General features: G+C 33.4%; 2 protein-coding genes, 2 non-coding genes and 1 pseudogene across 5 annotated transcripts; 3 read left to right on the top strand and 2 right to left on the bottom strand.

Moving 5' to 3' along the window:
• The first annotated feature begins 78,820 nt into the window (after nt 1-78,820).
• Trnaa-ugc (transfer RNA alanine (anticodon UGC)) lies at nt 78,821-78,896 on the top strand. Its single transcript has one exon. It is a non-coding gene; the product is annotated as a tRNA-Ala (tRNA).
• Nucleotides 78,897-177,829: 98,933 nt separating this feature from the next.
• Nucleotides 177,830-345,861, bottom strand: Chm (CHM Rab escort protein). Of its 2 annotated transcripts, XM_026381447.2 has the most exons (15): nt 345,806-345,861; nt 317,396-317,462; nt 282,766-282,838; nt 279,558-279,682; nt 267,012-267,384; nt 262,277-262,393; nt 261,656-261,776; nt 260,443-260,668; nt 227,399-227,476; nt 218,123-218,227; nt 217,664-217,727; nt 214,353-214,449; nt 191,550-191,648; nt 185,671-185,831; nt 177,830-181,074 (listed from the first exon to the last, which is right to left on the bottom strand). In XM_026381447.2, exons 1-15 carry the CDS (start codon nt 345,852-345,854, stop codon nt 180,883-180,885), a joined length of 1,947 nt encoding a protein of 648 aa, XP_026237232.1. In that variant the 5' UTR covers nt 345,855-345,861; the 3' UTR covers nt 177,830-180,882. The 2 variants fall into 2 exon arrangements, with proteins under 2 accessions (XP_026237232.1, XP_026237233.1); XM_026381448.1 differs by lacking the exons at nt 282,766-282,838; nt 317,396-317,462; nt 345,806-345,861 and adding an exon at nt 279,773-279,984.
• LOC113176894 (U6atac minor spliceosomal RNA) lies at nt 307,151-307,258 on the top strand (annotated as a pseudogene).
• Nucleotides 345,862-436,058: 90,197 nt separating the features above from the next.
• On the top strand, nt 436,059-964,033 carry Dach2 (dachshund family transcription factor 2). The gene is made up of 13 exons (XM_077793629.1): nt 436,059-436,567; nt 577,129-577,167; nt 676,283-676,395; nt 779,603-779,734; nt 836,062-836,220; nt 851,465-851,637; nt 862,979-863,114; nt 865,847-865,930; nt 926,581-926,729; nt 926,855-927,002; nt 931,956-932,102; nt 933,232-933,297; nt 963,822-964,033. The coding sequence occupies exons 1-13, from the start codon at nt 436,059-436,061 to the stop codon at nt 964,031-964,033; spliced, it is 2,067 nt and encodes a 688-aa protein (XP_077649755.1).
• On the bottom strand, nt 757,714-757,815 carry LOC113199562 (U6 spliceosomal RNA). Its single transcript, XR_003302969.1, has one exon. It is a non-coding gene; the product is annotated as a U6 spliceosomal RNA (small nuclear RNA).
• Nucleotides 964,034-1,153,433: the final 189,400 nt, after the last annotated feature.

Genomic DNA, 1,153,433 nt, shown 5'->3' with positions numbered 1-1,153,433 from the left:
TCAACAAAAAATGCCAGGAACACACAATAGAGAAAATATACCATCTTCAATAAGTGATATTAGGACAACTGGAAAACTACATGCAGAATAATCAAATTAGCCCTATCTCGCAGCATATATAAAAATCAAATTAAAAATGCATTAAAGAATTAAATGTAAGACCCAAAGCTCTGGGGCTACTAGAAGAAAACCTGTGGGAAACTTGACAGTCTATGTAATGATTTTTTGATACAATCCCCAAAACACAGACAAATAGATGATTTCTGTTACATCAAACTAAGAATCTTCTGCACAGTGTGTGTGTGTGTGTGTGTGTGTGTGTGTGTGTGTGTGTGTGTGAGAGAGAGAGAGAGAGAGAGAGAGAGAGAGAGAAGGGAAAAGAAAGTTAACAGAGTGAAGTGGTAAAGAGACAGAATGGTAGAAAATATTTGCACAAACCATACATATTTGGTAAGAAGTGGTTAAATCCAAAATAGATAAGAAATTCAAGTAACTGAATATCAAGAAAAAAACTGATTTAAAAATGAGTAAAGGACCTAAATAGGCATTTCTCAAAAGAAGGCATATGAATGGCCAACAGGTATATGAAAAAAAAATGCTCAAAATCAAGGATCATCAGGGAAATGCAAATTAAAGCTGCAATGAAGCTTCACCTCTGTTAGAATGGCTGTTTTCAAAATGACAAATGAGTACAACAGTTGTTGATGTGGAGAAAGGTGGAACCCTTGAACATTTTGGTATAGATGTAAATTTTACAGTCATTATGGAAATATTATGGAAATTCCTTAAAAATTAAAAATAGACATAACAAACAATTCAACAAATCCATTATGAGGTATATATCCAACAGAAATAAAATCAGTATGTCAAAAAGATATTTGCAGTGCTGTTTGTTGCAGCACTAATCACAATAGATACAAAATGAAAGCAATTTGAGAGTCCATTAACACACAAATGGATAAAGAAAAACTGATATATATATATATATATATATATATATATATATATATATATATATATGTGTGTGTGTGTGTGTGTGTGTGTGTGTGTGTATATACACACACAAAATGGAATATGATTCAGTCATAAAAAAAGAAGCTGGGCTCAGTGGCACACACCTGTAATCCCAGTACAAGGAAGCCTGAGGCAGGAGTATTACAAACTTGAGGCCAACCTGGGCAGCTGAGTAAAACCCTGCCTCCCAATAAATAAAAAGCTAATTCGGTGGTAGAGCACCTCTGGTTTCAACCCCCAGCACTGCAAAAAGAAGAGAAAAAAAAACAAAGAAGGAGAAGGAAAAAGAGGAGGAGGAGGAGGAAGAGGAGATTCTTTCACTATGATACTGTAATGAACATGGAATTATGTTAATTGAATAAGCCAAATTCTGCATGACCTCACTCATATGTGAGTCCTCAAACTTTTGATCTCATAGAACTAGAGAATAGAATAGTGGTTACCAGGAACTGGGGATTTTTTGGGGGGTGGTGATGCAAAGTACACAAAATTTTAGTTCAACAAGAGAAATAAATTCGAGATTTAATATACAACATAGTGACTATACTTAATAACAATATATTTATTCTTGAAAAGCTAAGAGTAGATGATGTATGTTCTTATACAAAAGTTATAACTATGTGAGTTAATGGGTATGTTAATTAGCTTATTCCACATGTACATGTTTATTCCAAAGCACCATGTTTAATACAATAAACATAAGCAATTTTATCTGCCAATAAAATTAATTTTTAAAAATAAAATATAGACAATTTATTATTATGTTTTATTTTTAACAAAACACTGATGTACCAAGGATTGCTGTTCCTTGGGTAGTGGCGTTGTACCTCAGTGATAAGGTGTTTGCCTAGCATGGGTGAAGCTCTGGGTTTGATTCTCAGCAACACATATAAATAAATAAATTAAAGGTCCATCAACAACTAAAAAATATTTTAATAATAAAAGGTATTGGTGTTCCTTAAATACATAGATTGAATAAGAACACTAAATACTGAAGTGATCTTTGACTTACATTTCCTATATATTAATAAATGAATAATTATAGATATGAAACATGAGAAAACAACTTATATGTCTGGGTCACCAATGTGAGAACAAGTGACTTTACTCTTTGGCAGATGCACAAATTGCCCAATAGTTGACCATGTATGTGGCATAAACATCTATATATAAGAAAACTTTAATCATGTTCCATTTAATACCTAACATAATTCTAAAGCAGAGATAAGTGTAAATGATATTTTAAGATATCTGTAAGGACAGTTTTGTGATATAAAAACATTTGTGACTTCTCTTGTTGGCAACCATAGATACTGCTAATATTATTGTGGTTTGTTGTTGCTTATTATCATAATAGAAGAAAATTGCAGACTTCAGATAGATTAATAAAAATCAAAATTATTTTTTCTGATGCAAGTTACAAGACCTCTTGTGGGTATATGCCTTGAGTTCTTATGGCTAGATGCCTGGTTAGGAACACTTGCTAATGGTGTAGTTTCAGTTGAATAGGGAGGTCAAAAATATATTTTTAAATAACATGAAGAAAATGGAAGCAAAATGAAATGGGATGGTAACCAAATTATAAAATGGCAAGTATAGATTATTAAGAAATATAATTATGGGCCAGAGGAAGAACTCAAAGGAGGCAGGGAATCAAGAAAAGAGCACTTTTGTTTGCTTGCTTTGAGAATAAAAATGGCAGAGCATGCAAAGTAGGCCAAAGGACTGAAGGAGTAGAAAGATGAAATTGAAGCTAGAATACACAGAGAAGGAGACATTGAGAGAGTAAGGCCACTGAAACGTCCAGTAAAAAAACGGGAACAAGAGGGAGGGGCAAGCAGAAAAAATCAAAGTGATAGAGTGCCAGGGATCCCAACAGCCTCCAGCAGGACCCGGGAGATCCAGGCCAACTGATTCGCGCGGCCTGCCCTGCGACTACAGAAGGCGTGGCGCCTCAGTGAAGCCATTAATTAGCAAGCAGGGAGGTTAGGGACTGCCATTAGGTGGAATCCCGCCAGCCAAGCCCACCGCCCACGCCCGGAACAGGCCCAGCGACCTGCCAGAATGGTAGTCACGACACCCCAATTGGAATAGGGACAGAGCAGAGCCGCCTTCCACTCCCGGAACAGGCCCAGAGAGACGCCAGCGTGGTAGACACGTCACCCCAATTGGAGTAGGGGCACAGCTGCCGCCCGCACCTGCAAGGGAGACTTTTCAACTATACAAGAGCAACATAAATAAATAGGGGGTAAATTTCAAAAACACAACAGTTGCACCAAGCAGAAAGAAACGCGAGCAGTATGAAAAGACAAGGAAAGAAAGGACCACAAGCAATGCAGGTCAACTCAACTTTAGAAGAGGTAATAGCTGCAACAGATGGAATATCAGATAAAGAGTTCAGGATATATATGCTTCAGATGATCTGGAGTCTCAAGGAAGACATGAGACAGCAAAATCAGACAATGAAAGATCACATTGACAAACAAATCCAGGAAGTAAAAGATCAATTTCACAGGGAGATAGAGGTAATAAAACACAAACAAATAGAAATTCTAGAAATGCAGGAAACAATAAACCAACTTAAAAACTCAATTGAGAATACTACCAGCAGAGTAGATCACTTAGAAGACAGGACATCAGACAATGAAGACAAAATATTTCAACTGGAAAAGAACATAGACAGCTCAGCAAGTCTGCTAAGAAACCATGAGCAGAACATCCAAGAATTATGGGACAATATCAAAAGACCAAATTTAAGAGTCATTGGGATACAGGAAGGCACAGAGCTCCATTCCAAAGGAATAAACAGTCTATTCAGTGAAATAATACGAGAAAACTTCCCAGAATTGAAGAATGAGACAGAATCCCAAATCCTAGAAGCCTACAGGACGCCGAATGTGCAAAATCATAAGAGATCCACACCTAGACACATTATAATGAAGATGTACAACATACAGAATAAGGAGAGAATTTTAAAAGCTGCAAGAGAAAGAAAGCAGATTACATGTAGGGGTAAACCAATCAGGATAACAGCTGATCTCTCAACAAAGACTCTGAAAGCTAGAAGATCCTGGAATAACATATTTCAAACACTGAAAGACAATGGGCTCCAACCAAGAATCGTGTATCCGGCGAAATTAAGCTTCAGGTTAGAAGATGAAATTAAAACCTTCCAAAAGTTAAAAGAATTCGCAGCTAGAAAACCATCTCTTCAAAAAAATCCTTGGCAAAACATTACAGGAAGAGGAAATGGAAAATAACATTGAAAACCAACAATGGGAGGTAAGACAGTAAAGGGGGGAAAGTAGTCAAAGAGGATAACAAATCAGGTTTAGTAACATCAATAAACAAATATGGCTAGAAGAACAAACCATATCTCAATAATAACCCTAAATGTTAATGGCTTAAACTCACCAATTAAGAGACACAGGCTAGTAGAATGGATCAAAAAACAAGACCCAACAATATGCTGTCTACAGGAGACGCATTTGATAGGAAAAGATATACATACACTGAAGGTGAAAGGTTGGGAAAAATCATATCACTCATATGGACCGCGGAAACAAGCAGGAGTGTCCATACTCATATCTAATAAAATAGATTTCAAGCCAAAGCTAATCAAAAGGGATATAGAAGGACACTTCATACTGCTCAAGGGAACCATACACCAACAAGACATAACAATCATAAATATATATGCCCCAAATAATGGTGCAGCTGTGTTCATCAAGCAAACTCTTCTCAAGTTCAAGAGTCTAATAGACCACCATACAATAATCATGGGAGACTTCAACACACCTCTCTCACCACTGGACAGATCTTCCAAACAAAAGTTAAATAAGGAAACTATAGAACTCAATAACACAATTAACAACCTAGACTTAATTGACATATATAGACTATACCACCCAACATCAAGTAGCTACACTTTTTTCTCAGCAGCACATGGAACCTTCTCAGAAATAGACCATATACTATGTCACAGGGCAACTCTTAGACAATACAAAGGGGTAGAGATAATACCATGCATCTTATCTGATCATAATGGAATGAAACTGAAAATCAATGATAAAAGAAGAAAGGAAAAAGCAAGCATCACCTGGAGAATGAACAATAGGTTGCTGAGTGATCAATGGGTTTTAGAAGACATCAAGGAGGAAATTAAAAAATTCCTAGAGTTAAATGAAAACACAGACACAACATATCGGAATCTATGGGACACATTGAAAGCAGTTCTAAGAGGAAAATTCATTGCTTGGAGTTCATTCCTCAAAAAAAGAAAAAACCAACAAATAAATGATCTCATACTTCATCTCAAAATCCTAGAAAAAGAAGAGCAAAACAACAGCAAAAGAAGTAGAAGGCAAGAAATAATTAAAATCAGAGCTGAAATTAATGAAATTGAAACAAAAGAAACAATTGAAAAAATTGACAAAACTAAAAGCTGGTTCTTTGAAAAAATAAATAAAATTGACAGACCCTTAGCCATGCTAACGAAGAGAAGAAGAGAGAGAACCCAAATTACTAGCATACGGGATGAAAAAGGCAATATCACAACAGACACTTCAGAAATACAGAAGATAATCAGAAATTACTTTGAATCCTTATACTCCAATAAAATAGAAGATAGTGAAGGCATAGATAAATTCCTTGAGTCCTATGATCTGCCCAGATTGAGCCAGGAGGATATAGACAACCTAAACAGACCAATAACAATAGAGGAAATAGAAGAAACCATCCTAAGAAAAGCCCAGGACCGTATGGGTATACAGCAGAGTTTTACAAAACCTTTAAAAAGGAACTAACACCAATGCTTTTCAAGCTATTTCAGGAAATAGAAAAAGAGTGAGAACTTCCAAATTTATTCTACGAGGCCAACATCACTCTGATTCCGAAACCAGACAAAGACACTTCAAAGAAGGAAAACTACAGACCAATATCTCTAATGAACCTTGACGCAAAAATCCTCAATAAAATTCTGGCGAATCGGATTCAAATACATATCAAAAAAAATTATACATCATGATCAAGTAGGATTCATCCCTGGGATGCAAGGCTGGTTTAATATATGGAAATCCATAAATGTTATTCACCACATCAATAGACTTAAAAATAAGAACCATATGATCATCTCAATAGATGCAGAAAAAGCATTCGACAAAGTACAGCATCCCTTTATGTTCAAAACGCTAGAAAAATTAGGGATAAAAGGATCATACCTCAACATTGTAAAAGCAATCTATGATAAGCCACAGGCCAGCATCATTCTGAATGGAGAAAAATTGAAGGCATTCCCTCTAAGATCTGGTACAAGACAGGGATGCCCTCTCTCACCACTTCTGTTCAACATAGTCCTCGAAACACTGGCCAGAGCAATTAGACAGACAAAAGAAATTAAAGGCATAAAAATAGGAAAAGAAGAACTTAAATTATCACTATTTGCAGATGATATGATTCTATACCTAGCAGACCCAAAAGGGTCTACAAAGAAGCTATTAGAACTAATAAATGAATTCAGCAAAGTGGCAGGATATAAGATCAACACGCATAAATCAAAGGCATTCCTGTATATCAGTGACAAATCCTCTGAAACAGAAATGAGGACAACTACTCCATTCACAATATCCCCCCAAAAAATAAAATACTTGGGAATCAACCTAACAAAAGAGGTGAAAGATTTATACAATGAAAATTACAGAACCCTAAAGAAAGATATAGAAGAAGACCTTAGAAGATGGAAAAATATACCCTGCTCATGGATAGGCAGAACCAACATCATCAAGATGGTGATATTACCAAAAGTTCTCTATAAGTTTAATGCAATGCCAATCAAAATCCCAGCAGCATTTCTTGTAGAAATAGATAAAAGAATCATGAAATTCGTATGGAATAATAAAAGACCCAGAATAGCAAAAACAATGCTAAGCAGGAAGTGTGAATCAGGCGGTATAGCGATACCAGACTTCAAACTATACTACAGAGCAATAGTAACTAAAACAGCATGGTACTGGTACCAAAACAGGTGGGTGGACCAATGGTACAGAATAGAGGACACAGTAACCAACCCACAAAACTACAACTATCTTATATTTGATAAAGGGTCTAAAAGCATGCAATGGAGGAAGGATAGCATCTTCAACAAATGGTGCTGGGAAAACTGGAAATCCATTTGCATCAAAATGAATCTGAATCCCTATCTCTCGCCATGCACAAAAGTTAACTCAAAATGGATCAAGGAGCTTGATATTAAATCAGAGACACGGCATCTGATAGAAGAAAAAGTTGGCTATGATCTACACGCTGTGGGATCGGGCTCCAAATTCCTCAATAGGACACCCATAGCGCTAGAGTTAACAAATAGAATCAACAAATGGGACTTACTCAAACTAAAAAGTTTTTTCTCAGCAAAAGAAACAATAAGAGAGATAAATAGGGAGCCTACATCCTGGAAACAAATCTTTACTCCACACACTTCAGATAGAGCCCTAATAACCAGAATATACAAAGAACTCAAAAAATTAGACAATAAGATAACAAATAACCCAATCAATAAATGGGCCAAGGACCTGAACAGACACTTCTCAGAGGAGGACATACAATCAATCAATAAGTACATGAAAAAATGCTCACCATCGCTAGCAGTCAGAGAAATGCAAATCAAAACTACCCTAAGATACCATCTCACCCCAGTAAGATTGGCAGCCATTAGAAAGTCAAACAACAATAAGTGCTGGAGAGGATGCGGGGAAAAGGGCACTCTTGTTCATTTTTGGTGGGACTGCAAATTGGTGCAGCCAATTTGGAAAGCAGTATGGAGATTTCTTGGAAAGCTGGGAATGGAACCACCATTTGACCCAGCTATTCCCCTTCTCGGTCTATTCCCCAAAGACCTAATAAGAGCATGCTACAGGGACACTGCTACATCGATGTTCATAGCAGCACAATTCACGATAGCAAGATTGTGGAATCAGCCTAGATGCCCTTCAATAGATGAATGGATAAAAAAATGTGGCATTTATACACAATGGAGTATTACTCTGCATTAAGAAATGACAAAATCATAGAATTTGGAGGGAAATGGATGGCATTAGAGCAGAATATGCTAAGTGAAGCTAGTCAATCTTTAAAAAATAAATACCAAATGACCCCTTTGATATAAGGGGAGTAAACAAGGACAGGGTAGGGACGAAAGTTTGAGAAGAAGATTTACATTAAACAGGGATGAGAGGTGGGAGGGAAAGGGAGTGAGAAGGGAAACCGCATGGAAATGGAAGGCGATCCTCAGGGTTATACAAAATGACATAGAAGAGGAAAGGAGGGGTAAGACAAGATAATACAAATCGAAGAAATGATTTACAGTAGAAGGGGTAGAGAGAGAAAAGGGGAGGGGAGGGGAGGGGAGGGGGGATAGTAGAGAATAGGACAGACAGCAGAATACATCAGACACTAGAAAGGCAATTTGTCAATCAATGGAAGGGTAACTGATGTGATACAGCAATCTGTATACGGGGTAAAATTGGGAGTTCATAACCCACTTGAATCAAACTGTGAAATATGATGTATTAAGAACTATGTAATGTTTTGAACGACCAACAATAAAAAAAAATCTAATTCATACAGATCAGAGAGCTTGCCTACTGTGAACTTCACTAAAATTTTAAGAATGCAAAATTTCTAAAGGTATAGGCAACATAAGAGCAAGTCATATTACTAGGTCTTTATTCCTTTGGCCTCCATCCCTGAATAACATATATTTTTTAAAGTTTATATATGTTTTTAAATAACATATATGTTTAAAAATTAGTTTTTATTTCTAAATGTGGGACATCTTCCAAATATCTATATGTATGTATATAATAATCTAAAGTCTGCTAGAAGAAGTAGATAAGCAGAGACAACAGATAAAAGAAAATAAATAATCCATGTTTTTTAAAAAAATCATCAAGGAATGCATGCACTATCAAATATAACATATATATATATATATGTTATATTTGATAGTATATATGTATGTGTTTGTGTGTGTGTGTATATATATATTCTTCTCCAATAAATATCATTAGTCTCGATACTGAGAAGTCCAATTACCAGCATGCATTCAAGTTTAGATTGAATTATTTACCTTCTTGTTCTCTTTAAAGTGATCATAAATCCCAGTGGTTAGGAAAGATATAGATTATAGGCCAGATATTTTAATTTTGTCCTCTTCTAAAGGGAATAATTTGTAATCTCAGTAAACATAGGTGATTTCTTTTTTCCTACTCTCTTCATTGACTTTTTTCCTCAGATACTTTTACAAGTTAATTTATTTTGACTGATAATCATTAACTTTCTAATGCTAACCAATACTTCAAATGTAAGATTCAAAAATGTTTGTGTTTTTGAGTGGGTATTTGTAGAGAGGCTACTAGTTTAGGAGGCTCAAATCTATATGGTGTTCAATTTAATTCATTAATAAAGTTATTCAAATCTCAAAAAAAAAACGGGAACAAACATACAAATAGAAAAAAAAACTGGAAAGGAGAAATATCTTTTCTTCAGACATAAAAGACAAAGGGTAGAAGATTATTATATACAGAAGAATTAAATATGTATTTCTTTCATTTTCAGATAAATCTTCTCTATGAAGTGTCCTTTAAAATCAGCTTTTAAAAAATTGTGAAAAAAATTACAAATTGACAGATAAAATGTATGTATTTACTATGTAAAACATTTTGAAGTGTATATACATTTTGAAATGACTGAATAGCTAATTAACATATGTATTACCCCATATAGTTATCATTTTATGATAACATTTAACATCCACTCTTTTGCGAGAAAGACCTGTTACTCTATAGTTGTTTTTTCCTCATATCTCTGCTTTACACTTATGTAAAGGTTTACTTTTGTGAGTATTCCTCAATCTCTTAATACTATTTTTATATTTTTTCCAATTAAGGAATCCTCTTTGATTATTGTATTAGATTAGTTCTCATACCATTTACTAGAATAACCTCATCATCTATTATGATATATTGTAATTGCTGGGGCATGCATTTTTACAATAGGAATGAACCATGCTCAGAAAGTATTGACATCTTGGAAATCTTGGTTCCAATTTGGTTTTCTTCGTGAGCCTTCTCTGAAAACTTACTACAGTTCTGCTCAGTGGCCAAGGATGAACTGTAATCTATATTATCAAATGAGATATTTGAGGAAATAAAGCCCTCTCTTTTCTCAGTTGTTCCATTTACCTGTGTTTGACCTCCCTATTCAGCATTAAGACTAGTTTCTAGAATATTATTGTTGGTATATTGGCTGATTATTAAAAGTAAATGTGGATGCTAATATACACTAAAAGGCTGGAAAGAAGAATAGATGTTTATTGGATTAGACAAAGGGGAATGAATGGAAGGAAGTGGGATGGGAATAGGAAAGACAAAATAATGAATTGAACACTACCTTCCTATGTTCACATATGAATACATGACGAATGTAACTCCACATCACATACAACCACAAGAATGGGAAGTTATACTCCATGTATGTATAATATGTCAAAATAACTCTACTGTCATGTATCTCTAAAAAGAACATGTTAAAATAAAAAATATTGAACTGAAAATAAAAAGTAAATGCAAGATGTATATTTCCTTTAGTAAGTCTTTCAGATAATTCCCCTTGTTCTGATAATCCACTTTGAATTTGTTAAAGCTAAAGCCCTGCCTAATCAGAGATAATCTCTTTAGAGGTCTGGAATAAAGATTTGGTTGGATTTTTGTAATGTGTGTTATTATTTGAGGAGGCTGAACACCAGTGGGCAGCACCCTTGGATGATAGCACTTATATATTTAAATAGTAGGTCATTTGACTCAGTAATAGGATTATTGCCAATTCTATCAAAGTTTGTGATTAACAATACTCTCTCATTGTTTTTCTGATCAACTTAACTCTTCAGAGCCAGTATTACCATCTTCAACATATGTTTGTTGCACATGTACTTGGTGGAGATTACTGTGTTAGACAAAATGGGAGTACAGATCACAAATTAGAACTGACCCTGCCCTTAAGGAATTTGCAACCCACATAATCCTGAAATGACGACTGCTTCAGCCAGTTGGCTTTTACTTCCCATTCCTCTCCCACGTCCTAGAACATCTTAATGCTGCCCTTCCTACTATAGGTCAAAGCCAAGAATTTATACAAATAAGACAGTGATAGAAATGTTGATTTTGTAATACTATTTTCTGTCAAAGGCACCTGTAATTACTCCTTTGTTGGGTGTAGGACTGACACATACTGGGCCAGCACTGGATTTTCTAGAAAAACTTCTATTGTAGTCATCAACTAGGTATCACAGTCATTATATTGTCTGTTACTTTAACTTCAAAATGTGATATCCTGCCCAAAATCAGCTTTAGTACAATAAACAAAGTCCTTAGGACTTGTTGAATGATGATTAAGAAAATATGAGACATAATTTTATAACTAAAGTAGTATCTTAATTGTGAGTGATTCTACTATATAAGAATGCATTGTTATCTCTACCTGTTTTTAACCAATTGCTCAAGTGTGCATGAGGAAACTAAGGACAATATTTTTATTTATTCTAATTAGTTATACATGACAGTAGAATGCATTTTGATACATGATGCATAAATGGAGGATAACTTCTCATTCTTCTGGTTGTACATGATGTATGTTCACACCAGTCATGTAATCATATATACACATAGGGTAATAATGTCCAATTCATTCTAATATTCTTTCTACCCCCATGACCCTTCCTATCCCTTCACACCCCTCTGACTAATTCAAAGTACCTCTATTCATCCCTAGCTGCTCCCCTCCTTGCTGTGAATTAGAATCCACATATCAGAGAAAACACTCAGCCTTTGGTTTTGGGGGACTGGCTTTCTTTGGTTAGCATGATATTCTCCAGCTCCATCCATTTACAGGCAAATGCCATAATTTTATTCTTCTTTAAGGATGAATAATATTCCATTGTGTATATATAAACAACATTTTCTTTATTTATTCATTTGTTGAAGGGCACATAAGTTGGCTCCATACTTTAGCTATTGTGACTTGAGCTGTTATAAAAATTGATGAGGCTGTGTCACTGTGGTATGCTGCTTTTAAATCCTTTGGGTATAAACCGAGGAGTGGGGTAGCTGAGTGAAATGGTGGTTCCATTCCAAGTTTTCTGAGGAATCTCCATACTGCTTTCCATATTGGCTGCACCAATTTGCAGTCCTACCAGCAATGTATGAGTGTGCCTTTTTCCCCCACATCCTCGCCAACATTTATTGTTACTTGTATTCTTGATAATTGCCATTCTGATAGGAATGAGATGAAATCTTAAGAGTAGTTTTGATTTGCATTTCTCTAATTGTTAAAGAAGTCCAAAAACAATTTTTCAGATTTATGTTTTCATGTTTTACTTAAGTTCATTGACCTACCTTAAACTGATGATCTACATTAAAAATAGCCCTTTTGTAAAATTTGTCATTACAACAAAAATAGTGTATATTTATACTGCTTTCCCCCTTCACTTAAACACAGTGCAACAGTAGTTGAACTAAAAGAATTGTGGTATAGTTTTAAATAATACCACTTGCTCTGGTTAATTTCTATGTGTACTCCAGAGACAGAACTGTGTGCTGCTATATTGTCATAAAACTGTATCACTGGTACTAGCAAAGATTTCTCTCCTTGGAGGATGGTTACTTATGTGTAATTAATTAATCTCCAGGAAAGCATTCTGTGTAAACTAACATGTCAACCTAAGAATTTAAAGTCCTGGGGAGGTAAAACATTTACCTGTTAGACACAAAACATAAAATTCAGCTGGATATGATGGTGCAAGCCTGCAATCCCAGAAACTCGGGAGCTGAGGCAACTTAGCAAGACCCTGTCTTAAAAATAAAAAATGAAGAGGACTGGAACTGTGATTCAGTGGTTAAGCACCCCAGGCTTAATCACTGCTACAAACAAACTAACAAACAAAAGTAATTCATCATGTGGAAGATTTTCTGATCTTATACTACAGCTATTTTTAACTCTAGATTAGCTATTGGGTTACTGTAGGTTTAAATGTAGATTCTATTTATCCTAAATCCTATTGGCATTTTAGGTTCTTTTTTTTTTAATCTTTTAGGTGTAGATGGACACAACACAAGGCCTTTATTTTTATGTGGTGCTGAAGATCGAACCGGGGTCCCGCCCATAATAGGTCAGTGCTCTACCGCTGAGCCTCAATCCCAGCCCAGAATTTTGGGTTCTTATGTAAAAGACAAACATAAAATTTAATGATTTCATATTCTTTCAGGGGATTGTTTTCTACTAACAACATCCTCAAATATCTGGAAATGACATAACAGATACAAAGAACCTAGCAAAGAGACTAGCACACAGTAGGTACCCCCCCCCACAAAATCCACTTTCTCCCTTTTTAATGAGAGATCCCATTATGATCTATATCCACAAATGAAATAAAATAAAATAAATTTAAATTACCAATTAAGTGGAATGACTTATGAACATGAGTCTCGATTAAATTTGCTTTTTTTTTTCTGCAACATTCTTTCTTTACATCTTTTGACCATTTTCATGTTAATAATATGATAATCATATTAAATAGGTATATGTATCCTGGATGAAATTCATGATAAAACAATGACATGATGTTTGGTTATTTTTTCATTCTTAAAAACACATTTGACTATAAATATAAATTCTTATTATTATTATATTTTGATTTTTTAAATAAATCATTATATACTGAGGCCTAGAAATTTTCATAGATTTACCATCCAACAGAAACCATATAATGTCTGCACTTAGCTCCCACATGCCAGAAATTTGAATAAATATTATTCATTTTTGGCTATGTTTCCATGTGGATTTTCAGAAAATAAACAGATTGAGATAGAAAATAAAACAAAATAAAACTGTATTCTAGTGAAATTATTATTGTGGTTTCTGAAATGTTGAGCTGAAATAAATGATATGAAACACCTCTAATAATATGCATGATGCTTTCCATGGATTACCTGAAAAAGAGAGTTTACATTTTTAAAGTAATATAAAATGCTTAGAAAGAAAAAATTATATTCTCCCTAGTTTTGTGAATTTGAATACTTTGCTTTGTCATTATAAAAACAGTCAGGGTTCCACGTGTACTGACAAATTATGTCTTTACTGCTTCTCTTTATTTTATTTTATTTTATTATTTTTTATTAGTTGCACATGACAATACAATGATCTTGACATATCATACATTTGAATCAAATGGGGTATAATTTCTCATTTTTCTGAGAGTACAGGTTACAAAATCACACTCTTATTAAGTAGGAAAAGTGTTTATATAAAATAAGATTAGCTATAGTATCAGGATTTCTTTGACTGTTTTAACAAATTTGCTTAAAAAGTTGAATCAGTGAAATAACTGAATTTTGGCAGATGACTAGTTAATTTTAATAAATATGTATAAACACGTTATTTCCTTTGTTTTTCTCAAATGAGTATATAATTGTGTATGGGCAAGAATAAATTTATAGTAGCTTCCATAAATGTACTTTATTGAGACATGAACAGAATTTTGATAGAATATGATAATTTTTAAGGTATACCTATATAGCTTTGTTTTTTAAGGCTTCAATAAATTATTTTGATATGATTCACATTATACTACTTCCACAAAATTAATCATTTTAGTTATCTTTATGGGAGCAAAAACAGTTTAATGTTTAAATTCTGGCAAACAGTGGAAGAAAATAATATGCCATCTCATGTCTCTCCACACCTTATCCCAGCTTCGTTCAATAGAACTTCCAGGGCCATATGTCTACAATTTTAAAAATGTTTTACAAAATTCAGCTAACAGGATTGAGAATAAAAATGAAATGGGAAAGTGAGACTAGTTATAAATTATGGCCCTATGTGATAACATATCTTGGCCAAAAATATTTTCAGAAACATAATCACAGGATAGTAACTTCACTTCTAGTTTCATATAACCACACAAACTAACTGCATTCTAAATTCCAACAAGTTTCTTTTTCACTTACTACATTTAATAGAAATCTTACAATTTTTAAACAGATTATTCCTAAGGCTAACAATATATGAAAGATTCCCATTTGTTTGTCATTTTGTGTGAAAATAAGTACCATATTCATTTTTCAGGGGCCACGCTAAACTGTAAATATTATGACTCCTTTGTATTACTTTCTCCATTCAGAGCAAGGCTAATGGTTTCAATCTACCCTTTTCAATGTGCCAGAAGCTACTTTAGTGATATTCTTATTGTTCTCTTCTCTATTAAGAGTCGGGAATTTACATTTAGATCTATATTTTAATCTCAGAAGTGTTTTCATGGTATTTCCAAGTGTAAAATGGCACTGAAGTCAGGGAAAGGAGATTTAATGTGGTAGTTTTTGTTGCACTCCAAATAATAAATATATGTTTTAAACAATTAATTTAGTATTTTAACCTTAACTCCTTTATAAAATCCTAACACTTTGGACGTTAGTTCAAGTTGTGACTCACTAGTTTTCCCATTTTGTAGTGAATTTAAGCATGAAGACTATTTTGTTAGAAAGCCACCAGCACCATCTACTGTTGATATTGGGAACTACTTCAAAATACAATAGTCATTCTTCTGAAAATATGTATTTTTTTAAAAAAAATTCAGTTATACAATGATTGCAAAAGATTTGGAATATTAACCACAAAAAACATAAATTTTACAATAGTAAATGTATCCAAAGATTGAGAATCTGAGTTGGTAATAATAATAATTTTAAGACATATTTTGTCTTAAGTTGTTAGGTACAAAGAAATCACTAATAAAAATATTATACTATCTCTAGTGGCCCAAAGGAAAGGAATAATATAACGTTATGATAAATCACACTAGGCTAGGGGTATAGCTCAGTGGAAGAGCGCTTGCTTAGCTTGTGCATAGCAAATACATAAATAAATAAATAAAAGCTGGGGTTGTGGCTCAGTGGTAGAGAGCTTTCCTAGCATGTGTGAAGCACTGGGTTCAATTCTCAACACCACATGTAAATAAATAAAATAAAGGTCCATCAACAACTAAAAAATAAATATTTATAATAAATGGGGGCTGGGGCTGGAGCTCAGTGCTAATGCACTTGCCTAGCATGAGTGAGGCACTGGGTTCGATTCTCAGCACCACATATAAATAAATAAATTAAAGGTCTATCAACAACTTAAATAAATAAAATGGAAAAGGGGTGGAGATATAGCTCAGTTGGTAAAGTGCTTGACTCGAATGCACAAAACCCTGGGTTCAATTCCCGGCACCACCAAAAATAAGTAAATAAATAAAAATAAATAATAAATGGAGCGGCAAAAAAAGTCAAGAAAAACCATGTAGGTGTACCATTCTCAAGTGATTTTTAAAAATATTTTTAGTTATAGATGGACACAATACCATTATTTTATTTATTTTTGGTGGTGCTGAGGATAGAACCCAGTGCCTCACATGTGCCAGGCATACGCTCTACCACTGAGCCCCAACCCCAGCCCTCTGAAGTGATTTTGAGATTCTTCAATTGTATTAACTGGTAAAATTTCCCTCAAAGTTTTAGGGACCAACATAAGGTTGCCAACTTTTTATTTTGCTAATTAATATAGTTTACATTATAATTTACTCTTTTTTATTTCTACACACAAAAACTAAAACATACTTTATATACAAAGATATGAAAAATTGTGCTCTATATGTGTAATAAGAATTGTAATGCATTCTGCTGTCATCTGTTTAAAAAATAAAATCAATTAAATAAAAAATAAATAAAACTATTTTTCAACAAAACATGGCCCACTTAAAAATGTAATACATTTAGTGTCATGAAAGACTCAATATATTATCCTTATTTTTTCATTTTGCTGTAGTGGCACTGGTCAAGTAATAAACTTATTTGGGCAGCACTGTTATACAGTATCCTAAAACCTAATGATAAATTTGCAAGAATAAAAGGATTAGATTATGATATTTTGGAGGCAATTGTATGAGAGTGTAACAGGTAGACTATCTTGACCCCTGAAAGACTTTAGGGTTGTGATTTATTTTCTTCCACAATGTTTTCCCCCTTTTAGCAAGCTTGGCATCAAATGAGATCTAGAAATACATTAAGAAATTTCACATGTGAAATAGGTTTCTTTCTAGTTACTCAGGACACCAAGTGACTCTTAAGACAAAAGGCATTCATTTGAACCTTGGGTGGTCTCTTTCAACATCCTCATCCTCCCCATCCCACACTTCAATATCTTCTACCTTGCCAAGAAAATAAGAATATTACAACAGATACCATAGAAACTGAAGGGACCACTATGGATTATTTTGAGAATACTGCATGCCAACAAACTGGAAATTAAAACCCTTAGCCAAACTAACCAAAATAAAGAGGGGAAAAAACCCTCCAATCATCAAAATCCAAGATGGAAAAGAAAATATCACCCACCACAGACACTACTGAAATCCAGAGGATCATCAGAAACTATTTTCAAAATTTATACTGCAATAAGTTAGAAAATCTTGAAGATATGGATAAATTCCTAGAGACATATGACCTACCCAAATTGAGCCAGGAGGATATAGAAAACATAAACAGATCAATTTTAAGTAATAAAATTGAAGCAACCATCAAAGCCTTCCAACAAAGAAAAGCCCAAGACCAGATGGATTCACAGCCAAGTTCTGCAAGACCTTTAAGAAAGAACTAATACAAATCTTCCTCAAATTATTCCATAAAATAGAAAAGGAGGAAACTCTGCCAAACTCATTTTATGAAGCCCGTATCATCCTAGTGCCAAAACCAAAGACATGTCAAGGAAAGAAAACTTCAGACAAATGCCCTTGATTAACACAGATGCAAAAAATTATTAATAAAATATTGGCAAATTGTATAAAATATCACATTAAAAAGATAGTGCACTGGGGCTGGGGTTGTGGTTTAGTGACAGAGCAATCGCCTAGCACAAGTGAGACACTGGGTAAGGCACTGGGTTCAATCCTCAACACCACATAAAAAAGAAATAAAATAAAGATATTGTGTCCACCTAAAAATAAAAAATAATTTAAAAAAAAAGATAGTACACCAAGATCTAGTGGGTCTTCATAGGGAACCAGGATTGATTCAACATATGAAAATCAGTAAATATAATTCACCACATAAATAGACGTAAGGACAAAAATCACATGATTTGAGATAATGAGATAATCACATTATCTCAGCAGATGCAAAAATAAATTGACAAAGTCCAGAACCCATTTATGTTTAAAACACTAGAAAAACTAGAGACTAGAAGAATTTACCTCAAATTGTAAAGGCTATATATGACAAACCAAAGGCCAACATTATGATGAACGGAGAAAAACTGAAAGCATTTCCTCTAAAAACAGGAACAACACAAGGATTGTATTTCACCATTCCTGTACAATATATTACTTGCAACCCTAGCTAAAGCAATTAAGTGAGAGAAGGAAATTGAAGGGATATGAATAGGAAAAGAAGAGTTCAAACTATCTCTGTTTGCTTATGACATGACCCTATATTTAGAAGACCCCAAAAAACTCCACCAGAAAACTTCTAGATCTCATAAATGAATTCAGTAAAGTAGCAGGACACAAAATCAACACCCATAAATCAATGGTGTTCCTATACTGCAATGATGATTCTGCTGAAAAAAGAAATTAGGAAAATAATCCCATTCAAAATAGCCTCAAAAAGTACTTAGGAATCAGACTAACAAAAGAGGTGAAGGACCTCTACAATGAAAACTATAGAACACAAAAGAAACTGAAAAAAAAAATATTAGAAGATGGAATAACCACCCACGTTCTTGGATTAGCAGAGTTAATATTGTTAAAATGGCCATACTACCAAAAGCAGTATACAGATTTAATGCGATTACCGTCAAAATTGTGCTCCACAGAAATAGCAAAAGCAGTCATGACATCCATGTGAAAAAAAATAAGAAACCCAGAATAGCCAAAACAATCTTTAGCAAGAAAAAGCAAAGTAGGAGGTACCACAATACCAGACCTCAAATTATTCTACAAAGCTATAGTAACAAAACAGCATGGTACTGGCACCAAAACAGGCATGAAGTCAAAGGAAATAGAATGGAAGACACATAGAGAGACAAATTCACATAAATACAGTTATCTGATACTAGACACAGTGTCAAAAACATACATTGGATAAAAGATAGTCTTTTTAACAAATGGTGATGTGAAAACTGGAAATCCATATGTAGTAGAATTAAATTTAACACTATCTCTCACCCTGCACAATACTCAACTCAATGTGGATCAAAGATTTAGGAATTATACCAAAACTCTGTACCTGCAAGAAGAAAATTTAGGCCAAACACTCCAACATGTCTGCTTAGGAACTGACTTCCTTAACAAGATTCCTAAGGCTCAGGAAATAAAATGAAAAATCAATAAATGGGGTGGCACGCAATTAGAATGCTTCCACACAGTGAAGTAAGCAATAAAGAACATGAAGAGATAGCCTACAGAATGGGAGAAAATCTTTGCCTTCTGCTCCTCAGATAGGGCATTAATCTCCAGAATATAGAAAGAACTCAGTAAACAACAACAACAACAAAAAAGAAAAACCCATTCAGTAAATGGGCAAAGGAACTAAACAGACACTTCTCTAAAGAAGAAATACAAATGGTCAACAAATATATGAAAAAAATGTTAAATTAGAGAAATGCAAATTAAAACTACACTGATATTTCATCTCACTTCAGTTACAATAGCAATTACCAAGAACACAAGTAACAATAAACATTGGTGAGGATGTGGACAAAAGGGTCCACTCATATATTGTTGGTGAGACTGCAAGTTGGAGCAACCTCTCTGGAAAACAGTGTAGAGATTCCTAAAAAAACTATGAATGGAACCACCATGTGACTCAGCCATCCCACTCCTCAGTATATATCCAAAGGATTTAAAATCAACATACTACAGTGATGCAGCCACATGAATGTTTATAGTGGCCCAATTCATAATTGCTAAGCTATGGAGCCAACTTACATGTCCTTATACGGATAAGTGGATAAAATAAATGTGGTATATACACACAATAGAGTATTTGTCAGCCATAAAGAAAAATAGAATTATGGCATTTGATAGTAAATGGATGAAACTGGAGACTATCATGCTAAGCGAAATAGGCCAGTCAGCAAAAGTCAAATGTCAAATGTTTTATCTGATACGTGGAAACTAATCCAAAATAAAATGGGGGGATATAAAAAAAGAGTAGAAGAAAGATTAGTGGAGTAGACAAAGGCAGTAAACAATTCAGATACTGGAGAATCACACCTCAATATCATAATTGGTATGTGACAAACCCATAGATAACATAATACTGAATGGACAAAAACCAAAAGCACTTATTCTAAGATCAGGAATAAGACAAAGATGTCCACTCTCACCAACTTTATTTGATCTAGTACTAGAAGTTTTTGCCAGAGCAATTATTCAAGAGAAAGAAATAAAACACATACAAATATAAAGAGGAGTAAGTAAAATATCTGTTTGCAGATGATATGATTCTATACATAAAAAACTAAAGACTCCACCAAAAGACTATTACAACTGATAAATGCATTCTTTAGCATATCAGGGTACAAAATTGTTTTTGTCATCTTTTTTTTGCCACTGTGACCAAATAAATGACAAGAACAATTTTAGATGAGGAAAGGTTTATTTGGTGCTTACAATTTCAGAGGTCTTAGTCTATAGATGGCCCACTCCACAGTTCTGGGCCTGAAGTAAGACAGAATATCATGGTGGACGTTTGGAGCAGAGGAAAGCAATTAGAGACATGACACCAGGAAGCAGAAAGAGCTCCCCTTATAAGGGAGAAAATACATATCACAAAGGCATGCCCCCAGTGACCTACCTCATTCAGCCACACCCTATCTACCTATAGTCACCACTTAGTTAATCAGTCCAAGTGTTTTAATGCACTGATTATGGTAAGGGTGTCATACCTCAATCATTTCCCCTCTAAACTTTCTTGCATTGTCTCACACATGGGCTTTTGATGGACACTGCATATCCAAACCATAACAAAAATCAACCTATAAAAATCAGTAGCTTTTCTATACACCACTAATAAATTTGTTACTATAGATTTGTAGTAAGTTTTGAAATGAGAACCTATGAGCCCTCCAATTTTGATCTACTACTTTGTTTTGGCTATTCAAGGTCCTTTGAAATTTCATATGGATTTTAGGATGAGTTTTTTTATTTCTCCAAAACACGTTTTTAGAATTTTGTTATGGAACACACTAAATCTTTAATCACTTTTTGTGATATTGACATCTTAACAATGTTGCCTTCTAATCTATAATTTCAGATGTCTTTCCATTTATTGGGGTCTTAATTTCTTCCAGCAACATTTAGCAATTTTCAGTAAAAATGTCATTTACCGGGGGTCGGAATGATGGTGGAATGAGGTGAACATCATTACCCTAAGTACATGTATGAAGACAAAAATGGTGTGACTCTACTTTGTGTACAACCAGAGATATTAAAAAGTGTGCTCAATATGTGTAATGTAAATCGTAATGCATTCTGCTGTCATATATAACAAATAAAAATTTTAAAGAGTCATTTACCTCTTAAAATATATTCATAACATTTTGTCTTTGAAATTATTGTAAATCGAACTATTTGATTTATTTTCAATCATTTATTGTTGGTGCATAAAAACATTTCAATTTTTTTTTTGCATCTTAAGTTTGTATCCTGCTATTTTGCTGAATTCATTTGTCCTATTGGTTTGGAGTGGAATTTTTAGGATTTTCTACATATAAGATCACATCATCTGCAACTAAGGAAACTATTACTGCTTCCTTTTCTATTTGTTTTCCTTTTGTTTTCATCGCCTACTTGCTCTGGCCATTACTTTCAATACCACACTGAATAGTAGTGGTAAAATCAGGCATCCTTTCCTTGTTGCTGAACTTAGAAGAGAAGCTTTCAGTCTTCCACAATAAGTATTACATTAGTTCTTGTCTTTCATATATGTCCTATATTATATTGAGGTAGTTTCCTTCGATTCCTAGTTGGTTATTTTTTTCTATCATGAAAGCTTATTAAATTTTATCAAAAATTTTCTATGCTTCAATTGATATAATCATACATTTTAAAGAAATATTCTGTTAATATACTGGTAATGTAATGTAATGTATTTATTGATTTTTATACATCCTTACATTTCAGGAATAAATCTTACTTGGTAGTGAGGCATTTACTATGTTGTTGAATATGGTGTACTAGTGTCTTGTTGAGTATTTTTGCATCAATATTAATAAGGGATGCTATTCTGTGTAGTTTTGCTGTAGTGTCTTTGGCTCTGTTATCAAGGTAATTTTGGCCTCAAAATGAGATCAGAAATGTTCTCTTCTCTTTTATTTTTAGAAGAGTTTGAGAGGATAACTCTTTAATTCTTCTTTCCCAGTGAAATCCTCTTGTCCTGGGCTTTCATTTCTTGGAAGATTTTTTTATAATTCTTTCTGTTTCCTATTCACAGGTAAATTAAGATTATATTTCTTCATGATTAAATTTGTGTGTGTAGGGGGGATACTGGGGATTGAACCCAGAGTGTTTTATCACTTAGCAACATTGCAAGCATATCCCAAGAATTTATTTTATTTTATATTTTTTAAAGAGAGAAAATGTTTTAATATTTATTTTTCCGTTTTGGTGGACACAGCATCTTTATTTTACTTTATGTGGTGCTAAGGATCAAACCCAGCACCCCCCACATGCCAGGCAAGCACGTTACCGCTTGAGCCACATCCCCAACCCCAAGCAAGCATTTATTTTTTTGAGACAGTGTTTCACTAAGTTGGTTAAGGCCTTAATAAGTTTCTGAGGCTGGCCTAGAACTTTAGATACTCCTGCTTCATTCTCCTGTGTCACTGGGATGACAGGAGTGTGCAACCATACCCAGCTATGATTGGATATTTATTGGTTGTGGGTTATTAGGAATCTTTCAATTTTGTTTAAGTGATCCAACTTGTTATAATATATTTTTTATTGTACCCACTTACATATTTTTGATTCCTAAAATTTTAGTAGTTATGTGTCCTTTTTTCTTTTTGATTTCAATTATTTGGATATCCTATCTTTTTTTCCTCTGTCTAGCTGTTTGTAACTTTGTTGATTTTTCAAAGAACAATCTCTTGATTTTATTGATTTTTCTCTAATGTTTTCTATACTGTAATTTTTATCTCCAATCTTTATTATTTCCTTTTGTCTTCTACTTTCATGTTTAGTTTCCTCATACTTTTGTTTAGTTTCATAGGGTATAAACTTAGCTTGTTGATTTGAAAACTTTATTTTTTAATGATACCACTTACAATTATAAATTTGCTTCTTAGCATTACTTTTAATACACCCCATAAGTTTTTCTTTATTGTATTCATATTTTCACTAATTTCTAAGTACTTTCTCATTTTTCTGTGATTTCTTCTTTTTCCATTTTTTTGTTTGAATGTGTTGCTTGATTTCCACAGGTTTGTAATTTCCTTTTTTCCTTCTACTCCTATTTCTAGTTTTAGCCCACTATGGTCAGAAAATATTCCAGTATTATTCTAATCTTTTAAAACTATATTAGGACTTATTCTGTGGCCTAATATATGGTCTATCTTGGAGAATTTTCCAAGATCACTCGAACAATGTGCATTTTGCACTTATTGGGTGGATTATTATTTAAAAGTCTATTAGGTCCAATTGATCTACACTGTTGCTCCAGTTCTCTATTTCCTTATTGATTTTCTATTTAGTTTATATTTACAATATTAGAAATGAAGTTTTAGGGCTAGGGTTGTAACTCAGTGGCAGAGCACTTGCCTAGCATATGTGAGACACTCAGTTCAATTCTCAGCAACATAAAAAAAAAAAAAAATAGTAGCCGAGCACAGTGGTACACACCTATTATCCCAGTAGCTTGGAAGGCTGAGGCAGGAGGATCATGAGTTCAAAGCCAGCCTCAGCAAAAGTGAGGCACTAAGCAACTAAGTGAGACCCTATCTCTAAATAAAATACAAATAGGGTTGTGGATGTGGCTTAATGGTCAAGGGTCCCTGAGTTCAATCCCTGGTACTAAAAAAAAGTTACTTAGCCCTTAGCCCATTTATTAATTGGGTTATTTGTTTTGTTGGTGTTGAGTTTTTTGGAGTTCTTTGTATATTCTGGAGATTAATTTTCTGTCTGAGGTTCATGTGGTAAATATTTTCTCCCCTTCTGTAGGCTCTCTCTTCATGTTATTGATTGTCTCCTTTGCTGAGTTTAGGGGTTCTGTGTTTGTGATTGGGGTATCTGATAAACTTCATGATTGTGGCATGCTTGATGGCTAGGAAGTTTCTGTGCAAAGGTACAGAATGCTTGGCTGCTGGGAAACAGGGGATGCCTGGCCAATGTAGCAATGTTCTTCAGGAGGGTTTCAACCTTGATTTTAGGCACATAACTCCTGGGAATAAAGGAACTTGCTTGCTTGATAACTACAATGTTTCACCAAGCTCCCATGCACCTGGATCTGCCTGTCTAACAGTAACTTCAGACAATGGATTTTCTTGATAGCTGCACCTAACATTACATATTGTAATTGTAAAATGTCACTGCAGAATAAACAAACCTACTGATACTCTAAACAATAATGTAGTTATGGTACTAATGACCTAATGTAACCTATTGGTATAAATAAACATGGCCGCTTGGACAATGAGTCACTATGCCACCTTCCCTGTCTCTGCACCTTGTCTCTGTGTCTCTCTTTATTATTTCCTTACAGCTGAGAAGCTTTTAATTTGAATCCATCACACTTATTGATTCTTGATTTTACTTCTTGCACTTGTTAATGAAGTCTGCTCTTAAGCTGACATGGTTAAGATTTGGGCACTTTTCCTTCTATTAGGCATAGGGTTTCTGTTATAGTGCCTAAGTAATTTATCCACTTTGAGTTGAGTTTTGTGCAGGGTGAGAGATAGGGATTTAATTTCATTTTGTTACATATGGATTTCCACTTCTCCCAGCACCATTTGTTAAAGAGGCTATCTTTTCCCCAATTAATGTTTTTGGCACCTTTTTCTAGTACAAGGTAATTGTATTTATGTGGGTTTTTCTCTGTGTCTTCTATTCTGTACCATTGATCTATGAGTCTGTTTTGGTGCCGATATTGAGCTATTTTGTTACTATGGCTCTGTAGTATAGTTAAAGTTCTAGTATTCTGATGCCTCCTGCTTTACTTTTCTTGCTAAGGACTGGTTCACAGAAGAAATATAATTGATCAACAAATATATGAAAAAGCGTTCAATATCTCTAGCAATTAGAGAAGTGCAAATCAAAACTACTCTTAAGATTTTATCTCACTCCAGTCAGAATGTCAATTATCAAGAATACAAGTAACAATAAATGTTGGCAAGGGTGTGGGCGGGGAAAGGTACACTCATACATTGCTGATGGGACTATAAATTGGTGCAACAATTATGAAAAGCAGTATGGAGATTCCTCAGAAAACTTGGAGTGTAACAACCATTTGATCCAGCTATCCCACTCCTCAGTTTATACCCAAAGGACTTAAAAGCAGCATACTACAATGACAGAGCCTCATCAATTTTTATATCAGCTCAACTCACAATAGCTAAGGTATGGAACCAACTTGGGTGCCCTTTAACAAATGAATAGATAGAGAAAACATGGTATATATACACAACGGAATATTACTCAGCCTTAAAGAAGAATGAAACAGTGGCATTTGCCAGTAAATGGATGGAACTGGAGAATATCATGCTAAGCAAAATAAGCCTATCTCAAAAAATCAAAGGCTGAATGTCTTCTCTGATGTGTAGATGCTAATTCACAATAATGGTAGGGAGGCTAGGGATGAATAGTGGTACTTTGAATTATGCAGAGGGGAATGAAGGGAGGAGATGGGGCATGGGAGTGGGAAAGATGGTAGAATGTATCAGACATTATTACCCTATGTATATATGTGATTACACAACTGGTGTGAACCTACATGATGTACAAATAGAAGAATGAGAAGTTATACTCTATTTAGGTGTCAAAATGCATTCTACTGTCATGTATAATTAATTAGAAAAAATTAAAAATTAAAAAATGTATTGTGTCTATCTACAACTAAAAAATAAAAACGTTTTAAAAAGCAAAGCATTAAAGTGTCCTGTTATTATTGTTGAGTTATTTCATCCTTCAGTGACGTCATTTTTTTTTTTTTCCTTCAATCATCCAGAATTCTGGTCAGGGGCCGTGAATAAATTATGGCCATCTCAAGGCAGGGGCATTTCTCTTTTAAGAATGCTGGTGAAATCCCACTGGTTCTAAATCTCAATTTATGCTGACACCTTGCCCATTGGCTCAGACAACCCTAGATTCAAATAGAGCAGCCCGGAAGTAGAGGAGGAGTGCGTAGCCTTCTAAGCCCCAAAGAAGTTGTCTTTGCCGTCTTCTTGTTTTCCTCAGGAAGCCCTGCACTCTGAATCTCATTGGTGTTCCTACACATTTAAATAAAATGCATGGGCTCCATTTTGTGCTTAAATAAAGTCTTCATCAGAGCTGGATCATCCCAACGTGCCCCCACTTTTTACTTATTTCTGTGTATTGTCTTTATTTCTTAAATTTCTCATACCTTTAATATTTCTAATCTGACTCATTGCCCTAATTCAGGGAAATTGAATAAACGTCTTGCAGGTCATGATAGGATCTAATGATTGGTGCATATGTGTTCATAATTTTTATGTCTTCTTCTTGGTGGGCTTATTATTATATAATATCCTTTGTCTCTTTAACAAGTTTTGCTTCAATATCTACTTTATCTCATATTTGTATAGCCATTCTTGTTCTTTTTTAGTTACTGTATATATGTGATATTTTTTTGTGTACACTCATCTTTTACTTGTGTATAATTTTTGGATCTAACTTTAATCTCCTACAGACAACATGCAGTTGGACTTTGCATTTTTAAAATCCTTTTTTCTAATCTGTTTTTTTTAATTGGGAAGTTTAATCTATTTATACTTAAAAAAATGAAAAAAAGAATGAAAAAAAAAGTAAATGGAGCCTAAGGAACACCATTAGGTTTTGCCTCAATATCTACTTTAAGTATTTATAGTGAAGCACTTACTATTTCCATTTTGATAATTTTTCTGTATGTCATAAATTTTTGCTCTGATTTCCTCCCTTAGTACCTTCTTTAACATTTCTCAGATTATTTTTTGTAATGACATGTTTTAATTACCTACTTATATCCTTTTGTATATGTTGTATAGATATTTTCTTCATGGTCAACTTGAACACACATATGATAACCTGAAGTTATAATAATCTATGGTATCATCGTAACTTCAGCCACATACAAAAACTCTAAATCTTTTCAGCTCTGTAACCGCTTTTTATGTCACTGATGTTATATATTACATCTTTATATATTCTGTACCCATTAACATATATTCATACTTATTTGTATTTTTAGCTTTTACATGATTTAGAAGAATAAAAAGTAGTGCTACAAATTAAAATTATGATAATTTGAGTTTCTGCATTTGTCCATATGTTTACTTTTACCAGAGAACTTTATACTTCCAAATGGCTTCATGTTAGTATAGCATCCTTTCATTCAACTTTTAAGATAACTGTTAGCATTCTTTTTATAGGTCGGGCTAGTAGCAATGAACTCCTTCAGTGTTTGTTTATCTGGGTGTGTCTTAATTTTTCACTGATTCTTGAAGGAAATAATTACTAGATTAAGAATTCTCAATTGATAGTTATTTTTCTTTCACCACTTCTAATATCTCATTGTGTTGCCTTCTGGTCTGCAAGGTTTCTATTGATAAATCACTGATAATCTGGTTGAGGATCTGTTGGATATAATGAGCTTCTTTTCTCTTACTTCCCTCAAAATTCTCTTTTTCCTCATCTTTTAACAGTTTAATTATAACATGTCTCAGTGTGTATATCTTGGTTTCATTCTATTTAGAGTTTGTAAAGTTTTTGACATATGCATTTCCATCTCCTTCAAATTTGGGGAGTTTTCTGCCATATGTCTTCAAATTGGCTCTCTGCCTCATTTTCTTTTTCTTCTTGGACTCCTATAATGTGTGTTTTGTCTGCCTAATGGTGTTCCTTATGCTCCATTTACTTTTTTTTTTTTCATTCTTTTTTGTTTGTTTGTTTGTTTCTCAGACTAATAATTTAAAGTTGTTTTTTTCCTGCTCACTAATCCTTTTTTCTGTCTAGTTAAATCTGTTGTTGAAATCTTCCAGTGATTTTTAAAAAATATTATTTTGGTTTTAGATGGACACGGTACCCTTATTTTGTTTATTTATTTTGATATGGTGCTGAGAGTTAAACCCAGTGCCTCACATGTGCTATGCAAGTGCTCTACCACTGAGACACAGCCCCAGTCCCTCCTCTAGTAATTTAACACTTCTGTTATTAGACTTTTTTCATTTCCCAGAATATATGGGAAAAATAATTTCTATCTCCTTGTTGATTTTTTTCATTTTGTCCATATATTATTTTTCTGTTATCCTTATTTCTCTGCTCATATTATGTTCAGTTTTTTAAGCATATTTAAGAGAATTATTTTAAAACCTTTGTCTAGTAAGTTCAAAGCCTATACTTCAGGTAGAGTTTCTGGATATTTATTTTCTTTATTTCAATGGAAGGTGCTTTCCTATTCTTTATATGCTTTGTGATATTTTTCAGAAAATTGGGTATTTGAAAAAGACTCACCTTTCTTAGTCTTTACAGACCATTTCTATTCAGGGGCACTCCTTTACAAATCAAGACTGTTTGAAGCCTTAAAGTTCTTATGTGCTACTTCTGGTCATGCATTCCCTGGGCCTATGAATGTACTTTTCCCCAACTCCTTGATATGCACATTTGCTTTAAAATGTCTTCAACTCCTTGAGCTTCTCACCCTTGCTTTATCTTGGGCCTTAACTAATCTGTTGCGTTTCTATGTTGATAATCTCTGGTCCCTGGGTGATTCACAGTTCTCTAGTCTCTCATGGTTTCAAAGAGTTTTATCTCATGCTTTTCTATGTGGATTTTCCTATTCTAATATTTGAGTTAGGTGACATTGAGATCAATCACTCAGGAAACCCCCAGACAGATAGGAAGAAAATTGTAAGTTTAGTCTTCTCTGCACTCTCCAGTTAATGGAAGCATAATGGGGATCAGGTCAGTATTTTCTCCAAACTATACCATGCCACACAAGGAATAAGACAAGTGCATGAAAAATGACACAAAATGTCTTACTATTTTGAATGTGTTTATTGCTATTGGTTGTTTGTTTGTTTTTTGTAGATATTTTTATTTTAAGAGCTTCTTTAAAGTTATTTTAGACTGTATCTAGTTGTTTTTTAATATAGTTGGACATCTGTATCCATGGGTTTTACATCCATGGATTCAACCCAATTATAAATCCAAAATATTCAGAAAAATGTTGCATCTGCCTGGAACATGTACAAACATATTTCCTTGTCATTGTTCCCCAAACAATACAGTCTAGGAACTATTTATGTAGCATTTACAGTGCTCAGGATTGTAAATAATTTACAGATGACTTAAATCATGACATTTGCAGGTAAATGGATGGCATTGGAGAAGATAATGCTAAGTGAAGTTAGCCAATCCCATAAAATCAAATGCCAAATGTTTTCTCTGATATAAGGAGGCTGACTCTTGTGGGGTAGGGAGATGGAGCATGGGAGGATTAGAGGAACTCTAGATAGGGAAGAGGGGTGGGAGAGGAAGGGAATGGCATGAGGTAATTAATGATGGTTGAATGTGATGATCATTACTATCCAAATACATGTATGAGGACATGAATTGGTGTGAGTATACTGTGTATACAACCAGAGACATGAAAAATTGAGCTCTATATATGTAATAAGAATTGTAATGCATTCCGCTGTTATATATAAATAAAAAATTAATGAATACAATACATTTATATAAAAAAGTACATGGGATAATATATGTAGGTTATATGCAAATATTATACCATTTTACATAAAGTCCTTGAGCAGTCATAGATTTTACTGTACACAGGGGATCATAGAATCAGCCTCCCTTGGATACTGTGGGGTAGCTGTATTTTTGTAAAGGGATGAGGGCTTTTGGCTTCCTTCCTTCATCTAGTTGTCGTTACTCCAAACTCTAGTCCAGGTAGTTTTTTTTTCCTAAACGCATATTATGAACAGTGACTCTAGGGTGTGACTGGAAATATGCATTGCACAACCTCTTGGAAGTTTATGCTGCATAGACACATTAAAAACTTCTGTCTTGGAGAGCAGACATTTATTAGAACATTATTTATTAGTAGTACACTTATTACAACATTAGTACAAGATTATATGCAACTCTAGGTTTAACTGGAATTATTGTCCATAGGCCTCAACGTAGGAACATTATGAAGAGAACATTTAAGCAGGCCTTTCAGAAATCTCTCCCTCAACTTCTATGAGGCTTAGAGGTCCATGTACTCAATATAAGAAACTGAATTTATACATTATTCAGAGGTCTATTTTGTGATGAGTATGCACCAACTGAGGAGCAACAGTCAGTTCCAAAAGGCAAAGCCTCTGTCTGGCCTGGTCTTTTAAACTAAAACAAAGACCAAATTCTAGCTAGAGGGACTCTGGCTCAATAGGACCTAGAACCAGAATTTAAAAAGAGCAGTTGTGGTAGTGTTAAGGCTCTTAAACCTCATTGATCAGAAAAAAACAAGTTCAACCACTCCTTGGTATATACCCAAAGGACTTAAAACCAGCATACTACATTCATGCAGCCACATCAATATTTATAGCAGTCAATTCAAAATATCTAAACCAAGGAACCAAACTAGGTACCCTTCAACCAATGAATGGATAAAGAAAATGTGGTATATGTACACAATGGAATACTACTCAGACATAAAGAAGAATGAAATTATGGCATTTGCCAGTAAATGGATGCATCTGGAGACTATCATAGCAAGTGAAATAAGACAGTCTCCAAAAAACAAAGGCCAAATATTCTCTCTGATATGTGAATGCTAACATATACAGTTAGGAGGGAAGGGAAGAATAGAAGTTTATTGGATTAGACAAAGTGGAATGCAGGGAAGGGAGAGAGGATAGGACTAAAAAACACAACGGAATGAATTGGACATAACTTTCCAATGTTCATATATGAATACATTTCCTGTGAAATTTCACATCATGTACAACCAAAAGAATGGGATTCTAATTAGAATAAGTTATACTCCATGTATGCATAATATGTCAAAATATACTCTGATGTTATGTATGTCTAAAAAGAACAAATAAAAAATAAAAAATACACAAAACAAAAAATTAAAAAGTCAATGGATATAATGGCAGCTTCCCCAGAACCCTAGAGTGGTAAGCAAATGGCAATTCCAATGTCATACAATGAACCAAATACAATTTTATTCTATGTGAAATTGTAACAGTGGCCTTGGCTAAGGTAGCTCTTGAGGAAACCCTTTTCTTCACAGGTGTTAAGATAGATTTAAATACTTGCAGATGCATTAGCAGGAGTGTCTTTGAAACACCTTTTTACATGAAACTGTGTTATTGGGGACAGTGCCTTTCCAGCAAGAAGTGGGTTTTGTTATAACAACAAAAAGGAACTCAGCCCCATTATAAAAGAACAAGAAAATTTCCCTGAGACAAAGGCTACAGTGTTAAACACTATAAATGCAAACAACTCCCACATAATCTTCATAATTAGTTTCTGTATTATTAACTGATTACTTTGGTGCATGCATGTGTGTGTGTGCATTGTTCCATGCTTTAGACTCTATTTTATGCTTAATACATATATAATCTCTTCTCTGGTTAGCAGCTGCACATACCATGTGCAAGGCCTCTTGTTGGTGGCATTGTTTGCCCTGCTCACTGCACAAGTGATGGAAATGGAAATTATTTACTATGGTAACCTGTCTCTAAGAGGGTTAAGTAATTTGCATAAGAAATAAAAAACTGGAACATATCACCAAGTGTTTGCAGCACCTCTGTTTAGGGATATTTTAAATAAAGAAGAAATAATTGGTTTAGCTTTGTGAGATAATTTTGCTGTAATTCCAGCAAGAGATAGATAGGTGGACGAGATGCCCTCTCAAAACCCATCCTAACCTTTGAAGCCTTTCATTTAATAAGCTTTGTACAACCACTCAAACAGTTATTTGCATGGATCTGCATAAATTATAACTCTATCTTTATACTCTTCTGCCAGAACTGACTATCCTGCTCACACCAGACTACATTCAGACCCAGATAGGGGTCTAGATTAAATCCATAGAAATTACCATGTCACATATAGTTGTATTTTTAGTCCCATTTATTATGTACTTGAATCTGTGAGCAGGGTTTAGTTAATATTTCTAACATTTTTACAGATGTTTATTAAAATATGTTCACCTGAGGTAGGCTTCTCTTTCATTGGAAAGTCAAACATCATTTTTTAAATATAAGAACTGAAATTTTTCTGGCACCATCTTCCACATCCTCCTCCCCCACCAAAGTGCAGTGTACTTTTGATTGTTTATAAGGTATTTGTATTGTATTACCTAGTGGTTATAAGCAAGGGATAGTGTAGGGGGAGGAAAGAGGATAAATGCAGGCTTTGAACAAATGGTCCTTTAATAAAACAGAAACTGGGCTGGGGTTGTGTCTCAGTGGGAGAGCACTTGCCTAGCATGTATAAAACACTGGGTTCAATTCTCAACACCACATATAAATAAATGAATAAAGTAAAGGTCTATCAACATGTAAAAAAAAATAAAAAATAAAATAAAACTGAAACTCATAAGATAAACCCATCTTAAATCACCGTAGAGCAGCTAAGGGACCCAAAGAAGTATTAGGTGTTGGGCGTGGCAATGGGGAGGTGGTATAGGACAGAATCATGGTATCTCTGATATGTATAATTCAGGGTAGTTTCTTATTCAAACCAGATGAACAAATGAATAAATGAGAAGTTCTAATATTCCTTGACACATAAACTTACAAAAGATATCCTTTAATCAATACATAGTGCTATTGAATACAGTAGTTTATGGCTTCACTTGTCAGCCTCATACACGGTAATGGAAGCAACCAAGAAATGTTACCTTAAAGATGTCTTGGATGACATACTATGATTATGGATATAATTCAAGGGGGCTCAACTGAGTCAGCCATTTCTCTTTCGTAAAGTGTATAGCAAAAATCCTAAGTATAATTCTTAATTTTGTAATGAGATCACAGTGTTACTTAACTCTTGGAATTAGCTATTATCCCTATTAGCTTTATTTAAAATATTTTTCTTTACAAGTTTTTACACTATATACTTGCTTACTTCTCAGGATGCAGAGTGGGGAGAAAGAAAGGGACCCAAGAGCCCTTTGAACTTTCAGGAGAAGTGCTTGATAAGAATAAATCATTATTATATTTGTATTACCTTATATGTATCTATTAGAACAAGCTACTGAACTTATACCATTAAGAACTTATTCTTCTATTTAACTGTATTTTAATATCTACCCCTGTCCCATTCCTAACCTCTAGTGTACTCTCTATTTCTATTAAATCAGTGTTTTTAGTTCTTTTATTAGTGAGTACATGTGGTATTTGTTTATCTGTACCTGACTTATTTCACTTAATTTAATTCTTCTAGTTCCATTCATGTTGCTGCAAATGCCAAAAAAATGTATTGTTTTTGTGGATTAATAATATTTCCTTCTCCCCTGTGCCACATCACTATGGAATGTTAAGGGAAGGAAAGACTGAAGCTGTTATAATAAGAAAAGAGTTATATTTTTAAGCCAAACTTTTTAATAAAATATAGGATAAAGATATGTCAGCAGCCAAAATATGCAACTTTATTAGATCATTAAAAAGTGTGTTTTATGTTTATATATTCTTAACTAACCTTCTGTTCTATACTGAGGAAATAATAATGAAGAACGGTATTGAGAAATTTTATCACCCATTATAATTTTTATTGTATTGTATATCTAATAGCAATAGAATTCATTGTTATTCAGTAATGCTAATATCCAAGTTTTCTATAAGTTTTGGAGTCATTAAAATATTTTCAATAATTTTATATTAAAAATTGTTTCTAAAAGATATAAAAATAATATTCCCTTGTGTATGATTCCACATGTTCTTTTATCCGTTCATCTGTCTGTGAATACCTTGATTGATTCTATATCTTTGCAATTTTGAATAGTGCTACAATAATCAAGAGTGTGCAGATTTGTCTTTAAAAACATCTTGATTTCATTTCCTTTCTATATATACCCAGTGGCTAGTGTTGCTGGATAATACTGTAGTTCTACTTTTAGATTTTTTTGTTTGTTTGTTTTTGAGGAACCTCCATACTATTTTCCTTATTGGCTGTACTAATATGTATGTTCCTACTAACAGTGTAATTAGAGGTCCCTTTCTCTACATCCTCACCAGAATTTGTTACTTTTGTCTGTTTGATGGTAGCCATTCTAACTGGGGTAAGAATGTAACTAACTATGGTTTTGCTTTGCATTCCTTAATAATTAGACATGTAAAGAATTTTTACATATACTTGTAGGCTGTTGATTTTGAGTAATGTCTATTCAGATTATTTTGACCATTTTTAAGTTGTATAGTTTGGGGTTTTGTTAAGTTTTTTGGGTTCTTTGCACATTCTAGATATTCTTTGCTGAGTAAATAGTGTGCAAACATTTTTCCTATTCTGTAAATTGTCTCTTCATTCCATTGGTTGTTTTCTCTGTTGTGCATGAGTTTCTTAGTTTGATATGATCTGATTTGTCTCTTTTTTGTTTTTGTTGCTTGTGTTTGTGGAGACTTATCCAAAATTGTCATTTAGGCTCTCCAAGCCATAGTCTCTAACCTGGGACTAATCTCAAAAGCATCATTCTGAAGATTAAATATAGAGATTAATTCTTTATCAGAATCCTTTTATTTTCCAGTTCATATTTTGATTTGTTCAGAAACCTTGCTATACACTTCATGAACTGGAATGTTTCTATAATACAATTTCTCAGATATATTCAAATCAATGATTTCCTTTTTTGTGTCTGTAATTATATAATGATGTCCTTTGCATAAGTTTTATCATATAGAAAATGGAAATTATTTAATTAAATTTCCATACAAAGCTACACACACACACACACACACACACACACACACACAAATTTGTCTCTGGAGTTGTTGGATGTGAAGTCCTGCATTTCTTGTTCCTCCCTGTGATGCTTACTTAGCATGATATGAGAGGCTTAGACTATATGCTCAATGCTTATTAGGTATTAGCATTATTAAAAAATAATATCTATCATGTAACATACTGCTTACTATTGTCAGTGTATTTCTCAGCACTTTACATATATTAACTTAGTAGTTAGTTTCTGTCATTATCTTCATTTCATAGAAGAGGGCTGAGGCCTCAAAATATTTACCAACTTGCTCAGGATCACATAGCAAGTAAGTACAGAACAAAGATTTTAATCCATCCAATCTAAGTCCTATCTGTTCTCTTAAATCAGTGTATTATATTATTCAAAAACCTAATATTTCTTACTTTGGAATAAAAAAGATGAAAACTTGATTTCTGTCTCTATCACTTAACTATTGATGTAACCTTAGGTTATGTGATATACTTTTTTGGGGGGCATAGCAGGGATTGAAGTCAGGGGGCACTCGACAACTGAGCCACATCCTCAGCCCTATTTTGTATCTTATTTAGAGACAGGGTCTCACTGAGTTGCCTAGCACCTCGCTTTTGCTGAGGCTGGTTTATGAACTCCTGACCCTCAGCCCTCAGCCTCCCAAGCCACTGGGATTACAGGAGTGCACCACCACGCCCAGCAGTGTATGAGCTTGATAGAAATAACTTACTCATAAGATTATTTATTTATTTAATGTTTGGACAAAAAAAATTATTAGTGCCTATTAATTATACATAATAGTGGGTGTAATTGTGTCATATTTATATATTTATATAGCATATTTTGATCATTTCTATTGCCCAAACTTATCTTTCCCTCCACTTCCCCAATCCTCTTCCTCTTCACTGATACTTTACCTTCTATACTTGTATTGACCTTTTTCATAGATCATACATTTTATAGGATTATTGCATGGATAAAATGAGATGGTGTATTTGAAATGAATATAAAGTATTGTTCATTTTTTTCTATCATTCATTGTCAGTGTAAATAACAGAGCTCTAGTTATATTTGGTCAAAGATGGAAATGTAACATTAATGAACAATCTTTGGAGTACGATAGACCTGAGTTGGAGTCACAGAGGTTATTTGGTTTTCTAATTGTGTGACCTTGAACAAGATTTTAAATCTCTCTTAACCACAGTTCCTAAGCTGGAAAGTAGGAAAAATTATACTTATTCAAAGCTTTAGTTTGAGAATTACATGAAATAAAGCATATAAAGTCCTGGTCCATTGAAGATGCTCCATCAGTATTACTTATCATTTTCAAAGAGACTGTTCCATCCTAAAAAGTCCTGTTCTCCCTGAGAACAATGATTCTTCATTACTTCAAAATTCAGGTCAGAAAACTCATTTTGGAGACTGGGAAAGTAGCTCCCAAAGTAATTGGCACATACTCCTATTCTACTGACAAAAGGAAGTTTAAAAAATACTGTTTACCATAATTAGAGTAGGAAGAACTACTTCAATTCTTGGAACAATGTAGTCCTCAGTGATTATTTTTGAACTGGTCACCCAAATTTATTTTTTAAAGTAATGAAAGAAGCCAAGAGTTTGGAGAATATGTTCTTCTATAAAAATCAATATATGAATCCTATAGAAAACTGTCACAAATGTTACAGTAAAACCCTGATCATGAAGTGAAAAATAGTTTTGAAAACTGAATTTCTTTCTTTAAAGATAATATTACTATTCTATTACTACAGGTATAATATACATTTATTATTGAAAATAGACAAAAAGGAAAAAGAAACATACAAATAAGCAAAAAAGACTCTTTAACCACAATCTTACCCCTGTCAACAATTTGGTATATGTACTTCTAGAATTTATATGTGTGTATGTATGTGTGTATGCAGATACTTACATTTTTCATAGTTCTTTTATTTCCCATTATATTTTGACTATATTTCCATGATAAAATTCAAAGCATCTTTAAACCCTACTTTTATAATGTTAGTTTCTGATATAACTTTTTTCCAACAATGTTTCAGTTTGGAGCAATCTCTTCATAATGCCTACTGGAAATTTGTGTCAGCTGCAATATCCACCATCAGCCAATTATGCTATTTAACTAGAGGGCCACTAGAGAGCTGATTTTGTTCAAATGAAAAATCTAAGTATTGAAGAGGTATGAACTCTCCAAGAGCAATTGGTCTTATTTCTGCTGCCCTCAGCAGTCCTGAAATAATTTTCAAAAGTAAGCATAAAGAAATAGAATTTGTGTCACCCCTTCAGGGGGGAATGACTAGGTTAAGAAACATCTCTCTCATCAGTAGTTTCATTGGAGATGCTCATCATAATTTCCTACTCTGTAATAAAACTTCATTTTGGAGTAGCTGGAAGGATTTCTACTTCTGTAGGAATGGGGGCTGGGAGAAGACAGAACCTTCGAAATGGTGGAAGTGCTGAATGACATTCATGCCAGTGCTCTAAGAGAACCTAGATTCGGTAGAGGAGGAATTAATAAACTGTACTGACAATTCTTCATGTTCTGGGAATGGTAGCTGTGATTCCCCAAGGCTTTGCTGGAGAAATATTTCTTCAAATCCTGGGCTATAATTCTTCATGTGAGATACTAGAACTCTAGAGTACACTTGATGCTTCTGAAATCTGTTATAAACTTTCAATCAGTAAATATGTGGTACTTTCATGGCTACTAAACTTCAAAGAATTTAATGCAGATGATTAATTTGTATCATATTTGAAGATGTTACAAAGTTTTGCCAAATTAGGAAAAGACAAATTTCTATTCCTTTCCCTTTGATATGGATCTGTGCTATTGAAAACAAAGAATGTTCCAGTGGTCAGCCTTCATTCCATGGTTTTGGGGTGATTTCTAAATTTGGAATTCCCAATTAGCATTCCAGAAAGTAGTGTATTAGCTTTCTTCTGTTAGTTTTCTGAAAATCTATGAAAAATTGTACATTCAGCGTACATATTGCATTTTGGAGGCCTCTGTGCCTCACTGTTTTTACATATATCATTCCTTTTTCTTTCTATGCAGTAGAGTATATGAGATTATACGATAATCTGAGTATGGATTAATAAACTGAATATTAATTCATCCAGGCCTTACTAAAAATTTATTTTATTTCAACTGTAGACATATCCACCTAGTCTTGCAAATAGTAAGAGGAGAAAAGTGTGGGAGTGTCAGCATTTTCTGTGTGGGTATTAAAAATCAGGTACTGTACTGGGTGATTTGTATGTCATCCAGGTGTCAGTTGATATTACCTATGTTTTGAGATTTACATAATTCTGGCACAAATTCTCTAGCACACATTGTTGAGGATTTCAATGCACTCCCTGTGATTTGTGAATCTTCAGGAAAATGTAGTCTCATAGTAACATCAGGTTTTAAATTCTTCATTGCACTAATCTCTCTACCTCTCAGCTTTTTTCTTTCACTAACTTAGTCAAAGAACTCTGCTCCTTTACATTGATTATGTCCCAAATGGCTTGTTTAACCCATGTGAACATTTTACTTTCAATTCAGAACTACAGAGAGATTTTTAAACAGACAAAAATGGAAAATTTACAACTGAATTTGCGAAATGCCCTTTTCAAAACTCTTTGACCTAAGGGTTATGAGAAATTTCTTACTGGTCATCTTTTCCACAGACCCAGCATGCTTCCTGAGTGCTCTGGCCTATTCTCTTGAAGCTCTCCTTTTATCTCCTTGCTCCTCTGTTTAACAGGTTCCTCCAGAATCATTCTTTATATATATATCACATTTCTATTATATTCTTCATATATATGAGACACATTTCTATTATATTCTTCATATATATGAGACACATTTCTATTATATTCTGATATTTCTATTATATTCTTATATTCATTTTATTACCCAAAACAATTCAGTTGTCTGTCTCTTTACTCACTGTATTTGTCTGCTCAGGCTTCCATAACAACTTAAAGCAGACTGGGTAACTTAAGCAACATAATTTATTTCTCACAGTACTGAAGACTGGAAGTACAAGATCAAGATGCTGGCAAGGTTGGTTTTTTGAAGAACTCTCCTCAGCTTGCTGACAGCCTTCATCACACTGTATCTTTACATAGCCCTCTATCTGGTCACACTTTTCTAGTGTCTTTTCCTCTTATAAGGATAACTGTCCTATTCAACATACAATGCTGTATGACTTCATTTAACCTTCATTAGCTCCACAAGGGCCCTATCTACAAAACTGGTGGTTAGTTTTTATTTTTTTGTTTTGTTTGTTTTGTGGTGCTGGGGCTTGAACCCAGGGCCTTGTGCATGTGAGACAAGCACTCTACCAATTGAACTACATCCCCAGCCCATAATTTTTAAAATACATGAATTTGGGGAAAGCACAGATAATTCTGTTACACTCGTATTACGGCCTACCATTTGCATGAAAAAGATGCATTAATGTATTCTGCAAAACAGATCCATCTATGCTGAGGGCTCACCTACAAATTAGTAGATAAGATACTTCAATACCCTCTTTCTCTTTCTCTCTATTCTTCCTTCCCATTCTCTCCCCTTCAATAGTCTTGAAAGGGACGCTGTAATAGATTAAATGGTTACCACCCAAAGATACCAATTCCTAGTTCCTAAAATTTGTAAATGCTATTTTACCTAGAATAAAGTATTTTGATGTCATATGTATGTACACATATGTCTCAGTGAAACACATCATTCTATATTAAAAATGCACTAATAAGTGTGTCCTTATATAAGAGTCAGGCATGGGAGGTTTGACATACATAGAGTAAAAGGTGATATGAAGACAGAGATAGATATTTGAAAACTGTTTGTGATATGGCCATAGCAAAAGAATATGAGAAGCCACCAGAAATTCAAAGAAGCAAGGAGTAGATTACCTTCTAGAACCTCTGGAGGGAAAAAGGCCATGACAAACCCTTGGTGATTTTGGACTTCAGATCTCAGTAGTATCAAAGAATGGCATTTTAATTTCCAAGTTTGTGGTTTTTTTTATCACAGCAGCCACAGGAACCAATATACAGAAAAAGAGAATATACAAATTTTCTTATTGGTAGAAATTTACATCTTGACCCCATCCCCCACATAAACCTTAGGAAGCAGGCTTGGGTGTGTAGCTCAATTGTAGAGTGTTTATCTAACATATGCAAGACCCTGGGTTCAATCGCCAGTGCTGATGGAAGGAAGGAAGGAAGGAAGGAAGGATAGAAAGAAGGAAGGAAGCAAGGAGGGAAAGAGGGAGGGAAATAAGGAATAAAGAGTGAACTTTTGGATACAAGAAGTGAATCTAAAATGGGGGTTAAATCATTTGTTTATATAATTTGTTCGCCCTGCTTTACATACATTATATCACTATATTTTTATAATAATCTTTTTTTCTTTTTTATAAACTTTGTTAGTTCTTTTTAGTTGGACATAACATTAGAATTCATTTTGATTGAATTATAAAAATATGGAATATGATTTGTTCTAATTCAGTCCCCAGTTTTTACCCTTTCCCTCCCCACTTCCTTCATCCCCTTCCCTTCCCCCTACTCTACTGATATTTCTATTTACTTAAAGTATAGAAGTCTTCTGAAGTAAGAATTATGATACAATTTTTACTAAAGAAACTTAAACAGGGAATGCTTGAATAACTTGTCAGAGGATAGTATTAGTAAGTGGTAGGACCAGGACTTTTTAGTAGAGAAGGAAAGTTCAAGGTGTCTTATTAATCTCTAATCATATACGAAGGTAGTATTATTAAGCAGAAACTGAAATGGAAAATTTCCGGAAACTTTAAAAATATTGGCCCTTTATACTGGAGCTTTTTAAGATAATTATAAAAATTGTAGCCAAATCAATAAGAATAACAGTAGTCAATCTTCCAAACTGAAAAATTGCATCAGATTGTTTTTAAATGTAAGCTTTAACAAGCACTTAGAATTTAGGTTCTCAGTGAAACATGCTCAGGAATGAAAGAAATAAATTCCATAATAGTGATTATGGAACTCAAGCAGGGTAAATTCTATAACAATGCAATTTATAAGTTATATATTACAACACATGATAGATTTCTATTATTCCTCTTTATCTCTCAGAATATATCTCTAGATATAAATTCTTTGGGTATGAGTAGGAATGAGGTTAGGGTTATGAGTATGTTCTCTTCTAATATATTTACTGTAGAACATATCATTTTTAAATGAATGTTCTTTCCCAATGTCCCATCTGGTTTGGATGACAAATTTGAATATGAAATATTAATCCTGACTCATTATAGTAAGAGTTCTTTGTCTTACTCACTGCTCTGTAATTGACTGTGAAGGATGCCAGGATCAAATTGCTTTCCCTACATCTTTCACTTTATTTCCTAGATTATAGAAAGATGGCAAGGAAAAACCTATTTTACCTTATCATCATATGTGAAACGAGAGGTGGAATTATCAGAGAGGTTCTAGAATGAAATTCAATTTGAACAGGGTCTTGAATACTAACCTTAATAAGTAGAGAGGGAAAGGTAATTTAAGACAGTAGTGAAAGTATTTTTAAAAGCATGTATGTGTGGGCTGGGGATGTGGCTCAAGCGGTAGCGCCCTCGCCTGGCATGCGTGCGGCCCGGGTTCGATCCTCAGCACCACATACCAACAAAGATGTTGTGTCCGCCGAGAACTAAAGAATAAATATTAAAAATTCTCTCACTCTCTCTCTCTCTCTCTCCCCTCTCTCACTCTCTCTTTAAAAAAAAAAAGCATGTATGTGAACCATTGTTGGAAAAATCTGATATTGCCTATGTTTAGAAATAGAAGAGAGAGAGATTACACTGAAGAATGAATGTGGAAGAACAATGTAGACTTCAGCAAGTGTGACACATTTAGAAGTCAATTTAACTTCATCTTCTTTATGAAAGGGTCACTAGACACATGATAAGAATGTTATAGATTTTAAAAATACCTGGATTTCAACTAGTTATTTGATAAGAATTTGGGATAATCTGATTTTAATAACAATATTGCCCAGGAAGTTAATAAGTGAAAATCTCTTATAAGAAAGTGGTAAATAACTTGCTTTCATTTATGTCTTTATAATTTGCATCCCCCCCAAAATAGGTCAGACTTGGTTCTCTTATCAAATGGAAACTGAAAAAAATGTTGTAATTAATAGGTTAATTAAATCTAGAGGGAAGACTACTAGAAGTCCTGCAGATCAGACACATATATGATATGCTAAAGAAAGCTAAAATGCAGAATGAAAGAATTAGGATGCAAAACCCTCCACATAAAATGGAAGAAATTAAGTTTAATGGGATTTAATAATGCATGCTACATTTTCCTTGAGGGTTTCATGCTTTCCAAAACTTATTGAGTACCTACCATATGTTAGGCATTGTGCAAGATGGTGAAGATACAAAGATAAGGAAGTCACAGTCCTGAAGGAGCTCACAATCTCACAGAGTAAATCATATAAATGAATTTTATTACTACAATGTAATAAATATAGTACTAGAGGTAAGCATAAAGTTCTATGGAAAGATAGAGATAGGGCAATAAAATGAGATAGGTATTCATGAAAATGTGATGTTTGAGTTTAATTTTATAGGTGAGAAACATGATCTGAACAAAAACAAGGATGATATTTTAGGTAAATAAAAGCTAAGGTGTTTGAAGCAATAACCCTAAGTAGTAAGTCTGACTATAAGGAATGGTAGGTATTGAAAAGTGATACAAAAATGAAAGTGGACTATGAGATCCCTGAAAATGAGATCAAGAGGTACTCATTTTCATGCCCTCAACAAACACAGAGCTTGGAACAAACTAGATCCTCAGAAATATTTTTGATGAATAAATTAATGAATAGCATGGGTCAAAATATAAAGTGCCTTAAAAGCTAAACTTAAGATGTTGAAATATATCCAAGTGGTTATGGGAGGCCAATGAAGTCCTTTAACCTTAGAGTGATACGATTACATTAATATTTCAGAAAGCCCACTCTGGCAGCAGTGAGATATAGAGGAGAAAGGCTGAATCAGATAGGCTAGTGCTATAATCCAGATGACAAAGTAGAATGAACTAAACCATTAAGGAGGTGATATTGGGCTGTAGTGGTTAAGTCAATAATATTTTGATTTACTGAGGATTTTGATTTATATGAGGATTAGGAGAGAATGGAGAATCCAAATTGGAGAAATTTTTGAGGGAAAAATTAAAATTTTATAATAAGAAAAAAAGCTGTTTTGGATGTATAGAAAGGATGCCTTAAAGCATTTAGGGACCAGCTGAAATTGAAAGCCATGGATATCTGGTGGTGTCAGTCAGTATGACTCTGTAGCTTTCTTCAATGGGTTCTATCAGCTAAGATATAGAAATAAGAGAATTTGAATATTTGGATTATTTCAAAGTTTACGTTTCTGGGTAGGTATCGAAATATAAAGGTATTAGTCCCATTTCTATTTCCCTTTATAACAAAAATCCTTCAATGAATTTTCTACACTCATTCTCTTCATTTCCATTCTCCTAATACTCTTTTAAATCCTTCTCCAATAAAACTTTTGTCCCTACTCATCCATAGAAACTGCTCATGCCGTCCATCCAGGAAAGCTGAAGGATACACCGCCACTCTCCTTCAGAGTGCGACATCAAAACAGGTCGGTGTCATTCAGCTCACCCCCCAGACAGCGGGAATTCGCATAAAATCTCTCCTAGGCTTGCCGGGAGAGGGAGTATCAAGCTGAGCCTCCATACAGGCTAGGGGGAAACCAGAGACACCTGACCTCCAACCCCTCCTCCCAGTAGCAGCCAAAAGGAAACCTGGCTAGCCAGCGCTGGGGGAGGGGCAAGCAGAAAAAATCAAAGTGATAGAGTGCCAGGGATCCCAGCAGCCTGCAGCAGGGCCCGAAGATCCAGGCCAACTGATTCGCGTGGCCTGCCCTGCGGCTACAGAAGGCGTGGCGCCTCAGTGAAGCCATTAATTGGCAAGCAGGGAGGTTAGGGAAGGCCATTAGGTGGAATCCCACCAGCCAAGCCCACACGGACCCTTGGGCCGAGCACGGGATCTCAGAAGGGGAAGGAAGCGGTACAGTCCCATCCCCCACAGTGGACACTCCACCGAGGCAGTCAGCGGCCACCATCCGGGAAAGCTGAAGGATACACCGCCACTCTCCTTCAGAGTGCAACATCAAAACAGCGGACACTCCATCCAGGCAGTCAGTGGCCACCATCCGGGAAAGCTGAAGAATACACCACCACTCTCCAACAGCTTGCAACATCAAAACAGCCAGCAGCAGGACCCCGGAGATCCAGGCCAACTGATTCGCGCGGCCTGCCCCGCAGCTACAGAAGGCGTGGCGCCTCAGAGAAGCCATTAATTAGCAAGCAGGGAGGTTAGGGACTGCCATTAGGTGGAATCCCGCCAGCCAAGCCCACCGCCCACACCCGGAACAGGCCCAGCGTCCTGCCAGCATTGTAGTCACGACACCCCAATTGGAATAGGGACAGAGCAGAGCCGCCTTCCACTCCCGGAACAGGCCCAGAGAGCCGCCAGCGTGGTAGACACGTCACCCCAATTGGAGTAGGGGCACAGCCGCCGCCCGCACCTGCAAGGGAGACTTTTCAAGTATACAAGAGCAACATAAATAAATAGGGGGTAAATTTCAAAACACAACAGTTGCACCAAGCAGAAAGAAACGCGAGCAGTATGAAAAGACAAGGAAAGAAAGGACCACAAGCAATGCAGGTCAACTCAACTTTAGAAGAGGTAATAGCTGCAACAGATGGAATATCAGATAAAGAGTTCAGGATATATATGCTTCAGATGATCTGGAGTCTCAAGGAAGACATGAGACAGCAAAATCAGACAATGAAAGATCACATTGACAAACAAATCCAGGAAGTAAAAGATCAATTTCACAGGGAGATAGAGGTAATAAAAAACAAACAAATTGAAATTCTAGAAATGCAGGAAACAATAAACCAACTTAAAAACTCAATTGAGAATACTACCAGCAGAGTAGATCACTTAGAAGAGAGAACATCAGACAATGAAGACAAAGTATTTCAACTGGAAAAGAACATAGACAGCTCAGCAAGTCTGCTAAGAAACCATGAGCAGAACATCCAAGAATTATGGGACAATATCAAAAGACCAAATTTAAGAGTCATTGGGATACAGGAAGGCACAGAGCTCCATTCCAAAGGAATAAACAGTCTATTCAGTGAAATAATACGAGAAAACTTCCCAGAATTGAAGATTGAGACAGAATCCCAAATCCTAGAAGCCTACAGGACGCCGAATGTGCAAAATCATAAGAGATCCACACCTAGACACATTATAATGAAGATGTACAACATACAGAATAAGGAGAGAATTTTAAAAGCTGCAAGAGAAAGAAAGCAGATTACATTTAGGGGTAAACCAATCAGGATAACAGCTGATCTCTCAACACAGACTCTGAAAGCTAGAAGATCCTGGAATAACATATTTCAAACACTGAAAGACAATGGGCTCCAACCAAGAATCGTGTATCCGGCGAAATTAAGCTTCAGGTTAGAAGATGAAATTAAAACCTTCCACAATAAACAAAAGTTAAAAGAATTCGCAGCTAGAAAACCATCTCTTCAAAAAATCCTTGGCAAAATATTACAGGAAGAGGAAATGGAAAACAACATTGAAAACCAACAATGGGAGGTAGGACAGTAAAGGGGGGAAAGTAGTCAAAGAGGATAACAAATCAGGTTTAGTAACATCAATAAACAAATATGGCTAGAAGAACAAACCATATCTCAATAATAACCCTAAATGTTAATGGCTTAAACTCACCAATTAAGAGACACAGGCTAGTAGAATGGATCAAAAAACAAGACCCAACAATATGCTGTCTACAGGAGACGCATTTGATAGGAAAAGATATACATAGACTGAAGGTGAAAGGTTGGGAAAAATCATATCACTCATATGGACCGCGGAAACAAGCAGGAGTGTCCATACTCATATCTAATAAAATAGATTTCAAGCCAAAGCTAATCAAAAGGGATATAGAAGGACACTTCATACTGCTCAAGGGAACCATACACCAACAAGACATAACAATCATAAATATATATGCCCCAAATAATGGTGCAGCTGTATTCATCAAGCAAACTCTTCTCAAGTTCAAGAGTCTAATAGACCAACATACAATAATCATGGGAGACTTCAACACACCTCTCTCACCACTGGACAGATCTTCCAAACAAAAGTTAAATAAGGAAACTATAGAACTCAATAACACAATTAACAACCTAGACTTAATTGACATATATAGACTATACCACCCAACATCAAGTAGCTACACTTTTTTCTCAGCAGCACATGGAACCTTCTCAAAAATAGACCATATACTATGTCACAGGGCAACTCTTAGACAATACAAAGGGGTAGAGATAATACCATGCATCTTATCTGATCATAATGGAATGAAACTGAAAATCAATGATAAAAGAAGAAAGGAAAAAGCAAGCATCACCTGGAGAATGAACAATAGGTTGCTGAGTGATCAATGGGTTTTAGAAGACATCAAGGAGGAAATTAAAAAATTCCTAGAGTTAAATGAAAACACAGACACAACATATCGGAATCTATGGGACACATTGAAAGCAGTTCTAAGAGGAAAATTCATTGCTTGGAGTTCATTCCTCAAAAAAAGAAAAAACCAACAAATAAATGATCTCATACTTCATCTCAAAATCCTAGAAAAAGAAGAGCAAAACAACAGCAAAAGAAGTAGAAGGCAAGAAATAATTAAAATCAGAGCTGAAATTAATGAAATTGAAACAAAAGAAACAATTGAAAAAATTGACAAAACTAAAAGCTGGTTCTTTGAAAAAATAAATAAAATTGACAGACCCTTAGCCATGCTAACGAAGAGAAGAAGAGAGAGAACCCAAATTACTAGCATACGGGATGAAAAAGACAATATCACAACAGACACTTCAGAAATACAGAAGATAATCAGAAATTACTTTGAATCCTTATACTCCAATAAAATAGAAGATAGTGAAGGCATAGATAAATTCCTTGAGTCCTATGATCTGCCCAGATTGAGCCAGGAGGATATAGACAACCTAAACAGACCAATAACAATAGAGGAAATAGAAGAAACCATCAAAAGACTACCAACTAAGAAAAGCCCAGGACCGGATGGGTATACAGCAGAGTTTTACAAAACCTTTAAAGAGGAACTAACACCAATACTTTTCAAGCTATTTCAGGAAATAGAAAAAGAGGGAGAACTTCCAAATTCATTCTACGAGGCCAACATCACCCTGATTCCGAAACCAGACAAAGACACATCAAAGAAGGAAAACTACAGACCAATATCTCTAATGAACCTTGACGCAAAAATCCTCAATAAAATTCTGGCGAATCGGATTCAAATACATATCAAAAAAATTATACATCATGATCAAGTAGGATTCATCCCTGGGATGCAAGGCTGGTTTAATATACGGAAATCCATAAATGTTATTCACCACATCAATAGACTTAAAAATAAGAACCATATGATCATCTCAATAGATGCAGAAAAAGCATTCGACAAAGTACAGCATCCCTTTATGTTCAAAACGCTAGAAAAATTAGGGATAACAGGATCATACCTCAACATTGTAAAAGCAATCTATGATAAGCCACAGGCCAGCATCATTCTGAATGGAGAAAAATTGAAGGCATTCCCTCTAAGATCTGGTACAAGACAGGGATGCCCTCTCTCACCACTTCTGTTCAACATAGTCCTCGAAACACTGGCCAGAGCAATTAGACAGACAAAAGAAATTAAAGGCATAAAAATAGGAAAAGAAGAACTTAAATTATCACTATTTGCAGATGATATGATTCTATACCTAGCAGACCCAAAAGGGTCTACAAAGAAGCTATTAGAACTAATAAATGAATTCAGCAAAGTGGCAGGATATAAGATCAACACGCATAAATCAAAGGCATTCCTGTATATCAGCGACAAATCCTCTGAAACGGAAATGAGGACAACTACTCCATTCACAATATCCCCCCAAAAAATAAAATACTTGGGAATCAACCTAACAAAAGAGGTGAAAGATTTATACAATGAAAATTACAGAACCCTAAAGAAAGACATAGAAGAAGACCTTAGAAGATGGAAAAACATACCCTGCTCATGGATAGGCAGAACTAACATCATCAAAATGGCAATATTACCAAAAGTTCTCTATAAGTTCAATGCAATGCCAATCAAAATCCCAACAGCATATCTTGTAGAAATAGATAAAAGAATCATGAAATTCATATGGAATAATAAAAGACCCAGAATAGCAAAAACAATACTAAGCAGGAAGTGTGAATCAGGCGGTATAGCGATACCAGACTTCAAACTATACTACAGAGCAATAGTAACAAAAACAGCATGGTACTGGTACCAAAACAGGCGGGTGGACCAATGGTACAGAATAGAGGACACAGTAACCAATCCACAAAACTACAACTATCTTATTTTTGATAAAGGGGCTAAAAGCATGCAATGGAGGAAGGATAGCATCTTCAACAAATGGTGCTGGGAAAACTGGAAATCCATTTGCACCAAAATGAATCTGAATCCCTATCTCTCGCCGTGCACAAAAGTTAACTCAAAATGGATCAAGGAGCTTGATATTAAATCAGAGACACGGCATCTGATAGAAGAAAAAGTTGGCTATGATCTACACGCTGTGGGATCGGGCTCCAAATTCCTCAATAGGACACCCATAGCGCTAGAGTTAACAAATAGAATCAACAAATGGGACTTACTCAAACTAAAAAGTTTTTTCTCAGCAAAAGAAACAATAAGAGAGATAAATAGGGAGCCTACATCCTGGGAACAAATCTTTACTCCACACACTTCAGATAGAGCCCTAATAACCAGAATATACAAAGAACTCAAAAAATTAGACAATAAGATAACAAATAACCCAATCAATAAATGGGCCAAGGACCTGAACAGACACTTCTCAGAGGAGGACATACAATCAATCAACAAGTACATGAAAAAATGCTCACCATCGCTAGCAGTCAGAGAAATGCAAATCAAAACTACCCTAAGATACCATCTCACTCCAGTAAGACTGGCAGCCATTAGGAAGTCAAACAACAATAAGTGCTGGAGAGGATGCGGGGAAAAGGACACTCTTGTTCATTGCTGGTGGGACTGCAAATTGGTGCAGCCAATTTGGAAAGCAGTATGGAGATTTCTCGGAAAGCTGGGAATGGAACCACCATTTGACCCAGCTATTCCCCTTCTCGGTCTATTCCCTAAAGCCCTAACAAGAGCATGCTACAGGGACACTGCTACATCGATGTTCATAGCAGCTCAATTCACGATAGCAAGACTGTGGAACCAGCCTAGATGCCCTTCAATAGATGAATGGATAAAAAAAATGTGGCATTTATACACTATGGAGTATTACTCTGCATTAAAAAATGACAAAATTATAGAATTTGGAGGGAAATGGATGGCATTAGAGCAGATTATGCTAAGTGAAGCTAGTCAATCTTTAAAAAACAAATACCAAATGACTCCTTTGATATAAGGGGTGTAAACAAGGACAGGGTAGGGACGAAGAGCTTGAGAAGAATATTTACAGTAAACAGGGATGAGAGGTGGGAGGGAAAGGGAGTGAGAAGGGAAATTGCATGGAAATGGAAGGCGATCCTCAGGGTTATACAAAATGTCATATAAGAGGTAAGGAGGGGTAAGTCAAGAGAATACAATGGAAGACATGATTTACAGTAGAAGGGGTAGAGAGAGAAAAGGGGAGGGGAGGGGAGGGGAGGGGAGGGGGGATAGTAGACAATAGGACAGACAGCAGAATACATCAGACACTAGAAAGGCAATATGTCAATCAATGGAAGGGTAACTGATGTGATACAGCAATTTGTATACGGGGTAAAAGCGGGAGTTCATAATCCACTTGAATCAAACCGTGTAATATGATGTATTAAGAACTATGTAATGTTATGAACGACCAATAAAAAAAAAAGAATATAAAAAAAAAATTAAGAAGATGGGAATAAAAAAAAAAATTTAGAGAAATATAAAGTAAGTATAAATGTTAGAGAAAACAACAATCATAATGACACGACCATGAATAAATACCTTTATATTTATTGTAAAAAAAAAAAAAAAAAAGAAACTGCTCATGCCAAGGCCACCATATTTTTAGACCCAGTGATGAATTTTCAACCCTTAATTTATCTGACAACTTAGCAGCATCTGATACATTTACTTACATTTTTCTCCTGGAAAATGCCTTCACATGACTTCCAGGGTGATATATTCTCCTGATGTTCTTTCAAATTCTCTAGCTACTCTTATACATAACATTTCTAAATTTCTGATTTCTAAATTTTACAAAGTACTAGGGATTAGTCCTTGGACATAGTCATGGTTTGGATCTGGAATGTCCCCAAAAGTCTCACGTGTTCAGTGGGGCTTTTGGGAAGTGATTGGATCCTGAGGACCCTGACCTAATCAGTGAATAAATCCCTTTGATAATTGAATTTACTACTCGGAGGTGGAACCTAGTTGGAGGAAGTCAGTCTCACTGGGGACATGCCCCAGAAGGGTTTACATTCAGTGTGGCTTTTTCTTGTTTCTTTCTGCTTCCCAGCTTCCATGAGCTGAGCAGATTTTCTCCCCCACTATTTCCATCATAATGCTCTGTCTCACCTCATGCCCAAAGAAATGGAGCCAGCTGACCATACACTGAAACCTCTGAAACTGTGAGTCAAAATAAACCTTTCCTCTTCCACATTGTTTGTGCCCAGTACCTAGGTCACAGTGACAAAAAGCTGACTAAAACAGTTCTTGTATCTTTCTATCTTCATCTGTTCTTAGAGAACTCAGTTGCATGAATTTAAAGTTCATTTATGCTCTCCCAATTCTCATTTTTTTTTCTTTTTGGAACCAGGGATTGAACTCAGGGACACTCAACCACTCAGCCCCAGCCCCAGCCTATTTTGTATTTTATTTAAAGACAGAGTCTCACTGAGTTGCTTAGTGCTTTGTTTTTGCTAAGACTGACTTTGAACTCATAATCCTCCTGCCTCAGCCTCCCAAGCTGCTGGAATTACAGGCATGCACCACCATGCCTGGCCCAATTCTCAAATGTATACCTCTAGCCTAGAACTCTTCTCTGATTTTAAGACTTAAATATTCAGCTCACTATTAAATATATTCACTTAGATATATTATATGTAAGTATATATACATGCATATATATGTATGTATATATATATACACATATGTATGTATATATAATCTTAAAAATACCATGTCCTTAAACTGTCCAGAACTCACCAACCCTTTTATGTTCCCTGAAATACCTGCTTCTTCAATGATCTTTCCCATCTTGGTTAATAACAAATCCAGTCTTTCTTTTACAGACCCCAAACATCAGTATCATTCCTGACTTTTTCTTACTGCTTGTATCTTACCTCTCTCCGGCTCTCTTTCTCTCTCCTTCCCTCACTCCTACTCCCCCAACAGTTCTCTATATCATCAAGCCATCAAGCCCCTCACCCCTAGCAGCTTGTTACCTGACACATATATCATATCTCATATACTGTCTCCTACAACTCTCCCACTTATACTACTTTCCAGGTAAAGTATCTTCCTTTATATTCTTTAAACATGCTAGCCTTGCTTCCATTTCAGGATCTTTGAACTTTCTGTTCCTACTGTTAGGAGCACTCTTCCACAAGACATCTGTTATGGTTTAGATATTAGTTGTCCCCCAAAGTTCATGTTGAGACAATACAAGAAAGCTTAGAGGTGAAGTAATTGGGTTATGGGAGATTTAACCTAATCACTGTATTAATCAGCCAATAAGAATTACTTAAATGGTGACTGTAGGTCAGTAAGGTGTGGTTCAAGGAGGTGGATCACTGGACACATGCCTTTGAGGTATGCATTTTGTCCATGATGAGGGAAGTCTTTCTCTCTGCTTCCTAGATGCCATGTTCCCAGCTGCTTTCCTCTGTCACACTCTTCCATCATAATGTTCTTTCTCACCACCAGTCCAGAGCAATGGAGTTGGCCATCTATGAACTGAGACCTGTGAAACCATGAGCCCCCAAATAAACTTCTCCTCTTTTAATTGTTATTGTCAGGTCTTTTGGTCACAGCTGCAAAAACAAAAACAAAAAAATCTGGCTAAACCAACATTCTTGTGAATTGCTCCTTCATAGCATTTCCATGAAAATTTTCCTTCTCTGCATGTCTCAGAAAATGTTATGTTTTGAAAAATTATTAATCCTCAGAAACTAGAAAGAATGAGAAAAAATAAATATATCTTATAAACAATAATAAAGGTTGATAATCAACAGAGAAGCACCAAAGCTGGTTGTATAATTATATTAAAATGGATTCTACTGTCATGTATATCTAAAAAGAACCAACCTTCCAATCAGTGGAAGGAATCCACTGATATCATGTCAAAATCAAATACAGAAAATGTTCATATGAGGAGCTGAAATTTAGTGGTGACATTTTTCCAGAATAGGACACAGGCACGTAGCAAAAGACAGTCATAATTCTGTCAGTCTGGCTTGAGCAGTTGTCTGTCATGTTATCATTGTATATTTTTGGACCTTTCTGCTGTTAATGGGTAGTTAATCTTGCAGGTAAAATAATTAATAAGTTTATATATATGCAAACTACCAGTGTTAATTACTAGTCTTTAAAGAAAAATAAGTTCATAATTGGTAAATTTCCACCTGTAGTTCTCTGTAGTACTGTTTGTCTTGCTAGGAAGATCTGGAAACTATGTCACTGAGTCCAACATTATTCACTGGCATTTTCTAGTAATGGAGTATTTTTTTTTTTTAGAGAATATGGTTCTTTGTAAATACTTTAAGAGAATGAATAAAAAGTGCATAACCTCACCTAAAATCATAATTAGCAAAAGTAACATTGATTTCAATGTCAAAACAAGAATCAAGGTAAGCAGACAAAATTCACTGGTCATTGAAAAAGAAATGAGTTTATCAACATGCACACAATTGCCTAACATAAAGATGGTTTTACATGAACTCTCAAGAAGTTGAGTGATATCATTCCATGGCATTTTCCTGTTTCTGGAATACTCGTCACAAAACAAAAATAGAGATAGAGCAATTGATGCAATATATATTTTAAAAGTTATTTCCGAAATCCATCACTGAAATAGTAAATATTTATGGCATTATCTTTCAAGTTTTAAACTTATTTTTATTAGGTATTTTTGTGTTAAGGGTGCTGCCTTTAGGTATTTTTCTCTTGCCAGTTTTCTATATTAAGTGGAGATCATTTTTCCATGTAATTGAAATATACAACCTTTCATAATATATTGGTCTAAAAAATAAACCATGCATGTGTTATTATGTTGGGTTTTGTTTTATCAAAAGCCTCTGAAACCTTTAGTATCAGAGAAAAGTGATTCATTATTTACTATTATGGTAACTCATTATTAATTAGAAACATGCAATTTAACTACTATGAAAAATATGGAGTATCTTAAAATTTCAGGAATTTCTGAGAAATCCCAGGAATTCCAATTCATTGATTGAGACTCCAAAGACTAATTAATATCTTTGGAATTTGGAATTTTGAAACACTATTCCCTTATTCCTTTAAGTAATCCTCAAATGTCACCTTATCATGAGGTTCTTCCTGATCACATTCCTCCAGTACCAGAAATATATATATATCCACTTTTCTGCTTGATTTTCTCCATAGCACTTACCATTTCCAGATGTCTTGTAATTTGTTTGGTTTTTTAATTGCTTGTTTCTTCTAGTTAGAATGCAAGCTCATTGAATGTGTAGATTTTTACTTCCACTGCTGCATAATGCTTTTAGAACAGTGCTTACCATATATATGCATATTTTTAACAGGTTATGGGATTTAAACAGAAGAAAGAAAGAACTGAATTTGAAAGAGAGGACTCAGGTCCAGGGACAGGAGGGCTCTGGTAGAAATTTAGATAAGAGAGTGCTTTAAGAATTAAGGTAAATTCATGGAAATGGATGAATTATGAGGAGTGGTGATGAAGCTCTTCAATGCTGATATAATTAAGGTTAGTGGAAAGCTAGAAGAGTGATTTGAAAAGCCTATATAAATATTGAGGTTGCCCTGGACAATGCCAGAAACAGATATGGAGAGAAAGAAATGATCCTAGGTACTGAAGTCCTCAGTGGATGTTATTGTTGGCCTGGAATTCTAAGGATGCCAATAAAAAGAGAGCTTAGATGTGATATAATAAGATAATATGATTGTTAGAAGGAATCTTTATAAGAAGTTACAGAAACAATAATAGCTTAAATATTAGAATTTGTTGAATTTCTAAAATTTCTGAAAGGTAAGATTCTAGGTGTTTCATCTCTGTTATCTCATGGAATCCTTACAATGATGCTCTAATTGTATCCAAGGGTGTCTTCTAAGTTGCCAAACAGTCCATTGCATTCCTAAGTACTGACTAGCTGCTGAGGTGAAAATGCTGTCAGGGAAAAGGAGAACGTAGTGGGAGTAAAGGTCATATGCATTGCAGTCAGAGGTGCTTTGTATGGAGAAATTCAGGCAATTCTTAACTGTGCATTTTTCTTTGGTTAGATGAAGACAACAGCAGTGCTTTCACTAGGAGATGGCACATAGGGAGTATGTATCAAGTATGAACATGTTACCCTCTTTGAATATAGGTCTGTAGGTGATCAGTGGACTTTATGTGGTCTTACACTCTGTAAATTGGAATGGTGCATCCCACAATTACACCTCAAATTGGAGGTGATGGTCAAATATTAGTTGGTGGCAATGATATTGACAAATATGATAGTGGTGGCTAATGTAGATCAAAAGTCAGTATCAGAGATGAAGTCTTTTGTGCACGGATATATATGACCCTCAGTTGAGGGTTTTGTATGCCAGTACTCATATGTGTATGTATTTGTGGAGTTAACAATGGCCACTTTAGAAATTAAATGTGAAATTTAGACCTGGACTATATCCCAAGATCTCTGAAGAATGTAGAAGCCAATATTGTGCTGCAAATTACCTCCTAATGAATGGTATCTTATTTATTGTCCAGCCATCTGAATTGAATAATGCCCTCCCCCCAAAGAAAGATATTTTGAAATCCTAATCCCTAGTATATACAAGAGTGGACTTATTTGAAACTAAGGTCATTGCATATGTAGTAAGGTAACATTGGTCATATGTAATATGGTGAATTCTTAATACAATATGACTGGTGTTTTTATAAGAAAAGACACAAAGAAAGACAGGTAGGGATACAAAGTTGCAAGCCAAGGAATGCAGAAGATCAACACAACCAGGAAGAAGCAAGAAAAAATTTACCCCAAATCTCAGAGGGAGCACTGTTTTATTGACACCTACCTATTTTGGATTTCTTGCCCCAGACTGTGAGAGAATTTAGACTGTTTTAAGCTTCCAAGTCTGGGATACTTTGTTATGACAGCAGTAAGAAACTAATACAGAGAGCCTTAAAACATACCCATGAGTTGCGTTTAATTCTTTGGACAAAGTTTAGTGTCCAATTGCTGTGATTGTGCTTCTTAGAACATAGACTCAGCTGTAGATACGGCTATCTTGCATATAGAGTAGCCCTTTAACATCCAGTATATGTCTTCTCAGTGCTGCCCTCTGGTGGCTTTGAATCTCAGATAATTGACAACATGAATTTACTGTTCTCACATTACATTGTGGGGCTGTATGACTGTAAAGGTCTTATGGCCAATGACTTTCAAAAATAAGATCTCTTCTATTGTTTCTGATACTCTGGATTCTCCTTCTTTCACATCATACTCAATTTCATGAAATAATAATTATCCTGACACCTCTAACCTCTGCATTAGCTGATTATGGTCATCTTTCCCCTCCATGTTCAGAATACCTTGGACCTCTCTCATCCTCCTACTGGCCCTTGAAACTCATAGTCCAATGTCCCAATTCCTTTCAAACCTGTTCCATTATTGAAATGATAAATAATCTGTGTTCAAGGCTTTAGTTACTGATAAAACTTTGTGTTCATAATTAGCAAGCATGTTTTAGCAGGATCTAACAATACCTCAATACACATGCTTTTTAGATTTGGAGTTCCCAAAAATTACCTTGTAGTTAGATGCTAATGTATAAATCTGACCTGTGTCCCACATAATATTGTAGTCTTGATATCTAGATGCAATAAAAAGATTTGTAATAACCAAAGAGAAGTAGAAAATTTGTATCTGACATAAGATATAGCCACAGTCAAATTTCAGATACACACAAAAAGTCAGCTTTTTTTGCTGTGATAAACATCTGAGAAGAACAACTTAGAAGAGGTTTTAATCTATGGTCAGTTGGCTAAGGCAGCCTGAGGTGAGGCAGAACATTATGGTGGAAAGAATGGATGATGGAATAATACTGCACACCTGTGGCAGCCAAGAAGCAGAGACAGATGGAGGGCCAGGGACAAGATATGGTCCCCAAGGGCACACCCCAGTAAGTCCCAACTGCCTATAGTTTCTACCACCTCCCAATAGTCCATTTAGCTATTAATGGTTTAATACACTGATGAGGTCCTAGCCTTCCTGACCAATCACTGCTCAAACTCCAAACTTCAGAACATTGCTGCTCTGGGGGCCATGCCTTCAACACATGAAGCTTTAGGAGACATTTAAAATCCAAACCATAATAGCAATCATGGGCAAACCTATATGTTTCACTTCTTCAACTTCAAGAAGATTCAGCAATGCCACTTCAATAAATCAGTCTTCTTGCACTGGATAAGATTAATCACAATGTCATCTTGACCTTTCATAAAACCACAGACTGTGAGAGTCTGTAGTGAATATATATATATATATATATATATATATATATATATATATATATAGCCTATTTCTACTCTGTTATTTCACATATGTGGAAATGGTGGCCTAGAGAGAGAAAGGACTTCCATAGGGATACACATTTCTCAAGATAAGACCTAAAATCTTGACTTCCAGTCTTGATATTTTATTTCGCTACACTGCTAGGGTCCATCCTCTGAAACCAGATCCAATGTGATTAATGTTTAGACTTCCAGTTTCATTAAGAGTTTTTCCCCTATGATCCTCCAAGGAATTATCCAGAATGTTTTAACTTCATTACATGTAAAATTATGTTTATTTCACTCAGACTTATAGCCAGCTGAAATTGCTATAGGAAAAAAGAAAACTAACTATTGGCCATTTTCTTTGGTAATATTTCTGTTTTTCCCAGGTGCCCAGGGATGGATTAATGAGGCAATCTAAAATATGCAAGCATATTGTCAATGATAATTCAGAGTGAATCTAAAAGAAGGGACACTGGGGAGAGCAAAACTCACACTCATTTCTCAGTAGGAAGCCACAGAACTAGCAAAGTATCACTAATGCAGTGAGTAAAATCACTGCATTCAATGGGTTACAAATATAACACCAGACATTTCCAGGAGATGGCAGTATAAGGCAGGTCTGGATTCAAAGGGAATTAAAAATTGGAAAAAGGTAAAAAAATGTAACTTTTCTTTGCATAGGCGTAATTTTAAGGCAAGAGCATGCAGTTAACTAAAACATGATAAAAAACAAAAGGCACCTTATATGACAAGATGACATGGGTCACTAGTGTGAGGTTTGCCAGGTAATGGCCACACAGCATTTTAAAGAAATATTGAGATTAAATACACCAGAAGAGTTTATTCTAAATACTTCTAAGAAGTCAACACTGCATGTGTTGACTTTAACCATGAGATTATTTACATTTTCAAAGGAAAGTTCTAAGGGTATTATGTATGGAAACAGACTTGCACAGAGTTTATAGTGATAAACACTGTTTATTATTTAATATGTATTAGGCACTATGTTCTGGATACTTTAATGCATAAATAATTTGATCTACTCTACAGCCTCTGAAATAACTATCATTATCCAAATTTGTACATAAACTAAGGTTTATAGAGTGTTTATGCATACAATCCAAAATCCCATGTAATATTTCTTTAGTTTCTTCATAATTTTAGCCCATTGCCCTTGATGCTTCTGTCTTTGATTCTTGATTACCTGAAATTGTGTTTACTTAAAATGTAATGGAGATGGCAAAGGGTTTTGTAACGCAGCTAAGAGAAAGCTATCCTTTTCATTCTCTGATGAAAGGAAAAACAACTTTCACTTACTCACCCCACCAACAATGGAATTGTTTCTGAGTTTCAATTCCTTGTGGTTTACCTTTCTCTGACCTTGGCTCCTGGCTTTCCAATCTGATTGAAGGGCTGATTGACACATGTAAAAAACAAATGCAAACTGCAAATACTGGGTTTGTTCTTTGTCAAAACACATGTTTGGCTCTAAATGCAGTATTTCCAGTATCAGCCTGTATGAAACAATTAGTTCTCTTTATTGAAACAAAGCCTCAGTTCCTCCTCATGTTGTAAAGATCCTGGTGAGTAAAATCACTGCATTCAATGGGTTACAAATATAGAAAGATGCATCCATATCTATTTCATTGATGTTGCCTTTTAAAAAATTGTCCTACTTCTTTAGTTCTAGGTTAAAAAACATATGTAGGGTCTTGTCAGAACAAGACTTTTCACTGCCTAGCAACCTCTTCAGGTAGCATTTTTAAAAATATTTAGTTTTTAGTTGTAGTTGGACACAATACCATTATTTTACTTATTTTTATGTAGTGATGAGTATCAAACCCAGGGCCTTGAACGTGCTAGGTGAGCGTTCTACCACTGAGCCACATCCCCAGCCCCTCAGGTAGCATTTATATACTGATAGCTATCAAAATCTAGGATCTGGAAATTAGTCTTTCAAAGCTAAATGTCCAATTTTTTTCTGTATTATAAAGCTGGTTAGTCTCCAAATAGCTGACTTAACTCTCATCAACTTCACCAAATACTGGTATCTACACTTGAACATTGGCTTATTATTATATCATGATAGCTAAAATTTTCAAAGAGACTGTAATCAACGATGCTCTGACCAATTCATTCTCTCCCAGCATGAAACCAAACATCATCAGACATTTGCTTGGTGAGCACATACATAGAACAAAGGAAGTAAATCGCATGATCTGATTGGTTAATAATACCAATCTCCTGGATCATCTGCTTACTAGCTATGGAACTTTGGGTGAGCTACTGAACCTCTTTTGCATTTCAGTTCTCTGCTCTGAAAAATTGGAGATAACAATAATTTTTAACACTTCATGATATTGTTGCTAGGGTTAATCAAATTAATAAATGCAATGTACTCAGAACATATATGGCACTGTGAAATGCTACAAAATGTTAATATTACTATTTTTATTATCTAATATACCCAGATGTGCAACTGAAATACCATGAATTTCTTCCCTTATATCTCTAACCAGTCATTTATAGAGTCTATTTTGTACACAGCTCTATCTTATCAATTTCCCAGATTTTAATGACCATCTGTGAATTGATAATGCCCAAATATATATCTCTATGCCTGATATTTCTTCTGAATTTCACAGCATCTAACTGAGCACCAAAACTTAGGCTGGTGATCTTAACATTTTTATGGTATAACACACACAGAAAATAGAAATAAATGTACAATACACTAGGGTTTGTGGATGAGGCTGTGTGTGGCTTGAGGTGTGCAACATGACCAGCTACAAGTTTTAGATGCACCCAGAAAAGGTTTAGCCATCATAAGAACTGAGAGGGTTAATGTCTCCCTATCTTGTAACCCATTTGGGTTAAATAGAGCTGATTTAAATACTGCACCAGGCATCTCACACTCCGCATATCTGATGTGAAGTGATTATTTCTTTCTTAAGGTCAAATCTTCTACCTGTATATCATATCTACCAAGGTATTCAAGGCAGAAACTGGAGCATATTATAGATTTTCCACTAAATGTAGCCAATTTTACCAAATAAAATCCTTCTGATCTCTGCACCCCCCTTTCTATCCACCATACCCCTAGGGCGGGTTGGTTTGTTTGGTTTGATATGGTTTTGGTTTGGTACTGGGGATTGAATCTGGGATCTAGTGCATGCTGGGTAAGTATTTCACACCTGAGCTATATGCTTAGTCCCCCATACCCCTAAATTAACATCTGATCACCTCTGTTGTAAAAGTTTTCTAACCTATTGCTCTGACCCACTGTTTTCCCCCAAAATCCATTCTTCATACAGCTGCCATGGCAATCTAAAATACAAATCTAATCTTGTCATTCCTCTGCTTAAAATCCTTGCATGGCTGCCTATAGTTTAGAGCTATGGTTCTATTTTTTTTCTGAAGTTCTTTGTAAGAAAGGAGCATCAACTCCAAAAAAACATCCTGAAAGAGATCAGGTATAGGGGGTGCTAATAATTAGTACAATTGTGAAAATTCTTTGTTTCTTGTGTTTAATCTTGAACTTGTTCACTGAAAATTTTAAATTGTGTCAATATGTTTGCTTTAATATATAAATAGTGTTACAAAAATGATAATTGTTTTATTATGGACATAGTGTTTCAAATTGTATTTCATCAAGTTAAAATTGATGCCCTAGAAAAATGCAAACTTCATTGGCAAACTTCACACATCTTGGAAAACTCTAATGTGAGTATTCTAAACTCCATAGTCTGGTTTCCAGGGCCTTTCTTATCTGACTTTTGCATATTTATTCATCCTCCCATGTTTTGCTCCAGTAGCACTGACCCAAGTGTAGTCCCATGCTCACAATATGTTATATCTGAAGTTCCAGCCAAGACACCCCCATCTGTTCCTTCTCCTACCCTTTACATTCAATGACCTGGATGATTCTAAGTATGCATTCTGCCAATGCACATCTCTTTATCTCTCATTTATAACATTCTTCGTCCTCCCTTGCCATATCCCAGACAAGTTAGATATTCTTCCTCTGTTCTCCTAAATACTATGGGATTAGATTAAACTTAATAGTTAATCCACTGCATTAACATTCTCATTTTTACTTTTTGGCATCCCTTACTAAAATATAAGCTCCTTGATAAGAGATTATGTGTATAAAATACCTATTAGTCTATCAGTAACTTTTCTAATATTTTTAAGCTTCCATTTCAGACTAATCCCCACCTTGACAAATTCTTTTCTTAGATATAGAGATATCATTAATAGCTTTTTAATCAGACTAAGCATAGTTCTATCTCTTTGGTGCATTGTGTGTATACTTCATACTGTACCTCTTTGAGCAAAACTCCTGGATTATTCAGAGACCCTACCTGTAGCCCACAAACATTATCTTCTTATTGTTACATACTAATTATTTTTTCAAAGATATTTATTGAATAACTTAAATATAAATAGAAAAACAGAAATATTGCAGATAACTAAGAGAAATACTAAGTAAAGACATATCAGATGATGACAGAAGAGAAAAATAAAGATAGAACTTGAATAATATTTGATCAAAACAGTTAATAAGTAAATGGGATGATTTTTTAGACACTAGACATCTCGTAACCTATCTGGTTTGAATATCACTTCTCAAAGAGGTAATTCTGTATACATGTCAAACTGAGAGAGATTTTTATACAAACAATGGATTATTGCAATGTATATGGCCACCTGTCATACTGTTAAGACTGGATTCATCTAAACTTCATATATAAATAAAGAATGATGATAACAATGATGATGATGTTTACATACCAGGAAGTCTAGAACTGTTTCTTTGCAACTTTAAGTTTCTCCCTGGTCCTTCTGTTTTATCTCATCATTTAGCTGTTTGGCATGTCTGTGCTGCAGAATGGATTAAAACCATAGGTCTGGTCTTTTATATAGTTGAACACTAATCTCCCAAAAATGTAATTTATATTAAAGATATTTTGGCAATAAATTTGTATCGTGACCTATAATAGAATACTAATTTAGACTACTTCTATAATAGAATACTTAATTTAGACTACTTCAAACTAGAACTTCATCCACAGAAGCAGGATCTTTTTTCATTAATAGTGGTATGTGGTATGTTGCAGAATGCTATTAAATTCTTTCTCCTGGCCCTGTAGGCAACAGTTGGGAGAAATAGTCCAAGCTCAGCAGGGATCCTCAGTTTCCAAGGTATATTGCAAGCTCCATTTTAAAAACTGGCTCAGTAATAAGATTGCTGGCACATTTGTTGGATTATAAATGCAAATCTGTGCACCATGTAATTAACATATTCCAGAAACAATAAATTGGTTTTGAGAGTTGAAAATGGAAACATTAGGTAAAGCATAGGTATTTTTGTGTTAAAACATTTGGAGGGTATTATTGAGGGTCAAATTTAAGAAGAAATACCATATAAATTGCAAATACTTTTATGGTTTGCAAACATACTACAAACTTAACTCATATCATTATATAGAACCGGTGATGTTTTCTTTTTTCTTATTATTTCTTAAAGTTTTTATTGGTGCATTATACATAATATCAGGATGCAATGTAACATACTCGTACCAGCGCAAAACATAATTTGGTCAATTTCTTTTCTCAGTTCCTCTCATTTCTTTCCTCTTCCCTGCCTCCATGTTGGTCTCCTTCCTGTACTCTATTGTTCTCCTTCTAATTTTGTGAGATACCTTTTTTTTTTTATTTCTTTTGTATCAATAGCAACTCCTTACAGTTAAAATGGCAATCATCAAGAATACAATGTTGGTGAGGGGGATAGAATCGTTTATATGTTATTGATGGGTCTGCAATTAGTACAACCACTGTGAAAGTCAGCATAAATATTCCTCAAAAGACTACAAATGGGACCACCAAATTATTCAACTATTCTACTTCTTGGTATTTATGTGAAATAACTAAAATCTGTATACTATAGCAATGCATACATACCAATGTTTATAGCAGCAATTCATGATAGGCAAATTGTGGAAACAGCCTAGGTGTCCTAAAAGACAAATAGTTAAAGCAAATGTAGTATATATAGACAAATAAGTTTCACTAATCCATAAAGAATGAAATTATTTCATTTTCTGATACATGGATGCACCTGGAAAATAATGTGCTACGTGAAATAAGCCAGATACAGAAAGTCAAGGGCTGAATGCTTTCTCTCATATGCAGAAACTAGAAATAAAAACAAAAGGAATAAAAAAGAAAACTGGTAGTGAATTCAAATGACACAGACTAATACAAAAATGCCTTTCCAGATTTCCTTAGGCAATCTATAATAAGTACTCATGGCCATTCTGTAGAAATTACAAACCATCATTCCTGCCACATATACTCTTGAGTATTCCATGGAGGATGAGAGGGGCAGAGTGGGGGTCTGTAACATATATTCCACAAATTAAAATCTATGGCCATTCAGTGGTAGCTGCCATTTACCTCTGTATTAATAATATGATCATATGTTAAGTTATAGGAAGAAAATTAATCAAGGTTTACATAAATAATGGTTTATTTTTTGCACATAGTTTTATATAGACTTGTTTTAAGTCTAGATGTAGGTAGTTGTTTATTTAGATTTAATTGCTCAACAATACCATGTGGAACCAACATAGTTCTATTTTTTTCTGACTATTCTTACTATGTTGACTTTCATTTTCATGCTTGTTGCATTTTTAAGATAGGTGATGAAGCTCCAGACATCATGTTTACATTGAAGGCAGAGAGAAGGCAGGAGTAGAAAAGTGTTAGTGTCATTAATCAGACTTCTGATTAATGTCTCACTGCCAGAAATGAATCACATTGTCACTCTTAACTGAGAGTATAAGGAATTGAGCTTTTTGGCTTTCCAGATTCTATAATGAGAAAGTGGCAAGGGAAAAGGAAGTTTGAAATTAATTGAGATAGCTAATTAACACAGCTTCACCTTCTTTGGCCTGCTGAAATAATGTCTCTGTCATCAAAAATGACACTGATATCAGTGTCATTAAATAGATTAGTGGTACAATGATTTCTGCACTGAGAGTAGTTCCTTCAACCTGGAATTCAGTAATAAGCGCAGGGTTACTGGGCTTCTTAGGTTCTCTGGACATTTGGAGTGGTAGTCATCATGGTATGACAGGCTATCACTTCCTTCTGCTCTTTCTTCACTGCATGGATCAACTTAACTGTTTTTACTATTGGGCCAATTCTCATGTAAATACCATATTTCATCTGTTCTAAGATACCCAGTTTATTACATCTTTTTTTAAAGAGAGAGAGAAAGAGAGAGAGAGAGAGAGAGAGAGAGAGAGAGAGAGAATTTTTTAATATTTATTTTTTAGTTTTCGGTGGACACAACACCTTGTTTGTACGTGATGCTGAGGATCGAACCCGGGCCGCACTCATGCCAGGCGAGCACGCCACCTCTTGAGCCACATCCCCAGCCCAGTTTATTACATCTTTCTATCTCTGAAATTAAGGTTTAAGCCTTCAACTAATGTGCCTAACAGCCAATGTTGTCATTGCATGCATATGTGGGAAGGTAGTCATGGGCCTCAAAGGTAAAGGTATAGATTGATCCCTAAATCATAGCCAGCTAGACTAATCATTTCTCTGATATCAAATGAATCTCTGATTGTCCCTGTCAGGAGTCTTGAAGTTAACAGATCCAAAATAATCTCTCAATGGCCCTACTTGAATACAGGTCCCAATGCAATGGCCCTGAAGACCTGAAGGCATTTTTCTTTATCTATTCTCTTTCCTTGTTCATCTCCTAAGATTCATCCTCCCACTGACGAATCTCTTAAAATATAAGCAAAACACATAATTTTGGATTTAGTCACATTTACAATCTAGATTTTTTTCAGTCATATTTTGACTCAGAGTTATTGACATCTTTTTTTCACACATATTACTCTATATTATTACGAATATTAGCACTGCATCATTTAAAACTTGTCCAATGCTGTTCCACCCTGCTTCTTTTTTGCTTAGAAATCCTCTTTTATTAAGATCAGATTACCCTATCTTCTCTTCCACTTCTAAAAACCCCATCTCTGTCTACTGATCTTGATGAAAAATTGGTATTCCCAGAGAACATCACTTTCACATCAACTCTTTTGCTTATTCCCTCATACATATTATGTGGCTATTGCACCCTCCCCCACTTATTTTTTTCCTTCCAATTCCCTGATTTCTCTCTCAGATTTACTGCATTCTTTGTTACTTTGTGATGAGTCTTTCTCTTGATACCCATTATTGTCATAATCATGGACACCTAAAAGGAAACTTCTTCAATGTTTTAACTTAGCAATTGGAACTTCATAATTTCAATAGTCTGCATTTTTACTTAATTCTAATAGCCATTATCATGGTCACACCCAGAAATTTATTGCTTAGAACTCTGTTGACTTTCAATGTTAAATTCATATATCCCACTCTTTGGCAATATAGATCTTTTTTAATATTTATTTTTTTAAGTGTAGATGGACACAACACAATGCCTTTATTTTTATGTGTGGTGAGGATCAAACCCAGGTCCTGCCCATGCTAGGCGAGTGCTCTACTGCTGAGCCACAATCCCAGCCCCAGTATAGATCTTTTTTAGTTCCTTTTTCGAGACATGGAAAGCTATAGGACCACTAGACCACTTCTTGATGTCAAAATATCCGTGGTATAACTTTATGATGGATTTCATTAATTCATCCAATAAATATTTATTAATCATCTGCTATGTTCTGGGCATTGTCCTTAATATTTTACATAAATGAAATGCACATTATATTTTGTTATATTATATACATATATATAAATTTATTATATATAAAATATATTTTGTGAAATATGTATAGAATTACAATCTACTGGGAAGTAAAGATTATTTAATCAAATAATCATAAAAATATAAAATCATAACTGAAATAAATGTCTTGAAGTCAAAGATACAAGTAATATGATGCCAAATAATAAGAGAGATCTGATCTCTTCCAGGAGGAAGGGTCAGTGAAGATTCTTTTTTTTTTTAAAGAGAGAGAGAGAGAGAGAGAGAGAGAGAGAGAGAATTTTAATACTTATTTTTTAGTTTTCGGAAGACACAACATCTTGGCACGCATGCCAGGCGAGCGCGCTACTGCTTGAGCCATATCCCCAGCCACTCAGTGAAGATTCTTGAGGGAAATAACCTTAGAACTGAGATCTAAAGGATAATAAGAAGCAACTAGAGAAGGTAAAGAAAGCACCTAAAGCAGAGAGACCAGCATGGACAAAGGCTGGAAAAACTTAAAGAAGGTCAAAATCTCCTGACTGTAGCAATTAAGTTGGAGAGAGGGGCAAAAGAGTCTGAAGAGGTGGCAAGGGGAAGACAATGCAGGGTCTTTCCCTCTGGTGTGCAAAAATTGCTCAGAGGTTTATGCAGATGGTGGGACATGGTATCTGTTTTAGAAAATGCTTTGACAAGAGCTTCATAAACATGTTCATAAATAAATAAATGTTTATTTTCATGCTGAAAAGAAAGAAAATGCTTTGGCAAGTAGTTTGAAGGAAGAAAGAGCAGATGTTCGGCAGTGATTGCTAGTTGCCTGCCCCATGATTCCTTCTCCCCTTCTTCCTTAGTAATAAAACTTTAATATTTAGATAGGTATTGTGCCTTTCTGAATAGAAGATAACTTTACAACACTTATGTGACTAAATTCTGGCCAATGATACTTAAGGGCAAAAGTGTGGGTTTTCCAGAAATCCTTCTTAAAATGGAGGAGGTTCACATCCTAGGTGAATCTCAACAGATGGATGGATGGATAAAGAAAATGTGGGCTATTAGCCATAGGAATGAAATAATGTCATTTGCAGGAAAATGGATGGAACTTGAGACCATTAATTTAAATGAAATAAACTCAGATTAAGAGTTCTATGTTTTCTTTCATATGTGAAAACTAGAGAGGAAAAGAAAAAGAAAGAAAAGTGGAATGAGCTCATGAAAATAAAAGGGAGATCAACATAGAAAAGAGACATAGGAGTGGGAGGTGTGGAGGGAGGAGGAAGTGCTGGGGAGTGATATTGACCAAATTATAGTTATGTCATGTGCATGTATGAATATGTAACAAATCCCACCACTATATGTAACTATAGTACACCATTAAAAATGTGGAAACAGAAAAAGCAGTTAGACAGTTAACACCTCTCTTCCCTTTTTGCCTTTCTGTTGTCTAGAATGCAAACATAGAATATGTGCCACCTGGAAATGTGCAACAAATGGCCCCTGTTAGAAAGAATGGAACTGGATGGAACCATTGATGTTACATGTTACACCATATAGAAATGTACTTCGGCAATTCACAATAGCAAGACTGTGGAAGCAACCTAGATGCCCTTCAATAGATGAATGGATAAAAAATGTGGCATTTATACACAATGGAGTATTACTCTGCATTAAAAAATGACAAAATCATAGAATTTGGAGGGAAATGGATGGCATTAGAGCAGATTATGCTAAGTGAAGCTAGCCAATCCCTAAAAAACAAATGCCAAATGTCTTCTTTGATATAAGGAGAGTAACTAAGGACAGAGTAGGGAAGAAGAGCATGAGAAGAAGACTAACATTAAACAGGGATGAGAGGTGGGAGGGAAAGGGAGAGAGAAGGGAAATTGCATGGAAATGGAAGGAGACCCTCAGGGTTATACAAAATTACATACAAGAGGAAGCGAGGGGAAAGGGAAAAATAATACAAGGGGGAGAAATGAATTACAGTAGAGGGGGTAGAGAGAGAAGAGGGGAGGGGAGGGGAGGGGAGGGGGATAGTAGAGGATAGGAAAGGCAGCAGAATACAACAGACATGAGTATGGCAATCTGTAAATCAATGGAGGTGTAACTGATGTGATTCTGCAATCTGTATACGGGGTAAAAATGGGAGTTCATAACCCACTTGAATCAAAGTGTGAAATATGAAAAAAATAAAATAAAATAAAGAAATGAACAATTAAAATAAAAAATAAAAAAAAAAGAAATGTGCTTCGGAAGGCAGAGTAATAAGGTAGAAAAACCCTGGGTCTTTATTTTGGGGGGGAGGAGTTGTTTGTTTGCTTGATTGCTTGTTTTTGACCATGTGGTAAACATACCAGCCCTAGAGTGCCTCCCTCTGGACTTCTTACATGAAATAAAGAAATAAGCTTCTTGAGGAACTAGTCTATAATTCCCTCACTCTTTCCAAGGATGATGACCCAAAATTAGCAATCATCAACTCAATTAGAAAATATAATACAATTTGAATATTTAATAAAGTGACCAAAATGATAAAATACCTATGCAGTAATTAAACAAGTAATATGAAGGAACCATATGAGAAAATCTTAAAACTTTTTAACATATGAGAGAACATTTAAACAGATGAAAAGTGGCATGGTGGTTTTAGGTAGGAAGACATGATATTATTAAGTCATCAACTTATCTTAAAGTAATCACCTACTTGAATTAATCTATAACATTAAATATAATCCCAACTACAATAACAACAGGACCTCTTTAGGACATCAACCATATTTTTAAGGACATGAACTTTTATTTGGAAAAAATAAACATAAAAAATAATTAGGAAAAATATGAGAAATAGTACTATTAAGGGAGAACAAATCTTATCAAATATTAATCAGTAATAATAATTTAAAAATCACACTCCTGGAGAAGTAATAGATCAATAGAACAAAATAGACAAGCATAGAAAAACACCAAATATATATGGATGTTTAGTTTATAATAGAGTTGCATTTTCTATTGTGAGGACAGGAGTAAAAAGTGGTTTATAAATTAAATATATATTATATTTCTGGGAAATAATTATATGAATCTGTTAACAATGGTTACTGTTGGTAAAAAAGTTGTGGGTGGTAGACAAAAATAGTCTTAACTTTTCTTTTTATATCCCCTGTATTGTTTAAAATTTCTAATTCTATTCACATGCTCCATTAGAAATTGTTAGTGGAGGGCTGGAGATGGGACTCAAGCAATAACTCCTTCTCCTGGCATGTGTGGGGCACTGGGTTTGATCCTCAGCACCACATAAAAATAAAATAAAAAAGATGTTGTGTCCACTGAAAACTAAAAAATAAATATTTTTTTAAAAACTTCTCTCTCTCTCTCTCTCTCTCTCTCTCTCTCTCTCTCTCTCTCTCTAAAAGAAAAGAAAGGAAATTGTTAGTGGAGTTAGCATGGCACAGATATTATGTCCCATTTTATTTTATTTTGCTTTGATGTTTCAACTCTCTCTATTAAAAAAAAAAAAAGTCCTAATAAGCCGTGTGAATATACTGAATGACCCCGAATACGTCAAGTATTTCCATCAAGTGGATACAGGGACACAGTAGATTCTATTCATCCAGGTAAGATGCTAGTAAGAGTGATGATTTCATTTCTGGCCCTACAAATCAGTTTGATACACCCACTGATCTTGCCCTCACCGGTCTCCAAGAGAAAAAAAGGAAAACAAACATTAACTGACACTAGATAATCATCCAGGAAACTCCCCGTTTGACTTGGATCTGCCTGTACTTGCTCTCATCTATCTGTTGCCAGACTCTTGGCTCTGTTTACCTTGGCGTCAAAACCTGTCCTTGGCCACTCCTTGATATGGTGAATATCTTTATTCTCTTCTGGCCAATTCCCTGCATTGGTTTGGCTTAGCTTGCCCATCTGACCACATCATCTCCCATTGTTTAGTTTGTGCTCTTCCATTCCAGGCCACTTTCCACAACCACCACAGCATCTGTCATAACCAATGTCCAAAGGGCTGGCACTAACCTAACTGCAAGGAACAGAGGAGACATAAAACATATTTTAAAATTAACATTGTCACGTGTTAACATGCACATATAAGAAAGAACATTTGACCTTTGTTTATTTGGGACTGGTTTATTTCACTTAGCATGATGTTCTCCAGTTCCATCCATTTACCAGCAAATGCCATAATTTCATTCTTCTTTATAGCTGAGTAATATTTAATTCTGTATTTATACCGCATTTTATTCATCCATTCATCTGTTGAAGGGCACTTCAGCTGGTTCCATAGCTTGGCTCTTGTGAATTCAGCTGCTATATACATTAATGTGGCTGTGTCACTGTAGTATGCTGATTTTAAGTCCTTTGGGTATAAGTTGAGGTAACTCTTTAAAAATGTACTAAAATTGATGTTTAAGCCTTTGTAAAGAAATAAATAGTTTTCATTCACAAATTTTAAAAAATAAATTATACAAAGATGGATAATGCTTATTTTTACTGATTTTAATTTAGAATTAAGAGAATCTTTAGCAATGGAAATGATTAAAAGTGTGGAGAAAATATCCTTCAGTAAAGGCTAAAATAATGCTATGGCATTATTTAAAAAAATAAATAATAAAATTAACCTGCAATTCAGAGTTTTCAGATCATATTTGCTGAAATGTGGTGGCCTGTCTGAAGTACATTTGCATATGAACTAAAAAGTCTTTTGGGTAACCCTGCCTAGTGGAAGAGAGAACCGGGCATGATTCCTTGACCCAGTATGAATCCTTAATCTTGGAATGGGAGAATAATTCTTAGTATAATATGCTTCTGATTTCTCTCTTACCTTGGCTCCTAAAATACTCATATCTGGGCCAATGGAAGGGCAGAAGGAATATAAATAAAACTATAAAAGGCTATTTCACTAAAAACCCTGAAAGTATTGGGGCAAAAGCAATGCCACCTCTTTCTTTTGAAGAATATACCATAGGAAAAGAGAGGAACATTCCTCTCCACTTCGTTGCAGACTTCTATAAGGCTTCAGCATTAGCTGAACTGCATTTTTTTCCAGTGACTGTGCCTAGGAAAAGTTGGGGTGCCAGGTAGAGTTAGCAATAGCACCCACCAGAGACTACAGCACCAAATAAATACTGCAATGCTCAATATCAACCTAGGAAAATGATTAATTAGTGGTAGTTCTAAAAGGGAGTATATGTGTTCATGGGTACAACATGAGACACTATCTAAAGATTTCTACAGATACTTGGGAGAGAATGTGGTGGTGGCACATTAGAGAAGATTATAGCCAGGATAAGTATATGGGAATAAATGCCAGTAGAGTTCAAACATTATTGTTTTTATAAATAATTTGTACCCATAGGCTGGCAAGGCTTGTGTAAACTCAGGTGCCATCCAAAATTTCACTCTCTGACCTTATTTGCTTGTCTTCCTATTCTTTTATTCACTCATTCCTTCTGAGTTTGTTCTTTGTCCCTATCTATCATGTCCTCTATTCTGATGACCTCTACTTAGTCTCAAAATAATCATTCCTCTAATTTTCTCCCTATCCAATGTGGAACCCATTACCATCATTGAATAACAAAATTAAAAATCACAAAAGATAACAAGCATTGGGAAGGCAGTATTATTAACAGTAGTCACCATGCTGTACATTAGATCTCCAGAATTTATTGATCTAATTAGTGAAAGTTTATACCCTTCCCCCATATCTCTTCATTTCCCTCACACCCAAACTCCTAGTATATACCATATACTCCGTTTCTATGAGTTTTCCATTTTAGACACCATATATAAGTGAGATCCCACAATTTTTGTCTTTCTGCATCTGACTAATTTCATTTGGTACATTGCCTTCCAGGTTCATCATGTTGTTGAAAATGAAAATTTTGTTTTGTTTTGTTCATTCTTCAAGGCTGAACAATATATAGTGATATATTATTACATCACTATATATCTAATTATATCACTATATATATTATATCACTATATTATAATTATAGTGCATATATATGACAATTTTTTATCTGTTCATTGTAATGCATTCTACTGTCATATATCAATCATATATCATTTACATTATTTCCCTATCTTGGTTATTTTTAATAATGTTGCAATAAACTTGGAAGTGCAGATATCACTTTGAAGTAGTGAATTTTCTTTCAATATATTTCCAGAAGCAGGATTGCTATATTGTACTACCATACTTATAGACCCATCTCAAATCTTAAACAAGCCTATCTCTGAAAGTAAATACAAATTCCTACTCTTATAAAATATGACCCAGCTAATATGGAAATCAGTATGGAGATTTCTTGGAAAATTGGGAATGGAATCACCATTTGACCTAGCTATTCCTCTTCTCAGACTATACCCAAAGGACTTAAAAACAGCATACTACAGGAACACAGCCACATCAATGTTTATAGCAGCATAATTCACAATAGCTAAACTGTGGAGCCAACCTAGCTGCCCTTCAGTAGATGAATGGATTAAAATGTGGCATATATACACCATGTAATTTTACTCAGCAATAAAAGAGAATAAAATCATGGCATTTGCAGGTAAATGGATAGCGTTGGAGAAGATAATGCTAAGTGAAGTTAGCCAATCCCCCCCCAAAAAAAAAACCAAATGCCAAATGTTTTCTTTGATATAAGGAGGCTGATTCATAGTGGGATAGGGAGTGGGAGCATGAGAGGAATAGATAAACTCTAGATAGGGCAGAAGGGTTGAACTCTAGAAGGGAGGGAGCATGGGGTAATTAATGATGGTGGAATGTGATGATCATTAGTACCCAAAGTACAGGTATGAAGACACAAATTAGTGTGAATGTACTGTGTATACAACCAGAGATATGAAAAATTGTGCTATATATGTGTAATAAGAATTGTAATGCATTCTACTGTCATGTATCAAAAAATATAAATAAAACAAATAAGTAAAATATGACCCCTGTAGTTAAACTTGTTACCATCAACATGAATCCACTTTGTGGTTGGGGCTTTACATTTATACTTATTTAATCTTCACAACAACCAACCCTGTGAGGTAGTCATTAATCTCTCAGTAAAATGGCATTTCATGCTATAATCTGCAGGTAAATGGATGGCATTGGAGAAGATAATGCTAAGTGAAGTTAGCCAATCCCTAAAAACCCAATGCCGAACATTTTCTCTGATATAAGGAGGCTGACTCATAGTGGGGTAGGGATGGGGAGCATGGCAGGAATAGATGAACTCTAAATAGGGCAAAGGGGTGGGAAGGAAATGGAGGGGGCGGGGGTTAGAAATGATGGTGGAATGTGATGGACATCATTATCCAAAGTACATGTATGAAGACACGAATTGGGTGTCAACCTACTTTCTATACAAATAGAGATATGAAAAATTGTGGTATACATGTGTAATAAGATTTGTAATGCAAAAAAGTACATGTATAAAGACATGAATTGGCATGAACATACTTTATACAAAGAAATGAAAAATTGTGCTCTATATGTGTAATAAGAATTGTAATTCATTTCACTGTCATATAGTTAAAAAAATAAAATAAATAAAAAAAGTTAAAGAAACTGCAAAACACATAAAATCACAATCTGTTACATATATATTAGTAGTATATATTTTTATGTTTGTTTTAGTTTTAAAGATATATTATATATTTTTTTTCTTTTTTAATTATTTGGAATGCATGATCATGCCAACATGTGCAGAAAAGCAAAAACAGAAACTTTCACTTAACTCCTCCTCATGGCTACTTCACTGAAGTAATCAATGTCCCACTCTGGTATATGCTTTTCCACATCTTTCTCTTACAAATCAAATATAAGATCATACTATATATATTACTGTTTATGTTGCATTTTTTAACTTAGTAAAATATTTTAAATCCCTCCAGATAAAGAAATAGAGATAATGCACTCTTTATATTATATCACAAAAAACTGTAGTTGGACTATATTTTATAGTATTTAATCACTCCTCTATTGAGGATCAATAAGATAACTTCCTGTTTCTACTACTGAAGTCAGGCTTCACAAAATATCTTTATATATAGATCCTTATGTAGTAGTACTCTTTATCTCATCCATAATAAATCAGTAATTTTAAATTTTAATTGAGTTCTGATCATAATTCAAAAGTGACTTTCTTTGGGACTGGACTAAATAAGATTTAAAGTTCACATAGAAAAGTAAATATCTGGGGAAAACCCAAGTTCCTTTATCTCTAAAGTGAAAACAATAAGGTAAATGATATTATGACTTCGTAGAGCTATCAGAAAAAATAATTAATTAATGTAGTTGCATTTACTTATCACTTGTGTTCTGACTATAACAAAGCATTCAAAATACTTGTTACCTCTAAGACTGTACAATGAATTTCTTTTATTTCTTATTTCAGCTTATTTATTTGTCTGCCTTATGTTTGTATGTTGTCCACATTGGTCTAATGTTTAAACATTTTAGAACAGTGATACTAGTAATAATGCAACTTCGTAGGAGATTTTCATCTGAAAAGATAGTAGAGCCCTGAAATCAGAAAAAATAAAATTAATTTACTTGAAATTGAGAGAAAGTGATGTAAAAAATTATTTTGGACACACTCAATAAGTTGATGTTTAGTTATACTAATTTGGAACAAAAAATAGTTAAATTTAGTTCTCTACATAATACATACTATTTATATAAATGTTTTATTTTAACAGTGTTGATCTATAATAACTATATAATCAATATTTTGGCCTAATAATTTCCCAAAAATGTTCTCCAATTTATTCAAGGTCATAAGAATCTCACTCTCAATAATCAAAAAGTGAAGCATATTTAAATGATTTTGACTCCAAAGTAATCAAATACATAAGCATTCTAATGCATATCATGATTCTATTAAAAATTCTCCCTTGAAATAAAGAAGAATTAATCTACTAGAAATACCTATACCTTTATATAATTACATGGAGATTATTTTGGCCAAAGTCTTACTCAACAGTTATTCTGTCAAGCATGAGAGAATCATCGATTTCCTTATCTATTCAAACTGATACACATCTGAATGTCAATTATGTTCTTAGGAGACAACCTTTCCAAAGCTAAATGTCAAATAAAAAATGAACCATTTTCTGCATTTTGGTATGAACTTAATAGATATATATAGGATGTAGTTTCATGCATGTGTGAGCTGTGGAATGAACACATGTCCCTGACATTTTCTAACTACTTAAAATAGTATGTTGTCTTTTGTAAAGTCATAGCACTGTGTTTAGATGAAATCGAATGAAAATGAAATCTTAAACCTGCCATTGTTGAGCTGATTTCTTGCTACACCAGGGAGGCTCAAAGACATGGATTCTTAATGCTGAAAATAGAGATGATATATTTTGTGAATTTAAACTCTCACTGGTATATTATTTGTGTGCTACCAAGTGATTCATCAAGGAGGGCAAAAAGCTTCACTTTTCAAGATTACTTCTATTTCCAAGGCCATCGATGAAGGGGCCTAATTTTTCTTAGCAAGTACAGAATCTTGTTTGCTTCTGCTACAATAACATAGCAAAGAAAAAGAGATATTACTTCTGATCTCCCTGGGGTGTGTCATCATTGGGCCCATAAGTCTTTACCATCAAACAGCAGGAAGCTAATGGTAACCCTCTAAACCTGCTGGTACTCATGCCAGTGTCCCTTTTGTTTATACTGCTAGAATCCAGAGTGGTTCATGGGTCTCCAAAGCTACACAAGACCACTAGAAACTTGAACCATTTGGAACCTGGGAGGCAAAGGGAAGATGTTGGTAAAAACATACAAAATTTCAATTAGGAGGAATTAATTCGAGAGATCTATTGTATAACATGCTGGTGACAGTAAAAAGTAATATATATTTTTTTTAAAATGCTGAGAATAGATAATTGCTTTCATCATAAAATAATAACTATGTGAGGTAAGGCATATAATTAATTAGCTATATTGATTCAATGTACAATGTATATATACCCAAAACATCATATTGCACACAATAAATACATATATTTTTATCTGTCAATTAAAAAAATAAGAACCAATCGAAAAAGCCCAAAAATACTATAAATGTGTGCTCATTTTTATTCCCAAATCTCAGCAGCCCAGTACTTTCATCTTTCAATTAACCATATGACCTTAGTGATCCCTTTCAGCTCTAATGACATTATAACACATTGACACTACTCTCATAACAAATATACAGCCATATAATAACAAATAATCATATAACCCAATCATCATTTTCAAAAGTGGAAACATCAAAACACACGACTTCCTCTGAAGCAATTGCTAAAGAGACTTTCTTTCTTTTCTTATTTTATTAGTTCTTTTTAGTTACATATTACAGTAAAATCCATTTTGATATAATTATACAAGCATGGAATATATCTTATTCCAATTCAAATCTCCTCCTCCTCCTCCTCCTCCTCCTCCTCCTCCTCCTCCTCCTTCTTCTTCTTCTTCTTCTTCTTCTTCTTCTTCTTCTCTCCCCACTCTCTACTCCCTTTCCTCTGTTGATCTTTGTGCTATTTACCCATAATTATTTTTTAAATCTATTTCTTGTGGATCTACACAATTGTAAGATTCACTGTGATGTATTCATATATGTACATAGGAAAGTTATGTTGGATTCATTACACTGTCTTTCCTATTCCTATCTCCCCATCCATTCCATTCATTCCCCTTTGTCTACTCCATTGAACATATCTTCTCTCCCACCCTTTATTGTGTGTTAGCTTCCAAATGTCAGAGAAAACATTCAACTTTTGGATTTGGGGGATTGGCTTATTTCACTTAGCATGATAGTCTCCAGACTTTTTCCTTGACATCACGTGGACAACTGTTAGAATTCTTCACCAGGCACAATTACAAGCAACCCAAATATATATTTTGTCCTAATAATCAGTATATGTATAGAAACGTTAAAAATTAACTGAAATTTAGAGGCTGGAAATAAATCAAAGCTCTAAGCAATCCCATCACCATCATTTTTTCTAAATTTATAATAAGAACAGATATACCTTAAAAGTTTTAATCCCTCCCCTCTGCTTTAACACATACAGAATTTGTAGACAGTCCCTTTATCTAGCCTTTGAATTACAAATGATTTGAAAGGGAAAGTTTTTATGAAGAAGAGAGATAAGATTTTTTATGTAAGAATAATATGACTCCTTTAATGTTTTCTGACACTGAGGTTCAGAATACTTTTTCATTATCTTCTTTAATAATTAAATGATGAGATTGCACTAAACCTTGATGAAAAAGCATTGATTGTGACAAATTTGTTTGGTAACCACGTAGAAATAATAACTTCTTTCATAGAAAATCCATTAAAATAACATAAACCATTAGAAAATTATTACAAGAGTTAATAGGGTCTTAAATATATTAGAATCCATTGTGGGCCAATCTCATATATGAATCTGAAATAATTTTATGTCATAATCAATCACTTCTATGGAGGAGAATATCATTATCATTATGAAATAGATAGGTATATGTCTCTATTAATAGTTTTGGTCAACATTGTTCTTATTAGTGTCATTTGTTCAATATACTATTTGGGAGCTAACCTTAAACTACAAGACAATACAAGACAAATTTCATGTATATAAGAGAGTATGCATATAAATATTCAAAATTTATTCTAAGGTTTTTGTTACTGTGTGTCTTTGTCTGTTTCCAGTACAATAAACAATTTCTGAGACCCAATAATTCATAAGGGAAGAAAATTTATTTAGTTCATGGTTTTGGGGGCTGGAAGTCCAAAAATCAGGCATCAACATCTGGCAGGGGACTCATGCTACATCATAACATGTCAGAAAAGCAGAACAACACACAGGTTGATGCAAAAGAATTACAATATAAGAGATAAACCCATTTTATAATAATGTTCTCTCATGATAACTTGCTGCAAAAGCAACAACTCACTCACTCCCTTAAGAGTTAATCTAGACCTGAGAAAGTGACACAAATTCCTTCATGAGGGTGAAGCCCTCTAACTATATCACCTTTCAACATGTCACATTGGTAATCAGTTTCAACATGAATTTTGGATGAAACATATCATATGAAAACCATAGTACCTTATCACTGTAATGGTTTTATATTGATGATGCACAAATTCTTACAAACTTTGTGGCTTAAAAACAACAAAAAAGATGTTATAGTTCTGTAGGTCAGAGGCTGGACCTAAGTCTCAGTGAGATAAAATCCAGGTATTCAGAGAGTTGTATTCATCTGTCTCCAGTTTCTAGGAGAGACTCAGTTTCCTTGCCTTTTTCAGTTTCTTGACTTGTGTCCCCCTTTTCAAAGCCAGAAATAATGGGTTGAGTCATTGTAACATCACATTACTCTGACCTCTCTACTACCTCCTCTTGCACTTTTAAAAGGGCCCTGTGATTACATTGGAACCATCCAGACAGTCCAAAATAACTCGCAACTTTGTCATCTGATTAGCAACCCTAATTGCATCTATAATCTTAATTCTTCTTTACCACAAACCATAATAGATTCATGGGTTCAGGAGATTATTAGGAATGCAGATATCTTCTTTTAATTATTCTACCTACAATAGTTACCTTCTTTCTTTTAGAGTTAATTTGTATTATCAACCTAGACATAATAAAAAAGGACCATGTCCCCTCTCCAAAAGCCCAATTTCTGATCCTTAAAAGCAGAAAAAGAATTAATCTATTTTAGCTGTTTTTTCCTGTTTCTAACTTCATATTTCTAAATAATACATTATTTCTTAAAGTCTTCATTTCAACAAGTCTTTCAACTTTCTATTATATTAGATGAAATTTAGATTTGCACATACACACATCTCCTCTGCTCTCATTCTCCCAATATAGTTAACTAACATTTCAAAATAACTAATGGCCAGCTGGGGATATAGCTCAGTTGGTAGTGTGTTTGCCTTGCATGCAAAAGGCCCTGGGTTCAATCCCCAGCACTACCCTCCAAAAAGAAGTGTTTACATTATTATGACCATATAAACATTATCTGTAGAGCTAAATAATATAATATAAATATAAATAATGTACCATTATTATGTTTCCTATGTTTTATAGTTTTCTCCTAGAGATAATAATTTCCCAATATTTTCTCTTGTTTGGTGATCTATGTATCCTCTTTATTTATTTTTGGTGCTATAGATTAAACCCTGGGTCTCACAAATGCTAAGTATACACTCTACCTCTGAGGTATGCCCACAACTCCCTATGTCTATTATTAATTACTTTCTCAGTTATATTGTCAGTTACAAATTAATACAATTTCCAAGTCATAAAAAGTATTAGGCAATATACCAATTTCAATTTTACTGAAAAACTTATCTCCTAGAAACCATAGTTTTCCTATTCAATCAGGACTGGTTACTCTCTGGGGCTCTTGCTCAGCATTGTACTGCCTGGGACATGTCTTCAGTTGAAAATCTCCTTACTTTTCTTGGTTATGTTAAAGCCCCTGTTTCCTGGGTCTTATGCCTTTCTCTTTCTTGATTTCTCTTTCTCTTTTTTAAAAAAAGTGAGATATAATTTATTTACAGTAAATGACATAGATCTTAACTGTACATTTTAATGGGTTTTGATAATTTGATACATTTACTCACCATCCAAATTAAGATATAGCACATTTCAGTCAGTCCCCAAAAGTTTACATTTATAACTTCCCAAAAAAATACTCTACACACCCAACTGAGACAATCACCATTTTGATTTCTACCACCATAGATTTATTTTGCCTTTTATAGAATGTTATATAAATGGAATCATTGGATGGGTATCCTTTTATGTCTTGTTTCTTATACTCAGCATGGTTTTTTTTTTAAGATTTATCAGTCATTATTCATCCTTTTTATTGTTAGGTTTTATTCCACTGCATGAATATACTACAGTTTGTTTATCAGTCCTGCTCTTCATATATAGTTATAGTTGGGTTGTATGTCATTTGAAGCATTATTAGTAAAGCTATTGAGAATAGTTTTGTAACCAGTGTTTTGTCGACATGCTTTCATTTGTCTTGGGTAAGTAACTAAGAATTGTATTGGAGAACATAGAATAAGTATATTTTTATACATATTAGGAATTTCCAAACTATTTTCCAAAGAGATCTATTACTTTACACTCACCAGCAATATCTGAGTGTTCTAGTTTTTCATTTGGTATTGTCAGTCTTTTATAAATCAATTTTATGTTGTTTTGGTATTTTATTAATTTCTTTTTGAATTGACAGATAAAATTATATGTATTTAGTTTATCCAACAGGATACTTTAAAGTACAACTTGCTGAACTTCTGCACATGCATATACCTATATAACTGCTACCTCAAAAAAGCTAGATTCATAGAAAATTTCATGTATTTCCTAGTCAATATGTCCCCTCAGAGGTAACCACTGTTCTAATCTCTAGTGCCTATTACCTATCTTTACCTTCATATAATGAAATGGATGTTATGTAATACTTACATTAGTGTTTTTATTTATTTTATTTTTTGCATTTGGCTTCCCTGATACATTATTTTTAAAACTCATATATATTATTGTGTGTAGCAATGGTTCATTCTTTTTATTACTCTACGTTATTACATTTTGTTTTTATGCTATAATTTGTTTATTCATTCTAGTGTTGTTAGATTTTGTATTTTTAAGTTTAGAAACTTTATTAGCAAACCTACTATAAAATAATTGTTCAAGTCTCTTGTTGGACATGTAATCTAATTTCTCTTGGATATATACTTATGAATGGATTCTTGTCACAAGGTATGCATGTATTCATTGTTAATATATACTATCAGTTTTCCAAAGTTATCACATAAATTTCCCCTCTCAACATCAATGTATGAAAGTTCCAGATTGTTTCTCATTATCAATAGTACTTTTTATTATTGGTCATTAATTTTAGCCATTTAGTGTGTGTGTAATTCTTTTTTTGAGAGAGGGGGAGAGAGAGAGAGAGAGAGAGAGAGAGAGAGAGAGAGAGAGAATTTTTTAATATTTATTTTTTAGTTTTCAGCGGACACAACATCTTTGTTGGTATGTGGTGCAGAGGATTGAACCCGGGCCGCACGCATGCCAGGCGAGCTCGCTACCGCTTGAGCCACATCCCCAGCCCAATGTGTGTAGTTCTTTTAGACTGTAATTTTTTTAAAAAAAAAATTATTTTGACATGATTATAGACTCACAGGAAAATTTTTCAAAATAATACAGACAGCTCTGTGTACCTTTTGACCAGATTTTCCTCACTGCTAATAACTTTCGTAACTGTAAAAATAATAGCAAAACCAGAAAATCAACATTGGCACAGTATAGTTAACTAAATAACTTGCTCACATTTTACCAGTTTTACATTCATTTATTTGTGTGTGTGTAGTTCTATGCAATTTTATCCTATGTATAAATTCATGTAATCACGATCATAATCGGTAAACAGAACTGTTTTAGTTTTAATTTGTATTTTCCTGGTAATTTACAATATTGGAAACATTTTAATATTCTTTTTTTTTAAAGAGAGAGTGAGAGAGAGAGAGAGTGAGTGAGAGAGAAATGAGTGAGAGAGAGTGAGAATTTTTTAATATTTATTCTTTAGCTTTCAGCGGACACAACATCTTTGTTGGTATGTGGTGCTGAGGATCGAACCCCGGACCGCACGCATGCCAGGTGAGCGCACTACCACTTGAGCAATATCCCCAGCCCCCATTTTAATATTCTTATTGGTCAGTTAGAAATATATGAATTTCTATGGTTTTTTCTCATTTTCAATTAAATAGTCTTTTTCTTATTGATTTGTAGAAATTGTTAGAACAATCAGAAAAAATATTAGTTTATCATATTTTTTAATCAAATGTATTTTATCTACTTTTTGGTTGCCTGCTCACTTTCATAAGTGTCTTTAACAAATATTCTTAATTTTAATGAACTCCAATATATTAATGTTTTCTTTTATGATTATTTATTTTCCATCATGTTTAACAAAACGCTGCTTGCTTAAACTTCATGAAAATATTTCCTTTAAATTTTTCTATAAACTGTAAATATCTGAAAAATAATTTAATCATTTAAGTTTTCACAATTGGATCTAAGATACATTTTGAATTTCTGTTATGTGTAAGGAATAGGATCAACAGCTACTCTTTCCCCCTGGATATTCAATTGATCCATCAACATTAATTGAAAAGGTCATTCTTCACTCCATTAAATTGTAGTAGATATTTGTCCCGAAACTTATGTTTATGTGTTGATCAATTTTTGGCTTCACTTTTCTGAAAAAATGGTTTGTTTATATTTGCACAAATATCACATTGTCTTAATTACTATAAGTTCACAACAAGTTTGTTCTTTGAAAATTCTTTACTATTCTAAGTCCTTTGTGGTTCCATATAAATTTTAGAGTTAGTTTTTAAATTTCCTATTAAAGATCTTACTAGTATTTTGATTGATATTACAGCGAACCAATACCATTTAATGTGTGTGTGGGGGGGTGGGAATTGGTTATCATTACATTAACAAGTTTACTAATTGGGTAATTGTTATATATGTCTCAATTTATTTAGTTCTTTTAAAATTCTTTTACCTGTTTTACTGTTTTGGTGTGGCATTCTTGCAAATTTTGTCAGATATTGAATAGGTGATGAATGTGGCTTTATTCTATGGTAAAGGTTGTTTTATTTCATTTTTCAACTATCTGTTGCTAATATAGAAAATATAATTTTTATATTGATCTTGTATCCAGAGGTCTTGATGAATTCTAATAGCTTCTCCATCATTTATTTTTGTCCTTTGCACATAATCTTATTACCAATGAATACAGACAATTTTATCTCTGCCTTTCTAATCTTCATACATGCTATTTATTTTCCTTGCTTATCATATAAGATCACATTTTAAAATTTATGTTGCCATATTATCGTGACCAGGATCTCAGAGCACATTCCCTAGCCCTCAATCCTGTACCTCTGCTCCACTGATCTCCCTTCTCTTTTCATGGAATTCCCCCTTTCCCCACATCCCTCCCCTCACTTTGTTTCACTTACTTTGCTCTAGCTTCAACATATGAGTGAAAACTTTTGACCCCTGATTTTCTGAGTCTGGTTTATTCCACTTAATATGATGTTCCAATATTACCACTTTTATATGTTATAAACTCCAAAATAACATAATGATTATTACTGTAAATAATTATTGTTTGTTTTAGTCAGCTTTTTCACTGCTGTGACTGGGAAACCCTGACAAGAACAATCTTAGAGGAGAAAAAATTTATTTGGGGGCTCATAGTTTCAGAGTTCTCAGTCAATAGATGGCCAACTCCATTCCTCAGGGCCTGGAATGAGGTAGAAGAACATCATGGAAGAGTGTGGCAAAAGGAAAGCAGCTATACACATTCTTTCCAAAAGAAGAGAGTTCTACTCAACAAGGACAAAATATACAAATCTAAGGCAGGAGCTCAGCCACACCCTACCTGCCTACAGTTATCATCCAGGAAACCCTATCAGGAACTTAATGCAATAACTAATTTAAGGCTCTCATAACCCAATTATTTCACCTCTAAACCTTCATGTACTATCTCACACAAGAGCTTTTGGGGGACATCTAATATATAAACCATAGCATCCCTCCCCTGGCCCCTAAAGCTCAAGCTCATACTGCAATATAAAACACATTTAGCCATTTTCAAGAGTTCACATAATCTCAATATTTCCAAGACTGCCCAAAAGTCCAAGTCCAAAATCTCCTCTGAAACTCAAGGCAAACTTTCAGCATGAGCCCCTATAAAATTCAAAAGCAAATTATATATATCCAATCTATAAAGACACAGAGGCCACACCAGAGAAATAAGGGCATAGGAAGAATCTACAAGGGAGGAATAGGGGTATAGAAAGAAGGGATGAAACCAAAGCAAGACCAAATCCACCTGGGCAAAAACGCCCTATAGTTTCATGTCTAGCATCTGGAGTATATGTCATTGTGATGTTCTCTCCCATGGGCTTGTGTAGTTCTGCCCCTACGGCTTTGCAGGTTGCAGTCCACATGGCTGCTGTGTTGACTTGTCTCTGTTTATTTCCTGCAGTTTTCCTTGACAGACATTCCACTGTACTTAATCTTGGGGGTCTCCACTGAAGCTTTGGCTCCCTCCTCACATCTTCACTCATCTGCTCTTCAAGAGATGCCTGCAGGGATGCCAACTCTGTAGCACTTTGCCTGGCCTCCCCGGCTTTCCTTTGAAATCTTGGTAGAATTCTCCATGACCCCTTAACTCCGATATCCTGCAGTCTTGCAGCACCAGCACCACATTGTTGATGCCAAGGTCTGCTTCCATTTCAGGCAGTAGTTAAGCCTCCAGGAACCACAGCAACCTCTTTTTGCCTAGGTAGCTGAACATGGTGAAACCACTTCCTAGACCCTGATATGCAAGCCAAATGTCCCCAAGGTCTATTCTCAAATAATTATTTTTTCTTTTCCACCCTTAAGCCTGAGATGGGTATGGTCTTCTCAATTCCTGACAAGCCCTTAAACCATCTCTCCTATTATCTCAGAGTAAAAGTCTTTAGCATTTATTTAGTGGCTGTAATATCTTTAACAACCACACATTCCTTAGCCCCAGTTTTACCTGCAATTTTCTGTCCAAAGTGGAAGCTTTTCATGTCTTTCTGTTTTGCTTTCTGCTCCTAATTATCACAATAAACTTGGCTAAAATCTGCCAGCAGCATCCATGTCACTGCTGCCTGAATACTATGCTGCCTAGAAATTTCTTCCACCAGATTAAGAAGTCTATCGCCTTTCAATTCAGCCTCACAGAAAGTCTCAGGACTCTACCAAAATTCAGACAGCTTCTTAGCCAGAATGTAACATGAATGGCTTCTACTTCAATTTGCAATAGTCCTCCTTCTTTTCTGAAGCCTCATGAGTTCAACCATTACTGTGCACTCTACATTCTGGTTTTCTGAGTTTCCAACAGAATTGCCCATTAAGTTCTGCTTAAAATAATCTAAATCTTTCCAGTTAGCATCACCAAACTTTCCAAAATTCCTCCCACAAATTCCAAAATGCTCCAAATACTTCTGACCACCTTGGTCAGGTTAGTCACAATCACTACCCCAATTCTTGGTTCTAATTTCTGTTTTGGTCAGGTTTTTCTGCCACTGTGACCAAAAGACTTGAAAAGAACAACTATAGGAGAAAAAGTGTATTTGGGGTCTCACAGTTGTAGAGGTCTAAGTCCATGGATGGCCAGGTCCATTCCTCAGGGTCTGGATGAGGCAGAACATCATGGTAGAAGTCTGTGGTGGATGAAAACTTCCTCCAGCCACACCCTACCTGCATACAGTTACCACTCAGTTAATTCCTATCCAGGGATTAATTTACTGATGAGTCAAGGCTCTCATATCCCAATCACTTCACTTCTAAAACTTGCATTGCCTCACACATGAGCATTTTGGACACACCTCACTTATAAACCATACATTTTGGCCATCTAGGCTGATGCTAAGGTGGATTACACCTGAATATCATTGCTACAAGAACCTGCACATTCTCAGGGTGCATCAAATCTCAATGCTTTAGTTGGCAGTGATGCAGGCTAGAATATAAGTATTTCCCACTACAGTGCAGGTCTCCATCTGGTGCAAAGGAATTTCTTGTGCTCCATCTAGAAATACTGGCCTGATGATAGATGTGCTGCCCAAGAATGTGGGACAGGTGTTGAAGACAGTCTCTTGGTCAGCAAATCCAATGCTAAGCTAGCTTACTTGTGAGACACAGCTGGAGGGTCCTGCCTGGACTTGCAAGGTGGACAGGTATGGCTCAGGTCAATTCAAAGGCTAAAAACTGATGCAGTCTCAATATTTAGTCTTTCTCATGGCCACACAGGTCTCTGATACTGGAGCTAGTCTGAAGGCTCCATGTATGGTGTCTGGCCTGCATATGAAATCTTAAGTTCCTCCCAGATGTGGTGCTGACACTGAAGTACAAGACAAAAACTTGTATCAGATTCTGTGCCCTACTTTTCAGTGGGTGGAGTCCTACCATATCTGTCTTGTTTCCCAGTTGGATTATTATGCACATTAAAATCTCAGAACCACTGGCTTAATGTAAAATTTCTCCATCTAATATGTATGTGACTCTGAAAACTACATTCCCCCTTGAAAATATGTTCTTACCTGAAATTTTGAAATAAAATTCCTTTTTCTGTGTTTACAGAAATAATGAAATAAAATAAATGTATGAATTTTCTGGCATACAGTAGGTTTTCACCAGCATTAAAATTTCCCCCCTTATTCCCCTTAGCAGTTTATTAAATTGAAAATCTCTTCCTAAATCCAATCTTTTTCCATTCAGAATCAATATATGTTGTGAAGACTTTAAGGCAACTAAAAATATTTGTGATCAAGAAGATCATACCTTATTATCATCTGCCCCAAACCAAGCACACTGCAATATCAGGGGAAAAAAAGTTAGGAATAATCTTTTCCACAAATATTTCTATATAGTTTCTGGGTCTTCATATATCTAAATGAATAAAACATTATTTATATCTAAATGAATAAAATAGGATAATTTTAAATGTGGTAAGCTGTACATACAGATTTCTAACTTTCTGTACTAAAAGTGTGACTTAATTTATAAGGAATATAAGTGTGTGTGTATGTTCCTAGTCCTTTTCCTCTATTCTATTTATCTCCCTTTGCTTTTCATGAGATTCCCCACACAAATTTCTTTTCCTTTTTCCACTGTAACTTTCACATATGAGAGAAAATATATGACCTTTGACCTTTGAGTTTGGCTCACTTTAACAGAATGGCCTTAAGTTCCATCCATTTTCCTGAAAATAACATCATTTTATTTTTATTTATGGCTGAAAATGGAAACTTTTTATTTTTTCCACTTTTTCTTTAATCATTTATTGATGGACACCTAGGCTGGTCCCATGGTTTGGCTATTGTGAATTATGCTGCTATAGACATGGATATGCATATATCACTATAGTATAATGACTTTAATTCTTAGGATAAATACTGAGGAGTGTTACAGGCAGCCATATGGTGGTTTCATGCCAACTCATTTGAGGAATCTCCATACTGATTTCCATGGTGGTTGTACTAACTTACAATCCTACCAACAGTGTAAAGTGTCCCTTTTTCTCCACAATCTCACCAGCATTTCTTATTGTTTGTATTCCTGATGACTGCCATTCTGAATGGTGTGAAATGAAATCTATTGTAGTTTTGATTTGCATTTCCTTAATTGCTAATGATGTTGGACTTTTTTTTTATATATTTGCTGGCCATTTGTGTTTCTTCTTTTTAGAACTAACTAATTATTTTACCCATTTATTACATGGGTCCTTTTTGGTGTTTTTTTAGTTCTTTATATATTCTAGATATAAATCCTCTGTCAAAAGAATAACTAGCAAAGATTTTGTCCAGTTCTGTAGGTTCTGTCTTCACAGTCTTAATTATTTCATTTGCTGTGGAGAAGTTTTTTATTTTGATGCCATCCACTATACCAGTGTAGTTTAATTTGAAATCAGATACTGGGATGCCTCCAGCATTGCTTTTTAAAAATTATTTCTGTGAAAGATGTCATTGGTATTTTGGTGGAGAGTGCATTTAATCTGTATATTGTTTTTGGTAGTATGCCCAGTTTAACAATATTAATTCTGCCTATTCATGAGCATCTTGCGTCTTCTACAATTTTTTTTTTCACTCTTTTAGTTTGCATTGTAGAGGTTTCTCATCTTCTTGGTTAGATTTATTTCTTGGTATTTTATTGTCTTTGATGCTATTATTAATGGGACTGTTTTGCCTATTTCTTTCTCAGCAGATTAGTTGTTGGTATAAAGGAAAGCGATTGATATTTTGGGGGGATACTGGGGATTGAACTCAGGGGCACTCTATCACTGAATCACATACCCAGCATTATAGACATGTACCACCACATCCAGAAAGCTATTGATATTTGCATGCTGAGTTTATAACCTGATATTGTGCTACATTTTTGTATTATTTTTATAAGCCCTTTGGTGGAGTTTCAGATTTAAAAAAATATTTGTTCTTTTTAGTTATAAATGACAGTAGAATCCATTTTGATATATTTATACAATCGTGGACTTTATCTTATTCTAACTAGGATCCTAGTGTAGTAAATGTACATGATAATGAGATTCACTGTGGTGTGTATATATATATGAAAAGTTATATATATATATATATATATATGAAAAGTTATGTCAGATTCACTCCACTGTCTTTCCTATTCCCATTCCCCATCCTTTCACCTCATTCTCCTTTGTCTAATCCACTGAATTTCTATTTTTTATTCTCCTCCCCCCTTTGTTGTGGGTTAGCATCAACATATCAGAAAATATTCAACCTTTGATTTTGCAGATTGGATTATTTCACTTGACATGATAGTCAACAGATCCATCCATTACTGGCAAGTATCATAGTTATTCTTCTTTATGGCTGAGTAATATTTCATCATATATATGTGGTAATTTTTTTCTCCATTTATCTGTTGATGAGCATCTAGGTTGATTCCATATCTAAGTTATTGTGAATTATGCTGCTAAAAACATTGATCTGGCTGTGTTACTGAAGTATGCTGATGTTAACTCCTTAGGATATATACGAAAGAGTGGAATAAATAATCAAATGGATTTTTTAAGTATATGATCATATCATCTGCAAACTATGATAATTTGACTTCTTTATTTCCTATTTTTATCCATTTTGTTTCCTTCTCCTGCCTAGTTGCTCTGGCTAGAATTTCTAGCACTGTATTAAATAAGAGTGGTGAGAGTGGACATCCTTGTCTTGTTCCATATTTCAAAAGAAGCACTTTCAGTTTTTCCCTATTTACCATGAGGTTGGCTTTGGGATTTTCATATATAGCCTTTATGATGTTAAAGGAGGTTCTTTTTTCTCTAGTTTCTTCAGTGTTTTTTTTTTTTTTTTTTTAGTCAGGAATGGCTACTGAATTTTATCAGAGGTCTTCATCTATTGAGATGACTAAATGAATTTTCTCCTTAATCCTATTTTTGTCCTGAATTTTGTTTATTGCTTTGTATATGTTAAATCACCCTTGCATCTCTGGGATAAAACCAACTTGTTCATGATGTATAATCTTCTTAATATGTCATTGAATATGATTTGATAATATTTTATTATGGATTTTGTCATGTAAGTTCACCAGGGATATCAATCTTTAGTTTTCCTTCCTTGATGTCTTTATCTTGTTTTCATATGAGTATGATGCTGGCTACTGGCTTCACAGAATGAATTTGGAAGTGTTCCATTCAATTATATTTCATGGAATATTTGAAGAGCATTGACATTAATTCTTCTTTAAAGTTAATAGAATTCAGCTGAGAATTCATCTGGTCCTGGACTTTTCTTTGTTGGAAGGCTTTTTATTACTGCATATATCTCATGACTAGTTATTAGTCTTTATGTTTCTACGTTGAGTGCAAATTTGAATGAATTGAAAGGAAATTCAGAAAATAAATATGTTCCTTTTTTCTAGACTCAATGTATTCATGATCTGATCACAAGGCGGGCCATATTCCAGCTGTCACAAGTAATGAGGGAAGAAGTTTACTAGTTTCAGATATGAAGAGTACCCATATACTGTCTCTTGAATATGAGAATGAGAATATAACCTGAAACCTGATAGACAGGTATCATTTACAGATTAACATTAGTACCAAGGTAAAATCAAATCCTAACAATATCCACCTCTTGCATTGATTATATAATTATATATTGTTTATTTTCATTTTTTTACTAGCTATCAATATTGGGTAACTAAATTGTAGCAGCAGTAATAGTACTATGTTTTCATTGTTTATGATATAGAAATTCATAAGCAACATAGACCAATTTTTAAGATTAGTTACTCTTGAGTATAGCTACCTGTTCTGGCTAAGCCTAAATAATAAGGTCTGGAATGTCTGATGCACTGACCATATTTTATATGTGGATGGGGTCTGGGGAAAGGAAGTTTATTTGAAGGACTTACTAGATGGTTAGAAGAAATTAGGAAAATGTTTGGTTTTTGTTCTCCAGACTGGATTCGTTTATTAGGTTTAATCCATAAAGAAAGTGGAGCTGAGGTCTCAAAGAGAAACACACTTTTCAGATGCCTCAGTACATAGACAGTTGGCTTCATTCCTCAGGGCTAGAGTTGAGGCTGAACATCATGGCAGAAGAGTGTGGTGGAAAGTAAGCAGCTCACATTAAGATCAGAAAGAAGAGAGAGAGGCTCCATTCTCCAGATACAAAATATATACCCCATAGCCACATCTCCAATTAACCAATTCCTCAATTGACACCCCACCTGTCTGCAGTTTCCAATCTGTTAATCCCATCAGGAATTAATTTATTGATTGGGTTAAGATGCTCACAACCCCATCATTTCTCCTCTGAACCTTGTCACATTGTCTCACATATGAGCTTTTGGGGGACACATCAAATCCAAACCATACCATTCCACCTATGGCCCCCAAAAGCTCACACTCATCTGGCAATGCAAAACACATTTGGTCCATTCCTAAGAGTCCCCATAGTCTCAAAAGTTCTGAAGTTGCTCAAAGTTCAAATCCACAGTTTTCTCTGAGGCTCAAGGCAACGTGAGCATCTGTAAAATTACAAGCAATTTACAAGTATCCACTATAAAATGGTATAGAGTAAACATTTCTAGTCAAAAAAATAGGGGCATAGAAAGAAGGGATGGGACCAAAGCAAGACTAAAATCCAGCTGGGCAAACAAGTCCTATAGTTCTGTCTTCTGGAGCACATGGCAAGATGTCCTCTCCAAATGGCATGTGTAGCTCCACACCTGTGGCCTTGTTGGATACAACCCAAGTAGTCTTTCTGTTGGCTTGTCTATGCTCAAATCCTGTAGCTTTCCTAGGATGATGTACCATGTCAATGGCATTTCTTACTCTTGGGGGGGCTCCACTATAGCTTCGGCTTCCTCCTCACATCTCCATATTTTGCCCCCTTAGGGGCTGCCTTCAAGGACTCCAGCCCTGATGCACCTTGCCTGGCCTCCCATACCTTCCTTCAAAATCTTGGTGGAAGACTCCAGGACCCCCTAAGCCAGCACCCTGATTTCCTGCAGAAAAAGCACCACGTGGTTGATGTCCACCCTCTTGAGCAGTAGCCAAGCCTCCAAGGATCCTTGCTTCAGCAGCTTCTTGAGTGTCTGGGAGGCTGAGCACATTGAAAAAACATCCTATGTTCCCTTGTGCAAGAAGTGTGTCCCACTAGTCTCTTCCCTAGAGAAATTTTACATTTACTTCCTTGAGTTTGAAATAGGTATAGTCTTACCAGCTCCTGAGATGCCCTCAAGCCATCTTTCTTATTGTCTCTTGAACAAGTCTTTAGCATTTCTTTAGTGGTAGTAGTGTTTTTAACAACTGCATCTTACTTAGCCCCAGTTTTACTCCTGACTTTCCAGTTCAAGTTTCACAAATCTTTCTGCTGTTTTTTTGCTTGTGACTATCACAATAAAGTTGGCTGAAAGCTGCCAACAATACCTATGCCACTTCCTGAATGCTATGCTGCCTAGACTTTTCTTCCACCAGATTAAGAAGTTCATCACTTTTAAAATTAACCTCACAGAAAGTCACAGGACATTGGCAAAATGTAGACAATGTGTTAGCCAGAACATAATAGGAATGGCTGCCAGTCCAAGTTCCAATAGAGTCCTCCTCTGAACACTCTTGACTCTTTCTATGGTACTATTGGCATCTGATTTTCTGAGCTCCCACCAGAATTGGCAATTAAGTCCTGCTTACAACAATTTAAAGCATTTCTAGATGGCCCTGCTAAGTATCTCAAAATTTCTCCCACCAAATCCAAAAAAAGCTCAAAAAACTTATGAAGCACATGATCAGGTTACTCACAGCAATGACCCCACTTCTTGGTACCAATTTCTGTTTTAGTCAGTTCTTTGGCCATTGCTGTGACTCAAAAGACCCAACCAGAACAATTTGGGGGGAGGAAAAGCTTACTAGAGGACTTGTGGTTTCAGAGGCCTTAGTTCATACAGGGTTGGCTCTATTCCTCAGGACTCAAGGTGAGGCAGGACATCATGGTGAAAGAGTATGGTGGAGGGAAGCAGCTCACATGATGATCAGAAGTAGAAAGAAGAGTTCCACTCTCATATACAAAATATATAGCCCACAGCCATGACCCCATTTAAACTCTTCCTCAAGCTACCCTTCACCTGTCTCCAGTCCCCAGTTAATCTCATCAGGGATTAATTCAATGATTTGGTTAGGACTCTCACAACCCCATCATATCTCCTCTGAACCTTCTTGCATTGTCTCACATGTGAGCTTTTAGGAAACAACTCACAGCCAAACCATAACATCAAGATAGATTCCCAATCCAACTACTTACCAGCAAATTCCATAAAGCCATTCTTTTTTATGTCTGAGTAATATTCCATTGTGTATATATACCACATTTTCCTTATCCATTCATCTGTTGATTCTATAGCTTAGCTATTGTGAATTGTGCTGTTATAGACTTAGATGTGGATGCCAATCCCCCAAAAACAAAGGTCAAATGTTCTCTCTGATATGTGGATGCTAACACACAATAATGGGGGGGGGGGATGGAAGTTTAGTGGATTAGACAAAAAGAATGAAGGAAAGGGAGGAGGAATGAGAATAGAAAAGACAGTGGGATGAATCTGATATAATTTTCCTATGTATATACATGAATAGACCAGTGAATTTCTACACGTTGCACAACTACAAAAGTTGGATCCTAATTAGAAAGATATACTCCATATTTGTATAAATATATCAAAATATAGTATACTATCATGTATAACTAAAAAGAACAAATTTTAATTTTTTAAGAAATATTTTGAAAATAAGTACTATTATTTATGAAAATAAGCCTACCATTTTTTCTGAGACTATTTTTAGTGTGTTTGTTTTTAAAATGCTTCAATTAGATTATATCCTCACTTTAGTTAGATAGATGTAGAAATATCACATTGCAATGATGCAATTTAGTGAAATAGCAGTGTTCATTCTGCTTGCTCCATAGTGGAATCTCTTCATGCATTAAACACAGTACTACCTTAATATATTTTTCCTTTTAAATTTACTTTTTAATGTTTTTTTATTTGTTTTAATTAGTTATACCTGAGAGTAGAATGCATTTATGCACTTTGAGATATCATACATAAACAGAGTATAATTTCTAATTTTTCTGATTGTACATGTTGTAGAATCACATCAGTCATGCAGTCATATATGTACATAAGGTAATAATGTTGGTTTCATTCTACTATCCTTGCTATCCCCACATCTTCTCCCCTCCCTTTACTCTCCTCTACCTAATCTAAAGTAACTCTATTCTTCCCTAGCAACCCCCCATCCCCGCCTTATTGTGAATTAACATCTGCATATCAGAGAAAACATTAGATTTTTAGTTTTTTGGGATTGGCTTATAATTTACCAGAAAATGCAATAATTTCTTTAAAGCTGAGTAACTTTTAGCTTATAAATAAAACACCTGAAATGTATATATTAAAAGGATACCATATAATGTTTTAATACATGTCTGCTTCACATAATATTTTAAACATGTTAAACATCTATTTCCTCACAATTTCCTTATAGTGAAATCTTTCATCATCTTTTCTTCCAGATTTTTGAAATATACATTATTGTTATATATAGCTGTCCTATTGAACAATAATACCACACTAGAAAAGTGAGTTGAAAAGAAAGTTCCACTTAGGTATACACCTAAGATAATGTTTTACTGTAATAATCTAGCTTTTGAATAGTTTTCTGGATTATTATACAATCTTGCAGTTGGAGTTTGTTTTAGTCAACTTTTTCAATGCCATGACTAGAATGTCTGAGCAGAAGAATTTTAGGGAAGAAAAGTTTATTTGAGGGCTAATGGTTTCACAGGTCTTAGTCCATAAAAGGCCAGCTCCCTTCCTTAGTGTTTGAGGTAAGGTGGAACATCATGGCAGAAGACTGTGGCAGAGGGAAACACTTCACATTATGATAAGAAAGCAGAGAGAGAGCCCACTCACCAGATACAAATATATACCCAGAGCTATGCCTCAATTCTCACCTCCTCCAGCCACACCTTACTACTTGTTACCACTCAGTTAATGCCTATCAGGGTATTAAATCACTGGCTGGGTTAATACTCTTACAACCAAATTATTTCTCCTGTGAACTTTTTTGCACTGTCTCATATGTGAGCTTTTGGGAGATACCACACATACAAACTATAACAGAGTTGGTCTGTCAGAAGTAAAATAAGTGGAAAAAATTTGCATGTGCAGGTCTGTCTGTTTTAATGGTTCCTATCTATCAGCCTTGGTTTCAGTGATCCTATCTGGTCTGTTTTTTTTTGTTTTGTTTTCTATCTGTTACTAGCCTTTTAAGACATGGGCCATACTCTGTTGATCTTACTGGGAGTCTATTAGCTAAGAGACCTTGGCTGAATGGGCCACCTATAGGTATAGGCCTGTCTAAGAGAAAGACAGTTTACTGTAACACAGTCTGGCCTTTGAATGTTTTTTTTTCTAAATTATTATGCAACTTTGATATTGATGTGTCATGGGTAAAGTAAATGAAAGAGATTCTGTATTTACAAGTGTTTATGCAGTTGCATATTTGGGGCTCTGAACAGTCATGAATTACTTTGAAGGTGCCAGAAGGCACTGACTCTGGTGTGTAAGCTGAGTAATGTTTAGCTTATAAATAAAACACCTAAAATGTACATATTAATGGGATACCATGTAATATTTTAACACATGTTAAAACATGGTGTGTAAGGACAGCAGGACACCAGAAGAAAGAAAGTTTTTGTATATTCCAGATTGTCTGATCTCCCTCCTGGGGTGAAATTCTTTGTGTAAATTACATACACAGATAACATTCATAAGGATTGTTTCAGAATATGACTTTAAAAAGGGTACAAACTAGATAAAACAAAGTTATCACTATGGAAATATATTTTATTACAGAAAATTAGAAGGTAAAAGAAATGTTTTTAGATGAGAAAGTATTTTTTTCTGGTAAAGTAATATTCTTGGGCTAAAGTCCAAGATGAAATAGGACTAAACTAAGCATGTAAACAAGTTATGAATGTCTAAGTTTGTGTTTGTGATTAAATTGGCTATAATTAGCGCAGTCAAATTATTTGAACTTCAATGTGCTGATATGAACCAAAGTCTGAAACATTGATCAGCTGATATCTATCAAGATAATTGTTTATAAATATTTTTATAATTATTTTATTTATTTATTTATATGTGGTGCTGAAGATTGAACTCAGGGCCTCACACATGGTAGGCAAGTGCTCTACTGCTGAGCCACAACCCCAGCCGACTTAAGATAATTTTGTTGTATTTGTTAGGTTTTATTACTTGGGGAAAATAAGTCTTAAGGGAATTGGGAGTTTTAGCTGTTTTTGAGTCATAAACAATTAGTTTGTAACTGGTTAAACAAACAACTGTTCTTTAGGTTGTAATAATATAGTTGACACCCTAAATATATTTATGCATCTTAGAACTATATCTATCTGAACCTTGTCAAAATGTTATGTAAATTTATAAAATGAAAGTTTATGCAAGTTTACTAGCAAAATAATAGATGAGTGCTCTCTTATACATTGTATCTGATATTGAAGGGCCATAATGTCATTTGAAGATGTGTCTTACATCTGTTTGCTTTGACTAAGTACATTTCTGATCATTACCACTGTTTTCTAAATGTATAAGATATTTAAGGCTATCCTTTGATTTTTGTTAGCCCATGTATACCTGTAATTATTGTTACATTACACTCTGAGTTCTAAGTTGTACTTTATTTTTTTTAATTTTTTTATTGGTTCTTCAAAACCTTACAAGGCTCTTGACATATCATATTTCAGACATTAGTTTCAAATGAGTTATGAACTCCCATTTTTACCCCAAATACAGATTGCAGAATCACATCAGTTACACATTCACCTTTTTACATAATGCCCTATTAGTAACTGTTGTATTCTGCTACCTTTCCTATCCTCTACTATCCCCCCTCCCCTCCCCTCCCATCTTCTCTCTCTATCCCATCTACTGTAATTCATTTCTCTCCTTGTTTTTTCTTCCAATTCCCCTCACAACCTCTTTTATGTAGTTTTTATAACAATGAGGGTCTCTTTCCATTTCCATGCAATTCCCCTTTTCTCTCTCTTTCCCTCCCATCTCGTGTCTCTGTTTAATATCAATCTTTTCTTCCTGCTCTTCCTCCCTGCTCTATTCTTAGTTGCTCTCATTATATCAAAGAAGACATTTGGTATTTGTTTTTTAGGGATTGGCTGGCTTCACTAAGCATAATCTGCTCTAGTGCCATCCATTTCCCTGCAAATTCCATGAATTTGTCATTTTTTAGAGGTGCGTAATACTCCATGGTGTATAACTGCCACATTTTTTTAATCCATTCATCCATTGAAGGGCATCTGGGTTGGTTCCACAGTCTAGCTATTGTGAATTGTGCTGCTATGAACATAGATGTGGCAGTATCCTGTAGTACGCTCTCTTAAGGTCTTCAGGGAATAGACCAAGAAGGGCAATAACTGGGTCAAATGGTGGTTCCATTCCCAGTTTTCCCAGGAATCTCCATACTGCTTTCCAAATTGGCTGAACCAATTTGCAGTCCCACCAGCAATGTACAAGAGTACCCTTTTCCCCACATCCTCTCCAGCACTTGTTATTGTTTGACTTCCTAATGGCTGCCAATCTTACTGGAATGAGATGGTATATTAGGGTAGTTTTGATTTGCATTTCTCTGACTGCTAGAGATGGTGAGCATTTTTTCATGTATTTGTTGATTGATTGTATGTCCTCCTCTGAGAAGTGTCTGTTCAGGTCCTTGGCCCATTTGTTGATTGGGGTATTTGTTGTCTTATTGTCTAATTTTTTGAGTTCTTTGTATACTCTGGATATTAAGGCTCTGTCTGAAGTGTGAGGAGTAAAAATTTGTTCCCATGATGTAGGCTCCCGATTTACTTCTCTTATTGTTTCTCTTGCTGTGAAAAAACTTTTTAGTTTAAGTAAGTCCCATTTGTTGATTCTTGCTGTTAACTCTTGTGCTATAGGCGTCCTGTTAAGGAATTTGGAGCCTGATCCCACAATATGTAGATCGTAGCCAACTTTTTCTTCTATCATAAGCAGAGTCTCTGATTTGATATCCAGGTCCTTGATCCATTTTGAGCTCACTTTTGTGCATGGTGAGAGGAGGGGATTCAGTTTCATTTTGTTGCATATGGATTTCCAGTTTTCCCAACACCATTTGTTGAAGATGCTATCCTTCCTCCATTGCATGCTTTTAGCCCCTTTATCAAATATAAGATAGTTGTAACTTTGTGGATTAGTCTCTGTATCCTCTATTCTGTACCATTGGTCCACCCGCCTGTTTTGGTACCAGTACCATGCTGTTTTTGCTACTATTGCTCTGTAGTATAGTTTGAAATCTGGTATTGCTATACCACCTGATTCACACTTCCTGCTCAGAATTGCTTTTGCTATTCTGGGTCTTTTATTTCTCCATATGAATTTCATGATTGCTTTATCTATTTCTACAAGCAATGCCATTGGGATTTTGATTGGCATTGCATTAAACCTATAGAGGACTTTTGGTAATATCGCCATTTTGATGATGTTAGTTCTGCCTATCCATGAACAGGGTATATCTTTCCATCTTCTAAGATCTTCTTCTACTTCTCTTTTTAGGGATCTGTAGTTTTCATTGTATAGATCTTTCACCTCTTTTGTTAGGCTGATTCCCAAGTATTTTATTTTTTTTTTGAGGATATTGTGAATGGAGTGTTTTTCCTCACTTCCGTTTCAGAAGTTTTGTCACTGATATACAGAAATGCCTTTGATTTGTGCGTGTTGATTTTATATCCTGCCACTTTGCCGAATTCATTTATTAGTTCTAGTAGTTTTTTTGTAGACCCTTTTGGGTCTTCTATGTATAGAATCATGTCATCTGCAAATAGTGATAATTTAAGTTCATCTTTTCCAATTTTTATGCCTTTAATTTCTTTCGTTTGTCTAATTGCTCTGGCCAGTGTTTCGAGAACTATATTGAATAGAAGTGGTGATAAAGGGCATCCCTGTCTTGTTCCAGATTTTAGAGGGAATGCCTCCAATTTTTCTCCGTTCAGAATGATGTTAGCCTGGGGCTTAGCGTAGATAGCTTTTACAATATCAAGGTAAGTTCCTGTTATCCCTAGTTTTTCTAATGTTTTGAACATAAAGGGATGCTGTACTTTGTCGAATGCTTTTTCTGCGTCTATCGAGATGATCATATGGTTCTTATCTTTAAGTCTATTGATATGGTGAATAACATTTATTGATTTCCGTATATTGAACCATCCCTGCATCCCAGGGATGAATCCTACTTGATCATAGTGCACAATTTTTTTGATGTGTCTTTGTATCCGATTCGCCAGAATTTTATTGAGGATTTTTGCATCTAGGTTCATCAGAGATATTGGTCTGTAGTTTTCTTTCTTTGAAGTGTCTTTGTCTGGTTTCAGAATCAATGTGATGTTGGCCTCATAGAATGAATTTGGAAGAACTCCCTCTTTTTCTATTTCCTGAAATAACTTGAAAAGTATTGGTATTAATTCTTCTTTAAAGGTTTTGTAAAACTCCGATGTATACTTGGGCTTTTCTTGGTTGGTAGTCTTTTGATTACTTCTTCAATTTCATCCATTGATATTGGTCTGTTCAAATCGTGTGTGTCCTCCTGACTCAGTCTGGGCAAGTCATATGTCTTAAGAAATTTATCGATGTCTTCACTATCTTCTATTTTATTGGAATATAGGTTTTCAAAATAATTTCTAATTATCTTCTGTATTTCTGTAGTGTCTGTTGTGATATTGCCTTTTTCATCCCTTATGTTAGTAATTTGAGTTCTCTCTCTTCTTCTCTTCGTTAGCATGGCTAAGGGTCTGTCAATCTTGTTTATTTTTTCAAAGAACCAACTTTTAGTTTTGTTAATTTTTTCAATAGTTTCTTTTTTTTAAAGAGAGAGTGAGAGAGGAGAGAGAGAGAGAGAGAGAGAGAGAGAGAGAATTTTTTTTAATATTTATTTCTTAGTTCTCGGCTGACACAACATCTTTGTTGGTATGTGGCGCTGAGGATCGAACCCGGGCCGCACACATGCCAGGCGAGCGCGCTACCGCTTGAGCCACATCCCCAGCCCCAATAGTTTCTTTTGTTTCAATTTCATTGATTTCTGCTCTGATTTTAATTATTTCTTGCTTTCTGCTGCATTTACTATTGTTTTGCTCTTCCTTTTCTAGGGCTTTGAGATGAAGTGTGAGCTCATTTATTTGTTGGTTTTTCCTTTTTTTGAGGAATGACCTCCAGGCGATGAATTTCCCTCTTAAAACTGCTTTCATTGTGTCCCATAGATTCCGATATGTTGTGTCTGAATTTTCATTTATCTCTAAGAATTTTTTGATTTCCTCCTTTATGTCTTCTGTAACCCCTTGATCATTCAGTAACATATTGTTCATTTTCCATGTGATATTGGATTTTCCCTTCCTTCTTTTATCATTAATTTCCAGTTTCAATCCATTATGATCAGATAAAATGCATGGTATAATCCCCACCCCTTTATATTTATTGAGGGTTGCCCTATGGCATAATATATGGTCTATTTTTGAGAAGGATCCATGTGCTGCTGAGAAAAAAGTATATCCATTCGATGATGGTTGGTATATTCTATATATGTCAGTTAAGTCTAGGTTATTGATTGTGGTATTGAGTTCTATAGTTTCTTTTTTTTTTTTTAAAGAGAGAGTGAGAGAGGAGAGAGAGAGAGAGAGAGAGAGAATTTTTAATATTTATTTTTTTTTAGTTCTCGGCGGACACAACATCTTTGTTGGTATGTGGTGCTGAGGATCGAACCCGGGCCGCACGCATGCCAGGCGAGGGCGCTACCGCTTGAGCCACATCCCCAGCCCAAGTTCTATAGTTTCTTTATTCAACTTTTGCTTGGAGGTTCTGTCCAATGGTGAGAGAGGTGTGTTGAAGTCACCCATAATTATTGTGTTGTGATCTATTTGATTCTTGAACTTGAGGAGAATTTGTTTTATGTATTTCGCAGCACCGTTATTTGGTGCATAAATATTGATAATTGTTATATCTTGTTGTTTAATGGTTCCTTTTAACAGTATATAATGTCCTTCCTTATCCCTTTGGATTAACTTAGTCTTGAAGTCGATTTTATTGGATATGAGGATGGCCACACCTGCTTGCTTGCGCGGACCGTGTGCGTGGTATATTTTTTCCCAACCTTTCACCTTCAGCCTGTGTATGTCTTTTCCAGTCAGGTGTGTCTCCTGGAGGCAGCATATTGTTGGATTTGTTTTTTTAATCCATGTTACCAGCCTATGTCGCTTTATTGGAGTATTTAATCCATTAATGTTTAGAGTTACTATTGATATATGGTTTGTACTTCCAGCCATGTTTGATTATTTATCTCTCTTTTTTTTTAATATTTCGTTTGTTTCTCCATGATTAGCTTTCCCCACTCCGTCTGTCTTTACTGGGGTACTTCCCACTGTTGGCTTTGGTTATTGTTTTCCATTTCTTCCTCGTGAAGTGTTTTGCTCAAGATGCTTTGCAACGCTGGTTTTCTGGCTGCAAATTCTTTTAGTTTTTGTTTATCGTGAAAGATTTTTATTTTGTTGTCGTATCTGAAGCTTCATTTTGCTGGGTACAGAATTCTTGGTTGGCATCCGTTGTCTTTCAGTGTTTGAAATACGTTGTTCCAGGATCTTCTCGCTTTCAGCGTCTGAGTTGAAAAGTCCGTTGTTAACCTTATTGGTTTACCCCTGAATGTAATCTTTCTCTTTTCTCTTGTAGCTTTTAATATTTTCTCTTTGTTCTGTATATTGGATATCTTCATAACAATGTGTCTTGGTGTTGGTCTACTGTGATTTTGTATGCCCGGTGTCCTGTATGCATCTACAATTTGTATATCTGTTTCCTTTTTTATTTCTGGAAAGTTTTCTGCAATTATTTCATCTAGTAGATTACTCATTCCCCTGGTTTGAATCTCTATCCCTTCCTCTATCCCAATGACTCTTAAATTTGGTTTTTTTATATTATCACATATCTCTTGTAGGTTTCTCTCATGATTTTTAACCAGTCTATCTGAGTTGGCTAGACTCTTTTCCAGATGATATATTTTGTCTTCGTTATCTGACGTTCTGGCTTCTACTTGCTCCACTCTATTAATGATACTCTCATTTGAGTTTTTAATTTGGTTTATAATTTCCCTCATTTCTAAGATCATTGTTTGATTCTTTTTTATAGTCTCTATCTCCTGATAAAGATGCTTAACTTCTTCTTTTATCTGTTTATGTAATTCCTTCTCAATGTGTTCTTTCGCTGCTTGAATTTGCTGTCTTGTATCCTCTTTAAGGTTCCGTTCCATCTGTCTCAGGTGATCCATGAGTTCTTTATATGACCATTTTTCTGGTGACTCTATATCCTCCTGAATATTTAGGCTGCCCTGCATTGTTTGCACTCCTTTTCTTCCTTGCTTTTTCATGCTGTTCATATTGTTTCTTGTTCTGTTTGACTGCTGAGTTACTGTTTACTCCTATAAATTTATTTGATGCTTGGGAGGAAAGGTATTAGAAGGGATGGGAAGAAGTCACTAAAGAGAATGAGAGTAAGCAGGTAGAATTCAAGGAAGGGGGAATAAGAAAATTGAAAAGAAATCTAAAGGCAGAAGAAAAGAAGGAAAGAACAAAATAGAAAATTTAAAAGAATTTTAAAAAATAATAATAGTAGAAATGAAAAATGAAATTAAAAAAATAGAATAAAATAAAATAAGATGGATTAAAAAAACATTTAAAAGGACAGCAAAAAAAAAATTATAAATGTAGTCCTAGAGTTCGATTAACTGCTCTTCCAGTAGATGGAGCTATGCCTACCGGGCCAAGTCTCTCCTCTCAGTAGGCAGGAGTCAATCACTGTGCAGCAGTTCTTCCTCCCAGACTGGGTGAGTCTCCACTCCTGCTGTGGGCGGGGCCTTTCCCAAAGCTGGTCAGGGGTCGTTTGCAGCACTGGGCTGGCAGGTGGGGGGTGGTCGTCTGTAGCTCCAAACCACCAGAGGAGGTTCACAGAGTCGGGCCGGCCGGGGCAGAGCAGGCAGCGCCCGCTCCCCCACTCACTGCAAGGTTGCAGGCGGCGGTTCACAAAGCCGCGGCGGGCGTGGGCCCTGGCAGGCAGCGCCCGTTCCTAAGTTTGCTGTAGCGTGTGGGCGGCGGCAGTTCACAGAACCGGGTGGCGGGGGCCCAGGCGGTCAATGTCTGCTCCTATGTTCGCTGCAGCCACCCGGCAGCGGCCGGTGGTGGATCACGGAGCCTGGCCGGAGTGGGCCCAGGCAGGCCACTCCCGCTCCTAAGCTCGGTGCACCCTGTGGGCCGCTCGTCTGGCAGCGGCCAGCAGAGGTTCACAGAGCCAGGCCGGTGTGGGCCCAGGCAGGCCCGCCCGTTCCTTAGATTGCTGCTACGTGTGAGCAGCGGCTGGCTGCGGTTCACAGAACCGGGTGGCGGGGGCCCAGGCGGTCAATGTCTGCTCCTACGTTCGCTGCAACGTGTGGGCTGCAGCCACCCGGCAGCGGCCGGTGGTGGATCACGGAGCCGGGCCGGTGTGGGCCCAGGCAGGCCCGCCCGCTCCTAAGATTGCTGCTACGAGTGAGCAGCAGCCATTTGGCGGCGGCTGGCGGGGCTGTGCCCCTGCTCTGCGTTGCCGAGATTCAGTAGTCTGTGACAAGCAGACACCTCCAATTAAACTTACTAGTTCCCGGTAGTTCTCCTTTCAGTGGAATTTTGCTTGAAGTTTCTCAGCCTGACGCATGTGGGTGTATTAATGAGTCTCTCTGATCCCCTTACCACGGACGCATTGAATGTGCTGCCTCTTCGCCGGCGGCCATGTTGGGCTCCGATTATATATATTTTTAGATACTTTTTAGATTATAGAATCATGTCATTAGCAAATAGTGATAATTTGGGTTCTTCTTTTCCTAGTAATACCTCTTTAATTTCTTTTGTCTGTCTAATTGCTGTGGCTAGAGTTTCAAGAACTATGTTGAATAGGAATGGCAAGAGAGGACATCCCTGTCTTGTTCCAGTTTTTAGAGGGAATGCTTCCAATTTACTTCATTTCAAATAATGTTGGCCTTGGCATTAGCATTATCTCAAACTAGACAAAAGTGCCCAGAACATACATTGGTGAAAAGATAGTCTCTTCAACAAATGTTGCTGAGGAAACTGGAAATCCATAGCAGCAAAATGAAATTAAATCCCTATCTTTCACCATACACAAAACTCAAATGAAAGTGGATCATGGACCTAGAAATTAGGACAGAGACCCTGCACCTAATAGAAGAAAAAGTAAACCCAAAGCTTCATCATGTCAGATTACGTCCTGACTGTCATAACCATACTCCTAAAGTGCAAGAAATAAAATTTAAAAATTACTAAATGGGATGGATTCAAATTAAAAAAGCTTCTTCTCAGCAAAGGAAACAATAACATGTAGAGAGAGCCCACAGAGTAGGAGAACATTTTTACTACACTCATATCAGATAGAGCACTAATTTCCAGAATTTATAAAGAACTCAAAAATTTTAACATCAAAAAAATAAATAAATAACCCAATCAAAATATGGGCTAAGAAACTAAACAGACACTTCTCAGAAGAAGATATACAGTCAACAAATATGTGAAAAAATATCCAACTTCTCTAGTAATTAGTGAAATCCAAATCAAAACTCAGATTTCATCTCATTACAGTTATAATGGCAATTATCAAGAACACAAAAAACAATAAGTATTGGTGAAGGCAAAAATGTGGGGGAAAATGCACACTCATACATCATGGATGGGACTGCAAATTGGTGCAATCTGGAAAGAAGTATGGAGATACCTTGGAAAACTGGGAATGGAACTACCATTTGACCCAGCTATCCCACTCCTCGGTTTATACCCAAAGGACTTAAAAACAGCATACTACAGGGACACAGCCACATCAATGTTTATAGCAGCACAATTCACAATAGCTAAATTGTGGAACCAATCTAGGTGCCCTTCAGTAGATGAATGAATAAAGAAAATGTGGTATATATACACAATGTAATATTATTCAACAATAAAAGAGAATAAAATCATGGTATTTGCAGGTAAATGGATGGCGTTGGAGAATATAATGCTAGGCAAAGTAAGCAAATCCCCAAACTCCAAAGTCTGAATGTTCTGAGACATGGATGCTGATCCATAATGGGGGGGGGATGGGGGAGAATGAAGAAACTTTGATTGGGCAAAGGGGGAGGAAGGAGAGGGGAGGGGCATGGGGGCAGGAAGGATGTGTAACATCATTAACATCATTACCCTAAGTACATGTATGACTGCACATATAGTGCAACTCTACATCATGTATAACCAGAGAAATGAAAAGTCGCGCTCCATTTGTGTACAATGAATTGGAATGCATTCTGATGTCATATATACCTAATTAGATCAAATAAAATGCTGATAAAAAGAATATTATGAAATATATCATCTCATAATATCCTAATAAGCAAGAAAAATGGTTCATACTACAACACATGTCAAATTTCCCCAATTCAACAACATAAGACCTTATCTTCTCAAAAATTAAAAATGCTCCACTCTTTTTTTGAGGGGGTTCCAGGGATTGAACTCAGGGGCACTCGACCACTGAGCAACATCCCCAGCCCTGTTTCGTCTCACTCTGTTGTTTAGTACCTCACTTTTGCTGAGGCTGGCTTTGAACTTGTGATTCTCCTTCCTTAGCCTCCCAAGTTGCTAGGATTACAGGCATGTGGCACCATGCCCTGCCAAAATGCTCAACTCTCAAACAAAGAAATCAATAAAATATACACATTTCTAATCTTGTTCTATCCCAATAGCAATGGAGACCACATCAAGAGCAAAGGTGCATACCATTGAAAATAATCCTCCATTACAAAGGGGGTTGGTTTTTATTTTGATACTCCAATAATATAGATCTGCTTTCTTAAAGATTTACCTTCATTAAAAAAATGCACAGTTAAAAACATTAGCCAAAAATTTTAAGAGGAAAGTTAAGAATTAAAATTGGTACATCATAATGTGCCCTCCAATAGAAGAAGATCCAATCCTCCTGAGTATGCAGATATTAAATAGGGTCTCCAAAGAGTACTTGTTCCATGTGTGGTCTCCCAAACTCTCAAGTTCTTCAAACACATGCCATTGCAGCAAAAATACCACTATGCTTTTCTACTTGTTTGTTGATTGACTTTGCTTACTTTGAGTTATGGATTGAACCTGAAACACTGTCATTTATTGAGAGGAGTCTCAAATAATTCTTCAATTTCACTGGGCAATCTTTTAGTCCTATTGCTATCCAGCAGTATTTGATTTATTCAATATTTTGAAGGAGGGCTATAGGTACATAGAATTTTAAATAATTACTAAATTATAATGATTTAAATTCTGTTCAAATTCTTCAATTAACAACTTAAATTTTAAAGAGAAATGCACCTTTCAACAAAACCCCCAAACTTTACAGACTTTCCCTATATGTGGCTTCTTTTTTCCATTATCCATTAATATTATTGGCAGTTGCTTTAAAAAACTAAAAATGATGAATAAAAATATAACATGGGGTTGCCTACAAAAGGCAGCATAGTTTTTCGTATATCTATAATATAATTGCCACTGTCAAAAAGATTGTACATTGTATACCCCATTATCCTGTAGCATAAATATATCTTTGTGACACTCTGACCAATATGTTTCTATCTCTAAAGGTGATATATTTGGTTCAAAATTATTATATTCTAAATTCCAACAAGATTACTCTCACATCCCCAATGACCTCCACCCAGCTTCCAGATTCATCCCTGATGATGACTGCAATTCAACTGTCAGATCCACCTCAATCATTGAATTTATTTCCAAGGGTGATTCCCATGTCACCTTCACCTCTATTTGCTCTCCTACAGATATCAACCTTAGATCCTTATCTGCCTGCCTATAAAAATATTATCCCTGCCAAATATTTCCCCAAAATGATTTTAAAATTCTCCAATTTTTTAATCTCCCCTTTTCTCTTTAACTGAAAACTTTAAGCTCACAACCATTGATCAATTTGTTGGAAAGAACATGATATTCCATTGGCCCTTCCTTGTCCAATTACTGAATGCCTGGCCAATGCAGAAACTTTTGTCAAAGATATCTCCATTGGCACACAAGTATTAAAAAATGTTCAATTATCATTAACTTCTAGAGTATGTCACCCTTTTAAACTATTAGACCTCTACCTGCCAATGTCTGGGCTTGGCATAAGATCACGAGCCACCACACACCTTGTAGATTCAAACAGCAATCCTTTATTCCCGAACTCACCCCAGCCTCTACAAACACGTTCTGGTGAAATCTCCAATATGCCGCTGCCCCAAATCACCTACTCCACGAGGCTTTTTTCCAAATCCCATTTGAATCTCACGAGAACTCAACGGGAACAAGCAGCAGGAACACCCTAATCCCAGCAGCAATAATCTTCAACCTCCAACTTCCCTAAAACCCGTATTGTCTCAGACCGGAACGCCCTAAACTTGTCTTAAACTGGGAACGCCTTAAACTCAAGGAGCGGGAAACTTCCTCAAACCTGATCATCTCTAAACCCGGATCTGCCCTGGTCTTTGAGCAGGGTCACCTTTCTCAAACACACATGCAAGGTCACAGCAAATTTCCAAGGCAAGTCCATTTAACATGGGGTACGCTGGCAAGGAAATATCGATGCCTCATTCCTACTTGGCAATGGCCCTCAGCATCTACCTTGATAAAGGATGACTTCAATTTATGCCCAAATAAACAAGTATTTTGGAAAACCACTAATTCTAATATATCCATGAGTAATAAAGCTAAAGTTAAAGATCCACCAGAATTATAGTTTACCACCCTTCTATATCAAAGTATACTCTCCCCCATTATCACTAGTGTAATCTGCCAGTTATGTCTGGGCTCCTGAGTAATGAAAATCTTTCTTTTACCTCCAGAATAAATTCACACAATACAGTATAGTCCCTTTTTAATTTTTTTTTTTACCTTTTTGTAAGAAAGGGTCTATGTTGCTGGCATCTGGAATTCCTGGGCTCAACATGATCCTCCTATCTCAAACTCCTGAGTAGCTGGGACTAAAGTTGTGCACAACTGCACTCAGCTCTATTAATTGTATTATGGTAAAAACACACAAGATAAAATATAACAACGTAAACATTTTAATAATATAATTAATTAGTGTAATGAATATTTACATTGCTGTATAATCTCCAGATCATTTTCATCTTAAAACTATATCTTTTAACAACAATGCTCCATTTCTTTCTTTTCATTCCTCCTGGCAACAACCATAGTAGTCTCTCTTTCAATGAATTTGACTATTTTAGGTACTCATATAAGTGGAATCATATAGTATTTGTATTTTTGTGTCTGGTTAATTTTATTCAGCATAATGTCCTCATGGTTCATCCATGTCATAGCATGTGACAGAATTTCCTTCTTTGTTAAATTTTAATAATATTCCATTGCATGGATATACCACATTTTCTTTATCTGTTGACCATCAGTGGACACTTGGTTTGCTCCATATCTTGGCTAATGTGAATTGTGATACACTAAACATGAGTTTGCAAATATATCTTTGAGACTCTCAATTCTTCTGAGTACATACTAAGAAGTGGGATGCTGGATCTTAATATTGTTCTATTTTCAATTTTTGAGAAACCTCCATACTGTTTCCAATAGCAGCTGAACCATTTTACCTTCCTATCAACAGTGCACAAGGGTTCCAATTTCTCCTCACCCTCTTCAACAGTTGCTATTTTCTATTTTAAAAAATATATACAAATAGTTCCAAGAAAATGGTTTAACTTACAATTTTTTCAACTTTTGATGGTGTAAAAATGATACACGTTCTATAGAAACTGTACTTTGGATTTAATATTTTGACCTTTTTTCTCATTCGGTGATATGCAGCACAAAACTTTCTCATGATGGTAAGTAGTAGCACTGTGGCTGTTCCCAGTCAACCACATGATCATGAGGACAAACTGACAAAATTCTATAGTATATTGTGTTGACAAGCTATAATGTTTGGCATATTATGTGTATTAAACAAATTCCTTACTTACAATATTTTCAACTTACAGTGGGTTCTGACACACCAAGAAGAGCATGGTATAAGACAGTCTGCTGGACTTTTCTTTCCGGTGGCAACATTCCAACATTGCTGCATAATATAGGAAGCAATGTCAATGTTTTGGTGGGGGAGACTTCAATAATATTTTATATTTCTTTGAGTTTGGTAGGGGATGGAAAGAGTAGATACAAATTCAAGAGCTTTCCCCCTAGGGCACATGAAAGAATGGGTTTAAAATCTATGTTTGGAAGTGGTGTTATTCATTGATGATGTGATAAGCTCCTGATCCAAAATGATAGCAATGGAGACTGAAAATATGACTTGAGTGTTAGAGACAATATCAAGAAAGACTCCCTAGAATATGTATTCTGATTGAGTTTGGGTTTAACGAAAAGTCAAAGATAAAATAGAAATGTTGAATCTTGCATTCCCAAAAGTAAGTCAGAAAGAGAATCAGGCTTCAGAAGGAATATGAGTTCACTTTTGCATTTTTAAGTTTAGATATCTGAGAAACATCCAAATAGAGATACCCAGCATTCCGAAATCCCATAGAACCTGAATGCACATTCTGTAGTTAAGAAACATCAACTCAGGGTGATAGTTGTCTCATATCCTGCCATGAAGAACTTGCTTCCTATTACACTGAATACTAAAGCTAATTCTGCCTAGGACACAGTGGATTAATGAATTCTCTAAGGAAGAAGAGAGTGAGAGTGGATATTTGCTGTTCTGGCAACAACAATAATAAAAATTATTCAGGGAATGAACATAGACTATATTTCTCATGCAGAACTGCAAAGAATCAGCTACTATGTTTCCATGATTATTCAGGGCTTCTGAAATAAGTGTAATGTCATAATCTGATATCCTAGATAATACCAAAGTTATTTCTTAGTTTTGGTTCATACAACCTAACTTCCTAGTTTGAACTGTTTTGAAAGATATTGTTTTCTTGCATAAGTCAAAGGCAGAGACTGGTACCAGGAGAAAGAACACCATCAACTGGTGCAGTTTTGTTTTGTTTTGTTTTTTTCCTATGAATTTCATTTTGCATTGTTTTCCACAAGAAGTTCTGAATAAAAAAAAAGGCAGGGGAGAATTAATAATGAAGATATTTTCAGCCAGATGGCAATAGTCTGTTTTGATTGAAGCACATTCTCTACTACATAGCTAAATTCATCCTTTGAAATTTTAATTTCCTGTGAATGACATTGCACTCCTCCTCAAGATTAGAGGGCTGGCTGCAGCCAGTACACACGTCAGTGTGTATGCAGTTTTCAAACCTCCCCTTTTTCATTGCTTTCTGAATAGCCAGGCTATTCTCTTCCAGGACAGAGAAAAATGATTCCCTAGAAATGGAACTTCCTCATCTCTATGCGGCAATGAGTTCATATTCATTTTCTCAGCTTCTCATAGCTTCAGAAAAGATAGTTATTGTTAGCATGGACTATTCTTGGAGCCAGAAATGCTATGGTTAGGACACTTTATCAACCAAATCACAGTTGTTCTGCCTTCCCATAAGTGATGTGCTGCCGTCCTCAACTCCTATTAGATTGCTCCAGCAAAAAGGGTTCACTATAACTGAATAGGTTCATACAGAATCTTGTCTAGGACTTTGGCTTGTAACAAGTCTTTCTTCCAATATAGTGATGCACAATGTACCTCAAGACCCAGGCAGTACCACAAAGAATCTATGTCATTCATTTATTTCTTTATGTAAGAGTTCCACTGAAAATATTTTTAAACATTGAAAATTACATTCTTTCATTTGCTTTTGTCCTGTTTTTCTTTCCAAGGATTTGAAACTCATTTTGTATGACTGGGAAGAAAGAGTAAATACATTTTTGTCTGCTGTATTTTGCATTTTATACATTGCAATACACACATATATATGCACATTAGTGTGCATATATACTTCTATTCAATATGAACACACACAATATTATACAAGTGCTCAAGTTGAAATTAAAATATTCTTTCTCTATTTTGAAACACACAATCTTACACATACAAATTAGATACAGTGCTAATTGAGATTTATATTATGTAGTGAGAAGAAAGTTTATGATAAGGAAATCCAAAGTTAGTCTCTTTCCACTCAGAGGGAGGGACTCATTCTTTTCTGAATGTCATAAAAATATCAAACAATGGAAGAAAAGAGAATGAAAATACAATGACTAAATCCTAAGACCTTAATTCTGCTCATAGCATGTAATGCAACAAATACATCAACAATGATAATAACAAAAACTGTTTCTCATGGATATTTTGAGAAATGGTTAATTCCTAGGATAGGTTAGGACAGAAACAAGAGGTGTCTCTACTTATGCCAAAACCTCCATTTATGCCAAAACTATGATATTTTTATTTTATTGTGGCCATTTCACAAGGGAGCAGGTAGCCGATTGAAAAGGCTTCCATTGACCAAATCTGAGACAATTAGTGCCTAAACATTTAGATAAATTATTGAAAAAAATAAGAATTCATGAGACATACTGATAATAATAGATGAACATATAAGTAAACATGAGGGAAAGGCTGTTGCTTAAAATAAAATGTTCATAAACTGAAAAATCAGTTTATAGTCATGATAGTAAAGATAGAACCACTAAGAATCTTCAGTGGAGGCTACATCTAGAGGGAAATTATTATGAGGACTATAAAATTTGCATGGTCTCAAAGTGACTCCCCAGGGACAGCTTATTAGTTACAAAGGAGGAAAAAAACAGTGACTATAACTCACATAATTTTAACATTACCTTAACTAGGTGACCAAAATGCACAGAAATTAGGTAGAACTGACTCAGATTTAAGGAGCTTAGTGAGATATGACAACTACATGTGATACCAGGTCCTAGACTAGGTCTTCAATTGGAAGAGGCTAATTCTATAAAGGACACTACTGGGTCAACTAACAGAATATGAAATATTAGGTAAATATATTGTACAATAGTTCTAGGATTATGATACATATAACTTACCTTTGAATTCTCTAGAAAAATATTATGAAATTTTGTGTGTAGAGAAGAAGACAGAAAGGAAAAGAACAAATATAAAATAGAAGGGTAAAATATTAACAATGGATACATAAAAGTAAAAGGTATACATGTGTTCTTTGTCCTATTTTTATTTTCACTTATCTTTTAATTTGAATCTATTTTGAAATATGAATTTTAAATCCCAGCAGTTCAGGAGGTTGAGGCAGGAGGATCATGAGTTCAAAGCCAGCCTCAGCAACTTAGTGAGGCCCTATCCAAATTAGCAAGACCCTGTTCCTAAATAAAATATTAAAAAGGGCTGGGAATGTGGCTCAATGGATAAGTGCCCCTGGGTTCAATCACTGGGAACAAAAAAGAAAAGAAAGAAATATGAATTTCTTAAAAGTTGGTTCTTAACAGGAAAATCCAGTAATCAAGTATATTTTATCCTTCCACTTTTGTGGTTGGTTTGCCAATTAGGTGTAAATAGATGGAGGCAAGTCAATTTTGTAATGGCTTGGAACTATGGCCCCAAGTAAAGCCAGTGGTGACTTCACACCCCAAACTGCAAAGGTCTAGCTAACTTTAGAAAAAGACTGGACAAAGGAATGTTAATGGATTTTATGATACTGTTGAAAATTCAACTCTTAATAGTTATAAGGCTTTACTTAGAAATCATTATAGTATGTAACTGTTGTTTATTAATCTATATAAATTGCATGTGTCTGTATATGTGTATATAGATATATATATAGAGAGAAACACACACATGCATATACAAGTATATGTGTGTGTGTATATATATATATATATATATAAAATATATAAAATATATATGTGTGTGTGTGTGTGTGTGTGTGTGTGTGTGTGAATAATGAGGACTTGACTAATCTGTAGGAGGCACTGGGTTCAATCCCAAGCATCACCAAAAAGAAAACTTTTATGAAGAGTGATTCATAAATGTATACATAACATTGTATTCATATGATAGTGCCAAACAACCAAAAAATCAAAGTACTATACATATTTCTATAAAAACAAAATTGCTGGGTTGGGGATCTGGCTCAAGTGGTAGCACGCTTGCCTGGCATGTGTGAGGCACTGGGTTCGATCCTCAGCACCACATAAAAAATAAAATAAAGATATATAAAAAAAATAAAATTTCTGATCATATCTCAGATGAGAAGCAAAACTGAAAGAAAAATGTTACAATTTCATTTTCACATTGTATTATTTTATTGACAAAGTCATTTGCCACTGTATATTCATGTAGCATCTATTCAGTTACAAGTAAAGACCAGCTTTTCTTACCTCTAGGTACAATTCCAGAAAAACAATTCTCTCCTCTCTTAATTCTGTTTCCCCTCCCAGTCAGCTTTGACTCATCTTAAGTGAAAAAGCTAGCTATAATCTCATCATTCATATATATATATATATATATATATATATATATATCTCATATTTCAGTAGAACAATCTGAGAAGGCTGATTAAAATACAGATTGCTAGACCACATGCCAGAGTTTCTGGTTCAGTAAGTCTTGGATATTTCTAACAAGATCCCAGGTGATGCTGCTGCTCGTGGTCCAGGGACCACATTCTGTGAAGCACTGCTTTACATACTATAGTATATTATTATAAACTTTAACAGTATTGGGCTGCAAATATCTTTAGGCTCTTGATTCAAAATCAATTTTTTGAATCATATAAACAAACATAAATCTTTCTTCTTATAAAAGTTTTACTTTTGCAATTAAAAAGTGCCTTAACTTCTTTTTAAATCCTCTCTTCTAAGAATTTATTAAATGCATTTAGAAATTCAAATGATTTCTTTCTCATGCAGCACTTTTTGTGTCCTTGTTCCTTTGGGTGAAAAATATCTCCAGATGCCTTGAATGCCAGTGATTCAGTAGGTGAAGTGTCTCTCAGAAGCTGAAAAATACAGGAAAGAAAAACCTTAGCTATCTCAGATTTTGATTCTGCCATTAAAATAACTCCCATTTCTTTATTGTTTATGCCAGGCACTGTATTGTGGTAGCTATTTCTATTTTCTCATTTAATTCTCATCAAAAACATCTTCAATGTGTGGAACATTTTTGTTCTTGTTGTAGTTGTTCCTAGTTACACATGAGTAAAATGAGGCTTAGGAAAGATAAGAGATTTACTAAAGATATAATGCTGATAACTGGCAGAGCTGAAATTCTAACCCAGCCTTGCCTGACTACATTCTGAGTTTTTAACCATTGCTAGACAACTTTCTACTGGTAGATTTTTTTTAAAGCAAATACTTATATCTATTCAATTTGAAAATACCTATATTTATTCAATTTGCTATGTTTTTTCCTTTTGTAAGACACATGTAGACTGGATATTAGGAAGAATGTTACAGTCAGTAGATCTATGACACTGTGAAATTACCTTTTATTAGAAAAAAAGACTATGTGTCAATAAGTGGTCAATACACAGCATTGGACTATGAGCAGGAGAATTGACCTCACCAATTTTTCAGTTTCTAATTTTTAATATTGTACCTTGATATTTGATCCCTTTTGAATCAAGTTGTTCATTTTAGTCACTGCCCAGTATTTCTTCAAAGGGAAACAAATATTTGCTTTAGTCTGACACAGTATTCATGGGAGATTCACACTAGAAAATGTGGTTATGGGAGCCCCACCCAGATGCCAATACTTTGTGGCTGTGTATCTTTCTCATTCTTCTTGATGAACACTATGCATACAACACAGCCATCTGGCAGTGGGGAAAGAGTGTAAAAATGAGATATGAGTGTGTAAATAAAATATTGATGAATGAAGCTCTGAGAGCTGAGATGAAAGTGAAGCAGAGCAGACAGGTAAATCATTCTGATACTTGTGTTAGTGCTGAAATTATGTTCCTCTACTTTCTATTTTTTTTTTCTGCTGACAGCAGTGCAGGTGACAAAAATACTTTCAATTTTGCTGCTGACACAAATACTGAAGCACAAGAAACAGTTTGTGTTTTGCTACTGAGAAACCAAGCAGCCCTCCAGAAAAAAGGAAAGGATATAAATTTTTACCTATTTTGATACAATCTGTAACTTATGCTCAAACTAAGGTAAGATAGTATAAAAACTGATTGGAAGTGCAATGTAAGTTAATGTGAAGTTTATTCCTTTTGTTTTTTGAGTTTTCTGTCCTTTACATTCATTTTGATCTCTAAGTAGAGTGTAAGGGTTGGAAAACAAAATGCTTGAATATCCTGCTTACTAATCTTTATTATTATGTACATTGACTAACATCTATTGAGTGTTTAGCACATACCAAATATTGTGCTAAGCATTTTTCTGATTTATTTTCATAATCACCCTATGACATATATGCAATTATTGTCTCCACTTTTACAGATGACAGGGAATTAGAGAAGTTTAATGACTTGTCTAGTGTCACACATCCAGTATTCAATCAGGCAATCTGACTTCAGAATCTGTGATTTGACCATGATATACAACTGTTCTTCCCCAGTGTTTTCAAAAACAAAAACACCAGTGGCGTATCCACTATTACATAGTAATGACTGGCAAAGTTAATTTAAAAATTATTACTGGTATGAATCTAGCCATTTGTAGTTTATTAAGGTGTTTTATAATATCTTCTCATTTACTATTATAACAATCATGAGAGTTGGCAAAGAAACTTCATTTCCATTTATCAATTAAATAAACTGAATTTCAGATTGATCAAGTAAATTTCTTAAGACCACATGGCTAATAAATGATACAATCAAGATTTGAACTCCAGGAAATTCAAGATGGCAGATTAGAGGAAGGCTGAATTTCCAGTTGCTCTGTGGCTTGGGATTCAAACAGCATAAATATTGTTTCTTAGGGAATTGTGTAAAAGAGTGAATTAACTGCAATCCAGTATCAGAAATTCTTATAGATGCAGAAATTTGGGTGCATTAAAAAAAGGACAAGAAAAAGAAAGAGTACATTGGAGTCAAACAGGTGGTGGCAGTGGCAGCAGTACTGTTCCCCTGTATAGGGGAGATATAATACAAGAGAGAAAAACAGTAGATTGATTTGTCATGGAAAAGCCTGTAAAATAGAAAAGCAGTCTGAGCTTAGTTGAATCAGAGGCTGCACAGTGAGCTTATGTTTGAAAAGGGTTCTGTTTCTTAACTGACAAGTGGAGAACGGATGTGGGAACCATCTTCAGGAAGCCCCAGTGCAGCTTGCTGCTATGGGAGCCCTGGAGATCACTGCAAATATTATCATACTGTCCTGGAATGCATTTAGTGGATAGCCTAGGATGTATCTAACAGAAAATGATTGAAACAGTCACAGAGAAGATTGTATCCAGGAGAAATAAAACTAGACATACACAGGAGAGCACAACTCACTTCCCCTTTTTGTCTGGCAGCTCACAGGACCAGCTGAAGAAGGTTAGAAAACGAAACAAACAGTCATGATTACACTTAATGATTGAGACTGGAAAGGCTGAACTCATGGGTGATGGAGTGTGCAAGACTTGTGGAGATTTGGCTCCCTGCTCTATGAGCAGAATTCTTCGGAGACCTTTGAGATTCCAATGACCACTGCAAATGGACATCTTCCCAGCCGTAGGGGTGTGCTGATATAATCTCTCCAGAGTAAATATCACTTGTCAAACTCCCAAAGACCTGATTAGAACTAAGCCCCAGCCACTGGAAAATCTCATTTAAAATGCTGCTGCAGTAGCCCCCGAACTGGAATGCATGTATCTGGTCTATCTGGACAAAACTCCAATTAACTATTTCACATTTCATCCTACCTTATTCTGGTGAGAAGGGAAGCTGAGAGCTATTTCAACCAGGTTCAACTTCAGACCAGTCCAGCTGGCAGCTAATTGACCAATATAAAAAGAGAAAGGGCTTAATAACCCCCAGCCCTTATTACCTCAAAAAGATACATAGCCCAAGAAGAAATGAAAAGAGAACAGTAGCATAGATAGCATCCATCATTGTCCACAGTTTTGACCACTTCAGCAAATAAAGTGCTTTCATTTTTCATTAAGAACTTTTTCTTTTTAATTAACTAACTTATTCATTTATTATATTTGTTGTGTTGATGAGTGTGTGGATACATATAGATATACACATTTATTTCCTTTTTGATTTTTATCATTTTTGTTTTTTACTTTTCTTGGTATTGCATTTTGAGGGTTAGGGATTGTGTTTATTTGGGGGTTTCTTTTTTGTCTCTCTTATTTTTCTTTCTCTCCTTTTTTTCTCCCTCTAACAGCCAATTTCTCTTTTTATTTCTTGCTCTCTTTATTTTTTTCGACTCCTTCTTTATTGCCATCACACACTACATCCCTTTTGCTCTCACATTGTGAACATTCTAAACTTTCTTTTATCTTCCTATCACATTGTATTTTATCTTAATGAGCTGCATTTTCTTTTAGAACTACTTGGTTTATTTAATTCCTGCCACCACTATTCATATTCTTGCAGTTATTAGTACTCTGGATGATATATTTCTAACCTGTTGTTTAATGCTAGACTTAGTTCACAGCTATTTATTGTTGTTGCTGTTGGCATTTGCTAAATCCCACCATTCTTGTTTTTGTGGTAATTAGTGTTATAGATGTCACAATAAGCAGAGGGTATTTATTTTAAAGCTGTATATTATTCACTGATGTTGTTGCTGTTGTTTCCCCCTTTTCTGTGAGGTGCTGAATATCTACTGAAACATCACATGCATATAGGGTAAATTCTCTGCTGCAGAGCTTTACCCTAAACACAGCCAAGAGATAGCTCACCTTGTCCTACACACAAATTAACATGTCCAAATATCAATGATACTTTAATACAAAGAATAGGGGAAAACATTAAGACTAAATCAATGAACAAGCCTCAAGGAGGAATGACTAGGTGGGACTCTGAAGCCAAAAACATTGATATCCACTCCTATACCAAAAACAAAGAGAGAGAATTAGCACAAAGACTATGGAAACCACACCTATGAGGAGTCACAATGTCAATCACCCCCAAAACCATTTAAATATACAGAGCTGTTAAGTGAATAAAAGCAATCACAGAGGGTGTACCCTACATACCTTACTATATACAGCACAGTTGCAAGAATGACACCACTCTTGAGACCTACAGAGAGAGTTGGACCCCAAGCTCTACTGCAAAACATATTGTATCAAAATACACTAATCATCCCCAAATAATTAGTATAAAACTACACTATAAAACCATTTGGAAATATATTGAAAAATTCACGAAAACTTGATATTCCTGAACACTTTGCCAAGAGAAGGCTCTGCTCTAAAAAGGCCCAGACATAAGAGTGGAAGAGAAATCCATCCCAACAGATGCACAAAACCCAACACAGAAATACAAGAAATATGAAAAGATCAAGGTATCATGACTCCTCCTCAAGTTCATAATCCATTAACAACTTACTACAAAGATATTGAAGTGAATTAAATACCAGAAGGATTTCAAAAGAATCAGTGAATTACAAAAGAACACAGAAAAGTGAGTGAATTAAGGAAATTTGGGCTTCCAGTACTGTGTTGAACAAAAGTCGTGAGTGGACACCTTGTTTTGTTCCTGAATTAGAGGAATTTTTTTCAACTTTTCAACATTAAGAATATTACTTTGGGCTTGTCATATCTGGCTTTTATTGAGATGAGGTACATTTTCCCATACTAAATTTCTTGAGAATTTTCATCATGACTTTCGCTAAATGCTTTATCTGCAGCTTTTGAAATAATCACGACTGTTGTTATTCTGTTAGTGTAGGGTATCACATTTATTGACATTAAACTATCCCTTCATCTAAGGGATAAATTCAAAGTAGTCATAGTGTATGATAATTTTAATATGCTGTGGAATTCAATTTGCTGTTATTTAGGGTGAAATTTTTAGATCTATGTTAATCAGGGATATTTGCCTGTAATTTTACAGGGGCCTTGTCTGTCTTTGGTATCAAAGTAATGCTAGTCTTGTAAAATGAGTTTGAAAGTGTTACTTCCTCTTTAATTTTTAGGGAATGTTTGAGGAAATAATGGTGTTAATTCTCTTCAAATGTTTGGTAGAATTCACCAATTAATTTGGGATTTTTCTTAGTTATGAACTTTTAAAAATTACTGATTCAGTATTCTTACTTGTTATTGGCCTGTTTGGATTTTCTATCTCTTCTGATTCACTCTGGGTAGGTTATGTGTGTCTAAGAATCTACCTGTTCAACTAAATTACCTGATTTGTTAATATATAATTGATTTTAGTAGTTTCTTACTAGCGTTTCTGTTTCTGTAGCATCAATCTTAATGCCTTCTCTACATTGTCAGTGACCAAAGTAGAGATAAAGAAGATTGTAAGGGTCTCTCTCTGGCAATTAAATGTTCCATCCCATGAATGACATATCTCACATTTGTTTAAAATTCATTGACAATAACTGTTCCTGGATCTACCAAAGTACAAGGGTACCAGAAAGTGTAATCTTATCATGGACACATAGAGTAAAGCTAGAAATATTTTAGTACTAGCAGTAGAGCCAGCTATATTTGGCCAACAGCATTAATATCTACCACATGGAAGGAATTTCATTGATAGTCTTGGTTTTCATATCACTTTACATAATATAAAAGGAAGTTTAAATGCCCATATGAAGTAAAAAGAAGTTCATAAATATTTTGAAACTGATGAAATTTCCACCTTTACCCTAGCATTGCCATTGGTAACCATGGACAAATATTTCATGAATAGTATACTAAGTATTTTGACTGTTCATCCAAAGAACAAGGTAGTATATTATAAAATTCTCCATCAACTGGCAATCACTTCTGCCATTTATATGACAAGTACTCATAGGTTTAAAAATTCACACCTTCCAACCACCAGCCAATATTTTCTACTTCCTCCTCCACTAATATTTGCAACTCTGAATTTTTCCACTAAAATTCCTCCAATATTTAAGTCCTACCTGGGGATGTTTTAAAGTTTACACAATTCAAATTTGCTGTTGGTACAATCTAAAGAATAGAAACATAATGTTTTCCAGAGTGGTTGTACCAATTTGCAGTCCCACCTGCAATGTATGAGTGTACATTTTCCCCCACATCCTCGCTAACATTTATTGTTGCTTGTATTCTTGATAATTGCCATTCTGACTGGAGCAAGATGGAATCTCAGTGTAGTTTTGATTTGCATTTCTCTAATTGATAGAGATGTTGAACTTTTTTTTCTCATATATTTGTTGATTGATTGTATTTCTTCTGTGAAGTGTCTGTTCAGTTCCTTAGCCCATTTACTGACTGGGTTATTTTGTTTGTTTGTTTGTTTTGGTTTTGGTTTTTTGGAGCTCTTTGTATATCCTGGAGATTAATGCTCTATCTAAGGTGCATGTCATAAAGATTTTCTCCCATTCTATAGTTTCTCTCTTCACATTATTGATTGTTTCTGTTACTTTGAAGAAAATTTTTAGTTTGATAAAATCCCATTTATTGTTCTTGATTTTTACTTTTGTGTTTTAAAATTCTCGTTAAGGAAGCCAGTCCTAAGCTGACATAGTGGAGATTTGGACATACTTTTTCTTCTATTAAGTGCAGAGTCTCTATTCTTGATCCACTCCTTGGTTTATACCCAAAGAATTTTATTTTTTTTTATTGTTGGTCGTTCAAAACATTACATAGTTCTTAATACATCATATTTCACAGTTTGATTCAAGTGGGTTATGAACTCCCAATTTTACCCCGTATACAGATTGCTGTATCACATCAGTTACCCTTCCATTGATTGACAAATTGCCTTTCTAGTGTCTGATGTATTCTGCTGTCTGTCCTATTCTCTACTATCCCCCCTCCCCTCCCCTCCCCTCCCCTTTTCTCTCTCTACCCCTTCTACTGTAAATCATTTCTTCGATTTGTATTATCTTGTCTTACCCCTCCTTTCCTCTTCTATGTCATTTTGTATAACCCTGAGGATCGCCTTCCATTTCCATGCGGTTTCCCTTCTCACTCCCTTTCCCTCCCACCTCTCATCCCTGTTTAATGTAAATCTTCTTCTCAAACTTTCGTCCCTACCCTGTCCTTGTTTACTCCCCTTATATCAAAGGGGTCATTTGGTATTTATTTTTTAAAGATTGACTAGCTTCACTTAGCATAATCTGCTCTAATGCCATCCATTTCCCTCCAAATTCTATGATTTTGTCATTTCTTAATGCAGAGTAATACTCCATTGTGTATAAATGCCACATTTTTTTTATCCATTCATCTATTGAAGGGCATCTAGGCTGATTCCACAATCTTGCTATCGTGAATTGTGCTGCTATGAACATCGATGTAGCAGTGTCCCTGTAGCATGCTCTTATTAGGTCTTTGGGGAATAGACCTAGAAGGGGAATAGCTGGGTCAAATGGTGGTTCCATTCCCAGCTTTCCAAGAAATCTCCATACTGCTTTCCAAATTGGCTGCACCAATTTGCAGTCCCACCAGCAATGAACAAGAGTGCCCTTTTCCCCGCATCCTCTCCAGCACTTATTGTTGTTTGACTTTCTAATGGCTGCCAATCTTACTGGGGTGAGATGGTATCTTAGGGTAGTTTTGATTTGCATTTCTCTGACTGCTAGCGATGGTGAGCATTTTTTCATGTACTTATTGATTGATTGTATGTCCTCCTCTGAGAAGTGTCTGTTCAGGTCCTTGGCCCATTTATTGATTGGGTTATTTGTTATCTTATTGTCTAATTTTTTGAGTTCTTTGTATATTCTGGTTATTAGGGCTCTATCTGAAGTGTGTGGAGTAAAGATTTGTTCCCAGGATGTAGGCTCCCTGTTTATCTCTCTTATTGTTTCTTTTGCTGAGAAAAAACTTTTTAGTTTGAGTAAGTCCCATTTGTTGATTCTAGCTGTTAACTTTTGCGCTATGGGTGTCCTATTGAGGAATTTGGAGCCCGATCCCACAGTATGTAGATCATACCCTACTTTTTCTTCTATCAGATGCCGTGTCTCTGATTTAATATCAAGCTCCTTGATCCATTTTGAGTTAACTTTTGTGCATGGCGAGAGATAGGGATTCAGATTCATTTTGATGCAAATGGATTTCCAGTTTTCCCAGCACCATTTGTTGAAGATGCTATCCCTCCTCCATTGCATGCTTTTAGACCCTTTATCAAATATAAGATAGTTGTAGTTTTGTGGATTGGTTACTGTGTCCTCTATTCTGTACCATTGGTCCACCCGCCTGTTTTGGTACCAGTACCATGCTGTTTTAGTTACTATTGCTCTGTAGTATAGTTTGAAGTCTGGTATCGCTATACCGCCTGATTCACACTTCCTGCTTAACATTGTTTTTGCTATTCTGGGTCTTTTATTATTCCATATGAATTTCATGATTCTTTTATCTATTTCTACAAGAAATGCTCCTGGGATTTTGATTGGCATTGCATTAAACTTATAGAGAACTTTTGGTAATATCGCCATCTTGATGATGTTGGTTCTGCCTATCCATGAGCAGGGTATATTTTTCCATCTTCTAAGGTCTTCTTCTATATCTTTCTTTAGGGTTCTGTAATTTTCATTGTATAAATCTTTCACCACTTTTGTTAGGTTGATTCCCAAGTATTTTATTTTTTGGGGGGATATTGTGAATGGAGTACTTGTCCTCATTTCTGTTTCAGAGGATTTGTCGCTGATATACAGGAATGCCTTTGATTTATGCGTGTTGATCTTATATCCTGCCACTTTGCTGAATTCATTTATTAGTTCTAATAGCTTCTTTGTAGACCCTTTTGGGTCTGCTAGGTATAGAATCATATCATCTGCAAGTAGTGATAATTTAAGTTCTTCTTTTCCTATTTTTATGCCTTTAATTTCTTTTGTCTGTCTAATTGCTCTGGCCAGTGTTTCGAGGACTATGTTGAACAGAAGTGGTGAGAGAGGGCATCCCTGTCTTGTACCAGATCTTAGAGGGAATGCCTTCAATTTTTCTCCATTCAGAATGATGCTGGCCTGTGGCTTATCATAGATTGCTTTTACAATGTTGAGGTATGATCCTGTTATCCCTAATTTTTCTAGCGTTTTGAACATAAAGGGATGCTGTACTTTGTCGAATGCTTTTTCTGCATCTATTGAGATGATCATATGGTTCTTATTTTTAAGTCTATTGATGTGGTGAATAACATTTATGGATTTCCATATATTAAACCAGCCTTGCATCCCAGGGATGAATCCTACTTGATCATGATGTATAATTTTTTTGATATGTATTTGAATCCAATTCGCCAGAATTTTATTGAGGATTTTTGCGTCAAGGTTCATTAGAGATATTGGTCTGTAGTTTTCCTTCTTTGAAGTGTCTTTGTCTGGTTTCGGAATCAGAGTGATGTTGGCCTCGTAGAATGAATTTGGAAGTTCTCCCTCTTTTTCTATTTCCTGAAATAGCTTGAAAAGTATTGGTGTTAGTTTCTTTTTAAAGGTTTTGTAAAACTCTGCTGTATACCCATCCGGTACTGGGCTTTTCTTAGTTGGTAGTCTTTTGATGGTTTCTTCTATTTCCTCTATTGTTATTGGTCTGTTTAGGTTGTCTATATCCTCCTGGCTCAATCTGGGCAGATCATAGGACTCAAGGAATTTATCTATGCCTTCACTAACTTCTATTTTATTGGAGTATAAGGATTCAAAGTAATTTCTGATTATCTTCTGTATTTCTGAAGTGTCTGTTGTGATATTGCCTTTTTCATCCCGTATGCTAGTAATTTGGGTTCTCTCTCTTCTTCTCTTCGTTAGCATGGCTAAGGGTCTGTCAATTTTATTTATTTTTTCAAAGAACCAGCTTTTAGTTTTGTCAATTTTTTCAATTGTTTCTTTTGTTTCAATTTCATTAATTTCAGCTCTGATTTTAATTATTTCTTGCCTTCTACTTCTTTTGCTGTTGTTTTGCTCTTCTTTTTCTAGGATTTTGAGATGAAGTATGAGATCATTTATTTGTTGGTTTTTTCTTTTTTTGAGGAATGAACTCCAAGCAATGAATTTTCCTCTTAGAACTGCTTTCAATGTGTCCCATAGATTCCGATATGTTGTGTCTGTGTTTTCATTTAACTCTAGGAATTTTTTAATTTCCTCCTTAATGTCTTCTAAAACCCATTGATCACTCAGCAACCTATTGTTCATTCTCCAGGTGATGCTTGCTTTTTCCTTTCTTCTTTTATCATTGATTTTCAGTTTCATTCCATTATGATCAGATAAGATGCATGGTATTATCTCTACCCCTTTGTATTGTCTAAGAGTTGCCCTGTGACATAGTATATGGTCTATTTTTGAGAAGGTTCCATGTGCTGCTGAGAAAAAAGTGTAGCTACTTGATGTTGGGTGGTATAGTCTATATATGTCAATTAAGTCTAGGTTGTTAATTGTGTTATTGAGTTCTATAGTTTCCTTATTTAACTTTTGTTTGGAAGATCTGTCCAGTGGTGAGAGAGGTGTGTTGAAGTCTCCCATGATTATTGTATGGTGGTCTATTAGACTCTTGAACTTGAGAAGAGTTTGCTTGATGAACACAGCTGCACCATTATTTGGGGCATATATATTTATGATTGTTATGTCCTGTTGGTGTATAGTTCCCTTGAGCAGTATGAAGTGTCCTTCTATATCCCTTTTGATTAGCTTTGGCTTGAAATCTATTTTATTAGATATGAGTATGGACACTCCTGCTTGTTTCCGCGGTCCATATGAGTGATATGATTTTTCCCAACCTTTCACCTTCAGTGTATGTATATCTTTTCCTATCAAATGCGTCTCCTGTAGACAGCATATTGTTGGGTCTTGTGTTTTGATCCATTCTACTAGCCTGTGTCTCTTAATTGGTGAGTTTAAGCCATTAACATTTAGGGTTATTATTGAGATATGGTTTGTTCTTCTATCCATATTTGTTTATTGATGTTACTAAACCTGATTTGTTATCCTCTTTGACTACTTTCCCCCCTTTACTGTCTTACCTCCCATTGTTGGTTTTCAATGTTATTTTCCATTTCCTCTTCCTGTAATGTTTTGCCAAGAATTTTTTGAAGAGATGGTTTTCTAGCTGCGAATTCTTTTAACTTTTGTTTATCGTGGACGGTTTTAATTTCATCTTCTAACCTGAAGCTTAATTTCGCCAGATACACGATTCTTGGTTGGAGCCCATTGTCTTTCAGTGTTTGAAATATGTTATTCCAGGATCTTCTAGCTTTCAGAGTCTTTGTTGAGAGATCAGCTGTTATCCTGATTGGTTTACCCCTACATGTAATCTGCTTTCTTTCTCTTGCAGCTTTTAAAATTCTCTCCTTATTCTGTATGTTGGACATCTTCATTATAATGTGTCTAGGTGTGGATCTCTTATGATTTTGCACATTCGGCGTCCTGTAGGCTTCTAGGATTTGGGATTCTGTCTCATTCTTCAATTCTGGGAAGTTTTCTCGTATTATTTCACTGAATAGACTGCTTATTCCTTTGGAATGGAGCTCTGTGCCTTCCTGTATCCCAATGACTCTTAAATTTGGTCTTTTGATATTGTCCCATAATTCTTGGATGTTCTGCTCATGGTTTCTTAGCAGACTTGCTGAGCTGTCTATGTTCTTTTCCAGTTGAAATACTTTGTCTTCATTGTCTGATGTTCTCTCTTCTAAGTGATCTACTCTGCTGGTAGTATTCTCAATTGAGTTTTTAAGTTGGTTTATTGTTTCCTGCATTTCTAGAATTTCAATTTGTTTGTTTTTTATTACCTCTATCTCCCTGTGAAATTGATCTTTTACTTCCTGGATTTGTTTGTCAATGTGATCTTTCATTGTCTGATTTTGCTGTCTCATGTCTTCCTTGAGACTCCAGATCATCTGAAGCATATATATCCTGAACTCTTTATCTGATATTCCATCTGTTGCAGCTATTACCTCTTCTAAAGTTGAGTTGACCTGCATTGCTTGTGGTCCTTTCTTTCCTTGTCTTTTCATACTGCTCGCGTTTCTTTCTGCTTGGTGCAACTGTTGTGTTTTTGAAATTTACCCCCTATTTATTTATGTTGCTCTTGTATAGTTGAAAAGTCTCCCTTGCAGGTGCGGGCGGCGGCTGTGCCCCTACTCCAATTGGGGTGACGTGTCTACCACGCTAGCATCTCTCTGGGCCTGTTCCGGGAGTGGAAGGCGGCTCTGCTCTGTCCCTATTCCAATTGGGGTGTCGTGACTACCATGCTGGCAGGTTGCTGGGCCTGTTCCGGGCATGGGCGATGGGCTTGGCTGGCGGGATTCCACCTAATGGCAGTCCCTAACCTCCCTGCTTGCTAATTAATGGCTTCTCTGAGGCGCCACGCCTTCTGTAGCTGCAGGGCAGGCCGCGCGAATCAGTTGGCCTGGATCTCCGGGGTCCTGCTGCTGGCTGTTTTGATGTTGCAAGCTGTTGGAGAGTGGTGGTTTATCCTTCAGCTTTACCGGATGGTGGCCGCTGACTGCCTCGGTGGAGTGTCCGCTGTGGGGGATGGGACTGTACCGCTTCCTTCCCCTTCTGAGATCCCGTGCTCGGCCAAAGGGTCCATGTGGGCTTGGCTGGCGGGATTCCACCTAATGGCAGTCCCTAACCTCCCTGCTTGCTAATTAATGGCTTCACTGAGGCGCCACGCCTTCTGTAGCCGCAGGGCCGGCCGCGCGAATCAGTTGGCCTGGATCTCCCGGGTCCTGCTGCAGGCTGTTGGGATCCCTGGCACTCTATCACTTTGATTTTTTCTGCTTGCCCCTCCCCCAGCGCTGGCTAGCCAGGTTTCGTTTTGGCTGCTACTGGGAGGAGGGGTTGGAGGTCAGGTGTCTCTAGTTTCCCCCTAGTCTTTATGGAGGCTCAGCTTGATACTCCCTCTCCCGGCAAGCCTAGGAGAGATTTTATGCGAATTCCCGCTGTCTGGGGGGTGAGCTGATGACACTAACCTGTTTTGATGTTGCACTCTGAAGGAGAGTGGCGGTGTATCCTTCAGCTTTACCGGATGGTGGCCGCTGACTGCCTCGGTGGAGTGTCCGCTGTGGGGGATCCCCAAAGAATTTTAAATCAACATACTACAGTGACACAGCAATACCAATGTTTATAGCAGCTCAATTCACAATAGCTAAACGATGGAACCAACCTAGGTGCCCTTCAACAGATGAATGGATAAAGAAATTGTTATATATATAAAACAATTTGTATATATATATATATATATATATATATATATATATATACACACACACACACACAATGGAATATTACTCAACCTTAAAGAAGAGTGAAATTATGGCATTTGCTGGTAAATGGATGGATCTGGAAAATATCATGCTAAGCAAAATAAGCCAATCCCAAAGAATCAAAGGCAGAGTGTTTTCTCTGATACGTGGGTGCTAATTCACAATAAGGTTGGGGAGATAAGGAAGAATCGAGGTATTTGGACTAAACCGAGGAGAGGGGATAATGGAGGTAGGAATGAGAGTAGAATGAATCAGACTTCATTACCCTATGTGTATATATGATTACATGACCAGTGTGATTCTACACCATGTACAACCAGAAGAATTAGAAGTTATGTTCCATTAATGTATGATATGTCAAAATGCATTCTACTGTCATGTATAACTAATTAGAACAAATTTAAAGATCAAATATATATTACCATATGAAAAAAATAATAGAACCATTTTTTGAATAATCATCATTCCATCAGAATGGAATACTGAGTATATGGGACAAATATGATAGCATTGTTTTGTATTCCATATACACAGTGCTAACATGTATTCACTCATGATAGACACTTGAGTGCTTAAATCTAGTTTTTGGATAGTATATTAACTAGGTTTGATAAACTCTAATAAGCAAATCCCAAAATAAGCAAAATGCAGATATAGAAGCAGAAAAGGAAATGCCCAGTTTATTCTCCCTAAAATTTGATATCATTCACCTCTAAACCTTCCAAATGGGAGTCAGAATGAAACATAAATACTTAGTAGAATTCATTAAGTGCCAATATTGATTCTAAACAGCTAGCACTACCTCTCTCTTAGTGTCTGTGAATACTTTAGGCAATTAGTTCGCTAATCAAAATCCTAGCTTCGATCTAATAACATTGAGCCAAATCAGTCAGAGGCTCAGAATTCTGATCCCCATCTTTTAAAACCTTCCTATTATATTTTTGAACACATGAAATATCGAATTCCCTGAAGATGGCACTACTAGATCAATTGATTTCACAGACCCAGAGTTCTGGGTCTGGGCCAACCATTTATTGAGATAAGATTTATCCTTTTTAAAGACTTGAAGGAAAACTGACATTTATCAAGGGATATTTTCAAATATGCCTCCTTACAATGATATTCACTCCTTAAAGATTCAATTATAATCATAGTTCGAATATCTTTCAAATTCATTTGAAAGGGAACCTCTAAATAATTTTAATTCTCAATTATTGTATCAGTCCCTCAGGTGACTGAGGCCTTGATGAGATCATGAGGTATACTCTTAACTGGGAAAGTCCTAATTCTGCTCCTTATTTTTTTAAATATTTTTTTTTTTAGTTGTTGATGGACCTTTATTTATTTATTCATGTGTAGTGCTAAGAATCAAACCCAGTGCCTCACACATGTTAGGCAAGCACTCTGCCACTGAGCCACAACTTCAGCCCCTGCTCCTTATTTTTCTCAAGTATATATACCTAATAATAAAAGTCTGAATTACAATGGTAAAAACCGCTAGTTCCAACCTAAATAGCCTAGCTATATTGGAAGCTGAAGCATTGTATATTTCTTCAACTTACCTTTGCTTCAGATCCAGATACATCCTAAATTTTGAAGAGTCCTTCATCACAACAACATTTAGGGATGCATATCGGATACTGAAATTCATATCTGTTGTCCTTGTATATGGAGTTTCAAATGTAGTCCCTAAACTCAATATCTAACATAGCAACCATTATAGTCTTTCCTAAAGAATGCATCTAAAATGTTGGTGGATCGTGAAACTCTAGTTCCCTTTGCACAGCTTCCATCCCACTCATGGAGGGAAAATTCTTTATTTCATACTTCGATTTTACCCAAATTTAATGCATTCATAGTGATCATACAACTTGAGGTGGATTAATGACTTGAATTCTATCTAATTTGGATGAACACAACTGCTTTCTGTGTTCCCAAGGAAACTTAAACCTCCTTGAAGAACTTGGAATTATTCCTCATTCTGGGAGGAGATCTCTATGGTGAATCCTTTTAGTTAGACATACGTAAGATAATCGTTTTTCTATTTTTCTCAAGAGAGTCCTGGGCTATAAAAGAAAAACAAATGCAGATACTTGAGACAGTCATTCTGTCTAATAATGTAAATTGGTTTTATTTTTAGTGGGACCATTTACTTGTAGTGTTTTTTAGTTTACTTTCCAAAAATACATTTAGCCAGACTGCATATGTTAATTATTTTTTTCCTTAGAAGGCTGGAGATACACACATACACACACACAAACACACACACATACACACACAAGTGTATGTATGTATGTATGTGTATATATACTTAATTGATAAAAAATAAGAAAACCAAACCTCCTGACCCAAGGGTGACGGTTGTAGAGGATTTATATTTTCTTTATCTAATATTGGAGAAAATGCTAGAAAGGAATTGGATTATTTAGTGTTACATATACAGATCTAGCCTGTCTGTATCTTGCATATAATAATATTTAAGATGACTATTTTTTTATTGCTTTGCTTTTTTTTTTTTGTCAATTGATTTTCTTTTTTTTTTTTATTTTATTTTATTTTTTTTTATTGGTCGTTCATAACATTACATAGTTCATAATACATCATATTACACAGTTTGATTCACGTGGATTATGAACTCCCCCTTTTACCCCATATACAAATTGCTGTATCATATCAGTTTCCCTTCCATTGCTTGACATATTGCCTTTCTAGTGTCTGATGTATTCTGCTGTCTGTCCTATTCATTGCTTTGCTTTTATTAAGGGGGCAGGGCAATTGAAGACAGTGTATATTACCACTGTCAATCATCCTGGGGAAGGAACTGAGATTGAACTTAGTCTGGGCATACATATCCTCCCTTTGAAGTCAGAAATTTTTAAGCTTGGAGATGTAAGAGAGAAGATTGGTCAAAAGGAACTCTTGTTTGTAAGAGGGTAAATGTCACCTAACAAGGAGGAAAAGGGAAGATGTTCAATGCAAGAATCCTATGAAAAAATTATTGATCTTGGACATCCAGTTTTATATTTTTATATTTTTCTATGATGGTATTTCCCCTGTTACCTCTAATTTTCTATAATAGTTGAAGCTGCAGGCCTGTGTTATTTAGGAATTAAAAGAGTTTCCACATTTGAGTAAGAAACATCTCAGTGAAGAAGTAATTATCAATAAAGAAAACTGAAGCATCCATCTGAAACAATAAGTGATAAGGAACTATTAAGACAGATTCAGGATAGAGCACAGAATAGTGTTTACTAGAAGTTGGAGAGTGTTGGTGAGATAGGGGAATGAGGAGAGATTTTTAATAGAAAAAAAATTTGCAACCATAGAGAAGGAATATGTTCTGGTGCTCTATTATACAGATTGTAATTATAGTTAACAATAATGTATTATATAATTCAAAATTACAATAGAAAATTTTCAATGTCTTCATCACAATAAATGTCAAATGATAGAGATGATATGTAATCTATTCTAAGATAATCAATACAGGATTGTAAATATACCAAAATATCACACTGTATCCCCCTAAAACATACAATTATTATCTGTCCATAAAAATTTAAACTATAAAAATGATATTGGGGCTGGGGTTGTGGCTCAGCGGTAGAGTGCTCACCTAGCATGTGTGAGGCCCTGGGTTTGATCCTCAGCACCACATAAAAATAAATAAATAAATAAAGGTACTGTGTACAACTGAAAGAAATAACTTTTTAAAAAATGATATCAATCCTAGAGACACAAAGACACATTTCTGGAATCTGTAGGAAGAAACTGATAAAGATCAGGAATTCCATTACTTTAGTAAACACCTAAAGTTTGAGTAGTTTTAGAGAATGCAGGTAACATGTTATTAAATAAATTTCTACTGTTGTTCAAAACTTAAAGTGAGAATTTAATTCAGAGAAAAGTGTCTACTTCCTTTAACTCAGATTACATTCACCTTCATGTATCCAAAAATAATGCAATATACCACTAACACCTTTTGAAATGACCTATATTAGCCAGTGTCTTTAATTATTTTCTTTTTTATTTTATTTATTTCATTTGTTCTTTTTAGATGACAATAGAGTGTATTTTGACATATGTATGCAGTACAATTTATTCTAATTAGGATTACATTCTTTCAATTGTAAATGATATGCAATTTCACTTGTCATGTTTTCATATGTGAACATAGGAAAGTTATATCAGATTCATTCTACTGTCTTTTCTATTTCGATCCCCTTCCATTCCCCTTTGTCTAATCTAATGAATTTCTATTCTTCCCACCCCTTATTGTGTGTTAGTATATATATATTTCTTATATATTATTGAAAATGTATTCACCCACTTCATAGCTAGCATTTTCATTGTATAGATTATTACTTATCTAAGATGCTTGGGACCAGAAAATTTTTGGAATTGAATTTTAGGGGTAAATTGGAATATTTACTTATATATAATGAAATATCTTGGCTATGGGATTCAAATCTAAGCACAAAATTTATGTATGTTTCATATACACTTTACACACATACATGAAGATAATTTTATACAGCATTTTTAGTGTATCTGAATTGTGACCATGATCTATAACATAAAGTTATGTGAGGACTTTTCCACTAATGTAATCATGTCAGTGCTCAAACATTTAGAATTTTGGAGCATTTCAGATTGAGGATTTATAAGATGAGAGATGTTCAAATGGTATTAATAGGTTCTTTGAACAAAAGCACTTCTTAAGTTTAATTTCATTTATCATTTTATCCCTCTATATTTTCTGGTTTTGAAGTCTATTTCAGAAGTCTGCTTCAACCAAAGTCATGAAAATATTATGCTATGTTTCATTTTAAATGCATTATCTTTTCTCATTAAACCTATAATTTATCTGAAATTAATTGTTAAGGAACAAGATTCATGCATTTTTAGACCTGGGGTTGTGGCTCAGTGGGAGAGTGCTTACCTAGTATGTGTGAGGCACTGGGTTCAATTCTCAGCACCACATATAAGTAAATTAAAAAATAAAGGTCTATCAACAAATAAAAATGTTTCAAAAAAGAAAACATGGTGTATATATGATAATGCAGTTTTACTCAGCCATAAAGAAAAATGAAATTATAGCATATACTAGTTAATGGATGGAACTGAAGACTATCATGCTAAGTCAGAAAATATGGAATCAGAAAGATAAAGATTGAATGTTTTCTCTGATGTGCCGAAGTTAATAAAAAAAAATAAGGGGAAAAAAGGAAAGGGAGGTAATTCCATTAATATAGAAGAAGGAATAGTGGAGTAGAGGAAGGGAATGAGGAGGTGGGTGGAGGTACAGTAGAAGGGAGGAACAGTGGAATGAATCTGACCTAACATTCCAATGTACATATATGAATGTACCACAGCAAATCTCACTATTATATATATATATATATATATATATATATATATATATATATCCACAAAACACTAATATTTTTAAAAGCTGTAAATAAATACCAGAAAGATCAGGAGAGATTAGGAAAGGAAACAGTGTTAGGCAGGAAGGGAAGGAAAGGGGAATTACTGGGAACTGAATCAGAGCAAAGAATTTTCCATGTGTTTATATTTATGTCAAAATGAATTATAATGTTAGAGCCAACAAATTACAATAAGTTGATGAGATAATGGACTTGTAAGTTAGCTCAAATGAATTATTTTTCAATGTATATATAAATAAAAATATCATACTATATCCAATAAATATGCATCATTTTTAATTAAAAAATTTAAAGGAATGTTGGCATGAGAAGCTGAGGGCAAAATTCATTCTGAAGAGTCATATCTTAGGCAAGCCAAAATTAACAAAGAGAATCATTCATAATCTCTGTATATTGAGGAAAAGGATTGTAAAATATTGAGGAGCATTTATTCAACAAAACCTGTAGAAAATTGGCAAGGAGAATGGTAAACCATGGCATTTGAACTAAGGAATTCACTCATTCCTTCCCAGCTAAACCTTAGGATAAACTATTTAAGGGGGCTTGATGGCAAGTTGGAAATTCCTTTCTCAACTTCATGTTATTTACAATTTATTATGGGGAGTTTTCACTGCTGAAGGATATCAGAAGATCTCATTTCCCAAGATTTTGGTATAAAAATCAATATTCAAAAGATGGGCAGCCAGACATTACCCATTCTCTCATTCCTGACTCTCATTATGTAGGAGGGAACTCAGTGTGGCATCTGGACAAATGAAGATTCTGCTCTATATTATAGGAGAGCTTTTACAGTGGGCTTTTAAGCTGTGTAGGAGCAATGATGTACCCCATACTGCAGAATTGGTGAGTTAATCACTAAGCAAATCGACATATAACCAAGACAACAACAACTCCTGAAGAAGGATGAGGATCAATATCTTGAGGAGACACAATCTATTATCTAAATGAACATATTTATTTCTTTGCATGAGATTTAAAAAAAAATAGAAATGTATGACTCAATTGCACACACAAAAGCAACTGTTACTGTTTGTGAGAGGGTCCAGATGCTAAATTAAGCAGAAAAAGTCTTCAAATAGTTGTTATAAGTAACTTCAAATAACTAAAGGAAACGGATTCAAATATTAAAGAAAAGCATTTTAATAATGCTTCTTCAAATATAGAAGATTAATAAATAAAAATTAAAAATAATAAATTGGGGGGGGGGGCTGGGGTTGTGGCTCAGCATTAGAGCACTTGCCCAGCACACGTGAGGCATTGGGTTTGATCCTCAGCACCACATAAAAATAAAGTAAAGGTTATTGTGTCTACCTAAAACTAAAACAAATATTTTTTAAAAAGAATAAATTGGAAATTTTGGAACTGAAAAGTAAAATAACCATAATGATTAAGCCACTAAAAGACCTCAACAGTAGATGTGAACAGAAAAATGAATCAGTTTATTTATAGATGACTAGAAAGAAAAAATGAAGGGAGTCAGAGGAAATATAACACACATGAAATGGACATAAACATAATATTAGACAAGTCTAAAGAGAAAAAGAAGCAAAAAAAATTAAGGAAATAATGACTGAAAATTTCCTAAATTCTATAAACAAATGAAAAACAAAAAAAAAACACATTAATCTACACATGTTAAAAATTGTATGAACTCAACTAAGATAAATCCAAAGAGATATTTGCCCAGACATGTTATAATGAAAACTGAAAGACAAAATTAAAATCTTGAAATAAACAAGGGACTAATGACATACAACATAGAAGAGAACTCTAATAAGATCAACAGCTGACTTCTCAACAAAAACAATAAAAATTTTGAAACATACAAAAACCAAACACAAAATGGAAGAAATGAATAAAACCATAGCAATAATAATGTTCAATGTGATTGAATTAAACATTTTAATGAAAAGATATTTATTGTAGCATTGAATTAAAAAGCCAGGCATGGTGTCATACACCTATGATCCAAGCTGAGGCAGATGAATCACAAGTTCAAGGCTGGCCTGGGTAACTTAGTGAGAACCTGTCTAAAAATAAAATGAAAAGGGCTTACTATGTACCTCAGAGGTAGGATATTTGCCTAGCATGCATGAGGACCTGAGTTCAATACACAGCATAACACACACACACACACACACACACACACACACACACAAATCCAACTATATATAGGGTCAGCAGGAGACTTCATATTTGAAGACAAAAATAGTTTATTAGTCCAAAGATGAAAAAGTATAAACCATAAAGAAACCATAAGAAAGTTGATAGGGCTATAGTATAATAACTTTAGATAAAATAAACTTTAATGAAAATATTACTAGAGACAAACAGAAGACTTTAATAATGACTTAATAAATATGATCACATATACATGTGTAACAGAACTCCAATGCAAAAAGAAAAATCTGACAAATTGAGGGAAAAATAGACAATTAAAAATAATAGTTGAAGGGCTGGGGATGTGGCTCAAGCGGTAGCGCGCTCGCCTGGCATGCGTGCGGCCTGGGTTCGATCCTCAGCACCACATACCAACAAAGATGTTGCGTCCGCCGATAACTAAAAAATAAATATTAAAAAATTTAAAAAATAAATAAATAAAAATAATAGTTGAAGATTCCATTATCTAATAAATTTGTTTCCTATGGCTGCTGTAACAAAATACCACAAACTGAATGGCTTAAAATAATAGTTTATTCTCTCACAGTTCTAAAAGCTAGAAGTCTGAAATCCAGGTGCTGTCAGAGTCCATTCCTTAGGGAGTCTCGTTTTTATTATTTATTGGTTCTTTTTAGTTATACATAGCAGTAGAATCCATTTTGATATAATTATAAAAGCAGGGAATATATCTTGCTCTAATTTAGTCCCCAGCACTTCTTCTTGGCCTCCCCTAACCTGTTCCCTTCCCTCTACTGAATTTTCTGCCATTTACCCATGGTTATTTTCTAAACTATGTTAATACTGTTGATAGTTCTCATCTCTGAGAAAATCATCCTATGACTGAATGCAGCTTGGGGAGGAACAAAAGCAGAAAAAGATGGGTTTGCTGAATTGATCTTGCTTTGCAGGGCCAGAAACTTGGTCTTGGCTTTGCCTGCAAAATAGCCCGGAATTGGGGAAATATATCTTGCTCACTTTATTCACAAAAACACAGATACAAAGCAAAATATCAGTTTACTTATTCACTCTTATGTGCACATGGGCTAGAATACATAGATTCATTTAGTCAGTCCATTCTATTCTCTTTAAGAAAGTTTACCTGGGAAACGATATTATAGCCAGAAAGTGATCAAATAAATATGAGAATAGAATAAGGGAGTGTACTGGATTTGTCATTCATCTAGGATAGTATTGCACCTATCACCTCTACTATAAAGATAGACATATTAAGCAAACATTCTTGCCAGTTCACTGGCACTTTTATCTTCAATCATACTTCTATAAGAACCTCCTTATATTTAGTTTCAAAATTGACCAATCCCTTTCTGTTATCAGAATCCTTAGACTTGTAAATACCATTGATTTAGATGAAGTCTAGTATTCTCTTCCACATTTTGGCCTGGAAGACACTCTTTTTAAAATTATATTTGCGTATGTCTAAGCTCATTCATTCATCGAATGTTGCCTTTGTGAACATAACTCATAATAAGAAAGGGACCTCACTGAAACTTCTAAAACCACTTGCATTGTAGTATGTATGGTGGGTTATACCTAAGAATACACACAGTTTAAATATATTAATACGATTTAACAAGTACTTCCTTTAACCTGGCTCTGTGCTGAGCAGTTTGTATTTCACATATGAACCTGTGAAGCAGGAAGTTATGTATTTCAATTATTATAGGTGAGAAAATTAAAGCACAGCAAGTCAAGAAAAATTCAGGTGCTGGAATTCCAAATTGTGCCTTCTTTTACTTCAAGAAGCACAATGACACTCCTCTTTTCATTCCCACATATGTATGCACACCCTAACACATTGCATAATGATGATTTAGTAATCTTTTTCTAATCATTTATCTAAACTGTTAAAGATATATAAAAAGATTTACTTGCTGCAGTCTGGCTGGGCACAAAATCACGAGCCACTCACAGCCTTGTAGATTCAAACAGCAATTCTTTATTCCTGAACTCACACCGGCACTCTACACACGTTCTGGGGAAATCCACATTCTGGGCCAAATCCACATCTTGAATCTTTTTATATCTCTTTTTTTCTTTTTTCCACCATGAAGGTATCTCAACCACCTTCAATTTAACCTTTTAAAGCCTTTCAGTTATCATCTATACTGTACTATTAAATGTACTTTTTCACCACCTACAGCTTCACTCTTTTAAACGAGGCTTAGATTCTGTTTAAATCGCTTAATGTTAGTTTACATGGCTGCCCTTCAACTAAAGGCCTTTTTTGTTTTTACTCCATTAAGCTTTGTCTCAATCTGCCATGTACAAATACCTTTTTCTTCTTTCTTCCTTTCTCAAGCTTTTAACGTAAGTCTAGTTTCCTCAAAATCTTTTTAAATGGCATTTTACAACTTTTTACTTTACCACACAGAGATTATCTCATCTAGAAACATTTCTTTTTTTAACCTTTATATTAAAATATATTTCCACATCTTAAATCTTTTTTTATCTCTTTTTTAACCATTAACCCTTTTTATAAATTCACATTCTGAAACATCCCTTATAAAATTTACTTATAAAGATGGTTACCACAATGTCATTTTAATCACAAAACTTGAAAATAAACTAAAAGTATAAAAATGAGATTTTAAAAAATCATACTATTTTAATTCAACTGAGTACAATAGCCCTTACAAGTAATAGTGTAGTCCTATAGTTATTAATATGGGAATAACTTCTAAATATTGTGTTGAGAGAAAATTCAAATTTAAATCAGCATATGAAGTTGGACTTTATTTTTATTAAAAGGCTTGAAAGAAGCCAGAAGATGCATCACAAGATATGCAGCTGTTAAGTCTGTGTTTTAGGAGAAAGTCTTCTTTCTTTTTTTTTTTTTTTTTTTTTTTTTTTTTTAGTTCTAGGGATAAACCCAAGGTTTCATGCATGATAGACAATGCTCTACCATTAAGCTACAATCCCAATCCATGTGTCATTTTTATTTTTGACTTTCTATTTTCAGAGAAAATTCAGTTCTTATGAAATCAGAGAAAAATATTTTATAATGAATACTCAAATGCATTGCAACTAATTTTAATAATTAAAATATATTTTAGTGTTGGGGCTGGAGTTGTGGCTTAGTGGTAGAGAGCTTGCCTAGCACATGCAAGGCTCTGGGTTTGATCCTCAGCAACACATAAAATAAATAAAATAAAGTTATTGTGTCTAACTACAACTAAAAAAATACATTTTAGTTTTATTAGTGTAATAGAACATTCACTTGCACAGAGCCACCAGCCTTTATCTTTCATATTTCTTGCCTTAATATTTTCTAAATCTTCTCCAGGACATTCTTGCTGTATCAATTACATGAATAGAGACAACCCAAATCAACAAGGAGAAGTGAGTTTAGTTTAGCTTCAGGCTTTTCATGGTATTAAAGTTATACTATGAAAGAAAAGGATAATGATGATGATGAATGGCAGAATATCTATACCAACAATCAAAGCAAAGTTAACAATTTTATCAAGTAATGATAATGTATTAAGTACTTAACTAGGTAATTGCTTCAGACCCACATATTTCCTTCAGGTAGGTCTTATCATTGAGATTTTAAAGTTGAGAAACTAAGTTTCATAGACTTACCCAAGGTGCAACACAGGTGGTAAATAGCATAAACATGTGACTCAAACCTAGTTTTGTTAGGAGATAAAATTCCATAAGGGAAATGATTTTGTACATTGTCTTTATTACATATTTGCTATCTATTAGAAAAATAAAAGCAGATATCTCAAGCTTTGTAGTACTTCCTCCACAAAATCACACCTCCTAAATCAACTAAAAAGTTTGAGCTGTCTACATGTTCATTTACCTCAGGTACCTAAGGAAATGTAGGTTCCCAGGCCATCTTGCAACCAATTAACCACTGGCCTTCATAATACTCCTAATCTGTGCCAGTCTCATATACCTTCCCTATCTCAAATTCATTCATTACATCCTTGGGTAACTTGCAACCTATAATTAGTATATACTTTTAATTGCTTTCTTTCTGTCATGAAGGTTCTTTGGTACTAATTATATAGAATGGTAATGTTCATTGTAGTGTATTGGTACATGCATATAACATAATTTGATCAATTTGACTTCCCAATACCTCCCTACCCCTTCCCTATTTTCTCCCCATGATCCCTTTCTTCTAACTTATTTATCTTCTTTCTACTTTTATGAAGTCTTTTTTCACCCAACGAGTTTCTACATATGAGAGAAAACATATGACCCTTGACTTTCTGAGTCTGGATTATTCTAATGAGCATGATACTTGCCACTTCCATCTATATTACTACAAATGACATAATTTCATTTTTTATACCTAAATAAAACTCCATTGTGGGCTTTTCACTATCAAGACAGCCTGCATTATCCCTTGAATGTGTATCTAACTTCCTAAATAAACCTACATCTATGTCTTTGTCTGGCTCATGCTGAAATTCCTGTCTCTCATGTATGCCAAGTACCCCGTGTGTCTTGAGTTGAGTTCTCCCTCTCTTCTGGGACTCCTTGGACCTTCTCTGGATGTTGCTGAAAGCTTGGTCCTTGTTCCCAATTGCAATCCAATAACAAGGACACAGTTTTAAGAAATAGGGCAAAGAATGTTTATTGCTTTGTAGCAAAAGAGAAATACAGGGGACTTCTGTCCCAGAGGCTGTGATTCTGCCCATCAGCAGGAACAGGTGGCTTTTAAAGAGATGATTCAAAGGCTACATTCCATGTATTCTCTGTTGGAATTGTAATAAGCTTGTTAAGTTGAGAGATAGTAATTTCTGATATCTTCTGGTACCATCCCCAAAGTCTGTATTACTTCATTGCTATGGTGGGTGTGTACTTAAGGACAGATAAATCTGCCTAAAATGGAGATAGAAAGATAATCCCGTTTCCCCTGAGGTTAGGGAGCAAGAGAGATTAGTGAGGAGAGGGGGAGAAAGGAAATGAAACATGTCCATTTTCAAAATAAATTGCAATGGCAGAGCAGCAAGGGCTAATATTCAAAGCATAAAGTGGACCACTGTTATAATCTGATTATCTGGGTCTCCCATTTCCCACAAACCATCTTTAAAAAGGGGGAGATCATATTATTCAAAGGTTGTTATCTTAAACAACTATTCAAAGGCTAACTCTCAAACTAACTTGGGATTAAAGAAAAGAGAAAGAGATCTTTCCCTTTAAAAGGTTCTAAGATAACAGAGAATAAACAGTGGTGATAGCTGACATGGATCTACCTCATAGAGGGACAAGTGACCACCTGAACCATTGATTCAGAGTCCAGATATGATTGATATACCTTGTCCCAGACACTTCCAATGTTATGCCAGATTCATAGGACTCAAATAGACCTCCAGGAGCAGAATCCGATGCAATCACACAAGAGGCTTTGAGGTAGAAGCTGCTGTTATTTATTTATTTTTAAAAATGGAGCCACATTAGTTTCTCACCAACTGTCCAGAACTCTTTCTTCACCCAGGTGTTAGGGATGTTGGTCCTGACATGCTTCAGTTTCCTTTCTGTGGCAAACAGTTGGTGTGTGGGAGAGAGGAAGGCTTAAGACAATTATAGGAAGTTGACCAGGCCACTGCTCAGTGCTGCATGAAGGTCTCATGTCCTGAGTCTGACACTGACATCCCTCAGGGGTGCCAATTATTAACCACTGTCTGTCTTTTTTTTTCTAATAGTCTTGGCCCAATGGTGGAGAGTGCCCATACCCAGTGTATCTTGGATCCTGAGATGAAGTCTTAATCTGATTTGAGGTTTTTAGGAAAGAGGTGACTCATTCATCCCTAGAGGGTGAGCTGAGCAGTCTCTTCCTCTTCAGAAATGCTTCTATCCCAAAGCTGTCCCTGGTGTCTACCTCTTAAACAGGGACTGATTATAAGAGATTCTCAAGATAGAGCTCCCCTGGCTTTAAATTAGGCTGCCTTTTAGACTCTCACAAGACATCTTTTCTACTGTACTCCCCTCATCTGGAAGAAACAAGACCAAAAGTTCTGTCTCACTTACATTGAACTACTCTTATCTCTCCTATTTCAGGAAGCCAATTTGCTTTCTCTATTGGGGATTATCACCCAGAGCACTAAAATGCTTGTCTTCCACTTCAAATTGAGGAACATAATATAAAATCATAGTCCTGTGAGTATGAGGACCCAAAAGGACAAAAAGAACATGTAAGGCAAATTTTGAAGGTACAGCTAGCTGCCAAATGTCCTCCCTTAAATTAAAATAGTTATCAAGAATTTAGAATATTCTATTCTGAGTTAGAATATTCTATTCTATACCCAATTCTCCCCTGAACATCACCACCAAAGTTTGTGGTAGGCTTAGCACAGACAGACCAGGATTCATTACAAGAAAGTCATTTACGGGTTTCATGGTCTCCCAAGGTAGCAAGTCACACAGTTAGGGTGGACAGACCAGAGGCTTGCACATTTTTCATGGCCACCCATGAAAGAGAAGAAGTTCTGATCATACTGGTAAGGCAGCATTTCAGTTCAGAGGTGATCGAAGGAGGGGCAGGAATTGCTGACAGAAGATTCAGGATGAGGGAGATGTCCCCTAGCCAAGGAGACAGTTTCCTTGATGCTGGCATCCATGTTCTGTTTTCTTTTATTTATTTTTTTGTTCAGAGGGGAGCATTTTTCTCTTAAAGTAATAACAGGGGAAAACTTAACCACAGTTGAGAAAAAGGGGATGCCTGATAATTTCTATGTCCAAACCTGGCTTGATTACCAGATGGGGAAAATTATTTTTTTAAAAAAATGGTCTCTCAAAGGACTGGTCTTACAAAAGGGGAAAAAAATAACCAAAAGGCACTCTCTTTTTTTGGTCTGATAGAGAGGTTCTATGTGCTCCTTTACTAGAGTAATTATGGCCATGTCATTTTCACCACAGAACTTTTGTATTTTTTTTGGAGTTCATGGTTTTTATGGTAAATTCACGTTTGATCCTGGCACCTACATTTCTTCTGATCTGTCTTGTTTTATCTAACTAGAATTTTTTAGCCCTCTGTTTATCTTGCTTTCTTTATTCAGAGGTCAATTACTTAAGGGAAAGCTCAAAATTTTTTTCTGTCAGTTTTTATATATATTTTAGTGTGCATCTCTGTATTGTATGCTGTGTCTACATGTTTTTGTCTTTTTAAAAATATTTTTAGTTGTAGATGGACACAATAACTTTATTTTGTTTATTTTATTTAGTTTTTTTATGTGATGCTGGGGATCAAACCCAGTGCCTCACACGTGTTAGCCAAGTGCTCTACTACAGAGTCACAACTCCAGCCCTGTTTTTGTCTTTATATTGTTTATATGGTACAAAATTGGCATATAAATAAATAAAAACTCATAAATAAAAAAAGAAATGGATACAAATACCTTTCAATTCACATGACTTAAATCTTTAAAAAGAGGTTTAATGTAAATTGGTTAAACAGATAAGACTAAAAATGTCTTTAAAATTATTAACCCACACATTTTTCGAGGTAGTCCAGCAATCAATAGAGTGTTGATTTCTATAAAGTGTTTAAAGTATAATTTCCATGCTTCAAAATTTTTTTCAGCAGGGAAAGGATGGCTTATAATGTTAATTACACTTGCCTGATATCTTTGTTTTCATTGGTAACCTAAAGTTAAGAGTTAAAAACAAATGAGTAAATTAGATTTAACATAAATGAAATTAATCTTCATAAAATGTATTTAGATGAGACATTTGATTAATTTCCAAAGTTAAAATGCTAAATTTAAGTACTGTTGACTTCTTGAATTCCACAAGGTAATATATTTTTGAGTCTATAAAATGTGTTTTTCTAAGTTGATAGATGGAAGGAGAGTTTAAACTTACTTTATGTCTAGTTCTATACTGGAAGCAAGGTTACTAAGAGTTAATTCTAACTGAAGAAAGAATAATATATACAAAGAATAGAAAAAGTTTCAGCTGTGTTCTAACTAAAGTACTATAAATAGCACAAAATATTTCATCTTATTAAGAGGAGTAATTGGGGGAAACTCAGAAATTTCAAAAAGATTGTTTCAGAAAGTAAATTTTAGAAAGGATCAGCAACGGGCTGGGGATGTGGCTCAAGCGGTAGCGCGCTTGCCTGGCATGCATGCAGTCCGGGTTTGATCCTCAGCACCACATACAGACAAAGATGTTGTGTCTGCCGAAAATTAAAAAAATAAATATTAAAATTCTCTCTCTCTCTCTCTCTCTCTCTCTCTCTCTCTCTCTCTCTGTCTAAAAAAAGGATCAGCAACTAGAAAAAGATGAGAGTTCTAGGTATGGAACTAAATTTTTTTCATACTCTAAGTGCTATGTAAAAGCTTGTATTATAAAAATGAGAGGCATTTCTACATCAGATAAGCCCTTCTGATCATCAACACTTTGTTAAACATACAAGAGATTTAAATTTGTAATCTGATTTTTGTCAGTGTTGCTAACCTATACAGATCTGTGATTATAGTTTCTCTACACTATGAATTTTAAATTTTTCTTTAAAAGTTAAACTTGCTTAAGGGGCTGGAGTTGTGGCTCACTAGAGCACTCACCTAGCATGTGTGAGGCACTGGGTTCAATCCTCAGCACCACATAAATAAAATAAAGGTATTGAGTTCACCTACAACTAGAAAATAAATGTTTTTTAAAAATTAAACTTACTTAATATAAGGACATCAGTGTAATTGTGATGCTGTTACTGGCTTTTTTGTATGGTAGATGTATTTTTGCCCTCCATATATACAAGTCTTTAAAATTTAAAGTTTAGGAGAGCACTTTACCAAGTTGATGATCTCCAAATTAAAGTTGTAGCATATCTCTTTCAGAATTACATAGAAATAACAAATTTAGAATTCATCTATTCCTCCCATGCTCCCCCTCCTAAGCCCATTATGATTCAGCCTTCTTATATCAGAGAAAACATTTGGCATTTGTTTTTTGGGGATTGGCTAACTTCACTTAGCATTATCTTCTCCAACACCATCCATTCACCTGCAATGCTATGATTTTATTCTCTCTTATTGCTGAGTAAAATTCCATTTTGTATATATATATATATATATATATATATATATATATGCCACATTTTTTATCCATTCATCCACTGAAGGGCATCTAGGTTGGCTCCACAGTTCAGCTATTGTGAATTGTGCTGCTATATACATTGATGTGGCTGTATCCCTGTAGTATGCTGTGTGTAAGTCCTTTGGGTTTAGACCAAGGAGAGGGATAGCTAGGTCAAATGGTGTTCCATTCCAAGTTTTCTAAGGAATCTCCATACTGCTTTCCATATTGGCTGCACCAATTTGCAGTCCTACCAGTAATGTATGAGTGTACCTTTTCCCCCACATCCTCGCCAAACTGAGCAATAGAAGCAACTACAACTAAAAACTACAACTACAAAATAAATATTTTTAAAAATGCAAAATTTACAAAGGTCTATGAGAAACATATTCAGTTTGTTATCAGAACCAAATGAGGTTATCTGACCTCTGATAACTATACTTCTGCTTCTATTGCTCAGTCTGGGTCTTTAATAAAGCTTGTATCTTCCAGATTACAGCAATTCTATTTTAAGATAATGGCAACACAAGAATATCAACCCATCTTTGCAATTTAGGCCAGTGTCTATCTCCTTTAGAATAGTAATGATGAGACTTTTGATCTCTACCTAGGTAGAGTCATGGCCCCTTGCCAGGCTGAAGAAGCCATAAAAGATGGGTCTTCACCCATCACCAACCCTTAAGATTAAGGGATCAAAGTCTGCAGGAGAATGAGATAGGAATTTAGGATAAGAAGAAAGAAATATATCCAATCTTAAGGAAAACTCCCTCAAGTCATTGAAATGCAGAATCAAGCCATTGAGACGCAGAAAACACAAACTTTGCAAACTTTGGCCCACACCCTTGGCCCTTGTAAAATGAAATATACAAGCCAGGAAAACTGGCATGAAATTATTCAGCTCCACCCTGGACCCACCTTCAGTCCACCCTCTGATACAGCCCTTCTATAAATATTGGAACCCCACCCCCAGACCCAGTCAATACTGCTTCTCAATCTCTAGACAGCCTGCATTCTCCTTTGAATGTGTATCTGCCTTCCTAAGTAAATTTCTGTCTATGCCTAAAAAAAAAATCTCCCATTGTATATATTTGCCACATTTTCTTTATACATTCATCTAGTAACAGACACCCAGAGAATTTATAGCTGAATTTTACCAGATATTTAAAAAAATATAATGCCAATACTTCCCAAATTATTCCATGAAGAAGAAAACAAGGGAATGCTTCCTTCTATGATGCTATATCACTGTGATAGCAAAACTGCAAAAGGACACTGCAAGGAAAGAAAACTACAGACCAATACCCTTTGTGAATATAGATGCAAGTATCCATAGCTGCAAGCTAACATATAAAAGAACTGCCAGCCATAGACTTCCATCATCAAAAACAGTGCACTGCTTTTGAGAAATTTACTGAGAAATGGATCAGCCTGCTTTGGAGCTTCTGTCCCAGCTTAATCAAGTCTTTCTCTTCTACCATTCTGAAGCAAACTTGTCACTTTTGCCTGATTTTCTTCCTTCATTCCTTCATTTCCTTTCCTTCCCTTCCCTTCCTCTCTCCTCTCCTCTCCTTTCTTTTCTTTCACTATCACCCCTCTTCAGAGTCCTGCCCAGACACTATGGTTGCAGGTCCAGGGCTGATGCATTCTTTTTCACTTTCTGTTTCAGAAAGCAGAATTTCTGAGTCTCTTTAAGTCTCAGGAAGTCTACTATTGTGCCTCAGAGCATTTCCTCTGTCATCCACCTTGCTATGTAGCTGTTCTCTGATTGTTTTCATTCCAAGATGTGGAGAAACTGTGTTCTGACCTGGAGACTGCTTCTACCCTGCCATCTCGATCCTCTTCCTAATTTTTTTTTAAATTTTGCCTTCAATTTTTAATTTTTTTTTTTTTTTGGTAAAATACACATAACCTAAAATACACCATTTTAACCTTTCTCTTCTTTTCTTTTTTTCCCCAAGCCCAGGTGTGCTTTCAACTGAGCTACATCCTCAGCCCTTTTTTGTCTTTGTTGTTGTAGTTTTGAGAGAGAGGATCTAGATCAGTAGCCTAGGATGGACTGAAATTTTTATCCTCCTGCCTCTGCCTCCCAAGTTGCTAGAATTGTACTCAGGCACCACCATGCCTGCCCCTTTTCAACCATTTATTAGATAGTTTAGTGGCTTTGTATATGTTTCTAATGTTTGGTAATCATCACTGCTCTCCATTCCCAGGACTTTTCACCATCCTTAACTGGATTTCTGTTATCCATCACACAATAATTCCCTTTACTCCCCTATGCTCATTCCCTTTTCGTTTGATTTGTATTTCCCTACTGATTAGTGATGCTCAATATTTTATATATGCTATTAGCCCTTTATAGTGTCTTTTTTTAAAGTCTATTCAAATTATTTATCTATTTATAATTGAATTATTTTATATTGTTGTTGAGTTTTAGGTGATATTTATATATTCTGTATATTAATTTCTTATTATATAAATGATTTTTTTAAGTCTCTGGAAATCTACTATTGTGCCTCGTTTTGGGGTTGTCTTTTTACTCTCTTGATATTTTTCTTAGCTGCTCAAAGATTTTTAACTTTGATAAAGTCTAATTTAATTATTTTTAAATTTTGTTGTCTGTGCCTTTGGTGTCATATACAATAAATCATTACCAAATGTAATTCCCCCTTTTGTTTTCTTCTAGGAGTTTTATAATTTAACTATTGTATAATTCTTTTGAGGGGTTCTCAAAGGAAAAACCAATAGGCAAAAGGATATGTGCCTGTGTGTGTGTGTGTGTGTGTGTGTGTGTGTGTGTGTGTAGGAGGAGAGAAAAAGAGAGCACAAGACAGAGGAAGAAATTATAGAATTATAAAGAACTGAATTGGGAGTTATGGAGACTAATGCGTTCAAAAATGTACACTAGAGACCCAGGAGTTTTCAAGGTGCAGTTCCAATTTGAAGGTCAATAAATGGGGACTCAAGAGACCTTATGGTGCACAAGAATTCTGAAAGCAGTCTGCTAGAGAATTCCATCCTGTTGGAAAGGCTGGTATTTTTATTTATTACCTTTAACTGACTAAGCCCACCAATATTATGGAAGGCAATTGCTGACTCAAAATTTAACAATTTAAATGTTAACCTCCCAAAAAACAAACTTTAGGTTGTTACATAAAATTAGCCATCACACTCCTCCTTGGTAAAGTTTATTCCAAAATTTTTTACTCCTTTTTATACTAATGTAAATAGAATTATTTTCTAATTTCAGATTTTTCATGGTTAGCATATTGTCATATAACTAATTCTTTTTCTTTTTTGATGAAATAATTTTATTTTCTTAAGCCAGGAATGGTGACATATGCCTGTAATCCAGCAACTTGGGAAGTTGAAGCAGGAGAATTGCAAGTTTAAGCCAGCATCAGAAATTTAGTGAAGGCATAGCAACTTGGCAAGACTCTTGTGTGAAAAAATAAAAAATAAAAAAGTGCTGGGGATGTAGCTCAGTGGTTAAGCACCTATGAGCTTAACCCCCAGTACCAAATACCAAATATTTAGTATATTTACATATATATATATATAACATACATAATATATAATGTATATACTGAGACTGCAATACATATATAATATATACACATGTAATAAATATTATATATACATGTATAGAGAGAGAGACTACAATACATTGTTATTATCTATAATCATCATGGAAAATATCTCTTGAACTTACTTCTCATATATAATTGAAATTTGGTATCCTTTGATCAACATCTCTGATTTGGGTGTGTTGATTTTGTATTTGTATTTTCTGATTTTGTATTTGCACATTACTAATTATATGTGTGTGTGTGTGTGTGTGTGTGTGTGTGTGTGTGTGTGATATCTTTAGAGCTTGCTCTATTTAAGATCATGGCTTCTAGAGATCAATATACCTTCCCAATGTGGATGCTTTTTATTTCTTTATCTTGCCTAAAGCTCTGGCTAAAACTTCTAATAGTAAGTCAAATGTAAGTGGAGAAAACATGCAGCAACCTTGTCTTGTTCATGATCTTAGAGAAGTTCTCAGTTTTTGATCATGGTGGTTGTACATGATGTTAGCTGTTTTTCATATATGCTCTTGTTGGTTTTTTAATACTTTTATTTTATTTATTTTATTTTTTTAATGTGGTGCTGAGGCTCAAACCCAGGGCCTCACATGTGCTAGGCAAGCACTCTACCACGGAGCCAAAACCCCAGCTCCGAGTCTTTCTTTTTTCTTACTCTATCCAAAGCTTTGTCAAATTTTAATTTTTTTATTTTGTGATAATTTGTATTTATATTTTGACATATTATGCATACATAGAGTATGACTTATTCTAATTAGGATCCCATTCTTGTGGTTGTACATGATGTGGAGTTTCACTGGTGGTATATTTATATAAGGGTATAGGGAAGTTTAATGATGTTTTTGAATAAAAAAATTTTTGATTTTCCTGATTTTAGGTATTGATTTTTCTTCTCAATTTTACTTATTTATTCTTTAATCTTTGTTATTTCCTTCCTTCTGTTAGCTTTAGGTTTAGTTTAATTTTCTATTATATTTACTTTGTAAAATTAGATTTTTAATTTGAGATCCTTCTTTTTTAATGTGTTTACAGATATAAAATTTCCCTCCTAGTACTGTTTTCCTTTCTGATTTTTTTTTTTTTTTTTTTGCCTACGGGTTGTCTAATAGTGTTATCTAATTTCCATATATTTGTGATTTTCCCATATTTCTTTCTAATATAACTATCTCATTTCATTTCATACTGATCAGAAAATTCCCTTTGTATGAGTTCAATGCTTTCAGATTTATTACTACTTTTCTTTTTGGCCTAACACAAGTTCTATCATGTAGAGAGTACTGTGTGCACTTAAGAAAAAATATGTATTCTGCTGGTTTTAAATGAAATCCCCCTTAATTGGTTCAAGTCCTCCAATTATTGATCATTTTTTTGGTTCTTCTATCCATTATTGAAAGTGGGGTACTATTACTATAGAATTGTCTGTTTCTTCTTTCAATTATGTCAATTTTTGCCCCATATATTCAGAAGTTCTCATGATCAGTACATATGTTTGTAATTTTTATATCTTCTTTATGAATTGGCCTTTTCATCAACATATAATGGCATTCTTTCCCATATATAACAGGTTTTGGCTCAAAGTCTAATTTGCCTGATCTTGGTGTAGCCACCCTAGCTTTCTTTTTGTTATTGTTTGGTTGGAATGTCTTTCACTCTCATTTATCATTCAATCTATTTGTTTCTTTGAATCTACAGCGTGTCTCCTGTAGACGGTTTTTATGAAACATGTTTCCTTAATCAATTCAGACAATCTATTATTTGATTGGATTGTTAATATACTAATACTTAAAGTAATTAATAAGAAGAACTTTCTCTGCCATTCTATTTTCTTTCTATATGCCTCTTTTTTATCCTTTTTTCCTCCATTATTACTTTTATTTATATTTAGTTCATTTTCTATAGTAATATGCTTTTATTTCTTTCTAATTCATTATTATGTATGTTCTATAGTTATTTTAATTACCATGGAAGTTATACATAATATTCAAAAGCATAACATTTTATTTTGAAGTAATATCAACTCCATCTCATTCATATGAAAATCGACGTACCAGTAAAGGTCTGCTCCCACACATTTTGTTATTGATGTCACAAATTATAACCTAATATATTGTGTACCCTTTATAAAAAGTTTATATCTATTTTTATGCATTTATCTTTTAGATGCTATAGAAAATACATGTTCCTCTTCAGTGAAGGAATGAAATTTAGAATTGGACTGCCTTTTCCTCTAAACCAAAATTATGCCATGCCAGGGATAAGGTGGTCAAATGTGTGTGAATATGGCACAAAATATCTTACCATGTGGGTTTTTCTTTATTGTCCACTCACTTGTTTGCTGTAGCTCTTTATTTTCCAAAGCTCCTAAAAGTTTATTTTAGCCAGTTTCTTTTTTTATGTTTCTGGTGGGAAACAATGGCCTATAGTTTCCTGATCTGCCATTTTTCTGACATTACTCTTCCAATTGTTTTAAAATTTTTACTATTTATTTCAACTTCTTACTTTAGCTGAAAACTAGATATCCAATGAGGCTAGTATTTTGTCTGCGGTCCTCTCAATTGGGTGATTATTTCCACTTTCAGATCCATGTAAACAAGACGCTGAGAACAAAACAGATATCTTTATTGCTCTACATTGTAGCTTCAAAAGATTACTTTGACAATCTTATGTAGTTCATGCTAAAGCCATGCCATGTGCCACACTTCCCTGTTCTTGATAGTTACAAAATACTTTTTGATTCTCCTCATTCATTTTAGTCTTTAGCACATGGTTCATTGTCTTCTATCATGAATACTATAAACATAAATCCAACATCCATTTAGATAATATATACAAGACCCTTGCTCTTCAGTATTAGTGCGTTCTTCCCTTGAAGATTTCCTTCTCTCTTCCACTTCTGCCACTCACTCTCATGGTTATATTTACACATCAACGTTTATTATATTGCCTCACAAATCTTGGATTCAAGCATCCTATTCTACATCCTAATTCCTCTATTTCTGTGTAATTACATAAGTATTCCTATACCATTAATTCTTCAAAATAATTAAGGTTTCTAGCTATGTGCCTTACCATTTATTCACTCTCCATCACTCCCCATGTCTACTCATTCTTACTAACCTGACTTAGATTCATTGACATCTCTCTCCCTTGCAAGTATTCTCAACTTATATGTGGCCCTGGGATAAAATAGGAAAAGTTTTATGTAACCTAGTATTGCATAAAGCATATTCTGAGTTTTATTATACTGTTAGTATCAAAGCAACTGGTTTTATATAAGACTAACATTGTCAGTCTTATAAACTAAGACCATTTATGTTTTCTTTTGTTGTCTTAAGTTTTGGTTTATAAAGATCACATATGGGGCTAGGGCTGTAGCTCAGTGGCAGAGTGCTTGCCTAGCACATGTGAGGCAATAGGTTCAATCTTTATCACTGCATAAAATACACACACACACACAAAAGCATTTTGTTAAAAAAAAGAAATAAGCAAATGATGAAAAAAGGAAAAAAAGAATTTAAAAAATCACATATGAACTCATCTAAGATATAAAATAGAAATAATAAATGAAAAAATAAGAGGGGAAATCTTAAATTCTCTTTCTTGGGGAAGAGGGAAATGGAGTAAAGAGTCAATGCAACAGCAAAAAAATTAAAAGAATTTGTCCCCAAACAAAATCTACTGGTGTAACGTGAGAGCACAGAAACTTTATTAAAAACCTTGCTCAGTTTTGTCAACACATTTCAGTAGTCTGCAAAAAGTGAGGAAAATTGGCCTTTGTTTCCTTTCCCTTGATTTCTTCAGTTATTTTTGCCTCATTATACAGTCATTTGTACAATGTTTTGGCAGACATTTACTGTTGCATAAATTAAAGTCATGGCATCTCGTTTTTGCCTACAGGTCTTTATGAAAATACCAGCAACATTTTTATTTGAATGTCAAAGTTTGTCAACCATTAAACTGATTGATTTTTCATTATACAATTCAATAGAAGAGGCAATATTCAGTTTGTATGCAACATTACTCTGAGAAAAAGACTCATCATTGAAAAATCCTTCCTGCTTATACTTTACAACTGAACTTTCTTTCACAAGAAAGTCTCATGTTTTAAAGCTATCTTTATACATGAATTGTTCCATTCATATGCCTGGTACAGGTAAAGCATGGTAATTTCACCTTGCTACAAAGAAAGATTTTTCCATTTTTTAGTACCAATACCAGTCTTGTTTTATTTTATTTTATATTTTGCATTCTCTTAGGAAAAAATAAACCTATTGTTCATTCAATGAACATTATGACTCAAGAATGATCAAATTGTCTGTTTTGGAAAGAGAAGAGCCTTATACAGGACTAACGGGTCTCAGCAGCTGTGTGTGCTTCCTACACAAATCCTTTAAAATGATCCTGAACTTCTTTTGTAGGCACACCTGTCATGAAAATAGTCTAGGCTAAATTGTAGTTCGTTTACCCTTTGGCTATGCCTCTAAAAATGTCAGCAAGGATGCCAATCGGTGCCAACTACTGCTGGAGCAGCTGTTGGATGGTTAGGAATGAGAGAGCAACCTTTATATTGGCTTATTTATTTGGAACAAACAAAGAAAGATGTAAATTTCCATATTCACATCCTTGGTTCATTAATGCAGATGTGTATCTGTTGTTTGTATGTCATATAATCCCAAAGCAGTACTAGGAATGAAAATTGTCCTTTGTTTAAAAACCTCATCTCAAATGTCAAAAGGCAAAGAGAGTTGTCCAGCAGTAGGAAACTTCATGAGACAGAAAAATTCCTTTTTCCTAAATATTCAAGATATATAACTTCTAAGAAGATAAAGAAGTGGTCAATGAAGAAAAAATGCCATTATTGAAAAGGGAATTCTAAAAGAAAAGTTAAAAGAGTTCAGCTTGTAGAATCAATATTACAAAGTGAAAAATCACAAAGAGAAGAGAGTTAGAAATTGATGCTCATTCCCCTGCTAGGTGAGTAGCCTTGAACGTCTAAAACTGGTTGTGAAGAGAGCTCAAAGAAACGTTGAAATACTTGTGCATCTTGAAAAATCTATCAACCTAATAGACATGGTGTACTTTCAGATATTAAAGGTTGAAGTTCAATGACAAATTCTGGAGTTAAGATCATGACACATGCACTGAAATGAACTGTCTGAAATGCCCATCCTTAAAAGTGGAGTCTGGGCTGAAAATACTCGTGTGTGCTTTCAAAAGATACTTGACTTGCTTACAAATGACAAAGACACAAACTTTGGCTCATTAATACAGGACCAATGGTCACATAACTAAGAACATGTAAACAGGGATTGTAATAAAAATATTATCATTTCAATGATCTCTCATGCAGCATAAACCATATATCATGTGAAAAAAAATCTTTGAGTGATGACCACCTCCCTGCTTCTCCAACATTGGTGAATGACAGACTGATGCTAAGATCTGTGATTAGAAACTAATAAACATAATTATTTAGTTTACTTTTCCTTTTGAGTTGGGATGCCCCCGTTGCCTTGGCTGTCCTTGATTTTACAATCCTTCTGGCACAGCCTTTCATGTGCCACCATGCCTGACTTAATATTACTATTTAGAAAAAAGAAAATACCAATTTAAAATGCATTTTAAGATAAGAACGAATATGTTTACAATGTAGTAATTTTCAACTCTACCAAAAATCCAAGTAATTTTTCTGTGATAAAACTGGAGGACAAACAAGTCTGTACTCTATTTTAGAAAACAATATGGGGAAATCAACATAATAATTATAAAAAAGAAGGTATGACACTTAGATAGTGATGTATCAAACATGGACATGGACATTGTTAAAATCTGTTGATAATTAAATTTATAAATTTCTTGGCATGAATAATATTCTGAATTATGACATTTGGGGTAATTTTCTGGTTAGAAAAGAGAAAACTTCTATTTTTCAGAAAAACCAAATTATTCAATGCTTATCTAGACAATATAAAATGTTTAAAGCAGTATTTCTAAAAATTATATGTAAAATATATACTAAAATTATGATTTACATTGTCTTCAAAATTCAAATTTATTTGAAAAATTAATAGAAAATAGACATTCATATTTTAATGCAAAAGCTATTTAAGACAAAAAGATAAGTGAATAGTTTCTTTCACAACCATACCTCTCACCCTTCCCTTCCACACTCATAAATAAGCAGACTGATACACTGGAATTTAAAATACATTTCAGAATTAAATATTATTACATTATAAGATCATTATTGTATTTGCCAGAGGATGAACCAGAAATTAACATAGAATGTCTTCTTTAAAATATTTCTGATAAAAATTCAACAAAATTGCTTCTAAAAATATAGCTGCATAAAAATATATAATAGAAAAGAAGCAAGTTCAATCTAAGATGGAAAACAAAAGTTATCATATTTTTAGCTGAAGTGGGATACTGATTTTTTTTTACTGTTTAGTCAGTTGATTTAAGATTCGTGCTTTTGTAAATTTTGTAAATTGAAGCTAATTGTATTCTGTGATATATGAGTTTTTCTTTTATTGAGGTGGCAAAGTGGAACCCCATAAACTGCATTCTGAACATAGGTGTGTTTTGTTTGGTCCAGATGGTGTTTTGTGTATTTTAAAATGTAGATATCTAGTAGTTTTTGCAAAGCCAGAGGATCTAGTAACTGTGAACCTGAATTTTTGTATGGTAAAAACTATATTGCCTCAAGTAGCAATAGTGTAATAGCTGCTTAGTTTAGACAAGGCCTGTATTCTCCAGTCTAAGTTTATACCAGACTCTTTTTTCATTATGCCATCTGCCTAGCCTCTGTAGGTTTTATGACATCTGTTTAAGAGAGCCAGTTCTTGTTTGTCAGTAACTATATCTCACTGCCATAAAGGATACAATTGGCTTTGAGTTAAATATATTTTGGTGTTTGAGTAGTTTTCTTTTGTCAATATAATAAGTGGAAGAACATTATCACTCTGTTGAGATTACAGCGGCATAGTGGATAGAAATTACACATCCTAATTATTTCGGTGTGTTATTATACAGTGATAATTAATTGATTGTTTTTATGTGTTAGGAATTGGGTTAAACTAATTCTTTTAAGCACCATGACAACATTATGATATAGATTCTCTAAGCCTCCTTTTCCAGTTGAGGAAACTGAGGTACAGGTCAGTTATATAACTTGCTAGCCAGTGTTTGATCCAGGATTTTAAAATAGATCTGACTCTCTGGTTCCCAGTACTTAATATATACACTAATGTACTATGGATGATATGATACTTATAAATAGTGAAATCAATTTCATGTACATCCCATTCTTTAACAACATGGCTTTTAAAACGGAAAGGCATTATTACTTGGAATTTAGAAATGTGAATCTTGTTTTTAGCAAAATTCAAATACATTAAGAAAGTTTTTGAAATCTAGTTAAAAAAAAAATTAGCCGGGCATGATGGCAAGCTCTTGTAATCCCAGTGACTTGGGAGGGTGAGGCAGGAGGATCAAGAGTTCAAAGCCAGCCAGCCTCAGCAAACGTGAGTGTTCCTGAGGTCAATCCTGGTATCAAAAACCAAACAAACTAACAAAACAACATTAAAAAACATTAGCAGAACTAAGCTAGGCTAAAAACAAACAGAAAGCTATCAGCAAGTAAACTTTTCTAGGAAAGTGTTCAATACATTTCTTTATATTTTTCCCACAACAAAAGTATTTAAACTATGATCTCAACATTCCCAACAGGTAATAAATATTTATAAGATTTTGTCAAAACAGAAAAAGGATAATTCCCATTTTCTTTTTCTCATACATTCAAGACTAAAGACTCCATAACTTTTTTGAAATCTTTAACTAAACAAAGGCTTTCAAGATTTTTATCTCTCGAAAAATTAATAATAACTGGTTGTCATGGTGCACACCTGTAATTCTAGCTGCTCAGGACTTTGGGGCAGGAGAATCATGAGATCAAGGCTAGCCTGGGAAATGTAACAAGACCCCCATCTCATCAAATTAATTTAAATTAACAATAGTAATATAATTGTATTGGAGATTTAGATGTTGAAATGGTACAGGGGAGCTGTGACTTCATTTAGAGTAAAAGAAATTCAATAAACAAAACATGAACTAGAGGTATAAACATAGTATAAAGGTAGCTGCTAAAGAACTAATACCAAAAATGGATGAAAACATTGGAACCTAGGAAACAAGAGTTAAGGTTGGAAGGAGCTTACATAGAAGCTTTTGATTTTCATTACAACATTTCCTATACTGTTTTTTTTTATTAACTATGTGATTGTATTATTTATTTATTTATTTAAAAATTAAATGTTTTCAAAGATAGGATACTTCATACATGGCTAATTTGAGATGAAGAATCTTCAAACAATAGCTTAAAATTTCAGCTTTGAGGTACTATTTACTAATAATGTACTAATTATGTACTTTTATATAATTCTACTTTTTTTCTGATAAACTTGTGTAAATGTAATAGCAAAAGTGTGAGGTATGTATGTCTGACATATTGGAATCATTCCCAGGAATTATAAGAGGTGGAAATGGTATGTGCCAGGAAAGGCAATATTCCACTAAAATAATTATCTGGGGACAGGTTTGGTGGAGTATGCCTATAATTTCAGTGGCTTGAGAAGCTGAGGCAGGAGGATCACATGTTCAAGGCCAGTTTCAGCAAATTAGTGAGGCCCTCAGCAACTTAATGAGGCCCTAAGCAACTTAGTGAGAGGGCTGGGGTTGTAGATCAGTGGTAAACTGCCCCACGTTAAATCTTCAGTATGGCCCCCCAAAATCTCTGGTATCTAATGGAATTGAGTACATACAGCACAAATATAACATTGTTTGATAATTGCTAAAGAAAAAAATGTAGTAATAAAGTCACTCTTGGAAATAGGCAATATATTTCTAGAATAATGAAAATATTTAGTAAATAAATAAGCATATAATAAGTAAACCAATATATAAATAAAGGGTAATGCAATTGAACAATTCCTAAAAATTATTTTTTAAAATATAGGTTATTTACATCTTTACATACTTTCCTTTATTTTAATATAAAATGGAAATGACTTAAATATAAGGCCTAAAACCAAAGTTCTTAAAATAAAACATAGGGAAAAATCTCTTTGATGTTGGATTTGACAATGATTTCTTGGACATGAAACCAAAGGCATGGGGACCAAAGGAATACATAGATAATTGTACTTTATCAAAAATATTTTAAATTGTTCATTATCATGCTAAGTGAAATAAGAGACCCAGAAAGTCAAGGGTGGAATATTTTCTTTCATATATGGAAGATATATCAAAATAAGGGCAAAAATTAAAATGGCAGGAGATGGGAAATTTTATGAAAATGGAAGAGAGATTAGTAGAATAGAGGAAGGGAATTGAGGAGGATGAAGGAAGGACGGGAAAAGGGAAGAACAGTGGAATGAATCTGAACAAATTTTTCTATGTTATATATGAATATAACACTGAATCTCAACACCCTGTATATCCACAAGACACCAATTTAAATATATATATATATATATATATATATATATATATATATATATAGAAGAAAAATCAAGAGAAAATGGAACAGAATTATGGAGGAGGGGAAGAAAAAGGGAAGTACTGGGGACTAATTTGGCAAAATTTACATTCCATTATTTTATAATTATGTCAAAATGAACCTGAATATTATTTATAACTGTAATGAACTAATAAAAATTGTTCATCAACATATACTACGAAGAGTGTGAAAAGATAACCACAGAATGGAAAAAAAAATGTTTGCAAATTATACATCTGATAAAGAGTTAATATCCAGCATATATAAGAAACAGTTACAACACAACAATAACAACAAAATCAATTCAATTCTGAAATAGACAAAGGATTTAAATTGACATATTTCCATAAAAGATATGCATATGGCCAATAAGCGCATGGAAATGTGTTCAACATGAGTAAACTTAGGGAAATATAAATTAAAAACATAAGGAATAATACTTAAAATCTATTAGGATAGTTAGTTGCTGTGGTTCTGGTCAACTAGTTGCTCGGCTACCTTGTGGGGGGTGGTAGAGATGCGGAGTCAACACATAGACTCTGGGAACTGGTGAGAGAACTGGCTGGAGACCCACCTCAGGACATCTTCCAGTAGCTCAGTTTATTTTTGTAATGCACACAACTGTTATAGGGTTCGAGTGGGGCGTGCCCATCAATCATACATGAACAAGATACTACCCATAAACCAATCATCTTATGCCTAATGTAACCACACTATGAGGATGTTCTAAATATTGCTATCATCAGGAAGGGTCTTTGTCCCTAGGGGAGGGGATTTCTAAGTTAGAAGTTCCATTCCTGAAGCTCCTGACTATCAGTTTCCTGGCCTAGCAGCTTGGCAATGCTAACCACAAGTGCTAAGGATATGGTGTCACTAACAGCTTGCTAGAGCAGAGCATCCCATCCTGTTCCTATCAGGAACAAGTGTAGATTCTTCAAGCACTCCAAGCTGCTCGTAGCTGCTAGCTGTTATGTAAACTGAAAGTTATTCCAGCAGTTAGTATGAAAAGAACATAACAAATTTTCATGAGAATGTGGGGAAATGGGACCCCTTGTGCATTGCTGTTGAGAATGTAAAATTGAATGGTCACTGTAAAAAACAGTTTGGTGATTCCTGAAAATTACATATGGCCCACCAATTACTCACCTAGGTGTATACCCCAAAAATTGACAGTAAGGATTTATACAGATACTTGTACATGCATGTTTATCATTCATAATACATAAAAGGCAGTAACAACCAAATGTCAATCAACAAAGGAATGAATAACTAAATGTTTTATATCCATTTATTTGAATACTTTTTGACCTCTAAATGGAATGCAATTCTGGTACATTCCTCAACATGGATAAACCTTGAAGACAGTGTGCTAAGAGAAATAAGCCAAATATAGAAGGGCAAGTATTGTATGATCCTACTTATAGGAGGTACTTAGCATAGGCAAATGCATAGAGATAGAAAGTAAAATAGAGGTTACCAGGAGACAGAGGGGCTGGAAAAATGGAGGCATAGGGTTTCAGTTAGGGATTATGAAAATACTGGGAATGGAGAAAGTGATTATTGCACAGTATCATGAGTATACTTAATGCCACTAAATTGTATAGATACCTAAAATAGTTTAAAAGGTAAATAATTTACCACAGCTTTAAAAAAAATGCAAGAACCAAGTTTATGGAAAAGGAAAATGAATTAATTAATAGAATTACTTATCTTCTTTTTCTATTAAAATCACTGATCTTTGATCTTAAATCTATGTCATATAAAATTTAAGACTTTAAAAATAATTATTTATAAGTGAATATAATTCATTGTACCTTGGAATTTGTGGATTTAGTCCCATTGATAAGTAGAAAATGAAAAACAGAAATAGTAAAATGTAAAACAACAATTCTGAAACTGCAGTACATGCATAATGTAATTGAGCATGTAACTAAATGGATGATGAATAGTGAGAGTCAAACAAGGATGTGTGGAAGACTAGAATGATCCATGGGGTACTGTATTAAAGTATAAGATCTCACTATGAACTGAGATTTAGCTTAATATCTGTGTATTTGTAGATACTTATGTATATTAGTATATACACATAGATTTCCATACTGTGAAAGTTGAGAGGACCTAGAAGTAATGACACTTCAGCAGCAAGGAGCACATTTAATGCACAGAAGTGTGTTTTTAATACCTTTCTTCATAACAAGAATAAGATCTGCCTGAAGAAATAGCTGATACTTTGGTTGGGGTGGAGTAGGAAATATGTTAGCTAAGCCCAGAGCATTATTCATTTTGTTATGCAGAAAGTAAGAAAGTGCTTCTCTCTCTCTCTCTCTTCTCTCTCTCCTCTCTTTTCTTCTTCTCTCCTCTCATCTGCTCCTCCAGCTGCCTCTCTTTCTAACACACACACACACACACACACACACACAATGATGGGGGGGCATGTCAAAGGGATGCAGAAGCCATCTGAAAGAACTACCAATGGCTAAAGCACGAAAAATATGACCAATAATATATAGCAATATTGGATTATAACTCAAAGTATAAAACAAATATCTATGACTCCATAGTGATATGAATAAATTGTTGAGTAAATAATAAATGGTTAATAGACAAATCTTCCTTGCATAAGAATTCCAGATTTACATAGACACTTTGCCTTCAAGGAAATGAAGCACAATTCTTCACTCCTAAGTGCTTCCTAATAGTGTAGGATGGAAAGGGGAAAGAGTAAAAGTAACTTTACAGTGGAGAAATGAGAATACTACCTTGGGCAGGTGATGGGGGTTGACATCATCATGATAAGTCCATTGATAACATGTGCTTTTTATGTGATATGATGTGATGTGAGGTGATGAAAATATGTACCTATGTGGTCATCTTCTCCCAAATCATAAGATCAATCTAACCATGAGAAAAACAGACACCATGTTGAAATGATTCCCACAGCACAAAAAAAGGGACCACATGTGAGTATTTAAGCTGAAAGTCGCAGTTGAAGTGCCGAAAGCATTATCCACCCGACAGGAGAGTAAATCTGAGATTATTCCAGCCTCCAAGCTTCTAGTATTTTAGCTGATGGTCTAGACATTATGAAGTAGAAGCAAACTATCACCTCTTTGTACTATATATCAAAACATACAGAATGAGAATAACAAGCTGCACAACCTATGTTTTGTGGTAATTTGTTATGCAATTATTGTAACTGAAACAGTCATAAAATGGAATATCTTTTAACAACCTTACTGAAATGCAATTTTTATAACATAAAATTTGTCCCAGTATTTTCTTCAAATGTTTTATAATTTTAGCTATTACATTTAGGTCTATAACATATTTTATGTTAACTTTACATATGATATATGAATTTAGGTTATTCTCAAGTACCCTCCAGCTTTTGATTTCCACCAGGCCTTTTGAGGCTTCCCTGTGCATGTATGAAGCTTCCTGATCACTCAAAAATACCTCTTCTGTGATTGTCTGATATCCAGGAAAATACTGTTAAATTTCAGCTTATTTGTTGGTTTGCTATTGATTTAAACCAAAGCTAGCACTCAGGTTAGCATTGCTGCTGGTTTCCCCTGCTGTTTTCCTATCTGGTTTGCTGCTTTTTACTGACAATGCCACTGGAATAGGGCTTCAATTCTCTACTTCAATCAAGTTAACTCCTGCCAGTGAAGCTGCTGATTTTCACCGCCAGCTTCAATGTGGTAAAACTGCCTCAACTACTAATACAGGAATAATGTCAAAAGAGTCCCAGTCAAGAATATTACAAGTTTTGTTGTCACATCCTGTAACTCAATTTTTCATAATATTTTCCTATTTTTTATTTACCTCTGTTCATTGCCAGAGCCCTAAAATGGTGATGATGGGGCTTTTTTTAAAAAAAATATTGTGCCATTTTATGGTTATTTGGGGCAGAGGATTTTTGCTATCCTCTTCACCATACCATAGCTAGAAGTCCACACATTTCTTTTTTTATTATTATTTTTTGGCAGTACTGGGGATTGAACTCAAGTCATCCTGCATGCTAGGCAACTGCTGTTCTACTAAGCTACCCTCCTGCCCCAATTTTTAAATTTTTTTTCTCACTAAGATGCCTTGGCTAGCCTCGAACTTGTGATCCTATTGCCTCAGCCTCCTGAGTATCTGGGATTACAGGAATGAACTACTGTGCCTGGCCCCACATTTGATTTTTAAAATAACTTGTAACTTTGAATTTTCAAATTTTCCTGGGACTCTTGCCTCGTTATTCTTAAAAGCATTTTTAAAAGCTTCAAGGTAACTTGTAAAGCATTATTATTCAATACATCAAATATTTTTGAACACCGACTATAGGCTTCACTGGGCCTACAACCCTAATTACAAACACAAATACAATCACTTCTCCCAGCATCAAATTCAATGTGTTTAAGTAACAAATGACCAAGGTTCTGGAACTTTAATGTGACTGAGAATCACCCAAGGCACCTAATAAAATATGGATTCCTAGCCAATACTTCAGATTCTAAATTCAAAAGTTTAAGTGCAGAACCCTGGAAACTACATTTTTAAACAAACATCCTTAAATAATTTAGATGCAATTGGTTCAAAAACTGTACTGTAGATACTAATGAAGGCTATTATCTGAAAAAAGCCCAATTATATTTTTATATTAAACATCCAGATCATTGGGATTGAAGTTGTTTACTTTTTTTTACACTCATAAGTACCTTTCTGACATCATCCATTTGGAAATATTTGCTAATATTCTATTGTGCTAGTCATAGTTTTGTCTGTTCAACAGGCTTCCCTCCTCTGCTAATTGAAACTTTATTGTGAACTTGACTCCTTTGTTTGCCACAATTTATTCCTGTATTCTAGTACACCCTAATCTATAGTCACACAATATATTATTCCATATTACCCTGCTCAGAATGCCCTGACTATGGAAGAGAAGGAACCAAATTATAATTTTTCCTCTGTATTACTTCCAATTTTAAAACATAAGATTCCACCTGAGTGTCCCTATTCTAAGTAATCTAGAAAGTATTTTTTTTCCATCCATAGAACCCCCTCTTGGTTGTAACTTGCTTCTTTGCAGTTCAACTTTTACATAATAAATCTTTCCCTTCATTTTCCTAATTCTTCTACTCCCCTTATAGATACAATGGTCTATAGAAGGATATTTATGTCTGTGAACTTAGATCTTTTGCAAGTTTCCATTTAACAGAAAAATATATGAGATTCAATAGTATTTATTCCTATAATAGTTTTGCTTAATTTTAAAGGTGCATAAAAGAATATTTTGGAAAGACATAAAATGTATACTTTGTACAACAATTTTAATATGAAAATAATATTTATCATCAGCTGTTCATAAACAGGAAATCTTACAACCCTGTCAAGCAAGAATGCAATGACATTAGCTTTTGAACCAAATTAAGCAATGAAGCAGTTTTTACTCTGCTAGCAAATCTTGTGCAGAAGTAAAACATTTAAATAAAATGTCATTTTGTGCTATACTTTAATTACCTTCATTTTTTATTAAACCCCAAACAAAGCAATCTTTCTGTGGGTCAATGAAAGTGACTTAAAAATAAGGAAAACATTAGTGATGGAAGTGGTACTTGGTCTGGGAAACATCTGTTGTTCTATCACATACCATTACAGCTATATTTGATTTTCCACACCGAAAATTGTTCACACCTGTCCTTAGCATTTTTTTCCAGCACATATTTACAGCATATCATTAACACTCACTGTTTCCTCAGCTAAACAACATTTCACACTATTGAATCAGTGCTGTTATACGTGTCAGAAGAAGGTGATTTAGCCATTTATCACTGTTCTGACAGCATTTAGATACCTGGACTCAGGTATTCTCCTCAGAAGACATTAGAATGAACCGTTTGCATTGAGTGTTATATACCAGTCTGAATGATTAAATTATGCAGAATAAATAATTTGAGTTATGTGCTGAGATTATACACTTTCAAGCATACATCATTTGCATTGTATTGCCACATTATATCCAATTAAATTTAGAGCCATTTGGAAAATATACTCTTCATAAACTTGTTTTGATACCATCAATTAAGCTTTAATAGGGCCACTTAGCTGAATTTTATTATTTTGCTCACTTCTTTGTATCTCTCAAGAATTTATGTGTCATATCTCTTGCATTAGGTGAAGAAGAAAGTCATCTGGCTCTCACTTCCTGGATATAATCCAATCTCCTTAGGAAACAACTCGGGCCTGATTGATTAGTTCCCTGGTTAAGGCCCAGTTTTGATGGGCAAGATGGCCCACTTAAGATGGGACTCATTTAATTTTCTTGAAATATTACACTAGGCATTTTTTTTATCTGATAGTGTAGTATACTCCTCAGTTCTCTGTGCTCATGAAAACTATGCCTATAAACCTTTATTTTCAGCAGCCTGCATTATTAGACTGGAAGCTTCTAAATATGAAATATATTACTTTCTCTTAATGGAAGTCAAATAAGAAAACTCTGCCACAGTATCATTATAGACAGTTTATACTGGCATTTCTACTCTTTACTTATTGGGTAAAAAATTATACAGAAATTGAGCTTTAAAATTCTCTAGTATGTTGCACATTAAATAACAGAGAAATTCACATCAAAATCAAGCATTTGACTGCTGTTCTCTTTTTAATTTAAGCTCCTACACTACTAAGGAGGCAACTCAAGGCTGGTTGAAAAAAAAGGGCACAGAGCTGTTGTTTACTATGCATTTAGAATTTTAAATTGCTTTTGCAAATTCTAAATAACTAAAACCCATTTTTAGGCTTTGCCACTTAATTTCTGATATTGGAAAAGCTGTTTAACCTCTCTGTGCCTCAGATTCTTCATCTCTAAGTTTGGAGACAATAATAGTGCCTGCATCTTTGGTTTAATTAAGTACATAAAGCACCTAAAACAATGCCTGTTAAAGTATATATGCTGTGTTATCTATTAAGTAATTATTATTAAATTATGAAGTCTAATTAATGTGTTTTTAAACAAAACACACACACACACACACACACACACACACACACACACACACTTTCCATTCTAAAGATGTTACTTTGCCTGCTGTGCTTTTCCTATTGACTTTACTTATTTAATTGTTAGACATTTACTCTGACCCCTACCTGCTCTCAGATTGAGATTGTGCAGAAATCAAAACTCTCATTTCAGCAGGCATAACTTATCTACTGTTAAACATGCTAAAGCAGAATGAGAGTAGCATTTGTAACATACTCCCCATGACCCATTAACCCAATTTAACTTAGGTTTATGCTGAAAGCTTCAGTTGGAATTTGGAAGCACTTTTGCTGATGATCAATTTTAAGAGGTTATCTTTTCCTAAAAGCCTATCAGTCTAAACTGTATGTCAGATACAGGAAGCAGAAAAAGGAGTTATTTCCTAGCTGGAAAATATATAGAATCCTGTATTTTTATAAATCATAATTTTGTATAACAATAATAATTGTACCAATGTTGAAATGGTTCCTGAGCTGAAAAGGTGATTTTTTAATTAGCCATGTAATTCTGTGATGATCTGTTCAAATAATACTATACTATGCTAGAAGCTGTTTCAAACCCAGTCCTAGATGGCCTAAATAAACATTCTATTTACATTGTTATCATTTTATTTAACAGAACATCTTTATCTTATATAATTACTCAATTTTGAACTGAATTCAGAATGTGAAATATATTTAACTTACTATCAAATGTGTTTTGTAATTGAGAGAAAATAATGAAGACTTTTGACAGGCTTTGGGCAAAGAAAAAAGACAAACTTGGACTCTCTCAATAACTTTTTTAGCAATAATAATTTATTGTCCTTAAGTAGCATCACAGGGCCATTTATAGAGATGTTAATTGGGGTTTGTTTTCAAAGATTCTCAAGAATTAAAAGGCTTTGGTAACAGGAAATGGTAAGGAATAGTGAAGGAGACAAAGAAAGATAGAATGATTTCTAGGTTCCTGGTTTTGGTCAACAATTGTCATTCCTCAAGAGTAACAGGAAGAAAAGAAAATCTAGCACTAGAAATATGTGAGATAATGTTTTCAATTTTGGAGGAGTTGAGTGTGAGAGGTACTGGTGCTGGTATTTAAATGGAGATGTTAAATAGATAGTGGTATGGACACACATACACACACACATATACATATGAGTGATATGAGGATGTGAGTTTGCAGCAAAGAAAAGACAATTGAAGTCACAGGAGGTGATGAAATTACCTGGGAAAGTATGCAGATTGAAAGGAGTGCCTGGGAAAGAATGTGTCATTGTCATCTCCCCAGGACCTCTTTTTTTGTAGAGGGCTTATGTATTTATTTTATAGTTTCAAAGTCTCTCTTAATATTCTTTTTTAAAGTGTGACTTTTCAAACATTTGTTTTGGGGTAGGACTTTAACTTACACAATGACTGCTCATGTGGGGATTTCAGAAGACATTCACAACATAGTTTCCTACTTTATATTAATAGACAATGGTTTTTGAAGTCATAAAGATGTAATTATCCACATTTAAGTCCAAATAAAATATAAATTTAACACACGTATTGACCCAATATAATGAAAAAATAATACATATATATATAGTTATGATGATAAATAAGGCTCATATATGTTAAATATCTAAAATGTTAACAAAATACGTCCATCAACTGGCAAATGCCTTAATAACAAAGGAAACCACATCATTTGCAACCACATGTATGTACCTGGAGAACATTATGCTAAATAAAATAAGGCAGGTACAGAAAGACAAATACTATATGATTTCACTAATGCGTGGTTCTAAAAATGTTGAAGCCATAGGAGAATAGAATAGAATGGTGGTGACCAGGGGCTAGGAAGTAGCAGGGGAAATGGGCAGATGTTGGTGACAGAGTACAAAGTTACAGTTAGACAGAAGGAATACGTTTTTGAGATCTATTGCACAGCATGGCAATTATAGTTATTAATAATGTAAATAATATTTCAAATTGCTAAGACAGTAGATTTTAAATGTTTCCACCACAAAATAATAAGTATGTGAGGTGATAATATAGTTGTTAGCTTGATTTAATCATTGCATAATGTACACATGTTCTAAAAGATTAATTTGTATCATATATATATATATATATATACATACATACATACATATATAATTATTGTTCATCAATAAAATCTCTAAAGTATTAACAAAATAATTTTGGGGCTATAGCTCAGTTGTAGTGTGCTTACCATGTAAAAAACCCTAAATTTAGTCTCCAGTACCCAAAAGTATTAATAAAAAAAATCACTCCAAATCACCACCAAGGGATCACTAATTAAACACATGTCCTATAAGCCTCATTTTCTTCAAGTCTTTTTTTCTTTGCCTATGTGTTTCAGTATGAAATTGGAGGTATATTTTGATTATGATTTTTTCCATTTAACATTAAAATATATCCATTGATACATTTCAATTGGCTTCTTTTGGCCTGTTTCCAATTATGAAATATTATGGAAAATAACACTTATGGACCGTAAACCATTTCCAGGGAAAAACAAGACAAGTTTTTTTGCTAATATATTAAACTACATCTAAAACACTAGTCAGCAAAGGAAGCTGTAGTTGGTTGCAAAGAGTACTAGTGCTGACTACTTACATGTCACATGGCCACTCTTATCTGTATGTGAGATAGCTTCCGTAGTAGGTGAAGGGAAGGAAGCAGGCAGGGTGTTGCGAATGTCTCCTGAGTAGCAAAATTTTAGTATTTGTCAAATTAGGCTTTCACTGAAAAAAAAAAGTGTTTGAGAAAGGTTTTAAAATCCTAGACAATCACATTATCATCTTTACTTATACACTAGAAACCTAACATGTTTTTTCTGTGCAATAGTCTCGTGAGCTCTTTGAAAACAGAGATTGTTTATTAATTATGTCAGTGTTTCTAAATTATGCTTTTTAAAGTCTTGGGGTTTTTTTCACTTGGAAGAATTTTCAGTTAAAATTTCTCTTATTTACAGAATCAGTTACCTTTCAGTGACCATTTGAATTTCGTTTATTTTGAAAATTATTTAGAGATAGACATCCATGAAATTTGCCTGTGGTGAGTATGATATGTGGAATTACAAGATTTAATACAGTCTATTTCAGTCAATTAAAGTCAACATAGATTCAGTCCCTACCAGTTGACAGAAACTGTGCTAGGAATTTTACTAATTCTATTGATTGAGGAGTGTCAAAATTTTCCAAGTGATATAGACATAATGGATCTCCTAACCTAGAGAAAATAGTCTGGGTACTAATATATTTTAGGAACAGACCATTAAATTTTATTAAATTTCTTTAAACTTCAATGATAGATTTGAAAGGAGACAGGAAACTGAGAGGGACACACATTGGACTTGGTTGACTTAATTAAAATCTTGCTCTCCTCCTTTTTTCTTTTTCTATCCCTCCTCCTCAGCCTCCTTTTTATCTTTTATATTTATGAAGACCTTGTTTCTAGTGCCTTCTTCTCACAAAAAAAAGCTTGGGAGACTCAAACTGATGATTTTAGAACTTTATAATTACAAAAAAAATGAAATTATCGAGTTTTCTCCCACAAAATAATGCTATTACTTAAAAATAAGCAAGAGGGAGTGTGTGTGTGTGTGTGTGTGTGTGTGTGTGTGTGTGTGTGTGTGTGTGAGAGAGAGAGAGAGAGAGAGAGAGAGAGAGAGAGAGAGAGAGAGAGAAACACCTGAACAGGTCTCTTTGGGGGAAAAATGCAGAGTAATCAAATCCTAAACAATATATATCAAAATTTTGTTATATAAATGTTTTAAAATAGAACCAAGGCACATATGTGAAATTAACAATAGCTCTGAAGGTGTGAATACATAGATTAATAATATAAATTACTGCTTTGGGTGGCAATAATATATTTCTATTTGGGAACAATCTATCAACAACTGATAGTAGTCACCGGCAAAGAAACCTAATTTCTTCACAGCTGAATAAAGCTGGGAGCATTTTATCCATAGACTTTATATTTTTAGAATTCTTGATACATTAAATTTTTCTTAGAATGACAAGCATGTTCATTTATTCATACTCATTCTTTGAACTATCACTTATTTAGTGTTTACAATGTGCCAGATATTGTATACTCTTTTTTCAATACTTATGAAATCATAGCAACATTATAAAGAAAGTTTTTTTTTTTTTTGCTTTTTATACCACTACCACAAATCATCCAGTTGAGATTTCCTAAATTGGGGGATATTATAGGGGTCAGCCCACCCAAAATGCAAAGGAAAACCACCTTTGGGATCATAGGTTCTAAAAATGTTGAAGCCATAGGAGAATAGAATAGAATGGTACTTCCCTTACCAGTTTAATAGTAAAGCAAGTATTATTATCTCTGTTTTACAGATAAGGAAACTGAAATTCGGGGAGGTGAATTTAGGAATTCAGAGGCAGAATTCAAGCCTACTAAGACTGTCTCACTTTAAAATCTCTACTATTCCCATATATTGTGCTCTCTGTGAACAATATACTAATACTATATATAGTCCCATTTAAAATAATATTAGGAGGTAAGAAACTCACATTTGATACTGATGTATATCTCTATCAAAAAAGAACTAAGAAAAATTATGTAGTGATTATAAAAAATTATGATTTGGGAGATTGGTTGAGCATATTTGCATTATTCTTAAATTTATTTCAGATGCATACTTTATATGATTCTTCTCTAAGAAATTTTACAAATATGGGAATAAATATATCATTCACTGCAAAAAATAAGGAGTATAAGTCAAGCATTGCTTATTATTATACATTAAATCAGCCAATTCTTATTGTAAACATATTGTGCTAGTATGTATACTAGGCGGTGGCAACACATTTGGCTTTCAATGAACACAGAGGTGGGAGCATCTATATCAGCAGGAGAGATGTAAGGATATTTTAACATTTAAAAATGTTAACATGGTTCACCATATCAATAGATGGATGGAATGAGAAATGATCAGTGCCTAGTCTATAATAGGTGATCAATAAATAAATGCAGAAAAGGCATTAGTCAAGATTCATACATATTCATGATGAGCCCTTTTAGACAACTAGAACTAGAAATCAACATTTCTACCCTAATAAAGGATGTCTATAAAAGCAATAAAAATCAAACACATTGGTGAAATGTTTTCCTCTTTTATTTTTTTACCACGAGGAAAAATACTTGTGTTCAGCCCTATTGGAAGTTGGTAGTTAGTAATACACAAGAAGAAATAAAAGGTATAGAATCGAAAAGGAAGAAATGCAGATTTCATCACTCATGAATCATATAATTATCTACATAGAAAAGAATTCATGGATACATTTTTTTAAAGTTTATTAAGGTTGTTAACTGCACTATCAATATATAAATATATAAAACTGATTTTGTTTCTATACAACAGCAGCAAGTTAATATGAAATAAATATTTAAGATACCCTGAAATAAATAAAGTATGGACAAGGCCTTTAAATTACTCATTATTATTCTAGGTTTTGCTATGGTAACACATTAACCCTGACATCTCCATGTCATAACATAACATAGAATTATTTTTTGCTCCAGTTAATGTTTATAAGGTGGCTGTCTGGCACAGCTTTCCTTCAAGATATAACTCAGAATTCCTGGAAATTTCTGGCGTTTGGCATGGCCTTCTGGAATATGTGTTCTATTTATTAGTTAGTTATGGAAGGGAGTGAGAAGAATAAAGGAGGCAAACTGGTTCGTAACTTTGCATCCACCTTACCTTATCTTCAAGGGACATAGTCAACATAAAACTGAACATAGATATTGGGTGGACAATATCAGTCTCTGAGAAAAAAATACATTGTTGAAAAACCCAATAAAATATAAATAAAAGGAATTCATGGATAGGAAAGTGGGGAATTTGTGCATATGTGAGTATGGAATTGGGTAAATTGATTCTAAATGTAATATGAAAGATCATAGGGCCAAGAATAGCTAAGACAAAGGGCAAAAATGAGATGAAGAAGCTGACTCTAGCAGGTATCAAAACATGCTGTAAAAGTTCTAAAACTTGAAATAATATGATATTTATATTGGAATAGGTAAAAGTATCAATGACATTGAAGAAAGAACCCAGAAATAGAGTTTTGCATTTAAATACTTAACAATAGTATTAAATTAAATACTTAATAATAGTATTACTTCAGATTAGTGTGGAAAGGATGAACCAGTCAATAAATAACATCAAGAAAATTGGGCTGGGTGCAGTGGCACATGCCTGTAATCACAGAGACTCAAGAGGATGAGGCAGGAGGATCGAGACTTCAAAGGCAGCCTCAGCAAAAGTGAGGTGCTAAGCAACTCAGTGAGACCCAGTCTCTAAATAAAATATTAAAAAGGGCTAAAAAAAAAGAGAGAGAGAGAGAAAATTTAATGTTCATATGCATAAAGTTATAATAGATTTCCCTCTCACATAATTCCCACAAATAAATTTCAGGTAAATTAAAGAGGTAAGGTTAAAAATATATATATATATATGTGTGTGTGTGTGTGTGTGTATATATGTGTGTATATATATATATATATATATATATATATATATATATACACCAAATGCATATACTGGAACAATACATAGGACATTATTTTCATACTATTGAATTGGGGAAGAGTTTTCTAAACAAGATGCAAATTCCAGAAGCTATAGAGAAAATATTGAGTGGATTACTATATTAAAATTTAATTTCTGAATAACAAATCACGCTAAAAGTGAGGTTAATAGCCAGTGAGGGAACAAATATTTATAACATATTTAACAAATTATGAATATTCAGAATATAAAAAAGAACACTTACAAATCATAATAGTTACAAGGGATATGAAATAAGAAACTACTGAAGAGGTAATTCAAAATTTTAATAAACATATGTTCCTCTGCACAGATATCAAGAAAATGCAAAGTATGACATGAAAACATTTTTTTGCCCAATCATATAGGTGAACAATAAAAAAATAATAATACCTAGTATTAATAAGAGTTAAAAAAAGACTTTTTAAAGTGCTATTTGGCAGTCAATCCAAATTTAAAGTATACATACTGTTTAACCTAGAAATTAATCCTCTAAGAATCTATTTTATATATATATATATATATATATATATATATATATATATGTATATATATACAGAGATATACATATGAAAAGTTTATTGAATCATTGTCTGCAATAACAAACTGGAAATAACCTAAATATTCCTTAATAATGATCAGTTAAATGGATATCCTACCATCGAATATTATACAGCAACTAAAATGAGGGAAACAAATTTTATGAATGATATTTTATGATATCTAATTTACACAAAATAAGTCATCTATAGAACTGTGATATGAGCCAATTTATGGTTTTTTATTTCATTTTTATTTGTTTTTTATACATTACATGACAGTGGAGTGCATTTTGATGTATTTACATACATGGAATATAACTTATTCTAATTAGGATCCCATTCTTGCAGTTGTACCTGATGTGGTGTTTCACTGGTCATGTGTTCATATGTGAACATAAGAAAGTCATGTCCAATTCATTCTACTGTCTTTCCTAGTCCCATCCTTCTCCCTTCCCTGATCTAATCCAATGAACTTCTGTAATTACCCCCTCCATTTTGTGTTAGCATCCACACATCATAGGAAACATTCAGTCTTTTGTTTTATGGGATTGGCTTTTTCACTTAGCATTATAGTCTCCAGATCCATCCTTTCATGGCACATGCCATAATTTCATTTTCTTCTTACCAAGTAATATTTCATTTTGTATATATACCACATTTTCTTTATCCATTCATCTGTTGAAAGGTACCTAGGTTCCACAGCTTAGCTATTGTGAATTGAGTTGCTTTAAACATTGATCCAAATTATGTTTAAAATACAAATTTTAAAAGTTTCTTTATGCTTATACTGAGCATGTGAGTGGATGTGTATATATACACACATGTATGTGTGCATGTAGAAAAATATCTGAAAGGACACACCAAGCAACAGTTTCACATTCTGGGAGGAGTGATGTTATAAGTGATTGATGGTAAAAGAAAAGAATATCAAAATAGTATAAAAGGAAATATTATTTATAAAATCCCACAATTTCTGACTAGTTATATTTACACTTCTGTATCCACATTCATGTACATATGCAGAGATGTCTATATCTCCCTTTTTTATATAAAATGGGATCAGCCTTTTTATCTCTGAGACCAAAATACCCCAAAAGAACAACTTAAAGGAGGGAAAGTAGACTTCAGCTCATAGTTTAAGATTTCTCTGTCCATAGATTGCTGATTCCATTAAGTCTGCGCCCAAGATGAGGCAGCACATCATGGTGGAAGGGTGTGGCTCTATGTCACCTTGGCCCATGCTGACCAGTTATAATTGGATTCTCAAACATAAATTCTTACAGATTTTATGGTTATGAAGATTTATCCTGTCTCCCTGAATTCTGGAATCTGGTCTATGAGAAGGAACACAAAAGTCTCCCAATTCAGGGTAACTTTGGTTCCTTTCATCAACATTAATTCGTGCCTACATTTCTCCTACAGCTAACAGATAGTTTGTTAGGGAATATAACATATCCTGTCCTTGTAAGCCAGGAAAGGCTGCAGGTAAATTGCTTCTTGGAAAAGAAAGCATGTGGGGATCCGCACAGTGGACCAATTTTATAGAATTATTCCTTTAACATTGTGTTCCCACCATTTGCATCTGTCTGTGCCCCATCAGCACTTTCCATTCAAGTTCAGAAAGACCGCCCATGCAGGCAGCCACTACCATCTGCTTGAATCTTCTTTGTCAAGTCTTAAGTTCCAGTTATCACGGAAATTTATAGTATTTTCATGAACTTTCCATTTATGTCTGAATAGCACCAATCACTATTAGAATAAGCACACAAGTCTTCAAATAAACACAGTGATGGGATGCATAACAGCCACTTTTTATAATAAGAACTTGAATTTGATATGTCTCCTGAATTTCCTGTGTTTCATGACCAAATTTTACATATATTGAAACAGTCTCTTTGATAAAGTGTAACTTGGTGATTATGCAGTTCTACTTCTTTGGGATTGAACCTGAATATTTGAGTTTAATTGCTTCTTTTAATGGAACTTTATAGATGCCATTTTTCAACCTGTAGGTTAAAATAACCAAATCACTAGGTAATGAGAATGGCTGAGGTCTGATTAAACTGAAAATTACAGGTTCTAATTTATTAAAGATTTTCTAGCACATCTGCTGTAGCAGCCTTTGTTGAGAAAACAGTGGTCTGAAAATTAAGAAATTTGGGTCCTAATTCTGGCTCTGTCATTCATGGAACATGAATAATAACTTGTCTGGGGGTGCTGGGGATTGAACTCAGGTGCACTTGGTCACTGAGCCACATGCCATCTTCATTTTGTATTTTATTTAGAGACAGGGTCTCACTGAGTTGCTTAGCAACTCACCATTGCTGAGGCTGGCTTTGAACTTGAGATCCTCCTGTCTCAACCTCCTGAGCCGCTAGGAATACGAGTGTGCACCACTGCACCGGGCTTAATGCTAACTTTTATAGAGTGCTTTCCTGTGTCCAGAACTTTGCTGAGTGCTCCATTGGGGATTTTCTCATATTCACTTGCACAAAAATCCAATGGAGCAGATGCCCTCTTTATTCCCATCAAATAAACAAAGAATCTGAGAAGTTGTGTGGCTGAAGCAACTTGCCAAAATTATAGCTAAGAAGTGAAGAGATGTGTATCTGATTCTAGTTCTCTGTAACTCCACGTTTTTAAAGGCCACATTGCAGTATATTTGAGAAAAATTTCACCACTTTTAGCTTCAGTTTCAGTTTCCCCATATGCAAAATCAAGATATTGGACTCAAAGTAAATGGACTTTTAAAATTTCCTCCAGCTCTTTAATTTTCTCTGTTTTTCTTCTTTTCAAATATTAGGTTTCATCCCATGTCTTCATCTTTGTATGGTAGGGATACTCAGAGATCTGTTTTTTGAATATGTTTGCAACTGTTCCATGTGACATGTTTTTTCTATATAAATATATAATAGAAAGAGTGTAAATTCCCTTAGTGTGACAAACGCATGGAGCTAAAATAGGATTATGCGTAGGCTGTACCGTTGTCCACCTTGACTCTACTATAGCCTGCCAAGGTGCTCCTGATGCTATATTTCCATACTACTGACTATCCAGAAAGTGAAAGAGGTGAAGGTAGGGGTGCTGTAGGGGCCATAAAAATCACTCCAATATCCCATCGGGAGAGGTTATCCAGGATCCTATACCAAGAACCATAGCTTTTCAATCCCATGCCTGGCTCTACTTAGCCTCCTCAAGTACGTATTGAATACTCAGGATTATTTCACATTTCCAGAAGATATTATTCCCTTTTTCATTTCTGACTTTGTCCTTAGTTGGGCAACTTTCCCAGGTATTATTAAAGATCTACATTTTTTTTAATTTATAAGGTTTATATCACATCTTAAATCCCTAGTTTTAAAACTTACTTTTATACACCCAAGAAAAAAGGAGAAACAAAAACAACTGTTTGCTATATAATCTTGTCGTCAAGAAGATTTAACCATATAGTATTAATGGAACATATGAATCAAGTGTTACAGAGATATATTTGAATGGAAATTTCACATAGCATTGTTGGAGAAATCTGATAAATACACGAGATCTACTACAAAGAAGGATCTGCAGTCCCCAGATATTCTTCACTTTAAGTAAAACACATTTTATTTCAAAAATGTATTGCTGCAAAGTTGTGTTCAAATCAGACTTGGCAATCCACAGATTCCACTTTACTTCATTAATTATATCGAAATGGCTTTCATTTCTATTTGATCTTCATTTGACAGTGTTTGGATTGTACCACACCTACCTCCCTCTGTCTAGAAGTTAATAATGTGAAGTGCTAACATGTACCACCTGGGAACTCCTAGGAATTCCTCTTTGAAAAACTCTGAAATCCTTGGTAAAGAAGAGAACCACTTTTTAATGGGCACAGTCATCTTCCCCACTACTGTACTTTATAAATCTAGATCCACTTAGAGAGTGTGTTCTCTTAAGATTAGGTCATACCAGAAATGTGTTAGCATCTGAAGTATAATAGGCAAAGTTATATTCAAAAGATCTTGAAAGATATATGTTATTCAAAGGTCAGCTGACTGTCCCTACAATTTTCAAGTTCAGATTTAGAAAATGAATGACACTTCCTGTAGGCAATTTCTCTAGTTGTAATGAAGATTAATAGAGAGCTGTTTTAATTTCTGCAGAAATATGGTTTTTCTGTTGCATAAGCTTAACCAAAGGAAACCACTTTCTGGTACATTGCCCATTGCTGAATTAAGAATTCTAAGTTCCTTAAAGTATAGAACTTAGATATATTTTCTGCTTAATACACTTACCTATCTGTAAAACTAGTTTAAATATTATCATGTTATGCTAATGGTTTCCACACATTAGGTATATTTCTTCAAAACCTTAAATCACATTTGAATCTAAGTACAAACATTTTGAGAGTCTTATTCCAGTACACCCATTATGGAAAATAGTATGGATTTTCCTCAAAATATTATAAATAGAACAACCATATGATCCAGCAATCCCATTATTGGGTATAATCTGGTAATTAAATCCGTGCATTGAAGACACATTTTCATTTCCACATTTATTCAACAAGATACATATAAGCCAAGAAATGGAAAAAACTTAAATGTTCATTTTCTAATGAATGGATAAAAAAGTGAGATATATATATGTAATATATATGTCTATTCAGCCCTGAAAGTAGTTAGATCCTGTCATTTGCCACAGCATGGATGCAACTGAAGATCATTGTTACTTGAAATATGCCAGGCACAGAAAGACAACTATTACATAATTTCACTCATATTTGGTATCTAAAAAGTTAACCTCATAGAAGTTGAGAGTAGAACAGTGGGAAAGGTATGGGGAATGAGTACTTATATGCTCTGCTGTGCTATTTTACATTAAGGTAATTATAGATAGCAATTGTGTACAGTGTAACCCAAAAAGTTAGATGAAGGAATTTTGAATTTTTTTTTCAGCATAAAGAAATGATAAGTGTTTGAGAAGATAACTATGTTTAACCTGATTACACAATGTACACATTTATCAAAACTTCATGTTACCCCAATAGTGAGAAATTTTGTGTTTTCATATTAGTTAAAATAAATTTCATTTTAAAATGCTGGTAACAAACTATATACATTTATTGGACAAAACTGGGAAATATTAATTTTATTAAACAGGTATATTTGACAATTACAAAATGTATATATCCATGGTTACTGATATAATTTTTTAATTTGTTCTAATTAATTATACATGCCAGTAGAATGCATTTTGACACATCATATATAAATGGAGTATAACTTCTCATTCTTCTGATGTGATGTTTTCATGTAGGTCTACATTGTGAAATGATCTAATATACAGCCTGGTGACTATAGTTGACAATACTATATTATATACATGAAACTTGCTAAAAGAAAATTGTTCTTACTAAACACACATACACACAAAACATTAATTATATGAACGCATGGATATATTCATCAATATTCAGTTCCTTCTGAGTATCTCAAAAGGGTATGTTCTTTGCTTTTATAAAAAATTTTCTTTGTTGAATAACAAGGGTCCAATGAAGTCAGCATATTGCAATTGTTTGACCTCTTAGAGAGGTCCCCTTTCATATGGAAATGCACTCCCTTCATTTTTTTTCCTGTGCCAGTTCATTGTTGATAAAACGGGGCATTTGTTCTGTATAATTTTATACATTTTACCTTCATTCTCTCTTAGCACCATAAAGCCTATAAGTGCAGAGTTAGATTGTAGGCTTGAACATTTAAATGTTCAGTAACTTCTAATATATATTAGAAATGGGGATAGATCCTTAAGATCTAGTTTTTTTATTATTTCAAACTCTACAAATTCTCAGAATTGGTACACTCTATTTTTTTACCCACCTGAAAGTCCCAAATAGGACAATTCACTGATGCTTCTATATCAGCTACAACATCCATCTCTAATTAATATTTCTTTTAGGGGTCAACTATCTCATTGATAGCAGGAGGTTTTACACATGCAAGTCCTATTAACATTAATAGGAGTTACCAGCATAAATCCTCCTGCAGTGATAGGCAAAAAGGCCCTACAGTGTACTAGGATCCAAGTTCTAATGATTACCTGTCAAATGGTCCTAAGAGTCATCATCACCAGAAAGGGCAGACGTAGTGACTTATATGGCAAGGACATCACAATTGCAGCCCCTTAGCTAAAATTGTACATTAATGGACAGAAAAGTGGCCTTCAAAATGTGATTTGGGATGCTAAGAGTTAAACTACTTAATTGTGTTTTAAAAAAAGCTATCATTAAAGGAGAATTCAAACATATCAAAGTACTTGTTTAAAAAAAGTGTGAATACTGTATGAGCTCCAAGGTGCTTGAAGGATAATACAGCTACTTGTTTAAAAATTCAATTAACCTTATCTTTCACAAACTTGATTTATTAATATCTCAGATAAATTGCCAGTTTTGAAAGAGTCCTGTTATCTTTAGAAACCATTCTAGCTAAAGAGCATTATACACTTTGTGGAATTGACAGAGAATGTCTGCTTAATTATTTGATTCAAAAACAAATCATCAATGAATGATTTCTGCTTTAAAAGATCATCAGCAATCTCTTGAATATTGCAAGTAAGCTGTTGGAGCCTCAACCACTTCAGAGAAAAATATTTCAGGTTCTTATCATCAAATAAATATGAAAAAAACATTTCAGATTCTCTTCCTCAGAGATATGAAAAGTTTGTAAACAATCTACGTACTCTAAAGTCATAGGAAACATCTCAAAACCTTTACAGCACTGATTTCAAACAGATTCAAGTTTCATCCACCTTTGCCTTATAAAGAATTAATGTTAACAGCTAGAACAATTGATTAAGTGAATCAAATCCATGTATCATCTGATAGCCTTTATCACAAACTTGTTATGGCTTAGATATGAGGTATCCCCCAAAGCTTGTGTGTGAGACAATGCAAGAAAGTTTAGAGGTGAAAAATTGGATTATGAGACTCCTAACCTAATCAGTGTACTACTCCCCAAATAGGGATTAACTGGGTGGTGACTATAGACAGGTAGGATGTGACTGGAAGAGATGGGTCATTTGGGGAATGCCTGTGGGGTATATATTTTGTCCTTGGCAAGTGGAGACTCTCTGTTTCCTAGTGCCATATCCTGAGCTACTTTCCTCTGCCAGGCACTTCTGCCATGATATTCTGCCTCACTTCAGGCCATGAGAAATGGAGCTCACTATCTATTTTCTAAGACCTCTGAAACTGTCAGCCCCCAAAGAAACTTTTCCTTCTCTAATGGTTCTGGTCAGGTCTTTTGGTTATGACAGCAAAAAAGCTGATTAAAACAATAATGTTGGCAGATGCCTGGAAACAAAACCAAAAATACATCTGACAGTTAATTTAATATTTAAATAATTGGCTAATTATAAAAAGACAACCTTTATTGGTATATATAAAAAATCATATGAAAAAAATTGGACATCACACCTGAAAGGCATTGAAGTCTTTATTTCCTCTGAAAATTGTTACAGTATACAAATTATAAATGACCATATATATAGATTCATGCTTTTTGGAATTTGACAAAATTTACTGAGAATAAGACAAATTATTCAATACTGGTAGCAGTAAACAACTGATTTGCAGAATTACAATTTAAGTTTTAATGATCACTTCTATTTATCAATTCTAAACAATTGTTTTGGAATTTTTCAGGAGTTTAGACCAGGGGCAGCCAATCCAGGAAAGTTTGGCCTTGACAGAATAAATCATTATAATCAATAATAAAATTAAATAATCAAGGCTATTATTTTGGACAAATGATTGCCAATCTGAGAAACTACCACTATTCTAGAAGTTACCCATTAACTGGCCATTTCACTATAGAAAAATATATAAATTGACCTTCATTATAATTATGTTTTCTTGGGCAGGCACACCAACTAGAAATAAAATACAGAAGCATTAGTTATTAATGCTCTTATGAATCATTAAACTGAATATATATCATTTTTGGTTAATAAGCATGCACAAGTAAATATTTAAATATTCAAGTCTAATAAAATTTTTCAAATTTTTTAATTAGCTACTGAATTTTTTCTAATTATGTACATAAATTTTATTCTTATGCCTTCATGTTTAAAGTTTTGCAACAAAATCAAAATTTTTTACTTCGATTTAATATCTACAGAAACAAGTACTTTAAGTATTAAGATAACTGAAGAGAAAGCTCTTAAATAATATCTATTACATTCTGAGGCAACCAGAAATAGCTAGAATTCTGTAATAAGGTTCTTAGCAGTTGTGTAGTATTGTATTCATCACAAATCATACTCAGGAGCTTTTAAACATTTCTATGTTATTTAGTAAATGGCATGGAAGAGAGACTCTGATATTGTTGAACAGATGAAATATGGTACAATGTGGGCTGGGCCATGAGAGTACAAATTAGCTTCTTGTTCTATATATAGACAGCTGCATTAAGGCTATCTAATATTTTTTTTTAGTTATATTAGGCCTACCCTGATTGTCTGTTTACATAAATGTGCATCTGCATTCAGGAGAGCCTTAACTCTAAGATTACAAAAAAAGTGTAATATCTTGAGTGGTACAACTTACTGCAATTATATTCATATTTAATACTCTCATATAGTAGAAGCTTTTATATTGCTGGTATTGAAGGGCAGGACCAATTCCTGGTATACTTATGGGTATGTACTAAGCATTCAGTGCATTGTCCTAATTAGGCTTCAAAAACATGATTTGAGTTCAAAAAAGATCTGAATCCTTATATATTATGTTATAATGTGATTCTACTGTCCCTGATTTGTGTGTGACATTATAAAAGGGGAAAAGAGAGAAAGAGAGGGCAAATAAGACAGGGGAGGTGCTGTACAATGAGAGGAGGGGACAGGAACAGCCTGAGAGGCTAGAAAGTTTTCCTTTCCTCTGGATTCAGCTCTATATGTGGGGGTTGGAAAGGTGAAGCAAGAGCTACATTCCTTGGTTCTTTCCATTTCCCACGAATCTATTACTGTCACAACTAGCTTCAAGACCTTTTCCAGAACAAGAGGAGGTCAGGGACCATTTGCAGCTGAAGTGTGTAAGAACTATGTGCTTTCCACTGGAGCCATAGCTCCCTGAGAGGCAATAAAAGCCAAACTATGTGACAAGAGGCTTCAAGTCTGTCTATTTATTTACAAGCAGTTCTAAGTTAAAACTATTGCTCAAAAGAAGTAAACCATCAGAGCTTGGCATTAGGAAAATTTAAATGCAGGCACTGTTGCTGTATGTAGATTTGCTGCCTATGTATACACTCTCATATTTATTTGGAGTGTGTATTAGGGTTTACCAAATGTTACACTCTATTCAGAGACCTTTATGGTTTCAGGCCTACCTATCAGAAAAGGAATATGAAGAATTTACAGAGTGTTTGCCTTACTTATATTTCAAAATTAGAAATCCATGTGTTACTATGTTTACTGGTCTATAAAGAGTACTAAATACTAAGTTCAGACACAAATATTCATTTAAAAAGCTTAATACAAAAACATGATCTATTTTTATGACAAGCAATTATTTTCTGCACAGGGTTTTTGATATTCAGTCCCAAGTCAATGAGAAAATTCTGAAACAAAATTTTCCAGAATAAAACAGTCTAAGGATGGCATTGCTTTCATCTTCATAAGCACTGTCACATAATAGGCAGATTATTGTTTCTTCTTTACATATTGAGATTTAGTTTCAGAAGATAAAACAATTTGCCTACTATCAGTAGCACAGCTCTGACTAAATTAGGTCTGTAGACAATTAGGATAGTGTTCCAGTTACTTGATGCCATAGAATTTCCAAATATCAGGGATCCTATCTAAACCTTTTCTTTTATTCTTTCAATACTTCATGATTGAGCTTTTTCCAGTGTGTAGAAGATTCACATATAAATATTATTACTAATATTTTAAAACATTACTGAGTAATGGATTTAAGGTTTGTCTGTAAAAGTGCCTAAATATCTTAATATTGGCATTTTATATTGTTGTCAACACAGAAAACAAACTTTTATTCCAAACACATACTTTGGCCTGGATCTTGATGCTTCAGTTTTTCTCCACTGAATTTACATATGCTTTTATGTTTTGTCATATGCTCACATCTGTAATTTTAATAAATAATCAAAGGAGATATGTGAGCTGATTCTGAAGGTGTAGCTTTTAAAAAAGATCCAAAGTGGCAAAAAGAAGTTGTCCTAACACCACAAAATTATTAACAATGCATAGGATTACTTTTAAATCCATAGTTATATTCCCAGGAATCAGTTCATTTATAATTTTTATCTGGTTAATTTCATAGGTTTTTGTATTTAAAATAGGCATGTAAGTCAATGTGCTTTATAAGTGCTTTGTGTTACTGGAATGTCCTCTTTTAAGGAAAATTCCCTTATGGATTTCTTTGACCTGTTGCTTCTTATAATTCTGCATGTCAACTGGCTGCTGACTTCTAAAAGTTTTTTTACGTCAAGAAAATTGTGGAGCCCATGGGAATTTCCAAAGTGGAGTATTGAGTTTGGTATATAGCCTTTACTCAGAGGTCTCCTCTGGGTTTCCCAGGATTGTAGTTTCTGCGGGAATCTCTGAGTTGGCTTCTAGAATGGCACTGGATTCTGAAGATTCTGGTTGTGAACTGTCTCCATCAAGGACAATATCTTCAGGATTTGGTGGGGGTGGACAGAAGTCTTCATTGGGGCATATACTCTGGAAAATTGTTTCAGCCTGGCCAAGAATGAAGGAACAAAATAATTTAGATTAGACATCAGTTTAAAATATATGGGCATTTCAGGAACTATCTAAAAAAATTAAGTGGTACTCTTAAAATTTTCTTTCATATAGTTATAATACTTGACCAGTATGTATATGCATGATCTTCTAAAAAGTGGCTTTTTCACAATTCTATGGCTTTTCTCTTTCTTTTTCTTTTTGCATTGCTGGGGATTGACCCCAGAGCTTCATGCATGGTAGGCATACACTCTATCACCAAGGTACACCCCCAGCCCTTCTCCCTCTATTTCTATATATCAATTCAGGTCTACCCTCCAAAGATGGAATCATTTGACCAAGTTCATTATTAGGCATTCAGACTGTTGAGAATATAAAAACATTCATTAGTATATACCAATGGAAATACAATCTGCTGCCTCACTATCAGATCAGGATCCCTGTCATGCTCAGGAGCTTGCACTCTATTGTATTGGTAAAAGAGAGTCATTAAAGGTCTTAAGACATATGCTGATTTAAAAAAAAAAAACTTTTAAGGTTTTTCTGGATTTCATTTTTCTTCTTGATGTACACACAAGGTGAATGGTTAGACCAAGAGCTGACAAACTATTGCCCACAAATCAAATCCAGACTGCTGCTTGGTTTCATATGTAAAGTTTTATTGGAACTCAGTCACATTTACCTATTGTCTATGGCTGCTTTTGCACTAATAATGGCAGAGTTGAGAAAATACAATAGAGACTTATGGGCTGCAAAACCTAACTTAATTAACATCTGGATTCCTGCATCGGATGATTTTTTAAGGGATGCGTAGAAGGATAATAAACAAAAGCTTTTGAGTTTTGAAGTGGACCTGAACGAAGGAACAAAGATAGGAAAATTATCTTTCCCTCTTGGATATACTTCAAGGCTATGTTTCTGGAGAGGCTATTTACTAAATATTTTAAATATTTACTTGACATAATTGTATGTATTCAAGGTATTCAATGTAATGATATACACTGCATGAATTTCATAATCAAATTAATGAATGTAGCTACCATAGTATATGGATCACTAAACATCTGCTCTCTTATCAAATTTCAAATAAACTATCCTGTCACTTGAGACAACATGGATAAATCTAATGCTAAGTGATATAAGTTAGGCCCCTGAAATACTGCATGGTCTCACAAATGAAATTGAAGAAAATCACATTCATAGAAACAGCGTAAAAGGGCTATTTTCACGGACTGAGGGTAGGGGAAATGGGGAAATTTTGGTCACAGGATACAAATTTTCAGTTAAAAAAATGAGTGAGATCGAGTATCTAATGTCTAGTATGGTAATTTTTAATTAGTAATACTGTATTGTTTACACCCTATGCCTCTGCTGGAGACATTTAGCCCCTTCTGCAGAAGGAAGACCTAGATCAGATTCCTCCTTCACATTTCAGTTCTCCTAAAATGGTCTTTTTATCTCAAAACCCCCTCTTGTCTGTCTGTAGATATTTTCTATTCCCTTTACTCCCTACATGCAAACAACTGCCAAATCTGGGCAATTTCATTTTCTATTTCTTGATTCTATTTGCTCTATCCCCAATGACATAGTTTAGGCATGCACCATCTTGCACAGCAAGTACAATTCCAACAGTTTCTGAACCAAGCTGGTCTCCTTGCCTCTAGAGTTTTCCCATGTATTCCACCTCTATGACACTTCAGAAGGGTCTATGGGAGATAAAATTCTGTTTTTCTATGTTTTCTCTTCAATGACTCCCCATTACTAATGGTAAGTTATAAGATCCCTAATATGGCATATAAACTCTTCAGGCCTACTTTCTGGTCTTAATCTCCCATTTCTTCCAACCTCTACCTCTCAGATGTTTGGCTTTACTTATACCTTTACCAGTACTTCCTCAAACATACCACGATGTTTATATCCTGGGCTGGTGCAGATGCTACTCTTTTCACCCCGACTATTTCAATTCTGTTGTCTTTGATAGTGATGGAGAATTGCTACACATCTATTAAATCCCTCTCTGTAAGGTTATCATTACTCCTATACCCGCCCCCTTTTGGTAGTACTACCGATTGAACCCAGGGCCTCACAAGTTTGTACTCTACCACTGAATTGCATGCACAGCCATCCTATACACACTTTTAACTTGTGGATTATAAATACAGTTCATTTTATAATATCAGTGTATTTTTAAGTCATAAGCTGGTAAATAGGAAGACAAGGGAGTTAGGTCTACATATTGAAACTTTACAAACTTTTTCAACTGCTAAAATGAAGCATTTTGTTAGAAAGAAAAAGGGAAAAAATGAAAAAATCTGTAGGGGTTTATTTTTTTAATTTTTAAAAATATTTTTTTTTAGTTGTAGGTGGACACAATACCTTTTATTTTATTTATGTGGTGCTGAGGATCAAACCCAGGGCCTCACACGAGAGCCGAGCACTCTACTGCTGAGCCCCAGCCACAGCACAGGGAATTATGTTTTTAAATGGGCAAAACTTAGGTGATGTTCTGAGAACTTTTAGAAATAACATTCTTCATTTAGAAAATAGAAATCACAATTAGTGACTGAGATAGGCTCATGGGAGATGTACTGGAATCAGAATGTAGTTTATCTGAATAAACTGTTTATAAATATTATCGATGCTCTTTAAAGTAGGCATTATTATATTTTTCCCAAAATGGATATTTGAGTGCAAATGCTATGTAACAAATGTAAAACTACTTACATTTAATAGCATATAATGATTAGTACCCAAACTGGCATTATAGTGTTCTCTAATTTGATAATATTTACCCCCTGAATATTATCTTCTTGGAAAGCAAATTATCTCACAATAAAACTATCCCTTAACTATAATCTTATAGCATGTAGTAATTTAGATCACATTAGCACTTGTATTATAAACTCTTACTTAAAATTTCTGATATTTTGGCTTAAAAAATTAAAGCTTATAGCTGGGTACAATAACATATGCCTGGGATCCCAGCAACTTGGGAGGCTGAGGCAGGAGGATCACTGGTTTGAGTCTAGCCGGGGCAAATTAGGGAGACCCTGTATTAAAAGATGAAAAAGACTACAGAGATATTATTGGTGGTAGAATATCCTAAGTTCTATCATTAGTATCACTACCCTCCAAAATTAAAGTTTATTCAAGGGTAAAAACAACCTAAGTAACCTGGTTAAAAACTTATTGGCAATATCTGCTTGCAATAAATTGGACCACCAAAGTAAAAACTACTTGATCAGTTATACTACAAATGTAGATATTGAGCCATCTTAAATTCCTATTATAGTATTAAAATACAAAGAAGAGAGTTGTGACTTCCTGATTTTTGTTTGACATTACTGGCTAAATATGATTTTCCAACATTACCATTAGACTCTAAAGGTGAGGCACAAATATTTTTTTGCAAAAAACTATAAATGTCTGAATTGTGGTCATTTTTCACAGCCTTGCTGCTATGACTAAAAATTAGACTACATGCTCAATGAGGCCACTGGCTACTAAATACTCCTGCTACTGGTGGGAATGAAATTAGATCCCTGCCATATCTGGTCTCAAAACAATGTTAAATTATCCATTTATTAATAGAAAGATGTGCCAAATCTTTCTGAGAAAAGTTTAGACTTGTGCCTGAAAAAATATTTGTTTATTTTTTCTTTCCTGTCAAAGGCAGACAAGTGTATTGGTTTAGGCAAATGAATTTTCTATAGTTCACTTTTGGCAGCTTGTCTCAGCCTGTACCTCTTCATAGCCTTGCCCAGGAGCACTATGATTAACTTCCACTGGTACTTACCATACTCCTCAGCAGCTATAATAGTAGGTCTCGAGACAATGGCTTGTGTCAATGTAGTAATACAGTAAGAAGGCATGTTATCATTCTTTTCCAAGATTAAAAAAACTGCATTAAGACCACTGTAAAATTACATGTTGTTTGCTTTTACTAGCTATATCTTTCTTGAAAAGACAGGAAAAAATGCTTACGTATTTCAAAATAACAGACTGATGGACAAACTATTTAAATTAGAAACAATTTTTTTAAAATACTGAGATTATAAATTCATTTTTAAAATATTTTTTAGTTGTAAATATGGGATGTTGAGGATCAAACCCAGTGCCTCACACATGTGAGGCAAGCACTCTACCACTGAGCTACAGCCCCAGCCCCTATTACATTCATTTTTATGAACATGTATTTTAAACATCTTCTATCCATATTGCCATAGTGGAACTCATAAATCACCTCTCATAATTCATCAGTATACTCAATGTAGTGAAAATACTTGATAAATTATATTTAAAGTTGCTTTGCAGTTCATAGAAAAAAGTTTAGCTGGCCATGGGATGTACCCCTATAATTTCAGCAACATGGTAGGCTGAGGAAGGAGGATCACAAGTTTGAGGCTAGCCTGTGTAATTTAGCAAGACTCTCAAGACTCTTAGCAAGAAAATATCTCAAAAAAATATCCAGGCTCAAATGCAGAGATGGTATTAAATGATGGTACCAAATTTGATGGTATTAAATTTCAAGTCTCTTTTCTTGGGGGCGGGGAACTCACTTAATACAAAACTGAGAAATACCAACATTCTTACCTGTTTGACTGCATTATCATTTCCTAAACCACCATCTGGTCCAGAGCAGACATAAACATTGGATGGTAAATCATTATAACAGTTCCTGTTGATGTCGGAAGAATCTCTCATATTGAAATAGAGAGCCCACAGAATTCTTGGCTTTTCAACTTCTTCATTTTCTAAATGTAAAAATGAATTTTATTTATATTATAAAACACATTGCACCTGTTGATTACTACACTATGCAGCCAATCACCAAGAAGGCCATGACTAGACATGGTATTAAATCAGACTTTTGTATATAAACAATTAGTAAATGTATAAACTCTTATATAAATGCATATTTCAAGCAATGATGGCTTTTCAACCTAAGACAAGTTACATTTTTAAAAATTATTTTGATTAGTAAGTTAATTTGATATAGTGCCATGCTCCTTTGGACTTATATCTTCTCATTAGCATTAGTGTTTATGCTCATATTCATCCTTAAAGTGTCCCTATGAAGTGAAAAGATAATAAAAATGGACTTGCGTTTTCAATAGACAATCTAACTTATATAAAGTATATAATCTAACTATAAATTAAATTATATAGTAACTTAATAGTATCTCCAGAATAAATAAATCCACAGAAATAGGAAGCAGAGGCTATTTAGGGCTGAAGGAAGCGGAGGTAAATGGAGAGCAAATGCTGATAGGTATGGAGTTTCTTGGGGGAGGTGGGTAACGGACATTCTAAAATTGAATGTTGATGTTTGGACAATTCTGTAAATTTTTAAAAAATATTTATTTTTTAATTGTAGTTGGACACAATACCTTTATTTCTTTTTATGTGGTGCTGAGGATCAAACCCAGGGCCCTGCAAGAGCTAGGCAAGTGCTCTACTGCTATCAAGCTTGAGGCAAGTGCTCTACTACAGCTCCTATAAATATATTTTTAAAACTTGAATTTTACTCTTTAAATAGGTAAATAATATGGCACATATCACAATAAATCTATTATTAACAATGGTATGCACAGGATTAAAATTTTGATAGAACTCACATTCTAATACTTTGCCATATTGGAACATAAAATTAACAACAACAAAAAAGTAACAAAAATGAGGTCATGAAATGGAATAGTATTTTAAGCACACAGCCTCTCATTGTTAATACAAGTGTCTATTTTGCATATTAGGCATTGACATAGGAGCTGGGTATACACAGATGAGCTAGAATTAGTCCTTACCCTCCTCCTTTTTAATTTTCCCTAACACAGAGCCTAGCACACAACAGACAATAAATGAGTTGGATTGATTTTGACCCCGTTTTCAAGTATAATTAAAGTACAATGTGCTTATTAAAAGCCCAACCTGGTTAACCTCAATTTTTAAAGCTCATTTGTTACTATCTTGATGATCATTTCTCTGCCTTTATTCTTTAAAAATGTTATAATTAAATTTTCCAGGGTTGGAGAAAATGTATTTTGTTAATATATCTATTGACTATAGAGTTTTCTCTAGCCTGAGTCTGAATAAAAATTCAAATTCTGTACAATGATAATAATGGATGTTTATAAAGATTACTCAAGTCTATGAGGCACTTTAAGAATCATAAAGAAAGTGCTAAAAGTATAATTACTGTCAATGTTAAATTGTTAATCAATGTAGAGAAATTTTGAGCTAACTGCAGTATTCAATTAACAAGAATGCCCTACTCCCGAATTCAAGATAAGTAGGATTTGATTATATTTAATTTAATATATCTGCACTGTAAGAACATTAAATATGTTATTTTTATTTTTCTAGTTCATCCTAAATAATCCACAATTATGAGTGTGACAAGATAAATAAACCGAGTAGAAGAAGTGATCTTTTTAGGTATCACTGAAATGCAAACATCTATTAGTCTAACTTTATGTAGGCACACATTAGATGTCAAAACCTATTTTTTGACAAAACCAAAAAACATATAGGACTGGTATTTCAGAGCTAAAAACAGAGCTTTTTATAAATTGGTGAGTTTAGTTTCATTAAATCGTATGAGAAGAAACTTACAAATACTGCTTAGGATTCATGAAACCAGACTTGGGGAGCATTGCGGAGAAATGGGCTAAGGAATGGAAACTCTTATATTGCCGAGCCCATTTCTAAGCATATGCTAGGAGAGAATATCTTGTATTTCATGAAAATTCCAGCTCAGGTCAGGGTATTTATTGAATATTATTTGGGGGAAATGAATAATCCAATAGATTATGGAAAAGAAATCTCGCAGGTTAAGGCTTTGAAAATAAACCATGTAGAGAGGGAAAAGTTGACACAGGCTGAAGAAAAATGCTCTAGAAATAAGGGAGCTATCAAGCTTTGACCTTAAAACCTTCGAAGATACATATAATTTCTTCATCTTTCTTTGAAGTCAGCTGAAAGGCAGAGAGATAGCTGGAAAAAATAACATGCAGTTGTGAACTATACAATTGTCAGAAAATATTAAAGCAGCTGAGCTTTGGTTGGGAAATGCTTCATAGGTTGCCAGTAGCAGAAATGTTTTTCTCCAATAGCACACTTCATTCATTTAGATAGTGTAAAGACTAAAGAAGTAATCAGAAAGTTAGAATAGATCTTAAACAAATTAAAATCAAGTGAATCTTGAATAAAAGCAAGAACAAAAATAACTTTGGTAAATTGAATAAAAACAAGAAACGATGTACAGCGGCACACCATGTGTAAGGAGTAAGTCAACCATTTTAGGTAAGTTGTTTTCTTCCACTGGCAGAATAGCCCTTGATTGAGTCTGAATGGAACACATATAAAAATGCAATTAAGACATTTGTTTTCACAACCCAACAAGTACTTAAATCCCCTTATCAGTCACCAACTTCAAATTACACCTATAAGGGGAATTCACAGAACGTGCTGCTCTTTGAGATAAAAATCAATGAAATGGAATGTGGTAACTCCACAAGCCATGTACAGTGGAGGGAAAAGAGAAAGAAGATGGTGCAGTGATGACACTACATTTTAGACATTTAAAAATACACTACTGAATGAAAGTCTTGCTTTAATGTGTATTGAAAATATCAATTTTCCTGGAAAAAGAAGAAAACTCTCAGAATAGTTTTACCAGTGAGACTGGTAAGTATATACTGTTCACTTTCTAATTCTCTTTCAGTGCTTTGAATGATATTCTATAGTCTGGAAGAATTAATGTACAATTAATGGTGAACAATCATCCCATTTTCTCACCTGCAGAATCAGGTTAATTAAGCAAAAAGCATTTGGTATACTTTTTGGGACTAAGAATTAGAGAAGGGTGAGTGCATGCAGAACTATGCAACAGCATACCCCATTATTTCGTACAAATATAATTAACCAATAAAAATATGGATAAAGAAAATAAAAAGCAGGGAAGGGTTTCAAGATTCCTGATGTTGTTACAGAAGGTTAGCAAATAGGGCTCTTGAAAGTATTGAGCCAGAGTTTATCTCAAGGGCCTTGGCTGACAGGTATAAAGTGAAAAGGCAAGAAAGAGAGGGAATACCTACAGAACTCTACTGGAATTTTTCAGAAACATTGCCAAAGAAATACTGTATTTGAAAAGAGAATATTATCTTTTCCAAGAAATGATCTTCCCTGCAAGGTGTCCAAACTGACTTTCACAAAGGATTACAATGCACAGCACCATACAGAATGTAGAACTCAGAGAAAAATAAAACGAAATAAGGCCAAATAATGTTATTCCTTTTGTCTATATTTTAACATAAAATATTTACAATACTCTAAAGCATAAGGTTTCACATGATTGTCAAATAATCAAAACATAATAAAAGCTATCAATCTGTGAAAATATGGGATTTTGCTACAGGGAAGAATGTGCTTTAATGCATTAAAAGTTCATATTGCTCATAAAGTTCATTCTTCCTCATTTAGGCAGGAAAATGAATTGAGTTCTCTTCTGCAGGTGACTTTGCCTCTTTGACCTGCCATGGCCCAGTGCTCACTTTATCTGGTGATTCATTTTCAATAACTCCAACAGTATTTGTTCTGACATTTTAATTAAAATATGACCACTACCTCATCCTGATGATAAAAAGGCCTATGTGTCAGTGAAAACTAGCTTTTCAGTGCCTCGGTGCACCTGAGGACCTCTCTGAGCACATAGTTCTTACTAAAGAATTTCACTCAGCTTCTAAACAATACATCATTTCAAAACGGGATCACTTTAACCATTAAGATTAATGTTCAAAAATCTAAAATGGCCAGAGGATGCTATGTAAAGAACAAATAATGTTCCCCAACTTGATTTTTTAAACAAAAAATTAAATGTATTTAAGAAGAGAAATGATACAAGGTTCAAATTTACTGTTCTATTTGACAGTATCATTGAATGAAAGTACAACAGAAACATGAAAAATTTTAGAAATGACAAAGAAAGGGTTTTTGTAAGTAAGGGGCAGATGTAGTTAGAATCAAAAGATAAATTTTAACTCCATATTATGTTTAGGAATATTACCATGTATCATAACTCTAAAATCAAACTTTTAACAATGAACCAAATATTTATATGATATTTTCAGATGAAGAAAATAAGAAATAAATTAAATTCTAAAGTTTTTAGATTGGAGGACATTATTCAAGAAGCACACAAAGAATTTAATTATATTAATACAAGTTCCTGAAAATGGAACAGTTTGTTTTCTTATGTAAATATAAACATTCCTTGCTGAATAAATAGGGAGCTGAATAAAAGTTAAGATTCCATGTCTGCATTAAGAAAAGCAACATACACAGGAGATAAGCTAAAACAAAAAAGAACATATAGGAGTAAAAAATGAGTGTGTGTACAAATGTAACATTCAAAGAAAATGATATATGAATTAATTGAAGAAAGTGAGCAAGACTCAGGTTGGAATACAAACACTATAATGAAAATAGCCTTTCTTTCATATAAATGAAGAACATTCATCAGGCTACTTTTTGATCACTTACACACAAAATATGCAACATTTCCTCCATTCACACTACAACAGTTAGACTCTATTATGGGGAGAAAAAAGTTTTAAAATCATGGTGAAAAAACATTTTTTCACAATAAATAAGAAGTATGTGGGCTGGGGTTGTGGCTCAGCAGTAAAGCGCTCGCCTAGCACATGAGAGTCCCTGGGTTCGATCCCCAGCACCACATAAAAATAAAGATATTGTGTCCAACTATAACTCAAAAAAAATTAAAAAATTTAGAAAAAAGAAGTATGTACACATTTGAGGACTAAATATTCATCACATCAGTAGCATGCTGTGCAGTAAAAGAAAATTATTAATTAGGATGGAGGTCTATGTTTGCCAATTAATATATGAATCTTCTGTCAGTTGAATCAACATCAAAGAAGATAACTTTTCCTGACAAAGGAATATGTGCTCTTTAAAAAAAAACTAATAAAAAGAAAATTATAAAAAAATTGCCCATAATTCTACCAAAATTACTTGAGAAATTTCCTGATAGTCTTTTTCATGCATGTGAGAATGTATGCATGTAAAGTATACATTGGCATTTAATTATATATATTTTTGTGTATGTTTGTAATGTACATTTTTCCATTAACATTTTTCCATTAACTATTTCCCCATGTTTAAGAAGACAATGTATTCAAATCTCTTAGTAAAACATGTGAGAGTTGTTGCTGAATACATCATATTTCAGTTCAGGTTGTAAAAGCCTTCATGAGATGAGCTGGGGTTGTGGCTCAGTAGTAGAGTACGAGGCCCTGGGTTCAACCCTCAGCATCACATAAAATAAATAAATAAAATAAAGGTATTGTGTCAACTACAACTAAAAAATATTTATAAAAAAAGGCTTCGTGAGATATCTAAGAGGAGTATTATAGTTACTTTATCTATCATAAATAATGGTTTATTTTTCTTACCTATCCCTGTTTCTGTATATGGAGTAAACAATTTCTCCACAACTGCTTCTAAATCTTCTCTTGCTGTTTTAGAAGATGTACAAGTCAAATGAACCAAATCTGTAAAGAAAAATAATATTTTGACTTACTGTTTATCATACTCCATTGCATTCATATTCAAGGCCACATGCTGGTATCATGGATAACAGGGAGCTGAATAAAAGTTAAGGTTCCTACCTGCAATAAGCTGATAATCTAGTGATAAGGAGACATAAAATGCATGATATTATGCTACATATATTAATAAAATATGTATTAAGTAATAGATTGAAAAATCACACTAAGATTTAAGGAGAAGTAGAAGTTGAGGTTAATTTTGTAAACAGTAAAAAAGTTTAGGAAATAACATTCACAGAAAAGTGCCTAAATTATCCTTATAAAATTCATAAAAACGATGGATAAAGAAACAAAATAATTGGAACAAAAAGACCAAAAATAAAACATTAATTTATCTAAGAAAACACACTTTCTATCCTTAAGACAAAAGAATCCATTTATACAGAGTTTACTGATAATTAAAAACAAATCAAATGTTTATTATAGTGTTTTCAAAAAATTTTAGGGAGAACATTATTGGCTTACTTTGCATCATACACACACATACACACATATACTTGTCATACACACATATACTTTCATACACATATGAAAAGGCATAGATGAAAACAGCACATATATTTTTAGGAATCACAAATCACTTTTCTTTTGCATTTATAAATTCATGGAACCTGGACCTTGAAGAATGATCAGGTTAGAGAATATCATACAAAAAAAGACTCTTCATAGAAACAAAAAACTGTAGCTAAATTCAGTTAGAACATCTAAAGGTATATGCACAAAGTTGGATAAGATTTCTATATACTGGAAGAAAGGACTGATTAAAGAGATCTCTAAATGAGATCTCTTTTGGAAAGGGCTTGCTTGGGGTAGGATAAAATAATGGCAGAAAGAATATATTCTAGAAGACAGAATGCTAAGAAATTCCTATTCCACCAATAGAAAGGTATAGCCACCTTTTCTCCAAGAGTAAAAGAAATTTTTATTCCTGGTAAAGATGGTTCAAATTTTATCATGGAAGCCAATATCAGAATAGGAGTCTTATTATCAAATTCATTTCATATTTAACTTATCTATAATATCTAATAATAAACAGGGATTTTTAGTAACTATATGAGCTAAAATTGAATTTTGTAGTCCCCCTTCCACCCAGCTCATCAAGCAATGTGATATTCAGATAGTTGCTGAATTATTTATGGTTTAATAAAACATTTACCTTAATTAAGGATTATTTTTACATGAATTTAACAATGATTCACATAGATTCTGGGATGTTTTAAAATAATTTTTAGTTGTCAATGGACCTTTATTTTATTTATTGATACATGGTGCTGAAAATCAAACCCATTGCCTCACACATGCTAGGCAAGTGCTCTGCCACTGAACCACAACCCCCACCCAAGTTCTGGACTATTTTAAGATGTATATTATTTCAAAAGTAAAATAAACTTCACAACAATATTCTTATTAATTAAATTTTTTGAATCCTGTTTCATGTTGGTGGGTAGGGGGTTTAAATTTCATAGATAATCATGAAATTAACAGGGTATACAATTACAAAGGTCAGAAATTCCTGATAATATATGTGAGAATGACTATTCTGTCCCTCTCATCAGTCTCACAATGCTCATGTCAAAGTTCTCAATTTTCCAGTTTTTCTGTATTTAATCAATATTAACTAGGGAAAAAGCAGATGCAGATGAATGCAAACAAGATAGTATATTTTGAAAAGTAACTTAGTGGCTAAATTATTGGCTCCATTAAACAAGATATGAATTTTAAAGAAGTAAAATAATGTTGAGTATATTCTTGTTTCCCAACAATGTAACAGTTCGGTTCAAGTAATGCTTACAAAAGTTTCTAGTATTCAAGTCAGATTAACAACTTGTACTTAATTAATTTCATAGCAATTCTTAAAAAGACAAAGACATTCATAACCTGAATTTTAATGTCTGTACTTTGACTCCACTTAGATGCTACATTATCAGTTGATCTATAACATTTAAGGCATAAACAACTATATTTTCCTCAATACACTTTCTCATTTTCCCATTACCTGTCACATCCTTTTACAGGTTGCTCTGAACCCATTTTCGTTATTTTCAAATCATAGATTATGGACTGTGTTATCTTTAAGATTATTTTGAAAATTGGACTATTAATCTTTGTAAATCCTTTTCAGCAGCAAGCTGTAAGGACCAATTTTCTTGTTCTGCCAAATAGAACTTTTATTTATAGTGGGTGTTCAGTAAGTGTTTGGTGCTAATGATAATTTGGATCCTTGTTATGGAAAAGCATTACATACTCACATGCTTGAACAGACATGCATGCAACATAAATCATCTATACATACACATGCGTGAGGAAGATCCGACTACTTTCTTACAAGAAATGTAGAATATTATCTACCAGGATAGACACAAGGAAATTACCAAAAGATCAATCTCAAATCAAATATGCCTGAGAAATATTCATAGATAAATAAGATATACCTGTAAAATGCTCAAAAGAATTTGAAGAATTGACCATATTGCTAACAGACATGTGTAACTATTCTACACTATTTAAGCATGTTATAAGTGGGATTTCATTTCACTTGTGCAACAGCATTTATCATAGTTCTATAGGTGAGAAAACAGATGCACAACGGAGTGCAGGAGATTTCCCAAAGTCATGAAATTAATAAAAGAACGAGCTGGGACTAAGAGCTGGAATTCAAGCCCAGGTGGTCAGTCTGCAGAGTGCCTGTCCTTGGACACTAAAAGACATTTGTGATTGTCATAATGGCCTACAGAAGGCAGAGCCAGTCATTTAAGTCAGCAGTCTTCAAACTGGCATGTGCACAGGAATACACAAGGACTTTTGGCAAGGTATAATAACTACAAGGGAATCATTTTCCAGATGTTGAACTTCACCTCTTTCCACTTCATTAAGAAATAATACATCAACAAATTTTACTTTTGGTGTTGAATATTTATAAAAATGTAATACATTATGACATTGATTATTTTTGCAAATAATAATTATATGATCCAAAATTTTTAATATTTAAAAACTTACTACACCAAATAGTTTCTAAAACTCCTTTTATTTTTTTTAAATTGATTGTTGTGGGTATCAAATAACCTTGCTACTCAGATTCCATGAATCCATTTAAAAGAACATTATAGTTTTACTACTACAAATAAATATTTATAATGTTAGAATTTATGTATAAATTTATACTCTGCAATTATACTCTGCAGTTATTTGAGCCTTCTGAAGAAAAATTGTATATGTGAACTTAAAAGTATTCAAGGGGTACATGAGCAAAAAGTCTGAACACCTTGGGCCCATGGTAAATTCAAAACTAAACCTGGAGAATATATTGTCATGTTTTGAATAACATTAACTCTCTATGTGAAATACTTCTTTGCATCCTGTGTCATCTCCACAGACTTGATTTGCTCAAAGGCAAACAACAAGCACAAATTAGATCAGATGGGCAAACACATTCCTAAAAGTGTTACATTTCATTAACACCAACTGACAATTATTACTAAGACTGTGGCATATGCAGCAGAAGAGGAAACATTTCCCACAGGTGTCATGCGATCTTATAACTGACACAAAAATTAAATCTTAACTCTACCTTTTATAAACCATGCTCCTTTTACTTCGTTTAGAAAGCACTTAAAGGCTTACTGGGCTAAAGAAATATAACACAATATATTCTCTATCAAAATTCCTATACTGATAATACACTTAGATTTTGTACAGGCATTTAAGAAACATTAGTTCAAAATAAGCTTATTTCCTAAATGTAAGAGTAATCCTTGAAAAACTTTGATGAATGGAATGTCAGTTACAATCAGCATCATAAGAAAAAAAAAGAGGATCTGAAAGGGAGAAGTCAGAAATCACTTAACACAAAGCTAGAAATAATAACATATTTTCAGATCTCCAAAACCTGGTTTGGAATACTGATCTATACCACAGGTTGTTTTTTTTTTTTTTTTTAAGAGAGAGTGAGAGAGGAGAGAGAGAGAGATAGAGAGAGAAGTTTTTTGTTTTTTTTTTTTAATGTTTATTTTTTAGTTCTCGGCGGACACAACATCTTTGTTGGTATGTGGTGCTGAGGATCGAACCCGGGCTGCACGCATGCCAGGCGAGCGCGCTACCGCTTGAGCCACATCCCCAGCCCCCAGGTTATTGTTTTGAAACATATGATAAATGAGATGTCTACTCAGAATTAGAAAAATGTGCATATTTTAAAAAATTTGTTCTTTTTAGGTATACATGACAGTAGAGTATATTTTGACATATTATACATACATAGAGCATAACTTATTCTAAATAGGATCCTGTTCTTGCAGTTGGACATGATGTGGAGTTTCACTGGTCATGTATTCAAATATGAACATAGGAAAGTTATATCCTCTTCATTCTACTATCTTTTCTATTCACATCCCCTCCCTTTCCTACATTCCCTTTTGTTTAATCCAATTATATGAGCATATTTAAAAGAAACAAGTCTAATGTACAGTAGCAAAGCTACATAGTATAGGATGAATATGTGGGTCTGGTTTTACTTCTGCTCTCCAGAAACACTTGGTTAAGTGAGTTTCTCTCTCTGACCTCAGTGTCTTCATGACTAAACAGAAGGTACAAAATTAGTTATCAAAAGGCCTCTAATAGTCTAAAATTTTATGAAGCCAACTTCTTATTATAACCATGATTTTTTCAGTGATGACAGATTTTAAACCAAAAACTAATGGTGTTAACAAATGGCTATAAAACCTAAGTAAATGATCAATAAGAAAGAAAAGAATTCCATTCTTCAAGCTTCTGAGGTAATCACAAACAGCAGTCATTCACTCTATACAATAGGCAAAATTGTTCCAAATGCTTTGAAAGAATCTTGATGTAAAGGTAGTTAACAATTGTGTTTTGTTGTACAATCTAACTAGAAAACATAATTTATGTATATTTGTATGGCTCATAAGTTATCTTTTATATATGCATAAAGGTGAAATATAAGTCATGTCATAAAGTACAAGTAAGAATATAATAGAGTCAATAAGATAAAAAAAGTTAGAAAGCCCATTTTCCTTAAGGTACCAACTGAGGAACTAAATGGTATATGACACACAATTTGTTTTTCTAACCCAACCATGGAAAAAATTACGGAGTTAACAGCAGTATTTAAGGAAAAAAATCTCTAGAATACCAACTTAAGATCATGAGGAAAAATAAGACAACTTATAGAAAAAAAGGCACAGTAAATTGCTTTAAATCATTATCTAAACTCAATTTTATAGTAGTAAAAGCAGAAAAGAGTATGTATATCAGTTCCAAAAAGGATTCTATAATATTCATTATTTTATATACATAATATTAATATTATATATTAAAATATATAATTATATATATAATTATATATTATATAATTATATATAATTATATATTAAAATATATAATCATATCATAAATAACTTCCTCTCATCAGATTGAAATTGATTAAAACAGCTGTTACTTACTGATTAGTATGTACTTAAATATTCCAAAGTGTCTAGAATATGAAGTATAAAGTACATGAACTTGAATGTCAAGTACAAGGGCTACAGAGATGTTTTGTTTATGCGCAAATGATTTTAAAGGAAAACAACCCTTAGGCAAACTATCCAAAAGAAAGAAGGGAAAAGAACTCAAATTAACAAACTTTGAGATGAAAAAGGATATATCACCAGAGACACTACTGCAATCCAGAGAATCATCAGAAACTATTTTGAAAATTTATAATACAATAAGCTATAAAATCTTCAAGATATGGAAGTATTTACCAGGCATGGTGGCACACGCCTGTAATCCCAACAGCTTGGGAGGCTGAGGCAGGAGAATTGCAAGTTCAGAGCCAGCCTCAGCAACTTAGTGAGGCCCTAAGTAACTCAATGAGACCATGTCTCTAAGAAAAATATATATAAAAAGGTCCAGGGATATGACTCAGTGGTAAAGTGCCCCTGGGTTAAATCCCTGACATCCCCCCCCCAAAGGAGAAATTCCTAGAGACATATGACCTCCCCAAATCGAACTAAGATACAGAAAACTTAAATCACTATCACATAATGACATAATGATATTGAAGCAGTTATCAACAGTCTTCCAACAAAGAAAAGCTCAGGACTGCATGTATTCTCATTTGAGTTCTACCAGACCTTTAAAGAAGAATGCCAATCCTCCTCAAATTAATCCATGAAACAGAAAAGGAAGGAACTCTGCCAAACTCATTCTATAAAGCCAGTAGTGCACTGGCAGCAAAATAAGACAAAAATGCATCAAGAAAAGTTCAGACCAATACCCCTGATGAACACAGATGCAAAAATTCTTAATAAAATATCTGCAAATTACATACCTAAATACATTAAAAAGATAGTATGCCATGGTAGAGTGGGTTTCATCCAAAGGATGAAAGGTTGGTTCAACATATGGAAATCAATAAATGTGCTTGGTACAGTGGTACAAGCCTGTAATCTCAGTGGCTCCAGAGGCTAAGGCAGTAGGATCACATTTAAAGCCAGCCTCAGCAACTTAGTGAGGCCCTAATCAACTCAGCAAGACCCTGTCTTTAAATAAAATATTAAAAAATGACTGGGGATGTAGTTCAGTGATTAAGGACCACTGGTTCCACTGGTTCAATCCCTGGTTCAGAAAAAAATAATAGACTTAAGTATAAGAATAACATGCTTATCTCAATAGATGCAGAAAAAGCATTTGACAAAGTTCAGCATCCATTCATGATTAAAACAATTAAAAAAATAGAGATAGAAGGAATTTACCTCAACATTGTAAAGGCTATATATGACAAACCCAAGGTCAATATTATCCTGAATGGGGGGAAAAAACTAAAAGCATTTTCTCTAAAAACAGGAACAAGACAAAGATGCCCATTTTCACCACTCCTATTCACCACAGTACTTGGAACTCTAGACAGAGCATCAGGCAAGAGAAGGAAATTAAAGGGGTACAAATAAGAAGAGCTAAAATTATCTGTTTGCTGATGACACGATCCTCCATTTAGAAGACCCAAAAATTTCCACCAGAAGACTTTTAGAGCTCATAAATAAATTCAGCAAAGTAGCAGGATACAAAATCAACACCCATAAATCAATTGTGTTCCTATACTACAAAGGTGAATCTGCTGAAAACGAAATTAGGAAAACTAGCTCATTTTTCACAATAGCCTCAAAAATACTTGGGAACCAATCTAACAAAAGAGGTAAACCACCCATAGAACACTAAACAATAAAACTGAGGAAGACCTTAGAAGACAGAACCCCCCCCCCACGTTCTTGGATAGGCATAATTAATATTGTCAAAATGGATATTCTACCAAAAAGCACTGTGTAGATTCAATGCAATTCCCATCAAAATGCCAATAACATTCTTCTCAGAACTAGATAAAGCATATATAAAGTTCATTTAGAAAAAAAAAATAGGAGACCCCAAATAGCCAAAGCAATCCTTAGCCAGAAAAGTGAAACAGGAGCCATAATAATATTGGACTTCAACTTATACTACAGAGCTATAGTAAAAAAACAACATAGTATTATCACAGTAACAGGCATGAAGACCAATGGAATAGAAGACAAAGAGACAAAAATCAGATAAATACAGTTAACTTATTCTAGTCAAAATGCCAAAAACATTTTGGAGAAATGATAGATAGATAGCCTTTTTAGCAAATGGTGCCGGGAAGACTGGAAAGCCATATATAGCAGAATGGAATTTAACCACTCTATCTTACCCTGCATAGAAGTCAACTCAAAGTGGATCAAAGGCCTACAAATTAGACTAGAAACCCTGCAACTGTTAGAAGAAAATGTAGGCCCAACACTCCATCATGTCAGCACAGGAAACAATTTCCTTAACAAGACTTCTAAAACACAAAAAATAAAAGAAAATAAAATGAATAAGTGGGAGTGTGCTAAATATCTGATGTGCTATTAAACAGTGTTTATACCAAATAAGACATGTTAAAAAATTATTTATTTTCATGTGGTGCTGAGGAGCCCAGGGCCTCACACATGATAGGTGAGCACTCTACCACTGAGCCACAACCCCAGCCCCCAAATAAGAAATTCTAAATATCTTCTAACCATTCCTTACTTCATTTCCAGTGTAATGAAAATTGATTTAACAAGTTAACCAAAGCATTTTTATTTTCAATAAAAGGTAACACTAGTTTCCTTTGGAGGTATCTCTGCTGGAGAATTATTTTTTAAAAATAATTCAAATTGTAAATATTTATGGGTTAAATGTGATGATTTGATACATGCATACAATGCATGGGATATTTAGCATTTACATATTATTAAATATTTGATTAACATATTATGGAGTGTAGTGTGATATTTTAATACATGTAACATATGTAATGTCCAGATTAGGGTTTCAATTTCTTTATGCTTACTTAATGTTAGAGTTCTTTTTTTCCTTTCTTTCCTTTTTGTAGTATTTGGAATTAAACCCAGGTGCATTCTATCACTTAGGTAAATCCCTGAACCTTTCTACTTTATTTTGACACCAGGTCTCATTAAATTGCCTAGGCTGTCCTCAAACTTGTGATCCTTCTATCTCAGCCTCCCAAGTGCCTGAGCTTATAGGTGTACACCATTATGCCGGGCTTGTGTTTGGAGTTTTTGAGCTCCTGTCTTCTAGTCATTTATAAAATATATAATAGGCTTTTGTGGACTACAGTCATCCCACAGTGTAATAGAACACTAGAACAAAATACTTTTAATACCTGTATTTTGATACACAGTATCCAAACTCCCCCTATTTCTCCTCTCCTTCAACCCTTCCCAACCTCTAGCAATCACTATTATAGATTCAGATCAACTTTTTTTTTAGCTTTCACTTATGACACTTATGCAGTGTCTTTCTGTGTCTGACTTATCACACTTAACATAATGTCTTCAAGTTCCATCCATTTTCTGCAAATTACAGGATATTATTATTTTATGGCTGAAAATATTTCCTTATGTATGTGTAGTATATTGTCTTTACCCATTCATCCACTAATGGATGTCTAGATTGATTTCATGTTTTAGAGACTGTGAACAGTACAGCAATAAATGAAGTTGTATAAGTTATATCTTTGATTTACTAATTTCATTTCCTTATATATCTAGAAATAGGATAGTTGAATCATATAGATCTACCGTTTGTTTTTTGAAGAACCTCTATATTGTTCTCCATAATGACTGTACAATATACAGTTCCAATGCTGAATAAGAGTTCCCTTTTTTTCACATGCATAAGAGCATTTGGTACTTCTTGTCTTTTTGATAAAAGCCATTCAAACTGGGATGAGATGGTATGTTACTGTGGCTTTGATTTGCATTTCCTTGATGGCTAATTATGTTGAAAATTTTTCATAAATTTTTTGGGAACTAAGAGGGTAGCTCAGTGGTAAAGTGTTAGCATAGCATTCCTGAGGCTCTGGGTTTAATCTCTAGCATTACAAACAAAAACAAAAGCAACCCAATATCTGAATTTCTTCTTTTGAGAAGTACCTACTCATATCAATTGCCCATTTTGAAATTGAATTGTTTTTTGTTAGTGGGTTTTTAATTCCTTATATATTCTGGATATTAATTTCTGCTGCAGACATCTGTTACATGAGCTGGATGTCTGCTTTTAGAATGATTTAAAAAAAAATGAAGGGCAATCTTTGGCTCAGCCCACTAATATGTCTCTAGGGGCTTCCATTCATTTGCTACAACATACTCCTATGACTCTTCCAGTTCCTACTCTGCATTTAGTTTTAAAGTAAAAACTAACATTTAATAAGTACTTGAAAGTGCCATGACCTGTTCATATTAATTTGATCCTGATAACAATCCTGAGGTAAATACTATCATAATCCTTATTATATACATAGGGATGCTGAGGAGGATGCTGAAGGATTAAGTAACCTGCATAAGATCAGTCAAGTAGTAAGTAAAAGCTGGAATTTTAAACAGGCCTGTTTACCACTATAAAATAGCATATTAATACATATCTCCTCTGTTAACTGAACTATTTATTTGCCTTGCAAGTTCTTTTCATATACACAATTCCCTATGATATGAGGGTAGGATTTCCTAAGAGTTTTACAAATTTCAAATCAAGCTAAATTTAAAGCAATGCAACATCAGTGAAAAGTTGTTAGAGACTAAACAGTCAAAGTGACTATAAACAAGCAAGGTACTTTAATGTCTTAAGTATATTATTGGTCACACACTTAAGACTATGTGGCAGCATTTGCACAGCATGGGATAAAGAATAAAAAGTCTACAAAGTCCCAGTGACTCAAAGGCTGAGGCAGGAGGATTGAAAATTCAAAGCTAGCTTCAGCAACTTATTGAGGGCCTAAGCAAATTATCGAGACCCTATCTCAAAATAAAACACAAAAAGTGCTGGGGATGTGACTCAGTGGTTAAGCACCCCTGGGTTCAATCCTTGGTACCCTGCTAAAAGTATATAAAGTGTGATTTTAAAAAGAAAAAATTACAATTGTTGAAAGGTAGGAAACTCCAAGAGAATTACACATTGCATCTTATTGCATGATGCCTAACATATAAGATCCTCTTTCACAAAGACTATGAAATAAATTTTGTGTATTATACTCTATTAAATGTGACACAGTGAATAACAAGTACCACAGTACAGGTGAACCCTGAATTATACAGTAAACTGTCTTAAATTTCTACCCTGTTTTCAATGAGAAGACAAAAAAGATGCTGATTTAAGAATGTGCTAATTTGAGAAACAGAGACAAAGACAAACCGAGTGTCAGAATTAGTCAATATCTGAGTTCTTAGTATGTGCTCAGAAAGAATAACATGTAAAACTCTCACTAGCTAAGAGCAGAAGAACTATAACAAAGTTAAATGCTCTCATTTTCTCATATTTATTTAAGTGAGAAAATAACTTTAAAATCAGTAACATTTTAAAAGGAAAATACATCTTTACCTATAGATTGGTATGGTTAAAAAAATGAACTATGCTAAATCAGACATGAATGAAATCCAGTATGATCCAGCAATCCAACTTCTGGGCATGAATCCAAAAGAATTGAAATAACTCCATTGGAAGGGACATCTATAACCCTGTTAATGTGGCACTATTCACAATAGCCAAAACATGAAAGCAATGTGTCTATCAATGGATGAATGGATAAAGAAAATATGGTTGAGTTTGGGGCATAGCTCATTGAGAGAGTACAATTACTTAGGATGCTTGAGGTCCTGGGATCATTTCCCAACACTACAAAAACAACAACAAAGATAGGTGGTTTAGGTGAAAATATGGTATACAGACAGACAGACAGACACACACACACACAAATATAAAAATAGCCTTAAAAAGAAGGACATCTTGTCATTCAAAACAGAATGGATGGAATTTGAACATAATAGGCTAAATGAAATGGTCCAGGTACAAAAAAACAAATACTGAATAATCTGGTTATATGTGGAATATAAAACATTTAAATTGGGCTACGGTTGTAGCTCAGTGGTAGAGCACTGGCCTAGCATGTGTGAGGCACTGAGTTTGATCCTCAGCACCACATATAAATAAGTAAATAAAATAAAGGTATACAACATTTTAAAAATTAAAAAATAATAATCTTATAGGAACAGTAGAAAATCCATTACTAGAGGCAGAAGGTAAGGCTAGGAAGGTAGAAGGTAAAGCTGGGAAGGTAGACAGATCAAGAAAAAGGATTTATCAAAAAGTAAAACATCTAAGACAGAGGAGATACTTTTTTAAATAATATTTTGTGGTTGTAGATGGACAGTATGCCTTTATTTTATTTGTTTATTTTTAGGCAGTGCTAAGGATCGAACTCAGCACCCTACACCTGCTGGGCAAGTGCTCTGCCACTGAGCTACAGCCCCAGACCAAGGAATATATTTTAATAGCCCTACAGGGTGGCCACAGTTAATGATAACATATATTCCTAAAAGAATAGATTTTTAATGTTCTTACTACAAAAAAAATGATAAGGTGATGGAAATGCTAATTAAATTCACTTGATTGAATCTTTCTACAATGTATACTTAGGTCAGAACATCACATTGTACCCCATAAGTAAAAATGGGAATTATTTGCCAATTTAAAAAATTATAACATTAAGATTACCAAAAAATGTACAAAAAGACAAATTTTTACACAAGGATTCCAATCTGTTCTTTAAATACCTTTGTAAAAAGTACATCTTACACAAACAAGCTAATATGGCCATGAATAATCTTTAAAATACATTTCTTTTTTAAATAACTGAACTTTAAATGACTAAAGCTCACATTATTTACTTTCTGTAAATTTCATTTTATTACTTGTATGGAATGGGACAAGTCACACAGTCTCACTGGTATATATACTGATTATGTTTGATTTATTCAGGTATACTTGCATTATTTACAGTGGTTGCCAACATTTGTCAAGTGATTCTTCCAACAGGAAGAATGATGAGCTTAGCTCATGATTTCATCATTACAGCCTCAATTTTTAGGACAAGTGAACATGCTTGGTTCCACTTAGCTAAACAAACTTATTATATCCCTATCACTTGTACAATGGGACCAAAGTCTAAATATATTTGTCTACTAATCCTAAGTAATTATTCACAGAAAATAAACCACAAGAAAACACATTTAGTTAATAATCTAAAAACATAAAACTTGTACAACATTTAGAATATATTCTTCCCCAAATACTATTTTATTTTTTGATTTTTAATAACCATGAGGAAATAGATGATCATTCACAGTTCAACATCATAATTAATATAAATATGAGAAATTCATAAGGTGTGATCCAAAAGGTGGGCTCTTATGCCACAAATATTCATATTCAGAATTTTCAACTTTTGGTGATCTTGAAGGTAATGAAAATGTGTTTCTAAATTACTGTAAAGTAACAATTATGTAAATTTTAAAACATGCTCTATTAAGTTCAGAATGTGCTTTATTCATAAAGGCTTGGGAGAAAAGACAAAACTCTTAAAAGTAATTTACATGTATTATGAAAAAAGAATATAACATTCTAAAGTAACTAATTTGTCTGTAATCAGGAAGTTTCAAAAGAGGAAAATAAAAGATCTAGGAAAAGGTTTAGATATATAAAATAATCACATAGTAGGTATACTCACTTCTTTTTCTTATTCCTGACTCAAAACAAAAAAAAATCAAGAGAAAGGTAAAGGATAGTTTAAAGCCTTCTGTGATATTATCAGCCTGGTTTTGTTTTAAAAGACAGACCAAGAACAGAACAACTTGCAACTAGTTGTGACATCAATGATGCTCAATTAGGGCATGTGCAGGAAAATAAACCATTAAAGACCTTTGATGTCCAAGTTACAAATTGCTTCTGAATGTCTGTGAACAGGCCCAGAGTATAAGAAAAGGAGAATGAAAACAAGCCAAACATTAATTAAGTAATAAAAGCAAATGAATGATAAAAATGTCAGTTTCTATCTCAGTATCTTTCTTAAATCTTGCTATATATCACATCAAACACTCTTATATAACTACTAACTAGTTTAAAATAACACATTATTATAGAATGAATGTATAAAAGATTTAAAAATGATCATGAACTTCTCTTTTCTCTGGAACAAGGAAAATACAACTAATAAATTCAAATTTATCTCCTTCAGTCAATCTTCTTGGTATAAGCTCAGTGAGATTAAGAAAAAATATGAAAAAAGAAAAAAAAAACAAAGCCAGTCTATTTGTCTATACTCTGGTTGTGTATTAATATATTGGTTAAGCTACAGTAAAAATCACATAAACAATTTAATCATAGAAGAGGCACTGAGAAAGTTGTAGCCGAAGAGAGCTTTAGAAAAAAAGTATCTTGGCTATTTTGCTTACAATACTGTCATACATTACCAAACATGTATGCAAGACTGGTGGCTTTCTCCACACATGCAAAATATGGACCACTGGGGGTTTTCAGTTATTATGGGATCTTTCAAAACAAATTTGAATAATTTCTAATGAAGAATTAATAATTTCTAATAAAGAAATCAAGACACAATAAATGAAAAACTTTTCAAAAGTTAAATACTAAGTGAGGCAATTTTGTAGACTCTTTTGCCAATATTCTATCTAGAATAGCCATAGTCTCATTTGTTAAAATAGTCTATATATTTATTGATTTACAATGCTAAGGATCAAACCCAGTATCTCACATATGCTAGACAAGTGCTCTGCCACTGAGCTATATAGCCCCAGCACCCTGTAGTCTCATTTAATTTACTATAAAATCAAGCTAGAAATTGATTCCCACAAAATTCGGTATATGAATTTTAAAAAATTATCTTTTCAATTTCATGACATATAAAGATAGTGTGTTTTAAATTTCTTTGTTTTGCATTTGCTAGTGGATAGGTTTCCCAGAAACTTTAGTCTCTATCATTAAAGTTAGAAAATGTCACTTTAAAAACAAGATGTAAGTTTATAGTGAAAATGATTAAATCAAGCTAATTAACAAATCCAGAGACACTTATCACTGTTTCTTTGGTAAAACTTTTGAAATCTACTCTTGTAACATTTTTGAGTAAACATAAGTGAAAATATTATCCCGTAAATAAAACTATTATTTGCCAATTAAAAATAAGCATAGCTGGGCACAGTGGTGCACTACTATAATCCTAGTGGCTCAGGAGGCTGAGGCAGGAAGATTGAGGGTTCAAAACCAGTCTCAGCAAGAGCAAGGCTCTTACATCCTGGGAACAAATTTTTACCCCCCACACATCAGATAGAGCCCTAATATCCAGAATGTACAAAGAACTCAAAAAATCAAACAATAAGATAACAAATAATCCAATCAACAAATGGGCCAAGGACCTGAACAGACATTTCTCAGAGGAGGACATACAATCAATCAACAAGTACATGAAAAAATGCTCACCATCATTAGCAATCAGAGAAATGCAAATCAAAACCACCCTAAGATACCATCTCACTCCAGTAAGATTGGCAGCCATTATGAAGTCAAACAACAATAAGTGTTGGTGAGGATGTGGGGAAAAGGGTACACTTGTACACTGCTGGTGGGACTGCTAATTGGTGAGGCCAATTTGGAAAGAAGTATGGAGATTCCTGGGAAAGCTGGGAATGGATCCACCATTTGACCCAGCTATCGCCCTTCTCGGAGTATTCCCTGAGGACCTTAAAAGAGCACACTATAGGGATACGGCCACATCAATGATTATAGCGGCACAATTCACAATAGCTAGACTGTGGAACCAACCTAGATGCCCTTCAATAGATGAATGGATAAAAAAAAATGTGGCATCTATATACAATGGAGTATTATGCAGCACTAAGAAATGACAAAATCATAGAATTTGGAGGGAAATGGATGGCATTAGAGCAGATTATGCTAAGTGAAGCTAGCCAAGCCCTAAAAAACAAATGCCAAATGTCTTCTTTGATATAAAGAGAGCAACTAAGAACAGAACAGGAAGGAAGAGCATGAGGAAAAGACTAACAGTAAACAAAGACGAATGGGGGGAGAGAAAGGGAGAGAGAAGGGAAAGGATATGCAAATGGTAGGAGACCTTCAATGATACACAAAAGTATAAGAGGTTATGATGGGCAAGGGGGAGGGGGAAAAAAGGGAGAGAATTGAACAACAGCAGAGGAGGTAAAGAGGGAAGGTGGGAGGGGAGGGGAGGGGGGATAGTAGGGGATAGGAAAGGTAGCAGATTACAACAGTCACTAATATGCCATTATGTAAAAATGTGAGTATGTAACAGATATGATTCTGCTATCTGTATTTGGGGTAGAAATGGGAGTTCAAAACCCAATGGAGTCAAATGTATGAAAGATGATTTATCAAGAGCTCTGTAATGTTTGGAACAATCAATAAAAAAAAAAGAGCAAGGCTCTAAGTAACTCAGTGAGACCCTGTCTCTAAATAAAATACAAAATAGGGCTGGGGATGTAGCTCAGTGGTCGAGTGCCCCTGAGTTCAATCCCCAGTACAAAAAAAAAAAAAAATTAAGTAGTGCTAGAGCTATAGGTCAGTGGCAGAGATTGCCTTGCACGTGTAAGGCACTGGGTTTGATCCTTAGCACCACATTAAAAAATAAAATAAAGGCATTCTGTCCATCTACAACCACAAATTTAAAAAAAAAAAAAAAGTAAAACTTCATCCTCATGAACAAACAAACAAAAAAGCAGCAGTGGTAATATTTGAATCAGGATCTTTAATATTTGAATCAAGACTTTGCATGTGGTTTATTTTCTTTTATTCAATGGTGCTAAGCAAAAAGTACTTGTTCTAGGAATAGAAATTATAAGCCATGTTCCAAATACTAATTTCTGGACTAGAAATGCAAAGATAATGATGCTGTGATTGCTCTGAGAAGCAGTAGAGTAGCAAAAAGTGTGGGCTTTAGAACCTGACTGCCTGCATTCAAATTCTGCTTCTCTCATCCATTGGAGAAATTATTTACCTTCTCTGTGCCTCAGTTTCCTAATTTGAATAATAGAAAAGAAAATGGGCCTATCTCATACCTGTGAAGAATAAATTGAATTGACCATGTGCATGCACAGTGTAAGTACTTAATGCTTGATACATATCATTATTATTAAGATGGAATAAATGTTAACCTAGAAGAAAGTACAGGCAGGGCTCCATTTGAAAAAGGAACAAGAATCTAACTACATGAATGAGTCAGGGAATGCTTGGAAAGGTGGTAATATTTGAATCAGGATCTGAAAAGATAAAGAAGAATTTAACTGGTTTGCAAGGTCACACTTAGGTAAAGGAACAATATGTGCAAAGGCCCAAAGGCAAGGGAAAGCATGTTAATATTAAAATGAATAATATTTTGCTATAAGTAATATCTGTAATCCAGTATATTAGTAATGCATTCATATTATCCTTCATGTTATAAACAGAAGCAGTCATTTATTATATCCTTACTCTTTGCCACACATTGTAAATTGCTTTATAAACACTGAATTTTTGCAATAGTCCTAATTCATTTATAACCACTGGCACAACATTTAGTGGGAGCTCAAAAAATGTTTACTGCATGACTATCATCACAGAATGTTAGAATATTTTCTTTATTGTTAGACAAAAAGAATCCTATAATTCTAGGGTTGGCACAAAGTTTATGAATTTTTCTTAAATATTTATTTTTTAGTTGTAGTTGGACACAATACCTTTATTTCACTTATTTATTTTTATGTGGTGCTGAGGATAGAACTCAGGGTCTCGCCCATGCGAGGTAAGTGCTCTACAGCTCAGCCACAACCCCAGTTCCACAAAGTTTATGATTTATAACTAAAAAAAAAAAAAGAAAGAAAAAGAAAATTTAAAGGTGGGGAATATCACTATTTTTAAAAATTTCAGCACCACCATAGTGGTGATCTGTGTGGGCCCTGAATCAAGTGATTATTTGAATCTCAGATAACTACTTACTAAGGTGTGTGAACTTAGACAATCTAATTAAACTCTCTAAGCTTTAGCTTGATAATCTGTAATATGGAACTAATAATACCTATTTCATAGAATTAAGAACAATATAAAATAATGAATGGCCACCAGAAAATTCTATATAATAGCTATTATTATATAATATTTCAATGATACATATCACCCTATGACCTTCAGTAAAGAATCTTGCTATCTCTCTGGTTCAGTTTTATTTGTAGCAGGCCTAAAGATGAACTATATAGTAGTTACCCAGATGAATGACTTTTTTGTCTCATCACAAATTGCTTTAACAGATGCAGCCAACGAATACATTTCAAACTGGTGATCTCCTATATTTGGATAGGGCAGAGATATTCTTCCACCATTTCTTGCCACAAATTGCACTCTGAAGAATTTAATTATTATGGAAGTTCTTTGATCTCTTTATACTGATTCCATGAATAAATATAACTCACATTAAAAAGCCACTAAGATAACTACATAAATGTCAAATTAGAGACCATATTGAAAATTAAACAATTTCCAAGGGATGTTTAAAATATTATAATAATGCCTAGAAAATGTGAAGGTAACAGTAACACTTCATGCTCCATATGACTTTAGAATACAAGAGGTATATTTTGTCCTTCTTAACCAGTAGCAAGATTTTTCTAAATATTTTCTAATTTCACTGACTGGAAGAAAATGTTTGGGGATGGGAGAATATATAGATACACATAAGTAAATAAATTAAGCAGGAACAGAATACGAGTGACAAATGAGTAAGGGGTCAAGGAAGGGCTGACTAATGTTAAAAGTTTTTTAAATTTTAGGAATATTTAATAAGGTAGGAAAATTTAATAGAAATGAAGAAAAAACAGAAGATGTTTAAATTTAATGACCACTTGAGATACTTATATATTGTAGCAGCCAGGAAATAAGCAAACAAAATGGTGGATTCCATCATACATAATCAACATGAAAATACTAAGGAATTTAGGGTACATCAAATTTTGATCACACAATGACAAATGTTGCTGATGATTCCTTATACTCCTAGCATAAATGTCTGTTTCAAATTTCTACTATACGAGTTTTATTCAGCCATAAAGAAAAACAAAATTATGTTTTTGCAAGAAAATGGATGGAACTTGAGACCGTTATGTTAAGTGAAATAAGCAAAACTTAGAAGGTCAAGGGTCATATATTTTCTCTTATATGTGGAAACTAGAGAGGAAAAAGGAAAATAAAGGTAGGGGTGATCACATGAAAAGCAAAGGGAGATGAAGAGAATAGAGGAAAGGAACCAAGGGGTGGGAAGATGGAAAGAAGCAGGAAAGTCATAGGGAAGGATATTGGTCAAATTATATTGTTTTTGTGCATGAACCAATATGTAACATCAAATCCCATATTATGTGCAATTATAATGCTCAGTTAAATAAGGTGTGGAAAATTCTTATTGTAGAGAAATCAGAAAATCAAGGGAAACAAAAAGAAAAACCTACAATTTGGTTGCTTGCAACTATTTGGATATGACTACTGCTACTATTACTCTGGTATAATTTCTTTGGAATTCATTTCCTATAAAATGATGTCCAGTAAAAGCACATATTTGTGTGTGTGTGTGTGTGTGTGCGCGTGCGCGCGCACACACACACACACGTTTACACACATATATAAAAGCAAACATATTAATCCCTCATGATACTAAATTAGTTAAAAATTTTTGCCCATGAAGGCATTCTTCCAAATGCATTAATTTAGGGCAGCATTACCATGATAACAAAACCAGCTAAGGTCGACAAAAAAAAAAAAAAGAAAGAAAACTGCAGGCCAATATGTTTGATGATCATAGAAGAAAAATTCTAGCAAACTGAATCCAGCAGTACATTAAAATGATTATCATACACCATGATCAAGCGGGATTGATTCCAGGGACACAAAGATGTTTTACATACACATTAACAATGAAGGGCAAAAACCACCTCAATAAATGTATAAAAGACATCTGATAAATTTTAACATCCCTTCCTGATAAACACACAGCACGAATGAAGTATAAAAGGAACACACCTCAACATAACAAAGGATATTCGTACCAAGCCAATAGATGTCATTATATTAAAAGGGGAAAAGCTGAAAGCTTCCTCCCTAAGATATGAAACAAGTCAAGGATATAAACTTTTGCTACTTTCCTTCAACACATTTCTGGAAGGTCTAGCCAGAGAAATCAGGCAGAGAAAGAAGTAAAAGATAAATACCCGAATTAGAAAAGAAGTCATTGAGTTATCACTTTTTACAGATGACACAATCATATATGTGTGTGTGTGTGTGTGTGTGTGTATCCCCCCCAAACTCCATCAACAAATTATTATAAGTAATAACTGAATTCATCAGAGTTGCAGAATACAAAATCAACATGTAAAAATCAGTAGTGATGCTACATGTCAGATAGCCGATTATCTGGCACAGAAATCAAGAAAGCAATGAAATTTGCAACAGCAATAAAATATCTAGGGATGAATTTAACAAAGAGTTGAAATATCTGTATAATAAAAATTATAAAACCCTGATGAAAGAAAGAATATTGTTAAAATGCCCATACTACACAAAGCAACCTACAGATTCAAGGCAGTCACTATCAAATTACCAATGCCATTCTTCAAAGACCTAAAAATTTTTTTTAAAATATTATTTAGTTGTCAATAGACCTTTATTTCATTTATTTATTTGTGGTGCTGAGAATCAAACCCAGTGCCTCACACATGCTACATAAGCACTCTACCACTGAGTCAAACCCCAGCCCCAAGACCTAAAAATTAATATGGAACAATGAAAAATCCCAAATAGACAAAGCCATCTTGAGCCAAAAAACAAACAAATCAGGAGCACAATTTTATCTTACCTGACTTCAAAAGAGACTACAAAGTTGTAATCAACACAGTGTGGTATTGGCATAAAAACAAGCACACAGACTAATGGAACATAATAAATATCCCAGAAATAAACTGAAATATCTATGGTCAACTGATTTTAGACAACAGTGGTAAGAACACAATGGAGAAGGCAGTCTTTTCAATAACTGGTGCTGGGAAAATTGAACATAAAGATGCAGAACAGGGAGTTACAGTGGCATATGCTTGTAATCCCAAGAGCTTGGGAGGCTGAGACAGGAAGACCACAAAATCAAGGCCAGCCTAAACAATTTAGGAGACCCTGTCTCAAAATAAAAAAAAAAAAAACAAAAAGTGGAGTGCAGGGCTAGGGATGTGTAATTAAACACCCTCGAGTTCAATCTGAAGTACAAAAAAAAAAAAAAAATCTAGAGAAATGTAACTGAAACTCTTAGTAGTAAAACATGTAAAAATCAATAGTGATGCTACATGTCAATAGCCGATATGTAGCCGACAACTCAAAATGGATTAAAAATTTTAATGTAAATACCCAAAACTACATTATTACTGGAATAAAACATATGAGATACACCTCCAAACACTGGAATTCACCATGATTTTTTGGATAAGACACAAATGCACAGGCAACAAAAATAAAATGAGATAAATGAGATTATGCCAAACTAAAAAGTTTTACACAGCAAAAGAAACAATCAACAAAATGAAGACACAATCTGGAGAAAATGAGAAAAATCTTTGCAAATTATACTTCTAACAAGGGGTTGAGATCCAGAATATGTCAAGAATTCCAAAATTTCAATTTCAAAACAAACAAAAAACACAGATTAAATAATGGGCAAATAACCTGAATAAAATTTTTTCAAGAGAATACAAAGGGATAACAAGTACATGAAAGAAAACCACTAGCCATAATGGAAATGCCAGTCAAAACACAATGAGATATCAACTCACTCCACTCAAAACGACTATTATGGAAGAAGAATTAAAAAAAAAAAAAAACCCTAGGAAACACTGGCAATAATGTAAAGAATGGGTAACTCTTAGAAACTGCTGGTGCAAAGGTCAATTAGTACAACCACTGTGGAAAACAGTATGAAGATTACTGAAAAAAATTATAAAGAAAATTGCCATACGATCCAGCAATCTCACTACTAGGTACATATCAGAAGGAAATGAAATTAGGTGAAACGATGCTGGCACTCCCATATTGATTGCAGCATTATTCACAATAGCTAAGAAATGGAAACAACCTAAGTGTACATCAATTGACAAATAGATTAAAAAAAAAAGTTCAATTATACACTGGAATACTTTTCAGCCATAAAAAGAATGAAATCCTGCTATCTGTAACAACATAGAAAGAACCAGAGATCACTATGTTAAGTGAAATAAGCCATGCACAGAAAGTCATATACTATATCATCTCATGTAGATGAGTGAGATGATCAACTCTAAAAAAGTTGATCTCATAGAAGTTGAGAATAGAATGGTGGTTACTATATACTGGAAGAATAGCAGGGAGGAAGGCCTAGAGAAAGGTTGATTAATGACTACCATGTTATAATTAGACAGAAGCAAGAACTCTTGTGTGCAAATACACAGTAGGATGACAGATAACAATACCATATTATACGTTTTAAAATCCTAGAAGAAATTATTTTGAAAGTTTTCACCACAAAGAAATGGTGTTTCACGAAGTAGATATTAACTTGACTTAAACATCACACAGTGTATATTTCATGGGTATATAAAATATTTGTTTTTATGTATCATTTAAAATACATTTGACAAATTAATTAACTTCTTAAAAGGCATTCAAAGGATCCTATTGGCCCCTTCTAACATTTGAGGACACAAAGAAGGTGCCATCTATGAGAAACAGGCCCTTACCAAACACACTGTTGCTGGCACCAAGATCTTAAACTTCCCAGTCTCCAGAACTGTGAAAAATAAAATTTTTGTTGCTTATAAATTATCCTATGTAGGGTACTTTGTTACAGAAGCCTGAACAGCTAAAGCAGGAAATAAAGAAGAAACCAAGCAGCCTAGGAAGAAAAATTATAGAAAGAATGGGAAAGTCACAGAAACCACTTCACGGGAGAACTAGATAATTATGGCTGTGAAGATTTAGCCATTCAAATGTTTTCAGGCAAGGGTAAGGTATGAAATGAGTTACTGTATGACTTTACATTATATGCATAAATACTATGAATAATAAAGGGGAAAAAATCTCCAGATATACAATCTGGCAACTACAACAGTGCCCCCCTCCCTTACTCCTTGAGCAAACAAAAAACACAAATAACCCAACTAATATGCTTACAGGTGCCTTTCATGCATGTCATCGTTGAAGAACATAACTCAATGACTCGAACAGAAAAACTTCCTGGCTCCTCTGCTGGTACTATTAAAATGGAAATCTAAAAAGCAGAAACAAAATATCAGACACAGCTCTTAGATCTCATTTGTATTCTTCTATCATTAGAGTGCTAACTTCCAAACTTCTAAATATCCCTTGATATTTTTTAAAAATTGCTTATAGGATTTAATTTTAAAACAGGATTTGAAACATGTATTATTTGTCTTGATATTTAATTTCTGCATTATTTGTACTTTATCATATGTTGTGTTCATATAATTTAATAATTGTTCAAGTGTTTAATATTTATTAAATTTATCAACTACTATTTTCAAGGATGCAATTGTAACTTTTACTTTTGAAACATATGCACTTTGTTGTTTGAAATCAGACCATGTCAATTGACTTTTGATTACTCATAATGGCTTCAAATAGGAGTTACAGAGCATTAAGAATTAAATACATTACCAATTCCAAGGACAATGAAATATGGAAAGTAAATTTATAAGAAATGCTTCAAAATGAATGGTTTCACATTAATTATAGGACTTCATTAATAAAACCAGAAATTCAGAATTAGAAGTAAAACATGAAATTATTATTAAGAATTGGTTTCTGATACACAGTATGCTGCCTAGGCACTAGGGATATGTTATATAGATTTACATTTAAAAGATTCCAAATGACTATTGGATCACTGTTTCTCTGTAAAGCTGAAATGTCAATGTTAATCCTTAGTCTCAGGAAATTATATCCTCCCATGTAGAAAATGCTTACCAAAGGGGAAAGCCCCATTTGTACTTTTCCCTATAAGTTTTATGCTCATGGTATAACTAGGAATGTCATATTGATAACCCACTGAGAAAACAACTACAACAAATTCTAAATCTATAAATTATTTCAATAATCATAACCATGTTACTTGATGTACATTTTGGAGCTCAAGATATATCTATGTTCCTCTTCACTCTCTTTGCTACTATCCATGATAGAAAGAACAGACTGGAGTCAACATAAATTTTCTGGATGTGATATTAGAAGGTTGAAGGAGTTCTCTTTAAATGGCTTTTGTAATCTGTATGACATTTGAGAGAGTTAAGTTCTCAGAGTTCAGGTAAGGTTATTGATTGTATCTCAGAAAAAAATATGATAATTACAGGAACCAAAAGTCGTTATTACATCTTGGTGGGGTCCTTAAGACATTTTTCCAATTATGGTCATGTTTTTAGTCATAATCATTTAGTTATTCCACAGTGTTTGATGTCTCATTGCTTAATGGGAGATACAGTCAAGCCAACCAGCAGTGAAAGGCCACTGTGATAAGTGATATAATAGCTACTGATACCATTCTTTATATATACTCTTGCTCACACTTGTCACACCAAACTGTACTTGCTACTTACTTGTCTGTATCTGTATCCGCCAAACTGTATGCTATTTGAGGGGAGAGATGCTATCAGGTGACCACTATCTCCTCAGAACCCAGCACACTGGCTGACAGGTAAAAGGCACTTGTTGTTTGCTGAATAATTAAATAAAAGTAGTATTTATGCTTATATGTATAACAGATATACTTGATGTTTGTTCATATAATGTTCATTTTATTAGCAATAACAATTGGGACCATTAATTAACTTCTCCACTCAAATACTGTTTTATATAATAGGAACCTTCTAACTTAAGGAATTTTAGGAGGCTATTTTTAGCAGTAGCATTAGATCTGAGAGTCACACCTACAGAGTAAACTGATTTTATGTCATTGTAAAATATGGTTAGAAGAAAAAGGGAATATACCCCTTGAATTTAAGTATGCAGACTGACAAAAAATGATAGGCAGAGAGACATTTCTACAGAGTCAAGGATAAGGAAAAGTAAAAAGGTACTGAAATGAACAATGGAGGTAAGGAAATATCATAAATGAGACTGCATGCTGAAATTAAATCATATGAGGCCTAATGATGGGCTTTCCATTATTACCATTGGGTTGTCTACCATAAGATTTTTTTCTCTAAGGTTTTTAAATGTATTCTCCAATGATTTTCTTTTTTTTTCCTGTTAACAATATATTTTCAATTTCACAGAAAGTTGTAAAAATGAAGAACATGTTGAATTTTCCCAGAATATCTCTGTTATACAGATGCAATTATTTATTCCAATAGAATAAATTAAGATATCAAGGCTATTACATAATTTCCTTTAACTATTTTTAAAATGTATTAAAATATTAGTACATATGGGTTGATATACTTTTACCAATATTGATTTGTACATACTTTCATGTAGATTTAGTTAACAATGCTATAAAAAGTACTAGACTGTGAGATAATACCTCAAATGTGTTAGAAAGGTTATATGGAAGAGACAAGAGATAATCAAGTGTTGGTGAGGGAATGCTTTTACACTATTAGTCAAAATGTAAATTAATATAGCCATTATGGACAACAGTATAGAGGTTCTGCAAAAAATTATAGAACAGAACTATTGTATGAACCAGCAATTCTGCTTCAGGGTATATATGTAAAGAAATGAAATCAGCATCTTAAGGAGATATCTGCACTCCCATGTTCATTTCAGCATTATTCCTTGCAGCCAATATATGGAAACAACCTAAGTATATATCAATGAATAAATAAAATACAGTGTGTGTATGTGAATATATATATATATACATATATATATATATGTACATAATACACATATAATATTCAATATTCCATATAGAGTATGTGTAAGTATAGATATTATGTATATAATATTCATATCTCATATACATGTATGTGGGATATATGAATATTATTCTCTCTTAAAAAAGGAAATCCTATCGTGTACTACAACATGGATGAATCTTCAGAACATTAAGATAAGTTAAATAAACCAGGCACAGATGCTATATCATCTCATATGTGCAATGTAAAAAAGTCAAATTCATAAAAGCCCAAGTAGAATGGTAGGTGATAAAGGTTGGGGGTGAAGAAAATGGGAGAATTGGTTGAAGGAGAGAAGACTTTCTATCAAGCAGGAAGAAGTTTGAGAGATCTAATGCACAGGATAGAGGCTACAGTTAATACTACTACACTGTATACATAAAATTTGCTAAGAGTAGATCTTAAGTGTTCTCACTACAAAGAAAAAAAGGAAACTGTGAAGAGATACATGTTCATTAGCTTGACTACAGCAAAAATTCACCATGTATATCAAAACAGTATGTTTTCCATTTTAACATACACAACTTTTATTTTTAGAACTGAATTTTATTTTTCTAGAACTGAATTTACCTGTTGATCTGAATCTGATTTTAGTACAGATCTGTCTGTAATCAGAACTGCCCTGGAGATCTGCCTGTAATACACAAAAGAGTAAAGCAATGATTCAGATTTCATGAAAAAGTAACATTTATAGTTATATAACCACCAGAAGGTTTGTTTCAAAGATTCAAGTCAGGATAAAAGTGTTGCCTCCCCAAACCAAGTCAAATTCTGCTTTAATCTTTTCTTGGCTCATGAAACAAGAGTATATGACCTACAGACAAACCCCAGCTGAAACAAAGAGTTGAAATTAGGCTAAGATCCCCCCAAAAAGACTCTCTACGAGAAGAAAGGTAAGATACTGAATATAACTTAACTTTGCTATACTTTACATGTTACTTGAAGGACAGAATCCTAGAGATGTGTCAATACAATCACAGAGCATTAAGTTTCACCTTCCCTTGTCTTGTGGGTAGAGGGGCGCCTTACCTGTATTGCACACGTGAGCATGTGTTCTCAGAAAAGTAACTGTCCTCCACAAGGAAATGCTTAGAGATTATTCTCTGACCAAACTGATCTATAATTGCTTTACATCTATAAAGAAGATAAGCATAGCATATTAAGAAAATGAAAATAATCAGCTACTGGGTTTGAAAATAAAACCTTGTGAATATTACAAAATTTTCTACAATTCTATATTTTCTAATACAAAACTGACAATTAATTACAGAATATGTATTCTTGTTGCTATTTTGACATCTTTTAATCTATAAAATGAACATGGAATACAACTTAAATACTTATTTAATTACAATTAGTAAGCAAGTTATAAAAAGTATTAGCATGTAATTGTAAGCTTTCCATGTGTTAGGAAGTTTTTTCTTTGTTTAGAAAATGGGCCTTTTTCCCCCCTTAATAGTTCTAAGAAAAAAAGGAAAGAAAAGTTGATTAAATATCTTGTTATATTATTCACCATCTGTACAAGCCACTGAAGGCTTTTTATTTTTCTGTTAAGTATTGCTTTCTCTTTTGTTCAAGAATAGCTATCTGCTCATGCGTTTGATAATGTTTTAAAACAGAAAAAAAGGGGGGATAGAGCTTCTTTTAATATCTGTTTCCACTTTACTTCAAAGGATGATCATAGAAAGATTTCTTTCAAGTGCTGTTTCCAAATAAGGAAAACACTTATGCATGGACATTATCAGGTCTCTGTCATCTGATATGTGTTGGGACAATGAATCATATAGAACCCTCCATTGACCTTCTTTCAATGTGTCTAGATAAAAGGATGAAAATTAGAATCCATCTCCTTGCAGTGCCACAAGTTATAAATGTACTTTATAGGGCTCATTATCCAAACTAATGGACTAAGGGCGACATCCTTGAAATGGACTTACCAGTACTGACAAAGCCAGTATGCAATATTTCAGGAACTATATGCAAACGACTATGTGTTTGCTATATCTTTTTGTTATGGAAATATCAATTTACTTTTGGGACCAGAATTATTTTATTTGAAATACATGATGATCCTTGTAAAATCCAAGAAAAAAATCTCAAAATCATACCACATTTAAAATATACTGGTGAATATGAAAATATGTTCACCTGCTCTAAAATTGGCAAAATAAGTGCTGTCTACCTGGTATCAAGGCTTTAAATGATGAACATTTAAGACTAATAGTGAGAGAAATTTTGTTTGTGTTTCCTAAAGGCAGATTATGTTTCACTGATATTTTTAAATAAATGGCAAAACACTTTTGTCAGGATAGGCTATGATGTCTAGAGATGCTTTATGTGCTTAATATATATGTTTTAAACAAGCACATATTAATATAACATTTGTTCTAAAGTATTCCATTAATTAGTATTATAAAATATTTAACTAAATCGATGAAAGATATTACACTTAGATATTTTCCAAAATAAATTGTTTAAAAACTGAAAAGTTAAGTTTCTCATTTGGTCTGTTTTGAAACATTCATAAGCAATTTGAAAAACAAAGTACTTCAGGCAATGGGGAAGAAAAATGTGATGATAAGTCATTACACATAGTGATCTCTATTTGTCCTATAAGCACTGACAAAACTATTCTTACCTTTCACTCAGAGACCATAGAAATCAAAAGGACAAAATGTGAGAAGAAAAAAGGGGGGTCTAAAATGTACATTTTTAATAGGGATTTGGGTTATACAGTTTAACATTTGTTTAAACTCAGGTAATGAACACTTAATATTTGGACACTTCACTGTAAATTTTATAATCAAAAGAAAAATACTGAAAAATACTAGTGTATGATAAATATAATGAAGTGTTAAGGGAAATTTTTAGTGATACCTACAACTTACTGTGAAATGCATAAAAAATGAATTAATAGATGGGTAAAGGGAAGAGTACATGAGGAGTTATATGAATGAGCAAGTATTTCAAAATGTTAATTACAGAACCTGAGTGTTAGCTATCCCAGCCTTCATTTTAAATTCATCATCAAAAATTGAAATAAAACTGAGAGGAGAGTGATGTTAATATAAATCTAGGTTTGAGTGTAAGACTATTGCAAAGGGTTTCTATGTAAATAAACTAAACTTCAGCCTCAAACTTGTGTAAACCTCCTTATTTTGTAGGTTTCCAAACACTAATAGGGCTGCTCTGGTAATAGTACTTCTGGTGACAGGCAGACATTGGTTTCAGAAGCTATGATATTCAAAAGAATTAAGGGGACCACTCAAAGGGGAAATATGGGACTTAGTAAGCCTAACTTTGCAAGAAGACAGTAATAAATATGCCAATTAATGCTGAAACTTCTAATGAAACAGTGACTCTCAAAGGAGGAGGAGGAGGAGAAGGAAGCAAATCAGAATCACACCTGGGGGACTTTTTCGAATTATAAGTACCCCTGGAGATTCTGATAAGCTCCCAAATCCCAGGAAAGAATCACAGCCAAGCATGCCACTGTTACTGTTGCATCTTTATAATGTACTAGGTGGAAAAAAAAGTAAACAGCTACTGGTACAGAGAAAATGTCTATTTCTGTAGAAATTGAAGTGATGGTCATATAAGCCAGTCTCAGTCTGGTAGATGATAATAACATGACTCACCTGTTAGTCTCATTCTTACTCTGAAGAACTAAGGCTCTAGGCCTAAGCAAAGCTGTTCAAACCAAGACATGTTTAAGTGGTAAGATTTGTTTTCCCCTCAGATACTTCACTTACTGTCATATATTCTGCCTAATCAGGAGAACAATGAAGAAAGGAATATTGATTTGGGGCCTATTTTTAATCTTTACGTTATAAAGATTAATACAAAATTAGATGACATTCAAGTAATGGGAAACAGCAAACTTAACAGTGCTGCCAGACACATTAAAATACCCTCCTGCCCAATCCTCCCATACAAACCCAAGGAAGCCATTAAAGATTAACAACATTTAGGATTTAGATGAAGGCTTGTTGAGCCTCATAAATAGTAGATTGAGGAGGAACATGATAGGAGTTCCCAGTTACAGGGACACAATGACCAAGATGATCATAAGAATCACTGAGCCAGACAGAACATTTCTAGGGATAATCTTTCTAAATCAACAAATCACAGTACTTATTCAGTTCTTGGTTCATCAAAGATACCAGGACATAAATAGCAAAATGATGATAAGGAAGAAAACACTAAGATAAAAATTCAATATCTGGAATCTGGTCCAGAAGAAAAAAAATATTAAAATAGGTATCCAAACCCTATGATCTTCAGATTTAATATCCCAACTAATTATATAAAGAAAGCAGAAATCGCCTGTGAAATAATTAAAATACTAGTGAAATTCAGAGCTTCCCAAGCACTGAAGGGAAAATATAATTCTCCCTACTCAACAGTCCCTTAAGAGCTTTCTGAAATGCTATAGTTAAAAGGCCATCTCATTCATGAAACCATCTTCTAGGCTTCATGCTCGTTTTTCTGGAGGGAATATTTACTGCAATAGTTTCAAACCATTAACAGGTAGATAACTCCCAAACTTTGGTTTTCTGTTTTGACTTCCCACAAGCTCTGTATTTATATCTTTTCTTCCTTCCTTTCTTTCCTTTCTTCTTTCCCTTCTTTTCCTTCATTACTTCCTTCCTAGACTTTAATCCTCCTTTAAAAACATCTAATTGTCAAACAAAAGTTTTATATTTTTTCCAGGAATACAATGTGATGGCATGTTATAGGTATAGACTGTGTAATAATTAACACAGTGAAATTAACTAATACATCCAATCACCACCCACAGTTAACTTCCGTGTGTGAGGTTTCACATAAAAAAATGTGGTATTATTAACAATATCTGTTTTTGTGTACAGTGCTGGGATTGAACCCAGGGCTTTGTGCAAGCAGGGCAAGCACTGGACCAACTGAGATATTCCCAGCCCTAACCATGTCTTTTTTAAAACTAGCACACCCTAAACTGAGTTTATCATGGTACCTCACCTACTTCCCTCCCTTGGAGTCCCTCTATTAGATAATGGCAAAACCAGAAATTACAAGTTTCCTTACCTTAAATCTTTCTTACATCTAATCTGCTACTAAATTTTGATTATACTTTATAAATGTTTTTTGCAATTAGTCTCTTTTCTCCATCCCTACTGATACTGCCTCAGATTCTTATTATGTATAATAAGGCAATGGACTACTAGCAAGTTGGTACCTCATTAGTTCAACATAAATGTATAATATAACACCCATGTACCAAGCACCATTCCAAAAAGTAAGAAAAAAAAAAAAAAGCCTTGCCCTGAAGGAGCTCCTGATATAATGAAGATTAGACACAGGGTATTTTAACATAACAGCAAGATCCAGTGATAAGATGAGGACAGGGCATCAGAGAGTGCTAAGGGGAGTTATCTAACTCAGCTTAGAATGCAGGGATAGAGTATTAGAGAATACTCTGTATAGTTAAGCAAACAAATAAGGAGAAGAATACCTCAGCAGGAGTATAGAGTCAAGTAATACAAGAACAAGTACAAAGACATACCACTGGTTCATTATTATTTGACAATAAAATGGGAAGCAAGAAAGAGAGATGAGCCTAGAGAAGCAGGCAGGGGCCAGATCTGTCTTATATGTTGTGTACAAAGGTGTTAGACTTTACTTTGAAGTAATATAAAACTGCCAAGCCTCTTTAAATGGGGAAGGAAAATCAGATCTTCAGACTGAACAGATCCTAGTGTGCAAATACCTTCTTAATTTATTCTTTTTGCAATGTCCCCCAGTAAGCTCTATGAGGACAAAAGGCCCTAATTGCCTTATTGTTTACTAACTCCACAGTGCCTGAAACATAGAAAACAACCAATACTTGTTTCATAGATGGTGAATGGATGGATGATGGAAGTATTTTATGCATGTGAACAGTATAGACAGAAAGGGCTGATACAGAATCTCTGATATAGGAGGTAAAGAATCTCTTTCCATCACAGTGCTTCTTCTAAATCACTGCCATCATTACTAACTTAACAGCTGAAAACTGAGTCTTGCTTAAAAATACAAAATATTATACTCCAAATTCCTTAGCAAAGGATCCTCACAATAGATCTTCCTGTGTAAGATGCCAAGGTGTCCATTAATATTAACAATTGCTACTAATATACACTGAACTCTTTCTATGTATAACAAATGGTTTTTACAAGCTTTATTCATTTAATATTCATAATAATCCTATGGGGCAAGGTATTGCCAATTACTCCTCTTTCCAAGTAATGAAACTGGGGTAAAAAGAAGTTAAACAACTTGTTGAAGTTCACACATATAGAAAGTAGCAAAGTCAGGATCAAATTCTAGACTACCTGACTTTAAAGCCTACACTCTTAACTACAGTCTCTGTATAAAAGGGCAGGGTCTATCTTTTGCTTACTTGTTTATCCCTGTAGCAACTACCATGGGGTTCATTAAAGGTTAACTATCTAGAATACAATCATTACCCCTTTGCCAATGGAATACACTGAAATCACAGCTTCAGAGATGATAAATGGTATTGAGTCATCCATGTTATGCTGACATACTATTATTACTAACTCCCAAGCATCCAGGTTAGGTAAAGTTGTTCCTGACATCAGAAAAACGTTATCTTAAAAAAAAAAGTCATGGCAGAAAATCCAGTTAAATGAGAAAGTTAAAGTACACATGGAACACTAGTTGGAAGTCCTAAGGTGAGGACCACTGATAATAGATATATCTGGTCCAAGGTCTTACCTAGCCTACCCAAATATCAAATATTGTACTCCTAAATGGCAAAGTTTAATTAACATGAATTTTACCCAGTAAGGTTAGCTGCAAAGGAAAAAAAATAAATAAAGCTATTCCAACAAGAACATTCATTGATTCCAAAAACAGCCAGCAGAGGGTACAGTATTAAAATTTAGAAAAGAACTAATACATACCTATAGTCTTTCAAATTAAGAAAGTAGCATTAATGGATAATATAGTGAGGATAACACAGGCAATGTGCATCTCAGAAAAATCAAATTAAACAAAAATCAAAACTCAGATCTATTTAAAAATAAATATGCATTTGTTTATATATTCCATATACTATTATTTCCTGTGTGTCCTTAATGTTCTATTTTATCTCTCAAAGTTTGTACAGTACTTTGATATATAATTACCTCATTAAACTCAATACTATGATCATTTATGTTTCTATCAGGTTTCATAGATGGAAGGTGAAAAGTACCAAAAAGGCTATAATCAGTCTTTAATCTTCATTCACTCATTTAATTCAAAAGTTACTGAGAATAATAGGTACTAAGAACCTGCCTAAATTTGGGGGATACAATAGTAAGATCCTGCCTTTTCCTACAGATAACTTATCAATTAATCATATAAAGGTACCTGACTGGTAGGTAACATAAGGTTCTGACCTAGTCTGTGAGATCAGGAAATGAACTTAGAAATTTGACCTGACGCATCTTACACATTAAATATGTAATGTGAAGCTCTTACACATTAAAGTGTAAAGGAAATATCAAGCATTCCACATAGAAAAATAGGGAAAGATCCAGGTGTGGTGGTGCATACCTATAATCCCAGCATCTAGGGGTGGGGGATGAGATAAGAGAATCACAAGTTCAACACCAGTATCAGCAGTATAGCAGGGCCCTCAGCAACTTGTCTCAAAATAAAAAAAGAGGGGCTGGGAATGTAGCTCAATGGTAAAGTACTCCTGTTCTATCCCCCCACCCACCCCTACCAAATTTTTTTAAAAAAGCAAAGAGCAGCAAACTAAATTTATAAGGAGACAAATGTAAATCTTAGTAAATCCCTTACTTAATATTCTGATTATAGATTATACCAAGATTTCTTAAAAACAAACATGTGCTGGATACACCTAACTACAAGATTAGGGTTTTTCCTTAACTACTGATCAAACCTTCACATTATATTTAAGTTCTCACAAAATATCTCCTATTATGGGTATTTCTCTCAAATATTTGATTTTGTATGATGAAGTAGTGTTTGAGAAAGATATATTAGCCTGAACCAACCTGAATCAATGCTAACTTTAGGTATTTATAGAGACTATTTTTAACTTGATATATTTTTTTAAAGAATCAAAAATTAATATAAATTGGTAATTGTTACTAAAGGTACAAATCTATAATTTTCAAGTATTGTTTCATTTTTAAATTTTTTTTTAGTTGTTGACAGATATCTGGCAGGTTCCTCTTGAAAATGTCTTAGAACAAATTAAGACCTAGAGCCCCCAGTCCATCATAGATCACAGTATGCTTGGCTAAATCTTCAACTTTACCTTATACAAATAATTGTTTCTCAGTGTCATCTAAGGATTAGCACATTGTATTCAACTGGGATGTTCCATAAAACTGGAAATTCCTGGTTCTACCATAAGCATATCACCAAATTTCATTCCCTGAGGATAAAACACAAGAAATCCTTCCTTTTTTTTTTTAGAAGCATGCCTGGCAATTCTTAAAGACACATTATACTTTGAAAACTACCAATCTGGCAGTTTTTTTGGTCTCTAGACCTTTAGATCTAAGCTACCTGCTTCAACTGTCATCTCTGCAGAACATAAAAAGAGTTCTTTTGTTCACTGTACATCATAGAAACTAAGTCAAAGGTAAGGTAAATGTATCCCTTAGTTCAACAAGTGTTATTACTGTACCATTGCCCTGGCAAAATGAGCCATGCAGATACTTCATGTCACTGAGAATAACATGTGGGACTGGTATGGAGCTAAGCAAATAAGCACCAAACAAGCAATTCATTATCTGATTTTCTGTCATGGGAATACGCTCTTGCTTCAAAATGAACTCAGAAGGAGAAATGTCTATGGAAGTCATACAGAAAACCATTCATTCATGAACTTCTACAGAGCTCTTCAGGAGCCAAAATATGAATACCCTCAGCTTTGGTGGATTTTTTTTTTAACTTTAGATTATCATTTTCAATTTATGTAATACCTTTCTTTTAAGATGCTAAAGGTGATTTAGAAGCCTTTTAAATCATGTGTCAATTTTATCGTACATTACAAATTGCAAATTCACTAAGCATTGGACTTGGAGTTTTGTTTTTTCTTTGCTATACCTTAAAGTAATAGTTATTGTACTATATCTAGTCTATGAAACATTCGTAGCCATTTAATGCCCCTAGACTACACAAAATTATTGAAAAATGAAAGAAATAGCTTAAAACTTGTAAGATTCCAGATCACAATATGACATTTATGACTCTAACAATATTATTTCTATAAATAAATACAATAAATGCCACCAAAACTATAGAGTACTAAAAACAGTCATCCAAAAAGTATAGGTTACTAGATGCTTAAGAACATATCACAAATAAGAAAAGTATACATCGGGGCTGGGGATGTGGCTCAAGTGGTAGCTCGCTCGCCTGGCATGCGTGTGGACCAGGTTCGATCCTCAGCACCACACACAAACAAAGATGTGTCCACTAAAAAATAAATATTAAAAAATTCTCTCTCTTTAAAAAAAAAAAAACACAGCCTTTTAAAAAAAAAAAGTACACATCAATCTCAACAGCTTCAAAAACTTGACCCAGTTGACCTATTTTAGGTTCAATGTGAAACACAGAAAATATAGTTATATTTTATTTAATATAATTTAGACAACTGCATATCTTACTAACTAATAATAAATCCTAGGAAACAATTCAAATATACATAGGTGAATAGGTAGTGCTCAGCTTAAAAAAAAAAAAAAGCAGATAAATTCTTGTTTCAATCCTAAGCCAGCCTGTAGGGCTGCTATTGTTGTAAAAGAATTTATCCTCAGATAACAGGGCAGCATAGTTTATGACAACAATCTACCTAAAACCTCATTAAAGTCTTTTCTCTTGGAGTGACATGCATTATCAGCAGAGATTAATCTGATGAGTCTTTAGGTGAGCTCCATTTTTAAAAATGCAATAACAGAGGGCTTTGTTGTCATCTGATGAAAATCAATTAGAGGAGGTAAGGCCACAAGGAAAACTAACATCACTCATCACCCACCCCCGGCAGCTGAAATGATTTGTCTTCCAAGCTTGGATGATCAGGGGCTATAGTCATATTGCAGGGAAATTAATTTAGTTTCTATATTCTGAACTCACTTTCCTTGTTCTGGAGGACCTAAACACAAATTACTTTTAATCAAGGTTGATATGTTATTAATATCAAGGAAAATCTTTCAAGAATCTTTTTTTTTAAATTGACTTCAGCATTTTTCACCTGTGTTTGGGGTACAAATATATGAAGGTTACTTATATCATCCTTACTTTCTGGATTCTTTGTCCACTACAAGGCACTGTACAGAATGGCGAAGACAATAGATTCCACCAAACACAGCACACATCCTAGAAAGAAAATAGAAAAATAAGAACTAGGATAATTGAGTTGAAAATTAAGGTAAGAGTATTTTAAGTATCTTACATTTAATAACTGATATTACAGAAAAATATATGATCATTTATAATTTTCTCCATCATGGTATTAAGAGTCTATCAGAAGTAAGATTAGCAATATCTTGATGCAGCAGAGCTGTTACTGCTAATAATACAATGTTAACACATGCAATTGTGACCAAGCCAGAAGGGTTCCCAAGCAGGTGACGATTATCCCCTAAAATCAGCTCCTGCATACTTAAGATGCATAAACCACAAACATCTTCACAAGGTGATATGTAAGACACCCAATCAAAATCACCATAGAAAAAGTGTTAAGGAGGGACCAGGAAGGGAAAACTTTGGGAGACCCCTGGAAACTTTACTTACCACAAAAGTAAGCGAAATGACCAAGAGCCAAAATTTAACTGGTAATTGAAAACTAGAACAGCAAGTGTATGAGTTAATGCAGCAGAAGGTCTAAGACGCTTTCCTAACTCAGCAATCTAAGTTTTGGGGTTTTAATGTCCACATAGGAGATGCCTTAAGATCTAAACAAGCCAGGGAGCAGAAAAATAACTAATCTCTCATAACATCTGGATGTTTATGGGGCTGCATCTCAATTAAATGGTGATCTCAGAAAGAAATCCACTTACTAACAGAGGGAGAAAATGAATCATTGTTTTGTCTTAAGTCTGGGAGAGGAAGATTATAACTCTGTGTTTACAGCAAGTGGCCTACTCTCACATAAGCTAGGGAGGCAATCATTGTAACCAAATGAAATACCATGAGAAGTTAGTGATAACTTGGAAACCTGGAGGAAGCAATTGCTAAAGCTTTCTACCAAGATATGACTTCAACCAAGGCCATGTGCAACTGTCAAAAATAAGATACCCCTAATGATGAATTTTTAGTCCAAAATCACATATTAAGAAATGTGTCAACCCCTAAGGGAGAATCAGCACACAAAGCAAAGAGCAGAACTAAACTTCTCAAAATTTTATTCAGATATAACTATCAGATTATTAGTGTGACTCAAACATATGAATCAAAAATATGAGAAAAGATTAATGAAATGTCCACAAGGAAGGCTGCAGTAGGCTGAAAATGCCACCCACCCCCACATCTTCCCCAAGATATCCACATCTCAGTCCCTTGGAATGTGAATAAGTAATCTTACATGGAAAGAAGGGCTTTCTAGGTGTGATTATATTAAAGATCTTAGGATGGGAATATTATCATGGTGGGTACAATATACTTACAAGGTTCCTCAGAAGAAAGTATAAGAAAGTCAAAGAAGATGTGAAGATGGGAGCAGAGATCAGAGTGTCTCCACTGCTAGAAGGGGGACTCAAGCCAAGAAATGCAGAGGAGGCCTCTTTAAACTGATAAAAAGTCAAGGAACAGAGTCTTCCCTAGTGCCCCAAGAAGGAATGCAGTCCTGCTAACCAGTTTTTAGACTTCTGACCTGCAGGATGTAAGATAATAAATTTGTGTTGTTTTAAGTTATTAAGTTTTTTATGGTGGCAATAGGAAATTAATAGATAAAAACTATGCATATTCAGAAATGATTATATGACAGAAGTAGCACTGTAAACAACTAAAGAATGGACTATTAAAAATGGCTTGGAGACAATAGTTTGTCTATATAAGGAAAATAATTACATCTTTGCTTTATGCCATATTCAAAACCAATTCCAGGTAGTTGAAAGACATACATGTAAAAAGTAATAATTTTATAAGAAAATATAGAAGGACATGTTTTTTAACTGAGGAAAAGATTAGTTCAATATGATGCAAAAAATCATAAAGGAAAAAGACTGGAAATGGAACACTTTATTTTTTTTTTAGAGAGAGAGAGAGAGAGAATTTTTTTAATATTTATTTTATTTTTTTTAGTTTTCGGCGGACCAACATCTTTGTATGTGGTGCTGAAGATCAAACCCAGGCCACACGCACGCCAGGCAAGCACGCTACCGCTTGAGCCACCTCCCCAGCCCCTGGAAATGGAACACTTTAAACATTTAAATATCTGAACAAAAAAAGTAAAGACAAATGACAGACTGGCAAAGATATATATTTTATATTACTAATTGTTTAAACTAATTGCTTAAAAAGTTTGTATAACATTTTGGCAAATCGAGTTCAAGATTCATGTATCCACAGAGCATCAATTCTATTGTTAGATATAGGGCTTTTACCAAGCCTCATACATATACAGATAAATGTGCACAGCATAAGGTTAAGAGGAAGAATTTTGACTACCTAAGTTCATTTACCAACTATTCCATCTACTAGCTCTGTGACCTTGAATGAGATATTTAGCCTACCTGTATCCTATTTTTCTCAGGTATAGAATAATATCACTGACTTATATAATAAGTGTCCTTTTGGGCAAGAAAGGAATTAATATTTGTAAAGAAGTTAGTACATGCCATACAGAAATATATGTGTTCATTAAGAGGTAGTATTTTATATATATCACAGACAACCCAAATATCCATCAAGAGAAGAATAAATAGAAGAAAATATATATTCATATGTTGTAGTAAAGAATTTCACCTCAATACTTGTAAGTAGTCAAAGGACAACTGGAAACTCCACATTGGGAATCCTTCTGGGCTCTGTCCTACACACCTCTTTACTTGACTAACTTCAATCTATATGTATTCCCTCGAATAAACTAAAATAATAACAGCTTTTAAGGAACTCTGTCAAGTCCATGTAGTAAATAATCAAACCTGAGGGTAATTCTGTAGAACCCACAATCTAGCAGCTGGTATTATAATTGTGAGTGGTCTTTTGGAGACTACATCCTCTAACTGTACAGTCTAATACCTTAAAATTAAAATGAATTAACTCCAGCCCCATCTACAAATATGGACACATTTCAAAACATTAATACTGATCGATAGCAAGTTAGGGAAGAATACTTTCAGGGATATCATTTACAAAAATTTTAACAACTCTATATGCAAAATAATGTTATATCTCAATTAAGAGTATACAGATAGATAGGAAGGTGGGTGGATAGGAGGGTGGGTGGGTGGGTGGATAGATAGAGATATGAAGTATGTAAAAATTCAACAGAATTATAAATACCAAATTCAGCATAGTACTTCTTTGAAGGGAGGGAATAAAAGTTATACTGAAGATTTCAATTGCTCAAATTCTTCAAATATGGTCAAATTTTAAGATCTGAAAAAACCAGGAGTACATGGTTTTTATTCTGTGTACTATCTGAGGCATTCTGAAAATATTTTATAATCTACAAAGATTTTAAGTATAAATGGTAGAAATAAGTGACATTCTCTAAGTATGGGGGAATGTTTCTACTGTCTTTCTAAATTCAATCACTTTAGTGTACATGACAAAGCTGGCTATGGTAGGTTCAAGGTTAGGTAATAATTTATTCTGATATAAATCCTCAATGATATAAATAAATTATTTTCCAAAAAAGAAGTTTAGAAAGTACAACAAAGGCATATTAGAGTCAGCAGGTAAAAATCCCTATGCTTGAGAAGACTTGTGAACACTATATATTTTACCTAGGACACCAGCTGTAAGACGCTCTCCTTTTTTATTAAGTCCTGTTCAGCAATCACATATAAAATTATATAACAATATTTATCAATCATACTGGTACATCTGGTATTGAGACATTAGACACTATCAGAGTCTGAAGAGGGTTAGAAAAAATAAATCTTTTGGTGAACTATTTTACAAGGTGATATATTGCCTTCTGTTGTTGATGGGGGGGATACTGGTGCAGAGAAAGTTGATGTGATCAAGACAATTGGCCCTGTTTTCAATGACAATTTCCTGTTTATACTGAAAGAGCCCATATGAAAATGAACTATTACTGGCCAATTCCACATAAATAGGCTGAATTAGGTTAAGGCCCTAAAATGAACAAGTTATAACTATGGACCAGACCAATGTTTCCATTTGCCCAGGGATATCTTTATATCATATGAGGGAGCACCATGTTTGCAAGCACTGCTACAGATGAGCTGTTACAAATGCATCCACTGAGTTTTTCATTTTAGTCAATTTGGTTCAGGTTTATATATACATGCACATATACACAGAACATTAGAGAAGACTTAACCTTGTTGGGTCAATCCCCCATTGAAGAAAAGCTATTTTTAAATGTCATCCTAGATTCCAAGAGGAAACAAAGGAATCAAGTTCAGAACCAACTGGAATTTGGTTCTGAATATAAGGTTAAAATTATAAAATATCATGACACAGACTATAATTATATTATCAAAAGACTGAGTGATACATTTAACTGAAATTAATGTAATGTCTATAAAGACTGCCTTTCATTATGTATTACATTGTTTACAGAACATATTGTTAGTATAGTTATTTCATGAAGTATCCTGAAACTTTGTTTTATGAGCTAAATGAGGCCTCTAAAAATATATTTAAATATAAAATATAAGCAATATCTGTAACTTTTGTTTTTAGAATCTATCAAAAATTACCTGCTTTTCAACAATATGATCTATTAACAGTTGGCATGCACTGCATGGAAGAAACACAAGAAAGTAATAAGGCTCCACTAGATAAATGCTTGCTTTTCAGTGCCTTAAATGGCAGCCCAGCAACCCAAGGATTAACAGGCTTTACCAATGGAAAATGAAGTTATCCAAAAGAGCAAACACCTTAGAGATGGTCAGGCGTCCATTTTGGTTCAGTTTATAGCAGCCATTCTGGGACCTGACAGAATGCCTAGCAAGGTTGGTCTGTACACCTACCTTCTCTAGGATAATATGAGACCTAGAGGCAATTAAGTAAGTATTATGGGACTTATCGTACAAAAAGAAATCTACAAGTGTTCTAAAAGAGTAAGTAGTACTTTTCCTCCGAAGATCACTACAAAAATACATTTGAACACTTTGTCAAATGCTATTAAAAACAAACCAAACAAAAAAGGGTCTATTGCAGAAGGGGGAAAAAAACTGACCACTGGTCATCATCACTGTGCTTTAGTGACATCCCAGTGTATACTGTAAACCAATACATCAGCATTCCATTCAACTGTAAGATATGTCTCTATTGAGATACAATAAAGCTTCAGTTGTTCCAACTATCTATACAAAGTTCAACTGAGTTGCTACATTCATGCATATATATTTATCATAGCACTATATTAAAACAACACATTGAGTTTTCTATCATGTTTACTCAGTGCCTGCTGCTCTGAAAAACATGTGTAGGGAGACCTACATATTTGTGAATGTTTATTTATATACTTAAATGCACACAGATGTGGGGAGGGCAAATGTATTAATGCTGTTAACACATACATACATCATGAATGCAGTCTTACCATATGTCACATGGCATGCTTATGGGTTATATACATATACAATATGTTTATATAAATATATTATGTACTGCTTACATGTTTATATTACTTAGCAGAAGGTTCAATTATACTTCCATCCTTAATTCTACTTCTTGGTATTTGGTATCTTTCTTTGAGAAGTAAGTAGAGGGAAGAAGAGTATTTATTTATATGTTAGGTGTCAGAAGTGAATGCTAAATTTTTGCTGTAATGGATCTGCCTCCTGGGAAGGCAAAATTGGGCAGCACCTAAGTCACAACAGCATCTCTCCCCAAGATCCATACTAAAACATAAGCTATTATTAAACTCAGCTTAGATTTCCTATTGGCTCAATACTAAACACATTCGCAAGAGGTAAGTAATAGGCCATAACTCTCGCAGCTGCAGTAAATTGCGTTGTGATCACAACAATCCCATGTTAGCCCTCACACCCTGCTATAAGCTCCTGGAATTCATCATCCAGTAAAGTAGAGATGAAGCTTGACTCTGTTCAGCAGGATGATAGATTAGGTAGGTAGGTAGGTAGGTAGATAGATAGATAGATAGATAGATAGATATATTCCTCCACTGAGTGCTCCACTACCACAATCACTCATTCACAGTGAATAAGAACAGTCAAAACAGCTGACCACATCTTACACCAGTCTTGGTGACACAAACTGAGGGGCGCTTGTCTGGTAAGCAGTGATCAACCAAATCAAAATTCCCAGGCCATCAGAAGCCAAACACACACTCTCAGTTATGATATGTGAATTGCAGAAATCAGTTCTCGAAGATGGTCGTGAATCAACATGGACTTCCCAAATCTAGAATCAGATTCCTTTCTTGATTATCCCACTTACTAGCTGTATGACTTTTGTTTCAGTTCTCAAGACCATAAAATGGAAATAATAATAACTACATAGGGTTGCCCATGGATTGAGTTAATGAATATGAAGTCCTTACTGTGTATCCAGCACATCATTAATAATCAAGGCATTGCAGCTTATGTTAACTATCACCTCCAACAGCAAACAAGACAAGGTTTACAGAATATACAACAATCCATGTAGGGTCTATAGTCTACATTGCTCTGTGCAAGAATCTGCCTCCAGATGTTCAAGATCTCTGCAGCTTCTTCCAATAGACTTTAAGCAACTTAAGCACAGGGTCAATTCAAAGACCTTCCACAGAGAGATCTGTGACAGTTCTAAGAGCACTGTTCGTACTGATAGCAACAAACAATGAGGTTTACTCCTTCCTTCCTAAACATATATGAAATCAAGGCTATTATGAACCAGACATAGTTCTGGACACTGGAGACACAAAAGTAAACAACACAAATGTGTCTTTATTGTCGTATAACTTATCTAGTGTGAGAGAAACAATAAAGAAATAAGATAACTGTAGATAGTGGTAAGTTTTCTGAAAACCAAACAAAAGAAAACAAGATAATATGATGGTAACATAGAGGGTGGAATGTTATGCAAGTTAATTAGAGATACCCATTTTCAGAAACTAAGGTTTGAGCTGACACCAGAGAAACCAAAGAAAGTAACCACATGAAGATTTGAAGGAGCAACATTTCAAACAGATTAACCAGTAAATTTCCAAACTTGAAGTACAAACTTGCTTAGTATGTTTGAGGAAGAGAGTTGAACACAGGATCAGGAAGAAATACTGTATAAAATGACATCACAAAAATAAGTCAGGGGCCTGACCAGATATGGCTTTGAAGGCCATGATGAGGAACTGGAATTTTATTCAAAATATAATAAGAAACCACCAGAAGGTTTTGAGAACAGCAGTGATATGATAAGATTCATATTTTTTAAAAGATGGGTCTGGCTGTTCTGTGTAGAATTGTTAAGTGGGTAAGAGTAGAAGATTCTGCCATAGACCAAATCAAAGATGATGGCAACCTGAAGCAAGGTAGTGACAATACAGACAACAAAGTAAAGAGATTGGGTACACATTTAAGACATAAAGCTGATAAATATCACTGATGGACAGAATGTAGGAGGGAGATATCCTCCTGAAAAAAAAAGTTAAGGTAATTTCCATAATCAGAGGCAGATTCTCCCCCTTGTAATGTGTAACAATCAAATGCAACTTCTCAAGACTGATAATCTTCCTGTACAGGTACTGCTTTGAAGGGGTACCCTAGAAGCATTCATGTTCCTCTTGGGAGGTAATTATAGACAACTAATTGATACCAACCTCAATATCCACTGTCTCTTGAACTTTAATCAAGATTAGTACTTAATATTCTGGGTACTAATTTGTACACAGGAGGACACAGTGAGAAGATTAGTTTCTGTGCCTTCAAGGAGCTACCATGAATGTGGAAGAACAGCACTGTTGATAATTCAACAGATTATTTGGTGCAAGTAGGATGCAGATTTCACACTCAAGGAAAAGGTTGTGGGCAGATGGATTGTCCTTTAGGCACTGCTGTCACTCTTAGAAGGCATAATCATCATGCTTAACTTAGAAAAAGCTGTCAAAAAGCAATACATAGCCTTCAGAAAACTTACTCCCAGAAACTGCCTCTATTTTACAGATCTTAGTCATATATCTAGCTTCCTCTGTTCTTGGTGACATTCTGTAGATGATATATTCATTTTTTCCCCAGCTTTTCCAGCTGTCCTTAAATTTAACCTTCTATAGGAAAGTCACACTAAAACTTATGTATTGGATGACAGAAACAGATCTATATTAATAACTACACCAGGGGCCCAGAATAAATTAACATAAATTATCGAATACAAGTCATCATTCAGTCTTTTAAAAATAAGGCCTTTCAAAATACTGGGGGGTCAATTTATATGCCTGGGTCACAACCTAGGCTCCATATCTATATTCACATGTACAATGGATGCCTGGTTTGTACATGGGTGACAAACACCACACAAACTCAATAAATATCTCAATATAGCTTATCACAATGACATTGAGAGGACTTTTGATGGAAAACATTAACTGGTATTTCTTGTTATTCTTTAAACATTTTAATTCCAGCTAAGCTCTTAATGCTGAACCTTTGAGTCTGAACACTCAAGCTAACAGACCCATCTTTAGTATTTATGACTTATCTACCTAAGTAAATTCATTTAAAAGTAGCTCATTCAAATTCAAAAGGAAGCCCTTTGTTCAAACTTTTGGAATATAGAAAACAAGTCTATAGTAAACCTATTTAATCTCTTGAGATTTCCTTAAATCAATCTCCTTACTCAGCCTCTTTCTCAGGTCTGAGTCTTTCCATGATATAATTACTCCTGGTTTGAATAATCCTTATTTAAATCCCTGTTCTATGCTGATATGTACTCTTGAAAACCCAAATTGCATAAATAATATTCAAGAGGTACCAAGTTTGAATCTAGATAATATGCTCCTCTTTTTCATTTCTAATGCCCTTCATGGCTATGTCTCTAGTATTATGCGGGTATTTTTCAATTTAGAAACAAAATAACCAAAAATAATATTATTTAAAAGCCCGATGTAATGACTCCTATAACTCTTTACTGGTTGAAAAATATATACAAAGACCATGATCTTAGAGACACAGCCACTCATGTCATTTTCCTACTTTTTTCACATAGCCCTTGTGAAACAGTCCATCTGCTAATACTCTTCAGCTTAAAATTTTTCGATCTATATAAGCTCTCAGTGTCAACCATAAACTGGAAAAAAGGTTACTGATAGGATGGGAAGTTACTATGCTGACTCAGTAATCACTTATAAATATGTAAACAAACAAATACACCCACTAAAACCTACACATTGATCCTTGGGAGTCTACTGTAAAAATCTCCTCATGCAAGTAAGAGCTCATTTAAACCACCCCCTTCCTTCCTTCCTGTGTTTAAACTAGATCTCTATGCATGACTAAACATTATCCCCAACCCCATGGTGAGAGACCATTTATTTTTTTTTAAAGCAGTCTTCAGTACAAAAATTTATCAAAGGCTTTTTGAAAATCCAAATGTTCACTGGCTCCCCCCTTTTCACACTTATTTATCCCTCTCAAAGAACTCTGTTAGATGGCTAAGGTATAATTACCTCACAAAAACCATGCTGTTTCTTCCTGTGGGTTCTACATTCAAGAATTTCACCCGTTAGCTGTTTATTACAAAATTGAGTGTCATATTAAAGTAATAGTTAGCCATATTGCTCTGTGGTCTCCGGGTTGTATGGTGAAACTGTATAGCATGGATACCTTTTCAACTCCCCAGATCAACTCATTTCCTTTAACTGACCCTTACGTAACTGAACCCTTTTTTAAGACTGTTATATTTTAAACTGAGATGGTTTATATGCAAAAGTGGTCCAGGTTTCTATAATCACAGAGAGGATATGGTACTTTAAAATTTTTTCCCTTTGTTGGCTTACATAAATCAAATAAAAACAGGATATTCAGTTGTGTTAGCAAATTCCAGGAAAGGCCTGCAAGTCTTCTTAGTTCAAAGGTTAATGGTACTAGTTCAGGACTGAAGGTACAGCTGTCTGCTTTTATTCAGCTAGGGTTGTATGTAAGACTAAAATCAAATCAACCAAATATTCATTTATTAAGAGTCCTCCACTGCATTAGTTTTACAGTAGGTAGAAACATGTAAGTTATGGATTTAGCCTTCTGTTAAACATGAGACAAATGATATAAGTGTAACAAAGAGAAAAATTAAAGACTAAACTAAGGAGTATAAGTACAATAGTAGAATTCAGAGACTAAAGATTCAGTGTGCATTGGAGAATTTCAGAACTGAAGGAAACCTTTAAAATAATCTTACAATATATCAGAAATGTTAAACTATTGGCCTAAAAATACACCACTTCTAGTGGAAAGAGGAAGTAGATCTCATAACTGTACTAAATCAAGACTTGAAGAGGAGTAGCAGATTGTTATAGAGTGGGGATAGGTTTTATAAAGCAAAGAAGTATGAGAAAGAGCAGAAAGTTGTGAATTTGCATGGATATCTAAATGAATGAATGGATATACAAAGTGGTGAAGAACAGGAAGTAGTTAAATGATGAAATAATTATAGAAGGATAGGTTAAAAAGTAGAGAGAAGAATTTGTTCCCTTGTTAGGGAAGAGGAAGGAAGCAGGACAGCAGCTGAGGTTTCAAGAAGGAATTCAGGAAGTAATAAGTCCTAAACAATGAAGAGTGGAAACTGAAGAGAAAGTCTAACATGAAGACACTAAGAAGAGATGATACAATAATTAGGAAAGAGATAAGGTTAAACCTGTAGATTGCATGCTATCAACCAGGAAGAAGAAAAATACTACTGGAATGCCTGTGGCTTCCTTAAGGAATACTCATTTTACACAGCAAGTCAAAATCCAAAAGGAGACTGCTTATGGTATAAATTTACTACCTAGTTGCTAACTATGAGTTTGACGTAATAAATGTGTATTTTAGAAGAGTCACAATAAATTTCTTTTTAAAACTCAGTTTGGCCAGGTGTGGTGGTACATGCCAGTAATCCCAGTGACTAGGAAGGCTGAGGCAGGAGGACTGGAAGTCTGAGACCAGACTCTGCAACTTAACAAGGCCCTAAGCAACTTATTGGGAGCCTGTCTCAAAATAAAAAATAAACAGGACTAGGGTTGTGGCTCAGTGGTAAAGCACCTCTGTGTCCAATACCCAGGACCAAAAAAAAAAAAAAAAAAAAAAAAAACCTCAGTCTGGCGAAAGATACCATCCTCCCAACTATGCAAATAAAAAATGTTATTTACCTATAACAAGGAATTGCCAACTGACATTTGGGAGGACAAATCTAGCCCATACCTAAGTATTATTTCACCCCACAGATTATTAAAAAAAATATACATTTGCATAAAAAAACCTGAATCTATGGCTTTTTTTTTTTTTTTAAGAATAGGAAAATCTAGATCTGAGAACCCTAGAAGTGGAACTATAGTTAAGACCTGTGATTGCAGAGTGGCTGATCCCTTTGATAGGCCAAGTGCTCTAAATTCACTGTGGTATTCTCCACTACCTATGATCCTCTTCCAGCTTAAGCCGACTTCCTTTATATGACCCACCTTGCTTCTGTACCTATTTGTGATTATGAACTGTATGCCTCCTATGTTCATTAAGTTTTGTTATTTTTATTTACCTTGTCATGAAAGTTCCATATAGGATAATATTTAGAATGTTGTGGTTTAAAATTTAAAATATGACTCTTCTAAAACAAGATATTAGTCAAAGACAGCAAAATGAAAACATTAGCAGAGTTGATAGAATTCTGAGAATGTCCATTCACATATACTGGTTTTAGAAGATAGAGAAAGAGAAAAATGTGTTTGATGCTCTGAGATGGTCAAAGATTATTTTTTCTGAAAACCAGTAGGGTGTTTCCATTTCTAATCTACTATAATAAGTAATAAAGGTATGTTGGGAAAGTCTGTGAATTTAAACATCTCAGCTTCTTTTTCTTTTTCTTTTTTTTTTAAAGAATTTTAATATTTATTTTTTAGTTTTCAGTGGACACAACATCTTTGGTTGTATGTGGTGCTGAGGATCGAACCCGGGCCGCACGCATGCCAGGCGAGCGCGCTACCGCTTGAGCCACATCCCCAGCTCTTCTTTTTCGATTAAAAAATCTGCTTAAGAGATAAAACTCAAAGATAAATGAAAATTTAAACCACATTCTGAATTTGTGTGTGTGTGTGTGTGTGTGTGTGTGTGTGTGTGTGTGTGTGTTTGGTCAGCTTTACTGAGATTTGCTATTAACTTCCAAGTCTTTGCAGTTTAGTTATACATGACAGTGGATGACTATACAGATTTTAAAGAGAATACTCTTTATTTATACTGTTCATTTATCCATCCAACATTTAATTGACCATCTACTAAGTGAAGAATACTATGCTTTACCATTACAATTTTAGTCATTGACTTGAGAGTTTATTATTCTATTACCAATAACTTTCTAGAGCTTCTATTATCAACTTAAAACACTACTTTCCCCTCCCTTGACAACCTTGACAATCATTTCTTATCAGTTAGGTTATAGAGGGAGAGAAAAAAAACACATTTCATATATAGAGAGGGGGAGGGTGGGCAGGGAGGGGAGACTAGACTTTCTGCTAATATAGAAGTAATTCCATTGTCAGAGAATATTTCTGCTTCATCTTAATTAGAAATGGCCACACATTTTACAGTTCAATTATATAACATTTAATACAAAGATAATACTTATATTTTTGAAGTTTTGGAGAATTCTGGAATTAAGATGAAGGAAATACAAATTTGATTAAGAAAAACAATGGTTATTTGACATTAATATCTAGATCTGACTGAGAATTTAGATAATTTTCTTCATTCGCAAGCATGTCTTTCTTTTGTCAAAATTAGAATTGAAAAATCAAAATATAACTTTCAAGCATACACAATAAAATAATTATACTTCACATTAATTTTGAAAATGAAAACTTCTTCTCTAACATTACAAAATCTTGGACTTTTTTCAAGACTAAATTCACTTTAATACACTCTGACAGAATGTAATGCTTGATTGCACAAAGCTGTGGCTAGAACTCTTTTTTAAGTACCGTCAACTGTATAATAGGAATGGCCAATACTTAACAGTTGTTAAGAAAAAAATACAAGGCTCAGCAACAAGGAATTTCCCATTTGTCCCATTTTAATTAAAGTTAAAAAAAAACATGGGAATCCATGTAAATAGTTTCTGAGAAATATTTAGTACTGGGTCTAATGAGGCATATTTTTCTGTTTGTTTCACTTATTAAACTGCCGCTTCAAATATTTGTTTATAATAAGCTCAAGGAAAATTCACAAAAGCAATATAACATCTGCACAATATATTAGTCAAATAGTTGAGTATATATGCAGTATAACCTAACTTTTTGATGTTATTAACTCCAAACAACAGACATTTAAACCTATATTACGTTAATTAATTGAGTACTGCTTCCAACAATGAGATAGATTTTACTGAAAGAGTGCATACCAACACTGTACTGAATTTCAACTTTGCCCTAGTGACATCAAATTCTAATACAGATAAATTAAGAATTGTGAAAAATTTTGGCTGGTATCCCTCATCCTACACAGACTTTAAAATAACCAATTTCAGTTCCTATCAAGGTAGGAATCAGTAGTTGTATTTTTAATATAGCTACAAAACAATAGGACCCATTAAGAGCTGAACTTTTGACAGCAGTATTCAAGATGATTTATGAGTTTGTATATAATTTGATTATTCTATTAATTCTGCTGATTACTGTTTCAGCTAATAAAGTGAAGGTCACTTCCAAAATAAATCTTCATTACATTTCACAGAAAGTAACTGCCTCCAAGTAGTTGTTTTCTTTAATTAAAAACTAATGTAACAAGAAAGAAGATAGGCTTCTCTGTTGATACAAGAGAAGTATACTGTGTGGATTCAACTCAACAAAAAGTGTCTCTTCATCAAATACTTTCAATTTCAAATAACTATTTTATACATATTCATTTGTACCAATTTTAACTTTACAAGAATAAGAGTTGGATGATATTAATGGTTTAGAAATTAAAATTAAAAACAAAGGAAAGCATAACTGAAAATATTCTCCAAATGCATGAACATAAAATGTAAAAGCAATTTTTTCATTTAAAAAAATTATATATGTGGAATTGTTTATATGAAAAAGAAACCCTAGGTCTTTGCCTTAGCCAGAGTTTTTCCCTAAAGGTGGCAAGAGACCATCTCTGCCCCATAAGATAAATACTGGGCACAAGGCCCTAACAGATTGGAGGGAGATCAGAGGAAAAATGACAAGTGGTCACAATAATATATTATTCTCATTTAATTTATTTCTACACACAGAACATTTTGTGTCCTGGACTAATGCTTTGTTTTATTATTATTTTAAAGTTCCCAAGCCCTTCAGCTTGAGGTCCTATCATCAAAGCTGATGAATCATACAACTACATAAAACCAATAAAGTAGATTAAATATGATGCATATTTTCACATAGAAATAAAAAGAAATCCTCAAACTCAGGAAATCATATTTCAAAAGATAAAAATGTTTGAATATAAGAAATTGCAGATGCATGAAAATGCTACAAATCAGCAGGTGGTAATAATTTCTACACTACCAATAACCTTAGTTGGAGCATTGTCACAAATTACACTCCTGATTACCTCCTTCAGGCTGCTCTGAGTCACCTTAACCATTCTATACACAAAAAGATCCTACCTTAAGAGTTTGACACTCTAGTTCCTGCTGCCTAGAAAGTCCTTCCCTTAAATCTTTGAAAGTTCCTGCCTGGCCATCATATTCTGGCCCTGTACACTCAAATGCCACCCTCCTGAGTGCTTATTTGGCCATTACTCCCTTTAAAAAAGAATCCCCCTATCCCTGCCAAAATAACTCCCTGCACTATCATCCGATTTTCTTCATAGAACATTAACTCTCTTAAATTGTTTTTGTCATATTTCTCTCTGTCCAAGAGCCTTTAACATCTTCCCTAACAAGAGACTTTCCCTCTGTTCAACAGTGTATCCCTAACATCTACAAAAAAAAGCTAGGAAGGATTAAATATGTACTTATTATTGAATTCTAATTTTCTTCTGAATTTGTATATGACAAAATGAAAAGCCTGAGTTTATAGTCAGATGCTCTCCTTTTTGTGTAATAAAACACCAATTGTAGGGGCTGGGATTGTAGCTCAATGGTAGAGCACTCGCCTAGCAAGTGTGAGGCACTGGGTAGGAACCTCAGCACCACATAAAAATAAACAAACAAACAAACAAATAAAGGAATTGTATCCAACTACAACTAAAAAAAATCTTTAAAAAATACCAATTGTAGGTCTTTGGTGGGGGGGGGGCAGAGCAAGGCTCTATAACTGTTATCCCTACCTAGCATGCCTCAAGAGAGAGTGTGCTTGCATAAACAAAACTCATATAAATACTAAAGATGTCAGCAAGTTGCAAATAATATTATTGGTTATAACCCGAAATGAACTATCCTCACTCTTACTAGGTCCTCTTCCTGACAATACTACATATTTGCAATAGTACAAGTTTAGGGGCTTAATCTATGACCATGGAAGAGACATAATTCAAAAGGGATATAATCAATGTGTAGAAGAAAGTAAGATCTGAACTGTAAGTCCCTTTTTGTATTTCTTTTACAGATTTTTTAAAAATCTAATGTAGAAAAGATCGATTTTGTTGAAATGTCTAGTTTCTCATTGAATAGTCACAATCACTAATATTCTTTACCTTGTGAAAAGCAGCATTTAAACATATACATTAGTTTTCTATTACTACATTATAGGGAAATGCTTCAATTTTGATGGTGTGATCTTTGAAATCTACTTTGCTATTCCCCAATCCTCAATGGAACCTAGGTGGGAGAAGGTAAGAAAGGGACAGTGTATAACCATACTTTTCCATAATTAAAATTCCCCCATAAATGGCCTCTAGTTAATTACCTCTTGAAGTCTTCCTCTTACACAAAATTCAACATTTTATGAAGTTTTCTGTAGAAGGATCAGTTTCTATACGTTTGTAAATACTGAAAAGGCAAAATGTACTTACAACACTAGAAGCCACTGTAGAGGGGAAAAAAAGCTTTAGAATTTTCAATCTTATATACCAACAAAGTTGATTACAAAATAGTACTACCATATTATCATTCTTATAGAATTGATGTCATTTTCAAGTATTAGATTGGCATTGACACTATGTATAAATAAGGCTGGAATAGTAATGATGATATAAAGATGAGAGGTCAAAGTAAAGATGATGAACCTTATGCAAGCCACTTTAAAAACAAAATGAATCAAGGCAATTCTGAAAAAAAATAATTATAAATCTTATGGTTTTTCATATCTGTTGTACTATAAAACATTCTTATCAAAAGCCTATATTATTTTTATAAATAAAATGATAGGAAAGTAAAAGTTAACTTGCTTCAAGCCACAAATGAGAAAAATTGCAGCAGCAAAGTTAGGAAAGAAAATAGCAAAAGAGGCTGGGGTTATTGCTCAGCAGTAGAGCACTTACCTCACACATGTGAGGCACTGGGTTTGATCCTCAGCACCACATAAAAATAAATAAAGATATTGTGTCCATCTTAAAAAAAAAGAAATAGCAAAAAAGAGTAACCCGAATATTATTCTCACCTAAAGTACTCATTGCCAAAAACCATATCTTTTTTATTTCCTTTTGGGAATTAAAAATAAGTAAAAATCCAAAACCATAGGGCTATAGTTTATATATTGTAGTATATTTTTCTTCCACAAAATATCTGAAATTATGTTTTCTCTTTCCTTAGAATACAAGAAAACATATATACTGGCTATTAATAAACCAACTTCTATCTAGTAAGATCAATAAAAGCCATCATCCCAGATGACTTACAGATCAATTATAAAATTCATGCTTAACTTAATAATATAGTAGTTCTCAACCTTGATGGTCTGAGAGACAGTGTACCTCAAGCTTACTGAAGAGAAAAACAGTGGCATTTCAGTAGAACATATGTAGAGCCCACAGCCTCTCTATCTATGCAAAAGCCTGTAAAAACCCTTGGTATTTCTGTAGGAATGAGTCAATTATGCAAATACATCCAACACATGTATTGGAATAAAAAAGATAGAACTACTTGTTCAAATATTCAATTTATATCAAAAATGACATTCTGCCACACAGAGAACCTCATTAGGCTATACAGCTTTTCTGTCTATATGTCCTCCTTTTTGCTAGCTTGATTTCTGAAATGTAAAATGCTTTTTAAAAACAATATTTATTTTTTAGTTATAGGTGGACAAAATGTCTTTTTTTTTTTTTTACTTTACGTGGTGCTGAGGATAGAACCCAGTGCCTCACACATGCTAGATGAGAGCTCTACTTCTGAGCCACAACCCCAGCCCTGTAAGATGCTTTTCAAAATTTTTTTTAGTTGTCAATGGACCTTTGTTTTATTTATTTATATGTGGTGCTGAGAATGAAACCCAGTGACTCACACATGCTAGGCAAGCACTCTGCCACTGACCCACAACCTCAGCCCCATAAGATGATTTTTACATGCCAAATGAACACAAACTATCTGTTCCAAACTGACATTACATAATTAAACTCTTGTAAATTTGCAACTTAGTTTTGTACCACTAGAGAATATATCCCTATTTAGAGTACCCATGGTTCCTTTGATAACTTCCAGGGGGAACAAACTGCATAAAAGCTCAAATTTAATATATAAATTGACAGATTAATATCTGTTAATCTCACTGGTTATGGGTATTTTGAAATATACTCTGAATGCAATGGTCAGGCCAATTTTATTAGCACATTTTATTAGTACAAATATTTAAGACCATCTCCATAAAGAAAGGCTAAGTTGAATATCAGAAACACTGGGTTTGTTCAATTGGCTGTAAATATCAATAAGCATTAGTGGGTTTACTGAAGCCTCAAAAATACAGTTCCAAAGTATACATGTCTGAGAAAAATTATTTTCTATCCCAGTAATTATTCAGACATAAATATTTCTGTTCTATGTTTTGATATCTTAAGATCTTTATTTTAAAGAAGATATGCATTAGAGATAAGTAATGCATTCATTCCTTTTTGGCCAAAATATTTATAATAAGGAAGTCATGATCAAATGTTTCTGATTTTTACACTTCATTTATCTGTAACTAAAGGACTGCCTTAGTTTGCTGGGTTTATTTCAAGAATTAAAGCATTAATGTTCAAATAGACATTAAGTAGTGGTTTTATTGCTACTTCCAGAGTACAAAGAAAACTAATGCTTGTTTTCATTTGTATCTGTTTGGGAACAAAGTATATCCTCACACTACTACAATGAAGGAAAAATAGTGAAGACTAACCTCACAAAAAAGAATAGGCAAGAAAGTTAATTCCAGCCATGTAGTAGGTGTTACTGTAGATTTGAGAGCAGCGGGTTCTGATATTTGTATATCCACCTCTGTCATAGGACCACTATAGCCTGACAGGTTAAATGTTGATTTTGAAAACAACACAGAAGGTAGCAACACTCTTAATAAGAAGGTTGGCCCTCAATTCATTTAGTTCATTCTATCATACCTAAGAATCTGAATTCACACATTTCCAATTTCACACAGTTACCAAATTATTTTAATTAACAATGATTCATACAGTGTGTACTCAGTGCCAGGTAATGCTCTAAGAACTTTGCAAATATCAATTCCCTTAATCTTTATAACAACCCTATGAACTAAGTAGTTAAAACATAAAGTTAGGATCAACATTAATAATTCACTAAATAAATGTAATAACTCTACTATTCAAAAGAGGTTATTTGAGAGTTAATTTCCTCTTAAACGCACCAAAAAATTGTGGGTTTATGTGTAAGGGACCACAATTTAAAATTAAGAATTTAGAGAAGAATATTTTCAGATTTTAGTAGTGCCAAGAGATAAAAAAATAAAGAAAGAAAAAACAGCTGCACTAAGAGTTAAATTTTGTTTTCAAAAAATCCAGCTAGGAATGCAACAAGTTTGAAAGATAGAGCTATTTACAAAGGTATGTGCACATGTGTGGTAAAATCTAATTTATATGAAATAACCAAAAGGTATCAGTCTAAGTACATACCATAAAATACATGTTTATAATTTTCAAGTATTGCCAAACATACATTCATTAACTAAAGATTACAGGGGTCACTTTAAAAAAATAGTTGAAATTAGTTTGGTTTCTTGAGTTGGTATAAAAAGATAATGTGCTTTCCTGATCATGTTGTTCATTTGTTTGGTAAGCTGATTAGATACAGAGTACAAAGCCAAAGCATTGAAACAGTGAGGAATTCCAAATTAGTGAGATTAAAATTGAATTTTTATCATAGAAGGATGCTATTTGGTAAAAATTTTATCCTATTTCATTATATTAGACAAATGTAAGTCTACTGCCTAATTTATAGAGAAGGGAGATGACATGGCATGAAAGAGTACAACTAGGGAAAAGGAATGGCTAAAAGCTACATGAATTAGTTTAGTCCTGACAGAATTCCCTTTAATAATTTATTCCGTATTATATAAAATAATACTACAATTTCTCTCTTATGGTATTTACTCTTATCCCATGACTATTTCTAATTCAATTTAAATAATTTCATTAAGCATATAGTATTTGATGGTCAATGTTCCAAGTTATTAGCTGTATATGAGTAAACTATATGGAATTTAATAGTAAGAAAAACGTATGAGGGGCTGGGGATGTGGCTCAAGCGGTAGCGCGCTCACCTGGCATGCGTGCGGCCCGGGTTCGATCCTCAGCACCACATACCAACAAAGATGTTGTGTCCGCCGAGAACAAAAAAATAAAAAAATATTAAAAAAAAAAAAGAAAAGAAAAACGTATGAGGTGCCCATTTTGTAGATAGTTATGTACTAGGAGTTAACAGGAGAGACAAGGTGACTACATTTTATATAGCAAGCATATGCATCGATGGACAAATTACCATGCAATTTAATTACATAATTAGATTTTAATGCAAGATCAAGTTAATACAAACTGAATGAATAGCCTATAATATATATGTTAATCTTTCATAAATCACCAAAACACTCATTCTAAATACCATGACTGTGAAATCATGTAACTTTTTTATATAATAATACTAGACCCTGGTGTTGGCACTTTCCTTACTTCACTACATTTGAGTCCTAAAGTATCCCAGGTTGGGAGTAAGATTAAATGATTACCCTTTCCATAATAAAGATAAGACCACTGAGACTGTAATAATTTAAATAACATATTCACGTCCATGCAAATAATAACATAAAAGCCAGAATTAGAGTGCAATTCTGACACTGCTACTTTTTGAACACAAAAACACCTAATTTTATGAAGACTTAGTTGTCTTTCCTTTCTAAAACAGAAAGCAAACTAAGGAGGAATTACAAATAAATAGCTTTGTTAAAATTATATGAATTGAGAATAAAAACAAATTTAAATGGGGGAACAGTAAAGAACACATGGAAATCCAGCTCTCTAACACACACTTAAACTGCTGGCAAGTAAAGCATGGAATCTTTGTATCTGCCTGTCTTTATTTATTTATTTAACTAAAAATTTGTTTTTTCTTTGTGATTTTTAATGACAATATTCAATTTAGCTTAAAAATAAACACATTCCAAATATTATTTCTATCACAACTGCACAATAATATATTGGTTCCAAAGATACTTGGCAAAAATTGTTTTGAATGATCTATAAAACGTTAATCTGTGCAATAATATAACCTTTCAGGTCAATCAAACTTAAATTTCAGCCCCCAAACACTGGCATTATTTCAACTATCAGCCTTGCTCCATACATAAGGAGCCAGCTACCTTCCATTCTAACAAAAATTCTTATAACTATTTTAAGATCTGGAGTAGTACATATATAACATGGTAGGAAAACTGGAATAGGGGAGTTTACCTACCTATTAAAATATCCTAATATCTGAATTAACAATGAAGAGGGCTGCTGCTAAATTTGAAACTGCATCTCTATAATTTGTGCAGCCAGTGTAATTCTCATATACTTCTAAGAGTCACAATAAATCCTCAACACCATACACTTAAATGTAAGTTTTAATAAGAGGTTATTCCCAAATTAAAAGTCTTTTCCTGTCAAAACCTGAATAATAATGCAGGCAAGGACACAAAAGCATTCCACTGCTTTATTAACGACAATGCTCACTGATCTGTGAATAACCTGGAAAAAAATTGAAGATTATTGAGTTACTTTACCAATCTATCCATCCATCACCACAGAACAGGTTTCAAAATGATGGATTGTCTCACCACCCTGCTGTTTATCCCACGCAACACTCTCTCCTCAAGGGAAAACAAACAAATGATCATATAAACATAATCATGCTTACCCTCTATATTTTATGTATCATCTCTATGCCAATATAAACTATTAACTAGAGAGAAGACTGCCTTTAAAATCATATACAAATGATTCAAAAAATGAGGTATGCTGCTGTCCTTACTTTACATTCCAGAATTCTACAGTTCATACAAATTGTATTCAAATAACAATCCTCAGCTTTAGGGACACAAGTTTTTCATTAATCAAATTCACATTGCTCTTCTAATTTAATAAGTACAGTTTTCAATTGAGATAGTATATCTTAATGCTTCCCTTTTTTTTTCTTTTCTGGGAGTGTGGGTAGTGGGGGCCATAGAGCTCTAGAGCTACTGAAGTTATGAACCCCATAAAAATGTAACACAAATTTTGGCATGCAATTTCAAGGCATTTACCTCCAAATTCCTGAAATCCTAGTGACTGATTACAGACACTGGATATCAGGTTAAGAACTGTGAATTTGAAGAACTCCTCTTACTATACTGAGCTTTCTACTGCTGTTTTATTTTAAGCTAAGATGTATTTGTTAAATGACGGCTATAAGGTGGACCTGGTGTCAGACTTCTATAATCCCAGCAATTTGGGAGGCTGAGTCAGGAAGATCCTAAGTTCAAGAAAATCCTGGACAATATAATGAGACCCTGTCTCAAAATAAGGAAACAAAAGGGCTAGGGATTGAGCTCATGACAGCATGTCCCTGGGTTCAATACCCAGTACCTCAAAAATTTGTTTATAACTGGAAATCCATATGCAACAAAATGAAGCTGAACCCCTTTCTCTCGCCATGCACAAAAGTTAACTCAAAATGGATCAAATAGCTTGATATCAAATCAGAGACTGCAGCTGATAGAAGAAAAAGTTGGCTCCGATCTACATATTGTGGGGTCAGGCTCCAAATTCCTTAATAGGACGCCCATAGCCCAAGAGTTAATAACAAGAATAAACAAATGGGACTTACTTAAACTAAAAAGTTTTTTCTCAGCAAGAGAAACAATAAGAGAGGTAAATAGGGAACCTACATCTTGGGAACAAATTTTTACTCATCACACTTCAGGTAGAGCCCTAATATAAAGAATATACAAAGAACTCAAAAAATTAAACAATTTTAAAACAAATAACCCAATCAACAAATGGGCCAAGGACCTCAACAGACACTTCTCAGAGGAGGACATACAATCAATCAACAAGTACATGAAAAAATGCTCACCATCTCTAGCAGTCAGAGAAATACAAATCAAAACTACCCTAAGATACCATCTCACTCCAGTAAGATTGGCAGCCATTATGAAGTCAAACAACAACAAGTGCTGGCAAGGATGTGGGGAAAAAGGTACACTTGTACATTGCTGGTGGGACTGCAAATTGGTGCGGCCAATTTGGAAAGCAGTATGGAGATTCCTGGGAAAGCTGGGAATGGAACCACCATTTGACCCAGCTATCGCCCTTCTTGAACTATTCCCCAAAGACCTTAAAAGAGTGTATTATAGGGATACTGCCACATCAATGATCATAGCAGCACAATTCACAATAGCTAGACTGTGGAACCAACCTAGATGCCCTTCAATAGATGAATGGATAAAAAAATGTGGCATTTATACACAATGGAGTATCACGCAGCACTAAAAGATGACAAAATCATGGCATTTGCAGGGAAATGGATGGCATTAGAGCAGATTATGCTAAGTGAAGCTAGCCAATCCTTAAAAAAACAAATGCCAAATGTCTTCTTTGATATAAGGAGAGTAACTAAGAACAGAGCAGGGAGGAAGAGCATGAAGAAAAGATTAACATTAAACAGAGATGAGTGGTGGGAGGGAAAGGGAGAGAGAAGGGAAATTGTATGGAAATGGAAGGAGACCCTCAATGTTACACAAAATTACATATAAGAGGTTGTGAGGGAAAAGGGGGGGGGAACAAAGGAGAGAATTGAACAACAGCAGATGAGGTAGAGAGGGAAGATGGGAGGGGAAGGGAGGGGGGATGGGAGGGGGGATAGTAGGGGATAGGAAAGGTAGAATACAACAGACACTAATATGGCATTATGTAAAAATGTGAATGTGTAACCGATGTGATCCTGCAATTTGTATTTGGTGTAAAAATGGGAGTTCATAACCCAACTTGAATCAAATGTATGAAAGATGATATGTCATGAGCTTTGTAATGTTTTGAACAACCAATAAAAAAAGAAAAAAATGTGTTTATAGATCTCCTTATGTTATATTTGATGGTGGTCAAATATTTTTAAAAAAGAGGATTATAATTATGTGCATATACATGTGTACACATAAGATTTGTGTTGAAAAAAGTAAAAGAAAATATACTAAAATGTTCAACCTGGTATTGTTAATAAGTAATGGAATTTAAGTTAATTCTTATAACAAATTATTTTCTAAAAGTGCTGCATGTGAAATTATGTCTTTCATAATAAAGGCAATTTTAATTTTAAATGTTGAACCAATAGAAGAAAACAGTTAAATTATGGTATGTACAAGTATATATGTCTATATGCTAGATTGTTTGGCCATTTATAGTTTTAAAGTATGTTTAAGTATATATATGAAAAGGTGGGAAGATACGACAAAGCAACTTACCAACAGTTAACACTAGAAGTAAAATTCAAGTTTGGGGAATAAGGCTTGTATTTCAATATAAAACTGGGTGGGGAGTATTTTTTTTCTTGGTATTTTATTTTTATCCTGAAGTCCTAACATAATGTTACTCAGTAATTTGCTTTTTAGTGGCTACTTAGCATCTGCTACATACCAGGGACTTTGCTAAATGACCTTCATAAATTATTCCACTGGCTCAAATGCTAAGGTATTTTAGACTGCTCAGACCCTTAAATAATTTTTAGATTGCTCCAGATTACAGAATCAAAAATTGAGTAAAATATCATAAAAAAGGACTGCAAGAAACTTTTATTCTCTCTGACTTTCAACATTTAACTTGTTCAGGAGCTTTTGTTAAGGAGAAAAATGACCCATGTTTGTTATACTATTATGGAAACTACAAGGATCCAATATACCAAGTTGGACTAAACCAATATTTCTTAAGCAGGAATGGTTTTGCCTCAACAGGACATCTAGCAGTGTCTGGAGATATCTTTGTCACAAGTAGGTGGGTGAAGGTAGTGGCATGTGGTGAGTAGAGGCCAATAATACTAAATATTCTTAAAGCACAAGACAGCCCTTCTCCAAACACAAAAAAGAATCCTGCCAAAATTGTCAATAACAAGATTGAGAATCTAGCATAAACCAAGGTGGTGGTGCAGGCCTGTAATCCTTGTGACTAGGAAGGCTAAGGCAGAAAGACCGCAAGTTCAAGGAAAGCCTGGAAAACTTAGTGAGAACCTGTCTCAAAACAATTATGATGATGAAGATGATGATGATGATAATGATAATGATGATAATAATGGGACTGGGGATGTAGTTCAGTGTGCTTAACCCTTGATCCAATCCCCAGTATCACCAAAAACAAAAACCAGACACACACACACACACACACACACACACACACACACACACACACAAACACAAAAGAAAACAACCTCTAAAACAACTGTGTGTACCTCACATAAATACACTATGCTAAATGACAGGTAGGGACAAATCACTGGTGGCTATTGGCACAGAGTAGAGCCTGAACTGTTGGTTCTTTTCTGAAAAATGGATGGGTTAACAGCAAAATGGGATTCCTATAGCTTCACCAAGGTGTAGCTATCCACTTAGATTGAATTAACTTCATGTTATCTCCTTGGGCCCTTACAAATCATTGCTGAGTACTGGTGTCATTCATACCATTGTTACATGGTTTTGAACCCGATAAAGTATTCTTATTCTCTCCATGTTTCTTTCCTCAACTAAATTTAACACTTCAAGACAATGACGTCAAACTGACATATTTGTTACACACACACACACACACACAACTTAGAAACAATTTAGGCATAAAATAGATGCCTTTAAAATTATCTGTTGAATTAAATGCAAAGAAATGAAAAAAATCACATTGACAAGAAATGACACAGATACTTCTGTGTAAGTTTTTGGTTATTTTAATTTAATCAAATCTGGTTTGTTTGTTTTTTCTTGTTAATTAGGATTGGACTTAAAACAATTCCCCTGATTGCTTTCTCTATAGCAGTATTCCTTAGATCAGAAACACCTGGGCACTTGTTAGACATGCAAATTTTTATGCCCCACTCCAGATTTACAAGTGCAGAATTCTGGGGAGAGAGCTCAGTAATACATGTGTTAATTTCTGACACCCATGAATGTTTGAGACATACTGCTCTACCATTTCTTTACCATGCAACTTTTAGTTACACATAATCAACATGCTACTCATGGATTTACCCATCAAATACTTAGTATATAATTAATTTATACTACATATTGCACTGAGACATTCCTGTATAATATCCTATTATTGTTTTTTGGTTATATTTTCATGCAAAAAAGAAAAAAAAAACATTCAACTGATGGAACCAGGGCCATAAAACTTGCCATTTAGGCTTTTAAACAGTATTTTGGAATAAAGTCACATATTATCTTTGGATACAAAGAGTTCCAAGGGTGAATACACAGCCTATAAAGCCTAAACTACTTACTATGTGACACTTTATGAAAAAAAAATCTTAACCCCTAAATTAGATAATCTAGCTGTCTTTAACTCAGTCTCATATTGCTCTGGTGACATTCTATAAAAGTAGTAACAGTGACAATTGAAATAAATACAGTAACACAAATAATACTAATAACAGCTAACACAAAGACAAGCACTATTGCAGACTCTTTCGAAATATAAATTCATTTTAATCCTCATAACCAATGAGACAGGTATTATACTTATCCTCGTGAAAAATGGGAAGCACAGAGAGGTTAAATAACTTGCCCAAGGATACATAGCCAATAAACAAGAGATCCATAATTTGACCCTATTGGTCTGGCTCTAAAGTATATTCTTATTCATTAGAGTATATTTATTACTTTTCCTCCCCATGACTAGGGCATATAGATATCTACTTGCATACTATTTGAAGAGGTGCCTACAAATTATAGTTTCAATAGCAACAGTTCCCAAGTTTGGCCTATATTCTCCACCCATCCTAGGACTTCGATCCCAAAACCACTGTGAAAATATGGACTCCTTTTATAAAGTCATATATAACATTTTACATAGAAATTCCAGGGACCAGTGGACCCTATATTAAAAGCCTTTGGCATATTTCAATGCAACTCTCAGCTGCAGTGATGCAAAACAACAGTGCTGAGATTCAATAATCAAGCTTTAACAACACTCATGTTTGGACTATCTGAATCTACCAATGAGATAAAGTTCAGTTTCTATATCTACTTTCAGTTATATCATGTGGTTCTATGACACTGTGGGAGGAAACCACTGGAATCAAAGTCAAGAAACAGATCAATATACATTAATCTTCATAGTCTATAAAATCTAACTGCTCATGGGCTTATTTATGCTTATTAAATTCAAAAATTCAAGGTACAGTGATAGGAAGACTGATATGTTCATGGTCTGTTTTTCCTTTCACTCTTATTAACTATATAAAATGTGGAAAGTTAAAAGAATTTCATTATTCATCAAACTGGTATTTCCTATCAGGCACAGAATTTGAACATGTTGTTCAAACATGGTAGGAATAGGCCTTATCCTTTCCAATTTTTCTAGAGAGTAAATATGTATCACTGTTAAGAAATCATAGCAAATTAAATTCTTAAAACCTGGCATATCATAAATAAAACAAAATAGAGATTAATAATATTTTGTCAATTATCTCCATTATTTTTTTCAGAAAAAGTTTTTAAAACATTGTTTAATAGGTGAGTTATACAATATGTGTATCAGGAAATTTGATTTCTATCCCCAGTCTTTTGTTTTTTGACTTCTTCATTTGTAAAGTTAGACAACCAGTGAAAAAAAACACAAAAGGGTTTTTCCAACTTATTTTATTTGTATTACTACCAGAATAGTAGGTTGATTTTTGCAAGAAAGGAGATTAAGGAGAATGCTTCTGGGGGGAAAAAAGAAATCTAACTCCATCTTGTTGATGTAGATGGACAAAGACATTGGGATAGATACCAAAACTCCATCAATTTTTTTTCCAACTCCACATACAATTAAACACATAAACTTTAACTTTTTTCAACAAGGTAACAAACCTCCCTTGATTTTCTAATAGGTTGATTCAGGTTAATGAAAGTCTCTTAGGTTTCTGAAAATTCCCTGAGGGACAAAAAATACTGGTTATCATAAAATAATCAGATTACTTTGGTCCAAAGATTTTTTCTACGCTGTTTTCTCCAAAAGAGACTGCCAAACATTCAGTAAAATATATTGGTTTTCTGATACTGCACTTTGGACTGAAGAAGGTGGTTTTAAAAAGCAGAGGAAAAGGACACGATATAAAATGTCTTAATCTATATTAAAAAAAACACAAACCCCATCATTATAACTAAATCATAGTAGCATCTATGTATCCCCGTTTGGGCATAGCTCCTTCTGTCATCACTGATGAAATACATCAAATGGAAGATTCCTTGCTTTATTCCTTCCATGCTGTTCTTATAATCTTGAGTAAGCTATATTAAAGACACATAAATCCATTTATGTATTTTGGACTTTTGATCTTTCTTTTTTCTCTTTTGAGAAGCTTGAATTAGAGATTAGCTTGTGTTCCACAACTTCCTGAGGTGTTGGGAAATTTTCTTTAGGTACTATTTGGAAACTATTTACTTTTCCATATATATTAAACAGTGAAACGTAGTTTAAGCCCAACCACTTGGTAAAAGGTATTTGGTGGTGATTACTTGTGTGTGCATGTGTATATAAAATTTATGCTACATGCTAAAATTCTCACCTTTCATTTTTTAATAATCTTACCACATTAAGAAAAATAACAGATCAAATCTAGGCCATGAAAGATTGAATTTCACAGTTAATAGTGGAGTGACCTTTTTTTTTTTTTTAAACAAAAGTAACAACCTCTGAGCAGTCTAGGTCTACTTATTAAAAATAAAATAAACAAAAAAACAAGTAAAGTTTATTTGCTTCCACTACTACTGCTCCATTTTTCACATTATAAAAACACAACACAATATATAAAATGTATTCTGAACTAAGTCAGCTCTAAAGGGCACTATGTTGTCAACCACAGAGATAACAGAAATAAATTAATCAGGTCAGGGTTCAAAAAGGACTTCTATTTGGAAGAGAATTTAAAATCCTATATATTACATACATATCCTGTCCAGTCCAGTAGGCCAGAAAAAAATATTAACTAGCTAATGTATATACTAAGGGAAGTTCTAAGGATTGCTAGACTAGAAAAATATACAAATTTTCATGACTTTTCTTCCAGTATGGTCCTGTTTATATATGCTGACATATTAATGGGTACTAGGTAATGCAATAAATAAGCTTCATTTTCTTTGCTTAAAAACAGTACCTATTTAAAATGATAAAAGCCTCAAAAGGTGTTTATTCATGAAAGTTATCTCTAGTAGTTAAAATGTTATACTGCTTAAGCAGAATTCATTTAGAATGCAGGATATGACTTACAAATGTCTTTGAATCCTTCACATAAATATGCATGCATCCCATTTATAACAGTAGCCTTGATGAGAACACACTGTAACTGGCTGTGAGAAATGCTTAAGAAGCTTATATTAAAACAGAATACAGAATGATGGTTAGAAATCATAAAACAGGTGACACCTTATACTGATAACCTGGTGATAAAAAGTGTAGCCTATGATGTATAGATAATGGTAGTGTTACCACTTCAGGATATAAACAGCAATATTTATATGGAATTATAAAGCATTATGTAGAAAACCCAATATAAAATTAAAAGTTAATATCCTTAGGCCAAATAAATGCATATAATTCACATATAGTCCTATATGTATAATATGTAGAAAGAAATCAGTGTTTCCTTAATTAACAAAGAAATACTTAAAAGTTTAAAATAATACTTTAAACTTAACAGAAAAAGTCTTTTTTTCCCATTATATACACATTTAATTACATTGCTCCTTAAAAGTATACTTAAAATGGATAAGATGAGGTCTAATTTTTATAACAACCTTTAATTCTGAACCACATGTACAATACTGACCCAGGTGCTACAAAGCATTAAAAGATGAGAGTTCTGATAAAATAGCAGTCTTTGGAATGCTAAAACCATCTTTGGGGAAAAATGGTCTTTGTCTAGCATCTCATTCTGAAATTTTATACCAGTATACGATAAATGAAACATTTAAATGTCTTTTCTCTTAGATAAACAAACCCCAAATACATATTTATAAACTGTTTGAATAGGAAAGAAATACAGGGATTTAATGAAAAAAGAGGAATGAGATTAAATACAGTTTAAATATACCTTTTCTGAAATGCTTGGGAATAGAAGGTTTTCAGATTTTAGATTTTTTCCTATTATTAAATAATTGCAAAATATAATATCTTAGGGATGAGACCCAAATTTAAACACAAAAATCCATGAGCCTATAGACACAGCCCGAATATAATTTTATACAATATTTTTAGTGCATTTGTATTTTGCAATTTGTTAAATGAAATCAGGTGTGGAACTTTCCACTTGTGGCATCATGAAGATGCTCAAAAAGAACTCACTTGAAACTAATGTTTGAAATATGATATGTCAAGAGCTTTGTAAGGTTTTGAACAACCAATAAAAAAAAAAGTTTCAGATTCTGGCACATTTATGATTTCAAACTTTTAGATTAAGGATGCTTAACCTGTATCTATTTTCATAAAGTACTACTAAGAAAGCTACTGAGCTTCAGGTCAATTCCCAGTGATCTTTTAATTCTGTCCCTGTTCCTTACCATTAAGTTCTGTAAGAGTAGCACATGGCAACATGAGAGAAAACAGTATAGTATAGAATCAGGCAATGACACAGGAAGAGGGACAGAGTGATTAAGAAAACCACAGAACTTTCTTCTTAGTTTCAATTGATAGAAGGACCTCTGGTCCTGGGGGACATGACACACTCTCCTCATCCCTACTTTGACCTGAAATAGGAGGAGGACAAGTTTGTTTGGAAATACGCAGAACATATTCTGAAATTAGTTACTGTGCAATTTACACAACACTCTCACTTCCATTTATAAGATGACATATTTAGGAAACATAAATTTGAAAACACCTACTTCCAGTAGTATGATAGAATGGGTACTGTGATGGGACCTCCTGTTAATACCAAAAAACTAGGTAATGCATGAACATAATTTTCATTGCACCGATGAGAAAGAAGGAAAAGAGACACCATGATAAACACCCCATCATCAAATATACCCATACATGTGTTATACAAACAATGAACTGAAATCAAAGTTTTGAGCAATAAAAGACTACAATAAAAATTAGATTAAAAAAAACCCCTTGGGCCAGGATAACTAGATGCCATCTGTATTATTAAAGGAGAATTCCCTGAAAAGAACAAAATGCTCCCATGTTTATAGGGCTTTGGGAATGAGCAGACACAAACAATTCCAGAAGAAAAGCATTCTTAATTTGAGATTCAAACTAAAGTGAGTCAGATATAAATTCTCAAGCATTGCAGAAGGAAACAAAACACTAAGGTGAATCAGCAGTAATAAAAAATGGCAGTATCAGACCATTATGAATATTTGTTAGAATGAACAGAAAGAATGTAAAATATTTATAATATGAATGATTTAAAGAAGCAGAAAGATTCAAAAAATGAACATATAAAAGGAACTATCAAAAATTATACATAAGAACTGGGAGTATAGCTCAGTAGTAGAGCATTTGGCTAGCATGCACAGGGCCCTGGGTTAAATCCCAAGCACTGCAAAAAAAAGGGGAGGGAAAGTGAAAGTATTGGGGATTGAAATGGAACAAATTACATTATAAAACATGTATGACTACATCAAAATGAACCCCACTATTATTTTTAATTAATGTACTACTAAAAACATTTTGAAGTTATTTTCATATATATAAAACTAAAAAATTTACTACAAACAGATGTAAACTAAAGGAGCTTTTAAAATTCTACATTTCAGAAAGAAGAAACAGACTCTTTTTAGCAGCATTCATCCTGCTCAGTAAAAGAGAGACTGTCAGATAGGCAGCATAGGAATAAAAATCAAGACTATGCCAACAAGAGACCTAAATATAGATTCTAAAAATTTGGAAATTAAAAGGATGGAGAAAGTTATAAGCGTCAAATATGAAAAGTTGGAATAATCATATGAATATCCAGCAAAGTGGATTTAAAGGGGAAAAAAGCATTATAGGAATTGGGGGGGAGAAAGACATTGATTAAGTAAATATTAAATTCATCTGAATATTAAAAAATATAAATTTCTACTAATATTAATAAATAACCCCAAAATATAAACTACATATTGACAGAATTATAGGGAGAAATAGACAAATCTAGCAACATAATGAGAAATGTGAAATATTTAAAACATATTTCTCTACAAATGATAAAGCAAAGAAAATATTCAATTAAAATAAAGTTTGAAAATTACAACTTAAAGCTTGATTTATTGGACCCTGATACCAATAATTAGAGAATCATGTACCTACCAACAACTAAATAAAAATACTCTTAAGAACATATGAAAAAATTGTAAAAATTAATGATATTGTAAGCCATAAAATAAATGCCAACAAAGCTCCAGGATTAAGTAGCATAAATGCCATAATGTAATTAAATTCAATGCTAAGGGCAGAAGAATTAACCAAATTATTCTTAATAACTCATGGATCAATGAAGAAATTATAACAGAAATAAAAACTCTTGGAATAGCCAGGCACAGGAACTCTGGAGGCTGAGGCAGGAGGGTCACAAGTTGGAGACCAGCCTCAGCAACTAAGCAAGACCCTGTCTCAAAATAAAAAATAAAAAGGGATGGGGATGTGGCTCAGTGGTAAAATGCCCCTAGGTTCAATCCTGAGAACAACAACAACAAAAAAAATCACTTAGAATAAAATTTAATGAAAATACTACAAACATGTAGAGTTATAGAAGTTCTTATATACTACTAGTAGAATGTAACAGACATAACTCTCTAGAAAAACAACTGGGGTCAATGTTGTAAAATGCTAAACATTCACATATTCCATAACTCAGGAATTCTTCTCGTACATATGTATTCTAGAGAAACTCTTGAACACACATATCCTGAATCAACATATAAGGATGCTAATAACAAAAAATGAAAACATCCTGTGTCCACTGACAGAAAAATGCAAACAGATGAAGGTACATTCACAATGAAATACAAGAGCACAATTTAAAAAAAAAACATGATTATAGAAAAGTATGAAGCTTTGAAATCTAACACTAGGTACAAAAATATTCAGAATTTTTAAAGCTCAAAAAAAAAAAAAGAAAATAGTCCAAGGCTGGGGTTGTAGCTCAGTGGTTGAGCACTTGCCTGGCATGCATGAGGCACTAGGTTCGATCCTCAGCACCACATAAAAAAAATATAATAAAGATATTGTGTCCATCTACAACTAAAAAATTTTAAAAAATAGTCCAAATGGCCTGTCATTATTGAGATGGATAGGTAAGCAAGTAAATAGATTACAAAAAAGCAGAACAATGTATGTGTCTGCATCTTATAAATCTTGAATAAATCTCATTTTGTTGTAATTTTTATGTCATTCATGCATCACCTTTAGAAGAGACCAGAAAATCAATGGCAAACTTACCTGCAGAAACACTGAGGAAGTTCTCCTTGGCCATATAAAGGAAACAAAAATGGAGTGTTGCCATACCGCCCAAGGCAGTGAAGAAAGTTTTTGGTAGCTTTGAGACCATCAATGGTACTGCTGGTTGTCTCTGATGTCATTGCAATTGAATGCAGGACAAAATACTGGAGGTTTGGGGTTAATTTTTGAGTTTTTAAATACTCAGAAAATGTAATGTCTTCATAGGCTATGAAAAGAAAGATAAAAATTTATCAATTGAAATCAGAACTAAATTTCTATTTAAAATCATCCCACACAAATGTGATCAAGTGTGTTCAAAATGTTGTATTGTTTCTGAAGTCTTTAAAACACACTTGAATTCGGAAACAAAACAACATTTTGGACTGTGACTGTTGATCTGAAGAAAAAAAGGAACACTCTTACTGTCCTAATTGGACTGAAAGTAAAATCTCTGTTTAGTGTTTTATGGATTTAAAAAAAATCAGAAAATCAGTAAGTAACACAATGGGTTGCCATTATTGGCAATATTCTTGCCTTATTAACACTTCAACTGCACAACAATGCCAATAATTACAGTTGAAAATATTGAATGTGACAAAATGGAAATCTATTGATCAAAATAACAGAGTAATATGAAACTTTTGTTAAATAATGAACTATGACAAAAAAGCAACAGAACTAATTTCTGTGTGGCTAATTATAATCAGTTATACTTTCATACAATCATGTATACAAACATAAGGAATGCCTAAAAAAATACTTCTTTAAATCAAGAGCAGAAAACATTGTAATTGGACAATTAATGGTAGCAAATGAAATCCCATGACCAAAGACAAACTCTTTATAGAAATAATTTAAATAAATAAAAAATATAAAAATTTACTGAAAGGATGTAATTTTACATAACCACCGAGGAAAAAAATCTGGCTGTACTGAGTGGACTTAGAATTTCCGAAATGTTCAAAATATCTGTACATATGTTTACTAGCAATTTGAAATGGCTAGTGATACTATGGAACTGAATTTTAAATTTTATCTAATTTTAAATAGATAATGTAAATAATGGCCCACTTATTCAATACTGCATAAATGAAATGCATTTTAAAACAATAAATACAGTAATAAGTAGCAGTAATAAGTAACAATAATAAGATGTTCACCAAGTATATTAAAAAGCTTAAAGTGGAAAACATGACTGAATGAAAAATAATACCTTTATATTCATCAGGATGTTCCTCATATTCCATACAAAAGGTAAGAAATTTCATCAGCATTCGCTTTTCTACCATAGTAAGTTGTTTGCTATTAAAGACATCAGCTCTGGAACAAGGGACCTGAAAAAATTATGATTTTTAAGTTAATGATAAAAATATTCCAAATTACAGTTCTTCCTCTTTAAGTATAACATGATGATTATTTCCATTTAACTATAGCTGTTTCATGTTACCTTACATCAATTCTAACAGCATCTCTGTTAACTTCAGAGCTATTTAACTTGTGACCTTTCTTACTTAATTTTGCAAACCCACTCTTTATGCCACTGAAAGTCCAATGGCAAATCACCCTTAATGGGGAACAAATGACAGTTCAAATCTAGCAGTACTGCCTAAAACGAATACTGCAGAATAACTCATGAAAAACTAACACTAGAAAAAAAAAACTAACCCAAGAAAATTTAATTAAACAAATTTTGCCATTTACATTTGTAAACCCTGATGCAAGAGGAATTTACTCCCTTACCAGGAAAGACGGCAATCTTATTTGCTTATCCTTCCAAAATGAACCATAAAAACTTAAGCACATATTCAGATACAATACTTGATTAGCATAGTACCTGTTCCATTCTTCCTTCTCGAAAAGCAAGAATCCTGGTGATATTTTTAAATTCTGCATATCGACTAACATTAGATTTGATTAGAAGATCAATTAGCATTCCCCGAGAATACAGGAGCTGTACAAAGAAAATATTTTATAGTATAAAAGGCAAAATAATGAAAACAGAATAAACACTAAATATATATAATTGTATTAGTTTTTAGATTTACAACAAGTCTATAAATATAAATTATAACATATAACACAATGTACTACTGTTTCAAAATTAATTATCTGAAATCCACCCCCCCCCGGGAAAAATACCCTGTACAATCCAAAAGTATTTTCATAATTCATCTGGCAGTAAAACCTGACCCAAATTGATATAAGGCTCTTCTGTCACAATATATTTGAATATGTATACATATCAGTAATGTTAATGTGTTTAGTTAGAGTATTCTATATCTAAGAATGTTACATAATACACAGCATATCAGCATAAGCATTGTATTGCTTTCTAAAATATATGTTGTTTTAATATTTTTTTTGTTGTTAATGGACCTTTATTTTATATGCAGTGCTGAGAATCAAATCCAGTGCCTCGTACATGCCAGGCAAGAGCTCTACTACTGAGCCACAGCCCCAGCCCTAATATATATGCTTATATATATTTTACATATAATATATAATTATATATTCCCTAGTGAATATGTGTGTCTGTATAAATCTGAATTACAGAAAATACCAGAAAACAAGGGTTTTGGATAAAGGACTAGACTAGACTACCTATATAATGCCATGTGGTTACACGAAGATATGAGCTAGGTGTTACTCCCCTCTGCACACACACAAAAAGAAAGAAAGAAAGAAGAAAGAAAGAAAGAAAGAAAGAAAGAAAGAAAGAAAGAAAGAAAGAAAGAAAGAAAGAAAGAAAGAAAGAAAGAAAGAAAGAAAGAAAGAAAGAAAGAAAGAAAGAAAGAAAAGAAAGAAAGAAAGAAAGAAAGAAAGAAAGAAAGAAAGAAAGAAAGAAAGAGAGATTTGTGATGCATTCCGAAAGTGTCAAATTATAAAGTCCCTTTGTAATTCCAGCAGTCTAGATGAAATACATATTCCTCAAGAAGTGAGGATTGTTATTGCCAGCATGTATGTGATGGGCTGACTTAATATTTCAATCTTTCAACATGTTTCATAACTAATATCAAAGAGACAAAAACATTATTATCCAGCATGTTTTAGATTTAACCATATGGTTAAATGCAAGAAATCTGCCTACTTATTCTAATCATGCTACCTTTAAATAATGTCTACAACTCAATAAATATGACAAATGTAAATGTTGCATCTATAAGTAGTAAGAAAAATAAAATAAAATTTGCTTTACCGAAGAAGGGGATCTCAAAAATCAACCTAAAGTCTGAGCATCTAATTTTATAAACTATTATAATACTTCAGCATTACATAGTACAAAATTGTCATTGCATTAAAACACTAACCTTATTATGCTAAGTATGACATGTTATTTCATTACCTTCTTCCTAACATACCTCACAACTAAGATAAAGCCTGTGTTTATAAAACTATTTTTAAAAATTTTTACCGGTTCATTATAATTATACATACTAGTAGACACATTCTTTAGATACTTCTACTTTTGTAGAATGAGCACAATAAGTTATTATTGGTTATTTTTAGATGTAATAATTGTATAATAATAAAAGATACTTGAAAAACCTTACTTGTTTTAAAAAAATGGAGATTCAAAGATTCCTTAACAGCTATAATATATTCATTCACAAATGTTAATATATAAAATACAGACATGTGCTTATAAGATCTAATAAAGATTTTTTTTTTTCTTGTTGTACTAGGGATTGAACCCGGGACACTTAATCACCAAGTCACATCTCCAGCCCTTTATATATATATTTTTTTTAATTTTGAGACAAGGTCTAACTTCCTTAGGGCTTCTCTACCTTGCTGAGGCTAGCTGTGAACTTGTGACCCTCCTGCCTTAACCTCCTGAGTTGCTGGGATTACAAGTATGTACCACCGAACGTGGCTAAAGCTTAATATTTAACACCACCTTTAAAAGTAAGTCATTTAAGATACCACTGAAGAGTGTGAATCAATTGTAACTAAAATTATAATATTGATTCTGAAACTCAGCATCAATAAATGTGTACATTATTTTAACTTAATCTCTTTTTCACCACTTAGTAGTCTACAACATCAACTTCAGAAAACTGAATTTGATGAAAATAATGGGAAATAGCTTTAATAATATTCTTTGCTGTACTTGGCATGTTGGCTCTATAATTAAAATTATGGACTTATTCAGAAATAAATTTTAAGAATTTTATCTTTGATTTCTTTAATAGTTTGAACACTATACAACTGTATGTATTTAAATTAATTAACCTTCCCTGAGATGACTTTTAAATGATTATATGATAGGCATGTTTTATAAACTATAAAGCCCACTGTTATTTCTTGATATGATGACTTTAAGATGGAATATGCATAGAAACATCAAGTAGTTTGCACACATTAAATGACTTTAGGAAAGAGAGAGGGCTAAAGGTAGATTTAAAGCAGGTATCCTAAACTTAGAGGTAACAACTGTAATTATTAGAACAGATAAAATTTCCATGGAGTGACTCTTTGTCCCCAAAACATGGACTATATGATTTTCAATTCAGTTAGCACTAAATAAATGCTTGTAGAATGATTATCATTTTAAAAATATCTATAAACTTCCTTTATGTTATGATTACATGTTCTGTAGATACTTTTGTAGAATAAGTACAAGAAATGATTACTGATTATGTTTAGATGTAAAAACCCATGAAAACTATGCAAGACAAAGTACAACTGCTTAGTCTAATGCCTCTGGACATATTTGTCTTTTATTTATCCAGAGAACTAGTATTACTAACCACTCAAGCCAGTGAAAGCACCCAAAAATCTCCTTCAGGATCTCCTCAATTTTCTCAGCTTCTAGGTAAACTTCATTCCTATAATTAACATTCATTTTTCGTTCAGTTTTTTTCTAAAACAATTCCTACATTTACAACAACACAATCTTCTCCCATTTTCTTTAGTAAGATACATACTGTATTTTAGCTAACTTAGAAGAATATAGAGTCATTTTTCTTTTTGAGACAGGATCTTGCTATGTGGCCCAGGCTGATTTTCAATTACCGGGCTCGAGAGATCCTCCTGTCTCAGTTTCCTAAGTAGCTGGAACTGCAGGCATATATCACAGCACCTGACTTTAGTCTTGATTCTTAACCACATTCATATCATTGTTTCTTTAGTAAGAGAATCAAAATTTCAAGTAAGTAATTCAAAGTGTAATTTTCAGAATAAGGCCAATTTTTTCTTAGACTGCCTTGTTTTTTGTTTACTTTTTAAAACTGATTTCAAGAATACTCTTCATAAGAACAGGAAGGTTATTAGTGAACTAGAATTAAGCTTCCATCCAGAGATGAACAGCCAAAGTAAAAGGAAAAAAAAATGCTAGTTTTCTGTGCATGGCAGGGTCAAAGTTGATGGAGAAAGTGGAATAGACGATACAGAAATATGAAGTAGGAAGTAGCCAACACAGACCATGACTCAGACACAGTGCTTTATGATAGAATGAAAAATAATAAAATTATGTACACATTTCCAAGCACCAATTTTAAAGGTAACAAGAGTTTGAAAATATGTGATTATATCAGCAAAATATGAGGGGCATGTGTTGGACCCTCACCCCCCCCATCACTCGGAACCCAAATAAAGTACATTAAATTGAAAAAAAGTCTAGTTTTGAGGTAATTTGATGTAATTTACTACCCTCTCTACTTCTTTCCAATGTTTCACTCTGTACCCTCAACTTACAGGATTTGATTGCCATTTTGTCTCTACTTTCACCAAACATTTAAGGACATGATCCTTTATCCTACTAGTTTTCTATTATTTTACACTAAAATAGCCTTGTTTCCTATGAACCCAATAGAACACTGAACCCTACCTTTTCTGAAATCACACTGAACTAAGAGTTAAAACTGTAAAGAGGAAGAAGTCGAGATTGAAATGGAAAAAAAAACTATTGTTATATGCATTTATGAATATGTCAAAATGTACCCCACTATTATGTATAAATATAATGCACTAAAAAAGCCAATAAATTATATTGAATGAAAAATAAACTGAAAATAAAAAGTTAAGGATGGAAACATAACCAAAGACAAAAGCATTCTTCCCAGCCTCCCTGTTCCCATTACTATGAAATTATCCTCTAAATTCCTTGATCATGAACATATGACTTTCAAAAATGCATTGATTTGCTAAGAATATTCACTATTACACAGATATTAGAATAGCTAGACTATATATAAAAGCTAAAAAAAAGTTGATGCAAACTGTAAGAACATAGGTTTGTAAACAGTTTCATCAGAATTCTTCATAGATTCATAGAAGAATATCAGGATGAACTATGTGTTCTAGCATAAAACCATTCTTCAAGTATGAAAGTACTATTTAAGAGCAAATTAAAAACACATAAAGTAACTTTATATAAGCATTTAGTATATTTGTAACCTGTAGTTAAAGAATACCTTAACTGAGTTATAAAATTTTGACTAGTCTTTTTATAAAACAAATGTTGTACACGTCAAAGACTAAAATTGAGCAAACTGGATTTATGGGTACAGATGCTATTTTTAATCAATGTGTTGTTCTATAAGAAAGTGGGTAAAATTAGTACTTACCTTTGACACTAAATCAATATTAAATCTCCTGCCTTCTTTAACAATCTGTGAGTAAGTAATCCGATTTTTCTTTGGTTGCTCTGCAGTGTCCTCTGCTGTAGGCACATTTTCATTTGTTTTTTCTTCTGAAGTTTTATCATCACTATGGTTTTCTTTTTCCCCTGTCGCTTCAGCATCATTTACTTCTAGGGTACTCTCTGGATCACTGCTTGGAGTTTGTTCTGCAGGCACTTCACAGCTCTCAGTGCTTAATGACTCATCTTCTGTAGGCAGACAGGCAGAATCTGCAGCTTTTGAGGAGTTCACAAGTGTCACACAAGCATGATTTTTCTTCAGTGCACCAGCTTCTTCAACATATTCATGCAAATCCTGACTAATAAGAAATTATTAAAATAATTAGTATCATATTTTTGATAATTCTAACCAGCCTCATTATTATGACACTTGAACTTTTCATGGTATCTTTTATTCTTTTATCATTTTCCTATAAAGTTCAGTGTGTATTTTGCCAAGTGACCCAGACATTATACATTCATTAGTTAAATTTTCAATACAATATGAAGCATAATTAAGAATTTAAAAATACAGATAAAAATTTCAGGTTGAAGGAGGAAATGACACATGTAAAATTTTTGAAAATTTAAGGCAGATAAAGGAATTGTATTTTAAAAGTTAATCAACACAGCACAGCCTTCAGAATTAACTTGATGTTGAACCCTGGTGCAACAAAAAGTTATGGCTGTATACTTAGAAAAAATATTTATTATCTTTAAACTATTCATTGATACCACAAGGATGATATCAAATATCTTCAAGGTTGTTCTGAAGATAAATAATTTTACATGCAAAGAACCTATAACAGTGCCTGGGATATAGTAAATAATCAACAGTGATAATTATCAAATATGATCATTACTGAGAAATTCTTGATCTGGTGAAATGATGGAGGGTAAATTGGGAAAAAATCTGTCACAAAAATTTTAGGCTGGCCTATCTCAATGCAAAATCTAAAAGGCACTTTCTATATTATTTTCTGACATATACTCTTTCAGTAGTAATGTCTATTAAACTATTCAAATTCCCACTTCCAAAATTAACAAAGTTAACATTCTCAGTCCTTCAGTGTCTTGATGGCTACAACAGGCTCCCAATCAAGTCCAGTTGCACCATAAACTCCTCCACAGACACCACTATTTTCATTGAGCTGCCTTATTACTCAATTATCTAACTCATGCCTTATATTTGATGGGTCCTGGCAAGTAAACACCTGCTAATTCACTGTTCAAGAACTAACTGTAGCCATTCCTTCTACCAAATCTAAACCCCACCTCCCAAACAACTTCTTTCTGTCTCCCAACCAAATTCCCTTCTTTACTATTCTTCGGTTTTCATCTCTACCTATTTTCTAACTTGGCATCTCTAATACCCAATTTGTTAACTCCAATCTTCTGGTCTATTATTCCTACTCCCCATAATATCACAATTCCCCCATTGCCAAACATACTTTTAACAATTTATCTTTTCTAAGAGTTTAAATCTCACATTTAAGAAGCCTTCCTTAATATAACCACATTCAATCAATCTATTACTCTATGTACCTATAATACATACATACAGTTTTTGCATTTATTTCTCAATTCCTGTTCACTAGTCCTTTGGTGTCCAGCATAGGTTGAACACCTCTAATTTGAAAATCCAAAATCTGAAATGTTCCAAAATACAAAACTTTCTGAGTTATCATGTCAATGCTCAAAAGGCTCTGAATTTTGGAGCATATTGGATTTCAGATGTGCAGATTAAGAATATTCTATAAAGTCTACACAAATACTTAAAAATTTAAAAGAAAATTCTGAAACACTTCGGGACCAAGAATCTCAGATAAAGGATACCAAATTAGTACATGCTTTCTCTTCTGAACTAGATTTAATTCCCTTCAGTGAGAACACTAATGACAACTTTTCCTGGGTGCTCCTCAAAACACCTACTGCACTACAGACATCATATCTAATAAAGGCTTGATGAAAAACTAGGTTGTGCATGCAGACTACATATCTATAAATGTGAAGCAAAGTTATTTGTAGAAAGCACAAAAATTAGACCAATATAAAACGATTATAAATTCAAAAGTCTGGGTACATTTAAAATTGAAGTGTCCTATTAAAACTAGCACAATAAACAGTATCCAAAAAGGGAACAATGAAACAATAAAATAACACTGAAATGTCAAGAAATAAAATGTACTTATTGTTACAATCTAATAAGTTTAATAAAATCTAATGAAAAATTAATTAACAGCACTAGTATTACAGCAATACTTTCCAAATCTACACAAATCTTTACTGGGAAAGAACCCAAGTTCTAGTCCTAGATGCATTACTTAGAAGATAATAGACAAGTCAACTCTCAGAGTCACCCACCTATAAAATGGGTCCATTTTCCTTAGCTTTCATGAGAGCTGGATGATAAATTAGCCAACTCACATGTGAAGTATTTTATATACTCTGAAAGGTTAGTCCAGTATAAGATATTAATAAAATTTAGGATATTGTTAAACTGCCCTCAGGTGAATGGGTAACACAAAACACATGTACTTTGCTTTTCTGTGGTCACATGATGGAATCATTTTGGCCAAATAAACTTCCATTAACAACTTTAAAAATTAAGAGTGATTATATGAAATGTGATTTGTATATTTTCTACAAAATTGTTCATGCTTTGTATTCACTTTCATTATTTTGAAAACCAATAAAACTTAAGTGGTTCCATGAGGAATCTAAGGTGACAACTTTCAGCAAAAGTTCCAAGTTTAAAGATTATAATAAGGAATGACAGGATAATTAATTACACTTTAAAGATAAGGCAGACTGTGGCAAGTTCCCTTATTATAGACCATGATAATGAAACCATGGAAACTGATCTAGTCAGTGGCTCTGTTACATTACATGAAAGGGTATTTTACAGAGTAAATAAAATTCATTAACCAGTGCTAGACAATCTGAAAGATGGAAGTCAAAATACTTAATTAAGGGTGTAAGTGTAAAGAAAAAAAATTATTTTAGAATTTGTTTTATATTCACCAACTTTTACTCATCTCAACATTATAATTTGGTAAAATTCCTAGCACTATGAAAAATAAAATCATTAGAAACACAATATTGTACTCAGCTTCCATTAAAAACAAAGTATTTTTGGAGTTCTGACAAGATTGAGGTTAATGTCTAACAAGAAATTATACAGACACCAAAAACTCTTTAAAAAATCACACGTTGGGGCTGGGGATGTGGCTCAAGCGGTAGCGCACTCGCCTGCCATGCGTGCGGCCCGGGTTCGATCCTCAGCACCACATACCAACAAAGATGTTGTGTCCGCCGAGAACTAAAAAAAAATAAATATTAAAAAAAAATTCTCTCTCTCTCTCCCCTCTCTCACTCTCTCTTTAAAAAAAAAAATCACACGTAATTCTTCAGTAAGCAAAATTCTGTTCATCAAAAGGAATGTCTTCTAAATTTAAAGCCTAAATATTATAGTATAAAACATTTTCTCAAAAAGGAAATTTTACATTCAAAGATATCTTCAAAGTAAAACAGCTAAATTTTATTAATTTAAATATATTTTAAAACCATAAAAACACATTTGCCAATTATGAAATGACATTAGTAAACTGAAAGCCTTCAAAAGAACCCTTTAGTTCTAGAATATTATAATATCTCAAAAGATAAATAAAACAATCTGTTATGATTAGGTCTTATAAAATTTTTCACTAGCAAAATAGATTTCACAAATCTAATGTCATTTTAATGCTAATGTGAATTCCAACGGCCATTCACAATGCAGTACAATAATAATTTTTCCTAACTACAATTGCTGAATATCACTTGTGTCAATGCATTGCTTTTAACAAATACCCAAATCTATACATAACCCTGTGAATTTGGAGATATAAATAAATCACATATTATCTAGTACTGCTTATTTAGGGTGCTAACAAAGGAACATCTCCAAGTGAATGTCTTATTAATGCTTTGAAACAGTCACCCTTTTAGATGAGTCAAATGAAGAACTGACAACAAGCTGGTTAATTTATTCAGCACAGGTGTTTACTATTTATTTTCCAGCGATTTGCAACATTTCCCCTCAATGTAGCTTGTTACAAAAATTATACTCTTCTCTTTGATGTATGTACTTTGTTCTAAGGCCATTCATTTTTTATTAGCACAGTATATGTTGTACTGTGACCTAGCTGTTGATTGCTAAAATTAAAGGGTTAATGGTTACTCATAAGAATTACAAAATCAGGCCCATGTCTGTAATCCCAGTGGCTCAGAAGGCTGAGGAGGATCACAAGTTCAAAGAAAGAAAGCCTCAGCAAAAGCAAGGTGCTAAGCAACTCAGTGAGACCCTGTCTCTAAATAAAATACAAAATAGGGCTGGGGATGTAGCTCAGAGGTCGAGTGACCTTGAGTTCAACCCCTGGTACCCAAAACAACAAAAAAGAAGTACAAAATCAGACTATCCAAAAAATGTTGTTCTAGAAAACCATAATACAAAGAAACATTAATCCATCTTAAATTACTGCAATATTCATATATTGATATACATAATTCCCTATGTGTTCCCAAATTTAAAATATTAAGAATATAATTGAGGGGCTGAAGTTGTAGCTCAATAGTAAAGTGCTTGCCCAGCATATATGAGACACTGGGTTTGATCTTCAGCACCACATAAAAATAAATAAGTAAAATACATGTATTATGTCCATCTACAATTAAAAATACTTTTAAAAAAGAATATAGTTGAAATATCAATCTCTTGATACATTTCTCCAAGAACAAAATGTCATTGGGTGGTATACAGCAGGTACAACTGTTGCCTACTCAATAACTTTTACCCCCTTGCTATGAGAGCCCCAATATTGTTCCAATAGAAGTCAGAAGGTACACAGTACTAGGAGATGAAACATGTGGAATGAAAACCAGTTATTAGAACTTTATAAGTCTTCACTAGGGATATGATTTAGGAGTAAACCTAATCCAGTTTTAGCCCATGAGTTGCGAGTCTGCTGGGAGCTCTTGGTAAAGATTTTTTAGAATAAAAAAATGAAGCATACATGTGTTTGTATAAATAAATAAATAAATAAAAAATTCTTCTATGGTTAGATTTTTGTTGTATGAGAAACTGGAATTGTGGCAAGCATTTTGTAATCCTGGATGGAAAGCTAACAAATGCAGAGCATCTGTCCCAGTTTTCTGATGTGTTTAAGGTACACAATTAACAAATCTTCTCTTTTCAAACAACCTTACTTACTCACCCACCCAACTACTTATCTAGCCATTTGTTACAACTTATAGTTGGGCTTTGTACCACAGGCTAAAACAAACTTATTGTACACAATAATGAATACTTTCCCCTAAAATGCAAGAACTACAGGTCAGTTTACACTTATTTTTTTCTTTATTCTTACTGATATCATTGCATTGGTTTTATATCTCAAGAAGCTTACTGCTTATAAATTTTCTATGTTTTTGGAGTTAACATGAGTTAACACAATTTTAGATTCTTGCTGTAATAAAGCCTTTATTATCTGTATCTATATCAATCCACTAGAGAATTAGTTAATTTAAATCTAAGAAATAAGCTTTCATTTTGCTTTAACATTATACCAGAAAAAGAGAAAGAATGTTCAAAAATAAGCAAAAATAGGACAGGAAAAGTACAAGTCAATGTTAATATTTTAGAAAGAAATAACTCTCTTCCCACTTAAGAAACAATATGACATTATGTAATTAACAAGTACAAATCTTTTACTTAGAGCAATTGTGTGATTGAGTGTGAACTGTTTGTGCTTTTTCAGTCTGTCAAAGATTTACAAGTAGAAATAATAGTTTATTTTGTTCCCCCATATAAATTACAAAAATATTTCTTGCAATATAAACCACCATCACAACAACTGAAGGAAACTGGATTCATCCTATCTTCCTAACACCAGGACTTAGGCTTTTTTTCCCCATTACATATATGATGGCTTTATAATACCACACAGCATTCTAGCAAATTAAAGAAGTAAATGCACTTTCTTAGGAGATTGTCTTCAAAAAGGAAACAACTTTATTCACTTTGTGGGATGGCTCCTTCAATATGCATTAATGTGTTCATCTGCTGACTAAAATACAACATGTTATTTTCAGCAGGCGTGGTGGTCAATGGCAATAATCCCAGTTGCTCAGAAGGCTGAGGTGGGAGGGAGGCTGAGGTAGGAAGACCACTTGAGCTGACAAGTTTTAGACCAGCCTAGGTCTATATTTGGATATGTTGGTGCCAGCCTTTAATCCCAGCTATTCTTGAGGCTGAGACAGGAGGATGGCCAAATTCAAGGCCAGGCCAGCCTGGGCAATGTAATAAGACCCTGTCTCAAAATAACAAGAGCTGGGGATATAACTCAGTGGTAGAGAAACCTGAGTTCAATGCCCAAAAAATAAATCAATAACATCATGGCCCAGTGGAAACAGTACAGTCTTGAATTAGATAAAATGGGTTCACATCCTAGTTCTGCTACTGCTGGCTATCCCAGAGCTTCAGTTTATTTACCAGTATGATATACCTATAATTCATGTACATGACTATTGCACAGAATGAAATTAAATGTAATAAAATATGTAAAGCACTAGGTTATATCAGTTGTCATACAAATAATATTTTTCTCACTTTCTCACTTTCCTTTCATATGTCAACCATGTAATCACAAAAGATCATTTCAGTTAGGCACAGTAGAGCCCACCTGTATTCCCAACCACTAAGGGGTCCATCACAGGAGGATTGCAAGTTCTAGCCTAGCCTGAGCACCTAATCGGGACTCAAAAAATGAAAAGGGCTTTGGTGGTATCTCAGTGGTAAAGTACCACTGGGTTCGATCCTGAGTACTGCCCCAAAAGGCGGGGTCGTTTCAATGAAAAACAATCTTTATATGGGAAAATATTTACAGGTCCAAACTAGAAATTAAGTCTACTTATTTGAAGCAGCACTCAGGATAACACAACTCTGAAAATACAATCTGGATCATCAGGATTTATGATAACTCAACTTAACCTATGATAATAACCAATCACAATTTACAATTTAGTGTTTAGACAAATTTTGCAATAACCCAAATCATTGAATTTATTGTTCAAATTATCACTAAAACTACCAACTTAAAGACTTCAAAATATTTTTGAAAATAAGCCAAAATCAATTAAAAATTATATCTAATATATGTACAGGAGTATACAATTTTATTGAGTTGTACTTTGAGATATTTTCCAAAAAGAGTAAGAATGGGTTTGCACTGGTCCATTTGCATTCTTGCCTTGTCCCCAATGCAATCAAATATAAAAATAAAGGGGCTACGAGTATGATTATGATATAATTTATGGCCAAGATATATATACTTTATTCTTTCTAGGTATTAAATAATTAAATGCCCTATGTGTGAATGAAACCATAGTTATTCTTCTAATAAACACCAATTCTATAAGTAAGCTAAATCATCTGGTCTAAACTGGGAAGAAAAGTTATAGTATTTCAACCTTCTTATCATTACAAATTGTCTTTACATTTTGGAAGTTTTCAAAATCATTTAAAATAATATCCCATATTTATAGTGCAACAAGAATTTAAGTTTGACTTCTCTTTAAAAGTTGAATATCACTTATCTGAAATGCTTGAGAAAATAAGTCTTTCTGATTTGGGGTTTTTCCTATGAAAGAACATAGGAAAAATACAGTTAGTAAGTGAGAGACCTTAAAGATTGGCCAACATTAGTGAATAATTACAAAGTCCTCAGGAAGTGAAAATAATATCCTTCTGGGGGAAAAAGAAGCTCATAAGTGAGCTTAAGTATTAAGTAGAAAACATAATTAACCTGTGGTATGTGGCTCTAGGTAGAAAATACATGACTTTCAACAGAAAATAGATTCTGGGGAAAAAAAATATCTAATAAGTACATTCAGCAAAATTTTAGGGCACATTCCAGATCAACATATTAATATCTACTGCATTTCTAAGTACTAACAACAATGATCCACAAAAAAATAAAATGTTAATACTATTTACAATTGTTCCAAAGAAAATCAAATACTTAAGGATACAGTTATCAAAACATGTCCCAGATTAGTATGCTAAAAATTAAAATGATTTTTTGGAGGAAAAAAATGACCACCAGGGACTGGGGTTGTTGCTCAGTAATAGAGTATGTGCCTAGCACATGTGAGGCACTGGGATTGATCAACACCATATAAAAATAAATAAAGATATTGTGTCTACCAACAACTAAATAAAAAAAAATTTAAAATGAATACCAGAAATGTAGATACATATACTGTTCAAAGAATAGAAGACTCAGAGTAATAAAGATATCAATTCTCCCTGATCTGATCTGCATAGTTAATGCAATTTCTATCAAATTTCTAGCAATGCTTTTTAATACATGGGCAAACTTATTAAAGCATTAATATGGAAATGCATAAACTCTAGTTAAAACAATCTTGTCAAAGAAAAATAAATTGGGAGGAATCATTCTACCTGGTATTAAGACCTATTATATAGCTTCAGTAATTATGACAGTGTAGTATTGGTGGGGGAAGACATACAGATCAATGCAAGAGTACATGCATCCAAGTACAATCTATCTAATTTTTGACAGGTAAAATAAGTAATTCAATGGTGAAAGAACAGCCATTCAACAAATGTTGATGAAGCAATTGAGTGTCCTTAGTTTGGGAGGGGAAAAAACACATCAACCTAAAATTTACACCTTATACAAAATTAACATGAAGTGAATCATAGAATTAAGTGTACAATATAAATCTATAACATTTTTAAATAGGAAAAATCTTCTAGGTTTACAGTTCAAAATTCTCAGACTATACACAAAAACCATAATCCACAAAAGAAAAAAATGTTAAGTTGGACCTCTTCAAAATTAAAAATATTCTCTGCAACCTATACTATCTGAAGAGCATAAAAAGATAAGATACAGACCTGGGGGTAAATTATCAAACCAATATCTGACAAAGGATACATATCTAGAATAGAGAACTTTGAAAACAAAAGCAAAAAACAAGAGTTTAATTTTTAAAAAGCAAGATACCTGAGTAGACATTTCACAAAAAAGATAAACGATGGCAAACAGGCATATGAAAAGCTATTTAAAATTAATCATATTAGAGAAATGTATATTAAAACCACAAACTGGTATCACTAAACACCTATCAAAATGGCTAAAATAAGAAAGTAAAAACAATAAATTCAGGTAAAAATGTGGAGAAATTGGATTATTCATATTTTCGTGGGAATGTAAAATGGTATAATTCTTCTGGAAAACAGTTTGGTAGCATTTTTTAAAACTAAATATGCAATTATCATATGACCCAGCAATTGTACACTTGGATGTTTATAAGAGAGAAAGGAAAACTTTTAACTCAAGGAAAACATTTATCTCAGATGTTCACAAAATTCTTTTATGTGAAATTGCATTGCAGCTCTTTTTTTAATCAGTCAAAACCTGGAAACACTCCAGATTTTTTAATGGGTAAATCATTAAACAACTTACATTCATAACTCCAAACCATGGAATACTACTCCACAAGAAAAACTGAGCAAATGATCAATGTACACAATAATATGGATGAATTACTAGAGAATTATGCTGAATAAAAAAAAAAAGCCAAGGACAAAAGGCTATATATCATGCTATGTATCATTTATATAGCATTCTCAAAATGGCAAGGCTAGGAAACAGATTAGTGGATGCCATGGGTTAGGGATTTGGTGGAGGGAAAATAAGGTATGATGACAAAAAAGCAATAGGAAGAATCCTTGTGGTAATGGAACCATTCTGTTCTGTAGTGGCTGTGGTGGTGGATACATGAATGCATGTGATAAAATAGTATAGAACTAAATACACACAAACTCTACATGCACAGAATGTAACATCAATAACAGATATGGAAAAGACCAACAAAAACAGTCAGGAACTTGTGTAATACTTTTCACAGTTTACAAAAGAGTATTCATGAAGATTTTTATGATGTGTCCCTCAAAAATGCCAAAAATCTACTATTTAGTGATACCCTTACTTACTCACGGGAAAATAAGAAAATTTTCTAGATAAATAAAGCTTGTCCCTTAAAATGATAATTTTTTCTAACCATTTTAATATTCTTTCTAAAACATACTTCAAATTTCCATACTTTTTCAAGTGTAGGAATGACAATATTATTTTAACTTGCCTGAAGACACTGGGATAGAATTATGATCATCAATTGTTATACTGTGTTATAATATGGTGATGGGCTTAAAGGGATCTTCTGGTATGAAAATCCATTTATTCCTATACAAAATGGCCCACAGTTTGCTCTCAGATTGATGATGCTGTCTTCACTTATGTTAGTCTATTACTTAGCACCTGAAACAGTAGCACTTAGATTTGAAAAATATTTTTGAGATTACTTAGTCCAAACCTTTCATATTTTAGACCCAAAGTGAAAGCATCTCTTGCTGAGTATCACATAGTAAGTTGAATGGGAAAGGCAGGACTATACCCCTGGTCTCGGTATGTCTGTCTCTAGCAAATAGCCTTTTTCCTATTTGTAGATTTAAACTACTACAGTAGGGGAAAAAAGGAAACAAGGTTGTTAGAAATATATATTAAATAAAGATTTAGATTTAAGTCAATGGTTTCTGAGTTATAACTTCTCATATAAAGTAAATCTGACAGTTGATTTGGCCCCTAGCCCCTTTTCACCTGGCAATATGGGACTGAGTGAGGCACTTTAATTCCTATTTGCTCATGTCATTAAGCACTAACTATATATAACTGGATTTTCTGTATAGTCCTCCACTTCTGGCTGTTCTCAAGGCTCTTCCTGCTCCAGTGAATGAAGACATGGAACATTATTTGTGTTTACCTCTTGTTCCATATTTTAATTGGCAATCAGAAGAGCACAAAACAGAGTCCTATTTGGCTATTTTAAGGCAAACTTTATAATCTAATTTTCTATTTCTCACTTTGAGAAGTTCTAAAAATGAAATTGAACATATGAGCAACAGAAAATGAGATGATTTCCTTTGAACTCAAAACGTTATCTAGTCAGTAATCAGAAACTATTAACCTTAAATGTCAGGTAGAGAAATCAAAAGCCTTGAAGTATCAAAAAGTACCTTTAAGAGGGCTACAGTATGATTCTATGAAATAGTCAAGTAATACTCATGGGCACAAAATATCACACAATAAAATTACCAAATATTTACTCCTACTTATTATAAGAATATAACTTTTCAGTTGAAATCACCTTCCTCATAAATCTTCCTATACTGGATTTGGACAATGTCAGTAAGCTGTACCTTTTAATACTAAATTACATTTAGGATTATGTAATTATAATCTTTATCTCATGTTTCAAAGGCAGATCTTTTACAGAAAATCATAGAACATTAACTGTGTATTTATGAGGAAATTTCCAATTACCTGAAAGACATGAAAATAGGTTAAAAAAATCAAGCACCAGTTACCAAACATTTCACAGGCTCACTCTGGCATAACAAGAATGAGTAACATGACAAAGCATATCCTGAAAAATCTCTGATGAAATGCACTGTAAGACCTAATTACTATTAAAGTGCCTAACAGCTGATGCACTAAACCTTTCAGCTTGTTGACCACATATCACTTGAAAAAAAAAAAAAGTCAGGTGGTGCATACCTGTAAGCCCAGGGATTCAGGAGACTGAGGCAGGAGGATCACAAGTTTGAGACCAGCCTCAGCAACTCAGCAAGGCCCTAAGCAACTTACTGAGATCCTGTCTCAAAATAAAAAAATAAAAAGGACTGGGAATATAAATCAGTGGTAAACCCTCCCTGGGTTCAAGCCCCAATACCAAAAAAGAAAAAGAATCTATTCCAATTGTTGTAAAACAATGAATCTTTCACTTGGAGGGAATACTCTGAACATTTATAATTCCCACTATTTTACTGTAATTTATAAAAATATGTATCCAAATGCTACAACCACTGAACTTAACTAAATCAAAATTATAATCTTGCAATTTTGCTACATAGAATGTTATACTAGAAGAATGATCTAGTTGGACAAACACTGGAGCAGGAGTAAAGAACCCTGAAGTTTAATTTCAGGCTCTATCACTCTTCTAGTTTAGGTTTGTGGCCTTGCCATTTGCCACACCATATGACTTTTGGTAAATTACTTAATCTCTGAGTTCCTTTGCAGATTTTCTTAAAAAATGAAACTATTCTATTGCAAGACTTCTGTAAAGATCATAGGAGATAATATATTTAAAAGAGTTTGGTAAATTGTAGTCCAATAAAGAAAGATGGCATTACTAGTTCCTAAATAGAAAAAAAAAAACTAACAGACTTAAGAACAAGCAAAACCAACATATCAACTTGACTTGGAGCAACCAATGTCATTTAAAACTTTATTATTGGCTTCATATGAAGAAGTTTGAAAAAGAAGTCGTTACTGTTAGTTATCTAAATAATTATTTTCCATACCTGGCATAACAAAATACTTCCACGTGTTGAATAGTTTTGTCCTTCCTGCTAAGGGCAATGGCTTCTTCATTTTCAAGGATTTGTTCTTGCCACAGCGAACTATCAATCACAATGTCATTGTTTTCCTAAGCAAAACACATGAGAAGTTTTAATTAAATTGAGCAATTGGAACCTGTAATTTTCTGAGAAAATGTGTACCTTTTCTAAATTCATACTTTTCCTTTCATCACATTGAAATTCCAAGGACATCATCACTTCAGCATCATTGAAATGACTCCAAAAGAGGGTGCCAAATTCAAAGGAAGGAGAAGAAAACACAGTGTAAAAGTTATGCTACCAAAACCTAGCTTTGGTACATAAAATTTCTATCAGGGCATATGACATTTGATACAGTCTTCTGGAAATAGCTATTTTGATGCTGCTTAAGAATTAGCAAAAGTAACCTACTTGCTGAGAATCAAACATCTACTATATAAATTACTTAACGGCTTTTTGTCTGTTGTTATTTTATATTTATATTTATATATTTATATATTTTATATTTAAATTTATATATTTTATATTTATATTTAGCTATCAAAACACCAGGGTCAAAAATGACTTCCTTACTCTATTTACTTTCAGATCTCTGAAGACTGCTCACCACTACTTTCTATTTTGAATGCATATAAAGTGTTTTTGAAAGACAGCACAGTATAACTAAAATTTTTACAATACCCATTCCTTGAATATTTTATATTCAGAATATATTTAAAGAATGTAAACTACAAGGGTTGAAAGTAGTCCTTCAAAAATTTTCAGCAATTACTAATTATACTGAGTGAAGAAAATTTCGTGAAATTTAATTTTTCCCAATATTTACATACAGGGTATTTGCAAAGATATCAGCATAAACTTTTTCCAAATATAAAGGTTCAATTATTAATCAGTTTAAATTTTTTATATATTTATTTTATGTGGTGCTGGGAATCGAACCCAGGGCCTTGCACCTGCTAGGTAAGAGCTCTACTGCTGAGACATAATCCCAGCCCCAAGTTTAAATTTTTAAACTACTTGATACATACCTTTCACTGAGAAAACTTTGTAAATGCATTATGTATACTCAAAATACAATATTATCATTTCTGTTAAGTAAATTCTCCACAGAAAATTTCTAACCTTAAAATTATAAAGTAGGGCAATAATTCTTTTTCAAAGGTTTCACTCTCTTGAATTTCATATATTAAAATTAAAGAAAAATAATAGCATTAAGGCTTTATTATCAAGAATGATATTCAATGGTATTAAACATCCTGACAGAAGTATAAGAGGAGGTGAAACAGAAGAATATTAGCTGGTTGACATGAGATTCCAACCTAAAAAAAAGAATAGTGGACTAAGAAGAAAGAGTGAAGGGGTAAAGGACATGGTGACATAGTAAAGATCCTGAAGTAAAACAAGCCTGAAAGTAAAAAGGTACTTCTACAAAACTATTTCTATTTGACAAAATCTAACTGATTTTAAATTTTGCTTTCAAAAATCACTTTTCCCAATGTTATGGTTTGGATATGAGGTGTTCTCCCAAAAGCTCCTGTTAATGCAGGAATATTCATAGTGAAATAATTAGACAATGAGAGTTATAACCTAATCTGTCCATTCTACCCTGAAATAGCTGGGCAGTAACTGTAAGCAGGTGGGGCATAACAGGAAGAAGTAGTTCGCTAGGGATGTGCCCTTGGGGATTATATCTTGTTTTACTGGCTTCTCCTTTTCACCCTCTCTCTTTTAGGTTTTCTGCTCCATGCCCTTACCCCATGATGTTCTGCTTCACCGCAGGCCCAAGGCAATGGAGTCAGCTGACCATAGACTGAACCTCTGAAACCGTGAATCCACATAAACTTTTCCTCCTAGAAGTTGTTCTTGTAGGTATTTTGGTCACAGTGTCAAAACCTAACTAACACACTCAAGAAAAAACTTCCAGACAACTGAGGTATTTTGTTGTTTTTCTGAGAACAAAAACTAACTCTTCTCAAGGAAATACTAAATACACCTAATATAAGGTGCTTCATATACATGTTCCAAAGGTAAGGTTCAAAACTGGGTTTCCTATCAATTTAAACATATGAATATTTTAGGCACATAGATAAAATAGATAAATATATACTTCTAACATTTACTATCTTGACTTATAGATAGGTTGAATTATTATATGAAATACTGTTTTACAATCATTTGTTCTCTACTTATTTCATGAAATGATATTTATACTGTATCTTGCATCTTTAACATTAAAGTCTCTGTTATCATGAGATATTCTTTGAGTCATGTACACCATTAAATCAATCAACACAACTACAGTGCTTAGTACGGTGATCAATAAGTTTTAATAGTTATTCTTAGCTAACTGAATGCCATTTTCTGGAATATATCATTCTCCTTTCCCAACAACCTAAACTCTTTCGATATGTAGCAGTTAATGATTCCATGTAAGATGTTCTCAGCAGGAATTTAAAAGCCTATCATATAAATTGGTAAATTCTCCAACATTAAAAATTCCATATTTTACGTTAAGAGGTCTCTAAAAATTTCTTTATAATGGCACTCATTCAACAGGTATAGTAATAAAATCCTACCCTTAAAAATTACTTAATTTATTTATATTAAATCATTTTCCTCTTTTTTTTCCGATGTCAGATGACTTATATGAAAATACAAAACCACCACTGACAGAGAGCATTTCAAGTCAATGTATGTTCCCTAACTAGCTGTATTATTTTTTAACATTTATTTCTTAGTTTCAGGTAGACACAATACCTTTATTTTATTTTTATGTGGTGCTGAGGATCAAACCCAGTGCCTCACATATACTAGGCAAGTGCTCTACCTGTGAACCACAACCCCAGCCCACTATTTGTTTTCTGTTTTAAATATATTAAGTAAAAAAAGCAACTAATAATATGGGAAATGTTATATAAGAACTGGGATATTTTTGTGAAAGATAATTTTGGAGGTAAATATCTTGCTTTATATTTGGGCATAGAGAGTAAATAGGAAATAGTATCAACAGTATATGATTTCAAGTAACATGTTTTTTGAAAAATAATTGAATAAAAATAAAGAATCAATTATATATTACCTAGATGACATCTAGAGTTTTCTTCAATGGTGGATTATTATATGGCACAAAACACAGTCTTGCAAATAAAAAAAGATCAAATAAGAACTTTACCTGATATTCCTTTAGCCAGGACAACAGTCCTGAAAAGCTAAAACTGGCCCAGTTTCCTCCATAGTAGTTTCTTCTGTAACAATAAGAAAAGTAAAGGATGGGGTAAAAAATCAAGTCTGTGATCTTCACCAACCAAAATTCATGATCCGTAAACTCACTTCATTTTTTAATACTGCTGCCTCAAGAAATCAAAAGCAGGGGTTGAGGATTTAGCTTAGTGACAGAGCGCTTGTCTAGCAAGCGCAAGGCCCTGAGTTTAGTCCTCAGCCCTGGGAAAAAAAGAAAGAAATCAAAAGTATACTTATCAGGATTTTGACATAAGAAGACATAATAGGCTGAAATAAATTCAGAGCTCTCAGATGCCAAAGGAAATTTTTCTTATAAGAAATTAAAAATATATATTTGGCCTCCATAGAGTTTTCTTCCCTGATCACTAGGCAGGTAAGATATATGTATGAGACTCCCAAATTAATTCTCACACCAAACAGAGAGAGAGAGAGAGAGAGAGAGAGAGAGAGAGAGAGAGAGAGAGAGAGAGAGAGAGAGAGATTGGCTACTCTAGATAAAACAGATGAAGTGGTTACTTTATTATTTTCTTCTTTGTGATGGGGGGGCAGGTACTGAGGATTGAACACAGGGGCATTTTACCACTAAGCTACATCCCTAGCCCTTTTTATTTTGAGACAGCATCTCATTAAGTTGTTGAGACTGGCCTCAAACTTTTGATCCTTCTGCCTCAGCCTCCAGAATTGCTGGGATTACAGTCAAGCACCATCACTCCAGGCTGAAGTGGTTACTTTAGATAAAAAAAAAAATAGATCCTGAGACACAGTTATTCATACAAAGATGTGTGATAAATTAAACAGAAACAAAACTTACACAGAGACCTGGATGAGTTATTCTTTTTTTCTAATATTCTTTTTTAGTTGTAGATGGACACAATGTCTTTATTTTGTTTATTTATTTATTTATTTATTTATTTATTTTTATGTGGTGCTGTGGATTAAACCCAGTGTGTCATGCATGCAAGGCAAGCACTCTACCACTAAGCTACAACTCCAGCTCCAAGAGTTATTCTTCTCATGCCACACTCCTATGAAGATCACTGTTTTAGAGAAGACATAAGTCTCCTAAGATCAGTTAAATTTTGTACACAATGAATACAAGTGGAGATTTTTGGCAAACACACCTCTCTAATCTGTACTGAATAATGTTCTTCCTAGTCCTTGCAAAGCTATTTACATTTAGTCACTCTGTAAGGATAAACTACAGAGTACACTAAATCCAACCTACAATAGCCATTTCAGTTCTGGGTGGGAGGGATTCTTGCCTTTGATTCCAGTAACACATTTGTTCCTCTATAGCTTTCTCTAATAAAATAAGAATATATAAAAGCTCTATTGAAAATTAAACAATATTACATACAAAATTACTCTTCCATAATGCTACTGAATGTTATCTCAAATTTTTGATATATTTTCTACTTGATCAACTGTTAACATGGGCCTGAAGAATATTTTAACAAATAATCACTCCTTTGCCTTAACAAAGGGTTAAATCAAACATTTGTGAAAGAAGGTCTATTAATATAGATCATCGTTTTTGTCATATCTTATGGTTCTCTCAGGGATAATGTAAATTCATACATTATTCAGAATCTCTAACAGGCTTTAAAATTTAGATAGAATTTCAGGTATACAACCAATTCTTGATGACCAAACCTTGCTAAAATGATGGGGTCAGGAAACCTATAAGCTAACCCTAAATCAGAGAGCATGTGGAAGAGAAGATGAGATATGGAAGCATGGATAAGGGAAAGAAAAAAAAGTAATGTTAGCAATGTTGGTTTTCCCATACCAATGTATACCATTTACTCCCTTACCTGAGAAGAATACACTTCTGCTACCTCTTTCTACCATCCAAATGCAACATTCAACAAAATAACAAGAGATCCTAGGTACACTTTCATTTTAACTTGTCGAAATATTTTTAGACTTCCTTTGAACAACTTATAAGGTCATATGTGTGTTTCACTTTTTATCTAATGGGCACAAGTTTCAAGATTTATGTAAATTTATTTGAATGGATATACCAACTTAAAAATGGGCAAAGAGATTGAAAAAACATTTCACAAAGTGATTACTAAGTATCTTTAAGTAAGTTCCTATTAAAATGAGCATTAAAAATGAGCATAATAGTTTAAAAAGATTCATAATATTGGGCATTGGTAGGATGCTCAGGATGGTTTCTTGGAACTTTTTTTTGGTGGAAATATAAAATGGTATAAACACTTTCAGAAAACATCTGGCAGTTTCTTACAAAGCTAAACATACATCTATCCTATGATCCTGTAATTGTAATCCTAGGATTATACAAAAGAAAAATATATGCCCACAAAAATATTTACACAAGTCTTTTCACAACCGTCTATTCTTTAATAGCCCATGGTAATAATAATTCAAGTATCCATCAATAGAATGGATAAATAAGTTGCAGCATATATTCATAGGGTGGCTACTATTCACCAATATAAATAAACTACTTATATAGACAATATATAGATGCATACCAAAACTGTTAACAGAAAGCTTTAACCCCCCAAAAATACTGTGTGTTTTCATTTATGTTAAGTTCTAGAACAAGCTAAATTAATTAATCTATGATGAAAATATCATGAGAATGGTAATTTTTAAGTGTGGAAATGAGGACAGGACTAGACTATGAAGAGGAACAAAGAAACTTTGTGGACTGACAGTAATATTCTTTACCTTGTTACAATTTTAATTTAATTTACTTAATTAATAAGGTGTTTTTAATATTTATTTTTTAATTATACGTGAACACAATATCTTATTTTATGTGGTGCTGAGGATTGAACCCAGTGCCTCACCCATGCTAGGCGAGCACTCTACCTCTTGAGCCAAAACCCCAGCCCAATTAATAAGGTTTTTAAGTATATGCATATGTCAAACTGATTAGTGGTACACTGTATCTAAATATTATCTCAAAAAAGAACCACAAACAAATGTTGAACTATTGTTGATATATATGCTGAAGTATTCATAACTGAAATTATTGGTGTATGCAACTTACTTTGAAATGCTTAAAATAATAAGTTGGAGTATGGATGGATAATAGAATGAATACATAGTTATGTAGTAAAGCAAATACACCAAAATGTTAATTGTAGAATCTAGGTTGTGCATAACAGGTGTTCACAATATAATTTTTCAACTTTTCTGTGTTTCAAAATTAGCATTATAAAATATTAGAAAAATAAAAGTAAGCTGACATTGAGTTTTGAAGCACTGAATATGATGTATCAATTTCCAAGGTATTTTCGTCTATTATCAAATGCCTAAGAAAACTCTAAGAAGGGCCATCTTGCTGTTTCTTTCCATGATTAAGTTACCTGAGGTCAGCTCATGGTCAAAACCTATTTTTCTCTCCTATGCTTGGTCATATGGTTTTTGACAAAGCTAATTGGTTTTGTTATTTTTCCATGCAGCTCCCATTTTCAACTTTTCCTGTTGATGTGCTCTTAACATCAGCATCTGGTGATCTCATCCAATTATATATATAAAAGGTGAAACATGGTTTTCATTACTGTCGTCTTTCTGACAAAAATGGTAACACAATTATTAGTAAACTTGCTATAAAGCCAGCACTGTCTTTGATGAAATTCATTTTGATATTTGTATAGTTCTAAATATAGTTTAAAACATCCCTTTAAGACAAAGACTTGACGTATCAAAATCAATATGATGAAAAGAAAAAGGAAAAATCAATATGACATTTTAATATGCTCTCTGGAGCAATATTTTAATAGAAATAATAAAAATTAAAGCCCACAAAATATTTTTTTCAATTTTATCTATAAACATATGGATTTTGAACTGTGACATTTAAATTCAATTCATAAAATATTATTTCTACTGTTTTTAAAACTGCATCTTTAGAGAGAAGTAAAGCTAGGTTGGTGGTTTTGTTTTTCAAACCTCAAAGATGAGATTTATTTTAAGGACAAAGTGAGAACTTCCTGAATGAGAAAAAAAATAAGAAAAAAAGACTTGGCATGTTTTCTGCCAATTTTATGTCACAACTGCATCTGTATATCAAGTAACGGAATAAGTACTTTTTGATGAAGGATGAAAAGACTTCCTTAAAATTATTGTCTCTTTGTAGAACCGGAAAATAAGAATTCACAGTATTTAAATAGCACACATGAAACTAATATATAAAGCCCTTTAATGTTTTAGGATGGGAAAGTGACCTACAATTTTCAGCTAAAATAGTAAAAATCACAAATATGGCATTTATATTTTAAATATAAGAAAGGTTTCATAATTATAACAACAGGATACAGTTCTCCATTATGTGAAATGTTGACCTTATAACTGTAGAAAACATAGTTTTAATCTTTCTAAGTTTTCCCATAGCTTACTCATAGTGCCACTAAGTTTTTCTGGGCACAATAAGGAAATGTGTTACACAACTGTCTCCATTAACATCAATCAATAAAACAACAGAAAATACAGTATCCAAACAGTATTTCAGGATATTTCTCACCCTTTTCATAGTGTCTGATCTTAAAGAAACATCACTGTGCTTAATATTTCCTACTAAATAAGAAATATACCACAGGTAGACCCAAAATTTTGAACTATATGAGAAGGCTGAGCATTAAATCCATTAACTATAGCCCATTAATTAAATCCTAATACCATTATTCATTATTTCATTACTAAATATTCAGCAGCAGACATAGTTAAATGATTCTAAACTACCTATTGTGTTATAAAAAGTAAGCAAGTCCATGAACATTAACAAAAGATGGAGTTATTGACATTCAGGCACATTCATCTGGGAATCAGTTTAATTATTAAGAAATTCAAGAGTTGAAAATGTTTTCAGGCAGATAGTCAATGGGGACTAAGCTCGGTCATTAAGAAAGGGAAGCAGCCCAGCCCAACCTCTAGATGGTCCTATTTTACATTCACTGCTCCTACAATTCCTTTTCGTAGAATAGAAGAAAAGACCACCTTCCAATAATGATATTTTTAATCTTTGAAGTTGTTTGTACAAATATTTTATCATGGGCTTTTCCAGAAATTAGGTGAGGTAGATAGGAAAGATGCAATTTTATAAGTGAGGACACTGAGACTTGCACACATAGACACAGGATAATAGTAGCTGTGGTTCAATGAAGCCAAACCCTTAAATGTTGAATAGCACCTGGCCCTGATAAACTAAATTCACCATTTCCAAAATGCATTCCCTATCAATAACATGGACTGTTAATGTGTCCAAAAATAAAAAATAAATAAAGCACAATGCCAAAATAGATTTGGAAAACCCCGAGTTTTAAAAAGTTAAATAACAAAAACAATAACAAATGGTTTATTTGTGGCATGGCTTCTTCTCAGCACCCCTAAATATGGTCACGTTTTTTGTAGTTCTTCAAGAGGGAATACAGCAGTATGTACTATTTCACAAATTCAGTTGACCAATGAATACCATTTTTTGAAAAAGCATTTTGAAGTATTAGGTTTTAACAGAACATATTTTGTGAAATGTTGGCTTAATTCACTTAAAGGGGAAGAAAAAAATAGAAAAATCTATATATACAAGTTTGGCATTTTACATTCACTATTTCACTTAGACTTCATGTGAATCAAAAACTGGCGCTATATTTATCTCCATTACACAATAGGGAAAAAACAACTGTGAAATTGATATCAGATCTAATTCACTCAGATAGGAAATAACAAAAAGCTCAGGGAATATCAGTCTCCAAAGCCTATACTCTTCCCACAATATAACATTATATACTATAACCCATTTGGTTAGAATCTTAAATTATAAATACATACAAACCCTTCAATCTAAATCACATAAGAAAAAAAATCAATGTTTACAAACATTACATGGAATAAAGTCTAAAGTCTAAGTTTTTTTTTTTTTTTTTTTTTTTGCTGACCCAATTTATTTGTATAATGAAAACGGGATTATAATTTTATGACTATGTCTACTCCAATGTCAGAGCTGCCCTAGAATTCAATCAATATTATTGCATGTCTCATATTCAATATGTTAAAAATATCTTTATGTATATGATAGAATGAGAAAATAGAAGTCAAGCATGCCTACTAGTATTGGTTTGCTGGCTGTTATTCAGTACTATGAACGGTGCACATTTATAAAGGCTTTATTCCATTTTAATTTTGTTGGAATACCATGAGTCATGACAGGACTTGCTGGTGAAAAATAGTAGAACAGGTTACAAAATTTTTCAGACTTAGCCTCTACATAAATTTTCATTTAGTCAAAGTTCCACATACCTGATACAAAGAAAACTAAACTCCTTTTACCACCTCCCACTCCAAAATAAGGGAAGGGGAATCCCCATGATAGAGAATGCAGATGTTATTCTTATGTCAAAGACAATGACCAGGACCTTAGTGGACATTTTTATTAGCAAATAAAAATTGTACATATTTATCATGTATAACATGTGGTTAAGAGTTCCATGAAGCTATAGGAATTTGCTTTGGCAATCAGACCAGTCTACTGGCAAGAAATACCAAGCTATATTTCCAGTCATTAGACCTAGAGAGAGATGTTCCTATGTTTAGAGTTGTCAGTTATCCCACACAAATCAACCCATTCAAATCCATTTAAGACAACCAAGGCAGGCAGGTAAGTAGTAATATAAAAAAGTTGCCCTTTATTTTTGTTTCTTTTTATGGTCTCATCTATTTCCGCTGGTTTAATTATCACTTCTCTGCGGATGACGCACTAACTGATATCTCTGATCTGGGCTCATCTAGTTAGCTACAGATTCAGATCAATATCTGGTCGACTAAAACTGCAGATAATGATTCATCAGTTTATTAGACATTTCCCTTCACTAAATGTCCCAGAAGCAATTAAGTTTTGACATGTCCAAAGGACAATATTATTATCTGTCCAAAAGCCCCAACCTGGTCTTCCTCTTGTTCTCCTAATGGCAACACTACGCTTATAGCTACCTATACTAAGAAAAAAAATGAACTCCCTCATTATTTCTTCAAGTATAATTCTACTTAAGTTCTCAACTTCTCCTGTCCTTGTGATCCCTACTAATGTTACAATATTTCATTCTCACTATCTAGTATTTTGTCTGCTACATTAGTCTAATCAAAGGCTTTCCTGCCATTAAGTTTCACCCCTTCAATCCAACTCCCACACTAACTCAAAACAAAATTCCCTGGCTTAAAGATATTTAATTGCTCATTAATACTTCTAGAATCAGCCACATACTGGGGCACATGCCTATAATCCCAGTGATTCAGGAGGCTGAGGCAGAATGATTGCAAGTTTAAGGCCAGCTTCAGCAACTTAACAACTTTGATATAGGTTCTTACCTATGAAAAGAATAAAAATAAAAAGGGCTGGCAATGTTGCTCACTTTGGTGTCACTGTGTTCAATTTCCAGTGAGTGTGTGTGTATATACATATGTATATATATGTACATACACACACACACACAAATACACACACATCTTCTAGAATCAAGTTCAAAATCCTTAGCATCACCAAAACACCCTGCAAAATTTAGTGCCAACACAACCCTTCTGCCTTATTCTAGACACTGATCTTCTCTACCATGCAGTCACAACCATATATTCCATAATATCTGAGTGAAACATGTGCCTGCATATCTGTTTTTATTAGTGATGCTGCCTATTCTAAATGTTATTCCATCACAAAACCAACGAATAAACAATTTAAACTATTCAGAATCCTTAAGTCCAACATAATCTCTTCTCTGAAGCCATCAGTTCTCCCATGTGTAACCAAAAGAACTATGATTCCACAGTTTTACACATACTTCTTTAAGAGTTCTGACAGAATATCTAGTCATTGGATTGCATGAGTGCTTCCTCTGACTAAATCAACAGTAGCTTAAGGGTATGGACAGTAACTTGGTCATCTTTGAAAACTTAATAAATATTAATTAATAAATGTTAACTGAAGAAAGTATTTCCACTAATACGTTGCTATTAATCAAGGCTTCAGAACCTGACAAAACTGGGTTCAAATCCCTGCTGTGCCTCTTATAAACTGCATCACCTCAGTCAACCACCTTACAGATGTTACTCTTCAAAAGCTCAATTTCCACATCTGTAATATACAAAAGCACTTAAAGCACATGGTAAGTTATCAGCAACATCATCACTAACTTTTTCTCCTTCCAAAGTGTAGGCACAGGATAACATACTCCACAGGAGTCTCCAATGCCCTTTTGCTGACAATTAATACAGTCCAGTGCCAGCCATGCATTGTTAAGTTCACCAACAATCTTAGGAAGAAAGAGAAATAGACAGGAACGGGGACATAGCTCAAAGCACAGAGCTCACAGATCAAAGGATTGAGTACTAGGGATTTCTTCTTCCTGATTATCTACTTCAGAGTCTCACAGCTCCTCCAATTTAACCCTTCCTTGTCATGGAAAGGCAAATTAAAGTCATTTTTTATTTATGGGGGAAAAAGAGAAATTAGATCAACAACAAAAAGTTTAAAGCTTTACTGCTGTAGATCACTCTCCTTTTAGCTATGAAGCTTATTAATATTCCTCAAACTCCCAAGAAGCTGGTAGAGATATTCACCATCACAAAGCAAAAGAAAATCAACAAAACAAAAATAAGGAAGAAAAAAATATAAGAGAAAAATATTCCCTTTCTTTGATCCTTTTAAAAAGTTCAAGGGGAAGAAGATGGAGAAGATAGAAGGTAAAATGCATATGTACATTCAATTATCTTTACTTGCAGTTTCCTATTATGTGAAAGCTACCCTGATTCAAAACCACTGAATAAAAGAATTCAAAATTAATAACATCTAGCCAGGACAAGTGACTGAGGCCTGAAATGTCAGCCATTGAGGAGGCTTCAACAGTAAAATCACATATTCAAAACAAACATGGGCAACTTAGCAAGATCCTGCTTCAAAATAAAAAATTTTAAAAAGGGCTGGGAAAAGGAAGGAACTGCAGAAATGAAATTGACCAAATTATGCTATACACAAAATACCACAGTGAATTTCACCCTTATGTGTATCTATAAAGCGCCAATTTTAAAGAGCATAAATAGAAGGATGACCAGTAGAGTACAAGAGGGGTAATGGGAGGGTCAAAGGGGAGGGAAAGAGAAAGTAGTGGGCACTGAACTGGAGCAAATTATATTCCGAACATGTATGATTATGTTAAAATGAATCACAAAATTATATGTAACTCCAATGTACTAATACATTTTTAAAAAGAGCTAGGAATGCAGTTCAGTGGTAGAGAACCCCTGGGATCAATGCCCAGTACCAAAAAAAAATTAAAGTTAGTAATATCTAGAGAAAAGGTGTTTCACAATTTCTGCAAAGAGTTATCTCCATCAAGCGCCTGTGTGACCTCTATAGGGGAAAAATCCTGCTTGTGCAAGAAATGTCATTGGCAAATGAAGACCCTATCCTACAAATTTTCATGTCCAAAAGATAAAATGGCATTTCTCTTTGGAGACCATACAAATTCATAAATTGCTTTCAAGTATTTTCCCTTGCTCTGTTCTCCAAATCGGAAGCTGAACATGTTCCTCATTATTTCATTAAAAAAAAAGTTTTTGATGAACCTTCCACATTTTGTTGTAAGACCTTACTGGCCCCTCACAGGTGACAGGTACTTAGTAGGTTGTGTGCTAGGTTCATTTTACAGTCAAGGAAAACAACATTAGTCACTTTAAGTAATTAGTAACAGAGTCCTAACTTGTACCAAGTTTCTTGATCATCAAACCGAGTATTTGTCTTTTTCCCAACATGACAGATTACCTTAGTGATAAGAGCAGAGGCTTTGTAGGAAAAAAAAAAGAATCTAGGTTTAAACCCTATTTCTTTCCCTTAATAGTCATGACATTGGACAAGTTACTTTAATTATCTAAGTTTGTTTCCTTATCTGCAGAATGTAGGAAAATATACTTTTTTAGAAAAGTGTAGAATTTAAATAGCTTACCATTCATAAAGAACCAAGAAAATAGCTAACGGTAGCTATTATTACATCGCATTGTCTCTAATTACATATAACATCTTGAACACTAGATTAGCATACTCTAATGAAAATCACACTCACTCAGAAAATAGTGACATCATGAAATCCAGCTTCAAATTGGAAAATAAGGAGAAAACAGTGTAACAACTGATTCTCTGATACTTACACATCTTTCTCACCCTTAGAGAAGAGCACTGTTTCTTTTCCATACAAGATAAATTTTCTTTTACATGAGATTTTATTTCCCAATCCATATATGGTAGTCTTAAACTTTAAAATGCTTAAAACTTATCCTTGAGCTATCTTATTTACATACCGATGTGAACATTTTGATAGAAAAAGATTGTTCCTTCATTTTTGCCTTATAAAAAACAAACAAGAAAACCTCAATTCCCACAAACTAAAAGCCACTAAAAACAAACTTTATAGTGGGAATAACTGTTGAATCAATACTGCTTTCTTTGTGTAAGAGCTAATGATCATTGAATAGAGGATTTCTGTCCTTTGGTTACAGAATCAAAACATAAGAAATAAACTTTTCACTAATTCTATATATGTACAGTTAACTTACAGGGCAGAAAATACTTTAACACTGATTTGACAGACAAGTGCATATGTAATTTCTAAGGCAGCTCAATGAGTTAAAGGTTTATTAAGTCACAAAACTCTGCCTGTTCCAAGAAATCAATTAACTTTCTATAAAAGGATTAAGGCCGGAAATGATGCAGGCTCTCAAAGAGTGTTACAGACTCTTATATCCAAAGTGAGAAGTAAATAGGAATTATCATGACCACTCCAGCTCACCCCACACTTCTATCACCAACTCTAAATAATGTTTCTTTTATTCTTTTATTATACTCCCTTTTTCTTCATAATACAATTTATAATATAAAACTTAAGCATATTTAATGACTATAACCAGGATTAGGGTCCAAGTTCCACCATGAAGACAGAGGTCAGAATCAGTCTGGTTGTAATCTATTGATATCCAGAAACAAGCAAAGCACATCATGTAATGTTATAACTGGTTTCTAATCACAATGAATGAATTTCTTGAAAAGTGACAATTCCAGACAAATTTTAGGGTCTCTTGTCTTAGTGCCAGAATAAATAAATAATGAGATAGAAGAAATGGGAATTAATATAATGTCAAGTCCATCATGAAGAAAAATATAATGTCAAGTCCATGGGAGCACAAAAGCTCTCCCTCCTACAACTACTACCCATTTTATTGTACCTTAAAGAAAGTCCTGTAGGAAGACATTCTCACTTTCTCTTAAATGTGGAAAAGTTACCAGAAATCTTGACAATCTTTACTGGCACAATGGGGATTCAAGCTACACATTGAAATGACTGTTAGCCATAGCTCTACAACTCAAGAAATCAACTAAGATGAATTTTCCTTATATATTCCCATATGATTTCATTTAGTCATCTAGTTTTGGTCACATATTTATTTATAAAAAATAGGTTTATAAAATTGTTCTTTCACTATTAATGTTGTAACATATTACTAAATGATATTATTAGATGTAAAAAGAAAAGGCAAATACATAGTGTTGATGGTGGGATACTATAATGTCTTATTTTCATCTATTCAATTTATTTTATCTGTTCATTCACACATTCATTCTTCTATCTTGAAACTTTATCCCATAAGTTCTCTGGACAGAATACACGAAACTAGTAGCAGACTCTTAAGAATGGTATATGAGAAGACTGACATGCATATTTTCAATATATGTATGTGCATGTACATGTGATACATTGACAGATATGTTCCTTATAAGCGTATCATTTTTCTGATTAAATGAAAAAGATTTCTTTCAAAGAGGAATTAGATGTGACAAAGATAACTGATCCTTTAACAGATTACAACTGTGAAAGCAGAATATTTCACATTATAATAATAAATGTTACCCATTATAAAATTTTAATTGTGACTTGACAATCTAAAAAAAAAACAGTTTTATGAATCTTAAAAAAAAAAGATAACCTTAAACACAATTCCAACATAATTCCTAACTGGACACAACTGCTAACTAGAAAAAAAAAGTTTTTCATAGGCTAGAACAAAGAGACACCTAGCCTTAAAACTTATAGACATGTAATAGTGACATCATCTTTTTTTTTTTTTTTTTTGGTACCAGGGATTACAGCCAGGAACACATAACTGCTGAGCCACATCCCCATCCCTTTTTATGTTTTATTTTGAGACAGGGTCTCTCTCACTAAGTTGCTTAGGGCTCTCTTTAAGTTGCTAAGGCTGGCACTGAACTCATGAACCTCCTGTCTCAGCCTCTTAAGTGGCTGTTGCTAGGATTACAGCCTGTGATACCACACCCAGTGACATCATATTTCTTAACCACGTCAGATAATACTAGTTAACTGAATACAATCCTTTGGTCCAATTATTAAACATAATGTTTTCAACTTTTAACAAAAAATATGTTTAGCAGTATAAGGGTAAAATTCAACAACTATATATTTTTTTAGTTGAATCCAGTGCTCCTTTACCACTGAGAAACATGCTAGAACTATTTATTTATTTGTTTGTTTGTTTGTTTTGAGACAGGGTCTTCTTAATTTACTTAGCGCCTTGCTAAGTTACCAAGGCCTGACTCAAACTTCAATCCTCCTGCCTCAGCCTCTCAAGTTGGTGGGATTACAGGTATGCACCAATGTACTTGGCAACAGCCAATTATTTGGAACCAGTTATAAAACCACCAAATAAGCAATATAATGAAATTTAAACATGCCAAACATTGTCAGGTGGGGTGACACATGCCTGTAATCCCAGGAAGATTGAGGGAGGAAGATCTCAAGTCGGAGACCAGCCTCAGCAACTGAACAAGACTCTGTTCTCAAGAGTTTTCTTAAAAAATTAAATTAAATTAAAAGGGCTGGGAATGTTGTTTAGCACAAAAGCAACCATGGGTTCAATCCCCAGTACAAACAAAATAAAAAATGACTCCAAATACTGAGTATACTCTTAAACTCTACGAAAAACCGAATTTAAATGAATTCAGTGAGACAGCATCATAGTTTACAACTGATTTACTTTCTTTTTTCTCTAACATGGTACACAGTAAAAAGTGAAGAAGGACAGAAAACAAAATAAAACTAACCAATAATATATATAATCAGGAAAAAAATGGCCAGGCAATGTAGATATACAATTATCGGTAGAGGTATATTTTAGTCAAGTATAAACTTCTCATCTTCTTGCATCTCCCTTTAGCAACTTCAAATTTAAAGTAAATGCCAATCTCTATATTTTGAATTGCAAATTGCTCTTCTAAATCTCAACATCTATTCTTGAACTTTCACATGTCAACAGCTCATTAATACCTACAGTAAATGTAGCTCCCCCAAAAGAACCATATTTTACATTTTTTAGCGTTCACACATAAAATTAGAGCTCTTTCAACTTCAATTTCGTAGAAGTCTAGTTTAAAATCGCAGAAATTTATGGCAATATAACAAGTAACTATTTTGAATAAGATTAGCTATTATTGATAATGACACTTCGACAGAGTTTATAAATCAATAGAAGCTGTAACTAGTATGTTACAATAGGCCACTTCAGAACCATCACTTTAATGAAATAAAATGCCAGCCACAGAAGATTAAAAATACTAAGTTGATTTTCAGAAAATCATAAATGTAATACATGCACACACATAAAAGTCACACTGTATTTTTGCTTTGAGTTATAGCTTTTGTTTCACTTAATATTCAATTTTTTCAAAATAAAAAAGATTATTAAACTGGGCACAGTGGCCCAGCAACTCAGGAGGCAAAGGCAGGAGAATGGCAAATTCAAGGCTATTTCTGCAATTTAATGAGACCCTGTCTCAAAATTAAAAATAAATAATTAATAAAGAGCTGGGGGTGTTGCTCAGTTGCTCAGTGTAAGTGGCTCGGGTCTAAATTCCCAGTACCAAAAAAAAAAAAAAAAAAAAAAAAAAATATTAAAGAGATAATAATTAAATAAATAAATAGAAAGACTTTAATCAAATTAAGAAAAACAACACTACTCAGCAGTTCACCAGAATGAAATTACATTTTATCAATTGAGGCTACTATTCTACTGGCTTCCTAAATAAATCTTCCTGTAAAAAAGGTGAATTTCACTTAATTCATAACCAGCATATTCAATTTTACTGAGATACTAGAGTTTTTTGTACAAGCCCAATGTCAAACTGACTTTATGACACTTATTTAGAGAAAAAGAAAAAAAAGATCATATAACTATTTTACAATTAAAATTTGAACAATGCCTTCTTTCAAAGTATTACAAATTTATAAGTAGAAATCATATGTACATAGATGTTCACATTTTGTTTATAATAGAAAAATTGAAAATATCCTAATACACAATTAAAGCATGTTAAATGAATCATAGTATTTGTAACATAAAAATACTATAACGCCCATTATAATTAGTAGAAAAATCTTATTTTGACATGGTAAAATGTTGTTTAAAAAAACACATCTTTTGCAAAAAATGGTATGGACTTAAGAGAATGAAGAGACTACCACCGTCTAGCAAAATCTCCCCCCTCACCTCCTCCCATATGAAGACCACAAGCTAGTCATTTGTTGTATCCCTCCATACAACTATTATGTGGATAAATAAATTTTCGTCTATGGTACACAAGCAGAGATGATACATTTCATTCTGGGACCAGGCCTTAAAAGAACAAAGGAATATCCACACTCTTATCTCCTTCTTGTAAGCTGGAACCTAGGCTAACCTGTGACCCAGTTTATACTGTGCAAAGAAACCCCTAGGGAATGGTATAGAACCAAAATGGAAGGAATTTGAGCACTTAAGGAACGGAGCTATTCCTTGTTTAGCCCTAAAGCCTTTGAGCTTGTTTAGGTCACAAAATATATTTAGTAACTGTTCTTCAAGATACTGTGTTTTGGATCCTTTTATTATAGCCCCTCATTCTTTTACCCTAATATTTTATGGCATAGAAAAATGCCAGAATTAATGTTCATGACTTCTGGATATTTATAAAAATTGATAGCAGTATGCTTTTTTATTTTTACTTTCATGATTTGGTATACATTACTTAGCAATAAAAAAAATTAAAAATCATGATTTTAATGCATTTTAAATATAAATCATTATTTAATTCTCTGATCTTCCTTTGATATATTCTCATACAAGACAGCTATTGTACAGATAGTTAAAGATGTACATATACGCAGACACACACACACACACACACACACACACACACATATATATATATATATAAAAATTATTCTCCAGAGCAGGGATTAGCAAACATTTCTAATAAGCATCAGCTATTAATATTTTAGGTTTTGTAGGTAGCAGAGTCTCTCATGCAACAACACAATGATGTCATTATATACCCAAAACAGACACAGATGATAAAAAAACGAACAGGCATATATGTGTTCCAATGTACTCACAAAACAGGCATCTGGCCCATGGACCATATTTTGCCAACCTAGAATATCATCTTAACTGTCACATGTTAAAAAGTTTGTTTAGACTTTTAAGACATTAACAGTAGTGTTCATTCTCCATGACTGGAAAAATCTAAAGAAATATTAAAACTCTGAAAACTGAGAAACAAACCAAATGTTTTCTAGAGAATTTATCATCCTAAACTTTCAAGAAACTAAAAGTAAGCTTTAAACCCTACACGGTCACCAAATGGCATTTAAGAGTACCTATGCACAGCTGGTGCTCTAACAACTAATAAAGACAAAGGAGGCCCTTCAAATGTCAAGGTGCTGCTAGGATATGTTTTGTTGTTCTTTTTGCTTTCGTGATGAATTACCACCATCAATTTACTTTATCTAATGTCCTACATGGTCAGTGATATACATCTGGCAAGATAGCTGAAATTACAAATTCTGACCATGATCATAAATCAATCAGTGTAAATTCCAGGCCCCTCCACATTTCTATACTTTCATACTGAGTCATATATTCAAAAAGTATTTACTGAGCACCTACTATATGCCAAGCACCTCAGAGCAAATAAAGTATATACTGATATAAGATTTCTCAATATTTCCTTTGAAGCTGCTCTCAAGGCTTAAGAGACTAGGAAAACCAGGAAATAGTTTACAGTAGTCCTACATAAATACAAAATATTGTTGACTTTTCAAGGGTCATCTTAAAAATTGGTAAATTTTGGAACTTATTTGATCATATATTCATTTTTAAATAATATTCTAAATATATGCTATTTAAAGTAACACCATGAATCTATGGTTTTTAAAACACACACACACAAAACAAATACAGAAATATGGATGTATATATGTCAACAGATCTAAATACATTCTATACTAATCAGCCCTGTCCACTGAGAGCATAGAAGCAACAATAACACCCCAGTTGAAATGAGCATGTGTAGCACTCAGATCTTGTTTTCTAAATGTATAGAGGTAGAACTCTTTGATAAGTTGTTGACTCTAGGGTTAGATGAGGAAAAATATAGATGAGCCTGCGGTGCTTGCGGGGCCAGAAATAAAGTAATCAAACAAAAATGAAATATTTCAAAAGCACATTGGACCCAATTGGCAGGAACTCATAGTGGCCAAAGATGGACAATATGAGCAACCAAATAATCGATACTAATACAGGATTATAACCCAATGAACAATATAAATATCCAGGAGCCCATACTGATGTAAATGATTAAATAAATAAATAAATAAATAGGAGGGAAGAGACAGCTCTTCTTTACAGAAGAATTACAACAAATACATGAAGATAGGTAAAGAAAAAGAAAATCAACAGTAGACAAACAACACAATGTATCTTAAGGGATATAATTTGAGGCTGTTAACACCTAAAGGGAATATGGAATCCTGGACCAGACCCTGGAACAAAATATAACACTTTTGGAGAAACTGGTAGAATTAATATAAGTTCTGCAGTTTAGTTAACAGTATTCCACTCATACACATTTCTGAGTTTTAATAATTATTCTATGGATAAAAGTTAGTCAGCTTTCCTTCACTTTCACAAAATATCTGAGATGAATAACTTTAAAGGATAAAACATTTATCATGGCTCAGAGATTCAGATGTTTCAGTCCACAGTCACTTGGTTTTCTTGCATTTGGGCCTATGGTGAAGCAAAACATTATAATGGGGAGCACATGGTACAGCAAAGCTACTCACCTTGTGTTAGCCAGAAAGCAAAGAGAGGAAAGAAGGGAATGAGTTCCCAATCTGCCCTTCAAGGGCATGCCCCACTAGACCTCACCCCCTAATGTTGCACCACCTCCCAACAGCACTACAGGCTGGTGAACAAACCTTAGCAAATGAGATGTTGGGGAACTCTTCCAATTTGAACTATAATAAATACTTAAGATACTAACATTCAGGGATGCTCAATGAAGTATATATAGAAACTCTATTGATTTTGCAACTTTTCTGGGAGTCTAAAATTAGTTCAAAGAGTCTTAAGGTTTTTAACTTAATAAAATTTATACACTACTGTTAATATATCCCAGTGTTTATCCTATAGCTTCAAAATCAACCACTACCACCCACCAAGTGTCAGAACACCGATACAATTTGAGAACCATGGATGTAACCCATTTAACTGCAGAAATTTATTGAGGAATAGCCAAAAATAGAAGGTAATAATTTTATACTATGTCTGAAATTAGAATTAGAATTAGAGCAAGCCAAATCATTGTCAACAGAAAAGTTAGTGCATTTTATTTCAAAGAATGCTGGCATAGAAATAAGACCTTGGTGTTGGCCCCAATCCTATCATTATTTGCTTGCTTGACCCTGCACACATCAACTTTCTCATCAACAGACAACTCTCTTCTAAGTTACCATGAATTTATAAATTCACAGATTATCAATATGGGATTAAGGCTTCATTGAGCATATTAGGTGACTGTAAATTCCCATCAAGAATGTAGTGGCTTGACACATATAAATATTATTAAACTTTATTTAATAAATAATCAAATTTTTATTGAGGAACTGTTATATTCCAGGTACTGTTTGGCAATGGTGATATATAGATTAATGAATCATGGCCTGTGAAGATCTACAAACAATAATACAATGTGAAAAATGTTATATTGCAAACTGTACATAATACCTGAAATTATAAATAGAAAAACTGATATTACTTGGATTATCAAAGTACTAGGAAACAGTGGGTCCAGAAATACTAAAAATTGTTCACACAAAATGGAGATCAGGATGGGAAAAAGGCATAAAGACATAAGGGAACTATTGTATGTCCAAAGAGAATGCATATGGAGATACTGCTTAAGCTGACTGTACATGAAAAGAGAATTTTTTTCTGAGAATTTAAAATGGCAACTTTATACTACAGTGCTCTAATTTATACTACCCTCATAAACCAGGAAACCCCAAGCTTAGAAATTAACATAAAAACTGCTTTGGCCCATGTGGTTCACAGAATAATAGGTCCCCAAAGATGTCCATGTTCTAATCCCAGAAGCTGTAAGGTGTTATTTTATGTGGCAAAGGGATTTTGCTAATGTGATTAAGAATCTTGAGGTGCAAAGATTGTCTTACATTATCCACACCCACCCCAGTGTAATCACAAAATTCCTTCTAAAAGAAGGCAAGACAAAAGCAGAAGGTGGAGATGGGATGACTTAAGCAGAGGTTGCCATGATATATTTTTTAATATTTTTATTTATTCTAATTTGTTATACATGATAGCAGAATACAATTCATTTCATATTACACATATAGAGCACAATTTTTCAAGTCACTGATTGTACACAAAGTATTTTCACACCATTCATGTCTTCATACATGTACTCAGGGTAATGATGCCTAATTCATTCCACCATCATCCCTACCCCCTTACCCCCTCCTTTCCCCTCCTTCCCCTTTGCCCTATCTAAAGTACTTCCATTCCTCCCATGTTCCCCCCACATCGCCATTAGGAGTCAGCATCCTCATATCAAAGAAAACATTCAGCCTTTGTTTTTTTGGGATTGGCTTGCTTCACTTAGCATTATATTCTCCAACTTCATCCATTTACGGAATGCAAATACCATGATTTTATTCTCTTTTAATGCTGAGTAATGTTCCATTGTGCATATATACCAAAGTTTCCCTATCCATTCATCTACTGAAGGGCATCCAGGTTGGTTCCATAATTAAGCTCTTGTGAATTGTGCTGTTATAAACATTGATATGGCTGTGTCCCTGTAGTTTGATTTTAAGTCCTTTGGGTATAAACCAAGGAGTGGGATAGCTGGGCAAATGGTGGTTCCATTCCAAGTTTTTGAAGGACTCTCCATACTGCTTTCCAGATTGTTTTGAAGATAGAGGGAGGGGATGCCAATGACCTCTAGAAGCTGGAAGCGGAGGGACAAGGAAACAGATATTCTCCAGGAACCTCCAAAAGGAATGCAGCATTACCTTCATTTTAATTTCAGCCCCATAGGACTCATTTCAGATTTATAATCTATAAGAACTGTGGAATAATAAGTCTGTTTTAAAAGTCTACATTTTCGATACTTGGTTATGTCAGCAAAAGGAAACAAATACCACCAGTAATAGCACTGGGTGACATGGCAAAATGCAAAAACATTCAGCAGAAATAAAGGATCCCTACAGATATCGTCTCACTTTATAAAATTCAAAATTAAACATTTCTGGTGGAAAAAAAGAAAAAAGAATACTGACCCTGAAACAAGAAAGATAATACCAAACAGTATTAAACCCTTCAATGACTTCATATAACTAAAGTTAGCTTTTTAAAAATTAATGAAACAAAGGGAATGAACATGACAGCTTTTAAAAACAGAACAAACAACTTCTTGAAGTGAAAGTCACTGAAGTAAAAACAAACGCTAGAATAAATAGAAAATCAAACACCTCTGAAGAGAGAATTAATGAACTAGAAAAGAGGTCTGCAAAGTTTTTTCTCAAAGGCTAGTTAATATTTTAGCCTTTGCATGCTACACAGTCACTGTTGCAGCTACTTAGTAGTATAAAAGCAGCTTTAGTAGTATAAAAGCAGCCATGGTGAGTATGTAAATATGTGTTTTGTGTATATGTCACACAAGCATGGCTGTGGTCCAATAAGAGTTAATTTACAAAAAAAAAAGTGGCTCATCTGTAGACTAAAGTTTTCAAGTATAAAACTAGAAGATAGGGTTGGAATTGTGGCTCAGTGGCAGAGCACTTGCTTTGCACATGGGAGGCACTGTATTAGATTCTCAGCACTACATAAAAACAAGTACACAAAATAAAGATATTGTGTTCATCTATAACTAAAAATTTTTAAAATATATTTAAAAACTAGAAAATAAAGCCGAAGAAATTACATATAATGAAGCACCAAAAGGAAAAAAGAAGAGGAATGACAAAGAGATATAAGAGGAATAAAGACAGAATGAGTCTGAACATATATCTAGGTCAGAGTGGTCCAAACTTGTGGTCTCCTCTGCAAACTGGCTTGTTGCACCCTATCCCCAGTTGTCACAAAGGTTTCCACAAGCCTGCAGGCAAGATCATGGCACCTACCCATCCAGGAGCTCAACCATGGACACACAAGTACTATAAGTCCACCTGAGTTTAATTCCAGCAACTCCTACAGAAATGACAAGTCCTATGGTTAAGCCATCCTCCACCAGCTTGGGTCTCCAAAAGGCCCACCAGGAATACTGGTAGGAAAATATCTCTCTTGGGAAATCCACCTTTCCTTCATATCCTCAGTGTTCAAATCCCCAAAGCACATGAAAACCTGGACCCCAGGCCTCCAGAAACAAGATCACACCAATGGGTGACCAGACTGCCAGCCCACACAGAGAAAGCCAGGCCCCCATCTTGACTAGATCCTCTGCATCCAACCCTATAAACTAGGCAGACTCCAGCAAACAAAAAAATTATTTTTCATATCAAAACAGCAAATACCAAACAAAGAAGTCAAGAGAGCTCACTATACACTACCTAAGCATCAAATAAAGTTCCTGACACACACAATTATTTGCCAGCAAAAATATACTCCAAGTAGCCAGCAAAAGGAAAAGAGGAGGAGGAAGAAGATCTCATACATCTGTAAAAGAAGTTCCAAAAAGAAGAATAAGAGTGGTAATTTTTGAAGAAATATCTGGAAATTTTCCTGACAACTATAGGTATAAGTATCTGGTTTCAAGAAGCCAAACAATTTCAGAGCAAGAAAATGGAAACAAAGTCAACATTTAGACAAGAATGAGACTGAATAACTACAAATGCAAACAGAAAAATGATAAAACAATCAGAAAGAAAAGACAATCTCCCTATAATAGAATAGCACTAGATTAATAGAAACTTCTCAAAAGCCACAAAAGAAGCCAAAGAACAATATACTGTGAGGGGAAAAAAAACACTATTAATGTGTAATAACAGAACCTACTAAATTATAAGTCAAGACTGAGATTAAAATAAAAGCATTAACAGAGTTTATCACCACTGAGCTCAGGTAGAAAGAATTTCAAGAAAGAAATGATGGCTACAAAATGAAGAGCAAGCAAAGAAACTGTTTAACATGAAGGCAGATCTAAATAAGCATTAACTGATTAAAAAAAAACACAATAATAATGACCAAAGAGGTATAAAATCAAAGTGTCAACAAAATATCAGACAACAATAAGCATGATAGAGGGGTAATCTTTGTATTGCTTGTAAAGAGAGAATAATTTAATTAGCTTAAATTTTGAAAATATAAGTGAAAATGTTAAGGTTTTTCTAATCTAGAATATAAATTTCATATATGAATTTCAAATCTATGTGCAGGAAGAAAGCATATTTCTGTATATTTGAAAAAAAAAGAGACCAAAAGGAGAGGGAATAAAAGCAAAGCAAAGAGGCTAAAGAAAAAGTAGAAAATAAGAGGGGTGAAATATATCCAAATATTAGTGAAGAAAAGGAAATACAAACAACTAAATTCAGTTAAAAACAATTGCCAGACAGAATTAAAATTTTAAAAAAATTCAGGTTTTAATATATAGCTCAGTGGTAGAGTACTTGTTTAGCATTCACAAGGCCTTGGGTTTGATCCCTAGCACCATGGGGGAAAAATGGAGGAAAATTATGTTCTAAAAGGCTAGAAAAGTTATCTGGAAGAAAACAAGGAAACCTTATGTCATTGCGCTAATGTCATAAAAAATAATCTTTAAAGCATAAAAAGCATTATTTGGGGAAAATAATAAGTGTAACCATACAAGAATATTACAATTCCAAGCTTACATGCCCTTATTAATAAACACTTAGAATATATGAAACAAATAATAACAGAATTGCAAGGAAATTAAGAATTCAATAATCAAGATAGGAATAATAATAGTTTTATATAATAAAATTACAAGATTGATCAACTAAACATACAGAATGCCATATCCAAGAATTAGAGGGGAAAAAAACATTCTTATTAAGCCACAGGGGAACATATGGCTCCAAACCATTAAGCAATTCCAAAACATACCAAACAATTAATAACCTGCAGTGCTTGTTCTGTGACAATAATGTAACTAAACTGGAAACTATTTACCACAAAGATAAAGTTAAATATATTTGTTTAGAACATATAAAGAACTCTAAAAATTCAACAGTAAAATAAACAATCCAATTGAAAGTGGGCAAAGGATATGAATATGTTTTATGGAAGAGAATATACAGATGGCAAATAAGCACATGAAAAATGATCAACATCATTAGTTACTAACAAAATGTGAATTAAAACTAAACTGTGAGATCAGTGCACACCTGTAAAGAATTATCAGAAAAAATATTGGCAACACTAAATTCTATCAAAGATGTAGAGGAACTAGATCACTCATATGTTGCTAGTACGATTATAAAATGTTACAGGCACAGTGGGAAATAATTTGGCAATTTCCTAAAAAGCTAAACACATTAATTACTGTTTGACTCAGTGATTGCTCTCCTGAGAATTTATCTAAAATAAAAACTTATACACATACACACACACACACGCACACACAAATTTTATTTGTAATAGTCAAAAATGGAAATCAGCTTAGATACTCTTCAATAGTGAATGTTTAAACAAAGTTTGCTATGTAAGTAATATGGAGTATTATTCAGCAGTAAAACACACACACACACACACACACACACACACACACACATACACACATACGCACATACACACACACACACACAATACATGCAAGAACCTGGATGAATCTCCAGGAATCACAGTGTAAAAAAAAGTGACAAAGTTTATATAATGTACAGTTCCATACTTGAAATGACAAAATTAAAGCAATGATAAACAGATTCCTGGTTACCAGAATCAGAAATAACAGTGTGGGCACTACAAAGGAGGCAGATATGGTTATAAAAAGGCAAAATAGGGATCCTTAAGTTAAACTGTTCCATATCTTATAAATTGTCCTACACTGAATCTAATATATACATTATAAATACTTACACATTTTTCTGCAACTTACTTAGATATCTGAATAGCATATTATGGGATATATAAAAAGTATAATTAATGTTTCTCTAAGGTGGGGCTAGAGGTAAAGAGGGTAGGGTACAGGGTGGAAGAAAGGGGGCATATTAAAACTATTTACTTTCTATATTTTGTATTACTTGTACATTTTGTCATGTTTAATGGAATTAAAATTTCGATCAAGATTTGAACAAAATTTTGGGAACATAAAAACACACTTCTAAATAACCTATAGCAAAAATTAAAAGTCTAGTGGCTATTGGAAAATACTGAACATTCATGGAAGATGGTTATTGTGGTCCTGAGAGAGATTCAAATGGCTGTAAATGATTACAAAAAGTAAAAAAAAAAAAAAATGCTTAAAAATCAACTGTTAAGAATTTAATTCAAGAAATTAGAAAAAGAACAAGAGTGATTCTAAGCCAAAGAAACTATAAAGAAGGAAATGATAAGGATAAATTACATAGAAAACAAAGACAATACTGAAGGAGTCAACAAAGCAAAAGCTAGTTCTCTGATAAGACTAATAAAATGATAAGTCCCTGGCAATAAAGATAAAGGACAAAAAAAGACAAAAGGCACAAACAATATTATAAATCATGAAAAAAAAACAGTGCATAATGATAGCTATAGTACAGTACGGTGAAGAAGGAAGACAGTTATATATGATAAACTTAGGCAGAAGGGAAAGGCCAATTACTGGGGCCATAGTGGAAAAAAGGACAATAAGGAGGTTATTTGAGTAGTCCAATAGTAAATGAATGTGGAATGAACTAGAAAGAAGAGTAAAGAAGGAGAAAACTAGTTAGATTTGAGTTGTCTTAGAAGTAGAGCTGACAGTGTTGTATGAAAGGAAAAAAGGTTAGCACTCCCCTTGACAAGGATGGAAGAGGCCCTCACACCTAACAACATGCATACAATTAAGGCATCGCCACCTATTTTTTTTTCCTACCCATCATTTTTAAGATATACAATCCATCAACAATTAAAAAGTGTTCAACATCTCTAGGAATTAGAGAAATGCAAATCAAAACTACTCTAAGATTTCATCTCCAGTCAGAATGGCAATTATCAAGAATAAATGCAATAATAAGTATTGATGAGGATGTGGAGAAAAAGGTCCATCATACATTACTGGTGGCACTGCAAATTGGTGCAACCACTCTGGAAAGCAGTGTGGAGATTTCTTAGAAAACTTGGAATAGAACCACTATTTCACCCAGCTATCCCACTCCTCAGTTTATACCCAAAAGACTTAAAATAAGCATATTATAATAATATGACCACGTTAATGTTTATAGCAGCTCAACTCACAATAGCTAAACTGTGGAAGCAACCTAGATGCCCTTCAATAGATGAATGGATAAAGAAACTGGTTTATATACACAATGGAATATTATTAGCATCAAAAGAGAATAAAATTATAGCATTTGCAGGTAAACAGATGGAGTTGGGAATATCATGCTAAGCGAAGTAAGCCAGTCCCCAAAAACCAAAGGCCAAATATTCTCTCTGATAAGTAGATGCTGATCCATAATGGAAAGGCATCAGGAAAATGAAGGAATTCTGATTGGGCAAAGGGGAGGGAAGAGTGGGGAGGAGGAATGGGGGCAAGAAAGATAGTGGAATGATGGACATCATTACCCTAGATACACGAATGACTGCATATATGGAGTGATACTACATCATGTACAACCAGAGAAATGAGAAGTTGTGCTCCATTTGTGTACAATGAATAGAAATGCATTCTGCTATCATGTATAACTAATTAGAACAAATTTTTTTAAAGTTCACATTTTATTAAAAAAAAAAAGAAACTGGTAGGTCTATATTGCCCACAAAACTATCTTTAAATAATAAGACTAAAGAAAAGACATTATTAGATAGATACATAAACAAATTAAATAAATTTTAAATAGATCTTCATAAAAGATATTTCTAAAGGATTTAATTACAGAAAAATAGAGAAAATCCCAGAAGTAAAGTCTATGATGCAAAGAAATGATAAACATTTGGGTATATGCAAACAAACACTGTCTGAAGAATAATTAATTGCATTTAATTTGAGATTAAGAACAAAAACAATCCAAGATGCAACTTAAATGCCAGACAATAATAGCGTATGTATTGGAGAGGAGCAAGAAGTACAACCATTTTGAAGTCCATCTGTTGTTCAGCTTGGGAATAGATTTTGATTAACGTAAAAAAAAATGTACAGCTGACAGGATATGCTGAAGGACTAAACATGGGTTTGAGGGAAAGACAAAGACATTAAAGATAATTCTTAAGAAAGTACTTGGCACAGAATGCATGAGATCCTGGGTTCAATCCCCAACACTGCAAAAATAATAATAAATATCCATATTCCTACCTCAGTAAATAAAGTCTGCACCATACAGCTCCAGTCTAATTCTATTTTTGATGTAGAAGAAATAAAACATAGGTAGAAAGGAGATGAAAAGAAGGGCAAGGAAACATAATTTTAATCTGGAATACCTTTCCAGGCCTGTCACACCCCCGGTTAGTTCTTCTACCAAGCCTGTCATTCCAAAATTTATGAGAAATCTGTAAATCTTAGGATTACTCACTCTCTTATGAAAAATATCTTGTGCACTATTAATAGTCAAGGCAATTAATAGATTAAGCAAAGAAAGATATGATGTTTCTATAATTTAGGGAACTTTCCAGCAATATCTATTGACAGATAATAGACACCATACCAACCTAAAGATCCTGAGAACAACCAGACCACAATAAAACATCTTGTGATCACCAGATTGATGTCATCATCACATATCTTCCCACCCCTCACCAAGTCTCCTTTAAAAGAGCCTGAGAACCCCCAAAACATCTTTCCCTCTCTCAAGACGGCCTACATTCTCCCTTAAATATGTACTCCTTGCTTTCCTCAATAAATCTGAAACTTTAATTGGAATGTCCTTAAATTCATTTCTATGATATTTCTCAAGAATCTCACTTAAGTCTTTGAGTTGAGGTTCCCCCCTCTAGGAACTCCTTGGTCCTCTTCCAGTGACACCTCAAACTCTCATTAATCTAATCCATTTAGTCTATCAGGACTTCTAGCCACACTAAATTGAACCCCTTGTCATCATTCAATACACAGCTCAAATGTCACCTCTGTGAGACTTTCTACAACTCCCACTGGTAAAATCACTTCTTTCTCTGACTTCTTAGTGCTCATATTTACTAGCCGCAATAGCAGCAGCAGCAGCAACAGCAGCAGCAGCAGCAACAGCACCACCACCACCACCACCATCACTGTTAAGAGTAACAGATCCTAATGTCTATAATGGTCCACAAATAGGAAATGTCAAAACTCCATTATATACATTATTTGATTCAAACTTATCAACAATCTTATACTTTAAGTGCTAATATTTTCCCTTTTTTGGAAAAAAAAAAGACTGAAGTATAGAAAGATCAAATAACTTGCTAAAAATACACATCTAATGAGCTAAGACATGAACACAGGCATTCTCACTTAAAAGCCCACACTCCACTATCCTTTGAAGTCAAAGCATTGGAAGATGGCAGAAATGTGAATTCAACATGGAAAACAGTAAAGCAGTTCCTCAAAATATTTAAAATGGCAGTAGATATAATTTAGCTATCCCATACTTCTGAGTGTTTAGCCAAAAGAACTGAAATAGCGATTTGAAGATACATTTGTTCTCACACATTCATAGCAGAATTATTCACGACAGTCAAAAAGTGCAAGCAGTCCAAGTACCTATCAACAAAAAAAATGGATAAACAAAATGTGATATACAGAGTGGGATACTGTTCAGTCTTAAAAAGGAAGGAAATCCTCCAATATATGACAACACAGATGAACCATGAGGACATTGAGCTAAGTGAAACAAGCTCATCACAAAAAAATTAATAATCTGATACACTTACATGAGGTATCCAGAGTAGTGAAATTCATGGTGCAAGAATGTACAAAGGAGCCTTGGGACTGAAGAAAGGGGAGTTATAGTTTAATAGGTACAGAATTTCAGTTTTGTAAGACCAAATAGTATTAGAGTTCTGCTGCATAACAATGTGAATACATATAAAACTACCAAACTTTACATTTACAGTGGTTAATATAGCAAATTTTATGTTTCATGTTACCATAATTTTAAAAATATTTCCAAAAAAGCATGGGAAGATAGGTCTACCAAACAGAGACACGTGGTACTCTTTTATGTGTAATACAGAAATGAAAGATAAAGCAAAGGAAGTAGATTGAATCAGACTATGATATATCTTAAATACTATAATAAATATTAAATGAGAAAAGAGCTAATCCTGACCCACAACAGAAAAACATCCCATAATTGTTCTCTTCCTTCAGACCTCCTCTTCCACATTATGTATAGATTTTAAGGCTTTCCATGAGTAAATTTACCAGATTTATGAAATTACCCACCCTTCTGCTTTCCTCCTGAATGTCTGTTTCTTCTCAATCTTCTTTCTTAAATCTCTTCATTTGCCCACGACTTAAAAGTTGCCCTTGCCAGGTTTCTATCCCTATCCCATTATACACATATTCAGGGCAATTATATTTACTTCTTTGGTTCTAACTACTATCTGTTTACATATAGTGCCCAAATCTCTTATCTCCAGGTCTACATCTCTGACTCAGGTTCCTAACATACCTGATTCTCTTCACTTAGAAATGGTATTGGCACTTCAAACTCAACACTTCCAATTTTGGACACATTTACCTTACCTGCCCCAAACATCAATCCTTAAGCCTAAATTCCTAACACTGGTAAATGAATTGGCAATTTGATGACATCACCATCCATCAAAATGCTCAAAACAGAATCATAATTATTCTTATTCCCTCACCTACTATATATGATTGACCTCCAAAATTCTTGAGATAACCTCAAATATTTTTACCTTTTATCCATCTTGGTTCAGGTAATTCTCTCTTAACTATATCCCTGCAAACAGCCACCTAGCTGCTCTCTACCTCAACTTATTCAAACCACTCTTCACTGTACAGTCCTAAAACATACATCTGATCATTTCATTTATTTGCTTAAGGCCATTCAATAGTTCCCTAATGTCTATAACAATAAGTAATTCCTTGAACTAAACACTACTTGCAGTCTCATCTTTGTATTTCACTCCCAGCCCACCAAACACCAGCCATACTCAACTAACTTTAGTCTTCCAAACATATGTTCTCTTTTATCCAAATTTTTGCATATGTTGGTCCATTTGTGTGCAATATCCTTCCCAGCTCCAATCCAAACTATTTCATTTTATGTGACTTGTCTGTCTAGAGTTAGCTCAGGTGCCGACTTCTATGGGAAACACTCTCCATGAGCCAGGTGTCCCCCATAGCTATATTATATACCTATACACATACACATATACACATTCATACATATGCACACATACATACCCATATATATTTTACACAGCATATATAATTATCTGTATAATTGTTCATTCCCTTTACTAGATTGTGAGTCAGTATCCTCGAATTCATCTCTGTATCCTTAACACTTAGCACAATTCCTTGCAAAAATACTCAATGAAAACAAATGACTAGTGACAATATAAAAGCCAGATGAGAATAAAAGCCAAGATTATTATAACTTCATCGTCTAAATTTTAGCCATGAATTATATCTCTAACAACAGCCATTTGTCCAAAATTTGTATATCATTGATAAAAGTTATTCATGGCCAAAATTAATCATTCATTACCAGAAAAAAAATACATATAATTACATATAATAATTAATATTTATCCATCCATTCATCAAGTATCGAATTGTATATCAGCAACAAAACTAAGTACTAGCAATACAAAAATGAATAAATCCTGTGATTTAGAAGCATTTAGGCTCCAAAGAAAGGGAAGTAAATGATTAAGAATGTGATAAATGCTGTCAAACTCATATAGTATTATGAAAATCCAGTCATATCTGTGACACATACCAAGGGCTGTTTAAGGAAGGAGGACTTCCCTGAGGAGGTGGCATGTTAGCTGAAAGTTTAAAAAAATAGTTGTTAGCCTAAATAGTAGAGAAGCAATCCAGGCAGAGGGATGCTTACTCGAACCTCAGAAAGCAGGAAGATGTAAAAGACTAAGACATGCTTTAGTTATTGCAAATCTCAGAATCACTGGTGTGTACAGTTGACGGTAGAAATGGCAAGAGGCTGAAAGTATGAGTAAGCCCAGATCATAGAGGGCACTGTATGACATAAAGAAAATTTAGACTTTCTTCTATAAGACAGTTTTGTCTAAACTGATGCAGACAAACTCACCTCAACCACATTAGCTCTGTTTCATCTATTCAAGTTACTTATATTTCCATAGAAGACTTTTAAGTTGGAAAAATCAATAAAAATAGGCAGCAGAGAGACACTGATAGATTTCATACAGGAGAATGATGTGACTGGCTACAACATGCTAAATGGCATTGAAGGGTTGGATATCATTAATCAAGAGGTTTTAAGCTTAGCTAGCAGAGAAAGGGACTAAACTAAGGAAGTGACAGTGAGATGAAAAGAAGTGGATATGGCAGAAAGATTAAATTTAAGGGAGATCAGTGAAATTTTGTTTTCAAACTACACAGCACAGTGCCTGGGATAACTCAATAAATGTTAACTATCATCTATAGAACCTGGTGGTTGAACAAATGTGGAAAGTAGAGACTCAGCAATAAAGGAGAATAAAATCATGGCATTTGCAGGTAAATGGATGGAGTTAGAGAAGATAATGCTATATGAAGGTAGTCAACCCCAAATAACCAAATGCTGAATGTTTTCTTTGATATAAGGAGGCTGACTCATAGTGGGATAGGGAGAGGGAGCATGGGAGGAATAGACGAACTCTAGATAGGACAGAGGGGTTGGAGGGGAAAGGAGGGGACATGGGGTTAGAAATGATGGTGGAACGTGATGATCATTACTATCCAAAGTATAGGTAGGAAGAAATGAGTTGGTGTGAATATACTTTGTATACAATCAGAGATATGAAAATTTGTGCTCTAAATGTGAAATAAGAATTGTAATGCATTCCACTGTCATATATAATTAAAAAAAGAAGAAGAGAAAAATCAACAGAAGTTTCCAAGTGTCTAATAGATAATGTTGCCATTCAAAAAGAATAGGAACATAATGCTCTTTGGGGGGATATTGTGCATTTTGAGACAAGGACAAGGAAGATGAATACAGCATTAACCATGCTAAGTTTAAGGTACTACTGTGGAATAGCTAGACGAAGATGTTAAACAGCAGGATATATGGACCTGGAGCTGAGGACAAACTCAGATTAGGAGACATGAATAACAGAGAGAGCAACCATTACCCTCAAATAGTGGTGCCTATTTGGCCACTCAATCTAAACTTTGTTCTAGGAGAATCATAGACCCTTATTTCCTACTAGTTATGAAAAGCAACTCAAATGGCTTAATGAGTTACATGTAATATTTAAAACTATAAAACTACCAGAAGAAAATATAGGGGAAATCCTTTAAGACATTGGAACATGCAATAATTTTCTGGGTAAGACCCAAAAAGTACAGGAAATAAAAGCAAGCATAGACAAAATGGATTACATCAAATGAAGTTTCTGTACCGCAAAGAGAACAGTCAATACAGAACAAAGCAACTCTACAGAATGGGAGAAAATAATTTCAAAAAATACACATGAAAAGGGTTAATATCCAGAATGTATATGGAACTCCAAAAGATTACCAGCAAAAAATTAATAAAAATAAACTGATTAAAAATGGGCAATTGACCTAAATAGACATTTCTCAAAGGATGACACAAATGGCTACAAGGTATATGAAAAAAAAATGTTTAATATCACTAATGCTCAGGAAAAATAAAAATTGATACCATATGAGGTTATTACTTCACTCCAGTAAGAATGGCTATTTTCAAAAAGATTAAAGATAAATGAATGCTGACAAGGGGATGTAAAAAAAGGGAATCCATGCACACTGGTAGTGAGAATGTAAACTGGTAAAGCAATAATGGAAAACAGTATGGAGAATCCTCTAAATTTTGAAAATAGAACTACCATGCAATCTAGCAATCAGGATGTCATAGGGATATCTGCACTTCCATGTTCAGTGCAGCCAAGAAATGAAAACAACCTAAGTGTGGTCAACTAATGAATGGATGAAGAAACTGTGATATACAGCAACAATTAAGAATTTTTTGGCAAAAAAGGATAATGAAATCCTCTCATTTGCAACAATATGGATGGAACTGAAGATCAATTATGTTAAGTGAAATAAACCAGGCACAGAAAGAAAACTACTGCATGATATCCTTCATGTGAAATTTAAAAAAAAATTGAAGTTGAGAATAAAATGTTATCTCTAAGGCCACAGACAGTAGAAGGAGGGAAGAGAAGTTGATCACAGGATACTTTGTCAAATAGCAGCTAAGAAATTCTGATGTGGTAAAAGAGTAACAAAGTATGATATAATTCAAAAAGCTAGAAGAAAGGATTTTGTGTTCTCAACATAACAAAAGAGATGTGTTTAACCTGATTAAAATATTAATCAATGTACACATGTATCAAAACATCAGATGGAAGACTAGATGTAGAGTTCAGTGAAAGATCACTTTCCTTGCATGGATGAGGCCCTGGGTTCCATCCCCTTCACCCCAACTCTCGCGATCACATGGTATCTCACAAATGTGTATAATTTTTATGTTTTCCATATCAGTTAAAAAATAAATTTAAATAAATTTTTAAATGTCAAATAAAAGATCTGGGAGAATCTAGTATTTACATGTATCTAAACTCTTAAAAATCAACAAGCTTGAAGATTTACAAGATAAGAAAAAAAAGGTTCTGACACTTTGAAATTTTATCTTTATCGTTATTAAGTTCTAAGATCTTAAGCCAACCACAGTATGGAGCTTTTTAAATTGAGTCATTGTTTCTTACAGTGAGATCTAGCTTCTTATACTATTAATAAAACTCTATTTTTTATAGTATCAGTAAACCCTATGTGTTTTCTAAAATATTCTTCATCCAGAGAAGACTCCAGGTTTGTGAAAAAAGAAAAGAAATTTAAATCTAAAGTTAAACATATACTAGCTTGGCAAAATTCAACAAAATTACTTAACTTATTCTTGCCTCACATTCCCCACTTGTTTAATTTGGTTGATACCATCTACCTTCCCTTGGCTTTGATGGGAATTAAATTACATATGTAAAGAAACTAATATGGTAACAAGCATATGAGCTCATCAATTAATAACTTTTACTAACTCTCCTATCTTCAAGAAATTAACAGGAACCATTTTAATTTCAAATTAACTAAGGCTATCATAAATAAATCTGTCTGTATGTGTATGTGTGCATTAAACAATTCATACTGGCCCTACACCTGAGCTTTTAAGGTCGAAGATATTTTGGCATGTAAATCCATAATAATTTTAAAAAGACTCAATTGAGATATTAACACAAGCAGTTGTGCATATAATTATGAGAAGAGAATTCTAAAGGCAGGTTTTATATGAAAACTGAATAAAAAGAAGTAGTAGTAATAGTAGTAGTAGTAGTAGTAGTAGTAGTAGTAGTAGAATTGAAGAAAAGTAAACCCAATTTAGAAATCCTGGATTAACCATTGGATAATAACCAAGATGTTAATATGCTTTCAAAATAAATTTAGAAAGGGTTAAATGTAAATTAACTAATGCTAATTTTAGATTTCTACATAGTTAACAATGAGATAATATATGGGAAGTCAGTATACAAATCTATTGATATTTTGTTTTCGGGAATTCTGGAACATATTGCAATTAATATCTAACAGAAAATGTAAAATTAAATTTCTTGCTATTCTATTCCTATTCAATGAATAATTGAAGTGTCAAGATATAATAGTCAAAACATTATATAGACAAATGGAAGATTAGGGGTTTGCTTTAGGGGAATGTTTGAATACAGAAATTTTTAAAATGCTTTCTCTTAAACCTGAGTTTTTCATTAACATCCTTTTTATCATCACATTTAAAGTAAAACATAATTCCAGACTTTTTTTTAAATTTTTCACTTTTTTTTTATTAACTGAGGACTGAAGCCAGGGGCATTGAACCACTGAATTATATCACCAGCCTCTTTAAATTTTGAGACAGGGTCTTGCTAAGTTGCTTACGGCCTTGCTACATTGCTGAGACTGGCCTCAAACTTGCAATCATCCTGCCTTAGCTTTCTGAAATACTGGGACTTCAGAATTATGTGCCATGGCACTCAGCTTAGACATTTTTTCCTAGTTAAAATTTCTCTAAGTTTAAATTTTGGTGAACAAAACCACATACTCAAATCTCTTGGCCAAATTTTACAAGCAAATATGAAGCTTCAAACACAATACACAGCCAAGTGTGGTGTTGCATGCCTGCCCACAATCCCAGCAGATTAGGAAGCTGAGGCAGGAGGATTGTATGTTCAAAGCCAGCCTCAGCAATTTAGTGAGGCCCTAAGCAACTTAGCAAGACCCTGTTGCAAAATTAAAGACCCTGTCTCAAAATTAAAAAGAGAAAAAGGGCTAGGAATGTATTTCAGTGGTTAAACACTCTGGGTTCAATCCCTGGTACCAGGAAAAAACAAAACAAAACAAAAAAGAACACATATATGGGTTGTGTACACCCATGCGCTCATATATATATATATATAACAGATGTGAGATTTATAAGCCTCTTGGAGAATTATTTATTATTTACAAAAAAAAAATCACTGTAAAGAAAATAAAATGATGCATTTGGCTTCCTCTCAAAAAAAATGGATACCTATTTTAAAGCTTATAATTATACTAAAATTCACATTAGATTTATATTAAAAGTTACAGACAATATATTCTTAATATATATTAATATATTATAATTACTATATAATAAGTGCTATATATTTCACATGTTATTGGTAAAAATTTACTAACTCTGACTCATTTTCTATCTTAAGTTTTGATAATATATAAATATACACATACACACATCTAGAGGCATACAGGTGTGTGTTACTGAATTTCAATTTTGTATAGAGAATTTTAGGAAGTATTAAATGCTACCATTGATAAAACTTACGAATCAACATGCAGAACCCTCTGGCCACTCCTTGAACATGCAGCCGCAATGATGGATTCAGGCAAACCTATAAAAACACACACCTATATCATTTAGAATGTAGAAATATATATTTATTTTACATAAAATGTTCAATTCATGCTATCACAGTATAGAATAGCTTACCAAGAGACCCAACCTTGTATTTGACATTGTAAAATCTGTATTAATTTCACTTTTAGATATTTCCCTTTTTTAATTTTTTATTTGTTGGTTGACCTTAATTTATTTACTTATATGTGGTGCTAAGAATTGAACCCAGTGCCTTACACATGCTAGGCTAGCATGCTACAAACTAAGCCATGACCTCAGCCCTAGACATTTCTTAAACATACTAACACTGAAATTTTTATTACGTGGTAGAAATAGTCTATAAAAACAAGAACTTAAATTATTTTTACCTGAAAATTATCATAATGAGCAACTAAAGGCATAATGTTCATATAGAGTTTTATTATTAGGAACCATGTTAACACACTAGTTAATCTGATACAACTGCACTGAGAGATAAGAATCTGATACAGTCTAGAAAGGAAAAAGAACCTGGGGTTCAAATATGTTAACTTTGTTGCTCACTGCTTAAAAATAAGATTATAGAGTTGAAATCTGAACTCAAATCTAAATCCAAAGCCACAATGCTTCTAATACAGAATAGCTCACATTTTTTAGTTACAGAAATACGTTAGTTTTTTGGCCAGGTGCAGTGGCGGATGCCTGTAATCCCAGCGGCTCAGGAGGAGGAAGCAGGAGGATGGTGAGTTCAAAGCCAGCTTCAGCAATTTAGTGCGGTGCTAAACAACTCTGTAAGACCCTATCTCTAATAACATACAAAACAGGGCTAGGGATGTGGCTCAGTGGTCAAAATTAAAAAGAGAAAAATGGCTTTGTTTTCTGGAATTCTGGGACATACTGCAATTAATATCTAACAGAAAATGTAAAATTAAATTTAAAGTTCAATCCCTTAGTACCACCCCCCCAAAAAAATTAAAGAAATATGAGGCCACTTAAAATATGTATTATTTTCCTTTTCGTTCAGAACAGCAGTATGAAAAGAAAACATTACTGTTCTGGAGTCAAATGTAGTCATGCCATAAAGCTGATTATCATATAATGAAATATATATTATGACTATCAGTATGAACAAAAATTAAACTACCAAAGATAATGCTTTGCTAATAAAAATAAATTCAGGTTTTGTGCTACATTAGATAGTTAAATATTCTATGCTGTAAGACGCTTCCATAACCTTTTATCACAAGATCTGCCATTTAAATGGAGGCTATTAAAATCTTTTATATCAATCATACAAATAAAACATGTTTTTAAAGTTTAATGCAACTCTATAGAGCTACCACTACCGTGAGACATCTTGACTCTCCTGTATTCTTACTTTATGGTAGAAAAGATACCACCATTTTTTGGCAAGAGTATGAACTACATACTGAGTGTCAAGGATTTTAGGAAAAGGGATTATCTTCTTTATGTAAAAAGTAATAGGTACATGGAAGGAATTGTCACAATCTGTACTTAAAACCACATTAAACACAAGGTCAATCTACCTTTAGGAACTAGTTTTTCAGGGTTGAATACTTTGAGGGCATATAATATTTGGCTCAAAAAAAGAAGTTCTGACCAAATGTACTGAATATAACCATTAATCATCAGTTATCAGAAAGAAGCCATCATAAAGTTCCAACATTAACTTTGGATATAATTTTTTTTTACAAAACAAGAATTTTGAGTAGAAAGAAATTTTTCATGTTAAGACTATCTGAAATTTTTGTTCTGCTTAAAGAAATAATTTTCTTTTAATTAAATGTAATCACTATGAACCTTTAAAAGCCAATACACAGCATAGTTCAAAGGGTAACAGCAAAAAATTACTTAGGAAAAAGAATTAGCAAGTTAAAGATCAATGCTTTTACAAGTAATAATAGTATAACCAAACCCACTTATATTATAGGGTTTTACACTTCACACAATATTTTAGTGTACATCATCTCATGTATTTCTCATTATAATCATGAGGGGCAGGAAGTAATAGCCATGTGAGGAAATGAGTTTGAGCATGTTGCCAAATACCAACTTATACAATATTGCCAATTCAAAAACCATGGGAATTCACTATCTCAGACTTGGACAGAAGTTTGAGACTAAGTACTTAAGGGCAGTACTGGCAACACAATAAAATGGGCATGGTCTCAATCTGACAGACCTTGCTTTGAATCTTAAGATTACTATGCAACCTCAGACAAGTCATTGACTTGTCTTTGTTTCTTCATCAATATAAGTATAGTACCTTATAGTACTGTTCAGTTGTTAGCAAAGGTAGTTACCAAATGAATGCCATCTACATTGTTTTTGGTACCTGGGATTGAACTCAGGGGCACTGAACCACTGAGCCAAATCCCCAGCACTTTTGTGTATTTTACTTAGAGCAGGGGCTCATTGAGTTGCTTGGTACCTCTCTTGCTGAGGCGAGCTTTGAACTCAAAATCTTCCTGCCTCTGTCTCCTGAACAGCTGGAATTACAAGCATGTGCCACTGCACCTGGCCTATCTACTCTTATCCTTCAGAAAATATTTTAGATTCTAGCTCTAGTGGCAGACAATAATATTACTCTTCTCCATTTGGCTCAACTTTGGGTAGGCGGATATGTGTGTGGTTATATTCATGCCTATAATCAACACTGTCAGAAGTCAAGTCTCTACTGATGAAGCAATGCCAAAATGGATTTCAATTCTGAATATGATTTGAGTTCAGATTATATAAAACCAAAATGACTATCATTTGTGTTTTTCCTTAATTCTTTCATCTAGACATCCCCACAAGCTTGTCAAATCAATAGGCTGTTCCAATGTTAAATGGCATATTATCTCCATTCTTAAAATAATTAAAATTACAGTGAAGAATACAGATACCAATGTCTTTCTAGGCAAATTCTTATATTTCTTCCAACCTATTCAAAAAAAAAAAAAAGAAGTTACTTGAACACAGGAAGAAGGCATGCAGGAGATTATCTTCAACTACTTGCTTAAGAAAAGGAGAAAAAGAAAATGGGGGGAAAAGAGAAGGCAGGAAGTCTAGAGCAGACTCCCAGGTGGTGGGGGAAAAATCATTAAGATAATTCCTAACCTGAAAAAGCTCTGAGTCTAAAGAAATAATTTAAAGAGATTGAAATAATGAGTCTATTTCGGACTGTTACAGGAACACAATGGAAAGAAACATTCCCACTATAAAAGGGAGAGATGGAAAGTGCCAAAGAAGAGACACTAGCTGGATCTTTCAGCGTCTAACCACCTAAATTGAAGGGTATAAAAGTAAAAAGGAAAGTACAAAGGAGAATTCTTGGCAAAGAGTAAAGGAAGAAAGAACCAAAAGGTAATGCTTTAAAAAAAAATGTGGTTGGGCAGGCTTATTTCACTTAGCATAATGTTTTCAAGGGTCTCTATGTTGCAGCTTCAGTGTTTTTAATTAATGAGTATTATTTCAGTATATGGCTATATCACATTCACTTTATCAATTCTTCCACTGTTGAAAATTTATATCATTCTCACTTCTTAGTTATTGTGAACATTACTGCAGAAAACAGACTGATTGAAAGAAGACAAATAATGCATGGTTCTACCTACCTGGAATATCCAAAATGGCAAATTTATACAATCAAAGAATAGAATGGTGGTTGCCAGAGGTTTGGGGAGAGGGAAATGGGGAGTTGTTAATGAATGGGTATAAAAAGTAACAATTACCCAAGAGGTATAGGTTCAAAAGATCTGTTGTACAACATTGTACTTATAGTTAACAGTGTACTATACACTTAAAATTTCAGAGGGTAGATCTCATGTTAAATGTTCTTACTACACTAAAACAGTTTTTTAAGGTGGCTGAAGCCAAATAGTAGAGTTATGTACTTGATCCTCTAAGCCATGGCAATCTTGAAAAGGATTTTAACCAGAATAGAATGGTCAATCAATGTATCAGGGAAAAAGAAACTCTACTCACAGTATGGAGAATAAACCTGCATATAACTGGAGCTTTAAATTTAAAAATAAATTCTTATTTAGGAAAACAGAACACAATTAAACCTTTTGTCTTGTTAGTAATTTGGTGAAATAAGCAAAATGACTGCATGATCTGTTTAAATTAATATCTGTAAACTTCAATTTAGTAGCATTTAAACCCAATTAATTTAAAAATAAAATCATTTTTAATGCTTAAAAAGTAAACAGTGTCTGAATAACTACTCAAATTCACACAAAGTCCTAATGAGGCATTTATATAGAATACATAGGCTTATAATGAATTATACAATCTCTCCCATAAAGAAAAGTCAAACATGAGTTATAAACAACTCAGATCAGAGTGAAATCACAGCATTTCACTGGAAACACTCCATAAAACAAATATACAAATGCAATGTTTTCATCTGTAAAATGGGAGAAAAAGGTCCAATATGATATGAAACACCTTATACAGTGCCTCTTGGCATGTTGCTAAAATTTGGTAAATGTTGAGTCTCTTCCCTCTTCCTCCTACTCCTTCAGAAAGATTAGTTATTTGAGGAAGAAAAAAAATAAAGGTTATCACTTGCTTATCATTTATTTATCTTCAAAACTTTAACTTAAAATTATTCTTTTAAAAGTTCCTTTTATATATGTACACAGTTGAAAATCAAACATTTGTTATCATTTAAACATTTAATATTATTAAATTCATTAGCAAAACTGTACTAAAGAACTTGGTCTTGCAATAGGATCACAGAAAACTTGCATAATTCTGATAAAATAACGTGGATAAATCATTTTATTAAACATAGGTAAACATAAGATATGAAATTAGCATTTCATAAAAACTGTAATGAAGGAAATTGAGATTAGCTTCATCACATCCTTCTCAGTAAAGGTTCTGTTTTAAAGTTGGCAGCTAGCAAAAAAATACATATTTGATATATGGAATGTTGCATGACCATATACCATCATGTCTGGTCTTAATTTTCTGCCATTTTCTAAAACCTATCTAGATAAAATAAAGATATTTCACTATCAAATAAAGAACTAGGCTAAAATCAAGGTCAAAAAAATGGAATTAACACTGTCAAGAATCGTACCTAAAATATTTTCTAGGAATGAGAACATTGCTCATTCATTTTTTAAAATTCCCCTTTAATCCACATTCTTAATGTTGAACCTCATCACTTACAACTATAATATTCAGATTAATTTTCTATGATACAGTCTTAAAATTGTATTAGTATTTGGAATTGATTTTTCCTAACACTATATTACATAAGATAAAAATAAAATAAAGTACTTACACCACTCCCATCATATAAAACAATAAATAATAGATTCCCCTGACAGGACTCTGATGACCTGGCAAAGCCCGAGTGCTTTCAGCCCAAATCATATAAAACCATAAATCACTCTTTATTTTATAGAACATTTCAAAATGGATTCTTGCTTTCTACCTTGAAAGTCATTTCATGTGTTATTTATAACTAGTGAAGACCAGAATGGAAAGAAAATTACATAGAACTAGAAAATTTACTGTGACTGCTTTTATAAAGAATAACTTCTTTTGTTAGGGAAAAAAATAAGAATTACCAGTAAGGAAAAACTTGTGAATGCAAAAAACTTTTAGTGAACCACATCCTTTATTTTACTACTGAACCCTAGATAGAGACCTTCTGCACTATTGTAAACAAAGCATAAACAATATTAGATACAGAAATGACTAGAGAGCAATTGCAAATGTAAAACTGCACACAACTCATGCTGAAGGCCACTGAAAAAAGATGACATCAGAAAATGAAGCAAAAAAAAAATGAGTTTCAAGTCAGATTCAAGTAGTGTTGCTGATTCCCAACTTGAATTTTTTTTAATATTTATTTTTAGGTTTTAGGTGGACTCAATACTTTTATAATTATGTGGTGCTAAGGATTGAACCCAGTGCCTCATGCATGCTAGGCGGGCTCTCTACCACTGAGCCACAACCCTAGCCCCCCAAACTTGAATTTTAAATTCAATGTTTATATTAAGTCTACACTTTAGTAGCTACATTATTAAAAAGGAAAAAAAAAACTGCCAGGGAAGTAGCCTTGGGAACCACTAAAAATAGATAAAAAGCATCATTTTTAAACTAACAATCAATTCAATTCACTTTGATGCCTCACAAAATATCAAGCACATTAATAAATGTAGTAATGTTTAAATCTGTGGATTTTTTATAGTTTTAGAAAAAAGTACTAACATTAAAATATTACTATTATGTAAAATTTGTTACTTTTAAAAAATTCAATATAACATAAGCTCTTAGGAATAAGAACAACATTGTTTTAGTATTCCAAGTACTGAACTAAGAGGATGACTGGCTTCTCATTTTCAGGTTTACACTAAATAGCTGTGACATCAGAAAAGTCACTTACTGTGTTAGTCAGCTTTGTGCTGCTCTGATCAAAATACATGACAGGAACAACTAAGAGGGGGGGAAGATTTATTGTGGCTCGTGGTTCTAGAGGTTCAGTCAACAGTCAGCTGGCCAGGTCCATTTACTTGGTCCCAAAGTAAGGTAGAACAACATGGTGGAAGTGTGTGGTGGAGGAGTGCTGCTCCATACATGGCAGCCAGGAAACAGAAGGGGATAGGTGGAAGGGACCACAGGCGAGATGAACTCTTCCAGGGCATGCCCCCAGTGACCCATCTTCTCCAGCCACATCCCACCTGACTGCAGTTACCACTGAGTCCATTCAATTAGGATGGTCTGATTAAGTTCCAACTCCCACAACCTAATCATTTTAACTCCAGATATTCCTGAATTAACATAGGAGCTTTGGGGGAATGCCTCATATCCAAATCATAATACTTATCCTCTCTGGAATTCAGCATACATACATACATACATACATACATACACACACACACACTTATTAGATAAAATTAAGGGGTTGGAATAAGTGGCCCAAAATTTTGTTACAGGTTCTTAAGAGAGAGTGAGAGAGGAGAGAGAGAGAGAGAATTTTTAATATTTATTTTTTAGTTCTCGGCGGACACAACATCTTTGTTGGTATGTGGTGCTGAGGATCGAACCCGGGCCAAACGCATGCCAGGCGAGCGCGCCACCGCTGAGCCACATCTCCAGCCCTTGTTACAGGTTCTGAAAGGTGAATATTAATATTAGATCAACAACATCTTGAACTCTATTTTTGGGCAAATGATATGAACTGAAAAACACAATCAAGATTCCAGGAACAGAGTGGCTGAATCTCCCCCAAGATCCCTCATTCTCTCCTATGTGGAAGGTAGAAAAAAAAGGAATTAATAAAGAAAAACTTGGAAAACAGAAGGGAGATCAGTAGAGGCAGGAGGCCCAGGGAGGAGGAGGAGGAGGAAGAGGAGGAAGAGGAGGAGGAGTGGGGGAGAAGGGAAAGAATTGGGGGATGAAGTTAGCCAAATTATGCTATATATACATATGAATATAACACAATGCATTCTACTATTACATATAACTGTAACAAATCAATTAAAATAAATAGATGGGGGTGAGGTAGTAGCTCAGTGGTAGAGTACTTTCCTAGTATGTGTGAGGCACTGGGTTCAAGTCTCAGCACCACATATAAATAAGATCCATAAACAACTAAAATATAAAGAAAAAAATTAAAATAAATAAATAGAGTAAAAGAAGGGGATCAGAGTGAAAAGGAGGAGGGAAAGGAAAAGTGCTGGGGATTAAAATGGAGAACACTACATTATATGTATTTATGAATATGTCAATATGGACTCCACTATTATTACCCGGACTCCACAGGTAACATGTTTCATTACTTTGTGAAGACAGAAGAGAAAGATCAACAGTAGTGATGTTAGAAAGGCTATAACTATAAGGCAGTAATAAAAATATTTTTACACTTTTTTATTCATTATTATATATGATGTTATAGGTTTATTCTGACACAATTATAAAAGCATTATAAAAGTTTGTTCTAATTCAGTCCCCAGTACTTCCCCCTTCCTTTTCTCCCTCCCCGAGTTACCATCCCTCTACTCTACTGATCTTTCTGCTATGTACTTTTATTATTTTTTCATTAGTGTCTTGTGGAAACACATGAAAAACACTTTTAAAAGCAGAGAGTACAACCAGAATACCAAATCCACACACCTAAGGACAACATCTACAACAAAACTAGGTGATAAAATATCATCATAAACCCCAAAATACAAAACGGTTATTATAAACCACCAACAACTTTGCCCACATTGTATCAGAAAGCATGCAAAAGGAAATGAAGGGAAGACAAAGAAATTTGTGATAGCCCTCAGAGCCAGAAAAACCCCAAAACTGTTATCCGGTACTCACTGGAACATTAAAAGACTATATGAACCAGGTGCAGTGGCACACACCTGTTATCCCAGCGGCTCAGGAGGCTGAGACAGGAGTATTCCTAGTTCAAAGCCAGCCTCAGCAATTTGGGGCACTAAGCAATTCAGTGAAACCCTGTCCCCAAATACAAAGAAAAAAAAAAAAGGATGGGGATGTGGCTAAGTGGACTAGTGCCCAATCCCCTAGTGGACTAGAGTCCAATCCCCAGTACAAAAAAAAAAAAAATGTATGAAAAAGTAGGAAACTTTGCAGGCTTCAACTGTAGATGAATGAACAGGGAATCTCTACCAGTGCTAGATTGGAGAGGGGAGAAGGGATGGGACAAGATGACTGAGAAAACTGACAAACCAGAGACTCCTAGACAAAGTCATACATAGAGGAGTAACTGGGAACCTCACACAACGGGAAATGGGGGCAAAGGAAAGAGAAAGCTCAGACAAAATTTGCAGAGCTTAACAGCCAATAGATCTCAGATACCAGGTAACATGTTTTCATTACTTTGTGAAGACAGAAGAGAAAGATCAACAACAGTGAAGTTAGAAAAGCTACCCTGGCCCATACTCATTATTAAATACAGAGAGAAAGCTCATTTTACTTAAAAATCAGGAACACAAAAAAGATCTTGCTGAAACTCCATTCAAGGTACTTTCAGAAAAAAAGGAATACACAGCAAGATAACATTCCACAGACAATGAAAGCATGTCAGAAAGACATCCTCATGAATTGGATGAAAACATTTTAACATAATTGGGGTAATATGAGCTAAAGGAAATTAAGAAAATGGCAGCAGCACTGAGAGAACATCATAAATCCCAATTAGAAAAGCTCAAAAGTGAGATGATTAGAGAACAGTCATTTGAAAAAGAGTGAAATAAGAAATTACTTTTTTAAATCAATTCAATAATGAAAACTAAGCTACAAACTGTACAAGAGCAAAGAAACATAATGAAAACACTGGGCATGAACGAAGCACAGGTGATGGAGGTACTGTGATTATGTTTAAAACAGAGAAGCTCTGTCTTCTAGATACATTATGAAATATTTACACATAGAATTATAACTGGGATTTCCTTCAAACTAATCCAGAGTTGGATGGCGAAATGAGGGAGAAGGTAAAGAATATACAGAAAGAAGAGTAGTTATAAACTGATTCTTGTTGAAAATACAAGATTGGTACATGAGAGATTATCTTACTCCATTTTTTAAAGGCTGATATTTTCCATAATAAGAACCACTCTAGAAAGTAGTATGGAGAGTCCTCAAAAACTAGAAATGGGGGCTAGGGTTGTAGCTCAGTGGTACAGCACTTGCCTAGCATGTATAGAGCAATGGGTTTGATCCTCAGCATCACATGAAAATAAAGGTATTGTATCCATCTACAACTAAAAAATATATATTAAAAAAACTAGAAATGGAACAACCATTTGCCACAGTTATCCAACTCCTCAGTATACATATCCAAAGGATTTAAAATCAGCATACTATAGTGACACATCCATATCAATGTTTATAGCAGCATAATTCATAATAGCTTAGCTATGGAACCAACCTAGGTGCCTTTCAACACATGAATGGATGGATAAAATATGGTATATATACACAATGGAGTATTACTAATTCTTAAAGAAGAATGACTTTATGGCATTTGCCAGTAAATGGAGATTATCCTGCTAACTGAAATTAGCCAATCGCAACAAAACAAAAGGTTGAATGTTTTATCTGACATGTGGAAGCTAACCCACAAGAAGGGGGTGAGGTACAAGTTCAGTGGAGTAGACAAAGGGGATTGAAGGGAAGGGAATAGTAATAAGAGTATAATGAATCTGACACAACTTTCTTGTGTGCAAGTATAAATACATCAACATCATGAATATCCACAAGAAATTAATTTTAAACATAACTACAGGTAAATGGCAGAAAGATCAGCAGAGGGAAGGAAACAGGGGGTGGGAGTAGGAAGGAGAGGTACTAGGGACTGGATTAGAATAAGATATATTCCATGCTTGTATAATTATGTCAAAATGGATTCTACCATCATGTATACTAAAAAGAACCAAAAAAATAAACAAGGCTTAGAAAATAAATAATAAAATGTATTTTATTTTTTAAATTTTAGAGAGCCAATGAAAGATTGAGCCTACAAAATAGAAATTCTCTGAAAAAACAGATTTGGTGTTCAAGTTTTTATCTAAATTGAGCAAACTCTATCAACTCAAATTCTCTGAAAAGTTGTATTAAGCAATGTAAATAGTTCCTAAGACCTCATCCATGCCAGTAAATGAAATAAGTAGTTTCTATTATAATTAATTTTACTTAGTTTTCATAATGCTAATATTTCTGTTGTAACAATTTATGTGATCAAAATTATCTTCTCAAAGCAAAAGGTACCCCAGATCAGCTCTCTTACAACTGAACACATTATTTAAGTTGTGATGAGGAAAATAAAGTTTTTTGTACAGAACACACTTTCTTAAGTTCCACAGAATAAACATGATGTTTAATTATTTATAAAACTATGAGTCTAAAATAAATGAAATAGACCAAGTGTTCATTCCAATAATGTTATAAAATCACACAAAACACATTCTTCACCCTAATATAAAATCTTTTCAAGAAACACATTTTCTAAAATGTAGAGACAAAAACTTACAAACTTAGTATCCCTTATTCAAAATGCTTGGAACCCTCTTAGAAGACTTTCAGACTTCTGATGTTTTCAGATGTGCAGTATCTGCATATACATGAGATATGTTGAGGATGAGAGCCAAGTATAAACAATAATTTCACATGTTCTGTACACACTTCAAATACATAGACTAAAGGTAATTCTATACAATATTTTTACTGAGCCTGCACTTTGACTGACACATCACATTAACCCAGATGTGGAATTTTTCACTTATGATATTGTGTTGGCTCTCAAAATATTTAGGAATTTGGATCATTTAGGATTTAAAATTTTTGAATTAAGGATACTCAACTTCTACCTATGAATTTGTTCTTTTTAACTATATCACATTCCTTAAGGTACAAATATTTCAAATTGAATATTAAGTGAAATTCCATTATGTGTTTAAAAGAAATCAGCTATACAACACTGAGAAAACACTGAAGCTAATTATTCTATCCTGCACATTAAAAGGATAAAGAGTGATTACACTGAGTTTTTTTTTAAATAGGAAAATGATAAAATTTTGTCTAATTAAAGTTAGTTTATTGCATTAAGAATTTCTTATGTACTATTTCAAGAAGGATAAATCAAAATCAATGTATAAGACTCATAAATCACTTTTGGCGAGTTTGCACTTTAAATTGTACATTAGAAATATTTAAACAGAAGCACAACAGTTAATTTTTTTTTCATTTCCTCTCTTATATTGTAAATATGGTATATTGCTGAAGAAAACATGTGAATCACCCATAACCTGGTCCCTATATTTTCATTTTCCCATGATTTTCCAGTTTTTTCCACATGTATATACATAGCAGCAGAGGATGAGGAAACTGAAACAGAGACGGTAAATAATTTGCCCAAAGTCACATACTCAGTAAATGGCAATTATGAGATCAGAACTTAAAGAGTTTGTAGCATTATATCACTTCAGTATTATATCTCTGTTCGTCCCCTCAAGTAATTTTATGACTATTTCAGTTTCCTAAATGACCTGATTCTAGGAAGTACATACTCTATCTGGAGGATAACAATAATACTACAAAGATACATTTCCTTTGGAAATGTAAGAAACCATTTAAAGCCATGTAGGAGGAATTAAATAATTAGAAAAAATCATTTTGTAGGCCCAAATTAAAATACTTATTCATATAAGGGTTGGTAATTAATGCTAAAACAATTATATGAATGGCTGGCATCAAATTTAACATTTTTACAGTAACAAATTTACAGTGTACAGATTATTTTCAATACAAAGGGAGAAAGATATCCATATCATAGAGGTATCAGACTGTCACCACCCATTCCAGGGTCAATCTTAACAACATTCATAGTTGATCAACAAGATATTACATTTCTTCTGGTATGCTCCAACATGACATTCATATGACCTAAGATATATTCTAAACAAAAATGTTAACCTTGAGTCTATCAAGCCTTTAACTTCCAGCTTACAAGGAAAACACAGGACCCAGAAATAAGTTAAATGATACTATAAGTAAGACAGCATCCAAATCCCAAACACAGGACATTCTGTAGGACCACTGACCTGCTATCTTCAACATTTATAATTTTTAAAAGAAAAGATGGACAACACTAGAATAAAACATTTTACAGGACAACAATTTAGAAGCAATGCACAGCCAGTCATGGTGGTGCACGCCTGTAATCCCAGAGGCTTGAGAGGCTGAGACAGGAGGATCATGAATTCAAAGCCAGCCTCAGCAAAAGTGAGGTGCTAAGCATCTCAGTGAGACCCTGTCTCTAAATAAAATACAAAACAGGGCTGGGGATGTGGCTCAGTGGTTGAGTACCCCTGGGTTCAATCCCCAGTACCCCCTCCCAGAAAAAAAAGAACCAATGCACAATGCTGAACTTAACTCCATTATACATACCAGCTAAAAAGAGTATGGGGATGGTATTGGAGAAAATTAAATATGATCTGTATGCTAGATGAGAAAAAAATGTAGGAATGGATCACAAGATGAGGATTATTAACTGAAAACACTGCACAGGGTATGCACGGTATTTTCTTATTTTAGCATAAGTGTGTATGTTTCTGACAATATATATTTCCTGAAAGGTTTAAAAAAACTGAGAACCCAGGCTGAAGTTGTGGCTCAGCAGTAAAGCACTTGCCTAGCATGTGTGAGGCACTGGGATTGATTCTCAGCACCACATATAAATTAATAAATAAATAAAGGTCCACCAACAACTAGAAAATTAAAAAAAAAAAAAAAACCTGAGAACCAACAGGAAAACACATAAACTTTGGTAAGCCAGCATAACCTAGTGAGGTTGAAGATTTGCAAGCCTAGAATATGATAGCAGTGTGAATGTGTGTATGAGGGAATCACAGACATGTGCATTATATGGATGAATCTCACAAACATAATACCAAATCACCAAAAGCAAGTCATGCAAAGAATACATACAGTAGAATTCTGAAAGGCAGGAGTTACAAACAAGTAAAACTATGAATATATTGTTTAGAGATATTTGAACACATAATAAACCCACTTTACAAACTATGATATTAGAAATTGACAAAATTTACCCTAATGGTTACAACTTCAGGAATGAAAGACGGGACAAAATGATGATAGAGCAAGCAGGGGGCTTTTGAAGTGTTAGTAAAATTCTTATAGTGTTTTTCTTTGACTGTATCCTACACACATAAGCATTAAGCATTAATTGAAAGGGACAATACTCAGAATCAAACAGAAAGCTGTGGACCAGATCCTGGGCCTCACTCTAAGACTGAATACTCCACTAGGTATACAGCCACTCATCCTCCTTAGAAATATATGGGTTCAAAAAAAAGAAAGAAAGAAAGAAATATATGAATTCTTTAATATAAAACATTTTATTATTTTCAAATTTTACTCTAAGTAAAATAAGTAGCTTTAAATGGATGTCATCATCCTAACATCATCTCTACTGAACAATTTCTTTAAAATAAACTCTCAGATCTGGAGTTAGTGACTCTAAGGCAATGAACATATTGACTGTTACATTACTTTGCAATGTCCTAATATATGATAATATCAGTATACCAACTGAATACAACTTCATCAAACAATTAGTTACTATTTTCCATATAATTTTTAATGATTAGGTTACTTTGCAATTGACTCTAAGGTATTTTACCAGCATTTTATTCAATATTTTGATCTTTTTCTCATCTTAGTTTATTTAAATTTACCCATTTATCTACAGATCTAAATATTTTCAAAGAAATTTGAAAGAACTCTTTATGTGTTATTAGGCTTTATGCATTTATAAGTGTCAAATAATTCCATGCTGGCTTTATTTTATTTTATTTTTTTTTTTTTTTTTTTTTCCTTTTTTTTTTTTATTGGTCGTTCATAACATTACATAGTTCTTGATACATCATATTACACGGTTGATTCACGTGGATTATGAACTCCCGCTTTTACCCCGTATACAAATTGCTGTATCACATCAGTTTCCCTTCCATTGATTGACATATTGCCTTTCTAGTGTCTGATGTATTCTGCTGTCTGTCCTATTCTCTACTATCCCCCCTCCCCTCCCCTCGCTTTATTTTATTTTAGATTGCTATTTTTCTTTTTTTTTTTTTTTTTTTTTCTGTTTCTTTTTTTTTTTTTTTTTTTTTTTTTTTATTGGTCGTTCATAACATTACATAGTTCTTAATACATCATATTACACGGTTTGATTCAAGTGGATTATGAACTCCCGCTTTTACCCCGTATACAAATTGCTGTATCACATCAGTTACCCTTCCATTGATTGACATATTGCCTTTCTAGTGTCTGATGTATTAAGGGTCTACAAAGAAGCTATTAGAGCTAATAAATGAATTCAGCAAAGTGGCAGGATATAAGATCAACACTCATAAATCAAAGGCGTTCCTGTATATGAGCGACAAATCCTCTGAAACGGAAATGAGGACAACTACTCCATTCACAATATCCCCCCAAAAAATAAAATACTTGGGAATCAACCTAACAAAAGAGGTGAAAGATTTATACAATGAAAATTACAGAACCCTAAAGAAAGACATAGAAGAAGACCTTAGAAGATGGAAAAACATACCCTGCTCATGGATAGGCAGAACTAACATCATCAAAATGGCGATATTACCAAAAGTTCTCTATAAGTTCAATGCAATGCCAATCAAAATCCCAACAGCATATCTTGTAGAAATAGATAAAAGAATCATGAAATTCATATGGAATAATAAAAGACCCAGAATAGCAAAAACAATACTAAGCAGGAAGTGTGAATCAGGCGGTATAGCGATACCAGACTTCAAACTATACTACAGAGCAATAGTAACAAAAACAGCATGGTACTGGTACCAAAACAGGCGGGTGGACCAATGGTACAGAATAGAGGACACAGCAACCAATCCACAAAACTACAACTATCTTATTTTTGATAAAGGGGCTAAAAGCATGCAATGGAGGAAGGATAGCATCTTCAACAAATGGTGCTGGGAAAACTGGAAATCCATTTGCACCAAAATGAATCTGAATCCCTATCTCTCGCCGTGCACAAAAGTTAACTCAAAATGGATCAAGGAGCTTGATATTAAATCTGAGACACGGCATCTGATAGAAGAAAAAGTTGGTTATGATCTACACGCTGTGGGATCGGGCTCCAAATTCCTCAATAGGACACCCATAGCGCTAGAGTTAACAAATAGAATCAACAAATGGGACTTACTCAAACTAAAAAGTTTTTTCTCAGCAAAAGAAACAATAAGAGAGATAAATAGGGAGCCTACATCCTGGGAACAAATCTTTACTCCACACACTTCAGATAGAGCCCTAATAACCAGAATATACAAAGAACTCAAAAAATTAGACAATAAGATAACAAATAACCCAATCAATAAATGGGCCAAGGACCTGAACAGACACTTCTCAGAGGAGGACATACAATCAATCAACAAGTACATGAAAAAATGCTCACCATCGCTAGCAGTCAGAGAAATGCAAATCAAAACTACCCTAAGATACCATCTCACTCCAGTAAGACTGGCAGCCTTTAGGAAGTCAAACAACAATAAGTGCTGGAGAGGATGCGGGGAAAAGGGCACTCTTGTTCATTGCTGGTGGGACTGCAAATTGGTGCAGCCAATTTGGAAAGCAGTATGGAGATTTCTCGGAAAGCTGGGAATGGAACCACCATTCGACCCAGCTATTCCCCTTCTCGGTCTATTCCCTAAAGCCCTAACAAGAGCATGCTACAGGGACACTGCTACATCGATGTTCATAGCAGCTCAATTCACGATAGCAAGACTGTGGAACCAGCCTAGATGCCCTTCAATAGATGAATGGATAAAAAAAATGTGGCATTTATACACTATGGAGTATTACTCTGCATTAAAAAATGACAAAATTATAGAATTTGGAGGGAAATGGATGGCATTAGAGCAGATTATGCTAAGTGAAGCTAGTCAATCTTTAAAAAACAAATACCAAATGACTCCTTTGATATAAGGGGTGTAAACAAGGACAGGGTAGGGACGAAGAGCTTGAGAAGAATATTTACAGTAAACAGGGATGAGAGGTGGGAGGGAAAGGGAGTGAGAAGGGAAATTGCATGGAAATGGAAGGCGATCCTCAGGGTTATACAAAATGTCATATAAGAGGTAAGGAGGGCTAAGTCAAGAGAATACAAAGGGAAGACATGATTTACAATAGGACAGACAGCAGAATAGATTGCTATTTTTCATAGCAGATGCTATGTTTCACACATTCAGATGTTTTCCTTTTTGAGTGATTTCTATGGCTTCAAAGAGGGCAAGTTACTATTTCCCAATAGATCTGATGACCCACTTTACTCTTCCACTTTAACACACACTACACTGAAAGAGACATCTAAACTAGTGGCAGAAGATAAAGTCTAAAAATGGATCATACAGGACAAAATAAGGTAGCTATTTCAATTTGGTGGCATAAGAATAGATTATCAGCTTAATGATGCTGGAATAGCTGGCTAATGATTTAAGGGGGAAAAAACTCATACTCTAAAACAAAATGAAAAAAAATGAATCAGATGAATCAATGTTTAAATCAAATGTTGAAATACTGAGCATGTGTAAGGCCCTGGATATGATTCCCAATACAGCAGGGGGAGAAAACAAGAAAAGAAATATTGAAAAAAGAAAATAAGTTATAATATATATTTAACCTCAATCTACGAGGGAAAGGCTTTCCATGAATATCTCCAAATGCAGAAACCATTTTAAAATCTTTGATGTATTTAATAACATAAAAATTATAGATTTTCATACTAGAAAGTATTATAGGAACAGAAGGCAAATTTTGCTAATATATATGACAATAAGGACACAACAAAAAAGGAAAACTACAAGTAAATATCCTTTATGTACATATATTAAAAATCCTCAAAAAAAATACTAGGAAACCAAATTCAACAGCACATTTAAAAGATCATTCACCACAATCAAGTAGGATTTATTTCAGTGATAACAAGAATGATTCAATATACAAAAATCAATAAATGCAATATGCCACACTAACAGAATAAAGCACAAAAATCATATGATCATTTCAATAGATGCATAAAAAGCACTTGATAAAATAACATCTCTTCATGATAAAAACTCTCAACAAATTAGGTAGAGAAGGAATGTACCTCAAAACAATAAGTGATGTGACAAAACCACAGGTAGTATCATATTGAATAGGGAAAAATGGAAAGCTGTTCCACTAACATTTGGAAAAGGATAAATATGTCCACTTTCAACACTATTATTCAGAATATTATGGGAAGTGCCAGCCAGAGCAACTGGGCAAGGGAAAAAATAAATAGAAGTCATCCAAATTGGAAAGGAAGAAGCCAAACTGCCCTTGTTTGAAGACCACATGATTTTATATATAAACACTTTTGGAAATAGTAAAAGAATTCAGCAAAATTACAGGCTACAAAACCAAGACACAAAAACAGAGTATTCCTATATGCAAATAGTAAATTATCTGTAAAACAAATTAGGAAAACAATCCCATTTATAACAACAACAAATCCTCACAATAAATTTAACCAAGGAGTTAAAAGATCTTTAAAAAAAACTACAAAACATCAACAAAAGAAACTACATACAAGAAGGAATTGATGTCTTTAGTATGTAACAAAGTATTACATATTGATAGGAAAAAATAATGATCCAATGGAAATGGGTCAAAATAATGTATAAAGGAATTATAGGTGACCAAGATGCATATTAAACATTCAACCTCATTTATTACATTAAAATTGAAATTAAAACAAGAAAATAATATTATTTTATTAACAAGATCATAGTGTAAGAATTTCCTGTTTATGATACAATTATGTAAGATCTTACCATTGGGGAAAACCATTATATAGGGTCTTCCTATATTATTACAAATGTATGTATGTTTACCACTATTTCCAAATGAAAAGGTTTTTATTTGTTGTTATTGTTTTGGGAGGTGGGTATCAAGGATTGAACCAAAAGCACTCAACCACTGAGCCACATGCCCGGACCTTCTTATATATTTATTTAGAGACAGGGTCTCACTAAATTGCTGAGGCTGGCTTTGAACTTGTGATCCTCCTGCCTTAGCCTCCCAAGTCACTGGGTTTACAAGCCAGGCACCACCATGCCTGGCTCCAAATGAAAAGTTTTTAAAATCAGCACTGAGAGAGATCATGTGGTTGACTTGGAATGATGTTCGTGAAATATTGTGAATAAGAAAAAAAAAGGTTTCAAAATACAGTCTAAAATAAGGTATATTTTTATAAATAGAAGAACACAAACACAAAACAAAGGTCTGGAAATTGATGCATAAAAGTGTCAGTCATTACACTTTTACTTTTTTAATGAGAGGGCCCTTGGAAGAAAAAACATATTACATTTTCAGGCTGTCAATTAAGATATATGTTCCTATTGTAAATGCTAACAGCTATTGAAAATGGTAAGAACCAAAGAACAATTTTTTAAAAAGTCAGAGCTGGGGTCTAGCTCTGTGGTAGAGTGCTTGCATAGCATGTGCGAGGGCTGGATTTGATCCCAAGCAGGTCAAATTTAATAAAGAAAAGAGAAAAAAGTTTCAGCAGGGTGTGCAGGCACACGCCTGTAATCCCAGCAACTCAACTAGCTAAAGCAGGAGGATTGCAGGTTGTAGGTAGCCTCAGCAACTTTAAAAGACTCTAACCAACTTAGTGAAACCCTGTCTCAAAACAAAACAAAAAGGGCGAAGGAGGAAGTTCAGGGGTAAAATGGCCCAGGCAACAATTCCCAGGACAAAGAAAAAGAAAAACAAAAGATAATACTTTAGAAACTGAAAAATGAATCCTTGACCTTGAAAACTGAATTTGCCAGTGCAGAACACCAAAACAAAAATGGCAAGTCCTAGCATGTGCAGGGGGAGTATTTTAGTGGGAAATTACATACCCTGGAATCAATGAAGAATTCTTACTGAAACAAATTATATCTTAAAATGTGACTGTAGTCTCTGATCCCATGTTTTGTCTTGATTTAATAGCTGCAATTCTTTTTTTTTTTTTTTTCAGTTTTAAGGGTTAAATACAGCCTCAGTATTCTGTTCATTTTTATCAAAAGGTTTGTAAACTGACAAAGATGTTACAAAGCTGTCAAAAAAGGGGTGACATGAGACTAATATTTCACAAATTTTAATGACAACAATGATAACACTCAAAAATAAAACTATCAACCACAAACCTAGAGGAAACGATTCTAATCTTGATTGTTTTTTTTTTTTTTCAGTTGGAAGAATCCAACAAGCTCGATGTAATATTTCAGCTTTAGTTGAAGCAACTTAGTCTTAACTTTCTGATACAGGCCAAACCTACATTTAACTAACTAAGGCTCAGACTCCATATTTGTAAAAAGGAAATGACATAATATTAACCACAAATAGGATTACTGTAAGATTCAAAAGAACAATACAATGTTTTCGACAACACTATTAAGAAAAAAGTTCATTAGTACCTTTCTAAATGTGATAAAAACCAAATTGGTCAAGTAGTACAATATTTCCAACTTAAAGCTCTTGGTAACATAAAATACAGGACGATACACGTTAAGCATTACACACTGGTCAAGATACCTTGGTCACTTATATTTACAAACTTTTTTTTGACAGATTCTGTATGGTAATAGGCTAGCCCACATAATCATGCTCTGATTAATCAATATGTGATGAGTTATTGTCTTTTTTTACACTGCCCTTTAATAAAATTATTAGAAAAGCAAAAAGACAATAAATCAACCCTTAAACAAGTATCTCTATCTTGTTGGCCACAAATAAATGTTCCCAAATTATCTCCAATCTCTCTACACTGTATATCATAAACTGGGCACTATGTAATTTTTAGTCTATTTTACAATTAAATCCATTTACATATATAACAGGCCCAGGCTAACTTTTCAGTTAAAAGTCTTTACACTAAAATGCAATAACAGATGATTTAGCATGAGTAACAGGTCAATTTATATGGAATTATAATTGTTTCTGTGCATTGGGATTTTATGTTAAACATGAGAATCTGAGGGTGAGCAGCCACATTTGATTTTAATTGCTGCAGCCTGAGTTATCCAAAACACCATGAGAACACTGGAGAAAATGAGAAAATGACAAGAGGCATGGGAGATGAAAATGATGCTGCTGAGGGAACTGGTAACAGATGTGGCTCTCTCTAAAGACCTGCCTCAAATTTATGATTCACAGAGAAGTGTAAGCAGTACTCAGAGAGTCTTCTCCAGAGTTAGATAACTCCCTTTATATTTCTAGGTATTGAAAGCAGAAAAGGTGTACTTTTCCATCAATAAATGCCTGCAGAAATGCTAAGCATTTTTCAGAACAGCAAAATCTGTAAGCTTTCTTTAGCTCCTTCAATATTTCTTACACCAAAAAGGAAATATATCATACAACATCCCAAGTAAAATGAACACTAAATCTGTTCAAAACAAGTGATAAGTAAAAAAGAAATTAAAGAAAAAAATAATAAGTAATGCAATGTGGTGAACAAAAAAGAAGAAAATCTACAAAACACCAGGTAAGGGGCTGGGGTTGTGGCTACAGTGGTAGAGTGCTTGCCTAGCATGCATGAGGTGCTGGGTTCAATTCTAGCGCTACATAAAAATAAAATAAAGATAACATGTCCACCTAAAACTAAAAAAATAAATAAATAGTTTTAAAAACAGGTAAGAAATCTTATTGAAATAGTGGCAATAGATACACAAAGTTCTTTCCCACCAAGCAGCCAATGGGAAGACAAGAAGATGAATCAGACACTTGAATCCTTTCATTACTGTCCATGGAAATTATGAATCATTCCTGAAAAGCATTCAGGCAATAGTAATGAAACTAAAAGCCACCGTATGGCTTTAGAGGCCATAAAAATCAACTACATTTTCTGAGCACTAAGCATTTTACATGAATTATTTCATTCAATCCTTAACACCACTCTGTAAAATTTATTGTATTGAGAAATAAAAAAGATAAAGCTTAAAGAGTTTAAGGTATATACGTAAAATGGTCTAAGAGGCAAAGCTAGAATTCAAACTTAGTTTGTCTGATTCCAGAGCCACACTGTCAGTTGCTACATTATACAGCTCATGAGATTACATGCATACCAAAGTAAGTAAAATATATGGTATAACATTTGTAGAACTAAATGACTTCTAATATACTATTTCCCTCATACCATCTGTTATTCCAATATTCCATAGATTTTGAAGTTTTTGCCCTTTGCCCTACAAAAAAAAAACTATGTATATAAATCAAAAATCATCCTTATTACTTACATTCTGATATAGCATGCCTTTTTAAAAGCTGTAATCCATTTCATAACCAACAAATAGGTGGCATCTTGCAATTTAAAAAACAAAACCCGGGCTGGGATTGTGGCTCAGTGGTAGAGTGCTCCCCTAGCATGGGCAAGACGGGGTTCAATTCTCAGAACCACATAAAAATAAAGGCATTGTGTTGTGTCCATCTACACTTAAAAAATAAATTTCAAAAAAAAGTAGGCCGGGGTTGTGGCTCAGTGGTAGAGTGCTCGCCTGGCATGTGCGAGGCCCTGGGTTCGATCCTCAGCACCACATAAAAATAAAGGCATTGTGTTATGTCCATCTACACCTAAAAATAAATAAATAAATAAATAAATAAATAAACATTAAAAAAAATTTTTTAAAAAATAAATAATATAAAGGTATTGTGTCTAACCAAAAATAAATAAATAATAAATCTTTTAAAAAAAACGTACTCTAGACAATAAGGATATGGATATTTAGAAACATATGAGAAGGAGCACATACATCATGGGCTGTTAGAACCACATGCAGGCATCCTGCGATAGGATTAAATGAGATACAAATATGGGAAATCACTTATATTAAGACTGGCACAAATGGATATTTGGCAAATATCATTTTTCAAAACACTTAGTGCAACATTACCATTCCCCAAGATTTAGAGAAATGAAGCTACTCAAATACCATCATAACCATTATGTTTGTTTTAGTCAGCTTTTTCACTGCTCTGACAAAAAATAATTTAGAGAAGGAAAAGTTGTATCTGGAAGCTCACAGTTTCAGAGGTCTCAGGCCATAGACAGCAGGCTCCATTCCTCAGGGCTTGAGTAAAACAGAACATCATCATGGAAGAGTGTAGCAGAGTGAATTGGCTCAAGACATCATATCAAGAAACGGAGAGAGAGAGACTCATCTTGCCAGACACAAAATATATATTCCAAATGCACTCCCCCAATGTCTACTTCCTTCAGCAATACCCTACCTGCTTTCAGAAACCAATCAGTGAATCCCAATCAGTGGATTAATTCATTTATTAGGCTAAGGTTCTCATAATCCAAGCACTTCACCTCTAAGCTCTCACACATGAGCTTTTGGGGGACACCTAATATCTAAACCATAAGAATGGTCAATGAATGAGCTGCCAGTCAAGGTTAACTATTTTAACATTTCAATTCAAAAACATCAAGGAGGGGCCGGGGTTGTGGCTCAGTGGCAGATCACTCACCTAGCACAGTGCTAGGTGAGCTCTAGCACCAGCGGTATGCTGGGTTTGATCCTCAGCACTATATAAAAATTTTAAAAAAAAGGTATTGTGTCCAACTAAAACTAAAAATATTTTAAAAAAAAAAATCAAGGAATAGAACTGTACTCTATACATAAACTGCCATGAGAAAATAGCTTCTCATATCAAGAAAATGGCTTTTGGTGGAAAATTAGAATCTAAAGTACATTAACCACTGATTTGACTTCTTAAATGGACTATACAGAACAAAATTTATCTTTTCTCGAGGACACAGGGTTATGATTAAGCACATATGATAGTAACTGTAGAGCTGGTAGACCCCTATCTTAAATATAACCTAACTCAAATCTCTCACTTTACAGATGAGCAAACAGATACACAAAGAGGTTATGCAATTCCCCCAAAGTCATACAGTAGGAAATCATACAATAGGAAGGTCATGTGATTACCACATGCCAGGCTGCCACATCTATTATTGTACTATGTTGAACACTATCTTGCAAGAAAATAAGGATTCAGGGGCACAGAACCCCTTATATTTGTTATTTTTCTTATCCCTTCTTTTTTCCATAACCTTTAGCAATAAAGTTCTTTAAATGTACCTATATTTTTTTTCTTCTGCAAGAAAATGATAAGCCAGCTTACTCCGTGGCCCATCTTAGAGAAAGAACTCTGTAAGATAATGTGGTATACTTTTAAAAAAGAAAGTGATGCAGATTTAACCTCTGTATGGTCTTCGAAAGCAAGGATAAAATGAAAAACCCATGCTGTCTTAAGAATAGCTTTGGGGATGTGACTGTCAAGAAGTTGAAAAAGTTCCTTAAGAAAAATCAATACATAAACTTCAAGAGGACAAGGTATCAATAAATATGGGTGCTTGTTGCTACAATAAATGGGGTCAAACCATTGTACTACTTCATGTAGGGTTGCATCTTCCCTTTTCTATACAGATATAAACTGTCACTTATATATCTAATAATATCCCCAACACAGTTTTTGCAAAAATTGGTAATTCTCTCTATATCTTCAAAGGGGATAATTCTAATATGCTGAGCATGCTAGAAGTATTTCTAAAATAAGAATAAGTTCTGAGACATGAAGTATTTCCCTGTATATGAAGCATGTCAATATTATCACAAAGCTCTTAGATCTTGACTACTCTTCTGTTCAGTTCTGCTTTCTGCTAGAGTATACAGATAAGTCACCTCCAATGAGAGGTTACATTATATTGGGGGGGGGGGGTGTACCAGGGGCACTAGACTACTGAGCCACATCCCCAGCCCTATTTTTTTTAAAAGAGAGAGAGAGAGAGAATTTAATATTTTTTTTTTAATTTTCAGCGGACAAAACATCTTTATTTGTATGTGGTGCTGAGGATCAAACCCAGCGCCACGCGCATGCCAGGTGAGTACGTTACCGCTTGAGCCACATCCCCAGCCCCGTTTTTTTTTTAATTTTTTTTTACTTGTAGGTGGACACAATACCTTTTATTTTATTTTTATGTGGTACTGAGGATCAAACCCAGTGCCGCATGAGTGCTAGGTCAGTGCTCTACCGCTAAGCAACAGCCCCAGCCCCCCAGCCCTATTTTGTATTTCATTTAGAAGCAGGGTCTGAGATGCTTAGTGCCTCGTTTTTTGCTGAGGCTGGCTTTGAACCGGAGATCCTCCTGCCTCAGCCTCCCAAGCAGTTAAATGGGATTACAAGCATGGGCAACCGCACCCGGCTTATAAGGATTATTTTTAATGTCCTTTATTCTGTTTCTTTCTATTTTTCCACAGTTCAGGTACTTTATATTATTCTTCTGCCTTTGGTTACTCAAGAGATACTTTCTGTATTTTCTTAGTAGAAAGAAATGGGCTTAACTAAGAAAGTACATAGAATATTTTTCCCATGATCTCTTGAATATGTGATCTTAAGGAAAACTTACACCTTGTCTTAAAGAAAACAAGAATACAAATTAGTCAAGATTAAAGGGATTTTTAAAATATTCTCAGATGATTCTACTTGAAGCAATTTTCTCTTGGCAGAACTTTAACTAAAACTGTAAAAAGAAAAATTACATCTCATAGCCTATTTCTTCATGTTTCTGATATGTGTATGGTAAATTTTCCTTTGTTAATAAAACTAAAATAACAATACACTATTTTTCCTATGATTTATACTAATAGTTCATTTAATAAATTAAACAAAAAGCAACAAGGCTACTTTTCTATTTTAGAAAAGAAACAATCAAATGCATTACAAATAATTCCCATAAAGGCAATGATAGGGATATTGAAATTGTTTTACTTGGGAAATGACTTTCATCTAGTATTTCGAGTTCCATGTACCTAAAAACAATTCATATCATAGGGTTTGTTTGTTTGTTTTTTGGGGTTTTTTTTTTGTTTTTTTTTGTAGCGGGGGTGGTCAAGGACTGAACCCAGGGGCACTTAATCACTGAGCCACATCTACAGCCCCCCCCCTTTTTTTTTTTTTGTGGAATCTCGTTCATTTATTTATACATACATACAAACAAACATTTATTGAACATATAGCACATACCAGGTCCAGTGCTGGGTAGAAATAATAATAATAATAATAATAATAATAATAACAACAACAATAATTTGGGCTCCTCTTCTCACAAAAAATACAGATAATTATAATATCGGGTTTAGAAAGAGCTTTAGAAAACTTTTCCCCCTTCTGCTCTTTGAAGGTATACACAGTGTGATCAAGTCAGAGAAAGTTGTAGAATACTGTTTTTTTTTTTTTTAATATTTATTTTCCATTTCTCGGCAGACACAACATCGTTGTTTGTATGTGGTGCTGAGGATCAAACCCTGGCCGCACACCTGCCAGGTGAGCACGCTACCGCTTGAGCCACATCCCCAGCCCCAACAGCCCCTTTTTTTAAAAAAAATTTTGAGGCAGGGTCTCCCTAAGTTGCTTGGCCTCACTAAGTTGCTGGGGCTGACTTTTAACTTTTGATCCTCTTGCCTCAGCCTCCGGAGCTCCTGGGATTTCAGGTGTACACTACCATGCTGGCCTCCTATCATAAATTTAAGCAATGTGCTTGGGGAAAAAAATAGTTATGAGGCACTACTGAGCAATATGAAAAACTTAACTTTTAAGATTAGTTTCCCATAAGCTGTTCTCATACACTGAGAATTAATATTATAGTCCATAGAATGGTCTAAAATAAACCATTTTTCCAAATACAAAAGAAGCCTCCTAATGCAGTTTCCTGGGTCACTTATAGTATCTTCCTCTGTAGACTCAGAACAGACTACAAAAAGATAGGCATATTCCATATTTTTAACTGTACCAGAAAGTAAAACATTTATTAGAAGAATAAAGAGCACTTAACAATATAAATTAACATTCATCAATTAAAATTTGAAGCCAGTAAGAAAAATTCTCTTGATTTGAAATTAAAAAAAAAAAAACCATGTTCCTAGGTAACAAAAAAGAAAAGCAAGAATATAGACTTCCAGTACAATATAAAATAACTACTGTAGGATAGATGTTTTCAGTTTTAAGGCAGACTAGACAGAAAAAAAATGAATACCTATTGGCTTTTTCCAGCCCTCACCCAGCATTTCTTTATTGCAGCTATAGCCAGGCTATCTGCAGCTATAGCCAGGCTATCTGCAGCCATGTAGTTATTTTCAGGCTGGGAATAAACATATCCTTGCTGTTCTGAGAACAGTTACTCAGGAACTAAGAGAATTTGGGGTTAACAACACCTTAAATGCTACCTAATGTGTCTTCCCTACATTCAAAAAGAGGAAACCAAGGCTCTGAGAAATTGTGTGGCTCATCCAATTCACATAACTAATGGACAAGCAAGATCTGAACCAAGTGTTCCCAATTATTTCTACTAATACAGGTCAACTCTGAGAGTCAGAACAACCGTTTAACTTTCTGGGATTTAAAGGGTCTTTGAGGGCTGGGGCTATAGCTCAGTGGTAGAGCACCTGCCTTGCACATGAGGCACTGGGTTTGATCCTCAGCACCAACTAACTAAAAAATAAAATAAAATAAAAAAGGGCCTTTGAAAATTTATCAGCTGTGTGATCTTGGTCAAATTGGATTTCCAAGCCCCTTTTTTCCATTCTGTAAAATGTAGAGAATACTTATTCTAATCAGATTGTTGTGAGAATCACACCTGTCTTGCTAAGTGCTTACTTAGCCCACTAATTAGGAAATATTAAGCATTTGAAGTCAGGTGGCTATTATTTTTACTCTGATCCTGGAAACATGGCTACTCTTACTGTTTTGGAGGACAACAAACTGAATTCACTAACACAATGGAGGGGTTTCCTTCAGAGATACTCCATATTTAGGCCTACCACATTATACTGACAGGAGAAAATCTCCCCCATCCCATCCAACAACGGATTTCATCTCATCCAAAATTTATACCTTACCCCTTACGCTGTTAAGAAAAAAATACTAATCGTGACAAACGTTTTCTGCTACATGTTGTACGTTTAATTTGTCAACTAGAAATTGTAGGGGTGGGGGTGGGTAATGGCTCCACCCAAAACATGGAGAACAAACGATGGGAAAAGAAGGTCACAGAACTCTGGAGCTTGTTCTCAGCACATTTTAGTTGTGGGTGGATAGGTGGGCGGGAGAAAGCAAGATGACTTCTTCCAGCATCATAAAGCACGAATAATGGCTACTTCAACAAAATATAATTCTCTAGGTTTCGTAACAAAATAGAAACGAATCTGTTTCCTTTCCCTTAGCAAATATGCACACGGGTCACAACTGATTATCATTCTTGTAAAACTGCAGATTAAGCTCTATTTCAGGTGCACTATTCCATAGGATCACACAAATATATGAAAACATCCTATGAAATGGCGAGACAAAATGATGGGGACTATCACCATGAAATCTACAAGGAGAAAACCGTGTCATGCCAAAGGCGTCTCCATTGATAAAATCCCGACCGTCTGTTCTCATGACACTGCAAACCCACCTCTCTCTAAGGAAATGAACAGGAATCACCACAGCAACCAACCTCAGCAAACGGCATCGACCAGATCGACCCCTACTCAAATGGCGTTAAACACCGCGGGTCCAAGCCCCTCCCTGAAGCTGCCAAGTCCCGCGCTGACTCCAGACTACCTCACTTCCTTTTCGTCCTCCCTCACATGCGCGACCCCCGGCACTCCTCGCCAACCCTTGCCACTGACAGAGAAGGTAGAAACAAGACAGACTTCGTACACTTTGTCTGGGAAGTACCAGGGCCACACATACCCGTCCCTATTACGATCACATCAAACTCCGAAGGGAGATTATCCGCCATCTTGAGAGGAAACCTGTCATGTGACTATTGCTTGTGGAAATGAGATCAAGTTAGGTATTCCCTGGGTAGGAGGCGGAAGGGAAAATAGTGCTTTCTGGGTATTGTAGTTCTTGCATGGAGGCTCCAGGTAGACAACTCCAGCGTTCGATGAAGTGTTTGCGCAAATGTTAAAAGCCCCACTCACGTTCCAAGCTGAGTGCAGTAGCTCGTTTAACACGGAGGTTTGAATTAGAAATGTAGAATTTTTACTAACTCACTAAGATGAGTGTGGGAAAATTTGGGTACCTCTCGACAAAGATACAGCAAGAATTGTTAGGAGGCCCGGATGGCAGGGTGAACATGAAAGGATCTTGCTGTTAACAAAGGAGGTTTACATTCCAGCATGGTTTTTCGCACCAATAACTTTCATACTATAGTCAGTGTCTTTGTAGTCTCTATATCTCCCCAATGAAAACCCACAAAAACCCTTGCCCTAGTTTAGCCACAAAATCTAATGGTGCCCGAATGTTCTAGTTAATACAAGCAGGTGTTTTAGCAATATATATTTGCAAAATTAGCCTTGCTATACAAGAATGGAGGAAAGCATAGTAGACGTTAAATGTTTAAGTCAGAATCTGATTTTCCGCTCAAATAAGACAAGTCCATGCAAGATTCTCCCATTAAGCTACTGCAAAAAATTATTTAAGTAAAATGACTGTTAAAAGACTCATTTGATGGGGGCCTTTAGGTTTTCTATACCAAGCAGCTAAAATGATTTTCTTGAGTATTCTCAAGTTTTTTTAACTTCCTACTCACCATTATTTAAAATGTTTTTCTACCTGACAAACCCCAAAAGCAAAAAAAAAAAAAAAGTGGAAAAGTGCATTGAAGTGAGGGGGATACTGTTGTGATCTCAGAAATTACTTCTGAGATTCTTTTATACTACTTTCAAAATAAACCCAGGAGACTTTTCAGTGGTGGTGATACTGCCATTTATCAGTGCCCAGTTCTGCTTCCTCACATGTTGAAGTTTGAACATTAGAGAAGCACACAGAGGCAGGCATATAAAGCAGGGTTTATTTAAAAAGTAGTAAGGTAGACTTCTCCCAGGAGAGAGAAGAGGGCCATAGCTGGTATATTGATATCCCAAGAGTGAAGTGTTCAGTCCTTTTTATATGTCCTAGGCTTCCTTTGTTTTCCTGCTTTTCCCCCCTTATCTTTCTCCTTCCTGCCACTGTGACTACTAGGCTCAGGAATGCTTGGTGGGAGGGCCCAAAGGTGGGAAACTGGTGGGCTGAAGGGGGAAGGGCAAGAAACAGTAGCCAAGGACACATTAACAACCTTATAACTCCCTGTAGGGAGCAGCAGTTTCTGGGACAGGTTACCTTGGCAACAGGTTGGAGAAGGGGCAGGTTCTTGGTAAGGGTGGAGGAAGGGCTCTGAAGGAATTAACATTTCAATCCCTCAGGGCACAGTCTACAACTTCCCAGACTCAATCAAAATTGGCCTCTTTGATTGGACCTGAGTGGATTTACCTATCTCTACTGACTGTCTGTCTAATTCTGGCTTCAGTGGGACCTTCCCCTACACTACCTGTTCTCTGAGCAGCCAGTGGTCCCCCAGGCCCATTCTTTCCTTGCAGGTCTTTGTGATCAGACTCAAACTCTTGTTTCTGTAGCATAGAATGATCTATTCTTAAGATTAAGGAGGAGATATATTTAACCTGATTTGAACATTACACAATTTATACATGTCTCAAAAGAGCATATCATACCACATAAATATGTTCAATTTTAATGTGTCGGTTAAAAAATAAAATAAATAAAAGCAAAGAAGATTTTTTAGAGAACAATGAAATTTGGGGGGATTTTTTTTTTTAAATAAGTTTTGGTTCAGCTTCTGGTCCTCCTCCTTTCATCTCCACCCTATATTGGGCCAAGTTTCCCTACATGGTGCTATTACTTGTCATAACCTACCATATTAAGCTGAAATTATTTGCATTTTCATTCCTATAAGTTACACATATCCCCAAAATTACAAAAACACAAACACAGACATACGACACTATAAAACCCTGTTTTCATACTAGGAATTCAATCAATGTTTGCTGAACTGAACTTACTATCATAACAAATTATAAACCCGATGAGGACATGGACTTAGTCATTGTCTCCTTTATATCTGCTCAACACAATTATGTGTCTTGTATTTTTATGATGCTCCAAACATTTGTTAATTTTGAAATGTTTTATGAAACCCCTTAAAAATGTTTTTTTTTTTTTTTGTGGATTTCTTTGGCTTTATTTCTGCCACATTTTCCCAGAATCATTAGCAATATTATAGAAGTTTATTAATTTTCTTTATAGATTATCCTGTTGCGCTAATTGTCTTGCAATATGGTCATCTGATGAATATTTCATGCAAAATAGGTTCCCCAGAGAAGTATAATGTATTGTTCAATAAATCACTGTGTCATTTGCCTTAGAATGAAAAGAAAGTTTTGAGTATTATCAGATATGAGCTAGATCTTATCTGTGAGATTCTTGATATACTAGTGGCGATGAAAATTAATAGATTTCCCAGAGTAAACAAGAAACTTCCAAAAATAATCTCTAAAACTGAGACTCCATGACTGGGGCTGTAATTCAATGGCAGAGCACTTGCCTAGCATATGTGAGGCCCTGAGTTAGATCCCCTCTGCCAGGGGAAAAAAGTGAGATGCCACAAATGGATAGTTAAAAACATAATAAATCAAAGTATTACTTTGGAGATTTATTTATATACATGCATGTATATGTGTTACATATCATATATAACCTTTTCAATATGGGTATCTAAGTTTCTAATTTACATACATTTATCTAACAATTATACCATGAAGATAGAACTCATTAATTAATTTGTCCCTAAAATATTCCTTAAGCACCTACTATGTGCAAAGCACTAGTTTATAAGTTGGGACTATAGCAATGGAAATTTGCATCTAGTGGAGTAAAATAAAATAAATAAATAGTTAATTCTGTCGAGCTAACTTTCCAACCTGGCTTAAAATGTGAAAACACCTTTTTTTTTTTTTTTCCTGCTGATAGAAAGCTCACTCCTCAGAAAGATAATATGACCAACCCAAATTTAGATATCTTCACTCCAAAGTTATATGACTCATTCACATCCTTTCCAGGTGTACAAACAATTATTACATTGAGAAAACTTAAACCCTCTGCATTGAGAAAAAGTTCAAAATACTTTTTTTTTTTCAAATATACTTTCTTAGATGAAACCAAGAGTTGATAGTGTCAGTAAGAAAGGAATAAAAAAAAGAACTGAATTATTTTCTATCATTCTAAGAACATCTAATTTTGAGAGCTGAAATACTTTATTTGGATAAATCACAGTACAATAGAATAATAGATAACTAAGAAATGACCACCTTACTAAATCACTGTGACACTAATTTTGTATATAATGGTTTCCTGTGTTGCAATAATAACATTCCCTGAATATGTATTTTGTATTTAGAAGTTTACTCAACTGTAAGATGACTAGTATTTTTTACAAACCAGTAATTTAAATGGTCTCTCTCCCCTCGGACTTTCTATTGAGCTTCATAACCAACTGTCTAACCCCTCACTCAACAATTCTTCTATGCATGTCCAATACTGAACTCCTGAATATTTCAACTCTATCCTGAAACCTTCTTTTACTCCAGGGCTCTCTGCCTTAGAAATGGTAAGACTGTATTTACTCAAGTCAAAAACTCAAGAGTAGACCTCAGCAACTCATGCCAGATTTGTCTACAAAATGTGGTCTAAAAGACCCTGCTAAACTGTCCAGTCTCATATCTCTTCTCCTTCACTCTGTAACCTCCAGCCACATTAGCTCTTCTTCCTTTCTTCTAAAAGCCTATGCTCCTTCCTGCTCAAGGTTTTCCCACATTCTCTTACATGTGTCTGAAGTGTACCTTTATCCTTCTCCACCCCTTTCTCCTAGTTTAATCCTACTCAGTCTTTACTGTTACTTAGAAATGTCATGAACTCTGAGAGTCTTTGTTGAGTCCCCTTTCTAGTTTAATTATCCCTATTACCTTATACACCTCCTTTGTTGAACTTATCATTGTTGGAAATATCCAATCACATATAATCATTTGTTTCATCTTGCTAAAAGGTAAGCTCCATATAGACAAGGGCAGTGCCTGTATTGTTCATCACTATATTCCCAGGACATAATCCAGTGCTTGTTACAGAGTGGCATTCCAAAATATCTGCTGAATGAATAGATGAATGTTAATTATATGAATTCTTGAAGAAAAAAACATGTTATAATAATTAATTCTATTATAATGGGAATAATATGAGTCAGTTGCCCCGAACATTTATTTCAACCTCTGGTCTTTGGTTTGTAATTCATTACATATGTAGTTAATACAAATTCAAATCAGAAAAAAATGACAATACCACTAAGACTACTAAGTGTCCATATCCTGCCTGACCCCTAATTTTTTCCCTAGAGATAAACATTATTTATTACCAGTTTCTTATGACCTGCTAGAGATAATACAATAATAAAGAACATTTGTGTAGCACAAATGGTAGTACTCTATAAATATTATTATTTTCTTTATACCTTTTTTATCCAATTTTATTTTGAAAATCTTATGCTCATAAATACAAGTGATGCTGCAATGAACATCCTTCTTTAGAGAGGCAGTATGGATAATGGTTCTGAGTTCAGGTTCTTGTACAGACTCTCTAGGTTTGAGTCCCAGTTCTATCATTGAACAACTGGCCACTAGCAAGTGATTTAACTTTCATGAACCTCATTTTTCACCAATCTGGCAAACATCAATTTTCACCAATCAGGCAAAATTTAAAAGATTTGATAACACACAGCATTGATAAAGGCATGGGGAAGCAGGCACATTAATATGGTGTTGAACTGTAAATTGGTACATTTTCCTTAAAGGGCACTTTGGGCAATATCCATCAACATACCAAATGTATGTACTTAGTGATTTAGCACTTTCTCATTTGGAATTTATCCTGTAGTCCAGTGAACTTGGTTTGTCATCATTTGCAAGGATATAATACTATACATCACTGAAATATTTTGATGACCATTGGGTTTTAAATTCATATAACCAAGAAACAATTTTTCAAGATTAATAGTTATTTCTACATGTAATACCATAATATGGATAATATTTTCTTAAATAAAATAGAAATTCTTTCCTCCCAAGATGGCCTGGAAATTAAGTATATAAACATATTTAATAAAAGCTTATGTTAATTCAAGGATCATAAGAGTTAGCAGTAGGAAGGCGGGGACATTTGTTTACAGAATTATCCTAAGAATCTAAAAGAGAGCCTGTAATAGAATATGAGCTTAATAAGCATTTCTAAAATATCAAAGGTCTAGACATTCATATTATGTCCCTCTATATCCTTTTTTAAAATACTATGGTTACTTTTTTTTCACCAGAGACATTTTCTCAAAACATGTTCTGGGGAAAAGGAATTCTGCAAGACATTAACAGGTATTTCATGACCAAATATTTGTAGGGAACAATTAAACTTAAATGGTTTCTTTACTATAATGTTCCTCAAATATTTTATAAATATATATATATATATATATATATATATATATATATATGTATAAACTATGAGGATTTCATAATAACTCTCTTAAACCACAGGACAAACACTGAAAAACACAAAGATGGACTTTTGGTATGTTCCAGAATATTTCTCATGTTTACATACATGATGTAATTGCCCATTAATATGATATACATGGCAAAATGTTTTCTAGGAGTGGTAATGAGCCAAATGAACCAGAATTATTAAATGTTCTTCTCAGATGGCAATGTTGGTACTACATCTTAGGATCCTGCACTCACATAATTTTACACACACACACACACACACACACACACACACACACACACACACAAATTGTGCTCTTAAAGAATTGCATTGTCACCATATTGTAACCAACCAAATTAAATGAGCACTGAATTTTCAGTATAAACAAAAGCTAGAGCATCAAATGTGTCATTGATAACCTGAGTTCTTAAAATTTAAGGAAGCTTCTTAGAAAACAGTTATGTTTGTAGGAATACATATCCCTTAACACCATGAAATATGATCAATATCAGTTCAGGAAGTAGCTTATTAACACCTTATTACAAGTTCCAGTTATAGAGAAAGTTGTTCTTTTAAATGTAGAACTAGTATCTGAGCTTGTTTTGAATTAAAGTTTCTCTTGTCTCAAAGTCTGTGGTTGCAGTGATGCTAAAAATTCATAAGCACAAATATTCTGGGCAATAAAGCATATCTAAAAATGGACAAATCCAGTCTACTGAAGAATATCCTCAAATTACATGATGTAGTTCTTTGGTGAGGTACAAACTCCTTGAGGAATTTACAGTATACTCAGATGAAGTCAACTTAAAATTTTCCATTTCAAATTTGTATAAAAACTATGCCATTACCCATTTTCTGTTTATGAAATTCCAGTTCTTTCAGGTCATTTTTATTGCCATCTTTAAAAGATAATCAATGTCATGACAGTAATAATTTCCACTATAGCTGAATTTTTTAAGTGCTAGTTTTAATAACAAAATGATTATTTGTACTAACTATTATATTTGTCAGCTTGTTCAATACAGAAATATTCAGAACACATTTTCATTTTTCATAGGCCTTGCAAAGCAAAAGAAAACAAGCAAAAAACTATGAATAATTTTGTGGGAATTTTATGAACCTTTACAGAAAGTCTTGCTGTTCTTCTTTTAGCTGTTTAATTGTAATGTCATAGTAACAGAAAGCAGCATACCCAATTCTACATGGATGAATAAGCACATTCAATAAGGAAGATTTAACAGAGTAAATCAAACACTGGATTAAACATTTTCTGCATAACAGACCACAAAATGGGCATTCATTTTACCAATGGATCCTTGGCATTAGAAGCAAATAGAAGTGCACACCAACATAATTAAACTGAATATTCAGTGGCCTGATTGCAAAGTTTCCCAATATTTTATCGAACTAACATCCATTTAATTAGAATTGCCTAAATATATTCAAGCACACACATTGAAAAGATTAAGTATAAACACTATTCATTTGCATTTCATCATTCAAAAAAATTAATTTGTTTTCTTCTCTTTTATTATCCCCAAAGTTTGAACCAAGGAAATTTTCTGTATGGTTGCACAAAGTAAAAAGTTCAAATACATGAAATCTGTAATATGAGGTGGTTTCACATTTAATTGCATTTGATTTTTCATTTTTGATGAGATACATTCTTATTTAAAGATATATTTTAATCTCAAAAAAGTGAACTATTCACCCCAGAATTTGCTGACAAAACCTCAAAACGGTTTTACATGGCTATTCAGATTAAAATTTTATAAGAGTCTACTATTTTTGTATAGTCTCTTCTATTATTTGTGTTTTATTCATTCTATTAGTTATTATTAGAATGCATTCATGGAAATTTTCAATGGAAATTTTAATTAGTTGTTATCAGGAAATGACTAAATAAAACAAGATGAGGAACTTTATATCCTCTCTAGTTCTCCACAATGTTTTATTAAGTCTATGTATGACCTAACCCATTAATAATAGAAACTATCACTTCATATTCAGAGTAACACTAATAAATCTGAATATAATGAGGTAATTTAAACCACGTTTGATATTATACAGAGGTATAAAGTAGGAGTTTGAAGAGAAACGAAAGACCTACTAAACAGCAAGTTTTATCTTTATAATATCAATGTCTACTATTGCCAAATCAATTTCTCCTGGAAGATACCCTACCCAAAGACCCAACAAAAGACAGCAGGCATTTTTTCAGTTGCCCATGACTGTAAGTTTCTAACCACAGCTAATTGAAGGACAGAGAATGAAGGCACCTCAAGAGCCATGGTTTTTAAAAATTTATGCCTCAACTTTTGTCCTGTTTTAAAAAAGTAACTATTGCCTGTAAGTTTTTTTTTTTTTTTTCCGGAAATTCTAAATAAATGACATAGCTAGAAGGTACAGTACAATATTACTTTGGTACAATTTTTTTGTTTGTTTTTTTCTAGTGCTATGTATTGAACCCAGGGCCTCAAACATACTAAACATGCAATACACCACTGAGCTACACACCAAGCCACTCTATAAATTTTGGGGTATTTTTTTCCCTCTAATTTATTTTTATTGGTTCTTTTTAGTTATGCACAAAAGTAGAATCTATTTTTCTTTAATTTATTTTTAGTTGTAGTTGTTTATCACTGAGCCACAGCCTTAGCCCCTGGAATCCATTTTAATATAATTATACAAGCATAGAATATATCTTATTCTAATTAGGATAACATTCTTTTGGATGTACAGGATGGTGGGATTCACATGGTGTATTCATATATGTAGATAGGAAAATTATGTCAGATTCATTCCACTGTCTTTCCTTTTCCTATTCCTCCTAATTTCCCTTCACTTCACTTTGTCTTATCTATTGAATTTCTATTCCTTTCCCGACCCCCCTCCCTGCTTACTGTGGGTTAGCTTCCACAAACTAGAGAAAACATTCAATCTTTGTCTTTGGGGACTGACTGAATTTTTTAACCTTAGCATGATAATCTCTAGATTCATTTATTTACTGGCAAATTTTGTAAAGTCATTCATCTTAATGGCTGAGTAATACTATCCATTGTGTATATGTACCACAATTTTTTTTAACCAGTCATCTGTTATTAGGGTACTTAGGTTGGCTCCATAGCTTAGTTATTGTGAATTGAGCTTCTATAAACATTGATGTGGCTGCATCACTCTACTATGCTGATTTTAAAACCTTTAGATATTTACTGAGGAGGGGGATAACTGGGTCAAATGATGGTTCCATTCCTATTGTTTTGAGGAATCTCCATATTGCCTTCCCAAGTGAGTGGCTGCAACAATTTGTTCTACCATAGCAATGTATAAGGGTACCTTTTTCCACACATCTTTGCCAACATTTATTGTTATTTGTATTCTAGATAATTGCCATTCTGCCTAGAGTGACATGAAATCTCAGTGTAGTTTTAATTTGTATCTCTCTAATTGCTAGAGACATTGAACATTTTTTCGTATACTTGTTGACCATTCATATTTCTTCTTTTAAGAAGTGTCTGTTCAGTTCCTTTGCTCATTTATTGATTGGGTTATTTGGTTTTTTGAGTTCTTTATATATCCTAGAAATTAACTCCCTAACTGAGATGCAGGTGGCAAAGACTTTCTTCCATTCTGTATGTAGGCTCTCTCTCTTCACACTCTTGATTGTTTCCTTTACTGTGAAGAAACTTTTTATTTTGATGCCATACCATTTGTTGATTCTTGATTTTACTTCTTGCACTTAAGGAGTCTTTTTAAGCAAGTTGGTTCCTGAGCCAACATGGTAGAGTGTTGGGCATACATTTTTTTTCAAGTATGTTTGGAATTTCTGTCTAATTTATAGGTCTTTGAGTTGAGTTTTGTACAGGTGGAGAGGGGTTAAACTTCATTCTACTACATATGGATTTCTAGTTTTCTCAGCACCATTTGTTGAAGAAGCTATTTTTTCTCCAATGTATGTTTTTAGCACCTTTGTCAAGTATGAGGTAAATGTATTTATATGGGTTTGTCTCTGTGCGTTCTATTCCATTCCATTGGTCTTGCCCGATTTGTTGCCAATACTATGCTGTTTTTGTTAAAATAGCTCTGTGGCATAATTTAAGGCCTTCCATAATTTTTTATTTTAAGTTTGGAGTTTAGAGTTTAAAGTGATGTATAAGTATTTTATTAGTATCACATCATGAAATGATTGAAAATAAAACAAGTAAAGCAAATTTTCCATAACATTATGAAAAAAATTATGACTATTGGAAGATAGACTTAGTTCCTTACTGCATGCTTATATTTAGACAATGGTCTGAATATACATAAGCATGGTATTATAAAGGGTCAACTAAAGGAGAACCTTGTGCTCCCTTGGTTTTGAAAAGAAAAAAAGTACCACTGTGAGAAATATTATAAGACTATTATTGAAACACATGTAATGTTATAGAACAATTAAAAATATGAAAACACAAAGCACATTCATGTTGAAACTTCACTCACAATCTTAATTGCCTTATAGTAGTGTACAAATCACAATTTTTCATCAAGTTAGAAAAGTAGAAACTATAGCACTGAGCTTCCAAAATGGTCCTCGTCTTGGCTTTCATGTCCATATATAGTCCCTTCCCACATCAAACCAGCTGACCTATGTACAAGTATGATCTTGTGGAAAAAATGGAATGCAACTTTAGAAGACAGGTCATTTAAGGCATTGTAGTTTCTACCTTACTATTTCTGGTATTGTTTGCTGCTCTCAAAGCCAGCTGCCGGTTTATGAGAACACTTAAGGAACTCTATGCAGTGGTCTATGTGACCAGATCTTCCACCTTCATGCAGCAAGGAACTAAGACGTTCTTCCAATAGTCATTTGTGTGATCCATCTTGGAAGATAGTCCAGCCCCAGTTAAGGTTTCTGAATGCAGCCTCAGCTGACATCTGGACTTGAAACTCATGAAATACCCTAACTTACTTCAGAACTCTTAACCCTCAGAAACTGTGAGATAATAAATATTTATTATTTTAAGACACTAAATTTTAGGGTGATATCTTATTTAGCAATAAATAATTTGTAACAAAAAAAGCACTATCTTAAGATGACGTTTCAATTTTACTGTCTCATGGAGAGAATGGACATGGTTACACCCAAGAAATATATGCCTCAACCCATCCCAAGTGTTTTAAATCAAGTTGAGGCCCAATTTCACACACTCCCCTGTTTGTACCATATGGTCCAGCAAAACTGGTCTATTCACTTTACCCTAAATGTTTGAATTTTTCTCCATATTTTTGCTCAAATTGTTTCCTCTGAGTAAAAGTATTTTTTTCCTATCTTAGCTGTAAAAATCACAAACTTCATACAAAATCCCCCTTAGTTGATGCTTGATTCATGCAATATTTACTAATTTCCAAAGTGAAAGTTTTCTCTTCTTCCTTTTAAACTCTGTATTAGGACTATTCTAGTTTCAAATGATAGAATCCAAACCAAAAGTATCTCAAGCAAAAAAAGGAATTTATTACTTCTCATATCTAAGAGAGGCAGGAATATAGATGACATAATCATGGCTGGGTCATGAAGCACAATGTCATCATTGTGCTCTTTTACACTCTGTCTCTATTCCATCTCATGGTCCTGCTTCCTTGTGAAGACATTGGCTTTATTCCTAGAATGTCCATCTAATTTACATGGAAAATAGCTCCTGGAAATGCACATTGAAATCCTTACAGGTTGCTATTCAAAAACTAGAAAGTTTCTCTTTCTCCAGTTCCATGTACCAGGGAGGACTCGGATTGTTTTTTCCATCAGGGTTCCTGAAAGAATTGAAGAGACACACAACCATGGCAATTTGTTGGCAAGATTTAGGGAAACCAACAAAGATTAATTACGCCATAACAACAACAATAACAACAAAAAGAGTTGTTATCATTCTTAAGCCAAAAAGGATAAGAGCTACAGTTATCTGAACCCAGAGAAAGTAACAATATGGAGAAAGCCACCTGACAGTGTCTACAACTTTAGTAGACAGAATTAAGTAGTTCACAAAAAACTCACAAGGAAAGATCCAGAGGAATAAATACACTGGTCTTATTTCTTTCCCTTCTTTTATTATCTCCAAAGCACCCCATTTGCTGGATTTAACAAAAAGACAGAGGGAAAAGAAACTCATGGAAATATTCATGTCACCTCCCAGGTCTAGGGACGCAGCTCAGTGGCAGATGGTTTGCCTGGCATTCTGAAGGCCCTGTTTCTATTCCCAGTACTCCAAGTTCAGCCTCCCAGAGATCAGTGCAGAGTCAAAAGGGGTACATGGTAGATCTGGAAGGACAAAGTAAAATATCCAGGACATTCTACTAGGGTAATGTGCTCACATATAACCAATCACCGTGGCACAGGACAGGATAGTCTGATTTGCTAAGTCAGGTCACATGGTCACTTGGGGGTAGGGTTGAAGTGGGGATGATATGACATAATTAACAGAAGCTTAATAACTATAAATTGGCATAAATTATTACCCCAATAGAAATAATGTTGCATAAAAGAGTATGCTCCCTGATATCACAATGCATTTTTAGACCATTTTTGGGAACACTTACTGAATTCAGGTTTAAATTATAGTTGGTTCTGACTTCACTTATAACACTTGCCCCACTGAAAGCTCTTAGAGAACACAACTTATATTTTTCTCACCAATTACACTGCAGCATCTATCACAATTCCAGGAACATACATTTTTTAAACAAAATTGATGAACATTCAGTTGAAATATTTTTCTTTGGTTTTGAGACCAGTTAATGAATATATAAAGTCCTTATTTTTATCTTATTTTGAGACATTTCATATGTTCCAGGTTGGCTCACAGATGACTTTTTTAAATCCCTGGAAATGACAGTTTGTGTGTTTGTTTTTCCTTTTACAATAACTTACATCTTAGGTGCAGATGCCCTTATCTTAGAATGACATGAGGTTAGGATTAATAATCTGTCATATTTTCTCAGCTGGAAATCCTGCCCCCACAAAGTACATTTTCACACATACATGGGTGATTTTCCATATATTTATGCCTGGATGCTTCTAGCCATTCTGACCTACTAAATAATTGGTTTGAGTTTTGCCATTGATGTTAAATAGTGATGAAATTGAGAGAGATGAGATGTCCTACATACCAAGTAATATTTCTCCTAAAAGAATCTGAAATACTTAAATATATACAATATATATATATATAAATATATTTATATATATAATTTATATATATATATATTTATATATATAACATAATCTTGGTAGAAATGCATTTGTTAGTTAACTAAAATAATATTTTTTATTTAATTAAACTGGAAGTAAACTTTACTTCAATAAAATGACAGATCTTAGCAGATTTTAGATTGGTGGCATGGTTTGACTTGCTAAAATGTAATGTTGATGGAATTTTGCATATAATCCAATGAACATAATCTAAGATCACCGAGGGAGAACATCCATTGTAAATAAGATTGTAAATTGTTTGTTACTTTTCCTTTATAAACTGCCTGGCTCCATTATACTTAGGAATAAGAAATAATGTTATGTTAGTTCAGACCTGAATAATGTAGGAAATATTATAAATATCTTACATATTATAGTTGAGAGAAGTACAAATATAGATACAAAATGATCCTAACTTTGCATTTGCCACAACTAAAAGGATAAAGAAAATAACAATATTTAGTTTAGAATTTCAGTTATTATTCTTTATGTATCCCCAATTTCACATGTGCATATATGCCTCTATTATATTTTTTGTTGTAAACCTTCTTTTTTCCTGTTTGAGCAACTGTGATGGTTGAGCTTAGGTGTTAACTTGACTGGATTGTGTGATGCCTAGATATCTGATTAAACATTTTTTCTAGGATTTACTGTATCCAACATTTGAATGACACCACTGACTTTCCTGGGTCTCCAGTTTACAAACAGCAGATAGTGGGAGTTACTTTCCTTAAATGTATAATCCAATACCATCTTATAATAGATTAATAACTAAGAAATCTCTTATCAGTTTGGTTTCTGTGCAGAACTCTAATACAGAAACTTCAAACAGCTTCTACAAACTATATATATTTTAATGTGATCCTTCAATTATCAATCATATTTTTCCTATGATACAAGCTCATAGCTTTTCTTATTTCTGGTAGAAAATGTCTAAATTATAGTGTACCATCAGCTTCTTTTGCAATATTTTTAAACAAATTTTGTAGTGTTTTCATACAGCTCTTTCTTCTACTTCTCATCTTTTCTCAATCTCATGTGCTATATTTCTTTCTCCTATCATTCACTGAACATTTTCAAGAACCCATTGTATGTGAAGAAGAATAAAAGATGAGAACTTATGGTGAAAAGATGGACACCTACACAGGGATGTTTAATAATTCCATCCATAAAATGAGTATGATAAGAAAAATAAAGAGAAATTAGTATGGTACTATAGAATAAATATCTACTCACTCTGCTAAGATAAAGGAGAAGGCATCTGGGAGATGAAGACATTTGGGTTTGGCTAAAAGGAAAGAGTAGAATTTAAACAGAAATTAATAGAAAGGGCATTATAAACAAGAGGGGAAATTTGATCCGATTTATGAAAGCATAAAAGTATGTTGATGGGTTTGAGGAACAGAGAATAGAACAATGTGGTTGCAGTACAGAACATGGGGAAAGAATTGCTCAAAGATGAGCTTTGCAAGTAGGTTGCTGGGAGATCATGAGGAGTCTTGGATGATAACCTAAGAATTTTGGGAATAAGCAAGTGGAAGCACTGAGAGGTTTTATACAGGAAATACATTATTATACCTTTAGAAGAAAAAAGTGGCAGGAAGAAATATTCAGTTGGAAGGCTACTACAATAATTTTGGGGGAAAGTAAGTGATGAAACGGAGTGAATAAGCTACTGTAATGGCAGTAGGAATAGAATGAGAATAAATACAAGAGACTCATCAATACAACTATCAAGCTAATCAATATATTCGGAGGTGGATGGGAGAATAAGTGAGCAGTGAATGATCCTAAGTAGTTAAAAAATGGCAATAACAACAAAGCAGATGTGATCAAGATTACCACATTGCCTTGCTGTAGGATGCACCATTCACATAGTCTATGCAAATGCTATCCCCTGGAGTTGTGCAGTATATAGGCTACACAACCTACACAACACAATGCAAGGATCCTGGCTTCTGATTCCTTACTGTGATAATAAAGTACTAATTTCCTATTACTGACCAGTAGACATTTTAATGTGACAGGTTTTGAGATGACAAGAAACCCATATAGTACAGAAAAAATAAGGGAACTGGGCATGGTAGGGCACATCTGTAATCCCAGCGGCTCAGGAGGCTGAGGCAGGAGGATCACGAGTTCAAAGCCAGCCTCAGCAACTTAGTGTGGCACTAAGCCAACTCAGTGAGACCCTGTCTCTAAATAAAATACAAAATAGGGCTGAGGATGTGGCTCAGTGGTTAAGTGCCCATGAGTTCAATTCCAGTACCAAATAAATAAATAAAATAAGGGGTACCAAGAAGTAAGCAAGTAAATTGGGATAACAAATCCAGCAAAGTGACTAGGGATGCATACTTAAATTTTACTTACACATTACTTTATTATACTATTTAATTTGCATTATTATAAGAATCAATAGTTGTTTAGGAATAATAGCAGGCTTTCAAGCTAATGTCCCTAGGGTTTAGGATAAAGCAGAATTTGTTTGTTTTACTAGCTTTATTGAGATATAATTTACCTATTTAAGAGTACAATTCATGTTTTTTAATACATTCCAACTTGTGCAGCCATTAACCCAGTTTTAGAATGTTTGCACTCCAGAAAGAAGCTTCATTCCCTTTGCTATTACCTCATTTCTCCTCTCAGTGCCCGCCACTAGCCCTGGTAACTACTAGTCTATTCTCTGTCTCTATAGATTCCTCTATTCTGGACATTTCATATAAAAAGAATAAGACAATATGTGCTCTTTTACCACTGGCAAAATAATATATAATGTGTGTGTGTGTGTGTGTGTGTGTGTGCACGCGCGCGTGTATATACATATATTTTGGTACTGGGGATTGAACTTGGGGACACTTAACCACTGAGCCACATTCTCAGCCCTTTTCTGTATTTTATTTAGAGACAGGATATCACTGAGTTGCTTAGGGCCTCACTAACTTGCTAAGGCTGGCTTTGAACTTGCAATCCTCCTGCCTCAGCCTCCCAAACACCTGGGATTACATGGTGTGCGCCACCATACATGGCTGTGTCAATTTTTATGGCTGCAAAATATTTCACTGTGTGAATTTACCACAGTTTGCTTATCTTGCTTATCAGCTGGTGTGCATTTGAGTTGTTTCGATATTTTGGCTCTAATGAATAGTGCCATTGTAAACATTGTTGTACAAAATTTTGAATAGTCATTTTGTTTTTATTTCCATTAGGGAATAGAATTGATGGTCATGTGGCAACTAAACTCTATGTTCAACAGCTTGAGAAGCTGCCAGGATATTTTCCTAAGCAAATGCACCTTGTTTTACATTCTCACTGTCAGTTCAGATTTGTCCATCTCTGACTGTTTAATACTAGCCATCAGAGTTGCTGTGTAACAGCATCTCATTGTGGTTTTGGTTTGTACTCCCCTAGTGATTAAGTGTCTGAAGCTAATAGCAGGTTTTCAAACTAATATACTGAGGTTTAGGATAAAACAAATGTTTGAGGATTTTTGTTGTTGCTGTAGCTTTAATCTTTTTTAATTTTTAAATTTGTTGTAATTAGTTATACATGAGAGTAGAATGCATTTATGCACATCGATATACATACATGGGATATAATTTCTCATTTTTCTGAGTGCACATGTTGCAGAATACTATTGGTCATGTAGACATACATATACACATAAAGTAATAATGTCTGTTTCATTCTATTATCTTTCCTATCCCCATATGCCCTCCCCTCCCATCACATGCATAAGATATGGATACATTATTTGAAAGAAGAGTTATACAAATGTTTTTTAATGCCACATATTAGGTAATAAATGCCATTACAAATGAATAAATGCATTGTTATTAACATGCAAAGGAAGGAACTTTTCCTTCTGCTCAGTAGGCTTGAATAAATCTTTAAAGAGATTAAATCAGAAAAGTCAGGGTATGTTTGAAGAACAGGGAAGAGGTGTTTGCAGCTGTATCTAAATAAACACAGGTGTGAATGGATTTCTTCATTAAAGATATATGAAAAATTGTGGTATATATGTGTAATAAGAATTGTAATGCAAACATCATCAACAACAACAAAGTACATGTAGAAAGATATGAATTGGTGTGAACATACTTTATATACAAATATATGAAAAATTGTGCTCTATATGTGTAATAAGAATTGTAATGCATTCTGCTGTCTTGTATTTAAAAAAATAAAATCAATTAAAAAGATATTTTATATAATAAAATATATTTTCTAGGTATCTTTATAATTGCTAGGTGATAAAATTAGCCCTCCTCAATGTAGTTAATAATGTGAATTAGCATGTGGTTCATTAAAAATTTACATATAAACAAAGGCAGACTTAAACTTGTTCCTTTACAATATATAGGTTAGAATTTTCAAATGGAAGAACAATGTCTAATTTCAAATATATATCATTTTCAAAACTAAAGGCAGTGAGACATTAATATTATTGTAATTGCCAACACTTCTCTCCTCCTCTCCTCCTCTTTTTGGTGATGGTGCTGGGGATAGAACCCAAAGCTGCACACATACTAAGGACATGCTCTACAATTGAGCTACATCTCTGGCCCACTTTGTCACTATTTTTAAAGGGTTTCTGTGCCAGACATTATGTTAGCTATGCTAAATATATTATCTCTAATCATTTTTTTAAACTTTTTTTTTAGAGAGAGAGAGAACTTTAATATTTATTTTTTAGTTTTCGGTGGACACAACATCTTTTGTTTGTATGTGGTGCTGAGGATCGAACCCGGGCCGCACGCATGCCAGGCGAGCGTCCTACCACTTGAGCCACATCCCCAGCCCCTATCTCTATTCATTTAAGCAACTATACAGTTAGAAATCTTCATCCTCATTTTACAGATAAGGATTCAGAGAAGTACAAAGACATTTGAAGCACAATTTCTATATTGAATTTTCTCACATATATCTTTTAAAATCTTACTTATTGGCTACATAGGACGGGGAAGAACTTTGTACAGTGTGACTGTATTTTGGTCTCCTATAAAACTAAGCATATAATTTGACACCTTGACTGGCTTTCACAAGAATTCCAATCATATGAGACATATCATTGTTATTTGTTTTCATTTATCTTTTTGTTTTGAGTTTTACTGATAATTTATAAAAACAGGAAGGATCACATTGCACAATACATAGTATTTAGTGAGAAAAATCCCCAGTGGATATATGTTTTCTTCCAAAATTTTCTGGTTGCAAAATCATCATGTGCACACATGAGAGAAGGGGGGAATCATAGGAGTTAGAAAGATTCCTTTAATTCTTTAGTGCATAATTCAAATTTATAACATCTTCCTTTTATCTTTAAAGCTGGTTCCACCAGCATTTTCCCAACCCCCTTTTGAGGGCTCTGCAAGACTTAACTGCTTTCATAACCATGTTTGAGCTACATATGGGTTATGTAGGCTTCCCTGAGTACTCCCACCAAAATTGCTAATCTACCAGAGTCTATCCCTATGAGAGTTTTCAGAACAGTACAACTAAGAAAACTACATAATAGTCTCATATTCTCTCACCCTTCCTTCCCTACACCCCCCTTAAAAAAGGCATTTCATGTTAAATGATCCAAACTTATATTTTTAACTTTGGTTTCCTCTCTCTCTCTCTCTCTCTCTCTCTCTCTCTCTCTCTCTATATATATATATATATATATATATATATATATATATATATCGTACAAGCACATATATTAGAATTATAAGAATTTTTTTCTCTATCAACCATACTTGTTCCTTTTATTTTTTGAATATTATTAGTTGTAGATGGACACAATATCTTTATCTTTTATATTTATTTATTATTTTTTTAAAATTTTTTTTTGTAATGCTAAAGATCAAACCCAGTGTTTTACATGTGCTAGGCAAGCACTTTACCATGGATCTACAACCCCTGCTCCACACTTGGTTCTTTTAAATCAAAATGCTTTGGATTTTAGATTATCATGTCTTCCATGTTTCAAAGTCCATTCAGCAGCACGGTTTACTTCTTTGAAGACAGTATTATCCTGTAACAAATGACAGGTCACATAGACAAATCTGTTGCCAAATCATTGGGAAAGGATAATGGATAGAAGGAAGAGGAGCAGTAAACATGAATTGTGGTAAATATTATTTCATATTATTTGACATACACATACACAGGACCTTAACAAAGGTCCCTAATTCAGTATGAACCCTCTCTAGAAAAAGACTGAAAAAAATTTAAAAAATTGTTCCCTTTACACAACAGTATAACAATAATATTGGGTTATGAGATGAATTAATATTCATTTACTAGAGAAGAGGAAGGAAAATATGTTTGGAAACATACATTTCCATATGTATTCCATTGAATCTCTCTGAATTTGTCAATTATTTTGAAAAAAAAACATGAGAAGCATTACTACTATAGTTTGGTATGGTTTGAGTATTCCACAAAGGTTCTTGTGTTGGACACTGGGTCACTCCTCAGAGTGACAATGTTTAGAGGCAACAGAGGCTTCAAGAGGTGGGTCTAGTGAGAAATGATTAGGTCTTTAAGGAAGATTAATGTTTTTCTCACAGGAGTATCCTCTCATACTCTAAGAAAGTCCCTTGAGAGCAAATTGTTGTAAGTAAGCCTGGAACCTCTCCTGAATCTCTCTTCTGCATGTTCCACTCACCACTCTTTCACATGTTCCTGCCACTGTGATATCATCCACCATGAGACTTTCACTAGAGTCAAGCAGATGCCAACACCACATTCTTGAATCTCCTGAACTGTAAGCTAAGGAAAATTATTTTCTTTATAATGTACCCAGTCTCAGATATTTTGTTCTAGCAGCACCAAATGAAATAATTATGAGTTTTTATTTGCATCTCCTAGCATATGGTAACACTGGCTCCATATTTCCATGTGGTTACTAAATTGAGTTTCACATTTGGTTTATAGTTCACCACAGTCCCCACTGATCTTTTGTCTAGAATAGCTAATTCTCATTAATTTATATTTTGTACTTAACCTCTGTAGTATAAGTTTATGATCACCTCTTAAATCCATTAATACATACATACTCACATATTTAATAACCTTATTTTGAGATATCTATCTACTCTTCAACAGAATAAAAATAGTTAATCGTCAAATTTTCATTTTATCAAATTTTTTGTTTATTAATTTTGAAAATTGAAAGTATAAAATTTGTTTCCCAAAAGTAAAAATAAGATTCCCATATAAGGTTTTAAAAATCTACAAAGAATCTCCATTATTTACCAATAGGACTTCTTAATCACTTTAAAAATTCTCAAGTGGCTTAGCTTTCAGAAGTCTTCAAGCAAGCAGAGAACCGGTTGTCCACATACTCCCCCTAACAATTTTCCTCCGAAGAGTCATTCATCACCTGCTCCCAGTTTCTTTCAGCTCCTTAATCTGTCAGCTGATTTGTTCAGCTTGTTCTGTTGAGGCATTTTACTTTGTTCTACATACTTTATTGAGTGCCCTTGAAGTTTTCTGGGACTTTCCTTTAGCACTTTACAATGAGTAGAGTAAAATGTAAGCTCACAACTAACTATTCCTCACAGACTTTTCATGATGATGCATTTCTATCAGACAGAAAATCAAACTCAAACTCCTTGAAGTCTAGAGGAGAATTTATTGTCTGGTTTAGCTGAAAATGAAAAAGTATGGCCCAAACAATGTCTAGAATTCTAAACTCTACTCCATTTTTTTTCAATTTTACTCCATTTTTAGCTTTATATCTGCCGTGTCCACTTCTTTTTCAGAATGTGGTAGACCCCAGTGATGCTAGGTTCTTCTCTTTTACTAGCAGGATGGTTGCAACAGATTGAGACTCTTGATTCTCTCAGGTAAACAAACATTCAATAGGAAATATCACTTGCTTTTCTTCTAATCAACCTATTAAAAATTTCTCTAGCAGCAGCTAGTCTATTTACCCACCTCTGAATCCATCTCACAATGGTCATGGAAATGTGAAGTTCTGAATGGCATGGATTAAGTGACATCAGTGTATTCCCCTGGAGATTCGAGTAGATTCAACTTCATTGTAAACACATAATCAGAGAACAGAATAGGAAATGCTTTCACCTGAGAAAAATCATAGTACTTTTGGTCATAAACATAATGGTGAGTAATTTCTCATAACAAAAATAATAGATGTCCATTACAGAATTTTTAGAGTGGGAAAATATTGGGGGCTACATTTTCTACTTTTATTTACATTTTAAACTATGTACAGTCCATTTTCTTTAAGACCCTAATAACTTTTTTCACACCTCAGAATCTAAGAATTACAAATTTACATTATTTGGAGGGTTTCTAATGATTTAAAATATAAGCTTTACTTTCATTTTATCTTGATGCTTCATATTCATACATTCTGTTAATATATATATATATATATATATATATATATATATATATATATATATATAATATATATATATATCCTATATAACTATGATAGACTTGTACAGGATAAAGAAAGGAGACCATGAGGAGTGCCTATCACTGGAAGAAGGTTCAGGATTTAGTGCTTAGAAAACATGACAAGTAAGAAAATCATCATTGGAGATATGGCATCTTATATTTTAACCTTTCTACAACTGCCTTAAGGTACACATTTTAAGCATAAATTTTGTTTTGGACGCTCTCAAACAAAAGTCATACATAAATCACATTTTGAAGTTCTCAAGAGAAAAGACAGACATTAGGGAAAATACTATCATGCTTTTCACTTAAGTTTTTTAGGTCTTTGAGTCTAGAGCCAAAATGTTTGGGGTCTAGGAAGATAGTCTACTGGAGGGCCATCATGAAAGGAGTAGCAACTGGGCTAAGAAGACTAGCATTGCTATCCTCATTATAGCTTACTGGTTCAATCTCAGCTTATATCTATACCTAATTTTCAAAATTGTGGTCTTAGTCCCTTCAGAGAAGTGGAATAAGATTCAGTAAAGGCAGAAGAATCTAAGTCAAATTGACTGAAATTGCAAGTAGATGTAAGAGGAAAAGACTAGTTGGTAAAAAAAAAAAAAAAAATACAGGTACCTGTAGAGTTTGCCACGGGTCTAATGACTTTGGATTAGGGAAAGGTTTCTCAAGCTTAAGCATCACAATCACCTTGTAAATTTGTTAAAAATCCTCTGTGAATTTCTGCAGTTCCTGATTTAGTGAATTTTTCATAGGCATTGAGAATTTGCCTGGATTTTTTTTTTATTTTTTTACAAGTTCCCAGGTAATTCTGATGCTCTGTCTTTGGGTCTTTACTTTGAGAGCTACTACATTATGGCAACACAACTAATTACAGACTCCTATCTTCTGGTGGAAATAGAGCTCCTGGAAAAATGCCAGACCTGCTCATCATTGTTTTCAGAGAGAAGATACAAAATCTACATTTGAAGGTTTCATTATCTAAAGTTTGATATGGCAGAGTAAGAAAGGACAGAAATCTGAACAGTAGTGCACTGAGACCTTCTCCTACTGGCTCCCAAGACTCAATGTTTACATTTATTCTAAGTTCCAAGTTCAATGAATTCAAGTTGGCTGCTTGAAAGTGGCCTTGGTGAGAGAATTACATCACATAAATTCACCAGTACACTACTGCCTCTACATGAGATTGAATAATGATATATGTATAAGGTTAGCTGCTCTATATATGCTAAAACCTGCAGGCTCCATCTTTTAAGAACTTATATTCCATATACAATGTTTAATTATCCTATAAAATTATTTGGTATTATTTATTCAACAATCATTGAGCATATTGAGCACTTTCCATGTGTCATGAACTGTGGCCAATGGTGGGGATATAGCTATCAACCAGAAAAACACAGTCTTTACCTTCTTGGAGATTACACAATTGTAAAAAAATGAATAACTGAAATGTGAGTGATTTAACTTAATGATTCTGTAAATGAATTAGCAGTAAAAAGCATAAACTGTTTTTAAACTCAAAATAATGAAGAAAATTTCTAATAATTATCTTAGAAGACCTAATACAGTGGAATGCTGTAATTATGAATATTAGTTATATCTGTTGATATCTGCTAAATAGTTAATATTTGAGCCACAAATATTTAGTGTAGATATAATTATTGTCAATCTGGTTCTCTTCAATACCATATTGTGTTCAAATTTAGAGTGTGTCTCTATATATCTTTTTAAAGAAGAAAAACTTTTGCCTTCTGGGAGAATACAGAGTTAAAGGAAAGATACTATAGTTAAAATATTTTCATTTTCTCAGAACAAGTCAATGCATGTTAGTTTAGTCAGTAGCCTGGTTTCTTTTATTCAGAGTAACTTTTTTTTTTTTTTTGTACTGGGAATTGAACCTGGGGCACTTTACAACTAAGTTACAAGTCTAGGCTCAACCTACCCAACCCACTTCCTGCTCTGTTTTTTTTTTCCCCCCTTAATTTTGAGTCAGGCTCTCCTTAATTGCTGAGTGTCTCATTAAGTTGCTGAAGTTGGCCTCCGACTGAGAGCCTTCTTATTTAACCTACCAAATTGCTGGGATTACAGGCATATACCACTATGCCTGGTCAAAGTAACAAATTTTAAGGAAGCAACTATTTAATCTTACTAAAGCTGGAAATGTACATGAGGATAAGAGTAGGATTTTAATGAAGACTTGACATAAACAATAATGTTGACTCTTGGGTAAAACTAAGGAATCTCTGTACATTTCCTCCTGTTAACCCCCCACCCAACCCCCGCCCTCTGAACTTGCAAGCTTACAGCATGGTTGCGGAACCTGTGCCTTTTATTTGGTGGATGAATGAGGACATGAAAAAAAATTTACATTTTTATACCCTTCTCAGGATATTAACTACCAATTTTTCAACTTCCTCTTAAGATCTTATCATTATATTCTAAGTCTACTCAAGTTGAGGTTCTTTGAGCATTACTAGTCCCCTATTTTTACTTGTCTGTAATGAGATAGATAATAGAAATTGATAGTACACATTTAGAAACTTTTATAGCAATTTAGCAGAATAATTTTTATGTATTATGAATATAATAATAAAAAAACTGGAGCTTAACCCAAATCTCCCCATTTCCTTTACCACCACCCACAAACCTTGGCAATCACCATTCTACTTTATGCTTCAGTGAGCTCTTCTATTTTATATTATACATACATGAGATCATAAGTATTTGTCTTTTTGTACTAGATTTATTTCATGTAGCATGATGTCTTTCAGTTTCATCCATGTTGTTGCAGATCATAGGATCTCCTTTTTTAAGCTCAAAAACTACCCTATTGTATGTCTATATTTCTGTGTGTGCGCCACATTGTTTTCGTATGTCTGCCAACAGAAATTTAGATTGTTTCCATCTTTTACCTATAGTGAACAATGTTGAAATGAACATAAGGAATGCAGATTATCTCTTTGAGATAATCATTTCATTTCCCAGGTTCAGTTATGCAAAATGAATAAATTCTGGAGATCTAATATAAAACATGGTGACTACAGTTAACATATTGTATAGCACACTTAACATTTGTTAAGAAAATAGATCCTAACTGCTCTCACCAAAACAAACAATACCCAAAGTGGTAGATATGTGAAGTGACGACTATGTTAATTAACTTGATTTGTGTGATCATTTCACAATGTATATAGATATCCAAATATCATGTCTCACACCTTAAATGTGTGTGTGTGTGTGTGTGTGTGTGTGTGTTGGTTTTATTAAGGCATAATTGACAAAGATTAATCTTAATAAAACCAATAGAAATAAATCCTGGAGCTTGAATTTTTGTCTTTTTTTTTCAATTTATTTTCCAGCAGTCATTCTTTTTTTTTTTATTGTTGGTCGTTCAAAACATTACATAGTTCTTAATACATCATATTTCACAATTTGATTCAAGTGGGTTATGAACTCCCAATTTTACCCCGTATACAGATTGCTGTATCACATCAGTTACCCTTCCATTGATTGACAAATTGCCTTTCTAGCGTCTGATGTATTCTGCTGTCTGTCCTATTCTCTACTATCCTCCAGCAGTCATTCTTAATTGTATTTTACAAACTGATTGCAATTTTTAAAACATTTAATTCACAGTTAAGGATGTAGCTCACAGGTAGAGTACTTGCCTAGTATATCTGAGGCCCTGGGTTCAATTCCCAGTACAGGAAAAAAAATTGCCTCAAAAAATATGGCACAATAGAAGTATCCAGCACTAATCTTTTCTTCTATTCCTCTATGTGATAAGAAACAAATTAATATGTATGTAACCACTTTAGAAGATGAGTGGCCATGGGTGACTGCTTGAAATTGGCAGCATGAAAAACAAAACCTGATAAAAATCTAGGGACAAATAACAAAGAACAAGAAGCGAAATACCCAGTGCCTTTCACTGAGCACCTCAATCAGGGGAAGGGAACTCTTCCCTCTGAGGGGGTAAAGGTGAAAAGGAAAGGGTGTGGAAGGATTTAATCTGAAGGAAAGAAAAGCTTAAATAAATAATTGATCAGGACTGCAGAATAAGCTAGCTTTAGCAAAGATGTTTCACTGTATCTCTCATAAAACTCTCTGAGGACTGTGATTAGGAGCCTTTTTGAATAGGATCATATTGTCTGGGACTATAGTGTTCTGTGTATCGAAAATTCTGGCATAATTACATCTCAGGGTCTCCTTGGCTACATTTGCATTGAATTGGCAGGTAGCAGCCACAAGAGACATTTTGGCTTGGGAGAGTGTTTCTGACACAAATCTGCTGAAAGGTGTATGCTGCAGGGACCACAGGTATGATGGGGTGCAGAGCACATTGCCTTCTGAATCAGTGTTTTCAGTGAACCTTCCCTATGTGGCTGGAAAGAACATAACCATGTGTACTTTTTTTCCCAGGAGTTCTCTCTAAAGATGCTAGGATGAAAGGTAGCAGATCACTGGGTTCCTGTAATCTCCCCTCCAGCACAGAACTGAGTGGTTCAATTGCTCTCTATGCCCTAAGAGGCTAGACAGTTGCCACACCCCAGATCCACAGAATTAAATTACACTATAGAATAAATTGACTTAACAGACATCTATAGAATATGCCATCTAATAGCTACAAAATATAAATTATTTTCATGAGCACATGGAACCTTATCCCAAATAGTCCACAAAGCAAGCCTTAACAAATTTAAAAAATTGAAATAATTTCTTCCATCTTATCTAGAAATCGATAGCAAAAGAAAACAGTATTTATACAAACACATGGAAAATGATCAACATACTATTCAATGACCAAGAAATCACCAAAGAAGTCAGAGGGAAAAATAAATAAAACTACTTAAATCTAAGAAGGATGGAAACACAATGAGCCAAAACCTGTGGGACACAGCAAGAGCAGTTCTTTTCTTTCATTCTTTCCTCCTCCCCTCCCTCTCCCCTCACCATCCCTCTCACCCTCCTTCTCACCCTCCTCCTCCTCCTTGCCCTTCCCCTCCTCCTTCTCCTTCCCTTCTTCCTCCTCTTACTCCTTCTACTTTTTTTTTCTTGGTTTTTGGATTGAAGATTGAACCCAATCCTAGGAATACTTTACTGCTGATCTACGTCTCAAAGCCTTTTTTTTTTTCAATTTTTTTTGATTTTGAGACAGGGTCTTACTATGTTACTGAGGGGGTCACAAACTTGCAATCCTCCTGCTTCAGCCTCCTCAATTACTGGGATTACAGGTCTGTGCCACTGCACCAGGCCAGGGAAAGCAGTTCTAAAAGTATATGGACTGAGAATCTACATAAAAAATAGGGGGATCTTAAAGAAATAACATAATGTTGTTTATCAAGGTCTTAGAAAAACAAAATCAAACAAACAAAAAATTAAGAGAAGAAAAGAAATGATAAAGATCAAAGTAGAAATAAATGAAATAGAGGCTAAAATAAAAATACAATGGATCAAAGAAACTGTTGGTTCTTTGAAAATATAAATAAAATGTACAAAACTTTAGCTAGCCTAATTGAAATTGAGAGAAGTTTCAAATAAATAAAATTTGAAGAGAAAAAGGATGCATTACAATAGATACCACAGACATTCAAAGGTCCATTTATATATATATATATATATATATATATATATATATATATATATATATATACATACATACATACATACATATATATATGCCAATAAATTAAAAAATCCATAAGAAATGGGTATATTTTTGGAAACATATGACTTACTAATATTTAACCAAGTGGAAAAAAATTGAACAAATCAATAACAGGTAATGAAGTTGAAGCAGTAAAAAAAAAAATCTCTGCCAAAAAGAAAAGCTCAGGAATTAATGGTTGCACTGCTGAATTTTACTGCTGATTTTTTTTAAAGAATAAGTACCAATGCTTTTCAAACTACTCAATAATTAAAAAGGGAAGGAATCTTTCCAAACTCATTCTACAAAACCAGAATTAGCCTGCTACCAAATCCTGACAAGGATACAACAAATAAAACTATATTCCTCATAAACATAGATGCAAAAATCCTCAAGAATATATTAGCAATCTTAATTCAACAGCACACTAAAAAAATCATATGCTACCATCAAACTGGTTTTATTGTACTGGTGCAAGAATGATGCAACATATGGAGAATAATAAATGTAACATAGAACTTAAATAATGAATAAAAATCAAATTATCATCCCAATGGATGCAGAAAAGGCCTTTGATGAAATTCAACATCTCTTCATGATTAAGGTCCTGAATGAATTAAGTATAGAAGTATCAAACATCAACATAATAAAAGCCATGTATGATAAACCCATAGATAATATCATACTGAATGGGGAAAAATGAAAGTATTTTCTCCAAAATCAGGAACGAGACAATGGTGCCCACTCTCACCACTCTTATTCAAATACTATACTAGAAATTTTAGCCAGAGCAATTAGGCAAGAAAAATAAATCAAAGGCATAGAGATAAGAAAGAAAATCAAATTATTCATGTTTGCAGATGACATATTTCTATAGATAGAAAATCCCAAAGAATCCACCAAAATACTGTTGTTTTGTTTTTCAGTAATGGGGATTAAACCCAGGGGTGTTCTATCACCAATTTACAATCCCAGTCCTTTTTAGTGTTGTTGTTGTTGTCATTTGTTTGTTTTCTTTTTTCTTTCTTTTCTTTTTTTTCTTTTTTCTTTCTTTCTTTTTTTTTTTTTTTTTTTTTGAGACAGGTTCTTACTATGCTGCCAAGGCTGGCCTCGAACTTGCACAATCCTCCTGCCTCACCCATTGATTATCTGGGATTACAGAGATGTGCCAATATACCTGGCTTCTCCAAGAGATATTTTAAACTGATAAGTTTAGTAAAGTAGCAGGTTACAATGGATAAATGCACAAAAGTTAGTAGATTTTGGGTAGATCAATAATGAATTATCTGAGAAAGAAATCAGAAAAGAATCACATTCTCTATAGATACATCAGAAAAAAACACTTTGGAATAAACTTAATTAATGAAATGAAAGTGATTTGAATGACCACTACAATTCAAAACACCCAAGAAAGAAAATGAAGAAGACATTAGAGAGTGCAAAAACTGCCAGGTGCTGTGGTATACACCTGCATTCCCAGCACCCTGGCAGGCTGAGGCAGGAGGATTGCAACTTCAAAGTCATCCTCAGCAAATTAGTGAGGCCCAAGCAAGTTAGGGAAAATAAAAAATTAAAAAGGGCTGAGGATGTGGCTCAGTGGTAAAGCTGGGTTCAAACCTTGGCACCAAAGTTAACTAATTAATTAATTAAAAATTAAAAGAACTTGGGAAAAAGCTTAGTGGTAAAGCACCAATAGGTTCAACCCCAAAGACCCAAATAATAATAATAAATTTTCAAAGAGGGCTGGTGATTTAGCTCATCGGTAAATTACAATTACTTGCCTAGTGCACATTAGTCCCTGGTTTCGACCCCTAGCACCCCCCAAAAAAAATTGAAAAGGGGAAAAAAACTTCCATGTTCAAGAATTTGGAGAACTAATATTGTTAAAATGACCATACTACCTAAAGTTGTCTACATACTTAATGTAATCCCCATGGAAGCAACCACTGAAATTCCTCACAGTAGTGAGGAAAAAAACAATCATAAAACAAAAACAATCATAAAATTCATATGGAAACTTGAAAGACCCCACGTAGTCTAAGCAATGCTAAGCACAAATATCAATAGAAGCATCACAATACTGGATTTCAAAACATACAAAAGAGCCATAGTAACAAAAACTGTATGGTATTGCTATAAAAACAGACCTTAGATGAATGGAACAGAATAGAGTACCAAGAAATACATATGTGCATATTCAGCCAACTGATTTTACATACACTGGAGAAAGAACAGTCTCTTCAAAAAGCTTTGGCACAACAAAGGAAAGAATTAACAGAATGAAGAGACAACCTACAAAATGGGAGAAAATCTTTGCCAGCTATTCACCAGGCAGAGGATCAATTATACAGAATATGCAAAGAAATCAACATAAGCTAAAAATAAAGAACAAGTAATTCAATAAAAAAATGGACAATCTGGACACTTTTCAAAAGAAAAATACAAATGGAGAATAAATATATAAAAAATGCTCAGCTATCAGGAAAATACAAGTAAAAACTATACTGAGTTTCCTTCTCTCCCAAGTCCAAATGGCTATTTATAAAAAAAATTTGATAAAATGAAATTCCTCAGCACCACATAAAATAAATAAAATAAATAAAGATATTGTGTCCAATTAAAAAAAATGAAATAACTAATGCTGGCAAGGTTGTGGATAAAATGAAAACTTTATATATTGTTGATGAGAATGTAAATTAGTACAGCCACTATGGAAAACAGTATGGAGTTTTCACAGAAAACTAGAAATAGAAGTACAAAAGAATCAAGCTATTCTACTCCTGGGTATATATCCAAAGGAAATGAATTCAACATATAGAAGAAATGCCTGCACACCTATGTTTATTACAGCTATGTGCACAGTAGATAAGAAATAGAATCAAACTAGATGTTCATGAACAGGTGAATAAATAAAGAAAATTATATATATAAAATGTAGTATTGTTGAGCCATAAAGAAGAATGAAATCCTGTCATTTTCAGGGAAATGGATAGAACAAAAGACATTCTGTTAAATGAAACAAGTCAGACACAGAAAAACGACTATCATGCATTCTCTCATATGTGGAATCAAAAAAGAAAAGAAAGAAAGATCCAAAAATAGAAATGGAACTACTAGTGATTGCGATAGAAGAAGTGGGAGTAGATGGGGAAAGTAGGTAAGAGAAGCGACATCGAACATGATGAAAGCTCCATATATGCATGGATGGAAATGCCACAGTAAAACCCATTAATTTGTACAACTGATATGTGTTAATAATTATAATAATAAAACGTTGCTTCATATCAGATGACTTGAGAGGCACTGGCCTAGGAATCTTTGAGATAATGCCAATTATTATCTTTAAATGTGTTTAAAAGGTGCTGCTAATGGAGGACATGTGTCAAGCATTAATGGCTCATTCACCCTGTTCCCTTTCTAGACATGCTTCAATTTTGAGGTAGTAGTGCAATGGTAAGACAAGGAAAAAAAAGACTATGACAATTCTTACAGATACTTCTCCTCATACCATTCATTCAACCCACTACTGATTGATGACCATGGAACACTGAATATTCACAGCTAAAATACTTTGGGACACCAACATAGTTGTGCTCCATTAGAATCAGTTATATTTGTTTCCAGTTGTTCTTGTTTTTATGATTTTGTACTTTGATTAAATATTATATACAGATGGAATATGAGTGTAAAAAGTACTTGTTTCTGTGAAAACACAAATACTTCAGAAGAACTGAAAAACTGAGTTGTTTTAAAAAATCCATTGAATTTGGGGAAAACTGCTGCAGAATGGGAAAAAAATCATAATTTTAAAAAATTCTGCACTTGGCTTATTTACAAATTATTTCAGAGTTTCTTTATTTTAAAGAAACACTTTGAAATATTAACTGCACAGAACTTCAATTGGCAGGTATGATTGGAAAAAAAGTCCTTGACCTATGCCAATACAATGACAAATTAATGCAAATTATATTATTTACAATTCAATAAAATGTTTAAGATATGTCACTTCTTTTATTCATTTTTAAAAGTAACCTCCCAATATGGGGAAAAGATATACTCATACACTGCTGGTGGGACTGCAAATTGATGCAACCACTCTGGAAAGCAGTATGAAAACTCCTTAGAAAACTTGGAATAGAACCACCATTTGACCCAGCTATCCCACTCCTCAGCATATACCCAAAGGACTTAAAATCAGCATACTATAGTCACACGGATACATTAATGTTTATAGCAGTTCAATTCACAATAGCTAAGCTATTAAACCAACTTAGGTGCCTTCAACAGATGAATGAATTTTAAAAATCTGGTACATATACACAATGGAATGTTACTCAGCTATAAAAAAAACTGAGTTTGTGGCATTTTCCAGTAAATGGATAGAACTGGAGAATATCATTCTAAGTGAAATGGGCCAGTCACCAAAATCCAAAGGCCAAAAGTTCTCTCTGATATATGAATGCCAACTGATAACAAGGGAGAGTATAGAAGTTCATTGGATTAGACAAAGGGGATTGAAGGGAAGGGGGGATGGGAATAGGAAAGACAGTAGAATGAGTTGGACATAACTTTCCTATGTTCATATATGAATACATGAATAGTATAACTCCACATCATATACAACCACAAGAAGGGGAAGTTATACTCCATGTATGTATAATATGTCAATATACATTCTGTTATCATGTATGACTTTATCAAAAAAGTTATCAAGTATGTTCTTTTTAGAACAAATGAAAAAATAAATAAAAAGGAGTCTCTCAAGCATTGATTCCTAATCATATGATTTAAGAGGGCTTCCACAATATGAACAAAAAGCACAAAATGTGTTCAATGAAGGAAGGGTCATTTTGTACTGAAATGTCAGATATTATATAATAGGGAACCTGAGGGTCCTTGAGAAGTTGTCTCTTGGGTGGCAAAAATTGGGTGGTATTTATAAGCATACAAATTCATAAAGAACTGCAGGACAAAAGGTATCAAGCCAGGAAAGCATGAGCATAGTTATAGAGAGAATAGTGGGGCCTGATCTGGTTTGAAGAAAGATTCCTACTGGTAACTAAAGACTATTACATTGTCTAGAATAAAGTTTATGACCTTAGAGTAGTCATTCAGGTTGAATATTCTCAGTTGTGCTCAAGGTAGTGTTGCTTTTGAACTTTCTTGGCAGCAACCCACATTAAGAAACAGATTTTAAATAGTAACACAGCACACACACGATGTATTATGTGTACATTTCATAAGATGTGCTTGTGATATATTTTTTTTTGCAGTTTTTGGGCATGTTTCAATGAATACTTGGGAGGTCATCAGAATATTGTATTCCACATCGTATTCTGCCATTTACTTTTTAAAAATATTTTTATTAGTTATTGATGGACCTTTATTTATTTATTTGTTTATATGTGGTGCTGAGAATCGAACCCAGTGCCTCACACATGAGAGGAAAGCACTCTACAACTGAGCCACAACTCCAGCCCTGCCACTTTCTTTTTATTGTGTATTATAATTAACTGATAATTATGGAGTTAATTCTGACATATTTATGAAGGTATAACAAAGTTTGTTCAATTTATTCCTAATACTTCCTCTTCCCTTCCCATTCTCCCTTCCCCATCCCCTTTCTCTACTCCATTGTTCTTTCTTTTATTTATTTTAAATTAGTTTTGGTTATGTATACAATTGGAATGTATTGCGATATATTTATACATGCCTATAGCATAATTTGGTCAACTTCATTCCTCAGCTCTTCCTCTTTCCCTCCTCAACTCTCTCACCCCCTCGGTCCTCTGTTTCTATTCTACTGATCTCCCTTCTATTTTCATGAGATATTTTTTATTTATTTTTCTATCTTACTCTTATTATAGTCTAAGTGGTCTGATATTTTCTATTCAATTTTATTTTATTGAAAATATACTGTTCTGCTGAGCTTGGTGTGCATGCCAGTGGCTTGGTAGGATAAGACAGGAGGATTGTAAGTTCAATAATAAAAATATTGTTCAGTACCCATTAAATAGATATCAGTACCCAATACCCAGTAGAGAGTATAGCCCACTGTAGAGTACTGTTGGAGGAACTGTTTCTTAAAAGAGAGGTGAGTTTACACTCCACTAGATATTTGGCAATGTCTGGATACATTTTTGGTTCTTCCAGTTGGGGGAGGGGGAACTTCTGGTTGACTAATGGGCAAAAACTCTGCGTGCTGTTAAACCTCCTACTTTACACTAAACAATTCATGCCCTCCTCCCAGCAAAAAACTGTCCAGTCCAAATTATCAACAGTCCAAGGTTAAGAAACTCTGTTATAAAGAAGCCATTAATGGAATGAGTAAGTTTGCTTTAGATATTGCATATCTATTTTTCCTTAGCAACTGAAACTCAGTTTTTTTTAATTGTTCTACTGTAACTTGTAATTAACAGAGCTGGATAAGAATTCACTATCCAGTTTTCTCTTGCTAGATATTCTTAGTTCACTCCCAGAACACAAATGTACAAAGACAAGAGATCAAAATTCCTGGAGCCATTAATTCAAGTACTATTTCCTTTATCAATCTTAGAAATACAGCCTAGAATGTTTAAGTTGTCATCATCCAAACTTTAAATGCATGAATTGACTATAGAAAGGTTAGATAGGTGCAGTTTACAGTCTTTTATTTCACATTGGTTTTCTATTTAGATGGCTTTGAATATGCCAGAATAATGTTCATGGGTCCATGAACACCACTAAATATGTTGTCTGCTATAAATTTTGTGACACTATAGTACCATGGATTTAATACTAAAGTTACAACAAGGGAGGGATGTAATAAAGAAAATACATGACTTTTTCTATTGAGGAATTTTAAATATAAAAAGAAATTTGGAAATTCAGAAATCATTCAAACGAAAGAATTTATTTATAGAATAGTATGTGTTCGCTGAATACCCCTCTCTCTTTATCTGACCTTGGTCTCCAGGAAACAAGTTAATACAATGTGAGAGGTGCACATAGCAAAGGAACTAATGTTCCTAAAAGCCAATAACCAGTGAGGACCTAAGTCCTACCAATAGCCACATCAATGAAGTTAGGAAGTATACGTACTGAAGCCTGTCAACAACCATCAACCATGTGCACAAACTTAGAAGTAAATTCTACCCCAACAAAGTGTTGAGATGGCTGCAGCCCCAACAGTACCTTCACTTGCAGCCTTCAGTGCAACCAGAGCAGAAAACTAAATTGTGTCCAAATGCATAAACCACAGAAAATATGAAATAAATATTTGTTGCTTTAGTCAACATGTTTTGAGGTAATTTCTCATGCAGCAACAAGTAACTAGTAAATATTATTAAATCATCCAACTAAGATTGTGGGACTATTTTCACATTTAATTTGGATCTATTTGAATTTTTAAGAATTATTTATTACTTTCTGATAAATGCTTTACTATAATTCTTCACATTTTATTTTTAATTGTTTCCCTAGGGTTTACATTAATAATCCCTAATTTCTACAGTCCATGTAAAGTTAACAATGTTTTTTTGCCATGTTATTGTATATAAACATTTCATAATCACAAGATATTATTTTAAGTTAGCCTTTATTATATCTATAAAACACCAATTAAAAAGCAATAAATAAATAAATAAAGGAAACAGTATTTCAGTAAAGGAAGGGGAACAAGGGAATGGTAAAAGGGCAGGAAAGAGGAATTACTGGGGACTTAAAAGGAGCAAATTATATTCCATGCTTCTGTAATTATATCAAAATGAACCAATATTATTTATAACTATAATGTACTAATAGAAACATTTAAAAAGCACTTATGTGGTTTATAAAGCAAATAAGAAGAAAAAAGCAAATTTTTAAAAATAGTACTTACATTTACAGAGCTATTCACCATTTCAGATATTCTTTAGTGTTTCCTAATGATCTGAGTTTCTCTTTATTACTTCCCTTCAACTTGAATTACTTCCTTTTGCATTTCTTATAATACAAACTTATTAGTGATGGGATTATCTTCATTTTCTTTTATCTAAAAATATCTTATCCTGTGTGTGTTTTGCGAAGTGTTGAGTATATGTATCTCAATGATATATCCTGGGACAAGGGAAATTACCACATGATAAGTTCAGGGGCCCACTGTGAGTTGGACCTTGGTCAAACTCCATTGATCACCTGACCTTCATAAGTCCCTATTTTTATTGGAGGGCCACAATGACATTTTGGATCTCCAGGAACCAATGTCAAATCAGAATCTGTGACTAGTAGTCCGCGAAAAGTCTGTTCATTGTTTATTTCCCACCACACAGTTACCCTGGTAAAAGGCCATAGGTCCTGTTGTGGAAGCATGGGAGAAAGATTAACAGTAAAGTTTTTGTTACTGTACTAGAGTTCCTCCTCAAGGGGATCAGGCCTCCTCTTCATTCAAGGGGTTCTAGGTCTGTAAACTTACTCAAATCTGGGGATTGATTGAGGGGCTATGATTCTTTGCTTTTATAACAAAGGCAGACTTTTATACATTTATCCTGGAAGTTTTCAGATTATATAAGTCAAGTAAGAATTTAGTGGATTTCCTATATATTTGGCTTCTAGAAACAACATAATCGATTAGCCAATGCCAGAGATCTACACAAGTCAGGACATTCTGTTCATTTTTTCTCTTGTGCTGTTCATTATGGTAATTACAACCATCCTGTATTTGGTGTTTGAGTGCTGCCACTTGGACCCTTCCTCCTCAAGATGCAATTATTCCCATAGCATTAAGTCTTCCAAGTGATTGACTGTAGCTCCCACAGTGAGGTCTGGCATACAGAGAAGAGCAGTGGCTAAGTTCTTCAAGGATGCTGGTGCTTCCTTCACAAATTTGCTCCTTAGAGTTTAACTGAAGGCACATCTTCTGGACCCTCCCAGTATGGAGCAAAATGTCACACATGATAGATCCACTCCAGAATTCCAATTTCTCTAAGCCTCTGAATTCCTTTGTCAACAGTAAATCAAGGGACGTCAGGCACTTCCAGCTCACTCAGAGTAGACCATCTTTTGACCCATACTTCAGCCAACCATCCAAATAACTAGTAGCTGTTTTTTTTTTAACACTGAGCTTGTTGCCCAAAGCTTGGTCCTTGTCCTGATGCCAATCCAATAATGAGGACATGGTTTTGAGAAAAAGGAAAATTAATAAAAAAAAAAGGTTTATTGCTTTGCTAGCAAAGATCCTGTTGAACATATGGGACTCCTGTTCCAAAGGCTGTGATTCTGCCCATCAGCAGGAATAGGCAGCTTTTAAAGAGGTGATTCAAAGGCTACATAGCACACATTCTCTGTGAGAGTAGTAATTCAGTTGTTAATTTGGGAGACAGTAATTTCTGAGATCTTCTGGTACCATCCCCAAAGTCTGGATTACCTCATTCCTATGGTGGGTGTGTACTCAAGGAGAGATAAATCTGCCTAAGACAGAAGGAAATTCTGTTTCCTCTTAGATTAGGGAGAGGAGGGAGAGGAAGAGAAAGAAAATGTCCATTTCAAACATAAGTTGCAGTGTCAGAGCAGCAAGGGCTATATTCAAAGCATAATGTGAACCACTGTTACGTTTCTCCACTGTCAATTTCTACCTTCCATTTCTATGAAAAAAAAAATGGGCAATGACATTTCCAAGCTTTTTCCTGTTGAAAGAGGGTGAAGTTGGAGGAAGTAACCCAAATTCCTTGTTCTCTATCAGGCGGGGCATGGACAGTTAAGGGTGTTCAACAGTAAAGCAGTCCAGAGGTCTACAGTGGCAGATGGCAGGCAACTGGACAAGGCATACATAGGACAGGGATCATGCTAAGACAACAATAAACAAGGCATCAAAGCATTATTTTTATAAACAATGAGTACAAAATCAATTAGTAATTAAGCCAGTCTCTGAAAACCATGAAGATAGTAATTCATAATCATATCAGTGAAAACTAGATCAAGTTCATCAATGTCGGAAATTAGGAATATTTATAAGTCTATGAGATCAGGCTCAAATTAACTTGTGACAAATTCACAACTCCTTTGAGATCATTAGTATTAGGCACTTCCACACAAGAACCCTTCCTTTATGGCCTCCAGCTTTACTTACTTTTGGTAGGGCTGACACAAGTGTACATCTTAAGTTTCATTTAAAAAAAAAAAAAAACTTTGTTTTTCCTTCTAAATGTCCATGTTAGACTGTGCTTAGGCAATACTTTCCTGCTAGGTGTTTAAGACCAAGTTGGTCAAAACTGACCTTGTTCCTATCTACTGTTAAGAGTCAGCTGAGATTCCTCAGAGCTCACTCTTGAGAATGTGTGTAAAGCCTCTTGGCTCCTTTAGCTTTCTTCTACCACTGGCCAGCTGCCAGGGTGTGTCAGTGTCCTGTTGAACATATGTGGCTTCTCTTTGAAGCATCAGGGACATTTCCCTCTCTGAGGACCCTCTCCTCTTTGCAGAATGTGCACTGGTTGGCTTCTTGTTCTCTATGGTCCTCTGGATCTCCCTGGCCAGCAGATTGGGTAACTCACCAGGGTTGCAGGGCCCACAGAGGAGACCCATTGTTCTCTGGGTCCTGGCTGGTCAAAATGTTGGATGCTTTTTCCTTAACCCTTTTACTTCCTTGAATTTGGTCTCCATGTTTTGGGTTTTAAACACCCTAAAGGCCAGTTTTGCCAGTCTTAAAGTGGGAGTGACAGGTTATAACTTCAATATCTATAAGTTTATAGTTAGCCCTTTCATTTAATTAGGGTCAGTATTAGTACTGTAAGTCAGTGTTATATCCTATCTGTCCCATAGGTGATGGCTTATTATCTCAATTAACTCAGGTTGTCTTATTAAAAGCGGTACCTCTCTGGGCTGGGATTGTGGCTCAGCGGTAGAGCGCTTGCTTAGCACAGGCAGGACCCGGGTTCGATTCTCAGCATCACATAAAAAAATAAAGGCCTTGTGTTGTGTCCATCTAAAAAAAAAATTCTCTCTCTCTCTCTCTCTCTCTCTCTCTCTCTCTCCTTAAAAAAAAAAAAAAAAAGCGGTACCGCTGCAAAACGTAAGAGGTGACAGTTACAAAATTTACAAGGAAAATACAAAATTAAATTAACAGAGCAAAAACATTCAATTTGTGTAACAGCTATTAACCAAGTAAAATTATTTTTATAATAATAAGCCTTTACATAGGTAGGTGTTATATTCCCCATTTATTTTGAGATCGTAGTAACATTTTACCCAAATTTGATCTTTTTAATACAACTTTAAATGAGCTCAAGTGAAGCTTATGTTGGAGCCATTCTAACAAGGAGTAAGGTCGGAGGTAGAGCCTTATCTCAGGTAAGGTGGAGCTCTTGACAAATAACACAATACAACATTACAACTAAACATGAATCAAACAAAGGACAAGAGAGCTTTTAACTTTGTTTTTGTGGAAAAAGTAGCAAAATGCTTTCATGTTTTACAATGTCACCTTTAAACAAATCAGGCTCTCCTATTAATTCCAAAAATACATTTAAATTCCTATTCCAGTGTGAAAAGTAATGCAAATTGTATATAAAACAGTGACAACAGGTTACTTTATCCAGCTTTAAAGCATCAGATTACATGAATATATACTAACCAAATTTGTTATTTTTATACAAATCCAAGACTATTGCTACAGATAATTTTAGTTTGTGGAACACCAACTTGTAAGGTGCTCTCCCTTAAGCTTTACATCTAACTAAGTTTAACTTTTAAAGCACAATTTAGAATCCATAGTGTTTAGTAGCAATAATCACAAGTCTGCATAGGTTAACAGTACTAGCAAAAATCAAATGATAGCCTTAAATCTATTATACATTTAGGAAACAGTATAAATGATCAGAAATGGACTTAGTCAAAACAAACATATATAAGACAGATATAAATGTGGCCTTTCTATGTCAGATACAATGTATAAAAGAGAGCACTTATTGGTTATCTTGCCTGTAAACTTACATAAACTTTCATCTTATAAACTTTTACATAACACTTAGACAAGGCTTAGACAAAGTTCTCAGATGCATATATATACTTACAACATCAACTATATTGTTATAACCTAAATAACAATTTTTGTTTAACCAACTACAAAGTAATCATTTAAGACTTTCAAATAGGTACAAATCCTACCTTTAAGACTTAGTTCCCCAAGTAATAAAACCTAACAAATATAAGAAAATCTTGAGGGATAAGAGCAGATCAATGTTTCAGACTCTGCTTCATATCATTACCTTAAAGTTCAAATAACTTTGTGCTAATTATAGCCAATTTAATCACAAACACAAACATTTTGAGATTCACCTTCTGCAAACCTTCTGAAACTTACTTAAACATTCACAACTTCTTTACATCCTTAGATTTATCCTCTTTCAACTAGAACTTTAGCACCAGACAAAACACTTTCTTACTCAGAAACATTTCTTTTTCCTTCTAATTTTCCATACTAAAATATCTCTATACCTATAACTTTATTTTATCTTTTTTTGTTTCAGACTTGTTCTGAAATTCATATTTGAAACAATCCTTATAAATGTTACCTGTGCATGTAATTTGCACAATAAATTTCTTCCCAGGAGAGGAACTGGACAACCTGGCATATACAGAAACTGTGGCTTAATTTTTTCTCTCCCAGGTGGCATTCAAGGGCAGGATTCCAGGATATTTTTGAGCCTGACCTGTGTGCCTTATCATTATCATGATGATGTCAACCTTAAGTGAGTTCCCCACTGTCAATTGTACCCAGAGGCTCCTTTTGGGCCTTTTTCTTATATTAGGCATATTGATATGCAATGGAGGAGGCCCTTTTGATCCTTTTCTTTAGGCTTCTTTGAAGATTATTTTGCAGAGGCTGCCTACAAAATATGAGTTGGCCTTAGTTTCTGTTTTTTTTTCTTTTCTGAGTGCATTTATTTATTCTGCCAGTCTTCCCAAGTATTCAATTTGATGGGATACTATTATAGCAAGAATTGCTTTGCCCCAGTAATGAATATCCCCTGGCCAAATGGTCAGGGGAGACTATTAAAAGGGGAGACTATTCCTGTTCCCAGGTTTTAAACTAACAGGGCTGGAAAATACTGCAACATCCTTTGTGGCCAGCAGTCTCCACCTTCCACGTACAAAAGGGGCTAGAAGGTACAGCAGAGGCCAGGTTCTCTTTGGCCATTTTTCTACAGCCGAATAAGCTTTTCTGGGATTTTCTTTTTCCAGTTTGGTGCTAGTATCCTTGACCACAGTGAGATGATCTGCAGCTGCCTAAGGCCAGGGTTGAGAAACTACTAGGAGTGCCAGCACTGGGTTTAAAAGATTTGCATCTTGTTTAATCCTTTCTTCTGGTGTCCTGCTATCGTTGCACACCAGAACATTGCTTTTTGGCACTTTAAACATAGTGACTGACCCTTCAAACTCCTTATCATGCAACTAAATAAATGCCTGTACACATAGAATCTCTTTCATATACTTTACCCCTGTCAGATAAACTTCAACTTTGAGATTGTAAGATAATCCAGAAAAATCATCCAAAGGCCAGACTTTGTTACAGTAAACTGTCTTTCTCATAGACAGGCTTATACTTATAAGTAGCCCATTCATCTGTGCTCAAGAGATGACTGGTAAGATCAATGCAGCATGGTACATGTCTTAAAGGGCCAGTAACACAGTAACAGATACAAAAAACAAACAAACGAAAAAACAAGGAAGAAAAGAGAGGATCACCAACACCAGGGCTGATAGAAGGGAATTTTTAATACAGACAGACCAGCACATACAAATTTCTTACACTCACTTTACCTTTGACAAACTAACTCCAACAACAAGGTGGTACAATAATCCAGAAAGCTATTCAAAAGCCAGATCATTACAGTAAGACATTATATTTGACAAACTTATGCCATAGGTGGCCCTTTTTCCAACTTACTTACTCCTAACTGACCAATTCCAATTGCAAGATTGTAAAAAAAAAAAAAAAAAAAAAGAAACACACAGAGACAAAAAGAGAGGAGCCCAAAACCATGGCCAGCAAACAGGAATCTTTAAATTGGGTAGTCAAGATATTTCCCAAGAGACTACCTGCTTTAGTCAGCTTTTTTTCCCTGCTGTGACTTAAAGGAAATGAACAGAACAAATGTAGAGGAGGAAAAGTGTATTCAATGGCTCACTGTTTCAGAGGTCTTAGTCCATAGAAGGCTGGCTCCATTCCTTGGGGCTGGAGATGAGGCTAAATATCATGGAAGAGAGAAGCAGGTCACATCATGTTGATCAAGAAGCAGAGAGTTCTCCACTTGCCAGATACAAATATATATTCCAAAGCCATACCCAAATTCCTACCTCCTCCAGCTACACCCTACCACTTCTGTTACAACTCAGTTAATTCCTAACAGAGTATTAACTCACTGATTGGGTTAAGACTCTCACAACCCAATCATTTCTCCTCAGAACCTTCTTGCATTGTCTAACATGTGAACTTTTGGGGGGACCCCTCACAACTAAACCATAACACTACCTATAGAATCAATGCAGTATTCACCATATCTTAAAAGGGGCAGTAACATACAAATAAACACACACACACACACACACACACACACACACACAAGACAACTAGAGGGAATTCCCAAACCCCAGGCCAACAAATGGATGACAACCTACAACAGAAATATCCCTAGTTTCCTGAGTTTTGTTTAACCATGACTCCTACATCAGTGGTGCCACAGATGGTGGGGACAAAGAGGTACAGATGTTCCCGCAAAGTGAAACCAGATGTGTGGAATCAAGCATCTCAGCCTACATACTGGGGGACTTACCAGATGGCCAATGGTGTCACAACTTTATGAGTTCAGTTTCCTTTTTCTCAAAATGGACCATGATGGACAAACTTGTAGCATTCAGGAAGAGAAGATGGAGTTCCCCAAAGCAGAAGGAGCTTTGGCAGCTGTTGGGTTGGTCCATCAGTCCCTCCCTTGAACCTTGCATCATCAGCATGGAAGTGAGGGTTCCATGGACAGCCAGGTCTGCCCAAGAAAGCTGGAGAGGGGGCTGCTCTCTGGTCTTATCTGGGTCACCAAATTTGTGGTCAAAAGCTCAGTCTTTGTCTTCATTGCCTATCCAACAACAATGACACAGTTTTTAGAAAAATGAAAAAGAAGGTTTATTGCTTTGCTAGCAAAGGAGAAACATGGGACTTCTGTCCCAGAGGCTTTGATTCTTCCCATCAGCAAGAACAGGGGGCTTTTAAAGAGATGATTCAAAGGCTACATTCCACATGTTCTCTATTGGAGTTGTAATTCACTTGTTAATTTGGGAGGTAGTCATTTCTGAGATCTTCTGGTACCATCCCCAAAATCTGGATTACTTCATTCTTACGGTGGGTGTATACTCAAAAACAGATAAACCTACCTACAATGGGGAGAAATGTAATCCTGTTCTCTCTTGAGATTAAGGAGGAGGAAAGATTAGAAAGGAGCCAGAACGAAGAGAAAGAAATATGTCCATTTAAAGAATAAGTTACAGTGGCAAATCAGCAAGGGCTATATTCAAAGCATAAAGCAGATCACTTTTACAGACTAGAATCTCTAGAATCTAGAATCTCTGCTTAATGGGCCCATACCAATAAATTCAGCCTGGTCTAATTTTAAGTTCCTTTCACTGTTATCCCACACTCTTCAAATCCATTCCCACACATGTTCCCCAAATCTCTGCTTGTGTGAAATAAAATACTAGAATTTCCTAAGGAGTGTAGTTACACCTCTTCATGGGTCACACACTATGTATCTCACCTCTAGCAGTCTGCTTATACCTGGATCTAGTTATAGGCCTAGAGGCAAAAGTGGGTGGTGAGGGTAGGTCCTGAGGAGTATCAGTAATTTCATGCTGAACAATTGAATCATGAAAGAGCATTACCGTTTCCATAGGCAAACTAGGATTAGTTCCATTTGGGGGAGGTGGAGAAGTTAATACAACAGAGGGTGGGGATAGAGATGCCTCAGACACATCTAAGGGTGAGGATTCAACAACTTCTCACAAAATAAACTCATTAGAATGTAGGAGTTCAGTGTCCCCAAGGTCCTTACATAAGTCTCCATCCTGATTTACAGAATTCCATTCTTTTCTAAGCAGGGCCCTCACTTTAACTGCAGACAGCTTTCAATCTTGAGAATTAAACTTGCACCTTAATTCAGCCAATTTTAGGATGAGAGCTTATTTTGCTTTTCAGCAACGTTAGCCCTATGACTATTGGAAGGAAGGTTCTTCAGAGCTGAGAAGCTTTTAGTTGGTTATGCACACCTGGAGTTGAGAAACTGAATTTCTAAGTTCATCCTTTCCCTTTGTTACTTCATTTAGTGAAGCCAGGAGCAACCAACCAACATCATCATGTTTGTTAGTTTTCCAGAAAGATTCAAAAGTAACATGTATAGAGAAACTAAACTCCTTGCTTCTTACAAGTGACGAATTGAGAGCATCAAATATGTTTATGAATCTCTTTAAACAGTTCACACCATGGATTATCAGTGCTCTCCATAGCAACAGTAGCAGAGACCTTAGCAACTTTGGGCCTAACCGATTTAGACAGCCAGCTCCAAAACCCATAAAACCAATTAAGGAAATTCATGCTTACAGTTCTGTTTCTCTAGAACCACTCCTGGTACCAAAATATGTATTAGTTAGTGTTTTCTAGGGGAACAGAACCAAAAGGACACACACACACACTAAAGCAGTATCTTATTTCTTTCTTGTTGGAAACACCACATCAAATTTTAAAAAAGAATAATTAAAAAATATTCCTATAGAATAGCCTACATTCTGATTTGTCTGATTCCTTTCCTGAAGTATCATTTTAACTTGTTGCATTATCCTTCATATTTCTGTAAATGAAAACAAATTCTAGAGACTTAATTACATTTAAGTTCAACTTCCTGACAAGAGTTCTTCTCAGATGGTGCTCTGTACCTGATATTATAGTGTCTGGATAATCTAACCATTTTTATAGTTCACTCTAAACTAGAAGTCACAAACTGACAACACATAGCCAAGCCTTGCACATAAACACATTTGAATCCACATGTTGCTATTTTTGTTTTTGCTCACATGGTTGATTTTCCACTGACAATTGAAAGGAAAACAACAACAAAAATATTTCCTGAAGCTGTATCTCAGTCAAAAGTAGGAAAATGGGGGCTGGGGATGTGGCTCAAGCGGTAGCATGCTTGCCTGGCATGTGTGCGGCCCGGGTTCGATCCTCAGCACCACATACCAACAAAGATGTTGTGTCCGCCGAGAACTGAAAAATAAATATTAAAAAATTCTCTCTCTCTCTCTTCTCTCTCCTCTCTCTGTCTCTCTTTAAAAAAAAAAGTAGGAAAATGGAAGATCAGAATTATTTCTTGTTTTAAGATATTTATTCTTATACCAGACAACATCACTCATTTTTAATACCTGCCAGGCCTCTATAAGCATGTGAGTTATAACTTAACCCATCATAGCAAGTATACCCAAACTCTGATTATTAGTGTTAAACAAACCTTCAGTAGTCATCTCACATTTACTCAACCCACAGACAACTAATTTTGTTGTGCTGACAGAGCATAGCTGAACAGCAGTTTGAAGCTTACATGTGTTGTTTTAAGAAATGAGAAAATTCTTGAAGATTTGCTTAAATATAATTTTCCTATATCCTGAAAAATAAAATTATGCATGACAAAATATCTTAACCATCCCCAAATTTTGAAACTGGTAAAATTCCTTCAGAAATTTTACCATATGTTTCATCATAAAAATTGAAAGTTTAAGTTGGTTCATACAGCTAAAGGATTGATATCTTTTTAAAAAATATTTTTAGTTGTAGATGGACACACAATATCTTTATTTATTTTTATGTGGTGCTGAGGATTGAACCCAGTGCCTCACTCATGTGAGGCAGATGCTTTACCACTGGGCTACAGCTCCAGCCCCCATTGATATCTTTTATATGCAACATTTTAACTTGGATTGAAAAAAATATATATAAACCTTAGGCCATAAAGATATCACATGAAACAAGCTCTTGCAAACTCAGATTTGTTGAAGAGGACACTTATTTTAAGTTCACAAGAGATATAAACAAATATGCAACTTTAATACACAGGAAATGCAAAGCTAAATGATAAGGCTACATAAGTTACAGATTAAACATTGTGTTTCCAATTCTTTCAGGAACAATATATTTATCTAGTATCTAAATTGAGACAAAGGAAGTCAGAAAGAGAGGGGAATAACTAAAAGAACACAAGTGTTCTCCTTGAGATTGTTTTTGAAAGCTTTTAAAAACTGGGTGTGTAAGTTAAAGCTGCTTTTAGCACTTCCTCAACAGATCACCTTAGATTTTGCTAAACTTGGCAGCATTGTAGGGGTCATATTTTCACATGGATGCACTCTTCCTGAACAGAATATATTTGACAGAAACAAGTTTTTCTTTCATGCCAGGCATTTGTGTCTCTGCTTTCCATAATAAACAGCAAGACAAAGCTCACTATTCTGGACTCTCTCCCAATATTTCCAATTTAGCTATGAAAACAAGATTTTTATTTCATGATTTGGATAAATGCCCTATAAATTTAACTCTTTAAGAGGACACAGCAATTTTCCTCAAAAATCATTTTATCATCTATGCATTTTGGTTTGCACTTCTTTGTATATCATAAAATCTATACTCTCATCATTTGAGTTGATAAGGGAAACATTCTCAGTCTTTTTAAATATTACATAATTTAGCATTTCACTACAGTTTTTATTTATTTGTACTATTTTAATTTTATATACTAAATTTTGATTCCATGATCAGATAGGGAGCAGCCTTTGTTTTATTGTTAGGTTTTCCCAAAATGCTAGAGTTTTGTCTGAAACAGATATTTAAAATTCCGTCTGGGCTGGGGATGTGGCTCAAGCGGTAGTGCGCTCGCCTGGCATGCGTGCGGCCCGGTTTCGATCCTCAGCACCACATACCAACAAAGATGTTGTGTCCTCCGAGAACTAAAAAATAAATATTAAAAATACTCTCTCTCTCTCTCTCTCTCTCTCTCTCTCTCTCTCTCTCTCTCCTCTCTCACTCTCTCTTTAAAAAAAAAAAATTCCGTCTGTTTTCCCACTCTATTCTTCCATAATGAATTGCATCTGTCCAAAAAAAAAAAAGTTTTTATGATAGGTTAAAATCTTAATAAAGAAAAATGTTGTCATGCTATATATATTCAAATGCACCATAAGCCTATCTCCAGAGGTTCCAAGGGCAGTATGTCATGTAGCTAATATTCCTAGTCTTCCATAGAAGTCAAAGCATCCAGTGAAAACTTTGACACTAAAAGAATGACTGTTCACTTCCTAATTCTGAAGCAGGTTATTGGAACATCACTGGCAAGAAGAACTATTTTTAAAATGGTCATTAGGAAAAGAAGGAAATATAACTTTTTGTAAAAGAAAATGGATAACTTCAAATTGGTATTTTAATTGAATGCAATCATTAATTTAATAATCATTATTATTGTTTTTGTGAGCCTAAATGATTTGGATAGAGTGTTAGTTTATTTCACATGTCATCTTAATTTTTTTGGTCACCTCAATTCTTTACTGTGATGCTCTCCCTTTTAAAATTTGCTTTCTTTAGTCTCTGAACTATTCAAAAGTGTTATTATCCTTTTCAGTTTATAGGCCTACATTATTCACCATTCAAATATAGTATAAAAGCAGAAAAGTTATTTGGTGTTGAAATACATTTAACCTTTTTTGCTGGGGGAAAAACTTATCAAAGTTTTTTTATAGATAGAAAACTAATATAGAGAGATATTAGTTGATTCCACAGCATATCGGTTTGTTACTTGTACACAAAATGATAAATTAGAAAATGTTGATGCTGTACAATTCTATATGACTTCATACCTCATCACTAAAATTATGAAAGACTATTTTGAATAAGACTCAAAATATGCTGGGATGAATATGGGAATGCAGATATTTCTTTAAGCTACTGATTTTTCTTTTTTAAGATATACACCTAGAAGAGGGGATTCTGGGTTCTATGATAGTTCTATTTTTAACTTTTTTGGGGAATTCCTGTAATGTTTTTCTTAATGATTGTACCAATTAACAGTCCCATAAACAATGTACAAGTATTCCTATCTCTTCATACTTTTGTCAACACTTTCTTATCTTTTTTATAAAAGCTATATTAACAGGTGCGAGGTAATATTTATTTGCAGTTTTGATTTGTATTTCCCTATAATTAATAATGTTCAATTCATTTTCATGTATCTATTATCTATTTGTATATTTTCTTTGGAAAATTGCCTATTCAGGTCCTTTACCCATTTTTAAATCACATTGGTTTTTTTTGTCATTTTGTTGCTATTGAGTTGTGAATTCCTTGTATATTGTGCATGTTAATCCCTTGTCAGATATATGATTTACAAGTATTTTTGCCTATTCCATATGCTGTGTTTTCATTTTGTTTTAGTTTCCTTTGATGTTGCAATTGTTTTTCCATTTAAAATATACTGTGAGAGGAGGTAAATGGGTATTTCTTAAATTGTAAGTATTAATATTTTTATTATGAGGAATAAGAAAGCTTTAGACAGAACTGGAAATTGGGGAATGTTGGATGATTTAGGAGAAAAAGAGATTAGTGAAAAGAGAATGAACCTTAGGAGTTCATATATTCTGTCTTTTTGAGTTAGATTTTAAAAGTGCCTATATTATAGGCACTGAATAGTATAATTAACATCTATTTTTTTTTCTCCTTATGGAAAAAATAAACAAGTTTGTACAGATGTGGAAAAAGAAAGGAGTTGTTGCATGAATGGAAAAAAAAATCATTCTTTTCTCTTTCAGAGTTGTTAAGTACAACTATAGTTTTTTGTAGCTATTCTAAGGCCTGGTAGTAGAATATATCCTACCTCAGCCTCTCCATAGACAAAACACAATATCCTACTTCAGGAACACGTTAAGGCAGACTTACTCCTTCATTCTGTGAGTAAAGAAAGACTTGTCAAGAAATTTTATCCAACTAGTTAAATCCTTCTTTCCAAAGAATATCTTGGAAATCAATTCTTCTAGAGTTTCGGAAAATTAATTTCAAATACACCCTGAAGGCTTTCTTTATTTTAAAAACTTGATATCAGTAAGGAAAATGGGAGTTTAAAAATTATTTCCTATTCTACAAATGTTCCACCAAGTGATTCAATTAGCAATTAGCTAATTGCATCATAATTTTAATTTTTAAATTTAATAAAATCTTTTTATGTCATTTAGTATTGTGATTAAGTTGTGGTACATGATGGTACCAAAACTTTTCAAGCCAGATTACCAAAGCTTGATGACTTTTATTTCAAGTAATCTTTTCAACATTTATTTATTTTACTAAAGTCTGTGCATGTAATGGCAGGAGGAATTTCACATCTCTTTGCAGAATTAAACGTATTGAGATGGTGTTTCACATAGCAGACCTATATTTTTTTTTCTTATCCCTCAGGATTGCCTGTTCATGTTAGTGGGAGCTGAGTAAACATATTAAGCAAATTAAGAACTCTTTTTTCTCTTGAAAACTAGGTAGCAGGGGCATAGTTATCAGTGCTGGTAGTATTATATCTTTGGGAGAATTTAAAGGATAACTTTTAATTAATATTAAAGAACTGAATGATAAGGTATTACACAGCTAAACCATTTATAAAATTACAAATCCCTTCACAAACATTTATTGAAATTGGCCTTTAAATGTTAGCATTATCATAAAAATGTAGTTAAAATATATGCAATTAAATTTTTGCCAACAATGTTAAAAACTTGGAATCACTGTAGAGAGTAAAAAGGCCCTTAGTATGTATTCTTTAGAAGAATTTTATACATGGAATTTTAATTTGCAAATCCAGTATCTCTCTACAACCAAACGCAGTATAATATACTCTGCACCAATATGTAGGTATACTACATAATGTCAACATCCATCTCAGTGACCTATAAGTAGTGCTTGAGGACTGACAGGATTACTTTATGGTTTGGGGCTTTACAATGTGGGCATTTTTCATGGACTGAAAATGCTACTTAGGTCTTAAATATTCTTAACAATATTACCTGGGATGTACAAACATATCTTCATGTTGCCCAAGCTATAAATAAAAAGGGTGGGACATTATTAAAAAGAAAATATTAACTGGACTTCGAAGGGCACACCTGTAATCCCAGTGACTCAGGAGGCTGAGGCAGGAGGATTGCAAGTTCAAAGCCAGACTCAGCAACTTGGCAAGGCCCTAAGCAACTTAGTGAGACCCTGTCTCAAAATTAAAAAAAAAAAAAAAAAAAGAAGAAGAAGGGCTGGGAAGTGTATCAGTAGTTAAGTGCCCTGGGTTCAATCCCTGCTACTAAATTTTTTTTAAAACATTGTATTTTCTGTTTGAGATTGCTTTTCATTTTATAAATCTACTTCATATCTTAATTTTTTTTTCTGATAATAGGCCAAGCCCTATCTACACTAGGCACAGAAACTACTTTGGACATTTCACCACTCAGTGCTTTTCTACATCATTATTGAAAATATTGTGCTACTGGTTACAGAACAAATGAAAGGTTGTGTTATGAGAATATACACAAAATATATGATGGGAGGGGGAAATGACATGTAAAACCTATGTAAATAAAATAATTCTATAATGTTCAATGTAGATATACCTTTGAGACAAATAATTTTGTGCAAAATCTACTTTTCCAAATATTTTCTACTTGAATGGCTTTTGATGATCCCACAGGGGAACAATAGATAGCCCTTTCTTGAAAGTAGACTATTGATTCTGCTATACTAAGAGTGTGCATTGATGAACAGTTATTATTTATGAGTTAAATATAAAAGGGGCTGCCAACTAGCAAGATCCTACTATGACTATATGGTGAGTATGTATAAGGCTGTTCAAAGCATCATTAGTTTTAAAATGAGGATAGTATTCCTACTTTCCTTCACCTCACTCTGATTTTTCTTATGGTTTTAAACAGGGACTTATGTGAATATTTGTAAGATTGTTTAGAATAAATAGTAATAGAAGGCTGGGCTGTAGCTCAATGGCAGAGCACTTGCTTAGCATATGTGAGGCACTGGGTTCAATCTTTAGTACCACATAAGAATAAATAAAATAAAAAATTATAAAAAACAACCAAGCAACAAATCACTGTTTTTCTTATCTTCATATCTTTATCTTTTTATATCTTTATTGCTTTGTGGTGAACTGAATCTCTTCTGATTTTTGTTTTCAGGATATTTATGTTCTTTAATAAGGAACAATAGCTCTAAGTCTTGAATATTTTGATTTCATTTCTCAACTTTTTGTAGTGAAAATAAGTAAAACCTCCAAAATTATCTCATAGGCTAATAAGATATGAAAAAAGAACATTTAGTTGACAACAATTAGTTGTGTATTTCAACATAGCTAGCAAAAAGGATTTTGAATGTTTCCAACACAAACAAATGATGACTGTTTGAGGTAATGGATAAGCTAATTACCTTGATCTGATTGTTATACATTGTGTGTGTGTGTGTGTGTATATATATATATATATATATATATATATATATATATTAATGTTGCACTATACGTCATAATTCAATAAATTATTATGAGTCAATTAAAGTTTTAAAAGCACATTAAAATGAAAAATCGGGAAAATAAAAAATAAACATTTTAGGGGGATCCAACATGGCGGCTGGCGAGGAAGCAGCGATTCCAACGTCTCCACTTTAACGGGAAAAGAAAGACCCATCTGAACAGCTGCAGCCTACCTACGGAGGAACTTCTAGCATAATTCCCTTAAGAGGAGAGCAGCCGTGAACTGGTAGGTTTATTGGAAGTGACAGTTTGTCCCAGAGAAGTGGATCTTGGACGGCCATGCGGGCACAGAGGTCTAGTCTCGCAGTCATCAGCCGCTCCGGCAAGCGGCTCCCCCGGGAGGCCTAGCTCTCGCTCTGCGAGCAGCCACCTCACCTGCCCGGTTCCTAACCACGCGGCCGCAGCTACCCGGCTCCACAGGTGGCCCCGCGGCGGGTGCAGAAGTCAAGTCCTGAAGCCAGCAGCCGCTTTTGCAAGCGGCTGACACCCGGAGCGGCTTGGCCCGCCCCACCCGAACCAGCAGTCGGCCTCCGCCATCCGGGCTCCCCTGGGAGGCCTAGCGCTCGCTCTGGGAGCAGCCGCCTCACCGGCCCGGTTCCTAACCACGCGGCCGCAGCTACCTGGCTCCACAGGTGGCCCCTCTGCGGGTGCAGAAGTCAAGTCCTGAGGAGGGAAGATGGCAGCGAAGGGAGTGCATCACCCCAGTGCGCCGCGTCACTGAGCGGGAGAAAGACAATGTGAATCACCTGAAGGCTATCTTGTTGGGAATTTCCAGTGAAATTGAGGTGCTCCAGAATCTAGTGGACAGATTTCCATCTTGCGAAGTTCAACTGCGGGAGCTCCATTTCTCCGCACGGAGGGTCGCATAGCCTGATAGGCAATCGGCCCGCGGCTGGAGTCTGTGGCGTGCGCTGGGGAGCGGCAAGGTGCCGGAGTGGGGGAGCAGCGATACGGATTCGGGGGGCTCCCGCCAGTGGTACATTAGCAGCGCTGAGTGCTGAGTTCCGGCTTTGAGACAGAGGAGAGAAGCGGGCCAGATTGGTTCCAGACACCGGTCGGACCACAGAGGAGGACAGCAGCCGCCATTTCGGAGAGATGATGTAATCATCCCCATGTTCTACTGATCTGAGCTCATTCAGCTACGGAACAGGTGATTTCAGGCTGGTACTTGCCTGCGTCTAGCAGACAGATTCCTTGCTCAGGCTTGGGACTGGGGATCTTGTGGAGAATACTCCTAGAGGCTCGTGCCTGGCAAGGTGTGCGCTGGGCACTGAGCAGCTGGATTCTGGTTCCCGGGGCTAACCTGGCCCAGGTCTGAGGAAACTGCGGAGACTGCCGGTGGAGGCCAGCTACAAGTGGAGCGTGCGCTGAGCTTGGGGCGACTGGGTTCTGACTCCCAGAACAGTTTTGGCCTGGGGCTGGGGAACCCGTGGGGGTCGCTCGCTGGAGCCAGCTCCCAGCGGAGAGTGTATCGGGATCTGAGAGGCGGGGTTCTGGCCACCGAAGCTGCTTCGGCCCAAGGCTAGGGAACCAGCGGTGACTGCTTCTCAGTCAGGCTCCTGCTGGGTGCTGTGGGGCAGAGTGGAGCTTCCACCTGCACCCAGAGCAGGCCAAGTGACCCGCTGGCGTGGTATCATGACACAGCAAACGCAGCTGGGGCTGAAGAGAGTAGCCGCCCACGCCTAGAATAGGACCAGCGACCCCGCGGCGTGGTAGCCAAGTAACCTCATTTGGAGTAGGGGCTGTGCAGAGCTGACATCTGAGCAAGCAGGGCAGGCAGACCTGCGGCCCACTGGAAAGACAGGCCAGGTAGCTTGCCAGCGTGGTGGACACGTAACACCGAGGCAGTCGCGTCACACTGGTTGGAGTGGGGGTGGAGCAGGGTCACCGCCCGGGTCCGGAGGGGGCTCAGCGACCCGTTGAAGAGGTAGTCAGGTACCCCCATTGGGAGTGGGGGCTGTGCAGAACTGCGACCCACCGGCCTAGAGGCCTGCCAGCGTGGTAGACACGTCACACCAATTGGAGTGGGGACCCAGCAGAGCCGCCACCCACATCCAGATCAGGACCAACGACCCCAGGGTGTGGTAGTTACTTTACCACAATTGGAGTGGGGGCAGAGCAGAGCCGCCACCCGTGCCCGCAGGGGGGGCAGACCTGCGACCGATCAGCGTGGTAGACAGATCACCCTAATTAGAGGAGGAGCACAGCCACTACCCGCCCTGCAAGGGAGACTTCCCAACTATACAATAGCAATAAAAATAAATAGGGGGTGAATTTCAAAAACACAACAGTTGCACCAAGCAGAAAGAAACGCCAGCAGTATGAAAAGACAAGGAAAGAAAGGACCACAAGCAATGCAGGTCAACTCAACTTTAGAAGAGGTAATAGCTGCAACAGATGGAATGTCAGATAAAGAGATCAGGATATATATGCTTCAGATGATCTGGAGTCTCAAGGAAGACATGAGACAGCAAAATCAGACAATGAAAGATCACATTGACAAACAAATCCAGGAAGTAAAAGATCAATTTCACAGGGAGATAGAGGTAATAAAAAACAAACAAATAGAAATTCTAGAAATGCAGGAAACAATAAACCAACTTAAAAACTCAATTGAGAATACTACCAGCAGAGTAGATCACTTAGAAGAGAGAACATCAGACAATGAAGACAAAGTATTTCAACTGGAAAAGAACATAGACAGCTCAGCAAGTCTGCTAAGAAACCATGAGCAGAACACCCAAGAATTATGGGACAATATCAAAAGACCAAATTTAAGAGTCATTGGGATACAGGAAGGCACAGAGCTCCATACCAAAGGAATAAACAGTCTATTCAGTGAAATAATACGAGAAAACTTCCCAGACTTGAAGAATGAGACAGAATCCCAAATCCTAGAAGCCTACAGGACGCCAAATGTGCAAAATCATAAGAGATCCACACCTAGACACATTATAATGAAGATGTCCAACATACAGAATAAGGAGAGAATTTTAAAAGCTGCAAGAGAAAGAAAGCAGATTACATTTAGGGGTAAACCAATCAGGATAACAGCTGATCTCTCAACACAGACTCTGAAAGCTAGAAGATCCTGGAATAACATATTTCAAACACTGAAAGAAAATGGGTTCCAACCAAGAATCGTGTATCCGGTGAAATTAAGCTTCAGGATAGAAGATGAAATTAAAACCTTCCACAATAAACAAAAGTTAAAAGAATTCGCAGCTAGAAAACCATCTCTTCAAAAAATCCTTGGCAAAACATTACAGGAAGAGGAAATGGAAAATAACATTGAAAACCAACAATGGGAGGTAGGACAGTAAAGGGGGGAAAGTAGTCAAAGAGGATAACAAATCAGGTTTAGTAACATCAATAAACAAATATGGCTAGAAGAACAAACCATATCTCAATAATAACCCTAAATGTTAATGGCTTAAACTCACCACTCAAGAGACACAGGCTAGCAGAATGGATCACAAAACAAGACCCAACAATATGCTGCCTACAGGAGACGCATCTGATAGGAAAAGATATTCATAGACTGAAGGTGAAAGGTTGGGAAAAATCATACCACTCATATGGACTGCCTAAACAAGCAGGTGTGGTCATACTCATATCTAATAAAATAGATTTCAAGCCAAAGTTAATCAAAAGGGATAAAGAAGGACACTTCATACTGCTCAAGGGAACCATACACCAACAAGACATAACAATCATAAATATATATGCCCCAAATAATGGTGCAGCTGTGTTCATCAAGCAAACTCTTCTCAAGTTCAAGAGTCTAATAGACCACCATACAATAATCATGGGAGACTTCAACACACCTCTCTCACCACTGGACAGATCTTCCAAACAAAAGTTAAATAAGGAAACTATAGAACTCAATAACACAATTAACAACCTAGACTTAATTGACATATATAGACTATACCACCCAACATCAAGTAGTTACATTTTTTTCTCAGCAGCACATGGAACCTTCTCAAAAATAGACCATATATTATGTCACAGGGCAACTCTTAGACAATATAAAGGGGTAGAGATAATACCATGCATCTTATCTGATCACAATGGAATGAAACTGAAAATCAATGATAAAAGAAGGAAGGAAAAATCAAGCATCACTTGGAGAATGAACAATAGGTTGCTGAATGATCAATGGGTTTTAGAAGACATCAAGGAGGAAATTAAAAACTTCCTAGAGTTAAATGAAAACACAGACACAACATATCGGTATCTATGGGACACATTGAAAGCAGTTCTAAGAGGAAAATTCATTGCTTGGAGTTCATTCCTCAAAAAAAGAATAAACCAACAAATAAATGATCTCATACTTCATCTCAAAATTCTAGAAAAAGAAGAGCAAAACAACAGCAAAAGAAGTAGAAGGCAAGAAATAATTAAAATCAGAGCTGAAATTAATGAAATTGAAACAAAAGAAACAATTGAAAAAATTGACAAAACTAAGAGTTGGTTCTTTGAAAAAATAAATAAAATTGACAGACCCTTAGCCATGCTAACGAAGAGAAGAAGAGAGAGAACCCAAATTACTAGCATACGGGATGAAAAAGGCAATATCACAACAGACACTTCAGAAATACAGAAGATAATCAGAAATTATTTTGAATCCTTATACTCCAATAAAATAGAAGATAGTGAAGGCATAGATAAATTCCTTAAGTCTTATGATCTGCCCAGATTGAGTCAGGAGGATACAGACAACCTAAACAGACCAATAACAATAGAGGAAATAGAAGAAACCATCAAAAGATTACCAACTAAGAAAAGCCCAGGACCGGATGAGTATACAGCAGAGTTTTACAAAACCTTTCAAGAGGAACTAACACCAATATTTTTCAAGGTATTTCAGGAAACAGAAAAAGAGGGAGAACTTCCAAATTCATTCTACGAGGCCAACATCACCCTGATTCCGAAACCAGACAAAGACACTTCAAAGAAAGAAAATTACAGACCAATATCTCTAATGAACCTTGATGCAAAAATCCTCAATAAAATTCTGGCGAATCGGATTCAAATACATATCAAAAAAATTATACACCATGATCAAGTAGGATTCATCCCTGGGATGCAAGGCTGGTTCAATATACGGAAATAAATAAATGTTATTCACCACATTAATAGACTTAAATATAAGAACCATATGATCATCTCGATAGATGCAGAAAAAGCATTCGACAAAGTACAGCATCCCTTTATGTTCAAAACTCTAGAAAAATTAGGGATAACTGGATCATACCTCAACATTGTAAAAGCAATCTATGATAAGCCACAGGCCAGCATCATTCTGAATGGAGAAAAATTGAAGGCATTCCCTCTAAGATCGGGTACAAGACAGGAATGCCCTCTCTCACCACTTCTGTTCAACATAGTCCTCGAAACACTGGCCAGAGCAATTAGGCAGACGAAAGAAATTAAAGGCATAAAAATAGGAAAAGAAGAACTTAAATTATCACTATTTGCAGATGATATGATTCTATACCTAGCAGACCCAAAAGGGTCTACAAAGAAGCTATTAGAGCTAATAAATGAATTCAGCAAAGTGGCAGGATATAAGATCAACACGCATAAATCAAAGGCATTCCTGTATATCAGCGACAAATCCTCTGAAACGGAAATGAGGACAACTACTCCATTCACAATATCCCCCCAAAAAATAAAATACTTGGGAATCAACCTAACAAAAGAGGTGAAAGATTTATACAATGAAAATTACAGAACCCTAAAGAAAGATATAGAAGAAGACCTTAGAAGATGGAAAAATATACCCTGCTCATGGATAGGCAGAACTAACATCATCAAAATGGCGATATTACCAAAAGTTCTCTATAAGTTCAATGCAATGCCAATCAAAATCCCAACAGCATATCTTGTAGAAATAGATAAAAGAATCATGAAATTCATATGGAAAAATAAAAGACCCAGAATAGCAAAAACAATGCTAAGCAGGAAGTGTGAATCAGGCGGTATAGCGATACCAGACTTCAAACTATACTACAGAGCAATAGTAACAAAAACAGCATGGTACTGGTACCAAAACAGGCGGGTGGACCAATGGTACAGAATAGAGGACACAGTAACCAATCCACAAAACTACAACTATCTTATATTTGATAAAGGGGCTAAAAGCATGCAATGGAGGAAGGATAGCATCTTCAACAAATGGTGCTGGGAAAACTGGAAATCCATTTGCATCAAAATGAATCTGAATCCCTATCTCTCGCCATGCACAAAAGTTAACTCAAAATGGATCAAGGAGCTTGATATTAAATCAGAGACACGGCATCTGATAGAAGAAAAAGTTGGTTATGATCTACATGCTGTGGGATCGGGCTCCAAATTCCTCAATAGGACACCCATAGCGCAAGAGTTAACAGCTAGAATCAACAAATGGGACTTACTCAAACTAAAAAGTTTTTTCTCAGCAAAAGAAATTATAATAAGAGAGATAAACAGGGAGCCTACATCCTGAGAACAAATCTTTACTTCACATACTTCAGATAGAGCCCTAATAACCAGAATATACAAAGAACTCAAAAAATTAGACAATAAGATAACAAATAACCCAATCAATAAATGGGCCAAGGACCTGAACAGACACTTCTCAGAGGAGGACATACAATCAATCAATAAGTACATGAAAAAATGCTCACCATCGCTAGCAGTCAGAGAAATGCAAATCAAAACTACCCTAAGATACCATCTCACTCCAGTAAGATTGGCAGCCATTAGGAAGTCAAACAACAATAAGTGCTGGAGAGGATGCGGGGAAAAGGGCACTCTTGTTCATTGCTGGTGGGACTGCAAATTGGTGCAGCCAATTTGGAAAGCAGTATGGAGATTTCTTGGAAAGCTGGGAATGGAACCACCATTTGACCCAGCTATTCCCCTTCTCGGTCTATTCCCTAAAGACCTAATAAGAGCATGCTACAGGGACACTGCTACATCGATGTTCATAGCAGCTCAATTCACGATAGCAAGACTGTGGAATCAGCCTAGATGCCCTTCAATAGATGAATGGATAAAAAAAAATGTGGCATTTATACACTATGGAGTATTACTCTGCATTAAAAAATGACAAAATCATAGAATTTGGAGGGAAATGGATGGCATTAGAGCAGATTATGCTAAGTGAAGCTAGTCAATCTTTTAAAAACACATACCAAATGACTCCTTTGATATAAGGGGAGTAAACAAGGACAGGGTAGGGACGAAGAGCTTGAGAAGAAGATTTACATTAAACAGGGATGAGAGGTGGGAGGGAAAGGAAGTGAGAAGGGAAATCGCATGGAAATGGAAGGCGATCCTCAGGGTTATACAAATGACATATAAGAGGAAAGGAGGGGTAAGACAAGATAATACAAATGGAAGAAATGATTTACAGTAGAGGGGGTCGAGCGAGAAAAAGGGAGGGGAGGGGAGGGGAGGGGGGATAATAGAGAATAGGACAGACAGCAGAATACATCAGACACTAGAAAGGCAATATGTCAATCAATGGAAGGGTAACTGATGTGATACAGCAATCTGTATACGGGGTAAAAGCGGGAGTTCATAATCCACTTGAATCAAACCGTGTAATATGATGTATTAAGAACTATGTAATGTTTTGAACGACTAACAATAAAAAAAAATAGCTATTTTTAATAAAATAGGTTAATTTTGTTAGCAAAAAAAAAAAAAAGAGAGAACCTATAGTGGGGCTGGGGATATGGCTCAAGCAGTAGCGCGATCGCCTGGCATGTGTGCGGCCCGGGTTCGATCCTCAGCACCACATAAAAATAAAATAAAGATGTTGTGTCCACGAAAAACTAAAAAATAAATATAAAAAAAGAACATATAGAGTGAAATTGTATCGAGTAATTTGAGTGAATAAAGCATTTAAAGTGGCAAAAAAATAAACATTTAAAAAGCTTTCTCATTAAGTTTGAAAGAAAATACTGCAAATTTAAGATGAAATTTAACAAATTCATTCTTCTTAGCAAGTATAAAGAAAATAGAAATAGTCAAATTTTTATTATGGCATATGAAATTGAAGACAATGGTAGTTCTGTGGTTTTGTATGGTCTGTCTGTTAATAGATCCTCTGTTGAAAGTTTGGGCCCCAGTGTGGTGAGGTGCAGAGGTGGGTGGGACCTTTAAGAGGCAGAGCCTAGTTGAAGAAGAAGGGTTGGGAATGTGTATCAGTGGTTAAGTGGTTAAGGTCTTTGGCTTGCTGATCTCTGAAGGAATAAATGTAATTCTTTTTTTTTTAAAAAGATATTTTTTATTATAGGTGTACACAATATTTTTATTTTATTTTCATATCATGCTGAGAATTGAACCCAGTTCCTTGTACTTGCTAGGTGAGTGCTCTACTACTGAGCCACAACCCCAGCCCAGAAGTAGGGATAATTCTAATGGGTTCCTAAGTTAGTTCCTGCCAGAATACAAGAATGAGTCAGGCTCTTCCACACTCTAACTATTGTCTCAATCTCATACTTGCTTCTGCCATTGTAATTACATGTGCTGTGAGGTCCTCATCACACCTGAGTTGAGGCTGCCCTGTCTGTCCTTGAGACTCCAAAACAGTGAGCAAAATAAACTTTTTTTAAATAGAGTACTGAGCCGTAAAATTTTTGTTGTAGCAATGGGAAAAGGACTGATACAAATAGCAGTTCCTTTTTTTTTTTTTTTTTTGCTCATTTTCCATCTAGGTGCTAATTTGAGGAATATAGATAACTTTGATTAAAAAAAAAAAACTGAACACTGACCAACAATGTAACATATTGTTATTTATTGGGCTTTCTGATATGATGGAAATTGCTGAATTTACAATGTATGTTGTCATCCAAATTATTCGTAACAATGGTGAACAGAAGGATGGGGAGGACTCTGGCAAAATGCAGAGACTTTGGGAGCTGTGGTTGTGGCTCAGAGGTAGAGCACTTGCCTAACGTGTGCAGTGTGGGTTCGATCCTCAGCACCACATATAAATAAATAAAATAAAATAAAATAAAAGTATTGTGTCCAACTACCACTAAAAAATTTTTAAAAATGCAAAGACTTTGTTTTTGCTTGATATTGAACTATTTGGTGTTTATACAATTTCCTAGCTAATACTTCTTTATTTTATGAATAAAAATGTAACAAGAGGGCTGGGTTGTGGCTCAGTGGTAGAGTGCTCGCCTAGCACATGCAAGACCCTGGGTTTGATCCTCAGCACCATATAAAAATAAACAAAATAAAGGTATTGTGTCCATCCACAACTAAAAAATAAATATATTTTTTAAAAAAATGTAACAAGAAATGGGAAAGTTTCCTAATTCATTTGGTCCATGGAAATTCAAATAATATCTGCCTAGTCACACTTCCTAACAGCACTAAAATGACAAGCAAATTTTGCATGACTTTTTGAGGCAACAAAATGAATTAAAACCATTTTAAAGAATATTTTAAATTCTCATAGATTTTGTTAAAATATTTTCCAACCAAATATTTATGAGAGTGCAGGAATCCCTATACTGTAGCACTTCTGTTTCTGTTTGGCTCCAATCAGTACAAGTTTTTTCTTGTGTTGAGCTAAAATGTATTTTTCTACAATCTAGTTCATTTGTTCTAGTACTGACCTCTGGATTTATACACAACAAATACCTTCCCTCTTTTAACTGAGAATCCTTTAATAAGTTAAAGAGCATCATTATGTACTTTGTCAGGATTTAAAAAAAAAATTAATAGTTATAGATGGACAGTGTGACTTTATTTTATTTTTCATGTGGTGCTAAGGATTGAACCCAGTGCCTCATACATGCTAGGCAAGAACTCTGTCACTGAGCTCTAGCTCCAGTCCCTTTCAAAAGATTTTAAACATATATTGGAAGATTGTAACTTGGCTGATGTGTTTAAATTGCCCTTTTTTTGGTTCTGCTCTGAATCACAGAGACTAACTTTGTGGTGTTGTCTTTTCCAGGCTTATATCTTGGCTGATGTCTGACTGTTTTCAGTATTGTGAGACACTGCCAGAAGAGTGCATGAAGAAAGATCTAATGATATAATATAAATGATATAAGTATCTATCTCAAGAAATTAGGAAAAGAACAGAAAACAGATGGAAAATAACAGAAAAAAAGCAGAAATTAACTTAATAGAAAGAAAATATATAATAGAGTGAAATCAAAAGCCAAAAGTTAGTTCTTTTCAAGACTAATGAAATAGTTTAGCTCTTGGCAAAACTGATCAAAATAAAAAAGATAACACACATTTCCAATATCTGCACTGAAAACAGGGATATTACTGAAGTTCCTACATATATTAAAATGTTTGTAACCTATGACAATAAATTAAAATGTTGAATAAAATAGAAAACTTACTTGAAAAATATTACCAACTGAAATTGACAGAAAAAAATAGAAAATTAGAATAATTTAACATTGATTAAAAATTGAATTTATGGTTAAAAATTTCTGCAAACAAAAATCTAGCCCCATATTTTTCAAAACGTTTAAGGAAGAAAGAGTACAAATGTCACAAAATCTTCCAGAGGGTAGAAAACGAGGGAATGTCTTCCAACTCAGTTTGTGTGGTCAAAATAATAGCAAAATCTGACAAGAACATTATAAGAAAGAAAAATTAAAGGTCAATCCCTTTGATGAACATAAATAAAATTATTTTAAATGTTTTCAAATTATTTCAGTGATAAAATTAATGATTATTATGAACAAATTGGGTTTGTTCTAATAATGCAAAGATACTATGATATTAAAAATTTAATATATCAAAAGTTTCCATAGGTCTAGTTTTAAGATTACTTTCTTTTCCTTTGGTATATTTAACTTTTTTCAAAATACCTTAATATGAGGTTATTGAATGTTATGCTGATTATAAATATTAAAACTTTTTTGGAGGGTGCTGGGGATTGAACTCAGGAGCACTTAACAACTGAGCCACATCCTGAGCCCCTTTTATATTTTATTTTGAGATAAGTTCTCCTTAAGTTTCTTAGGGCCTCACTAAATTGCTGAGACTGGATTTCAACTCCTAATCCTCCTGCCTCACCCTCCTGAACTACCGGGATTATAGGCGTGTGCTACTGCACACAACTATAAAAAAGAAAAAAAAAACTTTTAGTGAATAAAAATCAATTTGTTTTTTAATCAATGAATTAAAGCAACAAAACTCAATGAAGGAGAAATATGAAAAGAGGAAAAAATAGAAAAAACCTAGGATAATCTAATGGATGGATTAGAATTAAGATTAAAATTTTATGACTGTTTAAAATTTTTAAAAAAAACTTTTAATGAACCAGGAATAGAAGAATACCTCTTGCTGTGAATAATTGTATATAAATAAGATCTTTGACCAAACATCATATTTAATGATGAAACATTGAAAACTTTCCTTTGGAGAATGTCAGGAAAAAAAGATATATGTTAACATTGCTTACATTTATTGATTATATTTTACATTGTTTTGGAGATCTTAACCAGTGAAATATAAATAAGGTAAAAGGGTTTGAAGGGGAAAATAAGGACATTATTATTTGCATATGCATTGATCTTTTTCTGTTGCTATAACAAAATACCTGAGGCTAAGTGTTTTACAAATAAAATATTTTTATTTAGCTCACAGTTTTGGTGACTAAAAGTCTAAATTGCCTAGGAAACTTCATTTGTAAAGCATCTGGTGAGATGCCTCTTAAGTTTGTCATAACATGATGGATGGTATTGTGCCGGGACTGCATGTGAGAGGGAAATATCAGAAAACAAGACAGAATCAGAAGTTTTTGATGACAACTCACTCTCTCAGAATATAGGATCATGTGAGAACTACATTAAATCCTATCAAGAGTATGCCACCCATGACCTATTTACCTTGGACTAGGCCCCACCTCTTAAGGGTTGTACTATTTTTTGTGATCATACATTGGAGACAAAGCCTCAATTATATAAACTGTTCTGGGACAAACCATATGCAAATCACAGCTGCATATGAAATTATGTGTAGAGACAATCCCAAAACACCACATTAGAAATCATAAGTGTATTCAGTGTGTTTGCTAGATAAAAGTTTAATATACCAAAATCAATCAATATTAGAATTTGAAAAAAGGATGCCTTTTATATTAGCATAAAATACTTAAAAAATATAACAAATGAAATGTAAGAAACTTATACAGAAAGCTATAAAACATCACTGAGAAAAAAATCTTAAATAAATGGAGGGATATGCCTTATTCATGAATTAAAAGAGTCAACATTGTAAAGGTGTTAATTAGTTACAAATTAAGATATTTTGACCTCCGTGAAAAACCCCAGCAGGTTTTGTGTACAGATTGATAAGTTGGTTCTAAAAATTATATTGGAAATACAAAAGTCCAAATATAGCCAAAGAAATGTCAGGGATGAATAATAAAATTAAATTGCCAGGGATGCTGAGTCAGGAGGATTGTGGGTTCTTGAGTTCAAAGCCAACTTCAGCAATTTAGCAAGGCCCTAAGCAACTTAGTGAGACCCTGTCTCAAAATAAAATATAAAAAAGGGCTGGGGATATGGCTGAGTGGTTAAGCACCCCTAAGTACAATCCCTCCACAACTATACTCCCCCCCCAAAAAAAAACCCAATAAAAACAAAAACTAAACTGCCAGACATCAAGGCCTAACATTAATATATAATATATAGGATAACATGTTTTATTTTTGGTGCATGTACAGACAAATAGAGGAGTGAACTGGCATAGAGAATCCAGAAACCAATCCACATATATATGGTCACATGATTTATGACATAATGCAATATAATGGGAAAGAAATGTTTTGCTTAAATAAATGGGCCATTTTGATATCTATCTGAAAAAGACCTTTACCCCATGCCATAAAAACACATCAATTATCTTTTTTTTACTATTTATTATTGATTTTTTAAAAAAATAAATGACAGCAGAATGCATTACAATTCTTATTACACATATACAGCACAATTTTTCATATCTCTGGTTGTATATAAAGTATGTTGACACCAATTCACGTCTTCATACATGTACTTTGGATAATAATGTCCATCACATTCCACCATCCTTGCTAACCCCCTGCCCCCTCCCTTTCCCTCCCACCCCTCTACCCTATCTAGAGTTTGTCTATTCCTCCCATGCTCCCTCTCCCTACCCCACTATGAGTCAATCACCTTATATTAGAGAAAAAATTCACCATTTGTTTTTTTGGGAATTGGCTAATGTCACTTAGCATTATCTTTTCTAGTGCCATCCATTTGCCTGCATAATGCCATGATTTTATTCTCTTTTATTGCTGAGTAAAATTCCATTGTGTATATATGCCACATTTGTTTTTATCCATTCATCTACTGAAGGGCATCTAGGTTGGTTCCACAGTTTAGCTATTGTGAATTGTGCTGCTATAAACATTGATGTGGCTGAAAACACATCAATTCTTAGTATATTGAAAATCTAAATGTGCATGAAAATAAAACAAACAAACAAAAAAGCCCAAGGCATATAGCACGGGAAAATATCTTTTATAATCACTTGGAATGGGCAAAGATGTTTGTATGGAAAACACAAAAACACTAACCATAAAGAATAGGTTAATATATTACACTTCATCAAATTTGAGATGTCTGTTTTTCTAGAACTGTAAATGCTAACATTTGGAGCTCTGGTTGCCTTATTGCTCAATCCAATAGCATTGAAGTTTGTGGGTCCATAATCTCTACTCAGGGATCAGAAAGAACTGATAATAACATCAATGAGCATTGAGAGAACATGTCTATGCATGAGTACATCAGTAGAAGTAAGTCTATGGTGCATCATTCTCTGCCATAAGCTAAGTCAGTTGGCCACACATCTATGCACTTCCATCTTCTCTTATCTCCCTAAGGATATTTCTCATTCTCCATTTATCTTGGTCTCTGTTATAAAGAAGGCTTTAAAATTTATCCTTACTATTATTTTAATGGATATTTGATAAACAGCACAGATAAATGCCTGAGAATATTCCATCATCCTATAATTTCCAGAATAGGTAATGAGATATATTGAACCTTAAGAATACAAGACTGTGTCCATCAATTTGATATTAATCAATAGGAGGATATGGTCCTGATTCTATTTTATGTTATATTTAAAATTCCTGTAGCTGTCTTGTGTTCCAATGGTTATTTTTCTGGCATCTTGTTCTTGTTTCACAGATGCAAATTTTTTTATTTGTCTGAGCATATTTTTTTGTATTCAAAGATTTATTTTATTTTCAGCTATGTCTTTTTTTTGGCACCAGGGATTGAATACAGGGGCAAGTAACCATTGAGCCACATTCCCAGCCCTATTTTGTATTTTATTTAGAGATAGGGTCTTTCTGAGTTGCTTAGCACCTTGCTAAATTGCTGAGGCTGGCTTTGAACACGAGGTACTCCTGTCTCAGTCTCCCAAATAGCCAGGATTAAAGACATGAATCACAACGTCTTCCATTTATTTTTACCTGCCTTTTTTTATACATCAGGGTCCTTCCTCAAAAGTATATTAATACTTGTCTTTCCATTCACTAAACAAACAATCGAACCAAAAAAATTAAATGAGACATTGCTAAACTTATTTATAGCTTTAAAGATTTTTTTACAGACCTGTTGGAACTCAAAAATCACCTTCTTTATGTCTAAAAGAACCTTAATACCATGTATAACTAAAAGAAACTAATAAAATAAAATGCCTTCTATGCTGCACTCAAAAAGTGAGTGGATGATATGGTATGCCAAAACTAGGGAATGAATCAGGAAAAAGGAAGGTTAAGGGAACAGGGGATGGCTGTACATAAAGCTCCATGGTAGAGCATTTGCCTATCATGTGTGGGGCCCTTGGTTCAATCCCCAATACCACTAAAATAAAACTTCTCAAGCACAAGAAGTAAAACTTAAAAAATCAATAAATGGGATAGCATTAAAATAAAAAAGCTTCTTCATAGAAAAGGAAACAATTGAGAAAATGAGCAGAGAGCCTATAGAATGGGAGAAAATCTTTACCACCTGCACTTGAGATAGAGCCTTAATCTCCAGGATATACAAAGAACTAAAAAAAAAAACCCAAAACTTTACATCATCAGTAAATAAAAAAAACAAATGGCAAATCAACAAATGGACAAAGGAACTGAACAGGCACTTCACAGAAGAACTACAAATGGTCAAAAACATATGAAAGAATATTAAACATTTCTAGCAATTAGAAAAATGAAAATTGAAACTCCATTGAGATTTTATCTCACTCCAGTCAGAAAGGCAATTATCAAGAAAAAAAGTAACAATAAATGTTGGTGATGATGTGGGGGAAAAGTTTTGCTCATAATTGCTGGTGGGATGGCCAACTGGTGCCACCCCTCTGGGAAGCAATGTGGAGATTCATTAGAAAACTTGGAATGGAACCACCAGTTAATCCAGTTATCCCACTCCTCAGTGTATACCCAAAGGATATAAAATCAGCATATCATAGTCACACAGACACATTAATGTATATAGCAGCTCAATTCACAATAGATAAGCTATTAAACCAACCTAGGTGCCCTTCAACCAATGAATAAATAAAGAAAATCTGGTACATATTCATGATGGAATATTACTCAGCTATAAAGAAGAATGAATTGTGGCATTTGCCAGTAAATGTATGGAACTGGAGAAAATCATGCTAAGTGAAATGGGTCAGACTCCAAAATCCAAAGACCAAAAGTTCTCTCTGATATGTGAATGCGACCCATAACAAGGGTGGGTATAGGAGTTTACTGGATTAAACAAAGGGGATTGAAGGGAAGGGGGAATGGAAACAGGAAAGATAGTAGAATGAATTAGACAACTTTCCTAAGTTCATATATGAATACATGACCAGTGTAATTCCACATCATGTTCAACCACAAGAATGAGATCAAAATTGGAATGCAGGGTTGCATCCCATGTGTGTAAAATATAACAAAATACACTCTACTGTCATGTATATCTAGAAACAAAAAAGAAAAAAAAAGAAAGGTACAATGAATTCCAAACAAGGTGGTCTAAAGGAAATTTCCTGAACAGTAAACATACAATGGGCCTGGAGAGAAGTTAACAGAAAGCAGAACAAGGAAGGTAAAGGACTCCAGGAGGGAAGACTTCAGGATAAATAGAAATTGAAGAATTGCATGTGTTTGTTTATGCAGCAAATAGTATTAAGACAATTATGGAGTGTGTGTCTAACTAGAATTAGCAAATAGGTACATAAAAATATAAGTATATAAAAAATAAGGCAATTGTTAACTTGTATATGAAACTGAAAGACAAAGAAAATGTAATCATGGTATATTAATTGGCTCAACTATTTGAATAAGGTGAATCTGATTTTTTCCTAATTCATGATATAACTATATTGAGAATATGTGTTGGATAGGATGTGTTGAGACTGAAGGTAAAAGAGACCAAAATACTCCTGTACCACAATAGGAAGTCAAAAGGTAAATTTAAAAATGGTGAATCAAGAAATATCAATGGTCATTCTGATAATATTAATTCTGCCTATCCAAGAGCAAGGTAGATCTTTCCATCTTCTAAGGTCTTCTTTGATTTCTTTCTTTAAGGTTCTGTAGTTTTCATTGTATAGATCTTTCACCTCTTTCACTAAGTTGATTCCTAAGTATTTTATTTTTGTTTTGAGGCTATTGTAAATGGGGTAGTTTTCCTCATTTCTCTCTCAGAGGATTTGTTACTGATATACATAAATGTCTTTAATTTATGGGTGTTGATTTTATAACCTGCTACTTTGCTGAATTCATTTACTAGTTCTAGAAGTTTTCTGGTGGAGCTTTTTGGGTCTTCTTGGTATGGAATCATATCGTCAGCAAATAGTGCTAATTTGAGTTCTTTTTTTCTTATATGTAACCCTTTAATTTCTTTTGACTATCTAATTTCTCTGGCCAGTGTTTCAAGGACTATGTTGAATAGAAATGGTGGAAGAGGGCATCCCTGTCTTGTTCCAGTTTTTAGAGGGAATGCCTTCAATTTTTCTCCATTTAGAATGATGTTAGCCTGGGGCTTAGCATAGATAGCCTGTATGATGTTGAGATATGTTCCTATATTCCCTAGTTTTTCTAGTGTTTTGAGCATGAAGGGTTGCTGTATTTTGTGAAATGCTTTTTCTGAATCTATTGAGATGATCATATGATTCTTATCTTTGAGTCTATTGATGTGATGAATTACGTTCATTGATTTCCTTATGTTGAACCAACCTTGCATCCCTGGGATGAATCCCACTTACTCATGGTGCACATCTTTTTTATATGTTTTTGTATTCAATTTGTCAGAATTTTATTGAGAATTTTTGCATCTATGTTCAGTAGAGATATTGGTCTAAAGTTTTTTTTCTTTGATGTGTCTTTGCCTGGTTTTGGAATCAAGGTGATACTGGCCTCATAGAATGAGTTTGGAAGTGCTGCCTCTCTTTCTGTTTCCTGAAATACATTGAAGAGTATTGGTATTAGTTATTCTTTAAAGGTCTTGTAGAACTTGGCTGTGTAACCGTCCGGTCCTGGGCTTTTCTTTGTTGGTAGGCTTCTGATGGCATCTTCTATTTCATCACTTGATATTGGTCTGTTTAAATTGTGTATATCTTCCTGATTCAATCTGGGCAAGTCATATGACTTAAGAAATTCATCAATGCCTTCAATATTTTCTATTTTATTGGAGTATAAATTTTCAAAATAATTTCTAATTATCCTCTGTATTTCTATAATGTCTGTTGTGATATTACCTTTTCATCACATATGCTGGTAATTTGAGTTCTCTCATGAAATACATCTGGAAAAATAAGAGACCCAGGATAGCTAAAGCAATCCTTAGTAGGAAGAGTGAAATAGGTGGTGTCACTATACCAGATCTTAAACTATGCTACAGAACAATAGTAACAAAAACAGCATGGTATTGGCACCAAAATAGACCTGTAGACCAATGGTACAGAATAGAGGACACAGAGACTAACCCACAAAATTACAATTATCTTATATTAGACAAAGGCACCAAAAACATGCATTGGAGGAAAGATAGCCTCTTCAACAAATGGTGCTGGGAAAATTGGAAATCCATATGCAACAAAATGAAATTAAACCCCTATCTCTCACCAAGCACAAAACTCAACTGAAAGTGGATAAAGGACCTAGGAATTAAAGCAGAGTCTCTCTGTCTAATAGAAGAAAAAGTAGGCCCTAATCTTCCTCATGTGGGATTAGGCCCCAACTTCCTTAATAAGACTCCTGTAGTGCAAGAATTAAAACCAAGAATCAATAAATGGGATGGACTCAAACTAAAAAGTTTCTTCTCAGCAAAAGAAATAAATAATCTGTGAGGTGAACAGAGAGCCTACATCTTGAGAGCAATTTTTTACCCCTTACACATCAGATAGAGCACTAATCTCTAGGGTATATAAAGAACTCAAAAAGCTAAACACACACACACACACACACACACACAAAATAACCCAATCAATAAATGGGCCAAGGTCATGAACAGACATTTCTCAGAAGAGGATATTCAATCAATCAACAAATATATGAAAAATGTTCATCATCTCTAGCAATGAGAGAAATGCAAATCAAAACTACTCTAAGATACCATCTCACTCCAGTCAGAATGGCAGCTATTATGAAGACAAACAACAATAAGTGTTGGCAAAAAAGTGGGGAAAACTCACACTCATACATTGCTGGTGGGGCTGCAAATTGGTGCAGCCAATATGGAAAGCAGTATGGAGATTCCTTGGAAATCTGGGAATGGAAGCACCATTTGACCCAGCTTTCCCTTTCTTCATTCTATACTCAAAGGTCTTAAAAACATCATACTAAAGGAACACAGCCACATCAATATTTACAGTTGCACAATTCACAATAGCTAATCTGTGGAACCAACCTAGATGCCCTTCAGTAGATAAATGGATTAAAAAATGTGGCATATATACAAAATAGAATATTACTCAACAATAAAAGAGAATAAAATCGTGGCATTTGCAGGTAAATGGATGGAGTTGGAGAAGATAATACTAAATGAAGTTAGCCAATCCCCAAAAAACAAATGGCTAATGTTTTCTCTGATATAAGGAGGCTGACTCATAGTGGGGGTAGGGAGGGGGAGCATGGGAGGAATAGATGAACTCTAGATAGGGCAGAAGGGTAGGAGGAAAAGGGAGGGCACAGGGGGTTAGCAAGGATGGTGGAATGTAATGGACATCATTATCCAAAGTAAATGTATGAAGACGCAAACTGGTGTCAACATACTTTCTATACAACCAAAGATATGAAAAATTGTGTTCTATATGTGTAATAAGAATTGTGATGCATTCCGCTGCCATGTATTTAAAATTAAAAGCAATTAAAAGAAAAAAAGAGAAATAGCAATGGGCTGAGCACGGTGGCACACTCCTGTAATCCCAACAGCCTTGGAGGCTGAGGTAATAAGATCCAAGTTCAACGCCAGCCCCAGGACCTTAGCAAGGCCATAAACAACTTAGCAAGACCCTGTCTCAAAATTAAAAAAAAGGGCTGAGGATGTGGCTCAGTGGTTAAGTGCCCCTGGGGTCAATTCCTGGTAAAAAACAAACAAACAAACAAAAAACAATGTAAGCATACTATTTGCCAATGTGCAGATAAATCCCACAGACATAACCAAAATATTTGAAAGTCATTTACTTTAAGCAATATTTGTTTTTGGTTTGGGAGTGGAGTGGCCAAGGGAATCATAATTTACCGTATGTATTGTGGAATTTTGCTTTTTAAACTATATTCACTTAAACAGAAATCAAACAAATTCATTTGAGGTTTTAAAATTAATAGTCCTGGCCACATCCTAGAAAATTCCTGTTTATTTTGTTTGGGGGAAAGAATCTATATTTTATTTTATATTTATTTGTTTATGTAGGTACTAGGGTTCTAACCCAGGCCACTTTATCACTAAGCCACATTCCCAACCCATTTTATTTTTTTATTGAGACAGGGTCTCACTATGTTGCTAGGGCCTTGCTTGAACTTGTCACCCTACTGTATGAGCCTCCCAAGTCACTGGGATTACAGGTGGGTGTCACTGTGCTCGCTTTACAATCTGTATTTTATTTTTTATTACTTTTTAAAAATGTTTACTTTTTAGTTGTAGTTGGACATAATACCTTTATTCCGTTCATTTAGTTTTATGTGGTGCTGAGGATCGAACCCAGGGCCCTGCACGCGCTAGATGAGCTCTCTACCTCTGAGCCACAATCCCAGCCCCTACAATCTGTATTTTAAATAAACACCTCAACTTTGATTAATATTACTACAGCCCATTTTACATACTTACTGCAAGTATAACTTTTCAAAGGAACTTTTAATGGTTTTAAGTTTTTCCTCTACTTTCACAGTCTTCATCCCTTCCTTGGCCTCAATTTTCCTGATACTATAGTTATATATCTGCCATTTAAAAACATCTGTCCTTAAGGTATTTATTTTCAATCTGTCATGTGCCTCCTTGTATAATTTAAGCTCATCTGAGAACTCCCTATAAAGTCACATTATCTTTAGACCCATTTTTTTTTCTTTTTCATAGAGATTGTTTTTAGTTGTATAGTGAGAATTCCATTCTTGAGAATTTCCAAACGTTTTAATGTAGTTTCCCTCTTAGGATCTCAGTCCATGGGTCCATAAACTTTCCCTGAACTTAAGTTACTTAGACAATCAGAAGTTGCTTGATTTTTTAAAATGTCTTCTTTACTTTAAATTTAAGAATTACATTTCAGTTTAATTCTTCCCTTATGATGCTACAGGACAGAATAATATATGGTTTCACTGCTTCTTTAGGACATCACATCAAAATCTTCCACTGCAAAATTTACACATGGGAGGTTTCCCTCTGATGGATTATCATAACCTAACCCCTGACCTACATGCTGATTTTAAATGAGAAATGCTGAATGATTCCAAAACATGCATTTTAAATTAGAAGCTAAATACCCAGCTAAGAATTAAAAATCCTAACTGAGAATTTGGAGAAATAAATATTTTATTTAATGAATATTCTTTAAATTTTTAGTATAAAATTCTCATTGATGATTATTAAACACCCCAAAAGAAATTTAACAAAAACAAAATACTACTTCTAATTAATACTTTAGTTATACTTGTATCTTCCTTGGTTAGTAAGTTTTACTCTGTGTGTGTGTGTACCCATGTGTGTGGTGTTGGGGATCAAAGCTAAGGCCTCATGTATGCTAGGCAGGCCTCGTACCACTACCACTGAGCCCAGTGAAAAATTATACTATTTTTTAACATGTAATATTCCATAATGCACATGAAGGAATGGGTTAAGCAAGAAATCAAGCTGAGGTAATGTACTTCTGATGTTTGAGGTATCTTTGCTTGAATTAATAATTTTTAATGATCCTTTTATTTTCACATTAAACATAATTTTGCAATTTCTTACATTGAGACAGTTATGTAATTTCTTTCACATTCTTCATTTGAATACATTAAATTAGTATCATATCCATTATACACTGTGAGCACTCATGAACTGTGTTTTCAAATGACATTTTATTTCTATGGTAAAATCATGAATAAGAGGACAGAGAAATACAATCAGGAACAAAGACTAATTTAAATTACTTTGAATATCTTGCATAGTACAAATAGATTGCCTTTATAAATCTACAATAACAACATAATTGAATCAACAGTATGTGTATTTAATTAGAAACTATTTCAAACACTCCAGCCACAGACCAATATTCCAATCAATTAATACACATCTATTTGAAAGGATTCAGCTAAATTTAATTATTACATTTTTATTAATATGGCTCAGTAATATCACTGTGACACCTCTTGAATTCTACTCTGATTTTAAATTATGAGAGATCTAAATAATATTTATCTGTTACTTTTGTTTTCCTTTCCAGGCCAGATGGAGAAACTGTTGAGTAGCACACATTTTAATGTGACCTCTATAACATTTTACAAGACACAGATTAATGAGATTTGGTTTCAGTGACTCTGAGAAATGAAAAGTGATAGCTAACCTAGGGACCCAGAATCTACTCATTCGTATTTAAGGGTTTCCCTTACTGGCAGAGACAAAAGAATTGACATAGGCACCCCAACAGTTCTTCAACTGGATGAAGTGATTAAATTGCCTGTTTGGAGTGTTTAATGTCTGTGGTAGGTATATTCACCCTGTATTTAAGGGAAAAGTGAATTCAAAATATTATATGTTGGGCTGGGGATGTGGCTCAAGCGGTAGCGTGCTCGCCTGGCATGCATGCGGCCTGCTTTCGATCCTCAGCACCACATACAAAGATGTTGTGTCCGCCAAAAACTAAAAAATAAATATTAAAAAATTCTCTCCTCTCTCTCTCTCTCTCCTCTATCTTTAAAGAAAATATTATATGTAACTCATTCTATTTTTAAAAGAACAAATGATTTTTAAATATGTGCTATTTGACACTAAATAATAGTCTTTGTAACATTTGGATATTTACATGGATTTTCTTATTTGTGGTCAACAAAACTGTATTCAATTCTTGAGAAAACTCAACTGAAATTCTGCAATATTTATGTGTTTCCTAGCTTAAACAAAAGGTCACTTTCCAGACTAAGGTTACTATGTGTGTACGTGTATGTGTGACCTTGAAAGATCTGGTTTATACAGATATATTCTGTATAACTTATTTAATAACTTATTTCTGAAAGAACTCTAAAATATTTTGACCAAACGTTAAATTTTTTTTCCTTCAAGGCAATATTTATGTAGTTATGAATGCAAGGAAATCATTTGTGACAACATCTCAGGAACCTGCACACACAGAAACTTCTCAAGATAAGAACTGCAGATGTAAGCACATTCTATAAAAATAGCAAATTATTATTATTGAAAAAAATTGGTAAGTCAATAAAAATATTATTTCAGAATTGAATTTTCAATATGTTTAAGATGCAAAGCAGTACATAATCTATATAGTTTATATTTTCATTAAAAAGTAAAACATTAACCTGCTGAACTTTTTTTTTTTTTTTTTTAAAGAGAGAGTGAGAGAGGAGAGAGAGAGAGAATTTTTAATATTTATTTTTTAGTTCTCGGCGGACACAACATCTTTGTTGGTATGTGGTGCTGAGGATCGAACCCGGGCCGCACGCATGCCAGGCGAGCGCGCTACCGCTGAGCCACATCTCCAGCCCAACCTGCTGAACTTTGGAAGGAGTTCAATTTATTTGTAAACATTAATTACCTTCACTTATAGTCAAACAATGGCATGTAATATATATTGCAAACTGACAGTTTTTAAATCTTCTAATATTTCTATTCTTTCCACATTTTTCATTTTCCTAATTTTAAGCAATTTAGGTTTGAAAACTAAAAGGATTGAGTACTCCCATCTGTCACTAGATGGCGGTAATTCCAGGGTGGGTCTTATGTAGTAAAGAAGTAAAATGGCGATTTTTTTATGTATTGTTTTTTTTAATACATTTTTTTTTAGCTGTAGATGGACACAATACCTTTGTTTTTTTTTTTAAATTTTTATCTTATAATTTTTATGTGGTGCTGAGGATCGAACTCAGTGCCTTCCACATGCTTACATAGGTATTGTTTTGCACCAAAGATAAACGTTGTAGTAAGCTTGATTGAGATTTTAGTGGTGATGGTAGCATAATTAGTGTGTTGGGGGATGGGGGTGGAATGTAAGATGGAGGAATGCGTGTGTGACTGACTATATGTGTGTGTATGAATTTGTAAATTTGTGTTGAGGTCATGGTCATTTGCTATATGAGAATTGAAATAAACTTAAGAACCAAAATTAAGAAGTAGAAAAAGGTAAATTTGCCATGTGATCAAGCAAAGAACATTTTCATTTCACATATTGCCCTTATTTGGAGACATTTGGTATTTGTATTTCAAAAAAAAAGAATGATTTGAGAATCATTGTTTATGATGGTCATAGCACCTCTTATTAATAGAGAACCCAGACACATAATTTTAATATAAGAGCAGGTCACAACTTCCACTTGTTTTCTTTTTGTTCAGCTATTTTGAACAGAAAATGTATCATTTGATTCTGTAGTTTAATAAGTTGGATAAGTTTTTGAAGAAATATATTCTTATTGAGTTTGAAATGAACTCTTGAGAATTTTTTTTTTTTTTTTTTTTTTTTTTTTTTGCGGGTGGGGAGGCGGTGTACCAGGTATTGAACTCAGCGATGCTCAACACTGAGCCCAATTCCCAGCCCTATTTTGTAATTTTATTTAGAGAAAGGGTCTCACTGAGTTGCTTAGTGCCTTGCTTTTGCTGAGGTTGGCTTTGAACTTGTGATCCTCCTGTCTTAGCCTCTTGGCCACTGGGACTACAGGCATGTGCCACCGTGCTTGAGAATCTTTAATGATAATGAGAGATATCAGTGGAAATTATATATTGTATGGAAAACCCACCCAGGGCAATAGAGATAAGTGTGAGTTGCTGTAGTAAAGGCCACATAATGAGAAATTTTAGTGAGTAACATGATGAATAGTTCATGATTAGAACAAAACTTTTCACAAGTCAGCATCCAAACAATGAAAACATGACCACATTACATTAAAGAGCATTACATTGTTCATTAACCATCAGTTACCAGTGAAAAGTTTCTTGGTGTATTAGATTTCCCACTCTAACAAAAATTACATTGAGACCTGACATTCTGATGGGTTGAAATAGTTGCATATAATGAAGAATGTAACATGTTCTAAGAAAATTGATGTAATCAGATTTCATAGGGGAGAAAATCAAAGGCCTATCAGCTATCATAAAGTAAGGTGAAACCTGTTGAAGGTTCTGAAAGAAGAGAATTTTGGAGAGAGTGGAGCTTTGTGCCCTTTTAAGCAGTTGTTTTGCACAACGCATGCTGTTCTTTACACCTGCTAGACTTCTCCCTGAATTTAGAAGGATTGGAAGTTCAAGGAAAGTCACATCTCTTCTATCTGTTCTTACTATCAGGAAGATAATTTAGAAAAATTGAAAGGCTCACCTATATTTCTTATGACTCTTTCACACTATCCACTAGCCACATTTACTATTACTTCATGCCTCAGTGTCAAAGGCCATCCTTGCCCCAACCTTCCATGGACTTTCAACTAGCTAATTTCAACTGATCCTTCATGGTGGCTCAAGCAAGTGTCATATCTCTTCAGAAACTGTCCCTGATACCTGCTATGCGAATGTTACCAGAATTAACAAATAAAGATACAAGAAGTCCAGTTAAATCAGAATTTCAGATCAGCAATGAACAATTTTTTTTGTGTGTAAGTTATGTCCCAAATATTGGGTTGTGGATATTTACTTGCTAAACCTGACAATATCTTAGTTTAGAGCTTTTTAAGTATCTTCCAAAATGCAATGTTTTATGGAATACATCGAATAATTCCATTGGAGAATGTCTTCATCTTTGCTTGTTCTGTGTATTGGAGAAATGAGTATGGTGCCAGGCAGGGTGGTACACCTATAATCCTCGCAGCTGTGGAGGTCGAGACAGGACGATTACAAGTTTGAGGAAAGCTTTAGCAATTTAGTGAGGCTCTAAGCAACTTAGCAAGACCCTGTCTGAGAACAAAAATAAATAAATAAAAATAAAAAGGGCTGGAGGTTTATCTAAGTGGTAAAGAGACTCTAGGTTCAATCCTCAGTATTAAAAAACAAAGAAAAGAAAAAGAAATGAGTATGGCTTTTATGAAATGACTGATTACAACATGTAGTTAGATTAATACAAATTGGACTTCAACAGAAAATTCTACATTGTTCTTTTATGGCCTGATAACACTATGTTTGCATCTTTACTGTCTTCATCTTGTAAGTGTGGCAGAGGAATAGCCTATCATTGCTAACTGATAAGCATTCAGCATGATACAGCAATGTAACAAAAGAATTCCTCAAATTATTTCCCGAGAAAGAAAGGATTTATGCCCAAATATCATTACTTATCATTAGCAGTGAATTAAATTTAGTTTTTGTGAGAAATATAAATGCTTTTATTAGATCTCCTTCAGGATACCACTATGATTGCTAATCACTGAAAATACCACTAGTAACTCCTGCTTTTACTTAATAAGTGATATCGTATCTTTCAAACATTAGAAACAGATGACACTGCATTACTTCACTGCTGATGTATGTAATAGAAATGACACACTAATTAATTTAGTGCAGTATAAATGTACTAATTATTTATCATGGCTGACAATAAAATTATGAAAACATTCAATTACAATCAGTGGTAATTAATTATTTATTGATTTTACATTATGCACACATTAATACTATACACTTCATTATGCAGAAGAGGAGATCGTTTTTCTGTTAATATGCAGACATTTGAATTCATCAGTTTTATTTAAAAACAGAAAAAATTAATTTTGGGTAATAAGTGTTGATCCAAACTGAAATAGAATGTGCTTGAATATATTAGTATTAAGCTGATTAGAAGTCTCCTTTAAGAGACTGTCCAAGATATAAAAGCATTAGATCAAGATTTATTTATTTAAATATGCCATTTAATTATATATTTCTGAGATGAGCAGTGATTATTTTCTAGAACTATGCAGCTTTTAGATCTTAATTGCACAATCTGTACAATGTCTAAGAAAATATTGTTCATAGTACAAATGAAACAAATATGTGCTAAATGTTGATCTTGAAGAAAATAGAAGATAATTTTATGATGCAAATGTATTTTTTAGGTTTCTGAAGAATGTAGTTTCACCTCTATCTGTAGTAGTGAGCAAAACTTTAAGGCAAACTAAATATTTTGGAGGATAGCTTTTCATAAGCAAAGATAATTTTCCACATTTTATTGGTGATTTTTAATTGTACATAGTGGAGGGGTTTATTGTTACATAGTTATAAATGTACACAATATAACATAGTAATTTGATCAATATGATTCTTCAGTATTTCCCCTTTCCCTTCCCTCTTTTCTCTTGCTGGTCTTTCCCCTCTATTCTACTGATCTCCCTTTGATTTTCATAAATTCCCTCCACTTTTCTTTTCCCTTTTTCCTCTCTATTGTTAACATATAAGAGAAAAAAATATGATCCTTGATCTTTTGAATCTGTTTATTTCACTTAACATAGTGTTCTCAAGTTCTATCCATTTACCAGTAAAATGACATAATTTCATTTTTCTTTATTGCTAAATAAAATGCATTGTGTATATATATACCACAGTTTCTTTTTCCATTCATTCACTGATGGACACCTAGGCAAGTGGCATAATTTGGCTATTGTGAATTGTGCTGCCATAAACATAGGTATGCCCGAATCACTATAATATGCTGATTTTAGTTATTTTAGACATACACTGAGGAGTGGGATAGCTGGGTCATATGATGGGTTCCATTCCTGGTCTTTTGAGAAACCTCCATACTGACTTCCATAAGTGATTTACTAATTTCCTATGTCACTAACAGTGTAAAATGTTACTTTTTCTAAGAGATATTTTTAGAAAAAGGGTACCTTAGGCAGAGGAACAGTATACACTGTGATTTGGAAATGTAGGTTTAGAGAATATCATGTATAACTGTCTGCAGTGGAGGCAATTTGTAGCAGAATGGTGAAAAGAAATATAAAGATTCATTGAAACCTGGATGGGGTACAGACTGGAATAAGAAGAATGTCCAGAAGAAGGGAGTTCAGAAAGGAAAAAAGTCCATTAGCATCACTCTACTAGATAATAACTTTTTCCTATCTTCCTATGGGCCCCAACTTAGTATAGTTAAACTTAGTATGTATTGTATATATGAATGAATTTTTAAAGAATGGAGTCCTAACTACAATAAGATATATTCCATACTTGTATAATTATATCAAAATGGATTCTAATGTCATGTGTAACTAAAAAGAACCAATAAACTAAAAAAAAACAATTCTATTTAGTGTAGGTCACTAGATGCAGCAAAGAGTTCATTTATTTCTTACAATGTAAGACTGTTTCTTCTGTCCTGAAGGCTTCCATTAACCTGGGCTTGATTTCAATAATATTACTAGAGCTAAAATCTCAACTGCTTCCAATATCACACCACAAACTATGGTTTCTTTTTTTTTTTTTTTACTTCTGAGAGGATATTATTTCCATAATTGCTTTTAGAAACAGATAATGGATAGGCTGTAAGTGAAAGCAAAGAAGAAATCAACATCCTAATTGGTAAATGGGGGGAAAATTAAACCCTCACTTGGCTATCTTTTTCTCCATTTGTTTTTGTGGGTATAACTGTCACCTAACTCTAAAGATGTAGTGATCAGGTTTCTATTATTTAAACAATATTCTTTCTGAAAGCATATTTTCTGTTAGTTTTCTGTGTCTCTTAAACCCATTATAATTTACAATCCAGAGAAACATGGATTATATATGCATTTATAGAAAATTATAGTAAAATATATAATTTATATACAGCAGACTCTTTTTGGCTTTCTGGTCCATTGTCAATATTAACAGTTCTATTTCAGTGCCTGGTCAGTTAAGATGTTAAACAATATTTCATGTGCTATGTTTAACTTGGATATAAACTGAGAATTGAGTTCTTTTATGGACCAGGCATATGTATGGATTGTTTATTTCTACAAATGGATTTATACACTTGATGGAGATGACCGGAGGCAGGATTTTAGATAAAAGCTGTCTCTGACAAATATGTCTGCTAACTCTGATGCCTGCATCTGGAGGGGTCTCAAGTAGCTCTTGGGTTAAGTATGTCTGTGAGAAGAAATAGTGGATAGGAACTGGTGAAAACTAATGTTTAGGTGGAACTTTTTTTTGTTATGTTTATGCAATCTGTACTATTCTGGAATCCAGACAGCATGAAAGAGTACAGTACCAGCCAAGGCTTCCTGTTTATTTTTGTATATAAGTTCAATTGAAGCTAAATGGTTGGGCTGAGTATGTTACTCAGTGGTAGAATTACCAGGTGGAGGATTTCTTTGTTTTTTGTCCTCTGAAAAGAAAGACTTCAGTCAAGAGACACAGTTAGAAAATACATAAAGGGTTTATTAATGCCTCTACATGGAGCAGATCACCTCCAAGAAAGGAAATGGTCTGGTGTCTCCTCCAGGGAGAGTTTTTATATTTGACCTGGGAACATCCTTTCTCCTGTATTATGTATTTGGGTGGTTAATGCAGTTTCCCACCATCTTAGTGTGTGTGCACCAATTTCCAACATGGGCTGTATCCCTTTCCTCCAGACTGATAGAGAGCTGTCTGACTTCAAGAAGGAACTCCCTGGGTGCTATAATGGCCAGCTGGGTGCTGACAGGGGCAGAGCTTTAATTTCCTTTTCCTACTTCCCTTCTCCAAATTGCCTGGCATGTGGGATATCTTGGGTTCCATCCCAAGCACTGGAGGAAAAGAAGAAAAACACTAAGTAGATGAATGATAAATGGACAAAATGAGACCCAGTTGACATTTAAGTGTTCAGATGAAGGATCTAGGCCAGCCCTCATTTTGATAGAATATGTTATTAGTGACTTACGATTTTTAAAATTCTTTATCAAAAATTAAAACTCAACAAACATGTGTATTTTATTCTGAATCCATTTGAAATGTTTCCATTTTATCTTCTTACATCATTAGAAATCATTAATAGGCAGTTGAAATAAGTAAGAAGTAAAGTAAGTGGGTCCTTTTCCAATCATAAAGCCAGTTCCTAAAAGTCTCTCTAATAGGAGAAATCATGTTTGAGGAACTTGAACATTTAGACATTCAAATTTAAAATGATCAAACCCATAAGTGCACCTACAAAGCTCTTATGACTCTAGCATATCAAGAGTCAGATTTACTGTAGCTTTTTTCCACCCATGACAAATGACTAATACTGAGGACAGTGTGATCAGTGTTCATTTATCATACTTTGTTCATAAGAAACTGTTCAGGACTTCTGTCTTCTTGCCCTCTCCTCTTTTGGTTTCAAGGAGAAGTTTATCATCTTGTTTCACTTTAATAATGGTCATTTGTATGTCAGTAGGTGGTAACAGTGTTCCTCTGTGTCTAGTGCACTCTTCAAATGCTCAAGGCCTTTCAGGTGCTATGACAAAGAGTCATTTTCTTAAGCCAAAATCTCGGAGAAGATAGAACCCTGGAAGTTAGAGATGAAAAAAAAATTGTGCTAATCTTTGAAAAGCAACCCAGTTTAGCTGAGTTCTAAAACAAAATGTCAAATCCTCTTGTCTTCATTTCTTCTCCTTCCTTCTTCCTAGAGTCCTGAAAACAATCAAAAGCTTGGGTTACTTTCCCTCTGCTTTTTGAATCCTTGCCTCCATCTTGAATATCCAAATGTATATTTCGACTTTGTCTCCTCTTCAATTCCCTTTTCTATTACCACTTATCAGCATCCCCCTTCCTATAATTTTCTAATTATTTCTAACTAGAAGAGTTACATTTTTTTATATATTGAAATTGAACTTTTGAAAAAAATCAAAGAAATATGAAAGCAGTTAATAGTGAATGCACTTATCCTGTGACAGGAATTATTCTAGGCAATTTATAAATGGCATGTTGTACATGTTAACTTTTGCAATTTCACAGAGCCCTATGAAGATGATTATTATTACTATTATTATTATTGTTGTTACAATTTTATCCATCAGGAAATTAAGGCAAAGAGTGATTAAGTATTTTGCTCAAGATTACCCAGCTAGACAAAGGAAACAACCAGGAATGGAAGACAGAGCCTACGGAATGGGAGAAAATCTTTGCTACCTACACTTCTGACAGAGGATTAATATCTAGAATATATAAAGAACTAAAAAAAATACACCCAAAATAAAATAACCCAATTTATAAATTGGCAAATGAATCAAGTAGACATTTCTCAAAAGAAGAAATACAAATAGTCAACAAATATATGAAGTAATCAAAACTACACTCAGATTCTATTTCATATCAGTCAGAGTGGCAGTCATCAAGAGTACAAACACTAATAAATGTCAGTAAAGATGTGGAGAAAAAGAAACACTTTTACAATCTTGGTGGGCTTGTACATTGGTACAACCATTATGGAAATCAGTATGGAGCATCCTCAAAAGACTAGGAGTAGAACCATCTTATGACTCATGGGATTTGTTGTTACATAGTCATACATTCACACAATTTAAGAATACCACTTCTCGGTATTTATCCTGAATAATTAAAGTAATCTTACTACAGTGATACATTATATCCATGTTTATAGCAGCAATATTCACAATAACTTAACTATGGAACCAGCCAAGGTGTCCATCAGTGAATGAATGGAAGAAGAAAACATGGCATATATACACAATGGAATTTTATTCAGCCATATTGAAAAAAGGAAATTATGTCATTGGTAGGCAAATGGATGGAATTTTAAAACACTTTATAAAGTGAATTAAGTCAAACTGAGAAGGTCAAGGGATGTAGGTTTTCTCTCCTATGTGGAAACTAGAGAGGAAATGGGAAAATAAAGGTGAAGGGAATCTTATGAAAATCAAAAGGGGATCAAATAGAGGAAAGGGTACAAGAAGTGGGAGGAGGGAAGGGATGGGGTAAATGCTGTGGAGTGATACTGGACAAATTGTATTCTTATATTGTGTGCATGTATGAATATGTAACAACAAATCCCATCATTGGGTACAACCATAATGCACACATTTAAAAGTGTGGGGAAGAACTATTACTTAGCTAGTAAACTGAAAGGTAGGTTTTGGATGCAGGCAGTCTGGCTTTAGCTACATTTTCAATAAAACACCCTTACTGGCTTTCTTTACCCATTTTTGCAGAAGAAAATACAACAAAAACAAAAGGCAATTATTTCATAGTGCTCTGCTACTGAGAATATACATACCCTCATGTTTATATTTTCCCAGAGAAAACTACTTATTTCCCTCCTATTCATAAAGAAGTGAAACAATATTTCCTTTATAGTTCCACATCAGAACTGGTTCTTTTGCAAATAACAATAAATTTATGCCTTAACCTTGTGCCATTTTATCATCTTCCAGCAGTGATTCGAAATAGTTATATGAGTGACATACTCCCTCAGTCAAGATACTCTTATTTAGAACATGTAAAATAAAAAATTAGTAAGATTCACATAGAGATTTATATATTTTCCATTAAAACAAATAAATAATTTTACTTGGAGAAAGTAAAAAATTATTTGTGATCTTTCTAATACATTTATTACAGATGTATAACAAGTAATTTCTTTAGGTTTCATAGAAACAAACACAACACAATCTAGTAGGCCGCCTTTATTTATGGAGGATATGTTGTTCTAAGAGTCCCAACGGATGTGTGAAACCCTAGATAGTGCCAAATATCATAATATGCTATGTTTTTTATGCAAACATACCTTTCATAAATTTAATTTATAAATCAGGCACAGTAAGCGATTAACAACAATAATAAAATACAGAATAATTATGACAATATACTATAATAAAAGTTATGGAAATTGGGAGTCTCTCTCAAAATATCACATTATATTATACATCTTAGCTCTTTCAACATACAATTTTTTTTTCTTTATTAAGCCAGGAACTTTTACATTACACTTAAAGAAAGCAATGTACAACTACTCTTTGGCATATTCAAATTGCCAACATTACTCTTGAGTTTTGGGGGCCAGTAATTAAGCAAAGTAGGGGTTACTTGAACTCAAGTTCTGTGATACCTCCAGAACAGTCAATATCAAAACCAAGATGATTACTAAGTGACTAATGGGCAAATAGGGTACAATATAACTTGGATAGGCTCGAAGGGATGATTCAACCTCCTGGGCAGGATGGGGTAGGATGGAGCAGGAAAATATGAGACTTCTTTATGCCTCTCAGTGCAATTTAAAACTTATGAATAGTTTATTTCTGGAATTTTTCATTTAACATTTTTGGATTTTGATTCTGGGTAACTGAAACTGTGGAACATGAAATTGGATAAGGGCAGGAGTACTGTATAAATATATTACATTTAAAATAAGCATATATGAGTGAATTAATGCTTAGATAAATAAAAATTAAAATATTAAGTAATCTGAGAAAACAGTCATCATGAAAAAGATCTATCTGCCAAGAAGCCAAATTGTCATTCTTTTAAGAAAAAAATTTAAAACACACCAATCTCTTTGTCTCTGCTTCAGAATGAGCAATAACCAACATTTATATAGCTTAACAAGGTATCCGAGGTATATAGGCCTACCTTGGAGATATTGCAGGTTTGATGCCAGATCATCACATTAAAGCAAATGTTGGAATAAAGACTCACATAATTTTTTGTTTTCCCAGTACATAGGAAAGTTAGATTTACACAATAATGTAGTCTCTTAAGTGTGTGATCAACATCATGTCTAAAAATGTACATACCTTATTAAAAAGATTTCATTAAAAAGACATAGTAAGCACATACTGTTGAAAAAAATGGTATTAATAGTCTTTCTCTATTCAGGCTTGCCACAAACTTTCAATTTGTAAAAAGCACACAGCAAGCCAAAGTAAAATATAACAAGACACCACATCCATGTATTCATTCATTTAATAAACACTATGAGTCAGGCACAATGGTTTGCACTTGAAATATCACATTAAGGTACAAGTGCTCCCTAATCTGACAACCTTATTCTAGGAGATGACCTAAGACTGAGGTACAAAGTATATCAGAAGCATGTTTTAACTGCCTTAAGTGAGGCACAAAGTACTTTGAGAGTTCAGAAAAGGTAAAGCCCATTTCTGGCTGGAAAGAAAAGAAATGAGGAAATTCTTCATGGAGGAGAATTGGACATTAGTTTTAAAAAGTGTTTTGGATTTGAGTGAGTGGAGATGAGGAGATGTACAGCAACACATGCCATGTAGAAAAAATAACATGAGCAATTAGCTCCAGGGTAGGAAGGTAAATGAGGTTATGAGTAGTAGAAAGTAATACTCATTTATACGCATACTGGCAACATGTCAGGGAGTATTGAAGGACAGGATAAAAAGGTAAATCAAAGAAGAGTTAAATGTCTGTCTAAAAAAGTCTGAAGTTCAATTGGTACCTAGAGGGGTGTAATGAATTTTCTAAAGAGTAGATTAAACTTTAGAAAGAAATAACCTGATATACTAACTAGATTGGAAGAGGAAATACCTGAAAGTAGGGCCATTAAGAGGTATTATGCCAGGAGTGGTGGCACATACCTATATCTCAGCTGCTCAAGAGGCTGAGGCAGGTATATCAAATGTTTGAGACCAGCCTTAGCCACTGAACAAGAACCTGTCTCAAAACAAATAATAAAAAGGGTTGGGGATATACCTCAGTAGTAGAGTGCTTTTTATATTTTTTAACCATCTGTAAGGCCCTGGGTTCAATCTCCAGACCCAAAAAAGCCCCTCCCCAAACCTTCACAACCCCCCCAAAACAAAACAACAAAACAAACTAACAAAACCATAGTGGACAAAGCTAATAAGAATAAGCATTCTATAGGAGAGTTAAAGAAAGATAGGGATAAGATTAATCTGTAATTTGAAGGTTTTTGAAGCTATAGAGAGCTCATAAAATTGTCACAAGTAAGGGTGTAGACATTAAGAGCTGTAAAATTCCAGTGTCAAGAGCAAGGGCATGAAAAGGAAAAAAAAAATGTAGGGAAAGGGAATATTGGAATTGTTGAAAAGTCAGAAATCCAAGGGATGGGGCTCAAGAAGGATATTGATAGTGTAAAATGCTGCAGAATATCAAAGGATAAGGATTTAGAAAACAATGTCAGAATTGGCATTTAGGAGGTCAACGATCACCTCTGGTAGATTATTTTCAGCTAAGTGTTAAGCAGAAATCAAATTGCCAATAAGACCCAGAAGAGTAGCAGTAATAAAGAAGGGAAACAGTTTTAGATTTTTTTTTTTAAATAAAAGTTTAAGAAAAGACAGTAACTTCAGGGCAAAACAATCTCAAACCTGTATCAGAATCACTTTTACAGTTCTTGTTTTAAATCACAGATTTCTGGACCTCACTCCCAGAATTTCTGATTCAGTAGGTCTTGGGGTAGGGCCAAAGAGTTTTTGTGTCTATCAAGTACTCAGATATGTTACTGTGGGTAGTTCAGGGACCACAGTGTGAGAATGACTTGTGACGATTGAGGAGAGCTTTTATTTATTTGTTTTGATTCATACCCTTGAACATTTTCTATAATGTTCAAGGATATGAACATAATGTGTCTAAAAGGGAAAGTGCAAGGAGAGTTTGGGAGAAAGGAGATGCAAAAGAGAGGAGTGAGAATAAAACTAATAAGAGTCATGAACTGAAGGAGATAAAGGAATCAATTATGTAAATAAAGGCAGTGGAGGAAACTTCTTATTTTCTGAGGGATGAGGAAAGTAGGAGAGCAAAAGAGAGAAGACAAAAAGGACTTCTTATGAGGAAAGAAGGGAGGTTGGGAGAACTTCTATGGAATCACTTTGTGGTAAAATCATTGAGAAGTGGGAGGCAACAGCTGATGAGAGTTAAGGGGAGGGTAGCTTGGAAAAAGTAGAAAAGAGTCCGGATGTCAGCTACTGGGAATTCAAAAGGAAGTCAACAAAATGAATAAAAGGCTACCTACTAGCAGTGGGAATCCAGCTGAAGTAGAATAGCTTGAATTTGAATAGCCTAAGATTTGAAAGGGAACAATAAGTTGAGACACAGAACTTAAAGAGGACCTATCTCCTCCCCCTGGGACAGTGCAGTATGGGGGTATCTTATGTTAAAAGTAGGTAAGTACTTAGACTTTCTGAGAACTTTGAGAATTATTATTATTTTATTTCAGCTAGAAAATGTTCATTTTTTTTCTTTAAGCATCTGATTTTGTTTTACTTCTCAGGTTTTGACCAATTCTCCTCTTGTTCAAGTGATTTCCCACCTTTGCGACCCATGTAACTCATCTTGAATTTAACATTGCAAGTGAAAGAGAGAAAGATACACTGTAGGGCTGGGGTTGTGGCTCAGTGATAGAGTGTTTGCCTAGCATGCATGAGGCCCTGGGTTTGATCCTCAGCAACACAAAAACATAAAATAAATAAAACACATTTCAGATGATCATTTCAAAGCCAGTTTCCTAGGAAAACATATAGGATACATGAATAGGATACATGTAGGTTTTAGCCAATTAAGTCCTCAGTTATATGAATGTTTTTGTTTCACATTTATTGCCTTGCCTAATCAATTTCCTTTGATTGTTTGCCTAAAAATGAACCTTAGAGGGCTCTTGGGAAGTTCCTATTAGAGGCCATAGTAGAGGTCATAACTTCAGATGGTTGAGTGTTTCAAATAATTCCATTTATTACCTTGGGATTTGCTTGAATGCCTGTTCTGAAAACCATCCCGTGCAAACATTTTGGATATTTTGCAGTCCTGCATAAGTTTGTGTATATATATATTTAATGAAAATGGTATATTCATTTCACTGACAGTGTGAAATGAAGTAGAATGTTTGGCCTAAATTCACAGATGAGCATGCTTCTCTCCAAACTGAGCATAAATTAGGAAAAAATGTAAATTTCTAATTAAGGCTAAGAATTTTATAGCATTTCAGTGTATGAGAAGCTACACTTAGGTCTCAAATCATTCCATTGGAATTAGGCATCTAGAGGCATCTAGAACTTCTTGTTCTGATGAGATATGGTATCTGCTTGTACCAATTTTATTCATAATTTCTGTGGTGTTTGGCTCCTCTCTGGTATTAATTCACAAACCTTGAATATTTTCTTAGTTTTAATGCAGGGTCTCTCATTTCCCAAGGGTACCCTGTTTACTGCAGCCTTTATGATTTTATATTGCTTCATATAATTCCAAACTTACAGGGTGTTGACATGCAAGGCTTCCTCTGGCCTTGTAGAAATCTAGCCTTATTTAGAAATATATTTGGCTTAGGGAAGACATTAAAGTCAGAAAGGGATAGAAACAAACACTCTGTGTGCAATTTGTCTCAGTCTCAAAGCATATATAATAATAATAGAAATAGCAGCAATAAAACTGAGTAATCAAAAGATCAAGAAAACCTAAGGACACAACACCTGGAGTCTTGGATCTAGATGACTAAATCTTTAAATTACAAGTATCACTTAAGAAAATTACTAAGTCTACTTTCTAGGGGACTGCAATGGAAAGGAATTCAAATAATGAAACCATGGGTCTTTTGTGTATTGAAAGCTTCTAAGAGACTTTAACACTTCAGTGATCACTGGCCAATTTGAATCCCTAGTATTTCTACTAGAATTTGAACCTTAATCTCTGGTAGTAATTAAAATTTAATTCTTACCTTTTCTAAAGTTATCAAAGTTATCCAAAGTTATCAAAGTATGTTTGTTTTTCAGTATCACAATGATTAGAGTCTAAGCGAATGTTCAACTTTTCACTTTTTATATTGCAGAATTTCTTAAATATAAAACATCTATGTAGTGTCACATTTCTGAAAACTCCAAATCATTCTCTGAATGAAAAAGCCTTTATAATGTAGGATTTTTAATGGAATTAGAGCTATTTCAAATAAAACTTTCCTTAACATCAAATCTGTTCACTGGAAATTTTAATCATAGTAAGTTAACATAGACAAGTTATCTCGACACATTTTTAATAGCTATTTCTGTCAAAACACCTGTTGAACATTTTTTTTAATTTAAAAATACTTGTAAATACAAACATTTCTGTCATTGCAGTTCTATTTTTGTGAGAAGCAATACTTTTCTGCTTCTGCTCTCTTCAGAATTGTTCGTTTTGCCTTTATTTTCTTCCCACAATTGTACCAGTAAAGCCAAAACAATTTGATATCTTTCAAAAATGTTTTGTGGATGCAGAAGTTCCAATCTATTAGAGATTCTTATTGCTGTATTCCAAAAGCAACTGCCATCACAACTTCTTAGCATTTTGTCCTCATGCAATTTAAAATTAAAACAGTATGAAGAGATTCAAAGGGCAGTTCTTTTTTTAAAGGTTTAATTTTTTAAACCTTTATTTACTTATTTATTTTTATGTGGTGCTGAGTATCGAACCCAGTGCCTCACACATGCTAGGCAAGCAGCTCTACTACTGTTCCACAACCCCAGGCCCCAAAGGGCAGTTCTTATGTTTGGTTGATGAAATGACAAAAGAAGAAAAATATGTTGTAGAAAGAGGCAGAGAAATCTAATTTAGGACATTTACGACTTATTAAGGGAGTAAAAAGAACTCACTTACTCCTCATCTTTGACATTGCTAAGTTCAACTCCGAAGGAATATCAGAGTTGTTGTATGAACTATGTAGTTGGTAACATTTTGTAAAAAAAAATTAAGCCTGGATTTCACTGTCTTGAATAACTACTAACCACTAGAGGAGAAAAGCACAGGAAATACCTTTCTATCAAAGTATCAAAACCTTGACAAGGAGTCTTAAAACAACTTTTGTATGGTGAGCTAACCACTATATGCTGTGTGGAAAAGAATATGCCTTTCTCTTGGAATGTTCCCTATTTAGACATTTTGTTGATTATGAGCTCTTGCAGTAAGTTTGGGGCATTGGACAAGTGGGGGAGGAGGAATCTTGAGCTATAGGACTGAACCTTCAAAGCACATACACAAGGGAGGGAAATGCCACATTTAAGAGTACAAACCTTTGCCCTTTTCTCGTAGTCTATAATGGTTGTTTTGAGGCATTAAAGAAGTTTTCTTATAAATTTTACCGGGGGTAGTGAAGAGCAATCCTGAGAATAAGGGATGCGGACATAGAAAGCCTAGTCTGTTCCAGGACTGTGGCGGAAGTGCTGTAAAATGAGGTGTCCATCTGCCACCCACAGACTAAGTCGGCTTCCTAAAGTGTTCGTGGGCTCACTGCGCTTCCTGATTATCAGTGTGTATGAGCTAGATAGCGACCCAGCAACTCTGATATGAGTGCGATCTGGAGGCCGGTTCTCTGTGCGCTGGGTAAGGCATAATTTACACCCAGCGGACTAGGGGGACTGAAGAATGGCTGAGTTGTTTACTTCGGAACTCACCGGAGTCTTTCTCTAGGAAAATGGGCGAAGCAACCTATTAGCGCTCACAGAATTTGGGAGCAATATCTAAGTGGAATTGTCGCTGCCATCTCACTTTCCTTGAACGAAACCGGGTGCGAGGTGGCGGGAATCCCGGTGATTAGAAGAAGCCTTCAGGAGTCCCGCTTTGTGTTTCCCACCCCTATGCTCCTGGGGCGCAGAGAAGATGGGTACATTGCGTACTACAGTTTCAGAGCTCTGCCTGATAATTGGACGTTCTCTTGTTAGATTTCCAGGCAAGAAGCCGAAGAAGCACCACACCGCCCCCTTTTTGGGCTCCTTCTCTAATCACCCGCGAGCCCAGAACCGCCTCAGGTAGTCTGAGGCCGGCCAGGGAGTCTCCACCTCCACGCTAGCGGCAGCCATTCGATGCGCTCAGGCGCCGAGGGGGTGGGGCCCATTGGCTGGGGGGCGCTGCCACTCTCGGGAGGGGGTGTGGTGGGGGTGGGGTCTCGGACCGCCGCGGGTCCAACTGCTCACTGTTTGCTGGGTAGTGGGTGAGTTTGAGCGTGAGCGGGGCTGCTGGAGACTTGAGAACAGTTCAGAACCAGCAAGCTCACACCAGAGAGGGAGAGAAAGAGAGAGAGGGAGTGAGAGAACGGGCGAGCGAGTGTGAGGGAGTGCGAGGGGACCTAGAGGAGTCAGGGAGAGAAAGCGAGGGCCAGAGGAACCACGATAGAGACGGAGTGAGCATGTCTGTCTCCGCACCTCCGGTGATCTCTGCAACTTCCAGTGGTACCGGCGTCCAGGGGGCTTTATTTCGGGCCGAACCCCTATACTCCACTCCGGGAGAGCCCCCTCGTCTCACCCCTAATATGATCAACAGTTTTATGGCCAATAACCACAGCGGCAGCGCCGGGAGTGGCGGGGTCGGTAGTGGCAGCGTTGGCAGCTGCAACACCAACACCAACGAGTGCCGGATGGTCGACATGCACGGGGTGAAGGTAGCTTCATTCCTGATGGATGGCCAGGAACTGATCTGCCTGCCGCAAGTCTTTGATCTTTTCCTCAAGCACCTGGTGGGTGGGTTGCACACGGTGTACACCAAGCTGAAGAGATTGGACATATCTCCAGTGGTGTGTACCGTTGAGCAGGTCCGGATCCTCCGCGGGCTGGGGGCCATCCAGCCTGGGGTGAACCGCTGCAAACTCATCACCAGGAAAGACTTCGAAACTTTGTTCACTGATTGCACCAATGCCAGGTGAGACACCCATTTGTTGACTCACACGCTGCTCTTGCCCCTTTGCTCTCTTTTGCATGTCTCATCCCTCTCATTCAACTTTGTCTGTAGAGAATGAGTCTTAACCAGCTTGCCTCTTCATACTTTAAGTCGGTGGGGAAAGAGGACTAGAAGGACTCATTAATTGCGGGTCCCTTCTAGTCCGTGCTCAGTGGTAGGGCTGGGGTCTAAAAAAAAAGTCCCGCACAAACTTCAGTTTGCAGTCCTCTACTGAAACTTTCCAGCCTTTCTCCCATATCTTGCATGGCTTTTTGGCTGCTTGTGTTTATTTGTTAATTTCTCTATTTGGTTTTCTTTCTGCTCTTTTGTGGCCTTACGGGTCGGGTAGTTTTTCTTCTGAACACCGACACCAGGGGCTTTCTCTGGGGGCTGGCTGAGCTGTAAACCAGGCTCCAACGCTGGCAACCCAGAAAACAGCATTTGGGGAATGCAGGGGGCTGGAAGTCTAGAATCCATCCCAGAGGGTGATTCAATCCCCATCCTGTAAGTTTGTTGCGAGAGTGTGTGGAATGCATACTGCTGTTTGTTGTTGGTAGTGATTGTGTGTGCGCGCAAGTGTGTGTAAGGAGGAGTGCTCATGCCTGCTGCGCAAAGCTCCCTGGTACACGATACAGGAAAGTAGATTAGTCTTGTTTCTTTTTTTAAAAAAAGACCGCAGATGTCACTTTCCTGGGATCGTCTCTTTTGGGTAATCTACAGAAGGTAATGTGGGGCATGAAACGCTGGGGCTGGGGCTGGGTTGGGGGTTGGTATAGAAGTTGGTAGGTTTTCTAGAGAAGATGCTCTCAGCTCTTCCCCCCCCACCAGGCAAACAGTTGGAAGGATCCCATTCCCTCAAAGAGAGGATTCCTTAAATGATGATGGCCAGCTTCCCTGGTTGTAAGTGTGCCTCCTTCATATCACAGTTCAGAAGTACATTGAAGTATAAATGTCCATTTGCACATCAGAAGCAAATTGTGTTCAATGGTTTGAGTAAAAAGGAAAAGAAACTATATTCCAGATTATTTGATTTTTAAAAAATATCTGTGAATTAGTCTTTATTTAGTTTATTTGATCTCTAATCTGTTAATATCTACAAAAGTATATATTTGGCATTTGAGAATGGCATACAAACTAAGAAATTACCATCACCAGATTTATGGGAGCAAAGGGTTTTGTTGTAAAACGCTACTACTATTCATCATTTTGCAAAGAACTTTGGAGGTACACTGTCTCGGTGCAACTTTATATGATCATATCTCTGGGTCTATGATCTAAAACTATAACTCAGTTACCACATTTATGGTAAAATGCAAATCACTGTTTAGTTGAAAGTGTACTGACAACTTGTAGACAAACTGTTGCTTACTGTTACAATAAGATAATGCTACAGAACTTACAATGGAACATTTTCTTTTTTCCTTTAAGAAGTGTTCTTCTGGATTCAAGCAATTGAACAGAAACCTGTTCATGTGAGAACTCCTACCTAATGCATATTTAGGGCTTACAAACCTAGTTCATTAGATCAGCTTTTCTTAAGAAAGATAGATGACCTTAAAACACAAAGATAAAGGCTTCCTCCAATAAAACAAGCAATTATGGGTTGTAAGAGTAGAAAGAAAATTTTACTTTGACTACAAAGCATTTTACTAATATATGAATTCAAAAGATTACAAGGAACATCATATAGGGGCCATCTAATTCATATGTTACCTTTCAAAAACACTTGTATTTAAATAATTACAGACATGAAAACCTATCCACTTACCTCTCTCTCCCTCACCTCTCTACTTTCCTATCCTTTCCTCTCCTCCCTTCTTATAAACTTCCATTCTTAAAGTGAATAATTATTACATATAGGAAGTTCTTCCTTCCATGATAATTAATTTATATGTTCTTGAACAAAATCTATGTATTTTAAAAGTAAATAGATTAATATTTTATTGTCATTTTTGATGCTTTCCTTTTTAAATAGAAACTTTTCTTTAATTTTTATAGAGCTTCTTGCTGAAAGGGAAAGTGATCAATTTCTATATACTCAGAGACAGGTAGTCTTATTCTATTTTTGTTATATTATACCTTTATTATTTTTTAATTCAATTAAGTTTTATTTGCTTCTTATCATAGCATTTGAGTTTCTAACTTTTTTAGCTTGAATTGCTTTTGTGTATGTATCTGTCTAAAGGTGAGAGAGACATATTAAATACAGAGAAAGAAATATATTTGTGATATGATGAATGTGCTTTCTATTGCATTTTCTTTTTTTATAGGTCTTTTATTTATTAGATTTATTTTCTATAACTGTTACAAGCATTGCAATATAGAATTGTTAAAAATTGTGAAATATATTCTATGTATGCAATTCATAAATGAAGATGAGGAAAATTACTAGAAACACACCTACATTGCAATTTTTAGGTAGGGAAAAACCCAATTTCTAGAAAAATCTAATAGTAAAATAACATTACCAAGTTTTGTTGTGCAAATACCCTCATAATCAATCATGTTGTTAAAAACTACTAGATATAATGATGGTTATGAAAGATGCTTTTTGAATTTTGGTAACATTTACAGACTATGTACTTTAAATTATTCATCAATCAGAATTTAAAAATTAAATTTGAAATTAATATTTAGATCAACATTATTTCTATGATTTTAAAATTCAGTGAAAAATGAGGGATCTAAATGAGAAGGAGGTACAAGAGAGACAACATGAGGCAGATAAGACACAAGCAGTAAGAGAGAAGAAATGTAGGAAAAGAGCAGAATGATGACATGAGAAGGAGAGAAAGATGGAGAAAATCTTATAGAGTTGTCTAAAGAAAATGAATAATGTGCTAATGGAAACCTGGCTAAAGAGTATTGTCCTTCAGGACTCATGACTTCTTACAGCTTCTAGCTAAAGGTGAAGGGGAGAGCAGTGCCTTGAAAAATTATGTATTAGATTGAATGGAAACTCTCACATTATATTCTTATTTTAAAAGAAGAGATTCGTTTTCATCTCCAATGTATAAATTTTCATAATATATTATTGAATGGAAGGACTATTTGTATTGGTGTCATTGGAAATTTTCTTTTCCTGCATTATTCCCCATCTGTCAAATGTGTGGGGAAGAGTACATGTCCTGATTTAGTGTATTTTAATTTGGAATGCCTTATGCTATCCCAGGACACATAAAATGGACCATTTTCACATTTGTCCTTTTCAGAGACTTTAACACATTGCCACTAAGTCGCATCTTGATTTGGTTCAGTGCACATTTTATCAATGTGCTTTGAAGATAAATGAATGAATACACATCATTTTTTGATAGTGTGAAAGTCACAACAGCATCTGAAACAGTACCTTATATTAACTGTTTTGTTTTAGTCAATTACTGAAATATTCAAAGTTTTTTTTTTTCTAGAAAAGAAGTTGGGAAATAATATCTGCTTCAAAAACTAGGGAATTATAAGACTAAAACTCTTGACCATACATTGTTCTATTAAGTGAAGCTTTACATCGCTGGAATTTCAAAGGGCTATACGGTATTCTCCCTTCATGATCTTTAACTTTAAAAAAATAATTATAGGGAAATTATTTTGAGAATTATTAAGAAAATGGTGAATTTTCTTAAACCAAATGAAAAATTATTATATGGTTTTAGATTTTGTTTTTGAAGATAAAGCACTATGGGTTTCTCTTCATTTATTATACAAGAAAACTTGGAGTTTTTCAATACCAGAGAAAAGAGGCAGATTCAGAAAGCAAACGCCTAAAATTCTCACTATTATGCAGTGAATTTTACTACTAAATTGTCCTAAGTTTAGTAGCAGTAAAATACAAAATTGGTTTCACTAAATTGGGAATCATCCACCACATTTTAGTGTTATTTTTTAAAATCTACCTATCTATATGAAAGTAACATTCTTGGATTTCATGATTGGCATTTAATTTTGTTTGAGGAGCAACTGATTGAATGTTATTCAGTCACTTAGAGTTAAATGGATGCTTGAAGAAACAAGAATGTATAATTAAGAAGAGACTTTAATAATATATTTGGGGATATGCTTCAACATATATTTAAATGTATAAAATTCACTTTTTAAAATTAAAATTCAAAATAGTTCAATTATAGTTCATTTTGACAGTGTGTAAACAGAACATAAATGTGGCTTGATATTAGACTAACTTTATGAGAAGAATAACCATGTTTACAACATTTTAAAACTAGTTTCCAATACTAGAAATATGATTATTGTAAGCAGTCGATGAGTTTGGCTTTGTATTCACACTTGATGAGTACTTTGTAGTTCATGATCCATACAGAATAATGTAATTTATTTTGAAAACTGATGTTTGGCATTTACAGTAAAGTTAAGCAACATACAATTATTAAAGAACTTGTATCACTTCCCTGGGCTGATATATATTTTCAGAAATGATAAAAAGGTTCTAGAAATGAATCCAGGCAGTTAATACAGATATTTTATTTCAAAGGATGACGATGAGATAGTCATATTGTCCATTACAAGCAGTCACATAGTCAACAATGCTGTGTCTTTTATAAGAAGAATGGTATCAGGATTACAATTAAAGTAATCTAGTCATATGCTAATGTACAGAACTTTTGTGTGTATATTCATTTTAAATCTATATTTCTGCATAACCAATAATTTTTGTGTTTATGTAAATACTTTAACTTGTATTCATATTTGTCTTAAACACTCATTTATTGGGTGATGGATACTATATTAAAGAAATGATCCATGACATGATAGAGTATATCTTTGAATTTTTATGTACATTACCCTCAATGTCTAGTACATGAACACCAATAAATAATTAGGATGTGATCGTCTTCAGACAATATTGTTTTATGTGGCTTTATACAGGAATTCCTAATACTTGTAGAAGATATCAAACCTGAATTATTTTATACTTTGTTAAGTGACATTATTTTGTCTTAATGAAATACTTAGTTGTTTGTAAAATGCTTCTTGTAGGTAAATATAATTGTGAGATATCTTAGTCACAATATATCATATCTCAGTTGTCAATCTAGATATCTAGTGGCACTTTATCTTGTTCATGTAAAGATACACATGATTTAAATTTATACACTTTACACATTTCAAATATGTATTAAACTACACTAATTGATCCAAAAGTGAAAATATTATGTTTTTAGAGACAAATATCAAATCAACCTTTTCTCCCAAAGCAAAACAATCAGGTATTAATGATATTCATATTGCATATTCAAAAGGTCTTTGGTAACATATTTTCTTCCCTTTTTCCCCTTTCACCATCAAAATCTGCAAAACTCTTCCCTGTCACTTCAGATCACACAATTCTACAAAGACAAAACAACATTTAAACACATTTGGTTTGGAAGGGAAATTGAGCATTTGCACCCAATAAGCCTGATTGTGGAAATGCATGCAAATTGTGTTTTGATTTATCTCTTTTACACTTTTTTCCATTTGAATTGATCTTGCATTAATTTCACCAAGCGGCTCTGTGAGGCTGCAGATGTTGCCCTGTGTTTAATAAATCAATGAGACAGATCTGAATGAATCACTTCAGATGGATTCTCTGCTCGGTTTGATGTCTAGATGTTATTCTTAGCTTGTTATCATGACAGATGCATTAATGTTCCCATACACTGCCAGCAATGTCAAAGAGATTGAAGCTTTTAAAGTGGCGGCATCCCTTTTTCCATTTTCTGCTAGAACAACTAAATTTGTTTTATTTTACTTAGGAATCAGAGAAAAATATCAAAGCAATCTTAAGATTCTTCATGAGAAAAATTCTTAATATTCATGGTATATTATTAACTATACCAAAATGGTAGAAATCAATAAAGTGTAAAAACTAAATATAGTTTAGCTATATAATAGTGCCTCCACATTAATATATAATTATAGGAGGAAAATGAGAATTAGTAATATATGATTGGGATAAATTGAAAGTGTCACTATAAATAGAACGATATTGTATCCAAATTGATTATGGAAGGGTGTTAGTTTTTAAATCCTTAGTAATAATCTTTTTGTTGGATTAATGAAGCTGCAGTACACTCTTACCAAGGGATTTATAGAACTCATTCAGTATTTAATATTGTTTGGTAGGAAGGAGACAGCCAGTTCTTATATATTCATCATTTCCTCATTTTGTGATACTGAAAATCTTAGAAGTGTTTATTTCATTTTAATATATATATCTTATTTATATTCTGAGTAATAATTTATAAATCATAAAACATTCTGTAACAATAAATGTTATCTTTATAGTTTAAATCTTCAGATTTAGAAAGACCATATATCCACTTAAAGGAACTTTGATATAACTCTAGTGAAAATTACCTAACATCATTAAATATCTTAACTATCATATTTTTATTTTATTTTTATATATCTTTATTAGGCCTGAAGAACCCCACTTCATAATCTTTGTTTTGGGAGAGAAAGAATCCTGTCAATTGATATGGAATACTATGAATTTAGTGTTGTAGGTAATATAGCATTTTATTTAATGTCTGATACTTGCAATTGCAAATTTTGAAAGGAGGTTCAACATTTTGAAGAATATTTTTTTTAAAAAATTCAGCTTTTGGAAGTAGATCCTCTTTATAAGCCTTTATGATACTCTTTTTATTATTTTTTAAAATATTTATTTTTTATTTGTAATTGGACTCAATAACTTTATTTTATTTATTTATATTTATGTGGTGCTGAGTATTGAACCCAGGGCCTCACACGTGCTAGGTGAGTGCTCTACTGTCGAGCCTCAACCCCAGCCCCCCTTTATGATACTATTTAAGCATAATTTCACTGTTACCTTTATTATAATAAGACAATAGAGAACATATGAGATTATTCTGTTTAATTTTCAAATTCTGCACGAAAGATTTTATCTCCAGTGTTAGGATAATCTTTGAAGCTTAAGACACATACATCACAGATCTATAGCAGAGTTTGATGACAAGTTTATAATGAAATTCAATAAAGTTTTGAAACATGTCTATGTCTTATGGTAGGATCTCACCACATTATATAGTTTTTGAAATTACTATAATGTGAGCACAAGATGTAATACACATTTTAATACAAATTGTTTAATGTGAAAATGTCTATAAAACATACACACATACACACACACATACACACACACACACAGAGACACACACATTTTTTAAACTGGGGATTGGACCCAGGGTAATTAACCACTGAGCCAAATCCCCAGCCCTTTTTATTTTATTATTATTTTTTAAATTTTAGATAAGGTCTCACTAAATTACTGAGGCTGGCTTTGAACTTGTGATCCTCCTGCCTCAGCCTCCTGAGCCACTGTAATTATAGGCGTGCACCACCACAGCTGGCTTAGATTGATATCTTTATAAGTACCTACCATTAAAAAAGAACTGAAATTGTTACATAAAACAAACCATGGATTTGTAGTCATAATCTCTGGGAGGTCATTTTATCTTCATTATTATTCATTGTAAAAGTTCATTAAGCCTAATATTATGTACAATGGACACCCAATTCACATTTGCTGAATGAACATAGTCACACATATAAACACACATGCACATTTATTCCTTTTATTAGAATTCTTTGTACTAATTGCTGATCCTTAAAAAGAAGATAAGCAAGTAGTTACACAGTTTGCAGTTACTAGAAAGACATAATCCTGAAATCTTAACTCTAGTGTAAAAATATTTGAATCATTCCATAAACTTTTCACAAATGCACATGTAAAGGTATTGAAATCTGATATACGTTATTAGAATATTTGAAATGAAATATATCATCATAGAAAGTATAACTTCTTAACATTACCTTTTATTGAAAACACAGGGGAGATATTCAGATATTTTATAGACAAGAATTGATAAATAAAACTAAGCCTAATGCCATAAAACGATTCTCAGTGATTTGTATCTATACCACTTCATATCAGCACTCACCCTTGTTATGGCTAACTTGTGATCCTACTTTCAAATGCTTCAAAAGGAGCTGGTAAGAAAATAGATTTCCTCCCTTCTTTTTAGAAGAAACACAAATACATATTAAGAAAAATGACATATTTTTTTCCTGAGTAGTCTGAAGACCCAATTCAATTGAAACTCAAACTTGCATGAAGTTTCCTCCTACCACCCCATTAAAGGAATAACTTAGTTCTTTCAGCTGTAGTTAATTTTGCAGAGCAAAATTTCCTTTCATCTCAGACCCCTGAGGTTGAAACTACTTGTATCTATGTACTATTTTGATCCATTATGATTAGTTTTATTAGAGCAAATAGTAGTGAAAACTTTGCAATTACACTACTGGAAAAATATATAGTACAGGAAAGCTTAAAAAATAATGAGCCACAGTGTTTTTATTGTTGTACAACCTTTTTATTTTTAAACAGGTTGACTGCTTAATAGTGTATAATGCAGTATGTATGTTAAAATATAAAACATCCAATTGCAGTTCTATCCCATGATCTTATCAGATTGCTGGCAACCGCTAGCTGGTAACAACATTTAGACTACATTTAGACTATCTGCTATTTAAGTGATGGGTTAAAAAGAAAAAAAAAAAGTATTATTGATCTGTCTCTGGATTAAAGTTTGAAATGGGCAACAGCCTGAACACAAAAGCCTTTTTTTTATGATTTCTCAGCTTGCCATTGATCTCCTAGTTTTTATTGCATTCATTATTTATTAAAAGAATTTGCAAGCTAAACATAATGTTAAGCTAGTTTGCACACAGGGACCGCACTTAGGAAATTGAATGGAAATTGCATTAGAGATGAACATCTGTGCTATTTTTCCACTCATGTGTTTATGGGTTTGTATAAAAGGTGTATTGGATTAACAGTTATAACCATTATAGCTTACAGCAATATGTTAGTTTCTGAGCTTTCAGTTATTTTGGAAGAAGTCTGTCTATCACATGTTTGTCTAGAAAGCATAGTACTGCCATCACAAAAAATATTTGGATATATTTACTTTTACAAATGAACTATCTACATTATATATCAATTATGTGGTAGTCTGTTGTAGTAAATGAAAAACATTTAAAAAACACAATTAACATATAAGACCATATTATCTCTTATTGGCTTCTGGTAGTATGGTACATAGATACAATTTATATAGTAACTATTTTAAGAATCCAGAGTTAATGCCATATGAAAGCATAATAAATTCACAGAAACTATATAAATACTTTAATATTACCATCCATAAAATGTTATTACATAGGTATTTTAGGCCTTGATGCTTCTGGAAGGATAATAAACATATACTGAACAGTAGTTCTATATAATACTACCAAAGATAGGGTGGAATGTCTTACGATATGTTTTCCTCTTGAGTTCAGTACAAGGGAGTTTAATTGCAAAAACTCAAGTTGATGTCACTTCAAACAGTTTTGAGGATATCAGTTAGACCCCAGTAAATGTCTTTTCTGCTATATTGTTTTTAATTTGTGGATTCTGAAAAATTAATTTCTATCTGTCCAATTATTGGGATTTAAATGAATAAATACGTAGCTTAGGATATATAAACCATATTATCTGCCAATTATATTTATTAAATTAGATAAACTTTATGAGTACATTTTTATCATGTTTGTTATTGAATAATCATTGAATTTCCTTTCCCATATCTGTTTTATGTGTCATATGAACACTAGAAGCCATTTCAGTATTTAAAATTATACTAGAGAGGTTCAGTTAAAAATAGTTATTAAATGTGCATCTTTGGATTTAAAAGATGTTTTTATGTTAATGTTAAAAAGCTTACTTTCATTTGTGTGGAGCATTTTTTTAGATCATCATGCTTAAGGTTTCATTGGCTTTGGCTTTGTACAATATTATACATTAAAAATTAAAACTGAAATAGTGATATGAGAAAGAGTCATTTGTTTTAATTCTTTCACAATAATTTGACACTTAAATGAATTATATTTAAGTGTAAACAACATTGGATAACTAGATTATTTACAAACATGTATCATTAAACATTTAATGTTAGTGTTAATATTGCTGCTTTGAAGTAGCCTGTAATCTGCTAAATTTCGAAATTTATTTTGTATAAAAATTTATGAGTACCCCCTTGGTTTTTAATTAAGGAAGACAAAAGGCGAGTTCATTCATAGAAAAGAATTTACTGCATAGTACATTTTATGCATAACATATAAGCTTTGGTTTTCATTTTATAAGTCAATTAGAACATTCAGTTTAAACACATAACATATCCATAATATATGACATTTTTCCAATTTAATTAGCTTTCCATTTCAACAAATACTTAGTAAGCAGCTACTATGTGCGAGGCTACTTACAAAGGAAGAGTAAAGTACTCTTTCTATGAATTATCTCTATTCGTCTTTTCTCATCTTCAGATTACAGAGGAGTAGAATTTTATTGGTACATGGTTAACTTTTAGCTAAACTACATTATTGTAAGGGACATTAAATGACACATTCAATTAAAAACATGGACAATTAAAATAACACGAATGAGGTTTTGCAGTATATTATAAAATTTCAGAATATTCTTCTAATTATAGTTTGCATATTCCAATATTAAATTTTATTTCCATTTCATGAGCATTCACTGGAGGCAAGGGAAGATAGCCCATAAACATGTGAAAGTTGAATTAAATGTGAAATGAAATTCTTTGTGTAAAAAATATCTGAAGTGAGTGAACATAATCAGGCATACAGCATATATATCACAGCTAACAGTAGTATACTAGATAATGTTGTTTGGTGATTACTAAATTAGTATATTTTGCTTGGAATTACTCTGACGTTGTCTGTGGAAAGATTTATGTACTTACTGGATACAATACTCATTAGAGGCTGTTAGCAGATCAAAACCTGGCAAACTGCATGAGGCCAGTTGTTCACTTAACATACTTTCCTGTGCTTAGGATCCCTTAATAGCCATCTTCTATAAGTTAAATAAACATTTGTGGACACTAGAGGAATCATGGCTTTTTGGTTAAACCACATTGTTGTATATAGTTTTAAATGAGATTCTTGTGAAATGTTTCTGTTCTATGAAGGGAATAATTAATTGATTTTCAACATGCAATTAAGAAAAGGAACATTATGACCTAGATGCTGAGAATGCCCTGACAAGAGCAGTCATTTTGATTATGGGTACATTTTGAACATTGTGATGTCTGAAGAGAGTAGTAACTGTTTCAGAGCTTATATATATATATATATATATTTGACATTATATATTTGACATACCCACTTTCTTACACTTGTAGTTGTTTTGGTCTGGTCCTTGTCATTCTAGAGAACTAACATGTAAATATAATTAAATAATTGTTCTTTTTAGGTCTTTTTCCATATTAATGAGAAAAATGTAAAAGAATTTGTCTCATATGTACTCGTGTACCATCCCAGAAGGGAAAGTGGAGCTCCATAATTTAATTTTCTTTCCAATTAGGAAGCCTCTTGATTCTAGACAGACTATATTTCAGTCAGGTTTGGATTGATATAGTTATATTTGTATATGGACAAAGGAATGAAGCTAAATAATGGTGGAGAAAACTTGAGAAAGTATTTCTCATGCAAATAGAGAATGGGCTAGCAACTAATAGATGGGGGATGGGCAATATAGAACTTACCGATTATGATCTTTCCATAGAGTTCTTGAATGGATTTCTCTTTCTCTCTATTTTCCTTTGGTGTTGGGTGTTGAACCCAGGCCCTTGTTTATGCTAGGAAAGTGCTCCATCACTGAACTACACTATAAGTTCCTGAATGCTTCTTTTAATTACCATTTTATTTCAGTGGTCAGCCTAAGCAGATTTATGTGCAGGAATATAAAGCATAAAAAATATTAGCTGTGAATAAAAATTAATATAGTAATGACAAGATGTGGAAATGTTATTCCTTTTAAGGTCAACTGGTAACAGAGAAATTGTAATGGGACATTTGTATATATATTGTCATTAAGATAATATTCCTTTAATATTCTTGTTAATATTATTGTAATTTAAAAAAAAATATAAAGTTTCCATTTACATATCTTTGGGAAATTTCCTGACTATTCCTGATCTGTTAGCTTGATTCTAGCTTGCCACAGCACGTTTTTGAAACATATGTTGTATATGAAATTTTTAAAAAGAGTTAAATTTTGCCTTGGGCTTTGTGTATGTAGTTTTTATTGTGTTCAATAGTAACTGAGTTTGCATGTTAGGGAGTAATTCAAACCACTGAGTTCAAGATTATTTAATGAACATTAAAATTTGAATTAAACAATGCTGAGGTGGCATTTTTGTCATTTTTGGATTTAATAAGAGCAATAAATTTTAAGTATTTAGTACATGCCTTTAGTCTGAAAGTATATCTGAAGGTTTAAAATATCTAGCAAGATGTAATAGTAAAAACTTTACATGTATATACTGGTTTATATTTTATATAGTGCCTTTACATACACTGATCCATTTAATCTGATCCTTAGAATAGTTGGTTTTAAAAATTTTGTTGTGAAATTTCTAAATTTTTATAAACAGATGGCTGATCTCTTTATAACATGGTACTACTGGGGGTCACTTAATCTCACTTAGACTTTTTTCCCTCAGTGCTAAATCAGTATCATCCATGGTTATATGAAAGCTTGCAGTGCTTCTAGGGAATAATAGTGTCTTATGTTTGTGCAGAATTTCACAGGCTGCAAAGCTTTTTCACATGCTGTCTGCATTTATTCTCACAGCAATTCCTTGAGGAAGGTCATCTGATCTTGAATTTAGGTAAGAAAATGGAAATGTAGGCAAGTAAAATGCATTACTTAAGGCACTGCTGTCTAGTATAGACAGAGCTAATTCTTGAATGTAAGCCTTCTATTTTGCCACCTCTGCTCAGATCTCTATGCTGTTTTGAATGATGGCTCCAGAAAATGAGTTTAGTTAGGAGGTGCATTGTTCCAGATAGTCAAGATACTACGGAAAATCTAGTTGTGAGAATTAGAAACAAACTAGAAGGAAAGAGAATCAGTATTCAGGAGCTATAATATCTTCAGGGTATATTCCCTTATTGTAAATACTGCCATTTATTCTTGTTATCTTCAGAAATACAGTTACAAAATTCCCTTGGAGACACAATCCCATGAGTGGGTACAAAAATGTTTTGGGAAATATTCCAAATGGAAAAGTGAAAGAAATAATAATTCAACAAAGTGTGTAGAGATGACCATTTCTCAAAGCATAATAGTAGAAGAATTTATGAAACTGGAACCAAGTTACTAAAAGAAAATGAATTCACTTTTGTTTCCAAATTACTATGCTAGAATCTGTGTATACTTTCAGAGAGTTTTAAGTCTTATTGTAGAGATAATGCATGTGCACATACCAATATTTATTTACCCCTTCATCAAATAGCTACTTGGCATCTACTCTATGTCAAACACTTTTCTAGATGCTTTGGACACATCTGATAAATATAAGGTAAACATTCCTGCCTTTGAGAAGAAGTTGGATTCTAGAGTATGGTATTATAGGTAGAGGAAATCAGTCAACAATATGCATACTGAAGAGGAGATTATATTATGTGTTAGAAGATGGCAAGTGCTATGGAAAAAAATAGAACAAGTAGAGCAAGTTATGTGTATGCCAGATTGAAGACAGTTGTAGTTTTAAATAGCATGGGCCTGGTAGGCCTTATTGAAAATGTGAGATTTGGTCACAGACTTGAATTGGAGGGAAATTAACCAGAGTCTGTGGAAAGAGTATCTTGGCTTGGGAATAGTTTGATCAGAATCCCTGAAACAGGAACATGCCTGGCAGATTAGAGGAATATTAAATAGATGAATATGGGCTGCAGTGGAGTGAGGGGAGAAGTAGTAAGAAGGAGATAATGTTATGAGTGCATGTTCGTGTTAGGCCTTTTAGACCATTTTACAATTTTGACTTTACCCTGAATGAAATGGTGAATCATTGCAGCATTTAATTTAATTAATTTATTTTTTTAAAGGCTTATCTTTTTAAAAATATTTTTTCACTGTTGATGTACTTTTATTTTTATTTATTTGTTCGTGGTGCTTAGAATGGAATCTAGTGCCTCACGCATGCTAGGAAGCACGCTACCGCTGAGCCACAACCCAGCCCCCGTTGCAGCATTTTAAGCAAGGGTATAAGAGGATCTGACTAGAATTTGAGTCACTCTAGCTGCTAGGTTAAGAATGTGAGAATAAGCTTCAAGTGGGGCAAGAGTAGAAGTTAGCATGCTATTGCAGTGGAGGAGAGGAGAGAGAAAAAAATAAAAACACTTTAGACCACAGTGGTAGAATAGTTGTGGTAAGAATTAGTCATATTCTGGATAGATTTCAAGGCTAGAACCAGTAGGACTTCATGATGTATTAGACACTAGATATGAGAGAAAGAAAATGGTCATGGACAAAAGAAACTGCAGGATTTGGGCATGTGCAACAGGGAGGATTCATTTTCTACCATTTGGGAGAGGGAAAGCTGTAGCTGGAACAGGTTTGGGAGAAGGAATTAAAAAGTATAATTTTGCACATGTTAGTTTTTAAGTATCATTTAGCCTTTTAAGAAGAAATATAGGTATTAGATATAAAAGTCTGATATTTGAGAAATAGATCTGACCAGGAAATAATACACTTATGACAGGAGTGACTATAAAAAGAAAAGAGGAGAGTTTCAAGGACTGAGTTCTTGGACACACCAACATAAAGTTATCAGGAAGAAAAGGAAGAATCAATAATCTATTCTGAGAAAGATTATTATAACCAGTGAGGTAGGAGGAAAACCAAGAGGAAATTGTGTTCTGACGACTAAGCAAAGAAAATTTATCAACAAGGAGGGAATGATTAACTGTGTCCAATGCTGTTAATGTAAGTCCTAAGAATCCATTAGATGAAACAATGGAACTCATTGGTTACTTTGACAAAAGTAGTTTTGGTAGAGAGATGGGAATGAAAAGTATGAGTGGCATTTGCTTAAGAGAGAGAATAGGAGAGAGAAATTAGAGATAAAATAAATAATTCTTCCCAGGAGTTTTCTTCAATGATAGCAAACAACCTGATAGGTAAGTAGCTTGAGAATCATGAGCATGGGGACAGAAAGTGAAGAAGTTATTATTTTTTATTAAGATGAAAAAAGAATGGCATTCTAATAGAAATAAAATAAATTGGTACTATAGGAAAAAGAGAGTATTGCTGAAGTGATATTCTTGAGTAGGAGATAATAAATAGGATCCAGTACACAAGTAGAGACATCAGCTTTAGATAGGAGTAAGATTAGTGTATTGACATAAACAGGTGGGAAGGCTAGGTATGTGTTTGAACATTCTAGTTATGGTATTGGGAATCCATGGAAGTTCTCTTCTGATTGTTTCTTCTGTGAAGTAGAAATAGGTCATTCATTTGGGAGTGAGGATTGGAAAGGAGGTGTTGAAATGGAGAGTTCAAGGAGAAAGGTTAAGTGTGAAATAGTCATCTGGGTAAATAAAAAAGCAAACTATTAAAATAAATTTAATATGATTGCCAGCAACATTAAATGCCCTTTGAGTTTAGTGGTTATAAATTTAGATATTTCAAAATTGTTAGTGTGGTTGTTTTAATTTCATCATGCAGAGCTGCATCTGTACTGGTGCAAAGTAGGGTAAATAATTGGGTTTAATGAGAATTGTAGTTTTACTAAGTCTTATAACAAAGTGAGAGGCTGAAAAGTGTTGAAGATTTAGCAAAAAGTTATTGTAATGAACGAGAATGGATTTTAAATGATTTAGGTAGAAAGGGTATCAAGGATGTGAGTGAGATGGGTATTTTCAATTAATTGGAGGTTACAAAAAAAGACCAAAGCCTTTCAGGGTTGGAGTATCAGAAGCAGTGACTAGAAAGAAATTGTGGTGGGCAGAGAGTAGGAGGCACCAAATTAACAATATGGAAGAGGTGCATTATTGATAATTACAAAGTTTAGCATATGACTGTCCACTTGAATAACTGAAGAGGATAAGATTGTTGGAGAAGTTAAAAAACTGAAAGGTCAGAATGTTGCATTGTATCATCTATGTGTACATTTTAATTGAAATGATAAGGATTAAGAGGGGGTCCTAATGCACTTTATTTAAAAAAATTTCCTGCATGGATACTGATATTGAGTTTGCTTTGTTAACAAAGCTATTCTGCAATTAATTTCTAAATTTTTAAATTAAAATTGTTGGAATTCAGAACTCTTAGAAACTCAACTTGACTAAAATGTTTTTAAAATGATCCATATTTACTACATTGTGTAGGTTTGAATATCTGTACAATCTCTGATTTGTTGTGGGTATGCTGTGCTTTAGCTAAACTGTTTGATGAATAAGATGAAAAAATAATATTTTCTAAATAAATAATGTTTGATTTATTTCATCTACTATTAATATTATTTTATAATGGAAATTATAATTAATCTTATTAAAAACTGATTTTATACCAGGGACATTATTGATTCCATGATGTATTTGTTGATGTTATTAGTATATCATATGTTCATGAAGTGTAAATTAAGTTTTTACTGTCATTTCAGCACATCACTATTCTATAAACAGTACTAAAAATCTGTTCAACATAGTGTAGTAGTAATAGTCATGGTTCTTTACCTATAGATGGTTCATAATGCATTCAAAGAGGCAGAAACCAAATCAATATATATTTTAAACACCTGCTGTTTTCTGATTCCTGCATTATTAACCTCATATAGAAGCTACTTAAACAGCTCTTTTTGCAGTCACCACTTCTCAAAGCTACTCTTTGACTTACTCTCGGGATTTCTGTGACCTTGGAGGTTTAGTGATGAAGAAAGAGTTAAGCTTTAAATCAGGTTTTCATGTGAAATCATTGCAGAGCAAAACCAAGAAGTTGGTGATCTTAGTATTAATTCCTTACTAATTACCTAGGAAATGAATTTGCTCTGGTGGGGCTTGCCCAGCCATTCACCTGGCATCTTAATAGAGTAGTTGGGAAGAAGGGTTGGTCAGCATTTGCAAACTCCTATTAGATCCTGTCACTGATTCTGAGTGAGTTTTAATTTTTGCAGCTGGAGAATAACAAGGGAAGCCAGATGTAGTAACATCTGCTATTAAGGCTCTTGTTTGGTGGGGGTAGGCAATTCCATTGCTAGAATTTGTTTTTAGCTCTATTGGGTTGATTAAAAAAAACTTATTCCTCCTGTTTATATAGCATGCTCTAAACACTGGGTTATCTCAATCAGGATCAGATATTTAAAGTGTTGTAGAAAGACTTTTAGGTACTATACACTAATCTCTACTACAGAAAAGCAAAGAATCAAGTAATTATTCATCCTGTCTGATATTTCAAAACTGATGAGATTAGCACTTCAAATGAATATTTTATTTGAGCATGGATCATTGGCAGGTTTGCTAAAACTGAATGGAAGTGCACTGATGTAATGTAAACTGCCTGAGGAAACTGATATCAGAAAATGGTAATGTTGAGATTCCTTTCTAAGAATAATTGCTTTATTCAAGGTCTTGCTGAAAACAACCATCCTTAAAAATCTAACTGAAGTCTTAAATCTATGGGGACTTCCCTCATGATGCAGTGACTTCTTTCTTCTCTGAATTTTTATCTACAGACAACCTCTCTCTCTTTCTCACTAGAGAGAAAGCATGCATGAGAGAGCACAAGCTATAATATGTATATGTTCTCTCTCTTTTCTTTGGGAGGGGCACAAATTGAGAAGTTATAAAGTGTTTATATTTTCTCTCCCCCTTCAAACTAACTTGTAAGTTCCTAAACCTCACAACAGTTTGATTTATCATTTTATCACTCTCAGTGATAGACATAATACATGGATATAAGTACTCAAATTTTTTTCAGTTTGTTTGTTTGAGAGTAAAACTATGATTTATTGTAATGAGATGTATTTACTTTGGGAAATGTTTGTATTTTAAGGAAATTTATTGCTATGCTTAACTTGTATATTATTGGAATTCAGATTGACAGCCATTCTTGAAATAGAAGCTTAGGTAATCACTATTTTATCTCAGATAGATACAGTTGCCCTAACTCCAACCCTTTTCCTATGTATGACCATCTAATACTTAGTTGTTTTCATCTAAAAATGAGGGTAATATTGGTTACGTATGGAGTTTTAAAGATTGAGACCACGGACATAAAATGCTTGGCACTTACTGAGTACATTGTAAATGTTACATTACTGAAAGTGGTGCTCACAGTAATAAATGTGTACACACATGTAAACATCCAATCTGAATACAAGATACAGAACAATTTTTGGAATAAAATGAAGCAGTTTACATAATTTTTTGCAACCAGGACCAAATTAACTGGTTGACTGTGAGTGACAGTGTATGCACTTAATTTTCTAAGAAATTCTTGTATGTTGACTTTCTAGGCTGATATGGCAGCTGGTAGGCCATTTATTACTAGTTCTATTTTGGTGGAAAATTCAGCCTTGTGTGTCATTTAGAGTTTGTGACACATGTACCCTCCCAAGGCTTAATGAGTTGTCTGCAGATGGGCTGTTATTTATTACAGTCATGTAGAATAAAATTGACTGTCTTCTAAAATTAATTTTTCATTTGCCTCCAGCCTTGCTTTAATAGAGGACACACAGTTGCCTGTTTGCAGAAATACTGTTTAATCACATTAATATCTCAGCCCCCCAGGCTGAAGGAGATAATTGTACAAACGAACAGCAAAATCTGTATCTTTAACTTCTTTTTATGATTAAATTATGCAAATGACTTATCTCCTGCCCTTCCAAGCACTAATCATCTAATTAGGAATGATGTGTTAAAGGGATGGTTTTGAATCAGGAAAGGGACAAATGCAGGAAGCAGAAAATGGGAGCTGACAATGGAACCACTGGAGGTATAGTAATAGGTAGTAGATAAATCTGTGTATTTGGTACAAAAAGAAATGAGGCTAGTATATCCTAGCTATAGACTTGTCATGTGTCATCTATTGGCAGGAAATACAATTTCCTACCTATGAGGGCATCACATCTTTTTTGATATTTACTTCAAATTATTGGTAAGACAACTCTTAATGTTAAGTTTCCTGTATTCTTGAACATTTGAGAAAACTAGGTTTTTAATATCATACCCAATGAAGAGTTGGTTTGCTCTTTTATTCCATGCAGTTTAACCTGTAGCAAAGTAATGGGATTGTACATTGATCATGACTATACACAAAGCTTTTCGGATTACACTTTAAACAAAAGCAGTCCTTCCTTTTCCTGAAAAATTAAACAAGGTGAAGACATGCAAACCCAGAACAAATGTAGTCCTCTGAATAGGGAACTCAGCCTTCAATTTTTCAGCGTTCCAACTAGGTGGCTACAAGATCTTTCATCAAATTTGTTCATCTACCTCCAGACATAATTGTAAAGAGTTTTTAACATAATCATCCTATTTAGTTGTGGACATAATAATTCCATACAATATTTTTATTTATTAGTAATAGCAATTATATTAATAATTAGTGATCATAATAATATTAATAAGTCATATTATTAATTTTCCTTAGTAACCATGTCAAACTTTATATGTGAGTATGATTCTTGTAATAATGTGAAACAAATAATAATACCTAAGACCATAGAATTAAAAATTAAGTCTACTGTGGATATTTCATTTAATTAATTAATTTATTTATTTTAATTGGTTATTCAAAACATTACAAAGATTGCACAATCACATCGGTTACACATCCACATTTTTGCATAATGCCATAATGGTAACTGTTGTATTCTGCTACCTTTCCTATCCTCTACTATCCCCCCTCCCCTCCCCTCCCATCTTCTCTCTCTCTACCCCATCTATTGTAATTCATTTCTCTCCTTATTTTTTTCCCATTCCCCTCACAACCTCTTATATGTAATTTTGTATAACAATGAGGGTCTCCTTCCATTTCCATGCAATTTCCCTTTTCTCTCCCTTTCCCTCCCACCTCATGACTCTATTTAATGTTAATATTTTTTTTTTTAATATTTATTTATTTTTAGTTCTCGGCGGACACAACATCTTTGTTGGTATGTGGTGCTGAGGATCGAACCCGGGCTGCACGCATGCCAGGCGAGCGCGCTACCGCTTGAGCCACATCCCCAGCCCCTTAATGTTAATATTTTCCTCCTGCTCTTCCTCCCTGCTCTGTTCTTGGTTGCTCTCATTATATCAAAGAAGACATTTGGCATTTGTTTTTTAGGGATTGGCTAGCTTCACTTAGCATAATCTGCTCTAATGCCATCCATTTCCCTGCAAATTCCATGATTTTGTCATTTTTTAGTGCTGCGTAGTACTCCATTGTGTATAAATGCCACATTTTTTTTTTATCCATTCATCTATTGAAGGGCATCGGGGTTGGTTCCACAGTCTAGCTATTGTGAATTGTGCTGCTATGAACATCGATGTGGCAGTATCCCTGTAGTACGCTCTTTTAAGGTCTTTAGGGTATAGTCCGAGAAGGGCAATAGCTGGGTCAAATGGTGGTTCCATTCCCAGCTTTCCCAGGAATCTCCATACTGCTTTCCATATTGGCCGCACCAATTTGCAGTCCCACCAGCAATGTACAAGAATACCCTTTTCCCCCACATCCTCACCAGCACTTGTTGTTGTTTGACTTCTTACTGGAGTGAGATGGTATCTTAGGGTGGTTTTAATTTGCATTTCTCTGACTGCTAGAGATGGTGAACATTTTTTCATGTACTTGTTGATTGATTGTATGTCCTCCTCTGAGAAGTGTCTGTTCAGGTCTTTGGCCCATTTGTTGATTGGGTTATTTGTTTTCTTATTGTTTAATTTTTTGAGTTCTTTGTATACTCTGGATATTAGGGCTCTATCTGAAGTGTGAGAAGTAAAGATTTGTTCCCAGTATGTAGGCTCCCTGTTTACCTCTCTTATTGTTTCTCTTGCTGAGAAAAAACTTTTTAGTTTAAGTAAGTCCCATTTGTTGATTCTAGTTCTTAACTCTTGTGCTATAGGTGTCCTATTAAGGAATTTGGAGCCTGACCCCACAATATATAGATCGGAGCCAACCTTTTCTTCTATCAGACGCATAGTCTTTGGTTTGATTCCAAGATCCTTGATCCATTTTGAGTTAACTTTTGTGCATGGCGAGAGAAGGGGATTCAGTTTCATTTTGTTGCATATGGATTTCCAGTTTTCCCAACAACATTTGTTGAAGATGCTATCCTTCCTCCATTGCATGCTTTTAGCCCCTTTATCGAATATAAGATAGTTGTAATTTTTGGATTGGTCTCTGTGTCCTCTATTCTATACCATTGGCCCACCCGCCTGTTTTGGTACCAGTACCATGCTGTTTTTGTTACTATTGCTCTGTAGTATAGTTTGAAATCTGGTATCGCTACACCTCCTGATTCACACTTCCTGCTTAGAATTGCTTTTGCTATTCTGGGTCTTTTATTTTTCCATATGAATTTCATGATTGCTTTATCTATTTCTACAAGAAATGCCTTTGGGATTTTGATTGACATTGCATTGAACCTATAGATAACTTTTGGTAATATTGCCATTTTGATGATGTTAGTTCTGCCTATCCATGAACAGGGTATATTTTTCCATCTTCTAAGATCTTCTTCTATTTCTCTCTTTAGGGTTCTGTAGTTTTCATTGTATAAATCTTTCACTTCTTTTGTTAGGTTAATTCCCAAGTATTTTATTTTTTTGAGGATATTGTGAATGGGGTGGTTGTCCTCATTTCCATTTCAGAAGATTTGTCGCTGATATACAGGAATGCCTTTGATTTATGCGTGTTGATTTTATATCCTGCCACTTTGCTGAATTCATTTATTAGCTCTAGTAGTTTCTTTGTAGAGCCTTTCGGCTATTCTAGGTATAAAATCATATCATCCGCAAATAGTGATAATTTAAGTTCTTCTTTTCCTATCTTAATGCCTTTAATTTCTTTTGTCTGTCTAATTGCTCTGGCCAGTGTTTCGAGAATTATATTGAATAGAAGTGGTGAGAGAGGGCATCCCTCTCTTGTTCCAGATTTGAGAGGGAATGCCTTCAGTTTTTTTTCCATTTAGAATGATGCTAGCCTGAGGCTTAGCATAGATAGCTTTTACAATGTCGAGGTAAGTTCCTGTTATCCCTAGTTTTTCTAATGTTTTGAACATAAAGGGATGCTGTACTTTGTCGAATGCTTTTTCAGTGTCTATCGAGATGATCATATGGTTCTTATCTTTAAGTCTATTGATGTGGTGAATAACATTTATTGATTTCCGTATATTGAACCATCCTTGCATCCCAGGGATGAATCCTACTTGATCATGGTGCATAATATTTTTGATATGTTTTTATATCCGATTTGCCAGAATTTTATTGAGGATTTTTGCATCTAAATTCATTAGGGATATTGGTCTGTAGTTTTCTTTCTTTTAGGTGTCTTTATCTAGTTTGGGAATCAGGGTGATATTGGCCTCATAGAATGAATTTGGAAGTTCTCCCTCTTTTTCTATCTCCTGAAATAGATTGTAGAGTATTGGTATTAGTTCTTCTTTAAACTTCTTGTAAAACTCTGCTGTATATCCATCCGGTCCTGGGCTTTTCTTGGTTGGTAGTCTTTTGATGGCTTCTTCTATTTCCTCACTTGATATTGGTCTGTTTAGGTTGTTTATATCATCCTGACTCAATCTGGGTAGTTCATATGTCTTAAGGAATTTATCAATGCCTTCACTATCTTCTATTTTATTAGAGTATAGGGTTTCAAAATAATTTCTAATTATCTTCTGTATTTCTGAATTGTCTGTTGTGATGTTGCCTTTTTCATCCTGTAAGCTAATAATTTGGGTTCTCTCTCTTCTTCTCTTTGTTAGCGTGGCTAGTGGTCTGTTTTATTTTTTCAAAGAACTAACTTTTAATTTTGTCAATTTGTTTGATTGTTTCTTTTGTTTCGATTTCATTGATTTCAGCTCTAATTTTAATTTTTTCTTGCCTTCTACTGTATTTGCTGCTGCTTTGTTCCTCTTTTTCTAAGGCTTTGAGGTGTAGTGTGAGGTCATTTATTTGTTGGCTTTTCTTTCTTTTAAAGAATGAACTCCATGAAATGAATTTTCCTCTTAGTACTGCTTTCATAGTGTCCCAGAGATTTCGATATGTTGTGTCTGAGTTTTCGTTTACCTCTAAGAATTTTTTAATTTCCTCTTTGATGTCTTCTGTAACCCTTTGTTCATTCAGTAGCATATTGTTTAATCTCCATGTGATGTAGGATTTTTCCTTTCTCATTTTATTATTGATTTCCAATTTCATTCCATTATGGTCAGATAAAATGCATGGTATTATCTCTACTCCTTTGTAATTGCTAAGATTTTCCCTGTGACATAATATATGGTCTATTTTTGAGACGGATCCATGTGCTGCTGAGAAGAAAGTGTATCCGCTTGATGTTGGGTGGTATATTCTGTATATATCAATTAAGTCTAAGTTATTAATTGTATTATTGAGCTCTATGGTTTCTTTATTCAACTTTTGTTTGGAAGATCTGTCCAGTGGTGAGAGAGGTGTGTTAAAATCTCCCATGATTATTGTGTTGTGTTCTATTAGACTCTTGAACTTGAAAAGAGTTTCTTTGATGAATGTAGCTGCACCATTGTTTGGGGCATATATATTAATGATCGTCAAGTCTTGTTGGTGTATGGTCCCCTTGAGCAGTATGTAGTGTCCTTGTTTATCCCTTTTGATTTACTTTGGCTTGAAATCTATTTTATTTGATAAAAGTATGGACACCCCTGCTTGCTTCCGGGGTCCGTATGAGTGATATGATTTTTTCCCCAACCTTTCACCTTCATCCTGTGTATGTCTTTTCCTATCAGATGAGTCTCCTGTAGGCAGCATATTGTTGGATCTTTTTTTTTAATCCATTCTACTAGCCTATGTCTTTTGATTGGTGCATTTAAGCCATTAACATTTAGGGTTACTATTGAGATATGGTTTGTATTTTCAGCCATATTTGGTTATGTACGATACTTAACATGATTTGTTTTTCCTCCATGCTTAGTTTTTCCTTTACTGTATTACCTCCCACTGTTGGTTTTCATTGTTATTTTTCATTTCCTCTTCCTGTAATGTTTTGCCAAGGATGTTTTGAAGAGCTGGTTTTCTAGCTGCAAATTCTTTTAACTCTTGTTTATCGTGGAAGATTTTTATTTCATCTTCAATACTGAAGCTTAATTTCACTGGATACATGATTCTTGGTTGGAACCCTTTTTCTTTCAGCGTTTGAAATATGTTGCTCCAGGATCTTCTAGCTTTCAGAGTCTGTGTTGAAAGATCAGCAGTTATCCTGATTGGTTTACCCCTAAATGTAATCTGCTTTCTTTCTCTTGTGGCTTTTAAGATTCTCTCCTTATTCTATATGTTGGGCATCTTCATTATTATGTGTCTTGGTGTGGATCTCTTATGATTTTGTACATTCGGTGTCCTGTAGGCTTCTAGTATTTGGATTTCTTTTTCATTCTTTAAGTCTGGGAAGTTTTCTAGTATTATTTCATTGAATAGATTGCTCATTCCCTTGGTTTGGACCTCTGTACCCTCTTGTATCCCAATAACTCTTAGGTTTGGTTTCTTGATGTTATCCCATAATTCTTGGATGTTCTGCTCATGATTTCTTAACATTCTCACTGAGCTGTCTATGTTCTTTTCAAGTTGAAAAACTTTGTCTTTGTTGTCTGAAGTTCTATCTTCTAAGTGTTTTACTCTGCTGGTAATACTCTCATTTGAGTTTTTAATTTGGTTTATTGTTTCCTGCATTTCCAGGATTTCTGTTTGTTTGTTTTTTATATCGTCTATCTCCCTATAGAGTTGATCTTTTGCTTCTTGGATTTGTTTATGTAATTCATTGTCAAAGTGATTTTTCATTGTCTGAATTTGATGTACAATGTCTTTCTTGAGACTCCAGATCATCTGATGCATGTATATCCTGAACTCTTTGTCTGACATTCCATCAGCTGCAGATATTACTTCATCTAATGTTGAATTGACCTGTATTGTTTGTGGTCCTTTCTTTCCTTTTCTTTTCATACTGCTCTTGATTCTTTCTAGCTTTGTGAAACTGTTGTGCTAATGTTTTTCCCCTTATATATTTGTATTGTTCTTGTATAGCTCCAAAATCCCTCTTTTGCAGATAAAGACAATGTTAACAGATCCCAATATCAACAGTACATTATCTAAGCACAAGTTTTCATTATTAATACATTTATAGTTCGATTCTAAGACTATAGATATTGGTTTTAATTATTACTTAAGAATATATTCATTAGTTTCATAAAAGGCGTACCATATCTGGTGGCATATAGAAAACTTAATTTCAGATGAAGGATGTTATGCTTAGAGGGAAAAGAGTGAGGGTATGAGGTTAAACTAACTTAGCACCTTTGGAGAACTCTAACCAATAGACTGGTAATTTATGGAAGAATGTATAGACTCAACCTCCTGTCTGTATTTAGATAGTTACCCTATGTATAGATAGCAAAAGTTAGGATGTTGAAATTGGGATAGAGAGAATACAAATTTAAAAAAAAGAAAAAAAAATAACAAGGAAGAAAAGAGAAATAAGAGAGAAGGCAAAGGAAAGTAAGATAGAAATAAAGAAAAAAAATGGGGGGAAGGTGGGGTATATACAATTCCTCTATATTATATTACTTTGGTAATTTGGTTGTTCATGCACAGTTCTTGGTTTCACATATGCTGAAGTTGTGGAAGAGAGAGAAGAAAAGAGAGAGAGAAAAAAAGTCTCTCAGAACACTGTTTTCCTTTCTTCCAATAGGTGGTGTTGTCTATTCCTAGCTTGAGCCTCTGTATTCAGGGTGGTGGGTATAGCCAGTGTGAAAGGAAATGAGCTTCCACCTGTATCTTCCCTACTCTAGTCTCTGAGGTAGAAACCAGGTGCCTGTACAGTTGTTGTTTTGCGTTGATAGCTGCAACCCCCAAAAGCTTGTGGGAAATATTTAGAGTTATCGCAGCTAAGGGTGGGGGAGTTGGAAAGCGGGTACCTGGATCAGCCGCAGAACCATGCTGGTAGCCACACCCCCTTTGATGGGTTTTAAGGGTTGATGGGCTTCCTCCAGACTAGCACTCGGGGCGGGGCCAGACTTCCTCCTCCGGTCTGGCTGGGCGACTGGCACGTCTTCCTCCTCCGGTCTGGTTCTGTGGATATTTTAGAACCTCCTCAAAACCTTTTGTACAGGTACATTTGTGGGATTCAGAAATCATAGTGTTTATGTTATTTCAATAAAGTCCTTCCTTGATTTGAATTTTGTGCTTTAGTTGTTTTATACTATCAGCTCCAGTGTATTTTCTTTATATAATGTAAATTATTTCCCCAAGCATTTAAGAACAAACTCTCAGTAAATATATCCTAAATAGAACACAAACAAAACTTTGTGGACAAGATAATTTTTTTCAAGCCCTTGCAATCAACTGTCATTCTACTATTATTTTCACTTTAGCTTCTTGTGTATTGGTGGTGCAGGTTACTAAAGACTATCCACTGATCCCTACTGGCCACTATTCTTTATTGAAGTGTGGTAGGTGCTTACTATATTGATGCCAACAGGTTCCAGTCCTTTATTTAGCATCTTTGCTTGTTAAGAGTGGCATCAAACTATAGTTTATTTGTTTTACTGGAAAAGAGTTTGGTACTTATTTGGACAATTGAAGCAAATGAGGTGTGTGTGTGTGTGTGTGTGTGTGTGTGTGTGTGTGTGTATGTATGTGTGTGTGTGTGTATGTGTGTGTGTCTGTCTCTACTAGGGATGGAGCCAAGAGGTACCTTATCACTAAGCTACATCCCCAGTCCTTTCTATTTTTATTTTGAGACAGGGTGTCTCTTAGTTACTAAGGCTGGATGCAAACTTGTGATCTTCCTGCTTCAGCCTCCTGAGTCATTGGGATTACAGATGTGCACAACCACATCCAGAAAGTCTCACTTATTGAACTTTCCAAAGTTGACTTTTTATAGAATTTTATTCAGGAGATTGGGCACATGCATTCCTCTGGAGGAAAGATAGCCTTTTATAGATTTTTATGATGAAGAGAAGACTGCCTCCAGGATTGCACTGAATTCAGAAGGGCCAATTTAGTCCATGTAAGTGAGGGTGAATCCTTTAAGACTTAGTCCATTACATTCCATTTGAAAACTAACATGATTGTTACATTTTTCCCAAACAAAAGTGGTGCTTGACCATATGATGCAAAAAAATATTCCCTGAAAGTGGCTATGCCCCTGTTAATGTATCCTTTTTTTTTAAAGATTAATTCTCAGAGTCATTGGTGTGGTTTTCCAGTAAGTCTAAATAAGTTAAACAGACATTTGGATTTAAAGGAACCAAAGAAGAATTGTTTGAATATTTGTGAGTAGTAATAATTGATTTTATAGTCCCTGGATTCTAGTAAGTTTTCTCCCCAAATGCCATTTGTACATGACCATAGAACAATGATATTCAAACTCATTTTTATTATCTCATTATAGTAAAATAAATATTTTTATTATTTACACAAATATTTTAAAAATCTGCTTTATTTGGTTGGGAGAGTTATGAGATTTTTGTCTGAGTCATGCCTTTGAGTGTTATGCACTCCTCTTGAGTTCTTAAAGGCACCTCTGAAGTCTTGGGGTTATGAGAAACAGATTTTAAAACATAGTGTGGAACAATTAAATTCTATATGAATAATATTGAGAACGTTGGAAACAATTTGAATCTAAAATGCCAGTATTATTTTTCTTTATTCAAAGCTAAAAATAAAGGTTGCATAAACAAGCTGATTATCCATCAAATGGTGGATTAGGCACCCCCCACACAGGAGAATTGAAAAAACTCAGCGAGGCTTTTCATCTGCTGTTGTATTATAGCAAGAATTATGATATCACCTTCTTCCAATTCTAAACCACACCACTGGGCTTTTAATAGACTTTAGGAGTATTCAGAGGAATAAAAACTATGGACCATTAACTTGCTACTTTCTCTTCCTCTTCAATAATTGGAAATGGTGAATGATCTTCTGAAAATGTTAGGGTAATAATCATTATATGGCAACTTGGTATATGCCAAACCTTAGTAAATGGTCTAGGGGCAAAAAATATGTGTGCCTCAGGAGAATTTTACTTTTAGAGTCAACCTTCTCAGTTTCTTTAGAATGTCAGAAGCAAACTCAGTAGCTTTTCAAAATGCTCATCTCGTGACTGTGATTTTTCCCCTTTTCTTTAATCCCTTATTTATTCTGTGTGGTGGTAGGGACTCTTAATGAGATAGGACAGGGTCTAACCCCAGGCTGTAATTTCTAGGTAATTAGTTCAAGAGGAAGGGGAAGAACATTTTTTTTTTTAAAGTTTGCTAAAGGGCCTGATTTGTTACCCAGTACATTCTTTACCTTTTGGCATGCTCAGTTGTCTAGAATCTTGCCCTTAGTTAATACCAGTTTCTGGTAATAATTTCTTTTTGCCTTATTTTTGTAGGGTTGATATTATAGTAATAGTGTACATTTATTGAGTGTCATCTATGAGCCAGACACTAGGCTTGGGCCTTCCTCTTCATTGTCTAGTTTAATCCTCACAATGACCTTATAAGTTATCTATTATCAGTGTGTTTTTACAGTTAAGAGGACCAAACCTCAGGGAAATTAGGTGAATTACTGATAATAACAGTTAGTCAATGTACAGCCAGGAATTCTTTAATATTATAAAATTCTATAACAACCAAAATAATACCTTAAATACAAATTTGTCAATTATAGCATCATTTGATAAGGCTTGAGGAAAGGATATTTTAAATAAGAATACAAAACTGCAGTTATCTTTTTTTGGGCTGTGAAAAATACAGAACATATCTTGAACATTGATATAAATGATTCCATTTCATAGAGGTAGTAACATTGGAAAATGCCAGATTTTTTTTTCAAATCTACTTCTTTCAAGTTCTGATTATAAAATGGGATAGCAATTGTCATCTTGTATAATGAATATCCATTTATTTTGACAACTGACTTATTCCTTGAACTTATCAATAAAATCTCCAAAACTGAAGAATGAATTTCAGGGGGAAATAGAATTATTGAACCTACCATTGTTCTGTTTCTCTTGTCTATTGCCTTTAAAAGATAAAATGGTGTTTGGAAGACAGGTAGTAACTATCCTCTAAAAAATAATTCAGGCTGTTGAATATTAAGTAGGATGTTTATAGGAGCTATAAACTAGAAAAAGTCTTACATCTCTGCTGCACAGGATTTAATTATGCAATTTGCTGTGACTTCAAGGAGAATGAAAGACCAGGTTTCACATAATCTTGCAAGGGATGCATATTGGGGAAAGGAATAATGAGAATCCATACAAATTGGGGGCCAGACCCTAGGCAAAGGTATAGAATATCTAAGTCCACTAACAATTTTATAATGATAGTGGTGGTCTAAATTGTAGGGCACATGTGAATTTTCTTGTTCATATATATAATTTTTGCATGATACCTTTATCAAGTTAAAATCATCTTATGTGCAGATGGAGGTAACTAGTATTAGAAAAATTATGTATTATCAAAGGCAAACTGGCAATGGTGGGAAAGAAAAGGGAATGTATTTCTTTAAGTCCTCTAGTCATTAGATACTGTTTCCTATAATATCAATTCTTTTTCATATAATTCAATTTATTATGTATCATTTAGTAGCTTATAAGCAGTAGTTAATGAAGTATTGTATAAGATGGCAATAAAATTTCATGAATGATAGTGCATGAGCAAAGTGAGATGTTGAACTGGAAATTGTGGAAACATGGTCAAAGGTATCAGCTGCCTGGAAGTTAAAATTGATAGCATTAGAAGATTTTTCCAGAAATTTTGGCCTGGCATAAATTGCCATTGAAATACACAGAAAAAGGTTTAGGTAGGATTCCTCCTTGAAAATATTATTGTATAAGGGAGAAGCTAAAGAAATTTTAGTTAATGTATAATTCTTTTTAATAACTAAGAAGGTAGATTCCATCTAACTTACATGGACTTTTAGGAAAAAAAATTACAGCAATTTCTTCCAATATGAGTCTATGAAGGTACCAGAATATATATATAGGTCTGAGATTCCACTTTGAGAAAGGAGGAAACTTTACTACATAGAATTTCAAAAAGATAGTGATAAAGTTAGTGGAAACATACTAAGAACATGGGATAAAGGTAATAATAGTGGAGACCCAGACTTTAGTTATTGTCATATACTACTATAATAGTTTGCACATAACTACTGGCCCCAATTTCCAGAGACTGCTGATCAGGAAATTCTATGACGATGACAAAAGAAATGATTTTATCAATTAGATAGCCTATTTAACCCCAAATAAAGTAAATTTGTAAAATTTCATGTGATATGGTGCATTATAGGTATTTTTATCTGTACAATTGATAAATGAAAGGGCCATCAAATTGCACTTCCAGATATTCCAGTCTCTGCTGAGGATGTAACTTGGGAGGGTCTTTAAGTCCACTCTTTCTCTGGTTTCTACTATTATTATTATAAATAAAGAAATAAAGGAAAATAAGAGAGATAGTGATTGAAACTCAGAATGTATCAGTAGTTGAGGAAAGTTGTATTGCCCTGTGCATTCTTTGTTGTTGTCATTTTTGTTTTATTTTTTTGAGAAAGGATCTTACTATATTCTTCAGGCTGGTCCTGAACTTTTGGGCTCAAGTGATCTTGCTCAGCCTCCTAAAGAGCTGGGACTACTAAAGTATGCCACCATGTCTGACATTATATTGTCCTTTATTCTTTTATGCTCTTTGTTCTTTATTTTCTGATACAGATAAGAAGCTATTCTTTGATGGTGCTTATGATAGAATATTTATCTGTGGTTATACAACTGATTTCATCAGATAGGGTAATGATACCAGTTTCTATCTTTTTAATATCACTTGCCCTGTGGTTAGCTGAATAAATGCCTCCACACAGATGTCCACCTGTTTATCCCCAGAATTTGTGAATACATCCACACATGGCAACAGGGATTTTGCTGATGTGATTAAAGTTAAGGACATTAAAATGGAGGCGATTATCCCGGATTATCTGAATGTATCTACTATAATCATAAGAGTCCTTTTAAGACCAAAGTAGGAAGAACAGAATCTGTAGTAGGAGATATGATGATGGAAATAAGAGGCTGAAGTGATGGAATGAAAAGATCATGAGCCAAGAAATGTGGTCATCCTTTAAAAACTGAAAAAGGCAAGGAAACATTCTATCTTGAAGGAATCACCTTTATTGACCCTTTGAGTTCAGACTTCTGCTCACCAGAACTGTAAGAGAACAAGTTTGTATTATTTTAAGCCAATAAATTTCTGGTAATTATTACAGCAGCATCAGGAAACTAATACATGCCTTAAGCTCCAGTGTCTCCCCCATTGAATCAGCACATGACAGAACACATGGTAAACAACCAACATTTATTGATTGACTACTATACCAAAAAAGCTAGGAAAAGATTAAGTAGGAGTGACTCTGAGAACATTTAAATAACCAGTGGATGGTTGTTGAAAAGGATTTGAGAGATTTTCAACTTTTCTGTAAATTATTGAATTTGTCTTGAGTAAATTAAGGACCATTGTAGGTAAATTCTATAAAAAACAATAAATAATTCCATATCAATGCACAAATATTTAGAAAGTATGTGAAGTTAGTAGTTTTTAGAAAATTAAACATTGTATGTTTTCCTTTACCGGACATGTCTTAGTGCAAAAGATCATCTATATTATTATTCACATCATGAGAATTAAAATCTAAATATTTTAATTAGAAAGAAAGATAACCTGGGGTGTTTGGGGGTCTTTGTTTGCATTCACTTTCATGAACCATGTTAGTGAACAGATGTCAGTTAATTACTTATTAAGACTCCATGAGATTGATAAGTTTGAATAATTGAAAAGAGAAAGTACAAATAGGCATGTTTAAGATAATTCTAACCTCTATGACTCCATAACAGCCTTGGAATGAGTTATATAATATGTTAGTTTAGTCTGAAGATCCTCAGGTTAGGTGAATTAGTAATCTTGAGACTATAAATAATAATTTTCTTAGGGTATAGTACCAAAATTCTCAATACAACCATATAGATTATAGCTGATTAGTAATAAGCAAAATACAAAAAAACACGTTATAATGTCTTCATGACACTGAAACATCTTATGAATGAAATTTGTTATCTTTGCTTTACCCAGTGGTCACTCATTCTGTTTCTTCCATCGAGTTAATAATGTTATCCAATCCCTTGGACTTTTGATTATAGTAATTTTTAAAAATTTTCACTTCCTTTGTTTTTCACATTTAAATTACCAGATCCTCCTAATTCATTCATTCATTCATTCTTTCTTCCTTCCTTCCTTCCTTTTTTTTTTTTTTTTTTTGGTACCGAGGGATTGAATTTAGGGTACTCGACCACTGAGCCCCATCCCCAGCCCTATTTTGTATTTTATTTAGAGACAGGGTCTCACTGAGTTACTTAGTTAGCAGCTTCACAGTTGCTGAGGGTGGCTTTGAACTTGTTATCCTCCTGCCTCAGCCTCTTGAGCCACTGGGATGACAGCTGTGCACCACTACACCTGGCCCTACTAATTCTTTCTTTTCAATGTCTCTGAGACCATCTCTTTCCTGCATCTTAATTCATTAACAATTCATTACTTTATATAATGCTTCAATTCTCCTTACTTGAAATGTTCTTTCCTGGAAAATTCTCCCTATTGCTTACTACTAATGCTTGTCCTTTACTCTTACAAGACTACTTCAAAATTAAAAAAAATTCTCTTGATTACTTATTCAGCCTTGATTCCTTTTTAGTCTTACCATGTTTACGAACAATTACTGATTACTTGACTTGGCTTTGTAGGTGAGGCGATGTTGGACCATACTCTCTGTGGCATTTTTATTGCTAGCTAGGTATATTGACCTCATCTTTGTTAATGTTCCAAATGTGTGTAGTATCTATTCAGTGTTTTTCAATGCAGTTTCAGATTTAAACCCAGGCAAGTTTCACATAACAAATTTTGAAAAGCACAAATCTTGTATATTATGTTCCTTCTACAAAAAAGTGCCTTACAAATACATCATAGAAGCTGAATTAAGTATTGAGCTTAATTGAAACATTATAGTCAATGTTAAATCATGCACATAGATGCTTACTATTTAATGTTTGTAACCAGCTGCACATTAATAATGAAAAATATTGCCCTGAGTCATGTGATACAGTGAAAAATTCATTACTGCATATAAAATGTGGTGTATGTTTGTGTAGAGCCTAGCATAGTACCTGTCACATACTGAATGTCCAGTTAATGGTAAGTAGCAACAGTAATATTTGTAAATGATCCAATCTTCCTTTAAGGGTGATGAAATAGAGATTTAGTGGGTTGCTAGAAGTTTTGTCTTGGTTAACTCTAGCAACCTTCCACAATAAATTTAGCAAGTAGTATTCACTTCTAAGACTATATTTAACACTAGGACAATAATGGTGGACTCCCAAAAAGTAAATCACCAATTCCTCTTTCCTAACTTCAAGGAATCCTATTGAGTAAACAATATGTGCACATGTGAAACAACAAAAGAATATAATTCTTAAACTTGTGATGTAGACTTTTACGTTCTGTAGAAATTTAGAAATGCAGGGATTGATTCTTGATTTTTAAAAAGAAATTCTGCTTTTCATTTATCTTGGGTAGTGTGAAAAATCAAAACTTTCTTATACTTACATATTTAAACTATATAAACTCTAAGAATTACACTTTTCTTGTGCAGTATAGTGCCCTCTGGTGAATGTTCATTCCAACATAAGAATTCTATTTTACTCATTTTTTTTGTGAAGTTATAATTTCATGAATCTTTACTAGAAAATAAATTCTATTTGCCTGTTAGATTCCACAAAATAATGACATGCTAAATAAAAGAAAGATTCCAATCTAGTTTTTAATTAAAAATTTAAAATGATTGTAACTTAAGCCTATGTAAGTTTACTTTAGTCAGTATAACAAAATTTGGTATGCTTTCTTTCTTCAATTACCCTCCTATGTGAGAAGTAGATTAAACTTTCTGCATTTATTGATAGGGTTGAAAGTTGCTACTTTTGCATTTTTAAAGATAAGGTGGTTATACTGATATTTAATGAAAATGAAGTCAAGGATAGTATTATTCTATATGGAAAACAATTTGATCAGTAGGCTCAATTATCAAATACCAAACTGGAGTGTACTAGTTTCCCCCCTGGTTAAGCCATAAATTACCTTAACTCTCTCTTTATAACATACTTGCATAATGAAATAGAGCCTGCTTTCTTTTTTGGACACACTCAAAGCTAGTTCATGTAAAAAATGTTCTGAAACATTATAGCAAGTCAAGACAAACAGTTATGTTAGATATACTTAAAGAATATTTTTTGTGTTATGTTGATGATGAAGATTTTCTTGACTTCTCTCAAGGAATCAAACCACATTTCACTCAATCAAAAGAGGTGAATCTTGAAAGAACAATGATTGTCCTTACCATTATTTTTTGAAAGAGGCGGTCTTGCTATGTTGCCAGACTAGTCTCAAACATCTGGGCTCAAGTGATTCTCCCACCTCTGCCTCCTTAATAGCTGGGACTACAGATATAGAACACCATACCCAGCTTCTTATGAGCTTTTAAATTCCAGGAACCAAGAGCTCTTTCAGAGAGTTTATATATTAAGACAGATGTACAGTTATTCGCAGTGTAACTAACTGCAGGTTCCATCTACCATTTGTGAATGATTATATTTTTGAGACCTGATTATGGCACTTAAAATTAAATTCACATATTTTTGTGTGTTTTTAAGTCAACATAGGCCTAAGGAACTATATTGTGAATTCTGCTAATTATTCATAAGTCAACTTTTCTGTCTGTTCACATCATTGTGATGTGATCTTCTTGCCCCACTAGTAACTTGTATGCATATCACTTGAAACTTCCTTCTGAACTGACAGATTGATGTAATTGATTAGAATTTTGTTTGACACAGAAAGAAAGCAGGCTGCCCCAATTGAGCTAATTTGACTGAGAGAGAGAGAGAGAGAGAGAGAAATTGGCATTGAGCTGTTTTTTTTTTTTCTGCAAAGATATCAAGTGAATACACATCTTATGTTGGGAAATTTATTTATATGAGAGAGAAAGAGAGATATTACATGGCATCACATAAATATATATAATTTTATGTGTCAATTAAAAATAACTTTTATTGTTAAGAAATGATGCTCTTATCATAATTGAGATATCAAGAGTCTAAGATATCTAACATAAAGTTAATAGTTGTTTGGGATGCATTGCTATTCATATGACTTTTGCTAGTACTTCCCAGAATTGGCTGAGTACTATTTGGAAAGGTCTGATCTCAGTAATAATTGGTTCTTTTGGAAATTGAATACATTTTCCAGGTATATTGAACACTAAGTGTGTCTTCATGGAGTAGCCTAAGGATACTATATTTAGAATGATGTGTTTCAATTGATTTGCAGCATACAAAAGTGGTAAATGGATATTCAGAGCGCTACGGTGACATTATCTGAGACATTTATAGTTTTCAATGTTTAATTTACAGTAAAATTTATTTTATTATTAGTTTTGGTGTTGGGGATTGAATCAGGACCTCACACATGGTAAGCCTGTACCCTACCAACAACCTAGAAATCCAGCCCAATATACTAATTCTTAAAAGCAAAAAAAATTAATTCAGGAACATTTTTCTGACTGGAATTAAAATGATACATGATAAGAATTCATTTAGAGAAAATTATTTTCTGCCTAGCCCAAGTCAAATAATATAATAAAAGATAGCATGAATTAAAATTAATTAGGAATGGAAAGTAATTTACACTTTATTTTTTTAGTAATTTATATTTTAAAGAATGATCACCTATCTTATTTTCATGGGATTCTTTCACTAGTGCCTATTTTATAGGTAAGGGAACTGAGTCTAAAGAAAAAATGTGACTTATCCAGGTCCAGGGCTACATAGTAGGTAAGAGTTGTGTAACACTTCTGTCAAGTATATTTCTCTAAGAATGTCCTCCAGAAAATGAGTTTTGAAAAGTTTTAAAAGATTTCCCTCCCAAATGACAGAAATTTTAAGTTTTCTCTCCCTAACGAGGGATAATTTTATTTTAAAATAAGTCTAGGAAACAATGAGTTAAGTATGGGTTTTTAATGGTAGTATATATGTGGATATTACAATAGTCAGTATTTTCAAACTTTTCTGGTTTAGAATGCTTTTCTTTTTACAGAGCTTTTCCTGAAATTGGTGTGTCTTATAATTTATTTTGGGAAATTCTATTTCAGGGCCTTGATCTCAGAGAACTGTCAAAGTCAACAGAGTCATGGTAATTCAAGGTATAACTTCTCCTTGAGTTATTTTGATCTTATTATATAAATCTTCAAGGTTCAATCTAAAATGGTCTTAATATAAGGATTTTTTTTTAAAAAAACAAGAATCTGAGGGAAGCATTTAAGCAGCAAGAGGGGCATTCTAAGTGTCTCTCAAATTGTACTACTTAAACAACTGTCTATTCTATATTTGAAAGGAGGACTTATGTGGCTGATAAAGAAACTATTAGAGCTTTTGCATAAGGATATGATTATATATTTTTTACTTCCTTCTTATTTATAAAGAAGTCAACCCATAAGTGATTTATGCTTTTTACTTATAAAAACTGAACTAAATATTCTAGCCCTTGGGTACTTAAAAATATCATTTGAAAATGATGGGAAAGGTACTCGCTTTAGGGTGTAGAATATAATTTTCCTTTTGTAGTGTATTTATTTTATTTACTTTAACAATTTAATTCAATAATGTGTTTGTTGAGTGAATAAAATAATGTATAAATGGATAAAATGCACGCCATAAATATTGTTCCATATGAACAAGGCATTGATGAAATTTCAATAATAACTAAGATTTTATTTTCTATGTTCAAAAAATTCATAATAGAGTAATAACACTTTTACCTTGTGCCTACTCCAAGTCAATAGATTAATGCTTTACAAAGTACTTTTACATCTGTTCTTTCACTGAATCTTCATAAAACTTTATGAGTTGGGTAGAGCAGATTTTTCTCTCATAAGGATGGAAAATAAATTGTCTGGGGTTGTACTGCTAATAAGTAATAGAATGGCTAGTGTAATTGTTCTGTATGTGTGGAAAGCCAAATCCTAATCAATCTCTTGTTAGGAATGTGTTACTCATGAACCACACCCAAATTACTCTGTTCAGTCTGCATTACCTATGAATTTTCACTACTTGTTGCATGCATTTAACTTGTTCTTAAGTCTTTTTTTTTTTGTGATACTGGGGATTAACCCCAGAGCTTTGTGCACAGTAGGCAAACACTCTGCCTCTGAGCTATATGCCCATCCCTCTTAAGTCATTTTCACTGGGGCATAATACATCCAAAAGGAAAAACAAAAATAAACAAACAAACTAACATACTAAGCTTACTTGTCTTTGAAATCCTGTCCTATTTAGTGTTCTGTTGGCACATGCCAATGAATGACTTTATTGAGAATCTTTGGCATCAGATGATGCTTGTTTATGAATCTGCTTAGTACTTTGACTATTTGTATTGACTAACTAAATAAATATTGTTGGTAAAGTACATACTGTATTTGTAAAATGTAAAATGATTTGCAGACTTTTCTGTTTTTAAAATACAAATGTATTCATTGCACTTTGGAAGAATGTATTATGAAATAATAGTAAGACACTATAAGCCAGACTAGAGTTAGAAGACTTGAGTTCAAATAATGGCTTGCAAATATACAAACATGTAGTCATGTAAAATTTATTTACTAAATCTCTTTCCTCATTTGTAAAATGGGAATAATAATAAATCATCTTATTTGTTTTGCAGTATATAAATTTATTTTCCTCATACTTTACAATGAGGGCTTCCATTTTTGGATACCCCCATTGTAGTTTTCTGACCTAGAGTATTGCCTGCACAATAAAAGGACTTCTCTATCATGAAAGGGTTAATTTAATTTCATAACATGAAATATTTGGAAGGAAAGTTAGGTGGAATTTTGAGTGAGCTTTTTAAATCCTTATTATAATAATTTTTAAATTGATGATGCCATTTGATAGTCTTATGGCAATTCTCTAACTTTGGAAAGCATTACATTCTGCAGGGGAGCTTGCTAAAATAACGTACATTATTAAGATTCACCCAAGACTCAGTGGTTTGGTGTTGGAGAATTATTGCTACAATCTTTACTTAAATCATTAAAAAACCAAGAAGCAAAGAAGTAAAGTAAAATGTCTCATCCAAACATGAAGACATGTGAGTTCCCCGTTCTGATTCTATTCTTTTACACTCTAGGCCCATTTCTATTGCTGAAAAGACAAGATATAGATTGGGTAGCATTCTCATGCTTCCTAGAACAGAGATCCATTGTAATCAGGTTCTATAGTCTCTGCATTCTAATCTGTCTGTGTGATTCAACTTATTTATATTGCTTTGACACTGGTGCCAGGATCATTTTAGTGGATGCATTCCATTCACAGATTGTTAACTTTTTATTAATATATCTGATGTGGATGCAATGATTTGTGCCTGGCTAATTTCGCTCAACAGAGTTTTGGGATTCATCCATGTGGCTGTATGTACAAGCAGTTTATTCCTTTTTATTGCTGAGTAGTATTGTATGAATATGCTACAGTGTATTTATGAATTCTTCTATTGATGGCAGATGGATTATTTCTAGCATTGAGCTATTATGAAGAAAATTTCTATGAATATTTAAAAAACTGATGGCTACAGAATTGACTGTGTGATGCTAAAATATATATGAACACTAAAAATAGATTCTGCTGGGCATGGAGGCACATTCCTCTTATCCCAGTGACTTGGGTGGCTGAGACAAGTTCAAGGCCAGCTTCAGCAATTTAGTGAGGTCCTAAGTCACTTAGCAAGACCCTGTCTCAAAATAAAGAATTTAAAAAAGTACTGGGGATATAGCTCAATCTTAAAGCATCCCTGGGTTATATCATCATCATCATCATCATCATCATCATCATCATCATCATAGATTCTTAGAACTTCATTGCCTGTTAGTAAATTTAGATCTGGAATATCCCCCAAAGGCTCATGTGTTAAAGGTGTTATCCCCAGTGTGGCAATACTTATAGGTTGGGGCTTTAGGGAAGTGATTGGATCATGAAGGCTCTAATTGAATGGCCTATTGAATGGAATATTGGGAGGTGGTGGAGACTGTAGGGGTTAGGGCTAGTTGGAGGAAATAGGTCACTGAAGTCATGTTCTGGGAGAGTACATCTTGTTCTGGCCTCTTTTCTCTCTTCCTCTGCTTCAGGGCTGCCACGAGGGCTTGTACAGACCCCAAAATAATGGATCCAGCTGACCATGGACTGAAACCTCTGAAACAATGAGCCAAAATAAATTTTTTTCCTGCTTTAATTTGACTTTTGAAGATATTTTATCACAGTCACAAAAAACTGACTACCATGCCTATTACAATTCTGATAGAAGACAGTCAATAGCAAATTTTGTATTTTAAAATAAAATGGTTTTCTGACTGTAAGAAGAATGAGAAAGGGGAGTGGGGTTGTGGCTCAGTGGTGGAGCACTTGCCTACATGTTTAGGACACTGGGTTTGATTCTCAGCACCACATATAAATAAATAAAGAAAATAAAGGTCCATCAACAACTAAAAATTATATTATAAAAAGAATGAGAAATTAAGGTGAACATTAAGGGCTGTATGTCTGTTGAGATTATTTTTCCATATCATGTATTTTCTTTTTTTTCAATTCTTTATTTTCTTTTTCCTTCATGATAATAAAATTATCTTAAGTTCCTCCTAAAATTTAGAATGACTTCTTGTCACACATTGTGTTCTCCTATATATTTGCTTCTATTTTTAGACATATCTGTTTCATTTATTTGTTTCTTGTTTTCATTATTAAGACATCATCTTTTAATGTGATACCTATTTGCATACTTATAATAAAATATGAACTTCTGAATAAGTTGTCCAAATTAAAAAAAATAAATAAAAAGAATGAGAAAGATTATGATTTAGTTTTACTAACATAAAAAATCCAAAGGACACTGTGGCTGCAAATTTGATATAATAAATTTTGTAATAAATAATTATGTCTGTAATGGTTGGTTTGTACATCCTAACAAGTAAGAAATATACTCATTCAGGTTATAGCATATGTAGCTCTAAGGTAAAAATTTGTACCTAACCATTTCCTATGGCATAATTCTTATTTAAGCTTTATTTTATTCTATTTAATTTTTAACAGTAATCATCTTCATTACTTGGTAGAGTCCCTCTAACTTGGTATATTTGCTTTGCATTAAATGAAAAACTTCACAATTCATCTTAGGAGGTTAAGGATTTCAGCATGCCCTCCATAGTACTTTTTCAATGTGTTAATAAATTCATATGATTTATGGTAAAGATGATGACAGTTCCTAATATAGGGTCTGAACATATTATCAAAGTTTCCTGATCGCAAAGAATAATAACATTTTTTGAAATTTAGAGTACTTTTGTGGGGTTTTGGTACTAAAATTACTTTGTGCATTTGTAGATTTTATTTATAAAACTACTGGGCAGGCAAAGGGTTTTTAGAGGACTTTAAACTCCAACCAGACAATATATTAAAAAAGTGTAGCTTTTATTATCATCACATGGCCATTATAACTGGCACAACTGTTTGTGTTAAGAATGGAAGATCAGGGCTCGTGGATGAAATGTGTCAATTTTGTCATAAAGTTCCTATTTGACTATAAACATCCAACTTTATACCTTTTGTTCTTGATTTTACCTTCTGTAAAATACAGTAATAATATTTAACTACCTCATACAGGATGTTATCTAGCTTAACTTTCCTGTTAATTTTTTTGAGAGTCTCAAATATAAAGGACCATAACAATTATTAGCACTACTCTATTCTGACTAGCATGATATTGGCCAGTTTTACCATGCTCATATAAATAAATAGTCTCCTTGTAACTAGTATGTTGCTAATAAACTTTGCCTGTGTCTTTCTCCTGTCTTCCCTTTCCCACTCATGGACTTTAAAGACGGATCTTGCACCTTTTGATTCAAGTTAAAAGAATCATTCACTTTATTCATATACAAATATTTATTGAACATCTTCTGCGTAACAGGAATTGGGGTTAGTGATCAGAATTTAAAATTAGTACTGTTCCTGTCCCTGATATTCAAGGGCTTAGAAAAATAAATAACAAGTTTCTTCAGCTGAGTCCTTCTGCTTTAACTTCAGGTACAGTGCTAAAAATAGATGTTGACAGGGCCCACCAAAGCTGGTCATCTCAGGCTATTAATGATGATGATTTCTAGTATTTCATAGGAGTGAAGCTTGAGTCACTCACTCTTAGTTTCCATAATTCTTCCATTATCTAACCGTGAGAACTTGGGCAAATCAGCTAGGCTCCTTTGTATCTCAGTTTTTCTCCTCTGTAATCTCTAAGACCTCATTTAGTTTTGAGTTTCTGTGATTTCTATCTTCCAGCTATAGGTATGACAACCATTTTTAAAGGTGTAGGATTTTGTTTCTTTTGAGTAACTTCATTAGATAATCAAGATTGGAAGAGGATGGATGAAGGGTTTCCTATCAATTCTTGAATAAATAACACCTTTCGTGCTATGTGCAAAGGGAGATGATGAGCTTGGTGATTCTACTCAGCCCACCACTATTTATACAAATTTGTTTTCTTCCTAGATTACATTTATTTAAATTGGAGGAACAAACCAAATTGGGCTTGACTTTGAAGTTACTGCTATGTGCAGTGCTAAGTTAAGACAGAAATGAACCTTTTTTTTTTATTTTTCAGAGGGCTTCATGTGATTTACTGTATCTCTGTCATAGGCAGATTTATCTTGCTCAGAATATCCTTATTGTTTGTACTCCTTGGAGTCCTTAGAAAACTCATGCATAATTTCCATCCTACCACAGATAACACAGGCATCCTAAAAGTTTCAATTTAGGATGTGTGTTTTTCTTTCCCTGCTTCATGAGCCAGTGGCAGGAGGATTGGTGGGGGGAGGAGCAGGCATCCTACCACTTATGTATCCTAGCCAGCAACTCAGTGCTTTAGGCTATTATTTCAAAATCCAATATATTCAAACTTTGGCCTCTGTGAGCAGTAGGATCAGAACTCAAGAACAATAGAGTATGATAAATACAGAATTTACATTAAGGAAAAAACTATATGCTGTCATTGTGAATGAATGTTCAGTAGATGATCTTGGCATTCACAACCTACTACATGTTTTATATTTTGTGCTTTTCTCAAATATTATTGTGGCATAAAGAAATAATTCAATATATGCCAAGGGTGAACTCCACTAACATTGTCACATTAATTTAATATTAATTCCTTTTGAACCCTTCATAATTGCTGCCATCATAAGTAGTGCATCCCAGTGAAAATGCTTTGCACAGAGCCACCCAAAATTTGGCTAAATGGAGTAACACAGCTCTTGATATTCCTAGTTTTATTTTTCTTCACAATACTGGTTCATTTGTGAACATAAAAGAATCTTTAACCTGACAATTTTTTTCAAAATTCTGATTACTATCTACAATTTTCTTTTTTAAAAATATTTTGTTTTAGTTGTAGTTGGACACAATCAATACCTTTATTTTTTTATTTTTATGTGGTGCTGAGGATTGAACACAGCACCCTGCATGTGCTCTACCACTGAGCTACAATCCCAATCCCTTCTCTTTATTTTTTAATTTGTTCTAATTAGTTATACATGATAGTAGAATGCATTTTGACACATTGTACACAAATAGAGCACAACTTCTTTCTCTGACTGAACATGGAGCAGGGTCACACTGGTAGTGTAATCATACATGTACTTAGGGTAATAATATCCATCTCATTACATTTTTCGTGAATAACATATTATATAATGATCACAAAAGCTATTTTGTATTAAAATGCATGAACTTTTGCATTTAGGATGGGTATATATTTTTGCTTGTTAGAATATAAGAATAATAATTTAAAAATCTTTTAACCTTGTGATCACTTAACTAAAAAAATTCTCAACAAATGAATGAATTAGTTTATTTATTATTGTTGATGTATGGCCTGGTTTCTGCAAACTTTTGTTAAATGTTTGGTATAGAATTAAATGAAAATAAAAGAAAGATAAGAAAGACTGACATCAGCTGAAAAGCTTTTTTTTTTTTTTCTGACTTTTAGTTAACAAAGCTCTAAATGGCTACTAGTCTTCCACCTGCAATCAAGTGTAATAAACCTGCACTACAGAAGTCAAATTCTAGGAGAAAAAAAGTTGGAAGCTCACACTTACACCATAAAACCTTCTTTATTGCAACCATCAGTCTTCTAAGATATGCCCCACAATGGGATTTGGTAAAGCCATTACAAGGTGCTGTATGAGTTCCATTTGCCTACAGTAAATAGAATGTCAGAAGTGTCAGGGGGAAATAAATATTGGGCTGGTTAAAAGGGAGCAGAGATAGCTCAAAGCATCATTGAGAGGATTGATTTATCTGGCATGCTGTAATGACTGCAGATGTGGATCTGTTATTCTAGATGAGCAATGAATTTGATGAGCTGATAACACAGGGCCAGAGAGGCCTGGTTTTAATTACTGATGAGGAATTTATTTGTGAAGCACTGTGATTTACTGAGGGTTTGTTCTGTTATTGACAGGTGACCTTGGGGCTTTTCTCTTCTGATGAATTCCAAAAAAGGGGGCTTTTAAAGGAAATAATCAAACAAAAAGTATTTTATCTTTACTTTGAATACAATGAAGTTATTTGAGATACATCGGTGGGGTGGAAGCTGCATTCTTGCTTACATGAAAAGTTTGCTGCTCCAGTTATTTGCTGCTGATAAATTACAGTTGATTTGTACTACTAGGTACATTTTATATTTTTTCCTCTTAGGCAAGTCTTAATTCTGTGACTAGACACTGACATTTATTAGTGAGTTTTGTTCTGTCAATAGTATAAACTGTTGAGGCAGAACTGTGTGGAAATGTAACATTCCACACAAATCTAACATTGCTCCTTCATTAAATAATTGCTAATTTGTGTAATATGAATTGGAAATCAGAGGGGGAGTTTATGGCTCTGATACAGTTCTTATAGTTACCAGTGTTACCTTTTATAAAGATACAGAAAATCCAAATTAAAGAAAGGAAGGTCAAGAAAATAACCATCATTTATATTCATTTTATTAACTCCCCTTCTTTTTTTTTTCTTTTTTTATTGGTTGTTCAAACCATTACAAAGCTCTTGACATATTTCATACATTAGATTCAAGTGGGTTATGAACTCCCATTTTTACCCCAAATACAGATTGCAGAATCACATCGGTTACACATCCACATTTTTACATATTGCCATACTAGTGTCTGTTGTATTCTGCTGCCTTTCCTATCCTCTACTATCCCCCCTCCCCTTCCCTCCCATCTTCTATCTCTACCCCATCTACTGTAATTCATTTCTCTCCCATTCCCCTCACAACCTCTTATATGTAATTTTGTATAACAATGAGGGTCTCCCTCCATTTCCATGCAAGTTCCCTTTTCTCTCCCTTTCCCTCCCACCTCATGTCTCTGTTTAATGTTAATCTTTTCTTCCTGCTCTTCCTCCCTGCTCTGTTCTTAGTTGCTCTCATTATATCAAAGAAGACATTTGGTATTTGTTTTTTAGGGATTGGCTAGCTTCACCAAGCATAATCTGCTCTAGTGCCATCCATTTCCCTGCAAATTCCATGATTTTGTCATTTTTTAGTGCTGCGTAATACTCCATGGTGTATAAATGCCACATTTTTTTTTTTATCCATTCATCTATTGAAGGGCATCGGGGTTGGTTCCACAGTCTAGCTATTGTGAATTGTGCTGCTATGAACATCGATGTGGCAGTAAGGTTAGGAATTGGCTTCAAGTTAATAAATAACTAATTTGGGTTTTTGTAGTGATATTTGTATAACTTTTATCTTGGAAGAGTCTAATTGTTATGACAATTCTCTGTTGTTGTTTTTTAATTAAAATATGGTACTTTTAGGATTTTATAAAATATATAAATTCAAAAGTTTGAGCTCCAAGGATTGTTTGTCTATTTTCTTTTTATTTCAATTAGGAGTTTACCTAAGTGATTCAAACTTTTGTGGCATATACAGTAATTTCTGTATGTGTATCCTGTTAGAGTTGATGGCAAAAAACATTGACCCTGTCCAGTTTAATATATGAATATATATATATATATATATATATATATTCATATATAAATGGTCTATTGTTAACAAACTATTTAAAAAGTCACTAAAACAAGAAAGTATATGAACCTCAAAAGTTCCTAGAGAAGACTTGAATTGAATTGAATGATATTTATGTGTGTAAACCTGTTACTAATTTGTTTGGCAAAAGTCAGGAATCAAATCATTTGGGACACTGTTCAACTAATTTTTCTTTGCAAGCCTTCTATCTTACTACCTTTCTGTCTCATGTTATTTATGAAGAGCTAATAGACAGTGGTATTACACTTTCTTTGGGAGGATTACGATGTTTTATGAAAAGTTATTATAAAATCCAGAATGCTAAAAAACTGTGTATATAGATGGTTATGAGATGAATATATTTGCTTTTGTATGCATGTAACAACTAATGGAAATATTTTATTTACATTGTTGTTTTATTAACTTGTAACTTGGATGATTTGGACTGGGAAAATTTTTGAGAAATGTGAATATTTTAGTGTGAATCATGATGTAAGCATCCCAAATTGTAATATTATAATGTGAGAGTTTTTGATATATCAAACTGGTTGATTTGAATTTTTAAACAATTTAGGTTAGTAGAGAGGAATTACTTGCTTTATTTTTTGCCTGTTTTGTGGTCTTATATTTCTTATTGGATAAACATCATTTTTCCTTCTTGCTTTATTCTGTTGGATCTATAACTGTGAACTATATGTAGATTTTTCTATTGTCTCATTAACTAAAAGGTTCACTTTGCATCTTATTAATTTTTGATAGGTTAAGTTCCACCAAGAAACCATCAAGTGTGTTTTAAGGCAATAGGTAAATGCTCTCTTGGTTATAATATCTGTATTTTGGGAGGCTCAATAATATTATTTGAGGGATCAAATGGGTAAAATTACAATTTTCACTCCACAATTTTAACGTATCGGGCACAAGAATGATTCTTATGTGTATAGCTTTACTTACATTCTTGAAACTCTTCAGTGCAATCTCCTAACAGTGTTCTATTTAATTTCATGACTAATCTCCAAATAACATAGAAGTGAATAGCAGAAATTCCATTTGCTGTAGTGAGACTGAGGAAACAAAATTAAATAGTTTTCAATACATGCATACATTTTGTATCAAAATATCATATGTCAACATTTTACATCTTATATATTAGTTAAAAATAAATTTAATTAATTAATTAATTTTAAAATTAATTGAAAAAGTTGAATAATTTTTAAAAATATATCTAGCAAGGGAATGTATATAATAAAGGAGTCATTGCTCATCAAAGGAATGAATGTGATATAAGCATTTGCTTGAGAATTATGTTTATAATAATATATTTAAGTAAACACATCAGAATTGATCCAAATTAGTTATTTAAATATATTTTCCAGTATCACTGCTTCTGCTCATAATATTTTGAATAATTTCAATTAAACTTATTTTAGCTTACATGAAAAGACAACTATACATATTACTAGTCAAGAGATAACCTTAATATTGAGAGAAAATATTTGCAAAATCTACATATGACAAAAGTTTGATATCCAGAATATATAAGGAATCCTGAAACTCAATATAAAAAAAAATAAAATCTGAATAAAAAATGGGCAATAGACATTTCTCAAAAGAAGACATACAAGATAAACATTTATGAAAAAATGCTCAACATCATTCATCATCAGGGATATGCAAATCAAAAGTATGATGAGATAGCACCTTAGCCAGTAAGAATGGTTAATTACAAATAGAACTACCATGTGACTCCGCAATCCTACTTCTGGGTATATATCCAAAGAAATTAAATCAGTATGTTGAAGAGACATCTGCACTCCTATGTATATTGTCTCAGTATTAATAATTCAAAATATATGTGAATCACTCTTTTTAGAATTATTTTCTAATTATTATTTTTTTATAAATATACTAAGGGGGTGCAGTTATCCTTTATGATGGCTCATTTATCATTTTAAAATCATAAGAATTTAGATAGAAGTGAAAAAACTAGAAAGCTCAATCTTTTTTAATGTTTCATTTTCCTTGATCTTTCTGCAGCCTTTGATAAGTCTGAAACTCTTCTTTACCTTCTGGGACTATTTAATTTTCTAGTTTTGTTTTGCCTCTTTGATTACTTTTCATAATTTGTTTGGTCTAATGTACTTTATGCCTACAGAATAAGAGAATTCTGTTATTGGTTTTCTGTTCTTCTCCCTCTATATTCACTACTTTGAAGAGCTCATAACTTAAATTACTACCTCTTCAAAAATGATTCATAAAATACCAATCAAAAGTAAACAAATAAAGGAGTGAAAGGAAGATCAGAAGAGTAGAGGAAGGAGAGAAGGGGAAGGTCAGAGGGGAGAAAAGAAGGAGAGGAATGAGGATTGAAATAAAATCCCTTGTATATATAATTTTGTCAAAAGAAATCCAAATGCTATGTGTAATTATAATGCTCTAATTTAAAAAAGTAATACACAGGCCTGCAGTGCAATTCAGTAGTAGAGTGCTTGTTTGGCATGCAGGAGTCCATGGATTGAATCCCCAGCACTTAAAAAACAAACAAACAAACAAACAAAGAAACCAACACCATATATTCCAGAAATAATAGCTTCTTTTCTATTCCAGCTGCCTTCATTAGAGTCAGCTTCAAGTTTCCCATACTGAAATAATAATTCTCATCTCTAAATCAGCATTTATAATTGTTAATATTGGTTGCAAATATAATAATTGTATATATTTTCATGATTGTGATTGTATATATTTTAATATCTATTATTCTAATTTAACAAGATTATGGTTCTCATTCACACTTTATTGATTGTATTTGTAATCCGTTACCTATTTTTCCTCCAAATTTTCCTTTCCAACATTTTTTTCAGAACTGTTCCCTTTTTCTTCCCTTTTGTTATTTTCCAATGCCAGCCAACACCAACATACCACCATAATGTTGGATTTTTCAAGTCCCTTTTGGTTTATTCTTCATATTGCTTGTTTGAAACTCATTTTAAAATTTACATGGTATATTGTTGCTTTAAAGATCTCTAGTGAATCCTTTGGTGATGCTTTAGTTATCCTTAGTATCAAATTTTAAATCCTCAGCTAAGAATTTAGTCTTACCTTAATTGATTACCTCCTATATATAAAAGTTTTTCTAAAATTCAGAAGTTTGATCCTCATAGCTTCAGTTATCACCTATGACATGTAACACAATTTAATATTTTCACATTCATGTACTAGAGATGGAAACAACTGATGATTCTGGTTGCTTGACTCTGCCTCTGGCCAGGTAAGTGTGCATAAGTCAGAGATCTATATGTAATATATGTAGAAGATACTTAGTAAATGTTAATAGGATTGAAATAATGTCAAAATAAAGAGTTATCTTGCTGTATGACCATTTAAGTGTAGTTGTCATTATTTTTTTGTGGATGAACATATATACCTCAAATATAGTAAAATCTAAATAAGTTAATGCATGAGTCTAGATACCCCTTTCTTTTTTTCTTTTCTTTTTTTTTTTATTGTTGGTCGTTCAAAACGTTACATAGTTCTTAATACATCATATTTCACAGTTTGATTCAAGTGGGTTATGAACTCCCAATTTTACCCCGTATACAGATTGCTGTATCACATCATTTACCCTTCCATTGATTGACATATTGCCTTTCTAGTGTCTGATGTATTCTGCTGTCCGTCCTACTCTCTACTATCCCCCCTCCCCTCCCCTCCCCTCCCCTCCCCTCCCCTTTTCTCTCTCTACCCCTTCTACTGTAAATCGTTTCTTCCATTTGTATTATCTTGTCTTACCCCTCCTTTCCTCTTATAAGACATTTTGTATAACCCTGAGGATCGCCTTCCATTTCCGTGCGATTCCCCTTCTCACTCCCTTTCCCTCCCACCTCTCATCCCTGTTTAATGTAAATCTTCTTCTCAAGCTCTTTGTCCCTACCCTGTCCTTGTTGACTCCCCTTATATCAAAGGAGTCATTTGGTATTTGTTTTTTAAAGATTGACTAGCTTCACTTAGCATAATCTGCTCTAATGCCATCCATTTCCCTCCAAATTCTATGATTTTGTCATTGGCAGCCATTAGGAAGTCAAACAACAATAAGTGCTGGAGAGGATTCGGGGAAAAGGGCACTCTTGTTCATTGCTGATGGGACTGCAAACTGGTGCAGCCAATTTGGAAAACAGTATGGAGATTTCTTGGAAAGCTGGGAATGGAACCACCATTTGACCCAGCTATTCCCCTTCTCGGTCTATTCCCTAAAGAACTAATAAGAGCATGCTACAGGGGCACTGCTACATCGATGTTCATAGCAGCTCAATTCACGATAGCAAGACTGTGGAATCAGCCTAGATGCCCTTCAATAGATGAATGGATAAAAAAAAATGTGGCATTTATACACTATGGAGTATTACTCTGCATTAAAAAATGACAAAATCTTTTTTTCTTTTTAAAATTAGTTAATTTATTTTTTCTAATTAGGTATATAATTGACAGCAGAATGCATTTTCATTCATTATACACAATTGCAGCACAACTTTTGCTTTCTCTGGCTGTACATTATATAGTGTCACACCATATGTGCAGTCACACATGTACTTAGGGTAATGATGTCCATTTCATTCCACCCCCTTTCCTGTCCCAATGACCTCTCCCTATCTCTCCCTCCCCTTTGCCCAATTACGTTTCCTCCATTTTTCCCACCCCCACCCCCATTATGGATGAGCATCCACTTATGAGAGAGAACATTCATCCTTTGTTTTTTTGGGGGATTGGCTTATATATCAATATCTATATCTATATCTATATCTATATCTATATCTATATCTATATCTATATCTATATCTATCTATCTATCATCTATCTATCTATCTATCTATCTATATATATATATATATATATCACAGTTTCTTTACCCATTCATCTACTAAAGGGCATCTAGGTTGGTTCTACAGTTTAGTGAATTGAGCTTCTATAAACATTGATATGGCTGTGTTACTATAGTATGCTGTTTTTAAGTCTTTTGAGTATAGATGGAGGAGTGGGATAGCTGGGTCAAATGGTGGTTCCATTTCAAGTTTTCTAAGGAATCCCCATACTGCTTTCCAGATTAGTTGCACCAATTTTCAGTCCCACCAGAAATGTATGAGTGTGCCTTTCCCCCCACATCCTTGCCAACACTTATTGCTTGTATTCTTGAAAACTGCCATTCTGACTGGCCTGAGATGAAATCTTAGAGTACTTTTGATTTGCATTTCTCTAGTTACTAGAGATATTGAACATTTTTTCATATATTTGTTGATTAATTATATATCTTCTTATGAGAAGTGTCTGTTCAGATCCTTAGCCCATTTAGTTGTTTTCTTTTATTTTTTTGGTTTTAAGTTTTTTTTTATTTCTTTGTATATCCTGGAGATTAGTGCTCTATCTGTTGTGCATGTGGCAAAAATTTGCTTCCAAAACGTAGGCTCTCTGTTCACCTCACTGATTGCTTCTTTTGCTGAGAAGAAGCTTTTTATTGACTTTAAAGAATTTTTAAAAGGTGGACACAATATCTTTATTTATTTTATTTATTGTTATGTGGTGCTGAGGATGGAACCCAATGCCTCATGTGTGTGAGGAAAGTGCTCTACCACTGAGCAATAATCCCAGTCTGAGAAGAAGCTTTTTAGTTTGAATCCATCCCATTTATTGATTCTTGATTTTATTTCTTGTGTTTTAGGCGTCTTGTTAAGGAAGTTAGGGCGTAATCCGACTTGATAAAGATTTGGGCCTACTTTTTCCTCTACTAGGTGCAGGGTCTCTGGTTTCATTCCTAGGTCCTTGATCCACTTTAAATTGAGTTTTGTGCATGGTCAGAGATAGACGTTTAGTTTCATTTTGTTGCATATGGATTTCCAGTTTTTCCAGCACCATTTGTTGAATAGGCTATCTTTTCTACAATGTATGTTTTTGGTACCTTTGTCTAGTATGAGATAACTGTATTTGTCTGGGTTTGTCTCTGTAGATACCCCTTTATTTCTACTCAGTTTATTGTAAAAGTATCACTTCATGCAAGCTAGAAACAGTGTACTACTCTTCCTCATCCTTTACACAACTATTTTTTTTTGTTTTTGAACAAATAGAAGAAAGTTAACTCTCAAAATATTTTTTAGTTTTTCTTAGTTTATTATCCGAGTTGCACACCTTTTGACTTCTAAGTATTATTTTGGCTTCTCTGAAATCACATTCTTGAATTCCTTTTACCAGTTTGGTCTCTTTTATTTATTTTTTATTTGGTAAATAATAATTGTGTAGATTTATGGGATACACTGTGATGTTTTAATCTATGTATATATTGCTGAAATATTCAACAAGCTAGTTAACTTATTTTGTTTGTATATATGTTGAGAATGTTAAAAATCTATTCTATTAGCAATTTTGAAATAAAAAAAATATATTATCACTGTTGCATATTTGGTCTATACAGAAACCTTTTAAAAATGTTGACTTGTACAGGGGATATTTTTACTTTTTAAAAAAATTGGTGCAGTATAATTATGCATAATAGTGGGATTCATTATATTATGTACATGCACATAATATAATTTGACCAATCTCATTTACAAGTACCTTCCCTTTCCCTTTTCTTCTCCCTCCCCTGATATGCTTGCTCTACTTTACTGCTCTCCCTTCTATTACTATTATTATTTTAATTAGTGATATATATATATATATATATATATATATATATATAATTCATTGTGGTATATTTATAAATGAACACAGGATAATTTGGTACATTTTTTGTTCCACAGCACTTCTCCATCTCCTCCCTTCTCCTTCCCTCTTGATATTCTTGCTCTACTCTATTGTTCTACCATCTTGTGAGATACCCTTTTCTTTCTTCCTTTTTTCCTCTCTCTAGTTTCCACATCTAAGAGAATAGGGGATATATTTGGAAGCAGATCTTTATTGTAATTTTATTTGGGATGTCTTTTTACAGTGACATAGGAAGATAAATTTCATTCAGAATTTTTATAGGATTTTACTGTGTTTATAAGATTAAAAATAATGAAAAGTAACATCTTTTTTTTAATTGCTGGAACCATTTAGGTTTATAGTGAAGTGTCCTGTAGTTGAACTGCATATTGACATACTTATTTAGCTGTTTAGAGTACAGAGGAATACATTAAAGGAGAGAAACCTAAATCTATTTCATTAAACATGGAGTTATTAACATTATAGAGTTATTAACATTATAAAAATACAAGTTATTTAACATTATAAAGATACAATTGACATTAAATAATGGGAGAAGCATTTGTAATGTTAGGATATGGTATAGAGTACAGAGGATGAAATCCTCCCCCCCAATCTCTTTAATTTTTACTTTGATTACAAGACTTCCCAGGATTCTTATAAATACATTAACACTTTTTTAATATTGGAGATTTTTTTTCTCTCTCTGTTTGGAATATAAGTTACTCTTTGAAAAGCACATAGTTGACAAATTGGGTGCACATTTCTAGAAATATTGGATCTAAGGAAAAAGTACGCTTAGAATTCTTGACAATATTTAGAGTAGATTGGAATTTTTTGGTATTCTCCTTGGGAAGAGTTTACTAAACAAAATATAAATGGTAAGGTTGAACAGGTAATGTTTTAAAAAGTAAAGTGCAAGAGACGATACATTTTCAGTTGTTTTAACCATAGCTCATCATATATAAGCCAAGGGTGTACTATCCTATACTGTAGAATACATATTTTTTCTAAAATTGAGATTCTTTTTGAAGAGGTAATATATGCATATGGTAAGAGAAAATATTTCAAAAGGCATGACATAAAAAGTAAATATTCCTTCCATCAATCTCTGTCTGCTAATCATTCACTTTCCTTTGATTGGGGTTACATTTACTTGAGGTTGTGTAATTTCAGTTCTAAGCACCTGTCTCTTTTCAATTAAGTGGTAATCTGAGAAGAGGTTGGTGAGGATAAAGGCACAAGTTTTTTATGTTCTTGTCTCCTTGATACTAAGTGAAGAAATTTCTGCTACTTACAATAACTGATAAAGGCAAAAACAGATCACAACCTAAGTTTCTACAATAGGTTGACATATGTTAGAAACTTTCAAAACTTTTTATTATGAACATTAAAATGATCCATCACTGATATTAATGCAACACTTCTGTTTTAATAATTATATTATCAGTTTAAGATATGATGATATGGACTAGCATTATGTTAATAAAATTTTTCACTATACACAGTGAATATGAATTTTATCCTTGAATGAGCAGATGTTTATACACTTATGAAACTCTACATTGAATATATTAGTCCAGCAATAAGTAAAAACTTTATGCAACAAGAAGATGGTTGTTTTCTATAACACCACCTTTAAATATATTATTTATCTCAAACTAGATGCAATATTTGTTTGAGCAGATATGTACAGATTGTGACCATGAAATATTGTCATGGAGATAATCATAGCTTTAGAAAATATAAATACAAAAAATAGTTCTAACACTGGGAGATAAATCTTGTTTTGGAGTTATCTTTTTGATAGTTTTTATTTGTGATAGGAGAGATTGGATCGATTTTTGAACTCAACAATACTTCTCTGGGAACTTTTCAGGAGGGATTTGGAAAATAGTTGAAAAGAGGAAGATAGCACAAGTGAATAGCAATGATTATAAAAATTGAAAGGTAACAGGACAAAATATGCAGGGATTTCTTTATTTAATATAACTTTTAAATAAGAAAAATACTTTGAATAATGAAATAATAAAAGAAGCATAACAAGGCATAGGAAGAACATAAAAGGAAAGAATGAAATAAAAGTAGAGCAAAAATATCATACCATCTACTATACATATTTTATTTGAAAAAATAAGTTAATTTGCAAATTGCTCTGCTCTGTTTTACTCTTCTGCTCTTAATATAATAAGAAAACAATTATACATCAGAGTATTTATTAATTAAATAAAACAATGACCTTTTAGGAAAATAATGAACAACCTGTAAATTCATTATTAATAAGAAAACTACAGAAAATGTCACCTATCAATCTAAATATTTACAGTGGTGACTTCAGATGGTGATAAGTATTTAGAGAAGGAAAGAGTCATTTATTTGAACATTATAGTAGTGTTTCAAGGGACATTTCCACACACATATAAATTGTATAAAATATTAGTTAAGTCAATAACAAATCTGTCAGTGAAATATGAACTTGAATTTCAAAAGGACAGAGAAAGAATTGATATTAAAAAAGCAGAAATATTGAGATCCTTGGTACATGTAAAACTGATAAAAAGAAACACTAATAGTTTAGAAAAACAAAAAGATTTAAAAACTAATAAAATTATAGACTAAACAGTAGATGAAGAAGAAAAGATCATGTTGAAAGCATACAAAAATGGTTAGGAATTGTAAAATTATAGTGAATATAGTTAACAAATATGATGCCATGTAAATTTTTAGGATACATATCCATAGGTGGGATCCAGTGGTTATAAAGGGACTTTAGGTAGAGAAGCTTTAGTACATTTTGGACTTCTAGAAAGGATTGTTTAAGTGTCTCCTCTCACTTTCCTTCTTTTATACTTTCTCTGGCTATCTTTATATCTAATACTACTGATTTATTTTAGTTTAGATACATCATTTTACTGATGATAAAACTGCACAAAAGTTGGTGATTGGCCAATGTCTCATAGATGTTATGAGGAAAGCATATATATTTTGGTGTACCATACTGCAAGGATGGTATATAAATTAAAACAGCCAAGAAAGATAAATGAATTTATTTTACATCAATACTGTTTAAATCTTAAAGTTACTTTATTATAGTTCTTTGATAATTTTGTAAGGAGGCTTATTAATAAATATTTGCCATGATATAGTAATGTTTTATATTATGTTAAGTAATTATTATTTAAATGATCTCCTGAGAATAACTGTTAGATAATCTATTAATTTCCTCATAATTATTGAAAATATTAATCTGAAATTGGTCATCAGCAGCAATTCTTGCCATTAGTGACAGTGAAATTCTACTGTATTGGTTGACTTTTAAGTAATTTTTAGCACTATCCATTGTGTGGTTAATGTTTTCCAATAATCCTTTTTTAATAAAGTTTGATAGATAGTGGCCAAATTGGAGTGTACAATCACATGACTTCTAAAGAAGAATAAAGCACAATACTGTTGATCATAAAGTGCAGTATACTTGTTCAATTTTGACATTTTTAAGGACTTCCACTGTCCCCCCACTTACTTCTATTTATTTTGTGATTTCCCATGAAGATCTGCACATTTATTAAGTTCTGATCTTTGAATAAGAGCAGTTGATTTTTCTTATATTACTCAAGTATACATAATGTAGCTTAAAATTATGCTTTATTAATAATCATCCATGTTAGTTCTTGAAGAAAAGTACTTCTGAATCCATACTTATCTCTTTGTTGTAATTATTGGATATTTAAAGACCAGGCCAATCAGCTTCCAGTTCTTCTTTGATATCCTGGTAGATCCTAGGAAATAGTTGGAATATTCACCAAATGCTTACTGATAGCAATAAGATACCTGATCCATTTTTGTATCTTTTCCTTTTAATACATGATTTTAGTAATAGTAAAACTATGACAACCTAATAAATGTCAGTTTTCTATTTTTATTATTTTCAATATTTTATTCCAGGATCTAGCTTTGAAACCTTCTAGTACACTTGCATTACTTGAGTTTTTATGGTGGTGTTTTTTAAATTTTTTTTTTAAATTTTTTTTTACCATATGATTTATTTTAATTTTTTTAGTCATACATGACAGGAGAATGTATTTTGACATATAATACATACATGGAATGTACATACATCAATCATATTGTTTATTCTGCTGCCCTTCCTATCCCCCCTACTCCCCCCTCCTCTCCTATCCTTTCTCTCTATCCAATCTAATGTGACACACTTTTTTTTCTTTTTCTCATTACAACATCATATATGTATTCTGTATAACAATGAGGTTCTCCTTCCATCTTCCATGCAACTCCCCTTCTCCCTCTTTTTCCCTCCCACCTCTCTTCCCTATTTAGTGGTTGTTTTCTTCTCATGCTCTTCCTCCCTATCCCATTTTGAGTCACCACCCTTATATCAGAGAAGACATTCAGCATTTGTTTTTTAGGGATTGGCTAACTTCACTTAGTGTAATCTGCTCTAATGCCATCCATTTGCCTGCAAATGCCATGATCTTGTTATTTTTCAGTGCTGAGTAATATTCCATTGTGTATAAATGCCACTTTTTTAATCTATTCATTTATTGAAGGGCATCTAGGTTGGTTCCACATTCTAGCTATTGTGAATTGTGCTGCTATAAACATTGATGTGGCTGTGTCCCTGTAGTATGCTCTTTTTAGGTCTTTTGGGTATAGTCTGAGAAGGGGAATAGCTGGGTCAAATGGTGGTTCCATTCCCAGCTTTCCCAGGAATCTCCATACTGATTTCCATATTGGCTGCACCAATTTGCAGTCCTACCAGCAATGTACAAGTGTATCCTTTTCCCCACATCCTCGCCAGCACTTGTTGTTTGTCTTCATAATGGCTGCCATTCTTATTGGAGTAAGATGCTATCTTAGAGTAGTTTTAATTTGCATTTCTCTGATTGCTAGAGATGGTGAGAATTTTTTCTTGTATTTGTTGATTGATTGTATATCTTCTTCTGAGAATTTTCTGTTCAAGTCCTTGGCTCATTTGTTGATTGGGTTATTTGCTTTTTTGTTGTTTAACTTTTTGAGTTCTTTGTATACCCTAGAGATTAGAGCTCTATCTGATGTTTGAGGGGTAAAAATTTGTTCTTAGGTTGTAGGCTCCCTATTCACCTCACATATTATTCCTCTTGCTGAGAAAAAACTTTTTAGTTTGAATTCGTCCCCTAAATGTCAGTTTTCTAATGAAATATTTGTACAAACTCAGAATATAAGTTGATGGATTTGGAATGTTAGGTTTGTCTTCACACATTGTTTTTAAGTGGGAACACTTTGTAGGAAATAGATTCCTATGGTAACAATTACCAAGAAGAGGTTTTATGTTCCATAAGTTACTTTCCATGGAATATTTATTTTATATTATGTTGGTTTTATGCTAAGGTTTTATGAGTAAACCATTTTTAAATAAAAAAAATGATAAGTTGATGGGGCTGGGATTGTGGCTCAGTGGTAGAGTGCTTGCCTAGTATGGGTGGGGCCCGGGTTTATCCTCAGCATCACATAAAAATAAAGGTATTGTGTTGTGTCCATCTACACCTAAAAAATAAATATTTTTTTTTAAAAATTGGTAAGTTGAAACATGAATTATGAAAATAATTATTTATTTTAACATATTAACTCTTACACAGTGAAATTTTTGGAACAACTTAAGACACAGAAGATCATTACAATGAAAGATGTGAATGTAGTATTACACTTAGTTCTAGTTCTTTTAGATTTTTTTCTTTATGTGCATGAATCAGTATGATCTAGAGCTAATTACAATTATTTTTTAAGGAAAATTCATTTCAGTCAATTAGAGGCAGAATCTTTTAATTTTTTAAAATTTTTTAATTGGTAATAGATGTACATGACAGTAGAGTATATTTTGACATATTATACATACATGGAGTACAACCCATCCCAATTAGGATCCCATTCTTGTGGTGGTACATAATGTGGAGTTATACTGGTCGTGTATTATTTTAGGAGCAAATAAAAGTTATGTCTGATTCATTCTATTGTCTTTCCTCCTTTCATCTCCCTCCCTTCCCTACATTTCCCCTTGTCTAGTCCAATGGACTTCTGTTCTGCCCTCCCTACCCTACCTTGTTGTGGGTTAGCGTCCACATATCAGAGAGTACATTTGGCCTTTGGTTTTTTGTTATTGACTTATTTCACATAGCATAATATTTTCCAGTTCCAGCTGCTTACTTTCAAGTACCATAATTTCATTCTTTTTTATGGCTGAGGAATATTCCATTGTGTATATACACCACATTTTCTTTATCTATTGAAGGGCAACTAGGTTGGTTCCATAGTTTAGCTATTGTGAGTTGAGGTGCTGTTAACATTGATGTGGCTGTGTCGCTGTAGTATGCTGCTTTTAAGTCCTTTGGGTATAAACTGAGGAGTGGGATAATTGGGTGCAATGGTGGTTTCATTACATGTTTTTTAAGGAATCTCCACACTGTTTTCTAGAGTGGTTGCACCAATTTATATTCCCACCAGCAATGTATGAGTGTACATTTTCCCCACATCCTCACCAAAATTTGTTGTTACTTGTATTCTTAATAATTGCCATTTTTATTTATGGTGTGTGATATAGGTCTAATTTCATTCTTTTGCATGGGGATATCCAGTTTCCCAAGGACCATTTGTTGAAGGGGCTTTCCCCATTGTATATTCCTGGAACTATTGTTGAACAACAGTTGACTGTATGTACATGGATTTATTTCTGGGTTCTCTAGTTTGTTAAATTGTTATGTATCTCTGTCTTTATGCTAATAATATCATTGTTTATTTACTGTAGGTTTGTAGTGTATTTTTACATCAGGAAGTGTGAGGTCTTCAAGCTTTGACTACATGGTATCTCTTGTGGTTACACATCAATTTTAGGAGTTTTTTCTAATTCTGTAAAAAATGCGTTTAGGATTTTGATGGAGATAGCATTGAATCTAAAGGAAAATTTAATTTGTAATCTCTGCTTTCTAAGAGTTGGTATACTTATATTAATATTTAGTAATGTAAAAAAACTGTAACAGTAGTATATCCATAAGGCCAAGAATGTTATTCTCTTAGGGCTGCCATATCAAAATACGTGACATAAACAACAGAAATTTACTTTCCCATATTTCTGGATGCTGAAAGACCAGGTCCAAGGTGTCAGACATGTTTAGTTTCTCTTGGGGCCTCTTTCCTTAGTCTGCAGATGACTTCTTGTTATATCTTCATATAGCTGCTCCTTTGTATGTACATGCTGAGAGAGAAGAGAGGAAGACAGAACGAGAGAGAGAGAGAGAGAGAGAGAGAGAGAGAGAGAGAGAGATAGCTTTTTTGTCTTTCTTCGTATATAGACATTAGTCAAAATGGATTAGAATACTGTCCTTATGACCATTGTTTAATTTATTTATCACTTTAAATGACCTATCCCAAAATAAGTCACATTGAGGATTGGGGGTTCAAGATATTAATTTTGGAGGGACACAATTCATTTCATAATACTAGGTAGACTCTCCTTTTTGTTGTGCATGAAAATAATTGAAATGCATTAAATTGGATTAAAATATGTGCAGAGGAATTTCTCAGTCCTCTCAATTTTTAGCAGAATGAGTTGTGTTTCTGGAAATCATTGCTTCTGATTTTGAAAGTCTGGAGTAATTGGTCAGTTCTAGAACACTTGCAGTGCACAAAAGGATCTATACATATATTCATAAAACCATTCTGGAAGTACATAATGGGTAAGATGTAGCTTAACAGAATCATATAAGCAAATGACCTAACTACCAGTCGCAAAAAGCAGGGAGGAGAAGGCAAGGAAGTTATTATATAATAACAAGTAGCTTCCTTTGAGAATTGGATTCACACCAAACATATTTGGAATGTATGTTGAGTTCTGGAAGATGGTATTGTTACTGGGTAGGAGAGCTTAGGCCTTCAGGGATAACAGAAAGATATTGAAATCAATGCTGGGAATGGGGAACTGGCCATAAAATGGTAGTTTAGGAACCTTAAAAGGCAGACTTAATTACTCAATTTTACCCAAAGGTCTTAAAAATAATTCCACTGAAGAAAATGCAGTGTTAGTGAATGGAGCACAAAACAGGCTACTAAACCTAGAGAACTGGATCAAGGAAAGTGACCACTAACCAGGAGCACATTGGAAAGGAAAAATGTGTGAGGAAGTAGCATAAAAGAAAAAAGGGAAATTACCTTATCCCTGTATGAAAGTAGTTCAGTTTAAAGGTTCAAAGTTGAAAATGAGAAATAGTATAAAACTCTTCAAAATATATATCAAAAAAGTAATATGTGTGTGTAGTACCTAGGGAAGAGAGTACAAATATTGGATTATAATGCAATGTAAACTTATCTCAATAACCACAAACAAAATATTTACAGCTTCTGCTTATGAAGTGCAGGGTATTCAAAAATGTGCACTATTAACTGTTGATAATGGAACTCATGGAAGAGTTAGTAATTAATTGGTTTGTAAGCAGTAATCACTCAATAATATCTAAAAATTTAATCACATGACTCTGCACTATAGCCATTTATCCTATCCATAATAAGAGATTGAAGTATCCTCATATTATGAGCTTCATATATTTCATGTATGTGCTTCCTTTTACAACAAACCTCAAGAGGTAAGTTTTCTTTTTTACCTATAGATTTTGGTTTCTCTTAGTGCCTTTTTAAATTTTAGCCTAATACTCTTTTTGTTAAATCTCCTACATTAATTTGTTATTGCAGCAACAAATGGAGACTTCTAGTCCTTCAATTCAAGGATACTCTGAATTTTGATTCCTATAATTAAATTACATGCACAATTATATAGTTATGTAAATAAATTTATATTGTTTTGTGTGCATATAAATAACATCTCCCTCCCATCATTTATTTGGTGATAGCTAAAACAAAACCATTTTCTTATACCAGAAAACAGAATTGGGAGATATCTTTATAATGAGGACCTTACTATCAGCTCATAGATCATTCTGACAACTCCTGTTTTCAAGGGAAGGTCCAAACCAAAATGGATATCACAGTTTGTCCCCCTGCCTAAGGGCAAGATAGGCCTGAGCTTTAAGGAGAAATCGCTCTTTGCTTTCATTTAACTGTTGTGGTTGCAGTTACTTATCCTCAATTGTGCACACATTATAAAGCATTGAATGTTGGGCTGATGTTCCCATTTTCAGGTACTAAGCATCTCTTGAGTAGCAGGGCCTTGCTGTATTGCTGTGTAGCTTGTATGTCTTAATGACATGAAAAGATGGTTCTTCATTTATCAAAGAGGTTTCTTTTTGGAATTCTAGTATCATAGCTTTCTCCATCAGCCTCTGCTCCATGATTGTAATGTTGTTTCTTTTTTGTCTTGGGGCTATTGATCTGATCTTTGCCCTTTCCTGTAGGAAGGAAAGCTGCCATTCAGAAATAATGTGAGTCTCTTAGTTAATTCACAGTGTGTATGTGTGTTTTGAGTATGTGTTTCTGTTAAAAATGAAATGGACTGATATATGTATATTTATCTAGAAGTGAGTGCAATTTTAAGAAGTTAGTTAATGTGTGTTTCTGGTTAAAGCTTTAGTTATCTGTTTAAAAAAATCTTCAGAGGTGTTCTGGGAAATTTATTTGATTCTTGTCCCTGTATTTGTTAACATGTTAAATAACTCTTAGCAAAGAGTCATGCTGCACAGATACACTGCAGTTAATTCTATGCATGTGTATTTTGTGACTTATTAATAACAAGCCAGCACCATCCATACTAAATTGTAAAATTATCATTAGATGATCCAAATTACTTAAAAATTTCAGAATTAGGTTAATAAGGGAACATTTAAATAAGGGAATAAATAAGGGAACATTTTAAATAAGCCATTTGAAATGGTTGTTAATCACATAAAAAGGGAACTGGTACATGATAATTTTTTGAAAATTAAAATTTTTCTTTTTATACTTTATTGGGAGATAAAATTTGCAAATTTTTTTTCATAAAACATTTGTAAAGAAGAAGGAATTTTCTCAAATGCTGATAACAACTGAATTTGCAACTAGTTCGTCATTCTGTTCATCATACCCCTGAAATGATTTAATTTGCAATGATTTTATATAGTTTAAAAATAGGAAATGCATGGTCTTTAAAAAAGTTCACAGCATATCCCTGTTATGGCATCATAAATAACATGCTTTACTCAACAAAGCTATCTTGTTTTTTTCTAATGCAACTCCCTGCTTTTTATTCCAAAGAGTCAGTTTCTGCCAATAGCTGTAGTCTTTAGTGAGATTCTAAAATGATTTGTTAGAGATGGCAATGCTGACAGGGAGTGGAAAAAAATATATATAAATATATATATATATATGTATTATATATGTAATTATATATTTATATATGCATATATATAATTATTCTGGATTAAAGTTTCAATGTATAATTTCATTGTGATTTTTTTCAGTTAAATTGGTAAAATACATTATACTATTACTATATTCATAAGATAGTGAGAAAAAATTCTTCAACTAGCTAATTTTCATGGCTTTGGTGATTATGGTCTTTGATGTTTTTATTTCAAATTGCACCTGGGAGGTGCCCAAGTTTTACAATTTATGACAGCAAATTTTTGTATTACTTCTTTTTGCATAAAGAGGTCTCAGTTTAAAAAATGTGATGCAAGATTTTTGTCAACAGATATTAGTTTGAAGTTATTGAATGTGGATCTGAAATTTGTTTATCCTTAATTTCACATGATTTCTCCTTTAAAGAAGCAAGTCTGGAGCTATAAAGTAGCCTATTTTCCCAAAACTTATGAAAAGGAGGGGGAGGGGATGTTGGGACCCCTCTTGGTAACAACAATCAGCCTTTGTAAGGATTCTTTCTAGGCTAATGGCTGGTGAAATTGTTCTGGGTAGTTAAAATGAAATGAAATGAATTAAAGAACATGAAGGAAAGCAAGCAAAATGGTTTATTGCTTTTCTTTGAAGGCATAATAGCTATACTCTGTCTTTTTTTTGTTTCTCACATCTATGTGTTGGATATTTAAAGCCAAGATTTCGAAAACCATGATGGCTAAATGAAGGCTATAAATCTAGAGCTATGGTGCAAAAATCTACAGCTTGCAGGTACTAAAACAGGATTCCAAAGACTCTGATTCTTAAGTTGTTTTAACTGATGAATATTCAGAGTTGGAAAAAGGAGCAAGCACAATTCTTCCCTCTGAGAAATATCAAGCTAGAAGTGAAAGACCTAAAAATATATTTATTAAAGATTGATATAAGGCAAAGTAGTGTAAAAGTCAGAATTGGTATTTCTTTCAGGACTGTTCAAAAGTTTTCTGAAGAACTCTATAAAAATAATGTATGAACAGTCAAATGATAGACTATTTATAATTTAATTAAAAAGTAACCATCTAGTTGACTTGACTTTTGCAATGAACACAATTGACCTTTTAAATGTCTGGAAGCTTGCAGTCATCAATGTAAAAGTTTCATGGATTGCTGTAACATGGCTTAAAAAGCACCTGGTTTTATGGTGTTGTTACATAGCTGAAAAAGTAAAGTGTCATATCAGGTTGGGGTCACATTTGTCTAAGAAAACCTAGCATGATGATATCTTTTGTCAATATGGGAGATGAGCTGTATGATAAGAGTAAATTATACTCTCTGATCTATCCTTCTCTTATGGAAGTGACTGGAGATTAAAGCCTCAGTTTGGAGTTGCATTTTTCATGTAAGGCAATTTTTGCAAGAGAAGAGTGCTGGTAAAAAGAGCTCCAAATTTCTTTTCACAATCGCAAGTCTGCTTTGGATTCTGCATTTTCTTTTCTTTTTCTTTTTTCCCTTTTGGCATTCTGACAAATAGGAAAAAAAAGAAGTCAAATATTCCAAGTGAAGAAGTCATGAACATTCATACCATGAGTTTCTAATATGTCTGTTTTCATCATATATTGTGTGTGAAAAAGAGTTTACTTATTTTTACATGAAATAATGGAATCTACATTATAGTGCCAATATAAGTTTTCATTGACGTTTAATTGCTCATTAAAATGCACTTTTACCATTAACAACATGCAAGTCCTGGTATAAAAATATATAAAGACCATTTTTTGAGAATTTTTCTTGTCTTTTGATTATGCTTATATGTTTAGCCATTTAGTTTGAGAATAAAATGTCTCATCCACTCATTCGAATGTGGGAATAAATATCCTTTGAAACATATGCCACTATTAGAATTATTTAATGGATGACATTATTGGACATTTAAAACAATAGTTTACATTTATTGGGCATGTTCTGTGTGCACAAAACCAATATTCATTTAAATTACAAGCTCAAACATATGAAATGGACTTCATTATATCATGAAGTAATAATGCAGAATTTTCTTTCCAATGTTTTTGACATCATGTGTCAAAAATGTTTTATATGGCATATACTAGCTAGATAAATGTGTTTGGCTATGTTTGCCTTTTTAAAGAATAGTTAACACTAGCTGGATAAATGAAAAGTACCATGTTGCCTTATAAGATTTAGTTTCCTACTTTTATAAGGAGATTTTTTCCCTAAATCCTTTTGTATGCTTACTCAAATTTATTACTTGGTTTTATTGATCTTACTAGTCACCACATTGCAATTTCTTAATTACATATCATTCTTTTTTTGTTCTAATTAGTTATACATGACAGTAGAATGCACTTTGACACATCATAAATGGAGTATAATTTCTCATTCTTCTGGTCGTACATGATGTAGAATTACACAGTTCATGTAATCATATATATGCACATAGGATAATAATGTCTGATTCATTCTAGTATCCTTCCTAACCTCCATATGCCCTCCTCTCCCTTCACTCCCCTCTGCCTTATCTTTCCCAGCCCTGTTCCTCATTGTGAATTAGCATCTGCATATCAGAGAAAACATTCAGGCCTTTGGTTTATTGGGATTGGCTTCTTCACTTAGCATGATGTTTTCCAGTTCCACCCATCAACCAACAAATGCCATCTTTTCATTCTTCTTTTAAGCTGATTAATATTCCATTTTGTATATATGCCACATTTTCTTAATCCATTCTTCTGTTGAAGAGCACCTCGGTTGGTTCCACAGTTTAGCTATTGTGAGTTGAAGTTCTATAAACATTGATGTGGCTGTGTCATTGTAGTATGCTGCTTTTAAGTGCTTTGGGTATAAACTGAGGAGTGAGAGCTGGGTCAAATAGTGATCCATTCCAAGCTTTCCATTTTGATTGCATCAATTTTCAGTCCAGCAATGTATGAGATTACCCTTTTCCCCACATCCTTGCCAACATTTATTGTTGCTTGTATTCTTAATAATTGCCATTTTGACGGGAGTGAGGTGAAATCTTAGTTTTGATTTACATTTCTCTGATTACTAGAAATGTTAAACATTTTTTTCATATATTTGTTGAATGATTGCATTTCTTCTTCTGTGAAGTATCTGTTCAGTTCCTTAGCCCATTTATGGACTGGGTTATTTGTTTTTCTTTTTTTGGTGTTAAGTTTTTTGAGTTCTTTATATTTAGTGGAGATTAATACTCTATTTGAAGTGCATGTGATAAAGATTTTCTCTCATTCTATAGGCTCTCACTTCACGTTATTGATTGTTTCCTTTGCTGAAAAGAAGCTTTTTAGTTTGAATTCATCCCATTTATTGATTCTTGATTTTACTTCTTACATTTTAGGAATCTTGTTAAGGAAGTCAGATACTAGGCTGACATGGTGAAAATTCGGGCTTACTTTTTCTTCTATTAGGTGTAGGATCTCTGTTCTAGTACCCAAGTCTTTGATTCTCTTTGAATTGAGTTTCATGCATGGTGAGAGACAGGGGTTTAATTTCATTCTGTTACATATGAATTTCCAATTTTCCCATACCATTTGTTGAATAGGATATCTTTTGTCCAGTGAATGTTTTTTTTTGGCAACTTTTTGTACTATGAAATAACTGTATTTATGTGGGTTTGTCTGCAAATATTTTTTTTCAGCTGTACTCTCTATATAGTCAGTTTTGAAGAACACAAAATATATCCCTTGAGCTTCAAATACCCTCCCTGCACTATAAACTTACATGGTTCCTAAAATACCCATAATTTGCCTGTCCCTTCCCTCCCTCCAGTATCTTGATCTTAATATCTTTGTTAAAATTAATATATTAGTTGCAATGCTGATATATTCTTGAGGGCAGGCCAAATGGGGTACCATTTTTTATAAACAACCCTGGGCATGCTGGTCCTGGATGACCAGTAGAGAACAGGTCATTTGGGAAAGATTAAGGTGAGGATCTTGAATGATAATGAAGATAAACCTGCATCATTCATTTGTTTACTGATTACCACCAATCACTTGGTGAGGTGAATTGGAATTTTGAATTCTTTTCAGAATTAACAGGAATGTGGGTTTTTGGGCCATCCAGTTAAACCAATTTCTGATTTGGGACTTGAAAAACCTAGTTCTGACAAGAGTAAAGTTTATCTGCTCTATGGAAGATAGTAGTGAATAAACCTATAGGGATAAAGAAGTTTGTCTCTGGGGCAATTTAAGATAAGGTAGGGGGGTCTTTGTAGAGGAAATGCTTTATCAAACAATGAAAAGTGAACAGTTCTTTAGTATAGAACTATTTAGTAATTCAGCATAGTAAGTAAACATCCCAGCACATGTATCAGTTAGGAATGTACGTTTCACAGAAATGAGCTAATGGGACATTAAACTAAATGAGGATGATTTTGAAAAGATGGTTCAAATTGTACCATTTGAAGCTTGTGGATAGTAACATGAACTTGTGAAATGAGTTGTGACCTGGTCATGAGGATTGAGTATAATTTAATGTGCTTTAAGAGATTCCAGGCTGACCCACCATAATTGGGATTCTTTCTATGATTCCAAATACCATTATTTAACAACATGAACACTACATATAAAGTATCCTGAACAATTGCATATCCCATATATACAAACTACCCTCTGCAATTTTTTTACAGATTTTATTTTTAAAACAATTTTACAGAAAAATTGAGAGGGTAATATATAGAGTTCTCATATATCCTGTAGTTAGTTTCCTCTCTTGTAACCATCTTACATTAAATATTAATTTGTTACAGTTAATGAACCAATATGTGAACATTATTATTGATGAAAATTCACATACTATTCATAATTCCTTAGTTTTACCTAATGTTCTTTTTCTGTTCCATATTTGAATCCAGGATACCACATTATATTTAGTTGTCCTGTGTCTTTAGGCTTCTCTTACCTGTGAAAGTGTCTCTGATTTACCTTGGTTTTCATGACTTTAACAGTCTTTTAAGAATACTGGTGAAAGTATTTTTTAGAGTCCCTCAATGGGATTTGTGTCATGTTTTTCTCATTACAAGCTTGTAGTTATGGGCTATTGAGAGGAAGACCAAAGAAGTGTCATTTTCATCATATTATATCAGGTACATATTATCAACATGATTTATAATGGTTAGTGGCTGACCTTTCAGGATAAAATTTTTAACTCTGATTTAGTTTTAGATTTTCTATAATACTCCATCATTTCCTGTCATCAAACTGTACTGAAAAACCAATTAAACTACATGTGCTTCATGCTTTTTCATCTCTTTATAAGTATGCTTAACTTCCTGTCTTTACCTAGCTCATATATTCATATTGTTTAGAAATGACAGCTTTCATAGGATCTCTCTGCCCAGTCAGATTTAGATGACTTCCTTCTGTTAATATAACATCATCCATGTTATTAAATTGTTTAGTGAATACTTTTACTTGTTTGACATTCATAGTGGGTTTAAGATCTGGGACAAGAACATCATCTTATTTCTGTTTATACCAGCCACTAGTGTCTCATATATTGTGAGCATATGGTATATAGTCATTGAATGAATAAATGAATAAAGGAATGAGTGAAAGAACTAGGAAGTTCATAACACAATTTTACAGTTGCTAGCAAACTAAGAATCAAGTAGCTCATATAATTATTTTCCCCTATAATTTATTTAAGATTGAGGTCTGGGCTAGATTTGTAGCTTACTTGTAGAGTACTTGCCTAGCATTCTAAAGACCTTGATTTTGATTCTCAGCAATTAAGAGGGAAAAATAATGAGGCCTTTTAAGAAGGGAAAAATCATATATTTGGTGAAAAGCAATAACACATAAGTTTGATAGTGTGTCTTTTGGCAGTACATATGTCCTCTCCTTTTCTGTATTTGATATAGTCATTGATATACGGAAGTATTATCTTATGGTTCTGTGACATTCTTAGTAATTTTAAACAAATTTTGAAACTAATGCAGTTTTTAGCTTAATTCTGAGGTAATCAGATTTTCATTAATAAGAATAACCCATTTTCTGATCATTCTGGTTATGGAGAATTTATCATATTTTACTTGATGGATTTTTAACAAGGTTATAGTCACAATAGTGAATATTTTTTACTTCTAAAGATTTGTCCCTCACTGGCCTCATCTGCTAGGATTTCATTCCCAAATGTCATAGGGTTTATCTTATATAGGAAGCAGTCATAGTATGATTTGGCAATCTAGGATGGGCAAAAATGTGACATTAGTCTTGATTTAATATTTTTCTGGGCTGACCAACTTTTAAATATAGTTATATTTTCCTCTTTAAAGACCTGCAAATATTTTCATGGCACTAGACACATGTGATACATTCTATAAGGAAGTAGTTAATTTGTTTGTAGCTGTTTTAGTTAGCTCTTTCATGCTGCAACCAAAACATCTGACAGGAACAATTTTAGAAGAAGAAAAGTATATTTAGCACTCACAGTTTCAGAGGTCTCAGTCCAAAGACAGCAGGATCCACTCCTCAGGACCGGAGGTGAGGCAGAACATCATTGTGACAGGGTGTGGCAGTGGAAATCAGTTGAGAACATCACACCAACAGAGAGAAATAGAGAGGGAGAGAGGGCTCTTATCACCAAGAACAAACTATGTATATATGAAAGTCATGCCTCCAGGGGCACACCTTCCCCAGTCACACCCTGCCTGCCTGCAGTTACCACCTAGTTAATCCATATCATGTAATTAAAGTATTTATTAGGTTAGGATTTTCATAACCACTAAACTTTCTTGCATTGTCTCACACATGAGTTTTTGGAGAACACCTCATATCTTAATCATATCATTCTTCCCATGACCCCCAGAAGCTCATACCGATCTCACAATGCAAAATACATTGAGTCCATTTTAAAGAATCTCCAACAGCTTTACCATTACCCAAAAGTCCAAGTCCAAAGTCTCCTCTGAGAGTCAAGGCAACCTCTCAGTGTGAGCCCCTGTAAACATCAAAAGCAAGTGACATATATCCAGTGTATAAAGGCATAGATTATACATTTCCATTCCAAAATGAAGAAATAGGAGCATAGAAAGAAAGGATGGGACCAAAGTAAGACTGGCATCCAGTCTGGCAAAAAAGTCCTGTAGCTTCATATCTGTCAGCTGGGGCACATGGCATTGTGATGTCTTCTCCAAAGGGTATTTGCAGCCTACATGGCCTCTCTATTGGCTTGTCTCTGCTCATGTTATGCAGGTTTGTTTGGCAGACCTTGCATGGTACAGGCATTTCTTAATCTTGGGGTTCTCCATTGCAGCTTTGCTTTCCTTCTGACTTATTCATGCATCACCCTTTCTGGGAAGCCCTCGGGGACTCTGAACCTGTAGCATTTTGCCTAGCCTTCCAGGCCTTCCTTTGAAATCTCAGCCTTCATGACCCCCTAACTCTAACATCCTGCATTTCTGCAAAACCAACACCATGTGATACTAAGATCTGCCACTCTCTTGAGCAGTAGCTAAGCCTCTATGATCCAAGGCTGCACCAGCCTCTGTGTGCCTGGGTGGCTGAGCATGTTGAAAAAAATTCCTAGGCCTCCCTGAGCAAGCAGGAATCCCCAGTGGTCTCTTCTCAAAGGAATTTTTAATTTTATTCCCTTGAGCCTGAGATGGGTGTAGTCTTGCCAATTCCTAAGATATCTTCAGGCCATATTTCTCATTGTCTCTGGGAAAAGTTTAGCATTTCTTTAGTGGCCGTAGTTTCTTTAACAACTGTAACTTCCTCAGCCCCAATTGTACTCCCATCTTTTAAGTTCACATTTTTCAAACGTTTTGGCTCAGATTTTTGCTCCTGAATATCATAATTAGCTTAGCTGAAACCCACCAGCAACATCCACGCCACTGCCTGAATACTATGCTGCTTAGAAATTTCTTCTGCAAGATTAAAAAATCCATTGTCTTTAAATTTAGCCTCACAGAAAGTCTCACAGGCAAAATACAGACAGCTTCTTAATCAGATTGTAACAGGAACATCCTCTAGTCCAATTTCCAATAGAGTTCTCTTTCTCCTCCGGAACCTGATGAGCCCTGTCTTTGCTCTCTGCAATTCTATCAGCATTCTGGTCTTTTCAACTCCCACAAGAATTGTGCATTAACCCCTGCTTATAATAATTTAAAACTTGGTTTCTACTTGCATCTGTAATCTTTTCAAAATTCTTCCCACAAACTCCAAAAACTCTGAAAGCTTCTGAATCACATGGTCAGGTTAGTCACAGCAATGACCCCACTTCTCAGTAACAGTTTGTTTTAGTCAGCTTTTTTTGCCTTTGTGACCAAAAGACCTGACAAGAACAATAACAGAGAAGTATATGCCAAACTAGAAGTTTTTCATGGTTATGAAACTTATTTTTAAACTTTGAAAATGATATGTATATTGGGCTGGGCATAGTGGTGCATGCCTGTAATCCCTGCAACTTGGGAGACTGAGGCAGGAGGATCACAAGATTGAGACTGGCCTTAGCAATTTCACAAGGCCCTAAACAATTTAGCAAGACCCTGTATTACAATAAAAAGTGAAAAAGTGCTGGGGATTTGGCTCAGTGGTTAAGTGCCTCTGGTTCAATTCCCGTAACAAATAAAAAGAAAAGAAAAAAGAATTATATGTATGTTGGTAAAAATATTTAAAATGTTTCAGCAAATATCATTACCCATTTACTAAACTACTGCAACAGTACTGTATTTATATAACAAAAACTCAACATTTGGATAGTGTTTACTTTAATAAAATTGCTCACTGCTTCTTTCTGATTGTATCTGTACTTGGATGGAGGAGCAATTTAGACATAATAATAGTTTGCATGGCATAATGAATGTGTGTCCCTACCAGTACATAATGCAAGAACATGAAATTAATCAAAATGTTATTTTAATGTTTCCAATATTGGGATTCAGTTGATTAGTGGGATAAGTACATTTTATGTTGCAATTCAATAAAAGAACTTTTTCATTTAAGCAATATTAACATTCTTTAAACAAAACAAGCAAATGGAAATCAGGATAAGATCAACATGATGGCTTGAGTGTGTGTATGTTTTTGAGGATTAATGAGGTGATGTCAGAACTTGAGAAACACTAAAGGTAAAAGGAAAGACAAGGATTTGCATTTTTTTTGTAGACAGTGAATGAGTTTTTTTTTGCTAATAGAAGAAATACTGAGGTAACAATACCAGATTTATCCACTGTAGCTTATATTATAGTAGATATAATATTATAGGTAAAAATGATAGGATAAATCAATCATGACTTTTAGTGTGAGCTGTGAAGTAACTAATTTAGATTGTTGATTTTCTTTCACTTGAAATATACGTAGAAAGGAGTATATAAGTTAATTTTCACAAGGTAACACACCTGGGTCTGTGTAGTCAGCATTCAGATCAATAATGTCATGGATACCTAGAAGCCTCCCTTTTCACTGTTGTAGATATTAACACACTGCCAAAGAGCAATTTGTTTTCTGCCATTTATCATCATATGTCTGTTTGCTTACTATTGAACTTAGTCTAAATAAAATAACAAAGTATGTAACCTTTTGTATCTGGCTTCTTCTCACTATTATGTCTGTGAGACTCATCCATGGTTTTATATGTAACACTAGTCCATTTTCTTTATTGCTAAATAATATTCCATTATATGAATTAATATATCAAAATATATTTTTCACTCATTCATAAACTTTTGGGTCGTTTCCAGTTTGGGGCTATTATTAACACCACTTCTTTGAAAATTCATGTCTTAGTCTTCACATCTGTTGATGGTCGGACATACATACTAATTTCTGTTGAATATGGCATTGCTATATCATAGGCTTAGTCTTATTTCAAGCTTCATAATGTGCTACCAATAGTTTTATACTTCTATCAGCAAACAGAGCATCAGAGTTCATGTTCTCCCACATTATCATTAACACTTGATATTATATATATATATATATATATATATATATATATATATATATATATATATATTTATAATTCTATTTTTATTTGTAGTTTTTAGACATACATAGTAGCAGTGTATTTTTACATATGGAATCCTAGTTATATAGAATAAGTTATATATCTTTTTTTACTTTAGTCATTCTACTGGGTATGTTAAAATTGTGAGAAGAGAAAAATATACATGTGCATAAGTATTTTTAAATACCAAAAATTCTGTTTGGCAAACATCTATGATAGCACAATATTGACTACAGAGGCTCCTGACTATGAAGAACCTGTGGCTTAATGTTTTTCACTCATCTTAATATTTTTACTTCACCAATTTCAAACAAAAGCACAAACCCTCTAAAATGGATTGTATTAAAATTCTCATTGGAAACAGTTTCTGTAAGCTAGTGTGATTCCTAGAACTGAAATCTTCAGTTCTCTTGAGAGATTAATCTGGTTAAACACAATTCAGGATAGAAAACATATAGTCATCACACTGGAGAGTTTTGTTTATGGATTATCAGCAAGTATTCTATGAATTTTGCGAGTTTGTAATGCTTTCCAGAATATTTAATTTGGCTATCCTCAAATTTAAGTTTTTGGGCTAAAGACATTTTGCAATTGAGTATAATGCAAAAATACATTCATCACCATTGCTGCTATATCAGAGTGTTTGTATTTTATAAACTTTTTTTTATAATTTCTCAATTTTTTTTTCTAAAACTAGAACACAATGAACAGATAATTTGTTCTGGCAACCATTCTTTTTTGATCATTACCTCTTTGAGAGAGATTTTATTTCCTCTGCTTTAAACAGATTATCTCAATGTGATGGGTTGCCTAGTAAGAAAAAGTAGACTTATACAGAAGCAGAGACTATACTCTTTAGTGTTGTCACCACTCAGTGTTCCTTACAAGAAAAGGATGATCTCTTTATTCTCTGGGTAATCTTATTTAGATTTTCAGAATAATTCTGTAAACAGAGCATAGAAAGAGGAGATCTATGAAAAATATCTGATCATTGTTTTCAAGACAATTTATAAAGGAACATTCAATCAGATCATAAATCAAATTTGAGTTGGAAATGATTTCAGGATCATGGAATCAATCTAGGTTTTCCATCTTAAACCACCAGATTATTTACATTTTTACCCCATCACCCTTACATTAGGAAAGTGGCAATTTTTACAGCAATATATTTAATATTTAAGCTTAATATTTGATAAAGTTTTTTGTTGGTCATTTATAATAATCAATTTAATTTTCACATGTCAATATCTGATTATCTGGGAAACCCCATGAGCCTTTATATTCTGAAAGCAATATTTTTAGGTCAGGATGCATTTTAATACGTGTTAACAATTGATTATATTGTATTAAGAGGTGAGGTTTATTCTCAAAACAGTTTTACCTGTTATTCGGTCCTAAGTGAAGCCAAATAGCAAAGCCAATCAAGAGCATTGGTTACATCAGTCTAGGTATATTACATTTCTACAGTGAATTTGAAGAGGAGACAGAAGACTTTACAATAATCTATGCAATATAACAACTAAATGAATCCACAGTAATTTTATACCAAAAATGTAAAGTGAGTCAACTGATTTTCCTAATATGATTTAAAACCTTAGAAAGATACAGTAATAGCCAATTTGTGGGTGGAACAAGGAAAGTTAGTTGATTAAGGTTGAAACAGTATGTTGTAGCATGAGGAAGAAGGGACTACGCAACAGAAAATTCCTGGTTCTGTGGGCTGGGCCAAGTGCTATCTGTGTGATATGTTATGTTTGTCACTGAATTTCTCTTGATCTTAGCTCCTCATCTGTGAAATATACACTATTACCACTGTATATGTTCTTGAGTATTAAAATGTTGTGAAAATTTGTAATATTCTATTAATGTGGTACATTATCATTAGAATTTTTACCAATCTAAGATGGCTTGCCACAAAAATTATTAGAGGAAGAGAGAAAACTTGCTTCCCCATGAGTTCACATCATATATAATAGCTGAGGAAATAATTAAACATTAAACACAAAAATGTATTCATCAACTTGTGTTATGTGTAGACTATATGATCTTAATTGTTTAATAAGATATTATACTATCAGAAAAGGCAGCACAATCAGAACACAATTAAGAGTATTACTGACAGTAACATAGAATATATTTTGATAAAAACCAGTAAAGTAAAGATACTATTATAGCTATCTTACTTTGAGGAGACATTGAAAGAATAACAATTTATTATGAATTCTCTGTCACTCATTCTTCCAAACTATGGCAAGGAAATTAAAGTTAATGAGAAGGTACAAGATTATCAAAGAAGGGGCTGCAGTTGTATCAGTTGTAGCTCAGTGGTATAGTGCTTGCTTGTGTGAGAAACTGGGTTTCAACTTGAGCACCACATAAAAAAAATAAGATAAAGGTATAAAATGACTTATTTAAAAAGGTTATCAAGGAAAAGTGTATTAAAGTGTTATCAGTGAGGTCATTACAAAATCTGAAAAATAAAGTCAGTTCTGTACATTCTTACTACAAACTACTTTAATATGTAATCAAAAAATTCTAAGAGTAGATAAATTAGGGTATATCATTCCAAATAGTATTTATTTAGATTTTAAGTTAATGTCACTGGTAAAACTATGCAATATAACAACTAAATGAATCCACAGTAATTTTATACCAAAAATGTAAAGAGCTTATAATACTGATCTTTCTTGGTTATTACATCTGCTTTTAAAGGTGAATAAAGCATGGATTCTCAAAAATACAGCATTATAAAAGCCTCAATTCTGTTTACTTCTGAGGTAAAATAAACTTCAGCCGACCTTTAAATCAGGTGATTAACTTACTGGATCTGCAATGTGAGGTTTTTGGTTTTAGTGAAGCACATTTCCCTGTAAATCCTGACTGTGGGCATCAAATGCTTATTTGCATTGTCTTTTTAGCAGTATGATATATCCCATATGCTCTAAGTATTAATATATATATTATTAAAAGTACTTATGTAAAGCATACTTGTCCAATTAAAAAAAGATATATACTTTAAGTGAGGCTTGAAGATGATCTGTTTGTGTCATATTGTGGAAATATCAAAGATGGAAAATAGCAAATTTCTTCTAAGTTTTATTAAATTGAGAAATACTTCAGTCCGATTGGAATCATCTCTGTCATTCATTGACAATCCTATCACCTCTCACAAGGCTGCTTTCTAAATTGATTTCTATTATTTTGCTATTTGCTCAAGTGATCAATGTGTATTGCCATTTTGCATGTGCAAATACAAGTATTTCTGAAAAACCTTCAACAAGACTAGGGAAATTTAAATTTAACATCTAAATAACACTGGAATATAGTGTTCTAAACTATTTTTGACAGAAGCAGTAAATAATAGACTAATGGCTTTAGTTCAGGAATTCTAAGGAAAGTTAATGTAAACCGTTAACACCCATACTTAGTATAAACTTGTGGTCCCTAGGTGTGTGCTACTAGTGTCTGCATTTTTTTTTTACCTTGCCCTCTATTTCCATTTGTCTTTGGTTTAAGTACCAGATGCATTTTTTGAAAACAGCCAGCTGTGGGAGGAACAAGGTAAAGAAAGACTAAATCTATAAATGTCATATAAACCAACTAGTGATCTGGTTGTGTTCTTCATATTTATTGTATTAGGAAGATGATATCAGAAAGGAAGTGACAGTTATTTCTAGATTATATTATTTGTACTTTTGGCACTCTGGTCAATATACTTCCTGTATTTATAGAAAAATCTATTAAATGCTAACATTTTGTGAGATTTGTTGAATTTTTAAATTATGGCTATGAATATCATGAATCAGAGAATACTAAATTAAAATGAATCAGCTCCAAAAAATCTTTTTGTATAAGGGGGACAGAAAAGCTCCTATTAGGTAATCAGCTTTAATCAAGATAAGTTTTACTTTCAATATGGTATCAACATTTCAGAGCATGGGGAGTTTGGAGTTTCTGACCATTAGGCTAATGCATTGTAAAATATTTAAGGAAATTTGACCATATATTATAGATTATCATACAAACTACTAAGTGTAAAGGTGTCACTTTAATATTCTTGCATCTACTAAAGAGTAGGGCAAATGCAATATTCAAAATTGTAGCTGGTTGCCTAAATTTTCTAATTATCAATCTTTCTTTTTCTTTCATTTTCTTATTAGCTTTCTAGAAACTTGAGTTTTTGCTGTGATGCTCTGGACCACTCTTTTGTATTTTCTCTCAAGTGTTTACTGTAAAGTAATTAAAAAGCTTATTTAATTTTGGTAAATAAGTTACGTCTTTTACCAAATTCAAAAGTGGCACATAATAATAAAATTCAGCTCTAACAAGGAGGCTTTATCAAAAGAGCCTTATATTTATTTAAGTTGCTTCCCAATAGTAATTGGTTCACTATTCCTGAAGTACCTTGAAAATGAAGCTCCTCTAACTTGCTTTTTGCTGTGCTTTCTCAGAACTGAAGAAGGGAAATGGAAAGGTAAGTATAGCCAAAGACAGACAGACACACACACACACACACACACACACACACACACACACATGAAGTTTGTAAAACAAAAATTGTGGGAAGTATATTTTCACAGTTTGCTTAAAGAAGAACTCACAAAGAAGTTTTTTTTCTGAGATAAATGTGAAAAATGCACATAGGGGCAGGTGGTGCCATTAGCCCTGCAGTTGGGACTGACAGATCAGTGCTGAAGTGGCATCAGGGCAGGGAGGTATCAGCTTCAGTAATGGAGAGATGTCTAGGGGAAAGATTGCTCTATCACAGTGATGGGTTCCTAGCATGTTATAAATCGAAGATTGTTCTTTCCTGCCACTGAGATGAGCAGCTCTTTCTCCTTTCCAGAATGAAATGTCGGACAGAGACAAGGAACAGATGAAAACAAAAAAGTAGGAGAAAGTTTTATCTCTTCAACATAAATCTCCTTGGGAACAGACAGACAGTATAGTGCCAATCTCCAGCTAACATATGAGGTGAAGGAAATGCCCTTTTTAGCAATTTCTTCTCATCTTCTCTAACTCTTCTTCAGAATAGTTAGATTATAATAATTCTCAACTTTTCTTGATACAACTTGGTTCCTTTTAATCTATAAAAATATGTTAGAACTAGAAAGCTTTTAATGGATTCATATTCTGGATTTGGAATTAAAGAGAAGTTGAACTGGATAATATTCAATCAGAAGGTAGCATAGTATATAGTGAAATGTGTAGAGCCCAGGTTTTAATATCTGTCTAACCACCTCTTCTGCTTAAGTAACATTGTGATTTTTGGCAAGATACCCTCTTTGAGTGTAGGTCTCCTGATGAGTAAACTGAGAATAATAATAATGATTTCACAAATGAGATAACATATGAAGAGAACCTAGCAGAGTGCCTAATGCATAACAAGTACTTAAAAATGTTAGTCTTTCTTCCCCTACCAGTCTATATTACTGTGTGTAGTCAGTATTTGCCTTTTCATAGAAACAATGAAGTGGGAAAATCACTTTTTTCCTGATTATTTATAAAAATTCATATTAACTGCATCAACATGATATTAGTGAAGTTCTGTGTAGATCACTAAGTTACCAAAACTAATTAGACTTCAATAAACCAAGTTAAAGGAAACATCTAATTTATAGAAAAAAATCCAAGAAAGTATCTAGGGCAAATTAATAATACTGTGAGGATTATAAGTTAATTGTTGTCACTTTAGTCACAGATCAATTGAATGACCTGCCTAAAACCCCACAAGAAACTATCATAAGAAGGAGAAATAAGCAACAAATCTTTTTTCTTTTCATCTAGCACTCCCACTTTGGTTCACATAATTTGACACTGAGCAAGATAAATTCACATAGGAATTTTATTAAAAAGAAAAGAGTATAGCAGAAAATATAACTAGTAGAAAAAAAGCATGTAATATAGATTGAGGTACCTCTTTTAGTAAAACATATGGAACATCAGTGAAGATACTAGTTGAACTATATACTAATTATTCAATGTACCTCAACAAAAAATGCCAAATTGTAACTTCTTTGTATACTTTTAATATGTATTTTTTAGTTGTAGTTGGACATAATACCTTTATTTTATTTTTATGTGGTGTTGGGGATCAAACCCAGTGCCTCATGCATGCCAGGTGAGCGCTCTACCACTGAGCCCCAGTCCCAGCCTTTCTTTGTATACTTTTATTAGTGCATTATAATTATACATAATAGCGGGGTTCATCATGACATATTCATACACACACATAATTTTGCTCCAATTCATTCTCCAGGGCTCTCCTCTCCTCCCTTTCCCTATAACCCTTTTTCTACTCCAAATTACAACTTATTAAAGAGCCACATGATGTTCATTTATCCACTCTATTTTAAGCAAAATAACCAGATCATAACTTTATACTGATTAGAGAGATACCACTAATTATAATAAAATTGTAAATGAAAAAAATCTCATAAAATATTGGATTGAGGGCTGTGGCTGTGGCTCAGTGGTAGAGTGCTTGCCTGGCACACATGAGGCACTGGGTTTGATCCTCAGCACCACATAAAAAAATAAAGGTATTGTGTCTACCTACAACTAAAAAAAAATACACAAAAATGTTTAAAAATTAATAGATTGAATTAAGGCAGTAGTTCTCAAACTGTGGTCTAAGGCAACCCAGAGGTCCCTAAGTTGCTTCCAAGGGGTTATCAGGTCTCTCCCTTTATCTTCTAAACATGTAACTCTGGATTTTTCTCCCTGTATGTGTTTCAACTAAAACAGAAAAATGCATCATATTAATGTAGAAGGAGATGGGAGAAACCAACTCTCTTCTGAATTAAAAAAAATGTAAAACAATACTATTCTTCTCACTAGTTTTTAAAATTATTCATTTGTTTTGGAAAATGGTCATCTTTTCATTAAAATGTGTTATTTATGATACTAGATATTGGTTTTATTATTATTATTATATTTAATGAATTAATAAATACAGAATAAAAGAATCCTGAGCCAAAACCTTTTACTGTTGGTAAAAGGTATAACATTTTTGTGTTTAATGATTAGATCTTCGTGTGTGTGTGTGTGTGTGTGTGTGTGTGAGTGTGTGTGTTTATTCTGCTTATAAAAAGAAAATATATATTAGAGAATATTTGGGAATTTATGTGAAGTCAAATGTAAATCCCCTTTGTTCCCACAGTTTAGAGGTATCACATGCATTCCCTTGTTTATTTTATGCATAATCTACATATTTATTTAAACAAAATAAAGATCATCAGGTACACATATTTCTGCATCTTTTTTCTTCCACATGACTTTGTGTCATGACTAATTTTACAATGTTTTTACTACTTTTCAGAAACATTCTGTTGAATGTAATGCTCACTCATTAAATCCTTAAGCATTCTATTGATATCCATATAGATTACATTGTATTTTTATTATTGTTATTATCATTTTAATCATCATCATTCCTTTCATCATATCTAATATATTTTCCTCTCTAATTATGCTATAGGCACTGTGCTAAACTCTTTACATGCCTTATCACATTTAACCCACTTTTGGTATTTTAGTGATAAACTGTAAGAAATGGTCTTTCTTTATCTTTCATTCCTTCATTTTTTTTTCTGTCATTAGATCTAGCTGACTGAACATATGTAAAAAAGAGTGATATATAATGGCTCATCTCTTGCTTTTAATATATAAGAATCAAAAGGGAAATGTGTCTACTGAAGTCTAGCTCATTCTAATAACAATCTATGTAAAATATTGTAGCTATTGTTTTGACTTTCTGATTCTATTTGGTGTGAGTAGTGAAGATTCATTCTCTCTCTCTCTCTCTCTCTCTCTCTCTTCTCTCTCTCTCTCTCTCTCTCTCTCTCTCTCTCTCTCTCTCTCTCTCTCTCTCTCTCCTATTTATAATTCTTGAGATGGTGGAATTTACCCTGGGAAATTTGGTTAAAAATGCCACTGATATGAATACAGATCAGATATCAGCCAGTTGACCTTAACTTACAGAAATTCCACCTCACAGATATACAATGTAATATTAATTCCAGTCTGCTCTCTTAATAATGCATGACCTGGTTATTAGAATCATTAAGGCCTAAGGATGGTTGAATACTAATGACATTTTTATATATTGAACAAAAATAATTTCCAGGATAAGAAATTATCAATATTGCCTCATTTTTGTACAAATTTAAAAAATTATTTATCAGAAAGTTCTTTATATTTTTAAAGCCTAGTTTTGCAGGTTGGAATTATCAAAAGTATTCAGACACATTCTAAAGGATCCATATGTGAGGAACTTGAAAGTACATGTTCTATTTTGCCTATTTTAAAAGTAACCAGAGTCAGATTAAATTAATTAGGGTGGTTAGAAGCTAATAGATTCATCTCTCATCTACATGTATAATACCAATTAAAACAAATAATTATCTTTCATTTATCTATTTAGTGATTATCTATTGTAAATATTTAATACTATTTGCTATATTTAAATTATCCCTTGTGCTTTTAAAATTCTAACATCTTTATAAAATTTAGATTATAAGTAGAGCAGCTATAGCTAAGTGTGATGGCACATGCCTATAATCCCAGAGACTTGATAGGATGGGGGAGGAGGATTGCCTGTTTGAGGCTAGCCTCGGCAAATTAGAGAGGCCCTATGTAATTTAGAGAGACTATCTGAAAAACTTACTTAACTTAATTAGTTTAAAAAGGGCTGGGGATGTAGCTCAGTGATAAAGCACCTCTGGTTTCGATCCTCAGTGCCTCCACCAAAAATAAAATAGACAGGCCTGAGGTTGTGGCTTTCGTGTGTGAGGCATTGGATTCAATCCTCAGCACCACATAAAAATAAATAAATAAAATAAAGGTATTGTGTCCATCTACAACTAGAAAATATATTAAAAAAATAAAAAATAACAGCAGCTATCAGTGAATCTTAAAACCAGTCATCTAAATGCAGGAAAAGACAAGTCTCACACATTTTCCTGGTTATATATTTATGTGCCTTATTTAAGCTTAAAGTTGTATTCTTTGAAGAATTTATTATTTCTGAAACAAAATAATTTTTCAAAAGTTACCCATGTTGGTGTGGACAAGACTGTAAAAAACTTAAATAATTTTATTCAGTACATCATTAAAATACATGTGGAAATTGTTTTATGTTGTTTATCCATCAATCAAATATAAAATGTTATTAATGTGCTGAGTTGAAGAGATTTTGGATACTCTTTGAATGGGTTTACTGTCATTTAAACTTTGGGGATTTTTTTTTCTTTCATTCTTTAAGGAATCAAATTAAAGGGAACTTTTATTTCTGTGGGTGATCATGACATGAACATTTAAAAATGAATTGCTTAATGGAATCATGCGTAAATGGAAACAGATTTATCTGTCAAAAATTAAATGGCAGTATTCTTTGATTAATATCAAAATCTAATCTAAAATAGTTTTAGCCATTTCATACAGGTGACATCTGTGCTTAAATATAATTTTCTCTCCCTGTTCTGGCATGACTGTTAATTACTTACTCAATGTAGTTCAACATTTAGTTAATAAATATGTCAAGCTTTTACCATGGTGTTCTTTTTGCAGAGTTGTGAATTTGCAATTAGTTTTAGATTTACAACATGGTGACAGACAGTGCTGTATAAATAGAGGTTAAACACACAATTTACATATTAATTTCATGATTCATTTATTCAATGATTTATGTGGATATAGATTGTATTTAATCCCAGTGCTGTAGTTGTTTCAGGCATGACGAAAGGAATCACTATACTAGCAGAGAAGTAATGATGTCTATATTGAACTACAGGAAGTTGAGTGGAGAAATAAGAAAGGTTTGGAAACACAGTGATTCATTACATTTAATACTCTCTGAGAGGCAAATGAAAAGCAATAATGGATTTTTTAAAGGATCATATGTGACAGTACTAAGACTGGGGGAAGAGAGAAATTACCCAGTTAGTACAGTGCCTTGGACATAGCATGAACTAAAATATTTGTTGAATTGATGTGACTTGAACTCGAGGATCATAATGTTTGTTTAATACTGGATAAAACTTGAATTTTCAAAAATTTTAAGAAAAACTTTTAAAACTGGCATTTATTTATTTATTTATTTATTTATGTATGTATGTATGTATGTATGTATTTATTTTGTTACTGAAGCCAGGGGCACTTTACCACTGAGCTAAATCTCCAGTTCTTTTTAGTTGTTTTTTTTTTTTTTTTTTTTTTTTTTTTTTAGCTTGAGACAGACTTTCTCTAAATTGCTGAAGGTCCTGTTAGGTTGCAAAAGCTAGCCCTGAACTTGTGACACTCCTGCTTTAGCTTCCAGAGTTGCTGGGATTATAGAAGCTTGCCACCATGCCTGGACCTTTTAACTGACTTCTATTAATGGACTTGGCTTCTCATGACTAGCACTCCATATTTAAAAATTTCTCTTCTTATGTGGGGGAAAAAAAAGCACACAGACAAATTATTGGTGGGACTTCAAGTTAGTAAAGCATTCTGGAAAGAAATATGGAGATTCCTCAAAAAACTAGGAATGGAAACACCATATGACCCAGCTTTCCCACTCCTTGGTGTTTATCCAAAATAACTAAAACCAGCATACTACAGCAAGACACCCCCTTCAGTGTTTAAAGCAGCACAACTCACAATAGCCAAATAATGGAATCAGGCAAGATATCCATAAATAGATGAATGGATCAAGAAAATTATATGTGTGTGTATATATATATATATATATATATATATATATATATATATATACACACACACACACACACACACACACACAGTGGAAATGTCCTCTTTTTATCCATTGATATAGATTTAGTTGACATTTTTTTTTTTTTTGTATTTGGTATTGAGCCCAGGGGCACTAAACCACTGAGCCACATCCCCATTCCTTTTTACATTTTTTTAAGAGACAGGGTCTCACTAAGTTGTTTAGGGATACATTAAATTTCTGAGGCTAGATTTGAGCTCATGATCCTCCTGCCTCAGCCTCTTGAACCGCTGGGATTACAGGTGCATGCCACTTTGCCCAGCTTGATATTCTTGGTCATGTCAATTGGTCATGTCAATTTGACAATACAGATTACAAATAAATGAGATTTTTTCTTCCCCTTATTTTTAAAAATATTTATTTATTAGTTCTAGTTGGACACAATACCTTTATTTTACTTATTTATTTTTATGTAGTGCTGAGGATCAAACCCAGAGCCTCCCCCGTGCTAGGGGAGTGCTCTACTGCTGAGCCACAATCCCAGCCACTTCCCCTTATTTTTAATAGAAATATTAATATGTCTGAAGGAATTCTATAGTTTATATAATAAAAATGACCTTTTAGTTTAAATGAATGTAGGTTAGCTTTAAATTGGTCTACTTAAAGTTTTCAACATATTTTTAACATAATCTATTTAAGATATGTAAATTCTATATTTACCTTGATTTTCACAAGATCAAATCTTATGATCAACATGTTTAAACCAGACAAAATGTAATAGGTATATTAATGTTCTTGGAGCAACTTGTAGTCCTTAAAATCATTTTACCCCTTTTAACCAGGAACAGCAATTATGTGGAATATCATTCATGTAGTATTGGGGTTGACATTGTTTTTTTCTCAAGATCATGTTCCACAAACTCAATATTCTCAAGACCCTCTTCACAAATGTAAAACCCATAACATTCAGCAAGGAGTATAGAATTCTTTTCCAGGTCACTGAGCTAGATTCTCCCAGTAGGTAAACTACTTTAGATATCATCTGAATGGAGCCTGAACTTTTTCAAGCCACTAGGATTAACATTTAGGCCCATAACCAGAATTTGTGAAGAGGAATTCTATTGACTTACCATAATATAAAAAATATAAAAAACCAGGACACCATTAATTTAATAAACCTCTTAAATATGTACTTGTATAATCTCTACTTTATGCCAGGCCCTTTTATTGACTCCAAAGATTTCACTTATTCCTTTCATATCCTCCAATAAGGTATTACTAAATTCATTTTGAAGATGAAAAATCTGAGCTTCTGCATGCTTAAGTGGCTAGCTGCAGGGCCAATTTATGAGGATTTGAACCCAAATGAGTCTGGCTCCAAAGATTTACTTAACCTGCTGTTACTGGCTCTGTGGGTTCTTCTGCTATCAGAGAAGAATCAGGCAGATGCACAAGCTCACAGTAACAAGGCTATAGATGGCTGAAGGGGGGTTCTGTTTGAGCCAGAAGGGAAACAGCATTGACCTAAAGTGTCAAGTAGGTTCAAAGAAAGGACTAAGGATACAACTTTTATGGCATCTGCAGGGTAGGCAGGAACCAAGTTGCTGTAGATGTAGAGGTAGGGGTTTTAGTTATACCTGCACACTGCTTCATCTTGCTTCTTCATATGATGCATGCCTAATTACCTTCTTAAGTCTTGCCTCTGGGTGGTGTTTTATTATTCTAATAAAGTAAAAGTATCTGAGAGTTGTTTTAGTGACTATTCGATGCATGAATTGTTTTAGTGTCTATTCTATACATGCATTTGCCTCACCCGGAGCAGTTGTTCCTTATCATTTGAGGAAATCCATAATAATATATCCAGAACTGTGCAGACTATTGTCCTATCCTAGTAGGTTTGAATTCATTGAACCTGTCTTGTGTGGCTCTGACATTTTGGTATTTCTGCTAACCACATAGTCTCAAAAGGCTGAGATGGCTTTCCAATTTTCCATCTCCTGGTTTGTTATCTTAATTCCATAACCTTGGAGACTGCTCCTCTTTTTATTTCCTCATTTTCTGGTATGTCTGTTAACTTCCATATCAGTGAGGAATGGAGTTATTGTGTTTGCAAAAGTACCAAAAGTATTTCAAGAATTAAAAATGGAGAAATACTTAATCCAGGGTGCTCAATCTTGAACCTTGGTAACATTAGTTCAATTTGTATTTAATGTTGACCATTCTAGCAATGTTTCTGATAATTCCAGTAGTTATTGCTGCTTTTCATAGTGGACATAGTTGATTACTTCAGTTGTCTGCATTGCCTATGTCAGTGGTTTCAATCTTGCTATTTCTCATGTTCAGGGCTCCCATGTACTTCAGAAAAGTTTTAAGAGCCACAGATAAATGACTAGCAAGCAAATGTTCACACGGATATATATATATATATATATATATATATATATATATATATATATATTTTTTTTTTTTTTTTTTTTTCGCTCAGTACTGTCATGGCACTTTTCTTGAATGCAACAGCTTCTTGTGATTTCTTTCAAAGGAGATTAAATTCTGTTTCAAGTGAAGATAATATGTAAATGCATGATATGTATTGGATTCCTGAGATAATCTAGTGGCAAAATACAGGCAGATATAGTGGATAATAAGGCAACACAATAATAACAAATCAATTGATAGTAAAGAAAACAGAAAATTTCATAAGTCAAGATTTTAGTTCCTCTTTTCCTAATGATTTGTATTCTCTTTCTTCTTTATTCCAGTTTCCACTGTCTTGTTGCTTTTCAAAGAGTTAGGCAGAGACTAAGCCTTGGTTTAATCTGGATCTTCTGACTATTTAAAATTCATAGCAAAAAAAGTGCTGGATTTAAAATTGTCAAAAGTGATTGACTAGGAGTGGAAGATTGAGAGGAATCCCTGGGAGGAAAATGCTTAATGGAGTTTACTGCATTCTGGGGTCCATACTTGAAATGATGACTATCTCCACTTGCTGAGCACTTAATAGAAACTTTTCAACTTGAGCAAATGGAGGTGAATATCATAAGCCCCTTCCCATTAAGAAAAGTTAGCTTATTATAGCCTTCTGCACTGTGAACTGTCTTCTCAGTCAATGAATAATGCCACGTAGAGCTTGCACATGGAGTAAAATTGAAGAAGTAGGATGAGTGGAGTGATCATTTTCAACAGTAGATTACCTAGAAAAAGGCAATTTAATGAATGAACAGGCAGGTATTCTTGGCAAGATTTCAAATATGGTTTCAAAAATAAACACTTGAAAGTGAAGGGCAGGAAAAGTGCTGAGGCTTAGATATTCTTCTTACACATAAGCCCACAAGACTGAATCAATTTCATTTTCATTTATTTAAATAATTTGCATATATCAACAATGTATTCTCATCTTGGTTTATAGATGAGTTTCTTTTTTCTTACTAGACATAGAGTTAAGTCTCACTTTTAAATCCCTTGAAATTGTAATGTGATGAGTGGCTGACTATAGGGAGCAGGTGTCAAACAATATTTAAATGACATTCTCAACAAAATAAATATTGAACCACCCTGTCACATTGGTGATAGAATAATCTGCTCAAAAAAAATCTCATTCATTGTATACCGCCTCTGACATTTGTTCTTCAGGAATTATTTGCAGTTTATCTTCTGAGCTGGAGCCTTTTATCAGCACAGCAGTTGAACTACAGTGGAAAAAAATGGTAATTGAGTATTTTATCAAATGCTTCTAACAAAACGGACTTTGCAAGTCGTAAATGAAGATTAAAACCATTGCTTGCAGGGATGAACAAATTGGAATGATTTATTATCTGAAACATCAATATGTCACTGTTCAGAAATAAAATAAAAAGAAACAAACAATGCCATCTCCCCTCCACATTAACACTTCCCCCACCTCACTGCCAGACGTATGCACCCAAAGCACCCTTAGTTACAGCCAAAGCAGTGGAAGGTAAGTACATTTTAATTATTTGTGCTAGCAAAATCACTGAAGAAAAAGACAGGAGAAAAGCATCATAATAATAGGCCAGCTGCTGTAGGACATTATGTAAGGAAAAGAGGCAGTTATAAAAGAACCATGTCAAAGGAAAGCAACTATGAATGTGTACTTCAGTGCTCCTCATTACAGGAGGAAGATTAAATATAATAAATGGGGCAATTTAGAAAAATGAATTTACTGCTTATGTTTAACACCTAAGTAGCCAGTGCTTTTAAATCGGGCTTTATCTCACTTATCTAAAATAGCTCTAAATAATGATGTTAGAAGAAATGCATTGTAGGAGTGTTTTCTCTTAATTATTTTAAATTTGGAATTATTTGGCTTAAATGCATCATGCTTATGTTTTCACATTGGAGCCACCCAATAGATTAAATACATGAATATCCTTTATAGAGAGCTGATGTGTTTTCTTAAATTTTGTATAATTTGACATTAAGGATTTTTTAAAAAGAAAAATCAGAAGTAAGTTGAATAAAATAGAAACTTCTCTTTTGTGATAGTTCTAGCTGCTAAAAATGGTATCTTGACTTTGGGGATGTCATTGAGTAAAAAATTTTAGCTACCTTCCAGGTTGCTAGCAGGATGCCATTGTCTTTGCTATTCATTCTCTGTGTGAATATACTATCTTATGACTCTCACCCTTAACTACTCATTAAGTACAAATCAAATGAGCTTAAATCAGGTAGAAACCCAGGCTGCAGACTCTTTAAGGCATGAGGAAAACAAAAGAGTTGGAGATTTTTTTGGTTTAGATAAAGGGAGATTTTTTTTTCCTTTACTACCCCAAAGCTTCCATCTCTTTTAGGTCTTTTGGATATAAAATTCTAGAGGCAATTGATTATCACATGCCAAGTTAATTATAATTTTATGAAGAAGTCATAGATGGTTGAATATTTTTAAAATCTAAAAAATCTTCTTCCCTGCTTTATGGTCACATGGAAATAGAGTGGTATTCTGAATAAATTTTATATATAATATATTCTTAATTTTTTGGCATGGTACTGGAAATGGAACACAGGTTCTTGCTCCTGATAGGCAAGCCCTTTACTACTGAGCTACATCTCCAGCCCTTGTCTTTCTTTTATATATTACAAACTTGAAAACTGGATACATCAGAAGGGATGTGCCTAGATTTTAGCCAAACTAGCACATATGTAGAAAGAATACAAAGAAAAAGTCATATTCCTAAATTGTGAGAGAAGATATTCTGAATTAGTGTAAAAGGGTGGTTGAATCTGATCTATGTATACGGTATGCATGTATGGAAATATCACACTGAACCTAATTAATATGCATAAAAATACATGTCAATAAAATTTAGAATATATTTAAAGACAAATGAATTGTAGGAAATTTTTAAAAATTACAATAGTTCATGTACATTGAGTAACTTGTAATGCTCTTTCTGGCAGCCATCAGAGACTATTCTAATTAATAGATATTTACATACATTTATTGTGTAAATTTTTTTAAATAGCTTGTTTTCTCAGATGGGTTAAATCAACACAACTCCCAGTTTATATAAATCTTTAATAAGTTTTGCAAACTCATTTTTATCATACAGTACAAAGATATTCAACATTGTACCTGTGAAACTGCAAGATTAAACCTTTTGTATTAAAGGCCTGGTATCTCTACTAATTCTTCCCAAATTCAGATTAAATGGGTAGTTCAACCTCATGAGTTTTAAAAAACTGGAAGATGTTAAAACTGTTCTCTTGTAATTGAACCAGCAGTGTATTATTGTATGCATGTTTATTTGTGTGAAATAATGCAAAACCTTTCCCAAGATTTTTATTTTTATGACACTACTATGGGAAAAATGAGCAGTAGCACAGATTTTTCCCCCCACTTTCTAGAATGTAGGGACATCCTTCTTATGAGGAAACATCTATATTTATCTCAAATAATACATATTATATTAACTTTCCAGTAGACTAATTTCACCCTTTGCATTCTAAATGACTTGTTACCACTTTCCCCCCTTTTCATTTGCTGGCCAATTCTTGTAGAGCACAGACAAAAGGTAAATAAAGGTTTTCAAAATAGAAAAACTTATCTAACTTTTGTCTTTTGCAATTAGAGTCTTTTCAATCATCCTTAAATCACAACCCCAGTTATATTTGTGTTTTAGCTTTTTAAGAAGTCCTATCTGAACTTAATGGTGATAAATATGCTAATACCCTGAGTTGATCAGTTCACAGCACATGCATATATCAAGATGTCACATTTTATCCTATAAGTACATAGACTTGTTCATATCAATCAAAAATAAAGTTTATAAAAGAATTACTATATGAATAAAGTTGGATACACCCTGTCTTTGAATCAATATTTTGTATGTTGAGTCAGCACATTTCAATATACTATAAAGCCAGAGAATAAATGACTTAATATTAATTGTGCATTTCTGTTTCTTTAGTCAGCACTTAGACTCCCTGATGTTCTAAGAACTTTGCATTTTATAAAAGAGATGGTGCCTGTTAAAGTGTATTTCACAGATGCTGAGGTGAGATAGAAAGATGAGGGATTTCACTCACTTAAAGAGAAACTTTTGGGGAGAAGAGATTTTTTTAAAGGTGAACATGGGTGGATTTTAGAATGGAAATATGGCTGGGGATTGACCAAGCTATCTATATAATACACAAATAATATGATCATAACTGTTAGGTGTGTTATGTAGATAGTATTATTAGTTATATTTATAGGTGTGATCATGTTATTTATGTGTATAATATAGATATTATTGTGTATGATTGTGAATTTATGTGTATTTATTTGTGTGGGTATGTATAGATCTATATGATTTTTGTGTTGGGAGATACACATAAGGACTGCTTTCTCACTCCACATATCAAACAGATAGGATTTCAACTAAAAAAAAATTAACTTGTTCAAAATTATAACTTGAGTTGAGAGAAAAAGCCAGTTTTAGATTAGTGTTTTTTTAACCCTTATTATTCATCAGAGGATTCCTTGGAGATTTTGTTAAAACACAGATTGCTAGGCCTCACTTCCTAAGTTTCTGATTCAGTAGGTGTGGAATGGGACTGTGAATTTGTAAATCTAACAGGTTCCAAGTGTTGCTACTGCTGCTTGTCTAGGAACCACACCTTGTTCTAGAATCAAGCTCCAGATTTCATTTTCATAATTAATCTATCTTGATGTGTGGAAAATAAGGGTGTTTTCTATAACCATAGTTAACAAAATTATTTATTTACTTATTTTTGTTAATATTACTAGTTGTATATATTAATGGGGTTCATTGTGATATTTTCATACATGTACACAGAATGCACTAATCACATCCAACCTCCTTTTTTCATCTCCCCCACCCACTCCAATCTCTACTAATCAGTAGTCTATCAGGTTGACAAACAAAATTGTTTCAAACAATTAAGTCACTAAATCCTAGTTTCTTTATCTGTAGAATGAAGAGATTAGACATGGAAATTTTTAAAACTTTATTTTATTTTTTTATATGTGGTGCTGAGGATCGAATCCAGGGCCTTGCACATGCGAGGCGAGCACTCTACCCCTGAGCCATAATCCCAGCCCCGAGACAAGTATGATTTTTAAGACTACAACAAAACTGATGTTCTAAACATGATATAATAATAGACAATATCAAAATATATAATTTTTATCTATGATACTTTATGTGATCTTTCATATAATATATTGCATGTAAATTTGTAGCATGAATTGGAGGCTAAATAGTAAATAGCTTAAGTTCTCACAAAAAGACTGTCTGAATTTGAGTATTTGCTTTGCCAATAACTATGACTGTGACCTTAGGCATGTTATCTAAATTTTCTATGGTTTAGTTTTTTTCAACGTGTTGTATGATTCCTAACTTTTGGGTCTATGAAGAATAACTTATATACTATACATTAAAAATGCATAAAACTTGTTCCTGACATACAATAGGTATAATATCCCTATCAGTTACTAATATTATTGGCAACTATATAAATTTATCTCTTTCAGATGTTTAAAAATATTAAACTGATTTGTTTACCTTTGATGTTTAGTGTCTTCTGTGGATAAAAATTTACATGAAATGAAGTGATCACACTGATGCATCTAAGACTTCTTAGATATAAGTCAAGTCAATATAATTGTTTGATTATTATTATGTTGATTGATGTTAATGACTTTACACCAGTGACTTGACTCACTGTTGGTAATGTTGGTTTGTATTATTTGAAGACATATATAATTCATTACTGGGGATGAATCATTCTATATGTTTGCATGACTCTCTCTGTGTGTATATGTGTGTGTGTGTGTGTGTATGCATATGCAGTTATCTGAGTATTTAATATCTAAATGTTAGAAAATATTCCATTTAGTGGTAGAAAATTTATATCAGTGATTATAATCTTCTTTATTTTCTATTTTGAGTACCGAAGTCACTCTTGTTACTATAAAGAAATGTGTCCATATAAAGGTCTCTGAAGATAATCTATTTAGATATAAATAAGCCTCTGAATATATTCTTGACTATTTATTTAAATATATATTTGTGTTCATGGTATTTCACAGTTAGGAAATTTCACAAATGAAATTGGAAAATTTCAAAAGCTATTGATTTGTCTTGAAATTTTCATTTAGTTTACCTTGAGTTTCTTCTAAATCAGTACAGGAAACAGAGACTGATGGTTGAAATGCCTTCTCAAGGACAATTATGCAAGTCTTTATTCACCAGTTACCTCTATGTCTTGGTCAATTCATTTAAATTTGTTTAGCTCCTAGTTACTTGTAAATGGTATGGTCAGAATTAATGGTTTCAAGATCTCTTTTAGCCACAAAATTCTACAATTCTTATACTATTAATAATTAAAAAATCATCACAATAATGTGCCAAAAAGGTTATTCATACTTCATTGTCTGAATATTTTAAAATCCTCTGGCTTAGGGTATTAAGTGCACCCACCTCCATTTTTGGACATTAAATGCTACAATTCAATTCTTTCTAGACCTAGATCTCATCACACATTTGTCATGTGGCTAATAAAGATAAAATAACTACTTGTTACATAAATGGCATAGATAGGAGTCTGTCAAGTTAATTTCTGACACTCCAAATTTTGAGATCAGTCACTATGTGTCAATTTTTCATGTCTATATTTGTTGTCAGTAGATTAGTAGTAGATAAGAACAGCTGACAGAAAAAAAGATGAATAGAAAACTGAAGGAAAATTTGTCTTTCTAGGAGATTAGTGATTTCAGCTTTGGGGGTGACAGGAGCCAGGTTTAGTTCATTTTATCATATGTAAAAGGATTTTAGTTTTGTAGAGTCCCTCCATTGCTTTGTTCATGTAATGGAAAAATAAAATAATAATCTTAAATATCTTAATATCCTGAGAAAATCTACTTACTAGGCACATAAAAATTGATCACAGTCAAGAATTGTTTTATTGAATGCTTACTTTGTGCTCAGAACTCTTTAAATGTTTTTTTTAATGTATTAACTGTTTAAATATAATAACTTTTAGCTAAGTTCTATCAGTGTCTCCATTTTTAGGTGCATCCATGTCATATAGGATGTAAAAAATGAAGCTTAATTGAAGACCTAATTGTATACTAGTGGTAAGAAGTGCTCCTTAGTAATTTTGGGTTCTGAAGTTACACTTGTTACTCAAATCAGCCTTAGCCAAATGTACAGTAATAATAGAGACCATTTTTCTTTAGAATATGCTTAGAAAACAATAATGATTCCTCAAAAATATTAACCAGGCTTTATCTAGGAAGAAAGTTTAAAGTGTAGTTAAGCTATTTAATAGGTCTGTGTTGTGTGCTATATTGTTGCCTTCTTCTGAGTTAAGAGTTGGTGAAAGCTCTTTGGCCTATTATTACATTTAGCTTGAACATTTATCCTTAATTCCTACATAGCTTCTGCAGCCACATTTTTAGTACCACATTTTTAGACAACAGTTTTTCAATTTTTCAAAAAAAAAAAGCAAACAAACAAGTTCTTCCTGATAATACAAATAGTCAAATTTCCCATGTAAGAGAATATGCTGATGTCCTGCAAGGGCAGGGGAACTTTTTCTGAAGTACTCATATGAATAATACAATAATTGATTTGGTACATTATTTTTAAACACCTGTCAACATGACTTGATATTTTAAGGACCAAAACTTGGAGATTTTTTATAATAGGCCAAATATTAAGTGGAAATGACATTAGGATTCAACTTGTTTAACTGTATGCAGTGGGATGGAATCAGGGAACTTACCTTTGTTCTCTTATGGAGTTCTTTGAGATTTGTCATTTTGAACTAAGAATCACTCCAAGACATTTAGGACATTGTTGTTCTATTTTATATACTTCTTATAGTTATTCAGTAAGTTAACCATTTTGAACTAATGGGATGACTAGTTTAAAATACAAGGCTTCCTGAAAAATGAGTAGAAATCAATTTTTCTTCCACTCCTGGAAGTGGGTAACACATTAAAAATCAAGTTACTACCACTTTTCAAAAAACATAAAATATATTAAATTACTATTTAGACAATGTCCATAAAATCTTCCACTTGAATCAGTCAGTTGACCAATTAAATATATCTTGGTTATCTTAGATGTGTTGATCCTATTATTGTACATAGTTGCATAGGTGTATTTTAGGGGAGATTTGTAAGAAATATAAGATTTTTTGACACAGAGTTTATGGTCTGACACAAAAATTTCAATGGCACTATGGTAAATATGTAGAAAATCATATACCATAGAGAACAACTACTATAGGAAGTCAGAGATTCATGTGTGATAGATTCATCAAAACCCTTCAATAATGAACTTGTTTGACCCTCTGACCATGTTAATTCTATTCTTCTAGTTTTATAGGTCAGTCCTTCAATGTTCTTAGTTTAAATTTCTACTAATATTTCTACTAATATTTAAAAGTGAATTTGAATACTACTACATTTATATTTGAGTTTTTTCTTTTCTATGCAAAGATATTGTAGCATAATATTTCTATTATTTTATTTGACTTTAGTGCTCATCATAGTGCTTTGTTTGTTCATGGCAGGACCTCAATAAGTTTTTAATCAAAGGAAATGTTATTAAAGATGGGAATTGTGAAAAGCTAAGCCTTGAAAGATGAACAGGAATTAGTTGGGCAGGTAAAAGTAAGGAATATAGCCATGGGTGTGCAAATAAATTTGGCAATGGTAGAAGCAGGAATAAAATTGCATTCTAAAATATATATTTTATATATTTTGATCCCAATATAATACATTTAAAAATTTTTTATTCTACTCCCCAGGACCACAAGATTTTGATTCAAGAGCTAAAATAGTGTTGGGTGTTGTGGTGCATGCCTGTAAACACAGCAACTGGGGTGACTGAGGCAGGAGGATCACCAAGTGTGAGGCCTTTCTCAGCAACTTAATGAGACCCTATCTCAAAAATAAATAAATAAATAAACAAACAAACAAATAAATAAATAAATAAAAAGGCTGGCGATGTAGCTCAGTGGTAAAGCACCCATATTTTAATCCCCAGTATGAAAACAAAAAAAAGAGCTGAAATATGCTACCTTAAATTTTATAATGCCCTTGTTAAAATAGTTGTATATAAAAGATCAGAGTATTTCTAATTGTCTTTCTTAAAATATTACCTACTATGCTAAATATACTGTTTTTGGAGAAGAAAGAATTTTGAGAAAATGGGGAAAAATCAAGGATGAAAACATTTAGCTTGGATGAAGAGAGAACTCAAGAGTAAATGATAGGAAGCTCATGTATTTTATTTTAGGGGTCACAGTTTGCAAGGAGCTCAAGCTCAGAGGTAACACAATATCAACAACAACAATGAGGGGCTGGGGTCGTGGCTCAGTGGTAGAGTGCTTGCCTAGCACATGTGAGACACTGGGTTCCATCTTCAGCACCACATAAAAATAAATAAATAAAATAAAGGTATTGTGTCCAACTACAACTAAAAAAAGTATTAAAAAAAAACCAACAAAACTATCATGAGGTAGACAGCTTTGTGTAAGCATTACTAAAATAATTTTAGATTGGAATAGATTGGGCACCTAATGAAAGGAATGGAGATATCTCTGGTTCTCTTCAATGAATAGTAAAAATGGCATAAACCAGAAATGTGGAAAAGTAACTAGGCTGAGATTGCTGTTGAATTGAATGAATTTAAAGTTCAACTCAAGTAAGGTGATACGCATCAGAGAACAAGTCCCTATAAAGGTTTACTTGATGGTTCTACATCATAAGTTGAAAATATTTTTGAATAAAAAAAAATCTTTCTTTAATATTGGGAATACTGTCAGATCTCACAATTGGATAATGCCTTTTTTTCAGGAGGATACCTGGGATTGAACTCAGGGCTCTTGACCACTGAGTCACATCTGTAACTCTGTTTTATATTTTATTTAGAGACAGGGTCTAACTGAGTTGCTTATTAGCACCTTGATTTTGCAGAGGCTGGCTTTGCACTCACATTCCTCCTGACACCCAAGCCACTGGATCACAGGCATGTGCCAGCTCACCCGGCCTGGATAAAGCCTTTTTTAATCAATATATTAGCAAGTGTGTAGCTCTCATGGTTTCTGTTGACTGCATTGTAATCGTTTTCTTTGGAGGGAGGGAAGTCTAGGATTTTTAATGCTGACAGGCCCACAAAAGAGCTTCCCCTCCTCCTCAAGTGGTTGTCTCCTTTAGTAACAAAGATGACATCCAAATAGGAGACATTCAAATGACCCTATGCCACTCAACAGACATACCAATTATTTGATAATAGGGAGGTTTTTTTTTTTTTAAAAAAAACTATGCATTCATGTTTCTGTTACCATTCATAGACCTTTTTGTAGTACCCCGGTTATGTATATGTACGTTTCAGAAAAACAAAATGTAGAAATAAAAAGTTATGCAATTTTATCACTCTTATGTTTCCAAAAGATCACTTCACTTTAACTTTGATTTAGCACTATACATTGATTTCTTATTTGTTTGCAAACAAATGAGATATTTTTTTGAAGTATCCTACTTTATTTGGATAGGATGGTAGGCCAATTCTCTCAGGATTTCCATGACTTACTGGTTGTTAGTTAAATTTTCCTTTACTCTTTCTGGCTTCTGTTTAGCTCACTTAAATTGTTATATATTTAGTGATGCTTTAGTCATTAAACTCAAAAAGTACATATATACTCTTGGTTCCTAACAAGAACACAGACCATGGCTAATAAGGAGGAAAAGGTCTCATTTACAACAAATATTATATCAGATAAAATGGATAATAATTAATAATAGTTTTCAGTATATCACCATTTGAGTTCTGTCCTGATTAAAAAACAAAAATATGTTTTGATATAAATTTAGCCAGTAAAGCATATGATGATTTCTGAGAAGTCTATAGTATTATAGTACTATGGGAAATAAACTAAGATTAGCTCACTTGAAAATAGACCAGACTCTTTATATCAGTAAACTTTGGTAAAATTGGAAATATTTAGCACTCCCAAATTTTAGGATTCTAATCTTATTTGGGTTATACCTGGACACATATTTAAGGGCAAACCAGAGGATCACAGAAATAATGTGCTTACCATTTTCAGAATGGTAATGTTTAGAATACTTTCTTCAGATTTTTACAGAATGTGCATTTTAGATCTGAGTATCCTATTTAGGTATTTTTATGCTTTTCCTTTAGGGAACATTATTTGTGTGCATCTTGTGCTCGAAGTTTCAAGGTCAGCATTACTTGCACAGTTGTAATAGTCCCAACAGAAGGATAAATATATATTGACTGAGGCTGGAGTTCCAGCTCTTTTAGTTGCTGAAGGTCAACAGCCCCTTAGAGGTACTCTCCAACCTTCAAATGTCTATAGGTTAAATTACTAATGAATCACTGCAGTTTTCTAAATGGAGGAAACCTACATTGTACTGGGAAGCGCCCCGATGTATTGTGTCTTCTGGCTGACATAATTTTGAACAAGATGGGAAGCAATTTCAATCCAGGCCTCGTTCCAAAACTTTATGGAAATGATTGTAAAACTGACCAGTCAGGCTGAATATACTGACTAAAAAGATTTAAGGGCACCATTTCTTTTGCCAACTTGAGTTGTAACATTGTCTTAGGATCAGTTTAGAATGAGCTGCCACTTTACATTATAAATCATGTTAACATTTCAACTATGTAGGTACTAAGGTATATAGGATTGATCAGGTTCAGGGTGTTGGAAAAATAATAAAAACAAAAAAGTATAAATACACAAATTATCTTCAGTGAATACAACATGATTTGAGATGTGAGATGATCATGTGGCACAGAGTATTTGAAAACAACACGCAAGACAGAGTGAAAGTGTAAAACTACATAAGACACTTGACTTTGCATATTTACTGGTGAACTTTAGAGAATGTGATTCCTGCTAATCAGGGTTGAAGAAATACAAACAGGCAGCATAAAAAAAGAATGCATTGCAACAACTGCTTAATTTTCCCCACTGGTTTACATATAATGAAGAAATATACAATAAGGATTTTATAAGTACAAACTTCATTGTGTAACTTAAAAACTTTTTTGAAATGTTTTCAATTAAACAAAGTTAAATTTTTAAACTTTTGATTACACGAAGTTAATACTCTATGTTCCAATATTGTGCATGCAATCATGTTGTATTCACTGAAGATAATTTGTGTATTTATACTTTTTTGTTTTTATTATTTTTCCAACACCCTGAACCTGATCAATCCTATATACCTTAGTACCTACATAGTTGAAATGTTAACATGATTTTACATTTAAGGAATTAATTTTAATTATAGTTTGATACTAATTTAGAATAATTTAATTAACATTTTGAGTGGAATAATTAAAGTTAAGGCAACTAATTTTTTTTCATGCTGGGGATTGTACCCAGGGTTCTAACCACTGCATGCAATACCATTCCAAGGTAACCTTTTTCTGTTTTACCAAAAATAATTTATGGAAGTTATATGTGAAATATCTTAAATTAATAAATGACATATTTGATATAGTTATGATAAATCTATCAACCTCAACTATCCAAGTCAAACTTGATCTTTATTCTTTGTACATCCCAAGCCTGAATTTGACCATAATATGTAAGAATTAATGGCAGTGTCTTTCATAACTTATATTAAAATGTAATTCCACTTTTTGCTGTTATACCTTTCATGTTAGTGTGTTGTCTTTTTGCTTGTCTAAAAACCCAGTAAAAATGTAATCCTTCTGATTTCAAATGGGGTTTTGAGATTTATAAATACATGTCAATTTGCATAAAATAATTCTTAACGAGATCTGTTAATTCATTACAAATATACTGGAGTTATTATGACATTTTACTAGGTTTATTCATCTTATTATAGTAGATCATTCTCGAGAATCCAGGTTGTGGGGGATGTATAGGCACTGCCCACAGAAGATAATAGATATGACTAGTAGGATCTTGTTGGAAGATGGTGAATTGGCAAAGACATGTACACACATTTCATAACATACATGCATATGCATATATGCAAACAGACCTTTTGTAAATTCAGAATTATATACTGAAATATACTTTCATGTACAAAAATATATTACAATGTGCATTGTTAAGGCAATTCTACTCAAACTATCTGAACCATATAATAGAGTGATAAATAGCTCAATTTTCAGTATATTAGGGGGTTAAATATATAAAAAAGAGCCTTCCTAGATACTTCTTTCCAAATACCAAGGGACATCCAAGACCAAGTTCAAAGTCCACAGGTCATATTTGGTTCCAAATGTGATTTGATACAACTTCTCTCATTACACAGTGATATCAAATGCTTTTCTATTTTCAGGTGTAAAAAATTAATTTGTCATTTGTAATGGTCTGTGAAAAAATGTCTGAATGCCAAACCACATAGCAACCCATCTCATCATAGGAGGTTTCTTGTTCTAGGGACAGGAGGTCCTGTAAGTATAACATTTCATTTTATGTAGAACATTTGAAACATTTTCTAAATGAAAATTTTATGACAAGAATAGTGACAAAAAGAGAATTTATTGGAATTCATTCAGATTATATGAGTTTGTTAAATCACTTTACTGCATGAGAATGAGGGGCTAAATGTGTTAAATTCGTGGTAGTTTAATTGCAAATGATAGTGCTCAGTGATCACACCTTACTTACTGTGCTTAGAAAATATTTTAAGCCTTACTCATACTGTTTTCAGAGAACCAATATCTGGATAAAGCAAAAAGTGAAGATATTTCCTCTAGCAGACAATTATAGATTTTTATCAATAGAATGTTAACAGTCACACTACATAATTTCTTTTTCAAACTAGAACAATTTGGGGGAGTGCAAAGACACACTATTAATAATTAGATTGGAAGAACAAACATGTGACAGGAAGCAAGTTTCAGGCAAACTAGGATGTCTAGCCACTTTGAGAATGGAATACCAAAATTTCCAAGATAGATTTTTCAGGTGATCAGGCCTGGCCAATAATGAAATTCATTGTCATCTGCTTACTGAGTACTAAAGTGACATTTTTATAAATTAATTGGTTTCCATATAATATAAGAATCCAGTTCATAATATGAGAATATAATATGGTTCCAGGAAATGCTGTTTGTATAAGTTTTGCTTCTGAACACCCAAAATGTGTGGCAGGCTATTGCAGCATCAACAGATGGAAATGCTGGTAAACTGACTCTTGTTCAAAATCTCTAATTCTTTACTTCCTAATTGTGTTTTGACTTTCTTAGTTTATTTCCAGTTTCTATTTCCTTCTACTTAGAATTTTTTGAAGGCTACGTTCCAATCTAAGAAAACATATGTTATTTGCTTCTTCAAACCCTATGGTCACCTAATATAAACATTGTACTTAAAAGAGTGACTTCAAAAACACTCTTGGTTCTGTTGTTTCTCTGATGATATCTCATCGTGGCCTCTTAGACAAATAACTGAGTAGTTTGATTAATATCTTCATGAAGTTTTATTGTAAAGTAAACCAGGTCAAGTGCATTTTATGCACATAGATTTTTAGCTGAAAGATAATATAACTATATGTAGTAGTAGTATTTCAGTAGAACCACAAATCAAGTTCTTTTCAGGTGAAACATATTCATCCACAATTCTTTAATTCACTGTTCAAAATGTTGTAATAAAGATCTTCCAGTTTTGAAAAGGGCCTAATTAGATCAATCATTCCAGGTGTCTCTGAATTATTTTCATAGAGAAAGGTTTCAGGAAGGATTCATTTGCAATATGTAAGATGATGGCAAAAGTATTTAGCTGTAAACTGCATGGCTAATTGATATTTGTTTTCTATTTTTCCGTAATATATATAACAAGATTAACATAATTTTCATAATATTTTGAGGAAAAACAGTTAAGTTTATGCTTTTCTTAAGACTGTGAAACTTTGCTGTTGAAAGATAAGAACACTCCACCCTGTTCATTGGCTAAGAGGAAATGCAATCATCAGTGTATTCTCTTAGCTCAGTACAATGTCAGGTTGCATTATTTCTTAATTTGTTTCTTTAGATTCTGAGATATACTGAGTTTGGAAAGTTCCTCTTTATTCTGTGAACATTTTTTAAAAATAAATTTCCCACTTTGTTCTCACATATTTTCGTAGCTTTACTTGCTTTTGTAAGTAACACAAATGTTATTTATGAATATTTCATATCTTTTTTGAAGGAGAATAGGTAAGATTGATTTTCTTTTATAATTATATTACTATGGATCAACACTTTCATGATATATAAGCAATGATTTTATTCTGTTTCTTATGTTACCCTATGATGAAGTTTTCCTCTCTACCTCCCCCTTTCCCCAACATGGGGATTTCATTCTATTTCTGTTTGCTTATGTTCAGTGACATATGCATATAAGAATAGTCATGTTCAATTCTGCAGTGTCTGTGAAAGTTTTCACCACTAAGTGGATGTTTAGTTTTTCATTGCTAGATACAAGTTGGCCATATAATTTATTTTTGTATTGTAATGATTTGTGTGCTGAGAAATGATTACTTAAGGAATTATTCAGGGTAACTGGGAGTTGTGACAGTTTCCTTAGGCTAGGGTTTGTTTTATCTATAGTGTGTGGCAGGGAGTGTGATTTTGAGAAGTCATGTTATTCCATAGCTTGAAAAAATGTCAATGCTTAATCAAATATGAAGGAAAGACTTCCAAACAGTATGCTCCACATAGAACTCAACTTAAAATTAAAGGCTGTTTGTAGGATTTGTCCCTCTTTGGCCTCTTTCATCTGTCAGTTTGTTTGAGAAGGGTGTATGTGTTTGCAAGTAAGTAAACTTTGTATAAATCTCAATTTTCTGATTTTAGAAGTTATCATTCTTTATAATTTTAAATATATAACTATCCTAGATAGAACACTTAATGAAGAACCTTGAAAGTACTAAATTTGTTTTGTGAAAGAAACTTATATCATGGTACTTAGAAAAAGGTATTTTTTAATCTTTTACTGATAATATTTTATTTTAATGAAATTTCACTTTACTGGTACAATTTTTTTTACTTTGTTTTATTTTAATCACTAGAGATCCTTATTTTGAAAGAATTTATTTTATAAATAGTAGTTTTTATTTTTTAAGAAACTATTTTATCATCATAATAAAAATAGTCAAAATAAAATGCAGGAGGGTATTCTTAAATTTAACTTCTCAGTGGCTTTATACTTGACTATTTGTCTATACAATTCATACGAATCTTATGATATGGTACATGAAAATTCTACTTTGCTATTTTCTCTGCTCATTCATTTTCTCTTTTTTATTGGTTGTTCAAAACATTACATAGCTCATGACATATCATCTTTCATACATTTGATTCAAGTTTCATGCAATTTAAGAATTATTAACATGGAAAAAATATTTAGCCTCAAATAAGAAAAGTTTTTTTAAACCAAAACCAGTATAAATGTTAATGTTTTTGAACAATATAGTATGAAATGGATTCTTTTTGTGCTCCATTTATTGAAGAATGTAAAAGGAAAAAGGGGAAGGAATACAATGTATTTGTCATAATTGACCTATCTTGCCTTTAGAATATTGAGTTAATTCATTGGCCTCAAGAATGGTAAGAAGAATAATGATCATAAAGCATGTACAAGCATCCATTATTTGTATCTTTCAATTAGTTCAGTTATGGGAAAATTGGGCACAGGAAAGAGAGGTGATAGAATTATTATATATGTTCTATAATGCTAATGAAGAACACCATAAAATATTTTAAGATTTCCATATTACATTATGGATTATGCAACAAATATACATAATTTGGAAGAATTTTCTTTGTTTTATCAGGGTGAATTATAGATTAATAAATATATTATTGAAGTATTTTAATTTTTAAAACCTGTCTTCCTGCTTCAGTGCTAAAAATTATTCTTGAAACATAAAGAAACTGCCCTGTGGTCAATGATAGTCTTAACTACTTGTCAATCAAAAGCAGAAGTTTGTTGAGACATTTAATTACAAGATAATGTAGTCATCAAAATGTCGTTGTGGTAACTGACAGCTCATTTTGGTCTGAAAGCGTGCAGCTACCTCCCCTGAGGTCAGAGATGTTTGGAGGTTAACTTAGTAATGACAAGTCCTTTATTATCACATTATGACATTGAAAAAAATTGCAATTATACTAATAAATTAATAACAGTAATAAAATGACAGTCATAATTGCATAATATACAAGTTGTCAACTGCATTTGTTACATGGTTAGAATTTTTATCTTATCAGTATATCTGTATTATATTAATTGTTCTCAGTATGGCATAGACAGAGAAGGATTTCTAGAATTTTTCAAAAGCCATCTCTATACTGATGGGAGGTCCATGTATCCATATTTTTTTGATCTGACTTATATTTTGCCCTCCTCTTTCTCTTCTGCTATCTCACACAGCTATAAAATAAATAAGGAGAATTAGTAATTACCACCTGTTCTAATGTTAATGTGTAGTTAATATCCTTATTATTTCAGAAAACTTTGTCTTTTAAAGAAAATTTTGGCTTAAGTATCTTCTACTTATTGCATCCAGAACAAAAAAAGGGAAAATGAAAGTGTTGTGCATGCATTTTCTCTTATTTTATCATCTTTCTAACACTTCAGGAGAAGGAGAACACATTTTATTAAATGAAACATAGTACACAAATGTAGAGAGGATTCATTTTTTATGTTAAAATAAGTGATGTTGATAAATAAAGATAATAGTTGTTGGTATAATTTTAGTGTTTAGAGTAATTTAAAGAGCTGTAGACAAATCCTTTGATTTCCTAACTTTGCATAAATCTAGAAAAGAGATCCTTTTTGTAAATACTTCTTTCTTATTATCTTTTCTGCTATGAAAACTTCCAGTTAATCTAATTTAAGAAAGAACAGGCTCCTCTAAGATTTGGTTAAGAATAGATACATGTGTAGAGTAATCTAGCCATGACACTTGGCAGTTGACATTTATTTACATAGAAAACCTGTGGAAAAATGTTTGGATGGCTACTGTTTCATTTTTTAAAGTTTTATTGGCTACAAAAATAATAACAGTAGAATCCATTTTGATATAATAATACAAGCATGGAATATATCTTGTTCTAATTCAGTCCACAGTACCTCTCCTTCCCCTTCTCTCGTCCCAGCCCCTGCTCCTTTTCCTCTATTGATCTTTCTGCAGTTTACCCATGGTTATTTTTTGAATTAATTTCTTGTGGATCTACATAATGGTGAGATGCTCTGTGGTATATTCATATATACACATAGGAAAGTTGTGTTAGATTCATTCCACTCTCTTTCCTATTCTAATCCTTCCTCCCTTCCCTTCATTCCACTTTGAGATGGCTACTGTTTTTATGTACCTAAATTACAGAGAATTTGTTATATGCTTTCACAAATTTTCTCCTGGGAAGGGAGATTACCTTTTATAATGGTGGTTTTACCTTACTTTTTATATTTGCTAGGCGTGCTCAAAACTCCTGGGTTTGCTTGGGGAGAAAAAACTTGTTATTTGGTACTTGAAGTCAGAAAAGTAATCCCAAAGTCTCTGCCAGGATTATAGGATTAATAAACTCTGAAAATGACAAATTTGTTTGAGAGAAGTTTGAAATTGGAACACAAAAGCTCACAGATCATATATTAATTTATATTTTATATACTGTAGATATAATATAATAACCAGGAAGTTTATATATTTTTATCAAAATTGGAAAGAATAAATGTTATAGGATAAAATTTATTTTAGGGTAGGGTAAATAGTCTTAAGAACACTTTGGTGGGCTAAGATTGTAACTCAGAGGTAGAGTGCTTGCCTAGCATGTGTGAGGCACTGGGCTCCATCCTCAGCACAAAACAAATAAAATAAAGGTTAAATTCTTAAAAAGAAAAAAAATAAAAAGAACATTGACAACATGGTTGTGAATTGGCAGTATTTTACAAGTTTGAAAAGTACAATAGTGATAATAGTGACTTATTTTTTTAAATACTTCTTTTAGATGTTGATGGATCTCTATTTTATTCATTTATTTATACGTGGTGCTGAGAATAGAGCCCAGTGCCTCACACATGCTAGGCAAGCACTCTACTACTGAGCCACAACCTGAGCTCAATAGTGACTTATTTTTATTTATTGAGTAAATTTTAATATGTTCTGGCACTGGTTTAATAATATCATGCATATTGTCAGGAGGTTTAGTTCAATGGTAGAGCCCTTGCCTGACATGCACAAGACTCTGGGTTCAATCTCCAGTACTGCAAAAAAATGTACATACTATCATATCAAGTCCTCTTAAAAATATGAAGGTGGTATTATTATTATTATTATTATTATTATTATTATTATTGATGGACAGCATGTCTTCATTTTATTTGTTTATTTTTGTGTGGTGCTGAGGATTGAACTCAGTTGCCTCAATGTGTAAGGCAAGTGCTCTGCCACTGAGCTACAGCTCCAGCCCAATGTTGATATTATTATTATCTCTATTTTTCAGATGGAGAAACTGAGGCATATATGCTAAATAGATTGCCTCAAGTTGTATAGTTGGTATGTTGTAGAGGTGGAATTAAAACTCAGATAGTCTGACTCCAAAGTTCATGTTCTTAAGTCACCAAAGAAATTTTAAGTTGATATACTGTAAATAATACTTTACTGGGAGTCTGGAGATCTGAATTTTAGTCTAGTTATATTTTTGTTCATGTATTTATTGATGATGCTGGGGATTGAACCCAGGGCCCACTGTGTTAAGCATGCATTCTACCACTGAGCTATATATACTTAGCTCTAGTCTAATTTGATTGCTACTAAACAGTTCTATGTTCTTGCACAAAATGACTCTCTGCTACCATTTTTATTATCAGAAAAATGGACAAATTCAGAGGGTCTGTAATCTGGTGTTATGAAAGCTTCAAAAGCAGACTAATATTTGTATATCTGTTGTTTGATTACAGAACTTTCTACTTCAATGTGTACAATTTATTAAATAAAAATAGAATGAATTTAATGGAAAATAATTTTGGTACGAATGTTAAGTAGAATTTATTAGTCTGAACTGTCCAAAGATGAATAAGACTGATTTAAGCATATTTAAGCATTTGCCATCAAATTAAAATGTTGAAGCAGAGGTTGTATGACAACTTGGTGAGGTACTTATTCCAGGATTTAAGTTTATCACTTGAGGGTAGACTGGATGAATTTGTAGTGTTCCTTTCTACCATGAGATGTCATGTTTCTACAAATCCCACCAACATATGATTAATTCATTTAAAAAAAACAATCTATCTTCAACTATATCTAAACATATGCACACACACACATACACACACACACACACACATATATATATATATATAGTTATGTGAATATACTGTATATATTTTTTTCTCTGTTTAAGCATCTTAGGGTGAATCTTGCATGGATTTTTATCTGTTAAGAAAAGGGAGCTCAGTAGAGGAAAAGGACCAAGAGTTTGGAGGCTGGGACAGGGAGGGGGAAAGTGCTGGGAAGTGATATTTTCCAAATTATATTGTTGTATTATGTGCATGTTAAAATATATAACAACAAATCCCATCATCATGTAAAAGTATAACATCAATACAAATTTTGAAAAATAGTAAAGTATATAGATGTTCTTTTTCTAAATAAGCTAAAATGTAGGAGGCAGTTTTGCTTATTTAAAAAAAAGAAACATGGTTACAATTTTAATCTAGTTATATTTTTGTTATATTCTATTTAGGAAGAAAGTTGATTTATAGCTTAATATGGCATTGCACAGGAGGTTTCAGATACCTACTAAGCAGATATTTCAAAATGGAGCATATTCTAAGTAGATGAAACTGCATAAATAATGACACTGGGGATAAGTTGTGCTCCACTGACACTTCCTTCCTCATTCCTCAGACTACAAATAACTGGGTGTCTGCAAATATAGAATATTAATAGAAAATATTATCTTGATTTGAATGCAGGTCCTAAAATTTCTACCTGAGAAATTGAGAATTAATTTAACCATTTCAAATATCACATTCCTCATTTGTAAACTGAGGACAATAACACACTTGTATCCTAGGGTTTTAGTTAGAATTAAATGATTTACTATATGGGTCTTGAAGCTATAATCTTTGTTTTTTAGTTTTAGTATGATCCAATGTCAACTTAAAGATTGTAGTAGAAGGGCAATTCTTATATTTAGGGATGTCATAGTGCTAGTATTGCTATGTGAATATTTGGTATCTAAAGCATATGGCTTTCATGTATATACACACCAGTTCTCTGCATTTTAGGCACTTGCTGGATAGCTCATGCTTAATTGAGTACTCCACAACTTCTATCAAAACTCAAGAGAAATGAGTGAAATAGAGAGGGGGAGGATGAATTGATTAGGGTATTTCAATGCCATTTCTATATCATGTTGGAAAATATGACTCAAAATCATGCTTGTAACCCGGTGTGGTAGTTCATGCCTTCTCTGGAGTCTTAGGCAGGAGGATTGCAAGTTCAAAGCCAGCCTCAGCAACTTAATAGACCCTAAGCAATTTAGGGAGACCCTGTCTCAAAATAAAAAATAAAATGGGCTGGGGATGTGGTTCAGGGTTAAGCGCCCCTGGGTTCAATCCTTGGTATCAAACCAAAGCCAAAAACAAAAAACACACAAACTACAACAATAACAACAAAACCCTGTAATGTACTATCTGATTATTTTTGAAATTCTTTTGTAGAATTGTGATTTCATTTTGGGGGCTCAGCCTTTATTGAAGATTGAATTAAGTTTAGTTACACAAACAACATTTTTCCACTTTATTCTCTCCACTTTTTTATTGGTGCATTGTAGTTAGGAATAATGATAGGATTTTTCATTACATAATTGTTCATGCATAAAAATATAACAATATAATTTGGACAATATTAGTCCCCAGCATTTCCCTCCTTATTCCCCACCTCCAACCTCCTGGTCTCTTTCTTCTCCTGATCTCCTTTTGGTTTTCATGAGATCTGCCCTTTTCTTTTCCTTTTTCTTCTCTAGCTTTTACATATGGGAGAAATCATATCAACCTCTGACTTTTTAAGTTTGCCTTATTTCACTTAATGATCTCTAGTTCCATCAATTTTCCTGCAAATTACATAATTTCATTTTTCTTTGTGGCTAAATATAACTCACTAGTGTATATATACCACATTCATACACTGATGGACACCTAGGCAAGTTCCATAGTTTGTGTATTGTGGATTGTGCTGCTATAAACATGGGTATGATGACTTTAATTCTTCAGGATAAATACTGACTGAGGAGTTGTATAGCTGGGTCATCTGGTGATTCCATGTCTAATCTTTTGAGGAACCTCTATATTGATTTCCATGATGGTTGTACTAATTTGCAGTGCCACCCACAGTGTCAAAGTGTTCCTTTTTCTTTACATCCTCTCCAGCATTTATTATTGTTTGTATTCTTGATATGTCATTCTCACTGGTGTGAGATGAAATCTTGGTATATTTTGCATTTTGCCAATTGCTAATGAAGTTGAACATTTTTCATATATTTTGAACAATGCTATTTGAATCCATTTTTATTGAAATATTCTTTATAATTTGCAGATTTATTTTGTTTTTACTTTTATTTTTATTTAATTTTCATTGTTAGCATTTGATGTTATAAGGATGATGTACTGACAAATTAGTGCCATTTTAATGAAGTCAGTTACTACTCATCAATATTTTTATTTTTAAAAATGGGAGCTGGAAGTAATAATTTTCACATATTCCCAGTTTTAGAAGAAGTGACATTATTGTGGATCAATCTAGGAGAAAAGGCCTAGGTTTAAAGAAATAGTGTTGCTCTATTTAGGTAAATTCTATGATTTTAACAAAGTGAACAGTTTCAGCCTTATAGATAAGACTATTACAGCATAGTAGAAAAAAGAGGAAGCTTTGGAATGGATAGATGTATGTCTGATTCTTGTTTGGACCTTCACTAGCTATGAGTTTGATATTCTTAGTCTTCATCCTTTTTATTTTTTCCATTTTTCTTTGGGTTTAATAATATTTTACTAAATGAATTATATGAGAACTTAACTAAATAATTCATGTAAAACATCTATGAAATGTTTGTGTACAAATGACTATTTTTGAAGATGTCCAGGGAGTCATCATTTACACAGAATGTGATGCAAATAGCATTCCTTGGAGTTATGCAATCTGTGACCCTTGTGTGGATTTTCACAATATTTTTTTAAATTGCCTTTACTTTCTAAATAATAAACAGATAAATTTTAGGTTAGATTTGTTCAGAAAAATTGCAAATGGCACTACCTTTTGTGTATAGTGAGAAAGCCAGGTGAAGGAACTAACCATCAGTCTGTCCATCTGTTTATCTCACTCAACATCCACTCATTCATTTACAGATATTTTTCAAGAATTGGCTGTGTGCCAGGCACCATCATAAATACACAAATATGTGTGAGTGTATAAAAATGAAATATGTGTTTGAACTTGAGTCAATAAACACACTGAAGGATGTAATTATACAAGTTAACTTTAAAAAATAAGAATTCTTTGCAATTAAATTCAAATTGGATAAGAGACCTGAGGATCTCTGTAATTCTGTTTACTCAGGACATCATCCAATATTTTTTCAGTTGCTAATGTGAAATATTTGGCATTTTAAAAATGGATGGTAAAACAAGAATAGAAAGGAAATGTTGAGTGTTAATAGCTTCTTTCTAATTATTTGCAGATTCTATTGTTATCCTCACCTCTAGCTTTTCCTTTCCCAAGATACACTTATGTTATTCCTGAGTCATTTTTTTTACTCTAAGCTATGAGAACTTTGTAGAGAAAAGGAAATGATAGATTGAGATTCCTATTCATTTTTTCTGATTGGTCATTCCAAGTGAATAAATGTTTTTATTTTTTCCTAAAGTGACAACAAATAATAGTAAAGGTGGGTTTGTTTTCACCTTGTCTCTCTTAATAACATAAAACTATTATGAGTGCTAGAAAAATGTAGAAAAAAATTATTAATACAAACATTCAATTTTTTTCTGTGGTTTCTGTTATCTTAGAATTGTCACTATGTTTGAGCTAGTAGGAATGCCAATTTGACCTCTTATTTTATAGATGAGTAAAGAAAATTTAGAAAAATGAAATTACTTACTGTTATTAGCTCAGACACATTGTAATAGTTATTGGAAGCTAATTTTTAAGCCCAGTGATTTTTTTTGGCATATCAAGGCTAGTCTCCACAGTTTTCTTTTGTTAATTATTTCATTTATCTTCATGATTTATAAGGAATTTTTAGAACACAACTTTTCTCTCAAATTACATTCAATTATCATTTTAGTATTTTAAAACTTTCTGTATTTCTCCATTTCTCAGTTTTTCTCATAATTTAACTGCCCTTTTCATTCTCACAATATTTTTTCTCCCTTTCTTTTGACTTTATTTCTCAGTAGATTTTTGTCTTTATTTTTCCTTCCTCATTGGAAATATCATTTACTATAACTGCATGTGTAAACACAAATAATCTCATTCACATCCAGTATTATTTACTTTGAATTTTAATCTGTGTGCATCAAGTTAGGGCACACTTTTCCATTTGGTAATGAATTTTGTACAGGGCCTGAAAGCACAGAAATATTGTTCCAGTGTGTGCTATATTACACTTCATGAGAGAGAAGCATGAATTGTATTTACAAACTTATTATTAGTAATTTAATATGATATTAGGAATATCTCACTGAAGGGGATCCTCACTCAAAGACTTTCACTTTCACAGATAACCATTAACCAGAACTGAAAACTAGAGGTAAAATATATAAAAGTGCTCACTTAAAAATGGAATTTTCAAGTAGGAATTCTAAGTGATCCATTGTATTAATTCCCTAGTACCTTTGTCTTTTTTTAAAAAACATATTTTTAGCTTATTTATTTATTTCTATGTGGTGCTGAGGATCAAACCCAATGCCTCATACATGCTAGGCAAGTGCTCTACCACTGAGCCACAACCCAGCCCTACCTTTCTTTTTCAATAATAAACATCTTTGGACTTTTTCCTCTTTATTTCTCAAGATGAACAAAAATGTTCTAAATATGTTTATTTCAGCAGAAATTGGAAAAAAAATTAAAAAGAAAGCCAAGAAAAAAAATGACCTTTTATTTTAAGACCTGGGATTTCTGGTTTTCAGCTTTGTCTTCAGTGTCTAAACGCAGTGTGTTCTGTAGTCAAATTCTATTTAGGTTTGGGAGGATTCTGCCTATACTTAGCTTTCAAGTCATTCGCCTTTAATCCCTGAACTGCAATTAGATATAAATCTTTTTTTTTCTTTTCCCCACTTCCCTTCTTGCTTTTTAGGACAGCAATTAAGAAGGGTTGGGTGAATAGGTTACCATTTTATCCATCTCTATTACTCTGACTGATAGAGCTATGAAATAAAGGCAAACTGTAATTCTTTATTATCTGCATGCCTCATTTTTGCTCTTTGCCCTGGAGAAGAGCTGCATTAAAGAGCATAGTGTTATTGAAAATTCCTGAAAAATAACTTGTTTGACTACTCAAACTATGACGCAATTCCTTAAAAAAACCCCACAAAAACAAAACAAAACAGGTTTTACTCTGTATGCATGGATGGGGAGGGGTATTCATCTTGAAGGATTGAAGTGGTGTGGTAGGGGTGAAGAAATTATGCAGAAATTATTGCTCTAGCATTGTTTAGAAACATAAAGCAAAGCTGAGCATCTATATGATAAATAAACTTATAATTAGTGAGATCATTAGCATGGACAGAGTATACTTTAGTATCCACAAAGAAGCCTTTAAGCTAAGCAGTTAGCTTCACTGTGAAGGGTAAAAACAAAATGAGCTATGTACAGCTGAATAGGCTTTTCAGAGTCTCCAAGGAGGTGACTTGTCTGTTGATGGCCAGTGGGGGTGGAAGAGTGAAATAATTACTTAACAGCTTGTAAACAATGTGAGATGTGAAGTACGCTTCCCCCTCCCCCCATTTCATTGAGAGAGTTTCTTGTTGCGATGGCTCCACTGGGACAGGCAGCAGAGAAATTTGATTAAATGGATGCCTGGGGTCGTGACCCTGTCTAAACATGGTGCAGCTCTCAGCATTAATCAAAGAAAATTTTTTTCTTACTAAAAAAATTCTGACCTTGCTGTGTATGAATATCAGTGAACTTTGAATTTGGATGTGGTTGAGCAGAGAACTGTGTTAGTCTGTGAGCATTCTGTTTACTGAAAAACAACTGAAAAGGAGGTAGTCCTCTTGGACAAAAGAAACCCATAATATTATTTTAGATTATGTTATGGGACTTTCATTTGATGCTAACCTTTGAACAGCCAGTGGGAATTGGAGCTCCATTAGAATTCACTAGTACTTATGGCAAACTACTGTTGACATTGATCTCAGTGTTTAGGTGATATTTACAGCATTGTAGTTGAAATGGGATTCCTGTGTTCAGGAACTCTCAGGATGGTTTTATTTTGGGCTAGTGTTTTAATGCTGCTTGGAAATGATTTTCCTGGAAAATGGTGAGGGAACCACTAGAATAGTTGTTGCTGGTGAATCAGATAAGAGCAACACAATTGGAGCTTTCCTGAGCAGTCATGTGCCATTGTATTAATAAGAATATTTTCTTTGGTTGGGATACTTGTTGTTATTCCTTGTTTTAAATAAAGAGAAAATATTTGATATAATTAGTTTTTGCCCTCATAGGAATTGGCATAGTAGGTCATACTACCGATTTTAGATGATCAAAGTCATATTTGTTACAAGTAAGAACACTTTTGTAGGATATGGACTGCTTGTATCAAATATCTTGATTAACCCAGAATGATCAATTAAGGAGATTTCAACTTATTGAAAATAATAAGAGGTTTATGTTGTTAATTTTTGTTGAAAATAGTTTTAGTATATATTGGCCTATTTATTGTCAGATTTAGGTGAAATAGTAAAGGAAACAAACTTCATTTAAATCTTATCACCTTAAAATCATTGTATTCATCAGTTTTGATTATATAGCATTATGAGTAAAATTATAGAAGGTGGTTCAGCTTGGTCCTGCTGTGTCTTGGCATGTGCTTGGAAGTTTGTGATGTGTTATAAAATAACAATTAAAACAACAACAATTAAAACACAGCACCTCTTACTAACTTTTCAATATTTTTTTTTCTGCTAATGTTGGTATATAATTTAATAAATTGTGTTTATTGACTACAGTAGCTAATTGAATTCTAGGTATTTAATAAAGGTATTTAGTTTGTGCCTTCTTTAGAACACAGCTATGGAAGATACGTTAGTATGATTTTCTGGAAGAAGCAGACTTTTTAAAATACTTTGATAAAATAACATATGGTAGTATAAGAAATACCCAAATAGAAACTACTTTCCTGGGAGGAGAAAATGCTGTGATTGGAGATGGATCATTTAAATCAGTTTGACCATGACTCTGTGAATTTAGCCTATCATAATTTGTATAGAGTTCATTTGAATTAGGTATATTATTTACACTTGAAATTTTACTTACATAATCACAATTTCATTGTTAGTCTGAGCATGGGAGAGGAAGAACATATTTTTCACTCCATAATCATGATTCAAACCAGTTGGATCATAAAGAATAAAATACCAACCTTGTACATGAACTTGAAAAGCTATTTTCAAAACCTACTCATTCCACCATAGAGTTTGCACATGTCAAAGAAAACAGTTTTTGCTGTCATACATCTTTGGATGAAAGGTTTAGCAAGTTACTACTGTTCAGACAGTTAAAAGAGGTGAGGCTGTTGGTGTCAGTAAATGTAGGTTCACATCAAGAAAAACTAACCAAATGCAGTCAGTTATACTGCTTGATGACAACTGGATTTTAAGATAGCAACAAGGTCACTTGCATAACATTCTAGACAAGGGCCCATTTCTGAAACTATTATATTCCCTCAAGTTTTAGAATAATAAACAAACTATAATGTAGATCCCTCAAGAAAGAAACAGAAACATGTTTGCCTGCAGTCTAATTTTCTCCAACTGTTGCCTGTCCTCTAGGCTGACAATGCTATCATATGTGGGATTCTTACAAATATTTTTTTAAGTTGTTGATAGACTTTTATTTTATTTATTTATATGTGAAGCTGAGAATCATACCTAGTGTCTCACACATGCCAGGCAAGTGCACTACCACTGAGCCACAATTCCAGCCCCATATATGGGATTCTTTTTTTAAACTTCAAAGACCAATTAGCCCCACAGTTGGGACATTCAGCTCAATGGCCAATGATTTAATCAATAATGTCTATGTAATGAAGCTTTGATAAGAAACTCAAAAGACTGGGTTTGGGGGCTTCTAGGAAAGCAAACAAGTCATGTCTACCTCCTGTGAGGGTGGTGCACCCCAGCTCTATGGGAATGGAAACTCCTGTGCTGGGGACCTTTCCAGACCTATTTGCCCTGTGTGTCTCCTCATCTGGCTGTTTATGTGTATTCTTTTTTAAAATTTTAATTTATTTATGTGTTCTAATCAGTTATACATGACAGCAGAATGCTCTTTGATTCATTATACACAAATGGAGCATATTTTTTTTTAATTCTCTGGTTGTACCCAAAGTAGGGTCACACCATTTGTGCCATCATACATGTACCTAGGGTAATAATGTCCATCTCATTTCACCATCTTTCCTACCCCCATGCCCACTCCCCACCTCCCCTTTGCCCCTTCCAAAGTTCCTCCACTCCTTTCATGTCCCATCTATTATGGATTAGCATTCACTTATCAGAGAAAACATTCTTTCTTTGGTTTTGGGGATTGACTTACTTTGCTTAGTATGATATGATATTCTCTAACTCCTTCCATTTACCTCCAAATGCCATAAATTTATTCTCTTTTATTTTTGAGTAATACTCCATTGTGTACATATACAACAGTATCTTTATCCATACATCTATTGAAGGGCGTATAAGTTGATTCCATGGTTTGACTATTGTGAATTGTGCTGCTATGAACATTGATGTGGCTGTGTTCCTATGCTGTTTTTAAGTTCTTTGGATATAGTCCAAGGAGTGGGATTGCTGAAAATGCTATCATATATGGGATTTTATCTGAACTCTATCCTTACATAAGGAGTACTTGGCAGAAAAATGTGCATACCAGGGAATTATTATGGAAATCATTAACATTGTATTGATTGTATTATTTTTCCTATCAAATATGCATGTTCATTAACAATTTAAAAAATCTTAGATTTATATTAAAAACGTACTATTGTATGTGTCAACTCCTTCAACTTCCAATATTTGTGATGGGGGTGGTTTGGGAAGGGGGAGAAGATACTTGACAGTGTTCTAGGATCTTTCCCTTCTGCAACATGCAAGGGCTTGTGTTAGTGATGATACATGTTCAGAGTGTTCCAAGGCCCTGGGAAGTCCTGAGCCATAAGGAAAAAGAAAGATGGAGTTATGTTTTCTATCTGAACTTAAAAGACTCTGACAAAGATTTTCACCACCATGGGAGTTTTTGAAATTTCACATTTGCCTGAATGGTATGGTGAACAAAGTTTTATTATAAAATGTTGATAGTGTTTTATAAATACAGTTCTATAATCACTGAGTTTGGTGTACAGAAAAGAATGTATATGATGAGTAAAAATTTTGGCATATTGGTATGTGTGCCTTACTGTTATGGGCTATTTATTTCTCATTTTGTCTTAAAAAAGTACAATGCTTTTATTTTTAAAATGCCTTGATTTTTCAATATTGATACTGTATAATTGATAAATACTACTTCCTAGGGTTCTAATTTATATCTAAGGATCATAATTGTGTGGACTTCCAATTGCCAGCTATGGTTCTGTTTTATATGATCAGATCTAGTGTTTAGCAGTGCATAATAAGAAATACTTTAAACCCTAAAGAACAAAATGAGGCAGATTTTGATTTGCAGTCCCATTGTTACCACTGAAATCAACTTCTTAGAGTTAGTCAATCTGAAAATTAAAGTGTATAATATGTCTTCAAGTACTATTTTGTATGCATGTATTCAGAATATTTAAGAAAATACTTTGAGTTCTTTAAAGAAATGTTAACATGGACCCATAATACTAACACCTCTAAATCACAGGAATTTGGAAAGATGTTGTACTGTTATCATCAGAGAATTAACTATGAGAATAACAATTATGAACTGAATATTTTTTAAAAGAATTCAGATTTAAATTCTAAATATTTCTTTGTCTTTGTGTTCAGTTAGGAGTAGAAGGTGAAAATTTCACAATTGCTAGTCAGAGAATTCCATCAGTTAATGTACAATAACAAATTAATTTTATCCTGTGAAATTTATAATAAAATTATATTACAGGAAAAAGACAATGGGAGTAAGAAAAGCATGTGTATGTGTTTGTGCATATGTTATACTTTGATTAATGCTGCCATTTTAAACAAACATTAAGGAACTTATGCTTATTAGTTTTCCACTGATCTTTCACTATGATTAATACTTTATAAACTGATAATATTTTAACCTTTTTGCAAGAAAAAGAAAATGTCTCACAGAAAGTACCTTGTGAGTTGGAATATCCAAAACCCAGGGATAAACCACGTTAGTTTAGTGCTTCTAGTTGTAGACTTATATTTTTTTCTTTTATTCTTTTGATTTTCAGTTTTTGAAGCTTTTATAATTAGCAATGACCATTTAATCTTATTTACTGGATCCTCATATAAAACTTAAAACATGAAATAATTACATATTTCAAAATCATGAACCCTTTAAAAAAGATGATCCTTCTGGTTAATTTCAAAAGACTCTTACAGAAAGTCTCCATTTTACAGCAGGGAAAATGTCATGTAGGCTTGCTGCCCATCATTGTGTGAATTCTCCTGTGAGTCTATGGGAAGGAATGACCTTGTTGACCTTCTTGCACTTTGAATAGTAAAGTGTGGTTATTTAGTCTGAACTAGAAGCAAGCAGGTCATGAAGAGAGCCTGAAAGTAACAATGAGTATTAGTAACTAGTGCAACAGTCCAAATATAGGCAAAAAGTGCCCTTCATGACTTACATTAAGTAAGTTTGACACTTCTTTATATACCATTCTTTTGCCAGTACTGATTAAAGAGCAATAGATATTTGGGAGAAAGTAAAGAGACATGAAATTCTGGAAGGTCGATCTTTATCAAAATATTGGCTCTGCTAATTAGTTTAAGATTAAATTTAAGTGAATGTAAATACAAATTTCACTAGCTGGCACAATAAAAACAAGGAATATCTTTGAATCTGGGACTCTCTCTTTTAAGCATTGTTTTAAAACGAATCAGATCAAGGTAATTTACCAGTCTGATTTTTACGATTTAACATTTCATTTGGTAAATAAAGTAGATATTATAGATCTTATATTTCTATATGGCAAATTAAACAAATCAAACACCCCCCCCTTTTTGGTACTGATGATTGAACTCAGGGGCCCTATATTGTTGAAATACATCCTAAGTCCTTTTATTTATTATTTTGAGACAGGGTTTCCCTAAGTTGCTGAGGGTCTTCCTAACTTGCCCAGGGTGGCCTCCAACTTGCTGTCTTCCTACCTCAGCCTCCCAAGTTGCTGAGATTGCAGACATGTTTCACCAAGCCTGGAAGACACAAATTCCTTTTTATCTTATTGTAATGATACTTGATTTACCAGAATAATGATGACAACAAACACTTTTATCACTTATTTTGTGCTAGGCACTGACTTGAGCACTTTAATATATTTGAAAAAAGAACTATTGTTATCCCTATTTTATAGATCAGAAAACTGATATATAAGAGGATTGAATTACTTATTCAATGTTACATAGATAATAAGTGGCAGACCTGATATTCTGAAGGAATTCCCAATTATGTCTTCAAAGTTCATGTTCTTAGTACTTGGAGCTTACTGTTCTTATTTTTTTGGTCAAAATTAGACAAAGTGAAGAAAAGAAAGTGAAGATATTCAATAGTTTTTAAAACTTCTTTCTGAATGATCCTTCAAAATGCTAACATGATGCATAACTGCAATGTGCAGCAACATTTTTTCTTCCTTTGAGTCTAAGTAAACTCTTGAAAATAGAACCTGAAATACCTTGATACCAAAACATTGATTTTTCCCCCCACAGGGATTTCTTCATGTTATATCAAGAACTTGACTGTACAAAGTGCTTTAATATACATTGTGAATTATCTTTTATCTTTAAATAGTGTCAATCTTTTTGAAAGTGTTTTGAAAGTTTTTTATCATCTTAGCACCTGCACAGTTGAGAAAAATCATTAAAAACATGTTTTAAGCCAGGCACTGTGATGCATGTGTGTAATCCGACTGGCTCCGGAGACTAAGGTAGGAGGATCACGAGTTCAAAGCCAGCCTCAGCAATTTATTGAGGCTCTAAGCAACTCAGTGGGCCCCATCTCTCAATAAAATATTAAAAATAACTGGGGATATGGCTCAGTGGTTAAGCAATTGGGTCCAATCCCCAGTCCCCCAAACAAACAAACAAACAAACAAACAAAAAACACTTTTAAGCTTTTTACCCAACAAGTGTTTTTGTCTCCCATGCTTTTCCTAGGATGCTTACAGTGTTGTATTTGGGTACCAGCTTAATCTTTATCCAAGAAGGCAAATATCAACTAAATATCCATTATTAAATGGAAAGAGTTTGCTTCTGTTGGAGAGCTATTGAGTTTATACTGATTTTTTTTTTTTTTGTGAAGGTAGCTTTTTGATAACTTTCTTGTACTTCAGATAGTAAGGTTTTAGTAACATTATTTGACCAGGAAACTGTTGACTTTGTCATATAAATCATTGGTCTTAGTGTTGTTATAATATCAATTCCAATTTGTATCATCTGCCCCCAACCATAGTGTGTGTTCGTCTAGTAAACTATATCCATAGAGGCTTCTAATGATTCTCAATTAAAGATGTATCCATTTATTTTAAGGCAGTATTCTGCTGCTCTCAACACTTGTCTAGAGAAAAATATTGTAGCCCAAATAGTAAAGGTTAAGAATTATTATCATCTAAAATGATAATAATCCCCTTGACATTTTATATATTACGGTTTGGATTTAAGACTTTAGGAATAAGGGAAGGTCTTTAATTAAAGGTTCAGCTGTGGATTGAGGGTGCATAACAAGGGTTAATATGTGAAAATGGATGTGAAATTATTTGTGAACTAGCGTTCATTTTATTGATGTATTTGGAAGATGTAATTTCAAAAAATTCTGCCATCTATTATATAAAGGACAAGTAGGAGAAACTCAGATCACTATTTTTTTTAAATTAGCATTGGGAGAACACATTGGGAAAAAAACAGCAAAAAAATAAGATGTTAATGATTTAGATTCAATCAGAAGGTTCTTAGAAGGGTATATGTGTGTGTGTGTATATATCTGTGTATATATATCTGTGTGTGTGTGTGTGTGTGTGTGTGTGTATCTTAGATCCTCTTTGTTCCCCTTGCCCATTTTCTCTGCATTACTAATTTATAGTTCTTTAAGTTTGATATCTTTACTTTCTCATTTTTTAATATTTATTTTTTAGTTGTAGTTGGACACAACACCTTTATTTCACTTATTTATTTATTTTTATGTGCTGCTGAGTATTGAACCCAGGGTCTCACATGTGCAAGGCGAGCATTCTACCACTGAGTCACAATGCCAGCCCCTTTACTTTCTCATTTTTGCTTTTAGCCAATATATCAACAAGACCCACTAACTTTTATTCTTCCATGTTTCAGAAAAATCTTATCTTTTAGTTCTATTTTGTTTTCATCCTGACTTGGCTCTTTTCACTTCATATAAGGACCTTCTTTTATCGACTTCTAGTCATGTTTGCTTCTGTTCAGTTACTTTTTAAAATAATTCTGCTGGTAGATATTTTTTGCCTAGACACCATTTTCTTCATATCATTTTTATGTTCAAGTACCTATGGTGACATATCTGAACACGTCTATTTATTCATGAATTTCCCTTATTTCATTGCTCCAAGGGAGCACACCCCTCTCTCACCTACTTCCTCTCTGGAGGAAACCTTTCCATAGGTTTTCATTTCTAGGTCCACAAATTTTAATTAATCTCAAGTACTTTCAGTGAGTATTACATTATAAATATTGTGTTTTCTTGTGTTCTGGATTTCATGTTACTGATGATATCCTTTGGAGACTCTAGACTAGTTATGTTCAGGAATTCAGAGATTTATATAAGTTACCAGTGTTGCAGATATATTAAATTTCCTTTCATCTTTAATCATTTCAAGCTATTGCCTAGATATTTCCTATTTTATTATGAAGTTTCTCTCCCCTTTCTGTGAAAAAGAGGTAATCAGAGGCTGTTTTATTCTAATTAACTGATCAAGGTTTCTGGGGATCAATGTCCTTATGTAGATGAAGTTGATATGTCAGCTGTGGTTTCTTTATCCTTGTGGGCTAAGGAAATGGGAGTGTTGTGGTTATGTTCCACCTTCTTTTTTTCATAGCCAATAAACTACACTTTATTATGCTTGTGCATTTAATATTTCACACATTAAATAATGACACATAAGAATACAATCTGTCTTCATTCATCCATAGATTTCGTGACATGGATTAAATTGCACATTTAAACTCATTGCAGAAAAAAAATAGGAGAAAGAAAATAGGAAAGAAGGAATGGAAATAAAAAAGGGAGAGAGGGAGGCAACAATGCAGAGGAAGGAATTAAGGAAAAGAAAGAAAAATAGTGATAAAAGTATTCAAAGAAGAAAGCAAAATATTTGAATCAAAGGTGTTGCTAGAGGTGACAGCAGTTCTCTAGTATTGTTCAGTGTTTCATGGTATAATTCAAGAAAGTAGTCAAGATTCTTATGGCACATGTGAGGCACTGGTTCCATCCTCAGCAACACATAAAAATAAACAAAATAAAGATATTTTGTCCATGTATAACTAAAAAAATATTTTAAAAAGATTCTTAGAAGTCATAAGACCTATGCAGCCTCAAGTCATAGGGCCCATCTAACAAAGCAAGACTTGATATAGGCAAGTCTCTTGTTTATCTACAAACACATGCATTTCCTTTATGAAGTGAGATAGACTTATCTTTATTATTCTAATGCATTTTAGTTTACAGTGTTGCTGTAAGCAGTAATTCAAAAGCTTATTTCAAGTACCCTATATAAGCAGGAAAAATAATATTTTGTGATAGAATCTGCATTTCATATATTGCATGTTTGAGAGTAAGTATTGCTGAATAGTACATAAAAAGTGATGACTCTTTTATTTACTGTGTGAATTATAGAAGGTAGATTAGACTGCTGAATAATACTTTGTTTACATTTTTTAAAAAAATATAAGCCAGACTGTGATGACATCAAAACTCAAGTACCAGTAACATCAAAGAAGACATCCTACTTTTTCAAATCTATGTCAAATTTGCTTTGATGGTAAAACATTTACTTCAATACTAGTACACAGTGTACAATAATCTGCCTAACTCCTAGTCAGGGTGTAAATTCTTCATGATTTCACCCCTGTCTGGGCAGGCTGAAGGCCAGAGTTTTATTTGCTTTAGCAAACATTCCTTGGCAAAAAACCAAAAACCAAAACAAAACAAACAAAAACAACCAAACAACAACCACACACACACATACACACACACAGAAACACAAACACACTCACACACACACACACACAAATAAAAAACAAACAAACAAATAACCCAAAATAATCTAATGTTAATTGCATTGCTTTACTCCTGATACCCACAGGAAGTGTCACTTCCATATCTCAGGACAGACTCAGATTCTCTGATTTCAGGAAAACTATCCATTCACTGTCATAAAAATGATGCAAATTAGACCCAAGAGTATCATTTTGTTCTGAAGATAAAATCCTCTGAAATAGAACATCATGGTTTGAAATGGTATGTACCAATTTCATCTTCAGTTAAAACCCAATAAAATATAATAGCTGACTTGAGCTGAAACCGTGTGCACTACCTGTACACTCCAATTCTGTTTCTGATTTTCTACCTGTATTCTGAAGCCTCAGTTTAGGAAGTTTTAGCAGTGTTTCTTTTTTATCCCCATTTGAATGACATACTTATCTAGTAAAGATGAATGAAAATTTAGAAATTATATCTCAGAGCATAAAACACCATTAAATACACATATATAATGTTATATTCACATTATACCACTAAATATATAAACATATGCATTTATTTGGTGGTGGTTTTATGCTGTGAGATGTAATGGGAGAAATTTGATCACATATGTTCACTGAGAACATGCTTATTTCATTTGTGTGTTGTATATACTCCCTGTGCTTTTACAAATAACTATTATAATATTTTTTCACTTTAATAAGGTTCAGAAAGTAAGAATATTTTACCTGCTTTATTTTTTAAATTTCAATTTCACACCTTAAATATTTAGTACTCTCTAGACATCATGTTTCCATTGAGAATTTGTAATTTTAAACATCTGACCATATTTGCGATTTTTCTTAAAGAATTATCAGTGTGAAAAAAAGCTAATAGAAATTTTTGGATAGTGATTCTTTTGGTAAAAGTTGTTACTAATAAGTCTAAAAAGGAGTCTATGATGCTCAGCAGGATTTTTTTTTTTATTCCAAGAATTCTAACTATTCAAATTGCTTTAAAGAATAAGTGAGGGAAACCATGAATGTTCAAACTATTACTATTTTATTGGTATTGCTTATACTGTCTCTCAAAGTATTCATCTCTGATTATGTGCAATTTTCTCATCCATAAAATAAACAATGAATCTTCCAGGACAGAATAGTTGAATTAGTCAGAAAAAAAAAAAAAAACAATTTCGTCTCCATATTCCTCTTCCTACAGCACATCGGTACACTTTCATATACATACTTACAAGTGCACGTACATACATATACATCATTTCTTTAGTTACAGCCTCACTCCAGGAGGTTTGTCTCTTTCTAATTAGATATGCATAATCCATTCAGCCTATTTGTGAAGTTCATAAGTTGATTCCCTCTCGCTTTTTCTCTTGTCTTCACTGTCTTCAACCAGACAATGAAAACAAAGATACAGTAGAACTCATTTTCTCATTATTGATTTCATGCACCAGCTGCCAGCTGTTTTAGCTTGTTCGTTTATATAACCCTCTGGGCAACTTTTAAAAAGTACTTTTCTTTGACCATCTGCTAAATACCACTCGTTTAATAATTAAAGACTCACCATCTCCTTTCAAAGAAATATAAATGTTGCTATTGCAGCTGAGATATCAACACTTTGGATTCAAATACTGAGACAGGTTTCATTCCATTCATCAGTATCAAACACTTTGGGACACTGGTACTTCATGCTATTTCTTTCCTCCCCAAATAGTTTATGCCAGTGGAGAAAGCTCCTGAAAATTTACAACTTAAATTTGTGTTTAAGATCTTCCTATCTCCCCCACCCCCATCTTTTCCTTCCAGTCATTAAGGACTGATACTTAAGCATGATGGCTGCTCATTTTTATAACTACAGAAGCAGTGTTAAACAGATATTCAGGAAGGTACTTCAGTCAGATGCACTGATAAGACCACCCATTATAATGAATGCAGATATAGTTCCAGGGAGAATCAAAATCATGGCATGCACTGTGGCAGCACTGTTTACAAGTCAGCATCCCACCATCTGTCTTTTTCTTAGTTGAAGGCTAGCTCATGCACAGACAGAATCAGTAAGTAAACATTCTGCTCAGACTCCTATCATCTTGGAATGTTGTTAAAATTGACATGCTTTGCCATTATGCTTAAGAATGATGCTATTTATTATTTTTCTTTACTTAGCCTTAGCATATACACCTACCCTTTGTGATATTGACTCAGAATATGTAGGGTTTTGACAGTGAGTATTAGAATTATATTTGTTGGATAATAAACAAAATATGTAAAACCCTTATTTTATATGGCATCACCAGAGTTTATTTACACATGAAGACAGATGTGAGCTCAATCAGTACTCTTCTTTAAGGCTCTGATTAGATTTAATTAAATATTACAGTGATTTTTGCACTACTTAGAATGTTCTTTGGAAATGCTTGTTTCTAAAACAATTTCTCTCTTCCATTGTACCTTGGAAAGACCTGTAAAATTACAGTCATATAAGGTGAAGAACTGTATTTTATTTTCTATGCCAATTCTGTACTGTTATTAATGCAGGAACAGAGGATGTGGCACTCGAACTGAGTTTTTAAATATGATTAGAAGTTTCCTGGGCTGATAAGCTGTGTGTGTATTGGTGGGGGTGATTACAAGCAATGGGGAAACTAGATTTATGGATTGATCTCCTTGTCCTCATCTGTCCTATTTCATCTTTTCTCCTGTCCTTCTTATCACCTCTGATCCTATCTCACCCTCATGCTTTTCCCCTGCAGGATTTTGTTACAGATTCTAATTTGAGAAAACTCAAGTATAGTCTCTTATTTGGTATTTGCGCTCTCGCTCTCTCTCTCTCTCTCTCTCTCTCTCTCTCTCTCTCTCTCTCTCTCTCATCTCTTTAGAAATAATTTTGATTCAGCCAAGTAGTAAAACTGAAAAAAAAGTTTTACTCTAAAATTTACATTTACTTTAGCTAGGGTTCTCTGAGAATTTGTTTTCTTCAGTTTCTCCACTTAAATAGCCTTCTTTTTACTTTAGTTTATAGTACTATTCAAAGTAGATTCAGATGAGATAAAAACGTGTTTTACAGGGGCTAGAGCTTGCCTTGGCATGGGTTCGATTCTCAGCACCATGTTAGAATAAAAGAAAGATATTGTGTCCATCTACAACTAAAAATTTAAAAAATGCTATAATCAAGTTAAAAATGAAATATAAAGCTAGGCAAGAAAAATCATTAAAAGCACTTTTTAAGCCAGGTGTTATGGTGCATGTGTGTAATCCCAGTGGCTCAGGAGGCTAAAACAGGAGGATTGTGAGTTCAAAGCCAGCTTCTGCAACAGCAAGGTGCAAAGCAACTCAGTGAGACCCTGTCTCTAAATAAGATATTAAAAAGGTCTGGGGATGTGACTCAATGGTTATGAAACCCTGAGTTCATTCCCCATTACCCCCACCAAAAAATAAAATAAAATAAAAGGCTTAATAAAAAAGTTGATGAAAATGTATTGTAATACTAGTTTCAAAATGTTACTTGTGAGTTGAGCAACCTTTCAATAGTGCTGATTAACAAATCTATCCTCTATAAATTGTGACAGTTTATATTGTTCTAGAATTCATGGTTTTCTAATATCATTAGACCAGAAAATGAAAGCAAAGTTTATGTGGTCATATACAAGAAGAATATTTCAGGAGACTTAAATTCAAATTTTACCTGATGATAATAAGTTCTTCTGCCTGCCTAAGTGAAAAACCATTTCATTCTGTTTATTTTAGGTATGTAATTTCTTTAAAATTGTTTTCTTCTAATTTCATATTTATCATTTATATGGCATTGGGAATTATGGGTACTACATCTCTGTCTTTTGTTCCATTAGGCACCATATGCCTTTGCATGACAATAATGTAAAATCATAGGCTTACATGTCATTATCACTAGATGATCCTTTTTCACAAGGATTTTCCTCCTGTGCTCTTCACTTCCATTCTCTTGAGTATCTTTCTCTTAAACACTGTGGGAGTGATATATAGAGCACAAGGGTGAAATATCATACACACATACATTCATGTACATGAATTAAAATGGACATTTGTTATTATTACTGTTTTGTTTTGTTCTCCCTCCCCTTAGGAAAATAAGGTTATCAAGTGTTTCAAAGATTGAAGCATCTATGAAGATTAATGGAAAAAGTAGACCTTTACCTCTTATGTCAGCACATTACATGCTCTCACCCTATCATTAACAGTTCTGTGGTGATATATATATATATATATATCACCTATATATCACACATATTCCTAAAATAGTGTGTCATTCTTCCAAAGGCCTGCAGCTAATGTACATTCCTTTTAGATCTGAGTTTATCATTTATCCTTTCCTGAGAAGGGATTGATTCTCTCTTTATATCTTTAGTAATGAAGTTTTCACAAGCCAAAGCTAAATGATGTCTGCAACAAAATTCAAATTCATATATATAAACAGTAAATGACTTATTAAAAACCACTTTTAGGGTCTGGGGTTATGGCTCAGTGGTAGAGCGCTTGCCTGGCACATGTAAGGCACTGGGTTCGATCCTTAGCACCACATAAAAATAAATAAATAACATAAAGGTACTGTGTCCATCTACAACTAAAATGAATTAAAAAACACTTTTACTCTAATGACATTAAAAGATATGAAACAGAAATTAAATAATATTTTAATGGTACTTTGATATTTATCTTTAAATGATGTAGAATGTGTGCTTTTTGTTGCTAAGTATACTTTGAGCTATGGTATATGCTTTATTATACTGAGGGACCCATAAACAACCTATCATTAACACAAATATTATTGAGTCAAAATACATAGGACACATTCAGAAATGAACAAATAGCTTATTTCTTTACTTCCCCATCTAGCAACCCGTTAACAATTTTAAAATCCTTTAAGTTGGACCCACTTTTAATCTTTTTATATAACTTATATAATTCTATATATTATTTTGTGTAGACTTGGTTACTGCCTAACAACATTGTTTTAGAATTAGAATGATTAAATTTTCCAGGAGTAAATTGTGAATACTATTTAATATCAAAAGTTTTAAACTATAATTAATATTTTAAAAGTATTTTTTAGTTGTACATGTACACATTATCTTTATTTTAATGATGTAGATATTTATTTTTATGTGTTCTTGAGGATTGAACCCAACACCTCATGCATGCAAGGATTCTATCACTGAGCTACAACCCCAACCCTATCATTAATCTTTGAGGATGGTGGTTATTGAGAAAGTGATACATTTTCAGTTTATATATGCTTTTGTGCTGTTGAATAATTTTACTTTATCATTTTATTCCAAAATTTTGGAAAGAGGATCCCAATAGTTTTGTGATATTTTATAATAGGATTTACCATTGAAGAGATTTAGTGGTGTTTTCATGTATCTAATCACAACAACATTATCATCGATTTTTTAATACTTTACTTTTGTAAAATATAATTTAATAAGAAGAGTGTTTATAGACTTCTACATATTGACAAGATACAGTAAAATTAATTTTTACTTCTAAAAATTTTATAAATTTTATTTCAGAGTTATATGCATATTTGCATTATTTCATAAATATATGAATTGTAGTCCAGTGCAGTGGTGCATTCCTATAAGCCCAGTCACTCAGGAGCCTGAAGTAGGAGAATTATAAATTCAAGATCAGTCTGGGTGTTGTTAACATACCTTATATATAATCAGATATATGATAAATTGTGGTATAAAGGTGTATTAAGAATTGTAATGCAAAAAAATGATCAGCCTGGGGAATTTAGTGAGACCCTGTTTCAGAAATAAAAATCAAAGAAATGGACTGGAGGTGTAGCTTAGTTGTAGAATGCTCACCTACATTCTAGGCCCTAGGTTTGATCCCTGGTACTGAAAAAATGAAAAGCTATAAACTTTCTTCTTTTGCAAAATATTTTAATGTGATATGCAATTTGTGTTCAACATATCATTTGACAGAAAGACAAATATTTTGAAATGAAAATTCAGCTGAACAAGAGGAAACTGAATAAAACATATCCATTTTTCTCCTCTGGGTATTGAGTTAAATGTGAGAGATGCAAAAACATTTACTTTGAAGTGTTTAAAAATTGATGATTTAGAGACCTTCATCATCATTGTAAAATCCCACACAGGAAAACTAGCTGAATGTGTTATTTTGATGATTACAATTGTAATAATTTTGAAGAATAAGCAAACTTCAGATTCATATTTGTAAATCTCTTTAATACTAACAAATGATTATACATATAGCAAAACAGATTATGTCAGAAGGATACTTGGATTACTCTTACTTTTCACTTGGCAAATAATTACTGGTTGTTTAACAATTGTTAGTTTTCAGAGCAATGCTAGATACTATATAAACCTAAATATTCAAACCTAAATATTCAAGTCAGTTGGAATTATTGCATAGAAGGCATTTTATTTTTGCCCACTGAGAAGAGGCATGTAGAATTTCAAGTCCAGGGTTTGAATTATACTATGAGCTATATATTCAGAGAGAAAGCAGAAACTTCTTTATGGCATCAGTTGCCATAGTAGAAATTATTGAATTGTAATGCATTCCACTGTCATATAAATTTAAAAAAATAATAAAAAATTAACATGAAAAAAGAAAAGAAATTATTGAAACACACACATACACACCATAAGAGAGCTGACAGAAAAAGGAGAAAACTAAAATATAAACTTAAAAATAGTTTGGCCAAAACATAAAAGTGATGAATTTTATTCCAAACCATTAAAATATATTGAAGTAAATTTAAGGTTATATACTAAATAAAAAAAAAATTTAAATGTGGATGTTGTTTTGAAAAGTATTCACAGAAGACACAAAATAGGTGTAACTTGAAATTTGTTTACATATAACAGAAAATCCTAATTCCATGACATTCCCTCACTTCATTCTCCTAATTGTTGTAAATTAAAGTAAATAAGACACTTAAATATTTCCTTAGACACTTAATTTCTCCCTGTTTGTAGTAGAAACAGAATTTCTTATTATTTCAACATGTCACCAAATTACTGAACTTTGGAAAAGCCAGTGGCTCTACAATATTATAGATTTGCCAATTGCTAATAGGTGATATTTTTCATTACCACATTCTAGTTCTCACAGTTGGGCTTACTGTTAATTATGATAATATTTGTATTATTCAAACTGTAATAATTTTTTAGAGAGAAGCAGTTCATCAGTATGCAGGAAAAACCCTTTGGTTAGGTGACTGGATTGAAACTCAGTTTTTCAATTCTTTTTTTCTGGTAATTTGTCTACTTCAAATATAGAAAAGTCAGCTAAGAATCCAGTCTATTATAATGACCAACTTTCAACCCTAAGGAAAACTGGCTTTAGAAAAAATTATTTTGTAAGAAATTCAGATTGTTTAGAATTCATTCCTACTAGTAGCATTGCATTTCCTTAATAAAAAATGTTCTAGGTATACATATAATACATGTCTACATAATATTTTAAGTATACCAAATAATTTAGGGGTTTGGTCTCAAATTTAAGTGCCTTATTTAGAGTCATATTTTCATGTTTTTAAAGAGATAGTAATTAGGAAAGATAAAATTGGCTTTAGAACTTGATGTTCCTTTTAAAATGTACTCTTGATAGCAAAAACAATTTTTCTACCTTGTTGTTCATTCTTACAACTCTATATCTTTAAAAAGTTTTCACTAAAATCTTATGTGGTTAACCTTAAAATATTTTAATCATGTAAATGATCCTGTTGATACTATCATGGGACAGCATGGTGAGATAAATTTCATAATCCTAATATTTGAACAGTTGTCAAAAGTATATAAATGATTTTCAAAAACTTGCTAAAAACACCTTGTTTGTATACAATTGCAATTATACATCATTGTATTTACTAGTCTCTGTTTTCCTTTTAGCAACTAGTTCATAGAAATGAAATTTGAAATTTTAGTGAAGACTTCAAATTATAAATCACATTTCCCTCTGAAAACTAGTTGAGAAAAATCATGGGGCCTGGTATTAAATTTGGTTCTCTGCATGAATCACATATACATTTGTATGCAGATTCACATTATATACACATATTATGTTCAGCAGACTAAATGTTTGAACCACAATAGTATTTGGAGGAAATAAAAGCTATTTCATTAGTATGCTTCTGTAGTTTATAAAATAATTTTGTTTTATATAATTAAACTTATCCTTATGCTGCTACTTATGGTTTTAATTTCATTTTATTTTTTGGCTTTACAACTGAAAGATTATTAAAATAGACATGGGTTTATTTTCTATTAAAAAGCATTTAAAGAAAATGATGCTTTCAAAAGAAAGTCAAGGCTTGTAACACCTTTGAGCTTTTTCCTCCATCCCCTAAATGCTCTGTAATTTGTGTGTAAAGAATTTAAGACCTCTCTGCCTATTTTGTGTGACATTGCTATTGATTTTTTTTCATTTTTGTTTGCTGCAATTGTAATGGGTAAATGGTAAGTGTGAGGTAATAAGGACATGCTATTTGTGAGTGTGGCAAAAATGTATTGTTTTCTACTACAAATGCACCTTCAGAAATAACTGGGTGGTCTTTCATTGCCTCTTGATGTGATTTTTTTTTAGGGGAAGGCATTCACAGATACAAAGGCATTCTTCAAGATGTGATCACTATAACACCAGAGCCTCACAAATAAGCAGAGTAAAAGACTAAGAATCTCATATAGGATTGCTACAATGGGTAAGAAGGGAAAAAGGAAGGCCTAGTTTCCTTGGAGAGATGAGGAGACAGTCTGAAATCCCTTGATTTTCAGCAATAAGACTATTACATGTTATATAGTGTGGAAAAGAAAGAGTGCAATATTAAGGAGTCCTAAACAAGGGATGACTATATAAACATTAGAAGAAGCGTGAAGAGATGGCTAAGAAAGACCCATAGCCCATGCTGGATAGTATCTGATCTCTTCATTAACAATGATTCATTTTCATATAATAGGGGAGAGAAGTTCTTTTCTCTCTTTCACTTTTTATTTTGCTTTTTTTCTTTCTTTTTCTTTTATTTTTATTTTTTGCATCCTTTTGAAAGTTTGGTTGAATTAAGGCGCTAAGTAATAATAAGAGTTTTCTCCAAAACCCTATGGACATTACTGCTTATGAGCCTTTGGAAAAAAAAAACATGCCTGGTGATATTTTAGACTTAAAAGAGCACATTTTGGAAATGATGGACAGTACATAGAGCTATGTTTAAATAAAGAAGTGTTTATGCAGTATTTGAGAAGAAATCGTGGGAGTAATATCTAGTACTTGATAAAGTGAAAAGGGTAATAATACAAAAGGGAACAATATAGACAACTTCTGAAAAGGAGAAAACGCCCATTAGTAACTTTGACAAACAGAATGGACAATAGGAAACAGCTAATAGACTTCATATGTACTTATTTAGTGCTAATCATAATCCTTGATGGGAATGTAGGTTTACATTTGAATAAGCTGCCTTTAGTGCTAATCATAACCCTTGATGGGAATATAGGTTTACATTTGAATAAGCTGCCTTGATACCTATAGACATTATTATTTAGAAACTTATTATTTAGAAACTTGGTGGTTATCCTATTGACACTTAAAAATAGAAAATAGTGTCAGTCTATTGATTCTCACCAAGAATTAATCACTCTAATTTGATTGGGATCCAGAGATAAAGGCAAAAAATGATGTGATAACCATCACCACCAACAACACCCTACAAAAAGCAAATAAAAAATGGATAATGCAGAATTCCAAACTCTTTTAAGAGAACAGAGAACTAAATATAGAAGGGGTAGAAAAAATACAATACTTCATAGAGAAGGAAACTTAAATTGGGAGAAATTTTCTATAAGTCAAAATTTATGGCACTGCAATAACATAAAACATTAAAATCAAAGAATGTCAGAAATACAAACTCTATTTACAAACATTTCAATTATAATATTTATCAATATCTGAGGATAAATAAACACAATAAAGGAATGATTTTTTTAAAAAAAACTTCCATTAAAAATCATATTTCATTACATTGAAACCTGGAGATAGGCCCTGAACAAATGAGCTTTTATCTTGACAGTTCCATCTGAAATCAATACTGTCACCCCAAAGACTTGTTATCCAACACATGTTTTCTAAAGAGTTTCATATGGTTTTATAATGTTTGGGCTGATTTCGTTATCTATGGGGTGTTTAGCAGTTAGGTTTTGTGGCTTTTTAAGAATTGCAGCCAGTGAGGCTGCAATTCTTATGACTATATTCTACCAGAGGCAAACACAAAGTGCCTGTTCAGCAGAGAGGAAGGAGATAGAATCCAGCTTATATGTTAAAAAAGTAACCAGATAAGTCTTTATTAGGATAAGTCTTTCATTTGACCTGATTTTACTATTAGAAAGGAAAATAGTAAGTGATTAACAGCAATAAGGTTTAGAAAGTTTTACAACCTTTTTAAAATATATTTATTATATCCATTTTTTTACTATAACATAATTATGTACATTTTGTGTGCATGATCTTTTGGTAGATACCACAAGGAGATGTTCATTAATTATAAGTCTTCATTTCTATTGTTTGCATTTTAAATGATAATGAACACAAACTCATGGGGTAAGTTAATGTTGAATATATTAATAAATATATGAAAACATGCATATTGTTATGTCCTTTCATTTTTATCTAAGGAAGATGGGAGTCAATAGGAGTGGCAATTCTTCTTTATGTAACTTTTAGGCAAATGGTCTAATTTATTTTATTTATCGATAGGAATTTTTTCATTCAGGAAAGTCAAGATAAAACTTACTGCCTGGAGGAGAAATGAAAATAATAGTGGTTTTCTTGATAAATGGGAACCTTATTTTTACCTTCATGTTATGAAGACCTAAAAATCTACAGATATACAATTTGATTATAACATTCTTATGAACACACTCAGAATACCAGGAATTGAAATAACTATTTATGAATCAGAGGAAAAAGAGTATGTCTCAGGAGTGTCAACTCCTGTGAAATAGCCTCTGACTTCTCAGAGGAATTTTAATTTAATTTACTTGTACTGTAGGTGGGTTGTCAACAATTTAGGAATCAGAGTATTATAAGGCATTTGAGCTATGATGGAATAGAAAGGTCAATTTATCTATCTTGGTTTTACAAATAATGATATTGGGATTTAAAGAGGGGAAGTGATTTGTTCATGGTCACACAGCTAGGCAGTGACCTAGTTAGAACTAATATTAATCCAAGTTTCCTTTTGCCTTGATCAGTGTTCTTTCTCTTAACACTGTTTCTTCCAGAATTTGTTGTTGTACAAATATTGATCTATAACATGATTTTGTAAAACTTGGAAAGTAACTTTTCATGGAAACAAAGTCATAAGCTCAAGAGTTCTCCTTTGTTTTCCTCTTTATATTTGGTTTCCACATTAAGTTAAGCTTTAAGTCATGTTAATGCTGGCTTTATAGCTTTATACTTTTTGTTGCACATGTACTTTTCTTTTGATTTTTATCTCTACTTGACTGGAGTACCCTACTACTTGGTCTCCTCACCACTACCTTTCTCTCAACAATTTGAATATTCTGTACATCCTGTCAGTTTCACCTCCTAAATCATTGTTCTCCTCTTCCAGTCTTTGTTCTTCAAAACTAATCTTTCAAGATTCAAATCAAATTTCACCTCCTTCACTGACATCTACAGGTAAAAATGATACCTTCATCTCCTAGATTCATATAGTTGTGTAGTATATCTCTCATGGATTCAACATTCATTAATCAGATATATCTGAGTGCCTACTGTATGCCAACAAATTATGTGGTACTTATCACTTACAGTCTTTCAATGTAATAATTTGTGACCATGATTTATTTCTCTTTTTAGATTGTAATATTCTTGATGTCTAGGACTCTGGTTGAAGATGTTTGTATTCTATGTAGCCCCATAGCTCATAGCCTTTTGTACATAGTTTATGATCAGTAAGCATTTGTAGAATGAATATTGAATTAAGCAGCTTCTGTGATAGGGCGAGGTGATAAATGTGGCCTCTATGGGATCAGTATGTAAACTGTTAGATATCAATTATAATCATATTTGAAGAGCTTCCTTCAATTCTTAAAGATGTTGATTCTTTGCATTGTGTAAAAACAACAAAGTTTATCAAGGAAAAATGCGTCAAGATAAAATGGTAATTCAGTCACATATAGATACATAAATATCATAAACAATAAGTGGAAGAATACAGAATAAGATTAAAAATCCTTCAGTTTCAGTTTCTATATATATAGAAATGGGACAATGATTCAAACACACTTATGCACACCAAATAGTTGCACTACATTAGTTAACGCAGAGGAGATGATCTGCTAATTGTATAACTGTATAATGGTAAGATGCTATTATTTAAATGTGAGATTTTGAGCCTGTTACCAAGCTGTATCTAGTATTTCAGAATGTTATCATTTGTGATTTTAAATATCTGCCTCTGCTCTTTTAATTGATAAGGAATATATTTTTATTTTTAAATAGCAGAGTGTACCTCCTCAAGGATTAAGGCAAGGCATGAATGTAAGGGATTTAACAGACTTTCAAAACAGTCATTCTCTTTATCCCCTCCTCCCGGTAATACATTAAGAGCATGTCCAGGCAAAGATTCCTTTGCTTTGAATTCTTCTTGATTGTCTTCATCTGCAGCTAAACTAAACCAGATAGGATTACCAGACTGATCAATTGTCAAATGAACTTATTTTCTTAGAAACAGCTTAGCTGAGTTCTGCTTACAGAATTCTCAGCTTTTCACATCTAATTTAAGTTTCATTAGGCAAAGAAGTAAAATGTTAGAAAAAGTAAAGCTATAATTAAAATAAATTTGGAATATTCTTTATCTCCATGAATAATGAATTTGTATTTTTACCCATCAACAATTCACATTGATGCCATTAGATATGTTTCAGTTTATAAAATTTCTGATCAACTTTGGTTATTCAGAGAATGTTTACTTAAGTTCTCAAACACCAAGACTGTCCTCCTAGAAGTCATGCACCATAATCAATAATGTAAGTCAGTGCTGCATAGGAGAAATAGATTCTTAAAATGTGTTTTGTGAAAATAAGTTTAAAGACTCCACAGTGATCATTTTGAAGAAGTTTAGTGTCCCCCTCACATGGCCAATATTAATTTCATTTGACCAATATTTATTGATGACTATTATATGTCAACAACATTGTTAGGTATTGAAGTAAAATAGTGAACAAGAAATCTAACTTGTTATTTCATAGAGATTGCAATTTTGTAGGGAAGATAGACCTAAAAATATATAAATGCAATAATTATACATTGTGATAAGTGTTATGAGGGAATAAACATTTTAATCATCAACTCAGAGTTCGGGGTTGACATTAGGTTCTTCATATAAGTGGCAAAATATTTACAAAGTAGACCAATTTTCTATTATATCAGTGTGATACCAAAGTATCAAGCATAATAGCTAATAAAGCAGCAATTGCATCTAATGTTTCAAGGGCTATAATGTATATCTAATATAAATGTTTTGTTTGGCTTCTAGAGCATTTCCTCAGGGTTTTCCATGAGTCATTCTGAATATACAATACAAAGAAACCATCATTAATTGGAAGACCTGAAATATAACTAATGTAATAATACTGAAAAAAAATCCCTTACAAGAGGCTGGTTAGAACCCCCATATAGATCAAAGGACAAGATTCAAAAGGTCATTCATGGTGTCTTCAGTCAAACCTACAAAGATCATAAGATTATAAGAATAAAAATTTCCAACAGAAACATTGTGGACAGAGATGCCAAAACATGAAGTGATTTAATATTTATAAAGGTTTTGAGAAATTTTAATGTTTAAAGTTTTATACAATACAAATGATTTCAGGTTAGTTATCTAATAATGAGAACTTTTGAATGTGACTAATATTTGCTGAGTTTGAATATGTGGAATAATGTTACTGAAAATACTATCAGGAATACATTGCTAGTACCACTAAATATATTTAACTGGCTTTATCCTTCATTGGACACATATTGTACATGTACTGAAATAATTAGTGTTATAGCAGGAGAACAACAAATTATTCTATATGTTATGAACATTGCCTTGAAAAAAATTTGATTCTACAAGCAATAATCCTTTTCTGAAATTCTTTGTTATTGTTGAACATATGAGAAATATTGAAACTGCTTAGTTTTCTCAGACTAGACTGATGAATTAGTGTTTATATAAAGAATCATCTGTCAGAAACAACTGGAATAGAGTCTTGCTTTCTTTGAGTTATATACCAGCACCCTATATAAATAGACGAATATGTGTATGTGTATACATATGTATGTGTATATATGTGCATATACCTGAAACCACATTCCCTACAATCAAATTTTGAAAATGTCATAGGCTTTATTTGTCTTCACAAAGAATTGACATATAAAATGAATAAATTTACCAGCTAAGAGTAAGAGAAAAGTTTGCTAAAAGCTTCAACAGTGGTAATGCAACAGTTAATATGATTTTGTCCTATCCCTAAAGACAACCTTTAAAAGGTTTACTAACACATAATTACTGGAAATTTACCCTCTACCTACCATGTCATGTGGGAGAGGAAGGCATTGCTTGATTTATGCTCTATTTTCTACGTCTGTTTGCAAATTAACATTTTGTTTACTGTATTGAACTAGAAAAACAGATGATTTGGCTAGCACAAGTTCTCTGTGTAAGAAATAGCCTAATTAAGTACTCCCTGCCCCCCAACAAAAAAATAACAACATGGCAGTGTAGGCCAAGTTAACAGCTGACTCCCATTTCAAATCAGGAAATATTTTATTGATATTTTGGAAATTTAAAATGAATGACTATTACTCTGATCAAATGATATAGTTATGGTGAATTGTCATCAGTGTTTTTATGGAATCTGTTTCATCTAGTACAACCTGTTTTATTAGAGGATTTTCTTTAATATAGTGGTGTCAACTTCAATGGTCAAGACTTGTCTTTACTTGTTAAAGAAAGGACTTCCAACATTTTTAGGTATATGATCTACTACTTTCAGTGCCCCTTCAATAAACAGTTTACATACATGGAATTTCCTGAGATCCCACAACTAATTTGAAAAAAAATAAATAATATTTGGTTAAACTATACCTCAAACTTTCAAATAGTGGTCCTAAAACTCAAATTCCTACTGGGACCAGAGTGATAACATGAATTCATTAAAGAGGGCCAGCTGTAGGGTCATGAGAAATTGTGGGAATTGTAGGAGGCAGCAGAGTGCATGTCTATTGGTAGACATTGCTTCTCTACTTCTTCTAGTTGTGCAGAGTCAATAAGTATGTGGAAATAGTACTGTCAGCTTTTACATTTTTGAAAAACTTGAAATTCAGTTTTTCTATAAAGTTTACATAGTTTTAAAGCTCTGGGTAATACAATCAAATATATATTTGGCAGGCTTGGTTTGGCATTTTATAGCTTCTGATTAAAATAAATAAAATAAAAAAATAGGAGAGTATAGAAAGATCTACTGGCCTAGAGATCAAGGGAGCCACAAATCATCTTTTCTACTCTAAGTGCATACGTAATGTCTTTTGATCTTATTATGTCCCTAGGAGGATAAAACAGGGGAGACTTTGAGATCAGTCTTCAAAAAGTTGTTCCTTAATACTCAGTAGATGAAACAAGATCACACATTTACAAACTGTAGCTATGAATCAGGGATCAGTATACATTTGACTTTAGCTTGCTCTGAGACATTGGCCAAATAATTGAACATCTTAGGACTAATTTCCTTGTCTGTTAAATGGTCATGGTAGTGGGAGGTCAACAACAATTCAGACACCCCCAATATATCACATGGGGATAGAAAAGCTGCACTGATTGAACATATAGAAAGGAATGTGCCCACTTTGTCTTTCCTTACATTACCCACCAGCACTGCTCCTGAAATTCAAAGGTTGACTGTATCTTTAAAATTATCTATTGAAGGTCTTTGTCCTGTTTGAAGAATTAAAGAAAGGAACACTCTATTTAGTTACCCTAACATCAGATGTTGGACTTACTATGTTAAATTTGATAGTGGATTTTCAATTTATTCTGAAAAAGACCAAGCCAATGTTTCTGAGATTTTAAGTGGATTTCTTATTTTGTGGTATTTTATCCTTTCTTGTCAAATATTTGTTTTTCTTTGTATTATTAAATGTAGTTCTGTGGTCTAGATTTCGGTTTCAAAAGTGATAGTTACATATTTCTGAGTCTTTTACAAGACTGACTTCAATCAAAGATGGCTACATCCCTGCCATTAACTGTGAAGAGCCTTGCAACAAAATTTGGAAGAATCAAAGTCTGAAAATTTATCTAGCAGTGTTACGGAGTAAAAGTGACCTTGATTAATTCAAAATACAGGATGCTCTTAATTATTAACTTCTTGAGTCTCAGCCAGAGTAGAATCATCTTATATTTATAACTTGTACATAGAGAAAGGGTCTTTCTATGGTAACATTAATCAGTGTTCTAATGGCATATAGCAGCAATGATAGCTGGAGTCAGTGAGCTATGTTGAAAACCCTTACTACTTACCAGCATATGTTGTAGGACCTCTGTTGGTAGAGATATATTGAGTACCATATCTAATGCAATGTTTTTGACTATATGTAACCTGTTTTTTTGCCAGTGGCTTTGTAAGAATATGGTCACATGTGTATTTCAATCACAAAGATAAGTTTTAGTAAATTTCAGGCCCTTTGTTTATAACTTTAATTTCATACCCATACTGACAAATGGGGAGAAAAAGCAAATAGGAAGCTTTAGTATACAAAGGAATTAGAAGGGATATGAAACATTCTAGGCCAACTCTAGGGAACTCAGATAATTTTCTTCACACGATAGGCTATTCTGTACTTTGCTGATAATATTAGTAGAATGATGTGTTTGTTCCATAACATACTCCAAAATGTTGATTATTTGGCAAAGTACAAGGAAATTCCAAAATGAAATAGTTATTATCCACAAAAGGAACAAATGCAGAAGAATATAAATCACATTTTACCTAGAATGCAAAAAATAAAATACATCAAGCCCTCAGTATCTATGGGTTTCCTATCCATGAATTCAATCAACTGTGGATTAAAAATTCTTGTGAAAAACATTGCTTCTGCACTGAACATGTACAAATTATTTTTTTCTTGTCATTATTTCCTGAACAATATGGTATAACAACTATTTGCATATAATTTACATTGTATTAGGTATTGTAAATAATATAGAGACGATTTGAAACATACAGGAGAATGTAAACACATTATATGCAAACACCCTGCCATTTTATGTAAGGGACTTGAGCATTCACATATTCAGTATCTGTGAGGGGTCCTTGATCCAATTTCTCAGAGATACTGTGGGACAAATATATTTTTAACTTATATACCTTAAAGTGCTAGAGTTATAGCTACTGTTAGGCAGCTCTGTGAAATATATTCTTTACAAAGGACAAGGCAAATCCAGAATTTTCATATGTCAAGGTTAACTTCTAACTTTTCTAAGAAACTTTATAATCTTTAATGAAAGGTCAGTTAATAAACTCTTAGCATTTTATATATTAGAGTGTTTTAACAAGAATGTATCAGAAGTCAGTAATTTCATAATCTAAATATAAATTATCAGTGAAGCCCATGGTATAGTATAGTTAAATTATTTTTATATTTTTTGGGCTTATATAATAATATACACATGATGATAGCCAAAATAATTCTGTTGAATTTAGAAAGTTTTGCACATAAGAAAAAGAGGAAATCTTTGACAATGTGGAGAAAGGCTCTCAAATATACTATTGCATTGCCATTAGATTAAGGAAGCATGCATTATTATTGATTTGATTTTTATGAGTATATCATATTTAAGAAGATTGTCATTGCAAAAATGATTGAATGACCAAACTGTAAAGCCAAATCAAATATTTTTAACAATGAAATGACAGATATAAAAGCAGATTAAAAAAAGGCTCACCTTCCCTTTCACTCTTTTCCCCAGTACTAGATAAAGGTTTGCATTTCTTAAATTGAGACACCTTTCTACAAACTTTTGAAGCACAGAAGCCATTTCTTTTTAAAAAAATAAACATGTAAAATTAAAAAAAAAAACCAACAAAAAGCCTGAAACGAGACAGTTAACAAAAAGGTCATTTGAATAAAGGGAGTGATGAACCAACCACAATTATTTGTTGTGGTCATCATAGGAGATTCCTGTTTCTTTGCTACTAAGAAATGCAATAATATCCAAAAGAGAAAGATTGTAGTCCTTATAGATTTTATAGCATGTTTGTTTAGATTTTTGTTGTTCTTTACTAAATGATTGGGGAACACTGAAAAGTAATATACTACTGGTAAGCTTGGCTATTTTGTGGGGCTAAGTTGTGGCTCAGTGGTAGAGTGCTCACCTAGCACATGTGAAGCACTGAGTTTGGTCCTTAGCACCACATAAAAATAAATTAATAAAATAAAGGTATTGTGTCTACCTACAACTAAAAATAATTAAAAGAGATTGGTTGCCTGGGATTGTTACTCAGTGGCAGAGCACTTGCCTACCTTGCGTGAGGTACTGGGTTTGATCCTCAGCATCACATAAAAGTAAACAAATAAAGGCATTCTATCCACCTACAACTATAAAACAAACTTTTAAAAAAGAAAGAAAATGGTTGTTTTGTTAACTAAGCTAACTTTGTGAGATTTTTATTGATCTCTTCTTTATGTGTTTAATTTTCTTTTGTATGGATGTTTGTATGACTGTGTGTGTGTGTATGTGTGTGTGAGTGTGTGTGTGTGAATGTGTAACCCTTGTGGGAAACAAGTAAGATAGTTCAGTATTTCTCCAGAAATAAGTACAGAGTGAGCTGTGTGATAACTTATTTTCATCATACTGTTAACTGAATTTAAAAAAGGAGAAAAAACTACACATTTTTTTTCTCTCCTGAAAAGTAGTGGAATACCCAATGGGATGGGAAGAAAGATTCTCGAAAGGAAGGGAAAAGAGATAATATTGCTGAATAGTTTTTTGGAATTGTTACGACCCGAGGCCATTTTCTTCAACAGAAATCTATAACTTTATTTCCTTGCCTTCATATAGAGAAAAGCCCTAAACCACATGACATTTCACATTATTTTTTACTCAATTGGGATTAAACCTGAATGTAATAACATTATCCATATATTTAAAAAACTATCTAATAGCAATTCAGGCTTTCCTACCTTCTTTGTGTTCTTCCCTGCTGGTTTTTCATTGTGTGTAACCTATCTAAAATTTCTGCAGAATTTAAGAAGATTTTTTTGTGAAATATAATAAAGCCTTAATTAATTAGAAGCTAACTAACCAGAACTCTCAATTAACCAGTTTTATTTATTTATTTTTTGCTACACTCTCCTTTTAGAAGGAAGAGGCAAATGACCAGAAAACAAGCTGTAAACAGGTATTTATGTATTTATTTTTTAAAAATCAACTTCCTGAGAATGTCCTGGAGCCTGTACAGATTAAACCCAACTTCCATGATCTTGTTCCCTAGACTATACTTCCTAAGATAGGAAAGGGGAGCCTCTTAGAATTTTCAGCAGCAAATGTTGAATCTTACTTAGTCCTTTATTGATGATAAGAAAAATGAAATCCAAATAGCCTATTAGAGTCAGTCCTTCCATTCGAGCATTCTAAGTATTTGGGGTCTCCACTGTTTCACTATTTCCAGTTAGTAATCATTTATATCTATTAACTGGAAATGAATCCCAGGATCATACAGTGAGATGATGATTGGCAGTCATAGGGAGCAACTCCCTCCCTGGAAACTAAAACAGAAGCTAGAGAAAAAAGTTGATGGGGCCTAGGGGGTCACTGACATATGCAAAATAATGGGAAAGTACTTCAGATGTCCACCTACCCCTTGGCTGGGGAATGCTTAGGAAGGTACATTCACTTTTGCAGGGTAGCACAGGCTATTAAGTGTGCTACAGCATGGAAAAGAACTAGACTTTCCAAGTTCTAAGCAGTAGGGACAGTTATATTTTGTAGACATGCTAGTAGTTCTACAATATCTGAAATTCTTTTTTTTCCCCCCAGTAATGTATTTTGAAAATAGTTGGAAGTCCAGGAAGCTTTACATTTGAAACCTCCTGAAATATCTATGGAATTTCAGTTAAATTACAAATAGAGATAGCATATTATTCCAAGCCTCATTCTTTCAGTTTGTTATTCAGAAAAGAATGGGTAGTGACTCAGAGACAAGGGAGGAGTGGAACCCTGATCCTGATGTACATTTTGTTATTGCCTGGCAATAGAGTCCCAATTCTCTTTCACATACCCTTTTCAGAGGAAATTACTGTTTGATAATGTTTTTTCCCCCTTCTTTTAAGACTGCCCTTGATGCAAGTTTTGTCCATATTTTTCTATAAGAAAAATGTAATAGGGCTTTGGGGGAGATGGGGACTATGATTTATTGTTTTAAGTTTTTAATATAGAAAATGAGAATTAAAATTAGTCTTAAATATCATGCATACTAAATAATTCCCAAGTGACCTGAAGCAGTGAATGTACCTCCTTAAGTGCAAAACTTTGTGTTCAACTATGACATCAAAGCTGTGGACACTAAAAACCAACAAAAAATTATTAATGATTGATTTTAACTGAATGAGATGGATTTAATTTTGAGTTTAAGTTTTGATATTGAAACTATTTCTGATTTTATATAAATGTAATTGAAGTCAGGAATTGAAATTTGCTTTTATTTTTATTTTTTCTAGTAAAATTACATGTAAATTAACTCTTAATTAAGTGTAACTGTATTTATAGATATATAGATTCATTTTTAGGTTATCAAAGCACACATTACATATGTACATATGAGTTTTATAAGATTTTGCACTTGCTGAAATATGAGAAAACCATGAATTGTTTTTGAAAATATATGTATTAAATCACTTAAACCATAGAGAACCAGGGGGCCCACAAACCCTGATGCCTATGGAGGCAAGGCTAGTGATATAAATGAAAGACTATAAGCAATAGGGAGTAGAAGTAAATATGATGAACTAAAAATATGTATTTTTCTTCTAAAAGTGGTAGTTACTACTCACCTAAGCTGATTGCTCCCATGTGGGAATGTTGATTTAGTGTTGTTAAGGTCTTACTTTTAAGAGAAGCTATGAAGACAAACTTTTATATGAAATTCTCCAAACCTTACATATTGGTAAATAATTTAATAATAATAAAAAAGCAACACTTTTCAGACAAAACAAAATGCATATGTGATCTAGATTCAGTCCATGGGATATCAGTTTGTGATCTCTGCTCTAAATTGTAAATAGATACTGAAATAACAAAAAAAAACAAAACAAAAAATCATAGTTTGCTATAAAATGTACCTGAAATGCTTGATGATAAAAAATCATGTAAAGTAAATAAATAGTAAGTGGGGTTCTGGTACTCAAAATGGTGGTCATGCACTTTGTAATTTTTTTAAATACATAGAAATAGCCAATGTAGTTTTCCTTTTAAAGTGGTTTGAAAATTAAAATTATGATTATTTTTGCTTTAATGTTTATCAACGAAATGCAATGTGAAACAAATCATTACTGCCATGACCAAAAGAGAATATTTAAGCACAGTTCTGTTACATAACATAATTAAGGTTTCTATTTAAAGCCTAATTTGTTTTGCTTTAATAGGAAGAATGGCATATGTATACCATGTGTTGTTTTATTTTAAATTGGTTTGCCTTTAAACAAAGTTTCAATTCCATCTTTAAAAATTCCTTTATTTTTACAAATGGTTAAAATAAAAAATAAAAGAAATGTAAGTAGTTAACACAACAAAACTTCATCTGAACTTTTGGTGGACATTGGCAAAGACAAAACAAAAGTTGGTCATTTGAGATTTTATTAAGAGGTAACTGTTTGACTGATCTGAGACTTTGCTTGTTTGTCTGTCCTGCCCTGGACCTTAGCACATAATCCCACTGTGCTACAATGCTTTTGACATCTGTATGCCCCTTTCATCACTGGCAACCCAAAAGTATATTTGTCTAAAAAGGAAACAATTAAATTCCAATCTCTCTAGGAAAAAAAAAAAAAAAAAAACGAAAAGAAAAACACCCCACTGCTAAACCTGCTTTAAAGACTTCTATGATCTGCACCATAAATCCTCAGTTGGGATAGTAAGTTAACATTGTTATTTCTCATGAGAAACTCAAAAACTTTGAAAACTTAAAAAAAATCCAAAAGATAATAAAGCTCAATCTGAAATCCAAAATGAACTAGAAAAACCTCATTTGTTGATGATTATTATAGTTGATGTTTTCATATAATGACACATGTGAAAGATGAGAAATTGAAAACTGTTCAACACATATGATAATGTACAAAACTGTTGATATTTATTTAAATTTATGTAGATGGTGCTGCCATTTCTAATAATAATTATTTTATATAATATATATATAGTTGTAGATAGACAAAATACCTTAAGTTTATTTTTATATGGTGTTGAGGATCAAACCCAGTGCCTCATTCATGCCAGGTGAATATTCTACCACTGAGTCACGCCACAGCCCCTAATAATTAGTTTTGACCATAATTAATTTGTTCCATGAAAAGAATTAAATATGTTTAAATATACAGATTAATTAAACCTATTAACTAAAATTTGACCAGTTTAAACAAATAAATAAGACAATTTAAGATAAAAATTGATGAACAATTGTCTTTTCTTTTGCTGGATGTAATAATATTTAATGTTCATCAAACATTATAGGAAGTGATGTTCTGTATTTTAGTTCATTAAATCATTCTAACAACCCTACAAAGTAGGTGTTGTTATTATAATCCTTGTTTTACAGATGATGATACCAAGTTGCAGAGAAGGTTCAGTGACTCATCCAAGAACATCCAACCTCAAATATGAGAACTAGCATTTGAATGAAGGCAATGGGATTTCAAAGTGCAAAGGCTTTGGACCTATATATTATATAACCTGTGAACTGGTATAAAACTTATTATTAAAACACCTAATTTCTTATATACATACGAATATGTATATATACCCATACACATACACATACATACACCTATACACAAATATATACATATTTCTGGCATATTTAAAATGATATTTCTATTCTGAAATCACTTTTTTAACATTTTGATAGTGCAAGATTAATTATAAAATAGTTCAAATAGAAAGAGTAAAAAATAATAAGATGCCTGTGGACAAATTTCCAGGCCTCCATTTGACTCATAACACAATTTTAAAAAATTGCATCTGTAAAACATTAATGATATTTTAGTAACAATAATTTCCTTTCTCTTCCACCCTTCATACTATCTTAAAGTTGATGTGTTTCATTGCTTTGAAATTTTAAAGTTATATGCAAGCAATATGATCTTTGTGTTTTTAAAATGCACCTAAAGTTCTGGTAATATATCATCCTTTATAATTGTACTTGCTCTGGTTTTGAGACTTATCCACATTAATACATGTAGATCTAGTTGATTCATTCTTTTAATCATCCATTGTTGTATTTCAGTGTATGAATATGTTAGAGTGTGTGATTATTATTTTCTATATCAATGGACATTTAGGTTGGTTCCAATTTTTTGTCATTACAAACTGCACATCATGTTTTGTGTCCTTGTATAGAATTTATGTAGGTTATTAACCTAGAAGTACAGTTGTTGGGTTTTTGGCTATGTACATCTTCATAATAGTTATTGCAAAATCATTCTTATTTACCATCCACCAGCATTGTACAAGAATTTCCATTTCCCCACATTCTTGCCAATGTAGTAGACATTTTTTAATAAATAATCATTTTGAATAAAAAAATAATCATTTTTAGTAATCATCTTCATCATTACACACATACAGCTGAAACATTTCTTCTAATCATTTAATGCACATAATAGTATTTACTGATATTATTTGTGTTTTATTCTTCATTTTAAAGCATTTATCATAATAAATATAACCATGTCTTTCTGGTTATGAAGCACTTTCATATAACTCCTCATTTGGCGAGAGAGTGTGGTGTATGTAGAAGATTTCTGGTGGAAAAATTTCAAAAGTGGATGGACTTGAAACCACCCTGTAAATGACTGTGTGGTTTTAGGCATTAAGTATTGGAGTAGACAAGTCTTAGAGAAACACCATAACCTTTGATCTTTAAGATATATCTTCACTTTTCCTTGAAGTTATATTTCACCTGTGCATAAAACATAAAGACAAAAATTAAGTTTGATCAGTTCATGAAAATTTTTGTAATGTCCTATGGATTGGTTAAGTTCACAGGTTTACCTAATTTATCTTTGTGTTTCTCCTATTTCAAGGAATATTGGGGGGGATGAGGGAGAATATTAATAATATAATAAAATATTATTATAGGGACTAGACAGTGGTGCTACAGAATCTTGAATTCATTTTCAGTTTTTCCCACTCTGGAGAATCACATTACAAATAGTGAAATACAGTGAAAGCTCAAACACTCTTTGTTATGACATTGTATTTGCTTTCAGATGCATCTTTTACATGTTCAGAGAAGAGAATATTCAATATTTTCAGCTCACTTACTGTTTGATTCCATCAGTGCTCTTATGGTGTTCCATGTAACTATTTAAGGTAGAGGGAGGACTATTCAGTATGTTCTTTTTTTTTGATAAGGTGAAAAGTAACTGGAGTTTGTGTTTTGGAGAGACTTTTCATTAGAAAGATCTGTATCTTTGCTCTGATATTTAATACAGAGTTTTCAGGGTTTATTATATTTTATGGGTGCTGGAAAGAACATTCATCTAGAATAATTTAAAAAACTGAAATAGAGAATGGAATCAGTAGAAACTGATCTTATTTAAATCCCCAGAGTTGCAAATATATCAAACACACATATACAAGTAGAGCCTCTCTCTAGTTCAAGATATCAATGATTTTATACAGAAAGTTCTTTTTGTCTACAATGATATTGAACATTGGTTATGCTATGAGTGAAGTTGTGCATATGGAAGGTAAAATTCTGTTTAAAAAGACCTAAATCATGTAATCTATGGTAATGAAGATACTTTTAGAGGGTCTCTCTTTCTATGAGTAGTCTTGGGAGAACATTTTGATTATGGCAATTCTAGAAGTTGAATTGACCTCCTACAGAACTTCAACATCCAAAACTAGACAAAAATTATGGTTCACACACTTTGTTCATATGATCTCTAGATTAATATAATTTACATGCATATACCTTATTTAATGTGACAATAAACTCATAGAATCCCACATAAATTGCTTTTGAGTGTTTTACCCATTTTGGCCTGTTTGAGAACTGATTGTAGGGCTCATATTTAATAACTTTTATTGCTATTTTTGCTAATTGGCCCTCTATTTTTTCAGTTTAAACATATTTCTGGAAGCAACTATTTTGTTTACTGTGCTACTTCTATGGGTTCAGTGAAGAAAAAACTCTGCCAGGGTATTCTAGATTATCTTTACCCAGATCTTACATATACTATATGGAGATTTAATTCAACTTTTTCAATAGCACTAGTTAAAGCACATAAAAAACAAGATATCCCAAAACCTTTAAGCAAGTTTCAAAGATATAGATTCAGAGCATTTTGAAGCAGCACTTCTTAGACATATTTCACTAAGTGATTGCCAAGGCTATTGAGGAATCAGTGCTCATTGAGAAAAAAAATATTATGGTTCTTCAAAATTTATTAAAAGAAGAAAGGAGGAAGGACAAAATTGTGTATTGACTTTACCACATACATTTGTAAAAATTACTATATGTATTTGAGATTTTGGTGACTCTTTCTTCACAAAACCAGTTTCAATCATTACATGTACTACTGTTTACTGAGGATCCATAGTTTTGTTGGATTGAATGGAGCCTTGGCAAACAACATTTGTCTTTTATCTACAAAACATCAAAATCATGAACAATTTTGTCTTACTACTGCTACCAAGTAAACTTATGTGCTTTGACACAGATGGCATCTAGATAATAATACTATGATATTACTACAGAAAATATTCCATTGTGTTACTATTAAAAACCCAGTTTGAACCCTGAGCAAGTCATTTACATGATGTTTCCTTGGGATTACCTACATTCTTGTCCACTCTGACCTTGTAATTTTGCTCACAGTTGGAAATGTAATGCAGAGTGACTAAGATAATGTTGTTTACACAGACTTTAAGTGGAATGACATTATAGTCAAGCAAGTGTCACATCACCCAAAGTGAAGGAAGACTTAATTACCATAATCCTGTGAATACTAAAATTTCTTAGCCATGTGTAGCATAATAATGCAATGTTCTGCATGTTTCATTTAATAATGTGAAGGTGCAATACATTAGGTCTCAGGCTGTGTTTCTTTAAAAATAAAAGCAAAGTGGAATTGTGGAAAAAAAATCCAGGCTTTTGTAGCAGGATACTTGTCTGAATGTTCAGGTGAAGTCTGTCCTTTCTTTTAAACTCCAAAGAGTTGCCTGGTGATGTGAAAATGAAGGGACTGCTAAAATATCCATAAATCTAGACACCAGCGAGTAGGGTGACAGACCATGAATTTCTCTGGAGGCGCAGGGTAGTTTTAACTAAATGACTGAGACAGAATAAAGAGGAAAGTCTAATAACCACCTATTATTGTGCAATGGGGAACATATCATTAATTTACAAAGAAAGTGGTGACATTTTCTAAAATTGTATAGCCCTATTCTTAAAAGTTTGTCAGTGTAACTAATTAGTTGCTAAAATGGAGTTGATTCTAAGACCCAGTATGAATGCATTAGAAAAGGCAATGCATTGTCCCTAAATTGGTATGGTTTGTAATACATCTTGATGAATGGTACAAAATAATGTTAAGAAATGGGACTATTATTCCAAAATGGCCGTTCATTGGTTTGTAGTCCTTGAAGGAATTATGTTCCATGGCAACGTGCACTGAAGTCCTGCAGATAAATTTTAAGTGCCCTAAAGACATGTCTTGCTTTCTGTTTTTGATAACATCAAGTTTTCAATACAAAGAATTTGCTTCCTCAAAGGGTTCTTGCCCTCCTAGCATATTAGAACTCCAAAGATGTTATTACCTTAGATTATCATTTGGACTTTTAAAACTACTTTTATTGTTCAAGAGATGAAGTGTATGAAATGAATCATCAATAAAATGTAAAAAATGTTTTTTAAATAGAAAGCTGAGATATAAAAATATGTATTGCTCAATCAATAAATTTATATAAGTGGCATATTACTTAAAATTGATGAAACATCACTGGATCCTCTGATACGTATAGTGCTCTCAAATTTTTAAATATATAAAAGCTATTAAAATATAATGTGTTGAAGCCTTTTAATAACAGCAATCATGCTTTATAATTGGGAGTACTGAAAAGAATTTAGAACTTATTTATCATTACAGAATTTTCTTTTACAGAATAGTTGTATTTAAATGTATAAGTAAGATTATTCTTTGATTTTCTTTTCATATGAACATTTTCCTTTTAATTTATTAGTTCTAGAAAAGCAGTATATTAGCGTAATAATGTAGTTGGTGAACAGATCTATATTGTCATGCTTCTTAAAATGTATCTAACTTACATTGCAAAAATGGTGTTATTAGATGCTTTATACTGCTTTACAAATATTCATTAACTCATATATTGTTGTATCTGATATATTATCCAGGAAAAAAGATAGTGGTTTTAACTTTTTAATAATGAATTACATTTGGAAAGAAAACATCTCCTGAATTAAAAATATTTTGTAAAGGAATTTAGGACATCTGATTTAAACAGTTCATTTAAAAGTAGTCTGTACATATTTTACATTTTGTAGCATTAAAAACAAATTGCTCTTCACTTAATTTAGTTTGTTCAGCTCTCCTTCACAAGTCACTTGTGATTTGGGAACTAAATTAGACTCCAGTGAATGTAGGGGTAAAATGATTTTATAATAAAGTGGGCCTGGTACAAACATAGTTAGAGGCATTGTGTTTGTGTTTGGTTGCTTTCTCTGTGCTGGGCTTTAAACCCAGGGCCTTGTGCATCCAAGGCATGTGCTCTATTATTGAGCTGCATATATCCCAGCCTGTATTTTTTTAAGTAAATGTTTTATTTTAGAACACTTATACAGTTAACAGAAAAATTACAAAGATTGTACAGAATTCCAATATAACTTGTATCCAGTTCCTTCTGTTACTAATGTTAAAATTAATTTGTCAAAATTAAAGAACCATCATTGGCAAATTGTTTTAAAGTTCATATTTTATTCACACTTCCTCAGTTTTTCCCTAGTGACCTGTATTTGTTCTAGGATGCAGGATCCCCCATTACGTTTAGTTGACATGTCCTTTTACTCCCTTTGATTGCGACAGTTTTTCTCTTCCACAATTTTTTAAAGTACTGGTCAGGTTTTATATAATAGACCATATTGGGGCTTGTCTGATGATTTTCTTATGATTAAATTTGGAATATATATTTTGGGAAGGAAGACTACAAAGGTTTGTCAGATTTCTCCATTGCAAAATTACCTGTCTCCACCCCCACCCTGCACCACCCGACTCCTTTCTATAGTGTAGGTACTCTTTGAGAGTCTTTGGAAGGCAGTTCCTGTATGCAAGTATTTGGAAATGTCTTGCCTAGGAGATTTGTTTCTTTTTCTCCAATTGTTTATTTAATCATTTATTTATAACAGTGCAGATTCATAAGTATATATTGTATACTTTGGGTTATAGTGAGATACTACAATATTTATCTTATTGCTGAAATTGTCCTATCTTTGGTTATTGGGAACTCTTTCAGTTGGCTCTTGTGTACCTTTGACATGTCATCAACATTGTGGATTTTTTTTTTTGTGTGTGTGTGCATTTCTTACTGTCTTGCACTAGAATATTTTACATGCCTAGAATCAGTAAGTTTTCCAAGTAGTAGTTTGGGAAATTTTAATCTTAATCATAAGGAAAATATGAATGTGGCTAAGAAAGAGGGTCAGGGACCCTCAGCTTCATTTTCTTGTTAGTGCTCTAAATTCACCATCATCCTATTAATGCATATCAACCTTATTCTATTACCATATACATCTTTCCCCATTACTCTAATAATATCGATTAAGAAAAGGACCAAAAGCCTTATATAGTCTTCTATAGCCACACACATTGTTATTCATAGATTTATAAATATGCTATGCAATTCTAGAACATATTTGTCTTTCCAGGAACCCGCCCTTCTAACCTGATCCCAATAAACGAGCTTACCATCAGTTCCTGAGTCATGGAGGATTCATTTTTCCTCAGAGAGGATTGGGAACAAAATAAATTTAGGGAGTATGGGATTAAATAAACAAATGTATTTACTGCAGGTGTTCTCACACTCCATAATTAGTTAATTTGTTTTATGAATAAATAGGAGAAGACACCACATAGAATGTTTTCAGTCTTTTTTTTTATTAAAGGTTCATGTTTTGTTCATGAACCTAATATTCATAAAAAAAACTTTTGGAAATGGTGTTACAATGGTAAGAGTCTTGAATTTGTATTCAGAAATCTTGTGTTAAATTCCACATTGTGCCATCAGCTAGCTCTATTACTATAGGCATGTAACTTAATATCTACAATTCTCTTATCCATAAAATGAACCTAAGATTGCATCTTAGAGGATTATTGTGAAGAACAAAAAATGTGCAAACCTACGTTTGTAAGAATTCCTTTTAAATGCTCAATTCAGTGCTAGTATAATAAGCAGTAGATGCCATGCCTTGGCTTTTATAACCATTGTATCTCTAATATATAGCATATTTCCCTGACATTTGGTCTTCGATCATCAATAAGTATTTATTGAACAATTGAATTATTTTACTATTACTTATTTCCTGTCCCTCTGCACATGTTGTACAGCAGTTTATGGCATTTTATAAATTGCTTTTTGAGATTTGTATCCACGTGACAGGATGTAGGGAGAAATCTACATTGAATTGGCTATATATATGCAAAAAACCTACAAAACTGAAGAAACCAAAAAAAAAAAAAAACTAAAAAGACCCTTAAACTTTTGATTCCAGCCTTTGTTTTACTGAACATGTGCTCACAGCCAATGGCTGGCTGCCTTCTGATTAGTTTTCATTGCTTCAAGCTGACCAGATTTTCTTTTGAAATAAAGGCACTGAAGCTTTCACCTCCACACTATGGTGATGTAAAATTCCTGCTGCAGAGTCACTGAACTAGTGCTAGAAGAAGAGAAGCACCTGTGAGCACAGGCTGTCAGAAGGCCCTCAGAGCCCTAGAGTGTTGAGGCTACAGCTGCTGGGTTGAGAAGCAGTTGGAAGTGCTTTGTTACTCCTTCTTGTGTAACCACAGGAGACCCACTAAAGGATTTTTACTTTCTTTGGATGTATAATTTGTGTTGATTAACAGTAGTTATGGGAAGGATCCCTTTTGTAAAACCGAAGACAAGGCAAAGTTGTGATGGAGGTGACATGGCAGTCCCTGTTAAATTGTAGACTTTGGTGAGAAGTGTTGTGTGGCCTCACATCTTCTATTTTGCCTAATTCTCCACAAAACAACATATTCAGCATGTATTCCCAGAGGTAAACTTTTTTTAGATTCCAGCTGCTCTTTTCAGAAAATAAACTGGAACATGTTTATTATGTTTGAATTTGAGAAGTTTCCAGCCTTCCTAGAAATGTTAGGTGAATATTTAAAGTCTGCGGAGTACCCGTTCAACTTTGGAAATTGCAAAAACATTTAAATCAAATTCTCAGCTTGGGGTTTGTGGTTGTAACTCAGTGGTAGAGCACTTACCTAGCATGTGTGAGGCACTTGGTTCTGTCCTTAGCACCACGTAAAAATAAATAAATAAAATAAAGGTATTGTGTCCATCTACAACTGAAAAAAAAAAGAAAAAAAAAACAAAAAATATTTGAAATTTAAAATTTTAGACTTGGGGATAGTGAGACAATGAATGGGCAAGATAGTTTAGGGGTTCTTCTTTTTAATATTTAAATCATATGATAAATATTAGTATACCTTTTTCCATCATGTAATTCATGAATTCTGAAGAACAGAAAAATGTTTTAGTTAAAAAAATAAACCCTAGATGGGATAATAATGTCCTAGCATTTCCGTAATTGTTGGTCTGAGCTGTTCTTCAGGGATAGATTAATAATTTAGTAGCATTGCTCTTCTTCACACTTAGAAATAGTTAGCAAGTCTCTCATCCTATCCCTACTTCTGGCTCAAAACGTGAAGCATAGACTTTGAGGCTTGTATAAAATATGTGTGTGGTTGGGCAAGGCAAGGCTTAAAATTATAATACTATGACTGAATGCCTTGATGGAGTTATTTTCCTCTATCAAGAGCTAGATTGTCCATTTTGAACATCACCTTGTAATTTTCATATATTGTCCATTTTGAACATCACCTTGTATTTTTCATATATTGTTCAACTACAGGTTTTAATTAAATATATTAGTTCTTTATTTAATTTAAAGGAATACACATTGGGACAAGACTCTTATTTCATGTGTGTCTTGAATTTCAAAACTTTTCTAGATAAAATGTAACCACCTTCTTTTAAATGAACAGCTGCAGGGAGTTTTAAGGAAACATTTCAACTTGAATCCAGAAATTACATCTAGGAATCCTTCCTTGTGTTTTGCAAATCTATCAAGTTTACTGAATTTGTAGTAGCATAGCTGAATTCCAACAACTGCAAAAATAATTAGTAAAATTAAGTTGAATATGTTGTAAACAAGTGAAGTTATTATTCATTCTGTACCACACTACAAATGTGGGAGGACATGTTAAATGATAAATTAGGCATGAACTGCTTTAATCTGTAAGCTGAACATGTTAGCAAACGGCTTGCGTTTGTAATTAGTATTTATGGCCACAGGAGAGTGCCTCTTTTAAAACAGTGACAGGAAATTGATCAGTTTAGGTTGTCATAGCAACCAAAAGAGTTCCATTGCTTGTGTTAGATTTAGCCTATTACACTATATACCTATGTTTAGAAATATATTTATGAACTGTAAAGATAAACTCCTCAATAATGCAAAAGGGGTTAGAATGACAAAATGCCAAACTAACAAAGTCCAAATGAATGCTTGAATACTTGATAACAAGCTTAAGTATTTGACGGTTGTCATGACATTTCTTTTACAAAGCAAATGATGTCTTGAAAAAAATCTTAAATCTAGATGAAAATGCAAATCCTTTTATGACAGTATGTGGCTGTCACATTCATAATAAGAGACAATAATTGATGATTTATGAGATGACACCATGGCAACAAAGTCTTTCATCATTGGCACCCCTTGGTTACTTTTATATCAGGGGTTTGCGGGTGCCTGTGAAAAGTCTCCAACACGACATACAAGAAGGTCTACTCATATCTTAATCCATTAGATCTCATTTAACAGGGTAGAAGCATTGTGGAGATTTTTAGAATCATCTGACAAAGTGAAAGCTGGTAAAATCTTTGGTAAAAAATCTCTGCTAAACTAGTAAGCATGTTTCAGAGCTGAGAATGGGGACAGATTTGTTTCTGTCCACTTAACCTTTCAAAGAAAATATGTAATGCCTCTCTTAAGTTTGAGTGCAAGCTGTTAGATTGTTTAAAGTTATGGTATCTGATAATATTCTTATGTAGGAAGTGAGGAAAGAGAAGAAGGGAGTGTACTGCACCTTGACTTGCTTTGAATTACCAAGACAGATTATTTTTAAGTTTGATTTTAATGTTGATGTCTTTATAAAAATAGAATGGGTGTATAATTTGGTATTCTAGAGTGGTTTTAATGTGTTTGGTAGGCCAAGGTGTAAGGTGTTACCATTTCTTAGAAGTGACCATATATCATTATTTCTATTGTATATTATTTAAAATATTGAAAATATAGTGAACCTTCTGCCTTGATTTTATTGCCAATTCATTGAAAAAGAAAGCCCATTTGAAATTTAGACCTATAAAAGTTCCTAGATTATTCAGCCATTTATGTGATTGAAACAAATGGCTAGACAAAGTTATCATTTCGATGTCCTTTCCATTGGAATTTAACAATGATCTACAAAAATTTGTAGTAACATCAAAAATTGGAGATAATTGCTGCAAAATACTGAAACTATCAGATGTAAATACCATAAGTATAACATAAGTATGTACATCAAAGTTTATCTAGCTTTTATATACGTTTAAAATATGGTTTAAAACATTTTAAAAATATGTTTAAAATATGTATATAAAGAATTTTAGAAACATTTGTCATCTTTTGTCAGGATAAGAAATCTGTAATATGCATTTCCTTCAGAGGATTGCATAGCCAATTATACAAAGATCTTTGCTCATTTTTTCAATTTATATATTTCCTATAAGGCTGTGGAAGGCTGCTCAGTGTGGGATCCCTAACTCTGCTGAGTTTGTAATTTTGTTCCCAGTTAACAGTTAAGAAAATGGAGCCTTCCAGTCAGTATAATAATGATTTATCTCAGCTGATATAAGAAAATAAATTAATTTTGATTTCATATCATAGATAGTGGAGAAGTCACATACGCATGAAAAATGGTATGTTGCAATAGACTATTTTATTTTTTATTTCCTCTATTGAATATTATGTTTTCTTCAACATTTTGCTGTAACAGGTACTATTTTTGTTATTTATCTTATACTTATTTTCTTATCATCTTTTGAAATATATTTCTATTAGAATTGCTTAGTTGAAAGGTATACACGTTATACATTTTAATAAGTTATGCGTGAGTCTTAATTAAAATGTCACCTGTTCTTGGCACAAATTTTTACTCAGTGACCTGGAAAATATATAAGGTTAGAACATATTATTTCTGTTTTCTAGGAGTTTATGATTAATTGACAGAAATACTATAAGCATTACTCAATCCAAAATAAGCCCCAAATAAAGAAAATGTGATATTGTATTATATACACACTGCAGGCATAAAATTAAACTATTTATGGTGAAGGGAAAAGTTAGTCTAAAATGGTTTTGTAAAGGATAATAAATAAGGAAGTAAGAATATTGGAACTAGAGCTTAAATGAATTTGGGAGTGGGAGATGTGAATAATTAAATGGAGTATTATTTGGGGTTTTAAGAGCCTATGTGAACAAAGCCAGAAATGTAGAAATAATGGTATATCATGAGAATTTTAAAGAACACTATCTCACTTATACTGAAGTGGTAGTGTTGGAGAATAGTAAGAAAAATTTTAAGATACTCATCTGATTTGCTTCTCTGCCTCCATTTTTGACTAATCTTGAGAATAAATCCTTCTTCCATCCGGCTACATACCATTATTCCTCTAGCTCTTAGAATAAAGTTCGAACATGTACAAGGCTTTCAAAACCCTTTGCCAGTGGTTTTCATCTGGAGATGATTTTGCTCACACAGCACATTTGGCAGTATTTGAAGACATTGTTCTTTGCAACCCTAGGTGGTGATGGCGCTACTGGCATCTGGTTAGTAGCAACCAGGAATGCTACTAAACATCCTATAATACACAAAGAAGCTCCCTCAAAGCAAATGATTATCTGGCCTTAGATGTCAGTAATGCTGAGGCTGAAAAATGTGAAATGCTACCCTGTAAGCTCTAAACTCTGCCCACATTGCCAATCTCATCTCAAGCTACTTTCTCCCTTACTATCAATTCAATCACTTTGAAGTTCTTAAGCACTCAATTTTACCTTTTATTTTTAAAATTTCATAAATGCTTTCTCTACTTTGGAACATACTTCTGTTTCCCTTCTTGCCATACCTTTTCCTTTCCTCCTACTTGAACTACTCATCATTCTACATAAACCTCTCATCTTGACTCGTGGAATGCGAGAACCATATTTTATCCCATCTTTGTATCAACATTTCCCAGCATGTTGTTTGAGGCACAATAAATGCTTCTTAAAGAAGTATATAGGTTGGTGGGTATTTGGAATGCTAAGCTAAAAAAGAGTATAATGATATGTTTAATGATGTATAACAACTGTGGTAATGAAGAGGAAGTAAATGAGAGAGGCCTCAAAGTGAGAATCCTAGAGCCTAGTTGCTGATTCCATGTGGACTGTGACAGTAGAGTCAAACATGATTTCTAGAGGGAATGGGAACAAAAATTGGAGAGTTGACAATGAAGCTTTAATTTGAGAAGTCAGGTAATGAGAATTTATTTCCACTGACTTGGTGATTCCTTGAAAGATCTAGAAATAGTTTTCAGGGTGAAATTGCTAGCTCTGTGACTGTGAGCAAGCCATTAACCTATCTATCTGGGAAATGGAGAAAGATTTGAGTACCAACTCGATCAGGATTAAATGAGTAAATACACGTAAAACACTTGTATTTTATTTTATTTTATTTTTTGGAACTGGGAATTCAACTCAGGAGCACTTAACCACTAAGCCACATCCCCAGCCCTGTTTTGTATTTTATTTACAGGGTCTCACTGAGTTGCTTAACACCTCACTTTTGCTGAGGCTGGCTTTGAACTCACGATCCTCTTGTCTCAGCCTCCAGAGCCATTGGGATTATAGGCATGCACCACAACACCTGGCTAAAACACTTATCTTTATACCAGTATGACACATATATAGTTAATACTTAACAAATGATAATTATTAGTGTTATTTCTATTGCTATGAATGTCCTTTCCATCCTTGGTCTCCTTGGAAATAGTATATTCCAGTACATCTGCCACCTTTACTATATTATGATTTTATTTACTTTATTATGATTTAGAGGAATGATGATCACCTACCTCCTCTGAACTCCTATAGCATTTAAATTTTCTATTTTGCACCTCTCCTATACTGCCAAATGCTACAATTGCATAGGTATTTGCATTATAATATCTGGTATATTGAACATTCCTTGGAGGAAAGACTGTGTCTTACTCATCTTTTCATGACATAATAGTAAGTACTAAATAAATATTAGGTTATGATAATTAGTTGTCAGTATTATTATTATCATTGGGGAATCATTAACAGAGGTGTGAGAGTTGTCTCTTAGAATTAATATAGTCTTATGTTTATATCCAGTATTAATGCCCTAATATTTTTAAAGAACATCAATTATGTTTATCAAATAGAGTAGAGCATCATTGTTATTGAGTAAGTACTAAGCAATATGAATAATTTAAAATGTATTTAATTGATGCTAGTCAAGTTTCATTATTATAAGAAAGCCTTCCTGATGAAAAAGTATTACTTCTGAAACATTAGATATTTTCAATCTGTTAACTAATATGAAAACTCTTTTGCTTATAAACTATGAAATATTTTTGTTTTTAATGCCAAACTTTTGAAAAAAAAACAGGTGTGTCAAGAGATTTCATAAAAGATAATAGAGTTTTTAAAAAATGAGATAAGTGATGTCCATTAATTTATAAGAATGCAAATCCCTTTTGGCTTGCCTTAAGATATATAAAACATCATGTAGGTAAGTTGTTCAGAACCAAGTTCAGAAAATACAGCCCAGGGATGTCTGGAGTGTTTTGTGATTATATTACATAACTAAGAATTCAAGGCTCAGATATTCTTTCATATATTCCACATACAGTTTGCTTTGATTCAGTGATTCAGTAAAGTGTAGTGTGCTTAGGAAAATGTTTTATATTTGTAATCTATTTATTATATGTGGGCATGATCCCTATTTTACACAATCTTCTTTTACTATTGATGTGAGTGCCACTGCCATTGAATTTAATTGGGACATCTTAGGGACACATTTTGTCTTTGGTATAAGCAGGGCATTATTATAAATGAATCTTAACTGAAAGTTTACATGAACATACTTTCTGATTTTTAACACTATCTCTAACAGCATCACATGACTAGGTGAAGTCCCATTTAGAATACATGATTTCTAATATACTATACAGTATTTCCTTCTAAGCAATTCCATTCAAATATTTTTAAGGGAGAACCTTTCCAGGTATTTGGTAGCTTTAGTTAAAGGGCATATAATTAATAAATGTATTTTAGATAATTAGGATAATTTCTTTGATGTGATTAGCTATTACACATGTGCATTTTTCACATGAAGTTGACAGTTACTTTAAGGAAGAAAAAGGGTGGAATTACTTAGCTGTTTTATAAATAGACAAAAACAGTATGAGAGAATATCAATATTGCACAACTCATGAACAACATCAACAATCAGTGGCATTTAGCTAGCAAAAGGTAAATGAAAGAATAATTAAACTAGTGAGGCAATATTATTCAATAAATATCAATATGTTTGGTTGGCAACCTCAGTATACATAAGAGGCAAGAGCTAAATGCTGATGTGATTTCATAAACATATAAAACATTATAGACCAGAAAACAATCTAATATTGAATCTTTTATGTAAGCAAATTGATTGATATTTAAATATAATTAAATTCAATCTTTTTATTTTTTTTTCTGGTTTTCATATTTTATTTTATTTTTATTTTATTTTTTTTTATTGGTCGTTCATAACCTTACATAGTTCTTAATACATCATATTACACGGTTTGATTCAAGTGGATTATGAACTCCCGCTTTTACCCCGTATACAAATTGCTGTATCACATCAGTTACCCTTCCATTGATTGACATATTGCCTTTCTAGTGTCTGATGTATTCTGCTGTCTGTCCTATTGTCTACTATCCCCCCTCCCCTCTCCTCCCCTCCCCTCCCCTCCCCTTTTCTCTCTCTACCCCTTCTACTGTAAATCATGTCTTCCATTTGTATTCTCTTGACTTACCCCTCCTTACCTCTTATATGACATTTTGTATAACCCTGAGGATCGCCTTCCATTTCCATGCAATTTCCCTTCTCACTCCCTTTACCTCCCACCTCTCATCCCTGTTTACTGTAAATATTCTTCTCAAGCTCTTCGTCCCTACCCTGTCCTTGTTTACACCCCTTATATCAAAGGAGTCATTTGGTATTTGTTTTTTAAAGATTGACTAGCTTCACTTAGCATAATCTGCTCTAATGCCATCCATTTCCCTCCAAATTCTATAATTTTGTCATTTTTTAATGCAGAGTAATACTCCATAGTGTATAAATGCCACATTTTTTTTATCCATTCATCTATTGAAGGGCATCTAGGCTGGTTCCACAGTCTTGCTATCGTGAATTGAGCTGCTATGAACATCGATGTAGCAGTGTCCCTGTAGCATGCTCTTGTTAGGGCTTTAGGGAATAGACCGAGAAGGGGAATAGCTGGGTCAAATGGTGGTTCCATTCCCAGCTTTCCGAGAAATCTCCATACTGCTTTCCAAATTGGCTGCACCAATTTGCAGTCCCACCAGCAATGAACAAGAGTGCCCTTTTCCCCGCATCCTCTCCAGCACTTATTGTTGTTTGACTTCCTAATGGCTGCCAGTCTTACTGGAGTGAGATGGTATCTTAGGGTAGTTTTGATTTGCATTTCTCTGACTGCTAGCGATGGTGAGCATTTTTTCATGTACTTGTTGATTGATTGTATGTCCTCCTCTGAGAAGTGTCTGTTCAGGTCCTTGGCCCATTTATTGATTGGGTTATTTGTTATCTTATTGTCTAATTTTTTGAGTTCTTTGTATATTCTGGTTATTAGGGCTCTATCTGAAGTGTGTGGAGTAAAGATTTGTTCCCAGGATGTAGGCTCCCTATTTATCTCTCTTATTGTTTCTTTTGCTGAGAAAAAACTTTTTAGTTTGAGTAAGTCCCATTTGTTGATTCTATTTGTTAACTCTAGCGCTATGGGTGTCCTATTGAGGAATTTGGAGCCCGATCCCACAGCGTGTAGATCATAACCAACTTTTTCTTCTATCAGATGCCGTGTCTCTGATTTAATATCAAGCTCCTTGATCCATTTTGAGTTAACTTTTGTGCACGGCGAGAGATAGGGATTCAGATTCATTTTGGTGCAAATGGATTTCCAGTTTTCCCAGCACCATTTGTTGAAGATGCTATCCTTCCTCCATTGCATGCTTTTAGCCCCTTTATCAAAAATAAGATAGTTGTAGTTTTGTGGATTGGTTACTGTGTCCTCTATTCTGTACCATTGGTCCACCCGCCTGTTTTGGTACCAGTACCATGCTGTTTTTGTTACTATTGCTCTGTAGTATAGTTTGAAGTCTGGTATCGCTATACCGCCTGATTCACACTTCCTGCTTAGTATTGTTTTTGCTATTCTGGGTCTTTTATTATTCCATATGAATTTCATGATTCTTTTATCTATTTCTACAAGATATGCTGTTGGGATTTTGATTGGCATTGCATTGAACTTATAGAGAACTTTTGGTAATATCGCCATTTTGATGATGTTAGTTCTGCCTATCCATGCGCAGGGTATGTTTTTCCATCTTCTAAGGTCTTCTTCTATGTCTTTCTTTAGGGTTCTGTAATTTTCATTGTATAAATCTTTCACCTCTTTTGTTAGGTTGATTCCCAAGTATTTTATTTTTTGGGGGGATATTGTGAATGGAGTAGTTGTCCTCATTTCCGTTTCAGAGGATTTGTCGCTCATATACAGGAATGCCTTTGATTTATGCGTGTTGATCTTATATCCTGCCACTTTGCTGAATTCATTTATTAGCTCTAATAGCTTCTTTGTAGACCCTTTTGGGTCTGCTAGGTATAGAATCATATCATCTGCAAATAGTGATAATTTAAGTTCTTCTTTTCCTATTTTTATGCCTTTAATTTCTTTTGACTGTATAATTGCTCTGGCCAGTGTTTCGAGGACTATGTTGAACAGAAGTGGTGAGAGAGGGCATCCCTGTCTTGTACCAGATCTTAGAGGGAATGCCTTCAATTTTTCTCCATTCAGAATGATGCTGGCTTGTGGCTTATCATAGATTGCTTTTACAATGTTGAGGTATGATCCTGTTATCCCTAATTTTTCTAGCGTTTTGAACATAAAGGGATGCTGTACTTTGTCGAATGCTTTTTCTGCATCTATTGAGATGATCATATGGTTCTTATTTTTAAGTCTATTGATGTGGTGAATAACATTTATTGATTTCCGTATATTAAACCAGCCTTGCATCCCAGGGATGAATCCTACTTGATCATGATGTATAATTTTTTTGATATGTATTTGAATCCGATTCGCCAGAATTTTATTGAGGATTTTTGCGTCAAGGTTCATTAGAGATATTGGTCTGTAGTTTTCCTTCTTTGATGTGTCTTTGTCTGGTTTCGGAATCAGGGTGATGTTGGCCTCGTAGAATGAATTTGGAAGTTCTCCCTCTTTTTCTATTTCCTGAAATAGCTTGAAAAGTATTGGTGTTAGTTCCTCTTTAAAGGTTTTGTAAAACTCTGCTGTATACCCATCCGGTCCTGGGCTTTTCTTAGTTCGTAGTCTTTTGATGGTTTCTTCTATTTCCTCTATTGTTATTGGTCTGTTTAGGTTGTCTATATCCTCCTGGCTCAATCTGGGCAGATCATAGGACTCAAGGAATTTATCTATGCCTTCACTATCTTCTATTTTATTGGAGTATAAGGATTCAAAGTAATTTCTGATTATCTTCTGTATTTCTGAAGTGTCTGTTGTGATATTGTCTTTTTCATCCCGTATGCTAGTAATTTGGGTTCTCTCTCTTCTTCTCTTCGTTAGCATGGCTAAGGGTCTGTCAATTTTATTTATTTTTTCAAAGAACCAGCTTTTAGTTTTGTCAATTTTTTCAATTGTTTCTTTTGTTTCAATTTCATTAATTTCAGCTCTGATTTTAATTATTTCTTGCCTTCTACTTCTTTTGCTGTTGTTTTGCTCTTCTTTTTCTAGGATTTTGAGATGAAGTATGAGATCATTTATTTGTTCGTTTTTTCTTTTTTTGAGGAATGAACTCCAAGCAATGAATTTTCCTCTTAGAACTGCTTTCAATGTGTCCCATAGATTCCGATATGTTGTGTCTGTGTTTTCATTTAACTCTAGGAATTTTTTAATTTCCTCCTTGATGTCTTCTAAAACCCATTGATCACTCAGCAACCTATTGTTCATTCTCCAGGTGATGCTTGCTTTTTCCTTTCTTCTTTTATCATTGATTTTCAGTTTCATTCCATTATGATCAGATAAGATGCATGGTATTATCTCTACCCCTTTGTATTGTCTAAGAGTTGCCCTGTGACATAGTATATGGTCTATTTTTGAGAAGGTTCCATGTGCTGCTGAGAAAAAAGTGTAGCTACTTGATGTTGGGTGGTATAGTCTATATATGTCAATTAAGTCTAGGTTGTTAATTGTGTTATTGAGTTCTATAGTTTCCTTATTTAACTTTTGTTTGGAAGATCTGTCCAGTGGTGAGAGAGGTGTGTTGAAGTCTCCCATGATTATTGTATGTTGGTCTATTAGACTCTTGAACTTGAGAAGAGTTTGCTTGATGAATACAGCTGCACCATTATTTGGGGCATATATATTTATGATTGTTATGTCTTGTTGGTGTATGGTTCCCTTGAGCAGTATGAAGTGTCCTTCTATATCCCTTTTGATTAGCTTTGGCTTGAAATCTATTTTATTAGATATGAGTATGGACACTCCTGCTTGTTTCCGCGGTCCATATGAGTGATATGATTTTTCCCAACCTTTCACCTTCAGTCTATGTATATCTTTTCCTATCAAATGCGTCTCCTGTAGACAGCATATTGTTGGGTCTTGTTTTTTGATCCATTCTACTAGCCTGTGTCTCTTAATTGGTGAGTTTAAGCCATTAACATTTAGGGTTATTATTGAGATATGGTTTGTTCTTCTATCCATATTTGTTTATTGATGTTACTAAACCTGATTTGTTATCCTCTTTGACTACTTTCCCCCCTTTACTGTCCTACCTCCCATTGTTGGTTTTCAATGTTGTTTTCCATTTCCTCTTCCTGTAATGTTTTGCCAAGGATTTTTTGAAGAGATGGTTTTCTAGCTGCGAATTCTTTTAACTTTTGTTTATTGTGGAAGGTTTTAATTTCATCTTCTAACCTGAAGCTTAATTTCGCCGGATACACGATTCTTGGTTGGAGCCCATTGTCTTTCAGTGTTTGAAATATGTTATTCCAGGATCTTCTAGCTTTCAGAGTCTGTGTTGAGAGATCAGCTGTTATCCTGATTGGTTTACCCCTAAATGTAATCTGCTTTCTTTCTCTTGCAGCTTTTAAAATTCTCTCCTTATTCTGTATGTTGGACATCTTCATTATAATGTGTCTAGGTGTGGATCTCTTATGATTTTGCACATTCGGCGTCCTGTAGGCTTCTAGGATTTGGGATTCTGTCTCAATCTTCAATTCTGGGAAGTTTTCTCGTATTATTTCACTGAATAGACTGTTTATTCCTTTGGAATGGAGCTCTGTGCCTTCCTGTATCCCAATGACTCTTAAATTTGGTCTTTTGATGTTGTCCCATAATTCTTGGATGTTCTGCTCATGGTTTCTTAGCAGACTTGCTGAGCTGTCTATGTTCTTTTCCAGTTGAAATACTTTGTCTTCATTGTCTGATGTTCTCTCTTCTAAGTGATCTACTCTGCTGGTAGTATTCTCAATTGAGTTTTTAAGTTGGTTTATTGTTTCCTGCATTTCTAGAATTTCAATTTGTTTGTTTTTTATTACCTCTATCTCCCTGTGAAATTGATCTTTTACTTCCTGGATTTGTTTGTCAATGTGATCTTTCATTGTCTGATTTTGCTGTCTCATGTCTTCCTTGAGACTCCAGATCATCTGAAGCATATATATCCTGAGCTCTTTATCTGACATTCCATCTGTTGCAGCTATTACCTCTTCTAAAGTTGAGTTGACCTGCATTGCTTGTGGTCCTTTCTTTCCTTGTCTTTTCATACTGCTCGCGTTTCTTTCTGCTTGGTGCAACTGTTGTGTTTTGAAATTTACCCCCTATTTATTTATGTTGCTCTTGTATACTTGAAAAGTCTCCCTTGCAGGTGCGGGCGGTGGCTGTGCCCCTACTCCAATTGGGGTGACGTGTCTACCACGCTGGCGGCTCTCTGGGCCTGTTCCGGGAGTGAAAGGCGGCTCTGCTCTGTCCCTATTCCAATTGGGGTGTCGTGACTACAATGCTGGCAGATCGCTGGGCCTGTTCCGGGCGTGGGCGGTGGGCTTGGCTGGCGGGATTCCACCTAATGGCAGTCCCTAACCTCCCTGCTTGCTAATTAATGGCTTCTCTGAGGCGCCACGCCTTCTGTAGCTGCGGGGCAGGCTGCGCGAATCAGTTGGCCTGGATCTCCGGGGTCCTGCTGCTGGCTGTTTTGATGTTGCAAGCTGTTGGAGAGTGGTGGTGTATTCTTCAGCTTTCCCGGATGGTGGCCACTGACTGCCTGGATGGAGTGTCCGCTGTTTTGATGTTGCACTCTGAAGGAGAGTGGCGGTGTATCCTTCAGCTTTCCCGGATGGTGGCCGCTGACTGCCTCGGCGGAGTGTCCGCTGTGGGGGATGGGACTGTACCGCTTCCTTCCCCTTCTGAGAACCCGTGCTCGGCCCAAGGGTCCGTGTGGGCTTGGCTGGTGGGATTCCACCTAATGGCCCTCCCTAACCTCCCTGCTTGCCAATTAATGGCTTCACTGAGGCGCCACGCCTTCTGTAGCCGCAGGGCAGGCCACGCGAATCAGTTGGCCTGGGTCTCCGGGGCCCTGCTGCAGGCTGCTGGGATCCCTGGCACTCTATCACTTTGATTTTTTCTGCTTGCCCCTCCCCCAGCGCTGGCTAGCCAGGTTTCCTTTTGGCTGCTACTGGGAGGAGGGGTTGGAGGTCAGGTGTCTCTGGTTTCCCCCTAGCCTGTATGGAGGCTCAGCTTGATACTCCCTCTCCCGGCAAGCCTAGGAGAGATTTTATGCGAATTCCCGCTGTCTGGGGGGTGAGCTGAATGACACCGACCTGTTTTGATGTCGCACTCTGAAGGAGAGTGGCGGTGTATCCTTCAGCTTTCCCGGATGGTGGCCGCTGACTGCCTCGGCGGAGTGTCCGCTGTGGGGGATGGGACTGTACCGCTTCCTTCCCCTTCTGAGAACCCGTCAAATTCAATCTTTTTAGAATAAAATTAGAAAAGGGCAGAAGGGTGGGAGGGGAAGGGAGGGAGCAGGGGGTTAGCAATAATGGTGGAATGTGATGGATATCATTATCCAAGTACATGTATGAAGACATGAATTGGTGTGAACATACTTTATATACAGAGATATGAAAAAGTGTGCTCTATATATGTAATAAGAATTGTAATGCATTCCACTGTCATGTATTTTTTTCTTACATAATGACAATAGTGGAATGCATTGCAACCATAATTATTCATTCACAACACCATTTTTTGTAACTCTGTATATGTTATGTATTTAAAAAATAAAATCAATAAAATAAATAAATAAAATTAGAAAATGGACTTTTACTGTAGCTACTTTTAATCTCTGCTTTCTCTATCTTTTAAGGCCTAGATTCTAACTATCTTTCCTTTTGAACCCTGACTTGAACTTCTCTCCAAATTTGTCCCCTTTTCTGAACCTTCATTGCACTCTTTACTGTGTTCCAGTCATATCTGTTCTTTGTATCAGTTTATCTATAAAGCATTTATTGGGCACCTCTATATTTCAGGCACTTCCAGGTAGTACACACATAATAACAAACATAGCAGACAGAAAAAAATATCTCTGGACACTAGGAACATATTATATTGGGTGCAGTCCAACAACAGATAAGATAAACTCATAAAATATATATGGCTGGCGGGCTGAGGTTGTGGCTCAGCGGTAGAGCACTCACCTAGCACACCTGAGGCCCTGGGTTCCATCCTTAGCACCACATAAAAATAAATAGAATAAAGGTATTGTATCCAACTACAATTAAAAAATAAATATTTAAAAAGATATATAGGGCTGGGGTTGTAGCTCAGTGGTAGAGCACTTGTCTAGCATGTGTGAGGTAGTGGGTTTGATCAGTACCATATAAAATAAATGAATAGGGCTTGGCTGTGGCTCAGCAGTACAGTGCTCGCCTAGTACATGCAAGGTGTTGGGTTTGATCCTCAGCACCATATAAAAAATAAATGAATAAATAAAATAAAGGTATCATGTCCAACTACAACTAAAAAAATTCAAATAAATAAAATAAAGCTATTGTTCCCATATGCAATTAATATTTTATATATATATATATATATATATATATATATATATATATATTCCTAAAACAGTAAGTGCTAAAGAGAAAAATGAAAGTGGGAAGGAATTTGAGGAATGGAGTGTATTGAAAGTTATCATTGAGGTATCTTTTGAGAAAAGACTTAAAAGAAATAATGGAACTGGTGATGAGGGCATCTAGAGCAAGAATGCACCAGGTAACAGGAGCAGTAAGCATAAAGATCCTGATGCTGGAGACTTGACTCTTAAAGAACAGCAAAAGTCAGTATATTTGGAAAAGCTTGAATGAGGAATTCAGTAATAGATTAGACAAAAGAGGTGAAATGGGGACCAGAACATGTAAATTCTTGCTTTTACTTAAAAAAAAAATGAGAAGCCATTGGAGGGCTTTGGATAGAGGGGTGATATGATATTAAGAAATATATGTATATATATATCATATCATATAAGTGATATGATATCACCTCCTCTACTAGGAGAATTAAACCAAGGATTATAACAAGAAGGTTAGAGTCAGGGGAGGGTCTTGGTGGCTAAAATTTTCATAAATGAGAAAGAGTGACATGTAAATCAGTAGATGACTCCAAAAGTAGGGAGGGTTGCAATATATTTTGATAACATGATGTTCATAGCTGAAAGTTTTATGAGGGAAGGAATGAAAATGATCTGGAAGCAGCAATGAAGAACAAGGGATATACCTACATTGTCCTTAGCCCAATAATATGAAGGGTGTAGAAGAGTAAAGAACCAACTCTTGTGTAGGTTCATATACTGTTAAGCATGTGGTAATGTCTGACTGTCATCTTTGTGGATCTTATTAAAAGTCTTATAAGTAGGATTGAATGAGAGGATGGAAAAGTTTAGCTCTCCAGGCTGTGCATGTACTTGTCTCACTATATTTGTAAGCTCTAGGGAACAAGGACAAGTTCAATATACAGGAAGTTCCTTGTAAAAGAAGGAAAACATCACACACAGTCACCTTTGAAAATGATGAGTCATAACATCCCTTGATTATTCTTTAGAGAATCAAGGTTGTATTTATTAAAAAGTATTTCTAGTACAGATTTTAAAAACTGAGAACAATTTCTATAATTTCATCCTGACACAATAAGGTCATATAAGTATCCAGAGAACCCTTAAAAAGCATTTTTCCATGTAAAATAATAAATGATATAATGAAAATACTCAAAAATTGTATATTTCACACTCAATATTTTAACATCCTTTGAGGACAGGAGAAATCATAATTGGTAGAAAGAGTAGATTTTCCATGAGTTATTCAAGAAATTAAAAATAAATAAAAAGTGTTTCTGGCTGGGATTGTGGCTCAGCGGTCGAGTGATTTCCTAGCACGTGAGAGGCCCTGGATTCGATCCTCAGCATCATATAAAAATAAATAAATAAAATATAAAAAGGTTTCTGCTACTGCAGAAAATATGCACTTAATGCTTTAAACATTAAAACATTATTATATGTTATTATTTTTTCTTCAATAGAAAAATGCTTTATCCAAAGCATACATTGACTTTTTAAGGCTAGGGAAAAGAGTAGCAAGAAAAGATGCTCAAAGACTCTGCTTAAAATAACACTAAAATGTTATATTTACAGTATTGTAAATTTATTTAAGAAGTCTATTAGGGGGGGTTGCTAATGAATCTGCATTGACTTAGAATTTCTACAAATATTTCCAATACTCCCAAACTATTAATTTTCTCTATCATTTTTTTAGATGAAGAAACAAATATCATGGGTTCTGTAATTAGTAAATTCCATATTCTTGGATTTAAACATATCCCATTTGACTGAAAGTGTAGTATGTCTTTTATCACATTTTATAGTTGAGTGCTATGAAGTCACAATACCCAAGGTTCAAAACAAAATTAACAGTTGGTACTATATAATATTAAATAGTGATGGATTCTCAATTCCACATATTAGAAACTGTAGAAACTTTCTTATGATAGCATGTGAATACAACTTGACCAGTGATGAGAAATATTTAATAATAATATATGTACCAGATATGCATTAGATATCAGGAATAAAAGAAATGATTGTGTGTTCTAATGTTTACTCTCAAGTAGTTAAGTGTGATGTGATCAGAATTGTGATGAATGTTATGCTAGGTTGTTGTTTTTTTGAGGTGTTCTATGCAGTCTCTATGCTGAATGTCTTCTTAATTTCTCACTCTTTCTATTGAACTCTTGCTTGTAAATTTTTTAAATGTTATGCTAGTGGTATAATTAAAGTGCTATAGGAACAGGTGAAAGGATTCCTCCTTTCATCTAAGTTAGGAAAAAAACTTGAATATAGGTTGAGTAACACTACCCAGTTCTCAAGATAATACTATTTTTATGCAAACGTATTCTTTTACATGAAGAATGGCCTCTTAGATAATTTTACTAGGATTGGGATAGGTGCTTCAGTTTGAAATTAGTTATGCTAAACTTGAAAGTAAACCAGGAGTACTTGTGTGAGAACAAACATGATTCAGCCTGAATAGTTTAATATAATAATGTAATAATCAAATAAAACAGTAAAACTTGAGAAACAGGGGTTGAATTGAAGTATGAAAAAAGATCTTGGAGGAGCTTTCCTGGGATGGTGTCTTTTCAAGGTGAACATCTTTGGTAGGATGTAGAAAATAGATAGCTGTCCATCCACTGTTAGTCATATTATACCATATGTGCTTTGTTTCCCTAAATACACTGTAAACTTTTGGAGGTCAGGTGTTTATATTTATTTGTTTTGTTACCCTATATCTGATATTGTGAATATAATTATATATTAAACAAATAACTATGAAATAAATGAATTAATGTGTAAATATTTATAGAGTAAAATAAATGGTCAAACTGCCAGAGAAAGAAATATCAAGTAGAAGTACCTTTAATATTTCCCCCAGGCTGGTTAAGAACCTATTTGTATTTTTGTTTATTCTTCCAGGATAATCTAGGCTTGCAGTTTTATTTTTGGTATTAAAAATGGAATATTTGGACAATAATTTATTGAATAGATAACGGGTACCATCACTGATCATCTGTCAAGTTAGTCATACATTGCTGAAAAAATTCTTACTTATTTTATAGACCATTATACATCCTGTAACCTTCCCAGATTATGCAAGACAACTTTCAAAAAGACACATTATTATGTGACCATTGATGACTGAAACCCTTGGAGTAATAACTGTGCATTGCAGTACTTCATGTTGTTATACAACAAATATAGGAGTAGGAGTAAAATGTATATTTTTCATAGAGTTGACCTAAAGCCTGTTTCAGATTGATAAATGCCATATGTCCACACAAAAAAACCTACATAAGAGCAACTGAAAACTTGTCTGAAGTAAACAGGTGAACAGTATGTAAGACAAAGCAGTTCCCCAAAGGCATTCTTAGTTCATGGTCATTATTTAGCCCCTGTCTGAAAATAAACAATGCTGACAGAGTGTGTTGGGGAGCTATGATATATGAACAGTGTCAATGCACTGGGCTGATAACCTATAGCTCGACATCCTTATCTATAAACTTTGACAGATACATCATTTTGCTATTGTCACTTTATTAACTTGCACGTTTGATAGGAAAAGATAATCTTTCTACTGTCTAAAACAGCAATACCTTCAAGAAGTGAAATATTTGGGAAACTGCCAATGAAGTTCAGTTTTTTACAAAGGAACAATCCCTTACACTTGGCTTCATATTGAATAGCTATTTCTCAATATGGGATGAAGTTGTTTGCATATCAACAGCAGACAATAAACTGTTTTGTCACATTGAATTATTTATGCCAAATAATCATGACAGCTTCCTTTTAAAAATAATGCTTTGCAAGAAAATGTTACTGTGGTTACAAAATTAAACTTTATTGCCTAATAAATTAATATTTTAGTCTTTGAATGTTAATTGGAAAATAACAGCTGTTCCTACTTGGAAATATTTGCTTTTCTAGTAGTCTTCCTTCTATATTGTGAATACAGCAGGAATTTTGCATGCCTCCACAAAAACAACAGGAAAAAAAAAAACAGTTTCATCCTATTGTGCCTGGGAATTAACAAAAATGATTTTCTGGTGACATCTTTTCAGACAATTAGTTTTTTTTTCCTTGATAGATATTTCTGCCATTACTGTGATATTGGTTACTTGATATAAGATTAATTTTTAGTGTCAATTTGAAAATTGTTGCTTTCAATCCCAAAGTAAATGTGTTTGGACCTACCATGCCAATCCTGGTCATGCTTATTTTCTTTTTTAACCTTTCCTTTTCCCAAGGGATGCTTTAATTTATACTTTCTCCTGAAGAACATCCTCTCTATCCTAACCTCCCCAGTGTCCTTGTTGAGTCCTGTTTCTGAGAATGTTTAATTAATGGTCCAGCCCACTTTTCTGCCACACTTGCTGGGTCTGTCCATCCATATTAATCATACAGTTTATTGTCAAAGTTGTGCTTAGGACATGAGAATGGTTTTGTGAGCTATCCAGCTTTGGCAACTGTATCAAGTGTTAGCATATGAAAAGATGATATTCTCCTTCTTGTGTAGATTTATTGCCAATATGTGTGGAGCACCTGTCTTTTATTAAATAGACTAGCATTTAAGGAAAAACTGAGACTTCAAGTAGATTGAATCTCTAAGATTCTCATAGGTGGGATCTTTTCTTTATTTCAGAACAGAGTCCAGTTTTGGAGAAATTGTTAGAAGCACTTGGTCAAGTTGTGCAATTTCTTTATTTTTCTCCATCGTGTGCTTCAGACACTAGAGAAGAGAACTGTACTGGATGTAAAGTAGTCATACTTATTTTCTTTTGCCTAATTCTAAATAATTTCTTTCTTGATTTTTTTTATTTTTTAAGAAAAATGGAATTCTAATTTGTGTCTATATTTCAATTCTACTTATACAACATTTCAACTTTAAACAACAGGCCATCATGATAAAAATTTTTTAATTTATTTTTTTAGTTGTAGGTTGACACAATATCTTTATTTTTATGTGGTGCTGAGGATCGAACCCAGTGCCTCATATGTGTGAGGCAAGTACTCTACCACGGAGCTATAGCCCCAGCCACCATCCATAAATTTTTATGTTAATTTAGGTGATCATATTGTTTTGGGGTTCAAGATGATCACCTGAATTAACATAAAAATTAAAGCCCTTCCTAGTTCACTGTCTTCACTCTCCTTTCTTCTTGGAAATGGAATTCAATTTTCTGCATCATATAAAATACTTAAAAAGATTTTTTTTCAAATTAAAACAACAACAACAACAACAACAACAAAATGCCTAAAATCACTAGAGTGATTTGTACCCATCAGGGAACTTTATCTGGAAAACAAAATGTGCGGTTTTCACTGTACTTTGGCTTTATTTCAGAATTTCTAGAAAGTGGGAAACTACACTGTTTTCTGTACCCAAAGGGGATTTCTTTTTCTTTTCTTTTTGGTGATGGTGATTGAATCCAGGGTTTTGTGCATAGTAAGCATATAATCTAACACTGAGATCTGCCCACAGCCTTATAAGAGAATTTTAAGTCAGGGAATGCCTGGTAGAATTATCCACCTGATGCACTGAGAAACTACCAAATCATTATGTACTTATAGGAAAATATTACTGCTTTTAATCAGATTCTGAAGGGAAGGAGGAAATGGGCTCATTAGTTTTATTCTTTTTTTATACTCAAGACCCTCAATTCTGTTCTGATTATATTCCTGGTTTTTAGTCAAAGACCAAATTGCTCCTCCTATTGAGAAGCAGGTGGAGGATGAAAATGAGAATGATAAATGAGAAATAGAGAAAAATAATAAGAATGTGGAAAATTGAAGGCATAGCTTTAGGAATTAACAAAAATATATATAGTAATTATTTTTCTATCCAAAATGAAAGTCCACAGAGGGATGGAGATAAAGGAGACTTTGTACTTATTTGAAGAAATGCGAAGTGTAAATTCCAGAAAGATTTACTTGGTCTATAAAATAAGTAAAATCACAGCTCAGACAATTGACCTTAATAGTAAATGGATTCAAGTCACTTATGCCCTGGTTTTACTACCTTCAAAACTTTAAATGAGATTTTTTGTATAGATATCTATATTCTATATGTTTCATGCTGTAATTTATATATAAAATTAAGACTGTTCAGAGTATGTGTGTGTTTTTATTTTTGTGTGCATACAAGTTTATTATAAATGAACTTCCTGTTACTCAAAAGAGGCTTGAGTACTATTTTTCTTTCAAAATGTATTTCTACTTATAATAGCAAATGCAGAAATATCTATTCATCTCCAAGGTGAGAATGAAGTACTCTACATTTATTAGTTTTTTAAAAGGCTACTTTCTCATGGTCAGCTTTTGTGATGTGGAATGGGAATTTCTGAAAGTGTAGCTGTTGGGGGATCTCAGAAAATAATGTGGAACAGTAACAACACTAAGCAGTTGCTTTTGTAGGCAATCTCCTTATTCTTGAATTGGAGAGAGGCAATCTTAAGACTATACAAGCCACATCCAGATTGAATAGTTAACATGGTCTTTCTAGTAGAAAGAACACAGTTTTGGGCATGAGGGAAATACTGGTTCAAATGAGACACTATTATTTTATGTTTTCTGATATGAGGCAAGTTTCTGCAACTCTGAACTAAGTATTCTCAGCTCCAAATTCAAATAAAATTATCTTGAAAGGTAAATATGGATATTTCTACATCACTGATATCAGTGCTCAATAAATCCCAGTCTCACCTGCAGTGAACATCCCTTGTCACATAGTTTTCCTTTTGACTTCAGGTCCCTATAGAGAACAAAAACAGTTAAGGAATAAAGCAAAGCTGCTAGTCAATCACATGAACCTCAATGATGGGAAGGCGTGCCAGTGAAGGCAGTGTGCCAGTGCCATATGCCAGTTAAATAAGCAACTGCACTTCCTATGTGTCTATATTTTATTATGCTCTAGATTCCTGAATAAGATATTTTTCTTTTGACTAGAAATAAACATCACTGATGACTTTATTGTCTTGTGATGCATAAATGAGGAGGCAGACTGTTAATAAATTTTTGTGACAGACGCAGACATGCATACTTTCTTTTCCTTACAGAATTATAAATTAGCATCTTTAGAGAGGGCTTACTTAAAATATTCCATGGAGTTTATGCCTTGTCTAATAAAATCACAAGTACTGTACATGTATTTGTGCTCAAGCATTTTTCTTTTTGTAATAGAACACATTTACATGAACAAAAAACAGAACCTGTCACATTTTCCCAGCAGCTTATTTTTATGCTATAATTGTGTTACAGAAAATTTACCCTCTGTCTAACCCTTAATCATATTTGCATGCACCTAAAGTGTATTGCTTAATGTCAGAAGTTAATAATAATAATATGCCTCATTTACATTTATGTAAAATTGAAAGAACACAGGAAATTGTAAATGTTTAAAGTTATTTGCTTCATTAAGACATGAATTCATGAAGGTTTGAGCCTATGAATTCTGTCTCTTAAATTTTAATAATTTCAATCATATTTTATTTATTTTTACTCTTAGAATGTTTTAAGCAGTTTTAAAGAACATTAGTATATTGTATGCTACCCTTAAATGGTTTTTAAATGACTTTTTAATATAATGAATCAAACTCAAAGAAAAATATAAATAATCATATGTTATTTAGGGGATTTTAGGAAGTGATGGTGGAAAGCTAATTTTCCTCCAATTACATAAGCATAAAATATATGTTTCTCTTCTAGACTTTTCTTTTTTCTTTCCATTTGTCATGCACAAAAGCACACAATTTTTTCTAATACATACATGCACTTGAATTTTCAGAATAAGTCAATTGTAAACTATAAATGTGAACTTTGTGGCACTTCCTAATAGAGTTTGCAGATTAAGAAAATATTTCATGGTTATGAGCAGATGCTTTCATTCATTTATCCAGCAAGTATTTTTGAGTGCTTACAATAATAATACACTATTGTTTCGTGCTTCATAATTTAGTGAGTGGTTTAACTCATGTTATCTCATTGCATCTTTAAAGCAGCCCCAGGAGCAAGCTAGTGCTGAATAAAGAGTCCCATAAGAGTGACAGAATAAGGATGTCAGGATTATTAATGGCTGGGGGAAGATTTAAGACATAGTATTCTAGTGGTCCCTTGAAGGGTGATTGATTTGAATAGGTATAGATTGGGGTTAAAGATATTCCTGGTGGATGGAATAGCACAGGCATGAGTGAATTGATGAAAAAGCATAGGTGTGTCTGAGAATTACAGAACAATTCTGTTTGGCTAGAAAGTTAGAAAAAGGATTGAGTTGAACATTTTTGAGTATCTGGTAGCAGAATTGTCTTTACACTTCTTATCCTTTTAAATCCAGATTCCCATAACAGGAAGTTACTATCTTAAAATTAGATTTGACTATTAGAAATTTGTTCATACAATATAGATTCATGTAATAAGTTTCTAAATAAATTTAAAAATTGCCTTTTGTCATATGAATGCATTGGTATCATCTTACTTTGTTAAATCTACTTCTATTACAATAAATAATTATGTTTTGGAATGCTACTTAATTTTAACTGGAGGGAGAAAATTCTTAGACATATGGAAGAATTACTTATACCTTGTTTATTCCAGCTGGCTATACTGGAAATAAGACCTAGTTAGTCATATAGGGTAACATTTACGATACTTAAATCCCTACCATTGACATTGCAGCTATGTAAATAGCTTCATAGTTTAATGGAAAACACAATATGAAGAAAACCCCTGGGGAAAGTTGAGGCAATGGGCCAGAATAAAGCTGAAAAATTAAACTTATGCCAATAATGTGCAAGTAGGAAATATAATGAAAATTTAAGGAAAAAACTCGTTGTGTAAATATAGTTCATTGTAGGCATATAAGGTTATGACATCTTTACAATTTAGGGTTAATGTAGAACAGAAATGAACTGACATTATAATATATATGATAAAATGAGTAAAATAAATCTTCTACAGGAAACAAAATGTGCAGATCCAGATTTTTATTTGATATTTTTTTCCATTGAATCAACTGATAGGTTCAAAACACTGTTTTATTTGTTTTGTTTCATATTCTGATTATTATTTACTTTCTTTGACTATAGTTTACATTCATTTTCTAGAAGAAGTTGAAAGTTGAGAAGAGCATTGCTGTAATTGGAACTTTTTGTGGTAATGAAAATCTCTCTTGTAGTTGTAGTTTCTCATATGTGAATATCACCCCTTTGAGTCCTTGCTTTGATAGATTTCTTAAATTATGATCTTATTTCGTTTTAACTCAGTCAGTATTATTTCATTTAGGCCACCTGCTCATCAATGACATATCTTTGCAGAATGCAGATACTGAATGCTGTCAAGTGTTAGGAGACAGTCTGTGATCATTGGCTCACACAGGGAGCAACACCTTTGATTTGGCCTAGATTGGTTTCTAACAACCAGTAGGTGGTCATGATGAGTCAAATGCTAAATTGCAAATAAATTTTCAAAACCATCACTGAACCTCTATTAAAATTGAGTAATTTCTTACTATAATGCCCTATGATCCTAAAAACTCTAACAATTATTGGAAATGGCTTTATATTCTTAGTAATAGTTTATAACAGAAAAATGATCCCAGTGATGATGTTTATAATCTTAATCATATTAAATATCATCTAGAAATAATGCATTTTCCCATCATTCCACACAAGGTAGGAGTTGTACAGATGATCTGAGTATAGTTCTGATTCTTGAAGAATTTTAAACCTGAAAACAACTCTAACATACATCAATATATAGAGGATATGACAGGATAAAATACTAAAGACATGTGTGAATAGGTGAAATATTTGTATTATATTAATATGAGAGCTAAATATATATTGGGTGTGAGAATAGTGAGTAAATGATTTTGGGGAGTAGAATGAGGTATACCCAATTTTGAAAATTCATGTGTCAATTGCATCTGAATACAGGAAAATGATCTTTTCTCATTTTATCCCTCTAGCGGGTTTTAAGAAGGGGAAGGATATTCAGCAGTTATTAGTTGTGACAACAGTGAAAGTTAGAAATATTTAGACTATTAGGAAGATATTTTCTTGTGCAAATGGATGACACCCTTGTAGGAGATGGAAAAGATTTGCTCTATTCTTGATCAGGTTATATTTAAGGGTATAGGATTATAGGATCAGGTTTATTTAGTTTAATGGGTTCTGGTAGAGAACTATTAAGGACAAATTATTAAGACCAATGTTGAACTAGGGTTTGGTATGGTTTGCAGTATGGTAATGATCCAGATGGACTAGAATGACAGCTTTCCTAACAGCACCAAATAACTATTTAGTAGTTCTAATTAGTAGAAGAACAAGTAGTGCTTAGTGGAAAAAGAACAGGTTGGAAATCATAAGAGCTGTGATGAGCAGGTGGTAGACTGGTTTAGGTCAAAGGGCAAATTACCCGGATTTGAACAGTGCATTCTTGTATCATACTGTACCCCATAAATATGTACAACCATTAAATATTAACCAAAAATGAAAGAGATCAGTTGATTGAAAAAAAGTGATTGTATTTCTTGAAATGAGGGCTTAGGAGACTGTTATATTGGAACATTTATATTAAAATGCTCTGATATTAAAATGGAAACTATTTTAGCCATGGAATTGAATGAAGAGCACAGAATGATTCTTTCTTCTTCCCTAAATGGACTTTGTGTAAGCATAAAGTTAGCTTGGCCAAAGTATATTTATCATAGTAGTATAGCTTATGGCACTGCTGAAATTTTCATCAGTTGATGGGTGTGGCATTGTGTGTGTTCATGACTTGCACCCACACCAGCCAGATCTTTTCCAAACTCCACGTGTGCCCTCTATTAAACTGATTTGCTTCCACACCCTACTTAAGAACATGCCAGTTTTGAAGATTGCTTTGGCTGTGTCTTCTAAGGTTTTATTCTACAATTTGTTTTTCTTTATATCACCACAGAGAAGTCTTAAAGGCTATATAATTAACAAAGAAAGCATTTAAAGAAGGTTCATTAAATATGTTTGTAGTGTGATATATTTCTCATCCTGAACAATTTTCCTAACCTAATACAGCAATATATTTATCCTATTTCAAGATGCTCATGGGCAGAATAAGAAGAAACTATATCTTTATTTTCCTGTCTGCCTCCAGATTTCTCTTGCAGAGAGAGAATAATTTCTTGTCAACATGGTTCCCATATTTCAGTTCATTATGCTTAACAGAATGCTGGCTTGTAGTACTAAGCTTTCTTAGTTTCATTTTCAATCTATCCCCAAAGAGACAAGGTATGGGATCTACCTGAAGGCAGTCAGCATTTTCAATATTTCCAGTTGCCTTTATTTATTAATGGGATAAAAATGAAAAAAATAAATAAATAGAAATACACAAATAAGAACCTAGAAATATGATTAATAACAAATTAAATCCATTTTAGACTGTCTTAAAAAGCTGATGTAGTTTGCTTTTTTAAAAATAGATTTCATTTAGAGAGTGCCTATCAGCCAAAATGCAGAAGGAGCATTAAAATATTTAGAATTCATCCCTTTTAGTTAGTTTTCTTTTGTTATTTCTTTTGCCTGATGACTCCACTTATATCATTCAAAAGAAGTCAATCCAGATGATAGGAGTTCTTTGTTACATTTAATAACTTACAAGAGCAATTTACTCTTACCTTAATGAGTCTGCCTGTTATCTTTAAAAACAGGCTGTGCTGTAGATTGAAGTCTAGGATTGGTTGTACATTGGACATGGATCATACCTCTTAATTGGTTCACAAGGTATTGTCTTATGCTTGAGGGAGACATGCAGGCTTTAGATTTTTTTCTTGAAACAATGCTGGAAATTGTTCAGATTCATATAAATTCAGCATTTGAGGATTTGATCAATAGGAAATTGTTGAATTCCCATACTCTGAAGAAAGATTTTGGTAATTTTTCTTATCAGTGGTTTATTTCTATGGAATAAATTTAGTATATAATGGATTGTTTGTGGAAAAAATAAATCCATGCTGGGACTATAAATGTTAGAAACAGCAGTTGTTCTGTAATCTTGGAAGTATTTCCACAGGTTCAGAAACCAGGGCTGCCTTATTACTTGGAAATGGTCTAAATGTTAGTTTTTGTTTTCTTTGCTGAAACTAATGATGATGCTAGATGACCAACACCAATTTCTTTATAAAGAGTCATGTTTTTATAACCATGATTGTCATTAAATAATGGCAAATCATTTAAATAGAGATGATAAGTCTTAAATATATAATCTATAAGAAGTAACTGCCATTAAATATTCACCAGTTTTATTCAAGAAATGGAAATAAAATCAACTAAGGCTAGAGAAATATGATTTAAGTGACCTAGTTGACAACATAATGGCCAATTTTATGTATATTTGGACTTTGGTCTCCTTGTTCTACTTTTATAATGATCAGTGAACAGAGCATTATTTTAGAAAGCAAAAAGATTTGAAATAGTGTATTTCTTAAATTTCAGAAACTGATCTTGAATGCTTTTTAGGTTGAGTAATGAAAAGTTTTGGAGGGTTCTTCAAATTCTGATTCACTTAAACAAGTTTGTACACCAAAAAGTTAGAAAACTACTTGTACTATTTAAAAATTGCAGTGAAATTTACAGTAACTACAGTGACACTGCTGACTTAGAAAATGAAAAAGTGAGAAAGCAGACAAAATAGAACTATTAGATCTCATATAATACGATTTAGGAATTAATTATTCAGTAACTTAATATAGTGTAAACACTACATAATATCCCAAATAATTGGAGAAAATGTAAGATTAAAGAATAACCTTTGAAGTTGATAGCGTGCATATTCATTTTAAGAAATGTCAGTAAAAATTCAAATAAAAGGAAACAGCACAAATATAGATTATTTAATTTATGATAATTTAGAGATGCATATTTCCCATAATTTTACTGAAATCAGATGCAATAGTATTGCTTTGTTTAGCTTTTATTTTTACAAAAGCCACCACTGCTATGCCTATTTGATTGTTGGCTTGCTTAAGATGGGTGACTAATTATTATTGATGATGGTTTGGGTTTATGTGCTGGCCTAATTCTCCAAATACAATTCTTGCAGCCAAATGAAAGTATCTGTTATTAGAGCTGGAAAACATTTGAATGAATGCCCTATCAGTGAAAGCCTATGTTAGCATTTTCCTTTTTAGGTGCTTAATTTTTTAACATATAACTAAGTGGATACATAATTAGCACACTAAACAATAATATTAAGCATATTTAAAAATTTCCATTCTTAACTATCTTATTCACTTCTTTAAAAAGTAGGTATCAAACTCTTTAATAACTTGTACTTGTCTGCAAATTGATGAAATAGTATTATGTGAGCAAGCCCTTTAACTTGTTTTTGTTACTATATTTTATAATTTTAAGGTAATATTAAATGATAAAATTCAGTAACTAAGGTTTTTATCTGCAAAACAAAAATGTACATACACTATTTATTTCTCCTCTTTTGTGCATAGAAAGAGTAGATTGCATATTTAAAAGCCAAGTCTGCAGGTGCAGATTTCATTAGTTTAAGACCAGATCTACCTTGCCTTTTAATTCTATTCTTAATCACTAGCATGTTACATGGTGTAGCATATACAGGTTGTTGAATATATAAAGACAATCTTAAATATTTTCTGAATTTGTCCTTTACAAAATTCTAAGTTTTGTTGACCTGGAAAAATGCAGAGAAGTCATGTATACTGTTTTCTGATGAGTAGAAAAATTAGGAAATTGGCAAAAGTATATACAGTGAAGAATCTTTCTATGAATTTATTTTCACTTGTTCCAATTACTTTGTTTATCATAATTTAATTTCTACCATACTTTTAAATTGTATATACCGATACTGAAGTAAATAATATTCTATTTTGATTTGAAAAAAGGTTAAGGAGTTGGGGCACTAAACCAAACAGTAATTCCAAATGCAAACCACAGGTGAGTTTGAGATGGTGTAGAAACTCTAACCTTTCATAGTATATTTAAAGAAAAAATGACAAGGCTCCTGAGAGCCTTCATATTGTTAACAAAGTTATTGGTTTGGAGTGCATTTATAAATTGATGCAATTTCTTTTTTCAAATAGGACTTTTATAATTCCATAAAAAGAAATCTGACACAAAACAAGTTTGGTAGAGGAAAATTTACTTTGTATTAGTACAGGAACAGAAAAGAGAATATTTTCAAATAAGCTTTTAAAAATATAATTTGTTTATTTGTTTTAATTATAACAGTAGAATGCATGTATGCACTTTGATATATCATGCATAAATGGGGCATAATTTCTCATTTTTCTGATTGTAAATGTTGTAGAGTCACATTGGTCATGCACTCTTATATGTTCATAAGGTAATAATCTCTATTTCATTCTACTATCCTTCCTATCCCCATATCCCCGCCCCTCCCTTCACTCTCCTCTACCTAATCTAAAGTAATTTTATTTTTCCCTATAAGCCCTCTCCCTTATTTTGACTTAGCATCTGCGTATCCAAATAGACTTTTATGGAATCCATCTGACTTCAGTGAACTCTAGTGACAGAGTCCCTATAATTTGTATATAAATTTGACACAGTTTTCAGGAAGTTTAAGGAAAGAGGTATTTCTACAGGTTTAATAGTTTCTATTATATGGTTATATAATTTTAAATGCATTGTGTAGTTTGTATTAATGTTTTTGTGTTAGCTTTTTATCACTGTAACAGATACATGAGAAAATTAACTTATAAAAAAGAAAACAACTAGTTTGGCTCATGATTTGGATGTTCACGTACATAGCTGATTTCCCCCTTCAATTTGAACCTATGGTGAGGCAGCATAGCATGATAGGAGTGTGTAGTTGAGTAAAACCATTTACCTCCTAACTTGGGAAGTAAAAAGAGAAATTGAAAGGATCCAGGATCTCACAAACGTTTTCAGGGTCATGCTTCTAATGACATAAGAATCTTCCATTAATCTATAATCATCTAAAGGCTCTACCACTTCTCAATAGTGGCTACACTCTAGAGACAAAGCCTTTAAAACATGTACCTTTTGGGGATACTAATAGTTTGAAGCTCTAAACCTTTGGTCTCTGATAAGGTAATCACTACCTCTGAATGTCTATTGAGCATTTGAAATACTGCTAGTCCAAATTCTCCTTGTAAATAACAATTGACCATGAAATTCTTAGCCATAGAACATATCCTAAAGCCAACTGAAAATGATTATTATTGTACTGATCACATTTGATTATTAATCTTTTCCTGATTCACCTTCTGTTATGGTTTGGATGTGAGGTGTCCCCCAAAAGCTCAAGTGTGAGACAATACAAGAAGGTTTAGAGGAGTAAAGATTGGGTTATGAGTCTTAACCCAACCAGAGAATAAATCCCCTGATGGGTTAACTGCGTGGTAACTGAAGGCATGTAGTGTGTGGCTGGAGGAGGGTGTCCCTGGAGGCATGCTTTGGGGTATATATTTTTAATCTTGCTAGTGGAGTCTCTCTGTTTTCTGTTCATCATGTGAGCCACTTCCCTATGCTATACTCTTCCACCATGATGTTCTACCTTATCATGAGCCCTGAGGAATGGGAGCCAGCTATCTTTGGACTGAGACCTCTGATACCATGAACTTTTCCTCTACAATTGTTTTGGTCAGTCTTTTAGTCACATCAGCAAATAGCTGATTAAAATACCTTCTGTAACAATGATACATGTAAGGGACCACAAAAAATCCTCTCCCTAATCCTGATATTTTAGCCCTATTCCTAAAAAAATATAGAGTGTACTCACATACCTCAAAGCTATGCCTCTATTCTAGCAAATGTTGATAAGAAACACACAAGTAATTCATACCATGCTGAAATCTTATAAAATTGGTGAGAATGTGATGGACTTTTTGCTACCTAAAAGCTATAGCTTATGAAATTTCTTATTCAAAGTTGAAACACTGTGCATGTCCCTTTCTGGATAAGCATTAACTCTTGTGTTGTGAGTGACTAAACCTTATTGTTTGCTAACTTGAAGTTGTCTGCAGTTTATCTATTGATTTCATTGAGTAAATTTCCTCTGCTCTTTAGGTTTGTGAGTGAATAATCTAAGCATAATAATCATGTGTAGTGTTTTTTTATGGGTCCATATTTTCTCCCAGGAGAGGCCAGAAAACAAAATTATATTCCTTTCATGACAGATTTTATGAGTTAAAAGTGTGTAGCCAGGCTTACTTAAATTCTGTGTGCCTGGGAAAATTGGGCTCATTATTATGTAGCAAATTGGTTTTATTGAATTATTTAAGGATGAAGTAATTGGTTGTGCAATGTTCAGAATAATTTTTAAAGCAAATTGAAGAAAAGAGGTGAAAAAGCAAAATGAAACAAATGTATATCACTTAGAAGGTTGCATTCAAATGGATTTAATTACCACAAAATTTTTCATAATTCATTGTCAACAATGATAGTGAAGAATAATATGAGCATTGGAGGACTTGTATCAAACTGAGAACAGGAAATATTAGAAATACAATGTGAATGTGATGATTGGCAGTGTGATAGAATTATTTAAATGTGTATGTCTGAATACCATACACAGCAGGATTCATTTCCTGTTATAATACATTACTATGGCATCATAATACATAATACAATAATAAAACCAATACAACAGTGTAATAAGTATAATACAAGTAGTTATTTGTACAATATTTTAAAGTGTAATGTTCTGAATGAGTAGATCACTTATTCAAGACTATAGTAGTAGTCTAATTTGTAACACAGGTATACAATGGATATTTTAAATTTTGCAATAGTCATCCATTTACTTTTGTAATCTTTAAACTCATAAAGTTGAACATATAAAAGTAGAACTAATTAGCCTATGTGAAAAATAATCTAAGATAACTTTAGGACAAGAGGGTTAATATTAATGAGGATTCTCCATATTTAGTTAGAGTTTTTATGGTCTCAGTGAAAAAATATATTTGTTCTTTTTTGATTGTTAATTTTGTAATAATGAGGAAGGTTTAGGTCCAGAGAAAACTCATTTTAACAACAAATATATCTCTCTGGTAGTTTTATTTGTAGTGACATGCATGCCCACTATACACTATTAGCTGCCTCATTAGAAACACGCATCATCGGAGGAGTGTACAGTGTCCCCCAAAGTCAGCTAAAATGCTAAATGACTTATAGTATTAAAATCTTGGAACAGTTTGAACAATAGGAAAAGAACTATTTTTGTTTCCATTTGATTTGTTGGTAGGTACAAAAAGGAATTCAGTGCATATTTACATCTTCCCATGACATTTTGTGCGGCTACTGTTTTAAACAAATTGCAGAGTAGAATATTAAATAAATACCACCAAATGAGCTCAGATTTGTCTATTTCCCCTGGTACTTAGTGACAGTAATTCTCTCTGACAAAAGAGGGTTACTGCCATTAGTAAATTCTGTTATGTAGTTCCATCTACAGTCTGTAATGCACACTGATAAAGATAGAAAGGATAGGAAATGCCAGGCTGGGAAGAAATGCCTTTCATGTGAAGCTTGGAAGAATACTCAGGTGTTCTGAATTTGTAAGGCAGATATTTTAATTGGGGGACATTTTAGTTTCTGCACCTGACTTACATGTAACATTGTATGTTAGAGATTTAAAATATTATATCTCATTTATAGAAATAAATTTGGTATAAAGCAGGTCTGTCTTTGTTCCAAGTTGTGGATTATTAATCCAAATATGTAAAGAACCTCATGTATAACATTCCTTCCATCTGGAGTTTTATTTTTAGATTTACAGAATTTGACACTTGCATGGCCAAATGAGAATTGGACATTCATTAAAAGTTCGTTGGCATACATTAATACACTAGAGTGAAACTCAACATGTACATCCATACAACTGGGATCCTAATTAGAATAAGATATATTCCGTGCTTGTGTAAACATAGAAAAATAGATTCTACTGTCATGTATAACTAAAAAGAACAAATAAAAAATAAAATGCTGTTGTCAGACTAAAAAATGTTTGCCAGTGGATTTGAATGGCATTATGAAAATGAAACTATTAGGTCTGCAGTACACAATTCTACCATCAGAAAATTGGAGAGGGTTAGTAAAATCATACTTGGAAGAAGCATGACACTGTGGTGTAACACGTGGACTCAGGACCCAGACTGTGTTGTCTCTAACTCCAGATTCATCATTCACCAGCTATGTAGTCTTGGACAAGTTGCTTAACTGTCTTTGCTTCAGTTTCCTAATTTGTAAAACTGTGGCAATGATAATAATAACAATTACATCTAGGGCTGTTTTAAGAATTAAAGGATTTGTTACTTGTAAAGTTCATAGAATAATTCCTGATACATAGAAGGAGCATATGTTATAAGTGCCCTTTGAATGCATAAATACAATTGGGGGAAGAAATAACTTCTGTTCTTATTGATGAAATTAAGGTCTGTTATTTCCTGCAGTAGTACCCAGAAAAACCTTGCCTGATTAGATTCATGCTGGTAAATATGTAAAGCTCACATATAGTATTATGATTTATTTTATAAATGTACTTGCTGCTTCAGGTGATCCAGGGTAAGTCGTATGGTATCTGCAACTAAAATAATGTTCAGCTGTAAGAAGAAGAACAGGTTATTCTCAAAAATTTAGTGAGTGTTTGGTTTGTAATATTCTTTTTCTTCTTTTCATTCATCTATGTGGGACTAGGCAGCGGACACATGAGTCAGAGCTTTAAATATAGCATAGGTAGAGAAAATAAAGTGAATCAAGCCTCCATTTTTCAAAATTTTAGTAGTTCTGATGGATGACATGATTGGGGAACTATTCAAGCTGCAAGCATGACAAAGATATATATATATATATATATATATATATATATATATACACACACACACACACACACATACATACACACACATAAATATATGGTTGAAATTAACTTTTTATGTTTTAATTTTGGAATTGTTTAGCTAGATAATCAAACTGTTATATGAAATTAGCCTAGGAAGTTAGCCTGTCATTTAATTTCTCAGTGGTGGTAGACTACCAGGTGTTTGTTCACCAAGAAACCAGGACCAAACATTGAAAAAAAAGTAATAGAAAATTACTGTATTTAACAAAGAAGTCCAGAGCAATGCAGAGAAATGGCACACATATTCTTGGTTCAAATCTTTGTGAGAACATGTGTGAGTGATATGTTATGTTCTTGGAAGATAATCTGCAGCATCCAGTGACATGATACACATGAAAATATTTATTAATCATGGCTGTACCATGCAGCTTGCAATTATTATTATTATTTTGGTGTTAGGGATTGAACACAGGGGCATTTAACCACAGAGCCACATCCCCAGCCCTTCTTATATTGTATTTTGTAATGGTCTCTATAAGATGCTTAGGCCCTCGCTAAGTTGCTGAGCCTGGTTTGAACTTGTGATCCTCCTGCCTCAGTCTCCCAACCTGCTAGGATTAAAGGCATGCACTACTGTGCCTGGCCAGTTTGCATTTATGTAATGTCTTTGATATTTTGGCCAATATCTTATGTTTTTTAAATAGATATAGATATTGGTTTATTCTTTCACATTCAAAAAAAAAAGAATCTAACTTTATAGGATTTTACTGATTGCTAAAGTATAGTATGGAATATTATGTAATCAAAGAGTTTCACCCAAAATTACAATAAAATAATAAGCTATGTAATGACTATGCACATGAAAAACCTGAAAAACACAATTGTGCCCTGCCCTTTAAGAATACAGAAAAACAATAATCTCTAACATCACTTGCTTCCACTTTCATGGAAAGAAGACACAGTGACTTAGTAGAAGCATTAATTTAAGCAACCTATTCTCTGATAGATTTCAGAGATTTTTTCCTTCATATTCTTTATATTTTTTAAATTTGTTCTAATTCATTATACATGGCAGTAAAATGCACTTGGACACATCATACATAAATGGAGTATAACTTCTCATTCTTCTGGTTGTACATGAAGTAGAATCACATGGGTCGTGTAGTCCCATATGCACAGAGGGCAATAATGTCTGATTCATTCTACTTAAATTGTTTCTTTTTATTTATATATAATAATAAACTCATTTGGGTATAATTATAAAAGCATGGAATATAATTTGGTCTGTTTCAGTCCTCAAGACTTCACTTTTCCCCTCCTCTGGCTTCTTCTCACCCTCTGGTCCCTTCCCTCTACACTACTGATTTTTCTGCTATTTACTCACAGTGTTTTTGTTTGTTTGTTTGTTTTCCATTAGTGTCTTTTGGTGAAATTCACTGTGATATGTTCATATATGTACACAGGAAATTTAGGTCAGATTCATTCCACTGTCTTTCCCAGTCCCATAGCTCCTACCTTTTTTCTCATTCCCATTTGTATACTCCACTGATCTTTCTTTCTTTTTTATCCTGCCCCTCCTTGTTTTGGATTAGTTTCTGCATGTGGGAGAAATCATTCAACCTTGGACTTTTGGTAAATGGCTTATTCCACTCAGCATGGTGGTCTTTAGTTCCTTCCTCTCACTGGCAAATGCCATAAAGTCATTCTTTTTGGCTGAGTAATAACATTATGATTTTTTGAATTATCAGTGTGAAATTTACATACAGTAAAAGATGGAATAAAGGAGGAAAGCCATGAGATCATTTCAATAGATTCAGAAAAAGCATTTGACGAAATTCAAAATACAGTCTTAATGAAAGCACCTGTAATACAAAAACTGAAAGAAACTTCCTCAATCCAGTAAATTTTATATATGATTTTTACAAAATTACAATGAAGACAGATACAAAAGAATTCATTCTGCATGGTTCCATTTTCATAAATTGTTGACCAGGAAAAATTACCTGTGGTAATAAAAATCCAAATAGTAATAATTTAGGGTATTATGAGGAGACATTGGATTCAAACTTTTTAGATTGAGAAATGTTATGTACTGGGTTTTCAGGTGTTGTTTCAGAATGTACACATCTGTCAAAACCCATCAAGGTTTTTGTTTAGGCTCTCCAATATCTTATCTTCATGAGAGTAAAAATTATATTTTTTAAGATGTTGGATTTTATTAATTAGATTTTGAAAATTGTTTTTCCCCCAAAACAACCCATAGATTACACTTAGTTAAAATGTCTTTAATCTTAATTATTTAAATGTATTGTCAGATTTTATTTTATTTTTAGTTATGAATGATAATTTTTATGGGGTAAGCTGAAATTTTGACACATGTATATATTGTGGAATAATGTAATTAGCATATCTTTCACATCAAATATTGATCATTTGTTTGTGCTAAGAATGTTTAAAATCTATTTTGAAATACATAGTTAATCATTTTAACTTTAGTCACCATGCTGTGAACTAGGACACCAGAATCTATTCCTCTTATCTACCTGAAATTAAGTATCTATTGACTTTTGTTTGGCATCCCCAATAGGGACTATTTTTAATTAATTTCAAAGAGAAAATACAGTGCAGATTAAGGTGGAAGGTTAAATTTGTATTATTTTTTAAAGTCCTACAACCTTGTAGCATTGTACACAAATGAGTCTGCATTTAGTTGAATGTGCGTTTGTATATTTTACTTATAGAAAATCTTTAGAAATGGTAGGACAAGATTGTGCATTCATTATAAAGCAGCTCAGTTGCCAGATTTTATAAATAAATGACACTTTGCACAAAATAGCATTAAATTATGCCTGTGTTTTTATAAGGGATTAGTTATCCAAAGAATGAAGTCTGTCCCACCTCAATTCATGACATTTTGCATTTTAATATCTATATTCCATTATTATTTCTAAGAGAAGTGACTGATTTTAACTGAACTTTATACTAGTAAATTCATTATACAGTATTTTCAAATGTGTATCTTCTAGTTGTCCTGATGGAGGTCTAGAATACCTTAATGAATACTTTATTGGATAATAATATATAATGAAATATGTGAAGTTCTTTAAGTTATAGACTTTCCCCAGGACCTATACCATAAAACTGAAATTTCTATTCACTAACAATTCAGAAGTTATAAGCAAACATTTATCAACTGTCATTTTATTTCAAGGAAATAATTAGAACCCTTTGGTAAATCCCATATTTTTTCAAAATCAGTTAATTCTTTTATTTTCATCTTCTTCAACATTAAATTCATGTGGAAAAAGTGTAGCTCACACCAGGTACATTTTCCTTTATCTGCATTTCCTTTTTTTAGAGAAAGCACAGGTTTTAATTCAGTGAATATAGTTTTTTTTTTCTTTAGCTTGTTCGTGGTGATGATATTAATTGATTTTTGAAAGGTTGAACCAGCCTTGCATGTCTGGAATAAACCCCACCCATTTGTGGTGTATAATTATTTTTTATATTTCCAGAATAAACTTGATAATATTTTGTTGACAGATTTTTTCTGTAGTTTACTTGTAATGTCTTTTTCTCATTTTGGTATCAGGGTACTGTTGATCTCATAGAATGTGTGAGGAAGTAATCCCTCTGCTTGCTTCTCAATTCAGAAAGAGATTCTAAAGAATTGATATAATTTCTTCATTAAATATCTGGTAAAATTCATTAGGGATCCCATCTGGGCCTGTGTTTTCTGTTTTGGAAGGTTATAAATTATTGATTCTTTAGTAGATATAGGTCTTTTAATATTGTCAATTTCATCCACCATGAAGTTGGGCAGATTATGTCTTTTAAGGAATTAGTCCCTTTCACCTAGATTATTTAATTTGTGGGCATAGAGTTTCTCATATATTTCTTTATTATTATTATATCATCCATGGGATTTGTCTTGATAGCTTCTCCTATATTTCTGATATTAAGAATTTGTATATTCTCTTTTTCTTTGTTATCCTGGCTAGAGGTTTATTGGTTTCACTGCTGTTTTCTAAGAACCAGCAATTGATTATATTTTGTTTTAAACTTCATTGATTTCCACTTTTTTTAATCATTTCTTTCTTCTACTTACTTTGGATTTAATTAGCTTTCTTTTTCTAGTCTCCTAAGGTAGAAGATTGAATTATTGATTTTACATCTTTCTTTCTTTCTTTAATTAATTTATTTATTTTTGGTTCTGGGGATTGAACCCAGGGCTTTGTGAATGCTAGGCAAGCACTCCTGCAACGGAACTATATACCCAGCCCCCTTTCTTCATTTTTAATACATATATTCAATGGTGTAAAATTCCTGCTAAGCACTGCTTTTCCTGTATCCCACAAATTTTGACACATAGTGCTCTTGTTTTTATTTAGTTCAAAATATTTTTAAGTTTCTCTTGAATTTTCTTCATTGACAAATGTGCTATTTGGAAATATGTTGTTTTATTTTCAAGTAGTTTTGAATTTTCCAGCTATCTTTCTGTTATTGAGCTCTAAATTCCATTGTAGTCCAAGAGCAGCCTTTGGATAATTTCAATTATTTTAAATTTATTAAGGCATTTAATGGATGATGTAGTCTATCTTGTTGAATGTTCCAAGTAAGTTTGAAAAAAATGTGCTATTGCTGAATGTAGCAGTCTACTGATATAGATTACATCCAGCTGATTAGTGGTTTTGTTTAGTTCAATTATGTACTTAGTGACTTTCTCCCTCCTATACCAGTCTATTTCAGATAGAGGGGTATTGAAATCTACCACTCAAATAGCAGATACCTCTATTTATCTCTGCAGATTTATCAGTTTTTCCACATGTATTTTGATGTTCTGTTGCATCAAATGATGCTTTATTTTCCTGTTGTATACACTTTAAGGCCTGTTAAGTCCTCTTGGAGAATTGAGTTCTCTGGCTTCTGTAATGGCTTACTTTATCCTTGATAACTTTCCTCATTTTGATATCTCTTCTGTCTGAAATTAATATAGCTACTATGGCTTTCTTTTGATTTGTGTTAACATGATATATCTTTATCTTTTTCATTTTAATTTGTTGGTGTCTTTGTATTGAAAGTGAATTTGTGGGCAACATATAATTAGGTCTTGTTTCTTGATTCCCCTCTGACAGTTATTGTCTTTTAATTGGTAGACCCTGGATTATTGATATAGATGGATTAAGATCTAGACCAAGGGCATGAAGGGAAGGGAAGGTGTGGGAATAGGCAAGATAATAGAGTGAATTGGACATACCTTTCCTATATTCATATTTGAATACACAACCAGTGAAAATCCACATTACATACAACTACGAGAATGTGATCCTAAGTTATGGTCCATGTATGAATATATGTCAAAATATACTCTACTGTCATGCATATTTAAACAAAAGAAAAATAAATCAAAATTTAAAAATAATATAATAAAAACTTATACCATATTTGTTAGTATTCTATTTATTTGCTCATGTTCTTTGTAACTATGTTTTTTCTTCCATTCTTTTTCTGTTTTTTGGTTTTAATTTATCATTTCGTATAATCGCTTTTTCTCTGCTTCCTTACCATGCCAATTCTTTAAAACTTTTTAATACCATTTATAATTGGAAATATACTTTTAAAATGAATCCAAGTTCACAGTTAAGTAACATTATAGACTTCACAGGTGGTATAATTATTTTATGATAATAAAATATTCCTTATTCCCTTATCTCTTGTATGATAGCTATGATTTGTTTCAATTGTATATAAGCTATAATAATTTAGTGCATTGTTATTACTTTGAACTCTTAGATCAACTAAGAGTAAGAAAAATATAAGGTTTTATGGGCTGGGGATGTGGCTCAAGCGGTAGCGTGCTTGCCTGGCATGCGTGCCGTACGCCCGGCTTCGATCCTCAGCACCACATACAAAGATGTTGTGTCCACCGAAAACTAGAAAACTAAAAAATAAATATTAAAATTCTCTCTCTCTCTCTCTCTCTCTTACTCTCTTTAAAAAAATAAAAAATAAAGATTTTATTTTCACTTACTCCTTATGTAATGCTGTTCCTTTCTTTATGTGTGTGTGTATATATATATATATATATATATATATATATATTAGTTATAGGTGGACACAATGTCTTTATTTATTTTTATGTGGTGCTAAGTGCCTCACGCATGCTAGGTGAGTGCCCTACCGCTGAGCCACAACCCAGCCCAGGTTCCTTTCTTTATGAAGGATCTAGGTTGGTGTTTTTAGTCTCTCTCTTCCTCTCAGTCTTTCATATATTTCTTATCTTTAGTCCTCCATTAGTATTGTGTTTTTTCAGTAGACTTCTGCTAAGATTTTTTCTTTTGCTTTTATATTGTGCAGATCTAATATGATATGCCTATGTGTAGTCAACTTTAATATTATTTTCTTCTATCCTCCTACACTTACAGAATAGGGTATGAGAGTAGCAGCACAGGAGTTTTCTCATAAATTTAGCCAGAATGCTACTCTGGGCTGATGGAAAGAAGGAAGAGGGGTGAGATGGGTGAGTCATCTTGGCATGTGGTATTGAAAGAATTACTTTTGTGTCATGAGGAAGGATGGCAGTTCTATGAGCAATAGCAATAGAAGGGGTTAGGGCATTACATGGACTATTATCTTAGCTGGATCAAGAGAAAGGAACCCAAAACATATACATTATGGAACTGACTGTACCTAGTTATTATTGATTGAGAGCAGCTAGACATTTGTGGGCAAAGTTACTGCATATTTCACTAATCAGCTTAAATTATACTGTTTATGATTTAAATGTAATATATGTACCTAAATATAATGTACTAAAAGTTTTTAAATATATTAATGTGAAAAATATTTATTGATAAATTATCACCTAGGTTTTGTTCTAGGCACAAGAAAAACAGTAATGAACAAAACAGATTAGTAATTATAATTGGGAAAGACAGATAATAAAAAGATAAGTTGATAAATTATAAGTAATATAAATGCTATGAGAAAAATAAGGCAGAAGAATGAGAATGACTTTGGGATACCCTTTCAGTTAGTGTGGTTAGGGAAGTTCTTTTTAATAAGGTGGCATTTGAACCTGAATAATAGTGGCTTTACAACCTAAATAAAGAGTGTTTTCAGCAGAGGGAATAGCCTAAGTGTAAAAGGTCCTGAAACTGGCATTTTAGGATATGGTAGGGTGAGTGAAAGGTGAAAATTTTTATCCGCATGTATAGGCCAATATTGGCAGATTCTGAAAGAGGATTGCTTCTGGGAATATTTACAAATACATCTACAGAACATGAAATACTACAGAAGTCAAGTATAAATACAATACCACACTTCATTTACTAACTCTTTTTTTATTTTTAAAATTTTGTTCTTTTTAATTATGCAAGACAGTAGAGTATAATTTGACTTATTTATATAAATATGGAGTACATCTTATTATAATTAGGATCCCAGTCCTGTGTTATACATGATATGGAAATTCACTATGGTGTATTCGCATATGTACATAGGGAAATTATGTCAGAATCATTACACTGTCTTTCCAGTGACTCTATTTTTGTTGATTCTGAATTATTCTAAGAAAATTGATTGAAAAGGAACTGAGGAACACATTTTTCTCTTAGGTCATCTTTCTTATCCATTACTATTGTTACTTTCTGAGAATCTAAAAGTTGAGATATCCAAATCTTTTTACTCCTTGGGGCTTTATTTTGCATTTATTTACATAATAAAGTTTTCAAACAAAAAGTAAATATTGGCAAAATCTCCAAGTCAAAAGTGATTCCTCAATTTGACATTCATGATAGAAATATTGGGTATTTAAATAGGACTAGATTAAGACCCTGTTAAATGATATAAAAGGTTAACACCTAATCTGGGAATAAAGTGCTCACTCAGTGTCAGGTCCTAATTGAGTGTGATTAATGAAGGAGATAATGGACTGAGGAAATAAAGCAATTGAGGAAACTTTTCCTGAATGAAGCCTTATTTTTTGATGCATTCTAAAGAATACATGTTGTATCCATTAGGGGAACCTAATGGGTCATTTTCAGACTTCTGATAGTAAAGATATCTTCATAAAACAATAGAACATTTTGATTCTTAGTGAATACTCACTTTGTTGAAATAGGACATACTCACAATGGGTTGTACAATTTATAATAGAAAGTGCCAGAGACAGTGCAAATGGAAAAATTTATAAAGATGTCTTTGAAGATAAAGAGTTAAGTATGTGGGACAGAATTTGCCATGTAAAGACATTACTAATTACTAATTATTAATTACTAATGGTGTAAGAGCTTAAACTATTTAAAGACAAAGCCACAAAAGGATGTTTTAATAACTAATAATGTTTCAGATCATATATATATTTCTAAAATAAATATTTTTCACATCAGACGTGAAAATAATATGCTATGTTATTTTCCTATTGTTTGATAACATGTTTTACTCATGAAGAACTGGTTTCCATGAGAAAGCCTAAGATGTAGATTGGAAGAGATACTTTTAGAAGTTGCATGAATGCTTATTAATAGAAGGTTTCTGATTGCTTTTTGAAAGCAATTAATAAAAGGGTTAATTACACTTTTGCAAGAACTTTAAATGGTTCTTTAAGATATGTTGCTTTCTGGCAAAATCCTATTGAGTATTTCAAAACAACTGTAGAGTAACCATTATGTACCTGGAAACATGTCGTTAGTTTTATGTATTTGCTTATTTGGATTCATTAGTATTCACCAGTATTTCACTAACATCGAAGTTTGGGTGACAAGCTAATGCAGCATACAAATATGTTTTACTGGCATTTAACTTAATTAAACTTAACTTGTAAATATTAAAGGTAATTAAATGCCTTTGCTTCTTGTTCATGTTTACTTTCTTAGATAATGTTAGATTTTATTTAGGGAAGGAAAGGCTCCTAATTTTTCAGTCTACTAAACCTAATGATTAGCATGGCAGCACTTTTGTAATAAAAATAGCTCTGACATGTTAGTAGGTGTGTAGACCTGTTGCTATTAAATAGTGTGTTTACCATATCTATTCCCAAAATTCAGTTTATTTGCTTAAATTCTCTTTGATAAAATAAAAATGCAACAAATGGTAACTTGAATTTTTATAGGACCATCATGATCTGTCTTTTTATTATACTATTAATTTTGTCACTACTTACTGTTCACTATAAAATGGTCTGGTAATTCTCAAAATGTGTTTTTACAACTGAATTGCTAGTGAATAGTCACTTTGAAAATAAAATTTTATCTTCCTTCATCCTTAACATCTAAATTCTTCTATTCTGGTTTTATAACAAATGAAGAGTTGGTTACTGTGTGTATAATGAAGCAGACATTATTATGACTGTGTGTATATATGTGAATGCTTGACCAATGTGATTCTGCAACCTGTATACTCAGAAAAATAAGATATTATATCCCATCTGATTCAAATGAATGATATGTCAAGGTCATTGTATTGTCATGTGTAAGTAATTAAAACAAATTAAAGAAGAAAAAAAAGAGAGTCAAAAGTGAAAACCTCAGCCTCTTAATCACTTAACTTAAAACATGGTAGAAATCACTATTGTTTCTTAAAGAATGAGACTTAAGGAAAATATATTCTGATATTAAATGGTGGAAAATAATTTAGTAAGTGTTATCAAAAGAAAAAATGTGAACTCTGAAAGAGAAAAAAAGATTTCTACATGTTTTCTCCATATAGATTACAACATTTTATAAGAAATACAAATTTCAAAATGTTATAGGTTAACAAATTATGGATGTTATGCTTAGAACATGTTTTTTCTGGGCTTTCTTTCTTAATATTTTTTTCATGTATTCTTACCATTTATAGATTTGATTTCTATTATAGTTGAGCTCTTTTTTTCTCATTGTCTTCTACATCCTTTAATAGAACATGTTTTACATTTATAATTAGGAAACAGATTAGAAAGTGTATTTTATTTTATTTTACTATAGCTCTGTAATATAATTTATTTATTTTTAAATTTTTTTTATTTATTTAGTTCAGCTCTTTTTTAAACACATATTTGATTATGCTGCAGGTCAGAGATCACCTTTAGAAATACAACCAATGTGTACTTTAAAATTGAATAAATGTGCATTTAAAAAAATAGGATTCTGTATTAAATAACTATATTCTTGGATTCAAGCATATACAGCATAAATATTTTGCTATTTTAATTCTAATGGTTTGAAATTTTTATATTATTAATTAGTAATATCTGGAATGTATTCTTGTGTTCTGAACTACCAAACTCAGTGATCTACAATATTTAAATTTTTTCCTGAGAAATGATTGCAAGGGAAATAGCCTAGATTTTTAGCAGGTAGTAAATTAAGCACTGAATCTTACAAAGGGAATTAGAATAGAAAATTGCATTCTAAATTAGTACGTTGAGATCCATGATGTTAACCAAATCCTTATTGCCTATTCTTCATCACAATGATGTTCATTCTTGCTAATAAGATAATGATAACATGGCCTCATTATTGCTTGCATTGCACAAACTGAGAAAACCTGAGTGACTCTTTACAATTGTAGTTCAAAGTAATACACATTTTTGATTTCATAAAACAAACATCAAATGTAGCCAGGTGCTTAAAACTGAGGATAGCTTGAAACTGAATTAAAGGATTTCATAATTATTTATGTTAAAAACATAAATCCCAGTGTTTTGTTTTAGTAACCCTCCTTCCCAGTAATGTTTGAGGTACAATTTCAGTAATCTTTAATTATCATACACTGTCCAGTTCAGAATACAAGAACCTGAGTTTTGAGGAGTACTTGTTAGCATGTATGGAAAAAATTATTATTATTTAGTTTTTGCTTAGAGAATAAATTCCTAGTGTCATTTACTTTATACATCTCATTCATTAAAATGGGACCAATATACAACCATTAAATCAAAAAAGTACTGAATTTGGAGAAGAATTCTCCTCTCCTACTATTGGAGAAGAAGAATGCTATGTAATTAAAAGTATGGGAATAAGGGATATTTTTTCTTTCTTTACTTATTCCCAGAAAAGCTTAATTGTGTTTTAGAACTGATATTAGGCCTCAGAAAAGGGGTAATGCATCTTTAAAAGCTAAACTACATCTTCTTTACTTTTATCAAATTCTCTATAAATCTTTCATGACAGTTTATTTAACAAAGTGTCATTGAAACTGTATAGATGATTGATGTGACCCATGTAAGATCAACATGAAATGTTTGTAAATGTCAGCAAAATGTGACCATCTAAAAGCATATAAGGATGGAGTTTCTGTGAAACTGAAAAACAAACAGAAAAATGTTTATCTTATTCTTTGCTTTCTGGTATGCAATTATAAATTCATGGAAGAAATATTGTATTTGATTTTCCTTTGGAGTTCATGTCACCAGAGGTCTAATTTGCTTTTGACATTTACCCTTTCAAAGCTTTGATTTGTCATTATTGGATAAGTTTTCTCTATCACCTAAGGGAAACAATATAGATAGAACTTTTTAGAAAAAAAGGTAATTATTTTGGAAAATATTAGCATAAACCTGACTAAAATGTTTATGTAGTAATTGTAGGAATTATCAGAATAGAGATGTCATGCAAAAATATTTACCTAATGTACTGTAGACAAAAATATTGTCAATTTTTCATTTATTTGAAAACATTAGTGATATAAAGGGCAGTGTTGTAAGACAGAAAATAAAAGAGAAGTAAAATAACAGATTAACCTTTAAATATATCCAAATAATAACTTTCTGGCTTACTCTGCACTAAAGAGTTTTAATACTGTACTTTGATGCACTTTTGTATAAAACATATGTTTTCCTAAAAATAGATCACATTCTTTCCTTGAGAATAATGTGTTGTTTGTTTTATTTGTGTATTAAATTGGCAGTAAAGCAAAATGAACATACTGAAGTCAATGAAGATGATGAATGGGAAATGAATAGTACAGAATATAATATGGAAATTTGGTAATCAGGAATCAGTAAGATTTCCCATTGAGATGAAAATGCAGCTGGGGGAGGCTTGTACATTCATTGTACATTGTACATAGTATCCCATTCTGTGAGCAGTCCTGTTAATTATCCCATATTTTGAGAAGTACATTAACTGTCTTTCAACTTATTATACATGTATTATTGTGTTTTCGTGTTTATGATAACATTTAAAGAACTGTATTAGACATTGCAGGAGTATAGGTAGGTACAGATTTAGTTCCTAGTTGTCTCTTAATGAATCTAATAAGTGAAATAATTCATATATTTATATATTTATTACTTATATTAAAGATAAGAAGTTGAAGGGCCTTAAGATATGTATAATCAGTGGTCTGAGGTAACAGGTAGAGAGGTAAAAAAGGATGAAAGTCTTGAAGCTACTGAAAACAGGCAAGCTTATAAGGAAAAAAATGAAAGTCTCTTATATATATATATATATATATATATATATATATATATATATATATAATATACACATACACACTCTTAGGAAGAAAACAGTGGTAATTTAATATTATACATTTCCTTTTTTAATTAGTTTTTTAAAGTGCATTATAGTTTACATAATTGTGGGGTTCATATTTATATATTGACAAATAGATGTAATGGAATTTGCTCCATTTTAAACCCCAGTTACGAACTATCTAACAGATAATTATTCCATGCTGACTAAGTTTTTTAAAATTAGTTTTTTGCTGCTTCTCTTTGTAAGGAAGAATATAAGCATTTTTTGTTGGGATTTTCCATGATTATATTTGACTTTTTACTCTATTTTAAAAACACAGAACTTTAAGTAGAGCTTTAAATTTACAGAAAGTTACAAATTGCAAAACATTTGATAGTATCAAAATTTCTACCAAATCAGAATTCACATGGGGATTTTTGATATATTTGTAAACCCCCCATTCTTTCAAGAAAAGCAGTAATTACAGAGATTTACATAGATGCCCATGTTCAAAAAAGAGAAGTACTATATTCATCTTCTTTATAAAATCCACTATCTTGATACTGTCAGGGAAACTTACATGTTTCAACAGCTTTGCTGTTAAGAGACCCTGGACTACCCACCATGTCCTATTCAGTTACTTGTAGCAGCCATGACCAAGGGCTTTGAATTTATGACATTACTAAGTAGTGGGAATTACATCCAGGTAACCTAAGTCATGACAGATAAGTATAGGCTCTTTGAAGTAAGGGGCTCCAAGTCCACTGAAATTTTCCAGAACGTTTACAATCTGGTATAGATGTGTCCAAAGCATTGTGGGATATCAGTTTGATGATTTATGCCTTCCATGCTCTAAATTGAGTCTTAATGGCTTTTAAAAATGGTTAAAACTATTTATCAATTCAGAGATAATTCCTTCCTTTTAATCTCCATAGAGTGTTTGCTTTGATTTATTCTCTTTTCATGCTTTTTCAGAATGGATAGCCTGCAAGACCTTGTAGTTGGGGCTTCCTGTATAGTAGAATAAATATACTGGAAATTCATTTATTTTTCCTGTATGTCATTGATTTCTTATGTCATAACTCTTGAATATAACCATAAAGACATTGAGAAATTAATTTTATTTTGCTAACTTTAGGTAAGAAGTTTGGAGTGGTTTAGCAAGTTCTATGCTATTCCCCATAGCTGCACAGTCTATATGCAAGTCTTATATTGTGGGTGAGATGGATAGAAGCCTGCATGGATGTACTATTGGGTGGTTAAAGAGGGATTGGCACTTTTACTTTGACAGACATAGCTGGAGGGCTCCTTCATGCTCATACAGCTATTGTCATGTTACTTATTACATGAGTACCATCTTTTAACTGAACATATCTCATTTTTAGTTTTCATTCCAATTTCTTTTAAGGTGTTAAGAACTATTCATTTTGATGTCAGTTGAGAGCATAGCAGAACACTACCAATTCCTTTTAGAGTTTCTTGCTAAAGATAGGACTTGTCTCATTTCTAGGGAAGACATATAATTTTACTATTTTGACTCATTAACATATGAAGTATTTTAATTAGTAAAGTATACTTGGGATATTTACAACAGAATATTACTATATTTGAAATTGTTGATCATGTATCACTATAATGTGATATATAATGTCTTACAGGAATCAGGTCATTTTTTTCTTCTATCTTCTTTTTTTTAAGTGAACTACAACAAAACAAATTGAACTCATAGTGCTTAGATCAAAAATTTGAAGTAGGTTTTACTGGACTACATTCAAGGTGTTAGCAGGATTGAATTCCTTTGGGAAGTTCTGGACAGAATCCACTTCCTTGCCTTTTTCACTACATAAAGGTTGCCTGTATTCCTTGGCTCATGGGCCCTTCTCCATCTTCAAAGCCAGAAATCACATTACTCTGACCTCTGCCTCCATAGTCACATCTCCTTCTCTGACTCCTCTGTCTCCCCCATTCTCTTATAAGGGCCCTTGTCAATACATTAGGCCAACCCGGAAAATGGAGTGGGTGGTACTCTTAAACTTATATCTCCCATCCAACTGAAATTCTTAGGACACATATCTTTACTTAAATCATAAATGCTATTTACAACTAAAGATTTCTATATTACAATATCACTCCCTAAATGCAGATAACCTGGCAACTGTCTCTCTTAATGAAAAGCATATTTATCCTCTTTCAGAGAAAATATTAAAATATATACACCCATAACTTTAAAAAAAAATTTAGTTGTAGGTGGATACAATAACTTTCTTTTATTTATGTGGTATTGAGGATTGAACCCAACACTTAATATGTGCTATGCAAGTGCTGTACCACTGAGTTATGACCACAACCCCACCCATAACTTTTTTATTATTTATTTTTAGAAGAATTCAATTCTAATATTAAATAATATCTTCTGAAATGATTGGAATACAGGTCTTCATTTTCTATGCTTACTGTAATAAATGCCTAATTTTGTAAAGGGAGGAAAATATCTCAAGTGAAAAAGCACAGCAAAATTCAAACCAATAATTGTGTTAATAATAAAACTTCCAGAAATCAAATAATAAGACTGATATTTTAGAAGGGATGTATCCATCTATTCTAAGTTACTTTATATGCTAAACACTAATTAAAATTATCTAGTGAAAAAAGAACCATTATAAGTGAGAAGTAAAGAGGAAAAATGAAAAATGTCTCTAAGAAACTAAAAAAAATATTGAGGTCACAAAACTCAACATTTTCAGTGTTCTGTTTTACTTTAAAACATATTTTAAAGATAGTATACACTATTTTGTGCTAGAAATGTGTGAACTGAATTAGACATTTCAGTTTAGATAATATTTTGACAGCGTTGTTTTTCTGGTTTAATGGTTATAGAAAAACATATATTCAATTTCAGTTCAAAGAGCATCATTGGATTAAAAATAATTAACTAAACTGGTGGTTCAGTAAAAATAATAGTGATCATTTGGGGGTTGGGTCTTACAAATTAATGAGGTTTACTGAGTTTTAAGTTAATTATTTGGTTTAATACAAATTCTTAGTTAATAGCAAAGGGTTAGATGAATGACTAAATTACAGCATGACAACAAAATGTCTTTCAACTTTGACATATATTTTGTATATTAAATTAAGCATAACCATCCTTCCACATACCCACATACTAATAATTTTCATTTTTTTCTGCCTTATTTTACATATCAAACAAAAATGTCTTAATATTAATTTATAAGGTAAATATACTTCATGTAACTTGTCTTTAAGAATCTGATTCTATTACATGACATGACTAGCTGTACAACTTCTATGATAGAAAAGATATCACCTAACAAGAAAGATAAATGCTCTGTCCTTTGTGAAACTCTATCATATATTGCTTAGGCAAGAAATCATTGAAAATGACAAGAGTTATGTCAATCAAAATATAGATATTAAAAGAGTTTAAATAAATAGATTGATAATCCATATGGTGCTAAAAGAAGTAAAATGAGTGGAGAATTTTCTAAAGTACAACTTTAAGGAAGGTCATAATTCTTGCCCTAGGCATAACCTAAAAATCAAGCCCTTTTTCTTCACTTTTTTGCAACATTCTCTCCATAAGCCCCCATCAATTTTGCTGTCCAGACCCTGTTTCAATCAAAATAAGATTAACAGTGCCACAGCAGAATATCAACAAAATCTCTAGCTGACTGAGAGCATCTGTCATGATAGAAAGAAACAGAGTTTAGGTAGGAAACAGAGGTTATTAAACTCCCATTCTCAAGGTTGAAGAATAAGGCAACAAATATGATCTCAATCAATTTGATATGGCAAATATTTAGCAAATTATTAATATTTGGTTTTTATCAACACTCATTGTAGATATAGAATTGAGAAACTTCACAAATACATGTGTACACACACATACATGCAAACACATACACAATATGTCTATACACACATTTCCACATCAGCAAAGCCTAGAAAAATGCATGGTACATGGCAAATACCTAATCCATGTTTGTTAATGACTTCATAACCTATTACATTTTAGTTTTACATAAGTAACTATAAATTTATTGTATTATCTCCTTTACCAACAATGTCATCTCAATGGGGACAAGGAGATTACAATTGAGGACATTAAAATGTCTTCTTCCTACTACTAGACTTTATGATCTTATACTTTCCTTTCCTTCCCAAGCCATGAAAATTAGACAGGCAAATATTTAATTTCCAATGAATTAAATAATATTAAATTATGAGTGGCTTTTAAGTGTTAGTGGGTTTTTTTGTAGTTGACAATAAAAACCATATGCAGAAGTACATGTATTATGTAAAATATGGTATCTTGATATATGTATCCATTGTACAATGGCTAAAGAAGCTATTTAATATATATATTATCCCACAAAGTGATCATTATTTTGTGATATGAACATATAAAATCTACTGTATTATTAATTTTCATTTAGCCATTCACCAGTTGATGAACACTTTAGTTGTTTCCATTTCTTGGTTATTGTGAATAGTACCATAATAAACATGGAAATACAAATATCCCTTTGACATAGTAATTTAATATTCTTCAGATATTTACTAAGTAATGGGGTTTATTGATCATATAGTTCTATTTTTAATTTTTAAGGAATATGTATACTGTTTAACATAATGAATATACTAATTTACATTCCCACCTTAGATCTTATTGGACTTTGAATACAAGTATTTAACATGCTGGGATATGTTTTCTGACTTAGTTTGATGATCACATAAGTTTCTGGGAATAAGTTTCTTGGAACTGGCATATAGAATGGTATATACTCAATTTTCTCAGTGGACTGTGAGAACTGGTTATGTATTGTATATATTTATTCTCCCCATAGCATCTAGCACAGTACCTTATACATAGTGAATACTCAAAATATCTCTAGGGACCTGAGTTTTAATGAGTATTTTGACAAATGGTAGCAGCAGGATATATACATATATGTAAATTTATAAGAATGGCAGTCTCTCTGTAGGCAAATAACCTATATAAAAAATTAGAGAATATCATTTAAATTATTTATTTTCCATATATTTTGGAAGTATTTTGGATGTTCAAATGATAGATGAACAGTGATAAATTTTTGAGAGAGAAAGGAAGAGATTGTGTGGGGAAAGAGAAATGTTCCTGATAGAACTGATCCAAGTTTCACCTTTTCCAGGCAGCAGTTATGCTGGGAATAGCTGCTCCATTATGTAATATCAAGGTGCTAGCATTATGTAATTTCGATTGCTTATTTCTTCTAATTTTATGTTGTCTTATAAGCATACTAGTTTTCTTGGGACAAGTGAAATGATCCCTTTTTACAGTACATATTAAGGGTTTACATTCTCTTTTGACTAATTTGGGAGAAGTGTGTGCTTGCATTGGTTTATGTGTAAAATATTGCTAGTAAACACTTGTCTTTTTTTTAAGAGTGTTTGAGAAAAAAATATAGCCTAGCAAAGTTATAAGAATCTTGTTTTTGCTGTACCTGAAACTTTCCATGTGTTCTGAATGAGTTGCTGCACACTTTGATATTTTCACTTCTCTTTGTACCTTTCTATGTGTATGTATGAGTATGTATTTTATACATACATATATATGTTTATATGTACATATACATATATATATATATAGTACATATACCTCACTTACTCATAAATGCAAATACTAAACAAATAGTTGCTTTCTATCAGCTTGGAGAGAATAATTTTAGTTTAACCACTTTGGGTATGCTAAAACACAGCATTGATTTTGTATCTTTACTGTTAACTTTAAAACTTGCCATGAATGAGAGAATGTCTACCACTATGTAGTCGCATCAAGATTAAGTGCAATGTTCATCTCTGTCAAACTGACTGTGGTCATAATTTTCTAAGTGTGCTTAGAGTTCTTTGGATGTGCAAAGGAAAGACCATATGGAACTGGCTTTCTCCAAGGTACCACTGGGTATGGTTTAGTGTGTTTCAGTGTGCCTTTTGGCACTGTTAGCAGTTCAGCACCCTGGGAAAGGCATTGCTTTCAAACATGAGTAATTGATGAATTGTATGTAATATGCAAATGTGAATGCATAAATCTCCTGAATGACAGCTTAATTTATGTGAGCTTTTAAGAATGTGGGATTAGATTTTAATTAAATATCTTCAAAGGCACCCTGACTTATTCAGTTTTTTGGCTGCTATGTTTAGAAAGTAGTGGGGGAAGGCTTAAATCATAATTTTACAAACATTATTCACATTTTTCTATGAAGTAGTCATTGTTTTTCATAAAAATCAAGGTATTTAAAAAGGAAAGTCATTTGTCTTTAATTATAAAAATAATGTTGTTCTGTTACAATGGTTGCAGTTTGTTTTATATGATAGAGAAAATACATATGGTTTGAAAATGACTTAAAATGCAAACATAGTTCTTAAACATATTTTTAGGAACTACAATATATTTTCATATGCCAAATTAAAGAGTGATAATTGTGAATTAAATTTCTTAATACAGGTTGTTAATATGATAATTGTGCCTATGATTTTCAAAACATTATTACTTTATATATAGCTAAAATAGTTACTGGTGATAGAGCTCTCCTCTTTTGCTCTTAGATATACAGTGTGTGTAGATATAGCTCTGTGTAGTTAAAAGTGCATTTGAAACCTATGTAATATGCAGATTTAGATTTTAAAAAGCCAATTAAGAGTCTGGGGTTGTGGCTCAGTGATAGAGCACTTGCCTCACATGTGTAAAGCACTGGGTTCAATCCTCAGCACCACATTCAAAAAATAAACAAAATAGATAAAAATAAAAGTATTGTGTCCATCTATAACTAAAATATATATTTTTTAAAAAGCCAATTAAAAATTTTGAAGTTTACAGGCACTTTTTCCTCTTTATCCTCCTATGTGATCAGAAAATAAATTAAAAGGATATGAATTTTAATAGATACACATAAAATGTGCTATAAATGCTTATTCTTTAAAAAAAATTCAGTGTATTTACAGTGTGAAGACAGTCATATTTCCTGTAAGTAATGTACATGAAGAAACTCTTCACCTGTAATATTTTAAGCCTACTTTTATGTGATTTTCTTATATATTTGTTTTCTCTTAATTTATATTCAATAATAATAATGATAATAATAATAATAATTATTATTATTATTATTATTTGGTGCTGGGGATTAAACCCAGAGATGCTTAACCACCAATTCACAGCCACAGTCCTTTTTATTTTGAGACAGGGTCTTGTTCAGTTGCTTAAGGCCTTGCTAAATTGCTGAGGCTGGCTTTGAACTTGCAATCCTCCTGCCTCCACCTCCTGAGCCACTGGGATTACAGGCATGTGCCACTGTGCCTGGAAAGAAATTAAATTTTGATTTAGCAAAGTACCTATTTATACACCTCTTCTCCTGAATGTGTTTTTCCTCTGATGTATAATTTTAGAGGTTAATTGCACAAACTCTGTAATCATACTTCATGATTCCAGATTCTAAATCCCAATTTTATCACTGCTTACTGTGACATGACCTTGTGCAGAATATTTAACTGTGCCTGTTTCTGGATTGTCTTTAGAATTATGTGACTTAATAGAAAGCATTTGGTAGAGTACCTGGCTTTTGGTAAACCCTTTGCAACTTATTGTTTATTTCCACTGTTCCTATTTGTTTTAGTTAGCTTTTGCATCTCTGTGACTGAAACACCTGACAAGAACAGCTTAGAGAAGCAAAAGATTATTTGCAGCTCACAGTTTTCAAAGGTCTCAGTCCATAGATGGCTGGGTTCTTTGCTCTGGGCAGAAGGTAAGGCAGTGCATAATGAGGGAAGGATCCAGTTGAGGAAAAATGCTCAGCTCATGCTGAAGTCAAAAAGCAGAGAAAGTAGGTGGATGGGGGAGGGATTATGGGGAAGATATTCCTTTCCAGGCTATGTACCCAGTGACCCACTTCTTCCTGTCACATCCCACATGCTTACAGTTACCACCCAGTCTATTTAAACTAGGATGGAGTGATTAGGTCACATATCTGACAATCCAATCATTTTCCCTCCAAATATTCCCGCGTTAATACAGGAGCTCTAGGAGGACAGCTTATATCCAAACCATAACACTATCTAACCTCAGTTTTGCCTAACAGGCCTCTTTCTTCACTTGCTGGCCCCAGGACACCTTCATTCCCATCACAATAACTTTCTCAAATGTATGTACCATGCCTCTTCTTTCTGTCTACATCCTATCTGATGTTGAGACTTCTTAACTCCACGAAGTCTTCACTGACTCCTTCCTCTGTACTAGCTCCATTTTTTTTCTGAGTTTTATTCTTTGCTGTTTAATCATTCAGACATATAGTTGTGAAACTTATAGTTTACTTACTTGGTTTTTGTTAAGTATGTTGCCATAAAAATTACTTCTATTGTAATGTCCTACCTCCCATTATCTGATTTGCATCTATCTAGTTTTGTGAAATTGTAGTAATACAGGATGTTTCCATCTCCAAGTATGATGGCCTTGCAAAATTCTCCTCTTTGGTCCCCTGTTTATTCTGGTTCCATGGTTCCATGATGTTTGAGATTATTTCTTTCACTCTGATGATAGGTGATTTTTTTGTTTATTATAAATTAACAAAGGAATGATAATTTGTCTCATGTTGAAAAATAAATTATATATATATATATATATATATATATATATATATATATATATATATATATATATATATAAAATGAAACAGATGAGGGATTTAATTCTGGCCATGCTGGCTGACCTTCAGCAAGTTAACTTGTCTGAAGCTGTTTCTCATCTTAAAATAGGGTTAATAATTCCCATTTCATTAAATTATTTAGAGAAGTAAAGGAAGTTGATGTGAACCTAGCATAGTGCTAGACACATAGTAGGTGTTTATTTACTAACAATTTTCTTTTTCTTTAGTCATCTAGCAACTGTAACAAAACTCATGGTAATGGGCTATAGAATAGAATCAAAGCCCTTTCCTTAACTGAAATATGAAATGGAAGGAATAGTGAAGAGTTTTTCAAGTGAAGAGTTTTCCAAGAGCAGCATAAGACTGTTTTCCAATTTCTTCTCTGAAGAGACCAGAATGTGTAGACATTTTAACACATGTTATTTTTTTTAAAGAAAATTAAAATGATGGAACCAGCATGCAACTCTTTGGACATTTTCAATCCGAACAAGGATGGTAGCTATAAACAAACTCTTAGGTTGTCCCAACTTTCATAGCAGAATACAAAACCTACTAAGTGTGCATATGTTGGAAATAGATTCTTTTCAAATGACTCTAGGGATAACCTATTATATCTTATCTTATTTAATTAGGGGAAGCAGGTATAACTTTTCTACTATCTAAATAAACCTACATTTGTGTTTAAGCTGCTATTCCATGTACTTTATTAGGCTCAAAGATGAAATAAGCCCCACCTGATATTGGCCATGTGGGCCCAGTGGGGCCAGGATATCTTGCAGAGCAATTTGCATCAGCGAGGTGCTCACTGAATATTTATTGAAATTGTTGGTTTAATTACTAGAGAATAGAGCTCTTTTGTACTGTGTATTGAATGTAAGACTGTTACTTGTATTCATTTTTCAAGCTAACCCTTTTATAAATGAGCCATTCTAAAATATTTGATAGATTTTTCTTTTAACAACTTCTGTTCTGCATCATAACATACATTTTAACTAGAAATAATTTTTAAAATAATGCAGTGCTCAATAATAAATAGCATTTTTATTAAACCACTCTTATCAACAGCATATAAATTAGAAAAGTGAATTATGGTATTATGGTCTTGTTATAAAGGGAAAGCACACATACATACACACACACACACACACACACACACACACACACACACACACACACACCACAGAAGAAATTTCTCCATGAAGCGAAACTTGTAAAATATTTCATATTGTAACTACTGCTCAGTACAAATAACACAGGAGTTTAGCATCAAGCAGACCTAATTTAATTCTTTTCTAGCTATGTATATTTTACTATTTTACTATCTGTGGGATTCTAACATTGTTATGTAAACTCTATGAGCCTTAGTTTACTAATTTGTAGATTGGGATAGTAATGTCTAATTGCAGAGTTTGGTAGGTATTATATATATTACGTATCTATTTATTTACATTTCTATCATCTATTATAATCATCACATTTTATATTTTAGTATTTCAACTCACATTTGATCTTACACATTCAAATTCAACCGAGATAATTATATATAGGGATCATTTTCAGAAGTTCAGATGAGAAAAATGAAGCATAAGAGGAAACATTTAAAAAAGTCAAGGATCATGACTTTTTAAAAAGAACCATGGACTGGAATTTATTAACTATGTATTTATTGCATGTTGGTTTTTACCTAGCAAGCTGTGTGATCATAGATAGGCATGTTGTTTCATCCTTTTGGCCTATTGCTTCTCTATCTTTACAAAAAGAATTTTCACTAACTGTTCTCTAAGATTCCTTCCAGATTTGACATTCTAAGATTCTTTAGATTCTTTTACTCTTGAGATAACAACACAGTATAGTGAGTCAGTGTGCTGGATCTAGATTTAGATTGCTAGGACTCTAATTTCAGTTCCTCAATGTAACTGCTGTTATGACTGTGGAAAGTCATTTTCTACATGTTAAACCACAGTTGCCATTTCTTCAAAATGAATTTGATAAAGTTAACCAAAAGAGAGGATTTTGAATGTCCTCACTTCAATGAAAAGATAAATATTTGATGTGATTTATTGTGATATGCTAATAAACCAAATTTAGTCATTCTACGAAATATACATGCATTGAAACATTTTATTTTATCCCATAAATATATCTAATTATTGTTCATAAATCATTTTAAAAATAATCAAATCACAAAAGTACATACTTAATAGCTTTATTGAAAGTATTAAATGAGTTAATATGGTATTAGGTACATGATTAGTATTCACTAAACCTTGTATATTATTTCCAGAAGATATGTAGGTATGATTAACAGAACATGCCTCTGTAATTTCTAATCATGATGATGCAGGAATCTATCCATGAGGCAGTTGGTCAGTGGCTATAGTCAATAATGCAGTGTTATAGCTGACTTATCTATTCTAAAATTGAGATGATCTTGAATCTGTGAAGAACTGAGTTATCATATTCAAACTTATATTTATTTATATTTTAGATATCTTTTCAGGAATTCATTTCTTAATTCCAAAAGTATTTGAAGACAGAATTCATGTCTTAACCTTCTTATTGTTACTCATTCAAATCACCTGACATTGTACCTTCCAACTAGTAGATACTCATCAATGATTGATGATACAGATTTTTAATTCTCAGTAGGATAGTTGCATTTGAAAAAAAATCTCCAAATGTCTGAATTTTAAGTTTGATAACATGTCAGACACATAATATAGAAAAATGCACTTTGGATCATGATGAGCAATGGCAATATTGGAAAATATAGGACAATAAGGTTATAGATGAACTGTATTGAACCTCACAGTAACCATAGGTAATAATAATGTATTGTATATTTTACAATTGCTTAAATTAGATTTTAAGCATTCTTGTCACAGGAAAAATAAGTATGTGAGATAATATATGTGCTAATTAGCTTGAACAATTCTGCAATGTATACATTTATCAAAACATCATGTTTATCATAAACATTACATTTTCTATTTGTTTATTAATTAAATGAATGTAGATTATAGATTATATTACTTCATAATGTTTTAAGCAAAAGTGCTTTCATTGTCACTTTTATAACAGATTTTTAATAGTATGTTCTCCCATATTATTTTCCTAGATGTCAAATGTTTCTTGTTGTGCACTAAAGTTGAAAGAATATTTTCTTGTTTGTAGAAAACAATTTTTTTCTTAATGGAATTTGAAAGTTTCTTTCAATCTGTTCTTCATAATTATTAAGCATATTTATACCTAGTATGAGGCCTTAACACAAACAGACTATAAAATTACTAGAAAATAACTTCTTTAGACAACAAGGACATTTACTCTGTCATTAATGTTTACTTAGGAAAAGGTTGTATAATCAAAGCCAGGAAGTCATAGTATACTTTAGAAGGAGTATTTTTGCCTGACAACGTTTGGACTTAGCTGTAAAGAGCACCCACATGCTTTTCCATTCTCTTTGTAATTTATTTCACCTTCATATGTTTTAAATTCAGAACGCTCATGTTATGTATTTTATAAAATGGAGTCATGATTTTTTAATTGTTTCTTCCTAATTAGAAGAAATAGCATGTACAGACACCTCTTTTCTGCTTTGTTGGGTCAACATTCAAAATATTCTAAGAAAAATATTGCATGTCTCATTGTAAAAACAAAATGAGCCCAGATTAATTTTGAAAAATGTCTTAGTGAAGAAAAAGGGGTAAATTTCCATTGCTGATTTTGTGCTGGTGGCAGTTGTGGATCTTAGAGTATGTACCATATCTGATCTCATAATCTAGACATAATATGAGAGATGATTTTCAGAAAAGAAATGGATAGGCACATAGCATGATTATATCTGAAAAGTATTAGCAAGAATTATAGTTCTGCTTAACAGCAATTGCTTCTCGTCATAATTGTTTAATTTTAAGTAGGATGGATCCATCTTAGAGACTTCATTTCCTTTTTGTTTTCTAGATATCAGCTGGCCTTGTGCTGGTTAAATCCTATTATGACTCTTCGTTACTTAAAACTCACCTTCCTTTATTCAGTTGATCTGTAATAAGACCTAGGCAGTTGTAAATTTTAAAAGCCTTTGAGGTAATTCTGATATGTAGATTGAGAATTACTAAATTATTCTGCTCTATGATAATTTTTTTTTCTGTGTTCCACTTTCTTTAGGATGAAACTACATTCCCAGAGAGAGGGTTTTAATGAGCTGTAAACATTAGAATCTTAACATTGGCAAAAATGTTGGGTATAGAGATTTAGCTCAACTGTTGTACAAATATGTGGGTCCTTTCAATGGATCCATGTATGGATTCATAAGTACAATTTTACATGCCTGGATTGAAAGGATTAGAGTTGTGGACTATTAGCCAAATAGCAGTATAAAATATATTAGCATGAGTCTAGATTGCAGAAATAAATTCTAAGTAGAAACAAATTTAGTTTCTTATTCTATATTATTCAGTCAGTGATTAGAAATCCTTAGACTATTTCTACATATAAATAAACCTGTAGCCTAAGCTGAAAAAATTAGATAATTAGTTTGTCTTTTTGTCTATTTGCTGTACACAGTGCCTTTTGCTCTAGATGTTTCAGTTGCATAGACTTAACCATTGCATAAGACAGGCTTTTTAAAAGAAAGACTGAGTTTCTCATTACTTATATAGATGTTGCAACACACAGTTGCCATCTCAGAATGTTAAATCCATGTAAGAGGGTTTTTTTTTTGTTTTTTTTTTTTTTTTTTTTTTTTTTTTAGTAGAAGGACTCCTGTTTTTTAACCAATGAACACCAATGTACAATGATGTTAGTGAGTGGCCATAATCAACATTAAAATAATAACATACAAAAATATAAATTGTTTTATTTGATAAAATGTTTGCTTCTATATGAAGAAAGAAACAAACCTTTATTTTGGCAGCAAGCATTTCCAAAGGAAGCAAACGTTTTAGTCACTGTGGCCAAAATAAATGTTTTCTTTTAGGCTGTTAAGGCAGCCAAATGTTTTCATAGCATTTTCAAAATGTTTCCACCCTTTATTTTCACAGAGAAGGTCTCTCTCCTTCCCACCCATCACCCTATGGAAATATTTTCAGAACGTATTTTGACCGTGAAAACAGAGAAAGTATTTTCTAAATGTTGTCTTTTTACATGTTGAAAGGGTGCTCTCAATATTTAAGAAAGAGGAAACAAAAATGACAGAATGGTGTAGTTTAAAGAACACTAGAAGCAATAGAACTAGGTTCTGGCTTTGACTTTGTAGCACACTTTTGTGTGACCTTTAAATGCACCTCACTCTTTTTGGCTTTCATTTTATTAATCAGAAAGACAATATAGTTGTACTAAACATAATCCAATATATATTTTGCATTTTCTTTCTATAAAATGATATTAATATATTGAATATGTGTATCTTTTAATACCAAAATATCTTCTCTTCATGTACTTTTAAAATTATATTTTATTTTGGTAAAGTACTTAATATGAGACCTACCCTCTGAAAAATATTTTAAGTGTACATTATTGTTAACTGTATGCACAGGGTCATACAGCAGATCTCTATAACCAATAATCTTGTGTAATTGAAACTTTCTGCCCATGGAGCAATTTCCCATTTCCCCCTATCCACAGCCACTGGGAATCACCATTCTACTTTCTGATTATTTTGATAACTCATGTAAGTGTATTTATGCAGTATTTTATATTTTTGTGAGGAAGGGGTTTATTTAAATTAGCATAATGCCCTCAACTTGTTGCATAGTACAGTTCAAAAACAATAAACAATGCATATCAAATTTTAAATTTTTCTAATGGAGAATTCACTTACATCTGTGTTTTATTTTAAAAAATTAGGTCAATCAAACAAAATAAGCATAGCGTTCTAAAGCCTTGATTAATTCTTGACAGCAATGGGTCCTCTATCTCCTAAGAGCCATGGATGAATTCAAACTTTTTTTTACTATAACATAATTAATTCTATAACTAATTTAAACAACTTTTGCCCCTGCCTCAGTTTCCCAGACTGAACAAGTAAAATGACTGCCTGAATTTATTTAAAGTTGAATTTTATAAGGTGGAAAAAAGTAAGTATAAACACTAAGTGAATGTGAATAGTATTTTCCTGCAATACTTTCATTTTTGGTTTGGAATTATTAGGCAAGGTTCCAAATTCTAAGAAGTTTTACTCAAATACTATTGATAAGAATTTTAAGAAAAGTAAAATGTGATGCTCATTATATATTACATTATAGTGAAAGAAAAATGTCCAGACAATAATCTGTATCAATTTAACAGCTCTAAGATTCTTAATTACGTCATTACTACCAATAAGAATTGCCAAATTATTGAGCATTGTTATAAAAGACTACATACCAAGCAGTGGGCTTCATTCAGGTATGTTTTTTCTATCTCTGTCTTTCACGCCCCCCCTTGTATGTGTGTGTGTGTATGTGTACCTTTGTGTGTATTTACTACAACTTTGCCATGTAGGAGTTAATACTTCAGATTTACAGGTTAGTACATGAAACCTATAGAAGTTAAATGATTTGCTTAGTGTCAAACAGATGGTACAGCTTGTAACGTGCTTTAAAATCTGATCTCGCTGATATTAAAAGAAATTAAAACCTCTGTTTCCTTGTCACACAAATGCATTGAGTAACAACATTTATAATAGTAATGTAATAGATTGGCAAGAGGTATGAACTGGACAGTTTCATCAGTTCCTAGAGACCTTTTCACTTGTACTTTAGAATGGGACTAGGATAGAAGCAATCTTGATTGCCCTGATGAATGATCTTTTCAAAGCTAGGCTCCAAAGTCAAACTCTGGTCATAATTCTTAGAGACCTATTTGGTGTCTTTGACTTAGAAGGCCACAAGATGTTTTCAGTTCATTAGTGTGAACTAAATGGGAAGTATAGGCCCTGCTTTGGCCAGGCCACAGTTATCTATCTCTGTCTAGTTCTGAATGGCACTGAAACTCACATGGCTGCCAAGTGAGCAAATAAAGCAGCAGTGTTGGAGGAAGATGTAGTTGTGATATTTTACATATATGGAACAATGCTTTGGCTAAAGAAGGAAGGTATCAGGGAGTGGCTTTTTAAAATATTTTTTAGTTATAGTTTATTTATGTGATGCTAAGGATTGAATCCAGGACCTCACACATGGGAGATGAGCACTCTACCACTGAGCCCCAGCCCCAGTCCAGGGAGTGGCTCTTTAAAGATTCTTTGTTTTCTATAACTGTTCTTGAGTTTTAATTGCTTTTAAATTAGAAGATTTCCTTTCTGGGTCAATTTTAAAATTCATATATAGTTAATGAGATGGATGTCACTAAGTATAAAGATTCAGGCATGCTCAAAGAACTAGAAAAATACAATTAGGAAAATAAAACATTAATTGAAATTTTTTGAGGGGAAATAACACAAATATGTCAGGTAAGAATATAAGAAATGTCACAATGCAGATAAGAATGGGCAAACAAAGCATTGTAGTTTCAGAGTTGTGATTAGGCACCTAATTTATAAGCTTTTGACATCTTCTCAATATAATCCTATATTTTTCTGGTACAAAGCATTATGAATTATTCTTCTCCATTTGTGAATCAACAAATGATAACTGTACCTCTCTTCCTACCATCTTGTCTTAGTCAAATAAACTTGTGTTTAAAGGCAACAACAAGAGATTTAAATCCAAGATCATTAATTATAACGATGCACCAATTTTTACAGATATGAACATACATCTCTTTGTGTGTGTGTGTGTGTGTGTGTGTGTGTTTGTGTGTGTAATTTTGGGGGGGTGCTAGAGATTAAGCCCAAGGCCTCACACATGCTAAGCAAGTGCTTTACCACTGAATTACATCCCCAGTCCAAGTATGTATGTGTGTTTGTGTGTGTGTGTATGTATGTATGTACATATATATATATATAAGAATTATATATATATATATATATATATATATATATATATATATGAATTTTAGCTGTGTGACCTGGTACTATCTGTTTAATCTATATTTGCTTGGCTTCTGGAAAAAGGGAAATAAAGGTCCCTACACTATAAAATAAATATTTAGAAAGATTCTGAACACTGCTTGATGCATTGTTTAGTGTTTACGAGTGTTATTGATTAATATCATTATTTTACACTACATATTAAAAATAAGGCCCATTTTCATGTATAGTTGAATTTATATGTTTCATTTATAACTAATTTAATAACGAATATTTTTAATGGAAACGGTTTTAACTTTATTTATTTATGTTTTTATGTGGTGCTGAGGATCCATCCCAGTATCTCACATGTGCTAGGCAAGTACTCTACCACTGAGCCACAATCCTGGCTCTAATAATAAACCTTTAAAGTGGAAAAGCACAGTTTAAATGAAATAAATAGAATGTTTTTCAAAGTTAAAGCTATAATAAATACTTTATTATTTCATAATCCATTCTTATTCAACAGCAATTTAGAGTTAGTGATATGAGTATAAATTTAGATTATGGCTGATTGACATGCAAATATATTTGTATCACAGATCAATAATTTATAAGAACACAGACATGTTATTAGCATGTTTATGTTTATGAAATAAGTCCTATTTATGCACATCACCTTATTTATACTTTCCAATGTAAGAACATTCATGATGTGAATTATTCCTCACAATTGTTCCTGCTTAGGAAACTGGTGGTTACTTCATAGTCATTTTTAACTTCATGATTTTTACTTTGGATTTTTACTTTATTTTTAAAAATATTTTTTAGTTGTTGATGGACCTTTATTTTATTTATTGTGATGCCAAGAATCGAACCCAGTGTGTCATGCATGCTAGGCAAGCCCGCTACCACTAAGCTGCAACCTCAGTCCCGGGATTTTTATTTTAAATAAGTATTTTAAATAATCACACCTATGTTATGTGGCCTAAACTGTTTTACTTATGTGCCTATTTTCTCTTTAAGTATTTGAATATTTAATTTTTGCCTCCTTGTTGAATCATGTTTCTCTCAAAACTGTATGATCTTGAATTCTAAAATGTTTAAGTAAATTATATATTAACTGTAAATATTTATTTCTGGTTATACATGCTGATAACCTGGTTGTTTTGTATTTCTTTGACCATATCTACTTAGAAATCTTTAAATTGATCAACATTTTAAGTTTTTCTTCATATCAAAAATCTTGTCTGGGGGCTAGGATTGTAGCTCAGTGGTAGAGCACTTGCCTAGCACATATGAGGTACTGAGTTCCATCCTCAGCACCATAAATAAATAAAATAATGTTACTATGTACATCTTGCACTAAAAATATTTTAAAAATTCTTGTCTGGCAATATTGTGTATTAACTACCAATGTGTGCATAGACAGTTTATTTCTTTTGAGATTTCCTACCCAGAACATGGAAAAGCAAGTTTAAATTTGAAATAGCCAATCTTAAATGGAATTACAATATTGTCCGTTATGATATAACTAGTTTATCATGGTATTAATTGACATTTGTGGATAGTTAACATACAGAATAGGACAATTCTTGATAATGCAGGAAGTTAAATAAGAAAAATATTCTTAAGTGGATGAGAGTTTCCATTGAATTATCCAGTAAATCATTTCAATGATTATCCTTCTCCCTTTCCTCTCCCCCAAAGACAGGGAAAATTGGCCAGTATGAAGGTAAATTAAAGGTTTCATGGTACTAACACAAAGATGAGGTCATTTAAGCTAACCTCTTCAGCATATAAATATCCAAAGATGTTAGATTACCTGACAAAGATAATAGAGATAATAATGCTGATTTCAAGTATGTTGCACATTTTTGCAACTCTTAAATCACATTTTGATACATAGCTATGTTTACCATAGTTCATTTTTGCTACAATAAGATTTTGGTAATATCTTTCTTCATGATTTTCCATTGTGATATAATATTTTATATAAAATGAAATAAGATATAATATTTTATATAAAATGAAAATGACAAGCTTGAAAGAAGTATTTGAGTCAAACAACAATGACCACAATGGTTTCTTTTCACATAGTTGTGTGCTGATAAAGGTTTAACAACTGTCTGGGGTGAGTAGGGTGGAATGGAGCCCTGATGTGCAGTATTGCTGATTTTCATGGTGTAAACAATTCCATCATAGCTGATTTCAAGTTAGCAACATAAAGTTCTTAATGGGAAGCTGGGAATTGATACACATAATTGGTGTTTGCAAGTGGGTACAAGCTCGTTCAAGTACATTACTCTTTTCACAGCATGAACAACATATTGAGGATCAAATTCAGGGTCTTTTTAAAATTTCACTTGGGCTCTGATTTTCAGTTTGTGTATGTATAGTCTCATTCATGCATGCATTCAAGCTCTTATTTTTTTCCTGTATTCTCTTTAAAACCCAGTATCCATTGCTTTTGTGTTAGATCACTATTTCTCAAAACATTAAAGGTATTCTTTGAGTAATAGCAGTTTGTTCATAGGAGGATAATAAATCCTAACATTACTTAGGACATTGCAGGAGGAAGAAATGAAACAATAGAAAAGGAACTTCCAAACAATACATGTAATATGATTTGGACAAAATCCCTATGCCTTTGACTTTGACTTTAGATCTTAAATGATATGACATATTTCCTTAAGGAACATCTTTTATCCATATCTTACACTCATACTCACTCCTTCAAGGAATAGAATTATAGAAAACAATGTTTTATTGAAACTAGAAATCTTGAAAAATACTCTATAGACTTCCAGTGTAATGTTTCAGAGGACGGAAACATCTTGCATTCATTGCAATTTATCTGGAACACAAATTATTTAGACTTTCTGTGGTACTCTTTGTCAGAGGTGATTAACCAACAATTTTAGAGCACCAACAATTGCACAATGTTAATGTTTAATTAGCAAAAGGGAAGCACCTGTACTGTGGAGGAAGAGGCACCAAGATTAGACTATACACATTCAGGTTGTAACAAAAGACAAATTAAATGAGCATACTATTTATCTTAAGGTAAACATAGTTGCTACGTTGTTAGATAGCCTCAACTCATGGGAAGTACAAGCAGTAAGCAAGCTTTTGCATGTATTTCATTGTTGGCTTTTTACAAATAAATAACAATGAGGAATGTTTGTGAGCTTTCCTGTCCTTCCAGCACAAAGGCAGGCTGATTGCTCTTGGGATGATTAGACAGATCTATGACACCTTTATTTTAATGTGTCATACTTAGCACTTGACATGTTGTCTCTCACCAAAAAAATTGACTTGTTCCCCCCTCATCTAATTCTCTCCTTCATCAGTCTCCCTGTGTTCATATGGGAAAGATTATTCTAAATGCTATCTTAACACCTTTCCTTTGCTGCCATTTTCACATTTATAATTATCTTTTTGCGAAAAGATAAAAAGATTTAAAATGATTATTCTTGGCAGGAGGCCTAAGGTGAAACCCTGTTGTATTTAATGTGTAAATTATAATGTGTACAGTTGTGAAGAGGGTTTTTGTGAAATGCTCATGTAACCACAAGAATTTAAAGGAAGCTGTCAGAGAGTTTGTACTCTTTAGTGGCTAATATTCATTGAAATGAATCTCATAATACATTATATCTGAAGGGTAAATGAGTAGTTTAGGTTAAATACAACCAATAACTTTCTGGAAGACAGGATGATGAAGGATACAATAGCCTCTCAGCAAGGGTTTAAAAAAAAGTAAAACACTTCCTTCCTTATTATTACTTTGAAACTTTTTTGGAATGATTAATTTTCCTATGACTTAATGCAAATTGAGAATTAAATAGAAACTGTTACCTTGCTGATCAACTGACCTTGCTTGCCCACTTTTCAAGTTATGTATGACTTTTCTAAGCAAATGCATTTGAAACAGAACTAGTCCTGTCATCTAAATAGGAAACTAAAGAAAATATTTATAAGTTTTTATATCTTGCCAAATTTCAAAATGTTTCCCTTCTAAATTTAGATTGTGAAAATATTCAGTGTGCTTCCCTTCTGTTGTACTAATTAGTAACCCTGCCACCTGTTCATTTTGGTATTTTTAACCAGTTAGGGGAGAGTTAATAAAAAAGAAAACAACATATTTGGCTCCTATTTCTATTTCTGAAGGTCCAAAGAGTCTCACAAAATGTTTAGAGTGACAGTACTAAGTATTCTTACAAAATTTGAACAATTATCTACCCGTTCCTTCTTTCCTTTCTTCCTTCTAGACTTGCTTCCTTTTTCCTTTCTTGAAGATGTTTACTTTGAACCAAGAATTATGTTAGGACATCAAATAATACTCATACAATAAGATACAATCCCTAATAAATAACCATAAACTTGTCATTAGGGACTGTAACTTATGGTAGTGATATCCTATGTACATTTGTTTTACAATAGGCAGAGTAAAACAAACTGTTCATTTTACCATGGTGCCTAGTTGAATTAATTTACATTCATAAAATGACTAAAAAAATGAAATTGCCATACACATTCAGGAAATGCCTGCTGTTCTGAAGACGGAAATATGGTTGCAGTAAAGATCATCATAAGCTCTTTCATGAGGTAGATCCATTTCTCTGTTCATTGATGGGGTTCACTTGCCAAAAATGTTTAAGAATTTTAAATTTCCCATTATTTTGGCCTTGAGGAATATTATTTCTTCTCCAAAAGGAGAAACAATAGGTTTTGACTGAATAGGACTGGCTTTAAATCATGTTTAGCAATTTTGCAATAGGATCATGTTAGTTAAGTTCATTTTAGTTTTTCAACACTTTTCATTTCAAGATATAAAGATGCATTTGTCTCTATCTCCTTCTTCCTTCAGGGGGTGTTATTTAACAACATATTTGTGATTTTCTAATGCACTCTGCCAAATGATAGCATTTTTCTCAAAGCAGAAAATAAATAACCCTCCAAAAAGAGAAAGTCCAGAGCTGGGGATATGGCTCAAGTGGTAACACACTCGCCTAGCATGCACGGGGCACTGGGTTCGATTCTCAGCACCACATAAAAATAAAATAAAAGATGTTATGTCCACCGAATACTGAAAAATAAATATTAAAAATTTCTCTCTATCTTCTCTCTCTCTCTCTTAAAAAAATAAAAAGAGAAAGTCCAAAGACAGTGAGTATATGTCTTTGGACTTTCTCTTTTTTGGGGGTATATCTCCAAAATTATTGTAGTACAACAATTATAATAATATTAACGTAAAAACAATGGACTAGATACATTAATGTTAAAAAAGAAAAGACATAATAAATATATAATTCTGTCATTTATGTGCATAATTTCCTTACATAATCTTTAAAGAAGTTTTAAATATACTTTTTATTCTCTTATATTTGGGGATAAATTTTATGCTTTTATTTTTAAGCAGTGCATATAATATATATGTGTATGTCCATATATATGTATGTATGTGTACTTACTCATTTGCTCATAGTAAAATTATGGTTTTATAATTTGAGGTAGATCATTCATTTTCCAAGCCTTGAAATGATCTATGGGTTTTTGGCATCAGAAATGTACCCAAAACAGCATATTCCATTCTTACAGGCCTGTACCAGGTTTTGAATTTGAAGTTAATTTATGTATAAACTGGTGAAATTTTATTTCAAGATAATCTTGTATTAGTAGGCAATTTTAGGTATTTGGATTACATCTCAATTTTTTGTCAACATTGTCTTGTTGGTACTATGAACTATAGAATCAAATTGTCATTAGTACTATCAAAGAGATATTTCACCTGAAATGGAGACACACATTACTCATTGTAACTATTAGCTTCATTAAGCTTCAGAAAATGGCAAAACAGGGTTGGGTATGGGACTCAGTGTTAGAGCACTTGTCTAACATGTGGAAGAACCTGGGGTCAATCCCTAGTACTGCAAAAAGGAAAAAAGAAAAAAAAATGGCAAACCATTCTACTGTGAGTCAGAAGTATTCATAAAGGAATGTTAAAAAAATCAAAATCTTAAAGTATAAATTTTTTCTATAGTTGAACAAAAGACATAAATAAATTAAAGATATGGAGAGAAAATACCATATTTTTGGAAAAGGTTCTCTTTTATAAAAATAATTTATTCATATAGGATCATTGAGAAGCTAGAAGGAAATAAGAAATAATCTTTGCCAGCTGTTGGATTTTGGTTGATTTATTTACTTGAAGATAGTGATGAAAAAGGAGATTTTGAAGAATTGAATAACTGAAAATGATTATGAATGAAAAATCACTTTTTAGGTATATGAGGATGTATTCAGTTGTTTGGGAAGTACTGTCTCAATATTTGCTTGTGATATTTGAATCTAACCAAATTTATGTGACTTCAAAATGAAGGTGAAGGAGGGAAAATAAAATAATTATTTTCTTTATTTTGAAATCATAGTGAAATACACATAATATATATTATCTCAGCTATTTTTCAGTAGCATTAACTATATTCACATTATCATGCAGCAGTTCTCTACAACTTTTTCATCTTACAGCATCTACTCATTCGGATGTCCACTGACATGACAATCATTAACACTTTCCAGCTCATTTTAAAAGTCTAACAATTTATCTATAATTATGTAATAATCAGGAATAAAACAATTATAATTTCTCTATTTCCTAGGCAAATTTTAAGATTTACTCTGCCTTTGATTAAAGTTTTTAAAAATTACTTTTTTCTTTAAAAAGGCAGCTTTAACTGGGCGCAGTGGTTCATGCCTGTAATCCCAATGGCTCAGGAGGCTGAGGCAGGATGATCTCAAGTTCAAAGCCAGTGTCAGCAATGGTGAGGCACTAAGCAACTCAGTGAGATTCTGTCTCTAAATGAAATACAAAATAGGGCTGAGGGTGTGGCTCAGTTTTTGAGTGCCCTTGAATTCAATCCCCGGTACGTACCAAAAAAAAAAAAAAAAGCAGCTTTATTATAATCCATGTGTCATAAATTCATTCATTTAAATTTTACAATACAATAGTTCATATTATGGTTTCAGAATTTCTAACCTTCATTACAATAAATTTTAGAATATTATAATCAAACGAAAAGCACCTCAAACATCATTAATATTTATTCCCCATTTTTTTTCCACAGAGATTCCCCCACTCTTATTCCATACTGCTGATATACTTATTTTCTTTTTCATGCATGTACAAATTCTGGACACATTTTAAAAATAGTTTTCCTTTAGGAAGAATGATGGAATGAATCTGACATAACTTTCCTATGTACATATGTGAACATACCACAGTAAATCTTACCTTCATGCATGTCCACAAGGAACTAATTTAAAAATATGTAAATTAATAGCAGAAAATCAGTAGAGGGAAGGGAATGGGGATAAATTAGAATAGAGGGAAAGGGAAAGTACTGGGAATGAGAGTAAATTATATTCCATGTTTATATAATTATGTTAAAATGCACTCTAGTATTGTGTATAACTAAAAGAAACTAATAAAAATAAAATAATAATTCGTTATAACTATAATTTTATATCCTATGACTAACAACTTGCCATTCTTTCCTTGCATCTAACAATCCTACCCTTTGGTACCTACCATTTTACCTTTTACTTCTGTCAGATCAACTTTTTCAAATGCCACACAAGTAAGATCATGGAATTAGTTCTCTTTCTATACCTGGCTTATTTCACTTAACATTAATGTTCTCCACGTTTATTTGTGTTACCACAAAAGACAGATTTTTATTCTTATTTATTCCAGTGCTTATATATCACAATTTTCTATCCATTCTTCTATTAATGGACATCTAGGTTGACTTCACATATTTTCTTTTTTTGGTTTATTTTTATTTTTATTATTTTTTCTTTTTTATTAATTTTTAAAATAATAAATGACAGCAAAATGCAATACAATTCTTATTACACATATACAGCAAAATTTTTCATATTTCTTATTGTATATAAAGTATGTTCCCACCAATTCGTGTCTTCATACATGTACTTTGGATAATGATGTCCATCACATTCTAACATTCTTGCTAACCCCTGCCCCCTCCCTTTTCCTCCCACCTTTCTGCCCTATCTAGAGTTCATCTATTTCTCCCATGCTCCCTCTCCCTACCCCACTATGAATAAGCCTCCTTATATCAGAGAAAACATTCGGCATTTGTTTTTTTAGGATTGACTAACTTCACTTAGCATTATCTTTTCCAGTGCCAACCATTTACCTGCAAATGCCATGATTTTATTCTCTTTTATTGCTGAGTAATATTCCATGGTGTATATAGGCTACATTTTTTTATCCATTCATCTACTGAAGGGCATCTAGGTTGGTTTCACAGTTTAGCTATTGTGAATTGTGCTTCTATAAATATTTTCTATTTTGAAAAGTGTTGCAAAAATGTGGAAACAAAGAAGTAAGGTCAGCATTCTTTAATGCTACATGCAGTCCAAAGTTTATAACAGCACAATTCACAATAGCCAAGTTATGGACCCAAACTATGTGCCCTTCAACAGATGGATAGAAAAAGAAAATGTGGTATATATACACAGTGCAAAGTTGCTTAGCCATAAAGAAGAATGAAATTATGTCATTAGATAATAAATGAATGGAAATGGGAAACATTATGCTAAGTGAAAAAAGACAGACCCAAATACTCAAGGGTTGAATATTTTTTCTCATATGAAGAAAATAAGAAAAAGGAATAAAGAAATATCAAATGAAAATAGAGGGGAGAGCATTAGAGGAAGGGGATCAAGAGGGAAAGAAGAGGAAAAAGGAGGCACTGGGGAATGAAGTTGACCAAATTATGACATGTGCATATATAAATATATCACAATGAATCCCACTTTCAGTATAATAATATTATACCAATAAAAAGCTAAATAAAATGGAGACCAGAAGTGTAGAGGAAACAATGAGGGGGAAGGAGGAGGAGATGGAAAGGAAAGTACTGGGGAATGAAATGGACTACAATATGTAGGAATTTGTCACAAAAATCCCCGCTATTATGTGTAATTATAAAGCACTAATAAAATCATGGGAATGCAGATAAGTCTTTGACATAGATATTTCATTTCTTTTGTGTATATATATATTTCATTTCTTTTGTGTATATATATCCAACTATATATATATATATATATATATAATAGTTGGATTACTTAATATATATAGTAGTCCTACCTTTATTCGTTTGAGTAATATCCATACAGATTTCCATAATGTCTATATTATCAGTTCCCAAGAATATTGTATAATGGTTTCCTTTTTCACATCCTTGCCAGCCCTTGTTATCTTTTGGTTTTTTATAAATAGCCATTTTAACGGAAGTGAGATTATATCTCATAATGGTTTAGATATGCATTTCTTTGATGATTATTAATTTTTAACATTTGTTAATATGCATTATGGTCTATGTTAAAGAAATGGTCATTCAGAATGTTTACCTATTTGAATAGGATTATTTGTTTTCTTCATATTTGATTTGTGTTTCTCATAAATCTTGAGTATTAACCCCTCATCAGAGGTACAGTTTGCAAATATTTATGCTATTTTGTAGCTTGTTTCTTTATTTTTCTATTTTTTAGTAGTGTTAGATGGGCAGCATGCCTTTATTTTATTTGCTTATTTTTTAATGACATGCTAAAGATTGAATCAAGTGCCTCATGTGTGCTAGGCAAGCACTCTGCCATTGAGCTCTAGCTCCAGCCTTGTTGCTTTTTTCTTGAATTTGATTATTTCATTTTCTGTTCACAAGGTTTTTACTTTTGCTATAATTATTATTTATTTTTATTTTTTTTGCCTCTGCATTTGACATCATATGCAATCAATCATCAACTTGATTTTTATATGGTGAGAGATAAAAATCTAAGTTTTTTCTTCTGAGTATATCCATCCAATTTTCCCAATAGTTTTTATTTAAACGACTGTCCTTTATCCAATGGGTATTTTGGAACTTTTTGTTGAAAACTAATTTACTCTAAAAATGTTGGTTTCATTCTTGGCATTCTATCTGTTTCCGTTAACCAATATGTCTATTTATATTTTTGACACTACATGCTGTTTTGATTACTAAGACTTTGTAGTATATTTTGAGGTTAGGTAATGTGATTTTTCATCTTCATTCTTTTTGCTCAAGATTGATTTAGATTTTTTTTTTGTGTGTGATGCTGTATGAATTTTAGGATATTCTTCCTGGTTCTTTATCAGAGGTCATTGGCATTTTGATAGGGACTACATTGATTCTATAGGTGTTTATAGGTTGTTTAAATATTTTAACAATATTAACAATTCCAGTTCAAAAACATGGGGCATATTTCCATTTATGTGTAATTTCCTTGATTTCTTTCTTCAGTGTCTTATTGTTTGTATTATTGAGATCTTTTATTTCCTTGATAATTTTATCTGTAGATAATTAATTATATTTTATCTATTATAAATGGGATTATTTTCCTGATTTCTCTCTAATATTTTCCTCCATTAGCATATGGAAATACTACTTATTTTTGCATGTTCATTTGTATCTTGCCTCATTATTTGTTTATTAGTTCTGACAGGTTTTTGGTATCCTTAGGATTTCTATATAATTTTTCTCTGCCAACAGAGAATAACTTCTTCTCTTTCAATTTAGATAAATTTGATTTCTTTCTCTTGCCTAATTTGTCTGGCTAGTAATTCCAGAAATATATTAAAATAGTACTGAAATTAAGAAGCCTTGCTTGTTCCATTATTTAAAAGAAAATCTTTCAGTCTTCTCCATTTAGCATTATTGAGGTGGAAGTTTATCATATAGGTCCTTTATTGTGATGATGTGCGGTCTATGACTAATATGAGAGTGTTTTATATCATGAAGACATTTATTTTCTTAATCTAATTGAAATAATCATGTTTTGCCCTTTATTTTGTTAATGTGATGCATCAGGTATATTGATTTCCCTGTATTGATCTATTATTACATATCTAGGATGAATCTCACTTGTTCACAGTGATTTTTTTTTCAGTACTGGGATCCAACCCAGGCCTTGCACATCTAGTACTTTACCAGGAGCCACATAGCCATCCTAGCTATTGAATGGTCTTTAATTTCTTTTTTCTTTTAGTTGTATGTGGACTCAATGCCTTTATTTGTTTTTATGTGGTGCTAGGAATGAACCCAGTACCTCACACTTGTGAGGCAAGTGCTCTACTACTGAGCTACAACTCCAATCCTATTGAATGGACTTTTTAACATGCTGTTGAATTTGGTTTCATAATGTGTTTTTTAAAATATTTTATTTTAGCTGTAGATGGACACAACATATTTATTTATTTATTTTTTAATGTGATGCTGAGAATTGAACCCAGTGACTCACACATGTGAGGCAGGTGCTCAACCACTGAGCCACAACCCCAGCCCTTATAGTGTTTTTTGAGAATTTTCAAACATATGTTCATCAGGACTAGAGTTCAACAGTGTTTATTTTGTTGTTGTTGTTGTTTTGTCCTTGTTTGTTTTTGAAATTATGCTAATCCTGGCCTGGTAAAATGAAATTGGAAGTATTCCCTTCTCATTCTTTTTCTTTTTGTAATAGTTTCCAAATAAGTGGTATTGTTCTTTAGACGTTTGGTAGAATAAGCCAGTGAAGCCATCAAGTCCTGAGCTTCTCTTTGATGAGAGATATTTTATTATTGACACAATCACCTTACTGGTTATTGGTCTGTTCAGACTTTCTATTTCTTCATAATTCAAAATTAGTGTGTTGTCCTTGTTCATGAATTCATCCTAGTTTATCCAATTTACCAACATATAGTTATTCATAATAGCTTCATGACATCTTTCTGATATCAATAGTAAATCTCCTTTTTATCTCTTATTTGTGTCTTCTCTCTCACTAACCAAAGGTTTGTCAATATTGTTTATATTTTCAAAACACCAAATACTTGATTCATTGACCCTTTTAATTGTCTTTTAGAGACTATTTTATTTATTTCTTTACTGATAGTTATTATTTATTTTCTTCTACTAATTTTGGGTTTAGTTCTTGCTTTTCTAAGTGCTTGTGATTCATTGGTAGGTGGTTTATTTGAAGTCTTTCAAATTTTCTTCTTTTTATGTAGGCATTCATTGCTATGAATTTCCTTCTTTCTAGCGCTTTTGCTGCATCCTGCAGGTTTTGGTAGGTTTTGTTTCCAGTTTCATTTTCTATTAGGGAATTTTTAGTTTTCCCTTTGACTTCATTGATTATACTTTGTTCACTCAAAAGTACTTTGTTTGATCTCTGTGTATTTGTATAATGTCTGACTTTTTTTGTTATTGATTTCTACCTTCATTACATTATTATCTGAAAAGATACAAGGTATAATTATGTTTTTAAAAATTTGTTATGACGGGCTGGGATTGTGGCTCAGCGGTAGAGTGCTCGCCTAGTACCGGCAGGACCCGGGTTCGATCCTCAGCACCACATAAAAATAAAGGCATTGTGTTTTGTCCATTTACACCTAAAAATAAATATTTAAATAAACTGTTATGACTATATTTGCTTCCCGACATATGGTTTATTCTAGAGAAATTTCCATGTGCTGCTGAAAAGAGGGTATATTCTGTATCCGTTGGATGGAGTGTTCTGTGTCTGTTAAGTTCATTTATTTGATCTTTTGTGTAGTTCAAATTTGATGTTTCTTTGGTGTTTTTTTTTTTGTCTGTATGATCTTTCTATTGATGAGAGTGCAGGATTAAAGTGTCCCACTATTATTGTATTGTAGCCTATCTCTCTCAGGTATAAGAGTATTTGTTTAATAAAAGTTGGTGCCCCAGCATTAGGTGTGCATAGATTTTGAATCATTACATCATGTTGATGAATTGATCCCTTTTTGTTATATATTAACCTTCTTTGTCTTTTCTTACTGAATTTGTCTTAAAGTTTGAATTTAATGATATAAATATACTAACTGGTGCTTGTTTTCTGATTGCATTTTCTTAGAATATTGTTTGCCATTCCTTTCACTTTTAGTCTGTGTGTGTCTTGCTTTTTTAAATCTATTCAGCTGGTTGGTATATTTTTTATTTTATTTTATTTTATGCTTTAATTTTTTGCTACTGGAGATTGAACCCAGGGGCATTTAAAAAGTGAGCCACATCCCACATCCTCAGCCCTATTTTTGTATTTTCTTTAGAGACAGGGTCTTCCTAAGTTGCTCAGGGCCTTGCTAAGTTGCTGAAGCAGACTTGGAACTCCTGATCTTGAACTGCAGGGATTACAGTCATGGACCACTATACCTGGTGATATCTTTTAATTAGAGAATTTAGCCCATTCACAATAATAATTATTATTGAGTGGTACAGATTTATGCTCATTGTCTTCTTGATTTTCTTCTTTTAAATAGTCTTTATTCTTTCTTTCCTTTTTGTGATTTAATGGTTCACTGTATTGATAATAGATATTTTTTTCTTTCTCTTCTGTATCTGTTCTTCTGCTGATATTTATACTTTTAAACCATATCATGATGGTAGTTATTTTTCCTTAATTTCTGAATGTAGGACTCCTTTGCCCAACTTTTGTAAGGCTGGTCTGGTGATCTTGAATTACCTTAGTTTTTGGTTATGCTGGAAGTGCTTTATTTCTCCTTTTTCTTTTTCTTTTTCCTGAAGGCTACCCTGGCTGGCTACATTGATCTTAGTTGGCAGAGATTTTTTTTTCATTTTCTTTTCTTTTAGGATATATCATTTTATGCCCTCCTGGAATTTAGTGTTTTTGTTCAGAAATCTGATTAGTCTAATGAGATTTTCATTAATGTGAGTTGGTGCATTTCTACTGAAGATTTTAAAATTCTTTCTTTGCACTTTTCGTTTGCTTATAATATTTTTGGGTGAAGATCTTTTCAGGTCTTTTTGGGGTTTTAAAAGCCTCCCCTACCTAGATGTCCATTTTATTTTCAAGGTTAGAAAGGTTTTCTACAGTAATTTCATTGAATAAAATTTCTATGCCCTTAACTTTTATGTCTTCCTCTTCGGGCATTCCAGTGATACAGATGTTTGATTGTTTAACAGTGTCCCAAAGATCTTGAATTCTTTCTTTCTTTATACTTTTTTCCCTCTTAGAATGTGATATTTCAAAAACCTGTCATCTATTTATTTATTTATTTTGGCAAGGGGAGTGAACTCAGGAGCACTCAAGCACTGAGCCACATTCCCTGCCCTATTTTGTTATTTTATTTAGAGTCAGAGTCTCACTGAATTGCTTAGAGCCTTGCTGTTGCGGAGGCTGGCTTTGAATTTGCAATCCTCCTGCCTCAGCCTCTCAAGGCACTGGGATTACAGACTTGCACCACCATGCCCAGATCAAAAGACCTGTCTTTAAAGTTGGATTTTCTTTCTTCCACTTGATCTAGTTTCTTGTTGAGGCATTCAACTAAATTTTTAGTTTGACTTATTGAGCTCTTCATTTCCATGATTTAAGTTTGGCTCTTTTTCAACATTTCTGCCTCTTTATGAATTTCTCATTCATATTCTGCATTGTCTTCCTAATTTTATTTAACTATATTTCTTTAAACACTCAAAAATGATTCTTCTGGGACTGGGATTATGGATCAGTGGTAGAGCAGTAGCCTCACATGTATGAGGCACTGGGTTCAATCCTCAGCACCATGTAAAAATAAATAAATAAATTAATTAATTAAATAAAGGCGCTGTATCCATCAAAACAAAAAAAATAGAAAAAATTATTATTCTTCTGAATTCTTTATCAAGCATTTCATCAATTTTTATATGCTGTGAAATTGTCATTGGGGTGCTATGATATTTTGGAGGTGTCAAATTACCCTCTTCATGTTTCTTGGGTTCTTATGTTACAATTTGCATATCTGGTGGAATATATATATATATATATATATATATATATATTCCATATTTATGGGATGAATTTCATAGTAGACAACTTTCTTATGAAGTTGTGCCTTGGGATATCAGTTTGATACTCAATGTTGAGTTTATTTCAAGCAGGATGATACAGTGTAATTTCCTTGTTTCTTTGGCTGTGATGAATGCATTTGTACAGAGTGCATACTGTATTGCAGTTGGACAAACCCACTGTTTCTTTGGATCAGGGATTGAGTGGGAATGGCCTATGGCTGGAGCTGAGCAAAATTCCTCTCAGCTGATATATTCTCAGGAGTGACCCCAAGTAGAACATAGTAACCACCAGGCAAAGCTTCTCTCTGAATCTTCTTAGACTGTGCAACCCGAGGATAGGGAAATAGTTGGAGTTGTGAAAGCACTGCTCAGTAGTGCCTGAGTACATCCCTATGGGTTGGAGAGAAGTCGAACCACAGATTTCTTCCCCTTTATTGTTAGTTACAGACACCAATGTGTGGCCCTGGTTGAGGGTGGCAGGAATCATGTGGTTAACTGCCTTCAGTTCTGGCACTGGAATGAAATCACTCATGGTCTCATAGGGCAGGCTCCCCCATATCCTGGTTCTTGAGGGAAGCACTTTCTGTTCCCTTATACTGAAGTACTCTCAGTGGGTTTGTGTCAGTCACTCTACTGAGTGAGTTGGCAGCCACCTGCTGAGCTAGTGCTGTGGAATGTCTGTGGTATCCCAGACATGGTATTATGCAGGATTTCCTGATATCTAGAGTAGTCAAAATTCAAACAGTAGGTCCCTTCTCAAGATGGCTCCTGGCTATATCACCTTGGGGGTTTGCTGGAGGATGATATGAATTCTTTTCTCAAAACCAGGTACTATGCAGATTCCAGATGAGTTATCTAGTTAGACTGTATGCAAGCGTATAAAGGCTGTGAAATTTTCCAAGTAGCTAAAATGGTCAATTTCTGCATGAGTAGAGTTTTCAGGAAACTTCTTTTTCATCCTTACCTCTGCAGAGGAGAAACTCCTCTTTCCTCATTGTGGAGTGGTGGCCAAAAGTCCCATATTTTGTTTCTCTTACTATGTTGTTGTCCCAAGATTTTGGATCTCACATTTCCAGTTTTCTCCTGTTGATTTCCAGTGTTCTCTCATGACAATTCACCTCAATATTCAGCTACATCTTCAACCTCAACAGGTTGTTTTCAACTGATAACTAACTTTGATTGCATGACAGAAATCTCTGTGATTACCTTTTCACCACAGTTTGAATTTTTGATACCCCAATTTACATATTTTATGTTGAATTTCCCTTATTTTTGTTACCATTATTTTTAATAGTTTACAGTTTTGAAGTATTCTGAATTCAGTTACATATTTACTTTTACCATTGTGTTTTATACTTTTAGATGATTTTGTGCTACTAATTTATGCTTTTTATTTCACTCTAAAGAAATTTCTTCAGCATGTCTTGTAAGGCAGGTCTAGTGGTTATGAACTCTCTCAACTTTTGTTTGTCTGGGTAAGTGGTTATCTCTTATTTGATATTGAAAGATAGCATTGCTGGATACAATAATTTTGATTGGTAGCTTTTTACTGTAGCACTTTGAAGATATAATTCTACCTCCAACTGACATTTTATGTTTCTAATGAGACATTTACTATTATCTGTATTGGAGCTTTCTTATTTATTACTGATGTCTTTTCTTTTGATGCTTTATGAAATGTTTCCTTGTTTGTACCATTAAATGCTTAATACGTCTTGGGGTAGTTTGGTTCTATTTGAGTCTGATTTGTGACCTTTGACCTTTCTGTACCCAATCATTTATATCTTTCTTCTGGCTTGGATTTTTTTTTTTTTTGCTTTTATTTCTTGAAGAGAAGTTTTACCCCTTTTTTTCTTTTTCTAGTACTGCTTGAATGCCAATGATGAAAATATTTGCACTTTTGTCATGTTCTATAAATTTTATAATTTTTCTTCATTCCTGTTCAGTCTTTTCTTATTTCTCCCCTGAGTATATTTTTAAATAGCTTTTCTTTGATCTCATTGTTTATTGTGGATGATCTATTCTGCAGTTTATGCTCTCTATTGCATTTTCATTTTTTCTTTGTATTTTCACTTCCAATATTTCTATTTGATTTATTTTTCTCTATTAAATTTCTTTGCTAGGTTTCTGAATTATTTCTGTATTTTCTTGAAATTTGCTGATCTTAAAACAGCTATTTTGAATTTTGTTTCAAGAATTTCTAACATCTCCATCTCTTTAGGTTGGTACCTTATTTTGAATACTTGGCAAAGTCATTTTCCCTGGTCATTCTTGATGTTTATGGTTGTATGTTGAGTCTGTATATTGATAATGAAAGTATTTATTCTGGACTTTGCATTTTAGATTTTTCCATGATGTTATGGAAGGGATTCTGAGAATAGTGTTTTAGTCTTCAAAACTATGACTGATGTCACCACTTCAATGTTAAAGGATTTTCTAAGCCCAAGTCTTTTGTAGCTAAAGAAGCTCAGTTTGGAGTCCAAAAAGGGGTTTGTGCTGTGATAAGCTTCTGTTCCATAGATCTAAGATAATGGACCTATGACCCAGCACATTGATGATCATTGGATTACTCATTGTGTCTGATTGCTATGAACAAGAACTGAGGTATAGGTTTGTTTTGGGCCCACCACTGAAACCAGTATCTTCAGGATTATCTCTGTTGTCACATGTAGGCATGTTCCTCCGTGAATTACTGGTTGAACAGGTCCTACTGTCAGATTGCAGTTGAGAATGGCTGGATCCAATTTTTACAGCCATTTCTTAATTCACAGTATAATCAAGGACAGGGCAGCATCTTGAAGGAATGTTTCTTGTCATGCATCTCTTTAGTTTTCCAGTAGGCAAATCTGTTCTCAGTCCATAACTAAGATGGTCAAGACCAAAATCAGGGATGTTTGAGGACCTGATGAAAACAGTGGTTGGTAAGCCTCACATCTCTCCTTAGTACCTTGGCTTGGTAAAACTGCTCTCAGAATTCAGCTGGGAATGGCTAGAACTTAAAATTAGGGTTAATTCCATAATTTTCTATAGGACCAGTGTTGGTAAGTCTAGTAGGGGCAATTCCCAACAGTTCTTTAAACTATAATTGAGAGGGGCCAGATCTGACATTCATGATCCTTTCTGGAACTGCTATGGGCCAGTGGTCAACAAGTGTGTGTGGATGTTTGTTGAGGGAATTCCCTGCATAAGTGAGACAACTGCAGGGCTGCAGTGGAGAGTGCTTGTAGCTGAGACAGAGGCACATGCAGATCTGCTATTAGATATAAGCCAGGAAGCCAGGCCCAGTGGTTCAGAATGCTACATATCTATGCCGTTTTTTTATGTGAGCTGTTCTATGATAGGATCATAGCTGAGAGGAACTGAAGCTGAGTTACTGGGTAATCTTTGGATCCACTTCTGGAACTTACATCAGCAGATAGAAAACCATATCTGCTAAGATACTGGTTTTTTGTAATTCCTCATGGTCTTCCAGAAAATGGTTTTTGTTACAGTCATAGAAAATTATACTGAAGCCTTCTAAAGGCAGTGGACCTTAAAAAAACAGCACCCAGAATCCTAAAATCTTGGGATGCTTCAATTTGAAAGGGTGCTAGGGTTAAATTCTATTCTTAGCACTTAGTGAATCAACTAGTCCAGCAGGAGTGAAAGACTTATTAGGAAATAATTGGAGAAAAGACAAGGTAGATATATTGACACATATTACCAGAGTAAGGTATTTGGACTTTATTTTTCATGCAGTCATTAAGCATTAAAAATTCTAGAGCAAAATATGTGATGAAAGAGATATTTCACAAAATTTATAAAACAGTTTATGTAGAATGAATTGGAACAAAATGAAGCAATCTATTAGAAGTAACTGAGGAATGAAGAGATGAAGGCCTGAATTAGGATGTCATAAGTAGAAATGAAGAAAATTGGAATGTTGCAACCCATATTACAATGGAATAAAAATATTGGAGACTGAAGATAAAAGGAGAGGATGGGGAAAGTTCATAGTTTTGAAAACTGATAGCATTTCCATATTGGTGAAAGAACAAGTAAAGAGTATGGAATTTGGGGATTCATATGCTGAGTTTGAAAATACAGTAAAATGTATCCAAATTTGAATGTTAACTACTTGTCCACTCTTTAACATCACGGTGGCATGCCATGTAAACTCCAAACTGCCTTTATTTTATGAATGTTTCCAATAGTGGTATGATTTATATTATGTGGGGAATTGTGTATTTGATTTATTTTAAGATTTCCTAAGATGCATTGATTCCACTGATATTGCCAGAGTTATTAACAGGATACACAAGTAGAAAAAGGTTTCACATCATATACTAGCATTTGTATTATAACCTTTGTTAATTATACTAAGGCCTTTATTAGAATTCAGTCAGTGTATGACAAAATGTAAGCATGTTTAACAGTGCTAACACTAACTAGGCCTACAGCACATTTCATCTAAGTAGGGAACAGAGTCATGTAAATGAAGGATAAAATAGCTTCACATTTAAACACTTTCTATCAAGTGATTAGTCAACCCTTAAATTATCTATGCCATAAGATTTCTTTTTGTTGATGTTAAAAACAGATATTTAATATTAGCAAGGTAATGAAACATTGCATTTTTAAATAATAGATATAGATAGTTCAGTTTATTTATGAAGATTAATGTATAAATGTGAATTCTTTTACATGAGCCTTGATACTTTAATATGTTACTCATTAAAAAAATAGAGGTTTTCTTTTATCATCTCAACAGCCTTATGTTAAAGGTAAATTTTTTTTAACTTTTCTAATTCTAATGGAATATGGGTTTTGATGTGTTTAATATAGCCAGTCACATTTAAGTTTTAGATATGGTTATAAATTCTGACAAAGGGAGTAAATAGTTATAGAATCTAAATGATCTTTTCTTTAGTGTGATTTTTGTTCCTTGTACTGATAACTCCTAGAGACAAGAGGAGCCATACACTTAAGTTCTCATGAACCAAAGACTGATTGATGCTCAGTTTAACATAATCACCATTTTATGAGAGTTACCATAGTGACCAGTTTCCAGTTATCAACTTGAACAATTTCATATATGATTAATGTTAATTGCCCATTTTGCATGGATGACTTATTCCCAGTTACTGAATTGGTTGCTGCTGCCTTTGATCTGGTTGGGAATACAATACAGTGCAATAGACAAGTGATCAGTTTGCCATCACCGAGAAAAGATGGATTCAGGTTGCTGTGAGGTCAGAGTTTGTTTCTCTTCATAAACACTGAAAGGTCAGGTAGAGTTTAACTACCATTGGCATCCTTGAAATCTTGTAATAAATGTCAGACATAAGAGATTATTATTAATCCATGATTGCAATTAAAATTCTTAGTGTACTGGCAAAAATGGTGTTTCTTATTTCATTTATTAAGTACACTGAAAGAACATTGTTCTTACAGCAGCTGAACAACACCTTCAAAGTTAATGTCATTCTTGGTTTTCTAACTTCTAATATAAGCTAAAAAAATCACACATTCAGGGATTGTTCCACAGGACTTTAACTATCAATAATAGCTCTAAAAAGCAAAAAGTAGGGCTGAGGTTGTGGCTCAGTGGTAGAGCACTTGCCTAGGATGTGTGAGGCACTGTGTTTGACCCTCAGCACGACATAAAAATAAATAAGCAGAATAAAGGTATTGAATCAATCTCCAACTAAAAAAATTTAAAAAGCAAAAAGTAAATACCAGGTCATTGCTAATAGATGCCACTTCATTTATACAATTGCAGTGGAATTTCCAAGTTGCTGGGCTTACTACCACTCTTTCACTGCCACTTTATATTCAGAAACTTTCTCGGTCTATCCCAGAATGTTCTTTCTTTAACTAATATTAAGACAAGCTTTCATTGAATAGGTTGACATGACTTGTAATTCCTCACCAAATTAAATACTGTCCCTATGATTTATATTAAATATCTTTAAGGCCTATGACTTAATGAATTAATTTATTAACTGATTTTTCCCTTTGGAACAAGAAAATCACTTGTCTTCTCTTCCTTACCCCCTGATTCATAAAGAGATGATGACATGAAATAAATATAACAGTGAAACTTCTTACAGTGTGTGTGTGTGTGTGTGTGTGTGTGTTTGTGTGTGTGCATGTGTGTTTTTGTGGAACAAATCCAAGGACCGCCACATGCTAGGTAAACCCTCTACCACTAAGCTATCCCCTAGTTTTGAAATATTTTTTAAAATTATTTATATTTATGTGTTGCTGAGAATGGAACCCAGGGCCATACTTGTGCTAGGCGAGTACTCTACCACTGAACCACAACCACAGCCCAAAATGTCATAATCGTAATGAGCAAGTATTAACTACTTTGTTTGTTATAACTTAGAATAGATATGTAACAGAATGTGTCATATTTTATTCACACCAGAAGAACTACTGAATATCTCCCTTGGAGAACTGTCAACTCTGGAAAGTTTATAAACTGGAAGATAATCCTCTGAGGGGAATTCCATTCAATTGCATATGAAATATTTTTCAAGTTTGTTTATTCCTTAATCTCAGGAATATGAGTTACTATTTAATTTATTATAAAGAAGTTTAAAGAATGAAGGGGGGATAAAATAAAATAAAATAATTGAAAATAATCCATTCTTCCATTTACCACCATTTTGGAAAGTTTCATTCACTTATTATTCACTAATAAATGATATCAAAGGGTGGGGGGAATGAAGGGGGAAGAAATATCAGGATAAATTATTTTAAAGGTTGGTCCCAGAGAAAGAATTGATATTATATAATATTATATATAGAATTGATATTATATATATATAATATCAATTCTATAAAGCTGAATCTCTGAAAGATTTACATGAACTATTTAAGAAAAGTTTTGTGATTTTATGGTATTATTTGCCTTGTATCTTAATAACTTGCCTTTAGAGTATACATGGGTGATATATTGGAAGAGCTATTTGGATGGGAACTTAAAAAAAACCTGTTTATTTATAGAGTACAAATAATAACCTTGTAATTAAACTGAAAACAAATAATTGCCAAGAAGCAATTATCATTCAATTAAAGAGTAATTACATGGTTATTTGTGCCCTGTAAAATAAAGCATTACTGAGATCAGTAATGCAATCAATATTTTAGCAGAAACAGTATGCTGCAATGATGGACCTTTCAACCTATGCTGATTAAATTGTTATCCATATAACAGTTAAATCACCACATATTTATTTGTCTTGATTAATATGTAAATATCTGTCTGATGCTAATAATGCTCTTAAAGATAAGAAGTATGGAATTATCATCTATCAAGAATGTTCTTTCCCAACTTTCCACAGAATCCTCCATAGTCTCATCTTATCATCAGAATTGCATTCTTGGAAATGAAATGCAGAAACTTTATTTCTAGGAATGTTTCTATAGAGAATTATGAAGTCTAATAGTAAGACAAAACTTATCTATTATTTGTATGGAGCTTTACTAATTGTAAGGAAATTTCACAACCCTAATGTCAGTTAATCTACTGTGGGGCCCTAGTCTTCACTTCAAAATTAAAAGAAAGGCATCTCAGTGTGTGAATTTTGCTCACTGATATATTCAAATGTGTTTGGAAGCAGATAGCATCCAATCATACTCACTAAAGTGGCAGTAATAGATTTTATATAATAATGAAAGTATATATCTTTATCACTAGACTACAAGATCCTCAAAGGCAGAACATGTTCTAGGTTCTCAGGATGTAGCAATGAAAATAAATTAATAAATAAACAGACCGAAAAACTTACCTTTGTCAAGCTTTTATTTTGACCTTGGTTTTATGGACCCCTGGCACTATGGCAGGCGCATACTAAGCAGATACCTCAATATGTTAATAGATGACTGAATAAGTGATATTGCCTTTGCATATGTGTGACTGTGCGGGTGTGGGTGTTTAGTCCTTAAGCAGATCTACATGATTCCAAAGCAGTGAAGAAAATAAGACAGTGGCATCTATCTGTAGTGATCTTTACATTTTTTATACTGTCAGATTTGAGTGGACCTTATTTTGAAGCTTCTATATTTCTTTTGGAGTCTAAGGTTTTTTTTTTTTTTTTTTCAAAAAAAGTTCTCCTGATGATTAAATGATGAAACTGCTCTGCTCATGTTTAGGAGAACGCAACAAACTAAGGTATACAAGGAAACTGTAGAAACAATCAAAAACCATTTCCTACCTATGTCAATTAACTAATTTATATACTTGATGAACCCTACTGTGTGCTAGAAACCATGAGAATTTCTTAACATTCAATGACAGTTTGTCATTAAAACCAGACATGAATGCTTTCTTCATGGAAATTAGCTTCTAGTTGGGGATACTCCCTATCATACTAACAACATAAACTTAAAAACTGAGAAGAATATTAGAATGTAGAATATGACCTCTACAGTTTATAACATATGTAGTCGATATTACCAAGCCATTTGTGACATAAGTCAGGAATTCTCCAATAGAGATCTCATGAAAAGAAATGTAACATTTTTTCCTCAAATCTTGCAATTTAAGGTAGAACCAGTAAGCCAAGAAGCCTGTAATGTCCCCCTATTCTAGCTCAACTTATTAGAAAAGAGCTGTTTCAAATAGTGAGGACTGACTGAGAAATTTGGAACAAAACTGGTTAAACCATCCATACAGCTTTTCAATGGATGTTGTTAGCAGCTGGCAGTCATATGGCTCTTCATATGGAAATAGAGCATCCTGCTGCTTAGTTTTGAAGGCAGCCAGTCTGAAAGTAATCTGAATATGGAGACAGCACTGAGATGTTTACAGTGGAAAATTACAAAGGATAATCAGGTGAATTTAAATAGAGTTAGCAAGCTTGAGATCTCACAAATGGAGAATGACATGAGGTAACACTTAGAAAGTATAGGTTTGGTGAAGATTATTTAACAAAATAGCATGTCTTCTTCAAGTGACTGATATACCCTGGTGAACATTCAGTGATCCTGGGATTCTTTAGGATATTTGAAGTAAATAGCATATTTTTATTTTCAGTATTTAAAAGACTTAGGAAGCCACAACAGTGAAAAGTTAAACAAGGTAATAACAGCAAATTAAATAAAATAAATTGGGGTCAGAATCAAGTAGAAAGGAGAGAAGAATCAGTTTGTAATATTGAAACATTAAATGAGAAAACAGAATTTGTTGTGCTGCATTGATACACAATATTTATCTCCAATGGAAGAAAATAACACTAGCACAGTGAATGAAAAATGAACTAGGTAATAGTACCTCTGTGTAAGGTTGCTAGAAGTTGTCTTCATTTAATAAAAGCAGAGTTTGTCTTATATTGATGGAGCACTTTGCTACTGCAAAGTTGATAGAATGTGCATTAACTTCAATTTCTTCATGAACCCAAAGTTATTTTTTTGGTAATGTTGTCTATCTGAATGAACCCCATATGTTTTTTGCTGCTTAAGTTATTTAATATAATATTTTGTAGTATTTTGTCAAAAGTCCTATTATTCAGCTTTGTAAAATGAATTTCTACTAAAAGGCAGCAGCAGAATTGTAGGCAACATAAGAAAGTAGTTTTAAAATATATCAGGAGAGTTGAGAACAACTTGATCCTGATATTCTTTGACTTATAATTTTTTCAATGTGATGAGAGCCTCCAGATGGTGTTTTTGGTACACTAACTGGGTAAAGGTACACAAAGGACATGATAGATGCAAACTTTTTTATTTATTTATTGTATGAATAAGCATTTACAATTGCAATTTCTGAATTCAGGAGAAGAATGTACAAACATGATAGGTGAGGTTAATATTTTAACTTTAGTCTCAACTTATCAATTAAAAATACCAATCAATCTGAGAAAGAAAAAGACAGTCTAGCTTGCAAATCTGTTAGGTTTTATTAGTATAGGTACTTGGAAAGTGAACTGCTTCTTATTTAGCATAGTTTAAAAAATAGGTACGAACCAAACATGGTGGTTCACACCTATAATTCCAGTACTCTGGGGCTGAAGCAGGAGGAACACAAGTTCAAAGTCAGTCTAAGCAGTTTAGCAAGGCCCTGAGCAATTAAGCAAGACCCTCTCTCAAAATAAAATATAAAAAGGGCCAAGAATGTGGTTCAATGGTTTAATGACCAGTACTATATATATATATATTTTTTTCTTTCATATATATATATATATATATATATATATATATATATATGAAAAAACAACTTAAGGTGGGGATTCCTTAGACTCCCAGAAGCTGTGAAATGCTAATAAACATCAGCCTCCCCCCCCCCAGCATCTCTCAGCTCTTTAACCCTTCCTTACCTTTGCCACACTGAGCAGAGACTAAATCACATTCTGTACAGTTGAAATTCTGTGAGTCACTATCTCAGTTCTTAGTTACATATATTAATGCTGGGGATCATGTGTAGTTTTAAAAGCAGGAGGTAACTTAGGATTTCTCATAACAGGTGAGCTATATTGCAAAGTGCTAGCCTGTGAATTGAATCTAAACTAGAAATTGATCCTTTTTGTCTTTAATGTTTGACATAACTACATTGGGCAATTTAGTGGAAAGTATTGGTCTTTTAGTAATCCATGACAATACATAGTCTCTAAAGTTCTATCACTCCTGGCAATTAAATGAGATTTAGAAAATGAATATAGCAAGTGATGATATTTCCAAAATACATACATTTAACCTGATCTTTGTTTGTCTGTTTTTCAACAGTTCAAGGCCTGGTAGGCCCCCTAAACGTTCTTTGGGAGTGTTGCAAGACAATGCCCGCCTTCTGCCCCATGCAGTCCCAGGCCTCCTATCACCAGGACTTATCACTCCGACAGGTAAGAAAATCCATCTGATGATCAGCCTTGTCTCTTCATACTGTCCAGCATTTGAAATAAACTAATATTGATCTAACTGCCTTGTCCTTCAGAGCTTTTCAAGCTCTAGTAGAGGTTACATTATTGAGTTTTTTGAGTATTCATGAAAACAAGTTTCGTTACTCCAGCAACTCTGAAATAAAATGGATATTATTTTAAAAAATGTTTCTCCTTGCAGGAAACCCATCTCATAGTTTTTTTTTAGTATGTATGTATATATTTGTTTGTTGGGGTCAGGGATGGGGGCATTGGCCAAAAAAGCATCATTTCAAAGTCTTCTATAGAATGCAGCTTGCTTGTTTATTTCATATATCTCAGTGATATTATTTTTATATCTAGGGGACCTGAGCATCTGTGTATGTTATTCAAGATAGTACAATAGGTTAAAAACAATAGAAAGAAAATGCATCATTCATAAAGAAACGTAATTGGAAAAAAATGTGCAGGTGGTCATTGTGCTGCATGATGCTTTAGTGTTTTTCATTGAACACTGTGATTAATTGGTAAAAATACTGGTCTCATAAATCAAAATCAAACTCACCTGATTCTCTAAAAGGTATATACAAGTATGCCAAAAATTGGAAATTAAGCTTAATATTTCTGTAATTGAGTATTTGAAAACTATTAAAATTATTACAGTGTAGAAAATGAATTTAAGAACAATGAGATTATATATACACCCCTTCAATGATAGGAACATTTATAAAACACCTGCTTTGTTTGGATGTTAATTTCTAACTAATATAAAAATATATAAGTAGTGATGTTGGTCACAGTAGGGAGAAAAGAACATAAACTAATAATTGTGTTAAAGTGTGATAGAGAGCATAATACAAATATAAGCATGGTGCTATAAGCTCCAATATGGAAACACTTAAATGACTTTGGTAAATTGGGCAATGCTCAGAGGGATGAAAACCTTAGAGTTATATCTCATAGGTTGTTCGATAGATGGAAAATCTGAGGAAGAATATTCCAAGCAGAGAGAAACACACATAGATAGACACTAATGAAAAAGATCCCAGGGTTGTAGGGGGAATAGTAAGTAGATTGAAGAGACTAGAACCGAGATTTGAGTTAGCAGACTTACAAATGACATGATTAGAACTGAAAGGAGGAAATAACTTTCAAAGCTAGCTTTTGATTCACCATATTAAGTAGTTTAATTTTTCCCTAAAGACCAATAGTTTCCACAATTTATTTCAGGACTTTTCTCCATGGCTGACATGAAATTGGTGAAGACCTTACACTTCTGCCTCAGAATTTTATATGTTCTTGCTCACATAGGATATTGTTTTCTTTTGTTAAGTAAAACTTCTATATATAAAAGGAATCACTGCTAAAAACTTGAGTAAATTTTCAAAACAATTGCTGTAAAAGGTAGATAACAATGAAAGTTACAGAAGAAGGAAGGTCAGTTGCTACAGTTCAAGGGAGAAATACAAAGTGTCTGAACAAAGACAATTTCAATAGAGTAGAAAAGAGTTCTGGAGTGCTTCAGTAATTAAAAGTAATCACACTTGATAATCAATTAAATGTAGATGGAGAGTTTGGGGGAAAGGACAATGAATTTGATAAATTTAAGTATTTATAAACAGATTCTGATATAAGCAAATTGCCATGTGTATATAAATAAATGCAGAATTTGTAACAGCACATAAAATATATCTTGGGGCTCAAGAAATGATATCTATTTCTATATTGCCAGAACTTTGAAAAAGCACCATGTGCATAATCAAATCTCTTTTTTTAAAATTTTCAGTTGTAGATGGACACAATACCTTTATTTTATTTATTTATGTGGTCCTGAGGATTGAACCCAGTGCCCCATGCATGGGAGGCAAGTGCTCTATTACTGAGCCACAACCCCAGCCCATGTGTCTGGATTATTAGGGAATGCATAGATGGAAGAAAAGAAAGGTTCTCAAATTTGCTTTGAAACTAATCCATTCCTGAGTAAACGTTAGTAGCTTATCTATCAAAGAAAAGCTGTAACTTAATGTACATTAAGTTCCTATTATGTATCAGGCATTGGTATTAAGTGTTTTATATATATTTCATTTAACCTTTGTAGTACTCTTATGGATATACAACACTTAATACCAATATAAATATTCTATGACTCAGTGAGTTTAAATTAATTGCTTAAAGTCATAAAGCAAGTGAATGGCAGAGCTGAGTTTCAGACCCAGGTCGATTCCAGAGCCCTTACATTTTACTTGATGTATATGTTTCATGTCCTGCACATTTATGAAGCATCCTATTTATATATGCGACTTCAGCTCTAGAGTAATCTCCTTCTTATTTTTCATGAACTTATTTTATAACCTAAGAATATCTTACTCACCTGCAGTCAAATGTTAGAAGAAAAATGCTTTGTAAAACCAAGTAGAAATAATTTGGGGGATTATGTGATATTTTGGATTTGGCATTCAACTTTATTCCTCCATTAGCAAAGATATTTAAGATATAATCATTTATTGATTTACATCTCAGTGAATTTCATACTTGGCATTATATCAATCTTGTTTTATAAACTTAAATGTGATTAAGAGTCTTTTTCTATTCAAGAGTCCTTTTCCCAAAAAGATTATTGAAATGGTTTGCAAAACTTTATATTTTTAGGTTCTGCAATCTGAGAATATATTTTAAAGTGATATAGAACAAATATATACAGACACAGACACACACACACACACACACACACACACTTACAGACAACTGAAAAATTATTTGTCAGAAAGAATCTTTGCTACCTACAGTTTCTATGTCATATGTATGGAACAGTTTATTTGAATCCTGCTAGATTTGCCTAAGCAATGGATTTTGTTCTGCATTCATTTATATTATTTTTCTCCGATTCTTTTAGCTTAAAGACAGGGTTTTAAAGTACCATAAAACCTAGGTGTGGTAGTATATGCCTGTGATCCCAGTAGCTCTGGAGGCTAAGACAGGAAGATCAATGCCAGCCTCAGCAACTTAGGGAGGCCCTAAGCAACATAGCGAGAACCTGTTTTAAAATAAATAAATAAGAAAAACAAACAAAAGGGCTGGAGATGTTGCTCAGTGGTTAAGCGCCGGGATAAATCTCTGAATCTTATGACCTCAAAAACAACAACAAACAAACCTAACAAAAATGTACCATAAAAGAATGATCAGGGTATGTATTTTCAGATATTGTGACATTTTATATATTATTTTTTGTCATTAAATTATTTCTCATCAGCTATTGGAAAAAATACCAGTGAAAAGAGTTACATATAGTTAAGATATTATTAGATTTATTTAAGAGTATTTCTTCAATTTAGATATCTTAACATATACGTCTTTAAATTTTTTTTTTTAGTTGTAGATGGACACAATACCTTTATTTATTTGTTTATTTATTTATTTTGATGTGGTGCTGTGGAGAGAACCCAGTTCCTCACACATGCTAGGCAAGAACTCTGAAACTGAGCCACAACCCCAGCCCTTAACATATAAATCTTAAAAGACACATTATAATGGCAGGTATGTCATTGTTTCATTTACATAATATAAAGGTTAATATATTTCATCTGATTTTATTTTCTTTTGTAATTGGTATATTCTTTCATACTCCACTAGTTCAGAATTTGTCATAATTCAGACCATGGCTATGCTGATATCTCAGGTGTTAAAAAATTAACTTGTTTAGCAAATTAAGTGTATAAACAAGAAGTGTGTATATGTGTGTATGAATGTGTATATGGGTGTAGTGACATTAAAATACTTGTGGAGTATTTAGGTACCTAAAACCGCTTTCACAAGATCTGTTATAAAAGTAATCAACATATCAATTACTGATGATTGATCTTTATTCATGAGGTAGGTCTCATAAGTTTTATCCTTTATTGTCATATATTCATTTATATATATAATTAATATTATAATTAATATATATATGGACAGGTAGGTAATATCTCTAAATATATGTAGTTAGAGATACACATATATTCATTCTTTCATGTAACATGCATTTATTGAACATTACTCTGCATCATGAATATAAGGAAACATTATAACACTAAAATAAAATTAATTTTGTGGTTCAGAATTTTCCCAAATTCTACCCAACCTTTTCTGTAGTTATTCTCAAATCATGAAGTTTCACTGCATTTTGCTTTCATGTATATGGACTAATGATATTCTTAGGTGTTTCTTTCTCTGTATCTATAATATTTTCAATATCTTAATTCACAAATAAAACATTAACACATAAAAATCATATTTTCTAGTATTTTCTGTAAATTTTCATGCTATAGGGAAAAAAAGAGGAAATATTATACCCATTTTTTTGTGTTTCTCTGCTGAAGAGTTACTATCCTAGGATTACAATGAAGGGATGAAATAGCTGTATGAGCTCTTGAATTTCCCAGAAGATGACTGCTCCCCTTTCCTTAGCTTATGAAACATTTCAAATAGACAGATGTGGAATTTGGCCTGAGAGAGATTTACACTTACAGCTGACAAGGAAGTAATAAAGTGCTTCGGATGAAATTCCTGTAGTGTTCATTCCTTAAAATGTAGTAGATTTTTTAGTTCTTTTTTAGTTCTTGATGTGTTTTGGAAAAATATCTTTAAGAATGCCAGCAGTCATCTAATTCTTTGGGTAATTGAGCCCATGAAGATCTAATCCAGTGATAGTAAGTACAATGCCATAAGTAGAATTATATTTGGTCTTAGTGTGGTGGTGTCACCTTCATGGTATGCTATAATGCCAATGAGCCTGATTGCATCATTGGAATCAGTGTCTCTCTCTTTTCATAATGTATTTCATTTTCTTACTCATTTAGTTTGAATGTTAAGGACTGTTTGTAAGGAGAGATCCTAGACTGTTCTGCTTATAAAAAGAAGAAATCAGCTCCTCATTCTAGAAAAACCATGTCAACCATTGTTATGACTGAACTAAAAGATATCAATTTCTGGGAGTATCTGTGGATTTTTCAGTGATCAATATTGTAGAGCATGGTTCATGTCACACACATGGTAAGTGCTGTTTAATGTTTCATTGCATTTTCTTCATTTCTTATGTGCTCAGTAAGAACCACTGGCCTAACTGGAGCCAGAAGTTGAATTACTAATATTTCTACCACAGTGTTGGGGGGTTGGACTAGCACCAATTTGCATTTTCTATTCTTAATAGATAATAATATATATAATTTTAATACTAAGAAAGACATTTATTTTATTAGCAGATTCTAGGTTTCTCTGTAGGCATCTATCAGTGGTTTTTGCAATTTATAGTATAACTACTTTAACCTAAAAATGTCTCTAGTCAATTTTTTAGGTTCTTGTCAACCATTTTCTTTTTCTCTGTATGGGTGGGTAGCTCATAGTACAGAACACGTTGCATATTTTCAATGTAGATGGAGGAGAGACCCTTGGACATTAACCATACCTTAGAAAATTATATTGATGGTGATGATGATGATGATAGTGATAATGGTGTCAGCACATATGATAATCTATGCAATGCTTTACCATGTATTCCCACATATTTAAAGTGAGCATACATATATGTATGCAGATAAGCTTTATATTTAAATAGAACTATTTACAACTGTTTCCTCATTTGATCCTCTTAGCTAGCCTGTGAGTTTAACCTTATTATTATTATTGTCTGCAGTGCTGTAAATCAAATCCTGGGTCTCACACATGTTAAGCAGGTCCTCTACTGCTGAAATATCCTAGCCCTGAGGATAGTTAACATTATTAATGTTCATAATGAACAGATGAAGAAAATGAGTTTTTAAAAAGTTCAATGATTTTATGCCTTACATTTCCATAATGGTAAGTGTGGAGCCAGAATTTCAAACTCCAGGTTTTTCTGAGAGTAAATACTATGGTTTTCCATGTATCATGAATGTTCTCTCATGAAAAAGCTGTATTGAAAATTTAGGCTATAAATATTCAGGATCATACTGTAACTGCTCAAGTCAAATATAAGTCAGCTGTTTGTTTTTCAGAATTATGACATCTTTGGAATAGTTCAGCTAATTATTTTCCGTGATCTTAAAACTTCATTAGATAAAAGTTTGATTTTTTGATGATATTGTAATAGTTTATACTATCAGGCAGCTTATATAAAATATTTTATGATCAGTGGTATTATTTGTTATAGCTATGATTTTACCATCCAAGAAATATAAAAATACTCTTCTGAATAAATGCAAACTACATTTTGTGTAAAAAAAGTAACAGTTATAAATTGTTACTTGGTGATAATTCTTGTGTGAATTACTTTGATATACAGAGCTAATGAATTAATATGATTAAGTTAATGAGAAATGTAACTATTGCCAAACTCCACTAGTCCGGCTGCAATGCTGCTCCGCATTTGCAGTTCTAGGTTCCCTCTGTGTTGAGAGGACCACTGATGCCTGCACACTGTCATTGTGATAAATGATATATCCCACAGTGCCCTGCTTTCCATCTGGCCAATCCTCAAACCATCTCCAAATGAGAGATCTCTTATAAGAATCAAATAGTCGCAAGCCAAGTCTATTTGATTATAGAAAAACATTTCCATCTTCAAGGCCCATCCTTCAACTCATTTCACCTTCATATGCAACTAATGGGTAATGAAATGCTTGACTCTTCACCTACTACTTATTTTACTCCTTCACTGCCTGCACTTTATGCTGGTTTGTTTTTTGTTCCAGGGAAGAAAGGGTACATTTAAATAGGACAATAAAATTTTCTATTGTACAATATGCCTGACATATGATAAGCTGTCTTGTCACTACTTTATTTTATGGGATAGAGTGAATGGCTGTATTGAAATAACTCATTATGCTAAACATGCATTTAGGTTTATCAAAAGATATTCTATATAGTTATTAAACAAAATATACTGAGCATCAATCATCTAAGAATTCCTACAGAGAAAAATACATTTCCAAAGGGGAATTAGACTCTGACTTCATTTTCTCTTTACTCGCAATCTGACAGTAATGATATTTTCATTTTTAGTAATGTTACTTCTATAACACAAGGACCAACAGTGAAAAAATGTGATTTTTAACCATATTTAAAAAACATTTGTACTCTATTTTAAGGCACATAAATTTATTTAAACAAATCTAATAAGAACAGCTAAAATGTGCCATAAAGGTCAGCAATGAGTTCTGTAAATTGAAGTCAGGGTATGATACAAAAGAGAATTTTTCATATATCACCAACATTTATTGAAAAAGTGGTTGGTAATAATCTGTTGATTGAGAGAGGGTTATCATATGCAACTGTGAATGGCTGACTATATATAGTTATTTGAGAAAGACTGAGGTAGACCTTTCTAAAAAGTTACATTCTTGGCCTGGGCATGTAGCTCACAGATACATTGCTTCCTAGGCATGCATGGTGCCCTGGGTTCAATATCCTGTTGCACACAAAAATGTTACATTTAAAAAAAGTTTTAGTGGGGAATAATTGACATTGAATAAACTGTATATAATTGGACTGCATAATTTAATAAGTTTTGACATATATGCACACCCATGAAATAGTGTACATAATCAAGATAGTGAGAATATTCATTTCCTAGTATACAATCCCTCTTTCCCTGTCCATACTCTATACACTCCCCATTTTTATTTTTTTATGTCATTAAAGATTAGTTTGCATTTTCTAAAGTTTTATATTAAGAGGGACATAAAGAATGTAATATTTTTGCCTGAGTTCTTTGACTTTGAAAAACCATTTTGAGATTATAAATTACAGTGTACATGAATAATTTATTCATTTTTTATTGCCAAGTAGTAAGTATTCCATTATTTGGATATACTACAATTTGTTTATACATTTTTCTTATTCAAACATTTGTTTCCCAATATTTGGCTATTATAAAGGATAGTGCTTCAAGTTTTCATCTATACATGTGTGTGGATATATATGGTCATGTCTCTCGAATAGAAATGGCATTTGTAGGTTGTATGGTAAACATATGTCTAAGTACATAAAAAACTTTAACTCTTTTCTAAAATTGTCACAATGAAATTATTTAACCAATAGTTATTGAGCATCAATTAAATTTTGAACTCTGGAAATTCCTTGGTGACAACAAAAGTTTCATGGTTTAAAGTTTTAAATATAGAGTGATAGGATCAAGGAAGTCAGATAAAGCTAATGATATCTTTTGTGATATTTGTGGCATGTCAAATGTTTATGAAAGCAAGAACTTCCATGATGACAATGCCACTGATTTATTACTTGAGAAAACCACTATCAACCTTCTTGGACTTCTAGGAATTACTACACATGCCTTGTTTCCCAAAAATCTGAACTGGCAGCTTGGGACTGTTAAATGTTCTCCGGAACATTGATATTTCTACTAGCAAATTTCCTACAATATGATTTTTTAAAATAATTCATTATTTTTAACCCTCAGTCACTTGTTTTTACAGTATCTCCTGATTGAGGTAGATAAAACATCTAGAAAGCAAATAGAAATTAAAGATGGTGAGAGGGAAAGTATCCATGTTGAAACATCATTATATTATGTTTAAAATTCTATGGAATTATTGGGAAGGAAGGATGATTTTAGTTAACTACCTATATTTGTCTAGTTATGACAAATTGTGGATATAAACTATCCCTGTCCACAGGAGAAAAAGTTATAAAATTATTTCTGAATTTTATCACCTGTGTTAGGCACAGTTAAATGACACATAGCTAGATAAGGAACTTGCAAATTATTTGAAAGGGACATCACATCTTCTCTTCCATCAATATCTACCATATCAATCAAACAATAATGAAAAACTCTATGCATTGATAACACAACAGTTTCTAAGCAAACGCTACCAGTCAGAAAACATTTAGCTTGAGGTAAATCATGCATAGACAGCCCATTTTATTTTTATGACTAAACCTTTCATGAGTGACCTAAGATTCTATTTCATATAGCCTCATAATTTAGTTAAATGCATTGTTTTAAAATTATTTTCCTTTATTGATTTTCAGTATTTGTTTCTTTATTCTTCAGTGCTTATCTTTTGATGGATTTATTATTTTTATTTATTTATTTTTTATATTATGGTCATACCCTTTCCTTGTTTTTCTCCTACTCTAATTTCCTGTTTAGTTTCTACAGTTTTTTTTTTTTGTACTGGGGAATGAATTCAGGGGTGCTTTACTATTGATGTATATCCTTAGTGCTTTTTACTATTTATTTTGAGACAGGGTCTTGTGTAGTTGCTGAGTCCGTTCCAAATGTACTGTCAACACATTTCAAACAAACATGCAAATTTAAATAGAATTTATCTTTTTTTCCAAAACAATTACTTTTGATTTTTAATTTGATCAAAATTTCATTGATCTTCAACTAATTCTAAAACAGAAGATGTCAAGAAAATTGTTGACTATTGGTGGCTGGTACATTTCCTTCCACAGCAAAGGACCAAAGCAAAGAACAAAACAACAGCTGTTTCACTGGAGTGTTTGAGGCAGAGTGAGAGCATTGCAGTGCAGTGGGAATGTGTTGGAGATGTTTTAGAGCATGATAATACATAATGGTTTTATAAAGAATGGAACTAGACACATAGCATCTGCTATCCCATGACTCAAAATCAACCCTGAACCAAGAAGGAGTTCATTTGGTTCAGAAAGTGTAAGCAGGAGGCTTCCAACTGTCTTTATTCATGCTGCAGATACTAGAGATATTTAGTGCTGGAGAAGCCTGAAGCCTCAGGCCCTGAGCTTAGTTTAAAGAAGTGCCCGGTTACTGACCACTGCATCTTCCCATCCAGGAAGTCAGCCAATCTATTGCCTTTTCCCATACAGGTTTCTGTGGCAGGCAACCACCTTGAGACACTGCCCATCCAGTGTCCTGTAATGCAGCTGAGCAGCGTGGCCCACTCAGACTTATGAATCATCCATGTTACCCTTTCCACCACCACATAACCATGAGAAACAGCTAGGTAAGATGCTTTGAGTATAATGATGTATGCAGGCCCATACCAATATGGGCCAACTCGGCTGGCCCTACACCCCACATGATGCATAGAAATGGATGGGCACACAACATAAAAAAGTGCATTCCAGCTAGCAAAATAACCCCATAGCCCTACAACCCAGGTCACTGAGCCACCCACAGACATTGGCAACATTGATTGCAGTTGAAAAAGCCACCTGAAAACTTCTGTACAGCTCACTTAGAACCAAAGCCAACATAGCCATTCTGATCAATGCCCTTGGGTGCATCACCATAAGAAAGTTTGACTATGAAAGCCAATATATAAAATTGGTAGAGGCAACTGACCTAATAGAACATGAATACCAATAACTTGACACCTCCAAAGAAATGCAATAACTCACTGTTTAGCAATAGAGACCCCCCAAAAGGAAGCAGATGAATTACCTAAAATATAATTCAAAATAATGATTTTAAGAAAATTTAATGAGATACAATGAAATATTCCAGTTACACACAACTAAAGGAAATAAGAAAAAATATATATTTAAGAAAGCCTTTGAGATTAAGCAACAAAATTAAGTGAACAGACATTCACATTATAGGTATTGAAAAAGCAGAAGTAAAGAGGAAGGCATAGAAAAACTAGCAAAATAATTAGTGAAAATTTTCTGAATATTGGGAATGATATAGACATCTATGTCAAGGAAGCTCAAAACATTCTTAAAGATTCATCTAAAAAGATCCTCTTTAAGGAATATTTCAGTAAAACTGTTAAATGTAAAGATGAGAAAATTCTAAAAACAGAATGAGAAAAGCATCAGGTCACACTTAAGGGGAATTCCATTAGTCTAACAGAAGCCTTCTCAATAGAAAAGTTACAGACCAGAAGTGAATGGGATGATGTATCCAAAGTCAGAAAGAAAATAAAACAAAATTGCTAACCAGTTTCTATGTACAATTAGTCTTTCCAAGACAAACAAGGACTGGGGAAATTCCTCACTACAAGGCCTATCACATTAATAATACTTAAGGGAGTCTACAGTAGAATAAAAAATGTTAATAGTACCATCATGATAATCCACAAAAGTACAAAATACAACAGTAGAAGAGAACAAAAAGAAAGAGAATATAATCAAATAATATCAATACAGAAAACTATTAAATCAGAAAACTAAGCAAAAAGAATAAAGGAACATAACATATACAAAACAAACAGAAAAAATGAACAGAATGATAGGAATATATCTTTACATATCAATAATATTATCAAGTATAAGTGGATTAAATTTCCCAGTTAAAAGATAATAGACTCACTGGACTGAATGGATTAAAAACAATAAATAAAGCCCCTCATTTGCTGCCTACAAGAAAATCACTTCACCTGTAAAAACACAGATACACTGAAAATCAAGGAATGGAAAAAGATATACCATGAAAGCAGAAACCAAAAGCAAGCAGGTGTAGCCATTCTTTCATAAGATAAAATAGTATTTTTGTCAATGTGTGTTTAAAAAGGCAAACAAGGATCAACTTGAATAAAAGGATACAACAATTGTAAATATACATGTCACCAAACACTGGAGCACACAATTATATAAGCCACACATTATTAGATCTAATTGTGGAAGTAGGCTATAATAACAATTTGGGGTTATCAGCATCTGACTTTCATCATTGACTGATTAAGCAGACCAAAATTCAACAGAGAAAATTTGGGAAAAAAATATACTATAGTTCAAATGGAACTAATAGACATTTATAGCACTCTTCAACAGCTACAAAATACACGTTCATCTAATCAGCACATGGAACATTCTCCAGGATAGAACATATTTTAGTCTATAAGACAAATGCCAATATGTTAAAAATTAAAATGATAGAATATATTTTCTCTTTCCAAAAATGGAATACAAATACTAACCAATAAGAGGGATTTTAGAATTTTATCAAATACATAGAGATTAAGCAACATTCTCTTGAACTAGCAGTTGGCAAAGGAGGAAATTTTAAAAATTTATTGAAACAAATGAAAACAGATACATGCCAGTTAAAGTAAACGGGGTACAGGACAAGCAGGAAGAAGGAATAAGGTAGTTTATACCAATAAGTTCCTGCATGAAAAATTAGAAATATTTAAAGAAATAATGATAACACTCAATAAAACTAGAAAATCAAGAAAAAAATACCCCCAATTAGTACAAGAAAAGAAATAACAAAACTCGGGCATAAATGAGTAAAATAGATAATAAAAATATAAAAGACCAATGAATCAAAGAGTTGATGTTTTGAAATGATAAATAAAATTGAGAAATTTTTAGCTAAACCAAATAAGAAGAAAGAGCAAAGACCCAAATAAATCAAATCAAAGAGGAAAAAAATATATTACAACTGATATCACAGAAATACAAATAATTGTTAGGAAATATGATGAACAACTATAAACTAAAAAAAAAATTGGAAAACCTTGAGAAGCAAATTGGATAAATTTCTGGATGATACATGCTACTAAAATTTAGCTATGAGTATACAGAAAACCTTAGTAGCCCAATAGTAAGAAACGTGATTGCATTAATAATAAAATATCTGCCAACAAAGAAAAGCTTAGGACTGGATAGCTGCATTACGGAATTTTTCCAAACTTTGAGGAAGAAATAGGACCAGTTCTTCTCAAACTATTTGAAAATATTGAAAGGGATGGATTCCTAAACTCATTCTACAAGGCAATCACTACTCTGATACCAGAATTAGACAAGACAACCACAAAAAGAAATTACAGACCAATATACCTGATAAAGAAAAAACAAAAATTCTCAACAAAATACTAGCAAATTACATAAAACACTAGCAAAATCATATAAGATTATACACCATAACCAAATGAGATTCACCCCAGGGATGCAAGGATGGTTCAACATACACAAATCAATAAGTGTGATACATTATATCAATAGAATGAAGAACAAAAAAGCTTTTAATCATCTCTGTAGATTCAAGAAAACCATTCAATAAAATGCAGCCTTCCTCTATGATTAAAACCTTCAAAAATTAGATATAGAAGAAATGAAATTCAACACAATAAATAATGTACATAATAAGTTCATGGCCATTATCAAACTGAAAGGAAAAGTTGAAATAATTTTCTCTAATATTAGAAAAAAGACAAAGGTGTCCACTTTCAGCCCACATATTTAATATAGTATTTGATGTTTTAGCAAGAGCAATAAAGCAAGAAAAACAAATAAAGAATATCAAAGTAGGAAATGAAGAGTTCACATTATCCCATTTCATGGATAACATGGTTTTAGATGTAGGTAAACTATTCATCTGACAAGAGATTCATTTCTAAAGTATATAAGGAATTGAAACAACTCAACAATAATTAAATAAACAGATTTAATGATGGGCATATGACTTAAATATATATTTCTCTTTTAAATTATTTTTTATTTTATTTTTTCCATTTTTTATTTGTTCTTTTTAGGAATACATGAAAGTAGAATGTATTTTGACATATGTACTTCCAATTCTTAGGGTGTACATTATGTAGAGTTTTTTGGTATGTAGATATTTAATTTGTTTCCATATGGTGATTACATAAATATTTCTGCATATTATTGTATATTGGGAGAACAGACAGGAATTTACTTTAATCTACCCAATTAATAAACTAGTACATCTATTTTAATGAGCCCCTCAAAAATATTGTTCCCCATACATTTCTTTTTATCATTTATTTTTAGTTATATATAAATTCTTAATATTTATTCATACCTTTCCTTGGACAGAATTGTGCTTTCCTCTTTTTTTGAGATAAATAGGTGTTTAAGTAGTAATTCCATCCATGTAATGTCTCATTCAACTCATTAATATAGCATTTAGTCAGCATGTGTTATGTGCCTGGAAATGAGTATTCTATTTATTTTTATATTTATGTTTTTAGTTGTAGTTTGACACAATACCTTTATTTTACTTATTCATCCCTATGTGGTGCTGAGGTTCCCAGGGCTTCGCATGTGTTAGGCAAGCGCTCTACTGCTGAGCCATAACCCCAGCCCGAGTATTCTATTTTTAACATAACATGATCCCTACTTTCATAGAACTTGTTCTCCAGTTTGTGAGAAAGATTTAGTCCATTTTTTTCTGCTATAAAAGAATAGCTGAAACTGGGTAATTTGTAAATAACTGAAATTTTTATCTCATGATTTTGAGATCTTTAACATGGCTCTGCTCGCATGGCTTTAGTAGGCGTTGCCCTAGTGGAGAATCTTCCAATGTTTGCAATTTCATGTTGGCCATTGTACTAGTGGGAGCTCTCTGCTGTGGTACTTCCAACCTTGCAGTAAGCCTCTTCCTGGGACCCTGGGTTGTCTACAATATCCTTTGAAATCTTGGTAAAGGAAGCCATAATCCCCTAAGTCTTGCATTCTTATGTCTTCTGAACAGTCAGGCAGTCCCTGGGCCCACTTGAGCTAAACCTGAGATAGCTGAGGAAAAGTGGGCTTGCAATGTATGAAGCAGTGATTTGTGGTGGCCCTAGCAAGTGAATCCCAATGTCCTGAGGGTATCCTAAGAATTTGCTTTAAAACTTTTCCCTAGACCTTCACATTCCGGTCCTGATGTTAACAGTTGCATCAGTTTTATCTTATTGTCCCTATGAATAGATTCTGGATTCATCCCACTATATGCATCTCCTTATCAAAGGGTCATTTGGCCACAACCTGGGTTTCCTCTCTTGATAATGCTCTTTAATCTCCCCCATATGGCCACGTTGAAAATCCCTCAAGTCCCTAAATTTTAATTATGAAGGTCATTTATAAATCCATTTTTTTCTTTTTACATATCATTATATGTAGTTAAAAGAAGGCCTGTAGCACCCTGAATACTTTGTTGCCAATATATTTCTTCTGGCAGTTATCCTGGCTCATCACTCTTAATTTATAATTTCCATAAAGTCCTTGTTGAACCAAACATAATTCAGCCAAGTAGTTAAACATTTGTAATAAGGATGGCCTTTTTTTCCAGTTTCCAATACATTATTACTCTTTTCTATCTTAGACCTCATCAGAGTTGCCTTTATCATTCATGTTTCTATCAACATTATGGTCATGAATACTTAGGTGATCTATACAAATATTGAGGTTTTTTTCCTACACTCATTTTTGAGACCTTACCAGAATCATCATCGATATCTGTTTATGAAAATATAGGCTGTTTCCAGCCTCCTCCCACAAAATTTTCCAATCTCTGCCTATAAGCCAGTTCCAATGCTGCTTCTACATTTTGAGGTATTTGTTATACAGCCCCACTTCTGTATAACAAGTTTAAGTCTTTGTTCTTTTTTGCTGCTATAATAGAATACCTGAAACTGTGAAATTTACAATAAATTACAAATTTACTGGCTCACAGAACTGGAGTCTGGGAAGTCCACGATTTTAGGGCCTTCGTCTGAATACTTCTTTCTGAACTAATTTATATGGCACAAGAGGAGAGGATAAGAGAGCAAACTCACAGCCTCAAGCTCTTTTTATAATTGACTTCACTCATTACTTAAACACTTCCCCTTAGCTCTACCTCCTCCTCCTCCTCCTCCTCTTCCTCCTCCTCCTCCTCCTCCTTCTTCTTCTTCTTTTTTTTTCTTTTTGGCACCAGGGATTGAACTCAGGGGCAGTCAACCACTGAGCCACATCCCTAGCCCTATTTTGTGTTTTATTTAGTTAGAGACAGGATCTCACTGAGTTGCTTAGTGCCTCACTAAGCAACTTTTTTTGAGGTTGCCTTTAAACTTGCATTCCTCCTACATCAGCCCCCCCAAGCCACTGGGCTTATGCTTTATGTTCTAACACCATTGCATTGGGGATTTAAAATATGCTTTTATCCGGGAGAGCACTTTCAAACCATGGTAGAGTGTCCAAAAAAGTAAACAGTTTTGAGATAAGTTTGAACACCTCATGAAAGAGAGACTTTGAGTGCTTCAGAACAAATAAATAATCATGAGGTAGAAATCTTTCCATTTTTCAGGCCAAGAAAGTTTATTGCAGCAAAAAGGTAGAGTAGATTTCTGAGAGTGTAATGAAACACTTTCCAGAATGTGTCAATCTTCATTGCTGATGTGTTTCATTTGAGGGCAGTTTCCAAAAATACATCTTGAGTATATCACTTTCCCATTTTCATTTTATAATAACTTGAAACAGCTTATTTCATTGTTGTTGATGACAATTACTATCTTAATTGTGCATAGCACTTTTAAGATTTTAAAGTACTTTGGTGAATATTACAACATTAAGTCCTTCAAGGTAGACTGAGTAGAACATATATCTTAACATTTTTTTCTGATGAAGAACAGGCCTAGAGAAGTTAAATGTAAATGAGGTGCTCAAGAAAAAAATAATATACAATGAAATGGCAATATAATTAAAATAGAAATGTAACTTTTCTGACTCCATGTTTGGTGTTCTTGCAATGGTAAAATGAAGAAAAGCTTCCATATTGAGAACTGAGTAATTGTATTTAAATATAAGGCACAAAATTATTTTGTACAACTTAACTATATGACTCTAAACACATGACTTTCTACTTTTTATGCCTGACTTTCTTCATCTGTAAAATGAAGATAATAATTGTCAGCCTCATAAATTTTTGTAAGAGTTAAACGAGATTATTCATGTAACTAACTTAGTATGGTATCTGGTATACTAAGTGTTCAATAATGCTCAGCTATTACATTATTATTTATTTGGAAATATGACTTAAAATCAGGTAGCTATGGCATCAAGATTTTATATAATAGTTGGCCCACATCAAAGGGATTTCTCCATGTATGATTTGATATGCAACATTTAAAACCCATGAGGCTAAATTATTAAAAGGGTGAATAATTGCAAACTTGTGGTTATAAAAGCAATCTAATTTTTGTCTACCTAAAAAGTTTCAAAATTATTCTATGTTTAAATATACTAATGCATCTTTAAAAATTTATGTTTGAGTATAGTATTATTTTATTTGTCTCTGTGAATTATTGAATATTATAGAGAATGCATTCAAATCATCATTATTCTGCCTCTGAATTGTTGCTACCTGACGATTTTTAGATAGTCTTAAATTGCTACCAATTGACCTCTTTATATTTTTGAGAAAAACTAGGAGGACACTGCAATCTGGATATTAAGAAGTCTATAGTGGGCCTATTTTATGTAATAAAGTGCCAGGAGGATATGGAAAAAATTAAATTTGAAAGAAACTGTGGATAGAGAATACACTTATCATGCCAACAACTACATACCACATAACCCATGTGAAATGCATTAGTAGTTTCAAATACATCTTGTAAACCACATTTGTATGCATAGCAAGTAGCCTAATCAGCAGAGTCATTGTCAATATGAAGAATGACAACATGTGTCTTGAACTCTCCTGCTGGCACATTCAGTACAGTCACATCTTCTAGTAAATAAGAAAATTGTGGCTGCTGATCTGGAAAGTAAATTGCTGGACTGATAACCACTCCTCAGTTGGAACATGGCAAGATTTATTTATTTATTTTGTAGTGTGGAACTGATTCACTTAATCTCAAATTGCAAACTACAAACTAGATAAATATTTGCTTTATGTTATAATCTTTAGTGTTATGATTGCTATAGTTTGTTGCTACTCTGACAGGCTGTGAAAAAGATGTGAATCTTCACCACATAAAAACACAATAAATTAACAGCAACTACTGTGCTAGAGAAGTAATAGTCCATATGTTTATGAATGCTGATGGGATGCCTGCTTGGCATCCAGGAATGTTAGGACTAAACAAAGTTTTCATTCAATAATGAATATCATCTCTCACTTTTTAGATGTTATGAGCTAAGGGACTGAAATATTCATGACCAACTGCTTACCTGTGAAAAAGCCATGTGTTGCAAAAAATGTGGGTGCTAATATAATGATCACAGTGTTTGGTTAAACCTATAAATCAGAAGTATTTGTGTGCAAAGCAGATTTCTTTTCTTGCTTTAGAATCAATTGTACACTGTAGACTCATCAGGTTCTTATACCTATTGTATTGAATTTATAAGGCACAGGAGAATATATGTTACCTGATGTGAGTATGTGATCCATACCACTTTGGCCTCTGTGATAGTGCTCCTTTACATCTATACTGAATAAGAGTTGCTTTTCTCTCTCCCTAGTTTATAGGCTCATTATGGTCCAAAGCTGTATTTTATTGCCTCCTATATATACAACTTGTATATAGCACAATATATTGTCTTTAAAGCATGATGGATATGGCTTTGTCAAAATGAAATATGCATATAAAGATATGTGACTTAAAAAGGCAGACTAAAAAGTAGGTGGAACTTGGTCACCTATTTACACTTTTGCTTTGCTAGAGAACTTAGGTTTCCTTGGGTTAACATTTGTACACCTTAGTTTGATAAATGGAAGAAGCAAATGTCTGATTTTAATCTAAATATTCCTATAAAATAAGCTAAATACATAATACTAAATCCATTTGAGATTTTATTTAGGAGAAAAAAGTAACAGATTACATTCACTAAGCAGATTATATGCCTAATACTATGCCTTATCTCATTTAATTTGAAAATAGTACCATATGACATAGGTCTTCTTCTTCTTATGATTTTATAGATGACAAAATCAAGTCACAGAAGTGTGTGTGTGTGTGGTAGGGATGATGGTATGATGTTTCCAATAACCAATCAGCCATAAATTTAATCATGAGACTTCAGATAAGGAAGTCTGACTCCAGAGGTCATAGTCTTAAAACCCAAGTGAAAAAAAAAAAAAGAGAGAATTGTGATGGTTAGGCAATCAATACTTAGAGACTTTAGAATATCTTTGTTTTTAAATAAAGACCTCATCTTCAGCCAATACTTGCTTCATTATTTCATTTTAAATAATTTGCTTGTTTGTTTGCAGAGACATTGATGTCAAGAGGAGGACATTATGCCACTCTATCTCCATTTTATTTATCTGTTCTTTATTTCTCTGCTTATTTTCTTCTCCACTAGATTGGTAGATATAAAAAGAAAGAAAATTTCCTTGAAGTAAGACTGAAGTATCAGATTTATCTTGACATTACAATCACCCTCTACTCAATAACACAAATAATATAGAATTGAATACAATCCTTCTATTTTAAAAACATAACTGAAGGCGAAGATTTTAAAGGGATTTAGAGTTCACTTTCTTTATAGTAAGCATCAAAATGTTCTTCCCATTCTGAGTCTATTCTGGGAAATTAGATACATGATGTTACTATTATTTGCATACATATTATCTAAATTACAAATATGATATATATTAGGATAAACTTTATTAAAAGAAGGCCAGATTATATGATATTTTTATAGCTGATTAATATGAGCAAGGTAAATTGTGTACCTTGTAATGAAAGGATAACTTTAAAAATGAAAGATATAAGTTTCAGCATATTGAAAGAGCATTTATGCCCTGTCTTATAAAGTAGGCAAAAATAATCTTTTCATTTTACTAATATACATGGTTTGTAAGGTTGTGTACTTAATAATTTCTAAGGAAAAAATGGCTAAATCATATTATACAGTATGAAATTAAAAATGGGCCAAAATAATGTTAATTTATATTGAATTTGATAATATTTATGATTTTCAGTTGTATTTGTAACAGTTTATTCCTTAATAGCTCAATTAATTTAGAAAATAATTTATGTGTAGATTGTTCAGTTGTTTTTCAAATGAACTGTTTTCAAAATCCCACCAGTAGGTGGATTTAACCTAAAGTTGCTGATGTTCAATTTTATATTGGTGAGGTGATATCCTTGCATGTGAAACCTACTTCACACCTTCTTTTAAAACAGTAATTTATGGGGCAGATGCCTCTATATTACCATTTGCAATTATTGAGTTATCTCCCAGTTTTGAAGGTTATAAATCAATTGAATTATTCATACTTTTGTTTTTATTAATGGTTAATAATGCAAGACTTGCCCTGTTCTCTTGTGCCCCGGTTTTGTCATTATCACCTTTTAATGTTGTTCACCAAAATATATTAAACCTTTCGAGTATAGACAAATTTGGGGCATGCACTAATGGAATAGATGCACTTGTTTTTTAGTTCAGGAGTGAAAATAATGTAAAATCCTTCAATTTCCTAATCCTGTTTTTTTTCTTTTGCCCCCTTAACATTTCAGAAATAATCTCCATTATGAGAAAGTAAGGGGCCAACTTGTGGAAACAAATATATATGTTTGAATAAAACATTATTGATTTCCTACAGTGTGCCTGGCAGTTAGATGAAACTAGGGCTATTATTTTTTTAAAGAGAGAGTAGGGCTATTATTTTTTTTAAAGAGTAGGGCTATTATTTTTTTTTTGAGAGAGAGAGAGAGAGAGAGAGAGAGAGAGAGAGAGAGAGAGAGAGAATTTTTTAATATTTATTTTTTAGTTTTTGGCGGACACAACATCTTTGTTTGTATGTGGTGCTAAGGATTGAACCCGGGCTGCACGCATGCCAGGCGAGCGCGCTACCGCTTGAGCCACAACCCCAGTCCAGAGCTATTATATACAGATAATAAATAGCAATAAAATTTGTAAAGTTATTTATTTGAGTCAAAGTTTGGATTTTTAAGCCCATATTATTGGTTTGTATTACAAACTTATCATTTTTTTTTTATCTTCTTGCTCTGTGTTGGGACAGTGCCATTTCAGTTACTTTTTAGAAGGAATGAAAACCAAATTGCTGCAAAAACATACGGTTAATTACAATATTCAAATAATTTAATTCCAAGGGGTACAGAGTACACTTAAAACATTTCCTTTAGCTCATTATTTGGTTGATTTTATGTATGTATTTTAAAACCAATTAATAAAGAAACACTTACTGGAATGGGTGATTACTTGCAGAAGTAAGGTGGCAAACTCCTTTTCACATTATATCTTAGCTGGAAAGGAAAACAAAATAAAGCATTAGGAAGAGTTAATTCCCACTATCATTAATGCTGGATAGTTTTGCACATATATGCAGAAAGCAGCTCCTCTTGTTACTCCCTGCACACATCCAGTGCTTAGTGGAGTGCAATTGACTTGGCCCCAGCAATCGCTGAGCAGGTGACTTGATTACACTGAAATCAGGCAGAAAATGTCCTTTTCTGGCCACTCGAGTGAATCAGTCAAATTATCGAGAGGCAAAACTAATTCTATGCCTTGGGCCATCAGAACTGCCACTTCCTATAAGTCAAGCCTTCAGTTAGTGTGAAATTGTTTTTTTATTTTATTCTCTTTCATTTATTATGCTTATTTCAGCTAATCCACTTAGTGAATATGATTCAGCCAGTATTCTTGGGCAGTTTTAGATATGCAACCTCCTGATCTACTAGTACTGAAATATTTTAGAATTGCAATCCATGTAGGGAACATTCAAAATTGTTTATGATCCCTTCTGCTAGTTGGTATAATGTGATGCCTGTGATTTAAAACTGAGACACAATAGGGAAAAGAAGGTTAAATAAGATGAACTTTAATGAAATTTTATTTCTAGTATTTTTTTCTAAATAGAAGAAAGTTAAGCTTTAGAAAATGGGATATAACTTTGATTAAATGCATATTTAACCAAGATCTCTGAATTCTTAAGTGAGAAATAATTAACTGTTTATTAGTTAAATATTCTTTTATGTGCATCTCTGAAGCAAGCCTCCATGCAGTTTCTAATATACTTTTGAATTTCTGGACCAGATTTGATACTTAACAGAATCATTGTTATCATTACTATAAACAAGCTCGAAAATATTTCTTTGTGACTACTACTGACACATTGAACCTATCATTCTCTAACTTTGAGATTATCAAGGACAGAGTTTTATGTGCAAGTTTGTGAAAATCTAAGGTGTTCCTATAAGTCTTTATATCTGTGTTAAATACTTCTGTTATTTGAATGGAACAAAATATTTATATGAAGGAACTTAAAATATTTTACCAAGAATTTGTGTAGCATGCTGTTTTCTGTTCACTTATGTTCATTGGTTATACATAATAAGAAAATGTACTATTTTTAGCAGCAATTGAAAACCTGAACTTGAGAAGAAAGTTTTAAAGAATAGGCAATATTTGCATATTGTGTTAGTCAGCTCCACCCTCCCACCCCGCTGTGACAAAATCCTGAGAAAATCAACTTGAGGAAAATTTTTTTTTGCCTCATGGATTTAGGGGTTTTAGTCTGTAATTGGTTGGGTGCATCATCGTGGTCTTCTTGTGATGCTTTTTTAACCTAGAAAATCACTAAAAGTGAAGTCAAAACTACTGCTTCAATCTTATGAAACCTACATTTTTATATTACTGATACAATCATAAGAACAATTAATTGGAGTATTTGCATAATAATGTGTTAAATTATTTTAGTTTTCAATTTAAAACTTAATTTCCATAAATGATTTTGTAGTCAGAGTACTTTAACTGAAATAATTGTTAATCCTGCAGTATGTACCTTTAATATATGAACAAATTTATATTGAGAATATGAATATCCCTCAATCATAAATGTCTTTGAAATCTGTTTTTCATTAACAAAATATGAGGCTTATTTTCCTGGATGTTAAATTCATTTATGTATAAAGAAAATTCTAATAATCTTTGTATTGATAATTAGAGTCACTAAATGCTAAATTGTATACACTAGTGAGATAGAACTTGAGTGTTGTAGTTTTTTGGTAACGTTTGTAAAACCATATTGAAATATTTATTTTGACCTTTTAAACTTAACCAAATAATTGCTACTAAAAAGTATTTGAGACAATACAAATAGGATAATTTTGAATGATTGTATTTTAATTCTTTTGAAAATTTGCACTATCTTATAAAAGAAAATTGAATTTGTCTGTGGGAAAGCTTTCTTTGAAATGACTATATTTTATTTTTTTTCTCCCTGGCAAGGTTGTGTAAATATTTGTATCCCAAGTGTAAGTGTAAAGTAATACAGTACTCTGTAGCATAATTGATCATTCTTTCAGTTTTATATTTCAATGAAAATTGTATTGAATGAAAAGGAACAAAACAAAACAAAAACAAATATAAAATTAAAAAACAAAACAAAGAACATACCAGGTCATGTTCTGCGCTGTTCTCAGATTGTGACAGCCTAACATTGGTTTTCCTGGAGGAACAAATTCGTACATGAGAAATTTTTACAGGTAAAAAGCCGTCTATAGGTAAAACTGTTTTCACTTTATCAAGAGGTGGAAAAGAAAATCTCCCATAAGAAGGTCAATGGTGAATACCTTCAAGTGTTTGTTTTGTGCACTAAAAGACTGGGTAAAGGTTAGACCACTGGTTTAGAAACAATTGAGTATTATGTAGAAAAATGATCTAGTTATTGTGAACTTGCTAGAATTAATACCTTAAGATTTGTTTTAAAAGGAAAATAAATAAGACTTTCAGCAAGCTTTTAAAAAGTTTAGGAATGAAAGGGGAAGTGAAGTCCTCACAGTGGCAAGAAATGAAGGATTTGTTGCTCATTAAACCATTTCTTGATGTTTCCCAATAGATTTTGAGCTAAACACTTGTTAATCCCAAAGCTCTGACAAGCGAGGCCAGCAGAATTAGGCCAACCACTGCTACAAATAGCTAGTGTACATGAAACGGTAATCATTGCTTTCCAGTCTATTATTAGATTAACTTCATAGGGATTGCTTTTTTCTCCTGTGAGTTGATGCATAAATGACATGCTTTACCCTCCAATAAATCTAATAGCAGAGAGGCTATGACATGATGTTCATAGCCCTCGGTCCCATGACAGATTATTTTTGATTGCTGTAGGAGTTTGTAGCAGCTTGAAACCATTAGAATTTAAAGGCATCATTGAAATGTTACAGCATACCTAACTCATACAGAGTATTGCTGATTCTGTTATGTTCACAGCATTTTGCCCCATGGTCTTGGCTAACACTCTGTGACTAACTTTGGAAACTGATTAAAAATCATCAATTGAGGTGACAAACAATTTCAATGCATAAGAGCAATGTCCCTGTCCTTGAGGATCTCTAACATTGCTAAATATCCCCAGGGAGAGTTTCTATAAATATTTTGCATCTAACTACCTTAAAATTTGTGTTTTCCATTCATGAGTTACATTAGAAAATTACGATATTAAATGCTGAGCCTCTTAAACAGGCAATTCTAAATTAATTCTTTCTGTAGAACAGTTTGTTTCAGTGAGTCAGTAATTTGTTTCTTGTGTTGATATTTCCTTTCTACCTGAACATATGATCTTTTTTTCTGATGACATAAATTCAACCTGTTTATTATTTTATATCTTGTGAAAATGGCTGACATAAGTGTTCAGTAGAGAATGTGATCTGTGTGTACTTTCTCCAGGTCATGGAGCCTTGAATATTTCAACTTTTGCAGGCTTTCTTCCACTGCTTCCTGATTCCCTATCAATTTAATTTTAGGAAGATCTCTGTGTGTTATAACTAGGATGATTCATTTTCCTGGAATATTCTTGGGCTCTGCCTACTTTATGCCCTGCCTGTGTTAGTGTTTTATTACTCTTAAACTCTTCTTGTTTGAAACATAAACTGTACAGTTATTTTAGTTATTAAACCAGCTAATCTTTATGTGAATAAATTGATTTATGAGTCTCTTCTGGAGTTTAACATGTGTAGAAATGAATTCTCACATAATTTATTGGCCCTCTTTCTTCCATAGCAAATACCTTTCAATTCAACACTTTTCTGACTTGAAAATAAAGAGGCATATAATACATAGCAGGCCACCTCATTTCAGATGCTCTTATATAGAGTCAATTGTAATGTTAAATTTTATCTAAAAAGTTTAAAGCTTTGTACCAATCATTGATCTTCACCCTTCTCATGGCTAAAATAGCTATAAACTGGCACTTCATGTACCCCATTTTTTCTCTATATCATCATAATGTGGAGCACTAAGACATATTTAATGATATGTTTCTTTTTACTGTATTAGGCACTGACATTATTGCAGAACACCCCAGGCAGCACAACTAATGAGGGAGCAAAGGATGGGCTTCTTCTTAGGCAAGATTAAAATGCAAAACACTTTGAATTGGTTTAATCAGAAATTTTGAGCATTTAAAAAATTTATAAATAACAATGAAATTCATGCTATGAAAATACATGGCATGCTTGACTATAGCTGCTTATAGAATAAAACACACTATAATTTAATTGAGAAATGGCTCCATTAAATTTATAGCAAGATTTGTTACACACAGAGACTAAAGCTAATGTGAATCTAATCTAATCCAATGGTTGTTATTTCTTTTCATATATATATATAATAGACTTTCCCAATTTCTTTATTCAGTATATGGCAGCAGCTTGACAGCATTGAAAGTTCCATAGGCAACAAAAATGTTCTGAATATAATGATGTTTATTGTTATTTATATAGTACATTTTAATAACTTAGCATATATTGATTTTACATAGAATAGTATACAACCAGAGAACAAGCAACAGACAAATTTTGTGAATACATGTATTTTAAAAAGACAAAAAGAATGTACATAGCAATAGTAGATAAGTAGGTGAGTTTAGAGATTTAATAGGTTGGTAGATCAGATCTATTTTGGTGTTGGGTATGGGTGTGATTCCTTTCACACATTCAACTATAGAGGCCAAATATGAATAGGCTACTCATTTTCATTACCAGTTTTCTTAGGTCTTCTTGATAGAAAACAGCCTTTCTTGACCATCATTTTAAAAACATTGTTTAACTATATTTGGCATGTATAAGTGGCTCATGTGTAATGATAAGAAAGATAAACACCATACTTGTCTGAGTACTCAGCACCTCATTCAGTAACTACCTCAGGACAATTTTTTGACACTGTGGGCTTGGTGTAATATTTAAATTTTCTAATGGAGCTAATCAAGAAACATTTGATGACAAGTGTGTACTTTGTTATGTAAAATTTTTATGAACATTAATGAAAAGTTAAGACCAGTGGAATAGAGGGTGGAGATTCAGGAAGGGACGTATAGAGGGAAAGGAGAGCACTAGAAATGAAGTGGAGCAAATTATGTTATATGCATGTGTGAATATGTCACAACAAACCCTACTATTATGTATAATTTTAATGCACCAATACAAACATTAAAATAAGTTAATACAATAGTTTTGATTCTTTGGAGTAGGATTTGTTGTTGTTTTCCTAATCATCACCAAGAATGGTATAATGGTATCATCCAGATGCTGTCTGCATACAGTGACACAAAATAAAAGTAACAATCTATCTTTATATAATAATATCAAGAGCAAAAATACAAAAATTGCAGCTACCTTATTATTAGACGTTTTTTGTTTCACTTTTAGTATTTTCAATGATTAATTCATTTTGTTATAATTTTTTACCATGAATATACTGAAGATAAAACAATATATTATGTGGAAAATACTACTATAGATTTTTTGTTTACAGGGACATTATTAGCCTACAGGAATTTGCTTTTTATGAAATGAATGATAATATGTATTATTTCATGTACAAATTATGGATTAGGAGGATGCTGAACAACAGGAAGTTTTATGCTAGCTAATTTCTATTATAACTTGGATAGCATCAAATTACTTCTGAGTTATTATGGCATTACAATCCCATGGAATAAGACTGGATTTGTTTCTTACTGATGGCTAATTAAATTTCATTTCTAGTACAACATTTATATTCTCAAAGAATATTTTTTCTCATTTGTTAGATATAGATATTTGTACTTGCCCTGTTTATATCTCATGACTATATATATATATATATATATATATATATATATATATATATATACAAACACATTATATTATATATAATTTGAATTGTAGTGAAATAATTTGAATGATGCAAAATATTATTGTTGGTACTATTCTTGTTGGGCTTTCTTTTTTTGGTCAGTTGTTATAATATTAATGTATGCTGCATTATCAAATTAAGGAATTATTTCCTTGGAAAATGAAGGAAAACAATTGCTATTTTGGGTATTATGGACTAGTTCATGAGCTCAATGACTTTTTTCTTATCAGTGAAATATATTTAATTGCCACCAAAATAATTATTCATCCACCATTTATAACCGAGATGGTTAATAACATATGGAATGAATCTTCTGCACACCTGCAGTGTAACAGGTTCCTCATGCTATAGAATAATACTTTATGTAATACCACGGTTTACTTCTAATGACCTCAAAGTTTTTATCAAAAACCACATGCATGCTGAAACATTTTATTATTTGTAATTCTTAGGTTTGTCTATATTAAATATAAAAGTAATGAGTTTTGTAGGAAGATATGTCTTTCCATATGTGAGAAATGTGTTCTAAAGCTCATATATGTTCTAGGAAGTTAATGTTTTCAATAGTTATTAGAGTAAATCATTCTGGAGACCAACAGTGATTTGTATGCTATCAGTTGGGCAGTCAGGCACCACTTGGAACAATTTTTCTCCTTATTTCTATCATTCTATAATTTATTCCAGTAAAAGTTAAAGTATAAATTGTGTCTTTGAGATAAAAAATGCTAATTGAAACTATGCAATAAAAGTGTAATTTAGTCAAACAGTTTTTTAAAACTATTTTAAGACTATTATTTTTAAAATTACTTGTGTATTAAAAAGGCTGTAAAATTGTTCTTGGTGTCAGCACATTTTGTCTTCAAACACATTTTAATTCTCATTTCCTTTGCTTAAATTGTAAGAACTTTATAAATTAGAAACTAAAATTAATTGAATAAACTCCAATTGAATGTTTTTATGTTTTGTGTGCATTTTAAAAAACACATTGTAAACTCTTCAGAGCTGGTGACAATGTGTCCATCCCTCCCGATTTTAATGAAATACAAGAGAAAAATGCTGATATCATGAGAAGCACCATTTATTTTCAGTTTTTAAACCCAACATGTTTAATAAGTTAATATATACTTTAATGCCAGAATCTATAATATATAAATGAGATTTAACTGGTGTTATTTCCCAACCAATACAGAAGCTATGGTTTGTATAGTAGCTAATTGGTTCACAGTCTCCTCAAATACCTCAAGTTATTAGTGAGACATTTGCTAAGTTAAATGCATCTTCTCTATATGCATTTAGGATGCCTTTATTTATTTTAATAATAGAAATCTTACAGAATCCTAGAAATCAGGGGGTTTGCATGTACTCTTTTGATTTCAGTGTTCAACAAAATGCCATACATTGATAGTGAAGGACAAAGTGATAAAAGGCCATGGTTGAGGAAGGGCTCCTGTATTTCACACAAGAAACCACTCAATAGGGGCAGCTAATTCTCACTTATGGCCTTGAAAGAAAATTATTGCCTGCTCTGCAGTAAGAATAGATAATTATTTTTAATTTTAAAAGTATGTTAACATAGTAACAGTAATAATAGAAACAGATTTACAAGTGCTTACTACATGCCAGGAACTCTGCTAGGTACTTGATATCTCTTATAATTAACTCCTGTAAGAACATTATGAGGTGGGCATTTTGTTTTATAGAAGAGGGAACAGAGGTTCAGAACAGTCACGCTGGTAGTGAAGTAACACCAAGTCTACCTGTGTTTTCAAAGATGATGCTCTTTTGTTTTTTTTTTTTAGTTATAGATGGACACAATACCTTTACTTTATTTTTTATGAGATGCTGAGGTTCAAACCCAATGCCCCACACATGCTAGACAAATGCTCTATCACTGAACCACAACCCCAGCCCCAGCTGATGCTCTTAATTACTATGCTATATTACTTTTATTGAATTCTAAACATTGGTCAAAAGAAAATCCCAAGAATGGCATCTGTCAGTCAATGTGGAAAATAGAACATGTATAAACTGTATGGGACATTTCTGTTTCTTGATGTGTCTCTAGCCAGATTTTGAACTTGGGTAAATCACTAACCTTCATTGTGACATTTACTCATCTTTCAAATGTGGATGATAGTTTCTGCCTATAGGCCATTGAGATAACAAAACTAGGTGAGCGAAGTGTATTAGTCATGGTTCTCCAGAGAAGCAGAAACAATATGATATATAGAGATATAGATAAGAGGAAAGTTATTATATGAATTAGGTCACACAGTTATGGAGTTCAAGAAATCCCGTAATATGCTGTCTGCAAGCTGAATAATCAGGAAAACCAGTGTTATAAAACAGTGTGAATTCTAATGGTTTGAGAACCAGGGAAGTTGATGGAATAACTCCCAGTATGAAACCAACTTCTGACAATCAAAGGAAGGCACAGGTATAAGTCCATAAGTTTAAAGATACAAAAAAAAATAGGAGCTCAGATATTTGGTGACAGAAGATGAATGCTCTAGCTCAAATGGAAACAAACATGTCCATGCTCTGCCTTACTTTTTTGTACTTCAATTTTCAACAGATTGGATGATGACATTGGTGAGGGTTGTTTTTCTTTACTCGGTATAGTTATTTAAATGCTAATTGCTTCTCAAGACAACTTCACAGACACACAAATAAATAATGTTTTAGCTACTTATCTGGTTATCCCTAAAATTGTTAACACTAAAAATTAATCTCTTAACATGTGAGTGGGCTTTTAGAATATATTTTGAAGATACTATACAATGAGTTTATATTCAGAAGACTAGTTTTGTCATTATTGCATAATTTCCTTGTTTCCTCATTTTTTTTTCAATTTTTGGGAGTAAGGTGGTATTTTCTTACTTTTCCTTTCATGAGGATTGCCAGATATTTATAGTAACTATCTGTCTTGAGTGGTTGAATTTTAAGAAAATTTGGTTTTGGATTTTCCTTCCCCCACCACAATTAATCTGTGACAATATGATATTTTTTCCACTTTGAGGAAACAACACAATTTCTCTGTGAAAGAATATAGGATGATATCAAAATTGTACAGTACTTATGAGTGGTAAATGGTTTTAAAAAGATGATTAAGAGGGCTGGGGATGTGGCTCAAGCAGTAGCGTGCTTGGCTGGCATGAGTGCAGCCCGGATTCAATCCTCAGCACCACATACAAACAAAGATGTTGTGACTGCCGAAAACTAAAAAATAAATATTAAAAAAATTCTCTCTCTCTCTCTCTTAAAAAAAAAGAGGATTAAGAAAGTTGCGTCAGGTGAAGACCTTTTCATATAACCAGACAATATACCTAATCATGTCAATGTCTCTGAAACCTCAACATATATAGTCTATATGTCATATTTAATCCACTGATTTAATATTGCTTAAATTTAAAAATATATACATATACATACATATTAAACTAATCAAGTAGTTTTCTTTATGTGTGCACATAGATATTTTATAAATGTATAAATATATGTATTTATATTTATGTGTTTAAACTGTGTGTGTATATATATAGATATATACATAGATATACATAAACATATATACACACATATATAAGTAAACTTTTGTTTTCAAGTTTATAATCCAAAAGAGTTTGTATCAAAGCTTAGGAAGATTTGGTTTGAATAAAGATAATAAACATGCAGTTAAAAACCAGGCAGATAACCTACCAGAAGTGTGCTTTTGCAAGTTATTTTTCCTAATGATTATAGAATATTTTGACAGTATCAAGTCTGCATTTCATTATGAATGAATGTTTCTTATTTTTACTTTTTATTCAAAATCCAACATTTATTGTATAGAAAGTAGATGGAAAGAAGTAACAAAATTATGATCCTGTATACAATGGAATGAAAGGTAGAAATTTTGAGTGGCTAAATGATAACTTGAAGGGAATATGTTGAGGATTTAAACATTATGACTCTATTTTCTGCCAAAGGTTTCAGATTTAGCTGTTTCTCAAGGAAGAGAATGATGTTTAGATTTGTTTTATATCTGCCTTTGTAGATGGATAGTATTTTTTCTGAAATAGCATTTTATAATATATAATACAGGCACTCAGGATAGTAACCATTGGATTTTTGAAAAATGGTAGATAAATTTTATGATGTCAAAGCTGTTTGCCTAATTTTAAGAAAATTTTATTATTTTCTTTATTCCTTCTATAACAATTGAGAAAGAGCAACACAATATTTCTTGATTAAAAATAAATATTAAAGAAAAATCTATGTTAATTTTATGGTCTTAGCCATTTAAATTTATTTTGCCACCTTAAAGCTTCCATTAATAGTTTTATAGGTTTTGAATATAAAATATCAGCTGTGCATAAATCATATAATAATACAGTTGAAAACAGGCATAATGTTTATTTAAACATGTATTAAAAGCTTCACAGGGAGATTGTTCAGACTATATTGATATATTAGTCCACATATAATACAATATATTTTTTATTTATGAACACCACTCAACATTATTTAATTAGGAAAATAAATAGAACATAAAATGTTGGGTCAAGGGAGCATATGTAGTCATGAAAACATCCCCACCTCTGTCTTATTTCAAATACTTACTACCTCTAAGTCTGTGTTCAAGTCTTTTGTTTTCTTTAGAATTCAATTCTCAATATATGCTTGTATCACCAATGTCCCTACTAAATTCAATGTCCTTTGATCCAACTCTGTAAACCACCATTATAATAAATGGTTATTATTGGTGTTATAAGACAAATAATACCATTGACATTATAACAATTAATAAATCACAAAATTTAATTGATAAGCTGAATAAAATGACCTCACTGCCACATTTTTTTCTGTTAAATCTCTTAATTTTTATATTATGTCAGTTAAATATTTCCAAGTATTATGACCACAGACTTGTCACAGCAGACAGTAATATGTATGAGCAGCCAATAAACCTAAAGATAATTGATGGAAGAACACTTAGACAATTTCCCATTTTCCTTCCTCAAATATGGTACAAAATCCAAGTCAATGCCATATTGACATAGCTTTTACATTTGCTATCAGTTATAAATGCTGGGATTACCTGAGTGATTGTTTTCTCAGAAAACCATAATGTAATCTCAAACCTAATACTCCAACAACCATGCACTAATTAAAACTGCAATTATATTTTTGCTCAAACAAAACGACTTAATAAACATTATCACAAACTGTTTACCCTTCCCCAAAACAATTTATGCTCACTAATACAATTTCCCATTAAAACTGCTGCCAGGTAAATTAAAAACTCTTGAAATAGTAAGTAAGTGGGAAATTAATTCAACAGTTTAATCTAGACCTAATAACAGTTGCAAGCTCAGAAAAAGATTGCTACAGCGGGGAGTTAATTAACAGCTTATTCCCCATTTGATAAAAGTAATCCACTCTAATTCCAGTGTAATTTACCTCAATGTAATATAAAACCACAAGCTGCTTCTGGTGCTGGTAATTATTAGCTTTGTCCTGTGGCCACATTGACAATAAAAGTCAGCAGTATCTTAATAATAAGAGGCTGTTTGCTAAATGCCCACAATTAAATATGTAATATGAAATCTTCCAATAGTAGCAGCCTTGTATATTGCCACACAAGCAGGGGCTGCAGTTTAGAGTTAAACTGCATTTAATTGCTCCACCTATTTCTAGGAAACAGGTGTAAGATGTGAAAGGTAAACATTTCATTGGCTTCATAAAGAAAGCACGGGGAATATAAGTGATGAATCCATCTCCTTCTTTGCCATCCTTACTGCCACTGTCTTAGTACATTTATCATCTCTTTTTATTTGGATTACTGCACATACCTATGTAATTTCTCAGTCCTCTCATTAATATAGCTGATCTTATATGTAGTCAAATGCACAAATCTCATCATGCAAACATGTGTATGAAACATTATTTACTACCTATTGTCCACAAGATGAAGTCGAAACTCCCAAACATGACATGAACAATTCTTCCACGTTCTGGCCAGAATCTATCATTCAAACCTTATTTATGAGCATAGAATACAACTGAAGATGAATAATTCTTCTGCTGCAGTCTCATCTCCTTGATTATCTATCATCTCTGTGAAATTTTCTGACATTGCCCATGAAAATTTAGTCATTCATTTTTCTGTGTACTGTAACACTTTACTTTCATTTATCATTTCACTTATTGCATCACCCTTTATTTCTGTTAATTTATCTGTTTCCACCTATTAGGCTAGTTGTTTTCAAAGTGTGGTTCCTAGTATAGCAGCATTGGGTCACCTGGAAGTTTATTAGAACTGCAAATTCTCATGCTTTTTTCCCAGACCTACTGAATCATAAGTTCTGAGAGTAGGACCTAGAAACTTTTCTCAACAAACCCTTGAGATTATTCTGATGTATAATAAAGTTGGAGACCAACCTATACTATGAGCATTTTGGAAATGTAGTTAACAGCTTATTTGTTTTTATAATCTTTTTCTTTTGGTCAGTTGTAGCACTTAGTAGGTAGTAACATACATTTTAATTAATGAGTTATTGTGAAGATGGGATAAATGTTATGCAAAAATGGCCAATCTATAGAAGCAAGACTTGATGCCCCTTTATTCAACTAAAGTCCAAAATCTGTTTAAGAGAGAAGATTCTTATTTTAATTTGTGAAAGGAGATCATAAATTATCAATATCAATTAATTCTGTGCAACCTAACACCCCAGAAGTATATTTGTATGATTACTAATATTTTCACAAGGTTGATTACATTTCTTTTCTCTTTGGAAGTAATGTTTTCAGTGAAAAAAAATTTATACTATTTTATGTTACCAAGATGGTCAAATTCTTTTAAATGCCATAATTATTACTCTTTTTAATCTTACAACTTTTCTCTAACACCTGAATATTATAGGCCATAGCTTATGATGCTTGTTCCTAGTATCTTGGCTGTAGACACTAACCAACTGATGTCATTTGCTAAATATGTTAATTCAGATAAGTATTGTATAGATAGATAAGACAAGTGAAAATAATACTTTATTAAGCTACAATGAAGTAATTTAAAAGTACATTCTTATCTCTTATAGTACATGAATCTCAATTATAGAAGTAAGTAATGTATATTATCATCCCACTATGTTAAATGTTAACAAGGATTAAGTGTTTTTTATTTCCCACTCTTGCCTATAACATTTGTTTATAACATAATCTACTTGAGCAGACTCCTTCTGGGCTTTTAGTGCACTTCTTAGAATTGTAATTTCTTTTGGGAGGAACTCAATCAGATAGAAATGCCAAACAAATTCAAGTGATGTTATAATGCGACTTTTAGTTATTCCATCTAGAGACTCTATGTATGTGTTTATTAGGAACAGAAAATAAGCCTTGGTAGGTTAAAAAGTGTTAGCTAAAAATAAAATTAAACTGTTAGCTATTGTGTAGGAGCATTATGTGACTCAGTCTGCTCATTCAGATGTATGTGAAAACAGATAATTGTGGGGTATCAATTTATGTTTACCTACCTACCATGTGCCTTTAATGGGGGGTATTTTAAAACTGGACAATTCCATATATGCACATGTACATCATCATCACATTCAATGTAATAAACTTTTATGTGTTTTGAAATCATTTCACATTGAATTTCTTATTTCTAATTTCATCCTTAAAATATTGTATTAGATAGTCAAAGCAGATGAAGAAACCAAGACCCAGATAACTGAAATGAATGACGAAGCTGGAATTAGAACCCAGGTTACCTGAATTCTAGTCAAGTGCTCCTTCTGCTTTATCACACTTCTCCTATACTTGTATAAATTCAATTCCATTAACCAAATATATATGGAGTAACTACTATATGCCAGACACTGTGCTTGGCTATACTTGGGTGTGATTCCTTTTAATATATGACTTGAATTATGGGTAGTAATTAGACAGTTGGGGAGTAAAAATAAAGAAGTGTAGGTTGCCACGAGAGTATGATAAAATAGATGTGATTGAAGCCAAGATATGTTGAATAATGAATAATGAAGGAATAATTCACTCAGTAGTCAAAGGTGAGGCTGGAAAAATAGCTCGGAGCTAGAATATCCCTTTCCAGATGGTGTTTCTTTTTTTTTTAATTTTTTTATTAGCTACACATGACATTACAATGATCTTGGCAATTCATACATTTGAATCAATTGGGGTATAATTTCATTTTTCTGATTGTACTTTATTTTGTAGTGGATTTAAAGCCAATGAAGATCTTTTGAATAGTGTATCTTGGATTGGGAATGTTAAGCATATTTATCTGGAAGTTGTAGGTGATTATATTGGAGAAGATGGATGGCAGTATGGAATACCTAGAGCTTTGGAGGTTTCAATAATCTGAGCTTAAGGAGATAAGGCCTTAGCTGGAATATCAGCAATGGCAATAGAAAAAAAGAGGTGTGTGTGTGTGTGTGTGTGTGTGTGTGTGTGTGTGTGTGTATTCTTTGAATGTGTGTGGAGTATATTTTGTTTATAAGGTTCTTGCTAGTTCCTATGTATAGTTTAACAATTATATATTTCTGGTATAGAGCTTGGCAAGGATAATGTTTTACTTAATGTAAATACCCAGTTATAAATATTAACTGACCAACTCTATAAAGTGTTCTTGGTGTTTAAAATAGATGAGGTTGTAATGTTATCTATTTTTACAAATTCAGGGCTGGATTTTATGGTATATTTCAAAAGTACATTAGATTCTGAAAATTTAGTGAATTTAGTTAATATATGAGTAAAGAGACAAGGAGATAAGAGTGGATAGTTAGTGAATGTTTAAGTTGTGTGTATTTAGTATATAGTTAATACCCAATATTAGCTTTCCCATAGTTTATATGGATGAAAATGTCGTGTATGAAGTATGATGTGTAATGTGTTAGGGTTTGTGTGAGGCTCATTTTTTGTGCATGTAGGGTAACTTGGAGATAGATTTCTGATCACTAAATGTGGCTTTACAGTTATATACTGTAGACACTAATACATAACATATAAGACCACTCCCTGGTTATTATGTTGTTAACAAAGGTTCATATGTAGGCAGGGAAAAAAAGTGTATAAGTAAAATATCCAAAATCCAAAGTTAGTTTATATTTGTGAAGAAGTTAATTCAGTCTGTATCTATTATTTCTAATTCTACCTTCTGAATCTTTTTTCCCCCTGAACAGTTTAAAGGTCATAAGGTTTTACATAAATGCATTTGCTTTTGAGTCCTGCGTGGCAGAGAGGGTTTAGCCCACAATCATTTGATTCCACTTCTATCAAATGGTACTATGAATTTGTCCTTCGGAACTTTGATTTCAGGCAATCTCTTTTGTTACTTGTTTATATTCATTCCACCAAATGCCCTTTCCAAAATAGATCAGTTTTGGTACACAATTAAAATATGCTAAAATAGGTAACCTCCATCTTTGATGAGCTCCACATTTGTCCATGGAACTCCTTAGTAGTTCATTTTAATTTGCACAGATTGAATAAGCTTTATTTATTTTTTATTATTTTTTATTTGTTTTAATTAGCTATACCTGACATTAGAATGCATTTATGCACTTTGATATATCATACATAGATGGGATATAATTTCACATTTTTCTGAGTGTACATGTTGCAGAATCATATTGGTCATTCGGTCACGTATATACATTCAGTAATAATGTCTGTTTCATTCTATTATCTTTCCTATCCCCATATCCCCTCCCCTTCCCTCTCATCACTTCCCTCTACCTAATCTAAGGTAACTATTCTTCCCTAGTGCCCCCCGCCTTATTGTGAATTAGGATCCACATATTAGAGAAAATATTCGGCTTTTGGCTTTGTGGGATTGGCTTATTTTGCTTAACATGATATTCTTCAACTCCATTTATTTACTGGCAAACGCCATCATTTCACCCTTCTTTAAAGCTGAGTAATATTCCATTGAGTATATATACCACATTTTCTTGATCCATTCGTCTATTGACAGACACCTAGGTTAGTTACATAGTTCAGATATTGTGAATTGAGTTGCTATAAACATTGGCATGGCTGCATTACTGTAGCATGCTGACTTTAAGTCCTTTGTGTACAAACCAAGGAGTGGGATAACTGAGTGAAATGGTGGTTCCATTCCCAGTTTTCTGAGGAATCTTCATACTGCTTTCCATAGTGGTTGCACCAATTTGCAGTCCCACCAGCAATGTATGACTATACCTTTTTCCTCACATCCTCAACAATATTTATTGTTTCCTGTATTCTTGATGATTGCCATTCTGACAGGAGTGAAATGAAATCTTAGTGTATTTTTTTATTTGCATTTCTCTATTTGCTAGAGATGTTGAACACTTTTTCATATATTTGTTGATCGATTGTATTTCTTCATCTGTGAACTATCTGTTCAATTCCTTAGCCCATTTATTGATTGGGTTATTTGTTCTTTTGGTGTTAAGTTTTTGAGTTCTTTATATATCCTAGAGATTAATGCATGTGGTAAAGGTTTTCTCCCAGTCTATAGGCTCTCTCCTCACATTATTGTTTGCTTTGCTGAGAAGAAGCTTTTTAATTTGAATCCACCCAATTCATTGATACTTGATTTTACTTCTTGAACTTTAGGAGTCTTGTTAAGGAAGTCGGATCCTAGGCCAACATGGTGAAGATTTGGGCCCATTTTTTCTTCTATTAGGCACAGAGTCTCTGTTCTAGTGCCTAAGTCTTTGATCCACATTGTTGATTTTTGTGTAGGGTGAGAGATAGATGTTTAATTTTATTTTGCTACATATGGATTTCCAGTTTTGCCAGCACTATTTGTTGAAAAGGCTATCTTTTCTCCAATGTATGTTTTTGGTACCTTTGTCTAGTATGACATAACCATATTTATGTGGGTTTATTTCTGTACCTTTGGTCTACAAGACTATTTTCATGCCAATACCATGCTGTTTTTAACACTACATTTCTGTAGTATACTTTAAGTTTGATATTGTGATGCCTCCTGCTTTACTTTTCTTGCTAAGGATTGCTTTAGCTATCCTGGATCTCTTATTTTTTGAAATAAATTTCATGATTGCTTTTTCTATTTCTATGAAGAATGACATTGGAATTTTAATATGAATTGCATTAAATCTGTATAACACTTTTGATAGTATGGCCATTTTGACAATATTAATTTTGTCTATCCAAGAGCATGGGGGATCTTTTCATTTTCTGAGGTTTTCTTCAATTTCTTTTAGCATTCTGTAGTTTTCATTTAGAGATCTTTTACCACTTTTATTAGATTAATTCAAAGGTGTTTTTTTGAGTCTATTGTGAATGGGGTAGTTTTCCTAATTTATCTTTCAGTGTATTTGTCACTGTTCCATAGGAATGCATTCTATAGGAATGCTGGCCTTGGGTTTATCATATATAGCTTTTACAACGTTGAGGTATGTTCTTACTATCCCTAGTTTTTCTAGTGTTTTGAACATAATGATGTGTTGTATTTTGTCAAATGCTTTTTCTGCATCTATCAAGATGATCATATGATTCATGTTTTTAAATCTATTAATATGATGAATTATGTTTCTTGATCTCCATATGTTGAACGAACCCTGCATCCCTGGGATGAACCCCACTTGATTGTGGTACACTATCTTTTTTTGTATGCAATTTGCCAGAATTTTTTTTTATTGATTGTTTAAAACATTACAGAGCTCATGATATATCATCTTTCATACATTTGACTCAATTTCAATAGATGAATGGATAAAAAAATGTGGCATCTATACACAATGGAGTATTATGCAGCAGTAAATTTGCCAGAATTTTATTGAGAATTTTTGCATCTATGTTCATCAGGGATATTGGTCTGATATTTTCTGTCCTTGAAGTGTCTTTGATTTTGGAATCAGGGTGATATTAGCCTCATATAATGAGTTTGGAAGGGTTCCCTCCTTTTCTATTTTATGGAATACTTGAAGAGTATTGGTATTAGTTTTTCTTTGAAAGTCTTGTAGAATTCTGTTGAGAATCCATTTGGTCCTAGGTTTTTCTTGATTGGTAGGCTTTGATGGCATTTTCTATTTCATTAAAATTAGCGATAAAATAAAAAAACACAATCTACTGTAACAAATGGAGACTAAATAATACACTATTTAATGACAAATGGATAGTAGAAGAAATCAAGGATGAAATAAAAACATTCTTAGAGGTAAATGAGAACACTGATACAACATATCAAAATCTCTGGGACACTATGAAGACAGTACTAAGAGGAAAGTTTATTCCATTGAGTGCATTCATTAAAAGAATAAAAAGTCAAAAAATAAATGACCTAACACTACATCTCAAAGCCCTAGAAAAAGAAGAACAAATCAACACCAAAAGCAGTAGAAGACAGGAAATAATTAAAATCAGAGCTGAAATCAATAAAATAGAAACAAAAGAAACAACTGAAAAAAAATTGACAAAATAAAAAGTTGGGTCTTTAAAAAAAATAAATTAAAATAGATGAACCCTTTACCATGCTAACAAAGAGAAAAAGAGAGAAAACACAAATTACTAAAATACATGATGGGAAAGGAAATATCACAACAGACATGTCTGAAATTCAGAAGTTAATTATTTGAAAATTTATACTCCAATAATAATAGAAAATATTGAAGACATTGACAAATGTGTAGAAACATATGACCTACCCAAACTGAATGAGGGCATCATATATGTTTTAAACAGATCAATTTCAAATAATGAAATAGAAAACACCTCAAAAGCCTACCAATCAAGAATAGGCTTTAAGCTCCTTTGGAATCTTCTGGCAGTCTTTTGGTACTCTGGGGAGTGAGGGATGACTAGACTCATCCTAAGAAATGTTTTCTCTAGTCTTTGAGTTCAAAGACTATATAACCTATGGAAATCAAGACTTTCCAAAAAGGGGTTCTCCAGCCTGCATTTTGTTGTGGCTTGGTCTATATTTTTAATGACTAATTCTTGGAACCATAGTCTTTTATACTGAAAACTGGGGGCAGGAGTAAGGAGTTTGGATTGTTGATAAATAGCTGCATTTCCCTACAGAGACCTCATACATCCTAGCCTCCCGTCCACCTCCTGCCCTCCCTGTGCACAGCCTGGAGAAAGGCCTTTGTTTCCCTCAAAGGGCCACCTGTCAAGGTAGGAAGAGGAGTGGAGAGAAAGCATCCCATACTCCCCTGAGCTAACCTGGAGGAAGACTGTTGGCAAAAGGCAATGGGAATATCCATGGGTAATGCCTAAAGGGCAAGATTTAAGAGGCACTGGAAAATTCGGGCAAATAAGACCAGAGCACTCTGGGTAAGAAAAAAGATTGTACCTTCCAGTACCCTTCCTGCTCTTTCAACTGGTGGAGCAGTTGGGGGTGGGAGGTGATTCACTTCCTTGGGTAATGGTGACATTTTCATGAATACTTTTTGATCCTTCCATTTCATAGGTTCCCCCATTCAACAAATATTTACTAAATACTAACCTAATGCTAGGGCAGTAACCAAGATGGAAAAGTAACTTTTTAGAATTATAAAAATCAACACCTCATAGCTCTGTCATCCCAGGAGATCTTTTTTTGGGTCATTTCTGTGAGAATTGGCCATCCTGAGGGCAGAAGAAAACAGAGGCTTCCTGTCCTTGGGCCTTCCCTGGCTCCCCTATGAAAGTCTGAAATATTTGCCCATTGACTGACCAAACAGTTGCCCAGAATGGCTTCCAGATAAGCAGAGCCACTGCTATGCCTACAGGAAGGTGCTGGGGAGTGCAGAGGAAAACTTGCAACTTCTCTTCCAAAGGCAATAATGGAGTCGACTTTCAGAAACTGAATCTGTGCACAAAACATTCTGAACACTAGTGACGCCTGTTTCGTTGAACTAATTCTGGCTCCAGAAATGGTTTTGTTTTATAGTTATTTACAGTTTTTTTTTCTGTTTTGTTTGGGTTCAAGCTTAGTTTGTTAATATGTACAATTTAGCATCTATTGCACTCATGTAAATATGGAGCAAGTATTGTAAACTATTTCATTGCTGGGATTGTGGGTGTTATACATACATTTAGGACTGCAATTTTTTGGTATTTTTTGTATTGTAAAATAATAGCTAATTTAAGCAGGAACAAGAGAATTAAGGGAGGTCTGTGCATTTTAAACACAAATGTGAAGCACCTGTATATAAACAAAAGTAAATACTATAATACAAATTTCCTTCTGAAATAAAAGTAGATCTGGTAAAAATGTAAAAAAAAAAAGAATAGGCTTTAAAATTATAGAATAATTCATGACTTTTGATAAGAGTATTATTAGAAGCACATTCACTGTGTTTACTCCTTAATATCTCAATAATTTGCATTAACAAAACCAAATTAGCACAACCAAAATAAAATGAAAGTTGGCCATCCTAACAAAAGGGTAGGAAATGACCAAATGCATACATGGACCTCTCCTTCAACTCCAGATTATATGTTCATCTTCCTACCGGGTATCCAAGTGTCCAAAATACAACTTAAAACAAACATGCTAAAAACCAAGCTCATCCTTAGACTCAGGAATTTATCCTTATCCTTGTGTTCTCATTTTAAGAGAAAGTCACACAACCTAGGTATCTAAACCAGAAATATGGTAGTCATCTTAACTTCTACCTTAAGTAATCTGTGAACTTGTCCTAGAGATTTATCTTTTAACCCTCTCATATCTATTTCTTCCCTTTTATACTCACTACCAAAATACTAAAATGCCCTCTAGTATTTCAACAGGCAAAACTTAACCTCCTGTTTAATGGATTTCAATAGTGTTCTTTTATTGAAATAAAGAGCCCTTTTATTGAAATCATTTTATTGACATTATTTTATTAAAATTACTTTATTGAAATTAAATACCCCTTTTATTGGGGTATAATTTCCAAACAATAAATATCATCAATTTAAATGAGCTATGTGATGAAATATGGAAATTATATGTGACCATTTAGTAATTACCACAATCAAATTATAGATCTTTTGTACTCTGATCTTAGTTGGAAAGCATCCGGTTTTAGCCATTTAGTATTCTGTTGGCAATAAGAATTTTGTAGAAGCACATGTATCAGGCTAAATAAATCCCCTTGTATTCCTGGTTTGCTGACATTTTTTAAATGGCCTTGTTTTATTTATTTATTTTTGTATGTAGTGCTGAGGATAGAACCCAGTGCCTCCTGCATGTGAGGTGAGCACTCAGTCACTGAGCTACAACCCCAACCCCTGTGCTGACATTTTTAAATCATAAAATGATGTTGACTTTTTTCAAATAGTTTTTTTCCTTCATCCATCTAATGATTGCATGATTTATTTCATTAATTGCAGCAACATGGTGGATCATCTTGATGATTTTTCTGAGATTAAACCAAACTTGTCATTTCTGGGTAAATCTCACTTAGTTATAATGGATTATCCTTTTTAATCTTGCTGGCTTTCATTTTGTTAATATTTTATTGAGAACATTGTCTATCTCTAATAATTAGGAATATTTACTTGTTGTATTGAAATGTGTTTGTGTGATTTTGTTTTCATGGTAGGACTGAGCTCATAAAATCAGTTGTGTAGTGCCAAAGCGTCTTGTATATTTGGAAAATCTTTGGATTGAATTACATTAAATTCACTCACAATACTATCAGGGTCCAATATTTTGATTTGCATTTTCAATTCAAATTTAATGTGTTTTTTTTTTTTTGGTACTTGGTATTGAACTCCAGGGCACTTGACAGCTGAGCTATATCTCCAGTCCTATTTTGTATTTCAGTAGAGATAGGGTCTTGCTGAGTTGCTTAGCGCCTCACTGAGGCTGGCTTTAAACTCATGATCCTCCTGTCTCAGCCTCCAGATCAGATTTGATTTCTAAAATGCAAAACTATTCATGTTTTCTCTGTCTTCTTAGGTTAGTTTTTGTCATTATAAAGACAATAGTGATGTGACTTCTGCCCAAGTCTTCACTATCACTTTTCGAACCATTACCTCCTTATAGTTCTGTAATTTTTGTCATATATATCAGATTATAGTTCTTCTTGATATGTTATACTGATTCAATTATCTTTTACTTTACATACCCATTGATATGCTTGTTTGGGGTATTGTGTCCTGAGGTTCAACTAGCTGTTTCTAAATTCTTTTGTGCTAATCTCAGAACACTGCTCCTTTCATGAAATGCTTTACTTATTGATATCTCCTCTTCCTATTCACATCTTCAGGACCCACTGCCAATTCTATTAAGTATTTTTCCTTTGTCCTCACCAAATACTGTGTAATTGTAGCTCTCCTTATGTTTGGTAATTGTATTTTATTATTAATCCTGTGTAACTCAGATCAGGGACCTTGGGTTGTATTTCTGCATTTTCAGTGTCAAACAAAATACTCAGAAGACACTAGATGAAGGGAGGAAAGGAAAGATGGAAGGAAGGGAGAAGAGGAAGGATGGAATCAGAAAGGGTAAATGGAAGGGAGAGAATACAGGAATAGATTGGGTAATGATATTTTCATTGGAAATCACCATTGGTAATTTTAACTGGTGGAAAATGGAGCTGAAAAATGTGTGGTACTCGAAAAAGACTCTATCTGATTCACTTCTATATGCATGTTTAGAATTGGAAACAATCATCTTTGAAAACATCTATCATCATCATTGATATTGCAGGGCTCTTCCATGCATTATGAATACTTCTGAAAATAATTAATATGAGGAATTAAGGGAAAATTAAGGGACATTGTTTGCTCTATAGGAATGGTATAATCCCTGGAAGCCATAGAATAGTTCCTTGCTTTGTCTACACCCCCAGTTTCATGATATTGACACTCAGTCAAGGTTTGCATTGACATTTCCTCAAATGACAGACTATAAATGACCAATCTCCACCTGTGCAGCTATAGCTAGAGTCTTGAACTGAGGTTCTTTTCTTCATAGATCTTACAGCTATTAATATTAAACATGATGCCAAAGAAAGAATACAGACATTATTGACAAATATAGAGTAAAAATTGTATGCCTACTCTGTGCCAAATTCCAAACTACTATTTAAATTGCTTCTGTTCAACTTTAGTGTATGTCTTTATTCTACCCATTTTATAGCATATTGTTCTTACCCAGATTTCAAATAGTTTAACATGTATTCAATAGTCATACACACTTTGAACATCATACTGTTCCTGAAGGAGGTTTCAGTGGTGCTGCTTCTTCTCCTCCTCAACCAAGTACAAAACACATAATATGCTAACCAAAGTAGAAAGTTGAGAAATCTTACCATCTGTTTGCTTATATACTCTACATATCCACATAAACATCTGCTTAGGAAGGGTGACCTGCTGTCTATTCTAATTCCTCTTCTTCAGTTAGGGCATAATCTTGTATTCTGGAATGATGAGATTGAATTAATTGAGTGTAGACTGACCCCTCAAATTGGGTAAGTTTGATCTCAAAATACAAAAGTCAGATTAAATACATAGCACTCTTCAAATTTAAACAAGTGGACACAACTTTCAGGCAGCTGTGTCCAAAAGAGGCTTTCTTTCATAGCTATACAAATAGTCTCCCTCAGTTGCCCTAATTTTTACCAGTCAGTATGGAAATATGCCTCACTAATGCTTAGTGTGATAACATTTAATTGGTGAGGCTTGTCTAAGCCAATGGCATAATTATCATGACCCATTGATCTTTAAAATTATAAACCAAAATTAGAAGTAGTCATCTTATTAAACAAAGCCTGTGTCTAAGCATACCAATATACATATTCACATTTTTGAGATTCTCAGTGTGTCTTTTTTTTTCATACCCAAAATGAACAGTTATATATTCATGCCTGAGAAGGCATTATGAGACATAAACAGTGCACATTTAAAGTTGAAATATGCATTTTAAATATTAAAATAAAGTAATATAATGTATATGTGAAAGTTTTTTGTTATTCATTAAGTATGTATTTCCAATCAGGTTGAGAAATCTAACTTATCATGCACTTGTGCAAAAGCAATGTTCCAATATGGAAGATCAGATTATTTTAGGTTCAGTCCCTCAAATTGGAACACTATTTTTTTTATCAGAAAAACATTGAGTATTGATGACCTGAGTTGTGCATATTGAAACCTCACAGGATAGAGTGCACACTAAAATCCCATGGTAGTTTGATTTAGTTCAGGACACGTGAGACACTGAGTTTGACCTTCATCACCACATAAAGATAAATAAATAAAATAAAGGTACTGTGTCCATCTTCAACTAAAAATATTTTTTAAAAATAAAATGATCACAATGCGGTGGTGGATGCCTGTAATCCCAGCGGCTTGGGAGGCTGAGACAGGAGGATCACGAGTTAAAAGCTAGCCTTGACAAAAGCAAGGTGCTAAGCAACTCATTGAGACCCTGTCTCTAATTAAAGTACAAAATAGGTCTGGGAATGTGGCTCAGTGGTTGAGTGCCCCTGAGTTCAATCCCTGGTACCAAAATAAATAAATAAAATAAAATGGAATGTCTTTGTTAGTAGCTGATGGAAGTAGATGGAAAAACATACCCTGCTCATGGATAGGCAGAACTAACATCATCAAAATGGCAATATTACCAAAAGTTCTCTATAAGTTCAATGCAATGCCAATCAAAATCCCAACAGCATATCTTGTAGAAATAGATAAAAGAATCATGAAATTCATATGGAATAATAAAAGACCCAGAATAGCAAAAACAATACTAAGCAGGAAGTGTGAATCAGGCGGTATAGCGATACCAGACTTCAAACTATACTACAGAGCAATAGTAACAAAAACAGCATGGTACTGGTACCAAAACAGGCGGGTGGACCAATGGTACAGAATAGAGGACACAGTAACCAATCCACAAAACTACAACTATCTTATTTTTGATAAAGGGGCTAAAAGCATGCAATGGAGGAAGGATAGCATCTTCAACAAATGGTGCTGGGAAAACTGGAAATCCATTTGCACCAAAATGAATCTGAATCCCTATCTCTCGCCGTGCACAAAAGTTAACTCAAAATGGATCAAGGAGCTTGATATTAAATCAGAGACACGGCATCTGATAGTAGAAAAAGTTGGTTATGATCTACACGCTGTGGGATCGGGCTCCAAATTCCTCAATAGGACACCCATAGCGCTAGAGTTAACAAATAGAATCAACAAATGGGACTTACTCAAACTAAAAAGTTTTTTCTCAGCAAAAGAAACAATAAGAGAGATAAATAGGGAGCCTACATCCTGGGAACAAATCTTTACTCCACACACTTCAGATAGAGCCTAATAACCAGAATATACAAAGAACTCAAAAAATTAGACAATAAGATAACAAATAACCCAATCAACAAATGGGCCAAGGACCTGAACAGACACTTCTCAGAGGAGGACATACAGTCAATCAACAAGTACATGAAAAAATGCTCACCATCGCTAGCAGTCAGAGAAATGCAAATCAAAACTACCCTAAGATACCATCTCACTCCAGTAAGACTGGCAGCCATTAGGAAGTCAAACAACAATAAGTGCTGGAGAGGATGCGGGGAAAAGGGCACTCTTGTTCATTGCTGGTGGGACTGCAAATTGGTGCAGCCAATTTGGAAAGCAGTATGGAGATTTCTCGGAAAGCTGGGAATGGAACCACCATTTGACCCAGCTATTCCCCTTCTCGGTCTATTCCCTAAAGCCCTAACAAGAGCATGCTACAGGGACACTGCTACATCGATGTTCATAGCAGCTCAATTCACGATAGCAAGACTGTGGAACCAGCCTAGATGCCCTTCAATAGATGAATGGATAAAAAAAGTGTGGCATTTATACACTATGGAGTATTACTCTGCATTAAAAAATGACAAAATTATAGAATTTGGAGGGAAATGGATGGCATTAGAGCAGATTATGCTAAGTGAAGCTAGTCAATCTTTAAAAAACAAATACCAAATGACTCCTTTGATATAAGGGGTGTAAACAAGGACAGGGTAGGGACGAAGAGCTTGAGAAGAAGATTTACAGTAAACAGGGATGAGAGGTGGGAGGGAAAGGGAGTGAGAAGGGAAATTGCATGGAAATGGAAGGCGATCCTCAGGGTTATACAAAATGTCATATAAGAGGAAAGGAGGGGTAAGACAAGATAATACAAATGGAAGAAAGGATGTACAGTAGAAGGGGTAGAGAGAGAAAAGGGGAGGGGAGGGGAGGGGAGGGGAGGGGGGATAGTAGACAATAGGACAGACAGCAGAATACATCAGACACTAGAAAGGCAATATGTCAATCAATGGAAGGGTAACTGATGTGATACAGCAATTTGTATACGGGGTAAAAGCGGGAGTTCATAATCCACTTGAATCAAACCGTGTAATATGATGTATTAAGAACTATGTAATGTTATGAACGACCAATAAAAAGAAAAAAAAATAAGAAATCTCAAGTTAAAAATACAGGGGCTGGGGTTGTGGCTCAGTGGTAGAGCACTCGCCTGGCACGTGAGAGGTCCTAGGATCAATCCTCAACAACACCTTAAAATGAAGCTATTGTATCCAACTACAATACAAAACAAATATTCTTCTTAAAAATACAAACAAACAAACACAAACTTTGGTTATTCTCCTTTCCTTTCTGACAGGACTCACTCTCTCCCTTGAGGGTGTCTTTCCTTTCTCCTCTAATGAATTTTGCTATGCTTTTCAAAAAAAAAAAAAGAAAAAGAAAACAAAAAGAAAAGAAAAGAAAAGAAAGAAAGAAAGAAAGAAAGAAAGAAAGAAAGAAAGAAAGAAAATACAGGGCCCCTAGTATAACAAAAACAGCACATAAATATTTGGTAATTAAATTATGAGTAATAGTTCATAGTTATTTTATAGCAATATGAAAGTTAGGGGAGATACTTATGAGAAGGAAAAAATTTTTGTCTGAATGTGGATCATTGGTTTGCTGATGTGTCATTTTAAGCACTTACTAGCAAATAATTGTGTTTCTATTATAAACATCATTATAGTGTGTTAAAAAATAATCTATAAATACTGATGCCAACTTTAAACTCTTTCTATAATAGATTTGGCACTTGAGAGTAATTTTTTCTTTACAAATTTTAATGACCAAAAAATTGATCTGGCTTGCTTTTGAGTTACAGCGAATTAAAACAAATTGTTAATTATGTTCAGCTGCAATTTGGGGGGGGTTAGCTTAAAAATCCCCAACAATGACCATAATTTCAATAATAGTTGGTAAGTCTTTAGTCCAGAATTTTAGTTGGATTGTATGTGCCATTTCACAGAAGGGGCCTAAGAAGGAAATTAACCTTGAAGAATACTTAATTTTCAAATGCATTTTATTTGGAGCTTTTAGTCTTTTCTTAAATTCCCTAGAAATTCACTGTAACATAATTGTTTTTTTTTAGGGCAGAATTCAATAAAACCTGAATCTTTCTCATGTCTAAAAGTAGGTGGGTAGTTATTGAAATCATAAAAGAAAAATCACATCACAACACATTAGGAATACAAGGCTGCTTGTAAAAGTGAGTACACAATAAATACTTGTTGGTTGAGTAACAATATGAAACTGAAGCTTCAATATACTTTAACTTTAAAATGTGGCTTGTCAGTTCAGTGAGGTTTTGCAACATATGACTAAAGTACAGGTTCTAAGTCATCCGGGGCAGGTAATTCCTGGTCATAATCTGTATCCTCCTCTCAACCAGCAATATGGCAAATTTGAGGTATTGGTGACAGAAAATGGGTAAAACGAACTACAGATGGAACAATTAATCCCTGTCCACTAGTGGTGAAAACTACCATAGGTTACTCTTATGCATAAGCAGATATACCATACACCTGCAAAGTGCTAATTTGGTTTCTAATTTTTAAAAGATACACAATGTCATTAGTTTGTAATTATTATTTTTTTCACATTAATTCAACAAATATAACTTCCCATATTTTTGGTTATACATGATGTGGAGTTACACCAGATTTGTATTCATATAAAAACATAGGAAAGTTATGTCTGATTCATTCTACTGTCTTTCTTATTCCATCTTCCATTCCTTCCCTTCATTCCTCTTTGTTTAATCCAGTAAACTTCTAGTCTTCCCGACTACCACACTTATTGGAAGTTAGCACGTGTGTATCAGAGAGAACATTTGGCCTTTGTTTTTTTTTGAGATTTACTTATTTAAACTTAGCATGATAGTCTCCAGTTCCATCCATTTACCAGGAAATGGCATAATTTCATCTTCTTTAAGGCTGAGTAATATTTCAGGGTGTGTGTGTGTGTGTGTGTGTGTGTGTGTGTGTGTGTGTGTATCTCACATTTTCTTTATCCATTAATCTGTTGAAGGGCATCTAGGTTGGTTCCATAGTTTAGCCATTGTGAGGTCAGGTGCTATAAACATTGATGTGGCTGCATCCCAATAATATGCTGCTTTTAAGCCCTTTGAGTATAAACTGAGAAGTGAGATAACTGGGTCAAATGGTGCTTCCATTCCAAGTTTTCTGCGGAATCTTCATACTGACTTCTATAATCATTGCACCAATTTGTATTCCCTTTATTATATTTTCCTCACCAGCAATGTACCTTACATACATGTACCTTACATGCATGTACCTTTTTCCCCACATTCTTGCCAACATTTGTTGTTGCTGGTATTATTGGTAATTGCCATTCTGACTGAAGTGAGATGAAATATCAGTGTAGTTTTGACTTGCTTTTTTCTAATTGCTAGGAATATTGAACATTTTTCATATATTAATTGATCAATTTTATTTATTTTTCTGTGAAATGTTTGTTCAGATGATTAGCCCATTTATTGATTGAATTGTTTGATTTATTTGTGTTAAGCTTTTTTATTTGTTCTAATTATTTATACATGACAGTAGAATGAATTTTGACACATTGCACACAAATGGAACACAACTTCTTTCTCTGGCTGAATATGGAGCAGAGTCATAATCATACATATATATAGGGAAAAATGTGCATCTCATTCCACTATCCTTCCCATCCCCATACCCCCTTCCCTCCCCTTATTCCCCTCTGCACAATCCAAAGTTCCTTCATTCTTTCCCATCCATCCCCTTATCAGAGAAAACTTTCAGCCTTTGGTTGTTTGGGGTTTGGCTTATTTTGCTTAGCATGGTATTTCTCCAATTTCATCCATTTTTCTGTAAATGCCATAATTTAATTTTTCTTTAAGACTGAGTAATATTCCATTGTTTATATGTACCACATTTTCTTTATCCATTTATCTGCTGAAGGACATCTAGATTGGTTTCATAGTTCAGCTATTCTGAGGTGAAGTACTATAAACATTGATGTGGCTTTGTCACTGTAGTATGGTGCTTAAGTTCATTTGGTATAAACCAAGAAGTAGGCTAACTGGGTCAAATTGTGCTTTCATTCCAAGTTTTCTGAGGAATCTCCATACTGCTTTCCATAATGGTTTCACCAATTTGGAGTCCCTCCAGCAATGTATGAGTATACCTTTCCCCCCACATCCTCACCAACATTTATTTTTACTTGTATTCTTTATTAAATTTTTTTTGTTATATATATTCTTTAATCATAGAAATAGCTATCAGTTAATTTGTAGAAGGTTATATTTTATGAAATATAGGTGTAGTATAGTTAATTTTGTTACTGTTGACTATGATATTTAATTTCCACAGTTAAAATTCATAAGCATTGATGATATTAACAAAATAATCCTAAGTATATTTGGATGGAAAGAGAATCCTAGATAGTGACTGGGTGAGGGTAGGAGAGACAGTTGGGTATAAGGGAAACTCATAAGAAAAGAAAAAAATTCCTGAAGGGAAGTGTTGTCTTTCCAGCACTACAGAGTTAACTCTGACATGGGTGCATTACCTTGGGGTAAGGACTGTTATCCAGAGACGGACCTTAGTTTTGAATTACTCTGTTTAAGAAAAAGAGTATAAATGTATGGATGTGAAAACAGATATCAAAGTAAAATGTGTTGAGAAATTACATCAAGTAGATTTTTAAAAGTTGACATTACAGACATCATAGAATCTTTAAAGACAATATTATATTACTATAAGTTAACTGCTTTACATACCTTTACTATATTTTCCTCATATTTTGGCTGTGTACTCTTTTTTTTCTAGCTTTCTTTTAAAAAAAATTTTGCTTGTATTCTCAATAATTGCCATTCTGACTGGAGTGAGATGAAATCTTAGAGTAGTTTTGGTTTGCATTGCTCTAATTGCTAGAAATGTTGAACATTTGTTCATTTATTTGTTGATCGATTGTATTTCTTCTTCTGTGAAGTGTCTTCTCAGTTCCTTAGTCTATTTATTGATTGGGTTATTTGTTCTTTTGGTGTTAAGTTTTTTTTAGTTCTTTATATATGCTTGAGATTAATGCTGTATCTGAGGTGCATGTGGGGGCACTTTCTTCCATTCTATAGGGTCTCTCTTTATGTTATTATTTCCTTTGCTGAAAAGAAGCTTTTTATTTTGAAAACATCCCATTTATTGATTCTTGATTATACTTCTTGTGCTTTAGGAGTCTTATTAAGGAAGTCAGTTCCTAAGCCAACATGGTGAAGATTTGGGCCTTCTTTTTCTTCTATTAGGTGCAGGTTCTCTGTTATAGTGCCTAAGTCTTTGATCCACTTTGAGGTGACTTTGTGAAGAGTGAGAGATAGAGATTTAATTTCATTTTGTTACATATGGATTTCCAATTTTCCCAGCACCATTTGTTGAATGGACTATCTTTTCTCCAGTGAATGTTTTTGATTCTTTTGTCTAGTATGATGTAACTGTATTTTTGTGGGTTTGTCTCTGTGTCTTCTATTCTGTTCCATTGGTCTACACATATATTTTGGTGCCAATACATCCACTTTTGGTTACTATGAGTCTATAGTATAATTTAAGTCTGGTATTGTGATGCCTCCTTTTTCACTTCTCTTGGTAAGGATTGCTTTGGCTATTCTGGGTCTCTTATTTTTCCAAGTGAATTTCATGATTACCTTTTCTGTTTCTATGAAGAATGCCATTGGAATTTTAATAATAATTGCACTATATCTGTATAATACTTTTGTATAGTATGCCCATTTTGACAATGTTAATTCTGCTTATGCAAAAACATGAGAGATCTTTCCAACTTCTAAGGTCTTCTTCAATTTCTTGCTTTAGTGTCCTGTAGTTTAAACTGTAGAGGTATTTTACCTTTTTTTGTTAGACTGATTCCCAGAGAGTTTATCTTTTCAAGGCTACTGTGAATGTGGTAGTTTTCCTAATTTCTCTTTCAGTGGATTCATCACTGGTGCATAGAAATGCAGTTGATTTTTTGGATGTTAATTTTATATCCTGCTACTTTTCTGAATTCATTTGAGTTCTAAAAGTTTTCTGGTAGAGTATTTTGGTCTTCTAAATCGTGTCATTAGCAAATAGTGATGGTTTGAGTTCTTCTTTTCCTATTAGCATTCATTTAATTTCTTTCTCCTGTCTAATTGCTCTGGCTAGAGATTCAAGGACTATGTTGAATAGAAGTGGTAAAAGAGGGCATGCTTATCTTATTCCAGTTTTTAGAGGGAATACTTTCAAATTTTCTCCATTTAGAATGATGTTGGCCTTGGTTTTAGTATAGATAGCTTTTATAATGTTTATGCATGTTCCTACTCTTCCTAGTTTTTCTAGTGTTTTGAACATGAAATGGTGCTGTATTTGTTAAATGCTTCTTTGCATCTATTAAGATGATCATATGATTCTCATCTTTAAGTCTATTGATGTGATGGAATATGTATATTGTTTTCTGTATTTTGAACCAATCTTGCATCCATGGGATGGACCTCACTTGACTGTAGTGCACTACCTTTTTAATATGTTTTTATATGTGAGTTGCCAGAATATTAGGATAATTTTTGCATCTATCGTCATCAGAGATTATTGGTCTGAAGTTTTCTTTCCTTGATGTTTCTTTGTGTGGTTTTGGTATCAGGGTGATACTAGTGTCATAGAATGAGTTTGGAAGGGTTTCCTTTTTATCTATTTCATGGAATAATTTGCTGAGTATTCGTATTAATTCTTCTTTGAATGTCTTATAAAACTGGGCTGAGAATCTGTCTGGTCCTGGGCTTTTATTAATTGGTAGGCTTTTGATGGTATCTTCTATTTCCTTGTTTGAAATTGATCTGTTTAATCCTTCTGATTCAGATTGAAAAGGACATGTGTCTAGGAATTTGTTGATATATTTTTTTGGAGTATTCATTTTCAAAATAGTTTCCTGTTATCTTCTGTATTTCAGTGGTTTCCATCGTGATATTTCCTTTCTCATCACAAATTTTAGCTATTTCATTTTTCTCTTTCTCTTTGTTAGCATGGCTAAGGGCTTATCAACTTTATATTTTTTCAAAGAACAAACTTTTTGTTTTGCCAACATTTCTTTTGTTTCTTTTGTTTCAGTTTCATTGATTTCAGCTCTGATTTTAATTATATCCTGTCTTCTACTGCTTTTGGTGTTAATTTTTTCTTCTTTTTCTAGGGATTGAGATGTAAAGTTTGGTCATTTATTCATTGACTTTCTATTCTTTTAATGAATGAGCTCAATACAATGAACTTTCTTCTTCCACTGACTTCATAGTGTCCAAGAGATTTTGATATGTTGTATCACTATCTCATTTACCTCAAGGCATTTTTAAAATTTCTTCTCTGGTTTCTTTTGCTATCCATTCATCATTGAATAGCATAGTATTTAGTCTCCAGGTGTTAAAGTACCTTCTTCATTCCATTATGATATGACAGAATGCAGGGTGTTATCTCCATTTTTTTTTTGTATTTGCTAAGAGATACTTTGCAGCATAACATATGGTCTATTTTAGAGAAGGATTTGGGTTCTGCTGAGAAGAAAGTACATTCACTTATTCATGGATGTAATATTCCATAATGTCTGTTAATCTAAATTATTAATTGTATTATTTAATTCTATAGTTCTTTTCTTTTTAGTTTTTGTTTGAAGGACCTATCTAGTGATGGGATAGGCATGTAAAAGTTGGTCAGTATAATTGTGTTGCAGTCTATTTGATTTTTGAAATTGAGAAGTGTTTGTTTGATGTACTTAGATGCTCTATTGTTTGGGACATGAATATTTATTATTGCTATGTCTTGTTATTGTATAATTCCTTTAAGCAGCTTGAAATGTCCTTCTTTGTCCCTTCTGATTAACTTTGGATTGAAGTCCACTTTGTATTCTTGATTGTTGCTATTCTGACTGGAGTTAAATGGAATCTCAGTAAACATCTCTAGTTGCTAGAGATGTTGCATAATTTTTCATATATTTGTTGACCATCTGTATTTCTTCTTCTGTGAAGTGTCTGTTCAGTTCCTTTTTCCATTTATTAATTGGGTTATTTGAGTTTTTTGTTTTGGCATTAAGTTTTTTGAGTTCTTTATATATCTTGGGGACTAATGCTCTATCTGAGGTGCAGGTGGCAGATTTTCTCCCATTCTGTAAGTTCCCACTTCACCCTCCTGATTGTTTCCTTTCCTGTAAAGAAGCTTTTCAGTTTGATACCATCCAATTTATTGATTCTTGATTTTACTTCTTACACTTTAGCTGTTTTGTTGAGAAAATCGGTTTCTAAGATTACAAGATCAAACATTGGGCCTGTATTTTCTTCTAGTAGATGTAAGTTTTCTGGTCTAATGTCTAGGTCTTTGAATCACTTCTAGTTGAGTTTTCTTCAGGGTGAGCAATAGAGGTTAAATTTTATTCTGCTACATTTATATGAATTTGTTTTTGAGTACTCGTGTCTGTGTTTTGAAGGAAGAAAGGAGTTAGTGCAGGTGAGAGGTAGTAGGAATGCAGTAAATGTCTTTGATGTTTTTTAAAAGCATGATATTATAATTAATATTTTAAACCCTTTTTTCTAGCAGTTTTTCCTATCACTTAGAATCTTGATCCCCTGTGTTTCTCTATTAATATTTTACATTTTTTCCATTTTATTTTTAAATAGTATGATTGTGGTGACATATTTGGTTTAGATTTTTATGAATAGTTTAAATATTTTTAGGATCTACAAATATTTTTAGATTCACAAAATGTTGCAAATAGAAATTTACCTTACATCCCACATCCAATTTTTCCCAAGATTAGTATCTTTCTTTGCTTAATTACATTTGTCAGAACTTTTGAACCAATAACTGATTCTTTAGTATTAATTGAAATCTATCCTTCATTCACATTTTCTTTGATTTTAATTCATATTGTTTTTGTTTTCCCATTTCAAGTATGTTTCTTTTTTATATTTTTTAGTTGTATATAGACACAAATCCTTTATTTTATTTATTTATTTTTATGTGGTGCTAAGGATTGAACCAGTGCCTTACACACACAAGGCAAGTGCTCTACCACTGAGCCACAACCATAGCCCTCCAAGGATGTTTCCAATCATTCAATCTATTGCCTTTTCATATTGACTTTGTTCATTTAGCAATATGTATTTAAAATTAATTCCATCATATGTGAATTGATAGCTTATACCCTACATTAAATATCTGAATATTACATTGTATGGATGTATTGCTGCTTATCCATTCATCTAAGGACATTTTGGTTACCTCCAATTTTGGAAATTATGAGTAAAACTAATACATTATAGTGCATGTTTTGTGGATATGAGTTTTCAATTCATTTCAATAAATATCAAAGTCCACAAGTACTGTACTGCATGATGTACTTAGAATAATAAATAATTGCCATATTCTCTTTCAAAGTGGATAAACTACTTTGAATTCCCACCACAAATGTTCCCTTGTCAACATTTTTAATTGTCAAAATGCAAGCATTTTGAAATGTTAGCCAAACTCATGAATATCATGGTACTCATTTTGGATTTAATTTGCATGTCCCTAATGGCTAATGATGCTTATTGTCTTTTCCTGTTCTTATTTTCCTGTTCTTATTTTCCACCTATTTAAATTATTTGGAATACTCATCCAAATCTGATCAGATTTGCTTCATGTTTCTCCATGCTCTGTTGTTTGTAACAATGACCTTCAGGATTGTTATGTAATTATGGTGAATTGACCTTTTATTATTATGTAATTGTAATCTTAATGCCTATACTTTTGGAGTTTCCTTTTTCTGAAATTAATATGGTTATTTCAGCTTTCTTTTGATTGGTATTAGCATGATTCATCTCACCTTTACTTTCCTTTTAGTCTATTTCTATCTTTAAAGTTAGCTTCTTGTTGATAACACAGTGTTTGTTTGTGTGTGTGTGTGTGTGTGTGTGTGTCTTCTGTGTCTGTCCTTTAATTTGTGTATTTAGAACAATAAATGAGTTAAATTGATTATTGATATATTTGGATTTCTATCTACCATATGTGTAAGTATTTTCTTTCCATTAAAATTATTATATGTTTCCATTTTTATCACCATCTTCTTTTCTGCCTTCTTTCATTTGAATTATATATAACAATTTTAGTTCCATTAGAATGTTATAAGAATTCTATGATATATAGATACAGATTTACAGCTATTCTGACTCAATTTTCATAAAATGTTATGTAAATTTAGAAGTTAGTTCTATTACTTAAATCCAAGTATTCACAATTTCTCTCTCCTTTTCTTTATAATATTTCTTTTATTTCACTTTTCCTTATGTTACAAATTACCAAATACATCTTTGTTATTAATTTGAACATATTGTTAACTATGAGGTCTATGAAGATATGAAAAGTAAAAGATTTAATTTTACTTTATTTTTTTCCTGGTATATTGCTTTTTCTTTAAGTACATCCAACATTTAGATATATCATTCTCCTTCCTTGTGAAGAATTTCTTTTAATGCCTTGCATGTTAAACTACTGTGGAAAAAAAGTCCTACAATTTTTGTTTGTTTGACAAAGTTCTCTCTTTTTCTTCATTTTGGAGGATATTTTCATTGGACAAAGAATGGTTTTATTTTTTAACACTTTATATATCTCACTTCATTCTCTTATTGCATGCTTTGTTTTTAAAGAGAAATTTGATATAATTCTTATTCATGCTCCTCTTCATGTTTGTTTTTCTCATTTCAAGCTGCTTTTAGGATTTTTTTCTTTTTGATTTTCTGCAGTTTAAATGTGATGTTCCTATGTGTACTTTTATTTATTTAAGATTTATTTATCCTGTTTGTTCTTGTATTTCATTGAATATATAGTTTGAAGACTGCAAAAATTTTAGAATTCTATCATTTGTACTTTAACTCTTTTTTGTACTGTTCTTGTCTCACTTTCATTTATTTCTGGTATAGCTATTATGCATATGTTATACCTTTTAAAATTTCCCACAGTTCTTTGAAGTTCTGTTCTAAAATGCATTTTTCTTGTTGCTTTTTTAGTTAAGAAAGTTTCTAATTAATCTTTCTTTATGTATGTTGATTTTCTTTTGCTCCTAGCTTTTATTAAGTCATAATTGGTTATTAAAAATAAATATATTTAATATTTAGCAAATTTCGAAATATGTATAATTTTAATCAGTGTAAAATGATCAATGAATGGTTCTTAACATGTCAATCACCTCATTTGCTTCTCAGTTTTTCATTTCATATACTTATCATTTTTTTCCTGGTAAGAACGTGTTCATTTATTCTTTGTTCATGTTTAGTATATAGATGATTCCATCAATACAATATTTATGATTTCGCTAGATTTTTATTTCTAGCATTTTTTATACTTTTTAGAGATCCTATCTCTCTGCCTATATTATCCACATTTTCCTGTATGTTGTCCATTCTTTTTTACATTGGTTATCTTTGCATGTTAATCAAGTTCTCTTTCATTATTTCTCTGATAATTCCAAAATTTCTGTTGTATCTGAGTCAGGTTCTGATGATTACTTTCTCTCTTTAAACTTAATGTTTGTCTTCATATTTGCCTGTGTTTAACAGATGAACATAAATGTACTGGATAAATGATCTGAGGCAAATAGACCTTTAGTGTGACTTTTTATTTTTATTTGGTTAGGCATTAGGCTTTGTTTAATTTTTCTGTAGCACTCAGAATCTAAAAATTCCTATATTGTCCTTGCTCTTTTCTCCCCTCTGGAACTTGGGTTTCTCTAAAGACTTCTTAAATAAGGTCTGAGACATGTAATTTTTAGGATTGGGAGGATGCTAAGGAATTTCACTTACCCCATTTTCGTTAGTTTCTGATTAAACCCTAGTTGTTTATGCTCTGGTAAAATGGCATCTCTGAGAATATTCATTGTTAGAGGAAGAAAATGCTCTGGGTGTGTTTCATATAGTTACTTTCCAATTTTCCAAGCCAATAGCAAGAGTTGATTTGTCTTTAATTTTCATTTCACGAACCTGGTAGGTGTCCAAGTGGTAAAACTCCTAAAATGTGGGAGCATCACTAAAATTTGTAGTTTTTACCTAGAGTTTTTACCTGTCATGTTGGTGCACATTTAGCTTTCATTAATTTGATGATTAAATTTAACATTTTTCTGCTTTGGTAGTAGCTCTGATAAGCTTCTTTTCCTAGGCTCCTCTCCACTAGGCTCTGTTTCGGTTTGTTCAAGTTACTTGTCTTTTCAAAACTGCGTCCGAAGTTCTTACTGTAACCTTAATTCTATCTAAATTCTCTGATGAATTATTGATATAAATAAATAAAATAAAGATATTGTGCCCATGTATAACTAAACAAATATTTTAAAAAAACTATGATGCTTTGTGATTTTTTTGTATATGCCCTTTATCAGGGTATTTTACTCTCAGATATAGAGTATGTTTACTAAAACAGGGTGTTGCATTTTGTCAAATGCATTTAATTTTTATTGAGATGGTAATGTGAGTTTTGTCTTTTATTCTATTGATATTACATTGCATTAATTAACTTAGAGATATAAAACTACTCTTGCATTCCTGAGATAAATATCACTTGTTCATGGTTTACAATTGACTTCATATCTGGGTTTTGTTTACTAGCATTTTTTGAGGATTTTGCACATACATCCATATACTATATCATTCTGTAGTTTTCATATTTTATCTCTGTTTTTGATAATGGGATAATACCAACCTTGTAGAATGGAGTAAGGTAGTATTTTAGCTTTTCTTATTTTTGAAAATAGTTCAATGCATTCATGTTATTTTTTTCTTAAAAAATTGGTAAAATTTGGTAGGAAAGCTATCTGGTCCTAGACTTTTATTTCTAGGAAATGTATGTCATGTCTTTTCTTGTTATTAATCTAGTTACATTTTCTCTTTCTTCTTGAATTCATTTTGGTAGTTTATGGCTTTATAGGAATTTGCTTATTTCATAAAGACTACTGAATTGATTGTCATGAAATTATTCATCATATTACCTTAATGTTAGTAATGTCTCATTTTTCATTCTGATTTATGTAAATAGAATATTATTTTTAATCATTTTTTGTCACTCTAACTATAAGATTGACAATGATGTTAGTCTTTCAAAGAATAATCTTTTGATTTATTTGGTTTTCTATATTTTTTCTATTTTGCACTCAATTTATGTTTACTCAAATATTTATGATTGTTTTTCTTCTACTTTCTTTGGGTTTACTTTGTTCTTCCTTTTTTTTCCTAGATTCAAAATATTTATATTTAGTTTGTTATTTGACATTTTCTGTTTTTTATTATGGTAGAACACACATACATAAAATTGTTCTTTTTAAATATTTAAGTGTACATACAATTCAGGGACATGAAATCAAGTTTCAGTGTCATATGATTATTGCTAATATGTAGGTTAGAACTTTTTAAAAAATATTTAATTTTTTAGTTGTAGTTGGACACAATACCTTTATTTTATTTACTTGAATGTGGTGCTGAGGATCAAACACAGGGCCTCGTAAGTGCTAGGCAAGTGCTCTACTACTGAGCCACAACCCCAGCCCATAGGTTAGAACTTATTCATGACTCCAAAGTGAAAACTATTGCCCATTTTCCAGCCACTAAACATTATTGCAGCTATCACTAGTCTGCTTTCTATCTCAAAATTCTGGACATCTATCTACTGTGTATATTTCATATAAATGGGATCATAAAATATTTGGTATTATGTGTCTTTTTCATTTAGCATAATGTTTTTAAGATTCATCTTCATTGAAGCAAGAATCTGTTCTGAGTTTTCTATGTGTAAATAATATGTGGTTGTATAGATCATATACTTATCCATTGATCAGTTGGTAGACATTTGGGTTATTTCAACATTTTAATTATTGTTAAAATACTGATATAATCATTTGTTCACACCTTTTTAATTTTAATACTTGTTTTTAATCCTTGGGATATATATCTGAGTGGATTTTTCAGGCCACATGGTAATCAGTGATTTAAACTTTTTTTCTGCTTTTAAGTAAATGTTTTCCATGGTGATTATGCCATTTTACATTTTGCCAGATATATATATGGTTTAGAATTTTCCCACACTGTTGCCCTCTCTCATTTCTGTTTTTATTTATTTATTTTCATTATGATCCTCTTTTTGGTATAAGAATTATCTCCTTATGGTTTTGATTAACATTTTGGTAATGACTAATGACGATGAGCATCTTTTCATGTGTTTATAGCCCATTTGTATATCTTCTTTGGGGAAGTCTTTATTCATTTTTTTTGTCCACTATTTAGTTGTTTTTTTCTGTTTTAGTTATCAAAGTTATTTACATATATTGAACACTAGACTTTAACCACATATTTTCTTATATGTACTTTTTCCTGTTTTGTCTCGTCTTTTCACTTCCTTGATAGTGTTTGATGAATTATTTAATGGATTCCACTTTTTCTATTGTTTCCTTTTGTTGCACGTACCCTAGTATCTCATCTAAGAAAAATTGTCAAATTCATAGGCAAAATGATTTACATTATTATTTATTTAAAAATTTTATACTGTTAGTACGATTTGTTGCAGCATTATTTGTTGAAGAGACTATTCTTCCTCATTTAATAGCCTAACCCCCCATGTTGAAAGGCAACTGACTTCAGAGTATGGATTTATTTGGATACATAATTCTATTCCATTGATCTACAATTCTATCCTGATGAAAGCTCTACACTGCTTTGATTCATTCAGTGTTTTAGCAAGTTTTGAAATTGGGAAGTGTCCATTTTCCAAATTTGCTTTTCTTTTTCAAGATTGTTTTGCATAACTGGGACCCATTGAAATTCCCTGTGAATTTTAGGTTGGAGTTTTCCATTTGTACACAAAAAGGCTGTTAAAATTTAGATAATGATCTGCAGATTTAGATTTAGATAATGATCTGTAGATTGCTTTGATGAGTATTGTCATTTTAATAATATTAAGTCTTCCAATTCATAAGCAGAGAATGTTTTTTTGAAATCTTCATTTAAAAATAGTATTTTACTGTAATAATTTCTCCATTAAGTATTTCTTTTTACCTGCATTTTCATATACTTTGGTATATTATGTGTGAACAAATGATATTCATCTCAGACTGGTTATTTAGTACTATATTTTTCAACTTAATCGTACATGTGAATTTTCTAAATTCCCTTATGTTTTTGATTTCCAGTTTTATTCAGTTTGATCACAGTATATGCTTTGCATTATTTTAATTGTTTTAAATTTATTGAGCTGTTTCATTGCCTAGCAAATAGTTTATGCTAGAGAATGTTCCATGTGCATTTTAGAATAATGTGTTTTCTTCTGGTTTAGGGTTAAATAGATACAGGTGTCTTTTAGCTCTAAGTGCTTTATAGTATTGTTCAAATTTTACATTGCCTTGTGAATCTTTTGCCTAGTTGGTCTATCTGTTATTATATATGTAATATTACATTTTCCAACCATTATTCGAATTGCCTATTTTTCCCTTCATTTTTTCAGATTTTTTATTATGACTTTGGAGTCTATTTTAGGTGTGTCCATATGTTTAATTATTTTATATGCCTGATATATTGTCCATTTTAATGATAAAATTATAATTATATTTTTTCTGGTAACTTTGTTTTTTTATGTTAGTTGTTGACAGACCTTTATTTTAATTTATTTTTATTTTTATGTGGTGCTGAGAATTGAAACCAGTGCCCCACACATGCTAGGTAAGCACTCTAACAGTGAGCTACAACCATAGCCCAGTAAGTTTGTTTTTAATGTCTATTTTGTCCCTCCTCAGAAGGAGCAGCCATAGGCATAATTACAGTTACATGGATGAACAAAATTTAGCATGACTCTCTTTGTCATTTTCTCTGGTATCTGTGACCCAATTGTTTGTCTCTGTTGGTATAATCTGTAGACCCTCCCCCCACATAATAGTCAGCTGGTTATTCTATCCTTTCTTACAATGTGTTAGGAAATAAATGCTACATAGTTTGATATATTCCAGCATCTTTGAAGGACTTTTTGCTAAAGAGAAATCTTGGAGGTTTGTTCCAGTAGTAAAAGGGATCTTCTTAATTATCTGTTTTCTATCATTCTCCTTCGTTAAGAAACTTGTCTGTGGTTTATTTTAATTCCTTTCATGGATCCAGTAGTTTTCTCTTCATTGTTTATATCTAAAATTTTCATTGCATTCAAGATGAACCTTAAATTTTAACTTTTACATTCTCTTTCTCAAATTGGAAATTTCTTTGGGGATTCCTTTAAGAGTGATTCTTTTTTTGTTTGTTTTTTTGGTACTGGGGATTGAATTTAGGAGCACTCAACTGCTGAGCCATATCCATTTTGTATTTTATTTAGAGGCAGGTCTCACTGAATTGCTTAGAGCCTTGCTTTTGCTGAGGCTGGGTTCAAACTCTTGATCGTCCTGCCTCAGTCTCCCAAGCCACTGGGGTTACAGGTGTGTGCCACTGACCCCTGAAAGAGTGATACATAATTTTCTTTTATTATGGCCTATCTCCCCCCTTCTGGAAAACAGCCTTGCACCATTGCTCTACGGTTATTTTCTCAGAATAGAAAAGAATAAGTAGCATCTTTTCTTTTTGGATTGCATTTTCCTAGAATAGAACCTTCACTTTTGCCACTTCCACCAGGAGTGAAGAGTCTTGCTGAACTTAGGCAAGGGAGAGGGAGAGAACATTTCTTGGCTCAAGTGTCATGATCTCTTGCAATTTTCATTGTGATTTAGTGATTTTTTTACAAGTGTTTCCTCTCCTTTGCTCAATGCCATTAGGACTATTTCCAGAGACTTTCTTTCATTTTAGATAATTTTCACCAATTAGTTTTTCTGTGCAGAGCAGTTTGGCAGAACATGTAATGTCATCTCTTTTGTTCATTATTTTTCCCTGCAAATTCAGTCTTTCTTGGTTATTTGTGTTCCTAATAGTTCAAACTGTATTCTGCACATTTTAAGATATTATACAGGTTTTATTTAAAGGGTATGTAGAGTGTTGCCTGTGCAGAATGCTGATATTTTTGTTTTGTCTGGGAACTGACCTATTCATGTTTAGGTCTCAATTCCTCATCCACATTGTGTGTAGTGTGCTTTCAATATAATTGTTGTTTTCACAGTCTTGCATTGTTTTTTAGATCTATCATTCATGTGAATTCACTGCCTAAACTATCTTAATGCCTAGAAGGTGGTATATATGTTAATTTAGGTTTCAGAATCTTTGCTATGCAAATTAAGATCCAATTTCTATGTATGCATTGCTCATGACTGATTGGATTTCATAGATAACTTTTAAGTTCACTGTCATCACTGCTGAGTTCTCCTGTACACTCCAGTTCTCTGTGTTTCCTATTTTCAGTCTTTTGTCCAAATACTCTGGAGTTTGTTACATCACTATTTTGTGTATTTATACTCATGTGCCTGCATTGAAGTTCCAGTGGTAAGAAGTCAGTAAGAAAAAAAAAATCAGTGTGGTTGGTCCCACCTTTTTCATATCAGAGCTCCCCTGTTCAGAAAGGGAAGATTTTGCATTGAAGCCATGGTACACATCTGTATTCCCAGTGATGTGGGAGGCTGAATGATACAGATTGCAAATTCAAGGTCATTCTGGGCAATATTTGAGATCCTCAGCAACTTAGTGAGACCTTGTCTCAAAATAAAATATAAAAAAGAACTGGGAATGTACTTCAGTGATAAAGCACCCCTGGATTCCATCCCCAGTACAAAAGAAACAGAGAGAGAGAGAATGAGAGAGAGAGAGAGAGAGAGAGAGAGAGAGAGAGAGAGAGAGAGAGAGAGAGAATCTTTTCCCCCTCTTTTCTATTTTTAATAGCAGGCATTATTTGCCACTTAGGGTTCTTTGGTTTGTTTTTGTGCACAGGGGATTAAACCCAAGGCTAAGTGTATGATAGGCAAGTGCTTTGTCACTGAGCCACATCCCCCACCCGCAAAGGGGTGCTCTCATTTTCAAACTACAGATCATTTTGGACCTAGGACATAAGAAAATGAAAAAAGGAAAAATGAAGCAAAAGAGCAAACAATGGGAGATTGCCAAACTTTCTGAACAGTAATCATTTCCTTTCTCATTCCTCCTTGAGCCAGAATTAGAGTGTTTCTCCAATATTGCTCTCCAGCTGCACCCATTGCCCATTTATGTGTTTTCAACTGTATTGAGTTCAGGGTAGTAAACACCAAAGGGAAAATTATTCAAACTCGCTATGTGTTCAGTGGTGCTTTGAATTCTGCTGTTCTTCCTGTTGACACATATTTTTCAAAATCATCTGCTAGCTACATCATGCATTCTCTCCACTTATCAATGGTTAACAATGTGTTGTGTGTGAGAGAAACAGCAGCACATATTTACCTGATTTAACCTGAAACATTCATCAGTTTTGTTAAAGCAGATATTTTGGCCTTTTCCTGTGAGCTGAGCTGGTTCTTTTCTATACCAGTTCCAACTAAAGTAGATATTAGCATAAGAGTACAATAGCCCTTGCTGTCCTTATAGCAAAAGCCAGGGATTTTTATGAACTTTGATTACAATTATCCATCAATCTGTCAGTTTCCCCTTGTATTCATAAGGGTGGTAAGAGGAATATACACACTATTATGAAGTACAATTAAATTCACAACCTTATTATTTACCATTTAGACTCTCTTGAAATTTATTTCCTTTACCTCTAGTAATGTTTGCGAACTCTCAAATATTTCCAAATATTTGTTTTAGTATACATTTTTAACTAGATACCTGTCGCGACCCCTCGCCAGCAAGGAGAACACGACACAGGATTCTTCTTTCAGCAGTTTATTCAGGACCCTTGAAGCAAGATGAGAAAACAGGAAAAGAGAGAGCGAGCGGTCGGTCTGCCCTAGCTTAAGTACCCAGCCCCGCCAATGAACTAGCACCACGTGGAAAAGTCTAATAGGTACAGCGCAGCGGAAGCAGGCCAGAGCCCAGCCCCACAGCCTTACAAGGAGTTGTTTACCTCTAACAACTCTAACTGCTAAAGAAGCAGAAGCAGGAAACCAGCTCCATTTTCAGGGTGCGGTCGCCAGCTCCCAACAGATACCATATTACTGGTGCACATTAAAGACCTGAGATGATGTCACATTAATATCGTTATTTCATTTGAATGTCTTACAATAATACTCTGAAAATGAAATCGCTTTTATTTACTTTCCAAGGGACAGCACATGTCTTTCCTTTAGGTTCAGATTGGCCAAGTGGAAATTATAGGAATGGACAACATGTTGTCATCTGTGAATTGAAGGAAATTGTAAGTTGTATAGTCGAGGCTGAAAGAAATTCAGGCATATAGACTTCCCTTTTAATTTTAAAAAAATACCAAATGATATGAGAAAGTGGTAAGTTATCAAGTTTCCATAATTTCTAGTTAGAGTTCTATATAATAGGTTTGTTATTTTTACTGCAATGCATAGCATAGTTTCCCCTCCATTACTGGATATGGTAAGTTCTTAAAAGTTCTTTAAATTGGGAAAGATTGTGTATTGCCTTAAGAAAGTGAGCTTCCACTATTTTTGCTGTTGTTTTTCAATTTCAAATACAGAATGATTTTTTTGACTTTTGAATAACTATTTAATATTAGTGTAAATAGGGAATGCTAATATTCAAGAAACTGGTGTCTATTTAAAAAGATGAATGAGTAAAATAAAATACTGTCTTATTGAATCATTTTTAGTCCCCATTTGTTTTGCTTTATTCTGTCTTTTCATCTACTCTATACTTAATTGTTTTATATGTTTCTTTTGTTCTATACCATTTTGGGGAATGTTGTTTAAGGACATCAGTGCCCACTACGTCCTCTTACCCTTCCCACCTCCTATTCATTTTCTATTTCTTCTACTCTAATGGTCTTCCTTTCATTTATTTATAATATTTTAATTGTTGCTTTATAGATGGATATAAAGATGAAATTCAGTGTGTTATATTCATATATGTACACAGCCTATTGTGGTCAATTGCATTCCTTTGTTCCTTCCTTTTCTTGTCCCTCCTCCATTGAAATATATCCCCTCCCTCTAGTCCACTGAACTCCCTTCTATTTCCATAGTATCCCTCCCTTTTCTTTTCTTATTTTTTTTCATGCTTTCCCATATAAGAGAAAACATTCCACTCTTTACTTTCTGAGTCTGGCTTATTTCACCTAGCATGATGTTCTTCAGTTCCATCCATTTGTCTACATGGCATATTTTTTTTCTTTATGGCTAAGTAAAATTTCATGGTACAGATATACCAAATTTTCTTTATCTATACGTCTGTTGACAGACACCTGGGCTAGTTTCATAACTTGCCTGTTTTGAACTATACTTCTATAAATATTGATGTGATTATATCACTATAGGATGTTTATTTTAGAAATTTTGCATAAATACTGAGCAGTAATATAGGTGGGTCATATTGTAGTTCCATTTCTAGTAATTTTTTTTTATGAATCTTCATACTGCTTTCAAAAGGGTTGTACTAATTTATTTTCAATGGTGGAAATGTTTTACGTGTGTGATGGCCAATGCAGTAAGCACTAACTACATATGGCTATGAAGCAATTGAAATGTGGCAGGTACGACTGACAAACTATCTAGAGATCATGATATACGGTACAGTTCAAGACATTGTTAAGAATAATAGAATTGCTAATGAAAGTAATTATTCATTGCATATTGTATTAACATGTTTATTTATCTCATCATTTCCTTACAAGCTCCTTATCATTTTACTGTTTATTAGATATGTAACTGTGGTCCAGGGAGGTAAAGTAACTTTTTAAAACTTACAGTTTTTGAATGTTGACAAAATTTTGCTTCATACAAAAGTATTTATTATTTCAGATACATTTTGGGAGGCCTACATTATTTAGGTTTTAAGTCAGATGCATGAAAATACAATTTACATACAGAAAAATTCACATTTATTATTATTATTATTGGTAGTCTTTGAATTATAAAGTACAATTTTCACCAAAAGACCATGGTGATCTGGAAATGTATAAGTCTGCTTTCAAATTCCAATTCTACCACCTACTTTGGCCAAATCATTATGTCTGTGACACGACAGATTTCTTACATGTAAAATGGGAGAAATAAATATCAATAAATATTATGTATATTTATGTACAGAATATATAAGGAACTCTCAAAACTCAAATGTAAGAAAAAATAACAAAGCAAAGCATGGACAACAGACTTGAACAGTTAGCATTCCAAATAATTTAAATTGATGGAAAATAAGAACAGGAAAAGACAATAAGCATCATTAGCCATTAGGGACATGCAAATTAAATCCAAGATGAGTACCATGATATCCATGAGTTTGGCTAACATTTCAAAATGCTTGTATTTTGACAATTAAAAATGTTGACAAGGGAACATTTATGGTGGGAATTCAAAGTAGTTTATCCACTTTGAAAGAGAATATGGCAATTATTTATTATTCTAAGTACATCATGCAGTGTAGTACTTGTGGTCCTTGATATTTATTGATATTTAGTGATATTATTGTAACTCAGTGGTAGAGTGCTTGTGTCGCATGCACACATGTGATTGTAAGATACTGGTTTCTTCTTCCTCTTGCTCTCTGGCTATTGAAATAAATGGCTTTGTTTCACCATGCCCTCCTACCACTTATGTTCTACCTCACCACAGGCACAAAACAATGAGGATGAATTAATCATGCACTGGAGTCTCTAAAACTGTGATATTGTTGTATATTAACCAGCTCAGATATTTTTATAATAACAAGATGCTGACTAAAACAATATAGATTTAACTAAATTTTCTCTGCTTTTTCAATCTATACTATTTACTTTATGCTACACATACTTTATAGACAGAAAACAGCTATTTAATTGCCTATATTTTAAAAATGTATGTATTTATTTATTCTAATTAGATAGATATGACAGCAGAATGCATTTTGATTTATTGTATGCAATTGCAGCACAACTTTTCATTTCTCTAGTTGTGCACGATGTAGAGTTGCACAATATGTGCAGTTATACTTGTACCTAGGATAATGATGTTCGTCTCCTTCCACCATCTTTCCTATCTCCATGACTTTTCCCTTGTGACCAATCAAAGTTCCTCCATTCTCTCCCCCACATTATTAATTAGCATCCACTTATCATGGAAAACATTTGGCCTTTGGATTTTTGGGGTTGGCTTACTTTAGTCAGGATGATATTTTCCCAACTCCATCCACTTACCTGCAAATGCCAAAATTTTATTCCCTTTTATTGCTGAGTAATATTCCGTTGTGTGTATATACCACAGTTTCTTTATCCATTCATCTATTGAAGGGCATCTAGGTTGGTTCCATAGTTTATCTATTGTGAATTGTGCAGCTATAAACATTGAAGTGGCTACATCTTTATAGTATGCTCTTTTAAGTCCTTTGCGTATAGAATGAGGAGTGGGACAGCTGGGTCAAATGGTGGTTCCAGTCCATGTTTTCTAAGGAATCTCCATACTGCTTTCCATATGGGTTGCATCAATTTGCAGTCCCAACAGCAATGGATGAGTGTGCCTGTTCCCCCACATCCTTACCAAGATTTATTGTTGTTTGTATTCTGGATAACTGCCATTCTGACTGGTGTGAGACAAAATCTTAAGGGTAGTTTTGATTTGCATTTCTCTGATTGCTAGAGATGTTTAACACTTTTTCATATATTTGTTGATCGATTGTATATGTTCTTTTGAAAAGTGTCTGTTCAGCTCCGTAGCCAATTTATTGATTGGGTTGTTTTTTCTTTTGGTGTTAAATTTTTTGAGTTCTTTTTAAATCCTGGTGATTAATGCTCTGATATACGTGAGACAAAAGTTTGCTCCCCAAATGTAGGCTTTCTCTTCAACTCATTGTTTCTTCTGCTAAAAAGAGGGTTTTTAGTTTGAATCCATTCCATTTATTGATTCTTGATTTTATTTCTTGCACTTTAAGAGTCTTGTTAAGGAAGTCAGGGCCTAATCTGATGTGATGAAGACTTGAGCCTACTTTTTCCTCTATTTAGGCGCAGGTTCTCTGGTCTACTTCCCAGGACCTTGATCCACTTTTAGTTGAGTTTTGTGCATGAGAGACAGGGGGTTAGTTTCATTTTGCTGCATATGGATTTTCAATTTTCCCAGCACCATTTGTTGAAGAGGCTATCTTTTCTTCATTGTGTGTTTTTGGTGCCTACATCTAGTATGAGATAAGTGTATTTATATGGGTATGTCTGTGTGTCTTCTATTCTGTACCATTGCTCTACTGTTTATTTTTATGCCAATATCACACCATTGTTGTTACTATAGCTTTGTAGTATAGACTGGTATTGTGATGCCTCCTGTTTCACTCTTCTTGTTAAGGATTGCTTTGGATATTATGGGTCTCTTATTTTTCCAAATGAATTTTATGTTCGAATTTCCTGTTTCTGTAAGGAATTTTAATTGGAATAACATTGAATCGGTATAGCACTTTGGGTAGTATGTCCATTTTGACAATATTAATTTTGCCTATCCAGGAGTATGGGAGATATTTCCATCTTCTCAGTTCTTCTTCAATTTCTTTCTTTAGTATTCTGTAGCTTTCTTTGTAGAGTTCTTTCACCAGTTTTATTAAATTGGTTCCCAAGTATATTTATTTTTTGAGTCTGCTATGAATGGGATCGTTTTCCTAATTTCTCTTTCGGAGGATTTATTCAATGTATAGAAATACATTTGATTTATGGGTATTGATTTTATATCCTGCTACTTTGCTGAATTCATTTATTAATTCCATAAATTTTCTAGGGGAGGTTTTTGGATTCTCTAAGTATAGAATCATGTTGTTGACAAATACCGATATATTTTTTTTCCTATTCATATCACTTTAATTTCTTTCATCTGTCTAATTGCTCTGGCTAGAATTTCAAGGCTATGTTGAATATAAGTGGTGAAAGAAGGCATCCCTGTCTTATTCCTGTTTTAGAGGGAATGCTTCCAATTTTTCTCCATTTTGAATGATGTTGGCCTTGGGTTTAATATAGATAGCTTTTACAATGTTGAGGTATGTTCCTGCTATCCTTAATTTTTCTGGTGTTTTAAACATGAAAGAGTGCTCTATGTTGTCAAATTCTTTGTCTTTATCAATTGACATAATCATATGATTCTTATCTTTAAGTCTATTGATGTGATGAAATACCTTTATTGTTTTCCATATGTTGAATCAAACTTGCATCCCTGGAATGAACCCCACTTGATCATGGTGTACTATGTTTCAAATATGTTTTTGTATGTGATTTGCCAGAATTTTATTGAGAATTTTTCCATCTATGTTCATGAGGGTTATTAGTCTGATGTTTTCTTTGTTTACTGTGTCTTTGCCTGGTTTCAGTATTAGGATGATATTAGTTTCATAGAATGAGTTTGGAAGAGTTCCCTCCTTTTCTATTTTGTGAAATAATTTGAGGAGTATTGGTATTATTTCTTCTTTGTAGGTCTTGTAGAACTCGGTAGTGAATCCATCTGGTCCCAGGCTTTACTTGGTCGGTAGGTTTTTGCTTACCTTCAAGTAATTCCTTGCTTGAAATTGATGTGTTTAAATTGTTTATGACCTCTTGACTTAGTTTGGGTTTTTCATATCCTCTAGAAATTTGTTGGTGTCTTCGAGGTTTTCTATTTTACTGGAGTATAAATTTTCAAAATAGTTTCTAATTGTCTTCTGTATTTCAATAGTGTCTGTCATGATATTTTGTTATTCATCATGAATTTTAATAATTTGCATTTTCTCTCTCCTTTTTTATAGTTTTTTAATATCAGAAGTTTGTTTTCTGTAAACATTGGTACTAGTTTGTTTGTTTGTTTGTTTGTTTTTTACAAATAATGGTTATATTGTATTCATCCTCATATGACACATTAGGCATAAATAGAGTGACCAAATATAATTAGAAAAAGTGCCTTCTCTCATCAAAAAGTTCTTGAATACAAGTCCCCCCCACAACATGATTTCTTAATGTAAAGACTTTTCTGATGTTTTAAAAGTCTTGTTCCTTTAAGTTTATTGGGATAACTGACTAAGATAATGTACTTTAAAGAAACTGTAAGGCCAGGCATGATGGAGCACACTTGTAATCCCAGAAGTTCGTGAGGCTGAGACAGGAGGATTATGAGTTCAAAACCAGCCTCATCAACTTAGTGAGACTCTAAGCAACTTAGTGAGACCCTGTCTCTAAAAGAAATATGAAAAAGTGCTGGGGATGTATCTCAGTGGTTAAGTACCCCTCACCCATTGTTTCAAACATAGTACCAAAAATAAGATAGAATTTATGAACAAAATGAAGATGATTATGATGATTCAGTATAAAATATACTATTATATGTTTGTTAATCATTAATAAAAAGGAAATGAGGGAAGAATGATTCATTATCTTATAACAAAGCATTTCTTTTTAACTCTATCATCTGTATTATCATACCAATATAAAATGATAAATGTGCTTATACGTAGTAGGTACTCATAATAAAAATAGTGACAAAATCTAAGTCTAGAGTATACTGTTTTGTAGAAACTACCTAATGATTAAATTATACTTTATATAAATATATATTTATATAAACTGCAAATCTATAGATATAAACTATTATTTATAGATATTTTAAATAGAGAAATAGACACATAGAAGATCATATGCAAATTTATAGACAGTATTTTGAATTTTAGGTTTACCAGAACCAGTTTTATCTTCTGGTATATGACATTAGAGTACAACCACCTTGTATTTAATCTCAATTATTCTCCAATTGTTTGGAAATGTATCCTTTCAAAAGTCAAAATTTTGCCAAGTTCAGGAATGAAGGACTTCTACATGCTTTTGAATGTATTCAGAATCATCTCTCATGATAGATATAGTTATAAACATCATATTTTCTGTCATGTATTTTTTACTGTATAGTCCAACCATTTATGATGATTTGTAATTTTCCATGAAAATGCACTTGATAATTGAAAGAAAATTTCCTCCAACTGGAAATTTCTTTGTTGATGTTGGGACAGCATCATTTTTGTAAAAAGAGATGAAATAATCAAGTACCCATGTGAGTATGTCTTTTAATAACCCTACCACATAAAGGCATCAAGTAACTCTTGTAAAAATTTCCTTTGAAAAAGCCATGTATGTTATAGTTGACTCTCTGCAGTTTAGACTTGGGGTACTGCTCTATGTAATACTATATCTTCAATATTTCTTTCTTTCTTACAATTTTACAAAAATTTTTTTAAAAAAGTATTTCTGAAGTGAGATAAAGCATCCCAAAGCCAATAATCTGTGCAAATGTCTTCTTTTCAAAGTCATCAATGAACAAGGGAAGATATGAAGGAAATCATTTTAACACTGTGTTAAAGACATCAGTTTATTTACTTCAGTATTCTACCTGTAATAAGAAGGTATTTTGAAAATTAGCCCATGGACTATGTGGCATTTACAACAAACTCTTGATGTTTTTTGCAAGCCATAGAATCAAACTGACATGGTTATTAAACAACCATGGTCCTTAGGATTTCAGATGCTGCATAATACTCACCTCTCATTGTTTCCCCCAAACAAACTTTGCAAGTGAATTGAGAAATGAATAGGAAGATACAGTATCGTTGTGCTTGGACTGATAATATAGTAATTTGCCTTAGTTACTGTACCATGAAATATTACATTACAGTAACTCTGATAGTTTAATCACATAAAAATGAAAATGCTTAGAGTAGTGCTAATGTAAGCATGCATCAAATGCTTACAGCACCAAGTCATTTTAAACAAAGAAATTGCAATGTAGTTGAAAGATAGATGTGAGTAAAAATTGTGCCTTTTTTCTTAAGGCTCTAGCTGCGGAAATATAAAATATTCCAATTAAACACTGATCAAGTAGATTTTTTTAAATGTACATTTGTCCCAAAATTTTCATCATAATTTTAAAATTAGGAAATATATTAACCCAAATGAGCATACTTCTCTGATATATGTAACCACTGAACTTTCTAGTGATTAATTTTATTGGGAAAAATTACTACAACATATATTGATTTATATTTACTGGCTGTTCTTCATAGGTTGGAAACTTAAACTCATATTGACATGTGAAACGTAGTCATGAACAATTGAAAAATGACTTTCCATTTTGTTTTGTTACAAATACCCATGGAATCAATTAAAACAGTCAAATTTTACATTGTTTAGAACTGCAGTTTCTGAAATATTTCATTTCTTTTCCCCCAACCCAATTATTTGGTAGTAAAGGTAAAATACTTTCAGTTAACTAGTAACTAGTACTTTATGGTCATATTTTTACAATGGAAAAGCTGGTTGCATTTAAAGTGGCACCTGAACGAAGGACTAGGATGGCATCTTCTTTTTAAGGAGGTAACTGCTGAGACTCTCAGGTGCACTTGGTTCCCTGTCAGTTTCAGGAGTGGTATTGGCAATTGTTTTGAAACACAGAAGAATTCTTTTTCCAGGGGAACGAGGAAAGTAGCCTTCCCTAGATTCCTCACAGTCAAGCACAAGAAAAAATTTTATCACAGAAGATAAATGCTAAATCATAATGGCATGTTTTCTATATTTTACATGCTTCCCCTTATAGTGCTTTTTACCTTGAAGGATAGAAAAACAACCTACATATTTGCCTGAAATATTGGTCTGTTTTTTCTTTGAAACTGGAATGCCAAACATATTGTAAATCCTCCGAGTCTCAAAAGTATTTTAATCTGAGCCTTCTATCCTCAGGACATTTAAATTTTGATTTATTCCAGACAACTGTTACAAAGTTCTCTTATTTTCTCCACTGTGCCTTCTGTTTGTGATTGAGAAGGCTAGGGTGGGGGACTGAAAAGTGGGAATAGTGTAGGAGGGGAGTAAATTGCACTATATAATCTTTTGAAAAGCAAAGAAAGTAAAAGAAAGGAGAGAAAGAGGATATCCTAATCTTCTCCATGTTTTTCAAAGACAAGTAGATTTGAGGGGATCTCCAATTCTGGGTAGCTGTCAGTTTTCAGTACAGAGAGTCCTTAATCTTTTTGATTGACATCCCCCTTTTTAGAGGCTAGTGTGACATAAGAACTATAGATCTGTCTTTTAATAAAGTTGAAATGTTTAAGATATGCTAAGAAGAGGCTGTTGTATATGATGTCTCTTTTGACCATTTTCTATTTCCCTCTGAAAACACTTGCTAATTCATTAATTTGCAAACCCCAGCTTCTCATTGAAATCACAGAGCTTTGTGGTGATCATTTTCTTTAAAAAAAATCCATGGAGTAAAGGCTTTTGATAAATGATGGGAAGCTGTCACCTAGAAAGCTTTTGTTGTATTGTTTTTTCAAACCATTGCAAGATGTAGATGCTTCTAGACAGCTTGCACCTGCAAAGAGAATTGGCACATTGAGATAATTATTAGGATCACTCAGAAAATAAGATGCAATACTCTAAACTTCCACATTAATAATCTGTAAACATTAGAAAAAACATAATTGGGGAGGCAGGAACTTTCTAGACAAGTGGTTGATAAGTTAAATGGCTTAATTCTTCTCCTACTTTTCCAATAATGCTTCATATTGGATCCATGAGCCTAACTAAATTATTGCTATAGTGTTGTTACTCAATGAATTAATTAAACTTAATTAAACTTAACATTTTTCTTTTGTTATTGCATTTTTATACTTAAAAAGAATCATGGAAAGAATAGAGCATTGGGGTTAGATAATTCTTTGTTTAAATATTTGCCCTATTGTTTATTTGCTCTGTGATATTGCCTAGGCTAGTCAATCTCTCCTATTCACACCTAACTCATTTCATAGTTGGCATAATAGTTTTTGCATTTTCATAGAGTTGTTTTGAAGATTAAGTGAGATCATACATATACAAATTCTTAATATTTTTTGACATATAGTCAAATAATTTGACATATATTCATAAATTTTTCTCTTATTTTTCTTACTTCATCTCTGTCCAATGCTGAACTACAAAGTAGCAAACTTCTAGCTCTGGAAAATGTAAATAATAGAGCTTAAAATTAAGATACTTTGTGGCTGGGATTGTGTCTCAATGGTAGAGCACTTGCCTCCAGGCACTGGGTTCGATTCTCAGCACCACATATAAATATATAAATAAAATAAAGATCCATCAATGTCTAAAAATTGTTTTTAAAAAATTAGACACTTTGATATTTCCAAATAGGAGTGAACTCTGTGATATTTTTTTTTTCTGAAGAACATTTCTTAAAAATTAGTTTTTGAGCTCCCTTTTACTAGTTTTGGAAAAGTATCATGAATATTGTACTATAGTGGTAATTTTAGATGAGGCAAATACATATAAAAATACTGCAATATCAGTTCAGAATGTAGGGATCTGTTTTACTAAACTTTATTAAATGCCAAAGTAATACAGGGCTATTCAAGCCTTGAGAAGAAAGCCAATTCACTTCAGTCATGATATCACCTAAAACTGAAGTATTATATAAAAGCTAAACAATGCCAAATGGATTTGGCTGAGATCAAAAGCCAAATCTATTTCTTTTCTTTCATCTTCAGTGTTCCATTTCCTAGGAGTATGACCTTAGTCAAACATCTATTAAAGTTAGCTTTTGATCTCAACCCCCTTTTTGGGGTAGAATAAAGTCAATCTTTAAATTTTTCTTCTAGAGACAATCACTCTATTGTGTTTTAATGTTCCAATAGTGTGTGAGTAAATAGGATTCTCTGATATATGTGATAGAAGACTGGTTAAATGGGACAATCATTTTTGTGTTGGAGACAAGAATCAAAAGCAAGCATTCTTCAGAAGCTATTAACTGGGAAATAATCCCCCCAGGTTAGTAGAAACATGCTAACTGGTCAGTCTGCTGTCTTTTTAGGCCTTTTGATGAAAATGCCTTGTAATTTGATAACAGATTGTTACTCATTTGTAATGTAATTTTCTCCTCACCAGTTAGCTACTTCTTGAATTGGGGAAAATAATTTTTCAACTTATGTTAAGTAATGATAGTGAATTTTCAAGATATTTTAAAGACACAAGAGACATAGCAGCATATTATGATTGACTTATTAGGCACACATTTGTCAATTACTCCCTACCTGTGAAACCCTATTCTAGAATCCTGTTCTGAGTACAAAACTGAGAAGGATTTAGTCAATGCCCTATATCAGCCTTCACAGCTTTTGTTTTAGTTAGAAAAATGAGACCTATTTATAAATATAATAATAAAAGTCTGAAAGTGATAAATATGTTCATATAAATGTGTCTATATAAAGTACTATAGGAAAGTTCAAAGAAAAGAAGAATTGTTTTTATTCATGAGAATTTAAAAAATAGAATTTTTGGAGTTGATTTAATTTAACTTGGCCCTTAAAGATTGGTTAAGCTGCAGTGGGCAAAATAGGAGTAAATGTATTGGAGGCATAGAAAGATAAATCAGCAGAGGTGAACAATTAATATATTCATATGGGTAACAGTGTTCAGTATAGTTAGAGTAGTAGATATGTGATGGAAATGAATAGGAACTCTACCTATAAAGATGAATGGGGGACTGGTGTTGTGGCTCAGTGGTAGAGCATTCACCTAGCACATGCAGGGTGCTGGGTTCGATCCTCAGCACCACATAAAAATAAAATAAAGGTATTGTGTCCGACTAAAATTAAAACAAAATATTTTAAGAAATAAAGATGAATGGGGCAGATTGTAGGAAATTGTAGATATTAGATTACAAATTTAGAAGTTAGTCTTACAAGTTGTTGACATCACTGGCTACTTTTCAGGAATGGGAAAATATATTTTTCTTTATGAAAATATCACTAATAAATGACTATAGCACACACTGAAAAGGGACAATCTAGAGGGTATCAGATCAATCAGGAAGTTCTTCAGGCAGTCTATCTAAGAAAGAATATAAAAAGTGAATTTACATTGTTAGTATATCCACTTTAGACTTGTATTGTATTACCTTTAAGTTAATATTTCTTAATATCTGCTTTGGAAAATTAATGTTGTGTTGAAATTACTGGTACCAGGAATTCAAAATACATGTAAAATGCACTTTATCTATACAATCCAATTATTTCACATGGAACTTTCTAAAGTTCCTATTCTCCAAATTCATTTGCAACCAACCAAATTAAATTGATTTAAAAAATGCATCAATTTTACTGAGGTACATGGTGATTGTTTAAATAATAGCACATATAATTAAATTAAGAGCCTATTTCTTAAAAAAGAAAGTAAAGAATAGTAACTAGTTAAGATAACCTGTAATTTGACAAAGAGTTAGAAGGTCTTCAGTACTAGGATCCCGAACATAAGAAATGTTGACCTGGAAATTATACCTTTGACTCTGGAAAGCCCATGATTTATGTCAATCTGTTTGAACATGTTACTCTAATTTTCTGGAAACACAGTCTTTCCAAAACTATCAAAGACTTAGAATAAAATAGGAAAAGGAACAAATCAATTTAAATAAAGGGAAACAAACAGAACAGAGTTTGGTCAATGTCAATCTGGGATGATTTTTTCCCTAATTTTCTGAATTCTTAATATAAACTATCTTATTAATTGTGAAAAATAGCTATGGAAATTTGAAAAGTCACAAAAGATGGGGGTTTCTCATCTCATCATCTAGATGGCATAGGATTCCATTTATTGGGCTAGGCCTTTCCATACTTATTTATCTCCTAGGTGTGTGTTTGCTTATTTCCAGAGATACTAGTTTTGAGTCAGACATAAAAATGTTTCAAATTCTGAAAATAAGAGGTTAGGAAATAGATAATTTTCTTTATGCTTTCTCTTTCATTTTATCCATGTGAGTTAGTGTACCTCTTTAGCAACATCAAGTTATAGGCTGCTAGTTGAAAAAATGCTTTGAATCTCTTTCTGAATTTATTGTTAATAAGACTGCTAGAATTCAGGAAACCAGAAAGAATATTCCACCTTATAAATCATCCAACTATCCCATACCTCTATACAGAATACTTCTTACTGTTTGTGCAAATTGTGTGTGTGTGTGTATGTGTGTGTGCGTGTGTGTATGTGTGTGTGTGTGTGTGTGTGTGTGAGAGAGAGAGAGAGAGAGAGAGAGAGAGAGAGAGAAAGAAAGTCCCTCCTCAGTTAATGATCTGGCCCAATTATTTCATCTAGCATGATTTTTCTACTATTCCAGATTATTACTTCCTAAATATCAAATAATGTTACTTTTGAAATTGATAGTATATTAGTCATGATTCTCTAGAGAAACAGAACCAACAGGATATATATGTAGCTCAGAACAAGAGGGACTAGTGATGCAACCCCTGTCCATAGAAGGCCTGGAAAATCTCTGAAGAGTTGTTGGTCAGAGTCCCCTTTGGAAGAGTGAAGGGGCTGGAGTCTGATGTCTTCAGTCTACCGTGGAAGCAATCCAAGACTGCATCAAGAATTGAGCTTTGCCTTTGCTGCTCCTTTCTCCTCTTTCCACCTTCATGTTTCATCCAGGTACCCACCATATTGGACTGAGCTACTCACAGATAGGTTGGGTATCCTCTTCAGTTTGCTATCCCACATGCCAATAATTTCTGGAGGCACCCTCATTGACACACCCAGAAGCCTCTTAATCACAGCCATCCCTTAATCCAATCAAGATGTCAATTCACATTAACCACATTAATTTTCCTTTACACCTATCTATTATACTTGGTCAAAATGAATACTAGATGCTTGTAGTCTAAAAATGTCAGTTGAGTTTCTTATCAGAATATTCGCCACAGCAATTTCAGGAAAACCTAAATGCATTAAATATTTTACAGAGTTAGCGGCAAAAACACCTAATCCCGTGAGTGCTACTCTGAGAAAATAGCTCTATTTGAAGCAGCTTTACATACAATATTGAAGAATTCTTGGCCATAACACACTAATTTCCCTTTTATTTTTTTTTCTTAACCTGGGGGATTGGACCAAGAGGCACTTTACACAGAACCACATCCCCAGTCCTTTTTATGTTTTAAATTTGTGACAGGGTCTCAGTAAGTTTCTTAGGTCCTCACAAAGTTGCTGAGGCTGGATTCAAACTTGCTATCCTCTTGTCTCAGCATCCTGAGTAACTGAGATTACAGACATGCACCATTGCACCTGGCTAGTCAGGTTTTCCTTGTCCTAGAAACTCAGAGGGTGTCAATTTTCCCCCCTCATTTTTTTGGTGCATTGCAGTTGCATATAATGTTGGGATTTGTTATTACATATTCATACATGTACACAATAACAATATAACTTGGCCAATATAGAGTATAGTAGTTTTTTTTTATTTGTTTGTTTGTTTGGTTACCAGGGATTGAACTCAGGAGTACTCAACCACTGAGGCACTTCCCCAGCTCTAGTTTGTATTTTATTTAGAGTCAGGGTCTCACTGAATTGCTTAGTATCTTGCTTTTGCTGAGGCTGTCTTTGGACTTATGATCCTCCTACCTCAGCCTCCTGAGCCACTGGGATTGCAGGCATGTGCCACCATACCTGGCCAATACAGAGTATAGTTTTAATATGAAAATAGTAATAACAAAAATCTTTTGAATAATTTGACTATTAGAATAGGCTGATGAGTTTCAAAAGTGCCAAAATATTGTTATTACACTGCATTTTATGAGGCAAAGTAACATAGGCTTTGAAAAATGATCTTAGCCATATATCATGTTCATGGAAGACCCAAGAATAAGTGCTACATTCTCATGTTATCTGTTTACTTTCCTTGTAAGTCATATACCATTTGATCATTGTTGCTGATTGTTTCAGGTATCTTTTTAACTATATATTCTGATATTTTGAGACACAGTTATCGATAATTATGCCTCAACCTACATACATATATAGAGATATACTATATATGTAGAAATTTATATAGAGATATATAGAGAAATTTATCTATGGATAAAATCTTGGTCAAAATGAATACTAGATGCTTGACAAGGTATAAAGATTATACCTCAAAACATATACACATATGTAGATATGTAGTGTATATGCAGAAGTTTAAATGTATTTTATATATGTAAATAAATATTATATAAAATATATTTATAAATATTAATCATACATTTATATATAATTGTATATAGATATATAAATGCATTTTCTATGAATTTATAAATATACATTATTAAATATATTATCTATATACAAATATATATATGCACACTATATATCTATATATGTATGTGTAATTAAATATGCTTAGTATAGCAGGCATAATTTAGGCCTTTTCCAAAACCCCATGTTTTCTAAAGGCTGAAAATTAGTCTCTCATAATTAGTCTCCTAAAGATATTCTTTAAACAGAATACAGACATGTTCTGTCACAAAGTTTTCACATAACTGTTTTCCATATAATTTATTGCTTTGTTTTCTAAAACAGAGGTGTGAGATATACCACTTTAATAAACATAAAGCCTAAGCTAATGATAAAGTACATGTATAAAGATATGAGTTGGTGTGAATATACTTTATATATAACCAGAGAAATGAAAAGTTATGCTCTATATGTGTAATATGAATTGTCACGCATCCTGTCATATATAAAAAGTTAATAACAAAACTGAAAAAAATAGACCCAGTTCTAGAGAAATTTGCATAAATGTTAGAATTGGGCAGTAGCTTTTTACTTTTACCTGGTGTTGTTTCTTCTCAATATGCATATGGTTATTCTATAGTTATTATCTGTACAGCATCATGGACCTATGGCTGTATCAGGCACCAGGAAATAGAAACATTAGGAATAATACATAGTTTCTTCCAGTAAGGAGCTTAAAGCCATGATGAAAGATATTTGACTAATATAAAATGAATAAATGATGTCAGTAAGTGATAATTTTGAAAGTTCTGTATTCTCCCTGACTTATAATATGATACTTAAAGTGAAGTGATTCAGATAGGTGCATAACTATAGATAGCTATAGGTAATTCCAGTTTTAACATCTAGCCTTTATGATTCCTTCTGAAATATGTTTTTCCATCATAGCTGGGGCCAGTAAAGGATTATTCTATTTTTTCAGTTTCTTTCTAATTCTATATATTAAATATTTAGTTATCATAAACATAATGCAGACCATATTAAGTTAAAGTTCAGATATTGCATGATTTATTGTATATATTCTTGTACTATTGTTAGTAGTCAATACTTTTCTCATACAATATTTGTACTGAAACTTTGAACAACTATGGTAGAAAACTAAGAATTTGTCAGAGTATTAGAAGATAATGATTCTTTCCATCTTTTATAACACTGCTATTAGTTTTTGGTTATAAGTGATCACTGACTTGACCAAATGATTTTTATTGTGGTAAAATGTCTTATACAAGGGCCATGCTAATTTTCTCTGTATTGTTCCAATCTTTGTATATGTGCAGCTGAAGTGAGGAACAATATCTATATCTATATCTATATATAATTTTAAAGTCCCCAGAATCACTTTGAGAATAAGAATATTTTACTTTTTTCCTCTGGCTTAATGAATTTAAGACAGGTCTAAGAGACCATGTTTAATGATAAAATTGCAGATAGATTTCTAATGGGTGTGGTGGTGTCTTTGAAGAAATCCTGTACTTGATGATGGGAGAGCTGAGGAAAGAGATTACTGATACTGTTGTAGGGTGCCCATCAATTCAGGTAGTCTCCCTGAATTCCTGGGATAACCCTTGGGAACACAATCTCATTCTAATTTCCTAAATTGGAGGTATTCAGTTACTCCAGTAAGTACTCTCTTTCTAATGCATATTCTTTATGAGTATGTACTCATAAAGAGAGTAAGTACTCTCTTTCTAATGCATATTCTCACCTAGATTTATAATAAAATTTTCTGGAAATGCCATTACTGGTTTAAAAATCACAGATGCATAAACTGTCATGGCTACAAGATTCTTATGCTGTATCTTTAAATATCTAGGAACTATATAAAAATGCTCAAATAGTCACTTTAGAAAATGTATAACCTAATCGAATGTACACCTACTATTAGAAGAGTTTATATGCATCAAAAATTCTTTTTACAACAGCCTGCAGCAGGGCCCGGGAGATCCAGGCCAACTGATTCGCGCGGCCTGCCCTGCGGCTACAGAAGGCGTGGCGCCTCAGTGAAGCCATTAATTAGCAAGCAGGGAGGTTAGGGACTGCCATTAGGTGGAATTCCGCCAGCCAAGCCCACACGGACCCTTGGGTCGAGCACGGGATCTCAGAAGGGGAAGGAAGCGGTACAGTCCCATCCCCCACAGCGGACACTCCACCGAGGCAGTCAGCAGCCACCATCCGGGAAAGCTGAAGGATACACCGCCACTCTCCTTCAGAGTGCAACATCAAAACAGGTCGGTGTCATTCAGCTCACCCCCGAGACAGCGGGAATTCGCATAAAATCTCTCCAAGGCTTGCCGGGAGAGGGAGTATCAAGCTGAGCCTCCATAAAGACTAGGGGGAAACTAGAGACACCTGACCTCCAACCCCTCCTCCCAGTAGCAGCCAAAAGGAAACCTGGCTAGCCAGCGCTGGGGGAGGGGCAAGCAGGAAAAATCAAAGTGATAGAGTGCCAGGGATCCCAACAGCCTGCAGCAGGACCCGGGAGATCCAGGCCAACTGATTCGCGCGGCCTGCCCTGCGGCTACAGAAGGCGTGGCGCCTCAGTGAAGCCATTAATTAGCAAGCAGGGAGGTTAGGGACTGCCATTAGGTGGAATCCCGCCAGCCAAGCCCACACGGACCCTTGGGCCGAGCACGGGATCTCAGAAGGGGAAGGAAGCGGTACAGTCCCATCCCCCACAGCGGACACTCCACCGAGGCAGTCAGCGGCCACCATCCGGGAAAGCTGAAGGATACACCGCCACTCTCCTTCAGAGTGCAACATCAAAACAGCGGACACTCCATCCAGGCAGTCAGCGGCCACCATCCGGGAAAGCTGAAGGATACACCACCACTCTCCAACAGCTTGCAACATCAAAACAGCCAGCAGCAGGACCCCGGAGATCCAGGCCAACTGATTCGCGCGGCCTGCCCCGCAGCTACAAAAGGCGTGGCGCCTCGGAGAAGCCATTAATTAGCAAGCAGGGAGGTTAGGGACGGCCATTAGGTGGAATCCCGCCAGCCAAGCCCACCGCCCACGCACGGAACAGGCCCAGCGACCTGCCAGCATGGTAGTCACGACACCCCAATTGGAATAGGGACAGAGCAGAGCCGCCTTCCACTCCCTGAACAGGCCCAGAGAGCCGCCAGCGTGGTAGACACGTCATCCCAATTGGAGTAGGGGCACAGCCGCCGCCCGCACCTGCAAGGGAGACTTTTCAAGTATACAAGAGCAACATAAATAAATAGGGGGTGAATTTCAAAAACACAACAGTTGCACCAAGCAGAAAGAAACGCCAGCAGTATGAAAAGACAAGGAAAGAAAGGACCACAAGCAATGCAGGTCAACTCAACTTTAGAAGAGGTAATAGCTGCAACAGATGGAATGTCAGATAAAGAGCTCAGGATATATATGCTTCAGATGATCTGGAGTCTCAAGGAAGACATGAGACAGCAAAATCAGACAATGAAAGATCACATTGACAAACAAATCCAGGAAGTAAAAGATCAATTTCACAGGGAGATAGAGGTAATAAAAAACAAACAAATAGAAATCCTAGAAATGCAGGAAACAATAAACCAACTTAAAAACTCAATTGAGAATACTACCAGCAGAGTAGATCACTTAGAAGAGAGAACATCAGACAATGAAGACAAAGTATTTCAACTGGAAAAGAACACAGACAGCTCAGCAAGTCTGCTAAGAAACCATGAGCAGAACATCCAAGAATTATGGGACAATATCAAAAGACCAAATTTAAGAGTCATTGGGATACAGGAAGGCACAGAGCTCCATTCCAAAGGAATAAACAGTCTATTCAGTGAAATAATAGGAGAAAACTTCCCAGAATTGAAGAATGAGACAGAATCCCAAATCCTAGAAGCCTACAGGACGCCGAATGTGCAAAATCATAAGAGATCCACACCTAGACACAATATAATGAAGATGTCCAACATACAGAATAAGGAGAGAATTTTAAAAGCTGCAAGAGAAAGAAAGCAGATTACATTCAGGGGTAAACCAATCAGGATAACAGCTGATCTCTCAACACAGACTCTAAAAGCTAGAAGATCCTGGAATAACATATTTCAAACACTGAAAGACAATGGGCTCCAACCAAGAATCGTGTATCCGGCGAAATTAAGCTTCAGGTTAGAAGATGAAATTAAAACCTTCCACAATAAACAAAAGTTAAAAGAATTCACAGCTAGAAAACCATCTCTTCAAAAAATCCTTGGCAAAACATTACAGGAAGAGGAAATGGAAAATAACATTGAAAACCAACAATGGGAGGTAGGACAGTAAAGGGGGGAAAGTAGTCAAAGAGGATAACAAATCAGGTTTAGTAACATCAATAAACAAATATGGATAGAAGAACAAACCATATCTCAATAATAACCCTAAATGTTAATGGCTTAAACTCACCAATTAAGAGACACAGGCTAGTAGAATGGATCAAAAAACAAGACACAACAATATGCTGTCTACAGGAGACGCATTTGATAGGAAAAGATATACATAGACTGAAGGTGAAAGGTTGGGAAAAATCATATCACTCATATGGACCGCGGAAACAAGCAGGAGTGTCCATACTCATATCTAATAAAATAGATTTCAAGCCAAAGCTAATCAAAAGGGATATAGAAGGACACTTCATACTGCTCAAGGGAACCATACACCAACAAGACATAACAATCATAAATATATATGCCCCAAATAATGGTGCAGCTGTGTTCATCAAGCAAACTCTTCTCAAGTTCAAGAGTCTAATAGACCACCATACAATAATCATGGGAGACTTCAACACACCTCTCTCACCACTGGACAGATCTTCCAAACAAAAGTTAAATAAGGAAACTATAGAACTCAATAACACAATTAACAACCTAGACTTAATTGACATATATAGACTATACCACCCAACATCAAGTAGCTACACTTTTTTCTCAGCAGCACATGGAACCTTCTCAAAAATAGACCATATACTATGTCACAGGGCAACTCTTAGACAATACAAAGGGGTAGAGATAATACCATGCATCTTATCTGATCATAATGGAATGAAACTGAAAATCAATGATAAAAGAAGAAAGGAAAAATCAAGCATCACCTGGAGAATGAACAATAGGTTGCTGAGTGATCAATGGGTTTTAGAAGACATAAAGGAGGAAATTAAAAAATTCCTAGAGTTAAATGAAAACACAGACACAACATATCGGAATCTATGGGACACATTGAAAGCAGTTCTAAGAGGAAAATTCATTGCTTGGAGTTCATTCCTCAAAAAAAGAAAAAACCAACAAATAAATGATCTCATACTTCATCTCAAAATCCTAGAAAAAGAAGAGCAAAACAACAGCAAAAGAAGTAGAAGGCAAGAAATAATTAAAATCAGAGCTGAAATTAATGAAATTGAAACAAAAGAAACAATTGAAAAAATTGACAAAACTAAAAGCTGGTTCTTTGAAAAAATAAATAAAATTGACAGACCCTTAGCCATGCTAACGAAGAGAAGAAGAGAGAGAACCCAAATTACTAGCATACGGGATGAAAAAGGCAATATCACAACAGACACTTCAGAAATACAGAAGATAATCAGAGACTATTTTGAATCCTTATACTCCAATAAAATAGAAGATAGTGAAGGCATAGATAAATTCCTTGAGTCCTATGATCTGCCCAGATTGAGCCAGGAGGATATAGACAACCTAAACAGACCAATAACAATAGAGGAAATAGAAGAAACCATCAAAAGACTACCAACTAAGAAAAGCCCAGGACCGGATGGGTATACAGCAGAGTTTTACAAAACCTTTAAAGAGGAACTAACACCAATACTTTTCAAGCTATTTCAGGAAATAGAAAAAGAGGGAGAACTTCCAAATTCATTCTACGAGGCCAACATCACCCTGATTCCGAAACCAGACAAAGACACATCAAAGAAGGAAAACTACAGACCAATATCTCTAATGAACCTTGACGCAAAAATCCTCAATAAAATTCTGGCGAATCGGATTCAAATACATATCAAAAAAATTATACATCATGATCAAGTAGGATTCATCCCTGGGATGCAAGGCTGGTTTAATATACGGAAATCAATAAATGTTATTCACCACATCAATAGACTTAAAAATAAGAACCATATGATCATCTCAATAGATGCAGAAAAAGCATTCGACAAAGTACAGCATCCCTTTATGTTCAAAACGCTAGAAAAATTAGGGATAACAGGATCATACCTCAACATTGTAAAAGCAATCTATGATAAGCCACAGGCCAGCATCATTCTGAATGGAGAAAAATTGAAGGCATTCCCTCTAAGATCTGGTACAAGACAGGGATGCCCTCTCTCACCACTTCTGTTCAACATAGTCCTTGAAACACTGGCCAGAGCAATTAGACAGACAAAAGAAATTAAAGGCATAAAAATAGGAAAAGAAGAACTTAAATTATCACTATTTGCAGATGATATGATTCTATACCTAGCAGACCCAAAAGGGTCTACAAAGAAGCTATTAGAGCTAATAAATGAATTCAGCAAAGTGGCAGGATATAAGATCAACACGCATAAATCAAAGGCATTCCTGTATATCAGCGACAAATCCTCTGAAACGGAAATGAGGACAACTACTCCATTCACAATATCCCCCCAAAAAATAAAATACTTGGGAATCAACCTAACAAAAGAGGTGAAAGATTTATACAATGAAAATTACAGAACCCTAAAGAAAGACATAGAAGAAGACCTCAATAGGACACCCATAGCGCTAGAGTTAACAAATAGAATAAACAAATGGGACTTACTCAAACTAAAAAGTTTTTTCTCAGCAAAAGAAACAATAAGAGAGATAAACAGGGAGCCTACATCCTGGGAACAAATCTTTACTCCACACACTTCAGATAGAGCCCTAATAACCAGAATATACAGAGAACTCAAAAAATTAGACAATAAGATAACAAATAACCCAATCAATAAATGGGCCAAGGACCTGAACAGACACTTCTCAGAGGAGGACATACAGTCAATCAACAAGTACATGAAAAAATGCTCGCCATCGCTAGCAGTCAGAGAAATGCAAATCAAAACTACCCTAAGATACCATCTCACTCCAGTAAGACTGGCAGCCATTAGGAAGTCAAACAACAATAAGTGCTGGAGAGGATGCGGGGAAAAGGGCACTCTTGTTCATTGCTGGTGGGACTGCAAATTGGTGCAGCCAATTTGGAAAGCAGTATGGAGATTTCTCGGAAAGCTGGGAATGGAACCACCATTTGACCCAGCTATTCCCCTTCTCGGTCTATTCCCTAAAGCCCTAACAAGAGCATGCTACAGGGACACTGCTACATCGATGTTCATAGCAGCTCAATTCACGATAGCAAGACTGTGGAACCAGCCTAGATGCCCTTCAATAGATGAATGGATAAAAAAAAAATGTGGCATTTATACACTATGGAGTATTACTCTGCATTAAAAAATGACAAAATCATAGAATTTGGAGGGAAATGGATGGCATTAGAGCAGATTATGCTAAGTGAAGCTAGTCAATCTTTAAAAAACAAATACCAAATGACTCCTTTGATATAAGTGGAGTTAACAAGGACAGGGTAGGGACGAAGAGCTTGAGAAGAAGATTTACATTAAACAGGGATGAGAGGTGGGAGGGAAAGGGAGTGAGAAGGGAAATTGCATGGAAATGGAAGGCGATCCTCAGGGTTATACAAAATGTCATATAAGAGGAAAGGAGGGGTAAGACAAGATAATACAAATGGAAGAAATGATTTACAGTAGAAGGGGTAGAGAGAGAAAAGGGGAGGGGAGGGGAGGGGAGGGGAGGGGGGATAGTAGAGAATAGGACAGACAGCAGAATACATCAGACACTAGAAAGGCATTATGTCAATCAATGGAAGGGTAACTGATGTGATACAGCAATTTGTATACGGGGTAAAAGCGGGAGTTCATAATCCACTTGAATCAAACCGTGTAATATGATGTATTAAGAACTATGTAATGTTATGAACGACCAATAAAAAAAATTCTTTTTAAATATTTTAGGTGTAAATGGACACAATGCCTTTATTTATTTATTTATTTTTATATACTGCTGGGGATCGAGCCCAGTGCCTCACACATGCTAGGCAAGTACTCTATCACTGAGCTATAATCCCAACCCAGGTTAAATATGCTTTAAAAAGAAAATAGTCTATTGAGTAGTACAGCAAGATAATTGATAGTTTTCTTACTAAGTAAGTATAAAAAGCTGAAACTTTTCCAATTTAAAATGATTTCACCAGTAACAGGTATAACTCAATTAAATATACAGACAGAAAAAAATTAGTCAAGGAAATTGTGTTGAGCTTATATCCTAGCTAAAAAATAATTAGTGCAATATCAATCAAAGTGTGTTCTATATAATATTAATGTCTTAAGAGTTTATACTAGTTATCCTATTCTATGCTTATTTAGGAAATTAATAGTAAGTATTATATCCAAAAAGCTTTTAAAATTATCTACAATAAAGAAATCCAGACCTATCTAGATAACCTGAATTTAATCTCCAATTTCAAATTTATTTGCGGTTTCACATTAGAACATTTATTCAGATTCTGTGCTTCAGTATTCTTATATAAAAATGCAAACAATAATGGTATTTCCTGCTTAAGGTTGGTATGGATATTAAATGACTTAATATAGGTAAAGAACTTAAAAGAGTGTATGCTATATGACTTAAGTGCTATATAAGGTTTTTGTTATGAATCTAATGTTGTGTAATTTGGCTTTCAACTCCCTTACTTCTCTTCCTTCTTCCATTTTTAAAACAGGTTTTATTTTTAACTTTTTGTGTAATAAATATTCAAATGGCACATAGGAAATGTATCACTTAATAGAATGTACACCTACTATTAGAAGAGTTTATATGTGTCAAAAATTCTTTTTAAATGTTTTTGGAAAATGTGGATACAAATCAGTTTTGATAAATTGCTGAAATCTTGCTTATAATTTTAACAGTAGATGAAATGGGACTATTTGAAGAAATTATTTGACTTTCAAACTTTTAAATGCTTATTATGCATTTTCAGAAGTCTATAAGAAAATAAGCAGTTGCTTAGCAACTTGGAATTTTGTTAGGCAGTTCAGGATGTGGAGAAGCAGTTTGTTCAAAATAGCAGCCAGGCTTCTCCTGGTCTCTGATTTGGTTGCCTCTCTGTAGTGCTGTGTTGCTTGCCCTACCAACGCTTCCTATGATTTCATTTTTTCTGCTCTATTCTGAATTGCAAATTCACTGTCTTATGTACATCCTCCAGTCTGTTGTCTTTATAGGGCAAGGTGAACTTTGGTACAGATGTGTTGTCTCCTTTCTTAATATCTATGTGTAATTCAAGCAAGTTTTCAAAATATCTTTGGCTATGTAAACAGCAGCTATCTAGGTTGTAAGAACTTCCCAAATTGTATTTTTTCAACCTTTACCTCACAGCCATAGCATTGAACTAAGTAATTTTTTATGTTGTACTTATCCCTGAATGCCAAACTTAAGAACTATTGTAATATTGTACTGTAAGTACTTATATGTAGCTTAGGTAGCTTCTCTGTTTTTAATTTTTTTTTTTTACTCTTAGATCCTATGGATTTCACCTTAGTTTCATTCTGAATTTTTTAGAGTCCAGGTATTTTTCTGAATATAGTTCAGAGCATTAACATCTCCTGAAAATAAACCTGAATACTACTTCTGCTTAGAAAAACTTATATATTGCCAATTGATTTATAGGGAATTTCAAAACTGTTACCACTAGATTCAATGTAGTATATCACATTAACATTTCGTATCACCAGATGTTTCATTATTCATATTGTAGTACATCATACTTGACCCAAAGTAGCTTTGAATTCAAATAACAAACAAACAAACACAGGGTACTTGACGGGTAGACTGAAATAATGTGGCAGGTCTAAACTGCTTTTCATTTTTGGGAGGATATTATTAATTGGAATGCCTTGTCTCTTAATTTAATTAAATGTTTTTTAAGTATAAAACCATATTGCAGTGAACTGACTTGCCATTTCATTTAATTAATTGAAAACCTCAAGATTTGATTACTCCTAGTTCTGCTTTAGTTAATTTACTTGTTCACAGTTTTGACAGAAAAGCTTTTAAACTAATGTGAAGGGATGGACACAGTATAACCAATTAGGAAATGCTAAATTTGCCTCACTTTTTGTTCAGTTCACTACTGAGGACCCAAACTTACTAATTTCTCCCTGTAAATATTATTGGAATTCATAGATTCCCCCCATACTTCTAGTGTAAGGACTACACATCACATGAAGTTGTAAGTCTAATGCTTGTTTACTATTGAGAAAGGAGTGCAAGAAATTAAAAAAAAAGCATGAATAATAAAAGAAAAATCCCCCAGGTATTTCAAAGAACTATACAATGCAAAGGAAATTTCCATGTAATATTTGAAGGAACTTAAGGACAATGAAGTCCAGTTCCTTAATTTTGCATATGAATAAATGGAGGTACATAACATTTATGTGACACAATTTCTGCTTTTTTCTTTTCAATGACTCATAGGGCAGTGATCCATTTCAGAGGTTTTTTTTTAATATTTACTTTTAGTTGTAGTTGGACACAATACCTTTACTTAATTTTTATGTGATGCTGAGGATCAAACCCAGGGCCTCCCACATGCTAGGCGAATGCTTTACCACTGAGCCACAACTCCAGCCCCCATTTTAGAGTATTTTTTAAAAATTAAAATCAAAATTATGAATGTGTGGATTATTGGACAAAGCACATAGGTGAAAAGTCATGACATGAGTTCCCTTTTTAACCCTACTACTGATTGGCTGTTATCTTAAGCCCCTCTCTCACTTTTCCTCTGTGAACCTGAGAGTTTTTACCTATAAAATCCAGAAGCTGGTTTTGCTATTAAATGAAATTCTCACTCTTTAGTACTTTCCTCAATATTGTAATCCTGAAGTAGGACCTTCTATACTTCAAAATAATAGCATAAAGTCATATATAGACAATTATGATATGTGGGACTTTTTTCATACTTTTACACTGAATTTTAGGTTAAGAAAAGGGTGTGGAAAAATACAAAGTGAGAAAAGATTATTCATTAACAAACTTGTTTTGGAAAAACAGGATATACAGAAGCAGAAGGAAATCTGACCCTAATTAATACCAAACACAAAAATAATCTAAAAATGAATTAAACATAAAACCTAATAGAGTAACTTATAGCAGAAAATATAGGGAAAATTCTTCTTGACATTGGGCTTGGCCATCATTTCTTTCAAATGATACCAAAAGCACAGGCAACAAAAACAAAACACACAAGCATGACTACATCAACTAAATGGCTTCTGAAGAGAAAAGAATCAACATAGTGAAAAGGCACCCTATAGAATAGGAGAAAATATTTTCAGACCATGAATCAGATAAAGGGATAATACATAAGAAGACACACAGTATTATGAAAACATGTTCAATATCAATAACCTCAGGGAAATACAAGTCAAAATCACAATAAACTATCACCTCATATCTGTTAGGATATCTATTATTTATTTTAAAAATAATAGTAGACAAGGATGTGGAGAAATGTGAACTCTTGCACACTATTGCTGAAAATTTAAATTGGTGCATCCACTAGGGGAAGAGTATGTAGGTTCCTCAGATATTAAAAATAGATCTACCACATGACCCAACAATCCCAATTCTGAGTATATATCTAAAGGAGTCAACATTAAGATATTAAATATATATCTTAATTTCTATTTCATCTACAGTATTATTCATAATAGCAACCTAAATGTACACAAAAGTGCTGTGTTTGTGTGTGTGTGTATCATACAATGGAAAGTTATTCATCCTTAAAAACGAAGGAAATGTTATCATTTATTAAAACATAGATAGGGGCTGGGGATATGGCTCAAGCGGTAGCGTGCTCGCCTGGCATGGGCGCGGCCCAGGTTCAATCCTCAGCACCACATACAAACAAAGATGTTGTGTCCTCCAAAAACTAAAAAAATAAATATTAAAAATTCTCTCTCTCTCTCTCTCTCTCTCTCTCTCTCTCTCTCTCTCTAAAGAAACATGGATAAACCTGGAAGATGCTATACTAAAGTGAAGATACAAAGGAACAAATATTGCAGCATATCACTTATCTGATGATTCTAAAATATTGAGACTCAGAACTGGTGAACAAAATAGACATTGTCATGACCCAGGGGGGAGAGGAAACAGGGACCTAGTAGTCAAAGTACAACGTTTTGCATACTTTAAATTTTTCTAAAATAGATCTTATATTAAGTGTTCTTAACATTTATGAAAAATAATACAGTGCATGAGAGGAATATTATTGAGATAAATGGCAGGTTTATGGCATAGATTGTACTGATAGTTTCATTGGGTTTGTACTTACCTCCAAAGTCATCTGTTTTAGTCAGCTTTTTCGCCACTGTGACTAAAAAGACCTAATAAGTACAATTAGAAGAGGAGAAGTTTATTTTGTGGCTCACAGTTTCAGAACTCTCAGTCCATACGTGGCCTACTCCATTACTTAGGGCCTAAGATGAGGCAGAACATCATGGTGGAATAGTGTGACAGAGACAAACACCTTAGGGCATGGCCACCCAGAAGAAGTGAGAAAGAGAGAGCTCTCCTCATCACAACAAGTATAAATCCCAAAGGCACTACTCCAAGGATCCACCTCCTCCAGCCACACACTACGTGCCTATAGTCACCACCCAGTTAAATCCTATCAGGGTAATAATGCACTGATTAGGTCAAAACTCTCATAATCCAGTTATTTCACCTCTAAACACTTTTTAGCCTTGATTTACACATGAGCTTTTGGGGAACACCTAACATCAAATTTTATACATTGTATATTTATAGCTTTTTTATGTCAGTCATGCCTCAATACAGTGTTTTAATAAGAAACAGTAAATCCAATAATTTAATAAATGTTAATTACAAAAGGGAAAATATGGAGTACCTTAAAAGCTGTGCACTTTCACATGTTAAATAATTACATTAGCTAGAATTTAATCCAATAAAAAACTTGATGAACAAGAATGGAAGGTACTAAGGTTACAGAAGTAAATATTCAAATATTTGAAAGTGAAAAATGTGTTTCTTCAATAACACTGAATCTCTGTCTTTTCAAATCTATTTTATTAATTTAAATATATGTGCTTTGAACATAATATAAAATAAGCATTATTTTCAGAATCAAAGATGTATGTGTAGATATTTACCTATAATTATGTAACTTCACTTTTAAAAGCATCTTTTCATTCTCATTATACTTACGATTTTCTAGTTTTCTGATCCAAGCTGATATCTTGGATCCAAAGTAAAATTTAACTAACTAACTCACAAATTTAGCTTTAACAATTATTGTCTTTATATACTCTCAAGGATGAATTTTGAGAACTTGTGGACAGTTGCTGATTATTTTCTTTTAAATCCTTCAGTGGTACACCAAGAGAAACCCTGAAAATAAGAATATAACTTGTTATGGGGCAGGTCTCTCAGAAAACACATAAAGTCCCAGTTTTGTCCAAACCAAAGAGTGTTTATTTAGCCAGATGGCTGTTGACTTCTCCCCACAGGATCCATAACTATCTCTGCAAGGAACTGCCCGAGCCTGAGCCGTTTAGGATATTTAAAGGCAAAAACCACATCTGGGTTGACATAGCTGCAAGCAAGCAGGTACAGAAGCTGAACTGGGCAGTTAGAGAAACAATTCAATGGGTACATTAATATTTCCCAGGGGACTTTCCAGGTTGGCATAGCAGCAAGCAAGCAGAGGGAAGTGGCTCAAAATGACCTTAGTTCAGTATATGTTAGAGAATGGTTACTAATGTTTATTTTACTTTTTTTCTTTCTTTCTTTTTTATTTTTTTTAACAGATGCAGAAGGCAGATGAAGAAGTGGTTATTTATATTGAGGGAATAAGACTTGATACTCAATGTACATGTAAGGTTAACGATGGAGGCAGAACCACCATGAGGCCATCCCTCAGCAGACTCTGGGTCTTTCTTTTTATTTTTATTTTTTTTATTTTTTAATTTTTTAATTTTTTTTTGTAGTTCAATCTTTTTTTATTATTATTGATTGTTCCAAACATTACAGAGCTCTTGATAAATCATCTTTCATACATTTGACTCTATTGGGTTTTGAACTCCCATTTCTACCCCAAATACAGATAGCAGAATCACATCTGTTACATACTCACATTTTTACCTAATGGCATATTAGTGACTGTCTTGATCTGCTACCTTTCCTAACCGCCACTATCCCCCCTCCCCTCCCCTCCCACCTTCCCTCTCTGCCTCTTCTGCTGTTGTTCAATTCTCTACCTTTTTCCCCCCTCCCCCTTGCCCATCATAACCTCTTATACTTTTGTGTATCATTGAAGGTCTCCTACCATTTGCATATCCTTTCCCTTCTCTCTCCCTTTCACTCCCCCCATTTGTCTTTGTTTACAGTTAGTCTTTTCCTCATGCTCTTCCTTCCTGTTTTGTTCTTAGTTGCTCTCTTTATATCAAAGGAGACATTTGGCATTTGTTTTTCAGGGCTTGGCTAGCTTCACTTAGCATAATCTGCTCTAATGCCATCCATTTCCCTCCAAATTCTATGATTTTGTCATTTCTTAGTGCTACATAATACTCCATTGTATATAGATGCCACAATTTTTTTATCCATTCATCTATTGAAGGGCATCTAGGTTGGTTCCACAGTCTAGCTATTGTGAATTGTGCCGCTATAATCATTGATGTGGCCGTATCCCTATAGTGTGCTCTTTTAAAGTCCTCAGGGAATAGTCCGAGAAGGGCTATAGCTGGGTCAAATGGTGGTTCCATTCCCAGCTTTCCCAGGAATCTCCATACTGCTTTCCAAATTGGCCTCACCATTTTGCAGTCCCACCAGCAGTGTACAAGTGTACCCTTTTCCCCACATCCTCGCCAACACTTATTGTTGTTTGACTTCATAATGGCTGCCATTCTTTCTGGAGTGAGATGGTATCTTAGGGTGGTTTTGATTTGCATTTCTCTGATTGCTAATGATGGTGAGCATTTTTTCATGTACTTGTTGAGTGATTGTATGTCCTCCTTTGAGAAATGTCTGTTCAGGTCCTTGGCCCATTTGTTGATTGGATTATTTGTTATCTTATTATTTAATTTTTTGAGTTCTTTGTACATTCTGGATATTAGGGCTCTATCTGATGTGTGGGGGGTAAAAATTTGTTCCCAGGATGTAGGCTCTCTATTTACATCTTTTATTGTTTCTCTTGCTGAGAAAAAAACTTTTTAGTTTAAGTAAGTCCCATTTGTTTATTCTTGTTGTTAACTCTTGGGCTATGGGAGTCCTATTAAGGAATTTGGAGCCTGACCCCACAATATGTAGATCGTAGCCAACTTTTTCTTCTATAAGACGCAGTGTCTCTGGTTTGATATCTAGCTCCTTGATCCATTTTGAGTTAACTTTTGTGGCTGGTGAGAGAAAGGGATTCAATTTCATTTTGTTGCATATGGATTTCCAGTTTTCCCAGCACCATTTGTTGAAGATGCTATCCTTCCTCCATTGCATGTTTTTAGCCCCTTTATCAAATATAAGATAGTTGTAACATTGTGGATTAGTCTCTGTGTCCTCTATTCTGTACCATTGGTCCACCCGCCTGTTTTGGTACCAGTACCATGCTGTTTTTGTCACTATTGTTCTGTAGTACAGTTTGAACTCTGGTATCGCTATACCTCCATATTCACACTTCCTGCTTAGAATTGCTTTTGCTATTCTGGGTCTTTTGTTTTTCCATATGAATTTCATGATTGCTTTATCTATTTCTTCAAGAAATGTCGTTGGGATTTTGATTGGCATCGCATTAAACCTGTAGAGAACTTTGGGTAATATTGCCATTTTGATGATGTTAGTTCTGCCTGTCCATGAACAGGGTACATTTTTCCATCTTCTGAGATCTTCTTCTATCTCTCTCTTTAGGGTTCTGTAGTTTTCATTGTATAAATCTTTCACCTCTTTTGTTAGGTTGATTCCTAAGTATCTTATTTTCTTTGGGGATATTGTGAATGGAGTGGTTTTCCTTATTTCCATTTCAGAGGTTTTGTTGCTGATATACAGGAATGCCTTTGATTTATGCGTGTTGATTTTATAACCTGCCACTTTGCTGAATTCATTTATTAACTCTAGCAGCTTCTTTGTAGACCCTTTTGGGTCTGTTAAGTATATTGTCATGTCATCCGCAAATAGCGATAATTTAACTTCTTCTTTTCCTATTTTTATGCCTTTAATTTCTTTTGTCTGTCTAATTGCTCTGGCTAGTACTTCGAGAACTAAATTGAATAGAAGTGGTGATAGAGGGCACCCTGTCTTGTTCCAGATTTTAGAGGGAATGCCTTCAATTTTTCTCCATTTAGGATGATGCTAGCCTGAGGTTTAGCATATATAGCTTTTACAATGTTGAGGTAAGTTCCTGTTCTCCCTAGTTTTTCTAGTGTTTTGAACATAAAGGGATGCTGTACTTTGTCAAATGCTTTTTCTGCATCTATCGAGATGATCATATGTTTCTTGTCTTTAAGTCTATTGATGTGGTGAATAGCATTTATTGATTTCCGTATATTGAACCATCCTTGCATCCCAGGGATGAATCCTACTTGGTCATGGTGCACAAGTTTTCTGATATGTTTTTGTATTCGATTCGCCAGAATTTTATTGAGAATTTTTGCATCCAAGTTCATTAGAGATATTGGTCTGTAGTTTTCTTTCCTTGAAGTATCTTTGTTTGGTTTTGGGATCAGAGTGATGTTGGCCTCATAGAATGAATTTGGAAGAGCTCCTTCTTTTTCTATTTCTTGAAATAGCTTGAAAAGTATTGGTATTAATTCTTCTTTGAAGGTTTTGTAGAACTCCGCTGTATACCCATCCGGTCCAGGGCTTTTCTTGGTTGGTAGTCTTTTGATGGCTTCTTCAATTTCTTCCTCTGTTATTGGTCTATTTAAATTTTGTGTGTCTTCCTGTCTCAATCTGGGCAAATCATATGCCTTAAGAAATTTATTTATATCTTCACTATCTTCTATTTTATTGGAATATAGGGTTTCAAAATACTTTCTAATTATCTTCTGAATTTCTGTAGTGTCTGTTGTGATATTGCCTTTTTCATCCCGTATGTTATTAATTTGAGTTCTCTCTCTTCTTCTTTTCGTTAGTATGGCTAAGGGCTTGTCTATCTTATTTATTTTTTCAAAGAACCAACTTTTAGTTTTATCTATTTTTTCGATGGTTGTTTTTGTTTCAATTTCGTTGATTTCTGCTCTAATTTTAATTATTTCTTGTCTTCTACTACATTTGCTGTTGTTTTGCTCTTCCTTTTCTAGATTTTTGAGGTGTAGTGTGAGTTCATTTATTTGTTGGTTTTTTCTTTTTTTGAGGAAAGAACTCCAAGAAATGAATTTCCCTCTTAAAACTGCTTTCATTGTGTCCCATAGATTCCGGTATGTTGTGTCTGTATTATCATTTGACTCTAAGAATTTTTTCATCTCCTCCTTTATGTCTTCTGTAACCCATTGATCATTCAATAACATATTGTTCATTTTCCATGTGGTGTAGGGTTTTTCCTTCCTTCTTTTATCATTGATTTCCAATTTCATTCCATTATGGTCAGATATGGTGCATGGTATAATCTCCACACCTTTATATTTATTAAGAGTTGCCTTATGGCATAATATATGGTCTATCTTTGAGTAGGATCCATGCGCTGCTGAGAAGAACGTGTATCCACTTGATGATGGTTGATATATTCTATATATGTCGGTTAAGTCTAGGTTGTTGATTGTGCTGTTGAGTTCTATAGTTTCTTTATTCAATTTTTGTCTAGAGGATCTGTCTAATGGCGAGAGTGGTGTGTTGAAGTCACCCATAATTATTGTGTTGTGGTCTATTTGACTCTTGAACTTGAGGAGGGTTTGTTTTATGAACGTTGCAGCTCCATTGTTTGGTGCATACACATTGATAATTGTTATGTCTTGTTGGTGGATGGTTCCTTTTAACAGTATATAGTACCCTTCTTTATCTTTCTTGATTAACTTAGTTTTGAAGTTGATTTTATTCGATATGAGTATGGCCACTCCTGCTTGTTTCCGAGGGCCATGTGAGTGGTATGATTTATCCCAACCTTTTACCTTCAGCCTGTGTATGTCTTTTCCTATCATATGAGTCTCCTGAAGGCAGCATATTGTTGGATTTATTTTTTTGATCCAGGTTACCAGCCTATGTCTCTTGATTGGTGAGTTTAGGCCATTAACATTTAAGGTTACAATTGAGATATGATTTGTACTTCCAGTCATGCTTCTTTATTTATTTATTTTAGTTTGGCTAATTTTACTTTTTGGTTATTTTCCTCCCCCTTTACTGAGCTACTTCTTGCTATTGGTTTTGTGCACTATTTTTTAATTCCTCTTCTTGTAGTATTTTGATCAAGATACTTTGCAGTGCTGGTTTTCTTGCTGCGAATTCTTTTAGCTTTTGTTTATCATGAAAGATTTTAATTTCGTTGTCAAATCTGAAGCTCAATTTTGCTGGATACAGTATTCTTGGTTGGAATCCATTATTTTTCAGTGTATGAAATACATTGTTCCAGGATCTTCTTGCTTTCAAAGTCTGTGATGAGAAATCAGTCGTTAACCTTATTGGTTTACCCCTGAATGTGATCTGCCTCTTTTCTCTCGTAGCTTTTAATATTCTCTCCTTGTTCTGTATGTTGGCTATCTTCATTATTATGTGTCTTGGAGTTGGTCTATTATGGTTTTGAATGTTTGGGGTCCTGTAGGCTTCCAGGATTTGGCAATCCATTCTATCTTTCATCTCTGGGAAGTTTTCTACAATTATTTCATTTAATATGCTGTCCATTCCTTTGGTTTGAATCTCTGTTCCTTCTTCTATCCCAATGACTCTCAAATTTGGTTTTTTTATGACGTCCCATATCTCTTGAATAGATTGCTCGTGGGTTTTAAGCATCTTTTCTGGTTTGGCTATACTCTTTTCAAGTTGATAAACCTTGTCTTCATTATCTGATGTTCTGACTTCTACTTGATCAAGTCTATTTGTAATATTCTCGTTTGAATTTTTAATTTGGTTTATAGTTTCCTGCAATTCTAGGATTATCGTTTGATTTTTTTTTAAGATCTCTATCTCCTGGTAGAGCTCGTTCTTTGCCATTTGCATTTGTTTGTTTAATTCATTTTCAAAATATACTTTTATTTCTTGGACTTGCTGTCTCACGTCCTCTCTAATATTCCTTTCCATTTGAGTTAGGTATGCCTTGTGTTCTTTCCCTATCCCTGCTTCTGATGTTTCTATGTCCTCCTGTAGAATTAAGTTGTCTTGCATTGTTTGTACTCCTTTTTTCCCTTGTTTTCTCATGTTGTCCACGTTACTTCCCAGCTCTTTTTGATTGTCGTGTTTCTGCTCTCTTCTATAGCTTTGTTTTGGATCTGTATTACTCTGATGTCTCTCCTTTGTGTTGTTAAACTATGCCTGCTAACTTGGATTCCGCTGGGAAGGAATTCTGTCGTCCAAGCTCCAGTGACAACACTGCTCTGCTATGGCGGGCCCCAGGCTCCTTGCTGGAGTGTCCTAAAGGGGGGTGTGACTGGACTATCTCTGTTTGGTTTCAGTTCCCAGTCACGGCAGGCAGGCAGTCTCCAGCCACCCAGTATCACAGGCCACTGGCGGGTGATCGGTCGTCTGTGGGCGGCGTTCTCCTACCGCCCCGTTACGCAGGCAGTGGGTGAATTGTCGCTGGCAGGCCTGCGGTTTCCAGCCGCGCACTTGCTAGGGTCTTGCCTCTAGTCTCCTGGTTTCTCCTATTAGTTTTGGTTTCTCCTGTTTTGTTGTTGCAATCTGTCGGAGAGTCGTGGTGGATACTTCAGCTTTCCAAGATGGTGGCCGCTGATTGCCTCAGTGGAGTGTCCACTGTTTTGATGTTGTAGTCTGTTTTGATGTTGCAATCTGTCGGAGATTGGTGGTGTATACTTCAGCTTTCCCAGATGATGGCCGCTGACTGCCTCGGTGGAGTGTCTGCTGTGGGGGATGGGGCTGCACTGCTTCCTTCCCCTTCTGAAATCCCATACTCAGCCCAAGGGTCAGTGGGCTTGGCTGGCGGGATTCCACCTAATGGTAGTCCCTAATCTCCCTGCTTGCTAATTAATCGCTTCTCTGCGGCGCCAAGCCTTCTGTAGCTGAGGGGAAGGCCACATGAATCAGTCGGCCTGGATCTCCTGGATCTCCGGGGTCCTGCTGCTGGTTGTTTTGATGTTGCAATCTGTCGGAGAGTGGCGGTGTATCCTTCAGCTTTCCCGGATGGTGGCCGCTGACTGCCTCGGTGGAGTGTCCGCTGTGGGGGATGGGACTGTACCGCTTCCTTCCCCTTCTGAAATCCCGTACTCGGCCCAAGGATCAGTGTGGGCTTGGCTGGCGGGATTCCACTTAATGGCAGTCCCTAATCTCCCTGCTTGCTAATTAATGGTCACTAATGTTTAAATAATCAGCCATTGGCACATCACCCAAGAAAAATGGAAACCAAAGAGAACAATTTTACATTGTATAAGAATTACTATTTTGTGTTGCCAAGTATGTTATGATAGGTAACTATTAATGGGTACAGAGGCAGGGCTTTCCCATGGGAGAAGCATTTCTTAGTTAATATGGAGTCTCATGGTAAAATGGAGAATGGAGTCTGTTTGGTCATTGTCCATATAGCCTGGCCCATAACATAACTCATCAGTTGAATAAAAGATCAAATTTCAGTGAGAACAACAAAGAAACCATTACATATTTTCTATTGCTTCACTGTGCTTGATTGTGTATTTATCTAAAAACATAGATATTCAGGCACTGCATTGAAGACTTCACAAACAGAATTTAAGGATTTCATAAAACTCTTTGCAATATAGACATGAGGCAATATAAAATATAGAAGTTATAAACAAGGTCTCTATACTTTGAATCAAGTAAGGAGATACAGAAAGATTACTAACAATATATGTGTCACGTGAATTTTGTCACTCAGAGGTTTTCATTAAATAATTTTAGAGCTGCTTTAGCACTTTAACAAGCATGTTTAAGAAATGGACTTTTACTCCATCTCTTCCCTTAAATAAATGACCCATGAGATCACTGTGAGATTTAGTTTCCTTATCTGCAATACAAAAAAATTGAACTAGATAGCTCCTAAATTTTTTGTGTGGTAATATGATATGATTCTTTATACCTTAATATTACCTTATTAATATTGCTCACTGACTTTTTTCAATATTATAAAATAGAATTTGCTTACAAAAATATATACATATTAATATTTGCTATCTTTTCTGTAAATTAAAAGTATGTGGGGACTCTTGTTCATTAATTTTCTTAATTTGAGTGTGTTAAGACACTTATTTTATCTGGAACTCCTTGTCTACAAGAAGTTTAAATTTTGTCAACTGTTATTTTTTATCAAGTAGAAGCCACTTATTGTTTACAGAAATTCATATTTACAATATAAATAGTGACATAAATATTAATTAATTATTGTCAGAATTCAATTCTGAGGAGTTTATACAAATTCTAAAAATTTGTCTGATACATTTTTCATTAAGATTTATTCAGCCCTGTTTTTCCTGGGAAGGTTCCCTTTGATTAAATCATTGACATCATTATTTTCTGCCCAGAATTACTCTTGAGGCCAGGAGAGGTCATTTGGAGGAATTCAGTAAAGATAAATTAAATATGGCAATAAAACCTCTGGGATTGTAGAGAATGTACACATATATGTCATCAGTTTATAAACTAAAGCAATTTTCTTTCAAATCATTTTTGCCATGATTTAGAGACAAACCATGTGGTGAATATTTTGATTCACTGAAAAAATTTTTTGCAGGGTAGAGTATGGATCGACAAATTAAAACTGTATTATTCTCCAGAACATTCAGAGATAGGTGTACTAGGCTGAATCTGCTTTTATTTATGCTTTTTGAGGGATTTACTCTGCCTCTTAGAATCAGGATCTTGGACTTGCATTTTACATGGTAGAATAGATCTTGCAGAACTCTGAAATACTATTTAAAAAATTTGCCAGATTTTTCTCCTATTGTTCAGTGTAATAATTTACTAATAGATGGTTGAGAATTTGGAGTATATCTAAAAAAAATAAGTTGAATTCACCAGATACTTTGGAGGGCATAGTTGGAGTATGTGTTCATCTACTCTTTTTACTACTTGTTCCCTTATATATTTTTGTGGTACTGTCTGATATAGACTTTCTAGGAGAAAGAATTTCAAACATATATGATACCTTTTCTCTATTTCTATTCTTCCTTCATAATAATAAGTGGATTTTTAAAATAACTTCCATATAATACAAAATAATATAATTATACCACAGGGACTGATCATAATGATGACAAGCCGTTTTTTTTTTTCACTTATTTGGTTCCTCATTTTATAAGTATGAGGTATGTAAGAGGGTGAAAGACCTACATGAATGCTTCCTTCTTCCCTGTTCTAGGCTGAGTCTCCTAGGCTAGACATTCTATCCTTTAGCAGAAGTGTCAAGAAGAATGTATTGTAGAAAGGGTTCCTTGCAGCATTTCAGGGCACTTTCTCTGATAATATTGTTTTAAACTACTTAGTTTTGTTGTTTTCATTAAGTGAAAATTAATTCATTAATGAAAATTAATGCATACTGAATTCTGTTAAAAACAAAAGTCCAGAGTTCTAGGCAGATACTAGAAAGCATTATCAAAAGCCTTAGAATATTTCAAACAATTGGCATTTTACTTGTCTCTGTTTTTCTGTGTCTTGAATTGGAGATCAGACCCATACTTATCCTCTTTTGTAAATTTTAATGCTGTCCATTGTAATATAAAGGAATTATATTTTGAAAATTACCTTATTAAAATATTCATAATTTCAACATTGATTTTAATTTTGGCTTGTATTGTATAGCATAGTACTACTAAATAAATGTATTCAGCTTTCAGTTACATTAAGAAATGGTCCCAATATTAAATGGGATGATTCTGGTTTTAGGTATAACTGCTGCAGCAATGGCTGAAGCAATGAAACTGCAGAAGATGAAACTCATGGCTATGAACACACTTCAGGGAAATGGAAGCCAAAATGGGACTGAATCAGAGCCTGATGATCTTAATTCTAACACAGGTAAGTATATTCAGGGATCCTGAAAAGGTGACTATCCTTTTTTGAGAGGCGGGGGAGAAGTGGAATTACGAAGGAGGAAGAAATATATATACTTTGATTACAAACAATTGCTTCAGAAGATACTTAACCCTATTGATAACTTGTGCACTGAATCTAGAAAATGATTAGAGATCACGATCTTATTTCAGAAACATTCCATTATCTCCATTGTTTTGTTGCAGTGGAATTGAATTCTGATTTGTACAGTGCTAGTCAATCAATGTACTTTCTGTGTGCTAAAGCCTGCCCTATTATTGCAGCTTCACCCCAGGTTTCTTATTCCATTCTTATCTAAATAATTCATATTTATTAAGTATACACAATGTACAATAGTTAAACAGCAATAAGGCAATATGTTGGTACTCTGAGGACAGAAGACAAGAGTCACTGGATTTCAAATGTGTACAATCTAAGGAAAGAGATAAAATATACATATATCCCGGTGTGGTGGCACATACCTGTAATTCCAGCAACTCAATAGGCTGAGGCAAGAGGATCACAAGTTCAAGGCCAGTCTCAGCAACTTAGCAGTTCCCTAATCAACTTAGCGGGACCCTGTATCGAAATAAAAAGGGGTGGGAATGAGGTTCAGTGGTTAAGCAACCCTGGGTTCAATCCCAGGTACCCCACCCCTACAAATGTACAAATATGAATATACCACAGTGAATTTCACCTTTATGTGTAGCTCTAAAATACCAGTTAAAAGACTGTAATTAAATTGAAGGAAATCAAATACAGTACTGAAAGAAGAACAGGGGGAAGGAGGAGGGGAGGGAAGAGGAAGTACAGGGCACTTCAGTGGAGCAAATTATATTTCATGCATATATGTTTATGTCAAATGAACCTAAAGGTTATATACAACTATAGTGAACTAATAAAACATGAAAATAAAAATGAATCAGTGTATAAAATATACTCTGAGATAAAATGTGACAAAAGCAACATGATAAATAAAGTACTATGAAAATATAAAGAGAAGAAACTTCTAAATAAATCAGAAAAATATTCATGTATAGGGTGAGGTATTTGAGTAGGAGATGATGTTAAAGTGAAACTCAGAAAATGGATGGCTTAAATGATGTTTTAAATAGATAGGACTATTCCCCTAGGTAACCATTTCCAAATTGTGGTTTTCAGAATCTCTCATATTGTGTCTAAGATATTGTTTGAGGAAATTGTTGTGTTTGATTACTGGTAAGTTTTAATAAACATTCTCAGGTCAACTCTAGAGCTCCCGTTGTTTACAATGTTATTGACAAAGATTTCTAAATTTGAATTTTGGATGTCTTAGTGACTTGAAATAATTAAGCCTTATCCCACAGATGATACTTGTAGGATAAGAAATTGGGTCATCAAGTAGCTGGGTAAGGAAAGAGCTAGCACTGAGACATATTTTCTTGGTCTTTTTGTTTAACATTATTTCTTTAATGTTTGAATTGATTTTCTAGTATAATCTAAGGTACATAGTTTCTTTCTTTGGTATTACATCTCAATCAATAATTCTAGACAAGGAGATGTGCTGGTAAAAGGATTTGTCCTTAATTTGGTATGACCAATTTTCTATTCATGATTTAATCTAAAGTGTATTCTGGATATTATGGTTTTGATTATATCTCTGATATTTTTTTGATATTCTTTTTTTCATTAAGTGAGGTATAGAAAACAAATGTTTCACTAGATTTCTAAAATTGTCTCCAATAATCAAGTTATAAAATTTCTGTTAGACCTACAAATATTCCAAGCAATTAAATGCTTTAAAATTTTGCTTTCATTTTAAATGTAAGCTTGATGACTTAAATCCCTGCTCTGAAATTGTGCTGAGTGAATATTTCTCTTTGTTTTCCTCATGGGAAGCTTTTGTTTCTATAAGGCACAACTAAAGACAGAAATGAATGGTCTCTGTTCACTTCATTTATTTGTGGCCATATCGACATTTTACCTGAGAAAATTTTGGCTTTTATAAGCTATTTTCATTATGATCTATGTGACCAGAAAAGAATTTTAAAAGATTTTTCTTCTTTTAAATTTCAGATGGTGCATGTTCTGTTTTAAATGCCATATTGTGACAGCATTGCTATTCAATTTCATCACAGTGATTAGTTGCTAAATCTCCAGAAGGCAAATTATAGCAGCTATAAAAAGATACCAAATATTCAATTAAAATATTTCTGTTGGTGTTAATATGTTTACCTATCTTGTCATTGTAAAAAGAATCACATTCTATTTTCTTTGCATATTCCTTGTAACTTCTTATTCCAATATCCATTTCCATTGACTCTTGCCATTTATTTATGCAAGTCCTAGTATTTATTTGTTTGTGATAGGTTTTTATCAAAATATGTATTAAATATCATGTTCTACACACTTCAACTCCACAGGAAAATGTACAAAAAGGAAACACATTCCTAGAAGTTATAATATCAACCATTATTCATTTTGTTCTTCACAAAACAACCAAAGTAGTCATAGTTCCCAAACTCTTATGATCTAAGAAAATAAACAGGACACTGACCTGAAAATGTAGGAAGCTTGTGTTAAATTGAAATGGAAGAAAAGAAGTCTCCCTTTGGAAGTTTTTATATGCCCTCATATTTCATTGAAATTGATATTTTTGATGGATTCTGTAAGAGCAGAGATAAGAGAGAGGATAATGGAATTAATAACATTAAGCTTTAAAAGGTAAAGCAAACATAGATGTTAGAAGATTTCTAGGCAAGAATAGCATTTTCTCTTTTGAAGACAGACCTATAGTTTCTTTGATTCAAGGTTTTGTTTAATAGCTTCTGTAATGGCTGGACCATGATTCTGCATCAAGATTTCAGCATGAATAACAACCTGTTCGTGTTTCATTTAGCTCCAAATGAGAAATTCTGTCTTTTATTGTTTTAGGAAATTAGTCTGTGTACTATTGCTCCTGTAGCTTTATAATTAATCACTAAAGGTTATGGCTGTGGAGAGTTTGTGGGAAATAGATGCCTGAATGATTATAATTGTAGCTGTCAAATTGGAAATATAATTATAGACCAGCAGGTCCTTTTTAAAAACTATGACAAAAACTTTGAGGGTTACCCATTTACATGTAGAAATACATGGTTTATTTTTGACTGTGTTTCTTATTTCAGGAAGAACTGTGCACCATAAGTCCTCTGGAGAGTCTAAGACTATAACCATGTAAATCTTTATCCTCTGAATCTCTGCTTATTCTGACTTTTGTGTTGATTTAGCTTCTGTGGAGCAGATGTTTTTTGTCTTTTAGAAATGTAGAGTATTTTGTCTTTTAGAAAATACAGTTTACAGTGGAAATAACTGAAGTTGATTAACTTGCAAGTTTGAATTAGAAAATCCCAAGATTATCTTTTTTCTTTGTTATCCAAACACCTCATTAGATATGGAGCAAGATGTTTCTAGAGAATCAAATGAGGCACGCTTGTTTTTATTAAATCTTGACACCAAAAACTGCTTTTAGGTTTTCCTCTTAGAATTGTAAACTTTTGCTCTTCTTTTCTACTTCTGTGCCTCTGGCCCCTTTATAAGAAATGTAAACCAGGAGAGTTTATTGTATTTTTCAAGACCCTTTTAAAAACTTATTCCAACAGGAATTATTGTGTCTACTCTTAATACTTCATGTAGTAGATTAAGGATTTATTGTTTTGTCAGTGTTATTAAGGTAAGTTTCTATGAAAGCACCTCAGAGTTAAGCCTTTGCATACCTCTTCTTCACAATGAATAATTTAAAATAATGTCTTCTTTCCTTACAGATCTTATTTATCAACCCATAATCATTCTAGTACTTCTTTCAAAGCCTCCACCTTCCTCTTGCTCTCAGATAGGCTATTAATCCAAAGTGTTAAATGCCAATTCTAAGGGAGGATCTAAGCTGTATTGAATTTAATTTGCTTTCTGTGTCTTATACTTCTTGAATGTGTCTGAGATTTTGTACATTTGAGCTAGATTCCTAGCTCTATTATAGTTTTGTTCTGCAATTTTAAACAAGTTTCTTTCTCTTCATACCTTAGTTATAATGAATGAGTTTAGTATAATTATATTGGATTTAAGTTGTAATTATCATTTTTTTGTGATTCTTGAACCTCATTGGTTGATCCCCATCTTCTCTTTTTATTCTTTTCACTTAATGGGTACTCTTTTGAATCTAGAGCTCTTATAGTCCACATTATTTCTTTCTTTTTTTGGGGGGGGCGTACCAGGCATTGAACTCAGGGGCACTCAATCACTAAGCCATATCCCCGGCCCTATTTTGCATTTTATTTAGATACAGGGTCTCCCTGAGTTGCTTAGCACCTTGCTGTTGCTGAGGTTGACTTTGAACTCACAATCCTCCTGCCTCAGCCTCCCAAGCTGCTGGGATTACAAGTGTGCACCACCATGACCAGCCAACCTATTTATTTCTTACTGGGTCTTCCACTCTGTGTTGTCACTTCAGATTCTGAACAAATCCTCAAAATTTTTACATTGGTGTCTCCTGATCAAAATCTGCTCTATTTTCAGGCACTAATAGAAATGTCTTCCCTGCACTTGAGATCTAGGAGACTTTGCTGTATAATTGTCCATAATTAACTTTAATCCATGGGTGACCACTCTTTGACTGTCCCTTTTCTGCCTCCTACCTCCTGGGAACACTATCTAAGTGTGTGACCTGTTTGGATTTTCACAGTTTATTGATGATCCAATTGTTTAGACAGGTCTCAAAAACCTTGATAAAGTCAAAATAAATTATATCTACTGCTTCACCTTTGTTTCTCAGACTGTTATTTTTTCACAGAAGGGAGATTAGATTTGCTTAAAAAAGCTTGGTCTTTAGGAAGCCATGCTGGGTATTACCCATCATACTGTTCTTTTCAAAGTATTTGGAAATTGATTAGTACTACATTCCAGGACATATATCTTATTTTTACAGACTACATACGAACAGATAAAACAAATACCAGAAAAGAAAAAATGTAAGGAATAGTTCTTGAAGTAGGCCAAGATATATAGAATATTATCCTTTCTGTGAAGCCTTTGAGGAAATTATTATAGTGAGTTGACATATTTGTGCCAGTTGGAATATAGTGCTCACAAATGGAGTTTATAATAAGTTAAGAGTATATTTATAATTTCATGATTCGTGAACTAATGATAACTTCACAAAATTAAATAGTAATGCGCTTATTACAGTGCCAAATTTCAGAGACTAATTTATATATTATGTGATTTTGAGTATCAAATAATTAAAATAATGTTTATTATGCACTGTCATGATTGTTCCTATTGTCTTCATAAAAAGCAGTATAATAAACATAATTTTACATAGCATTGGACACATTATTATCCAATATTTAATGGATTCCACTTTATAGTGGACAAACTAGTATATGGGTCTTGGAAATAATCACTCTTTTGTTCTAAACCCTAATTCTCTATAGTTCTATGGTACTCAGACATCAACAATACTGCAGTCATGGATATGACCTGTACATATAATGAACCTAATGAATACACTGAGCCCAAGTTCAACAGATACTTGTGCCATTATCTGAAGGTTTGAAAGATCTCTGACATGCAAAGTGAGTTTTAATGCAGTATCACATACCATAAAATTCACCCCATTTAAATGCACAATCCAGTGTGTTTAGTGCATTCACAGAATTATACAAGTGTTACCATGGTCTAATTCCAGATTTTTTTGATCAGTCTTACCCATTTTCCACCAACTTTCAGCCCCAGGAAGCCACTAATCTACTAATGCATTGTGTTATTTCTTATGCAAATGAAGTCATACATTATGTGACCTCTTGTGTATGACCTCTTTTATACAGCATAATGTTTTCAAAGTTCACCTGTATTGCAACATGTCTCAGAAATTAGTTCCATTTCATGCCAATACTATTAAGTTATTTGAATGTACTAAATTTTACTTATCCATTTATCTGTTGATAAAAATTTAAGTTGTTCCCACTTTGGGGGAATTGTACATAATACTGTGTCAATAGCCATGTGCAGATATTTTGGGGGAGGATATATGCATTTATTTCTCATGAGTATGTTCCTAGGAGTGGAATTGCTGGATCAAATGATAATTCTGTGTTTAACACTTTGAGAAAATGCCAGAGTGGCTGAAACATTTTGTATTCCTGAAGTGAATTTTGTGTATTATATATGGAAAGATTGGCTTAAAAATTAAATTTAGATTAATTATGCATTTCTGGATACTCTGTATTATGTTGTGTGTGTTGTACAACTTTTGTGACATTCCAACATTATAGTTACCCTTTATAGAGGCAACCTGATCCTGCAAAGCAGCAGAAACTCTATAGCCTCTAGGAATGTTAAGAAGGTCAAAGGTTGTGACTTTAAAGAAAAATTCAAGAAGTGAAATATGATCATTTGGTTGATGTAGGGAGAGGGGTGTTGACCTCTGACTTTTCTAAAGCTTATTGTATATCAATACAGAGCAGGAAAATAAATCATACCACAAAGGTTTATCATAACAATACCAACACTTTTGTAGATGAAATCATCATAAAATAGTTTGGCATTCTAACCATTAGCTGTTCATATTTGGGGGTGAATTTGTTTAGTGGGAAATAATAAGAGTGGAAAGGTAATACTACCTGGAATAAAACATATCTATATGACTCCAAGGAGTGAATGGTGGAAATTTTGGAAGTTTTTTTTTTTTTTTTTTTCTGCAGAAATGGTATGGCCAGGGGCATGAGGAGAAAAGAAAAAGGAAATCCTAAGGAGATAGTCATTGTGTCAATTACCTTAATGTACACCATTCCTGGGTTTAGATAAATTCTCAAGGGATTTATTATATTGTCTTAGGATTTTTCCCTTCTTTCCTGGCTTCCCATGGAGATTTGGGACTGGATCTGAAGCCTTAAAACAGTTAATATTTGAGAGCCCTTCCAAAGGAATTATCACACCCAAAATTACACATGCATCTATCTGTCTATCTATCTATCCATCCATCCTCCATTCATCTATATCACAAACATATATACCATTTATCTATATATAAATATATCATAGGGATAAAATGATAATGCTTACAAATGGATACTTATCCAAATGTAATATATTCCTGCTTAAATTATATTAATAATCATGCAGTAAAATATAGATTGAAGAGAAAAACAAAATCTCAGTACACACAATGAAAATAAGGATATCTATAGGAATAAAAAAGTATAGTTAGAGAAACCAACTGTAAAGGCACCAGGCTCACTGGTAGGAACTCAGTATAGAAATTTAATATATGCACTCATTGTAGGGACTATTTATCACACATGTGAGAATTTTGTTTTTTACCTTATAAAGGAAGTTGGGCACAGATTCTCAGAAAGCATGTTTTCTTTTGCAGGAGTAAATACAATAATCAATAACATAAGACACTTCCTTAGAGCTGGCCTTATCTGTAAATAAGATGATTTCATGAACTCTGGGAAATTGCAGTGTTTCTGCCATTCCCAACTCTCCTAGGATGTATCTAATGCAAAGTAAGAAATTAATTTCAAAGCTCTCTTGGGTATTATAAATTTTCACTCTTATCAGTTGTTTACATCTTTATATGAATTCAAGTTTAAGAGCTTGTGCTTATGAGAGGAAAGAATTCCCTGGGCAAAGCTTAAGGGATAGATATTGTATGCTGAAGCTTAAGGGCCCAAACACAAACTTTGTCTGTTTCAAATTTATCTTTCTTTTATGAGATTGCAGTATTTCTTAAGAAATGTGTTTTCTAAATTTTATTAAAGATGCCTCACTTCTCTTTCTTGGCAAAAAATGGAGATTTTTCCTTCACAAGGATTAATCTCCATGTGCATATTGAGCCCATGTCTACTTTACCTAGTGCATTCTCACACAAGGCCTCTTTTTCTCTCTGAATTAAATGTCAAGCCTTTCTAACTGGGTCATTAATGAATACAAGTGCCCTTCTAGATTATTATTATATTATACTAATATTTATCTTAAATGACTTATAGAAAATTGCAAAGAAACCTCTAGAAACCCCCAAGATTGATTTGCATCTAAATTATTTTTAACCAGGAGACAAAAGTCCTTTTCTCCAGATGATTAAGTTTTGCATTTTGTGGAGAAGTAACTTCTATGAAAAATAGATACTTCATTTTAAAATTTGAGTGAATATATTCTGTCCTTCAAACTTACTGATTTTTAGACTGCTTTATCCTGCTGGGACATGATCAATGAAGTATCCATGAATTGTACTGGAAACTATCTATTCCCATAAAAGACTCATACTAAGAGCAAAGCATTTGTTTTCTTTATGTAGAGTCTGAAGTTAACATGCATGATTTAATAAATGTGTTTTTGCCATCCTAAGAGAGATATCAAGTAGTAATAAATATTTTAGTGGTGTTTCTTTAAGCAGTTCAAATGCTTTGAGTATAGACCTTTGTGAGTGTGGGGAGGCTGGAGTTCAATTGGAGTGTAGTTCTGAGATGGTATTTCAGGAATCAAGGGAATGGGAAAAGTGTCTTGTAAAGTTTTATTGTCGCTGTACCTTTTTTGTGACTATACCTGCCACGGAGATTTCTCATAAATGCAAACATCCTTCACAATCTGTTTAAAAAACCGCAAATACATCACTCGGAGGAATGTTTAAGGAACCATGAGGAGGGGGAAAACTCATTGGTTTAATGGAATGCTGTCAAGGCAAATCAACATCATGAATGACACTGGGGCAGAATTGATACTTTTGCACTGACATGTTAAAAGAAAAGTCCATGCATTATTTAGAAAACCCAGAAATCTGTCAGCTGTATGATTGCCGAGTTAGCAGAAGCAGGAAGATGCTGCTCAAGTTGAAAAGAAATGCGTAGGCACAGATCCATATTGTAACCTTTCATGTTCTACACCCACCATGAATACTCAGCTATTACACGGTCAGCAGTTTTTAGTTTTTCTCTTTTAAATTTTCAAGTGCTTCAGAAAGCAAAAGAGGTAGGTCTTTTATTAAAAAAAAAGCAAAATGTCTAGGTTGTTATTTTAGTATTAGAGTAAAGAAAACAAGAGCAAAGAAAGATTGTTTTTCATGTTCTTGAGAGCTGTGCAAGGTTCCCAGGAGTGTTGGGGGTTGTTAAAGTAGGTATTATTTTTACACATTTGCCCCATGAACAAAGTATTTTCTTAACCATTTTGCTACACAAGGAAGCATTGTTAGTGATTTAATCACATTATTATACCATTTATAAATATATTTTATTATCTACTAATATAAAATATTGTACATATAATTATTTAAATTTTTGGTTGTAGTTGGACACAGTATCTTTATTTTACTCATTTATTTTTATGTGGTGCTAAGGATCAAACTCAGGGCCTCGCATGTGCTAGGTAAGCAATCTACTGCTGAGGCACAACTGCAGCCCCTGTACATATCGTATTTTTTACATAATTCTATTGAATACATAGGGTAGCATCTCTTGAGTGACATCTTGCAATAATCAAACTCTTGACCTTCTCTATATCTTTGTATTACTAGTATGATGCAAATAGAATTCTATATTCTTGTTATTATCATAGGAGAATAAAAAGAGGGACAAATAAACACAGTGCTTCATTAGGGTCATACATCTTAACAACAAGAGATAATTAGTGGTAAAGGAACCCAGATCTTGTCTTTTTAGACTAGTAAAGCTTGTGTTCTTTCCCTATTTTTTTTCAGTACCAGGCATTGAACTCAGGGTTGCTTTTCCATCTAGCTACATCTCAAGTCCCACTTATTTTTTATTTTGAGGCAGTCTTGCCAAGTTGCCAAGTTTTTTGAATTCCATACTAGCTGTTAATTTATAACAAGTGAAGAAACCAGCCAATAAGGAAAAATGATATAGAATTAGAAAATAAAATTTTATGTCATCTGTATTTTGGAGAACTCTATCCTGATAGGTTGCAGAAGTTAAATTACTGTTGAGGTGGTTCCAATTTAAAATTGCCTTTTACTTTGTTAGAAAAGTATAAACTTTCTGATCTTATTTCCACTGGAAATAATGAGTAGGAACAGTTTAGCATATAGAAGCTTAAAATTTATTTTTTAAGTTACTGTGTAATTGGTATTCCATAGAGGATTCCCTTGGAAGGAAGGTGAATTAATACTTTTTGCTTTCAAAGATTGTATCATTATCATCAGCCATTTCCACTGCCAAAACCCACAATAAGCAAAAAAGTCATAGAGCTAAATTTATATTGTCTTTCTACCTATGGAATTATCTGAGTTCTAAGTTATCATTTTTGCCTATTTTGCATCTTGATGATGTTTTCCAACTCTGTCCGCTTTTCATCTTCACCAACATTTTTTAACTCCTTTTTGGTTATGTCAACTGGTAGACTTACCAGTTAGACATATTAACAAATTAACAAAAGCATTTCATTTCACATACTGCAGTGATGTTTTTGTAAGAGCGCGTGTGTGTGTGTGTGTGTGTGTGTGTATGTGTGTGTCTGAGAGAATTAGCAAAGTTGTGCTTGAGTGCAAGTGTAGATATACCTCCACAAACATCTCTGTATAATATTCCAGGAAAGATATTTCTCCTAGGTAGTATATCCTTGATTATTTCTCCCTTTCAATGTTATCATTATGTGTTATAGTTTTACATGAAAATACATTTGGCATATACTGCACTTTATAAAATAGTTGTGTTGATTGTAGATAACTGGGTTACATCTGATCAGACTTAAACCTTGCACTCAAGCAAGAAACAGAATTGCAGCTGGGTGTAGTGGTGTACACCTGTAATCACAGGGGCTCAGAAGGCTGAGGCAGGAGGATAGCAGGTTCAGAACCACCCTCAGCAAGTTACTGAGGCTGTAAGCAACTTAGAGGGAACTTGTGTCAAAAAACCACAAAACTTAAAAAGCCTGGGCATGTGGCTTAGTGGTTAAGCACCCTTGTACCAAAATGAATAAATAAATGAATACTAAACAAGAATTGCTAGGATGGTTTGAAAATGAGGAAAAATAATAGGGTACCTTTTATATTAAGTTGAGAAGTTGCAGAAGAAGCAAGACAGTGGAAGCATTTGGGATTCTGAGTTTGAGAATCACCTCTGCCAAAAGTACCTGTGAGACTTTAGCTAGTGTGATTTTGTACCACAGCCTCTGTTTGTCAATGTGTAAAAATACTATTTTTAATGAAAAAAGGGTTAAATATCTCTAGTTATCAGGGAAATGCAAATTAAAATACATTGAGACTTTATCTCAATCGAGTTAGAATCACTATCATCATGAACAAAAATAATAGTGCTGATAAAGATGAGGGAAAGTTACACTAATACATTGTTGGTGGGACTGAAAATTAGTGCAACTAGTCTGGAAAACAGTATGGAAATTTCTTTTAAAAAACTAGGAATAGAACCACCATATGACCCAGCTACACACTCCTTGGTATTTATCTAAAATTGGCATGCAATAGTGATACAGCCAATCAGTGTTTATAGCAGCACAATCCACAGTATCCAAATTGTGAAACCAGCACTTGTACCTATCAGCAGATGACTGGATAAAAAAATTGGTATAAATACACAATGGAGCTGGACTCAGTTATAAAAAAAAATGAAATTATGGCATTTTCTGGTAAATGGATAAAAATGGAGAACATCAGCTAAGTGAAATGAGTCAGATCCAGAAGGCCAAGGATTGAATATTTTTTTCTCATATGTGGAAGCTAGACCAAAGGGAAACATGGCAGGGAATAGAAGGGAGACCAGTAGAGTAGAATAAGGGGACAGAGAGGGCAAGAGAAGGGTCAGGAAAAAGTAGGCAATGCAGAATGAAACTGACAAAATTATGCTATATACATATATGAATATACCACAGTGATGTTGACCTAAATGGACATCTATAAAGAACCAGTTTAAAAAACATTATGAATAAACAGAGAAAAGACCAGTAGGTTAGAAGGGGAATGGGTCAGGGAGGAGGGGAGGAAAAGAGGAATTACTGGATACTGAATTGGAGAAAATTATATTCCATGCATATATACTTATGTCAAAATGAACCCCAATGTTACTATAATGCACTAATGAAAAATTTTAAATATAATTTTGATTCAATTATTTAAAAACCATTTCAGTTGTAGAAATCTCCATTTGTGCATAGGGTAAGTGGTCATCCTTGTTACTCGAATTGTATAAGGGGTAAGTGAAGTATACTATATATTGGTTATTTGGTTCAGGGACTGCTTATAAATAAATTTTAGAAAAGTGCCAATCTAAATATGGTTTTACTATTAATTTTTATTTATCCTTCTAGAATTCTGCATTAACTAGAATATATCTTTTTCTGCATTGGAAAACACTGAATTGGCATGTAATGCATCTCAATAGTATGTGGTAAAGAAAGTAGCACTGGTCTACTCCCCTACCCTTCAGAGAAAAAGAGGAAAGGCAGTAATATAATGTATTGGAATTATAATTTTTTTAAGAGTTAGAAGCCAAATGTTAAACCTCCTCTTATTTTTTGTCTTAGGACCAAATCCACTGTATTTATCTTTCTTCAGTTTAGGATAGCTTTGATCTCCATGAGCTGTATGGCTTAAAATACTACGAATAGCAACACTTTAAAAATCTTTGGATTAGCTGAGACCAACCTTCTATAAAAAAAGTTGTAACTAAATAAAGTGCAAGAGTCTGTTTACTGCAATCATTCAAAAATGCTTCAGGGTATAGTGTTCCCTGAATGCATTAACGTTAATAGGAACTGCATGCATTCATTGAAGGAAAATATTTACCTCTTAGTTTGTATTTCAGCCATTTAGAGATATTGCATGATCTACTTTACTTGATTTATCTAGTCTGTAACCTTCCTTGCATTCTAAGAACTAGCACTGTGTTTTAATAGCAGAAAAAATAGCATTGTCTCATTGAATCAAAATTACTTGCAAGTAATCTATTTTCATATATAAGCTTCATTGTAGTAAATTTACTTTGAAGTATAAGGAACATGTCTTTGTAGGGTACAAGGAAATAACTCCAGGCACCTCCCAAATAATAAGGAAGAAAGTTTTCAGTTTCTTGTTATATCTACTATAAGAAACAAATGAAATACAACAAAACATAATGATAAAACATAAACAGCACAGCCTAAACAGTTTAGAAGGAAACATTTTCACATGCCTATCATTTTGCTGATCTTCAGCAAATTTATACTATCTGAGTATAGAGGTCTAAATCTTCAAAGCTTAAAAACAGAGGTACAGCATGAACTAATCTTCATTTTTCCCCTATCTTCTTACAGCAGCACTAATGGAAATGTATTTTGTTTAATGACTCTGAAATCCTGTTTGTAATTAGATGTGGGAATTGGTCTTACTTTGTAACAGATGATACTGGAATAATAATATGAGAGATGCTACACTGAGACCACTATCCTCCTAAATCTATATCATTTTTCATTTTATTGACAGGAGATGTGTACAAGGAACAAAGAGATTGATTTTAAAAAGGAGGAAACTAAGATCTAATAAAAATTTTCAATCCAAACCTTTTAGTGTTACTTTCAATATATTGCATTGGGGGAAAAGAAAGAGCATGAACCTTGTTTTTAATTTTAGGCAACAAGGGTTTTAAATTTGTTGCTTTGTTTCTGATAATGATCTTTGAATGTTATTGCAAAGACTAGGTAGAGAAGTTTAATTAAGTGACAGAGATCATATCATTGAAGCATGTATTATATGTTAGGATGATTATACAAAATAATTAATACTGTCTTTTAAAGGACTATTTTATATTCAAACAATGAATTTAAAGAGTGGACAGACTGAATGCAACAGCTGTTCAATTCATTGTGCTCTTCATTGTCAGTAAATCTACTGTCACTAATCCTTCTGGTCACTAAAGATTTAGTAATGTTTGTAGGTATTAGATTTTTCCTCATTTAATGTTAATGGTCTCTAGGGACCACAAAAAGTAGACTACAAAGACAATATATGTGTTATAAACAAGTTTCATCTACCCTTCAAACAGACATGTTATTGTAATTGACGGCAGTAAGAATGCTTGCGTGTACTGACATACCTTTGGTACAGAGTCAGGTTACACATATTGAATAGTATATGATAGTTAATTTAGGTGTTATTGTATTCCTTTGTTTTCCAAGTCATATGTTGGGCCTGTTTTGAAGATACAAGGCTTGTGAAAAGATGGAAAATAATTATTTGTTCTTCATATCCAGAAACTCACATTTGACAATTTGGTTTCACAAAGCAGTTTCACATGTACTTATTTCCTATGGTTGTCATGAACATTCTGTAAAGTAAGTGAAGCAATTATAATCATGCTCTAACTTGGAGAACAGAAGAAACCAATACCCAAAGAGGCTAAGGGATTTGGGGAAGTTCAATCAGCTAGTATATATGGCCAAATGCAAGTCTTTTAGCTCCAATGCTCACATTCTATAATAGGAAAATAACTCATTGTGAATAAATTAAATTGGGAACACATATGATTTCATCAATGTACAGATTAATAGATTTTGATGATATCATAATGGGTAAGAACACAATGCAATTGCAATGGAAATTTCACCACCATGGGTTTATGACTCTGTTCACATTGCAAAGCAATGGGGTAGATTTCAATATGATCATGATGAACAGAATCTTTTATTTGCTATGACAAACTTACTCATTTTATGAAACAGGAACATTGCAAGTTTCTTTATCCTTTCCTTGCAAAAGAAAACAAAGTTCATATCAGCAACAAAACAACACTTATAAAATCCTTATTTTAGAATATTAAAAAAGCATACTCACTTTGCCTCCCCTACTGCAGTATATTGAAAATATCAATAGTGGAGTTTCATTAGATTTTCCTTTCCTGATTTTTAAAGTAAATTCCTTTGTTCTTTATGAACATAATCTGTTGGCAGGAAAGAGATGATAAAATGACCTGTTTATTTCAACAAATATTCTGTATGGATTCTAGCTCCTTCTTTATGAAATACTAGAGATATCCTTATACTTATGCAAAAATGTAACAATTCTCCAGTATCTCTGTTTATATTAATTAGTCTAGAAAATTGTTTTATATAACATGGGGGAGATAAAAATATAAAAGCACTATTGAATCTGCCAACTTTAACAGATGTTCAGGCACAGAGTAGGCACTAACTAAATTTTTGCTGAATGTTGATTGTGTAGTGTACCATTGTGTTTTGTACATTATGGTGATTGTCCTATGGACCACTATTCTGTAGGATATATTGTAATTCTAGCTGCCTTCATTATTGACAAAATTTTTTGTCAACAAAAACAAGGAATTGCATTTCTCTGTGAAGTCCAAAATAAATAAATGGAAGTTTTACAACTAACACCGTTTTCTATATACTTTTTTGGAAAATATAGAGGTAAAATAGTTATAATAAAGAGATCCATTATATATTTCAACTTAAAAACTTCAAGGGAAAATGTTATGCCTTTTGGTATGATTTCCTACTCCAAAATCAATCACAACAGTTCTTATCAATGCATTATATTGGATCACTTCCAACTTGAAAGATAAGCTTTGCCTCAGTGAAAGGAACATTAGCAGAGAGAAATTCAGGTATTAGGAATGACAGTTAATGTAAATAAGCGACCTCAGAGAATTAGGTGAGCATACATTATTTGAAGAAAATTTAAACAACTGACAGCACTACAAGGTAAGATGTTTTGACATGCTGCTGATTGTTTTGATAGTGTGATCAGAGTAGGTGGAAGAATGCAATGATGTGGTTTTGGTTAGTAGATATAAAGCTAGATGGAATTGAAACAATATAAACCAAACTAACAATGGCCCAGATATAACCAAAGCAAAAGTCAAGTAATGGTAACAATGAGATCATTTGAAATCTGTGAAAAGTCATGATATTGAATGTAAAAGTGACTCAAATAAAATAAAATCCAGGAATGCTGGATTAGAATGGTCAACAAAATTAGCCAAAAAAATTGCAAGGACAAATATAAGTATACCTACATTCTTCACCAATTTGTGTGGCACTCAGAGAATCTCATCATGTTATTTGAATCCAGTTACACAAAAAGAATTAATATAATTCTAGAAATGAGAATAAAATGTGTTAGAAAACAGCTCCTAAAGTATAAGAATTATAATATTATAAAATTTTCTGCATGTGTATAGATATATTCCTAAAAATATCCTAGCAATAAATAACAGACTACTTGTTTTCCTCTATCTATTTACACATTCACCAATCCAACTATGTTTCTTTTAAGCCATATATAGACAGTCTCCAACTTGTGACATCTTAACTTTAAAATTTTTTTACTTTATAATAGTGCAAAAATGATACATATTCAGTATAAACAAACTTTGAATTTTGAATTTTGAGTTTGTTTTGGGCTAGTGATAAACATTACCATACACTTTCCCAATGCCTGGCAGTGGTACTGAGCCACACTCAAAAGTCAGCTAAGTGATCACAAGGGTAAACAAATGATGCCCTACAGTGTACTGTGTGGCTAAGCAATGATGTTCCATAGGTTAGGTGTAGTAAAGGCATTTTTTTGAGTTAACATATTTTAAACATGATGGATTTATTAGGTTATAATTCCATCATAAGTCAAGGAACATCTGTATTCATTCAATAAACATTTATTTATTGTTTTTTTCAGTGCCATGAACGTTAAGATGTATAAGATACAGTCCTTTAAGAGGAGGTGCATATAGAACTGTTGAGAAAATACAATGAAATAATAAATTTTGATGTTTTCCAAAATTAAATATACTTTGAAAATACCAAGGAGTTTTATTGTAAACTCCAAATATGTATGATCATTATTTCAAAAACATGGATAGTGTTTATAGAGAGTTCATTTCATCAAATTAAGCCTCATTATCATTTTTTTTCCTATTTTTTAAGAAAGTACTGGGAAGTATGTTTTGGAGTTGAAGTAATTAGTAATATTTTCTATATAATTCTGATAATAATATATTGTTTCAAAGTTATTTTTATTTCTATTATCCCATTATTCATACTGTGAAAATAAAATGAGATTATAAACATGGAAAACATTTTGGAAATTCTAACATTGAAAGATATGATAAATGATTACTTATGTATTTTAAGAATGACATTTTTTTCTGTGTCCCAAAGAGAAATGTATTTTTAATACCTGCTGTGAAATCTAACCCAGTTCCCATCCTGAGTTTGATCCCTATTTTGGCTTTATATTCTAGAACAGACTCACATTTCTCTTGTTGATTGATAAATAGGAGAAGATTTTAGCAGTAAATTAATTATTTCATTACTAAGAGTGTGACCTTGACCTTTAATAATTTTTCCCATCTATAAAATAACCATTTGAAAAGTTCCTTACAGCTGAAATATACTCTTCTCCTGTAAATACAAATTAGAATGTGTTGACTTTTCTTTTTTATAGCATGAATGAAAAGGATATGGACAATGTTATGGTGACCAAACTGACATTCATATTTTAATTTATCCTGCAACGTGCCTCCATTCTCTTTTCTGAAGAGTCAGCACTATGTAGTCATTTGGCACAGATAGAATCATTAGTAGAAGAAATAAATGGAATAGAATATTTTCAATAATATGTGTTCATAATCCAAACTCTTTGTTTATATTCACCTGCATTTTGTCATTTTATTTGTTTCAATGACTTAACAATTGAATTACATTTGGTATAGGGATAAAAATTCTGTATGACATATCTACTGTATGAGTACAAAATGGACTCAATAAAACTAGAAATAAACACAATTATTTTTAGAACTACATTTCTCAGTGATACTAATTGTGTATGTGTGATATTTTCTAATTCAATTAGTATCAGCTACATTCCACATTAGCTGTTCTGTTAAAAGCCATGTAACATACCAGGGAAAAGGCTTCAGTTTGTTAATAGCAATCTAACTGGTTTTAGCTCATTGACCATGACAACAAAAGTATTACAGAAGCAGAACCTTTGGATGATTTTGTTCCCTGTATAATTTCCCAAAACTTCAAAGGCTTTTTGCAACCCTCAGTTCCATTTTATTTTTATTTTTGTCTTTGGTAACAGCCAAAATGCATCATTGGTGGATTTTTGAGTGTCCACTTGGCATCATATATTTCTCTTGTCTGGAAGTCACTTTCACAGATGCACAAAAATGAAACCATTTGTCCCCATATAGCCACATTCTCAGAGGTGAGAACATTGGAATTCACAATTCACTGGACTTTACTAGTCACTGTTCTCAGGAAGTATGCAGTGATGGAGAACCTACAAATGTCCAAATGTTCTACCAGCAAAGAAGACTGTTAACAGCTCCACTATTAAGCTTGTTCTATCTTTTAAAAAATATTTTTAGTTGTAGTTGGACACAATACCTTTATTTTATTTATTTATTTTTATATGGTGCTGAGGATCAAACCCAGCACCTCACATGAGCTAGGCGAGCACTCTACCACTGAGCCACAACCCCAGCCTCAAGCTTGTTCTGTCTTTCATTGATTTCTGCCAGTGTATACATACAGATGGATTTGTTTCTTTATAGCCAAATAGCCAGAAGAGCATGCTGGTATCATATTTTATATAAATTGTGGTTCTGGCTCCACTCATTAGGATATTGAATTTATTAAGAATAAGTGAGAGCATTGTGAAAAGAAATCTCTTGGGTAACTAGTGTCTAACTTTTGTGGCATAGGAATAACATATTATGAAACTTACAAATCAGTTACCTTTTTTCATTTTTTTGTCATATTTGAAAACTTAAAAATATAGTATGTCTATTTTATAAGGAAATGCAAGTATTTAAAGTTAGTTTTTTACTCTGTGGGCAATCTGGACACATCTAGTACTTTTCTTTGAAAGAAATCTTGTCTTCAACTTGGACATAGTATGTTTTAACATTGAACAATTCAATTGTTAGAACCAAATGAGGTAGACGGAGACCATTGTGTTTCTTTTCCACTTAATATTTAAAAATAATTGAAGGAAATGGTGTTTAACATACCTAAGTTATAAAGCATAATATGAAAATTAATGAACACAATACACAAAAGATAAAATATTATCAAAAGCTTACATTTATTTACATGCTCATCTTTTTTTCACAGCTCTCTGTCTCCCCAAAAAGGAAAAGACTCTTTTGCATTTAGCATCCCACTTTGAATTTTACATTTTATTTTTAAGAAAATATTAATATAGAGCTGCAACTTACAGAATTATAGAATGCTAGAGCTAGAAGGCATCTTTGAAATCACTGACCTTAACTCCATCATTTTATGTGAAAGGAAACTGAAATCCACAAAAGGCAGAGGAGTCTAAAATTTCAGTGGGAAGTTAACCATCAACTGAGAGGTTGGAAAATTACCGATAACTTATGAGTCCACTATATATTCAGTGATAATTACAATAAAATAATTGATATTAATATGATTAATAATCCAACTTGTTACTATAGTTTCAAATTAGTGATTATTTGTAACTTAAAAGTAAAGATTGTATAAGAATATAAAACAAACCCTTCTCAATAATAAGAATCAAATAAACCACTATACAGTAATACTGGGTAACTTTAACACACTTCTCCCACCAGTGAATAGATTATCCAGACATAAACTAAGAAAATATTCTACAAAACTAAAAAATACAAATAATAATATGGACCTAAAAGACTTCTATAGAATAGTTCATTCACAAATGACTGAATTAATTGTCTTCCCAGCAGAACATGGAACATTTTCTAAAATAGACCATATTTTAGGTCACAAAGCAAATCTTAGCAAACATGAAATTATAGAGATAATCAGACCATAATGTAATGAAATTAGAAATTAATGATAAGATAAAAATAGAGAACACTCTAACACCTGGAGACTAAATAGTACACTTTTGAATGATGAATGGATAGTAGAGGAAACCAGGAGAGAATTATGAAACTAATTAAAGGTAAATGAGAATAGTAATACAACATATCAAAATTTCTAGGACACTGTGAAGGCAGTTCTATGAGGAAAGTTCATAGTATTGAGTTCATACATTAAAAGAACAGAATGATACCAAATACATAATACAACATTACACTCAAGGTTCTGGGATAAAAAGAACAAACCAACACCCAAATAAGTAGAAGTCAGGAAATAATTAAAATCAGAGCTGAAATCAATGAAATTGAGTCTAAAAACAAATGCAAAAGATCAATGAAACAGACTTTTTTTGCACCAGGGATTGCACCCAGGGGTGCTAAACTTAGCCACATTCCCAGCCCTTTCTTTCTTTCTTTCTTTCTTTCTTTCTTTCTTTCTTTCTTTCTTTCTTTCTTTCTTTCTTTCTTTCTTTCTTTCTTTCTTTCTTTCTTTCTACCTACTTACTTACTTATTTATTTTGACACAGGGCCTCACTAACTTGCTGATGCTGGCTTTGAACTTGTGATCCTACTGCCTAAGCCTCCCTAGCTTCTGGAATTGCAGCCATTTGCCACTGCACCCAGCAAGACTTAGTGTTTTGATAGGATAAACAAGATTGATAAACCCTTAACCAAACTAGCCAAAAGAAAGAAACAATAAAATTAACTAAATTCAAGATGAAAAAGGAAATATCACCACAGACACTACTGAAATCCAGAGGATCATCAGAAACTATTTTGAAAATTTATATTTCAATAAGCTAGAAAATCTTGAAGATATTCAAGTAATGAAATTAAAGCACATATCAAAAGCATTCCAACAAAGAAAAGCTGAAAATCAGACTGATTCTCAGCTGAACTCTAGAAGACATTTTAAGAAGAATTAATACTTGTGCTTCTCAAATTATTGCATGAATTAGAAAAGGAAGGAACACTGTCCAGCTCATTCTACAAAGCCAGTTTCATCATGATACTAAAACCAGACAGCGATATATCAAGGAAAGAAAACTTCAGACCAACATTTTTGATGAACATAGATGATAAAATTCTCAATAAAATATTGGCATACCAAATACAAAAACATATGAAAAGGGTGCACAGTGATTTTCTTTAGTATTATATTTGTTGCATGCATTAAGATAATATGCTGAGCTTATGAATTAATATCATGTGTAATAATGTGTGTGCATGCACATGTGTTTATGTAATATTTTCAGTCCAGCTAAGCATAGCATTAATTTCTGAAACAGTCCCCAGAAATTGCAGCACATTATTCCTTTGATTTCATAGTTGTCTCCTTACAAAATTTATAACCTAAAACTTATTTCTGATAGCCTGTTATTTCATATTCTCTACTTTGACTATGGGTTTATAAAGGGAATTGTTTGTAAAATGGCAGTGTTTTTGTTGAAGTGAATTTAGCTGAAGAGTAACATTTTCTAAATTTTCCCAAAGTCTTCCAAAGTCATAGGTGCTTTGTAAACACACCCATGAATGTTTTTCTAATTGCTCATCAAATACTGTTAATTAAACTGGATTTCCTTGTCCTGCTACTGAGGAAATTAAAGGAATCCCAGATCCTTTTAAACTGAAGACTCAATCTTTGATTTGTCTGTTCTTATAGTCATAATATGCCCACAGTTCAACCTTGCTAATTTGTATTAATGTAGGAATTAAATTTGAAATGTAGAATAGTGCTAACAGAACTTTCTGTCAGATTGGGAATATTCTTCTATGCTATCAACATGGCGACCACTAGGCACATGTGACTATCTAGCACTTGCAATGTGGCTAGTGTAATTGGAGCAATGAATTTTTAATTTTATCAAGTTCAAATTTAAATACCCAAGTTTAAATTTAAATGTCCGGTGGCTACCATATTTCAATGCTCAGATAATATATTAAAATATTAATTTCACAACTTTCAAGAAATAAAGATGTAACAATAAAGAATCCTCCTACTGAAAATGTTTGCCTGAATTTGTAAGCATTTGTAATTAATGCAGGCTATTTGTTTTTAAATAAATTGTTTTAGGCTGGTTTCTGATGTGAGTGAAACAAATAAAAATTGTAAAAGCATTTATCTTCCTGTCACACCAATTTTCATAGAGTGGGAAAAGGCATCCATCACTCCACTCTTTATTAGTATAGTTATATAGCCTAAATTATTAATATAGTTCTATCATTTTCTCACAAGGAGCAACTACTGAACGACATATAGTGATAGTTTCTTTAAACCCAAGAGATAATAAAAATATTTTTCACAGGGGAAAAATAGAAGAAAAACTACCAATAGAAATACTGACTCAAAGTGTTTTAATTCCTAAGATAACATTCATAACTAAATACCCATAAAAACCATTTTTGTGGCTATAAAAAGGGATCATAGATTAAGTTGGTCACTGGCTAAATATGTTAAGTATATAACTGTTTACTGATTTCCTGTTTTCATTGAGGAATAATAATAATAGTGACAATAATAACCTTAATCTGAATATGTAAATTTTATCCTTGAAAATATTGGTTTTGCCTATCTCTAAAGGTGCTTTAGAGCTTGTTATAAATCTGACCCTGCCTTTCTATTGTAAATTATCAAAAACAATTCTGTCTGAAGAATATCCTTCTAAAATCAAAAGAAAATCTTTTTTTTAAATTGACTCTAGAGTTCTTTTGGCTTCTAATGATGTAAAAGTGAGAACATTGCCAATCTGTCCTAAACACTGGACCACAATTAAGGTAAAATAGGCTTTGGATCCTCTGTGTACTCAGGTTATAAACTGTAGCAAGGAAGTGAGGCTCTGTCAGGGAATTATTCTTAAAGTATAACAGGTGCAGTAGCCCTATCTGATGAGGACATTAGGAGACCATGTAAAAAACAACTTTGACAAATAACTAACTCAGTTATCAGAAGTGAAAAGTGAATTCTCTAGTTTTACAAAGTACGAGAGCTTTGGGAAGTGTGTATTTGTCATTATGGTTAATTTGCACATACCTCACTGAAGAAAAGGCCAGGGGAGCTAGGCCGAGAACACAGCTGTACAGGCGGCTCAACTAATTGCCTCTCCATCCTCAACCTCATTTATCTTCATTTCTTCCCAATTATACCAAATTATCAATAGTCTCTGTTGCATCAGAGTCTTAATCCCCTTTATTCAGGCGGCATTAGATAGTGGCAGATGAATTCTTGGAGGGAGTCAGGGTAAACAGCCATCAAATGCCACCTCTGGCAGATGGCATTGCTCATAAGAAATGTGACAAAACATTTGGAATTTGTAACTGGGCATTGGTATGAGGATGCAAGCTGTTAATATTTTTTTAAATATATTCAAGGTGGTAGATGGAAAAAATTTAACCCATATTTGAAATAAAAAATATAAAGGTGCAGGTGTCTACATCTGCTCAAAAGCTTAATATATATATTTAGATGGTGTATTCCCACTGAGCAATGTAGCCATGAAATCCTTTCAGGCCATGATATTTTATGACAGTATGTGGTCTATTTCAATTTGAAGAAAGGTATGCATGTTCTTTATTCAAAGATAAAACATCATTTATTTTTTCTTTCCACTCATACCACACCATGAAATATTTATCATGTCTACTGTCAAATTTGGAATATGTTTCAAAATTGGAAAACAAATTGAAGAGCAAAATAAAACATTTTATTGAGAAAACAATGCTTGAAAATATTTACAATATTTTTCAATTTTACTTGGCAAAATAAGATGGAATAAAATTTATTTTTGTATCATTTAGAAAATATCAATAAAAATCTAAGCTCTTTTTAGTTTGTCAACAAATTTGGTGATTTTGCAGAAAAAAAAACATAACTTAATTGCTTTTATGATTTTAGCTTTCAGAAGCTTATGACATACAGATGTGATCACATGGTGAAATAAGCAAACAAATAAGGTGGAATAAACAAACAAATAAGGGCAACATTTGAAAAGAATATAAACTTGTAGTCTACCTCTGTGTATTTCATTATCAAGTCAAAGATATTTTTTACAAGAGTTTGTGCATTTGTCTTTGATCTTTTCCTTAATGGAGAGAACCTTGCTTTAAGAAGTATCTCTTCCCTCTTTGACATTTATGCATTAGATGCTGAATTTAATTGCATAATTGCAAATTGGAATACTTTGTGTAGTGACAGATTAAGAGAAAAGAGGACAAAAATGTGGAGGTGTGTCTTCTCTTGATATCCCCAGGTTTCAGATCTCTATCCTTTTCTCATTTTTTTAGGATATACTAGGCAACTGCATTCCTTCCTATAATTTATTTTTTTAGGTATATATTAGAGTATATTTTGACATATTATGTATACATGGAGTACCTCAACATCATCCTCCCTCTTCTACACAGGCCTGCACAAGTTACATCACAGAAATATTCCTTCCCACTTTTGTTTCAACAATAATTTAAAATTTTCAGTTACTTTTTTCTGTGTCTCAACTATCTAGGCTGCAAGAAGTAGCCATGTAATTCTTAAGATTGGAGTATAATTATTTCTGGCCTTTCTTGCAAATTTGCCTTTAAGTCCCTTTACTTTGAAAATCAATTTTTTAGGCTTCTCTATATATTGTTTAGTGTTAGGTAAGCAGAGATTTTTAGGCAATTTGTGTAATTATTAATTGACCTCAAACATTTATCAAGAGCTCATTGTTGTTTTTCTTTATGGAGACTGGATCTATGCTTTTTTTGAAAAAAAAATTAGTTGTCAATGGACATTTATTTTATTTATTTATATGTGGTGTTGAGAATCAAACCCAGTGCCTTGCACATGCTAGGCAAGCACTCTACTGCTAAGCCACAACCCCATCCCTGGATCTGTGCTTTTTATTGTTGTTTTTGTTGTTCTATAATTTCTGGAAAATATATATCTTTACAATTGACAAGTGAATGCAAAAATATATGCAAATTAAAATGTTTAAGATGCCTATAATTTTACAATGTTATTAACTTTGAAGCTACTATATTTTATAAACTTTAAAAATTGATTTTAAATTTTAGCATAAATACATTGCTCTCAGTGCCAGACATAGGTAACATATTGTTTTGTTTTCCAAATGTGTTCATCATGCCAGATTGTCAACCTTGGAAAGGAAAGTCTCTAAATTGGCCCAAAGCACCAGACATTCTTTGGCCACCTTTGCTGTAGCATCAGCCCTAATAAGCTGAGCCTGGGTGGTGTGCTGGTGCATGTTTAACCTTTCACACTTACAGGAATGAGTCTAAGCTTTAATGGTGTTTTTGAATTGGGATTTGATAGCCTGTGGACAATAAATAAAGAATCTTATACTAAATTATATTATGTATCTAAATGAGTACTTGTATGTCAAAAATATTAGTCTGTTTGTAATTTACAAGATTAAAAAGTACTTAAAATAAGCAGTATGACTACTATGCATGCAGTCTACTAGTAAAGGTACTACTATTATTACTACTAATGCAGTCTATTAGTAATTTACAAGATCCAAAAGACTTAAAAATCTACTTAGGTCACATAGACTCATCTGATTGCATTATTTTTCTCTTTCTGAGTGTGCCATGCATACTGTGAAGAGAGCAATTAAAATAGTTTAATGATGTCAAAATATGATATTTTGAAAATAAATTGTATTATTGTAATTTTAAGATAAATTTTGCTCTAAATCTTGCTGAATTTTGAAACTGAATATTGAAACATAACTGAATGATTTGAAAACTTTCACAACTATTAAAACTGCTCCTGGGAAACTGAAAGTTGTTAAAGGTCACTAAGGCCTTCTTCTAACCTTTAATGCAGAATGTATAATCATTTTTGAAAACATCTACCTAATATATGTGTGTGCCTTTATATAGTAAAAATTTCAGTAAACTATGCTTTCATGCTATATTTTATTTTTTCTTTGAAAAAATAGATTCACAAAATATTCTGATTCAGAACTAATTATCACACAATGTGATCCCACCTATGGTCTTGTTAGTGGCCATGTGGAGAGTATATCAGTAGTGCTTCCTCTTGATTACTAGAAAATTTAGTGTGTTTCTTAACTTCTCATCATTATTTCCTTTAACTATTTTATGCGCTTTCAAAACCTAAATTTATTTAAACTATTGAATCCATAATTATTTGGTTCCCTTGTTTGAAAACAGGACATTTCTTTATCTACTATCAGTTCATAGGAACAGAGACCATGACTTTCATATGCATAAATCTCTCAATATGTCTGATTTCATTTTGTCATACTTGGATAATTTACTTGAATTTATTTGTATGATATGGTATGCATATATTATCAAAGGAAAGCTAAAAGGACTTTTTTGGTCAAGGAAATAACAGTCTTATTTCTAATGTCTGGTGTATTCTGAAAAACAATTACGGTGGATTTAAGATAGAATGAGAAATTGAGGTTAAGAAAACTGACTATATAAAATTTCTCTTTACTTATGAAATTTTTATTATATTATGAATTGCTTATATTTTTATTATTTTAAGCTCATAACTTTAAGTGATTTTTGATGATTAAACAGGTTTTGAAAATTGTATTGCATGCTCTAATGCTGCCCTTTTGCTTAAATTATTCTTTTCAGTTACAGCATTAGGCCTTATTTGTTCTGCCATCTTTTCAGTGACTGACTTTCAAGAAATACTATTATTTTTCTACCTCATTTTTCTCCTCAGACATCAAATTTTTCCTTTTCCTTCTGATACCTTGATGCCCTACCCTCATTTTCAAGAGATAGAGAAGAACTACCCACGTGTGGCCCCATATCATTTATATTTTAAACGGGTTTTGTTTAAAAAGAGGGGCCTAAATAAAAAAGTAGCTTTTCTCCTTACTTGTAATTGAGGGACTTTCTTTGAAGGCCTTACCACTTCATGACTCATAGGTCTGCCCACTAAAGATCTCTGCCTCCTCTAACAAGCCTGTCTTTCAAACTATTACTTTCCTGCTTCTGTTCATCAGAGTGATTCATTTTGTTCCTTGGAGTCTAAACACAGTGTAATCAGAATCAAAGCCTCAATTAAAAGTACTTAAGTCAATATGCCTTGTATAAGTAATATTTGAGAAGAGTGGTTTAGTGTGTGCTTTCTAGAACCATTTGTTGTTCAAATCTTTATGGACAGTATGAGCTTGGGCAAATTATTCTATCTTTTTGAACCTCAATTTTTTCTATAAAATGTGGCTAATTACAGTATCTACCACATAGAGTTGTGTGTATTAGATGTATGTTTTTTGCTATACATAAAGTGTTCTGTGTACTTTGAACATGTTTAGGAGATACTCCATATATATATATATATATATATATATATATATATATATATATAATATGTCAAAATATACTCTACTGTAAATGTTTCTGATTAAATCTATAATTGTTTGGCATTGTTACGTTCTTTAATTATTCTTCCCCTTGTACTCAATTTCCTTCTTCTTTCCCTTTCCTAATGACTGTGTTTTCCTACTGTCTCTTATTTTTCCCATCTGGAAAAGATTTTGGTGAATTTGACCTAACTCCTCATCTTAACAAAATACAATCATACACATGAGGATATTTTTGTCTACAGCAGAACACATCTATGACAGTTGTCTCATAAAATTTTATTGCCTAGTGAGTCATAGCAGTCGAGTTTGTACAAGTACATGCTATTATGTTTGCACAATGACAAATTCATTTAAACACATTTCTTAGAATGTATCCCTGTTAATTGATGCATGAATGTATATGTTTTTCTTCTTGGTAATGTTATCCTAGGCTTTACCTTATATTTTAATTTATCATTTTCCCCAGCTTTATAGCTTTTATGAAACTCAGATCTGCAGATTTTGCCTTTATTCATTAAAATTATGATTTTTTCCTGCTTAAATCCTCCTTTCCTCTTTCTATCTTGCATTTTCATGTTGTCAGGCTCTTTCCTCTCCTTTTATTATATTTTGTATTCATTTTAGAGTGACATGAAAATTATTGAAAAAAATTTATCTAAATTTTTTTCTTCCAACAGTCTTCTCATTTCAGTGATTATGCCAACTTATTAAATATGTTGTTCTTCCATATAATTCTTCTTTTAAGAAGTACTAAGAATAATAACCACTGTCTGTCAGCCACACCCAGCCTTTTTGTACAGAGGAAAAAAAAAAGAATTATCTGCTTCTGCTTTCCCGTGAGAAGACCAGGCTTTATATAGTTATTTAACTCTCACTCCCCCTCCTTCATACACACAGTTATCCTATGAATACATATACATACACATATATGTATTTATTCGTATGTTTTTATATTATAATACATTTTCTGAGATGCTCATTATTTTCAGTAACTGCTTCTTGCATATGTTTCTGAGACAAAGTTTGATTTAGGTAATATAATCTTTGGAAAAGTTTGGAATATGCATTTACATCTTCAAGAGGATGTTACTACATAATTACCAATAGATTCCTTCACCTACATTATGACAGGCATATTTTTTAAGTATGACTGACTGATGGACAGACTGGGAATTGCTGAATTAATGGGCACATTTCAAATCCTTGGCAAAGCTTGGCAGTAATTACATCTGCTGAACCACTTGATACATTGTTGGAAGTAGCCCAGTGAAGCCATATCTGGAGTTTTTCATTTTTGATGCTTTAACATACTTGATTATACAATTAACTTTAAGAGCAACATGATAAAATACATATGGCCATTGGAAATAAATATGATAAATGCAAAATAATGGAACTTTACTTTAGCAAATTATTGAATACTTACGGTCAATTGTAATCTTCATCATATTATGTTAATAGTATTGTTAAAAGATATTTATCCTTGATTATCCACAATGGAGGGGGCATGAGAAGAATGGAGGAACTTTGGATTGGGCAAAGGGGAGGGTGGGAAGTGGAGGGGGCATGGGGCAGGAAAGATGATGGAATGAGACAAACATCATTACCCTAGGTACATATATGATTGCACAAATTGTACAATTCTACATCATGTATAACCAGAGAATTGAAATATTGTGCTCTATTTGTGTACAATGAATTGAAATAAATTCTGCTGTCATTTATAACTAAGTAGAACAAATAAAAAATGGGAAAAAAAATCAGGAAGGAAAATGTGTTTTCTGAGCCCTTCCTATGGGTTTAACATTAATGTTGCATCACTGATTTGTTGATGCCCATAAAAAAGGAAAACTTATAAAAACTGGAATCAATTTATTTTTTTCTGATCTCTCATGTTAAAATTTTGTGTGCATATGGTTATGAGACCCCACTGTTTTGAACCATTCTAAAACTGTCTAATGTAATATCATTAACTGGTTAGAAACATTGCTAAAGCAGTTATAAAAATAATACAATGAAGTATTATATATAGAGTACTTAGCGCAAAGAAAATAAATAAATGTTAACTTCAAAATATTCAGAATTTTGAGGGGAAAAAGATATTTATTCTCTACACAAGCTAAAAGAATTAATTAAAAACATGTTATCTTTTTTATCCTAAAATAATTTCAATGATATTAGCTTAGTATATAATTTATCAGTATGTAACATTTCCAGTTATTGTGCTGTTTTTTTTGGGGGGGAGGTCATATCTAATTTAATCACTTCTACACCATAGAGTGGATAGATATTAATATCCCCATGTAAGATATTAAGAAACTGAGCCTCAAACAGCTTTAGTATCATTCTTAAGGCCAGTAGATAACAAATGAAGGTGCCTAAATTCAACATGATATCTGTCTGATGCTCCCTTCACTATGCTATTATTATTTGGAGAAAATAATGTCCTTCCCTCTCTACTTCACATCTATCAACAACTGCCACTTTATGTCATGACATTTTCATATTAACATTTGCAAGTCAAGTAAGAGCAATCTAACCTCACCACTTCAAGGCATACAAGTGGGCTGAAATCCTAAATAGAAAAGTTTCTGTGTGGTTAACAATTAATTCTTGTCATTTGGGAGACCAAGGTTTATAAAACAAGACTTTTTATTTGTTTATTGTGGAAAAATATATGTAGCATAAATTTATCATTAAAATTTCCATTCTATTTTAAGTGTAAAATTCAGTAACACTTAAGTACATTCACATTGATGTGCAACCTTCATTGCTATCTATCTGCAGAAATTTTTATGATCCCAAACTGAAGCTTTCCCCATTAAACAAGAACTCTCTGGTCCTTCCATCTTCTAGCTCCTGTTAGCCACCATTATACTCTTTCTTTATGAGTATCATTATAGTAGGTTTCTCCTATCAGTCAAATAAAACCCTAACTTTTTTTCCTGTTGGCGTGTAATTTATTACACTTCACATATTTTCAAGGTTAATCCATATAATGTTTCAAAATTTCATTAATTTTCTATTTTAACTCTTAATGTGTATTTATTGTACAAATCAATGGATGTCACTGTGATATTTCCATAGATGAATATATCATGTTTTGATCATGATCATCCTCTCTTCTATATCTCTAACCTTTCCCTCTCTCCCCACTCACCTTCCTTAAATAGTCCCGCTTCTTCATCTAAGTCATCTTTGGTTTTCAGTTTTGTTTTGTTTCTGTACGTGAGAGAAAACATGTGATACTTGTCCATGTCCGTCTTATTTCCAGTTCCATCCATTTTCCTATAAATGACCCAATTTTATTCTTCTTTATGGCTGATTAATATTCCATTGTCCATATAATACCACATTTTCTATTCATTCATCCCATGATGGCAACATGTGCTGGTTCCATAACTTGGCTATTCTGAATTGCACTGCTATACACACTGATGTGGACATATCACTTTAATATGCTGGTTTTAGCTTTTTTAGATAAATACTGAGAAATGATAACTGGGTCTATTTCTAATTTTTTGAGGAACCTTCATACAGCTTTCCAGAGTAGTTGCACTAATTTACAGTTTCAATAGCAATGTCAGAGTTAACCATCCTCACCAGCATTTATTATTATTTGTAGTTTTGATAATTGCTATTCTGACTAGAGTGAGAGGAAATCTCAGTATTGTTTTGATTTGCAATTCCCTGATAACTAGAAAGTTGAGCTTTTTTTTCATATATTTGATAGTCAATTGTATTTCTTCTTTTGGTAAATGTCTATTTAGATCTTTTATCCATGTATTGATTAGAGTATTTGGTTTTTATGTTGTTAAGCTTTTTAAGTTCTTTTTATAATCTGGATATTAATCCTCTCTCTGAGGAGTAGCTGGGAAAGATTTTCTCTCATTCTGTAGGCTCTTCCTTTATGCTCTTAATAATTTTCTTTGCTGTACAGAAGCTTTTGAATTTCATGTCATCTCACTTGCTGATCCTTGGTTTTATTTCTTGAGATATTTGTTGTCCTGTTAAGGAAGTCAGTGCCTGTGCCAATATGTTAAAGTGGTGAAACTATATTTTCTTCTAGCAGGTACAGGATTTCTGGTCTAATTCCCAGGTTTTTAATACACTTTGACTTGACTTTTGTGCTGTATAAGAGAATGGGATATAGTTTCATTCTTCTACATATAGATATTCAGTTTTCTACCACCATTTTCTAAAAGGCTATCTTTTCTATAACTTATATTTTTGGCACCCTTATCAAGTATCAAATGACTGTAAGTATGAGAGTGTGTCTATAGTGTTTTCAATTCTATTCCATTAGTGTTCATGTCTATTTTGATGCTAATAGCATGCTGTTTTTGTTACTGTTCTGTAGTATACTTTGATATCTCCATTCTGGAGACAAGATTTCTTTTTCTATTCTGAGGCTTGTATTCTTTCAAATAAATTCCAGGATTGTTTCTCTAGTTCTGTGAAGAATATCATTGATATTTTTATGGGAATTGCATTGAATCAATATAATGCTTTTGGTAGCATGCTTATGTTGATGATATTATTTTTTCAGAAGCTTTTTGATTTAATGTGATCCCATTTGTCAAATATTGCTTTTGTTTTCTTAGTTATTGCAGTCCTACTCAGGAAACTGTTGCCTGTGCCAGCGTCTCAATCTCAATATGTTTTCCCTTAAATATTTATTTTTTAGTTGTAGTTGGACACAATACCTTCCTTCCTTTCTTTCTCTCTCTCTCTCTCTCTCTCTCTCTCTCTCTCTCTCTCTGTGGTGCTGAGGCACGCTCTCTACTGCTGAGCCACAATTGCAGCCCCCTTATGTTTTCTTCTAGCAGTTTCAATGTGTCTTTGATTCATTTTTAGTTAATTGCTTCACAGTGTAAGAGACAGGGGTCCTTTTCATTCGTTTACATGTATACATCCAATTTTCTCAGTACCATTTGTCTAAGAGACTGTCCTTTCTGCAATGTGTTTTTTTGCAACTTTGTGGATAATTTTTGGGCTGTAGCAGGTGCATGTGTGTGTTCCTGGGTTCTTTATTTTATTTCACTGGTCTATGTGTCTATTTCTATACCAGTCCTATGCTGTGTTTTAATTTGTTTGCTTTACTATTATTTTATGTTTTAAAATCATGTATTGTGATACTATTTTTGCTCAATATCACATTGGCTATTTAGATTCCTTTATTCTTTCATATGAATGTTAGTACTTTTTTCTTGGTCTGTGAAGAATCTCATTGGTATCTTGGTAGGGATTGCACTGAATTTGTAGATTGCTCTTGATAGGATGGTCATTTTAATAATGTTAATCCTTCCAATCCATGATAATAAGACATCTTCCTATCTTTTAATGTCTTCTCCTGTTCTTTTTTTAGTGTTTTGCAATTTTCCTTGTAGAAGTCTTTCATCTTATTGGTTAGGCTTATTTTCTTTTTATTTTCAGTTTTGGATGGACACAATATCTTTATTTTACTTATTTATTTTTATTTATTTGATTTTATGTGGATTGGCCCAGTCCCTCATAAGTGTGAGGCAAGCACTCTACCACTGAGCCACAACCCCAGCCCCAGGATTATTCTTGTGTAATTTTTTTAGGTTATTGTGAATGATATTGATTTCTTCTCAGCAAGTTTATTATTGGTGTATAGAATAACTATTTATTTATTTATTTTCTTTTTTTTTGGATTTTTTTATTGTTGGTTGTTCAAAACATTACATAGTTCTTGATACATCATACTTCACACTTTGATTCAAGTGGGTTATGAACTCCCATTTTTACCCCATATACAGATTGCAGAATCACATCAGTTACACTTCCATTGATTTTCATATTGCCATACTAGTGTCTGTTGTATTCTGCTGCCTTTCCTATCCTCTACTATCCCCCCTCCCCTCCCCTTCCCTCCTCTCTTCTCTCTCTACCCCCTCTACTGTAATTCATTCCTCCCCCTTGTATTATTTTTCCCTTTCCCCTCACTTCCTCTTGTATGTAATTTTGTATAACCCTGAGGGTCTCCTTCCATTTCCATGCAATTTCCCTTCTCTCTCCCTTTCCCTCCCACCTCTCATCCCTGTTTAATGGTAATCTTCTTCTCATGCTCTTCCTCCCTGCTCTGTTCTTAGTTACTCTCCTTATATCAAAGAAGACATTTGGCATTTGTTTTTTTAGGGATTGGCTAGCTTCACTTAGCATAATCTGCTCGAATGCCATCCATTTCCCTCCAAATTCTATGACTTTGTCATTTTTTAATGCAGAGTAATACTCCATTCTGTATAAATGCCACATTTTTTTTATCCATTTGTCTATTGAAGGGCATCTAGATTGGTTCCACAGTCTTGCTATTGTGAATTGTGCTGCTATAAACATCGATGTAGCAGTGTCCCTGTAGCATGCTCTTTTTAGGTCTTTAGGGAATAGAACGAGAAGGGGAATAGCTGGGTCAAATGGTGGTTCCATTCCTAGCTTTCCAAGAAATCTCCATACTGCTTTCCAAATTGGCTTCACCAATTTGCAGTCCCACCAACAATGAACAAGTGTACCCTTTTCCCCACATCTTCTATCAGACGCAGAGTCTCTGATTTGATATCAAGCTCCTTGATCCATTTTGAGTTAACTTTTGTGCATGGCGAGAGAAAGGGATTCAGTTTCATTTTGTTGCATATGGATTTCCAGTTTTCCCAGCACCATTTGTTGAAGATGCTATCCTTCCTCCATTGCATGCTTTTAGCTCCTTTATCAAATATAAAATAGTTATAGGTTTGTGGATTGGTTTCTGTGTCCTCTATTCTGTACCATTGGTCCACCCGCCTGCTTTGGTACCAGTACCATGCTGTTTTTGTTACTATTGCTCTGTAGTATAGTTTGAAGTCTGGTATCGCTATACCGCTTGATTCACACTTCCTGCTTAGAGTTGCTTTTGCTATTCTGGGTCTTTTATTTTTCCATATGAATTTCATGATTGCTTTCTCTATTTCTACAAGAAATGCCGTTGGGATTTTGATTGGCATTGCATTAAACCTATAGAGAACTTTTGGTAATATTGCCATTTTGATGATGTTAGTTCTGCCTATCCATGAACAGGGTATATTTTTCCATCTTCTAAGATCTTCTTCTATTTCTCTCTTTAGGGTTCTGTAGTTTTCATTGTATAAGTCTTTCACCTCTTTTGTTAGGTTGATTCCCAAGTATTTTATTTTTTTGAGGATATTGTGAATGGGGTGTTTTTCCTCATTTCCATTTCAGAAGTTTTGTCGCTGATATACAGAAATGCCTTTGATTTATGTGTGTTGTTCAATTGTTTCCTTTGACTCCATTTCGTTGATTTCAGCTCTGATATTAATTATTTACTGTATACTACTGCTTTTGGTGTATATTTGTTCTTTTTTTGTAGGGCTTTGGGATATAATGTTAAGGCATTTATTTGTTGACTTTTTCTTCTTTTAAGGAATCAAATCCATTCAATGAACTTTCCTCTTAGAACTTCCATCATAGTATTCCAGAGATTTTGTGATATGTTGTATCTGTGTTCTTATTCACCTCTAAAACTTTTTCAGTCTCCTCCTTGATGTCTTCTGTAACCCATTGTTCATTCAGTAACATATTATTTAGTCTCCAGGTATTGGAGTAGTTTTATTTCTTATTCTATCATTGATTTCTAATTTCATTCCATTATGATTTGATAGAATGCAGGGTAGTATCTCTACTTTTTTATATTTGCTAACAGTTGCTTTGTGGTATAGTATATGATCTATTTTACAGAAGGATCCATGTGCTGCTGAGAAGAAAATGTATTCTCTCATTGAAGGATGAAATATTCTATATATGTCAGTTAAGTCTAAGTTATTGATTGTTTTATTGAGTTCTATATTTTTTCCAGCTTTTGTTTGGAAGATCTATTCAGTGGCGAAAGAGGTGTGTTAATATTATCCAAAATTATTGTGTTGTGGTTTATTTGACTATTGAACTTGAGAAGAGTTTGTTTGATGAAAGTAAATGCTCCCTTGTTTGGGGCATATATATTTATCATTGTTAAGTCTTCTTGGTGAGTGGTTCCTTTTCACAGTATATAGTGTCCTTCTTTATCCCTTTTGTTTAACTTAAGTCTACTTTATTTGAGGATGGAAACCCCTGCTTGCTTCTTCAGTCCATGTGAGCAGTATGAATTTTCCCAAACTTTCACCTTCAGATGTGTCTCTTTGAGGCAGCATATATTTGATTTTTTTAATACAATCTGCTAGTCTATGTCTTTTGATTGGTGATTTTAGGCTAATAACATTCAGGGGTATTATTGAGACATTATTTGTATTCCCAAGCATTTTTGTTTATTTTTGATATTAACATGACTTGGTTTCTCATCTGATTAATTTTTCCTTTAATGTAATACTTCCCTCTGCTGATTTCTATCATTTTTTTTTCATTTCCTCTTTGTAGAATATTTTGCCTAGGATGTTCTGTAGTGCAGGCTTTCTAGTTGTAAATTCTTTTATTTATCATGGAAGGATTTTATTTTATCATCAAATCTAAAGCTTAATTTTGCTGGGTATAAGATTCTTTATTGGCATCCATTCTTTCAGAGCTTGGTATATGTTGCTCCACAATCTCCTTTCTTTGAGGGTCTGGGTTGAAAAATCTGCTGAGATATGAATTGGTCTCCCCCTATATGTGATCTGATTTCTCTCTCTTGAGGCTTTTACGATTCTATCCTTATTCTGTATGCTAGGCATTTTAATTACACTTGGTGTCCTGTAAGCCTTTTGTATTTGGTTTTACAATTTATTCTTCATGCTTCAGAAATTTTCTGATATATCTCATTGAAGAGCTTGTGAATTACTTTGGTTTGAAACTCTGTGCCTTCCTTTATTCCAATAACTCTTATATTTGGTCTTTTGATGCTGTTACATAATTCTTCGATGTTCTGTTCATGGTTTCTTACTATCTTCACTTTGTGATCAACTTTATTTTCTAGACTGTATACTTTGTCTTTATTATCTGACATTCTTTCTTCCAAGTGATCTAGTCTATTGGTGATGCTGTCTATTGGGTTTTTATTTGATTTATTGTATCCTTCATTTCAAGGATTTCTGACTGTTTTTTTTTTCAGACTCTCTATCTCTTTCTTGAAGCAATCATTTGATATTTGTATTTGCTCTCTCATCTGTTTGTTGGAGAGGTCAATTTTTGCCTGTATTTGCTCATTTACATCATTCTTTAATTCACAGTTCATTATAATTATGAATCTTCTGAACTCCTTCTCTGACATTTCATCAACTTTGCTGTCTATGGGTTCTGTTATTGTAGTATCCTTGTTTGTTTGGGGCACTTTCTTCCTGTGTTTTTTCATGCTGTCTATGGGTCTTCCTTTCTTGCAGTGTGGACCTGAGATATTACAGTTTGTACTCTATATACTTGTAGTACTCATGCAGATTGTCTGTATCTCACCTTGATGTTGGGCTTCCAGACCCTGCATCCGTTCCTTGATGTATACTACTGCAACTAATGGTGGTGGCAGCAATAGCCGAGGTAACTGGAGATAACAATAGAGGTGCCCCAAGATGGATGCAGTGTCTTACAGAGATGTGGCTGAAAGAGTGGGACTTAACACTGTCTTTGGGATGCCTACTCTGAGATGCCACTGCTTCTAGGCCCTGTGTGTTGTCAAAAGGTGGGGGCTACTATGTCAGGGTTATGTCTGCAGTGTCCCAACATGAAACTGGGTTAGGCTTGTGCTCCCAGGTAGGGGTGGTGGTGGCGAACTTGGACCTACCCTGGACCTGGGTCCCGCATATATTAGTGTGTGTGAATCTGGACCAGTCCTGAGCTCCCCCAGTGGTCTGCTGGTCACTAGAGGCAGTCCTGTGCCAGCACCTGAGCTCCAGCAGGTGTCTGCCAGTGGCAGGATGGACCCTGGCCTACTGTGAACCTGGGTCCTGCACAGGGCACTCTGGGTGGATCTGAGCCAGGACTGAGCTTGACCACATTTTCTTTTTCCAGTCATCTGCTGATGGACACCTAAATTTGTTCTGTAGTTTAGCTATTTTGAGTTGAGCTGCTATAAACATTGTTGCGGCTGCTTTACTGTAGTATGCTGATTTTAAGTACTTTGGGTATATGCCAAGGAGTGGGATAGCTGGGTCAAATGGTAGTTCTATTCCACATTTTCTAAGGAATCTCCATAGTGCTTTCCAGAGTGTTTGTACCAATTTGCAGTCCCACCAGGAATGTAAGAGTGAACCTTTCCCCCCACCACCACCTCCTCAGCAACATTTATTGTTGCTTGTATTCTTGATAATTGTCATTTTGACTGGAATTTCATGAAATATCAGGATAGTTTTAATTTGCAATTCTCTAACTACTAGATATGTTGAATTTTTTTCATATATTTGTTGACCATTTGTATTTCTTTTTTTGTGAATTGCCAGTGCAGTTCCTTTACCCATTTATTAATTGGGTTATTTTTTTTTTGGTGTTAAGTTTTTAGCTCTTTATATATCCTAGAAAATAACTCCCTAACTGAGATGCAGGTGGCAAAGATTTTTTCCCAATCTGTAGGTTCTTTTTTCAGATTCTTGATTATTTCCTTTGCTGTGAAGAAGAATTTTTAGTTTGGTTTCATTCCATTTGTTGATTTGTAATTTTACTTCTTGCACTTTAGGAGTCTTGTTCAGGAAGTTGGTTCCTAAACCAGTCTGTTATAGATTTGGGCCTATTTTTCCTTCTATTAGATGCAGGATCTCTGTTCTAGTGCTTAAGTCCTCGATGCACTTTGAGTTTTTGAGCTTTTATAAGGTGAGAGATGAGGTTTAATTTTTATTTTGTTGCATATGAATTTCCAAATCTTTCACAGCTCCATTTGTTGAAGAGACTATCTTCTCTCCAATATATAGTTTTGGTGCCTTGGTCTAGTGTGCAATTACTGTGTTTATGTGGGTTTGTCTCTGTGTCTTCTATTCTGTACCATTGAACTACATGTAGGTACCTTGGGCCAATACCAGGCCATTTTTGTTATTATAGCTCTGTAGTATGATTTAAGTTCTAGTATTGTGATGCGTCCTGCCTCACTTTTCTTACAAAGGATTGCTTTGGCTATTCTGACTCCTTTCTTTTTTCAAATAATTTTTAAGATTCCTTTTTCTATTTCAATGAAGAACATAATTGGGATTTTAATAAAAATTTCATTAAGTCTCCATAGTACATTTACTTGTATGGCCATTTAAAAAATGTTTATTTGTGGGTGGGCACAATAACCTTTATTTAATTTTTTGTGGTGCTGGAAATCAAATCCATTGACTCATGCATCCTTGGTGAGAGCTCTAATACTGAAACACAACCTCAGCCCTGAATAGCCATTTTGACAATGTTAATTGTGCCTATCCAAAAGCATGGGAGATCTTTCCATTTTCTCAGGTCTTCTTCATTTTATTTCCTTAGAATTCTGTAGTTTTCATTAAGGGTATTTCACCTCTTTTGTTAAGATTGATTCCCAAATATTTTATTTATTTGAGGCTACTGTGAATGGGCTAGTTTTCCTAATTTCACTTCCAGTGGATTCATAATTGATGTATAGAAATGCAATTGATTTATAGGTATTAATTTTATATCCTGCTACTTTTCTGAATTCATTTATGAGCTCTAAAAGTTTTCTGGTGGAGTTTGTTTGGTCTCCTGAATATTGAATCATGTCATCTGCAATTAGGGATAGTTTGAGTACTTCTTTCCCTGTATGTTTCCCTTTAATTCCTTCCTCTGTCTAATTGCTCTGGCTAGAAGTTCTAGGACTATGTTGAATAGAAGTGGTGAAAAGGGAATGCTTGTCTTGTTCCAGTTTTTAGAGGGAATGCTTTCATTTTTTCTCCATTTAGATTGATGTTGGCCTTAGGTTTAGAATATATAACTTTTACAATATTGAGGTATGTCCCCACTGTCCCCAGTTTTTCTAGTGTTTTAAACATGAATGAGTAATGTATTTTGTCAAATGCTTTTTCTGCATCTACTGAGATGATTATATGATTATAGTTTTTGTCTATTGATGTGGTGAATTATGTTTATTTCCATACATTGAACCAGCCTTGCATCTCTGGGATAAACCCCACTTGATCATAGAGCACTAAGTTTTTAATATGTCTCTGTATGTAATTTGCCAGAATATTATTAAGAATTTTTCATCTATGTTCATCAGGGAAATTGGTCTGATATTTTCTTTTCTTGACATGTCTTTGTCTGGTTTTGGAGTTAGGGTGATATTATTGGTTCAGAAGGGTTCCTGCCTTTTCTATTTCATGGAAAAATTAAGAGGAATATTGGTGTTAATTTTTCTTTGAAGGTATGTTAGAACTCAGCTGAGAACCCATCTGGTCCTGGGAATTTCTTAGTTGGTAGGCTTTTGATGGTAATGTCTATGTCATTGCATAAAATTGATCTGTTTAAATGGTGTATATATTCCTGATTCTGTTTCTGTAGGTCATATATCTCTAAAAATTTGTGGATGTCTTCAAGATTTTCTATTTTAATAGAGTATTCATTTTCAAAATAATTTCTCATTATCTTCTGTATTTCAGTAGTATCCATCATGACATTTCCTTTTTCATCACAAATTTTAATATGTCCTCTCTTTCTTTTCTGGATCCTGGCTAATAATTTATCAATTTTATTTATTTTTTCAAAGAATCAACTTTATGTTTTGTTGATGTTTTGAATTGTTTATTTTGTTTCAATTTCATTGTTTTCAGCTCTGATTTTAAAAATTTCCTGTCTTCTACTGCTCTTGTTGTTGATTTGCTCTTCTTTTAGAGCTTTGAGATGTAATGTTAGGTTATTTATGGGTGACTTTCTATCCTTTTAATGAATTAGCTGAATGCAATGAATTATCCTTTTAGAGGTGCTTTCATAGTATCCTAGAAATTTTGATACTTATTGATTTTGTTAGTTTATAGTTTCTTTGTTTAGTTTTTGTTTGGAAGATCTATCCTGTGTTGAAAGATGTGTACTAAAGTCACTCAGTAATACTGTGTTGTGGCCCATTAAATTTTTGAAATTGAGAGAGATTTATTTGATATATGTAGATTCTCCATTTCTTGGGGCATAAATCTTTATGATTGTTATATCTTGTTGATGTATAATTCTTTAAGCAGTATGAAATGTCCTTCTTTGTCCCTTCTGATTAACTTTGGATTGAAATCCACTTTGTCTCATATGAGGATAGAAATTCCTGCTTGTATTTGAGATCCATGTGAGTGGTATGTTTGTTCAATCCTTTCACCTTCAGTCTGTGGATATCTTTGCCTATGAAGTGAATTGCTTGCACAGAGTATATTGTTGGGTCTTGTTTTCTAATCCAATGTTCTAGTCTATGTCTCTGAGTGATGACTTCAGGCCATTTACCTTCAATCTTGTTATTGAGATATGATTTGTATTCCCAGTCATTTTTGTTTATTTGTGGTTCTAAATTTGAATTAGTTTCTCCTTTGATCGACTGTTCCCTTAGTGTAATTTCTTCCTCTGTTGGTTATGCTTGTATTTTTAATTCTTCTTCATGAAATATTTTGATGAGAATGTTCTGTAATACAGGCTTCCTAGTTGTGAATTGTTTTAACTTTTGTTTTCAATAGAAGGTTTTTATTTCATTATCAAATACAAAGCTTAATTTTACTGATTATAGTATTCTTGGTTAGCATCCATTTTCTTTCAGAGCTTGGAATATATTGTTCTATGACTCCCTAACTTTGAGCATCTGGGTTGAGTAATGAGCTGAGATCTGGATTGGTTTTCCTCTAAACATATCTGACATTTTTATTTGCCAATCTTTGTCCTTATTTTGCATGTTAGGCATTTTCATAATAATGTGCCTTGATATGTGTCTGTTGTAATTTTGTATATTTGGGGCCTAGTAAATCTCTTGTATTTCATTTTTCATTGCATTCTTTACATTTGGGAAATTTTCTTATATTATTTCATTGAAAAGTTTGTTCATTCCTTGAGTTTATATTACCTCACCTTCATCTAACCCTATAAATCTTAAATTTGGTCCTTTCATGTTATCTCATACTTCTTGTAAGTTCTGTTCATGGTCTCTTAACATATTTTCCCCATGATCAATTTTATTTTCAAGATTATATATTTTGTCCTCCTTGCCTGAAGTTCTGTCTTCCTTGCCTGAAGTTCTGTCTTCCAAGTTGTCTAGTCTGTTGTTAAACATGTTTTCCATTGAATTTTTAGTTTGGTTTGTTGATTCCTTCATTTTGAAAATTTCTGCTTATTTCTTTTCAGAATCTCTGTCTCTTTATTGAAGTGATCTTTTACCTCCTGCATTTTCTGATTTCACTCCTTACATCATCCTTTACCTCATGATTCAATTTAACTATGTACATTCTAAATTCCTTTTCTGACATTTCTTCAAACGTGTTGTCAATGGATTCTATTACTGGAGCATCTTGGTTCGTTTGGGGCTATTTGTTACCTTGTTTTTGTTTTTGTGGGTTTACCCATATAGCAGTATGAATCTTAGTATACTTTCTACCCTGCAGACTTAAAATATCCCTGAATATTTTGTTTTCATTGTAGATCAAAATAATTTCAGCTTCCCTTGTCTACATTGTTATGTCTGGAGTGTGATTCTTTCTCCACCCTCAGGGTGCGGTTGCTAGGATAAGAGAGTTAATCTCATAGTGGAACTCCTGGAGGTGGAGTTTAGGCTTGGGTATGCTCCAGTCTCTTAGCTAAATGCCAATTGGTCTTGAGATTTTAAATCAATGCACTTCCAGGACTCAAAAATTGCTGGTCTATGCTGGAAGACTGCACCCCAGGGATCTCCATTGGTCTAGGAGGCAATACTTAGTTCATTACATCACCTGTGACCCCCACTATTCCTGGTCTCAGGTTCAGTCTTCAAACTCAATCTCTCTTGCCCTCACCCTTGAATTCCTGGTCAGGTGCCTCTCTCTCAGTCTGTCCTGCAAGAAGCTAGTTTGGAAGGGAAGGGGGAAAGCTGGGTACATATATTTCTATTATTGCCCTGTGTAAACCCTTCTCCACACTTGATTTTCTCCTGGTCACTTAGGCACACTCTCTGTCATGCAGCATTGGTTTACTGGGCTTGTTTTCTAGACAAGGCTCAGTTCTGCCATTGGATTCCTTGGCTTTCAGCTACACCCCACAATGCAGCTACAAAATGGTTGCTTCCTCAGTCCTTTGCTTAGAACCAGGAGAGATGCAGTTTCTTTCACATACAAGCAAGGATATTGTTCAGGGCACTTTGCAGTTTAGTCGGGCCATATCTTTGATCTCTAAACTCCCTGTTCCCAGACACACCTCAGTGCTCCCCAAAATGCAAGTTCCTTTAATTCCTTTACTTCTTTACTGCATTCATGGAAGGATCATTCTGGCTTATGCCTACCACCACCAGTACTGCATCTGTAGCATTGAGAATTTCTTCCTTATTTTATTGTATTCAATCTCCTGAGTCCCCAATCTGTTTTGAGTGACCATTATTAAATTCCAGTAAAGCTTCCCCTAATTTTTGTTCATTCACCTACCTTACTGAGAAGCTGCCTGTCTACTTTTCTTGGTTTCATGCCATGGAGCAGCCAGGGAATAAAACCTCTGCTCTTTATTGGTATACTCTTATAATTCATTGAGCTTTTTAGAAGTCATCCTTTTAAATTCTTTGGTATACCTTCTGCTTCAACATCTTTAAAATCAATTGCTAGAGATTGATAAATTTTATAGGTGCCTTTTGCCTTATTTTTATAGTTTTTTTTTCTATTTTGAAATCTGTAATCTGATGGCATAGACATCTCTTCTACTTTTATGCAAGTTTCTTTTAAATAAGCAACCTTCTCTTGATGATATGCCTTTGGATATTGGTTTGTTGTGTAATATTGAGTTTATTTCTAATTGAATGAACTTCATAGTGTAGTTCCCCCATGGCTTATTTGACTGTAATTAGTGGATTTTGGCATAAGGTGTGTCACAGCCTGAGGGATCATATCTAATTGTAGGGCTCACAAGAATGTGGTATCTCTAGTAATTCAGGTGGTTGTGGTGTCAACAACAGCATATGTAGGGTGTAAACTTTTTGGTTAATCTGACAGTGGTAATGAAAGCCCCTATTGAGTTTTGAAGATTTTTTAGGTGTTGTTGATATTGTCTCCAATACTTGAAACCTGACTTTTATAATTGTATTGATGGGCCTGGAGCTTTTCTCCTCCATTTAGACACTGGAATAGCTCCATTTGTTTCTTTGAGGTAGGCAGGAACCAGGAACACAGTGGCCCATCACTGACCTACATTCTTGTTATTAATTTGTGATCTCATAGGAATAGGAGTTACTTATACTGAGGTTGTTTGTAGGAGTGGCACACAAAAGAGTGTGTTATTTCTCTTGCTTTTGCCTTGGGAGTGAGTGTCCAGGAATAGGACTTCAGGCACGCTTTTACCATGCCTACTTTGCAAATGGTAATCAAATATATGCTATTATCAACCCTTTTCTTTGACATTTCCAACAAGGTTCAAGTGGGGCTAAGTCATGGCTAGAGGAAGGTGTAATTGATCTCAGATTGGATGGGAGTTTAGCTCAATGACAACACACCCACCCAATGTGCTCAACATGCTGTGCTGGCATTTCATCCTAACACCAGAAAAAAGAAGAAAAACAGATAAAAAAGTAACAACCAATGAAATCATTAGCAACACCTTAAATATAAGAAAAAACAGATAAATTAATAAAGTAAAAACCAATTTAAAATATCAACAACAACAACACTTTCAGCAATCAATAAGGAGAAAATAATGCAGAATAACATTTAAAAAATCAAATTTAATAAAACTAAAATTAAAGAAAAAAGGGTAGCAGGAGAAAATTTTTACAAATAGAAAAAAGGGAGGAAGAAGGATAGAAATAGAAGAAAGAAAAAGAAAAGAAAAAATTAACATTAAAAAGAGCAAAAAGAGGAAAATAAGACAATCAATAACAGAAAAGTGACAACAAATAAGTTTTAAAATAATTTTCTTCATGACTCCTTGTTCTATCCCCACAAGAATGAAAACTCAGAGCTTATGTGAATTGGAGCTTTTTTCCATGTCTTCTTAGGTTGTACATCTCTTCAACAAATCAAGGGCAGTGGTCTACTCACAACCTTCTTTCATTTCTGGTGCTCCTCAACTGACTAAGCAGAAGTACTTCATGGCTAAAGTCAGTTGGGATCATTCTGAACTGCTTTACATGTGGGAATAAGCTATGGTGAAATGCAGAACTCCATATAAAGACATTATCTCCAATGGTATTTGAGTTACATACTCCAAGGGCAGTGTAGACACTGATTCTGTGGCATTTCAGAATACAGAAGTCCACAAAGTTTCTCTCTGGAGCTGTGCAATTCAAAGGTGGGATAACACTGGCACTGCAACCATATCTCTCTGCCCAAGGGCAGAGAGGGGCCATGGAGTCTCAAGGGTCTATTTGTGTGAGTTTATTGCAATCTACTCCCCATGATTCTGGTGTTCCTAGACCTGACACCTTTTTGCTGTCTCAGGTGACTTGTTACTCCCCTAGATTTTATCAGCTAGCCTGACAAACTGCTGATTCTAAAAGGCAACACCTTCTGTTCTACCACATGTTGATTCACAAAGGAGAATTCTCACAAAATAAAAGGTTCCTTTTTATGATAACTTCTAGTGACAGCACCATGATCATATGCTGGGAAGTGCAAAAAACTGCTCCAACCTGGTTCACCATGCAAATCTGAGGACTAATGTTGGTTTAGCTATAGTTCTGCAGAGTAGTGAATCCGGTGCCACTAGTATTCTCTTGGACTTTCCCTCTCTTTCTTCTACCCCCACTGAAGAGGTATACCCTTGCCTCTTTGGCACTTTGCTACAATCACTGCTGGGGCATCCCATTTCATTCTCTTTCACTGTCTAGTGTTTCTAGATTTCTTCAAGTAAATTATGTTCAAGATAGAACTCCAGATTTCTCATATGGTCATCCACTTCAATAAACAACCACATTCCATTTTTAAATTTTTTGCCTAAAAAAGAAAAAAAATATATAGCTAGTGCATTTTATTCACTGATGATATAAAACCTTTTAGAAATATATGGTATTAGAAAGAGCAATGTGATTTGTAGGTCAAATCTTGTGCCTTTTATATTATTTTTGCCACTTAATGAAATTTACAGAATTTCAACAAGAAGTATCAGCTATTTTAGTACTTAACTACTGTGCTTGCATTATCATCTTCAATTTGAGTTTATGTTGTGTCATCCACTTAAGAGCTCCTTAATGAAAAATAATCCATTTAGTCTATAAAGCCACTCATCATGTGTATATGGACCATATCACAATGAGTTCAGAGTAAATGAAAATCTGGGGATACCAATGGCCAGTAACTTGTCCTGCTGCTAAGTATCACTCTTCCTTTGGAATTCCTCTAATTCTTGACTGGTGGGGACATGAGTGATGATACAGATCTTAAATATCAGTGAACTATATTTTTGTATTTATTTTTTAGTTTACATAGAATTTAAATTCTAGTATTTTGTCGTATTTTGTAGGTCATCTTTTGTATTTTCTGAGGTTTATCTATCTAAGTTAAGGGACCTGTGAATTTAAGATATGTTTCACAAAAGCATATGTCACAGCATATGAGTTCTAGGAATTAACTCTTTAAAATAAATCTTTAGCAAGTACTATTAGCAGTAGATATTCAATATTTCAGAAATATAGCGAAAGGAAGAGATAGGTGGTGGTATTATAAGATTATTTACTGCAAAATGACTTGATAATATGTTTGTCATATAGATATACCAAATACTATTTTACAGAAGGAATTCAAATTCAGATAACAAAAATGCTGTCACTGGCTTGAACTTTCATTATTTTTTTAGTATCTTTCAATTTGTAATAATTAAACTAACAATAGGGTAGGGGTTGTGGCTCAGTGGAAGAGCGCTTGCCTTGTAAATGTAGGACACTGGGTTTGATCCTCAGCACCACATAAAAATAAATAAAACAAAAATATTGTTGTCCATGCATAACTAAAAAGAATATTTTAAAAAACTACCAATAAGTGAATTCAAACCTCAAAAATGTATCTTGTATAACACACAAACATACTACGTACTAGCCACAGCACATAGCTTATATGGAATTGAATGATATTTTAAAACATAATTCTGCTCCAGGAAATATAATATAAATATAAAATAAATAGAAAAAATCTGTGGTGTTTATAGCACAGTGATTAATATAACTCTATCATTTGGAAATGCAAAATGATATCAAGCAAAATCCTATTTTATTCATATGTATAAATCAAAATTCCTTTTAAGAAGAGTGTTTTTTTCAAATTATGCCAACTAGTAGTTTGCAAGTATTTTCCAACCCTGTCATCACACTCAGCAGGTCATACAGTAGAACACTCTGCCTTCATTACATTATTTAATTCCCTATATATCCAAACTAATCTTTGAAACTCAAAATGGAGTATTCAGATTTTAGCCACTGTGTCTTAAAATAACATGTAAGGAATACATACACCTTGCAGTGTTTTAATTTAGAAAAGAATGTACTGGGACTTTATTTGACTTTTACATTTACTTGGTGAAACATGCCTGCCTAATTTTTTAAAAGATGTATCAGTCAAGTGCAATTTATTTGAGTAAGACTTTAGTGGATGCTTAATTATTAATTACTAAATATGCTTTAATGTGTAAGTGTTAAATGAAGAAATAAACTTATTAATGAGCTATTGATTTTTAAACATTTGAATTTTACTCCAAAATCTTTAGGAAGAGGGTCATGATAAAAGAGTATAATTTTTGTTGGTTTTTTCCTATTATGGTGATAATAATACATTTGTAAAATATTTGTAGAGCATGATCATCTATCCACCACACTGTCTCAGAGGGTCTTTGCACAATTCTTGGAATCCTTTCTTATCATGCTTATTGTAAGTTTTCCTTTTGGTCATGGAATCAAGATATTATTTCATTGTTTCCTTAATACTGATGCAATTGTCCTTTCTGATTCTCTTCTGATTCCCTTCCTTCCTTCCTTCCTTCCTTTCTTTCTTTCTTTCTTTCTTTCTTTCTTTCTTTCTTTCTTCTGTCTTCTTTGTTTGATTATTTTGGCAGCAATGACAAAGGCAGATTGGACAACTGCCTGGGAAAGCCAGTTTAGAGACTCTTGAGATAATAATATAAGTGAAAGAGTAATGAGGGTTCAAATGAAGGCAATGGTACTGGGAATGGACAGAAAATCAATGTAAAGTGCATTTGAGTGAAGCTGGCCATGCTAATGTGGAGGGAAAGGTAGAGATATAGCAATGATACATATTAGACTGAGAGATCTTTGAGAGCAAAGGTTTTATTCTTTTATCTATGTATTTACAATACATGAGAATAAAGCCAGATACATATTAGGAACTCAAAATTCCCCATTTGAAACAATTCAGTTATGCCTGTGACAGATACAGGAAATAAAGGAACAAGATGTTATGCATTGAATTATGTACAATGTAATTTGGGATATGTTGATGTGAAAATGTTGTGGTTATTTCTGTGTTTTAACTGTTTTATACAAACTAACTTGTGACTACTTGTACTCTATAATATAGAGTAGTACAGTGCAAAAATAGAATAGTACAATGATATACTTTCCTGAAAAGATGGAAATAGTAGATATTTGCGCTTCCCAATGCAATTGTCACCACCTGTTTGTGGCTTCTGATCATTTTAAAATAGTCATTTTGTTCTTTCTTAATTAATTAAAATTTAAATTTGAATAGCCTCATGTGAAATGTGAATACTTTACTGTAGATTGCAAACCTAGAGGCTCATTAATGAGCTATTACTTGTGATTAAAGTAAAAATTCCTATAATGTGGCTATTCCCTTGCAACATTTCAAAGCAGGAGAAAAGACAAACTGGTTACAATACAATGCATGTATTATATTACCAGTCTGGTCTAATCTTGAAAGTTGATAAATATTTATTTTTGAATGCATATAGAAAAATCAAATAAATGCATAATATGATAAAGTTTATAGATTATAGCACTTCTGAATACCCCTTCTGTTTCTATTAACATAACTTTATAATATACTAAACCACATACTCATGTCTATATATGTATGTACATATGTACATTCCCCCTACATACACATACCTATATTGTGTTTTAGAAAAAAAAAACAAAACAGTGAAACATTTAATAGTTTAATTATGGCTTCGAATATTTTATTAAAAATGTCTAAATGATGTTAAAGTTAGTCAAACAATGTGCATTCATCCAGGATTCTAGGTAACCAAAGTATTCTATGAGAGAACAAACTTGATTTATTCCATATGCTACGTAGATTCCTTGCCATTTGGCCCCTTGCTCTTTTCCCTATGTACATAAGAATATATGTTTTCAAGTAATTTGACTTATATGTATTGTAACTACAAATGGTTCAAGGTAAGAACACATTACCTTAAATATTTACACATTTCATATCCAAGCTCATTCTTTTTAAAATATACTAATTACCTTATATTATTCTTAATAGCAGGTTTTTAAATTTATCCTTCCCAGTCTAAAATAGCTTCCTCTACTACACTTTGCTTTTAAATTACAAAACACACCCAATTTGAGTTCAGAATATAGAGGTCTATTATAAGTATGAAATCCTTGCATATTAATTACTTAAACCAAATATTCTTAAAAACTCAAACCCATAAATTGCAGCTTACGCATTTATGAAGAGGATCATTGACTACTATAAGTAGAGGACATTCATTGAATGTTTTATATGCTTTCTTTACTCATTTCTAATAGCCAAACACATTAAGTGGGTACATAGTCTGAGTCCAAAGATTAGAGATTATGTTTGCTATTTGCATTTGAACATTATTACTTGGTTTCTTCATATTCATTTGAAATATTTTGGCATGCAATCTTATACTAATTTGTTGGAAACACATCCAAACATTATGCATGAGTTTTCACACACCTTATCATAGAAAGCATTCTGTTATTAGATGTTTGGGAATATTGGGAATTAGAGGAGTGCTAGCTAGGCAATGTAAATTAGTACAGCCATTATGGAAAACACTTTAGAAGTTCCTCAAAAAAACAAAAGATAAAACTACCATATGTTCCAGTTACCTCACTCCTTTGTATATATCCAAAGGAAATAATATCATAAAGAGGAGCTACCTGCATGCCCATATTTATTGTCTCACTATTCATCACAATAGCTAGGAGAGGAAATCAACTGAGATGCCCATCAGGGGATGGATACATAAATAAGAGATACATACAAAATGAAATATTATTCAACCAGGAAGAATAATGAAATCCTGTCATTATTTTCAGGACCATGGATGTAACTGAGAGACATTATATTAAGCAAAATAAGCCAGATAAAGTAAAATAAGAACTTCATGTTCTCTATAATATGTGAAAAAATGATTTCAACCTGAAAGTAGAATAGTGATTACTAGGGAGTGGGAAAGGTGTTATGTGAGGTAGGGTAAAAAAGGATGATTGAATATGATCACTGCACACTGTATGTATGTGTGGAAATACCACACTTAATCCTGTTAATATGTTCAATTAGTATGGATTTAGGAAAAATAGTGTTTGGTTCTTACCAATTTTATGCTGCTGTTTCCTTTTAAGCTTTTCTTTAAGTAAATGAAAAGGAAAGTATTTTCCATGTCTGAAATTTCATGTTTCTGTTGAGATTTATTCCATGATTCACAGGCCTGTTCCTTCTGTTTACTCTCTAAAGAAAGAGCAGCAAAATTAAGCTATATTCTTGGAACTCAACATTTTATAATAAATTTTAAAGAAAAAATTTAAATTTTAACTTTAAGAATTTCAAACTATGGCAATGTGATTTCTCAGATGTTTTGTCAGATTAATATTTGCCCTTCATTTGTCACTATATTGTTCTTGTTCTGACTTTAAAAAATAATATATATTTCTACTAAATAGGTCTTTATAAATTATGTAGTTTTCTCAACTATAACATAATTCAATTAATTAATTGACTGTAGTATTAATGTTATAACAGTTTATTGTTATATACTGATTGTTGACATAGCTTTAGTTTTACTAAACTGTAAGCTAAAATTGTGATGAAGAATTGATATTGAAAAGCTAAAATAATTTATTCAGTTTTTAAGGATTTGTTACAGTATCCACATTATCTTTATTTATTTAGGGCTGTCTTTGGTTAGATTTATACTTAATATTAAGTTTCATGAAGTAAATATTTAATGAGGTTTCTCTATTTCCCAAGCCCTCTTCCTACTTGGACCATTCAACCTGTGTGGTTGAAAATGCTATCCAGTCCCTCCCCCCAAAGGAATTATCTCACAAAGGTAGTATGGTTTAATTCAATGAAAGGAACATACTCTAATGTTATGAGCCCAGTATGTTACTGTAAAATTCATATATTAAAGCTCTAACTCTCCATTACTACAGAATGTGACTACATTTGGAGATAGAGCCTTTCCAGAGGTAACTATTTTAAAATGTGGCCTAGGATGATTTCTAATCCCTCTAAGTGAAGTTATTATATGAAGAGTAAATTTGAGCACAATAAGATACACCAAGAATGAGCTCATGCACAGAAAAGTCAATATGAGGATAAAGGGAGAAGAGAGTCATATAAAAAGAGAGGCATCAGGAGAAATCAAACCTGGTAAAATTTTGATCTTGGACTTAGGACCTTCAGAACTAGGAAAAAATATTGTTTACTTGTTGAAGTCTTGCTGTCTATAGTATTTTGTTACAGAAGCTTCAGCAAAGTTATACATGTAAAGATATAGATATAGATAAAAAGATTAGTTTTGATTTGCATTTCTCTAATTGCTACAGATGTTCTACATTTTTCATATATTTGTTGATTGATTGTTCTTCTGTGAAGTATCTATTCAGTTCCTTAGCCCATTTATTGATTAATTTGGGTTTTTTTTAGTTACTTATAAATCCATGAGATGAATGCAGTATCTGAGGTACATGTGATAAAGATTTTCTCCCATTCTTTAAGCTCTTTCTTCACATTATTGATTAATTTTGCTAAGAAGAAGCTTTTTAGTTTGAATCCATTCCAGTTATTGATTCTTGATTTTAATTCTTGTGCTTTAAGAGTTTTTTTTAAAGGTTTTTGGTTTGTTTTTATTTGGTTTTATCTTATAAAGACAGAGGATAAAATTTATCTGGGTTTTAAAACTGAAGTTGCCATATTTTTTATTGATTTTATTTTTTTAAATACACGACAGTGGAATGCATTACAATTCTTATAACACATATAGAGCACAAATTTTCATATCTTTGTATATAAAGTATGTTTACACCAATTCATGTCTTTATACATTTACTTTTTTGCATTACAATTCTTATTACACATATATACCACAATTTTTCATATCTCTATATATAAAGTATGTTGACACCCAATTTGACTATTCATACATGTACTTTGTATAATGATATCTCATTCCACCATCCTTGCTAATCCCCTGCCCCATCCCTTTCCCTCCTACCCCTCTTCCCTTTAAGAAATTCATTGATTCCTCCCATGCTCTACCTCCCTACCTAGGAGTCAGCCTCCTTATATCAGAGAAAACATTTGGCATTTGTTTTTTTGGGGGGTGATTGGCTAACTTCACTTAGCATTATCTTCTCCAATGCCATTCATTTACCTGCAAATGCCATGGTTTTATTTTCTTTTATTGCTGAGTAAAATTCCATTGTGTATATATGCCACATTTTTTTTATCCATTCATCCACTGAAGGGCATCTAGGTTGGAGTCTTGTTAAGGAAGCCCATTCCTAATATGACATGATGGAGAGATGGGCCTACTTTTTCTTCTATTAGGCTCAAGGTCTCTGTTGTAGTACCTAAATCTTTGATTCACCTTAAGTTTTGTGTAGAGTGAGAGAAAGGTGTTCAATTTCATTTTGCTACATATGGAAAGATTTCATCTCACTCCAATCAGAATGGCAATTATCAAGAACACAAGCAATAATAAGTGATGGTGAGGATGTGGGGAAAAAAGTACAATCAAACATTTCTTGTGGGATAGCAGATTGTTGTAACCATTATGGAAAGTAGTATTGAGATTCATCAGAAACTTTGGAATGGAAGCACTATTTGATCCAGTTATCCCACTCTTCAGTTTATACTCAAAGGACTTAAAATTAGCACACTACAGTGACACACTCACATCAATATTTATAGCAGCTCAATTCACAATGCCCAGACTATGGAACCAACCTAGATATCCTTCAACAGATGAATGAATAAAGAAAATGTGGTATATATACACAATGGAATATTACTTAGCCTTAAAGAAGAATGAAATTATGGCGTTTGCAGGTAAATGGATGGAGCTGGAGTATATCATGTGGCAAAATAAGCCCATCCCCAAAACCCAAAGGCCAAATGTTTTCTCTGATATATTTATGCTAATTCACAATAAGGGAATTGGGGGCTAGATAAGAATAAATGTACTTGTGGTTAGACAGAGGGGAGTATAGGGAGAGGAGGGGATATGTGGGTAGGAATGACAGTAGAATGAATTGGATATTATTACACTATGTGCATATATGATTACACAACTGGTGTGATTCTACATAATGTACAACCAGAAGAGTGAGAAGTTGTAGTCCATTTATGTATGATGTGTCAAAATGCATTCTACTGTCATGTATGATTAATTAAAGCAAATAAAAAAATGATGTGGAGATAGATACATATGTAGGTACACAGTACCTAGATAAAGTAAGGTGGATACCTAAGACTTCTACTTAGTGGTTTAAAAAAAGACCCGTAGATTATATTAGTAAAAGTACATGGTTACCTGTAAAGGCAGTTAATATTGTCTTTCAATCTGACAAAGAGACGATGTTATGTTTGGGGCCACCAGAGAATTCCAGATTTTGTCACAGGTCAATTTGTATACACTTAACAATGGTAAACAATCATAGGTCAGGAGTCCAGAATATGTCCAGAACATTAATACAACCTAATCTAAACATTAAGAACACTCCCACATTTCTCAGTTGCTCACTACAGACTGCAAAACTATCTTATATCCATACTTAGTATAGATGGAAACAGCTGGAAATCACCTTCATTCTATCATTAAAACAGTAGTTAACAATGATGAAATATCAGAAAAAGTTCATCCAAATTTCTTATCAAAGAAAACACAAAAACATTTTGGGATCTTTTTATGATGTTTTAAAAAACATTTCTATTCAAGTTAATTTGGGATATATGAGGTATAAAACATTAGACTAATGCCTAATGTACCATATGTGTTGAATGTGGACTAAAATGTTTCTAGTTTATAAAATCAATATTGACATTGTCTCAGCTCTAAGGTTGCAGCATGCCATTGCTGTGTGACAGTTTAATACCACATTAATAACATACATTATGATTTAGTATCTTCTAAATTAATATTGCTTTGTCAATGTTTTACTCATCACTTTGCAAATTGCAGTTCTGCAATAGATAATTTGTATACTGAACAAAATGCAAAAATGATGGAGTGGTTCAATTTTTTGCTTAGCAATTATTCTTTCGAATTTTTGTATTTTCTTATTTTAATCATGTTTGTCATACCATTGTAACTAAAAACAAATTTCTGTGTTTTAGTGTGGTTACATTCATTGTTTATTGATATTCCTCTTTCCCAACCATCCTTCTTTGTTGCAGCATAACACTGTCTTATTGATTTTAATTAGAATTTCAAGTTTGTCAATGGGAAACTATGTAAATGCACCAAACCATAAATTACTTCCCTGCTTTGTGGCAGTTACTCTATAATATCAAACATAAGGATGAAGAGAGAAAACAGTTGGTATAATCTTAGAAGTTTCACAGGGTCTCAATAAACATTCGAAACCTCCACATGTTCAAGAAAATTATTTTGGATTCTTTAAGTCTATCAAATTTAAACAAATTTCCCATCTTACCAGTTTCCATTCAGATCAACTGTTCATCATAGGAATTAAATAATTAGCTACTTGTTTCTTCCATGTTTGACTGGGAAAGATTGTCTATATACATAGGACCAGGTATCCCTCAATCTTTACATGTATTGCTAAAAAAATATGGTGTTTCCTTAGCTCATCTGGTTAAATACTGGTTAAGATCCCCCACTTTTGAATTGATTAAAGGTTAACTTTGCCTGTAAATCAGCCTGAAAGAGTTCTGAGGAGGATGAAGATCCCCACACCTAGGGTAAGAATGGTTGATGAATGGATAGAACGTTTAAGAAATCCTGGCAGAGGTCTGGGATTGTGGCTCAATGGCAGAGCACTTGCCTACCACATGTGGGTCACTGGGTTCAATCCTTGGCACCACATGAACAGATAAATAAAATAAAGTTTTAAAAAATGCATATTTGAAAGAAAAAAGGAAATCCTGGCAGAGTTTCTAGCAGGCCATTTGCTTAAATAAATTTTAAATCTTTTATTAAATGAATGGAGAAAATGGACACAACACCTTCCTTCCTTCCTTCCTTCCTTCCTTCCTTCCTTCCTTCCTTCCTTCCTTCCTTCCTTCCTTCATTCCTTCTTTCCTTCCTTCCTTCCTTCCGCTGATAATCCAACCCAGTATCTCACATGTGCTAGGAACATGCTCTACCACTGAGCTACAACCCTAGCCCTCAATTTTAAATATCTAGGGGAAATAACATTTGGTCCTGAAAGCATTTCCCTGGAAAGTTTACACTTTAAAGACAGTTTATATGAATGTACTATAAATATATCTGTCATTTTGGAACCAGAAATGTCACTCCAGCTAATTAATTTATTCTAATGAAATAACTCAATATTTTTGTTATAATGTGATTTATTCTAGTGATAAATCTGAAAGAAAAAGTATATTGTTTAAAAATTATAATTAAATAACTCAGCATAATACAGTGTAGCCTTTGCCCTCTGATACATAAAGTTATTGTAGCAGAGTGTTTACTATGTAAAAATGAGTATCCATATGAACAGAATCTGGGAGGGAGCTAAAGTGAAAATAATTACAATGTTCAATGTGTTGAAAATATGTTAATTTATTCTTTATTTTTAAACCTGTAAATGCAAACATTTTGTAGAGGGCCCAAAAGCTCCAGGTCTGATCTCCATATATAACAAGGTCATAGTTTCAGTTAGCATATGGGACAGTATCATTCAGGTAGAGTTTCTAATATCACAATCCCAGTAGGGTTATGGGGGCAGAGCCATTGAACCCTGAATGAATGAAACATATCAAGCAAATAGGTTGAGCTGCTATACAACATCTTGTTTCCCAAAGCCAGAATATTATCTTTTGTACTGATTAAAATCTAACTCTCTATTTCTTTGTTTCAATTTTTCTTAAAAGAAAGCCCTGGAAATCTAGGGTTCCTTCCCATATCATTTTAGGCAATGACTCTGTTCCCAAAGTATGTTCAGTACCAGATTAAATAGCTATGCCACTATGGATCACGGCAATATAGAAGTCTGCACTAGTGTGCATTTCACTACACTCTCTAGTGTGGTGATCAAAGTATAATTTCAAATTGTAAGCCATGGTTTCATGTTTTATCCAGCCTATTTTGTATAGAATCTTGCTATGTATGAAAGCATTGCTTGAGGGCTGAACCAAAAATAAGTGGTAAGTTTGTTTCCTACTCTGTATATTTTGTATGTTATCATACTCTTACAAATTAGTGTGTTCTTTTTTAGTGAACAGAAACTGTTCTTCTTTAAAATATAGCATACATATTTTAGAGGCTTGGAATGGAAAGGGAATGGTGTGTTTTAATAATCTTCAATATATAAGTGCTTCCAAAAGCTATTCATTATTATTTCAAGTTTGTTGAGAGAACCATTAAGGAAAGTGATCCTATGGTATTAGTAAAAATGGCTTAGTTTTCCCAGAGGTAGCTTATATACTTAGATTTTTTTTATATATATACTTAGATTTTTGAAAGTTTTTTTAAACTGTCATAAAATGAATTACCATGTTTAATAATAATTTTCTATGAAATGGCATTAATTATTTTCTTTATAAAAATAATTAAAAAACATTCTCAAAGAAAACTGTCAAATGACTATTTATATGACTTTTTTTTTCAGGTGGAAGTGAATCCTCCTGGGATAAGGATAAGATGCAGTCTCCTCTTGCTGCTCCTGGACCTCAGCATGGAATTGCTCATGCAGCATTAGCTGGGCAGCCAGGCCTTGGGGGTGCTCCTACCCTTAATCCACTGCAGCAGAACCACTTGCTAACCAATAGTATGTATACAATATTCCTCAAACTGATTATGTTGAGAAAATACAGTTGTATTAGCAGGACATAGTCTGTTTAACTTCAATAAGCTTTAATAATTTGAAAACAGAATGGGAGGTAAAGAGGGACTAAGTTGAATGTATGGGATATATAGAGTGGAGGTAGCTGTGGAGATCTGGTAGCACAGTAATAATACATGTGAAGAATATAGTCCAGAGTCAAGTAAACTTGGGTTTTAATTCAACATGGTTTTTTTATGCATATGAGTATGGTACTAGGGATTGAATTAAGACTTCACACACATTAGGCAAGGAATCTACCACCAAGTTTCAATTCCAACCCTTAAAAAAATTGAGAAAGGTTATCACTAAGTTTTTCAGGCTGGCCTCAAGCTTGTAATGCTCCTGCCTCAGACTCCAGAGTACCTGGGGTTACTGGTATGTACAACCACACATGACTAAATTCCACACCTTCTGAATTCCACAACACTGATTTTGGAGAAATAACCTAAGTTTTCTGCATTTTGGTTTCCACAACAACAAAGAATTGATAAAACTATATCCTCTTAAGTTTTGCCAGGACTGAAAATAATAAAGGAAAAGTTGTTAGTACTGAATTACATAACATCAAGCACTGTAGAAAATATTAACATTATTATTACTCAGTAGTTTAACTACAGCCAATTTATACAAATTCAAGTTTAGTTGCCCTTTTTAGGGACTTAAATGACTCAGAAATCTTTCCAAAGCAAAACAGGTCTTGTATATATTACTTATCTAACAAGAAGTCCAAGAGAAGAATTCCATTACTACTTTACCTAAGCTTTTTATTTCCTCAGTAAAACCTAGCATTATGCAACAGAGAAATTCTGGAATATTGTAATATGATATCCCAAATATTGAGGAAATTAATTAAATGTCTTACTTTAAAGATGTTATAAGCTTAAGGGGAAGTATCCATATAAAGTTGTTCATTATCTAAAGTCAAATAAAATTAATAGTACCTTATGAGAAGTAAAATAAAGACTACTTTAGTTAGACTTATGCCATACAGGAAAGTGACTAAGAGGCTTCTGGATTCTGTAAAGAACCTTGGAAGATATTATTCCTCTTTTTTAAAAAAATATTTTTAGTTGTTGATGGACCTTTATTTATTCATTTATTTATATGTGGTGCTGAGAATCGAACCCAGTGCCTCACACATGCTAGCCCTATTCCTAATCCACAATCCCAGCCCTATTCCTCTTTTTGTAACAAGGAAAAAAAGGCACCAACATTTTTTGATCCATTAAAGATTGTGATCACAGGGCACCACTATTCCAAAAACTAGAGAAAAAGGTACAGAGAGAGAGCCACATGTTATGGAGAACAGAAGCCACAGTTGGACCCTGGTACCACATTTAAAGGGTAATTGATTAATATAGGAGAATTACTGTGGGCATAGCTTGATAAAAATTCCAGGGGGCCATCTTACTTGACTACTATACTTTCATGAATTTTATCTCTAGGAATCCTACCAGGTTCGCAGTGTTAATATATGAGACAATTTCTCTTATGCTTATTGCAGGTTGAAGGGAAAAGTATTTTTTTTCAATTTTTAGTACCAAGGATAAAACCCACGGGAACTTAACAAGTGAGCCACATCCTCAATCCTTTTTCTATTTTTTATTTTGAGACAGTATCTCACTATGTTGCTTACAGTCTTGCTAAATTGAGAAGACTAGCTTTGAACCTGTGATCCTCCTGCCTCAGCCAACTGAGCCACTGGAATAACAGGCATGCACCACCATGCCCAGCTAAAAAATAATATTTTTAAACATGCCCTGGTTGATCCATTCTTTTAAGAAAAGCTTACCCTCAAAGCAAATTATGTCACCATAAATAACTTGGTTTTAACATAACCTAATTAACATTGAGGAAAAAATATACTAAAACTCCACACCCTATAACCTTTGATGTGGAGGAAGTGAAAAATACAACTCCAGCACCCTTGAGATTTCTTGTCTTTCTAAGGTGAGGGGGAAGCTGTAAAACACTTGTGAAAACCACAGCCCTAAGATCCAAGCCATGAAGGGTATGACATCTAATCAGAGAAATGTTGAATGCTTCTGCTTTTCACATTTTACCACCAGTATTATAGGGGGCTTGGATAATTTGAGTTTATATTAGCTGTTAAGAACTGAAAGCCATAGAACCCTATTTAAGATGAATTTCCCAGAGAGAACAACAAAAAAGGAGGATATATAGAAGTAAAATGCTAGAGGAAAGTTTGGCATCTAATACCACAAGTAAAGTATTTTAGACAGCCTAACTCCCAACTGGTTCAAAGTAATACTTATAAGGAACGGCCTATTAACTTCAGCCTCATTTACCTGACGCATCATTTTGGGATTAAAATAAAACAGGTTTGAGGCCTGATAAAAGGCAAACAACATAGTCTGAAGGGACAGAACAAATATCATGACCAAATTCAGATATAGGAGATATTTAAAATTGCCATACTGGGACCTTAAAAGAACGGATAAATATACTAAGAGAATGGAAAAAGTGGATAATTTACAAGAAAACGGGAAATTTAAGGTCAGATGTAGAAATTTTTTTAAAAAAGGAATTGTTAGAAATACAAAGGGAAAATGCTGCAACAAAATTAAGAATACTTTTTATAGAATACCAAGGAAAGAATCAGTGACCTTGAGCCAGGCATGGTGTGTTGAGAGTCACAGCCTAAGGGGCCCCAACAAACTTCCAGCTGATTGGCTCACAGTGGCCCCAGCAAACTTCCAGCTGATTGGCTCACCATGGCCCCAGCAAATTTCCAGCTGCCAGCTGATTGGCTCCTCTTTGGTGATGCTCATTGGACTGTTTCCCTGCCTTTTCAGACCACGGAGCTGCTCACTGGGGGACTCTTTTAGCTCTGCCCACGCGACCCAGCCAATTGGCCTCAACAGCAGAAGGAGTGGGGGATTGAGACACTTGTGGGAAGCCTGTGGTGGCAGTTGGGGTCTGAGGGAATTCTGAAGAGCAGCGTGTGTGTTCTAAAGATAAAGTCCGTTTCTGCTTGATAAGTGGCTCGTTAATTGTGCCCAGCCACACTGCGGCAATGGTGGACATGCCTATAATTCCAGCTACTCAGGATGGTGAGGCAGGAGGACTACAAGTTCAAGGCCAGCGTGGGTAACTTATCTCAAAAATAAATAAATAAATAGATAGATAGAAAAATACAAAGGGCTGAGATTGTGGCTCACTGGTAAAGCACCCTACCCCTGCATGAAAGTCCCAGTAATACACACACACATATGCATACACACACAATCAGTGAGCTTCAAGTTATATCAATAGAATCTTCTCAAACTGAAAAACAAAGAGAAAAATGTAGTGAAATAAAAAGCCAATACAACACAATATTTAAAAAATATGGCAAGTATATTGTGAATATAATATGAATATAAGAAGGAAAAGAGAAGAGCAAAAAAAAAGAGGTTTAAATTCCAGTGACTGAGATTTTTCCAAAATTAATGAGAGACACCAAAACATAGAATCAAGAAGTTCAGAGAAGGGCTGCAGCTGTGGCTCAGTGGTAGAGTGCTTGTCTAGCACGTGTAAGGCACTGGGTTCAATCCTCAGCACCACATAAAAATAAATAAAATAAAATAAATTAAAAGGTGTTGTATCCATAAACAAAAGAAGTTCAGAAAAAACTAAGTAGGATAAATGCCAGAAACTAGAGTTACTCATATCATATTCAAATTATAGAAAGTCAAAACCAAAGGTTTATTTGACTGTTAAACTTGAGAAGAGTTTGTTTGATGAACATGTGGCACATATACACAATGGAATATTATTTAGCAATAAAAGCGAATAAAATCATGGCATTTGCAGGTAAATGGATGGAGTTAGAGAAGGTAATGCTAAGTGAAGTTAGCCAATCCCCAAAAAACAAATGCCAAATGTGTTCTTTGATATAAGGAGGCTGATTCATAGTGGGATAGGGATAGGGAGCATGGAAGGAATAGAGGAACTCTAGATAGGGCTGAGGGGTTGGAGGGGAAGGGAGGGGGCATGGGGTTATTGATGATGATGGAATGTGATGATCATTATTATCCAAAGTACAGGTATGAAGATATGAATTGGTTTTAATATACTGTGTATACAAACAGAGATATGAAAAATTTTGCCCTATATGTGTAATAAGAATTATAATGCATTCAGCTGTTATATATAAATAAAAAATAAATAAAAAATTTTAAAAAGTAAAACTTAACATGTTAGAGGAAAAAATAGTGACTATGCACTCCAAATTTGGGGGACTAATAAAGTGAACAAAGCATCAAAAAAAGAAGAAATTATGAAATGTTTAGAGGGTTAAAAAAAACTAGAGTTCTGAATCCAGATAAATTTCTCTTTAAAAGTAAAAGAGAAATGATTTTTCTCAAACAAACAAAAATTGAAGGAATTTAAAATTATAGTAGCAGACTTACCTTGCTAGAAATGTTGAAAGGTCATCCATCAGAGAGAAGGAAAATCATTTAGGTTGAAAATTTTTATATATATGAAGAAAGGAAGAGCACTAAAGAAGAAATACAGTATTAAGTATAAGGTATTAAGTAATATTTGTATTTTTAATTAATTGAACACATAATAGTCTGCTAGTAATAATAACAACAGTGTATTGGCTGATTACATATGACAAATAAGTTAAATAAATGACAGCAATTATATAAGGGATGTGATAGAGGAATTGAGAGTACTTTTATAAGTATTTTTATAAGAGGGATTGAGAGTACTTATACTACCCCAAAAGTGGTACAGAACTATCAGCAAATAAATGTAGATTAGTTGCAAATGTATATTGAAAACTCAAATGCAAACTCTAAAAAATTAAAATTAAGTCTATGATATGCTGAGAAAGTGAGAAGGAGAAGTTAGAATCATAGCATGCTCCATTAAAGCCAGAAAAGGCATAAGAGTGTGGAAAACAGGGGAACATAGAGAAAAATCAGTAAGGGCAACAGATAATAAGCAGTTAAAATATAGGAGGTATTTATCCAGCCATGTTAATAATTGCATTAAATTATAATGGTCTAAATACACCAAGTAAAAGATAGACTAGCTTGTGTATTCTAGGTGCTACATATGTCAGTGCTCTATTACTTTAATTCAATATGAACACACTTCCTATAAAATCATAAATTGTGCAAAGCAATAACAAAATAACAAGAACCTCCAGAAAATGTAATTATGGACAAAAAATGAGACCTTAATGTGCATTGGTTTAAGAAACCCACTTTAAATATAAATGCACATATTGAGCAAAAATAAAGAGATGGATAAATATATACTATGCAAAACTAATGCAAAGAAGGCTAGGGTAGCAATATTAATCTCAGAGATAGTAGACTTCAGAGCAATGATGACAAAGGAGTCACTTATCTAAAACAGACAGAATAAACCTTAAAGTGTTTATACCTAATAACAGAGTATCAAGCATGTGAAGCAAATACTGATAGAACTGCAAATAAGACAAATGAATCCACTATTATAATTGGAGACCACATCACTATCTGTAAGTAATCGACACAACCAGCAGGCATAAAATTAGGAAGGGCGGAGTTGAAATGAACAACACAATTAATCAGCTGAATCTAAGGGGCACTTTAGAATATTTTGTCCAATAACAGAAAATTTTACGTTCTTCTTAAGTTCTTATGAAACCTTCATAAAGATAAACCACATTTAGGGCCATTAAAAAAACTTAACAAACATAAAGAATAGGAATCACACAAAATATGCACTCAATCATAATGTAATTGAAATAGAAACCAAAACAGAATGATGACTGTAACATCCAAAAAATACTTAAAGATTAAGTAGCAGTCTTAAGAACAATGTGCCTCAAAGAACTCTCAATATAAATCTTAAAATATTTTAAAGTAAATGAAAGTAGAAATACAATTTATCAAAGTTTCTGAGTTGTAGCAAAAGCAGTGCTTACAGGGAAATGTATAGTATTGGATTACTATATTAAATATAAGAAAGAATAAAATTAGTAATAGAATATTCCAGTTTAGGAAACTAAAAAGATGAGCAAATTAAATCTGGTAATCAGAGTAAAATATGTAATATAAAATAGTACAGAAATCAATAAAACTAAAATAAATCAATGGTGACTAAACAAATCAAAAAGTCTTATATGGCAAGACTAATGGCATTGATAAACCTGTATACATGTTAAGGAAAAGGAAGAAGTAAACATTTATAATATCAGAAATAAAAGAGGGTTCATTACTGCTGGTCACATAGACGTTAAAAGGATAATAGAGGAAGGTTAGTGTGTTATAATCCCAGAGACTAGGGAAGCTGATGCAGGAGTATCACACGTTGGAGAACAGCCTCAGCAATTTAGACCTTCTCTCAAAAGAAAAAAAAAAAGAACTGGGGATGTAGCTCAGTGCCCTTGGGTTCTGCCTTCCGGTACAAAAATAATAGTAACAGTTGAATATTCTAATAACAATTTTTCCCCATAATTTTGATTACTTGGATAAATAATCTCTTCAAAGATACATGATACAATCCACAAATGATCCCACAAAAGGAAATAAATAATCTGAAAAGACCTATAAGCATTAAGAAATTGACAATGGGGGAGGGAAGGGAGGAGGAATAGGAAATGGAAATACAGTGAAATGAATGTGACATAATTTTTCTATGTACGTACATAAAAAAATCCTACTATCATATACATCCACAAGAATGGAATTCTAACTAGAATAAGATATATTACATGCTTGTATAATTATATCAAAAGGAATTCTACTGGGCTGGGGATGTGGCTCAAGCGGTAGCGCGCTCGCCTGGCATGCGTGCGGCCCGGGTTCGATCCTCAGCACCACATACCAACAAAGATGTTGTGTCCACCAAGAACTAAAAAATAAATATTAAAAAAAAAGAATTCTACTGTCATGTATAACTAAAAATAACCAATAAATAGATTTTAAAAATCAATTGATTATATAATATATATTCAATATATAATATTATATATGTTATACATATAATATTATATATATAATATTATATATGTTATATATATATATATATATATATATATATATATATATAACCTTCCAAAACAGAATACAACAAGTGAACATGGGTTCACAAATGAATTCTACCAAACACTTAATGAAATGATAGCAGTTATTACTTCCAGAATGTAGAAGTAGAGGGAATCTTTCTTACTATATTCTGTTAAGCCATAATTAGTCAAATGCCAATAGCAAACAAAGTGGAATGACAGACTAATATCTTTCTTGAACATAATGCAACAATATATTAACAAGTCAAATTCAATATTACACAACATGACCGAGTAGAATGTATTCTAAGTATTCAAGACTGGTTCAACATTCAAAAATCAATTAATGAAATATGTCACATCAGCAGACTAAAGAAGGAAATACAACTTCTCCACTTTGTGTTTTTGGCACTTTTTAAAAAGATGAGATGACTGTATCTGGGTTTGTCGGTGTTTTTTTCTTTTGTATCCTATTAGTCTTCATATCTGGGTAGCAATTTGTAAAAGAATGAAATGAAACCCCTATGTATTAATCTTCATAGAAGTCAACTCAAGTATATGAAAGACCTTAGAATTAGACCAGCAACTGTGCAACTAATAGAAGACAACATAAGTTCAACACTCCAACATACAGACAAGGCACCAAATTCAATAATAAGATCCATAAAGTACAAGAAATAAACCCCAAACTTAGTAAGTGGGATGACATTAAATTAAAAAGCTTCTGCATGGCAAAGGAAATCAGTATGAAAAGAGAGTATGAAAAGAGACTCTACAGAATGGTAGAAAATACTTGCCAGTTACTCTTACGAGATAGGATTAATATGCAAAATATATAAAGAATTCAATAACTTTGACATCAAAAAATAACACAAGCAATAAATGACAAAATGAAGTCAACACACATTCTCAAAATAAGAAAAGCAAATGGACAATAAACAAATGAAAAAATATTCAACATCATGAGAAATCAGGAAGGTATAAAACAAAACTACACTGATCTTATCTCAGAATGACAATTCTCAAGAGTATAAATAACAAATACCAGTAATGATGAGGAGAAAAAGGAACACTTAATGCATTTTTGGTGAGACTGCAAAGTAGTAGAAGCACTGTGGAAAGCAGTATGTAGATTCCTGAAAATGCTAGGAATGTAAGCACCATATGGTACAAGTATTCCACTTCTTGGTATTTATTTGAAAGAAACATAATCATACTATAACTATGCGCACATACCAGTGTTCATAGCAGTGTTATTCAAAATAGCCAAGTTATGGAACCAGATCAGCTTTCAATCAACAATTAAATAAGGAAAGAAAATATTGTTTATATACACAATGAAGTTCCCTTCAGCCATAAAGAAGAATGAAATTATGTTATTTGCTGGTGTGTAAATGGACCTGGATAATATCATGCTAAATGAAATAAGTCAGACTCAGAAAGTCAGAAAGTCAGGGTTCAAATATTTACTCTCATATGAGGTAGCTACAGAGAAAAAAAAGGAATAAATAGGGTGATCTCATGAAAATAGAAGTGAGATCAGTAAAGTAGGGTAGGGGATTAAGGAGAAGAGAGGAGGGGAGGGAAAGAAACAATTTGGGAATAAAATTGACCAATCTATGTTAAATGCTTATATGGATATACTGCAGTCAACCTCATTTTTATATATAGGTATAATGCACCAATAAAAATAAATAATAGATAAAAAGTAACAACAGGAGAGGAACAGGTGGAGTGAAGAAGGAAAGAGAAATGAATCAGAGCAAATAATGTTATGTGCACATATGAATATGTTACAATAAACTCCACTATTATGTATAATTATAATGCACTAATAAAAACATGAAAAGAAGAAAAATCAAATGAGCCTAACAATAGACGAATAAAAAGCATCCAACAAAATACAAGAGTCATTCATAATAGAAACTCTCAGAAAAATGGAAATACCAGGGAACTGTTTCAGCTTGACAAAGAACATATGCAAAAACCTATTAATATCATCATGATGTTGAGAAACTAGATTTTTTTATCTAAGATCAGGAATGAGGCAAGTATGACCTCTCTCACCACTCCTATTCATCATAATATTTCAGTTCCTAGCTAATGGAATATGTTGAGAAAAGGAAATCGAATTATACATATTGGGAAAGACTGTCTTTGTTTAAAAGTGACACAATTGTATATATACAAAATAACAAAGATTTCACAAAAATGTCGTCTAAAATTAGTAAGGTATTATACAAAGTTTGCAGGATATAAAGTTAATGTGCAAACATCTATTGGTTTTCTATATGGTAGCAATGAACATTTACAGTTTGATGTTAAAAATACAACAAAAAATGAAAGAATTATACATATGTATAAGATCTATTGAGGGGATACTACAAAACACTTATTGAAGAAATAAAAAAAAATACATGAATGGGGAGGTATTCTCTATTCATGCATACAAAGAGTCAATGTCATTAAGATATTAATTCTTTCCAAACTGATCAATATATTCATTAAAATTGCAATCAAAACCTAAGGAAATTATTTTGTGAATATTATCAAACTGATTTTAACATCTGTATGGAAAGCAGAGACCTAAAATATCCAACACAATATTGAAGAAAAACAAAGTCAGTGGACTGATAATTCTATACTTCATTATGTATTAGACAAATACTTCAATAGAACAGATTAGGGAACCTATAAATAGAACCACATAAGTATAATCAATTAATATTTGATGAAATAGCAAATACAATATAATGGAAAGATCATAATCTTTTTAATAAATCATACTGGAACACCAGGAAATTAATATGCAAAAAAATGAACCTTGACACAGACCTTTCCCAGAAATTAACTTAAATGTATTATTCCCTTCACAGAAATTAACTTAAATGTATTATTGGTCAAACATAAACTGAAAAACTCTAAAACTACCAGAAGATAACATCATAGAAAATCTAAGTGATTTGGGGTGCAGCAATGTGTTTTTTGATATAATAACAAAGGCATGACACTTAAAAAATAGTTAATATGTTGAATTAAATTAATATGTTCATTAAAATCCAAACCTGCTTTAAGGAACACACTAATAAGAGAATGCAAACACAAGCCATGGGGGATAATCCTTTGCAAAATAAATATATGATAAAGAATTATTTGAATAATAATGATGAGGAATAAACAACCCAATTTAAAAATGGGCAAAAGACTGAACAAACATGTCATCAAAGAATATGTTCAGATGGCAAATAAGCATAAGAAAACATGTTCAACATCATATTACTAGGGAATTGCAAATGGAAAAAGAAGATATTCCTATTGTTTTAGTATTTTTCATTTCTCTGACCAAAAAGAAAACTTGATGAGAACAATCAGAGAATAAAAGTTTATTTGGGCTCACAGTTTCTTAGAGGTCTAGATCCATATATGTCCAACTCCACAGCTCAAGACCTGAGGTGATGCAGAACATCATGGTAGAAAGCCATGGTGAAGGAAAGCAGTTCATGGCATAGCCACCAGCCAGCAGAAAGCAAGCTCTGCTCACAAGAGACAAAATATAAACCCTAAAGGCACACTACCAGTGATCTATCTCTTCCAACCACACCATACCTGCATATAGTTACCACCCCGTTAATGCATATCTGTGGTTTAATACTCTGACCATGTCACACCTCTCAAATCTGATCATTTTACCTCTGAAAATTCTTTCATTATCTCACATATTAGCTCTTGGGGGACATCTCAGATCTAAACCCTAACACATACCTACTGTAAGAGCTAACATCCAAATCTCTGGGAATTTAAATTTCTGGCAAGGATGTGGAAAAATAGGAAGTTTTAATTTATTGCTGGTGGGAATACAGATTTATACAATGACTTTGAAAGATATTTTGGCTATTTCTTACCAAACTAAGCATAGCTTTCTATATTCAAATTAATAAAAAACTGGAGTAGATTATGTTTTGTGAATGCATTAATATGTCCCAGTAAAACTACAATATTATGTATAATTTTGATGCCCTAATAAAAGCATTAAAAATTGCATCAGGCTGGGGTTATACCTCAGTGGTGAAGTATTTGTTTAGCATGTATGAGGCCTGATGTTCAACTCCTAGCACTGCAAAAGCAAGCAAACAAATCCTACACATCTATACATTAAAGTTTATATCAATTTTATTCACAATTTCTATAATTTAGAAGTAACCAATATTTCCTCTAGTAGGTGAATTTAAAAAATCAACTACGGTGCATATGTGCCATGGAAGTATATTTAGCAATAGAACAGGTAATTAATGAAACCTTAAAGTCTTGAATTCAGTGCATATTACTAAGAGGAAAAAGCCAGTCTGAAAAGTATGATTTCATCCATATGACTGGGGGAAAAGCAAATTTATAAAGATAGCAAAAACATTAGTAGCTGCCAGAGGTTAGGGAGGTGATGAACAATTACAGTATAGAGGGTATTCAACATTGGAACTGTTCTATATGACACTCAGATGGTGGATACATATTATGTATTTATGAAATGCTATAGGTGTGTATAAAACAAAGTAAATTCTAATATAACTATAATAGTTAATAATGTATCTGTCTTTGACAATTGTAACCATATACCACACTAATGTAAAATATTGATAAGTTGGATAACTATGTGTGCTGGTACAGCGGAGGTACTTTATAAGGAAATTTCAGCAAAAATTTATTGTAGAGGAAGTAAGTATTCACTTGAAGTCTTAAAACTGAAGTAGAAGAATAATCAGGAAAACAGTACACTGATACTGAGGGGATTGGTGCTTGATAATCACCGTACAAATGGCAAGAAATTGAAGAAGACAACATGACTTGGAAAACAAATTAATGTAGGATCTAGATGGAGAAATAGAGAATTACTGATTTGTACACTTCATGGCTAAAATAAAGTCATGCCGTGCTCTTACATAAAAATTACAGGAGTTGCTGGAATACCAAGGTATATTAGAAATAATGCTTGCACGATTTTCTCGAAGGCACAAGGAATGAGATTACCCATTTTGGTCATTTTTTTCCAAAAGAATTTGTCTTCATTACCATAATAATATTAAAAGTCTATATACATATCTGGCATGTGCGTAAGTGAGCCAGATTGCTGAAGTGTTGTGTACTATTGATGGCTTTTAACTCAACGTTTTCAGCTTTGGGAAAAGATTGACTTACATAATTCAGTATTTGCATATGCTTTGCATGTGGAACTCATGTAGGGTCACTGTTAAACTGGACTGTACTGTAAATATTAGCTTTGAGTCTAAGGCATTATAGCCAATTGATGGTTAGTTATTGCAGATCATGATCTGAAAGTGTGACTTTTAAGTCCTTCATGGTTATTTGAAATGTTTGATGAATTACATTTTAAAACTGTCAATGCCTGTTAATTCTGTTTAGAGCTTACATTTAGTTTGCATGTCAATTGGACTTTAAGTAGGCATATTTCATGATTTGGCCAGATGGTGTCTGGGTGATACAGAAAATCTTTGAGAATAAGGAAAGATTATTACACTGTTTAAGGAAGTATTATTGAACACAGATTTATTTAAGCATTTGAAACATAAAGGGAGGTACTAACAGCTACTTTTTATCTATGCTTTGATCATTTTTTGACTTAAATACTTTGTACATAAAGAAGAATTGAAATTTAAAACTATCTTGGGTTTGTGGTAAATGAAGGCCTTATATAGACACCAGATTTAGGTCTTTGATGATTGTTATATTGATCATAATGTGACGGTTTTAGGGGAAAGATACTCAGTGGTTAATTAAATATGTTTAAAATATCCCATCATTAGAGTATAAACAACACAATGAATAAAGTATAAAATGCATATTCATCTAAGTGATTCTCTAGAGCTAACTGAAAACAAACATCTTGTTTAAGAAGATGGTTTCCACATATAAGTAAGATCATTTGGTACTTGTCTTTCTGTACCTGGTGTATTTCATTTATCATGATGTTTTCCAGCATGGTAAGTATTTGAAGGGATAAATATGTTAATTGGTTGTATGTAGTTAATCATTTCACATTTTACATACACATACACATATGTGAAATGATATATAATTTCACATTATATGTATAATAACACCATCTTGTACTTATAAATACATATAATTATGATCTATACATTTGCAATCAAATTTAAAAAAGAATGTTGGGGATAAAGGAACAGATTAGGCAAAAATAACCAACTTGATTGAAGACATTTTTAGGCCTTTCCTGAGGGAAAAAATTAAAATAAATAAAAATAAATATAAGACTGTGGGGGAAACCATTTTGAATTCAATTTTGTGATCCTTGTGTTGAGGCCTCTCTAATAACTTAATAATCTGAAGAAAATATTTCATAACTGATACATTTGTTTTGGTAGATTGCTCCTAAAAAGAATGTAAAGAGGAGTGAGCCATAAGTGAAAATGGGCAGGGAATTATTTTTTATATTCTCTGGGATATGAAGTCATAGACATTACAGAGAATGTTACTTTTCTAGTCTTCCATGTAGAATTTAAATTTCAAGGCTTCTTTTGCCCTGGCATAAATCTGATGACACTTTGTTTTGTGGCTATCTTTATCAGAAATATCTGTGACTGATGAGTTCTTTATGTAGGAATTCCTTTAGTTGAGGTGATCACTTTAGTGTTGTATGAAACCTGAGGTGCTCCCTTTGCACTTTCTTGTTATTAGCTTTAATCAACTATCATAGTTGAAATCAGGACATGGACCTCAGAAAAATTGTCTCCACTTCGTTATTCTAGCCTCCACTGAAATTAGATTTCATTTAAATTAAAAACCACTCTGTTGAACCCACTGCTAAGAGACTGATAAGCTACAGAGTGAAAAAAAAAGTGTTTTCCTAGAAAATATGTGTTTTGAAGTGTCTGTATTGCTACACCTGTTCTTTTGAGAATGAGGTTTAGGGAGACTCTGAAAATATTTCCTATAGATTCCCTGTTGCTTTTTTTTTCCTGTTGTGATATGGGAAGCAAGAAAAATTGAAGGGATAGCATAGAAGAAAATGAGATGTGATTAATATTTGATAATTGTGTGTAGGACCAATGTAATTGTTGCTCCTCATAGAATTTCTCTAGTTTTAATAATTTGGAAAAAATATAGGAAAAATTATTTTTAGAATTTGTTAATTTTTTTCAGGTTTAATTCTTTTTTCTTCTTTTTTATTTGTTCTAATTATTTATACATGACAGTAGAGTGCATTTTGATACATCAAACTGATTCCTGGGACTCTGTCCAAAATAGGGCAAGATCACTATAGAGGCAAAATTTAAAATACATTGTAAATTGTTATGTTTTACTTGTAGTCATGTTAACACCCATAGAATAAGGCTCACTTTTTCTAGTCTCTATGCAAAGCCAATTGCTTTCACAAATCTAAATTGATAATAGATAATTAGACAACAATTTTTATTTGCTACCTTTTACATGTCATATCTGTAGTTATCACAAGTGAAATGTTTTAATATTTGTGATATGTCATGGAAGATATTTAAAATGTGTGCAGATTATTTTCATTTGCATAAGAAAATATATGGAATTCTGATACTATTAAAATATTGATATTTGTTATTATTATGGAAAAAAGGTTGATATTTTGATAATGAAGCTATTATTTATTGACAAATATTTCAAATTTGAGCTATGAGCATTTGTTTTTGAGATTTATATCTAAAAGTGTATAATTTATCCAATGTCTTGTTAATAATTCTGAAACTTAGATTATATCCTGTTTTACCGGTATCTGTATTAAGTCTCTTAAAATTAAATACTAGAAATTATGAGAATATCAATACATTTTGATTACAAAGAATGTTACATCTCACTTGTTAAATGCAATGATATTGGCTTAAGTATTTTTGTTTGTTCTTATGGGTAAAATATATTGTATCTTATAAATATTTTGTGAGTAAAAATGAGGACAAGATCTATTTATAAGTAAAGGTCAGTAAATATAAAAATATTAAAAAATTTAAAATGATATAAAATCTCATAGGTACTATTAACGGCCCCAAAAGATACTAGCATACAATGAATCTTGATTTTAAAAAATAAACCAAGAAATATGAATTTGTATACTTTTTAGAAAAGAATTTCATAGCAACATGATGTAACAAGTTTAACATGCACTGTCTCTTTTAGGACTGGATTTGCCATTTATGATGATGCCTCATCCTCTACTTCCAGTCAGCTTACCTCCTGCATCAGTTGCCATGGCAATGAATCAGATGAACCATCTCAATACTATTGCCAACATGGCTGCTGCAGCCCAGATTCACAGTCCACTCTCCAGAGCTGGTGCCTCTGTTATAAAGGTAAGAATGATTATTTAGAAGATGAAAAAGGTTTTAATTGCATATAAATTTGAATAAATTATTAGCAATACCATTACATCTTCAGTAGTAACACATAGCTCATTGACTTTGTATATTATCATATAGTATTGATGAGTTGGGTTTCTGACCAGGCCTGCCAGGTTTGTTATTGTTTGTGTTTGTTACTTTTCATTATATGGCCACACTAATTTTTAGTTCCATTTTCCTGTCTTGAAGTCATGCACACAAGTGTGTGGGAGGCATGGCCAGACAGTAGAAGAGTATGAAAAAATCATTCCCATTGCTAGGGTGAAACAAAGTAAACACTGCATCTTTTAGGAGTTTGAGGGGCAGTTATGAGATATGACCATGGCATAGGACTTATATTCAGAGAAACTCAGGTTCCAATTCTGATTTGACACTGACTGAATGACCTTGGGCATAGCACTTAACCTGCCTGAATGTGTTTCCTCAACTGTAAAATGAAGGTCATAATAATAATCTATCCCAGTTATTTCATTGACTGTCTATGGATAATGTGAGTAAAATACATGTCAAAACCTTGAAACATTAAACAAATATTTATGGTAATTTGTCACACTATCATTATTTTCATTAGGATAAAATTTTTCAAAAGTTTATGGCCATATGTAACACTAATAATGAAATTCAAATAATATCTTGTTATTTCCTCCTCTGTTTTCTATTATTCTTAGACATGTTCTCTATGCTTTCTTTCTAAGTATTTATGAACTAAGCTTTTGAATATTTTCTTTCTCTTAAGAAAATGGTGATATAAGGATATAAAGGAATCTAAGAGTATGGTCAATCATAACAACACATTGGTTTGTTCCTTTTCCCCTTCTTTACCTGGCAAACACATTCTTGAAATAGACATGCAATTACATTGGACAATATGGGAAACTGATAAATAACAGATACTTTAACTTTCAGAAACTTACAAACTAAATGTGAGATATACAAGAATCCATGCAATTAGTATACTAACAAGACAGACTATGATAAATAGCATAAGAGAATCATCAAGTACTACTGGAATTTAGAGGAGGAAGAGATCATTTCTACCTTAGAGAAGAGAAGGGGCAGGTAAAGACACTGCAGCTGATGGATATGCACTGAGCCCTGCAATACTGATATGATTGTAATAGATAGGCCTGGGGATAAGAGAAGAGAAAGCGGAAGAAATATGAGATTCTGAATATTTTGGTCACATTTTAAATTTCACTTCTAATTTGGGTTTGGGAACACTTCTAAAACACTGAAGAAAGTTTAAAACATAACCTTATATGAAAGGAAAAGAAAAATTGGTCATTTTTATAAAACTTCATATGTATTTCAATGACTAATTGTAAAGATCATAGCTGTTAATGGGTTAATGTATACTAGCTGTTTGAATATTTGGTCAGAGTGTAAACTGAGAATTAGAGTTGTCTTTGAGAACAAAATTACCCATAGGACATTATTTAAAATAAAGAATATATTTACCATGATTTTAAAATTAGATGGTCATTAAGAAAACATGACCTGCATACAAATTTTGAAATTCAATTAGAAACAAAAACATACTTCACTGGTATTGTTATATTTGCTTTTAAATGATGGAAGAATGCTTTGACACATGCTCATGAGTCTTTAAAGGTGCATTTGATTAGTTTTCATGAGGACCATTTTTCAGATTGAAATAAAATTCTGATTTTATTATTCAATAAAAATGTAATTTTCATTGAATTCTTGAAACTTTGGATAGTTTTGTGAAGAATTTGAAGCCAAGAGTGAATAAGGAGTGCAATTTATGATTTTAAGTTGGTCTTTCATGATAATTATTATGGTGATAGAAATGGAAAGGATTATTACCTTCTCCTTATTCCAAACGTTGCTTTGTTGTTAGCTTATTAATTCAATATCATTATAATTTTGTTTATTGGTGATTAGCCTATTTCACATACAAACTTTTAGAAAAGAAAGTCTAAAGTATCACAGATACAATTTTCAGCACTTTTTAAAAGCTCAATATTAGATCATACTTTTATTTAAGTCCTGCAAAATTCACAGAAGCCATTTTATGCTGAAGATAAATGTTTGCTTTTGTATATTTTGATTAAAGTAAGTTGAAAGAGACAGGAATAATTCAAATGACCTTGGATACAATTGCTGTATAAATCTACCTCAAGTAGATTTCCACTGGAGGATAATTAGATAAATGAAAATATTTGTAAATAGACTGGGCAACAGAGTGATATCCTATTTGAAGAAAAATTCAATTTCAGTGAATAGAGAAAGGCTTTTAATAAAGTTGTCATATTTGTTTTGTAAAAGTGCTATTATGTAATATTAACATTATCATATTTAAAAATAATAAGTCACAGACCATACATAATTAAAATTTTATAAGTCACTAAAAATAATTGAATATATATATATATATATATATATATATTAGAATGTCACCTTCCTTTGAAGAAGCTACCAAGAAGATACCAGGAATATGATACCAACTTTTAAGGATATGTTTTACACTGTTATTTGAGTTTCAACAGAATTTGCTTTTATGTGCATCACCATAAAGAAGAGGGTTTCAAAGTTAAATCTATTAGAATCCTATAGGCATTGGAAAAATCTCTATGTTGAGAATTCATCTCCTAAGATTACTAGGGGAATATAAAAACTTGTCAATCAAATGTATAGTTTATGTATTTAGAGATTTGTATAATTTTTTATTCTGGTAGTTTGATATAAAGACAGATGTTTAAATTGATACTTCTCATTGTTTTACAAAAATCTAGACTGAAATCATCATGTCTTCTATATCATATTTAACATTTAGAGGTAAAATATCCTTCCAACATATGCATGGTCAGAAAATTTAGCATTTAATGTTTAGAAAGAAATGACATAGCTATATAATTTGATTGCTTTCTGACAAATCTAGTATAAATTAGGAAATATTAGAATGGTCTAATCAGAAGCATTCTTTGTTGTATAATCAATATAATCAATTTAAAATACAGCTGCAAAGCAAAATATCAAAACTTTTATATACACAGTTAGAGACTAGTAAAAATTAGCAAGAGTTTATGAGTTTAAAAAATTGTGAAAATTCACAAAAAAATGTTAACAATGTTGTTGATGTATTTAAATATTTCTAATTGGAATGGCATTTCCTGTAAAGATTATATCTCTTAATGGGTTAGTGTCTAAAATTACTCCTAACATGACTGATTTCATGTTACCAATATTTTAACAACTGGCTCTCAAATTACTGAATATTTAACAATTAGCTTTGGATTGAATAGGCCTCAAGACAACTCTCCTTTTGAAGCATTGCAAAAAATATGCAACTCAAACTTTCCATGCCAATTTTCTATCAGATCCTTTAAAGGAAATGAACACAAACTTTTCAACCAGTTTACCTATCAACTATATTACTTCAGAATATTACAACAAATTAAAAGTTTTAGTAATATCTTTTAAAATATTTGAATAAGCAGTTTGCCTTTCAATTTAAATCATAATCTTTTAGCACAGAATGATGTCAATTTGGGCATAATCGCTTTGGGGCTTTTCCAACCAATAGGTTTGTAAATATTTTTGTTCCATGGTGAAAAAAGTTAAGTTCTGATGCTTGCAAATATTCTTAGCTGGTGAAAGGTACTACATAGGAAAATAGAGTTGGGTGGCATAGTCACAAGTGCTGTGCTGTTTTTTCCCACACAGCTAGAAAATAAAATCATAGCTTTTAAGAAATCTGAAAAGTGGGGTTGGTTATGGCTCAGTGGTAGAATGCTCGCCTACTTGATCCTCAGTACCACATAAAAATAAATAAATAAAATAAAGATATTATGTCCAACTACCACTAAAAGTAAATTTTAAAAAAGAATTATGAAAAGTGATATCACTTTTAGAGGCTGAGATTTCTAAAGAAAAACATATTATAGTTTAATAGATTTTCTTACCTCCATGGATTTAAACAATTAACAATGAATCTTAGGTTTACATAATATTCTTACTATAGTGTGGCTATCTAAGATGATAGCCATTCATGGAATATGTCTGTTTAAATTTAAGTTAATTAAGTAAAATTAAAACTCCAATTTCTAAGTTGCAATCAGCCACGTTTTAAGGGCTTAATAGCTACATTCTGCTTTGTGGCTACTATATTAGACAGCACAAATATAAATCTATATTTTCATCATTTCAGAAAGTTTCTGGAGTAATGGATATGCTCTACACATTCTTCAGTTAGTTTCTCAAATGATGGAAAAGCTCAACACATTATGCAGGGTCAATGAAATGTCCAAACCTATCAGTCATCTTTGAAAAAAATATTCTGATAATACTGATTAACAATCAACAAATGTATTGCAGTTAGTCTTTCAGTTGCTAAGAAAGCATATTTATTGCTAAATATTTTTAATTTCAAATATTTTTAATTTTATTTTCTCTGAGAAACCAGAGACAGAGAACACATTATTCACAGATGTAACAAATGGGTAATGCATGCAAAGGAATATGTTACACTGACTTTTTAAAAATAAAAATAAAACATAGGACCTCCAAATATTTGTAGAATTATATACTATTTTCAGCTAAAACTCTCATACTCTGTTAGCTATATAATATCTATTCAGAAGCAGAAATCTGGAATCATTGGAATAGTATTATTAAAAAATAGGCTCTTTGCCTGTCTTTGAATTCTATTTTCAATATTTCTTGTTATGTGACATTAGACAAATTAATTAACCTAACTTCATCTCAATTTGCCTGTCTCCCAATGAAATGGGAATGGTAATTGTACTTACTTCACCTACTTCATAGATAATGTGATGCTAAGAAATAATGCAATGAGCTAAATAAAGTGATAATGTGATAATGTGATGAGAGAAAACATATAACACAGAACAGTGTTTGGCATGTAATAAATATTTAGTGTATATTAGCTAACATTATTTTATTTATTTCATGTTCTAGGATCCATGTAGAAATAGTAATAAGTAGGAATCAATATCATATCCAAGGGGTAGCCTGAGACAACAGTAGCTTCATATATATAGATTCTTCTGTGAATCTCTCATCAGTACCAGGATCAAGGGTGCCCCCACCATTGGATTCTCTTACAGGTATTTACCCCTTTCTCTAGAGAGCATTTGTTCACATTAATGGCACATTCCACAAAGGAAAAATTAAGGCCTGGTGATAGAGATGCCCATTTTAATATCAAATCTGACCTGATTTATGCTTTATTATAAATAATCTTTAAAAATTTATATCTGAATTATTCAATCTTTAGTTTGGACTATAGGCATCTGCATGCCACAGGAAAATACTCATAGACTTTTTTTTCTATTTCTAATGTGTTATATTAGGCACTCAATAAATATTTGTCACGTGAATGAATGAAAGCTAAGAATTCACTAGATGTTAAACTTTGGGAAGTGTTTACAACATAAACAATCATTATCAATACAGGCTTTAATTCCAAAAGTAGAAAAGACATTACAAGTTAAAAATAAATGTTTGTGATTATTATTATTCTTACTTTCCCAGACACTAGTTTGAGAATATTTTTATGCCAAGCACATAATAACTTTTAATTCTAACTCAGATCCCTTTAGTGTTGGCTCAGCTATTAACATTTGTAGCTAATAACTAATATAGCCATAATATGAATTGGAAATTGCATTATGGTCATTAGGCTTGAAAGACTATTCATCCTTTAATTATATCAAATTTCTAAAAGCAAATGTATGTAAAATACTTGACTGGTATGAAAGTTTATTACATCAAAATTCTAAAGGCAAAATTATATAAAATACCTGACTGGTATGAAAGTTTATTCCCTATTTCATATTTCAGAGTATAATATGACATTTTCCCCCTGTATTTGTGGGACACTTTGTAATGTCAGTGTACCAAAGTTTTCTCTGATAAATAAATTTAAGATTTTTAAGTAGAAAGTGATTATTTGTCTGTTTACCAATGCCATCTGATTAGCTGTGTTTTTTGTTTCACTGAGCAGCTGGCAATTAATGAATTGATAGGAAATGGTCACACGGCAGTGGCATTAGTATGTGAACATCTGGTATTAAAATTAGTCAACACAGAGCAGGGTTTTGTGATAACTCAAATTCACTGAAAAAAATCACTACTTGAATCTTATTTGAAGGTCTCTATGGAAAGACAAAGCTATTAGTATCTTTTACAACTTGAGATGAAGATACATTGAATGAAAATTGAAGGTCGTTTGTGTTTGTTTGTTTGTTTGGGTGGGTGGGTGGCAGACTTCCAAGCCTACAACATAATTTGGAAGCTATGCATTTTTCCTTGAATATTGATTCTCCCACTTCAGCCCATTCACATGCTATGATTATGAGCAGATATTACGGATGATTCCCTTCATCTCTCAGCTTCTTCCTCAACAAGCTAATCACACTGAAGAGGTGAGAGGGTCTTTTTTCCAAACATCACATAGGTCACAAATAGGGTGTACCTGTGAGTTTAGATTTTTTATGGTTATGTGATTCAGGTGCAACTACAAACTGGCATCATTTCTTATGCACAGTATTATGTTACCTTTTTAAATCCAAGATTAAATTTTGTCTTCAAAATCACTGTAGAATGAAACCTCCCAATATCCAGAGTTATGTTTTCTGAGTGGTAAGTTATTTAATTACTTTTGGAGAGGAAGTATTGTAGATTCACTGTTTAATGAATTAGGATAGATAGATAGATAGATAGATAGATAGATAGATAGATAGCCAATTTTTCCCACCTGAGTTCTTAGAAACTGCTATAATTGGTGATTGTGGAAAACAGAGTAATTCTTAAATTGGTTCATAATGTCACACAAAGTGTCATGCTTTTAATTGTATTCAAAAATAACAACTTTGGACATCAAATTTTTCTCTAGAATTAGGGGTAAAGCAATAGTAACAATGCAAACTTTTTTCTTTCTCCATACCTTATTTTATTATTAAAGCCTGTCAACTTACAATCTGCTCTCCTTCTGCAGAACTCTTGTGATAGTACTGAAGGAGCACATCAATAGAATATGAAATATCAAGACAAATTCAGGAATAAAATAACTAGAATTCATATAAAATTCCAAAAGCCACTGCTCAGCAATGAAATGCCATTCAATCCTTTAGGAACTCATTAATCGATTAACATTTAGAACAGTAATTACAGGGAGAGTTGAATTCAAGTTAAGTAAAATTAAAAAGACCAATTATGTATTATATAATCCCACTGAATACTTGATAAGGATCAATAAAGTAAAGTACCAGAGGCAACAAGTCAACATTAAAAGAGTGAAACACATGTGCATGTACATATAACACACATGATAGAGATGTTTAATACACATATATTGGTGCTTCATAAACTCGGGGTATGCCATCATATTTCCAAAGAGGAAAAGGGATATATTGACATGAAATAAATGATCTCTATGAAAATGGTGAGTTGATACTTTATTGGCAATAAACTGAATCTTAAACCAAATTGAGTGTGATAAACCTGCATTTTCAAAGAATTGTTCCTGCTCTTTATGAAGAAAGAGTATATGCTTTCAAATGATTTAATATGATGAACATCTCCTTCTACTATTTGTGATATCTCAAGACAAAGAAAATTGTATGATATAGGAGGTTAATGTATGTTCTAATTAATAAAAATTCTTGAAGTATACAATACATGTTAGAATCTGAGTTGTTATTTAAGATTATTTTACTAATTGCAGGAGTAAATAGTAATTTGGTTGTTTTAGAATTATCAATTTTGGAAATCTTCCTTCTTTGCTTCTTTGAATCTGGAGATTGCTGTGGTGTTTTAGAGGAGCTACAGCTGTTTTTGATGGGTCACAAATGAAATGCATGAAGAGTAAGTGGGTTGTAAAAGTCATAAATGCCACATAAAATGAAGTCATCAATGAGTTAAAAATGATTGGGGTTTTAGATTTGCCATTTTCCTTTTTAAATGTCCTTATTGATTTGTTGCAAATACTGCTAACCCTGTATTTGGCAAATGGTGAGGACATTATTACTTGTGTTCTCATTTGTAATAAAACAGATTAACTTGCTGTGAAATTTTAACTAGGCTGAGACACAACAGTAACCACCTAATGAACCAAAACACATTGCAGTTAAGTAGCTAAATAGATGCATACTGATTATCGGGCTGAAAAATGAATGTTTACTTGCAAAGAAGACATTGTTCATAGAACTATCATTATTTGAGAAGCAATTAAACATTCCAGTTCTGCACAGATTTTTTTTTGACACAACTAATTCTAAATCAGTATAAGATACTGGACTTCTTTAACATCATTTACATGGCAAAAAAAAAGTCTGACCTCCAGGCTGCCTTAGGAAAATAATAACAAAAAACTAAACCCAGATTAAATTTAGAAAGGGCAGGGTACAAAACCTTAAAGCAAAACATTGTTTCATGTAAAATGTTACTGTCACTCTTAATATTGACTCTCTAAATCATGTTTTCAAAGTTAGTTTATATTTTATATAATGTATTGTTGAAAATGGCAAAAAGGGAATTTGAAGATAATTGATTCAAGCTTATATTTCTCAATCACATGCTAATTTTAAACATGTTGGGGAAATACCTTATTATAGCATTATATTTGTCTTGTTAGATATATAATTTTCTATTTGTGTTGATGTTCTTCCAGTCTTTCTTTACTAAGAATAAGCTTTCATTTTTTTATTAGGCAGAGTGGACAAGACAAAGTATAATTGTCATTTGTATCCTCTTATTTTTACAAACTCTCTATTGTATGAATCACTGAAAAAAATTTCCATTTTTATTATGGAGGCATATAATGCTGCATGTGTGATTCCCTTTGGATATTGTACAGTGTTTTGTTTCTTTAATTGTATTTTTGTACAGTAACTTCTGTAATTTTCCCTTATCCATTAATTGAGAGATCCATTGAATTATATACATATATATGTGTGTGTATATATATATATATATATATATGAAAATTGTCAGTGTTAGAATTCAAAGACAATTACTGAATGCTTTTCACTTTATGCACATATTTTGGTATGAATGAATGTGACTATAAAACAGTGAAAGAAAAAAAAAGGGCTTCACATATGAAATTTTTTATTGTGGGTGTGAATGTGTATATGTATATACTATCTGAAGAATATGTTTTTAACCATGAGAGTTTGGGTTGTCTTTCAGAACTAATGAACTTCTACTCTCTTAAAAAAATGAAAGGTTGTGGGGTGTGAGGGATGTATAGATATTCCTGTCCATCCCATATTATCCCTCCAAAAATGAGTAGAATTATTGTGGAATGAACTTGATCATTTTCTTCTGTCTAATTTATATATTGCTTTTGATTGTTCCTCATATACATTACAACCAGATGTTTTCCTGTATACTAAATATAAATGAGTTGTATCAGCACATTTCTCTGCTTAAAATATTGTTTTTAAGGCATGACAATAGCTATGAAGTCTTTATACTGTATATTTACAATTATTGCTATTTAATTAGTGCATAAAACTGAAACTACTATATGAAAAGTCTACAGTTCATTTCACAAAAGTTATTGAATATTAACTAAATGCTAGGCAATAATGTAATACACCATATAATAATGAACATAATATATTGATGACTGTATTTGTGTTCTAATACTGCTAGAAGAAATTAACACAAATTCAGTGGCTTAAAACAATACAAATTTATTATCTTACAGTTCTGTAGATCAGAAATCACAAATGGGTCTCTCAAGGTTAAAAGCAAAGTCCTGATAAAGTTACATCCTTTCTGTAGGTTTCTTGCCTTTTCCATTTTCTATAGGTCACTCATATTTATTGGATCAAAGCCCCTTTCTTCTACCATCAAAGACAGCAAAGTTGCATCATTGTGATCCTCCTCTTCTGTCTCTTTTCTACTTTTAAGAAGCTTTTGATCATATTGGGAGCATCAAGATAATTTCCCAATATCCAATATGATCTCTCTATATCAATATTCTGAATGACCACTCCAACAGTCCTTTTGGGCATATAATGTAGTATATTCACAGGTTTTGACAATTAAGATGTGGAATAGACATCTTCAGAGAAAGGGTGGCATCATTCTGCCTGTTGAAATGACAGACATTGCAAAATGTTCACAACAGCTAATGAAATAATAACTTTTAATTCTCATGTCATTATATTTACATTAAACAATCACTGTTTTTCTTTAGGGGGTTTATAAATTTTGGGCCTCATGCAAAATCAATATGAAAATGAACATGTACATTTTCAATAAACTAATTAAATAAACTAATTCTTGATGCTATGATGATTTGAATACTGATGTTGTAATTATAGATAATTAGAATATTTAATTTAAGAAATGTATTATGAATGAATTAAATATTTTATAGAATAAATATTCCCTGCCCCAGCATGTCTATCATTCATTCTTATTACATATGTGTACAAACATTGCAATTTGATTATTTTATTGATCAAATTAACTGAAATGATGCAGTATTATTCAATAATTTCTCATGTATAAATATGGCAAATAACATCAGTGTTTTATAACAATGTTTATAATCTCAAAAGTCTTGAAAGCCATAGCAGATAGAAATGTATAAAAATATTTGCTTTTAATTCAAATTAATCATTTAAAACTATACAAATCTAAGTGATACTAAGGAACTGACAGGATATGTTTGAAAAAACCCATCATTGTGTTCTGTGACTATAAAAACAATTAATATAATTCAGCACCAGTTCCTGAGGTCTAACAAAAAAATGTGTATCATAGCCATGATTTTTGTGCAGAAAAATTAAGAATGTACTAAGTTGTCACTATTTATGAGTTTTTCCCAGGGCTTTACAGCTCTTTACATCATGTAGATCTTCTTTTTAGTCAGATAGTAGTATCATTCTCCAGGCCTTGTTATGAATTTTACATCTTTCAAGAAACTTACAATAATAACTTTCATTACATACCTAAGTTTACAATGATTTATTATTGTTCTAGAAAAGGAAATGGAAATTAACTTTTCTTGAGTCTCCTACATGTACCCAGAATGTCTTTGAACTCTTTTGCTTTCTGTTACTTAACTCTTACAATATCCCATTAAACACACAATAATGGAAATATGTTTTTGTCTAAAGATTTATATTTAAGACCAATTACTGTGGATATGTCCACACACTTTCAGGATAAGAGGTCAACATTTCAAATCTTATAGACTCAACCATCTTGAAAAACTTGGCATACACATGGCATTTCCTTTTATGTTTTTTTTTTTTTTTTTGTGTGTGTGTGTGTGTGTGTGTGTCAGGAGCGGATCCCAGAGAGCCCTTCTCCTGCTCCCTCCCTGGAAGAGAGCCATCGCCCTGGGAGCCAGACCTCTTCCCACCCCAGTAGCAGTGTGTCCAGCTCTCCCTCTCAGATGGATCATCAGTCAGAGAGAATGGGTAGGTATTTTTGTTGAAATAAGTATTGGAAAATATTTGTTCAGTAAATTCCTCATTAGGCAATGGATAGGGGAGAAAGAAGCCGAAGAAGCTGACACTTCCTTAACATACATGACTTTTTGAAGTGGTCACTTTTTATTGCTGAAACAACATGACCAATAAAATGAAACTTAAAGTGTCAGAAATTTGTTCTGTGCAAAGATATTTCTTTATTGTATCATACAATCTCATGAGAACAATATCATAGGATTGTTGGTAGAATATGTGTTAGCTCAATGTTATATTGTTAGGTAAGAGCTATTGCATTATAATACATTAGCATTGCATTATTCATAGCATTATTTGGGATAATGGAAGGTAAAATATTCTTTTGGCAGCTCATCTTTTAAGAGTGATTAAAAAGTAATGCAATATATAATAGACCACAGTCTTAAAAATTTGGATCACAAATATTGAACATGCTTTTCTCTACATTTTTTATTTTTTCAGAAATCTTACACCATAGACAATATTCTAGAAAATTGTACTACAATGGTGTATCAGACACTTGAATATAGCCATAGGTGTACAGTAGATATAATATCCTGGGTATGATGTATAGTCACCATGAGTTTCTTTATGATATGGAAATGATTATCCTCCTGACAACTACACTGAATTTTTGGAGGTCTTATGGGATAATATGTGTAAAAAATTTCAGAAGTTTGAAAAGCTAAGGAAATATGAGGTGATAAATATTACTTTTCTGCATGTGACTTTACCTTGACTGTTTATCATCTCCTACTATTAGATATCACTCATGTATACAGAAATTACTGGGTACATTCAGCTGTAACTCATTCTCATTTAATATACAGTAATTATGGATTAACTGACCTAGGTAAACTCTTCATTAATTTTCTATATGTATACAAATCAATTTTCTATATGTCTGTTTTCTTTAAGGAAATCACATTTTCTTTTCTTTTAGTCTTAGTATGGGTATGTTAGGTGTACTTTATGTATGCAAATCTCATAATAGTGACTGATTCCAGGCTTTCCAAAATAGTGTGTGTGTGTGTGTGTGTGTGTGTGTGTGTGTGTGTGTGTGTGTTTTAATGGAAGGAGATAAATTTACAGGATTTCAGAAGGTATTCAGTTCTGCTTTTGTTCTGGAGAAGGATGAAGGCAATTTCTCCCTTGTGGAAATTAACCCAAGTCTCACTTAGGCTGCCAAAATTATACATTTTTTGTAGATTTCTAGCTTCATAATGCATTTTTTGATTCTTAAATCTGGCTCTGTATTATACTCACTAATACATTTTTTTACAACTATGGATGTTCAGGCCAAACAGTCTGGGTTTGATTCACCTGGTCTCGAATATAGCTGGGGTAGCAGTGTTTTGATTTGCTTTTTATTATCTCCTCAGGGGATTCTAAAATGCATACAGATTTAAGAAACAGTGACGTAGAGCTTGAGGATTATGGCCCTAAGGTGAAAGTTTAATTCCTGAAAGAGGTGAACAAGGTTTTTAGCTTTACTCTGTTCTATGAATAAAAACTACCTGGTTTTTACAATTTTATATATGACTGATTCAAGGGGGTCTAGGTAAGACAAGAGGCTACAGCTGAATTATTACTGATGAACCAAGAAACTAAATTTCACACTATGCTGTTGAGATAATCCTTTTATTGTTGAAGGTGCAGGATAGTGAAAGAAAGGGGGGGGAGGGATACACACACACACAGACACACACACACACACACACACACACACACACATATATATATATATATATATATATAAAGAGAGATGTAGATATAGATGTAGATATGTAGTATTATATATATATTATATATATTATTATATATATTATATATATAGTATTATTATTATAGATGTAGATATATAGTATTGTTTATTGAGTGCTGGCTAAAAGCAGAGCACATAAAGATATATACTTAGTGAATAGAATAGTTAGCTCATGTTTAGAAGTAAAATCAAATATTTCCAAAAAATCATAATATATTACAAAAAATCTTGAAAACATAGTACATTTCTAATTCATATGATAGTAATTAAACTCTATATGTACATTCTATAGTTGTTCAAGCATGATAAAAAGGTGATTTATAAATGAATACAATGTGTTGGTGTTTCTTGGCTTTAAAGTGACCATATCTTATATATAAAATCTTAATAAAATATAAATACACAGTTGAAAGGACAAACTCAGAAAATTAGCATGATTTTTCTCTTTCAATATAGATGTACTGTGAAGAATTGCAATAGTTACCAGAAAGTTATATTTTATCTATTAGTTTTTCAATTTGTGATATTTGAAAAAAATTTTGCACAATAAATTAAAAGTAAAATTACTTTTAACATTTATTTATATGATATATTAAAGGATGGATTATTTCCAGAAACATTTTGGGAAATATGTTATTAATGATGGAATTAAATAGATTGCATATAGATTTTAAAAGATAAGCTATTTTAAATGCTCCAAATAATATGTTGGCAATTATATAAGTGCTATATATTAATTTTACTATAAAATTGAAATGGTTAAGTATCTTATTAATTTTTAAATTATATGAACATAAGACTAATAAAAAGTTATACTGTTACAGAGCTACAAGTATATAAAAATCATGTTATTAGAGAATATTATCCATTTATGTGAAGCTCTTCTGCCTTTCTTGGTATTTTGCATCAAGAATTACTCAGTTACATCTCTTATTTATAGTTATGATGCCCAACAATAGAGAGGAACTTATTGTTGATCATGATAATGGACCAACCATCAAAAAATTCCAAAGGGATAATAAAGGTAAAATGATTTTTGCTTATTTGATGTACATATAAATATCAGATACTAACTCAATTAACATATCAGTTTTGTATATTGTATCCATGTTTCCTAATTCAGAATAAATATATATGGCTTTGGGTAAATTGTTTTAGTAGTAAAAAATGTATTTTCCTGAAGTTTTTTTATTAATATTATAATTTACCTATCTACCTGAAAAATTTATGTGCATGTGGTCAAAAATCTCACCCTAAACACTTTCATTATAACTACTCATAGACATGTGATGCCTCTCTTTGTGTATGTATGTACATAAACATACATACACACACATATATTTTTATTATCTAAATAATTCACCGTTTGTTGTTATATTTACAAAAACTGAGTTGGTATAATGGGGTAAAGCTGCTTTCCTCAACCCTCAAAAGCAATCTAACTTGATCATTTCAAATGGAAGCTGTTTTAATAAATATTTTTGTTGCTGTGTCTTAAAGGCCTAACTAGAGAAATTTTAAAGGAGGAAAAGTTTATTTAGGGACTCACATTTTCAGATAGCTGACTCCATTTCTCTGGGCTGAAGGGGAGGCACAACTTCATGCCAGAAGGATGTAGAGGAGGAAAGCAACTGGGAGCGGGGGACATCTCTTCAAGAAGAAAGGGAGGAGAGGGAGAGAGGAAGAGAGAGAGAGAGAGAGAGAGAGAGAGAGAGAGAGAGAGAGAGAGAGAGAGAGAGTGAGTTAGTTAGTTCTCTCCTCACTGTGACAAATATAAACCCCAAAGGCGTGCCTCCAGTGACTCACCTCCACTCAGCCACACTCTATCTGCCTACCTGCCTACTATTGCCACATAGATAACCCTTGTCAGTGAATCAATGCACTGATTAAGTTAAAGTTCTCATAACCCAATAATTTCACCACTAAGCTTTCTTGTATTATCTCACACATAAACCATAACAAAAGCTTATAAGGTTAATCTACCAAGTATTTATCTGGAATACAGATAAATATGCCCTCAACATGGCTTTTAATCTGCCAAGGTGCAGGTGTTATCTCTGTGCAGTACCCAGTTTTGTCTTAGGATATCTGTTTAAAGAAGGTAAGGAGAGTAAGAATTTCAAAGGGATGCTCTTCTGAAATGAAAACTGAGCACAACTTTGTTTAAAAGGTTACAAAGATAGGAGAAAAGGAAAATATATAATCATGTTATCGACCATCATTATTGCTGTCGTCATTAGTTATACTATAGCTAACATGTAACTTATCAGATTTGTAGATGGTCTGACAATTTTAGTACAGTTAGGGAATCTCCACTAAAGATGCTTATAATATGTAGAAAATATTCCATGAGCTGAACAGTTAAGGGAAATTTTTTTCTTTCTTCTTTAGGCTAAACTTGCTTCATAATTACCTAGATGAGCATTTTAGTCGGAATTTGGAATAGTGTATGATTTTAATTTCATCGATCCATGGTTGGTTTCCTTGCCACATGTTTTGTCTTTTTTTAGCCAGACACTGAAATGCTATACCCTCTGGGGCTCCAAAATGCAAATGATTTATTTCAGAATAGTTGTCAGAATAGAAAAAGTCAGGTTCAGTATATTAAACTACCCAAATTCTTATACAGGTAATGAAATTCTAGTTAAAGATGAAGCTTCATTCATAACCCAGCAACAATTTGTTCTGGAGAGCCCTTTTCTACCATACCATGACTATTTGAAGGGCAGCTTAGTAGTAAAGCACTTTTCCAAGGAAAATCTCAAGCTGTACATGACACATATGATTCCATTGGAACTGTAAACTCCATAAGTCAAAATGGCATTTAGGACTGGTTATATGCTGCAGAGCTCAAGTATACACTGTTGTGTCTTATGAAAAATCAGCTGAAGCCTTGGTACAGATGTATGATTACTGATTTTCATAAAATACACAGTGGTATTTATTGGCATTTCTGAATCTCTTGCGGTAGAATGGTGCAGCTTTATACATTTCAATCAAATAGGTTGGTCACACATCTTGATGAGGATATTAATAAACAGGAGTGGTGTATTAAACTGCACCCCAGTTATGGTGAAAACTTTATTTTTCAAAAATTTTCTGTAGTTGTAGATGGACAGCATTCCTTTATATTCCTTTATTTTTATTTTTATGTCGTGCTAAGGATCCAATCCAGTGCCTCACACATGCTAAGGAAGTGCTCTGCTGAGCTACAGCCCTAGCCTGGAAAATTTACTTTTAAATGAGACTTTCTATAATCAAGTTCTATCGGTTATATTTGGTTTAGTTAGACAAAATATATTTTAGTAAAATAGATTTTAGATGTTTAAAGGGAACAAATTAAAGTAGAAGTTTCAACATTTATTAAGTATGACAAGTAAGCAGTTCATGCAACTTTGGAAAACATATGTTTTCACATCTGTTTTGAATAATATCATCATAATTTAAAAAATGAGTTGTAGCTCATGAAATTATAAAATGCCTACTTTGTTTTTATGAAAAAAAATTATAAAACTGACAAAGTAGTGATAAAGTCTGCTTCACATAGCCCACCTCCTTCTTCACTTTGTAAAGTGGGGTGATAGTGCAATACACTCTAAAATGATAATTTGCATTTTGCATTAGAGTTTAATATGCATATGTATAAAAGTATACATAATCTATATTTCCTGATAGCAATGTCCATTTCAACTGAATCCAATATGAATTATCAAACTGTACATTTTTAGTTTCAAATCAACTGTTTTAGTAAAACTGGTCAGTTCCATCAAGCCTTTGTTTTTATTTTTCTACAGACTTTGTCAAATAAATTAACTGAATCAATTTAATGTTATGACATTGTTTTACATGGTCTTTAAAAGTCAGCTCTGGCATACTGTAGAGTATAGAAATTTGGACTATCCATTCTATTTTACTCATGCAGTGGCAAAGGCACGAAGCAAAACTGGTCTCTCAAACTGCTAGCAGGAAATGGTCTTCAGTACTTTTTTGTTTGCTAACAACTGTGTTTATCGAAAATTTTCTATGTGCAAGATTGCCCAGAGTACACTGATAATAAAATTTGATATTATATAGAAATTGTAGAATAATAAATTTGTCTTTCAGGCTAAGACTGGAGCCCACTGAAATATTTCCTTTTATTGTTTTATTTTTGTCAAATATTTAAGTAGTTAATTATAGTTATATATAATAGTAGGGTTCATTTTGACATAATTATACAAGCATGGAATAAAATTTGCTCCAATTCAGTCCCCAGAATATCTGCTTTTTCTCCTCCTCCTTCCCTTGTCCCCTTTTCTCTACTGATCTTTCTTATTTTATTTATTTTTTTAATTGGAGAAGTATGGATATTCACAAAAGTAAAATTCACTGTGGTATATTCATATATGTACATATAAAAGTTATTCAGATTCATTACACTGTCTTTCACAATCCCATCCTTCCTCCCTTCCTCCCTTCCCTTCGTTTCCCTTCATTTACTCCACTGCTCTTTCTTCTTTCTTGTATTTTTAACCCCCCCCCTTATTTTGGATTAGTTTCCATGTGTCAAAGAAAACATTCAACCTTCGACTTTTGGGGACGGACTTATTTCCCTTGGCATGATAGTCTCCAGATCCATCCATTTACTAGCAAATGCCACAAATTCATTCTTCTATATGGCTCAGTAATATTCCCCTGTGTATATGATCCACATTTTCTTTATCCATTCACCTATTGAAGGAAACCTAGGTTGATTCCATAGATTAGCTATTGTGAATTAAGCTTCTATGAACATTGATGTGGCTGTGTCACTCTAGTAAACTGATTTCAAGTCCTTTGGGTACATGATGAGGAGTGTGATAGATATGTCATATGGTTGTTCCATTCTTACTTTTCTGAGGAATCTTCATATTGCTTTCCAGAGTGTTTGTATTAATTTGCTCTCACACCAATAATGTATGAGTGTACCTTTTCTCCCATATCCTTGCCAGCATTTATTAGTTGTATTCTTTCTTTATTTTTTCTTTTATCTATAGATGACAGTAAAGTATATTTTGATATACATACATGGTGTATAACTTATTATAATCAGGATCCCATTTTTTGTCATTGTATCTAATGTGGTTATTATTTATATTCTTGATAATTGCCATTCCAAGTGCAGTGAGATGAAATCTCAATGTAGTTTTGATTTACATTTCTCTAACTTCTAGAGATGTTGAACATATTTTTATATATTTATTAGCTATTTGTATTTCTTTGAGAAGTGTCTGTTTAGTTCTTTTGCCCATTTGTTAATTGTTTGTGTGTGTGTGTTTTTGTGTGTGTATTAAGTTTTTTGAGTTCTTTTTCTATTCTGAGTATTAATTCCCAAGGAGTAGATGGCAAAGATCTTCTTCATCCTGAAGTCTCTCTAGGCCTGCATCCAACTGTTTCCTGTGATATGCATAGCCTTTTTAATTAGATGTCTTCCCACTTGTTGATTCTTGGTCTTATAAAATGAGTTCACAGGCTACAGATGAATAGATAATAATTTTAATATCCTTTAAACATAAGAATCTAAACTATATCTCATGTAAAACATAAGTATTACCATATTTCTTTGCACAAATTTCAGCTTGGTAGATGTTTGTGGCTATATACTGGCATTATAATAATTTAAATATGCTCTATTCAATTAGTTGTTTTTTTCTTTTTTCCTGAGATATTCTTAGATACGCTTTGATATTCTTAGATAATCTATCAGATGTAGTAACATTTCAGACTATGCAGGTGTTTGGAAATGTTTGGTGATCTTTTTTACAATAGAAAATGTATTTTCTGAACATTATTATTTTCTAAGAGATCTTAATGTGTTAAATCAGTTAAAATTCAAATATAATTACAAATGTTCTCTATGATGAACTTAAAATATGTAAAGTGAAAAATATAATTTGGTTATATAATATAATCTGTGGTTCTAAATTAAAATGAGAAAAGCAAGAAACATCTGACTACATTTTCTTTAAATTACCTTTATATAAAAAAAATTTATTTAGAATCTGTTATAGAATCATAGTGTGTTACAAAAACCGAATTTCTTGTAACCTTCTCCAGGTTTCTCTCAATAACAATATCTTCTGTAAATGTAATATAGTAACAAAAGCACAAATTTTACTTTGGTATGATCCACAACTATTTATTAGTTCACAGTTTATTGTGATTTCATTGGTGTGCATGTGTCCTTCTATGGAATATTATCACGTGTATATTTGTATAACTGTTACCAAAATCAAGGGTTATTCTATAAACATATGAGTATCTCATGGAGTGGGGATATTGCTAAATGTTAGAGTGCTTACCTAGCTTGCCTGAGGCCTCAAATTCAATCTCAAGAACTGCAAAAATCCAATCAAAACAAAATCAACGAATAAAAAACACAGGGGTATCTCTTCTGCTATTCCTTGTCTTACACACATTCTGCCTCCTTGACATCTAATACTTGAAACCACTAATCAAATAGCCATGTCTAGCTTTCCATAATTCTGATAATATTCTATGAATGGAACCATACAGCATGTGACCTCTGGTGATCAGCTTTTTTCATTTGGCATAATTCTAATGTTATCTGTTCAAATTGTTATCTAGGTCAATTTTTTCTTTTTCTTGACAAGTAGTATTCCTCGTATAGATATAAAACAGTATGTAAACATTTATCCATTTGGGGATGACTGTTTCTGGCTTTGGACTATTATGAATAAAGCTTCTATGGTCATTTATGAATAATTTTGTTTCAATAAACTCTTAATTTCTATAGAACAAATCCCTAAGAGTGCAATTGTTTGGCTATATAGTTGGTGTGTATTTAGTTTGATAAGAAACTGAAAATATTTTAGAGTGGCTGGCCATTTTATTTACCTCTCATCAGCATATGAGTAGTTCAGATTGTCTCCATCATTGCCAGCATTTCTTGTGGCCATTGTTTTTTTGCTTTTAGTTGTTCTTAAGTTATGCGCAGTATCTGATAGATCCTTCTGGTTCAAATTTGGATTTTCCTAATGGTTTGTGAAATTGGACCTCTTGTGCCTATATCCTCTTTGTTGAAATGTTTCTTCTGCCTTTTTCTAATTTTGTAATTTATTTTTTGTTTTTATTATTATTGAATTTTCAACGTTCTTTATATATTCTACATATATGTCCTTTTTCAGATATGTGGTTTGTAGATATATTTCCCATAGTGGGGTTCTTTTTCTTATTTTTTTTTGTACAGGGCATTAAACACAGGGGTACTTATACTGAGACACATCCCCATCCCTTTTTTATATTTTATTTAGAGGAAGGGTATTGCTGAGTTGTGTAAGGCCTCACTAAGTTACTGAGGATGGCTTTGAACTCCCAATTCTCCTGCCTCATCCTTGGGAGCTGCTGGGATTATAGGTGTGTGCCACTGCACCCAGCTGCAGATTGTTTTATATCCTTTTAAAAGAGTCTTATTGTAAAGTTTTTGATTTTGATAAATCTAATGCATCTCTCTCTCTCTCTCTCTCTCTCTATATATATATATATATATATATATATATATATATATATATATATATATATATACTTTTGGGTCAAATCTAAAACCTTTTCACCTATGTCTGGGTCCTGAGGGTTTACTCTTGGGCTTCTTTTCCCTGTAAGATTTAAGGTTTGATTCCTTTAAGACTATGATCTCAAAATTGGCATTGTTTGGTTTTGGCTTGGCAGTCATTTGATGAAATGATACTTTTCCTGTATTGATTTGCTTTTGTACCTTTGTAAAAAGAAGTCAATATTCTGTTCTTGTGGAAGGCTATTTTTTGGTTCTCTATTCCATCTATCTGTATCTCTCTCTCTTTCATGACTGCAGTCTTACTTATTGAAAGTACATAGTAAGATTTTTAAAAAAACATATAATTATCCCTTCTACTTTATTCTTTATTTTTCAAGGATGTTGTGGCAATGCAAGAGTCTGGGCTTTTTGTGTATTTTAAAATGAGCATATATTTACAAATGTAGTTGCTTGGGTTTTCATAGAAATTACACTAAACCTACATATTAATTTGAGGAGAATTAACATCATTACTGTGTTTTCTTACGATCTATGAACACAGATGTCTTTCCACTATTATAGATTTTCTTGGATTTCTTTCATCAGCAAACTTTACTTTTGATGTACAAGTCTTGTACACATTTTGTTAGATTCATGCCTTTTTCAGCATTTGAATAGTTATAATTATTTTTGTATTTATAAATTAAGCTTCTGTCTTTTGTGGCATATAAAAATATTGTTAATTTTTATATATTGATTTTATAAGCTGTCATTTTACTTAACTTTACTTATTAGATCCGTATAGAATTTTCTACAATCAAACCATGCCATGTGCAAATGGAGACAGTTTTATTTCTGCCTTTTTTATTTGTATTCTTTTATTTTTTTAGTTAATTTAATATGCTGCCTAGGATGTCCAGTAATATGGACCAAATCATGAAATTGAACATCCTTCACTTGGTCCCAGTTTTAGAAGAAAAATATTGTCAGTTTTTCAACATTATATATGATGCCAGCTGCACATGTTTTGTAGGTGTCTTTATCATATTGTAGTTATTTATTTTTATTGCGAATTGAGAATTTTTTTCATGAATGTGAATTGGATTTTGTCAAATGTTTTTTTTCCTGTGTATGTTGATAGCATCACATGATTTTTCTTCTTTTACATATTGATATAGTGAACTTGATTAATAGATTTTCCAATGTTAATCTAGGTTGCACACCAGGAATTTATCACATTTGGTCATTATTTATAATTATCTTTTATCCATTGTTAGAGTTGGTTTGCCAAAAATTTTGTTGGAAATTGTGAATTTATTATCAGGAGTTATATTGGATGCAGTATTGTTTTTCTAATGGTTTTGTCTGTATTTAGTATAAGAGAATATTTGCCTCACAAAGCAATTTTGAAGTGTTCCTTTGTCAATTTTTTGGAAGAAATTATGTAGAATTTTTTTAAATGGTTGGTAGAAATATTAATTGATGTCCTTGTGCACAGACATTTCATTTTGGGAATTTTCTTAAATTTTGGTTTCAATTTCCTTAAAAATAACAAGAATACTTAGACTACTTTCTCATGTTGAGATAGATTTGCTAGTTTTCCTTATTGAGGAGTTGTTGTATTTCATCTAACTTGTAGAATTTATATGTTTATTATTTTTCTTTGCTTGTGGTGTCTTCAAGATCTTTAGTAGTACCTTCTGTTTGAATATTGATATTGCCAATTTGTGTTTTCTCTTTTTTCTTGTAATTTAGCCAGAGGTTTTAAAGTTATCTTTTCAAACAATCAATTTTTGGCTCTGATTTTCTTTATCCCCCCTCTTTTTACTACTTCTTTGATTTCTAACCTTGAGTTTGTTTTTCCCCCTTTCTGCTTGCTTTGAATTTATTTCACTCTTATTAAAAAATTTGTTAAAGTGGGAATTACATAACTGATTTGACCACTTTCCCTACATTAATATAAGAATTTAGTGCCATAACATTTCTTCTTAGATCTGTTTGGCTGAGTTCTAACAATTTTGGTACATATTCATTTTAATTTAGTTCAAACTATTTCATACGTTTTTTACTTTTGATCTTTCTGTTTTTTTCTTATTCTTTGGAATGTTAAATGTTTCCTTCCTTTATCATTTCTTTATTGTTTCAAAAAATTTTAGGCCATTCATTTAGGGTAGTTCTTTTGATCATGTTTTTCTCTTTCATTTGTAAAGAATATTTTTACTGGCTACCCAATACTGAGCTGATGGCTATTTTTTTCAGCACATGGAAAACATAGTACCACTTTTTTTAGTCTCCATGATTCTGAGAAGAAATCTACTGCTATTTAAATGGTGTTTCCATTGAGAGCTTCTCCAGCTGCTTTCAAGACTTTTTTAGTTCTGGAAGTTTGATTACAGTGTTTGTGGAGATTTCTTTATCTACATTCTGTTTCAGATTCCTCAGCTTCTTGAATCTGTAAGTTATTTTGTAAAAACAAATTTGGAAAATTTTCAGCCCTTTTTCTTTGAGTACTTTTGCAGCCTTGTCTTCTTTCTTTTCTCCTTCTCTGATTTGAGTGACACATAGTGTAGTTCCATGTGCTTCTTGAAGTCTCTTTTACTTTTATTTTATAAGGTGGATTTCTTCCTGTTGTTCAGAAAGTGCAATTTATATTTTTCTCTCTTATGTTTACTAATTCTTTTTTGTGCTCTCCCATCTGACATTGAATACATCCATTGAGTTTTAAAAATCTTCTTATAGTTTTCTATTTTAAAAGTTTCATTTGTGTATTCTTGATATTTTCTTTTTTGTGACTTTCTATTTATTTACAGAGATCTTTCTGTTATTTCATTTGTTTCATGAAATTATTGTAATTGCCCATTGAAGTATTTTTTATAGTGGGTGCTTTAAAATCCTTTTTAGATAGGTCCAGCATCTGTAGAATCTTTCCATTGGTGAATTTTAATTATCTTTTGGCATTTAAATTGACAGATTCCCCATTCATTCTTGATAACTGTCTTCTGATTGAAATGTAAATGTTTAGTAATTATGGAACTTTAATTTCATATAAATAATGTAGGTTAATGGTATTTCACTGATTCATTTCCACTGTATATTGCTAGGAGTCCAAATATTACCAGAGCTGGAATGTTCCCCCTTTATTGCCCAGTGTGGGTAGGAGTTCAGACTGTTCAATCTGCTTATATTGCATTTTTTTGGAAAGGGGCATATGTTTTCCACATTGTCTCTTCTTATATGGCAGGACCAGGATGTGTGACCTCATTCTCCTTGAGCAGTAGTGAAAATTTTTACTGCTTAATTTTTCCTTTATAATACCTCCCTAGAAGAGAAGGCAAAGAATACTAGATAGAGGGGAAAAGACCAGGCTTGCCATGTAGTCTCTATTGACTCTGTGTTTGAGGGTGTTAACCTTAGGTCTGTAAACATTAATTAAATCCTGAATCACTACTAAGCCTTCTCTGACAGCACCATCTTTACTAGGGGAAAAGAAAGTGAATGGCACTACTGTATTCCACTAAGGCCTGGCAAATGTGAAATTAACTCATCCTACTTGGCCTTTGTTAATATGCTAGGAGATAGACCACAGATTTTTTTGTCATATTTGGCTTAAGTACAACAATTATTTTCAACAAGTTTTCAGTTGGCTAAGTTCCCCATTTCTGGTCAGTTAGCTAGAAATGACATTTTTGTGGTGATGGGGATAGAACCCAGGGCCTCATACATGTGAGGAAAGCACTCTGCCAACTCAGCTATATCGCAAGCCCAAAATGACGTATTTTATTGAGGATCTTTTTGTGTGTGCCCACTGGAATTTCTGGTTTGCCATTTTCCATGAACTAGTTTAGGATTAAAAAAAAGAAGAAGAAGAAGAAACAGGAGAAGCCTGGAGCAGTAGTGCACACCAGTAATCCCAATGGCTCAGGGAGCTGAGGCAAGAGGATGCCACGTTCAAAATCAGCCTCAGCAATTTAGGAAGGACCTAAGAAAACTAATGAGAACCTGCCTCTAAATGAAATATAAAAGAAAGCCTGGGTATGTCACTCAGTGATTAAGCACGCCTGGGTTCAGTCTGTGGTAACAACAACAACAAAAGAAGAAAAGGCCTGGGATGTCTGGACAGTATATTACATTTTGTTGTGTACTATTTTATTTTTACTTTTTGTTCTTTTTACTTTATATATATTTTTCTTCTCACTTGTTTGTTTCCTTGGATTCTATTTCTCTCTTTTCTGCTAAAAGCCAACCACTATTAATTTGTTTCATTTTTTCTATTATAATTCTTTATTTCTATCTTCTCTTCTACTTCCTCATAAAAATCATATTCTACACTGCTTCTGTTCTCTCTCTATCCAAAATTTGAAATTGTAAACACTTTTGAAAACTTACTTATATTGTAGACAATAATTGAGCACATCATTTCTGTATACTGTGACAAAAACTAGATGTCTTAATAGGATCTATTTGGCTTAAGGCTGTATATTGTTTGTTTTGGGTATGTTAATATTGGCCTCCCCCTTGAAAGTGTGGTACTGGAAATCATCAGGGACACCATAAGTCTATAAGGAAGAAACTGTACTAACTCAGATACACATGGCTAGATGGGAAGACAAACAAATAATAGGAAAAAGGAGGGAATAAAGTACTCTAAAAAAACCAAAATTCTCCAATACTAGAACCCATTGAAAGCTCAGTATATCAAATGTCAAAGGAGTTCAGAATGTACATAGTTAAACTGATTTATGATGTAAAGGAAGATGTAACGAGAGAAATCAGAGAGAAGTTGAAGGTGAAAGATCATTTCAATAAAGAAATAAAGATTGTGAAAATAAATCAAGCACAAATCTGTGAAATGAAGTAATCAATAAACCACATTAAAAATTCAATGAGAAGTATCACCAATAAACTACACTACTTGGAAGACAGAACTTCAGGCAATGAAGACAAAATATACAATCTTGAAAATAAAGTTGATGACACAGAGAAGATGGTAAGATGCCATAACAGAACTTCCAAGAATTATGGGATAACATGAAAATATCAAATAAATGATTTATGGCATAGAGGAAGGAGCAGAGATACAAACCAAAGGAATGCACAATCTGTTCAATAAATAATATCAGAAAATTTCCAAAAACTAAATAATGAAATGGAAAATCAAGTACAAAAGACTTACAGGACCCAAAATATACAAAATTACAACAGACCCACACCAAACACATTATAATGAAAATGTCTAGCATACAGAATAAAGATAGAATTTTAAAGTCCACAAGAGAAAAATTTCATTGGGGAAACTGATTTGAATCTCAGATGACTTTTCAACACAGACCCTCAATACTATAAGGTCCTGGAACAGAATCTATTGAGCTCAGAAGGAGAATGAATGCCAACCGATAATTTTATATCCAGCAAAATTAAGCTTCAGATTTGAAGATGAAGTAAAAACCTTCCATGTTAAACAAAAATTAAAAGAATTCACAACTAGAAAGCCAGCATTACAAAACATGCTTAGTAAAATGTTCCATGAAGATGAAATTTTTAAAAAGTGAAAAACAACAAAGGGAGTAATTACACTAAAGGAACAGTGAATCAAAGGAGAAACTAAGTCAAATTAAAAATGAGAAATAAACCAAAAGGGCAGGAAATATATAGCATATCTCAATAATAACTTTGAATGTTAAAGGCATAAATTCATTGATCAAAAGACACATACTGGCAGGTTGGATGAAAATACAAGATCCAACAATATGCTGTCTCCAAGAGACTCAACTCATAGGTAAAGACATCCACAGACTGAAGGTGAAAGGATGGGAAAGACATATGAATCATGTGGATCACATAAACAGTTAGTGTTTCCATTTTTATAACAGATAAAGTGCACTTCAAGCCAAAGTTAATCAGAAAAGAAAAAGAAGGATATTTTATATTGTTTAAGAGAATTATTCATCAGCAATACATAACAATCATAAATATTATGCCCTAAACAATGGAGCAACTATGTATATCAAGCAATCCCTTCTCAATTACAAAAATGAAATAAACCAAAACGTAATAATACTGAGTGACTTTAATGTATCTCTCTCACCACTAGATAGATCTTGGAAAGAAAAATTAGACAAAGAAACTATGAAACTAAATTATAAAATCAAAATTTAGACTTAATGGACATATATAGAATATTTCATCCATCAAGGAGCAAATACACTTTCTTCTAAGCAGCACCTGGATCCTTCTCTAAAATAGACGATATTTTAGGCCACAAAGCAACTCTTAGCAAATACAAAAAAAAATAGAGATACTACCCTGCATTCTATCAAATCATAATGAAATGAAATTAGAAATCAGTGATAAAATAAAAAATAGAAACTACTCTAATACCTGGAGACTAAATAATATGCTATTGAATGATGAATGGATAGCAGAAGAAATCAGGGATGAAATAAAAAAAATACCTAAAGGAAAATGAGAAAACCAATACCACTTATTGAAATCTTTGAGACACTATGAAGGCAGTGCTAAGAGGACAGTTCATTGCATTGAGCTCATATATTAAAAGAATAGAAATTCACCAAATAAATGACCTAACATTACATTTCAAAGCCCTAAGAAAAAAAGTACAAATCAACAACAAAGGCAGTAGAAACAGGAAATAATTAAAATCGGAGCTGAAATAAACGAAATTAAAACAAACAAACAAAACAATTAAAAATTGACAGAACAAAAATAAATAAAATTGATGAACCCTTATCCATGCTAACAAAGAGAGAGAAAACTGAAATTAGCCAAATTGGTGATAAAAAATGAAACATCACAACAGACACTGCTGAAATAAGAAGATAACTAAAAAAATATTTTCAAAATTTATACCCCAATAAAATAGAAAATCTTGAAAACATTGGCAAATTTCTAGAGACATATGACCTACTAAACTGAATAAGGAGGACCTACACAATTTAAACAGATCAATTTTAAGCAATGAAATACAAGATGCCGTCAAAAGTCTATCAACCAAGAAAAGCCCAAAACCAGATGGATTCTCAGCCAAGTTCTGCCAGAGGCTCAAAGAGGAATTAACACTAATACTCCTCAAATAATTCCATGAAATAGAAAAGAAAGAAATCCTTCTGAACTCATTCTATGAGGCCATCATCACTCTGATACCAAAACCATACAAAACACATCAAGGAAAGAAAACTTCAGACCAATACCTCTGATGAACATACATGCAAAACTTCTCAATAAAATTGTGGCAAATCACATATAAAACATATTAAAAAGATACTCAACAAGATCAACTGGGGTTCATCACAAGAATGCAACATTGTTTCAACATACAGAAATCAATAAACATAATTCATCACATCAATAGACTAAAAGATAAGAATCATATTATCATCTTTATAGATGCAGAAAAAGCACTTGACAAAGCACAGCACCCCTTTATGTTCAAAACACTAGAAAAACTTGGGATAGTAGGAACATACTTAAACATTTTAAAAGCTATATATGTTAAACCAAAGGCCAACATTATTCTAAATAGAGAAAAATTTAATGAATTCCCTCTAAAAACTGGAATAAGACAAGGATACCTACCCTCTTTCAACACTTCTATTTAACACAATTCTTGAAACTCTAGCCAAAGCAATTGTACAGAAGAAAGAAATTAAAGGGATAAAATAGAAAAAGTACTCAAACTATCACTGTTTGCTGACAACTTGATTCTATATTTAGAAGATCCAAAAATTACACCAGAAAAATTTAAGAACTAATAAATGAATTCAGCAAAGAAGCAGGATATAAAATCAACACACATGAATCAAATGTATTCCTACACATCAGTGATGAATTCACTGAAAGTGAAATTATTAAAACTACCCCATTCACAATAGCCTCAAAAATACTTTGGAAAAAATCTAACAAAATAGGTGAAAGACCTCTACAATATAAAGTACAGAACAATAAAGAAAATAAACAATAAAGAAAATAGAAAATGGAAAGATCTCCAATACTCTTGGATAGGCAGAATTGATATTGTAAAAAATGCCATACTACCAAAAGCATTATACTGATTTATTGTAATTCCTATTAAAATCACAATGACATTCTTCATAGAACTAGAAAAAGTGATAATGAAATTCCTTTGGAAAAATAAGAGACCCAGAATAGTCAAAGCAATTCTTAACAAGAATAGTGAAGCAGGAGGCATCACAATACCAGACCTTAAACTATACTACAGAGCTATAATAACAAAAATGGCATTGTGTAGTTCAATGTTACACAATAGAAGACACATAGATAAAGATACATAAATACAGATATCTAATATTAGACAAAAGTGCCAAAAATATACATTGGAGCAAAGATAGCCTCTTCAACACATGGTGCTGGGAAAACTGGAAATCTATATGTAAAAAAAAAATGAAATTAAACCTCTGTCTCTCACCTTGCATGAAACCCAACTCAAGGTGGATGAAAGACTTAGGCACTAGAACAGAGACCCTGCCCTAACAGAAGAAAAAATAGGCCCAAATCTTCACCATGTTGGCTTAGGATCTGACTTCCTTATCTAGACTCCTAAAGTGCAAGAAATCAAATAAAAAATCAATAAATGGGATGTATTCAAACTAAAAATCTTCTTCTCAGCAAAGGAAACAATAATGTGAAGAGAGAGCCTACAGAATGGAAGGAAATTATTACCACATGAACCTCAGATAGAGCATTAATCTCCACGATATATAAAGAACTCAAAAAACGTAAACACCAAAATGACAAATAACCCAATCAATAAATGGGCTAAAGAACTGAACAGACACTTCACAGAAAAGAAATATGAATAGTTAAAAAAATATACAAAATAAAAATGTTTAACATCTTGAGCAATTAGAGATATGCAAATCAAAATTATTACAAGATTTCACTCCAGTCATAATGGCAATTATCAAGAATATAAGTAACAATAAATGTTTGCAAGGATGTAGGAGAAAAGGTAAACTTCTATATTGCTGGTGGGACTGCAAATTGGTGTAACCACTATGGAAAGTAGTATGGAGATTCCTCAGAAAACTTAGAATGAAACCACCATTTGACCCAGCTATTATACTTCTTGATTTATACCAAAGGATTTAAAATTAGCACACTATAGTGATACAGCCACATAAAAGTTTATACAGCTCAATTCACAATATTTAAATTATGAAACCAACTTACATGTCCTTTAGCAGATGAATTGATAAAGAAAATATGATATATATCTCTGATGGAATATTACTCAGCCTTAATGAATAATGAATAATGAAATGATGGCATTTGCTGGTAAATGAAGTAGAGAATTATCATGCTAAGAGAAAAGGAGTCAATCCCCCAAAACCAAGGCTGAATATTTTCTCTGATATGTGTTTGCTAATTCACAGTACGAGGGGTGCTAGAAAAAAATAGAGGTTCTTTGGATTAGACAGAGGTGAATGAAGGGAGGGGATGGGTATGGGGTAGAAAGAATAGTAGAATGAATTGGACATTATCACGCTATGTGTATATATGATTACATGACCAGTGTGATTCTACATCATGTGCAACCAGAAGAATGAGAAGTTATCCTCCATTTATGCATCATATGTCAAAATGCATTCTACTATCATGTATATCTATTTAGAACAAATAGAAAAAAATTAAAAGTAGAAGAAGTAGATGAAGAAAAAGAAGGAAGGAAGAGAGAAAGGGAAAGAATGAATGGAAGGAAGGAAGGAAGGAAGGAAGGAAGGAAGGAAGGAAGGAAGGAAGGAAGGAAGGAAGAAGCTATTTTCATTCAGATTCTTATTTTGTTTTATAAATAGTGCCCAGGACTTTTAGCTATACTTGATGCAATAGGAAAGTGTCTTATCCTATTACATCTTTTTGGAAGTAGACGTATCCCTAATTTTATTTAAAAAAAAAAAAAAACCTGAGATATACCACACACACACACACACACACACACACACACACACACACACATCCCACACAGGGATACACACAAACCTTATCTACTAAAAGTGTACAATTTAGTAATTTTTAGTCTATTCACAAAATATTATAAACACCTCCTCTAACTAATTTTGGAACATTTTCATAACCTCCACAAGAAACCCTGTACTTTCTCATTTGCAGTCATCTCCAGCTCTTGGCAAGCACTTATCAGATTTCTTGCTGACTGGATTTGCTTATTCTGAACATTCACATAAATAGAAGCATGAAATATGTGGCCATTTGTGTCTGATTTCCTTCAGTATGTATAATGCTTTATAAGGTCATCTATCTTGTAGCATGAATCAGCACTTTTCCATTTTATGGATGAATATTATTCCATTGCATGGATAGGCCACATTTTTGTCTTTCCATTGATTGGTTAAGGGGAATTTGGACTTTTTCCACTTTTTAGCTACTATAAATAATGCCACTGTGAATGTTCATGTAAAAGTTTTGGGTTGACTTATGTTTTTATTTCTCTTGGGTATATACCTCAGAGTGAAATAGATGATTCATGAAGTAACTTAATTGTTTAAACACTTGAGAAGCTACCACACTGTTTTCCAAAGTGGCTATTGCATTTTACACTCCCACAAGCAATGTATGAATTTCCAAATTCTCTCCATACTCTCTAACACTAACTATTGTCTGTTGTTTTTGATAATAGGTAGACTAATGGGTGTAAAGTGTCATCTTATTGTGGTTTTAACTTCCATTCCTTGATAAATAATGATTTTGAACATGTTTTCATGTGCTTAGTTTCCATCCATATATCTTCTTTGGATAATTATCTATTTATATTAGTCATATCTTTTTAAATTGGGATGTTTGTTTGCATTTTTGTTTTTAAGTTGTAATATTTATTTGTATATTCTGGATAAAGACCCTGTTCCAATATGTGATTTGCAAGTATTTCATCCTATACTTTGTGTTATCTTTTCACTTTCTTCACAATATTCTTTAATAAACAAGTTTTTAATTTATATGGGGAGCAATTTATATGTTATTTTTTTGCCACAAATGCTTTGGAGTTTTCTATGAATCCTTTGCCAAAATACATTCCTAGAAGATATGCTCCTATACCTTGATTGCAAGTGTTGTAACTCCTACACTTAGATCTATGATCTTTTTTGAGTTAATTTTTGTGTTTGGTGTTGGCTAGTGCACTGACTTCATTCTTTTGCGTGCAGATATCCAATTGTCCCAGCACCATTTGTTGAAAACATTTCTCCACTGAATTGAGTTGGCACCCTTGTCAAAAATCACTTCACCATAAAAGTAAGGGTTAATTTATTGACTCTGAATTCAATTCCATGATCTATGTTGATCCTTATTCAGGTATAACAATGTCTTAATTACTAATTTCTGTAGCATTATAGGAAGTTTTGAAATTGGTAAATTTGTCTTTTTTTGTTTGTTTTTACAATTAGGATGGGTTTGAATATTTTTGATCCTTTGCGTTTCAATAAGAATTTTAGAGTCTCTTTCAGTATCAGTTTCCGCTAAAAAGTGAAGTAAAATTCCAATAGTGGTTATATTAACTGTATGGATAGATTTGGTGAGTTTGTCATGTGTTAAACATTAAGTATTGTGATTAATGAACACAGGATGCTGTTCCTGTATTTAAACTCTTTAATTTATCACAACAGTATTTTTATAGTTTTCAGAGAATACTTTTACACTTCTTTTAATTTTATTCCTAAATATTTTATTTTAATTTTTTTAACTAAGTTTTAAATGGAATTGTATTGTTAATCTTAGTTTCACATTTTCACTGCTAGTGTATAGAAATATAATTTATTTTTCTTTATTGATTTTCTATTCTGCAACACTATTGAGCTTTTTATAAAATGAATTTTTTCTGTATATTTTAAGATTATTTTATAATTTGATTGGGATTATTTTTGTTATATGTGTGTATATGTACATTGTATATTATCATGTTTTCTGAAAATAAACAATTTTACCCTTCTTTTCCAATCTGTATGCCTTTAATTTTTATATCCTACTTAATTCTGTGGTTAGATAATTCTGTGTGGTGTTGAATAAAAGTAGTGAGAGGATATGCATATTTTACTCTATATCTTTGGATAAATGCTCTTATTTTTCACCATTAAGTAAAATGTTATTGGTAGGTTTTTCATAGATGCCTTTTATCTGGTTCAGTAAATCCCCTTCTAATGGGTGTTTATCATAGAACTATGTTGTATATTTCTACATTCTTTTTCTGCATCTATTGCAATTATTCTGTGGCTTTTATTCATTATTTATTAGTATGTACATTATATTGTTTTTTATTTAAAGTAAATTCCGTTATTATTTTATTATGGTATGATAATAATAATATTTATACTCTCTTAACAAATAGTTAATTGCACAACAAATTATGTTAACAATAGATTCAATATTGTACAGCAGATCTCTAGAAATTTTCATTTTCAATAACTAAAATTTTATACCAGTTGGATAACAACTCCTCAGTTTCTATGATCCTAGCCCTTGACAACTAGTATTGTATTCTCTATTTCTATGAGTTTGACAATTTTTGATACCTTATATAAGTAGAATAATGCAATAGACTTTCTTCTGTGACTAGCTAGGTGCGTCCATGTTGTACCATGTGGCAGAATTTATTTTGAAAAGCTAAATTAAAAGTATATTTTCCACAACAAATTATGTATCACATTTTCTTTATCAATTCATCCCTTGAAGGATATTTATATTGTTTCCATACTGTAACTGCTTTGAATAATAATTCTATGAATAATAGAGCATACCAGCTTCCGCCTTATTTTTTAATATTTATTTGTTTAGTTGTTGTTGGACACAATACCTTTATTTTATTTATTTTATGTGGTGCTGAGGAAGGAACCCACGGCCTCACACATGCTAGGCAAATGCTCTACCTCTGAGCCACACCACAGCCCCTGCTTTCTTAATCTTACTCAGAAATTAAATTTCTGGATATTGTTTAATATTTTGAGGAACTACCACACTGGTTCCCATATAGTGCCTGTGTTATTTAAAATTTCTACCAAGAGTGAAAAAGGATTCCAGTTTTTTCCACATCTTTGCCAATACTGGTTATCTCTTGTTATTGCTTGTTTCTTTTGGTTTGGTTTGGTTAAAAACATCCTAATAGGCACAAGAGGATATCTCCCTATGGTTTTATTTGCATTTCTCTGATGACTAGTATTGTTTTGTATCTTTTATATATCCATTGGCCATTTGTATGTCCCCATTTGAAGGAATTCCTATTCAGGTAATTTGCCCTTTAATGTATTTTCTTCTTAAACTGTAGGACTTCCTTAATATAGTTTGGAAATTAATACCTTATCAGATTTGCAAATAGTTCCTCCAGTTTCATTCGTTGATTTTTAAAAATATATATTTTTAGTTGTAGTTGGACACAATACCTTTATTTTATTTATTTTTATGTGGTGCTGAGGATTGAACCCAGGGCCTCACACACACTAGGAGAATGCTCTACTGTTGAGCCACAATCCCAGCCCTCATTAGTTGCTTTTTAACTTTGTTAACTCTTTTATATGCATAACTTTTTAGTTTGATGCAACCTGTTTCTATTTTTGGTTTTGTTTCTTGTGATTTTGATGTCATATCAAAGAAATCATTGCCAAAGCCAATACCATGAAGATTTCCTTCTACATTTTATTTTAAGAGATTTCTCACATCTTATATTTAGGTCTTTACTCAGCTTCTGTAAGAAGTGTAAGATAAGATTCTATTTTCATTATTTTGCTTAATAATATCAGAACTACTGTTTTCCCCATTCTATTTCCTTGCAATCCCTTTAAAAGTTCATTGACTCTCTATGCACTAGTTTATTTCTGCATTCTATATTCTGTTCCCTTTCTATATCCTATTTTATGACAGTATAATGTTGTTTTAGTCAATAAAGCTTTGAAGCATATTTTGAAATTATGTGTGATCCCTCCAGCTTTATTGTTTCTCAAGATTGCTTTGGATATGTGGGATCTATGTAGTTTTGTATGAATTTTAGAATTTTTTTTTTGGTAAAAATTTCCATGGGAAATTTGATTGGGATTGTACTGAATCCCAATATCATTTATGGAAATATAAACATTTTATCAATATTAAATATTACAATCCATTAATAAAGGATGTTTTCCTTTTATTTGTTTTCTTTAATATATCTCATCAGTGTTTTGTAGTTTTCAGTGTACAGCTGTTTCATCTCATTGTTCAAATTTATTTCTAAGCATTTAATTCCCAAAATGCTATCATAATTGGAATTATTTTGTTAATATCCTTTTCAGGATTTTACATTTATTTTTAATGTTTATTTTGTATCCTTCACTATTATTGAATTGAATTAATTTAGTAATTCTAACAGTATTGTGGAATCTTTAGAGTTTTCTTCATATAATGTCATTTGCAAACAATGGTAATTCTATTTTTTTTTGTATCTTGAAATGACCTTGCATTTCATGTATAAAGATCTCTTAATCATAGTGTACAATCATTTTGACATTTTGCTGAATTTTGATTGCTCATATTTTACTGATGATTTTTAAAAATTGTATTCATAATGAATATTGGTCCACAGTTTTTTTTTTATTGTGAAGTCTCTGCTTGGTTTTGGTATCATGGAAAAATTGGTTTCATAAGTGGGAAAATGGAGTCACAGATTTGTTGGAAAGTGTTCATTTCCTTCATCTTCATACAGCATAGTTCATCAGTAGAAAAATTTATTCTACAATTTGAAGTACTACTTTGATAAAAGGAAGCACATTTTTTACAGCAATGGAAGAAGGGAATAGGAAATGAGCCCACAAACAGCTTGTTGAAACAGCAATAGACAAATGAAATACATTGATTAATTTTCCAGAAATTTTCTAACAATTAAATTGAAAGCATCTGAATGGAGCTAACAAGGAAGAGAGGAATCAAAGCATTAAATGTGAAGATTTCAAAATGGTAATTTTTACCAAAAAAAACCCCACAAAGATTTGAAAATGCAAATACCTTCAGTGTTTGGCATAATTTAACTTTGGATCTTTTATGATCTGTGAGCTAGATTTCATTGTACCAGGTAGAGGTAAATACTTTAAGACATGATTTTATATTTGTCCTCAATGATTTTTTCTGTTAAAGATGTATCTTGATCTGTATTTCTATTATAGCCATATATCCTGATTAGAAATCAGGCATTATTTTTTCTCATGTTGTAAGACCATGGCAAAATAAAGCCTTTGATATTAATATTTGGATTTACAGACTGAAATGAGAAAGAATTTAAACATAAACTAATTTCATTTCAATTTCTATCACCCCTATTAGAAAATCATATTAGAACATGGTTTGATGCTGTTTATAACAGTATGCCTACCACAAATACCACTTCTGGGAATCACTTGATGATCATAAATAATACAAACCAGTCTAGTGATCTATATTTTTTTAAATTCTCTTTCTGGTATCTTTTTTTCCTTTCTTTTTATCAAAACCCACCTGGACCAACACGTTGAGTCCATGTGAACTGTCTTCATCAATGTGTCAGGATTTTACTTTTAAAAAATGATTTGCACCTGATTTAGAAATTCATTATAGCTCTCAAGCATCTTTATTTACAAGATCAACTTAAAATATAATTATATAGACAATAAAAAACTGGAAGGTCCTTTGTGTATCTTTGTTCTTTTTAAGCAAGAACCTATTTTAGATGATAAATAAACTGTGCTGTGTGTATGTGTGTATTGCTAAGAGAGCTAAATTATAAAAGCAAAACTTGATATTGTATTGAATTAAAATGAGAGCCCACATAAAATAAAATTGCACATTATTAATTCTATATCAATGAACTCATAATCATCTTCATAAAACTGCTTAAATAAACTTGTGGCATTATTACTGTAGTGATTACACAGTTTTTATTGAGGATTAAGCTCATTGAATATGTAATCATTTCAATACATGCAAAACAGTCACTTTACTTTTCCCTATTATACAACATAGTACTTTAAAAATGCATTTTTATCTTCTTTTTTCCTAAGATATTCATAATTTCCCATCAGTATAGTAATATTTGTCATGAAAGGCTATAATCTGTTAATATTTAGAAAACTGATATGTTCTTATCCAAATCAATTCTATGATTTCAGTGAACAATTCATAATATTCTAAGTACTATAGTTTAGTTATCCTGGTCCTTTAAAACTTATTCATCAATATCATGGTATAATATAATAATTACTCTAATCTTAGAATGATCATATGTGAGGAGTCTTAAACTCAAAACTTTATTTTTTAGGTCTAATCTTCTAATAAAAAATATTTGGTCAAATTATTTATTCATTATATGTGTATTTTTGTTTTGTTTTGTTTTTTGGTACTAAGGCTTGAACCCAGTGGCACTTTACCATTGAGCTACATTCCCAACCCCTTTTATTTTTCATTTTGAGACAGGGTCTTTCTAAATTGCCAAGGCTGACCTCCAACTTGCAATCATCCTGCCTCAGACTCCTCACTCACTTAGATTACAGGAATGTACCAGTGGCCAGACTAGAAGCATTTGTTTGAATAACTGCACATATAAGTTCTTGGTTAAAATGAATAAAATATTAGATTTAAAAATTCCTTATTATACATAAAATTACAGTTAGGTGCATTTTTAGATGTACCATAAACACAGGAATCTAGATGATTTCAATGATCACAAAGAATTAGACTTTATTGTTAATCTAACAAATTCTGTAAAATCTAATTATCAGTTGATATGACACTAATAGAATTACAAGATAGTTTTCATATGTACAGTTTCCTCAGAATAATATTGTCCTTAACATCATTTCTATTATTTATTTTTCTAGATGATGCTTTATGTGCATTACATTTTTTCAGGTTCTGGAAATGTAATGATTAAGGATATTATTTCTGCCCTCAATAAACTCAGGGACAATGCTATAAAGCTGCTGAAACAAGTTGTTATAGTCTTCAAGTAGAAATTTGCTTTTTCTGGCTTCACTAATTATTAGAATAGTCTATATTTATATTAATATTTCTAATAGGTATAATTAATAGTGCTTATTTTTAGAGTCTTTAAAATTGTTCACCCAAAATTTTGGTAGGTACCTTCTAAATTAATGTTTTGCATGAATGTGTTAAAATATAGAATGAGCTCGAACACATAGTGCTACAACATTTATTCATTCATTGACAAATATTGAAAATTCTGCTTTAAATATTATCACTAATTAGACACACTAAAGGGCTCTCTTACTACAAGGTAACTAGGTTCTAGTTCAATGAATATGTGTTTAGTTCATTGTTGGACTCACTGGAAATAAATCTTGGTAATATAAAATGAGAGAGAGAGGGAAGGAGGGAGGGAGGGAGGGAGGGGAGAGAGAGAGAGAGAGAGAGAGAGAGAGAGAGAGAGAGAGAGAGAGAGAGAGAGAGAAAGGAAAGAAGGCAGGTAGTAAGGGAAGAAAAGATGAAAGCATGAACAGAATTGAAAATCAAAATTTCAAGAAAGTTTCCAGAAGTTTTAGAAAATTGCTATAACAAGTAAGAGATGAATAGGAAAAGTAGGTTGCCATATAGAAAAATATCCATGATGGTGGTAATATTGAGATAAAGCCTTAAGCCCTCAGCAAGATGAGGATGCTGAATTTGAGAGTTTTGCAGTAAGCTAGGATCCTAGATTCAGTAGCACCACTGGCTCCCAGACTAAACGAACACAATTTTTCTCTGAATAAAAGCATCATCATTTCAGGCTCTTAGTATTCCCACAATATCATTTAATCAAATATGAGCTCACAAACATATTCTCCCAAATAAGTGTAATTAAATTGGAGCTCACAAAAACAAACAAAACTTTAATCATCCAAAAAATCAAATACCACAAAACAGAGAAACAGCAAACCATACATATAGACTATTCCACAGACTATAAAGACAGTTTTTACTTCATATAAATGGCCTAGGGAATTATGAGATGATTAAATTAGCATGCAGAAAACTAGAGATTATCAAAATTCACAGAAAGGTATTTTAAAGCACTAAACTTAATTGTTATAAATAAATTAATGTAATTTTTAAGTTAAAGTCTTGGTTAATCAGTTAAATGCCAGATTAGGTAAAACTAAATAAAGAAGTAGTGAACTGGAAGATAGAACAGAAGGATGCAGCGCATATAGAGTAGAAGGTGGAAATATGTGAGTTTATGATGAATAAGGATAAAAAGGAAAAGATAAATAAGGTTAGGGAAGACATTCTAGCTTCTATTTAGGTGGAGTAGAGAACAGAGAGCATAGAAGGAAAGTAATATCAAAAGAGAAAATGAATAAAACATTTTCTAGAACTTCATATGTCTCTGAAGTTAGAATTAAAGTAATTGAAGATCTCTGTTGTTTGCAAGTTAAAACAGCATGTGTAGGCTATTTTTCAGACAGATTGGCAACCAGGAGAAGGGGAGAATGAATAGTGGTATGCAGGATTAATAAACTTCAGAGACTTTTTAAAATTTTTATTATTTTGAATGGGAAATGTAACATTTCCTGATTGAAGGTCAGATGTCATTTTAAAGAAAGTATACACCAAAGCAACTAACATTCATACTTGTGCCCAGTGAATGTTTGTTATGCCCAAATCATAGCCTAAGTTAGTTAGGCTGCAAAAACTAAGAATCTAATATTTTGTGTCAGTACATTAACTCTCCTCTGCATTTATATTTATTATATTGGGTAGATTTTGTAACCTTGACATGGTTAATGGTTTATTTCTATGGACACAGTAAACACTTATTTTGTGAATGTATTTGTTGAAATCATCACAAACACTGAGAGATGCAAAATGAAAAAAGTATATGAAAAACTCATATTTACTGTTCCAAAAAGTTGTAGAAATTGAAACTCCCTGAAGATAGAAGATAAAGTGCCAGTTACTAGTTTAACTCTTTTAATCTCTTTCATACTAACAATTTGTTTTCTTCTTTTGCTGTTTTAGTTTATGCAGGATTTTAGCACCAATGTTCTGTTTACAGAGTGTATTTTTTCTCTGGGAGAACATTCAATAGTTTAATAAATAAAAAGTTAATAGAGACACAGACAGCTCTAAACTGAGCTTCAACTAGCTATTGTATTTGAATATGCAAGATGTTATGAGAAAAACTATTCATATATATGTATTTTGATAGATACATATTGTAAATAAATCTGTTAAGCCTGTTATATATTGATAACTATACATCTAATATTTTGCCTTCTGACCAAAAGAAAAATATACTTATTAAAAGAATGAAAGTTGCTATTCATTATTTGACATATTTGTCACCATACCTTGGACATAACAGATTGAAAGTTAAGATAAATACAGGAAATTATTTTTAAGGTTCTTTTTAAACACATACTTGCTAAAGGTAAAAAAAAAACATATGATGAAATTCAAACTATCACAGAGATTTAACTGCAAATAGATCAAAAGAGAGAAGTTATTGTATCAGCTCACGAACCCAAGAAAAGCAAGAAAAAACAAAAAACTTTGTACTTAGGCATGTGGATTACATTCCAGCTTTTTAAAATATATATATATATATATATATATATATATATATATATATATATATATAGTGTTTCATATAGTTAATTGGTCCATTTCATAAAATTGTATGTGATCATTTCCTCAGTGAAACACATAACAAATAAGATTGAGTATATTTTCATAGTCACATTTAACAGAGAGAGATGATTCTTAATAGATGTGTTATTTCTCATTATACATATTTTCAAGGAAGATTAAATCAAAATCTTTAGAGATTAATTTATTCATGAAATAATTTAAGAGTATATTAATTCTACTACAGCCATAATGAATCACATTTAACTTCTGATTTAAAAAAAAATTCAAATGTATTCTCTTACACTTCAGTAGGTTAGAAGTCTGGAACAGGTTTCAACCGACTACAACCATGTTGTTGACTGACTTTCTTTTTTTCTGGAGACTCTAGGGGTTATCCATTTCCTGTTCATTCAGATTGATGGCAAAATCAGATCTTAACAGTTGTAAGGCTAAAGTCCCCGTGTTTTTTGTTGTCAGCTAAGAGCTGTTCCAACTCCAGTGGCCACCTACATTTCTAGGCTCATTGTCCCTGTCCTCCATTTTCAAGACCAGAAATGGTGGGTGTGTACCTTCTTTCATTGCATCTTTCTGACCTATTTTTCTTTCTTACTGAAAGACTCTTGCAGTTACTTTGGGATTTATCCTGACAATCCAGAAAAATCTCCCTATCTCAAATCCTTAAACTTGATTTTCATCTACAGAGTTCTTTATATCATGTAACATAAAGTAACACATTCATGGGTTTAAAGTAACATATTCATGGGTTTTAGGAAATAGGATCTGGTTAGCTTTGAGGAAAGTATGTTATTTTGCCTTTTAGGGAGAAAAGATTGTAGATACAACAACAAAGATATGGTAAAAATGAACAACCACATCCTAACATTTTATTGCACATATCAGAAATAAAGTCAAATGCTGGCACAATGTGAGAGTATCTACTATATAAGGAAATATAAAATGGAAAAACATGAAGTAGCTACTGTATCGTTCTTTTTAAAATTAACTTGAATCTATTTTTGTGTAAAATACACAGGTAAAAAGTAACACTGGAAGCAATTAATGTTTTCTTTCACCAAACTATCTATGGAGAAGTTATTAGAAATAGTGGTAATGATTTCTTTATGACATGGTTAACACTGCATGAACTTTGAGATAAGAACTTGAAAAATGTGTAATATAAAAGAAAAATTGTCTTTGACAATGGGAGAGATTAGCATTCTTTCTTTTGTGTGTCAAGATTTGTGCCATTTTCACTGTTAGCAATTGATCTATCTTTTGAAAGAATGATCAATACTTGTTTTCTATGTAAATATTTTCCTACAATAATTTTAGAGATCTCATCCTTTTATGTTTCATATAATGGCTAACTTCAAATTATCAAAAAGTTATTAAATGTGCATAAAATATTTCTGCTTTCATCTATAAAAATGTTTATTCTATTTCAAATAACTTATATCCACAAAAACTGATTCTGATTTCATTTGAAACTTAATTCATGTTATTTTGATTTTCAATTATAATTTAGCTTAATAAGATGTAGCTGATTCAAAATTTTTTAGACATTACTTTTAAAATGATAGAGCTTTATAAAGGAGAGGGCTACTTACATTTAGATAAAGAAAAAGTATAAGATTGTCAAAGATCACTGATTTACTTTACAAGAAATAGTTTTGTGTAACTCCAGCATCTATTTATCAGAATGTCATCAATCCAGAAAGATCTTAGCCCCTTACCACAAATACACTTAATTATTAGTGTCAGCAAATGTACCTTACATTCCATGATGAAAAATAAAATTAGCTATTATTTCTTCAGATATTACTGTTTCATGCATTGTTCTAAGTGTTTGACACACAGTATATCATTAAATCCTCATAATGACTTTTTGAGATGGGAATTATTACTATTCTTTTTCACATGTGAGGAAACTGAGGCCCAGAAAGATAAACTTTCGTACCCATGTTACATTTAAGAAAAGCTATAATTTATACCAAGGTCAATGAGCTCATTCTCATGAACTATGCAACAGTGTCCTGGTGATTTCTTCCTTATAAAAAAAGCATACAAAACCATCAAATTGTGGTGTAAATTAGATAAAAATGTATGACCAGAGAGTTTAATAAATGCTAAGACGCAGAGGAAGATATAAAATGGTATATTGTAGGAGAATTAATTCTGAACTTGGAAACAAAAAGGCTTGAATTCCATTCCTATATTCATTGATTGTTAAATGTCTGACCATAGAGAAATCACTTAATATTCCTCAAGTTTGGTTACATCATTGATAAAAAGAGAGTGATACCTCACTGCATTGTTAGGTAGCTTAAATGAAATTGATAAATTACATATATGAAAGTACTTTGCAATATCCACATATATAAATTATGAAACTTTCAAAATGTTAAGTGGGGACTCATTGTCAGTGTACTTGTTTATGATAGTAAGAATTATGCTATAGTAAATCCACAATAACAACTTGTCTGTTGATTGGTATTTAACATGATGGAACAAAACCCTTACATTTTTTTCTATTTTTTTCATCTTTTGTCTTGATAAATAAATTACTGTTTGAAATGAGGTTGCTCTAGACTTTAGTCACATTCTAGAAAAGTTATTCTAAAACTGACTCATAGTAATCTATTATTTTTTTTTATTTTTTTATTGTTGGTTGTTCAAAACATTACATAGTTCTTGATATATCATATTTCACATTTTGATTCAAGTGGGTTATGAACTCCCATTTTACCCCGGATACAGCTTGCAGAATCACATCAGTTACACTTCCATTGATTTACATATTGATATACTCATGTCTGTTGTATTCTGCTGTCTTTCCTATCCTCTACTATCCCCCCTCCCCTCCACTCCCCTCCCCTCCCCTCTTCTCTCTCTACCCCCACTACTGTAATTCATTCCTCCTCCTTGTATTATTTTTCCCTTTCCCCTCACTTCCTCTTGTATGTAATTTTGTATAACCCTGAGGGTCTCCTTCCATTTCCATGCAATTTCCCTTCTCTCTCCCTTTCCCTCCCACCTCTCCTCCTTGTTAAATGTTGGTCTTCTTCTCGTGCTCTTCTTCCCTAGTCTGTTCTTAGTTACTCTCCTTATATCAAAGAAGACATTTGGCATTTGTTTTTTAGGGCTTGGCTAGCTTCCCTTAGCATAATCTGCTCTAATGCCATCCATTTCCCACCAAATTCTATGATTTTGTCATTTTTTAGTGCAGAGTAATACTCCATTGTGTATAAATGCCACATTTTTTCATCCATTCGTCTATTGAAGGGCATCTAGGTTGATTCCACAGTCTTGCTATTGTGAATTGTGCTGCTATGAACATCGATGTAGCAGTGTCCCTGTAGCATGCTCTTTTTAGGTCTTTAGGGAATAGACCAAGAAGGGGAATAGCTGGGTCAAATGGTGGTTCCATTCCCAGCTTTCCAAGAAATCTCCATACTGCTTTCCAAATTGGCTGCACCAATTTGCAGTCCCACCAACAATGTACAAGTGTACCCTTTTCCCCACATCCTTGCCAGCACTTATTGTTGTTTGACTTCATAATGGCTGCCAATCTTACTGGAGTGAGATGGTATCTTAGGGTGGTTTTGATTTGCATATCTCTGGCTGCTAGAGATGGTGAGCATTTTTTCATGTACTTGTTGATTGATTGTATGTCCTCCTCTGAGAAGTGTCTGTTCAAGTCCTTGGCCCATTTGTTGATTGGGTTATTTGTTATCTTATTGTCTAATTTTCTGAGTTCTTTATATACTCTGGATATTAGGGCTCTATCTGAAGTGTGAGGAGTAAAGATTTGTTCCCATGATGTAGGCTCCCTATTTACCTCTCTTATTGTTTCTTTTGCTGAGAAAAAACTTTTTAGTTTGAGTAAGTCCCATTTGTTGATTCTAGATGTTAACTCTTGTGCTATGGGTGTCCTATTGAGGAATTTGGAGCCCGACCCCACAGCATGTAGGTCGTAGCCAACTTTCTCTTCTATCATACGCAGAATCTCTGATTTGATATCAAGCTCCTTGATCCATTTTGAGTTAACTTTTGTGCATGGCGAGAGAAAGGGATTCAGTTTCATCTTGTTGCATATGGATTTCCAGTTTTCCCAACACCATTTGTTGAAGATGCTATCCTTCCTCCATTGCATGCTTTTAGCCCCTTTATCGAATATAAGATAGTTGTAACTTTGTGGATTAGTCTCTGTATCCTCTATTCTGTACCATTGGTCCACCCGCCTGTTTTGGTACCAGTACCATGCTGTTTTTGCTACTATTGCTCTGTAGTATAGTTTGAAATCTGGTATTGCTATACCACCTGATTCACACTTCCTGCTCAGAATTGCTTTTGCTATTCTGGGTCTTTTATTTTTCCATATGAATTTCATGATTGCTTTATCTATTTCTACAAGCAATGCCATTGGGATTTTGATTGGCATTGCATTAAACCTATACAGGACTTTTGGTAATATCGCCATTTTGATGATGTTAGTTCTGCCTATCCATGAACAGGGTATATCTTTCCATCTTCTAAGATCTTCTTCTACTTCTCTTTTTAGGGTTCTGTAGTTTTCATTGTATAAATCTTTCACCTCTTTTGTTAGGTTGATTCCCAAATATTTTATTATTTTTTTTGAGGATATTGTGAATGGAGTGTTTTTCCTCATTTCCGTTTCAGAAGTTTTGTCTCTGATATACAGACATGCCTTTGATTTGTGCTTGTTGATTTTATATCCTGCCACTTTGCTGAATTCATTTATTAGTTCTAGTAGTTTTTTTGTAGACCCTTTTGGGTCTTCTAGGTATAGAATCATGTCATCTGCAAATAGTGATAATTTAAGTTCTTCTTTTCCAATTTTTATGCCTTTAATTTCTTTCGTTTGTCTAATTGCTCTGGCCAGTGTTTCGAGAACTATATTGAATAGAAGTGGTGATAGAGGGCATCCCTGTCTTGTTCCAGATTTTAGGGGGAATGCCTTCAATTTTTCTCCATTCAGAATGATGCTTGCCTGGGGCTTAGCGTAGATAGCTTTTACAATATCAAGGTAAGTTCCTGTTATCCCTAGTTTTTCTAATGTTTTGAACATAAAGGGATGCTGTACTTTGTCGAATGCTTTTTCTGCATCTATCAAGATGATCATATGGTTCTTATATTTAAGTCTATTGATATGGTGAGTAACATTTATTGATTTCCATATATTGAACCATCCCTGCATCCCAGGGATGAATCCTACTTGATCATGGTGCACAATTTTTTTGATGTGCCTTTGTATCCGATTTGCCAGAATTTTATTGAGGATTTTTGCATCTCGGTTCATCAGAGATATTGGTCTGTAGTTTTCTTTCTTTGAGATGTCTTTGTCTGGTTTCGGAATCAGGGTGATGTTGGCCTCATAGAATGAATTTGGTAGAGCTCCCTCTTTTTCTATTTCTATTAGTGAATTGTAATTATACATAATAATGTTATTAGTACATTGTAATTATACATAATAGTGTGGTTCATTGTGACATATTCATATATGCACATAATATAATTTGTTCCAATTCATGCCCCAGTACTTCCTTCTTTCCTTCTCTCCTCTCTCCCCCTGCTCCTCCTCTTCTATTCTTCTGGTCTTCTTTCCTTCTGGACTTCCCTATGGTGCAATATAATTACACATAAAGTGTGAATTCATTGTGATATATTCATATAAGCATATAGGATAATCTGAATGATTTTATTCCCTGGTTCTTCAAAAACTTTACCCCTGTCCTTCCTCCCCATTGATCACTACATCTACTAATCTCCCATCCATTTTCAGGAGATCCCCTTTCCTACTTCTTTTGTCTCTTAGGTTCCACATATGAGAGAAAACATTTGACTCTAAGGATGTTTGAAAGCTAATGTATTTCATTCCTAGCAACTGATTCTTGTAACTTCTTTCTTTCCTCTGTGACTTGGATCCTTCTTTAACTTCTCCCTATTCTTTTTCAGCATTTCATTGATAACCTTCTTCCCCTCCTTCTCCATGCATAGTTGTTCTCAAATAGCCTTGCTCAGTCATTTTCTGTCCCTAAATATGTTCTTTCTTAGAACTCATGTCTAAACCCATGGCTTTAACATTCAAGTGTGGGTAGATGACTTCCACTTTTCTTTGATAAAAGTTCTTCAGTGCCTCCTAATTTTATCATGAGAAAAATATTTCCTTGACTCTGGCATTCAAATTTTTAAACATGGTAGTGTGCCAGAAAGTATTTGTCAATTGGTTCTTCCTGCTCCAAAAACAAACAAACAAAACAAAACCAAAACAAAACAAACAAACAAAAAAACAAATAAATAAATTTAAAAAACAAACAAACAAACAAAAACAAGCAAACACAAAACCCTGTTTTGTAGCATGTGATTAATTCTGGGATGTAAATTCTCTTACCATGATCAATTATAAGGTAATAGTATTATGCTAATGAACACAGATATGGGAAGAGAAGCTTAGCTCTCACAAGTTTGCATGAGCCATTACCAACACACTCTCTTTATCATATTTTAGATTCTATCTCCAGTCTCATCTTTTCTTCCTGCACCAAACTAGATTGAAAACTATTTTCTGAATGTGTACCACATATTTATGTTCCATAAATTTCTATAGTTATTGTTATTCATTAAATTTTGGGGAAAAACCCACATTCACCTTTACCTATTGATACCCTAATTGGTTTTCCAAGGCCCAGTTACTTGTAGATTTTCCTGGTATCCATACTAACTTTTACCAAGTAATATTCTTCTGTGAGAACTTCTTATTAATTCCAAGCATCTTTATGTTTTCTGCCAATAAGATTCAAAATATCGTTCAAGGGTTTGTTCTTCCCATTAGCACTCAGCCCAGAGTATTCCTTAATAGCTATGATTGAAACAAATAGATATGTGATGGGCAAGCCAACCTCTCACTTGCAGCTAGTTTGATGTATTCTAATGGCATCTTTAAAAGCCCTCCCTCACCATTTTTTTAAAGTAGCAGAAAATAGTTTTCATGACACTATTACTCATATCTAAAAGAACCAGTTGTTTAATCTTGTGAATATCTGACCTATAGCCAATGAATTGTTGCAATAAACAGTTTACCTTTAATAATTAATTTAGCAATAGGGATTTAATTGACCATAGATTTCCTTATTATGGAAAAGATAAATAATATCACTAAGCCTTGAATCCCTATGCTTTATCCACCTATGGGGCTCTGTACAATGTGAATAAGAGATTAATTCATCGGTAGATCCTCTGAAGCAGTATTTATTTCTGATAATGGTGTTAATCTGTATATTAATTGTAGCATTATTTAACATATATTTCTATGCTTTCTCCTTAGTTTAAGGAAAATATCACAAGGAAAGAAATGTCCCTTATATATTCATGCAAATATTATTTGAATGTATAACCATAAAGTCAAGGTAAAGGGTTAATATTTTACTTTACAGGTCTTAGAGTAATGTAATTGAAGCACTGTGTCTGAAAAGTCAATCTATTAATCATCTGCGTGGTAGATTAAAAGAGAGAAAAACTCTGTGTTTGCTCAGAAAATTGATAATTTGGGGGTAAGTTTTAGTTTAAGCAAAGCAATGACAAAGGAGACTCCTCTTAAAATTATATAATATATTCCACAATGAAAAGAATTCATGACTTTAGACTATTTTCTGTGTTGGATTTTCCTTATTTGAACATTTTCCCCTTGTATGGATAATTAGGAATTGCTTCTATATCATAATAAATATTTTTCTTGTAGATTAGTATATAGCATTTTATTTATATATAATGGACACTTCACAGCTTCAAAGAAAACTTATCTATGAATTATCTTATCGTGTATAATATTTCAGAAGTGATTAATGCATTTTTTGGAGAACCACTAAATTATCGATATAATAGTAAAGACAATGTTATATGTTCAGCAGAACTTTGTGATTACTAATGTCAGCTTTCCAAAAATATTTACATTTCCTTTTTAAAACTGCAAGGCTTTCAAGTTCATTCTGGGTAAAGTACTCTAAACTCTCAGTTGTGTTTCAATTAAAGTCCATGTTTTTCAAACTGTATTTTTCTTATGGGGGAAAACAACTTCTATAAAATCTAGAATGAATTTGCTTGTATTTATTCAAACAAATTTATATTGCAGAGGTTCAGTAGCCTTATGTTAAATGTACTTGGATGATAAATACAGAAATCTAAAAATCATATTACCATGAATATTTTCTAAGTAAGTTTTAGTAAAAAAGGTATAGTACTAGCTCATTTGTGATGACTTGGAACATTAAATTTTGCCTTGTGATTTTTTAAAAATTCTAGCAACATGTATCTGTAGTCACATAAACATTTAGGAATCAAAGAAATTGACATTCTTATATTCTTGGCATTCTCATATCACAGTAGGTTGGGGTAAAGTCATTTCACCTTAAAGGTCACATTTATTATTTTAATGACAAAATGCTATTATTGACTTTGACACCCAAAATGATACCAGAAGCTCTGGGAGATTTCTTTGGTATTCCAACTGTAGAAAACTGTAATTACAATGACCCTTTAGTCTGCCCTCATTTTATATGGAGAATGCCCCGTAAAGTCACCAGGAATTTTACAGCAGATGAACACACAAATATATAATTCAGTGACTAAATATGAATCTCTCTTTCTGTTTTTCATTCAGGCATAAATATGGGCATATATTAATGTGGGTGGGTACATTTTCACAGCAAAATTATTGTGGTACATCATCTTTGGCTCTAAGAAACTGTTGAGCTCAGGGAAGCATCCTGAGTTCAATATGTTTAAGGACAGTCAAATGCCAGGCCCTTAGTTCAAAACATTTTTGTAGGATTCTTGGAGACTTCTTGGCTGGTTTTGAATTGTGTCTGGTTTTCCTATATGAAATTAACTAATTTTTCCTAGTGAATTTAAAACATAAAACAAAATTCTGCCTTTTCACCCCACATAATTTCACCTTTAAATAGTACATAAAAATAAACAACACATTTATAAATCTATCAATTCCTATATTCAGAGATGGGCAGTTTTGGTCACTAGTTGGTGAAGTGACAAGTTCAAGTTCTTGAATGTACCTACATACCATAATTTTCAAAGGAAAATAACACATTTGGGCATGTTTTAACTATACCCAAATAATCAATTCATTATTCTCTTTCTAGTTCTTAAATGTTTGGATGACCTATCAATAAACATAGTCAATATGAAAAATATTTCTTGAGGACTGCCGCAGTCTGGCTGGGCACAATTCAGGAGCCACTTGTCAAAAGAAACAAACTTTATTTTTAAAACTACAAACGCCAAACAAAACAGCTCCTCAGGAAAAACCCTCAGAGCCCAACTGCCACCACCGGCTTCCACAAGCCTCTCTCACACACCAACCACCACCTCCCACAATCCTCCTGCTCTTGAGGCCGATTGGCTAGGTCGCGTGGGTGGAGCCAAAGAAGTCCCCCAATGAGCAGTTCCGTAGTCTGAAGGGCAGGGAAACAGCCCAATGAACATGACCACAGAGGAGCCAATCAGCTAGATGTTGCTGGGGCCACTGTGAGCCAATCATCAGCTGGCAGTCTGAAGGGCAGGGAAACAGCCCAATGAACATGACTGCAGAGGAGCCAATCAGCTAGATGTTGCTGGGGCCACTGTGAGCCAATCATCAGCTGGCAGCTTGAAGGGCAGGGAAACAGCCCAATGAACATGACTGCAGAGGAGCCAATCAGCTAGATGTTGCTGGGGCCACTGTGAGCCAATCATCAGCTGGCAGCTTGAAGGGCAGGGAAACAGCCCAATGAACATGACTGCAGAGGAGCCAATCAGCTAGATGTTGCTGGGGCCACTGTGAGCCAATCATCAGCCGGCAGCTGGAAGTTTGCTGGCAGCTGGAAGTTTGCTGGGGCCCCTTTGGCTGTGGCTCTCAACAGAGGACTGTGTCCTTATTTTCATTGCAGTAGGAATTCCTCATATAGTGTTATATCCCGCAGTGACATTCACCAAATGCTAATAAGGGAACTTTGAAAGGAATATTCAGTGTGTATAATTCCAAGGAAAGTATAATATATAACATCAGTGCATGTTTACATATTATATTGTATCTATTTTAGTTTTGTGGGAGAATTTTGATAACATTTAACAAATCATGCTTTTGAAAGTCAGAACAAAAATATTCATAGCCTCTTTATGTGGGCATCATAAAAATTTCATTTGGTATGCTTAAAAACCCTGTGAGGCTTGTGCTGACATAGCATCCAGTACTTAGATTCAGTTTTGCTTATAAGTCAGATTGATGAGGAGTCCACAGGAGTTATATTTCCACTGCTTTTATTTGCAGAGTTTCTTCAGTTATTGGATAAAATCTTACTTCTTTTATTTGTTATTGTTTTAAAAGCAAGAATGAAAATGATACACCATGTTTAACTGTATTATCTCTTAATCTTAAACAAAATACATGAAATATATGCTAATATAACTCGAAGTGCTTTTTACCCTATAATTCCTTAAAAATATAAATTGAAATCAATGTTTCAAAGAGCACCTAAAATAGATGTAGAAATTCTGGTTTACATGGTTTGGAAATGCTAAAGTTTTTACAATTTAATTTGCTTTAAAAGGATAGTTTGAAGTTAATATTGATGCTAAAGTATGAACACATTTAAGTAGGAAGATAATGTTAACTCAGCAGTATCATTACTTTGATCTTTGTTTAAAGTCTTACAAAACCAGATTGCTATTTGATTGACAACCTTGTCAAAGAGTGAACGAAGACTGACACCCTAATATAGAAAATGCAACATTTACAAAACTGGAAACCCAGGTTTTCTCATGACACTGCTTCTTTTGTGAAAGACCCATTTTACATTGTTTTTAAATAAATGTGTACACTGTTTAGATACAGCCAAACATTATGTTTTTTTTCCTCTTGAGTTCCTGAATTATATTGACCTCCTTATACACATATTTAGTTATATCCCTGTTAGCAAACATGACTGATAATCTTTGCTATAAGGAAAATACAAAAATGAAAGCCTCATCACCTTAGTATCTCTTCCTTTTCAGAATATGACTTTGTGAAATGTTGATATATTAGTTCAGCGTACCACAAGCTAGGCATTATACTGTACAGGTAAGAGTCAGTTGTTAAGACTTCAAAATCATGACAGACTGGTTCAGTTCTGAACTTTGCTGTGTGATTTGGCCAAGTGTCTTCAGCATTTCAGAGCCTTTTTCCTGATATAGAACTTGGGGTAAATAATAGTACATATCTTATGTCGTTGGTAGAGTATTGAATGAGATAATGTAAAGTGCTTTGCAGAGGACTTGAACACTATTATTATACTATACAGGACTTGAAAAATATCTCTATTACTCTATTGCTTAAAAATATTTTGCTCTTGGGGCTGGGGATGTGGCTCAAACGGTAGAGTGTTCGCCTGGCATGCATGGCGCTGGGTTCAATCCTCAGCACCACATAAAAATAAAATAAAGATGTTGTGTCCACCAAAAACTAATAAATAAATAAATAAATATTAAATCTCTCTCTCTCTTTAAAAAAAATATTTTGCTCCCACAAAATCTTTTGTTTTTATTTTTATTTTTTGTAGTTGTAGATGGACAGCACGCCTTTGTTTATATTTTTATGTTTAACTAAAGTTCGAACCCAGTGCCTCACATATGCTAGGCAAGTGCTGTGCCACTGAGTTACAGCCCCAGCCCCTCCCACAAAATCTTGAAAACTGAAATTATAGAAAGAAATAATTATTTGTCTCAGGCTATTTAAATGTCCTACTTACAAGATCTAGAAAGCAATATAAATTAATTTTGCTAACTTTACAAACCTAGATTATTTTTAGTTGTTTCCAATTTTAGGCTTATGGGAAGTATTTATGTCATACAAGCAAAGTATCCATTAATGTTAATTAAATATAACTAATAAAACTGAAAAAATGGAGATTGTAGAATTTTAAAAAAATAAGACGAGTGTTTTCCCTTTCATTTTGGACTAGGGAAGATAGAATGCTATATTTAAGAAGGGTCAGAACAATGGAGGAAAAAGACATTGTCAGAATTATTATTAATTTTAATTGCCAGCAGTACAACATTGTATATTTCTATTCCCACTGCATACAACTAGTGTTTTGAAATGGCTTCACAAAATATAGAGTGCAAATTGAAATTCTGGGGCTGAATTGCCTTTGGGAGTCACATCATCATCACTAAATGACATTTATATAATTCCTAAGCCCCTTGAGGACATATTTTCTTTCATAATGTATAGGACAGTCAAATGTATGCTTTTAAGGAAAACATATTATAAATCCCTGGACATAGACTATTTGATTGGACATTTCTGTGAAAATACATGAACTATACTATCTATCTCATATCTTTTAGGAACTGAAAATCTGACTTAGAAAACTAAAATTTCCTAGATAAACCCAGCCTTAAATTATTTGGAACCTCAGCAATAAGTCTAAGTAATCCAAAGGACCTGGTTGAATTGTCATCAGCTCACTTCACTTAAATTTTTAAGCCACTACATTACATTTACTGCTCTAAAAATAAGATTCTTGTTTTTATTGGCAACTTAGTAGGACTTAGTTCCTTTGTCTTGTTTAAGAAGGAATAACAAATCTTAGCAGAGATACAAATGCCTGAGGAACAAGAACATCTAGATATTATCTTACTTTCCATTGCTTCCCTTTCTTCATGGAATTTTCATCACAAAATTTAGATATTGGTTTTAGTTCAATAAAATTAGATTGTTGCTCAAGGAAGAATTCTAATCAAATGAAGTGCTGAAAATTATTTTGTTTATATATTATGGATATCATTTAGGCTTTTTTTAACTGCAGATTTTATTTTGAGCATGTACATTTTATTAGCAAATAAATGTTTCTTTCCTTTCAAAGTGTTTTTAAATATCAGGATTTTATTATTATGTCACTTTTATACCTTGAACTCATAAATACCAACATAATTGTAGTAAGATCAATTCCAAGAATGTGTGAGATTATTCAATATTTATATTATTTTTCTGTTTCATATTTCACCACACTCAGAATCATCCATTGGTGGAAATAGGAAAAGGCAATGATGTTCATTGGAGTCAAAATTCACAATGACTACCTTTCTCCCCACACTTTTATAAATTTTTCCCTTTCTGATAATGCCCCTTAATCTGTGATTTATTCCCATTTCTCATCATTGTAGGAAATTTCTGAATTGAGCATTTAGAAACAAACTAAATTCCATTTTTAAACCAAATAATCTCACCTTGCTTTACTTTAAAACTCATTGGTTTACAAACTGTTAATTTCTTCCTGAAGAGTTGTACTTGCAAATGAATATAATTCCTATGTAAACAACAGCTTAAATATCTTCATGGTGTTTTAAGTCTAAAACATTTCCTTAAAAAGAGATAAGTTACTGCCCCCTTTAAAACATGAACCCTAATTTATTGTTTCCTTTCATCTGCTGAAATAATTACTTTTCATTTTGCCTTCAATAGTTTGTTCTGGTCATTAACATTTCTGTAAAATTAAGTTTGAAAGGTGCATTTAATGTTCAGATAGACTGCAGTGCACATTTGGCTGTTAAAATCAACCTACTTAGGGCTGAACTAATGTTTAACATTCACAGCTATTTGAAGTAGCTCACTACCCAGTTTAATGGTGCTGCCAAGGGCAATGATCATATTACTTGCTATTATATTGTGTGGGGGGGTGTTTTCTTATTCTGTAATGAAGACTATCAATGGCATTTCTGAACACAGTAGCTGAAATATTTTTTTCATAGTTCTTTTCCACTAACAAGCTATGAAAAATATTTTCAGTGGAAACGATAAGTGGGAGAATTTGCTTTGTTCTACTTCATGTAATTAATAAAGGCAACTATATCCATGTCATTATTTATACATGTGCATGATACTTATATGCACACAAATGACCATAGAGGTATATGGACATGATTAATTTAAGCTTATGAGACAGTTGTGTAGTATTTTTGTTGTAGGAACTTTATAGAAATCACTCTTATATTTTGTTAGAACATATGAAAGAGAATGGGGTAAAACTTAATAAAAATTATTGTGAATCCACCATGAATGCAATGTAGTCTTGTATATGCTATGATATATAAAGAGGTCTGAGACAGGGCTCTTTCTATTGGGAACTTACAATAAATTTAGGAACAATCAGAATATGAGAAAAGTGAATGTCATGGGTCAGGAAAGGATTACTTCACAAATAGCTGGTAGAGGCAATTGGTGCATGAGTACAGGTAGAAAGGATAATGTAGTATTGAAAGGCTTTATGGAAGAGGTGGAACTTGGGTTACCTTTTGAAGAAAAAGTTGTTTTGATTAAATATAATTAAGATTTGAGGTGTCATAGATGCTGTGAAAAATGTACAGAAGATAATAATGTGCTTAGTTCATATTTTTATTAAATAGAACAGAGCAGTAAAAATTTAATTGCAATGGAATTTACATTGCTGCTATCAGGGAAATGTTGAATTTGCATTTAGACTTTGTTCTTTTTCCATAATATCCCATCCAAAATATTTTTAATATTATTATTAATAACAATCATTTTACAGATGATATTTCTGAGGCACAGAGAGAAAAATTTTTCCGGAGATCACTCTGAAATTGGTAGAAATTTAATTTGACCTAGGCTATCTGAATCCAGAGCCTCCATGCTTCATGACTACACCACCCTGTAGTCTTTACATATTGTCTAAGCAGCAGACATAGGAGGTGAAAGAAATCACGTATCAAAACACCAAAATTGCATGTCTTAGTTTGGGCTGCCATTAATGGGAATATCTTTAACAGAATGACTTAACAAACATTTGTTTCTGAAAGTTATGGCAGCTGGGAAGACCAAAACCAAAGGAGCAGCATAATTCAGGTTTGGTGAGGACCTCCTTCTCGGTTTTCTCCCTTGTAAAAGAGAGGGAATGGGATGGGAAGAACAAGTGACCTACAGGTTGGTTCTCTTCATTCACTTATTAGGGTACCATCCTATCATGGAGACTCTACTACCATGACCTCATCTGAACCTAATTACCTTCAAAAGGGTGCACCTCAAAATACCATCACATTGGGCTTTAAGGCTTCAGTCTATAAATTTGGGAGAACACAAACTGTCAGTCCACAGCACAACATATACTTTTATACAACATAAAATGGTACATAAACAGGAAAGTTCTGAGTACATTTTCTTAGACTTTATGTTTTCCTGAAAAAAAGCTGAGATTAAAGTTCTGAGCATATTTTCATACCTGTCCTTGCACATTAGCATTTCCTAGAAAAGAAAGTTCTTACTGGTTCCAGGGAATAACTATTACTATATTTTATTAATTTATGTAAATATACACTTTCTGATATTAAGGGTCTTTATAGTTTCTGTTTCATATTATTTTCTTATTTCCTAAATAATAATATTTCAATGAAAATATAAAAACTATAGATACAGATATTTTAAGTGTATACATGTTAATAATGTTTATGTTATATCTTTAAATACCTTAAACAAATCCCCTATGATAGTTATGTCTCTCTCTAAACAAAAATGACATATTTAAATGGGTTACTTAGAAAATTTTTCAGTTTTCATCTCTGGAATAAATAGCTTGTCAAACCCACTTTCTGCTGTCAGCCCTTGCCACATTCCTTTGAGTAGCCAGACTTGCTCTGTAAATTTAATGACAATAATGCCAATTCTAGCATGAATAAGAAAAGATGGTATGTATAAGGACACTTCAGATAAATACATAAATTCACTCTAAATTCGAGTTTTGTAAAAGAGGAGTAAAAATTAAACATAAGAATATGTGTCACCATTTTACATGCATCATCAAAAAGTCCTTAAGGATGCTGTAGAAAGACACAAATAGTATAATGCAGAAAAGGGGAAAATAAATGTCAAAAACATGCAATATTAAATACTAATTAAAAACCGACTACTGATTTGGGACTATAGAAAAGAATGTCATACCTGAATATATGAAGTATTTAATTAATATGATGAATGTATTTATATAAATGAATGAATGAATGAATATATATGTACTTAGCATTAAAGCAGGGGAGATGACCTTACAAATTTCAAGGTACTTTCTAGATACCCAGTGAGCAGAGCCTCCTGGAATAGTAAGTAGGAGAGTGAAGATGCACATGCACGAATGACCTGAAGAGCAAGCTGCTGCCCATTAGGTTGTGAGTACTTAGTAATGATTATATCACAGCTGATACAACTGCAATCTGCAGAGACCAAGCCATAAGCAGTCAGTACTGGTGTCATGGTTATCATCATGATAAGAAAGCAGCCAAACTAATTACTCTAAATGATGGATGAGGGGTGGATGGAAACAGCATGTCCAAATTGGTTTGGTGAAAATTCTTCCTGATTTTTTGATAAAAGAAAAATAAAACCATAGAATCTCTAATGTTCACAGCAATGTCAGCTAATTGTTTACCTACCACGAATACATAATTCTAAGTAACATTTTCCTGTTAGTATTTCCAACATGACATGTTGTAATTGGATAGGGAATTATTATTACTTTTTTATTTAATGAACAGCATAGTGAATAAATTTAAAACTAATGAGGTAAACAATATTTTCCTCCAAAAATAATTTTCTTTCATTATCATTGCCTTTAATGAGGGGCAGAAAAATAAATCTACAAGCAATGCCACCAAAATTTAGTGCTAGGATAGAAACGTGTCTCTAGAGGTTTAAATGGAAAAAATAATAATTTTGTGCTCTGACAGTTTGGAGTGAGTATTAAAAGATTCGGTTTACTATGACAGGACAAGAAAATGTATAGTGTTTATAAGATAACAATAAATATAGATGTTGTGGTCAGATTTGATACATAATAAATAATACTTTTTGTTGTTCCAAAATACAACGCTGTAATAGAACATGTTATTTGAGACTCTAGTCAGTGGATTTGATATTGCATGTTTTGTCACAATGGTTGGATTGCAATGATGTGGAAAACATTATTTGTAACCATAACACTTATCCATTTTCATTTTCTTCAAGATAATTTCTTTTATTTTGATTGAGAAAATCCATATTTCAAATGAGAGAGAATTTTATTTTCCCCTTACTGTTATTTATTGGATATTTTCCTCCCACCCATGGATGAATTACAGAGGTAAGGGGAAAATAGCAGTTCATAAACAGCCAGAAAAGGGAAACATTTATATTTATATGACACCAAAGGCAACTTTAATTCATTGGAGACTCCCTTTAAGTTTCTCCTTTATTTTTGTTTTGTAACCCTTTGAAAAAACAACTTAAATTTAAAGTGCTCTGAGAATATTTAGGAGTTATCTATTATTTTTTTATACAGGCCTGCTCTCTTCCTAAGGAACATATAATCACACTTTACCTTTTCTGATTTGCCCTTCCATGTGGGATTAGCTATCCATCGGGATTGTAGGGGAAAAAAATTTATATATCTACATTTTAGTAGTTCTTTTTTCCCTTAGGCCAAATTTTTATTCTCAGCTTTTATTGCTTTAGATCATTTTTTACCATGCATATAAAAATACGTGTAACTGTGATTAATGATACGTAAAACAAGAACAAAGTTGTTATTGTTTTTGCAAATGGTTAAATTTTAGAGCTTCCCTGTGCTTTTAGCAATGGAAAAGGACAGTGACTCTCATTTTATCTTCCTCATGAAAGAATCATCCTTGTTTGTGATGTATACTTTTGCATAGCTTTCCAGCTTCAGGCACTTAATTTCAGATCAGGTCTTTAAAGGGTGATTGACTATTTGGATTGTTTTTTGTTTGCAAGCTAACACAGGTACATTTACACTAACCTTTAGGTTTTAACATTCTCTTAGCCCAAAAGGATACGTTTTTATGAACAATTCTTTCAATTACAAAAAACAATAGATGAATCTGATTTCAAACTTCATGTATAATTTGGAAAACGTATCTCTGCCTTTTAATTATCTTCAATTAAAATGTGAAAATGTATTGTTTATATCCAAGAGGTATAAAAAGCATAACACTAAATAACAGCATATAGCTCTATCCTGCTTCTTCTAAATGAATTTGAACAAAGTGTAAGGTATTGCTCTATTTACAACATGAAGGTGAATAAGGAGATAAAAAGAAGTTAAATACAATGTATTTATGTATAAATGCCTTATTTTGTTTATGGACATATTGCAGAATAATTTTTTTCTTGGCATATGCAAAATGATGCTGAAATGATTTGAATCTATTTTTTTTCTTAAGGTACTAGAAATATGTTACCTATTTACCAAATAACATCAATTTGACAAAGTTAGATAGGTGAAATTAATCGTACAACAATACAACAATATGTAATTGACTTTCCCAGTTGTAATTTAATTTTGGGTTATACTTCAGTGTAACACAAATTCTTTCATTTTTCATAGAAAAATATTTCACCTATACTATATTCCTTGGTAGTAGTGAAGAAGGTGGCTTTAAATTTTATATGCACTTGCCTATCACACATGCATATACACACACACAGAGTTTAGCCATTCATATTGAATTGGACAATCAATTCACTTTGAAAACATGCCAGTTTTGCAAGATAATTGTTTTAGTCTCATTTTCTCTAAATTTACTAAATGTTTTACATAAGATGATTAAAAGAAAAAGATCAATAGAGTTGTATGTATAAATGCAGCTTGAGTTGTATTATCACTTTGACTCATTTTTATTTTTTGTAAGGACAGCATTCAGATATCAGATTTGATGCAGATAATAAAAAAGGTACACAAAACCTTGGAATCTTCAAATTTAAAATTTAGAATTACAAAATGTTAAAAAATGGAAGTGAACCGTAACTCTAATTTTTAAGTAACATATTCTTCTAAGGATGAACAAATCTTAGGTGATTAACATTAAAATAATAAGAATCTAGTTCACACCAAGCCTAAAGAGCTGCCTAAAGAAATGTTCTCAAGTAGTTTTAGGAGAATCACACATTTATTTTTCCACCTAGAAATATGGTTTCATTTTGAATTGGGGGAATAAGATTTGATCAAATAGAGATTAATAACTGAAAAATTCCATAATTTTGCAGATTTTCTGATGACTAGATATATACATTGTTTGTAACAATTTTACTCCAACAACACAATGACTCTTATCCTGTTGAATGTTCATTTGATAAATAGGGATCATGGGAATTTTCCAAGCACTCAGAATGTAGGATCTATTTACCCTTAAGCTTAGGTATTCTAAGTCATTATGTGTGCTTTCTAGGCAACATAGTCTTTTAAATAAAATCTTGTGCTTTTTCATCCAATGCAATTTAGAAAACAAATTACAAATATTTCTTTAATATCTACTGAGTAGCAAAGCAAAATTGTATCCTCTGAAAAAGAAAGAGCAAATGATAAGAACAATAGTCTCCACTCTCAAGTAATTAATGTCTAGTGAGGGATTTAAGAAATTAACATATGAAAATTTAGTTACTTAAAAAATATAAGTAATATAATGAGAAACATATTCAAGTAGACAGTAAAAATGCTATATATGCGGTCAGAGTATTTATAGTATTTCAAAAAAGTGTAAGATTATTCTGGGATGAGATAGAAAAAGGTTTAATGGATATTATTCATTTAAGCTATTTAAGGTTTAGTTTAACATCTTGGAGTGGGGAAATATTTTTTAATAAAAACTATAGAATTGAGAAAAGTTTGTGAGAAGTATGTGATAAGCAGTAAAGTAATTTTGTGATTTTTATAGTGGAGTATTTGTGGATAAAACATAAAAGGTGGAGTAAAACTATGGAGATCCTGTAAGGCCTATTGGTTTGTTCACAGGAGTTACTGTTGATTTGGGGCATTGATCAAGCATTAATGTCCAAAATGATACAGTGTAATAAAATATCAAAACTTTCGATTCCTGTTTAGGAAGCTATTTTAACTATCCAAGTTGGAGGTTATTGAAACAGAGATATTCTGAAGAATGCATTAAGAGGACCCTTTTACACAGTAGATATGTGAGAAGCAAGAGTGAAGAGTGAAGAGGATTCAAGACTTGGTAATAGATGGCAAAAATGACAAAATTAAGAATGATATCATGAGTCATTTTTATTAAAGAATTATAGTTACATATAATTGTTTAGTTCATTTTGACAAAGTCATACAGGCATGAAATTTGATTTCTCTATTTTGATTCCCTATGCCCCTTTCTCTCCCTCTTCTCTGCTCTCTCCCTATTCACCTTCCTTTACTCTTTTCAATCATTTATTTTCTATTTTTGATTGGTGCTTTATAGATATAAATAAAAGTGGAATTTACTGTAGTATATTTATACATACATATAATGTAATTTTGTTAAATTCATTCAGCATTTCTTCCCCTTTCAAGTCCCTCCTCCCTCCCTTTGGATCTTCTTCTTCTACTCCACTGATCTTCCCTATATCTTCATATCTGATTCCTCACCTTTTTTCTTCATTTTGTTCTGTATGAAGTCTTATTTGCTTCAGATTTATGGTTAGATGATAAATGGCCTAAATAAAAGAGTAGGTTTCCTTTCCCAGTATCTTCATGTCATGATATAACATATCAGTGAAAGTTTTCAGTAGGAGGTTGGTGCAATACTGAAGTTAAGAGTAAAAGTAATTCCTAAAAATACACTGGGCTTTACTTATTAACACTATAAAGAGTCTAACAAAAATAACAATACATTTGCCTTCTTCGAAAGTGTAAATATCTTTAAGAGGCAGAAAGGAATGCTGAACTTTTATGAGATGTTTAACAGACTTCAGTATTTTGACAGGCATATAACATAATTGAAAAAGACAGCTGAATAAGAAGTACTTGGTGGAGGTTTTACATTTCATTATTACAACTGTAGTATTTAGAAAAAAATAATTGGAAATTGATAGTAAATTTTGAGGAATGGTGCTAGTTAATAAAATTGAGTATAGAGATGCATATGAGAAAATACATTTGGGGGGCATAAGGCAAGTATGACTGTATCAATATACTCTGTCTTCATACACATAAACACACACATACCTACATATCATCACTATCACTTCTTGTTCATAAAAATGAAATTAATATTTATGAGGACTTAGTAGAAGGCAAAATAAAGCAGGGAGGAACTTAATTCCAAAGACCTAAAAATTGAAAAAGAATAAAAACAAAAGCACATATTCCAAAATTTCAACTCTCAAAATCCTGAATTTAGGATGTAACTATCTTTTCATCTAAATTAAATAAATTGCTTTACTCTGAGGGCATTTTTTCACTCTTGATATTTGAAATATACAAAAATATATACAGCATACTGAGCATGTAAAATGTCATTTTCCTTTTCTAAATTATGGTAATAAAAAAATGCCTTTTGCAGAAAGAATAAAAACTATGCTGGAGGGAAAATGCAATTTCTGGTTTCATTTTGGAAAATATTGTGATATTCCTAATTAATATCCAAATTATTCATTTTTATACTAGCAAACAGATTGTATTGCACTTTAATCCTTTTAAAATATCAAGAACCAAGCCTGTAAAAATCAAGGAAATAAAAGAAATTTGAGCTTTGGTATATAGTAACACCTATTCTCACTCTTAAAATTATTTAAACAGGTGCTATAGGAATTTGTTGCCTTTATAAGGCTTTTAAGATGTTTACAGCAAAACATTTTTCCCTGTGATTGAATTTTTCAAAGTACTAAAACACCATAGAGAAATATGTTTTCCACCAGTTTTATTGCTCCCTAGATAAATTCTCTACAAACCTTGTATCTGCTTGTACACAAACAATATTGCAAAAAGATCTGGTGCCATTTGAACAAGGTGAACAACTTTCGAAGGGTATACAAAAAATACCAATGGGAATGTCAGTATCATAAGAGTAATGCAGTTTTAATGTCACTGTTTTATTAAAGCAGATTGGAATAATTGTTTTTATTTCATCCCTCTATTTTATTAGAGTACTTTATACCTATAGAGATCCTATCATTATTTTATGCACACTTTTTGGCTTCAGTGGTGATATGGGGTTCAGTATTTGTGAAGTCTAAGAAGAGGAAGACATAATTGCAAAAATTCCACTATAACATGTTTAATTCCATTGGAAAATAAATAAGAAATAATTACCTGGGGCCTGGAAATGCATCTGTGTGCTTCAAGTATTTGGAAGGTGACAATAAAGTTTAAGTAACTATGAGATGTCAGTAGTAGAAGTTTGATAACCACAAGGCTCACTTTCTGGGGCAAATAAGGGAAGATAACATGTATTGTAAATATCCATGTAAGAATCTATCTTCTGGGAATTTGTAGCCAAAACAGTAAAGCAAATACACTTCGATGTTCAGACTTAAATAGCATGTTGTATTACTTTTTACTCCCTGGCAATATTGTCTTAATATGTATTCTGTTTCTGAAACTGTGATAGGTAAATATTAGACTGTGGCATGGGTTTTCTAGTAAATTCTCTCAAGAAAATTTGATATTGATTATGCTTGAGAATTGTAGGCTGACCATAGATAGCACTTTTAATCATCTGTTAATACAAATATGTGAACTGAAAATAAAATGGACTCCAATGTCCATAACAAAGAAGAGGTGATAATTTTAATTTTGTGTATAAAATATGGTATTTGGACATTCACACTGGAAAGATGTGAATGGGAACTGAATAAGGAAGGGGAGATGACAAGATTGAAAGGCAGTGAGCAAAGTAATCTTCCTTAGTGATCAAACAGGATCAGGAAAATGACAATCTCTGAGATAGATGGTTAAATACAGCTGCCCAGGTGATGCTGCCACATTCTTTAAGGACATTCCAAATATTATAATGCTCATTCTTAAGGTGCTATATTCAAATAAAGTAATCACATAAATATACTAATTTAATAGAATTGGAATATATGACAAATCTAGTTGCTCAAGTTTGATTATACTATAGATTTTATCTATACTATAGTTACTAATGTTGAAATATATTAGATATTAATTTTAAATTTCTACTTATATTTCTTTCTTTACAAAGTTTCTCTTTACAAAGTTTCTTTACAAAGTTTCTCTAGCTATTCAGTTCACAATATTTAAATATTCATAGAAATTCAAAATGTTAAGCTCCCACATTTAATGTTTGTGAGGTATTTTGTAAAAGTAAATCTTAAAATTACAGTTGTTTCCCAAAAGAAATATCACTGACTATATGTATATATAAAGATAGGATCAGATAGGGAAAGAAAAGAGCAAGAATTTATAGTTATCTAAAGGTTACTGAAGGTCAAAAACTGAATAAAAATTTCCCTTTATGTTTCAAGCTTTGAAACATTGTTAAACGTGTTTAACAAATATTTGTGGCCTAATGAAAACATCAAACTCTATGCTGTCTGCATAGGCCCAACCTTCACATATAGATGATCTTATAATAATTCTAAACTTTGATATTTGGTGAACATATTAGATTTTTTTTCAAATTAAATATCTAATGACAGAAGATGAGGGAAAACATTCTCATGTACTAGAGTTATCAGTGAAAGTGAAAAATATCTGTAGTGTCTTTGCATCAACATCTGCTATTCCATATGGATCTATAAATATTTGTAATGAAGGTGAGTAAAGGAATTTCAACATTAAGAAAATAAGGCCAAACTTACCAGGAAAATTTTCGAGTAGATTTTTCCTGTTTTCTTAATAGAAAGCACACTTATCTTAAACTTTCAAATCTCCAAGAGAATAAAATGCAACCAAAATTAAATTTAAGGGAAAAAACTCAAATAATGTGAGCCTGAAGTCTTCCAACTATATTGGTACTAAACTGAGAGATATTGCTTACAAAATTACCAGTTTATTTTTGTATGGTTATTTGGGAAACAAAATACAATGTTACAAGACCTTTATTGTTCTTCTTACATTAACTAAGGGCTTTACTCAATTAATTAGGAAAAAACTTTTTAAAAAGAAATTTCATGGTCAAATCGTGGAATCAATGTATATTGAGTACTCTTCTATTTCTTGTGTATTTCATATCTGAAAGGCTAGCATAGCTTCAGATTCAGCCAATCTTTCTTGAGGGTATACTGTATTCTAAGTACTGTACTAGATGCTTACACCATTTTTTTCTCTCTTAAACTTCCCACAAACACTCTTTGAGGCAATTGTTTTTATTCTATAAACAGGAAGATTGACATTAAAAATTTAATAGCCCAACACATAGATTTAGTTATGTTTATTTTGTTGTAAGTAGAATAGTAGACTCAGAGGGGAAAAGTTTAAAAATCATAAGAGGGGTACCTGATGATTTGGACTTATATAAACCATAGTAAAGGTCAGGCAAGCGTCAGAGGAAGAGACCACCAAGAGACTGTCTCATGCAACAGCAAAGGGTTTATTGGGGGTCCAGCATGCTGGGGCTCAGAGCTCACTTGAATAGAGCAGAGAGCCCCGAGAACAGCTTAAGCAGAGCTTATATACTTTCCTTGGAGAGGGCAGGGAGGGAAGTTCATTGCCAGGTCAGGGCGAGTGGGCGGTTTGTGTGCAACCCTGTGAGGGAGTACATTCTACGGTTTGGCAGTAGGGGACAGCACATTCTGGGAACAAGATTAGCAAACAGCTCTCAAGACTTCAACAGTGCCCTGCCAAGCACACAGAAAAACAGGAAGCAACAAGCACCCACCCTACCAACCTTTCACCATCAAGTTAAATTGCACCATAAATTTGTAAAAAGTTTTTAATTGTGGGCTGGGGATATAGCTCAGTTGCTAGAGTGCTTGCCTGGCATGCACAAGGTCCTGGGTTCAATTCACAGCACCACCAAAAAAAAGGTTTTAATTGTGATTCTTTAGAAATATTCCTCTTTGTCATGTAGGCAAACTATGTTTGTCTGATACTTACTAGAGGAGAGCAATACCATACTCTTCAACTTACAAGGGTATAGATTCACTTTAATTTAGATTACCATGCCATGTAAAACTGAGTACTTAAAGTGTTTCTGATAAAAAAAAAATATATATATATATATATATATATATATATATATATATGTAAGTGTGACTATTGTGATTGAAGATGAAATTGAATTAAGCCCACAAACTGACTAGAACTGTAAATGAAGAATACCCAAGTAATGTCTTAATAATGAAAATATTTTTAAAGAAAATTTAGCTTTGTATAATAAATTAAATGACTGAAGTCATTCTGAACTGGTTAGGATTATAGTAATGTTGCAATAATGATTTCAAGACTCATTTACTAGGAAAAAACAGTTTTTTCTTTCATGAAAATATGATGCCTCAATGCCTCATTTTTTTTTTTAACTTAAGACTGAAAAATCAGTATGTATTCTCACTAACTGTGAATATGAGTATGTGTGTATGTATGTATATGTGGGTATCCCAAAAAACAAGAAAAGGAGAGAAACAGAACATTTAAACAGAAGATTCCCAAATTTTATATCACTGGTACTGTGGTAAAATAAACAATATTATCATTATATACATATTTTGAAAAGATAATTGCACAGTTATTAGTGAGCATATTGATGTAAGTTCTAAACACGTACAATTACTTACACATTCCTTATTAAAGCATTTATAAGAGGTGACACACCATAAATTGCTTATTACATTGATTATTTTTGACAAGTTTTCCATGATGGTGTCATTCTAATTTTGAATCACATTTGTTTTTTAATCTCACTTGTGCCACAATACTCTCACTTTTCACATTTTTGAATACAAATAGTATCTAAGGTTGACATCAGCTGTTTTTTTTTTGTTAATCAATTGCTTATTTAATAAAGAGGAATAATTTGCCTTTGTGTAGGCTTGTGATTTTTCTATTTAATTTACTGATTCTTGTTATAAATAAATCTATTATATATTTTTACTATAGCATAAATTGTTTTTCAGGATCTCTGAATCTTTAGAACAAGTTACTTGATGTGCCTCCTTAACTTTATTCAATTTCTTGAAGTTTTGATGATACATAAAATTAGGTATCATTTTGAAATAATTTCTTGAAATCTGAATGACAACTATTTATACAAAATGAAGTGATAGAAAACAACTTTAATCATCTTTTTAGAAGTATTTATTTTAAAAAATTTTATTAGTGCATAAAGTTATACATAATGTTAGGGTTCATTTTGACATAATCAGACACACATGGGATCTAATTTGCTTTATATCAATCCACCAAATACAGAAAATAATGACTTTTATACTGCCCAGTGGATTCTCAAAGTTTCATCATATACTAGAAACATTAGCATTAGATACTTAGAAATTCAGGTTTCTAGGCCCTACCCTAAACCTACTGAATTGGAAACTCTAGGAGTGGGAAATGCAGTTTTGAAAGACTCTGGAGTATTCTTAAGCATGATAATGTTTGAGAGCTACTTCTGTATTTTATTTGATTAATAAACTTTACCATTGTACTTTTCCATGATCTTCTCTACTTAGCTATGTTAGCTAAAAGGGGTAGGAAGAGGAGAATGCAGTGACTTTAAAGGTGACACTGGAATTACCAGGTCAGATCAATAAATTTTCCTTTCTGATTTCTAACAGATTAAGAACAGAGGTTTTTCTCCCCTGGTTGATGGAAAGGACTGAACATCTCTTGGCAGTGAGGCAAAATGAGAAATCTGCTTTACAGCCTCTGCATTCAGCCAGATGACTGAACCCCTGCTAAGCCTAAAAGGAAGCCTGTATGGGAACCCTAAGTCCATTTTGCAGACAATGACAAAATATTATTACATGGAAGAGTTATCTAATTGTATGGAAATGTGTAGTGCCCCATCTATCTTAAACTCTTTAAAATATCAGCTGTTTCCCACCTTGCCCCTACTCCAGTCATGCCTCATGTTTGCCAATTTATGATTCATACTGTTATTTGATTCCTTTCTACTCATGTAATGTTCTCTGCAGCATTACACACAGAAGTAGCCAGGCTGGTTTTCTGGGCAAGAGGTTTGTATTCATGCCTCTGTTGCTGATTAGTTGTTTATATCAGAAATTTCTGTCTTCCTTGTATTTTTTTGGATTAAATCCTTGTCTCCACATGAACATTCTTTCTATTCTTGAAAATTAGCATTTATTTATTTCTAGGCTTTAGAAAATCTACAGGTGAAACAAAACAAATAAGCCAGATTTGCTTTATCTCTGATACAATAATAGATCATCTCACAGAAAATTGGAAAGTAGGTATATGGGTCAGAAAGATTCACACTTATTATATTTTTTTACTCAAAGATTATGATATGTAGAAAAGTTCAATAAATTCATGTTAGATATTTTATGACAACTATAAAGCTAGTTTTCAATACTGTAAAATTTTAATTTGTAAACTATTTCTAAATTATAATATTTGTTGATTTTATTGGAAAGGCTGAGTAGACAAGTAATATTTTACTTCCATCTTTTCTTCCTTCCTCCCACCACATACAGGTAAAAATATTTTAAGATTACAAATTTAAGTAGAATCTTGTATTTTTTCAATAGAAATAGTGGAATAAATCTGATTATTAGAAGTCTTACATGGATTTGAGATTACCAGTCCACATATCCAAAATCATAGCAAGGGTTACACATAGATATAGTTTTCATTCAATATACTGAGGAAGGCAGCAGTGATAAAATAAAAACTAGGAAAGGGCCTCAGATCTTGAGAAGATTACATGTAGTATGATGAAATAAATAATAAAAATAAATAAGAAAATTATATGTATAATTTATATGATAGTAAATTTTGCAGGAAAAAAGAAAGCATGTTAAAGGAGGGTGGGAATAGGAGAGCAGGTTGCAGTTCTTAATAGGAGGAACAGAAAAGGTTTCACTGTAGAGTGACAGTTAAGCAAAGAATGAAGGCTCATAATCCTCACATTAAATGCACAAACATTCTAAAACTCACTTTTTAAAGCAATTAGTTCTCAATTATTGATTTGAACCTTATTTTCTTAGCAAGCTTATTAAATTCTAGAAGTTAAGAGGAGAAATGGAGATATATTTAAGTGTCCATTCATTGAGGTTTTCCTTTGTAAGTCTAGACCACTGGTTCTCAACCAGTATTGACATTTTGCCAGATAATTTTTTTTTGTTGTTGTTGGGGATGGGGACAGGGCTGTCCTAAATTGCAGGTTATTTTGCAGTATTCTTGGTCTCTCCCACTAGATGTCAGTAGTAGACTTCTTCCCACCACTCATACCAGATTTGACAAGCAAAAAAATAAATAAATAAATAAAAATAAAGTCATTTCCACCTACTGCCAAATGTCCTCTGGGCAGCACAGTGACTCTTGGTTAGGAACAGTCCGTGGTTAAGAGCCATTAAAATTAGTCTATTGACCTAATTGAATGTAAAAACAGACTCGAATGATCTTTCAAAACATGGTGTTTCATAAGGTTAGTTAATAGATGCTTAGGTGGTCAAATACATTACTATGTTTCTGTCCTTCTCAATGACCACTTAACATTTATATTGCATTTACTTTGGGTCAGGCATTATTCTATGAACTTTACTACTCTTTACAACAATCCTAAGAGGTAATTTTGTTGTCATATTTCTAACTTTACAGAAGAGGACACTGAGTCACAGAATAGTTAAGTTACTTTTCCAGGGGCTTGAAAATAATAAAGTTGAGATTCAAACACATAGTTGCTTATACTTTACAGAGTATTAAAGGTCCAGTATCTGGCTCTGTATCGCTCTGCTCTCAGCTGCTTATTATAATATATAACATGTGTTAATATTTAGTATTTCCATTTTAATTATTTTTAACTTTTTTTTAGTTGTAGTTGGACACAATGCCTTTATTCCATTTATTTATTCTTATGTGGTGCTGAGCATCGAACTCAGAGCCCCGCGCATGCTAAGCGAGTGCTCTACCGCTGAGCCACAATCCTAGCCCCCATTTTAATTTTTAACTGGCACATAATAACTGTGCATATTCGTGGGGTACAGTATGATCTTTTAGACACTGTGCAATTACCAAATCAGATTAATTGGCATTTGCATTTTAAAGGCTATGAGATGTTCTGCTTTAAAAGTTTTAGCAAAAGAATATGTATTATTATGCTGTGTGAAGTTTTAATTTCAGATAACTGACAAATCACTTTTAGCATAAGGATGACCAATGGAGTATTTTTGGACATGCCTATATTAAAAAATGATTTGCTATTTACCTGAAATTCAGATTTCACTAAGCTTCTTATAAAGTATCTGCAACCTTGCATTAAGGAAAAATGTTTAGCACTATTTAGTCTAGATTTTTCAACATTAAACAAGGAACAATTTTTTGCTAATACACAATATCTTGTGGAAATTTTGAGAGAACACTTTTCAGCTCAGTGATAAGTAAGTTTGAATGTTTGCCACAGAAATGTGACTCCCCTCCTTCTTTGAAGTAGAGGCAGTTAACAATCTGCGCTTTGTGATTCATGCTTAATTGTCTGCTTCTGCAACTTACTTATTTTTTTTCCAAAATAATTTATCAGTTCCTTAATGACTAGGTATCATACTTCCTGCAAGGCCTTCATTGGACCTAATATTTGTTATTGGCATAATATTTTATCTGAGAGATGATTTAATTCCAATTCATAATTCATAGAGGAGCCTGTTATGCCAAATTGCTAATCTAAGGATCCAGAGCAAAAGAGGAACATAATTGGTTTTAGCAGTATTCGATCTTAGTTTCTCAGGTTGATAGCCTTTCATTCATTTTCTACTAGTTTTCTGTTTCCATTTATTTGCATTATTTTTATTTCATCTCCCCAAACAATTTTGGGATAAGGTTTTTCTTTTCCACATTTGATGATTGTAGCACTTGAGGAGTCATTGTTCAGTTGAGTCCATGAAGGCTTCCCTATATTCATGCAGGTCACATCATTACACAGCAGTTGGTCATTTTGTTGTTATTGTTCTTTAGTTTGGGAGAGGGAAGCAGGTGTCTTGCTTGTGCTGAATGTAATACTAATGACATTGACAAAAGAAAGTCCCTTGGGCCAGCTGTATTTAGGGGAAAGCTCTCAAATCAAATAATGGAATATAATTTACTTGTTAAAGAATAAAACTGATGACCTGGTAGGTAGCTGCATTTTTCCACTGCTCAGTGAGTCATCTGTGTTCAATTTCTATTCCTGAATCATAATCCTCAAAGCCCAGAGGAAAGTAAATACTTAGCTCTACAAAAAAGTGGGAGAATAAGCACTGGCATCATATAAAATGTCTCCAGGAGCCTTGACTTTAATTTTCAAGGGGATTTTTCTACTTGGAGCATTTACCATATATTTACTTTATTCTACAATTAAAGTTCTTATTAACTTTTGCATCTATTCATCTGGACCCCAAGCAAGAAATTAAAATAAAGAGCTTATTGTTTATGTGGATCCCCAAGTGCTATTACAAAGTATGGCAGGTTTAACAAACAGGCTCAATAGAAGTGGTCTCCACATTACATCAATAATTGGAGAGGTTGCTCATGTCCTTGACCAGATTACAGTTGTGTTAGGTTTATTTTTTAAAATTTAAACCATTGTGTTATATATGCTGATACAGGTGTGTGTGTGTGTGCGTGTGTGTGTATGTGTATATATATATATATATATATATATATATATATATATATATATATATCAGTTTTTTTAAAAATCAAAACCCTTTCTCAGGATCGCAAAGAGCTGCTTTTATTAAACTGACAATCTATGTTTCAAGTATTTTCCCATTTTTAATTTTATTGCCAATTAGGATTTCTCAAGCTCACCTGATATATTTCTATGTAACATTGCATTTATTCCATCTCTGAACAAAATTTAAATGCCATTCAGATGTGAAGATCTATTATAAGATTGAAATAAATTTCAAATGCATTTATCAGTCATTTTTGAAGCATGTGATTTAAATCAGAAAAAAAATTCTGATGAATAGTTTCACAGTTTCTACTCATATACACTAAGACTAATATGCTTCTACTAGTTTGGGGTTATTACAGACCCTAACATGCAATGTGACCTTGGTCTGAAAAGCATGTTTGGTTAGCACAGAAACTTAATCATAAGAAGTCATAAGTAGAATCCTTCTTCTTTACTGCCCTTTTTCTAGGACTAGAAAATTTATTGCTTGTGGGACAGGTAGGATATGAACAATGGGCCAAATAGAGTCCAGGGTTATCTCATCTGTGTGAAAACTGCTGCTGAAAATCGATGTGACCTCTGCTACACTGTCATCCCAGTTCCCACCCTCTGTGTCCTATTTGTCTTTTGGTAGAAGCTTAGATCTGTGTGCTGTCTCTATGCGTCTCTCTTGGGCCAGATTATCAAAATGAATCATAGCCTGCATACCTCTTATATTTCTATTTATTTTTCTGGTGTTGACTAGGTCTGATGAAATATGATTCTTTTTGCATTTGATCCTCACTGCAGCAAGCAACACCTAATTCAGCTGTGTCTATCTCTTTAAAGAAGAGTAATACTATTTTGAAACTTCAATCTATGGTACAGCAACATTACAACCATGGACCATGCAACCTGTCTTCATAGTCAATAGTAATGTTCCTTTCAGCCAATTTAATGACATTTCTTTCAGCTTCAAACAGGAGACTTCTAGCAATTTTAACATAGTTATAATTTTGTTTTGTGCATACTGAATGTAATGCTTTCATTTTCAGAAAGAGTGCCCCTCAGATTCTTACCACTGAAGTTATACATGTGTGTAGAGTGAAATATAACAAGAAATCCAGTACTTTTAAGATCTCTGTCTCTGATACAAAATATTTATTTAGGGGAAATATTATGTTGTCTCTGAATCAACAGATAGTCAATATTCTAACTTTGTAGTGGTTCATTTTGTAAAAATAGAGTTTTCCTGCTATACAAATTCATACTTTAAGATTTATAATTATCAATTCAAAAGTGCAGTCTCTCTAGCCATTATTAGTATTGATAGATCAGTATTCAGTCATTCCATCTACTTTATGCACTTATGTGCAAAACACAACACCCAAATACAGACCTCAAACAGTACAAATAAAACATAATAGTGCTTGTCTTTTTGAGAAATGTATTTTTAAAATATTAGAGCTGTTAATTTTAGGATTTAGTTTTTTCTACATTTTTATGAGATGATATTTTAAAAGAAATCATGTAGTTGAACAAAGTCAAGGAATTTGTGATGATGTGCTGATCTTTTCTGTTCTTTCTGGAAAACTCAATCTTTTCCAAACATACCAGTTATTTGAGAGACACAGAGAAAAGAGAGAGAGAGACAGAGACAGAGAGATATCCTATAAGATGCTTAAGTTTATTATAAATATTAATATGATTATTATAGGCATAAACCTATGAGGGAGTTGTAGAAAATCCATGCATTATGCATTGATGATCAAAATACAGTTTCTTTAGGTTTTCTAAAAGTTAGTTCCAGGGAAATATAGCTTTCAGTGCTGAAGAAAATTAATGTGAGAATATATGCATTTTACTGAATTTTTGAGACCAATAAATAATGTTAATTTTTGGTTTCAAATAATGTGAAACGGTTGCTTTTCTTAAATAATCATTTAGCATTTTTATCACTGTTGATTTTAGAAAAAGAAAATTAAGAGTATTTTATTTATGGACAATGGTATCCCATTAAGTAATCTCACTGAAGTTTCCCGCAATTGTATGCCACAAATTCCCACACAAGAAATTCCATAGCAAAACACGATGACTGTGAAATCAATGGGTTTGAGAATCTGCTCACTATGTATGTAGACTACTTGCAATTGAAAAATGAAGTCTAACTGTATGGCAAATCAATATTTGCATCCTTACAGGAACCACACCACTTGCTAGATTTTTTTTTTTTTTTTGTTATTGTTGTTTCCATACCATCTGAAAAGTGGTTAGGACAACATTTAAGTCTAATCTTTTTCCTAAGTGAGTCTCTTTAGAATATATTAAGTCACTGAAAATTGTTTCCATCCATAAAGAAGCCTATTTTTCAACATTCACTTATGCCCTGTTGCTGAAATTAGGAAATGGCAGTGAGGAGAGTAACTGAAGTTTAATGATTCACCTGATTATACTGTTGAACTATAATTATGAGTAACTGTTTGTTAGGTTTCATCCCAAGACTCTGTGTATCAGGTTTTCTTAATTTTTAAAAATATTTTTTGTAGTTGTAGAAGGGCAGAATGCCTTTATATGTTTATTTTTATATGGTACTAAGGATCAAACCCAGTTTCTTGCACATACTAGGCAAGCACTCTGCCACTGAGCTACAGACCAGCCCAGTTTTTTTTTTATTTTACATATGTCAAAAAATGTCTCCATTTTCAGTTACAGAGGAATTTTGATATCTGGTTCGTATATCTCATATAAAATATTGTCAGCCAAAATTCAAATTGATAGCAGAGTAGTTATGTTTCTCAAAGTAAGAGATTCCCTTTTATTTTTTAAGAGAGAGTGAGAGAGGAGAGAGAGAGAGAGAATTTTTAATATTTATTTTTTAGTTCTCGGCGGACACAACATCTTTGTTGGTATGTGGTGCTGAGGATCGAACCCGGGCCGCACACATACCAGGCGAGCGCGCTACCGCTTGAGCCACATCCCCAGCCCGAGATTCCCTTTCTAATTCAATATATCTGTCCAAAATAAATCTGAAACATCTTAATAGAGAATTATTCTGTTGATGTCTCTTTATGTGGTACTAAGAGACAATCTGATTAATGAGAATGTGGAAGAAAATAGTATAAAATCTAAAGGTGAGGGTTGATACAACTTGCATTTCTGTGGCTTAATTGGTTTCTTTTTTTCATAAAGAATACTTCCCAAGATTAAAAGTAAGCAATGGAATACTGTTTAGTAATAAAAAGGAAGAAAGTATGGAAATATGACACAATGTGAATAAACCTCAGAGACATGATATTAAGTGGAAGAATCCAGGCAAAAAAGCCACATATTGTGTCCAGAAAAGGTAAAACTTTAGAAAGAGAGTAGCATACTTGCTGCCAGAAGCTAGGTTGGGTGAGTAGATTAATTATAAATATGTGTGAACAATCTTTTTGCAGGGGATTGAAACATTCTAAAATATTGGTTGTGAAAGAAAACTCCATACATTTACCAAAAATTAAGCATATACCTAAAATAGTTGAATTTAATGTCTTTAAATTACACTTCAGTGAAGCTGTTAAAAATAATGAAGACAGGTTGGTATATAGGTAGATACATAGATTTGAAGAGAAAATAAATAAAGACAGCTTATACATTCCTAGAAAGTGGTCTGATTATCTAGTTTATAGATATTCATAAACAGGTACATCAGTTGTATTTATCTGAAAATCTTTTCAACAGATTTCATGTTTCTTTAGCAATAAATATGGTTTCAATTTCATGGGTTCTGTATTGAATCACTTATCTTCAGAAAATAGAGGCAACTGCACAATAGGTATGATTTCTAATTATGAGTGTCCACCATTTAGTTTTTGGATCAGTATTTGTAGATGTCTGTTGGAGGTGATTTGGTGAAACATTTGACCTGTTAATTTCTGAACCTTCTGACATAATTTTTTTTTCAGAAGAAGTACCTGTTCAAATTCCACTGATGAAGTCACCCTTGGACAAGCTTCAACTGGCTCCTGGGCAGGCCTTGCCCCCTGGATTCCCTGGACCATTCATTTTTGCTGATAGTCTATCCTCCGTGGAGACTCTGTTGACCAACATTCAGGTCAACAATATTTCTATAAACAAAATAAATGTAATACAAGACATTAGCACCTACACAAATTATTTTGTATTTGAGAAATTAAAACAGATAAGATGAACTGCATGTCATTTGCTGTACTTTGACAGGGTCTGCTGAAAGTGGCTTTGGATAATGCTCGCATCCAGGAGAAGCAGATTCAGCAAGAAAAGAAGGAACTGCGAATGGAGCTCTATAGAGAGAGAGAGATTAGAGAAAACCTTGAAAGACAACTTGCAGTTGAGCTTCAAAGCAGAAGTAAGTTTAACATGTTCAGTTACAGAGTAAATATTATGTTGGAGGTATTTTAATAATAATTAGAAATATTACCAAAGATAGCTTAATATTGCTGAAAATAAATAAGATACAAAGCAAAAACTGTATGCAAACCACAACGAAAGAAATGTATAGTCCATCTCTTTATACTAAAAAAAATAATGAACTAGATCTGTACTCTGGGCTAGTTCCAGATTTAGAAAAATGAATACCTATAATTCTCTTGCAATGTCAGAAAATGCATATAGATAAACTTATAATTCCTTACATATGTAATGCTTATTCTTGCTAGGCACAGTGCTACATTCTGGAATGAAAAAGTGAATGGACTCAGTCCATGTCCTTGAGGGATTTACATTTTAGAGAACTAGCACAAGCAGCTAAAGTTAAAAAAAAAAAGTGGTAGAAGTAAACATGGTAAACATGCACAGTCTTCATGATTATATATAGAGGGTTTGTTTGCTCGGCTTGCTGGAGTGGTGAGGACATATAAGGAGTATTTTCTGATGCTGACACCTGAATCTGAGTCCTAAAGGATCAGCAGGGGGAAAAAAAGAATGTGCAAGGAACCAAGTGGGGCATTCTAGGCAGGGAGATCAGCATAGGCATGGAGAAAAGAAACTTCATCCATGGGTGACTATAAACAGTTTATTATTGGGGCTGGGGATGTGGCTCAAGTGGTAGCGTGCTCGCCTGGCATGCCTGCGGCCCGGGTTCGATCCTCAGCACCACATACAAACAAAGATGTTGTGTCCACTGAAAACTAAAAAATAAATATTAAAATTCTCTCTCTCTCTCTCTCTCTCTCTCTCTCTCTCTCTCTCTCTTTCAAAAAAAAAAACAACAGTTTATTATTATAGTGGCTTTGAGTTTTCTGAAGTGAATGGTAGGAAATGATGCACATAAATAGGTGTAGAATTTAAATTATGAAGAATATTTTTAACTTTGTAAAAGATTAGCTTTGATTTTATCCTATGGGTGATTGGAAGTATTAGTATATAAGCAAGTGAATCATTGGATCTGAATTCATTTGGATAAATTACTCTGATCATGGGGATAAATTAGGGGAGAATTAATGTAAGACTAGTTGTAAGACTAGGAGCAGAAGATTCAGAATTTCACTTTCATAATTTCCACATCTTCTGTACATTTTCCATAAAATATTAAACAGCATAAAAAGTAAAAGTTATGAAATACAGATTCTTTCTCTCCCCTGCTTATTCTTCTATTGAAGGATCACAAAATCTAAAATAAGTAAAAGGTTGAAAAGTGTGAAGGAGAGGCAAAGAAAGAAAATAGACCAAATGGATAACTCTAGTCAAAGAAGGATGATTACACTTGAGTAAACTTGACTGACTTTACACTACCTCAAAGTAACAAATTATTGTTTCAAGAGCTTGAAAACATACTCTATATTTTCTTTAGGTCCTAGGAATCATTGGTTCAATATAAAATGGAATTTCAAACACTGAATTTAAAAAAATGAAACCTGTTTTCCTTAACCTAACAAATTCATTAAATACAACAAAGCAAAGACTTTATTGTCTTTTTTAAAGTTTGGTGAAATTAGTTTATCTCTGATAATATGTGAAATAGTGTGCAATGATTAATAATCATAATAACTCACATTTATTTACTAAGGAAATTTTTATTCTAAAACAAAAAAACATATGCTAAATACAATAAGCTTCTTTTTTATTTTTTTTAAAGAGAGAGAGACAGAGAGAGAGAGAGAGAGAATTTTTTAATATTTATTATTTAGTTTTTGGCAGACACAACATCTTTGTTTGTATGTGGTGCTGAGGATCGAACCTGGGCCGCACACATGCCAGTCGAGCGCACTACCGCTTGAGCCACATCCCCAGCCCTACAATAAGCTTCTTAAATTGACTCATGAAAATCTAGTACATATAGTAAAATTAACTTCTACTTTTTAGGGAATAAACTCAATTAATGTCTGTTTACTAACATTTCATGGACATTTTAGTTCTACATTTATAATATTATCTATTATCCTATAAAAAGTTGTAGACCTGGTAGGCATAATTAGTTATAAAATTTGCCTTGAAGCACTTGTATTTAACAAATTTAGCATTTGTTATAATATGATAAGGCTAATACTACTATAATTACTATCATCACTAAAATTACTACCATTTAGTATTTAGTCACTATTATAACCACTACTATTACCATCAGTACTGTTGCTACTACTAGCTAATAATACTTACTGTCTACCATGTGCTGAGCACTGTTTTTAGAATTTTACTTGTAATTAATTACTAATACAACTAAGAAAACTACTATTTATCCTCATCAATTTTGAAACACTATCTACTTCATTTCTATGAATCTCAGCAACCTCATCTATTACAATAACTTAACTAGATAATCATTTAAATTTCTTTTTGCTTACTTGAATATCTCATATCCAGTATACCCAAATTTTAAATGACTTTTTAATCTTTTTATTTATACATAATACTAGGATTTATTTTGGCATAATTACAAAGCATGGAATATAATTTGCTCTAATTCAGTTCCCAGTATTTCCCCTTTCCCTCACCTCCTCCCTCCCCCTGTTCCCTTCCCTCTACTGATCTTTCTGCTATTTACTTATAGATTGAGATTGGCCTGTGTCCAATCAATTACCTGCCTTGGTCCACTAACCAACTCTGTTGTCCCTAGGCTTTGAAAAACCAACTTATGTGATACACAGGTTTTGTCAACTAAGTTCAGAGTGGTAGAAACATAATACCATATTTTCATTCTTTTTTTAATATGTATTTTTTTAGTTATAGTTGGACACAATACCTTTATTTTATTCATTTATTTTTATGTGGTGCTGAGGATCAATCCCAGGGCCTCACATGTGCTAGGCAAATGCTCTACCACTGAGCCACAACCCCAGCCCCATATTTTCATTCTTATGGCTAAGTAATACTCCATTGTGAGTATATCAAAATTATAAACTAAGTTCACCTGATGGAATGGATAGGGCAGAAGGTTGATATTATGGTTATAATGCCACATATCTCCAATAATATAATAAAACAATATTAATATATAACCTACATATATAAAAATATGTAATATCATATAAATATAGAAAAAGAATTCTTATAACTTTTTTCCCATAAAAGAAAAAAATGCTCCACACTAAAACCAAAAATTCTACCCAATTGTTTTTTGCTGGTAGCTATGCTACTTGAATTAAACATACATATCCATATGCAATAATATACCATGATATTATTTGCAAAATAAACATTTAAAATAATAGAATGATAAAACAACAGGAAACTTTGGGGTCATCTGCCTTGGTCCACTAACCAACTCTGTTGTCCCTAGGCTTTGAAAAACCAACTTATGTGATACACAGGTTTTGACAATTACCAGTTATATCATTTTAGGTATATCTTTGACCTCTCAAAGACTCAGTGGCCTTCTATAAATGGAAATGGTAGTGTTTTTTCTTACAGTGTTAATTAAGACCTTAATATGTTACATTCTCAGCAAAATGATCAGTACATAGTTGGTTCTGAATAAATTATAGTTATTATTGTTTATTTTAATAGTTTTAATGTAATCTGTTTGGCATTGTTTGCAGTATGTGAAATCACAAATTTCAACTGAATCAACATATAGAATATTTTTGCATCATTAATTTTATTTGAAACACAATTTTGTTTTGACAAAGACATTAAGTTACACATTAATTTCAATAAATCTAGGTTTCTAATTTGAATAATTTGTTTATTGCTATGTTTAAATGATATTTGAATATAATTATGATACTAATATATTTTTATGTTCATTCCTATTTAGCAGTATTTCATCAAAATAATAAAAATCATACTTTCTCATTGTCTTTGTCTGAAGAATTCCAGTTTTTTTCCCTTAGATTTTTGAGATTTTGCATTTGCACAGCAGTTTACTTATGTAATTGACTCTCTTCAAGTTGTTCAAGGTAGTTTATATGAAAATATATTTAACCATGAGATGAACACATTTGAAACAATTAGTAACATATTCAGTTCAGTTCGAAGATTTTAATTATATATGAGTGCATTGAACATTTTTAAACATCAGATAATTTATTAGTTTTCTCAATGTACTTTGAGTGTTCTTTTATTGCAATAACAGCAATAACTTAATTTTTAAAAACTAATTTAGGAAAAGTATTACTCTGCTTACAACCTTGCTATGAATCAATTTATTGCTGAAACTTAATAATTCCATTGAAGGTGCTATCCTAGATTTAGGCTTTCAGAGTTTAAATATAACTGCATGAGGGACACTGAAGTTTTTACTTGAGAGATAAAACTTTGAAAATTGAGGTATACCTCTTCCTTAGCTCTATTTTACCTTCCTGCTTACCAAATGGACATTACTGTAGTTGCACTTTTGCAACTTGCTTATATAATCATGGCTGAAAATTATTCTCCGTGTGTGTGTGTGTGTGTGTGTGTGTGTGTGTGTGTATTTGTGTATTTGTATGGGGAGAGAAAGACTGATGATATGTGCATTATTTAAACAAATACATTAAATACATTTTTTGCTTTTATAATTGGTCCCATTCAACTGAAAGGGATATTGCCACTTTTAGTTTTAAAGACCATAGTATTCAACCTAATAGATATTTGCGGGGGGGGGGGTATTTTTTGCATTTTGAAATATTAATAGCAACAACTTGATGAGTAATAGCAGTATATTTCTTTAGAAAATTAGAAAAATATTGACTGTTATTATTAAATGTATGTAGTGAGTCAAAGTAGAAAACAATTCTCCAACCCAACTGTCACCACCATAAAAAATGCATGTGCATTATAGAGCATACATGTGATCATGTTTCAACCAATACATCTACATTTATAATTCATCAAAACCTATTTCATTGACCAAGATTTTGCAAAATACTTTTCCACATTGCAGCTACCATGCAAAAGCGCCTGAAGAAGGAGAAAAAAGCCAAAAGAAAACTGCAGGAAGCCTTGGAATTTGAATCAAAGCGCAGGGAACAAGTGGAGCAGGCGCTTAAGCAAGCCACAACTAGTGACAGTGGCCTGAGGATGTTGAAAGGTAAAGTTTAATTTGGACTTAAGGTAAACAAAATAAATCTTAATTTAAAGAAGAAAGAAACAAAGCAAAGGAAGGAAGGAAGGAAGGAAGGAAGGAAGGAAGGAAGGAAGGAAGGAAGGAAGGAAAATGTCCAGGAAAAATTAAAATATCAATTTGAGGCCAAATTGTTAGGTTCTGAATAAAACCAGTCAAAATAAGCCCTATTCTTGGAGATAAAAAAAAGAAAATTCTGCTGACTTTTGCAGTAGAAGCAGTAAAACTGATATCCTTCCTACACTGAAATGTGTTTCAGGTCCATTGATGTTAGATATGCTGATGTTTGGTGAACTTAATTTTGATCAGCTATATAGGATGTTGGTTTCTTTGATGCACATTACATTAGTGTTGAGGCATTTAAGGTTTATCTGTGGGAAAACGTGCTTAAATCATGAAATATCTTAATTCCACTTTTCTGATTTCATTTTATCTGAAACAGCATAACATTGGTACATTACACTCAGACATAGTATGAAGTAAATGTTCAAGTAAATATATGTACACACACACATTCATACACACACACACACACACACACACACACACAGGGAGCACTTTTACATCCTAATTACTTGCTTTTATAGCTCATCTGAAGAACACAGTAGTAAAATATTTGCTTCTAGAGCTAGTTCTACAGAAATACCATAAACCATAATGCATATTTTGGTCTTCATTTGCACTTAGCATAGAGAGATTATCACCATCTATCATATATTACAAATAGAAAATAAAGCATAAGGAATGGACCTTTCCATGTAGGCAACTATATCCATCATCTTTTCATTGTTCTGTAATCAGGGCATATTAACCTGATGATTTTTATAAACAAATGATTTCCTTAAAATTTATCTTTAGGGAATGAAATGCATGATTTATTGTATACCTAGAAATCTATATTCTATTGTGAAATACTGCTATAATTTATAATTCTTCCTACTACCATGGAAACATATAAAAACAAACAAAAACATGCAAATAAACAAAAAACAATGCCCAAGATTTTGCATTATCTATAGGAACAAACTGCAATTTTCCATTTAACTGGAATCGTAAAACAGAATTGTACCTTAATATTGAATGTCAATTATTTCAGATACTGGAATTCCAGATATTGAAATAGAAAAAAATGGGACTCCTCATGATAGTGCTGCTATGCAAGGTATGGTAAACAGTGTTCTTCTTGCTACAACTGCTTAATATGTGACCCCTGGGCATATGGTGGGAATGAGCTTCTGTGTTAATACTTTTCATATAAGTAAAATAAATGTTTAACTCTTTTAATCAATGACATAGGTGGCAACTTGCATTTATTTTTTTTAGTAAAACAAGTTTAATATGACTGTGAAAACCCAATAACAGTACAGATACTTAGGGACTAGTAACTTTATGTATACAATGTGAGAAAATTTTGTGTACATTTAGCTGTTAAAAGGATGTGCATTTATGTATTACCATATTCTAAAAATGTATAAATGTGAATATAATTTACCTTTCATAAGTGTACAATACATGTATTTTTAACTTCACTACTTTGCTTTTTGTAAATGCCACAAATACAATAACCATAACCTATTGATATGTTAAAAGTGTTCCAGACAACATTTTTGTCAACCTTTAAATTTTGATGGTAATTTTACAAACCACCTAAATATGGAAATAGCTGCACGACTTGTAATTCATGATTTATATGATACCCATAAATACATAGGTCCTTTAAAATATTTAAAGATATTTACTAGGTAGAAAACAGATAAAACACACCAATACAGCATCTCAACAGAGTGCAAAAGAATCTAAAATAGGAATTTAATTTGACTACTGGAAATTTTCCAATGTAAACTAATACAGTTTTCTAGTTCTTTAATTTTATGTAGATTACACTTATGTTCACGTGTATTGTTTAAAAAGGCTTACATTAATAAATAAAGACATTTCTGTCAGAAAATTATTTCCTAACTGAAAATTAAAGACAACCATGAGGGCTGGGGTTATGGCTCAGTGGTAGACCACTTGCCTAGGATGGGTGAGGCCCTGGGTTTGATCCTCAGCACCACATCAAAAACAAAAATAAAAACAAAAAACAAAGAACAACAAACAAATAAATAAATGTTAAATTATTTTTTAAAAAAGATAGCCATGAATATTTTGCTTGCTGGAGGTTTAACAAATTGGTTCTTTGCTACCATATAGACTGGATCAATGTGAAGGACAGAACTGGTTATGACCAAGAGATTCATTTGGGTGTATCTGAAGATCACCATTTAATGTGGCAGCTTCAGGAAACTTAAAATTTGTATTTATGTAAATTTTTAAATCATGATCGCTCATGGATCTTTTATAATGCCTGATTCTGCTGCAGCTGGATAGAACTAACTAACTAACACATTTACTGTTAGATGTGACAGTGTGCATGCTTGGCTCATTCACTGAAGCTTTTGCTTTTTCTTAGCTTTTTTTAATGCTTGCCTGCTTTTTACCCAAAATTTAAAGGCTGTGTCTTTGTAAGAAAAGCCATTTGAATTGCATGAATGTTTGTCCATTAGATATACCATAACTAAATTTATGAAGACACTCCTGCTAGTTGGGGGCCTGGTGTATGAGGTTGCAATCACATACTAGGGCCATGGTAGGGATGAATAGCCTGTAACATTTATTTGATTAATTCTGAATCAGTGACATACAAATATAGACACAGTCTTTAAGGAGCATAGAGCTTGGTTTTGCCCCCTAATTTGAAAAGTATGTTAGGTCAGTTTGGAGCTGGAAGAAACAAACCAAACATATTACTAATAGTTTTTTTTTCTTTATTATGTTTTAAGCCTATACCATTATCCAATTACTTGCTATTTTACTTTTAATTCATATGCTGCCTTTAGCTCATAGTAATAATATTTTCCCAATTCTGAGATACATAGAAGCCTCTGAATTGTCCTGAAGTTTCTACATTTCCATGCAATAGGCAACAGATATCTTATTTGTGGGTTGTCAGTTTGGTGATATATGCAAAAGTATATTCACTGTCTCCATTTTGGTCCAAATTTTTAAATTTTTTAAAGTCTGTAAAGAATGGCTTTTTTGAGCTGGGGTTGTGGCTCAGTGGCATAGCGCTTTCCCAGTACATGTGAGGCACTGGGTTAGATCCTCAGCACCACATTAAAAAAATAAAGATATTGTGTCCACATAGAACTAAAAAAAATTAAGAAGAATGGCTTTTTCACATGAGTATTTAAAATTAGTTGTCACTAAGCATAAGTTCTACTGTGTTTTTTTCTGGCTAACATAATATAATTAGATATATATTTAAATGGATTTAGATGGAAATTATTTTAAAGCAAAGGGGTTGATTTTTATTATTTATTTGTGTTTAGCATTTTCCATATATGATAAAACATGTGGGTTATGATAAAATATGTGGGTTAACAATTATTTATTGGAGATCTGCCTTTTAGATGGCATCAAATGATATTCAGGATAAATGTGATAAAAATGGAAAAGCATGCACTCTCCCTTGTCTTAGCACAGAATTTAAACTACATGCTAAAACTCTCATCATTTTCAGCAAAAGTAGAGTAAATATCTTATGTTAAAATTACATTAGACTACAATCCTAATATCAAAGAAGTTATTTTTAGAAAAAATGATTTTTTTTTTAGCCAGGGTAATAGATGGCTAAAAATATTACCAGAACTAATCTTAAATAAAGTTTACCAAATGAATTAGTTCAAATAATTACCTAAAAAATCCTGATAATTTTTTTTTATTATTTGAGATGATTAGAATTGAAAGATGCCTTTTATATTTGTCTGTGATCTTCAAAAAATATATAATGCTTGAAAAACATAAAATACAACTTTAGTCATTGTTTTTCCATTCTTGCTAATAATTTTGTTTTCTGTGTGTTATGGGTTTTTTTGTGACTTATGTTGATACTGTTTTCATATTTTCTACCTCCCTCCATTACTCACTTTTTTTTTGTAACTTGGAAGATTATTTCCTACCATTGTTTGTGAGCATCATTCTTACAGAATTGCAATAAATGCCATTTCCAATACTCATCTCCATCACAGCAACCAGGTTCAGTATCATCGAAATTCTCTTTTCTTATTGTCAATAATTTTCCTGGAATTCTACCTTTAAAATCCAATTAGTTCCACTGTGTTACCTCCTTAAGAGAATATGGGTGAGGGGCTTGAAAAAAATGTTGCATGATCTTTCTTAGAAAAAATAAAGTCATATCCACCTTTATCATAATTCCCATATATGGCACAAACTACTCATGAACTATATACTTTTAGGTTTACCAAATTTCACCAGCTTAATTATATAACTTCCTACATGCTTTGAATGTTAGCAGACTAGATATCATACATAGACCACCTTCCAATAAAAGAATATCTGTACTACTTAGATTTTAGTAGTCTACATTCTCAACTCTTCCTGAATGTTTAAGGTAGTCTACCAATGAATACATACTCACTTTTACAGGTATGGGCACTATCTCTGGAGGTAAAGTTTTCAGTGGAACAGGTACACTGCTATGGTTCCATTCAGATCCCTACAATTCAAATGGGAATCTGAATGACAGCACATCAACCATCTTATCAACCAACACCCCTTTCACATAAAATAAACATACCAGGTGTCATTAAGTGCACCTTCAGATCAATGATTTTTGCAAATGACATTCAAGTGCCATTTGTGTAGTGCATTTCTGCTGATAAAAGCAAATTAAATTAGCACAACTACAAGTGAGCTGATAAAAACCAAAACCAAACAGCAGTACCATTAGCTAACAAAGTAATATTTTCTCTTTACTGCATTCTGCCATTTAGTTATTATCCTATTGGAAATCTAATTATAATCCTTTTACTCCCTAGTCAAACTTCACAGTTTTTGCAAGCTTAGCACTGACAAGTGATTTCATTATATTTGATTGCCCGCGCCCAGATTGACTTAACTTTACTTGGAGACCTAAAAGCCCTCTCAGTTTCTCAGATTCCCTGTTTGCACATTACTGCAACAGCTCCTTTAATTAATTAGCATGAACAGCAGTAACATGAACTGCTGAACAGAAAATAACATCATTTTATGATCGCAGAGAGACTTCTCCTTTTGCATGTTTATACCTTACTTAACTTTTGTATGACTATATTTCATTGTTGGGAGCTATGGGTACAGTTGACAATGCATGTTTCTTAAATTCTTAAAAATTGGCATCATCATCTTAATAATAATAGATAAAACAAACAGAATGTGAAGCTCCTAAATTTTTGGAAAATAGACAATAGCATTCATGAACTGACATTCTAGTCATACAATAAAAGAATAAAAAAGTTCAGGTGATATAGCATCATAAAGAACGAGGGTGTAGTGACACACTGTTCCTGTTTTTGCCACTGCATTTGTTTGGGTAAAAAGAAAACAAATAAAAATCTAATAATTTAGTTTTTGTAATTGGAAAGGCATATAATGTATAATGTATAATGTTTGCCTTTTACATTTGCCTTTTGGCTACCTATATGACATAGATACAAGATGATTTAACAGTGAAATATATTTTCTTCTGGTATTTTTCCTATAAATACAGTAGAATCTTAAATACTCTTTATTTTATTTTGCTACTAACACATTAGAAGTAAACTCATTGAACTTTATTTTCCTTATGAAACATTTTTGCTCACTAAAAAATTTAGAAACTTATCCTTAGTATAGAATGTCCATTTAGTAATACAAAACTCATGATTTCATTTATACAGTATCTGGCAAAGATGCTAATGAAGAATTAAAAGCAAAATGATTGATTCCATTTGACTTCAAAGGTACCAGAAACAATTTTAATTTCTAAGTATTTAAAAAAGACATACTAAAAACATAATTTAATAAAAATATAGGTATTTAAATACATATTTTAAGATGAAATGCACATAAATATGTATAATCTTATTCATTATCTCAAAATCATTTTGAGGGCTGGGGTTGTGGCTCAGCGGCAGAGCAATTGCCTAGCACCTGAGAGGCACTGGGTTCGATCCTAAGCACCACACATAAATAAATAAATAAATAAATAAATAAATAAAGCTATTAAAAATAAATTTGAACAGTGCTTATCTTTTTGTGACCCCTGCGACTTCTATTGTATCTTTTCTATTTGCTGCACATTTGCTAACACACAACAGTATTCTTCCAGAGAGTTTAAGATGTCATGACAATATTTACTAAAAGCTACTACCCTTGCAATAGGATTGGGGTTATAAAAGTTGGAAGAATAGCAAGGAAAATGATGATAGTAAGAAAAGAAATAGGAAAAGATAAATCCTGTATAATGTCTTGCCTTGTATGTGATATGATGAGAAAAATGAAAGGAAGAGTAGATAGAACTTCTCTAATAGGCTTTTCTTTTAACTTCCATCACAGTGTACTATCTTTCTTTAGAGGTTCTATGGACTACTTCTTACTCTAACCTCATCAATCATTAATTTTCTTCCCCTGATATCTTGTGCTATGTTTTAAGATATATACAGGTACTCTAATATTTCCATTTTAAAGTGTAAATGTTCTTTTGTTAAGCAGAGATATACAAGTCAGAGACCAAATGGATAGTAGGAAGCAGGACTCCTTAAAGATTCTCTCTTAAATGATTTATTTGAAAGTCTTTTACTATCCAAAGAAACTTTACTGCAACTGTTTTCATAGAAGTAGAAAAGGCTCTAGCACACAACCCACAGAGAAGATCTCAGCTTCTCAGCTTCTTTCTCAAAAGCAGATTTTTCCCCTATAAGGTTCATTAGACAATGTATATCTTTTTATTTTCATTCTCAGAAAGAAGGTGTCTCTTTATTTTCTTCATCGTCCATAGAATTTTTATCTTGATTGGTCACATATCTCATATCAAATCATAACTCTCTGTTGTGAAATATCTCATTAGAGCACATATTATGTGTTTAGCTTTTTTCTTAAGAAGATGTGAAGAGCTTGCATTACTTAATCATTTAGAGCCTGGTTGTCATGGAGTGGCTTGTACCACTTACTCACATAGTTAACTGAATTATTTATAGTGATTAAAGGCTGTCACTAATTTTGATGATTGTATAAAGTCTGATCTATAGATGTAAGACTTACAGTTCACTTACATAACAGATGAAATTTTAGTGATAGCAAAATAAATAGAATTTGAAGCCAGGATAGGTTGGTTGTTCTGGTACCCAGCATTTTAACCTCCAAGAATAATTCGTTAATTAACAGATCTGTTTTACTATAGTCTAGGAAAGATTGTTTAACTTAACTATGATATCTGTTTGACCAGTTTCTTTATGTTCCATCTTTATATATACAGAATACAATTTTTAAGCTTGGGATTCGTACTACCCTAACTTCAATCTGTAAATATCTCAGGAAATGCATAAGAAAAAGTATTTGATTAAAGGGTTTTTTGTCACATTTGTGTTTTAATTAATACAACATACAACATTTTTGTAGAAGTATGTAATCATATACTGGCACCCTTATACAACCTATAAAAATTAGAATTATTATATTGCTTCCTCATGAATATGTGCTGATCTTGTGTGAAGTTGCTCATCAGTCTTAGAATGAGGAATTTATAGCCTAATATTGGGATAGTAGAGAAAAAGAAAGGCAATTCCTGATGTATGTACAGTATGATTAACTTTCTACCATTCTTAACAAAAATGTCCTCTAGTAGTATTAAGCCTATATGGTAATTTTGAATGGTACGATTAATCCTAGTAATGTAAGTATGAAAATGCTTCAAGATAAGTTTATTTGCTTGCTGTTCATTGTGGAAACTAAGAAACAGGAATCTTTTTTTTTCCTTTTTTTTTATTGGTTGTTCAAAACCTTACAAAGCTCTTGACATATCATATTTCAAACATTAGTTTCAAGTGAGTTATGAACTCCCATTTTTACCCCAAATACAGATTGCAGAATCACATCGGTTACACATTCACCTTTTTACATAATGCCATACTAGTAACTGTTGTATTCTGCTACCTTTCCTATCCTCTACTATCCCCCTCCCCCACCCCATCTTCTCTTTCTATCCCATCTACTGTAATTCATTTCTCTCTCACTCATTGCTCTCACTACATATCACTATCAAATCATGTATCTATAAAAGTTTTTCATATTTAAATAGCCAAGAAATTTATCAAGACCAAATATTATACCCTACAGAACAGTGCACAAGAGGAGAACTTCTCCCAAAGTTAGTCAAAACACTGTAAAACCAACTATAATTTAGTAATCATTTCTGCCTTAAAATTTGTAGAGATTGGGATAGTGTTTACAAAAATTAGACAAATATTATATATCTCTCCTTTCTATGTAAAACTGCACAAGCAAATGAAATAGTAATAAAAAATTTCTTATTTGTGCTCAAGCTCACATCACACTGACAGGATTCAACTTGGACAGATCTTTAGTTATCTAATTTTAGTCTGAGATTTTCTTGTTATGGGGCATTTGTGTAAAGATTTATTTGCTCTGGGGAGCATCTTTCTCATTTCATATAACATTCACCTTTGGAAATTAAAGTGTATTTAAAGAAAATTCATTGGGATTTTATACAAACCTTCTTGATCTCTCCAAGTCTATGTTTTACTTTTTCAATGCTTAAAAACTAATATTGGTTATAATCTGCATTTTAATCTGGAATCTACTTTTTGTCAATAATGTAAATGATCATGAAGGCAACATTTTTCCTAATTCCTTAGCTAGCTTTCAAGAAAGCATCATTTTTTCATAAACATTTCTTCCCTATTTCTATTCTCCCACAAATGTTTAAGTGCTCTTGTTTTCTTTAAAAAAATGAATAAATGCAAGGTGATCATAGAATCTGTGAGTGACTGGGTAAAAACCAGCAACAGAGAGCTAATAAATATTGAAAATGTACAGTCTCCTGGTAACTGCATTTCTACCTTCTATAGGAAATGTTGGATATTGTCATTTAAAACATTGTACAAGTTATAGAATATTTAATGTTTTTTTTTGTTGTTTTCATTTTCTTCCATACTTTGGTTCCTTTGAAATCAGATTTTATGCTGCTTTCCTATGAGTTTAGCACACAAAAAGAGTTAAACATTATTATGAAAAGAACTTAATTATGTGTTTATATGTTACATTAAATATTTTCAGTATGCATCCTATACAAAATTCCAATAATTTGACCCTTACAAAACATTTTTGTAATTTATACATTTATAAAAAGTGGGATATAGGTAGAAAGTTAGATTCTTTAGGGGAAAAGCATAAAAACATAAATAGCACTTTTCAGTAGAACATAATCTATGTGGAAATCGTGAAATAAAATGGCATTCCACATGTGACAAATGTATTTAGAGCATCTCTTGATAGAGTCAGCATTTCATAAATAGTAGCTTTCACATATTCTTCTTTCCCTTTCTTCTTCTTTCATGCTAGAAAATAGAATTCCAATATTTGTAAAGCTTTTAATATGAGCCCAAAGTTATACTTCTCTGTACTGGACACATCTTTTATTGCTATTTTAAGTCAAGTATATGGGAGGCAAAAAGAAGTTGCAGAAAGAGCACTTGTCTAATAACCAGGATTTCTCCATTTCTAACTGGCTAACTCAATTTTCTATCCTTGATAAATCATTCAACCTTTCCCTGTTTTAATTTAGTAAGATAGTTAACATAATACTTGACTAATCTTTTTTAATTTATTTTTATTTATAATTTAGATACAAACTCTGACAAGTATGCCAAGTAGAAACTATCATTATTATTATGCCCTACAAAGTGTACATGAAATTGGTATTTGTGATTGCAAATGTAGATGTTAGCAGGGACACAATATTTCACATACAATTGATATGTAAAACTTTCAAACTTATGCTCTTCACTAAATGGCTATGGTGAATATATTGCTATATTTTATCCCCATGTGTGAACAGAAGGGTATTCATGCTACCATTTTAGGGTGAGTTTTAGAAGAACTGGAGATTCAATAAATGGGGAAAGGGCAAGTTAAATAATTAATTCTAAAAATGTGCAAGAGAGTTTGAAACTCCATTATCATGCTACCTGCATGTTATTTAAAAAACTATAAAAAAGAAAAATGACCCATGATGGCCTTGATTTTGATTAAATTATAAATATAATTACTTTTTTAGGAATAACCAAGGTCAAGTGGTTTTTATTTAAAGAAACCTCTGTTTTTCAAATAGAGGTTTCAAAACCTCTTTATTCTAAAAATAAATACCTGACTCTTCTGAAAATAATGGCTCAAAATAATTTTATTCATTAGACAAAGATGAATGAAATGCCATACAAGTTTATTATTTGCATGCAATGGTCTATTTTTCATTCTCTCAGATAAGTTCCTCCATATTTGAACTAATTCACTAATAACTAACTGGACCCCAAACTAACCTCAGTACTATTGTATATTTGATTTTATAATGACACACACTGAACATGTTTCCACAACTGAAATAGAGTTCATACAATTAATTGTACATTTAATTTGGATTGCACCTAAGACTAAAGCATGCTGATTTAATAAGCACATTGTTTTATCCCTCTCTTGTTCAGGTTAGAAAAACATGACCTTTCAATGGTGATGTTACTTTGTGCCAAATAATGTTGTGCCTATTTGAAAATTAGGAATACCTCATTAATTAAACAACTTAAAGAAACTGTGAAACTTACTTATTAGAACTCATTTAAAATATTGCCATTAGTTCAACAGTAAGTTAGAGTTACCCAAAAAGAAAGGTTTTAAAACCTAAAGGATGCCAGTAATTAAGTGAGCAAATAGTGAGGAAACACTTGGAATGAAATATGTGTTCTGGCTAGAAAAAATCATGAATGCATTTTGCTCCAGATAGAAACCTCCCAAAACATAGAGAATATGGTATGTTATTTAAAAAATCAAAAAGTCAGCAGTTACTTTCAAATAACGTCCTGTCAAGGAAGGAAATCTCATCTTGAGAGAAAATTGCAATCCTTAACAAAGATACTAACTCACAGAAAATGGTGTGGATCTTTACTCATTCTTTAGACTGTGGAGGAAAAAAAAGAAAACCTCCTAAATTCCTTGCTTATTAAGCTAGTCATGCATTTCATTGCAGGTTGTAAAGCAGTAGAACATGCACAAGGGGCTCATAAGCATATTTTAGAGTTAGGGAATATCATTTACACCATTTTATATTGTCAATATTACCCCTAGAGAATAAAATTAAGTTTGAAACTACTGTAAATCTACAGTTTTGCTCACCTTTGTATAATTTTATTTTTAATAGAATGAGACGCACATAAATGAATATGTGATTAAGGGATAAACCTAATAAAATAATACATTTACAACACACTAGTTTATTCAAATCTTGAACATATATAATAGAACAAAATACTTTTATAGAGTTTGTGTTTTTCAGTGACATGCATTGAGTAGAATTTGGATTTTCTTTGTTGGAATGAAATTTTGACCAGGTCTTATTGTTTTTTCTGTGCAGCCTGAACACTGATGCCGGAACTCCAACTGATCATAGGCACGAATAGGGTGCTGTAGCAGTTACCAGCTTATCTAGTGTTGTAATTCTTTAGATTTCATACTCAAATTCTTAAAATATGGAACCTTCAATTACTATTTGTTCATTACTGATAAATAGAATCTTGCACTTACAGGAACAATGTGCTAGAGAATGGGTTTCATATGTTTTTAGGGGATAATCATAATGATGAGTGAGTGAATATGATACTTTATACTTCTTTAATCCCTTTTTTTCAAGGAGTTCATAGTGCTTCACAAACATTATCACATTAATTCACACAGCATCCTAGTGGGGTAAGTAGGTGGAAAACATTTTAATACACAGAAAATGTTATTTCTAGATGGTATGAGATAAAATGTAGACATTCCTGCTTTAAGTTGTGGTTACTATGAAAAAGATTTATTTGTCAGACCTGGTAATTAACAGAAAGTATATCAGGAGGTAATTCATTTGTACAATTAATGAATATTTGTTATCATGGCCTGGGAACTCACTTTTCTAAAAGAAAGACTTTGCTGTAGGGTTCTCTAAGGAAATAGAGGAGCTCTAGTTTTTAGTGTTTACCATGTCTACAATTTTCTTGAACTGTTGTTGGCGGAGCAAAACATTTAACCCCATTCTGCTAGCATATTACTTATCTGTAAGAAAGGCAATGATAAATTAGACTACTAAAAAATCTCCTTTTATTCTTTTTCTTCTCTCTTATCCCCAGTCTTGCTTGCTCTTTGTTATGTGATCAATAAGCAAACAGAATGTAAAATATATAGACATAAGAAAATAGGCAGATGCAATGGTACATTTACATCATGAATATTTTCTACCTTCCACCCTCTGTTCTAGATAGGGCCAGATGCATAACATGTTCAAGTGATTAGGGCCAAAAGGATCACTTGGCTTGAATTGCCCAGAGAATGGCTTTAAGTATTTTTAACTGTTTACTTAACAGATACATGGTCAAAGACTGATGATATATACCTGTCATCATTTTTATGCCTCCTAAGAATACAATAGATATTTAAGTAATCAGAAACATTTAATTTCACTCCTAAAATGCCTCCTTACATCAAGCAAAATCTGATCTATTTTGTTATATCTGCCCTAGAATTAAGTTCTGATGTGACCAAAGCACCACCCATCTTATGCAAAGGGCCAAATGAGTTTTATCCATTCTATCTGTTAGACTGGATAAAACTTTATCAGTTCCTTATGGCAGTATATACAGTTTTAGTTGGAATTGCATATATTCTACATACTATGAAATATTTCATTATTTCATGTCAATGAATATGACATTTTAGTCATTTTATATACAGAAAGATTTTTTTAAGGCACAGACATTTGGCTTCAGATGCTCTCTATGGACTATAGAAGGTCTGCTTTTGTAGAGTAGGTATGATGTTTTAGCCCAATTCAGAAAAAAATTATATTAGAAGTAAGTCATAAATAAGGTTTAGGCAAATCAAATGAAAAATTGTATTAATATCAGATATCTGACCTGAATAACAATGAAATATAACTGAAAATAAAACATCACAAAATGTCTCAACATTATATACTCAAATGGCACATGTTGAATGATAGGGAAAAATTGAATATCATTTTCAAATTAAGGCACTTAAAAACACACTACTGCTATTTTTTATATATATATATATTTAACTTTGGTTGACTATGAAGATTCCCCTTGCATTTTCTTCTGGACTTTTTGCACATATCTACTTTTGACACCTGATTTATCTAATTTTTTTATAATCTTTAGATATATAACACAGGAGGCAAGTCTTACACTTAAAGGACCTTGGGATAGCCATCTGTGGCCCTCAAAAGATAAATCAACCAAGCAGTATATTGTCTCTTGTATGGAGAAGGCCATACCAGCCTTCTGTGCCATGGGTTATACCCATGTCAGGCAGTGTTGTGCTAAGGGAAGGGCTGCATGTAACTACATTTTTACTTAAAATTGATCATGTTTTTATACATCAAATTTCCTCTTTACCTATTGGATGAATCTTAAAGTAATAAACCTTGCCAGCACTCCCCAGATAGTATGAGTCCCTCCTTCTAAATTTCCAAGCTCCTAACATTCCTCCAAAGAGGGTTTGTTCATTGCTCTTCCTGATCTTTAAAATTGTTTACATCCAGAGTGCATATTAGATCATCTCTGTTTGTAGCTCAAGTATGAACCCTCTTAAAAACATAAACATTCAATTACTAATTAGCTGTTTCCTGTTCCTAATGAAGTGAACATGCTGGGTTTGTATTAAAATTCAGCTACTGTACTCCTCTGTTTATGGTTCCAGATGTTTTTGTTTTATCTAGGAGTTTGCTTTGACAGCTACTACTAAATGATAAATCACTCATATTATAGCTGAAATGCATTTTGAAATTGAAATGTGGCAAACTTTGAGATTGCTCCAAGGATCAGTGTCAGTTAGCAGGTCAATATTGGCTCCTACTTTTTGGTCATTTAGCATTGCCATATGTAAAACAATAACAGAATAGGTGTCAGCTTTATACAGCATGCTACACAGGAGTGTATTTTGCTACTGATCCTAACATTGGGGAAAAAATTTACTACTATGAAATCTCAATTTGTTGTATGCTAGGAAAAAAAATTGATACATATAAATATTGTTTTCTTGCTAGCCTAGGTTTTTATTTTTTAATTCTTTTTTATTTTCAAGTTGCTATGGAAACTGTTCCTGATAGGCCTTATAAGCAGGGACATTTAATGAAGTGTGTGGGCAGATATGTTTGTCTCTTTTAATACAGACATTAATTACACATAATAAATGAGATTTTCAGTATCTGCATTTTTCTGAATGAAGAATATTGATTGTCTTTTGGCACTCACTGCTGTGTTTATGTACCTTTTTAGAGGGCATTATTTGTTTTGCCATTGCTTTCAAGTTTATAATGTTCACATTTTGTACTGCATGACTTGAGCTTTATATATTGTATAAATTTGAATCCTGGTAAAATAACTGTCTTGCATTTGATGTTGAAGATCTTTCCTATGATATTTAGGCTGTGTATACAGAGGATGAGGTAGACTGGAGAACTAAGCAACTAACTAGTTAGTTTCATCAGAATAAATATTCTCAGACTCCATGTACGAAGCAGTCTGAGCAATTATCTGGATTGACAAATTACCAGAGAGTTTCTAAAAATATAAGCTTTGTTTTATTTTGCTCTGCTAAAAATATCAGATAAATTCTATGTATTCCTTGGAAAAATATTTGGTTGCCAATTATGTGAGTTTTGTCCAATTTTATAGCTATTCTGACTAATACAGAATCAAACTCATTTATTCTCTTATTACCTTACTTTATCTTTATTTTTGGTTCAGAAATCTTATCCAAAAATTTCCATTGACAGACCATGATACCCTTTACACAGAAAGAATAAATATTTTAAAGTTACCATGCATAAGGTCCAAAAATGTATACTTTTCTCCTTACAGTGCTAAGCTTTGAACCAGAAATAAATGAATAATTTACACTAGGCATATCAGTTCAAAAATGATAATGTATTCTTTATATGTGAAGATAATACATTTGACTCATAAACATAGCTTTTAGCATTTCTTAAGCATAGTTAATAGGTTCATACTGATTCATCCACACTTTCTTTCCCACTGTGTCTTATTTTATAAGAAAAGGACAATTTGTGATTAGTAAGATATCCAGGTCATAAGCCATTGTTATGGAAAATAGCAAGGTTAAACTAAAAGAAATAGAACAAATTTTTAAAAATCCTTCATTGATAATTTTTAGCCACACCTATCAAGTGTTACTTAAATCTAGGATACTATGAACTCTAGATGATCAACATTTAAATGAATAATGGTTTGACCAAAACTTCTGGTCATAATGGTATGCAGAGCTAGTCTCCCTTCATGCAGTATACACAGTCTTAAGGTTAAACTGGGGAGAGGAAATTCTAAATGTATAAAGCTGTAATTATCTTAGGTCAAAACTATATAACTCCTTTCCCCCTATTTTGGTATAGGGACTTCAAGGTACCATTGTGTGTAAAAGGAAAAATAATATAGATCATTATAAACATTATAACAAATTTCATGGAAAAAAAGTATTAGTCTTCAATTTCTTCAATGCTGCCCAAAGAAGAGCAGAAGCTATATCATAAAAATTGAAGAATTTTTGAAAACTGACATATTAACATAATGTTGTTAACTTTTATAAATACTGAATCAGACTGTTACATTCAATCATTTTAGGTTTCTGAAGATAAAAGTTTTAGTAATTTTTAGCATGTATCAGATTTATTCTACAGAAGAACTAACTTGTTTTCTTTTTTTTAAAGGAGGTAACTATTACTGTTTAGCAATGGCACAACAGTTTTATTCAGCCTGAAAGGTCCTCGCTGGCTTTACATAAATGAAGATGCTTGTGATTCCAGTTTATCTCTGAAACTATTCAACATGGAGTATTTTCAATTGTGTTTATCAGCAAAGCTTTGTTTACTGAAGCAGCTATTCAATCTGTTACATTAAAAAAGGAATATGTGTAAATTTTAAAAACAATGATGTAAACATTGTCCTCACATTAGATTGACCAGTTTAAGAATATGAACTAAATCCTAATGGCTAAAGTAACTTGACCATATTTGATGCTTTTCTATGATCATTTCAGCTTGGCTTTTTGTCTTTAAAAAAATACTGTAGTGTGTTAGAGACTAGATTCTTATATGTATGGTTTCTCTGTTCTTCCATATATTAAGTTAAAGTATGCTTTCTTTGTTAAAAATGTACTTGCTAAACTTCAGTATAAATAAAAGCATTTTGACTTTGTCAATTGTTACTGAGTTTTTTTTTCACATTGCCAACTTTATTCATGGAAATATGTAGTAGTCAGTGAAAATCAAAATATAGGAAATAGGAAAGTGTTTGCAAAGTTTTCTCCATTTTGGTTATCCCAAATAAATAGGAACATACACCTCATTTCCACCCATTTTAACTGGCCAATATTCTTGTCCTCAATTATTTTATTTACCCACACTGGATTTCCTTTTTCTGGCTATATGTGTTTAATGAAGTTGTTGCTATGAAGAAGGATTGCACTTGGAAGCAGGAAATATTATAATGCACAAAGAATTGTAAAATGTTTGTGAACATATGTTATTTAAAAAATTCTTCTAGAGCCATTTTCAATGGAAAAAGACAACCAAAAATTAAGAAAGGTGTATATATCTACTCTGCCCACCCCCAAATTCCTGGTGCTTCTGTATTTTGAGGTGTTTATGTAGTGAAAAACCAAGACCAGTCATAGCCCTGTCCTATGGTTTATACAATCTCTTTTTTTAACCTTATCATTGGTTCACTTTCAGTGAAATCATGGAGCTCATTCAAATTCTGGTTCACCTGAGAACCTCTCAGTTTTCCCTATGCAGTGGCAATACCCCTTAGACACCTTGCCTGTCTCGTGAGACTACGTGTTGAGTCTCAGAGAACTTCTAGTTGGCCACTAAATGGCTGTATGTCTTCTACTTTGGCCATGTTGCTGCTTCCACGGGTATTTTGTCTCATCATCACCTCCTCATCATACTCATTTATGTCAAATTTAAGAGTGCTGATAAGACTAAAGGCTTTTTGCCATAGAGGAGAAAGATAATTAAGGGTTTTTATTGGATAAGCTTGCCTGCTCTGGTAGTATTCTATATTCCCATACATCTTGACACTCAAGAAACAGGGTCCACATAATCAATCATATGTTATGTAGGCTTGCTTTATTTAAAGTCCAATGTAATGACCAGAGGTCATCTATACCATTAGTAACCTAAATCTTACAGTTCCAGGTGCCCAAGACTGCTAAGGATTTAACCTTACCTGGTAGCAGTTACTTGTACTGACTTAACATCAAAGGGGGTAATTCAGTTTTGGGTCCTGTGGTACTTCTAGGGAAATGGAAGGAACTATATTAATCTCTTGGTTATTTGGTGCAAATGAAGAGACTGATCTATGAAATACTGGGAATGAGACCTTTTCTCCATCTCCAGTATTTCATGGGATAGCATTGCTTGCCATTTCAAAACAAACCCTTGACTGTCCCTTATCACCACCCTCTTAATTTTCCATAAGAATCTTAGCCTTAAGAAAGTGAACTTGGGGGCTGGGGATGTGGCTCAAGCGGTAGCGCGCTCGCGTGCGGCCCGGGTTCAATCCTCAGCACCACATACAAACAAAGATGTTGTGTCCGCCAATAACTAAAAAATAAATATTAAAAGAAAAAAAAAAAAGAAAGTGAACTTGGTACAGTAAGGAAGGAATTCTGTCATTAGAGGGCAGTGACCTCAATTTTTTTCCTCAAATACAAGCCCTCTTCTAGGGTTGAGAGGATAATTGCTACATTTTTTCCCTTTCACATTCTGGAAGTATGGCTACAGGAACTGGATCAGCCTCAGATAAATTTCAGTATCTCTGACCTCTTTAATTTTACATTTGTAGAGTACTGATGGGGGTATATCCAGCAACTACCACTGCAGACATGCTCATGAAAGCATAATATTTATTTACTATTCCAATATAAAAGTGTCTTTCCATAACTTTCATGTTACATCACCTTTTTGGGAAGATTCAATTGTTGCCATTCTTCCCAATGTATGCTGTTCACGTTGAGTTACTCAGCAATCAATTACCATAACAAATACCTGAGATCAACTTATAAAGAGAAAAAAGTTATTTTGTGTCCTGGTTTGAGAGGTTCTGGCCTTTAATTGTCTGGTCCTATTCCTTTAATGCCTGTGGGATCATATGGTGGAGGAAAACCATTTATCTCATGGCCAGGTCACCATAGAGAAGATGAAGAGGCTGATCCCATTATACTCTTCAACTGCACTCTCAGTGATCCAAATTTCTCTGACTAGTTCTTGCCCCTTCAAGGTCCCTCCACTTCCCAGTAATGCCACAGGCTGGCAACTAAGTCTTAACACGTGGATCTTGGGGGAACACTTATCCAAATGGTAGCATTCTGTTCATGGACCTCAAAGACTCATGTTCATCTCATAATGTAAAATGAATTTAGTCCAACTTCAAGAGTCCCCAGTGTCTTAAATATTCTGTCATTGCTAAAAAGTCCATGTACAAAGCCTTCTCTGAGATTCTAATAAAATTCAGCTGTGATCCCTTGTTAAAAATAAGCACATACTTCCATGATATGATGGTGACATAGACAGGTTATATATTTCAATTCTCAAAAGAAATAAGGGGAATTGAGATAAGTGAAAAGATCATAGTAAAACCAAAACCCAGCAGAGCAAACATTAAATTCTAAGTCTCCATGTCCAGAATTTGGGGCACACTGTCCTATGGCTCCAAAATGCTTACGAAAACCTGCCTTTGCAATCAGCATCTTGCATCCCACATTGCTACTTTAATGGGTAAATTCTGTGTGCTTCCTATAGCTTTCTTGGCAGGCATATCATGGCGCTGATGCCTTTTACTTCATGTGTGTGTTTGGGGGGGTCTACATAGCAGCTTTTGCTTTACTCTCATAATTCTACATGTGACCCTGTCATTGGCTGCTTCCAGGGACTCTAACTGTGAAACACATTGCCTGCTTCCCAAAATTTCCTTTGAAATCTTGGTGGAGGCCTCTATGAACTCATTCATCTTATATTCTGCATGTTTTCAAAACCAACATCACATGGATAACCCCAAGACTGGCTATAAGTGTAAGATATACCTGAGTCATTGTATACATGAGCCATGCCTGCAGAAACCTCTTCATGGCTTTGTAGCTGAACAAGGGGAAAAAAATTGTTAGATGGTTTTGACATGCAGGGTCCCTTGGGATTCCCTTCTGAAATGAAGGTCTTTGAAACAAATTTGCATTTCTATACATTTGAATATATAATGGATGTGGTAGGTTAGAGATTCCTGAGATGACCTTAGGCATCCTTCCTATTGGGCTGATGCAAAGCATTTAACTGCTTTATTCGGGGGGTGCTGGGGATTGAACTCAGGGGCACTCAGCCACAGAGACACATCCCCAGCCTTATTTTGTATTTTACTTTATTTTATTTTTTAAAGAATATTTATTTTTTACTTGTAGTTGGTCACAATACCTTTTTATTTTATTTTTTTTAATGTGGTATTGAGGCTTGAACCCAGCTCCTCACACTTGCTAGGTGAACGCTCCACCGCTGAGCCACAACCACAGTCCCAATTTTGTATTTTGTTTAGAGACAAGGTCTCACTGAGTTTCTTAGTGCCTCACTTTTGCTGATGCTGGCTTTAAACTTATAATTCCCCTGCCTCAGCCTTCTGAGCCACTGGGATTACTGGTGTGTGCCACCATGCTTGGCTTTAAATGTTTTTTTATAGGCAATAATTTCTTTAGTAACTGCATCCTTCTTGGGCACATGTTTACATGCACTTCTTTTCTGGTCAGACTGAAAACATTTTAAATCTTTCTACTCTTTGTTATCCTTATATATTTGGCTAAATGAGGCCAGTAATTATCATGCCTGAATGCTATGCTGCCCTAAAATTTCCTCCAACAGATAAACTAATTTGTCACCTTTGAGCCTGACCTCCCACAAAGTCTCAGGACATAGTTAAAAGGCATCCAAATTCTTTGCCACTGTGTAGCAAGGATGGCCTTCAATCCAATTTCCAAGAGTAGTCATTTCAATTTGATACCTCATCAGCATAGCTTTTAATGTCTGCATTCCTATCACAGTTATGCTCTACTGAACACCCACCAGTATTACCCATTAAGATCCACTTACAGCATTTTAAGGTTTTTGTTCTAGCTTTCTACTCCAAACTTTTCAAAACTCTTCCTGCAACCAATTACAAAGTCTTCTCCTCATACTCAGGTATATAGTAAAATCAATGACCACTCCACTTATGACACCAATTTCCTGTTATCTTTCAGTTATTATGACAAATACCTGAGATAATAAACTTATAAATTAAAAAAGTTTATTTTGGCTCCCAGTTTCAGATATTGAAGTGCATCCCAGTGGCTGGCTGGGGAGGCTGAGGGAGGAGGATCAGAATATCAAAGCCAGCCTTAGAGAGAGACTGTCTCAAAAAAAAAAAAAAATATATATATATATATATATATATATATATATATATATATATACTGGGGATATGGCTAATTGGTTAGGAACCTTTGGGTTCTATCCCTAGTACCAAAACAAACAAGCAATGAAACAACAAAAACTGATTCTGAAACAAACATTTGACCACTTCAACTTGAACTTGTAGAAAAGCTGTCCACAATCATATACATGACTAAGTGACTCACTCATTCAAAATTATAGAAAAATAGAAAACTTACAGATATTACAGTTAATGTAAAAGTAATCATAATATTTCTCATTTGTTTTTTTTGTACTGATATTTATACATGTGTGTACACACAATATATATTCAAAAATACTTCTGGTTGTCTTTGTAAGCAATCACTGAAATTAAATATGGATTTTTTCCTTTTTCTACTGGTTCAGCTTGCTCTTAAAGCATATTTACTTGTAGTTTATGACATTTAAATCAGTGGCCATGTATAAAGATAGTTGGCCATCATTGAGAGAAGTTGTAGTCATGTTGAATATAGAATGCCTAGAGGATGATAAACGTGAAGCTAAATTCCTTAATTATTTATGCCCCTCTCTTGACTTCACCTGAACGATGTAAGATTCCTTTTTTATGCCTTCCCCTGACTACTTTGAAATGCTTCTCTGAAGTTTTTAGGTATAAATGGAATGATAGTTAAGCTGAGAACTCAGACCAGGAACCATGTTATTAGCTCACATTCACTAGAAGTATGGAAGCCAGAAGCTTTGGAAAGCAAATTTACTGAGTTAGCAATGGTAAATCTCTCTAGATTATGAGACATATTTATTATAATGAGGTATGCCACTTGCTTCAATTAATCAAAGCAGAAAATCACAATAACCACAAATGCATTTAAACTCAATTAATGAATTTCATAGAGTATGCCATGATAATTCATTATGTTCTAATGAGGGAAATACTTCATCTTTGGATGACTTTATAAAAATGAGTTAAGTCTATAATCTTTTGGGTGAAATTTATGCAAGAACATGATTCTTGATTTGCCTTGTCATTTATGAGATTATCAGTATACAAAAATCTTAGAAACTTCAAAACAATATGAACACACCTAAAGACTAACCTTAATCAAAAGAGAGAATTAAAATTGAAAGTAAATAGGTGTATATTTTAGTTAGCTTTTTTGTTGCTGTGACCAAAAGACTTGTCAAGAACAACATAGAAGAGGAAATGTTTGACTCACAGTTTCAGAAATTACATCTATAGTCATCTGAGTCCATAGCTCTGGGCCTCAGCTGAGTCAGAAAAGTAGGGTGGAAGGGTGTGTCAGAGGAACACAGCTCAGGACATGACAACCAGGAAGAAATGAGTTGTTGCTCATCAGGAACAAACTATAAACCCAAAAGTCATACCTTACATTTTATTTCTCTAGCCTCAGGATACCAATTAACACATTCAAGTGGATAAATCCACCAATTAGGTTACAGTTCTCATAATCTAATTATTTTACTTCTGAACACTCTTTCATTGTCTCACTTAAGAGCTTTTGAAGGACACCATTTATTCAAACCATCGCAGTGCCATTCAGCGTTTATCAAGAAAAGGATAGTTGATGTAGCAAGAAACTTCCAATAATATCAAGGTAACAGAGTTCACATTATAAAAAGATAGAAGTCACTACAAATACTAGGTAATTAAATACCAAATGTATGATAGAATGGTAAAGAAGGAAAAAACTTGTTGCATGCAAGAATCATGGGCAGACTTTACGAAATTTGATAAGAATACTAAAGAACATCTCTGATTGAGTGAGGAAGGGAAAGCATAAGAGACAAGCACCAGATAAGCCCCAAGGTAACCAATTAGAATGGCATGCACTACCCTTGGAACAAAAAGAAATCCTCTATAAGAAACACAGAATTCTTGTCCAGCTATAGTAGGAGATAGATTTTGTTAATTAACATGAGACTAATATAAAGCACCTTTAAAAGTCGTCAATGAGCATATAACTTGAACCTGTTTAGAACATCAATATATGAGTGGTGTCAGGAACTGAATTGAGATGGTGCAGAAAAAGAGACTTATATGCCATAAAGTAGCAATTTCATTTTTTCTTTACACATTTCTAATTTAAAAATATTATATAATTCACTATAACATACATTATATCAATTTTCCCAGATGCTTATAATCCTAACTATGAGAATGTGAGGCTTTCCATGAGTCAGTTAATATATAAAATATTCTTGTAATTGTTTAATAATTTGGAATTAAACTTCTTTAAACATAAATATGATCATAAGATATAAACTGAGTATTATTTGAAATAAAACATTTCAGCTGATGATTCAATCATCCTAATTTTTCCACCTTTCCTAATGTAGGCAATCCCTGAATTCTAAATGGCATGAAAAGGGAACATCTTTTATATATAAACCATAGTTACATGTAGGTCGGATCTCCCTTATTACCTCCCAAAATTTCACTCCTTTTACTACTTTTAGATGTGGATTTCCCCAATCTATGAATATAAGTTCCCCTGAAATTGCACCCTACTCCCTTCCTTCTATATTTCCCTGCCCCTGCTAACATTAAAGTAAGAACACCTGCAGTATTCAAAATAAAATCATCTAGAAGACTGAAAAAATGAAGAAACAATTGCATATACTGATACTGAGGGTTTACCATTTGCTATATTTTAAGTTCTAATATGGAATTCAGAATAAAGCTAATTTCCTCCATGGACGAAATTCTTAGATACCATAGATAGTTGGGAGGTTTTACACCATAGATGATCCTGCAGATAAGCTATTATAAGGATGAGTTGTATTTTGTTGGCTAAAGAAAGTAAATATTTTAAATGAAATTTTATATAGAAAAATATTCATTTCCCATTCACACTACAATGAAAATCTCTAATATATTTCAAGTGGAAATTTAAATCAGGAATTGCCTAGTGGTTGATACCAAAACATTAGACATTGTCGGGAGCAGTGGCTCACACCTGTAATCCCAGCCGCCTGTGAGGCTGAGACAGGAGAGTCATGAGTTTAAAGCCAGCCTCAGCAATGGTGTGGTGCTAAGCAACTCTGTCTCTAAAAAAAATACAAAATAAGGCTGGGGATGTAGCTCAGTGGTCGAGTTCCTCTGAGTTCAGTCCCTGGTACCAAAAAAAAAGAAAGATAAAAGCAAAAAAAAATTAGACATTGAAAAGAATTTAAAAAATGAGTATAAATAGATTTTTTCAAATGACTAAAATATTCTTTTAAGCATTAAAATATGGGGGAGTACTATTTGAAGTAAAAATAACAATCATATATCCTATATATTCTCTACTTCTAATAATTCTTATCTAATTTATGTTTATGATTCATGATTATAATTATGATTCCCCTCATATGGGCCAACATGTTTGAAGGTTTCCTTTTAAACTTTTTGACTCCTCCTTCTATTTCCAACAAGTCCTAAATTGTAAACTTTGCCATTTTTATGACCTATAATAATGAATATTGTTCCCTATCTACTTGTTTGCTCCTTATGTTTTCCTTTTGTGTTCAAAAAAATCTCCGCATGTGGGTCTTCATCTCAGTTTATTTCTGTTGCTACACTAGAACACCGGAGACTGGCTGATTTATAAAGCAGAGTTTTATTTCAGCTCATGATTCTGGAGGCTAAGAATTACAAGAACACAGTGATGGTATCTGATCAACTCCCAGTAAGGATTTCAGGCTGCTTCAATTAATGACAAAAAATGGAAGGGCAAATAGATGCATACAGAAAAAAAGCATGAGGGGTGGTTTTGCTTTGTAACAACCCACTGTCTTGATAACTAACTCAGTCTTGGAAGAATAAGAATTCACTATCAATAAAGGCATTAGTCCTTTTTATGAACACCTCTCAAAACTGCCACAAAAGCATACAAATTCCAACTAGAATTGCAGATGCAACAAACCATATTGAAACCATGGTAGCCCAAAACTGTCTAATTTACGGATTCACACAGAGACTGCTTCTCTTGAAATAGTCATTGTATTAGTCGTATGTACATCACCATGAACAAAATATCTGACAAAAACAACTTAGAAGATGAAAAGTTTTAATTATTTTTGGCTCATGGTTTCAGAGGTTCAGCTTGCTTGGTTGGTTTATTCCATTATTCTAGGCCAGAGGGGAGGGTGAACACCACAGAAGAAGGGCATAGCAGAGGAAATATCTCAATTCATGGCCAGGAAACAGAAATACAATAAGGAGCCAGGGACAAAATATAATTACCAAGTGCACACCCACAGTGACCTACTTCCTATAGCCATGTTCTACCTTTCTTTTCTTTACCACCCAGTAATCCATTCAAATTATTAATCCATCCAATGGATTAATCCACTGATTAGGTTATAGCTCTCATAATCTAATCATTTCACTTCTGAATATTCCTGCATTTCAGAGGACATTTCCTATCTAAACCACAACAAACATTTACTTTTTAAATTCTTCCATTTATCTATTCATTCATTCAGATGACAAATATTTATTGAGTACTCACTATGTTAAATGTTGGATGCACAGATGTAAATAGACTCTGTCTTCAGTGGTTTTACATTATGTTGTGTGATATGGGAGAAATGAAAGTTTCTGTGAAACCTAAGACCTTGGGATCAAGTAAGATTTTCTGCAGAAAATGATATCTCACTTGCAATTTGAAGGATAAGCATAGTTAACTAGGGGAACAGAAGTTAAGTCACCATCAAGCAAAAAGACAATTTAATTCCAGAAAAATCCTACCTTCATTCTCCTCAAATTCTTCCTTTATTAATACCTTGGTACTTCAGGAACAAATAACCATATGGTCTTTTCTAATCCCCATTTTCCCCTTACTTTTCTCTCCTCTGTGATCCACTATTTTGGACTTATAATGATAGAGGGTTAAAATGATGGCTACCAGAGACTAGTGATTGAGGTACATAGGGAAAGAGGAGATGTTTCAATTAGAGGAAATGAATTTTAGTAATCTATTGCACAGTATGGTGACTATATGTTAGATCATTAAAATGGTAGATTTGAAATGTTTTCACCAGAAAATATAGGTGAGGACATGGTCATATTAATTAACTTTAATTGATCATCTTACTATGTATACATATATTAAAACATCACATTGCATTCTATATATATATATATATATATATATATATATATATATATATAATTTTTATTTTCCAATTAAAATAATATAAAACACTATAAATAAAAATAAAAAGTAAAGTTGACTCCAAATACAAGGTGATGTCTCCATAATCCTCAGGGCTTGAGAATTTCTGAAGCTCATGAGAGTCCATACAGTTCTCCCAAGTTAAACCATCCACCCTTATTTCTTGTGATATCTCTATGTCAGTCATCTTTGCATCACAATGACCAAAGTACTTGGCAATAACTACGTAGAAGAGTAAAAGTTTATTTTGGGTTCATGGTTTCAGAGGTTCAACCCATGGTCAGCTGACCGCATTGTTCTGGGCCTAAGATAAGGTAAGGCAGAAAATCATAGTGGAAGGATATATTGGGGAAAAGGTACTCAGAAAATGGCAGCCAGGAGGAGAGAGAGATAGAAACAGAAATAGGAAGAGACAAGAGTGCCCATAGTCTTAACAGGTCTAGCATTTTTCAAATAGGGTATTCAGATATAAGCTCCAAAGACCTTGGTCAGTCCCTTCCCCTTGGCTTAGCCACTTTCAGCCCTCAAGGCCTCTCTCTCAGCCTGGCCTTGTCTATACCAAGAATCTTTCCTTTCCAGATGTTCCATGTTACTGGCATCTATTAACCTCTGTAGTCTCCATTGCAGCTTCAGCTACATTTTCATAACTTCACACAAGGCCTTCTTAGGGATTGCCCTCAAGAATTCTGACCCTGTCACACTTTTCCTGGCCTCTAAGGACTTGTTTTGAAACTTTGGTGGAAGTCTCCAAAATCCCCAACTCCAGCATTTTGCATTTCTGCAGAATCAGCACCATGAAGATGACATCAATTTCTTCTACTAGCTCAAGTATTAGCTTATTCTCCTTTGTCCATGGCTATAGTGGTTTAAGAGTGCCTGGATGGCTGATCATGGTGAATGAGAAGTGGGAAAACAGCTTTTGAGGAAGCCTACATGGTCTCTTCTCAGAGAAATAACTTTTAAGCAAGTTTTGTTTTTTTCTACATCATTGAGCCTGACATGGATATGATATTGCTGATTACTGTGATGTCCTCACGGCATCTTTCCTATTTTCTCTCTGTGAATTATGTAGATTCTCTTTAGTGGCTGTAATCTCAGCAAACACATCTTCCTTGGAACTAAATTTACACACAGTTTTTCTGACAAAACAACAATTTTAAAAATATTTTTCCAGTTTGTTTTCTGCTCCTGGTTATCACAATAAACCTGGTTTACAGTCAACAGCAATACTTATGCTACTGCTTGAATTTTGTGATGCTTTGACATTTTCTCCAAAAGATTAATTAGTCCATCACCTTTAAATGTCAGCCTTACAGAAAATCTTAAGTTATGGATAAAATGCAGACAAGCTCTTTGCTGGAATGTAAAATGAATGGCCAATAGTCCAATATTCAATCAAGTCCTTGTTTCCTTTTGAAACCTCATGAGTGTAATCTTTACTGTCCACATTCTTATCATAATTCTGTTCTTCTGAGTTCCCACCAGAATTTCCCTTTAAGCTCTGCTTAAAACATTATAAGGCTTCTCCAGCCTGAATCTCCAAATTTTTCTCCAAACCACCCTACATATCAGTTTTCAAGACTTCTGAAACATTCTGTCACCATACAGTGATCCTAAGATATCTTCCAAGTGGGCAGTGTGACCTCAACTCACCATGGACAGGTTCTTCACTTATGCAGCTGAAGAGAATTTCAGGTACTTTTGAAAGAACACCCAAATATTTATAAAAAGACTGCTATATATATATATATATATATATATATATATATATATATATATATATATATCCCAAAGGTAGGGTGCAGATGGGCATCACCTCTCCTAGCAAATAAGAAGTGAGGTAAAGGCAGAGTGCAGATGGGCATCACCTCTCCTAGCAAATAAGAAGTGAGGTATCCAGGGTTGAATTCTCTGACTATAAATATATTTCCCCATGAAGAAAAGTGCATGGTCCAAGGCAAACTTTGGTGAAAATCAAATTTCATGTCAATCATTTGATATTTTGGGGTTCAGAATACTGTATGTCTTTTGAATCTTGTGACATTTAAATTGATTATGTTTTTGTTCTAATTGATCTGATACAAGCATATGATGCAGGTGTTCTTTCTTCATCTAACTAAAGTGAAAAGCATGGATGGTCATGCTCACAGATCTAGGTCTTGATCTAGTAAGGGTGTCTTTTCCTCTGTCTCCCTGAAATCTGCCTATTTCAACATGGTCAGATATGTCACAGCAATTACCCAACTTCTTGGTACCAGTTTCTGTGTTATTCAGATTTCTTCACTGTCATCAAAATAATAGACAAGACCAATTTGAAGAAATTTATTTTGGGCTCATGGCTTCATGGTTCGGTTCATGGTAGACCAACTCCATTACACTGGGCCTGAGAGAGACAGAAGATCATTGCAGAAAGGTGTGGCAGATGAAAGAAGCTGCTCTGCTCATGGCATCCAGGAAGAAATAGGGGCAGGACTGCAAGCATGAGGATCCAGGAATAAAATATAATATCCAAAGGCACATCTCCAGTGATCTATTTCCTCCAGTCAGTTCCTCAATGTGCCTATAGTTACCACCTAGTAATCCATTAAAATTGATTAAGTTATAGCTTTCGTACTCTAAACATTTTACCTCTATACATTCTTATTGCCTAATGAGCTTTTCATAGAACATCTCATACCATAATAATTTGCACCTATGAGAAGTGAAAATATTGTATTGTATTCTTGGTTATTGTAGATGGCCAGTTTTATCTTCAGTAATTAAAACTATAGATATTTCAGAAGCAATTCACATTTGACAATTTGTAATTGTCTTTCACTTGCTGACAACTTATTTTCATATATTACTCTAATGTAAACCCTCAATGCTTCTCAGAACTCCTTTCCAAGGAGTTTGGCATGAGTGACAAGGATCTAAGAGAAAGATACTCAAGCAGGTTAAATTTCATAAAGAGTAATGGTTTATATGAGAGTCTGAAGAAGTACATCTTATTTTTGTGCAGGGAATTTGTGAATGATGTTTTTGGCTCTGAGGCTGATTTATTTCTGGACGTAGAAGCACATTCTGAAGAATATGTATAACCAGATATCAGAGTGAAACTGTAAAAAATTGTTGCCAAAATAACAAAATACTTTGTTACTGGCACACAGACATTTCTGATCTCACATCCAAATGTCCATTTGATATAGCCATTCATATATAAAATATAAAGGTCATCACATATATTCAGTAAAATTTAATCTTCATTTTTGTTGTGGTACAATCTTATTTAATGCTTATTTTTTTTTAGTCATAGATGGACACAATGTCTTTATTTTACTTTATGTGGTGTTGAGGATCAAACCCAGTGCCTCACACATACCTTTGAACCACAACCCCACCCTTGGTACAATCTTTTTCTTAGTAAAGGGATGATTATCATTGGATCTCTTAAGCTGGAAAACTCAAATACATCCTGAATTTTTGCTTTGTTACCAACATCTATTAAGTAATTAAATACTATCTATTCCATTTAAGAAATATATCAAAATAAGCTCCATTCCAATATCATGGTCCTAAATTAAATTCCTATTTCTCCCACCTAGAGAATTTCTTTTAAACTTGTAGGTAAAATTCTATGCATTTGTCATATATGACATGCTGTCTGGAAGTCAAATTGTTATATATGTTTAATGGTTAAGCCTAGCTAATTAACAAATGCATTACTTCACATAGTTATCCTTTTTGAAGTGATAATACAATATCCACTATCCTTGATTTCTTTAAAATTAAGCATGTCATCTTTTACAATCATCAGCCTGCTGCTAAATAGATTTCTTGAACTCATTCCTCATAATTGTAAGTATGTATCCTTTAACCAACATCTCCCCAACACATTCTCCCTACTAACAACCTCAGGATTGACAACTGTCATTCTAATTTCTACTTATATGAACTCAATTGTTTTAGTTTCTCATATGACAGAGATCATGTGCTATTTGCCTTTATCTGGCTTATTTTACTTAATGGGATGTTCTCCAGGATCATTCATTAACAGAAATGAGAAGATTTCATTATTTTTATGTCCAAGTAGCATTTCATCATTTATGTAATATATTTTCTTTATTCACTCATAAGTTGATGGTCACTTAGGTTGTTTCCATTTCTTGGTTATTGTTAAGGGGTGCTGCAATAATCATGGTCATATGTGTTTTTCTTTGGCTTACTGATTTTCTTTCTTTTGTTTTTCACAGGTATTATAAATGAGATCATTTTCTTGTTTTCATTTTCAGAGTTTTAGAGTATAGAAATGCTATCTTTTCATATTTATTTGAATTATGTATTTTTGTGGTTTTTCTCAAAGCCCATCTTTTACTGTGCTTTATAACACTTTCACTTTTCCCTGTTAATGAACATAAGCTTTGGAAATAAACATAGCTTTCAATCTAAACTAATTCTCTGACAATCAGAATAAAAATATGTAATCATACTGGGTATTGATTTATTTGTGTCAAATTTAGAGTCCCTAATCATAAGGATTTATATGAGGCTTAAAGTCCTAAAATGCTTAAATAATGTGAGCAATCCCTTTCACCATAGGCGCATCCACTAAATGATAATTTTTTATTAGTGGATGACATTATATTTGAATCATTACATTTACCTCTCCAGCACGTTATAGATTATGGCTATATTTCTCTGCAATTATCTCAATATCTACTATGATATTCACAGCACATGACAAAAGTATGCTTACTGAATGGATTAATGTTTTTATTGATCACTTAGCACAGTTCCTGGCACACAGTGCTTATCTTTATAATGTTTGTTTTGTTATATGTGAAGAAATGTCTCTTTGTGATTTACTCTAATCGTGTGTTTTGATTACTTTCTTATTATTTCTATTATTTGTAAAATGTATTTTTATTTTTTATTTCTTCTTATACCATGGTTTCAGAGTTTTTAAAAATTTTTTATTAACTTTTTAAAAAATAAATGACAGCAGAATGTATTAAAATTCTTATTATACATATACAGCGCAATTTTTTATATCTCTGGTTGTATATAAAGTACATTGACACCAATTTGTGTCTTCATACAAGTTCTTTGGATAATGATGTCTGTCACATTCCACCATCATTGCTAATCCCCTGCCCCCTCCCTTTCCCTCCCACCCCTCTGCCCTATCTAGAGTTCGCCTATCCCATGCTCCCCCTCCCTACCCCACTATGAATTTGCCTCCTTATATCAGAGAAAACATTCAACATTTGTTTTTTTGGAGGGATTGGCTAACTTCACTTAGCATTATCTTCTCCAATGCCATCCATTTCCCTGTCAATTCCATGATTTTATTTTCTTTTATTGCTGAGTAAAATTCCAATGTGTATATACGCCACATTTTTTTTTATCCATTCATTTACTGAAGGGCATCTAGGTTGGCTCCACAGTTTAGCTATTGTGAATTGTGCTGCTATAAACATTAATGTGGCTGTGTCCCTGTAGTATGCTGATTTTAAGTACTTTGGGTATAGATTGAGGAGTGGGATAGCTGGGTCAAATGGTGGTTGCATTCCCAGATTTCCAAGGAATCTCCATATTGCTTTCCATATTGGCTGTAATTATATTTTGTATAATATATTTTGTAAATGAACAAAATACCTTTATTTTGTTTATTTATTTTTATGTGGTGCTGAAGATTTTACCCAGTGCCTCATATGTGCTAGGTGTGTGCTCTACCACTAAGCTACAATCTTAGCCCTCTATGTAGATTTTTGCTTTTTGGTTACCATTTTGGCTTACTAAAACAACTTTTCAGGGAGATCCAACATGTCGGCGGGCACAGAGAGATCAAGTCTCTGACCTCTTCAGCTGCGCAGGCATAGGGAGTCTTAAACCGTCTAAATGCTGTTTGCTCAGGATCACTAGGCAATGCTGAGTTGACGTGGATCTGGGGAGAACAGTTTGCACATCTCAGACTACACACAGAGCCCAGAGTGGCTGAATTCAGGCCCCTGTTCACCTGCATCTCGCAGACAAACCACTGTGACTCAGCGCTAAACGCTCCAGCTGAATCAACTTGTCGGTTACTCCAGAACCTGCGGAGGTTAATACCAACCGAGCCTTCATAGGCAGTGGCCACAGGATTGAGACGGGGCTTGGGAGAGCAGGTCAGGACCCACCTGTTGCATCGGACACCCGGCAAAGGGAACGAACTGTTGCCATTCCCATGGGATACCACCATGGCAGAGAACTGATGTCACCAGAATGCGGCGGAGGAGATAACTTCATTGAAACCGGCAGTGGCAGGTGTGTAACCCCCTAGCCCCCCCCTCCACACAACGGGGAAACCTCAAGGGCCCCTCCCAGCTCTCCCGAGAGCGCGATAGTCAGACCCTGGGAACCAGGAGCGGCGCAGGACCCTCAGCGAGGGAACCCCGGCTACCGCTCCCACCAGCGCTGACAACTGAGGTCTCTTGCACAAGCTCCCGGGGGCGTGGCTACTGGAGGGCAGGCAAAATAGCAGAGGGTTCTCAGCCCCATGCTCCACAACCTTAGGGTCTGAGGGAATGGCAAGCAGGGAGAGTGTGCCCAGGCATTCATGAAAATAGGGCTCCCGGGAGCAGCAGACCTGGTGTGTAGCCAGTATTGTGGGGAGCAGGGCCTGGCTGGAGGAAAAGTGGGGAAGTGACTAGACAAAAGAAAAGGCCCTAGGCACTGAGGATTGGAGACCCGCCCAGTCAGGGAGGAGGAGCTGCTTCACAGTGATTGGTTCCTGCATATAGAGTGGAGAAGCTTGGCCCGGTGGGCACAGCTCCACCTGCTGGAAGAGAAGTTAATCGAACTCTAAGACTGCATTTAAATTTCTTTTTTTTTTATTATTTGATTTTTTCTTTTTCTTTTTTTTTCTTTTTTTCTTTTTCTTTTTTAATTTTTCTTTTTAAATTATTTTTATAATTTTTTTCTTTTCTATCTTTTCTTTTGTTTTTTCATTTCTTTTCAATTTCCTTATTCCCCTGTGCTTGAATTCTACCTGTTTAATCTCATTCTCTTGAGTGACTTTTTCCCTCCCCTTCTAATACATTTTCTCCCAAACATCATGACACTGTTTATATGTAATTTACTAAATATGTATAGGTAAATGTTCCGAGGCATTATATAGTGCTGTCAAGTCCCTAGCTACCCCCAAATACTCCAGACCATTCTCCTGTTAATATCCCTCATCAGTAGAGCAAACTTCCAAGGTTGCCAAGAGATACCAACCTCAATACCATCACATCATTCGACCTAAATATAAGTCCCAAGACCAAACTGCAGACTGCTATATGCCATCAGAATCTGTATACAGTTTAAGAAACAAAGAATCTGCTTTAAAGTGCAACAAAACACATCATCTCTAGTCATAGTCTCCCATCACAAAAGAGAGACCCCAGAGACACACAAAACCAAATAAATTTATAGGAGTAAACAGTAACTTAGCAGTCAAACAGAACAAGAAGTAACATGAGCAGCATGAAAAAGCAAGGAAGAAAAGGAGTAAAAACAATGCAGGACAGCCTAAATATACAGGAGTACCTAGAGGCATCAGAAAAAATGGTCAAATAAAGAACTCAAGGAATACCTTAGACAGATGGAATGGAATCTTAAAGAGGACATGAGACAGAAATTCAAACAATGAAAGAACACATTGAAAATGAATTACATAAACAGATAAAAGAAGCAAATAAGCATCTTTATCAGGAGATAGAGATTATAAAAAAATCAAACAATAATCATAGAAATGAAGGAAACTATAAACCAAATTAAAAACTGAAATGAGAGTATCACTAACAGAGTGGAGCAAGTAGAAGCCAGAATATCAGATAATGAAGACAAAATATATCATCTTGAAAAGAGTCTAGCCAACTCAGAAAGTCTGGTAAAAAATCATGAGAAAAACATCCAAGAGATATGGGATAACATAAAAAAACAAAATTAATAGTCATCTGGATAGAGGAAGGTATAGAAGTTCAAACCAAGGGAATGAGAAATCTGTTGAATGAAATAATTATGGAAAACTTTCCAGAGATAAAAAAAGGAAATGGATGTACAAATTGTAGATGCATACAGGACACCAAGCATACAAAATCACAGTAGACTAACGCCAAGACACATTGTTATGAAGATATCCAACATACAGAACAAAGAGAAAATATTAGCCATGCTAATGAAGAGAAGAAGAGAGAGAACTCAAATTACTACAAGAGAAAGGAGGCAGATTACATTCAGGGATAAACCAATAAGGTTAACAATGGATTTTTCATCAAAGACACTGAAAGCAAGAAGATCCTGGAACAACGTATTTCAAACACTGAAAGACAATGGATGCCAACCAAGAATTTTGTATCCAGCAAAATTAAGCTTCAAGTACAACACCGAAATAAAAATCTTTCATGATAAACAAAAGTTAAAAGAATTTGCAGCCAGAAAACCACCATTGCAAAGCATCTTGAACAAAACACTACACGAGGAAGAAATGAAAAACAATAACCAAAACCAACAGTGGGAAGTACCTCAGTAAAGAGAGAAGGCAGGGGAAAAGCTAATCATGGAGAAACAAACCAAATTAAAAAAAAAAGATAAATAATCAAGTATGGCAGAAAGAACAAACCATATATCAATAGTAACTCTAAACGTTAATGGCTTAAACTCTCCAATAAAGCAACATAGGCTGGTAACATGGATTAAATAAACAAATCCAACAATATGCTGCCTCCAGGAGACACATCTGATTGGAAAAGATATACACAGGCTGAAGGTGAAAGGTTGGGAAAAAACATACCCCGCACATGGTCCTCGTAAGCAAGCAGGGGGGGGCAACCTCATATCGAATAAAATCGACTTCAAGACTAAGTTAATCAAAATGGATAAGGAAGGACATTATATACTGTTAAAAGGAACCATTCGCCAACAAGACATAACAATTATCAATATTTATTCACCAAATAATGGTGCTGCGATATTCATAAAACAAACTCTCCTCAAGTTCAAGAATCAAATAGACCACAACACAATAATTATGGGTGACTTCAACACACCTCTCTCACCATTGGACAGATCCTCCAAACAAAAGTTGAATAAAGAATCTATAGAACTCAATAACACAATCAACAACCTAGACTTAACTGACATATAGAATATACCAACCATCATCAAGTGGATATACTTTTTTCTCAGTAGCACATGGATCCTTCTCAAAATTAGACCATATATTATGCCATAGGGCAACTCTCAGTAAATATAAAGGGGTGGAGATAATACCATGCATTTTATCTGATCATAACAGAATGAAACTGGAAATCAATGATAAAAGAAGGAAGGAAAAATCCTACATCACATGGAAAATGAACAATATATTACTGAATGATGAATGGGTTACAGAAGACATAAAAGAGGAAATCAAAAAATTCTTAGAGATAAATGAAAATACAGACACAACATATCAGAATCTATGGGACACAATGAAAGCAGTTTTAAGAGGGAAATTCATTGCCTGGAGGTCATTCCTCAAAAAAAGAAAAAACAACAAATAAATGAGCTCACACTTCATCTCAAAGCCCTAGAAAAGGAAGAGCAAAACAACAGCAAATGTAGCAGAAGGCAAGAAATAATTAAAATCAGAGTGAAAATCAATGAAATTGAAACAAAAGAAACTATTGAAAAATTTGACAAAACTAAAAGTTGGTTCTTCGAAAAAATAAATAAGATTGACAGAGAAGAAGAGAGAGAACTCAAATTACTAACATATGGGATGAAAAAGGCAATATCACAACAGATGCTACAGAAATACAGAAGACAATTAGAAATTATTTTGAAACCCTATATTCCAATAAAATAGAAGATAGTGAAGACATCAATAAATTTCTTAAGTCATATGATTTGCGCAGACTGAGACAGGAGGATACACACAATTTGAACAGACCAATATCAATGGATAAAATAGAAGAAGCCATAAAAAGACTACCAACCATGAAAAGCCCAGGACTGGATGGGTATACAGGGGAGTATTACAAAACCTTTAAAGAAGAATTAATACCAATACTTTTCAAGTTATTTCAGGAAATAAAAAAAGAGGGAGCTCTGCCAAATTCATTCTATGAGGCCAACATCACCCTGATTCTGAAACCAGACAAAGACACCTCAAAGAAAGAAAACTACAGACAAATATCTCTAATGAACCTAGATGCAAAAATCCTCAATAAAATTCTGGTGAATCAGATACAAAAACACAGCAAAAAAATTGTGCACCATGATCAAGTAGGATTCATCCCTGGGATACAAGGATGGTTCAATATATGGAAATCAATAAATGTTATTCACCACATCAATAGACTTAAAGATAAGAACCATATGATCATCTTGATAGATGCAGAAAAAGCATTCAACAAAGTACAGCATCCATTTATGTTCAAAACACTGGAAAAACTAGGGATAACAGGAACTTACCTCAACATTGTAAAAGCTATCTATGCTAAGCCTCAGGCTAGCATCATTCTGAATGGAGAAAAATTGAAGGCATTCCCTCTAAAATCTGGAACAAGACAGGGATGCTCTCTATCACCACTTCTATTCAATATAGCTCTCGAAACACTGGCCAGAGCAATTAGACAGATTAAAGAAATTAAAGGCATAAAAATAGGAAAAGAAGAACTTAAATTATCACTATTTGCGGAAGACATGATTTTATACCTAGAAGACCCAAAAGGGTCTACAAAGAAACTCCTAGAACTAATAAATGAATTCAGCAAAGTGGCAGGATATAAAATCAACATGCATAAATCAAAGGCATTCCTGTATATCAGTGACAAAACTTCTGAAATGGAAATGAGGAAAAACACCCCTTTCACAATATCCTCAAAAAAACCAAAATACTTGGGAATCAACCTAACAAAAGAGGTGAAAGATTTATACAATGAAAACTACAGAACCCTAAAGAGAGAAATAGAAGAAGATCTTAGAAGATGGAAAAATATACCCTGTTCATGGATAGGCAGAACTAACATCATCAAAATGGCAATATTACCAAAAGTTCTCTATAGGTTTAATGCAATGCCAATCAAACTCCCAATGACATTTCTTGTAGAAATAGATAAAGCAATCATGAAATTCATATGGAAAAATAAAAGACCCAGAATAGCAAAAGCAACTCTAAGCAGGAAGTGTGAATCAGGAGGTATAGTGACACCAAATTTCAAACTATATTACAGAGCAATAGTGACAAAAACAGCATGGTACTGGTACCAAAACAGGCAGGTGGACCAATGGTACAGAATAGAGGACACAGAAACCAATCCACAAAGTTACAACTATCTTATATTCGATAAAGAGGCTAAAAGCATGCAATGGAGGAAGGATAGCATCTTCAACAAATGGTGCTGGGAAAACTGGAAATCCATATGCAACAAAATGAAACTGAATCCCCTTCTCTCGCCATGCACAAAAGTTAACTCAAAATGGATCAAGGAGCTTGATATCAAATCAGAGACTCTGTGTCTGACAGAATAAAAAGTTGGCTCTTATCTACATATTGTGGGGTCGGGCTCCAAATTCCTTAATAGGACACCCATAGCACAAGAGTTAATAACTAGAATCAACAAATGGGACTTATTCAAACTAAAAAGTTTTTTCTCAGCAAGAGAAACAATAAGAGAGGTAAATAGGGAGCCTACATCCTGGGAACAAATTTTTACTCCTCACACTTCAGGTAGAGCCCTCATATCCAGAGTATACAAAGAACTCAAAAAATTAAAAATAAGATAACAAATAACCCAATCAACAAATGGGCCAAGGACCTGAACAGACACTTCACAGAGGAGGACATATAATCAATCAACAAGTACATGAAAAAATGCTCACCATCTCTAGCAGTCAGAGAAATGCAAATCAAAACCACTCTAAGATACCATCTCACTCCAGTAAGATTGGCAGCCATTATGAAGTCAAACAACAAGTGCTGGAGAGGATGTGGGGAGAAGGGTACACTTGTACATTGCTGGTGGGACTGCAAATTGGTGTGGCCAATTTGGAAAGCAGTATGGAGATTCCTTGGAAAGCTGGGAATAGAACCACCATTTGACCCAGCTATTCCCCTTCTTGGACTATTCCCTAGAGACCTTCAAAGAGCGTACTATAGGGATACTGCTAAATCGATGTTCTTAGCAGCCCAATTCACAATAGCTAGACTGTGGAACCAACTTAGATGCCCTTCAATAGATGAATGGATTAAAAAGTGTGGCATTTATACACAATGTAGTATTACTCAGCACCAAAAAATGACAAAATCATAGCATTTGCTGGGAAATGGATGGCACTGGAGCAGATTATGCTAAGTGAAGCTAGCCAATCCCAAAAAACAAATGCCAAATGTCATCTTTGATATAATGAAAGCAACTAAGAACAGAGCAGGGAGGAAGAGCAACTAGAAGTAGATCACCATTAAACAGGGACGAGAGGGGGGAGGGAAAGGGAGAGAGAACAGAAATTGCATGGTAAAGGAAGGAGACCCTCATTGTTATACAAAATTACATATAAGAGGAAGTGAGGGGAAAAGGGAAAAAAAACAAGAGAGAGAAATGAATTACAGTAGATGGGGTAGAGAGAGAAGATGGGAGGGGAGGGGAAGGGGGATAGTAGAGGATAGGAAAGGCAGCAGAATACAACATACAGTAGTATGGCAGTATGTAAAAAAGTGGATATGTAACTACTGTGAATCTGAAATTTGTATATGGGGTAAAAATGGGAGTTCATAATCCGAGTGAATCAAATGTATGAAATATGATATGTCAAGAGCTTTGTAATGTTTTGAACAACTAATAATAAAAATAAATGAAAATAAATAAAAAAAACAACTTTTCATTTGAAATGATAGCAACTAAACACGATTCAAAATTAGAAATAGAAATAAACAAGAAAACGAGAAGTATACTAATAAGAAAACTCTACATATATTACATTTTTATTCTTGTAATTTTATTAATAGTGCATAAATAGTTTATGGATAGGCATATCAACTTGACTGACCTAAATTAACTATCATGTGGAAGAAGTATTTTCTATATTAGCCCACTTAACAATGATTATTCATATTGAATTGTTGACATCACACTCATTTTCTTTTTTCTGTATTGTCTGTCTTTATATTAATGAAGGTATTATTTTTAAATTTTACATTCTTCATATTAAAGATGTGAATGTTCTATGCCCCATACTTTCAATATTAGAGGATTCTGTGTTTGTTGTATAAGTATACTTATCAGCAAGTTTTTAACTTCCCATCTTTTCTTCTTACTCATTAATGTCTTTGTCAGTTTGAAGAACTTCCTTATATATTTCTTATAGCGAAGTGCTGGCTGAGATATATACTCTCAGGTTTTGTTTCTCATGAAATTTCTTTATCTCCCCTTTATTTCTAAAGTATAGCTTTCATGGTTATAGCACTCATGATGGGCAGATCTCACCTCACCTTTTCCTGGTCTACAATTCATCTGCTAAGAAGTTTGTTGAATTTGGAAGACCTAGATGCAATTCTTTCTCTTCTTTCACAGCTTGGAGAATATTTTCTTTACTGTTATTTTTTGAAAGCTTCATTATAAGATGTTTTGTGCATATTAAGTTGAGTTTAATCTCACTGGTAATATTTAACCTTCCGATATTTTGATGTGGGTATTCTTTGTATGGAAGAGGCATGGCTAGATGTATGATTATGTACCAATTGGTTTGATGCCCAATAGTTTGGCTGGATGTTCAGAGACCTGGAGGCACAGGATTGGGAAATTGGTGGTTAAGAAATTTGAGAATGGGCTGGGGATGTGGCTCAAGTGGTATCATGCTCACCTGGTGATCCTCAGCACCACATACAAACAAAGATGTTGTGTCCACCCAAAACTAAAAAATAAATATTAAAATTCTCTCTCTCTCTCTCTCTCTCTCTCTCTCTCTCTCTCTCAAAAAAGAAATTTGAGAATGATGTGTTTGGATAGACCACTCTGAATGGACAAACACTTGGAAGGCATTTGTATCACCAAAGCACCAAAGGGTGCTCTCAGAAGAACAAGATTTTAATGATTTCAGGTATAGAATAATGGAGAAAAATAGGGCCCACCTGTTCTGTGGGTATTAATTGCTACTAGTTAGCTTCTTTTCTGAACCATCATTGTCATCATACACTGGCTCTTGATAAAATGTCCAGGATGGCATGGATGGAAGTTATGTATGGATTCAGTACTATGGACTTTACTCACAAAGGCTGACTTACTTATGGTCACCACTGAGTGCTCAATATGATAGTAACAGAGACTAACACTGAGTCTCCCATATGTCATTATTCTCTGGGATGATAAACCTGATGAAAGGAAAAATATATCAAAACACTTTCATCATGGGAGGAAACAGCATTTCATCTTTACTACTGTAAATGTTTACTGTGGATATGATTTGCCTTTGTTTCACATAATTTGTTTCCTGAAACTAACATCTTGCAGACTCACCCAGTGATTTTTAAAGCAGCATGGTATTCTATGTAATATTATTTCTGACAAAGAAACCCACTTCACAGCAAAGGAAATGCGAAAGTGGTCTTACCATGTTCCCCACCATCCTGAAGCAGTTGAATTGACAGAATGGTGGAATGGTCTTTTGAAGACTTTGTTACAACACCAATTAGGTGGTGATGCCTTGCAAGGATGGAGCAAGGTTCTCCAAAATACTATTAATGCTCTGAATTAATATTGAACACATGATAGTGTTTTCTTTATAGCAGGATTATAGGTCCAGTAAGCAAGGGGAAGAAAATGTAGTAGCATCATTCACTGTTATGCCTAAGGACCCACTAGCAAATATTCTCTCGCTCTAATTGAAACTTTATATTCAGGTGAGCTAGAGGACTTAGCTCCAAAGGGAGAAAATTTCTTATCAGGAGAAACCACAACCATTTCACTAAACAGGAAGTTGACTGCCACTCAGCTAGTTTGAGCTCTAATATCCCCTGAATCAACAGGCAAATTAAGGAGTCTTGTGCTGAGGCAATTAATCCTAATTACAAAGGGAGCATGGGATTGCTGTTTCACAATGGAGGTACCACTGTGTTTGGAAATCTTTTGGTGGATTTTTTTTTCTTTTGGGCAAGGGGTCTTCTAAATAAAGGATCATGTGTCAGAAAATAGATAATTTGAGCTCTTCTTTTCCTATTCATATCACTTTAATTTCCTTCTCTTGACTGATTGATTTATCAGGCTAGACTTTTTAAGAACTATGTTGAATAGGAGCAGTGAGTGGGCATAATTGTCTTGTTTCTGTTTTTAGGGGAATGTTTTCAGTTTTTCTCCATTCAGAATAATGTTCGTCTTGGGTTTGTCATATATAGCATTTACAATTTTGAGGTAGGTTTTTTTTATCCTCAGTTTTTCTAACATTTTTAACATAAATGGGTGCTGGACTTTGTCAAATATTCTTCTGCATCTATTGAGATAATCATGTGATTCTTGTACTTAACTCTATTTACATAGTGAATTAGATTGATTGATTTGCATATGTTGGACCAATCTTGCATCTCTAGGGTGAAACTCACTTGAGTATAGTGCACTATCTTTTCAACGTGCTTTTGCATGAGATTTGTAAAAATTTTATTGAGAAAATTTGCATCTATGTTCATCAAAGATATTGTACTGAAGTTTTCTTTCTGTGATGTCTTTTTTTCTGGTTTTGGTATCAGGATGATAATAGCTTCATAAAATGAATTTGGTAGTGTTCCCTCCTTTTTTATATAATGGAATAATTTGAGAAGGATTGGTATTAGTTGATCTTTAAAGATCTGGTAGAATTTGGCTGAGAATCGGGACAGTCATGACATTTTCTTTGTTGGAAGAGTTTTGATAGCTGCTTCAATTTCATAACTTGATACTCATCTATTTAAATTCTCTGTGTCCTCATGCTTCAGTTTATCTAGGTCATATGTCTCTAGGAATTGTCAAGAACTTTAAGAATTTCTATCTTATTGGAGTTTAAATTTTCTAGTTTTTTATTTTCCTCTGTATTTCTATAGTATCTGTGGTGATATTACCTTTTTAATCTCTAATTTTCTTTATTTGAGTCTTTTCCTTAGTGGGCCAGGCAACCAGGTGAAGGAGCTGCATATGCTGGGCATTCTTTTCTTTATTTTGGTTAGTTTGGCTAAGGGTTTATCAATCTTGTTTATCCATTCAAAAAATAAATAAAACAGCTATTTGTTTAATTGATCCTTTTTATTTTATTTGTTCTGAATTTCATTGATTTTTGGCTCTGATTTTAATTATTTCCTGTCTTCTACTAATTTGGGTGTTGGTTTGTTCTTTTACTAGGGATTTGAGATGTAATGTTAGATTCTTTATTTGATATCTTCTATTTTTAGTGTGTTTTTGAATAATAAGCACACTTTAATTTGCTGAATACTGTTACAAAAACTGATTACATTAGCAACAAAAAAAAGTGTTTTCTTTAGTTTATGTCAGAGGCAGTTACTCCTCAAAATTTTAAGTAAACCAGTGTACAACATCAGTATTAAAATGCTAAATTTTATATTGTCTCTCCCACTTTGATCTTCTGAATGATCTAATTGAGCAAAATAAAGTAAAAGATTACATGTTTAGTTCATCTTCAGGAATATAACAGTCTAATTATTCAAACAGTTTTTATTATAAAACTCAACACTGAGGGTGTCTACAGTGTTGAATTTTTAAAAATGTTTTTATTTAAATTTGTAGTCTAATGAGGACTAGAAAAGCCAAAACTCTGTTCAGTGTTTCTGATAGAGTAGAAAGGGTGAAAAGATAAAAAGGGGCTTTAATTTGTCAAAATATGAGTGCTAAAAATTTTCTTCTTAGAACTGCCTTCATACTGTCCAGAAAGTTTGATATGTTGTATCACTATTCTCAGTTGTTCATAATTTTTAAGATTTCTCCCCTGATTCTTCTGCTGTCCATTCACCATTCAAAACTGTGTTATTTTGTCTCCAGATGTTAGAGTAGTTCCTGATTTGCTCTCTTGTCATTGATTCCTAATTTCACTCATACATTGTTGATTGTATTACAAATAAGTGCAACCACTCTAGAAAACAGTATGGAGATTAGTAAAAAAAAAAAAACTAGAAATGGAAGTGCAATATGAACCTGTTATTTAACTCCTCATTGTATATCCTTAAGATTCAAAATTAGCATACTATAGCGAAATATAATAAATTTTTATAGCAGCACAATTCACAATAGCCAAAATATGGAATCAATCTAGATGTCCTTCAATAGATGAATTGATGAAGGAAATGTAGTATATATGCACAATGAAGTTTGAGCCTAAATAAGAATGAAATCATGGCATTTTCTGGTACATGGATACAACTAAGCTACTTCTGTGTATCCTCTTAGGGTTGCACCTGACTATACAAATAAATGCATACAAAACAGTTTTGAAGTTATTTTCAGAAGAGATTAGCATTTCAATAAGATTGAGTGATGTATATTTATTTCTTCTTTTTTTTCTTTCGTTTTTTTTTGTACTGGATATTAAACTAAGGGGCACCTTATTACTGAGTACATTAACAACACTTTCATTTTTTTAAATTTTATTTTGAGATAGCATCTCACTAAGTTGCTCATGTCCTTGCCAAATCTCTGAGGGTGGATTTGAAATTTTGTTCTTCCTGCTTCAGCTTTCCAAGTCACTGTGATTATAGGCATGAGGCACCACACCTGGCTAAAGCATATTTCTTTTTTAAGTGTTGGTGGGCATCATCCAATATATTCAGGCATAAATAGTTCAGAAAACTTGGAGGAAGAGAAGATGAATTGGCTCTCTGCCTGACTACTTGCACTGAAATATTGATGATTTCCTGTATTTAGTGTTACTAATTTTCAGGCCTTCAGACAGACTCTGAAGGGGCATATTAAAGTGTTTCTGAGAAGTACCACATCCCAGGTACAGCCTCAATTGTTGGGTTCATGATATAAAGAGGTCCCAAGAAAAGAGTTAATTTATACTGCCCAGGTTCTGCTTTTGCTTACTTCTGTGGACAATTCAGTTGATGAAGTATGGAGGAGGAAAACGCTGGCTCTTCCCCTCCCCTGGGTGTACACAGCTAAGGCAGGCCATAAAAACAATTTTTTCCCAGCTCCAGCTCTCACCATTCCCTACTTGATCCCTGGAAGAAACTATAGAAAAAGACTTTGGAGGAGAAAAGCCCAGTTGTCCTCTATTCTGAGGCTTCCCTGGCTAAATTGAACCTAATGTCTCACTCCTAAGTAAGCATGCCAAGATTAGTAACAGAGAAGAAAACTGCAACTATGGCTGTCATCAACTTTGTGGTTCCTACTGACAACTGCCCCTGTATCTTGTTTGATTTTACACTGTTGCCAGAACTAGATGTGACCATCATATTTTGGTTCCTGCTACCATTTCTTTGTATTGAGCACCTGGGCCAAAACCATCCTTTGGTCGAGAACTAGTACTTTAGACCCCTAATACTAGTTGCTGCCAATAGCAAGGAGCCTGGGGCTATTAAAAGAGCTGTTAAAGGTTAGATCTGGGATGTCCCCCCAAAGAGTCATGTGTTGAAGGTTTCAACGGGTGTTATTGGGAGATGGTAGAAATGTTAGAAAGTTGAACTTAAGGGAAAGAAGTAGGTCCAAGTTTGTCAAAATAACCTGGGGCTATACTGGGATCCTAATTCCCTTCTCTCTCACTTTGTCTTATGCTTTCTGACTGCCATAAAGGAAGTAACATTGTGCAAACACATGCTATCTTCCATGATGTTCTTCATCACCAAAGATCAAAAGTAATGGTGCCACGTGACTATGGACTGAATCCTATGAATATAGGAGCCAAAATAAACAATTTTTCCACTAAGTTATCTTTCTCAAGAATTGTGTTTGACACAGTGATGGAAAGTTCACACAAAAAGTTGATACTGAAACATGAGTATTTCTGTGAATGCACCTGATATTGTAGTTCAGGAATTGATTACCAGGAGGAATTTAGAAAATTTTGGAGAAGGAGTTTAAAGAAAACTTGGAACATTGTAAGCAGGGCTTAATGGCTGATTCTGATGGGAGATCAGAAGACCAGACTGCTGATAAGAATTCAGACATTAAGAATGTGTTCATAATGTTTCAGATGTAAATGAGAACTTTATTGGGAATTTAACTAAAGGCTATTAAAGTTACTTGTGACAAAGACCTTATCAACCTTCTGCTCTTGCCCTGAGACTTTGTATCAAGTTGAAATTGTTTATCTGGTGTAAATAATATCAAAGTCCTGCATCTGGTCTATGTCATTGTATTGCTGGCAGCATTTAGCCAGATTTGTTAGGAAAATAGGGAGCAAAAATCAAAGTGGGTTCAGAACAAAAATTAATTTTATAAGCTGCAAGAATGAAGTGCTAATTTAATTGTAAAAAGCAAAACATCACTTTCTTCTCAGCAGCACATGGATCTGACTCCAAAATAGACCATATTTTAGGCCACAAAGCAACTCTTAGCAAATACAAAAAATAGAGATATTACCTTGCATTCTATCAGATCATAATGGAATGAAATTAGAAATCAGTGATAAAAATAGAAGATATTCCAACACCTGGAGACTAAATAATATGTTATTGAATGATGCATGGATAACAGAGGACAATAGGGGGGAGATTTAAAAAATTCTTAGAAGTTAATGAGTACTCTGATATATCAATATCTCTGGGACACTATGAAGCATTGCTAAGAGTTCATTGCATTAAGCTCATTCATTAAAAGAAGAAAAATTCAACAAATAAATGACATGACATTTCATGTCAAAGTCAAAAGACAAAGAAGAACAAACCACCAACAAAAGCAGTAGAAGACAGGAAAAAATTAAAATCAGGGTGAAAATAAATGAAATTGAAACAAAAGAAACAATTCAAAAAATGGCAAAACAAAAAGCTGGTTTTATGAAAAACTAAAAATGACAAAACCTTAGCCACCTTAACAAAAAGAAGGAGAGTGAAAACTCACATTACTAAAATTCATGATGAAAAAGGAAATATCAAGACAGACACTATTGAAATACAGAAGAAAATGAGAAGCTATTTTGAAAATTTATACTCCAATAAAATAGAAAACTGCAAAGATACTGACAAATTTCTAGAGGTATATTATCAAACCAAACTGAATCAGGAGGACATACACAATTTAAACATATCAATTTAAAGCAAGGAAACAGAAGACACCATCCAATGCCTACCAACCAAGAAAAGCCTGGGACCAGATGGATTCACAGCTGAGTTCTACAAGATCAACAAAGAAGAATTAACACAAATAATCCCCAAATTATTCCATAAAATAGAAAAGGAGGGAACACGTTCAAACTTATTCTATGATGCTAGTATCATCCTGATACCAAAACCAGGCAGAGACACATCAAGGAAAGAAAATTTCAGACTAATGTCCCTGTGAACATTGATGGTAAAATTCTCAATAAAATTCTGGCAATCAAATACAAAAACATATTTAAAAAATACTGTGACATGGTCAAGTGGAGTTTATTCCAGGGATGAAAGGTTGGTTCAACATATGGAAATCAATAAATGTAATTCATCACATCAATAGACTTAAAGATAAGAATCATATGATTATATCAATTGATGCAGAGAAAGCATTTGACAAAATACAGCACTCTTTCATGTTCAAAACCCTAGAAAAACTAGGGATAATAGGAGCATACTTCAACATTGTAAAAGCTATCTATGCTAAACTCAAGGCCAACATCATTCTAAATGGAAAAAAAATTGGAAGCATTCCCTCTAAAAACTGAATAAGACAGGGATGCCCTCTTTCACCACTTCTATTCAACATATTTCTTGAAATTCTAGTCAAGAAATTAGACAAAAGAAAGAAATTAAAGGAATACAGATAGGGAAAGAACTCAAAGTATCATTATTTGCTGATAATAGAGGATCCAAAACACTCTACCAGAAAACTTCTAGTAGCAGTATATAAAACCAATACTCATAAATCAAATACATTTCTATACATTAGTAATGAATTCTCTGAAAGAGAAATTAGGAAAGGTATCCCATTCAAAAAAGCCTCAAAAAATAAAATAAAATACTTGAGAGTCAATTTAACAAAAGAGGTGAAAGACCTCTACAATGAAAACTTCAGAACACTAAAACAAGAAACAGAAGAAGATCTTAGAAGATGGAAAGATCTCCAATGCTATTGGATAGGCAGAATAATATTGTCAAAATGGCCATACTACCCAAACTGCTATACACGTTTAATGTGATGCCAAATAAAACCCCAACATTGTTTCTTATAGAAATAGAAAAAGCTACCATAAAATTTCATTAAGAAAAAATAAGATACCCAGAATAGCCAAAGTAACCCTTAGCAAGAAGAGTGATATAAGAGTCATCACAATACCAGACCTTAAACTATACTACAAAGGTATAGTAACAAAAACACCATGATATTGGCACCAAAATAGACTGGTAGACCAATGGTACAGAATAGAAGATGCAGACAAACCTATATAAATAGTTATCTCATACTAGACAAAGGCACCAAAAATATACATTGGGGAAAAGATATCCTCTTCAACAAATGGCACTGGGAATACCAGAAATCAATACACAGCAAAATAAAACTAAACCCCTGTCTCAAACCATGCACAAAAATACATTCAAATTGGATCAAGTATTTAGGAATTAGACCATAGACCCTGTGCCTAATAGAGGAAAAGTAGGCCCAAATCTTTATCACATCAATTTAGACCAAAACTTTCTTAACAAGACTCCTATAGCACAAGAAATATAATCAAGAATCAATAAATGGGATGGATTCAAACTAAAAAAGCTTCTTTTCAGCGAAAGAAACAATCAATGAGTTGAAGAGAGAGCATACATTTTGGGAGCAAATTTTTGCCACAAGCACATCAGATAGAGCACTAATCTCCAGTACATATAAATAACTTAAAAAATTTAATACCAAAAAAAAAAAAGATTGGTAAATGGGCCAAGGAACTGAACTTCCCAGAAAAAGAGATACAATCAATCAACAAATAAATAAAAAAATGTTCAACATCTCCAGTAATTAGAGAAAGGCAAATCAATACTATATGATGATTTCATCTCATGCCAGTCAGAATGGCAGTTATCAAGAATACAAGAAACAATGTCAGTGAGGATGTGGGGTAAAAGGCACACTCATACATTGCTGGTTTGACTGCAAATTGGTGCAACCAATCTGGAAAGCAGTATGGAGATTCCTTAGAAAACTTGGAATGAAACCACCATTTGAGCCAGCTATCCCACTCCTCAGTCTATACCAAAAGGACTTAAAAACAGCATACTACAGTGATGCAGTCACATTAATGTTTATAGCAGCTCAATTCACAAAAGCTAAACTGTAGAACCAACCTATATGCCCTTCAATAGTTGAATGGATAAAGACACTGTGGTATACATACACAATGGAATATTACTCAGCAGTAAAAGAGAATGAAATCATGGCATTTGGAGGTAAATGGATGGAGTTGAAGAATATCATGCTAAGCAAAGTAAGCCAATCTCAAACAACCAAAGGCTGAATGTTCTCTCTGATAAGTGGATGCTGATCCATAATGGGGTGTTGTGGGGAGGATGGAGAAACTTTGATTAGGACAAGGGGAAGTGGGAAGGGGAGGGGGAATGGGGGAAGGAAAGATGATGGAATGAGATGAACATCATTACCCTAGGTACATGTATGACTGCACATGTGGTGTGACTCTATACCATGTACAACCAGAGAAATGAAAAGTTGTGCTTCATTTGTATACAATGAATCAAAATGAATTCTGTTGTCATGTAGAACTGATTAGAGCAAATAAAAAAATTAAGAGGAAAATAATAAAGAAACAGAACTGAAATAAAATCAAATTCTCAAAAAATGCATATTATAATTAAAAATGGAGTTGTGTCTTTGAAAAGATCACCAAAATTAACAAATAGTTAGCTGGACTTACCAAGGGAAAAAAAGAGAATACCCAAATGATTAAAATTAGAAATGAAAAAGGAGACCTTACAACTGATACCACAGAAAAACTATAAGCAAAAAATTGGAAAATTTAGAATAAATGGATAACTTTATGACAGTTATGAGCTTCTGTAATTGAACCAAGAGTATATATTTGAAAGGTGAATAGACTAATAACAAGTAATGAAATGGAATTATTAATAAAGTCTCCCAACAAAACTACCCAGGACCAGATAACTTTATGGCTGAATTTTATGAAATTTTAAAATAAGAGTGAACATGAATGCTTCCCAATATATCCCATAGAATTTTTCATCTATGATGAATAATGGAATCCTCTAATTCATACCACAGTAAATGAATTTGAAGGACAGAATGTCAAACAAAATGAGTCAGTCACAGAAAGACTTCTGAACTAATGCCATGAGGCAGCATTATTCTGTTACAAAAACTTTACAATGAGATGACAAAAAGATGTAATCTAAAGATGAATAACCCTGAAGGATGTAGATGCAAAAATTCTTAATAAAATACTAGAAAATCAAATTCAACAGTGCATCAGAAGGATTATACATCACCATTAAGTTGGTTTTATTATGCAAATCAATGAACTTAATTCATTGTCAACTAAATGAAGGATAAAACACATATGATTCTTACTAGATACAGAAAGTAAATTCAATAAAATTCAACATTGTTTTTTAATTTTTTATTTCTTCTTTTTATTTTCAACATTCTTTATGATACAACATCTGAACAAATTAGTTATGGAAGGATCAATAGACAACAAAATAAAGGTTACATGAGAAACTTATAGCCAACTTTAATTGAACCGGGAACAATTTATTTAACTTCCTCTAAGATTTGGAACAAGACAAGCATGTCCACTTTCATTGCTCTTCTTCAATATAATACAAGATGTTCTAGTCAGAGCAATTAAGTGAGATAAGGAAATAAAAGACATATTAATAGGAAAGGCAGAAGTCAAATTGCCCTTTTTCAGATGATATGGTTTATGGTTTATTCTATTCATAGAAACACCCAAAGACTACACCAAATGACTATTAAAACTTTTAAGCAAACTCAGTAAAATAACAGAGTATAACACGCATATATCAGTAGCTTTTCAGGAAATCAATAATAAATTTGCTTTTAATTTAAGCAATACCATTCACAGTACACACCCACACATAAAAACATACACATATACACATGACACAAACATAATACCTAAGAATAAACTTACCTAAGGAAATTAAAGATTTCTGTAATAAAAATTACAAAATGCTGATGAAAAAAAATTGAAGAAGACACAAATGAAAAGACTTTTTATGCTCATAGTTTGGAAGAATTAATGTTGTTAAAATGCCCACACTGCCCAACATATCTACAACTTCAATGCAGTAGCAACCAAAATGCCAATGGCATGCTTAATAGAACTTAAAAAAATAGCAATTCTAAAATGCATAAGGAAACAAAAGCTAAAAATAGAGCTGCCATATGATCCAGCTATTCAACTTCTCTTTATGCATCCAAGGGAAATTAAGTCAGCATACAAAAACTATGCCTCCATAACCATGTTCATCATGACACTATTCACAATAGCTATGATATGAAATCAGCCTAGGTTCCCTTCAATGAATAAATAGATGGACAAAATATTTTATACACACACACAGAATTTAGTATTATTCAGCCATAAAGAACAATCATCTTGGCATTTGTGTCAAAGTGAATAAAACTGAGCAACATCCCGTTGAAGCCAGAATTAGACAGGCAGCCAGTATAGATAGGTAAGCTGAGTCAGGTGGGATCAAGGAGGCCAATTTTGAGTGAGTCTAGGAAGTTGGAGACTGTCCCCTGAGGGATTGAAATATTAATTCCTTCAGAGCCCTTCCTCCATCCTTATCAAGAACAAGTCCCTACTCCAACCTGTTGCCAAGGTAACCTGTCCCAGGAATTGCCCTCTACCTACAGGGAGCTATAAGGTTGTTAGTGTGTCCTGGGTTTCACCATCCTGCCCTTCCCCCTTCAGCCCACCTGTTTCCCACCTTTTGGCCTTCCCACCAGCATCCTGGGCCTAGTCACTTATGCAGGAGGGAAAAAGATAAGGGAAAGAGGGCAGGAGAACAAAGGAAGCCTAGGACATATAAAAAAGGGCAGAACACCTGGCTTCTTGGGATATCAGGATACCAACTATGGCCCCCTTCTCCCTCCCAGGAGAAGTCTATGTTACTCCTTTTTTAAATAAACCCTGCTTTATATGCTTGCCTCGTCTTGCTTCTCTAATGTTCTAACTTCAACATGTGAGGAAGCAAGACTTGTCACTGATAACCAGTATCACTGTCAAGAAAAATAAGCCAGACACAAGAAGACAAATATCACATATCCTTTCCCCTATTTGGAAACTAAAAAAATATTATGTTAAAATAGAATAGTGATTACTAGGTTTTGGAAAGAATGCCTCAGGGGAGGAGGAGATGAAGGTGGAAGTAGTGTTGTTGGGCATCATCAATGGATGCTGTTTGCTTATATGGAAACCTCACACTGAATCCCATTAATATGTACAATTAATATTTGTTAAAAATACTCAAAATTCCACTACAATAGCTATAATATTATTCTGGAACAACCAGGTGCGGCAGTGCATGCCTGTAATCCCTACAACTCAGAAGGTTGAGGCAGGAGGATTACAAGTCAGAGGCCAGCCTCAGACACGTACAGAAGCCCTAATCAATTTAGCAAGACCTTATTTCAAAATGAAAAATTAAATGATGTGGGAGTGTATCTTAGTGGTAAAGCACCTCTGGATTCAATCCCCAGTCCCCCCAAAAGAAAAATAAAACCTAGAGAGTAAATTTAACCTATATAGTAAAAGACTTACATAGGGAAAACTAGAAAACCATGGTTAATAAAATTAAAGATAAAAATAAATACAATCCCATCTTCATTGATTGAAAGAACTGTTGTTAAAATACCCATCCTAATGAAAGGTATCTACAGACTCAATGCTATCAAAATTCCAATGAGGGCTGGGGCTGTACTTAGTGCCAAATCTCTTGCCTAGCATGCATGAGAAACTGGGTTCAATCCTAATAATAAAATGGAAACAAACTTGAAATTATAGAAAAGTAGTGAAGATCATGTTAATATTTTTACACTTGATAATTTATGGATTTTATTTTTTTACTATTTGTTTAAGGAACTGTTTATATTTTAATAGAATTTATTATTTGGCATATGTGGCAACTTTCTGTAGTTTAGTATATCGTCATTTTTGCAAATAATTTCTGTGAAAGCAAATCAAGTTTTTACTTGTTCCATGTATGTTGTTTTCATGTTGTTTTTGCTGTTTTCATGAAGATGCATAGTCAGTACATGTCCAATAAATCAAACTTCTTAATTTTCTTGTTCAACACTTCTATGCCCTTAAAATATTTTTTTAATCTCGAATGCAACAGATTTGCATTTACTATTTCAAACTTTGCTTAGAGATTCTTAAACATTTTCTTTGCAATTATGTCAATGATTTTTAATATCTTTGGGATAATTTTAAGATTGTTTCTTCTTTAGTGAATTAATTTATCATTAGTTAATAACTTGTATTATATTTTATACCAATTTAAATTTCTTTATAATTTGTTTATTTGCTAGGTTTCCTAGAATGAGACCATCTTGTGTAAATGATTTTTTTGAAGTACTCTTTAGTGAATCTGAAAGGGAAAGAATGTAGCAAGATTGGATACCTGTTCTCAGTCTATTCCCAAGAGAATCTTCAGAGTTTGAATTGCATAAGGAATTTGCATTTTCTTAAGGAAGCACCCTAGGTTTGTATAACCTCACATTACTAAGTATTAGGATCACCCACAGGGTTTACATTATCTCTCTTGAGTTAAGGCAACATCACCGGGTAAGGGTTCAGGTTAGAGCTATTAGCAGTCAAACCTATAGCAGCTGGAGTGCTACATTGGTAAAGGGAATCTGCTGGGCATTCCAACAATATTTGCTATAGTTCTATTATAGTATTGCAATAACAAATGTCTTTTATTGTGGCCCTGGGGATTGAACCCAGGGCTTTGAGCATGTGAGGAAGACACTCTCCTAGCTCAGCTATATCCTCAGCCCACAGGTATCTTTTAATTAATAATTTTCTCCTTGGTATATCTTTCCCACTTGTTTAATTTTTATTTACTCACTATATTGTTAGTATATAGTATATATCAGTTCTTCACACTTTATAACTTAAAATTTTTAGCTTATTCAACTGAAAATGGGTTTAATCTTGTCATATTACCTGTGAATAATGATATTTTGACTCATTTTATACATAATTTTGTGTTTTATGTTTACCAGACTTCATATCAACATCTTCCTCTATGACTTATTTTTAATAAATAGTATGTTTCTATTTTCCCCTTTAATTGGATTTTAAAGTACAACATTGTGAATACAAATGTGAGTACAAAATAGTGACTTAGAATATGTTCTCGACCCGAGTTTGAAACCAGCTACACTATTTAACAGTTATAACTCTGGCAATTCAATTAACTTCTGAATCTCTGATTCCTTCCTCTAAAGTTTAGATTATGGTTGAATCTACATCATTGTGAGAATAAAATGACTATGTGTAGTTTTTAAAACATTAGGCTTACTCTGTGATAGCTATTATTGCTGTTCATATAGTTCATCACTTAATAAAATATATAAATTTAGGAAACATCTATGGCTTCCTTAAATCTCTGGATTTCTGATGTCACACCATTTCCATGTTATTATTGTCTAGTATTTAGTTTCATAAAATTTTTTTCACTCCCAATATTATTCCTTACTACTTTAGATTATTTTTATAGGCAATGCCTCTATAAATTATTCTAAAGTATATGATTTTTCAATTTTCCATTGCTTATTGTATTCTAATATGAAATTTAAACATAATTTCCATTTTACTGATGTGTACCTTTTTTACTCTTTTACCTTTCTTCTATTGAATCACAGTTTTTCAGGTACATGATTTATCTTTCATGTTGTTTCAGGGAAGACATTTACACATTTTTTCTACTTAATAACTGAGCTAAACACTCTTTGGGCCTCTCAAATAATGTTTTTGTTGCCCACTAATCAACCATTAAAATAATGCTAAATACTTTGGACTTTTCTTAAAAAGATTCCCATAATTTATATAACACAAACTATGTTGCAGTAATGAAAAATCCTAAGTTTTATTGTCTCACAAAACAAAAATTTCATTCCTTTCATTGCATTTTTATTACAGTTGAACTGGAGGCTTTTGGGCACTGATGCTAATGGAGTACCTATTATTTGGGAACTTATGGATAACCTTAAATGAGTAGAAGCAATGAAAAAGCAAGGCAAAATGAATGCTAATTCTTGAATATTTCATTTAAATTATATATTTCTGATCATATTTAATTGGTCAAAGCAAGATATATAGGCACACTTAAATACAAAGGAACAGGTAATCACAATTTTCTCATGTGTCTAGTGTGATAAACAAAAATATATGTTGAAAAGTCCTAAGAATGATCACACTAATATTTTATTATAAGTTTATGTTGGTAGGGATATTGCCCCTTCAGGGCATTCTCTATGCTCTTAGTTACAGAAGTATCTCTGCAGTGTGCCTTTAATTTGCTTTTGTGAAGGATTTTAGAAGTTGATTCCAATTGAGACCAGATTATATGTTAATCTCATAACCTAAGATTCTCATTTCACATAGCATCATTATATTAACCCTAAAATTGCATGTTGTACAAATGTGGATTTCCACTTTTTAAATTAAAATATATATATCTTTTCACTTAAAACTAGGTAAGGACAATTTCTTGTTATTTTCTCTGACATGTGGGTAGAATATTTCTGGTCCTATTTTCATAGAAGGTTCAGATCTTCCAGATTTTAATACTTATACAATGTTCTCCATTTCATTCTGCCTAATGCCCAAGACCACATATTCTGGGTTTCTGTGGTTGTTAAAACACAAACTCTCAGCCATTATTACTTTTGATTATGTTGATTCATTTTTAATTGCTGTAGCTTCTGTTAATGTATTTAATTTTCTGGATTTTTGAGTATCCTCCTTGGTTTCAACTACTAGGGATTTCTCTTACATTTTTTCTAACTCAGTTATGAATTAAAATTTTGATTTTCTGTTATGTATTACCCAGCATTTCTATGGATTATTAGGTAATGAATGTTTTTCTCTGGCCAGTATACCACTTGTATAAAAGTTCATCTATGCTACATCCTCAGTAAGTTTATTTCTTCATAAAATAAAACTGAAGATATTTTTAAATGCAAAGCTTTATATAAATCAAACAGTGTGATTTATACTACATCAGATGCTGTCATTGTAATTTTATGCAGAAATATCTGTCCCAAGATGCCATTTTTTTTTCAGAATTGTGGTGAGCCATGGTTCTTCCTGATATAAAAATGAATATTCATCTTATGAGTAATCTCATGTTAGTGACTAGTATAGATCAATTAATGTTTGACATATTTATTGGTAATGAACTTTTTCAAGACTGCAATGCATTGTGTTATGATTTTTCTGTGATATGATTATTTGCAACTCATTACAATCAGTGATACGTGCATGGTTTAATTCCTTAATGTTTCACTTTCAAGAAATGAGATTTAGGTCACTTGAAAAGGGAAATCTCATTGTAAATGCATAAACAATACCCTTTCTGGATTGACCAATTTGCCCTTGAACTATCAGAACTGGGGGATTCAAAGCAAACTGGTGTTTGAGGATATATTTGGTGAATAAATAAATTACTCATTTGAAATATTTTAGTATTAGAAGCTACATTTAAAGATACTAAAAATAAAAGTTTTGGAATAGATTTTTTTTTCAAAAATAAATTATTTAAAATACCTAAAAACAGAAAGCATGTGAATTCAAATCTGTTTTAGATAAAGAAAATAGAAAAGAGTTGTCTACTTACAGAGCCTAAACTTATACTCACATACTTTAATCTACTCCCTCACATTTTAAATGAGGTTTCATTAATCTGAGTTAAATGCTGCTGCATTTTCTTTTTATAGCCTTTTATTTCAAATTCCAAGTTCTAGTTTAATCTTAGATAAGATCTTACTTTATATCTTCATATGTGTTCTTCCATTTTTTAAATCTCTACCTATTCTTCACCTAACATTTTTCCCCAATCCTTAACAGCAGCAGTAATAATCTTGTCTGCAGAGTTCATTATACTAAAAATTGACTGCAAATGGAGGAAAGCTACTTGAGGTGAGAAACATCTTACTTACCCATCCACTATCATTCCAAAACAATAAAATAATAAAACCAAAATCTAGAAAGCAGGATTTTGCAGATGTCTTTCTCCACTTTGTTTAAATTTATTCCTAAATAAGTTCACTTTTGTAGCTATTGTAAATGGGACTGGTTTCTTAATTTCTATTTCAGATAATTTACTATTAAGCATATAAGAGTGCTACTGATTTTTATGTTGATTTTGTATACTACAACTTTTCTGAATTCATTTTTTAGTTTTAATATTTTGGGGTTTTTAACATATAAGTCATGTCATCTGCAAAAATATATATATTAAATGTGTCTCTCTCTCCTAGCTCCCTCTCTTCCTTCCTTCCTTCCTCCCTCCCTCCTTCCTTCCCTCCCTCCTTCCCTCTCTTCATCCATCTCTCTCTCTCTCTCTCTCTCTCTCTCTCTCTCTCTCTCTCTCTCACCAGACTACTTTAGCTAAGACTATCAGTGCTATGTTGAATAGAAGTGATGCAAGTGTGCATCTTTGTGTTGTTCCAGATCTTCAAGAAAACACTTTCAATTTTTCCCTATTCAGTATACCGTTAGCTTTTGGCTTATGATATATGGACTTTATTGTGTTGAAGTACATTGTTTCTTTATCTAATTCATTCAATATTTAAAGAATCAACAGATGTTTAATTTTATAAAATGACTTTTTCATATCTATTGAGATAATCATCAATTTTTTTCCTTTATTGTGTTATGGTATATCACATTTTATTTGCTAATTTTGAAAAGTATTTTAAAATGTATTTTCCAGTTAGATAGCCTCATGAGATAATTTTTCTCTTATAATTCCAAGGAACTGAAACCATATAATTTTATTTCAAAGTATTTTGTATGCCAAGTTGATATGTAATGGAGAATAATTGATTTTGATGTTTTATTTTTTTTTATTTTTTATTTTTTTAAAGAGAGAGTGAGAGAGAGAGAGAGAGAGAGAGAGAGAGAGAGAGAGAGAGAATTTTGAGAATTTTTAATATTTATTTTTTAGTTCTCGGCGGACACAACATCTTTGTTGGTATGTGGTGCTGAGGATCCAACCCGGGCCGCACGCATGTTAGGCGAGCGCGCTACCGCTTGAGCCACATCCCCAGCCCTGATTTTGATGTTTTAAATCATTAGTTTATTTTGGTTTCAGCCACTTAGGAAATACAAATGCAGCAATTTAGTCTTATATTTGAAAAGACATTTTCTAAGTATATCATAGATACAAAATTATTACAGATATCAAATATCCTTATTTGATAAAAGTTGGTAAAATCTGGGAGCCAATTTTATTTTATTTATTTAAATCCATGGTGCTTGATAATCTACCAGAATATCAGACTTATTTGATTGTAAATCTATGAATCATGAAAACACTTCCTCTGTAAATCATAATATCCAAGGAGAAATATGGAATGTATATAAAGAATCTTATTTGATTTTCAATAAATTTATTGATATTTCTTCAAATATACATATAATTAAATTATTTGCATATCAACAAAGTGTATTCGAGTATATTACATTTATTCAGGAAAGGAAATGTACTTTTCACAGTACACAGTTTTCTAAATTTCTTATAACAGTATAATATTTTTCTTCTTATGTATCTACACTAAAAATGTGATTCAGAATTAGGGAATCTAGCATCCATTATTATTCACAGCATATTTTCTGAAATAAAAATATGATGTAGGTGAAGTTTGTTTCCACTGCTTCTATAAGTTGACAAAGTAAACAGTTGACTAAACAGAATGGAGGAGGGCTTTGAGTATGAAATCATCTTGACTTTTATTGTTAGAGATTGCCTTTATGGTTGCTGTTAAGTCATATGGTTGTTTTAATTTTAAGTTTTATGTATTTTATTAAGAAATGAATGTGTACACATGGAAATAATAAACAATGACAAGAAAATTACTAGGAGATTTAATATCTCTTATCACTGAGAAAAAAATAATTCTTTATACTAAAGTTAAGATCAAGGAAGTAGGCCATTTACAGAAAAAGGGATGAGGAATCATGAGCATCACAATGCAAGGGAAGAGAAGAAAGTGGAATTAGAAAGATAATTAGTATGAAGAAAACAAAAAAGAAGTACATTAAAGGTGAATTTTGTCTACTTCATATTTTTTTTTGCCTCAACATTAATGTCTTACAGTTACTGAAACACATTGGACCCTAAGTATTCCTTTTCCTCAAACTGTTTTCTGGTAGCTCTTGAGACTTCAGTATAGTACTCTACTTGTACCTAGACTACTGAGATTGTGTTTCTCACTTTGAAATGTTCCCTTTCCAAACCAGACTTCCCTATCAAACATACCAATCGTCTATATACTTATTATGATAATATAGGATGCTAGGTTAGTTTACATAATAATATACTCTTATGAATGAATGAAACAGACATATATCTGCAATATGAAATGTTGGACACTTCAATGGTTTTCATTAAATCAACATGTCCAAAATCTAACTATCTCTCATTAGCACTCATCTAATATAATTAAGTATTCATATATTTCGCATCTAATTCCTCCCTGGGCTCTTTGAAGGCAGACATTTTACTTGTTTTTTTTTTTTTTCTTTTTGTATACCCAGCAACTAGCCTATAGCAAAATAAATTCGCAATGTCTTAATTTTTGTATTAAATGTTTTTGAGTATGTACTATGTACTATATTTTGTTTATGCCATATATATAATATTATAGATTATAATCTATAATATAATAGATTAATCTCCTAAAGAAAATTGCTGTTTACTGACAATGGTGGGAGGGTAAAAAGGTAAATCAATAGATCTATTATCTTTTGGAGCACAGAACACAGACATAAAACCTAGTATAGAACTGGGTCAGGAAAAGAATCCTAAATGAGAGCATATTTGCTGAATACAGAGCTTTAAACCATGACTAATAGTCAACAATGCAAAGGGCATTTGATATTAGATATTTTAGGTATAGAAGCAGAGAATAGGGGAGCAAAAATAGGGAGAAGCAACATAATCTCTTCTGAAGGGAGGTGTTAAATAAGGAAATATTTAAACACATACAAAAGCAACGAGAGGAAATCGTAATTAAGCCACTTATACATTAACACAACCTCAAAAATTTCAAAGCGTAGAAAATCTTGTTCTATGTTCTCTTTCCCTTTTCCCTATGCCTCTCTAACTTTATGTGGAAATAAACTCAGATATCATGTATTTTAATGGATAAACAGTTTGCTGTTTCTATAAAATAAAACATCATTGACCATCTTGCCAAATATAATGTTAAGGTGAAATTTTTATGTCCAGCGTCATTTTGTAACTAATAAGTTGGAGGAAGCATTTCACAATTGCTATGATTGTTCAGGAACACATTGTATCTCACTTTGCATTTAGTTCTCTGCTTTGGCCTTGAATCCCTGAAGCTGGAGATTCTTTAAATTCTTGAGCTTAAATGCATTGGTAGTATTTGGTGACTTATTTCACTTACAAATTTTATTCTCCTGTGTTTTACATTTGTTCTTTTCTGAAGCTGTATGATTATTAACTTTATGTGTTGATTTTGTTTGTTCAAACACCTGCCTAGATATGGTTGTGAAGGTCCTTTTTAATTGTGGTTAATATTTAACACAGTAGACTTCAATTAATGCAATTTATCCTCCATAATATGGGTAAATATCATCCAATCAGTTAATGTCCTTAAAGAGAAATTACTGTGGAAGGAATTCAGTCTCTATACTGGCTTCAGAACTAAATACAGCTGGAATTACCAGCATTCCAGTAGGCTCTGAAGATTTCAAACATTCCAGTCCCCACAACTGAGTGTACTAATTGCTAAAAATAAGTTCCCCCATTCTGAAGAGGCATATACATAAACATACAGAGACACATACACACGCACACATACACACATACATCTCCTCTTCTGATTCTTTGGAAAACCAAGTATAATGAAGATTAAATGGGTTCTAGAGGAAGAAGTTTTAGATTATTGGTTTGTTTGCTTGCTTGATTGTTTGAGAAATGGTCTTGCAATGTAGCCAGACTCACCTTGAGCTTTTGGGTTCAAGTGATTTTCATTCGTCAACATTCCATGAAATAGACCACAGGCAAAAGCCACCACATCTGGCAAGTGAATATTAAAAATGAGTTTTCTGAACTGACTCTGGAGTTTTTTTTTTTTGTAAGACTGATTACTAAATCTTATTAGATTTATAGGCATGAATAACTCTATTTTCAGTAGTAAAATGAGAACCAAATCCATGGTGTTCTGTAGTAAGAAAGATATACAAAAAATTGCTGCTGGTTCAGGTTTACCATGTATATGATTTCTTACAATATTTTGTAAAACTAATAAATATCATGAGATAGGCTGGCCTGGCTAATTGTGCTGAACAAAGTATAGACAGAAATTGATGACCTCAGGAGTCTGAATTTCAATTTCTAGTGCCACGTAAATGACATAAAATTTCCAATGTGTGCTCTAAAATAACAGAAAAAAAGTATCTCCTATAAAAACCATATAAAAAAAACTGAAGTTGGAGAAAACCAAACCCAGCTTCTCATCTTCTGAGTGTCTGAACTGCACACAAAATGGAATCCCGATTTTCGGAGTATTGCTATTAAAGTGAGGGCACTAAACGGGAAAGAAAAGGATCCATAAAATTAAGAAAATATGGGAAAATCCTCATGAAATTTTGGTTATTGAAACCTAAATTCTAATGAGTCTTCTTTACCAGTAAGCAACTTTTCCTCCCTTGCCAGGGGAAGTTAACTATGCTCTTTGGGTAACTGGAATGGATTTCCCCTGAGGTAGTTGTCTTGCAATATGCTACTGAATCATCACAGGACTCACCCTGCCACTCCTCTTCACTTCTAGACATAACTAGATTCCAGTTCCAGCAGGTTCCAAATGGTGAGGTGCAAATTGAGAGACCCACTCTACTCCAAAAGAACTAAATGTTTGTGATTTACATAGATATACATCTGGTAGAAAATATTTGAGAATGGATATGAAAGATGTGGATAATGGTGAAAGGAATATGAATTGGGATCCATTCAAGTTTATTTATATAAACACACAGAACAGAGAATCTGGAAATAATGGTGCAGCTCAGGGGAGTAAGAAAACATTATAGTAGCTTGTTTGGTTGGATAGCTGAAGCATAAACCAAAAATTGGCCTACAGTAGATGAAGTTGAAATGCCAGAACTGCATTTCTCTGTATAATACAGAGAAAGAGATGCAACAATTTAAGGAGATTTGAATATCAGAGTGGATTCATTATTTAAGACCTGTTCATCCATGCTAGGAAGTTTAAGATAACTAAACTTTACCATGATGATGAGAAATAAGTTTATAAGAGGAGCACCGGTATCTTAAGTACTTGACGATTGTACTAATTCAGAAATTAAAGTGGAAACTGCTATTGTTGAATTGGAAAACTTAAATGCAATCAAATAATTCTACCGAGTTAACAGGGACAATCTGGTGACAGTAACTGCCAGAAGCAAGGTGGACTTGATTGCTGTAATGGACACTAGAATCTAAATAGCAATCAGAATAATCTGACCATAGCAAAGAGCTATGGCAATGAGTAGTGGCTCATATTGTTCTTAGAATTGAAATTTATATGATCTTTAATTATAAATGTCAAAGTCAAGTAAGCAAGAGTCTACCTGAGCCATAAAAATAGAAGGTCACATTCTTCAACAAATTCCTAAACTTCAGTCAGTTTACAGACCCAGAACCCCTTGAATGAAAGGGAAACTGAATCCACTTGAGGATGGATGCTGATGTACTGCCAAACATATATACCTTCAATCTTTCTCCAAGTCAAGGGGACACTGGGCTTTTTATGAGAATTAATATATATTGGGAGAAAGGAAATCTTCAGAATTTTAAGGAATTATTGGACACTGGTACTGAATGGATACTAATTCCAGGAGACCAAATATATCACTCTGGTTCACCAAAGTAAGAGTTTATATGTATCAGGTAATCAATGGAGTTTAATTTAGGGACATCTCATGGTGAATCCCATCATCTCTGAATCCATCATGTTATTTTCACGGTTCTGGAACACAATAGAAAGGTAATATTTCTATTGTCTTTGTCTGTAGAATAATTATGTGTTAAAGAGACACATATGAATGGCGGATTGACAAGGGGTAGATAGACATGTGATGTTTAATTTTATGTGCCCTTTAGGCTTGGGCATGTAGTGTCCAGATAGTTGATCAAACATTATTTAAAATGTTTCTGTAAGGATGTTTTGGGATGAAATTAACATTTTAATTGACAAACTATGAAAAGCATTTCTCCACATTAGGGAAGGCAATTTGCTTTGCTGCATGTATTTAGGCAAATCAGTTAAAGTCCTGAAAAGAACAAAAAGTCTCATCTTTCCTTGAGTAAGAAATCATTCTTCCCTGACAGATTCTTTTCAAATGAGGATAACACTCTTCCTGAGTCTCATACTTGCTCATCTTCAGACAGGTAATAAAGTATTAGTTCTCTTGGAGATCAGGCCTTTAGATTAGACTGGTATAAAACCATGAGCTTTCCTTGTTCTTTAGTCATCTAACTCATCCTGTAGATCTTGGAAATTTCTCACCTCAACAATCATACAAAAAAGGTCTTATAATAAATCTTTTATATATACATGCACATCACATTAGTTCTGTTTCTCTGGGCAACTAATATCATGACTAGTGCACCATACAATTTATATCATACAGTTTGTTACTCTTTGAAAGTGGCTTCTTTCACTCAGCATAATGCTTTTAGATTTCACCAACTTGATATCATGTATCAGCAGTTCTTTCTTTTTATTAATAAGTTACATTTCATTGTATGTTTGTACTTTAGTTGGTTATCCATTTGTCAACTAAAGAACATTTAGATTCTTGCTAATTTTGGATAAATATGACTAAATATGAATAATCATTCATTTACAGGTTTTTGTGTGAATATTAGATTTTTTTCCCTAGGGTAAATATTCAAGACAGAGACAAATTACTATGACTCTTTAAAGTAAATTCTGCAAAACAAATATTTTACAAAAAAGTATTGACATTTATCAGTCCCACAAATAATTAATAAGAGCTCCACTTACTCTGCATGTTTAGAGACACTTGGTATTTTCAATTAATTTTTAGACATTTCAGTAGCTGTGCAATTTTAATGAATGGTCAATGATGTTCAAACCTGTTTCATATGGCATTATGTAAAAATGTGGATGTGTAACCGATGTGATTCTGCAATCTGTATTTGGGGTAAAAATGGGAGTTCATAACCCAGTTGAATCAAATGTATGAAACATGATATGTCAAGAGCTTTGTAATGTTTTGAACAACTAATAATAAAAAAAAGAAAAAAAAAACCTGTTTCATGTATTTATTTGACATTCTTATTATTCTTTTGGCAAACTATTTGATGAAGTTACTTGCCCATTTTTAGTTGAAATTTTTATTTTATTGTTTTTTAAAAATTTTTATTTATTTTTTACATGAGATCTCTTATTATTATAGTTATTGTTTTTTGTATTACAATTCTTAATACACCTTTATACCACAATTTATCATATCTCTGTATCTAAGATATGTTGATTATGAGCAATCTTTATATATTTTGGATAGATTACTCTGTTATATACATAATTTGTACGATTTTCTCCTATGTCTCTGACTTACCTTTTTAATTTCTGAGATCAAAATTTTTAAATTTTTGAAGTTTATCATATATATGTATAGGATTGTGATTTGATTGTAACAGATTTTTAAAAAGTTGTCAAGTTTGTATATTACAATTAGATCTATAATCCATTTTGAGGTAATTTCAGTATCTGTGGATTTTAGATTGAAGCTCATTTATTTCCATCATTTGTAGAAAAATCTGTAATTTCTTCATTGAATTTCTTTTGCACCATTGTTAAAAGTTAAGTGCTTCATTTCATTTAAAGCTCTGCTAAGTGCATATAATTTTAAGATGGTTATGCCTTCTTGGGGAACTAATCATTAATAATTTTTTAATACAACTCATTATGACTCATAATATTTATAATTTGAAATCTATTTTGATATTAATATGGCTATTCCATTTTTTGATGTTTGCAGATTATGTCTTTCCCACCTAGTAAATTTTAATCTTCCTGTATTATTGTATTTCAAGTAAGTTTCTTGTAGAAGGCATAGAGTTGGGTCATGTTTACTCATCTATTCTGGTAATCTCTATAATTTCATTGACAAGTTTAGGTCATTTTATCTTTTTTTTTTTTTTTTTGGTGGGGGGATACCAGGGATTGAAGTCAGGGGCACTCAACCACTGAGCCACATAAGCAGCCCTATTTTGGATTTTATTTAGAGATAGGGTCTCTGAATTGCTAAGTACATCCCCATTGCTGAGGCTGGTTTTGAACTCAAGATCCTCCTGTCTCAATCTCCCACGCCCCTAGAATTGCAGGCATGCTCCACCTCGCCTGGCAGGTTATTTTATCTTAATTTGAATATTGTTATGTTTGAAAATGGTTTAAGCATCTTATTATTACTTTTGTTTTTGTTCACTTTTTTATTTTCCTAATTTCCTTTTATTTTCCTCCTTTTGATTTATTTGAATAATTTTGATACTATTTTTTTTTTAATTTTTCCAGTATGTTTCTCTCTATATATCTTTATAGAGATTTAAGTGTCTGTTTTAGGGATTACCTTTTGTGCTCTCTAATTTGAATCAATATTTTGCCTCTTCAATTGGACTATAGAAACCTTAATATCATGTAGCTTCCTTTGTACTCTCCTTTTTTGTAACTGTAGTCTTAGATGTTCTTTTGTACATCCTGATAATACCATTGGACAGTTATAATTTTTTATTTTAGTGGAAAATATTTTTTTAAAACCAAGATGATAATAATGATCTATAATATTTAACAAGATATGTGCCATTTCTGCTGCTCTTCATTCATTTCTGATATACCAGGTTTCCTTTTGGTATAATTTTTTGCTGTTCAAAGAACTATCTTAATTTCCACTAGTAATTCTCTTAATGCAGTTCTGCTAATAACAAATTCTATTAGGTTTTCCTCATTTGAGATAGTTTTTATCTTACCATTATTCTTAAATTTAGTTTTCCATGGATATAGAATTTAGAGTCAACAGTATTTGTTTTCATTAGTTTAAAAATATTTTGCTAAGGCTGGGGTTGTTGCTCAGTGGTAGAATGCTTGCCTTGCATGTGTGAGGCACTGGGTTTGATCCACTGCACCACATAAATAAATAAATAAAGCAAAGATATTTTTAAAAATATGTATTTTCTGTTTCCTTTTGATCCTTGGATTCCGATAAATAAACATGTTATTTATATCATCATTCCTATTTATATATAATGCATCATTTATTCTCAATTTAAAAAAAATATTCTGTGCCTTTTGTTTTGAGAAATTTGATTACATATCTGTGAATAAATACTTTTTTTAGGGGAAGATTTATCTCTGTGGGGCTTTCTTAGTTTATCAATGATTTTTTTTTTTTTTATTTAGGATTCTTTTGGCCATTATTTCTTCAGAGAGTTTTTCGGTACTGTACTCTTTCTCCTCCCTTTTTGAAATTTCAATGGTCTTTTATTGGCATTCCAAAAATCTCTGAATCTCTCTTTTTATTTTAGTATTTTTTTTCACTCTGTTATTCAGCCTGGAAAAGCTCTATTGATTTCCCTACAAGTTGACTTTCAATTTCCTCTACCACATGCCTTTTGCTGTTAAGTCCACGCATTATTTAAAAAAAAAAATACATGTTTATGGACATTTATTTTACTCATTTATTTATATGTGGTGCTGAGAATCAAACCCAGTGCCTCACACATGCTCAGTAAGCTCTCTACCACTGAGCCACAACCGCAGTCCCACTCATTAATTTTTTCAGTTATTATATTTTTAATTCTAAACTTAGTTTGGTTCTTTATATATTTTGTTTCTGTACTGACACTTTCCATTTCACCACTTGTTTCAAGAATGTTCATGATTACTTTTTCAAGTATTTATATAATACCTGCTCTAAAGCCCTGGACAGATAGCTTTAACAGGTTTTTTAAAATTCTGTTTCTTTTTCCATGCAATCCGGTATTTTGTGGGTTTTGTATGCCAAGTAATTTGAATTACATTTTCTATATTTTAAATGTTACATTTTGTTTTCCTGAGTCTTATTCAAATCCTATGGAACATTTTCATGTTTTAATAGGCTATTGACCTCATTAGTTTAGGCCACAAGTTTCAAACTGCCTTGGATGGCTGTGGTTTCAAAGTCAGTTCTGTTTATAAAGGATTTTTCAATGTTAATTGGACCTTTCCTTCATGTATGTCACCCAATTCTTGGACCCAGGTAGAATCCTATCTGTGAGCTCATTTTTCAAAATCTTTAATGCACTAATTTATTTTTATTCTTTATTTTTACTTGTTGATGGACCTTTATTTTATGTATATATGGTTCTGAGAATCAAACTCAGTGCCTCTCATATGCTAGGCAATTGCTTTACAACTGAGCTACAACTCCAGCCATAGTATGCTAATTTAGATCGGATTCATGCATGGACAGATCATGGGTGAACACAGGAATTAATACATGGTCTTATGAGGTTGATTCCCAGAACTTTCTTTCTTTACACTATTTTCTGGATACCCAAATACTTTAAGTTTCCTAGGGCTCTGCATTTTGATTTTATGATCAGAACGCACTCACTTCTGCAAGAGTTCAAAGCCAACCTCAGCAATGGCAGGGTTCTTAGCAACTCAGTGAGACCCTGTCTCTAAATAAAAATACAAAATAGGGCTGAGGATGTGGCTCAGTGGACAAGTGCCCCAAGTTCAATCCTCGGTACCTGAAGAGGTGGAAGGGAGAAAAGGAAGAAAGGAAGTAAGGGAAGAAAGAGAAAGAGAAGTAACAGTATTTGACTTTACTGTTTTTTTCTACAGCTCCACTAAATGTAGAAGAATATTCTCTCAAGAATTTTGGCTCTGCAAACTCCTATTGACATCTGTCATCACTGCTGCTGACTATTGCCTGAGGCAAGGGCATAAGAGAAAGATGAACAAGGAAATGAACAAGTAGGATCTCTTTCACTCTCTCCAAGCCTTAGAAGTTCCCTTTATTGGTCTGGGGCTGTAGCTCACTGGCAGAGCGCTTACTCAGCATGTGTGATGCACTGGGTTCATTCCTCGACACCATATAAAAATAAATAAAATAAAGGTATGCTGTCCATCTACAACTAAAAAAATAATAATAAAAGAAGTTCCCTTTATCACTTTTTGAGCTAGGTTTACATAAATACCTTTACTTCAGTGTTTACTTACAAATTTTGAACTGCATTGAAATTAGGTCAGGAGATATTGTATGAAAAAATGGTAATCTCATTGAATGTTTAGTTGTATTTTAAATTCTGATATGCTTCCTCCATCTACCTCTTTCTCTTTACAGATTTCTCAAATAACTGAGCCATGTATTTTGTTATAGTTATACCTGCAAAGAGAGAAAGGTATCGTTTATCTATTCCATGTTACTTAAAACTGGAACCAACTTACAGTTAGTTTTATACTAAATATGTTAATGCATTTGCATAAATTAATTTGATGAACTGGCAAAGAGATAGGAAAAATTTTATTCCTTCATTACTTCATATTTGTTTTAGTCAATATTTATTGAATATCTAAATGAAGAAAACAATGTTCCTATTCACAGACAATTTATATTTTAATTGGAGAAGACAGAACAATAACCAGGAAGCAAATTAAAATGTATCATGTATTATCCAGGCATGGTGGCACATGCCTTTAATCCCAAAGACTTGGGAGGCTGAAACAGGAGGATCAAGAATCAAAGCCAACCTCAACAATGGCAGGATGCTTAGCAACTCAGTGAGACCCTGTCTCTAAATAAAAATACAAAATAGGGCTGAGGATGTGGCTCACTGGACAAGTGCCCCAAGTTCAATCCTCGGTACCCTGCAAAAATGTATAATGGATTAATAAATGTTCAAAGAAAAATAAAGTACAATTATGGTTTGGTTGGTTTAAGCTTTTTTTCTAAAAATTGTTTAGGGGTATCTTTGAAGAGTTTAAAATTAAACAAGGAGATGAGGAAGTGACAGGATGAGCCACGCAGACAGATTGTTGTGGTTTCAGCATTTCAAGAAGGAGTTAAAAATCAAATTCAAAAGGCTTCAGGATTTGCCAGACAACATGTCCCAGCTTACTAGCTTTACTCATAATTATCTATAGTCTTAGTGTTGTTATTAAAAATACACACTTTTATTCTCTTTCCTTCTAATTAGTATACTTGTTTAGACACTATATATGATCACTTATATTACATAATCTTCGGAACCATGAGAAAACTATGGCTTCTTTAAGGAACAAGGAACAGGTCTGCTCGACTGTATCACAGTGCGCAGAACAATATATTTAGGCACTGTAACTACATTGAAAAGCTGTAATTCACCCAAATGCCCAGAAAAAACTCATATTGTAAAAAAAATGTTGTATGGATACAAAGTAGTGTGCAGCCATTTTTTATTTTTAAAATGTTCATAATATGCAGATAAATAGAAAGACCATACCAAAGCAAGCACTCATATTGAACTGTTACAAGTGCTTTATTTATAATCACTTATAATAGATTATGACTAAGGCTCCACTTTTACCCTGATTTTTCATTTAAGGAAACTTAAAGCAAATAAAATTTAAGTGAGTTGTCCAATGTCACTTTACTAGTAAGTGTCATGGATGGTATTTGAACTCAAAGTTAAACCAACAGACACTTATATAAACACTAACTAGAGTAATCTTGTGAAAACCTATGTTGGAGCATGTCATTTCTCTGACACAAATCATCTAAAACCTTTCCATCTCAGAATAAAACTGAACTTCTTTCAATAGCTTATGACATTTAAACAAATTGGACTTTTTACCTTTGAGTCATTACTTTCTATCACTCTTTATTTTACTATAGCACACCAGCTTTCTTCAAGTTTTTTGCTCAATGACTTTGACTTTACTCTTCTTTCTGTCTAGAAATATCTGGATATATATCACTCTTCACTTTTTCTGGTCTATGCTCAAATATGAAGGCCTTCCTTTAACTATCTTGTGTAAAGAAAATGCTTTTTCTATCAATCTAATTAGTTTTTATATTATTTGGTTAAAGGAACTTATAATTATCTCATATATATTTTTTATTTTTTGTCTATTCTATCTTCATTAATGCAGAAAACTTGTATATTGTGAACTGTTAAATACACACCATCAGGAATGGGGTATCACATTTATTAAGGGCTCGAATTACTTTTTTGGAATGAAAGGAAGAATCATTGTACAGACAGATGGTGATTTTCAAATCAAAAGATTTATATTTATTCATTTATGGACCACCTATTATTTACCTAAAACTATTGAATATAAACAATGTCCTGAGAAAACCTAATTTAGTTTTTATCTAGGTTAAAGTTTTTAAAAAGTATCAGTTATTTATAGTTTGAGTTATACATGTTAATCAGATTTCCAATGCTGTGAGAAAAATACCTGAGACAAAAAACTTAAAGGAGAAAATTGTGTGTGTGTGTGTGTGTGTGTGTGTGTGTGTGCATGTGCACACACACGCATGGTTTCAAGGTTTCAGTACCTGGTTACCTAGCTCTGTCATTTAGGGTCTTTGGTGAGCAGAGCATAGTGTCAGGGACTGCATGATCACCAGCAACTGCTTGCTTCATGGAAGGAGAGGAAAAGAGAGGAGGGGAGAGGGAGAGGGAGAAAGAAAGGTAGATGGAGAGGAAGAGAGGGAGAGAGGGAGAGAGGGAGAGGGAGAGGGAGAGGGAGAGGGAGAGGGAGAGAGAGAGAGAGAGAGAGAGAGAGAGAGAGAGAGAGATGAGGCAGCACACATCTATAATCCCAGCAACTCAGGAGCCTGAGCCAGGAGGATTGCAAGTTGGAGGCAAGCCCCAACAACTTAGTGAACCCTTGTCTCAAAATAAAATAAAAATATAATAATAATAAATTAAACAGGTCTGAGAATGTATTTAAGTGGTAAAGTACCCCTGGGTGCAACCCCTAGTAACCTTCCCCCTCAAAAAAAAAGCAAGAGAGAGGAAGAGAAAAATACCATTCCTTCCCCCTTAAGATGTACTTTCTTCAGGTAGTATTCACCTCCTTAAGGTTGTGTTACCTCCTAATAGTGCCAAAGAAACCTTTAGCTTCTGACCTTTGGGAGGATATTTCATATCCTAGCCAAAAATTAGTTTTTGATCCCTGAAGACTTATGTCCATCTTAAAAAGCAAGATACATTCAGTTCATCTTCAAAAGTCCCCCAAAGACTCTACACTCCCATCACTGCTTAAAAGTTCAAGTCCAAAATCTCTTTTGATATTCAAGTCAAGTTCTTTCCTACGAGGCTCAGTAAAAATTAAAAACAAGCTACATACTTCAAGCATATAATAATGAGATAGTCACAGGGTAACTGCTTTCATTACAAAATGGAGTAATAGGGGAGTAAAAAGGAGGAATGGGACCAAAGCAACACCAAAACCCAGTGGGGCAAACATTAAATCCTGTAGCTCCATGTGAGACACACATTGATGTGAGTTGCAAAGAACTAGGGCAACCCTGCCTCAAGTCTTTGCCAGCTGAAGCTCACATGAGTGCCTTCTTGCGCTGGCTGTGTTCATTGTCTATGTCTTCCCTTGGCAGGTGTTCCATGTTCTTGGAATCTCCAAATTTCTGTGGTCTTCCTTGCAAATTTGGCTTCATTCTCATAGTTTCATTCATCACCTGCTCAGGGGCTGATGGTAGGGACTCTAACCATCTCACATACTACCTGGTCTCCTTGGCCTTCCTTTGAACTCACAGTGGAAGCCTTCATCCCTATACTAACCTTTCGGTTTCCATGAATGTCAAAGTGCCTTCTAAATGTTGTACCACCTCCTAATGGCATCACAGGTTGCCAAATGAACCCTTTTCACTTGGTCCTTGGAGGATATTTAAATACAAACTGTATTAGTCAGGATTCTCTGGAGGAAAAGAACCAATAGGATGGATGGTTACACACACACATGCATATGAACAGGGGATTTATTAGATCAGCTTAAACTACCAGAATCTGAATAGACCCACAATGGCCACCTGCATGCTGGAGAGCTGGCAATAGTTGCTCAGTCCCAGAAGTTGATGCCTCAAAACAAGAGGTATCAATGATGCAGCCCCAGTTTAGGACCCAAGGCCTGGAAACTCCCTGGAGAGTCACTTGGAAGGGTTCACTTTGGAAGAGTGAAGGAGCTAGAGTCTGATGACTCCAGACGATCACAGCAGCAATCACAAATCTATTCAATAAGAATAAAGCTTGCTTCTGCTGCTGCTTTCTTGTTCTTCCAAGTTTAAGTTTTATCCAAGTCTCCAACCTAGTGGACTGTCCTGCTTACACATAGGGTGGGTCTCTGATTCTGTTTGCTATCCCACAGGCCAGTCATTCCTAGAAACAACTTAATTTATACACTCAGAAATCTCTTAATCTTAGGCATCTCTCAATCAAGTTGACAATTTAGATTAACCATAAAACTAGAAAGTAAAATTAAGAAGACTTTTTATTTTATATTGATCTTAATATTATTAGAGTTTTTCTTTTACATATGTTCTCTATGAAATAAAGCCTAAATTTTAAAAAAAGTAAAAACAAATCTATACAATTGAATGTTTTGTTTTGTTTTTTAGCTGTAGTTGGACACAATATCTTTATTTTATTTATTTTTATGTGGTGTTGAGGCTCAAACCCAGGGCCTTGCACATGCTAGGTGTGCACTCTACCACTGAGCCACAACCCCAGCCCACAATTTAATGTTTTCAGCACTAAATAGGACTGTCAAGCCATGAAACATGGAGGAAACATAAATTGGATATTACTAAGTGAAATAAGATATACTGAAAAGTCTATATACTGTAAGATTTCAATAATATTACATTCTGAGAAAGGTAAAACTAAGGAAACAATGAAAAGATCAATGTTCATCATGGGTTGGAAGTAAGGAAAAGGGGCTAGGCTCAGTGGCATAGGCCTATCATCTCAGCGACTTGGGAGGCTAAGACAGGAGATAGTGAATTCAAATCTAGCCTCAGCAACTTAGTGAGGCTCTAAGCAAATCAGTGAGATCCTATCTCTAAACAAAATATAAAAAGTGCTAGGAAAGGGACTGGAGCTGTGGCTCAGTGATAGAGTGCTTGGCTAGTATGTGTGAGGCACTGGGTTCAATTCTCAGCACAAGAAAGAAAGAAAAAGAAAGAAAGAAAGAAAGAAAGAAAGAAAGAAAGAAAGAAAGAAAGAAAGACAGGCACTGGGTTCAATTCTCAGCAAAAGAAAGAAAGAAAGAGGAGGAGGAAGCCCAGGCCAGCCAAGCCAGACCAGAGGAGGAAGCCAGGCGCCAAGCCAGACTGGGGGGAGGAAGCCCAGCCCCGCCTCATGTGCTAGTCCGGAGGAAGCCCATCAACCCTTAAAACCCATCAAAGGGGGTGTGGCTACCAGCATGGTTCTGCGGCTGATCCAGGTACCCGCTTTCCAACTCCCCCACCCTTAGCTGCGATAACTCTAAATATTTCCCACAAGCTTTTGGGGGTTGTAGCTATCAACGCAAAACAACAACTGTACAGGCACCTGGTTTCTACCTCAGAGACTAGAGTAGGGAAGATACAGGTGGAAGCTCATTTCCTTTCACACTGGCTATACCCACCACCCTGAATACAGAGGCTCAAGCTAGGAATAGAAAACGCCACCTATTGGAAGCAAGGAAAACAGTGTTCTGAGAGACTTTTTTTCTCTATCTCTTTTCTTCTCTCTCTTCCACAACTTCAGCATATGTGAAACCAAGAACTGTGCATGAACAACCGAATTACCAAAGTAATATAATATAGAGGAATTGTATATACCCCACCTTCCCCCCATTTTTTTCTTTATTTCTATCTTACTTTCCTTTGCCTTCTCTCTTATTTCTCTTTTCTTCCTTGTTATTTTTTTCTTTTCTTCATTCGTATTCCCTCTATCCCACTTTCAATCTCCTAACTTTTGCTATCTATACATAGGGTAACTATCTAAATACAGATAGGAGGTTGAGTCTATACATTCTTCCATAAATTACCAGTCTATTGGTTAGAGTTCTCCAAAGGTGCTAAGTTAGTTTAACCTCATACCCTCACTCCTTTCCCTCTAAGTATAACATCCTTCGTCTGAAATTAAGTTTTCTATATGCCACCAGATATGGTATGCCTTTTATGAAACTAATGAATATATTCTTAAGTAATAATTAAAACCAATATCTACAGACTTAGAATCTAACTATAAATGTATTAATAATGAAAACTTGTGCTAAGATGATGTACTGTTGATATTGGGAACTGTTAACATTGTCTTTCTCCGAAAAAGAGGGATTTTGGAGCTATACAAGAACAATACAAATATATAAGGGGAAAAACATTAACACAACAGTTTCACAAAGCTAGAAACAATCATGAGCAGTATGAAAAGACAAGGAAAGAAAGGACCAAAAACAATACAGGTCAATTAAACATTAGATGAGGTAATATCTGCAGCTGATGGAATGTCAGACAGAGTTCAGGATATACATGCTTCAGATGATCTGGAGTCTCAAGGAAGACATTATACAGCAAATTCACACAATGAAAGGTCACTTTGACAATGAATTACATAAACAAATCCAAGAAGCAAAAGATCAACTCTATAGGGAGATAGAGGATATAAAAAACAAACAAACAGAAATCCTGGAAATGAAGGAAACAATAAGTCAAATTAAAAACTCAAATGAGAGTGTTACCAGCAGAGATAGAACACTTAGAAGACAGAACTTCAGACAATGAAGACAAAGTTTTTCAACTTGAAAAGAACATAGACAGCTCAGTGAGAATGTTAAGAAATCATGAGCAGAACATCCAAGAATTATGGGATAACATCAAGAAACCAAACCTAAGAGTTATTGGGATACAAGAGGGTACAGAGGTCCAAACCAAGGGAATGAGCAATCTATTCAATGAAATAATACTAGAAAACTTCCCAGACTTAAAGAATGAAAAAGAAATACTAGAAGCCTACAGGACACCGAATGTACAAAATCATAAGAGATCCACACCAAGACACATAATAATAAAGATGTCCAACATACAGAATAAGGAGAGAGTCTTAAAAGCCACAAGAGAGAGGAAGCAGATTACATTTAGGGGTAAACCAATCAGGATAACTGCTTATCTTTCAACACAGACTCTGAAAGCTAGAAGATCCTGGAACAACATATTTCAAACGCTGAAAGAAAAAGGGTTCCAACCAAGAACCATGTATCCAGTGAAATTAAGCTTCAGGATTGAAGATGAAATAAAAATCTTCCACGATAAACAAGAGTTAAAAGAATTTGCAGCTAGAAAACCAGCTCTTCAAAACATCCTTGGCAAAACATTACAGGAAGAGGAAATGAAAAATAACAATGAAAACCAACAGTGGGAGATAGTACAGTAAAGGAAAAACTAATCATAGAGGAAGAACAAATCATGTTAAGTAACATACATAATCAAATATGGGTGGAAATACAAACCATATCTCAATAGTTACCCTAAATATTAATGGCTTAAATGCACCAACCAAAAGACATAGGCTAGTAGAATGGATTAAAAAAAACTCCAACAATATGCTGCCTACAGGTGACACATCTGATAGGAAAAGACATACACAGACTGAATGTGAAAGGTTGGGAAAAATCATATCACTCATACAGACCCCGGAAGCAAGCAGGGGTGTCCATACTTGTATCAAATAAAATAAACTTCAAGCCAAAGTTAATCAAAAGGTATAAACAAGGACACTACATACTGCTCAAGGGAACCATACACCAACAAGACTTGAGGATCATTAATATATATGCCCCAAACAATGGTGCAGCTATGTTCATCAAACAAACTCTTCTCAATTTCAAGAGTCAAATAGACCACACCACAATAATCATGGGAGATTTTATCACACCTCTCTCACCACTGGACAGATCTTCCAAACAAAAGTTGAATAAAGAAACCATAGAGCTCAATAATACAATTAATAATTTAGACTTAATATATACAGAATATACCACCCAACATCAAGCGGATACACATTCTTCTCAGCAGCACATGGATCCTTCTCAAAAATAGACCATATATTATGTCACAGGGCAAATCTTAGCAATTACAAAGGAGTAGAGATACTACCATGCATTTTATCTGATCATAATGGAATGAAATTGGAAATCAATAATAAAATGAGAAAGGAAAAATCCTACATCACATAGATATTAAACAATATGCTACTGAATGAACAAATGGTTACAGAAGACATCAAAGAGGAAATTAAAAAATTCTTAGAGGTAAATGAAAACTCAGACACAACATATTGAAATCTCTGGGACACTATGAAAGCATTACTAAGAGGAAAATTCATTCCATGGAGTTCATTCCTTAAAAGAAGGAAAAGCCAACAAATAAATGACCTCACACTACACCTCAAAGCCTTAGAAAAAGAGGAACAAATCAGCAGCAAATACAGTAGAAGGCAAGAAATAATTAAAACTAGAGCTGAAATCAATGAAATCAAAACAAAAGAAACAATCAAAAAATTGACAAAACTAAAAGTTGGTTCTTTGGAAAAATAAATAAGATTGATAGATTGCTTTCACAATGTTGAGGTATGATCCTGTTATCCCTAATTTTTCTAGCGTTTTGAACATAAAGGGATGCTGTACTTTGTCGAATGCTTTTTCTGCATCTATTGAGATGATCATATGGTTCTTATTTTTAAGTCTATTGATGTGGTGAATAACATTTATTGATTTCCGTATATTAAACCAGCCTTGCATCCCAGGGATGAATCCGAAAGCAATCTATGATAAGCCACAGGCCAGCATCATTCTGAATGGAGAAAAATTGAAAGCATTCCCTCTAAGATCTGGTACAAGACAGGGATGCCCTCTCTCACCACTTCTGTTCAACATAGTCCTCGAAACACTGGCCAGAGCAATTAGACAGACAAAAGAAATTAAAGGCATAAAAATAGGAAAAGAAGAACTTAAATTATCACTATTTGCAGATGATATGATTCTATACCTAGCAGACCCAAAAGGGTCTACAAAGAAGCTATTAGAGCTAATAAATGAATTCAGCAAAGTGGCAGGATATAAGATCAACACGCATAAATCAAAGGCATTCCTGTATATCAGCGACAAATCCTCTGAAACGGAAATGAGGACAACTACTCCATTCACAATATCCCCCCCAAAAATAAAATACTTGGGAATCAACCTAACAAAAGAGGTGAAAGATTTATACAATGAAAACTACAGAACCCTAAAGAAAGACATAGAAGAAGACCTTAGAAGATGGAAAAATATACCCTGCTCATGGATAGGCAGAACTAACATCATCAAAATGGCGATATTACCAAAAGTTCTCTATAAGTTCAATGCAATGCCAATCAAAATCCCAACAGCATATCTTGTAGAAATAGATAAAAGAATCATGAAATTCATATGGAATAATAAAAGACCCAGAATAGCAAAAACAATACTAAGCAGGAAGTGTGAATCAGGCGGTATAGCGATACCAGACTTCAAACTATACTACAGAGCAATAGTAACAAAAACAGCATGGTACTGGTATCAAAACAGGCGGGTGGACCAATGGTACAGAATAGAGGACACAGTAACCAATCCACAAAACTACAACTATCTTATATTTGATAAAGGGGCTAAAAGCATGCAATGGAGGAAAGATAGCATCTTCAACAAATGGTGCTGGGAAAACTGGAAATCCATTTGCACCAAAATGAATCTGAATCCCTATCTCTCGCCGTGCACAAAAGTTAACTCAAAATGGATCAAGGAGCTTGATATTAAATCAGAGACATGGCATCTGATAGAAGAAAAAGTTGGTTATGATCTACACGCTGTGGGATCGGGCTCCCAATAGGACACCCATAGGACACCCATAGCGCTAGAGTTAACAAATAGAATCAACAAATGGGACTTACTCAAACTAAAAAGTTTTTTCTCAGCAAAAGAAACAATAAGAGAGATAAACAGGGAGCCTACATCCTGGGAACAAATCTTTACTCCACACATTTCAGATAGAGCCCTAATAACCAGAATATACAAAGAACTCAAAAAATTAGACAATAAGATAACAAACAACCCAATCAATAAATGGGCCAAGGACCTGAACAGACACTTCTCAGAGGAGGACATACAATCAATCAACAAGTACATGAAAAAATGCTCACCATCGCTAGCAGTCAGAGAAATGCAAATCAAAACTACCCTAAGATACCATCTCACTCCAGTAAGACTGGCAACCATTAGGAAGTCAAACAACAATAAGTGCTGGAGAGGATGCGGGGAAAAGGGCACTCTTGTTCATTGCTGGTGGGACTGCAAATTGGTGCAGCCAATTTGGAAAGCAGTATGGAGATTTCTCGGAAAGCTGGGAATGGAACCACCATTTGACCCAGCTATTCCCCTTCTCGGTCTATTCCCTAAAGCCCTAACAAGAGCATGCTACAGGGACACTGCTACATCGATGTTCATAGCAGCTCAATTCACAATAGCAAGACTTTGGAACCAGCCTAGATGCCCTTCAATAGATGAATGGATAAAAAAATGTGGCATTTATACACTATGGAGTATTACTCTGCATTAAAAAAATGACAAAATCATAGAATTTGGAGGGAAATGGATGGCATTAGAGCAGATTATGCTAAGTGAAGCTAGTCAATCTTTAAAAAACAAATACCAAATGACTCCTTTGATATAAGGGGAGTAAACAAGGACAGGGTAGGGACGAAGAGCTTGAGAAGAAGATTTACAGTAAACAGGGATGAGAGGTGGGAGGGAAAGGGAGTGAGAAGGGAAATTGCATGGAAATGGAAGGCGATCCTCAGGGTTATACAAAATGTCATATAAGAGGAAAGGAGGGGTAAGACAAGATAATACAAATGGAAGAAATGATTTACAGTAGAAGGGGTAGAGAGAGAAAAGGGGAGGGGAGGGGAGGGGGGATAGTAGAGAATAGGACAGACAGCAGAATACATCAGACACTAGAAAGGCAATATGTCAATCAATGGAAGGGTAACTGATGTGATACAGCAATTTGTATACGGGGTAAAAGCGGGAGTTCATAATCCACTTGAATCAAACCATGTAATATGATGTATTAAGAACTATGTAATGTTATGAACGACCAATAAAAAAAAAAGATTGATAGACCACTAGCCATGCTAACAAAGAGAAGAAGAGAGAGAACCCAAATTACTTCCTTACGGGATTAAAAAGGCAACATCACAACAGACACTTCAGAAATACAGAAGATAATTAGAAATTATTTTGAAACCTTATACTCTAATAAAATAGAAGATAGTGAAGGCATTGATAAATTCCTTAAGACATATGAACTACCCAGATTGAGTCAGGATGATATAAAAAACCTAAACAGACCAATATCAAGTGAGGAAATAGAAGAAGCCATCAAAAGACTACCAACCAAGAAAAGCCCAGGACCGGATGGATATACAGCAGAGTTTTACAAGAAGTTTAAAGAAGAACTAATACCAATACTCTACAAACTATTTCAGGAGATAGAAAAAGAGGGAGAACTTCCAAATTCATTCTATGAGGCCAATATCACCCTGATTCCCAAACTAGATAAAGACACCTAAAAGAAAGAAAACTACAGACCAATATCCCTAATGAATTTCAATGCAAAAATCCTCAATAAAATTCTGGCAAATCGGATACAAAAACATATCAAAAATATTATGCACCATGATCAAGTAGAATTCATCCCTGGGATGCAAGGATGGTTCAATATACGGAAATCAATAAATGTTATTCACCACATCAATAGACTTAAAGATAAGAATCATATGATCATCTTGATAGATGCAGAAAAAGCATTCGACAAAGTACAGCATCCATTTATGTTCAAAACACTAGAAAAGCTAGGGATAACAGGAAAGTACCTCAACATTGTAAAAGCTATCTATGCTAAGCCTCAGGCTAGCATCATTCTAAATGGAGAAAAATTGAAGGCATTCCCTCTAAAATCTGGAACAAGACAGGGATGCCCTCTCTCACCACTTCTATTCAATATAGTTCTCGAAATACTGGCCAGAGCAATTAGACAGACAAAAGAAATTAAAGGCATTAAGATAGGAAAAGAAGAAGTTAAATTATCACTATTTGTGGATGATATGATCTTATACCTAGAAGACCCAAAAGGGTCTACAAAGAAACTATTAGAACTAATAAATGAATTCAGCAAAGTGGCAGGGTATAAAATCAACATGCATAAATCAAAGACATTCCTTTATATCAGTGACAAATTTTCTGAAATGGAAATGAGGAAAAACACCCCTTTCACAATATCCTCAACCTAACAAAAGAGGTGAAAGATTTATACAATGAAAACTACAGAACCCTAAAGAGAGAAATAGAAGAAGATATTAGAAGATGGAAAAATATACCCTGTTCATGGATAGGCAGAACTAACATCATCAAAATGGCAATATTACCAAAAGTTCTCTATAGGTTCAATGCAATGCCAACCAAAATCCCAATGCATTTCTTGGAGAAATAGATAAAGCAATCATGAAATTCATATGGAAAAATAAAAGACCCAGAATAGCAAAAGCAATTCTAAGCAGGAAGTATGAATCAGGAGGTTTAGCGATACCAGATTTCAAATTGTACTACAGAGCAATAGTAACAAAAACAGCATGGTACTGGTACCAAAACAGGCAGGTGGACCAATGGTACAGAATAGAGGACACAGAAACCAATCCACAAAATTACATCTTTCTTATATTCGATAAAGGGGCTAAAAGCGTGAAATGGAGGAAGAATAGCATCTTCACCAAATGGTGCTGGGAAAGCTGGAAATCCATATGCAACAAAATGAAACTGAATCCCCTCCTCTCGCCATGCACAAAAGTTAACTCAAAATGGATCAAGGAGCTAGATATCAAATCAGAGACTCTGCGCCTGATAGAAGAAAAAGTTGGCTCCAATCTACATATTGTGGGGTCGGGCTCCAAATTCCTTAATAGGACACCCATAGCACAAGAGTTAAAAACAAGAATCAAGAAATGGGACTTACTCAAACTAAAAAGTTTTTTCTCAGCAAGAGAAACAATAAGAGAGGTAAATAGGGAGCCTACATCCTGGGAACAAATTTTTACTCCTCACACTTCAGGTAGAGCCCTAATATCCAGAGTATACAAAGAACTCAAAAAATTAAACAATAAGAAAACAAATAACCCAATCAACAACTGGGCCAAGGACTTGAACAGACACTTCTCAGAGGAGGACATACAATCAATCAACAAGTACATGAAAAAATGCTCACCATCTCTAGCAGTCAGAGAAATGCAAATCAAAACTACCCTAAGATACCATCTCACTCCAGTAAGATTGGCAGCCATTAGGAAGTCAAACAACAATAAGTGCTGGAGAGGATGCGGGGAAAAGGGCACTCTTGTTCATTGCTGGTGGGACTGCAAATTGGTGCAGCCAATTTGGAAAGCAGTATGGAGATTTCTTGGAATGCTGGGAATGGAACCACCATTTGACCCAGCTATTCCCCTTCTTGGTCTATTCCCTAAAGACCTAATAAGAGCATGCTACAGGGACACTGCTACATAGATGTTCATAGCAGCTCAATTCACGATAGCAAGACTGTGGAACCAACCTAGATGCCCTTCAATAGATGAATGGATTAAAAAATGTGGCATTTATACACAATGGAGTATTACTCAGCACTAAAAAATGACAAAATTATGGAATTGCAGGGAAATGGATGGCATTAGAGCAGATTATGCTAAGTGAAGCTAGACAATCCCTAAAAAACAAATGCCAAATGTCTTCTTTGATATAAGGAGAGCAACTAAAAACAGAGCAGGGAGGAAGAGCATGAGAAAAAGATTAACATTAGACAGGGATGAGAGGTGGGAGGGAAAGGGAGAGAGAAAGGAAACTGCATGGAAATGGAAGGAGACCCTCATTGTTATACAAAATTACATACAAGAGGAAGTGAGGGGAAAGGGAAAAAAAACAAACAAGGGAGAGAAATGAATTACAGTAGATGGGGTAGAGAGAGAAGATGGGAGGGGAGGGGAGGGGAGGGGGGATAGTAGAGGATAGGAAAGGTAGCAGAATACAACAGTCACTAGTGTGGCAGTATGTAAAAAAGTATATGTGGAACCGATGTGATTCTGCAATCTGTATATGGGGTAAAAATGTGAGTTCATAACCCACTTGAATCAAATGTATGAAATATGATATGTCAAGAGCTTTGTAATGTTTTGAACAACCATTAAAAAATAAAATAAAATAAAATAAAATAAATAAACACAAGCACTGTAACACCTCCACATTTAGTGTGAAAACAGACCACTAAGTGATTAATGGGAAGTTACACAGCATGGATATGCTAGACAAAGGGCTCATTAATGTTTCTGGCAAAGACAAAGCACCACAGCTTGAAATTTCATCACACTACTCACAATGACACACAACTTAAAACTTATGATTGTTTCTTTTAATATTTTTGGACCAGAGCTGACACCAGTAACTGACACTGCAGATAAAAGGTGAACCCAATAGCAAAAAAAGAAAGAAATAAGAAAGAAAGAAAGAAAGAAAGAAAGAAAGAAAGAAAGAAAGAAAGAAAGAAAGAAAGAAGGAAAGGTCCATGAACAACTAAGAAAATATTTTTAAAAAAAGTGCTGGGGATGTTGCTCAATGATTAAGTGTCCCTGATTTAATCCCCAATTTTAAAAAAAGAAGAAGAAGAAGAGGAAAAAAAGAAAGAGTTTATAGGTAGAGTGCAGAGGATTTTTAGGACACTGAATCTACCCTGTATGACTCTAGAATCAGAGACACACATCATTACAAATTTGCTGAAACCCATGGAGTGGGGCACAATAATAATGGGGAAAGCTATGCATATATGGGGACAAGGGAAATTTCTGTATTTTCCACTTACTTTTGCTATAAACCTAAAACTGCTGTAGAAATGAAAATCCCTTAAAACAATTGATGTAAGTCTGCTTGAAATGCAAAACAATACAACAAGCAGAAAATCAAACAAAAGCAAAACATATTCTACCATGTTTTAAATAATCTAGTCTCAAGGACCATAAATGGAACAAGGCAATAAGGCTCAGTGCATCAGTGTCTGTTAACATTTTCATGATGTATAATAGTTTTGGATTTTACTCTAAGAAAAAAAAACTGAGAGAAAATTCACAACTTATGAGGAATCATACATACAGACAATGAGGAAATTGTCATTACTGAGTCCAAGTGAAGGGAATAGAATTGGAATATTGGTAATACTAATGACAAAGATAATTTCTTCCCACTTGCTTTCCTAAAGTAGTCATGCTTAAAGTGATGCTTTTATATATTTCCAGTCAAGGATAATTGGTATTTTAAAACTTTTCTTTTAACTGAATTGCAAATTACGTTAAGCAATAAATAAAAAAAAGTCAAGAAACCCAATGTTTGGACATTCATGAAGGTGGTTGAACACTTATACGTATAAAGGTAAGCAATTCACCATTCCACCCTTCCACCTTAGGAAAGCCTTTGCATCTGTGAGGCCTCCAGGGAATGCCTAAGTGTTTCCATGCTTCACTCAAATTTCCAAGATAGGAAGCTAATCTTTAAACTAAGATGCAGCCCACCTAGTCCTTTGCTTCCCTAAGAGAATTCTTACTTGCCGGAGATGCTAAATTTAGCATTATATTTTAGGTCAAGTGGAAGAGTATTAAAATTTAATACCATATGTATGGAGATCTGGGAGTAAGAGTTCTCATAGTGATAGTCATTAAGTACAAATTTTCAATTTTTCTTAGAGTTTATATTATAACTGCCATGAAAATTTGGATTGTTTGGATACCTTCCTTAGATATTTCTTAACAATTATTGTTTGTCTATCTTCCCTTTCCCATGATGGTTCCATAATCAATGATTGATAAACAGGGTAATAACAATCCTATTGCCATCAATAGACCATTTATTGATTATCAGTGGTTTGAAAGATGATGAATAGCAGAGAAATGGTAATATGAAAATGTGGAAAATGAATAATATTACAATACAGCATACAAATACAGAAATATACAATGAGATGATAAATGTTAAAGCATTTTACTATATTTGAAGATAAATTGTTTAACAAGGTAGTGCTTAATATCAAACAGTATGATTTCTTTGAGCTTACCTACATTTTTTCGCTTGGCTTTCATTTTATATTGGAAAAACAATGAGAAGATATTTCTTCAGAAACATAAAGAATCAATAGATATGTACAAAATGTATTTCATTAGTCTCACTATCCTTTTTACATTTTTGTGCAAAATTTGAGTTGTCCTTTCTTTCAGATTCTCCCAATTGTACCAGCCCTTTTTGATGGGAGAGGCAGAAGTAGAGGATTCAGAATGGAGGATTAAGAGGGATCTCATTTAATAAATATATTACTACAGCCTTCATAATGGTCATTGTCAGAATCTCTATAATATAGAAAATTTTTGAAGAAGACACAATGTATAATTTCTGTGAAAAGAGAAAACCCAAATCACTTGCAATTATTATTCCAAAAGGAAAAATCAATTGTAAATAACTAAAAGTCAATTAAGCAGACTTCTGCTGGGTAATGCAAATCTTTTATAGTTTTGTTTCAATTAACTGCCTCATTAATGATTTATAGATGTGTATACAGCTGTGGGAACCATAGCATTATTTAATGCACTAAGAGAATAATTACATATGAAAAGAACTATGCAGCTCAAGGGAAAACCTCTGAAATTACTTACTACCTTAACTTTAACCATATTAAAATGCAAAGCATTTAGAAATAAACTGTGATGTTTTGTCATTTGTTTGGCTCAAAATGTTCCAAATTTTTAAAGAAAAATCAGGATTTTTCCATCATATAAAAGTGTTTGCACACATCTCCAATGCACAGCATGCAGAAACATCAAGGCTTATCAAGCAAAGTAAGTAATTTATTTATTATTTAGAAGACAAATTCATAAAATATTTCTTCTCTTTCTGAATGCGTTATGTATGAAGAATGAAAATTTAAACAGTAAAATAATTTATAAGCCAAAAGTATAATCTGTTACTATTATTGTTCTACTAGATTACAGGTAATTTTTAAGATAAGTAAGAGAACACCATTCTCCCACAAGATTATATCTCATTCCATATAATCACTATTAAAACAATGATTTCTTTAATTCTAGTTGTAACCAGCTCTATTTTGGCATCAATTGTTTTAATTCCCCATCCATTTCTTTTGTGAATATTTTTTCTTGAATTTTAACTACCTGTCTGATATGATGCATAATCAATTATTCAACTCATTTTCTACTAACATTTAAAACAAATATGCATAATACCAACCACAGTTTCTTAATTCTGACCTTCTGCTCCTAGATTATGTTTACTCAAAATGTCTCCAATTTATCAAAATGAAAATTCAATGTGAACTCGATTTCAATTTTCTGGGCACATGCAAAAAAATGGTGATTGATGGAAAAATGTGAGAGTGAATTTAAATAATCATACAGTTTTGGTTGTTAAAACATTTCTTAGAAATTTTATCAAAGATATACATTTATTAGGTCTGAAAGTCATGCAAATGCAATTAGGCCTCCACTCTTTTCCTGTCAGAAGTTTTACTCAGTCAAGCTTTAGTTGACATTGAAGTAGCTTTTAACTTATACACAGCGTTTTCTCTCATTGAATAAAAAAGTAAAATGTATATGTGACTGCAGGGAAAAAATCTAATAATTCATAAAGTCACTGAAAATCATAAACTTAAAATATGATTTTGTATTGTCCCATTAAGAATAACATTTTATTTACACATTCAGCACAAAGCTAAATCAATATGGATTCTGTTTCACAGCAAAACCATGACTCTTTTTGAAGCAAAATGAATATTTAGAAAAAATGCAGTTTGAACAAGATAAAATATCTTTTTCATCTCTAATTTATATAATTAGGTGGTAGGTCTTTTTCCATTTGTTCACATTAATGCCATATTATGTTATATCAAAATACCTAAAATGATATCACATGAAGACATTTGTAACACTTTGATATTTGTAATATTGTGGATGAGACGAAAATGAAATAATAATGAAAATTAAATATAAATGCTCCCAAAGTAGACATTATAATTCTTTTGTTCTATGGCCTTAAATAAGTTTTCTAACATTACATGCACATATGAAACAATTTCACTGGGAAAAATTTTATCCTTTTCATATAATTTTGTTTGATCAAGATTTCTATTATTTCTCTGAGAGTCAAATGTTCAAGCTTTCAAGCTCATACAACTTTATAATTTATAATGGTTCAAAACATATTATTTATAATAAAGTTTTCTTAAAATCATTTGGATATAGAAACAATGCTGTTTTCTTATTTCCTAATAATTCTAGAATTGGACCTCATAAAACCAAGTCTTTAGATTTTCAGTTTTAAGTCGAAAGGAAAAAATACTCACAATACATTCTGACTCAAATTCTATAATTCAAAATAAAAATATCAATTGTTTTAGAGTAAAATGAATAATAAAATAGCAAAAAGGCTTATAAAACAGCAATAATTAATAAGAAAAAGCTAGCAAAAGTTAAATAAGAGGAACAGAACAATGTAATTAACTTCAAAAAATGGCAGCCACCAACAAAATAGATGATGATTTAGAAGAATATGACAATGTCCACCCAAACAATATTTAGAAACCATGATGGTGAATCTACAAAAGCCCATGAACTTTAGCTAATGTTACCAAATTTGAAAAAGCAAACTGATTTAGTATATGTTTACTCTGTTCAATGCTAGAGTGATACATGTAAAGGAGAGGAAGTTAACAATGAGACTGAATGTCTCTGACTAATATGAATGAATTTAAGCTAAAGGAAGAATTTGTGTAGTAAATTTAAGTCAACGGATACCTTAAGGGAATAAAATACATCTCACAGAGAAGTGGAATACATCTAAGTAACAAATTCTTGGAAAGGAAAGCTGAGTTCAGGAATATCCTTCTCTCCATGACTAGAGTTTATGGAAAAAGTGGATATAACCTTTAAAACTGAGCTTAAATATTTCAAAAGCATTGGCAAAGGAGTTAAAATTACCTATATTATGTGAGAATTTTTTTTAAAAAAGTCTTCCACAACATGAACAAGAGAAAAAGAATTGACATTATGTCTCCATATTACAGCAATTAAAGAAAATAAGTGAGGTAATTTTAATATAAAGGACCAAGAACAAAGCTATACAAGAAGGAAAACCTAGCAAAAGGATCAGAAGAAAAATCACAAATGTTTTGAACTTTGGAACAACTCAGATTAAATAAAGAGTTAGACATGAAAAAATAAGAATGTCAACTTGTGATAATAAAATAGGGGTCAAAAAGCTATATGCATTTAGTAACTAAATTAGAAAAAAGCAAGGTGCAAAATATATAGATACAAACAATTTTAAATGTATAATAACTTGGAAGAAAATCTGGAGATAACTGCAGTCAACATATTTGTGAAAGATGAAGTAATTAGGAAAACAATAGATATGTAGGGCAAATAAAATCTCCAAGGTGAATAATTGATGTCCCCAAAGTAAATAACTCAACATATGGATGTAGGCACATGTAATAAAGTAAATTACCATGAGATTAAGAAAGAGGAAAGAAAATGGTTCCAGAAAAAACTGAGACAAATGATTGTACTAAGATATAACCTATGATAAGGTGATTTAATTTTAAGACCCAATTTTTTTTAGTTACATGTGACAGTGGAATGTATTTTGGCATATCATAGATATATACATGGAGTAGAATTTTCCATTTTTTGGTTGTACATGATGTGGAGTTACACTGGTATGTATTCATATATGTACATAGGAAAGTTATGTCCGATGCACTCTGCTGTCTTTCCCATTCGCATTCCTGCTCCATTCCCCCAACTCCACCCTAACCAAGCCAGTGAACCTCCCCTTCTCCTTCCACCACACCCACTATTATGAGTCAGAGTCCACATATCAGAGAGAACATTCAGCCTTTGGTTTGGGGAAATTGGCATATTTCACTTAGCATGATGGTCTCCACTTCCATCTACTTACTGGCAAATGCCTCATTTCATTCTTGCTTATGGCTGATTAATATTCCATTGTGTATATGTACCACATTTTTTTATCTATTCATCTGTAGAAGGGCACTTAAGTTGCTTCTATAGCTTAGCTACTGTGAATTGAGCTGCTATAAACATTGATGTGGCTGTGTCACTGCTGTATGCTGACTTTAAGTCTTTTGAGTGTATGCCGGGGAGTGGGTAACTTGGTCAAATGTGGTTCCATTCCAGTTTTTCTGAAGAGTGTCCATACTGCTTTCTAGAGTGGTTGCACCAATTTGTAGCACCACCAGCAATATATGACTGTACCTTTTATGAATTCTAGAAATTTTCTAGTGGAGTTTTTGGGTCTCCCAAATACAGAATCATGTGGTCAGCAAATAGAGATAGTTTGAATCCTTCTTCCCCCTTTGTATCTCTTTGATTTCTTTCTTCTAATTGCTCTGGTTGGAGTTTCCTGGACTGTGTTGAATAGAACTGGTGAAAGAGGGCATCCCTGTCCTGTTCCAGTTTTAGAGGGAATGCTTTCCATTTTCTCCAATTAGAATAAGGTTGGCCTTGGGTTTACCATATGTAGCTTTTACAATGTTTAGGTATGTTCTTACTCTCCCTAGGTTTTCTAGTGTTTTGAACATGAATGAAAAATATATAGATACAATCAATTTCAAATGTGTGAGAATGTGGAAGAAAATATGGGGATAACTGTAGTCAACATATTTGTGAAAAGTAAAGTAATTAGGAAAAAATAGATATGTTAAATGCTTTTTCTGCATCTATTGAGATAATCATGTGATCCTTTAAGTCTATTGATGTGATGAATTTTGTTTATTGATTTGGTTAATTTTGTTTATTAACCAACCTTGCATCCCTGGGATGAACCCCAGTTGATCATGTGCACTATATTTTTAATATGTTTTTGTATGCAATGCCAGTATTTTATTAAGAATTTTGCATGTATACTCATTAAGGATATAGGTCTGAAATTTTCTTGATATATCTTTGTCTGGTTTTGGTATCAAGGTGATACTAGCTTCATAGAATGAGTTCAGAAGAATCACATCCTTTTATATTTTATGGAGTAATTTGAAAGGAATTAGTGTTCGTTCTTTTTTGAATGTCTGGCAGAACTTATCTGAGAATTCCTGTGGTATTAGGCTTTTCTCTCTTTGAAGACTTTTCTTGGTGTTTTCAATTTCATTGCTTTAAATGGATTTGTTTAAATTTTCTGTTTTTGTAATTTTATTTGGGTAGGTCATATGTCTCTAGACATTTTTTTATATCTTTGGGATATTATATTAGAATATAAATTTTCAAAATGTTTCTTGATTATAATCTGTATTTCAGTAGTAATTTCCTTTCTTCTTCTGCTCTTGCTATTGATTGCTTTTTCTTTTTCTAGGGCTTTGAGATGTAATGTTGAGTTATGTATTCATTGACTTTCTATTCTTTTAATGAATGAGCTCAATGCAATAAACTTCTTAGCACTGTCTTCATAGTGTCCCAGAGATTTTGATATGTTGTATTGCTATTCTCATTCACCTCTAAGTATTTTTAAATTTTATCTCTGATTTTATCTGCTATCCATTCATAATTCAATAATGGATTATTTAGTCCCCAGATTAGTTTCTATTTTTATTTCTTCCTTGATTTCTACTTTCGTTTCATTATGATGTGATAGAATGTAAGGTTTTCTCTCTAAATTTTTGTATTTGCTATGATTTGCTTGGTGGCCTAAGATACGGTCTATTTTAGATGAGGATTCATGCTGCTGAGAAGAAAGTAAATTCAATCACTGAGAGATGGAATATTCTATATATGTCTGTTAAGTCTAAATTATTATTTGCATATTTTAGTTTTATAGCTTCTTTATTAGTTTCTGTTTGGAGGATCTATCTAATGGTGAGAAAGGTGTGTTAAAGTCACCCAATATTATTGTGTTGTGGTTGATTTTATTCTTAAAATTACGAAGAGTTTGTTTGATATATGTTGAATCTCCATTGTTTGAGGCATAAATATTTATGATTTTTATGTCTTGTTGAAATATAATTTCCTTAAGCAGTAAAAAGAGTCCTTCTTTGTCTCTTCTGATTAACTTTGGTTTGAAGTCCACTTTATCTGAGATGGGATAGAAACCCCTTCTTTTTAATGATATCCTCGTGAATGATACATTTCCCCCCCCATCCTTTTACCTTCATTTTGTGGATGTTTTTGCCTATGCAGTGAGCCTCTCAGAGACAGAATATTGTTGGGTCTTGATTTTTAATCCAATCTACTAGTTTGTGTTTTTTGATTGATGCATTTAGACCATTTACATTCAATGTTATAATTGAGAAACAATTTTCATTCCCTGTCATTTTAATTTATTTCTCATTTTTAATTTCAGTTAGTTTCTACTTTCATTGATTATTCTTCCAGTGTAGTTCCTCTCTTTGCTGTTTTTCACTTTTATTTGTCATTTCTTCATCGTGATGTATCTTATTGAATATATTTTGTAGAGCAGACTTTCTAGTTGTGAATTCTTTAAACTTTTGTTTATAATGGAAGTTATTTTATTTCATTATCAATTCTAAAGCTTATTTTTGCTGGGTATAGTATTCTTGGCTAGCATCCCTTTTTTTCACAGCTTGATATATATTATTCCAAGACCCCCAGCTTTGATGGTTTGGGCTGGGAAATCAGCTGAGATCCAGATTCTTTTCACTCTAAACATGACTTTTCCGTTTTCTCTGGCAGCCTTTGATATTCTATCCTTATTCTCTGTGTTAGACATTTTCATATTAATGTGCATTGGTGTGGGTCTTTTGCAATTTTGTATATTTGGGTCCTCTAAGCCTCCTGTATCTGATTTTCTGATTCTTTAGGTTTTGGAAATTTTCTATTATTATTTAATTGAAAAGATTGTGCATTCTTTTGGTTTGTACCTCCAAGCCATTATCTATCCTGACAAATCTTAAATTTGTTCTTTTCAAGATATCCCATATTTCTTGAAAATTCTGTTCATGGTCTTTTAACACTTATTCTCTATAATAAACTTGATTTTAAAGATAAAATATTTCTTTTCTCAGAAAAAATGTTGAAACATGAATATAATAGCTATACTAGGGCATGGAAACACTGAAGAAGACTTCAGAAAGTTTCTGGGAAAAAAACATAAAAACCACCACAAAATAAATAAATAAATAAATAAGTAAATAAATAAGAAAAACCTACACAGAACTATATGAAGATAAAATCAAGTTAATAAAGAGACAAATTCAAATGGATAAATCATACAATTATAAACTTGTGCAAGTTGTAGTAACAGAACTATATTTAAATGTTATAACTCTTTTTTTAAAGAGAGAGAGAAGAGAGAAAAAGAGAGAGAATTTTTAAATATTTATTTTTCAGTTTTTGGTGGAAACAACATCCTTATTTTATTTTTATGTGGTGCTGAGGATCGAACCCAGCACCCCGAGCATGCCAGGCCAACGTGTTACCGCTTGAGCCACATCCCCAGCCCAAAATGTTATAAATCTTGATGGGGAAAATAATATCCTAAATCACAAGTTAGAAAGAAGAAATGAGGGAGGTAGAATTTCATGTAAGATTGCTCATATCTACCTTTTATGTTACCTTTTTAATCCCATTTTTGTCTCTAACTTCCACATATTAAAAAAAAATACAACACGTCACATTTTGTTTGGCTTATTTTTCTTATGTATGCCCTAAAGTTACATATTTTCCTGCAAAAAACATAACTTCATTCTTCTTTATGAATATAGTATAATTTCAAGTCAGGTATTATGGTGTTTACAGCATTGTTTTTTTTGCTTAGAATTTCTTGGGCTATTCTGGGTCTTTGGTTCTTCCATGTGAATTTTAGTACTTTTTTTCTAGTTTTGTGAAGAATGTCATTTGTATTTTTATGGGTTTTGCATGGTACCTATATATCACTTGATAATATAGTCATTTTAAATATTAATTGTGCCTATGCAGGGACATAGAAATCATCCCATATTGTAGTGTCTTCTTAAATTTCTTATTCAATGTTCTATAAATTTTTCCATAGAGTTATTTCATCTCCTCAAATTTATTCATAAATATTTTATTTTGTTTAAGAGTTATGTGAATGAGATTATTTTTCTGATTTCTTTTTCAGTGATTTTGTTATTGGTATATAGGAAAGCTACTGATTTTTTGTATAATGATTTTATATTCCACTAATTTGATAAATTTATTTATTAGTTATAGCAGTCTTCTGGTAGAACTTTTTGATCTTCTAATATAGAATCATATAATCTACAAATAGTGGTAATTGGACTTCTTCCTTATTTTTACCTTTTTTATTTCTTTTGTATAATTTCTGTGTCTAGTATTTCTAGTACTGCATTCAATAGGAGTGTTGAAAGTAGGCATATTTTCTTATTCTAAGCTTTAGAGTAAATGCTTTTATTTTCTACCTTCACTATGATCTTGCCTTTAGGTTTATAATATTCAGCCTTTATGATATTGAGATAAGGTCTTCTATCGCTAGTTTCTAAGTGTTACCATGAGTGTTGAATATTGTTGAAATATTTCTCTGCATCTATTGAGTTGAATGTTATTCTACTTATGTTATATGTATACTTATTTGTGTGTATTGAACAATACTTTCATCCCTGGAACAAAATCAACTTGGCCATGATATTCAATATTCTTAATGGGTTGTTGAATATGGTTTGCTAAACTCTGATGAATAATTTTTGAAAATATGTTCATCAGGAATATTGGATTACAGATTTCTTTCCTTGATGTTTCTTTTCTAGTTTTGGTATTAGGATGATACTGATTTCATGGTATGAATTTGGAAGTTTACATTCCTATCTATTAAATGAAATAATTTGTGGATCATTGGCATTTAGTTATTTAAAGGGGAGGTATGGGAAAGCTATCCATTTTTGTGTGTTGGTTTTATATACTGCCACCTTGCTAAATTATTTATGAGCTATAAGCAGTCTTAAGATGGAACTTTTTGATCTTCTAATATAGGATAATTTAAATTTCTGGTAAAATTCAGCTTAGAATGCATCTATTCTCAGTCTTTTCTTTTTTGGAAGACTTTTTATTGCTGCTTCAATATCATTGCTCTTATTTAATATGCTTAGGTGTTCTATAATTTCTTGTTTCAATTTTGTAAAATCATACGTGTCTGGAAATATCTCAATTTCTTCTAGCTCCTGGAATGTGTTGAAATATACACTTTCAAAACAGTCTGTAATGGTTTTCTGAATTACTTTGATGTCTATAGTGACACCACCTATTCCATCACTATTTTGATTATTTTGAGTCATCTCTCTTTTCCATTTGGTTAATTTGACTAAGTATATATTAATATTGCTTATCTTTTCAAAAACCAACTTTTCATTTTATTGAACATTTATATTTCTTTATTATATTCTCTATTTCATTGATTTGGACTCCAATATCAATTATCTCCTTTCTACTACAGGCATTGAACTGGGTTTGAGATGTACCATTAGGTTGTGTATTTAGAATCTCATGTAGACACTCAAGGCTATAAATTTTCCTCTTATAACAGCCATTATAGTGTCCCAATACTTTTGGTATATGGTACTTGATTCTATGAGTTTTAAAAATTTCTTCTCTGATTTTTTGACCACCCATTCACTGTTCAAAAGGGTATCATTTAGTCTCAGTATGTTTATATAGTTTCTGTAGGTTTTTTTTTCTTTGGTGTGTGTGTGTGTGTGTTGATTTCTACCTTCCCTCCACTATAATATGATAAGATCTAAAAAATAATATCATTTTTGTATTGGTTAAGAGTTTTTATGGCATAAAATATGTTGTATTTTGGAGAAGATTCTATGAGCAGCTGAGAAGAAAATGAATTCTGCTGTTGTTGGATGAAATATTTTATTATGTCTGTTTAGTCCCTTTGATTTATAATAGTTTTAAATCTTTCAGGTATAAATATTTGCTATTATAATACTCTACTCAGATTGTTTCCCTTTCTTGAGTGAAGTGACCTTCTTTATATCTTCTGATTAACTTCAACTTGAAGTATGATTTATCAGATATGACACTAGCTACTTCTGCTGTTTTTCCAGGCTCTATTTGCATGGAATGTCATTTTCCATTCTTTCACTTTCAACTTGTGACTGTTTCTGTAAAGTTAAGCTCTTGCAAATAATATACAGTTAGATCTTTACTTTTAAACCATTTGGTTAGCCTATGTCATTTAATTGGAAGATTGAGACCACTCACACTTATTATAGAGATATTTATTAATTTCTGCAATTTTAATCTATTAATTATATTTAATTTGGTACAATTTTTTTCTTAGCTATTCTTCAAATAAGATTTGTCCATTTGTGAACTTCATTTTTTTGGTGTCTTCTGCATGGTATTTCTTTAAATATTGTTTGTAGTGCTAGATAAGTTGTCATGAATTCTTTTAATTTCTCCTTATCATGGACATTTTAAATTTCTTGTAATATTATGGAGTTTACCTTTTTTAGGTATAGCAATCTTGGGTTGACAGATATTTACTTTCCCGACCTGCAACACATCATTCAAAGCCTTTCTGGATTTTAGAGTTTGTACTGATAATTCAGAAGTGTTTATGATTGGGTTGTCTTCCAATGTGACCTGGCATTTTTTTCTCTAGAGATTTTTAAAATTCTGCCCTTATTCTGCATTTTAGGTTTTTTGTTTTGTTTTTTTGTTTTGTTTTGTTTTGTTTTTTTAGAACAACTCAGCAAAATAAAATTCTGGTTTATTTTTAGACAAATATCAAACAGGCCAAAAAAAAAAAAAAACCAGCAACTTCATAGTCAAAAAATTAAACAAAAAAACAACATTATTATCTTTGGCCTTTTTACCATCTCATACAAATCAACTACTTATAGTACAGTTAAAGTACATACAGACTGGAATGATCAGAATAAAGCTGGGTTTGTTTTATTTTGATTTTTTGCTCTTTTTTAAAAAAGGTTGTTTCTTTTTTCTCCTTTGTGATTATAATGAACATGGTCACATCACAAGTCAGAAATAGGACAGAGATTCTTCAAAGGCTTATTTGGTCATTAAAGGTCATTAAAAATAACTGACCTCTAACAATATGTACAAAAATATAAAATGTAAATAAAAGATGCAAACAAATTTCCCCTTTTTAAAATAGTACTTTTAAGAAAAAGAGCAAGGCCCTGGAAAGTTTTTTCCTCCCCATTACAAGTTTGGTTTTGGTTGGGTAGTGGAGAGCAGGTGTCATCTGTGAGTGGTACTGCCCATAGTGGGTGGGCAGGTGGGCCTCTTTACTTGAAGGTGACCACACTTAGATTCTGAGGTGAGAAGTGGAGGATGAATAAGTCTCGGCAGCATTTTATTTTGTAGTTTAACTTTTCATTTTTTGCTGTGTAATTATCCTCATTGGTCTTATGCTTCTTGGTATAAACATCCTCATTCTCGTCATTTTCAGCTGCCTATTTGCCTGTAGCTGCCTCTGCTTCATCATCTTCATCACCATAATTTTCCTCAGTATCACCTTTCACCTCTTTCTCTTCCTTTTCTTCATCTACCTCATTGTCAGCCTCCTGCTTGCCATTTTCCTCATTAGCAATCCCATTAGCAGGGGCATCTCTTGCATTCTATGTCTCATCCACAATTTCCTTCTTCTCCTGTGAGTCTTTGGTGGTGATCTCTGGGCTAGTGTCTACAGCTGCGTCTAACAAGGTGGGTCATGCTGGTGATCTGATACAGTGGGTTAAAAAAGAAACTAGAGTTCAGGGACTCTTCTAATAAAGCTGCCAAAGTTCACAGCAGTGGAGGTGGTTGTGGGGAGCTGGACCCAGGAATAATGCAAAGATGGCTTTTCAGAGCAGCCATTCTATGTTAGGCATTTTAATAATGTGTCACAATGAGGTTTATTTCTGATATTTTCTATTTGGGGTTGTGAATGCTTCCTGTATCTGAATGTTTATCTCATTTTCATGATTTACAACATTTTCTGAAATTATGTCTCTAAAGAGGTTATACATACCATTAGTCTCCATCTCAAAACCCTCTTCAATTCCAATTATATTTAATTTTTTTATTTTAATATTGTCTGAGAATTCTTATATATTTTTATATCATACTTCAGTTTTAATTTTTATATCATTTACACACACAATGGAGTAATACTCAGCAATAAAAATGTACAAAATTATAGCATTTACTGGTAAATGGATGAAACTGGAGATCATCATGCTAAGTGAAGTAATCCAGACCCAGAAGGCCAAAGGTTAATGTTTTATCTGATGCAGGAGCTAGACCAAAATAAGAAAAATAAAAGGTGGGGGAATTCCATGGAAAAAGAAGAGAGATCAGTGGAGCAGAATAAGGGAATTGATGGGCAGGGAGGATATACAGGTAAAGGGAAGAATAATGAAATGAATCTGACCTAACTTTCCTATGCATCTATGTGAATATACCACAGTGAATGGCACCTTTGTGTGTGTGTGTGTGTGTGTGTGTGTGTGTGTGTGTAAAGATATATATATATATATATATATATATATATATATATATATATATATATATATATCTTTAAATCACTAAGTTAAAAATTATAGCTAAATAAAAGAAAAAATCAATAGAGGAAATGGAACAGGGGGAGAAAGGAGGAAAGATAAATGGAAAGTACTGGAGCCTGAATTAGAGCAAATTATACTCCATGCTTTTATAATTATGTAAAAATTAACCCAAATATCTTGAACCAATCAGCACTGCAAGGATATAAAATGGCAAGAAGAAAAAGAAGAAGGAGAATGAGAAGAAGAAAAAGAAAGGAAAAGGAAAAATTATTAAGGAGAGATAAAATAATTGTCTTTGCCAAGGTGGTCAAAACTGCTAACAAGGATGGATGTTTTTCTTTGTTTCTTCTTAGGGTATGCACACCTTAGAGACAGCAAAGGATGGGAGAAGTTAAACTCTTCCTCCTTTTCTTTTGTACACATAGCTGTCATTTAGAGTCACCTGGAACTGAATTTGGTTGAAATATCTCTCAGCTTTTCTTCTCATAAGTGTAAGTATGATGGAATGCAGAATACTGTCAAATGGAATTTTTTTTTTTTTTTGGACAGCCTTCATAGATACACTTTAGGCAGGGTTAATTCAGAGTTCTAAATGGAAAGTTTCTGCAGCTGTGGTTTAGCTCTGATCCTTTGGGACATTTTTGGTTAGTATCTGCTCCAGAGAGATTCTATCAACAATCAACACACCACTAGAGCCAGACATATGTCAATCTCTGTTGAGCATATGGATCTCAGGAACCTTATACAAATTCTACTCAGAAAGTAAATTTGTTTATGGATACATACACACAGACACACACATGCACACACACATATGTGTGTATATATACACACAGATATGTACATATATAAATATATATGTGTATTTATATATATTTATTTTTCTCATTTTAAATTTTTTCTTTGTTTTCTTAAGTTCTATCCCTGAGTGTAATCCTACTTGCATGTTCAGTTTCCAAATATTATTGAGCTGGTCAATGTCATGACCTGCATGATGTTTACTCAGTTTCCCCCAAGGTAGGGAGGTGAGTCAGATTAAAAATATTAAATGTATGTGAAATTTAAGAAATAAAACAAGGCACAAAAATAAGTGAAACAGTAGGATCCAAAGTGATCAGCTCTGATGGATATTGGGTCTAACTCCCCAAAATGGAGTCCACAGACCTTATTTAAATGAGTGGGAACATCAGTGGGATTCAGTGTAAAGAACTTCCTGAGAAAATAGGAAGAAGATGGCAGAAACAACTCAGCTAGAGTTTAGCAAGTTAAGCCCACCACCTGTATTCCTGGGGCGCTTGCATTTGAACCTAGGGCTGTGAGCTAAGTCAGAGTGTCAGCCTAATCTGGGCATTCTCTAACCAAGGAATTTCACCTAGAAGTTCCCAGAAAAGCAACTTTCTTCCCTTGTGATGGTTCAAACAAACTCATAATTCATACACAGACTCCAACAGGTCATGTGAGCTACCAGACTCAAGAGGAAAGCAAATTGCACTCCCCTCCATATTTCTGGGTTAAACACCCTCAATACAATCTTTTCTGTGTTTTTCTCAGTTTTGTTCAGCCATGTGGTATGTGCTTGCTAGGACAGTATGAAAATACTTTCTATGTGGTTCCAGAATCTTGAAGCAGTAAACTGCAGTGTAGTCTCCTCAACATGGCTCTCTGCCTCAGCTCTCCACTTACCGTTTCAGAAACATGGACCACTTTTCAAACATCAGCTCACTATTCAGCTTTTGGTTTAATTAAATTCAGACTGCTTTTCTGTTCTACATGTTTTTCCATGCCCAAAAAAATGTCCTTTGTTTGTTTTACACCTCTCCTCTGCAATGAACTGATGCTGTTATCACCACCAGCTTGTCTCCAATGTATTTTTCTTGTCCTCTATTCAAAGGACCCAATTTTCTGGATACTTAGGAATTTCTAACTGTCTGAATTTCAGTGAATTCCCTCTGTGGCCCACTTCACCAATAAGCAGTATCCCAAGCCATGGAAGCAACTGGAAAATTCAGCCTTCCTCTATTCTACCATCTTGAATTGATCTTGATAATGTACAAAATTTAAAAGAAAAGTTAGCTTATAATAAAAATAATATTTTTTTACAAATCTGTTTCCTTTTATTTAGATAAAAAGTATAGTAAATAGTATGTTATGATGTACCAACATTTATTTTAATGTTCAACTTTTTTGGTGTATCTCAGGTTCTTGTTCTGTTGTGTTCATGCAAACTTATATTGAACACATTTTTTTTTAAAAAAATAATGTATGTTAGAGCCCAATATTTATGTTTTCCATTGTCAAATTGACTATTTCAAAAACATGGGTATGTATGTATATATGCATCTATCTACTTTTACCTATCTATTATGTGTCCAACCATCCATCTTTATATTTTTCAAATTAGTTACCTGAAAAGATATTCACTTGTCATGAAAATTTTATGGTGTATAGGTTTTTTCAGTTCTTTCTAAATACATTTCTTTAATTATTCAACTTATGTATAATATGTATATATTTTCAGCAAAAATAATAAATTGATTATTTTTATCACAAAACAAACCCAACTTTAAAAGTGGGAAGAAATGCTTCCACAATTTAAACAATTCATAATCCTCCAGTCCTTCATATATGGTACTTCTATTTTTAGCACCAGTATTAGATAGTAGATGCTCACCTAGAACTTCAAGGAGATTTATGCTTTATGCATTAATGTTTAAACCATACTGAAGACTGTCATAATAGCATCTGTTTAAACACCCTTAATGATAAAGAACTTTATGCCACAAGGCTACCATTTCCATGTTAGAATATCTCTTTTTTTATTTAATATGATCTGAAATTAACATTATTTTGTATTAATCTGTATTAATACAAATTACTTTGCATGTGACACTGTTTCTTACCTTTGAAAAGACTTTTTTGTTTATATTTCAATATCTCTTTTGTGATTTCTGTAGGTCTTTAGATTTCTCTGAAATCTTTGAGATTTTCTGTATAATGTGAGACCATGACATCCACAAATAGGAACAACTTTACTTTTTTTCTGATTTGGATGATTTTGTAATATATTTTGACAGTTAATGTTCCTCAAAAATTACATATTCAATCTTAAATCTCAATAAAATAGTGCTAAGAGACAGTTCCTTGAGCACACAAGAAGGATTAGGACATCCTAGATTTTTTATCCTTCTATGAGTTAACTATGTTCAAGGTTCCACCTTAAAAACAAACAGCAGGCCCTTAATAGAGATGGACTGTTGATGTCTTGACTTCCTAGAATCCTGAACTTTGAGAGATAAATTTGTATAATTTATAATTTACCCAGTATTAGTTATCTTAGCAGCATAAACAAATACAAAGTCAATAAATGGTATCCATTTAGGTGTAAGATATTGCTATAATGCCTACCTAAAAAATGTGGAAGCAGCTTTATAACTGAGTAGAGGCTAGCCTGTAAAAGGTAATTATGGTGAAGACAGCTGTGGACAGAGTCTCACTTTGGGAGATTATTTAAATGATTATGATCAGAATGTTGGCAGAAATATTAATGTAAAGGAAATTCTGACACAGTCTTAGAAAAAAAGGAAGAGCATATTGGAAAGCGCAGGAAATTCCATTCTTTTAATAAAGTGACAAAAACTTGACTTAATTATGTGTCCATTCCAAAGATTTGAGGAAGGCAAACCCTAAGAGTAATGAACTAGGGTATTCAGCAGAATTATCTAAAGAAAGTCTGGAAGATACTACTTGGCTTTACATGATTGCCTATTAAAACATGAAGGAAAAGAGAAATTAACTAAAGACAGAATTTATAATAAAAAGATAAGCAAAATTTAAGGATCTGGATGAAAAAGATTGCTTGGGATAGAACATCAAGGGTTTGGCCAAGCTACTCTTTGAAAAAAATTAGATAGAACAGACAACCAGAAACAAAATACTATTTATCACGAATACAAAATCATTATCCCAAACAGATTTCAGAGATTATAATTTCTGTTGTCCAAACATAGACCTAAGCACAAAGGCTTTATGGGGAGAACTGTGTCAAAAATACAGATGGAATGATGGAGATATAGCTCAGTTGGTACAGTGCTTGCCTTGCATGCACAAGGCCCTGGGTTCAATTCCCAGCATCCTCCCCCACCCCCAAAAAATACAGATCCACCCACTTGAACCACAACTGCAGTAGCTTCCAACTGCATAGATAGACAACCATATAGTGAAACAAATCCTAGCAAAACAATTTTCTGGATGGCTTTGTGGAAAGAGGTCACTTAGGTACTCTCTTTTTAGTTAAAAACTAGATTTGACACATTGAGCTCATGAGTGGTGGTCCTGTTGATTCCTGAAATGTCCATAAGTCATCTTTTCTATTGTCCTGGTACAATTAATTGGTTTCTTTTTAATGATGTTAATATCTTCAGCAACCACACACACAGTGCCCCAAATTTTACAACTCACATATTTTCTAGATAACTGCAAGTTTTAAAAACCTTTATGCCCACCACTTCACACTATAAATCTGCTAACAGCAGGCAGCAGTACCCATATCATAGCCTGAATGTTGTGCTGTATTGAAATTTCCTCTGCCAGTTGAACTAGTCTATCACCTTTAATCTCAACATCACACAAAGTCTTGGTACATGGATAAAAAATAATGTAGACAAGTGTTTTTTTTGTTGTTGTTGTTGTTGTTTTTTTTTTTGCCAGGCTGATAAACACACAGCCTCTAGTCAAATTCCCAAAAGAGTCCTTATTCCCATCTGAAATGTCATTGGCATAGCCTTTACTCTAAACATTTCTGTCAATATTCTGGTCTTCTGAGCTCCTAACAGAAGCACCCATTAAGCTCTGCTTGCAACATCCCAGCCTTGTTCTAGCCTGTTTCTCCAAACTTTTCCAAGTTCCTTCCTCAAACAAGTTCAAAATGCTTCTGAACCACATGCTCTGGTATAGTTAGAACAAGGACTCCACACTTGGGATCAATTTTATGTGATAGTTTTCTGTCACTGTGACAAAATACCTAAGAAAATCAACTTAAAGTAGAAGGGCTCTAAGTGTCTTACTATCTCAGCATGGTGAAAAATTTCTGGTAATACAAATTCTGGGGATATTTAAAGAAAAAAATTATTTTGGCTCATGGTTTTAGAGGTTTCAGTCCATGGTTACTGGGTTCCATAATTTCTGGCATTGTGGTGAAGTAAAACATCAGGAAGGGAGGGTGTGGTGGAGAAAATTTGCTAACCTTATGTTGGCCAACTAGAAGAGAGCCGAAGCAGAGCAAGAAGTTAGGGAAAGATATACAATTCTAACATGTACCCCCTAATGTCTTTTTCAGCTCTGCAGTATTTTCTGCTAGAGTAATATTGTTGCTATTGACCATACCTGCATTAATTATGGCTTTTGCTTATAAAAAATTACAACATTTTATCACTGGAAAGGTGGAAGTGACCTGTCAAACAACTAGGGCTGCATGATTGAAATATAATTGGACACCAGTGGGAATTCCATAGAAGCTAAAGAATGAAAAGGTATAAGTACTTTATTTGAGTGAACCTTCAATGTAAAGTAGGAAGGATATTTCCAAAATGACACTATTTGTGATTCTGAAGAAGACCATGGATCTGAATGATGCTGGCACGTTCCAGGTAATGAGCATGAAGACTACAGGTGTAGGGAGGCACTGCACACACTGGAACACAGTGTACTTCTCAGATTGCAACCAGGTCAGCAGCCATGGGTGAGCACCGGTTGGCTCCTATGCTCCCAAGCCCATGGGAACAGGTAGAAAGAAATCTTCTATCACCTGCATGTTCCACTTCATGGAAGATCCAAAGACTATTTGCCAATTGCCTCCTTAATATCATCAAAAAGTCACCCCAGGACATCTTTGTATAGCCTCCAATTGTTGCTACCTGAAGCAACCATATTTTTGCTGTGGGTGTCTCTACCATACATTCTTTCTGTCCTAAATCCTGTTGATGTGGTTCTATTGATATTAACATCTGTTGAAGTGCCCTTCTATCTTTGTGATAAATCCTGCTTGGTGATGGTGTATATTTTTAATGTGGTTTTGAGTTGAATTTAATTTACTAGTTTTTTTTTTTTGTATCTAAATTCATCTCCTACATTGGTTTGCACCTTTCTTTCTTTCTCCAGGGTTTGAACTCAAGGGCATGTAACCACTGAACTACATCCCTAGCTCTATTTTGTATTTTATTTAGAGATAGTGTCTCACTGAGTTGCTTAGTGCCTCACTTTTGCTGAGGCTGGCTTTGAACTCATAATCCTCCTGCTTCAGCTTCTTGAGCCCCTTGGATTATAGGTGTGACCATCATTCCCAGCTATTTCTTTATTTTCTCTCTTTCTGGTATTGGTATCTATACTGGTATAGTAGAATGAGTTTGGAAGAATTTCCTCTCCTTCAGGATTTTTTTGTTGTCGTAATGATGTGTGAAGTATTGGTGTTAGATTTTTTTTAAATAAATGATATAATCCAGCAGTGAAATTTGTTGGGAGATATTTTATTACTGATTTAATATTATTGGTCATTATAGGTCTCTTTAGTTTTCTATTTCTTCATGTCCATTCTCTATAGATTGCATGTATCCAGGAGTTATCCATTGCTTCTAGATTTTCCAATTTTAATAAGATAATTTTTCATGATAGTCTCTAATGATCCTTTGTATTTCTGTGATATAAATTGTAATGTCTCATTTTTTGTCTCTGATTTTGATTCTCCTCTCTTTTGTTTTATTAGATACTTGATTTAAATTTAAGAAAGTTACTTTAGTATATTTTGTAAACAGGACTTGTTAGCAACATATTATATCAACTTTTATTCATCTGAAAATCATTTTGCTTTTGAAGGATATTTTTGGTGGATATTGATTTCTAAATTGACTTTTCTTTTGTCTGAGTACTTTAAAAATGTTAATCTATTTTCTTATATTTTACATAAATTATAAAAATAGTTACTGTTATGAGATTATTCCTATGAATTGATTTTGCGTAATTTTCTGTCTTATAACATTTTCTCTTTATCTTTAGTTTTTAACAGATTGATTTTGATGAATATAGGTGACTTAATTTATAATAGCCTTGCTTATGGCTCATTGAATTTTTGGAATTTTGGTTTGATGTTTTGCACTAAATATCTTGGACATTACTTTTTTAAGTATTTTGTGCTTAATTGTTTTTCATATCACCTTATGGTACTCCAGTTACAATTATATTAGAGAATAATTCAGTATCTTAAATGTTAGAGTCATTATGCATTTTATTGATATTTTTTCTGTGTTTTAGATAGAACAATTTCATAATCACTGCTCTTTTTTTCTGGAGTGTCCAACTTGCTGTTAAGTGTTACTAATAATTTTCTTTTATTTATGATACATTATATTTGATGTTTCCATTTGATGGTTTTATTAATTTTTTCCTTGCTTCATATTCTATATCATTCACCCATTATGTCCATCATTTCCTGTAAACATTTCTTATATCTATACTAAGCATTTAAATTATTTTTTTCAAATTCCAGTATCTTTGTTAAAATGTCTATTTCTATTAACAGTTTTATTCTGTAGATTATGAATCATATTTTCTTTCTTCTCACATCTAGCAAATTTTATTATATTTGTTGATGAGTCATTGTGTTTGTAGATTATATCTTTCTACAAATAATATATTTTGGCTTCTCCCAGGCAGTTTAATATCTAATATATAATCTTAGTCCTGTGCATACATGGGTTTTGATCTTGCAGTTGTTTTTGCTTGTATTTCATATCCCTAAGTCTTATTCTTAGCTTTTATCCCTTTGTGTTTCAATTTGTTATTACTCATAACATAAAATCTTACTAGGTTTTAAAAACAAAGTTCTAGATATTTTCTACTTCTCTAACATGGCAAGATTTAACTGCAAATTTGGTTTACCCAGAACTAGGCAGCTTGTGAAATCAGTGTATCTATCTAAATTGCTATGCTCTGTTGAGCTCCTTTAAATCTTATATACGTTATGTATTAGGATTTAGCCACAGATTTTTTTTTTTTTTTTGGTACCAGGGATGAACCCAGGTGTGGTAACCACTGAGCCACTCCCCCAGGCCTATATTTGTTTCTTTGAGACAGGATTTCTCTATATTGCTCAGAGTCTCCTTAAGTTGCTGAGGCTAGCTTTAAACTTCTGATCCTCCTGCCTTGACTTCCTGAGTCACTGGGATTGCAGGTTTGTGCAACCATGTACAGTTTAGCCACAGATTTGAAGATAATCTGTGAATATATTTTAGATCTTCTGTCTCTGTGCCATCAGCTTTCTAAAATTCCCTTCAAATTTCAGATGTTTTTACATCCCCTGACTCCAAACTCTGTTTCTTGTGGCTAGAATAAGTACCACTTTCTCTTTCAGCTTTTTTTCTTTCTTTTTCTCTGGATTGGAGAAGTGTCTTCAGCAGGAAAATATAATAAATGTTCTATTATCCTATCATTTCCATTTAATTTCCATTTTGCTTTCATATTTTAAATTTTTTTGGTATCTGCTAATGTAACAGCATTGTTGCAGAACAGAGTGTAAAGTAACACCTGTGGAGGAATACCTGTGAGGAGGGGCACAAAGAACAGAAACATACACAAAAGTCAAGTAGGCAGACAGGATGGAGCAGAGAGAGTGAAGTGAAGTGATGAAGAAGAAGTGCAGAAGTGAAGTGTCCCCTCCTCCCTGCCTGGGAGTTTATTAACTCAAAGAACAAGTACCTCCTGTTACCATGACTATATTCTAATTAGTATTTCTTTAACCCTGAGTGCTAGCTAAGATAAGGTCCAGGTTAAAATAAACACAGAGCCTCTCATACCCAAGGACATTACTATGGAAACCAGGTAGTGCACCTGATAGTTATCTTAATAGCCTCAGGGGGGGGAACTGTTGGGCATTCCAATCATGGGAATCAGGGCTCCAGTTACCCCCCAGGAGTTTGCTCACAGGGAATGCTTCCCTGTCTATTTCCATGGTCAGAATACCTACAACAGAGCCCTTGCAGGTGCCTCAAAGAATTTATTCTCAGTTTCAGAACTTTGATTATAAGAAAATTTCAGTGAACCTCTCAGAACTCCAGACCACTGAAAAATTCACTGTTTTGTTTTCTCTTAATTCTGTAAAAAGCTACAAAACATAGGGAAGTACAATTTTGCTTTGCTTTCAAGTATAACACTGAAAAGAATGTGCAAATGTATGAATGTATAGAAAATGACTGGAAATACATCTAACATGACTATGTTAAATCACAATACTAAATAAAAACCCATTTTATTAGAGAATGCAGTAATTCAAATACAATTCTTACTTTCAAGACATTGAAAATTTTATTTAATTATAGTCAATTTTCTTGTTTACATAAGTTTTTCTGGCAGTATATCCAAAGTATGTTTCATATTTATTTATTTCACAAACACAAATTTGAAGCTATAGAAGTGATAGGTCCCAAATGAGTATAGTTGAAACTTTATGTCTTAGATTGCATATGTTCATGCACATTATTTTTGCCTTTTTTTTTTTTTTTTTTGTTGTTGTTGTTTTGTAAAGATTATGAATAACAAGATTTGGTGTAACACTCTGCATGTCTTGCAATTCAAAATTATTATTCTTTCAGGCTTCTATTTCCTGGTTAAAAACAATGTTATTATTTTTGAGTTATTGCCATACTGTCCTCCTTCAAAATATTCATAGTAATTTGATTAGTGGTTGTCAGTATGTGAAGTTGCAATGGTAATGTCATTTTAGTATGCAGAAAATATACATTTTAGTTTATACAAAATATAATATAAATACACACAGAGACATCATTCAAAATATTATATGGTATATCATATGTATACTTACACATATACGTTTATACATGTATATGTACATGATATTTTTAGTGATGTATGTATATATATATACATAAAATTTTTGTAAATACATTATCTCTCTATATCTATCTATCTATCTATATGTATATATATCTTCTTTAGTTCCTTAAAATCAGATTAATCTGTGTCACCTGAAATGCAAAATTTCCTCTCTGTCGTTGCTGGCACCTCCTTAATTCACTAGTCAGTTTTGGGTGCAAACATTCATCATGGGTCCTGGGGCACAAAAGAGAAATGAAAAATTTGAACTAAAGAAGAAGGACACAGGCTGAATCTCTATGTTCAGCAACTTGCTAAACATCAACCACACATTTTAAATGAAAAGACTATGCACTCAACTAACTTCTTAAAATGAATTAATAAGCCACTTCTAAAATTGTTATTAACCCCATGACAGGTAGATAATTAGCCCAACACCAAGTGAAGCTGATAATAACTGATCTAGCAGAATTTCTTGAAGGGATGTTTACCTGCAGAGAAACAAAAATACAGTCATTATTTCCTTGTTAGCTATTATTATAATGTAACCTCAAGTTGCAGGAGGAAAAAGGGTGGATTCTCAACAAAGCTCTTTTCTCCCATCAGGATTTATTGACAGCAATTGGGAGTCTGCTTAGGAAAAGGGCTTGGCCCAAGAAGCTCAAAAGCAATTTTCCAATTTGCATGGGAAGTTTAAATAAAAGGAAGAATCTTTTGAGTGATAGATTGGGAGTTAAACTCAGAACACAGAAATATGTACGTGTCTACATGATATAAAAAAGATTCATATACAAGACATTTGAATTAAGTTTATCAGATAAAAATTTCAAAGACTGGCATTTTCTTAATTGGACACAAATTGTAGAGAAATAGTAAGAGGAAGCTACTTATTGTTTCTGATCTACAATCCTCTGGTGAAAGCATTCATTTTTTTCCACTATTATGTATAACACCATTTGTGTGGTTATTTTTTAAAATATTTTTTAGTTGTAGATGGACACAATATCTTTTTTTTTATGTGGTGCTGAGGATCATACCCAGTGACTCACATGTGCAAGGCAAGCACTCTACCCTTGAGCTACAGGTCCAGCCCTGTGTGGTTATTTTTAAAAGATTTCCATTATCAGCTTAAGGAAGTTCAATTTTCTTCCTAGGAGTCTGGAATTTTTAAAACATAAAAAGGTATTGAATTTTGTCCAAATGCTTTTTTGGCATATCCATATTTCCAACTTAGTCACAGTGTATTCTCCTTCCTACATATACTAGGTTTGTTTTGTTAGTATTTTATTGAGAGTATTTATATTTGTACTGATAATCTATATTGATCTGTGATTTAGTTTTTTTGAGATTTTTCTTTCTGGTTTTGGTATTATGGAAATACTGGCTTTATAGAATGAAATAAAGTTTTCTTTTCTGGAAATGCAGTTTTCCCCTCCTTTGTGTGTGTATGTGTGAATATTTGAAAAAAGTTGGTAGTAATGTTTTTTCAGATGTTAAATTTTATCAATTAAGGCCTTTAGGCCTATATTTCTTTGTCATAAATTTAAAAATCTCTCTTTCACACCTTTTACTTGTTATAGATCTAATCAGATTTTCTTTCTCCACAGTCTGCTTTGAAAAATGTGTGTCATGATAAGAAGTGTTTTATTTCATCTGTGTTATGTCATTATTAGGTGTGTAGTTGTTTATAATCCCTTTTAATCCTTTTTTGTTGTTTTTGTTATTGTTGTTGTTAAAGTTGTTAGCAATGTCCCACATTTGCTTACTGATTTTAGTAAAATAAGTCATCTTTCTTTTTTCTTTTTTAGACTGGTTAAAAATTTGTAATTTTTAAGAAAATATTTTCAGAGAACCAGCTTTTTTATTTCAAAGAAATTTACCTTTAACAGAAAAATGAAACATAAAATTGCATCTATTTCTGAGATAACATGATGTTTTGATACATTTATACATTGCATGATATTAAAATCAGGTTAGACATGTCTCTCTCCTCAAAGATTAATCATTTATTTAAAAGATTTCAAGACATTTTCTTTCAGTATTTAAAATGTACAGTTTATCCATGTTATCCATAGTCATCATACTGTAAACTAGCATACCAAAATTTTCCACTCTTGTCTAATTATAGCTTAATACCCACTGATTAAACTTTTCCCATATCTGTCTCCCCACTAAACTCCCTAGACTCTGATAACAACTATTTTACTCTAAACTTCTATGAGATCACTTTTTGAGATTCTACATAGGGGAGAGATAATATAGTATTTGTCTTTCTGTGCCTGTCTTATTTCATTGAATATAATATAATGATCTTCACTTACATCTATCTTGATGCAAAAAAGCATTTCATTCTTGGTTTGGGTTGAATGGTGTTACAATATGTATATGTATCGCTTTTTTGTTATACATTTGTTGGGTGAAGGACATTCTGCTTATTTCCATTTCATAGATATTGTGAATAGTTTTGCCATGAATATGAGAGAGTAGATGTCTTTCTTACATACTGATTTTATAATTTTCATATATATCCTGGAGTTGGATTTCTGCATATTATGTTAACTCTATTTTTAAGTTTTTGAGGGACATACATACTATTTTCTATAATTGCTATACTACTTTATCTTTCCATCAACAGTGTGTAAGGGTTTCCTTTAATTCACATCATCACCAGCACTTGTTATCTTCTATCTTTTGATAACAACCATTCTTACTGGGGTGATATGATATCTCATTGTGGTTTTGATTTTCATTTCCCTAATCATTACTTATGTTAAGTGGGGTTTTTTTTTGGAGGGGTACCCATGACTGAACTCAGGAGTACTTGACCGCTGAGCCACATTCCCAGCCCTATTTTGTATTTTATTTAGAGACAGGGTCTTACTGAGTTAGTTAGTGCCTCCCTTTTGCTGAGACTAGCTTTGAGTTCATGATCCTCCTTCCTCAGCTTCCCAAACCGATGAGATTATAGACATCCACCACCAGCCTAGCATGTTTCCATATACTGTTGGTCCCTTATTTCTGAGTGTTTGTATATGTGTCAGTGTGCACACACATGTGTGAGATGCTCATTTAGGTCTAGTGCTTATTTTTCTATCAGGTCATTCATTTGCTATTGAGTTTGCTGGGACTTCTTTGGATACTCTTCATATTAACCCTATTAGAAGTATAGTTTGAAAACCATTAATACATTGAAAAGAAATAAATAATTATCTCACTTAAACTGTAAGTAATCACTGTAAATTAACTTCCTCAATTATTTAGCTCATAGGAGCAGAGAATATTGTATGGGGTTGGCACGGGGAGTGGGGGATGTAACTGTACTGGAAGTAAATTTAGATAACATTAAAATACAGCTTTTTTCCCTTTGAGCATTTGTTTTGCTTCAATTTACAATAAGTTAGGTATTGAGCTGCTGAAAAAAATATGTATAGTTAGCAAATATTTTCTCACATTATTCAGGTTGACTCTTTATTGTTTTCTTTGCTGTGCAGAAGACTTTTATATTGATGTTGTCCTATTTGTCTAATTTTTGCTTTGCGGGCTTGTGCTTTTTATGTCTCTTCCAAATGACCCTTCCGATTTCCAATGTCCTGAAGCTTTTCCCCTGCATTTTCTTCTTGTAGTTTCATAATTTCAGGTTTTGTTGTAAATTATTTAATGCATTTTGAGTTGGTTTTAGTAACTGGATAGAGATAAAGGCTGTTTTCATTCTTCTGAATGTGGACATGCAATTTTTTCCAGATCTATTTATTGAAAACAATGTCTTTAATTTTTTAGCACCTTTGTAAAACTCATTTATGTGTAGATCTAGTTTTATTCTTCTACATATGTATATCCCATTTTTCCAGAACTAAAAATGCTATCTTTTCTCCAAGATGTTTTATTGGCACCTCCATTAATATCACAGCTGTATCTATGAAGGGTTTTTGTTTGTTTGTTTGTTTGGTGGTGCTGGGAATTGAACCCAGAGTCTCATGCATGCTGGGCACACTGAGTGCTCCTGGGTTCAACATCCCCATTTTTTTTTAATTTTTTAATTTGAAATAGGGTATCTCTAATCTGCTTAGATCCTTGTTAAGTTGCTGAGGCTGTCTTTGAACTCATGATCCTCCTGCCCCAGTCACCCAAGCCACTGGGATTATGGTTGTGCACCACTGAGCCTAAAAATTAAACTTTTTGTATATCCATAATTCATTAATTAAAAATGTGCTTATATAATTATGTCAAAATTAACTCAAATAAAAAGAACATATTCTTTAGTTACTATTAGTGAATTACTCAAAGTTATTTTTTTAATTTTAATTTTATTCTCTTATGATCTGAGTCCATAATTGGTATTATTGAATTCCTTTATATTTTATTGAGGTTTGGGCTGAGGTTGTGGTTCAGTGGTAGAGTGCTCACCCAGCGTGGGTGAGGCACTGGGTTCAACCCTCACACCACATAAAAATAAATAAATAAGAATAAAGGCATTATGTCCACCTACAATTGAAAAAAAGTTTTAAAAATTTATTGAGGCTTAGTTAATCAATTAGTTAATGGTGCTTATGATTGAACCTATGAATGCTTTACCACTGAGATATATTTACATCCATTTTTTAAATTTTTCTTTGTGACATGATCTCACCAACTTGTAAAGGCTGTCTTTGAATTGTGAATCTTCTATATCAAGGCTTATTTTATGTTCTAGGATATGATCTAATCCATATAACAATCCATGCTCACTTAAGAAGAATATATGTTTTGTGCTGGGATTGGTGGCACTTGCCTATAATTCCAGCGACTGAGGAGGCTAAGTCAGGAGGAGCACATCTTCAAATCCAGCCTTAGCAACTTAGAGAGGCTTTCAGCAACTTAGCTAGACTCTGTTTCAAAAATGAATAAAGGACTGCGAATGTGGTTCAGCACCTCTTGTTTCAATCTCTGGTAAAAAAAAATGTATGTTTTGATGTTTTCATTTGGGGTAAAGATATTTGTTAAGTTTGGTTTATAGTATTCTCAAAAATTCTTTGTTTTTAATTTTCTGCCTACTTTTTCTATAGTTGTCGAGAATAACATTTCAAAATGACAAATGCTATTCTTTTAAATATCCATTTCCTTTCAAGTTTTGTCATATTTTGCTTCATGTATTTTAGTGTTATACATATATGGTTATAATCACTATATATTTCTAATAGATTTACCTTTTTACCATTATAAAATGTCCCTCTTTTTCTCTGTTACATGTTGTTCTAAATTCAGTTTTGTTGGATATTAGTATGTACTTTCCAGTTTACTATGGTTTCTGTTTATATATTTTCCATTCTTTTACTTTTAATCTATTTATATCTTACAATGTAAAGTATGTCTCATATAAACACTATATTATTGGATCTTGTTTCTATCCAGTCTGAAAAATCTCTGCCTTTCAATTGGATTGCTAAATCCATTGACATTTTTATAGATGAGTGTTTGTGCCTCTCCAATATTTATGTTAAATTTCTAACCCTCAATATGATGATGTTGGATCTAAAAATTAGGGAGGTAATTAGATTTAGATTAAATCATGAAGGTGGAACCCACATGAAGAGATTAGTGTCCTTTTAAGAATAAAAAGAACCAGGTATGTATTCCCAGTGATATGGGAAGCAGGAGAATCATGAGTTCAAAGCCCAGTCTCAGCAATTTAATGAGGCCCTAAGCAATTTAGGCAGATCCTGTTTCTAAATAAAATATAAAAAGATCATGGTATGTGGCTTAGTGGGGTCAATTATTGGTAACAAACAAAGAATAAGAGGAGAAACTAGAACTCTACACTTATTTCTACTTTATGAGGACATAGAAGGCAAGTGGGCATAAGCCAGGAAGAAAGGCTTTAGTAGAACCAGATTGCCACTTGATTTCACACTCCCTAATCTTCAGAAATGTGAGAAATAAATTCCTGTTAATTACCCCACACAATGTAATGGTATTCCGTTATAGAAACCCAAGAAGACTAATTTACACTTTTTAATGTTATTATTGAATGTATTAATTTTGTTGTGTTTACATCTACCATTTTACTTTTTGTTTCCATATTCTTCATATCCTTTTTTTGTGTGTGCTCTTCTTTAATTGCTTCCTTTTGTATTAGTTGACTATTTCTAGCATAATGTTTTAAGTCTCTTAATGATTGTAGAGCTATGTACTGTGTTGTTCTAGAAATTAAAAATGCATATTAATATATAGTAACAAAAATAAGATTTATACTAACTTTGTTCCAGTGAGATATAAATATATTATTTCAACATATCTTGATTATTTCTTCTCCATTTTATACTATTATTGTAATAAATATTTTATCTATAAATGTTATACACCAAACAATGCTTTGTCATAATTATTGACATTATTTTATGTATTTTAGACACTTTTAAGGAAGAAATTATGGAAAGTGTAATTGATAGAGTTTATGTTAACATTCTTATTGCCCATTTTTGTTTTCTTCATTCCTTCCTGTCACTTCAGATTACTATTTAATATAATATTCTTATTTTAATACATTTTTGCTCTGATTTATCTTCATTGTGTCATTGTTGCCAAATTTATAGCATTTCAATGCTATATTCTCCAAAACAAAATTATGCACATGCATTTTATTTTCAAGAACTATATATTTTTAAACAATTTCTATTGTTTTTGATTCACACATAATATTTGTCATATTTATGTAATATGCTGTTATGTTTTGATTCATCTATACATTAACTAGTTGTCAACTCAGGGTAACTACCCTATTCATTACTTTCAACTACCATTTATTTATAGTGAACATATTCAAATTCCTCTTCTCTATTTTGAGATATTTATTATTATTAATTATATTCCCTCCATGCAATAAAATCAGAATTTATTTATCCCAGCAAACAGTAACATTCTATCTGTTGATTGACCTCTCCCATTCCTCCTCCACATGCTCTACTTCCCAGTTTCTCTTCTGCTATTAACTTCTATGTGATCAATTTTTTAAGATTCCACTTATGCATGAGAAATACAGTGTTTGTTTTTTAGTGCCTGACTTATTTAACTTAACATAATGTCCTGCAGGTCAGCCCATGTTGTCACAAAAAGAGGATTTAATGCTTATTTTTACATTACTGAACAAGAATAAAATTGTGTATATATACCATTTTTGGTAGACATTTAGGTTGATTTCATTTACTAATTATTGTGAATAGTGCTGCAATAAACATGGGAGTGTAGGCATCTTTTTGTCATCTTGATTTTCTTTTCCTGGGAATGTATGCAATAATGAAATTATTGGGTCATAGTAATTCTATTTTCAGCTTTTTGAGGAAGATCCATACTTTGCTCCACAATGGCAGTACTAATTTATATTCCAATAAGCACTTGTAAAATCCTTCGTTTTCCATATCCTTACCCAGATGTCAACAAAATGACTAAGTAGGGGATCCCAGCCTTTGTTCTTTCTCACAGTAAACCCAAATAGATTTAAAATAGAGCCAATATACAATTCAGAAGTACTATTTCTAGGTAGGTACCCTTAAGATTTGAAAACAGGATCTTGAAGAGATATTGGTAATCTTGTTGTCATTACAGCATTGTTCTAAATAGCTAAGATATAAAAGCAACCTAAATTTCCATGAATGGATAAATGAATAAAGAATATGTTATATATATACATATATATGTATATATATGTATAATATATATATGTATATATATGTATATGTATATATTCACACAATAGAATATATTTCAGAAAAATATACTGTCATAGTGAAATAAGTGAGATAAGCTTGTCACAGAAAGACACATAATGCATCTTTTTATTTATATTAAATACCCAAAATAATCAGTTTTGTACAATAGTGGTTTCCAAGAGCTATGGTGGGGAAAATGAGAGCTCTCATCTAATGTTTAATATATGCACTCTGATTATGTTTGAGAGATATGGTGCTGTTATTGTTTAGATGTGGTGTTCCCTGAAAGCTCACATCTGAGAAAATGCAAGAAGCTTTGGAAGAGAAATGATTGGGTTATAGCTTTAGCCTAATCAGTGAATTAATCTGTGATGGGATTAACTGAAGTGGTAGGATGTGGTTGGAGAGGATGGGAATTGGGTCATTGCTATGGGGTATATATTTTGTATTTGGAGAGTGAAGTGTCTCTCTCTGCTTCTTGATCACCATGATATGACCTGTTTACCTCCACCACACTCTCTTGCCATGATGTTCAGCTTCACCTCAAGCCCCAAGAAATGGAACCGGCCTTCTCTGGATTAAGACCTCTGTAACCATGAGCCCTCAAATAAACTCTTCCTTATCTGCAATTATTCTGATCAGGTCCTTTAGTCACAGTAGTGAAAAAGCTGACTAAAACAGGTGCAAAACATAATCCTAGAGTTAACAATATTATATTGTGTCTTGAAATGATTGGTAAGTGGGTAGATCTTGAGTTAAGTATATCTACAGAAAGAAAATAATTAAATAAATAAAAGAAGATAATGCAAAATCCTTTGGAGGTAATCAGTGTATTTCTTACATTGGGTGTGGTGATGGTTTCATTGGTGTATGTTCATACTCAACATCATCAAATTGTACACATTTAATATTGAAGTACCTTGTGTTATTAGTGTAAAGAGAGACATGGAGGTAATTACAGTAAAATAGAAAACCCGTATATAATCCTCAAATTACTTCAACAAGGGTTCAAATGCTACTCTATGGGAAAAGTGATATTCTTTTTAACAAATTGCTCTTCAATATCTGTGATTCCACTTTAAAGAGAATGGAGTTGCACTCTTACCATTATCAGAAATGAAAATTAATTAAAATGGATTAAAACCCTAAATATAAGTTCTAAACCTTTAAAAATCTTAGAAGAAAAAAATGGGGAGTATCTTCCTCACCTTTTTGTAAAATTGTAGATGGACAAAATAACTATTTTATTTATTTTTATGTGGTACTGAAGATAGAACCCAGTGCCTCACACGTGCCAGGCAAGCATTCTACCACTGAGCTAAAACCCCAGCCCCATCATTACATTTTATTTGACAATATTTATTGGTTATGACACCAAAATCATACAATAATAAAACTAAGTAAGTTAAATCCATTAAAGATTTATATTTTTATTAATGAATTAATTCTTCTGACCAAAAAATTTTAGATCATACTAAAAATACTTGGTGAGAATGGACATGCTTGTTTTTTTTTTCCTGATCTTAGAGGGTCACTCAGTGTGATGTTGGGTATGAGTTTATCATATACATCCTTTATTAGTTGAAGTATGATGTTAAAATACATAATTTATTCAGGGCTTTCATCATGAAGTGATATTGACTTTTCTCATAGGCTTTTTTCTGAAACTAATGAGATGATTATGTGATTTTTATCTTTGATTCTTTTTATGCCAAGTATTACATTTATTGATTTGCCTATATTGAAACATTTTGCATCCTTGAAATGAAACCAAATTGATCATGATGCATGAGCTTCTTGATATGCTGTTGTATTTGATTTGTAAGTATTTCTGTTGAAAATATTTGCATCTGTGTTCACTAAGTGTATCAGTATTTAGTTTTATTTTCTGTTGTTTCATTGTCAGATTTTGGTAACAGAGTGATACTGGCCTTATAGAATGAATTTAAAATGGTTCCTTACTTTCATATTTTGTGGAATAGTTTGAGGGATACCAGTGTCTTTTCTACTTTAAAAGGCTGGTCAAATTCAGCAATGAATCCATCTGGTTCTGGGTTTTCATTGTTAGGGGACTTTATTACTGCTTCAGTCTCACTACATGTTGTCAATATATTTAGGTTATTTATATCTCTTATTTAAATTTTGGTACTTTATGAAATTCCAGTAATTTCTCCATTTCTTCTAGATTTTCCAATTTACTGGGAGATATATATATATATATATATATATATATAAAATATTCCATAATGATCATTTGAATTTTTGTGGCATCTATTTTAGTGTCTCCTTTTTCACCTCTAATTTTATATACTTGGGGTTCTCTCTCTTCCTTTTCCTGCCTCTTGTGTTATGTAGCTGGAGTTTGTCAATTTTGTTTATCTTTTCAAAGAGCCAAATCTTTGTTTCATTGATCATTTTATTGTTATTTTAATCTTTAATTATTTCTTCCTTGATTATCTATTAATTCTTTCCTTTTTACAGTTGATTCCTGGTTTCTTTCTATTGTGATCTGATAGGGTGAAAAATTACTTTAAGTTTTTGAATTTATTAAGATGTTTTGTGTGTTAATATATAGTCTCTTTTGGAAAAAAATTCTAGGTGCTTATGAAAGTTTATTCTTCAGGCTTTTGATTTAGGTGTCTCTTAAGACAATTATAGTATGATTTTATTCTGATATTTTCTCTTGATTCTTTTGTCTGTATATTCTATATATTGGTCAAAGTGGGGCATTAAAGTCATCCATTAATTTGTTGAGACATAATTCCCTATTTATTATGCTACTTTTGCTTTTATAGAATTATATGCGCCAATTTTTGGTGAAGATATATTTACATTCATTATATCTTCTTGCTGGATTATTTCCTTTAGCAATATGTAGGGAACTCTGTATAGTCTTGCAGATTTTGGTTTGTAGTCAATAAAGTCAAATATGAGTATAATTGCTGCTTCTTTTTGGATTCCATTTGATTGGGATATCACTCTCCATCCTTTCACTTTCAGTCTATGTCTTTGCTAGTGAAGTGAGTTTTGTTTCTTGCAGAGAAAAAAAATGGGTCTTATTTTTGTTAATCCAGTCAGCCAATCTTTATTCCTTATTTGGAGAATTCAGACCATTTACATTCAGGGTTGTGTTTTGGAAAGTTATATACTTTTTCCTTTCATTCTGCTGACTTTTCTTATAGTTGTTTAGAGTGATTTATATTTTTTTCTTATACATCTTAGATGTTTGATTATTTTCTATATTCATAATGTTTGATTCCTAAATCTTATTTCCATGTCTATTCTTCTAATGTGATTTGTTTATGTGCTGTCATGATTATATTTAAACCTTTATATCTCTTCTTGGTTCAGGATTCCCTTAAACTTGTTCTGAACAGCTGGTCTAGTTGTAATGAAATCCCTTACTTTATACTTCTCTTGGAAAACTTTTATTTTTTCTTCATTTCTGAAGGATACCGTTTTTGTGTATAGTAATCTTGATTGGCACTTAGTTTCTTTCAAAACTTGAAGTACATCGTTCCATGCCATCCTTGCTACCCTTAATCCTGGAACTTTCAGACTTGGTGTGAAATCACATGTATTTGATGTTATTACAAGTGAAAAAAAGGCAAGTTTACCAAACTGCTTATTCCAGTATAACTGCCTTCCTTTCATCTCTGTTTTGAAGTATGTAATTTCTTCTGTATATAACTCTCAGTAGATTGGTGTCAGAGACATTTCCTCAAGCTAGTACAGTCTTGTATGGTTGCTGCCTGCCCAGTCAATGCTGTAGGATTGAAGGATACCCTATGTGATTAAGCCTTGTTTTCTGATTCCCAGAGCCTCATACAACAAGACCCTTCTCAAGATGGTTCTGGCTATAGCCCTCTGAGAATTTGCTTAGAGATAAAATGAATTTCTTCTTTAATCCTACTTATGTACACTAACATCTCTTATTTAAGCTCACTCTCTGTAGGGTGAAACCCATGCTAAGCTAGGGCTGTTTCTCTTTCACTTTTTCTCCCTTAGAGAGGAGAGATTCCTTCCCCCCAAATATGCTTGGTGTCATGTACTAGGATATTTTGCTTCTCTTTCTTGTTATTTTTCCTTGTTTTTAAATTTCACCAGGTTCCACTTTCTCAACTTAATTTCTGGTGTTCCTTTATGGCAGTTCATCTCCATATGCCATTACACACCTATTGCTCCTTCCAGAGGGAGTAGTTTAGGGCTGGGTACCTCTGTTCTGACATCTTCTTGTAAACTAAACAGGGGCTCTGTTTAGTTTACATCTGATTCGGAAGGAATCAGTCATACAATAGCAGAGGTAAAGTCACCTGGAGGAGTTTATCCAAGGAAGTTTTGATGTTGTTGTTGTTGTTGTTTGAACCAGGAATTAAACCTGGTGGTGCCTAACCATCAAGACACATTCCCAGCACTTTTTAATTTTTTTATTCATTTTTTAAATTTGAGACAGAGTCTCCCTAAGTTGCTTAGAGCTGTGCTAAATTGCTGAGGCTGGTTTTGAACTTGTGATCTTCCTGCCTTATCCTCCTGAGCCATCAGGTTTACAGGCATGCACCACTGCACCCAGCTTGTTTTATTTTTTAAGAAAACAGACACTATAATATGTTTCATGTTTGCAGGTGACTGATTATTGTAGAGGAGTGAAGATGTGAGGTTATCAAAGTTTTTTTTTTTTTTTTTATAACTTTATTTAATTTATTTATTTATTTTATGTAGTGTTGAGGATGGAGCCCAGGTCTTACACATGCGAGGCAAGTGCTCTACCACTGAGCCATACCCCCAGCCCCCTAATTTTTTTTCCTTAAAGGGAAAGATTCATTAAATATATGAGAGGAAATTATTATGACTATACAGATGAAAGCAAATATACAGAAACATAGTGCATAAATTGTTATAATATTGTTCTAAGCATTTTACAGAACTTAATTACTTAACCTCTATAACTCTATCTAGAAAGTGCTAATATTAAGTGGGTATGGTGATGAATGCCTCTAATCCCAGCTGCTCAGGAGACAGAAGCAGGAAGATTACAAGTATGAGGCCAGCTTCAGCAACTTAGTGAAGCTCTAAGTAACTCAGTGAGATCCTGTCTATAAATACAAAAAAGGGCTGGGGATGTGGTTCAGTGGTAAAAGCTCCCAAGGGTTCAATTCCTGGTAACAGATATTAAAAAGTGCTAGTATTATCTCTGTTATATAGATGAAGAAACTGAGGAAGATAAAGGTTAAGCAGTCCATCAAATATGGCACAAATGGGAATTGGTAGAGTTTTCATGAAGGAAGTGATGGGTTTGTATGTAAGGTTTCACTTTCGATGTTGCAAAAATGACAGACTCTTATGCCTTCTTTTTAATATAGCATCTTTTCTGGTACTAAAGGAATAAGTGAAAATATTAGACATTTTAAGATAACACATTTTTAAATAGTGATCTTAGTGAGAACACATGCTTAGTAGTAGCATGGGATGAATCTCTTGGCCTAATTAAGAAGCTATTTGAAGGTTATGGCTATGAATTGAAAATGAATCCAATCTGTTTATGTGGAATTCAATCTTGAATGTGCTGTAGAATAAGCTGAATTATCAGGTGACCTCTAAGTCTCCACAAAGTTCAAATAAATAAAGTGAATAAGAAATTTTTTAGAGTATATAAAACATAAAACATACAATATCCTGGGGCTGGGGCCATGGCTCAGTGGCAGAGTGCTTGCCTAGCTTGTGTGAGGCACTAGGTTTGATTCTCAGCACCACATAAAAATAAATAAATAAAATAAAATTATCGTGTCCATCTACAACTAAAAAATATATTTAAAAAACATACAATATCCTGAGCCCTCATAAAGGCAAAGAATTATCAGAAGTTCAAAAAAAAAAGGTTTTTTTTGTGTGTGTGTGTTTGTGCACCTTTTAGTACCAACCACTAAACTGAATATATGGAAAGATACTTCAAGTCCCTCTTCCCCTCAAAATAGTAGGGTTCTTTTCTGCCATGTCCTGTGATTCCATTGGAGAAGACACTGAGATAAAACAGGCTCATCTTCTGGGGAAATGCTTTCATCACTCAGTAATTACACTTAGGAGATGGTGTTTTTCTAGTTGCTGTTGAGAATATTGAAATGATAAATAGCCTTTCAACTTAAAATATTAACATATACAATGTCCACATGAAAACTATGTAAACCCCAATCAATCCATTCACATTTTTGCATGTAAATATCTTGCCTTGATAAACTTTCATTATTCAATGATATATACATAAATTAAATAAAAGCTAGCAATATCATTTCCAGACAACCTTTTTTTTAAATGTTACAAGAAACAAATGAATCTTAGGCAGATCTTACTTTGTGTTTTCACTAAGATTGAAGAAATCATGGAACCTGTGAAACAAAAAATAAAATAAAATCACAAAATAGAAGATATAACAGAAAATAAAACTTGATTTAGACATAAAAGAATAGAGGGAAGGTAAAATAACAGAGAAAATATAAGTCTATTAAAATGAAATGTATTATAGTAGAATTTAAATTTAAATAGCAAGCAGTATAGAACAGAATATGAACAATTTAAACATAGGGAAATCTTGAGAAGCTATTTCATAATTCAGAAGTTAAATAAATAAATGAATGTGAAGAAAGATGAAGGAAAGAGAATAAGAAGCAAATATATAGGTAATTCATGCTCCTGAAGAGCATGATACTGTTAAACATATAAATTTTAAAAATGTAGTAGAAGAAAACTATGTGACCTGAAGAAAGATTCAAATTTAAATTTGTAATAGCTTGTTAGAAATAAAGACAAACTATGAAAAAGACCGACATTTATATGCATGCATACATGTGCACACCCGCGTGCATACACACATACATACACACACACATACACACACACACAACTTGGTGAAGACACAAAGACAAACCCAGATAAAAACAATTATCTGACACTAGACAAAGGTGCCAAAAACATACATTGGAGAAAATACAGCCTTTTAAACAAATGGTGCTGGGAAAACTGGAAACCTCTTATGTAGAAAAACAAAATTAAATCCTATTTTTCACCCTGCACCAAAGTTGATTCAAAGTGCTCAAAGACGTAGGAATTAGACTAGAACCCCTAGAAGAAAATGTGTACCCAACACTCCAACATGTTGGTTCAGGAACTGACTTCCTTAACAAGATCCCTAAAGCATAAGAAATAAAAATAAAAAATTAGTAAGTGATTGGCATTACATTAAAAAAAAAACTTCTGTACAGTAAAGAAATAATTAAGATCATGAAAAGAGAACCTACAGAATGAGAGAAGATACTTTCCTCCTGGTCCTCAGATGGGGCATTGATATTCAGAATATACAAAGAATTCACACCATTGAGTATATCCACAAGAAATTAATTTAAAAAAATAACTATGGGTAAATGGCAGAAAGATTAGTAGATTAGAAGAAAGGGATCAGGAGATGGTGGCAGGGAGGGTAAGTGGAGGTACTGAAGACTGAATTAGAACAAGATATATTCCATCACCAGGCATGGTGGTGCACCTTTCCAGGTGCTTGCATTAGGGCTGTATAAGAAGCAAAGATGAAGTGGCAACACCTTATTAAAAACAGGAAAATTGCCAGGCACTGTGGTACAGTCCTGTAATCTCAGTGGCTTAAGAGGCTGAGGCAGGACCCTGACTTAAATATAAAAAGGGGCTAGGGACAGGCATGATGGCACACGCCTATAATCCCAGCAGCTAGAGAGGCTAAGGCAGGAGGATTGTGAGTTCAAAGCCAGCCTCAGCAAGGGCAAGGCACTAAGCAACTCTGTGAGACCTTCTCTCAAAATAAAATACAAAATAGGGGTGGGATGTAGCTCAGTGGTTGAGTGCCTCTGAGTTCAATCCCCAGTACTCCAAATAATAATGATAATAATATTAATGATAATAATAATAATAATAATATTTAAAAATTAACATCAAAAAGTAAATACCCTGCCATTTTGTTAAATGTATTTATTAGTTCTAGAAGTTTTCTGATGGGATTTTTTGATCTTCCAAATGTAGAATCATGTCAGCAAATAGTGATAGAGTTATTTTCCTATTCATATCCCTTTTAATTTCTTTCCTCTGTATAATTACTCTATCTATAATTTCAAGGACTATTTTAAACAGAAGTGAAAAAAGAGGGCATCCCTGTCTTGTCCCAATTTTTAGAGAAATTGCTTTCAATTATTCTCCATTTAGAATGATGTTGGCCTTGGGCTTAGCATAGATAGGTTTTACAATGTTGAGATATATTTCTACTATCCCTAGTTTTTCTAGTGTTTTGAGTATGAAGAGGTGCTGTATTTTGTCAAATGCTTTCTTTGTATCTATTGTGATTATCATATTATTCTTGTCTTTAAGTCTATTGAAGTGATGAATTATGTTTATTGATTTCTATATGGTAAACCAATCTTGCATCGCTGGGATGAACACCACTTGATGGTGGTACTCTATCTTTTTAATATGTTTTTATATGCAATTTGCCAGAAATTTTACTGAGAACTTTTGCACTTATGTTAATCGGGTATATTGGTCTTAAGTTTTCTTTCCTTGATGTGTTTTGTCTGATTTTGGTATCAGGGTGATACAATACTAGCCTCAAAAAATGAGTTTGAAAGGGTTCCCTCCTTTTCTATTTCATGGAGTATTGGTGTTAGTTCTTCTTTGAAGGTCTTGTAGAACTCGGTTAAGAATCTATCTGGTCTTGGACTTGTCTTGGTTATTAGGCTTCTGATGGCATCTTCTATTTAATTGATCTGTTTAAATTGTATATGTCTTCCTGATTCAGTTTGGGTAGACCATATGTCTTTAGAAATTTGTCAATGCCTTTGAGATTTTCTATTTTATTTGAGTATAAATTTTCAAAATAGTTTCTAATTATCTTCTGTATTTCAGTAATGTCTGTCATAATATTTCCTTTTTCATCACGAATTTTAGTCATTTGAGTTTTCTCACTATTTCTCTTCATTAGTGTAGATAAGGGTTTATCAATTTTACTTATTTTTTTCAAAGAACCAACTTTTTGTTTGGTCAATTTTTAAAAATTGTTTCTTTTGTTTCAATTTCATTGATTTCAGCTCTGATTTTAATTATCTCCTGTCTTCTACTGCTTTTGGTGTTGATTTGTTCTTCTTTTTCTAGGGCTTTGAGATGAAATGATAGGTGATTTATTTGTTGACTTTTTATTATTTTAATGAGTGAGCTCAATGCAGTGAACTGTCCTCTTAGCAATTCCTTCATTACATCCCAGAGATTTTGGTATGTTGTATCAGTGTTCTCATTTACCACAGAGTATTTTTTATTTCCTCCCTGATTTTTTCTGGTATTCATTCGTCATTCGATAGCATATTTTAAGTCTCCAGGAGTTGGAATAGCTTCTATTTCTTATTTGATCTTTGATTTAAGTTTCTTCTGTTATGATCTGATATATATATATATATATATATATATATATATATATATATATATATATATAAAATTTGTTAAAAGTTGTTTTATGGCATAACATAATCTATCTTAGAGAAGGATCCATGTGCTGCTGAGAAGAAAGTGTATTCACTCAATGAAGGATGAGATACTCTATATATGTTCAAATCAAAATAATTGATTGTATTGTTTAGTTCTATAGTTTCTTTGTTTAGTTTTGTTTGGAAGATCTATCCAGTAGTGAGAGAGGTGTTTGAAAGGCACCCAGTATTATTGTGTTGTGGTCTATTTGACTCGTGAAATTGAGAAGGGTTTGTTTGATGCCCCATTGTTTGAAGCATATATATTTATGATTGTTGTGTCTTGCTGATGTACAATTAAAGCAGTATAAAATGTCCTTCTTTATTCCTTCTGATTAATTTTGGCTTGATGTCTACTTTATCCGATATAAGGATGAAGACCCATGCTTGTTTATGCGGTCCATGTGAGTGATATGTTTTTTCTCATCCTTTCACTTTCATTCAGTGGATGTCTTTTCCTAGGATGTCTTAAGGACATCATTTTGTTGGGTCTTTTTTTTAATCCAATCTGCCAGTCCATGTCTTTTGATTGATGAGTTTAGGCCATTAATATTCAGGGTTATTATTGAGATATGATTTTTATTCCCAGGCATTTTGGCTTATTTTTTATTTTTAACTTGACTTCATTTCCCCTTTGATTGACTTTTCCTTTACTTTATTCCCTCCCTTTGCTGGCCTTCATTGTTTTTTCATTTCCTCCTCATAGACTATTTTGCTGAGGATGTTCTATAGTGTAGGTTTTCTAGCTGTGAATTATTTTAACTTTTGAATATGATGCAATTTTTAAATTTCATCTTCAAATCTAAAGCTTAGTTTTGCTGGATATAAAATTCTTAGTTGGAAATCATTTTATTTCAGAGCTGGATGTATGTTATTCTAGTACTTTCTGGTGTTGCGGGTCTGGGTTGAGAAATCAGTTGAGAACTGAATTGGTTTTCACCTTTATGTAATTGTATTTTTTTCTCTCAAAGCCTTTAAAATACTTTCCTTATTCTGTATGTTATTCATTCTCAATATAATATGCCTTGCTGTGGGTCTGCTGTAATTTTGTACATTTGGAGTCCTATATGCCTCTTGCAGTTGATTTTCCATTTAATTATTTAGATTTGGGAAAATTTATGATATTTTGTCATTGAAAATATTGTGCATTTCTTTGGTTTGTATCTCGATGCCTTCATCTCTTCCAGTAAATCTTAAATTTGGTCTTTTAATGTTATACCACATTTGTTGGAAGTTTTGTTCATGGTTTCTTACCATCTTCTCTGTGAAGTCAGATTTATTCCTTCCTTTTGAGGATTTCTGCTTAATTCTTTTTTATAATATCTGCCTCTTTATGGAAGTGATCTTTCACTTTCTGTATTTGTTCTCCTATACAATCGTTTATTTTGAAGATCAACCTAAGTATGTACATTTTAAATTCGTTCTCTGATATTTCTTCTACTCTGTTATCTATGGATTATATTGTTGGAACATTTTGGTTTGTTTGAGGTGCTTTGTTGTTGCCAGCTGGCTGGGCTGGCAAGATAAGCTGGGTTCAAAGGAGCTGGCTGCAGCAATAAACTGAGAAAACGGTGAAGAAAAAATGCAAAACATGGAAATGAGTTGCCAGGGTGGGATTGCTCATTGATCCTATGGGTCAGCTCCATGATGGATAATTCTGGAAGGAGCAAGAGAGGGAATGAACCCAGAACCCCCCTATTCATTGGGGAAAATATATTTGATAGAATACTCCACCCAAATAAGGCAAGGGATAGGGTTTTGAAAAGTGGAGTCTTGCTTGGTGATGTCTTGTGATCAGCAGATTGATTGACATCTTGGCAAGTCACAACCATCTCAGGTGCTGTGTAGGATCACAGGAAGAATCAGAGGAAAGACACAATTGTGTTGCACAGCCCAATCAGTGCGCAACACCAGACCAGTCCCTTACATGCTCAAATGTGCATAGCTCATACACACAGCCCATGGATGGCTCAAAACACTTTGTTTCCTTATTTTTCATGTTGTTTGAGTGTCATTCCATCTAGAAATATGGATCTGAGGCAGTACAGTTTCTATCCTGAAGTCTACTAGAGTCCTAAGGCTTCCAGTACCTCACCTTTAAGGGGGAGACCAATATCAATAGGACCTAAGGCAAACAATATACAACCTTAAACCAAATAGCTCCTATTAAGGCATCTATAGTTTTGTTGCAATAAACAGAAATGATGTGTTCACTTATGGTTTACAATGTAAACAGTTTTTTAAAAGGTTTATCATTAAGGAATTTGGAGCCCGACCCCACAATATGTAAATCATAGCCAACTTTTTCTTCTATCAGGCAAAGAGTCTCTGATTTGATATCAAGCTCCTTGATCCATTTTGAGTTAACTTTTGTGCATGGCGAGAGAAAGGGATTCAGTTTCATTTTGTTGCATATGGATTTCCAGTTTTCCCAACACCATTTGTTGAAGATGCTATCCTTCCTCCATTGCATGCTTTTAGCCCCTTTATCAAATATAAGATAGTTGTAACTTTGTGGATTAGTCTCTGTGTCCTCTATTCTATACCATTGGTCCACCCGCCTGTTTTGGTACCAGTACCATGCTGTTTTTGTCACTATTGCTCTGTAATATAGTTTGAAATCTGGTATCGCTATACCGCCTGATTCACACTTCCTGCTTAGTATTGTTTTTGCTATTCTGGGTCTTTTATTTTTCCATATGAATTTCATGATTCTTTTATCTATTTCTACAAGATATGCTGTTGCGATTTTGATTGGCATTGCATTAAACCTATAGAGAACTTTTGGTAATATCGCCATTTTGATAATGTTAGTTCTGCCTATCCATGAACAGGGTATATTTTTCCATATTCTAAGATCTTTTTCTACTTCTCTCTTTAGGGTTCTGTAGTTTTCATTGTATAACTCTTTCACCTCTTTTGTTAGGTTGATTCCCAAGTATTTTATTTTTTGGGGGGATATTGTGAATGGAGTAGTTGTCCTCATTTCCGTTTCAGAGGGTTTGTCGCTGATATACAGGAATGCCTTTGATTTATGCGTGTTGATCTTATATCCTGCCACTTTGCTGAATTCATTTATTAGCTCTAATAGCTTCTTTGTAGACCCTTTTGGGTCTGCTAGGTATAGAATCATATCATCTGCAAATAGTGATAATTTAAGTTCTTCTTTTCCTATTTTTATGCCTTTAATTTCTTTTGTCTGTCTAATTGCTCTGGCCAGTGTTTCGAGGACTATGTTGAACAGAAGTGGTGAGAGAGGGCATCCCTGTCTTGTACCAGATCTTAGAGGGAATGCCTTCAATTTTTCTCCATTCAGAATGATGCTGGCCTGTGGCTTATCATAGATTGCTTTTACAATGTTGAGGTATGATCCAGTTATCCCTAATTTTTCTAGCGTTTTGAACATAAAGGGATGCTGTACTTTGTCGAATGCTTTTTCTGCATCTATCAAGATGATCATATGGTTCTTATTTTTAAGTCTATTGATGTGGTGAATAACATTTATTGATTTCCGTATATTGAACCAGCCTTCATCCCATGGATGAATCCTACTTGATCATGGTGTATAATTTTTTTGATATGTATTTGAATCCGATTCGCCAGAATTTTATTGAGGATTTTTGCGTCACGGTTCATTAGAGATATTGGTCTGTGGTTTTCTTTCTTTGAAGTGTCTTTGTCTGGTTTCGGTATCAGGGTGATGTTGTCCTCGTAGAATGAATTTGGAAGTTCTCCCTCTTTTTCTATTTCCTGAAATAGCTTGAAAAGTATTGGTGTTAGTTCCTCTTTAAAGGTTTTGTAAAACTCTGCTGTATACCCATCCGGTCCTGGGCTTTTCTTAGTTGGTAATCTTTTGATGGTTTCTTCTATTTCCTCACTTGATATTGGTCTGTTTAGGTTGTCTGTATCCTCCTGACTCAATCTGGGCAGATCATAAGACTTAAGGAATTTATCGATGCCTTCCCTATCTTCTATTTTATTGGAGTATAAGGATTCAAAGTAATTTCTGATTATCTTCTGTATTTCTAAAGTGTCTGTTGTGATATTGCCTTTTTCATCCCGTATGCTAGTAATTTGGGTTCTCTCTCTTCTTCTCTTCGTTAGCATGGCTAAGGGTCTGTCAATTTTATTTATTTTTTCAAAGAACCAGCTTTTAGTTTTGTCAATTTTTTCAATTGTTTCTTTTGTTTCAATTTCATTAATTTCAGCTCTGATTTTAATTATTTCTTGCCTTCTACTTCTTTTGCTGTTGTTTTGCTCTTCTTTTTCTAGGAATTTGAGATGAAGTATGAGATCATTTATTTGTTGGTTTTTTCTTTTTTTGAGGAATGAACTCCAAGCAATGAATTTTCCTCTTAGAACTGCTTTCAATGTGTCCCATAGATTCCGATATGTTGTGTCTGTGTTTTCATTTAACTCTAGGAAGTTTTTAATTTCCTCCTTGATGTCTTCTAAAACCCATTGATCATTCAGCAACCTATTGTTCATTCTCCAAGTGATGCTTGATTTTTCCTTCCTTCTTTTATCATTGATTTTCAGTTTCATTCCATTATGATCAGATAAGATGCATGGTATTATCTCTACCCCTTTATATTGTTTAAGAGTTGCCCTGTGACATAGTATATGGCCTATTTTTGAGAAGGTTCCATGTGCTGCTGAGAAAAAAATGTAACTACTTGATGTTGGGTGGTATAGTCTATATATGTCAATTAAGTCTAGGTTGTTAATTGTGTTATTGAGTTCTATAGTTTCCTTATTTAACTTTTGTTTGGTAGATCTGTCCAGTGGTGAGAGAGGTGTGTTGAAGTCTCCCATGATTATTGTATGGTGGTCTATCAGACTCTTGAACTTGAGAAGAGTTTGCTTGATGAACACCGCTGCACCATTATTTGGGGCATATATATTTATGATTGTTATGTCTTGTTGGTGTATGGTTCCCTTGAGCAGTATGAAGTGTCATTCTTTATCCCTTTTGATTAATTTTGGCTTGAAATCTATTTTATTAGATATGAGTATGGACACTCCTGCTTGTTTCCGCAGTCCATATGAGTGGTATGATTTTTCCCAACCTTTCACCTTCAGTCTATGAATATCTTTTCCTATCAGATGTGTCTCCTGTAGGCAGCATATTGTTGGGTCTTGTTTTGTGATCCATTCTACTAGCCTGTGCCTCTTAATTGGTGAGTTTAAGCCATTAACATTTAGGGTTATTATTGAGATATGGTTTGTTCTTCTAGTCATATTTGTTTATTGATGTTACTAAACATGCTTTGTTATCCTCTTTGACTACTTTCCCCCCTTTACTGTCCTACCTCCCATTGTTGGTTTTCAATGTTATTTTCCATTTCCTCTTCCTGCAATGTTTTGCCAAGGATTTTTTGAAGAGATGGTTTTCTAGCTGCGAATTCTTTTAACTTTTGTTTATCGTGGAAGGTTTTAATTTCATCTTCTATCCTGAAGCTTAATTTCGCCGGATACATGATTCTTGGTTGGAACCCATTTTCTTTCAGTGTTTGAAATATGTTATTCCAGGATCTTCTAGCTTTCAGAGTCTGTGTTGAGCGATCAGCTGTTATCCTGATTGGTTTACCCCTAAATGTAATCTGCTTTCTTTCTCTTGCAGCTTTTAAAATTCTCTCCTTATTCTGTATGTTGGACATCTTCATTATAATGTGTCTAGGTGTGGATCTCTTATGATTTTGCACATTTGGCGTCCTGTAGGCTTCTAGGTTTTGGGATTCTGTCTCATTCTTCAAGTCTGGGAAGTTTTCTCGTATTATTTCACTGAATAGACTGTTTATTCCTTTGGTATGGAGCTCTGTGCCTTCCTGTATCCCAATGACTCTTAAATTTGGTCTTTTGATGTTGTCCCATAATTCTTGGATGTTCTGCTCATGGTTTCTTAGCAGACTTGCTGAGCTGTCTATGTTCTTTTCCAGTTGAAATGCTTTGTCTTCATTGTCTGATGTTCTCTCTTCTAGGTGATCTACTCTGCTGGTAGTATTCTCAATTGAGTTTTTAAGTTGGTTTATTGTTTCCTGCATTTCTAGGATTTCTATTTGTTTGTTTTTTATTACCTCTATCTCCCTGTGAAATTGATCTTTTACTTCCTGGATTTGTTTGTCAATGTGATCTTTCATTGTCTGATTTTGCTGTCTCATGTCTTCCTTGAGACTCCAGATCATCTGAAGCATCTATATCCTAACCTCTCTATCTGACATTCCATCTGTTGCAGCTATTACCTCTTCTAAAGTTGAGTTGACCTGCATTGCCTGTGGTCCTTTCTTTCCTTGTCTTTTCATACTGCTGGCATTTCTTTCTGCTTGGTGAAACTGTTGTGTTTTTGAAATTTTCCCTCTATTTATTTATATTGCTCTTGTATAGTTGAAAAATCACCCTTTCAGGGTAGGAAGTGGCTGTGATCCTCCTCCAATTGGTGTGATCCGTCTACCACGCTGGCAGGGAGACATGTGTAAGTGAAAGAAAAATATATATATACAGATTTTTAAAATATTAAAAATATAAGAATACACTAAAAAACTGTAATATACTATTCAGACATCCCATTCCTTATTAAATTGTTGCATGAAAAATATTTGGGTTTAAAGATGATAGAAATGTGAGAAAAAGGTGAGGGGAAGGAAAGTCTTATTGGAAAATTGAATAATTTCTTTGATTGCTTCTGTTGACTTTCAAACGTTTTCTCGGCTTCTCTTCTTCACCAATAGATGGGGTTGTCTGAAGTTTGATGGTAGTTTCAGTCTAGTGGGGGCTGTATTGATTGGATGGTTGAGCAGATAGAAAGATGCCCTCACACTCTCTTCTAGTCTTCCAACCCATTGTAGCTGTCCCTGCACACTTCAGGACTCACTGCCTGGAGAGAGCCCTGTTTTCTAAAGTTTCTCCAACCTGTGTTCTTCCAGGGAACTGCCCCCCATTCTCTCTGGCTTTCCAAGGCTGGCCAGGCCCACACAGTCCCAGCTGCAATCTGACAGATCTGGGTTCCAGATTCCCCAGATTCTGCCTTGCTGCAGTCTCAGGATCTCAATTTGTAGAGAAACCTCCAGGGATGCACCCACACAAAGAAGTGACCCTGAAAAGAGGAAGCTAGATGGCAGCCACTAGTACATGCAGCAGGAAGACCTAAGGTACAACCAGACTTGCAGGTACCCCAACAATATGTCTCTAGGCCCTGGTGGTGTCCCCAGACTGAGGCAGCTGTGCCCTGAGATGGCACCAATGGGGTCGCAAATCTGCAGGCCCTTTGGCCTTGGACTCATTTAACAGATTTCTCCATGTTTTCTTCTATCCCAATGAATGAAGTTTATTCTCTTTATGCTGTCCCATACTTCTTGTGTATTCTGATCATGTTCTTTTTTCTCCCTTATTGCATATTGAGTATTCAAGTTCATATACCTTGTCTTAAATTTCTGAAGTTATATCTCCAAGGCTTGAAGTTTTATTTTACACCCAATCTAATCTTTTGGTGATGGCTTCAAGTAAATTTTTAATTTGATTCTTTAGGTCTTTTATTTCCAGGAATTATGATTGGCTTGTTTTCAATATCTCTATTTCTTTTTCTATTATTTTTAGAATTTTATAGTTATATGTAGTAGTCATGTTTATTCTGACAAAATTATACATGTGTGGAATTTAATTTTAGCTTATAAACCACCTCTTTTTTTTCCTCCTTTTTACTTCCTGTCCTTTTCAATATCTCTATTTCCTTATTGAAATTGTCTTCTATTTTCTGTATTTGCTCACTTAATTTCATTCTTTTAGATTATAGAACATTACAACAAACAGTGTTTTCATTCCTTATATGTGTATTTCTCTGTTGGAAGATTATAAGTTTGGGGTGGAGAATTTTGTGCATATTTCTTCATGTTTCACAGATCTTGGACTTGCACATCAGTTGGAATGGTTTCCCATTCTTCACTTATGCTTCTATCCTTTGTTTGTGCTGTTTTGTTTCTTGTTCTGGGATTTCTCTCTGTTCTTGATGTCTAAGAATGAAACCTGGGGTCCCCCTCTGATTGTTCCTAATTGGGGCCTCATTTTTGGTTTCAGATCTTTATCTCCCACATTCTATATGTTAAAGTACTTTGGGGATTGGGAGCGTGCGTGATTGTGTGTGGAGGGAGATTCACTTTTGCTTGGCTGAGTTGTGAGCATTACTTTAGAGCAGAATCTCTCCTCTGTGAATTTGAAGCTCCCAAACACCTTCCAGTCCTCTTAGATGAAAGGGTGAGTCATGAGTATCAATAATTTTAGCATCAGATATAAGCCTTAAATTAAGTATCTGGTGTCTACTTTGACCTCTGTAACACTATTACTACCTGTATAGAAATTGTGGGGTGAGCATTTTAACATCAGCACCAACAATAATCTACCATGAGTTAAATCAGTTTTTAAATAACAGGTATTTGCTTTGTCATCCACTCTGTTAATAATCATAACAAAATGATTTGGGGAGGGATTGCATGAACTACATAATTATATCATATGCTGAAATTATAGTTTCTTAAGTGAAAAAACAATAGGGTAAGAAGGCCAGAGAAATTTGAAGTGTTTAACACAGTGAATGGAGAAGCAGAAGATATGTAATAGGTGATAGCTATAAATAAGGAGGAGTAAAAACTAACAAAACATAATAAAATAGTGAAAAAGAGGATGAATGGAACAGAAAATTTAACTATTAGTTGGAGAAGAGAGTGATGAAAGGGTAATGAGGAACAACAATCAAGGCGAAAACAAACAAATGATTTTAAGACCAAAACAACCCAAACTCATGTTTAATTTTCCCCATGAAAGTCATACCAAGGCTAAATAATAAATGGATGAAGAGAAAATAAATTAAAACATAAGTAAAATTACATATATATATATATATATATATATATATATATATATATACTTTTTCCAAAACCATACAGTGAGAACACATACACACAATATACATCCATACCTACACCCACATGAACATGCACACATACACACAAACATACATAATCATTCACAAAGAAAAAATGTGTAAAAATGTAAAAATGAGATTAAATAAAATAAAATTTAAAAAATAAAAAAAGTAAAAAATGATGGGGAGAATAGGAAAATCATGATAAAACCCTTAAAACATTTTTAGGTTTTTGAAGGACACAATACCTTTATTTCATTTATTTATTTATTTATTTATTATTTATTCAGTGCTGTGAATTGAACCCAGTGCTTCACAGATGCTAAGCAAGTGCAGTATTACTAACCACAATCTCAGGCCCAATAAAACTTCTTAATGAGAAATAAAGAGCTTCTTTCTGCTGAAGTGGTCAAACCTGTTGGCAAGGATTGATTTTCTTTATTTGTTCTTAATTTTAGACTCTAACATTTGGGTCAAGGTTTGGGCATTGTTGAACCCAATGTTTCTGTGTTCCTCACCAACTTGCCAGTTATTGTGGCTAGGAGCCAAAGTTGATTGTAGTAGCTCTCAGCTTCCTGTCTCCCAGCATAGATTGACTAGACAGGGGTGTGCTTACAAGAGTTGTACTCCCATGGCATGGTTGGTGTGGAGTTCTAAGCTGAAATTCACAGCAGTTGGGATTTAGTCTTGGCTGTCTTTTGGAAATCTGTTAGTTGGTATATGTGATTTGATCCATACCCCTTGTTTCTGGGGAGATGCTGATCTCTGCTAAATTTCTTGGTCTCAGGGGTCTTCAATAAATTTCCTTTTATTAACCACCATAGATATAAATTACCCATGATAAGACCTGGAGTTCAGAGGCTCCTAAATGATCATTGTTGGTGTATTCCCAATAGCTCTTATGGGAACCCAGCAACAGAGGGAGCCCTCTCTCCTCTGTATCCTGAGGGTGGATAACATTAGGCGCAATTCTCTTTTCTCCTGTTTGAATAACACTGGTCCAGGCACACTCTAGAGCCTACAGGAATTTACTGCTAGGTGAGACTGGCACTTTCCTTTATGAGTTCCCAATCCCCAGCCTCTACTCAGTGATTTTTCTCTACAGCAACCCTGGTTTCTGCTGAATTATCCTCTCAACTTGAGTTGATTTTCACTCAACAACTTTCCACCATCTCTGGCTCCATTAAGATCAGTCTCCCTCTCTGTTTTACAGGTTCCCACAATCCAATTTTTTTTGTATCACTATTGTCTCTCTCTGCTTGTGCTCTCCCAACATGTAGCAGCCCCAAACTGGCTCCTGTCACCCCTATCAGACAAGCTGGCCTATATCTAACGTATTTTGTCTTATGTTATATTTGCAGTTTTTGAATCTCTGTGTCTGAATGGTTTCTTTTACTATCTGGTATTGAATTCCACTAAGTTCCTTTAGTTATAAACCCTGCTGATGAGCAGTCTGTTCACTTTTTAAATCTTGAGTTAAGGAACTTCTAGGAAGCACACCCTTCCTCTAATCTGAGTTTTTCTCTTCATGCTTTTCATTGCTTTTAACATAAATGGGTGGTTTTTGTTTTGTTTAGTTTTGCTTTGGAATTGGATAGTGAACCCAGGGCCTTGAACATGCTAAGCAAATGCTCTATCAAATCCCCAGTCTAAGGTGCTTGGTTTTGTTGAAACTATTTTCTCCATCTAATGAATTATCATATGATTTATATCTTTACTTCTATTTATATGATAAATTAGGTTTATTGTTTTGCGTATTTTTGAAAATATCTTCTCCTACATTAAAACTTTTTAATCACTTAATGTCTTATGATGAACAGATGTTTTAAATTATAATAAAGCCCAAAATAAACACATGGGGATACAGATTTGCTTTTTTTTTTCAGAATTGCTTTATAGTTAGTACTTTTTGCAACGCATTTAAGAAATAATTTTACCCTAAGATCACAGAAGTGCTCATAAAAGTTTTATTTCTAATATTCTTTTATTTTTGCACAAGTAGCTATACAATCACATTTTTCATGATTTCATGTAGAAGTTTATTTTTTTCACAGAAATATTTATCTAAGATCTCATCTATGCATACCATACATGATATATAATGTATATCATGAATCAAACATTTAAAAATACCTGTGTAATCACTTCTTTTCTCTCAGTTTTCTTGCACTTCCATGTTCTTATTTTCTATACCATCATATTTTGTCCAGATAAATAGTATAGGCATTATATGTACATGTATGCAAATAATATTAATCACTTGAAAGTCAGTGATTATTATTTAAGAAGATGTAAAAATAGAGGCCTCAAGAGGGCTGAAAATAATGGATTCCATGTATGTGCAATACCGTAAAATTATTTAGAAATATTACTTATGCAAATTGCTTATACTTTTTACAGTCATTATTTTATAAAAGGGCCTTAACATAACAATGCTTTACTTTGCAATTTCTTTAAAGTTTTAAAGCGAATCACTTCAGTAAATAAAACTATTTATTTGAACTTAATAAAATTTTATCATTTTATCTCAGACAGAAACATGTTTTTTAATTAAGAATCACTTGAAACCTGTATTACTCGAAAGCCTGTACCTACCAAGGTAAATAACAAAGGGGTACAGGAATTCTGTTACTTCATTTTCACACAGAATAACAAGACATATTTTGTTTACTACCTGTATATTTATTGAATAAAAGAAAATAAATATATATTAAATTTTAAGAGATAATTGTGCTATATCCAACTGAGAGAATTTTTCTATCTTTGTATTAAATAATGATGAATTTTAAAATGGAGTAATGTTTTTATTCAAGAATGTTTTAGTCAGCTTTTTCATAAGTGTGGCCAGAAGGCCCAACAAGAACATCATAGAGGAAGAAAAGTTTCTTTGCAGCTCACAGTTGCAGGGTCTCAATCCATAGATAGCCAATATAATTCCTCTGGGAATAAGATGAGGCAAAACATCATGGTAGAAGGACATATCAGAGGAAAGCATCTCAGTGCATGGATACCAGGAAGGGAAGGGAAGGGAAGGGAAGAGAGACAGAGAGAGAGAGAGAGAGAGAGAGAGAGAGAGAGAGAGAGAGATCTGCTTATCATGGACAACGTATAAACCTCAAAGGCACACTCTCAGTGACCTCCCTCCTCCAGCCACAACATAACTGCCTAAAATTAACACTCAGCTAATCCAGTATCAGTGGTTCAATCAACTCTACAACTCTCTCAGGGTCAACCCCCAAGGATTCTGACCCTGCTACATTTTGGCTTGCCTCCTAGGTCTTCCTTTGAAATCTTGGCAAAAGCCATCAGGATACCCTAAATTCACCATCCTGTGTTCTTACAGAACCAACTTCCAAGGTAGGCCACCTTCTGGTTGCTGCCAAGGTAGGCAACTTTATTGAGCAGTAGCCTAGCCTCCTGGGATTACAGCTGGAACAGCATCTGAGTACCTGTGTGACTGAGCATGATAAAACAACTTCTTACAGGTAGGTAAAACCTACTTTCACAAGCCCCTCTGTATAAGTAGGGTACCCCCATTGTCTCTTCTCAAAGGAATCTTATTTATTTATTTATTTATTTATTTATTTTTTTATTACAGGAATTGAACCCAGGGGCACTCAGCCACTGAATCACATCCCATCCCTATTTTGCATTTTATTTAGAGACAGGGTCTTACTGAGTTGCTTAGCACCTCACTATCGCTGAGGCTGGGTTTGAACTCACAATCTTCCTGTCTCAGTCACCCGAGCTGCTGGGATTACAGGTGTACACAACCATGCCTAGCAGGAATTTTTATTTTTATACTCTTCAGCATGAGGTGGTTATGATCTTGCCAATTCCTGAGATGTTCTCAAGAAATATTTTCTATTTTCTCTGGGGAAAATATTTAACATCACTTTAGTGGATATAATGTCTTTATCTACCACATCTTGCTTGGCCCCAGTCTTACCGGCAGATTTTTGTCAAAATTGGAAGTTTTCAAGTCTTTCTGCTCTGCTTTCTGATCCTTATTATCACAGGATATCTGTTTATTGCATTGGTTTTCAGTAAAAATAATAGCTTATGTTTATAGCATGTAATATTTATTAACAGTAAAATCAAATTGAATATCTCAGTAATGCTCAAAAAATGTACTGCCATAATCATTAGAAACCAGTGAAATGAAAGTGAATAAATTGAAGCCAGTATTATATTATAATTGCTATATGATAATTTTATTTTATACATGTACTTTGGAATAGATATATAATTATTATAGTTAAATTCAACTTGAAAACTTGTTTTGAAATAATAAAAAATAACAAGTGAACTGTATTAAAGCATAGTGAAGCTCATATGATAAATGAATACTATGCAAACCTTCTATCTCATCCACAAAAATCCAGGTAAATATTGAGTACCAACAACAAAATAACATGCTATCCTCTTGAGTTTAAATAAGCTCTGAATGTTAAAATTTCTATGTGGTCTATAATTGCTTCCCTTGCATAGTTCAAAAGAAGAAAAATACATGTAGTGACTTTATGGAATCAGTCTCTATCTATCTATCTATCTATCTATCTATCTATCTATATCTATCTATCTATATCTATCTATCTATCTATCTATATCTATATCTATATATCTATACATCTATATATCTATATCTATATATCTATATTATATATCTATATCTATCTCTCTCTCTCTCTCTCTCTCTCTCTCTATATATATATATATATATATATATATATATATATATATATCTCCAAGGATTGAATACATGGAAACTTAGCTACTGAGTCTCATCCTCAGCCATTTTTACTTTTTGTTTAGAAAAGAGTCTCATTAAGTTGCTAAGGCTACATTGCTGAGGCTGGTCTTGTCCTTGTAATCCTCCTGCTATGGCCTCCTATGAAATTGAATTACAGATGTGTACAAACTCATTGAGCCAGAACACAAATTTTGAGTATTATCAAAAAGATCTTGGGTTTTTATATTCATAATTATGTTCTAAATGAACAATTACACACAATTTGCTTACTAAATTTAAGGAAAATTATAGACTATTAGTTCAGTTTTCCAGATAATTATTGATTATTCTTAAATCATAACTGTTTGTAATTTTTTTTAATAATGGACAATTTTTAAATCCCCTTTCCCTTCAGAATGAAAATACTTTTTTTATAATTGAGATACCTCTTCTCATTTTCCCCTTAATCTATAAAGTCCAGAGAGATGTATACATTTTTTTGAAGTCTTTAACTGAAGAAAATGAATAACTGTTATTTTTTTAACATTTTCTTCAGTTAAAGCCTTCAAGAGTCTAATGACAATGTGATGAAAGCTTTACATTTATCTTCAAGGAAGATAAAGGTGACATAGAAAATGTTGAAAAGGGGTCTACAATCAATTCAAAATCCTTGATTAAACAATGGTATATGAGGAGCAAAGGCCTACTTTAGCTGCCATTCACTTCCTTCTTTCTGGAACATTGGAAAAAGTGCAACAGACACAAGCACCATTTCTTGCTACTTTCCTCAACCCCTCTGTTTTAGTCAGCTTTTTCTTTGCTGTAACCAAAAGAACTAACAAGAGCAATTTTAAAGGAGGAAAATCTTATTTGGGGCCCACAGTTTAAGGGGTCTCAGTACATAGATGACAAAATCCATTGCTCTGGGCCAGTAGTGGAGAAGAATATCATGGCTGAAGGACATGGCAGAGGAAAGCAGCTCAGTATATCATATCAGGAAGCAGAGAGAGAGAGACATACAGCTCCACTCTCCAGTGATAAAACACACATCACAAATGCATGCCCCCAATGATCCACCTCTTCCTGCCACTTGCTACCTGCATACATTTACCACCCAGTTAGTTAATCTGTATCAGGAGAGGAATGCACTGATTCAGTTAAAGCTCTCATAATCCAGTCATTTCACCTCTAGATTTCTTTCATTGTCTCATAAATGAGCTTTTGGTGGATACCTCATATGTGAACCATAATACTTCTTTTTAGCCTCCATAACCATTACTAACTTACCAAATGTAACATAAGACCTAAAAGTGCAAAACTACTAAAACAAAAACATGGAAAAATTTATTGAAATTGGTCTGTACAATGACTCTTGGATATGATCCTAAAAGAACAGAAAACAAAAAGAAAAAGAGACCAATGAGCCAATTTATATTAGCAACATTGATAACATTTAAAATAGCAACAAAATATTTATGAATAAACTAAAGAAATGAAGATCTTGTAACTAAAATTGTAAAACATTTATGTAAAAACTTAAAAAAAATGAATTCACAGAAGCAGTCATGTGAGACTGTATCAAACTAAAAAACTTCTGTACAACAAAGGAAACAATGTGAAAAAATAAAACAGAGAGGGAAAAATATTTTCAAACCATATATGGAATGATATGGAATGCAATTAATATACAAATCATCTAAAGAAATAAAAAACATTCATTATCAAAAAACTCTATTTAAAAATAGGCAAAGGGGGGGAGGGGGATGTGGCTCAAGCTGTAGCGCACTTGCCTGACATGTGTGTGGCCCGGGTTCTATCCTCAGCACCACATACAAACAAAGATGTTGTGTCTGCCGAAAACTAAAATAAATAAATAAATATTAGAAATTCTCTCTCTCTCTCTCTCTTTCTCTCTCTCTCTCTCTCAAAAACAAAGAGAGAATAAACTGGAAAATCTACTGGGTTTTTAAAAAAAATAGGCAAAGGGTTCAAATAGACATTTCTACCCAAAAAACAGACATAACCTATAAGTATACAAAAAGGTGCTCAATACAACTAATTATCAATGAAATGAAAGTTAAAATCACAATGAAATATCAGTACACATCTTTAGAATATCTGTATTCCAAAAGAGAACAAGATAAAATTTATTGGTGAGGATGTGGAGGAAAGAGAACACTTGTGCATTTTTGTGGAAGATGTCAGTTGACAGAACCATTTCAGAAAACAGTATGAAGGTTCCTAGAAAATTAAAAATAGAAGAACTAGTGCTGGGGTTGTAGCTCAGTTGTAGAGTACTTGTCTTGCATGTGTAAGTTACTTGATTCAATCCTCAGCACCACATAGAAACACAAATAAACAAATAAAATAACTACATGTTTCAGCAATCCTACTTCTGGATTGTAGCCAAAGTAAATGATATCAATATGTCACTCCTATATTGACACATTAGTCACAAGAGTCAAGATATGGAGACAACCTAAGTGTTCATCAGTAGATGAGGAGACATATGGCACATTATATATATATATATATATACACTCATTTACTACATATATTAAATGTGCCATAAATCTCTATATACATATATATAGCAAGATATATAGATATATAAATATATATATGAAGTGGGTGGACTCAGAGAATATTATCCTAAGTAGAATAAGCCAGACACAAAAAAGAAAATACTGTATAAGATGACTTTTGGTTGTAACCTAAAATACTCAAATTCATAGAAATATAGAGAATAATGTTAGTTTGTTGGGGATTTGATACAGGGGAAATGGGAGATTTGGGCTAAGTTACAACTTGTTAGTTATGCAAGATGAATAAATTCTGGGGATCTAATATATAGCAAGGTGATTGGATAATGATATTATTTGTATATCTAAAATTTATTAAGAGGGTGATTATTAAACATTACCATTAAAAAATAAAAATTATAAAAGGAAATGATATGTATGTGAAATTTTGAATATTTTACCTAGTTTTATTTAAGGGATTTTTAAAATTATTGAGCTAAGGACCTGCTAGGAAGCATAACATTTCCTAATCTAGAATCTTATCCCAGAAATGAAGTTTTAACAAGAATTTTAGAAGTGACAATTGGAGCTTTAGTAATTTGGTTATGATCATAATGGCTTCTTTTTAATTTGGTCTTGAGTTAGCTTTCATGAGAATTACCATACACCAAGATCACAACTCTCTAGGACAGCAGTCAGAAACAGAAATAAATAGAGTACTTACAGCTCCCAGAATGGTGAGACTTCCTGGTGATCTAATGGGGGCCAATGTATATGGAAGAAACATTAATTAATTGTAGAAGAGGGTAGAATAAATTCTGAAATAGGGTTAAACAAATTGGTTCATAAAAATATGGAGGCACAGAAGTCCTAGTAAACACTATTTGCAACCTGGAGAAGCAGAGAAACTAGAGAAGTTGGTGGCAGATTTCATTCCAAGTCTCAAGGCTTGAGAACATGGAAGCTGATGGTGTTACTCTCTCTAGCCAAAATTCTGAAAAAGTGAAAGTTATTAGTGCAATTCTCAGAGACTGAATGTTTTAGAACCTGAATTTTACTATTCAATGGCCAAAAAAAAAAAAAAACAAGTACATCCCCAGTATAAGAGAGAGTAGATTATTGTGATTTAGATAATATAATTTTCTTCCTGAATATCAACAACTATATGAAGTCTTGTTAGATCTGTAAACTGCCAATGAATCATACAAGAAGACAATATTTTTTCTTAATCTCCAAAATGGCCACTCATAAAATTTAATGTAAAATAATCTTATTGATACATATTATAAAGCAATAATAAATGTATAGAACCCATATGATTGAATTGACTAAATGCTACTGAAGAAGAGTAAAGTTGAGATGAGGATTCATTACATATTGCACACTTTATAATATTCAATATTATAAATATTTCATTTTTATGAAGTTAATTTACAATTTTAAACTATAGATTAATATGTTAAAAATTTAAGCAAAATCCATTCAAAAGTTTGTCAATTATTGCCAATATTTTCAGTAGCCTCTTAATTTGTCATGGTTTCTACCTTTCCTTGTTACAGATTGTTCTCAGCACAGCTATCACAAAATTCAGTTGACATAAAATTCAGATTACATTTATCTTTTTTGCAAAATTACACAATTACTTCCCATCACTGAGTAAAATTCAAAATCTAAACAATGGCCTAGAGTTTTGTATGTGTTCTGACTTTTCACACTATGCCTCTAGCTTCTACTCCCTTGTCACCATCCCTCTATATACCACATAAATATTTTTGCTATTTCTCAGACACACCAGGTATATATCTCTATCTGTGCTTTTTGTTTCCACTTCCTGAATATACTTTTCTCACTTATATGCTTTGTTTACTTTGGCATTTCACACAGGTTTTTGGTTCAAATCTCAAATTCTCAGTTTGTCTTACTCTGAATACCTAATTTAAAATTGCAATCTGCAATATCAAAGATGACACTCTGTATTTTCCTACACTGATTGATATTTACATTATTTTTGAAAACTGACTTTATTGGTGTGTTATGATTGTACATATTAGTGAGATTTACCTTAAGATAATCCTACATACACAGAACATAATTTGTTCAATTTTATTCTTCCTCTTTCCCTTCATTAATTCCTCCTGCTGATAAACTTCCTGTACTCTAAAGGTCTCCCTACTATTTTTTTTAAGTGGTACATTATAATTATTCATGACAATAAGAGTCATTGTGATAACCATACATTCATAGCATAATTTGGTCAACTTTATTTCCCAGTACCTCCTGTTTTGTTCAGCTATGCCCCACCATTTCTGTACTCTATAGGCTGCTGAGTAGAGATCACATTGTTTTTTTTCTAACTTCCACATATGAGACAAAATATCTGACCATTCAACTTTTTAGTCTGGCTTATTGCACAATATGACTCAGCTATTCTACTCTTTAGTTTTAACCCAAAATAAATTCAGCATACTATAGCAATACATGGGTATCAATGTTTACAGCAACACAACTTACAATATCCAAGTTATGGAATCAGTTTAGGTATATCATTTTTCCTGAAACCTCTGCATTTTTTGTAGAGATATCCTCTGCTTTGGGAAAGAGAGGCACATACTAAAAGGACTTTGCTTTGGAACACCGATGCTAGGCCTGTCTGGTAAATATCAGAAAAAATGCAGGTACCCATGACTGTAGACTCCAGGTCAAGTCTCTATGTTGGATTCAATTTCCCATCTGTACCAATACAGGGCTAACTTTTGTGGCCGGAAACTCCAGGAACCCCACAGCTGCAGGCTAACTTGATGGGCCCTGGGATTCAGACTGTCCATAATGCCAGACTGGCTCCAATGCCCTTGGACTACTGACCTTCTATGGTATCAGGTAAACTTCAGTGACACTAGGCTTTGAGTCTGCCTAAGTGCTAGCAAGGCCAGTACTAATGCACAAAGACATAGGAATTGCTCCATCTGTAGCTCAGTCTCTGTATCCCAGTGTAACAGAGATCCACTTCACCTTTTCAATGTAGCTCAGAGGCTTGTTTTTCAAAGGGACATACTTTTCTTTTCCTGTACTTCCTCCCCTTTCTATAACCTGGGAGCAGTAAACAAGATTACTTTTAGTATTCTGTGCTGCCAGAGGATCTAGGAAGTGAACCTCTCCCAAATTAACAAGTGAATCCTAACACACCATCAGGGTGCCCTGAAACCCTCTGTCAGAGCTTACCTGGTGTTACAGGCAAAGCTAAAATTTTCCACTGCCCCCCAGCCTCTTCTGAGAAAGGGGAGTGTTCTCTAAGCTCACTATCCTCCAACTTCTGAGAAAAAAAAGATTGTCCTCCTTGAAGTCCACTGTTACCTGTGCCTTCTGGAGCTGTTGAACCCTGACCTAGTTATCTTGCTTAAACATTTGTGCTGTGGTTTTTACCTGCATAAGTTGTGCTCTACTTCTGCTTGGGGTCAAAGTATATAGGGACCCAGTCTCTGGCTTTGGCCTGCTGGATGGTGAACAAACTCCTTCCTCTTGCTGTCCAGACATGGTGGCCATTGACTTGGGAATCTCATCTCAGAACTGGAATTTAGCCTTTGAAGAGCTTCTTTAAAAGCCCTTTGTTTTCCCAGATAGGCAGAATCTCAGCCTCTGGGACAGGAGTCCCCTATGTTTCTATTGCTAGACACATTAAAGAAGGAGAGAGAAAACTCAAATTACTAAAATTCATGATTAAAAAAGGAAACATTAGACATCACTGAAATACAGAAGATAATTACATTTTTTTTTCAAAATTTATACTCCAATAAAATAAAAAAATATCAAAGACATCAACAAATTTCTAGAGTCATATAATCTACCCAAACTGAATCAGGAGGATATACACAATTTAAACAAATCAATTTCAAGCAATGAAATAAAAGATGCCATCAAAAGCCTACCTAGAAAAGCCCAGGACCAGATGTATTCACAGCTGAATTATACAAGACCTTCAAAGAAAAACTAATATTAATAATCCTCAAATTATTCTGTGAAATAGAAAAAGAGGGAATCCTTTGAAACTGATTCTATGAGGCCAGGATCACCCTGATACCAAACCAAAGACACATCAAGGAAAGGAACTTTAGACAAATATTCTTGATGAACATAGATGTAAAAAATTCTCAATAAAAGTCTGGCAAATCACATACAAAATATATTTAAAATATAGTAGGGAGCTGGGGATTGGCTTAAGCAGTAGTGCGCTCGCCTGGCAAGCACCGGGCGCTGGGTTCGATCCTCAGCACCACATTTAAAAAAAATAACATAAAGATGTTGTGTCCACTGAAAATTGAAAAATTCTCTCTCTCTCTCTCTCTCTCTCTCTCTCTCTCTCTCTCTCTCTCTCTCTTAAAAAAAGATAGTAGGGGGTTGGGAATATAGCTCAGTTGGTAGAGCTTGCCTCACATGCACAAGGACTTAGGTTCAATCTCCAGCACCACAAAAAGAAATAATAATAATAAGGAAGGAAAGAAAAGATGGTGCACCACAATCAAGTGGAGTTCATCCCAGAGATGCAAGATAAGGAAATCAATAAATTCAGTTCATCATATTAATAAACTTAAAGATGATCATCTCAATAGATACAGAAAAAGCATTCAATGAAATATGGCACCCTTCATGTTCAAAACACTAGAAAAACAAGGGATAATAGGAACGTATCTCAACATTGTAAAAGCTATCCTTGCTAACCCCTAGGCCAACATCATCTAAATGGAGAACAACTGAAAGCATTCCCCATAAAAACTGAAACAAGACAGGGATGCCCTCTTTCACCAGTTCTATTTAACATAGTCCTTGAAACTATAGCTAGAGCAATTAGACAGATAAAAGAAAGTAAGGGATATAAATAGAAAAAGAAGAACTCAAACTTTCACTATTTGCTGATACAGAGGATCCAAAAAAAAGTCCAATAGAAAAATCCTAGGACTAATAAATGAATTCAGAAAATTAGCAGGATATAAATCAACACAAATAAAAAAATTGCATTTCTGTACATCAGTGATGAATCCTCTGAATGAGAAATTAGGAAAACTGCACCATTTACAGTAGCCTTAAAAAAAAAGAAAAGAAAAAGAAACACAAACAAACAAAACAAAACCCTTGGGAATCAACCTATAAAAGAAGTTAAAGATTTCTGCAACGAAAACTACAGAACCCTAAAGAAAGAATTTAAAGAAGACCTTAGATGATGGAAATATTTTCCTTGTTCTTTGATAGGCAGAATTAATATTGTCAAAATGACCATACTACCAAAAGCACAGATCTAATGCAATTCCAATCAATATCCCAATGATAGTCCTAATAAAAATAGAAAAAACAATCATGAAATTCATTTGGAGAAATAAAAGACCTAGAATAGCCAAAGTAATCCTTAGAAAAAAGAGTGAAGCAAAAGGCATCACAATACCAGAACTGGTTTGAGGTGGCTAAGGGAACAAAGCACCAGGCAACCCCCGCCAAGAAGGTGTGATAAAAACACCAATCAGGTGCCTGTAGAACCATCTGTCCATCTGTCCATCAGTGTGGTCTCCTGACCAACGCTGGATCTCAGCAAGCTCTCCCTACCTACCCCAGTAGGACAGGGACTCTTAAAACCTCCCTTTACTGTCCCAAGCCCTCCCTTTCTGCCCTAAACCCAATAAAAATTCCAATCTGACTGAGCCCAAATGCGATTCCCCAGACGCATCTTGATAGAGTGGAGGGTCTCCCCTGGGAGTGAATCTCAATAAAGTCTTGATCAGCAGCTTCTAATCTGCCTCCTTCTGGTCACTGGTGTCTGATCTTACACTGACTTTCTTAACAAGACTCCAAAAGGGCAAGAAATAAAATCAAGAATCAATAAATGGGGGCCAGGGTTGTGGCTCAGTGGCAGAGCACGCATATGTGAGGCACTGGGTTCGATTCCCGGCATCACATAATTAATAAATAAATAAATACATACATACATACATATAAATAAAATAAAGGTGTTGTGTTCATCTACAACTAAAAAGAAAACCCCAAAGCAAAACAAACAAACAAACAAACAAACAAAAAAGAACAATGAGGTGAAGAGAGAGCCTACACTTTGGGAGCAAATGTTTGCCACACACACATCAGATACAGCACTAATCTCCAGAATATATAAAGAACCGAAAAAAACTTAACCAAAGAACCAAAGAACCTAATAAATAAATGGGCAAAGGAAATGAGCAGATACTTCACAGAAGAAGATATACAATTGATCAACAAATGTATAAGAAAATGTTCAACATCTCTAGCAATAGAGAAATGCAAGTCAAAACTACTCTAATACTCCAGTAACCATGGCAATTATCAAGAATTCAAGCAACAATAAGTGCTGGCAAGGATGTGGGGAAAGAGGTACACTGATTAATTTCTGTTGGGATTGGAAAATGGTGCAACCACTTGAAAAGCAGTATGGAGATTCCTTAGAAAATTTGAAATGGAACCATCATTTGACTCAGCTATCCCAGTTCTCAGTCTATATTCAAAGAACATAAAATCAGCATACAACTGTGGTGCAGCCATCTCAATGTTTATAGCAGCACTATTCACAATAGCTAATCTATGGAACCAACCTCGATGCCTTTCAATGGATGAATGGATTAAAAAACTGTGGTATATAGACACAATGGACTAATATTCAGCCTTAAAGAAGAATGAAATTATTGCATTTACAGGTAAATGTATGGAGTTGGAGAATATTATGCTAAGTGAAGTAAGCTAATGCCAAATAAAACAAAGGTTGAATGTTCTCATTGATAAGTGGTTGCTTATCCATAATAAGAGGGGCAAGGGAAGAATTGAGGAATATTTTATTGGGCAGAGGGCAGGAGGGGAAGGAAAGGGTGTGTTTGTGTGGGATGAAGATGGTGGAATGAGACGGACATAATTACCTTGAGTACTGGTATGATTGCCCGAATTGTGTGACTCTATATCATGTACAAGAGAAATGAATATTTGTGCTCTATTTAAAAAAAATTAGTTATAGATAGACACAATACCTTTATTTTATTTATTTATATGGTGCCAAGGATCAAACCCAGTGCCCCATGCATGTGAGGCAAGTGCTGTACCACTGAGCCACAACCTTAGCCCTTATGCTCATTTTTGTGAAAAAACACAAACAAAACAAAACAAAACAAAAACTCTGTTTTTCCTGATGGGCAGAATCTCAGCCTCTGGGACAGGAGTCCCCTATGTTTCTTTTTTGCTAGCTGTAAAACATAAAGGGTTTATGACATCAGGAACTACAGAACAAGAATGAGATATCAAAAGAAAGTTTATTGGGGGTGCTCCTGGGTGAAGTTCACAGGTCCGCAAATGGGTGAGGGCTGGGGAAATCAGGGAGCAGGGGAGGCAAGAACAATGCCAATAAGGGAAGCCTAAGGTAGGAAGGCCTAGACCATCTAAATTGCAGCTACTGACAGCAGGTTGGCTGAGCGGATTTTAAGGGCATTGTGTCTGTCAAAGGTTGGTCAGGGCTGATGTGAGTTGACAGGGCGATTGCTTCAGCTGGTGGGAACCTGTGGTGGTTGGGGTCCGTGTCCGTGTCATCTTCTGATTGGCCATTCCAGGTCTCCTTAGCCAGGTGGAAAATCCCTGCCCACAGCTGCCATGAAATGGGAGGGGGAAGGTAAGGCTGCTGCCCCAACACTAGCAAAGTAATAAAACTTTTTTTTTCCATTTTATCCAAACCATGTCCTTGTTATTGAATTGGCATGAGGAACAAGAACCAATATTTTGGTTACACTTGGATTTTGGATCATTGCAGCACTATCTTAACTTTAGATATAGAACACTCACTTTAGATATAGAAGTTCTGGGCTTCAGGGATGTCTTACTATTATCTCAGACACTGTAACCCAGAACTTTCATCCAGCTTTAACACTGCCTTTGGAGGCTACAGGCTTTGGGCTTGTTGCAGGAACAAGGAGACCCCAGGCTTTAGCCCATATCCAACGCCATCTCTGTCCCAGTGTCCCTATATATAAGGTCTAGTGAAGCACCAGGCTGGCTCCAGTAGGCCTGGTCTTTGTGTCTGCTTCAGTGTCATATCCAGTAGCCCTTGGTTTTGGACCTGTTCTAGTTTCAGGATGAAATTCATACTACCTTACTTTGTCTGCTGTATTATGGAAATTGCATTCCGCAAGAGACCAAGAACCACTTGTAGGGTTGGAGAACTCAGCTTTACTTACAAAAGTGGACCCAAATGAGTTACTGATACCACAGTGATGATAATCAATCAAGGCCAAGTTCCATTATTCCAGATGTGAAGATTGAACACCTGAGAAATGCCAAGGCAAGGGCAGAAATTAAGATTTATTTAAAGGGTATAACAGATATAGACTTCTCCCAGGAGGAAGAAGGGGGATCCAGAGCTGGTATTTGATGAAGTGGGCGTGCCAAGCACTTTTTTTATATATTTTTGAAATTCTTTGTTCTCATGGTCCCTCCCCACATCCTGAGTACCTGACTTTTGACCAAAGTGACTCATTAACAACCCTTCCTAGGAAGAAACAATTCCCTGGAGGGAGGTCACCTTGACAAATGGTTATAGCATGGGGAAGGGCTCCAGAGGTCTTAACATTTCATTTCTTCCTGAATCAGCCCCTACCTTTTTGACTCAATTATTTATTTCCTAAAATGACTGTTTTTTTTTTTTTTCTGCCTCCTGGCTTCACTCTCACTTTAAAATTCTGGGACCCAAGCTGAGGTTACACAGGGCTTTTACATGAAATATGACAACATTTAACCATTCCACATTGGTGGGTTTGAATTCTTGGCCTAGGTGACAAAATATTGCACAATAATTTTTTTTATAAGCAGTACACTGATGCAGAACAAAGACAGTGAAACACCTGCAAGTCATACTGATATCACGGATAACCACTTATCTTGACAAGTCCTGCTTCCACTAACACTGAAGTATAACACCAGAGAAGCATGCCAAGAGAAGCATAGAGTAGAAAGTAAAAAGCTTTATTTAATATATACTAGAATGTGAGAGGCCATCCTCGCACGTGATTTGAGTTACCTCCCTGGTTGGGTGAGAGGCTATTAGACACAGCTGTATTAGAGCTTTCCCTATCCTTCTCCAGGTCTGAGGGCTTGTATGTGCAGAGGCGTGTCTGCCCACTGCTCTGAAGACCCAATCATCGCCCCTGACCTTGGGATGCTGCCCCCCCATCTTCATTGGATGGGATTTTCCCCGGAATTTTTTGTTCCCCAATAAAAGTCCACTCTGTGGCGTGTTCTCTCTCTCTCTCACTAGCCTCTTCGGTAAACCTCCCTACTGCATTAGGAGCTAGGAGAAGCCATCCTGGAGCTGGTTTTAAAGGTAATTAGAGTCTTGTCTCTTTAATTTAAAACTCCCTAGCGTTTTCTCAGAGTTCCAACTTTCTTTCATTAAGCCAGCATGGGTCACAGGCTAGAGTAGAACAGGTGAACAGAGAAAGAAGGGGACCCAAAAGGCCAAATCCATAGAATGAGGTAGGATGAGGAAGCCCCAATCCTTTTATATCTAGTTTTCTTTGTTCTTCTACATTTCTCTTCTTAACCATTTCCCTCATTCTTCATATGTAATGGGGAATGGAGGTGGGAAGGCCAAAAGCGTGGGGACCAGGTGGGCTGAAGGAGTGTGTCTGTGGAAGTGATGTGTGCAGGAAGGGGGCCCAGGGTGAATTAATTAGCAATTCCCTGTCTGCTCAGGAGTTGCTCCATTAATAATTATTTAGGATGGGCAGTATAGGCAAAGCTTTAGGAAGATTAACATTTTAATTTCTCAGGTGTGGTTTCTGATTTCCCAGACACAAATCAGACTCCATTTCTTTAGACTAGCCCCTGTGGATATAGATGCCATGTTTATCCTAGAAGACACAACAAATGCTGTAACCAGGGGATATAGCCCCCAAAGCCACATGCCTGCAAAACTGAGGCACCATGTAACAAGTCCAAGGACTCTAGAAACAATGATTTTCCATATTTTTGATAAATAGCTTTCCCAGAGACAGTTCACTTATAAAAACTAGAATAAACACCTACTTCTATAAAAGTACAGATTTCAATTCATCACTACAAAGATCAGGACAAATCAGGGAAACATGGTATCACTGAAAGTACCAAATAATATAGAGGAGACCATGTAACAGTGGTCCACTTTATGCTTTTAATATAGCCCTTGCTTCTCTGCCACTACAACTTATTTTTAAAATGGAAATGTTTCTATCTCTTCCTCTCTCCCTGCTCCTCCCTAATCTCTCCCCAACACTAATCTCATAGGTACAGGATTACCTTTCTTCCCCAGATTTATCTGTCTTTGAGTACACACTCACCATAAGAATGAAAAAAATCCAGAGTTTGGAGATGGCACCAGAAGATCTCAGAATTGACTATCTTCCAAATTAACAAGTTAATTAAAACTCCAACAGAGAACTCATGGAATGTAGCCTTTGAATCACCTCTTTAAAAGCCCCCTATTCCTGCTGCTGGGCAGATTCACAGGCTGTGGAACAGGAGTCCCCTGTGTTTCTCATTTGCTAGCAAAGCAATAGACCTTCTTTTTTCTTTTGTCTTAAAAGCATGTCCTCATTATTGGATTGGCATCCAGGACAAGGACCAAGCATTCAACAAAAAACAGTCCCAAACAAATAGTGATATTTAAGCTGAATGACAAAGGATTCAAAATAAATGTTTTAAAGAAGCTTAGAAAATTTCAAGAAGATACAAATAATTCAACAAAATGCAGAAAACAATAGGTGATCAGAGGAGAAATTTAACAAAAATTAAAATTATTTTAAAATATAATGAATATATATTTTAAAAATAATATATTTAAATATATTTTAAAAATAATGAAAATTAAGAGTGTAAGGTCCTTGCTTAGCATATGGATGGCCATCTTAAGTGACAGTCACCATTTTAAGGCTTTCCTGCCCAAGGGCCTTTCTGAGAAAGGCTTACTACTACCTCATACCAACCTCAACCTTAACTGTCCACATTAGGACCCAGTTGGTTCTAATTCCTAAGCTTCCCCCATAAAAGTCTCCAACCCCAAGCCAGTGTTGCCTCTCTCCATCTGTGGAATGATGGCCTTTATTTGTCAGCTCTGACAAATAAACTCTCCTGTGTATCTCTGCCTGGTCTGTGTGTTTCCTTTCTTGCTCACCCATCTCCTGGTTCCTCACTTTCCTTTCAAAGAGGATTGACAGCAGAATTGGTTAAGTGGAAGAAAGAATCTGTGATTTTAAAAAACAGGTTATTAAAAATATATATTATGGAGAATAAGGAAAAGACAGCATAGAATAAGGAAAAGACAGCATACAAACCATGTTCAACAGAATCAATACAGAAAATATTTCAGTTCCTCTAACTCAAATATTTGAATCTGCTAGTCAAAGAAGTAGAAAATAAAATATAAAAAGATTATTTAAATAAATATTATTAGAAAAGTTTCAAAATCTGAAAAAATACAAATATTCAGGTACAGGAAAGTAAAAGTGAAGAAAAAAGGGAGGAACCAGAGATGGTAAGAGAGAAATAAAAGATGCAAGAAATGAAAGACAGAGACCAGGCAGTGATAAACACAAGAGTTTATTTGTCACAGCTGAAAAATAAAGGCCATCTGTCTATAGTGGACAGAGGCAAAACAGGCTTGAGTTCTGGGACTTTCATGGGGGGAGGCTCAGGAATCAGAGCTGGGCATGTCCTAATGTGGGTAGTCAAGGTTTGGGTTGGTATGAGGGAATAGTGAACCTTTCTCAGAAATGCCCTTGGGTCCTTGGGTTGGAAAGTGAAACTTTTTCCTTAAAATGGTGGCTGTCACTTAAGATGGCCAACCAGATGCTAAGCAATGATCTTATAAAAAGTAAAACCATCGATCCAACATGGCGGCCGGCGAGGAAGCAGCGACTCCAACGTCTCCACTTTAACGGGATATGAAAGACTCATCGAAACAGCTGCAGCCTAGCTACGGAGGAACTTCTAGCATAACTTCCTTAAGAGGAGAGCTGCCGTGAACTGGTAGGTTTACTCGAAGTGACAGGTTGCCCCAGAGAAGTGGATCTTGGAAGGCCACGCGGGCACAGAGGTCTAGTCCCCCAACCATCAGCCGCTCCGGCAGGCGGCTCCCCCTGGAGGCCTAGCTCTCGCCCTGGGAGAAGCGGCCCCACCCGCCCGCTTCCTAACCAGGCGGCCACAGCTACTCGGCGATAAAGGTGCCCACGTGGCGGGTGCAGAAGTTAAGTCCTGCAGACGCCAGCCACCTTTGCAACCCGCGGGATCCCTGAGCTGCTTGGCCCGCCCCGCCCGAACCGGCAGTCCTCCGCCATATGGGCTCCCCCGGGAGGCCTAGCTCTCGCGCTGGGAGAAGCGGCCCCACCCGCCCGGTTTCTAACCAGGTGGCCTCAGCTACTTGGAGATAAAGGTGCCCTAGTGGCGGGTGCAGAAGTTAAATCCTGCAGACGCCAGCCACCTTTGCAACCCGCGGGAACCCTGAGCGGCTTGGCCCGCCCCGCCCGAACCGGCGGCGGGTGCAGAAGTTAAGTCCTGCAGACGCCAACCGCCTTTGCAACCAGCGGGATCCCTGAGCGGCTTGGCCCGCCCCGCCCGAACCGGCAGCGGGTGCAGAAGTTAAGTCCTGCAGACGCCAGCCACCTTTGCAACCCGCGGGATCCCGGAGCGGCTTGGCCCGCCCCGCCTGAACCGGCAGTCCTCCGCCATCAGGGCTCCCCCGGGAGGCCCAGCTCTCGCCCTGGGAGAAGCGGCCCCACCCGCCCGGTTCCCAACCACGCGACCGCAGCTACTCGGCGATAAAGGTGCCCCCGCAGCGGGTGCAGGAGTTAAGTCCTGCTGATACCAGCCGCGTTTGCAAGCCGCCGGCACCCAGTGCGGCTTGGCCCGCCCCGCCTGAACCGGCAGTCGGCCTCCACCATCCGGGCTCCCCCGGGAGGCCTAGCTCCCGCTCCGGGAGCAGCCCCCTGCAAGCTAGGCGAACCTTCGACCCATCGGGAGGTTAGGCCCAGCAACCTGCGGAGTGATAGAGGTGCCCCTCGTGCCTGCTGGGTAGGCGGACCTTTGACCGACCAGCAGAGCAGACCTAGGGCCTGCCAGCGTGGTAGAGGGATCACACCAATTGGAGGAGGATCACAGCCACTACATGCCCTGCAAGGGTGATTATTCAACTATACAAGAGCAATATAAATAAATAGAGGGAAAATTTCAAAACACAACAGTTTCACCAAGCAGAAAGAAACGCCAGCAGTATGAAAAGACAAGGAAAGAAAGGACCACAGGCAATGCAGGTCAACTCAACTTTAGAAGAGGTAATAGGTGCAACAGATGGAATGTCAGATAGAGAGATCAGGATATACATGCTTCAGATGATCTGGAGTCTCAAGGAAGACATGAGACAGCAAAATCAGATAATGAAAGATCACATTGACAAACAAATCCAGGAAGTAAAAGATCAATTTCACAGGGAGATAGAGGAAATAAAAAACAAACAAATAGAAATACTAGAAATGCAGGAAAAAATAAACCAACTTAAAAACTCAATTGAGAATACTACCAGCAGAGTAGATCACTTAGAAGAGAGAACATCAGACAATGAAGACAAAGTATTTCAACTGGAAAAGAATATAGACAGCTCAGCAAGTCTGCTAAGAAACCATGAACAGAACATCCAAGAAATATGGGACAATATCAAAAGACCAAATTTAAGAGTCATTGGGATACAGGAAGGCACAGAGCTCCAAACCAGAGGAATACACAGCCTATTCAATGAAATAATACGAGAAAACTTCCCAGACTTGAAGAATGAGACAGAATCCCAAATCCTAGAAGCCTACAGGACGCCGAATGTACAAAACCATAAGAGATCCACACCTAGACACATTATAGTGAAGATGTCCAACATACAGAATAAGGAAAGAATTTTAAAAGCTACAAGGGAAAGGAAGCAGATTACATTTAGGGGTAAACCAATCAGGATAACAGCTGATCTCTCAACACAGACTCTGAAAGCTAGAAGATCCTGGAATAACATATTTCAAACACTGAAAGAAAATGGGTTCCAACCAAGAATCGTGTATCCGGCAAAATTAAGCTTCAGGTTAGAAGATGAAATTAAAACCTTCCATGATAAACAAAAGTTAAAAGAATTCGCAGCTAGAAAACCATCTCTTCAAAAAATCCTTGGCAAAACATTGCAGGAAGAGGAAATGGAAAATAACATTGAAAACCAACAATGGGAGGTAGGACAGTAAAGGGGGGAAAGTAGTCAAAGAGGATAACAAATCAGGTTTAGTAACATCAACAAACAAATATGGATAGAAGTACAAACCATATCTCAATAATAACCCTAAATGTCAATGGCTTAAACTCACCAATTAAGAGACACAGGCTAGTAGAATGGATCACAAAACAAGACCCAGCAATATGCTGTCTACAGGAGACGCATCTGATAGAAAAAGATATCCATAGACTGAAGGTGAAAGGTTGGGAAAAATCATACCACTCATATGGACTGCGGAAACAAGCAGGCGTGTCCATACTCATATCTAATAAAATAGATTTCAAGCCAAAGCTAATCAAAAGGGATAAAGAAGGACACTTCATATTGCTCAAGGGAACCATAAGCCAACAAGACATAACAATCATAAATATATATGCCCCAAATAATGGTGCAGCGGTGTTCATCAAGCAAACTCTTCTCAAGTTCAAGAGTCTGATAGACCACCATACAATCATCATGGGAGACTTCAACACACCTCTCTCACCACTGGACAGATCTGCCAAACAAAAGTTAAACAAGGAAACTATAGAACTCAACAACACAATTAATAACCTAGACTTAATTGACATATATAGACTTTACCACCCAACATCAAGTAGTTACACTTTTTTTTCAGCAGCACATGGAACCTTCTCAAAAATAGACCATATATTATGTCACAGGGCAACTCTTAGACAATATAAAGGGGTAGAGATAATACCATGCATCTTATCTGATCACAATGGAATGAAACTGAAAATCAATGATAAAAGAAGAAAGGAAAAATCAAGCATCACTTGGAGAATGAACAACAGGTTGCTGAGTGACATATGGGTTATTGAAGACATCAAGGAGGAAATTAAAAAATTCCTAGAGTTAAATGAAAACACGGACACAACATATCGGAATCTATGGGACACATTGAAAGCAGTCCTAAGAGGAAAATTCATTGCTTGGAGTTCATTCCTCAAAAAAAGAAAAAACCAACAAATAAATGATCTCATACTTCATCTCAAAATCCTAGAAAAAGAGGAGCAAAACAACAGCAAAAGAAGTAGAAGGCAAGAAATAATCAAAATCAGAGCTGAAATTAATGAAATTGAAACAAAAGAAACAATTGAAAAAATTGACAAAACTAAAAGCTGGTTCTTTGAAAAAATAAATAAAATTGACAGACCCTTAGCCATGCTAACGAAGAGAAGAAGAGAGAGAACCCAGATTACTAGCATACGGGATGAAAAAGGCAATATCACAACAGACACTTCAGAAATACAGAAGATAATCAGAGACTATTTTGAAGCCTTATACTCCAATAAAATAGAAGATAGTGAAGGCATAGATAAATTCCTTAAGTCTTACGATCTGCCCAGATTGAACCAGGAGGATATAGACAACCTAAACAGACCAATAACAATAGAAGACATAGAAGAAACCATCAAAAGACTACCAACTAAGAAAAGCCCAGGACCGGATGGGTATACAGCAGAGTTTTACAAAACCTTTAAAGAGGAACTAACACCAATACTTTTCAAGCTATTTCAGGAAATAGAAAAAGAGGGAGAACTTCCAAATTCATTCTACGAGGCCAACATCACCCTGATTCCGAAACCAGACAAAGACACTTCAAAGAAAGAAAACTACAGACCAATATTTCTAATGAACCTTGACGCAAAAATTCTCAATAAAATTCTGGCGAACCGGATTCAAATACATATCAAAAAAATTATACACCATGATCAAGTAGGATTCATCCATGGGATGCAAGGCTGGTTCAATATACGGAAATCAATAAATGTTATCCACCACATCAATAGACTAAAAAATAAGAACCATATGATAGTCTCGATAGACACAGAAAAAGCATTCAACAAAGTACAGCATCCCTTTATGTTCAAAACGCTAGAAAAATTAGGGATAACAGGATCATACCTCAACATTGTAAAAGCAATCTATGATAAGCCACAGGCCAGCATCATTCTGAATGGAGAAAAATTGAAGGCATTCCCTCTAAGATCTGGTACAAGACAGGGATGCCCTCTCTCACCACTTCTGTTCAACATAGTCCTCGAAACACTGGCTAGAGCAATTAGACAGACAAAAGAAATTAAAGGCATAAAAATAGGAAAAGAAGAACTTAAATTATCACTATTTGCAGATGATATGATTCTATACCTAGCAGACCCAAAAGGGTCTACAAAGAAGCTATTAGAGCTAATAAATGAATTCAGCAAAGTGGCAGGATATAAGATCAACACACATAAATCAAAGGCATTCCTGTATATCAGCGACAAATCCTCTGAAACGGAAATGAGGACAACTACTCCATTCACAATATCCCCAAAAAAAATAAAATACTTGGGAATCAACCTAACAAAAGAGGTGAAAGATTTATACAATGAAAATTACAAAACCCTAAAGAAAGACATAGAAGAAGACCTTAGAAGATGGAAAAATATACCCTGCTCATGGATAGGCAGATCCAACATCATCAAAATGGCGATATTACCAAAAGTTCTCTATAAGTTCAATGCAATGCCAATCAAAATCCCAGCTGCATTTCTTGTAGAAATAGATAAAAGAATCATGAAATTCATATGGAATAATAAAAGACCCAGAATAGCAAAAACAATACTAAGCAGGAAGTGTGAATCAGGCGGTATAGCGATACCAGACTTCAAACTATACTACAGAGCAATAGTAAGGAAAACAGCATGGTACTGGTACCAAAACAGGCGGGTGGACCAATGGTATAGAATAGAGGACACAGTAACCAATCCACAAAACTACAACTATCTTATATTTGATAAAGGGGCTAAAAGCATGCAATGGAGGAAGGATAGCATCTTCAACAAATGGTGCTGGGAAAACTGGAAATCCATTTGCATCAAAATGAATCTGAATCCCTATCTCTCGCCTTGCACAAAAGTTAACTCAAAATGGATCAAGGAGCTTGATATTAAATCAGAGACACGGCATCTGATAGAAGAAAAAGTTGGTTATGATCTACATACTGTGGGAGCAGGCTCCAAATTCCTCAATAGGACACCCATAGCGCAAGAGTTAACAACTAGAATCAACAAATGGGACTTACTCAAACTAAAAAGTTTTTTGTCAGCAAAAGAAACAATAAGAGAGATAAACAGGGAGCCTACATCCTGGGAACAAATCTTTACTCCACACACTTCAGATAGAGCCCTAATAACCAGAATATATAAAGAACTCAAAAAATTAGACAATAAGACAACAAGTAACCCAATCAATAAATGGGCAAAGGACCTGAACAGACACTTCTCAGAAGAGGACATACAATCAATCAATAAGTACATGAAAAAATGCTCACCATCGCTAGCAGAGAAATGCAAATCAAAACTACCCTAAGATACCATCTCACTCCAGTAAGATTGGCAGCCATTAGGAAGTCAAACAACAATAAGTGCTGGAGAGGATGTGGGGAAAAGGGCACTCTTGTTCATTGCTGGTGGGACTGCAAATTGGTGCAGCCAATTTGGAAAGCAGTATGGAGATTTCTTGGAAAGCTGGGAATGGAACCACCATTTGACCCAGCTATTCCCCTTCTCGGTCTATTCCCTAAAGACCTAATAAGAGCATGCTACAGGGACACTGCTACATCGATGTTCATAGCAGCACAATTCACGATAGCAAGATTGTGGAATCAGCCTAGATGCCCTTCAATAGATGAATGGATTAAAAAAATGTGGCATTTATACACAATGGAGTATTACTCTGCATTTAAAAATGACAAAATCATAGAATTTGGAGGGAAATGGATGGCATTAGAGCAGATTATGCTAAGTGAAGCTAGTCAATCTTTAAAAAACAAATACCAAATGACTCCTCTGATATAAGGGGAGGAAACAAGGACAGGGTAGGGACGAAGAGCTTGAGACGAAGATTTTCATTAACAGGGTTGAGAGGTGGGAGGGAAAGGAAACGAGAAGGGGAATCGCATGGAAATGGAAGGCGATCCTCAGGGTTATACAAAATGACATATAAGAGGAAAGGAGGGGTAAGACAAGATAATTCAAATGGAAGAAGTGATTTACAGTAGAAGGGGTAGAGAGAGAACAGGGGAGGGGAGGGGAGGGGAGGGGGGATAGTAGAGAATAATATAGACAGCAGAATACATCAGACACTAGAAAGGCAATATGTCAATCAATGGAAGGGTAACTGATGTGATGCAGCAATCTGTATACGGGATAAAATTGGGAGTTCATAACTCATTTGAATCAAACTGTGAAATATGATGTATGAGGAACTATGTAATGTTTTGAACGACCAACAATAAAAAAAAAAAGTAAAACCAGAGTTTTAAGATGAGACTAGATTCCCCAATTCACCAATTTCTTCTGGGTTCTTGTCTCACATATTTTGAATAATAAAATCCATGGGCAATCACAGAAGGGAAGAGTAAATGGAGCAGGATTTATTTAAGTGAGAAGAGATAGAACTCTCACCATGCAAGAGGGGAAAAATCCATTTTGGTATGCTAGTTTAGGAGCTCATATATGGTTCTTGGTAGACTATGGACCAAAATCTATATAAAACAGGCATTGAAAAAAATCAAGGCTCTTGCCTTCCAATACATTTCTGGGTTCACCCCTATCTTCTTGTTTTCTCATTCCTGAGTCAAAAGTGTTGGCTAGAGGCATTTAAGAAGAATAGAATCATATCAAGTAAATTTTCTAACCACAATAACAAAATTAGAAATAAATAATGTGAAACTTTGGAGAGTTCACAAATACATTAAAATTGAACAGTATAATCCTGGAAAATCAATGGGTCAATAAGGATATTGAGACAATATTAAAAATCTCCTTAAAAATGACAATGGAAAGACAGTATTTTATAAAGCCAGTAGTAACATTAAAGAAAGCCAGATGAGGACACAGGAGTCATATCAGTTTCAAATATCACTAATAAAATCATAGAAAACTAAAATCAACAGCACATTAAGAAGGCCATTCACTGTGGTCAAGTGGGATTTTTTTTTTACCAAGGTGACCAAAAAAGCATGATACCAGAATAAAAACAGATATATAGATTAATGGGAAATAAAAAATACCCCAGATATAAACCTAGACTAGCCAATTGATTTTCATCAAAGTTAAGAAATCACAATAGGGAAAGGATCGTTTTTTCAAAAAATGGATATCTACATGCAAAAGAATAAAATTGGATTCTTAGGTCATACTGTATACACAAATCAAATAAAATTGGATTAAAGACTTAAATGTAAGACTTGAAATCATTAAAATATAGGGTAGAAGAAAATATACTGTAAAATCGTCAGGACACAGGAACAAAAATTTTGTTGTTTCTTTTTTTGTTTTTGTTCGCTTTTTAGATATTACAGCAAAAGTACAGCTAAGAAAACAATTCACAAAGTAAAGACAATATACGGAATGGAGGAAAATATTTACCATACACATCTGATAAAGGCTTAATATCTAAAATATATAAGGAACTAAAATAAACTCAATAATAAGAAAACAGATCACCAGGTTAAAAAATGAGCAAGGAATTGAAATACACATTTTTCAAAAGAAGAAATGGAAATGGCCAACAAATAAAAAAAAATGATCATCAGTAATCATCTGGGACATCCAAATTAAAACCAATTTGAGAGTTCACTTCACAAGTGTTAGAATGTTTATTATAAAATGTACAATTTATAACAATGGTTGGAGAGGTTGGAGAGAAACTACAACCCCTCCATACTATTGGTGGCATGTAAATTAATGTAAATTTTAGAGAAAACAACATGAGCATTTCGCAAAAATTTAAAAGCAGAACTGCCACACTATCCAGCCATCATACTACTGCACATTTATCCAAAGGAAATTAAATCAATATGTTATAGAGACATTGCACTCCATGTTTATTGCAGCACTATTTATAATAGAAAAGATATAGAATATTTTAGTGTTCATCAATAAATTGATGGATAAAGAAAATGTGGTATATACAAACAATGGAATATTATTCAACCACAAAAAGGAAAAAATCCAATAATTTGCAGCAACATGGAGGAACTTGGAGAATATTATGTCAAGTGAAATAAGCAAGGCTCAAAAAGACAAATGAATGCCATAGGATAACATTTATATATGTTATCTAAAAAAGGTAATCTCACAGAAATAGAGAATAGGAAGATGATTACCAGGGGCTTGTGCAGTACTGATTGAGAGGATAGAAGAGATGTTCATAAAAGGTAATATGTTTTCAGCTAAATAGTAATACATTATCAATAAATTGATAAATAATTTGTCAATAAGTTGATAGTAATTATGGCTAGCTATCAATAATATATAATGTTTTTGCTATTCTTGATAAATTCTCTGAAAATAGATTTTGTATGCTCAATTCAAAGTGACAACCATGTAAGTAATTTGTATATTACTTAGCTTGTTTAGTCATTTCAAAATGTAGACATATTTAAAAACATGGAATATGTAACTAATGTATATATGATTTTATCTGTAAATTAAAAAATGAAAATTAAAATATCTTTGAAAAGATATTTTTAATATAAAATGAAAAATGAGAGAATTCATTTAGGTTAATTAAGTAAGAATAGCCAAGATTTAAAATAAAATGACATACATTCTCTCATATAAAATTAAGTTGAGGTGATGATTTTGACTGTGAATTGATAATAAATTAAATCAGCTGTCAGATCAATTATTTTTGATTAGTCTTATATTTAATTCTGTATGTTTTTCAAGTATTTCACAACAAAAATTTAAAAAGTTGATTAGACCAAAATTGACCTGATTTTATTTGTTTAGTAGAACAAAATTAATAGTACATATATATACTCTTTGTAAGAAGTGTTATAATGACAAGGTAGTACTTGCATCAAATAGAAAAAATAATCTCTATATGTTGCCTATTCCAGTTTTAATATTTTTGAAATATAGTATTTCTAGGAAATGTTAGAGCTGGTATCTGAGGAAGTGGAGGTGTCTACAAAAAAAAACCTGTGTAACCTCAGTTTGGGGCCCAGAATTTCAAAGTCAGAGTGAGGCCAGGGATCAAAAACCTGTCAGTTTAGGTAATAAATGATTGGGTCAGATGGGGGCTGATGCAGGAAGAAATGAAATGTTAAGACCTCCAGAGCCCTTCCCCCTGCCTCCAGGGAATTGTTCCTAGAAGTGACTGTTAATGAATATCTTCTGGGCTGCCTTTGGCCCACATTTTGGTCATGAGTCACTTTGGTCAAGTGTCAGGTACTCAGGTACTCAAGATGGGGTAGGGGCCATGAGAACAGGAACACTAGGACAGAGATGGCAGGTGGGTAGGGGCTAAATAAAGCCTGGGTCATCTGATAAACTTTTGTTTGTGGGTTAACACTCCTACTAAAAACCTATTTTAAAAAATCTGAATTAAACAGGTCATCATCACATTCTATCTGTATTTTCTTAACATTTTAAAAGAACTTACATGTAGATTTCTAAAATTTTGTCCAAATATTTAATCAGTCAGTAAATATTTGTTAAATAACTGATTAATCACTCTTTCAAGAATGTTTTAGTAATGTGGAAAATAAAAATAATTTCTGTATGTTGCCTCTTCCAGTTTTAATATTTTTGAAATATAGTATTTCCAGGAATCTTTAGAATTCTCAATATTAAGATTTAGCGCTAGAAATATGTAATGTATCTCACAAGATATCATCTGTCAGATATTACTTATCCATGGAGAAATAATAAAACATATATTTGAGTATAATGTAGAAAAAATCCAGTAAAATTTTCTATTTTTACTTTGCTAATTAAAACTCTTTGCTAATATTTTCTGGAGGTTTTTTGTGGCTAATATTTTCTTCAGCTGTTGTTTAATCCTCTACGCAGAATGTATTACTCTGCTAACTTATTTTCCCTAAATTCTTTATCTGGTTTACCCTTTCTTCAAAATCATACCACTTCCTAATGAAATATTTTGTTTTCATATGGAATAGTTAAGTCCAGCTTTCATATGTTCTCATAGTATCTTGGTTTGCTCAAAGCATATAAGAGCATAGTAATTGTTTTCCTTGCTGTATGTTTATATCATTTTGTAAGGACCAGGGAACAAGGAGAGACAAAATTTTTTACTGGTTTATTGGCATCATCTATCAATTCAATTTTTGATGGGTACCTGGACTAGTTCTATATCTTGGTGATTGTGAATTGTGCTGCTATAACTATTGATCACTATAGTCACTATTGTATGCTGATTTTTGGGGAAATATATTGAGGAGTGGCATAGCTTCGACATACGGTGGCTGCATTCCATGTTTTTGAGGCATCTCTGTACTGCTTTCCAGAGTGATTTTACTAATTTGCAGTCCCCATAGCAATGGATAAGTGCCCCATATCCTTACCAGCATTTATTATGTGTATCCTTGCTAATTGCCTTTCTAAGTGAGATGGAATCAGTATAGTTTTGATTTTCACTTTCCTCATTACTGGAGATGTTAAACATTTTGTTTTCATATATATTTTTGGCCATTTGTATTTATTCTTTTTAGAACCATCTGTTTAGTTGTTTTGCTAATTTATTGATTGGATTATTTGTTTTTGTATTTGATGTTAAGCTTTTAAGTTCTTTCTTTCTTTTGGGGGGAGGGGTACCAGGGATTGAACTCAGTCAGGGGCATTCGACCATGAAGCACATCCCCAGCCTTATTTTGTATTTATTTAGAGACTGGATCTCACTGAATTGCTTACTGATTGATTCCCAGTTTTATTTATTTTTTTTTAATTTTAGGAGTCTTGTTAAGGAGGTTGGTGTGTGCACCAATATGTTGGATTGTTGACCCTATTGTTTCTTCTAGCAGTTGCAGCGTTTTTGATGTAATTCCTACTTCTTTGATCAACTTTGATTTTACTTTCTTGTAGGGAGAGACATAGAGATATACTTCCATTCTTTGACATATGAATATCTGGTATTCCTAGCAACATTTGTCAAAAAAGGTATTTTTCTCTTCAATATATATTTTTGGAATCTTTGTGGAGAATTAGATGGCTGTAAGTGTCTGGGTTTGTCTCTGTGTCTTCTGTTCTACTCTAGTGGTCTTCATATCTATTTTGAGGCCAAAACCATGCTGGTTTTGGTTTATACTTCTGTAGTATAATTTGAAATCAGATATTATGATGCCTCCTCCATCACCCTTCTTACTCTGTATTACTTTGGATATTCTGGATATCATATTACTTTGGATATTCTGGATATCATTCTTCTAAATAAATTTTACATCTTATTTTCTGGTTCTGTGAAGAATATCATTAGTAATTTCATGGCATTTGCATTGAATATGAATAGTGCATTTGGTATTTGACAATATTATTTTTGCCTATCCAAGAATATGGGAGGTCTTTTTGCATCTTCTAAGGTTTTCTTTAATTCCTTTCTTCAATGTTATGTAGTTTTCATTGTACAGAGTACTCACTTCATTGGTTATATTAATTCCAAGTATTTTATTTGGAGATTATTGTGAATAGAATAATAGTTCTGATTTTTTGCTCCTTAGGATCACTGTTGCATTAAAGAAAAGCTATTGATTTATCAGTGTTGATCTTGTATTCTGCTAATTTGCTGAATTCAGTTTCAGCTCTAGAAGTCTTCTGGTAGAGGTTTTTAGGTCTACTAGATACAGGTTTATGCATTAATAAACAGAAATATTTTGACTTGTTTTATATTTGGGTCCGTTTAATTTCCTTCTCTTGTCTGATTTCACTGGCTTGAGTTTCAAGAACTCTGTTGAATAGAAGTGGTGAGAGTGGACATCCTTGTCTTGATTCTGATTTTAGAGGAAATTTTTTCAGTTTTTTTTTTCCATTCACTTTGATGATGACTTTGGGTTTGACATATATAGACTGTAGAATGTTTAGGTAAATTCCTTCAATCCCTAGTTTCTCCAGGGTTTTTAACATGAATGCTTGCTGGATTTTGTAGAAAGACTTTTATGCATCCATTGAGATGATTATATATTTCTGGTCCTCAATTATACTTAAGTGGTGAATTATATTTACTGATTTACACATTTTGAACCAACTTTGCATTCCATGAATTGAAACACACTTGATCATGATGTATTATCTTTTAATGTGTTTTGAATGCTGTTTGCCAATATTTTATAAAGAGTTTTTGCTTCTGTTTGTCAGGGACATTGGTCTGTAGTTTTATTTCCTTGAGATGTCTTTACCCTGTTTGGGTATCAGGTTCATACTGGTTTTATAAAATGTATTGGGAATATTCTGCCCCCTTCAATTTCATGGAAAAGTTTGTGAAAGGCTGGGGTTAATTCTTGAAAGGTCTGGTAGAACTCAGCTGAGAATCCATCTGGTCCTGGCTTTTCTTTGTTGGAAGGCTTTTAATTATTTCAATTTCATTAGGTCTGATTAGGTTTTCTATGCTTTCCTGGTTCAATTCTTGTGGATCATATTTTTATAAAAATTTTTAAAAATCATCTAGATTTTCCAGTTTATCAATGTATTGATTTTCAAAATAGTTTCTTATGATCCTCTGTATTTCAGAATTGTCTATGGTTATATCTCCTTTTTCATCTCTAATTTTGTTTAAGTGGGCTTTCTCTCTTGTAAGTTTGGCTATTGTTTTATAAATCTTATTTGCCTTTTCAAAGAACCAACTCTTTGGTTTATTGATAGTGTATGTTTTTTAAATTAAAGTTTCATTAATTGCAGCTCTGATTTTAATATTTTGCTGTCATCCACTTATTTTGGAATTAGTGTTTTTCTTCCTTTTCTAAGGCCTTTAAGTGAAACACAAGTTGATTTATTGGCACCTTTCTCTTAGTTCAATGTAGGCATTTAATGCTATAAATATTTCTCTTATAACTGATTTTACATTGTTCCAGAGATTTTGATATATTATATATAATTTTTAATTTGTTTCTAAGAATTTCTTAAATTCTTCTCCCATTTTTTCAATGCTCTCTTTTTCATTTAAAACAGTATTGTTCAATCTCAATGTATTTATATGGTTTCTATCATATTCTTGCTTCTGATTTCTAGTTTTGTTCCATTATAATATGATAGAATACATGGAATTATATCCAATTTTTGCATTTACTAAGAGCCACATTGTGACCTACAGTATGGTCTATTTTGAAAAGTTTACATAAGGTTCTGAGAAGAGAGTAAATTCAGCTGTTTTGCAGTAAAATATTTGATATTTATTTTACTAGGTACATTTGATTTATAGTATTATGTAGTTATGAGATATCTTTATGGATTTTTTCTTTTGTTTTGGATGACCAGTCTATTGTGATAAGCATTTTGAAATCACCCAGTATTATTGCATTGTGGTCTATCTGGTATTTAATGACAAGAAGTATCTTTTTTAATATAATGAGGTACATTGATACATGAGGAATGTACATTTATTATTGTTATATCTTATTGTTGGATTGTTCCCTTTCCAATATTGTCTGTTCATTTAATTAGCTTATTTTTGATTGGATTATTTGTTCTTTTGGTGATAGGTTTTATGAGTTCTTTATATATCCTGGAGATTAGTGCTGTATCTGATGAATGTGTGGCAAAAATTTTCTCCCAAAGTGTAGGCTCTCTCTTCACATCATTGATTTTTTTCTTTTGTTGAGAAGTTTTTAGTTTGAATCTACCCTATTTATTGATTCTGGATTTTATTTCTTGCACTTTAAGAATCTTGTTAAGGAATTCACGGCCTAATCCAACATGATGAAGATTTGGGCCTACTTTTTCTTCTATTAGCTGCAGGGTCTCTGGTCTAATTCCTAGGTTCTTGATCCACTTTGAGTTGGGTTGTGTGAATGCTAAGACATAAGGGTTTAATTTCATTTTGTTGCATATGGATTTCCAGTTTTCCCAGCACTATTTGTTGAAGAGGCTGTTTTTTTCCACATTGTGTGTTTTTTGGTGCCTTTGTCTAGTAAGAGATAACTGTATTTATGTGGGTTTTTCTCTGTGTCCTCTATTCTGTACCATTGGTTTACACGTCTGTTTTGGTGCCAATATCATGCTGTTTTTGTTACTGTAACTCTGTAGTATAGTTTAAGTTCTGGTATTCTGATTCTTCCTGCTTCACTCTTCTTGCTAAGTATTACTTTGGCTATTCTGGGTCTCTTATTTTTCCAAGTGAATTTCACAATTGTTTTTTCTATTTCTATAAGGAATGATGTTGGGATTTTTATTGGAATCACATTGAATCTGTATGGTGCTTTGGTTAATATGGCCAGTTTGACAATATTAATTCTGCCTATCCAAGAGCATGGGAGATCTTTCCATCTTCTAAGGTCTTCTTCAATTTCTTTCCTTAGTGTTTAGCAGTTTGCATTATAGAGGTCTTTCACCTCTTTTGTTAAATTGATTCCCATGTATTTTTTTAGGCTATTGTGAATAGAATAGTTTATGCATAGAATTTTGTTGTTTCTTGCCATTTTGGTTTGTTTACTATATATAATGCTGTCTTTATTTTCATTTAGTTGGTTGCTCTTCTAGTGATCTTCATCTATTCAAGAGATTTGGGGTGTTTGGGGGGTTCCTCTTTGAGTATTCTTTGTACTCCTGACTTAGTGGTTATGAACTATTTTATTTTATATTTCCCATGGAAATTTTTCCAATAGATTCTGAAAGAGAGCTTTGCTGGATATAATCATCTATGTTGAGAATTGTTTTCTTTTAGTTTAGAATGCCTCATTGTAGAACCATCTCAATTTTGTGTTTTGATTGAGAAGTCTGAATTGATTTGCATCTACATATGACCTGGTGTTTTGTCTTGCAGCTTTTAATATTCATTCCTTATTTTTATGTTAGGCATTTTGTTTATGATGTATCTTGTAGAGTTCTGGTTGGACCTTCTCCATTTGGTGTCCTGTATGCATCGCGTATGTGGATATGTATCTCATTTCTAATGTGGGGAAATTTTTCTGTTACTATTTCACTGAAGATATTTTTAATGTGTTTAGCCTGTTCTCTTCTATCTGAATGAATCAAGTTCATTTTATTTATACTGTCCAAGAGTAGTTGTATATTTTCATCATGTATTTAAAAATGTTTTCTATTTGCATATTGAATATTCAAGTTCATATACCCTATTTTCAAAGCCTGAAGTTCTATATTCAAGGCTTGAATTTCTAACTTACACACAGTCTTATCTTTTGTTGATGCTTTTAATTGAATATTTAATTTGATTCATTGTGTCTTTTATTCCTAGGAGTTCTAAAGGATTTGTTTTCAATGTCTAATTTTTTATTGAAATTGTTTTCCATATCCTGTATTTGTTTTTTTTTATATTTGTTTTTAGTTGTAGTTGGATACAACACCTTTATTTCACTTGTTTATTTTTGTATGTGGTACTGAAGATCAAACCCAGGGTCTCACACTTGCAAGTCGAGCATTCTACCGCTGAGCCACAACCCCAGCCCCTGTATTTGCTTTCTTAATTTGTTCCTTAGATCTTCTTTTATCCCATTGAACATTTTAAGAAGTCTTTCTATGGGATTATACACTCCCATATCTGTGAGTTTCTTTGTTGGGGGTTGTGAATTTGATGGAGTTTTTTTTTCCAGTTTCCTCATGTTTTCAGAGATCTTGGGCTTGCAAATCAGTTGAGATGGATTCCCTTCTCTTTTGTAGCATTATATTCTCTTTTGTGTGTCATTATATTTTTTTGTTCTGAGAATTGTCTCTGTTCCTCATGTTTGAATAGATGCCTGGGAGTGAAACCTGAGGTACCCCTCTGATTACTTCTGGTGGTCTTCCCATATCATCTTCTTGTGGATCCCATGTCAAACACTACCCAGCAGAGTTCCAAAAGTAATCAAAAACTAAATCACAAAAACTATTGCTGTGGAAATGCTGGTTTCTGTTGGATGCCTGCATCTCAGAGGCCCCCTCAAAATTCCTCTTTTAGGATATTAATTCTAAACTTCTGCAAGTTTCACATTTACTGCTATGAATTTGAATTACATAGGTCCACACCTGGAGTTCAGAAGTTTCTATCTGGCAGTTATTGCTGTCTTCCCAATAGCTAACGGGAAGCTAACAACTAAAGGAGCTCTTGTTCCTTGTTCACTGGAGTCAGGATATTCTAGGCATAATTCTCTTTGCACCTATTTCAGTCACATTGGCCCAGACATACTCTGAGGCCAACAATAGGTGATTACTGAGTCAGTCTGGCTACATTCTTTGTAAGTTTCCCTTCTCCAACCTCTGCTCATAGCCATGCAGCTCTTATAAATGTCTCCCATGCTGGGAACCTCAGTTCCCACCTAACTATTTGCCTATAGGCTGAGCAATTTTGGTTGGCTTTCACTAAACAACTTCCCCCACTGACTGGGGTTAATTAAGATGACTTGCTTCTCTATCACACAGGCTTCTCTAAACCAACATTTTTTCTGCTGTGCTTTCTTCTCTGCCTGCACTTCCCCTCACCTCAGCAGCTGTTGCCACCAGGACTGCCATCATCAGTCAAGCTGGCATATCACTTGTGTATTATTTTAATATTATGTTCAACATTTCTGACTTTCTGTGTAACTTTGATTTATTTTTCTGTCTAGTATTGAATATCAGTGAGTTCCTTTAGTACCTTATTCAGGAGCAGTCTTCCCACTTTTCAAATCTGGAGCTAAGAAAATTATGAGAGTTGCACACTTCCTCTAATCCACCATATTCTCTCCTTCCAATCTCATTCTTCTTTATGGCTGAGTAAAATTCCATTTTGTACATATACCACATTCTTCATCTATTTGATTATTAATGCATACCTGGACTAATTTCATAACTTCACTATTGTGAATTGTAATGCTATAAATATTTATATACCTATATCACCATAGTATACTGATTTTAGTTATTTTGGATAAATACCCAGGAGTGCGGTAGCTGGATTGTATGGTGGGTCTATTCCTACACATTTTTGGGGGGCGTGGGGGACACTCAACCACTGAGCCATATCCCTAGCCCTATTTTGTATTTTATTTAGAGACAGGATCTCACTGAGTTGCTTAGTGCCTTAATTTTCCTGAGGCTGGCTTTGAACTGGAGTACCTCCTGTTTCAGCCTCCTGAGTCTCTGGGATTGCAGATGTGTGCCCCTGTGCCTGGTTATTCCTAGACTTTTGAGGAGTCTCAATAGTGATTGGTTTTAAAAAAATATTTAGTTTTTAGTTGTAGATGGACACAATATCTTTATTTTATTTTATTTGGTGCTGAGGATCAACCCAGGGCCTCACACATGCTAGGCAAGAACTCTACTGCTGAGCCACAACCCCAGCTTATGATTTTTTAAAAAAAATATTTTTAGTTGTAGATAGACACAATACTTTTATGTTATACATTTACTTTTATGTGATGCTGAAGATCAAACACAGTGCCTCAAACATGCTTGGCAAAGCACCCTGCTACTGAACTACAGCCCCAACCCTCCATGCTGTTTTTGATGCAGTGTTCATTGATCTTGTAGATCATTAAAAAGACAGAGAAAACATGGGGGTGTGGTCGTGGCTCAGTGGTAGAGCATTTGCCTGGCATGCTTGAAGCACTGGGTTCAATTCTCAGCACCACATAAAAATAAATAAAATTTTAAAAATATTGTGTCCAACTGTAAATTTTTTTAAAGACAGAGAAAACAAAAATATGCAACTCTATATATTCCAAAGTAAAAAATATATAATAATAATTCTTGTCAAAAAACATTTTTGTGAGAGATTGTTCATTTATCTTTATTATAAATTAATGAGATAAAACAGCTTGAATGTGTTCTTGTTGTGGGGGGCGGGGTAGAGATGCGGAATCAACACACAGACTCTGGCAGCTGGTGAGAGAACTGGCTGGAGACCCGCCTCAGGTCGTCTTCCAGTAGCTCAGTTTCTTTTTGGAATGCACACAACAGTTATAGGGTTTGAATGGGGCGTGCCTGTCAATCATACATAAGCAAGGCAATATCCATAAGCCAATCATCTTCTGCCTAACGTAACCGCACTGTGAGGAAACTCTAAATATCGCTGTCGTGGCAGAAAGCAATCTGGAAGAGTCTTTAGCCCTTACTGAGTCAGGGGTTTCATGCCCTGAAGCCCCTGACTCTCAGTTTCCTGGCCGGGCAGTTCGGCAATGCTAACCACAAGTGCTGAGGATGTGGTTTCACCCCATCCTGCAGGCGCTCCTGTCAGGCCTGAAGGAAGGTGGATATTTCAGGCACTTCTGAGCTGCTAGTAGCTGCTAGCTGAGACTGAAAGTTATTCCAACAACAGCTAAATGTTTTAAATTCTTAATATCACTATTATGCTGATTTAAGGGCATTTAAGGAATGTCTATTAGTCATCTTTTTTTTACATTTTATATTTTCACAAGCATAGAGAAGCACAAAAATTACATTGGTTAATTATATTTATAATGCATAGTTCTTCTCATTTTTTAAAAATTTTATGTCAAGTACTATATACTTAAAAGAAAAAAAATGTCCATTAAATGAACAACATATTCATGTGCACTTGCCTTTATTATACATTTGGCAAATGTGATGAATGGTTACTCTTTTCCTTAGTCTTTTAGGACCTATAGGCTACACAAGAATAAAATTATCATGAATATAATTTAAAAGGTTTGAATCCTCCAGAGAGGAATTCACTATTCAGTATTTAATGAGGAGAATCACCTTCTGTGAATTCAATAAAAGTTGAGGCCCTCACAAAGATTTATACCACATTAAGCATTAAGATCTAGTGTACAATGTTCCCAGGTGTACTCAGTTATAAGAATAATTTTTTTGACTAATCAGCTCACATTTTGTGTCAAAAATACAAATTAAATATCACACGATGCAGAGGCAATAAAATATTTATATGTCTATTTGATCAATATCTTAAATCAGCCAATTACAAAATAATTTTGAATGCTTGTGTTTATTTCTAGAGAATGTTTCTAACCCAATGACAAATACTTTATCATCTGTTGCTATTTTATTATAGATTTTCAAGGAAGTATCAATTTTCAAACATAACTTTGAACCAAAGAATTAAGTTAGCTATGACTGTCAACTTATTTATGTAACATCAGTCTTCATAAACACATTTCTATTTGTATTAAAAAAAGAAGTCTTTATTCAAAAATTTTATTTAGACAGTAACTACTCTCATGGATCTTCTCACATATAATCTTGAATACTGTCCTTACATAAATAAAAATTGTACCTATAAAATGCAGTAATGCAATTTGCTTGCAAGGAAAACACAGTATTTAATTAGACACATAAATAAGTCTTACATGTATTCCACATTGCTTAATCTGAGATACTATAATACCTGACATCTGAAGAATTTTGCTTGCACAAAACGTATTCATGGTTTATTAGCCAACCTGCTCTCTGTTTATTGTTGCTGCATGGTTACATAAGCAGCTATATATTATTGTATTGAATGACTGTGCTCCAGTGTATTCTTTTCTCTCTCTCTCTCTCTCTCTCTCTCTCTCTCTCTCTCTCTCTCACACACACACACACACACACACACATACACACACACACGTAGAGAGATATGTACACAAACACACAAATTAGCAAGAACAAAAATTTTACACAACTAAACAGGATATAATTTAAGTAAGCAAAATGTTACTGTGTGTTAAAATGTACTTCTGAAATGCATCAGTTATAAAAATAAATCAGAGAAAATGAAATTAATATAAACCATATATGATTTTTAGTGTGGTCCAAATGCAAATTTTTAGCATCACTTGTGTTATGCTTTTAATTATTTTGCATTGAGAAACTCAACAGCTTGATAAAATAACAGACATCCCCAAATTGTCACTAGAGGGTTAGAAAATTTTATACATATTTTACATTAAAAATAATATTTTCGGGGCTGTGGTTGTGGCTCAGTGGTAGCGGGTTTGCCTAACATGCATGAGGCATGGGGTTTGATTCTTAACACCACATACAAATAAGTAAAAATAAAAGTCCATCAACAACTAAAAAATAGAAAAAAAATGATATTAGCTTCCTTGGATGCCATAATTTTAAGGTCTCAGTAACTACATTTCTTTAAGGAAAAAGTGATAACTTTTTATGTTAATACAGATAGTTTTAGATATCTATGTCTCAGGTACATATCAATCCTATTGTTTGAATTTTATTTGTGTGTGCTGTATGCATATATTGAAATATCACACTGAAACACATTATGTAAACTAATACATGTTAATCTAAAAACTAAAATACAATAAACTATTTAAGTTATGAATGAGACTAAATTTAATGCCTTCCAAATATTGGAGGAGAAAGTTACAGAAGAAAGAAACCCTATCTTTCATTAAAGAGTGAAATTAAAAAAAAAAAAAAAACTTTAGGTACTCAGCCTGAGAATCCTTTGGGGAATTACATTACTAATGGATATCTAAAAGTATTTCTATAAACAGGTAACCATTGTAGTTTGTTTTCCCTGAAAGCAACTAATAGAGTAGAAAGCCATTTTACAGATGAATTGTGTCTTAACCATCACCATTAAAGCATCTTGTTTGTTATAATGAGGTTATATTCATGTCATGGCAGGTGGCCCATAATTATAGTGTTTTGGTGACAATGACATCTATTAAACCTCAATTCCTCTATGACAGATGGCTTTGTCCAATTCCTTCCTGAGATGTCAAGGTCTACATAACAAGACACTGTTGTTTTTGTATTTATCTGCTATGTTAAAATCATATTTCCCATAACTGTAAAATATTTTAAAGTTTTGAACTGTTTGTAAAAAATACTTTGTTGAAACCTAAAACTTGAGAGGCACTGAATACAAATAATATACTTAAAATAGGAAGATGTGAAAAATATTAAGTATTGAATAACTCAATAAGTTTACAAGTGATTTTCTGAAATTATATAAAAAAACACTCCTTTGGATCCTGGTAGTGATTCACCATATTGAAAATTTCTAACAAAATTACATAAGTTTGATGTCTTACTGAGTTTGTTAAAAAGAGATTATTCTTCCCATATAATCATTAAGTTGTTAATGCTAGTACCATAGCTGCATATGTAGCCTTATAATTTATAAAAACAAGTACTTAAATGGTTCACATTATTGTAGCTATTAGATAATGGTTAAGACAATAACTATACTGATTTTTCCATTAAATAATTCTCAAGAATGACTCCTCTAGTATTCAGTAACTATTGCTTCATTGTCATAAACTAAATTGACTTCTACCTTTTCTTTATTCACTAAAGTATTTATAGATAAAAGTATTGGAATTTTGCAAGTCTGTCATCAAATTATCAAATGCACAAGTGGTATTTATTATGTTTGTGATTTTTCTTTGTTTCACTATACTATACCTTTTTCCATATCTTTAAATTCTATAAGGATAGGGATTTTTGTTACTTTTCACTTATAAATCTCGGGCACCTGCTTGACAGTGACTAAATAATGTATGTGCTCAATTAATATTTTTCAAATGAATAAATATTTACAACTGCATTATGAGTTCTGAAAAAAATAAGCAAATGATTTCTAGAAATGAAGTAAGAGTCAAAATATTCTCTTAAGTAATATGTCTTAACACAGAAAATATCTGGTTTAGAGAAAAATCAATCAATAAATTACTTGCCCACTTCTACAAGTCTAGAAAAAAAGAAATAGTAAGATTGTACAAGATGATGATATATCACTGACCTTTTTCTTAATAACAGAATGTTTTTATTTTCAGAAAATACAAGCTGAAATTTTATCAGTTGAAAAACATATGATATATACTTGTACCCTCAAATAGTTCAGACTGGGAGAGAGAGGAGCAAATAGGATAAAATGTAAAAGTAAATAAATCTGGGTAAAGGGTATATGTGCCTTTTTTGCACCTCTTTTATATTTGAAACTTTTCTGTAAGCTTAATGGTATTTGTGAATACATTTTTAAAGAAAAAAATTAGTTTCTGTCCTGGAAAAGTGCTGGTAGATAGTTCAGATCAATGGTTTTCAACATTTTGCCACCATGATGCAGGTTTCATACAATAGACATCAATAAGCTAGGTGATTGGATGTGATTTGAAGGAGTCTAGCTATTTATGTTTTTTTTGGAATTAATGTGTTTAGTCATCATATACTTATTGACTATCTACTATGTGCTGATAATGTGTTGTGTTGTTCCTTTTCTCTTCTTTTCAAGTAAGCACTATTAGAGTGTATGTATAGCACTTACCTTTTTGAGAAAAGATAACAAAATTTTCCCAAAGACAAACTTGTGTATTAATAATTCAGGTGACTTGATTAAATATTACTATAAAATATTTCAAGCAACTGAATCTAATTCTTAACAAAACACATAATTAACTATCATATATCTTTGGTAATTAAAATTCATTTTGAAGAACATAGAGATAAAGCAATAAACAATTTAATTAATAAAAAGTAAACATTTGTTTTCTTGGCAAGATATTCTTATGAAATTATATAAGGTTTCATTTCCTACACAATAATAATAAGCATGTTTTGCTGGAGGATTTCAGCATTACTTGTGATTTGACTTATAATTAATTGTCTACATTTAGATATAAATAAATTGAATTATTAATAATATTATTTAGACTGTAGATAATCTGTTTCACACTGCTATGACAAAATGTTTCACCATCTACTAATGAAATTAATAATATAATATTAGAAATATTAGTATAAATATTGAAGGGTTAAAAATTTACTAGAAAAATCATGCCAATTAAGATGAAAATTTGACTAATAACACATATAATACAAGTGTTTGATTATATAAACCTATAATTAGGAACTGGTATTAGACTTCAACAATTTCAGTATCATATTTATACTTCACTCAAATATTGGTCATTATAAGTGGGTGCAAATAAAACCAAAGCCTGAAAGTCTAGTTATATGTGTGAATTATTTCCAGTATTTCTATTGACTTTTTGTATGTTTTGAGCTTCAAATGTTTTCCAGCATTAATTTATACTTATAAGGACTACAAATTATATTTTTATATTTTCCAGCTGAGATGTGGCCTAGTTCCAGCATCAAGCATTTTTAAATTGAGTCTCTAAAAAGATGAAGAAAGAAAAATAATCAGGTTATATAAAATTTAAAAAGTCATAAATAAATTCTCATTGGATATCATTTATAAATTCCATTTTTATAAAATTATGATTAATATTTTACCATCATAAGACACTAGAAAAAAGATGGTATGTATTTCCTTTGGCTGTACATTATTTGTGTAACACTGTTGACAACCTTTCTGTAGCAACACTATATAAGTAAAATAAAGAGGCATAAGATTTTTCCAATTTTGTGAAGCAAATAAATGATTGTATATATTAAGAAATATTACAAATTTAATTCAAGTAGTAAATTTACCTTCTTTAGTTAGCATATTCTCTGGTTTAAATGGGAGTGTGCTTATATTCCCCAAATTGTTAAGTCATGAAATAAATTGAGGTGTGTTCAATAGATGCAGAAAAATCCATTGACAAAATTGAGCACCCATTGAAAATGCTGAAAAATGTTGAAGAAAGTAGGGGTAGAAGGAACTTAACATTATAAATGCCATATACAATGAACCCAAGTTCAATACCAGACTTAGTGGAAAAAAAAATGAAAGATTTTTTTTTTACTAAAATCAAGCACAAGATCAGGATGCTCACTCTTACCACTCCAATTCAACACAATTCTTGAAAATATAGTCAGAGCAATCAGGCAAAAAAAGGAAATTAGATGAATACAAACAAATAGGAAAAGAAGTCTAATTATCTCTGTTTGCTGATGACATGCTCTTATAACTTAACCTGAAAACAACCAACAGAAGACTTATAGAGCTCATTAACCAATTCAGCAAAATAGTAGGTTACAAGATAAACATTCTTAAACTAATAACTCTTCTAGATTATAATAATGAATCTCCTGAGAAAGAAATCATGAAAACTACCCCATCATAATAACCTAAAACAAATAATTGGAAATAAGTCTGACCAAGGAGGAGAAATACCTCTATAATAAAAACTAACAGTCACTAATATGCCATCATGTAAAAATGTGAGTATGTAACAGATGTGATTCTGCAATCTGTATTTGGGGTAAAAATGGGAGTTCAAAACCCAATTGAGTCAAATGTATGAAAGATGATATATCATGAGCTCTGTAATGTTTTGAACAATAAAAAAAACTATAGAACATTAGAGAAAAAAAATTAAAGAAACCCTAGAAGATGGAGAAACCTCCCATGATCTTGGATAGACAGAATTAATATCATCAAGATGGGCATACTATTAAAGTGTCATAAAGATTCAATTAAATTTGCAACAAGTATCAATGATGTTGGGTGTGTGGGAGACTCCCCCTTCTTGGAGAACATCATGGAATCCCTTACCTCTTCCCCTCCTCTCCAAAGAGCGCCAAATTCAAAGGTTTCCTCGTCCAATCCCTGCAGGACACAGTGTCCGCTCACTGTTCCTGAGTCACCCTGCCAATCAGCCCCCACTATGTCCCCTACGCAACCCTTCTTAAGCCAAAGTTTGTAAGAACAGGCTATCTTCTCTCTCTCCTCTGCCCTCTTCCTCTCTGCCCTCTTCCTCTTCTTTTTCTCCTCTCTACCCTTTCTCTCTCTCTTTCTGCCCTTCTCCTCTTCTCTCTCTGCTCTCTGCCTCTCCTTCAGGCAGCCCCCCAATAAAATCTCTTAGTTGAATGTCCATCTCTGGTGAGTCACTCGCCTTTCAAATGACATGCTTCACAGAACTGGAATGAATCATCCTAAAATGTATTGGGAAGAATAAAAGAATCTGAATAGCAAAAGCAATACTGAGCAACAAAAGTGATACAGGAGGCATCATAATATTTTATCTCAAATCATACTGCAGAGGTTTAGTAACTATAAAATATAATAGTATTGGCATCAAAATACATATAAAGACCAAAGAAATGGCATAGAAGATACAGGGACAAACACATATATAGTCATTTAATACTTGACAAAGGTGTCAAAAACACATATTAGAGAAAAGATAATGTTTTAAATAAATAGTTCAAGGAAAACTGGATATCTATATGCAGAAGAATGTAACTAATTCACTCTCACTCTGCACAGAAGTCAAGTCAAAGTGCATCAAAGACATAGGAACTAGACCAAAAAATTTCCAGTGACTAGAAGAATACCTAAAGTGAAAACTCCCAACATAGTGGCACAGAATCAACTTCCTTAACAAGACTCATAAAACTCAATAAATGAATCCAAGTATTAATAAGTGGGATAATATCAATTTAAAAATATTTTGCGAAGCAAAGGAAACAATTAACTGTGTGAGTATAGAATGTATAGATTGTGAGAAAAATCTTTGCAAGCTACTATTCTGATATAAGATATCCAGAATATGTACTTAAAAACTCAATAAACCTTAAAACAAAACAAAACAAAAAATAACCCAATCAATTATTGGGCAAAAGAATTAAACATTTCTCAAAGTAGAAATACAAAAGACCAATGAATACATAAAAACTTCAATATTCCTAGCAATTAGGTAAATATAAATGAAAAGTACACTGAGATTTTGTCTCCAGTTAGAATAGCAATTATCAAGAATATACTAATTTGCTGGGCACAGTGGTGCATGCCTGTAATCCCAGCTGTTGGGGAGGCTGAGACAGGAGGAGTGGGAGTTCACAGCCAGCCTCAGCAATGGTGAGGCCCTAAGCAACTCAGTGAGACCCTGTCTCTAAATAAAACATAAAATAGGGCTGTAGATTTGGCTCAGTGGCCAAGTGGCCCTGAGTTCAACCCCTGGTACCAAAAAAAGGGATATGCTAATTCACAATAAGTGTGGGGCTAGGAAAAATAGAGTTACTTTGGAATAGGTATGGGGAGTGATGGTGGGAGGGTGTGTTGGAGTAGGAAGGATAGTAGAATGAATCAGACATTTTTACCCTATGTACATATACAATTACACAACCAGTGTGATTATATAGCATGTACAAAGAATGAGAAGTTATACTCCATTTATGCACAATGTGTTAAAATGTATTCTACTATCATGTATAATTAATTAGAACAAATTTTTAAAATATATTTTAAAAAAGTAAATAGAACTGTGTAGGTGTGTCAAAATGCACTCACCCCAAGAAGTCCTTCCCACCACAAGAGAACAAAGGGAGGTGGAGACAACTAAAGGTGCATTTCTTTAAATAACCCAATAGAAGACAGTAAAACCTAGGAGTCATGCAGAAAGATTGTACACCTCATAGTATACTCAGTCAACGAGGAACTAGGGGAAGGACCTTGAGCACTAGGGGATAAAAATACTGATTGTAACCACTCTAGGGGTGCCTTTTGACCAGATACCTGATCTTGCAAGATCATCATTAAGGTCTCCTTTCAGCTGCAAGAAAAACCAAAAACAAAAAACAAATAATAGCCAGGCACGGTGTTGCAGGACTGTAATCCCAGTGGTTTAGGAGGCTGAGGCAGGAGAATCACAAGTTCAAAGCCTTAGTTAGGCCTTAACCAATTCAGTGAGACTTTGTCTCAAAATAAAATATATTTTAAAAGTTTGGGATGTGGGTTCAATCCCCAGTATAAATATATAGACAGAGTGCCGCAGTCTGGCTGGGCACAATTCAGGAGCCACTTGTCAAAAGAAACAAACTTTATTTTTAGAACCACACACGCCAAACAAAACAGCTCCTCAGGAAAAACCTTCAGAGCCCAACTGCCACCACCGGCTTCCCACAAGCCTCTCCACCTCCCCCACTCCTCCTGCTCTTGAGGCTGATTGGCTGGGTCGTGTGGGTGGAGCCAAAAAAGTCCCCAATGAGCAGCTCCGTGGTCTGAAAGGGTGGGGAAACAGCCCAATGAGCATCACCACAGAGGAGCCAATCAGTTGGCAGCTAGAAGTTTGCTGGGGCCGCTGTGAGCCAATCATCAGCTGGCAGCTGGAAGTTTGCTGGCAGATGGAAGTTTGCTGACAGATGGAAGTTTTCTAGGGCCCCTTTGGCTGTGGCTCTCAACATCTCTCCCTCTCTGTTTAAATAACAAGCATGTGGCTTAGGGACCGTGCCTGCCTTAGGTTGTCCAATAGTACATATGGTACTTACCCATTATCAGATGAGCTGACCTCAAGGCGTCAGCCTCCTGTCTTAGGTTGGTACCACTGCAATTGTATCTTACCTGTCACTGACTACCGGTCCAGTATACAGCCACACCTGTGGATAGGTCTTTGTACCAGCGGGGGGTGAGGTTCTTTGCCTCACCTCTGTTGGCCCCCAAATTTTAGCTGAACGACCATGACAAGCAGAAGGGAGGAAGATATACCAAGCCAATTGACGGCTCCTTTTGGAAAAATTGTACCACCGATGACATCATCAGCAAAAATACCCCAACACTACCACAAGTTGCTTCACCAACAGATAGTTCACAATGCATACAGGTGAATGCACAATGCATACAAGTGATACATAGTCCAGGCAAGTTCTGCAAGCAGTTCAGTGATGGCTATTGCAGAAGCTGTAGATTGGTTTTATCTTTGTCTTCACCAGCACTGGGATGAAGATAGGAATTCTGGCAATAATGGCTAAAGAAAAAATTATGTAACATTCTAGAAGGCACTAAAAGAAAACAATTTTCTTAACAATTTACATTATCTTGAACAGAATTATTAAATATAATGAAAAGGAAAGGTGAAAGTAAACAAACAGATCTGTTAACCTCCTTTTTTGTTCACATATTAAAACAATCCTCAACAGTTGTTTACCCGATTTAAATTAAACCATTTAAATCATGTGAATAAAAAAAATATTTGGATCCATTTTTTTCATGAGCACTCATCATATATGATATATGGACATACGTACATACAAACATACAACATAAAACACAAGTGTGCACACAACACATAATAGTAAAGGCCTTATAACTTTTTACAACTGATATCTCCATTGCAATGTTTAAAAACTCTATAGTCAAAAAATAGAACTGATCAGCAAAACATTAACCTAGGTCTGTATGAGCTCAAAAAACAAAATAGAACTTCATGATGTGGGAAAGGGCAATAATAAAATAGATATTGAAAAAAGCATCCTGGTTCTGTCACAGATGTAAGGGTAGCCAAACTGGAGTTCTGGATATCAGCTGTTATGGATTTGAGCCAAATCATCTTATTTTTGGTCTGTATAAATTGCTTTAGTTAATCTCTCTGGAATCCAAATCGGCTGCTGTTCTCCCTGTGGAAACACAAAAACAGACCCCCGACTCCAGACAATGACTGGGTCAGGACCTTTCCATTGTCCTGTTAGAATATCCTTCCAAAGTACCTTGGGCTTATGTACGTTTTTTGGACACATATGTCTTTCCGCAGCTCTAAGCCCTGATGAATCCAAATTTTAAAAGTTTAGAGTAAAAAGGGTTATTTTAAGTTTATCTTTGGGGAATATATACCCCTTCCCAATTCCTTCTTTTTGCTTTAATAAGTACATTTTAATAGTTTGATGAGCTCTTTCAACTATGCCTTGTCCCTGTGGATTGTATGGGATTCCTGTTATATGAGTGATGCCAAATGTTGAGCAAAATTGTTTAAACGAGGTAGAAGTATAACCAGGGACATTATCTGTTTTTAACTGTTTTGGAAAGCCCACAGTGGCAAAATTTTGTAAGCAATGAGCTATAATATCTTTAGTTTTTTCTCCGGCATGAAGGGAGCCCATCAAAAATCCAGAAGAAGTATCAACTGTAACATGCAAATATTTTAATTTTCCAAATTCTGGCAAGTGTGTGACATCCATCTGCCAAATATGGTTAGGTATCAGTCCTCTAGGATTGACTCCAAGATTAACTTGTGGTAAAAAGGTCACACAATTTTGACATTGTTTTATTATTTGTCTAGCTTGTTCCTTAGTTATTTTAAAACGCTTTTGTAAAGTATTAGCATTGACATGGAACTTTATGAAAATTCGTAGCTTCTAGTGTAGAGAAAATATGTATGTCATGTGTAGTTTTATCTGCTAAATCATTGCCCAAACTAAGGGCTCCAGGCAATCCAGTATGTGCCCTGATATGTCCTATAAAGAACGGATCTTTTCTGTCCCAGATTAGACTTTGTATAGTGGAAAGCAAATAGAAAACAGTAGAGCAAGGGGAAATCCTACCAGCATCTTCAAGGGATACTATAGCATTAACTATATACTGACTATCAGAAAATAAATTAAATACAGAATCTTTAAACATCACAAAAGCTTGTAATACTGCATTAAGCTCTACCTTTTGAGCTGATTGTTTGGGTACTAAAAATGTAAAAGTTCGATCAGGTGTAACTATTGCTGCTGTACCATTATTTGACCCATCAGTGAATATATTTGGAGCATTGATGATAGGTGTTTTTCTTGTCATTTTTGGAAAAATGACAGGATGCAATGACCAAAAAGACAATAAAGGATTAGATGGTAAGTGGTTATCAAATGAAACATTAGATTTTCACATGAATATTGCCCAAGAATTTAACTCATTAGCTAACTCATCAATTTGATTCATAGTATATGGAGTAATAATTTTATTGGGAGAAATTCCAAACACTCCCTTTGCTGCTTTTATTCCTTTGAGTATTAGTTGTCCTACAGCCTCAGGATACCTAGTAAGAATAGTAGTAGGAGAATAAGATAAATGTATCCATAATAATGGACCTTCTTGCCAAAATACTCCTGTAGGAATATTTTTTGTTAGTAGTACAATAAATAATAAAGGAAAACTTATATCAATTCTATCCAAATGCATATTTTCCATATATGTTTCAATGATTTTTAATGCCTTTCTTGCTTCAGGCGTTAACATGTGAGGTGAATTTGGATCTGATGGACCTTTTAGGATATCAAATAAAGGTCCCAACTCTCCTGTTGGTATACCTAGATAAGGCCTTATCCAATTTATGTCTCCTAATAACTTTTGAAAGTCGTTAAGTGATTTGAGTTGATCTACTCGTATTTGAATTTTTGGTGGACGGACCATGGTTGAGGATAATAGAACTCCTAAATAATTAATTGGAAGATTTAATTGTACTTTATCTGTTGCTATCTCTAGATTATAATTTTTTAATAAGTTTGTAAGTGTGGCATAACATTCTAGCAATGTGTTTTTATCTTTGTGTGCTAATAATACATCATCCATATAGTAAAATACTTGTAGTTCAGGATTTTGATTTCTAAGTGGCTGAGTTACTTTGTTAACATAAATTTGACACATAGTTGGGCTGTTAGCCATCCCTTGAGGGAGTACTTTCCATTCATATCTCTGATCAGGACCTTCATGAATCAGCACAGGGATAGTAAATGCAAAAGCCATGGGCTACATTTTTGTATTGGATCAACATATGCCCTGACTGCTCTTGATTTTACTGGGATGCCTCCTTTCTCTAAAAATTTACTTAACACTCTTTAGGTTTGTTTTTTACTAATTTCTGATCCCATATTTCTACTATAATACAACCCAACAAGATGACGCCAAACAAAACAGAGACAGAATGAAATAAAAATGGAACAACAAAAATCATTATAGCCTTTCTATCCTCCTGACATGTCCATCCGTCCTTTCTCCCTTTTCTTCTGTCTCACTCATCTCCAGGGACAGGCAACTTAAAACAAAAGTGAAGCAAAACAAAAGAAGAATCTTAAAATTGCTACCCATCCTCTCGCCCTGCCCTCAGGGGCAAGCAGTTTACCTTATCACTTACCCTCAGTCTTTCCCCCTGTGGCCCACCAAATGCCGCAGTCTGTCTGGGCACAATTCAGGAGCCACTTGTCAAAAGAAACTAACTTTATTTTTAGAATCACACATGCCAAACAAAACAGCTCCTCAGGAAAAACCCTCAGATCCCAGCTGCCACCACCGGCTTCCCACAAGCCTCTCCACCTCCCCCACTCCTCGGGCTCTTGAGGCCGATTGGCTGGGTCGTGTGGGTGGAACCAAAAAAGTCCCCCAACGAGCAGCTCCATGGTCTGTAAGGGCAGGGAAACAGCCCAATGAACATGACTGCAGAGGAGCCAATCAGCTAGATGTTGCTGGGGCCGCTGTGAGCCAATCATCAGCCGGCAGCTGGAAGTTTGCTGGCAGCTGAAAGTTTGCTGGGGCCCTTTGGCTGTGCCTCTCAACAAGAGAGAGCTTACAAATAATAAATATAATACCAAAAGGTGGCAAATATGTGTGGGAAAGGCACACTTATATATTGTTAGTGAGACAGGAAATTAGGACAACAATTTTGGAAGGCCATATGGAGATTCCTCAGAAGACTCAGAATGGAACCACAATAAAACCCAGCTATCCCACACCTTGGTATTTATCCAAAATAACTAAAATCAGCATACTACTGTGATATAAGCACATAAATATTTATAGCAACACAATCACAATAGATAAATTATGTAACCAATAATGAATGGATAAAGAAAATGTGGCATGTATACACAATGGAGTTCTACTCATGCATAAAGAATGGAATCATGACATTTGCTGGTAAATGGATGGAATTGTGTGAAATAAACCAAACTCAGAAGAGCAAGAGTCTAATGTTTTCTCTCATACGTGGAAGCTAAAAGGGGAAATCCTATGAAATTAGAAGGGAGATTAGTGAGGTAGAGGAAGTGAATAGAGGGGGAATGTAGGGGTTATGGGAAAAGGACGGAACTTTGGAGTGAAATTGACCAAATTATGCCATGTAAATATATAAATGTAGCACAGTGAATTCCATCTTATGTATATTCATAAAGCACCAATCAAAAAACAATAAATAAATAGAAGGAAGACCAGGAAGTAGAAATATCGGAATAGAAGGAGTGAGGAGAGGAAATAATGAGGAAAAACTGGGAAGTGAAATGGATCAAATTATAATCAATACATATATGGGTAATGTCAAAACAAACTTCACTATTATGTATAACTATATGAACTAATAAAACATCTTAAAAGTTGTTTTTTTTAAACTCATGCCCACCTATAATAGCTATCTATTGAATACTGTACTGGAATATGTCTATTCATTTGGTTGTATGTGTACATTAGTGGCAACTCAAAGGTGAAATGATAGATCTGAAAGAGAATTTCAAAACATATCTAGAATTTAGTACTAAAAAATTTATTTTATGCTATATCCGTTGTGAATATTAGTTTAACAATTCATTGTTTTCTCTCCATCTGCAACAAGAAAATAATTATTTTGATGAGAAAAGTCTAGTAGCTTGAATTTTTAACACTGATGAACATGACCAATTTACTCATTCTTATTATATTGGTAATAACTATTTGTTGAGTATTGATATATTATTAATTTACTTATGATGATTCATTTTGTCATTACAACAGTGCTATGATGTCTTCATAAGTAGTATCTCTATTTAATAGGTGAGAACATGAATATTAAGTTGAATAACTTGTTTAAATAAGAGAGATAGACAATAACAAATGGAGTTGGAAAGGAAAACAAGTGTTGTTGGATTTCAGATAGCCAGTTCTCAACTGATGTATCATTATGCTTCTCAGCAGTATGCCTAAACATCCCAACCTTGCATATTAAGATATTTTTCTTGTAAATTATTAATAAAGTTGTTTGGAACTATGCAGTAAACACTAGTTAGCTTTCATTAGAGTATGGTGAACTAAGAAGGATTCTTCTTAACCTTTCAAAAATATTTTGCAATTCAGGAAGTTTTGGGGTTCCAAATCATGCACATTTGAAAGTGAACTATCCATGTAAGCAGGCATTACTGTTTTTGTACAAATTCTTGAAAAATATTCTGTTTACTAGCTAAAATTGTTTTATTCATGTGGTTTTTCCATTTCTGCTACTTTTGGGGATAATTTTATGTAATGTTTCAAAAGTATTTTAAAAATTTAACTCTTTCCTTTGGATGGAGTCTTAACTTTTTCATGCTATTCTCCTTCATATTTTTCCTTATTCTTCCTTTAAATTCTTATTGTTTTCCATTAATGCTTCTTAATTTATCATTCATATAAGTAATTTCATATATTTATAATATCATAAAAGTAAATGTTATTGACATTTTATGATAATAAGTCACTTATGGCTGCCTTTGAGGTAAATAATTTGTCCCTTGTGAGCAGAATTCTCTCTTTCTGATTTCTGGTTGACCCTGTCCTACTTGCTTTCCTCCTCCATATTCTTATGTCAGGATTTTCTGCCTTGCCTGAGGCCCAGAGCAATAGAGTAGGTCATCTATGAACAGAAACTTCCAAAACCGTTGAGTCTCAGTAAACTTTTCTTCCTCTAACGTTTTTTGTTGGGTATTTTGGTAAGAGCAAGGATCACAACAACAACAAAAAATTTTAACATAACTAAATGAGCCTAACTGGTGTAAAACATAACTATATGAGCCTAATTGGTGTAATTAAACTGTTGATGACCAAAGTTGAAGAAAAAATCTTGAGAGCAGCCATAGTAAAAGGAAACATTAAATATGCAGGAATATAGTTCAAATGATATAGACTTCTTATTTGAGGATATGTATGCCAGAAGAGAGTGGTGCTGAAATAAAATAACTGTCAGTGTAGAATTAAACACCAAGCAAAAATATTCTTTAAGAATGATCACAATATAAAGACTTTCTCAGATTAATGAAAGCTATAATAATTTGATGTAAATATATTTGCTATAGAAGAAATGGTAGAGTATGTTTTTAAAGCTTGGAGCTTATAGCAGAACAAAAAAGTGGATCTTCAGAAAGAGAAATATAAATGATAATTACCTGGGTGAATATAATACATTATGTTTCTACTTTTAAATTACTTAAAATGTGGATGATGGTTAAAAGTAAAATTAGTTCATTATTGGTATACAAATAAACATTTATAGATTTAATATATATGCCCATTATAACATAAATAATGGAAGGAAAAAACTTTCATTTAAGAGTTTGATGCTTGATATGAAGTGACAAAATGCCACCTCTAAACAATAAAAAAAACTGTTAAATGTACTGAAATCAAAAGAGCAACCTTTAAAAAAACATGATGCTTAAGATAATAAATCCCAAGATAAATTGAAATTGAATATTAAAAAATATGAAAATCTAAAGGAAGTTACAAAAGGATGAGTAAAATGAAAGATAAATAAAAACAAATAATAAAATTATAATATTAAATCTGACCCAATTAAAAAGTGAATAATTAAGTTGATATATATGGCCCAAACATACCAACTGAAAGGGGTTATATAGTGAATGAAAAAGAAAATAAAAACCCAAGGGTAATTTTCTGCCTACAAGAAATATACTATATACTTGAAAATATAAGTAAGATAAAGCAGGAGAATTAAAATATATATTATTAAAACATTAATAAAAAATTCATTTGAATGTACTGAGATCATAAAAAGACTTCATAATTAGCAAAATTACAAGGAATAAATAGGGACATTACATAGTAATATAAAAGGTCTAAACAAGAATGAATAATAATCCTATATGTGTCTTTGCACTTAACCACAGAGTTCCAAAATGCATGAATCAAAAATAACAAACATGAAAAGAGAAATAAATCAAAATTATGGATGAAGACTTCATAACTATTCTCTAATTTCATCATTATTCTCTAAACAATTGATAGAAAATGATAAGTAGAAAATCAGCAAAGATATTTAATACCTTAACAAAATATAAATGGACTTCATTCACCTAATTGACTTTGAATAGCAATAGGATATACATAATTATTAAAGTGCACCTAACACATGCACCAAAATAATTATCCATCACATTAATATACTATAAAGGAAATATCCAATGATCATTTGAATTCATTCAGAAAAAAATTTGAAAAAATCAATATAGATTCATAATAAGTCTGGGCCCAGTGGTGCACCTGTAATCCCAATGGCTTGGGAGGCTGAGGGAGGAGGATTGGGAGTTAAAAGTCCCCCTCAGCAAAAGCAAGGTGCTAAGCTAAGAGACAGGGTCACTGAGACTCTGTCTCTAAATCAAAGGCAAAATAGGGCTGGGGATGTGGCTCAGTGGTCGAGTGACCCTGAGTTCAATCCCCAGTACCTCCCAAAACAATTCATAATAAAAACTATCAGAAAAAAAACTTTATTGCCAATTTGAACTATTGATTATATTAAATCCTGGAAGCACTAAGATAGGAGAATGAAGGAAGGGTGCACTTACCACTTGTTCTGCTATTCGGAATTTAAACAATGTGAATACTGCTTCATAATGTCTGAAGAACATCATTGTAAATCAATATTTATCAGAGATTCAGAGAGGCTCAGAGATTCTGGTGTTCTGAATGGAGGGTTAAAGGGAAAATACTTGAATTCAGAAGCAGCAGTGGTGCTGTGTCAACATAAAGGGAAAAAGAAACACAGTGGAAAATTTTGGCACATAAACACCTGAAGAAGCCATCTGTACTTAGTTGATACAAAGAATACACAGTAAACACTTTTGAAATACTTTCCATGTTTCTCACCTTCTAAGTGATGAAATGAGGTGGAAATACAGCTTGAAAAGTTTATGCTGAATCTTGTTCCTATGGGAACCTGAGAGTTCTTAGCAAATAATTCCACTCTATCCAGTTCTTACTTGCATGACTAAGTGTACAAAACAAATCACAATCTCAAAAACAGTTATAGAGTATAGTGGATCCAGGCATATTCAAGACTGAAATGGAGGATAGTGTGACATGCTCTATCTCTCCCTTTGATCTCTGTGGTGCAAATGACTAGTTGAAAATGTTCTGAGGAATGAAACTGGTGGGCCTGATTTCCCTGGAGAGAATAGAGTGCAATGTCCTATCCATTTGAATTCTGTGATGTTAATAAAAGGAATTTGGAAAATTGAACATGTAGGTGTGATCACATTTGGGGCCAGAGATTAGGAATATCATATAAGGTGGAAGGGGTCTACAGAAAGTCTATTGTTCACTTTCTACCCAGAATGGTTGGTTATCATGCCCTAAAGGGATATCACTGGAGAGACCCTATTGTCCCAGACACCCAGCCAAGATTGGCATATACATGGCCTTAGGAATGCAAGGATTTGATTATTGGAGAGTAGATACTCCAAAGTACAATATTCCATTTACAGATCAACCCCAGAACCTGGATTATCCCCAACAGATCTCAGCAATCCTTCCAATCAAGAAAAGCAGTGGTAAGATATCCAGACAAACCTCTAATAGAAGGTACTTCCAACTTCATAACCCTTGTATCAGTGAGCAGAGAAGCTGAGATCCACTTCACCCAAATACACTTCCAAGTTACTCAAACAGAGTGGCAAAACTAAAAAAGTAAATGGGTTTAATAATATACAGCCCTTACTTTCTCTAAGAGGTACATAGCCCAAAAGTAAGAGAAATAAGGACAGTCTGCAACAGAATGTAAATATTCACAAATTTGGTATAAAAAATTCTACTATTCTCCTTACAATTTTTTCTTTCTCTTTATCATTATTATTGTTTAGTTTTTACTGTTATATTTGCTAATATATATATATATATATATATATTTCTACAAGATACACCATGCAAATGGAAACTGAAAGCAAGTGAAAGAACAGCTGACTAGAGAGCCAAATAGTTTCAAAACAATTTATTTTTATTATCATCTACTTTTTCATACAATTCAAGAAAATCACTCCAATTTACCCCTGATATTATGATCTGCTGGAAATATTAGAATCACTTTTGTGGAAATATTTATGAGTATCTGGTTTGATCTGAAGCAGTTCTAACTACTGTCAAACAATATCTGCTCTAAATTTAGTGGTAGAGACTCAACAGAAGAGCAAGTTCAAATTGAGTGAAAATATTGACACAACAACACTTGCCAAATCTAAGATACTTATAAAAGGAAAAGAATCTTGCTAAAATGTCCATTATGTGAAAGGAAAAGAGATAATCATCCCAGTAAATGGGTAAAAAAGCTAATAATATTAAAAATCAAGGAAACAAGCCACCTAAAATTGTTCACAACATGACATCAATTGACCCATTGACACCACAGTGGAGGAAATGCCAGAAAAATAATTGAGAAAGTTGAAAATTAAAATGATCAATAAAATTACAGAAGATATGAAGAATAAAGTAAGACAGAAGCCACAGGAAGTGAAAGTTTATTTTAAAAAAGAAGTAGAGATTCTGAGAAAGAACCAAACAGAAATCCTGAAAATTAAAGGTTCAATAAGTCAAGTTAAAAATTCAGTTGAAAGCACAATTAATATATTAGATCACACATAAAACAGATTCACAGACCTCAAAGACAAATTATAATCTTGAAAATAAGGTTGATGAAAAAGTAAAGATATAAAGAGATCATGACCAGAATATTCAAGAAATTCAGGATCACATTAAGAGACTGAATCTAAGAATCATTGGTGTAGAAAAAGTCACAAAATAGAAAGTAAAAGAAGGTTCAACCTTTTCAAAGTAATAATGTCAGAAAATCTCCAAACCTTAGAATAAAATAGGAATCCATGTATAAATTGTATTTAGAACCCAAAATGGGATTTTTTACCCTAAAAAAGATCCTCTCCAAGACACATTAAATTTACAATGTGTAATATATAGAACAAGGCTAGAAATTTAAAGGTCACAAGAAAAATGGTAGGTCACATTTAGAGGTAAGACAATTAGTCTTTTCATTAATTTCTCAGACCAGACACGCTAAAAGCCAGGAGGAGGGCTTAGAATAATATATAAAGATAATAGGGACTTGGTTTATGGCTCAGTGGTAGAAAACTTGCCTAGCATGTATGAGGCACTGGTTTCAATTCTCATTACCACATATAAATAAATGAATTAAATATATAAAGATAATAGGTTCCAACCAAAGTTGCTATATCCAGAAAAGTATAATTCAGAATTAAATATTTCCATGATTAGCAGAAACTACAATAATTCATAACCACCAAGCTACCAATACAAAAGATACTCAATAAAATATTTCATTCAGAGGAAATGAAAAATAAATATTAGAGCCATCATATAGAAGGCTCTCATTAGAAAAATAGTGAATTAAGGGAGAATCAAAAATTAAGGGAGAATCAAAAAAGTCTGAATTAAAAATTAGAAATCAATCAAAATGTGAAAAATAAAATAATTTCTCTATAATAACAATAAAATTAAATGGACTATGCTCTCCAATCAAATTCATAGATTTGCAGGATAGACTAAAAACAAAATCCAACCTATGTTTTTGTTTATAAGAGATTCACACTATAGGCAAAGACATCCACAGGCTGAAGGTGAAAGGATGAAAAAAGATATACCATGCAAATGCAAACTGAAAGCAAGAAGAGTCACTACTCCTATTATACAAAGTATATTTCAAGCCATAGTTAATCAAAAGAGACAAATAAGGCCATTATATACTAGTTAAGAAAATAATCCCAAAATAAGATTAAGTGATTGTAAAGTTTTATGCTGTAATGTCAGTGCAACTCATTAAATAAAATGAACCCTACTTGATATAAAGACTCAAGTTGACCCCAATACAATAACTCTTGGTGGGTTCAATAGACCTCTCTCAACAATGAGTAGGTCATCCAGATATTAACTAAGACTCTTCAGAAGTAAAACATTATTAACCAAATGAACTTAATAGTATTCCATTCATGAAAAACTGAATTTTCTTTCTTCTCAGCTTCACATGGAATCTTTTCTAAAATAGACCTTAATTTAGGAAACAAAACAAGTCTTAGGATACAAAAACATAGAGATATCCCTTGCATACTATCCGATTATAATGGAATAAAATTAGACAACATTAACAATTAAAAAACATATCCTTTTATACATGAAGATTAGGTAACACTATTGAATGAGGAATGGACAGCAGAATAAATTACAGGATAAATATTTATAAAAATAGCATTTTTAAAAAATTCTGAAGAGTCTTTACTTAGGCTGTGTTTGACTGACCATCAAATTTTCAGTTTGATTTTTGAGTGTTTCATTTCCTATATTTCCATTTGTTTCTTTTTTTGGAATTTCTCTTTATCCTAATGATATTTTACTTCCTGTATTTTCTCTTCTGAGTTTATCCTTATATCTTCTTTTAGACCACTGAACATTTTAATTATGAACTTCCTAAATTTTTTTATTGGCATTTCCTTCATTTTGGTGTCAATATAATTAGTTGGCAAAGTACTGTGGGCTGTTGGCATCATTTATTTTTTTGCTTTGTCTTAGTTCCTGTACATCTGTTCATCTACTGGGATGATTACCACTTCTAATTTTATGCAAGGGGTTATCTGTTGAGCTTCTGTCTTTTAAGAGCCTCAGGCAGGGCAAAAATACTCATATTGATACTTTCATTCAATATGTGTTTTCAGGCAGAGACTCAGACCCAAGGAAACATATTTGGAATCTCAGCAGGTGGAAGAAGATGTGAAGCATAGTTGGAATAATAGTGATTTTTTTTTCCAGAGGTGGCAGCAGACTCCAGTTTCAACTCTAGCCCCATTTAGCCCCTCAAGCCATTTCCATAGGACATTTTATATGCAAGCTAAAGAAGGCACAGTACCAAGAAGTTACATAAGTGGGTGCATGCTCATATGCAAATATTTATGACCTTGAATACATATGCTGAATCAGGGTGTTTATAACTTTGGCTACATTCTAAAAACATAGTCCACCAGAAGCCTAGGTGAGGGAACCTAACTATGGTCATTTGGGGTCTGCCCAATATGTTTCCTTTGCTATCTCCAGTATCAGAAACACCTTGATAGAAGATATTAAAACTTATTTACTACCATCATTTCAGAGCAAAATCACTTCACTAATCAAGAAAAACAGGAACTTGTTAGTAGTGTTCTCCAGAGTTCCTATAATCTAGGGATAAAATTGTAGTATTGTTCTGTAATTGACTGAAAAATTAGTAAATAAAGTAGACAAAATAATATTTCATTATATGTGGGAATAAACAGAAGAGATAAAGTTGAGCAAATGAAGAAAATATAAGAAAAATAACTCAAACCAAGGCAAAAAGAGAACAAGATGAATGGTGGAGATTTGAGAGAGTAGCATATAATGTAAGAAGAAAAAGGGGCTACAGGTCGGAAGTATAAATCTTTTCTATAAATAAAAAGACTGATTCTAATTAGTACTTTAAAACATTGGAAGAAATAGATTCAGGTGGTTTGAGGGCACAATATTGCATACTAGGGGGGAAAGTATTGAATCAAAATGAAGAGTAATATAAGTATAATCAAAGTTGACATTTGAGCTGTTTATAATTATCCATGCCAAGGTGCAGAAAATTATTTCTGAGTCTTTCTACTTTGGATTTTATCATGTTTTGTAACTTTTAGAAGATGCCCATCAGTCTTCAGTTTTGGATCCTCCTAGGATTTCGGTGACACACAAGCTACTCCCCAAATTGCAACCAATTTCTCACCATCTGCATCTTATTTGTAAGCCCAGGGATCTAAGGCTTCATATTAGGAGAGTTTCTATATTGTGTTGCTGGCTGTTTTTATTGGGTAAAGAAACACGGGATGCAGGGCTCTGGACTGTTGCTCTGACTGCTGCCGGCTGCTTTGCACTAACTCCCTCCACAGAGTCTTCTTTAAAGTGGAATAGAGCCTGAATACTATCTACAGGTGTAGGACCTATGATTGTTGGTTGTCTGTGGGTAATCCCTGAGGCAGAATCACCCCTGCCTCTGGCTAATTTAGATTATCAGGTTGACATCCCTATAACTTGAATATATGATCAGTTGTTTCACCTATATCTGAGCTCCCACTGCTTGCAGTTGTGAATCACAGGTGCCCTCTCGCTGGGTCTCCCCTGTATCATCATTAAGTACCTGGTGGCTGCCTGCAACCACAGGACCCTTGTGTGAAGGCTGTCCATGGGCCATCTGAGGTACAGAAGCCTCTTCCCTGGTTGATATAGACCATTCCGGTGACTGGGGAAGAGTCAGTTTGTCCACCTGCATCTGAAATTTTACTGCCTTTAGTTTTGAATCATAGGTGTTGTTCCCCTACACTGCCTGGGATAGAGGGTCTGTTGGCCTATGTGTGTCTGAACTCTCATTCTCTGCTCAATCTCACTCTCACTCATGAATCTGGGACATCTGTTCTCCTTTACTGCAATCTCCTCTTCAGGATGCATCCTTCTGTGGCACAAACACCTTGATGCTGGTTGGTACAGGTCTTGGTTTCTAATTAATTTTTCCAATCTATGTCTTTTGATTGGAGAGATTAGTTCATTTATGCTATGATTTTGGGAGAAAAGCTCAAGTATGAAAAAATGTAAAAAAACTTAGAAGTGAAAAATTGGGTTATGAGAGTTTTAACCTAATTAACCTGGTGTGTTAATCCACTGATATGAATTAACTGAATGGGAGGTAACTGTAGGCAAGTAGTGTGTGCCTAGAGGAGGTGGGTCCCCGGGGGTGTGCCTTTGGGTATATGTTTCATCTTTGTTGATCAGAGTTCTCTCTCTGCTTCCTGATCACCGTGTTCTGAACCACTCTCCTCTACCACACAGATCCCAAAAGAATGAAGCTGGTTGTCTATGGACTGAGACCTTTGAAACCATGAGCCCCAAAGTAAACTTTTCCTTTTCCAAATGCTCCTGTCAGGTCTTTTGGTCACAGCAGTGAAAAAGCTGACTAAAACAATTTACATTCACCAAAATTATACATATGATTTTATCTCTTGCAATTTTGATTTATTTCTGATGTTGAATTCAGACTTGATTCCTCTTAATTGAGTATTCCGCCAGTGAGATTTAGCCACATGCTGGCTCTGATATTTATTTTTCTTTGTGACTGCATGAAATTCCTCATTCAGTATGTTTTACGGTGCTGACATAGTGGTTATGATTTTTTTAAAATTTATCAGGAAAATATTTTATTTCATCTTCAATTCTATAGGATGATTTTGCTAGAGGTGGTAGTTTTAGTGGGAATCCATAATATTTCAGGGCTTTATATATATCTTCCCAAGCCCTCCTGAATTTTAGGGTGTGGGCTCAGAAATCAGTACAAATACTAATTGGCTTACCTCTAAATGTGACTTGCTGTTTTTCTTCTTGCAGTTGTTAGAATTCTATCATTGTTCTGTATATTGGACATTATAATTTTAATATGTCTTGGAGAGGATCTTTTTTTGGTCTTGACTGTTTGTGGTTCTAAATGCTCCTTTTATTTGGATTGTCATCTCATTCCTAATATTTGGGAAGTTTTCTGATATTGAAAATTTTACACAATCATTTATTTTGTATTTTGGCCCATTCATCTATGCTAATAATTCTTAGATTTGGTCTCTTTATGTTATCCTAGATTTCTTGTATATTCTGTTCATGGTCTCTTAAGATTTTTTCTTTATTATGGACTTCATTTCAAGATTTTATGGTTTGTCATGGAGGCCTGAGAATCTGTCTTCAATGTGGTCTAATGTATTGGTGATGCTTTTCTGATTTTTATATTTATTCTTTCTGTTCCAATATTTCTGTTTAGTTCTTTTTCAAGTCTCTATCTCTTCATTGAAATGTTACTTAACTTCCTGTTTCCTAGTTTATTGTTTAATTCTTGTTTTTCATTGAACATTTTAGTTATCAACTTTCTCATTTCTGTTTCTGTTTCTGGCATTTTCTCCACTGTGGGGTCAATGGGATCAGTTGAGTTTTGAACTAAGTGGGGTGGCTTATTCCCTTTATTTTTCATGTTGTTATTATCTTTATCCAACTTCTGTGATCTCCTTTTATATAAGGAAATTTCATTGTATTTTTTTCCATTAGTAAATGTCCTGGGTTAGTTAAATGTCTTGATGCCAATATTTTCGTTTAATTTGAACTTCTATTACATCCAGTCTACTACTACATTGAGAGTAGATACTAATCCCCAGTAATGATAGACACTTTAGAATAATACTTTATACTATTAAATAATTTAAAACACCTGTTCATAACATTCTTCAGCAGCCCATTCATAATACTTTGAAGAATTTCCATACTGCTTTCCAAAATGGTTGTACTAATTTGCAGGCCCCCAATAATGTATGAGTACACTTTCCTCCAAAATCCTTGACAGCATTTATTGATTTTTGTATTCCTGATGATTGCAGTTCTAACATAATTGAGATGAAATACAATAGAAGACACAGAGATAAACCCACATACATATAATAATCAGATAGTCAAAAAAGTTACCAAAATATATGGTGGAAAAAAATAGCCATTTTAACAAATGGTGCTGGGAAAATTAGATATCCACAAGAAGAAGAATGATACTTGATCCTTATTTCTCACCTTCCACAAAAGTCAACTCAAAGTTCATCTAAGAACTGTAAATTAGAACAGAAACTTTGAAATTCTTAAACATAGGGTCAATACTCCGATAAGTTGGCACAGGCACTGATTTTCTGAATAAGACTCTGAAAGCTCAAAATAAAACCAAGAATCAATAAGTGGGAAAGCGTCAAATTAAAAAGCTTTTGCACAGCAAAAGAAAAAAAATAAAAACATGAAGATAAAGTTTATGGAAACCTCAGTCTTATCCCCAATATGTGTTCTTGGCATTTTGGTTATTTAAATACTTGGAAAATTTCAACCAGTAAGTCATCGGTTTCTGGACCTTTATTTGATCATAGTCTATTTAGTTGATTCAACCTCTTTACTCATGGGTATGATCAAATTGTCTATTTCCTCATCTTTTAGACTTGGTAAATTTTATGATTCCATATATTTATCCATTTTTGTAAGTTGTAAGCTTTTGGCCTATAATTTTTCATAGTAATATCATATGATCATTTGCATTTTTGTGGTATGTTTTAGGGGGTACTGGGGATTGAACTCATGAGCACTTGACCACTGTGTCACATCCCCAGCACTTTCATGTATTTTTTTAGAGACAGGGTCTCACCATTGATGAGGCTGGCTTTGAACTCCTGATCCTCCTTCCTCAGCCTTCTAATCTGCTGATATTGCAGGCATGCACTACAGTGCCTGGCTTCTGTGCTATTTTTCTAATGTCTATTTTAAAATTTTATTTGTTTGAATCTTCACTCTTTTTTCAGTTAATTCTAGCTAAATTTTATTTTGTTTATGTTTCCAAAAATAACTCTGTTTTATTGACATTTCCTATTATTCTATCATCTGTTGCTCTTATTTTCTCTGTGATCTTTATTATTTATATAGTTTATTTATGTTGGGCTTATGTTTTGTCATTTTCTTTTCCAATTTCCTTGAAATATGAGATTAGTTTTTTAAATTTTTTTTTAGTCTGAGATATTTCTTTTTTTGATATGGGAATGTAGTGATATGAACTTCTGAAGATAATTTTGATATGTCTTTTTATTTTTTTTTATTTTTTTTTTATTGGTCGTTCATAACATTACATAGTTCTTAATACATCATATTACACGGTTTGATTCAAGTGGATTATGAACTCCCGCTTTTACCCAGTATACAAATTGTTGTATCACATCAGTTACCCTTCCATTGATTGACATATTGCCTTTCTAGTGTCTGATGTATTCTGCTGTCTGTCCTATTGTCTACTATCCCCCCTCCCCTCCCCTCCCCTCCCCTTCCCTTTTCTCTCTCTACCCCTTCTACTGTAAATCATTTCTTCCATTTGTATTCTCTTGTCTTACCCCTCCTTTCCTCTTATATGACATTTTGTATAACCCTGAGGATCGCCTTCCATTTCCATGCACTTTCCCTTCTCACTCCCTTTCCCTCCCACCTCTCATCCCTGTTTAATGTAAATCTTCTTCTCAAGCTCTTCATCCCTACCCTGTCCTTGTTTACTCCCCTTATATCAAAGGAGTCATTTGGTATTTGTTTTTTAAAGATTGACTAGCTTCACTTAGCATAATCTGCTCTAATGCCATCCATTTCCCTCCAAATTCTATGATTTTGTCATTTTTTAATGCGGAGTAATACTCCATAGTGTATAAATGCCACATTTTTTTTATCCATTCATCTATTGAAGGGCATCTAGGCTGGTTCCACAGTCTTGCTATCGTGAATTGAGCTGCTATGAACATCGATGTAGCAGTGTCCCTGTAGCATGCTCTTGTTAGGGCTTTAGGGAATAGACCGAGAAGGGGAATAGCTGGGTCAAATGGTGGTTCCATTCCCAGCTTTCCGAGTAATCTCCATACTGCTTTCCAAATTGGCTGCACCAATTTGCAGTCCCACCAGCAATGAACAAGAGTGCCCTTTTCCCCACATCCTCGCCAGCACTTATTGTTGTCTGACTTCCTTGAGATGGTATCTTAGGGTAGTTTTGATTTGCATTTCTCTGACTGCTAGCGATGGTGAGCATTTTTTCATGTACTTGTTGATTGATTGTATGTCCTCCTCTGAGAAGTGTCTGTTCAGGTCCTTGGCCCATTTATTGATTGGGTTATTTGTTATCTTATTGTCTAAATTTTTGAGTTCTTTGTATATTCTGGTTATTAGGGCTCTATCTGAAGTGTGTGGAGTAAAGATTTGTTCCCAGGATGTAGGCTCCCTGTTTATCTCTCTTATTGTTTCTTTTGCTGAGAAAAAACTTTTTAGTTTGAGTAAGTCCCATTTGTTGATTCTATTTGTTAACTCTAGCGCTATGGGTGTCCTATTGAGGAATTTGGAGCCCAATCCCACAGCGTGTAGATCATAACCAACTTTTTCTTCTATCAGATGCCGTGTCTCTGATTTAATATCAAGCTCCTTGATCCATTTTGAGTTAACTTTTGTGCACGGCGAGAGATAGGGATTCAGATTCATTTTGGTGCAAATGGATTTCCAGTTTTCCCAGCACCATTTGTTGAAGATGCTATCCTTCCTCCATTGCATGCTTTTAGCCCCTTTATCAAATATAAGATAGTTGTAGCTACACTTTTTTCTCAGCAGCACATGGAACCTTCTCAAAAATAGACCATATACTATGTCACAGGGCAACTCTTAGACAATACAAAGGGGTAGAGATAATACCATGCATCTTATCTGATCATAATGGAATGAAACTGAAAATCAATGATAAAAGAAGAAAGGAAAAATCAAACATCACCTGGAGAATGAACAATAGGTTGCTGAGTGATCAATGGGTTTTAGAAGACATCAAGGAGGAAATTAAAAAATTCCTAGAGTTAAATGAAAACACAGACACAACATATCGGAATCTATGGGACACATTGAAAGCAGTTCTAAGAGGAAAATTCATTGCTTGGAGTTCATTCCTCAAAAAAAGAAAAAACCAACAAATAAATGATCTCATACTTCATCTCAAAATCCTAGAAAAAGAAGAGCAAAACAACAGCAAAAGAAGTAGAAGGCAAGAAATAATTAAAATCAGAGCTGAAATTAATGAAATTGAAACAAAAGAAACAATTGAAAAAATTGACAAAACTAAAAGCTGGTTCTTTGAAAAAATAAATAAAATTGACAGGCCCTTAGCCATGCTAACGAAGAGAAGAAGAGAGAGAACCCAAATTACTAGCATACGGGATGAAAAAGGCAATATCACAACAGACACTTCAGAAATACAGAAGATAATCAGAAATTACTTTGAATCCTTATACTCCAATAAAATAGAAGATACTGAAGGCATAGATAAATTCCTTGAGTCCTATGATCTGCCCAGATTGAGCCAGGAGGATATAGACAACCTAAACAGACCAATAACAATAGAGGAAATAGAAGAAACCATCAAAAGACTACCAACTAAGAAAAGCCCAGGACCGGATGGGTATACAGCAGAGTTTTACAAAACCTTTAAAGAGGAACTAACACCAATACTTTTCAAGCTATTTCAGGAAATAGAAAAAGAGGGAGAACTTCCAAATTCATTCTACGAGGCCAACATCACCCTGATTCCGAAACCAGACAAAGACACATCAAAGAAGGAAAACTACAGACCAATATCTCTAATGAACCTTGACGCAAAAATCCTCAATAAAATTCTGGCGAATCGGATTCAAATACATATCAAAAAAATTATACATCATAATCAAGTAGGATTCATCCCTGGGATGCAAGGCTGGTTTAATATACGGAAATCAATAAATGTTATTCACCACATCAATAGACTTAAAAATAAGAACCATATGATCATCTCAATAGATGCAGAAAAAGCATTTGACAAAGTACAGCATCCCTTTATGTTCAAAACGCTAGAAAAATTAGGGATAACAGGATCATACCTCAACATTGTAAAAGCAATCTATGATAAGCCACAGGCCAGCATCATTCTGAATGGAGAAAAATTGAAGGCATTCCCTCTAAGATCTGGTACAAGACAGGGATGCCCTCTCTCACCACTTCTGTTCAACATAGTCCTCGAAACACTGGCCAGAGCAATTAGACAGTCAAAAGAAATTAAAGGCATAAAAATAGGAAAAGAAGAACTTAAATTATCACTATTTGCAGATGATATGATTCTATACCTAGCAGACCCAAAAGGGTCTACAAAGAAGCTATTAGAGCTAATAAATGAATTCAGCAAAGTGGCAGGATATAAGATCAACATGCATAAATCAAAGGCATTCCTGTATATCAGCGACAAATCCTCTGAAACGGAAATGAGGACAACTACTCCATTCACAATATCCCCCCAAAAAATAAAATACTTGGGAATCAACCTAACAAAAGAGGTGAAAGATTTATACAATGAAAATTACAGAACCCTAAAGAAAGACATAGAAGAAGACCTTAGAAGATGGAAAAACATACCCTGCTCATGGATAGGCAGAACTAACATCATCAAAATGGCGATATTACCAAAAGTTCTCTATAAGTTCAATGCAATGCCAATCAAAATCCCAACAGCATATCTTGTAGAAATAGATAAAAGAATCATGAAATTCATATGGAATAATAAAAGACCCAGAATAGCAAAAACAATACTAAGCAGGAAGTGTGAATCAGGCGGTATAGCGATACCAGACTTCAAACTATACTACAGAGCAATAGTAACAAAAACAGCATGGTACTGGTACCAAAACAGGCGGGTGGACCAATGGTACAGAATAGAGGACACAGTAACCAATCCTGAAATGTCTTTTTAAATTTCTTCTTTGACTCATTGATTTTTGAATATATGTTGTTTAGATAGAATGTATTTAGAATTTTCTGAAATTTCTTATTTTATTTATTTTTTGCATCATTTTGTTGTGGTCAGACAAGACAGCCAATGTGATTTTGATCTTAAAATTGTTAAGATTAGTTTAGGAACCTAAAAATGATCTATCATAGTAGGAACAGAAGATGATGGAGGAAACCCAATTTAGATAGCAAACTCAATCTCTCCAACACATAGTAAGGATCAATTGAAGGAACAACTGAAGGAACCAGAGGTGTGTGTAACAGAATAAATATTCCAACATTCAGTATTAGGCACTCTGAGACCTGCAGAGACTTGAGGGTTTGCTACTGGAGCAGAAAACAAGGGCATAGGTAGGGGGTGAGACAACAGAGAGAGAGAAAAAGGGAGAATTAAAGTACATAAGCTCACTCACTTAACAACTGAAAAGAAAAGCAGATCAAATTAAAACACAATAGGAAGAGCAGGGTAAATTAAGATCAAGTAGTTTAAATCAAACCATGAAGAGAAAGCCATGTCAGGCTCCATAGCCATTTTGTGGAACCCCAAACAGACCAATAACCAAATAAAAAAATTAACAACAACATCTTCCCTCCCCCATTCAAACATCAACATATTAGACATGAGGGAGTACCCCTGAAGTGTTAACTACTCAGAATCCATCTAGGAAGAATTGTAGAGGGTTTGCTACTAGCCAAAAATTACTGAAACCCGAAGGTAGTGTCCCAGGATTATTGCCACAGCCAAAAGGTGATTAGACACTTAAGTGTTTGGCATCTCTGTGTTGATGTGTCTGTGTCCCTTGTAGCCTTAAGCTTTGGTCTAAAGATATGTCACTATGACCAGAAAGCATAAAACTGCCATAGAAGAATTTTTTAAAAAGGTGACATATGAATTCCTGGAAGACATCTGCTTAATCCCAGAAAAGACATAAGTGTTCCTACCCATTACTAGCTTCTCTATCTCCCTCGTTATACCTATCCCATATTTGTAACTAGTCAACTCCCTGGAGTTGAGCTGTTTTGTGAGCAAAGCTCCCTCCTCTCTATTTTTCCGGTCCCTGAATAAAGATCTTTCTTTACTGTCCAAAAAAAAAAAAGGGGGTGGGGGAGACCATTTAGGTAGGGGAAGATGATGGCTCTGAAATAGAAACTAAAGTATTGCAAAATATTTTCAATGAAATATTATAAAAAATTTCCAAATCTTAGGAATAAGATGGAAAACCAAATATAAGAGGCATGTAAAACTCCAGATAGGCAGGACCAAAAGAGATCCTTTCAAAGATACATTATGATTAATATTTTAAATATAAAATTTATGGGTTGAATTTTCAATGTGTATATATATATATATATATATATATATATATATATATATATATATTTTAATGGCATGTCACATTTAGAGGTAAACCAATTCAGATTTTAACTGATTTCTTAATACAAACCATAAAAGCAATGAGAGCTTGGAATAATATATCACAAACCCTGAGAGAAAATGAGTGCCAACCAAGATCACTATATCTAGCAAAATTTTCCTTCAGAATTGAAATGAAAATCTGTCCATAATAAGCAGAAAACAAAAGAATTCATAGGCACCAAGCCTACACTATACAACTATTCATTGAAATATTTCTTGCATAAGAAATAAAAAGTAAAAATTAAAACCCAAATGAGGTTAAATAGTATGAGAAAAAAATCAATTCAAGAAGAAACAAGTCTGAGTTAAGCATTAGAAGTAAATCAAAATGGCAGGAAGTGAAAATCATCTCTTTATAATAACATCAATATAATTGGTATAAACCCCTCAGTTAAAAGAAATAGGTTTGCATATTGGATTAAAAAACAAGACCCAAATTCAAGTCTTCATACATGTATTTTGTATAATGATGACCATCACATTTGGTGCCAACATACCTTATATACAAACAGAGATATGAAAAATTTTGGTATACATGTGCATTAAGAATTGTAATGCAAAAAAAGAGTACACATATAATGACATAAATTGGCGTGAACATACTTTATATACAGAGATATGAAAAATTGTGCTCTATATGTGTGATAAGGATTATAATTCATTCCACTGTTGTCATGTATTTAAATAAATAAATAAAATTTAAAGGCAAACAAACAACAACAACAACAACAACAAAAACAAGACCCAACAATATGTTGTTTACCAGGGGCTCATTTTACAGTCAGAAATCCACAGAGAGAAGATGAAAGAATGGGATAAGATATACCATGCAAATAGTAGCTGAAAAAAAAGCAGGAGTAGCTACTCTCATATCAAAATGGATTTCAAGATAAAATTAATCAGAAGTGATAAAAGTCCATTCATACTGGTTAAAGAGATCATACAAACAATGGTGCACCTATGTACATAAAAACCCTGCTCATTATAAATAATCAAATATTCCACAAACTGTAATAATTAATGATTTCAACACACCTAATCACCTTTAGATAAATCATGCAGACATAAACTAAGCAAAGACTGTGTAGTACTAAAAAGTACTATTAATCAAATTGACATAACAGACATCCATTGACAAATGAATTTACTTTCTTCTCAGCACCACATGGATCATTCTCTAAAATAGGTCTAATTTTAGGGCACAAAGCAAATCTTAGCAAGTACAAAAAAGTAGAGACAATTCCTTGTATCCTATCAGATAATAATGGAATGGAGTTAGAAATCAATGATGAGATAAAAAACAGAATAGTTGAAGAAATCAATGGAGAAATATAAATTTCTTAGAAATAGATGAGAATAGTGGTTTCCACATTTCAAAATACTTGGATGGTATGAAGGCAGTTCCAAGAGGAAAATCAATAGTACTGAGTTCACACATTAGAAAAATAGAAACATACCAAATAAATGATTTAATATTATAAGAAAAAACTAAAAAAATAAGAATAAAATAACAAGAAAATCAGTAAAAGATAGGAAATTATTGAATGAGAGGCTAAATCAATGAAACTTAGAATGAAAAAACAATACAAGGAATCAACGAAACAAAGAGTTGTTTATTTGAAAGGATAAACATTATTGACTCACCCTTTGCCAAACTATCAAAAGAAAGAATATGGAGATGATTTTTTAAAAAGTGAAGATGAAAAAGGAAATATAACACAGACACTACTGAGAGTATTAGTAGAAAGTACTTTGAAAATTTTTACTTCAATAAACTAGAATATCTTGAAGATATTTTCAAATTTATAGGATATATAACCTTCCAAAATTGAACAATGAGGATACAGAAGCTTAATGAATATCAAGTAATGGAATTGAAGCAACTTTAAAGCTTTCCAAGAAAGAAAATACCAGGATTAGAAAGATTCTCAGTCAGGTTTTACCAGATCCTCAAAAAAGAGCTATTACCAATCCTCCTTAAATCATTCCATGAAACAGAATATGAGGGAAAACTGTAAAATTCATTCTATGCTGTCACCCTGATACCAAAACCAGACAAAGACACATCAAGGAAGGCAAACTTCAGGCTAATTTCTTGATCAATATAGGTTCAAAAATTCTTAATAAAATATTGGTGAACTACATTCAAAAACACATTAAGAAGATAGTGCAATGTGATCAAGTTTATTTCACCTCAGAGATGCATGGTTGATTCACCATGCACAAATCAATCAATGTAATTCACCATGGAGATAGAGTTAAGGACACAAATCACATGATTATTTCAATAGATACAGAAAAAGCATTTGACAAAGTCTAGCACTCATTCATGTTTAAAACATTAGATAAACTAGGGATAGAAAGAATACCTCAACCCTGTAAAAGCTGTATATATGACAAACCCAAGAGTAACATTATAGTGAATGAAGAAACACTGAAAGCATTATCCCTAAAAACAAGAATAAGACAACTTGCCCATTCTCACCACTCCTATTCAACATAGATCTTGAAGCTGTAATCATAGCAATCAAGCAAGAGAAAAAAATTAAAATGATCCAAATAGAAAAAGAAGTTAAATTATCTCTGATTTCTTATGACATGATCTCATATTTAGAAGACCTCAAATAATCCCACCAGAAGACTTATAGAGCTGAAAAATAAATTTAGTAAAGTTTTAGGATACAAGATCGATATACATAAATGAATTGTTTTCTTATACTCCAATAGTGAATCTGATGTATGAGAAATTAGTAAAACTATCCTACTCAAAAAAGTGTAAAAACAACAACAACAACTATACTTGGAAATGAATCTAACAAAAAGAATTGAATGACCAGTACAATTAAAACTATAGAACACTGAAAAAATAAAGAAGTACTTAGAAAAGGAAAAGACCTCCCATGTCCTTAGAAAGACAGAATGTATATTGCTATAATGGCCATATTACCCAAAGTGTTATACAAATTCAATGCTTTTCATATAAAAATACCAAAGATAATCTTCACAGAATTAGAAAAAAATCAATAATTCATTCAGAAGAATACAAGACCCAGAATAGTTAAAGCAATCCTGAGCCAAAAAAGCTATACTGGAAACATCACAATATCTGATCTCAAATTATGCTACAGAAATATAGTAAGAAAAACAGTGAAGCACAGGCACCAAAATGGACAAGAAAACAAATAAAATAGAATAGAAGAAACAGAGAGAAACCCACATAGATTTGGTTATCTGATACATGACAAAGATGCCAAAACATACATTAGAAAAAAGATAGCCTTCTTATCAAATAGAACTTGAAGAACTGGATATACATATGCATAAGAATTAAGCAAGATTATTATCTTTTGCATTGAACAATTCAAATCAAAAGGGGTTCAAAGAACTGGGAATTAGACCAGAAATTCTGCAACTGCTAGAAAAAAAGTGTAGGCCCAAAACTCCAACATATGGGCACAGGCATTGTTTTCCTTCACATGACTCCTAGAGTGCAAAAAAAAAAAATCACCAAAATTGATAAGTGGGACAGCATCAAATTAAAAAGCTTCTGCATAACAAAGGAAACAAGGGAATGTAGGGGGAGCAAATACAATGGGAGAAAATCTTTGCTGAATGCCTCTAGACAACAAATTATTATACTGGATGTATAAAGAACTCACAACATTTAACATCAAAATTCCCCAAACAACTCAATTAATAATTGGGAATAGAACTAAAAAAATGCTTCTCAAAGTAGAAATACAAAATAGTCAATAAATATAAAAAATATTAAACATCTCTAGATATCAGGGAAGAAAGTTTAAATCTAAATTATATTTAGACTTTATTTCACTCCATTCAGAATATCAATCATCAAACATACAAATTATAATACATTTTGGGAGGATGTGGGGAAAATTACACTCATGTACTGTTGGTGGCACTGCCAATTAATACAACTACTGTGGAAAGAAGTAGGGATATTCCTTAAAAAACTTGGAATGGAACCACCATATGAGATAGACCACTCCTGGTATATATCCAAATGTTCTAAATCAGCATAGAATAAAGATGTCGGCACATTTGGTTATAGCAATGCAAATCAAAACAGCCAAGCTATGGAAACACCTCAGTTGCCTATCAATAGATGAAAGGATGAAGAAAATGTGGTATATATAGCCAAGAGAATATCACACAGCAATAAAGAAGAAGGAAAATGTTGCATTTGGTGTTAAATGTATGGAACTGGAGGCCATCATGCTAACTGAAATAAGCCAGACCCAGAGTAAAAAAGATTGAGTATTTTCTCTCACATGCAGCAGCTAGACCAAAATAAGGGGAAAGAAATAAAATATGGGACTTCCATGAAAATAGAAGAGATATCAGGGGATTGAGGGGGAGGAAAGAGGGATGGGGAAATGAAACAAATGGTGGAATGAATCTAACCTAACTTTCCTAATGTATACAAAAATAAATGTACTACAGTGAATCTCACCTTTATGCATATCCATACAGTATTACATGTTTTAAAAAGCTATAAATAAATAGCAGAACAATTAGTAGAGGTAAGGGAAAAGGGTGAGGGAGAAGTAGAGGGAAATGGGAAGTAGTGTGGAATGAATTAGAACAAATTAAATTATGTGCTTTTATAATTATGGTAACATGAACCCTAACATTTTTTTATTAGTTTATTTTAGTTTCTTATTAGGAAACTTATTATATTTATTACACTTTGTGTAATATGGCCATTATGGCAATATTAATTCTGTCTTTCCAAGACATGGGAGGTCTTTTCCTTTTCTAAGTACTTCTTTAATTTATTTTTTTCAGTATTCTATAGTTTTAATTGTACTGGTCATTCAATTCTTTTTGTTAGATTCATTTCCAAGTATAGTTGTTGTTGTTGTTGTTTTTACACTTTTTTGAGTAGGATAGTTTTACTAATTTCTCATACATCAGATTCACTATTGGAGTATAAGAAAACAATTCATTTATGTATATCGATCTTGGACCCTAATAGAAACTAATAAGAAAATTCCAGACATTATGTATAATATCTTGTACAAAATAAAGCAATAAATCCCTATGGTAAGGGAATTTTTCCATTTTTGAATTTATCCATGTAAATATTCTGAGTCAGATATTATTCTATAATATTTTAAAATGTTACAAATGACATAAACTGCATAAAATACCTGTGATCTCTATATTATTTATTTTAACTCAAAGTAAAGATTTGATTAATTTAATATACATTTTTTAAAAAATAATATTTATTTTTTTATTTGTAGTTGGACACAATACCTTTATTTATTTTTATGTGGTGCTGAGGATCAAACACAGGTTCTTGCAAGTGCTAGACAACTTCAGTACCATTGAGCCACAACCCCAGCCCAATTAATTTAAAAATATATATCCTGGAATATGTTTCATGTGCCCTTGAGAATAATTTGAATTTCACTGCTATGGAATGGAATATTAATTATTTCTTTTTGGTATATTTAGTCTATAGTTTAGAACAGTTTTAATTTATATTTCTCTAATTCCTAGAGATAATGAACATTTTTCATATATTGGTTGAACAATTGTAATTCTTCTGTGAAGTGTCTGTTTAGTTCCTTTGCCCATTTGTTGATTGTTTTTTTGTTTTGTTTAGTTTTTTGTCCTTTATATATTCTGAAGATTAATGCTCTATGTGATGTTCAGCTGCCAAAATTTCTTGCATTTCATAGGCTTTCTCTTGATATTCTTGATTGTTTCCTTTGTTGTTCAGAAGCTTTTTAGTTTGATACCATACCATTTATTGATTCTTAATTTTACTTCTTGTGCTTTAGAAATCTCATTGAGGAATTCAGTTCCTAAGTCGACAAGATGGAGTTTGGGGGCTGGGGATGTGACAAAAGCGGTAGCGCGCTCGCCTGGCATGCGTGCGGCCAGGGTTCGATCCTCAGCACCACATACAAAGATGTTGTGTCCGCCGAAAACTAAAAAGTAAATATTAAAAAATTCTCTCTCTCTCTCTCTCTCTCTCTCTCTCTCTCTCTCTAAAAAAAGATGGAGTTTGGGGCTTAGTTTTCTTATAATAGACATGGGATTTCTATTTAGATGTCTATGTTCTTAATCCAATTTGAGTTGAGTTTTGTGTAAGTTGAGAGATAGGGGTTAAATTTCACATTACTAAAAATGGATTTCCAGTTTTCCCAGCACCATTTGTTGAAGATGCTATCTTTTCTTTAATGTATGATTATGGCACCTTGGTCAGGTATGAGATAATAATATTTAAATGTGTTTGCTTTTGTGTCTTCTATTCTGCCTGTCTGTTTTGATGCCAATACAATGCAGGATTTGGTGCTATAGCTCTGGAGTATAATTTAAGGTCTGGTATTGTGATGCCTCCTGCTTCACTTTTCTTGATGAGGAGTGCATAGGCTATTCTGGGCCTGTTATTTTTCCAAATGAATTACATGACTGTTTTTTCTATTCCTATGTAGAATATAATCAGAATTTTAATGTGAATTGCATTAAATCTATATAGCACCTTTGTTAGTATGGACATTTTGACAATATTGATTCTGCATATCCAAGAACATGGGAGACCTTTTCATCTTCTAAGATCTTCTACAATTTTTTTCTTTGGTGTTCTGTCATTTTCGCTGTAGAGGTCTTTCACCTCTTTTGTTAAATTGATTCCCCCAAATTTTTTAGACTATTGTGAATGGGATAGTTTTCCTACTTTCTCTTTTAGTTGATTCAACACTGATATATCTTTGGTGAAGTTCATTATAAGCAAAGAAAAGAGGTCATACATAGACCTTAAAAAAGGAGCAGGATTGATAGTTTGAGGAACAGGAAAAAGGTAAGTGCAATGAGACCACATTCAATGATAGAGTAGCATAGGATAATCATGGAATTTCCTAGGTACTAGATCATGGATTGCTTTTGTGAGAAAGATATGAATGATGTCAAAATGTGAATACTTTTACTTTTATAATTATTATTTATGTGATAATATTCTTTTATATTTTAGTATCAAGAAACAATAATTTTGTGTATTACATAAATATTCAAGAGGCAAATTTCTTAAAAGTTCAGGAAGACAAGGAAATATCTAAGCAGAGATTACCATGAGGTATTTGACTCACATAGGCAAATCATGAAATACTTGACTATCAAAAATCTGAAACATTTTAAGTATAAAACAATTTTTGTAGATCTGGGATGGAAAGGTAGAGGGAAGCTTATTAGCCCCTGTTGATTTTGTTAGTAGCAACATAGTTTAGAAGTTCTTAATGAATAAATTTATGGATATTGTATGTTTGAATATTCTTTTGAATGAGTTCTTTTTTTAAAAAAAAGAGAAAGTGAGAGAAGGAGAGAGAGAGAATTTTTTTTAATATTTATTTTTTAGTTATCGGCGGACACAACATCTTTCTTTGTATGTGGTGCTGAGGATCGAACCCGGGCCGCACGCGTGCCAGGCGAGCGTGCTACCGCTTGAGCCACATCCCCAGCCCAGAGTTCTTTTTAAATAAGCCCTACATGTATAGGAAATTTCCATTATGGACACATGATTTCAGGAAAACATTTTAAAATTTCTTGTATGTTTATGAAAGAGCTCACAGCTTCCTGCTTGTCCCAAGTGCTAAAAGCAAACCTATATGTGGTAGACACTCAATGGAACTTGAATACCTGTCGCAACCATTCAAATTCTTTATTGTTTTCTCAGCACAGACATGAAAAGTATTTTGGAGAAAAATTTAAAATCTAGTGAGAACCAAAAGATAATTATCACATCTTCATAAAATCTAGTGCACCAGGATGATAAAAATCCCTAGTCTTGTTTAGTATTGTTGTTCCTATTGCTTGTATGGATAAGTGTTTTTGTATGTAAAAACTTCATTTATATATGAAGGCATCTTCTTGGAGAATAGAAGATAAAATTAGGTCTGTAGGAAACTGCAGCTATACTATCATACACCACCCAGATGACTATTATTCTCACCATAAATACATAATTGATGCAAGTTCTGAAAGTGTTATTTTCTGGAAAGAATCCTCTTAGTTCCTTTCCCAGATTGCCACCCATGAAGAAAACAAAGATTTCCAGGGATAGTCCATCCCAATAACTCCTTTTTTGATGTTTAAATTAATGTTTTTGATAAAACTGTATATTTACATGTCAAAAAATGAAACTAGAACTCATACTATTTTGAAAAATAACAAAGCAGAAAATAAAAATAACAAAGCATATTTAAATGCAAGATTGGAAAATATAAAAATCTCAGAAGACAACATAGGAAAGTGCTTCTTCACATTGATCTAGATAATGATTCTTTTTTATATTACAACAAAAGCACAGGCAAAAAAAGGCAATCATAATTAAGTTGGAGAGTATCAAATTATAAAGCTTTTATACAACACAGGAAACAATAAACAAAATGACAAACTACAGAATGGGAGAAGATATTCTCAGACCATATATCTGATAAGAGATCAATACCCAATATGTATAATCAACTCATATAATTCAATAGTAAAACATATTCAATTAAAATGGGCAAATGAAAAAGTTGACCTTATATTTATACATAGTACAATGGTAGTTACTACATTTTGGGGTGGTTAGATGGAGGAGGTGGTGGGAAAATTATGTTGAAAGGATAAATTTTTATAGTTACACAGGAGGAATCAATTTCAGGCAGGAAGGAAGGTCTATTAGTGATCACATATTGTATTCTTGAAAACTGCAGAGTGGATATTCTGTGCTCTTACCACAAAAAAAAAACTATATGAGGTGACACATTTGTTAATAAGCTAGATTTAATAATCTTGCCATGTATACATAATTTAAAACATCATGTTGAACAATGATAAAAGAATTCAATGCCATGTAGTAGTATAAGAAATAAATTTTTAAAGTGGGCAAATGGCCTTGTTAGAAATTTTATCAAGGAAGTGATACAAATGGCCAGCAGGGACATGAAAATATGCTCCACATTACTAATCATCAGGGAAATGTAAATAAAGACCAAAATGAGACATCATATTATACCTGTCAGAATTAACCAAATGATGCTATGTCCATATATGAATATACTGTAGTGAATTCCACGTGTGTGTGTGTGTGTATGTGTGTGTGTGTGTGACCAGTTAAGAAAACAATAAATGAAGGAAGATTAGCAGTGTAGAGGAAGGGAAGCAGGAGAAGGGAGGAAGAGAGGGTTAGTGGAAATATTGGGGATTATAATGGAGTAAATATATTTATACATGTATGAATATGTCAAAACAAAACCTATGATTACGTACAACTATAACATAACAAAACCATTATTTTTAAAAAATTAAAACAAGAGATGATGAGTGCTTCCAAAGATTTGGAGAAAGGGGAAGGCGTGTAAATTGTTGGTAGGAATGTAAATTGGTACAGTCATATGGAAAACATACAAGTTTCTCAAAAAATTAAAATACAACTATCCAGTGATCCAGTTCTGGACACATAAAAGAATAAATTCTGCACTCCCAGGTTCATTGGAGCATTTTTTATAATTGTTGAGATATGGATATGACCTGTGGAAATAGATAAATTAATAAAGAAAATATGGTATTGTGCATATACACACATATATTGTGCATATACACATATAAAATGACATATTAATTAGCCATAAAAGAAGAAAATTCTGCCACTCATGATGACATGAACATAGAGAGAATTATGTTAAATGAAATAAGTTGAACAGAAAAAAATATTGTATTGTCTTACATTAAATATAAAAATATTTTGAACATATAAAACAATATAATAATGGTTGTCAGGAACTGGGGTACAAAAATCTGTAAATGTTGATCAAAAGTACAATATTTCAGTTACAATGTGAAAAAATCCTATGTGTATAATGTCTAGCATGGTGATTGTAGTTAACAATACTGTACACTTTACACTTCAAATTTGTTTGGAGAGTAAACCTTGTTAATCATATTTATTTTAACAGATACATAAGACATAAGACTTGTACATATTCATGGGGTACCATGTAATGTGTCAATATGTTGTGTAATGTTTAAATCCATTTAAACATAGCTATCTCCTTAAACATTTATCATTTCTTTTTTTAAGAGAGAGAGAGAGAGAGAGAATTTTTTAATATTTATTTTTCAGTTTTCGGTGGACACAACATCTTTGTTGGTATGTGGTGCTGAGGATTGAACCCGGGCCGCATGCATGCCAGGTGAGCGCGCTACCACTTGAGCCACATCCTCAGCCCTCATCATTTCTTTATATATTTTTAAATGCTTTCTTCTACGTTTTTAAAATGTATAAGGCATTATTTTTAACTATATTTACCCTATGGTGCAATAGCAAACTAAAACTTCTTGCTTCTACCTAAACATAACTTACCACCAAAATTGGTAAACCTTTCCCCATCCCTCCCTCACTCCTAATTTCCCCATCCTTTGGTAAAAAGCATTCTCCTCTCAACATTTTTGGATTTCACATATGAGTAAAATCATATAGTACTTGCTTTTCTATGATTGGCTTCTTTTATTTAGCACAACAATCTCTAGCTTTATCCATGTTATTACAAACAACAGAATTTCTTTCTTGTTTATGATTGAATAATATTCCGTTGTATATATGTATCACACTTTGTTTATCCATTCAGTGGCTGATGTACACTTAGGTTGTTTCCATTTCCTAGCTATTGTGAATAGTGACATAATGATCTAGGAAGTGCAGATGTGTTTTAGATATACTGATTTTTTTTAATAAACACCCAGTATGAGAGTAGATCTTTAATGTTCTTAGCACATGGAAAAAAAATGTAACTAGGTAGACTAATACATGTGCTAACATACTTCAAAGCAGATATCAAATTATCACATTTCATAAATTAAATCTATATAAATTTACTACTCAATTTTACTTCAGTAAAGAAGTAGAGTTTGATGCTGATAAATTTGATAACTAGTAGTAAATATTAATATCCTTGTTGTTTCAATTTGAATTTTCTTGGTTATTGCATTCATTTCCAGTGCATATTTTTTTTTTGCTTTAAACCTCTTTCATGCAATGTAGACACACTTAATATTTTTAAAGGAATTTGGGATACCCTAGTGAAATAGAAAATATTTCAAAAGGCTATATTTTATCTCTATTAAAACATAAAGATATAATATAAACTTTGAATATTATCATCAATAGATTAAGAAATGTCATATTAAGTTTGGAAATATTACAAAAAAACAAAAAGAGAGTGTACCTGTATCTACTCATATGCAACTAAAAGATTCCTCTTTTGTTGTCATTGAGTTGTGAGTATGAATAGAAATACCAAGAAAGGCACATTTACTTATGGTTGATGCTTATTGGAATAATTCACTCGGAGGAAAAATGAAGCTAAAAGTATTTCAATTGTTAGCTCAAACTTTTTTCTCTTGTTTTCTATATACAAACAAGAATTTAAACTCTTGCTTTTCCCATTGCGTTAATTTTAATGCATAAAATCACATATGTGTGTGTATGTGTGTGTGTGTGTGTGTGTGTGTGTGTATATATATATATATATATAATGTTATATAATATATAACTATAGCTATAGATAGTAGTGATTCTTGCATAAAGATGTGGGGGAAATAAGCTTAACTTTTTTTTTAACTGATTTTGTATTTTATTTGAAGTCCACTATAAATTAAATGCCTTAGATTATTACTTCCTGTTAACATTATTTTTTAACAATATTTTTTATTTGTTAATGGATCTTTTATTCCACTGACTTATTTATATTTGGTGCTGAGGATCAAACATAGAACCTCACACATGGCAGGCAACTGTTCTACCACTGAGCCACAATCCCAGGCCTCATGTTAGTATTATTAAAAAGAGAAGTCCTGGGGGCTGGAGATGTGGCTCAAGTGGTAGCGCGCTCGCTTGGCATGCGTGCGGCCCAGGTTCGATCCTCAGCACCACATACAAACAAAGATGTTGTGTCCGCCGAAAACTAAAAAATAAATATTAAAAAATCCTCTCTCTATATATCTATCTCTCTATCTCTCTCCCTCTCTCTTTAAAAAAAAAAAAAAAAAGGGAAGTCCTGCCAACGTCCAATGTATGGGAATGGAGTTCCCCTAGGTGGAATGGGCTGGCTGAGAAATAGAAGCTAAGGGAAATAAAACATTCAGAAAACCATAGAACACAGAAAGTAGTTTCAAAAGTGGGAACAGGACAGGAAGACTGATCAGGCGAATCAAACTTCTAGACAAAATGAGCCCATCCCTGCTTTACTTATATTGTGAGACATCAAAGAGATTCTATAGAATGTTCTTTTTCAAAAAAATATTAAATTTAGGCTGTTCAGTTCCAAATGGGTTACAACCATCTCCAGAGATACTATGAAGAATCTTTCTAGCAGAGTGAAGGGAAAGGTCATGTGCATTGGGTAATGTATTGCCATGGGAGAGCAACAAAAAGTTCCCACTGCAGGCCTATCTCTCCTTGGCTTCTGTGCCGAAAGAGAAGAGCCTCACATATTGGATGGATGGCTTCCTGCGGAGAAGTATTGATTTATTTCACGACAAATATTAGATGCATCTAATTTTCCAGAAGATACTTAAAATTTATTTTATAAATTTAATGAATATCCAATCATAGTTACAAGAATAAAGTATCTTACTCTATGCATTGCTAGGAAGATAAATTTATTTCTGTTTATATAAATTAGTTAAATGTTTGAGTATTTTATTTGGCTTAACATGTTTTTTGCTTTTAATCCCATCAAATAACATGCTGGCATACATTAAATTATCTTGCTACTTCAGATAGTTCAGAGTGTGCAAAGGAAGAGAAACAGGAAAATTGAAGGTAGATAATCTTATTTTCTAATTATGACTTGGTGAGAAAAATTAATAATTCAAATTTTTTTCAGAACCTATGCAGCAAAGATTAACTAAGTGCATTTAGATAATGGCAATATAATCCATTTAAACACTGAATAAAGCTTCAATTTGTCGTTTATTTACTTTTTTCTTGTTTTTGATATTTCTTTTTAGTTATGTGTGACAATAGAATTTATTTTGATGTGATTAAAGAAGCATGGAATATATGAAGTTGATTTTTGTACCTCCAGTATTAAGTCAGGGAAGTAAGAGAATAGGATACTCAATGATCAATGTTCCATTGAAACATATATTTTAAGATGATTTATCTCTAATGTGTTTTTGAACATCTGACAAGGCTTTAGACAAATGGATTTCTGAAAATTAGCCACTTAACATTTAAATATAGTGACCAAAAGCAAGTAGTTCACATTGATTAATAATATGAAAGTAATACTAACTCTACAGGATATTTTATTTTATATTATTTTAATTAAAATTATTAACCAAACTGGGTGTGATGGTGTATGCCTGGAATCCCAATGACTTAGAAGGTTGAGGCAGAGGGATTGCATGTTTGAGGGCAGCCTCAGGAACCTAGTGAAGCCCTAAGCAACTTAGAACAATACACTCTCTCAATATTTAAAAAAAGAAAAAAGAAATAGATAAAGGCAGGGAATGTTGCTAGTGGTAAAATGCCTCTGGATTCAATCCCTAGGAGAAAAATATTAACCAAAGTATAAAACTCAAATTTTGTGAATGAAAACATTTAGTTGAGGTGAATAAGCCAGACACTGAAAGACAAGTACTGCATGTTCTCTTAAATAGGTGGTATTTAAAAGTAAAAAGTGGATTGAATGTAGAGTAGTGATTAGAAGAGATTGCGAAGAGAGGGAGGGTAGATAAAAAAAGGTCTCGACTTTCCCTTCGCGCCTCGCCCCAGCACGCAGCACTAGCTGACTGTTTTCAGGGTAATCCTGGCTTTATAAAATGAGTTAAGAAGTATTCCCGGAGATCCAACATGGCGGCGGGCGCAGAGAGATCAAGTCTCTGACCTCTTCAGCTGCGCAGGCAGAGGGAGTCGTAAACTGTCTAAATGCTGTTTGCTCAGGATCACTAGGCAATGCTGAGCTGACGTGGATCTGGGGTGAACAGTTTGGGCCTCTCAGAACATACACCGAGCCCGGATCAGCTGCATTCAAGCTCCGGTTCGCCTTCTTCTCATGACTCAGCACTAAGGATCCCGCTGAAATAACTTGTCGGCCCTTCTGAACTTACAGAGGTAAAAGCCAACCGAGCCTTCATAGGCAATGGCCACAGGATTGAAACGGGGCTTGGGAGAGACAGTCAGGACCCACCCATTGCATTGCTCACCCGGCAAAGGGAACAAACGGTCACCATTTGCATGGATACCACCATGGCAGAGAACTGACATCACTGGCAGAGGAGATAACTTCATTGAAACCAGCGGCGACAGGTGTGTAATCCCCTAGCCATCCCTCTCCACACAGCGGGGAAACCTTAAGGACCCCTCCCAGCTCTCCCGTGAGAGCGATAGCCAGACCAAGGGAATCAGGAGTGGCATGGGACTTGCGGCGCGGAACTCCCGGCTACCGCTCCCACCAGTGCTGACAACTGAGGTCTCTTTCACCAGCTACCGGGGGCGTGGCTACCGGAGGGCAAACAAATTCGCTGGGGGTTCTCAACCCCAAGCTCTACAAACTTAGGGTCTGAGGAAGGCAAACAGGGAGAGTGTGCCCAGGCATTCATGAAAACAGGGCTCCCAGGAGCAGCAGACCTGGCGTGTAGCCAGTATTGTGGTGAGCGTCACAGGTGAGCGGGGCCTGGCTTGAGGAAACACAAGAGAAGGCCCTAGACACTCAGGATTGGAGACCCACCCAGTCTGGAAGGAAGAGCTGCTGCTGAATAGTGATTGGTTCCCACCTATTGAGAGGAGAAGCTTGGCCCAGTGGGCACAGCTCCACCTACTGGAAGAGAAGTTAATCGAACTCTATGACAGCATTTATTGTTATTATTATTATTTTTAAATTTTGGGTTTTTTTCTTTCATTTTCATTTTTTGTTGTTGTTGTTCTTTAACTTTTTTAATGTTTTTAATTTTTTTTAATTTTTTTATTTTATTATTATTATTTTTTAAATTTTAATTTTCATTTTTTATTATCATTATTATTTTTTTAATTTTTTTCTTTCTTTCTTTATATTTTTTCTCTTTTGTCTTTTAATTTCTTTTCAATTTTCTTATTCCCCCTTCCTTGAATTCTACCTGCCTACTCTCATTCTCTTTAGTGACTTCTTCCCTTCCTTTCTAATATCTTTCCTCCCAAGCATCAAATAAATTTATAAGAGTAAACAGTAACTCAGCAGGCAAACAGAACAAGAAGTAACATGAGCAGCATAAAAAAGCAAGGAAGAAAAGGAGGACAAACAATGAAGGACAGCCTAAATATTCAGGAGGACCTAGAGTAATCATAAAAATGGTCATATAAAGAACTCAAGGAATACCTTAGACAGATGGAATGGAACCTTAAAGAGGATACAAGACAGCAAATCCAAACAGTGAAAGAACACATTGAAAATGAATTACATAAACAGATAAAAGAAGAAGTTAAGCATCTTTATCAGGAGATAGAGATTATAAAAAAATCAAACAATAATTCTAGAAATGAAGGAAACGATAAACCAAATTAAAAACTTAATTGAGAGTACCACTAACAGAGTGGAGCAAGTAGAAGCCAGAACGTCAGATAATGAAGACAAAATATATCATCTTGAAAATAGTATAGCCAACTCAGAAAGGCTGGTAAAAAATCACGAGAAAAACATCCAAGAGATATGGGATAACATAAAAAAAACAAACTTACGAGTCATCAGGATAGAGGAAGGTACAGAGATTCAAACCAAGGGAATGAGTAACATACTGAATGAAATAATTACAGAAAACTTTCCAGAAATAAAAAAGGAAATGGATATACAAATTGTAGATGCATAAAGGACACCGAGCACACAAAATCACAGTAGATGAACGCCAAGACACATTGTTATGAAGATAGCCAATATACAGAACAAAGAGAAAATATTAAAAGCTACAAGAGAAAGGAGGCAGATTACACTCAGGGGTAAACCAATAAGGTTAACAACGGATTTTTTATCAGAGACACAGAAAGCGAAAAGATCCTGGAACAAGGTATTTCAAACACTGAAAGACAATGGATGCCAACCAAGAATTCTGTATCCAGCAAAATTAAGCTTCAGGTATGACAATGAAATAAAAATGTTTCATGATAAACAAAAGCTAAAAGAATTTGCAGCCAGAAAACCAGCATTGCAAAGTGTCTTGAGCAAAACACTACATGAGGAAGAAATGAAAAACAACAACCAAAACCATCAGTGGGAAGTGCCTCGGTAATGACAGAGGGCGGAGGGGGGGGGATAATCATGGAGAAACAAACTAAATTAAAAAAAAAGATAAATAATCAAACATGGCTGGCAGTACAAACCATATATCAATAGTAACTCTAAACGTTAATGGCATAACTCTCCAATAAAGTGACAAATCCAACAATATGTTGCCTCCAGGAGACACATCTGATTGGAAAAGACATACACAGGCTGAAGGTGAAAGGTTGGGAAAAAATATACCACTCACAAGGTCCTCGTAAGCAAGCAGGGGTGGCCATCCTCATATCGAATAAAATCGACTTCAAGAATAAGTTAATCAAAATGGATAAGGAAGGACAAAAATACTGTTAAAAGGAAACATTCACCAACAAGACATAACAATTATCAATATTTATGCCCCAAATAATGGTGCTGTGACATTCATAAAACAAATTCTCTTCAAGTTCAAGAATCAAATAGACCACAACACAATAATTATGGGTGACTTCAACACACCTCTCTCACCATTGGACAGATCCTCCAAACAAAAGTTGAATAAAGAAACTATAGAACTCAATATCACAATCAATAACCTAGACTTAACTGACATATATAGAATATATCAACCATCATCAAGTGGATATACTTTTTTCTCAGCAGCACATGGATCCTTCTCAAAAATAGACCATATATTATGCCATAGGGTAACTCTCAGTAAATATAAAGGGGTGGAGATAATACCATGCATTTTATCTGATCATAATGGAATGAAACTGGAAATCAATGATAAAAGAAGGAAGGAAAAATCCCACATCACATGGAAAATGAACAATATGTTACTGAATGATCAATGGGTTATAGAAGACATAAAAGAGGAAATCAAAAAATTTTAGAGATAAATGAAAATACAGACACAACATATCGGAATCTATGGGACACAATGAAAGCAGTTTTAAGAGGGAAATTCATTGCCTGGAGGTTATTCCTCAAAAAAAGGAAAAACCAACAAATAAATGAGCTCACAGTTCATCTCAAAGCCCTAGAAAAGGAAAAGCAAAACAACAGCAAATGTAGCAGAAGGCAAGAAATAATTAAGATCAGAGCAGAAATCAACGAAATTGAAACAAAAGAAACTATTGAAAAAATTAACAAAACTAAAAGTTGGTTCTTTGAAAAAATAAATAAGATTGACAGACCCTTAGCCATGCTAACGAAGAGAAAAGAGAGAGAACTCAAATTACTAACATACGGGATGAAAAAGGCAATATCACAACAGATGCTACAAAAATACAGAAGACAATTAGAAATTATTTTGCAAACCTATATTCCAATAAAATAGAAGATAGTGAAGACATCAATAAATTTCTTAAGTCATATGATTTACCCAGACTGAGTCTGGAGGATACACACAATTTAAACAGACCAATATCAATGGATGAAATAGAAGAAGCAATCAAAAGACTACCAACCAAGAAAAGCCCAGGACCGGTTGGGTATACAGCGGAGTTTTACAAAACCTTTAAAGAAGAATTAATACCAATACTTTTCAAGTTATTTCAGGAAATAGAAAAAGAGGGAGCTCTGCCAAATTCATTCTATGAGGCCAACATCATCCTGATTCCAAAACCAGACAAAGACACCTCAAAGAAAGAAAACTACAGACCAATATCTCTGATGAACCTAGATGCAAAAATCCTCAATAAAATTCTGGTGAATCGGATACAAAGGCACATCAAAAAAATTGTGCACCATGATCAAGTAGGATTAATCCCTGGGATGCAAGGATGGTTCAATATACAGAAATCAATAAATGTTATTCACCAAATCAATAGACTTAAAGATAAGAACCATATGATCATCTCGATAGACGCAGAAAAAGCATTCTACAAAGTACAGCATCCATTTATGTTCAAAACACTAGAAAAACTAGGGATAACAGGAACTTTCCTCGACATTGTAAAAGCTATCTATGCTAAGCCTCAGGCTAGTATCATTCTGAATGGAGAAAAATTGAAGGCATTCCCTCTAAAATCTGGAACAAGACAGGGATGCCCTCTATCACCACTTCTATTCAATATAGTTCTCAAAACACTGGCCAGAGCAATTAGACAGATGAAAGAAATTAAAGGCATAAAGAAGAACTTAAATTATCACTATTTGCGGAAGACATGATTCTATACCTAGAAGTCCCAAAAGGGTCTACAAAAAAACTACTAGAACTAATAAATGAATTCAGCAAAGTGGCAGGATATAAAATCAACATGCATAAATCAAAGGCATTCCTGTATATCAGCGACAAATCCTCTGAAACGGAAATGAGGAAAAACACTCCATTCACAATATCCTCAAAGAAAATAAGATACTTGGGAATCAACCTAACAAAAGAGGTGAAAGATTTATACAATGAAAACTACAGAACCCTAAAGAGACAGATAGAAGAAGATCTTAGAAGATGGAAAAATGTACCCTGTTCATAAATAGGCAGATCTAACATCATCAAAATGGCGATATTACCAAAAGTTCTCTATAAGTTCAATGCAATGCCAATCAAAATCCCAACGGCATTTCTTGTAGAAATAGATAAAGCAATCATGAAATTTATATGGAAAAATAAAAGACTCAGAATAGCAAAAGCAATTCTAAGCAGGAAGTGTGAATCGGGCGGTATAGCTATACCAGATTTCAAACTATATTACAGAGCAATAGTGACAAAAACAGCATGGTACTGGTACCAAAACAGGCGGGTGGACCAATGGTATAGAATAGAGGACACAGAGACTAATCCACAAAGTTACAACTATCTTATATTTGATAAAGGGGCTAAAAGCATGCAATGGAGGAAGGATAGCATCTTCAACAAATGGTGTTGGGAAAACTGGAAATCCATATGCAACAAAATGAAACTGAATCCCCTCCTCTCGCCATGCACAAAAGTTAACTCAAAGTGGATCAAGGAGCTAGATATCAAATCAGAGACTCTGCGTCTGATAGAAGAAAAAGTTGGCTCTGATTTACATATTGTGAGGTCAGGCTTCAAATTCCTTAATAGGACACCCATAGCACAAGAGTTAATAATAAGAATCAACAAATGGGACTTACTTAACCTGAATAGTTTTTTCTCAGCAAGAGAAACAATAAGAGAGGTAAATAGGGAGCCTACATCATGGGAACAAATTTTTACTCCTCACACTTCAGATAGAGCCCTAATATCCAGAGTATACAAAGAACTCAAAAAATTAAACAATAAGAAAACAAATAATCCAATCAACAAATGGGCCAAAGACCTGAACAGACACTTCTCAGAGGAGGACATACAATCAATCAACAAGTACATGAAAAAATGCTCACCATCTCTAGCAGTCAGAGAAATGCAAATCAAAACCACCCTAAGATACCATTTCACTCCAGTAAGATTGGCAGCCATTATGAAGTCAAACAACAACAAGTGCTGGTGAGGATGTGGGGAAAAGGGTACACTTGTACATTGTCTGTGTCTGTGCCTATATTATGGAAGTCTTTCCCTCATGCTTTTTTTTCCTAGAAGTTTTGAAGGTTCTGATCTAGGTCTTTGAGAGATTTTGAGTTGATTTTTTTGCAGGGTAAACAATAGGAATCTAGTTACATGCTTTTTCATGTGTATACCCAGTTTTATGAGTACCATTTATTACAGAGGCTGTCTTTTATCCATAATATGTTTCCGATAACTGTCAATTATCAGGTGACTGTAGGTATGTGGATTTGTCTTTTCTGACTTTTATTCTACTCCATTCATCTATGTGTCTTCTGTTTTTATTTCAGTACCATGATATTTTTGTTACTGTAGCTCTGTAGTGTAATTTGAAATTGGATATTGTGTTGCCTGCAGCATTGCTCTTTTTGCTCATAATTGCTTGGGTTATTCTGAGTCATTTGTTCTTCTCTATTGATTTTATCATCTTAGTTCTGTGAAGAATGTCATTAGCATTTTGGGATTGCAAAAACCTGCATATGACTCTCAGTATTATGGTCATCTTAACAGTATTAATTCTCCCTTTTCATGATCATGAGAGTTTTTTTTCATTTTCTCATATCTTCTTCAGTAACTTCTCAGTGTTCTGTAATTTTCCTTTTAGAGGTCCATCACCTTCTCAGATAGGTCAATTTGTAGGGATACCCCTCTACACATAGCCA

Source organism: Urocitellus parryii, chromosome X, assembly GCF_045843805.1.
Source record: "Urocitellus parryii isolate mUroPar1 chromosome X, mUroPar1.hap1, whole genome shotgun sequence".
Taxonomy (NCBI): Eukaryota; Metazoa; Chordata; class Mammalia; order Rodentia; family Sciuridae; genus Urocitellus; species Urocitellus parryii.
The sequence above is the reverse complement of the archived record's forward strand: the minus strand, read 5'-3'. Positions and strand labels throughout refer to the sequence as shown.

What these genes read in the sequence shown, in the direction of transcription:
- Chm (XM_026381447.2), bottom strand. Translation starts at nt 345,854, where the DNA reads ATGGCGGATAATCTCCCTTCGGAGTTTGATGTGATCGTAATAGGGACG. An exon ending in GTGGACAAAGAATCCAGAAA is followed by an intron (nt 218,228 to 227,398) that starts GTAAGGATGATA and finishes TCTTCTTTATAG; the next exon opens with ATGTAAAGCAATTATAGATC. An exon ending in ATGATAATGCAGTCAAACAG is followed by an intron (nt 181,075 to 185,670) that starts GTAAGAATGTTG and finishes ATTCTTGGCCAG; the next exon opens with GCTGAAACAATTTTCCAGAG.
- Dach2 (XM_077793629.1), top strand. Translation starts at nt 436,059, where the DNA reads ATGTCTGTCTCCGCACCTCCGGTGATCTCTGCAACTTCCAGTGGTACC. An exon ending in AGGACTTATCACTCCGACAG is followed by an intron (nt 676,396 to 779,602) that starts GTAAGAAAATCC and finishes TTCTGGTTTTAG; the next exon opens with GTATAACTGCTGCAGCAATG. An exon ending in CTCTGTTGACCAACATTCAG is followed by an intron (nt 926,730 to 926,854) that starts GTCAACAATATT and finishes GTACTTTGACAG; the next exon opens with GGTCTGCTGAAAGTGGCTTT.